Genomic DNA, 1,123,596 nt, shown 5'->3' with positions numbered 1-1,123,596 from the left:
GAGAAGGAAACAACACCATCTCTCTTGGCTCTACATCTACTTTTTTTTTTTTTAATTTTAGTTATTTATTTGACAGACAGAGATCACAAGTAGGCAGGGAGGCAGGCAGAGAGAGAGAAGGAAGCAGACTCCCCGCTGAGCAGAGAGCCCGATGTGGGACTCGATCCCAGGACCCTGAGATCATGACCTGAGCCGAAGGCAGAGGCTTAACTCGCTAAGCCACCCAGGCGCCCCTACATCTACTTTTGATGATACAACTGATAAAAGAGGTTGAGCACCTCCCCCCCCTTATCCCTCAGCCCAATCCATCTAGTGATCCCCCAATTGCCCAGAGGCTGCCGCCAAAAACGGACGTTTCTTTTGTCCGGGTTACTTCTGGCCTCCATGCTGCCCAGTCCAGTGGTCGCTCTTTCACTCTCATCCTTCTTGGCCTCTCCACAGCACTTGACCTAGAAGACCCTTCACCTCCTTAGCTTTAGGGATGCCGCATCCCTTCCTTGATGTTCAGTGTTCTCTGGCTGGTGGTTGGCTGCTAACCCTGTGGGGTGTGTTGGCTTCTCTTCTAGATCTTAAACACTTGGGTATTCTAAGGCTCAGCACCAGCCTTCTTCTCTGGATTTGGCTTCAGTGGTCCCCTGCAGGCCCATGGGTATGACCGTCATCCATATGCTTACGAATACCAAATCTGCAAACCCATTTCTTTACCCTTGCGCCTTCACTAAGCTTCAGACTGCCTCCCTGACCTCTGGATGTCTAATGCAGCACTGCCCAACTCCACATCACAGCACGCGTAGACGTGCACGTTCTGCCCCTGTGTCCCAGGCTTTCTCCCCACGTTTCAACAGCATTAATAGCAAGATAGCTGTTGGCCAGATGACAGTCATGATATACTTGTCATTCCCTTACATTCATTCACATCTAAACTCACAGACAGGTGTCAGCAGCTTAGAAGAAAATCTGAAATAAATAGCAGAGGACTCTTTAAGACCTGCTGCATCACTAACACGCTTAGTGGAACACAGTGAGAAAATCCACAGACGCTACTGATTTGGATTCTGAATGGAAAGGCCCTTTAAGGATACCTAACCAATTAATTGTGTGAATATTTTCTTTTTTATGTGTGTAATGAGTGCTGTATCATTTAAAACTCATGTTTTAATAAGTCTAAAAGAACCATTTCTTTTTTTTTTTTAAGATTTTATTTATTTATTTGAGAGAGAGAGCACAAGTAAATAGAGCGGCAGGCAGAGGGAGAGGGAGAAGCAGGCTCTTTGCCGAGCAGGGAGCCCAATATGGGACTCGATCCCAGAACCCCGGGATCATGACCCCAGCCAAAGGCAGCTGCCTAACCGACTGAGCCACCCAGGTGCCCTAAAAGAACCATTTCTAAGAAGTATACCATTTCTAGGTTCGAAACATTTTGTTACAGTTTAATTGGCAGCATTTTTCCCTTAGTGATATATAAAGTTGCATGTTGAGAGTGATGACATTTTCTCTCCTGTGACATGTGGCGTTCCTAGGGAATCCTTGGGTAAAAGAAGGAGCCTTCTGAGGAGGGAGTCAAGCTACCTGTGGGCCTTGCTGGCCCCACTGGGCTGCCCTGAGGCCTCAGAGGATCCATTTCTTAGCCTAAGGCCTGTTCTCGGTCTACACTGATTGGAACACTCTGGTATAATCATCAGGTCTAGTTTTACTTGTTCAAAGCAGAATTCCTGATTCACCCACCTACCGCACAATACTTTCCCACCTAGAATAGAATCCAAACTACAGTGTGAGGTAACTCCCTAATCAATAGCATTGCTATTGAAGAAGGTGTGATTGTGTAAGCATCTTGGCTTGGGAAAACCATCCGTGCTTCCCAGCCTCCCTTGCAGCCGGGGGTCAGGGGCAAATTCTACCACTGGAATGTAAGTGAGAGTTGGGACATTTCTGGCAAAATTTTGCATGCTTGAGGGGCACCTGAGTGGTTCAGTTGGTTGAGTGTCTAACTCTTGATTTCGGCTCAGGTCACAACCTCAGGGTCTTGGGATCGAGCCCTGGGTCGGACTATGCACTCAGCACAGAGTCTGCTTAAGATTCTCTCTCTCTCTGGCCCCCCCTTAAAACAAATAAAATCTTTAAAAAATGTTTTTTGTGTGCTTGATATGCAGACTACCCTTCCTCTCATTGACTTCACTGTTCATATTGCCTTGAATTCAGAGGGAACGTGGAAGGCAGAGGAATCATATGGCAAGCAGGAGGCAAGTAAAGCTCTACATGCCAAATGACGATCAGAGGCACGTGGCATGTGGGATGTGAGGTCCCATGGAGGCTCTGCAGAACAATGGACCCCACTTCTAGACTATTCTGTTGTATGGAAAACAAACCCCTATTAGATCAAGTCTCCTTGGTTGGTGTCTTCAGATGTAGCCAAATGCAGCCCCCAACACACATGGTCTCCCAGGCCCTGCTTGATGGGGGCCATGCCCACCTCTAGGAGCTCGTGTCTCTTGCCCCCTCTGGCCACCCTGGCCTTTCTGATACTCCTTTAGTGTGCCAAGCCAATACTTCCCTCTGGGGTCTTACCATTAGCTGTTCCCTCCACCAGGCACCACCTCTCCCAGATCCTTGCACAACTCCCTCCTTCTTATTTGGAGTCAGCTTTTCTGTAGGGCCTACCCTGCCCACCAGATCTGAAGAAGCCAGCCCAGGTAGTCGACTCTCAACCCTTGTGATCACAGCACTTTGTCCTCATCCAAAATTCCTCTTCCATCTTCTGGGCATTAGCTCTCTGTCTCTCCTGACTATAACACCGGTTGAGCATGAGCCCCACGAGGGGAGAGACCTTGTCCACTTTGCCCACTGCATGGGCAACATCCAAAACCAAAAAGCATTCAGTGTGTGTTCTCCCCCATAATTCCAGAGCCTGGGTATGTTTAATTTCTCACAGCTGTTAAGAAAACGAAGAGCAACAAATTAGGACTATGCAGAGAATGAAAATATATGTAGGGTACCATCAATACAGATGGCCACGTATGCTTTCTAGCATTTACTTCCACCGTGCACATGGTTGTGGATGCACGTGTGTATGTGCGTGCGTATGTGTGCGTGCAGGTGCGTCAAGCCTCACCAGTCCCAGATGCTGAGGAAAAGTGCCAGGTAACACCCATGGAAAGGTTCCCATGTCACCATGCACACCCAGGTATTATTAGAATTGCCAAGTGACTAATCTTATTTGAAGCTCACTGTAATTCTGAGAGCAAGGCAGTTTCACTTATTTTACCAAGAAAAAGAGAAGTAAACAAAAGGGAGAAGGAAGGATTGTTGGGTTGATATAGGACACAACACTTGAGTGTGTGCTAGGACCAGAAGCTGGCTTTTCAAAGCCCCAATCCCATTTTCTCCCACTGTTGGCTGCCTTCTAAACAGAATATTGAAGCTGTTTCCCCTTCTTTAAGTAGACTTGTTGGATCCCAGACGGTGCTGAAAAAAATGATACTGAATGTGAGATAGTTCTGAATGTGAATACTTAAGCACTGGGAAAAGTCTTCAAGGAAGGACCAGAAAGTGCACACCCTCTCCTCCATGTATGCATGTCGTGCTCTGGGCCGCAGCACTGAAGCTCTCTGAACCTGTCTCCTCGTCCGCAGGGTACATCAGAGATGGGAACTCTCACGTCCCCATTTCCCGATGTGAATTCAGGATTAAGTGCTGCCTACAAGCTGCGTCACCCTTCGTGGTCACGTTAAGTGCCCGCAAGATCCTGAGACCCAAGGGCTTCTCTGTCCTCACTGATGGAGAAACCCAGCCTGTGGAAGGCCAAGCACAGGGACCCATGGCGGGTGTGGGGAGACCTGAGGGGACCCTGTGCTTGTCGCTGTCACGTACTGCTGCATGTGGTGTTACTACTGCGAAGGAGTTTTCATCAGCACTCAGGGAATACATGAATTGTCCTGGGGAGTATCGAAAGAACCCCACCTATCGATCAGTTTGATGACTGTTCCCTCCTTATTCCAGACTGGCCCTTAAGTTCTGTCTTCTTGTGGTCTTGGTCTGACGGATGAGGATTTTTATGACTCACTACACAGAATTGCTCTTCCGTTGTTGATTTGGCTCAGGAAGGGAGGGCAGTCTTCTTGACTTTGTAACATCCAAGAGATTTCTTATTATATTATGGAGGTTTTTTTTAAAAAGATTTTATTTATTTATTTGACAGAGAGAGAGATCACAAGTAGGCAGAGAGGCAGGCAGAGAGAGGGGAGAAGCAGCCTCCCCGCTGAGCAGAGAGCCTGATGCGGGTCTTGATCCCAGGACCCTGAGATCATGACCTGAGCCAAAGGCAGAGGCTTAAATCCCTGAGCCACCCAGGTGCCCCTATTATGGAGTTTTTAAAGAATATTAGTTTAAAGATAATTTATGCGACACCCACCCATACATGTACAGTACTTGAGGAGAATATGCATATCCTAGAGAAAAATAATAGAATATCATGTGTGTCACACACACACACACACACACACACACACACACGGGAATCCTTTGGGATTTCATTGGGCTTTGACTTGACTGTCAGTCACAGGATAATCTAGAAGCACTTTGGGGCATTTTTCAAAAGTAATTCAATAGCCAATAAAGGACATGGAGGTCAATTTTGGTCACATGGGAGGTTACCCTTTCGCTAAGGATATTTGGAGGGAAAATAACCAGCCTGAATCTTGGCACATATTCTTCTTATCTGTATTTGGAAGTGAGAGATAGAAAAGGCAAAAAGATGAGACGGCTTCGGCCACGAGTGCTGATTTCCCATGGAACACAGATGCTGTAAGAGCTGTTTATGAGAAATGTGTTTTAGCGGAGAGACATGGGGCGGGGGCAGGGATAATTTCGTTTCTGGCTCTTTCATGGAGTCATGATTTGACCTTGTGCAAAGCTACTTCCACATTCTGGGATTATCGTTCCACAGTGGAGGCAATAATACGAATCTTATTCGTGGATTCAAATAGTTATTCAATATTAGTCTTAGCATTTATCACTTTATATAAAATTCTTACAAGGGTATATGAATTTCTCTACATATAAAAAATAAACACGACAAAGATCAAGAATGAAGAGGCTTTCAGCAAGATAAAATCATCTCAAGGGAGTCTGAAATTGAAGCAGGACATATATTGCTTAGTTTTCTTTCTTTCTTTCTTTTTCTTAATCTATCCAGAATTCAGTGGTACTAGGACATTATTTTACCCCTTCCCCATTAAAAAAATTCAGAAATTTATTCAAAGGTGAGTATGTCATTTGTAGAAAGCTAAAGTGAAGGACAAACAGGACTTTGAGGGCCTGCTTCTGCCTTTCAGCCATGAACCTCTGCTCAGACTTTTCATGTGGGATCAGCCTGGGAAGGGGAATCTGCGGGTGATGGAGGGCTGGACTCGGGCGACCAGACCAAGGTTTGAGACCCAGCCTGATCACACCAGTGTTGGACGCTGGGGAAATGCCATCCTCTCTGAGTCTTGATGCCTCCCTCCTCTTAAGAAATGGGAGTAATAATGCACCTTTCTAGAAGTTTTACAAGAAGTGTATATGACAGCATGCTGGAGTTGCTGGGTCAATTTTAAGGAACTAAATACAAGCTACCCAAAGCACCTACTTGTTAGAAATTTTGGAGAAATGGCAAAACACACATGACAGAACGTGATGAATATTCAAGGTAAACACGCACAAGACAGAACGTGATGGGAGAAATATTCTGGAACAATACAAGGTTCCCACTGGTTTGTGGATGGGTAGGAATGGTGGTAACGAACTGGTTTCAAGGGATATGGGACATGGGGTTGATCTTGGCAGGTCGAGCTGGGCAGGAGGCAGAAGGAGGTCATATCGTGTGGAGGAAGAAGCTTGGCAGTGGGAGACAGTGGTCCATGTGCCTAAATCAGTGATTCCCCCAGTCTGACTTGAGGGCGGGATGGGCATGGGAAGGTAATGGAAGACCGAGAGGTCCCGGATTAAGGTCTGGCTGAAGAGAAGACAGTGGAATTGTCATCTCTGTTTCTTGCATTCAGTCTCCTGCAGGATCACATCCTGTAGCCTCTGGAACGCTTCCTTGTACTTTTAAGAGGGAATGAAATTGCAAAGAAGCATAAAGCATTTCAGTATCATAAAAACAAAAAACAAAAAACAAAACAAAACAAAAAAACAGTTTTGACCTCACAGTTTCTCTAAACGGATATAGGGAGCCTCCAGAGGTCCCTGGTCCACATGTTGAAGTTTGCTGTTTGAAATCATTGTTTAGACACATATTGATTGAAGAGTAAGGATAAAAAAGCATTTGGGTTAAAAAGAAAAGCCAACTACCACTCTGTCGTTAGTGGGGACGTCAGCCCTACAATAGGCTTGGACTGCAATGCCATCTGGCATCCCCCAGGGGTGGTCCGGATCAGCAGGTGAACACTCAGGGGTTCCCTCTTCTGCGCTGATTCGCAGGTGCTGGGCTAGCCAGGTCAGATGGGAAGGTGGTGGGGATCGGCTTCCTGAATGACAGATGGAGCCCCCACTGTCTGGGCTTCCCTGCTTACCGCAGCTGTTTCCAGATCCACAAAGCCAGCCTGCTGTGCCGCTTGCCTTCAAAAAGGCAGTTTGAGCAATCTTAGAATGTTGATAGTCTTATAGACATGAGCTTTCAAAAAAGCTGTTTGCACCGGCTTTTCAAAAGACGGAGACAGATAACATTGTACCAGTATGATGTTGATTTGATACATTTATATATTCCAATATGATCACCATCTTAGCATTAGCTAACATCTCTATCAGGTCACATAATTACCCCTTTTTGTGTGCGGTGGGAACACTTAAGACCTAGTCTCTTAGCAACATGAGATTTACAATATAATATTATTGACTATAATTGCGGTGCTATGCATTAGCTCTCCAGAATGTATTTGTCTACCAGTTGCAAGTTTATACTCCTAAACATCTCCCCAATTCCTCCAACCCCCAGCTCCTAGTAACCACCAATCTACTCTCTGTTTCTATGATTCAGTTCTTTTAGGTCCCACATATAAGTGATATCACACAGTGTTTGTCTTTGGATGATTTATCTCCCATAGCATAATGCCCTCAAGAACCATCCCATTCACAATAACATCCAAAAAAATAGAAGACTCCGGAGCAAATCTAACTAAGGAAGTGAAAGTTCTGTACAATGAAAACTATAAGGCTTTGACAAGAGAAATTAAAGACACGGGGATGTCTGGGTGGCTCAGTTGGTTAAGCGTCTGCCTTCGGCTCAGGTTGTGATTCCAGGGTCCTGGGATTGAGCCCCCCCCATTGGGCTCCCTGCTTGGGCTCCGGCATTGGGCTCCCCGCTCGGTGGGAAGCCTGCTTCTCCCTCTCCCACCTGCGCCCCTCCCCCGTGAATGTTCCGTCTCTTGTTGTCTCTCTCTCTCTGTCAAATAAATAAATAAAATCTCTAAAATAAGTAAATAAATAAATAAAATTAATATACTTTAGAAAACCTAAATGACAGAGCAGTGTCCAAAGGAGAAAGCCTGTCACCACTTCTCAATAATCCTGTCAGCCTTTGAGCGTGCCACATCTGACACCTGGTTTCCAGAAAAAAATAAATCAGGATTCTTCTGAACTCCCTCATTAGGTACACTGTCCCTCAATTTATGTTTGTCTTATGCTTCCCTCGTTGTTAAATAGGGGTTATGGGTTTTTGGAAGGAACACCGTAGAAGTGAGGTGCCATTTTGTCACATAATTTCAAAGGCGCGTGTTATCAATATGACTCACCACAGCTGATGTTAAGCTGGATTACGTTGTGGATAGAAAGGGCTTTAGTATGGTTATTTTATGGTTTTAAGTTAATTTATTGGTGATTTCAGCTCTTAGGAATCAGCGTGAACAGGGGCTAAGTTTTTTGCATCGCGACCTTCAAGTGATGAGCCTGTATCAATAAACAAATGCATGTCTGTGATTCTGGAAGATACCTTTGGCCACTTCTCTCTCTCTCTCACTCGCTCACTAGTGAGAGGGAGTGAGTTTTATTCTCTCTCACTCTTCTGAAGTTAGAGATGGCAGATAATTTCCCTAACACTCTTAGAGCCTATTTCCCTGCTGAAATTACCTGGGTTTCTTTTTAAGCCATCTTTCTTCTCAGTGAAATGATTTAAGAAAATTGATCAATTCTTTCATTCAGGCTCAAGTGTCTGTGTGTGATTTCGCAGGCTGCCGCAGGCTGTAAATCCGGATTTCGGCGGGCGTCCTGCGTCTCCCCGTGTTTTCAGAAAAGCCAGTTCTGCTCTTGCTCGGTTTTTTGGAAAAGCTCCGAGCTTGGGAAATACAACTGCGATTAATCCAGATGAGAACGAATCTCAAGTCCATCCTTCTGACTTGGAGGGACCCTCTGGGGCACCATTCAGACCTTTTTACTGATGTAAATTAACAAACTGCCTTTGACCATGGAAAAGATAAAAGGAAATATACGAGTTTCAGTAGCTCGGTTAAGACTTACGGCATAACTACTCATCCTCTGAACAGAGCCACAGCGTGTTTGGGTACAGAAACGCTACCCTTGGGCTATTCCTTGAGGGTCCCTGGAAAAGGTGAAGCGAGATGTGACGTCACACCCACTAATAGCAGAGGGTAGCACGCCGGACTGGGCTCGGGTGCGTTTGGCTTATTTTTTGCTCCTCGTCAGCTGAGGATGTGATTCTCCCTTCCTCCCCTTGGCTCTCCCCTCCTCTCCTCAGGGGAATCTAGTCTGAATGGTTACTGGAACATTTGTGGGATATGGTGGAGCTCATGGGATTAAGGAGAGGGTGCCAGTGGCTTCGGGAAGGAGGCACAGCAGGGGAGCTCAGACCCACCGAGGGCTGACCTTCTCTTTGGCCTGCTGTGGGAGGACGACTCCGCGCGAGGGTGCATTTTGTGTGTTGACTTGGCGCTGCCGCCGCACCCAGGTATTTGGTCAAACGTGATTCTAGATGTTTCTGTGAAGGTGGTTTTTCATTTTATCTTTTTAAAAAGATGTTATTTATTTGAGAGAGAGATCACAGAGAGAGAGAGAGGGAGAGAGAGCGCACACGAGTGGAGGTGGGGAGACGGGCAAAGCTAGAGGGAGAAGCAGACTCCCCGCTGAGCAGGGAGGCCGACATGGGCTCGATCCCAGGACTCCAATATCATGACCTGAGCTGAAGGCAGACAGTTAACGAGCTGACTCACCCAGGATCCCCTGAAGGTGTTTTTTTAGGGGAGACTAACATTTAACTCAGTAAACTGTGAGTAAAGCAGATCACCCTCCATGGGTGAGTCTCATCCAACTAGTAGAAGCTTTAATAGAAAAAAGACTGACCTCTCAGGAGAATTTTGCCAACAGACCACCTTCCAACTCAAACTGCAACTCATCCCTGGATCTCTAGCCTGCTGGCCTATCCTGCAGACTTTGGACTTGCCAGCCGCCATGATTGCACGTGCCAGTTCCTTAAAATAAATCTCTGCCTCTCAGTCTTTCTGTTTCTCTCCGTCTCGATCTATCATCTATCTATCCATCTATCTATCCTCTATCTATGGAGAGACAGTGAGACCTCCTACTAGTTCTGTTTCTCTGGAGAACCTTGATCATATCCTGAGTTACAACTGTTTTACTTTCCATTTCCATTTGAGACCCGATTCAGAGAACAAGAAACATCCTTAGGTCTCAAGCTACTTTAATTCAGGTGCTATGTTTTCAAAGACCTTTCTTGGTATTGTTAAATAAGGTGAAGGGGATAGAGCATTTCCAACGCAGCAAGCTAAATGAAGAGCCCTGTTAACTGAATAACCAGGCTGCGAAGAACTTAAGTAGCATTAGGTTTGATTATGCCCTGCTACCTCTTGTAAAATGTTACTGATCCTCTCTGACAGGTTTTTCCTGGAATTTGATGTCAAGAGATAGGAGCACTCCTGTTCTCCATTGTTTATTCATTGTGACTGTAACCCTTTAGCCCCGTGCCTTCCGTAAGAGCAAGAATTGCATCAGGTTCTAAAGCTACCGCTTGCTGGGTATAGCATTATTAAGCCTACTGTTAGTGACTGAAGCTGCAGAATGACCTCACTGGCCTTGTATCAGTTTAACCAACCACCATAGAATATATGTATCTTACATAAAATCTCTTGCTTGTCAGAAGATTCTCAGACCCTGGGGTCTAGTGTTTCTTCCTTGCACACTTACGAATTGCACATAAATTCAAAGCTCTGCCTCTAATGGATTCTTTACACAACAGGAAGTCTCGCTCTCCACCCCTTTCTCCCTCCCCCGCTCCCCACCCTCGGCCCTTATTGTTACCTTGCTGTTTACCTCCGATACTAAAGTCTGTCCCATCTCATCAAACCTAACGTTCACTGCAGGCTCTATCCATCAACTTCCCTAGGCTCCCTGCTTTTATCTCCATCCCCCTGGGCTCCATTTCCAACTTCTCCAACTTTCACTGAGGTGGCCGGAGAACTGAGTGTTCCTTGAGACTCTAGGGAGCAAGCTGGGTCTGCTGAGGTAGCTGAGAGACAGAAAGGAGCCCTGTCCTTATCATCATATGTTGATCCTGGGAGACACATCCTTCCTAGGGTCCCTGTCCTGTTCCTACCATCCCAGGGGAAGCACGGTTGGCTACCAGGCTCTGAGGGTCAATCTACAAATCTCAAAACTAGGAAGTGATTTATTGCTTTTACAGACGTTATTTAACTCAACCACTATTTTTAAAAAAGATTTTATTTATTTATTTAACACAGAGAAAGAGATCACAAGTAGGCAGAGAGATAAGCAGAGAGAGAGAGAGAGAGAGGGAAGTAGGCTCCCCACTGAGCAGAGAGCCCAATGCGGGGCCGATCCCAGGACCCTGAGATCATGACTTGAGCCAGAGGCAGAGGCTTAACCCACTGAGCCACCCAGGCACCTCTCAACAACCATTTTTGAGGCCCTACCCGATACCAGGCACTTTTCTAGAAATTGGAGATAAGGTCTCCACTTTCTCAGAGCTTACACTGTAGTCTGTTAGAGGCTGAAATTGTGCATAGCGACAAGCAGCAGAGGTAGGCTTCCATGTTCTCCTCTAAAACAGGCTGAAATGCCGAACAACTCTCCAGTTTCTGAAGCTTTGCAATGTCCATATCCTGGGCTGTCTCTGAATAAATATTTCATAGAGGTCCTTGGGACACATTTTAAAAAGGCAAAATTCAGGTGCCATATCATTTCTGGTTCTCTGTTCCTCTGTGGGTAAGATCCTTCAGGAAGAAATGTCGGGTGGGAGAGATTGTCTTGGTACACCCCTTACCCCTTTCAGGCATTGTTTATGCCCTGGGATCTAGGGCTCCTCTGGTGATAGGAGTCCTTCATCTTCGGGAGCAGGGATGGGCCGGCTGTGGCCAACAGACCAGCACCGCCCACCAGCTGTTTCGTAAATAAAGTTTTACTGAAACAAAACCACCTGCATCCATCTGTGTACTGTCGACTGCCGCTTTCCTGCTACAGTGGCAAAATTCAGATACAGTCTGGCTTGCAAAGCCTCAATATTCATTATTTGGCTCTTTCAGAAGGTCTGCAGACTCCTTCTCTAGAGCAGTGGTTCCCCAAGTGTGGTCCCTGTTCCAGAGGCATCGGCATCACCCGAAGCCTTGTAAAGAAGTGCATGTTCGCACGCCCCGCCCCGCTGCAAAATGTACTCAGTCAAAGACTTGGCTGGGGCCCAGCAACCACTTTAGCAAGCCTCCCAGGGGATCCTGATTCGAGCTCAAGCTTGAGAATCACCCAACATACGATTTTCCCCTATGATTTTAAGGAGCCATACATAATCTACTGGGTAGTCAAAGTCCAGCAGCAGTTTCCACATTCCTGATCTCTCCCTGTTTTGTCATGGGATCGCTTAGGAAGGGAGTGTCGCACACTGAGATGCACTGGCCGAGGCATTTTAAGAGAAGCCATATCTAATGGCATTATGATTAAGAAGGGTGTTCACGGCACAAAGGAGCACAACTGAGTTTATAACACTTGGGGGGGAGCTGATATTTAGCTCATTGATTTACGAACATCACATCAATGTTCCTTTTAAAGTTAAATCTCTTTAAATTAATTTTTGATCGCTGTTGAGCAGAAGATGCTGACGGATTTTTGGTAGCAGCGCATGGTGATTATCGTCCCAGGGGGACCGACTGCTGTGCAAAGCCCTAGAAGGGCGTGCAGATGCAGCCCCTTCTTCCCTGGGGTACCAGTACCCGGTGGTGCTGCTGACTCTTGCCCACTCTCGCCCTCCTCTAAAGAGGGAAAAACCCTGAGCCAGGGGGCACACGGAGTTTAAATGTTTGGGATTTCTGAAATGCAGGGACAATGATGAAATAGAAGGTAAGAGTTGGGAGCCCTCAGGCCACTGTTTGGCATTTCTCTAGGAACATGAATCAATTACAGGCAGAAAAAATGTCATCCAACTCCCTTGAACTCGTGGCTGGTCTGGCTCTGGTTTCCAGATGCTCAGACTTGAAGAACTTGAGTTGAAGAGGAAGGCTCTTTCTCCATCTTTACTTCAGAGTCAGAAATTATGTTTATGAGCTTTTCCTTCTATTTAGATGATCTGTATCCGCCTAACAGATGGGGTGTTCATGGCCAGCCCCATGTTCTTTTGTTGTGTCATTAAACAAACGAAATGAATGGAAGTGCTGTTCCGGGTGATTAGGTCGAAGTTCATTAAGATGGTTAAGGAAACCTCCCATCTCACCCCCTTGACTCAAAAGCCGCACAACTACTAATATTCTAGATTACAAGAGTTTGCAGGTCATACGTTCTCTACCTGGATGGTGATTGCCTATATGGACTCAATATTATTTGCATGTGTTTATGATGAAGCGTTTCATACGTGTGTCACCTGAATGCCTTTGTCAGAAATAGTAACATGTTAGTTCTACTGCATTTTTGTTGCTAATTTCTGTTTTTTCTCAAATAGACCGCAGGCTATTTTCTACTGCACACTTGGCAAACTTCAACCTGTGAGTAAAATTTTGTCTGATGTCTGTTGTGTGAATAAAGTTTTATCAGAGCACAGCCTGGCCCGTTTGCTTACAAATTGCTTAATGCCACTTTTGTGCGATAATGGCACGGTTGAGTGGTTGTGACAGAGGTCATAGGGCCTTCTAAGCCAAAAAATATTTACTGTCTGATCCTTTGCAGTAAGTTTGCTGAACCTATAGAGCGCAGGAGGGAAAAAAAAAGTGGAAGCAAAGATATTTGCCACCCAGTAAATATTTGGATAATGGACTGCTTTAGGATTTTCCGTGATTTATTTTAAGCCTTTATTTCTTTTGTGTCTAGAAATACGACATAGATAGCTCCTTTGAGGGAGTGCCATCTTTCCTAGCATGACATGGTGATATGAGCGGTAGAGCAGAGTTTATGGTACAATGTAGGAAGACGCTGTCCCGGGGCCATGCTGACGCTCTTCTTTGGGTCAGAATATGGGAGGCAGCCTCCCAGATAACGCCCCTATCCCCTCCTCCTTGCGGTCATGGCCTTGTGTAAGCACGCTTCCCTTGACTGGGGGCTGGATCTGATGACTGGCTTCTAGGACAGAATGTGGCAGAAGGGAGGGGTGTTGTTTCTGAGATTAGCTCATGAAAAGACCGTGACTTCTGTTTCTCATTCTCTCTTGGTCCCCTGGTTTGCTTACCTCTGGGAGAGCCGGCCTGTGAAGCAGTCCCGTGAGGAGACCCGTGGGCAAGAGACTGGGCCCTGCCAACAACCACATGAGTGATCTGGAAGCTGAATCAGGGCCCCCACCCCAGCCGAGGGCCCAGCCCTGTCCCACAGTTTGCCTGGAGCCTCCTGAGAGACGCTGAGCGGCAGGAACCCAGCTACACCACCTTGGATCCCCACCCACAGAGACAGTGAGATAACAAATGTTTGTTGTTTGAAGCCACTAACATTTTGGGGGTAACTTGTGACGCAGCTATAGGTAACTATTACCGGGAAAGAAACACCAGAGCTGAATTAGGAAATGATACAACTTTGGGCAGATGTAACTTTTTCCGTCTGCTTTATTTAAGTTAAATGAAATTGGAAAACATTACACAGGTGTTCTGAAGACAAGATTCACGGCAGCCGTACTCTCAGTTTCGAAGAGGAGAACCACATTATTGATGTTATAAAAATCTCATGGAGACAGAAGAAAAGGGAAATCTGGCATCGACCCCTCCCCCCACTGGCCCCACCAGAGACAGCCGGCTAGAGTCTCGATTGAGAACCTGGTTGGAACATCTTCCCCGCAGGTGAGACTTCCAACTAACCATCTCCTGACCATCTCCGTGTGGGTCTTTTTTATAGTGCAGGTGACAGGGTCTGAAGTTAAACAATTGTGTGCTGACGTGCAGTTTGGAGCGAGCTTGCATTTCTATGTTACCACGCCTTGACATCTTCAAGGATGATGGGTTAGGTGTGTTTGCCTTTGCTCCCGGATTCCATTCCTCCAGGCTAGGCTGGAGCCAGCCGGATGGAGGGCGAGATTGACAGCTCTTGGCCTCCAGATCAGGAGGGCCATTCGTGACCCGGAGGCCAGCTAATGTCAACTAACCTGGCTCCCGAGGTCCCTCCTATAGCGCAAGTCTCACGGACAACATGCTTTAGCCCGCCCGCCTACGTGCAGGTCCGGTGGTCAGTGATGCAGGACACATCGCAGAAACTCCGACCCGTACGATACAGCAGGTAAATTAGTGCTCTTTCCAAGTGTACTGCTATTTTCCCTGAGTTCAGATGTCCCCATCTAGTAGCCTTCGTGTCCTGGTGCAGGTTAGCCTGCTGCTCTGGGGCCGGCCAGCACGTGGCAGGCGGGTCTCTGGGCGATCTTCACGCCCAGAGCTGATGCCATAGCTCCTGTGCGAAAATGGTCTCGATGCATCCGAACTGGCCAATATGTATCTAAACCAAGACGCCAGAAAAGTCTCAGTTTGTACTGAGCGGCTAGTTCCTTCTTTGAACATGAATCTATGGCATGTCACAAATACAATCTGGACTTGGTAAGAATCTGCACTTGGACCTGTAGGCATGCTGCGGGCCAGCCTGGGCGCAGGACCCGTCGCTGCTCCCAGGACCCGTTGTGGTCCCGCAGAGGAGGGGTGAGTGGCCGGCGCTGACCGCCTGTGGCTGCCCGGGCTCGTCCTGCTCGGGCTGGTCCTGCTCAGGCTGGTTCTGCTCCGCGGCTGCCCTGGGGCCCCACAGCTGCTCCGGGTCAGGTGGCCGCGGCGTCCGGGGATGCTGGGAGCCTGTCAGCGGGAACTGTCACCACGGCAGAGGCAGGACTGCTACTGTGGCTACTTGGGTCTGGATGGAAGCCAGTTTGGGCAAAGACAAATCCATTGGACTTGTATTCTTTACCTTTTCTCATTTACATTGGTGGACTCTGGAAATGAGGCTCCTTTCTGAATATGGACGTATGCTTAGGACACAGGCGTGGACACATGGACACACACACACCTGTGGGCACACACACCTTTCCTGGTCACGCTTTGCCTCTTGTGGATGGCAGACAGAGCTGAAGAGAACTTTGTGGCTTGTCCAGCCGGAGGCTCTAAACCAAACCTCTGCTTGCTGTACCTTGAGGCTATTTTCCAAAATGGAGATATGGGGTCCTGTCTGGATCTGATTGCATCAGAGTGTCTGATGGTGGGGCCCAGGAGTCTGTGTTTATAACACAATAGTGTTATATTGTTACACTGGTCACATCTCCTCCCCTGTTCGCTCCCCCCCACCTTTCTCCTGTTTGGTGAGTGGGGACCTGTTTCAATTTCCTAGCCCCTCAGTAACAAAGAACTGCAGACCAAGGGGCTTAAACCACAGACATTTATTGCCTCCCAGTTCCAGAGGCTGGAAGTCTGCGGCGGGAAGGGAGAACTCCAGGCTGCTCTCCATGGCCGGTCAAAGGCCGTCTTCTCCCTACGTCTCTGCAAGCCTATCTTTCATTTACGTGTATTTGTGTCCACATTTCTTTTTTGAGAAGGCACGGGTCATACTCGATTGGTCAGCCTCATGACCTTAGTTTAACTGGATTACTTCTGTAAAGACCCTGTCTCCAAATAAAGTCCTAGTCTGAAATACCGGCGGTTAGAGCTCCAACATATCCTTTCCCGGGAGACACAGTTCGACCCGTAACAGTACCCCTTCCCATAACAGATGACTATGTCGTGAGCGTCCCATGATACTAACATGATCAGACCTAATGTTTGGGGGTGCTTATGATCTATGCCAAGTGCTTTACATATACGATTTATTTATATAAATTCAATTAGCTAACATACTCATTAACCATTAGTTTCAGATGTAGGGTTCAATAATTTATCAGTTGTGTATAACACCCAGTATTTAATCTTAAGCTTCACGGCAAACTTTGAAGACGTTGTTATGTTTCCCAATTTGGAGACAATGAAACTGAGGCTTGTGGAAATTACAGAAACTAGCTAACTTGCCCACCAGTAGCAGAAGGCAGTGGAGGCATGACGGCCAACTCCATGCTTTTTCCTGCTGTATATTCGGTTGTCAGAGGTTCTGTAGCCCATGTCTCTTTGCTTTGAACCAGTATTTGCTCCCCTGTGCCCTTGGTCTCATTCCTTTTTCCTTTTCTGGGGGGCAGATTGACAGTATTCCTCTTCTTTGTCAGAAGCTTGTAGAGGGTTTCTAGGCCCTTCCCAGAGTTCACTATTGCAGGGTACACACCCTTGTTCTTTCCTGGGTGACACACCCCGAGTCCTCTGACCACGGTGGCTGCATCTCCTCGGACCTCTCCGGTTTGCTGATGCACCTTCAAGTATTGTCCGCAGTGTAGACTGGAACCGGGTTTGGACACAGTCCTACTCCAAATGTTGGTTCATGCTCATTGTGCACAAAAATCTCCCAGCTACATGGGTTTAGTGTCTTCTCAAGACAGATGACATGCTGTTTCTGTCCCTTCTGTGGAAGTGTATCAGAACAGAGGCGAAGCATGCATTGTAAGCCAGAACTCGATGCCCACTTCCTATCAGCTGAAAGAGTACGTTCCCACTCTCTAGACCAGGGCAAAGTTAGAAACCAAGGCATGTAAGCCCTTGTGCTCGGGACAGAGCAAAGGCCCTACTGTAAGGACCCTTCCCCACGTTTCCAACTCATGGGGCTGTGCCAACATCAAACTTTCCCCCCTTACATAGGCCTCTCATGGCGAGCAAGCCAGCAGTGAGACTTGGTCAACGGTGTGCTGGTTTTCTCCCTCCCCTCCATGACTGCAAGTCTCCTGTGTATCTGAAACCAGGAAGGACTTTCCTTTCCTCCATCTTACTGTCTTACTTTAGCTCATGTAGTTGCCCTTTAGATAACTTCAGAGTTTGAGAGATGGTCATTGTCCCAGACTCGTGGTATCCCATCCTGAACTACTGAAGATGAGGCGGATAGAGACTTGGCTCCAGCCCCCTTCCGTCCCTGCACCCCCCCTTTGCTCCTGCTAAGGCCAAGAAAAGACCAAATAGCCATCCCATTTTACTAAGATAAGATAACAAGTCATTGCTCCTGCTGAGACAGAAGAAAAAGACCAGATGCCTGTCCTGTTTGAATAAGAGAAGAAAAAGAAACCATCCCGAGGGTGATTTAACACTCTCCTGAGACAGCGCCGCAAACATTATACTGCCACGTGAAAGGGCCGTTTGGCCCTGAGAGACTGGTTAAGCATGAAAACACCCCGTTACCATCCCCCAATTCCTGTAACCATAAAAACTCACTCCTAACCTGGTCGGGTGCTCAGCCTTGGGGAAGGATCTCGCTGAGCCTGCTGGCGTTAATAAAGCCAAGTTTTCCCTGCTCTCCCGTGTGGCGCTTGAGTTTCCTCGGTCGCTTCAGATTTTCCGCAACAAAGAGGTTGACATCACCACGTTGATTGTGGCCATACAGTCTGGCTGGTCTCCGTGTTTATTATGGGACAGGTGCCTGACCGCTAAGCCCTCCCTTCCTCCCTCACCGACAGGGATGGTCTCTGGTTCCAGGCATTGTTCTAGATCCTGGGGATCCTGGGGTTGAACAAGACAGACAAGGTTCCTGCTCTCAGGGACGTTCTAATGGTGGGTCACCTGGTGACAAGCAAGAAAACCAATGAAGGATGTTCAGGTTGTGATAACAGCAGTGTTGAAAGTAGACAGGACAACAAGGTGTGTGCCTGTGTGTGTACACGAGTGTGTATCTGCGTGTGCATGTGCGTGCATGAGCCTCCTCCTCCCAGGCTCCTCCCACACGAATCTTTCCAGTTTCTGGCTTATGCTTCAGTAGCAGAGCTGCATTCTCTCGACACACCTTTATGCCAGCCCTGGGCCACTATGTCACCTGCCATCGTTTGCCAGGTAACGATCGTGCAAAGTAAATTTTGAATTTACCCCAATTGCGGAATTAGAAGTCATTAAATATGCACTCAGCCAACTGAAAATTAAGCGTGGTTCTTGCCAGTGTTCTTCTTGTTGAGTTGTGCATGAGTGTGGACACCGGGTGTGAAATGACCTGTTTGAAAACAGCTCTGTCGCGTGAGCATCAGTGGAAGCAACGTGGGGCCTGGAGAAGCTGGGGCGTTGAGCAACGGGTCCTCCTTCCTGTTTCTCTGCCTTTCATCTCCTCCGTGAGACCCATTTTCCCCTTCTAGCCCTCTTCATCCTTGGTCCCTCCCTCCCTTCCTTCCTTACCATCCTCCTTCCACATTTTAGGTAAACGATCTCATTTGTGAAGTGGAAGGCCCTGGCCTCTTTAAACAGGCATTAGCAGACGGAATGGCCTATCTCTTGAGCAGTGGGGCAAGGGTATGGGTGTTGCTCTGAGCACAGCCTCAGATCCCTCTGAAATCTTTCCCTGGGTTGGAGCAGTCCTCAAAGGAACCTCCCAGGCTGCTCCTGAGTGGCCCCTGGTTGGGGGTCAGGTTCACTTGTGAGCCATTGCTGCTGCCTCCAAGTTTCTGCACCCATGTCCCCAAGCATGGGTTGGGGGCAGCTAGGCTCCCTCTGCTGCAGCCCAGGACTGAAGCTACCATTTCCTTGGAGCTCTGCCCTGTGAGCTGGCCGCCTCCTTCCTGGCTTTCCGCCACTGGCCCCCTCCCTTTGTTGCCATCACAGAAGCTGGGGCTCCCCTTATTAACCTTCCTTTAGACCCTTTTCTTCCCTCCCCTGGGTAAAGAGTTCCAGCTCTGCAGAGCTCATTGCCTGAGAACCTTCTGGGCATCTTCTCTCTAGGCCTCTGCCTGGGTTTCCCACCTACTCTGAGGCAGAGGTGCCTGGAGTCCATCATTCCTGCTGCTTGGGATTTCTGCCCAAAACTAAAGCAGGAAGCAGGAAGTAGGAAATGGGAAGCAGGAAACCGGAAGTGGAAAGCAGGAAGCAGTTATTTGTGCTGCTCAAGTGTTCTTCCTCTGGGGTCCAAGAAACTTTAGCCTGCCCAGGGACAAGGAGATGAGTGATGCAGAGAATCCTGCCCTTGGGGCTAACCGGTAGAGAACATTCAGGAAAATTGTTGACCAGGATGCTGATTTCAGCTCCTAGAGAAACAACCGTGTGAAATAAGAAAAAAAAAATACTGAGAACTCTTGTAGAGATAATTCCACTAACTGTTCTTTGAATGAAATGCTTATCGCCCATGCCTGTTTGTCACGGGGCAGATAAACACTCGTGTACATTTTTAAAAAGTCTACTTAACTTGGAGGCAAGTTTTCTTCAATTGTAAATAGTCAAATCTCTCTCATACGTGTACCACCGTCCTGGTGTGTTTGGGTAACATGATCTAAAGAACCGCGTGAGAGACAATGACTCGAGAGAGTAAGGACTGTGGAGTAGGAACCCCGCTGTGGACATTTTTAGCAAACAGGCCACTTGTGTTTCTTCTTTTCCAGAGTTGATGCATCATGGAAAAATTGAGTGCAGATGAAAACTTCCCATCGCACAGGATTTCAAATGTCCTTTAAGAGCTGTCTCTAAAGCATGCATTCTCAATGGAGCAACATTGTATTCAAGAGAGCGTGAAAATCAGACTCCTTTATACAGGGTTTATGTAGCTTTTTATGTGTAAAGCATAGATGTACATTCAATACATGAATAAATATACAGTATGTCTTTAATATTAAAATTTCATTGGGAGAGGGATTTGGGCAAAAATGTCTTAAAACGTTTTAAAAGGCTCATTGTGGGGATATGGAAAAAAAGGTTGAGAAACACTGTCCCAATGGGTACTTTTTGTATTCTTCTACTTTATAGTATTACCTTCTAATTAGTTTTCAATAGAAAGGTGGATTTTCAGATCTTGAGCTTGCTTAAAGTCAGACAAATGTATTGAAAGTCTGTTACTGCTAGAAGGCAACATTCATCCATCTTATCCATTGTACAGCTGTCCCCAGGAGAGTCTTCTAGCTGGGAAATCTGCTGTGCTATTATAAAATAATAAGGCTGCTTATTGTCCACAGCTCGTGGAAGCAGTCTCATTATTATTTTATGGTCAAATCTCTGGCGATAATAGTATTGATAATTACAATGCCATATTTCATCAAAGCAATCCATTGATTGTAAGATGTGCCATTAAAATCTGACACAATCTGGGATGCTGTAGACTGTCAGATGCACTGAAGAAATGTTAAAATGGGGGAAAATGTGCATATTAGGATCAATGGAGAGCAGAAATGATACCTGACAATCTCTGAGTCTTTTGCACATGCCCGGTTTATCTCACTGAACACTCTCAATGGGGTGATGCCTGTTACATGCAATGATATTTCTTCTTATCCCCATTTTTAAGATGAGGACAACTGAGATTCAGAGAGGTTAAGTAACTTGCCCAGGGTTGCAGAGCTCCACAATGTTGGAAGAAAGATCAACTCCAGGGCTCTCAGGCCTGAGCCTTCTGGTGAACACTAGGCTGTGTCTTCCTCTCTTCTCTTCTACTCCCAGTCACCCCCAAAGCAGGTGCACCTCAGTTCACTTAGCACACAAGTTTCTAGAGAGGGCACAAAACGGGATGCTTGTAGTTTTCAAATTCGTAAGGGGAATTTTATGTCTTAAAGAGGGGCTATGGAAAGAACGCTTTGTTGTGTAGTCTCCCCATAGCTTCCTAATCTGGTAGAAGGAGAATTTATCCTGAAGCCAGAAGGACGAGGGTCTGGTCCTCCCTCCTGCACATACCTGCAGTGGTAACGTGGCTCCAAATTCACCTTTCTGGTGTCCTGGTGTGAGTCTTGAAGCATCACAGATCCAGGCTCTCGTAGTCACACAGATTCATTAATAAACTCCTGAGGATGAGATGTTAAACTCACACTTCTAATAGGTTTAGAGCTTTCTGCTTGGGGGTTGCTGTCACAGGGAGGTGTTCTATTTTTATCTCTCTTTTGCCTTTGTTCTGATTGCTATTCTGTAAAGGGTCCTGGCCATCCAGAGTGTATCTAGTTCATTCGGCTGGGACACTTCTTTAATGGTTTAGAGATAACCAATTGTACAGCTTATATTGGCATTGAGAATTTTGCCTCCCTCAAGAATATTATAACCTTAACTTATTGTTTGAGGCTCCATTGCTTTTGGATAAATACAAAAATGTGTTTTCTCTTTCTCTATTCCAGTGGGCAGTTTTTCAAATGGACTGTAACAGAAGCTTCTCTGTTTGCATTGGGAGTCATCTCAGGTTTATATTCAGAAAATGGAATAAAAATGTGGGCAGCAAACAACTGAGCCAAAGCAGAGGAATGAAAAGAAGTTGTTTGACGAGGGTTTGCAGAACAACAGCACGGAGCCATCCTTGCAGGAGGACTTGGAGGTTTCTTGGGAAGGTGGGCTTTTGTGTCTGCTTACCCCGGTCGTCATTCCCGAGGATTCTGAGAACCCTTCATCCCTCAAGAAAACTACACACATAGGGCGGAGGATCCTTCCCCACTGGCCTCACTTAGGTTGGGGTGCATTTCCAGTCAGTTCTTCTTTTCTGACTTTATGTGCTGTTTGAAGTTATTTAAGCCGTACCTAAACAGATCCAAAAAATTTCCATAAAAGTTATTGGCTGCTGGAGCTTACCCAGTTATATTTATTCTGCTAATCTCTGGACAGAAAAATGTCCTACATTTGTTAACTGTATGTTTTGCCAAACGTCGAAAGGAAGTTTTTATTTTTCCCCCTAATATTTCTCCATAGTATTTAGTTAGCTTGAGAAAGTATTGTCAAATGAACAAATAAAGTTTGGCCTGTAGTTGGAAAGGTGATCTGTTTCTGTTCCTTCTTAGAGTTTGGTGTTACGGTCTTTGGGAAGGTAAGTTGTTCCCGTGATTCATACCGCTGCTTCCCTAGCATCTGAGCGGCCGACGGGACTCGATGAGAGCCGATCATACTCCTACATCTCCCAACCTGGCTTTCAGCAATGTCATGTTGGTAGCTTGAAACCAGGCTCGAAGAAGTATTTACACCACAGAAATTGACAAATCCATAAACCAGGGCCTTCTCCCTGCCCCTTTCCCACCCTGAGATCCTATTCTTAAATATTTATGGTTCTCCAGTGCCTATGGCTGTTGAATCTTGGTGACAAACCCTAGAAGACACATTATAAATGTTGTCCAGGCCTACAAGAGACTCATTTTAGACCTAAAGACACCTGTAGATTGAAAGTGAGGTGATGGAGAACCACCTATTATGTTAATGGGTGTCAAAAGAAAACCAGAATAGCCATACTTACATCAGATGAACTAGATTTTAAACCAAAGATAGTAACAAGAGATGAAGAGGGCACTATATCATGATAAATAGGACTATTGAACAAGAAGCTCTAACAATTGCAAATATTTATGCCCCTAACTTGCGAGCTCCCAAATATATAAAACATTTAATACCAAAAATAAAGGCACTCATTGATAATAATAATAATACGATAATAGTAGGGGACTTTAATACCCCACTCACTGAAATGGACAGATCATCTAAGGAAATAATCAACCAGGAAACAATGGCTTTGAAGGACACACGGGACCAGATGGACTTAACAGATGTATTCAGAACATTTCATCCTAAGGGAGCAGAATACACATTCTTTTCAAGTGCACATGGGAAATTCTCCAGAATAGATCACGTACTGGGTCACAAATCAGGTCTCAATAAATGCAAAAACATTGAGGTCGTACTATGTGTATTTTCCAACCACAACTCTATGAAATGTGAAGTCAACCACAAGACAAAATTTGGAAAGACCACAAATACATGGAGGCTAAAGAATATTTTACCAAAGAATGAATGGGGCAGGGGAGGGGAGCTTGGGTGACTCCGTCAGGTGAGTGTCTGGCCTTGGCTCAGGTCATGATCTCAGGGTCCTGGGATGGAACCCCACATTGAGCTCCATGCTCAGTGGGCATCTGCTTCTCCCCCAGCCTCTCCCACTTGTGCTCTCTCTCTCTCTCCCTTTCTTAAATCAATAAATAAAATCTTAAAAAAACAGAATGGGTGGGGTAACTAGGAATTTAAAGAAGAAATTTTTTAAAAGTACCTGGAAACAATTAGGGTGAAAACCAAAATGGTCCAAAACCTTTGAGATGCAGCAAAAGTGGCCATAAGAGGGAATTACATAGCAATATGGGCTTACCTTAAGAAGCAAGAAAAATCTCAAATATACAATCTAAATTTACACCTAAAGGAGATAGAAAAGGAACAGCAAATGAAGCCTGAAGCCAGCAGAAGAAGGGAAATAATAAAGATCAGAGTAGAAATAAATGATGTAAAAACAAACAAAAACCCTCCAGTAGAATAGATCAATGAAACTAGGAGGTGGTTCTTTGAAAGAATTAATAAAACTGATAAATCCCTAGCCAGATTCATCAAAAAGAAAAGAGAAAGAACCTAGGTAAATAAAATTATAGATGAGAGAGGAGTGATCACAGTCAACACCACAGAAATACAAATAATTATAAGAGAATATTATGAAAAATTATATGCCAACAAATTGGGCAATCTGGAAGAGATGGATAAATTCCTAGAAACATGAACTACCAAAATTGAGACAGGAAGAAATAGAAAATTTGAGCAGACCCATAATCATCAAAGAAATTGAGTCAGTAATCAAAAATCTCCCAACAAGCAAAAGTCCAGGGCCAGATGGCTTCCCAGAGGAATTCTACCAAACATTTAAAGAAGAGTTAATATCTATTTTCAAGGCTATTCCAAAAGAACAGAAATGAAAGGAAAACTTCCAAACCCGTTCTATAAGGCCAACATTACCTTGATTCCAAAACCAGATAAAGACCCCACTAAAAAGAATTACAGGCCAATAACCTTGATGAACATGGATGCAAAAATTCTCAACAAAATACTAGCAAATCTAATCCAACAATACATGAAAAGAATCATTCATCACAATTGAGTGGAATTTATTCCTGGGCTGCAAGTGTAGTTTAAAATTTACAAATCAATCAGTGTGATAAACCACATTAGTAAAACAAAGGATAAGAGCCATATGATTCTCTCAAGAGATGCAGAAAAAGCATTTGGCAAAGTACAGCGTCATTTCTTGATAAAAACCCTCAACAAAGTAGGGATAGAGAAAACATCTCTCAAAAGCCATATATGAAAGACCCACAGCTAATATCTTCCTCAATGGGGAAAAACTGAGAGCTTTTTCTCTATGGTTAGGAACAAGACAGGAATGTCCACTCTCACCATTACTGTTTCATATTGTACAGGATATCCTAGCCTTAGCAATTGGACAACAAAAGAAATAAAGGCATCAACTTGGCAAGGAAAAGTCAGACTTTCAATATTCATAAATAATGTTGCTATAAACATAACAGTGCATGTACCCCTTCAAATCTGTCTTTTTGTATCCTTCAGATAAATACCTAGTAGCGCAATTATTGGGTGGTAGAGTAGCTCTATTTTTAACTTTTTAAGGAACCTCCATACTGTTCTCCAGAGTAGCTAGACCAGATTGCATTCCCACCAGCAGTATAAGAGGGTTCCCCTTTATGATTTAAAGGGGGCACATGCACCCTGGTGTTTATAGCAGCATTATCAACAATAGCCAAATTATGGAAAGAGCTCAAATGCCCATCAACTGAGGAATGGATGAAGAAGATGTGGTGTACATATACAAGGGACTATTAGTCAGTCATAAAAAAGAATGAAATCTTGCCATTTGCAATAACATGGACAGAATTAAAGAGTATAATGTTAAGTGAAATAAGTCAGTCAGAGAAAGACAAATACCATATGATTTCACTTATATGCGGAATTTAAGAAACAAAACCGATGAACAAAGGGAAGGAAAGGAAAAATAAAAGAAGATATAAACAGAAAGGGAAACAAACTGATGAAGTTCTAGAACCTAGGTGAGGTTCGGTGAGCTGAGGTCCGGAGCTGATGACCAAGAAAGAATTCTTGAGACATCTTTGGTGCAAAATGGTGGTTTATTAAAGCACGGGGACAAGACCCGTGGGCAGAAAGAGCTGCTGCCCCGGATTGTGAGGGATGGCAGGTTATGTACCCTGCAGTTGGGGGAAGGTGAGGGAAAGGGAGGTTTCAACGGAGTTTTCATATGCTAAAGAGGGCCTACAAGGTGCCGGGAGTATCCTGGAGGTCTTTAGGATACCCTGAGGTCTTCCCGACTGATCAATGTTGTCTTTTGGCAAGCCATTAACATCAAGATAGTTGGGAGATTCCTGGTGCGATGTCACAATCCTGCTATCAAACGTCTTTGTTAGTGAGACTTAGGTTCAGAAGAGATTTAACTTTATTTACATTTCCTTCTATCTCAGCCTCTTTCAGTTTTGTGTATGGGGGGAGGGCGACCTTAGGGCTTGAGGAACTGAGTTATTTGCCTCTGGAAATTATCAATAGCACAAGGTAACTTCTTTGTAGATCTCTAGGACATTTGTAAACCAAGGGGAACTATTTGTTTCTCGTTTATGGTGGTCAGGGGTGCCTGGGGAATGTTATACATATTACCGAGGGGGCGGGTGGAGAGGGGGTGCAAGTTGCTAGCTTTGGCTTTGTCCTCCGCCAGCCTCCTGCTCCCTCATCAAAACCATGAGATACTCCTAACATAGAGAACACACTGAGGGATGCTGGAAGGAGGTGGGTGGGGGGTGGGCTAGATGGGTGATGGGCGTTCAGGTGGGCACTTGTGATGAGCACTGGGTGTTGTGTGTAAGTGATGAATCACTGCCTTCTACTCCTGAAACTAACATTCTGCTATATGTTAACTATCTGGAATTTAAATAAAAAGTTGAAACAAAAAAATACAAAAAAAATTTTTTCATTGTTATTCAAATGAATATTACTTAAATTTAGTAACTCTAGGCTTAGACTGGAATATTTTGCTTCCTTCCGAGATATTTTTCTCACAATAATAATAATCATAAATGAGTAATATTAAAAAGAAAAGCAGGAAAGAAAGTCACTGTCGAAGAAACTGGTCTGGGCTTTATCCGCAGATGAGTAAGCTGGGCACTCCTACTGCCACTTCCTCCATCAGTCACCTGGAAGTTGCTGCTGTACCTGTGTGTGTGTGTGTGTGTGTGTGTGTGCGCGAACATGTGTGTGTCCCTGGGTGTGCATATGTGCACGTGTGTGCATTCATGCATGTGTGTTTGATTAACCCTGTGTGTACATGTGTGTGTATGCGTGTGTGTGTGTGTACTTGTGTCCTAAGGCTCCTGCCAGCAAGCTCACAAAGCAGCCCCCATTGAATGGGGCTGGGCATTCATTAGCGGAGGCAAACAGCTGCTCAGGGCAGTACATGGCTTTGTGGGAGTGAGGAATGGCTCTCTAGGAGAATCGGGGATGGGGGCAACTCGCATCCCATTCTTCCCCTTCTCTTGCCTATTGCTCTTTCCTGTCTGTTAAACTTAACATTCAGGAAATGGTGGCCAATGGGGAGCTCAGTGGGGTAGGAGAGGCAGAAACGCTAATGCTGCCTGTTTACTTGGCCAGAGGGGGAGTTTGCGGGCTGTCCACATGTCAGAGCCTTGGGGCTTGTCTAGAACCTTCCATCTGGGCTTCCTCTTCCTCCCCAGTGAAAACTAAGCTGGAACCCAGGGACCTGTGGCCTTGTGCAGTTCTTGGTTGTTTTCTGGCCATGGTAGTTACTGTTTAGCCTATTAGGCCTGAGTGACCACCCAGAGTTAGAGATGGGGGTAGGAGCTGGGGCTTCTTCTCCATGCCCTGAGGCTGCCTTCCTCCAGCCCCTCCATGTGCTTATGGTTTGCCTCTTTGCTCTACAGTCTTTACACAGGGACCCATTGGGGTAAGTCCCTCATATTCCCATTTCCCTGTTGGGCAGACTGAGGTCCCAAGACATGAAGTAACTTGCCCCAGATCTAACAGCCAGAAAGTAGCAGAAGCAGAGGTGAAAGCCAAAGTTCAAGTTGCATTTCTATTTTGTCTGGGGGCCAGAAGCAATTTTTTTTTTTTTTAGCTTATTTGCAGGTTTCTGTGATCTTAGACATGGTTCTCCCTTCAACCCATTTTGTACGTCAAGCCCAACCATCAGAATCCTTCCTTCCCAGGCCAACATGAGGGTCTTGGTGTGGAATCCGTTATGCAAGCGTCTGCTTCACTGTGCGGCCTCTGCCTCTAGCTCCACTCCATGCCCCAGCTTTGGTGGGAGACGGCCCCTTGTTGAGACTTGACAGGCAAAGCTGCAGGAGGGTGTCCATCCCTTCATCCAGGCCCTGTTCTACTGTGGGGGAAACTACAGCTGTGGGAGTGCAGAGATTTGCCCAAGGTAGAATGTGCTCCACCAGCTCAGCAAAGGCCCACCTTGAACCCTCCCCTCCACCTGAAAGTACACACCGGGCTCTGCTGGGGGTGGAGGGTGGGTGCACGGAACCCCTTGCAAGGTGACAGGAGATTATCGCTGCAGAAGAACCACAGGAATGCCTGAGAAGAGATGCAGAAATGGCCTGGTGCTTGATGGGGCTGCAGAAGCCACGTAAATGTGGGCATCGTTGATGTGACCCCAAAACCAGTGGCTGCTGGGGCACGAGCCTCTTGCCCTCCCCAGAGAGCCTAGACTTCACACAGCTATGGCAGGGGCCAGCAAGAGATTTTTACCTCTGAGGCCATGTTCTGCAGAAGGCAGATGCTCCGGACGTGTGGTGACAGATGACGAAGGCAAAGCAGGCACGAACAGCAACGTTCTTGACAGCTCATCGGTCGGCTGCCTTCACTGGCTTTTTTCCCCGGAAGCAGAGAATTACAGGCCAATATCCTTGATGCCGTTCTAATGACTCCGGCCCTAGCAAGGATCAGATAGGGCCTCTGGCTGCACTCCTTTTCTTACCTGGAATTTCCTGTTTGTTTGAGCACGGCTTCATCTCACTGCTTGCTGGTAAAAGGGAATATGCTAAAATTTTGTAAGTTTATGAATTTCATAAATTTTTGATTTTTAGCATTGAGAGATGTCCATTTTTGGCCCACTTGTTCACTGCTAATCGATGTCACATTGAATCTGATCTTTAGCCTTCCATGAAGATTTTGACTATCGGTATTTAGATAATTACAAAAATATATTCGGAATTCTAAGTTTCAGATATTATATTTTTCTAATGGTTGATTTTAGCTTTGAACAGAGGAATGTCAAGCCTTACAATATTCTATAGCTCTGAGGGGCTGGTTGGAGATAATGATGTTTTTTGTGGAACACAAAGTGTAGAAGAGAGCTTCCTTTTCTCTTTGCTCCAGTCAAAAAAGTTTTCTTGTGCAACACATCTCAGATGTGCCTGACATCCGCTCCCTCCATCAGAGTTCTCAAATGTATGCTGAGTAAAACTCAGTAAATCACAGGATAGTCCTTACTTTTAGATGGTGTGGGAATTACAAACAACAATGTGTGTAAAGCTGTCTTCAGATGGTGAGCACAGGCTACTGGATATGGTGAGTGTTCAAAACCTCCCAAATGGCATTGTCCCTGGCGGTGCTGATAGTCCTGACCTTGACCAAAGCCATTGATCTTGGTCTGCTCTTTAATTTCTAGGTGCATGGACTGCCTTCCTCTCTCATGTAAAAATATCCCCTCGACCTCGCAGTCACCAGCGATGTCTCAAATGATGCTTTTGTAGTGGTCCAGGTCATGGGACCAACCTCTAATTATTTTCCACATGGTAGAATTAAGACAAACTTGTAAATGGTTTTTATCTCAGCCCTCAAAATTCAATGCATGGAATGGGCCTCAATTTCTTCCCCCCCCCACTTTTTCCCAAGGCCTTTGTCAAGCAACTGCTTGTGACAGGTCTGACATCTGTTTCCCCACCTTGTGTGTGGGCTTCCTTGTGATGTGACTTGACCCAGAGACACAGTGGATGTGACAGGGTGACAGAGACATTGGGTCTTTCTGCTCCCTTTCATGCTACTCTGTTTTGCCATGAGGACATGCCAAGTCTAGCCTGTTGGAGGACCGACCCAGCCAAGCCATCCCAGAGCAGCCCGTCCCCAGCCACCCTGCCCGCTGATCACAGACTCACGAGCATGCCAGGCCAACAACAGCTCGCCCTAGATCCCTGGAACGACACAGCTAACTCAGAAATGATAAATGGTTGTAGTTTTAAGGCACTGGACTTTGGGGGCATTTTGTTACTCATCAATAACTTACTGATACACTTGGATCATAAGTGTTTGGTACATGTTGCTGATATTTTCAGTTCATATCAGCTCACCAAGGAAGTCCCAGGAGCTCCGAGTGAGCCCTCCTTCCTGTGTGGCTCTCCTCTGCGGTTGCCGTCTAACCCTGCTGTCTGGGCCAAGCACCAGCGTCATACACGATGACCATCCTCCACTTCCGGCCTCTCATTTCCCTGCGTAGTACCCAAGAAAAAACACACGAAGACCTTCCTCCTAGTAGAGGAAAGAGCAGCGTATATCAAAGTCCTGGGACCACATTACATTTATGTGACAAATACAAAGTGAAAGGGGACTCGTTTCTGAGCACTGGTGTTTGGCATCAGTTGAACCTCCTTCCCTGTCTTTTAAGTGGAGCATGAACATCTTCCTCATCCTCACGGCTGAGAGAAGACTGAGTAAATATCTGTGGAACAGAGTTGAGTTGGACGCAGAGATACTCAGTCTAGCTGGATTTGGAGCCTCCCTGTGCCAGCTAACTGTCAGTTCACCTTGGCCCAACGGGTTATCCTCTCTAAACGTGTTTCTCTTTCCATAAACTGGGAATAATTCTGTCTGTTCTCCTTATGTTGTCCTTCACTGCAAGGATTAAATTAGATGACACGTGTGGAAATGCTTTGTAAACTATTGAGAACTGTGTTGTGCGTTGTAAGGCACGGTTACAATGGTGACTATTTCAGGTCCAGCAGGGATCTTGGATTGGGGAAGCCTGGCAGAAAGCCCAGAGTGGCAGGGTGGAGAGGCTGAATTGTTTCTTTATTGGCAGATAAAGTAGGGAAAGCATTGTGACTTATATCAGAAAAGAAGCCTGGCAGACACTAAGAACATAGTCTGGAGAAAGATGATGAGCTCACAGTTGGAATTCTGCATTGGGGTTTAGAAACATGAGCATTAGGATGCTGAAATCTTTGGAAGGAGTCCAGGGAAAAGCAATGGGAGTCACTCCAGAACAGAAGGCCCAACTTGGGAGGAAGTCAGCATGAAATGTGTGACTTTGGCTACCAGGAATGTGCACTTGTTTCCCCAGGTTCTTCCAAGAGGAAACAGTTTCCGGGATAGGTAACTGCTGGTGTGTGGAGCCCGGCCCAGGGACCTCTAGACTCTGCTCCTAGTCTGGGTGAAGGAAACAGAGATGCGCCAGGTGAAGAGGAGCCAAACCCTTCCACATGGACCAAAGGGAGTTATATAGACTAGGGTACTAACAACAAAATCAATGGGGACTCAGTTCACCCCACCTGCTCTCCCTGCTATCCTTGGTGGGCTGGCTCGTCCTAGTAGGCTGGCTTCCCTCACAGTTCAAAGAAGGCTGCTGCAGTTCCAGCCATGCCACATGGATGGCAGCTGAGTCCTTTTTTATGAGAGTGAATAATTTCCCAGTAGATTCCCTCTCGCATGGCACTTGACCATGACTGCATCCCTCCCATACCTGAAGCAGTCCCCTACAAGGGGTATAAAATGGTAGTGACTGGCTTAGACCAATCAAGATTTATCGTGGGACTGGAGAGAGAGCCTGGTCCTCAGAAGCACAGGGCCTTCTAACTCCTCAACACAGCTGGGATTCTGATGTCCAGTAAGGAAGGGGGGAGGGCTGCTGGGGGCATCAGCCAGGGATAGCTGTACCCTTTTGGTCCATGGGACCCATGGACAAGGTTCCTCAAAGTGTGATCCATGATAGATAGGATGCCATCAGTGCCAAAGTGACCACTAACACGTGTCTGGGAGTTACTCTACACTGGGAGAGGGCTAACAACTGTAGGGGTGTCATGCCGTCTGCTCATCTTCACAGCCCAAAGCCCCCTTGTAATGAGTTTTTTTTGGGAGGGAGAGATGGAGGGACTTTTAGTAACTGAATCTCCTTGGGAGAGCTCAGGATTAACCTTCCTTATAGCAATTGCTCTGTCCCAATAAGTGTTTTGTTGTGGTTCTGGTCAGTTTCAACTTCTCCTTCTGGAAGCTGACCTTGCCTTTCAGCACTGTGATTTCTTCCCTGGGTTGTTTTCTGGGATGGCATCCTCAGCATACCTACATGCCTGGATGTCAGGGAGAGGGTCCAGTAATATGGAAAGCCAGCCAACAATGGGAAATCCTTTGAAGTTTCACAATTACTGATTTTTTAAAATTTTTGTTTTTGATTTTTTGGATTGGTACACATAATTTTTATAAAATCCAAGCAAAACGAAAGTATTGTTAAAAGTAAGTTTGCCTTCCACCCTAGTTTTTGCCCAAATCTTCTCTCTCACTATTCTATTCCCTTCCTTCCACCACCCTCCCTCCCTCTATCCTTTCCTCTTTCCCTCCCTCCTCCAACCTCCTTCCTCCACCTTCCTTCCTCCCTTCCTTCCATCCTTCCTCCCTTCCTTCCTACCCTCCTTCCCTCCTTCCTTCTTTTCTTCCTACTTACTGATGAGCTATTATATGCGAAGGTCCATGCCAGGTTCAGATCTACTCATAGTGATTCACGGGGTTATCTTTGGCTCCTTACCGCCCTCCCCAACAATTGATTTTCACAGAACTGCCCCAAGTCCTACCCCTTGGTCCACTCATTGTTTCTCACCGACACATTGTGCCAGCTCCCTGCAGCCTCCCGTGCTCCACCGCCTCCGTGCTCTGTTTTGTCTCCATCCTCTTTAAGGGAATTTCTTACATAGACTGTGTCACGGGCTGAATTGTGCCCCACCTCCATTCACATGCTGCAGCCCCAACCCCTAGTGTCCTTGGGATGTGACTGTGTTTGAAAACAAGGTCTTGAAAGAGGCGGTTAAGTTAAACTGAGGCTGTTGGGGTGATCTTAATCCGACAGATCTGGTGTCCTTATGAGAAGAGTAGAGTAGGACACAGAGAGGTACACGCAGGGAAGAACGTGTGAGGAGACACAGGGAGGAGAAGTCCATCTGTGGCTGGAGAAAGGCCAAGGAGGGAGACCTCAGGAGAAACCAACTCTGCCCACCGCTTAATCATCAGGTCTCCAGAATGTGAGAAAGTTTCTGTTATTTGAACCTACAGATGTCCTAGAAAAAGAGCACAGACTACATATAATCAAGTCCCTCACTTGTTCAAAAAGTTTTTTTAATGGTTTCTAGTTTCTTAACATTACAGTAAAATTATTCTCCCATGCCTTTAAGGGGTCCCATGACCCAGCGCTGACCTATTGTGGCTGTCTTCACTGCTATCTATCCATCCCCCATGCTTTGCTCATACTGGATTGGCTTCCAAGCAGTGGACATGGCCTGCGTCCCCCTACTCTATGGAAGTTGTCCCTCCATAGAAAATATGTTTGTATTTTCCAACCATGTCCCTCCCATTTCTAACTGTTGAAATCATGGCCATTCCTCAAGCCCAGCCTCAGCGTCCCCGTTGGTCTCTCTTATCCACCCCTACATCACTTTGCAAATGTGGGAGCAAATGTGGCATCGTATTCTGCCCCACATTCTACTGAGGTGGTTTTTGATTTACCTCCTATTTGACCATAAAATTGTTGGGTATAAGTTCTCTGTCTTGCTCATCTTCAGTCTCCAATCTAGGATGGTTAGACAAGTAGCATATTTTCACAAATATGAATGGAATTACAGTGACAGGCCAGATTTAAAATTGGATCAAAATTAGGGCACAAACATGAAAACCATGTATATAAAAAAAAATAAGAAATAAAAAAGACGGACTAAAACAGTGTCAATTTGGGGATGACCCAGGGGAAGAAGTGAAATCCTGGCACAGAGAAAGACTGAGTTCCTTCTCCTGATACGGCAGCTGAGTTTTAAAATAGAGACGACTTAAGATAGAACTATGGTGGAATATTCTGGAATGTTTTCTGAAAGGAAAACACTTGATCTCTGGAAACAACTCCCCAGTAGCTTTGCCTTGGAAAGCTGGCTGGACGGAGGAGCTTCTGGAGTCTTTGTACTCTGGAATTGACTTGCCTTTGAGATGTGTTGCTAAAACGTGCACAGTGGTATTCAGCGGGAAGCAGGCTTCCAAGAGAGAGCCTACGTCCTCACAACCATCCACTGCACAAACATGTGGAAACCATTTTTAAATTGTAAGTGTGGGTTTGCCTGGACCTGCTAAACCACGATCAAAGTGAAGTGATTTATATAATCTCTCCTTCCCACGTGCTATTAGGGCTGTACTGCAGTGAGGAACCCAATCAATGTTTAAAAAAAAAAAAGGAAACCAAAACACGGGAGTCCCACCTCTCCACCCCCAGACACTGGCAAAGTGAAAAAAAAATACCTTCTTCTCGTTGCAAGTGAAAACTGGGAGATGAAGCTGTTAGCCACGGGAAACCTAGTGGGAAAATGGGTGGATGTTTTCCCCTAATGAATCTTAAAGCAGTAAGACTTTTTTCCCCCTTCCTTTTCTTTTTTGCTTTCTTCCTTCATCCATCACATTAGTGAGGCTTGAAGACCAGGACTTGAACAGCTTCTGCCGTGATCCCCAGGCATCCTGGACACGGTGCACATTAAAGTGCACGCGGGAGCTGAGTGCACGGGGAAGGAGGATAGCAGCAGTGCGACAATTCAGTGGGGATCGTACGGGCCGGTGTCCCTGGCGCTCTGCTCTGCAGCTCAGTGGAATGGGGGGGGGGGGGCTTTGTGTCCCTGGAACATGCCCAGTGGTGCCGGATGTCTGGGGCGCACCGTGTCCCAACTGTCAGGGCCATGAGGTTTCTGGGAGGAAGGGAGTCAAGCTGGAGACAAGGAGATGGGGGTTGGGCGGTCGAGGTGGTGGAGTCCCACCTGCCTCTATGAGGTTGCGGTGGGGGCTAGAAAGATCTCCACCCATCCAGACACTCTAACTTCTTTGCTAAGTGTCTAAAGTCAGGCTCTCTCCTCCACTGGAAACCAGTTTCAATCCGATCCCACGGAAGGCTCTGGAGCCTGAGTCATGCCTCCCAGTTGGCTTTTTTTGAGGCAAGAAGGCCAGGCTCTCGTATTTCCATCTTTGGTCACTGATCACCAGTTTTGAGGGGCGCAGCGGTGGGGAACATCCGCTCGGACCGCAGGGATCCTCAGGAGAAGGGGCAGGAGCGAGTTGCTCTCTCTGTTTGTTTGCTCGCATTTTCCTCAAAGAGACCAGAGGGCTTCAACAATAGACATTTACTGTCTCCCGGTTCTGGAGGCCAGGAGTCCAAACCGAGGTATCTGCGGGGTTGGTCTCTTCTGAGGGCAGTGACGCAGGATCTGGATCTATTCCAGGCTTTTGTCCGTGGTTTGCCTGCCACTGTCTTCCCCTGCTTTTCCTCACCTCCTCTTCCCTCTCTGTGTGTCTGCATCCAGATCCCCCCTTTCTAGAGGACACCGGTCGTATGGGATTAGGGCTCACCCTAGCGACTTCATTTTAACTCGATTACCTCTGTAGGGACCCCATTTCCTATAAAGTCACAATATGAGCTCCTGGGATTAGGATTCAACATAGGACTATTTTTGCAGGAAAGGGAAAAACACAAAACGCTGGCCAGCATTTTTTGAGCAGCAGGGGGTGAGTGCATCACCTGCCAGTAAGTAGGATCTGGGCAGGGTCACCCAGCCCCTACCCCACATGAAGCCCGGAAAGCAAGCTCCAGAGTTCGGTCATTTCAGTTGTGCCCGCTGGTTCCCCCTGGCACCTGCTTTGCAAATGCAGCAGCCTCTGTGGGCGATTCTAAAAAAGTACTAACAGCTGTTAAACACACATAACTTAGCATGGGTTTGGTTTGGAAGAGCAGTTTTCTCTCCAAAGATACTGTGACTAAGAAGAAGTGTGGGACAGTGTGTGTGTGTCGGTGGGTAGGGGACAGCGGGAGACAAAGTGGGAGGACAGGACAAGGCTTTTCGTACTCCCCAGGGTGCCTCGGGCCAGCTGAGGGGCTCACGAAGCAGTCTGGTGTTCCTGCTCTGGTGGGAAGGGACAATGAAAATCTGGGTTTGGGGAGAAACAGTGTCATCGTGGAGAAAAAGGTGGAAAGTTGAGGATCAACGTTAGCAGTGGGATGGAGACAGCTGGCCTGAACCGGACTCTGAGTACCAAGGCACCCGATCTCTCCCTACATGGGTAGAGCTGCCCAGCTCCCCAGTCCCAACCGTGGCTTGTGCCCTGGCTCTCCCTCTGGCTTCTGTCTTTGCCAGATCCCAGGGCGGTAAGGAAGGAAGATGCTGGCAGCAGTCATGGGGGCCCCTGCTTAAAGCTTTCTTCTGGGCTTTGCTCAGGACCGAGTTCATAAGCATGGGACACCGGTAACCGCGGCCACCTCGGAGGGTCTGAGGGAAGTTCTCTGGCACAGTGGGCACAAGCAGATGCTCACCGGCTCCTTATTTGATGTTGATCAGGTAGAAACGGCTTTCCTCTTCTTTCAGGAGAAAAAGGAGCAGCATTTCTGATTGAGGACACTTAGTCTTGGGGGTCTGATTCTTGCAGAGAAAAGACTCTCTTTGAGGGGGCCTTTCTCGGTTCCTATTTGGTGAAAAGGAGCCCACAGTGGATGGAGCATGTGGGGGCAAGTGCGGGAAAGGCCAGCAGGGAACCAACGGAGACGGGTCGATGTGGTACAAAGGTGCTCACAGCTATAACAGAGCTGGCCTCCGAACGGCTTCAATTACGTGTTAGGTGTTTAAAATAGGTAAAGTATATAAGTGTGTATTGTACGTCATGTATCATCACCCCTGAACAAAAGTAACAGGAATGACTTTGTATCAGGAATGACTTAGGACCGTTACATTCCTGGGTTGTGCTCCTTGTCATTGCCCTGCCGGGTATGCATTACGGATGTGTGTTTCTTGTTCGTTTCAGTCAGGATGCTAACCAGGCACAGGGGCGATCTCTCTCCTATGTCGGTCTCAGTCCGCGGGGTTTCCCTGCAGTTCTTTGCCAGTGCCACCGAGGATTTATCCTGTAGGTTCTCCAGCAGTCTGGCGTTTGGGGACTCATCCTCCCTAGGACGTTGAACAGGTCCCTCTGTCTGCTGTCCTCCCTATGAAGTGGTAGGAGGGCGGAGGGCCAGATTCAGATTTGGTTTATTTGGCAAGTTTGCGCCTTGTGCTGGGTCTGTGAGCTCTTTTCCTCCGGAAGTTAAGCAAAAGTTTCCCAGCTCCTTCTGGTGCTGGACACCGGGGAGGAAGAGAGTCCTCGTGTTTTTTTCTTTGACAACAAGTGTAGCTGGAGGGCTGTGCGAAACAACCCTCAGTTGACGAAACCCATTACTTTATTAGAGCCTGCGAAAGGGTGAGGGTCTCACTCTTCACTCTTCATTTATTAGCTGGATTATTTCTATAAAGTAAATTTACCCCTTATCATGGATTTAATAACCCCAAGGGACTGTTCATTTAGGAAGGATAAATGCCTGATTTTTTTCCTCTTTACTTACTGATTTTAATAATAATGAGTTCCTAGACGTGTTTTCAAAGACAGTCAACACTTTTTAAGATATCTTTATGAACTAATGGGTTTAACCACATTTCACATGTTTTATTCCACTGTATTGATTGTCCTTATTGAAAATTGAATTTGGTTGTCTTTGACCAGGTTGGTCCCTGAATTTTTAAAATAGCTTTATTGAGATATATAATTCACAAGCTGTACAACTTATCCATTTAAAGGTTATAATTCAATGGTTTTTAGTATATTCAGAGTTGCACAGCCATGATTATAATCCAGTTTAGAACATTTTTGTCATCCCCAGAAGGAAGCCCTGTATCCATTGGCAATCACTCCCAATTTCCCTCCACCCGTGCCCTCCCCGCCTCACACCCCCAGATCTGGGCAACCACTGTTTGACTTGTTGTCTCTATGGATAAGCCTATTCTCGACAGTCCACATAAACAGAATGATACAATATGTGGTCTTTTGTGCCTGGATTCTTCTACTTGGCAAAATGTTTTCGAAGTTCATTCATGCTGTAACAGGTTTCTATACTTTGTTTCCTTTTATTGCTCAATAATATTTCATTCTCTGGATATACACATTTCATTTACCCATCCATCCCTTGATGGACATTTGGGTTGTTTCCACTTGGACCCAAAGTTATCTTTCCAGAACCCTAGCAGTCTCTAATAGCTTCCTTGCTTTCCTGGTATGATAAGATGTTCGGACTCATCTCATACAATTCTGCTCTGTCCCTATAAAAGCCCATTTTCCAAGGGGGCACTTATTCTCTTATGAAGGAAAATTGATGTCAAGACCAAAATCTGGGTGCTGGAGAGTCTTACTGCTGTTGGACAGGTCATTGATTCTGAGATTTGCAGTACACAGAGATAGGAAATATTTCTGTGTGCTTATTTGCTGTTTAAGATAAACTCTATCCAGAGTTCACGCTGAAACTTCCAATTCAAAGTTTAGGGCCATGATGTTTTTCATTAGCCTCATCAATCTTACATTCAGATCTATTTTTCGATACTAAAATTCAGGATCTCAGGGACACCAATGCAATTAGTCATTTGCATTATCCCGTAGCACACACATACACATTTCAAATCACAATATCAGCATTTGCAGGAGCAATTTATTTCCTGAAAACACTTTAAGATTTGTTTGGAGTTATTTTTGCCTTAGAGAGTTGTCACTGGATTGTACAGCTGGGAATATGTTTTAATAGCATATGGAATAGTTCCTTTATGTGGTTATACTAGCTACCCAGCGTCATTTAAGTTCATTTGGTTCACTTTATTTTTGATTTGATTCTTAGGAATTGTTAAGTTAATTTTATTTTGTAACTATGCTCTTAAGTCTAACAATAAGATTTAGTCAGAGAAGTCTAGCGTTAATCTCTGTCCTCTTCCTTCTACAGGCAACCATTTTTTTTTAAATTTTAAGCAAATTCCTATATTACCCTTTTTTCTTAGAGTGTCATATTTACTATTCTCCACCTTGTTTTTTCCATTTTACCGTACATCCTGGAGATCACTTCAGAATGGAAATCTTCCTCATTTAAAAAAAAATTTTTAATACTGCAGAGTATCCTAGAACTTTATAGATCTATCTGGTTAATTCACTTTGCATCTAACTGATGGACAACTGAGTTCCCCCAAGTTTTGTGCAATCTCACAAGTAGTGCTGAAATGAATTTTTGTCAGGGTATCATTGGGCTAGATCCTAGAAGTGGGATAGGTCGGGTAAAGGAGAAGCACAGATTGTCCAGTTTGGGAATTTTGCCAATACATTACGTCATTAGGGGTTGCAAAAGAGTGGTATTTCATTTCCATCATTCTTCATGTGTTAGCTGGGACAGTTCTGTAAAGAGAAAATTCCCTTTATCAGTTCTTTGATTATATTGAATGACAGTCCATTTAGGAAAGGCAGGATAAATGCCTGATTCTTCCTCTTCACTTGCGTATTTTCTCAGTAATGAATTGCTTCTCAGGCATCCTCTAGGGAGGAACAGGGAAGACTTTTTGCCCGTATGTGTTGTTATGAATATATAGATGTAACCATATCCGATGTGTTTCAATCCAATGATATTTCAGTATAATTTCAATTTGCATTTCCGTTATTATAAGCAAGATTGAACATACTTTTATCTGTCTAAGAGTCAGTCACATTTGTTTTTTCCACAAACTATCTCTTTATACACCTAGAATACTTTTAGGTAGAGTTGTTGGCCTCCCTCCTCTTATTTTTAGAACCTCTTTATGCATTAGACTTATTGACTCTCTAATGTATCTTTGTGTGTATCATTTGTCTTTCCACTTGGCTTATGCTTTTTTTTTTGGACATAAAAAGTTTTTCCTTTTATAATCAGATTAATCAGTCTGTTCACTTATTGCTTCTGGATTTTAAATCATCATTTAAAAAGTTTTATTCACTCTGAGGTTAAAAAGGAATTCACCCATCTTTTCTTCTAGAGTTCTTTTTAAAAATTTTTTTAACATTTAAATAAACACCATTTGCAATTTATCCTGGTGTACAGCGTAGTAGAGAATTTTTTTCCCCCATATGGCTGTGCAGTTATCCCAACACCATTTATGAAAAAGCCTATCTTTTTCCTACTGTCTTAAGATGTTGTCTTTATTGTATACTAAATTTTCATGTTCATGTGTGTCTGTTGCTGGATTTTCTATCCTGCACCATAATATTTATTCTAGCACCAATAGAAGGCCTTTATTATTTATTTATTTATTTAAAAGAGGGAGAGTGAGTGGAGGAGGAGCAGAGGGAGAAGGACAAGGAAACCCTGAGCTGAGCGCAGAGCCAGGCATAGGGCTCAATCCCAGGGTCCCAAGATCATGACCTGAGCCAAGATCAAGAGTTGGTCCCTCAGCCAACTGAGCCACCCCGGCGCCCCTAGAATGGCTGTTAAATCACAGAAGCTTCATAGTGTGTTTTAATGTTGGAAAGACCCACTCTCCCCTCCCCCATTCCTGTTCTTTTTCAGAGTGTTCTGCTTGCTTCTTCATTTTTCTAGAATCAACTTATCTCTCCAGAGGAAAAAAATCTGATAAGTTTTCATATTTCCACCACATTAAATTTATACATTAGTTGAATGACCACTGGTATCTTTTTGATGCCAAATCTTCTATCCAAGCCTGTAGAATGTCTTCCCACTTGTTCGGCACTATTTTTTGGTGTCTGTTAGGAGTGTTTTCTAGTTTCCTTCACATGGGTTTCAGACATTCTTTGGCTAGATTTACGCCTAAATATTTTCTTCTCTTTTTGCTATCGTGAATGGGGTCTTCTTTTATATCTTCGTACTCGTGTTTGTTTATCATAGGTAATGGGTATTTATTTTCCTCTGTTAATTAAACAAAACCACTACCTTACAAAATCTCTAATTGTCGTAGTAGCTTTTCCTTTGATTCTTTTCGGTTTTCCAGATATGTAATTATGAAGTGAACTTTTTTTTATATGAACCACTCTGAGGAAATATTTGAAATCCAAACCCCTGGGAGAGTACGCCTCTTACAAAGTATGTAAATGGAATTAAAATAATTCCATAACTTGTTGGCAACCAGGAAAAATCTGCAAAGAAAGAAAATATAGCTTTTTAAGTGTTCAAAACTGGCATCTTGACTTTATAAAGTTGGTTTGGGTATTGCAGAAATGTGGTCCCCCCCCCCACTTCCTTGATGGCTCTTCTCCAATGGCTCTTTCTTCTCTCTGTCCTTTACCCCGTTTTCTTACATAATAACATGCATCCAGAAATGCTTTTCCCACACAAACCCTTCCAGGTTTCTCTCGTAGCCCTTCTTCACTCTTCAGCCCGTGTCTCTGATTCCTTTTATTTTTCTCTCTCAATCTCCCTTTTGGTCTTATGCTTTCATTTCCCCCATTTTCTCCTTTATAATTCCATTGGCGAATACAGTGGAGTGTAATTAGGACTAAATAAAAAAATAAATTCCCATCCAGGAAATGAGGTCTTAAAAATATTATATGAAAACTTTTTACTGTACATGTTTAAGGCTTTGTTCCTAGAAAGGCTGCTTTTGGTGTGTAATGTAGAGCACACAGTACGTAACTTAGCTTATCCTGCAGATCCTTGATGGTAAGAATAATGGTGAAAAATCTCCATGCAGTAAGCAGCTCCCACGTGCCAGATATTGTGCTAGAAACTCATCCATTCATTTAACAAATATTTTTTGAGTTCCAGGAACCATTCAAACTGCTGTGGATAAAGTGTGAATTCTCAGTCCTCGCTGAGCTTACATTGTAGGAGGAAGACAGACAATAAATGGCATAAGTCAACAAAATACACAAGCTCCATCTTCGTTCTGCTCCTCCATGAAGGAAAGGTTGAGGCCAGGGTGGGGAGAATATTCTCATAGGGACATTGGCTTTTGCTTGGCATGAGATGGGAAGCCGTTGGAGGGTGGTCTTTGGGCAGAGGGGTGACATTAATCTGACTTAAGTTTTTCATGGGATTTTAACCTGCGTGCAAAGTCAGTGCTTCAGGCCCCAGAAATGTGCTAATTTCCCGATGGTCACACAGGGAGAAGGTGATGGAGCCAGGACTTGAAACCGGCTGCTCTCACTCAGAAGTCCTCGCTGTCTCTACCAGGGGAATTTCCTTCCAAATATTTTAGTTGCTGTGTTTTTATTCTACACGTCCCATTTATGCCTCCTTTCAGGACCTCCTATTTTTGCTTGATGGAGAGTGAAGTGGTGTTAAGTCTGGGTTCTTTCACTCCTTCCGAAAGTCTTTTTTCACTTCCTGCCCTGTGTACGGCACCATAAATTCTGCTCAGGGACATAAATGAGGCGGAAGATAGGTCTCTACTCACACGATGCTTAGAGAGAGCTATAAAGAGAAGACAGATTTGTATTTAAATTATTTAAATCCAATGATTTTTATTTGGGAGGAGGGTCTCACTTGTTTCATATAATCACTAAAAGAAAATGGCCTTTTTTTTTTTTTTTAAAGAAGAGTCTCATCTAAGAACTGGAAACAGACAAAATATAGGATTTCCTCTTCGATTTTATCGATTTTGACTTCCAGCTTGACTACTCAGTTAGTGCATGAAAAGATGACCCCCCACTTCCCAAGCCCAAGACTCCGCAAACCCAACTTGGACCCGAAAATTCAGCTGTGCACCTGCTATGTCTCGCCCCTTTGCCAGGAGTGAAGATTCAGCAACTCCTGCCCAACCGACAACGTTGCCAGTGACACCTGAGTCCAAGTAAAAACCAGCTGAGCAGTTCTGCAGCCACTCAGCTGCGGGGGCAGAGCACAAGTCAAAGCAAGAAGTTCCCTGGGCTGCCTTTACGTCCCATCACCTCCCTGGGGCTGGGGGGGAAGAGCTTCCATCACAGTGGGCAAAGATGTTCAGTATCAGAATCTGCCCTCTCGCTTTGATAAGAAGATGTGACAAGGCAAGTGTTGGATCAAATGACCGCTCTGTTTGCCTTCGGCCACTGTACCAGTGGTTTTCAGGACATAAATCTGTCAGCCCTTCCCCTGGCCTTCCTGCTGGAGACTCCAGAAAGCATTATGCTTTAGAGAACCGGCTCTGGGTATAGACTGAGCATGCAAGGGGTTGAGGTCTGCTGCCCCTGCAGTCTGCCTGGAAATTGTGTAATTTCCAAGAAATGATTCATAGAGTCATTCAGTTTTTTAAGGGAGTCATTCAATTTTTTAAGCAACCCACAGGAGCTCTATTTAGGTCTTGTGAAGTCCACAGTGGGACACCAACAGAGCTGTACCTGGGCTCTGTAGCTCATAAAATATTCCAATTTAAAAAGTCCATCTGGATTCTGGGGGAGTTTGCCTCCCTGTTCTGTGGAAACACCCACGATCTCTCTAGCTTTACAGATTAGAATACATCCGTGACCTCTACTGGAAATAAACAATAATCTCCATCTTATCTAACTTTTTCTCAGATAATGTGTCCTTTTAAGTGGATCTTCACACTGGTTTCTTATAGCTGTTATTTCATGTTCTATAGGCCTGGAGTCCTTTGCTTATCATAGCTGCTTCTTCCATGGTTATGCAAGTCATCCAGTCATCCGTATCTCTGTCTATTTGATGAATAAACATTTTTAAAATTTTTTTAAAAAGATTTTTATTTATTCATTTGACAGAGAGAGACACAGTGAGAGAGGGAACACAAGCATGGGGAGTGGGAGAGGGAGAAGCAGGCTTCCCATTGAGGAGGGAGCCCCACGTGGGGCTCGATCCCAGGACCCTGGAACCACAACCTGAGCCGAAGGCAGCCTCTTAACCAACTGAGCCACCCAGGTGCCCCTCAATGAATAAACATTTATTAAGAGCCTGTTACTTGCTAAGTGTTGTGAAATCTGGTATCCATCCCTTCCCTTTGGGAGGCGATGGTTCAAGGGATTCATACTTATACCATTTGCTTCCTTATTTGAGTGTCTTTGCTATGGTAAGTTTACCCAACAGGAAGTCTTCCTGTTTCTTTACTCATCAAGTTTCCATACCTTAGAAGTTCTCCAAGATTTGGCATTAGAAGTCATTACAATCAGGAAGTCTTGATTTATTTGTATGGAAATAGCTACTTAGTAATGGTGAATTTTCATTCCTCTTCCCCCAAACCAAAAAAGATAGAAATGATTTTTTACAATTACTTTTAAGTTTTTTTTAAAAAGATTTTTTATTTATTTCATTGATAGAAAGCGAGAGAGAGAGCAGGAGCAGGGGGAAGGGGTTGAGGGAGAGGGAGAGGGAGAAGCAGGTTCCCCACTGAGCAGGGAGACCAACCTGGGGCTCAATCCCTGAACCCTGGGATCATGACCTGAGCCAAAGGCAGACAGTTAACTGACTGAGCCACCCAGGCGTCCTTAAGTTTTTTTGTTTTTTTTTTTAAGTAAGTTGTTTGCACAAGTTCCTCTTGGCTCCAAAAATATAAGCAATATTGGCTTCACATTTTGAAATAAGTCTGAAGATATGAGTGTTATAATAACTAGTTGGAAATACACTTTAAGCATGCAGAATTGAGTTTGCCAAATAGTTTTGCATTGGTTATGAAAAAAATTACATTTTTTAATGTGTAGCAATTGAATTTAGATGTGGATCTACCAAAGAGTATACAAGCATAAGAATTTGTTTTTTTCCAATTCTCCTATCACTTCACTTTGTCATTAAAAATGTATTTTTACTGTCAATTCCCATTTAAATTAAACTGTGTGTGTGTACGCGCACACTGAGTATTTAAATGAAAGTGACATAATAAATTGTGGTACTAGAAGGATCGTGAGGCTTGGGATGAAGGGTTTAATGGGGTTCGCACTACATTACTACATTACATTACATTACATTACATTACATTACATTACATTACTACATTACTACATTACTACAGCCCCAGGGCTGCCCTGATCCAGCAAGCACTTTCAGATTTCCTATCCTGATCCTGTGTGTGTCAGTGGCAATGTAGGGACAGAAGACAGAGCAGAGGAGAAAGAAATGCAGAAAGAGTTGAAAATGCCGTCTCTGAAATGAGAACGTGTCTTACAATCAGTGTTTCTTAGATTTGTTGAAATTCGGTTATCAGTGGCTGGAATGCAGGAGTCTTTTTAAAAAACATTTATTTTTTTATTTCAGAAAGAAAGAGACTTGGAGGAGCAGGGGGAAAGGGAGAGAAAGATAAACAGACTCCCTGTTGAGTAGGGAACCTGATGTGGGATTTTGTCCCAGGACCCTGAGATCAGGATCTGAGCTGAAATTGAGTCAGAGGCTCAACCGACTGAGCCACCCAGGTGTCCCTTGAATACGGGAATCTTGATGCCGACCAGCTGATCAAATGCAGCGGTGTCTGTCTCAGCTTGGAATTCCCACTGTCCCGAGCACAGTGCCTTATGCACACACAGTAGGCTCTCAAGCATGCGTTATTGAAGGCCAAGATTGAAGAGCTACGGCTGAAGAATTCTAGATGACCGGTTACTCTAGAGATTGGTATTAGCTAATTTAATGCATTCAAATAGAGGTCCATTTCTAGAGGAGATTGATAGTCCCATTCAAGTACTTTTATCTGTAAGTGGTCCTTCATGGACTATCCACTTATGGACCACTTATGTACTCATGGACACGTTTCCACACTTCCCTAACTCTGAGTCTTCCTTCAAGTTTCCAGGGGATTCCCAGGTATGACGACTCCTGAGAAGCCAGTTGGTTTCTAGGACCACCAAGCAGGGAGAAAATACTTTGGAGTCTACTGGACCCAAGGATGGAGAGAGATGGCACCACGGGGTCATCAGGTCGCTTCCCCAAACAAGTATTTTTTGCGTGCCTCCCATGCACACTAGAGATACAGCAGTGAGCAAGACAGATGACGTCTCTACTGTGACGGAACTGAAGTTCTGGAAAGCACGTAAATGCTTCGTAATGCACATAAAGACCTTCGGGCACTACCCAGCACTGAGTAGGAGTGTTAGCTGCTTTTCTTTCCAGGTAGAGCTCCCAAGCTAGAAATGGCAGTGAGGCCCTCATCTCCCCCATTCACACTCTCACCTGGCTCTTCAACGTCCTGGCATTGTTTTCTCATAAAAAACGTCTGCCTTGGTGCACTGGAGAAACACACGTGGGTGCTGCTGATGGGAGCCTGTCTGGAAGCAGCTGTGGCAGACGTCCTTAGACACATTAGTCTAAGAAAGTGTTCCCAGTCCTTTAAGAAAACCATTACTTGGCTCACTGCAAGCTAATTGCATTTGTTCACTCATTGTGAAATGGATGCAGATGGGATGAGGAAGCTAAGAAATATCCTACTGTTAAATCAGAAATAAAGCCACTTGCTCAGGAGACACTATTGCCTGGGATGAGCTTTTCACCGAGAAGTGGGAAATTGCTCGGTAAATTTCTTTTTTCTGCTCAAGCAACTCTTTTAATTAATTTTTACTGACCTACTCCCCCTTTAACACAAAAAAAGTGTGAGCATATAAAGAATCGGGCTTGTCGACAGTGCCTTACAGGGTTAAAAGGTGAAGATAAGGGAGACAAATTTGTGCCTTTAAGTCTGGGACAAAGCTTTGCTGTGTTAGGCTCTGCAACTTTCATAATGAGCCACAATGGATACAGTGTTGTCTTATTATCTTATTATGGCTGTGATGGGTATGAAAAGATCTTACTTTTTAAGTAAATACCATTATGGGAGTAACAACCCAAACCTGAGAATCATGTATTAATGGGAAGAAGCACACAACATTTGGTAAAATACATGAGATCTCTTTATTTAAAGGAGACAGGTTAAATCTGTAGCATAGTGGGGCGCCTGGGTGGCTCAGTCAATTAAACATCTACCTTCAGCTCAGGTCATGATTCTGGAGGCCAGGGGATTGAGTCCTGCATCAGGCTCCCTGCTAAGCAGGGAGTCGGCTTCTCCCTCTGCCCTTCACCCAGCTCATGCTCTCTCTCTCTCTCTCTTTACCTCTCTCAAATAAATAAATAAAATCTTAAAAAGAAAACTGTAGCATAGTTTCTTCTATCCCATAAAGGCATCTTACCTATTAGTTTGATTAAATGATGCAGTATTGTTCTCTTTTCATGAGTTACTTAACATAAAGGTGTAGTCTCATTTAGTAACTTACTTCCCTGTGGTAGGAATTCTAAAAGGTTTCAGAGTTTGGGCAGAGAAGTTAATCCTATCAGTAAATGTTTTAGAAAACTGTTGTTCACTAACCTTATCATATCCCTAGACTGAAGAAAAATGTTCTATTGAAGCTCTAGATTATTGACTCATGTTGCCCGGTATCTGAGAAGCACAAGCTTATGAAGGTTATTAGAGAGGAGCAAGGTTAACAGCACGCAGCTGGGAGGGGATGATACAAAGACTTGGTCTGTTGGGAAAAAACCTATCAGTTGGCTGGTCAACCAGTTGGCTAGTCAACCGCATAGGTGAAGTTTTCAAGGTTTTTCCAGGTTAGGCAGCGCATCTGAGCAGCAGCAGGACAAGAACCTAGGTCTTCTGAACCAGTCAGGGCTGCCTTCACCTTTTAAAAAAATGTTACGGTCACACCTCTTAAATATCCTGCAGGGCCTGTGATGAAGGAACATTCTGAAGTCTTGTTAATTCCAAGTTCGTTTGTGGGACTGGTTTAGGGACTATGTATTCTGTCTTCAATGGTTTGGCTTCCAGCTCCAAATGGAAAGTAAGCAAAATTCTTATGTCAGGAACAGGGGATAAATGGGTTTGCATGGCTTCCTGAAGGGGCCAGAGACTTCTATCAAGAAAAAAGGCTCTATCGGGAACGACGGTGTGACGGACATGGAGGTGCAGACATCTCTTCGAGCTCTTGGCTTCACTTCCTTTGGGGTGTACCCGGACGTGGGATTGCTGGATCGTACGCTCATTCTATTCTTAATTTTTTGAGAGCAACATGGGTGGTCCTAGATGGCTTTATGCTAAGCAAAATGTCAGAAAAGATAATTACATATGGAATTTAAAAAAAAAAAGCCAAACTAATAGAAACAGGGAGTAGAAATGGTGGCTACCAGGGGTGGGGGAAATGGGGAGATGTTGGCCAAAAGTACAAACTTTCAGTTAGAAGATGCATAAATTCTGAAGATCGAATGCACAGCATTGTGATTATAGATGGGGATACTGTGTTTATATATTTGAAAGTTGCCAAGAGAGTATATCTTAGATGTTCTGACTGCATAAAAGAACTAGCAATTATGTGATAAGATAGAGGTGTTAGCTAAGCCTGCAGTGGTAATCACATTGCCATGCATAAATGTATCAAATCAATACTTACATCAATTGTATCTTGATAAACCTGGAAAAAGAAAAGGGAAAAAGACTCTACTACGACTTATCGCAGCATCTGGAAGGGTTGAGCCTAAAGCTCCTGCGACTAGGGTAACTATCCATCCTGGTTTGCCTAGCATTGAGAAGTTTTCCAGGAAACTGGAACTTCCCAGTGCTAAAACTGGGAAGGTTTTGTACATACTGGGTCTGGCAGCTCGCCCTGTCTGTGGCGGGAAGGAAATCTACATTTCGTACTGGGAATCCACACGCGCCCGCACACATGTAAGATTCGAGGGTCTAATCCTGGAATGTTAACCAGCTTGTTAGCATCCTAGATACTGGATCACAAAAAAAAAAAAAAAATAAATAAAAAAGATCCTAAAAATACTTTAGCCAAAATCCTGTTCAAAGTTTGCAAATACACAAATGTCTGTTCTCTGTATCATGATTTGAAAGTGATGAAGGTTTCCTAGGACTGGCCACATGAGACATAGAGCACCCAAGTTCCTGGAGCGCAATTTTATCATTCTTGAGGCTTCTCAGAGTTTTAACGATTCAGTAAAGGAGATGACAGACTCTCCAAATTGCGGCGTGGCTAAAAATTCTTCCTTCCAGGGTAGCAAAGCCCATCTGTTTTTAAACAGTGAGGGAGCTGCTGTCCCTTGACTAAGCTGTTGTTTTCCTTACACTGCAGTTATCTGAAGTGACCCTTCCCCTCCACTCCTGCTTTCCAGAGCGCAGTAACCATAACTACCTCTTATTTGGGGAATTGCATGTGCGCTGCTCCTCTCCTTGATTAATACACGGAGTCAATACTTTTTCTGCGTTTTATGGCGTCCCAGTGGGGGGCCAAGTGGCTTGAATATTTACGTTCTCCTCCTCTCTCTTTTCCTTCTCTCCTGCTGGAAAACAGGGGACCCTGGGACATTCTATTTCTAGTAGGAGGGAGAAACTGGTGTTCAGAGGAAGCCTTGGTTGTTGTTTATTGATAAGATTTCTGGGCATACAACATGCAGTGTCCATAGGCTCATTTATTACTGCAGTTCTCAAAATGAGGCAGAACAAGGGAGCCTATGCTCGGTTGCTTGATTCTTTTGTGAAAAACACCACCTCCTGAAATTTCAGTTTCCTTCTCTCTTTTTTTTTTTTTTCTTTTTTCTGACTTACTTGTTTTCCTGTAGATCAACCTTCCTTGATCTGGGCCCTGAACTTGTATGCCTTTTCTTTCCTCTCGTGCTCATGGACATTGGAAACATACCCAACGTGAGGGGCTTGAAATGTCATGGTGAGGTTGAACCACTGCTTCTAGAAGAGATTGCAGTTGGGGACACTGTTCACAGGAATCATCAGATGCTAGAGTTAGAGTCTCAGGTTCATGCTCTTGTTACACACGTGTTTCTGTTTTAGAGATTTCCTCCATTTACTTTCAACCACTGTATTCAGAAGAAAAGTGAGAGACGTAAAATAAACTGAGAAGTGGAGTGGCCTTGGAGAGATCAGAGAAAATGAGACCCCTGTGTCTCTGAATGTTTGGGGTCTTCCATTCTCTCTCTTGAGCTTCCTTGTTTCCTTCATCTTCATCTGGTAATCACAGCCTGCACTCGCTGCTGGTGGGGGAGCCTCCGGCTTAGGTGGTGATGAGGGACCCTCCAGGCAAGAGAATGGACAGGGAGGACGTGGAAGGAGTTCCGGAGATCCGGACAGGTGAAGGGTGGGACTTGCTGGGAGAACCTGGATCATCTCATGGAGCAGATTTCCAGAAGGGCATGCCTGCTCTACGGAGGTAAGTCCCCTGAGTGTGTTTGGGGGTGTGGGAGTACAGTAACTGGGGAGCCAGCAACGCAAGCCCCAGACTAACCAAAACTCATACAACTAAACTCGTGGAGTTCTTACTGTTTTTTCCTAGTTATCATGAAGCCCAAATATGGGTGTAGTGCATTAGATTTACCGTGCAGCAAATTCACTTGTCTGCAGGGGAACGTTCTACACTTGTCTAGCTCCTGCGTGTAAGGAAAAGCCCACAAGTCTCCCAGATGGGTGGACCCCAGGGATGGTGGACTTTGCAGGCTCAGGGTCCAACAAGATTCTTCACATGTTCAGAATTGCACCCACATGTCCTATCCTCCCAAGACTTTGGGTAGGAAGGGGGATTTAGAGAAAGGGAGGGCAGGGAGATAGGGAAAAAGGGCAATGTTCCACATTCTCTCTTTTGACCCAACCACACAGACTTTCTGAACTGACTAGCCAGGTTGTCCAAGGATGCAGCTTAACAAGCGTTGGAAGAATATTCTTGTTGCGCATCAAATCTCCACTCTTAGCTTCAGCTGAAACTCCATTTGTCTACTCCATTAGAGTAGACGCAAAGACTTGTTTCTGAAGCATAACGGGAGACCATGGGTTGGTATAAAATGTGTTACGCCAAGGTGCAAATGATATAATCAGATCCATCATTTGGGGGAAAATGAAGGCACTGCTTGGACAGAAAGGGGGAGAAGAGAAAAGGTAGAGATGGTAGGGATCTCAGTTAAACTTCAAGGATCCAGCTCTCTTCTCTTCACCCTGGCCTGCCTTATTGATGTTTAAGGCAAAAAGTGACCTTAAAGGCCAGCTGGTTCAACACAGTCATTTTACAAGCAAGGATCATGTGCCCCCAGAGGTCAATGCTTTGCCCAGTGTCATCAGGCCGGTCAATGGCAAAGTACATCAGAGAGCAACAACCTTGATTGGCAGTCCTGTGCCCTTTTCACTGCAATATGTCATTTCCAATGTCCATGAGGGCAAAGTGAACACCAGGGGCCACATTCCCTGGCAAAGCTTTGCACGGAGGGTGGGCCCCTTCGCAGGGGTGGAAGGGTGGTGGGTAATGAATTACCAGCTGTCCCTCAGCTACTTCTTCTTGAGAATCCTCCCCAGGACCCTGCACCATCTACAAGTCTGCTCGGGGCTTACTGTGGCCCTATTTGCAAACTTTCACGATGTCAGTGTTCTCATTCTGGCCTAGAGTTGATATTTGGGGGATATTCGTTGTAGCTAGAATTTTTTTTTTCTTTAATTCCGATTTGTCTGGACAGTTGTATTCTGCCTATCTTCTCCATCTTTTCTATCTTTCTTCTTTCTAAGGTGTTCTGTTAGGTCCCATTGTTCAAACACAGCTGGAATCCACCACTTCCCCCCAACCCAACCCTGTCTGTGTTGAGAAGCAGTCTTGAAATAGGGCATCGACTGGATGCAGACCTGGGCACCACGGAGCACACGGAGAAGACCCTTCTCGGGTCAACGTGCACTCTTTGTCAGGTGATGGATGCCTCTGTCCGGGTCCCGAGGTGGCTGTCCCCTTGGCACTGTTTTATCATGTGACCGGAGGCAGTGAGCATACACTCTCCAGGCCTCAGGCTCTTCACTGAAGAGTGATAACAGCTCAGATATCTCTGTTCAGCTCAGTGTTGGGAAGTTAAAATGTAGGAAACAAAACAGGGTCACCATTAAAAAGACCTGTGCAAATACTAAACACGGCAGAAAAGGGTCCTATGTGTTCCTGCTCTGAGAACCTCAAAGGTCTGTGGAAAAACACTTAAATTTAACACAGATTTTATTTTAGAAAACAAGCTATTTCTTTTCCTTCAAGAATTCATGTTGTTAAAAAAAAAGAGATAGCCCATCCTTTCGGGCAAAGGAGAAATGTTCTGTTTTGGAATTCTCTAGTTACCCTTTGCCTCCTCCGAGTATAATGGAGTGCTATAATACTGCTTATTGCTCTCCGTCCCTCTGGGTGTTGCAGTGTATTGAGTAAATTGACAGAGTGCTAGGGAGTAGCTGGCCCATTCACTGGGTTGCAAATGAGAGGATGAACAAGCTGCTTCACTGACCCTTTGTTCCAGGGGCTCCCATTACGGGGCCATTTTGACGAGTCCATCAAACCAGGGGCATGGTGGAGTAGGCAGCTGCAGTTCGTGCTTCAGAGACACACACCACTTCTGGATCTCCGCCCTCCGTGTTGTAAGAGCATCACATGATTTCCGAGTTGGTAGAATCATCAGATGATGTCATGATTTCAGAGTTGGTAGAATCATCAGGTGATGTCTGATCCACTTTCCTTTTAAAGCCTACAGGATGGAGGTGGAGAGAGAGAGCTCAGAGTCCCGTGGAGACCACAAAGCTGCAGTCCTCACCCCTGAGCCCATCTCCTGATGGCGCTTTCATGGATTCAAGGACAGAGCAGGAGCCTTTAGTTTGGGGATATAGGAAAATACTCCAGAGTGGTGGTTCTCCATCAAGGGGCTTTTATTTTGGTCCCCTCTACCTTCAGCAGATGATTGGCAATGTCTCAAGACATTTCTGCCATGATTGGGTAGCCCTGCATCCTTGGATGTGGGGGTCCAAGGACAGGAATGCTGTTTGATATCCCACGGTGCCCAGGGCAGCCCCTATAAGAAAGCAGGAACCAGCTCAAAATGCCAATGGTGCTGAGAATGAGACACGCTGGTCTCAATGATCTCTTCACTTTGGAACTGGAAAGACTTACATTCAAACCCCGGGTCCATATTCTCTGTCTTCCAAAGTAGGTTAACTAAGCGCTCTGTGACTCAGTTGCCTCATCTGTAAAATGAGCATCATAATAGTGCCTCTTGCACAGGATTGTCAGGAAGGCTAAATAAAATGCCGCACGTAAAACAGAGGAAGTGTCATGTGTTGGTGCTGAAGAACTGTTACTAGAACTGAACTAGGATAACTGGATGTCGGTCGATAAAATCAAGTCGCGCCGTGTCAACACCTAAAGGAACTCACAGCTTGGTAGGGCAGGCGGATCCTTAAATTCTGCTTCCAGAACCCCGAGGGAGGGGGCAGCCTAGTCAGCCTGGAAATGCTTGGAAGATGAGAATCATCTCTTTCCCCTCCCTGTCCTCAGGATCTAGTGCAGGATCTCACGAACTGGTGAGCGAGTGAGTGAGTGAATGGAGGAATTAGGGAAGCTTCTAGAAAATGTGCTCTTTGCTTGAATTGGGTAACAGTAACATTAAACAAATAATAAATGCTAACATAAACAATGAACCATGGGAATATTATCAACGTGTGAATTATCTGAGTGAGGGGAGATGGCCGTGTGGGTCAGGACACAGTGCTCACAGAGGTCTGGGCTTGACCTCCTCAGGGAGTCTCAGGTGCCCCAGGTGTGAGCTTTCCACTCTGAATTTTTATGGAGTGCACAAAGTTGAATCCAGAAAAATGCCTCTGCTCCTCTGGTCTTTAGCTGGTGACATGACAGCCATACGCTCGGGTCACCCAGCTCCTGGAGCCTGATGGATTTAGGAATACATGCTTTTTGGAACCTAACCTGCTTTCAAGGACATGGCCCTTGGCTGGGCAGTTCACTGAAGCTCCGTGTGGGAGTTTGAGGGGTTAGGACCGGAAGAGAGAGCAGATGGTGAAGGCTTAGGTGCCAGCCCAGGGAGATTAAACTGGACCAGGGGGCTGATGGTGTCCCCGTTGCTCTGTATGAATCAGTGATGACTCCATAGACTTACATTATGTCACGTAGCAATGGCTACCCTGTGACTAAGCACTTCCTAAGTATTTGCTCCTTTAACCCACACAAGGACTTCCCCAAGCAGGCACTATTTCTTCCCCTGGGTCACAGATGGGCCAACTGAGGCACAGGGGTTCAGTAGCAGCTGGTAAGAAGTGGATCCAGGATTCGAGCTCTCACATTCTATTCCGGAGTCCATGCTCTGAATCCCTATGCTGTCCATGAACTTGGGAATAGTGCTGAGTGCACATTAATGGGGCTCCTGGCAGCCGTGGGGAGAGGCAGGAGAAAGGCTTCTGGAGCCAGGGACAAGGGTGGGGGCCCTGGCATTGAGACAGGGGTGGTGGGGATGACGTGGGGAGGGAGCCCAGAGCAGTTATGGAACCACTGAGGCGGAGGGAGGGGTCAAGGGTACTCTACTGGCTTTCAGCAAAGAAGATCCTGGTTTGCTATTTTGATTGTATTTTTCTTAAGGCTGAGAAGTTTAACGGCCAGTGTGAAAATTCCTCGACATTTCAGTGGTGGAAGGATGGACTCATCCCCAAGGGAAGCTGGCTTGGCGTCATTACGGAAATCTCTCCTCTGGCCTCGCTCTCATGCGGCCCGTGCATCTACTTCAGCGACTGTGATGCTAAGGACACCCGGGCCAGGGGCAAATAGACCGAGGGAAGGACAGAAGTTGGCAGACGAGCCACTCCGCGGACATGCCCGTCACAGCAAGACGCCCACAGTCAGGTCTTTTCAACATAGAGCTAGGATGTATTTTGGTCCTTGGCTCCTACTTATTAAAAACCCGTTTATTGTTCATGTGTGAATTACATGATTGAGTTCTTGACATGCTGGGTTTACATTTTTATGACGTCAGATCTGTGGATCGTGTTGTTGAAGCTACTTCTATTGCTTTTTTGTTGATTAGAAAGTGATTCTTTGTGCAGACTCATTTTTTTCTCATACTTTCTTGAGTTTCATGTCTCTTGCATATGTAATTCTTGAGGACATCAGCAACCTTTTTAGTATGAAGATTTCTGTACCTGATTTTCTTCGAGTTCCATTTATTGAGAAATCGATAGCCCTTTGTCTATTTCCAGCATCTGTTTAAAGTCTACGTCTCCTCTTCCATTCATCTGTTTAATTCTTGCACCATACCTCACTTTTCAATGTTTATAGTTTAAAATATGTTTTAATATTTATTAATGAAAGCCCCTCTCCCTCGCCTTTAAAAAATTTAATTATTAATGCTAATTCTGTTGGGCTTTCATATTTTCTATTTTTAATATTTTTATTGGTGTTATATATTATTTGTAAGAGCTACAGGTAGGTAGATTGTAAGGATCTGATCCCATGACTTGGATATAGGTGGATGAAGGAGCAGTTTGGGGAACTCCCAGGTTCCTCACTTTGTCCCTAGGAAGAAAGCAGAACATTTCCTAACAGAGAAGAGAAAGGAGAGCAGTTTGGGGACTGGGTGGACCCAGAGGACTGGGGAGGAGGATGTGGGAACTTGGCCAGGGGACACAATGTAGTCAGTTTTAATACTTGCTAAAACATCCAAGAAGAAGGTTTTATTGGGGAGTCCTGGACAGACATCCAGGTTTGGGAGACCCCAGCATTCAGTGAAGCCCTGGGTTAGTATGGAATTCCTCCCCCGAGCACAGAGGGCTCCAGGGAAGGGCTCTGAGCAACGCCTTGAAGAAGCCAGGGAAAGGATCTAAGGAAGTAGACTGAATACAGCTACGGAGAAAAGCAGGGAGGGAGTGGAGGCTAAAGCTCCTGGAGGACAGAAGCTTAGGTTATCGCCTAACCTGCCCCCAGGAGCTACGAGACAAGGAAGGAAGAATGGCTGTTGTATTTAATAGCCCTGAGGCTTTGGTGGGGGACTTCCAGGGAGTGGTGCACTGCAGAAACAGGCATCAGTGTTGGGGACAGAGGGGAGAAGGAAGAGAGACCCAGCTGGGAGTGCGGGCAGACTAGTCAGCCAGCCAGGCAGCCACCTAGACACTGGCTGGATTATAAATGGAAGGCATTCCCATCTCCTGGGGCTCTTGGGTGATCGATGCCTTCCGGACAGAAGTCCACCTTAAGAAGGCTACTTTTCTGATATTATCATTGCTATGCCAACTTCCTTTTCCTTATTTTTAGCTTGGTGTGTCTTTTCCATCCCTTTCCTTTCAAACCATCTGTATATTACAGCATACGTTATATTACGTTAGCGTTTCTGCGTGTGCAGGCATCTGCCGGACAAGTTTAACAATCTAAATCTGGTAAACTGATGGTCTCAAGACTCCTCTTACTTGACCTTTCTGCAAATGTCAACAATATTATCCATAGTTACTCACTCCTTTATCATTGAAACACAGCCTGGGCGTCTGCGTGGGGGAATGGGGAAAAATTATAGGCCTTCTAAGAGAAAGTAAATCTTTTCCATAAAGTGGCCTGACTACAGCGTCCAAACACACACTCTTGATGTGGTTGAGAAATCCCAAGCTGAGAGATTAGTTTAAAACAGATGCCTGGGCAGCGAACTGTCAGGATGCTCAACAAAACAAAGGATAAGCCACTTGACAGGGACATTTCCACAACCCAGAGAAGGTGGGAGTCCCAGGGGAGATAAGCTCATGATTAAGTAAAATGCAGAACACCGGGAAAGCGATCTTTCACAAGGTGCGCTTGACTTTATCTTGCAGAGTCTTGGAGAGCTTTTTTTTAAAGATTCATCTATTCACCTGACAGAGAGAGATCACAAGTAGGCAGAGAGGCAGACAGAGAGAGAGAGAGACAGAGGGAAGCAGGCTCCCTGCCGAGCAGAGAGCCCGATGCGGGACTCGATCCCAGGACCCCGAGATCACGACCCGAGCCAAAGGCAGCGGCTCAACCCACTGAGCCACCCAGGCGCCCTTGGAGAGCTTTTTAAATCTGAACTGCTGAGTTCTTAGCCAGTATCTTTCAAAACGTTATATCTGCCCCATTTTCTCCATTTCTTCTTCTGAAACTATTTTCTAGACATGTTGGACTTTCTCATTTTGTTCTTCATGAATCCGAATGATGTGTGTATATACATGTGCACACACACATGTGCATATATATGTAGTTTAAAATTCATTTTTAAAAAATTCACTTTTGTTAAAGTAATATATGTATGCTATTTAAAGCCAAATGGTTCTCTAAGACTTGTGACAACAGAGGGAAAAGTCCCTGCCTTACAGTAGATTCCAGCTTCCAAATGCAAGCATTTCTAACTCTTTTATTTCTTTCTTCTGATATTTGCCTCTGTATTGCTATCATACAATATCTAAACTGGAGAGAATGAGCTCTTTTTTTAAAAAATTAATTTCTTTGATGCCTTTCTCTTCCTTCTCCTATCTTTCAAACTTGTCATGGAAGTTTTTCTTTCTACTGTCATATTTTCATTTTCCAAAAAATTATTTTTTTCCCTGGTGTTTCCTTTTTGATTGGGTTCTGTTCTTGTTTAATGTACGTGCTGTTTTCTCTTATAGCTCTGAGGATATTAGTTATAGTTGTGTTCTTTTGTCTTTGCTTCTTCTTTTTCTATTCTGCTTCTGCTCACTGTTTTCCTTTTCTCTTTCCTTCCTTAGCCTTCCCTACTCATCCCTTCCTTCCTCTGCTCTCCTCTCCTATCCTTCCCTTTTTTTTGACACACAGAGCTTCCAATTAACTTTGAAATTATCAGTCTTAAATATGAACCCAGCCCCAAATGACCAGATTATTGGAGGAAAGCATTTAAAAAAATATTTTACTTATTCATTTGACAGACAGAGATCAGAAGTAGGCAGAGAGGCAGGCAGAGAGAGAGAGAGAGAGAGAGAGAGAGAGAGGAGGAAGCAGGCTCCCCGCTGAGCAGAGAGCCCGATGTGGGGCTCCATCCCAGGACCCTGAGATCATGACCTGAGCCGAAGGGCAGAAGCTTTAACCCACTGAACCACCCAGGCACCCCTGGAGGAAAGTATTTATATAAAAAAAAGTAGTTGCTTTCTCTGAGGCTGCTCAGTTTCTCAAAGGGCACATCGTGCACTTTCCCTTCTGAGGGGCAGACCTTGGCTGCCAATGTTTTCAAACTCAAATGCAGGCAGGGGCTATCGGCCCATCTTGCAGTATGCAGAAATTTCACTTACTCCATTTATTAAGCATGGTCTTTGCCTGAGGTTGAGCTGGGTTTTGCTGAGTCCAGAGTCTGTCTGGTTCAGCTTTTCCAGAGAATTTTCTGCTAAGTAATGAGAGAGAACTGGGTCCCAACTTCTCTGATTCACTCTTCCTGCTGAGTTCTACACACACCCCTGCTCTCAGAGGTACCAGAGGCTTCACAGTGTGAACCAGCCTGCATTCAGGTTTTGCCACTGTTAGCTTAGATTTGCGCTTTCTCTGGGCTAAATGTTTATTACTCACATTTTAAAAAAAGTTTTTATTTAAAATTCTGGTTATACAGTGTAATATTACTTTCAGGTATACAACTTAGTGATTCAACATTACTCACATTTTATTACTGCATCTTCTCTCCCATTTCATTTGTCCTTTTGAGTTCCTGCTTTCTTTCACCACTATCACTTGAATGGAATTTTCAGGAAGCAGGGATGATAAATGTTTATGTTAAAGCTGCCATTTTTAGCTAGAGATCCACTCCCCCTCCATTTCTGGAAAAGACCTCTTTATCTCTCTTCTGCATTCTGGATAATTTGTCCAGATCTAGAGCTTTCAGTTGATAAATTCTTTTTTTTTTTAATTTATTTTTTTAAATTTCTTTTCCGTGTTCCAGAATTCATTGTTTATGCACCACACCCAGTGCTCCAAGCAATACATGCCCTCCATAATACCCACCACCAGGCTCACTCAACCTCCCACTCCCTGCCCCTTCAAAACCCTCAGATTGTTTCTCAGAGTCCACAGTCTCTTATGGTTCGTCTCCCCCTCTGATTTCCCCCAACTCACTTCTCCTCTCCATCTCCCCATGTCCTCCATGTTATTTCTTATGCTCCACAAATAAGCGAAACCATATGATAATTGACTCTCTCTGCTTGACTTATTTCACTCAGCATCATCTCTTCCAGTCCCATCCATGTTGATACAAAAGCTGGGTAGTCATCCTTTCTGATGGAGGCATAATACTCTATAGGATATATGGACCATATCTTCCTTATCCATTTGTCCATTGAAGGGCATCTTGGTTCTTTCCACAGTTTGGCAACCATGGCCATTGCTGCTATGAACATTGGGGTACAGATGGCCCTTCTTTTCACTACATCTATATCTTTGGAGTACTACATCTATATCTTTGTAGTGCAATTGCAGGGTCATAGGGAAGCTCTATTTTTAATTTATTAAGGAATCTCCACACTGTTTTCCAAAGTGGCTTCACCAACTTTCATTCCCACTAACAGTGTAAGAGGGTTCCCCTTTCTCCACCTCCTCTCCAAAACACGTTGTTTACTGTCTTGTTAATTTTGGCCATTCTACCTGGTGTAAGGTGATATCTCAATGTGGTTTTGATTTGAATCTCCTTGATGGCCAGTGATGATGAACATTTTTTCATGTGTCTGTTAGCCATTTGTATGTCTTCATTGGAGAAGTGTCTGTTCATGTTTTCTGCCCATTTTTTGACATGGTTATCTGTTTTGTGTGTTGAATTTGAGGAGTTCTTTATAGATCCTGGACATCAGCCCTTTGTCTGCATTGTCATTTGCAAATATCTTCTCCCATTCCGTGGGTTGCCTCTTTGTTTGGTTGACTGTTTCCTTTGCTGCGCAGAAGCTTTTGATCTTGAAGAAGTCCCACAAATTCATTTTTGCTTTTGTTTCCTTTGCCTTTGGAGACATATTGTTGCTGTGGCCAATGTCAAGGAGGTTACTGCCTATGTTCTCTTCGAGGATTCTGATGGATTCCTGCTTCATTTTGAGATATTTTATCCATTTCAAGTTTATCTTGGTGTATGGTGTAAGAGAATGGTCGAGTTTCATTCTTCTACACATAGCTGTCCAGTTTTCCCAGCACCATTTATTGAAGAGGCTATCTTTTTTCCACTGTATATTTCTTTCTGCTTTGTTGAAGATTATTTGACCATAGAGTTGAGGGTCCATATTTGGGCTCTCTACTTTGTTCCACTGGTCTCTGTGTTTGTTTTTATGCCAGTACCATGCTGTCTTGGTGATCACAGCTTTGTAATAAAGCTTGAAATATCTATGCGAAACCCACAATGAATATCATCCTCAATAGGAAAAAGCTGACAGCCTTCCCTTTGAGATCAGGAAAAGGACAAGGATGTCCACTCTCACTACTCTTGTTCAACATAGTATTAGAAGTCCTAGCAACAGCAATCGGACAACAAAGAGAAATAAAAGGTATTCAAATTAAGAGTGAAGAAGTCACACTCTCTCTCTTCACAGATGATGTGATACTTTATATGGAAAACTCAAAAGACTCCACCCCCAAACTACTAGAACTCATTCAGCAATTCAGTAATGTGGCAGGATACAAAATTGATGTACAGAAATCAGTTGCTTTCTTATACATTATCAATGAAAATACAGAAAGGGAAATTAGAGAATCGATTCCATTTACTATAGCACCAAGAACCATAAGATACCTGGGAATAAACCTAACCAAAGAGGTAAAGGATCTGTACTTGAGGAACTACAGAACACTCATGAAAGAAACTGAAGAAGACACAAAAAGACGGAAGACCATTCCATGCTCATGGATCAGGAGGATAAACATTGTTAAAATGTCTATACTGCCTAGAGAAATCTACACTTTCAAAGCCATTCTGATCAAAATTCCACTGGCATTTTTCAAAGAGCTGGAGCAAACAATCCTAAAATTTGTTTGGAATCAGAAGAGACCCTGAATTTCTAAGAAATATTGAAAAAGAAAAACAGAACTGGGGGCATCAGTTGGTAAATTCTATCTTGAGTTTTATCTCTGTAACCTGACCACTAACTTTTTAATTTTAATGGTCATGTTTTTTTTTTCCTTTTCACTTATTAGAAAATTCTACCTCTCTCCCCCCATGTTTTCTTGTGTTTTTCATTATGATTATTTTCTTTCATCTTTCATCTTTCATCTGTCTTCTCTTTTATCCTTTTAACAGATGTGCTTTATGATCTCTTTAAGAATTTTCTAATCTCTCAAGCTCTTGACTCTGCTACTTCCGATTTCTTTCTTTCTTTTCTTCTGCTTTCATGATTGCTGAATCACCATTATGGTGAACCAGGTCCTCCTCTGTTCTTTAATTTTTGACAGTGAGCTCATCTTTAGTGGAGATTTATTTCTTTCCATGGAAGGCCCAAGTGTTCTGAGTTATAGAAGAGCTCTTGCTGAGTGTGGTGAGTTTGTTCCTGTGGGTACATGGAGTTCACTTGTCTGAGATTTTTGTTATTTGTTGAGATTCCTGTATTATTCAAATGGTTACATTTAGACCCCACATCTATGCCATGTACAAAACTACCGTTTTGATTTTTCATTGGAAAATTTGATATTATTTTTCATTCAGGTCCCTAGGTAGAGATAAGCCTTGCCACTTTCTATTTTTTTATTTTTTTGTTTGTTTATTTGAGAGAGAGAGAGAGAGTGCTTGCATGCTGTTGGGGGATGGGCAAAGGGAGAGGAGAATCTCAAGCAGATTCATGCGGAGTGGGAGCCTATGCTTAGCCTGATGCAAGGCTTGGTCTCACAATCCTGAAATCATGACCTGAGCCAAAATCAAGAGTTGGACACTTAATTGATTGAGTCACCCTGGTGCCACAAGTCTTGCCACTTTCTTAGGCCAGGAGGAGAATATTCTTTATAGCCATTTGTGCTGGTTATTCAGGTACGGGCTTTTGGCTTTAACCTCCTGTTTCCATATTCTGTTTCTGATGCTGGCAATGGGTTTCTGCAAGCTGCAGTTCCCCTCCACCATCTGGCTATCTTTCAGCTTTTGTCAAAGGGGCCTCACAGTGAGAACAGAGGTCAGGAGGAGAGAGAAAATGCTTCCTGTTTGCTCGCTGTTCCTGAAGCATCATTTTGGCAATGGCTCATCATCCCAGTGATCCAATGCTTCTAGTTTCTTTTTCTACCACCGGTGTCAGAGTCACCCCAAGATACCAATGTCAGGTGGGTAGCACTTTTTCCTTCAACCTCTGGGTCTTTGGTCTGCAAGGACCCTCCTCCAAAATTCTAAGTTCTAATAACCCCACTTCTGGGCAAGAGCATATGGGTCCAGACCAATAACTATGTTAATTAAGCAGTTTCTAAGATGACCCCCAATCATCTCTGTCTTCTGGTATTCATGGCCTTGTGTAATTCCTACCCTTTGAACATGAGCTGGACCTAACAAACAAGCAGAATGCCACAAAAATGATGAGATGCCATATCTGAGATTGGTTATAGAAAGATTTTGGTTTCTATCTTGCTTCTCCTCTCTCACTCTCTTGCTTGCTTGCTCTGTTGGAAGTCGGCTGGCATGTTTCAAGCTGCCCTAAAGGGAGACCCAGGGATGAGGCCAATATCCAACAATAAACTGAGGTTCTCAAGCTAACAGTGTATGAGAAACTCAATCCTGCCAATAGCCGCAAGAGTGAGCTTGGAAGAAGATCTTCCCACCTGACACTTCAGTTGCAGCTTCGTGAGGGACCTTGAGTCAGAGGGCCCAAGGAAGCCACACCCAGATGCCCGACCTACAGAAACTGTGAGATAATAAATGTTTGTTGTTTTAAGCTTAGAGGTTTTGGGGAAATGTGTTAGACAGCCATATGTAACTAATTCTACCTCATTTCTTTCTTTCTTTCTTTTTTTAATGTTTTATCTATTTGACAGAGAAAGGCACAGTGAGAGAAGAAACACAAGCTGGGGGAGTGGGAGATGGAGAAGCAGGCTTCCAACCAAGCAGGAAGCCCAAAGCAGAGCTCATCCCAGGATCCCAGGACCACGCCCCAAGCCGAAGGCAGATGCCTAACGACTGAGCCACCCAGGTGACCCAATCTATTTCATTTCTGATAACAGAATAACTTTTTGAGGGAGCAGAAGAGCTGTAAAGGTGCTAGTGCTTCTGGAGAGGTCCCAAGGCCTCACTACCTCTCCCAATACAATCATCAGCACCCTGATCCTTAGGTGTTAAGGTCCATGTTTAAGGTCCACGTACACAGCATCATGTCTCTGCAAGCTCCCACTTAGTTTCTGACAGCCTGGGAACATTTCTCTTATGTTTGAACTTGACAACATACTTCAACATATTTGTAATAACTACCCAGGAGTTTCTCTGTGTTTGAGGGAGAAATGGACATGCTCCTCAGTCTAGTTCCCTTTGTTGCCTGAAGTCCAAGGTCAAGGAGAAGACTCTGGATTTTTACATATAAAATTGGGATGTCTTTGTATTTTAATTCTTAATATTTAAACAGACTGATCTTTACCAGTTGTTAAAATATAAACTCTAGTTCATAATATGAATGGCCTCCCAGGATGAGCGCCATTAGGGCAATCTGGTGGCTTAATTGCTTCCTCCCTGATGACTTATGACTTGGAACAACTACAAAAGTAGGGTATCCAAACAAATACTCGAAGGCCAAGGATAAAGAATGTTAATAATTAGTAACAGCTAGAAGCAAAGTTAATTCTCAGTGGGCCCATAATGCCAGCTATTTAATGTAAATTAACAAATGACATTTTAATGTAAAGGACTTGAAAGCTAATATTTTAATTTCCTATGTAAGATCAATAATTCAACAAACAATAATGTGTTAGAGGAAGGAATTTAAAACTAGAGTGATAACTTCATTTCAGAGATCAGTGAAATGCTATATGAAGTTTATATTTGTGGATCCAAAATTAGACCAAATTAAGCTTAGGTGCCACATGCATTGAAAAGAAATCCTCATAAAAATGAAATAGCTGATCACAAAGTGATAAAATTGGTCTTATAATGCTAGATAATGAGGCAATCTCATTAGTTTTTGAAAGATTATGAAGGATCATTCTGAATTAAAGTGGTGTTGTTTTGAATTCTTGGGTCTTGTGCTTTAGGTAAAAGTTTAATAAATGAATAATGGACCAGAGTTTGAGTTTTTGGCACCGGGCTGTGCTGGATGAATAATTGTGACTTGAAGTGCAAAGACACAACCCTGTATTCAGACTGTATCCTCCCTGTGGCCAAGAGTGGTGGTACTTTTGTGGCTGATTTGTACAGATGTTGAAAGAAACCACTCAAAGCTGATAACTTCCATTTGTGAAGGACCCTGGCAGTTGACAAACGTCTTCCCATATTTTCTCTCGTTTGATCTTCTTTTTATTTATTTTTTTTTTTTGAGAGAGAGAGAGGGAGCATGAGTGGGAGGGGCAGAGGGAGAGAGAATCTCAAACAGGCTCCATGCTCAGCGTGGGGCTCCATCCTACACTGCACTGCGCTTCCAGCCCCATGCTGGGCTTAATTCCACGACCCTGAGATCATGGCCTGAGCTGAAATCAAGAGTCAAAAACTCAACCAGCTGAGCCTCCCAGATGACGCTCACTGATCTTTAGAATAAGCCTGCATGGTTGGGTATTCTTAGCCTCATTTGATCAATGAAGGGCTTGATGAATTATGATTTGCCTGGGGTCATATAAGGTGCAAATGCAGAATTCCTCCCGGGACTTCAAGTGCATTACAATATTCTAAGTGGTTTTCAGGGCCCCTGGAATTATACTTGATTTTTTCAGGTCTGTCTGCATTTTGCTCTCTATAATGGCTAGCAAAGCCATGCAAGTGGTCTCTGTTATCATTCTTAAGTGTTTTGGAGTGTGTTCGTCCCCCAGCTATCCTAACATTTGTTTACTGTCTTTGATTTTGAATTGTTTTTTATCAGACAGAATTCTAAGCAACTTCAGAGACAGTAGACTGTGAACATCTTCTGTGGTGAGCTCCACCTTCCTCTTCTCTGGGTATTATTTTATCACTCTAGTTAAAGAAAGGGAAATTTTTTCTCAAAGTATATTCTGTATATAGAAAAATTTCACATGACAAACTATTAACAATGGGGCATGCCCCTGTATTTGGCGTTCTGAACAAGAAACAGGAAGTTTCTGGCATTTAAGAAACCCTCCTATGTTCTCCCTCAGAAACTCCTTCCTCCCAGGGCCTGAGTTCTATTGCACACATTAGCTTTACCTACTTTCATACTTCATGTAATGAAATCTCTCATCGCTGGCTTCGTTTGTTTTCTAGTATGTTTGAGAGGCTCATCCATGCTGTAGAACGTACTTGTAGATTTGTTTTCAATGCTGCATAATATTCCATGGTGTGGACTTTATCATTTTATTACAGTGTTATTATTATTCTATGTAAATAATATCTTATAGTGGAGTCCCAAATATTAGACTAGACAAATATTCTAGAATAGCTGTATTCATCCATTCCACTTGATGGGTTTCCTGTTTGTGCTATTATTAATAGTCCTCACCTGAACGTTCTAGAATGGGTTTAATGAAGAACACAGTACACAGATTTTTTTGATAAATATGACCAAGTTTTGGATCCCTGACATTCCTCTACTGGCTTAAATAAAAAGATATAAAGAGTAGACTTTTCCATTTATGCATTTTATGTTAATAATTTAAATCATAATTTCCAGAAAGTTCAGATCTCTGATGGCAAACATACTTCATTTATGTAGATTTGTTAGTTTAAAATTTATAATCATTCAGACTAGAACTCCACCCACATCTCTTTTATTGTGCAAACATTTTCTTCACAGGTAATGTCAATTAATATTTCAATATGACAAGTATATTTCAGACTCAAGATCTAGTCATCAGATATTCTAGGAACTGCATTTATTCTATTTTTTTTAAGATTTATTTATTTATTTATTTGACAGAGAGAGAGATCACAAGTAGGCAGAGAGGCAGGCAGAGAGAGAGGAGGAAGCAGGCTCCCCGCGGAGCAGAGAGCCCGATGCGGGGCTCGATCCCGGACCCTGAGATCATGACCTGAGCCGAAGGCAGAGGCTTAAACCACTGAGCCACCCAGGCGCCCCTATTCTATTTTTTTAATTAACATATAATATATTACTTGTTTCAGGGGTATAGGTCTCTGATTTGTCAGACTTAGACAATTCACAGTGCTTACCATAACGCTTACCCTCCCCAGTGTCCATCACCCAGCCATCCCATCCCTCCTACCCTCCTCCCCTCCAGCAACCCTCAATTAGTTTCCTGAGATTAACAGTCTCTTATGGTTTGTCTCCCTCTCTGGTTTCATCTTGTTTCATTTTCCCCTCTCTTCCCCTATGATCCTCTGTCTTGTTTCTCAAATTCCTCACATCAGTGAGATCATATGATAAGTGTCTTTCTCTGATTGACTTATTTCGCTCAGGATAATACCCTCTAGTTTCATCCATGTTATTGCAAATGGCAAGATTTCATTTTTTTGATGGCATAATATTCCATTGTATACATATACCACATCTTCTTTATCCATTCATTTGTTGATGAACATCTAGGTTCTTTCCATAGTTTGGCTATTGTGGACATTGCTGCTATAAATTTGGGTGAACGTGCTCCTTCAGATCACTACATTTGTATCTTTGGGGTAAATACTCAGTAGTGCAATTGCTGGGTCATGGCTCTATTTTCCTTTTCGAGGAATCTCCATACTGTTTTCCAGAGTGGCTGCCCCAGCTTGCATTCCCACCAACAGTATAGGAGGGTTCCCCTTTCTCTGCATCCTCACCAACACCTGTCATTTCCCGACTTGTTAATTTTAGCTATTCTGACTGGTGTGAGATGGTATCTCACTGTGGTTTTGATTTGTATTTCCCTGATGACAAGTGATGTGGAGCACTTTTTCATGTGTTTGTTGGCCATTTGGACGTCTTCTTTGCAGAATGTCTATTCATGTCTTCTGCCCATTACTTGACTGGATTATTTGTTCTTTGGGTGTTGAGTTTGAAAAGTTCTTTATAGATTTTGTATACTAGTTCTTTATCTGGTATGCCATTTGCAAGTATCTTCTCCCATTCTGTCAGTTGTCTTTTGGTTTTGTTGACCATTTCCTTTGCCATGCAAAAGTTTTTGATCTTGATGAAGTCTCCATAGTTCATTTTTGCCCTTGCTTCCCTTGTCTTTGGCTATGTTTCTAAGAAGAAGTTGCTGTGGCTGAGGTTGAAGATGTTGCCTGTGTTCTCCTCAAGGATTGTGATGGATTCCTGTCCCATATTGAGGTCTTTCATCCATTTTGAGTCTATTTTTGTGTGTAGTGTAAGGAAATGGTCTAGTTTCATTCTTCTGCGTGTGGCTGTCCAACTTTCCCAATACTATTTGTTAAAGAGACTGTCTTTTTTTCATTGGACATTCTTTCCTGCTTTGTTGAAGATTAATTGATCATAGAGTTGAGTGTCCATTTCTGGGCTCTCTATTCTGTTCCCTTGATCTATGTGTCTGTTTTTGTGACAGTACCATACTGTCTTGGTGATTACAGCTTTGTAATAGAACTTGAAGTCCAGAATTATGATGCCACCTGCTTTGCTTTGCCTTTTCAACATTCCTGGCTGTTCAGGGTCTTTTCTGGTTCCATACAAATTTTAGGATTATTTGCCCTATTTCTTTGAAAAAAAAGTTAATGGTATTTTGATAGGGATTGCATTAAACGTGTAGATTGCTCTAGGTAGCACAGACATTTTCACAATATTTGTTCTTCCAATCCATGAGCATGGAACATTTTTCCATTTCTTTGTATCTTCCTCAATTTCTTTCATGAGTATTCTATAGTTTTATGAGTACAGATTCTTTGCTTCTTTGGTTAGATTTATTCCTAGGTATTTTATGGTTTTGGGTATAATTGTAAATGGGATTGACTCCTTAATTTTTCTTTCTTCTGTCTTGTTGTTGGTGTATAGAAAAGCAACAGATTTCTCAGCATTGATTTTTATATACTGACACTTTACTGAATTCCTGTATGAGTTCTAGCAATTTGGGGGTGGAGTCTTCTTTCACTCTTTGAGAGATGATATGATACTTTATATGGAAAACCCAATAGAAACTACGTTTAAATACATAACTTATAGGGTAATTGCAAACAGGTCTTATCTAGAAATAAAAGCAAGGTATCTCAGGAAATGTCCTTTATAATAATAAACGTTGTTAGTGGGTCTGAGTTGGCAGTACTTTAATATAGTTGACAATTTCTAAGTAATCTTACATTCTGTCATTTCAAATTGTCTGATTTAGATGTGGCACTGTCCTAGAGTCATAAGCACAGCATATGTAAGTGAGCACAGCATACTTATCAGCATGGAGAACTTTCCCCCCAATTAATCAAGAAAGCATAGGTAATAGGGTACCCCTACAAGGCTGAAATAGTCATTGAGCAATTTGTGCCTGGAAAGCACTGTGTAAACTGTGAAGAGCTCTGTTTGGGATCATCATTAGTCATTATAAGATGTCTTCTTCTCTCCTGCCACCAGATTCTTTTCTAAATGCTTCCTCCACAGAGTGACAAACATAGATTTCAGCCATTTCCAACATTTTCTCACCAAATACCAACCACCCCCCTTCTGTTTTTTCACCCTTTGTTATTAACCCAGCCCCTTGGCTTAGCCGCGTTCTTTTTTTGACTAAGCCAGCCTCTCAATTCTTCTACCACCTCCTGAGAATAAAGCTTTCTCCATCTGCTACACAGTGAACTGGGAGAAGTGCTGATTCTGAAAAGCATCTGGTGCCCTGGGAGCACAGGGGAGAAGCATTAAAGTTGCTCCAGGAGGCAGGGGAGGGAGGTCATCCAGGAAGATATTTCCAGATAGAGTGATTTTTAGATCAAGAACCTAGAGTGGGGCGGAGGCCAGGGTGGCTCAGTCGATTAAGTGTCCAACTCTTGATCTCGGTTCAGGTCTTGATCTCAGGGTCAGGAGTTCGAGCCCCGTGTTAGGTGCCATGCTGGGCATGGAGCCTACTTAAAAAAGAAAAAAGGAAATAGAACCTGGAGAGTAGGTATGCATGCAGTGGTGGTGGGGTATGAATTAGCCAGAGTGCTTAGAGCAGAGAAGGCTGTGTTTTGGATACTCTAGATGAACCAGACAGGGATTCTCCTCTTTGGCAACATCCTTGGAATGCCCTGGTACAGCAGTTACCTCTTGCCACTGTAATGCTGTGTAACAAACAACCACACAATCACAGTGGTATCCAACAGTGAGAGTTTGCTGCCCACACATCTGAGGTGGTTGGAGAGGTAACTCTGTGAGGCGTGGACTTAGTAAAATTAATCATATTATTATAAATCTATGTTCATAACCTGGAAATGCAACCTTAAAGGAGGCACAGCAGGGGACTGGAATCCCAAACATTAAGCTCAAAGCCTGACTTTCTATCTCTGGGATGCATGGTTCTGGGCAAGGCATTTTTATACCTCTTTTTCCTCTTTGTTTGTAAAATGGGAATGATTGTAATACCCACCTCATAGAACTTTTCATGTTTTTTTAAAGATTTATTTTTGAGAGAGAGAGTGAGCAGGGGAAGGGGTAGAGGCAGAGAGGGAGACAGAATCTCAAGCAGACTTCCAGCCGAGCTCAGAGCTCGACTCGGGGCTTGATCTTGAGACCCCAAGATCGCGACCTGAATCGGAATCAAGAGTCTAAAGCTTAACTGATTGAGCCACCAGGTGCCCCCATACAACTCTCCTGAAGGGTAACTTGAGGTAAACCATGAAAAGGCTGGGCACAGCACCTAGTCTATTGTTAGCACTCGGCAAGTTGTAGCCTGTTTTATATGCTGAGTTGGAGAGTGAAATTCTTAATTGCTCGTTACTAAGTTTTGTTCTGTAAGTTCTTTCAAACTTGGTCATTTAGATTGGTCACTTAGAACAATACCAATAACATTCATATAGTGCATTAAAATTCATAAAGTGCTTTCATATACCTTCTTTGATCAACACAGTAATCTCGATGGTAAATAAGGATGAGAACACTGAGGTTCCGAAATGTTAGAAGTTTCACACAAGGTTATTTAGCTAATACAGCTCGCAGATGGAATCCATCTCCTGGCTGGATTATAATCATGCTCCAGATGTTCAAATTAGAAGTTTAGAGAACACACTGCCATTCCCTTAATTCCCTGCAGAAGGCAGGATCACGCAACCTGGGCTATACCCTGACTGTCCCGTGAGATGTTGGCAGCTCAAAGGAGATATTTGGAGAATCACTTTCTACATTGTACTGTACCATGCATATTAATTGGAACAATGTAGTCCTGTTTTGTTTAATAGAATGTTAACCTATTGATGTCATATGGCTCATATAGCAACTTTTAACTTCTTAAAGTTTTGCAAAGAAATTTTGAAGTTTTGCATGTAAAGAAAGGTAGATGTTAGTAGTGACTGAAGTTAACGAGCATTTGTAATGAGTAGTTCTTCTGGCTCGCAGTATCCTTGCTTAACCATGACAAATGTGATTTACCACAGCCATTTTAGGTTACAGTCAGGGTACGGCCAATTAAAGACTCACATTTTAATAGAAAATGTCCTTGTCTTGGGCACCTGGGTGGCTCAGCTAGTTAAGCATCTACCTTTGGCTTAGGTCATGATCCCAGGGTCCTGGGATCAAGCCCCAAATCAGACTCAGTGGGGAGTCTGCTTCTCCCTCCCCCATGCTTTTGCTCTCTCTGTCTCTCTAAAACAAATAAAATCTTAAAAAAAAAAGAAAATTTTATTGTCTTGTCTTGTCTTCTTTCTCCCCTTTCTTTCTTGAATTACTGATTATGTGCATGTGTGTATGTGCGCATGTGAACGTGTGCATCCTTTCCACATCTCTGAGTTCTAACCTCCCTGCATGTGCAAAGCCCAGTCCTGCCGGTGTTACCTCCCCTATCCTCCATAGCCAGTAGGGATCTTTTCTTCCTACTGATGCCTGTCATTTCTCACCAGAATGGCCCTCGTGGTGCTTTCCTGCCAGCACCAGGCAATCAGTAGGCACTGTATTTTTAGATAATAACCATCACAATAGCAAATTGTATTGAGCACTTAATTTGTGCCAGATATTATTCTAAGCACCTTACTTGAGAGAGTTCATTTAATCCTCAAAACACTCCATGAAGAAGACAATAATCTGCAAACGCAAATGTTTCCACTCTTCAACAGTATTTTATTTTGAACCATAACTATGTTCTTTTGGGGTGGTGAAGGGGGATCAGTGAGCTGAAGTGTGGATGTCGCAGGCACAGGATAAATGTTAAGTGATAAATTTAACAAATTTGACCAGAGGAAGAAAACTTTCCCCATCTTTGCCATCCCCTTTCCTTGGCAACATGTTATTAAAATTTTTTTCAAATATACAGAGAAGTGGGAAGAATAGTACAATAAGACATAAATTCTAAGTTTGGTAATTTGCTAATATTGTATACGTATATGTACAACTGCCATATAATCTGTGTGATTGTATGGCTTTGCTGAATCATTTGTAAGTGAGTTGTTAATATCCTGACATCCTATTCCTAAGCGCTGCAGCAAGCACCTTCTTAAAATAAGGGCAATATCTTATATAACCACAACACAGTCATCACACCTAAGAAAATCAACAATAAAATTGAATATGTCTTGTCTTTTTTCTCTATCCCTATTTGACTAATAAAAAGACCATAAAGAAAAACAATTATATATACATTTTTTTAAATTTAAATTTTACTTAGTTAACAGACTATGCAATATTGGTTTCCAAAGTAGAAGTCAATGATTCTTCACTTACATAAACACCCAGTGCTCATCATAAGGGCCCTCCTGAGTGCCCGGCAGGCATCTAGCCCATCCCCCACCCACTTCCCTTCAGCAACCCTCAGTCTGTTCTCTATAGTTAAGAGTCTCTTATGGTTAATTTCCTCCCCTCTCCTCTCCCTCCCCACTTCTCCTCCCTCCTTGTCCTCCTCCTCCTTCTTTGAGAAAAATACTTTGAGTTTGAATTCTAACAATCTAGCATTCTATATTTTTTTGGTGATGTATAAATACTGTAGTTAGCCTTTCTTTTTACTTGGAAAGCATTTGCTACTCTGATGGGAAGAGAGACTAGTTTTTTAATACTTTGAAAACTGGAACTCACTCTCTTACTAAGGTAAATCGGAACATGCCCACATATGACTGGGAAAATTAAAACGGAAAATTATAGTTTCAGCCTCTATGGATTAGAACTCTGGATTTTTTTCCCAAAAAGTCCAGCTTAATTTAGGGCTAATCAATAATTCACAGATGAAATCCCTCACCAAGAGATTTAACAGTTTAATAAAGAAGAAACTGTACACAGGTCCAAAATTTAACAGCTAATGGATGGGACTTCAACCTCCATTTTCAAGACTGTGCACCAGTAAAGATTCAATTATATCAGCGAGCTAGTGACAGATCATGGCTTTCTTTTCCCATTTATGAAAGAAATCTCTATTTTTGCTGACAACAGAAAAATGTAACTTTAAAAATCTTTAAAAGATAATGTTTATTTTTGCTTCTGTTTTATTTTGCTTTTTGTTATATTTTGCTTTAACTTTGCTTCATATTTATTTCCTCCAAGCCAATTAGTGCTTCAAAAAAACTATTTGTGTGGATAAAGTTTTCCAACATTCTAGATTTTCCTCCATGTATTTGATGATACTTGATTAAGTTGCCTGACAATATTGCTGTTAATGACAGGATTTTTAAAAAATTACTTTTTATAATAATGACTAATGTAAAGTTTCACAGGCGAGGTAAACACAACACCAGGCAAGGTGGGCGCACGGCAAGATTTATTAAAGGCACTCTCCGGTGAAGTTTCATGGTTCAGGAGAAGGGGAGCCAGGAAAGTCGCACAGGGAGGAGGTGGGCACCCTCGGGCGAGGTTCCTCCACTCCGGAAAGGGGAGTGGGGGAAGTCGCAGTCGGAGGGAGTCAGCTGGGGTCTTTTATGGGGCCAAGGTAGGGCTTGGGCTCACATCCATATTTGGTGATCGGAAGGTATGGGGTGAGGGCTCCTGATACTCCTGCTTCCAGCACAGGTATCAGGTTACCTATGGAGCCGTGACCTGAGCGTATGTATACCCTTTTGGCGGGAGAGTCTAGGGTTAAGGAAGGGGGTGGAGAGGGGACTGGAAGATGGCGGCCCCGGCGGTCATTTCTATTGTTCCTCCTGCATTCCCGGAACTGCAGACCCAACAACTAATACTCACTTGTCTCTGACAGAGGTAATGTTTACTCCTTTAGTTTGAGGTTTGCAACCCTGTTTGGTCATTTCCTCACTCTTGCGGAGAGAGGAAAATGTTAGGTAACATTTTATACAAGAATATCCAGATGACCAAGAAATAGTCAATAATCATATTATGGTAGCATTGGAAGATGCATTAGTTTTGCTTTCATGGAAAGGCTGAACCATAGAGATGAGGGAACAGAAGTCCAGCTGAGGACGAAGTAGAAGCTGACGCCCTACAGCTCCCCAGATGGGAAAAAGGTTACATTCTTCATACACTGCTGCTCTAAAGCTAAGGAAAGGGAAACAAATAGATTTGACCAGGGGAAGAAAACTTTCCCCAACAGTAACCTAGCTTCCAGAAGGAAATGTAGATACAATTAAATGTTCTTATAACCTGTAGCCCATTGAGTATAATGTTCCTCCAGGAAGCTCCCAACTGTCTTCATGTTAATGCCTTGCTAGAGGGAAAAACAACCTTGACAACAGTAAGGCCTCAGGTATCCCGGTGAGTCTTCTTTAACATATGAAAATCTTTTTAAAAACCTCCCTGTTCCTTATCTCTCCCAGCCTCCTAGTTTGTACTCGCCCAGCCCTCACAACCCTGGGGCAGCAGTTCTTTCTGCTCCCAGTGTTTTAATAAATCCCCACTTTGCATCAATGATATCTCTCTTCCTTGGTTGTTGGCTCCAGACCTCACCCCACCAAGCCTCCCCTACATTCCAAAACCCCATCAATAGCAGAAGTGTTCCAAAAGGGATTAATGACTTTTATGCTAAGATGCTACCATAAGACATGAATTTTAGGGAGTACAGACTGGATTTTAAGTGTTCTTAAAATAGAGGAATCAGGCTTCTGTGGGTTGAACTGAGGACCTTCAACATGATATATTGAAGTACTAAGCCCTAGTACCTCAGGATATGATCTTTTTTTAGAAAATGGGATTTTTCAGAGGTAATCAAGTGAAAATAAGGTCATCAGGGTGGACCCCAATGAAAATAAGAAAAAGGAAATTTGGATACAGAGATACACACAGGGTGAATGCCACGTGGAGATGAAGGCAGAGATCGGGGAGATGTGTCTACAAGCTAATGACCACAAAAGATGGCCAGCAAACCACCAGGGACTCAGAGAGGTACATGGAACAGATGCTCTCCCCCAGCCCTTGAGGAACCAGCCTTACCAACATCTTGATCTCAGACTTTGGCCCCCAGAACTGCAAGACAGTAAATGCCTATTGTTTAAGCTGCCCAGCTGTGGTACCCTGTTCCTAAAGTCCTGGGAAGCTGATACCCAGGCCAAGTCCTTGAGCTGAAATGCACGAGAGTACAGGGTATGATTTTTTTTCCCTCCATGACTAGGTTACTTCTAATGTAGTGTAAAATTTCCTTTAGAGAACTATAGTATTCCATCGGTTTACTTAAGGAGCCTTTCCCTTGAGTTCTTTTTGGAGTTAAATCGATTGGCTCTTTCATTTTAAAGCAAATCCTATAGATATCCACATGAAAATTTAATTAGAGAACACAAGTGATTAGCTATTGACCAGTGTAATATTAGCAATGATTACATCTTTCTGCTTTGGGATATTTTTGGCCTGCTCCACATCTCCTCACCTGGGAAGCATTCCTGAACCACAGGACAATCTCTGTTCTTTCCACATCACGTGAGTGAAGCTGTGAGCTCCGGCTAGGCCCACGGAGCTCCGATAAGAGCTCTTCATTTCTCTGGTCATGTGTTTAGTTCAGGGATGAGCCACGCTATATAACCCACGCTAGACTAATCTGAGTGTTCCTATGGAACTTGCCAGCATGATCAGGAAAAATACTCTTTTTATCAAGCACTGTAAGTCCTAATGTGAGTGCAGACGGGGATGGGATGTTTTAGGTTGGAAACCTCACTGAAAATTATGGAGCTAAGTGGGGACAGGAGATAGAGACTCAGTCAGAATTCTTATTCCCTGGATCAAACTATACTCAAAATCAGAAATATTCTTTTGATTTTCTATTTATATGAGCCTATAATGTCTCTTTTGTGTTTGAAGCCATTTTGGATTGGGTAGTTGACCCTCATAATAAAAAGTTTCTGGATGATTCTGCAAAGTATAATCTTTAGTTTTTGACCCCTCTGGAAGTTTTGGAGAGTTTCTGTGCTAGAATGTTCTGGAGCATGGTAAGCCCTCAGTAAGAGCTGATTCCATTTTTGATTCTACATTGTCAGAATAAAATTGATGTCTAAATTCATCAGAATGGCAGTGGGATGGTTTTCCTTACAATGTGGGATAATCCCAGTCACAATGTGCCAACGTCCTTGTGGTGGGCTGTGTTTTTCAACAGCCGTATGTATACATATATGTCACCCCACAGACTGGTATTACAGTGCAATTGTCTGTCTTCCCACTGAGGGGTGAGTCTGGGTGAAGCTTGTCCCAGAACTTCTCCAGCCAAGAGAGTATAGTAGAAGAGATGTTATAAGACCTTTGAGACTCAGTCATAAAAAGGTTACGGCTTTCACCTGGCGCTCTTTCCTATGTTTGCCCGTGGAAGCGAGTCACCATTCTGTGAGGAAGCCCAAACCAGGAGAAGAGAGGAGCTGGGCCCTCAGCCTCCCGCCAGCACCGTCCACCAGACATTTGAGTGAACAAGGCTCTGCACTGCTCCAGCCCCCAGCCTTTGACCCCAGACGTCGTGGAGCAGAGATGAGTCGTAGCCGCTGTGCCTCGTCAGAATTCCTGACCCACTGAAGACATAACAAATGGTGGTTTTACATGAGGAAGGTTTAGGGTCGTTTATTACGGAGACATGGCGAGTGAGATCATCTGTGATGTGTCAGAATTCCTTTCCCCATATGTTTCTGGTCAGGACGAGCCACCAGAGAGGTTCTCCTGGAAGATTTGGCAAGGACGTGCGAAGTGACAGCCACATGTAACTCACATGTGTCGTCACTGATGTGCTGGCTCATTGCTGGAAGGCTGACGTGGGGCTTGCATCTGCTCTTCTGGGCTAGTGGGTGTTTAGCTCCACGGCGATGGGCCAGACTTCTTCAGGACACCTGTATCATTAAGGTTAGAGGCAACGAAGCTGACACCCAATGGGATCCAGTCTGTGCTGTGGGTTTCCTTTTACACCCCCTCCATTTGTCCCTCACGTGTGCAGTCACTTGCCTCTGGTTATCACTCACAGCGGCCTGCACCTGTCCCCTGTTTATATTAGTCTTGCTGCAGTCCTCACTGATTTGAAAATCTGAATACATTCTGATGATGTAAACAAGCTTTGAGTACAAGCTGTGTCTGAGAAAACTTTCCCAAGTGTATATGAATAGATTTATATCCCCAGTGGACCTGGCAAATATTCATATTGAGGAAAATGCTCGCTTGTTTATCTTTATTTCTTGGAGGACTCTCTCCCAACTTTTTAGGCCAAGGTGTCTTAGTCTGCTCAGGCTACTACAACCAAGTACCACAGACTGGGGGCCTTAAACAATAGACGTTTATTTCTCACAGTTCTGGAGGCTCGGGGTCCAAGATCAGGCTGCCAGTATGGTTGGTTCCTGGTGCGAGCCTGCCTCCCGGCTTCTCCATGTGTCCTCACATGGCAGAGAGAAGACTCTGGTCTCTTCCTATTCTAATAAGGACTTCAATGTCATCATGGAGCCCCATCCTCACAACTTCATCTAAACCTAATTATCTTCTAAAGGCCCTGCCCTTTCCATTGGAGAGTTAGCCTTCACCATATGAATTTGGGGGTACACAAAAATTGTTAATAAGACAAGATAAAAAAAACAAATTCTATTAACCTATGAGGACTTCTCTTGCAGGATTTACATGTTTACTCATGGTTGAGTGTATTTGGAATTTGAAAATCAAAATATACTCTGCCTGCTATAAATGTACAGGGCAGGTCAGACTAGAGAATAATTGATTGTCTGTAGTTCCTTCACAGTTCCCGAGGCTGACCTAAGTTGCCTTTCCATCAGTAGTATTTAGTTGTACATAATGGGGATCCCATCACATGCTGCGAACTTCCTCCTGAAGAAAGACGCTAAGAAAGCCAAGAACACCAGTGGACACCATGCTGATGATTCAGAGTGAAACGTGGCCACCTTCCAAAGAAAAACAACCATATTCTCTGGTAGTGAAGGTGCCAAAGAGACATGTCTTTACACAACCCACTATAATATATATTATATTCTTAGTTCCAGATTAGCAGGCTCATTGACACACTAAGAACATAAACCAAGTAGAATTACTCTTTACTCCAGGAAAGGCCAGGGAAGGTGTCTAAGCACTGACACATTGGGATAAATTGCATATGGGCTATGTTCGCCTGGCTTCCATGGTGCCCCCTTCTGCTGGAACTGCTCATACCCATGATGGTATTACAAACCCTTCTGGCAACAAAGTTGGCTAGACCAGATTTAGAACCATGACCCATGATGAGCCAAGAAAATTATTTTTTTTCTTGGAGTTTAGATTTTCATTTTTACTGAGAGATACTCAATCTATGTGTATTACTAGAATGATGTTATGGGATGAATTATGTCCCCCCAAATTTGTATATTGAAGTCTTAACCGCCAGTGTGGCTATATTTGGAGATAGGGCCTTTATAGAGGTAACTGAAGTTAAACTAGGTCATGGGGGGGGGGAGTAATCTGATAAGACTGACATTCTTATAAGAAAAGGAAGAGATAGCAGAGATGTCTTTGTGCCTGTGGGCACAGAGAAAAGGCTACTGAGGACACAGTGGGCAGGTGCCCTGTGCAGTCTGAGGGCAGGGGGTGGCCTCACCAGAAACCATCCCATTGGCATCATGATCTCAGATGTCCAGTCTCCAGAATTGTGAGGAATATGTTTGTTGTTTATAATCCAGGTGGTCTATGGTATTTTGTTACAACAGCCCAAACGGACAGACAGACATTGGTTTGTAATACTTGTGACCACTGACATGGATCCCAAGAGCTCATCAAGCTCATACTCTGCGAGGACCCTTAACAAATGGAATGTTTCTCAGCCGCAGGACGGTCTGTCTGCATTGGCAGGAAAGGTGACCAAACTGTGTGCCATAATCTGAGACAGAATCCTGGACATGTGTTGGTTTGGCCCCCAGCATCCTCTCTTTGCCCTATGCAATCACTGCCTCACCATTTTCCAATGTTCTATTTTGGGTCAAGTTTCCATAATGACTCCACATGTAAGCTGATCGGCATCTTCCATCCTTGTGATCAGCTTCCTGATGGTCACAAGACACAAATCCTGCCCATCTCAGCTAAAGAGATTCCATTCCCAGCCTTTCATTGTCATCAGGGAAGCATACTTCCTTTTCTTGTTGGTGCACAGGTGACAAGCTGATGGCACTGGAAATGTGGCAGCTATCTTGTGAGTACACGAGTCCTGAGTGAGGACTCAGGAGAGCAGAGCTGAGAAATCCAGAGACAGAAGCTCCATCTCAGTGAAATCATTTGAACCTGGATCAAACCATACCTGAAGCAAGAGCTCCCTCTGGATTCTTCAGTTCTGTGAGCAAAAAAAATTCCTTTTCCTTTTCTTCAGCTGGTTTGAGTTAGGGTTTTCGTCACTTGCAGCAGAAAGTATCATAACTAATACAGTTATTCAAAGTTAGATTTCAGGTGTCAGGCAATGTCTAAACTAGGGGTGGGGTGCTGAGCTACAAACAGGTTCTAAAACTCTACTAGGCAAGCCTTTCCCTTCCTTTGAAATCATAAAACACTTTGCTTCTACAATCGATATGGCGAATATCACCTATTGCCTTGAATTCCAATTATAGTTCTTATATGGTGGGTACAAATTTCACAACCATAAAACTCCGGTGTGCAGAAATGTAACTTTCTCTATTGTTTTATAATTGAGCTTAATTTAGCTCACAAACCCTCATTTCTGCTAAAGACAGAGAACTTAATCTTTCTGATTCCAGGCAATTGTCAGTCCTTTTTGAAAACGTGCTATCTTTTGGAGGGAGTACCTAGTTAATTCAGGATTCCTAATCCCTTCACTCCTATCCTTTTTCCCTGGGGGTGGTCTGTATCCTAGCAAGCGTATTCAGGAGGCCAAGTATCTGGTCTGGGAGCGACCTCTGACCTGAGGCAGGCCTCTGTGATTGTCCCAGCTGGGCTGGGCAGCCACTGCTGCTGGCTATGTCCACACCCAGCTCTCAGCTCAGTTTCTAGAAACTTGGCCATGCCGTCCATCCGGTCCCCAGCTTAGGCCCACAGGTCCCTGGTCCCATAGCACAGTTGCCTCCCTGCATGCATGCCAGCTCTCAACTCAGCCGCTCACGACATCTCATTCCAACTCTGGAGGAACTTTGACTCTTCCACGTCCTGCAGGAGTGAGGGAGACCAGGGGATGGGGATATCTCAGCATCTCATGCTTTTAAGCCAGCTCTGCTCCCATTTCCAGGCTACAAGAACCACCCACGTGGTAACGAACATGTGGGGAGTAGCTTCCCCAATTCTCAGACGTGCCGGCTCTGTAGTCCAGCTGCAAACCCACCGTGGGACAGGGGTAGTTTGATCTCAGGAGCAGGTACAGAGCCTTACCCTGCCCTCCTTGGCTTGCTCTCCTCTCCATGAGCTCTGCACCCAGCTCCTAAAGGGCTCTTTTTTCCTCCCCTTGATCTGTGGGTCAAGGCGACACACCCTTGGACACCCCCCAGGGTGGCTCTTGAGTAACATGAATAATAATGAAAACCCTTTTCTCTCTTACCTGTCTGGCTCTCACAGCAGAAACCTATTGTTTCCAAGGCCAGCCTGCTCTTGATTTCCGGAAGTTCAGCTGAGAGCCCTCTGATGGAGAGACCTATGACTTGTTCTGGCTGCCTCCTTGGGACCAGCTCTTCGTAGCGCCTCGCAGCATGGTTCCAGTGGAGGAAGGGCTGCAGGGCAAAAAAAGAAAACCACAAAGCAGAGTTAACAGGAAGGAAAAGAACTCGGGGACTATTTCACAGCCCAATCTGGCTCAGTGAACACTGTGGCTGTTCTCCACCACGAAAGTATCCTGTCAGGCTCCCAGGGGACGTGGGACAATCATTGGCTGCCACTTTTGCTGGCACTTTGACACCTTGGCCAGGGCCAAGCCCCACCCAGTGTACTGAGAAGCACAAGCCGCAGAAGGAACTTACTGGGTTAGGCTAATTGGCCTCCAGGTCATCCCTGCTCTTTCAGCTTCTGGAAGGTGGCCTCCGTATTTTCCAGTAGCAGCTTCCTGCTCAAGGAATTGACACTGGGTTCCCTGCAGAGTTGGCTTGGGGAGTGGTGGCCTTGGGGGCACTCCAAGTCATCCTCAGCGGATTGTGGGTTGTGTCCCCCAGAAGCTATGTTCTGGTTCCTGGCACCTGTGAAGGTGGCCTTATTTGGAAATTGAGTCTTTGCAGGTGTACATGTTAATGATCGAGATGAGATGACGGCAGCTTAGAGTGGCCCCTAAATTCAATGACTGGTGTCCCTATAGGACAGGAAGAGACACTCAGAGACATGAGAGGCAGAAGGCCCTGCAGTGACCAAGGCAGAGACAGGAGTGGTTTGTCCACAAGCCCAGGAGTGCCAAGTGTTGCTGGCCGCCAGACAGTAGGAAGAAGCAAGCAGGACGCTCCTCTCGAGGCTTTGGAGGCAGCATGGTCCTGCCGACCTCTTCATTTCAGACTTCTGGTCTCTAGATGGTGGGAGAGTAAGTTTCTGTTGTTTAAACAGAAACAAGTTTGTGCTGCTTTGTTCCAGGAGCCCCAGGAGAAGAATACACTCAGGACGCTCCCTCCTGCCCCATTTCCCTCTCCTCACTCCCAGGGTCGGATATTCCGAAAGCTGTGACATTTCAGGGATCCAGAGGACGCTACATAGAGAATCAGGTCCCCAACCTGATCCCCTGTAGTGCGCTGGTTCCCCCAGCTGCTCTGGGTCCCGGCTGCTGAAGCCTCAGCCGTTCAGCTCTCTGAAACTTGTCCTCCACAGAGCAGAAGCTGTGGCTCTCACCCAGGGCACTCTGCACCACCCCTGGAGGGAGGGGCCGCTCACAACTGCGTGACCGGGGTGGGGAGCAATGCTGCACCCCCTTGCCTCCAGTGAGACTGGCTCTGTGGTGCTATTCCTGCACCGGAGATCTCACCCCAACCCGACTGCGTGGGGTCCGAGACCGCCTCCCTGTTTGTTTCTGTGGCCCGTCCTGCTGCCTCCTCCCTCGCCGTGCCATTCTGCGCGGGCCCCGTCGCAGGCGTGGCTTCCCGGGAAGGGGCCCAGACACCTGACCATGACTCCGTGAGGGCACAGGCTTTCTCCCCGTGGATCTATCCAGCACTGGGTAAGGCATGGCCCCGGGCAGTGATTCTCAGGCTGTGGCATCCTCAGCGGGTACCTGGAGAGTGGTTTAGGTTTCCCAGTTTAACCCCGGAGGTTCTGATTCAGAAAGTCCAGGGTGGAGCCCGGAATCGGCATTTCTGTGACGCTCCCAGGGGCCGCGCTGTTGCTGTGGCTGCTGCTGATCGGGGACCGCCCTCGGGGACTCAGTGACCCGGGCTGTGTGGGTGGGTGGGGAGAAGGCAAGGGTGCCAGGAGAGTTCGCAGACTTTAATTTGCAGGTAGGAGTTGGCACGCTGGGCAAAGGGCGGGAAGCATCTGCGTCACAGGGTGAGGGCTGGGGACGAGGTGAGGAAGCCTGTCTGGTGCGCTTTTGAAGGTTTGCGCCTCGGCCTGTGGCTCAGCCCGGAGGAGCGAACAGCTGCGGGCAGAAGCTGCGGGGCTCCGTGAGACCAGGGGGTCGCCCTAACAGCGCTATCGGGCAGGGCACACTAGTAGCTTAACGAAGAGGAGCTGGGCTTTCCCATGTGCGCCTGTGCCTCTGCGTGGGCGTGAGTGCGCATGTGCGCGCTCGCGCGCGTGTGTATGCGTGCGCATGCGTGCTCAGCCGCGTGTGCGTGCGCATGCGTATGTGCGTGAGCGCATGCACACATGCGGGCACAGGCTTGTGGAGTGCTCTGCTTCACTCGGCAGGACGTGGCAGCTCCCAGCGCGAAGGGGAAGAGAGCCCCACCCAAGACGCACACACCCACACCCCCTACACGCGCGCACACACACATACACGCACGCCAGTCCCTCCCGTTCGAACGCCTCCTTCCGTGCTGCAGCCCATTTTTGCACGAGGGCCTCACGTCTTCATTTGCGGCTCCTGGCAGTTTGGGGTTTGCTGTCCCGCCCGGCCAAGTCCAGGGTTTCATCTTGCTCTGCCTTTTCCCGTCGATGACACAGAGGGAAGTTTTGAATCTTCTCTGCGTTTGTTGTTCTGTTCGCCTCTCTGATCATTAGCTTCGCGGCTACAGATGTTCCACTGCACAGAGAGGGCATTTGAATGCCTCTGATTCTTTGTTCCCAAGCCGACCTGGACCCCCACCTCTCGGCGGCCCACACATTGTCTGCCTGCCGGCAGGTGGCACACCATCCATCCTTCTCGTTTCTGTAACAGGTTCTAAGGGGGTGCTTCAAGCGCCAGTCCGTCCCTGGGTGTGCCTTTTCTCTCTGACAAATCACACAGAAGGGGCTTTAGGTTCAGAGGTTCAGTTAATCACATTCCTATCTCAGGCATAGTCTCAGGGTCACTCTGAAAAGCTGCTCATTCTCCGTCAACCCCCTCGCCACCCCCCCCATAGGTCCCTATTCTAATGTATTCCTAAGTGTTTGTATCTGCAGTGGATGCTAATGGCACCCCACCTGCACCCCTTCCAGGTGGAGTACCTGACCCCTTCCCGGGTTGAGTGCTGGCTGCTGGCAGCTGAGGGCTCCAGCTGCCCCTCCTGAGTTCTGAGAGCTGCTCTCCGGGAACTTCCTGGCTGAGAGTTCCCACACCCCTGGGGTAGGGGGAGCCCCAGCCAATGCCTGACCGAAAAGGGGTACAGAAGGCCAGCCCCTTGCCTCAAGGGTGTGCCTGGTGCCGCAGACATCCCCATCAATCTTTCTAGACTTTCCCCAAGTCCATATCCTCACTGAGCTCCTTCCCCTGCTTGATTCTGCTTCCTTCCCTTCTCCCAAAAGTCTCCCTCAAAGCATCTGAATCCTCAGACTCTGCATCTAGGGACCCATATTAAGACAGTGTCCACACAGAATGTGGAGTGCTGTGTTTGTGTGTGTGTGTGTGTGTCACGTCCCTGTGGGATTTGTCCTCTGGCCACTGTAGGAGAATTCTGATCACCCTGGGTGGGGTGTGGTTGGTGAGGGGAGACCTTGGTATTGGGATGGCAGACCTTTCCTGTTGACTGTATGCTCCCGGGCATGTATGAGCCTCAGTTTCCTCATCTCTAAGATGGGGCAATAATACCTCCTCACCAGCATGTTGTGAGGATTAAATAGGATGAAGATAGGGGAAAAAAAGAGAAAGATGCTTCTTTTTGCCCTGTGCAGATTTCATCGTGTGTGCCCCCCACATTTTAGCTTCCCTAGGGAGAAACACTTTGATTGCCTCTTCTTGCGCATGACCATAGGTGTGACCTCAAAGGACATCCTTGTACATGGCCCCTGGGACTTGTGTGATGATTTCTCTGGATGGACGGTTGGGAGTGGATCCTGAGCCCTAGGCACCTGCATACTTATCTGTACAGAGACTTACACATTACTCCCTGGAGCTGCACTAGTCCCCCGAGAGCTTGGTGACACACGAATGGTCCTGTGTCCCCACATCTCTCCATCTCTCCAACGTCAAGGGTGGTCTTCCTTTCCTTTCCTTTTTTTTTTTTTTTTTTTTTTTTTTGCCATTTTATTGATGGTTTTCCATCATTGCTTTGGGACTTTAATGTCTTGGCATGTGCTTGTGGCTATTGGTGCTTCCCCTTTTGGGAACCACCCACGATCTTTTTTTTTTTTTTTTAAATTTAAAGAACTTTGTTTATTCTAGACATTAATCTCATATTGTTTTATACAATGAAAGTATCTTCTTTGAGTGGGCCATCTGTCTCTTTTCCTTGTTTATGGCATCCTTCATTGAGCAGAAATCCTTAAGAGATTCTGCACTATGCTTTCATTGTCATAAGGAGATTTTGACAAAATTGCTCACAAAATATTTCACCTGCCCTCTGTGGCAGCCCTCCAACCAGGACTTGGGCATGAATCCATAGGGACCCGTGTTAAAAAATGCTTGGAGTTACAGAGAACATTTTCACACAAAATCATGGATACTTTTTATATTGATTCATAAATCAGCCTTTGTGCCCTGGCCCTCTTCTCTATGAACCCGAGTTCTTTTTCTGGAGCTTTCTGGTCCCTCATGCATGGGGACCCCTGATGGGCCACCTCTCTGAACCCTAGAGGAACCTTGACTCACTTGAGCTGCACAGAAAACACATGTTAGCATGCTAAGCTGATCTCGGCACTACAACGTAAACAATACGAGTTTAATTCCTCGACAGACCCTCCTGAGAGGAACTTTTCATTTTTGTGCATCTCAGTAGGTCCCCAGTCACACACTGTTGTTCTTATAGTAAACAAACAATATTATAGCAAACACCCAGGTGGATATGCCATGCTGAACAGCATGAACTACATTCCAAGGGTTGAGAAGAAAGGTTTTTCTTATTTCTTATTTTGCTTTGGGGGCTCCTAGTAGCATTTCAACAGATGACTGGGTACACTGGTAGGTTGATGCTCCAAGGAAGGAGAATTGAGAGGATGACCATGGTTTCCTACGCAAATAATTACAAGACACCCACATACTAGGCTCTCAGGGTAGTGGGTACAGACACTGGTACCTCTTGCTTTGAGCAGGTAGTTTTTCCAAGGCTTAAGCCTGAGAAGATCCCCGACTCTTACTCCTGAGTTACCATTTGCAGGGAAAAGAATAAGTAGGGGTCGTGGAATCTGGGGTCCTGGAAGGACCTTGCAGTAGCTACTCTTGACCAAAATGGCCAAAGAATGTAATGGCTCCAGCCCGTTCACATAAGGCTTTCTTCTCCTCTTCCTTAGAACTTCTTTTTCACTTACGTTATCACCCATCCCACATTTCCGATCTCCAATGGACAACCGTCCCAGTACTCTCTTTCCCGGTGTGCTGCTGGGTACCTCACTGTGTACTGATTGTTGTGGCAAATCCATGTAAATGTCTGTTATCCATTTTTTATATTCAAGGCGTTTTTGTTTGAAGGCAGGGATTTGATTACCCATATCAGAATAAAGTTTGAGTGATACTTACTTAGGAAAGTCTTTACGTCCTGGGATGCCCTTTTGTGGCTCAGATTTATCAGAATGTTCACTGTCCTTCACTCAACATGGAAGAGTGATGCTTTTACACCAGCATGATGCTCTAAAAAGTTGGGTAGAACCTTTTAGCTGTCTGGGCATATTTCATGGGTTTCTTAATGAGACAGAGAATTTTTGCCCAACTAAACCATACACTAAGCTGATCTCAGGAATTTTACTTTTTATTTTATTTTTTATTTAAGTAGGCTCCACGTAGGCTCAGTGTGGGGCTTGAACTCATGATCCTGAGATCAAGACTCAGATGTTTAACCAACTGAGCCACCCAGGCATCCCTGATCACAGGAATTTTTAATCTACAATTACTTTAGATGATTACAATTAGTAAGGAATAAAGCCTGGCAGCACTCTCTTCTTCCAAAGCCACATTGATTTTTCCTCCACTTTTTAAAGTTGTTACAGACTAACTTGATAGTTATTCTCCTTTTAGGATCGTTCTTAAAAAGAAAGTAAATTTGGGGCGCCTGGGTGGCTCAGTGGGTTAAAGCCGCTGCCTTTGGCTCAGGTCATGATCCCAGGATCCTGGGATCGAGCCCCACATTGGGCTCTCTGCTCAGCAGGGAGCCTGCTTCCCCCTCTCTCTGTCTGCCTCTCTGCCTAGTTGTGATTTCTCTCTGTCAAATAAATAAAATAATAAAAAAAAAAGTAAATTTACACATGTGATGAAAAGCCAGGCTACTAGGTATGCCTTGTAGTAATGACCACGTGGGTAAAGGAAGATTACAGAGCTTTTTAAGGTGAGGTCCACTGCAAAACCCATGAGGCATGGCTAAAGTACAGACTCCTTGGTCCTGGGTCTCCTGAATTGGGGTGATGTGGAGGTCTGTATTTTAGCAAACATCTCAGGTATAATTTGAGCACAATTAGATTAAACTGTATTCATTATCTACTGTGTTCCAGGTGTGCTCATGCCTTTCTCATTTAATTCCATAACTACTTTGCATGGAAGGTATTTCTAACCTTATTTCACAGGTCTGGCAAGTAATCATGAGATTGGAGGAGGTGAAACAGGTTTTCAAATCTCTATTTATCCATCTACACAGTGCTGGGCTCTAAGAAGAAAATCTATAGGAGAGTTGGAAAGAAAAGAAGCAGTTGCTTTTTCAAGGCAAGAAGGAGTTTTAGGGCAGCGTTTCTCTCACCTGAAAAAGTGAGGATTCTCATAGTGAGAGCCTTGGTTTTAGTCTGTATCCGTTAGGAGAGCCTCAGTTAGCAGCTGTAACAAATACTTTTCAGAATCTTGAGATCACAAGTGTTTATTTCTCACTCATGCTACGAGTCTACTGTGTGTTTGTAGAGCATTCTGCTCAACATACTCATTCAGGGATCTGCTCAGTATAGTGTTGTGGTCTGGAACATTGTCAGTCGTGAGTGAGAAAAAAGAGCACATAGGAGGGTCTTGAACTGGCAATCACATGCTTCTGCCCAAAGCTGGCAATCACCACTTTGTTCAGACCCTATAGATCAGAACCTGTCACATGGTCTTACCCATGTCCACAAGGGAGCCAGGAACCACAATCCCACTGTGTTCCCAGAAGCACTAATAACCACTCACGATCACCACAGAGTACCTGTCAGGGTGGGGAGTGATGTGGCTGAGTTAAAATTTTAATATTTTATTCATCACAAATTCTTTTTAAATATTCATTCTTAAAAAGATTGCATTAAGACATTATTTGTCTTCATTACTGAGTTTTTTGGTACCCCTATCAATTTTGTATCTGAGTCCCCTTCTTGATATGCATTGAAGGAGGATTGAAAGTATCAGAGATTTGGGGCACCTGGGTGGCTCAGTGGGGTAAGCCACTGCCTTCAGCTCAGGTCATGATCTCAGGGTCCTGGGATCGAGTCCCGCATCGGGCTCTCTGCTTAGCGGGGAGCCTGCTTCCCTCTCTCTCTCTCTCTCTGCCTGCTTGTGATCTCTCTCTGTCAAATAAATAAATAAAATCTTAAGAAAAAAAAAAAAGAAAGTATCAGAGATTTAACCGAAATTTTGTTTTCATGTTAGAGGCCTAGAGAAAAGCAATATTTAATGAGAGTTACAGATACAGCTGACATCTACATAAACATCGGCAAAATAAAGAAGGAAAAAATAGGGAGACATACACTCTAACAGGAAAGAGAAGGCACAAAGGTCAGTTTGAGATTGAGATCCCTGAGGTTCATGCTGTCCAGATTCCTTATTTTGTCAGCATTGTGCAGGAAACCTTTTGTGTTTAATTTCCCCAGTGAATTTCCAAGTATATTAAGAAGACAATTAAAACCTGTATCCCAGAACCACAAAGTTTTCAGTGACTGGTCTAAGGTTAATCAGTGAGAATTGAATGAAGCAGCTTGTTCAAGTAAAATTGATTGAAATGTTGATGAGCAAAAATGGAAAATTTGGCTGCCAGTCTTTTCTCCCTTTTCCTAAGAACACTGTTATGTAAGATTTTTTTTTTTAAGATTTTTTATTTATTTATTTGACAGAGAGAGATCACAAGTAGGCAGAGAGGCAGGCAGAGAGAGTGAGAGGGAAGCAGGCTCCCTGCTGAGCAGAGAGCCCGACGCGGGACTTGATCCCAGGACCCTGAGATCATGACCTGAGCCGAAGGCAGTGGCTTAAACCACTGAGCCACCCAGGCGCCCCATGTAAGATTTTTTAAAGTACTACTAGAATCTTGTGGAAGCTTTTGTAAGATGTCTTAGAAATTGATTTGGGTAGAGACCTAGGATATTTACCATTTATGGAACTGTAAACATACAGCAATTTAACTTATTTTTATACTGGGTATGATTTTTCTTTTAACCAATGTCTTCCAAATTTTGTACTTATGTGGATTTCATGTGGGTGTGAATCTATAAAATTGGCCCAGATTCTCTCTCAGCAGTAGAATTGATCTTTTTTTTCCTACGTGCTTTGTAAAACATATCCATGAGCTTGCCTGATGAAATTGAGAAGAGAATTTCTTCAAAGACCTGAATTATTTGCTAAGTATATTTCTGCTTTGAGCATCAGTAGAATGTACATCTACCTATGGAGTCAAAGTGAGTGAATCTTTTTGACCATGACATTGCTTTGATCTTCGGTATTTTACATTCTCTAGAAAACCCCAATATCCCTAGAGTGTCCCATAACGGATGGGATCACTACATAATTACGTATGGAAATAAAATTCTCAAGTTTTTGAGAAACTCTCTCTATAACATTCTTGAAACACACTGTGTTAATCTCTGAAGAATGCTTTCGATATAAAGTTTTTTGTTTTTTTTTAAGGAACTTGTTTATATGGTTCCCTTCTATATCTTCAAAGAACGGCTTGGCAAACGAACTTACTATAGCTGGAGTCATTTAGCACTACATTAGTAAATCACAGCTAGCGGGCTAGCTTTTCCCCATTGCCTCCCTGGGGATAATTAGGGTCTTGGGGAGATGCATTAATATCTGCTCCCTGGGATCAGATTTACTAATAGGGATCCCTGTTGGCTCTCAGGGAAAGAGTCATTATATTGTAATGATAAGTACTACTCTAGGAGGATATTCCAGGTGATGCAGGAGCGTAAAAGAAAAGGTCCCCCACTTGGGTTACCAGTTATCAGAGAATGTATCACTAGCACCTGGACAGGATTTTAAAAACTGGGTAGGAGTTCTTCAGTAGGGAGCAGCCCTTTCCAGCAATACGAGCTTGATGTCGGCAACTTTGCTCTTCATAGCTGCTCATCTGAGACCTTCAGGAGATTACCCTCTGCCCCCTCCTCTGGGCACTTGTCCTCCCTTGTCCATAAACAAAGATGGAAACACCTGGATGTTTCAGCTGCGCCCTATCCCCTGTGCCTCAAGAGCCAGTATAAGAGCCAGTCTGCTTTGCTGAAAGGTGGGATAATTCCTGAGGCATTACGTGTACTTCAAAGACCCCCTTGGAACCAGGCTGAATTGGGGGCTTTAGCTGCAATTACATCTTGGCTTGGCTTGTCCTCCCTAGTGGGTTCCCCCTACCCCGTTATGAGTTTCTGTGACAGCTCCTCTCAATGAATCACTTGTGCCTGAATCTTTGGCTCAGGGTGTCCTAGCAGAACAGGAACTCTGGGGAGGGCTGCAGCAGTCGCATGTTCCAGAAATCATAAATACGACTTCAGATGAACTGATACTGCGTGCGAAAACACTTTGTAAACCAGAAAGTGTTTTACTATGTTAGCAATTATATTACGTTCTCCATTTCTCACTATCTTTCAAAACAGGCCTGGAGAACTTCCTCAGCCTCTCTTCCTCCTCCTCCTGCCCATCAGCACCTTGAGTAACATTCCGTGTGGCTTGAGTGAGCGGGGAAGTGGGCGGGGGCAAAGAGAAGGAGATGGCCGAAATCCACGTGACAAATCACTCCTTTACTCTCTCTGATTCATAGCTTTCACTTGGCCCGTTGGAGCTTTTCCGGGGCTCATATCTTAGTACTTTGCTTATTACTGCAGAGTGGTATGTTATAAACCCACCTCCTAAAGCCAATGAAAAGCAATTTCTTCAAGGTGTTTTTTTCCATTCTGTGAATATGAGGGTGGTGGGGGGGGGGGAGGCAGTAAATCAGGAACTTTTCGTCTTAGATAGCTATTTTATCTTTCGGCTCTGGCCTGTGGAGATCAGGGGCCAGACTCAGACAGTGCTCCTCTACTCATTCTGGAGTCTTCTGCAACTTAGGAGACATCCTGGCTGCCATCACACGTGGCTGGAGGCTGGCCTTGGCTGGATTTAATGCTCTCCTTGGCTGTGGTGCATTTGTCCTGGGCTCAATCCGCCTGACAAACGGATCCTGTGCCCATCTGATGGCCTCTGCTTCAGAGATGTGAAGGCAACGGGAAAACCTACATCAGGATGATTTTCCTTCTATTCTGTTCATTTGGAAGAATTATCATCAAATTAGTGATCTGTTATAAGGGAAGGTAGATAGACGTTCAGGCCATTGAGAGAATTTCCTTGGGTTTAAAATAAGAATTACTCAAAGTTTCTCTCCCTCCCTTCCTTCCTCCTTCCTCCTTTTCTCCTTTCCTCCCTCCATCCCCTCACTTGCCCCCTCCCTTCCTTCTTTCCTATTTTGCATTTCACTATAGCTTTATAATTTGTGTGAAGTTTCGTGTGAATTCAGAAGTGAATTTGTAAAAATTTAAAAAACCAGTTGGAACCCCAACTCTGCAAACCCTTGGATAAAAGTTCTGTGCCACCGTTTCTCAGCCAGAAGGCGAGAGTGTTAAAGGCTCTGATTTTCAGCAGGGAGCGAGTGCTGGCCCCTCACTTGTAATCTGACTTTGGGTAAACTGAAGCCTCAGAATCTCACTTTCTCAGATGCAGAGAGGAGATAATTATGCCTCCCGCAGTGGGCGGTGGAAAGGAAAGAGATCATGCTCTAGCATGGAAACGAGCGCGTACTAAGCTTAATAAATGATAGGCATTATTACTAGACAAACTTGCATAAACAAAGAAGTTTGGGCTGGAATGGAAAGGGGAAGGAAAGGAAGGGAAAGGAAAACTTTGGGGAAAAACGGAATTAAGATAATATAGTCTTGAAGAGGCACTGAAATGGCTTCTTGGAGTCTTTATGTGGATGGGGGTGCCTAGGAGGGGTGGGGTTGGCCTCCAAGATCCCGCTCAGTGGGTGGTGATTATTCTGCCAGCCTCTAGCATGAAAGTGTGGGGGGTCAACCGTTCGGGGGTGCTGGAGAAATCCCCTCAGTGGACATGGATTCCCTTTTGCAATGCCCAGCTGAATTGCACCCCAAGGAAGGAGTCAACATTAACAACTGTTTTCTTCTTAAACAGTCTTCTTCCAGTCCACTTCCTCCTCCCTTTTTGTATCAGCTTCTAGTTCAGGGAACTATTTTAAAAATAGTCCTCCATGTTGCAAATAGAGTCAGCAGGGGCCCCTTGGAGCCTGTGGCATCTGAAAATGCAGGTTATGTGCTGTGTCCCTGTGTGGGGATTTAAGGTGAGTCTTGATGTCTTGAGCTGGAGGCGAGAACAATAAGGACCCAAGACCCGGGAGGATGAAAGGATGTGGGAGAAGGAGCTTTGTTCCAAGTGCGGAAGGTGCACTGAAATTAAAACACTCGTGCAGACACCATTGACACGCGCATGTTCTGATCCTCAAGGTGAATGCCACCAGGGTATTATTGCTGGAGTGAATGTCTTGGCAAATGTCTCCTTCTTGAACCCCACTTTATACACACCTCCCTGTTACACTTTTATAAAAATCAGAGCCTTTCCAGAAGGGACTGCCTTGCCGACTCACATGTCCTTGTTCCTTAGGGAGAAATTTTCAAATGCTGAAATATGCATGAGAGAGAGAGAGGGTGGTGGGGCCAGAAGGGAGGACTGAAACATGAACCACGGAGAAAACAGTAAAAATTTACCACTGGGAAGTCTGGCTTTTTAAGCCTCTCCCTTTCCTAGATTCAACTTTTTAAAAGGAGAGGTTAGAAATGGTGAAAGGGAGAATCTACAAACTAAATCAGGAGGGAAACCCTAGAGCATGTATGTACATCCCCCCCCCCCCCCGCCCTTATTGTAGCTAAGCCAAAGTTTCGAGTGAGTGTGTGTGGGGATTGCATCTCGGGAGAGCCGCATGCAAGGGGATATGATCGATTACAGCTAGTGTCACAGCTGGACACTTCTTAGTACTCCTCACATTGATTTATTCTATCGAATTAAGAGTAGCTTGAGGAATGCACACGCCTTAATTCACGCCTATTTGAAAATTGCACCACTCATCTTTCATTAGCTTAGAGTGAAAAAGGTAACAAACCAAGGAGCTCTCTGAGAACAGAGGTGATTTTAGTGGATATTAAAAAATGGCCTCATTAAGACCCACGTGTATTAAGGATCTACAGATGTTGGCCCAAGTTTGATCTTGAGTCGTAGCGTTTACGTATTGATTTATGAACCTGTGTTGGATCTCTGTATTCAGAGGCAGAATTCAATCTTCGCATTTCAAAACTCGATCCAGAGTCCAGGAAATGTCAGTGGCGAAGGTAATGGGCCACACAGATAACGTCCCCGTCATGGAGAAGCAGGCGGCACGACCTCACGCTAGCCTGGCCTTGTGAGTTTTCCTTACATCGGATACTTGGAGTCTTCACACGGCAAGCCTTTGCCCGCATATTTTTATTTAGAAAGCAGGCTTCTTGGCATTTGAAAATTTTATCTTATGTATTTTTTTATTTACTGAAAAATTATTGAACGCAACACGGTTGAAGCTGTATAACATAGAGATTTGATATTTACATAGATATTTACAACGTTACAAAATGGTCACCACAGTAAGTTACCTTGTGTCACTCTACAAAGTTGTTACAATATTATTGACTGTATTCCCTGTGCTGTACATTACACCGCCATGTCTTATCTATTTTGTAACTGGAAGGTGGTACCCCTTAATCCCCTTCATGTAGTGTGTCTATCATCCCAGCCACCTGCTCTCGGGCCACCATCAGTTTATTCTCTGTTCTGTAAGTCTGTTTCTGTTTTGCTTTTTAGATTCCACGTAGAGGTGAATTTGTATCTTATTCGTCTTTCTTGGTCTGTTTCACTCAGCATAATGCTCTCTGGGTTCATCTATGTTGTCACAGATGGGAAGATTTTATTATTTATTTATTTGAGAGCGGGAGAAAGAGCAGCACAGTGTGGAGGGGCGGAGAGAAGAGAGAGAATCGTAAGCAGACTCCCTGCTGAGCCCGGAGCCCGATGCCCGCGCTTGATCCCAGGACCCTGAGATCACGACCTGAGCCAAAGTCAAGAGTCGGGTGCTTAACCAATTGCACCACCCAGGTGCCCATGATTTCATTTTTATGGCTGAGTCATAGATATAAATGCACTACATACCACATCTTCTTTATGCACGCACCTATCAACAGACCTTCATGCGGCCTCTGTATCCTGGCTATTGTAATTATGTGATGAATGTAAGGGTACATACTCTAATGTCTTCATTTTGGGAGATAAATACTGCTCGTAGACGTGGAATTGCTGGATCGCAGGGTAGTTCTTGTCTTAATTCCTTGAGGACGCCCGCACTGTTTTCCACAGTGGCTGGACCGTTGACATTCCTCCTCCCAGGGCACGAGGGTTCCCCTTTTCTCCACATCTTCCCCGTCCCCTATTCTTTCTTGTCATTTTGATGCTAGCCCTTCTAACTGGTGGACAGTCTTATGTTTTAATTTCCTGTGACTGTTGTGATAAATTACCATAAACTGGGTGGCTTCAAATGACACAGATTTATCCTCTCACAGTTTTAGAGGTCAGAAGTCTGCAGCGGTTTCAGCAGGCTGTAATCAAAGGGTTGGCAGGATCACACGCCCTCCGGGGGCTCTAGGGAAGAACCGGTTTCTTTGCCTTTTCCTGCTTCTAGTAGTCGCCTGCCTTCCATCTGCTTGCAACTCCTTCCTCCACTCAAAGGCAATGATCCAGTCCCTGCTCTGCCTTTAATTGCCTTGTCCTAGGGGACACTTCTTACGGAATACATGAGATTCACTTTAGAACCCATGCTGCTAACCAAGGTAATAACCTCCAGATCCTTAACTTAATCACATCTGCAAAGTCACTTTTCCATAGAAGGTAACATCTGTAGATTTAGGAGTTAGGATTGTATATCTTTGTCGGTCATTATTCACCTTACCCCATCTTGTAATGCAAATTATTAAACTTGACCAGGGTCACCACTGTGTCCTTTTTTAAAAAAGTAGTTACAGAGCATTTTGCATTTCATTTAATTAAATCCTGTAAACTAAGAAAATATCACGCTTATGATAAAAAAAAAAAATCCAAACTGGGGCACTCGGGTGGCTCTGTTGGTTGGTTGAGCATCTGACTCTTGATCTCAGATCAGGTCTTGATCTCAGGGTCGTGGGTTGGAGCCCCCCACTGGGCTCCATACTTGGCATGGAGCCTACTTAAAAATAATCCACGCAGGACAAAAGATGTGCAGTGAAAAGTGAGTGGGCCTTCTCTCCCGACTAAGTTGACCTCAGTGGCCAGTTCTTTACCCTATTCCAGCGCCAGCCCCTTCCCCAGAGCTAACTGTAGTTACCTATTTCTTCGGTGTCCTTCCAGAAATTTGCTACGTTATACAATGTATATTTTTAACACCAATGAAAAATGTAGTACATGTTGTTTCATACTTGAACTTTCCAGTTCCTTCATTTTGGCGCTCTTTCCGTATCAACCCATCCAGCTTTATAGCTTTACTTTTGACTCTTGAGAGGTATTGCATTGAATGGAGGTACCATAATTTGTTTAAATGTTCCCTCTTAAAAATATAAACATTTAGATTGTTTCCAGATTCTCTTAGCCATTACAATGTAATCTCCATCATCATGTGTTTATTTCTTTCCTTGTATACATCAGTAGTTTATTACTCAATAGCATTCCATCGTATTGATATACTATAATTTGCTCATTTTTCTCCTGTTGATAGACATTTGATTGTTTCCAGTTTTTAGCTATTAGGAATGAAGCTACTCCAAACAATGGGGTATACATTTCTGTGTGAACATATTTTCACTTCTTTGGGTCACTACTAGGAATGAAATTAGTGGGTCATGGGGTTTATGTGTGGTCAACTTTAGTAGATCCTGTCAAATTATTTTCCTAAGTGGCTTATAAATCTTCTTAAACAGCAGCACGGTGTGAGAATTCTAGTTGTTCCATGCTCTTGCCAACTCATGGCGTTGATACCTTTTCCATATTAGCCATGCTGGAGGACGTGCGAGAGGGTGTCACTGCACTTTCAGTGTGCGCTACCCTGAGCGTCAATGAGCTTAAGGGACTCTCCATATGCTTGTTGGCCATTTGGTTATCCTTTTCATGAACGAGTTGACTGTTCACATATTTTTCTTGTTGTTCTGTTGGTTTGCCTGTCCTGCTCTTATTTATTTGAAAGAGTATTTTACATATCCTGGAAACAACTTTATCAGATATATATATTGAAAATATTATTTTCCCTCTCTTTGGGCCTATATTCACTCTCTTAGTGGTGGTTTTTCATGAACAAAAAGTTCTCAATTTTAATCTATTCCAGTTTATCAAGTTTTTCCTGGATGGTCCGTGTGCTCTTGTGTAATTTTATCAAATCTTTGCCCATTTCAAATTCAGATGCACACTCTCTTATGTGATCATCTTCCAATATAATCACCTGGAATTGATGTTGTGTGTGATGTGAAGGGATAAGATCCATTTTTTGAAAATATGACTATTCCATGGACCCAGCACTATTTATGAAAAGGATCATCTTTTCCACATGACTCTGTAGCGCACGTCTGTCATAAATCAAGGGAATGCACATCGATGGGACTATTCTGTGCCCTCTACGCTGTCTCACTGTATGTAATTCGATTTAGGAAAAATAAAGAATTGCGACCTTTCTTGCATGTGAGATCTTTGGAGCAAATGTGTACCATTAGCATAACTCTGTTATGGGGCAGAACCTGCCTAAGGAGTATTTTGAGTACTTTCACTTATTCTCTTCAGTCAGATGTTTCAGTGAATGCTATGTAATTCCCTATCTTTTTCCTAGGTCTTTGGAAGGAATAAGCTAGTGACAGCTTTGGGGTTGAATGCCCTGTGAGAGGTTCTGCTGGGGAGAAATGAGGGGTGGGTCCCTTTCAACAAGGGGGTTCCCGCTGTTCCAGGCTGCTGGCCTGTTTCACAGCATTCCTCTTGCTGTTAAGCCCCTGCCTGTTCCACCCTGCCTCCACATAACCACGATCGATGTTTACCAAGCCGCCTTCAGAACCCAGAACCCAGTGATGAGAAGGTGCATGGTTGACAATCCCACTTAACATACCAGTGAATAGCCCTTAGGAGTAGCCAGACCCCAGTCTGAGCTTTGTAATTATGGATATTTTAGTAGCTCTGTTCTGGTTTGAGTCAATGAACCATGTACATAAAGAAAAAGTATCATTTGTGGGATTCTTCAGCTAGGGAGAACAGTAATTTTTGTGTGTTTGATAAGTAATAAAAAGTATTAGTTGTCGCTAGGATCGGGAAACTTAATAAATAAATGCCCACTATAGCTTTGGGGGAAGGGTCCCTGTTTTATGGAATGGGATAGCATTTAAGTTATATTTGTGGTCTTAAAATAGTAGAGTGCTACAGTTTTTTCTTTAATTAACCATTAATTATAAGAAATAAAATATAACGTGAGTAAAGTAAAAAAACAGACAAACAAAAAACCCCTGCACTGGGTCTCTACGAAGCTTATCCCCCAGTTCTGATACCTTCTAGAAAGCCTCCCTTAATCATACTGACCCTTACTGATCTTTCTGTCCTCTGAACTCTACAGCTGCTCTTATTTCCAAACCACTTGTTTTGGCCTTTGGTATCATTACAAAATATTTCAAACATGTTTGTCTTGTCTCACAAGCTGGAAGCCCAGTTCTGCAGGAGGTCAAAGCCCCTCTCTTACTCAAGGCATTTTTTGATAAATATTTCATCCTAGATGGAAGGGAGTGTGGGCACGGAGGCAGCCTAGTGGAGGGCAACTGGGAGCCACTTGGCTGGGTGCCAACAAGCAGAAGGGCACCTGCTTTCCGGGCCCATCCTCCCATGATGGATGCCTGGCCCTCCTAGGTTTCTCACTCTGATGTCGGCTGACTGAGAACTGCCCCAGACCCTCTCTTCCTGTTCCCAAATGCTTGAATCAGAAAGACACCAGCATTCACATGGACAAAATGGGGCGTGAACGAGGGTGAGAGGTGACTGTGTTCGGAGTCAGAACTCCTTTGATTGTTTTGGCAATGTTGTCTGACAGTCTCCTTCCATCTGGAAGGGGGTCGCTAAGCCTGCGACCAGGGAAGCCGTCAGCACACGGGGGCCGGGCCCACACCACCATCAAGCCGCCTGGTCTGCAGAGACAAACCGCACGTCTGCTGGCTCTGGCTCGGGGGCCGTTAAACAGGATCCCCGGGCCGTGCGTTCAATGTCATGTCATGATTAACTGTGTGGGCAGGCAAAGCTGGTGAGCGCAGGTAAAGTGAGAAAAATACGCGGAGGCATCCCAGTTGCCGGGGATTTGTGTCACTTGCTGCTGGCAGGTGTGTTTAGATTTTCATCCCTGGTTCTTGACCGTTGCTCTCCTCTTAACTTCCCCGAGGTTTCCGGCAGAACGGAAGGGGCGATCTACCCGCAGTCGAGGTTCCCTTTATAAAGACATTTTTAGAGACTTGTTTTTGAGAAAATAACTATTGCCACCCCTGTCTCTTCTTATTTGGCGATTTCTAGCAAGGGCACAGTGGAAAATAAAAGCCTTGGCCTGGTTTGGGGGAGCACCCGGGATCACACATAGTCCTCCGTGTGCCGATGGCTTCCCTTGCTTGCTCTTGGCTGCGGGGCCCTTCCAGGGAGTGCCCGTTCCCTCCTGGATCTCTCTGAAGTGGCAAACAGAGCCAATGGGAGTTGAGTTACATGGCACGGCACACCCTCAGGACTCAATAGTCTGAACACAAACTCCCCCAGTGTTCACTGAGGACAGGGGGATGCCAGGCTGTGCTGGCTTTCCCATCTGGCCAGATGGGGTATGTGCCCCAGGGGGCGGGTTCCCCTAGAGTGTGTGATCAGGAAAAATGGGCCCTCAGAGGCTGCCAGCCCCTAAAAGCCGGAAAAAGGGAGGTACTCTGACCCAAGCCTGAGGCTTTTCCTGGTTCTGGCTCAGAGCCCAAGTCCCAGGCCAGGTCACACATGCCACATGTCCCCCGTACGAACTCCCCCAGTATGCAGATGTGCTAAGAGAATGTGCTCGGGGTGATTTTGAGACAGATCTGGTTATTTAGGATCTTTGGTTATAAAGCAAACATGGGAGGCTCCCGATAACCACCCCCACTGAAAAGGGAAGGTCGGATGGTGGAAGGTTCCTCAGTAACTTCTCTTGGGGTGAAGAAGCCAGGTTGCTCTCAGCAGCCATCCCGCATGGGTGGAGGGCTCTGGCTCCCTGAACGCGGCACCGTTTTGGCGCAGTGATGAGACAGACCCCCATGTGTCATGCAGCCCTCCCATCTGCAGGGCCAGAGCTAGCTTGGGACAGGCGGAGGCCAAGGGCAGGGTATTTGTAAAGTGTTTACAGTTAGGTCAAGGCCGGTCTTCCAACGCCAGAAAGGGAGAAGCTGATTGGCAAAATTTGTGATAGCATCGTTCAGGCACTGCGAAACAGGAGTTTTGAACCAGGCTAAGAGAGTAAAAAGATGTTCGATAACCCTGAAAAGAGTGATCTGTTTTTCTTTACTTACTTTGTTTTTTTTAAAGACTTTATCTATATATTTTGGGAGAGTGAGTGCGAGCTCTAGCAGGAGGTGGAGAGAAGGAGGAGGGAGAGTTCAGCAGACTCTGTGCTGAGCATGGAGCCTGAATGGGGCTCAATCCCACCACCCTGAGATCGTGACCTGAGCTGAAATCAACGGTTGGATGCTTAACTGATTGAGCCACCCAGGTGCCCCAAGTGATCTGTTTTTCTGAGAGAAGGCTTTCTACCCTGATGAGGGCTGGCTGTATTCTATCGTTTGTGTATATAGGTTTTTAGGAAGTTCCTGAATCAAACAAGGAATTAACTTGTAAACTGGTGTCCTTGGGCAAGAATATCTTGGAAAATAAAGTCATAATGAGAGTGTGGAATGGTGAAATCATGTCAGTGTACGTGGGAAGATGTGGGCTACAGATGGTTCTGGTTCTCACAGTCTTTAGTTACAACTTTAGGATCCAGGCGGAGGGAAGAGCTATTCCTCTGGTTCTTAGCTACATAAGAAGTATGGAGAAAGGGAGGAAAGATATTTCTCAAATGGGATACAGTGAGGAAAATAGTGGCCCTGTGCTGACGAAAGCTATTGTTTCCCTCAGCGCGCCCGGGGGCTCAGTCAGGTAAGAGGCCAACTCTTGATTTCTGCCCAGGTCCTGATCTCAGAGTCGTGAGGTCGACCCCTGCACCAGGCTCTGTGCTTAGCAAGGAGTCTGCTTGAGAGTCTCCCTCTCCCCCTTCCCCCCCCCAGCCATGTGTGCACTCTCTTTCTAAAAACCAAATAAATAAATAAATATTAAAAAAAAAAACAACCCACCAAGCTAATGTTTCTTTCAAGGAGAGGTATGAGGAAGAAGGGCAAGAAAAGAATTTCTCTTGGATATCTGCCATGTGATAGGCACTCTGCCTCATACTTTGCAATTTTTTACCATTTTAATCTTTACAGTAATCTCTTAAAATAACTATTATTCCCTTTGATTGATTGGCAAAACTGTGACTCAAAGAAGGTAAGTAGCTTGCGCAGACCAGGAAGGATGATGCCAGGGCAGGAACCCAAGTCTGCAGACATCGGAGCCTGTGCTAGGCACCATGCTGCCACTAAGTGGCAGCAGAGAGCCTACTGTGGGCCATGCTCCTGCCCTGCGTCCCCAGCATGGTGGTCAGCCTCCTCTTGCACATTCCTGCGGCCCTTGAGCATTGGGCACGAATATGAGCCTCGCTCTCCGGGTCCGTTTGTCTGGTATTGCTTGTGCTGCTCTTGAGTTGGGGTTTGCTTTTGGAAGTTCAGTTGCAGTTCTCCACAAGTCACCCTGCCTCAAACCCCTTAGAAGCTCTTTATCGCTGGACAAAATCCAAGGTCCTTAGTACAACTTTGGATGGTAAAAGAGCCAGACAAGAGATATAGAAGTAAAGGGACCAAGTGGCATAAAGATCACTTTAAACTGAAAACATTTGGTTTATAGCAGATGCAGAAAGGAATCTTACCTGAACATCCCGTATCTGAGTAAATAAGGGCTTCTGGGGAATTCAACTGCTTTACCCCCTCCTCCTGCCTTCAAGGGAGTCTACAGACAGGGAGGCAACTGACCTTTAACACTGTAATATTTCCAGAACCTTGTGTAAAAGGGTCCAGGATCAGAACCTCCTGCACTTTCCCACTGAGGTGGTGAGTTCCGTTTCCCCACCCACACTGCTACGTGGACCTATAAACCCTTACCTCTGGCTGTTCATGGAGCCACTCCTTTCGAGCAACTTTTCTCCTCGTAGTCTTTCTGTTGTCAATTACTTCCCAGGATCCCAACTACTTGAACACAAGTTGATACTGGAAAAGTTTTCTTCCCAACAGAAGGAAATGCAAAAGCTAATGGGATATCATTACAATGACAATATGGTTGTGCTGAGTTATAAAAACCCACAGAACTCGTGCAAGTAGCGATGAAAGTAGCTGGCAAATCATCCTTTCCTGTACAAAACCTCATCTCTTGTTACTCGTACCCGGTACTACCCTGGACCACTCATCACGCTGACTGCAGCTTAAACTCTGCCTTTTCTTCTATTGATTCAAACCTTTTTTACTTCTAAGAGATTTCCTTCTGGAAACATTTAAAGGCTTTATCTTGAAGTCTTTTGCATCTGTGTTGCGTTCTGCCAGACTGAATTAAACCCTCTTGTCTCTGTTCCTGTAACTGTGTAACCATATAATTGCCCCATCTTTGTGTCTTTATCCATCATGACCCATCCAGTTAGCAACCTCTCCATTCCTTCATGTAGCCACGGGCCCATCCCTTTACTCTTCCCATTCACCCATGCATCTCTTCATCCACCTTCCATCATTCACCTTCCATCTGTACTTGGAAGAAATAATTTCTTTCAATAGCTATCTGTGTCTAACCTGGATTTGATTTTTATAGGGATCGGCTTGATTTCATTTGTGCCCAGGCCAAAGATTAGAGAGCCAACTCCAGAAAACACCCCAAAAGTATAGCTCTTGGTCCCACGTTGAATTTTATGTTGGATTGGTGGAACTCTCCTCAGTACCACCTCTGGTTACTTGCGCTTTTGACCAAGGGGGCACAAAGACGGAAATGTTCTGCTTGAATTTTGGGTAAAGAATCCAAGAATCCTGGGTCCTGCTTCTCCCGACCTAGAGGAAACCCAGAATATGTGTGCCGGAGCCCAGCACCGAGAGAACCAAGCCATCATTACATCCACGATTTTACCTTCAGGATGTTTGTAAATGTGGAGGAGTATGTATGTTTCACAGTCATGTGTGTTTCACCATGTATTCACCTTTTCTTGTAGTCTCAAGAGAAAATGGCCTCTGGTAAGATGGAATGAGAACAAAAACTTTAGAAAGTGACACCAAGCATCTTCTTTAGATGTGTTCCATTGCAGAGATAAAAAGAACATGACATAGTTTTTGACTCTGCTCTAAAATTTTCTTTCTGGGAAGGGGCTCCCACTCTTTCTCAAAAGGTGACACGTTAATGACCATGCTCCTCATAAAGCATTTGCCAGCTTCTGTTAACGCTTTTCAAACCAAAAAGATCTGGCCTCGGAATAGAACTAGAGTTTTGGCCCGCCCCTCCTCCACTGACCGCCATTTCCAAGCTCCCTGTGGGAATTGGATGTTGGTAGTTATTATGAATTAAAGGCCTCATTTTCATAGCAACAATTTCAGCTATATTAACAGATGTCAGTGTTTCACTAAAAAGCAGGTGTTGTTATTTGTTAAGGAATCGGAGTCTTCTCTGCCTGTGGCACCCATTACTTAGAGCCTGCGAGTGGAGTGATGTGCAGCTCATTCTCCCTCCTCAACTGAGGTTGGCCGTCTCACTATTTTGTTCATTACACGTGAAGTGGGAGAAATGCACACTTCATTTTCTTTGTGGCCACTACCTTATTTTCCCTCTTTGGGTCTGAAGAGAACCAATAAACCTTCTATCTTCAAATTTTCAGAGGAGTGCTTTCCATCTAGCTGATTCTCAAATGCTTTTAAATGGAAAAAAAGAACTGAAAACAGGCTGCTGTTTGGGTGATTTGCAAGCTCTCTAAAATTACTGTTTTTCTGCTTCACAGACTCAGTGATTGACAGTGCCTTTCCCCAGATAGACAACTAGTTGGCATTGGCTGGGATGGCATTGTTCAAAATTACTTGTCTTTTTTTTTTTTTTTTTTAATGCCAGTTACTACTGAAGGAAAACTAGAATTAATTTTTCATGGGCCAGTGGTCTTGCACAGTCTGCGTACTGTGTACTGTGTACCTGCTGAGTTTATGGACTTTGCAAATGACATTTTCTTTCTCTCTCTCTCTCTCTCTTTCTCACCATCCCTGGTTTCTCTGGAATTTGTTTTTCATGCTTTTAGCCCTTCCTCCTATCTGGCTTATTTTGATAAGAGCAGATCAACCAGCCAACCTGGACTATGATTTGCAGATGAGGTCCAGTGTTATAGTTAGCAACAGGTACATTGCACAGCAGCCCAAGTTTGCACAGAATCCCCTCTGCTCCCCGTGTCCAGGGTGAGAGGCCACTGGCCTAAGGCCACCACAGCCCATCATCCTTCCCTGCAGACCATGGTTTCTCAACCTCGCACTATTGACATTTGGCCTTGGATAATTCTTCATTGTCGGGAATGGGGCTGTCCTGTTCATTGTAGAGTGTTTAGCAGCATCACTGGCTTTTATTCACTGCTTCCTCAGCGGGTGAAAACCCAAAATGCCGCCATATATTGCCAGACGTTCCCTGAGTGGGGAGGGGATTATTTCCACTGAAAACCACAATTACAGATACTCTGTTCCTGTGATCCTTGAGTGGAGGGAAGTTCTCAGAAAGAGTTGGGATAAATATCAGGAAGAAAATCAGGAAGATGGGCTCTGGGGCACTACAGTTTCTGCTGAGAACCCAGATTAGTGACTTCACTGGTTGCCAGCCCTGGCTGCATGTTAAAATTCCCCAGAGAGCTTTACACAATATGCATCATCTGAGCCCAGCCCCGGGATGTTAAATTAATTCACTTGAGGATGTGCCCTGCATCGGGGTGTTTTTTCCTTAAGCTCCTTAGGTGACTAACATGCAGATGGTATTGAGAACCCAAGATGAGTACAGACAGAGGCCCACTGTGAAGGGGTGCTCAGCCCTACAGTCCCCTGTGTTGGCTTTACATTTTGCTGCACCTAAAACCTGGACTCTGTAGGGTGTGCTACGGAGGCGATCACTTCACCTTTCTTGATAAATAGGCCACTCCCATCAGAGGGAGAGACCAAGCCCCACACATGGCTCCCACACCTGCCCCCTTCCCTTCATTCCCAGGCATTCTGTTTGACAAATGTACACGCACTTACCTGCCTGCAAAGAAAGTGAAGGAGACCCTCTGAAGAATCCTCTCCCCACTCATTGTATTGGGGTCTGCTTTTCTCACTGGTTGATGCTTTTTTATGATTAATTGAAAGACATCCCTAAGGGGGAATAAAATTGGCAAAGCCCAGGGTCACAGCTTTGAGATCTAAAGGGTACTTGTTGAGAAAAATTCAAGGGAAAAAAGGAAGAAAGAAAGTCACAAGATGAAGAATGAACTAAATAGAAAAGGGATGGAGAGGAGGAGGATCTAATATGATGACCTGAAGGTATGTGATTCTGTGGGACATTTCAAGAAAACTTAGATTAGAAGAGAAGGCAGAGAGACACCAACCAGGGCTTCCAGGCAAATTGAAGCAGACACTTGGTTCCCATGAAGGAGAAAGACATGAAGCTGACCCAGTTTGAGCCAGAAGCCAAGTGAGGGTTACTGAGTTCAAAAGAGGGAAGGTCACCTCTTCCAAATGTCCCTAGGCAGGCAAAGGCAATCACTTCACTAGACCTAGAGGATGGACTAAAGTTGGCTAGTGAACAAAGACTTGAACCCATGAGGAAGGTTGTTACCATTAACGGGGGGTGGGGGGGTGGGGTGGGGTGGGGGAGACAACTAGAATCTCCTGGAAGGAAATTTTAGTGTCTTAAACTTGCTAAAGAAGAGGAACTGAGTGAAAGCATCCTCTGTTGTGATATCTGCATGGACACTAGCAGGTGTTTGATATTTCTCAGTCTGACAAGCTGAATATATGAGATGAATTGGATTACTAGGTCATATAAAGTGTAAATCCTCAAGCTCTGGGCATCTGATGTACTTTATGGCTAGAGCTAGAGAATTGTAAGAAGCAGGAAACCAGTGACAATGAGGGTGACAGGTAACCATCTATGATCATAAAAATACAGTGTTCTAATAAGTATTCAATTAATTCTAATAAAAATAAGAACAGAGAAACCAAAAACAGATGGAAAAAACACAAGGCAAATAGTAAAATGGTAGACCTGAATCTCACCATATAAAAAAGTACACTAAATATAAATGTACTAAGCATTCCAATTAAGAGGGATAGATTGGGGGCACCTGGGTGGCTCATTTTGTTGTGTCTGAGTCTTGATTCTGCCTCAGGTCGTGATCTTGGATTCCTGGGATTGAGCCCCGTGTCAGGCTCCATGCTCTGTAGTCTGCTTGAGGATTCTCTCCCCATCCCCTCTGCACTACCCCCCTGCCCTGGTCATGGACTCTAACTCTCTCTCTCAAATAAATACATAAATAAATAAATCTTTTTTAAAAATAGGGATAGGTTGTCAGAAGAGAGAGAAAAAATAAAAACTCCACTCCAAAGTGAAAAATGTGCTTTAAATGTAAACGCAGAGATAGACTGAAGTAATGGGTATTAAAAGATGCACCATGTAAACAGCATTAGAACACTATGCTATATTAATGTCAGATAATAGATATCACAACAAAAGATATTACCAAATTAAAGAGGGACATTTCATAATGACAAAAGGTCGATTAATCAGAAATGTGTATGTCTCCAAATAATCATAAATGTATATGTCCAAATGACAGATCTTCAAAATAAAAATACACATTACTAATTGAAAGTAAAAATTATATCATGGTATTGTGAGATTCATAATGTATATAAATGTAATACATTTTGATAACTTTAACATGCAGAGATTAATCTACCTGTAAGTTTGAAAGACTCTTTGTATTTTGTTTAAAGTGGTATGGCATTAACAATAAGTAAGCGCTGGGAAAAGATAAAGATTTATATTCTAATCCCTATAAAAACTATTTAAAATGCAATAGATTAAAATGGAATTCTAAAAAATATTTATTTTACACAGAAATACACACATACCCCCACTCTTCACTTACCTTTTGGTTTTGGAAGATGTGTCTACCAAACTGAAAGAGAGGCCATCTTTCATGAAGTAAGTGCTTTCTTAGTTTTTCTAATATAAAATATTTTCACAATTAGTTGTAATTTTGACCAATTATTACCTATCATAAATTGTTGTTCTAATACAAGTGTTCTCCTTTCTGTAGTTAGTTTAGAAAGTCTTCACAGTGTGGTTTGTTCTGGTTTGTGAGTTTTATGGATTTTTTTAAAATTCAAGTTAGTTAACATATAACATATAGTGTATTATTAGTTTCAAGGTAGAGTTTAGTGACTCAACCTTTGCATGTTTTGTGGATCTGGTGGTTCCCCCCCCCCCCCCCACACACACCCTCACCCTGAGAAGGGTCCAGCTTTCATAACCAGGCCTTAACAGAAAGTAACCCGGTCAAAGTCTCACTTTCCTGGAGATCCTCATTAAAGTTCTTAGAATTCTGAGATTTCCTAGATAAGTCCTACTGGAGAGAAATCTAAGCAACATTAATATTCTTAGTATTTGTAAGGAAAAAAAGGAGTCAGATTCACTGGGGAACAAATTCTCTCACACATACACAAATGATCTGATGCCATTTTGTAATCATGTCTTTGGATCTGGTGACCATTTCCATGAGCATTCCCCTAGGTGGTAATATTATAATTCAATACGGGATGTGCACACGGGAGTAAGAATTGGCATAAAAACAACTGTGACAGCTAAATATCAAATGAAAGGAACAACTAAGAGATGACTGGAGTAAAATGAATGAGGAAGCACAACAGACAGGGAGGAGTTGGTGAGGTGTCCCAAGAGTAGCTAGCTTGTGAAGACTGGACAGAATTTTAACAGAGGGAGATGGAGGAGGTGGAGAAAACAGTGTAATTGAAGATGTAGAAGGGTGAGCTCCAGTGATCCAGGCTCAGTAAATAATAGGGTAACTCACAGGAAAGTGATCCAGACTTAGTAAGAAATGGGGCTGGATGAGCACATGGTGATAACTTCGGAGATTTGTGGGAGGTAAGGCCAGAGGGATGGAGACCATGTTCTGCAGTGGAGGGTTCTGAATACGGAGTCTGAGGATTTTTTTCCCCCTTAACATAATTTGCTCCATTAGATAAGAAAATAGTATGTTTTTAGGCTGGACAGTGCCTTGTTTGGGGTCAGGCTTTAGGAAGATAAATGTGGCACCAGCTTATGTTGGAGGAAGTAAAGATGTGGGGGACTGAAAATGGAACTGAGGTTTTAATATCTGAGCTGGCTCCTCCTTTGTCCACACAGAAGTGTTTCCAAGGCAATCAGTCTTCTTCCTTGCCTGTTTTCTTGAGGAGAGGACTTCCATCTTGAACAATGGAAACAACTTGAAGATTCAGCCCACAGTGCATTGCGAGCTTAGGAAAGAGCCCAAACAGTCCGTTTTGGTGAAGGGATCCTTGAATTGTGGATTCCTAAAATCACACTTTACTTGTCTACTGCCAAACAGCAGTAGACTGGGACTCCCCAAGGCTTCTTTCTTTCTTCTTCCATTCACAAAGATTTATGGAAACTTTACACTGTATCAGGATTTGGGATATTCTATTTCATTTTTAAGCGTCCATTACCTCAGATGATGATTATTATATACCCTATACTATATTCTGTAAATTCATTATTATCACTTCACTTTATTTGTGAGAAAACGGAGGGTAGGGATGTTAAGTAACTTTCTCAGTGTCACATAGGCAAAACGAAGCTGAGATCTGGTGTCCAGTATCCTCTCTGGATAAATGAAATACTATACACAGCACAGCTAACTATCTTCCAATTATCAAGAAGTAGCGTGTCCCTGCACTTTAGATACACGCGTTATGTCTCACAACAGCCCCGTTATTGGGTATTATTGTCACACACTGAGGTGCCGAGAGATGCAGGTTTGCCTAACGTTTCTTAACAGGTCACTGGTGAGTTGGGTTGAGCTCTCAGGAAGTGGGAGAACAGGGTAGACTCTGGAATTTGGGTCTGTCTCGTCCCAAGCCCATGTGTGCAGTGTGTTTGTACCCCTTTTAAAGATCATCTTCTCCTCAGTCACTCATCTGAGGTCTCCGAGCGCCTACAGAGTGCTAGCCACCTTACGGGTTACGACCTTTAATCCCGAATCCTGTGAGGCAGGCTCTCTCCTTTCACGGAGTGAGAATCCAGGCCCCACAGCAGAGGTTACTCACCAGGATCACTGGCTAGGAAGTGACCAACGAGAAGATCAAAACCCAAGGGTGTCTGATGAGAAATACGGCTCCCTACAAAATTCTGCCTTTCACCGGGAAGATCCGTGCCTTCCCAGGGTCATCCTCAGTCCTCCATCTTGTTTCCCCGGCTGGACCAGGGGAGGAGGGGCTGCGAGCGGCAGACCCTCCCAGGGAGGCTTCCCGAGTAGCTCTGTCCCTCTCTCACTGAGGACGTTTAATGCCTCATGTGCCACGCTGTGCGCAAAAACATGAAACCATTCAGATTAAAATTACAGCAACTAACTTGTGGGAAAATACAACATAGTGTTCAGCAGGAAAAGTGGCCTGCCAGCAGGTCTGCCTAGAAATGGAAACACACATGCCCAGAACCTGGAGGGAAGTGCCCCCAAATGGAGAAGAGGTTGACACCCGGGAGATACGTTTTTGTGTTCCGTAAAAAGGTGCCACCAGAGACGTGTGGGAATGTTGTCTTTTCGTGGGCTGCACACTAGTTGATAAGGTGCTGTTATGAACTGAATCATGTCACCCTCAAAAGTCATACTATGGGGCGCCTGAGTGGCTCAGTGGGTTAAAGCCTCTGCCTTCAGCTCAGGTCATGATCTCAGGGTCCTGGGATCGAGCCCTGCATCGGGCTCTCTGCTCAGCGGGGAGCCTGCTTCCTCCTTTCTCCCTGCCTGCCTCTCTGTCTACTTGTGATCTCCCTCTCTGTCAAATAAATAAAAAAATAAAATCTTAAAAAAAAAAAAGTCATACTATGAAGCCCAGGGTCCCAACATGGCTGTATTCGGAATAGGGCTTTCCAGGAGGTAAGGAAGGCTAAATGAGGTCATAGGATGCGGCCCTACTCCTGTATGGCTGGGGGCCTTCTTTTTTTTTTTTTTTTTTTAACAGGGCTCCATGCCCATTGTGAGGCCTGAACTCACAACCCTGAGGCCAAGAGTCTCATGTTCCACCAACTGAGCCAGCCAGGTGCCCCTGGCTGGTGGCATTCTAAGAAGAGGAAGAGACACCAGGGTTGCTCACACAGCGACATGACCACATGAGGACACAGTGCTAAGATGTCCCATCTGCATGCCAAGGAGAGCGGCCGCACAAGAAACCAGACCTGTCTGTGCTCTGAGCTTGGACTTCCGGCCTCCAGAACTGTGAGAAATAAATTTCTGTTTTGGTAACCAGCCCATCTGTGCTGTTTGGTTGTGGCAGTCCGAGCTCACTAATACCGGGGCTCTGTGGGTTTTTGCTGCTATTTCTTTTCTTTTCTTTTTTTCCTTTTTTCTTTTCTTTTTATTTAATTTATTTTTTATTTGCTCCGATTTCTAAGAGAGCATGCTCTTTGGTCTTTGTCCCTTTGCTTTCACCAAGTGTAGATGATGAGTCCACTACAATGTGACTTAACACCTTTCACCCCGTTGTCTTCATATCCCACTTGTTCGGAAATATTTAAAACCAGGGTATGATTCTTGAAAGAGAAACTTCGTGATATCCCAATATATGGACCCACAGGAAGACACCTGCTTAGACCTGGAGTTTGGATAGAGGTGTGTTTTTGGTGTTGTTGTTGGTTTTTTTTTAAGAGTATGGGCTGAGCTTGGCATCCTTGCACAGGAAGGAAATGGTTATCTTTTTTTTTCTTTTTTTTTTAAAGATTTTATTTATTTATTTGACAGACAGAGATCACAAGTAGGCAGAGAGGCAGGCAGAGAGAGCGAAAGGGAGGGAAGCAGGCTCCCTGCCGAGCAGAGAGCCTGACATGGGACTCGATCCCAGGACCCTGAGGTCATGACCTGAGCTGAAGGCAGCGGCTTAACCCACTGAGCCACCCAGGTGCCCCTTTGGTGTTGTTTTTTTAATGGAATAATTGAGTCATTGATCTGGAGCAGAAAACCCAGTGATTTAGAGTTCCTTTTTTTAAATATTAAAATCATTTTTATAACCACAAGTGCACTCAAATCTCAGCTATTAAAAATTCCCTGGCTTCTTAGAATACTGGAACATCCAAAAGCCCACTTACTGGCTGTGTGACTGGGAGGAGGCACCCTGAATTTCTCTGAAACTGTTTTTCTGAGCTAGGAAACAAATGCGTATATTGCAAGATTGTGATCAAGATGAGTGATAATGTACGTGAAACGTTGGCCAGAGAGCTTGGCTCGTGAAGGATGTGGGGCAGATGCCTGCTGCTGTTGTCCTGAAAGAGCCAGAAATGGAGGGTTTTTCCAGGATGTAGGAACACATGGGAGCCATCCAGGCTGAAAAGTCGCGGGCCTGGGACGCCTTCCCTGAGGATTTTTTCATGGAGCCGGGAAAGCAGAAGTGAGTTTGGTTGAAGCTGCCTCTGGCGTCTCCGGACTCGTCTCACCAGAGTCACTGTGGTCAGGGCTGTTTCTCCTGTCATGATTTGGCTGGTCCGGGAACTGAGGCTAAGGGCTCAGCGGTTTGTACAACTACAACTGAACAGCAAGGTTGATCCAGTGGGAGGTTCTCCAACAGTCGTGCACTGAAGCAGCGCCGTGCGGAATCCAGTGAAGCAGCGCCGTGCGGAATCCAGTGTGTCGCTGAGGATGGATTTGGTTCTGCTCTGACTTTACCCACTCAGGAAAGGGAGGCAGAACAGTCGGGACAGGCCCTTTTCCATCCATTCCTACTGGTGACACGTTCTTTCATTGAACCCATCTGAGTGTGTTACTCCCTTAGCATACGGTTCCCCCTCTTGTCAGCGGTCCCCAATCTGGTAACACAAGGAGTCATCTGGAAAGCTCGCGTACACTGCCAACGACTGAGCCCCGCCCCAAGAGGACCTGCCTCCACGGGTCTGGGAGTCCGCAGCTGAACAAGCACGCTGGTCCTCCTGGTCCGTAGTCAGGCTGGGGAACCACAGCTCAGGCCGCCTGGAGAGATAATGAGCTCTCATTAGGTACACGGCTGGCAAAGAACGTATTGACTAACTCATCAGCAGCCTCCTTAGAAGACAGGGTCTTGGGCCAGTGAAAAGCTCTGAGGCCCTTCAGGAGTGGGCTAAGCTGGAGATCTCACTGGCTGTGCTCTGGGCAGTGCAGGAGGGACACACGGTGGACTGGAAGAGCTTTGCTTTCTCAAGCCGCGCCAGTTAAGAGGGTCATCTGTGGGATACGGGTGGTGAGGTCGTGAGGACGTCTGTGGTGACTTCTAGATGCAATTCTCTGTGTCCACCGCCGCCCCCTCCGCCCCCGCCCCCTGTGGCCAGGGCAGGAGGCAAGGGGAATTCTGGAAACGGTGCTCTCTGCATGAAGCGTTGGCACCATTCTGCCTCTATTTGTTTTGGATGGAAATGTGAGACAAGACAATTTCCTTTAAGAATCACTTAGGAAATTCTCATTCAAAGAACAGTAACAATAACAGGAATGGTAATAAACAACTCCGTGTTTTCTATCTCACTTTCTGTGCCGAGCTGCACAGCACAACCACGAGGCCATCAGGTGTGATTTCGTTGGTCCCGGCAGCCTGCCCGCCTGCCGATGGCTCTCCTTCCGGGCCCACACCAGGCCGGGAATGCTGCCACTAGATGTCCCAGGCTGCCAGCGACACTGTCCACTCGTTCACTTGCGCACTGGGTCCGAGTCAGGCAGCAGAACCCCTGCGCTGGGACCTCCCCTCGAGGCCTGACGCCCTACAGCCCACTTCCCGATCGCCACGAGCCACAGAAATATCCGGGGGTCCCAGCCTGGAGAATTCCCATCATCTCTCGGGCTGCTCCTGCTACCCTGCTACCCGCAAATTGCCCACAACCCTGCCTCTTGATTCTATTTTAGAAACCGTGATTACCCCAAATTACACAGAACAGAATCTGTATTTCTAGACTTCACCCCCTATCCCAAAACGAGTGGTTGAAAAGAAGTTTCTGAGGCGCTTGTCCCTCTGCTGGGCGGAGGGGGCGTCCACGTTCCACAGCAGCCTTGTTTGCTTGGCAAGGAGACCAGCATATTCTTATTCTATATAACATGCCTTACGCTCTCCCTCCCTTAACCGATTCTCCACACTTCCCACACACTGTCTTTTTATTTACTTTTTTAACCCAGAAGAATACTGTGTTCCCTGGTCTCCTCATATTCACGTTGGAGGAACAACAGCACGCTGTCGGACAGAGGTGGCTATTAATATATTCTGGATAACAAGCACACAGCTCAACCAAGGCTCCCTCAGGGAAATAGATGGCATGGAAGAAATAATGCCGTGCTGGGGAGGTTGGGGGAGGAACAGCTCAGCTAACCCATCACACAAACATTAAAAATAAAATTAGAATAGATAGCCTATGATTCCTCAGCTAGGCAGAAGCCAAAGAAATTGAAAATATTATTTCTAAGCGTTAATGGCTTGTCTCCAAAGAATGGCTTCTTTTCTCCCATCGGATGACAGTGTCCTTCCCAAAGGTCAGCCTCACGCTCGTCCAGAATCAAGATGTGCCGGGCCTCGGTTCTTCTCTGTCTGGCCAAGGTGGGCCGTTTCATCACCTTGGAGGTCAGAGGTGAATGATGAGGTCAGTTCCCAAGGCTTATCCGGGAAACTGGTGCTGGGGTGTTCTGGAACAGGTAGGATGGTTGAACTTAGACTCGGGGTACAGAGCAGCAGTTCGCGTTGAAGTTTCTATAATGTGGTGGGCAGAGCCCAGGCCAGGGAGGCAACCTGCCTCATTACGAAGTCCAGCCATACCTCTTACTAGCGCCTCTCAGGCGCATTACGTTTTGGTGCCTCAGTTTGCTCATCTGCAGGATGGGAGTAAGGTAGATGTTACTGTATAAATTTGTTGGGAGGCTTAGGGGAGTGGATGCATAGAAAGTCCCGAAAGAGCACGGAGCATAGAGGTGTTATGGCTGTTAGTTGTTATTACTATGTTTACCGCTTTAGAAACCCATTTTGCTGAGAAGGCACGTGGCTCGGTAGAAGGTGCTTTGGGGCAGCACACCAGGGACCTGCAGTGTCTGCTCTGCCGGCTGTTCTGTGTGTGTGGAGTGCTTCCTGACCTTCTGGATCCCACGTTGTCAATCTGTAAATGGGGAGCGCAGAGGCCTGGCTTATGCGTGGATTTCTCTGGATTGAGGTGAAGATAACATTAAATGCAAAATGCCCATGATCTAGGCGGACCTAACAAAGTATAATTTCTCTACTCCTGATGTCTGATGTATCTTCCTTTCCTTCCTGCAAAGTGGATCAAACCCAATTCAGGCATCAGACTGGATTGTAAACAGTCAGACACAGGGATGTTAACTCATTGGTGCGCACGACCGTCCAGCTCCCTGGACCCTGTATTCTCTGGATTATTAGCAATCTCATGAGTTTATCTGGAATCCTGTCTCAAATTTGTGTTGCTGTCTCTGATGCGACATGTATCCAGTATCCAAACTTCCCTGGTCACCATCAGACACCATGTATACACACGTGCAGGATACCTTCTCCTCCGTCTGGAACGGGAACAGCATTTATTTCAGGGATTTCTGGGGCAGGGTCTAGGAGAGAGTCCGGCTAGAGATGGGAACTGACCCTTCTCCAGAGACGGAGAGGGTAGCCTATTTACAGCAGGCCCGTTGGCTGAGCTGAGCCAAATGAAGAAAAAGGAAAGGGGGAAAAGCTACTCTCCCCTCCACTGACAGGACGCCTGCTCAGGGGAGGGGGCCAAGGAGAAGCGCGGAGTCAGCCCGAACAGAGCTGTGCGACCGTGGAGACTCGTTTTTATTTAGAAGCAGTTGGCTTGAGTTCATCTGGTGAGAATGACATCCTCCACTAGGGCCGGCGTTGTGACTTCTATCTCTCATTCATCAGCTAATTCCTACAAGTGCTGTATCCTGGGCTTGTTTTTTTTTCCAAATACATCTTTTCTCCCCCTCCGTGAAATGGAGCAGAGTTGACAAGAAGTTCTGATAATTACTCCCTGCTCAATAAATCACTGTGTTGCTGAACTGTGTTCACTCAGCGTGGGGCACGAATGTGTTTCAAGGGAACCCCTCTCAAGACAAATGGCACCAAGAGCTGTGGTTACAACTCAAACAGACGTGCCAACAGGGTTGTCTGGAGGCCGGAGCGGACGACCAGGCTGGCGGGAGCATTCCAGAACAGCCAGTGTGGCAGGACTGGACAGAGAGAGGGAGGGTCTCTTTGCTGCTTGTCCTTGAGAGAAGTGGAGGGATGGGCACAGAAAGGAGGGCCTTTGGTGTTTGCTCATCCATTCATTCCTTCTCTGGCTCATCAGATCCGCCGACATCCGGCCAGCGCATGGCGTTGTGGGTGACCCGTGTTTGTAGCCAGCGTCTCTCGGATGGGTCTGTCCTGACTGTTGCTGGCTTTGCTTTACCAGATGGTAATTATTGTGAGGATTGCCCCGTTAATAAAATCATGTTGAGCACCGCCTATTTTTTAAGGACGTTGGAAAGTACTGGAAGTACTTGTCCTCAAGAAATAGACAAACTGGGCGGGGTTGGGGGGAGGCACATAGCTGCTAAATTTTTTTCAGAAGCTTAGAATTGGTAGAAGTGGGAGTAGCGTCAAGCCCAGTGTTTGAAGAACCGAGGGAGGCTTTGAGACCAGGATGCAGAGAGTGGGACCATTGAAGAACTAAAAGGGGATGGAGAATCATACGAGTGTGGCCCACTTGGGAAACAGCAGGGGTGTAGAGTGGGTCAGTGTAGGGAACACCAGTGTGGCGTGAGCTGTGTCTGGGAAAATGACAGCGTAAAGGAGTTTGAATTGATTCTTGTAATTCCCTTGATAAAATTTTAAGCGGTAGATGATGAGGTGATATTTGCAACCTAGAAAGACTAGAATAGTCTTTGAGACTAGAATAGCAGAAGGACCAGAGAGGGAGACCGGTAATGGAACACTAGTCATTCATCCATTCAACAGACATTTTTTGGTTGCCTACCATGTACCAGGTGACAGCCTAGGTCCTGGGGATATAGTAGTGACCCAAACAGCTTACACCGAGAAAGTCCAGTTTACATAAATAGACACCAAAATAAATATATTTACAAATTGCAGTGAGTGCTTTGGGTAGAATTCCATGTCACAGTCAAATATGAAGGGAGAGGAGCTCCACCTCAAGGCTTCCTTAGGCAGTGGCATTTATTCGGGGACCAAAGGGTGAGCAGGAATTATCCTGGCTAGTCTGCAAAGCGCCTCTGGAAGCAGGGAAATCTGCTGGGAAGCTGGTTCAGTTGTCCCTGGCAAGGAAGAGGCGGTAGCATTGGAAATGTGGGCAAGACAGCTGATTCGATGTGTGCTTTGCAGATAAAGTTGGCAGAATCTTGGCAATCTGGGTGAGAAGAGATGAGGCTATGAATCAATTCAGTGGGAGGCAGCATGGATTTGAAAGAGGTTTAGAGAGGAAGATGCAAAGGGCTTGATCATGGGTGGGATGGGAGGTGGGTTGTGAAGGGCAAAGCCTAGGATGCTTTCTGGTTTTCTGGCTCTGTAACTTGGGTAGACAGAGGCACAGTGAACCAGAAAGAGGAGTGGGACACTATTGTGTCAGTCCCAAGACGTGTCTGAGAAGCCCATGGCTTCTCTGGAGAGGTATGTCTGTCTATCTGGTAGGCACACAAGACTTGGGCTGGGCATTGTAGCCTATAGGAACCAAAGTATGAGGGTAAATGAGTTCACCCAGAATGTGAATAAGATTTGGGTGACACCAGGTGTCTAGAATGTGAACCAGTTCCGCGGTGCTAAGTGCAACGCTTTCATTGAATGTGAAGGTGAAAACAAGACAAGAATGGTGGCAAATTAATAATTACATCTTGATATCTTTCTTTACTTTCCGAGCATGGGGGACAGGCTGAATTTGATGCAATTTCATCCTTTTCATTGAAAGACCATTACCTAATTAACAACACTTCTCTCTGGGGATTGAGGTTAGGAAGAGAGGGTTGAGGGGAAAAAGTTATTTCTAATGTTATAAAATTCTTTTTTTTCAATTTTGTGTTGCAGCAACCAAATTTACTTACTTCTTACATACGCAAAAGAACAGAGTTCTTTGAAATACTCAGTTACAATAGATTGCGCTTCCCCTTACATGGTAAAAAAAACGCACCTGCTGTAAAGACTGAAACATGTCCATCTTGCATAGACATTAATTCTTTTTATTTATTTTTTATTTTTTTATTTTTTATAAACATATAATGTATTTTTAGCCCCAGGGGTACAGGTCTGTGAATCGCCAGGTTTACACACTTCACAGCACTCACAATAGCACATACCCTCCCCAATGTCCGTAACTCCATCATCCTCTCCCAACCCCCCTCCCCCCTCAGTTTGTTTTGTGAGATTAAGAGAATAGACATTAATTCTTAAAGAAGAAAGGAAATGACTCCCCAACGGCATCATAGTTTTGGTTCCTGAACTGGCTGCTACAAATGAAATCCGGTGAATTGGAGATGACTGGAGAAGTAAGGCCAGGATACTCCAGAGTCCTTGCCCATAGCCTAGAGCTTGTTCAGGGGCATCTCCTCATTCCAGAAATGTACTGAAATGTGTTCCCAGCATGTGGAGGGCTTTCTCTGAGACCACAGATATAGAATTCTTTGGGTGACAGTGGCTTGTGTGGAAGTAGAGGGAGAAGTAGGAAGCCTTGAGGGGCTATCGACAAGACTCCACCTTATCCGGACCCAGGGAGATCTGCCGCTCATCGATGATACATTTCCCAGCTGTCTCTGTGCGTTTGAGTGGCTTGTTGAAAAACGAAAGAAGAGCGTATGCCCGTGTGTATAACGAATTCTTTCCTAATGGAATCTGGAGAACCCTCAGATCTTTCCTTCTTTAATGGAGGATCATTTGTTTATGACTCCGGGAAACTTCCCCACCAGACTCATTTCTCTTACTCTGCTCAGGTTGGTGGTTGTTTCCTTTTTTTTTGGGGGGGGGTGGAGGGGTAGGGGTCAAGGATTGTTTTGATGATCTCATTCCTTCTACAAACTGAGGGAGAATATTCAAAGATTGTGGCTGATTACAGAGTTCCTTTTGTTATGGTTAACACTCAGTAACATTCTTAAAGAAAGACAAAATGTGCTAATGAGATTCTTTTAAAAAGAAAGATGAAAGGAGTTTTTGCAGACAGAAACTTGAGAGTTGGGTTTACGGTTGAATAGAGGAGGTAAGAGCAGCAGGTGGCCATCAGGCCAGATTCAACTGGAGTCCACAGTTCTCCGATGTGACTTAGTGGTGCTCTGTATTAGTTCAATTGCACGTTTTATTCTTAAGCAAAGAAAACTGAAAGAAGCTCCTTTAAAAGAAGATCAGGGTAAGGAAAATGTGTTCTTTCCAATGAAAGCCATCTTTTCTCTTTGAGACCTCGGCTTGTCCTGTAACATCTTGCTGCACAGGCCATCCTGACTGGCCTTGTGGGTTAGCGGTGGGAGGAGCAACTGACAAGTTGAATGAGGCAAAAGAGAAACCAGACAATTGGGTAACTGGGTTTTTTGTTTTATTTTGTCATTGTGCCTTCGAATTTGTCATACCTCAGATGTACATTAATAGGTTGGCAGATCTCTACCATCTGTGTAATAGCGCAATGGAAAACTGGGGGAGAGAGGAAAAGTAAATCAAAGAAAATGTCCTTTCCTTCATCTTATAGAGAGATAATTTCATTCAAAATGACTTTTAGACATTTCTGAAACTATTTCAAATGAAGTCGGCTGCTAAGGAATGGCAGAAGTTGAATGTAGAAGACAAGGAAGGGAGGAAATTAGACGATCTTTTTTTTTTTTAAGATTTTATTTATTTATTTGACAGAGAGATCACAAGTAGGCAGAGAGGCAGGCAGAGAGATAGAGAGAGGAGGAAGCAGTCTCCCTGCCAAACAGAGAGCCCGATGTGGGACCCGATCCCAGGACAGTGAGATCATGACCTGAACAGAAGACAGAGGCTTAACCCACTGAGCCACCCAGGGGCCCAGAAGATCTTTATTTTATGATTCCAAACAGGGTCTGAGGACCACGCCCTCACTTCTAAAACATGGGCAGCTTGTGTTGAACAAGAGCAACCAAATGAATAAAGCGTTGATCCCCTCTTTTTGATGATCCTGAATGACTGCCACCTTGCATGAGCCAGAGTGACAAAAACTTGCTCAGTCACACAGCTGGTGCCGGACATCTCAAGGTCTCGGGCTGACGTAACGGCTAGTTCTAGGGTCACCAGCCTGGGAAGTGAGGTCCATTCAAGGATGCAAACTCTTCTTGGGTGTCTCCTCTCTAGCAAGCAGTCTGTTGGATGCTACAGATTCTGGTTTTCTTCCACATGTGGGTCTCTCCAGACCCCATGAATTTTCCAAGGTAGAATCACTTGAATTCCTATTCTGCTCAGTTACAGAAAAATCCATTCCTCTCCCCAAGAATATCTGAGAGGCTTTAGGAATGTCTTCGATGTTTCCCCATGTCTGGGGGTTGTCAGCTGTCACCCAGCTCAGGAGCATGGTGTGGTCTGCTGTGACCGCGATCTGCTCCAACCATGGTCTACACTGACTCTACTGCAGTTTGCCTCCTTCTGCACTGGCTACTGCTGCTTTCCCCATGTCTTCAAGCTCTCGTCCATTGTGACCTTTGGCCAGTTTTTCTTGAAGTTTCGGGTGCAGGCCACCACATACACATGCCCCAGTGACAGTGGGCAACTTCTGCTCCCTTCAAAGGAATTGCTGAAGCCCCAACTCCTCTTTGAGTGTTTTTATCTCATGTTTCCCCTAAAGAAATGTCAATTACACGATATAACCCATCATCGGTGTTTCCCCAAGTGTATGAATTAACCTAAAATGACCCCACGGGTAGGATCTCAGCCTGAATTATTCTCAACCAAGTCTATTTGTTTTCTTTCTGTTGACTCTCTTTCAGCTGTAGGTGAAACTTGGGCTGGTTCCTTCATTCCAGTGTCTCTGGGCTTGGAGTTCTCTCTCCCCAGGGGAGACTTCTTGAGCTGAAACACTGATGTACACCGCCCTGCAGGACCAGTGATGGGTATCTCAGAGAAGTCTTAATCCACACAGAGGAGCAGTAACATTTGCTGAGATTAAGTCCAACTAACATCACAAACATGTCCATACCCAAAAAGAGCACTTGGGCCTCTCCTGGTAAAGCGTCTGTTGTTGAGGACCTTGCGGTGATAAGGCGACAAGCTCTGTGTTTGCCTAGCCAAGAGATGTGTGGGGGTGGATACCTTGGAATGAAGGGCTGCCTACCTTCAAAAGTACATTCAAGTTGCATCCTTTCAGTCCTCTCATTTTAGTCTCAAGAGTTTCAACTATGACGACTTGTCAGTGTTTGCAAATGGCCAGCCCAGTCATGAAACCCAGTGGATTTATGAGCTTGACCACTCCCACCCCACATCACCTACCCATGCATCTGGTATGGAGCCTGATCTGCGTGACTAAGTCATAGGTGCTGCCCTCTGGTGGCTCATGGTCAAGGGGATAGGGGTTCACAGGGTCCACACAGTGTTGCCCGCTGAAGCATTAACTTCCAGCCCTCTGGCAGATATTGCCAAGTTCTCCTCGAGCCCCTTTCTGTTTTGCTTTGGGGATCTTCAAACTAACAGCCCTTGTGGTCATGACCAAGTCTTGGTTGCTTCTGCATTGCCATCAGCCATGGCCAAGTCCTGATCCTGCCTGGGCATGTGACCTTTGCTGCTGCAGGCACCCGCCCTGCTTTCAGTCTTGCCACTGTGCCATTGTGGCCACCTGTGCTGGACTGGACAGGACTGGTCCTTGCCCAGCTCAAGATGCCTCTACTTTTCTGGGCTTTCCTTTACCTCCAGCAGAATAGGTTACAAAATATCATTCTCCTCACTGTTTTACTGTTTGCCCACTTGACTTCTCAGAAACTTGGGCACCAGGGTGTTTGTGCCTGAGCCTGAGTAGGACAGATCTCACCCCGTCCTTTCAGAGCTCTTGCTGCATTTATTTAGAGAATTAGGAAGATTGCCAGCACAGAGCCAAGCAGTAGTTCAGGCTGTTCCCATATTGAATGCCTCATGAGCCAACATCTCAATTGCTGCCTCTTTCAAAGCATATTGTAGTCTTCTGTTTTTGGCAAGATTCTTGCCAGAGTTCTGTACCATCTCCACACAGCTTCATGAATCACCTTGTGGCATTGGTCCACAAAGCAACACATGCTAATTGCCGCATTCTGTGGTAACTGTGGGGAACCGTATCTGAAGTTTAGCTTGGATTTATGGTTCCAGAATAATTAATTTATGCAATCATTCACTCATTGAAGGAGCACTTACTATAAATCTACTATGGACTAGGCCAAGTGGTAGGAGGGCTGCAGATAGACCAGTTCACACTGAAATATGTGACACCCTCTCTGCTTCATCCTCACTAGCAGTGTGACCTCGGGAAGATCTTTTACAGCATCTGGGCCTCAGCTTCCTCCGCAAAATGGAGATTAAAAACACTTGCGACGGGGCGCCTTGTTGGCTCGGTGGGAGCAGCATGCAACTCTTCATCTTGGGGCTGTGAGTTCAAGTCCCATGTTGGGTGTAGAGATTAATGGGGAAAAAATTAAAAAACAAAAACAAAAACAACAACCCACCTGTGATGTGTGCTTCCCTGAATTACTGGGCAGAGCAGGTTTGAGTCAACACCAGAGAGCAAAACTGGGCTGAATGAGGCAAAATGGCAGATTCTCCAGGACAGTCTCAGGAGGGACTTCTTAACTACCCAGGGTGACTGCCAGAAGCATGCTGCTTCACCCTGCAGTGAGCTCTCATCCCAGCAGGCTCAAAGCAGCTGGGGCTTGGTGGGGATGCTGCAATGAGACTGCAGAACTTGCCCGCATCCCCCAGGAGGCTGTGAAAAACAACAGCTGAATTTGCAATGCACAGTGTTCTCAGTCTTCTCAGTCTTTGATTGGGTGTCCTTTTAACTGCAGACATTCCTTGGGTACCTGCTATTTCCCAAACCCCGTGTGGTCTTTCCAGAGGGACTGAACTGGCGAGGAGGGTGTTGTCATTGTGGTGAACACTCTGCTGAGGAGATAGACACATACACGGTGCGAGGGAGTGAAAAAAGGCAAAGAAAATTACTGGGAGATAGGGGACACCTGGAGTTCAAAGCTCTGGGCTTCCACTCTGGAACATGGCCAATATATTCTTCCACATTATTTTAGGGCCATGGTTTAGGGAAAGAAAGAGAATTTTACTAAGCCGAGGAGCAGGAAGAATATAAGTGCCTAAGCGAGTGAGCTAGACAGGAAATATTATAATGCCATGTACTCAAATTTGGGGTGGATGGTCCGTATAAAATATTTTGGCCCTCCAGGTTTGGCTTAAACTATTTTTTAAAAAAGATTTTATTTATTTATTTGACAGAGATCACAAATAGGCAGAGAGACAGGCAGGGAGAGAGAGGGGAAGCAGGCTCCCCACTGAGCAGAGAGCCTGATGTGGGGCTCGATCCCAGGACCCTGGGATGATGACCTGAACCGAAGGCAGAGGCTTTAACTCACTGAGCCACCCAGGTGCCCCTTAAACTATTTTTATTATAAAGCTACTTTAATATAAACATAAAACCAAGTATAATTTTTAAGGATTATAGAGTAGCACATTTATGAATTATATATATGAACTAAATTATGAAACCAATAATATTCACATCTAATTTAATTTTCTTTGATGGGCAATGTTTTCCTGAAACTAAATTGCTTACAGGGAACTTAAGAAAGCATTTATGATTCTTTCTTGTCAACTTGTCTGATGAATTTCCCCAAGACGGACCATCGGTTGAGTGACTGTCATTGTGGAAGGTCGGCTACATGGTGATTAAAATCATGGGTGTGAAAGCCTGAGGTTGCCACTCAGGACACAGGCAGCCTTGGACAAGTTGCTTAACTTCTCTGTTCCTTGCTGTCCTCAACTGCAAAATGATGGTGAAATAGTAAGTCTTACTTCTCATGGATTTAGTCAGAATTAAAGGGTGTGAAGTATGTATGTGAATAAATGATTATACAAAGCACATGGAAGGGTGTCTGGTACAGAGCATGAAGCAAGTGCACTATTAGTATCAATTATGATTGTTTAAATGTTCTTCTTAAATTATGATCTTATTTTACATCCACGATGCATTATTTCGGTGAGCCAATTAATGAAAAAGTATCCCCAAATATAATGATGAAAAGTAAAGATACTATGTAATGAAAAAAGTAATCATTGCATATTTGTCACTATGTCATTGCCAATGAATTGTCCCAAGAAGGTGAAGCTGATCCCGTTCTGTTCCCATGTTTCTCTATTCAAACTACTGTGAAATCTCCCTGTGGTCTTCTGCCCAGGGATTTGTTCTTCCCTTGGCACAGATACCAGCACAAGAACAGGTGCCCAGCCTCAGACCACGCAGTCCTACATCATCGACTTCTTCACATAATGATACTTTTTAAGAGATAATAAATATATCAAGAACATAAAATTCTTGTAGACTGTGGCCCTTGTTTGAAATACACTCTTCCTGGAATTCAGGCAAAGAGCAGAAAATGTTGTTTAGAGTTATTAGTCAAGGCTTTTGAAATATTGTCTAATTACCATTCAAAATGCTGAACACTATGCTAAGCCCTTTATAAATGGTATTTTTTTTTAATCCTCAGAACCATCCTATGGTGGGGACATCTTTATGATGGGCAAACTGAGTTTTAAAGATTAATCTGCCAAACGTCACTGAAGTACGTGGAAGAACCAAGAATCTTCAGGTTAGTGGCCTGTGAAGCCACAGCTATCACCCATCAGTCCAGTACCTCCCTTGGGAGGGACAGTGGGATGTTTCCCCTAGAGTGGGAACAGAGATCATTCTGGTTTTCAAGACTGCACTGAACCAGTTTTCTCTGTCATACTTGGCCTTTGCCTACTAGTCATTGTGTTACCCCACAGCACTGGGCCCAAGGAAGCTGACCTCCGAAATTTGAATTAAAACAAAGGGAGAAGGAGAAGCTGATTATCTTAATGCAATTCTGAGCACATCCAATATTCATTCAGGCTTAAAGAGGTCCACAGTCAGTATTCTAGAAATACATGTTGAAAAGTGATAATGAACCTCCAATTACATGAAGCTTGGGTCTTATTATCATTTCTTGGAATTACTAAACAACAAGATAAAGATTTTTAGTGAATATTAACTGGCAAATTTACAAAATAATAATAGCCTTCATAATTACTGTTAACAAAGACTGTGTTGTAAAACAATATGAGGCCGCTTTAAAAAGTTAAGAATTATTTACATCAATGTTTTTCTGCTACTGCACAGAAAGTCACTGTTCAGAATGTTCCACAGGTTAGCTTTGACCCTGTTGCTGTGGCTGAGATAATTGGATTTTTTTATGCCTCTGTCTGAAACTTTTCCAACCACTGGTTCCAGCTGACCTCTACTCTCTTCCTCATGGCAGGAACTTGTCAACAATAAGAAAGAAATATGACTGTGAACAAAGAAAGGAGATGTGTTATATTTATTAAATGGAATACTATTCAGGTATAAAAAAGAGTGAAATCTTGCCAATTGTGACAACATGGATGGACCCTGAGGGTATTATGCGAGGTGAAGTCAGCAGGTGCAGAAAGGTAAGTAGCAATGATTTCACTTTTATGTGGAATCAGGAAAAAAAAAAAAAAAAGGAAACAAAGAAACAAAATAAAACAAAAACAAACTCACAGATAAAGAGAACAGACTTATGGTTACCAGAGTGGAAAGGAGTTGCGAGGTGGATGAAGGGGGACAACTGTGTGGTGATGGATGGGAGCTAAGAGTGGTGATAACTTTGTAGTGCACACAGATGTTGAATTATAAAGATGCACACCTGAAACTAATTTTTTAAAAAAACTGTGAGGGTTATTACGTCACCTTTTAAAAATTCTGCTGTAAAGAAGACTATTTGCACTTTATACTATTTCCCCTGAAACCTCTTCATTAGTTTTCCTTTCTTAGCAAGAAAGTAGCTAGTCACTGTATGGTTCTGTGACCAGCTGAAAATATATTGTTAACCATACTGAGGTTGTCATAACTCGGATAACAGACCGGCAATTTCTCTCCACTCTGCTATCTTTAACTTGGGTAATCGTAACAGGAAGACCGAAGGAGGTGGTTTTATTTTATAAAAGGGAAGTCTGGAGAAGAAAAAACCCAGTTTCCACAAATAAGACACAAATCATAAGGTGGAGGTTGACTATGCCTTCAGTTATATAGGAATGATTTTCTCTGTAGCATTTTCTCTGTGCCCCACTCTGTGGGGTGTTTTAACTGCAGTTACACTGTAAGACAAGGTCACCTTTAGATGTCATTCCTAAGGATAAAAAGACTATCACAGAAAGGAGAAAATTAAGGAACTGTCAGAGAAGGACTCCCCCACCCCCCACTGCAGAATACATGCATTCCTAGGAGAGTTCTTTCATATTTCCAAGGAACTGACAATTCATAGGCTGTATAAATTGTTTTAGAAAAGAAAGAACAAAGCTTCTCTCTTCCTTCCTGGTGTCAGCTTGACCGAACACAGTGGACTTCCTCCGAAATGTAGAAGCAAACACCCTCACTATGATGTGGGCAGATAAAACACAGCAGCATAGGGGCGCCTGGGTGGCTCAGTGGGTTAAAGCCTCTGCCTTCAGCCCAGGTCATGGTCCCAGGGTCCTGGGATTGAGACTTGCATCTGGCTCTCTGCTCAGCAGGGAGCCTGCTTCCCCTCCTCTCTCTCTGGCTGCCTCTCTGCCTACCTGTGATCTCTGTCTGTCAACTAAATAAATAAAATCTTAAAACAAAAGACAAAACACAGCAGCATATTTAGAAAAAGAATGCCCAGAGATCAGGCTCCAGCAATATAAGTATGGTTTAATATAAGAAAATCTATTAACATAGTATACCCTTTTAGTAGCTTAATTTATATTATATGTGAAAAAAGGATGATAGTTAACATGTATACCGGTCCCAAATTCTCATTAAAATGGATGACAGGCTGCCTTTTTGTAAGATATGAGATATGAAACAATAAATGACACACACATGTTACACACACACCAACCACATGCATGCGTATAACATTTCAAATACATCAACCACCCTCATACACACAATGTATCATGCATGTGTGAACACCTTATACAACACATGTGACAAGCACATGTATGTTCACACCACATCACACATGTTGTAAAATGGTGTGTGGGCACACACCACAAAACATACATCAAACACACATATGTGCATACCACAAACATGCCAATCACATGCGCGAACACACCACATCACACACACCAGTGATGTGCATGTGATATTATACACATGGTAATCACAATACATCATCCTACAACACACCACCCACATGTGTGCTCATCATATTATACACACACATCAATCACGTGTGTATGCATCATACTTCAGATTTAAATCAGCATTCCATACCCGGGTAGGACAAAGGCAGTTAGTATTACCAGGTGATATGATCATCCACCTGGAAAATCCAACAAAATCTAGTGAAAAGCTCCTAGAAACAAGAGGAAACCCAAATAAACTTCCTGGTTACAAAATGAGGGTACAAAAGCAATGTATAAATTAATTGACTTATAAGTTAATATAATGTAGTTCAGACACACAGAACAGTATAAGAAAACTATATGAACATCTGTGTATCCACCGTCTGGCTTCAGAAACACAACCGTGCTGTTGCAGTTGAAGCCTGTGTCTTCCCCACCAGTCACATCCTTCCCTCAGAGGTAATCCTTATTACGAATTTGATGTGTATCACTTTTGTGTAGCTTTTAACACTTTTGTTAAATCTATCTGTATTTCTAAGTTCCTTACTGTTTGTATGATGCCTCCACAAGGTGGCATCTTACTGAAAGGGCTCTTTTTTGGTTTGCTTGTGAGGTTCACTTGAGTTGCTTCATAGGCTTCTAGTACATGCATTTCATTGCAATGTGTTATTCCAGTGCATGAATACAGCTCTACTTAGCCCATTATTTGCTGTCATAAACATTCATGTACATGTTCTCTTTTTACAAATGTGAATGCTCCTATAGACCCCAGTGATCTAGACTTTGCACCAAGAATTGGAGAGAAGTCCATGTCTTCACTTTTTCTATACAGAGGTCAATTGTGCTGAATTCGTGTTTGAATCACTGTATATACAAATACTCATTGTTTCACATCCTCACTCGATCCCTTGTTTTGATAACCATGTTTTTTACTCTATCAACAATAAATAAGTAGAAAATATAACAGCAATAAAAGGTCTCATTCACAATAGCAGTGATACAAGTCTTAGGAATAAAATCAACAAATCACACAGGATTTGTATGAAGAAAACTAAACCACTTTTTATTTTTATTTATTTATTTATTTCTAGAGAGACAGAGAGGGAAGGGGGGGAGGGAGAGAGAGGACCCCAAGCAGCCTCCACACCTAGTGTGGAGCCTGTAAGGGGACTGGATGTCACAACCCTGAGATCATGACCTGAGCTGGAACCAAGAGGCAGATGCTTAACTGACTGAGCCACCCTGATGCTCCCTAAAACAGTTCTTAAAAGACTGTAAGCCAAGATTTGAGTAAATAATGATAAATATATTTTCCTTTGCTGCAAAGATTGTAAATTAGAAAGATAACATTTTTATCTAAAATTTTCTATAAATTCAAATCTTAAAGTCATTTCCTCCTCAATTTTTTGAAAGAATGTACTACTGTGGAAAACAGTAAGGAGGTTCCTCAAAAAGTTAAAAATAGAATTACCCTATAATCCAGTAATCACACTACTGGTTATCTACCCCCAATTACAAAAACATTAATTCAAAGTGATATATGTAACCCTATACTTATATCAGCATTATTGACAATAGTCAAATTGTAGATAATTGGGAAAGAGCCCAAGTGTCCATCAAGAGATGAATGGATAAAGAAGATACGGTATATATACAAAATGGAATATTATTCAGCCATAAAGAATGAAATCTTGCCATTTGCAATAACATGGATGGAGCTAGAGAGCATAATTCTAAGTAAAATAAATAAATCAGAGAAAGACATGATTTCACTCATGTGGAATTTAAGAAACAAGATAAATGAACAAAGGAGAAATAAAAAAGAGAGAGAGACAAATCAAGAAATAAGTTTTTTTTTTTTTTTAAAGAAATAAATTCTTAACTACAAAGAATGAACTGATGGTTACCAGAGGGGAGTGGGTGGGCGGATGGGTGAAATAGGTGATGGGGATTAGGAGTACACTCATCATGATGAACACTGAGTAATGTATAGAATTTTTGAATCACTATATTGTACACCTGAAAGTAATACTGTATGTTAACCAAACTGGAATTAAAATAAAAAGTTAATAAAATAAAAAAAAGAATATACATGAGAAAATAGCCATGATTTTTTTAAAGGAAGGAAGTGTGAGAGGGAGTAAAACTACTCCTACCAGATTTTAAATTATTTTATTATGCATTTAAAAGAGTACATTGCTGATGCGAAAGGATTGATCAGTGAAATGACTCTAGAAAAAGACTCAAGTATACATGAAAAAAAATGGCATTTCAAATATACTTTATAAACATTGCTTGGGAATGTTGGCTAACAATTTAGAAATAAACAAATTTGGATCCTTACCTCACACATGCACAAATGCATAATTCAGAGAACTGAACATTTTAATGCAAAAAAAGAAAAAAGAATAAATGATAAAAAGAAAACCTTCAGGGGTTCAAAACTAGAGGTCAACAGGGAGAAGATTTGACTATATCAAAATGGAAATCTTTAGTTCAATGATAAAAACTATGCATATGAAGACAGACAAAGAAAAATATTAATAAAGGGTTAACAGTCCAAACAAAGAGTTTCTATGGATATAAGAAAATATATGCCTCAATAGAAAAACAATACCTCCACCCCCAAAGAAACCAAGTCAAGTTCACAATTTACAAAAGAATTATAAAAATTTCAGTTAAAAATATGTATTAAAACAATAATGAGATAACCAAAGATGGTTAAGTTATGGAAAATGAGCAATATAAACTCACAACACACTTTTTAAAGAAAGTTTATATATGCTTAAAAAGTGCAAATGTGTATAGCCTTTGACACAGAAATTCTATTTCTAGACATTCTTCACCAGAGCAACCAAAATGGGAGAAAATGTGTGGGCAGCAGAGTGAGGTATGTAAGTAAGAGTGGACACTGGGAGTCAACAGGCCTGGTTTGAATCCCAGCACATGACTTTCTAAGCCCTGGTCTCTTCGTGAGTACAACAGATATGATTAACCTCATCTTACAGTTGTGAGGATTAAATGAAGCAATGCACGTTGAATGCTTAACAAAATACCCGATGTATTATAAGTGCTCTATAAATTTTTGCTACTGTCATTGTCATTACTATTAAAGTCTATTCATATTGTACAGCCTTTCAGGCACTGAAATGATGATGCAAAATTGTGTTTATTGACACGGGAAGATGTCTAAGATACACTATTAGGTGAAAATGAAATTTATAAATAGCATTTGTAATAAGAATACATTTCTGAAATATATAAAGTCTTGTTACACCAGGATAAGGAATATTAGAGAGTAGACATTTGACATAAATACTAGAGAGTAGGCATTAAGAGTTGTAAGAAAAATTTGAAGTAAAAAAAGGAGAAATAATGAAAGGTATTTTATGACTTTATCTTAATGATAAGACCTAAAACTGTTGACAAATTTTATATTTTATTCTTTAAAAAGTTTAAAATAGAAGGGCAACTAAGCTGTAATTTTTAAAACAATGAGTACTAGGATATATTGGCATAACTTTCCCTACAAAGTGTGTATGGATAAAAACTATTAGCGGCTTATTATGTGCACTTTGTAAACACAGAGGATATAGCAAACAGCTAACCAAATAAAGGCTTACTTGGACCTCCTGTCTAGAGGGGATGACAGACAGGAGCAAATCACCCAACAAGCAGGTAAATGCTGGAAGGAGAATAGATCCAGGTGATGGTTATAGAAAATCCCTGGGAGTGGAAAGGGAAGGACTACCTGATAGGGGAAGTTGAGAGGAGGCCCACAGAAAGAGGGGGTTCTGGGCAGAGGGAAATGCTGGGGCAAAGACCAGGGGCCAGCGTTGATACTGACATGTCTCAGGAGCAACAATGGCATCCCACATGGCTGGACCAGTGCAGGGACACTTGGACGAAACATAATAAACTGAAAAGAAGGGATCTGTGAGGGAGGACAACAAAAAGAATGGTCACCTGGCCTCCAAGTGGAGGAGTATTTCAGGAGGGAGGGAGAGATAACTTTGTGCCAAGAGATCAAGTAAATGAAGGCCTGAGAAAGACCATTGGATTGGCAGCTTGGAAGTCACTGGATGAGGCCAGCTTCCCTGGAGAGGTGGTGAAGAAGACTTTATTGCAATGAGAGAGGAAGTGGAGGTAAGAGTAGACAATTCCTTTAATGTGTTTTCCTAAAAAGAGGAACAGAGAAACAGAATCTGGAGATAAGTGTGATAAGACCAGGAAAGCATGTTTCGGGGGAGAAGGGAGAAATAACACCATGTTTGAGTCATGCTGATGGGAATGATCCAATAGAAGGAAGAAAATTGCTGACCTTGGGGAAGAACACAGCTGGAGTCACATTGTAGAGCAGAAGGAAGGACTGGATCTAGGGCCCAGCATGGGCTAGCCTTAGCTGGGAGGATGGACAGTTCTCACGTCTGGCTGCACATTAGAATCACAAGGGGACTTTGAAAAACATCCACACTCAGACACAGTTCAGGTCATTTAAATCAGTGCACTGATGTAATAAAATTTGGCACTTGTTGCCATATTTCTAGTTCTAGTTTAGAATCAATTTGTGTTTTATTTGAATATCCCACAACCAGTGAGAGACTGTCCAACAAACATTCTCGGTTGACAGGTAGTGTTATGAGGGAGGGAATCTCAGTGAGGACCAGTTTCGTAAGTGGTCATTTCATGAGTTGGTTTTTGTGGTTATTGTTAGTTATGATATTTACTTTGTTTTTAAAGTATTTTGATTATGAGGAATAAGGTAGTAAACTAGGAAAAATGATAAAATCTGGAAGGCAATGTTCTATATTAACATTAGTTTTTTTTTTCTGGATAGTGGTATTATTGGTCATATTTACTTTCCACTTTTGCTAGTTTTTTCCATGAGCATATATAACTTTCATTGCCAGAATAAAACCCAAACAAATCTATTTTTATTAAAAAGAAAGAAGAAAGTATGGAAAACAGTGTGGTAGTTCCTCAAAAAATTAAAAATAGAATTACCATATGATTCAGCAATTCCACCTTTGGGTATATAGCCAAAAGATTGGGAAACAGGATCTCAAAGAGATATTTGTAAACCCATGTTCAGGGTAGCATTATTATTCACAATAGCCAAAAAGTGGAAGCAACCCAAGTGTCCAACAATGGATGAATGGATAGATAAAATATGGTCTTACACACAATGGAATATTATTCAGCCTTAAAAAAGAAGGAAATTCTGACTCATACTACAACGTGGATGAGCCTTGAGGACATTATGCTAAATGCAATCTTCCAGTCACAAAAGGACAAAGATTATATGATTCCACTCACAAGGTACCTACAGCAGCCAAACTCATAGAAACAAAGTAGAATGGTAGTTTCCACATTGAGATACCACCTTACACCAGTTAGAATGGCCAAAATTAACAAGACAGTAAATAGCATGGGTTGGAGAGGATGTGGAGAAAGGGGAACCCGCTTACACTGTTGGTGGAAATGCAAGTTGGTGCAGCCACTTTGGAAAACAGTGTGTACATTCCTTAAGAAATTAAAAATAGAGCTTCCCTACTTGCACTACTGGGTATTTACCCCAAAGATACAGAAGTAGTGAAAAGAAGGCCATCTGTAGCCCAATGTTCATAGCAGCAATAGCCATAGTTGCCAAACTGTGGAAAGAACCAAGATGCCCTTCAATGGACAAATGGGTAAGGAAGATGTGGTCCATATATACTATGGAGTATTATGCCTCCATCAGAAAGGATGAATACCCAACTTTTTTTTTTTTTTAATTTATTTATTTGACAGAGAGAAATCACAAGCAGGCAGAGAGGCAGGCAGAGAGAGAGGAGGAAGCAGGCTCCCCGCTGAGCAGAGAGCCCGATGCGGGGCTCGATCCCAGGACCCTGGGATCATGACCTGAGCCGAAGGCAGAGGCTTAACCCACCGAGCCACCCAGGCGCCCCGAATACCCAACTTTTGTAGCAACATGGATGGGACTGGAAGAGATTATGCTGAGTGAAATAAGTCAAGCAGAGAGAGTCAATTATCATATGGTTTCACTTATTTGTGGAACATAACAAATAACACGGAGGACATGGGGAGATGGAGAGGAGAAGGGAGTTGAGGGAAATTGGAGGGGGAGATGAACCATGAGAGACTATGGACTCTGAAAAACAACCTGAGGGTTTTGAAGAGGAGGGGGGTGGGAGGTTGGGGGAGCCTGGTGGTGGGTATTATGGAGGGCACGTATTGCATGGAGCACTGGTGTGGTGCATAAAAAATGAATTCTGGTACACTGAAAAGAAATTTAAAAAATAATAAATTAAAAAAAAGAATAGTGGTTTCCAGGGTAAATGGGAAACTATTGTTTCATAGGTATTAGCTCTCAGTTTACCAGGATGAAAAAGTTCTGGAGATTGCTTACACAACTATGCGAATATAATTAATACTACCAAATTGTTCACTTAAAAGTGGTTAAGACGGAGGGGCACTTGGGTGGCTCAGTCGGCTGAGCATCTGCATCTTGATTTTGGCTCAGGTCATGATCTCAGGGTCATGAGATTGAGCCCAGAGGGGGGCTCTGTGCTGAGTGTGTTTAAGGTTCTTTCTCTCTCTCTCTACCTCCCCACCCCTGCTCCCGTTCATGCACACTCTCTTTCTTTAAAAACCTGGTCAAGGTGGTAAATTTTATGTTTTGTGTATTCTGCCACAATTATACATCTAAAAAAAGAAGAAGAAAGAAGGAGAATATTAGCTAGCTGTGTTTCTGGGAAGAACTGGGAAGGTCAAGTTGTCACTGGGACAAGGGGATTCTAAAGACATCCTCTGAAGGTCTTTTCTAGTTTTGCCGATCTGTAAAATGTTAGAATACTTTTGTCATTCTTGAAAAAAATTCAATTAATGAAAGGGATTTTTTTCTAGCATGATTTGTAACCTATATTTTGAGTTTAGGCCAAGAGCACTTCAAAAGCCCTACATGGACGCAAGTTTTTAAAGGTTTGGCAAGTTCAGTCCGAAGAAAAAAAAATAGATTTTTTGGATTCATTTTCAATGTAATCTCTTTTTCCAGTCTCTAGTGTACAGTGTGATTCATTTCAAAGGGGCTCTATTTCAGGCATTGTGGCTTTAAGTAGGACTTACATAAAATGAAGCCACTGCATCTAATTAATCATTCAGGAACCCAAACTTTGTAATTATGTGGCCAACCATTTCCAATCATGAGTCAGTTGTGAATCTAAATAGAATGGTTCACCCACTGCAATTACCCAAGTTCCTCTTATTGGAAGGTTGTAATTACTTTGACAGTCCTCATCACTGGCTCTCTTTCAACTTGAGAGGATACTTCTCTTTGAGATGTGCAGCCTTACTTCCAGCCTCTGTGGTCTGCTTGCTAACTCCATCATGGGCAGGGTGTGTCACCTCAGGACAGGCATCATGATGGGCCTTCTGGTCAACCAGGAGTGTCAGCCTTCCCTGGCCCCCCATCATGGTACTTGGAGTATAGACATTATTCAGCCACTGCTCTTGGAGAAGTACATTCTTAAGGGGCCACATCGCCAATGTGGTATATATATAGGACTTGTATACTACTTGGACATGAACAGCACAGTTGTGAATTACAGGTTTATGCTTCTTTTTCTTAGTCAGTTATTGGAACTTCTAAAGTCATATAGATTCCTCATAAAAACTCCCAACACTGCAAAAGAGTCTAAAGTAAAGCTGAAAATGCCCCCAACTTTCCTTCTGGCCCTCCCCCTGATGTAATAATTAACAGTGAGATGCATTTTCTCCCATACTCTTTTCTTTGCTCATACAAACATATGTTTCCATATTCTTTTTATGTTTTATTGTACTACATATGGTATTCAGTAAGGCTGACACTCCTGGCTGACCAGAAGGCCCATCATGATTTTTGTCCTGAGGTGACGCACCCCGCCCATGATGGAGTTAGCAAGCAGATCGCAGAGGCTGGAAGTAAGGCTGCACATCTCAAAGAGAAGTATCCTCTAAAAGCTGAAAGAGAGCCAGTGATGAGGACTCTTTTGACTTGACCACATCATAAGGATCTCCTATGAGCTGGTGTGTCTCCCTAAAAATCATATGTTGAAACCCTAACCCCCAATGTGATGGTATTTGGAGATGATGCCTTTGGGAGGTAATCGGGTTTTGATGGCAGTTCTACCTTCATAATGGGATTAGTGCCCTTATAAGGAAATGAAGGAATCCTAGGTTTCTCTTTCCACTATGTGAGAAGGCAGCCATCTTTGAACCAGAAAGAGGATCTTCACTAAGAACCTGACCTTGATCTCAGACCCCACTTTGGCCTTAGACCTCCAGCCTCCAGAACGGTGAGAAATTAATGTTTGTTGCCTTAACCCATCCAGTCTGTGGTATTGTCTTACAGCAGCATGAGCAGACTGAGACAACATCCTTGAAAATAATGGATGTTGTCGACCTCATTCGTAGCAGTTGCATCATAGCCATGGGTGGAGACTCCACAGAGCACTCAGTCACCCAGGTTTGGAAGGATATGTTGTCATTTGCCATTTTGGACAAAGTTGTGACATCACCTCTTTGCCTACATTCCTGTACAGCGACTCTTTCATTTCTAATAGGTAATGTCCAGGAGTGGCAATGCTGGCTCAAAGATATGTGTGTTTTTGACTTAAGAAAAAACTTGTATGTTCATTTTTAATCTTTTTGTTTCTTTTTGACAAATACTGTGGATTGATGTGAGTAAATATAGACAAATTGAAGGCCTTCGTGGGAATAGAATCTCTCTTGGCTCGAGCTAATTGCCAAATATTTCCAAACATCGTTGTAAAATTTCAGAAAATACAAAGCTCTGTAAGACACGAGTACCCCTCACACACCTCAACATTTTTGCACCTAATGGTAATTTAACTGCTGGGCTACGAGAACTCTTATTGGGAGTTTGCAGACGTGGAGAAAAGTGATGGATTGGTATGTATGCATAATGTGAAGAAGGTAATGTTAATAACCTGGGCTGGCCTTCATCTGGGAGAAACTGCTACAGCAGTTGAGGTATTTAAGACTGGCGTTTAGTCTGATTAATTGGTGCTTCTGCTAATCTGCTTGTCAAATATTTTTAGTATCACTGCTGAAAAGAATACGTTTTATTTATTTTAATAGAGCACAACAATCTCATGTAAAACTCACACCTCAGATGGGAGGCACTGTTACATTTTACAGATGGGGACGTTGAGGCTCAGAGATTGTGCAAGTTGCCCGAGTAGATGAGGCTGGTTGAGCACATGATCCTGAATGTGCAGCGTGCATTGGAGCAGTTAACAGACTTCACAGACCAAAGTGACTTGGAAAGTTGTGTTTAGACTCTAATGATAAGCCAGGGAGAGAGAGAGAGAGGGTATCCCAGGCATGGTCTGGACAAAGCCTCCATGCTGGCAAGGAGGACATGCTATCTGGCTAGTCTCCTTCCATGAGAAGATGAAGGGGTCTTTAGGATTTGGCCCAAAGTTGCTTCTCTGAACTTGTTCCTCACCACCATGCTTCATGTTCTCTGGTCAGCCCAGCGGAGCTGTAGATTTCACTACTCTGCCTCTACGCTTTTTATACCCTGGTCCTCTTTCTAGATCTGCATCTGCCTGCATCTTAGTGACCCTTCAAAGCATATTCAAAATTCGATATTCCTTTCAGAGCTCACTACTGTCCTCACAGCCAGAAATAAGAGCTCCCTCTTGGTGCCCCTTTGGTCTGTTGTTTGTCCTTCCACTAAAGCACTGATAATATTCATCTTGAATTAGAGTGATCTGTGTGCATATTTCATGGCCCTTATTCTGTTATAAGGTCCATCTTGCTCTTTGTATCATGCATAGTGTTAGCCCCTCGCACACACTGTATTCGTAACAATGCCCAATCTGAATACTTCAGAGTAAAGACAAGCAAATTTTTAAAGGAAATCTTGGGCATGAAATGAAAGGGTCAGTCCAAAAATCTTTGGACTTATGCAATAGTTACTGGGAGTCACTGTTGATTTTGAACCAAAGTTAATAAATACTAGTGTTAGCATAATTATTTGGATAGTGGGATGAATCTAGAAACAAAATTTTCTCCCCTAGAAAGAGTAGAGTAACAGGACTTGAGGAGATTGTTGTATCAGAAAGTACTTAGAATACATACAGTTCAGAGAGAGTTATGAGGAGGATTGGGCAGACAGACAGCTCTCTAGGCATGAGACAGAGACTCTCAGAAGTGGGCTGGGGAGAAACCCTGGGGTGGCTCAGTTGGTTAAGCATCAAACTCTTGATCTCAGCTCAGGTCTCCATCTGAGGGTTGTAAGTTCAAACCCCCCATTGGGTTCCATGCTGGGTGTGGAGCCTACTTTAAAAAAAAAAAAAAGGAAAGAAAAGAAAAGAAAAAGAAGACGTGGGCTGGAAAGAGAAGAGACTGTGATGAGTTGAAGTCATGATATAGGAAACTGTCATGGAGAAATTGGAACTGGGGAACAAAAAGGGAGAGAGAGAAATGTATTTCCCAATTTCCATGCTTTTCAAACTATGGCCTCCAACCCTTAGCATTGTGTAGAGACATATGAAGTTACAGATAAATCTGACACATTTCTGGGGAGTTCATTTTGATCAAAGTTTGGGAAAAATACATTGTTATTCTATTACAGTCACAAATATCTTAGGAGCATGAAATGTTAACATAAAATACTAGACTACAAAAATTTTTATTTTAGGTTTGGGACTTTTTGTGCTCCAGACTCAGACTATCTGGGGTTATAAATTCAGTCTGCTGCTGTTATAAGGATTTAATGGGAGCAGCATTTGAGAAGTGCTGTTCTGACCTTGGAGACCTCCAGAAGGAGATATCTGCTACCCAGGGGAAAATTGGGGGGAAGGCAAAGACTGTAGAAGGATCTTTCCCCAAGGTGGGTGTAATATTGTGATTTATGAGAAATGTGTATTTGGTCAAGTCCCTTTCCTAACAAGAGTTCCTATAACCCTTGGAATTTCCTAAGTGATAATGGCAGTAAAGGTGTGTTTTGCTATGTTAATGAGGCGACTGGGGAAGCTTCTAGGTGACCTAACAATCTGGACTAGATTAGAGAGTTGGAAATTGCTCTCCCACCCTGGACCTCTTGAGAGGGAAGGGGGCTAGAGACTGAGTTCAGTCACATTGGCTTATGATTTAATCAGCTGTGTCTCTATAATGAAGCTTCCATAAAAACCCCAAAAGGATAGGGTCGGGGGACTTTCTGAGTTTGTGAACATGTGGAGATTCAGGGTGTGTGGTGTACCTGAAGAGGGCATGAAAGTTCCTTGTCCTTCCCCATACCTTGTGCTATGGATCTTTTCTACTTGGCTGTTCTTGAGTTATATCCTTTTATAACAAGCCAATAATCTAGTAAGCTGGTTTCCCGAGTTCTGTGAGCCACTCTAGCAAACTGCTTGAACCCAAGGACAGGTCATGGAAACCTCTAAACCATAGACAGATTTGTGTTGGGTCTCTGATGTAGGGGAGTGGGGCAGTCTCATAGATTGGAACCCTCAATCTTGAGATCTGATGCTATCTCCAGGTGGATAAGGTCAGAATTGGGTTAATTGTTTGGTGCTATTGGAAAAAACACACATCAAAGTGGGTCCAAACAAATCCTTGCCTGTTATACCTGTGTTTACATCAGCTTGTCAGAGGACCTAGAGCACTGTTCCTTTACTGAGCTTCCCCAAGTCTTATGTGAAGAATGAGCAGGCCCAATCCCTTCTACAATTCCTCATGTCTACTCCTCATACATCAGTCATTCAATGAATATTCATTTAATCTCCAACATGCCAGGCACAGCCTGATTGACCTCATCAGCTTGGTTCTTTCCCTGAATGCCTCCCTGTCTTGTCTATACTCCTCCTCAGAGGTGTATCTAAGAGTGAGCCCCGTCCTTAGGTATAGTTTGGACAATTCCTATTGGGAATGAACATTCGCCTTCCATGTTCAGGACATAGGACTTCCGTCTAGACAGGCTAATGTTGTGTTGACTTACAGGAGCCTGCCTCTTACTGTGATTTCACTGTTGATTTGAAAGTCTGGATTTTTTCCCCCATTTACTCCTGTGGATTTATGTCTTCTTCTCCTGAATTTGAGCAATTGCTCTTTCGCAGAGGTGAACTTATATTTATCTACATGAAAGCTCTTTCCGAGGCCCAGTCTGTGGTCTTAACCTGATGTGGTCCCTTTGGGTCCTGACTTGGATGTCAGTCTATTTGCTTACACCAATGGGCTGACGGACAGGTTTTGAGCTTCTGCCTCCCTGTGCAGGCCTAGTGAAAGGGAGCTGATGAGCTGTATAGGAAGCACACTAGAGTTAGAAACCTTGTTCTTTGGGGAACTTAGAGCACACTCAGTCCAAGCAGATTCTGTGCTTTCTCTCAGTGACAATGGGTATTGTTAGCCGTTTTGCTGGCAAAATATGTGGAGTGAACTCACTGTGAATTTTTGCGAGGATGATGACTTTTAGAAGGTTGTAGAAGAAACACTGATGAAATGTGTTATTTTACAGATGACTGACTCTAAACATGTTTGTGTGTTTTTTAAATTTAATACAGGTTTAAATTAATTCTTTATCTTCATTAAAAAATTTTGTTCATTACCAAGAAATGGAGTTCTCTTAGGTTCAGAGAAAGCAAAATAAAGATCTCTGATATAGTCATTTATAGGCCTACTTTGTCTCTATTTTGGGCCTTCAGCAGGATATTAATAAACAGCAGCTGACAAATATTCAGACAATTCTGCCTTATTATGTTGGGAGACTGGCACAATAGAAAGAGCACCAGGAACGGGTAATATCAGTCAGCCACGTGATCCTGGACAAAACTCCCTGAGCCTCAGTTTCTCTGGTGGTTTCGTTGTCTGTTTCATGGGGTTTTGGTGCAAATCAACATACTGGGTGTAAAAGTACTTAACAGACTGCAATTTGCTCTTTCAATGTCAAGGAATACCTACCTTATTCAGAGCCCCCACGGCTTCACATGTGATTGACTCACAAGCTTACGAAAGAGCGTTTTATTTTTTTATTTTGTTTTTAATTTTAATAGCTTCAACAACAATAGTTTTTTATTTAGTAGCTTTAACAATATTTTTCCTACTTTTTTTTTAAATAAACATATAATGTATTATTAACCCCAGGGATACAGGTCTGTGAATCGCCAGGTTTACACACTTCCCAGCACTCACCATAGCACATACCCTCCCCAATGTCCATAACCCCACCACCATCTCCCTACCCCCCTCCCCCCTGGACACCCCCAGTTTGTTTTGTGACATTAAGAGTCTCTTATGTTTTGTCTCCCTCCCGATCCCATCTAGTTTCATTTATTCTTTTTCTACCCCTCAAGCCCCCCACGTTGCATCTCCACTTCCTCGTATCAGAGAGATCATATGAGAGTTGTCTTTCTCTGATTAACTTATTTCGCTAAGCATGATACCCTCTAGTTCCATCCATGCGTCGCAAATGGCAAGATTTCATTTTCAAAAGAGCATTTTAAATGGATGACATATTCTACTCAGGTGACAGAAAAGAAGAAAATGCAAATTGAAGACAAAAAGGAGATTGGTAATTAGAAAGAAAATGTTAGAAGAATGAGCAATCAGAAGCTCTTGGATCAATCAGTTTATGGTGTCAGGAATCTGAAAGTTGGTATGTCTCTTTGATGATATTTCATTGAAAAAAAAGGAAGAGTATTGGTAGTCAGAATAATGGCCAAGCTTGGTGTTTCTCTTTTTAGTGTTCAAATAGATGCTGTTGTTTTCCCTTCCCTTTGAACTTGTTGGTTTATCTTCCCTACAGCTCATTAATTTAGCTTGCTTCTTCACTTCTCAATACTGAAACACCTATACAAACCTTTAACAACCCAAGTGCTTGCAAGGAAAAGGACCCGGATGAAAGGGGATGAGGCATAGGGTCAAGTAAACAAAGAACTAAAGCCAATACATAAAAATGATCAGAGCGATGCTAGTGGTTTGTCTGTAGGCCTTTGGCACCTGTTCTTCTGTTCAGAGTCTGTGTTTGTCCACATGCCATGAAGTGATTGAATATATGTCCCTATGCCTTATGCTTTTCAACTAGGGAGACCCTGAGAGTCCACGAGGACACAAAAGAAAAACATATATCTAACCCAAACTGTGAAAGGTATAATTTAAGTGTGTGTCTTCCCTTCCCTTAACTTCAGGGAAGATAGAAGAAAAGTGGGACAGATTGAACATAAATATACTCACAAAGCAAATGCCCATATCACAACACATATCATATTTTGACAAGTTTTGTAGGCCTTAAGCTATGAGATGTTTAAGGGTCTTGTTTTTCATTCTGTTGACTTTAATTAGGCCCACAAGTTGGACAATTTATTGCTATTATCACTATTATTTTTTAAAGCCAATATTCTTAACAGTTAAGTTTCCCCAAACTCACTCAGCTCAACTTCACAAAATTTAAGAGAAGATACAAACATATATTTTTGTGACAAGTCAACAGTATGGCCATAATGAGATATAGTAGAGCAATAACATATAAAAGGTCCTTTAGAAAATGGCTCTTTCAGAAATTCATAAAACATTTGAAAATGAGCCAAAAGGTTTCAGACTGTGGAGAGAGTGGAAGATTGCTCAAAAGGATGCATTTCAGCATATTTTGGTAGATTTAAATGAGGGGACCAGAAATTCCTGATCATCTGTCTTATTTGTCTGCTAGCTATTTTAATGAATGTTCTCAGCATTTATTTGGATTTCTGATTTCCTCGCCAATCTGCCTGTTAAAGATAATATTTTTAAAGCAAAAGTTCATGTACATAGGGTGCAGTGATCAAATGTGGGAATGAGTTACCTTGTCTTCACCCCCTCTCCTTTTCCCCCAAACTCTTAAGTCTTAGAGATGGTAAGTGCCTCTCCAGTGGGGCTCTAGAACACTACAGAATTTGTGGGGTATGTCTGAAGGGGCTCTTCTTGGACAAAGAGATTCCAGGTCTTATGAAACTATTTGGGGTTCCCAAAATACACATCCAGAGTCGGCATCAAAGAACATGACTGGGTCTGGGAAGACATCAGTAAGATGTTTGGAATACCCCTGCTAAATTGTATCACCCATCTGATTTGGCCCAAGGAATTTATAGTTTCAGAACTTTAGTTCCAACTCAGTACGTCACTGGCTTCTTGCTCAAGGAAAATGCTAGGGACCAGCAATCAGTCATTGGCTGGATTTTATTTCTTCTGTTTTTGAAATCATCTGGATTTTTTGTTTTCTTTGAAATTTCCTTTCTTGTGGTTTTGTTTTGTTTTCTGTGGGAGGTATTTCTGTTCTTAATATTTATAGACGAAGTCTTCTTGGATGCATGGACTTAATACATGATTACTTAACACCCCTCATGTTTTCCCAGTTAGAGCCACTGAGCAAGTTCTCCTGCCATGAAACATTTCAGGACTGTAATATGACTTGTAACTAATTGCCACCTCATGCTGATACAGGATGGTGTGTAATTTCAATTTAAAAGGACATCAATATGGAACATAAATAATATCATTAGGAGGGAAATCCAGAGCATAAAATTTCTTCAGAACATATGAAAAATAATTTAGCTTTACCACATTTTATATTCACATATTGTGATGGCAGGGCTGACATAGACATGGAGGAAGAAAATTTTGCAGGCATCTCCTAAACAAGAAAAAATCTAATTGATAGTAAAGATGACAGGTCCCTGAAAGTATAGAGTCTACTTACATGCGTCTGTAGATGCCTGCTGGAATCAGAGATGCAAGAAGTTTTAGCTTTCTTTTCCTCTACCACATTTCCCATCCCGTTGTTAATACACCTCTTTTTAGGGATACCAGTTGAGACCTACTGGTTTCTCTTGCCCTGAACAGGTGTTTGTCTTTATACCCACTTCTGGAAAGAGAGAGATAAACAAAAACATTTGTTTTTTTCAGACCTCAGAAGATAGAAAGGTCTGTGGTCCTCTGAGGATGACAGAAGGAATGGCTAGAGTCTCATGAGGAAAGAACTCTTAGGAGGTGCCATGTTCTGGGGTTGATCATATTTTGCCAGTTCAAAGATCTTGGTTGGGGCAGTTGGTCAGAAAAAGAGAATTTCTGCACAGCTTTTGATTTTCCCTCATTAGATGAGACATGTAGGTAATTAATTCTATCAATAAACAAGGATACAACTAGATTTTGACTGAAGTAGCCAGTTGTCAGCATGGTGAGCTCAAAGGCTTCCTTCTGATCCTGTCTCCTCTTGCCTACTCACCACAGGCACTTCAACTATTCCAGTTCTCCCCTTCTTGGGATAGGCAGTGATTTCCAACACACCAATTGACATCTGAGTCATGTGGAGAGGATTTTTAAAAATATACTGGCATCTGGGTTCCACCATGGAACTGTAAGTCAGAATATCTGTGAATGGGCATAGGCATTTGATAATTTTTGAAGTGCTTCCAAGGATTCTAATGGGCAGGGCTGAAAATTCAATCAATCTCTTCTTTTAAAAGGAAACATTTTCTGGCAGAGGAAATACATGATGTCACTGTAAGCCATCAGAATCATTGATGCCTTTGCTGGAAGCCTCTGGCAGGAGATGGGCCTAGAGCTCCTTAAGACAGGTGGTTGAGGTTGAGGAGAATTGAACAGGAAAGTGAGCAGAGAAAATGCCCACGATTCTGGGACATCCAGGGTCCTAAAAGACAAGTTGAAAGTCAGGGCAGACAAGAAGGAAGATTTGACAAGAGAGGGAGAAAAGGCCCATGGAAACACAATTTATTTATTTCACAATTTTGCCAGGGCAACTAATTACTGGAATAGGAAGGGGTGATACAGGGAAGGAGATTAATTTAGTACTTCCTTGGCTTGGAGGCCAGGTGATGTAATTCACTGTAGAGGCTGAAAAAGATATGGGCAAATAGTTATCTTCAAAATTTGTTTGGCTGCAGGCATACCACCCAGGGAAAACCACCCAGGATCCTTTTTATTTTCAAGGGAATGAACAGTCATCATTAGTGTACTATATAGGCCAATAGGAAAAAAGAAATTTCTTTCTTACCTAAAATATAGGCCTGATAAAATTCTCTTTTGGGATATGGTTCTCAATTTTACAGTTCTGAGTAGCTAAATCAACCATTCTCAGAGTAATTCAAGGCATATTGGCAATTTATTTCACAAAATATAACAGGGCTCCATTGTAACAGTAGGTTAAAATGAGGGGCTCTGTGGAACCTAGCTAGAAAAATCATGAAGAGCAATCAAAAGCAGCACTAAGCAAAAATCTAAAATCTGAAGAGTCCTGCTCTCCTGATGAGAGATTTTAGAAAATCAGGGATATTTCATTAATGTGGTTATTTGTAGATAATTTTTCTTTCCATTAATATGAACTCAATTAGTTCTTCATTTTATCCATTTATTTTCTCCAAAATATAGGCTAGGTCATTGAAAGTAGAATTTAAGGATGCCTGGCTTGTGTATTTATTTATTTTTTAAATTACCACCTCTGAAATTGGATGTGTCCTAAAATAAATAGGGCTCTTATTCAGAGAAGGAGGGTTGCTCTCCAGGCCTTACCAATCTTCTCTTTCCTCCATGTTCAAGATCCACTGTGTCCAAAAGCTTTGACATACTTTTCTAATCAACTCATCTCTGGTGGCAGCATTCCAGCATAAATGCTGAACTTAACTCCTCAGCTACTCTGGGGTCTTGCCCTTTGTGCTGATATACCTCCCATTAGCTGGTCTTCACACCAGGTGTCATTGTGGAGCAGTCCTGGACTGATGTCCCCAAGTTATGGGGGTGGAGAGAGCTAGATGACTGTCATAGAAGTTCTTGAGGCATGGAGTTGACCTCCTTTTTATATTTCAGAAATACTTTTCTATGCTGCAGTTTAAAAGCTTAGAATTCTATTAATGTTGAGCATATAGGATCTAGTAGGTTTCCTGGGAGACCTCTCCCTGTAGCCATCAGTTTCTGCTTGGACGCCATAAAAGGAACCTTTCTCTTGCTGAGGCAGTCTATCTATTATTTTATAGTTAGAAGGTTTTCCCTCCAAACACACACATGCTATTGAGCATAAGAGGGGCCCCAGGGGTGCCTGGGTGGCTCAGTCTGTTGGTTTCAACTCAAGTCATGATCTTGGGGTCCTGAGATTGAGCCCTGCATCATGCTCTGCACTAAGTGTGGGGTCTGCTTGAGATTCTCTCTCTCTCCCTCTCTCTCTGTCCCTGCCTTCTCTCTAAAATAAGTAAATAAATCTTAAAAAAAAAAAAGAGGGACCCCATTGTCCCAAGGCCTCTGAATTCCCAGGGAACCTCCCTCCTTGGAATCACCAAATACCCAGAATCTAGGACTTTATCCTGGCTGACAGCAGGAGTCCTGTCCCTTTCTCAAATACTTCTGAGGAACCCTGGGATTGTGCACATTCTTCTTGGTTCACTTCTCACTTCCTACTTCATTGGCCTGCTTCCAACCTCTTCTACCATTTTCCATGTACCGTCTTGGTGTTCCTGTCCATGCTTGCAGCTCTCTTGGATTCATTCCATGCCACATTTGGACACTGACCATTCCTCTATTCCCAAAACATGGTACCATCCAGACAGTTGTAAAACTTTACCAAGGATTTGAGAATGACATAAGGGAATTAGCATGCTGGAAGGACCACTTGCCATGGCTTAGTACTCCCAGTAGTTCCTCAGGCTCCTCCTGGCTGTGCTCTTCATCTCTCCCCATGTGCTGCCATTTTGCTGGGCCCAGCACTCCGGCTTAAATTTCACTTCATCATCTGCTCTCCCTGAGTTCCAGAGGCCACAGCTCCCACTCGCTGTCCCTCCCCCCACTTCCATTATAAGACTCTCTTAAAGATGTCTACAGTGAACGTAGCTTTTCACATTAATAAGCAGAAAAGTTAACATCTCTGTTTTGAAGCATTGCATTTGGAATACATCCCAAAGTTGAAGGCTAGCACAAGGATGACAAATGGGTACTTGCCTTAAAATTACTTACAGAAATTACACTGGGAGCTCTTCCTATGGATAAATTCTATCTTTACCTTTAGAAGTATAGGAAGTACATTGCTGGCATTTTATCCCAATTCAGGCTGTCAAAAGTTCAGAAACACTGGGGTCCGGTCATGGGCTTACCAATTGCAGGCTCTGTGTATTTTAATATTACGCTAATAATACTGATATTATATGTTAATATTAATCACTTATAATATAATTAGATATAATTATATTAATATGTTACTATATTATTAGATTAAATTAATGTCATTATATTTAATATTACATTAAAATTAAGGGAAACTGATTTTGACTTGAAATGCTCTTCCCATTATTTGCCACTTTTGCTGCTAGTTTTGCCCAGTGAAATTAAGATTAGATCAAGTCTAATCCCTTTTCTATGTTCAGATGTGAAGAATAAACTCTTGTCTCTCCAAGTCTGTTCTTGAAGAAATTTAACCTTGATGGGGGATGAAGGAGGGCACTTGTGATGAACATATGGTGATGATGTATGGAAGAGTTGAATCACTATACTGTACACCTGAAACTAATACTACATTGTATATTGACAGCTGGAATTTAAATAAAAACTTGAAAAAAAAAGAAACTTAACCTCATGTTGTCACCGTTTTAGCATGGGGGTTAGGGCTTTTTATACTGTGATCATTAATTTAAAAAATATAGAAATAGACCAAATTAGGATTTAGAAATAACCGGAATCTTACAGGTGAGGTCATCTATTCTAGTTGCCAGCTTATTGGTATTCAGGATGTCCTTGAAAAATGTAGAATTTTTTGTTTTGTTAAAAAAATTAAAGATCTATTTCCAGAAGAATCCCACTGCAATCCTGTAAAGGTTGTACTACAACCTTTATCTTTTAACTTTGCTAAAGGAAAAGAGAGATTTCCAAAGAATGGCTTAGTAAATGTTATCGCAGTGCTTCCACATGATTTTTAAATATTTGTTCTTGGTACAATGTGAATTAAAGACTTTATGATTTTTCTTAGCTTAGAAAAAGCATGTAGCTCCATAGCTTATGTGAACACACAATAAAGAGCATACACTATACAAAGTGATGACCATGGATTATTTGTACACGTTGCTTAATTTTTTTTTTCATGATGAATTATTTTTTATTTTTTTTAATAAACATATAATGTATTTTTATCCCCAGAGGTCTGTGAATCGCCAGGTTTACACACTTCACAGCACTCACCACAGCACATACCCTCCCCAATGTCCATAACAAAAACCCCCCTCCCTACCCCCCTACCCCCAGCAACCCTCAGTTTGTTTTGTGAGATTAAGAGTCTCTTATGGTTTGTCTCCCTCCCGATCCCATCTTGTTTCATTTATTCTTCCCCTATCCCCCTAACTCCCCATGTTGCATCTCCACTTCCTCATATCAGGGAGATCATATGATAGTTGTCTTTCTCCGATTGACTTATTTCACTCAGCATGATACCCTCTAGTTCCATCCACGTCGTCACAAATGGCAAGATTTCATTTCTTTTGATGGCTGCATAGTATTCCACTGTGTATATATACCACATCTTCTTTATCCATTCTTCTGTTGATGGACATATAGGTTCTTTCCATAGTTTGGCTATTGTAAACATTGCTGCTACAAACATTCAGGTGCACATACCCCTTTGGATCACTATGTTTGTATCTTTAGGGTAAATACCCAGTAGTGCAATTGCTGGGTCATAGGGTAGTTCTATTTTCAACATTTTGAGGAACCTCCATGCTGTTTTCCGGAGTGGTTGCAGCAGCTTGCATTCCCACCAACAGTGGAGGAGGGTTCCCCTTTCTCCGCATCCTCGCCAGCATCTGTCATTTCCTGACTTGTTAATTTTAGCCATTCTGACTGGTATGAGGTGATATCTCATTGTGGTTTTGATTTGTATTTCCCTGACGCCGAGTGATGTGGAGCACTTTTTCATGTGTCTGTTGGCCATCTGGATGTCTTCTTTGCAGAAATGTCTGTTCATGTCTTCTGCCCATTTCTTGATTGGATTATTTGTTCTTTGGGTGTTGTGTTTACTAAGTTCCTTATAGATTTTGGACACTAGCCCTTTATCTGATATGTCGTTTGCTAATATCTTCTCCCATTCTGTCAGTTGTCTTTTGGTTTTGTTAACTGTTTCCTTTGCTATGCACAAGCTTTTGATCTTGATGAAATCCCAATAGTTCATTTTTGCCCTTGCTTCCCTTGCCTTTGGCGATGTTCCTAGGAAGACGTTGCTGTGGCTGAGGTCGAAGAGGTTGCTGCCTGTGTTCTCCTCAAGGATTTTGATGGATTCCTTTCTCACGTTGAGGTCCTTCTTCCATTTTGAGTCTATTTTCGTGTGTGGTGTAAGGAAATGGTCCAATTTCATTTTTCTGCATGTGGCTGTCCAATTTTCCCAACACCATTTATTGAAGAGGCTGTCTTTTTTCCATTGGACATTCTTTCCTGCTTAGTCAACGATTAGCTGACCATAGAGTTGAGGGTCTATTTCTAGGCTCTCTATTTTGTTCCATTGATCTATGTGTCTGTTTTTGTGCCAGTACCATGCTGTCTTGATGATGACAGCTTTGTAATAGAGCTTGAAGTCCGGAATTGTGATGCCACCAACTTTTGCTTTCTTTTTCAATATTCCTTTGGCTATTTGAGGTCTTTTCTGGCTCCATATAAATTTTAGGATTATTTGTTACATTTCTTTGAAAAAAAAGGGGGGGGATTTTGATAGAGATTGCATTAAATGTGTAGATTGCTTTAGGTAGCATAGACATTTTCACAATGTTTGTTGTTCCAATCCAGGAGCATGGAACATTTTTCCATTTCTTTGTGTCTTCCTCAATTTCTTTCATGAGTACTTTATAGTTTTCTGCATATAGATTCTTAGTCTCTTTGTTTAGGTTTATTCCTAGGTATCTTATAGTTTTGGGTGCAATTGTAAATGGGATTGACTCCTTAATTTCTCTTTCTTCTGTCTTGTTGTTGGTGTAGAGAAATGCAACTGATTTCTGTGCATTGATTTTATATCCTGACACTTTACTGAATTCCTGTACAAGTTCTAGCAGTTTTGGAGTGGAGTCTTTTGGGTTTTCCACATATAGTATCATATCATCTGCAAAGAGTGAAAGTTAGACTTCTTCTTTGCTGATTTGGATGCCTTTAATTTCTTTTTGTTGTCTGATTGCTGAGGCTAGCACTTCTAGTACTATGTTGAATAGCAGTGGTGATAATGGACATCCCTGCTGTGTTCCTGAACTTAGCGAAAAAGCTTTCAGTTTTTCTCCATTGAGAATGATATTTGCGGTAGATTTTTCATAGATGGCTTTGATAATATTGAGGTATGTGCCCTCTATCCCTACACTTTGAAGAGTTTTGATCAGGAAGAGATGCTGTACTTTGTCAAATGTTTTTTCAGCATCTATTGAGAGTATCATATGGTTCTTGTTCTTTCTTTTATTAATGTGTTGTATCACATTGATTGATTTGTGGATGTTGAACCAACCTTGCAGCCCTGGAATAAATCCCACTTGGTCATGGTGAATAATCCTTTTAATGTACTGTTGAATCCTATTGGCTAGTATTTTGGTGAGAATTTTTGCATCTGTGTTCATCAAAGATATTGGTCTGTAGTTCTCTTTTTTGATGGGATCCTTGTCTGGTTTTGGGATCAAGGTGATGCTGGCCTCATAAAATAAGTTTGGAAGTTTTCCTTCCATTTCTATTTTTTGGAACAGTTTCAGGAGAATAGGAATTATTTCTTCTTTAAATGTTTGGTAGAATTCCCCTGGGAAGCCATCTGGCCCTGGGATTTTGTTTGTTTGGAGATTTTTGATGACTGTTTCAATCTCCTTACTGGTTATGGGTCTGTTCAGGTTTTCTATTTCTTCCTGGTTCAGTTGTGGTAGTTTGTATGTCTCTAGGAATGCATCCATTTCTTCCAGATTGTCAAATTTGTTCGTGTAGAGTTGCTCATTCTCCTTCTATTTGTATTTCTTTGGTGTTAGTTGTGATCTCTCCTCTTTCATTCATGATTTTATTTATTTGGGTCCTTTCTCTTTTCTTTTTGATAAGTCTGGCCAGGGGTTTATCAATCTTATTAATTCTTTCAAAGAACCAGTTCCTAGTTTCTTTGATTTGTTCTATTGTTTTTTTGGTTTCTATTTCATTGATTTCTGCTCTGATCTTTATTATTTCTCTTCTCCTGCTGGGGTTAGGCTTTCTTTCTTGTTCTTTCTCCAGCTCCTTTAGGTGTAGGGTTAGGTTGTGTACTTGAGACCTTTCTTGTTTCTTGAGAAAGGCTTGTACTGCTATATATTTTCCTCTCAGGACTGCCTTTGCTGTGTCCCACAGATTTTGAACCATTGTGTTTTCATTATCATTTGTTTCCATGAATTTTTTCAATTCTTCTTTAATTTCCTGGTTGACCCATTCATTCTTTAGAAGGATGCTGTTTAGTCTCCATGTATTTGGGTTCTTTCCAAATTTCCTCTTGTGATTGAGTTCTAGCTTCAGAGCATTGTGGTCTGAAAATATGCAGGGAAGGATCCCAATCTTTTGATACCGGTTGAGACCTGATTTATGACCCAGGATGTGATCTATTCTGGAGAATGTCCCATGTGCACTAGAGAAGAATGTGTATTCTGTTGCTTTGGGATGAAATGTTCTGAATAGATCTGTGATGTCCATCTGGTCCAGTGTGCCATTTAAGGCCTTTATTTCCTTGTTGATCTTTTGCTTGGATGATATGTCCATTTCAGTGAGGGGAGTGTTAAATTCCTCTACTATTATGTATTATTGTCGATGTGTTTCTTTGATTTTGTTATTAATTGGTTTATATAGTTGGCTGCTCCCATGTTAGGGGCATAGATATTTAAAATTGTTAGATCTTCTTGTCGGACAGACCCATTGAGTATGATATAGTGTCCTTCCTCATCTCCTATTATAGTCTTTGGCTTAAAATCTAATTGATCTGATATAAGGATTGCCACCCCAGCTTCCTTCTGATGTCCATTAGCATGGTACATTGTTTTCCACCCTCTCACTTTAAATCTGGAGGTGTCTTCGGGTCTAAAATGAGTTTCTTGTAGGCAACATATAGATGGGTTTTGTTTTTTTATCCATTCTGATACCCTGTGTCTTTTGATTGGGGCATTTAGCCCATTAACATTCAGGATAACTATTGAGAGATATGAATTTAGTGCCATTGTATTGCCTGTAAGGTGACTGTTACTGTATATTGTCTCTGTTCCTTTCTGATCTACTACTTTTAAGCTCTCTCTTTGCTTAGAGGACCCCTTTCAATATTTCCTGTAGAGCTGGTTTGGTGTTTGCAAATTCTTTCAGTTTTTGTTTGTCCTGGAAGTTTTTATCTCTTCTAATTTCAATGATAGCCTAGCTGGATATAGTATTCTTGGCTGCATGTTTTTCTCATTGAGTGCTCTGAATATATCATGCCAGTTCTTTCTGGCCTGCCAGGTGTCTGTGGATAAGTCTGCTGCCAATCTGATATTTTTACCATTGTATGTTACAGACTTCTTTTCCTGGGCTGCTTTCAGGATTTTCTCTTTGTCACTGAGACTTGTAAATTTTACTTTAGGTGATGGGGTGTGGACCTATTCTTGTTGATTTTGAGGGGGGTTCTCTGCACCTCCTGGATTTTGATGCTTGTTCCCTTTGCCATATTAGGGACATCCTCTCCAATAATCCTCTCCAATATACCTTCTGCTCCCCTCTCTCTTTCTTCTTCTTCTGGAATCCCAATTATTCGAATGTTGTTTCATCTTATGATGTCACTTGTCTCTCTAATTCTCCCCTTGTGGTCCAGTAGCTGTTTGTCCCTCTTTTCCTCAGCTTCTTTATTCTCTGTCATTTGGTCTTCTATTTCACTAATTCTTTCTTCTGCCTCATTTATCCTAGCAGTAAGAGCCTCCATTTTTTATTGCACCTCATTAATATCTTTTTTGCTTTCAGCTTGGTTAGATTTTAGTTCTTTTATTTCTCCAGAAAGGGCTTTTATCTCTCCAGAGAGGGTTTCTCTAATATCTTCCATGCCTTTTTCGAGCCCAGCTAGAACCTTGAGAATCGTCACTCTGAACTCTAGATCTGACATATTACCAATGTCTGTATTGATTAGGTCCCTACCTTTCGGTACTGCCTCTTGTTCTTTTTTTTGTGGTGTTTTTCTGCCTTGTCATTTTGTCCAAATAAGAGTATATGAAGGAGCAAATAAAATACTAAAAGGGTGGCAAAGACCCCAGGAAAATGCGCTTTAACCAAATCAGAAAAGACCCCAAATCGGGGGGGGGGGGGAGGGGGATTAAAAGAAGTTCAGAAAAGAAAAAAAAATTAAAAAAAGAAAACAAATAAATAAAAAATATAAAAAAGAGAAAAAAATATATATATATTAGATAAACTAGTTAAAAAAGAAAAGGGTAAAAGTTAAAAAAAACTTTGGCAGAAGAAAAAAAAGTAAAATAAAAAAAAATAAAATTAACAGCAAGACTAAAGAATCATGGGCGAAAGCCATGAGTTCTGTACTTTGCTTTCTCCTCCTCTGGAATTCTGCTTCTCTCCTTGATAGCTGAACTTGGTCTTGGCTGGATTTCTTGTGATCTTCTGGGGGAGGGGCCTGTTGTAGTGATTTTCAAGTGTCTTTGCCTGAGGCGGAATTGTACCGCCCTTACCAGGGGCCGGGCTAAGTAAACCACTGGGTTCGCTTTCAGGAGCTTTTGTTCCCTGAACACTTTCTGTAGAGCTCCGGAGGATGGGAATGAAAATGGCGGCCTCCCAGTCTCTGTCCCATAGGAGCTGAAAGCTCAGGGCCCCACTCCTCAGTGCATCCTCAGAGAAGAGAGCCCCATCACTCCCATCTCCCTGGCCTCTGGCCGCACTCTGCGCTCACCCAGCCTGCGCCCAGTTCAAGGTCACCCTGAGCTGAGAGCTTACTCCTTGGCTTTGTCTCTGTAGTGGCTTTTCTGGTCTAATACCTGTGAGCTCTGCGACACTCAGACACCCCTGATCCTTCTGTGACCCTGCAGGACCTGGGGCCACGCTGACCCCGCGTGAGCTTCACCCCGATTTAGCCTCTGGAGCGATGCCCCTCAGTGGAACAGACTTTTAAAAGTCCTGATTTTGTGCTCCATTGCTCCGTCGCTTGCCGGGAGCCGGCCCCTCCCCCCGCGGTCTATCTTCCTGTCACTTTGAATTCACTTTTCCGCCAGTCCTACCTTTCAGAAAGTGGTCGATTTTCTGTTTCTAGAATTGTTGCTCTTCTCTTTGATCTCCCATTGGATTTGTAGGTGTTTGCGATGGTTTGATAAGCTATCTTGCTGATCTCTTGCTACCTGATGTCGTCTCAACCTGCTACTTCTCCGCCATCTTGACTCCAATTCCTCTAAATTGCATTTTTAAATTGGAGAAGAATATCTCTTTATGGTTAAGTAATATTCCATTTTATGTATGTATATATATGGTATATTTTTGTGTATATTGTGTGTATATATGCCATTGTATATTATGTATATGCATCTTCTTTATTTCTTCATCTATAATAGACACTTGGGCTCCTTCCATAATTTCACTATTATAAATAATGCTGTAATAAACATAGTGGTGCTGGTACCCCTTTGAATTAGTGTTTGGTACTTTTTGGGTAACTACCCACTAGTGCCATCACTGGACTGTAGTGTAGTTTTATTTTTAACTGATAACATAGAGAATCGTTGAATCATTATATTGTATGCCCGAAACTAACATCACACTGCGTGTGAGCAGTGGAATTGAAATTGAAAAACAATAAATAAAAAATGAAGAGTATCTCATTGTGCAGATGAACCATCACATAACTGAGGGAACATCTTTGTGTTTTTCACCCAACCCAACCTGTCTTTCTTCCCAGGGTTGATGATGCTTCAGAGAACAACATCCCATGCATGTTCTGTTCTCCTGCAGAAACACGTTCTTGGATTGTCCTCTCTGCATGATGCAACAGGTGTGGGTGTTTCTGGTGCTCTTTCTGCGTGCTGCCTGTCATCCCTGGGTGACACTCTGGGCCCGTTAGTTATACTTTCATGGTGGCAAGGTTTACCATGTTGTTTGTTTTCTTTGCGATAGCTCTGTGTTGGAATTTTCCTTTCTGTTCCTGTTCTCTTATCATACCTCTTTTTCTCTATCCCCAGTTTGGAAAACCCCTGTTTGGTAAGTGTCTTGGTGTGACGGCCTTTTATCTCTCCAATGACAGTGTTGCATCAAGAGCAGGACGCCCGTGGGAACAGTGGTGGGGGGGGTAGGGTTGGGGAGTGGGAGAAGAGCATTCCTGGGAATGTGAGATGTGATTGACATCCTCAGACTCCCTATGGAATCTTCAGTAAAATCTCATTGCTCACTAACGTCTGGTGTGGTTAATTTTATTTTTGAGGAATGTGAGCACTGAATACCGCTTGAGTTCAGATGATTCGGAGCTGGACAACAGTCATATCTGTGTCTGTGGACACACCCTCAGCCTCAGGAGCCCCCCTCAGCCCACGACCAACACTCAGGGTCAGCAATGCTGGCGCTGTTGGAGATTCTGTATTTTGGATTTATCCTCATCCTCATGAAATGATTTCCTTTTGTTTGTTCCTCTTTGTCCACACTTAGGTTCATCCTGCAGACATTCTGTTGAATTCTTACTATGCGTTAAGTGCCAAAGGGATGATAAAGGGAGGTAATGCTTGTATTCTTCTTTAGAGCTTAAAGTGTCATCACGTGTATTAATCTCTTGGGTATGATATGAGCTCTGCTCAAAAGTAAATTAGGGTGACATTAGAAAAATGCCTCTCTGTAACTGAAGTCGGGAGCTTGTGCCAAATGAAACGGTATGCAGAGGGGCAGGTGTTAACCTTATCATGAGAGCAGAGTTTTAAATGAGCAGAAGACAGTTCTTCAAAAAGGAAAAATGGATTAGACTCAATGCTTTGTATGAATGAAGGGATTCCAAATGAGTGGTCATGTGTTTTTTAATAGACCAAGAAAAAGACGCTATTCAGAAAAATAAAGAATTAAAATGACGGACAGCTTTACTTGCCTATTTTTGTCCTTTCCTAAATGTACTTCTTTATGGAGAAAAGAGTGATAATGACAACCCATAGAAGTGACAGGCACTTGGGGTCAAGGGGTTGCTCTGGGGCTGCCAGGAAAGCTTTTGTTTACATTTGCTGCTCTGGCCTGCAGCTTAGCAAGTCTGTAATTTTAGCTCTTGAAATAGCATTTAGTTCAAGGTAAGTTACAAAAAAAAAGAGAGGAAGAGAGAAGCATCTGTCTCTTCTGAATACATTCTGGTTTTGACAAACTCTTCTTCTCTGATTTGTGGTTCATATGGGCTCAGGCTTGCATGGGAGCAAGATAAATGTCCTTAGATATTCACTCTGAAATTAAAGTTCTCAGGAAAAAATAATCCATGGGGAAACGAAGGCTATGGAATAAGATGTCTATTCGGTGGTCCCTAGGATTCAAAAAAATACTTTTGGCACTGCAGCTGAGACAGAACATGTCAGAACAATCTACCATGAGGCTATTTCTGTGTAGTTAGGAGGATGCTGTATTTCAGTTTGGAAATCCTCATGAGATGCTAGTGGCCAGCTTCCAGATAGAACCTGGCGGCTGCAGATGTTCCAAGGAGGGTTTAGAATTGCTTGGTGGCCTGGTAGTCCAAGAAAAATCATCAGAAGCAGCTCTGGCAATTTGTGGAAAACGCGTCAAATTCAGAGAAATTGAGTCTGTTGACTATAAAAAAGGAGGAACAAAATCAGCTCCTTTGTGGAGGGGAGAACTCTTCTGTTTACAACGTAAAGTGGATGGTCTGTGTGTCTTCTACAGAGACTGTTTGTCTTCCTGCTCCAGCTCACCAGCAGGCAGATAGTTGGTTTATAGCCAACCAGGAAAGCGAAGGCCACAAGGTTTGTTTTGCTAAGTTGTCCCACCTGTCACATATGCATGCGACTGCGTGACTGCAAAGCGAGGCTACCAGCTTCCTCCTTAGCATTCGTTCATGCTGGCAAAGCAGCCAACACACACTTACTGAGAGTCAGTGATGCACTAGACACCTTGCTAGGGTGACTGTGCTGCCCACAAAGGCCACAGCCCCCGTGTCCATGGAGGATACGGAGGGATCCACTTGTCTCGCCTATAATGGATGGTTCAACAGCTTCATTTTGTGCATTCATTTGAGGATGTAAAGGAGCAGACAAGAACACGAGGAGTGCCTAGTGGAGTGGGGGTTTCCCAGTGAGTGTGCCAATGCCAGCTGGCAGGCAGGGGCACTGAGACACTGCCCTCCTCCCCTTAGCAGCTGCTGGATGGGGCCCGGAGGGACCACAAGCAGGGTCTGGTCTCACCGGCCCCTCTTTCATCTCAATCCTCTCATGACGTGGCACCAGTCAAGTGTCATCTCTCTGTCCTTGCGTGAACGTTGGGAGGTACTGTGCAGAGGACCGATCCTGGGAGAAGATGATGACTAATCCAGGACTTCAGATTCAAGAAAGAAAATCTAGGCAGAGGCTAGAGCATAGGGAGGAAATCAGAGATGGGTCATATGTGATGTCTAGGCAGCAGTTAGACTTTGATCCAGATGGAAGGAAGGGGCAAGGCTAAGATGGGAGGGTGGGAGATGTGCTGACAATGGGATGAAGACCCTTGTGAGGTGCTTGGACTTCCTAGCCAAGTCTGAGTGGCGTCACTGAAGGATCGTAACCGCAGTGACCTCTCAGGCTGGACTGTTTCAGGGAGGAGAGGGAGGATAAGAACAGGCCAGCACGTGAGCTGAGTGAGCACAATGGAAGGTTTGAAAGGCTCCAGGGCAAATACGATAAAGGCCTCAATCAAGACAAAACAATTGTTAGTTAAAGCATCTTTTGCAAACTGCACAGTGAACCGTAAAATCTGACATTGAGATATGCCGGGGAAGAGCACCTGTATGAATTGTAGATAAGATCTATATCTACCAATTAGGGCAATTGAACGTGTTATTGATTCTTTAATTTCAGGCCATGAAGAAATCATGACATGAAGTTAGGAGATTCCAGGCTAAATTTTGAAAAATCCCCTTCTTCCCCTCCTCCTCCCCCTCCCCCTTCTTCTCCTTCTCCTCCTCCTCCTTCTTCTTCTTCTTCTTCATAAACAGTGGGTTTGGCTCAGCAGAGGAGAATGCTTCCCTAAAACCACACAGAAAGTGTCTGATGTAGACACATCAGGGGTAGGTCGGACAGTCAAACTAGAAGGAAAAAGGAGGGGGTGACCTCTGTGCTGCTTCTGTCCTTGGGAGCTTTATTCCTCAAATGTGATGGTTAATCCCATATCTGAGGATTTGTGCCCCCTTTCTCCTCACTCTCTGGTGTCATGGCCGACTGCATGTTCCACATCCTTGCTGAGACCCTGGACGCCACTGGCGTGCAGACCTGTGGAATGATGTTACATTAGGACTATTCTGGAACTTTTAGGCCAACCTAAGGCTTGGACAAAAGTGTATCTGCTTCTGAACCATACTGTAGTGGAATTTTATAGAGTCTTGGTGAGTGCCTCAAATATATTAGCATGAGGTTCCCTAGTTTGGTAGCATCTGGAGTTTTTGTGACCGATGAAAGTGCCCAAACCAAAGACGACAGCACAAGAAGAGATGATTTGGTTTTACTCTGATATGAAAAGCCCCTGTTCTCACTGAAATTGCTTAGAGCAAGTGCTGGCATGTTCCACTCGGAAGGTCTTTAAGAACCGCACGGAGACAGTTCCTGTGTGCACAGAGGCTAAAACAGGTCTCACCTAAAGAAAAGGAGTGGACCTCATGACCTTTAGCTATTTTTCATCCTAAAATTTCTAATTTTTTATGAACCTTTTATTCAGCCTAACATAGGATCCAACAGAATAAGGTTTTTGAGAATAAGCTTTTGAAATTAATATGTTGGGTTATTGCTGGAAGCTCTTTGAGTAATGAAATGTTTTCTTTCAGGAGCCGGGAGTGAAACACTCACCGAGACATTTCCTCCAGGCGAAGTCGCCACCTGTGACTATTGTTACTTACCGTCACTCGAAGGCTGTGGTAATTATTAACTAATTAGGAGGTGGAAAAGGAGACCTGTCATTTTCATTATTCTCCAGGCACATAGCCCTCCTCAGTTGTCGGCAGTTGGTGTACAGATACAGAAGACTTCTGTTGGGTCTAAAGTGGGGGCACATCTTGGAGGCAGATCAAGTGGAGGTTTAGTCTCTTTGCCTTGAGAGTGATATGCGTCATCTTTAAGCGAGCTTCGTGACCAGTGATGGGGTTTATAATCTCTCTGGAACAAGAGGTGAGTACTAACTAGGAGCAACTTTTGACATGAGCTTCACACAGTAGGGTGAGGGATGGGGTGGGAAGGGAAAAGATACATCATAGAGGGAACAAGCACATGGATGTGAGGCTGTTTGATATTTATTCCTTCAACAAATATTTATCATGGTCAACTAGATGCCCGATCTCATCCTAACCTCTGGACACAGCAGCAATTAGAGGAACAAGTTCATACCTTTCTGGAGCTTCTTTTCAAGCGACAGTGCTCCAAGAATTTTACTCAGTGTGAAGCATTTGGTACCAGACATGTGGGAGATACCTTGGGTCCAATGGTGAAGGGCCAATACAGGTTGGGTCAAGGAACTCAGGCTCCACTCAAGAAGCTCCCCTTCTAAATAGCTCCATGGGCCTGGCTTTGGTAGTCACCAAACCTCTAGTCGCTCCCTCCAAAAACACCCAGTTATTTCTGGGAGCAAATCCCTTGAAATGGCTCTTAGGTGTCTGCACAGGTTTTCAACAGCCATCCCCACACCAAATTTACTCAGTTCTTCCTTTCCTGTTATGGCTCAGGCTCACACTGCCCGTGGCAGAACCTGCTATGTTCCTATGGAAAATGTTGGCTCCACCATTCAGCCCTTGCCAAGATGGGGTAAGAGGGCTCCAATCACTCCTGAAGTTTTCACTCATCAGGACATGCCCATTGGGCTGGTTTCCCAAGAAAACTTCCAGCTTTCTGCCCATATGTATTCTACCCTTACCATTGCAGAACGTACCAGAGGGGCCTCAAGTGAGCATGTGTGTTTCAGCCTGAGGGCTTTCTTTTGGTTCCCCTGCACAGGTCAGAAATTCTGTGAATAGGGGATCAAGGGGCACCTCTCAGCTGATGATGGATGGGAGGTGAGGACAAATACCTCGACTTCATTTTGACTTAGATATTTTGCTCTGTAAATTCTAGCTGCACTGGCTTCCTGGTGTGGACCCCTGGTCTTGTCAACTCCTGAAGACTGCTGGTTTTATTTGGGTCCCCCTTCCTGCAGACTGGAAGCTTTCTAGGCAGTAAGCTGGTGCCATTGTAGGGTTCTTCTCCCATAGCCCTGATCCTGAACTGCCTGTTGTCTGTTCTTTCATTTAGGTTGTCCAGCTTTTCCGTTACTTAAGAGCAACTTCATTCCTTATTACTCCATCATGGTTAAAAGTGGAAATCTCTAATGTTCAGTGAAGCTGTTCAGTGAAGAAGCACAGTGTTTCTAACAAAGGTACTCTAATGACCGAATACCCGAGTGGGGCAAACTGAGCTTTAACCTTTAATCTTCATCTTAAATGGAAGGAAATGGAAATGTTCATCCCAAATGAACAAACAAACAAGGAAGCCTCCAAAACAAACAAACAGAAACAACTTGAAATGGATCAAAACCCTAAATGTAATAGCTAAAACCATAAAACCCTGAGAAGCAGCCCAAGAGAAAATCTGCACAGCCTCATGGTAAGCAAAGATTTCTTAGGACACAAAAAATGCTAATCACAAAATTAAAATACTGATCAATATCATTAAATTAAAAAATTTGCTCTTCAAAAGACACTATTAAACAATGAAAGGATGAGCTACAAAGTTGGTAAAAATATTTCTGTGTATATACATAGCAAAGGACTTGCATCCAGAATTTGTAAAGCACTCTTATGACTCACTAACAAAAGATAAACAATATCATTAGCAATAACATTAAGGTCAAATATCATGACTCTTATGACTCACTAACAAAAGATAAACAACCCAATAACATTAAGGTCAAATATTTCATTTGTCTCCTAAGAGGGGGAAAAATTTTAAGAGCCAGTAAAATCTGGCTGAAAAGTTCATGAAAAGCTGCTCGATACCATTATTCATCAGGGAAAAGCAAATTAAAACCACAGTGAGATACGACTGGTCCCCTACTAAAATGGCTAATATTTGAAACCGGACAATATCAACTGTTGGTGAGGATATGGGACAGTTGAGGCCCTGAGATATTTCCGGTGCGTGGGTACACCAGCAATCTCTGTAGAAAATAATTTGGCCATTTCTTATGAAGTTTCTCACGTACTTACAATAGAACCCTGAAATTCTATTCCGAAGCGTTAGCCCCAAAGAAAAGAAAATATGGTCACCACCCCCCACCCCTCCAAAAACCTCTAGTACACAATACTCATAAATGTTTAATTCGTAATGGTCCCAAACAGGAATCATGGCAAACGTCAACAGGTGCATGGGGGAAAAAACTGCAGTGTGCCCTACCAATGGAATGCTCCTCAGGGACAGCAAGAATGAAGTCTCCGGCAGGCGTTAGAGAAAAACCAATGTGGAGGCCACATCTTGAGCGCACCCCTAAGCCAGCCGCCCCTAGCCACATCACCAAAACTTAAACTACCTGATTTCCCCAAAGTACTGACCCATCTTCAACAAAACTTCGACTTTCTTCATGCCTGCATGACCTTGAAGCTTCTTCCCAGACAATTGGCTACAGGCACGGAGGTTTATGCCGTGTCACTGCCCCCGGAGGACTGTTAACTTCTGGTTGCCAGTCACAGTGGAAAGCTTATGTGCTTCTTCACTCAGGCTTTATAAACTGAGTAGGAACAGGGAAGAGACAGCTCTACTGGTCTCTGGAGGTCTCCCTATTCGCCAATCCTTGTTTCTTGAAGAAAATATTCTTATCAAATCAAGCTTTTTCTGACACATGCACCAGTGTGTGTCAGAGACAGTAGGCTGAGCAAAAGGCACAAGAGGACGTACTGTGCAATGTTATTTCTTGAAATTCTAGAACAGGCCAACTGATCTATCATGTCAGAAAGCAGATGGGTGGTTGCCTGGGGTTAAGGGTTAATGACAGATGGCTGGATTGCAAAAGAGCAAGATGGGTCCTTGGGGGGGGGGTGATACTTTATATTTTGATAGTAGTGGTAATTACATGAGTGAATATATTTGTTGAAAATACTCAACTGTACCCTTAGATGAGTACAAGTTTATTGTATATAAATTACACCTTAAAGTTAATGTAAAATTTTTGTAACCTCAAATATTTTTGTTTATTAAGAATAATTGTAATTTACATATTGTGTGTTTACTAACAGTTAGATGCTAGGTACTTTCCATTAATTTGTTCCATACTGCCTCTAAGCGGTAAAGACTATTATCATTCTCATTTTGTAGATGGAAAAACTGAGGTTTCAAGATAGAAAGTAATGCCGGAAAGGACCTGATATTACTGTAACATGGGTAGAAGGATATGAGCACATGTAACATGAGCACGGTAACAGGATATGAGCACATTCTTTCTGCCTCTAAAGTCCTTTGTTCTTTTTTTTTTTTTTTTTTTTAAAGCCAAATAATTTATTTTAGGGAATTCTGTTTTGCAAAAAAAAAAAAAAAAAAAAAAAGTGGTGTTGGCCTGTTTGGAAAGAGACTGTCTCCAGAAATTCTGAAGTGCTCACTCTTCGTAAATTACATTTTTTTTTCCATTTTATTTATTTTTTCAGCGTAACAGTATTCATTCCAACCGTTCTATGAAATAGCCTTTTTTGGGTCACAAAGTTGTAATATTGCTTCCTCAGTGAAATAAAAAAATAACTCACCTCTTCAGCTTCCATGCTCTGGGGTGCTGGTTGGAACACCCCAACCATGCTGGAGTTGGCCAGCCAGGCATGATGGACAAGTACCAGTTGGTGAATTCATCCTGATATGGATCTAGGGAGCTAGAGGAGCCACAATTCACGGCACCTGCAAGACCTATCAGACAGAGAGGCTCAGATTTCCTCTATACCTGAATTGCCACATTCCCCTTAGTGATATCCTTCTTCACCTGCGGCCAAAGCTGCCTAGGACTGTCCCTCAAAGTGGGGCCAGAACCAGAATCTGGTTCTGCTTGTAGGGACTGCAGTCTCTCTTTGCAGTCTCTGCTTCCTTCACTGAGCACCCTGTAAGGCATGAGCCTGCATGCAGTTCTCACCCTTGGGGAGACAGGACTAGATCTGGTAAACTCTTCTCCCCCACCCTGACGCCTGCTTCTGATTCCACTGTCCCCAAGATGGACCAGAGAGTAGTGATGTTCTGCAGCCTGAAGACTGAGGCTACCCCCACCACCATCTATGAGGAATTGAAGGGCACTTTGAATTGAAATCAGGTTGGATGCAGAAAAACTGTTACAGTTCTTGAACACCATCTCTATCTACTTAGTGGTCTGGTGTGCTGGCTTGGAGATTTTGGTAGACCATGAAGGGATGGTCCTCCTACAGTGTACCTTCTAGCTTCTAGAAGAGAAAATGCGATAGGAAGTATTGGACCCCTTGGGTGAGTTATAACAAGACTGTTTGCAATAGCCCTGAGCTCCATGGGGGGAGAGTGGGGAGGTCTCAAGAAGGCTCAGGGGCTAGAGAGGGAGATGGTCACAACTTCTTTAGCAATGGCTGGGTTGCACAGGAATTGTGTATTCTCCCAAACATATAAGTGCCCCCTAAACCTGACTAAGTGAGACACACAGAGGTATCTGGAATGGAGATCCAAGAAGATTTGACACACTAATCAAATGTCCTTTGAACTCTTTCTCTACATCTAATTTAATTCCAACTCAAAGCACAATGTACTTGAAATATACTAAGAGAGAATGGCTTGCATGAGAATGTTGACTCAAACTCTTCTATTCCTCTCAAGGCAACATTCCCATGGGAAGATCCACATTACTTACCTCTGCACTCCAGCTCGTAGCTTGTGACTCGCAGCACAAACAGTGATGGAAGAAGGATAGGAAATGAAGAAGGAATGAAGGAGTTGATAGGTACAAAAGCAAAGATCAAAAAGAGGAACAAAAGAAGCCAGGTCTATGTAGGACTGAGGGAGACTGAAGAAGGCTACGGGTGGGCGCCTGGGTGGCTCAGTGGTTTAAGCCTCTGCCTTCAGCTCAGGTCATGATCTCAGGGTCCTGGGTTCGAGTCCCGCATCGGGCTCTCTGCTCAGCGGGGAGCCTGCTTCCTCCTCTCTCTCTGCCTGCCTCTCTGCCTGCTTGTGATCTCTGTCTGTCAAATAAATAAATAAAGTCTTTAAAAAAAATTAAAAAAAAAAAAAGAAGGCTACGGGTTTAGGAAGAACTCAGCTGTGGTCTCTTCCAGTCTCTCTTCAAAGGGGTCACAGATTTTCCTCATAGGACCTTCTCCCAGCCACCCCTCCTATTCAAAACTTCTTTTCCTTGGATGATGTTCTTTTTTGGTTCCTCTTCTATGTGTTAAGTGAAGTGCGTCACTCTCCTGCAATGGTAGAGGAAGAAGACAGGATTGCTAAAGAGCCTTGATTCAGCCTAATTAACAGGCCACTTCCAGTCTGTGTCTTTGTGTCAGCAGTTCTGAGTGTAGGTTGCTTTTCTCACCAGGAGCTATTTTTTAATTAAGTTAAGATTGTCCACTGTCTCACTGTTGATTTTCATTTTTTTAATTGTGCCAGTCCTTCCTGTAAGCAACTTCAGAATATCCTCCTTTCACATTTAAGGTGGCAGTAATTAGGTCCAGATTTGCTGAGCCTGTGGGAATCTTCCAGCCAAAGTCATCTTAATGGTGTTTTAATGTCTGAACTCTTCTGTGCTGATGTGTGAGGTTACCAACTGTGTAAAAGAAATGGCTCGGACGTCCTGGTGGTTATGGGAGTTTGGAACCATGCCCCCAAAGCATGGAAGGTTTGCGAGTTTTTCTTACTGAGAAACAGTTAAACCACCAAACCTGTATCAGGATCCATAGTGCATTCAGGTTATTTTGGTCTCTTCATCCTTGTTGAGATATTCTGGTGTAAATGCTTATGTCAGGAAAAATAAAGATCTTATGGATGGCAATATCTTGCATATCAAACAATAAAAATGGAATTTTTCAATGGTTTTTAATAGGAGATTTGTTGTGTCTTCAAAGGAGAGGTTTGTGTCCTTCAAATAGAGACAGTAGTACTTGGGGCTTATTTGAGCATAAATAAGATTTATTTATTACTTTAGAAAGTCTCATAAAAGAATCTCATTCATAGGACGGAAGTTACCTCCACATGTGATGTCTGAGAGATGGTATGAGTAAAATGGAGAATAAGTAAAAAGAAAATAACTGAAGTATTCAATTATCTTTTTTTTTTTCCCAGACTGTTACCTCTCTTGAAATCTTTTCAATTTTAGAGAACCAAGAACTGCTACCTGGCCAATTTGTCTGTCAGAGGATGCTCCTGTTACCCAAATTTTAGACACTTCACTTCCAATTCAACAATACTAAAATCCTTTGCTGATTGTTTCCTTCGATAAGTCAAAGTTTTTCCCAAGTGTGAGAGTTCCTTCTTCTTTTTTTTTTTTTTTAAAGATTTTATGTATTTATTTGACAGAGATCACAAGTAGGCAGAGAGAGTGGGGGAAGCAGGCTCCCTGCTGAGCAGAGATTCCCGATGCGGGACTTGATCCCAGGACCCTGAGATCATGACCTGAGCTGAAGGCAGAGGCTTTAATGCCCTGAGCCACCCAGGCACCCCCAAGTGTGAGAGTTTCTGAGCAGAGACCCACCTCATTATTATTATTATTTTTTAATTTTTCATAAAGATATTATTTATTTATTTGACAGACAGAGATCACAAGTAGGCAGAGAGGCAGGCAGAGAGAGAGGAAGGGAAGCAGGCTCCCGCTGAGCAGAGAGCCCGATGCGGCACTCGATCCCAGGACTCTGGGATCATGACCTGAGCCGAAGGCAGAGGCTTTAACCCACTGAGCCAAGCAGGGGCCCCTATTTTTTTTTTTTTTTTGTAACCAGTCCCTTATCTCAGTAACTTCCCTGCCTGAGAATTACACTACACCTTTTTGTATCGCCACATGAATCGAGGACCCATTATGTACCAGGCATCATACCAAGAGCTCAAGACATCAGTATGCCCAGGTTGGAGCTCAAGTTGCCTTCTCTGTTGGAAACAGCAAAGCAAACTAATGATTACAATATAGAGTGGGGAGGACATACTAGAGACACATAGTAGGTGCAACAGGAGGTGAGGAGAGGGGTCCAAATCAGATCATAGCATCAGAGAATCACTGCTAAAGGTGATGATATTTAGTCTGAACCTGGAGGGATGCGTGGGCACTAAATGGCAATGTGCATTCCAGATGGAAAGGACAGCAGGTCACGAAGACTTTGTATAGTGGCCACTGATTGGGAAGGATGGAGGGACAGGAATGGTAGGAAGCTGCAAGAGCTGCTACAGAGGAAATTGCTGGTTGTGGAGGGTCTTGAAATTCAAGATTTATGTTGAAAATTCCCAGAAAGGAATTGAAGGAGGCAGCAATATGCATGGATTTATGTCACAGAAGGATAAATCTGGCCAAATTACAGGATACAGGTTGGGAAGGGGAACCATTTTAGAGAAAGGGAAGCCAATGAGGATGCTGTTTCAGAAATCCAAGGATGAATATGGGCTAGATAAAAGCAAAGACAGTGGAAGAACAAGAAAGTGTAGGACTGAGAAATATCAAGACAACTGAATAGGTAATTGAGGTGGGCAGGAGTGAAGAGAAAGGGTTTAGAATGACTCCCACTGCTGCCTGGGTGGTAGGACCATCCTCTGAGCTGGGGAATGTAGAGAAGGGGTGATTTACAGGGGATTAGAGGGATGCAAATGAACATGTATGTGCAAGAAATTCAGGGGAGAGGTTACGAAGGCAGACTTACATTTAAGTCTGGACCTTGGGGCATGGGTCATGACTGGAGATATGGAGATACAGGTACTCAGCACTTGCTGATGGTTGGAATTATTGATTCATATGAAGGGAGGGTGCAGACAAGAAAAGGAGAGTTTTGAGGATGAGCAATATTTAGGAAGCGAATGGAGGAAGAAGAATCCAAGGCAACACCAGGAAAGGAGTTGTTGGGGAGTTACAGGGAGGACCAGGATTTTTCCAGAACTTCTACTTCATATCCCAGATGAATCCCTGTGGAGCTGACGTGCTTCTCTTCACTGCTGACAGCTCTTTCTTCTCTTGTGAGTTCCTCAAGGACAATGGAAATATTTCCTTTTCACTGTATAAGTCCTCAAATTTTGTTAACATTCTCTGTCATAATAGGCCCTGTCTGTCAATGACCTGATGAGTATGTAGGTCTTCAATTCTATGCCTGAAGTCCACCTTCTTAGACTTGGGATATAATTAAAATTACCCTCTACAGTAACAAACTGGGTAGGCACATTTCTGATCATCAAAGAATATTTTTAAGGAATGGTGCACAGTTTAGGGAAACATTTTTTTAAAGATTTTATTTATTTATCTGGGAGAGAGAGATATATAAAAGACAGAACAAGCAGGGAGGAAAGGGAGAAGCAGGCTCCCTGCTGAGCAGGGACCCCCCCAACACAGGGCTCCATCCCAGGAAAGTGAGATCATGACCTGAGCAGAAGGCCAGACACTCAACTGACTGAGCTACCCAGGTGCCCCTAGGGAAAATTTAAACAAATAAAGACACTCAGGTACAATTTACCAGAATGTACCTTAATACATATCACTTTATTGTATAACTATTGTGAATCACAGTCTTATTTTGAAGATAGTTCTGTCCCTTTCAGAAAACTTACCCATTCCAATGTATTTAACCTGAACAGAGTGAGTTAAGTAAAATTCAAAATAGAGGTGGAAAAGTATTTCCCACTGTTACTCATTGTGCTTTAAGGTACTCTAGGTAAATTATTAGTTAAATAGACATGCACAAGGCGTGCCTGTGTGGTTCAGTTGATTAAGTGGCTAACTCTTGATTTTGGCTCAGGACATGATCTCCTGGTCCTGGGGAGGAGCCCTGCATAGTGTTCTGCGCTCATTTTGGGAGTCTGCTTATGGATTCTCTCTCTCCTCTCCCTCTGTTCCTCCTTTGCTTTCTCTCTGAATTCTCTCTCTCAAGGAAATAAATAAATCCTTAAAATAGGTACATACGAGAGGAAGTCTAGTGGGTCCAGGTAGGTTAAAGTCTGTATTAGTTTCCTACTGATGCTATAACAGATTACTACAAACCCAGTGGCTGAAAACATGTAAATTCCTGATCTAACAGTTCTGGAGATCAGAAGCACGTAGTGAGCCTTATAGGGGCCAAATGCATCAGTATGACTGCATTCTTTCTGGAGGCTTTAGGTAAGAGTCCATTTCCTTCCCTTTTCTAGCTTCTAGAGACCACCTATACTCTCCATCTCTCTCTGCTTCTGCCTTCCACTTCTGCTTGCATCTTCTGTTCTTATTCAGTCATGTTAAGAGGACCTAAGCAGGAGTAATGAGGATCTACCTTCAATATTTCAAGGGAATATACAGCCTGTACATGATAGCGTGAACTCTCAAATCGGGATGAGTAATGAGACAAGATAGGCGAGGATACGGGGATCATAGAGGCCTGATGAATACCCCATTGTGCACTTTGGCAGCCGGCATGACAAGTAGCACAATGCCACATCTCCACTGCAGTCCCAGAGCAAAGGCATTTATTGATTTTTATGTTTAAAAATCTCATCTGTTCAAGTAGCATATTTAATGTTACAAGTACAACTGAAGTAAGTTAAAACTCCAACACACGAAGCAAGTCCTAAAATATCTTGAAAAAGAAGTAGGAAGCTGTATCACTATTTGCAAGTTGACTTCTCAGCTATCTATCCTGTTTCTCTCATTTCTTAGTAAACAGCATAAAAGCTCTGGTTCAGTTTAAGAGCAATCGCTCTTAAAACCACACAAAATCTTGTTGCTGGAGAAATTTCTTCCTGTGCTGATGATTTGAGAGCACGAATTATTTATCAAAGTTTCTAGTGGGATGAGAAAGACCTTTGTTAATAAATATCTGTTTTTTTAAAGTCATTTAAGTCCAAGGACTTGGAATTAATGAGATTGAAGTCCAAAAAGAGAGTTGCTGGTCCTCTTACCAATAAATATTTCCAGAACAAGGAAATCTCCATTTGTCTGTTATTCCCACAGAACAACACAATGTGAAGTGTTTCCCTACCTTCCCTTTCCTGCTCCTTATTTAATTCCCACCCCCCGCAGATGTCCAGTGTTATTATGTAGAGCCTCCCCTGGGCTTTCCCTTCCCCTCAATTCTCCTCCAGCACCTTCCATGAAGCTTTGAAGATCTTTCCTGGAGAGCAAAGTTGTCACATTCTTTCCCATTATCACACGTTTTGTAACCCAGTTCTAGTCAGTGTATCTTATTCTGTTATTCTTCCTGGGATAACTGGAAATATAATATCTTAACTAGGATTCTTTTTTAAGAAGATTTTTGTATACTTATTTTGAGAGAGAGAGGGAGAGAGAGCAAGCATGAACAGAGGGAGGTGCAGAGGGAGAGAGAGAATTCCAAGCAGACTCCATGCTGAGCCTGGAGCCCAACATGAGGCTCCATCTCACAATGATGAGATCTTGCCCTGAGCCAAAATCAAGAGTCAGATGCTTAACTGCCTGAGCTACCCAGGGCATCCCTAACTAGGATTCTTTCGAATACAGTTTCCTAGCATGTGATAACTGTCATATAAAAGGTATGTTTAGTTGCCAAACAAACCTTGGAAATTCATGATGTACATTGGCACGTGTGAAAACAAAATATCCCAAATAACTTGTCTAATATTATTCGTTACCTTCCATCATATTGTTTAAAGAACCAGGGACACTCAGAGACCACACTTAAAAGAATAGATCTTTAAAAATGAACAGTCTTCAAATCAAAACCACAATAAGATACCACCTCACACCAGTCAGAATGGCTAAAATTAGCAAGTCAGGAAAGGACAGATGCTGGTGAAAATGCGGAGAAAGGGGAACCTTCCTACACTGTTGGTGGGAATGCAAGCTGGGAAGCCACTCTGGAAAACAGCATGGAGGTTCCTCAAAATGTTAAAAATAGAGCTACCCTATGACCCAGCAATCGCACTACTGGGTATTTACCCTAGAGATATAAATGTAGTGATCTGAAGGGGCACGTGCACCATAATATTTATGGCAGCAATGTCCACAACAGCCAAACAATGGAAAGAACCTAGATGTCCATCAACAGATGAATGGATAAAGAAGATGTGGTATATATATACAATGGAATATTATGCAGCCATCAAAAGAAATGAAATCTTGCCATTTGCAATGACATGGGTGGAACTAGAGGCTATTATGCTGAGCGAAGTAAGTCAATCAGAGAAAGACAATTATCATATGATCTCCCTGATATAAGGAAAAGAGAGACAATGTGGGGGATTTGAGGGGTAGGGAAGGAAAAAAATGAAACAAGATGGGATCAGGAGGGAGGCAAACCATGAGAGACTCTTAATCTCACAAAACAAACTGAGGGTTGCTGGGAGGAGTAGGGAGGGGTAGGGAGAGTGTGGTTGGGTTATGGACATTGGGGAGGGTATGTGTTAGGTGAGTGCTGTGAAGTGTGTAAACCTGGTGATTCACAAACCTGTACCCCTGGGACTAATAATACATTATATGTTAATAAAAAACTAGGAAAAATGAACTGTCTTCCTCAGTGATGAGCAGGCATTGAAGCATTTTGGGGAGAATCAGGACAAAATGAGGCAGAAAAGTTACTTGCTTGGTATGTCAGTTAGGAGGATTTTAATAGCACGTTTTGGAAAATACGACCCAAACTATATATTATACATTCATGTATTGAAAAACTTAAGAGTTAGACCCATTTCAGGTGGAACCTGGCTCTTTAATAACAAGTGATTTTAAAAAGTCAACTCAAAGTTAAGTCAGAAAAGGGGCAAAATTAGGTCATTTATTAAAAATCTCAAGGTGAGGCTTGGCCAAGGCATACTTCTTTTCTTTTCCTTCTTATTTTGGTAAGATTTTATTTATTTATTTATTTATTTATTTATTTGACAGAGAGAGAGAGCAAGAGCGAGAGAGAGAGAGTAAGAGAGTGTAAGAAGGGGAGCATCAGGCAGAGAGAGAAGCAGACTCTCCACTGAGCAGGGAGGCTGATGGAGGCGGGGGCTCTATTCCAGGAACCCAAGATCATGACCTGAGCTGAAGGTAGATGCTTAACCAACGAGCCACCCACGTGCCCCAGCCAAGCCATGCTAACATGGCCAGGAGAGTAAGGTTTTTCTTCATCTCTGGTTCTGACTTCTGGCCACTTTGGTTTCATCCTCAGGACTCTGTGTGGTGATCTATGCCAGCAACTGTCTTGAGTATCTTCCTTATTGCTAAAGAGCACTCAGGGAAAGTCTTCTTGCATTTCATTGGCTCTGATTAGATGATGTGATCATTTCTAAGCCAATCACAGTGACCAGGGAGATACCATACTCTAGTTGGTCAAATCAGTCCTGGCACCTGGGCCTGGGCCACCTGCACCAGTGCAAACCATCAGAGTGTGGGAGAGAAAGCAGTATTGCTGGAAGCAGAGTGAGTGGTTGCTTCGTGACTATAACCCGACAAGTATCTAATGCACCCGAAAGGAAAACATTAGCCAGCATGTGTGTTTGTATATATTTAAAGCAATTAAATTGTACAGATGAGTACAAAGGGAAAATTCCCAGAGTGAATTAGCAGGTGGGTGCTGCCTGCAGTTAACAGAAAATGCTAGAGAAAGAAGTTGTTCCTAGGATATGAAGCAAAGGTTACCCTCTGAAAATATGACCCCCCAAAACTTCCCTTATAGACTATGAGTCAGAGCTATGCTCCTTACTAGGCTTAAGGGTTAAGGATGTCATCTTACTTTCTCCACTTAACATAATGCTTGGCTCAGAAGGACTGATGAGAAGACCATTTTAGACTGAATTAAAGAACACTGAATTGAAGAACACTGAAGACTGAATTGAAGAAGTAGATTGAGGAGTGATCTTTCTTTAGAAGGAAACACCCATGTCCAGTCAAAAGGTGTATAGTTTTTGACTACACTGTGCTAATGGAGGGAATCTCTAGCTTAAAAGATGTTCCCTAACATGCCTGAAGACTGTGAAAATAAGGGGATTGGTCTAGGAGGAGTCTACGAAGGGAGAAAAAGGGCCAGAACTTTTCAGAATCAATGGGAGAAAGGCACTGTCCAACCTAACTCCATGCAACTGCCTTCTCTCCTGTATTTGTCCTACAAATTCAGGTCTAGACTTGGAGATTTCCTCTACTTATCCAGTTCCTGTTTCCTCTCTGTTCCCTGGCAGTGTGCTGATGTAATCACTGGGCTCACCTTGTTTCCTTCTTCTTGTGGACCACAATCCTGTGCAGACCTTTGTCCAAACTCTTTGCATATATTTGGTCCAGTCTTCTAGGTATTTAAGGTCAGGAGCAGGGGTGGTAATTCCAGCCACTGTTACTCCTTCTTGGTCCTGGATATTTACAGTGGACCCACTGCATCTGGCTGGGAAGGAGGTTGGGCTTTGGAGACACATGGAATAGGCAGAAGCAGCAGGGAGATCTGGTTGCCTATAGAATTCTGACCACTGGATGTCTTCCTCAGAGCTCTCCTGGTTCACTGATGAATGCCTGTGGGTAAATGCTGGCCTTTGTTATTTTTTCTGGATGAAAGCACTATTAAGAGAGATTTCCTTGGACCAAATCTGAGTCCAAGCCTTCTTAAGGCAGAAACCCAAACATTAGAACCCTGAGCAGGCTTCGAGGTAGCAGTGTAGACATGAGGCTTGAGTTCAACCCAACAGCCTCTGCCATGGGATGTTTCAGTTGGGAAGTGTGTAACCCAAGGAAGGAGGCTCTGGGCAGAATCCATCCTCCCAGACGACGGGGTTGCGCATCTGTCTAACAAGGTCCCTCCTTGGTGCATAAGTTGCATGGGTAGACTGTGCCATGATAGCCATGTCCTCTGTGCCCAGAGTGAGCAGCAGAAGCAGGGGTTCCTCACCAGGCAGCTCGGTGGGTGGGTTTTAAGCATTGCATACTGAGTCTTACCCATAATTCCGTTTCCCTAGTCCTCCCAACAGTCCTGCAAACACCTCCTATTTCTCCTCCAATGGTCAGAGTTGGCTACACTTATTTACAAACCTCATTGTCTTGATTGTATTATTATTTGACTGAGCAGTAGATTATTACCAAAGATGTACTCAAGAAAATTGGATGTTGCTTTATCCAACAAAGGAAGGTTAAGTTTAAATAGCTTCTTCCAAGTAGATTAGAGTCCTTACCTATATGTGTATGTCACGGACTAATGCTGAAGATCAGAAAAAAGAGAAGGCATTACTTATTCTGCATCTTATCTCATGCTCTTGTCAGCTGTACGAATTTTTCTATTTGAAATAAAACCTCTTGTTAGTCAGTGATTGTTATTGGATGTTTTAATGACTGTGTCAGCACTATACAAATCATATATTTTCTGAACAAGTTTCTAGGCTTCGTAAACACTTCCATAGATGGACATTTGTAATCAAGGTATGGGACTGCTTCAGTTGACAAATGGCTTTCTCTAATAGGAGATTTGAAACAGCATCTGGTTTCATTAATTTTATAACTTCTCATTCCTTGACATTCAGAACATGTGCCCACTGCACTTGTAATTCATTCTTTTGAAAGATGAGCGCACTTTCATGGTGCAGAAACGAGGGCCATTTTTATGGATAAAGGCTCATCCTTTGAAGGCAGCTTGGGTAGAGGTGGCTTATAATGGAAATCCTGACAGACTCTCAAGTGTGTCAACTCTGAGCCAGGATGCAAGTTGGGCAAGCAGCTCCCAGGAGTCAAGTAGACAAGATCTGGTCATTGAAGATAGGAAATGCTTTTTTAATAGAGTACCATTGACTTTTTCCTCTTTTTAACAGAAAATAGCCCATTTCTGGCCTGTAATCAAAAGCAAAACACTTGGAGTTTCTGGTGTGAAGTGCTCGGGGCAGAAGTATATATTCAAATATCTGAAAGGTACACTTCACTCATCCCCAGGAATTACTTGGTGAGATTTTTATGGACAGGTCAGAAGCTACGTTTGTTATGCAGAGCTTTGAAAGTGGGTGAGAGAGAATGAAAAAAAAAATCAACAAGCAAATAAATGGACGGGCTGTGAATGTGAGAGGTGAGATGCTGAACTAGTGGTTGTTTATGCTTGCAGGAAATTGATGGTATTTTCAAAATCATGTCTAAATTCAAAACCAAGGCATTGTAGCAAGAAGTGAACACATCATTGAGGTTTTGGTTATGTGAAAAGCAAAACTTAGGTATCAGAATAAATTCATGGGAAGGGACCTTAGATGTTTGTCTAGTACAGTAGTTTTATTTTGCCAGTGGGGGGAGGACATGATAATTTTCAAACAGTTTGTGTCTCCAGAACTTTCCATTCTTCCATGTAGAATAACTCATTCAGGAATGAGCATGTGACTCCATTACGACTATGGAGAGGCCCCAGGACTTTTGCCATGGCTTCTTAGAGTTATTCTTGCTTAATGGATTTAAAGCTGAGAATACAAACTTCCTAGAGTTTATTACATCTGAACCTGGCTGGACATGACAGCCAGGACAGGGGGAGACAGCGGAGAGATCCAGACAAACAGGCCCATGATAAATTTATCTGGTCCCTGAATCCACCCATGCCTGAGTCTGCTGACTTCTGGACCTATCATTTACATGAGTAAATTAATTCCGTTTTGCTTACTGAAGCCTGGGTCAAGTTTTCAGTCCTGTGGATGCCGTTCAGGAGAGGGACACTCTCCCATATTTGGAGATTTAATATTATTGCTTAATGTAAAGCCTCAACCTGGAAGCCACTCCTTTCTTCCATGCAAGGAGCTACGGAGTCACTGAGACCACCGCTTTCCTTAATCATCTGTGCTTAGAGCTCAGGACAGCCAACTTTGACATATCAAGGACCAAGGACGCATAGACCTGAAAAGTTTGCTTGTTATTTTTGGTGACTCTTAGCTTAGAGATGGTACCTTTGAAATCACAGCTGCTGCTTCTTTAGTTCCTCCTCCAGATGCCAAAAAGTAGGATCAATAATGAAGACCTGAAATGTCTTCAAACTTAATTTAGCATCTGGCCCGAAGAGGAGAATGCCAAGTCTGGGTCTTGTGGCAAGCCAAATTTGGAACAAAAACAGAAATGCTGAGATCTCCATCTCCTCCATCTCCATCTCCATCTCCATCATCTCCATCTCCATCATCATCTCCATCTCCTCCTCCTCCCCCTCCCCCTCCCCCTCCCCCTCCTCCTCCTCCTCCTCCTCCTCCGTTAGTTACATCCTAAAAGCCAGGCAGTTACAGAAAGGCAAACGAGCAGTTACATTGAATTCAACCCTGGGGGAAGCAGTTACATTGAATTCAACCCTGGGGGAAGGGTCTTTGCAGGCAGGGGTACTCTTCACATAACAAAGGAACTAATTAACTGCTCCTTTGCTATGCAAAGAGCACTCTTTCAAGACCAGGTCCTTGCCATCTTCTCTTGGAGAATCAGGCCTGAGGGATCCCCTGGGGACATGTATGTCTCGACTTCTGCCCATACTGGGAACTTTCATCCACCTCTGCGGTCAGCAGACCGGACTGCAAATAAGCCGATTTCATGGCCTGAGCCTTAAAAATGGAAGACTCCTCATTATAGTTATGATTCCAGTTCTGAGCAGAATTTAATGCAAGCTATGTTCATCAACCCTATGTGGAGGGGATCCTTTCACAGAAGATACATCATGACATTATACACTGAATATCTTAGAATTTTATCAATTACACCTCAGTAACACTGGAAAGAATTCAAATGCTACCTTTTGTACACTTATGTGAGGGCTTCCCTTTCCTTCTACCTCCTGCTCCTTTTGTGTTATTTGCTTTAATCTATCCTGCACCCCCACCTCAAGATGCATGAATATTAATTAACATAAATACATTTAGCAACAGAAGTCTTTCTTCTTTTTAAACAGAAATTTGTTTAAGAATTGCCACCTATTCAGGGAGTCTGGAAGTATAGCACTACAGGAAATAAATGAGTTTATCCCCCTCCCCAAGAATTTAATATAAACTAGATTATTTTAGGGCCTTATTCTAGAAATCTAGGTATCAATACAGCAAGAAGCTATTTTAAGACTGTTTTTACATGAACTTTATGATGATAATATAGCAAAAACTTAATGTGATGGACCAACTAAAAGACATCCCCCCTCACCCCCCCCCCCCCCCAAGAGATATCCAGGTGCTAATCTTCAGAACTGGTGAATATGACACCTTACATGGCAAAATGGACTTTGCAGATGTAAATTAAAGAGCTTGAGTCAGGAAGATTATCAGTGTCATCGAAAAGTTCCTTATAAGAGAAAAGAGGATGGTGAAAGACAGAGAGACAGAGAGACCCAGAGAGAGGAAAGATTTGATTGAAGATGCTACTTTGGGCTTTAGAGATGGTGCCATAGAATACAGGTGGCTTGTCGTCATTGGAAAGAGCAAGGAAATGGATTTCCAGTAACCACTGGTCCCTCCCATCCCCCAACACAAGAACACCACTCTGCCAACCCATCTTGGACTTCTCACTTCCGGACCTAATAAATACTTGTTGTTTTAAACCACTAAACGTGTGACAGTTTGTTACAGCAGCTGTAGAAAACAAATACACTTGGTTAATTTATTTACCCAAAGCAGCTGTAAGTAACTGCGTAACATCATTGCTGGTGACGCAAACAATGGCCACAACACCCTCACGGTTGTGAACCCTGTTCTATTTATTTTTCTAAAATAAGAAACGTGGCACGTCATTTTCGTGGTTGCTTTCTCTTCTGTGGGCTGTTCCAGAATCCAAGGCTTACAAGCCCTACAGGATGGGTGGACTACAGGCTGGGGACCTGTCCTTGTTCCACTGGCTGTAGGCCTGGAGTGGGAGGGTGGGGGGGCAGGGAGGCGTTCCCCGGGCAACACTTTGCCCTCTGCTCTGCCAGTCCCTCTGTAACACGGAGCCTTTCCTGAATTCCTCTTTCCCTCCTGCCACCTGAAGCCTTTCCCTTCCTCGGTCCCCCACAGATCCTGCAGCCAGGATGACTGCTATACCCCCACGCCAAGGTCTTCCAGCCATCACCCTCAGTTTGGCTTTCCCCTGCCAGGCAGGGCATCTGACTTCCGGGGCAGAGCGTCTGACTTCCGGGGCAGGGCATCTGACTTCCGGGCAGAGCGTTTGACTTCCGGGGCAGGGCATCTGACTTCCGGGGCAGGGCATCCGCTCCATCCCCGCGGCTCCCCACTAGCATGGGTCATGGTTGCACTGCTCTCTGCCCACCTAGTAGTGCTCTTCTCCTCCTCGTAGACCTGCCCCCTTAGAGAGCTTGTTGTGTGTGTGTGGGTGGTTATTCACATCACTGCTTTCCTGGTTCCATCCATCTCTCAAGGACTTTGGTATTGTGCCTCTCACGTGGCAGCTTCAGTAGAGGTGGGCTGAGTGAGTGAGTGTCAGCAACACACATTCGGGCTGCCCCTTTCTGGTATCATCGCAGGGCCGTGCAGGGGCTGCTGGCCTGTAACTCTCAGCTCGTAAGAGCAGATGGTAAAATTTTCAGGAATATGCAAGCCGGTTGTTAAATACAGCCATTATTAAGTTATCACATTACATAAACTTGGGGTTAAATGAATTATACTAAGAACACAGGTAATAAAAGTAAGAAATAAAGGCAATACTCAGTACCCTACACAGTATGATTATTTTTTACTACATTTTATTGCCTGTGCTCTTGGAAGTTTTCCTGCCACGGACGTCCATTTCATAACAGAGTTTACTGTACCCTGGAGACAATGTGTTACTCTGTTACTGAGTACCACTTCCCGTTTTGCGTCCAGCGGCAGCAAATCGGCAGTTCGAAATTGGTGGTGGTGTGTGCACTTATGGTATAGACACTGACAGGTGCTATAGATCAAGGAGGTCGGCTTCCTTCGCTCCCTCCCTCCCTCCTTCTTCCTTCCTTCCTCCATTCCTCCCTTCCTTCCTTCCTTTCTCTTTCCTTTACCTCTCCCTCCCCCCTCTCTCTTTCTTTCTTGACTCCATGTGTGTTTTTTTTTGTTTGTTTTTTTTGTTTTAGTTTATTTATTTTAGAGAGGGAGCTTGCACAAGCTGGGGGAAGGGCAGAGGGGAGAGAATCTCAAGCCAGTTCCACATGGGGCTCAATCTCACCACCTTGAGATAGGACCTGAACTGAAATCAAGAGTCAGTCGCTTAAACGATGGAGCACGCAGGCACCCTTGAGACTCCATTGTTAAACTTTTACCACCATTCCATTGGTCATTAGCCGGATGTGATCTTTGCAAAAACTGCAAAATGGAAGCAGAATAGGTATTATCATCCCCGACGTGCTACTAGGGAAATGATGACCCAGAAGTTAACAGTTTACACAAACAGGGCTTCTGAGTCTTATTCCCATTTATTCACCATTATATATGTATATTTCTGCCACATCTATGATGACTGAGATTAATCAAGTAGTTGATTCTTGAATTTATTTTTATTTTTATTTTTTTTTATTTTTTTTAAAGATTTATTTATTTGACAGAGAGAAATCGCAAGAGAGGCAGGCAGAGAGAGAGGAAGGGAAGCAGGCTCTCCGCTGAGCAGAGAGCCCAATGCGGGACTCGATCCCAGGACCCCGAGATCATGACCCGAGCTGAAGGCAGCGGCTTAACCCACTGAGCCACCCAGGCGCCCCTTGAATTTATTTTAAAAATTTTTTTATTTTTTATTAACATACAATGTATTATTTGTTTCAGGGATACAGGTCTGTGAGTCATCAGGCTTACATATTTTACAGCACTCACCATAGCACATACCCTCCCCAATGTCTATAACCCAGCCACCCTATCCCTCCCCCGACTCCCCAGCAGCCCTCAGTTTGTTTCCTGAGATTAAGAGTCTCTTATGGTTTATTTCCCTCCCCGGTCCCATTTTGTTTCATTTTTTCACTCCCTAAGCCCCACAACACTCTGCTCTGCCTCTCAAATTCCTCATATCTGAGAGATGATATGGTAATTGTTTTTCTCTGATTGACTTATTTTGCTTAGCATAATAATACCTTCTAGTTCCATCCATGTTGTTGCAAATGGCAAGATTTCAGGGTTGTTTTTTTTTTAAGATTTTATTTATTTGACAGATAGAGATCACAAGTAGGCAGAGAGGCAGGCAGAGAGAGAGAGGAGGAAGCAGACTCCCTGCTGAGCAGAGAGCCCGATGTGGGGCTTGATCCCAGGACCCTGAGATCATGACCTGAACTGAAGGCAGAGGCTTAACCCACTGAGCCACTCAGGCGCCCTTCAGCGTTTTTTTTTGATAGCTGCATAGTATTTTATTGTATCACATCTTCTTTATCCATTCATCTGTTGATGAACATCTAGGTTCTTTCCATAGTTTGTCTGTTGTGGACATTGCTGCTATAAATATTCAAGGGCATGTGCCCCTTTGGATCACTACATTTCTATCTTTGTGGTAAATACCCGGTAGTGTGATTGCTGGGTCATGACTCTATTTTCAACTTTTTAAGGAACCTCCATACTGTTTTCCAGAGTGGCTACTCCAGCTTCCATTTCCACCAACAGTGTAGGAGGGTTCCTTTTTCTCTGCATCCTCACCAACACCTGTCATTTCCCGACTTGTTAATTTTAACTATTCTGACTGGTGTGAGGTGGTATCTCATTGAAGTTTTGATTTGTATTCCCCTGATGCCAAGTGATGTGGAGCACTTTTTCATGTGTTTTTTGGCCATTTGGATGTCTTTTTTGCAGAATGTCTGTTCATGTCTTCTGCCCATTTCTTGATTGGATTATTGTTTTGGGGTGTTAAGTTTGAACAGTTCTTTATAGATTTTGGATACTAGTCCTTTATCTGGTATGTCATATGCAAATATCTTCTCCCATTCTGTCGGTTGTCTTTTGGTTTTGTTGACTGTTTCCTTTGACATGCAAAAGTTTTTGATCTTGATGAATTCCCCATAGTTCATTTTATCCCTTGCTTCCCTTGCTTTGGCAATGTTTCTAGGAAGAAGTTGCTGTGGCTGAGGTCGAAGAGGTTGCCTGTGTTCTCCTCAAGGATTTTGATGGATTCCTATCTCACATTGAGGTCTTTCAACCATTTTGAGTCTATTTTTGTGTGTGGTATAAGGAAATGGTCCAGTTTCATTATTCTGCATGTGGTTGTCCAACTTCCCAACACCATTTGTTGAAGAGACTGTCTCTTTTCCATTGGACATTCTTTCCTGCTTTGTTGAAGATTAGTTGACCATTGAGTTGAGTGTCCATTTCTGGGCTCTCCATTCTGTTCCTTTTGATCTATGTGTCTGTTTTTGTGCCCGTACCATATTGTCTTGATGATTACAGCCTTGTAATAGAGCTTGAAATCTGGAATTGTGATGCCAATGACTTTGATTTTCTTTTTCAACATTCCTATGGCTATTTGGGGTCTTTTATGATTCCGTATAAATTTTAGGATTCTTTGTTTCATTTCTTTGAAAAAAGATGATGGTATTTTGAGAGGGATTGCATTAAATGTGTAGATCACTCTAGGTAGCACGGACATTTCCACAATATTTGTTCTTCCAATCCATAAGCATGGAATTTTTTTTCCATTTCTTTGTATCTTCCTCAATTTCTTTCATGAGTATTCATTAGTTTTCTGAGTACAGATTCTTTGCTTCTTTGGTTAGATTTATTCCTAAGTATCTTATGGTTTTGGGTACAATTATAAATGGGATTGACTCCTTAATTTCTTTTTCTTCTGTCTTGTTGTTGGTGTATAGAAAAGCAACTGATTTCTGAGCATTGATTTTATACCCTGACACTTTCCTGAATTCCTGTACAAGTTCTAGCAGTTTTGAAGTGGAGTCTTTTGGGTTTTCCACATGAAGTATCATCTGTAAAGAGTGAGCATTTGACTTTTTCTTTGCTGATTCGGATGCCTTTAATTTCTTTTTGTTGTCTGACTGCTGAGGCTAGGATTTCTAGTACTATATTGAATAGCAGTGGTGATAGTGGAGAGCTCTGCCATATTCCTGACCTTAGGGGAAAAGCTCTCAGTTTTTCCCCATTGAGAATGATATTTGTTGTGGGTTCTTCATAGATGGCTTTGATGATATTGAGGCTTATACCCTCTATCCCTACACTGTGAAGAGTTTTGATCAAGAAAGAATGTTGTACTTTGTCAAATGCTTTTTCAACATCTATTGAGAATATTATATGGAGTTTTTTTATTCATATATTGTATCACATAGATTTGCAGATATTAAACTAATCTTGCAGCCTAGGAATAAATCCCACTTGGTGGTGGTGAATAATCCTTTTAATGTACTGTTGGATCCTATTGGCTAGTATTTCGGTGAGAATTTTTGCATCTGTGTTCATCAAGGATATTGGTCTACAATTCTCCTTTTTGATGTCTTTTTCTGGTTTGGGGATCAGGTAATCCTGGCCTCATAAAATGAGTTTGGAAGTTTTCCTTCCATTTCTACTTTTTGAAACAGTTTTGGGAGAATAGGTATTAATTCTTCTTTAAATGTTTGGTAGAATTCCCCTGGGAAGTCATCTAGCCCTGGGCTCTTGTTTGTTTGGAGATTTTTGATGACTGCTTCAATCTCCTTATGGTTATGGGTCTTTTCAACTTTTCTGTTTCTTCCTGGTTCAGTTTTGGTAGTTTATATGTCTCTAGGGATGCACTCATTTCTTCCAGATTGACAAATTTGCTGGTATATAGTTGCTCATAATATGTTCTTATAATTGTTTGTATTTCTTTGATGTTGGCTGTGATCTCTCCTCTTTCATTCATGATTTTATTAATTTGTATTCTTTCTCTTTTCTTTTTGATAAATCTGGCCAGGGGTTTATCAATCTTATTAATTCTTTCAAAGAACTAGCTCCTAGTTTCGTTGATTTGTTCTACTGTTCTTTTGGCTTCTATTTCATTGATTTCTGCTCTGATCTTTATTATTGCTCTTCTCCTGCTGGGGTTGGGCTTTCTTTGCTGTTCTTTCTCCAACTCCTTGAGGTGTAGGATTAGGTTGTGTACTTGAAACCTTTCTTGTTTCTTGAGAAAGTCTTGTATCACTATATGCTTTCCTCTCAGGACCGCCTTTGCTGTGTCCCAAAGATTTTGAACAGTTGTGTTTTCATTTTCATTTGCTTCCATGAATTAAAAAAAAAAATCCTTCTTTAATTTCCTGGTTGACCCACTCATTCTTTAGTATTATGCTCTTTAGCTGCCATGTATTTGAGTTCTTTCTAACTTTCCCCTTGTGATTGAGTTCTAGTTTCAATGCATTGTGGTCTGAAAATATGCAGGGAATGATCCCAACCACTTGGTATTGGTTGAGACCTGATTTATGACCCAGGATGTGATCTATTCTGGAGAATGTTCTATGTGCACTGGAGCAGAAGGTGTATTTTGTTGTTTTGGGATGGAATGTTCTGAATATATCTGTGATGTCCATCTGATCTGGTGTGTCATTTAAAGCCTTTATATCCTTGTTGATCTTTTGCTTAGATGATCTGTTCATTTCAGTGAGGGGGATGTTAAAGTCCCCTACTATTATTGTATTATTGTTGTTGTGTTTCTTTGATTTTGTTATTAATTGGTTTATATAATTGGCTGCTCCCATATTAGGGGCATATATATTTAAAATTGTTTGATTTTCTTTTTGGACAGATCCTTTAAGTATGATATAGTGTCCTTCCTCATCCTTATTATAGACTTTGGCTTAAAATCTAAGTTTTCTGATATAAGGATTGCTACCCCAGCTTTCTTTTAATGTCCATTAGCATTGTAAATTGTTTTCCACACCCTCACTTTAAACGTGGAGATGTCTTTGGATCTCAAATGAGATTCTCGCAGACAGCATATTAATGGGTCTTTTTTTTTTTTTTTTTTCATTCAGATACCCTGTGTCTTTTGATTGGGGCATTTAGCCCATTTACATTCAGGGTAACTATTGAAAGATATGAATTTAGTGCCATTGTATTGCCTGTAAGATAACTACTACTGTATATTGTCTCTGCTCCTTTCTGGTCTGTTACTTTTAGGCTCTCTCTTTGCTTAGAGGGCACCTTTCAGTATTTCCTGTAGGGCTGGTTTGGTGTTTGCAAATTCTTTTAATTTTTGTTTTTCCTGGAAGATTTTATCTCTCCTTCTATTTTTAATGACAACCTTGCTGGATATAGTATTCTTGGCTGAATATTTTTCTCATTTAGTGCTCTGAATATATCATGCCAGTCCTTTCTGGTCTGACAGAGCCCTGTGGATAGGTCTCCTCCCAATCTAATATTTCTACCATTATATGTTATAGACCTCTTGTCCTGAGCTGCTTTCAGGATTTTCTCTTTGCCACTGAGACTTGTAAGTTTTACTATTAGATGATGGGTGTTGACTTCTTTTTATTGATTTTGAGGGGGGTTCTCTGTGCCTCCTGGATTTTGATGCTTATTCCCTTCAACAAATTTGGGAAATTCTCTCCTATAATTTGCTCTAATATAAATTCTGCTCCCCTCTCTCTTCTTCTTCTGGGATCCCAATTATTCTAATATTGTTTTATCTGATGGTATCACTTATCTCTTGAATTCTCCCCTCGTGGTCCAGTAGTTGTTTATCTTTTTCTCACCTTCTTTATTCTCCATCCTTTGGTCTTCTGTATCACTAATTCTCTCTTCTGCCTCATTTATCCTAGCAGTAAGAGCCTCCATTTAAAAAAAATATTAATTTTTATTTATTTTTTAATGATTTTTTTTAAGTTTACTTAACACACACACAGAGAGATCATAAGCAGGCAGAGAGGCAGGCAGAGAAAGGGGGGGAAGCAGGTTCTCTGCAGAGCAGAGCCCAATGTGGGGCTTGATCCCAGGACCCTGAGATCATGACCTGAGCCGAAGGCAGAGGCTTAACCCACTGAGCCACCCAGGTGCCCTGAGTCTCCATTTTAGATTGCACCTCATTAATAGCTATCAATTTGGTTAGATTTTAGTTCTTTTATTTGTCCATAATGGAATTTTGTTTCTCCAGGAAAGGATTCTCTAGTATCTTCCATGCTTTTTTTTTTTTTTGAGCCCAGCTAGCACCTTGATAATCTTTATAATTGTCATTCTGAACTCTAGATCTGACATCTTACTAATGTCCATATTGATTAGGTCTCTAGCCATCATTATTGCCTCTTGTCCTTTTTTTTTTGAGGTGAGTTTTTCGACCTTGTCATTTTATACAGATAAGAATAGGTGAATGAGAAAACAGAATATTAAAAGGGTAGTAACAACCCCAGAAAAATATACGCTAAGCAAATCAGAAGAAACCCAAAAACTGAGGAAGGGGGAGAAGGGAAAAAATATATGTATATTTTAGGCTGGTAAATAAACAGAGCCACACACTTGATTTTGGGTGCATTTTGGTCTGTTAGAAGAAACTGTCTCCCAAAATTTTAAATAAAGAAAAATTTATACATATATATGTATATATATACACAAAAATAAGGGTAAACATGATGAAGAGATGGAATATGACTGTAAAGATGAAAATTTAAAAAGATTCTAAAAAAGGAATTGATAAGATAAGAAGTTGGTTGAAAAAAAGAAAAAAAGAAAAGGAAAGAATGTGATCAGGCTAGAGACTAGAACAAAACCATGCACTAGATTTAGGGTATATTTTGATCGGTTGGAAGAAACTGTATCCCAAAATTTTAAAGAAAGAAAACCTATGTGTATACAAAAAATAAGATTAAATATAATGAAAAGATAGAATATAATCGAAAATTTAAAAAGATTTTGTAAAAGGTATTGATAAGATAAAATAGTTAAAAAATGTTAAAATAGGAAAGAGGAAAATTTTTAAAAAATAGAATAAGAAAAAAATAAAATAAAATAAATTAACTTTGGAAGACTAAAGAATCATGGGGGAAAAGCCACGAATTCTATGTGTTGTATTCCCCTAGCTCTGGAGTTCCACTGTTCTCCTTAATAGTTGAACTTGGTCTTGACTGGATGTTCTTGCTGATCTTCTGGGGGAGGGGCTTATTGCAGTGATTCTGAAATGTCTTTGCCTGAGGTGAAACTGCACCTCCCTTGTCAGGGGCCAGGTTAAGTAATCTTTTTGGGTTTGCTATCAGAGCTTTTTTGTTCTCTGAACACTTTCCATAGAGCTTTGGAGGACAGGAATGAAGATGGTGGCCTCCCAATCTCTGGCCTGGAGAAGCTGAGAGTTCACGGTCCCACTCCTCAGTACGCCCTCAGTCCATCCCTCCCAGCTTCCTGGTCTCCGCCTGCACTCCATGCTCACCTGGCCTATGACTGAGCACTTCTATCTCTGGTGCACGGACCCGTTTGGAGTCGCCAAACCCAGTAGATTTCTATGGAGCATTCCTGTGCCTCTCCTTCCAGAGGAGGAAGGATGGATCTGCCACTTGTGGGGTCCCTTCTTGATGGGCAGTGTTCCAGCTGGGCCTCTGATCTCAGTGTAAGGTAACCCTGAGCTGAGAGCTCACTCCTCAGCTCCCTGTTCTGATTTCCCCGTTCAGATACCTGGCAGCTCTGCCACAATCAGACACCCCAAGCTTTTCTGTGTCCCCATGGGTCCTGAGACCACACTGTCCCTGTGAGGGCTCCACCCCTGCTTCGCCTCTGGAGTGACATCCCTCAGTGAAGCAGACTTCTAAAACTTCCGAATTTGTTCTCTACTGCTCCACTGCTTGTGGGGAGCCGGCCCCTCCCCCAGTGGACTCTCTTCCTGATTATCACCTCGGATTCACTTCTCCACTCATCCTACCTTCCAGAAAGTGATTGGTTTTCTGTTCCTAGAATTGTTACTCTTCTTCTCTTCAGTTGAGTTTGTAGGTGTTCAGAATGGTGTGATAACTATCTAGCTGAACTCCTGGGACCCAATGATATTTAGGTCTCCACTATCTTGCTCCTCCCCTTCTCTTGAATTTATTTTCACTTTCTCTATAAAGCATTATTCCCTAGAAAAATAATGGCTGAAATTAAATTTGCATTTCAGATAAAAATGAAAAAATTGTTTAGTGTAAGTAGTTCCAAATATTGTGTGGGACATACTAAAAAATCATTGACTGTTTTCTGGAAATTCAATTTTAACTGAATGTCCTGTATTTTTATTTGCTAAATCTGGGAACCCTAATTAAATACTACCTATGTATGCATATTAACAAGATGGTAAGATTTCTTGCTATAGTCCTATTCAGTTTACAAAATCTGATCTTCTCTCCTACTTACTCGGGTCAGCTCTATCTTTCCAACTTTGCTAGGGTCAACATTAACAGCATACATTTGCTCAGGTTACTTAGTAACTGGGTTAGTGACTTTGAACCCCCAGTGAAGTTCCACCTAAAAGGTACTGCCAATCTCATTTCTGACTTTTTTCAGCATCTGTGGAATGGTTTAAAACAAAATGGAGCCACTTAAAAACAGTTTCTCTTCCACTTATGTCCATTTCGTAAAAGTTTGCTGGCTCTTTCTCCTAGGTTCTGACAGCACCCTGTCAAGGCCATTTAGCACATGCTGGTGTAGGTCCTGTTATTGTCAGCTGTTGCTTTTTAAGTTTAAAAATTCTTGGGAATACAAGTAATGCTTCCCTTCAGAATCTTGGGTTTTGAGTGAATAGGAAATCTGTTTGGAAATCTTCTCTGAATGTATTAGGACCAGGGAAGTAGTTGTTTGGTAGACCCTGGGGAGCTCCTGTCCTTGGGCACCTGGCAACTAGAAGTTGAAGTCATTCATCTATATCAACGTTTCATTTGCTGCAAAGGTTCTGGATGCTCTTTATCTTCAGAGGGTCCCAAGGACCAGTGTTCCTGAGCTCATCTCAGAAGTTGTGGGGCGGGGAATTGGGAAAAGGAAGGTGGTAATTACACTGCATTGATAATGGAAGCAGTGTCTGCTAGCATAAGAAGAAGTGGTAAAGTGCCATGTAACTTGGAGACATTCTCATTCTCAAAACTGTGCATTTCCAAAGACAGCCCAACCCAGAGAAAAGCTGTGTCGCTGCTCAGTACACGGACCTGTGCTCCTCCTCACTCCTCCAAGCCTTTAATCATCCTCCATTTGCTCTCTTTGTTACAGATCATGAACATATGAAGAACATAATTACTTACAACCCCCAAGTCATCTGATATTGATAGTATACTGAAGCAACAACATAAATGTCAAACCGACTCAATTATGAATCTGTAGCCTATTTTACTAGGGTTAAAAAATAAGATCTATTAGGACAATGGCTAGAAAAATTGTCTGTGGAATGCCTTTATGCTTACCAAAATTGATGCTTCCTTTATTTAATTATTAACTCTATTTTACTAAATTTTAGGATATGTAAGCTTTTATTCTAAGGAAATGGTGATGGGAATATTTAATTCTTTATCATGAGATTGCTTTCATCAGGTCAGCCTTTGGTTACTTCCTATGTGAGGGCAGGAGAAGAATCTCTAGAATTTGGATATGAGTACTTAATGATTGCCTGTTGTGGAATATTCTGGGGAATTTGGTGGTTCTCATGTGCTCTGAGAAGAGAGCCAGGTTCTTTCTATATATCTACCCTGCCTTCCTCAGCTTTAACTTCAGCTTTTTCTGGGTCCCTCGTGGTCACAAGATGGCTGCCAGGAACAAGAGTCATCACATGCTTTCTTGCTCTTATTCAGCTGGAGGAAACACAAACCCAAGATCCAAATCCTTCCTTCTGCCAAAATTACATGACTGTTTTATCCCAATTTTGTGAGTTATAGTATTAATTTTTAACTTCTTATAGTAAAACTCATTGCTTTTGCCATTAAGAAATCCTGATCAAAGTTTGAAAGGTAAAGTGTTATCAGTTTTTTTTTTTAAGATTTTATTTATTTATTTGACAGAGAGAGAGATCACAAGTAGGCAGAGAGAGAGGAGGAAGCAGGCTCCCCGCGGAGCAGAGAGCCCGATGCAGGGCTCGATCCCAGGACCCTGAGATCATGACCTGAGCCGAAGACAGCGGCTTAATCCACTGAGCCACCCAGGCACCCCAAGTGTTATCAGTTTTGTAGAAGATTTTTTCAAAAAGCCAACAAGAGTGTTTCTAATCTTGCATGCTCTTTCAGAATCTTGCCTCCCTCCCATCTCAAGAGATAGAATCTATTTTCTGCCTCTTCCCTCGGAAACTTGGCAATATTTTGCTACTGCATTGACTAATAGAATGCATTTTGAATTTTGTGCTGGCTTCTTTCTCTTGGGACAGACTTTGGGCAACTTGAGACAATAGAGAAGTTTGACCCCATGAAGCATCTCTGCTGGACAGGCATGAGGAGATAGTTCACAGAAAGCCCAAGGGGCTGCAGCTCTTCCTGCCACCAGCTACTTGAGTTTTCCCAGCAGAAGTGCTAGATACTTAAGCGACTGAGCCTTTAAGTGGCTCCAAACCAGCCTTCCCACTTCTGTGGCTGATTCTGAGTGGAATGGAACTGAGCTGTCTTCATGGAGCCCAGTCCAGACTGCAAATTCTTGAACAAAATAAATCCTTCTCTCTCTCTCTCTTTTTAAAAAACCACTAACTTTTGGAGTGGTTTAGTTCAATCGTTCAATTGTTATGTGTGTGATTTGCAACTGTATCCTTCATAATTAAGAGTTAGTCATATATGTACACACAGTCAGTGGTATTGTGATAATTTTTCCATTCATGAAAAGTTGGTTCATGTAGTTCAAGTTCACTTTTCATATGGTCAGTGATTTGGGTTTAATTCCCATAAAGGCCAGTTCACATTCCTCTGCTCTGTGACTTAGCTCTGTGGTTATCTCATAGCTGTCTGCTCTTTGGTATGAGAGCATGAACACAGGCAGCCATTTGGAAATGGGCACCAGGTTTCTCTGCTGACCTGGTCACTAAGAGATGCTGTGGTCATGGAATGGACATGCTCTCAAACTAGAATTTCTGAAAAAGAGCATCTTGTTGGCTCCACGAAGTTCAGGCTTAGGCAGGTTGGAGCAGATGGAGGTGGGTGGGATATTAAGGACGAACATCTGGAAGTGAAATCGATGGCATCAATAACTGACATGGGAGGCACTGGTTGCATAGGATGTATGGTGAACAAACAGACTCTGGGATCAGCAGACAGACACCCTTCCTCTTGGACTTTGGCGTCCCACTGCCTGAGACATGGTGGGACTGGTGCTGGGTAAAGGGTGGATCCTGGGGAATCGGGCTTTCCTCTACCTGTGGCCCCTTTGCTTTATGAACTCCTGATCCTATCTGAAGTCACTGCTGGAAGGTCACCTTTCTTCAAAGAGGCATTCTGGTATTATGGCCTTTGGTTGAAAAACCTCCATTTTAGGTCTAGCAGCAAAATTTGCCAGCTACGTGACATCACTGCATCTTACTCCCCTCATCTCAAAAACAGGGCAGGTTGTAATAAGAACCTACTTAGTGGTAGTGAGTAGGACAAGCCAAATGACCATTAAAACACAGTGAAAGCAAGAAAATATTGCATGCAAGGACGGGTTTGTTTTTAAACCATTTGTCTGAGCATGGGCCCTTGCTTTACAAGTTTCCTGTGCTGTCCTGAGACAAGCCTTCATTCCATTTGTGACTGTCTCAGGCCAGAGTCTCATCACAATCAATAGCTCACTGCCAAGCTTCTCAGGCTTCTGCCCCCCTCCCCTGCTTTTCACCCTCCCTAACCTGCTATTGGAACGACAACTGCATGGTCTCCAAATTACCATAATCAATGGCTTCTTCTCAGTGGTCTTCCTCCTTGTGCTCTGTGCTCACCAGTGACACTTTCTACTCTCTTCTTACGACATTCTCTCTGATTTTTACAACAGTGCACTGGTTTTGTTCTCTCCAAACCCCACCTCCAATATGCTATTGTGTCCTTCTGCATCATGCTGGTTGCCCATGAACCTTCACCATCCCCAGCATGGTTGCTTCTCTACATCCCCCTCTCTATGGATGCTCTGTCCATGCCACTTTCCAACTCTCAACACTGAACTGATGATGCCTAATTCTGTGACTCTAGTTCAGAGTCCTGGCTGCATTTCCACTGTCTGCTGTGATATTCTCCCTGGATCTACCATCAACCTCTGTAACATGTCCAAAATGGAGTGGATTTTCCTTGCCAGGAAGATCTTTCTTCCTTTTTACCAGTTGGTCATCCATTGCTGGGCTTTTGATCACCCAAGCTCTAGTCTTAGAGGGATCATTGGGTTCCTCCATCACACCTCAAGTGGTGACCAAGTGCTGGGATTTTACATCTACAACATTTCATCTTAGTTTTATTCATTTTATCTGCTATTATCCTAGCTCAGATTATTACATTTTCTGCATCACTGTTCTCAAACATCAATGTTCTTAAGAATCACCCAGGGATTTTATGAAAATGCAGATTCTGATGCAGAAAGGATGGAGTGGGACATTTCTGCTATGCTTCTGGGTGGTGTTGATGCCAGTCTTGATTATACCTTGAGAATAAGTTTCTAGATTATTCTAATCATGCAGAAGTGATCTCTTTCTAGACTCAAAGTACAGTCTCCAGACAAGTAATATCAACATCAACTTGGGAACTTGTCAGAAATGTCCCAGCCCTATCCAATCATATACTGAATGTTTGAACACATTGTTCAGATGTACTTCAGGTGATTCTGATGCCTGGTATGAGGACCACTGATCTAGACTTTACCTTTACAACCACCATGCACTCCCAGAAAGTCTGCAAAGATGCTGTGAAAAATCTTCAGAGTTTCTGTAATATGGCTTTCAGGATCCTCAACTTTGTTTGCAGCCTGACCTCTCTCTCTCTCCAACTTCCCCCTCTTCCTCATTTTAAAATTAATTTTGTTGCACGTTGTGCCCTGTCCATTTCCCTATACTTCCCACATCTTTTTGGCTTATGTTCTTCCAGAAATGCTTCCATTATTGCTCATCAGAAGTCTATCCATTCTTTAAGTTCTAGCCAAACACTGTCTTCTTTTTGTGGTGTTCTCAGGTCACCCAGCTGGGAGTGCATCCTTGTGCTCAGTTGCAACAAGCATCTTGTGCATTGCACTAGAGCTGTGGTTCTAACTGGGGCTGATTGAGCCTCCCAGGGGACATCTGGTAGTATCTGGGGACAATTTTGATTGTCACAACTGCAAATGGTGATGTTATAGGCCTCTAGTGGGTCAAGGCCAGAGATGCTGATAAGTATATCCCACCCTCTCTCCCACCTTTCCCCCAAAGAATTATTCAACCCAAACCCCAAGAGTGCATTGGTGGGGAAATAGGTCTGGAGCACTATGTGTATCTTCTACCATCTCTCACGATGGCTTTCAGCACCACATGGGGTGACAGGTCTCTCTTATGTATGCATGTTCTATTAGAGTACCAGGCACGTCATCAAAGCATTTGTCTTCATTTCATTGAGGAACCAAGCAAGGACATACTATGAGAAAGTGTTCAATGTGTGATGCTAATGTAGCCATTGTTGGAGTTCACATCAAGAATTCCATTGTCTTAACAGTGGATTAAACTCTTAAGATCCCACTTTCACCATTTCCTAGTGTGCTTTGTTGGTTTGATTGTTTGTTTGTTTTTTAACTCCTTCTTCCTCTGCGGCCAATGAAACAGTAGGTGCAGCCTGGTGGCTTGTTGTGGAACTGATGGGAGACACTGAGGTCAAGTGTCTGCCTTGCCAGACCTGAACTGAGTGTTTGTATTAGTTCTCTGGTTTGGAGAAGAATGTGAGGTCATCACTTGGGAGTGCGGTCATTGTTGTTTGTAAGTAACTGGAGGTCTTGGTCTCTCAACTTCGTAAGGCCAAGGATTGTCACCACATCTCAGATCCTTCTTCCTGTTTAATTCTACATGTTACAAAACAGTATGTTGCCTTGAGAGGAGGTGATGTGCATAAGGTCTTCCAACGAGCGCTGTCCAAGGAATGGAGACCATCACATTTTAATGAAGATCCTGACCTGAGAGTTGCCACTTTCCCTTTGAAGGGACCGAATCATCAGTTGGAAGGAAATTGGTTTTCAAAGAGGAGCTGAAGTAAGTGGAAGAAACAAACCAAAGAAATTGAAATTCATTTTGCTATTGAATTTAACATTCCTTTTTTGGTAACAGCTGTTTTCTGTAATATATGAATCTTGCTAGTATGAAATGGGTCATCAGTGGTTAACCTTCACCTAGTTGGCACCAAGTGTGATGGGACAGTCTTTGTCACCCTATTTCTTATAAACCTGTTTGATATTTTATTGTCAAACTCCCAACTGATAATTTGGATTAAAGAATTAAAGTGTGGTATGAAACCTGAATCAATATTAAAAGAACTTATTTTTAAATATTAATATCATTCAAGGTGGTAATAGTTTACATATTCCTTTCATCAGTCCCTGGTGATCAAAACTCTCAAGTGAAAAAAAAATGGGTCTATTTTTCATCCATAATGTCAAAATTTTACAACCTATTAAATGCATTGGGTATATGTATATGGTCCACTACAGGGATTGAGAAGAAAAAAATTTCTAGTTCCTTTTCTTCCCCCATTTGCTCTGAAAAACACCATTCCCATCTCAGTAGAGAATTCAAGATCTGGAGGCTCTTGTAGACCCAAGAGGCAACTATTTGCAGGGGGCCAGGTGTGGGGTGGGGGGTGTCGGACCTGGTCACTTTAGTACCATGAAAACAAAAACAAAGGTTTCTTGCCACTGTAGGCTTTTATCCAATACAGCCCTTGTTAGGAAAAACAAATCACCAGCTGATCAACCTTTACTACCAAGGGAGCCTGTGGGGGCTTTAGGTCATTTCGCAGTTTATGTGACATCTCATCTATCCGTCTAGGATCTGTCTACCTACCTATCTCTCAGATATCTAGACTATCTATCACTTTCTATCTATCAGTCACTTCTCTCTCCTTATATATTTGTGTGTATGTATACGTGTGTGGATGAAAATAAGAGGATTGCTTTGAATAACAGCAAATAGTTTTCATTTTCTTCCTCCTACTTCTACCTCTGAAGCCAGAGGCTCCCAGCTGAATTGGTCATCCCGGCCCCACACAATGTGCCATTAGAAGAATCATGGGCCGCAGAGGCATCTTTGGTCTTCCCAGGTCACAAATGCAGGGAAGGCATGAACTCAAAAGCATCAAGGAAACATGAAATTCCTGCTAGAAGGACATTTTAGGACATGTAGTAATTCCCCTGTGCACAAGTCCAGCCAGGAAGGAGTCCCGCTGTTTTCTTTTGGACAAGTTCAACGAGGTTATGCATGAGTCCTATCTGCCTTGATGAACTTCACTAGTTCGTTCTGTGCCATGAATGAAGTGGACATGTCGTTCTCAGCGCGGTAGATTTCTCTCTCTCCATGGGGGCTGGAACATTCCTGTGAGGGCACCCACCAAAATGTGGAGTCCTGGGTAAATGGTGCAACAAGGTTCAGCTTGCTGGTAATTTGTAAGAAAATTAATATGTAAATTTCCGTCTCTTGCTCTATTCGGGGAAATTAGCTTTTTGTTTGCAAAAATACGGATGAGCAAAAAATCTTTTGATTGTTGTTAAATTTGGGGAAGGAATTGCTGATTTTGGACTTAGAGCTGAATTAAGCTGTGTAGCGTGAAGGGGAGCAAGTTTTAAAGGAAGATGGCAGCCAATTTCTTTTGTTATTTAATTTTTATTTTTTCCAAGAACAGTTAACATTTACTTAGGCACCTATTGGCCTCAGTCACTTGCATCTAGAGAGCAAAGCTAATTTACCCACAGCCCGTGTTCTTTTAAATGGTTAGCCTTATTTCTTAGCTCTGTTAACCACTAGTCTAACATTAGCTTCAAGTTCAATTTTAATAATCTAATCCATAATGGTCCACTGCTCCCTGCCACATGAACAAAAAGTTTGGGGGTAATAAGGCGAGCAGTTTACATTTTCTGTTGATACTTCAAGTAATTGGCCCCAAAGTGAAATTATTGAGTTGGCCATGGTTTATTGTGTTCTGAGGGCATAAAACGTGGAAGGAAATGGACCTGTAGAAAGAGGTGGTATCCAAGAGTGTGTGAATGTGTGAAAATCCTATAACTTCACTTCCACTGGCCTAATATCCTGAGTCACTAGATGGTCAGAAAGTAGATGCAGTACAAGAGGAACAAACCGATGTACATTTATACCAAAAACCAGAAACAAAGCTTGTACAAGATGAACAGCAGATGAAATAGCTTCTATCAAAATAAAATCTCACACAGGTCCTTTTTACACATACGAGGACATACACACACCCACACGCGCACAGACACACAAGCAAGAATGTGTATTTTGTAAGATAGGTCCTTGGAAATAGACATTCTTAGCAAATATGGATGACAGATCAATTGTAATTTATTTTCTTTTAACACTGTATCATCATAAAGAAAACTGGTATAAATGAAAAAATCTATTTCAAATATCTACATCTAAAATTTTAGGCAGTGAAAAAGCACTTTGTTGACAAGGAGTGTGGAATGATGGATGTTAATTGTCAGAAACTGCTGAATGCCTTGTTTAGTTGCCACAAACAAATTCACAGATCAGAACGAACAATACTGCTAAATATTCCTTTTTTCCCATTTTTTTTTTTTGTTAAAACATACTGGGAGAAAGAAAAGAGAAGAAAAACTGGAAATCCATACATCTTTCAAAAGTTTGAAATCGAAGCAATATTTAGAACCGTAGATGAGGAAACACTAGGCATGGTAGAATATACACGATGCGCTTTTCTCCTTTAATCTGTAATGTACATCAAATACTTTACAACAATGCATTAACAAAAGGCAAGAAACGTCTTGCTGTACAGAGGAACCCCAATGCAACTTGAAGCCTAGAATCACAACGGATGGAGAGAGAAAAGAAAGCGTGAGAAGCCGTCCCTCTAAAGAGTGTGAACTACGCCGTCCCCTTGTGCTTAACTGTAACCTTCACGCCCCACCACCCCGCCCGTCTCCTCTGCTGCTTTCCGCCACGTTCAAGGCAAAGCACTTTTTTTTTTTTTTTTTTTTACACCCTACAGCTCCAGCTAGAAAGGTGTTGTACAGTGTCCTGGTCAGGATCACTCCAGCTTCCTACCGACTTCCAAGCTAATGTTCGTTTCATTTAGCTTTCTAAAAGAGCTCGTAATAGGTCCTTACTGGTTATCACAGCCTTCCTACGGAACAGGCTTTAACAAACTAAATTTGCAGGGGGGAAAGAAAAGCAATGTCTTGTGGTATGCATGCACATGCATTGTTCCCGGAGAGCCTCGCGCCGCCCGCTCCTCACACCCAGGAGTCGGGGGAGGCGGGGTAGTGGCTCGTTTCATAGTTCAGTTCACTGTAGGGACGGGCAGCTGAGTAGAAGTCGACATAGTTGCCGGTGGACTTGAGTCCCAGGTGCATGGTGTACTCACTGGCGGGAGGGCGATGGTGGACCTGGTCCTCGAAGAAGGACTCGTCGTAGTTTCTCGTGGAATTCTGAAATGGCTGGTAGGTCTCGTAGTCTTTCCTGCTGGGCTCCTGTGGGACTGGCTGTGCTGGAACCTGCACAGAAGAGAAGATCCACCTGGGCTGGTTCGCTCTCCCCGCACGCAGCCTCCCCACGTCCGCGGCGGTCGAGCCTCCTAGGAAGGCTGGGCCTCCACCCGCCCGGCCGCCAGCACCGCGCGTCTGCAAACGCTGTGAGCTGCTGATTGCCCTTCCTTTCAGAAGTTGGTTCCTGGGTCCACACGCCAGCATTCTTGCATAATCTTTATTAAAAATTATGATTGGGGCGCCTGGGTGGCTCAGTGGGTTAAAGCTTCTGCCTTTGGCTCAGGTCGTGATCCCAGGGTTCTGGGATCGAGGCCCACATTGGGCTCTCTGCCTGGCGGGGAGCCTGCTTCCTCCTCTCTCTCTGCCTGCCTCTCTGCCTACTTGTGATCTCTGTCTGTCAAATAAATAAATAAATTCTTTAAAAAAAATTATGATTATGCTAAAACAGAACACAGAATTTGCCATTTCGACTGCTTCTTGTCCTTTCTTAAGGCTGAACAGTATTCCATTGTACCATTTCACTACATTTTGTTTATCGGTTCACCTGTTGATGGCCACTTGGGTTGTTTGCTCTCTTGGCTATTGTGAATAATGCTATAATGAATGTGGGTGCTCTGGTACCTGTTGGAGTCCCTGCTTTCAGTTTTGGGGGTACATACCTAAAAGTGGCATTGCTGGACCCCTTGTTTTTTATTATTAACATATAGTGTATTATTAGCCCCAGGGTACAGGTCTGTGAATCACCAGGGTTACACACTTCACAGCACTCACCATAGCACATACCCTTCCCAGTGTCCATCACCCAAACACCCTCTCCCTATCTCCCTCTCCCCCAGCAACCCTCAGTTTGTTTTGTGAGATTAGGAGTCTCTTTTGGTTTTGCTGGACCCTTTGTTAATTCAGTGTTTAACTCTTCAAGGAATTGTGGAACTGACCTAAATGCTAGACTTTTCGGCTACATAACCTGTTTTAAATGAAGAGGTACAGACTAGAAGCTGTAGAACATGAGTAGTTGATTTTCCTTTCCTGCATTTGCTCTCTTACACCTAGGTGCCGCAATCCCAGACAAAGAGACAATGAAGATGTACAAGGTCTAATGGTCGCTTGGGGATCTTCCTGCCAGCGCAGTGGGCTGTGATCAATACCTCTCTGGAGGACGGAGGTAGGGCCACTGGTAGGGCCATTCCATCACACCCACCTAAGTGATCAGGGACCGTGGCCTCAAAGGAATACGCAGAAAAGCATATGTTGAAAAGAGGGCATCCACTCCAAATATAGCATACTCCGAAGGACTGACATGTTTCCCAACTTGGTTTAATTAAGAGTTGATTGAATTTAAGAATATTGTGGGATTATGAAGCTCTTGGTTGGCAGAAAGGGGCCTTCAGGATTCTGCGGTGACCCTCAGCCCACCCCTGTACTCCTTGTTTGCACTCTTGTCCTTTGCACATGACTCTCTGATGTCAGGGGCCTTAAAAGGCTAAAGGGGTCAAAGGAGCCTCTGAGATATGTATGGTCAAGAATTAGTTCCCTCTGCTTGGTTTTAAGGACAGTAAGACCAAGAGTGTTCATGCCTGACAATTAGCACTTACGTGTGGGGGGTTCTGGATATCCTCTTTTGTTCTGACTGCCTCTGGGGTCCCTTTTTAAGCACCGTGCCTCTAACGTAAGCAGAACCCCCCCACAGCTAGATCATACAGTCATGCATGAAGCTCTGCTCGTGGCAATAATTGGGGAAGAGGTCTGGTGTGAATGATGGAATGCTCTTAACGAAACACGATTTGATCAGCTCCAAGCAGATGCAGTAATTCTCTATTAATTTAACTAAGGCTCAGCATGGAACTGTCCTATAGAAATTGGTCCTAGTTAATAGGTAATGATTTGTAATTAGCACGTTGCCTGTAAATGAATGCTTCTAATGACCCGCACATAATTCTTCTCTCAAGTAAGTGAAACTCCCTCTTTTACATGTAATTGATTTACACTAGTAATTGACCTATTTTTCAAAGAAGTGGCGAACTTCATGATAGCTGCCCTCCACTATGTCCCACACTTCCAGTTAGCGGAGGGTGATGAGTGAGGTGTCGGGCTACCTGAGAAACATGTTAGCCTAAGAGCCTGGCCATGAGAGGGACATTTGGAATTAATCTTCAGCATCTGTAATTAAATAAGACCGGGTATATGAAATTACTTGGCTAGACTGAGGTTCCCTGTGCTGTTCTTTGAAGAGCTGGGTGCTACACTGAACGGCACCCCACAACGTGTGCAACCAAAACACTGAGCATACAGAGGGTTGGAGCTGGGTGGTTTAGAAAAATCACACGGGAAGGAGCTAGTGTTTACTGTGTTTCTCTGTCAGTGGGCAGTATATCCAACATTTAACAGATTTCTCTTATGTTTCTCACTACTTAAAGGTTAAACAACACGTATGTACATATGTGTATATATGTATATTTATATGTTTGTATGTATGTATAAGTGTATCTATCATCTATATCTCCTTTCCTTCCTCCCTCTTTTCTCTATCTTCCTATCCAACCATCCGTCCATTCATCCATCCATCCATCCGTCTGCCCATCCATCCATCCAGTCCCCCCTCTGACACTGAAGCTCAGAAAGGTAAAGAAACTTGTCCAGGATGTCACGGCTAGTGGGGTTGTGAGACCGGGATTTGAACCCGTGTCCGGCTGACTCTGAAGTCCACATTCTCTCCACCACACGAACACAGTTTCAGTGGAGCCAAACTGGCCGATCCTCAGGGGGCCAGCCTCATTGGGTTGACTCCAGGCTCTATAATAAGAAGGGAGGCCAGTGGACAAGGGAACCCTAGGAGAGCTCTCACTTCTTTGTGTCGGTCTCAGTGGCTGGGGGTGGGCAGGTCTGCAGGGGAAATCACTCGCAGGCTCATGGCTCTCCCCCACAGTGGCTGCTTCTTTCAGGCTTTTGTATGACCTGTTTCAAATTTCTTAGTGTCACCATCTTCTCTCTGGTTGGGGGATGTCTTTAGGTTGGGCACACGTTTATTTTAATCTCTTACCTTGAGGAATTGCCTTTTCAGTTCACCTGTATTGGTTGTAAAGTCTCATGCCAACCCCCTCTGAGGTTTAGTCCTGCAGTTCTGAGAACGTATGTAAACGGACTCTCCAGGACGGGGTGACAGGTACCACCACTGTCTGGAGGGATTAAATTCGCTCATTGGCCTCCTGGTGTAGATGTTCACTGTGGATGTACATTTGCATTGTAGGAATGTTGGCTGTATTTTATAATTTAAGGGATTATCTGAAGGTATTCAAAATTAGATAAAATGCTCTCAAATATAAGCCCTCCTCATGGAGGAGCTAAAAATAAATGTGATTTTTATGTTCCACTGTTCGCATACAGCAGATTTCTATGAAGGAAGCAGAACAAGGTATAGCAGTGGTGTACTCCGAATTTGCGTGTCTGTTGTGGTTCAGAGAAGCCCTGACACACCCAAGGAGCCTGAGGCTATTGCCTGCTTTTGCCTTAAGGCAGAATCCTTTTTGCGGTCAGGGGGTGCAACCCGCCGGCTCACGTAGGGATACTGGCTGGGGTCCACCTTCTTGGCACTCTGTCCTATGACTCCTGCTCCCATAAAGTCATCGCTATTGAACTTTTTCCCCAAAAGGAGGATGTTTAGTTTAAATTAGGAAGGACCCTGCCTCTTCTCTATCCCGCACTACCCACACACAGAAAACTGTGTTTATTCCTCACTGGGTTTGCTTATAAACTGGACTGATCACTAGTGCAAGGAAAACAGGTGCCCATTACAGACCTTCAAACTTCACCATGGGGCGAAAGCTGAAGACTCAGGCTGTTAATAGACAATGAAAAAAGGTCACGAGGTAAGGATTCATGGTTCTCAGAGTTTAGTCCCGAGACCAGCAGCTCAACATCACCTGGAAGCTTGTTAGAGATACAAATTTCCTCATCTCTGGGGACAGCCTTACGTGCTCTGTCCACTTGGCAGTGAAACTGAGGACACCAACCAGGACCTTACGATGCTGTTTGATGTAATCATTTGTGTTGTCATCAAAACACCAAACCCCTTTATCTCTAGTTTATGAACACAAAATTCTGTTGCTAGATACGGTTATCTACATTATAATTAAGTTATAGATATAGTTGAATATGTTTTCTTTATAAGTAGGGGATAAACTAGTAGAAGGTCAGTAGGATTTTGGGGGAGCTGAGGTAGTTAACTCTTAAAATGACGCCTGCAACCAGCTGATTGGAGACCTACAAACTGAGGACCATGAACCTTACTTCACACTCATGGCTGTTTCCTCTAGGAGTGCCGAGGCTCAGAATTCAATGAAAATGAGAAGTCCCAGGTGGTGTCGTGGGCAGTGGTGCAGCTGAATAGCTGCCTGGCTCCCTTTCCACTGAGTCGTGGAAAGCCTGGCTCCCAGTAATTGCCCTGGACCCTCACTTGGCCATTGCATCCTGGGTTGGGGCCTCGTTCCCAGCTCTCACCGCCTTTGTCTCCTCTTGTAGGCCTACCTCAAGCCCGTTTCCCTCAGTGCAATGCTTCTTCTTGGAGATGAGTTGCTGTCAAGCCTCCTCTATGAAGCTGGTCAAGCCCAGCTAGGGACCAAGTCAGCCAGGAGACTGGAGCCCTCAGCAGAGGACAGGCATCCGCACTGAAATGGAATGGATCCTGGCACACCGCTCCTGGTTAGATTGTTCAGGCTGGTCTTTTACTAGCTTCAAGGTTGGGAGGTCACTTTTAACCTGGGAAAGTGCCAAAAACGAAAGCATTCCATCCATCTAAAGTGTTGGCCCTGTCCACATGGCCAGAAAATCTAAATCTTGAAGGCTGTGTACAAGGTTGTCTCTAGAACGGCCCAACTGGAAGAGAACCACATCTCCTCCTCTTCCGAAGGGTTAGGGTGGTCATGCCTTCCCGAGTTCCCAGCAAGGAGAGCTGAGAGGAGAGCCAAAGTTGATTCCAGTAACCAACCGACTTGCCTGCAGTGTCATAAGGATTTACTTGGAATTTTCTTAGGGAAAAAACAGATCTTTCTAACGGATTTTTTAAAATGTTGCTTGATATTAGAATGGGGTTAATAGTCCACTCATCTACGTCCCTCCGCGGGACTGCTCAGGGAATAATGATGGCCCTGAGCTATCGCCGTGGGGCTCAGCTCAACTGGTGGCCCGCCAGTAGCATCTCCCCTGTGTTGACAAGGGGCGCCGAGCTCGAACTCCATCCAGGCCGGGCTTCCCAGCATTTGCCTGGGGCACCGTGGCCTTGACAATTCCCACTGAGTCTGAGCACACTCTGGGGCACCCTGGGGAAAAGGCCGCACTAGGCTGTGCTTACTCTCCCCGCACGGATGCCATCTTAGCTCATTAATTTCAATTTGCTTAGTTATTCATCACAGGCTCAGGTAAAAAGAATGTACCCCTTAGAGCCACTGGGGGACGATCCTCTAAGTCTAGATTGCAAGCAATCTTAAGGGAACCAAAGCCATCCTGTAAGTTGCCAAGGACCTTTGGGCCACACCTGCGCATGTCTTCACTGCCAACGACAGTGGAATCCAGGGAGAGAAAGGCTGATACAGAATAAGCCAATTCTTGGGATGAGCTTCTTTCAACCTGCGGAGACTAAAGACTACGCCTACACTCGTGGATGCAAAGTCAGGGTCCGATCACATCCTGACCAATATCTTTAAGAGCTACAGATAATTCCCACTGTACCTGGTATTTACTAAAAGATAAAGGTTTTCTTAATTGAAATTGGCATTTCCCATACACTTTGTTTCCGTTTTCCTTTGTGTTTGGGCAGGCATGTTGATCTGCGGATCGCTGCTGGCCACCCCTGGTGAGCACCTGTCTAACGCTTGTTCACTTATTTATTTATTCACTGACCTCTTTGCTTTTAGCAAAGGCCAGAACTGAGGGAGGTGAAGTAGATGTTAGCAACGTGTCAGGCAGGCCACGAGGCCTGGGCTTTCACCAGGGGCTTGCAGACAACACCCGATGTCTTCCAGAGTGGCTGCCTATGGTCTGGAACATTCAGAGCAATGGCATCACCCCTCTACCTGCTACCATTTCTCCTGTTGATGAGTGATTAGAGAAAAAGGTAATTTAAGGTCGAGGAGATACTCTCCATGTCCTCCTCCTTCCTCTCTTGGAAACGGTCCTGCACAAGACACTCCATCTACTGGGAGCAGGTCCCTTTCCTTTACAAAGACGCTGCCTGGCCAAGTGTTGAGAAATGTTAAAAAACGGCACACTTTCCCCCATGTTTACTGGCCTCTGGTTATTGTGATCAAACAAACAGCTTTCAGATGTATCTTTCAGCCCAACTTTCCTGACTTAGGGCGGGAATCTAGAGCATCTACAGAAGCCAGCTCTGGCAATGGTTACTGGCAGCCGACAGTTACGAGGAATGCCCGTCTTCCTGCAGTGACCACGACAGGGGACAAACGAATGAAGTTATCAATCAGTGAGGCAGCCATGGCTGTGCCGCTTGCCTCTACAATTCCCACAAAACCACAGAGAGAGAGAGGGAAAAAAAGAGCCTCCAGCGAATGCTTGACAAAAAAGACAGACACACACACACGCTTAGCCCAGTTCTTGAAGGGGCTACTCTTAGCATTCCTCAAACTGGAACACATGCACGAATCACCTAAATGTCCTGATGAAAGGCAACTCTGATGCATTTGTTGCATCAGATGGATTAGGGGCAGGGGTCCGAGAAAAATCTCTTCCAACAAGCTCCTCTGGGGCGCTGATGCTGCCGGTCTCCCCAACTAGACTGAGCAACAAGGCACTCCTCAACGTGCCCATTTTGTTGTTCATTCCTGAACATGTCATCTCTATCTTATTGGTAACTATCACGTGGAATGAACGCTTTCCTCCAAACAAGAACTGTCTGGGTTATGGGAGCGCATGAATCCCTGTCTAGTAATCACACAATATCATCTAGAAACCAGACTCTTCTACTCATGTATTTGAGCTTTTTGTTTTGGATCATAGTACAACTTGCTTGCTACCACCAAGTGAAGCGAGTGGCTGTAGTGAAATCAAAGACTGTTTTCAAATTTGAGGCCATTCTAGTGGCTGCCGGGACCCCACGCACACATGCTGTGGCAAGCCTGAGTGGACAGCAGCAGGGAATGTTACTTTCTTTTTTCAGTCCTTTAAGTAGGCTATGTAGGAGCTAATTCATTTTTTTCCAATTCCAGGGTATTTCACACAAGTCAAAGGGGAAAATGGACACGAACGTGCCCGTCTCCTCTACCTGGTTATGTTTGATGTCTTCAGTGGGTGCACCATAGGAATTCCTGTACAAAGTTGAAATTCCAGTGTTTTGAGCTGAAAACAAGAGGGAAACAAAAAGTATTAGCAAAGAAGACAAGGTTTCAAGTGAGGAATAATGGTGATTGGGGCAAGTTCTTGCCCTAACAGAGCTTGGTTTCTTGGGGTGCATTCCAAGTGCCCTGGCACGTGGGAGAATCCTTTGGCTCTGGACACTTCATTTTATATGCAGATAAAAGAAAGAAGAACAGTTAGGGGTTCTATCAAATCCCCACAACCTGGGAGTCTCTTGCAGTCAGGTTCAGGCTGCAGACAGGGTTGGGGCAGGTCAGCAAACAGATGGGAAGCTTGCCAGGATTCTCGCCTCCTTCTCTGGTGAGAACCGGCGGCTAATAAAAGCTTGTCTCCTGCACTGAGGCACTCAGGCATCTTTATGAGCGGGTTAGAGTTGAGCTGGAGAACGACAAGAATGATATTTCTAATTTGGGCTCACAGAGTGCTTAACCATCACGCAGACATTTCATTTCTCAAAGTCCCAAAGGCTGGGCAGGAAGCACCATCGGCATCTGTCCGGCACATCTTGGGGGCTGCAGCTCTGGAACCCCGCCTGACACGGGGACAGGAGCTGCTCCCCCTCTCTTGAGACTGGCCTGTAGGCTAGCTGAAAGGAAGGAAGGTCTGCTCTGCTGGCCAGCAGCTTTCAAAGGCACAGGCAGGGTTTGCCCCCTTCCTCCCCTAGAATCTTCAGGGTCATGCCACAGGCCCAGAGGAAGGGCCCAGGGTGCCACTCCCCTCATAATCATGAAAACGTCATGATTTAAGAATGTTCTGGAAAGAACTGTCAAGTGTCAGTGGGAGTATAAAACACTTCAGAAACTAAGAAAGCTTATCTTTTGCTTCCAGTATCTATGGAATGGTAAACTAGGATGACACACCCTGGCTACTCTCTTACAGATACAGTTCCTGGAGACCCAAGGTCAGTAATATCGATCACTCCACCCATGACTATTAATTAAAGCACCTAACACCTGTGCAGGAAAAGTCCTCTTGGAAATCTGTGCTTACTTTCTCACTTTCTGTGAGAGCCAAGGGCCCATTCTGAATTTCAAAGGGCCCCCTGACATCTTCTCTGGTTGGGTGTGCGTACGTAGCTCCCGTCTGTATTTTTCCTGGATCCCTGCTGGCTACAGAATCTTCCCTGACAGCCCAGTGGCCACCCCGCTGGCCCTGCTCCTCCACCCTCGCCGTTCCCAGGAGCCAAGCCATCTTGCTGGACAGACGGGATTATGTCACTACAGTGTCCTGCCAAGGTACGAGGCGCGGGATCGGGCCCGGATTGATTTCCTGCAGTAGCTCCCTCCCTTCTCTCGGCCGGGGAGTCCTAGCCACACCGGCCTCTTTCCTTGCTGGACTCTGTCCGGCTGGACTTGCTTCTGGGATGTGGGTTTGCTGATCATTCTCCCTGGAACTCATTTGCCCCAGGTCCTGGATTGCCTCTCCCTGTTGGGGTTCAGTCTCTTGCTCAAGCTCCTGAGAGCAGCCCTGCCCACCCGGGACCCCGCGTCTTCTGAACCCGTTTATCTTCTCCATCATACACAACCCCACGTGGTACTACCTTGGTGGTGAGCCCGTATTATTGTCTACCTCGCGCGGCACCTCCCTTCACCTACGACAGCAGAAGCGCCGGGAAGTCAGAAAACGGTCTGTCCCCGCCACCTTCACCAGTACCTTGGTGTCTGGGACAGCTCCTGGCCTCAGCAGATGCTCACAGGGGCAGGGCTTTATTTGCTGAAGCAACGAGTGCAGCGTAACCCTGAGAATATATGTGCTCAGCACTGTAGTGTGCTGATGAAAAATGTCACTGTGGGGTGAAATTTTGTGGTTTTCTCTTTTCTTTTACTTGGAACAAAATTCATTTTTTTAAAAAAAAATTTTTGTTTATTTGACAGAGAGAGAGAGAGATCACAAGTAAGCAGAGAGGCATGCGGAGAGAGAGGCAGAAGCAGGCTCCCTGCCGAGCAGAGAGCCCAATGTGGGGCTCGATCCCAGGACCCTGAGATCATGACCTGGGCCAAAGGGAGAGGCTTAAGCCACTGAGCCACCCAGGAGCCCCAACAAAATTCATTTTTAAATTTGCTGGAACATGTACTGTTGAGCCTTGTGCCCCTCTCTCAGTCTCCTTAGAAGCTAAAGATGCTTCTCTTGGAAGTTCTTCTCTCCTGCCCTTTGGTCCACTTCACCTGTTTAAGAGAGGGTGTGTAGCCGAGATTGAACTTGGGGCTTTTGCAAACATATGAAGCAGGTGTCTTCGTGGACACTCTGCCCTTGTACGTCTGACCTAAGAGGACACACGTAAGGAAATGCCTTTCTTCTTTTGTATAAGCCCCGATCTCCAACTGAATCAACACACGGAAGATGAGAATGGCTTTAATAAGGCATAAGAGAGACTGACAGAAACGGGCTAGACCATTTGATGTAAAGGCATCTGGGAAGCTCAGATGGGAGGGCAAAATCCCCTGGGTGAATTTTAAAGTCAGGCCGTGGAGCCGCTGGGATCACACAGCCCTCCCCTGACGCATGCTTCCGAACGCGTAGTGTTCCCGGGGAATCATGACCGCGAGCGACAGCTCTCGCCGGCCTGCACGCCTGAATGCACAGCTGAGTCTGGCCTTCTGAGGGCTCCACGATGGCAAGAGAACACTGAGGAAGAAGACATTTTGAAAGATTCTGTCTCAGCTAGATACCGAATCCAGAGAAGGCGAGTGGGGGAGCCTGGCACAAAAACCCTAGCTGGATCTGCATTTCTAAGGGCTCAGTAGAGGAGAGTCAAACCCAGGCAAGAACCTGCTCTCCCTGTAAGTCGTCCCACGGGGCGTTTTGAGGGTGAAGCTTCCCACAGCTTTCCCAGAGCAGAGGGAGTGTTGTCTTTGGGGGAAATGGTGGGACGTCCTCCGATGTCTTAGAAGGAGGGAGACGCGGGTTTTCAGGTATTTTTCAATGTACTGCACGGTAAGCGTCCCCCGGATATTTGTGACATCTGTGAACGGGAACAAGTACTGCCCTTGATGTGGAGGACGCGGGAAATCTGACGTGCGGGTCAGCCTGCGAGGACGGGTGCGTGCAAGCGTGCCGTGGAGCCGGAGCTGGCCATTCGTCCTCGCCGGTCCCGCGCGAGACCGGGGCTTCCAGCCGGGTTAGCAGGCGCTCGCTCGTGCCTCCGGGGGAGGTAGTTGTAGACGCCGCCTCCCGCGCCGCCTCGGCCCCCACCGCCCCCACTTCCTCCCCCAGCGCCACTTCCACTCGCACCACCTCCGCCGTCACCTCCTCCACCAAGGCCGCCGCTAACTTCTCCACGAGCGCCTCCTCCCTCGCCGCGTCCCCCACCCCCTCTCCCGTCATCACGGCCTCTGCCGTCACCGTCGGCTCCTCCGCCACCGCCGGCTCGACTCCGCCGGCGCCACCGTCCCCGTCTCCTCCTGCACCCCCTCCTCTTCCCTCACCTCGTCCACCAGCACCTTCTTCATCTCCTCCGTCTCCTCCACCACCATCTTCCTCCATCACCTCATCCACCATCACCTCGTCCACCATCACCGCCTCTCCGTCCACGCCACCGCCTTCACCTCCTCCATCGCTTCCTCCGTCACGTCCCCTCCTCTTCCCTCACCTCCTCCACCAGCACCTTCTTCATCTCCTCCGTCGCCTCCTCCGCCACCGCCGGCTGCACCTCTTCCATCACCTCCTCCGTTCTCACCTTCTCCAACGCCTCCAGCACCTCCCCCGCCACCACCAACTCCCCCTCCACCGTCATTTCCTTCACCTCCTCCATCATCTCCTCCACCTCCAGCACCTCCTCCGCCACCACCAACTCTACGTCCACCGTCGCCACCTTCACCGTCTCCTCCGTCATCACCTCCATCTTCCTCCATCACCGCTTCTACGTCCATGTCGCCACCTTCACCGTCTCCTCCGTCATCACCTCCATCTTCCTCCATCACCGCTTCTACGTCCATGTCGCCACCTTCACCGTCTCCTCCGTCATCACCTCCATCTTCCTCCATCACTGCGTCTACGTCCATGTCGCCACCTTCACCGTCTCCTCCGTCATCACCTCCATCTTCCTCCATCACCGCGTCTACGTCCATGTCGCCACCTTCACCGTCTCCTCCGTCATCACCTCCATCTTCCTCCATCACCGCTTCTACGTCCACCGTCGCCACCTTCACCGTCTCCTCCGTCATCACCTCCATCTTCCTCCATCACCGCGTCTACGTCCATGTCGCCACCTTCACCGTCTCCTCCGTCATCACCTCCATCTTCCTCCATCACCGCGTCTACGTCCATGTCGCCACCTTCACCGTCTCCTCCGTCATCACCTCCATCTTCCTCCATCACCGCGTCTACGTCCATGTCGCCACCTTCACCGTCTCCTCCGTCACCTCCTCCGCCACCTCCGGCACTCTACCACCATGTCCACCACCGTCCCCAACTTCACCGCCTCCACCACCAGCATCTCCACTCTATCACTCCACCACCACCACGTCCACCAACACAGTAGATGACAACAACTGACTTTCCCACAGTACTCGTTGGCTTAAAGGGAACCTTCCTGTAGACACATATGCTCCACGTTTTTTCAGGCACGCTAGACGATCGGTAGTGTAGTTTTGAATTCCTTTTTTTTAAAAAAATTGCTTTTTAAAGTAAGTCAGAGCAAAGATGCTTAAGCCTCTTCAATAAGTGCACAAAGTAACATATATCTCAATACTGGAACTATCAAGATCCTGTCATTAAACATCTAGAGACAGGTTAGATTTTATTTTTCCGTTATTATGTGTGCCTGGCATGATTAGGTGCCATCGGAACTAGGCCAACAGAAACGCTCCCACATTCGAAAGCCTTCTGAGTGATTCTACTGGGCAAGAGAGAAAAGTTACATAACAATTCAGTCAACTTCAGAATTGTTTTTGTCAGTGAATCTCAGCTGGCTCTCCCAGAGTGCCAGAGATGTGGCTACCGAGGGCGATCATAATCGCAGAATGAATGAACCAGGGGAATTGGGTGTCACTGCTCCAGAGTAACCGGTACAAATTAGATTCTCTGCTGAACGCGTTGACTCTAGGGACTCGGCATTCGGATTCCCAGCTTCCTCTGTTCATGCTCGTCTACAACAGGGGCAACACTGAAGGCAGGAAAAGCAGTGAATAAGAATAATAAGGTATGTTCTGTGTAATGAGTGCAGGCGTGAGGCTGAGACATTCCCTGGGAGTGCATGCGTGGAGGGTGGAGGGCTGACCCCAGGGCTGTGCATCAGGAACGTCTTGTTTACTGTGCTTTTCTCTCTTGCAGTCATGCAGAGCTACTATGGAAAACACTGCCTTGGGGGTAAACGCATTTACCATTAGAAAAATGTATCTTAAATGGCCTGGGACTGGAAAACATCTTAATAAATCATCCGATTTTTTTTCTCTTCTGCTTCCCTGTAGGTCTACACCTAAATAATATATGAGAAACTCAAACTTTTAAGATCCTCTTGATGAGAAGGTTTCAGTGTCTGTTCAGGATTATGGCCTTCACACTTCCCAGTTTCACGCACAGCCTCATTGGGCTATGTTCTCTTAAAACCCTGTTCCTTGTGGCCTATTTTCATGAGGGACCCATCTGCACTTCCACGTGGCAGAGAAGGCAGTGGAATCCCTAGTAGAGAGCCTGTTGGCTCTGGCAGCTTGGCTTTCAAGGCATAACCCACTACACCAATACTCCGAAGTCCTGCTTCTTGGAGGAAGGGAGAAACTGGGGCGGAAGAAGGGTATGGAAAGCAAGGAAGGGATGATGAATGGGAACAAGGAGAGTTGTAGAGAACAGAAAGGAGTTAGGGGCAAGGCTGGTTATTAGAAAGGCTGGGCAACGCATGTTGGATGGGTGGCAATGGGTACCGATTTTGGCCTTGCTGGAGCCACAGTTGATGAGGAAGGAGAGACAAGGGGTATGGTTGGGGTAGTGAAGGATGGAGGGCATAAACCCTCAATGCATCCATACAGAAATTGTTATTATTGGTTCTCATGAATCTCTTTGGGAGTCTGTCATGATAAAAGATGGGTTTCATGTCAAGAAGAGAAAATGTCTCAGCAGGAGTTCTGTGGGCCCTGGAATTCTTTTTTTTTTTTTTTTTTTTTTTTGGTTCTTTCCCCCTTGCTTCCCCTTCTTTTCTCATCCACTTCCCCTTCCTTCTATGCATGATGGCCAAGCTTGGCTACAGCGCACCCACCATCTTGAATCCTCCCCACTCCAGATTATGGCAGTTAAGAAGAGCTCTAGCGTGATGCCTCTTTCTAATTTGAGGGAACATTACGAGCCGGGCAAGCAAGAAGCAAAGGGGGAGGTGAGAGGTGAAAGACAGAATAAAGTGTGCATAGAGAACATTTTCCCTTAGTTATTTTCATGTACGAGATACTCGCTTTTACTCCTCTGGCTTAATCTCCCCACCCCCAATTCCCGAGACTCCTTGCTGTCAAGTTCTCAAGTGAGCTGCAAGCTGCTCAGTCCCGCTGAGCTGCCGAGCATGGCTTGAAGTCTCAAGTCCCGGCCCTCGGCCCTGTCCCAGATCACGTCACCAGCTCTGAGGAGGAGAGGCACATCGCCGCACTCACCCGTCATGGTGTCTTTCCTGGAAGTGTGTTCTCCGGTGGCTCCGTGGTAAGCGGCATTGCTGCCGGTGGCTTCATAGTCTGTTTTCCTCTCCTTGAGGCTGATCACTTCCCGAGGTGAAGCTGGGGCACTTGCTACGTAAAGAAATCAAAAGGAAGACCTTCTGTGTCTCATTCCACAGCCCGGATAGCTAAGGTCACGAAGACACATGGCTCAACCCGTATCAGTGTGTATACACGGACCTGCTGATTCTTTGCTCTGTGGGCTCTCGTCTTTACCCCTTCCCGAACTCCTTGTCATCTGGTGCTTTGCAGTTAAGGGGTCACTCAGCTTGGGGGCTGGTAATTAAAGACTATCTCCTGGGGCCATCTTTCTCAGAAAGGTATCCTGATGGGGATATGACCCACCGAAGGTGTACGGGACAGTTTTAAGAATGAGATCAGACTTTTCTTCATTTCCCTTTCTTTTCTCTTCTCTTTCCCTTTCACTCTCCCCCCCTCTTCCTTCTTTTCTTCCTTTGTTCCTTTTTAAAAATCAGATGTGTTTCAGAGGAGCTGTTACTGATTTTAGAGAATCCCTGATTAAAATAAATGCAGCCTTGCTTGAATACTGAGTGACCCAGAAACTGTCCTAAAGGAAGCCAGATGAACACCTAGGATGTCTTGTGGGGCTGAAGTCACCAGCCTGCAAAGTCCAGCCATAGTGTGGGCTGGGCAGGGCATGCAAAGAGCTCGATCCCCAGTGAGCTGTCCCTGATGAATGTCACCATTAATCTCTCCCTGACACCTGGTGCCCTGGCCACTTGCTGCCTATTGGACCCAGGAAGGGAGCCCCATCTTCTCTTTCGGTCCCTGTCATTAAGTTTAGTATCTTCTATGAGCAAATCCCTACGCTAGACACTGGGGAACAGAATCATGAATCATATCACTTTCTGAAATTGTGGAGGACAGGAAATGGATACGCAAATAAACAGAATGGGGGCGGCGGACAGTACTACACATTGTAGCCATGTGCTGGCGAGAGGGAGCCTTTGCCCATCCTTTCCTGAGAGGCAGCCTGCCGACTTCTCACACCTACTCAAACAAAATCCAGGCTCGCCATTCAGCTATCAAAACCCCTAGAGGTTCCCAAACCTGGCTTCCAGCTACAATTAAATCCTTGGAATACTTTAAAAAATACTGATACTTGAGCCCCACCCAGAACCAGCTGGATCAGAAGCTCGGGCTATAAGTCTACTGGGAAGACAGAGAAGAAAAGGGCATTTGCTCCACATAACTGGACCGGACTGTGTGTCCAGTTCGTGCGTGTTCTCAGCACGTGGGCCGCTGGCTCTCGCTCACCGCGTCCACCCTCTACCACTCTCTCTCCTCTCTTCTGTTCTCTGTCACCCTCTCCTGGGAGAGTCCTTTCCCTGACCTTGCTCCTTTGCTTCTATGCCCTCTTGGGTAAAGCTTAGCCTTTTACAAGTTGCTGCCAGGCAACCACAAAGGGACAATATTTTGGAACCTCCTGACCAAAGCTTTCAAAATTAGCATCTAATAGTGTGCAGATGGTGGGGTTTATTAAAGTACGTCAAGTGTGTAATTATCTTTCAAGACCTCACACACAGTGGTCCGAATCCTGGTAAACTAAGATTACGCTCCTGGAAAAAAATCAAATCACGCAAACAAGTGTTCACTTGGTGTCTTCGATGAGCCTCAGGAGGAAGTAGCAAGCAGTGCCCTCGCGGAAAGGCTGGGGTAGCTCTTAGAACTCTGTCCCTTCTCCTTCCAGCACCTTCCGAACTACTGCGTCATTTCATCTAACACTGATGTGTCGTAATAATTAGGGCTTTTAAAAAGACACCATCTTTGTGCTTCCCACACTCACTATTTTTTATCTTTTTTAAAATTTTATTTTATTTGTTTATTTGACAGAGAGAGAGATCACAAGTAGGCAGAGAGGCAGGCAGAGAGAGAGGGAAGCAGGCTCCCCGCCGAGCAGAGAGCTCGATGCAGGACTCGATCCCAGGACCCTGAGATCATGACCCGAGGTGAAGGCAGAGGCTTAACCCACTAAGCCACCCAGGTGCCCTTATCTTTTTAAGATGTATGGGGGTAAGAAACATGAAAGGTCACCCCTGTGCTTCCAAAGGTGGAAATTTCTTCATCTCATGGTGATGTCCGGTTCTCATCTGGTGCAGAATGGAACGTTAGAAGCCGTTACACCACACTAGAAACACAAGCTTTCCTGGGGCTGGGAGAGAGTCATTTATTTCAGTCAAATGTTCCCCATTCACGTCTGGTTTTTGTCATCGTCCTGACGGTAACGTGTGGTGTAAAGTTCGATGACCAGTGATCTCAAGGGTGGATGGGCACTCTCCTGCCGTGCCCTCTGGGACCGGTTCCCCAGCAGACAGAGGGCAGCAAAGAGCCAGGAGAAGCTCTTCTTAAGTAAAAACCTAGATAGTGGTGTGTGCGCACACGTGTGGACTTGTGTGTGCGTACACATGCACGCACACCCATCTAGGTATTTACATACTGACTTATTCATCTTCCTCCTCACAACAAGACTCCAAGTGCAGAAATCAAAAGCTCGGTTTTTAGACTTACACTTGGAATGAAAAAAGTGGAGACTACCCCACTTGTATATTAAATGATGGGCTCCTACTTGGCCCTTAATTTTTTCCTTCATCTTAGGCATTATCCAATGTGACTGAAAAGGGTATAAAAATGAAGTATTTTTATAAGTAAATAAGAGCAGTTAGTTGAAAATTCAAGCAATAGAAACAGGACAAAATTAGAAAAATATTCAACTGAGTGACTTAATAGTTCCGGGTGGTTGTGATAAGACTTTATCAATGATTTATTGGCTGGTTTAAAGGTAATAATAGCAGGCTAATCAGGTTTGGAGTAGTAACGAAACCCTCAATGGGATATTTCAAATGTATGTCATTTTACAGCTAGAAAAGCATGCCCTTTCTCCCTCACTCTGTTATTCTAATTGCAATCAATACAATGCAACTCAAACTGTTTTAAGTTGGAAAGTGTGCACAGAAAACCCTGATTTGCAAACATCTAACAGCTATCTTTATTCTTGTTGTTTGATGAATGCAGGCCCATGACATACATTTCGTGTGTATAACACCTGCTAGAGATTTTTAGAAATCCTTAGACCTGTTCTGAGTCTGTGTGAACACGACACAAAGTTACCACTGCTAGGAAAGAAAAAAGGACTCATTTGGTGCTTCTAGCCAATGTCCAACTGGGACAGCTCTCCTTCTGTGGGGGTCAGCTAGGGCTGGAGGGAGGGCCCTGGCACCAGGGGAAATGAGGACTGGCTGACTCTGGGCGTCTCTTACCTGAGCGGTTGTTGGGAGACACTCGCACAGGGGAGATGGAGGGCGTGCGGGAGGAGGAGTAGGGCCTTTGCCGATCCCTCTCGATGGTCGACGATGAGGCTACGAAGTGATACTGTGACCATCCGTCCTGCAATAGACCGCATACGCCCATTACGGGGGGAAGGTAGAGTGATTCTTCATCCCCTGACGTTTCAAAGTTCCCAACATCCGATTTTGTAAAACATTTACACAGTCTATCAAAAGCGATCACGGAGCCTGAGATCGAGGAGTCCTGTTTGATCTTCAAGGTGAGTGGAGAGGAGGGGTGTGAACTGAGACCCACCTGGCTCCCTCTAGACAGTCTGCCACGAGGAAGCCTGCTTTTAAAGGGCTGGCTTTCCTTTCCAGATGCTGAATAAATGGTCTCTTTATTTACATGAAAATACGATGCTCAGAATGTGAGATGACCCTGAAACTGTCTATTCTTTACGGACCTGGTTCCAGCTCTGCCTGGCCCTCTTCTCAAGACCGTCACTGTGGACCCACACCCAGAGGGGTATGGTATGTTCTCTGGTTTAATCCAGGAACTGTATTTTTCACTTTAGAATCCATTCAAAATGTGTCTTACCAACTAATCCTCCATTAAGCCTTCTCTTTTATAAAGATTTTTAAAATTTATTCATTTGAGACAGAGCATGAGCGAGTGCATGAGCAGGAGGATGGGTCAGTGGGAGAGGGAGAAGCAGACTCCCCGGTGAGTGGGGAGCCTGATGTGGGACTTGATCCCAGGACCCTTGGATCATGACCTGAGCCGAAGGCAGATGTTTAACTGGCTGAGCCACCCAGGCGCCCCTCTATTAAGCCTTCTAATACCTAGTAAATAAGCAATAAGACACATGCACTGGTTTTCATTTTAAAAAGCAAAGACCTACATTGTGGATCATTTCATGAATTTAGAAAACCATAAAGAAGAAAAAAACTGTCAGTAGTTCCAACCTGCCCCAGAACTCCTGTGAACATGCCACAATAACTCCTTCCAGTGTTTTCTCCTTTTTAATGCAATTTGTATGTATCAAAGTCAGATGTCAGATGTCAGATACAAATTTGTATGTATCAAAGTCAGTGACACCACCCCAAGGAAGACCCGTGTGTCCCCTGACCTCCCCACTCCTGCGTCACAGAGGCAACCAGTAAAACTCTTCAGGCCTTTTTTTTTTTTTCCCCCTGGTTATATTTAGACTTTTAAGGGACTCAACATTCTATTAAAGAATCATCGCAGAAATAGATGGAAGTTAATGAAGAACAAAATTCATACTCATTTCAGTATTTGTGTCTTTGCTTCTCTAATTCTGATTCTTATTCTGTTTGGCTGGTAGGATAAAGCCAAGGTTAGACGTACACTATTTTAAAGCTATTACTTAACTCTTAATTGAGAATTTACTACAAGGCGATATTTTCTCAACCATCTCATGGGCTGGATGCTACAGCATCCCATTTTACTGAGGCTTAGACAGTTAATAGGCCACCTAAAGTCAAACACTAAGCAAGGAAAGAAATAGTGACACTGAAATGTGGCACACTTACAAGCACTTGAAGGTGAGCGGATCAAGGAATTCAGGTCAGAAAATACTAGTGTTTTTAGATCATGGGATGTGGCAATGGAATGTGTGTCACTCTGGGAACACTTAGCTTTTCAGCAGAGACCTGGAGGATGATAAGGATCCAGATACCCAAGCCAAGGGAAGAGAAGATGTGAAGGCAGGTGGACACGGGCTAGGCACAGAGGAGAGCCATCGGAAGTCTCCATGGCTGTGGAGTAATCAAGGGGCGCCAAGAAATCGAGAAGCCTTCTGAGTGTCTAGAAGAGTTTGTGGAGAGTAGAATAGAACCAGGGATACCAAGTAAGAAGCTATTCCACTGCAGGAGGGAGACACAATCCTGGCTCGGATGGGGACGATGATGAACTATGGGCAGATTTGGCATCTGTGTTGAAGGATTTGCTGATGACTTGACTATTGGGTGAAGGAGAGAGGAATCAAGCTTTACCCCAGGCTTCTGGTGTGAACCACAGGAGACTGGAGTTCCCATTTACTGAGATAAGGAATACTGGGAGAGAAATAGCTTTCAGTGGTGAAATCAATACTGCCATTTGGGACAAGCTGGGTAGAGATGTCTATTGGACATGAAAGAGAAGATACAGAATAAAGCAGAATCTGCAAATTGGGGTTTCAGGAGCAATGTCAGGGCTGGAGATAACATTTTGGAGTTTAGCATAGAGATGTTATTTAGAACAAGGGGAACGGAAAGAAACATGAATGAAAATAATGGCAAGCAGGAGACACCGGGCGAGCCCTGGGACACTCTAATATGTAAGGGGTGTGCAAAAGAAGATTCAGAGGAGCCTGAGAAGGGACAAAGAGAGCTGGAAGGAGGGCCAGGAGGGTGTGAGGTCAGGCAAGACAAGGAAAGCGGATGCATAAAGGAGAAGGAGACCAACTGAATGATAGGCAGGACCAGGAACTGACCACCAGCCTGGAGAACATGTAAGCCATCAAGACGGGATAAAAATACTTCTTTGGTCAGGTCGGCATATGTCTAACTCAGGTGGGCTCCAAAGATAATGAAAATTGATGAAAGGAAGAGTAAGATCCAGCCACTTTGACAGAGTTTTATTATTACAGAGAGTGGAGAAATGGGGCTTAGAGAGATTGAGTGACCAAGAGATGTCTTCAGAGATCAGCTGGGAGATAGAGCATTTCATTCGCCATTGGGAGTGACTCAACAGACAGGACCAAAGAGCTGGTGATGCCACAGAGGAAGCAAACAGTTGCAGGAGGGAATTTCAGGGAGGACTGCTTGGAAGATTAGGGAACAATGGGCTCATGGACCATGAGAAGACCACGTGGTCTGCTCGTGGACCAGAAGGAGGAGGACAGCTGGGCTGTGTGGCCATAGCCATAGGAAGAATGTGGGAGATTTGGTAGCAGGCAGATGAGGACATTCTCTTGTATTTTCTTGCATGTTCTCCAGGTGGGGTGAGAAGTGAGGTCATCTGCTGAGTGTGAGGAAGATTTGGAGCTTAGAGAATACGAGAGAGGAAGGAAAGGGAGGCAGGGGACAGAGAGAGGAAGAAGAAAAGGTATGAAATGGTTCTTGGGGGGGCAAGGTGACCACAGCCTGGGGTCTTACAAAAGCATGTGCAGGATAGGAACCATTTTAAAAGTGTATATAGGGGGTGCCTGAGTGGCTCAGATGGTTAAGTATCTGCTTTCGGCTTAGGTCATGATTCCCAGGTTCTGGGATCGAGCCCCATGTCTGGCTCCCAGCTTAGTGGGGAATCTGCTTCTCCCTCCTCTCCCTCTGCCTCTCCACCTGCTTATGCTCTCTGTATGTTTCTCAAATGAATAAAGTCTTAAAAAAAACAAAACCAAAACCAAAAATGTATATGCAGGGTGCCTGGGTGGCTCAGTCAGTTAAGCATGTGCCTTTGGCTCAGGTCATGATCCCAGGGTCCTGGGATTGAGCCCCGCATCAGGCTCCCAGCTCAGTGGGGAGTCTGCTTCTCCCTCTCCCTCTGCTGCTGCTCTCTCTTTCTCTGTCAAATAAATAAAATCTTTTTTTAGAACGTGTATGTGCATCCATTATTCATATCTGGGAACAATTTGAAAAATTATTTGAATAGGCGTTCCTTTCTTCTGAAGGTAATGCTTAGTTGACCACAAAAAGTCCTTAAATATGACCAACAGAAGTGGATCATGTTAGGTTTGTCTCACAGTTTAGAAGACATGCTCTGGGGTTCTAAGCAATGGCTCAGGGAACTGCTTTAATCAAAACCTTGGCTTCTTTAGTCATGAAATAAGTCATGACACCCCATATGTCATCAAGGGCAAACTATTTTCATGATAAGAACATCAGCTAACATTCCATATGTTCTAAGACCAAAGGAGACTCTAGACATCAATGTGGCATGACTCTAGGCTGGGTTTGGTTTTCCTTGGCGAGGGAGCAATGGATGAGTCATCATCTCTTACACAGATTATGGGAGATGTGTTTCGTTCAGTGGTTCGGATTCCATGATGCTTCGATTACACCAGGACCATGCAAGTACTTCCATCTCTGGAAATGTCAGGAAGGTGGGTATCACACTAAAACTGCTTACGAAGGAAGAAACCCTTATAAGATGCACCAGAAAAAAGCTCCTTCATAAGACCTTCATAAGAAATCCTTCATAAGACCCAATTCCTGGCATACAAAGGCATGGCGGAGGGCGACCTTGCAGATGACCTGTCTGTGAGGGATGGGATCAGCACATACTTGAGGATGATGTAGAGCATGTTTAGAGGCATCGAGAATGCCACCCCAGGCCTGACACCTCTGCACGTGGCCCTCGATTGTATGCATATGGGCACAGAGACTTTAATGGAGGTGCTAAGGGGGAGCTTAGGGAACAGGACCAAGTGGAAACCCAATGAAGGTTCTTGATGAGAGCAGTTTCAACCTGACTCCTGCTTATGGCCATCTTCCCTCTCATTTGCTGATGCAGAGCAGAGGCGCCATGATGGAGACATGGAACTCCCACATTGCTACTATGTTCAACAATGCCCAGGAGGGGCCCCGCACTTTTAATTCTGCACTCGGAATTCCCCAGTGTTATGGAAAGCAGTGTATCCGATGCTAGACAGGAAAGTGCAGATCAATCAATAAGTTACACTGAACAATTAGTTACCTCAAGGATAAGTCTCAGGACCCTCCACATCTTTTCCTGCGTGAATTTTCTTGGCATTCAACTGAAAAATCTGCTTTGCTTTCCAAAGAAGAAGGGATATGAAGATATATTTTCTTTGAGAAGTTATTGCTAAGCTAACATCCCTTTTTATCCAACTAGCCATGCACATACTCGTTAGCTAGCCGGCTTGCAATCAATGCATTATTCATTTATGTCCCAGTGTCACTCAGGAAGGCTTGAAAGTGGTTTCCATAAATAAAGACAACTTGGGCACACTTTTTTTTTTTTTTACATCATTTGCCTCTTTGATCCCTAGTTTTTCTTCTTAAAAGTTTAACTCACTGGGGGCGCCTGGGTGGCTCAGTGGGTTAAGCCACTGCCTTTGGCTCAGGTCATGATCTCAGGGTCCTAGGATCGAGTCCCGCATCGGGCTCTCTGCTCGGCAGGGAGCCTGCTTCCCCCTCTCTCTCTCTCTCTGCCTGCCTCTCTGCCTACTTGTGATCTCTCTCTCTCGCTGTCAAATAAATAAATAAAATCTTTAAAAAAAAAAAGTTTAACTCACTGTATACTAGAAGCATTTTCCTGAATTTTTTTCTATCAGCTGCTCAACCCACCACCCCTTCACTTCATCCCTTTGCCTTCTAGAGGTTCGATAAGAAACCTCCGGGAAGAAAAACAGAATGAAGACTAGTCACAGCACCTGGGAGAGGGCTGTTAATCCTTAATATGGACGATAAGGGACCCTTTTCATATCTATCTTTCACCTCCAGCAGAATGACCGAGACGTTGGTGCCCTTCAGCTTAAGATCCAGCCAAGCTGCCAAAAATGTGATATGATATCTGCACCTCAAATTGGTTTTTATTTTTAACACATTAAACTTAAAACTGGAGGTTGTTAAATTGTTCTGAGTAGATAGAGATAGAAATCCGAAAGAGAAGAGGAGTTCAAAGTCATTGAACTTTAAATTGCCACCCGGAATAATCTGATTTTCTTTATCGTCTCCTTTTAGTGTCCTTCCAGCCCATTTCAGCTTCTGTGTTAAAGTTCCCAGCCTGCTTCTTTGAAACTGTATTATTCCCCAAAGCTACGACCCTCCGCATCGGTATGCTCAATGGTCCAGGGGGCGTGAGAATCAAGGTAGTGGTGTTCTTCATGGGCTTGAAACGGCTTGGTCTTTACCGTATGTTCACCTGCTGGTCACTCTGTTCCATCCCTACACATCTTCCCCTTAAGTACTGGAAAGTCTCTGAATGTGCAGCAATCTGTAGTTTATGTTTTTTGCCCATCCTGGAAACATCTCCAACAAGACTGTGCTACAGGAAAGACTTTCATGGGAAGATTTCCGAGGAAGGGACAGAGCGGCTTCCACACTGGTCCACATGAGGTTAGCGTGACACACACTTGCCCCGTGGCTTCTGACTCTGGAAAGTGCCGAAGGCACTGGGCGTAGATCAGCAGGTGAATCTGTGAGGTCTGCGCACAGAGACACGCCAGAGCTGTGGGCCAAGGCTGAAAACGGCTTTGACCTTGGGTCTCCCTGTGGGCAGAGGGCTGAGATGAGAAGGCTGCCAGGAGAGTCAGCCCTTCTCCCCCGGTCAGTGTCAGTATCACAATTACTGGTGAGCTCTGCCTTGGTTTCTTTTTCACAAATCAATGGCAAAAATAATCAGCTTGGAGACTTTTAAAAACAGTAATTCCTGGGCCTCAGGCCCTGAGATCCTGTCTGGATTGTTCTGAGTTTCTGTTTTCAGAAGCCCCGGGGGTGAGGTGACTGAAGAGCAGGGTGGAGAACCCCCGGCTTGGGGTTTCCGTGCACAGGCCACCATGCCCAACGAGAGTGCGTTTCCAAGTGCTAAATCCTAGGAGGCCCTAAAGGCTCTGAGTCCACTGGGGAATGTCAGGTAAGGCGTTCTCAAGGCTGACTTCTGAGGAACAATAGCAGGTCCCAACCTCGAGCAGGGAGCTGCCACATACACACAGCCCTGAGCCCCAACCATACCTGATGACCCCACAACCACCGGCCACGTGATTCAACGTGACTCAACCTCACACATCCACACCTCTGATCAGGCAGCTCCGCCAGCCCGCACCGCCCCTTCCCTGCGGCCCCGGTTGACTCTCACTTATCCTGCCCACTTCCGTGCTGCGTAAACAGGAAGCAGGCAGTACATGCTCATTAAAGCACTACTGTTCGGGGAATCACGCCTGCGAGGTTCTGGGCAGCTTTGGCTGCATTTTTGTCCCGCCCACTGTGAACAAACCACGTGGAGACCACACTATAGACCACTGTAGTTGGCGAAGCAGTCTTGGGCTTTATTTATTTCTGAAGCCCTGGTCCCTGGCACAAAGCCTGCAACAGCGAGATGCTCAATAAATTCTTGTTGTATCCAGTGACTTAAAATGCCTACATTAATTACTGGAAAACACATGATAATGTCATTGGCTTTGCAGCTGGCCTCTATAGTTCCTCTCCTCTATTGTCCCGTAACAAACGAAGGTGATCAGAACTTTACGATTTTTTTTGTTTGTTTGTTTTAGCTTTGAGCGACCTTGCCAGTATCATCTTCTGCTGTGGGCATATCTGTCTTTTATGACATGCTCACCGCTGCACTGAAGGCTGGCTTAGTTTAGGTAAAATGGTCCTTTAAAAAAAAAAAGGGCCTCTGGCTTGCCCGCTCCATTCAACGCTAACATTTCCCTCAGCTGCTGCTGTCTCGGGGTGAGGTATTACGAAACTGCCTGCTCATTATGCAGTCTTGTAGATAATTTGAAACACAATCCTACCTGTCGCATCTGGACCCATCCGTGCATGGACTACTCCTCCCATGTCTCCCGCTGCCCGCATCCTGCTGCTCAGACAACACCAGCCCCTCTCCACAGCTCAGGCCTCGCCCCTGTCCCCCAAATGCGAATCCTTCCAAGAGCCAGGAAGAAAGGGGAGAAGGGGAGAGCGTCTCCTGTTCTCTGTTAGCTTTGCTCCGATGATTTCTTTTGAAGTTGGATGCCAAAGTCCACGCCTACTGCCAGAACGTGACTCCCCAGACTGAAGGGCTGGTATCTGAGTGGGTCACCTGTGGGGACATTCCTGGCCACGGAAGACGGGCACGCAGCCTCACTGCCCCGGAAGGAAAGCGGGATGCAGGGCGTGCCAACAGGGGCTGTGGGGTGTAGTCTGGTAAGATGGAGTGATGTGGAACCACGGGGAGTGTTCACAGATTTACTGCCCCCCCCAGCCCAGGTCCCCCAAACCCAAAATGCCAGGGAGCATCCTGTCACCCAGCTGAGCCGCCATGCCCTGGGACCCCGTGCTGAATCAGAGAAGTGAGGCACAGGACAGAAAGACACTGTCCTGAGGCAGAGGGAAGAGGAGGGAAAGGATGAGGGAGAGAGGCTGCCCTGTCTGTATACTTGGGCTTTCAGAGATGGGGGAGAGGCAGAGGAAACACCTCAGGGGCTGTCCAGAGGACTGGTGATTAGAGAGAGAGAAAGGGGTTAAATCCTCAGTCATGTGCTTTAGGAGATGTGATAGGAGGAAGCGGAGTTTCTCCTAAGTTCCCCTGTGGTCTCAGACCTCTGGAAGAGCGTGCTCTTTGGGGTGGAGGGTGCCAGGGTTCGTGAACGTCCATTTAATGATACGTTAAATGCGATGTTCCCATTTACAGGTCCCTTTCCAAAGGTTCTGGAGGTTTTATCTTCTAGGCTTAGGATTCAGAGTTAATGAATCTTTTCTAATGCTAAGTGGCATCTCTGACTTGGACAAAAGCTTCAATAAATAATTAACCTTGAAAATGGAAAAGAGCTGTGATTTGCCCTGAGACAAATCTCTGTTGGGACCAAAAATATATAATAGAGACACGGTGAGCCCCTCGGTATATGGTCATTGGCTTTTTTTCCTCCTTTTTGAAAACAGCTCCAGAACCTCCTTAATCTGGTGAGATTTCTCTGCCTCTAGACAAGGATTTCTCAGTGGGCACACAGAGCCTATTTGATTCTGGAGTAACAAATACAAGTTTTTGACATTAGCTGTCCTTGAAGGCTCTCAGTCCAGAAAGCCTGTCAATTCTAATTTGCTGTGAGTGACTTGAGATAGAAAGAAAGCGTGGTAGAAATCCTTCGGGCTTTCAGCAAGCCAAGCTCATCCACTCATTCAAACTCGAACCCTTAGAGCTTGTTACCCGCATTCAGTAACAGGACTTCTTCATCAGGAACCTATTTTTCAGATGAAAGTCAAAACAAGACGTATTGTCATCCTCTGAAAAAGGTAACCAGCTAAGATATTACGGCTCACTTATGAAAAACCCGATTGCTCACCATTTGTGCTGGTTTTCTAGTCATTTTTCAGTGGACGAAACCTATTAATGTCATCACGCATGAAGCAGAGAAAGAAGAGATTCCAAATTAGTGGTCCTTATGCAGACACACTTATTTCAGTAAAAGGTATTATGTAGAAAAAAAGCCGAAGTATCCACAGTCTGTGCAATTGAAACCGAAGCCGGATTTTTCCATGTCATTGAAACTTCAGCTTCCCTTTGCTGTAATAAAACAAGCTTCCACCTCTTTCTAAAGTGAAATGTTTGTTAAAGATTCATTAAAACGAATTCCTTCAACAATTCTACAGCAAAAGCTGGTAGAGTTAAATACTGAAGTGAAATCTTAAGGGCCAAGAGGGAGTATTTGCAGTTTAATACAGAAATAAATACCTCCTGGCGTACCAGTTGCTTTCATATTAGTTTTTTTCGGCTCTGGTGCTTCTAATGGAATTTAATTAAATTGATTCGGATGCTTAAAGGTACAGTAAATGTGGAAAGAGTCTTCCGTAGTACAGGTTCTCCCCACTATCCGAAAATTCGCTTTATGCCACTTTTCTCTTACAAAAGACCTACCTTAGTAACCTGTTTTCACTAACTGAAACAAATCTGATGAGGATTTTGGCTCTTATGAAATGATAATTGTTCCTTCGCTTTACACGGTTTCACTTAGAACGGTTTCGTAGGAGCACTCTACTTTCGGATCTGGGGGAAACTTGTACCATCTTTCAAAAAGCAAATACCACGTACGTGCATTTCAGGAATTTAATTTACTGCCATGGGCCTAATTCTAAAGAATCAGTATCACAGAGATTTGACAAGTTGGAAAGAAATGTATGTAATTTGGTCAAAGAAAGCATACCATTGTTAACTACCAGGAGTTAGCTGGTACCAATGGAATGTGGAAAAAACACACAGGAAATGGAATAAAGACCAGTTTGGTCTTTTGTTTCCTGGTGTCAATTCTGAGGCCTTAAAACAAAGGCCCGAGCTGGATGATCTTTAAGAATGAATGCCCTTTGTGTTCTAGTTGTTAGTGCTGCAGAGTTAAATTTGGGGTGAATAGAAGAAAGTCCAGTCCTTCGGTTCAATGAATCCAAACGGCTCACTTCTAGAATGCCCCACTCTGACATCTGAAAAGTCAAGTCTCTTATATCTGTCTCATCAGTGGTCAGTAAGTTCAAAGCTCACCCCAGGGCCTAACCTTGAGGTCTCCACATTCCACCTTACTTGAAAGCGCTGCAGACCACGGACAGGAGAGTCACTGTGTGTGTCTTCTGCTAAGCTTCAACTCGGGGGTAGTGGCCTTGTTGGAGTTATTTCAGAAATAGGAATAAGTACCTGGAACTGTGCTGGGAATGGGGCTAGAGCGGAGAGGGGTGGGAAGGACTCCTGAGAGGGAGATGGAGGGGAGAGGGACATTTAAAATGTGATCGCATCATGTTACATTTTCAGTAAGAGCCATGAAGAAAAAGTACACATTAAGGAAAGGGCTCTTTCCCAGCCTTAGAGGATTGGAGAGAGGGAGATTTCCTTGACCCAGTGACAGTTAAACTGAGATGGAAAAAGACAGGTTTGGTAGGAGAGGAGGGAAGGCATTTTCCTGTGCCCAGGCAGTGCAAAGGCCCTGAGGTTGGCACAGCCTTGTGTCTGCCAGGAAGAACAAGAGAGACAGTGTGGCTGAAAGAAAGCGACTGAGGGGAGGGTAGAGGGAGGTGAGCTTAGAGAGATGGGTAAGAGAGACACTGGAAGCTACTGAAGACTTTTAACCAGGACATGGACGAGGTTAGATTTGGATTTATCAAAGTGGATTTGGAATGCTTAATGGAAAAACAGATTGAAGATGGTAAAGTAGATTCCACAAAACCAATCAGGCAGCAATCGGACCAGCACTACTGACAGATGATGATGGAAATAAAGACAGGGGAGGTACATTCCACAGGTCTTGGTGCAAAATATGGTGGAGATAAGGGAGGAAGATATGCACTTAGATAACTCCTGGAAAAGAACAACCAGGCGGGCTAGGTGCTATTTGCTGAGATGGGCAATGAAGCGAGAAGGACGGATTCAGGGAAGGTCTGAAGAGCTGCTTGTCAGGTGTGTGCCCTGTCAGAACTTGTCATCCACTGAAGTGGAGACCGAAGTCACCATGTGACTGTAAATACAAGCTTTGAATTCAGGAGTGAAGACCATATAGAGAAATAGATGTGGACGCCATTTGCATTCAATTGTGTTCTAAGAGCATGGGAGCAGATGAGGTCATCTACAATAGAAGGTAGAGCGTGGAAAACAAAGAAGCCTCAGGGAAGATCAGGAGTCTGTAAAAAAAAAAAACAAAACCAAAAACCAAAAACCAAACAACAAAAACCTGAGGTGGAGGGTCTTGCAAGTTTGGAGAAAAACCAGGCTGGAAAGCATGGTGGCAGAAAGGCTGGTGGAGATCACGTAAGGGAGGAGGATGTGGCCAGGACTGCTCACTGCTCTTCCAAATCCATTTCCTTTTGTTTCCAGAAACACATCTAGGCCCCATGTTCTGGCTTTCCTTGCAGCTGCGGATGGCCACGTGATGGAGGTATCACCCATGGATCATGAGGGATGGGGAGGGGCCATCACCAGGTACGGTGGAGGACCTTACAGCAGGGGGTGGGGACTCTGGGCTCCTGAATGTGCAGAGAAGAGCTGAGCTGCCCGCATGGACACCTGTCCAGACGGTTGCATGAGCAGGAAAATAATCTTCTATCACGTGGCATCACTGCATGTTTAGGTCTGCTTGTTACAGCTGGAAGCCTTCCCTGATTAATATAGACAATGGAGCTAGTTGAACACCACAATTAGGAGCAATTTCAACAGAGGCGTGGGGACAGGCATCATCATGTCAGACTGCAGGGGTTGAAGCATAAAACGGAAAGTGAGAACTCCAGATTTTCCAGAAACGTGTCTGTGAAGCGCGGGGAATGTGAGGACAGGAAGTGGGAAGGCGGAAATGGAGGAGGATGGTCAGGAGAGGACATTTCTCGTTTTTAAGACAGAAGGACAAAGAGAATGTGTCCCCACAGAGCAGGAATGACCAGTGGGGGAGGCAGAAAAAATAAGAGGAAAATCAATACAGAAGGGTTCTCACTCAAAGAGGATAAGTCTTCAAAAAACCTGGATATTAAGTAAGAAAAAAATTTTTTTATATTTGAGAATAGAACCAGAGAAAGATAAGCATAAAATAAAACAACCAAGAAATAATGCATAAAAGTGCTAGTATGTATGTGGAAAGTTACTCCGATATGTAGATACTCACTTCTGTATTTCCAATACCTAAAGTGGAGCTTAGGGTAGAGGAGGTACTCAATAAACACGTGTTGAATGAATGAAGTAACTAGGAATGGTCATTAAGAAGATGGCTCCAGGGGCACCTGGGTGGCTCAGTGGGTTGGGCGACTGCCTTCGTCTCGGGTCATGATCTCAGGGTCCTGGGATCCAGCCCCACATCCGGCTCTCTGCTCGGTGGGAGCCTGCTTCCCCCCCCCCCCCTCTGCCTGCCTCTCTGCCTACTTGTGATCTCTCTCTCTCTCTGTGTCAAGTGAATAGATAAAATCTTAAAAAAAAAAAAAAAAAAAAAGAAGGTGGCTCCAGTTTGTTTCCTATAGTTAAGAGTCTCTTATGGTTTGTCTTCCTCTCTGATTTCATCCTATTTTATTTTTCCCTCTCTTCCCCTATGATCCTGTTTTATTTCTTAAATTCCACACATGAGTGAGATCCTATGATAATTGCCTTTCTTTAATTGCCTTATTTCACTTAGCATAATACCCTCTAGTTCTACCCACGTACATCATTGCGGGGGAAGGGGGTTACTGGGGGGAGATGGGTGGGGGGATGGGGTAACTGGGGGATGGGCATTCAGGAGGGCACATGATGTAATGAGCACTGGGTGTTCTTTGCAACTGATGAATCACTGAACTTTACCTCTGAAATGAATAATACACTATTTGTTAATTAAATGAATTTAAATAAAATACAATAAGTTAAAAAACAAAGAAGATGGCTCCAAGAGGAATCGCATGCTATTATACAAGGAGGGAGAGACAATTGGTATATGACAGTACAGATTAGCACAGAGGAAAAAACTATTGGTGTACATGTTATATTTCTGATGCTGTGGATTTCAGCCTCATCACAGGGGACTGTGGACAGCCCGTTAGGGGCTCTGTACCTACCGCAGGTCAAGGAACAACCACAGGACACATCTGAGGTGTATCCCCATCCTGTTTCCTCCTCACTTCTTCTCTGGGGCACCGCTCATGTACTTTCTACTGCTCAAGTGCAAAAAGAGTCTGAAAATCTACAGTTTGTCCTCACTCCCCCCACTGAACTGGTCTCTCTGCATGGACTAAGGACACGCATGGACTTGGGACAGTTTTCATAATTGAAACCAATTGGAGGTTATTGTAGGTGCATTTTCAATTAAATGAAAGCACGGGGGGATCTCTCAAGAATGTGGTTTTCATAAAAACTGATACCAAAAGGACCACTGGTGTTGGTGCCCACATCACGTGAATGTTGTAGGTGTAAGCATCTCAGGGGCCCTTTCTTTCATTTTCTTCCACTTTGCAATAAAAACTGTTTTTTCAGTCAGGGTCATTCCCAGCTCCCCCACAGGGAGATCTGGCCACGTGATGAAGACCGAGAGTATTCAAGCTCTGCCCTCCTCTGCTCTTTCCCTTTCCAGCTGCTTGGAGCATGGACAGAGTGCCGATCAATGCTGGAGAATGCACAGGATGGTGAGTACTGATAGAAGGAGCTAGAATCCCTGATCTGGGAGGTGTGACATCAGACCAGGACTGTTACACTCTTATGTGAGACAAGAGACAAAACAGAATCTGTGGGATTAGCACACATCTCATTTCTGGATTCTACAAAATTGGGCTGAGAAAGAGTGAAAGAACTTGCAAGTGGGGAGAGCTTCCTTGGAGGTGGTTAGCACACTGGGTATTCCTGATCTTCTCTCTCCTGAAGCATGGAGAGTGAACTACCTATTCATCGTGACCATGAACTCTCTGAAGGGTAGGGGTTGCAGGGCCATGAACTCTCTGGAGGGTAGGGGTTGCAGGGCCTGGTGTCTTCAGTGCCCCCTGGCAGGGGGACACACAGACTCTGTGGCAGGGGTGGACCGACCATGGAGCTCAAACACCTTCTGTTTCAGACCTATCCACTGCCTGGACCCTTTCCAAGGCCTGTGACGAACTGTGTATTCCCAAAGAGTACTCTTCCTCTTCCAAAACTACCTGTGTGACAGGGGCACAAAATCTGCATCCCCCTGGCTGAGGCTGATGGAGAAATCAGAGTGGTAGCTGGAGAAGACAGCTCCAGAACAGGGGTTCTCAGTTGGGAGGTGGTACTTCTGAGCAAACCATTCCACTGCTCCCATGAGAGAAGAACTAGAACATGAGCATCTCTTGAAAGCAGAGTGGACCACTGTCAGGCTACAAATGCACGGGGCAGGCTCAACTCTGCTCTCTTCTCTTCCTCCTTCCCTGACAGAGCCCGGTGGGTGGGTGACATCGGGACACAGTAAGAACAGCTTAGGTGAGGGTGGGGAGAGGGGAAGAAACCAAGCACACTCTTCCTGCTCAAGCAATGAGGGCTCACATAGACATAATGTTATCCCAACTACTGCCATCCACTGAGAAAGCGGGGGGGGGGGGGGTGGGGGGTAGCAGCATAGGTTGCAGTTAATTGCTTCAAGTTCAAAACAAGAATGCTTGTAGACTTACATTAAACTTTGAGTTTTCTAGCACCTGATTCAACCCTTTTGCCCTGCATTTTGTCTCTGGGGTATTTTCATAGGTTTTGGTATAAAATGTTATGGGTAAAGCCTTGTGGAAAAGTGGAGGCATGGAGGAAATGTTCAGTTTGGGCTCTGCTCTGCAGGATTGCCCAACGTGGAGATCCATCCCAGGAAGAGCTATAACTTAGTCACTTCTTGTTTAGCAACTGCCATGTGCATCGATTTCCACTTTTGCACAATTGATTTTTGCTTCTGTTCCCATTTGTGCCTTTGTTTTTGGACAGATATCATATGATGAGTGTCTGAGAAGTGTCTCAGAGAGGTCAGGGGACCTCATGAAGGAAGACCTATTTGTCGATACAAACGTCAACAAGCAAACACCCGGATTTATGGAGCAGACAGTACCAGGGCTGAGTTTAACCTCTGCCTTTTTGTTTTTTACCCCAACTTGACATCAAGTGATTTAGAACAGAAAGAACCCAAGGAGTTACTATGATAAGTCTTCAGGACACCGGACTTGGGTTGTTTTAAAATCTGGCCAAACGTCCTTACGTCCTTCCAGTCATCTCATGGTGAAGAATTTTCCGGCACAGCAGAAAGATTAATAAATTCCTGGCAAGCAATTTCCTTGGTCAAATGACATCTCTACATTCAGTGGTTTAATTTATGATCATAGAGGATTTATGGCTTCTCCAACACCATCTTAGATACTCGCAAAGTGAAAACCTATTAATTCTCAAAATGGCAACATGCGAAAAGTCCTCTTTACCACAAAGCTTAAAGGTCAACATTTTGAATTTTGACTATGTTGCGTTTTTTTCTTGACAATCTTCCAGAACATCTGTCCAGTCCTCAATGGGATCCAGTACTGATTTTCTGTGTTCAGAAGATGAGGGTGATGAAAAGACAAGCATGAGCCCATGGCTTCCGTCTGTGGGCATCAAGACTGCGTGCTCCTCTGGGTGTCATGGCCTCCAAAAGAAGGCTGTGTCCACTCTCTCTCATACTCTATGGTTTTGGACATTGGAGGAAATCCGCAGGCATCCCTCACCTATCCATAATTACTTACTGATTTCTTGTTTTGTGAGTGCGGTGGTGGCAAAAGCCAATGAAACTAATATAGCAGCAGTAAGAGAAGGGAGCCCCGTGTGAGACAGGCCGTGAAGGGCATGACTCCACTCCTACCCAAGCTCATTAGTCACCAGCTGAATGGCACGTGCAACCTGAGAATCTATCTTCCTGACAATAAAAGGAAGGAATTTAAAGATAGTTTTATGTTCTGCTTCTTTCATCCAAATGGCAAGAATGAATACAATATCTTTATCCAGAGAAACGTGACCTAACTCAGTCTCAAGCCCAAGCAGCCTGACGTTCTCTGAGACACAAGCTCACTGTGAACGCCGCTGATGTTCTGGGTGGGGGCCGCTGTAGGAGCACAGCTATAAAACACTGGGCAAGGAACACTAGTGGAGGAGACTTAGTTTGCTTTCTAGCCCAGATTATCAGCAGGAGTGTGATTTCGACGTTTAATCTGGCTTTGATTCGACTGGAAAAATTGTGACCTCCTACTTACCAATAGGGACGGCCCTATCCCTTTCCACAGTAACTTTGCAGGGTCTGTTTTAAGAGCCCAGCATGTTTTCTCAGCAGGAAATCCAGGCAGAAGCAAGAGGATGAAAGAGCAGAAAGTCCCCTCCTTCCTCTTCTTCTTTCAGTACCCAGTACTCAGAAGCATTTCTGCTGTGGTGCCCTGAACCTTCCTGCAACCTTCCCTTCATCTCAGGACATGTCTGTGTCTCAGAGGACAGAGCAGGTCCACTGTACCTGGAGATCCATGTCTCACTTAGTAATCAACCTGAGGAGGGTCCCCTGGCATCACACAGGATGGCCTGGGGTGACTCCAGGTTGCTACTGATGCTTTTCTCAGAACTCTCTGGGGTAGTCTTTATGGGGCCACCTATCCGGCTGAGACCGCCAAGACCCAGAGACCAGCACATGGGCCTGGAGGTGCAGGTAGACACTGGAGAATAACAAGAACCTGCTGTGCTGAGCTGGGGCTCTAGGAACGAGTCCCACACGAGACTGATGTCATGGCAGGTGGCAGGGAACCACCTGGCTGGCAACATGATCGAGGGACCAACCACAACCAAGGTGAGCATCGCCAGCCAGTGAAATGTCCAGGCTTGTTAGCTGGAATTCCTTATCAAGAGGTTATTTTGCCCCAATATATGTGCCAACATGAAGATCTCATTTGCTTTTTTAATGATTAAATATTAATGTAATACTATTTCACTATAATTATAGAAAGATCTGGATCCAAAGCCTAAAAACAGTGTGCTAAAACCCATTCAAATCTGAGTCCCAGTGGTAAACAAGCTAAGGTTTTAAGTGATGGCTAAGTAAATAACACTTGAAAGCAAAACAGGCCACATACATTTTAAAGCCAAATCCTGTTACTGAATTTTGTGTTCAGGAAGATCCCCCAAATTGGTCTTAGACCTAACGCCTCATAAAGACCAATAAAGCAATGATCTCTACTGGCTAGGAATGCAATAAATTCCAATTTTCCATGTCATTAAGCTGTGTGTTACATTCAAAACCTTCAGACACTGGCAGCCAAGAGGGGAATTAGAAGTTTGGAGAACAGAGTAATCAGAATAGTTCAAGTAAACTGAGAACTTCAATTTTTAAAAAAGTTAAGTCCTCTACTTTATTTTGGCCAGTGGGCCAGATATGATTTATTTCATTTTCTTTATTCCTATTTTCCAGCACATAGTAAAGCAGTCTCTTTCACGCAGTGTTTGCTCATTTTGCATGGAATTCAGAATTTTGCTCATTAGGAGTTGGTATTTTAATTGTACTAGAGTTGGAGGCAAATTTCATTGCAATTTCTCTTAAGAAATGACTTGTAATAGAAGTTCATAATTCAAATCCTCCCACGATTAACATCTGAACCAAGGAAGAAAATTGTTTTCTATAAAAGTACAAATAAATCCTACCTAGATATTAAATATTATAGCACCTTCTGTGGTGACATTTTTTGCTGTAAGCTCAAACTATTCATAATGCTTAAAAATCATTCTTTACAAGTTTGAATTAAAACTTTTTTATTCATTCAAATGAATATACCTTCCCATCATTTTAGAATACGAAGGAATGACCTTAATGCAGCCCTGGTGAAGAGGTCAGGGAGATGATGTCCAGGGGAAGTAATATAAAAATATAGGAAAAATGAAGAAGATGAGGTGGGCAAGTAGGGTGCTGACTGGAGTACTGGTGGGGCAGACCATGGAGGGTGGGGGCGAAGGGGGAGGGAAACTGAACAGGAGACACAGAGGTTCAGTACAGCTGGTGGTCAAATGTAGGTAGAAGGCCCGGGATAGGCTGGGGATGAGATGCTCTTGGAAGGTCTCATGGACTGTGTTGAGAGGTTTGGACTGTCCTAAGGCAAAGGGAGCTACAGGAAGGTATGGTCTCAAAGAGTCATTTAATCAAATTTTCTTTTTAAAAAGTTCCCCCTGAGACAAACTGTAAGTGACTCTTAATCTCACAAAACAAACTGGGGGTTGCTGGGGGGAGGTGGGGTTGGGAGAGGGGGAGGCGGGTTATGGACATTGGGGAAGGTATGTGCTATGGTGAGTGCTGTGAAGTCTGTAAACCTGGCAATTCACAGACCTGTACCCCTGGGGATAAAAATACATTATCTGTTTATTTAAAAATAAGAAATAAATAAAAAAATTAAAATTAAAAAAAAAATAAAAAGTTCCCCTGGCTGTCATTTGGAGACTGGCTAGGAGAGGAGGAAGCCCGAAGGTGGGGAGCCCACTTAGGGGTCTGTGGCAATGATCTGGAGGAAAAAAGCCCGCTTCCTGGCCATGACCATAGAGAAAAATGGATGGAGGCAGACCTGTGGGGCTTTCTGGGGAGCTGGATGCAGACTTGTGAGGGAGAGGTGAGAGCCAGTGATGGTTCCTGAGTATGGGTTTAGGTGAGAGAGGCTGCAAGAAGAGGACTGGAACCCAGAACAGTAGGCTGATTTGAGATCTGGCTTTGTTCAAGGTGCTCTGGGAATGTGAGTAAGTTATCTGACAGGTGGCCAGATATATAGAGAAACAGATTTGGGAGACTCGTAGACGTGGGTGGTAACTGAAGCCAGGGGAGGAGGTCGTGTGTGAGATAAGAAAGATCTAGATACAGAAGCCGGGGGGATGTCAACATTTGAGAATGAATGGGAAGATGAGTCCAAGAAGGATGGAGAAGCAGCCATCAGACAATTTGAGGTAACTCAGGGGACAGTGATGTCCTAGGAGTTGCCTGAAGGCTATTTCTGTGAGTGAGGCGATTTTACTACATGGTGTTCAGACTAGAAATGTACAGGATCACAGCAGGACCTCTTATCAGGGAAACATGGCATGCTCTTTACTAAGTCAGACTGCTTTTTGCAGTCCTAGATGTCTCTGGATCCTCCCTAACATTAGCCTTTGGCACAGCTGACCCACATACACACATTTCACTATATGAAATAATAGCATATAATTCTCTTCTAAAACCATGGCAACTAGCTAGCATTGTCATTACTGGCCTTCTTGTAAAAGCCTATGTAGTCTGATTTACATACACCCCTGGAGTGCATACCAGGCACTGGAGAGGCATCCAGGGGTGGGCAAGAGAGAGGGTGGAGAAACTAAGGGGGAGAGAGCTGTGAAAATGTGGACGTGAATAATGATGATTGTGATGACAACAACAAGATGAAACCCCTGCATCCAAATATCCAGCTCCCAGCGGACAGGATGGCAGAGAGCATTTGGCAGCCAAATGGCATGAACGGTTTTCAGAACTAAGAGCAAGCGCTCCCATTGGTATATGATTTTCCAGTTTACAAAGTTCTTTGATGATGACTGTCCCATAAGGCACAACCACCAATCCCACTGGGCCATGTGTCATGACATTTACTTCATTATTGAGAAAAGCAAGGGACAGGGATGGGACCAATGGGGAGATGCCCGCGTTGTCCATGGAAGGATGTGAAGGGTCTTTGAAACCCAGGCTGAAAGTTATAGACTGGTATGCAAAGCAGAATGCAGACATCAAGGAGGCCCCAGCCTCCCAAATCCATAGGGCTCTGAGGACATTTCAGATGTCCCAGCACATCTGTGAGCATTGACAGTGAGACCGGGTGAACCAAAAGTCTATGCACTATCCATCAGCAGGAAGGCGCCACAGGCTGGCCCAAAGTCAGTCCCTACCTGATAGGCAGGGAGCTTGCCTAGTTATGCTGCACCTTGTATCTCTGGCCATTGAGGCTAAGTCCTTTGCTTTTTGTACTTCACCGGATCCTTCCCGCACTGACTTGCTCTCAAGCCTCATTAGCAGGTGAGTGCCTCGCATCAGGGAAGCATAGTGTCCCTCTCTTTCTTCTGCTTGAACTAAACTTGGAGGAATATACTCATCCCGGGGTGTGACTTTTCAGAAAGGATCTGACAAACCCGCATGGGTGTAGCAAAACGTGAGTCTCTGGTGAAGGTTGTGGAAATGCTGATATATTAGAACTGAGCATGTCGGGCCTGAATAGGGATGACCTCTTGGAGACAGAATAGCTGCTTCAAATGCAGGAAGGCTATCACAGAGAAGAGAAATTAGACTTTTCAGAATGGCACTGGAGGGCGGAAGTGATAAAGAGATTTTTACTTAAATCAAGTAAGAAGTTCTGAATGAATCAAAGTCAATGTACAGAAATCAGTGGCTTTCTTAAACACTAACAATGAAAATACAGAAAGGGAAATTAGAGAACCAATTCCATTTACTATAGCACCAAGAGCCATAAGATACCTGGGAATAAACCTAACCAAAGAGGTAAAGGATCTGCACTTGAGGAACTACAGAACACTCATGAAAGAAATTGAAGAAGACACAAAAAGATGGAAGACCGTTCCATGCTCTTGGATCGGTAGAATAAACATTGTAAAATGTTTATACTGCCTAGAGCAATCTATACTTTTAATGCCATTCCAATCAAAATTCCACCGGTATTTTTCAAAGAGCTGGAGCAAATAATCCTAAAATTTGTATGGAATCAGAAGAGACCCTGAATTGCTAAGGAAATGTTGAAAAACAAAAATAAAACTGGGGGCATCATGTTACCTGATTTCAAGCTTTACTACAAATCTGTGATCACCAAGACAGCATGGTACTGGCATAAAAACAGACACATAGACCAGTGGAACAGAGTAGAGAGCCCAGATATGGACCCTCAACTCTATGGTCAAATAATCTTAGACAAAAGAGGAAAAAATATGCAGTGGAAAAAAAGACAGTCTCTTCAATAAATGGTGCAGGGAAAACTGGACAGCTATATGTAGAAGAATGAAACTCGACCATTCTCTTACACTGTACATGAAGATAAACTCGAAATGGATAAAAGACCTCAATGTGAGACAGGAATCCATCAGAATCCTAGAGGAGAACATAGGCAGTAACCTCTTCGATATCAGCCACAGCAACTTCTTTCAAGATATGTCTCCAAAGGCAAAGGAAACAAAAGCGAAAATGAACTTTTGGGACTTCATCAAGATCAAAAGCTTCTCCACAGCAAAGAAATAGTCAACAAAACAAAGAGGCAACCTACGGAATGGGAGAGAAGATATTTGTGAATGACAGTACAGACAAAAGGTTGATATCCAGGATCTATAAAGAACTTCTCAAACTCAACACACACAAAACAGATAATCATATCAAAAAATGGGCAGAAGATAATAACAGACACTTCTCCAATGAAGACATACAAATGGCTACCAGACACATGTTCATCATCACTAGCCATTAGGGAGATTCAAATTAAAACCACATTGAGATACCACCTTACATGGTAAGAATTGAGAAACTAAGAAACTTACAGCTAGAATGGCCAAAATTAGCAAGACAGGAAACAACATGTGTTGGAGAGGATGTGGAGAAAGGGGAACCCACTTACACTGTTGGTGGGAATGCAAGTTGGTACAGCCACTTTGGAGAACAGTGTGGAGATTTCTCAAGAAATTACAAATAGAGCTTCCCTTTGACCCTGCAATTGCACTACTGGGTATTTACCCCAAAGATACAGAGGTAGAGAAAAGAAGGGCCATCTGTACCCCAATGTTTATAGCAGCAATGGCCACGGTCGCTAAACTGTGGGAAGAACCAAGATGCCCTTCAACGGACGAATGGATAAGGAAGATGTGGTCCATATACACAATGGAGTATTATGCCTCCATCAGAAAGGATGAATACCCAACTTTTGTAGCAACATGGACGGGACTGGAAGAGATTATGCTGAGTGAAGTAAGTCAAGCAGAGAGAGTCAATTATCATATGGTTTCACTTATTTGTGGAGCATAACAAATAACATGGAGGACATGGGGAGATGGAGAGGAGAAGGTAGTTGAGGGAAATTGGAAGGGAAGATGAACCATGAGACTATGGACTCTGAAAAACAACCTGAGGGTTTTGAAGGGGCGGGGGTGGGAGGTTGGGGGAACCAAGTGGTGGGTAATAGGGAGGGCACGTATTGCATGGAGCACTGGGTGTGGTGCAAAAACAATGAATACTGTTACGCTGAAAAGAAAAAAAAGAAAGAAGTTCTGAATGACTACAGCCATCCTGAAATGGAATAATAGGCCTCATGAGATGGTGAATGCAATTGATATTAAATGTATTTGAACACAAGGAAATGGCTATAGGAGCTGATACTGCCTTTCTTCTTTCAGTAAAGGAACCACCTTCCTCTTGCCATAAAGTTCAGCAAGGATCCTGGCTGCCCACTTTTCCTGTCCTGCTTTGCAGCTGGGTGTGGTCATGTGACTGAGTTCTTGGTCTAGGGATGTGAACAGGAGCCCAGAAATTTTTTGTATCACTTGCTTACAAGGATATCGTTGGTCCTCACTTCCCCTCTCTCTCTCCTTGTGGGCTGGAATGAGAGATGAATGAGATAGGGAACTTTTCCTACAAAGGCAAGGAAAATAAGGCAAAGCAACAAGATGGCTCCCAGGATCCCCTGCTGGTCCTGGCCACCTGCCCAGCCAGGTATAATCCCACGAGGGGGAAGCAGATACCTGTTTCGTTTGAGCTTCTACATTTTTTAGTCTTTCTGTTAGAACAGCATAGTCTCTATCCTAACCAATGTAACTAGTTCTGGAAGATGCTGTACAGATTATTAAGATATTATATAAGGGTTTACAAACAATGATTTCTGTACTTAAAATTCTATGTCTCCTTCTCCTTGATTTTTGTCTCCTTTCTTCCAAAACCAGCTCTCCCAACAGTCCTCAGCCTAGTCAAACATAAGCACCCCATTATATCAGTGACCTCATTTTCTTAAAGTAGTTTCCCAAAAGTCAAGAGCTGATAACCTCCAGTTTCTCTTCCATCCCTATATCAAGTCTGCTCCTAAGGGTCATCTTATTTTTCTTTAGAAAACACTCTCTGGGTTGATGCAGCTGAAAAAAAAATTTTTTAAGGTTGTATTTGTGGTTATCCAAACTTAAGGACTTGTTAAAAAAAAAAACAACAAACAGGTGGTGTATGAAACATGTGATAACATTCTTCTGCAATTATATATTTTCCTTTAGGGGAGAAAAGTCAGAAGTCCAGGCCTCCCTGAAATTGGAGGTTCAGACAACACAAATATATTTTGCTCACCATGTCTCAGGAATCAAAGGTAATTTTGTATTGGTCAACACACCTGGTTGGAAGAATATTCTGATTTATTAAATGTATCTCTCAAAGTAAAATAAAGTCATTTAACTAATGAATTGAGATTCTGGCCACTGTGCCTGAGTCCTGGGAGGAAATTAGCCAGTGACAGATGGACCTTTAATTCTGTCCCATAGATATGCCGTTTTCATTTCAATTTCTCTCTCCCTACTCATGTTTTCCTCTTATGCATAATGCCCTTAAGCTTTACCTCCTAATTTATGCAACCTCCATGAATTCTTCGAGATTTTGCTCGATAATTTTCCTACCCCTGATTCACCCAGTAAGTCTACAGAACATATTTCTGAAACTAATGAAGTTACCAGTAAGTATTCCATACTTCATTTTCACCCACATTCGCTGCTTCACTTGTCTTAGGTTTTCCCTGAAACTATTCTTTCTTTAAGCCTATAATAGATGTTTAATAAAGAGATTTGAAGCATAGAGAATTAAAAGATATGGATCAGAAGTTTTTTCAATGATATGTAAATTGTCAAGGAAGAACAAAAAGGAAATCGATTTCCCCACTGATTAACAACAATTCATAAGGATGAATGAATTTGGTTTTCTTACCAAAGGATTTTTCAAAAAGAAAAGCTTTTGAGAATTTTGATCTTTGCTATTATGATATTGAGCATAAAGGTCCTCATTTCATTTCACAACTGCATAATTTGGAAATTATTAAGAACGGCTCTTTCTCCACCTTTTTAAATCAAGGGTCAACTAAAAACACCACCATGGGTCAATTGAAAACATCAGCATCAGTTTCTCCAGATCATCCTCCTTGAACGCCCTCACAGGAAACACATTTTAAACCATCTTTAGCTCTTGATTTTTAGCTCCATTAAATTCCTGTCAACACATTCTTTTTCTTCATGAAAACAAAAAGACAATTACACTTTTGAACTCTACTACCAACCTAGAAAAAAACTAAGATGGAAAACTCACACTACCATTCAACAAATAACTTGTGGAGTCTCTAAAAGCAGTTTCTCTTCAATGCACATAAGCAGGGTAAGGTGTATTTCAGCAAAGAACTGTTCAAAATCCAAGGGAAAGTGGAGCTTATTTGAGGCAGTAATATTTCTTCGAGCTTCTGGAGCCAGTGACTCAGAACAACCAGCTCCTGTCTAAAATATATCAAGTTCTTCTTGTCCAACTGCCTATTGAGCTGAAGGATCCTGCCCTGGGAGAGAATTCATTCGGCTCCTGGAGCAGTCCATGAAGGAACTAAGTAGGGACACTGGGATGTGAATTTCAAGCAAAACAAAATGTGACTCAAAACGTCTGAGAGAAGGGCTTATCCCAATGTGCAAAATATTTAGAAAAGAATATAATCTATCCACAACACTCCCCGAACACTATATTTTGCCATCTCTGTCTCAACATAAACATACTTGCTCTTAACAAATGGGAGAATTTTGAAAGAGAAATATAAAGGCTAAATTTGTTTTAAAAGAAGTGAAAAATAATGAGAGCATAAGGGAAATAGAAAGGCCTAGGGGAAAGTCTAGAAACAGACTCTAACTTAGTAGAACCCATTATTAAATATTTACTGTTTCCCACTGGCTTAGAGAAAGACAGATTTTCCCTCTGGCAAGATGGGTCTTACTCTCTGTGGTGTGAACCTCTTGCTGCATTTCCATATGCCCAACTCAAGACTCGTAGGCAGGGGATGAAAGAAGCAGTGACTTTGGCTCCCTCTTCTCCTCCATGGAGATGGCCAGGGGGCTGTAAGGAGATGCTCTGGGTGGTTGGTGAGGAAGCCCAGGCCCCCTTCCCAGACCTGCTTAGGTTTTCTACTCCCTATCAAGACCCAAGCCTACGGGGTGCTTCCTGTGCCTAGGGATGCTCTCTATGCCTATCTATGATCTCTAAGCCTCAAATCTATCATGTGATCATAAGTCATTTAAACTACCCACATTTGCCGATCTGATCACAATAAAAACAACTTCTGGATACACTGTTTAAAAAATTCTCCCCTTCTAACTGAAAAGGAAGAGTTAGTTACACACCCTTTATTTAGCATCCCTTGGAAATGAGGTATAGAATAAAAGTGTCTAGATGTGACATTCTTCCTTGATGATTTTATTTTTAAACCATTTTGGAGATGAACATCCCTGTGAAATGTGTAATATAAACTCCCTCCTGACTCCTGAGAGTGTGCTGGACAAATCCCCAGCTTCTTCCCCTAATATGCAGCCACCATCAGGAACATCAGCCCTCTCCCCATGGGTAGTGACTCAGTGAGGGTCAGGGCTAGGCATATAGGGCCAGCTATCAGGTCTTCTCCTCCTTGTTCTTGGGCTGTGATACTTCTCAGCTTCCTGAATTGCCATATATATACATATTTTTTCATCTTCTTTCCAACATTATTGCCAATGTCTATGCTTCTTCTTTTTTTTTTTTGCAAATTTACTCAGTTCATTAATTTTTGGTCTATTGTATAATATGGACACTGAAGTAAAGATTCTTATTTTCTTTCCCATAGGACAAGGTAAGACCCTGTGAGCATGGGTCTGTCCAATCCAGAAGATTCATGGATTTTAGTGTTTGTCTAGGGACACTTAGTGACCTTCACTTCTGCTTCTTCATTGATTGTCTTGCTTTAGTTGTGTTCCAGTTACTCAGACTGTTGGACAAGTCCTTTCCATATCTATGATGCACCTTGTTATGATCCAATACTGGGTCTGCGGTCTCAGGGCCTGTGTGAACCATGAAGCAAGAAGGTAAAGCAAACATTACCTTTTTGTAGAGACTCCTCAGATCTCGGTACTGCCACATGCTGTTTAGGACCTGAGATGCAGCCTTGACTACTTTTGGAGAGTGTCTGGAAAAGAAACAACAAGACATGTAAGGTGGTGAAGTGGGGCAGCTGGGCTTCAGACGGACGTTGACTCATCAGGAATTTACAGAATTTACAGGAATCATGTCCTGATGGCCTCTGGCTCTTTCCTTCTCAGTTGGGGGAGTGCAGGGGATGGTCTACTAGTCTGCACCCTTACTCTCCTCAACACACCCATGAGGGCAAGAGAGAAGAATGCATTCAATTTAGCAAAGGATTTTCAAAATGCAAAAGGAAGAGCAGAGCCTTGAGTCCAAATGCAGATGTAGTGGAACAGAAAGAAGAGAAAAATAGTGATCGGTAAGGGCCAGGGTGGGGTGTTTTAATGGCTATGTTGTGTAACATCTGTGTAGTAAGTAGAAAAAAAAATACTCATTTCCTCAACTGAAGCAGGAGGGCATATAGAGTGTTGGCTCTACATGCCTGCGAGGTGATGGGGAACTGCTCTCCATTTTCCTGAGGGATGGGCAGCAGAGAAAGAGGTGTGCCCATTCTCTCTTACACTTACACAGAGGAACACATCTATAGATAAAGGATAGATAAAGGAACATCTATAGATAAAGCCCTGTGTGCAAGTAAAGTTCCATCCCATGGATCATGGGGAGAAACTAAAATCACATAAACCTTTGGACTAGTGGTTCTTAGCATTTTCTCAAGTCATGGCTTTAAAATTGCTATGCAGTGCTAGCTCAGTATTTTGACTTTGGGGTCAGTGCCCATCTGTGTCTTAAAAAAGACATGAGGTCCTGGTGGTTGGGTTATGGACCCTGGGGAGGGTATGTGATATGGTGAGTGCCGTGAAGTGTGTAAGCCTGATGGTTCATAAACCTGTACCCCTGGGGCAAATAATACATTATACATTAATAAAAATAATAAAAAAAGACATGAGGTCCATAAAGTAATGTTGATTTCATTTGATCAGATCCTTGGAATTTGAACAGGGAAACTGTTAATTACCTGTAGATGCTCTATTCTAACAGCTCATTCCACAACCAGCTGCACAACTCTACTGGTTGCCAGTGACACCATGGTCTGTCTCAGGAGCTGGCATATTTTTTTCCTAAAGGGTCAGATAATAAATATTCTCCACTTTGGGGGGCCATATGGTCTTGATCGCAGCTACTCAGCTCTGCAACTGTAGCATGAAAGGCATCATAAATAATATATCAGTGAGTGGAGATGGCTGCATTCCCAGCAAATGTTATTTACATAGGTAGGAGGTGGGTAGGATTTGGCCCCTGGGCCATAGATTGCTGATCCCCGGTCTATGTGTATGGTAATGCCTAGAATCAGGCAGGGCATAACCATTTACAAGGACCCCAATGTAAAGTCCACCCCTGAAGCTGACCAGTGCTGTGGCTGCCCAAGGACTCCCAGAAGGGAAAATTTGAATGGAGACCAAAAATGCCTTTGAAATAAAATGGCTTTTGAAATAGAAAGTGAGCAGATGGTGAGATGGGATGAGGTTGAGGTTGGATTCGAGAGCCAGACTAAGTGGCTGTTGTGAGGCTATGCACGTTGGATTGGAATTATACAATGTTAATAAACGGTCCATGATGTGTGCCTACATTCCTGGATCTTCGAGCTTGCAATTTAGACCAAGTAAGCTTAAGGTTCCTTCCTCCATCTACTTACTGGTAACAGTAACAATCATTCTTCCTATTTTTATTGCTGAGATGGAATTCAACTTTGGCTGTGTTTGAAAATGCTAGTCATATCATGTATTTTTATTTATTTATTCATTCATTGATTACTTTTGGTTTTCTTTTTTTTTTAATTTAAATTCAATTAGCCAACATATAGTACATCACTACTTTCAGATGTAGTGTTCAATAAGTCATGCGTAGTTGCATATATCATGTACTTTTAAAGGAAAAAAGAAAGTAAATTCCAAACTTTTTTTCTCTCTATGAAAGATGAACTATATCTAAGTAACATACGTATTTTTCCTTTACTAAAACGGATGGCCACTCAGTAACTGTATAATTTATGCTAGTGTCATGCTCTAAATAGTATTAAATTCCTTTGATTTAAAGACAGACTTTTAGAGCTTTTCATGTTTGCAGCTGCAGGGACATGTTAATCTTATGTAATCGATGCTGAACAATGCTGTTATGTTTTGCTGTATTTTATCACTGTTAGCTAGTTATTTGTCCATAACAATAGTCAAGCAACTCTTGAGGAACATACATGAATATTCAGGTAGTGGTTAAGTAGTTGAGACATACTTAGTATCCAAAAATTCCTTGAAAACAGTAATTTTTTGCTTCTACTTCTTGCTTAGTTACAAAATAGAAAAAGACTATGAATGTGTAATGAATACTGGGTTTTAACCTCTCAATTAAAATGCCAGTATACTACAGTGTCATACAAACAAATATTGCTTTTTTTAGACTTTAAAAGTCCATCACTAGACTGGTACCATAGCAACTTCTGCTTGAACAGCTATAACTGTTGACTGAAGGACTTGAACAATTGAGAGTTTCTAATGTGACAAGTGACTATAGCCGAAGCCACAATACACAGTTCCTTACTGACAAGTAACAGTTGAGAATGTTAACAGCTTTTCTGTCTTATGACAAAATACAGTGACACATGCAACACACTATTTCCTATATAATTTTTAAAATTAGAAAAAACACAAATATACATTTGAAATAAATGGATGTGACAGAACGTCCATAACGTGTATTTAAAATGATATGAAAAGCACAGTTTAAGTTATCCAGACATGAAAATGGTAAGTATAAGACTCCTATAAGATCACAATATCCGATCTTCACTAAGTTGTGAAATAAGGGGTGACTGAGGATATCAGTTGTTGCAACTGGTAATGGGTATTCACCCATTCCTGGCGGCTGTATTAGCAAGCTGTAGTTCAAACAGACTGTGACTAGCATTTCACTAGTTTGACTCATTAATAGCATGGCATGTTTAAGTTGGCGTATATTTAGAAATGAAACACACAAATGCATTAAAAATGGAGAATCACAGATAGGCACATTTTTCCCTCTGTGTTTTATCCTGCTATCTGAAATTTAAAAATCAGGTTTGAGTTAAACTTACGTCTGATAATAATTCTTTAAGGGTATTTTAGGGAGCACATATTTGCAAGGATTTTGTAAATTAACTAGAGCAAACTGCTATCCCTCCCTTTTCTAGTTATTAACTAATCCCCAATTTCAAAAACTCTCTTTTCAAGAAAGAATTCCTATTTCATTGAAATGTGTCCAGAAGGATTTGGGAATCTCAGTGACTCGTGTCATAACAGAATTGAGTGAAGTGGTGAGTTTAGTGTTAAGATTCAGAATAATACTTCTGGATTCCTTTTAAGGCTGTTGAGAAGTAATAACAAATTGAAGTGTAGGTAGGAGATGAGACTACCTGCAGTTATAAAAACCTGTTTTTATAGGTCATTATATGTAATTAGTCATTATATGCAAAAGAGTTAAGGGGCGCCTGGGTGGGCCAGTTGGTTGAGCACCAACTCTGGATTTCAGCTCAGGTTGTGATTTCAGGGTCACGGGATCAAACCTTGTGTTGGGCTCTGCATGGAGCATGGAGTCTGCTTGGGATTCTCTTTCTCTCTCTCCTCTGCTCCTCCCCTTGTTTTCTCTCCCCATGCCCCTCTGAAATAATAAATAAATAAATCCTGGAAAAAGAGGTAAGCCACATCAAAGAATGGATGAGATAAGCAGGAAAACTGGGAAGATGCCTAACTCCACCCAATTCAACACTTCTCATTAAACTTGGTGTAAATCTTGACTATTAACATTGGAAAAAAAAGGTCAAGCAACAATGAGATGAAACATGTCACTATTCCTTAAAGAAACTTCCAGTCAAATCAGTGGACAGTTTTGAGATCATCCATTGTGAAAGAAACTTCCCGTTAACAATAATCAAGATTGGATAAAACCTAATAGGGCCATTTTGTGGATTGGCAACATGGATATACACTCTTTCAAGGACAGTTTCATCAAATGACTTTTAAATTAGTTTCACCAAGTAATTTTCTTTTACCACAGGACTGATAAAAGCCTCTCTTCTCTTTAAGGCCCACTGAAGGATGTTTACTGCAGTAGCGATGCCCAAACATGTGGAACAAATTAATATATGCCAGACCACCCCTCAAACTCTCTAGTCTTACAGTTCAGAGAAAACAATCTTTGAATATCTCACAAATATGCACAAATATGTCAGAGCATTTCTGTGGACAATGGTTTCATTGCCTGTGTGTGTTTGCTAACAAAAGCATTAACATTAATGCTCAAAACAGGGAAGCATTTCATTAGAGATTCCAAGGTTCTACTGAAGGTACGTGAAGAAGACAGCCATGTGGTCTGCTGTCTATGCAGAACAGCCATTTATCTGAAGTCCAACAGAACAACGTATAATTCAAACCAAACATCCATCTTGCACCATTATTACACGAGTCCAATGGGGCTCCACTATGTGATATCATAAGGTTTTTGAGTACTAATACTAAATTGCTGATTGAACTTAGGGGGAGGTATCAGGGTGCTTACATAGAAAGCTGAGACTCCTTTTCTAACACAATGGCAATATCTTGAATCAAATGAAATAATGTGAGAATTTCCAAAAAGTCTCAAAGCACCCCCTTCATAGCCATTAACAACAGAAGAAAAATTATTTGGCATTTAGATGTAAAGAAATGAGGGATGCAGGGAATGAAAAGTCAAGAAGTAGACCTCTGATAACAAAAGGCTGCCCTCTTAATCTCCTTGATTACATTGAGGGATTTCTAGGAGGCAACATTTAATTAAGGTTTGCGAATGTTTCTGTCACACTGATAGCTTGCTGATATAAAGACGCTCTGGCTGCTGTAGATATGTTTAGGTTGCATGTAGTAAGATACCATTGATTCTTAAATCAAACTGGGGACAATTCCATTCTTGGAGGTGCAGTTGCTTGGACACAGAGCCTTATCTCTCTTCATGCCACCTGCAAACAAGTCCTTCCTCACTACCAGCTGCTCTGCCTGGAAAACTTCTATTCATCCTTTAAGATTTGATTATCACTTCTTCTAGGATATTATGATGGCCTTTTCCTCAGTTTTAGACTGGAAAGTATAGGCATAGTGCCTCGTTCAATTAAACAATTTTGTCCCAAATGTACAGTTAACACAGGAGGATGGTGGGTCAGCACTGAGATCTCGCTGACTCCCCCTAACCATTTGCTCCCCTCACTCTCCCTGCATGACTTGCTATGCGCAGCTGAAGAAGCAAAGGGCAAAAGGATGTGGACCTGTCATCCATACTTGGACCTGCAGCCACAAAGGGACAGCAACCACAAAACACCTTCACATACTCAGGTTAAGCTGGTTGTCTAGTCTGTGTTGGAGGAACACGCTGTGTGCATGCTGGAATGTCAAGTCTCTCTTACCTTAGTAACACAGGAGTCCCCAAGTCATGAGTTATTCATCAAATTGAAATTATCAGGAAGATCAGCTTTCATCATGGGGCGGGAAGACTGGAAACCATATGCTATTTCCCTTCTCTTGATTATCAGAGACAAGTGTTTTCCAGGGACATTCAGTCGTGTTACCCACAACCAACTGGATGTTGAGCACACTTAGGACTAATTCTACCAATGCCAAATTCTACAGAGATACGAAGTCACTGTCCGACTTACTTATCTCCTTTGCTTTTGGAGATGCCAACCAACTTCTCAATGCCGCCAGCATCCCGTAAGGCCTTGGCATTCTCCATGTTCTTGGTGATCACTTCATGTAGGGTGCAGCAGACGGCTGTCACCGTGTCATCCGACATGGCCTTACTTGCCGCATTGTTGCTGTTGTTCCCACCTGGAAGCCTGTGGACGAGGTCTCGCATGGCATATTTGCCTTTGGAAAAAAAAAAAAAAAAAGTCAAGGGAAGAGTTGAAATGAGGCCAAAATGGAGGAAAAGGGCAGAGAGGAAGGTAGGGGTCTGGGAGAAAAAGAGGACACGGGAGGCCACACGAATGCAATATTGTCCATTTCCCATCACTGAATATTCTCTGTTGGGTCACTGTGAACACACACAGAGAACAGATACTCCTCACAGTGAATGTGTAGACTTTGGAGGCTAGAGGGATGTGGGATGGAATTTCTGGGCAAGCTACATCATGCCTGTAAGCCTCAGCTTTTTAAAACCTGTAAACCAAGAACAATAATGGTACTTATGTCACAAGGCTGTTCCAAAGATTAAATGAGTGAATGTGCGGACAGCATGTAACCCACGAGGATTACGGACATAACTTCAACAGTACCTCGATGGGAACTATGTTGGGAGGTGAACTATTTAACAAGTAAGAGTCAAACCACAAATATGTGTAGTTCATGATCATATACATAACTCCTGAGTTCTGGCCCCTATGAAACAAAGAGAAACATTTAAAGCAGGGGAGCGAGCTTTTACAAATAATGTATAGCTAGGTGTCCTTTGAACCAGGATAACCCAAAGAGCCGCCCGTCTCCTTGATGGGATTTATCGTACGACTTTACCATATAACATTTACTAATTTGACACATTCCCCTTTGCATGAAAAACAAAGAAAATAATATCCAACTTTGCTTCCTTGACTTGCTTCATCATTATTAATCTTGCTACTCCCAGTGATAAAGGTACTTAAAATGACATCTTTATGGAGTACTTTTCGTTTACAAAGCATTTTGGGCATTACCAATAACCCTGCAAGACATTAATTCACCCCACCTGCAGCTTCCAATTCTGTTCCACTAATTTACTTCTGAAACTAAGTAAATGAGTGCCTGTAGCAAAGTTGGCTGTGCTTAAATTTTTCAGATGGAACTGGCATGTGTCCAAAGCTAAAGTCCTTCCTTGTCTCCCATCCCCCAATCGGACATGTTTACTAGCTCCTGAAAGCCATCTGAAATGTTTTGCCTCCATACATGTCTCTGAAGGAGAGACTCATTGGCTGTCTAATCCTCTGGTGTGTGATGCCCGAGGAAACTCATAGGGGAAGGCAGAGGTATCTCCATTCCAGGCATTAATAAATAAAACAGACCCTTGTAATGTTGGTATCTGCTCTTACCCTATGGTTAGGTAGCTTATTTTAGCTTGGACAGAAAAAAATGCTGGTGTCTAAATTACTGAAATAGGAAAGTATCTTCACTCACTTGGTTTCTGACAAAAATGGTTTGCCTGAAAACTTCCAAATGTAGCCCATTTTTTTGCCTAAAGACAATACTTAAAATGGTTTGGAGACGATCCTTTGTGCCTGGGCAGTCCTCTGAACAACTTGCTGTATTTGTTTATCATGAAATCACACTCAGCTTTGGCTAAGAGTTTGCTTTTCCTGAGCTCAGCATGTTGGGACGTCATCAGTTCATTACCTGCACAGAATCTCTTGGGCAAACCTGAGTTCTATGGATGTGAGTAGATGGATGAATGGGGTCTTAAATTTTTTCTTCCTAAGGGAAGTGAGAGAGAAAGGAAACAGAAAACTGTTTCAATCACTATGCATCCGGGGGCATTCATGCTCCCAATCGAGTACAGAGAACTGGTTTGTGACCCTGGACATCACTGAGGCTGAAAGCAAAAACTTAAAGAGAAAGAAGATTCAGCTGTAGCCTTCTTCGTTTTTGCTGTTACTGCCATTTAAAAAATTATATCAGATAAATTTGAAGGTGTGGATTCATCCTGCATGTTTTCTGAATACATGAGTCGTGAATGAAATGTGAGGTGTCCCCATCGGGGGCACAGGCAGCTGCTTCCCCCTCCCCCAGAGTGGCCTCTCCGACTTGCCCCGGGGTGCTGTACTGGTATGGAAAATGAGAGGAGTCACTACTGTATATAACCGGTCATAACCTGTCAAGAAACCCTTTAGAATAATTTTATTTCTAATATTTCCAATAGAGTTCACTGACATTTTACCGGACAAGTGGAGATTTTTCATTTAGTCTTTTTATTAGCCTATTTGGAGGGATACACTTTAATTTATATTTTTGACTATCCAACTGGAGAAACAAATCAAGCAAAATTATTCCATAGAGAAGAAGAACTTTGGACAAATTTTATTCACTCTTTTAAGGACATACAATCGTTTTAGCCTTCAGTTCTGTTGCTGAGAAAAGCTGTCTTCTCATACTAGAAATGGAATCCTATCTTCATGTGAAATTTGGGTAGCAAGAATAGCTTTTTTTTTATTGTGTTCATAAACTTGGAGGCTAATTGGGTGGGAAAAAAAGAAAACAGGAACACAGAATAATTATAGCCACAAGCGACCTTCTGTGGCAGGATAATGACAGGAGTCCAGGGAAGGGAGCCATTAGGTTGGACTGGGCTTGCCACGGAAGGCTTGATATAGGAAGTGAACATTCCAGATTTGTTCCATAGGTCAGGGGAGTCCCAAGATCTACAAAGAAAATTCTGGTTCCTCAAGAAGGAGAAAGTTTCAGGGGTGCCTGGTGACTCCTGGTTTCAGTTCAGGTCATAATCTTAGGATCATGAGATCCATCTCCACATTGGGCTCCATGCTAGGCATGGATTCTGCTTAAGATTCTCTCTCTCCCTCTGCCCCTCCCCACTCATGTGCTCTCTCTCTCTCAGAAAAAAAAAAAAAAAAAAAAAAAAAAGAAAAAAGATAAAAGGAAGGAACGTTTCAGAATAGAAAGACTGAAGTTTGGAGAAACACGTGGTCTTTTTCTTTACAATAAAATCCTCTGTCTCTGAACTTCTACTGAAATTGTAAGCATTATAATTCAAGATAATTTGTGCCCATAATTGTTCTACATCACATACTTCCTTTGTTCCCTAAATTTCTAAACAATGGAAAGAGTGAAAAAGCCATTCTTGCTACTAACAAGAAGTATTTTGGCACCTGCCACCCCAGCTTTCAAGCTTTCGGTCTACAGTCTGAGAGTTCTTCAGAGGTAAAAGGAGTTCTTCCCCTTTGGGAACTAATTCCCTTTTTGTGCCACAGGGGTGATGAGGAAAAGTTCTGAGGTGGGTGAGTCCAACTGCAATTTTCACAGCCTAACACCGTGAAGGGGATCAAAAGGTTTTGGTTTGGTTTGGTTTGAGAGAGAAATGAATCAAAGTAATTTCTTCTTGGGCTAAGGAGGAGATGGATGCTAGATGGATGCCATCTCTTCAGGAACCAAGAGGAGGAATGTTGGAGGTTCTGCACAGGCCCTGGGGCATCAAGGGCGCCGGAGCCCAGCAGCACCCCTATGGTCCACTGGGATGCTGTGTGGATGCAAGGAGATCATAAGCAGACAGGCCTCCCCTTGAGACTGAGTCTGGCAGGAGGCAGAGAAACTTCCTGTCCCAGGATGAACTGCTGAGGCCCACAGAAAGGCCAGTGACGCCAGCACCCACTGCAGACTGAACCACTCCCCACTTTCTCTGGATTTAATTGGTTTAAAAATAAGTGAACAGTATGGCACAGACTGAAAATCATAGAATGACTCATGCCATTTAACAGGCAACTGTAATATATTGGGACAAATCAAGGACTTGTGACCACAGAGGGGGCCCAAGGTCAGGGACGGGATAGCAACCATGAAGGAGAATCGTAAGATGAAACTGACAAGTGAAATGCTGGGAGTGATGGAGGCCAGAGGATTTGGGAGTCTAGCTGGGACAATGAGGTGGGTAGTGAAAACCAAGTGCATTTTAGAATTTAATAATAATGGACAATTGGAGTTTCTATTGTAATTATTCACGCACAAGAAAACCATGCAAAGTGAGTTAACCTTGTATAAAAGAGTAGTGCAATGAATTTCAATTAAGGCAAGAAGCTGCTCATCAAAAGACACCTAGATTTGTACAAGCAGAGTGGCCACCTTGGCCTGCCTCCATTTGCAAGAAATATGCTCGCCATCATCCACTGTCAGAGAATAATATGTTAAAAAAAGAAAAGCATGATGCTCCCTCAGATTGAAACAACACAAAACAACTTCACCACCACCAGCACGACCACCAACCAACAGATCGCTCTTGTTTTGCTTAAGTTCCCAATAGAAACGAATATTTAGGTTCTTTCTTCTGAGTTACTTAGTCTCTGATGAAAATAACTTTACTTCTGATCTGCAATACTGGTATGAGAACACCAGTGGAGATCCTGTCACTGTGGTCATTGTGTGAACAATATATAGTATATCCATCAATGACAGACTAGCTGTAACCTTGTAACTCTGCTACCCTTGCCTCTGGGCATACGTGTGTGTGTATGTGTGTGTGTGTGTGTATCCTTTAAATACTTGTATGTAAGACTGGTTGAACCAGCTTTCTAAGTCCAGAACCTCTGGAAAATTGCAAATAACACTTATTTTCCCTTTATAATGCTTCTGTCTGGAGCATTCTGTTTAAAGAGGCCCATGCAGGTACAGATGGCCTCAGGAGATCTAACCAACTGTGCTCCCCTAGAAGGACATGCTTAGCAGAGCTCTCATGCAGACAAGGGCTGGTGGAAATTTCGGGATGGTACAACAGGGCTCTGCTTGCTGACTTCTTCAACATCTGGGTTTTTTGTTTGTTTATGACTCTGTCTCTATTTCTGGTAGCCTATTTCTGGTATTGATTTGTGGGCCACCACTTGGTTTCCACATTGGTGGCAGTGATATTGAGTAGTGGTTTGTGGTCTAACCACCTGAGCTCTGGAAGGTGGCAGACAACAGAGAAGTCACTCTTTATGATTTTTGACTACTCTAAGTCCCTCATATAAGTGGAATCATAAGGTACATATTTTTATGTGACTGATTTATTTCACTTAATAAAATGTCCTCAAGCTTCATCCACATTGTAGCATATATCAAAATTTCTTTTCTTTTTAAGGCAGAATACTACTCGATTTCGTGCATATAGCCCATTTTGCTTCTCCATTCATTTGCTGATGGACACTTGAGTTGCTCCCTCATTGTAACTATTGTGAATAATGCTGCTGTGAAAATGGGTGTATAACTATCCTTTCACTTTCCATCTGTTTATGTCTTTATGTTAAGTAGAAGCTAGACCGGAGTGGTGGAAGAAACACCCCAAGGCAGAGTCTCAAGTCTCTGCAAGGGAATGAAAAAGACACGAACTGGAGGCAAGGATGGTGACCCACTACACACTGGAAGCCTGGGGACACAATATCCTGATCGTATGGTGTCCAAGACCTAGAGCTGATGAACCAAAGAGCCACAGGTGTGGAGTATGCACTCTCCTCTTCCACCTCTACCCCATGGTAACCCCTAGACTCATTATAATACATTTGCATTGTGGGAACAGCCCCGGCAGTTGGAGAGAAGGAGGAAGGCAGCCATGACAGTTCCTGTACAAACCTTGTATGGTAACAAAACTCTCCCTTCCAACCTGTGGGAGAAGTTTCCCAAATGACTGGAAATAGCTTCCACTAGAGACCGCCCCACTGTTAAGTCACAGCTCCTGCCAGCCCAGAGAGATCCAAAAATATCTAATCCCAAAACAACCTAGGGGCCATTTCCACCTCATGGAACATGTCCAGCTCTCCTACTTTCACTTTAAAGTGTACTTTCACTTTAATAAACTGCTCTGTTCTTGCTACTTTCCTTCTAGCTATCTTTATTTTGAGCACCAACGCCCACAGAAATCTACTCCTGGGGACCTGAAAGATCAAGATCTCCAACCATATAACACAGATTCTCTCCCATAACATCTGGATCTAAAATGAGTCTCCTATAGACAGCATATAGTTGGATCATGTTTTTTAATCCATTCTGCCATTCTGTTTTTTGACTGGAGAGTTTAATCAATTTGTACTTAAAATAATTTCTGGGGTGCCTGGGTGGCTCATTGGTTGATCCATCTGACTCTCATTTTCAGCTCAGGGTTATGAGATCTAGACCCTCCGTGCAGAATCTGCTTAGAAGACTCCCTACCTCTTTCTATATCCTCTCCCCAGCTCTCTGTCTCTCAAATAAATAAATAAATCTTTAAAAATGGGGAATAATTACTGACAAGGAGGGGCTTACTTGTGTTAGTTTGGTATTTGTTTTGTATATACCTTGTAGCTGTTTTTGTCCCTCATTTCCTGCATTCCTGTGTCTTTTGTGTTTATATGATTTTTTTTTTTGGCAGTGAAATGTTTTAATTACCTTCTCATTTCCTTTCATATATATTCTATAACTATTTTCACTGTGGTTACCATGGGGATTACATTTAATATTCTAATGTTATAAAATTCTGATTTAAATTTATAGCCTCTTACTTCAATAGCATATAAAAACTCTGTTTATTTATAGCTTCATCCCCACCCTTTTCACTTCTGATGTCACAAAATTCCATCTTTGTAAATGTCACATGTCTAAACACAAAAAAATAATTGTTTTTTTAAAATGCATCTGTCTCTTCAATCACGTATAAAACATGGAAAATAAGAGTCACAAACTGTCATGACAATAGTATTTTTGTAATTATCCATGTATTTATCTTGACTGAGCGCTATATTTCTTCATATGGTTCTAGTTACTTTATTCCAAATTGCAGGATTACTTTTGTTTGCAAGGAGGTTCTAGTGACAAACTCCCTCAGCTTTTATTTACCTGGAATATCTTTCTTTTTTCTGCACTTTTGTAATAGAGGATTCTTGATTGGCAGGGTTTTTTTTTTTTTTCCTCTCAGCACTTTGAAAATACAGCCCATTGCCTTGTGACCTCCAAAGTATCTGATGAGAAATGTGCTTAGAATCTTATTGAGATCTTTTTTAATGTAATGAGTCATTTCTCTTTTATTCTTCTCAAGATTTTCTCTGTCCTTGTCTTTGGACATTTTGATTATGTGTCCCAGTGTGGGTCCCTTTGGTTTATCCTACTCAGAACTGGTTGATCTTCTTAGATGTTTATATTCACATCTTTCATCAAATTTGGGAAATATTCAGGCATTATTTTGTCAAATAATCTCTCTGACCCTTTCTCTTTCTCTCCTCCTTCTGGGACTGCCACAGTGTATATGTTGATCAGCCTGATGGTGACTCACAGAGCCCTCAGACTCTGTTCACTTTTATGTTTTTTTCCTTCCTGAATATCCTGTCCTGTCCTCCTGGTTTTTTTTTTCCTCCCTGTCCCTAAGACTTGATGATTTCAGCTGTCTTGTCTTCAAGTTAATGGATTCTTCTGCCCACTCAAATCTGCCTTAGAATCCCTCCAGTGAATTTTTCATTTCAGTGACTCTCATTTTCTGCTCTCGAATTTCTTTTTTTAGCTTCCTTCAGGTTTTCCATCTCTTTAACGACATTTCCATTTTACTCAGACATCATTAGCTTGACTTTCTCTACCTCCCTTTTAGTTCTTTGAGCATCTTTAAGATAGTTGTTTTAAAGTCTTTATCTAGTAGGTCTGCCATCTGGTCTTTCTCAGGGACAGTTATGTTGGTTTATTTTTTTTTCCTTTGAATGAGCCATACTTCCATTTCCTTGTATGCCTTATGATTGTGTGTGTGTGTGTGTGTGTGTGTGTGTGTGTAATAGTAGACAGTGGAATCTAATAATGTAATTCTGTAAATCAGATTTATCCCCTTCCCCAAGTTTGTTGTTGTTTTTTGTTTTTGTTTTGTTTCGATTGTTTTGATTGTTTTTGATCCTCTGGGCAGAGGATCAGCCTAAGGTATAAACTTAAGGTCCTCTCAGGTCTTTCCTGAACTTGTGCCTTTCTCTGGGCACATGCAGGGCTGTTATTCTCCTTTGCCTATCCATTTGCTTTAGAATGTCCTAGTCTTTAAAGTCTGGTTCCCGAAAGGGGAGAAAAAGAAATCAAAGGGGAAGGGAGGGTGCCAACCCTTTAATTTCCCTAGAAGTCACCTCAGCCAGAGGGGAAGGGGCTTGCAACCATGAGAGGTGTGCAAAAATGGCTCTCTTCCTCTTGTCTGCACTTTCATGATCAAAGCAGCAGTGATCAAAATGCAGATCCATGATATTTGGAGGACAGGGCTAATGCTTCCCACCCTGGTTCCCATCAGCTGCATGCAAACTGCTTAGGAACACACACACAGCTGCCAGTCAAGTTGATCCAGGTGAGGGCTGCTAGCTGACACTATGTTAAGAACTGAAATGGACCAAAATTAATCATCATTTACCCTCCAATCTTTCCCTTGAAAGTTGCAAGCCTTCCTTAGACTCCAGAGTTCCAAAATACATCAGACACATTCTGCCAATCTGGGGAACCAGATACCTGTGCTTCTTGCTCTGCCATTTCACCAGAATCCTCTCCCCAGTCTGAAGTTACTTTTGATCAGTGGTTGAAGATATGAAAGTGAGGTGCTGATCTCCAGGTGATTATATGTCTGTAGGTAAATGTGAAAAGAGCCTTTGCCCCCTTGCCAAAGGGAGGTTATTAGTCTTTTTACAATGCTCTGTCAATAGCCATAGCTCCTTCTGTGATGTGCCCGCACCTTTTCTTCCTTTTTGGAACTTCTGGAGCTGATGTGTCATAAGAATGTCATTGTGTACCTATAAGGGTATTTAATATAAACACTTTATTATAAAAGAGGAGAAAACATACAAAAAACCCCCTGTATTTTAAAACTGATTTATGTGGCTTACAGACCAAGAGGTGAAACATTCAGGAGTATTGCTTGGCTACTGAAAAAGTTTGAATAATTGCTCACATGGGAAAGTTCTGAACCAAGCTGAAGTTTCTTCTTGTTTTTACACACTAAGGACTTGTGTTCATATCTTGTGTCCCCTGAGAACTCTTTCTTGAAACTGCCTTCCCCAAATCTTCACCCCACAGTCAAACTAATAAATCTTAAAAAAACAAAAAAACAAACAAAAAAACCCCCATCTTTTACATTTAAAACTATCTTAGGGCTTTCCTGGACTGTTGTTGGGTAGTATCAAAGAGTTTTCTTCTTCACTTTATAAAGCAAAGGTGCTAGAAATGCCATTCTTCCGGTTTTTATTTTATTTAATACTAGTGTGAAAGATGGCCTATTTACCAAGCTTCCAATACAAAAAGACCTGGCAACTGAAAACAAGAGAAACTCCACCTCCACTAAATCATGGTAAGTAATATGATTGTGCCTCAGCCCTTATGAACCTTCCACTTTGGTTAAAAGCATGCTAATGATTGGGGTGCCTGGGTGGCTCAGTGGGTTAAGCCTCTGCCTTCGGCTCAGGTCATGATCCCAGAGTCCTGGGATCGAGCCCCGCATCGGGCTCTCTGCTTGGCAGGGAGCCTGCTTCCTCCCTTCTCTCTCTCTGCCTGCCTCTCTGCCTACTTGTGATCTCTGTCTGTCAAATAAATAAATAAATAAAATGTTTAAAAAAAGCATGCTAATGGTCAACAAGTTTTTGAAAAAAAGATTCCATTTCTAGGTTTAAAAGAGACTTTTCAGTTGGTGGTAATCCTAACATAATCTCTACAGAATAGATCACGAAAGCTCAGAGATTTTCAGTGCCTCATTGTTCATAATGTGTACTTAGGTTCATGCTAGTCACCAACCCCGTATAAAACTAAACTTGTCTCGGTTTTGTTATTACTGGTTGTGATGAGTAATCAGAGCCATTCAGCCTTATCATCAACAGGTGGGTTCTGATTTTCCCTCATGCCTGCCTGGAGACCCCTGCCAGAGCCATAGATCTATAATTGGGTCAGTTGGAAGAAACATCAAAATAGCCTGATTAAAGAACTCCAACAGGTACTCTCAACACTTGAGGCAATAAATAAATAGGCTCTTGCCTACAGGTGCCCCTGTAAAGGCGGTATCATTATCACAGTTGAACAACTCTCAGACTGTTAGAAGAGTCAGTCAGGATTTCCAGAACTCATTCACTTTGAAAGGCTGCTAACTGGGGCACCCAGGTGGCTCAGTGGGTTAGGCCTCTGCCTTCAGCTCGGGTCATGATCTTCGGGTTCTGGGATTTAGCCCCACATTAGACTCTCTTCTCAGCGGGGAGCCTGTTTCCTCCTTTCTCTGCCTACCTATGATCTCTCTCTGTGTCAAAAAAAAAAAAAAAAAAAGAAAAGAAAAGAAAAGAAAAAAAGAGAAAAGCTGCTAATGAAGCCACAATCAAGAGAACAAGGATTAATTACTCAGGCTAACTGAAACAAATTTAATTGTGGCTGATGTTCTGTTTTGAATTGGGCATGTTACAAAAGCTTCCTTTTTTCTATTTCCTCCGCCTTTAATGCTTACTTTAATAGGTTATGTGTATAAAAACTAGATAGAACATTCTTTAAATGGAATCTTGTTTTAATTAATCCTTCCAAATTCAGAAAAACCTACATTAAGAATTCTGAAAATAGATAAGATAATAAATTATCAGGAAAAGTTAAGGATAATCCTGTAAATACAACAACACATGTTGACTGATCTTGTCAATGCAGCTTACAATGGTACTTAAATAATATAAAAAATGCCTTGACTAATTGATTTACTTTCTCTGACCCTAGGTTTTCATGGATTGAACTAGAATCTATCCTCCTTTCTAGCAGAACATAATTGAAAAAAATCAAATCTGTATCCCTAACCATGCCATAGATGTCAGATTTAAAGGCAAATATAATTTAATTAGGCATGACAAGCCTATTAAAAAAACAAGTGCATTTCGTAGGTGGCATTAATGTCCACAACAACCTCCCAGGCTTGGCTTGTGCTGTATGACTTAAGGAACCCTGTTCTCAGCTAGCATGACCACAGCACTGAAAAGTTACAGCTCAGAGAGATGGAATAATCCGGGTTCTAGGTACTGGGGGTGAAGACTTGCAGAATGGACTCCGACGGTCCTGGGTTACTGATCCCAGTAGTTGAGCTGAAAGGGAATAAAATATTTCTGCAACTTAAAGCGACCAAACTTACAAACCCAGGAGCTCTACAAACAACACAAATATGAACTCTCAAGATTTATTATCATAGAGGTCTAGTTTTGATAACGGCGCAAAGAGGTCTTCGTGAATGAATTCACACTTCTTGCTACACTTAGGTTTGTACGAACGGTCAAATAAAGTAAACCATCGAACTGATGGTCAGAAATATGAAATGAGCTAAGTAAACATCTGCCTCTTCGAAGTAGAGTGTCTGCGTCAGAAGGCACTGCGAAGGCTCACCAGTGCCTCGTTCCACCCGCATCGTGACCATACGCTCACCGTGAGCCCGTCACAGCGGAGAATTGGGAGAACAGAACAAAACCAAAAACATCCACCCAGGGAAACAAGTCAAAAAAAAAAAAAAAAAAAAAAAGAAATACAGGATGACCCTTCTAACCATAGTGCCAAATAATGAATCTGAGTCATTTGTTAGCAGCTGCTTGCTTCCTGAATCAATCTTATCTCTGAGATGTGCAATACCAATATGTGACAGATGATATGATTATCTTGGGAGAACCCCACTGTTTGTCCAGCACTAAATGACCAGCTGTAGCTTTATAAACCGTGGTGAAACTGTGCTTTTTTATTTTAAATGGGGAAGGCTGCTTCTTATTATGTCTGGATGCCTTGCAACATTTTGTAAGTAAAAAATTCCTTTCACTTCATCCTTCTGCCTCTGCCTTTTCCTTGCACAGAATGGAAAGTAGTTGTGGCAACACCAGCCCTCTGGTCTAATCATGTCAGTCCCTTTTTCCCAGAATGGGACCTGTTCATTTCCACCTCTGTCCCTTTGCTCCTGCTGGGTTAGAATAAATCTTTAATGAGATGCATTGATTTTCTAAAAAATGAACCGTAATGAACCTTCTTTTATGGATCTGCCAGTTGCTTTAATCGATTAAAGATTTATCCAAATAGAGAGAGAGACGGTATAGTACAACGGGATCAGCTGGAGCCACGGAATGAGTAGTTGCTGTGAACAGAGGTTGAGACAAATTCTGGAAGGAACACAAAATGCCTTTTTTCTAATAACTATGATTTAAAAAAAATACAGACTTACAACACATATAAGGACCAATTTCACATGCCAGGATTGGTAAGGAGTTGGTCTGAGAAAATGATTCAAATGATAATTCAACTCTCCGAATGGAAATAAAAAAGCAGAATTTTATACGTTTATAGTGTATGGCATGTAGTTCTCTCAAGAGTTATTACCTCCAAATAAATAACCTATTCCATCTGTTTGAAAGACAAAAAGAAGAATTGTACTTTTTAGCACCTTGAGATCTTATACAGAGGATTTCACTGAATGAGATTCTGAGAAATTCTTATACTTGTTGAGAAGTTAATGAGTAGAAATATGGACAAGGAGGTGGCTAAGATAAGCGTATTTAATTTGTGTAAGAATTGCTCTAAAAATAAAAATGACAGTTAATTAAAAGAAAGTTTGCTGAAATACCTTTTGAAGTAGAAATAAACTGATTTTTGAGAAATATTGAAAATGAGTCAAGTAACTGATAAGACACGTTATAACAGGATTTAAGTAATTTGATTAAATACTAAGCATGATAGCCAAAAAAATTTTTATCTCAATTCATTGTCTAATTTTAGCAGTAAGGAGGTAAAGGTGAAAACTTAAACTCACTGATTCTAGCCTCAGGGAAGAAACCTTGGAGGACGTTTTATTTTTAGGTCAAGATTGTCATCAACGAAGACCCAAGAACTCTCCCAGGATGAAAATTTCAGAAGACAATAACATGAGACAAGATGAGTTCGGCATTTTCATAAGCAAAGTTTGTTTTCAGGAACAGGAGCTGAAGGTAGTCCTCCTACCTGACATTAGCACATCGCAATCACAGTAATACATTGATTAATGCAGATAATGATGGATTACAACACTCCCTTCCCTTGGTGTTGCCTTCTCAATTCATTGACCCCCTCCAGCAAAATAAATTTGTTTCAGTAAAGGTCACAAGGAGAGGAAGTCAGCTACAGGTTTTCTTTCTTTTTAAAATTACCTCTTTGTGTTTATTGCAGTCTCTTTTTGATATACATTGAAATCTAACCCTTTTTTTCATTTTATTTTTTTTCAGGTTTTCTTCACATGCTACTGCTTATAGATTATATTCTAGAGTAGCTTATGTTTTTCAAGAAAAGTCTCACCTATTGTTTCCATTTCTGCCATGCATCTCCCTAGGGGTATAACAAAGGCAGGTGCATTTCTCATTTATATAGAAGACAAAGGCAGTCCAAAGAGATTAGACAATGTGGGTAAGGTTACAGAGCTGTCTTCTGGGGTTGGTACCTCTCTGTGGTTAGAAATACTTGGCTAGAAGCTCCTTGCTCAGACCGGCCCTCCGCCCTCCTGCCTCTGAACCGTTTCCATAGCTATAATCTTCCTTCTTTAAAAAAAAAGGTTTTAAAGTTGACACACATTACATGGCTTTCAGGTGTGCAATTTAGGGATTCACAATGTATGTTATGCTGTGCCCATCATACATGTATAGAGAAGTCTAATCATGTCAGAGGTAAAATCTTCACCCCCCGTATAACACCTGCCCTGAAACTCATGTACTCCGTCATTCCACACACTCACTGGAGTTGTGTCTAGTTAATTAGCCCACGTACCCGATCTTTCCAGCGAAACATAAACCGAGGACAGTGATCTGTAATAAAACGTTAACTGATGCATCAACGAATGATTTACATTTGCCTCTACAATGTAAGAAGATGCACTAATCGTGCTCAGATGGAGGAGAAACGGCTTCACACCCATCCTGCTTCTATTACCTCCTCTATGAGAGACCCCAGGAATCCTCGTGCTCCAGGGACACTGTGCTGTAGAAAGGATTTCTCTGTAGGGTTGCATGGGAAATGCGGTGCTTGACACTCAACTCAGCGGTTTACGATCTACATTAACAAAGTAAAGGCTCTGTGGTCCTGCCTTTAGAAAACTGAAGCCACTCGGTGGACTTAATTTAACAGAGAGTTTCCCCCAATGTATCTGGAGAAGGAAATCTTTTTGCGCCCGCCACCCATCCCCTTCCCAGAGAACTGGGGTGCTGGGGGTTCACCTGGGGCGGGCCTGCCGAACAGAGGCAGTGACGTTACTTTCAGAAACGTTTCAGACGTTACTAAGTCAGTCCATCCCTCTAACACACATCATGGGCTCTAAATTATATGCCCAGGCCTGAACATGGTCAAGATCTTATAAAAGCCCTGTCCCCCTTATATTTAGGAGACAATGTCCTTCATTACACACATGAGGATTCAGAGCAGTCCTTACTAATGAAAGTAAGAATACTTCTGCTTTAAACAAGCTTCTCATCATTTGTCCTCACCTTGAGGTTGGTTCTTATAGTATTAGTTTACAAAAGCTCTGGGCCAGGGCTTATTTTCTAGTTTCTGTCTGTGGATTTTTTTTTTTCAGAGTAAAGAAATGTGGCATGTTTTGAATTTTTATTGTGCACAGAATTCCAATTTCAAAAAGAACATCAGAACCTAAAGATATTGACAAATTATTTTAATAAAAATTTGTTTGTGTTTTAGTTATTTCTCTAAATTCCCTGGGTAGGGAAAACATTTCTCTGATGAATTGTAAAGATATCTTGGGCTATATAATATTGCCCGTTTTCCTTTATTAACTAACCATGGCAAACATTTCATATGGATTTCTGGCATCTCTAATGTACTCAGAATGCCAGTGTTCATATTGGAGGCTTATGTTTTGTGTATAAAACTAAAACTTAAAGTACTTATATTTTGATGAGTTTAAAAACTTTGGGAGTGTGTCTGTCTTATACTGAAGCAACAGTAACTATGATATGGATGATTCACAAGGCAATAAATAGAAATGAGACATGAGCATAAAGAATTTTAGAAAGTCAAAGATTTAAAGACAAAAACAAAAAATGAGCCTAGAAAACTGAAAGTGGACCAGATTTTGTTTCCGTGAATCTCAATCAAAATAACTCAATATTAGGGGCGCCCAGGTGGCTCAGTGGGTTAAAGCCTCTGCCTTTGGCTCAGGTCATGGTCTCGGGGTCCTGGGATCGAGCCCCACATCGGGCTCTCTGGTTGGCAGGAAGCCTGCTTCCTCCTCTCTCTCTGACTGCCTCTCTGCCTACTTGTGATCTCTGTCTGTCAAATAAATACATAAAATCTTTAAAAAAATAATGTTTTTTAAAAAAACCTCAATATTAGATCTGAACCCAGCTGCTGACATATTTATAGCAAGCAGCATTTAATACTATAAAATTCTAGGAAAGGGGGGGAAAGCTGGATAGTCCTTTGGCAATTTCTTTACTGTCATGGGGTTTCATTTGCAGCAAAGGAGAAAGATGTGACAAACAGAAGCAATTGCACAAAGGTTTTTAAAAAGCAAGAAACGATTACACCGAGGGCTGCACCAGGTTGCTCTAAAGCCCAGCAAAGTGGCTGGTGTTCGAGTTTTTTTGTCTAAACTGTCACAGGTTTTGGAAACTCTAATGCCTATTCGTCTCACACACTATGGTGCGGTGCCCCGGCAGGGGAGAAAGGCTGTCCTGTTCCTTTGAGAGGGACAGGCTCGCAGGCTGTACCATGGACAGCACCTCCGCCTGGCAGGAATGTGATTTTCCTGGCTGGCGCCGCTCTCACTGCAGTGAGGTTTGGTGCCGTGGGTCCATTCGCTTGGTAGGGATGACTTCTTGGCAGTGTCACTTCTAAAACAAAGACGTGAAGCATGCTCTGGAGACTCTGCCCAGGCACCCCGTTGAGCCTAATTCAGCCTAATCCAAAAGGACTACCCAGGAGCCTACCACTGGTCTACAAATAGTTTAATTATTGTAATTAAGGATCATCACCAAATCAAACCAAAACAATCCAAACCGTGCAAATCTAAACCAAGCATCAAACAAAAAAAATGAGGAGTCTTCCCATTATAAAAATGCTTTCTATGCACATTTCGTCATCTGCGATGACCAGTCTCTGATCCCTTCTCTCCCAGTCCGCAGAAACTTCGAGTACACTTCTAAGCATGTGTGGGCTGTTAGCTTGTCTGGAAGCATGAAGATTAGAGGTGTTTGTCTGGCCTCACATAAATTCCACGAAGCTACAGAGAGTTCTTCACAGCAACTACTTTCCTTCCGGAGAGAGACCGGAAAGGTCAAGACAGAGTGGAGGGATGGGCGGGGCTGGAATAAATAGTGATATTCAAGGAAGGCACCCGGATTCCTCTGGTGGATCTGCTCTTCCTCAAGAAAGTCAGGCTAGAGCACAACCTCAGAGGATTTGGGGACTTCAGGACAATGCCCACCTCGGCCACTGTCGGTGATACCTGGGCTCCCTGCGGCTTTTTTCTTTCCTTTTCTGTTAGTTTCGGTGATTGCCTTAACAAATCATTACAAATGCGGTGATTTTAAAAATAAGAAATTAGGGACACCTGGGTGGCTCAGTTGGTTAAGCACCTGCCTTTGGCTCAGGTCATGATCCTGGAGTCCCAGGATCGAGTCCTGCATTGGCTCCCTGCTCGGCAGGGAGTCTGCTTCTCCCTCTGACCCTCCCACTTCTCATGCTCTCTCTCTTTCTCTCATTCTCTCTCTCTCAAATAAATAAATAAAATCTTAAAAAAAAATAAAAATAAGAAATTAATTTTCCCACAGTTCTTGAGGACAGAAGTCTGAAATCAGGGTGTCAGCAGGGCCACACTCCTTCTGAGAGCTCTTGGAGAGACTCCTTCCTGCTTCAAGTTCCTGGTGGCTTCTGGCATTTCCTGACTTGGGGCAGCACAACTCCAGTCTCTGCCTCCATCTTCTCTGTGCATCTCTGCCAGCTCCAGTCTGCCTCTTAAAAGGATGCTTATTCTTGGATTTAGGGCCCAGCTGGGGAATCCAGGAGGAGCTTATCTCAAAATCCTTAACTTAATGATATCTACAAAGACCTTTTTTCCAAATAAGGTCCCATTCACACGCTCCAGGTATTTGAATGCAGGCATCTGTTTTGGGGGCCACCATTCACCTCACTTTACATTCCTTTCCTTCCCCAACCCTCCGTTTTTCCTAAGAAGTGTTCTTTCCCCTTTTCTGTGTTCTCTCCTTTCATTCTTCTCTTGAGTCAAAGACTCGGGCCTGTCATCCTTGCTGGTTTTAACCAGAGAAATTCAGTGGCTCACCCGGCCCTGGGGTGAAGAGTAGCAGATGGTTTACGTGGTGTGGAATGGGGGTGAATTCAAGGTGGCATTTTGCTCCCATTCATATGTTGAAGTCCTGGGCCCCACTGTCTCAGCACTTGGCCTTGTTTTGAAATGGGGTCTTTGCAGATGTTATTAAGGGAGGTCATACTGACGCAGGGTAGGTCACTAATCCAATATAACTGGTGTCCTTATACAAAGGAGAAATGGGAGACACACACACACACACACACACACACACACACACACACACGGAGATTCCCATGTGAAGATGAAGGCAGAGAAGAGGGGATGCTTCTACAAGCCAAGGAATGTCCCAGATTGCCGGCAGACCACCAGAAGCTGGGGGAGACAAGGAACAGATTCTCCTGCAGAGACTCAGAAGAAACCTGCCCAAATCGTCTAGCCTCCAGAACCATGAGACAAGAAATACATGTTGTTTAATCCACCAAGTTAGGGGGGATTTGTTACGGCAGCCCTCGTGAACTGATACGCTGTTCAACAACTTGGTTTGGTCCAAGTTTAGAACAGCAACTTTGAAGAGACCACAAGTAACAGTTAACTGGCTTTTGTCTTCTTTGACAAATATTCACGCATCATCAGTCATAGGCAGTCCCATGTAATTTGTCATTGCACATCGAGAACATCTGGGCATCTCCTTGAGTGGCATCCCCACCTCCTGGGTCTCTAAGATTAGTGTGTAAGACAAAATAACAAAAGTAAATAAACACTAGTTAAATAAAAATGATGATGGATCAGCCCACACCATTGGCTGCAAACACTGCTGTCCTACGACTGGATTCTGCTTCATCCTAACATGCTAAAAAGACAACTGGCTTTGCATTCCCCAGTGTCAATGACACACAGACCCAGCACTGATGTGCTGGCAAGTTCAAGACGGATTTCTCTAGAAAGTCTTGAACAGCAACATAGAGTCCAGGAGTCTTCATAGGGATCATCTCCAACGTTATTGGGAACAGAAAATAAAGTTTCAAATTCTGTCAAAATCAGTTACTCCTTTCAACAGTCTCTTCATGAATTCTTGGAGGGCTAACTAGGCAGGTGTGATCACTGCTAACACCTCTGCAGAGACGGCGCGATTCTCTCAGGGAAGTGAGTGGTTGCATAGGATCTCCGTCTTGGAAATCAAAGACCACCAGCACGCAGAGCTCTGCATGCTTCAGAGAAACCAGGACGCACCTCTACCTGTCCAGGAAGGTGACGTCACAGGAAGGGGGCTGGGACATCGGTTCTGAAGGAACACAGGGAATAAGTCACATAACACACAGTCTCTGCCACCAACAGCAACGGCAGTAAAATGCTTTTGGGTTTTTCCATGTTTTTCTCCATTGTGCTGGGCTATGGGTTTGTAACAAGGCAAGCAATTATCCACCAATGTAGTTTCTTGTCTACCTCAGTGAGGGACAGAATAGATACAGATTTAGGGGTGTGGAGACACTGGATAAATACTATGACTTTGTTCCCTGGGAGGTCAATAAAAACAGAAAGATCCATCGATGTCATTGTGTGATACGGTGGTATGGGTCTGAATGTGCCCTAACAGATGCAAATAAACTATGTCTTTGTCCTAGCTGAAGCAAACTGGGAGCATGGGGCCGGGCGTGCCACTCCTGCTGACCCTCTGCTCGCTTACAAAACACACGTTCTCTGGGGCCTCTGCAGGTCACGGGTGCCTGTCCCCTCCCACCAGGAGGCCCGGCTTATAATTTTGTGAATATCATACAGGAGTTCAGTGCTCAGGTTTAACTCCCTTTGTTCTTGTTTCCTGCACGGTTTGTCCCGTTGTCTGGCGAACTCCCAACTTTTCCAGGCTCAGCTCAGGGGTCATGTCATTTAAGCAAATATTCCAATTTCCCCATCTCCTGAAGCTGCTTTAGCTGCCCCCTACACCTCCAGCGCAGGCCTATCTCTAGCAGAATGTGAGGGTCTGTTCACCTCAGGCACCTCCTGGAGGCGAGGGATAGAGGTGCGTACCTCCCGAGCTCCTAGCGCCTGGGACCGGCCTGGACCAAGGTAGGCATTCATTCCACAAACACTGCACTAAGGGATGCATAATCCAATTTCTGCATCTGGAAAGTAGCCATGAACAAACCCACCAGAGCCTCACACAGCCCCACCCAACCCCAACCACCACAAACACCAGCCAGGCCTCCTAAGACAGTATTTAAAACCGAAGCCTAAGCTATTCCCCAAGCGAAAGTAGCTGCTTGTTTTATTTTCACCATAAAAATCTTGCATGCATGTGTTTTTCAGTAACACATTTCGTTGCCTGGGAAACCAAAAGATTCTATGCAGAGTGAGAGAACCAGTTTGGAGAGAATTGGCCACACAGTGTTTCTGAACCATTCTCTCACAGTGCAAGCACGGGCCCTAGGAGGAACATCTTACTTTCGTGAGCTGCGGGGACTCCCCCACCCTACACGATTTCTGTGGTGAACTGGCAGGAACAGGGAGGCGTGGGGTCTTGTGTGTGTGTGGAAGAGGACACAGCACCATCATTTAGAGGGACCCACCTGTGCTTTTTCCAGATGAAGTCATCTGGCCTGCCAAGAGTCATGCTTTCATGGGTTTCCTGGTGGGGGTGCTTTTCTGAATCATCAGAGGAAGTTAGGAAGTAATTTGCTATTGGGAAGAGATGGGAATATTCGGGTTTCCAAGGCTTCTAGGCAGACGGTAGGATCTGGAATGGGCTTCCTATACTTTGGCAACATTGATATTCTGCCTGTATCCTGCTTGTTAAGGGGCTGTCGGGCCATCCCATGCCCTGTGGGATGGTTAGCATCATCTCTGGCCTTTACTCACTAGATGCCAACTAGCGAACCCACTATACCAAGAACTTTATCCAGATGTTGCTGAACATCCCCCTGGGGTGGGGGTGGAGGGCAAAACCATCCCTCATTGAGAGCTGTGGCTCTAGAGATTCACAGCAGGGTGCCACAACAATGTCCCACAGACTGGGTGGCTCAGACAATAGACAATAGACATTTGTTCCTTGAAGACCAGACAATGGAACGTTCAAGATCAAGATACAGCAGATTAAGTTCCTGGTGTTCCAGGCTTATAGACAGCATTTTTCTCTGGTTGTGCTCATTTAGCGGTTTCTCAGTGCCTATGGGTCCTCTTACAAAAGGGCACTAGTCCCATTATAATGGTCTCAACCTCATGATCTTCTCTAAACTTGATCACCTCCCAAAGGCTCCACCTCCAAATACTATCACACTGGCGTTTAGAACTTCACCATATGAATTTTTTTTTGGGGGGGGGGGACACAAACATTTACACCAGGTAACGGCTAGAGATAGGTGGAGGGTAAGTCACTTTCTGAAAGTCACGGGACAGTTGTCGTCAGCAGCTGAAAGGAGGACTCTTCCTGCTGAAGTCTCCTCATGTCTATTCTCTATTTCTCACTTTGCCTCAATAACCTTCTAAGTCCCTGGAACTTCACGGCTTGTGGGCTTTGGGAGGCTTCTGTGCGATTAGAGGGGCAGACGAGGGATGTGATTTGGTGTAACTGACATAACACAAATTGCTTGTCAAATTTCCTCTCTCACTTGTCTGCAGAGTGCAGTGGTGGGGACAGGCACGCGGGGAAAATAAAAAAAGTCTACACACGCATTGGCATGGGTGGCGTACTGACTTTCAACCTGACAAACGAGAATGGAAGAGTTGTCAGAGGTGTTATGACGACTCCCTAGCTCACCAGTGGCAAGCAAACAGCCCCCTTCCCAGGGAGAGCCTGGGAGCACCTGAGCTTACATCACTCACGAGCCATATTTGCCATCTAGCAATGCATGGCAGATGTGTGTCTATTCCTTATCTACGAGGTTCTCCATATTCTTCCAAGTCCGGAAATATGTGCCATCCTCCAAACACCCAATCCAGTCCCTTGTGTCTCGTACAGATTCCATAAATCACTGGTTTCATTATTATCTGTGCGAAAAAGTAACATAAAGAGTGTTTATCCTTGAGGAGGAAATCGCTCGCCATTCGGTATCTTCTAGGAGTCAGTCATTCCGATTAAATACCAGTTTGTAAGGCCTGAGCAATGTATTGTCTCAGGGAAGCTACACTCTGTTTTTCTTGTGTGGTTACAAACAGCTGTTCACAGATGATAACAGAGATATTTCTAAGGCCAGACTCATTGTAGGGCCCAGAAAGTGCTCAATGAAAGAGTCTATCAGGTTGGTTAAAGTGGCATTTGAATGATCTCTTCTTAGCAATTTGCTATTTAAATGGTTCACCCTGTAGAATTCTGTGTATGTTTTTTAGTCTAAGAAATTTTAACTCAGTGCTCTTTCCTCTTCCTTCCTTCCCTATCAATTTCTGATATATTTCCTTTTTCTCTAAAGCCAGGTTCTTTCTCCACTCAGGTCTGCTGGTTCCTAGACCTTTTGACCACAAGCTCACAAACACTTCCAAAAAGGAAACACAGGTCGAGGCGTCCATCAGCTCAGGCCCCAACGGAAAACAGATCCAAGAAGACATGGAGTTACGTCAGTCTTTCCCACTGGCCAACCCCTAGTTCTTACACTTCCAGTGCTTTCCTTTACACTTCGTGCCCACTGTACAGACTGGCTTAGATACTTAATATCAGAGAGAGAAAAACCTAGAGTAGAGAACTGATTCCAAATAACCTGGCTATGTTTAATTTTATTACAACTCTAATGAAAGACTAATTTACAGTAAAGTATAATTTAGAATCAGAGCTCTGTTATAACTTCCCCACAGATCACCATGGAGAGACTGAATTTATGAACTGACAACAGCCAGACCATGTAAAAAACAGAACTTGGGGAGTGCCTGCGTGGCTCAGTGGGTTAAAGCCTCTGCCTTTGGCTCAGCTCATAATCCCAGGGTCCTGGGATGGAGCCCCACATCGGGCTCTCTGCTCAGCGGGGAGCCTGCTTCCCCCTCCCTCTCTCTGCCTGCCTCTCTGACTGCTTGTGATCTCTGTCTGTCAAATAAATAAATAAAATCTTAAAAAAAACACAAAACAAAACAAAACAAAACAAAAAATAGAACTTGGTCCACAGCCTGCAGCAGCCTGCCCAGGAAACCAGCCCCTAATCCTCAGTAAACACAGAAAACCAGCCTGCTACAAGTCAGACTTTCAAGGAGCTATCTCCAGTGACAATCTAGGGAGCTGAACAGGAAATTTATAATAATTGGCCCCAGATGGCCAGTACTCGATTAATAACTCTCAGGTTCCTTAATTTAGCGATCAGTTTTGGACCAAGTAGAGGAAGCCAAATATGTGCTCCTAACTAAGGTCTTCTTGCTCGTCCTCCCACTCCTCTGCCAATAAGCAGTCAGGACACATTTGATCCTTCCCTTTTCTCGACTATGAACCTTTCCATTCTGCTGCCTGCTTTGACTCTCTGCCGAATACAAGTAGGTCGTGTGGCTGACTCCCTTGCTAGAGGGAGCTCAGAACAGATAGGCTTTGCTTTTTCCCATTTGCTTGATCTTTGTCTATTTCCACATCTCGCTCTCCCCCTGCCACCACCAGCAAGAGAATGTGTGCATTTGTCTAGATTGGCTGGTGGCTTTCCTTCTCGTGGGTCTCAAGGACGCTCTTTACTGAGAGTTGATGCCATGTCTCAGATGTGGCATGACATCTACCCATTGGTTAAGAGCACCGGTGGGCACCCACGAGGAGTAGGACCTGCAGGGAGATACCGAAGCTCACTGACATTTAAGAGAATTCTGGATGGGGTACGAGCAATCAGCCATATGGCAGTTTGGCCGGGGCAACAAGCATGTAAAACATGGAGATGTGACTCCCTAGTCAATCCCACTAGTTAATTTGTGTTGGTAGCCAGTTAAGATGGATTGACAACAACTCTAACTGGGAGGAGCTTTACTCACATTGTGAGCCACTGATTCAGTCTGTGCATTTGGACCTTCTTTTGGCCTAATTCCAGGAGAAAACAAGTGATAGAAAAATGTAGACATTTGACACTAATAAATAAGCTTGTAGGATATATGAAAATGTTCTCATAGCTGGGAAGTTAGAATTGCTAGAGATTTTCCCCCCTGCTTTTTAAAGAAATAGATCTTTTAAAGCTATAGGTCCTCTAATGTCTAGTCTCTATGACTTTGAAGCACGGATACCAACTGTGTGTTCATTTGGCAGGTATTGATTGATAATCTGAGATTTTGTTGCTCTCGGACTTATTCAACAGGCAAATAGGAACGACGTGTTGAGACCTATGGTCCCCCCAAAAGTGCGAATAAACTTCAAAATAAATTTTACTTAAAAATACTCAATTTCAGGGGCGCCTGGGTGGCTCAGTCATTAAGCGTCTGCCTTCGGCTCGGGGCATGATCCCAGGGATCTGCTCGGCAGGAAGCCTGCTTCTCCCTCTCTCACTCCCCCTGCTTGTGTTCCCTCTCTCGCTGTGTCTCTTTCTGTCAAATAAATAAATAAAAACCTTTTTAAAAAAATACTCAATTTCAACTTAAAGCTGTGAGTTTAGTAAGCAATGCCATCCCATATTGTTTCCTTTCTGTGAACTCCAACAACATGTGAAGTGTGTGCCCTTATTCTGTGACTATATCGGTGTGGTCTGAAATGGGCTGGTGCTGGGTCCCCAGCTGAGTGACCCACTCCCTGAGAGCAGATATCCCCGGTCACACTTCGCACACCAATCTGGGAGGGAGTGATTGCGTGCGGGTAGAGAGCTGGGGACCTTGGAGCCCAAATCCTGTTACAGTTGAATGCAAATGAATTTGGATCATCATAACTTTGCATCCTCTGTGCCTCTGTGAGTCGTCCATGCCACCTGGCTATCTGTCCATAATGAAACAGAGCAATTCTCAAGACGCATGTCTCCTTTTAGGCCATGGAGAACCAAAGCCCCCTCCCCTAACTACTTCCCCATCCCCTACCTACATACAGCTTGGACAAGGAGGAGACACGCACAGACTCCTGTCTTCATTGACAGCACCTTACTGTCTCACTGTCCTAATGAACAGCACTATCCAAGAGAATCTTGTCTAGACAGGTAACTTGACTGCTCAATATGGAAACTTGTGGAAAGACCTATCGAGTCTTCAACTGAAAGCATCAACAGAGGCCTTGTACTCTGTCACTCTTCAAATTCCTCTTTCTATCACTCAGAAAGTCTTGGCATTGGAAGCGCCATCTTACATCCAACTTCAGACTCCCTGGAAACTCTGGTGGCCCCTCACCCCTCTCAGACATCGGCAAAGCTCCCTGAGTGATGTCTCCCCTCACCGTGGTGTGCAGTAAACTCAGCTTCATTTTAGCAAAGCCTATGCCAATGATGCCTGGGGAGCCAGCATGACATGCCATTGATGACCACTTTTTTTTCTCTCTAGAAATACAAGTTGGTAAGAGCATTTGAGGCAACAAGCCTTTTATGCTTGCCCTTCATTAGATATGCCATAAAAATTATTGTATAACACTTAAGGTTGTTATATTTTAATTAAGGAGGCATTATTTTTGGTCTGTGCCTATGGCATCTTTTCTCTGTTGATCTTCATGTTCTTAAATAAACAAGACTCAAATAGGGCAACAGCTAGTTTAGGTTCAGACTTAAACAGCCTCTCTTAGAAAGATGACTGTGTGTAGGCAGTTTACTCACAGTTTCAAAGAGAAATTAGAATAAGAAGAGGGTGAGAGACAGGAGCCGCTGTAAGCTTACCTCTGGGCCATCTGATCTCAGGCAACTACTCAGCTGGGTCTCATTGGAAGCTTAAACTAACGGTGCTTTCTTTTCGTCTTTTCTAATAATTTCTTTCTAGGCTTTGATGTTTTTATAAGTGAAGGCAAGCTTATCAGAGAAGTTCCAGAGGTGGTGGGGGGGGGGGGGTACTTAAAAACGATGCCATGAGAAAAACAGGAATTGCGACATCTATAGGAAGAGTCTGAACTCTCTGGTATAAAGCAAAACGTATTTAATACCGAAGAAGGAATTCAACCACACCGGATCATGCACTCAAATCCTTCCTCAGGATCCTTGTCTCAAAGGATTTGCCTAAAAAATATACTTTTTACCTAAGGTGTTTCATCGTTCCCGCAGACACCATGAGATGGCTATTTTTTTGGCACGCCATTTAGACAGTGCAGCCTTTGTGGAGTATTAAAGACAGACACAGTTACCTGGAAGGAGGGAACCCCTTGACAAGGGTCCATGTATGAGGTCACAAAATATATTTGATCTTCTGGTTTGTGTTCATGCGTCTGGATGTGTTTCAAGCGAGCTTGTTTTGGTAATTAACGCCTGGAGTTCTTGGCAGTTTCTTCAGCTTAAAATTAAGGAATAACAGAATGGGCTCCCTCTATTTATCAAAGTCTGCACACGTGTAGGAGAATACAATTATAGGTATTTGGGATTCCAGCTCCTGTCTCATTTGCAGAAAGCTCATTATTGTCAATACTTCCTCTCACTGTTCCGTTATTTACAAGAGGGCTGCTTGGAAGAATAGAGAGATGATGCCCAGCTTTAAAATTTTGGTGAAAAAAAGGAGTACATTTCTTATTGGGAAAAATGAAGCATCTGCATAAACAAAGATTTGTGCTGCACTAAAACGAAAACTGTGCTATGGGAGAGAGTCCTCATCCTAACAGGCATGCAAAAGCCTCACACGGCAAGTTCTTCACCTCCTTCTCAAGGAACAGGGGCTCCGAACATTGTGGGAGCCTGCACGGAACCACGAGAAATCTAGGAAGGAGCCAAAGCAAGTAGGAAAGTGCTGCTAGAACTAGAACGAGTTCGTCCCGAGGCAGAGGAGGAACTGCAAACGGTGAGGGCCGCCATGTTCCTGGTGTTGTTCTAAGCACTCCATGTGTCTTCACTTAACTTCACTTAGCTCTCTGGGGCCAACACAGTCCTCAGCTGCATGAGGAAACCAAGGCAGAGGTACATAACCTGCCCAAGGGACTCAAGCTAGAAAATGTACACCACCACCTGTCCCTGAGCCGGAAATAAAAGATAAGCCAAGGATAAAGATACCAAAAGAAATATCAGTAGGGCTCCTGGGTGGTTGAGTGTCCGACTCTTGATATCAACACATGTCATGACCTCAGGGTTGTGAGATCAAGCCCTGTAATAGGCTGCTTGCTGAGAGATGAGCCTGCTTGAGATTCTCTCTCTTTCCCTCCCCCTGCTCACGCTTCCTCTGTCTCTCACTAAAAAAGTATTTTATATATATATATGTATATATATATTGAAAGATTTTATTTATTTATTTGACAGAGATCACTTCCTCTTGCCTTCCTTGATTCCTTGCAAACCTTGCCAACATCACGTCCAGCTTGTTCTCAAAAACACCACTTGCCTATTATCAGCGCTGCTGTACGTGAAGTTTTAGAGCCTTTCCTGTGTTCAAGCTGAGGCTTGCTAGATGGGATAGTCAACGTAACCCAACTCCTTCTAGAGGACTCAAGGTTTCTGCTCGGGGCATCATTTGTTTTTCTGTTTCATAATCCTGTTCTTATGAAGAGCTGTGCATGCCTTCCACGAAGTGGTCCCAGGCAGCCCTATGTTGATATGTATAGGAAGAGTAGTCACATTTTCATCCTCTAACTTTGCCCATTTATTTCTGGCTTCTTACTTCTGGTATCCTTTCCAGTGTTTAATGGCAGACTGAGAGCCTCGACGTGCTTCCTCAGAACAATGTATAGGCTTCATGGCTGCTCAGTGCTCAGCTGAAACTCAGCAGTGTGAATGGGCCTATTTTCTACCTGCCACGTGAATGCTTGCTTGGGGTCTGGTAGGACCTCACTCCTTTCTTTTACACCACAGGCTTGATAGAGGCATGGAAAGGGTAAAAGGGTCTGAGAAAAGGACAAAGTTAAGGACATTGGAACTGCAGCCATAGGAAGGCTGAATGAGAACTCCAGAAGTCTCGAAGGGACCCAATGGAATGATATAAAGATTACTCTAAACTGGAGACAGCCGAAACACAGCAGATGTAGAAAGAAGCCTTCTCTGAACTCCCCTTATCTGAAGAAAGGCAGAGGTTTCTGAGAAGGAAGATGTCATAAATCTCTTTCTGGGAAGCTCCGCCCCCTGCCCCCGCCCAAGAAGAAGTCTGGTTATTAGCACTGGGATAAGAAGTTGCATAAATAAACTTTATGGAAGTACCCTCCATCTGTGTCCCCTAGAAGTCCTATCGTCCCCCAATCTCCTTACTGAGCTGGTACATAAACAGTTCCTCCGAGTTTTTCAGTGACATACTCAGATTACTGAATAGCCCACTTGCACATGAATGAACTTTGATCTTTTTTCCTGTTAACTTGTCTACTGTCTGTAAACTCACCATTTTCCCTGTTCCCCCATCACTACATCATTGGGACCCAAGTGGGCAGACAAAAGTTTTCCCCTCCACCACCAGAAGCCAGGAGCTGGGCATGCACGGCTCCAAGTAGCTGGCCCTGGGTTGTGTTCGAGGTAAGTTGTGCCTCGTGTGAGATGGTTGTGGCTAGAGAGGTGTGACGGGAACCCCAGTGGGCAGTGCCACGAGCCATGTGACCAGATGGGGAGGTCAACCTGCAATACTGTTGGGTTTGAGCAGGTTTGCTGGCCGCAGATAGAAGCGGGCTCTGTGGTCGCAGTCCACGTGCTGGTGTGGGATCTGAGATGCACTGGCTCAGTGCAACTGAGTTTCATGCTGGGACTCTGGACCATGGAGGAGAGAGACATGGGTGTCTCCCACTACTGGGCCTTTGCTAGGTATGTATTTGAAGTGAAATTTGATGTGTGAACAGTGGCGTTCATTTCTGAGAACAAGTCCTTCACATCTCAGGACTATCCGTGAATCTCTTTCCAGGAACCTTAATAAACACCTGTCCCTGAATCACAGCCCCCCGCACGATGCCTTGAATGCATTCTTCACTCAGTTTGTGTTCACTGAGTCAATGGACTTAGACTCTTCCTAGAGAAATACTGACAAAGGAGATAGAAAATAAATGAGTTTAAATAAATCCAGGAAAAAGCTGTAGCTGTAGTCCTCTGTTTAGTGTACAATGCAACCCGGGGTGGTTCTCAAAACTTATTTCAGAATGACATCATCTCTCCTCCAAACTGCTTGTGTAATTTAAATTCATGGCTTCATTGCACAATCTTCATGGCACTTGATTTGAGTCTGTTGAAGGTGTTAATACTCTCTGTAAACAGTAATCCAGAGCTCAGTAAGAAGTGGCCCAGGAAAGGGCCGTCTGTGTTCATAAGCAGAAATGGCTGGCCTAGTGAGAATTAGCACAATACAACAGATATGATGCCCAGCCTTGACTGTGCAACAGAACTGCCTGCAGAGCTCTGAAAACAGAGTAAAGCTTGCTCAGGCTCCATGCCAGAGACACAGACTCTGGCTTCGGGGGCAGGTCAGGACGTGGATCATTCTGAAGATTTCTGAAGGTAATTTCCTGCTGAGCATTTTTCACTTTGTCTCTATGTGTGGAATCCCTGCCTTGTGTTCTATTGCTGTGACATATGCCTATTTATATAATTACGCGTGTCCTTTAGTCTGCATTCTAGAAAACTGCATGCCTTCGCCAACATCCCTCTTCTGGCTCATGCCTCTAAGTGTAGGACAGCTCTCCCAAGGCTGGCCTGCTGGGTTATGAGAACCAGAAAGACTCTTCAGTCCTAAAGCAGCCAGGAAATGAGAGGAAGCGGGAAGATGGAGTGGGGGATGGTGGTTGCTTACCAGGGTGGGTTTTATGGACCATCCCAGAGCTGGGGCTCGGTCGTGAGTGAAAAGACATGAACAGTCTTTGTTGGGACTATGAAGGCACAACCAACATGATTTTCCAAGGCACACAAGTCACCCACATCTCTAAAAATGTCCTGGGACCAAAAAAAAAATCACTTTGCTTATAAAAGTTCAGGTGGCAATCAAAGACCCAGGGATACACAAGGTTCGGAAAACCGCTCACCCACAGCCAACCAAAATTCCAACGAATGGAACAAAGTATTCAGGTCACAGGAAAAATATCCCCCAAATTCTCTGCATCCAATTTCCGTATCTACACCTATGTCTGTATCTATATGCACATCAAGCCATAGAAGTGAGATTGCAATTTTGTGGAGCCATCCCTAAACCTGAAAAAGAAGAAGGAAGGAAAATATTTCTTCCCGCCAAACAAGGCGAGTTGGTCTACCAGGTGTCTCGAACTGTCCTCTATCAATGAGATCTCCAGCTCCTGCAAGCGTCCGCCTTGCTGCAGCCTACTGCCATCTCTAAATGTTTGACGAAGTTTCCTGCCAGGACCTGTGCACAGCTGAAAAATGGAAGACAAGTTGACGACCCCAGCGTTTGCACGCATCGTGTCGAGGGGAGGGAGCCACCCCTGTCGCATTTATAAACATACTAGCGGCATTTGCCACAGAATATATTCCTGGGCTCAGTAACATGTAGAGCCCCGGAAACCATTCCTGCCACGTGGGGAACAGAAGGAGACAGGATGACTTGGTATGCGGTTCTGTTCACAGGGATCCGTCAATTACCAGAAGCCGCATAATAGGGTATGACTCCACACGCACACATGACTTGAAAGATGAAGATTTCAGTTGTAAAATATGACCGTGCAGAGTAATGAGCCTCAGGAAAGAAAAGTAAAACAAATACCCGAGAAGAGAGTCTAGACCAGCGGATGGAAACCCAAGGTGCTCATCAGTCTGAACGGGCTGACCCTCGTCCCAACCCTCCTCCCCAGACGTCTTATTTTTCCCCTGGGGGAGACGAACAGGCACCGTCGCCTCTCCTGGAGTGTAGGGACGAGTGATTTACTCTCCTTCAACAAGGAAGACAAACGTAAGACTGCTTCACGATATGACCTGCAGATAATGCTAAAATTATTTGAACGTATGTGGGTTTATATTTTTCAATCGCACTCATGCAAAGAAAGAACATTATCTCTTGTCTGCTCTATTCAAAGGGGGAGAAAAAAAAGAAGAATGAAATTATGTAAGAAACCTATCTTTGGTTAATGAGCCAAGAAATGCTTGTCTACCTGTGGCTAGGCATTTTATTTTCAGATGAGGCTTCCCGGAGCTGTTCCTGTATTTAGAGAATTGAAATAATTGGACTGTGACTTTAAATATCTTTTTTTTTTATCACTGATGATGAATCAATTAATGTATCAGTCCTGAGCTTCAAACGTATATTTCCAACTCCGTATGAAGCATCTTCCCTTTCATGTCCAACAGACATTTCAGACTTGCAGTCCAAAACCAAACTGGATTCTTCCAGCCAATCTCCTCTGTCCTTTTGCTGTTTACTATTATTATTCCTAGTTTGTAACCCATCCATCAAAAAATCCTATTGCTTCCACTTTAGAAATGCTTTCCACAGCCCTCTGCTACAGCTCTGGTGCAGGACAGCACAATCTCCTTCCCAGACTATGGAAATCAAGTCCCCACTGGCCTTCCCAAGATTACAGTCTCCAACCAGCAGCCAGATAGGACTCTAAGTCTTGTAAGTCCCGCCACACTCTTCCCCTTGCCACAACCTTCCGCTTCTTTATCCAGGCTTAAAGGGATTTCTCCCTCACCACCATCCTCTCCAACCTTTCCTGTCTCATTTGCTGATTGCAATAACGTTGACCTTACCATTGTTTCTGCTGCAGGTCAAGCTCCCTCCTGCAGCACGCTTTTTGCTGTGGCTGTTCCCTTTCTCCAGGAAGCTCTTTTTCCAGATGGCTTAATGTCGGGCTTTAGTCCATCACTCAGGAGTTGTTTGGATGTGACCTTGTAGAGGCATTCCTGACCACCTTCCGTCCTCACACTACAATCCCTTAGACTCATTTGTTCAAGTCCAGAGCACTTAAGAAATACCGTTAGCTTCTTTTTGAAGCTGTTTTCACCCCTAGAACCACAAGCATAGCACATAGCAGATACTCGGATGGTCTGTTGAGATCAGCACATAGGAGACATTCAACAACGATTGGTCAAATGAACGAATAAGGAGATAAATTAGTTCTGCATGTGGAAGGCACTACACAAGGAGCAAATTTTGCTAGCCTCTTGAAATATCCAGCTAGTTCTTATTTCGATATCTTGGAGACTAATTAAACACCACATTAGAGGGGCGCCTGGGTGGCTCAGCTGGTTAAAGTCTCTGCCTTCAGCTCAGGTCATGATCCCAGGGTCCTGGGATCAAGCCCCATATTGGGCTCTCTGCTCAGCAGGGAGCCTGCTTCCCCCCACTCTCTCTACCTGCCTCCCTGCCTACTTGTGATCTCTGTCTGTCAAATAAATAAATAAAATCTTAAGAAAAAAACAACAAAAAAACCACCACATTAGATTTTTATGGTATGAGAACTGAATCGGAAGCTTCTAGTCGAGAACTGGACTTCATAATAATTAGTCCCCAGGAAGTTTTTTTTTTTTTTAAAGATTTTATTTATTTATTTGATAAAGAGAGATCACAAGTAGATAGAGAGGCAGGCAGAGAGAGAGAGAGGGAAGCAGGCTCTCTGCGAGCAGAGAGCCCGATGTGGGACTCGATCCCAGGACCCTGAGATCATGACCTGAGCCGAAGGCAGCGGCTTAACCCACTGAGCCACCCAGGCGCCCAGTCCCCAGGAAGTTTTGAACATGCTACTCATTGTCCCAATAATGATACTTTTATATGTAGATAAGAAATTACGGTCTAGCGTAAAATTCATACTGTAGCCTTAATTAGCTCCAAATGTAATCCTTAAATTTTGCCTGGTGTTTCTTACCATGCAGTTGGCTGCTTTGCTCAAGGCGGTAAACTCCCTCTGGGGACCTGTGGCCCAAAACTGGTTCATGTAGAAATGGCTTGTGGAAATGCAGCTAACTCATCAAGAAGCACATCTTTCTACCACTGACCCCCAGTCACGTGGGAACGATGCAGAGCTAGAGCTTCATCAGGTCAGGCTACCTTGGGGCAGTCGCTCCAAACTGGGTCCTGTGCACCCCATCATTTCATGAAGGCTTCCCAAGGGGATGCAAGATTTGGAATTTTCAGGGAACCCATTCACAGTCCCTCGGCTTCCCTATGCACGGTTACGGCAAGACCGATCTGCTTGAAGGCATGCCTACGTGCACATTTACAGCCTCTCTCTCTCTCCACGAGCAAAACCAAGTCAAATCTCTCTAGAGTGGCCAACATTTGCAGAGTCCAGATCAAGGCTGCTTGCAGAGTGGGAGCGTCTGTGTTGAGAAGGAAGCAGCTCTCATTGTGGGCAGTTCATCTTTTTTCCCAACAAGGCAGTTCCCAACTCTTTACCCCCTTCAACACTGAAGGAGAACCTAATCAAGTTGTCATTTGAGAGGTGATAAAAGGTAACTTCTGATGATCAATCCCAATGAAATTTTTGAAATTAAAATGTGTAAGAAGGTCAAAGAATCGAGTGATATTGCTACAAGGAAAGATCTTCTATTCCCTCCACCGTGTATATGTGAGTGATGTTTCTCAGTATTTAAATCTATTTAAAAAATTGAGAAATGATTGATACTGAATCTTGTTCATTCATGCAATAAGTAATCTTCATTTCTGACTCTGTGAATTGATTGGGATAAGGGGGTTCATCCATCTAGGGAATAAATTTCCAATATGATTTTACTTTTTATATTAGAAATTTTAACCAAGATTTATTATACATGTTATTTTGATCAATTATATCCTGCTAATAACTATAGTAACAACTTAATCCATAAGACAATTTTAACTTAAAACCTAATACTATAAAGACTTTTTTAAAAATACATTTTAATTTATATATATATCTTATTTGCAGAAAGAATGATCAATGAGAGACTTTTAAGCATAAAATACATCAATCAATGTAAAATTCTCGAGGAAATGTGGAGTGGTCACGTGTTTAAAGAGCAAAGGAATGATGTACAGTTTCTAACATTAATGAAGAACCTGTTCATACATTATTAAAAGGGTTAATGGTGGATATTAAACCACTATGGTATTCAGATTTCTTAGCTAGATTTAAAAGAAGGATGTGTCAATTTTATTTTTAAAATGTCACACAGAAAACTACATCCTTGACAACAATTTAAATTTAAAAGTGTGAGGGAGGTAAATAGTCATTCCAAAGCCTTTTTAGAAAGTTCACAAGCAAAAAATAAATAACAGACCCCTGACTCTCAATAATTCTAGTAATGTTTCTAACTCCTTGATTCTATCAATAAAATGTCTCCTCCAGGCCCTGGTGATCAAACCCCCCGTCAGGCAGGGAGTCTACCATCCTGAGTGCGGAGAGTGGAAAGACCAGACCCTGGAAATGCCAGTGGCATTAGGAAACAGAATAAAATGACTTTAGAACTCCAGGGAACTGCAACTAAGAAATATAATCTTTTATATTTCAAGAAAGGTAAATAAATAAATGAATACCGGTGGATGGCCTTTGTAAAAAAAAATCTTAAATTTTCCTTAAGCAATACAACAACAAAATAAACATCCTTTCCTAACTTAATGGAATCAGGGACTGTCAGGCTGTCCCCAAGAGGCTCGTAACAGTTTCTTTGGGGCTATGACAGTCATACTTGAGAGAATGAAGACGAATTGTTGATTTTTATAATTTGTTAAATTTCCGAATTTAAGAATTAAATAAAATCTCATATACTTCTTGCGAAAAAAAGAAAGAGAGAGAGAGAGAGAGAACTTCAGGGAACATCAGAGAAAAAGAGGAATGTAGTCCTTCCCCAGGCTTCTAAAGGAAGCCTAAGAGGAAGGCAGGGCCCATTTCATTCCCCTTCCGACCTTCAAGTAAATGTACCAGCTTGCTTCGGCCCAGTTATAGAGCTAATCTTATGCACAGATTTGAACTCTCTCTTTTCTGTGTTTCAAATAAAGAATCTCACAGGTCTCTGAATTTATTTATTTATTTACTTATTTATTTATTTTTTAAGATTTTATTTATTTACTTGGCAGACAGAGATCACAAGTAGGCAGAGAGGCAGGCAGAGAGAGGAGGAAGTAGGCTCCTGGCTGAGCAGAAAGCCCGATGCGGGGCTCGATCCCAGGACCCTGGGATCATGACCTGAGCCGAAGGCAGAGGTTTTAACACACTGAGCCACACAGGTGCCCCAGGTTTCTGAATTTAAAAAGAAAAAAAAAAGTAAAAGACGGAGCAAAGACTAGATAACAAGTATAATCTGTGAAAGGCCCCGAGCCTGGAGATTTCCAAACAATATGAAGGCTGGCTCCCACCATTCATGGGCAGAGAACCGGTTAAGATGAGAAGACACAGCCATGAAAGGAAGCATGGCAGGTCACAGAAGATGTGTCTCCATGATGGGCGCGTCCATTCCACACACCTTTCCCTCCTTTCCCACTTCCTCCGCTCCCCTCACATTAAGTAGGAGATTCCTGGAACATTAGTCCACTCTCCCAGAGGATAGCACTGCAGCCGGCCTGTAGCTGACCGAATTCCTACCCCAGGCCTGGGTCCACCTGACTTTGTCCGTCCCACGAGTTAAAAATCTCTCACCAAAGCAACACAGAAATGCAATATTTGTTTCAAAAATTTAGCAGAGTATTGAGAGAAAAATAATGAGTTCATCACATTTTAGCGAAGTCCAGCTACATTTCAATGCCCTTGTTCCTTGTGAGACCAACCAACTGATTTGTTAATCCAGCTAGCCTGGGGTTCTGTCTGTGTATGTCACGTCCGGTTTGTTCCGGACTCCAGGGAGCAAGCGGGCACAGGTTGACCGGTGGAGTACCGGTTCTACTTACTCCTGTCATTAATATTGTCTCTTGTCTGTGGTTTCCTCTTTTCCCCAGCACTGCTCTCCAGATACGGTTCCTATTCCAACACCCGCCAAAACCTTCCCTCTGTCTCTGCCTTGAGCCCGGCAGGCTCAGCTCAGTTGGAAGCCGTGGGAAACTGGAAAGCAGTGTTGTTGGCATGCCACCCGAAGCCAAGGTGGGAAAATGTCAAAGCACGACTCAGTCGGTCTGTCCCTTCCCATGTGCGCCCAATGACTGTGGATGCAATGACGTTTACAATGTGAGCTCACTCACCCGTTTAAGGTGCCCTTTGTTGCACGTTACGCTTAATTACTGGGTGCTTAGTATTCGTTGTTTGTTGCTCATAGATCCTTACTGTCCAATTGGGTAGCATGGTCACATGCGTACCATCTAGAACAATAGACCCAGGGGAAGCCATCTGCTTTGCAGTTCAAATGCTTTTGGCTAGCTCTTGCCCTCTGTCTCAAGGAAGAAGGTACATTTTCCCCTATGGTGATGCTTTAGAAACAACACCATTTTCCCTCATCAACAACTGTCCTTGCCAATAGTCTTTCCCTACCCGACCTATTTTTATCCATTGACCTCTTTTTTAAAAATTTTATTTGTTAATTTGACAGGGAGAGATCACAAGTGGGCAGAGAGGCAGGCAGAGAGAGAGGAGGAAGCAGGCCCCCTGCTGAGCAGAGAGCCCAATGTGGGACTCGATCCCAGGACCCTGAGACCATGACCCGAGCCGAAGGCAGAGGCTTAACGCGCTGAGCCACTCAGACATCCCCCTCCGACCTCTTTTTATCCCCCAGCCTGGACCAACAGTGAGCGCTGAACACAATCCAGTGGCGCTCTCCTGTACGCAAGTGAGGTGTCACAGAGGAAGGTGACACCCACACTGGATGCTGAGTATCAGGTCAACGGAGGAAGGCTCAGCGTGGCCAATGGAATTACTCCTTGGGTCTCCCCACTGCCTGCCACTCCTCCGGATTGCAGGATTAGCGTCCTGCCCAAAGAGCAAAGGTCAAATTTTGGTCCTCGAGGGAACCCATGCTTGTCCCCGTACCTGATGCAGCCTCCGCACCAAACCGCAGAGAACCCTGTACCAACACACACTGCTAGCCGGGATGGCGAAGGGGACCAGATGGAGAGGCATCTGAGGAATCCTGTCACAACAGACTCAAAAGCAACTGAAAACACACACTGCCTAGCATCCCTTCTGCGTGTCACAGAGAACGCGTTTTTTAAAAATCCTTCAGGCATAAGGTATAAGGTAGCAGCCAAGAACGGTATATTTGGAAAGAGACAAGTAGCTTTAGTTCAAGAAAAACCGCTCTCAAAAAGGTAATCCCAATACCCTAGTGTTTTTGAAGGATGGTTGTGAGGCTGGATTACATCTCAAAATACGAATTTGTGTATTTCCTGTTTATTTTTCTTCTCCTTTGCTTTGCTTGCTAACATCTTTTCTTCTTTCTCAACCTGCACACCGAGGCAGACACAATCTCAGAGGCCACAGACCTAAGTAGGACAGGGAACATCCGGATGCTGCTTCCAGGATCCGGGGTTTCAGGTTCCAAAAATTAGCCAAGACTGGAGCTGAGGGCAGGGGGTACTAGAGAGCAGCTCAGCGTGTCAGTCCTCTCAGCTAACCATGCCCCAGGCATGCAGCGGCCTGGAGGGCAGGGAGCTCGGATGCTCTGAGTGAGTGAGGGTGACATCAAGAGAAAACCCTTCCCCCTGTCACAATTAAAAAAAAATTTTTTTTTAAAGAGAGAATGCATGCATTGTGGGGGAATGGGCAGAGGGGGAGGGAGAGAAAGAATCTCAAGCAGCCTCCACACCCAGCACAGAGCCCGATATGGGGCTCGATTTCACACCCTGAGATCATGACCTGAGCCGAAGCCAAGAGTGGGAGGTTTAGTCCACTGGGCCATCCAGGCAGCCCCCCCCCATGAGAAAATTTGAGACCCTCCCTGTGGTCCTCTAAGTACTGACCTCTGTAGTCAGTGCTACCCTTTCATTCTACACTCATCCTCTTGATTACATCCGGCTTTAAGCATAAGCTTTATTAGGCGAAAAGGTAAGGTTAGAGCACTTTGCCAAGCCAGAGAAGTTCATGATCCATCACCTAAGTATGGTATGAAAAATTACACTAAAACAAGGGAGTCCTAATGCCCACTGGACATTCCTGTGCTTTGTCTGACTCTAGATATCAATGCCATTAGTGGCACTGTTCCCTGAAATTGGCTGTTTCAAAGCCATTATTCATGACATAAAGTACTGTAAGGGAAAGTTTGGAACAGAATAATTTCTGGAGAACAATTCCACATTCCAATCAAAGAAATGGAATGTCTTGGAGAAAGATCCTTAGGGTTAGGCTCGCCATTACAAAATACTTCAAAATTGAAGCTTGGCAGGAGGCCAGCAGGCTGCCTGATTTACAACGGGTCTTACTAGACTCTAGAGGAGTGGTTCTCAACCGTGACTACCTATGACAGTCCCCCAGGAAGCCGCACAATAAATGATAGTACCTGGGCCTCTCTGGGGTTCGGTTCGGGTGACTCCAAAGTTCAACCGAGATTAAGAACCACAATCTCACGAAGCGCTTCTCATATGCTTTGTTTTGCCCAATAAAAGTAAGGAATGTAGCTCTAATTTTAGGGGTGTAGTGGTTGGTGGTGGTATGTTCAAGGTGAGGAAGAAGGATGAGGGCAGGCAGGTCTCAATTGCCAGAGATGCTGTGGTATAGGTTAAAACTACAAACCAATTTTGAATAATTAGGAAAGTCTACACATGACCACGGGAACTTGGTTTTTGAAACCACAATATACAACTTCAACCTATTATTCGTTCAAATAAAAGTTAGTATCTATCAGATGTCAAAATAATCCTGTTCTGCAGGTGCTTACCGCAAACGAGGATGATACTGTCCACATTCCCCTAGAGCTCCTGTTGTCAAAGAACGGTAACAACATAACACCTACTTGTGACTGCTGCCCCATTAACACAACTCTAGGCATTGTCTGGGCTTTCTAAAGAAGCAGAAAAGGAGAAAACAGAGCAAGATGTTCTTGTTTCTAAAAAGCTATCAGCTTGGCCAAGGAGATAAGCCAACTTAACTGGATGCATTATGCGTTACTACAGATCTTGGACACGGACTCCTTATGTGCTAAATTCGGGGGGGTGTGCACAGATAACCACAAAAGAGTTCAAATGGGGCAAAAAAATTTAACAGAGTTCTGGGAGAAGTTTTGCAAAGGATGGCAGGGAAGCTGAACTTGTCTTGGAAGACGGGTAAGGAGTGGAGGAAGTGAAAGGGGGGGGGCGGGGACTGAGAAGAGCTGAAGGGATGGAGACGGAGAGAGAAAAGTAACAGCGGGAGCCACTGGGAGTGTGCCCGACTGGAAGGAAAGCTGCGAACTTGGGAACAGCAAGTACGGGGATAAAGAGAGAAAGTGAGAGTAAAATGATCTGAAAAATGTAGGTAATGCAATGATTCAAGCAGCTGGCAGCTGAGCTTTATAGCAGAAACGGGTGGGAAGGGAGAATGAGGGATGGGAGGGGTAGAGAGAGGGATGCTTTTAGAAAACTGATGTCAGGGTCTTAACGCTAGAGAGAACCCTCTGGGATCTGCAGGTGCTCAGCTTCTCGGCCCAACTACAGGTGAAATCCTGATCACATCTTGAAACACTTGGACTCAGTGGTGAAAACTGAATTTAACTAAAAGATGCAACTAAGCTGAATTTGAAGTCCAGATATCGCTAAAATATATATTGGATTACCTCAGCTCTCCACCTTAGCAACCTGATAAAAGAAATGGGGTGTTCTTTTTTTGGAGACGTGTACTATCTACCTTAGTTGATTCTAATTCTTTAACACACAATGTCTGGCTTATATTAAGTAACAGATCACTGATGTGCAAAGAAGCAAGGAAATGTGACTCACAATTAAGAGAAAAGATAGCCAGTATAGACAAATCTACAAATAACCCAGAGAGCAGAATAAGCAGACAAGGACTTTATCGGTGCTATATATGCTATCTAGGGGAACATGGACAACGTACATGAAAAAAATGGATACATTCTGCAGAGAAATGGAAACTATAACAAAGAGCTAAATGGAAATTCTAGAATTGGAAAACACAGTATCAGAAATAAAGAACTTCTATGATGGGCTTTATAGAAGATTGACCCAAGACAGTCTAGAGACAGAGTGGAGGAGAGAGAGTCAAAGGTAAAGGAGAAGAAGGAAGAAAACCAGGAAAGTTTTGTCGCAGAAACCATGACATACAAATACATCAAATGCTCCTGGAAAGGTTGAGCAAGATCCAAAGAAAGACACGCCCACACGAGAATGAATGGAGCCTCCTGGGGGGGCCTAATAAAAATGGTTTATTGAAAAAAAAATCAGGTAGCCGAGTTCATTTTGTATCATTCACATCACAGAAACAGTGAATAGTCCTTAGTTGGAGTGCTTGTCCAGAGCTCGAGGTGAACAGGGATGTGGGGTTGGGAGCCCAGGAAGGCTGGAGGGGGCAAAGTGCTCCAGGTGGGAAGCCACAGTGTACACTGGACCTGCCCTGCTATGGGTGAAACTCAAAGGTGAGATGCACAGGAATCACACAGAGAATTCAAGAAATTCCCTGAAGAAGTACAAAGAAGGCATCATGATGCATTTAGAGGGCTAAAGAAAAAGAAGGAAACAATTCCCCAAAGTTTCTGTCCATTTCTATCACTGAAACAGGAAGGCAGGTAAAAGACTAGGATTTGGGTTGATGATGACCCGAAAGCCCAAACTTTTGAGTCACAAAGAGAGCAACACGGTGAGGCAGAATCGTGCTGGGGTGTGATGGTAGGAGTCCTGTCTTGGGCAGAACTTCCCGATCGTGTCCTTGGCCTGGTGGATAGAGGACAGAAGCCCTGCTATGTGCTGGGGGTAAAAGCTCTGTTGGACAAGAGCTATGCCCCATTGGAGGCCACAGATCAGGAGGATGGGGAGACTCAGGTGCCCCCCAGACTTGCCTGGGGGTGGAGGGCATCACAGTTTCAGCACACTTGTCACCCATTCCTGGTGCACATGGGAACTCTGGTCCAAAGGGGCAAGGAGAAGCCTTGCTCACCACAGTATTCCAGTGGTCGCAGTACCCAGTGGCCCTCTGTAACCATCTGCTGGCAAGAGAAGCCTGTGGGTCATCTCTCACACCCACACTGCGTTCTAACATTTTAGGAATAACAAGTTCATTCCTGAAACAGACCCGACACTCACACAGACACTAGGTGGCATCGGTCTGTGGAGTTCACTAACCGTCAGTTGAAAAGTTGAACCCCATCACTCTCCATTTCATGGCTACAACTTTCCCTTCTGACAAGCAAATTAAGCTGGTCAAGTCTCCAGGTGAGGACCAGGGGGACTTTTTGTCATTTGATCTCTCTTATACATCAAATACCCTCTTGTGTTGATGTTTGAGTGTAAGTGACTCCTAAGTAAAAGCAGCACATTGCACATTGCCATATGCCTGAGCCATCCTGGCTGGCGATGTGTCAAGGTCAGTTGCTCGTATTCAAGAATAAGGAAGATAAAATTTGATGCTCAGGGGATAGGATGTACTTTGGGAGGCAAGCCACTTGTCCTTTAGGATTCTTCTCCAAAGCCTTTTATTTTATGTGACATTGTTCAAAGACACTAGAATGGACAAAACTGAATAAGGAAATGTCATTGTAAATTTGGGAAAAAAACCAACAACCAGTCTTTTCTGATAGACAATAAATGAACTTTCATGAACTTTCTTGGTTGTAAGAGAAGAAATCTCTGAATTTCAACCAAGGTTCTTGAAATCAGGATATTTTGGCGAGGAGCCATTGGAATGATTCTCTGCTTTCCCTCGCCTCTTACCAAGCATCCCTTTGATTTTAGTCTGACGGGATGAACAGATAAGCTTTTTCTTCCCAAGCTTGCTTCCTCTCAAGGAGCAAACTCTGCTCCATCAGCTTATGCCCCTTCACAGACTGCCCAGATGCTAGGGCGCTGAACCTCCATCCTCCATCTGCCTCTTGGGTTCCCAGTCTCTTGCCGGGAGCTTGCTGTGTTCTCCTTCCCAGAGATGGCCGGTCCACTCTTACAGTTTCTGTCTTCTTTTATTGCCTTAGATGCCCTCAAGGGCAGAACCACTGGCGTATTCAATCTACGGCGCCTTTTCTTTAGCAGAACCCCGTTATGGCTGTCCTTGCCTGCTCTGTAATTCTTCAACAGCCAGCGCAACAAACACAACAAGACATTTAAGCCCAAGTGGCTCAAAGAGTGTTCATCTTTAAGCTCTTAAACTACTTCCTAATCTGCCATTTTTAGTATTAGATAGTAAAAATAATTTCTTTTCACACGATTAAAACTTTTTTTTTTTTTTTTGGAGGGGGTAAGGGGGAGGAGATGGTAGTTTACATATAGAAGAAATACAATTTAAAAACTTATCCTGCCAAAATCTCCTTTCCTTCTTTTAGATTCTCAAGATCTGGGGTATTTGAGGAGATCCATTTCATTTCTCATGCATCCTCTTCTTGAAAGCGTTCTCTTCTGAAACTGTTTGGCTAGGCATAAAATGAATACCTAACCCGTCAGAGTAAAGTTAGGTGGATTTTATTACCCCTTTTCTTTGAGGTCCTGAAATTTGGATCAACTGGAAATTTCAGTCAATTTTGCCTTTTCCCCACATGGAGTAGTTCTAAGGGGGGAATCATTAAGTCTCGTTTAATAACATAATTATCAGCTCTTCAATTTATTTACAACTCCCCTTCCAAGCAATTCTTATCTGCCAGGCCCAGCCACCAAAATTCCCCAATAGGTGCCCAAAGTTAATTAACGAAGAACCCATGGCTCAGCTGGAAAGCAAGGCCGCATTCACAAGATTAGGTTCTTGGGTTTGGGGGCTCGAACATGAACCTAATCTGAAGATACCAAGGCTTGGCCAAAGCACACATCTTTCCTGCTGCCTAGATTTTGGCTTGTGAAATCAAGTTATTAAAGAGAGCCAGCAAAGAGTGCTCTGAAAATCACCTCGTCGGGGAAACTGGGATTCTTTTTAAAATACTAATTGAAATTGCATGTGTTTTAATTAAAACAACATCTGCCAGGGTCTGAAGAAACACATTTTGAAAAGTAGAGAAGGTATGTCTCTAAAATGTCCTAGAAACTACTTAATAAAGTGAGCCTTACACATGCCCAGGAATGAAAATATTGCAAGTCCTCCCAGTTGCATTGAGATCTCCAGTGCTTCTGGCCTTTCCCTGGGCAAAGGTGGGATTCCCCAGGTTCAAGAACATGGGTAAAGAAGATGTCCTCAGCACTGTGTGATGACTGACCTGTGAGAGGCCTGTCCTCCAGAATGGGAGGCCCATATCCCAGAATGTTCTGCCATATGCAAATTCTCTACATGAGATGAGAAACTGAAACACACACATACACTCAAATTTCTTTTCTTTTTTTTTTTGAGATGGAGAAGGGAGGGGAGGGGCAGAGGGAAAGGGAGAAAGAAAATCTTAAACAGGCTCCAGGCTCAGCGCAGAGCCCAACTTGGAGCTCGATCCAGCGATCATGACCCGTGCCGAAATCAAGAGTTGGATGCTTAACCCAGGCGCTCCCTGCAACTTTAGCTGATGGGTGGGCCATACAGTTTTAGAGCCCACTGTTCTCCAGTTTTGCTAGGAGACACTTTGCTAGGAGGTGCAAAGTGGTATTTTCAGCACACAGGGGATGATGACCAAGATGTCTTTCAATCCTGGGCCAAAGAATTCAGACAAACTTTGAGGAACAACTTCCTGAGTAATGTCTGAAATGCCTCTTCTTGGAGATGGAGACCCTGCTTTAGGTATCTCCTTACTTCCCTGAGAACCTGCTCTCATGATTAGAGAACTGAGTAAAATTGTATCCCAAAGTTTGGATGAAGATTAGTACTGGCAGGTTGACAATTCCATGGATAGACATCTCAGGAAATTCAGCTGAGATCACTAAATAAAAGAAAATGTTTACAAAGCTATGCAACATTCAGGACAGTCTAGACAAAATGAAGATATTCCCCCTTTTCTTTTGAGTTCTCCAAAAGAGAATACACTGCTTCCTAGGTAACAATCTGGCATGGAGAAGGTCATTCTATTGACAGAATTGACTATGCTTTTCTTTATTGAGGTGTTACTTTCACTTAAAAGGAAGTTTTTATGTTGTCCTTTAAATATAACCAGCAACAACTGTCTATAAAAGTCTTTACAGTAGTCGGATAAAATCTTTGACCTAAATATTTAAAACATTGTGGCAAGAAAAAAAAAAAAGCTAGGAAGGGAATTCCTCCAGTCCCTTGGCTCCTACTTTCCCAAATGAATGAAAAGGATAATCCGAAAACCCCAAAAGAGGAGTGAAAGAGCCAGGCGTTTACTGCTTAAATAACAATTAACTCCCAGGCAAGAAACTACCCTTATTCTGTTCATGATTTCATTAGTGTGGGAAAGTACCCGCAGATATATCCAGAAATTTAGGGTTCCTTTCATCTCCATCTCTCCTGGTGGTTACCTGTATTTGGAGCCAGCAGACTCCTTTAAAGAGATGGTTCCCTCCCAACCCTGGAGAGTCAAATTTTGTCTGGTGCGCCCTCAGAACTTGGAACCGATGGACAGCATGTTGCTTAGACAGAAGCTCAGCTAGGAGATGGGGGGAGTAGAAGTTTAGCTGAATGAGAAGGATGGATCTTGTAATATGACAGTGTGGGGCCATGAGTCAAAGAAACATTCTTGTAGATTATTCCAGATGTGGTGACCCAACCATCCAAGGGATAATCAAGGGAAAGAGTCATGCAAAGCAGAGAGGGTGAGGTAAACCAGCAAAAGGCCAGGTTCATGAGGCAGTGGAAGGTCCTTCTCCTCAGTCCAAGGAGGGATGCGGGAGAGCAGGGAGGATGCTTCCAGATCGCCTGCCGGAAAGTGTGGCAAGAGACCACAGCCCGGGAAGAGAAGGGAGGGTGTTCCATTAGCTCGCTAGTGTGACCCGAATGTGGCCATTCTGCCAACACGAGCTTCTGCCGTTGATGAGGGCACACACAGAAAACGTTCCTGTTTCCTGCCCAATCTTCCCAGAAGGCAGCAGCATGACTTTGAGCTTGACAAGAGTCCTGGATTTCAGGGAGCATCTTAAGCTGTCTCTCTTTCTATTCCCTGGAAGCCATGAAAAGAAGCTGAAACAGACATTTCCCCTACCCCTTCCTCTCTCTATCTAGGAATCCCCAAACCTCCTCCAGATCATTCTTTAGAATAAACACCAGTGTTTTTTCACCCACTAGGGAATTAGTTCAGCAAATAGGTGCCAAGTCCCTGCTATAGGCACAGGAAAGTGTTAGCAAAGGCTGTGGAGGGCATAAAAATAAATATGGTACCTGACCCCTGTCTCTTATCTCATTAAAGATGCCGCGCATAGACATGAAAACCTAAAAGACACAGCAAACGTGAAATTACATGATAGAAATCGAAGATAAATTAAAAGGTTTCTAATCAGGTAGGTGCGACCCACTTCTGCTCTGAGTTCCAGGAGTAGCCTATATTGGGAAGGCCATTCCGAGCTGAGCTTTGAATGGCAGGTGGGAGGTTCATAAGAGCCAAAGTGGGAATGATGGTACACTGGCATGGTTGAAGAATTTATGCAAAAGCCGTGAGAAATAAGAGGCAGTATGGGGTGGCATGGGCAGGGCCTCAACTGGGCACAGAAGCATTTACAGACTCGATGATTCTGCCTGTTGGGAAGCCTGGCAGGGCCCATGCTATCTGCAGCAATGGTTCTGACGTAGTCTGGACTTTCTGGGCTGTCGAAAAACACAGCAAAACAAAACTGCGCATTTGATGAAATTACTCTCTTGAGGATTATTTTCCTTGGACAAATAGCAATGGGAAAATGACCGATGCTTGCCAGGCAATGGCTCTCTCTCTCCTCTGGTGTTTATATACACTTGCAATTTTTCATTGTTTGGAGTTTCATTTGTTTGTTAGCAGAGAAGGTGGAGATTTGGCTCAAATAAGTATCCGCCATCTTTATCAGGCTGGCAATGTGCTGAAACGGATGGCATTTTATTGTACTTGTTAAAGGGATATAATATTGTTTGCTCTTTTCACTGAAGCTAATTATTACCAGTCTTTATAAAAACCTCTCTGAGTGATGAAATAACCCTTCACTCAGAAGGATAATTAACATTTTTGGAAGGCGGCAAAGAAATGCATGCATGTGCCCTAATTTGGACGGTCGAACCACATCATTGAGAAGATCAAGAAGGTCTATCTGTTTAGACAGAAAGAAGTAGATGATACTTACTGCCCAATGGCAGAGACAGACACAGAGCCATGGAAACCTATATGAGAAGAGGACATTCTTTTTAGATGATCCTCATTAGAGCTGAGCGGGTAAGAAGATGGTTGGTCAACAGTTTATTGGGAGTCTTACCAATAACGGAATCCCGGAAGATGAACCACACCTTCACCGAAATGTGGCAGCAGCTTCTCCCCCACCTTAACTAAAAGAACCATCTCCAAAGAGTTGCACTTCCAATGAAAACCCTAAACCAGTGATGGGGAAAATGCAGTTTCTTCCAAAACTGTGAGTGTCTGGGTACATCTAACAAATTTTAGGAGGAAGATGAACTAGTTTTTTTCACGATTTTCTTTATTAATATAAAATGCTTTTCTTTAATGTTTAATTGAATTTGCTTACTTAATGTTTTGCTGATTGCAGTTCACTTTATAACGGTGGCCAGATAGGAAAAAATTTACTTTTGCCATTTATTCAGCGAAAATTTATGAAGTCATTACTATTGATCCAGGCACCCTTCTAAGTACATGAGTTACCCCAGTGAACCAACAAGCCTGAACTCCTGCCCTTGGTGGGCATACTTTCCAGTGGCAGGGAGATGGACAAAAAACAAGATAAAGAAGTGCTGTGCTATATATTAGGAGGTGATTGGTGCTGTGGAGAGAAGCAAAATGAAGGGTGGCCAGAAACTGGAACATAAAGGCTGAGTGGGATGAGAACAGAGGCTCACAGACACTTGGAGAAAGAGGACTGCAGGCAGAGGCGTGGCCAGTTCAAAGGCCCTGATGCAGATTATGGCTCATGTGATAAAGGAACCTCAGTGAACCAGTGACCGGAGCACATTAGTGACAGCAAGAGGGGAGATGGCGAGTGTGGAGGGGAACTGGAGAGCTGGGTCAAGTAGAGACTTATCTGCCTGGCAAAAGATTTCACTTAACCTGGGATGGACAGAAGTCTTGTTTTGTGTTGAGAGTGGACAGTAGGGGGTGATGGCAGGGGCAGGGAGACTGGGCAGGTGCCAAGTTAATAACTAGATAGGTGAGCGATGATGGGAGTTTGGGGGAAAAGTAATGAAGATGAGAAGTGGCAGGTTCAGGGACAATGCAGAAGACTGATCTGCTAACAGACTGGATATGGGGACTGAAGAGTCAAAGAGCTCTGCAAGGTGCCTAGCCTGGCCCAAGCAACGAGAAACTCCTGTTTGCTGTTGGGGGAAGACTGTGGAGGGAATGGGGTGGGAGGGGAAGTCAAGGAACTCAAGTCTGGAAATGTACGTGGGATGCCTCATGGACACCCAGTGGAGATGCTGGACAGACAACTGGGCCCAGAGGTGTAGGATTCGCGCTACAGACATCCATCTGAGAGTCCTCAGAATGTAGACGATCCTTAACACCCTGAAACCATAGGAGGTCATCAAAGCTTTGGCGGAGAAGAGATAGAAAAGAGAAGTCCAAGTTCAACTCTTTGTCATTGTTGCTGTTCTTTGTTCAAAGACACTGTAGCTTCCTTTTCAATATACAAAGTTCTGTGTGGCATTTCCTAAAAAAATCACTATGTCGAGACAGCATGTCAAGTAAAAGGCTGGCAGAGGTCACGTTTCCTTTCTCCGAGGTAGAATAGAAAGGTGTGTTGTTGTTTTGTTTTGTGAAATTCTGCTTTTCTCATTCAAGAAAAAAGTTACTGATTCCACAAAGTCGGTGACTTGGATATTTTCACTTCTATTTTTAAACGGCTGGCTCCCTTTCCTGTCTGGTGACATTTGATAGTAAAGGCTTAATTTAACAAGGGCAATATGGAGCTCCAAATGTTCCTGCCTCAGAGAGAGTACTAGATAACTGGTTTCTGAGAAAGAGATGCCTGCAAGCTAGAAAAGCAATCAATAGTTCCCTATTTTGTTATATTTTAATCCACCAAAAGAAATAAAACACGCAAACGCACAATACCTAGTGGTTAGTATCTGGGCAGTAGACTGATTAGCTATTGATTTTTCCCCCCCTCTATTTTATACAGGAGCACCAGGATTTTATTGGAAGCCCCAGTTCTGTCCCATCTGAAGCAACTATGTAAGGAAAGGAAAAGCAGATATGGAGAAGGTAGCCTTCTGAGTTAATGGCCTGGTTTAAACATATTCAAACTAAGTATAAATATCAAATTGTGAGTTTGATTTTCAGGCCTTATCATATGCCACGAACTTAACAAATCACTGCATTTATTGGACACCGATTGGAAGTCTGGTCTCTCTGTAAATAAATAAATGGATGAAGGTCTGCAAATACTTTTGTTTTTCCTGGAGGATATGATGGGTATCATGAAACGGCAGGAAAAAGGGAGCTGGTTTCCAGATCCCAGAGGGCTTAGAATGCCACGCTCAGGAACAAGAACAGCAGAACCAGACCCACATATTTATGTGAAACCTGTGTATGAAGTTAGGACCATGCTTGGTGCTCCAACTGTCCCCGGAGCGGAATCTTGCCCCTTTGCCCATCCTTGCCTGCTTCCCCCCTTTCCCCCAAACCAGAGGCTGCATAATGTGAATCTTTGGCATGGGGGGTGGTCCAGCTCCCTGCGGCTGGAACTCGAATGACACCTGTTACCTGCAAGCAGGTTTGCCAGGCTTCATGCTGCACTGACCACAGACCCTACTGGAATCATCTCTTTCATCCCAGATGCCCCATGTCCGTGAGAAGGCTTGTGCCTCTCCCTGGGCAGGCTCCCTGGGCAGGCCCCTCTGTTGACCACTTCTCCAAGCATCCATTGGCCTTGGCCTGGGATCTTCTCACCTGCAGAGGGAGGAGCCAGGAAGCCTCTCTGATTGGGCTCCTCTCACTCACATGAGACCCCTTGAAGTCCTTGAACCCACTGCACGGCTCCCAGATCCCCCACCAGGTGCTCCCTGCAGAAGCTGCTAGTAGCTGTTTGTTTGCTACTACCCCCCCACCCCCCCTGCCAAATATCCACATGACCCACTCTCGCCTCCTTCAGGTCTTCGCTCAAATGTCACCTTTCCACAACTCCTATCTTGACCTTGACCTCCCACTTAAAATCACAGGCCCTAGGCTCAGTGAATGAAGCCAGACTCGAAAGCTCACATATTATGTGATTCTGTTTACATGAAAGACCCAGCACTGGGATGTGTGGAGAGACAGAAAGCGGACTGTGGCTTCCAGGGACTCGCAGGAGGGAAAATGCAGTGCCTCCTTAAGGGCTATAGGGTTTTCCTTAGGGTGAGGAAAATGTGTTAGAACTTGACCGATATGGCGGTTGTAGGACATCGTGCAAATGCTAAATACCATCAAGATGGCACACTCCAAAATGGTGAACGCAACGGGTTGATTTCATCTCAATGAGAAACACTTGCCGCCTCACGACTATGGTTTCCTTTACCCTGTGGGAGGTTCCTAACTCTCATGGGGTTCATGTGTATGTTTTGTTTGTTGTGCCTACCCCCTCTCCTGAATGTGAACCCCACAAGGGCAAGGCTTCTGTCTGGCTCACTGATATACTCTCTGGGCCCAGAACAGGCCTGGACCAAAGTAGGTCATGGATAAATCTGTGTTGAATAAGTAGATGAATCTATGATCTCCTGAATGCTTCATTAGTAAAAGATTCTTCTTATTTCTTGAATACCAAATCAGAGGAGTTAAGTCTTTTAAAATAGGTTTAGAGAGCCTGTATGGTCTCTAAATCCATACTGAATCTTAAAACAGCGGTGGCGGGGGCGGGGGGGTGGGAGGGAGGTATGGCCTGCATTCATTAGAATTCCAGTCCACCACATGGAAAGCAAACAACCCGACAGATGTTTAGAGGCTCAGGATGGTGGTAGCCAGTGCTGAGGATCGTGGTCCCTTTCAGTTTGCAAGGACTAGGAATGTCAACAAACATCACATTTCCCTCTAAATTCTAAGGGATAAAACAGTGCATTGGATTTAAAGCAGAAGGGACAGCTGGGAAAGCGTGGCCTCTGATAAACGCACCATTTCTGCACATGCAGGTGTCCTGCCCATGGATTTGACCACATAGGCCCACCAGGAAATACTTTCTACTTAAGAATCTGAGATGCTGTGAATGTGGCGAGAACGTACCGATGAGCTCCTTGTTTCTGACGTCCAAGGCCATGTTCCGGAGGGCCGTGGCCACCGCGCACACCACCCGGTCGTTATCTATTCGAAGCAGCTCCACGAGGATGGGCAGGCCTTTCTCTTTTCGCACAGCAGCCCGGATGTATACTGACCACTGCAACAAGATGGAAGGGAAAGACCTTAGAAGCTGAGGGGGAGAGAACCGATCAGCAAAAGCACGTGTGGGTTTTCAGACTGCTGTTTACAGGAGCCCAGAAGGTTGAATTTCAAAGACCTTGTGGTGGGATGGGTTCAATGTGGTAGGCACGTACTGAGATGTCTTAACTTTACTTTCTGCCTTCCATATATGATAGAGATTTCTGGGTTAATCAGTTAACCGCACATCATCTCTCTGCTGCCGGCGTCCACTGTCCTTGACTTGGAAAACCTTTGCATGATGTGTGCACTTGACCCTTTCGGATTTGGAGGTGGAAGACAGGAAGGGCTGGGTTTTGGTGGGAAGAGGAATTAAAAACAAACCCCAGCATGGAGCACTGGGTGTGATGCCAAAACAATGAACACTGTTATGCTGTAAATAAACAAATAAACGAATAAAAAAAAAACACCCCAGAAATGGTAGGGAGTGATAAAAATTTGAGAGTAGATAACTTTTTTTCTTAAGGGACTTGTGTCTGGAGGTGGGGCACGGAGGTGAGTGGGCAACCATACTGCCAATACGTTGTTGGCTAAGTAATACGAAGGACAGGAGTCAGAAAAGGGTAGGGGTGACGAGAAGTAAATATGACATTTAAAATTTTAAAGCCAAGAGGAAAAATGGTAAGAGATTTTGAAGAAAACATTTAGATCAAAATGCATTATGTCTCGGGCCATCATTCAGCGTCCAATTTATAAGGTAAGACAATTTGTTTACAGTTAGATAATTTGTTTTGGACTGGGGGTGGTTGGCTTTAATGGAACACACCTCCTCTTACTACGGAAGTATACCTGCACCAGCAGGATGATAAAGCATTCAGATCCGTTTAACGGAAGGCAGGCAGGCCCAGACTTCCTGGACATTTATATATATACTTTATACTATCGTCTGGTGTTCCAGAGAAGAGTGTGCACTATAGAAATCGAGCAGTAGAAGGGTTTCAGCCTGTTGCAGTTTCATTTACAATCTAAGAAAATGACATTCACTACATGAAGTTCTGGAATCTTCTGTGGCAGAGTCCTCCAGAGGACCACGGAAGGCGGAGGCAAGTCCCCACCCCTCCCCCACCAGACCCCTCCATCCCCCTTCCCCCTTGGGGCAGGCACCCCAGAGCTGGCTCTCACCTGTGGCAGGCAGGGAGCCCCCTCTGGCAGTGAACGTAGGGCATACGCCATGCCTGCCACATCCTCAGCCCAGCCCTGCATGAAATATGAGATTAAAAAAACACACAACTTCATCCTGTCCTACGTCAGAAGTCACATTCACATAGTTTCTTATCACCATCCACTCATGCTGTCTGTTTTTCTCCTGCCACCACTCTGTGCCTCAAGCTCTAGGAAATCTGAGGGGGTGGGGAAGCAGAGAGAATTCACTAAAGCAAGTCTTGCTTGCCAGGAACCATTTCCCAGCCCCTGTCTCAGGGAGCAAAGAAATCCATAGTCAGAAAGTTCTAGACATGGAAACTTCGAGGTTTGGAACCTGCTTATTGGAATGTGGGTGTCTGAATGAGATACCCACTCTGAGCGAAGAAGAACCTTCATGAAAATGGTACAAAACCTCGTTTAGTGTCTTGGAAATTTCACTTGCAATTCGACATGCTGAGATAGGATTTTCATCCACTTCCTCCACTAACTGTGAACCTTCTTGTCTCCAGTGCATGGAAAAGACTAGAATCCTGAGCTTGTGCAGCCCACTCATGGTTGGTTCTCTTCCCTAAAACTAAGAAGGGAAGCGAATGGAAATCAGATGTAGGGTCAGTGTCCACCAATTGTAAGATGAACGCCAAACATAAACTTTAATGCTGCGGAGATAGGACCTTTTAAGAGACCACAGGGAACATTCTTGGTAACTTGAGCAGGCTGAATCATAAGCCCTAAGGGACCTCTTTTGTAGTAGCACCCTGCTCTAGGCCAGGGATGTTGGCGTATACATCAGGGATGTCATCGAGTCCCACAAGGCCTGGGGAGGTTGGCCTTAGTAGTCTTATTTTACAGATAAGGAAATCCATACACAAACAGGTTAATAATCTGCCCACAGGGTAGATAGATTCTGGGCTTGTTACTCCACACCTGCTTCTCTTTATGATGGTAAGGATACTCCCTCCTTTGCTGTCACCTCTCTCTCATCTCAACCTCTGTGCTCAGTCTCCCAGACGTTGCCTTGTCCTCCCCACCATTCTTCCAAATGTAGACAGAGGGGAACCTGGCCATATTTGAATGAGCCAAGAAAGGGAGGCTCTGAATTTATCTTCTTAGAAGTTTGGCTATTATATCCCTCCCAAGTTGGGTGGAAAGATGACTTGGTGTTTGGAAAATAGTGACAATCCTTTAGCTTTCTGGGAAGTGATTTTAGGATAACAAAGAGTGTCTGTGTATGGTTGAAAATGTGTATGAAGTATGGATATGACTTTTTGGAATGCAGAAATGGTCATGTTCTCCCTAAGGTATGTTAGGTTGTATGTTCTCCCTAAGGGGAAAGAGATAATCAGATAATGGATGTGATCTTACTTTACATTAGTGATACACAGACAGTAACTCTTGTTTTGAAATGGTGAGTTCTTTGGGTTTGCAGGTAGCACTGATTCTTGAGCAACACATGAACTGGGGACACTGGCCCCCTGTGTGGTCAAAAAATTTGCGTAAAACTTTTGGCTCCCCCCACATTTCACAACTATTGCCTGCTGTTGACCTGCAACCTTACCAATAATGTAAACAATAGATTAAAACATATCTTGTATGTCCTATGTATTTATACTCTATTTTTATTATAAAGTAAGCTAAAGAAAAGAAAATGTTATTTAGGAAACCATAAGGAAGAGAAAACACATTTAGAGTACTGCTGTATTTGTTGAAAAAAAATTTATGACTAAGTGAGCCTGCACAGTTCAAATTCATATTGTTCAAGACTCAACCGTATACGGAAAATTCCCAATATTGGCTCAATTTGAGACAACTCAGAATAAATTATTTACATTTCACACAAAACATGTTGCAAGTTTCCACAAGTTTTCTTGACATGCAAATCTGTGTAACAGTGATGGTTTCTGAGTAGTCTTGGAGTAGATCATGTGTAACCCATGCATGTAACTTACATGAAATCTAGCAAGAAGGAGTAAAAGCCTACAGGGGCTGAGAGAGAGAAAGGTATTCAGGAAATGGGGGCTGTTTCATAGATGCACCGAATACAGAAACACAAAGCTCATATTACAGGTTTTCCAGAAGGGTAGTGATTTGCCTTGGAAAGCCTGGCAGTCTTGGTGGTGGTAGAGAGGTATATGGGTTGCCCAGAGTTTTGCAATAGAAATGAAAGTAGGAGTATCACTGGCATAAAAATAGCTGAACAAGAGAGAAAAATGTATCATAACTCATTGTGGTTAAGGTGGAAATCTCTGGATGGAACCTTCACTTCCTGTAAGTGGGATGAGAACATTATGCACTGAGCACACCGCTCTAGAAGGAAGGGTGTGGACCAGGATGATTCTAAGAAAAATGGTACATGAGCTGAAGAGAGGATGTTTTTTGATTCAGAAAGAGAAGAAGGAAGAGGGGAAGGAAGAAAAGGAGGCGGGGAGGAGAAGAAGGACAAAGGAAAGATAGAGGAAGAGGAAGAAGAAAAGGAAGAGGATCTGGTCCAGGAAAAAAGAGCACAGACATGTTTCAAATTGTTTGCAGTGACATGTTTTCCTAATGATGATCTCAGGAGAATTTTGAGCCCTCAGAATATTTAAGCAAAAACAAATGTGACATTTTAAGCAATTGTCAGGTATTGCTCTAATGATTCTGTATGATTTAACTCACTTACTTCCCAAATCAATACTCTGTGGTAGGCACTCCCGTTCCTTCTATCCATTACAGTTGAGGAAAGGGAGCCACAGTGAGACTTCACAGCCTGTAGATGCTCAGTGAAGTCTGGAACCTAGAGGGCACTGTCCCAGACTTGGTGTGCTTGACCATCATTCGCATCTGCCTCTCAGAAAGGCAAGTAAGTTATATACATCTGCACTCATAGTTGATATAATCCTTACAAATGTACCCATTAATTTTGGCTTAATAATTGATGTTATTACTTTGGACTTGCAATAACTGATTGGCCACACCTCGAAAGTCCTAGGTTAAAGAGCTTTCAAGTGCTGTCAGTGGAGCTCCTGGACATTTCAACCTAGCCTTGAGAAACAGCTTGTCCCAATTTAGCAGACCAAATACAAGAAGTTGTCTATAACTGGAATTACAAAGAGAAAGGCCTTGTTTGTGTCAGGAAAGGATCGCTTCTACACATGTAATGGGACAGCAACTCAAGCCACTAAAAGCTGTTCTTCCTCCTCCTTGCTCATAGCTCTTCCTGGAGAAAGGCTCCACCACTGTTTGGTCCAAAGACAACTGCTGTTGTCAGGATGGGACAGAGCACAAAACAGTGAATGCTGAGTTTTTGTGTTTTTGTATTTTTTTTTTTTTACAATTTGATTGATTGATTTAGAGAGTGTGGGCAGAGGGAAGGGCAGAGGGAAAGTGAGAGAGACAGTCTTAAGAAGACTCCATGCTGCACACAGAGCCTGACAGAGCGCTTGATCTCACCACCTTGAGATCATCATGTGAGCAGACATCAAGAGATGGATGCTCAACCAACTGAACCACCCAGGTACTCCATTGTGAAAGGTGTGGACAGTGCCTGCCAGGGTTAAGGAGTGGATGTGGCTGCATCTCAGGGAAGCTTAATAGCTGGAGGGGCAAGTGTGGGCCAGGAGAGCACATTGGACCAGAGACAGCCCAATCACCTGTCATTATATCCCATCTGAGACCCCAACAGGACAAGGAAGTTTGTCCTGGGTGAGAGGTGGCTTAGGACAAGAGATAACTCTGCACTGAGAAATGGACACCCAGTCCCTGTCCCTGAAGGAATATGCCTGCAAGACATGCCCCCACTCCAAGTTTAGCATCAACTACAGGGGACAGGAGTGGATGAAGCCTGATAAACATCAATACAGCCCAGTGTAAGCCTGAAGAGACTGAGAAACAGCTTCATACTATTCAGTTTACCTAGCAATGTCTAGAGTTTGTTTTCTTCTTTTCCCTTTTTGCATTGGACAAAATGAGAGCTCAGAAATTAACCCAGATTGAATTACACAAAATAAAGTTACATGAATTTTTATATAATAATGTTCCTTGTTGTCCATACAGAGAGTTTGGTAATAAAGTGAAGTCAACACTTTCTAACCCTTTCAGACTCCATCAATCCAATGTAGATTCTCAGGAGCTTCATTTCTAAAGATTTTGTTCATTTATTTATTTACTTGTTTATTTATTTGATTTATTTGAGAGAGAGAGAGAGCACATGCATGTTGGAGGAAGGGACAGAGGGGGAAGGAGAGAGAATTTCAAACAGACTCCCTGCTGAGCACAGAGCCCAACATGGGACTCAGTCTCATGACCCTGAGACCATGACCTGAGCTGAAACCACAAGTCAGACTCTTAATTGAATGAGCCGCACAGGTACCCCTGGAACTTCACTTTTTAAATTCCCAGCCCATCCATAAACAGGAAAAAAATTTCTGCCTTGCTTAAGCTGACTTGATTAAGGCTGATTTATGTTCCTAAAACACTATAATGTAACAAGCTTCTCCCTCTTAAAATCCCAATAATTTGCTAAATGAATAGGGATAGTGTTCTCTTTTCAGTACTAAATATTATATTTAGTGGCTGAACTCATGATAGTGCTAAACTTCTGAATTTGTTGATTAACACCTCTATTCATGTTAAATATTAATACTTTTGATTAATATCTTACAAGGTCTCCTGCTTTAGAAGGATAGTCTGAGATTAAGTGGTTCTCTGTTGCTTGACTGTTGTCCCATTGAATTCCCCACTTTTTCTTTTGATTGGTTAAAAAGCCTTATATTTTCAAACTAAACTCTTCCAAACATAATTTTACCTTTCAGAAGCATTTTAGCATTCTGTAGTGTCACAGGACCACAATGTGCTAAAATCCTACAGCTATAAAATGAGGAACACATTGCAATGAGTTTCACACAGATTACACAGGATTTTTGAAATTTGTTTCTGAACTCGTTTATGATACCATGTTATTTATCATGGCGTATCATTCTCATGGTAAGAGGGCAGAAAGTACCAAAAAAGTTTTACTTATTCAATCTCATTTTAACTGTCAGTTTACTATAATAAGAATGTTCGAGATATTCAGAAATGGTGTGGCTTTTGCTGCACGCTTCACATTATTCTCTCTAGCGTGGATCTTTATCTGAACTACTATGTTCATCTCGGGCTGTGGTTGGATTTATGAAGCAACTGGGCAACTTTACCACAAGGCCCTTCACATGCTCGGTTCTGTAGTGGTGACATAGGACTTAGGTGTCTGCTGTTTATGTATTTTATCTGTTACAGGATTACATGTTTTTGTTTTCAAAATCCCTTTTAAAAAGTTACATCTGTAGTGAGGAGGACTAGAGAAGAACTCCCTTGTGTCGTTGCACCAAGTAAATCATTTTAGTAAGTAAAATTTTTAGTGACAGTAATGGCAGCTATTTTGTGTTTTGTTTGTTTGTGTTTTATTTTTTGTTTGTGTTTGAGTTTTGAAAATGTAAGTCATATTAGTGCAAAAACTGAATTTTATTGCAAGTGTTTATGCAATGCTGAAAATATTAATGGCCAGGCAAGAGAACTTCCTGGGGGGAAAAGCATTTAGATATACTTTTATTGTAGGAATAAGTAAAGAAGGTCAAGCTCACGTAAAAGTGATGTGGGAGAAGCATTCATTCAATGAACCACAACATGAACACTAACTCTCAAATCCTAATTCTCAAACTATCTCAAGGATCAGTAATTCTCAATGAAAAAATGGACTTTTAAGAATGAACTTTTCTGAAAACAGAAAGGTGGGTTTTTTTTGTTTTGTTTTGTTTTATGGTAAATGTTATCAAATATGTCTTCACTGTGTGCAAATGGCATTTAGAAATGCCTTCTGGAATCGATTCTCTAATTTCCCTTTCTGTATTTTCATTGTTAGAAGATATGAATAGATACTTCTCCAACGAAGACATACAAATGGCTATCAGACACATGAAAAAATGTTCATCATCACTAGCCATCAGGGAGATTCAAATTAAAACAACATTGAGATACCACCTAACACCAGTTAGAATGGCCAAAATTAGCAAGACAGGAAACAAATGGAGAGGATGTGGAGAAAGGGGAACCCTCTTACACTGTTGGTGGGAATGCAAGTTAGTGCAGCCACTTTGGAGAACAGTGTGGAGATTCCTGAAGAAATTAAAAATAGAGCTTCCCTATGACCCTGCAATTGCACTGCTGGGTATTTACCCCAAAGATACAGATGTAGTAAAAAGAAGGGCCATTTGTACCCCAATGTTTATTGCAGCAATGGCTACGGTCGCCAAACTGTGGAAAGAACCAAGACGCCCTTCAACGGATGAATGGATAAGGAAGATGTGGTCCATATACACAATGGAGTATTATGCCTCCATCAGAAAGGACGAATACCCAACTTTTTAGCAACATGGACAGGACTGGAAGAAATTATGCTGAGCGAAATAAGTCAAGCAGAGAGAGTCAAGTATCATATGGTCTCACTTATTTGTGGAGCATAACAAATAACATGGAGGACATGGGGAGATGGAGAGGAGAGGGAGTTGAGGGAAACTGGAAGGGGAGATGAACCATGAGAGACTATGGACTCTGAAAAACAACCAGAGGGTTATGAAGGGGCGGCGGGAGGGGGTGGGGTGGGGTGGGAGGTTGAGGAACTAGGTGGTGGGTAATAGGGAGGGCACGTACTGCATGGAGCACTGGGTGTGATGCCAAAACAATGAACACTGTTATGCTGTAAATAAGCAAATAAAAATAAATAAATTAATTTTAAAAAAAAGAAAAAAAAAAAAAGAAATGCCTTCTGGGCAACAGAATGGCATTCTGAGAGAAAGGATGCCACGATGCCTGTTCTTTAGTGACAGGGCTATGTAAACATCCCATGGATGAGGGGAGATAAAGAAGAATGGGGGTTCAAATGAAACTGTCTACACCCCTGCTTTTTCAATAATGAGGAGGATTGACTGAGAAATGCAGGCAGGGTGGACTTTTTTATTCAATGTCAGAAAATAAAAGTAATTTAATTGTTTTTCATCCTCACTTATTAGACCTCAACTCAGAAAGTCTTTCCTTTAATATATCCCTCCCTTTTTTCTTTTTAATTATGGTACCTCATGGGGAGAGGGAGTTAACACTCATATTTTTCCTTTGGAGCCAAAAAACATGTCATTCTGGGTATGTTATGCATAACCTGGGGGGACCATGCTGATATAAACACTTTTGCAAATACAGGCATAGATTTTGTTGAAGCAATGGGTAGTAAGGTATTGGGAGTGCCATTGGTTTTTACTAGGATATTAAGTGTTTTATTTTGTAACATAATTTTAATACATTAGCAAATCTCTGTCTCTTGACAATGGAGAATTTTGCTTTTCTTGAATTTGGATTCAGACTACCTAACGCCTGAGAATTGTTGTTCATCGTCAGTGGTGTATGAGTGTATGGAAATAATCTGTCTGCTGGAGGCTAGGAGCTAAGCCCAGATAATGAAAGAGGTGTGACCTTGACTCTCATAAGAGAATATTTCTGGTTGTGAATTTGTGTTCTTTTTCTGTTTCCTGCTGGTAGATGATGACCACAAGTGTAGTCTTGGAAGTCAATGTTAAAGATGGTAGAACAGCCGTGAACGTAGGTGATTTAATTCATGGAGGGGAGCTTCCCTCCTCACACACCTGCCCTCACCCGTTACATTAGAGAAAATAACTTCTGTCTTCTATTTTGTTTTAGTCCTTACATATTTAGGGTCTCTGCTATAGCCATTAGCATTATACATACACCCTTGTGTATATATTCTTATCATAGCATCGATAACAGTTTTTGAACCTTTTGCTTTCATGTTTTTGTACTGGAAGGTATCAGGGGTAAGGTACCAAGTCAAACTCAGCTTCTTATGGCAATTGTCTTCCACCTAACAGCTCATAGTTGGAGATGAAAGCATGTTTAAGTGATATCAGGTTAATTTCTGGAATCCATGCTTATTATTTAAGAACAACATTCTCCACTGAACTGAACTATATAAAAAGGATCAAAGCCACTGAGATTTTTCATAGGGCCACAAGTTCTAACCACGTCTACAAAAATGCTTTTAGGGCTTGGAGTGATCACATGCTCCTTAACTAGTCTCTTCTAAAGCCAAACGAATCCTTGAATCTTGTGGTCCCTGTCTGTGGAGTTATAACCTGATGCAGAGACTACGAACACTAGCTTGTCCTCAGGACTGGAAGAAGAGAATACTGAGTGGCATATCCTGAGCCCCATACTTCTGATCATGCTGGGAGCGTTAATCTGAAGTTTTTATGTTCAAATCCCATCTGCCCCACTGCTCAGGTAATTAATAATGCCAGTTCCCAGATTAGCCCATGTCTTAACCTGAGCTCAAATGGGGATTGTTTTTACTGATCATTTTACAACTGTTGTAGGTCTAATATGTGCCCCAGGGGTTCTTTTAAGAACAGGCTGCACCTTCTAAACACCAACCCAGAATCAACTTTATATGTAATGGGGCCCAGCAGATTCCATGTTGCCTCCCTGTCTTCTCACTGGCATAGGTGATTATAAGAAATCAGCTGTCACTCTTCTTTTTATTTGTACAAGTCTTTTCCTCTCCAGCTCCTTTTATACATATGTGTATACATATATATACACACACACACAAACACAATGTTTCTTAGTACACTTGACATACAATGTTATTCTCTGGCTGATTTTAGGATGCTCCCTTTATTACTCATTTTGAGCACTTTGACTAAGATGTACGAAGCTTCTTCATGCTTCTTCCACTTGGGTTTCCTTGAGCTCCCTGCTTAGATCTGTGAGTTTAAGGTTTTCATTACATTTGGGAATTTTTTGACTATTAAGACTCCAAATATTTTTTTCTGTTCTCCTTCTCCTTTCTCTCTCTTTTCTTTTGGGGATTTCAATTACACATATATCAGGCCACCTGACGTGGTCACTTGAGGTCACTGATGATTTGAGGTTTCTTCTTTTTTCTCTGTGTTTTGTTTTGGGTAGTTTCTATTGAGTTCATTAATCTTTTCTTCTGCAATGTCTAACCTGCCACTAATCTTATCCCATGTGTTTTTCATTTCAGACATTGTATTTATAACTCTAGAAGTTTTATTTGATTCTTACTTATTTTCCATGTTCTAATTAACTTTTTGAGCATAAGAAATACAGTTACAGCAACTGCTTCTCTGCTAATGTTAATATCTGTGTCAGTTCTGAGTTGATTCTGAAATGATTAATTTTTCTCCTCATTATGAATTACATTTTCTTCTCTATTGGCTTTTGAAGTTATTTTCAAGTAGATGCCAGACATTCTTAATTTTCATCTGTTGGGTGCTGCATATTTTTTTGTATTCCTTTAGACGTTTTTAAGTTTTGGTTAATTTACTTGGAAACGGTTGCTATTTTTGGATCCTACTTCTAAGATTTGATAGAAAAGACTGGATCATATTTAGTCCAAGGCTAATTATATGCTCAGTACTGGGAGGCAAGACCCTCCTGAGCACTCTACCCAGGGGCCCATGAATTATGAGGATTCCCTCTCTGGTTCTCAGGAAAGCACACTATACCCATCCCTACATGAATGCCAAGTTTCATTCTCTCTAACTGCAGGAGGCTCTTTCTTTAGGCGTGGGCATTTCCCTCACATGCATGCATCCAAGAGTTGGCATTTCCCTCACATTCATGCATCCAAGAGTTGGCATTTCCCTCACATGCATGCATCCAAGAGTTCCCTGCAGAATATTTGAGGGGATACTCTGCAGATTTCTAGGCTTCTCTCTGTGTGTGGTTTTCTCCTCTCTGGTATTCTGTCATATGAACTCCAGTCACCTTCATCTCCCCAGCTTCCCAGCCCCATCTCCTTAGCTCAGAGTCTGCTGAACTCCTCTGGGGTTTCCAGTCCTGGTGCCATGGTGAGCAAACTGGCTCGAGGCAGTGAGCTGGGGCAATCAGAGGGCTCATCCTTGCTTGTTTTCTGATAATTGTTTCCAATGATCAGAGATAACTGTCCTTTACTGACTCATGCTTGGTGTCTTAAAAACCATGGTTATATTTCCCTAGGTTATTTTATTGCTATTATTCTGCCATAAAGGGAGGAAAATCTGGACCTTGTTCCTCCATCTTGGCATCTTGCTGGACGTAGAAGTCCCTCAGGTGTAGCTGTTTCTACAGCTTCAGAATGGAGTTCTAGAACTCACGGCTTTGGAAATCAGATTATTCGATGACAATGATGAAAGTAATGCCAAACTACCACAAACTGGGTTTATTCTGTAGTCAGTTTGGACACGTATGGCATTTATAGTAAAAGTGCAGTCCTCGCTATCAGGACTACTTACTGGGGTCTTGTGGGGAAGACAGCACTAAGTCATGTGTGATTAGGGTCAATGACTTGGTTATCACCTGGATTCTCTCCATTTCTTCTTTCTTAGGTTGGGCCCATCCGTGTCCTGCTTCAGGTTGGTCATCACGTCCAACTTGGTGTGTTGTCTCTAGGGGCCTGCTGATTGGGCGGGGTCCTCAGATAACCTCTGTGTTTATTCTGACTCAATTCCTAACCCATTAGGGATCATGCTTCGGGGCTCGTTTTCACCATACTCTTTCAAAACTTTGTTCCTTTTTATTTAAACCTTATGTTTCACATCATACCATTAGCTAGAACAAAGACAACTGTCGAACCATGATTTCTACTTTTATTTGTTGCATTCCACTGATACCCTGTGGTTCACATCTATGTGATACTCCAACTGCTAAGTTATACTAGATTCATTGTCCTTCTCAAGGCTGTTGCCCTGACTCCAGTCTCAAATTTCCCAGTTCTCTTATTTTTTATTCATATTGGCCACATGGCCAGAGATTCTGTTTCCTTCTACACTACATCTATGTTGCTATCATGTTACCTCATTAAATAGTAACAGCTTAATATCCAAATGTCCCTTCATTCTATCTTATTTTAAAAGTAAATGGGCACAAGAATACGTCTTTGAAACTGGTCACATTTTAGCAGAAATTGAACTGTACAAAGATACCTAATATATCTGACTTAATAATAAATACAGATATATTTCTATAGTTCAAACCCTAAGTTTTCACTAAGTTGAATTACAACAGAAATAACCCATAAGTTATTTCTTTTGAAAGAGCATTGACTCACATTTTGGAAATCTTTAAACTACTATATCCAATCATTTTAAGATTCTGTGACAAACAAAGTAATTGTACTGTACATGGGGAAAAAAGTAACTGAAGGCCACGTTGGCCATGAAAAAAACACATTACTTTGCTTCTGCCATAATACCATTATATTTTTCTGATGCTCATAAACCAAGTAATGAGTCTCTTAAAGTTTAAAAACTATTTAAGACCATTATGAAGATCTAGTTTACTAGTCAATTTGTTACAAGAAGAGTTTGCATGACCTTCCTATAAAGAAAAGTTATTATTTCAGATGATGAGGTCTATAAAAAGCTGCTTCCATTGAAAATTATGGTCTTTTACCTTCTCACATGTGTGCTTTTGTTTGGGTCATAAAAAGTTAAGGACACCAAAAAAAAAAAATGCCACTAAATTTCAGCAGTCACTATAAAAATTCATTCTTCATTCTTAGTACTCTAGATTTCAAATGATAGCACTGTCCACATGAAACTTGGTGCTGTTTTATGTCCTAAATCCATGTTTTAATCATTCAAGATCTTTTCTTAAATAAAATATTTTTTTAAAAGGAAGGATTTCTCTGTTTGTTTTTTGTACAAGTTATTTTCAGTCTTTAAAAAATTATAACAATTTATCAATTTATAAACAATTTTTTAAAAAAATTATAACAATTTGGCTTAATGATAACCTTCTTAAATCATCCCTATGAATTATCTATCTTCCCTTTTCATATATTTCCTTACCATTTAACATGGCATGTTAATAATGTATACAATAAATGACAATAATGTGATTGACTATTACTCATGCTTGTGTATTGTGTTTTGATAAGAAAACTCTTATGTAAATAAAAAATGTATATATAACTTATGTGTGTGTGTGTGTATACATATATATAAACACATATATGTAACTATACACAAATATTCTTTAACAACCCGTTGCCCTGCCTGAGGACTACCTCACTTTTCTAGGGTTATTAGGATGGTGAATGCTTCTTATAAAGTAAGGTTGACAAAACTCTTGGCCCAACGTAATGACAATCCAATGGCCTATGGCGTCCTGCTTCCATCTTTGCATCTAGTGCCATGATTGATCTGCAAGCTGTGACATGAAGCGACCACAGTCTTTTCTGTCTAAAGAGGACCCATCTGAGACAATGAAGTGCTATAATTTGCTCAGGGTCACAGAGATCGGAAAAGGCAAAGACTAGGTTTGAATTGTGATTTGAATCAAAGCCTCTTAAATTCAGAGGGAGAGAAGATCTAAGGGTTAGTTCAAGGAAGTGATTTCCATTATTATCTTTCTCCTTGTCTTGCAAGGCCCTATTCTGGAATTCTGCCTGATGTGATTCTTCTTTTGAAGCTTTTCTCCAATTGAAAGCAAGAGATACCTTCCCTTCAAGGCTAACCCAACCTGAATTCTTTTAGGACAACATCAGGGACACCTATGGGCAGACAGGAAAGGGACGATGATGTTCATTCCTAAGACTCTCAAAAGAAGGAATGGGCCCACACATACATCAGCAGCCAGCTCATGGGAAGGGCTGTTAAGGGCTGGCCAAGAGCTGTGATGTCCCAGGTGAGAAAGAAGGCAGTTCTGTAGCTGAGACCATAGCAGTGGAAACAGAATGATAAGTGAGAGGCTACATGAAGGCAGATGTTGGAAGCTCTAACAAGAAGGGAGAATACAATTGCATGACAGTGCTGAGGGGGGCAGTATGTGTTGTGCCTATGGTCCTAGGCTGAGAATTCTCTGCAGCCATGTGTCTTGTTAACATTGTTTTGAAGAAAGTGAACTCTAGATAGTGATTTATGTATATCTTAAACCCCAGGCTTTGAATTAAATGAGTGAAAATGGATGGCAGGGGCCCTTTGATAATATTTGATATTTTCCTCATATGCCCTCATTCTAGATGGTTACACATTTTTATGTGGTAAAACAAGTTAGCTCATGTAATGGCGAGTGACCAAACTCAAGAATTCTTTGCTAGGGTGAATCCTTTTCTACCCAAAATGAGGGTCATGGAAATTTTCTGTTAAAACCAATCAGGGATAGCCTGTGTTTATAAGAATTCAGAGAAAAAGGCCCTCCTAATCTCCTTCCTCATTGTACATTTGCTTTAACATTCTGGCCAAAGAGACCTAGGACTATTATTCTTCTCTGTAAGCCCATGGGTTAAAAATGAAAGAGGTTCTTTTCCTTTGAGGACAGGACCAACTACAACATTATAGGGATTCACATGGGTTTTGATACAAAATGCTTGGGTATTAGCTCCCCTAACAGTCAACAATAGAGCTTTGAAAAGCATCAACATGTCACAATCTCCCCTGAAAACAAAATAGCTCAGCTACATACCTAGATTGGGAAGCATATCACAGCATTTTCAATGACTATACTTACTTACATCTATCCATCTATATTTTGTAGTGATTTTCAAGGACCCCTGAGCCCTTGAGAATTTTTAAAAGGGATACCTTTCTATGTCCAAGAGTCCAACGTAACTGGTCTTTCCCTAACATTCTCAAAGCCTGTATTGGAATTGCACATCTCAAAATTGGACGCCTAAGCCTTTCTAAGGACGTGCTCATAATTCCAGATCTCTTCTTTATGGTAATGAACTAGTCATACCTTCCAGCTCCCTGCAGCCAAGTTCTGCAGGGCGCCTGCTGCCCCTTCCAGCGTGTCTGCGTTTGAGCACTCAGAGAGCAGTGTGAGGTAGGGTTTGACTATTGATGGGTGCCACAGCATCTGGATCCCTTTTGGTGGTTCTGCACAGTCTGGAAGAGGTCCTACTCCATCCCACTGGTGGAAGAAAAATAAGAGAGTAAACACCTTTAACATCGTTACACTTCCCAAATTTGTCTTCTAAAATGTAGACAAAACAAAAGCAGGGTGTCATAACATTTGGTGAACATCTATGGCAGATAGGTTAAAGCCTTACTAGACCAAAAATGGGACATCCACTCCTGCCCACCCAGAGCCTATGATGGAAAGTGGAATGTGGTAGAGCATGTACATAAGTAACTGCAATTGACAGTAGAATAAATGCATAAGTTCTCTAAGAATGATGCCAGCACATTTCTATAAAAGGAAGAAGTTATGTTAATTTAATAATATGTTAATTTTGGTGGGCAGAATGGAGAGCGTTAAAGAACAAGGCAACATATTTTACAGTTAGCATACTACTAGCTTAATACGGTACACATAAATAATCAAACACCCTCACTTCTTAAGCCTAAATGCCAACTGATAAATTCTTATATAGCTTATAAAATACATATCTGTTTGCTTTTGAATTCTATCATTGCATTACAGGCATCAAACAGCTGTCAGAATGGACACAGAAGAGAAAATTGCTGTGGTTTATTAGATGCATTGACATAGCTAAATACAAATTAGATCTTACAGCAATTCTAATAGTTCGGTTTGCTCTGCATTGGATCTAATGAATAATAGGAGAACACGTAATTAAAAATTAATGCCAATAATTTAAAAACTATCGCTTATTGAGCAAGGGAGTATCAGTAGACCATTAAAAATGGTAGCTATGAAGACCATGCTGTAGCAACATGGACAAATAATTATGATAAAAAGTGAAATGAATAAAGCAGGATGCAGAGTAGTGAGGGTGTGGGCTTTATACCATGCAAAATGCACCAGGGAAACATGTATGACCATAAAATCTTCTTAACAAAAACAAAATCTTCTTTAACAAAAAAAATCTGGTTATGTTTTTCTACATTTCATTTCTTCTACATTTCAAATTTTGTTACACTTTTATTTTTTAAAATGTTGTGATTCTGGGGGTGCCTGGGTGGCTCAGTAGGTTAAGCCTCTGCCTTCAGCTAGGGTCATGATCTCAGGGTCCTGGGATCAAGCCCTGCATCAGGCTCTCGGCTCAGCAGGGAGCCTGCTTCCCCTCCTCTCTCTGACTAGCTCTCTGCCTACTTGTGATCTCTCTCTCTATACCAAATAAATAAATAAAATCTTTAAAAAAATAAAATAAAATGTTGTGATTCTGATCTATTTAAAAATAGTGATTCTTGGGGCACCTGGGTGGCTCAGTTGTTCAGCATCTGCCTTCGGCTCAGGTCGTGATCCCTGGGTCCCAGATGGAGTTCCGCAAGGGGCTCCCTGCCTGGCGGAAAGCCTGCTTCTCCCTCTCCCACTTCCCTGCTTGTGTTTCCTCTCTCACTGTGTCTCTCTCTGTCAAATAAATTAATAAAATCTTAAAAAAATAGTGAGTCTGATCTTTGATCACACATAGTCTTTGTCTTTTGGGAAAAATGGAGCCAACAAATATAATGAGGGTAGAAATGAAGCAGACTATATGTTCAGAAAAAATACTCCAACATTCACTGCTGAGAAAAATCATAGTAACACAAAATAATCCTTATAATTTCAGGATGAGCGCATCAAGTTATTTACCTGCTTATTTGTGTTTATTAATGGTTACTTAAGATATCATCTAAATGACATATACTAAACTTTCCTGCCGATAGTCCTGTAGGTACATTCACATGCATGAGTGTGTTTGTGTATAAATACAAAAATCACAGCTATATTTCAAAATCTGTGTTTCTTGGTTCTGAAAATTTTACTATAGGCTTATTTCATATCTTTGTAACGTAAAAATGGAAGAGTTGATGATGAAAATGTAAAGTTACTTAGCTATCACAAGTCATTTCCAGAATTTCATTATTTGCCATGAGAAAAATTAAAAACTCACGTCTTCTTTTTCTCATTTATGATACAACTAAAGGCCAAAGCTCAGAGATGAATATCCCATGGACGGAGGTCGGACATCCCACGAAAGGTCATATTCTATGAGAGGGTCCCTCAATTTTAACTCCATAACAAGGACACTCAAGGTGGAGGAATCTGCTTGTTCTGTGAACCCAAGCCACTTCTAAACCATTCTGAAATGCCTTTGCACCTGCGCAAGCGTGAAACCAGCCCGTCTCTTTTACATACAGAAAATAACAGTATGGGATGTGAACGGTCTTGTCACGTGGCTCCCTGCTCATGCGTGGAGCTGGGCTCGCTACCCTGGATAAAGCAGGGCTAATGCTGGCTTGGCCAGGGAAACCAGCTTGGGTGTTGAATCTTTCTGCTGGCACACCAGGAAATGGTAAATTCTTTCTTTCTTTTCCTTTTTTTTTAAGATTTTACACTTATTTATTTATTTGAGAGATAGAGAGAGAGTGTGCTCGCACACATGCGCATGAGCCTGGGGAGAGGCGGAGGGAGAAGCAGACTCCCCGCTGAGCTGGGGGCCCGATGCGGGACTCCATCCCACGACCTTGAGATCACGACCTGAGCTGAAGGCGGATGCATAACCAAGCCAGCCACCCAGGCGCCCTGGAAATGGGAAATTATTTCATGTGGGTTTTTTCCCCATTGTTTATATTATCATCTCCTTAAGACTTTAAAGCTATGTCTTTCATATAAAGATGTGATAATATTCAGAATAATCAGACTATGCACTTAGAACTCAACAGGGATGACATTTCCGTCTCCTGCAGGGTGAGATCCCTCAACAGCGGGAGTCGGGCAGACGCGGTATTGGCACGCTCATCACAGAACGTGAGGGCCGACTGGAAGAGCGGCAAGAAGCGGCTGTGTGTCACTTGCTGGGTTTCATCTTATTCTCCTTTCCTAACTTCTGCCCAATAAAATAGGATAATTGGTTGAATCAGTAGACAATTTTCTTCGGCTCTGATATGTGGTCTATGTAGCTCTTAAATTACCTTTCACTATGGTCCTTTCTTTTTCTTTCTTTCTTTTTTTTTTTTTTTTTTTTTTTTACAGTTTACTCTTTTTTTTTTCCAGTTAAAGTTTTTTTTTTTTCTTTGTTTATTTTCAGCATAACAGTGTTCATTGTACTATGGTCCTTTCTTAATGGCTACAGAGAGAACCTGAAGGAAATAAAAGGAAAACTGATGTGAATACGGGTAATCTTTGATGGCACCTAGAAATGGAGTTCAAAGGGGGAGTCTCTGTTATTTCAGAACATTGATGGTACCCTGGTATGTCAACACTGGAGACGAAGAGTTATTTCAAAGCCAGTCAATGTATCTGGCCTTTATCTGGGTACATTATTTCCAACTTTTGCTGAGTTAATAGGGAAAGAATTATCAACTGTCCATGAAAAATAGATTTTCACCACCTATAAAAAGACCAGAAGTCTTCTCGAAGAGAGTGTTAGCATGCCCAACACTACATTGCCTGGAAAATCAACATCAATGGGACCACAGAGTGCAGGTGACATCAGGATCTGATTTAGCTGGTAAAAATTCCACACATGCAAATTTCTAGTGCTAGGCTTCTTCTAGAGTGAGGATCCATGAGAAATCATGGGATATGCAACTTTTTCAGCAAAGTAGACATACACCATTTATAAATGTAAATACAAGATGCGTGTATCCTAAAATTTGAAGTGAAGGGACCAGAGCTTTCTCAATTTCCATCTTGTAAGGGCACAGCAAGACAAGGTCATCTGTGAAACAGGAAGACAGCTTTCAACAGACACCAAATCTGTGAGCACCTTCATCTTGGCCTTCCAGCCTCCAGAACTGGGAGAAATAAATGTCTGTTGTTTAAACCTCCCAGTCTGTGCTGCTTTGTTATGGCACCCTGAGCAGATGAAGGAGTAATCACGGTAAGCACTAAGTGAATTCGGTGTCGTAGGGTCCTTGAGCACCTCCACTCACAGTCCTCTAGAATTCTCTCTGTTCCTAACTTCTCATCCAGATCTCAGGAAGCTTGGTTTAGGAATCTCCCCATTACCTACCTTTCACTTATTTTTTCCATTACCTACATTTTAAAGGAACTCTGCCCTTGACATGCCAATGCCCCCCTCAGGTAATCCCGTAGTCTTATTTTGTTTATATCTTTGGTGATACATCCCTAAAAGCCAGTCTAATACAGTGATTCTCCATGAAAGGATTTTATCATCCAAGGGGACAACTGACAATGTTGAGACATTGTGGATTGTCACAGCTGAGGGAAGGGGTACTCCTGGCATCTACTGGGTAGAGGAATGCTGATAAAACCCTACAATGCACAGGACTGCCCCCACAACTGAGACTTATTCAGTTCAAAATGTCAAGAGTGACAAGGTTGAGAAATCCTGATCTAGTAGTATAAAACACAGAGTATTTTTTTTAATATTTATTTATTCTAGAAAGAGAGAGAGGAGGAGGTGGGGCAGAGGGAGAGAGAGAATCCCAAGGAAACTCCCCACTGAATGCAAAGCTCCACACGGGGCTTGATTCCATGACCCTGAGACCATGACCAGCGTCCCAATCAAGAGTCGAATGGCAAACCGTCACAGCCAGGCAGGCACAAAGTATTTATTAATGGCACGAAGCACTGAATGGTAAAATGTCAATAAGGAAAGTAAATGGGAAGCCTACATCGGAGTTTTAAGTCTGCAAAGTCACTCAAAGTAGAACAGCATTTTTAGGTGACAGGATGTATTTCAGAGGAGACGTGCAGCCGCAGGAGGAGAATCTCATTCATCCATGGACAGTGACCAAGGAGAGTCGCTGCATAAACATGGACGGCTGTGGCCTTGCGGGCTCGTGTGACGTGCTGCTTGGAGGACATGAAATCTCATGTCTTGAGTCACCAAGCTCCTGGCATATGGTGACGTGAAGGCACAGTGAGGTCAGCCGTGAGGAATGAGCAGCAGCTCCAATAAGCAGATGGTTGGTGAAGAAATGGTAAGCAGTGAAGGAAAAAGCACGTTTACTAATAAAATGGCAACTGGAAGAAAGTCAACCCATGATATTAAGAAATGAGAACTTAGAAAGCACCAAGAATGCCACGAAGAGCAGATCCATCCATTACGGTAAATTGCATCAGCTATCACCGCCACCCGGCGTGATTCAGACACAGTTTGGCTTACGTCCCCAGATTCATTTGGTCTCGAGAGTTCACTTTTAAGAATTTATCTTGGAAGAGCGATTAAGGGTGTGCGCGAGATTTAGCTACGCAAGTTTATTACAGTTTACGTTAGTTAAAACTGGGAAGCAACCGCATTTTCTGATCATCAGGGAGTGGTTCACACATCACCGTACACCCCCACAATGCGATTCCTGGCAGCCCTCTCTCCATTCTGCCGGCGACAATTTGCTGGCAAGGAGAAAGGTCATGCTGAGTCACGGGGTAAACTCTTGTATGACAATACGCAGAGTGAGACGAGTGGGTGTCACGCCCACACCTGTTCTCCCCATTCGTGCTGTGCCAAGGTGGGCGGCTGGGGCGGTCACTGAGGGCAAGTAATGAGGGGCTGCGCTGTTGGCAGAGAATTTGCCAACAGTGAAATAACTAAAAGCCAACTTTCCATTACCGTGCGCAGACGACTTTCAATAAATTCTGTAATAAAGGACTCCCCCTCCCAGGGACAGGGAGCTTTTGTAGCACCCCGAGGCATGCCACTGCATCCCCTTTCCCTTGGTTAAGAGAACTCCCTGGGGTCATGGTGGGGCAACAAATATGCTACACTTCCTGCCCGTTTGCACTTTAGGTTTTAACGTGACCCCATACAGACCAGGGCGGGAAGGGGAAAGGTGCGGAGAAGGACACGTCCCCCTGCCCTGTCTTCTTTATGCCTTTCCTGTTCCTGGTTGATGGACGTGAAAAACCATCGTGGACCATCAGAAGGAGGAATTATCCCAAAGAGGAGAATACGATAGACCGTCGAGCCACTGAAGACCACAGATCAGGGCTGCCGGCAGCATCGACCTTCGCATTAGCAGGAAGGACACTTATCGACTCTCAGGACACTTAGGAACTCTAAGAATTTGGCAGTCTGACATGCGCCCTAATTCATACTCAGATCAATGTAGTCAACCTGTACTTTGAAGGGTTAAGCAAAGCTGTGCATAGATATGGAGAGACAACGTGGGGAAGGATATCTGCCTGGTACAAATCGCAGTTGTGGCTCTGTCTAGGAGCGGGTGGTAGAGGTTTGCGTATTCCTTTCCTCTTATAGCTTATTGCTATTTTACTCATATATAATTTACATGTTATATATTTGTGCATTTACAAATTGTGCTTATAATTAACATCCATTTTGTCCAAAATAAGGAGAAACTTCTTTAAAATTCTAATCTCCAGTGTGATTCAAACCAGCAAGAAAATTCACATGTGTGTCTTGGGATACTGATCACTGTTGAGTGTCAGGGTCTGGTTTCTGGGCCAACAGCATCCATATGATGCTCACGCAGAAGTGATACCAGATACAAAGTTCTGGGAGTCCCAGGAAACCTTTCGGGCAATGGGATTTCATGGCATCTAATACGATTTAGGTGTCGTGTGCTAACACCTTCAGAAAAAGGCACAATCGAAAGTATTACTTCTCCAGGAGAACCTTGAGACACGCCTGGACGCACATGAATCCCAAGTCCTCAGATGGCTGTCATGATAGGGAATGCTTGTTAGGTGTGGTGGTCCTCATAGAGGCAGAAAGTTGACTAACATAATAAGATGCGGCACTGTCATGAGAACCTGGGTGACAGTTTGAACCACAAATGGAAAAGAGAAGGTCTACAGAATATTCTGGGCCCCCAGTGGCTCCCGGAGGTAAAGTGTCATCAAGAAAGAAACGGACGAGGCTGGGACAAGTACAGCTATGGACATCTACTCGAAACATCTCCCCAGCAAGGGGTAGAGGGTGCCGTGAACCCCCAAACTGAGTATCACTCAGCATAGCTCATTCTGGGTGTTGGGCTAGAGGTCAATGACAGAAAGGAGGCTCACCTAGTCCCTCCCCTCAGCAGATCCCTTCTCCGTGGGAGTCAGCTATAGAGCAGACCAGTACTAAAGGGGAAGTTCAATAAAACCAGGTGAACGATTGGAGGATGAGTAACTCTTTCCTTGGAAGAAGTCTTGAAGGGATGGAGGTGATGTTTTATTGGTCTTAGAGGATTATCTTCCCAGTAGTAGAAGAAGGGAGTAGAAGGCCAGAAAGAGGAAGAGCATGAACAAAAGCTCAGAGGCTGGTCTGTGGGACAAAGGACAGGCCAGGAAAGCATGCAGGTGGGCAGCCCTGGAGGTTCTGCCAAGACATGTCCATTATCATGGAAAAAATAAGAGGGCATTAAAGGTGTTATGCAGAATCCCATTACTATGCTTTTGCGTCTAAAATATCATGGTGATATGATAAATGGAACTTCCTGCTGTTCCGTGCGTTTGGCATCCACAATGTAAGCAAGAGGTGGGAACAGCAATAACACTTACTCTTAAATTGAGCACAACTCACTAAACTCTGAAACAAAGATTATCAGAAGAGCCAAAGTCAACCACACAAAAATACCAGATCAGAGTCATCTTCGAATTCTGACAGGTTTATGTCCTCACTCACGTGGATACTCATAATCCACACGAATAAAACATTCAGAAGCGATGCTCAAGCAGAAAAGAAAAGTTCTCGGTTCGAGGACATCTTACTTGTCTTGCTTTGTTTTTTTCTTTTTTCTCAGCAGTTCCTCTGCACTGTCAAGTTCACACTGAGTGGGTCTTGAAGGCTCGGGTCTGCTCTGGCCAGCAGCCAGCAGTATTCTCCACCCTGAATCCACTTTGAGTACCACCAATCCCAGGATATCATCCCAGGAATCGTGGCCATATGCCAAATTGAGAAACAAAAGATACTTATTTCTACAAAAGGTGGAAAAGTAAATATAGCAATTTTGTCTACTTGCATTTCCCTGGACCCCAATCTTCGTAATGCTGCCTCTGTCCCTGCTGTGCCCAGTGCCTGGCACAGAGCCCTGCTAGAAGGTGGTGGAGACCCTGACAGGTGAGATGTGCCTCTTGGCATGTGACGTGTAGATGGTTTGGTGGGGTGGGGGTGCGGTCAGCCTGAAAAGGGCTAGAGAGACCAGCAATTTCCTATAATTTGGCAACAGGCACTGAGCACAGGGTCAGAAATTAATATTTTGTAAAGCCATTTTGGATCAAAATATGATGCCCAGAAATGTTAAATACTTCTACACTTGGGGGCTCGTAGTCAGATGGTTCCAGTATGATTGAATAGCAACCATTTCTTTCTTTTAAAAAAATATTTTATATATTTATTTGAGAGAGAGAGAGAGAGAGCCCACACGTGGAGGGAGGAGAGGGAGAGGGACAAGCAGACTCCTCACTGAGCATAGAACCCCATGCTGGGCTTGATCTCACGACCCTGAGATCATGACCTGAGCTGAAATCAGGAGTTGGATGCTTAACTGACTGAGCCACCCAGATGCCCTAATAGTGACCATTTCTTAAATTAAGAGCATAAAGGAAGCCTATCTTTATATCATGTATTTTCTTGAATTATTCTAATTAAGAATCTAAAGGATAAAGTCTCTGAGATTTTTTATTGTAACTAAATCTGACCTTTATAGTCTCACAGCATTTTCCTCAGGTATAGAATTAACAATGCCAAAGGTAAGAATCAACATAAATTTCTGGGATACTGCAAGCTCCAGAGGCAATCATTAAACTAATTATGCTTTTTATCACTTTGACTTCCTGGTAAAACCTCTGGTTCCTCTGTCCTAGGAAGCATGTGTTGTGGATTTGACAACCTCTCATCTTACAGAGCTCCATTCTTGGATACTTTTCTCTGGGCATCTTAAATTTAAGAGAAGAGAACAAATAAGCAAACATTGACTTAATCAGATTCTGTTTTCTAAAATATTATTTTCTAAATGGTATTTAAAAAGATTACAAATGTAATGCCTATTAGTAAATTCGTAAATACCCAAGTACAAAGAGAATCACTATCCTCTCTTTGATGTTACTGTGCTTTCTCTAGAAACACATACATATATACAGATACAAATATATAAAAATATACATATTTCATATTTGCCTATGACACACATTTGGCGAAATCGGCCAGGTTTTACCAACTTCCTATCTATCGCTCTTTATATACACTCTTGTTTTTCTGTTATTTTTCTTTATTTCACTTTGTAATATATAATTCTCTCCAATCGTTATATATTCTTTGAAAACCTGACTTTATGAGCAACAGAGATTCCAGAGAATGGATCTCTGACCATCTTGAAAGCTGTAAACCTAGAACTTTCTGGAAGCTTCTAGGTGAGTTACATCAGTCTGCAAGCTCTGAAGGCAAAGATGGGAATGCTTTGCCCTAGACAGGCCTGGGGACATTTCCATTTCTCACCTTGCTGCAACCTGTTCACAGTGATGAATTAGGGCCTTGGTTCCTCCTTTCACTTGAGAGAGCTGGGCTTTAATTCCTTTAAACTGTTCGGAATGGCCACCTGCGTTCCAGAAGTGCAAAGCACATTCTCCTTGCTGAGACCCCAGGCTGGATCAAGTGCCCATCCCTCCCAGCAGGTGGCGCCATCTAGATTCCGTTCTCTCCAGGGGACCAGAGATGGGGGAGGGGGGAGGCCAAGCCTTGGGCCCGTGTCACCCTATCTCACTCCTGCATGTCCGATGTTCTCCTCCCCTCCTCCAGACCAGTCAGTGCTGCCTCCCTTCCATCGGTTTTAAATGCAAGATGCTTTTTACTCTCGACTTTTTTTAAACATACTGAACTTGACAGACACACGAAATGACTTGCAAACAGACATAGCTCCTATCTGTTTACATTAAAATTTTTCAGAAAGATATGCTTGTATTCTATTAGAGCACAGTTTAGTCTTTTACAAAACTATCACTTGACTGAAACCATAACTTTGAAGTTTCTTTACGAACAACAATGTTCTACTGTATTTTAATGTGGTGGTTTTGGCAAAACTTTCTAAGAAGTCCTTTTTGTTTCCTTAAAAGAATATCGTGAGAAAAAGATGGAATAAATGACCCTGATCAATCTTCACTTAGACTTTTGGCAAAAATAGTAAAACTGCATTAATCTCTTCATCCTCCTCAACTTAGAATAGTAGCTCATCGATGTCATAAAATATGGTTCAAATACAACATTCTGGGGTGGGAAGTTGTTCATTGTAAGATTCTATGGAAGCAGCTAGGCAGCTTGGAAGGAGGGCTGTCCTTTGGGCAGATGTCGGTGAATATTCTCTTCTGACTCCTGACTTCTCTGGACCCAATCGATACCTAATCCCGCCTGTCACTTGAACGGCTTCAGGCGGTGTGAGCACACCTGGCCAGGGCTGGAGAAAGGGTTGGGTGTTTGGGGCCGACTTTTACTGATATGACACCAGTGACTGGTGTGGGGGTCCTCGGAAGGACGGTCCTCAGAGTTCAAACAATAACTGGAGGGAAAACCTTGAAATCAGAGTGAAATCAAGCTCACTTTAAAGTTCTGCTTTTGTTTTTTTTAAACCAAGGCTAACATCTTAATACATTTTCCCAAATCTGCCTTCCAAAGTTACCTGGGCCCATCCCAGAGATTCTGAGTCTGTAGGAGGTGGGTGAGACCCTGGGGGCTTATGATCACCGGACAGATGGACAAGAACCACATCCCTGCCCATATGCTATTTTCAGTGTTAATTCTGCTCATTCATTTTCTGGGATGAAGCAGTGAAGGGTCAGAGCCCAGTGGGATACAGTAGTATAGCAGGAAACTGTGAGAAGGACCCATTATACCTCTGTTAGGTCATGTATTGCTTACTTGATATTGAAAAAGTTCAGAAGCCATCACGGTCTGGGTAGTGCTGGGAAGGAAGGCTGAGGTATCTGACGTTATTTGGTACAATGCCTGGCACAGAGTAGACGTTCAATAAATACCTGCTCCTTAACCATTGCATTCACCTGATGGGAAGTTTTAAAGTGGCTGAATTAAGAACTATGGCTCAATCCTTTCAGAATTCTCGGGGAGACAGTGGACACACAGCACTGATCCATGATGGGAGAGAAAGCAGGGTTGGGAGCTGCTCAGACTGGATGGTTACTATCAGAAAGGCAAACGGCATGTGTGTTTTAAATTATAGGTGTGTTTATGTTGGAACATACAGATCTAAAAGTTGTAGATGTTCCTGGAGAAGCCCTCAGGGGCCACAAACAGCAAGAGGACTAGAGCCTGAAAAATGCAAACACGGATGCATTCAAGTTATATTTAAGAATGGATTCCCATGAATCCTTACTCCAAACAACATAGCTTCTCTAATCCTTCCTCAAAGCAAAATGATTTTGAACATACTTTGAAAAATTATGTGCTGTGATCTGAACAGATACTTCTGCATATTTATGTTGAATTAAAACCTGCCAGGAGAGAGTGTTGTGAGTTCCGTCCTGCTTTCTTATTTCTCGATTCTTGAGGACAGTCATATCTTGGGTCGATAGGACCCTTTGTGGCTGGGATAGGAACACGGTGTCCAGCGGAAGGATGGACGCCTGGTCATACTTTCCAGGGAGGTTGGATCGGTGACCACACTGTCCAGGCCACAGTTAAGACGGGACAGCCTCCGTAGCTGGAGTTCCGGGCCGGCAGCGACTACTCACACTGCTCCGTTACCTGGAGGCCCACTGGGGGAAAGCTTCTGCCTTCCAGAGGCTCCTGGGGAAAGGGCTAGAGGCTGTCATGATTCTACTAAGGCTAAGAGTGGCTGCCTACCGGCCTTTACTTCACTGCAGGCAGCCTATTTACGGCGGCTCGAGGTGAAGTCCATCCGTTTTGAAGAGGTCTCTCCAGCTGGACAGCTTTGTGAATTTATCAGAATTGCACTCCAAGGTCTAGCTCCTAATGTCATTCTGTTGGAGAATTGTGATTCTGAGCTCCCCCACTTGTAACAATAAGTGCAAGTTTACATACCGAATTGGTTCTAAACATGCAGTGAACGATGTGTTGGGTTTTTGTGTATTTCTGCTCAGCTTTCCTTCCGACGCCACACCGATTGTGTGCACCTGTACCACCTGACGGGCACCCCACCTGTCCCTGGCAAGGGTCTCCATCAATGTGTGGACCAACACCCAGAGGAACCCTGCCCAGGGTGGACGCTACAAGCTGGGACCTTAGAGCCTGCCTGGGACTCGTGAGACTCTCTTTATCAAAGTTCCTATCTGGGCTGGTCTGCGGGACAGGGGGAAGGTGCATGATGCTCCCCCATCTGAACGGTGAGAGCCCCACGGGAAGACTGTGCAGATGCGCCTGTGATTTTACCTCGTGTGGGAAGTACAGAGCCCTGCACCTGTCCATGTGGAAGAAACAGTAACGCTGTCATTAGAGAAGGGATCACTGCGCGCCGCGGCGAGCCGCCGGCATTACCTGATCTTGGGATTTCTTTTTCTTCTTCTTCTTGCCCCAGCACCCAGAACTCTCCGTGTCTTTGCCATTGGCCTCCCCACAGAGCAGTCCGTCGAGCTCATCCGTGCCCATGTGCTGTCCCTGAGACGTTTCTGCTGCCAGCCGGTACGACAGGTTCCTTAAAATGCACACACAGTTTTCAACGGTCTGGAGAACCCAAAAAAAAAAAAAAAGAAAAAGAAAAAGAAAAAAAAAGAGGAAAAGAAACAAAGGAGGAATGAATAAAAACTAACCAGCACTCCTCTACCCAGGAAAGCAGTCATTTCCACATCCCTGATTCTTTCTGGAGACATTAAGCTCCTGACTCCTGCAGGCTCCCTTGATAGCGACAGTGGAAAGAATTGAGAGAAGCCTGAGAAGGTCCTGAAAAGCTTTTCTTATCCATGCTAGTTACTTTTATAAACAGCTGTCGTTGCTGACTGAAGTTCACCGGTGAGCGGTTAAGGATCCACAACATGGGAGAGGCCCCAGATATGGCTCCCCCCTGGGGACCGGGGTTCAGAGTCATCCAGAGCGGGCATACTCACATGCCCATCAGCTCGGGGAGGGAGACCCTAGTATTTCCCACCCACTAGGGTGCTTTCCGGGAGTAAAAGGAGGTATGGATATAAAGCTGGGGGGTCCCAGGCAAACCGAGTGCCGGGATCTCTGGGGGCATGAACGTTTCCATGCTCCTGGTTTGTTGGGAGATGGCTGGTGCTCCTGTTTTCTTAGTATGGGGCTTAACCGGTGCTTGAGGACACAAAGTGTGCGGCTGGACAACTGTAAGGCCCTTGATCCGTGTCTGTTGGCTGTGTGACTTGGACCAGACACCCATCATCGGACTCAGTAACTTCCTCTGCAAGGTGCCCATGAGAGCAGCCATGTCTTGGCTTGCTGTGTGCATCGGGGAGCTGAGTATGACTGGGCAGTGCCCCCTGCCCCCAGGATCCACATCCATGTCTATGAGCCGTGAAAAGGCTGGGTTGTGTGGCCAGGAGGCATGGCGGCTGCAGACAGAATGGTGTCTGTTCATCCGGGGACCTCCAGTTGGGGAGGCTGTCCTGGATTACCCCGGTGGACCCCTGAGGGTCCTATACGTGAGAGAGGGCGGCCGGGGAAGTGAAGTGAAGTGGTCGGACAAGGTGTGACCTCCCACTGCTGGATGTGAAGATGGCGGAAGGGGCCACAGCCACAGCCAAGGAATGGTGGGCGCCTCCAGAAGCTGGAGAAGACGAGAAAACTGATTCTCCCACGAGCTTCCAGAAGGAATGCAGCCCTGGCGACATATTGGTTTTAGCCCAGCAAGACCCACTGGGGACTCCTGAGCCATAAAACAGTAAGATAATCAATTTGGGTTGTTTTAAGCCACCATGTTTGTGGCAACTTGCGAGAGCAGCAACGGGAAACCAGCCCAGTGTGTGCGTACTGAGAAGTGCTCCTGGCCACAGTAAACACCATACGAGCGCTCAGACCACAACAATGGTCCAGACGGCACCGCTGGCGAGTCTAGACCGTGGGACCAGGGCCCACGAGTCTAGGTTGGAGGCCTGGCTCTGCCAGTTCAGGAGCTGTGTGACCTTGGGGCCAAGTGCTTAATCTCTCTGTGGCTCCAGTTCCTCCGAAGGACCCTTCCTCGGAAATACCATCACATGGGAGGTGAGGCTTCACACATGAACTTCGAATCAACCTTTTGACCTTTGTCCTGCATTTGATGAATGGTGGGGAGAGTAAAAATACACCCAACTTAAAACAAAACAAAACAAAACAAAACTCCGATGGGGAAAAAAATTGAACGGAGCTACGTTTTATTTTTAAAAGCTTGACCGTTTGGTTATGGCTTCTCAGGCTTCTGCTGTGTGCACCAGCAAGTGAGACAGAGATCATGGTTCTGTTTCACAGGTCAAGGGGATGAGACCCCTGGCACATAGGACCACCTCTCTCTGGTCCTGGGTCCAGCCTGGGAAGGACAGAGGCCGCATTGCTCTCCTCCCAGGACTGGAATCTGGGCAAAGGTTGAGCCTGTGTGTTTGACTTGGCTGCTGGGGGCATGACAGTCAACCAGGAAAACCGGTTTCTAGGATCTGTCTCTGGAGCCTTTGCCATTCCAGATCTGTCTTGTCAGCTTTTCAAGGTTTCAAGGCTGCTAATCCCACAGGCTTTGAGTCAACTTGATTTTCTATTTCAAGCATCCTCTCAGCATCAAAAAGGAACCGGCATGAAAGCAGGTAAACACAGGACGATGCATGAAAGAGAGAAAAGTCTCTCCCTGAAAGGAGAATGTTATGGCATAAGTCAGAACGATTTTTATATCAGCTCAAACTGATTTTTCTTACATCAAAGACTTGGGAGAATCAACTTCTTTCTCGTCCTGCTGTTCGTCTTCCCCGGGGGCATCTCCGTGCCTCTGTTTAACAAATGACTACTGGGGAACACATCCACAGCCATTTCCAGAAATGTTTTATCATCTACCTGTGGCTAGGGGATGACCGGGAGAAGCTGGAGGGGGAGAGGAAGCGGGGTTGGCGGAGGGAGGGGGTGCAGAGGAGAGGACGGGACAGGGCAAGGCAGTCACCGGGCCTGACCTGGTCTCTCCAGCCGGGCTTGCTGTGGAAGGGTCCCCCACTCAAGCTCTTCTCTCTACGGGAGTGGGGAAGAGCACTGAAGAGCAAGGTGGCTACCGCCCTTCTCTGGGACGCCAGTAGAAGGCACACGGCCCCTGGTGGCTCTGCTTTTGACACCCATTGCTGTCACCAGTGCTTTTAGCCGCTCCTCTGGTCCACAAGCATCATTTTGACTCCCTATTTTCTATCACAAAGGGCTAATTTGGAAGTTGTCTGTGGATTGCGCTACCGTAGGCTAACCCATTCCAAATGGTCCCAATTACAGGCGCTGAGCTGAGTTTGCACGGATTCCAGGCCCTTTAACGCTGGCCTTTAAGAGAATGTGTGCTCCTTCCTCCTCTACCTTGTCCTCGTAAAAGCTCAGACGGGACCAGGCAGAGGGTCAGGTGGGACACCAGGGGACCACAATACTTAGAACTTCATGGAACGTTCTGGCCGGACAGTGACTGCTAAGTCACTTGTGACTTCTGATCCATTCAGAAGCTGTGACGATCCTCCTCACCCTGAAGTCGGGGGTACCTGGGGACAGTCCCCAGTGAGCGGGAGCAGGTTCAGGTGGAACCTGAACACAAACCTGGGTCTCTTGCAGCTTCTTCAGAAATCCCCATGTCTTCTCCCTGCCGCCCTCAACACTCCAAGCGATTCCAGGTTCCTCCTTTGAATACAATGTGGACATTAAACGAGGGGATCTCCCAGGGGCTCCAGGGATCGAGCCATCTGCCACATCAGAAAAGAGGCATGGGGGCTCACAGCACTTTGTTTTGGGACCATGCTTCTGAAGGCGACCTTCCCACCAGTGTTGGCTTGGGCATGTGGCCAAGGCAAGAGGCTGTGGAGTCTGATTTTATTTTCAACTCCAAGGTCCAGTCTTAAAGCTCTCTTTGTATCCATCCCAGTAGGAGACTTCGGGTCCTGATGCTGTAGTCTTTACTGCTCTGAATGTGGAGATCCTGGGCACGGCAGCCTTCCTGAGTTACCTCCCGCAGCTGGTTTAAAGATCTTTGGTCTAGTACGTTAACAAGCATCTGTAAATACTCACATCTTGACTGGTCATTTTTTTTAGGGACTTAATTTTCTTATCAATGATATAAAAGTTCTAAAATGGCTATAAAGGGTGTTTACAAGAGGGGTTGATTAAATTTTAGCGCTTCATATTCCGTCTTCGAAATTGGTAACACTTGCAGAGTAAGTTCACGAATGCCCGTGTAACTCGACGGGGGTGACCGGATGACAAGCCGCGTTCATAACTGCAGCAGACTAGTACTCAGAGGGCTGGAGTTCCAGAAGGTGTGTGCACCCACGATTATAGGGAGGAGGGCTCGGCGATCAGCACTCTCTCAATTTCTCAGCCATTCCACCGTGCAGGCAAGGTGGAGAACTGGGAAGTCTTTCCCCATGCCCGCTGGTAACTTATGGGATAAAACCACTCTTACCTGTTCTTTACCTGACTTTATAACTTAATTACGTTTCATCGTCTTCCTGATCAGAGTCCATTTCAAAGCTGTAGCTAATCTACTGAAGTGGGCTCTCAGTGGAAGACACAGGACAAATCACCTGATGAACTTTTAAAGGAACACGAATCTGAGAGCAGAGGTGGACCCTCCAAGTCAGAGGGCTGTGATGGGGTCTAGGCACATGGCTGGGGGTTTATACCAGGATGAGTTCTGTTCCCCTGGGGGACACTGGGCAATGGTTGGAAACATTTTCGTTTGACATTGCCGGGAAGGGAGATGCGGTTGCCATCCAGTGGGGAGAACCAAGGTTGTTGCTCAACTTCTTACATGGCACAGGACAGCCCCACAACATGGAATAACTTGGCCCCAAAAACCAAAATGTGGCTCTGGAGAAATTCTCATTAAGGTTTCGCATGTATCACATGGGTCACTTAAAAAGCATCAGTAAAGTCTGTGTTTATATTGGAATGTTATTCCTGACAATTTTAGATCGAATCAAAACCAAATAAAAGGCAAATGAAGGCAAAACAAAATACCTCCTACAGTGGAAAAGCCCACCCAATTCTATTCTGGTTTCTGACCTGAAACACTGACTAGATTCTGAGTGAACGTGTGGACATTCCCATTCACTTAGATTTTGACCAACGTTCTTCAGTTAAGGCATTTTTAAAATGGCGTTCGATACAATTAACATTTGTACAAAGCTAACGTGTAAGAATACAGAATTATTCAAAGCTCAGGTAGTTTTAATATTCCTCTGTCTTTTGAAAGCAGACTTTATAAACTAAAACTGGAAGCTTTTACACAGTGGGTCATGTGGTGTGCAAATGTTTGCACACTCATCTGGTTGGAGGAACTCAGAACAATCCGTGTTTCTATTCATTATTAATTGAGATGTAGGTGTCTAGTTCTAGGCTAGGATTAGAAGCCATGTAGAAAACGCTGGATTCCTATGGGGAGACCAAGACAGATCCCAGAGCGAAGGCATTAAGCACAGCATTAGCTCTCCGCTGCTGTTAGCCATTGCTTAGTCCCTTGGGCATCTTTAGTGTCTAAGATGTTCAATCTACGCAAACACAACAAACCTTGCTGTCGATCTCACTGCTCCCCAGAGCGGACTGGATCACGTAGAGCAGCGCATCTGTGAGCCCGTCACATTCCCGCATCCTCCTGCGGGCCTCCTCTCCGGCTGAGCTAACATTCCTGCAAAGCAAAAAGCGGCATCAGAGACTTCGGCGGGGATCCCCCAGAGAACCTTCTTCCACTCCCGCCTCCAGAATGTTTAACCAAGAGCACAGTGTGAACGAGGAAGGCGGCTGGCACCAGTGCACCCCGGAGCCGGCGGAATCCCAGGCATCTGCGGTACAGCTAGTGACATGGGGAGACAGACTTCGGAACATGTGATCTAGGACCGTCCCGTGACTGTGGAGGACGGACACTCTTGGAAAGTCTTCGAGGTTTACTCCACTGACAGTGAACAGGGAAACCAGAAACTCTTTGAATCAAAGCCTTCTTCGTTGGGAAATGTGAAAGAATGTTTTTCAGAGATAGCGTTCCCAACTTACTAGAATATTTTAGCGATCTGATTTCACCTGCCTCGATACACCTACTTCGGTCCCGCCACCAGTAAACTTCTAGAATTTTATTCTAAGAACATAGGGAAGGGTTTCTGTGAAAATTGAAACATTGGGATGCCCATGGCGCCTTTGATGGGCGGGAGTGGCCTGCGATCCTTCCCATCCCAGTGGACGTTGAGCTTAAGCCAACAGAAAGGGGGGATGGTCAGGGGAGATGCAGCGGGGAAGCAGAGAGATCTCCCACCCCTACAAAAGACATGAGACAAGCCTCATCAAGGGTCGGGGTGCTTTTAGTGACCCCGCCAGCTGAGGGCACGTTTTCCCTCTCCTACCCAGGGTTAGGATTTGGTCCAGGTAGAGAACTTCTGCAGTCACTCACAGAAAACACAGCCTATTGGAGGGATGCTGGAGGTGAGTTAAAAGAAGGTACAAAGGGGTTGAAGGAATTTCGAGACCACGGGGAAGCGCGATCTCTCAAGAACGACCCAGCAGGCAATGGCTCTCCAGCCTGGCTGGTAGCGGGATCACCTGGAAGAGACTGCCAAGCCCCACTTTGGGCTCTTGGGCGGAGCTGGATAGCTTCCTGTTTGGTGATGCTGAGGTTGAGAACTATGGCATGGACCCCGGCTCTAGGGAGAGGGTTTGGTTGGGGAGGGCGGCGCTCTTTGCTGATGCTGGGTGCTGCCATGTGGCTGGACTCAAGAATCAGGCCCTGGGCAGAGCCTGCAGGAGACACTGACCAGCATGAGTCTCACACTCATGCTGTAATTGACACAAGTCTTCCCATCTCGACCTCAAAATGTCCTTCAAAGTTACATTTCATTCTGTTTTACGGATGAGAACACTGAGGCGCTGAGGACCCGGAGGCAGTAAGCGGAGCGGCTGGACCAGAACCCGGTCTCTGGAAGAGAGGAAGGCGAGGCCTTCAGGCTTGACGCCCAACATGGACACACCAATTTTTTTAAGGAATTAAAGTAAAATAGGCCTAAGGCTAAAATGCTAAATGCTAAAGTGCTACTGAACATAAATGTTCTCTTCGATTATCTAGAAGGTTCTGCAGGATGTGTTTAAACAGGATCTCTCTGCATTTGAATGTAAGACTGGGAAAGGTTATTCAATTCAAATTAGTATTTTTGGCATTTGCTGATCTTAAAATATAAACAAAATTTCTCAGTTCCTTAGATAATATAACTGGGCAAACATTGATGGTATTTTTATGTAAAGTGTTATGACTCCCCCTCGGTGGGGGGGGGCACCCTCATTTCCGACAGGACGGGGAGGGAGGAAGAACTTTCCGCTGGAAGAAGCTGTGAGATGTTGTTCTACGCTGGAAGGATGGCCTTTGTGAGAGAGCGCTTTTAGACCATTCCTCCTTGAAACGATTTTCGCCAGATCGAGCATTGAGGCTGTTAGAGTAATAGGTTTGTCAGAAATTCAGACCTCTTTGGGCAGAAGAATGCTGATGGCCACATGCACCTGTGTGTTTAAATCTTGCCTCCGTACGTTGAGGGGGTCGTGTTTCCAAAGAGAGATTGATGGCTTTCAGTCTTGAAAGTGCCTTAGGGGTAGCTCTGGACACCCCAGTCTAAAATCCCTCCTCCCTGGCTGATGAACGCTCAGTCTTTCTCCTGAGTAGCCTGGCGATCAGGACCGACTGCAGCCTGGTTCACAAACACACTTGGAAGTGATCGGCCTGTGTTCACTGGTAATCAGTGAATAGGAGGGCAACCGAGAGAAAAATCAGGAACTCACAACTTTGCCAACATTACGAGCTGTGAATGTTAATCTGAGCAGTCTTCTTTATTCTGTTTGATTCTAGTCTAGTCACCTCCAGACTTAAAAAGTTATGACCCATCTGCTATATTAAAATGTGCAGGATGTTGAGGGCACCCGACTGGCCCAGTCACTGGAGCGGGCGACTCAGTCTTGGTGCTGTGAGTTCGTTTGAGCCCCATGGTGGGTGTCCAGGTTACTTAACAATAACATCTTTAAAAAATGTGTAAGACATTGAGAAATGAGGAAGACTGGTAAGTTAGGGCCCTCGTAGAGAAGGATAAACGAGGGACACACACACATATACACACAAACATACATGTGTAAACACACAACACACACAAGTAAACACACACATACACACACCCTTATGATACAGAGAGAAGGAGGGAGTTAACACAGTGTCTGCAGGTATGAAGATGCTCAATACATATTTTTAAACAGAATGAGGTCCACACGTGTCTTTTAATCAATGATGTCCCAGGAACCTTTGGGGTTGGGTTCACTTTTAAACCACTATTCCTGAATGAGGAAACATATCAGAAGGGTACCCCTGGCTTTATACTCTGGAGGGGAGGAGAGTTTCCTCTTTCTCCTTTTCCTCCACAAAACAGATCTACTATATTATACTTGCTCCACTGGTTAAAAATAAAAAAAAAACAACCTAAACTTTGTGTGTTGGTCACTATAACAATTCATTGTAATTATGGTCCTAAGTAAGTGACAATGAGCCAGTGTTCAACCTACAAAGTTCCTCCCTCCTGCCGCACTTAAAACCATCTTCTGCCTTTCTTGACGTCTGATGAGAAACCGGTACAGCAAAATTCCACACGTCAACATACCATTAAAACAAATACTTAACAGATTATTTATAAAAAAGCACAAAGATGGTACGATCACTTTTCCTTAGAAATAATCTTCATAATCTTGATTGAATTGTCAGTTTACATGTTATTTGGAAATTTCTGCCAAGAGTAGTTTCTATCATCTTTTTATCTAATTGATAAAAAAAAGAAACAATTTATTTTTACTTCTTACAATTAAAAGATATAAAATCTCTTATGATCTCCTCTGTTCCAGTGTAACTTGTTAAACTGCTTTCTTTTCCCTATCTTCGGTGCTGTTTGACATCTCGTTTCTCAGCTTCCATCACTCACTGAGCTTATTAAGAACAAATTCAATATACGCAGCTCTCATAGTATCCCAAGTGGCCCTTGTTCCCTAAGTTCATTTTTTTTTTAAAGATTTTATTTGTTTATTTGACAGAGAGAGAGATCACAAGTAGGCAGAGAGGCAGGCAGAGAGAGAGGAGGAAGCAGGCTCCCCGTGGAGCAGAGAGCCTGATGCGGGGCTCGATCCCAGGACCCTGAGATCATGACCCGAGCCGAAGGCAGCGGCCCAATCCACCGAGCCACGCAGGCGCCCCTGTTCCCTGAGTTCAAAGGAATGAATGCTGCCTGGCACAGGGAAGACCTCATCTTATGTGTCTCCACTCCTGAGGCCAGGGTATGGACAGTCAAGCTGCCGAGAAAACCCACGGATGAGGATTTTAGCAACAACTCAACTTGAAATCAGCCTCTCTTCTCACGCTGCCCTTGTTCCGTGAATCTTATTGGTCGCCACTGACTTTGGATTAGAATTATTTCAGCTGTGACCTCCTAGCTGCATGGGAACCTCTGGAGGGCAGAGGGCACGTCACTGTTGTCTGCATTCCCAGGAGGCAGCTGAGTGCCCCACCCCAGCTGGTGCTGGAGGCAAGATGGTTCTAACATGTGCTTCAGCTCTTCCATTGGGCTGGAATTCGTGTGATGGATTTCCCTCTGCCCTCCGTACTCTTCGGAGGATGTCAGGTGTCGGTTACATCAAGAATGCGGGCTTCTTATGCTGTGGCTGTACTCTGCCATTCCAGTCCCCCTCCTGGATTACTCAGCTCAGCCTCAATTTGGGAAGAAAGAAAAAAAAAAGACAACTGAAAATGGCGTGTGGTCTCTCAAGCCAGTATCATATCTCAAACTAAACCAGTCTGAGTTACAAGCTTTCTTAGGACCATGGATGATATCAATCGTGCACATTGGAGAGAGCTGCACAGTGTTGCCCCCTAGAATCAATCGGGTATTCCTGATTCACAGCTGTCTTCACCCCAGGCTTGCCGGAAGAGGTTTCTGGCTCAGTTTCTCTTCCTGTGCTCTCTGCTACCTCCTTGCCTCCCCCTGCTCCTTGGCCTTTATGATCTGCCTCCACCTTCGGTCATCTCATACCAGGTCCATCCCCATCACCTAGAGGCCTAGGACCTTCTGGCCCATCTCTGGGCTTGGGTTCCCTGGGCTACTTAGTCTCATCTCACCAGCACAGCCCAGATGTTGGGTCTCTGGGGCCCTGGGCTGAGCTTCTGAGACCACACACCAGTGTGAGGAGTGGAGTGGAGTTACCAGGATTTTCCGAGAGCAGAGCTCAGACTCTTTCAAGAAATATGGGTGGTCCCAAGCCAAAGCTGAAATACAAAGCCACACACTCAAGCAGGCCTTGATGCCAACAGAGCAGGGCAGGCAGGGGGAGAGGCAGAATCCATCATGGATGACGGCACAGAGTAGACCAGGAGTACCAGACCTGGGTCTGGGGATATGAGGGACTCCCAGGGGCTTGAGCCTCTGTACGCTCAACCACAGATAAGGAGAGTCTGTCTGGGGATCAGAGGCTGTGCCCACACCCACTCGCCACTCCCACCAGCAATGCATTCCTTTCTGCATCTAGGCCCACTGCCTTTGAGCAGTCACCCTCGAAGGTCTACACTTGGTCCGACCTCTGCCTCGGTCCCTTCACCCCCTCTTTGTTGCTGCAGGCACAAGCTTTTAGGACTCCTGTAACACCTGATGTTTGAGATTGGTCCCTCAGTGATGCAGGCAGCATCATCTTCTTTCGCTGGCTGCCCCTCGCTTCCTGGTGTACAGCACTTAGTAGAAACCAAGTGGATAATCAGGAAGTGCAACAGTGCATAGCTGTTCGCAGGCCTGCCTGCCTCCTTCTAGACCAGTGGCTATTTCCTGAAACCATGTGGCTACCTGGGAACATAGGCCAATGTCTGTGTGTCCAGGACCGCGGTGGTTCTCACAAACAGGCCTCCCCAACGGACGATGTCCTGTGTGGAGGCTGAGAAACCTGCTCAAGTTAGTTGGGCTCCTTGAGGGCCTAGTTTTTGGTATATTCCCTAACACCAGACCTGTGCCTAGCCCAGAGGTTCTCAAATCTCCACGGCACCCAAATCATCTCTGCAACTGGATTAAAATGGAGAAGCCCAGGTCCTTACCCAACCCAGCATGCTCTCTTAGCTCTCTGGGTGATGCCTGGCACGCCGGAGCATGAGAGCCACTCTCTTAGTAGGAAATCCAACAGCAGGAAATTGAAATATTTGTTAAATGACCATGTAACTGTCCACTGTGTGCTACATGATTCATAAACTCTTAAAGATACTCCTAAAGGTTTCCTCTTCCTAACGGGGTCGGGGGTGGGTGGTGGGGGTGGGCACATGTCCCACAATGACGTATACATTTATTTTAATTTAAAACCAATTAATTAACATAGAGTGCATTATTACTTTCAGTGGTAGAGTTTAGTGATTCATCAGTGGCATCCAACACCCAGGACCCATTACAGCACGTCCCCCCTTAACGCCCATCTCCCAGTTACCCCATCCCTGCACCTACGTCCCCTCCAGCAGCGATGCATTCAGACCAACTGCCATAGGGTCCCAACAGGCAGACTGTGAAAATCTTGGAACTAACACTAAATGTGTGAGGGGAAATCTAAGCAAAGCACAAATGTGCATCATCTCAACTTCCTGACCATGTGATGACCAAGGAACTCTGTAGCTTCTCATAAATGACCTGGTCTGAGTTAAGCATGAGAATGGGAAATGGTAGCAATCATACTCAAGCCATGCTCCCATGAAGTAGGCTTGCTTTTGCTTTAGCTAAAAACATCTCATTTTAAAGAGATCCTTCCATCCACACATCTAAATCATGAGTTGAGAAAGTTTTCTGTAAGAAGCTGGAGAGTGAATATTTCAGGTTTGGGAACCCTATAGGTCTCTGTAACTTCTATTCCTCCTCCTTCTTTTAAGAACCTTTTAAAAATTTAAGACCCACTCTTATCTACAGCCATACAAAATCAGATCATGGGTGGGATTTGGCTCATGGGCCCTAGTTTGCCAACCCCAGACCTAGATTCTCATCGGAAGCCCCATTATAGGATTCAGGAGGAGTCTCTGAAGCCGATATTTTCCTCAAAATTTCATATAGTTTTATACAAATGCTATGTGCATGGTTTTTTTCCTGTGATAAAGGAATAGGACTTTCATTGTACTCTGAGGCTGGGACCCCAAAATTCCAAGAACCTCCAGTCAAAATCAGCAGCGCCCTTGGTCTGAGTAGAACATTGCTCTCCTAAATATAGAACTCGGGCTTCAAGATTCAGACACATTTGTCTCCATGGGTAAATAGTAACTATGCCTTCTTCTGTCCTTCAAAAATCCCTGGGAGAGCTTGTGGGCAGGTTCCAAAATCACTGACAGAGAAACCCCAGATCTCTTCTTCCATGTGGGAAAGGTGAGCATGCAGGGTTGGGGAGGAAAGGGTCTTCTGTCCAGTCAGCTGGGTCAACACAGCGACCCACGTCCAGCCCAACCACTCACTCCAGGTCAGCGGTTACAGAGTCCACGGGGACAGTGTGAGCCCCGCCAAGTCTCAGAGCAGCCACCACAGTGAAGGGGTGACCACCACAGGAAACACTAGCGTTCATCCTCTTCATCTGTAGCTTCTCTGCAGAACGAGAGAGCTTGTTTCCTTGTTATTCAATAACTTCATCAAAGATGGATTCTCTTGTGCACCTGCCATGGTCTTGTAGCTGGGGCTCCTAGGTGTGAAGGCACATGTAGACCCTTGTGCCCTTGAAGGCTCAAGTAGACCCTTGCCTGGGTCTACTCATCTGTAATGTGCGGATGGGGATGTCTGAGTCCCTAGCTCGTGCGGTGACACAGCCCAGCGCTCTGGACCTGGCACAGACTCTTCGCAGTATATGTCAACTGCTCCAGGTGCTTCTCACCCAGAGACTCCCACACAAGAGCGAGAGAGACCCCCTACCTGGAACATGGACAGCAGGCACATGGAGAGGATAAGGGGTGAGCACAGAAGAAACTGGAGACAGTGAAAACCTCATTGTTTACATGCTCATCACTAATTTTTTTTTTTAAAGATTTTATTTATTTATTTGACAGAGAGAAATCACAAGAGAGGCAGGCAGAGAGAGAGGAAGGGAAGCAGGCTCTCCGTAGAGCAGAGATCCCAATGTGGGACTCGATCCCAGGACCCTGAGATCATGACCTGAGCCGAAGGCAGCGGCTTAACCCACTGAGCCACCCAGGCGCCCCGCTCATCACTAATTATTAAAAAAAATCTGAAGCTATTGGAAAAGTATTCAAACAATGAGGAAAATAAATGAATAAAAGTGAACATCCTCATTCTTTTCTTCCACTCTGTCCAAGGGAATCACAGGGACTCTGTGATGTTTAACATTCAAGATTATTTTCTACTCCTGCAAATGAACTGCGTAGGTATGTTTTTGCTTTTCACCATAGTGACTCATCAGACACCTTGCTTGATTTTACCACATATTTTCTTTTAAAGAGAGAGAGAGAGAAGCAGGTGTATGGCAGGGAGAGAGGGAGAAACTCAAGCAGACTTCATGCTCAGTGTGGAGGCTGATGTGGAGCTTAGTCTCATGATCTTGAGGTAATGATCTGAGCCAAAACCAAGAGCTGGATGCTTCACTGACTGAGCCATCCAGGCACCCCTTCTTTTATCCTTTAAAAGCCTATCTCTGCCTCTTTTCTACCTATTTACCCTATTCAATGAATGACTTTGGATATTGCATGTATAAGTATTTCATGACTTATAAGTTAAGAAATGATTACCCTATTAAAAGACATCCAAATCATTTTTAATTTTTGGCTATAATAAGTAACATTGAACAGAGATTTGGAGGAGTTATGGGTTTTGTGAGATGGACCCTGTGGAACCAGAAGAAAGGACAACAGATCAATCAGTTCAAAGCAACAAACCAATCCACTTGGACCAGATCCTGACACTGCTCTACACTCAAGGCCAAGTCTTGGGATAGAAAGAAAAGAACGCCTGGCCCTTGCCCTTCAGAGCTCCCAGTCTGGCAGGGAAGCAGACACATCTCTGGTGTGCCAGGATCTGATCTCATCCACGTGAAACCAGCGGTATGAAGAACATGGGAACCAATCTCCCTTGGAAACGATGCCTGGGTGTGCCTAGAAAATAAACCTTGGCTGAGACGGATGGAAGTCTTACGACTCACCTTTAATTGTAATTAAAATCTTTGCTGAGGTTGTACTTCTGTAAATTTGGATATCAACTGTTTTCCTTAACATCTGTAGAAGGCATGCCATGGGTTGGATTTAAGAACAGACAGTACAGGGGCACCTGGGTGGCTCAGTGGGTTAAGCCTCTGCCTTCAGCTCGGGTCATGATCTCAGGGTCCTGGGATCAAGCCCCACATCAGGCTCTCTGCTCAGCGGGGAGCCTGTTTCCTCCTCTCTCTCTGCTTACTCGTGATCTCATGATCTCTCTCTGTCAAATAAATAAATAAATAAATCTTAAAAAAAAAAGAACACACAGTACAGTAAATGAGTTCTTAGCAAGAAAGCATTTTATGCATACTTAGTGGAATGGACCTTGAATTTGAAGGGCAAGATGTAAATGACACATACAGGCTCAGGGGCGGTTTCCAGTGAACAGCCTGTGTCAATACCAACCAAGTACATCCATGACATGTGGGGGCTCCAGGCCACTCTTGGCATGAGCAGAGGTAGGACGTGTCGGGAGAGGTGGCGGTCTGTGCAACTGCCCATTCCAGCATGTGCATCGCCATCTTTACTAAGCCTGGCGTGGTAAGCCAGGCCTTGCGCTTGGCAAAACCACAGACCCTGCTTCACCAGGGTAAATCTTCCTGGTGTGCTTTGCCTCAACCACATGACCGGTGCTAAGTCCTTTTTGACCTCTAGCTACCAAGAGGGAACCAAAGCAAGGTTCCCCACACCTGCCTGATGAATCCAAGTCATTCACGAGGCTCTTCCAATGTTGCCATTTTCTGATGTGGTACCCTGAGTGCGGAGCCATGGATGCCGGAAGAGATACCCCTGGCCTTGAAAGCTCATGGGGGTGTGCTGGGCTGGATTTCCAAGCTTGGAACCAGTTCTCTATTTTATTTTCCATTTCTCCCCTTCTGGAACTGGCATGTCTCTAATTATCATCCTATGCCTGTCCCACCAGCGCTTGTCGGGAGCAGCTAAGCTGTTCTTTTGGTATTAATGGCCCCCCGAAGATATTTATGTCCTAATGCCTGGAGCCCATGAATAGGTTACTGTAAATGGAAGAAGGAGCTCTGCGGAGGGCATGAAGGTTATGGACTTTACAATAGGGAGATTCCCCCTGGATGATCCCTGTGGACCCAAGGAGCATTAAGAGCAGGGTGCATTCTCTGGGTGGAGCCAGTGAGATGCAGTAGAAGGGAAAGTCAGAGAGAGCTCAGGCATGAAGGATTCAACTCCCCATGGCTGGCTGTGACCCGGAGGGGGCCGTGTGCAAGGCTGAGAGAGAGGCTGCGAGCTCTCAGCTGACAGCCTGCAAGGAAACAGGGACTGTGATCCCACAGCCAGAAGGAATTTGGTTCTGGCCACAACCTGAAGAAGCTTGGACAAATCTCCCAAGAGCCATTATTGAGGAACACAACCCTGCTGACCCCTTGATCTTAAATTGGTGAGAATGGTGTCGGACTTCTGACTCACAGGAACCATAGTGTATTGAGTCTGTGTCGTCCTAAGTCACCAAGTTTGTGGTCATTTGTTACAGCAGCAGCTGGAAACTAGTACAGTACCTTTTGCTTGTTTTACTCAAGAGTAAATGAAAATCTTCTTGACACATGCGTATGCATTTCACAGCCCAGCCTTTCCCTGGAGAACGGCTTATCTGTCGTAGACTCATACAAGTTTCCAGAACGTATTTTCAGATGACCCAAAAACATTGTATTGTTTTGATCAAGACCAAAATGCCACCTATATGAGGTTCAAAATTCTTCCTCAGGGCATGTGTGTAGGAGACACGGTGATCTGCACATGCAGCATCTGTCCTCAACGATGCCGGGCCAGGCGATGCTCTAGCTACCTCCGAACGCTCTGCATCAGAAACACGGGTGTCATGATGCATGTTTTGAGACACAAGTACATTGCTTTCAGGGCGCCTGAGTGGCTCAGTGGGTTAAGCCTCTGCCTTCGGCTCAGGTCATGATCTCTGGGTCCTGGGCTCGAGCCCTGCATCGGGTTCTCTGCTCAGCAGGGAGCCTGCTTCCCCTTCTCTCTCTGCCTGCCTCTCTGCCTATTTGTGATCTTGCTCTCTGCCAAATAAATAAATAAAATCTTTTTTTAAAAAAGTACATTGCTTTCATTGGTTTTGCCCTCTCCCTGATCTGATCAGCCATGAGAGAGCTATCAGATATGCAGGCATCAACTGGGATCAGACTACTTTCCTGCTTGGTCGCTACCTTCCACTCCTGCCAGCCCTTTTCCTGTGGAAGGGGCTCCCGAAAACCTCAGACTTCACAGCTTCCGGTGAACAGAGCGGGCAGCGGGTGGTAGTCTATTCTGGGGGGATAATGAGCACGCTGGATTATAAGGGAGAGAACAGGCAATGTCGTAGCTCTGCTAGAGTGAAGTCTCTTGCGGGTACTCATTATTTGAGTGAATTCCTGGAGCATTATCGGAAATGCCGACCCTAAGTACCAAGTGGTATGAGTAGTCCGGGTTTCCTCTGCTATGCAAAAATAGAGAGCTCCTACGAAACCTCCCACAAGTGGATGTGTAAAGCAAAGAAGCAATTACCATTAATTTATATGGAGACTATTTTGGGGCCATCCCAGACCCCCAAATCTCCTCTCTTAGGCTCTCCTGATGCCTGAGGGCACACGGCTAACAGATGCACAAAGTACTTGGACATAAAGCCCAGATGCTCACATGCTCACAGACATCATTCAAAGCTCTGGGGACTGGATGCCAAGATGCTGGGCATGGTGCAGGGAAAGAGCTAGGCGGGACCCTTCTCGCTCCTCTGGGTGTCCTGCCTCTACCCCAGGTCTCTGCAAAAGTAACACACAACGCTCTTTTTGCTTTTCACGTTTTTTCTGTAAAAGCAAAAATCCTCTTTGGAATTCTTTTTGTTTGTGAAACCAGCCCCTCAAGCAGGTTTGTTTGTTTTGTTTTGTTTTGTCATTGGTAAAGGCAAAGTGGCCTAAGGCAAACTTTCGAAAACTGAGGGACCCCGTTTTAGGATGAGCCTCACCTCTGAACATTTTGATTGGGTACAAATAACAAAGTTGAATTTACTTGAAAAGCTCTTGAGTTCTCTTTACACATATGGGTTTCCTTAGCTGGCACTTTATTACAGCCAAGTCTGAACAATTTCCAGAGAAATAAATCCTCCCCCCCCCACTTTTTTTAAAGATTAGCACAATCTTGCTTTCGGATTCCTGCTATGCACCTTCTTGTCTTCTCTCAAGGAAGGCAATTTCTTTATAAATCCGGACAGTGATGGCTTGGTAATTGCTTTGTTGAGCTGCAGGGACAGAATGCTTCAGTGGCCTCAAGACCAACTACCTACCAGGCTGGCCGTGAACTCGGCTCCCGAGGGGCCCTCAGAGCAGTGGTCCCTACACGCACACAACCCACCCACCCTCGTAAATGGAAATCAGCAGAGAGAGATGGATGAACTCCTCTTTCGTTGGCTATTCAACACTGCCCCCTTTTTAAGAATGCCTAGATCCGTACCTTCTGGAGCTAGCCATGCATCGGGCACATTGCTCCAAAGCAGCCCAGAGTGAAACCCAAAATACCCAAGTTAAAAGATGCCTTGTGTCTGGCAAGTACTACCTAGGGTTTTAGCTTCATGATTCCAATTAAAATTGATGGACGCCACAGAGTTAACTGCTCTACGAAATGTCTGCTGCGAGTTTCCCATCGGGCTAAATTACAAGGAAATCACAGGGAAAAAGAAGTGAGTGTTGCGTGGCTAAGGCCGTTAACTGTAAACCTAATTGTGCCTGCGGTCCTCTGTGCTCAGTGAACATCCACTGTTGTTTCCTAACTTGTGGGACTCGTGCGCGAGCTGGGCGCAAGCTGTGTGCACCGTGCCTTGAATCTGGAGTTACCTAGACCACGCAGCTAGTCTGGAGCCCTGCCATGTGCCCAAGCTTCTGAGCCCATGTCCAGCTGCCCCACATTCCACTCGTGCCCCAGATAGTTCCCTATGGCACGTCTGTGGCAGGCCCTTTGTGCTGACTCGGAACCAGGGAGCATCTCTGCTCCCTTCTGTGAGCCCCGCATCCAACTTCAGTCCTGGTACCTCTGTCTGCCATCGAGGGGGCTTTCAGTCAGGGGTAGGTACCACCCCTGCGGCAGGCATTCCTCCTAGAACAAAACCGTGGGCCAGCCATGGCCCGATTACAGATGCAACAAAAAGAGAAAATATCGTGGTCAAATGCAAATGAAGTTAAAAAATGAATAGTAACACAGTGTTGTGTTCCCTTTTCTGCTAGGCTGAATTATTCCTTATCAACCCAGACACAAATGAAAATAAGTCACAAAACCTGAGCTTTAAAAATGTATGCAATAAGGACACCTGGGTGGCTCAGTCAGTTAACAGTCTGCCTTTGGCTCAGGTCATGGTCCCAGGGTTCTGGAATCGAGTCCCGCATCGGGCTCCTCACTCAGCAGGGAGCCTGCTTTCCCCTATGCCTTCTGCTCCCCCTGCTTGTGCTCTTTTTCTCTCTGGCAAATAAATAAAATCTTAAAAACATAAAATAAAAATACATGTGATAAAATATGCTAGGGAATGCTGCAAACTGGAAAGGTAACATTCAATTCACCAATGGACGGTTTCCAGGAAAATGAGCATTGTAGCTACAAAAATAATGAGCCATCCTGAGGCCATCCATGTCCTGGTATTTTCAGACCTCTGTCTTCTAAGAAGTAGGAGAACAAACCTGACTAATAAGGGATTACAGGTAATTGGCTACTTGCCTTTTAAATGTCAGATTGTGGGTTTGAAGACTTTCAAGATTTGGCCTTAGGTTCTGGATTATTAATAGCTATTATTAGAGTAACCCTTCAAACCTCATTTCAATTCATCACCTAATTCCCTATATGCACTCATGTAATCTTTCAATTTATTTACTTGCAGGAAATTTTAACAAATCATACTTCAAAGGCTTATTAAAGCTGGGAATGAATGTGATTTCTGAAAGTTCACTTATCTAGATGACGAGTTGTCCTCAAGGTGTATTTCTCATGTTTGTGATCACTTTGATCACTCACTGATACCTTGTTGGGCACCAATAATCACAACCCCCGATCTGAAAGTATCTTCAGAGGAAAGAAATGCATTCACTCTTGCATCTCATCCCCTCCCCCTGCTTCTCCCTCAGTCTTGCTCCCTGCAATTCCCCAGCCCCTCCCTCGAAGCCTTTTATTCCGGGTGTTTACTGTTGGGCTGATCCAGCAGCATTTCTCCCAGCTGTCTGCTCAAGGTCCTTGCCCAGCAGAGTAGGATGAGTGATCAGAACAGGCAGCCACAGGATAAGAAAGGGAGAAGAGGAAATTCCTATCATTCTCTTGCTCCAAGCTGCCCCCTCCATCCCTCTCTGCATCTTTTTTTTTGGGGGGGGGGGAGGGGCTTCTTAAATTTCTTCTTTGGAAAAAGCCCCCTGAAATTTGTGATCACAATGCTAATAAATATAGTCCCTGGGTCAAAATAGCAGAAAGCTTGTGAGCAAAGGGGAAGGAAGGGATTAAAAATAAAACCACCTTTCTTTGAATCTCTTAGAAATGCTCCCATCTTTCCTAACTGCAGTCCTGGAAACTTAGAATTTTTGACGGCTCACTTAGTAGTTTTTTACTTGGACCAAAGAACAGGTTAAAAAAAAATATCCAGACTCCAATTACTTGGGCCAGAGATTACTGTGTAGTTCGAGACAGATGAAACAAACAAAGCCAACCTTTGGCCAAAGATGAATTACAGCTACAGAGGGTATCTGTGGACAGCTCCGTTCTCTCCTTGTTTTGAAAAGAAAATATCTAGTGTGGGGCTGACTACAAGAGACTATAAGAATCCCTATCAAGTTCTATAAGAAAAAAAATATACAGAAAACTCCATAAAACTAAGATCACTCGGGCTCTTTATTTTCTGAAAGGGGGAAGAGTATACATTCATTCCTAATTATTGAAATATATTTTTACATTCTGATGGAAAGTTCCGGAAGACTTACGGAAAGAAAGTGGGGACCAGTTTCTGCAAGAAGCAGGAGCGTGGGCACTGGTCTGAACTGCAATTTAGGAACAAGTGGAAAAGTCACAGCTGTCCGAAGAGTCTCCGCATTTAAAACCAGGGCTGCTTGGCACCTAGGAATCTATCAGTTACTCGTCGGCCTCCATTGTTGCCGTGACTGGACTTTTTCTTCCTTGTGGTGGAAGGGAGAATTTGAAAAATGTGCCTTCAAGATTCCTGCTCTGGGGCTATTCAGCCGAGCAGTCATGTCGACACTGCTGTGAAGGGGCTTTGAGGACGGCATTAGGTCCTCATCACTGAACGTAAGGATAGGGAAACGATCCTGCAATACCCGGGGTCCCTGTGTCATCGCATGAGTCCTTAAAAGCAGAAGAGTCGGTCCAAGACATGTGGCTGAAGGGGGAGCAGAGCGATGAGGGAAGGTGAGGCGAGAGGGCTGAAACCCCGACATGGCTGGCTCTGTAGGATGCTGGAAGGAACCACAGGGAAGGAGGAGGCTACCAGAGGCTGAGAGCAGCCAACCAGGAAATGCGGTCCTTGGTCTACAGCCGCAAGAAACTCAATTTGGCCAACCTTCCTGAAGAAGCCAGCAAGCAGATTCTTCCCAGAGCTTCCTGCTGGCGAAGACCCTGATTCTGAACTTGAGAGACCAGCGACGCCCCCCGCATTTCCGGTGCACACCACTGTGAGACGTGAGCTGTTCCAGCCCATCGAGTGTGGGGCACGCCATGCGCACATGCCCAGAAGACCAGAAAGTCTCCCTGTAAAACTTGCCACCAAAGCTTGTTTTTCATATTTCTGCTAAAGTATTTCCAAACCTTCAGATACACTTTCTGTACCTTCAAATGAAGGCGTTTTCAGATGCTTTGAGAAACAAGGGAAAATGTGGACTTTGGCTGCCTCTTGTTGCCGGCATGTTGACTGCCATGGACTTCTCCCGACTCCGGGTAACCTACGAATGACTGTTCTTGGTTTACTACAACCAGATGGCTGGCGCTTAACACAAGTGTGGGCTAACGGCACCACCGGGTGCACGATTTCCTTTTATTGCTTTAGCTGTGGAGGGAGTAAGGTTTCAAATGTATAAGAATGGTAATACTGCACAGGGAGGTCACCTAACAAGGACGTTTCGAGGAGCCTCACGGCATCATTAAAACCAGGTCACAAGTTGGTCATGAAGAGTTTAGCTTCCTTGTTTATCCTCGTCACACTAAGTAAGTGCCGGGATAAAAGCTTTCTTGCCTGCTGTGGGACTGGGGTTACTCTCTTTGATGTTGAGCAAGTGTTAAAGATTGCGTTGAAAAACTGTGCACTTATCCCACTCAGTGGACACACTGAGACTACGCAGAAGCCAAAGGGAAGCTTGTGTCTCCACCATTGCCCCAGGGTGCGCGGGTCCTGCTGGCTTCTCAGCTCTTTGTGAGTGATAACAGTTTCTGAAGCTCTGGAATGGACCACAGAAAGTGAGTTCCTGCGGGAAGTGTCGAGGCACCAAGCACCATGAAAATTATCTGGAAGATACAGTCTGGAAACGCCGGGTTTTTCCTGAAGCTCATCTTAATACAATTACTCTTATTACCTGTCCTTTTATGCATGCTGATATGGAAAGGTTGGGAGGTCTGTTCATCAGTAAAGAAAACGTAGTTCTGGAAAAGATGGAGTAGAACGATTCAATTTTTGTACAAAATAGAAGCAGAAAGAGGATCCTTATCGAGTATGCAAACTGCTATCAGGCCAGTGGGTCCACTGATCAAATCCATTGTTTCCAATAATCCACTGTTTCCCAAAAATTCCCCCCAGGGATACAATGCACTATTTTAGTTTTAATCACAAATACTCACCATAGAGTGTTTGTGACAGAATGTGCTAAAAATCAAACATGCAGTGTTAGTTGACCGAAATGCCAACAAAACTGAACTGCTGTGGTCTTAGGACATGATGCCCACATGTGCCACGTGGTCACACGGGGGGATACGGGCCGGTGCCTGACGCTCTCCCAGCAGCGCTGGCCACTCACTGTGTGGTGAGACGCCGTGGGCTGCAGGTCAAGCAGTCACAGCCAGCCAGTCTCTAAATAAGTGCTGGTTAGCTTTTTTGGTTTGGTTTCAATGCTGAATTTCTCTCCCCGTGGAGTCCCTGAATTCTCCTGGGGATGACCAGAATGGGAGTGACAGTGAGGGGGACAAAGGATCTTCACGAAGCATAGCTGTGGTCATAGGGATCTAGAGAAGTGAAAAAGAAGATAATTAAAAGGCAAAAAGAGATGAGAGTGAAATGGAGGAAAAGAAAAACAGTGCTAACTGAAACCGCTTTGGGAGTTTCCTTTAAAGGCTATTTTGCTCTGCCTCCAGACACTTTGGTTGACTTGCTGGACAAATACTCCGTCTTTCTCGCACCCCTGCATCCACTCAGCTGGCACACCCAGGCAGCTCCCACCACAAAGCAACTCCAGAATCATCCCATGGCTACCGACAGGTCCATACCACCACGTCCTGTCTCTTCCTTGGATCCCTGTGCTTCTGTCCTCATCCCCAATCCCCCTAAGAAAGCTCCTGTGATTCTTCTAAAACATGCATCATAGCACCAGTCCTCAACCCCAAGACTTTCCATCTCAATCAAACTCCATGTCCTGAGCACAGCACATGCCCAGAACATGCTTCCTCTTGTTCACTTGGCCGTCTACTCATCCTTCCATGTCTTTTTCAGAGGAAGCCTTTCCCTGCCCCCCTGAGCAGGTTACCATGTCCTGTGCTCAGTAAAGGTCCACGGGCATATCTCACACCCCCGTATCTCTTGCTCACTGCCCACCAGCATTCTGCGCTCAGATCACAGGGCGTCATGCTGCTTGGGGGAGGAGTGAGAGAACTGGCAAGAAGGCAAGCCAAGGGGTGAATGGGCAGCCAAGCAAATGGGCAAAGTGAGGGCAAACTCAAATCAGGGGAAGGTGGAATCAGACAGACGGGACCGAGGCCAGCAGTCTGCACTGGGGAGCCCAGGCTGGCAGGAGGCAGCCCTCGATGGTCCCACATTTTCATCCAGGGCCCATCTTGGTCTCTGACCAAATCAACATGCACGGTTACCTGTGATTGATTTATTTGCTTGTCAGAGAGATGAAAACTTGCTAGAATGCAAGGAGACAGAAGGACTAAGGGACACGAACAGACTCTTGCCACAGAAGGAAATATAGGGTGCCTGGGTGGCTCAGGGGGTTAAGCTTCTGCCTTCGGCTCAGGTCATGATCCCAGGGTCCTGGGATCGAGTCCCGCATCAGGCTCTCTGCTTGGCAGGGAGCCTGCTTCCTCCTCCTTTTTCTCTCTGCCTGCCTCTCTGCCTACTTGTGATCTCTGTCAAATAAATAATAAAAATCTAAAAATAAATAAATAAAAATAAAAAAAGAAGGAAATATAATTCAAAGCCAGCAACAGAACAGCCTCCTACTTCCTGCTCCTTCTTCAGCCCCCTACTCCACAAGAGTTTGCAGACAGAACAGATGCCATTCTCATCTCAAGCATGTCCAAGGAATTTCAAACAAGAGACTCTGCGTGGGGAGAAGGACAGAACAGTGGGAAGAACATACCAGAGATACGGCCACACCCTACCTTAGCGGGTCCTGATTTGCGTAATATAGTGTTTATGAATACTGGCATTCGCTTGTAAAGAATGGAAGTATCTTATACTCCAAAAGATCGTCTAGGGGAGTAGAAAAGCTTTTTGGCGTTTGATTTCAACTCGATTACTATCAGCCTGGCCTGGGGAAGCATATGAGTGTTTCTGACCCTCAGTTTCTCAGTTTCTCCATCTGTAAAGTGGGCTAATGATGAGGCCAAGTCTGTGCAGTACGTAGGAGCCAGACATACGGCCATCCACCACCTTTTCCCCCAGACATCTGCTCACTGATACCTGAGCAAAGGACAGAGAGACCTATTTTAACAAAGAGAAAATAAGATCCAAGCACAAGAAGATTCTAGTGTAGTGCACAGGAGGACATTATATTACTTTTTGGAAGAGGGGAGCCTTTTTCCTGGCTTCGTTTCTCTATGACTCTCTCCAGCATTTCTACTCTGCTTTCCACATGCTTTCTCCCCCGTAAGAGTCTGCTCAGGCAGCTTTGGTAACAAGGTAGCACAAACTGAGTGGCCTGAGCAACAGAAATTATTCTCTCCTGGTTCTGGAGAAGCAAAAGTCCAAGGTCAAGGTATCAGCAGGACTGGTTTCTTCTGAGGTCGTGAGAACCTACCTGTTCCCTGCTTCCTTGGTGAAGATTAGCACAGGACAGTTACGAGGCTCGCTGGAAGGACAGCCAGGGAAGGGCTGCTCACTGGTTCTCATTTACTCCTTCATTCAAGACCTAGTTCTCGGGGCGGGCACCAGGTATCCACTGTTGTTTAGGGCTCAGTAAGCCAGGCTGATAAAGAGCTAATCTCATGAGAATGTAGCTCTCTGGCCTTAAACACACAAGCACATAGGCAAGGACGTCACTCCAGATCATCAGAAGGTCATGTGAAAAGCTCAGAATGCTTTGTAAAGGCGTTGGGAAAGGACTAATTTGTATGGTAGGAGAGGGTGTTGTGGAAAGTCTGTCTGGATAGGACATTTTTAAGTTGAGATCTAAAGGTAAAGGGGAGAGGAGAGAGCCCTCGAGGTGTCAGAAAGCACATGGGAAGGTCCTGAGGTAGCGAAGATCCTAGTGGATAGAGCAATGGAAAGAAGGCCAGTATTGCAAATACAAGAGCAGAGGGGCTCAGCACAGGTCTGGAGACTCAGAGGATCTGGCCCGGTTTGACCACAAGCTGCAATGAGTAGACATCAGTCCTTAGAATTTCAAAGCAAACCCACAACGTTCATATAGTACCTTTCTTCCAAGCACTCATGCAGAGTGATATAAAGACAAATGGCCTTAATAATCTAACAGTTAGAGAGAAAACTTGCCTGAAATAAAAAGACAAAGAAAAGGCAAATAATTTGAGACAAAGAAAATAATCTAGGCTGCAAGGGAAACAAAAGCAAAAATAAACTATTGGGACCTCATCAAGATAAAAAGCTTCTGCACACGAAAGAAAACAGTCTACAAAACTAAAAGGCAGCCTACAGAATGGGAGGAGATATTTGCAAATGACATATTTGATAAAGGGTTATATCCAAAATCTATAAAGAACTTATCTAACTCAACACCCAAAAAACAAATTATCCAGTTAAGAAATGGGCAGAAGATATGAACATTTTCCAAAGAAGACCTCCAGCTGGCCAAGAGACACATGAAAAGATGCTCAACATCACACATCATCAGGGAAATGCAAATCAAAACCACAATGAGGTATCACCTTACACCAGTCAGAATGGCTCAAATTAATAAGACAGAGAACAACAGATGTTGGTGAGGATGTGGAGAAAGGGGAACCCTCCTACACTGTTGGTGGGCATGCAAACTGGAACAGACACTCTGGAAAACAGCATGGAGTTTCCTCAAGGAGTTAAAAATAGATCTACCCTACAACCCAGCAACTGCACAAGTAGGTATTTACTCAAAGGATTCTAAAATACTGATTCGAAGGGTCACTTGCACCCTGATGTACATGGCAGAATAATCTATAACAGCCAAATTATGGAAAGAGCCCAAATGTCCATTGGCTGACGAATGGATAAAGAAGATGTGGTATATATTTACACAATGGAATATTAGTCATAAAAGAGAATGAAATCTTACCATTTGTAATGACAGGGAGGGATCTAGGGAGTAGTATGCTAAGCAAAATAAGTTAGTCAGACAAAGAAAAATATTGCATGATTTCACTCCTATGTGGAATATTTTTTACGACTATGTTTTGAAGATTTTATTTATTTGAGAGAGAGAGAGAAAGAGAATGAGTAGGAGAAGGGGCAGAGGCAAGGGAAGAGGCAGAGAATCTCAAGCAGATTCCACGCTGAACATGGAGCCTGACATGGGGTTTGATCTCATGACTCTGAGATCATGACCTGAGCCGAAACCAAGAGTTGGACACATTTAAAAAATTATTTAATTTAATTTATTTATTTGGGAGAGTGAGCATGTAAGAGTGGGTTAGCATAAGAATAGCCATCTTGAAGGCCGGGAAGCCATTTTACTGAGCATCCCTAACAGGCCATACTGTGTACGTGACTTGCGATAAGAGGAACTAGTTAAAACCTGAAAAAGCAACTTAATCATATTCCACCAGGGCACTTAGGTGGTGGCGTCACCGGGACCAGGTGTTAATAAAAACAAATAGTTAACTTGCAGAGATCACAAACCTGCAAGACAGGAGGCTCCCTCGGTTTACACATGTCCTAGTGATTTACAACAAAGAAGCCATCTTCTCCATAGCCCAATTTCCAGAGACAAATAGCTCAGTTCCTTGAGGCCTAAGGTCGCCCTCCCCACCATAAAATTGAAGGAGACTGAGGCGGAGGGAAATGTAAATGAAGTTAAATTTCTTCTAAACCTAAATCTCACTTAACCGCCAGGGTGATGCCGGGGTGGCAAGAAGTTAAACAAAGTTAAACTGTCAAAGTGGGCGCAAGATACGTATGTAGCTATGAAAAAGTGCCTTGAAAATGCTATATAAACCCTTGGCTTTGAGAGCTCGGGGTCCTTGTTGAAACCCGCTGCGCCGGGCAGATAGCTGGAAATGAACCTCGCTGTGTGACTTGCATTATCGAGAGTGTTCTCTGTCTGATGGAGGGGTGGTCGACTCCGTACCCTAACAAGCACAAGTGGGGGAGGGGCGGAGGGAGAGGGAGAAGCAGACTTTCTGCTGAGCAGGGAGCCCACCTGGGGCTGAATCCCAGGACCCTGGGATCATGACCTGAGCTGAAGGCATAGGCTTAGCTGACTGAGCCACCCAAGTGCCCCACTCCTATGTGGAATTTAAGAAACAAAACAGAAGAACGTAGGGGAAGGGAAGGAAAAATAAAATAAGATAAAAACAGAGAATGAGACAAACCATGGAGACTCTTAACTACAGACAGCACACTGAGGTTGATGGAGGGAGGTGGGCGGGGGATGGGCTAGATGGGGGATGGGCATTCAGGAGGGCAGTCGGTGTGACGAGCACCGAGTATTGTATGCGGGTGAGGAATCACTGGCTTCTGCTTCTGAAACCAGGGCCGTGCTGGATGTTAACTACGTGGAATTGAAATTGAAAGAAAGAAAGAAAGGAAGGAAGGGGTGGGGAAGGGAGGGAGAAAATACTTGAGGCCAGAAAACATAACAGAGGGAGTTGCACAAAATTGAGCAGGGCTATGAAAAATAGTCTGTTCCCGAAAAGTCCTGGATTGAGGAGCCATATGGCTCGGCAGCGCTGTTCCTAAGGGTATCCTCTCACCCCAGAGAACTGAAGACAGGGACCCAGACCCCTATATGTACATACGTGCCAACGGCAGCCCTAGTCACGACAGACGGGGGGGGGGGGGGGACACAGACCAAATGTCCACCGGCACGTGAACGCATAAATAAAATGTAGTCCATCCATACAATGGCATATTATTCTGCTCTAAAAAGGAATCCCCATCACAGGTGAAACTTGAAGGTGTTATGCTAAGTGGAAGAAGCCAGTCACCAACGGCCCTATAGCCCATGATTCCATTTTAGTGTAATATGCAGAATGACGTCATTTCAGAACGTAGGCTGGTGGCTGTCCGGGCCCGAAGGAGGGCACCTGGGGAAGGACTGCTTGATACATGCAGAATTTCCTTTTGGGGAGATGAAAAAATTCTGGAACTAGAGAGAAGGGGCAGCCCTACGTCATGAATGTACTAAACGCCTCCGAACTGTTCACTTTTAAATGGTGGATTTTATGTTACGTGTTACGTGCATTGTGTCTGAAATTTTTTTAAATGAAAGGAAAAAAAAAAAAGAATAGGGGGGAAATGCCAGGGAGCTGGGGGCTCCCATGAGCGTCAGACCGAAGGGGCCCCTGGGGTAGAAGGACACATTTTTGCTGCCAGACAGACTGACCCGTGGGTCAGGTTAATTTGATATTTGTGGTTCGTTGTGTGTCTTGGCATTCGGCTTCACTTGAATTAAAGCCTTCAGAGCGTCAAAAGTTTCTAAAGGAGGAAGCTTCTAGGCCCTGGGAGGTGAGAGGTAAGGGATTCCCTTTCTCCAACAGGGTTCTTGTCCTTACCTGACACCCACAGCTTTGTCTTTCTGAGCTACAGTGTCCTCCCTCCCCCACCTCTTCTGAAGGTGTCCCTCTAAGCCTGCAGGGGATCCTGGCTGGGTGCTTGAAAGGAAACAATAGGACAATCTGTTTCAGTGATCTCTCCTCAAATAGGAATGAGCCCTGAAAAATGGTAATAAACCCCAGCACCAGCTCCTTTATGAGCTCTTACTGCGGCTCTGGGCTGAGGACTCTCAGCCTCTTAATCCATTTCCGCTGCTTCGGAGTGACAGGGGTCAAATAACATTTAATCACGTTTGCTAGCCAGGAAGACAGCGCTGCCTGCAGAGGAGAGAGTAAGGTTCCTTTCTGCTCTAGGAAGAGACTTCTCGGTGCTGCTCTCTTAGATGCTAAGGAGAAGGACCCTTCAGGTCCTGTCAAAATTCAAAGCAAAGGACAAAACCAGTTTTCTCCAAAACATATGAGCACTCATTCCATGAAAGAGACCATCAACCACGCTTCCTGGCAGGCCTTAAAAGGACATGATGATTTTTTTTTTTTTTGTACCTGAAATAATCATTTTTTTTTTCCTGGCTCTGACCACTTGACCCAAACTTGTACCAAACAGAGCTCTTGGAACAGTGGGTACCAATCACAGCGATGATGCTTTCACTTGCAGAAGCCTTGTCTGTTTATATAAATTAACCTGTAATGACCAATTATATTGTTGGTCCAAAGTCAGGTCAGCCAGCGTAACCCTGGGAAGAACAGTGGTCTGGACACAAAAGTCCAAGACAGGACTATGTTGGAGAATGACGGGGGATGATGATTCAGCTGGCCTCTTCCTGAGGACTGCCATTCTCACGTCAAATCTCGGTGTTAATGCAGCTACTTTCTGGTAATCAGTTACCTTAAGAGAAATGCAATTCGTTGTTGGGATTCATTAGCTCCAGTCAGTGCTCTTGGCTCGGGATCTTCCTTGCTGGTTGAGAGCATGTTGATGGGGGAATAATGATGTATCTGTACCTTCACGGGACAACAGTGAAGGGCAGAGGGTTAATCTGAAATCTTGACATGTCTGTCCTTTTATTTAAGCAGACGGAAAAACTGAAAAAAGAATTTATGATGTGGACAGAAAACCACCATAACCTAAAAATCGAGCGTTGAAGGCCATCGATCCATTAGCACGTAGAGGTGTTTACTACTGTCTGCTTCTCTTGCTTCAGTCTTGCGGAGGCAAGGAAATGTAGACCAAGCATGAAATCTAGGTAGGGCTACCTTCCCTTTGGCTCTTCTCTGCCTTAGGAAAACACGTGAGTTTGTACTTCCAGAATCTTCTCCCAGCTCAGAATAAGGATAAGAATGAAGAAATGATGATTTTTACATTTTGTAGCTTCCCCAATTTCTCAGTTTCTAGAACCAGCAACTTGCCAGGAGGTGGTAAAGATCCTGCCACAGACGGGTGACCAGGAGTTCCACGATTTCATGCAGGGGACCATGGGGTGCTTCTATTCACCCCACCTGAACCTCTGCTTCCTGTGATCCCCCCACCCTGCCATAGCTCTCTGAGTCAGAGACCCCACTTGTCACCTCCCACTGTCACAGCTCTGAAGGGAAGGGCGATGGGGAGGAACTCAGGGAATGGGCCACCCTGCTCAGCCTCGACCCACAGCTGCCCATCAAATGCTCTGAAGCAAACAGTCATGGACGGGCTCCAAATGCTGGCTTGGTGACAGGAGGAAGCCATTACCCCAGGGAAATGGTGCCAGGGAGAAGAGCATGGCGATTCAAGCCTACTCTTGGAAGAGAAGGAAGAGAAGAAGAAGAAGAAGGAAGAGAAGAAGAGAAGGAAGAGAAGGAAGAGTAGAAAGTGTCTGACCAAAGAGTCCCTTGGTCAACTAAGAGACAAGGGAAACTTACTCCAGATATTCCTGGTCAACAAAGGACCACCGAGACTCAAGAAAAAGAGTTGAGAATTTGGCTGTGAGGCGCAGAGCTGTGCACCTGGAATTCCCAGGATGAGGGGTGGGAGGCATGATCTCCGCACCAGTTCTTTGGAGAACGCGATGCATGGCTCTCACCGGTTATGTTTCCCTTTCCTCCAAGAGGAATCATAACTGCAAGCTGAGATCTTTGTTACTGCCGCCTGGTGTGGGCTGGCTTCTATGCATGTTCTGCTGCTTCTCCTGTGAGTTGTCCTCATCTCTTTGGTGGTGGTGTCACAACTCTGGCAAACACTGGCTTTATTTATTTTAAAATAAGTGCCACTTTGAAAAGGGAAAGGAGAAATGGTGTGAAAATAGATGTGTTAAAATACTGGAGAGGAGTAGCCTGTAAGTGAAACTGTTTGGTGAGCTCTTTCTTCTTCAATTTATGGATAATAGACTTGTTTCTTTGCTTCTTCTCCAGGGAAGCTACTTCTGATGCAATGTAATATCATTTGGGAGGGCAGCAGGAGGAAAATTTGTATTTTTAATATCAGGAAGTTATGAAGGATCTGAAGAATGATCCAACTCCTGCAATTTGCTTTTTATTTATCAGGGAGTTAACACCCTACAACCCCATGTTTTATAGGGATAAATATTAAACACCATTGTCTACTGATTGGGGATTAACTAAGCTTTTTTATTTAATCTTTTTCTAAAGGAAGTAATTTGTTCATACTAATGGAAAGATTTGAATATTCATATTCTAATAGGAAGAATGACTACTCATACTGAAGAGATAAACTTTAACATTTGCTTGTCCTTTTAAAAGGAGCCCATATTTGCAATCAAATTATAGAATAAATAATTCAAAACAAGTTTTAGTTAGATCATGTGAATTTTCATAATGAAGTAGATCAAATTTTGCAGAAATATGTTGTGGAAACTTTAAGAAGGAATAACCTGATAGGGTATCTTACATTAAAAAAGAATATTTAAGGTGAAATCATTATAGTCTCACTTCTTCTAGTTTAGGGAAGCAAAACAATGTTTGGGGAGAAATGATCCCTATTACTATCTCATGGAACATAAGATATGAGAATGCAAAATCCTGAAGAGAGGGAAAGCTTTAAGACTACAAGATGTAGCAGCAAATCAATTAACAGTAAACAGCTTTGTATATATAATGAAAGACTCTATTAGTAAGAGAGAGGTAGGTTAGCCATACAAATACTGAAAAAAAAATAAAGTAAAATAAAAAAAGAAGATGGCCTTCTGAGGCATTATTTAAGAGACCCACTCTACTCTTTCCAGTTCTGGGGCAGCCTAATGGGACTTATATGCAGTCAGGTTGTCTCAATGACATTATGCATTGCTTTCAGCAGCAAACTCCACAGACTGTGTCTATCTATTCTTCATCGCAGCCCCCAGGCCTACCACAGGGCCAAGCACATGCTGAGGACTCAAAGGAATAGACGCTGAGAGTGAGACTTCCGGTCAACGTAACTAACTCCTCTGGTTTGGATTCTATATCACCAAGCAACTTTCTGATTGTACAGTGACTTCTTTGTGGCTCGCCTCTAGAGAACGAAAGCACTGGGAAGGGAGTAGGCTTATGTAACGTCCATAAAAACACACCCACTCAAATCTCTCACTGCAGGAGCATCACTGACTGATGGTCCAGCTTCCATGCCTTGCGATTCGATACTGTGTTTGCCTTCATGTTCCAGCTTCACTCCCCATGGTGCTCCCAGCCAGTGGCCCAGCTCAGCAGCACTGCAGGGTAAACCTGGTTCTGGGAGATGCAGGACTCCTTAGAAGATACCTGGGCGCAAGACCCCTCCAGTGGTCTTGTTGGGCTCCCTGAGGGCCAAAGAGAGTTTCACCCAACCAACCAACATTCCTTGCTTCTTCTCTGCTCCTCTGCACTTGGGGGCAGACCTGCTGCATCATGGCTGAAGGCTCTTCCAGGCCCTCTGGTTGCCTCCCATTTTCCTCTTCAGTGTTGCCCTTAATTAAATACCTTGCATGGACTCGTAATTCTGTCTTGGTGTCTTCTTCTCTTAGGATCTGCTCCCATCTCAGTGTAAAGAAGCGCAGCTGTTCTTGGGCTGCTCCTGGTCTCTGCTTAATGGAACGGGACGCAGTGAGAAGCATGCAGCTGAGGCATCATACAAGCCAGGATTTCTATCACCTTTCCTTTGCTACCTGGCTGTATGACTTGGGTCAAGCTACTCTTCTCTTTCTAAGCATCAGCTTCTTGATCTATAAAATGGGATAGAGAATCCTACCTCACTAGATTACAGGGACAACTGTATCAAACAGCATTCTAATGGGCTTTTCATAGATGCTAAACCAAAGCTACTTTCCTCCTGATGCTATTGCAGCTTTAAGGTCCAGTTTCTGACCAGGCAAGGCCAAAGGCCAGGCCTTAAAGCCTATGGTATTCAAGGGTAGTGTCCCACTTGGGGACGCGTCATTCAGAGATCCCAACTTGGAGACTTGTAAGAAGAGATCAGGGCACAGGGGCACATAGGGAAGACCATGTGAGGTCATGGTGAGATGATGGCCTTCTGCAAACCAAGGAGAGAGGCCTCTGAGAACCAGCTCCGCTGACATCTTGATCTTAGACTTCTAATTTCCAGAATTGTGAGAAAATACATTTCTGCAGTTTCAGCCACCCAGTCTGTGGTATTTTATTAATTACAGCCCTAGGAAACTAATAAAGAATTAACCTCTTAAAACCTATTAATAGAATACAGACCTAGTATAATAAACTACTAGAGTATAAACTGTTCCTGACTGGGTGGCATGGAGTGAGCTAGAAGCTTGGGGTGCTCCCTGGGAGACCAAAGCCCTTGTTACCAAGGGAGCTGCTGAGATGGACAGCCCAACTATCCTCTCTCTCTCTCTTTTTTTTTAAAGATTTTATTTCTTTGTTTGACAGACAGAGATCACAAGTAGGCAGAGAGGCAGGCAGTGTAAGAGGGGGGAAGCAGGCTTGCCGCCAAGCAGAGAGCCTGATGTGGGGCTTGACCCCAGGACCCCAGGATCATGACCTGAGCCAAAGGCAGAGGCTTTAACCCACTGAGCCACCCAGGCACCCCCAACTGTCCTCCCTAATGGGACCCTAAGACCACCTACTCCTTCTGCCACTCCCCAATCCCCAACTCTGTTCCCTTCCTCCAAAGAGGACCTTCAATGCTGAGTCATGCCTCAAGAAAACTATTCACTCAGCATCCATAACCAGCACAGTGATCAAAAGTAGAGAGCTGCACAGGTGAGGAATATTATCTGCTTTAGGGCCAGGTGTGGGGAAACCAAGTGTGAGTGAGTGAGTGGTTCTCCTCTGTTTACAGCATCCACACAGACTAGGTCATTCCCATTTTAAGTGTCTGGATAAAGAGTGCTCAGTTCAGCAGCAACACAAGACTGGGATAAATCCAGAATTCATTATATGAGACTTAAAAAAAAACTTTTTTAGGGGCGCCTGGGTGGCTCAGTGGGTTAAAACCTCTGCCTTCGGCTCAGGTCATGATCCTGGGGTTCCGGGATCGAGCCCCACATCGGGCTCTCTGCTCGGCAGCAAGCCTGCTTCACCCCTCACTCTGCCTGCCTCTCTGCCTACTTGTCATCTCTCTGTCAAATAAATAAATAAAATCTTTAAAAAAAAAAACCTTTTTAAAACATGCTTTTTCTTTCTTTTTTTGTTTTTTTTTACTATATGCCCTATAATGAAGTAGTTCAGAAAGTGAAAGACAGATACCATATGAGTGTGCACTTACAAGTAGAATCTAAACAAACAAGCAAACAAAAAGAGCAGAAACCGGGGCGCCTGGGTGGCTCAGCGGGTTAAAGCCTCTGCCTTCAGCTCAGGTCATGATCCCAGGGTCCTGGATCGAGCCCCGCATCGGGCTCTCCGCTTGGCTGGGAGCCTGCTTCCTCCTCTCTCTCTCTCTGCCTGCCTCTCTGCCTACTTGTAATCTCTATCTGTCAAATAAATAAATCTTAAAAAAAAAAAAAAAAAAAGAGCAGAAACCACCAGCCCATACATACAGAGAACAAAGGGATGGTTGCTAGAGGGCAGAGTGTGGGGGATGGGCAGACCAGCTGAAGAAGAGTGGGAGAGGCTTTCAGTTATGGCATGAATGAGTCACGGTGCCAAAACAGGTTATTTTAATGGTTGAATAATACCAGCAACCAACTGAGCTTAACATACAAGTGATAATAATTCCTCCTCTTACCTCTGGCTAATGCGGGTGGTAAACCAGATAAAATAAACGTCCCTGGAGCTTTCCAGCTGGAGTGTGATCATTGCTGATATTACTTTGTGAACGGGTTTTCTCAAGGTCACTGCAGAATTAGTGGCTCCGTGGGACCAAGTGCTCATCCATTATATGGGTTAAAATGACTAATTGAGGGTTTGAGTTTAATTATACTCATAAGCAAAGGCACAGTGCAGCTCCTTTGATGGGCTTAATAACATTCTCGTGCACGCAAGATAGATGGAAAAATTAGGGTTGTATATTGTTGTCCTTCACGACAAGATGCTGAAGTGGGAATAGAATAATAAAAATAAATAAATGAGTCAGCAGCTCTAGGAAATGAGCTGTGGAAGTTAGCAAAGCCAGCTTTTTGCAAATACTTTGGCTGGAGAGAGAGTCCTAAGCAGCATGACTCAACGGGACACGGCCATACAGTAACAGATTGGAGTTGTCTGACTGAGCTGGCAGATGAAATGGTAAAAAGGGATACTCAGCAAGGCTTCACCTATAGTTCACTCTGAAGTTAGGATAATGGCAACGACAGGGATCTTTAAGATATTGATTTGTGTTATTTTAAATGGGAAACACAGTCATGTTTCATGCAAAATCTAGAAAGCGCTCATTCTGCACTCAGCTCCAGGAGCCAGCTTCCTTAGGTGATCCTTCCATCGTGTCATGAGTCCTGCTCAAGAGCCCAGAATGACTTCTGGCTGTCTAGAGCATGACATAGAGCTGTGAAACTTTCAGAAGGTAGTTTAAAGACTGGAGGAAATAGGATGTGGGTTCATAAATGGAAGTAGAAAACTCAGAAACCAGGTCCACATGTGGGGAGATCCTTATTCAACTGCTACTCAGTCGAGAGGCTTCAGGTGAATCTCCTTGGGCTGAGGCAGCCACACCTGGGCTCCCAGAACCCAATCCCGTGCAAGGGAGGTTTGACCTTGCACCCGAGCTATGGAGGACGATGGCCTAGAGAAGAAAAACAACACTGCCTATCTGGGTGGTTTGTTCCTGGGATGAACACGGTTTTGGGAGGGGCAGCTTCTCTGAGTTATTGGCAGTTTTTTCCCCTCCTCCTGCTGTGTTTTCTGGTGGCTCGCTGGCTTTGGAGGCCCCCCTCTGCACTACTTCCTAGGGTGACTGTAGGAGCTTCCTAGGGCTGCTGGAATAACGTACCACAAATGGGGTGGGGGAGGGCTCAAGCAACAGAAACTTACTCTGAGTGTTTGAGAGATTAGAAGTCCAAAATCAAGGTGTCAGCAGGGTCAGGCCTCCACTGAGGCCTCCGGAGAAGGCTCCTTCTCTGCATTTTCCTAGCTTCTAGCGGCTTTCCGCAATGCCCGCACATTCCTAGGCTTATCCCTGCCTCACTCCAATCTCTGCCTCTGACTTCACGTGGCCTTCTCCTGAGTGGGTATGTTGTCTTCTTCTAAGGACACCATCCACTAGATCTGGGCCCACCATAAGTCATCTTAATTAATTAAGATGTCATCTTAATTTAAATAATTTGATCTGTGAAGACCCTATTTTTTAAAAAATTTTATTTATTTGAGAGAAAGAGACAGAGACAGAGATAGCGAGAGAGAGCATAAGCGGGGAGGAGAGGGAAAAGCAGTCTCCCCACTGAGCAGAGAGCCTGATGTGGAAACTTGATCTCAGGGCCCTCAGATCATGACCTGAGCCGAAGGCAGATACTTAACCACCTGCACCACCCAGGCATCCCAGACCCTATTTCTAAATAGGGTCACCAGTCTTTCCTGGTGGAGATAAATTGGGGGGGGGCACTTAATTAACCCATTACAATGATCTCAGCCTAAAGAGCTTGTCCACAGGCTGAGCCAGGCTGACCTTCACTGTTCAGCAATCAGGCTGTGGTTGCTCAATCTGTATTTCGGTTGAGGGTGATTACTTTGGACAAAAGTTAGGAAAAGTATTTGATTATACGTTGTGAATCGTGAATACAGAACTGAATTTCCTTCAAGGTCTGACTTGCCTGATTGAGGCCAAAGGACAGTAGTTTCTTGGAGGACTCTAATCATAGGGTTAAGGAAAAAGAACTAACCCAGTAACTTCATGCATACTTTTGGCCTAAGCCTGATCTAACATTTTATCACATTCATTGTAGGCCATATTTTAAAACGGCTTTTATTAAAAAATTAAAGCTTAAATTGAACAGCAGTGGAGGAAAAGACAAACACTGGAAAAGAGGAAGGGATGAGGAAGAAGGGGAGTGTAGGTGTGCATCGGGGGTGGACACTGGAAGAAGGAAGCTTGCAGAGAGGAAGCCTACCGTGCACTAATCGCCATCAGCTGTATTTTCTGCTGGTCCCACCTGTCACTGCCACCCGGAACCCCACCATCCAGCCACCATCATTCTTATCAACTTACTCTGCCAACAAAATGTAAGAGTTTTTTTTTTTTTTTCTTTTCATTTCTATCCTTTCCTCAGTGACAGATAGATACTTCAGGAACAAATAGAGATTCGCTTTTGAAAAATTCCATTTCCTACCCCAAAATGAATTTTAAATGGAAAAGGACGAAGGGCATTAACTTTTCATTTTCTATTCCGTATGTGCTTAAATTTTTGCTATGTCAACATGATATGACATCTTTCCATGGAGATTTACCAGGCTTTTTTAGAGAAGGCAAAGGCAAGAGTCTCTTCTCTTTGGAACACTCCTCGTGAGTGTGCCCCGTGATGGAGGCTGGCGGGGGGGGGGGGGGGGTCGGTACCACCATCGGTTTTGGTACAACATCATTGCCAAAGAGTAGGTTTGAGAAACTGGACAGAGTTTAGTAAGACTGTATGGAATAATCCAAAGGTTGGACAGCGTTAGCGTTCCAGATTTTAGCTTAGGAAGGCTTAGGCTTTTTATCTAACTTAAATTTCCCTCTGATAAGCTTTTGAACATTTATGAGTGGTACAATTTGCATTTATAATATTTTTTTTCTTTCTGAAAGATGAAAAGGTGATCTCTTTTAAAATAGTAATTGCTGAAATTCTTAACCTTGGCTTCCCACCCTGAAACGACACAAATAAGTTTGAATCCTGCTAGAAACAAAAATTTAGAATAATGCTCTCCATTAGTGAGAAGCTATCAGAAGTTCTTACTGGAGCTGAAAGCCACCTGGGGTAGGAAATACTACCCCGGGAAAAGAGTGGAGACATCAGTGAGAGAGAATTAAGAATTAAGTGATCAGTAAGAGAATAGAAGAGTCTGAGTACTGGAAAAATAACATCAACTTTATTATCCAGGGTATGTTAAAATATAGCCTTATCTTTAAAAAAAAAAAAAAAAAGCATCCATTGCTCTGACTAATTGTCTAAATTAAGATTTAAGGTGGAGGTGGAGAGAAGGGACTGACGTGGGGCTCCTGACTAACTCTCCAGGGTGCCTCCCACTCCAGACGTGAGCCCTTCGGAGAGAAGCCTGGGGAGGAAGAAAGAAGGAGGGGGGGAGCAGTTGGCACCTTATGCCAAATCGGATGGATGCCAGCTGAGCGGATGCTACTTAGGAGCTGTTGAGAAGCAAAGTAAAGGAGCTAACACGACGGGGAGTGGGTCCATCCACCAGTTGGGTGGTTGGTTGAGTTGCTCCAAGAACAGATTGGTTCCTGTCCCCTCATGGGGCACTGTATTTCCTCTCCATGTGGAAACGGGGGGAATGGTCAAGTACTGGAGTACTAAGACGGGCAAGTTCAAGTACTGGCTTCCCAACCGACTAACCATGAGCTACTGAACATAAAATAAATACAAGAATAAGCAATGTATTTGAAGCAGAAATTTCTGGTCCTTGGAAGAGAGGGATTTTAGGAATCAAAATATTTGTTTAATTTTATTTGAAAATCTTGTCTCAATTGACAGTGCATAAAAGGCGTTAATAAACATCTTGTTGCCTGGTCAAACCTTGGAATGAATGAACACACACACACACACACACACACACAGATAGACACACACAACAGCTCCATTCTCTGATTTCTCTAGAATTCATGAGAAAGGAGAGTTTCCATTCCAACTCAATATTAGTGAAAATATCATCCGAGGACAGCTAACGGAATTAAATTTAACTGATATCTCACATATCAAAAATATTTAAATAGTGACTCATGTACATTGCTACTTGTAATTTTTAAAATTCCAAGTGTTATTTGATAATGAATGGTAATGAGAAAATCAGAGTCTCAAAATAAATTTATAAAATGTATAATTATGATAAGGATTCAATTATATGTAACTCCTGATTCTTAAAGGCTGTGGAGGATTTCTAGAAGTTGAAATACATACAAGTAAATACTTGAAAAGAATTTTAATACAACCAGATATCCTCAACAATAACACCTTGGCTTTTAAAAATGGTTCCCTAATAAGGAATAAGATCTAACAAAGAAAGAGAATAAGAAATACTGTGTGCATATTTTATATTATTTTTTTGAAGAGTACTCATTTTCTTTGCCTTCACAGTGAAATACCCAGAAACCACATGAAAGGAACTGACTCGTTTGCCCGTTGTGACACTTAACGTGGTGTGTACCAACTTAGTCACCAATCTTTTCAGAGTCATCTGTTGAATTCCTTACACGACCAGGAGCAGGCAGATACGTTTTGTAGACCAAAAGCAGCTGCTTGTCAGTTACCAGCTAAACAAGTTTCTGAATCATATACTTAATGCTCTAGCCAGAGTTCATGGGATATGATGGAGGTGGTCATGACGCATTCAAAAAGAATGATAACATGCAAATGCGGCATTTTATACAATTTAGGCAACTTGCAAAATCAAAGCTATAAATTAATAAGCTGGATCAAAGTATGCAAAGGTTATACGAACTTGCTATATCCTTTGTATACAATAAACATTTAGTAAATGAAAAAGGACAATTGCTGTGATATTTTTTTCTTTAAGAAGCATGAAAGCACCAAATTCTTTCTAAATATTTTGATAGAAGAAAATGTTCCTTGCAAGGTACAAGCCCAGATCCAGTTTATAAATTCAGACAATCTGGTGGTTAATTTACATTTTAAGGAGTGTATTCAAATAATTTCTGCAGTTCCGGGAGGACTTTTGCTGGGACTTGTTTTTTTCTGCCTCCTGGGTCCCTCCCGGGCACATAACAGACTCTTAGCAAATGCTCGTGGATAACACTGTTCCAAGGCAGGAACAGCGCAAGAAGTAATATCTTTAACGTAAATAAAATGCTAAGCCTTCTTGGAAAAATCAAGAATGTATATAACCTCAAAACTTACAGTCTAGAAACTTCCATCATGATAAAAAACATTTGTGACTGTTCCGGTGTGTTGCCAACACCAAGTATTAGTAGAAATTTCTGGAAACTTCGTATCCACTAAGTATATGGCAAATGCCATTTAGCCCTTTCCCAAGGCTGTTTTCTTCCTCTCTTAGTTCAACCTGCTTATCACTGTGGAATGATTTGCAAACACATTCAAACAAGAGGAGAAATTATTCTTTCCTTCCGTAGAAGGACTGAAGGTCAGAGGATTAAGGCGGAAGTTAAGTATTCACCATATACTGATGGATTTTGTTTTGCCAATCACAAGGCAACTCAGAACTAAGAGATAAACCCCTAAACGTGGTTGCACCTTGACTAAGGAAAACCAACTTGGCTACGTGAAACTCTTTCTAAATGAGATGTCTCCCTTTTTTGCTTTCTATGTTGTGGTTGCTGCTGGCCACATTCAACAGCTGAAGCCAAGCATCTGTGTGTGTGAACAGAGAGGGACAGAGACTCAGCCTGATCTGACCTACCTTCGCTCTAGGTCACAGTCCAGATGCTAAACTCAGCCAGACGACCTGCTAGGCGGACTCATGAACCTCCTCGGTCTAACTTCTTCATCTGACTTTTCATCAAATTGTGCTGAATGTACACTCTTAATGGCAGTGGCCTACCTCCATTAGGCAAACATCTTGAATGTGTAATTATGTATCATTGCATAATGTAATGACATTACATAATGATAATTACTGTATCATTCAGAGAGGATTTTAACTGACAGAGTTAACCAGGTCTTTACTGACCATACTTCTACAATTGATTCTGAGGCACTCTTCCCATGATTAGGAACGATCGACCATTTTCTTTTGCTTCCCCCTCCCTCCCTCCCTTCCTGACTATAACTCAAAGATGCTCAGAAGGGGGAAAAAAGAAACCCTACTATAATAATTACAAATAACTGAACTAGAAAAATAAGGTATAAAAAGCGGAAGTGCCTACAGTTTTAGCTTTGGAAGGAGTTATAATTTTTCTGGTGGGGCAGGAGATTTCTGAAGGATAACAGAATGTAAGAGGTTATAAAATAAATGTCTCAACAGGGAGTTTTGGAGAACTGTAAATTTGGCTTATGGTAAAGCTTTGCCATAGAAATCATGTCCAGAGATCATTATTTCATGACCTTGAGGAAAAGCAAAACCGTTAGAGGATTTCCTATTCCTGTCTGTGAATGCATGTCGATATTTAGGAAGGCAGACTCACTTTATCTCCCTCTATGTACGCACATTTACACAAACACACCACTCCTCTCAAGACCGGAGGTTGGGAGCATTGTTATAAATATTCATGAGATAATTATTATTAATGTCACCAAGGTGATTTTGTTCCTCCTCAGGAGAGACTGGTTTTTGCACCTAGAAACCAATCAACTGTAGGAGAAATGACAGCTTTGAGGCAGCCCAGCTAAAACATTCCTGTCCATTTTATGTTTGAAATATAGATTATCTGACTGGGCGTTCTTCAGAGTCACCCTTTTGCCCTCAACTCATCATTAAGTTTATCCAGCAGAGATTTCCAACTTTGGCACAAAATACAGCATCCTTGGGAGCACCATTTCCAGAGATGGGAAAAACTGTACCTTGATGATTACATTCTTTTCTAAGAGCAAAAATTAAACAGAAGTAAAGATGATTCTAAGACATCTCCAGAGATTTCTGGGGGATGATTTTTGTAAAAACACATTGAGAGAGAATGAGAACATATTTGCTACTCTTATTATTTAAAGAAAACATTTCATACAATAGGCTTTATTAAAAAGTCATCTCTAAGCAATTATACGTTCTGGCAGTCACACAGAAAATTTTTTAAAAATAAAAAACAAAACTAACAAAGATCGTTAACTAGATCCCCATGTGTATACATAGACCCTCCCCCAACCAGTTGGCCTGCCTGGATATTCTATATGCATAATATAATACAACATGAGAAATTACTGCAAACTATTGTCTTTAAAAAAACTATTTTTGGTGGGAATGAAATGTTGATTTTTTGCCACAAACCCAAGAAAACATGTTAAGTAAGTAAAAAAAATTATAGTGGAAGATGCCTACCCTCCTTCGTACCTCCTTAGAAATGGTTTTTGCTAACTTCTTATCCTCCATTACCAAATCAACGCTCATCCTTCTGGGACCGTCTGATCCTCAGTGAAACGGCGATTGAAGTTATAGAAACAGAAAGCGTATGACAGTGGGAGGATGCCGCCAGGATGGGACTCACCTTAGGCATCCAGTGGCATTTCGCAGCACCTGTGAGGAATGCAGCTGTATCTTTCGATCATCCTGAAGAGGTGAATTTTCCCAGCCAGAATGGGGGATAATCACGGCGTTGGTCAACACCGCCAGAGTGTCCTGGATGATTGGCATTTTGAGTGCGTCGCAAGATGAGAGGTTCCAAAGGACTCCTGCAAGACACACAGACACAGAGTTTTGGGATGGCCATTCTTCTCCTTTCCAAAGGGTTTTCCCTCATCTAGTTAACAGCATGGGCAGGCTGGACAAAGAGAGTGAGAGTACATGCCCCAGAGCATACCCTTAATTTTAGGACACCTGTGAGAACCCACTGAAGGGCGCCGTGAAAATCTGACAAGTGGGCAGAGGACTTGTGTTATGATTGTCTTGGTGCCATCCTGATGAGTAACAAGGTTGAACTCTGATCTGAATGGACCAACCAGACTTCTGTTTACTATTAATACAATGGGACCAAGTATCCAAAATCTAACCAAGTTGATTAGAGCTGCAAAAGTTCTCTAAGCTACGAACCAGTAGGACATCTTAGTTTTATCGTAGACTTCAGTATGCACATACGGACATTCTGATGGATTTGGCTTCCATTCAGAACCAGCCACCATGATGTGGGACCGTAGGAACACCCAGAACCAGGTCTGATGACAAAGGGATCAACAAGCAATTTAAAATTACTGTCGCTTGTGACAGCTTTGTCAGTTTTCCTCAAATAGCAATGCTCATGGAAGACCCAGAGATTGGTCTTACTGACGTAACTTGAGGACAGAGAGCAGGAGAAAGTGGAGGGCATGTCTGCAGTGGACACACTATAGCAGACATTAATGTAGGCAGAGTAAAAGCAAAAGTCTTAGGTCCGGTGGAATTTTTTAGGCTTTTATATATATTTAAACAAAACCTTAAAATGGGATTAAGTTTAGAAAAGGTCATCGGGACGCCTGGGTGGCTCAGTTGGTTAAGCGGCTGCCTTCGGCTCAGGTCATGATCCTAGCATCCTGGGATCGAGTCCCATATTGGGCTCCTTGCTCGGCAGGGAGCCTGCTTCTCCCTCTGCCTCTGCCTACCTCTCTGTCTACTTGTGATCTTTCTCTCTCTGTCTCTTTCTCTCTGACAAATAAATAAAATCTTTAAAAAAAAAAAAAGAAAAGGTCATCAATATTGCATAGAAGTTATAATATTTGAAAACACTTTTAAAGTATTTATTGTTATTGTTCAAAACAGAACACATAAAGGTAAAAGAAACAGAATCATATTCTACTTTTTTATGCAAGAAAGACTGTATTGTCTCTCAAGATTAATCTAAATAGACATCGTCACTGCAGATACTGAGAACAAACTATCACGGTTGTCTTTAGAAACACAACATCCATGTTACTTGTTTATTAATAAGCTTTCAATAAATTTTAAGACAAGATTGTGTTTCATCTACTGTGTTATGAATAGAACAAAAAGAACACAGGTATTTCTGAAATTTATTAGTATTTTTCATGGCATATATTGAACTTATCAAGGGCATTAATCATATTAATCTGAAAGCTGATAATGTTGGACTGTTAATCACTGAAGAGAGTTTTAAATCAGTTCTATAAAAATGTGACTGTAAAGACAAAACCTTTTTTTTTAAAGAATTTATTTATTTATTTATTTGTTAGAGAGAGAGAGTACAACCAGGGGGAACGGCAGGCAGAGAGAAAGAGAAGCAGCCTGTCCACTGAACAAGGAGCCTGATCCCAGAGTCTTGGGATCATGACCTGAGCCAAAGGCAGATGCTTAACCAACTGAGCCACTCAGCCATCCTGAGACAAACTATTTTCAACTTTCTTTCAAAATAACATTTGCTAGGAATTTTGTTGAGGTAAATGCAAGGGAAATAAAATGTTTTTGGTGCCCAGTATGTATAAATCAGTCCTTTTCTATAGGGGGTTGGCTTAAGGGCAAATGCTCCCTGCTTGTTTTTGTAAAGAAAGATTTATTGGAACAAACTCTCCCTATTTATTTACATACTGTCTTTGGCTTATAAGGGAAGAATCGAATATTTGTGACTGGAACTGTATGACCCACGAAGCCTAAACAATTTATCATCTGGCCCTTTACAGAAAGGATTTTTCCCACCTTGCTTTAGCATATAGACCATTTTCTAGAAACTTCTGTGTGCAGGTTTGCATTGCCATTAGTATTGTAAATTGGGCACACAAAAAATGCTCTGTTGTACACAGAAAGAACCCCCAAATATATCCTGATTCAGATGGTTTTGAAATGCTAGCGATATTATCATGTACATTTATCCTATTTTAAATGATATGTAGAGCTGTGTATTCATTCTATTAAGAAATATTTTATTAATTTTAGATAATCAAAATATATTGATTTGTAATCTTTCAAAAATTTTTTTCTAATAAAATAGATTTGCAAACTAAAAAAAGCATATTACAATGAAATTAATATATACCCCAGATTTGAGGATCATTTTTCAAAGTATCACATTCAAGAGTTTATGTCTATTCTTCTAAGTATACAATGCATGCATACACACAGAATATTAAAATTTCTTCATTCTGAAATCCTGACTTGAAAATTCCAACCCATGAAAACTGAGGCATGTGCACCTGGGGTTTTCAGACGGTTAAGAGTCTGCCTTCAGCTCAGATCATGATCCCAGGGTCCTGGGATTGAGTCCCGTGTTAGGCTCCCTGCTCAGTGGGGAGTTTGCTTATCCCTCAGCTCATGATCTCTCTCTCTCTCTCAAATAAATAAATAACATCTTAAAAAAAGAAAATTGGGGCATGCAAATGTTCTAAAATATGGGTGATATATTTTGCTGTAAAATACAATTCCTCAAAAAACTAAATAGTAAAGGAGAGATTTTTGCATTTTTACATGCAATGATTTTAAAAGAATCTAAAGGCATTCTGTGATAATAAAACAATTTTTTCTGTCTTATTTTTTTTAATTAGAGAGAGAGTGAATGAGGGAGTGTGGCAGTGGGGAGTGAGGGCAGAGGGAGAGAGAGAATCTTCAGCTGAATTCCCACTGAGCATAGAGCCCAATGCGGGGCTTGATCTCAGCACCCTGAGCCGAAATCCAGAGTCAGACCCTTAACTGACTGGATGTTCCTACTAGTTTCTAAAAATCAGAAAAAAAGATCAGGAGAGGGGAAAATCAAAGGAAATGGAATGGCCTAATCTAATACCTGATAAGAAGTGAACAGATGGAAAGGAGACGGTCCAAGATAGCCTTTACTGGGCTCTTCTCTCCATTACTTTCCTCATTATTCATTAATTAGTATAACCTCATTCAGAACGGAGCATGGTAAGAAGTCTCCAACTCCCCGTTCATTGTGCCTTTCCAGGCTGACTTCCTCTGTGTTTCATGTGCCAGAGAGCTTATCACAGTGCTTGACCCTGTGTTGGAACTTTCTAGAGTAATTCACTTCTGCAGCCCCAAAGTGCTTTCTGACTCAGGAGAGCTGCAGTGGACCTGTGGCCAGAGGCAGATTTTATCACCTCTGCTTGGGTGACAACTTGGTCAAGTGGAGGTCATGTGGCGGAATTTCTTCCGGGGGGAATTCAATCAACCACTTGCAGGGAGCCCTCAAACCTTGGGGTTTTGTTTAGATTATCTGGACACAGAGATAAGCTTTCGTGTAGAAGCACAAGTCTCTGGAGCCATTGGAGATAGAGGCTGACACGCCTGCAGAGGTCAAAAGTAGGTAACAGCCAGGAACTCTGTAGACAGCTACAGACAGACACACCCTCACACACCCTCACATACAGATATGCTCACACACACACACACACACACACACACACACACACACACACACGCACCCATTAGTCCTGGCAGACGGGACAGAGATTAGTGAGAAAAATGGCCCTATCTGGGCATTCTCTATAAAGAAATGAGAAATGATCTGTTCACATTTCTTTATTCCTTCCTCTTTCTCCTGTGCTGGTTCAACATTTTTGCTATTCTCCCTTTTGACATCCCCTGCTCCTGGTGGAGCTCAGTCCTTCTCCCTGTGACTGAGCACTGGACGGAGAGACTTGCTCTGATCAATAGAATATGGTGGACGTGCCGGTGGGTGGCTGCTTCTTCTTTCTTTCTTTCTTTCTTTTTTTTTTTTTTTAAAGATTTTATTTATTTATTTGAGAGAGAGAGAAAAAGCCCTAGAAGGGGGAAGGTCAGAGGGAGAAGCAGACTCCCCCTTGAGCTGGGAGGCTGACTCGGCTGGAGCCCCCGGGGCCCCAGGGATCGTGACCCAAGCCGAAGGCAGTCGCCCAACTAACTGAGCCACCCAGGTGTCCCGGGGGGTGACTTCTGAGACCGGGTCACAGAAAAGGTGCTGTGGCTTCCTCCAAGCCCTGTCTCGGATTGCTTGTTGAGGGGGAATCTGCTGTCATGCCGGGGGGCTTCAAGTGCTAGCATGAAGAGGCCGCCCATGTGGTAAAGAAACGGACCTCCAGCCAACAGCCAAGGGAAGCCCTCCTTGACTGTGGAAACACCAGCCCCAGCTAAGCCTTAAGACGCTGCAGCCCCCTGAGAGACGCCGAGCCAGAACCACCCAGATTTATCCCTCCTGGACTCCTGACACTCAGACACTGGATGGGATCCCTTCTCCTCCCTCTCCTTTCTCTTTGTCTCTAGACTCATTTTTTTTCCCCTCCACAACCATTTTTTCCTCGTTACCCCTGTCATTAGAACTTAGATCCTCTTGCCCTCTCCTCTTCATAAAAGTGTATGTGAGAGAACAGAAGATCTGGGAAGGAGGATCCGGCTAAACACCGCAACTAAATAAAAAATGCATTTTAATTTAGATTATGAGGGATGAATTATTTTTACTGCCCGTGCCGCTGCAGGGAGAACGCTGAGTGATTAACTTTTAAAAATGTATCCATCTTCGTGTTTGCAATTTATTAAATGGCCACTTTCTGGAATGTGGAAGAATCGTGTTTTATTTTACCACAGACTTAGTGCTTCAAACAACACGTATTTATTATCTTACAATTCTGCCAGCCTGAAGTCTCAAATAGATCAGCAGGGTGGTGCTCCTGGAGGCTCTGAGAGAACTTCCTTGTCTTTTTTAACTCCTTCTTTTTTTAAGATTTTATTTATTGATTTGAGAGAGACAGTACGAGCAGGAGTGGGGGGAAGGGGCAGAGGAAGAGTGGGGGGAGGGGCAGAGGGAGAGTAGGGAAGAGGGGAGGGGGCAGAGGGAGAGTGGAGGGGTGGGGCAGAGGGAGAGGGAGAGGCAGATTCCCTACTGAGCAGGAAGCCCAGACAGGGGGCTTGATCCCAGAACCTTTAGATCATGACCTAAACTGAAGGCAGACCTCTGTCTTTTTTACTTCCTTTAAAAAAAAAAAAAAAAAAAATTATTTATTTATTTATTTGACACAGAGAGAGAGAGAGAGAGATCATAAGCAGGCAGAGAGAGAGAGGGGGAAGCAGGCTCTCTGCTGAGCAGAGAGCCCGATGTGGGGCTTGATCCCAGGAGCCTGCGATTGTGACCCAAGCTGAAGGCAGAGGCTTAACCCACTGAGCCACCCAGGTGCCCCCTTTTTGACTTCTAAAGGCTTGTCCATGCTCCTTGTCTTGAGGACCATCTCACCCTGACCTCAGCATCCATCATCATTATTCCCTTCCTCGACTCTGATGCCCCTGCCTTCCTGCTATAAGGATACTTGTGATCTCACTGAGCCCACCTGGGTAATCTGGGATAATCTCTCCATCTCAAGATCCTTAACTTAATCCCATCTACAGAGCCCCTTTTACTATCTAAGATAGCATTCACAGACTCTGAGAATTAAGACACAGACATCTTTAAGGAGCCAATATTCAATACCACACAACCTGTTAAAAATACTGCTATGCTTCAAATAGAATTAAACCTCTTATTATAGCTTCATGGTCAGGCATTCCCCTACGTCTCCAGATTCATCTTGAATCACTCATTCATTTTTTCACTCCAAGCATAGGAAGGACCTAGGTCCCAGGCTCTGTTTGATGCTGTGGTTACGTTACTGAATAAAACAAAAAGTTCCTACCCTCAGAGTCCTTCCATTGTTGTAGTAGTCCTTCTACTGCAGCCAACATGGCCATATTTCTTCTCCTTGAACTTACAAGCTCTTCTGTAGTTCAGATCTCTTAGACTTAGTGCCCTCTTAGCCCGGAACATTCTTCTCCAGACCTTTCCAAGGCTGATCATTATTTCTGCTCACATGTACCTTATATATGCAAAACTCAGAGAAGTTTTCTGGATCATTCTGAACTACTTCCCTAGACACTTGCTACCAGCTCTCCTATTTTAATTGTCCTATTGCCCATGATTTTTTATTATTTGATCTTCTGCCCTTTGCTCACTGTTCTTCCCCACAAAAAGGTCCCAGCCAAGACACAAAAGCAAGGCATCTGAGTGTTCATAACATATAGAGCACATATAGCACATAGAATATGGTCTAACACATAGCAGGTGCTCACCAAACAGGTGCTAAATAAATACAAGACTCAATAACTAGACGATCGACCCTTAAAAGATAACACGTGCTCCAAGCCTTGTACACTCCTTAAGTACTACAGTGCGGCAAAATGAAGTCATGAGTTAAAGAAATAAAGTAGCAGACGTTACAAGTAATAAATCCAAATGAGAATACGAAATGTTACTTCAATGAGATTATAACCCTTGACTCTACGGAAATTCTACTTTTAGCTAGTAGAGAAAAATTTATATCACTAGATAACATTAGTCAATTTAGCATTAGAAGGCTTATCTCGAATGCTTCATCTGGGCAATTATCTTCTATGAACTCTCTGATAATTCTAAATGAGCCAAGGTAGTACTAAAATTCTAATTTGTGAAAAAATGGAAGAAACTCAGTTGACAGTGGTATTTATTATCCATGACAACTGCTTCATTTATTCTTATCTGAAAGTAACATAAAGAAGGTTTAGTATTTTGGTTGATGGTCACTAGCAAATTTCAATTTACCCCATGAAAATATGCTAATTTCTTTGAGATTAAAATCTCCAATAAAATTGTTTTATAGCCTCTTTCCTTTAATTATATGTATTCAATAGCTTTCCCTTACAGTATAAAATTATTACTGCTCCAAATATAATTTTGACAGTAGGTTCAGTTGAGAAGACATTTAAATAACTAATTATGTATACTAAATATATTTAAAATACAGTTTATTTTTATTTCAGGCACAGGGTGGCTCTTTTCCTTGAAGTTATCCATATTCATGAGCAGTAATTGGTTTATTAAAATTTCTTTAATAAAATCTTAATTACTCCCATTGGATCCCTTACTTTATTTTAATCGAGGGTAATTGTGGGGTTTTTTTCCTTCCTAAAAGAGGTGCAGGATATCCTTAAAAAAACTCAGTTTGACAAAAAATGTATTTTAATAATCTTAAGTCTTAAATCATGACAAAAGCAAACATTGCCTGTGGCTATGCAAGTCTTTCCTGTGACCCCCTCATTTGCTTTTAATTTTTAGACCTAAAACATAATCCCGGAACATGGGTAAGGCTCGCACCAAAGACAAGTTGCACTGAATTCTTTTTAAATAAATGCTTTAAACATTTTTAATTCATCAGCTAATTAAAAATGAACTTCATGTATTTACGAATATTTATTTTCAAATGAATCTGTCATTCATCTTATTCTGAGAGTGAAAATTTATGTACCTGGAGAAGGGAGAGAAGACGGAAGAATGGGAGTTCTGTACTTCCTCTGTCGCCACCTGTTCACACTAGGAATTCCTGGGTGTGTGGAGGGTGGTGATGGAAATCTGGAGGCCCATGACACCGTGTCTACACTGGTTCTTTGCTGTGTGCATGAGTGTGCGCATGTGTGCGTGCAGGTACCTATGTGTGTGCAGCTGAGTCTTTGGGGGCATCTTAGAAACACTTACGAAGATCCCTGTCTTGACCTTCAAGGTGTGGTTCTGAATTAGGACTGTCTTGAAAGTCCTCCCAGGTGGAATATGGGGTAGCCTCAACAAGATTTGCATACCACCCTCATTTAATACTTTTAAAAATGAAACCACTGACCTTAAGTCAATGATAAACTTTACCAAAATGCTGCTATAACAACAGGTAGCTCAAAGTTAAAAAAAGCAACTAATGGGAAGACATCACACTAAAAAGCTTCTGCACAGCAAAAAAAGAAAAGAAAAAAAAAATAAAGGCCACTAAGGAATGGGTGAAAATATTTGCAAACCATGTATCGAGCCAGGGGTATAGCCAAAGTATGTAAGGAACCCCTACAACTCAGTAACAAAAAATAATTTGACTAAATATGGGCAGAGGAACAAAATAGATATTTTTCTAAAGAAGATATCCAAATGGCCAACAGGTACACGAAAAGATACTTGACATTGCTCTTCAAATCAAAATCACAGTGTGATCTCACCTCAAACCTGTTAGAATGGCTAGTAGCAAAAAGACAAGCGGTAAGGGTTGGTGAAAATGTGGAGAAGAGGGAACCCTTATTCACGGCTGGGGGAAATGTAAATTGATGGGGTCATTATGGAAGACAGTATGGAGGGTCCTCAAAAAGTTAAAAATAGAAATACCATAGTATCCAGCAATCCCATTTCTGGGTACATATCCAAAAGAAATGAAAACAGGATATAGAAAAGATATCTACACTTCTCTCTCTTTTTTTTTTTATTTTTTAAAAGATTTTACTTATTTATTTGACAGACAGGGAGAGAGATTACAAGTAGGCAGAGAAGCAGGCAGAGAGAGAGGAGGGGAAGCAGGCTCTCTGCTGAGCAGAGATCCCAATGCGGGGCTCGATCCCAGGACCCTGAGACCATGACCTGAGCCGAAGGCAGAGGCTTAACTCACTGAGCCACTCAGGCATCCCAACATTTCTCTCTTTATTGCAGCATTGCTCACAATAGCCGTGAGATAAAAACAACCCTAGCCTCTGTCAGTGGATGAATGGATAAAGAAGATGGGGCATATATATATGGAATATTACATGGCCACAGGAAAGAAGGCAATCCTGCCATTTGCGACAACATGGATGGACTTTGAGAACATTATGTGAAATGAAATAAGCCAGAGAAAGACAAATATACCATGATATCACATGTAGAATCTAAAAAGCCACACTTACAAAAACAGAGTAGAATGGTAATCATCAGGAGTGGGAGAATGAAGATATTGTTTAAGGGTATAAAAAGGCAACAAGCAAATAAATAAGTTCTGGGGATCGGATACACAGCTTCGTGATCATACACAACAATACTGTATTATAAACTTTAAAGCTGCTAAGAGATTAGCTCTCTCTCTCTCTTTTTTTTTTTTTTTGAAGATTTTATTTACTTATTTGACAGACAGAGAGAGCACAAGCAGGGGGAGCAGCAGCACAGGGAGAGAGAGAAGCAGACTTCCTGCAGAGCAGGGAGCCCCATGTGGAGCTTGATCACAGGACCCTGGGATCATGATCTGAGCCCAAGGCAGACACCCAATCAACTGAGTCCATCTAAGGGACTAGATCTTAACTGTTCCCACCACAAAAGAGAAATGCTAATTATGTCTCATGGCAGGTGCGTTAGCTAACGCTAAGGTAGTAATCCTGCTATAATATACAAATGTATCAAATCAACACCTTATGCACTTTAAACTTACACAATACATTATGCCAACTATATCTCAAAAACAATCAAAATTATTTTTTTAAAAATGTGCTCTGTGAATGCTACCTTGAGAAGAGTAATTTGAGGAAGTGGATGTGACCGTCATTCTGTTATGCGTGTGGAAAGGTGTTTTAAAACACACGTAATAAAGGTGGTTGTCACAGTACCATAGAGAAGAATTTAAACAGTGTAACACATCACAGGAAGTCTCCTAAGTACTTGTATATATTACTGTCTCAGGAAGTTAGGATTGGATGCTGGATAGTGTGACAGAGCCTTTGTGGATTTTATCAATGGAATTTCAGTATTTCTGGGATTAACATGGGCAAAAAAAAATTCTTTGTTAAGATTGGAAGCTTTGTCTTACTTTTTTTTTTTAAGATTTTGTTTATTTATCTGACAGACAGAGACCACAAGTAGGTAGAGAGGCAGGCAGAGAAAGAGATTGGAGGAAGCAGGTGCCCCACTAAGCAGAGAGCCCCATGCGGGGCTCAATCCCAGGACCCTGGGACCATGACCAGGGACCATGCCTTCACTGAGCTGAAGGCAGAGGCTTTAACCCACTGAGCCACCCTGGCGCCTCGGAAGCTTTGTTTTACTTTTGCACACCTTCCCCCAAGCGCAATCCATTCTGTGATGCTAACTGATTCCTACCACCTAATTGATAAAGAACTTAAATTTAGACCATGAAAAATGATTTTAAAAATTAAAAGAAAATGGGTAATTCCTTTAGGCCAAAACTCCTTAGGTTTTCTTTCCGGAGTTCCAGGAGTTGGCTGGCCAGAACGAAGGACCTCTGAGTTCTCCTCTTTAATATTCCAGGAGAAGAAACTGCAGAGACCACGGGGCTTAGGTGAAGGTTAATCCTTTTAGAATTCAACTCACCCAGTCTTTCTGAGTTGAGAGTCTCACAGAGATGGTGCGGAGATGGGAGAGTGCCGCAGCGGCTCAGAAATGTGTGGGGGGAGTAGGGAGAAGAACTGGATTGTCAGACTCAATACCATAAACTGTCACCCTACGATTGCCACTGACAGCGTCTAGCTCCAGTACAGAATTCTTTTGAAAAGCATCACACACGTGTTAAATGCTGAGAATCAAGCAGAATTATCCTTGCTTATTTTCACAATAGGAACAGCATTTGGTTAACTTCAGAATGGATGGAGAGTGAGCTGGTCCTCACATTAGCAAGTAAATCAGATCTGCTTTTACAAAGGAGGCAAATTCTGGTTTGAGCGGATTAACCTCTGCCTGGGCCCTGCTGAGAGGTTCTAATTCCTGAAGTTCTAAAACAAGCTGGTTATTGACAAAGCCATGGATGATGAGATGCTGTCTTGTTCCAACACTAAAATGATCCCAGCAGCGCTCCACTGTTCAAATTTGAGCCCCAGCGGTGCACACTTATTCCAGTATAGATGAGTACAGGCAAGAGGCCCAAATTCATTTAAATGTTTTATTAATAATTTAAGAAATGATCCTCACTGGTTTCAGAGCAACTAATTTTCATGAAAACAAGGTAGTTTTATAGTCAAAAGATGGTGACTGTTTTTGAAGAAAGAATCAAAATTTAGGTGTGTCTGTGAATCTCTTTCCCTTTCAACTTGGATTCTGTAGATCTAAGTTTTTGGAATTACAGTAAATGTTTACAATAAAGGGATAACAAGCCAGATTTGAGTCATCAGAAATGAGGCTTATCTTCAGCTGGGACAAGGCAGTGCAACTCCTATCTAAGAAGGAAGAAGCTCTTCCCACGGTATTTTATTTTTAAGTAAATTTCAGTTGAAAATAATTTGGAGGTGAAGAGTACCAAAATATTCCACCCCCAAATACAGTTCCTTGGTATATGGATAATTTTGAGCCAAAGACCATTGAGCACCAACCACCAGCTAGAAAAAATTCTCCAGTCCGCACAACTTGTCCTTTTGTAAAGGAAATTTACATTTATAAAGGAAATTTCCATTTGTAAAGATATCTCCCTCTTTCGTACCAGGAAGAGGAGGACTCTTAAGGACTCTTCCCCATGAAGAAAGCACCAACATAATTAGTAAACAAAGATAAGCATGCAACCTTGTTTGACCGTACTTTTCTTAATCACTTTTCCATACCTTCTCTCCCTCTCCCTGAAGCCCCAAGCCCTTTTCCCTTTGTTTAGCGGGTGCTCTATAAGCATAAGCTCTAACCACCTCTTTGAGCTATTGGGTGCTCCCACATGTTTGTGACATATGCGTGTTAACAGACTTCTGTTTTTCTCTTGCCAATCTGTCTTCTGCCTGTATAAATGACAGGACCCCTGCTTGAGAACCTAGGAGGGTTAGAGGGAAAAAAGATAGATTTTCCTCCCCTCCAGGATGTCAACGTCTGTTAGTTACAACCTGTGAAAGTCATGGGTTCATGCTAGAACACAGCATTCTGTAAATGAACCACAGAATTCTTTATTTTTCAATTCCCAAGAGATGACGAGTTAGGAATATAAAATTGGGCTTGCTTGAAACTAGAGCCTTCCTCAATGACCTTGGGTAAGCCAGACCTTGAAAACAATGTCACCAAAGTAGCCACGCTGAGTTTTATAATCTCTGGAACCTGGCCCTGGGCCTCTTTTTCTAAAAGTGACTGCAGTTAAAGAATATGTCCTTTTATCTGACAACTGTCATATTCTTCTGTGTAGTAATAAAGATGATTTCTTATACTTTGGTTGTGTAGCTTTGTATAGTCCAAATCACACGTATTAAAGTAACTTAAGTTTGCCTTTCCCTCTTTCAAAAATGATTGAGGAAGGGAGGGAGGAAGGAAGTGAGAAAAAGAGGGGGATCGGAGACGGAGAGGAAGAGAAAAATTCAGAGACAATCAGCTCCATGATATAATGATTTTTTTAAAACATTTTTTATTTTTTATTTATTTGACAGACAGAGATCACAGGTAGGCAGAGAGGCAGCCAGAGAGAGAGGAAGGGAAGCAGGCTCCCTGCTGAGCAGAGAGCCAGATGCGGGGCTCGATCCCAGGACCCTGGGATCATGACCTGAGCTGAAGACAGAAGCTTTAACCCACTGATCCACCCAGGCGCTCCTGATATAATGGTTTTTAAGAATGTGGGAGGTGAAAGCATCCCAATTTTGGGCCCTGGGTTCAATGATATAGAGACTGACTAATCCAACTGCTTGCTCCAGAAAACATCTGCCTCTGGAATTCAGACTGTGAACTCATCAGCTTGCTTATCAAAAATAATAGTTTGCTTATCAAAACTCATTTCATGATCCCTGTCTCCGCATGCCACCAGTCCAGAGCCATTATTTATAAACTCTGCCCAATCCCAGTTGTTTCCCACCTTGGACTACCCAGCTTAAAAACACCCAGCCAAGGACTACGGCCTTATAAATACACTACCTAATTTTCCTTTTGACTCCCACAAGATAGTATTCTCCAGTACTATAGTAAATCCAATAAACTTAGCTTTGCTTGATCTATAGGATTTTCTGCTGCTCTTTGGAGGAGATGACAGTTGGCAAACCACGTATATTACTCAAAACGAGTAGTTAAGCTAATTTCACCTTTAGTAAACACAGAGCCTGGCAAATTCCTGAACCTGCAGGGTATCCACTGACCATAAAGCCATGACTTTATCTGTGTGGATGACCATGGGTATTTTCCTGTTTTCACCTGCATTAAGTACCATAACCTAGAAGTTACAAAGCCCTGCATGTTTCTTGCTAAGTCCCCAGGCTGCCATTCCAAACTCTCTGGGCTTAGAGTGAGTAGGCAAATATGAGATTGTAGAACCTTGCACAAAGATAAGGATGGCTATCTCCTTGAGGTTTTCATTATTACGCTACAGGTAGCAAGCATGTCCTCCCAACTCCTCCTGCCAGGAGTCAGCAAAAAGACTCAAACTGAATTGTGGGAGCATCCTTAGCTAAGAATCCCTGCAAAGAAGATAGCGGGGGGCACTCTTCTATATCAGGGCCATTTTAAAGTGCAGCCTTGGTTCCTATGGTTCTCACCAAGAAGCTGCCTTGATGAAAACTGGTGACAGAGTGAGAAGAACAGGAGTTGGGAATCATACTGGAAGTTTAATTCAGCTTTCACATCATCGGGATTAAAGAGAGCTCAGTTCCCAGTGGGCTCCTGAATGAAAGAATATGGAGTGAATGACATTATCAAGTCATGATGATGTTCACGTACAGGGATCTCAGATTTTCAGAGTGTGACTGAACCGGCATCCAAAATAAGAGCACAATGAAAAAAAAAAAAAAAACAAGAAAAATAGTCAAATACACGTAACAGTTTTGAGTGCTTGTTATACACCAGAATTTTTGCTATCATCTTGCATGTGTTAATTCATGTAAACCTTCGACACTTTCCATTTTATAGATGAAGAAACTGAGACACAGAGCGGTGAATCGCTCATCTACCGACATTGCACATGGAGGTGAAAGTGAAGGTCAGCAGTCTGGCCATGATGCATAGGAACAGTCAGACAGATGTCAGGCACGTAAATCTGCTACTTAAAATTGGAGAGAGGAGATGTGGTTTGCAGTCCTTTGAAGCACAACACTCATGAACACAAGAGAATGTTCTGCTTTTCATCTTTCACCAGTTTCTTTTTAGCCTCGGGTCATGTAGCTTGAGAAATTTTAGGAAGTCATTTGGGTTCATAGAATGAAGAACATTCCACTTTGAAACAACTTTTGCAAATGATTTTTCTAGCAAACCTTAGTTCTGTTGACCTCTACTAAAAATTTGCAGCTATAATCGTTCATGGAGAAAATACTGAACAAAACCCAGACGGAGATGAAGGGCAATTTTAAAACAAATCCTTTCTGTATCTACCATACTAATTTTAAAACAAGGTCTTATTTTCCATTAAATCAAAACTGTTTCATACTGCTGCCCCATCATAACAATACCAATGGTAATCACAAGTCCTCATTTACTGAACCATCACCATGTCACAAGCATTGTTTTATTAATTCCTTACCCCAACCCTGGGAGAGAGGTATTGCTATTGATTTCATTTTACAGGTTCGTAACTCAAGATTTAAGAGGTTACAAAACTCTCCCAAGGACAGGTAACACACAAGAGAGAAAGAGCTGGGATATAAATATAGGCTCTCATAGTCCAAATTATCTTGCCTTTTAGAGACACTCTATTCCGAGGTTATTTTTCATGGAAAATATGATGACAGAGGAGAAGAACATTAAGACTCAACTATTATCTCTGCTGACCATTCTCAGATTTGTATTTCTGAGTTGCATTTCTAGAACTCCATATATATATATATACACACACACACACACACACACATATACCATCTGTAATTTGTTACTACATATTTTCCTCCAAACATATTTCCTTCCCCCTCATAGTCCCCATGCTAATCTTCTACCCAAATTAGAGATTTGGGGAAACTTCCATTTCCTTATGCCATTTCTATGGCTTTAATTTTTCAGCAGATATTTTGTGAATGCTTATGAAAACAAAAGACTGCGATGCATGCTGGGTAATATACTGTGAATAAAGCAGAGTCTACCTGGGGAGAGAGGAGAGAGAAAGTATGCCCTTGTCCAGTGAAAAGTGAAACTCCCATCACTGGGTTGTGTGTGATTAAATCCACCAACAGTCAGAGAAGATGTACCATGAGAATTCACGTAACAAGAGATCCCCAAGGGAAGGCATCACAGAAGTCTACCTGAAAGAGGGGAGGTCTTTGGTTGGCCCTTGAACGATGAGAATAATTAGACATGGAAAGGGGTGAGGCATCCAGGGATCCAGAAAGAGAGAGAGAGCACTAAGACTTATAGGTATGAAGATAGTCTTAATGTCCACAGGATCAGCTGGATAGTAGATGCCCACTAGTAAGTTAACGGAGTTAAAAAAAATGCATTTCTCAACAGTCAGAAGGAAATATCATTTGGGCAATCATAGTCTTACACCAGAATGGTAGTTTTCCTATCCACCATGGAAAAATTAAGAAAAATACATATGTGTAGGCGCCATCTCTGGGGATTCTGCTATAAGTGGTCTAAGTGGGCCCTGCCACTAGCATTTTTAATTTAATTTTTTTTTAAAAGATTTTATTTATTTATTTGTCAGAGAGAGAGACAGAGAGAGAAAGATCACAAGTAGGCAGAGAGGTAGGCAGAGGCAGAGGGAGAAGCAGGCTCCCTGCCGAGCAAGGAGCCCTATATGGGACTCGATCCCAGGACGCTAGGATCATGACCTGAGCCGAAGGCAGCTGCTTAACCAACTGAGCCACCCAGGCATCCCTAATTTAATTTAATTTTTTTTGGTAAGACCAGCAAGGTGAAGAACCAGTGGAAGTTATCACATCTCAGCTATGGAGAACTTGACTGAGTTCATTAATATCACCTTCTTGCACTGTGACTTCTTTGTGAAGAACCCAGAAAAACTACCTGTTTTGACAGAAGGGAGTGATTAGTGAGCTCCTGACCTGAGATCTTGTGCTCTGATGTCATCATGACCCAACTACTTCACTCAGTCCTTTAGCTGTTCATTGATTTGATCATTCATCCGCTCAGTAAACAGAATATTCTTTGTCTAGCAGAACACTTTCAAGCCTTAGAGAGAGTAAGCCAGCCCGGAATTCAATTCCACAAATACTTGGCGATTTTGATAAAACTCCTCTGCACAGCTGGGGAGATAGTAGGCAAAGGGGCAGGGGTCTCAGGTCTCGAAGGAACTTTCATGGGACGGCTGAGATCAGGACAGCAAATCTCTCATAAAAGTTAAATCAGGCAGACAGAACAGCCTAATTAGGAAGTACAAGAAAGGTCTGCATGGCCAGATAGGGTGAGAGGTGGTGGAATGGACACTCCACTTGTTCCCTCTGTGCTTAGCTGGATTTTCAGTAAGGCTTCAAGAGTGGGTCGTAGACACTATGCTTTAGCCTCAAGGGAACCCCTTGTGCTTTTGTTTCTAGGTGTCCTAAGAAAACTGATGTTCAATTATGAATTCAAGACATTTGATTTTTCCAGTTCCCTACCAACTCCCATTGCTTTTTTTTTTTTTTTTAGATTTTATTTATCAATTTGATATATAGAGAATGACAGCAGGAGCACAAGCAGGGGGAGTGGCAGAGGGAGAGAGGGAAGCAGGCTCCCCAATGAGCAGGGAGCCCGACCCAGGGATCAATCCCAGGGCATTGAGATCGTGACTTGAGCCGAAGGCAGACGCTTAAGCGATTGAGTTCCTCAGGCACCCCTATCATTGCTCTTAAAAAACAAAACAAAACCCCCCAAGACCCAACTGTGCCCCTGGGCTAAGTGTCCCAGGCACCCAAGCCCTCTGGCTTGCAGCTGGGTTCAGCCAAAGGCAGAATTGGTGGTAGAGCGAGAGGAGAGAGTGATGGGATGTGTCTGCTCCCCATGCTCCTTGTCCTCACTTATGCCCATAGGGCTGAGACCCTTTGTGGGTACCGCACCCCATCTTCATGGCTCCTGACTTCTGGAAATACTGCTTCCTCCCACTGCATCCACTGGTGATCGTCACTAGCTGCCTGACCACCCACGACTCTGTCCCTTTACTCTGTCCACACCTTGGAAAAAAGGACGTTCATTAAATTCTCGCCAGAATCCTAGCTGAGTGTGCCTTACATGTCCTGCTGGAACCCTGACTAAAGTGGGTGAGCAGCGGACACATCCTAAGGAGGGCCTCAGATGCCTTGGCCAGAAATTTCTGTTTTTATCCGTAAGTGCAGTTGGGTAACCATCAAAACGTATTTTATTATGTTTCACTCCTTCCTGGTGCATCCACAGCACTAAAAAACAAAGTATAGGACACATTTCCAACTAGTCACCAGTTACAAGCAGAGCTTTAAAAGAAAAACAAAAAACACACACAACAAAACTTTTCCTAAATTAAGAGGATATTTACATAACCTACAATAAACCATTTTAAAGCGCACCAATCCACGACCATTGTACATTTACTAGAATGTGCAACCATCTCCTCTCCTCTAGTTCCAAAATATTTCCATCACCCCAAAAAGGGTGATTGGTTTTTAAAGATACCATTCTGGTGCAATGAGGGAAGAAGAGAGCTGACTGGGGAGAAGACCATCCGGTCTGCAGAAAGTGAAGTGAACATGCGTGACACAGAGCGTTTGGCGAGGCTAGATGGACTGGACCGGCTGGTTGGAGGGGTGGGGCAGAAACCGGGGATTGCACTTTGGGATGTGCTGACTTTGAGATGCCAGTTAGCCAGTGGCAATGTCAAGAGGCAGCTGGATGCTTGAGTCTGGGCACAGCAGAGAGAGAAAGACAGAGAAAGCGAGAGCGAGCGAGAGAGTGAGAGAGAGAGAGAGAGAAATTTCGAGCCCTCTGCATTTAGATGGTCTTCAGAGCTGCAGGATGGGATGAAGTCACAGAAACAGAATTCCAATAAAGACCCAAAAGCCCAGGGCTGGACCTTCAAGAGTCTGATGTTGAAGGCGGGTTGGCATAAAGAAGAAAAGCGCTATAAAAATTTTAGCCGCACAAACTGTTAACCTTGAAAGAAAGGGCTCCTCTTCAGTCTGGGCTGACACCTTCCTGTTAGTCGCTGAAGTTTGTTTTTGTTTATATCACGGGTAATCAGGAAGGTTAAGTTCTCCTTTTCTTATGCACATTCATGAAATGCCTCCCTGCAGTTCTCATTTAAAAGCATCTGTTTTAGGCCCATCAATGGGTTGATTGAGGACAAAGGAACAGGAGTTATGGCTGATCATTACCGGCTATATTCAGGGACTATAAGCAGAATGAACAAAAGGAGGGGATAAAAATCACTTATTTTAGGTATTTCTGGAATCAAAGCAGCAGCAACAGAACCATAGTGTGGCAAAGCATGCATGATGGCGAAGCCTCTATTATGACTGCAATGTAAAGTGTAATAGGATTTCAGAAAACAATTTAGGAAAAGTGACAATCTTGCTTATTTAAATGCTAGATGACATTTGGCATTGCTCCTTCAGGTAAAATTACAAAATTGATAAAATGACTTCTACAGAGATTATTGAATATGCGGAACACATGTAATGCATTTATCTGCTGACTAACCCTCAGGTTAGTATAAAAACTACATTGTTTCCCGAGAATTGAAGGCGACTTTTACTTAGTCATTATGCCAAAAGTGTGGAATTTCTAGGTTTGACTTCAAACCACATTTTACAATGCATCTGTTTTAGGTTTATTTTTGACATTAACAATTTCTCTGTGTGGATACAGAGTTTAAGAAAAACTCTCTTTTACATTATATAGTTAATTTTTATCAAATTTTAAATTTCCCCAACGTGCCTATTCTGGTGTATATTTGAAAATTCTCTGAGATGCTAATAGTATTATTTTTTTCTGATTATAAAATTAACACATGATAATCTTAAAATCTCCAGTGTATTTAAAAGGGACAAAAAAGTTAAAAAAAAAAAAAGGAAAAATAAATCCACCCAAAGAACACGTTTTTGTACATCTCTCTAGGCTTATCATACACTGATGTGTGTCATTTTATAGAAACAGACCCACAGCACACTTGTTTAATTTGCTTTCGGCATTCAGCAGATGCTAAGGATATTTTTTGATATCAACAAATATCTAGCCACATCTTAATTTTTAATGTATGGTCATGTTCTGTTTGATGAACTATTTTATCCAGTCTTGGACTGATATATATTTAGGTTGTATCTAATTTGTTTTGCCAACATCAGTTCTTACTGGGTGCCAGAGATGTTTTAAATGCTTTCCATTAATTCATTTGCTCTGGAGGTCTTTGGTATAAATTCCTAAAACTTGAATTGCTGGGTAAGGAGTTTGTATATTTTAATATTGAGGCACATTGCCAAAATGTTCTCCAAGAAGAACTCATGACTTTCACCAACAAGACGGTTCTGTGGTCCCCAGCCAAGGCCTCATGCCATCTTTGGAGACTGAATGCCAAACATGGTGCCTCCTTCCCACTGGCATTCCTTTTAATTAAACTTCTTTTTATGAGCATATTAGCTACTTGCCTATTGTTTTCTGAAATGCCAGTTCATATTTTTTTTGTTGTTATTTTATTCCCCAGTTGGGTCATGCATGGGAATAAACACATAATAAAGCTACTGAAAGTTGCCAAGTTAGGAAGACCCTGGAGAATTCAGAAGTTATCTGAACCAGTACTGATGCCTACAAGCATTACTTCTTTTTCTTATTTCTAATTTACGCTTTTTGTGACTCTTTGTCTGCTGACACCTACATTCCACTTTTAATGACGTCGTCTAATTAATTTGTTTCCTAGGACTAATCTTGCCTTTTAAAATCCAGGTGACAGTTGTCTTTACTATTTCTCACGTTTATCATTTCTCTTGGTAGGAACAAACTTAAACAATTATAAACAGATTGTATGTAAAGGTTTTGGAAACCTGTAGCTGACAGACATATACATTGTTGACAATGGATACTAACATTTACACAGTTTCAAAGGCAAACTCTGTTCCCTGTTGCCAGAGTCCGAGAGCATAAAGTTTTATCCATCCACTTCAGTAAGTATATACATCCCATTGTGTTTGTTGATTGAGGGCAATAACACGGATAGGGTTGAAGAGTAGGATAAACTCACTCAAGGCATGAGCTCCTACTTATCTATCTAGTAATTTTTACCCCTCTCTCCAACCACACTACTGCAAAAGGCTAGTTTCCTTAGCTTGCAATAATGGGAACTCATCTGAACTGGATTCTGTTGTCATGATTCTGAAGCATTATTTCCAGCCTGAAACACCACAATACCCTAACTGTTCTCACCACTTTTGTTTATCCCAAACCAGGCTATTTATTCCAATCCATCATGTCATTGCTGTCAGAATAATGTTCTCACCCCACAGTAGGGATTCATGTCCTACTCAACCACCATCTGTTTCTCCCCATAACCAACAGATATAAGAACAAATGACACCATTGAGAGCAAATGACATAATCAAAGACTAAGGTGGTCGAATCTGCAGATAACGTTTTCAAATAAGTTTGTTATAGAACTCTGACTAAGAAAAAGGATAATAACATTAAAGTATAACTTCTCTTCTGGGTCTGAGCTAATGAGGTCTGGGCACCCATTCCTGTGGCTGAATGTTATAAATTAATGGACTTTGTAACACCTGTAAAAATGGATCTATATTATATCCCTTAGTTAACCTCAACAAATCCCCAAACACTTCAATTTTCAGTGGGGACTGTATAAGTTGAAGTTAGGGTTCTAGGCAGACAGTGGGTTGTAGATATTCTGTGCCTTACACTCAAGGGAAATCCTTGTGCTTTTGTTACTAAGTGTCTAGATAGGAAAACTGATATTCAATTAAAAAATTTAAGGTATTCGATCTTTAGGTTCTTACCAATTCTCTATCTACAACATCATGATACCCAACAAGCTATCTATAGTCAGGACTCACACTGTTATTTTAAAAAAAATAGCAAAAAAATTCTTGGTTTACTCAAGAATCTAAGGCACTATTTATTTGAGACTGTAGAGTTTCTCAATAGAAAAATTAAATCAAAACATATCTACCCATGTAGGAAATAAATGTACTACAAGTGATTATGACAGCTTTTACCTATCAAGACATAGAGAGTATAAAAAAATATTTAGGGGAAGTAAGAGTTTGAGGAACATCATTTCTTTTGGTCGTCTTTGGAGCTATTAGATCTATAATATGCCTTCATTAAGTGACATACAATTAATTATTAGGTGGAAATGCTTATATCTTCCATTAAAATTCTGAAAAATAGCTTGCAAAAACAATCTGTGATTTTTGATATTGAGTTGTTCTTTAAGGCAATAATTAACACTGTCAATGATTCCTTCAGTTGAGTTATCATTTGTGATGAGAGCATACATTAGTTGAAAAGTATCCTCGACGCTAGTATAGGAAAACATGTATCAATTAATTTAAAGACTCTGTTGTTTGTATCAGATAAATGCAGATAAGGTAACATCAATTCCTGGTAGCTACTGGTATGATGGTAGGGAAGGTGTCGGTGGTGGTGGTGGTGATGGTGGTGATGATGTTGGTAATGACGGTGGTGGTAGAAATGGTGGAGTGTTTGCAGAGGTGAAGGTAATAAAGTAGAAAAGGAAGAGCTGAAAAAGACAAAAAAAAATTGGCCTTGAATTCAAGATAGGTTCCTACTGTTTGCGAAGGAAAAGCGATCCTTCTCTGCCCATTCTGAGCCTCGCAATCATGTTCTGGCATTCTCCACAGCCATGTTAACATCTGCCCCCCAGGACAACTCGCATAAGCTCTCATTATGAAATCGGAGATGGATGCGCAGTCAGTGAACAGGCACGTCAGTCGCTGTTGTCATCCTCTCTCTCAGGAAGCAGAAAGGGAACAGGACAATGGTCGCTAGCTGCCTATCTGAGGAGGTGTGAGGTCTGGATATCAGATAGGCAGCTCAATAAATAAGAGGGAAGCTGGAACAGAGTTTCCAACAACTTAACCCAGGAGAAATTTACCGACTTCGTCTATGTACTGGGTTGAGCATCACCGAGACAAAGATAACTATGACACTGTCCCTGTCCTTGATGAGCTTATGGGTGAATATTCGCGATAGAGGGAGTTGATATCCAATCTCTGTTTATAACAGAATGGAAAATTCACGTTTATAACGTGAATGGAAAATCTGCGGTATCGATACTGGAGGGGGGAGTATGACTGATATGCCTCCTCGTGAAAGATGTACCGACAAAATGAAGGGGAGAGCAAATGAAGAAGCCTAAAGTATTTGAAATGAGAGAAGTCAGTAGAGCCTAGAATTTTACTATTTTTAAAAGTGTCTGTAAAATTAGAAATTTATAGTATATAACATTTGATCACTAAAATTAATTAGACCCAGAGGAATCATACTTAATCATTTCAACCTGGAGTTTACCAATTTCGGGTACAACAAAGATAAATACACTGTAGATCTTATATTTAAATTTATCTGCTAGAAAGATCTCTTAAAAAAAGAAAGACCTATGTCTTACTTATCCTCTAAAATGCCAAAGCTACAATAGTGCATAGCTCAAAAATTCTTATTTAAAACTTCTTTTCAGATAACATTTTATATTTATTTATTAATTATGGAGTTGGTATATTTGGTAATAAGCCATTTTTTATGGCTTGATTAAATTTTCTCATTCAGATGGCCACATTTCCCTGCACACTTAAACATTTTAAGATAAATCACATAAATATTTCTTTTTAGAGATAAAAGCAGAGCAGTACATTATATTACCTAAGATAAGACTATCACTTAAAATATGGGTTATGCCTTTAAATATATGTATTTCCATATAGAACACTGACAATCTATTATACCTCCAATTACTTTCACAAAGGGATTTTTTATCATAAGAGATGTAGTGTTTAAAAATCACACACCTTTAAATTTGAGGTATGGGGATCTTCACCTAGTTCACATCCTTTCATTAAAAATTTAAAGTATTCCTCGAATAAGTAAGCTTGGATGACCTCTAACTTTATACACACACACGCACACACACACACACACAGCTGGAGAAAGCACATATCTGTATTCTAAATGGATTCTGTTTAAACCAGGAACAAGGAAAAACTTTTGGCTTGGGACAGGTGATGTTAGTCCTTGGATGCTTCCCCCTCATCCCCACGTGGGGCCATGATGTCCTTTTCACTTGCTGGGAATAATGAACTCAGTAAGGGCTCTGTTCTTAGAGGAAAAAATTCAGAACACTGACCTCGTGGGAAGGAGGGCTAAGCCTAAGGCACTGATTTTGTTACCAGCAACGGAAGTAGGAAAATGTGGGCTGAACGTGTTACTTTGCAGATAGAATTATAGGCTGATTGTTAAAGTGTTAAAAGAAAAAAGATAATGGCTGAGATCTCACTTATAAACTTTACATCTTGAAGAATAAATGATGCTCATGCATCTGTTGTATTGTAGTGTCTGCATCACGGTGCCCACAAGTAGGTGGGCTGATTCCCGAGCCTCTAGTCCCTTCTCCGTCTTTACCTGAGAGCTCAGCTTGGGCAGCACCGCTGGCTGGAATCTGAGCTGATCCCTGCTTCCACGGCTGAGTTCAGACAGGACTGAGGACTCCCTGCAGCCCGGAGGTCTGGGGCTGGCAGAGTCTGGCAGGATGCCGGCCCGGGGTCCTGGGGAAGGGCTCGAGCCCTGTGCACTGTGGGGATCTGGACGTATCTGGGCAAGTCGGGAGAGCTAGGCAGTGACTGACAGGTGGGGTGGTGAAACCCTCAAGGAGAGAGCAGGTTTGAGTGAAAACCAGGTCCCGTGAGCACAGCGCAGTGATGGGAAAATGTGGACTCGGGACCTGGATGGGAGCTGTTACTTGATTCTGTCTCCAGCCCAGTGACATAGAAAGGCACAGAGGTAAAGAGAAAAAGGCTATTTTTGTAATGCCTGGGGTATAAAAAGCGCTGTTGAGGGATTCCAGAACAACCCATAATGCAAAGGGCAGCGGGCCATGCTTCTTGTCTGGGTCACACACCACCTCCTAGCTCTAGCCTCCCGGGGGCTCAAGGCAGACACTTGTGGAGAAACTCTGCCCAGGGAGCAGCAGGTGACACCATGACAACCAGCAGAGCAGGACAGGCCAGGCTCAGGGGAGCAGCGCTGGGTGACCAGCAGGGAAATCTGCAAAACCCAGCTGGAGCACAGTGCAGCTTCCTGCCAAGTCAGTGTATCAAGCAGATACACCAAGGAAGCTGGGGACAGCACTCCTTCTAACTCACAACTGTGCCCGGGAGGGCGGCAGACGAGACTGTGTGGGGAACGAATGTGTGCGCCAAACCCAGGGGCTACGTGCCTGTTGTGCGTGTGTAAGCCCACGGGTGTGCCAGTGAATGTTGGGCACACGTGCGTTCCACGGGAGTGCCTGCATTTGTACGCCGCTCTCTTTTATTTACTGGAGGAGGAAGCTGGTTGGGAGACAGCTGGCATTTAAATAGATTTACCTGCAGTCTCTTTATTTCCCCATTTATGCCCAGGAAATTTGATTCCTCCACAACCCACAACCCTCAAAACCGTGACGGGAAGGGAAAGCCCTCCACTTACCACCCCTCAGCTCTTACTGCTGCTGATCTCTCGCAAGGATTCAGTGGTATTTGTAGAAAACAAGCAATGGCCAAAGAAGCTGGGGAGAGTTGGAGAGGAGAGACAATGCCCAGGGGTAGCGGTGGGCTGGAGTCCTTGCAAATTTCATGCGTCAGGCAGACTTTGGGTGGCCTAATGATTTTTTAAAAAGTAATTTGCATAGATATAGCTGTTTCCATAGCAACTCAGAGAGTGTTACATTTAGCAGAGCTACCTAGAGATGCTGAGAGGACTCCCTGGAGGTTAAGGGACTTTTAATAAGACCCTGGTGGAGGTTCATCAGCAAACTGTAGAGAGCAATTCCTTTCCTTTTACTGACAGTGTGGCTTTGTTAATCAGACTTGCTTGCTTGTGGGAGAGTTCCCGTCCTGGGGTCACGTGATCATTTCTTCCTTTGCAATCCCATTTTCACTGGGTTCAAGTTATAAATACTTAGTTGGGCTCAATGTGAAGTTTATACATGACAATAAAATTTCACATCTGTGTTTGCACACTCCAATAGCTAAGTTAATAGCCAGCGCAGTTTTGCAGAAAATTATTAAATTGATAAACTGCTTGAAAATCCTAAATGATCCATGTTCGTCTCATAACCACAACTGTGTGTTAAATACAAATTTCTACTTCCTGTTAATTTAGCAAAACATTAGGAAGTCTACTGAAAATGTCATGGAAGGTAAAGCAAATTAACACTGTCCTGCCTATGAATGTTCTTTTTTTTTTTTAAGATTTTATTTATTTATTTGACAGAGAGAGATCGCAAGTAGGCAGAGAGAGAGAGAGAGAGAGAGAGAGGAGGAGGAAGCAGGCTCCCTGCCGAGCAGAGAGCCCGATGCGGGGCTCGATCCCAGGACCTGGGATCATGACCTGGGCCGAAGGCAGAGGCTTTAACCCACTGAGCTACCCAGGCGCCCCCTGCCTATGAATGTTCTTAATGACAGTTACATGTGATGGGTGTTAAATGTGGTTACATGTATCCGAAAACGCCTCCAGGGTCACAAGCAAAGAGAAAAGCTTCTATACACCCTGTCCGAGAAAGATACTCCCAAGTTGAGACTCCACTGCCAAAGAAAAGCAAATGTATTTTGTTTTCTTTTCTCCTTTTTAAGTCTCTTTCCTTTCATTATTGTGAGCAAGCTTGGAACTCACATAAAATTAAACATCCGCTCCATCCAGACTATAAAATCATTAAAAAGATGCCAAAATCCTCCACCAAATATTAGCAAACTGAATCCAACAATACATTAAAAGAAATTATTCATCATGATCCAGCGGGATTTATTCCAGGGATGCAAGTGTAGTTCAGTAACCACAAATCAATCAATGTGATACAGCACGTCAAAGGAGAAAGGACAAAAACTGTATCATCTCAATAGATGCAGAAAAAGCATCTGTCAGAGTACAACACCCATTCATGATAAAAACTCTCAGTAAAGGAAGTTGACAGAAAGCATACTCAACATAGTGAAGGCCATCTATGAAAACCCCACAGCTAACATCATACTCAATGGTGAAAAACTAAGAGCTTTTCCTCTAAGATCAGGAAAAGACAAGGATGTCCACTCTCACCACTTTTATTTAATGTAGTACTGGAAGTCCTAGCTGTAGCAATCAAATTAGAAAAAGAGGAAAAATGTACCTGGATTGGTAAAGAAGAAGTAAAACTTTCACTATTTGTAGATGACATAATACCATACATACATAGAAAACCCTGAAGACTCCATCAAAAAACTACTAGAACTGATAAATGAATTTGGTCAAGTCACAGAATACAAAACTAATATATAGAAATCTGTTTCATTTTTATACACTAATAATGAAGTAATAGAAAGAGAAATTAAGAAAACAATTCCATGTACCATTGCACCAAAAAGAATAAAATACCTAGGAATAAACTTAACCAAAGAGGTCAAAGACCAGTACTCCAAAAGCTATAAAACACTGATGAAAGAAATTGAAGATGACACAAACAAGTGGAAAGATATTTCATGCTCATAGGTTGGAAGAATCAATATTGTTAAAATGTCTATATATCCCAAGCAATCTACAGATTTAATGCAATCCCTGTGAAAGGAACAACCGCATTTTTCACAGAACTAGAACCAATGATCCTAAAATGTGTATGAAACCACAAAAGATCCTGAAAAATCAAGGCAGTCTTGAGAAAGAACAACAAAACTGAAGGTATTTCAATAGTAGGTTTCAGGATACACTGCATACAAAGCTAAGGTAATCAAAACAGAATGATGCTGGAACAAAAACAGACCCGGATCAATGGGACAGAATAGAGAGAAATAAAGCCAAGCTTATATAGTCAACTAATCTATGAAAAAGGAGGCAAGAATATATAGTGGGGAAAAGACAGACTCTTCAACAGATGCAAAAGAATGAAATAGGACCACTTTCTTAAACCATACAAGAAATAAAATCAGAGTGGATTAGAAACCTAAAACCATAAAACACCTAGAAGAAAACATAGGCAATAATTTTCTCTGACTTTGGCCATAAGAATGTTTTTCTAGATAGGAGTCTCCTCAGGCATGGGAAACAAAAGCACAAAAAAACAAAACAAAACAAAACAAACACTAAATAAAAAGCCTTTGCCCAGCAGAGGAAGCATCAACAAAACAACAAGGAAACCTGCTGAATGGGAGAAAGTATTTGCAGATGATATATATGATGAGGGGTTAATATCCAAAACATATAAAAAGCTTATACAACTCAAGACCCTCCAAAATAAATAATCTGATTTAAAAATGGGCCAAGGTGGGGCGCCTGGGTGGCTCAGTGGGTTAAAGCCTCTGCCTTCAGCTCAGGTCATGATCCCAGAGTCCTGGGATCGAGCCCCATGTCCGGCTCTCTGCTCAGCAGGGAGCTTGCCTCCTCCTCTCTCTCTGCCTGCCTTTCTGCCTAGTTGTGATTTCTCTCTGTCAAATAAATAAAATATTAAAAAAAAAAATGGGCCAAGGTCCTGAATGAATATTTTTCCCAAGAAGACATGCAGATGGTCAACAGACAAATAAAAAGATGTTCAACATCGTTAATCCTTAGGGAAATGCAAATCAAAACCATAATGAAATATTACCTCACACATGTCAGGATGGATAGGATCAAAAAGACAAGAAACAAAAACAAAAGCAAATGTTGGCAAGGATGCAGAGAAAGGGGGACACTCTTGCACTGTTGGTGCGAATGCAAGCTGGTACAGCCACCATGGAAAACTGTGGGGGTTCCTTTAAAAATTAAAAATAGAATTACCATACTCTCCAGTAATTCCACTACTAGCTGTTTCCCCAATGAATATGAAAACCCTAATTCAAAAAGATAATATGCACCCCTATGTTTACTGCATCATTATTCACAATAACCACGATAGGGAAGCAACCCAAGTGTCCATCCATGTGATACACACACACACACACACACACACACACACACACACTGGAATATTACTCAGCCATAAAAAGAAAGAACTCTTGCATTTGCAGCAACAGGGATGGACGTAGAGGGTATAACACTAAGTGAAACAGGCCAGATAAAGCCAAATACAATATGATTTCACTCATATGTGCAACTTAACAAACGACACAAAGAAAAAAAGACACAAAATACAGACTCTTAAATACAGAGAACAAATGGGTGGTTGCCAGAGGGGAGGTGGGTGGGGGATGGGTGAAACAGGTGATGGGGATCAGAGAACACTTATTCTGATGAGACCGAGTAAAGCATAGAAATGGGGAGTCACGTATTACACACTTGAATCTAATATAACACTGTACGTTAATTGGTACTTCAATTAAAAAAATAACAAAACTGACAAAAATAAACATTTGCTCCACCCAGCCTATAAAATCACTTAAAAAACAAACTAAAAACAAAAGCCCCTACAGTTAATACTGAAGACTTCTTTTTAATACTAAAAGTGATTTCTGACTGCTTTGTACTCACAATTTCCCAGCCTTAGATTTCTGAGCATTTAACTGTCTCTTATTAACTTTTGAGAGAGCAAATTTTGAGGGAAGAATAAAATATGGAAGACAATGACTTTTAATCTAAAAAAGAAAAATCTCAACATAAGATGTGAGGAACGGAAGTAGACTCTTTGTGCTGACACTAAATGAATGTCAAGTATGGTTAAGTATTAAATAGATCTGGAATCCTAATTGGAGTCCATGGCTGTTTTTTAATTAAATAACTGCAAAGATAGGCTTCAGCGGGTATATTTGTGAACAGAACAGGTATGCCATTTGAAAATGGAGTTGAGTTTATGAATTAAAATCCATTTTCTCACACACACACACAAGATCCAACAGGCATGAAAGCCAAATGGAGTGTCCGGCGAGTGGCACTTAGAGACGACGTGTATGATTCTTTTAAGTACTAAATGTGTTTGTTAAGGAACTGCTGTAGGTCGAGTGCTGAATACCGTTTGCTTAAGTTTCTACGTTTTTAAAATTAGTTGAAATAACTCCCAAACTTTGAAGTCGGACAACTGTCATTTGTACAGTAAGTTCATTCTGGCTCACTATGGTGAATTAATGCGTGTGACCCTGGGACTATCTCTCGTAGTAGTTGTGTGAAGCAAACCAAGTTGTGCAGATAATTATAAAGCACCGTCCCCATGACTGCTTTCCCCAAAAAGGCACTTGGCTTCCTCAAGAGTATCAGATTAAAAGGCAAATAAGGATGGAGAGAGAAGACCAGAACTGTCTGAAGCCGGCAGCGTTCAAGGAAGGTCAGCAACAGCAGATATGCAGAAGGCGCCTACTTTGTGCGGGAGCATGTGGGCAAGACTGCACAGGCTTCCCCACACATGCACAGGAGTGACACAATTGAACGCATTCTTACAAAACGTGGAGAGATTCTCTAATACATTTTATTTCCCCGCTATCATTATCTGAAAGCCAAAGTCAACGTCCAACTTTAAAACCCACCACAAATATTAATTTCTTCATTAAGCCTTTCTTCCTTTCTTGATCTCCTTGATTGAGAGTTCTCTTTCCTCCTTTGAGCTCTCCCGGCCCTTTCTCAGGGCTGACTTTGTAGGATAGCTATCCATGTGTAGCGTGTCTCATACTTGACTGACAACTCCTTGGGGAAGGAGCTTATGGAGACATCATTTCTCTGTTTTATTACCTCCCCTCTACCCTCCAGTATATGTTGCTTGGACATATACTGGGGAACACAGCAAAGAACGGAGATGGACAGGGAGGCCGGCTCCTCAGGACAACTTCCTTCTTTCTCTGGTGTTGGTTTCTATGGTGCAGGTCCCTGAGCTCGGAAATCATTTCATAGAGATTCTTCTTCTGAGCCCTCCCTTGGGAGGGTACCACCAGGATGGTGCCCAGCTTTCTAGGAAGGCAAAAATGCCGTGGGTCACGATGGGCAGCCCACTGGGAGACGCAGTCCCTAAGGGAACACAGGTTAGCACACTCAGAGCAAGACTGTGCCTTCTTCCCCAGCAGGCTGAGTTTCATCCACTAAGGGACAACCAGGAAGGAAGTTTATGTTGAACACTTCACTGGGAACCACAAACAAAAACATCTGTTGAAAAGGCAGCCAGGTGTTGGGCAGGGGATGCATGCATTCTTTAATTCTCCCCTTTCCTCCAGGATCCAGTGGGGATTTCCATGTTGTGTTCATTAACACTAGTTAATGTAATTTTTGTGATAATTGTAGAGCAAATAGAGCAAACTCTCAAATATAATTAGGGAAAATTGTTTCTAATTAACTTGTAACTCGTGAGTCGCAAAGTAGAGCCACAAATCAGTTCTGCATTGTCAGACCTAACAAGTCAAATGCGCTGTACATTTCCATCCGGGCAAATAAACAGAACAAAACAAAACGCCCCTGGCAATACTTGCCTGTGAACCTCTACAACGTTTGGGCAGGCTCTGAAACTTAATTGTAGGGAAGCCCAGGTATGTTTCACACCATTCGGCACCCCTGATAGCAGAGGTGAGCAATGAAGACAGACTCAGGGGGTCCGGGAACATCCAGCATTTACCTGGGCAGCGTGCCAGACAGCATGCAGCGATGAGTTGTGCGGAGGTTCTAGTGAAACCCCAGTGACTTTTGCAGGGAAGGAGAGAGGAGAGTTGCAAGCCCCGCCCCAGTCCACAGCATCATCAGTAACTGCTGCTTAGTGGGTGGCAAGGCAGGGGACTGTCACAGGCCACTGTTGCTATTTTGTTAGAAGTCGCTTCTTTCTCTCCCGTGAGCAAGCAAGCACATGGAAATAAGCGGTAACCTCGAATTCATTCTACTCTGCAGAAGTGACACACGAGCCAGATGTTTTCTTTGGGTAATCTGGCCACCGTCAGCAACAAGTGAGGGTGACCTCTCTCTAAACATATCTGCGCTTCCCCACCCCCCGCCACTCTGCTGCCCGCGGGGGTTCATTGTTGGCTTGGAGAGAGCAGAAAGCGATGTTCCTCCAACAGGCATGATCATGACAACTGCCAGAGGGGCTTGTTAAATATATGGATTCCCAGGCTATTATCTTAGAGATTTGGGGTCCAGAAATCTTAATTTGATTGGGGGAGTAGGGAAATCATTGGTATAAAGCGAACGGGTTTTGGGAACAGAGGACTAGGGAAGGTACTGTAATTCAGCTGTGACACGGAGAGCAAGAGCAAGTTAAATCCCACCTCAGGGTTGCCTGGGTGGATGGATCCGGGGCACCTAGCACAGTGACTGCTAACTGGTGGGTATTCAGGGTTATTTGCTTATCCCTTCTTGAAATATAGGAATGCAGAGAATATCTTGATTTCAGATTAGGCACCCTGGGCAGCAATGAGAACATAAAAAGAGGAAATAATGTAACACACCAGCTCTGTAAACATTTGCTGGTATCCTACACTGGGCTGAGCACAGAGCCCCACGCAGGGCTCGATCCCACAGCTCTGAGACCCTGACCCAAGCTGAAATCAAGAGTCAGACACTCAACTGACTGAGCCACCCAGGTGCCCCTGAGATTCATTCTAAGTCACTTTCTCATCCCCAAAACCTGCTCCATTTTTCATCCTAGTACTTGCCACTCCCTGAAATTATAGGTTTATTGTCTGTGTTGTCCATCCTAACATAAGCCCTACCATTCCACAAGGGTTCTGTTAACAGATATTAAAGTTACACTCAAAGTTTTGATACAGTCCACCTCTTTCTATGTAGATGAACTGAAATGCAGGACCCTCCCAAACATGCCCTTTCTTTCTCTGTTCCTCCACCTGGCTCCCTGGAACACAGGCACCAGCATCCTGGCCATTAAGAAGAGTGCCATACCCTATGGTAAGGCCATAGTCTATGGCTAGAGATTACCTGGGTATTCACCAATCACCTGAAGCCCAAGCATCTAAGCTCACTGCCACACAGTAGATGCTCAACAAATATTTGTTTGATGAATGAATGAATTAGACTTACAGCCTACAGAGTGGTTTTAAACTCTGGAATTAAGAATGGCATGAGTGGGAAGTCAATGGTGTGAATTTTCTAATTTGATTAGACTTGGCCTGTCTGAGGAGGAAATGAGCAATAGAAGTACTCTGTGTAGGGTTTTAAGTCTTGCCATTTGCTTTTGGATATAACTGGGCTACCCGCTATAGAGAGAAAACCTTATAATGGTTAAAACGACCATTTAGAGGAGACAAGAGCAGACATCTCTGCAAAGAATGTGTGATAGGGAGCTGGTTAGGAAATGAGTTGGGGTCAAGAGGCAGACCAACTGCAGACACCTGTCTCTTCTTCCCTTCAGTGGGGCGCTGCTGAATGATTCTTCCCCAGGCCTGCTGTTTCCATACTGTGGGTGGAGCACTATTCATGGAGCACAGGGCCTCACTCATTCTTCCCCTGCAAGGAGGAGGGACTTGCAGAGCATGGCTTTGGCTCAGTTCTATCTGTCCTTCCTCCTCTTGGGAATGAGTGGCCAGAGGAAACTCTTGTTCCTATGGTCTCCATGGGAATGTGTCCTGCAGGAATGGTAGAGGAAGAGGAAGCCTTCCTTGACCCAGCTGCTGCTGCGGACTGGTGGACACCTCTACCTAATCCTGGGCTTCAGTATTAGCCAACCCACTTGGCCAACAGGTCTAGAGCCTGGCCTCCAACCTGACTTCCAAGAGTAATGAGTTGATAATGTGGCTTCCCTCTTCATTTTTGTTCAGAACTTGGTGTGGAAGAGGGCACAGGAGAGGGTTCTATAAACTATGGCCTGAGAGCTAGACATTTGCTTTCATACAGAGTTTTATTGAGACCTAGCTATGACCAATTTTGTATGTATGGTCTACAGCTGTTTTCACCCAATACAGGTAGAATCAAGTAGTTGTAGCAGAGACCCTATGGCTTGCAAGCTAAAATAGTTATCATCTGGCCTTTCACAAGAAAAGTTTGCCAACTGCTACTCTGGAATCTAGAGGAAAGTTGGAAAGGCGTGTTGCCGCCAGAGCAACGCTTTCCGGTTGGGCGCCTGGGTGGCTCAGTGGGTTAAGCCGCTGCCTTCGGCTCAGGTCATGATCTCGGGGTCCTGGGATCGAGTCCCACATCGGGCTCTCTGCTCAGCAGGGAGCCTGCTTCCCTCTCTCTCTCTGCCTGCCTCTCTGCCTACTTGTGATCTCTCTCTGTCAAATAAATAAATAAAATCTTTAAAAAAAAAAAAAAAGCAAAGGAAAAGTAAAGGAAGGCAGGACTCAGTGCCATCAAACACAGCTCTCCTGAAGACAAAAAACAAAAATAAAAAGACAAAACAACAGAGTCCAAATGCAGAAGCAGGGCCAGCAGGCAGAAGCTCAACTGAGCTTACCCAAAACTTGTAGCAGAGCAACAGAGGGAAATTGAGCACAGAAGCACCTCCAGTGGGAGCGGCAGAAAGGGCTGACGGATCTGATCCTGGGGCCTGGAACGTGGACAAGCAGGGAGACTGGAGTGGCACAGAGCAGATGTGCTCCTAGATGCCCCAGCTGCTGTTGAGGGCGACTCTGCGGGTTTGTGGAGGGAAAGAAGTCACCTCCATAAGAGTCAGTGTGGGGGTCTGTAGTGTCCACCCTACCTTCCTGAACGCTCTTCCCTCCTGGTTTCTAGGGTAAGGAGGTTCACAGGAGAAATCTGCAGGCCATGTGGCAAGTGCTAGGGAAGCAGCAGGCGCTGGAGTCTAACAGCTGTAGGTCTGTTAGCTGTAGGTCCTACCACAGCCTAGGGAACTGTCATGGGTCGGTCAGCTACCTCACCTTCTCCGGGTGGGACGACGGCAGCCATAGAGCGGTCAGCTCCCCCCACTTCTTAAACAGCTTCCCCCACGTCCTGGGCCAAGAGCATGTAGAACTCTGCGGCCAAGGGAGCCAGCTTTTGTGTTTCTCTCATGTGGCCAATATGCAGCCAATGAGAGGCAGAAGAGAGTACCTGTCTATCCTCACGGGTGCCTGCTGGTCCTTGCTCTCCCGTGCTTCCTATCCAGCTTGTCTTCCTGATCTCTGCCTCCTGGCCTTGTCAACTTCCTTCTCAGCACCAGACATAGGTGAAGGCTTCCTCGGACTACTTTATCAGCTCCTACCATGGTACTAGGTCTCAGCTTGATAATAAGTCCCCTTTACCCAACCACGTATACCGCTCATGCTTTTCTAGTCAAAGCCCCGCTGAGATGCCTAGTCATGGGATTGCTTCCACTGCCAGGAACTAAATGTTGCAAGATGGCAGCAATGTTTCCAATTCCATGGGTGGATTCATCTTCCCTTCAACTGGTAAATACATAGTAACAAAATTAACCTTTTGCTGGGATTGTGTCTCCTCATTCATTCTAAGTTCACCAATGGTGGATTCTGGAAGCCAGGCACCACCTGACTGGCCTCTCCTAACTAATTAAATCCAAAAACACCTCTAATTACTCATCTTCCCTCAAATACAGTGGTTGGCAGAATAACGGTCCTCTAAAAATGTCCATGTCTTAATCTCCAGAACCTGTGAATATGTGACATTTTACTGAAGACATGATTAATTTAAGATGGGTGGATTATCATAAAGATTCTCCTGGATTATCTAGATGGGCCCACCTAATCACAGAGGTCCTTAAGAGCAGAGAACGCTCCTGGTGTTAGTCAGAGGGAAATGTACCTACGGAAATAGAGATGTAATGCCACCACCTTTGAAGACAGTGGAAGTGGGCCTCCAGTCAAGGAATGTGGGCAGCTCTATTACCTGGAAAAGGCAAGGACCATACCCTACAGTCTCCAGAAGGAAAACAGCTGTATTGACATCCTGATTTTAGCTCAGTGAGACTTATGTTGGACTTCTAACCTCCAGAACTGGAAGGTAATAAACTTGCACTGTTTTACGTGGCTAGATTTTTTGAAATATTTTGTAGCAGAAATACATGACCACAGCAGACTTTAGTGAGTGGCTGCCACGGCCTGGGGGTACACATCTGTGTCTGGGATAATTGCTCTTAGGGCTTAAAACGGCTTCTTTGCTACAGTGATGGGCATGGACCAGGGTTCACACCCCTGGACAGTTAGATGGGCAGCAGTTGACACTGAAACAATGTTTCTGTTGAGGCCCTGAAAGTACCTCAACAATCCCAGCATGAGGTATTCCTAGGCTACCTAAAGAGGGAAGAAGGGCAGAGAACCTTCTAGTGGAGGCTGTGCAGAAGAGAAAAGCTGGGGAGGATGATTTTCATACTTGAGTTAACTTAAGAATTATGGACTTTGAACTTTAACACACACGGGCAAGACATATTGATTTGTAGGCTTTAATTCCTTTGAAGTTTTTGGACTTCAATATAAAGTGGGTTGAAACTTCGATTTTTAATTTCTCTTTTGGAATTCAATATTTGGTGGGGTTTATATGAACATTTGAGGCATCTCTACATTGTTGACGTTTCATTATTGAAATGTCTCTATTCAGTTTTATCTCCGTGATGCTGTTTAATCTTACGGCAGAACCTCTGATATGCTACATTGGTCAACATGGCCGGACATTATTTGGGATATAAAATAAATTTGAGATTTAATTTTACATTTTGGGAACACAGTGGCCCTGAACTTGATTTAAATGGTGTGCTATCCTGATCCATTTCAGCACCTCTTAATATAATATATGAAACACACACCAGGAGTCCCAGGTGATCTCCAAAAAGCTCAGGAAGGTAGAGGAGATGCTCTCTTGACAAAATGCTTACCTCCTGCTTTGGAGAGATGGTCCACGCTTGTAGGTGATCACAGCAAAAGGGATAATGGAAAACAGACTGAAAGATGTCAGTAGGGAAAATGCTTCCCCACTCTTCTGGGGTCTTTTTCCATGAAGGGTGTTTAGTTAACGTTACACCCTAGACTTCTGTTGAAACAGTGAACTCACTTGGCTAACAGACCTAAAGGAATGCCTCCAACTTGGCTTCTAGTCAGTAATAGAGGCCATATTTAATAATATTTACACTTTGTGGTATCTGCGAAACTGTTCAGAATTCATGCAGGGAAGAGATTATTAATAGGAACATTATGGAACAAAGAAGGGAATGGAAGGAGCAATCAGCATATGAGATATTTTATTTCTGTAATATGTAAAACAGATGGAGGTGAGCTGGCTGGTGAAGTGGTAGTGGAAGCTGGCACAGCCCAGGATAAACACAGAGGGAACTCCATCCCAGTGATCCAAGGAGGTGACTGACTGTCTTAATAGAACCTAAAGGAGATTCTTCCCCAGAGAAGACAGGCATAGGGGTTGTAGAAATGAGAAGGGGGACTACCAAAGGGTGATTGATTGAAAGGAAGCAGTTGCCCACCCTCTCATTCTCCACTCCTGCCTGTGCATGGAGAATGCCCTGCCCTCTCACTATCCACTCCTACCCAGGTCGAAAGAACACCTGGCAGCCAGAAAATGACTGGCCCCTCCCTATAGGCCAGACATATAAACAACCCAAAAGACTATTCTCCAAAGAGTCTGCACTAGGGAGAACAGAAATGATATTGTGGATATCTGAGCCTTAGAGAAAAGTCCTCCTCCTCCTCAAGATAACTTGAAGGGCTCCCCATTACAATAGCTCATACCTACCTGCTCACCTGAAGCCAAGCTCACAGTTAATAAATTTCATTGATGTGCACAGAGCTCAAACTCTCTACTCTTTCTGTCTTAAAAATAAGCAGAGATTTCATCCTTTTTTATCACTGATATTCCATTGTATGTGTGTGTGTGTGTATGTGTGTGTATACACTCCATTGTGTGTGTATACATATTATGTGTGTGTGTGTGTGTGTGTGTGTATATATATATATATATATATATATATATCACATCTTCTTTCTCCATTCATCAGTTGGTGGGCACTTGGGCTGTTTCTATAATTTGAAAGTTCACTGAGTATATACCATCATTCAAGTAGTATTGTTCCTTAAAATATTTGGTTTTGTAAACTTATATGTAGAAGCATGTGGGAATAGCAATGTGTTCAACTGCTTGAAACTACACTGTGTATAAACCTTCACTGAAGTAAAAACTTCTTTCATAAAAGAAAAGAACAGAACTGAGGGTCTCTCCACATTTGAAGCATGCAAAATTAATGAGAAAGACTCCTGTAAAAACAAACAGAAAGAAATGACACCTGAGAAAGGTGAGATAATTTATGATAAACGGAAAACAAACCTTGGTTCTAAATAATATCCTTAGAGAAATGCAAGAATAGTTTACATTCATAAAATAATAGAGGTTATAAAAAATAACACAAAATAGAGTTCTTAGAGTTAAAATAATGATCTATTAATATTAATAATAGTAATATCTCCCTAGATTCCTGCCAAAAAAAAAAAAAAAACCCTCATTGATAGGTTGAGAGAAATTTTGGATGCTGGAGAAATCTCTCATGATAAAAAGACAAAGGGCTCCAAATCATATATGAGGATATGAGAGTTGAAGTCCAAGAGGTTCAAAATCTGCCTATCAACAATTCTAAAAAGAGAGGATAGAGAAAATGAATCAATTAAAAAAAATGATAGTTTTCTGGCAGTGAAGGTTATGACTCTTTAAAATGGAAATATCCAATTCCAGGAAATTTTTAAAAAGCACAAACCTAGATATCTCATCATAGACTTTTATATATCGGGATAAAATTAAGTTATAGAAAATATTCCTCAGAAAAATAATTTCTATCCAGTCATATCTAATTAATATCAATCATGTATGAGGATTTAATACTGGCGTACTCAGAATTTCATCTCCTAAGCACTTTAGTCAATTACTTAGTATTTGAAACTTACAGGAGAATAAACCAAGAGAGAGGAGGGCCTGGAATCTAGGAGACAGATGTCTCAACTCTGGAAAGCAATGCAGTAGTTGCAATCATCATTCTACCCCCCAAATAGAGGATTCTGCTCCTGAGATTTTTGGAAAACCAGGGAACTGATGACCAAAATCACAGATAAAGTTGAGTTGGTGGGCATTGTAGATGATGAAGGATCCGTAAGATAGGATCCTAGAAATGACTCCTTTGACAAGAATCATCACTTTGGACCCACTGGGAAAGAAATGTGATGGCTGGATCCCACATGGGTCTGTTCTTCCATGATAAAGTAAAAGCTACTCTCTGGCTTTCAACTTTTGAATCGAGCTATAGAAAACCTCAGAAGATCGACTATGGTTGTAGAATAGATTGCAAATATATTCAAACTTGACAATGTAAAAGTCAAGTATGTTGACAGAGGTTGTGAAGAAGGGTGAAGACGTAGAACACTAATATTCTTATCTTATAAAATGGGTGATGAGATAATGTCTTTATTAGATGCAAAGGACAGAAGCTTAACTTTGATGTACTGACGCATTAGCAGAGGAGCTATAGATAACGATCCCACCATTTTGGAAAGGAGAAGGCACGAGTGGCGAATATGTGAAAAATCCTTCTCCATCACAGTGGAAAGTCAGTAAGAAAAGCCTATGATAATTGATTTACATAGAGTGAAATAAGCATAGTATTTAAAGAGATAGAGTAACTATGAGAAAACTAAAAAACAAAGCAAAAACTGAGGCTGAAAGCTTCTGAGGGACTGGGAGTGTCTAATACTAGAGGACAGATGAAGCAGGGGACTGTCTTCTTACAAACATCTTTATACAATTTCATCTTTTTTAAAAAAGATTTTATCTATTTATTTGACAGGGAGAGAGAGAGAGCATAGGCAGGGGGAGGAGCAGAGGGAGAGGGAGAACAGGGTCCCTGCTGAGCAGACAGCCTGATGCAGGGCTCGATCTGAGGACCCCGGGGGTCATGACCTGAGTTGAAGGCAGGCCCTTAACCAACTGAGCCACCCAGGGGCCCCCAATTTCACCTTTTGACCATATATAGCCATTACCTTGATTGAAAATATGAAAATGCATTTAATTATCATCTTTTCCACTTCCAATCCTTCACAAGTAAATACTTTTAAAAAGATGCATTAAGAAATCAGGCCAACTGATCTCTAGGCCAACGATTAAGCCCTCATGTTTCTACACTTATCTGCACTGCTTTATTTCCTTGACCAACAAATGTGTCTGCACACAACTGGAAAAAGATGAAGGACCTTTGGATCTGGGTATATATTAGTTTCCTAGGGTTGCCATAACAAAGAACCATCAATTGAGTGTCCAAAACAATAGAAACTTACTATCACAGTTCTGGACACTAGAAGTCAAAGATCAAGATGACACCAGGATTGGTTCCTTCCAAGACTGTGAGAAGAATTTGCTCCCAGCCTCTTTCCTGGCTTCTGGTGTTTTCAGGCAAGCTGTGGCCTTCTTTGCCTCAGGGAAACATTACCCCATCTCTGCCTTCATTTTCACATGTCTTTCTCCCTGTGTGTAGCTGTGTCTAAAATTTCTTCTTTTTGTAAGGACACCAGCTATATCAGATTAAGACCCCACCTTACTCTAGGACCCTAACTTCACTTATTACATCTGAGTCACATTTTGAGGGGCTATGGATTAGGGCTTCAATATATGAATTTGGGGGGCATGTAATTCAACTTAGATGGGAAATTAAATCAACTGACCTAATGCTAGTAAGTAAATTAGTTAAACTGAGGCCTATCTCTTTAATTAAAAGGACAGTTGTACAAAATGCAAGAATATACTCTGCTCTTGGAGAATCCGAACTCTTAAGGACGCTTGCTTTCAACAGAAATAAAAGTTATTTATTAGGGGCGCCTGGGTGGCTCAGTGGGTTAAGCCGCTGCCTTCGTCTCAGGTCATGATCTCAGGGTCCTGGGATCGAGTCCCACATCGAGCTCTCTGCTCAGCAGCGAGCCTGCTTCCCTCTCTCTCTCTCTGCCTGCCTCTCTGTCTACTTGTGATCTCTCTCTGTCAAATGAATAAATAAAATCTTAAAAAAAAAAAAGCAGAAGTCTGTTCTGCAATTATAAAAAAAAGTTATTTATTAAGTTTTATGGTTTAATAAAAAGTGGTTTATTATGATTTGTAAAGCATTCTGAAATCTTTAGTTGGGCATTTCAAAATTTAGGTTGATTATTTCCATATTTAGAGAGAGAAAAATTATATTAGTCAAGCCCAAAAGACACGCAGCATTTGTAACCAAAGTTTATTTGCTTAGGATGTTTCGAGTAATGGCTAGCATATAGTTTAACTGGATTTAAATAAAATTCTGATCATCATGTCATAGTAATTATTGCACAGGAAGAAAATTATTTATTGCAAGGCCTGCCAGGCAGAAGCAAAATACATTCTGCTGTGAATAGATACTGCGTGCAAACAGGCAGATTTTTTTTAAGTGTGTGTGCTTATGTGTTGAATGTAAATGCATGTAAAGAGCTCAATTTCTACATTTTATTATAGTTCAAACAGTTTGCCAAGGCATACTCAGTAAATAATTTAAAGCTCTGCAGGAACATTTCTTTCTTTTAGTCTTTTATTGTTTATAATTTGGTTCTACATCCTTCTGGTTATAGAGCCTAGGTCTAATCTAAAATCTCATTTAGAAACATGCTTTATTATTTTTTAAAAATCACTAACATTGTTCTTTTCGATATCTGTTTATAAGACATCGTAGTTTGTAAATATCTAAAAGAGGATATCAAAGGCTACTTCACCCTCCCTTCCCCTATACATATAGATTTTTAACACACGTTGAATTTCATGCATTTGCTGGTATTCAGGGTGGAGAAGGTAGGAGTGTAAGCTCCCTTGTACTGAGGGGTTCTGTCACGTACTGAGTCCTTAGTCGCTGCTGGACTCTCTATTAAGTCTGCTGCAGAATTACAATGGAAGTAAAGGGGATAGTTGTTTCACTTAAATCACTGCTTTATTAATTCATGCATGCATATCTAACCTAATTCCGAAAAGGCTTTGAGAAGTGTCCCTGTGACAAAGTGACAACAGCAGTGAAGAGAGGCTTTTTACTCTTACGGCTCCATCCTCCAGAGCCATCATGAGCCTCGGTGCTCATCTAATTAAGTTTCTAAAATGTAGACATGTGTGTCAGCAACAGCCCTTCCACATTTAGCCACCAGCAAGGCATGGGTGGGGCAATTCCAAACAGCGCCACCGAGCTTCCCACTGGGCTCTGGTGGAAGCATCGTGTGGGTCTGCTGGGCGTCAGCGCTGCCCGTGCAGATGTCCAAGGATGAGCACACACCAGACACCCACAGAAAGTCCAAAGCACATGAAAAATGAAGGATGAATGGACAGTGTGAGCTTAGCGTAGCAAAGCATTTACCAGACTTGGGGGGAGATGAGAGTCTCAGAGGAGGAGTGGAAAGAGAATGACAGATAAGACAAATGGGGGATTTGATGTCCTCGAGGTTAAATCAGTTAGCTGTACTAAAATGCTGGATTCCCAGAGCTCCCCCGGCGCCAACAGAATCCAGGCTTTCATAGCTCGCTCGGGCAGAGGAGGGCTGGGCTGGTGCTGAAGGTGAACATGACCCTCTAAGGCTCTTTGAGGTGAATTCATTTGCCTCATTTTACTTTTGCTCAGGCAGCGTGCAGTCAGCGTTGGCTCGATCTGCATCATTCATGCCACGTCTACACAGAAGTTAGCAGAACCGGTTTCCAGGCACCCTCAGATTTCTGCCAGCATGGGAGTTAGGAAGGCTTTATTGCTACGGACTAGCATGTGGTGGGTTCTGATTTCCTTTTCTAGAGCGGTAGCTCGGCCAAGGTGCTTACCGTGTTTCAATAGTACCCACCACGGCAACTCCAGAAACCCTGAGTTTCAACCCACTGAAATGTTTTAACAACTTGTGTCTTTGAAAAACTTAAACTTCATGCCTGGAGAGCAACTGCACACAATAAGACCGTGCCTCTGGAATGGCATAAAACATCCACTGAAGTAGCAGGGACAGCCACCCTGGAACCAGTCAGCCCCAGTGGCTTGGATGGAGTCATGACAGAAGTCAGGAGGGGACGTGGAATGAGTCTTGGCCACTGGCACATGCTGACGCAAAAGCACTGGGTCATCGTGTGACAATGGGTAGGAAACTTCATTCTTCCCCCAAGGAGCAGGAGAAAGGGCACGTGTACTTTGTCTGTATGTCAAGTACTCCCTCTTCTGCATAGTCAAATGTGCTTGGGAGACGGTGTACCTCTAGTTCTGTGGGCCTCAGGCACGCACTGACAAGGCCTTCATGCAGAGAAACACAGTGTATGTTTTCCATCACACACATGGAGGCCTTTCTCTCAATCTGAAAGTCAGGACAGGGTCTCCTAACCCTAATGGTAGCGTTTACTTTCAATTATTTATCTCACCCCCCAAACTATCCTATACATCATAATATGTGCATAACAATAGTTTTACGTTAACAGATCCATATTAGTTTGGTCTGAAACATCACTTTATTAACACTGTAACCTTAACAGCTAAATTTTTTTTTCTACAAAGACAATTCTCCACTTAGAGAAACGCAAAAAAGAAAGCAAAAGGAAAGTAATTGGGGTCTAGTTCTAATTTAGCTAAGAGTGGGAAAGAGATGTGACAATAATCTTAAAGGGTGTAAATTTAAGAAAACAGACTGCACCTGGGAGAGTTTGTCTCAGCCTGAACAAATATTTATGACTCTCAGCTTGAGTAATGTGTTTTCTTAAAAAATAACAAGATCCCGTGTATCTCACAAGCGTAGCTTCAAGGAAGTTATGGAATCAAGACAGAAGACCAGTGGCATCATGGGAAATTCAGAGATCCTTTTTTGAGAATCAACCTTAAAATCCATTTGCCAAACACTTAAAGGGGAACATTGATGAATGGAAAACCAAATGTCACCTAAAACGACAATGCGGATAATCCAGAAGAGTACTCTGAAAGCCCTTACTGAGGCCACTTACGTTGCTAGCACTCCAGCAAGTAAAACTGCACATTTAGAAGGTGAGGGACAAGAGGGAAAGCTAATGTTTACACGTTATTCCAATGCTCATACATATGCCAGGAAAGGTATTGCTGAATGCTTAACTGTTCTCCGTCAGCCAATCCTCATGGCGTCCTGAGGTGCTAGTGAGCTCTATTGTACAACACTCAAGAGTTCTGTGTTCAGGGCGCCTGGGTGGCTCAGTGGGTTAAGCCGCTGCCTTCAGCTCAGGTCATGATCTCAGGATCCTGGGATCGAGTCCCACATCGGGCTCTCTGCTCAGCGGAGAGCCTGCTTCCCTTCCTCTCTCTCTGCCTGCCTCTCTTGTGATTTCTCTCTGTCAAATAAATAAATAAAATCTTTCAAAAAAAAAAAGAGCTCTGTGTTCATAGAAAGGCTTGCTGTCATGTTCACGTTGGAAAAATTCCCTCTATGTAAATGTATAAATATAGACTGTAAACATAGATGCAAAATAGTATATGAACATAATATGTATGCACATATATAATATATAAATACATACATGTATGTGAGAAAAAGTCCATAGTAATGTGTATGTACCATGTAATATGTATGTGATGTGTAATCCTATAACCTAGGGACTTCTAGTAGGCATAAATATGTTTTTCAAGAAATCAGCTGTTAAGTATGATGAGATCTCATTCTTAATCACATTATAAACCAGAACATACACCTTGCTAATAACAACTCACATATCTTATCCTTTTATCAATTCTTATGTAATGCCATTTCTATGATCACCTGTGGGTGTTGTACGGCGCTGGGCTACTTCTAAATCAAGTGACAAAACTGAAACCAGGTCATAGAATTTTAGAAGGGTTATGTTGGCGGCATTCTAATGATCTCACTTGGTCAACCCACAGGCGTTAAATCAGATATCCTTTTAAGTCTCTCGTTCAGCTCATGCGTATCATGCGTATTAGGCCTGCCCATGATATCAGCCACCCCCACCCCCACCCCTGCCCCGGGAAGCGCTGCACCCACCATCCTTGGTCAGCATGTTTGTTACCATGTTGGATCATGGAGACTTTATCTTGGGAGGCAGGTGTGCTGTTAATAAGGACTCTAACCTGTGACCAGCTCCCGGATCTCCAAGTCGGTGGTCTTGCGGAGTAACCTCACCAGCGCTGGGATGCCACCGCAGTTTTTGAGGGCAATTTTGTTATCATCGTTGGCCTTCCCATACACCAAGTTTCTCAAGGCTCCGCAGGCACTACGGTGGACTTCTGTCATCCGATGGTCCAGCAGGTCCACCAGGAGCTGGATGCCTCCTTGTCTCCTTATCTGCAAGAGCACAGGAAACAACTTTGGCCTTAGAGAGGAAGCTTGCACCATTTAGACCCAACAGGTTTTTTTTACGGAGCTGTGGCTACAATTAATGTCACTGAACTGACTTAAAGCATACAAAGGAAAAAAGAAAACCAACCAGTGTTCTTAGATTTGACGGCCTTCACATGCTTTCACAGTCTACTGATAACATTTCAAACATACCTCCTTTTAAGTCACAGATTTTGAAAAGGTGATTTTTCATTCAAAAGGGAGGTCTTGGGCATTTTTCTCTATTAAATATGGCCCATATTCATGGCATGGACAGACGGAGGAGTAAGAGATGCTTCTTGCTCCTGAGACTTATTAAATTTAACCACTGTCTTAAAGGGCTGTGGGACTGAAGTACAGCATGTTAAAATTATGCTTAATCAGGATATTCTCCCAACATTTTAAAGAAACCAGAACTGATGAGAAACTAGAAGAACCAACAAAAGGCTTTTCATCTAAGAAGCCCAGGAAGGAAAGACAGTCGCAATGACAGACAGACTACTAAGACCAACGCATGTTATGCTTAACTCAAGTATCTGCTTAATACCAAAAAATCACATTAAATTTTGATGTTCCTTTTACCCAAAATGGTTTTGATTTTTCAAAATAAGCAAAGGAAAAAAAAACCCACCTTGCAATATGTCTCTAGATAGGTCTTCTCTTTGCTGTCCTTTAATGTTTAGACTAATTTTTAAATTAAATTGGAAAAACAATGGGCTAGTTACCATTTTGACCATTTCATGGAGCTTTCATTAGCAAAGCTGTATTTGAACATTTCTCATTTATATGGAAAAAAATAACATGATTCATTCAGTAATAGTGTCTTCATTTTTTTAACTTCCATGTCCCTCAGGGATTGAAATATTATGGTTTGTAAAAAAAAAAAAATTACGGTTTGTTGCAAATGGTTATAATTCGGCACTTTCCCTACTTAGTTTTCTTATCACAGAAAACTCATTCATCCCACAGATGTGCTGGACACATGGCTACATCCCACCCTTTCAAAGGTGCGAAAATGTGACTTTCTCTGTGAAGTTACTCCAACCACACTATTTGAAACTGAATCCTGAGCCAGACCCTCATCCCAGGCCAGCCTTCTTGTTTTACCTTAATCTGTTAGAGAATTCATCATATCCCATATCCATCATGTCATCATGTCCCTGCCCTAACTTCTTCATTATGCTCATTGTCATTGACTGTTGGCTAGAACGTATGTTCTTGGAGGGCAAGTCTGTTTTTGCTCACACCCAGGTCTCTATCCCGATCCGAAGAGCAGTGCCAATCCCATAGCAGATGTTGAACAAAAATTTGTTGAGTGAATGGGGAGGGAGACTCTTACCAGTGACGGTCATGTTTCTAAGATTCATGAAAACCTGGCTTTTCAAAACCAGGTGATCTCTCTCTCTTCAGGAGCACCACCCCCTTCTGCAAACGGCTAGGACTGTCTCCAGGCGGCTACCGCGGCACTTCCCACGCCAGCCTCCAGATAGAACGGGGGCCTGCATCATCCCCAGGATGTGGGCCGTCTGAGAATTCAGAATCTGCTTGTGGGACTGACTTTCATCCACCCACAAAATGAAACAGAGAAAGCTGAAGCTCTCACAGAACTCCGGGGCTGAGTCCCTGAGTTGGAGAACATGAATATGGCGTTTCATGTATCTCAGGTCCCGTGGGAAGGACTAGGGATGGAGGAGGGAAGGACAGACACCAGGATAGGAGGACAGGGCTGTGGAGGAGGGCGTTAGTTTGTGAGGTGTCTGCGCAGCCTGTGGTGGTGAGTGCATGCAGGGAAAGTGGCTACGGGTGTTACTGGGTCCATTTAAAAAAAAGTGAGAAAGCAGCAGAAAACAACTTTTCCCCAATGTAGAGTTTCACCAGTGTTTGCTTGGCACCCACTCAAGAGGGATGCAGTCTGTAGTCCTTATACTCATGTCCCACACATGCATCTGGGTTGTAGCCACGCCCACACTAGGGTGATACTTCAGAAAGGATGTTCCACTTGTACAGAAGTTTAGACGTGAGTGTTGTTTTCTCTCTGCGCGTGTGTTTGCATGTGTACGCTCTACTTAAAAATATTTGGGTTTAATGATCTCCATAATAATGAAACCATTGAAAAAGAGGCAAAGAAGCCATTTTTCAGTTCACTGATTGGTTATCTATTAAAAGCAGATGGTGTAGTAAGTCAATCAATCTATCTTATCTGTATCTACATATTTAGCTATATTGTATACTACAATTAGTATCCCCTGTTTATAACTTATTTTCCCATTCATACATGACTTAATGCATTAAGCTACTAAAATATTATTTCAATGCATTAAAAGAAAAATGAATTCAAAACAAATGCAGTATCAGTTCTTAATGGTACAATGTGAACACAGTGTTTGCTGTGTGACCCTAGTTAATGTCAAACATCTAAAATTACAATGAAATCTTGAGTTTTATTTTAATCTATTTAGAGAAACACAACTAAGATGATAAGCTTATTTTGGGGGCTATCACTGGACCACATATATATATTTTCATATATATCTAACTATAGTTTTCTTGGGTTGAATTTTTAAAGTCTTATAGTAAACTACAATTTACAGCTTTGTAGCTTGACTACATTCACTCTTTTTTTTTAAGATTTTATTTATTTATTTGACAGAGAGAGAGATCACAAGTAGGCAGAGAGGCAGGCAGAGAGAGAAAGGGAGAAGCAGGCTTCCCGCTGAGCAGAGAGCCCGATGTGGGGCTTGGTCCCAGGACCTTGAGATCATGACCTGAGCCGAAGGCAGAGGCTTAACCCACTGAGCCACCCAGGTGTCCCTCTTGGGTTGAATTTTATCTAAGAGTTTAGGAAACCTAAAGCCAAATTGGAGTGAGAACTGAGTTCACAGACATGAAATGTGATGGTCAGGCCGTTGGCCCTGCCACCTCCTGCTGCCCCCGCCATCCTAAAAGGATCAGAGAGGAAGGCAACAGGGGGACTCTCAGATCCCTTGCAGGGTCTCTATCCATGGCAGGACTTCCAGGCGCTGTGGGTTGCTGTGGGTGGGTCCGGACGCTGTCCTCTATGCCTCCCCACTGCTTTGATTTTCTCCTGGACTCTGCCTCCCATTAACTTCTCCCTGCACCCAGTTCTTCTTGTTTCTTCTTATAACTAACCCTAAACTCTAAAAACACTCCAAAGAAACCTGTGTTAAACATTAATGAGGTACAACTTCTCTTTGAAAAATGATCAGGGGAAACTCTTTTCTTTGAAATGACACCTTTACTCCCACTAACTGGCCAGCGATCTCTTTTCCATTTATGCTCCCATTGGGCACTCCACACCCAGCTGGTAGGGCCTGTGGTCTAGCCCCCACGCTATCATTCCAGGCCAGTCCCCCCTTTCTCTCTTCATCATCTTCATGCAGAGTGCTTCAAAAGTGGACGTTTCACATTAAAACAGTGCTAATCCAATGTCATATAATATCAGATCTCATACGTGTAAAATCAAATAAAATGCACGCATGAGAAGAACATCTGTGTATGGTAGTAAGTTAGTAAATATTTATCAGACGAATGGAAGAATAGTGTGGTTGGTTGTCATGTTAGTTTCCTTCTCCCTGTTATTTTTACTACTTTAAAATAGACCTTATTTTTAGAGCAGTTTTACATTCACAGCAAAACTGTGCAAAAAGTAGAGAGTTCCCATATTCCACTTGTCCCCTCCCATACACAGCCTCCCCCATTATCACATGTACTGAGTGGTACATTGGTTACAGATGATGACACGTCATAATCATCCCAAGTCCACGGTCTCCAGTGGACTTCACTCTCCATGTTGTGCATTCTCTGGGTCTTGAAAAAACATGCAATGGTACATACCCAGCATTCTAGTATCATATAGAATAATTCCGCTGCCCTAAAATGCTCTGTGCCCTCCTAGTCATCCCTTCCTTCCCCTAACCCCTGGAAACCACTGATGATGTTTTTCCCCCATGGTTTGCCGTTTCCAGAATCTCACAGAGTAGGAATCACATAGTATCTATCCTTTACAGATTGGCTCCTTTCACCGCATACTATGCATTTAAGATTTCCTCATGTCTTTTCATGGCCCGATAGCTCATTTCTTTTTAGCACTGAATGACTTTCCTTGGTGTGGATGTAGTGCACTTTATAGACCCATTAATCCACTAAAGGACAGCACGGTTGCTTTCCAAGTTTTGGCAATCATGAATAAAGCTGCTATACATAACCATTTGCATGTTTTTGTATAGACCTAAGTTTTCAAATCCTTTTTGTCAATATCAAGGAGCACAGTTGCTGAACTGTATAGTTAGAGTATGTTGAGTTTTGTAAAAAAAACTGCCAGTCTTCCACTGTAGTTGTACCATTTTGCATTCCTACCAGAAATTAATGAACGTTCTTGTTGCTTTACATCTTTGTCAGCATTTAGGTTTGCTAGGTTTTTTGTTTTGTTTTGTTTTTGTTTTGTTTTTGGCCATTCTAATAGTTCATAGTGGTATTTCATTATGTGGCCTTCTCTTTTATAAAACTGACTTGTGTGGGTGCCTGGGTGGCTCAGTCACTAGGCGTCTGCCTTCGGCTCAGGTCACGATCCCAGGGTCCTGGGATCGAGCCCCACATTGGGCTCCCTGCTCAGTGGGAAGGCTGCTTCTCCCTTTCCCATTCCCCCTGCTTGTGTTCTCTCTTTCACTATGTCTTTATCAAATGAATAAATAAAATCTTTTTTTAAAAAACTGACTTGCAATTCAGATTGACTTACATTAATACCAATGACTGAATAAAAACCAGCAATGTTGAAAGATACATAGGGAAAGCAATGGCTTGAATTAGATCTGGAATGAACAAATTTCCTATCTGCTACTTTTCTGAACCGGATAGACTCGAGGAATGACCGGAGAGGCCTTTTCATACATGACTGGAGTAGACAACCATAAATCCGTTAACTGAATGATCCTCGATCGATGGTCCACTTCAGTCCGCTGTTCCTAAGCGAGCAGCTCACACTTATTTGTATGCCTGTGAACTTCAGGTACCTAGATTGAGAGCGTGGCCTCCTAGAAGTGAGGAAGATGGAAGCTGATGAACCCCACAGCAGGCAAAATAAAAAGATCAACCAATCAAAGCAAAAACGATGCCCTTCTGCCTGTCCTTTCAGGTCATTTAGAGACAGAGCATTCTTCAACTTGACACAGACAGTCTCTTGGGGATGAAGGCTGGGATGCGTAGGCTCGGCGCATCAGTGACGCTCACACAGTCTGGATCGGGGGAGAAAGAACGGGGCCTCCGCACCCTTGCTACACAGTAACCCACTGTTTTCACAACTTAAACTCTGGAACGAAAAGTATCTAAAAATCATTCAAGAGTAAGATGCAGGGGTTTTCTTCTTTATCTTTTCATGATGAGGCAAGATATATATAAGACTTAAATCAGGAAACAAATGGATGGGCGGTTAAATACAGGAAAAATTCAGGTAATGCAATATCACCTGTTGCACAAAAAATGGGCTCTTGCCACTTAGTGAAATTGTTACTCTTACCATTACCTGCATTTATTTAGAATAAAATGTATTTACCAATGAATTAGCTATTATCATTAAATTGATATCAACATCAATAAATAATCTAGGACATATCCAATCACAGCAGTGTTTGTGAGCTCATGGCAGTCTTCATAAAATGATGATGATGATGATGATGATGATGATGGATACTGGGTAACAGAGTACTTTACCAGGGAATAGAATTCCTCTTGGGGGGTACCTATTTTCATTGAGAGAAATGCTAGGAAGAGTTGCTTTGAGGATAGTGAGATGCAGAGGGCATGGGTTACAGGCGTTCTTGACAAGAAGGGATTCCTCGCTTACTCTGCATCTGAAATGAGTAGGAATTTGGACCTAGGGGGGAGAAGAAGGAAGAGGCTAGAGTAGTCTATTTTTTTAACCTACCGTTATGAAATAAGATCCTTAAATAGCTAAGGACATGGGTAAATATTTCCGTACCTCTCAGGGATCCTACTTGGTGTTAAAGTGGATATGTCTTTGGGTTTCTGGTTTAGTGTTAAGAGAAACTAAGTTGGATCTGTAAATTTTAATACTGGACTGCGGGATTAATAATGTACAGCACCTCCTCTCACATTACTAATTAGTAAGCAATCAATTCACAACGTTTGCAAGAGGGTTCATGGAAAGCTGACTGAAAACAGGTACTTTGGACCCAGTGATTTTAGTCAATTCTTAAGTAACTGTTATTTTTCAGTGGTGTTGGTTGAAACAATAAAAAATAGATATAGTTGTTTTCTATTCCCTATTGGTGTCTAAAAATTAAAAATTTTCTCTGCTTAAGAAGCTACTGGAAGTTGGTGGATGTGAAGCCAGAGGCTGAACCAGAGGTAACTGAAACTCACTTTTCCATTTTAATGTAGAAACTGCAAAGTTATCAGCTTGTAAAATACACATTTTACCTCAGTGAATTCCACCCCTTGCCTTTGGAGTAAAGCCAGTTAACAGGTCAGTGTTTCCACAGTCTGAACTGATGTGTGTACCTGTAGCTTCCACCGAGCAACCCAGAAGGACAACTGACAAAGGCCAAAGTCTTTTTTAGGTTTTTTTTTGTTTGTTTTTGGGTGTTTTTTTTTTTTTAGATTTTATTCATTTATTTGACAGACAGAGATCACAAGTAGGCAGAGAGGCTGGCAGAGAGAGAGGGGGGAAGCAGGCTTCCCATTGAGCAGAGAGCCTAACATGGGGCCCGATCCCAGGACACTGGGATCATGACCTGAGCTGAAGGCAGAGGCTTTAACCCACTGAGCCACCCAGATACCCTCTTTTTTAGTTTTAAGGTAGAAATTATTTTGGGGAATTCTGAGAGAAAATATATCTCTCTACTTGTGAAAAAATGATCTGCTTTCTCCATTCCATAGGTGAACCAAGATGGATGATGTTTCTTTTAAATTACGCATTAGAGAGCATGTGTACTGCAGTGTTTGGAGGGGGAGGCTGGCTTTGAGGCGAGATCAACAAGGTCACATCATTCTCTCTCTCTTCAGCCGGTGCCCCCTGAGGCATGTTACTTAAATGTCTATAAAACATGAGGAAAATGTGAACCTTGTCTCATGGGTTGTTTTCAGGAGTCAATGAAACTTCAAATGTGAATTATTTAACAAAGAGCTCAACAAATATCATCTGTCAAGGAACTACCCACCGTATTAACTCGTTAATGGATATTCCTAATTGACTTATTGCCTGGTCAATATATGAATTAACTTAGTCATATAATGATATATAATGTATGATAGAGTCAGTTCCGAGTTATAGCTTTATAAATTTTATTTAGTGTGTAGACTGTTTATTATCTGATAGATCATTAATCTCATCTTGTGTATAACTAATGAGATTAAATAAGGAATATATTTATTCTAGAATGAACTGTAGTGATTCTATTGTCATTTAAAAAATATCAAAATGTACTCCATTAATATTGTACCCATGACATATTTTGCTAGGTTTATTTCCAAGGAAGTACAGGAATGAATTAATCTCTATCTTCAAAAAGAACAGAAATGCAGTGGTTTTTCTTGCTATGGTAAATTTATTGATTAAAAAAAGGCATTGATAGTTGTCTTTCTCCAATTGACTTATTTCACTAAGCATGATAGCCTCTAGTTCCATCCACGTTGTCACAAATGGCAAGATTTCATTTCTTTGGATGACAACTATCATATGATCTCCCTGATATGAGGACATGGAGATGCAACATGGGGGGTTAGGGGGATAGGAGAAGAATAAATGAAACAAGATGGGATTGGGAGGGAGACAAACCATAAATGACTCTTAATCTCACAAAACAAACTGGGGGTTGCTGGGGGGAGGTGGGGTCGGGAGAGGGGGAGGGGGTTATGGACATTGGGGAGGGTATGTGCTATCGTGAGTGCTGTGAAGTGTGTAAACCTGGCGATTCACAGACCTGTACCCCTGGGGATAAAAATACATTATATGTTTATTAAAAAAAAAAAAAAAAAGAAAGGATGAATACCCAACTTTTGTAGCAACATGGACGGGACTGGAAGTGATTATGCTGAGTGAAGTAAGTCGAGCAGAGAGAGTCAAGTATCATAGGGTTTCACTTATTTGTGGAGCATAACAAATAACATGGAGGACATGGGGAGATGGAGAGGAGAAGGAAGTTGAGGGAAACTGGAAGGGGAGGCGAACCATAAGAGACTATGGATTCTGAAAGACAACCTGAGGGTTTTGAAGGGGCGGGGGTGGGAGGTTGGGGGAACCAGGTGGTGGGTAATAGGGAGGGCACGTATTGCATGGAGCACTGGGTGTGGTGCAAAAACAATGAATACTGTTACGCTGAAAAAAATAGATAAACAAATTTTTTAAAAAGGCATTGAAAAATAATTCTGAGGTGATACTAATTAGAAAAAAAAATTCTTTTTCTTTAGTACAGAGAGAATTATTAAGCAAAAAGAGAGAAAGACCATGTTTTGATTTAACAAGTTAGTTGCCAATGAACAAACTAAAAAATCCAACTTGTAGCAAATGATGCAACTGGTAACAAAAGATCTAGATGGTAACAAATTAAATGGCTGGGAAGGTTCTGGTCTCACGTAGATTTCCCAGATGCTACTCATGTGTCCTGATGTAGGGTGTGGTGGGGTTTGGGCTTCATCTCCTCCTATGTCTAGCAGAAAGCTATTTGGGTTTTGAACATATGGAAAAGATGAAGAAGTCTGTGAATACATTGTTACTGTTGTTTCATGTTCCCTTATTCTTTCCAGTGCAAGACCCCCACGTTTGAGAATCTTTGTCACCCTATACAGATTTCCAAACCCAGCTCCCACCCCATTCAACACGTCCTCAGATGGCACTGAGGACCATCACCAAGGCAACTGCCTACACCTCTAACAACAGGAACATCTTGAAGGGCGATTCTGGACATTTTTCCTTTTTTACTATCCCCAATTTTAGAGAAGTAGCTGATATTGTATTTGGTTATGAATTTGGCAACAGGTTCCTGGTTAAAGAAAACCATTTCTCATGAAAATCTCTGAAATGACCTATTTTATAGCAATTCAACACTTCTACTTCTTATCACCCTCATGATCTCATTCTTTAAAGACATAAAGGAAAGAGAAGAAAGACCTTTATTTTGGTCTCAATTTGAATCATGATTCCACACAGTGATGTATTTTACAGGATACCAAAAAATAAAACAAAAACAAAAAACAAAAAAACTACCAAATTTCCTGAAATACCACAAACATTATTTTCCCCACAGTCCTTGGCCCTATCCATCCTCCTTTTTGCTAACTGATCACAGTGAAGTTTTCTAGACATCTCCCTGTCTGAGAATGAAATACAGTTTGTATACACAGATGAACACTGAAAATCTTGCTGCCCACCAAAGAGGCCAGCATGGAGGCCAAAGAGCCTCAGAACCTTCCATCCAGAGGCCAAGCTGACATGCTGCATCCCAACTAGATTCTCAGAACAGCTGTGTGCCAAAGGCCAGCTTCTACACTCCTTTTCAAGAGCACCCAGGAAAGGCCCCCACTTTTCTTTTCTACTTCTTCTTTTTAACAAAAAGAATTTCAAGTAATGCCATGCATTCCTTTTATGAAGACCCTACTCACACACATTCATCATGTTCCAAAGAAGTCTAATGGTTTCTGTTATCTGGTGTAATGTTTGTGCTGTCCTTGAAGATATGGAATGCAACATCACAAAGCAGTGACAGTCACAGAGAATGCCTGCCGTAAGAGTCTTCCTTACTACGGTCCGGATTGAACTCATCAATCTATTTGCGAATGACAAAATTAAACTCATATATTGTTCCACATCTCAAAGAGAATTTTAGATGAACACATCAATTCTGAAAATGCAAACCCTGTAAGGCAATTATTTGGAAATTAATATCTTAGAATGTGCACATCAGAAGCCCACATACATCACCCCCAAAACTTCACTGTTGTAGTGATGAGATAGTCCCTCATTGGATAACGTTTACGGAGTGCTTAGTCTGTTGGGAGGCGGATGAGATGAACGAAACCCCTCCCTCAAAGGAGCCCACATACCTGGAGAGGAATCAGAAGTAAAGGAACCAACCAATGGGACCATGTCAGTAGTGCAGAGCAGAGGTAGCTTTATCTGGAAAAGGACCTAGCAATTTTCTTGTTATAATGTGGATCCTTAAAGATGATCCACCACAGTGCACAAGGTTTAAGCTCCTCAAAGACTGGGATCCTCTCCAGCAATTAGAACAATAAAGAAGAGAGAGCAGGAGAAAAGGGTGCAGTGTGCGGGATGGTGTGAAGGTGGTAGGTCAGGGTACCATGGTCAGGGGACATTCAGACACAGACCAAAGGCCACGAGGGAGTGACAGCAAGTCCTGAGAAAGTGTAAGGATAACAAGGTGGCTAGAGTGCGGTGAAGGAGAGAGGAGGGGAGAGGGATTGCCAGGCAGAGCAGCGCTGGGTCTGGCAGGGGCTTTTAGCTGCTGTAAGGGCATTGGGTTGACCCTGAGGAAGATGAGACCTAGAGGGGTGACCAAACACACTTGTTTTTTTTTTTTTAATATTTTATTTATTTGACAGAGAGAAATCACAACTAGGCAGAGAGGCAGGCAGAGAGAGAGGAGGAAGCAGGCTCCCTGCGGAGTGCGGGGCTCGATCCCAGGACCCTGGGATCATGACCTGAGCCGAAGGCAGAGGCTTTAACCCACTGAGCCACCCAGGCGCCCCCAAACACACTTGTTTAAAGACACCTCTTTGTGCCATGTGGAAGGTCAGGATCCAAAGGCAGAAGCAGGGACACCAGGTAGAGGCCTGAGATGGTCCAGGGGCAAGAAACATGGTAGCTTTGGATGGAACTGATGGGAGTCTAAGTGCTAAGAAATGGTCAAATTCTAGCTCTGTTTTGCAGGTAGGGAAGAATATGTAGCTGGAAGCATCAGGATTTACTAAGACTGTTGGCCTTTAATTTTAATAAACAAGTGTGTTGATAATCATCACGTAGTAGTTTTTATCTGACTGACAGATGGCAAAGCATTTATGAAAGACACAGCCTCTCATTTAAATTTCCATTTCATTGGCAATATAAAGGGACACATTTAAAACATTCCTATTCTTTTGTTACTTTTTTTTGTTTTTGTTTTTTGTTTTGTTTTTGTTACTGCAAAATGAAAAATAACACCTTTCTAAAATATAAAATTATGCTAAAGATAGACATAGAAAAAATAGAAAAATTATTTGTATCTTAGATAGCTTATGGTTATAACAAATAATAAGTATTAAAGTAAATGTAATACATTTCTCCAAAAGGAGTTATAATAGATAAGTAGAGAAACCTTTCCTATGCATTTATTTCAAAGTTAAATACCTACATTTTAAAGCCTTTAAACTGTACCAAGTAAGACCTTCATTGTACCTCTAAAATTGTATGGAATATAATATTTGCTTAAGTGTTTTGCCACGCCAATGTGTTTTTTATTTTAGGTTATGAAGTCACCTGTATGTTCTGAAGTTGTATCTGTTCATACACTCTTCTGTGGTAGTAATAGCCAATATTTACTGGAGTAAACGCTGACAGAGGAAAGAGTTTCAATCTAGTTCAGCTCAACTGATACTTAGTAATAAGCATTGTTCTGTGTTCCTTGAGGGTCTCATGGACTAACGAGTGAGAAACTCACAGGAACAAATAAGATGAAGTATAACAAATAAGGTTTCTTACAGAGCCCACAGGAAGGGCATGGAACCAGCCTCCTTGGGAAGTGAGAGTGGGCTAAATAATTAGTTCGGAAGAGATAACAGTTGAACTGATTTTAAGAAGTTTGAAAACTGGTGGACCACACAGTTAGAGCATGATTAAACTCTAAAATGTTTGAGATGCAATGGGTCCATGCTTCTTATGGTGGGGTATGTGTACTTACGGTGGGGTATGTGTATGGTATGGCTGGGGGAAAAGAACAAGCCTCAGTACATTGGATGGTGGGACAACTTCTTTGTCCCTAAGTTTACCCAAAGACTAGGGGTATGTGGGTAGAAGCATTATTATTCTTTTTATAATTGGACTTAGATACTTTATGGAATAGAATATAAGATATATGGGATTTTATTTATTTATTCATTCATTTATTCGTTCAAAGATCTTATTTACTTAGAGAGAGTGTATATGTGTGTGTGAGCAGGGGGAGGGGCAGAGGAAGAAGGAGAGAGAGAAACTCAAGCAGACTCCCCACTGAGCACACAGTCCCACGCAGGGCTTGATCTCAGGAACTTGAGATCATGACCAGAGCAGAAATCATGAGTCAGAAGTTTGGCCCACTGAGCCACCCAGGCACCTCAAGATTTATGGCATTTTAAAGAAAAAAGCACAGAATTGAAGTGAATGTTTGCAGAAAGCTTCTTTGGCCAATAGCCCAGAATTCCTGCAGCCCACATGGATGAGGGCTCAGAAGATGGGCTGTCACAAGAGGCTGGAGAAGACAAGAGGCAGAGAATGGAGTCTCCCTGCAGAGAGCATCTCCTAGAGGCAGGAGGGATGTGGGATGCCAGGAAGAGGCCAGACTGAGGCTGGCACTGAGCACCAGGTAACAAGAAATATTTGAGGTGACAGGACGCGAGGATCCACTCATGGTTTCTGAGCAGAAGAATGAGACGGGAAGTTGTGGCAATGAGGCAAGAGAATTAATTTGAGAGACAGTTAAAAGGAAGTCATTTGGGTAGTAGAGAAGTGTATCCTATATAGGAAATATTCTCGACCATTTTCCCGGCATTGGGGAATTCATAAATAGTTTGACATGCCGATGCGGTTTTCCACAACTCTCAGTCATTTTTTTAAATTTACTTTGCTTTTCCTATTCCCAAAAGCTCTGTGCCCTGAGCCCCAGCGGGGTGACTGGAGAAGTCCATCTTGTGATTCTCCAGTTAGCTTTCCCCACGGAACCAGTGGGTGGGGTTTGTAGGGGATCCTAGAAGCTGAGTAGAAGGGAAACCCGTAGGTACCCCCACTCAGAGCTCCCTGGAGCTCCCCCCAGTCATCCGTCAGATGCAACCATTGTGACAAGCTCTTTTGAGCATCCACAAACTAGAACATGCCAACCTTATTTTCTCACGTTTCTACGGAACACAAAGAAAGCTGTTACCAGGGAAATCTGTCTGCAACACGGCATCTTGAAATCCGAGTTATTGGGTGATACTTTTCAGCTGGTTAAATGTTATTCACTCTTCATTTTGTCCATCAGCCCAAGCAGAACATTTCTATGACACTTGGATCTTGGCATAGTAAGAAAATACACTTGTTTTTGGTGCATCTGCGACCTTTGAATTTAGAAAAATTATGTTCTAAGAAATCCCATCAAGGGCAGTGCAATGTATCCTGAACCTCTGTGTCATCCTTGATGGAGGAGGAGAATTGGATAGTCTAGGTATCACATTGGTGCTTATCTCAGAAATTCTCTCCTGATGATTTTAGTGAGTAGTACTAAATCACATATGTCTCTACATTTACATACACATATATTATAATGAGACACATATGTAACAATAAATAGTGTATGCATAATATACATATGATAAAATAATAAGTGTGTATAAATAAACAAGTGTACTGCACATATCTATATTCAAGAGAGAAAGTAGTTCAGAAAGTCTCCTCTTCCTTCTCCCATAAAAATGTGATTCATTCATTTCTTTCAATAATTTTGTTCCAATTTACATTGTGTAGTAATGATAATTTTCTTTTTCTTACAACTCCTGGAGACTTGTGGGTTCGGAGGACCTACCCTGTTGATATTCTACCTTCCAATAAATAGCCACGGAGATTGAAGGAGATTGTTCTTTCTTTTTTTTTTTTTTAAGATTTTATTTATTTATTTGACAGACAGAGATCACAAGCAGGCAGAGAGGGAACAGAGAGCGAGGGGGAAGCAGGCTCCCTGCTGAATAGAGAGCCTGAGGCGGGGCTTGATCCCAGGACCCTGAGATCATGACCCAAAATGAAGGCAGAGGCTCAACCCACTGAGCCACCTAGGCACCCCAGGAGACTGTTACTTCTTTACATAAATAATTTCAGTTCAAATATCTGCAGTCCTGGCATATACCAGATAAGAAGGCTGGCATCCCAATTACAAATGATAAAATACTCTGATTTTACTTTATTTTCAGATGTTAGCTCTCAGCAGAGTTTCTCACTTAGATTCTTTCAAAGAAATCTCTAACAGGGAATGCCTGGGTGGCATAGCCAGTTAAGCATCTGCCTCTTGGTTTTGGCTCAGGTCATGATTGCAGGATCCTGTGATCCAGCCCTGCATCAGGGTCTCTGCTCAGCATGGGGTCTGCTTGAGGCCTTCTTTCCCTCTCACTCGGCCCCTCCCCACCCTCTCTAAGTTAAATAAACCTTAAAAAAAAATCTCCTAATGATCCCATCAGATTGAGAAGATCATTAACCTTGGCCTTTGGTCCTATGTGACCAGTCCCTGTCCTCTTTCTGCTTCCACTGCTCATCAGTCTTTCTTATCCACTTTCAGTTTCTGTTCCTCTGTGCTTCTGGAATTTCCTTAGTGGCCAGATGTGTTCTGCCAGACTCCACAGAATGGCTTCCTTTCTATCACTCCAGTGTCCTCTCAACCTGATTAACCATCAAAAGTAGCCCAAATCAGTTGCTTTCTTATATACTAAAAATGAAAATACAGAAAGGGAAATTAGAGAATTGATTCCATTTACTACAGCACCAAGAACCATAAGATACCTGGGAATAAACCTAACCAAAGAGGTAAAGGATCTGTACTTGAAGAACTACGGAACACTCATGAATGAAACTGAAGAAGACACAAAAAGATGGGAAGACCATTCCATGCTCTTGGATCGGAAGAATAAACATTGTTAAAATGTCTATACTGCCTAGAGAAATCTATACTTTTCATGACTTTCTGATCAAATTCCACCGGTATTTTTCAAAGAGCTGGAGCAAATAATCCTAAAATTTGTATGGAATCAGAAGAGACCCTGAATTGCTAAGGAAATGTTGAAAAAGAAAAACAAAACTCGGGGCATCACGTTACCTGATTTCAAGCTTTACTACAAAGCTGTGATCACCAAAACAGCATGGTACTGGCATAAAAACAGACACATAGACCAGTGGAACAGAGTAGAGAGCCCAGATATGGACCTTCAACTCTATGGTCAAATAATCTTCGACAAAACAGGAAAAAAAATACCATGGAAAAAAGACAGTCTCTTCAATAAATGGTGCTGGGAAAACTGGACAGCTATATGTAGAAGAATGAAACTCGACCATTCTCTTACACCATACACAAAGATAAACTCGAAATGGATTAAAGACCTCAATATGAGACAGGAATCCATCAGAATCCTAGAGGAGAACATAGGTAGTAACCTTTTCGATATCAGTCACAGCAACTTCTTTCAAGATATGTCTCCAAAGGCAAAGGAAACAAAAAGCAAAAATGAACTTTTAGGACTTCATCAAGATCAAAAGCTTCTGCACAGCAAAGGAAACAGTCGACAAAACAAAGAGGCAACCCACGGAATGGGAGAAGATATTTGCAAATGACAGTACAGACAGAAGATTGATATCCAGGATCTATAAAGAACTCCTCAAACTCAACACACACAAAACAGATAATCATGTCAAAAAATGGGCAAAAGACATGAACAGACACTTCTCCAAAGAAGGCATACAAATGGCTAACGGACACATGAAAAAATGTTCATCATCACTAGCCATCAGGGAGATTCAAATTAAAACCACATTGAGATACCACCTGACACCAGTTAGAATGGCCAAAATTAACAAGACAGGAAACAACGTGTTTTGGAGAGGATGTGGAGAAAGGGGAACCCTCTTACACTGTTGGTGGGAATGCAAGTTGGTGCAGCCACTTTGGAGAACAGTGTGGAGATTCCTCAAGAAATTAAAAATAGAGCTTCCCTATGACCCTGCAATTGCACTACTGGGTATTTACCCCAAAGATACAGAGGTAGTGAAGAGAAGGGCCATCTGTACCCCAATGTTTATAGCAGCAATGGCCATGGTCGCCAAACTGTGGAAAGAACCAAGATGCCCTTCAATGGACGAATGGATAAGGAAGATATGGTCCATATACACTATGGAGTATTAGGCCTCCATCAGAAAGGATAAATACCCAACTTTTGTAGCAACATGGACGGGACTGGAAGAGATGATGCTGAGTGAAAGAAGTCAAGCAGAGAGAGCCAATTATCATATGGTCTCACTTATTTGTGGAGCATAACAAATAACATGGAGGACATGGGGAGATGGAGAGGAGAAGATAGTTGAGGGAAATTGGAAGGGGAGATGAACCATGAGAGACTATGGACTCTGAAAAACAATCTGAGGGTTTTGAAGCGGCGAGGAGTGGGAGGTTGGGGGAGCCAGGTGATGGGTATTATGGACGGCACATATGGCATGGAGCACTGGGTGTGGCGTATAAACAATGAATTCTGTTATGCTGAAAAGAAATTAATTAAAAATAAAAAGTAGCCCATCCACCCCACAGTTCATTTCATCTGCTGCTGGTCTACCTCCCCTTCTCAGTATTCCTCCTTCGCTCCCATCTACCCCCTGATATATTTCACACACCTGTCTGTTGATTTCTGCCCCGTTCCCACCTAGAGAGATATATGCATGGTGAGAGCAGAGATTTTGTCTAATTTGCTCTCGGCTGAATGTCCAGGGTCAAGAGGAGTACATGGCACGCAGCAGGCGTGTCATATTATTGTTTGACAGAAAGCAGTTTTGACCATAAACATCAAAATTTGCCCTTCGACAGACGAATGGATAAAGATGTGGTTCATATATACAATGGAGTATTATGCTTCCATCAGAAAGGATAAATATCCAACTTTTGTAACAACATGGACGGGAATAGAGGAGATTATGCTGAGTGAAATAAGTTAAGCAGAGAGGGTCAATTATATGGTTTTGCTTATTTGTGGAGCATAAGGAATACCACAGAGGACACTGGGAGAAGGAAAGGAGAAGTGAATTGGGGGAAATTGGAGGGGGAGATGAACCATGAGAGACTGTGGACTCTGAGAAACAAATTGAGGGTTTTGGAGGGGTGAAGGGTGGGGGGATGGGTGAGCAGGGTGGTAGGTATTAAGGAGGGCACAGATTTCATGGAGCACTGGGTGTGGTGCATAAATAATGAACCTTGGAACACTGAAAAAAATAAAATAAAAAATAAAATAAAATTTTGAAATAAAGCCGATTTTCACAGTCTACCCTTTAGGACAAATGTCATATGCCAAGCAAATTAGTACTTCAGAACAAAGATTTCTGGTGCCAAAAAAGAGATCTGACAGCCTTAGAATATTATATGGCTATAAATAGGACACTAGTCCAGCAAACATTATACACATTTTAAAATGTTTTTCTTATAACTTTATCTTTTTATTTCATGAAGTGAGAGCAATTTTTCCCACAAGTGAAAGCCAACACTACGAACAAAATGCTTCAGCATTCCTTACACCTGCATCTTGTTTACAGGGGCCAATGCTGAATATATTAGCTAATTATAGATATGCAGATGGCTTGTTTTCCTTAATGCAAAAAAGATATAAAATCATGAGAAATAGTGTGGCACTCAGGCCCACGGTTGAATATCCAATTTCCATCAGGTGAACTTGGGCTCGGTGGTAGAGAAACAGATAAAAGTCAGAACAATGAAGAATATTATTCATAATTCAAAATCTTCACATTCTGCTGTCACTCTTCAGGGTTTAGGGCACCAAAATGAAAAAAAATCTAAATTGCAAAACAAATTATCATCTATAGATTCATTTCTTATTGCAGAAAAATAAAATCTAGATCCTGGAGACTAGCAAAAAGGGGGGGAAACATTAGCTTGGAAAACTCTTAAAGATAATATAGAAAAACAGTGTGGTATTTATTAATATGGATATCCATGCTTGCAGGGGTGGGGAAATGGCAAATTTGAATGAGGAAATTATGATTTACTTTGAAAATTTTGAAAGGAGATTTTCATGAGAGTTGGCGCTCTCCCAACATATGATCAGCACACTTGCTTTTGAGGCCAGCTGGGCATCAGGATGAAATGGACCCGTGCGACAAAGCCAACCAACTAGTCAACAGAAAAAGTCCTAATGTGGCAGGTTGCACACTGGATGGTTGACCCTGTCTGTATGAGTCATGAATGACTCACTTTCACCAGCCCCTTTTCAAGAGATCATCTGAGAAAATACAACCTGGTCAACTAGGAAGACATGCTCTGGTGTTGTGGTTCTGATTTCTGTTCTCTTCTATAAACAAGGTTGGAAGGAAGCAGCCTTCCAAAGGTGTTCCTTTCATTGTTTCTTGCTCTTTTCTGCTAGTCTTATTACTGCTGGACTTGCTCTGATAAAGACTCCTAGACTGAGATTTCTTCCATAGAGAATGAAGCCCCACAAGAGATAAAGCAGGAGAATCTCAGGTCTGAGGGATCTTCTTCATGCATCTGGTGGACATCTCTGGGATAACCAAGCTTGAGAGTGCTCCTAAGCAAATCCCTGACCCAGGCTCTCTTATGTCCATGTTTTCTGATATCCTCCAAAGTCTAACAGGGATATTGGGCTTCAAATATCTCTCAGAGATGCAAGGAATCTCTGTTAGCAAACCACTGGTTGCCTTTCTAAAAGTAAATACCTGATGGTGAAAACTCAGTTGATATGTTCACTCTTAAGACTGTTTTCTGTTGCCGCTTCTGTCTTTTGCCATGAATTCGAACCTCTTTGAGCATCTGTCAGTGTTTGGGTAAAGCAGCTTGTGGGTCTTAGGCATTCAGGGTTATACTCAACTCTCTTATCAAATGAAGATCTAAAGAAGTCTTTGCTCTTTGGGATCATCTTCAAAAGTGACTTTCATTATTTTTCTTTTTTTCCTTTCTTTTCAATTCCTTTCTTCTTTTTTTTTTTTCCTAAGTGGGACTTAATAATATCCCAGATATAAGCTATGACTTCTCCAGGACCCAAGGAGATCTACCAAATATTATATTTCTTATTCATTTCAGGGGGGCATGTGGAGGAATATTTTTCATCATTTAGGAAAGATCCCTGATTCTTGAAATTTTCCTTGTTGGGTTATCCCTTATAATTCTGCAGAATTTATAAGCCAGTCTCATTTTGTCATGAGTCCACGCCAGCTGCAATCTTGTCAGCCCATTCTTTTAAAAGCCCAGTAATCACTAATAATCAAAGCTGTAGATTAGAGTATCTTTTATATTGGTACGTTGAGTCCCTTTATATGAGTTCTGATCACAGGTAAGGGCAGTAGCATATCCTTGTCTGAGAACTGTTCAAATAGATTACATGGTCTTTCGGGGAAAGGCAAATCAAAATTGGCTTCCTCTGAGAAACTGGGATTGGAAAAAATTCTAATTTTCTGATTCCGTATCAATGGATTCCAGATCAATGACAGCACTGAAATCTCTAGTGCCTATCGAGCTTCCTCATTAGCCTGAACTATACTGGATACTGTCAACGCCAGTGGGAGAGCCATTCTGTTTAGACCCTGAAAATCTATAAAGCCAACCTAGAAAAGCTGACTGCTTTGGTCAAATAAGTCTTTCATATAAGGAGGTGGTGTAAGCCAGGGTACCCATCTCTACCGCCCCCATTGTTAATGCAGAAATTGCCAGAACCTCTCCAAGAAATCTTCCTTGGTTTAGTTTTGAGATGTTGGCTCTTGGCTGGCGGAGGGGCGCTCATTACCTTACACAATCCCAACTGGCTTAATGGCACATTTTTACCACAGCTATTCCCCTCCTGTGTTATGGGAGCATAAAGTCGCTGTGTCTGTTCATGTGCTCTATCTGAGCCAGTGGTATGTTTTTAAAACAGCTACCTTCCCATTCTCTCTTCAAACAACCTCCAATTCTTTAGTTCAATGGCCAGGTAAGATTGTACTGACAAAGCTCACAAACTATGGTTTCCCAGCCTCTTGCCAATTGAATGAGGCTCAACCTATGGCCTCAACTCTTCTGCTGGGAATGTGACAAGAATAACCTCCCCTCTCTGCAGTGGGGTCACCTGGTCACTAGGTCCTCCTCACTCCTCCTTACACTGATTCCTTCCATGCACATCAGCCCTTTCTGCTACTGCAAGAGTTGAATCCAAGTCTTTTTCCAAGATTACTGTGTCTCATCTCTCTCTTAGCCTCCATCAGGATCTTTTCCAGATCAATGAAGTTAAGCATAAACATGTGATATTTTCTAGATGTTGTAAGAGAGGGAAGAACACCTATTCTGATTTTTTTTTCTTCCAAGACATTTAAGTTTATCTTATCAGCGGACAAGGACTTATGTGATAGCCTAAATAATTTCCCTCAGGCAAAGATGTGAAAATCCCCGAAACCTGTGAATATATTACATATAAAGCCCCCACAGAGCAGAAGAGCCTTAGCCGCTGCAATTAAATTAAGGAATTGGAGATGCAAGATTATTCTGGATTATCTGTGTGGGCCAATGTAATCCCAACAGTCCTTATAGGAGGGAGGCAGAGGGTCAGGGTCAGAGAAAGGACGTGTGATGATGGAAGCAGAAGTTGGAATGACATTAAAAAGGTGGAGGAAGGAGCACAGAGCCAAGGAGTATGGGCAGCCTCTAGAAGCTGAAGAGGAAGGAAACCGGTTCTTCATACAGGGCTCCATAGCACAGCCCCTGTAGGGCTCTACAGCACAGCCCCGCTCCCACCTTGACTCCAGCCCAGGGAGACGGATTTCAGATTTCTGATCTCTGAAGTGTAAGATCATAATGTTCTGTTGTCGTAAGCCACCAAGTCTGTAGTAATGAGTTACAGGGGCCAGAGGAAGCTAATATAACTCATATATCCTATATTCAACGGTTTTGCCATTTCTTTCTTTAATGACGGTACAAACAGCTCCCAAATCCAACTTATTCTAGGCTGCCTTGCCTCATATCTGCCCATCTTTTCCACAGCTATGATTCCTTGTTTTCTCATGGCTGCTTAGGCCAGTTTAATCCACACGCCCCCTCCTTATAGTTAAGTCTGGCTAGAGGGCCTTCCCTTTCTCTAGAACATCTTCAACTAGTTATGAAATTAAGAAATATGCGGGTTTGCTCAGAGAGGTCTCCCTAAACCACCCTACGATCCACTGCCTGAGTCAAAAAGATATTCACTCCCATTTGATTTGGGGCATGGTCACAGATTGATCAAGTTGGCTTCCGTTCTCAATATGGCCACTCTTTAGGGGCAATGATGGGGATGGAGATAATACAGATGATTCTACCTGTTGGGGAAAGTTGTACATACCAAGTTTTTACCCAGCCCACAGGGACAGGGCCTTGGATTAGATGCAAAGGCAAACAGCTGCATAGCTGCCTCCTGTGACTTCTTCTTCCATCAAACTCTGATATCGCCACTACTCGCTGGACACTAGTCTTTGATTCACTGTCTCAAAATCCCTGGCAATTTAACTGAATCTTTGACTATATTCATTGGAAAAACTGCCCAGTTCTTTTGCCTTCAAACCTCTAGAGTCCCACATCCATGGCCCACTGGTCATGCCTAATAATGACAGGTGAGAGTAAAGGAAGGCAGATTACTGTTTAAAGAGAACATTCTACCCGGAGGCAAGCTCACCCATCACATCTCTGACTCACCTGTCTGCAATGTAGATATTGACATGCCACGTTGAGTTTTCATATTTTTTATATGTCAGATTTTATTTCCTTGTTAAATAAACATCAGCTATCCCTGCTTGCCTGGTAAGAGTTAATAGAAGCAACCCTTTTCCCCTGGATTATTACTTCTATACAATATAACGTTGCAAACCACTCACAATCAGGGGATAAAGGACATATTCCCCTGAAAGTTCTTTTCCTTTATAGATACAAGGCTGTATGGTCTCACACGAAGAAGATGACATTACAGAATCCTCTCCTTTCCTTCCAGTTTCCATGTTTGCCCAAAAAAACCTTAACAGAGTCTGGAGTCTGTGTGTCAATCCCACTCAACACTTATCTGCATGGTTGATATGAATAGTGGTGTGAACACTTATCTGCATGGTTGATATGAATAGTGGTGTGAACACTTATCTGCATGGTTGATATGAATAGTGGTGTGAACACTTATCTGCATGGTTGATATGAATAGTGGTGTGTGTTCCCCCATAGAAACTGGGAGGCTGGGGAGCTTAGCAAAAGTCACTACCTTCTAGAGATGAGACAAGTTCTTCTGCTTTGGATAGTTAAGTTTCTCTGTAAATCACAGTACATGGCAAGGGATTTGAGCCTAAATGATATAAGTGCTGTTCCCAAGACCTTTTTGGGGATGCCAAACAAGCTTCGGGGCCTAGATTCCAGAAATGTGTTTGTAAGAGGAACTCAGAGATGGGAGAGCCAGGCAGCCGGATCCAGTAGCAAAGTCTTACTGGTTAGGAAGAGGGATCATTCTAGACAGAACATGGTTTTTAACTCTTGGATCTGTCTCCCTTGGAGTCTTACCTGCACCATATGTGGAGGTTATAAGTAAAATAAATGGTCTCTGCTTTATTTGTGTGTGTGTGTGTGTGTGTGTGTGTGTGTTTTCGTCCATATGAAAAAAAAAGCAACACAAACATTAAATCAGGATGGTACAGAGATGTTCTCACCATTTTGGATATTCTTAGGCTCTAAGGATCACATGTGCCATATGAGTGATGGTTGATGCAAGGGGATAATGGTACCCATTAGAAAGGGCAACGTGCCTGGGATGGGTGATAGGGTTTGGTGAAATCCTGTGATAGAGTGTCAGGTGTGCTTGGCAGGCTGAGCCAGGAGGTAGCAATTGGAAAACTTGTGGCTCGCTTGTGGGCACCATCATTGCCTCCATGGGTATGAGGTCCCTTCACTATGCAGCACTCATAGGCAGCAAGAGAGGAAAGGAATATTATTGCCTCGCATCCCAGAGCTGATAGGTGTGTTTCTGAACAGAAGTGCCTTCTAGGGGACCACCGGAAAGATCTAGTTGTATATGCGGTGGGGCCAGGGGTGATTCTGGAATATCTTTATCGGCAGAAGGAAGAAATAGCCAGTGAACAGGAATTCGGATTCACCCTTTACTAAAAGAACGCTGATCGAAGTTTAGAGTCTTTGCTGACAGAGTTCTTTCTCTTGTGATCTGATTTCAGTATCTCCTTAGAATAGGGTGGGGGTTATCCCAGCCTGGGAACAGGGGACCCAGTTCTCAACCCTCCTCCCTGGCTCCATCTTGCTTCTCCCCAGGAGTCCCTGGACAGCTCCACCTTGAAGGGAGAACTCGACCAGACAATCCGAGGGAAGCTCTCTGCTCAAATGTACAGGCCACTATTTTACCATTTGCCAATGGGACATTATTTGTGTCTTCAAGATGGAAATGAAAAATAGAAGGGTGACATTTATGAGGGAAACATTTTATTCCCAGTATGACTAATATCACCTGTGAAAGCAGTAAAAAAATCTCTATGAAACATCAAGATCGGGTGTGTTTGCATTATAAATAAAACAATAGAAGGACAGCTGGGAATATAAGTCTCTTCTTCCCTAGTGGACCAGAAAAGAGAGAAACTGGATCAAAAGCTGTAAGTGGTAGAACCTAAAAGGACAGTGGGGAAAGTGGAATTAAATGAGGGGAGTGGCAGGGCATCCATGAGGTCTGGGGAGGGTCAGCGAGGTTTGTGGGTGATGCATTTAGGTGCTTCCACACCTCACGTGGTTGATTTTCTAGTCTCCAGTTTCTGGCCTTCATCCCCAGTCCCTCTTCATTCAGTCCACACAATGGAGTCTCTCAAACCTTACCTACGCTTTCCAAAAATGGCGCTGTCATGGTCTCCCTGCTCTCTCTTGTCTGCTTCTGTCCTCCTCAGGCCCCTGCCCCGGATGGCAGATTGCATCACCTGTGGTTTACAGCAAGGACAGTCTCCATTCTAATCCCAGAACCCACTGGGACTGTGTGGGGATCACTGGCTTCTAAGCAGTAAAGCACTAGGGATGAGTTCCTAACATTCCGCCTGGAACACTTTTTGCTTCGGCCCATGAATACAAAGAGACTGGGTATTACGGTGTTATTCACCCACTGCTATAGTCCAAGGATGCTTTGGGTTAATGAGGCTTTTGTGAGCTGTCCCGGGGAGCCTGGTCTTCTTATATACCACTGTTTCTAAGGATAATACATTGTCAATTGTAGGACTGTTTCTTTCAAGCAGTCTTTGGAAACTGAAGACAGCCTGTATAGGTACAAAAGAAATGCAGAAATCTTTCCATACATAAAATTAAATATGAATAACAAAAGACTTAATGCCTACTCAGTATTTCACTTTTTATTCAAGAGGCAAATTAATTAAAAAGGACTGTAAATACAGGAGAGCAATCTGAATTTTGAAGGGCTCTTAACAAAATAAATGTTGTTTTTTTTTTTTCCTTTGACTTATATTAGAGGTTTGGTTAAAAAGTGCCCTGGAGTTACCAAAGGGAACAATCATCATATAATGATCACTTACTGCTTTTCTTGAAACATTTGTAATAATGAAGTGTCCCTAATAGGGAAGAGATCTGGCAAAACACCTATGGGATAGATTGGGTGTAAAGACACATTCCTTCCAGTAAGAATGTGATTTTGAGTGACTGAAATGGGGGTCATTAGAAATTTGCCTACACTTAAGTCAACTGAGGCTCTAACTCAAGTCGGGGTTTCTTGCCCTGCACGGTATCGGGCTCCAGTGGCGTTAAACACTTCCAAGATGGCACATGCAAGCACAAAGGGAGCGTGTCACTAACACACTTGTAAATGCCACCGCTGTGGGGAGATCCGAAGCTTTGGATTTAGAAACAAATGGAAAAATAGCCTTGGTGAGTTGAAAGAGTGGCCAGAGGCTCTCAGAGGGCAGGTACAAGGTCATTTACTCAGACTGCATCAATGCCCCAGACGTTGTGAACATACAGGAAAGCCCAGAGCTGCCATGGAACGTGGAGAGGGAGAAGTGTGTGCATTATAATCCATGCCCACACAGACATGATGTGCAGGGTTGTTCTTGTGTTGTTCCTATCAGTGTTCTTACAAAATATCTCTCTAGTCTGTGTGCCAGGAAAAGCTGGAGACTGGAAGGGAAAAATCAAAAAAGGACTATGGATCAACAAGACCCCTCCTCCTTGGTTCAACAGTTGAGAGATTTCTCACTCAGAAGGCTAATTGGCAAATCACCAGCTCTGAGAAGCCAAGAGTCAGCAGGAGGACAGAGGACTGAGACCTCTCCTAGGAGTGAAAGAAAGGAAGCTACCGTAAAGGTGAAGGTAAGCTGAGGTTGAGGTCATCCTGGACTACGCCCCTGAAGGAAGGATTGGCTTTAGCTATAGATCTTCTCTAAATCACGACACAGGAGGTCCCATTCAGAAATGTGCCAAGAAAAAAAGGCATGGCGATCAGCCCTAGGTTAGACCCTGGTCCCCTACCTGTGATCCATACAGGAACGGACTGGCATTTAGATGGGTTATTTGTTTCCTTAGTTAATTACTGGAAAGAATATGAACCATTTTGGTGGGGGGGGGGGGGGTTGATGAGAAGATAAGCTGCTAAAATAGCAGGAGAGCATGATCCAAAGATCAAATAAAGTGAAAACAACCCAACGTGAATTTTAGGAAACTTCAGAGATTAGAAAAAACACCTGCTACATCACTGCTCCCAAGTCATGACCCACTTTCGGAGCCTGCTCTCTGACTCCTCACTGTCTTGCAAAGACAACCTTCTGTACCTGGTGGTTTTAATCAGGACTCTCGCTGTAGGCTGGTTACACTTCAACACATCGGTCTGATTTCTCAATTTTCATTCACTTTTGTTTATGAAAATTGTCTCATTCCGGTTATAAAGAATGAAGCCCGTCCATCTTCACAACCTCCATCTTTGCCCCTCCCCCCTCCCCCACATCCCACTCTCCCTAAGGGCTGGACCCGGTTCCAGCTTCCTGGCTCACTTCCCACCTTCCTCCTTCCTCCTTGTTCTTTCTTTTCTGATGTCAGAGGGTGGGGAGGAGGGAGAAAAGAGGTTTCTTCATACGAAATCGGGCTCCCGGACTGTCGTGCCTGTGTGACTCACACTTACAGAATTGGGGCAGCAAGTGCTTCTTGCTCCCTTGCACCTTCTGATGCTGCCTCTTCTCTCCTGTCACAGTTGGTCTTCCTCGAAGGGACCTTGAACTTGAGGAAATGGGGTCCTTGCTCATTAGATATGACGAACCTCTGTGCTCTCTCTCTCCTGTGCTCTGGTGTCACTGGGTCGTTCACCAGCGCTGAAGCTGAGCAGGTAGACAGGCTGGGAATGAGAGGTGGGTCTTCTTTTTGCTGCCACCTACAAACTTTGGGCTGTTCCTGTCCTGTGTCCAGTCTTTTCCCAACATGCTTTCCTTCTGAGTCCCAGGTCTCTTGTGAAACTTCTCAATGGAAGTGGCCATTAAACCAGCGAGGTCCCTATGGCTGGCGTCTCCTGTCAAGGATTGGGCTCTCTTTCAACTGGATTCTGGTAATGATCAACTTATTTCCCTGCAGGGAGCTATACCTACTGAGGTATCTACTGAGTGACCTCTGGGGCCAGGAGAAGCCACTTATCTCGTGTGTCACCCAGAGCTTTCATGCTGATGTCTGATGGCCCTGACAATCAGGAGGAGAGACCTTTATCAGAGAAGCCCTCAGTCTCCTCAACACTTGGAGAAAGTCACCAAGGTCAGGACAAACTTGTGGACAGTTGACAGATGCCACGACAGGCACAGGTTTAGGAGGAGGGTAAAAAGGTAAAAGGGGCAAGAGATGGAGCTGGCAGGGCAGAGAGAGAGAAGCATGAAATGTGGAAGAAAGAAAGGTACATGGCAGGGGGTGACAGAGGGCCACCAAGCTCCAGACATCTTTGCCGTGTCATCAAGTCCCATTTTCCTTGAAATAAAGAAGGCCACTGCTTTCCCACCATTTGATGTCTCTGGATGCCTTCCTCTCTGCTTCTCCCCACAAATTGCAAAAACACTGTGCTTCTGACTTGGCTCCCACAGCCTGGGGACCGAGGCACCTGGTTGATGAATACCTCTGCAGGATCCTGTCTGCCCTCCTTGGCTGTAAGTCTGTCTGGGCCCATTAGCACTACTGCTCACTTATGGTCCTCCACTGAGGTTGACTCATGGCCATTTCCACCAGAAGCACTGGCTCAATAACTCATGATTCTACCTCTTCTTTCACTTTTCATGTGGGAAAACCCAAACCTACGTGAAAATGAAAAACATATATATTGGGTTGTCTTCATTCCTTCAGGCATGGATCATATACCACCTCTCCTGTGTTCATAAGAGCTGAAATCCCTGAAAAACTTGAACATCCCTATGGCCACCTGCTCCCTGGGATCCAGAGCCAATCTTCCCCCTCCCACAAGAATGCACAGCTGGTACCAGTCCGCATTCTTCCTCCTTTTGCGATGATGATAATGAAACATAACAAGATCCCAAAGCACTTTGGAGACGGGTCTTAGAGCCACCGTCTCCTTCCTTCTCTTTATGCAAGCCTATCACCTGTCACCCAGAAGTTTCCAGCTGGTTGTGGGGACAGGACACTACTGCTTTCCCAGTCTTTCTTCTTTATACCACTGTCATTCCAAACGCTTCCATGTCCTCTCAGAAACTACCCAGATTTCCTTCAGACCTATTAAGCCACTTGGTTTTTATCACAATTTCTTAATCACTTCAAGATCACTACAAGAGGCTACCTGAGGTCCACCTTCCTCCTTTTCTGACAGCTCCTTCGAAGCACCCGGGCAGTCCTACCGACCTCATTGATCCACTCACTTTCTCCTGATCGTTCATACCACCAGCTACCATCTTCGAAGACCACTTAATGCATTCTTTCTTGAAACATGCTACTTTCTCAACCACTTGGCCAAAAAACAGGTCCAGACTTCTCCTTGTTGGTGAAAAGGTCTTTGGCTTGCAAGGTTTCCATGATCCAACTCTGGACGCTGACTTCTCTGATCTTATCTTCTACCCCTCTTTCTAGGTTCCATCCACATTCCTGGTTACTCTTTATTATGGGTTGGATTACACCGCCTAAATGAGAGGTTAATCCTAACTCCCCATACCTGTGAATGGGACTTATCTGGAGATAGAGACACAGACAGATTTGTATGCAGAGAAGATCCTGTCATGTCAGAGGCAGAGCCTGGAGGGATGCAGCTAGAAGTCAAGGAACACCAAGGACTGAGGGTCTTCACCAGAAGCTGGATGAGACAAGGGAGTATTCATTCCACCCAGATCTCAGAGGGAGCCTGGCCCTGGCCATACCTTGATCTTTGGCTTCTGGCCTCCAGAATTACGGGAGAATAAATCTGTGTTGTTTGAAGTTACCCTGTTGGTGGTTCTTTGTTACAGCAGCCACAAGAACCAATGCACTCTTCCTGCACAAGCAAGCACACTCCTGCCTTGGGCGTGTCTGCTTTGTGCACAGTCACCCGTGCTCGGAGAACTAAGTCCATGGTTGTTCCTCCCATTTCTCTCTCTCAGTCTTCGGGAACCGCTCCGACCCTGTTTCCCGAAGATGACCTTCCCAACCACCTCGTGGAAGACAGCAGTGGTCGCTACCTCCCCATCTCCAACCCCCTCTGTCCTCATCCGTGTGCTGCACTTTCTCCATGACGTCCTCTGACACAGCACGGGTTTCTGTCTCTGTGTGCTCGTCTCCCCGCTGCTCACCTAAGTCTAGCACATTCACTGCTATAAGGTCAGGAAGAGAGCCTGGAATGGGACAGCTGATTTGTGAATATCTGTCCAATGCACGTACTCCTACATTCCACCTTCATCGGATAGCAGCGTATTAAGCATTTGGACCTGTTTCTGTGTTCTGCTCTGTTGGCATACAAAAACACTTTTTGGATTCTCATTTCCTAAAGGCCTGTGGTCGAGTCTGCTTGTTTAAAGAGCGGCTCGGCGGAGGCCCACACACAGCATGCTTCCAGTGTCTTTAGCTGACAACAGCAGATTTCAAACCGTGAATGATAAAAATACACGTAAAGCAGCATACGCAAACCGTTCTGTCCCTAACACTAGGAGACCGGTTTTACACTTACCGGTTCGGAAGAGATTGCCTTAACTTATATTTTCAACTTAGACTAACAACAACCCGCCTTCCTTAAGCACTTACTCTGCTTGGCAGCCTGTGTGCTTTTTTCCTGGAGTCTTGTGGGTTCTCCATGTCATTTGATGGTGTGGGAGTCTGAGGCTCAGACGGGTAAAGAAACTTGCCCAGATCCCAGAGCTACGGAGCAGAAGAGCCGGGTTCAAGGGCAGGCAGCCTGGCCCCAGAGATCATGCCGTATACTCAGCGGTTTACTGTCTACTCACATCTAGCAACTAATAGAGGCTCTGTCTTCAACAATGCAGAACAATTTATGATGAAGAAAAGAGAAGAAATGGCTCAAAGGTAACCAGCTGAAAAGATGGATAGCACCTTGTCTCCAACTATATGAGGTAGAAAGAACCAAGATAAAATAGAAATTATGAAGCTCTTTAAGTGTAGTAGACAGGAACAAGTCAAATTTTTCTTAACATATGGAATGTTCTAAATCACTCTGAATCAAATAAAAATTATGGGGAAGGGAGATCATACGCATATACACAGAAACAAATTCTGGGGTACGTCGGGGACGCAGTCAGTTGAGTGTCTGACTCTTGGTTTTGGTTTAGGTTGTGACCTCTGGTCCTCGGATTGAGCACTGTGCTCAGCGTGGAGTCTGCTTGGAACTCTCTCTCCCCCCTTTGCTCCTACCCCCATCCCTCACTCTGTCTCTAGGAGAAGGAGAAGGAGGGAAGAGAAGAGGAGAGGAAAGGAGAGGAGAGGAGAGGAAAGGAGAGGAGAGGAGAGGAGAGGAGAGGAGAAGAGAAGAGAAGAGAAGAGAAAGGAAAAGGAAAACTAATCTCTGTTATCACTCAAGAAAGATAGTGCTAATTTGGAAAAACAGATTAATGCAAATGGTATAAAGATGTTGCAACTACATGGACATGTGCACAAACACACACACACACACACACACACGCACGCGCACACACACACACACACACACACACTCCCAAGGACTGATATTCTTAAATCCAAGACCCCTTCTGTTAATTCTAAGTGGATATGGCTTAGGCTACATTTTTCTGGGATCTTCTAATTTAAAATTCAGTGCAATCACTGTAGGAAGCAGGGAGCTTTCTCTGACTCCACAGGCTTGGTTTTGAGCCTTTTGTTAACATGCTGGGGTGGGAGGGTGTTCTGTTGTGCTTAACACAGGGTGTCATATTACCTGGTTTATACGGTCTGTCCCATAGGTTTTAGATTCCTTAAAAATAGGATCTGGGTGTGCCTGAGTGGCTCAGGTGGGGTTAAGCTTCTGACTTCAGTTCAGGTCATGATCTTGGGGTCCTGGGAGCCAGGTTGGCATCTGGGAGCAGGGAGCAGGGAGCCTGCTTCTCCTTCTCCCTCTGCACCATTCCCCACATGCTCTCTAATAAATAAATAAGATCTTTTAAAAATAGGATCTATATATTATTAGTATTTGGTTTCCCTACTAACTCAAAACAGGATTTGGTAAACTCCTTTATTTCCCCACTGGAAACGAACACGCCTCTTCTTTAAAAACAACAAATTAAAAAAGTCAGGATGCTAAGGAGACTCCCCAGAGTTAAGCCCGGAGTTAGGAGAGTGAAATCAGTAGCGGTTTCCTCGAGCAATCGTGCAGATCACCGCAATGCGAAAGTTTACTGCGTGAGATTTTCGAACACTTTGGCTGCAACTTTGGTAGTCAAAGCTAATTTAATAAACTTCTCCTATAAGAAGAGGTGATCTGGTCAAAACCCTAAAAATCTTCATCAGCAGGGGTCAGTGGTCCCCTCCATCACAGACAAGTGGACAGAGTCAGTTAATAACAAAGTCCTATAATACAGTTCCAGCTCTCTTGAACAGGCATGTTGTTTAAAGGAATGGTCCTCTGCTTGAAAGAAAATACACTTAAAATTGTTTGAAATTTTAAATTTTTATCAAATTAATTTTAAACTTCTGTTAAATGTCACGTCTTAGTTTATTTTTTAATTTTTAAAATACATTTTACTTATTTATTTGAGAGAGAGAGAGAGTGTGTGCAATAGACAGCCCAAGCAGGAGGAGGGGCAGAGGGAGAGGGAGAAGCAGGCTCCCTGCTGAGTTCTATCCCAGGATGCTGAGATCAGGACCTGACCCAAAGGCAGATGCTTCACTGACGGAACTATCCAGGCACCCCTGTTAGTTTATTATAGAGTAAATTAAAATAGCTAAGATTTTGAATTTTAAGAGGAATCTTCTTCTCACTTGAAACTGTAAAAATACTTTTCAAAAAAGATTTCTAGGAGAAGAACTTGAATGCTGCCATGCAGCGTGTGTCTCGTGATCTTCTTCTGTGTGTGACTGTTCATGTGTGAGGATGGGGTGCCCACCTGTGCGCCATCCTAACTCGCACACGGGCAGAACAAACAAACTCAAAGCATTACAACTCATGAGAGGCACCTGGGATTACCCCCAAATCAATGGATATTCTTAATATTCCTAGCTGAGAAATTCCCAGAAAGAATGAAGAAAGGATTTCTGAAAAAATGCTAAGAGATTATCATCATGTAGGCACTTCCTAAATGATGCTGGTGGGACATACATGTGAGCAAGTTTTGTTCTGTTTTGTTTTGTTTTTGGGGGGTTTGTTTGTTTTTCTCCAATTTTTTTGTGTCTCACAAGTCTGTAGGTGATGTAAAGCTCAACGGATTGTGACGTTCCCAGCAATGTAAGAGACAGTGTAGTAGCAGACATAGTTCAAATAGTACCGACACCCATCAAGGTCACTGAGGTCTCTGCCCCGAAGCCGGAGGACACCCAAGTATCAGATGCTCATGGGGTCCGTAATAACGAGTGGTACAAACTCATCGTGTTTGCGGGAACAGCCCAGACCCTAATCTTACCCCTTCTTCTTCGCCAGGCCTCGTTAGTGGTTCCTCAGCTCCTTTTGCTCTGATCTCATCTCAGTCTGGCTCGGAGCTCTTTGAGGAATATCTGCTTGTCTCATTTGTAACTGAATGTTCCGGCCTGGGTCCGTGCACCCCGTGTGCGCAGACCCCCCAGTCACTGGTCGTTGCCAACTGGCCCAACCCAGATCTCTCGCCTTGACTCCACCTGCTCCTGGGGGGCTGTGGCCAATCCGTGTTCACCAGACCAGGGGGAAACGTTAGGGACGGGGCTTTCACCTGCTGATTTACGGAAGTGAATTCTCCACTCTGTACCTATGAGATCAGGCATCACTTGGAGCAGAACTGAATTTCTTAGCTTCATTACATGAAAACCGTACAAAGCCCTGTAATGAGGAATGTAGAAAGGCATGATTTATGACCCTCCACATAGAGGAGATTTAATTCTGCCTTTTGTCCAATGGTCTATCCATTGTGTGAGCAAAGTCAATACCAATAATGAAATGTAGGCTGAAGAGCTAAATCAATTCAATAAAATGCGACTGGAAGGCTAGGAGCCGGAGTACACTGGCAAGGCGAGTGCCGCAGGATTAGTATCGGAACAACAGGTAATTACAAAAATCAATACCTGTGTATGAAAACACGACAGGCAGCCATCCTTCACGAAGGGAGAACCATCACGAATGGTTTGGGGCCCGAATTGGGATGAGATCTCAAGACACAACTGTGCCAAGTCCCCATCAGGGGTTACGTGTGTGTAAGTGTGTGTAAATGTGCTTTTGTGAGTGTGTGTGTGTGTACGCACCTGAGTTCCCCATGTGACTGAAGGAGCGAGAAAGGGAATCTCGAGATGGCTCATTTGGTGTTTTATTTAGCTGTGTGCTGGATGCCGGGGGAGCTCACTGGGTGAAGCGTCTGCCTTTGGCTCAGGTCATGATCCTGGGGTGCTGGGATCGAGCCCCAGGTTGGGCTCCCTGCTCAGCGGGGATCTCCTTCTCACTCTTCCCCTGCCCCCCACCCCACTCTGATTTCTCTCTCTCCCAGATGAATAAATAAATAATCTTTACTTAGGCGTGTGCACCGTCCCTGTCCCTTAGGCTTATCTTTGCCAACCTCAGTCTCATTTTACCCATGTGGTCTCAGGTGATCTCAGTCCCACACCATTCTTCCCGTCTTTCTCATCCTAGCCTCCCAGGGGCCAGGACAAGATTACCAGGAAGCCCTGGCTGTGTCTGGAGCCCTCGGCGGGGCGGGCTGGTGCAGTGAGGGGCTGACCTCCTCGAGATGAGTCACTGCTGTAACGCGCTGCTGCAGGACCCTCCAGGCAGCCTCGGGGACTCCCACAGCGAAGGAGATCAGAAAAATAAACACTGTTCCAGTGGGGATAGACATACAATACAGTAACTGGTATTTTAAATAAAGCGAAAGAAAGGACCTTAAGATGAACATAAAAAAAGATACAAAGTCACTGGAATGTTCTGTGTTCCTGGCCAAAAAAGAACACGAATAGGGGAATGAACATGCGAGCACTAAGTGGTCTGCAGACATTAGGTTGTGTAGTCCTCACGAAGACTTCGCAACAGAGGTTTCAGTCTCTCTGTTTTGAGCCTTGTTCCAGGAGGCACAGCTGGTGGGCGGGGAAGCAGGTCTGCGAGACGTGTCCGTGTGACGGGGACTCCGTGCCACTCACTCCCCCACCCCTCCCCTGCACCTTGTCTTGTCGGCCCCAGGGACCGACGTCCAAGTCTGGAGTCGGCTACTGGGTGTCCCTCCTAATGAGAGGCTTCAAGGCCAGTCCAAGGATCATGGAGACAGAGCCAGTGGGACCAGTGACTTCACAACGTCCGTACTGTCTAACCCACTACATGACTCTCGGTAATAAAGATTCAGACTCTGTGTTGAGATGTTTGGCTTCTGACAACTTTCAAGCCTCCCACTTTCCCTCTGCCCACATCTGAGCGAGGTGATAAGAAGGCTTGAGTCTTCCTTTGGCCTCAGTAGGAAGTTCAAACCACACCAGTCCCGAGCCACATGGGAGAACCCTCACCCTGCCGCTACCCCCTAATCACCATAAAAACCCAAGCCAACTTCCTTTCTGGCTCTCAAGTCACTCCAACAAGCCTCATTATGTGAGCAATCCATACTCACATACTCAGTCCTTTTCATACTTTCTGGGTGGACGCACGGTGGCCACAGCCTTGACTTCAGAACCACGTTCCCACTTTGGTGGAGGTCTCACAATACTCCTGGATCCAACCTGATGCTAACCATGGAATCAAACGCTTCCTTGGCCTTTCAAGAAGCCCTTGAGGTTGTGACCTTGCAAAAATGACGGTATGTCATCCCCTAATCAGAAATCTGTCTGGCACTTTGAGTGGCTATTCTGTTTTCTATTAAAGGCACGGAAGGACTGGAAAAAATTCCATCTGGGACAGAAGCAATGTAACCTTAATTTATTTTTAGATCATTTTATATAATTGTGATAGCAGTTTCTGACCTTTTAAATGCATCTAAGATAAATAATATTTTTCTTTATCTTCACGTTGCCACCATTGACCTTTGGGACTGGAGGATTCTTTGTCATGGGTGCTGCCCTGTACATGTGAACTTTAGGGTGTTCCAGCAGCCCTAACCCGGCCCACTGCAGCCCTCTCCAATCGTGACAACCACCAATGTTTCCAGATGTTGTCAGCTGGGCAAAAATCACACCTGAATGAGAACTACTGCCCTATATTCAATCCACAAAGACAGGCGACTTTTCTGGTAAGTCCTTTGAGTCCCAGTGGAAGACAGAAAGAAACGATGAAAATCTGTTAGGCTATTTCTATCCCAGTGCAAGCAAGCAACATCTATAATAAATTGCAATTTTATCTCCAAAGTTCTTCTTTCCACTCTTAAACTAATTTCAACTCATCCTCAAAATTGCTTCCATGCTATGGAGATGACTCTTTATAGCTTAGCAAATCTTTTTAAAAAACTGATTATTCAGCAGCTTATACGCAAACACTTGTCCCTTGTCTAAAAAAATCAGAGTTAGCTATGCTGACCACTTTGCTTTTCCAGAAGCATCATGCGGCAAAATTATACAAAATATTCCAAGTACCAAAGCACGTGAACAATGGTTTACATAATGGACACAGACAATATGCTCGTTCATGGACCACATATATCCATATTACACTCACTAGTACTTTTTGTAAATGGAGGTTGGGGCAACCTGAGGGTTTTGAAGGGTCAGGGGTGGGAGGTTGGGGGAACAGGTGGTGGGTAATGGGGAGGGCACGTTTTGCATGGAGCACTGGGTGTTGTGCAAAAAGAATGAATACTGTTACACTGAAAAAATAAATAAAATGAGAAAAAAAAAATTCTTGATTATAGCACAAAGCTTGTTTATTGCCTAAAGTTCTCCTCCCCTAAGTGCGTTTTCCAGGAAGGACAGATGATACCATGGGTTGATTGTAGTAATCTTGTAAAATAAGATTGCTTTGTATTTCTTGAAGATTTCAAGGCAGAGATAACTCCAGAGATGGAATCGGGAGGAGGGAGGCAAATCCCACAGAAAGTCTAGTGTTAATGCTCACAGGGACCTTGGGTCACCTACTCCTCAGTATTCAAATATTAAAAAAGAACACTGCATGGATACACATGCCAATTAATTAGAGAGAAATTGCCGTTTCAGTTTTAAATATGGATCTAAACTTTGGAAACAGAGCTCGAGTTTTCCTTCTTCTTTCCCCTTTGAACACTACTCTGTAAGACCTCAGGGATGATGAGTCTCCCACCAGGCATTTCTGAATCCAATGAGTGCTTACCTCAGCTTTAATTTTATTGTCTCCAAAGCAGAGGTGTTGTAAGTAGGCTGCAGCGTTAGACTGGACCGAAGGAAACTGGTGTTGGAGCATCTGAATCACTTCCGGCAGTTCCGGGTCTCTCCATCCAAATTCTCTGAACAAGAGGAAGGCAGGAGAACATGAGAGAGGAATCTTCCCACGGTGTTAACACACCATGAACCCATTTATGAAATGCACTTAGGAGTTCATGAGAAACTATTTCACAAATGGTGGTTCTGGTCTTCTTACACACATATCCACTGAAAGCATTGGAAATGACTTCTGTAAGTAGATGGCTTGGAAGCATATGTATGTATACACATATGTATCATATGTAGAATATATATACATATATATATATGAACTCTTAAATGTATCAAGTAAAGTTACATGTTTACAAAGATTACCAAAAAATGACTAAAAGTGTCACATGATTTTATTAATATATACATTTTTTATTGGGGCCTAAATGGAGAATTTATTTACAAGGTCACGTTAATTTCCTCATATATGATTTCAATGGTCTGATTCAGGTGCAGCATTTAGCTAAATTACCAGACCAGAGAATATATAACTGGATGGGTCCAATCCAAAATGTTGTGATAGCATTTGACACCATCTTTATTATTTTTATGATGAGTATTGTGGCTACGGTTTTCATAATCTCTTCTAGAAAAATAAACAGATTCCATAATCAATTCTCCCAGGATAAAAGGAGAGCAACAGGAAGATGTCATAAAAGGAAATTCAAGAGTTAGGTCTATCCATACAACGTTAATCATCAGTTTTTTGCATTACACAGTCTTCTCCCGTATTCCCCTTCTCACATCTGAGCTACTCCAAGAAGCTGGTTGTTTATTTAATGTGACAAATACACTCTGAGTCATTTAAGTCCATCCTAAAACACAAGATTGATGGTACCATTATGCAAAGGAATATTGTTTTATGAAATCAATCAGCTCAGCCCTCTAGAACACGGAGGTAACCAGGCCAACTGTAGGGATTCCATTCCTGCAGCAAGGAACCAATTTTTAACAGAGAAATAAAAAAGCAACCTCTGAGACCACAGATAAAAACTTGACCCACATGCCACAGAAGGGTACTATTTATCCAACGGAGAGGGCGGGAGAGAAATGAGATGGCTTTACAATAACCACTCTACTCCTGGAAAAACAACTCAAAAGCGTACATCCTGTTGATGCCAGGTCAGTGCTGTCATCTGAGAAGAGAAGTCATGAAAAATGGGGCAGAGAAGGAACAGACAAAGGCTAAAAGTGTCCTCGTAGATTCTAACCTGTTCTCTTTATCTTCCCTTTATCACAACTAGCAGAGGTTGTCAAGCAAACCTTGAATCGTGTTAGCACTGCCTTTACGGGCTCTGAAGACAATAGGCAATCGGACTCCTTTGGATTTGGCTCAGTTTTTATTGGAAAAAAAACAGCATTCAGTTGAATGTGCACTAAGTATTTAATAAATTCACATAACATTTTAGACAGCCACACATATTCTCCAAAAGGACATAAAGTACAGTAGTATCTCCGCTACAAAATATCCATAAGTGATTGCTGATAGTCGTAAGCAAACTACTGAAACTTTTTAGCTATGTGATCAAAGGAAAAAAAACAATTATGGATTGAAACACAGGAAGCCTCTTCTTCTTTTTAATTTAATTTCTTTCTCTTGTATGATCTAAACCACTTCGGCAACATCAAGATAGCACAGTCCTTCTGCTTAGAAGAGCAGCCAACTGAAATTCTATTCTTTGTTCCAATAAAATAGAAGTCTACAGAATACCTACAAGTTCAGATTAGCAGTGTCATAGAGACCCTTGATGGCTAAGATGAATTCAGGTGAGCCTGTGCTATCGGAAAGTGATTAGCAAAGAATTCATTTCAGCCTGTTTTATTAACCAGATAAAAGGTTTATTTTTAAAAAGATTTTATTTATTTATTTGAGACAGAGGAGAGAGAGAGTGAGAGAGCGCATGAGAGGAGAGAGGGTCAGAGGGAGAAGAAGACCCTCCCCCCCCCCCCCCGCCCCTGCTGCCACGGAGCCGGGATCCCCATGCAGGACTCAATCCTGGGATACCGGGACCTTGACCTGAGCTGAAAGCAGTCGCTTAACCAACTGAGTCACGCAGGTGCCCTGCTCTATTGGGCTTATATGGCACATATCAATAGCGTCTTTCGAACAAGAGCTCTAGTCTTCGGGACAGCACGGACGCACACACATGGGTTCATCTGTGTAAAGGCATGAATATACACGTGTACACATATACACACACACAGCCCAAGCTCATAACAGATGAACTTTCCAAAGAATCATGTGTCCAGGAAGGGTCTAAGCTCTTCACTCTTGGTCAAAAGCAAGGCTGTTGTCAGCCTCCACTTGGAACATCCGGAATCCCAGACATCCCCTCTACCCCACCACTCTCTCCCCAAACCTATTCCTCACCTTCCACCGCGCTGACCAAGCCAGTCACCTCCCACCCACCCTTCTTCCTCTCTAAGGCATCTAAATAGGCCCAAACACAAACCTCACTGGGCCACTTCCTGCTTGAAACCCTTCACTGGTTCTTAGTGTCCTTGGCATAAAGACCAGGCTCTTCCCGTGGCTCGCCGGGCATTGCTGGATCTGCCATCTCCCACCTCGCCAGCCTTGCGTTGCATGCCCTCCCCGGGCTCCCTGCCCAGGCCACACTGGCTGGCAGCTGGCTGGTGCTCTCTCCCACCTCTGCTCCTGCCACCTGGAATGGTCTTGGCCCCGGGGGCCTTTCACTCAAATGCAGAGCCTTGGCTTCTTTGTGATTTCCTCAGCAAAGCCCTCTGTGAGTCCCTTCCACACGGTCCTGGTGGGAGTGCCTTGGCTGTGTTGTGGACTGTGACCAAGCACTACGCCCTCTCCACCCTGTGGTAAGTTCCAGGAGGCCAGGGCCACAACCTTCTGGTCATGTTTGTTAACTAGCACGTAAGGCAGCCCTGGAACAAAACGAAGATGACATAAATGGGCTCTGCAGGAATGAAGGCATGACGGAATGAGTGAAGAAAGCGTCTTGGCAGGGAGAGTGTTATCTCTGTTCTACTGAGGTCATTTCCCTGGCCAGCTGGTCATTCTGAAATGTTTTCCCTTCCTCTGATACGCCACACACACACACACACACACACACACACACACACACACACACACCATCATTCTCCATGTTGCCCCTCTGAACAATCTTTTCTATGCATCAGTCTCATATCTCTGTGTCTTAAACCCTCCATAAGCTGCCCATTACCCCTAGGAAAACATCTGACTCCTCCATGGGGCTTAGGAGGCCCACACAGAGGACTCTTCCCTCTTCTGAGTTGCCGGCCCAACCTCCCCAAACAGTTTCCTTCTTATTGAGAATGGTACTCCCGTCCCCCTCTCAAGATCCTGGTTCTCCGGGGAGGCTTCCCCCTTGGGTCTTTGCCTGGTGTTCTCTTGGCTCTATTAACTCTTAGGTCATATGTCTTGGAGGGCAACTCCTGGAAACTTCCAGCCAAACAAGCCTGACCCCAGGAGCCCTCTTACCTACTGCCCTGTTTTGTCCACAATACTCAGGACTGTGAAATTCTCTTCCATTACTTTTGTGACTATTTCCCACCCCCATACTCTCTCTGTTGTAAGCTCCACGGGGAAAATGACTTTTTCCCACAGTGTGAAGGAATTCCTGGAGCCACCATGTCCTGATCATGTGAAAGTGGGGTACCAGGGGGGTACTCTGGGACCAAGTGAAGGGGGCAAGAGAGGTCAGAAAGGCAGGTAAAGACTGAAGACAACGGTAAGTTAGTGTTTAAAATGACTTGATGTCTCCCAGCCTAAACCAGCTTTCCAGGAATTGGGCTGGCGTGGGTGGTACGTCCAGGACATTTGCTTCTGGTTTCTTCTAACTGGCATTCCCCAGTCTCAGTCATGGAAGTGGGTACGGTCGAAGAGGACACTAATTTTTCAAATGTTCTCTTCAGTTTCACAAGGGAGATGCTAAAGGATCACCCCTCCCCCCAAAGTCTGGGGAATGATCCATATTGAAGTCTCTTTTTCTGGAATGGTTTTGTTTCACTTCGATGAGATTATTGGGATTTTTTGTTGCCCATGGAGAGAGACTCCGGAGAAAGAACTAGAGGCCCAGAGGAAATCAAACATTCATCTGATTTGGGCCAGAGTTTGGTATATGATATGATTTCTTCACATAAGGTCTTAATCCTCAAGGATTCATAAGACAAGCCCTGGAAAAGACAAATACCAATGAAGGAGCAGTACGGGTGGACACATGGGGTCGTGGAGGGGGTGACGGATTTGGGAAAGGTGTGTGCTCAGCCTGGCCGGGGCATGGCTAAGAACAAGTGTGGGGAGGAGGGCTGACTGGAAGAGGGGACGGTGGACAAAGAAGAAAACAAGTCCGGGATGAGATCATAAAGGGCCTTTCATTCAAATATAAACATTCCGATTCTGGTCTGTCGTCAGGATTATGAAGAAGAAAGCTAAGAAATACTAGGTTTGGGGCGCCTGGGTGGCTCAGTGGATTAAGCCGCTGCCTTCGGCTCAGGTCATGATCTCAGGGTCCTGGGATCGAGCCCCGCATCGGGCTCTCTGCTCCGCGAGGAGCCTGCTTCCTCCTCTCTCTCTGCCTGCCTCTCTGCCTACTTGTGACCTCTCTCTCTGTCAAATAAATAAATAAAATCTTAAAAAAAAAATACTAGGTTTTTTTTGGCTTATGGAAAAGCCAGAAAAATCACCTTAAGTAACAATGTGAGCACACTAAACATCAGTTGCCATGGTTCCCTGTTCGCACACTTTAACTCTTTCATCCTTAAGTAGTCTTATGTGGTTTATTTTCATTTTACAGAGGACGAAATTTGACTCACAGATGGTACAAACTTAAGTGGTGGAGACGAAATAACACGAGCGGTCTACTTTCAAATAGATAAATTTAACCCCACAACTATGTTGCCTGCTGGGATCACTACCGTGAAATAATGTCTAACCAGGGGATTTTTTAAAAAGACAATGTCTTAAAAAGAAATATCTTTAAAAAAGTGTCCACAGGAGCATTTGGCAATGCTTGGTGACAATTTCGGTTGTCACAACTGAACTGCAAGATACTCTTGGCATCCAGAGGGGAGAAGCCAGGAATCCTGTTCAACAGCCCACCATGGACAGGATGGCCCTCCCCAACAAAGACTTATCTGTCCCCAAACTGTCATGAGATCCAGGTTTGAGAAAATCTGGTCTACACACGGACTGGATCTGACCCCTTGTGCTGAGTAAGCATGTTGTAAGTCTTTCATTCCTTGATTATTTTAGTAGAATGAACCCAGGATTTGTGTCAAAATTAACTGAGAAAGCGTTTAGAACTTGAACATCTGACTTCCTCCCTTCTAGCCCATGAATGCAGGAGAGCCCCCCAGTGTTTGCTGGTCTTGGTTTCCATGGATTGAACACAGCAAATAACACCATCTCTTTCACGGGATACGGTCTTCAATGACACATGAAGTAATAAATGTGAAAGTGGTTGGTAAGGTGCTGAGAGCTGGATATATACGAGAGATGGTGACTCTAAGACTGCTCTAAAGGAAATACGTCTGCATTTTGGAAATTTATACAATACCATTTAATTTTTAAAAAATAACCATTTACTGATGTGTTTATTGATACTTACTTGAAGGAACATAAGGATAAAGACAGACACTACTTTAGGTTGTTGTAAAAATTGTCAATGCAGAGGTGCCATTTTGAAATGTTTTTTGTTTTGTTTTGTTTTGTTTTTTTTGCCCCTGATCGCCCTCCAGCAGCAGAGTACCCTGGTGGGCAAAAGTTCTTTAGATGCAGTCAGGATTGGTTCCAATCCTGCTCTACCATGAACTCTCTCCGTAGCCCTGGGCCCCTCCCCTCTGTGTCTGATTTGCTGCTGAATCTCTACTGGCTGGCACGTTCTTTGTTTGGAGTAAATGTTCACTGGGTCCATCTCTCATGATGATGTAATAATTCCAACCTCAGAGGATTGGTAGGATGATCAGAAATATTATATATGAACCCCTTAGAGCAATGTCGGGCATGCAGTGTGGACCCTTGAGAAAAGTCCAGTATTACAGACAACTAGAGGAAGGAGAGAAGAACAAGAAATAAGAACCATCTACCATTTTCTACCGGAGCAAACGCATAACTCTCTCGTTTGTGACTGGGCTTCACTTTCAAAATGTTAATGGAACTGGAGAATATGCAAATGTAACCTTTTCTCCATTAAAACTTGTCACATAGACCAACAATATTGTGACAAAATCCTCACTCTTATATGGACTATCTGAGTTGTTAAAATTACAAGCACTCAGCTCCCAGCTAAATAGCAAACAGTTTGAGATCCGTTACTACGTTACTATGATGGGCTGGCAGAGAAACTGAAAAGTTGATACACTGTCACAACATTTTAGCAAGTTTACTTCCACACTGAAAAGAGTCCCCGGACAACCAGAGTCTTTGGGAGTTCAAGATTTGATTTTCTAGCAAAAATCAGAGGAACATGCCTCCACTTGGTTCTTAGTGTTGGAGGGTCATGACTCACATTCACTGTAGATTCAATAATTTTCACTGGGGCGCAGCTGTCGGGACATTGCTTAAAGATAGGAAAATCCCTGCCATGTATAAACTTTGGAACTCTAACCAAAAGTTTTAAAGACCCTATTGGCTTGATCTTTTGCATCCAGAGTCATGAGACCAGCTGTTTTGTTTTCGATTTAGGTCTTGATGATAAGGTTGGGGGAGCGGAACTGGTGGTCTGAAGAAAGTCAGATAGGTGGAAATTTTTACAGCAAAATGGGGATATTTTAACCGTTGTTGACAAAGGAGATCTTATGCAGCGAGAAACACATGGAAGCATCAGTCTTGGATATTTGATATCCTCGCTTCTGGATATTTGACAGCACACACCAAAAGCTGCCCTCTGTGGTTTATCACATTTAAACACCACATCTTAGCTTTTAAATAAACAGCAGCCTTGGAATTAGGACTACCTAGAAAACAAGCTCAATTGCTTTAGTTTTTAGGAAAAAATGGCTCTTTCCAAGCTTTACATTTGGGGAACGTGTAATTCCCCAAACGGCATCATAAGAATTGATTCACTCAACCATGATTTGTCGACTTTTCTCCGCATGGAGTGGCCACAATACAGCTTGTAGACATGTTCGGCTCCCAGGGACTGGATACTCTCGGGGACCACCCAGCTAGCTCTTCCCTCCCTGGGGACAATCCTCTTTTATCTAAGATCTGCATGACTAATTATACCTTTTCTTTTCACGAACTGTTGAGGCAACTCACACAAATCATCTATGATGATATCATAAAACATATGAAAAATCAAGTACATAAAGAGGGAGAAATCAAATATTGGGAGCACAAGGTCAGCATACCTGCTTATTTCAAATTTGACTCTTTCCTTACAAGTAGGCCTGCCATCAGCAGGGAAGTTCATAGGGGAGAGAAGGGCCATTCCTGTAGTGAAGTGGAACCCCAGGATCCCACCGCTTCCTGCACTGGGAGATCAGGAAGGAAGACTCAGGGACTCCTTATACTTATCCCCATATCTGTGGCTGGTCTCTGGTTAGGATACTGTGGTGGGCTGATTAAGGGCCACCAAGGGACCCAGGTTCTCATGCCTGCAACCCGTGAAATGTTACCTTATTTGGCAACATGGACTTTGCATAGACTAAGAAGGCAACATACCACTGAAATAAACTATGTTGCTATCTGGGAGGACATTGGCAGGGCCCACCAGCCATGAAAGGTAAGCAGCACAGTTCCAGGAAGAAAAGGCAAGGACAAGGAATTTCCCCTAGAACCTCGGGACACAGCATGGCCCTACTGACCGGCTGATGATGGCCCAGGGAACCTGATTTCAGACTTCTGGTCTGAATCATTAACTTTCTGTTAGTGTGTTAGAGCCCCAGGAAACCAGACGCAGATGTGGCCTTTCTAAGCTGACAAGAGACCACTCCACTGGCAAGACTCCAGGAAGGCTGAGGGAGCTGCCTGGGTTATCCCAAGAGGCACCACCTCCAACTCCTGCCTTTGGGAGTCTTCCCTGTGATCGCGGGTGGTCCGCGATGTGCTCTGACTTACCAGCCACCATCTCGGTTGTATGTTTGAATCTGCCACCTCTCTGACCTGCGGCTTATTTCTGGAAGCCTGAGCAGGCTTCACATCCCACCATATTCCTGCAGGCTGCCTGGCTTCCGGCTCTGTCCAAGGATTCGGCTCTAAACCACTCACTCCTCCAGCCAATATTCGCTGAGTGGCCACCGTGTGCCTAGCTTTTGCACATTCAGTTCTGAACATGGTGAAAGTTCTAGTCCTTGGGAACGAATTTCTTATGGCAAATGGCAATTTACTAAATGCAAAATATATTATTTGTCAAATAGCATTAAGCATGTGTTGGGTTGAATATTGTCCCCTCAACAATTCGTGTCCACATGGGACTTTGGAAAAGAACCTTATTTGAAATACGGTCTTTCCAGATATAATTACGTATCACGAGGAGATCTTACTGGATGAGGACAGATCCTCAATCCAATGACAGTGTCCCTACACGACACCTAAGAGGACACGGAGAGACACAGGGAGGAGAAAGCAATGTCCAGACAGAGGCAGGAACTGCAGTGAAGTGGCTACAAGCCAGCAGGTACCAAGGGCTGCCCAGTGCCACGGAAAGCAAGGAGGCATGAACATCCTCTCCTTCAGAGCCTCTGGAAGGAGCCAACTCTCCTGACACCTTGACTTGACTTCTGATCTCAACTGTTAGAGAATCAATTCCTGTTGTTCTGAATCACTTTGTTTGTTGTATTTTGTCACAGCAGCCACAGGACACTAATACAAGCGCAACGGGAAAAATAAAGCAGACAGAGGCAGTACCGATATACGCGCCCTCGTGCCCCAAGCTACGACCCATGGGCTAGGTGGGGGGTTGTCACTGTGAAGAATGTGGCTATGGATCGGCTCCTTGAGAAGCTGACCCTGGAGGTGGTGCTGGGTGGAAAGGATGTTCCAGAATGGGAAACAGTGACAAGACCCTCAGGCAGGAATGTGTGAGGCACGTCAGACAGGAGGTGAGAAGGTCTTAAATAAATCTTAGCCGAGCAATGGGCTTTTTCTCAGTGTTCAGTTGATTAGGACCAAGGGGGAGAAACAATGAAAAATGATTAGCAAAAATTTATGCTATTATTTATCATTTTAAATCTCATGTATTTTAAGTATCAGGGAATTTCTGCTTCTATTAAGGGCCTCAATATTCTAAAAGTCCATTAGATTGCAAAGAATATTATCAATTACATTGCAATACCTAATCAGTATCAATAAAATTCAAAACACTATTTTTTATCTGTGAACACAACTAGACGTTTTCAATAAAATATGTTCCACAACGAAAAATCAACTTCCTACATATAGCATTTAGTTGCTCTGGAAATTCTAACAGGCTGTGTACGGTGGTAAAAGCCCAAGGGAACAAAGGACAAATTAGTACCATAAACTTTTCCTTGTAAGCCATAATGACCTTACGGAAAATGTTTATATTCATGCCTATGTACCCATTTTGAAATTAATAGTCTGTAATATTTCCTAGAAAAATCACCTGGACCTGTGAACCTCCAGTGGGACACAGGGAGGGATCTGACGCTCACGGTCCAGGTGAGGAGTGCGTGAGTCTAGTGAGTCTAGGTTTCTAGAGCAACGGTGTTTACTTTGTCAATACCGGCAACGATCAGGATTTTGCTCCACCATTAGACTAGGAATTTGAGAGAAAGCCAGAAAGGCCTTGATCACCCTCAAAAAGTTTTATTATATGTATCAAAGGAAACAATATTAAATAAAATTAAAAATGACCTAAAAATATACTGTGCATAAATCATAGAACATAGCATGCTTTCTTATAAATTAGGTAATGATATCATCTGACAGTTCTTTGTGAAAAAAGATCTTTAAAAAAGAGCTTTTAATGATTCTTATGAAAACTTCCAAACTTCTGATAAAAGCCATAATTATACCGGTAAACACATTCCGTAAGCAAGAACACCATCTGCTAAGACCGCACGCTAGGCTCCATGATTCTGGAAGTGAGAAACAGTCTCATGGCACCTATCTCGGAGTCTTGAGAAAGGAAGCTGTGAGTATATATTTGAGGGGTGATGGCTAAGCGCAGTCCAGCGGTGGTATCTAGTGATACTCGTTGTTGGTTTCGGTCCTGCAAATGTCGGTAGCATGTTTCACACGTACAATTTCATCTTTGTCACCTTATTTTAGTCCTCCAAAGAATGACAACTCAATTTATTGGAGATAACACTGAACAGAGGTACTTCCTTTAAAGAAAAACTCAAAAGAATCTAACAAAATTTGGTCCAGAAGAGGTACCAAGTGAGAAAGATGTTTGAAGATATTCTTTAAAATGAAGTAACAAATCATCTGAAAATATCACCCATGTATTGTCTCCTTCCATGAGTATTTAAGAAGGCTTTTTATGAATCGGGAAAAGCTTTAGGTCCTGGGGATAGGAATATTGACTCCTGACCTCAAATTGTTTATAATCTAGCAGAGAAGACAGATTCTAAGTAAGCAATAACCATACATCAAATAAAAGATGTTATTCAAAAAATACCAGAACTGGGGTGGCTCAGTCAGTAAAGCATCTAATTCTTGATTTTGGCTCAAGTCACAATCTCACGGTCGTGAGATTGAACCCCGCACTGGGCTGGGTGTGGAGCCTGCTTGGGATTCTCCCTATCCATCCCTCCTGACTCTCCCTCTCCCTCTCTCTAGGGGAAGGAGGGGAAAGGCCACAGCTGCATTTAAAGCCCTTCTGATTGTCTTCTTTCCTTATGCATTTTTATTTGCTTTTTTTCACACTTTAGAACTGTAAGGGACTTTAGCTAGCATCTCCCATGCTTATTGCGTAGGCTGAGAAACTCAAGTCAGACTATTTGGTGACTTGACCAAGGTCACAAGCCAATGAGTGCATGGAACCTTGTAGTCAATTATCAAGGTTCAAAGCTTATTCACAGTTACATTTGGCCAAGAGACCGCCTCCATCAGTCTACTCTGCAATGCATACAGACTCTAGTTCCAAATCTTGATTTTTGCCTCTGGATTGTGGTGGGCAATAACGTGGGAGCAGACTTATCTAACAGAGAAAGCATGTTATTTAAGAAGGAAGAAGACCCTTATTCTAATGGCCTAATGGATTAATTTCCTGATAAGCACAGAGTCATGTGGTAAAAGGGAATGGTATGCGAGAAGGGCAAGCTATTTAAAAAATTTTAAAATTAATTAATTGATTGATTGATTCAATTAATTAATTTTAAAATTTTTTAAATAGCTTGCCCTTTAAGCAATCTCTATACCCAATGTGGGGCTCAAACTCTCCTTCCCAGGATCAAGAGTCACACGCTCTAAGGACTGAGGTGCCCCAGGAAGGGTAAACTTTAAAATCACGTCATTAGCCATGTCAACGAGATCCAACCAAGACCATCAGGATCACACCTGGGGTTGAACAACATTGGCCTTATTGTTCTTAACAACAAGAAAGAACACTCCCCCCCACCCCCGCCCCCAAACGGAACTGCAGGGTATTTCCATAAGATGGTGTTAGAGTAGACTTAGGGAATCTGGGCTTGCACTAGCCACTTCGGGGCAGGGGCTGGTTCTGGACTGGCTGCTGCTGGATGTGACCCGGTATCTTCAAGGTTCTTAAAGATCTAGGAGGGAAGACTGAAGCAAGGCTCAAACTGTGATTGGTGAAGAAATAGCCGTCATCCCAGTCACACATCCCAGTCAGCCTGGATGTGGTGTGGACAACATTCATGTTTGGTCCATGTTCAAACCTGACTAAGGAGGGGACTTGATTTTGCCTTGACCCATCATCGTCAGTGTGGCCTTGTGTGATGCTGGTGTTCTGTGAAATTGTTTCCGCTTAAAAGAACACTCGGGCCAACTGTGGGTGCTCGGCCAGCTCCTGGCTCCCAGGGGCTGCCCAGTCAGCAGACCCAGGAGGTCTCAGAAAAGGAAGCGAAGGTGCCAGAGCTCAATCTTCCTTTCTGCCTCCGGAGAAGTGGCATTCTGGGGGGTCAGAGCAGCGTTGTTGAACCCTGTCAACGTGATGCCAGAACCGCAAGTGATAAGGGAAGAGAAGAGAAGGAGCCAGTTGCTTTGTTCCCATGAAGCCACACTCTGGCTACCTTTTTTTTTCTTTTTTGTATACTTGGCTGGTTCTTTTAAAATTTCAGAGACTGCGCATCTGACACTCGTGTGTAAGTACTGATAAGTGACTCTGTGGGTTGCCTCTCTGCATTTTTCTGTTGTTGCTGCTGCTGAAATGCATCAGGAATGGGAGGGAAGCTTTTGGGCATAGTCGCTGTTTAGCTGCCAGAGAAGGAAAAGGCAAAGCAGACAACTCCAAACAGTTAGTCACCAGCGTCCGTGTCAAAGCACGACCCAAACACACCCAGGCAGGTTTGCCCTTAGAGGAAGCATAGAGAAGCTATGAATAAACTTGGGCGTAGTCTTCGTACTAGAAAAAGAGAAGTGCGTTGTCCGGTGACCATTCACACGTATTTCTCGTGTCTAGACATTAAATCCAAAGGCATCCCACATGCAGGCATTTTCTTCTGCCATATTTCACTTTACTTTTGTGTCTGGATTTTTCTAAATATAAAATGTGGAGGGGACACATACATATTTACCCTTCACTGTGATTAAGATGACCCACGAAGGATATTTATTGGTGGTCCCTGCAGGTCATGGGTAAAAGAATACGGACAGAGCAGCTGTATATCATCACCCTGGAAGATTCCGTATCTGTGCAACTGAATGCATTAGCAAGCTTCTTTTTAAAGTGCCATCATTTAAAAAAAAAAAAAAAGAGAGAGAGAGAGAGATGGTATTCATTTCCAGATAATAGTATCCTGTTACCTTTAACTTCTATCCATCGATAAAGTCTTAGACTTGGCTTTTAATACCTCTGTGTCTGCCTACCTCTCAGCAGAATGGCTGTGATTAATTTGAAAATTAATTGAAAAGTTTGCAGTGAGGTTAAAGATATTTTCTGTTATGGCTGCCATAGACATTTATAATTTAAAACGGGCAGGATGGCCGACAAGGCTGATGGAAGACGTCTGATTACTAGAAAAAAGAGCAAGGGGCAGATACGTTTAGTCTTATTTACGCACATAATAAAAGCGCCACAACATTTCATCTTTTTCACTAATGAAAGAATTAGGAGGTCTTCATTAAGCATTGCTTTATTCCCTAGCAGAACGTTTTACGTTCCTTCGACAGCTGTGAACTGAAGCCACAAGGAGACAAATCACTTGGTTCTTGAAGAATGCTCGTTTAATATCTCATTGTTGAGCACATTTATGTTTTCATCGTGGGAAGGGACGGAAGACAGAAACTGGGCAGACACTGACTTGGTGTAACTGGAAAGGCTTCCAAACCTGCCTGGCTCGTGGGGTCCTCTGCAAGTCGTCTGTGGTGCTCTGGACGGAAGGGTCTGCACGGTTATGACGTCATCAAAAGGAACAGTGGCAGAACAGAATTTTGAAACTGTCACTAACTCGAGCTCATGTTTCTCTTGGTGCCTGGCAGAGAGCTTCTTTCTCTTGAAAACGGAGACTTTCTGGAGGAGCCCCTCTGAGTTTGCCTGGTTGTCCTGGGCCACCTTGGAATGTGATTTGGGAACAGTGGCAAATGAACGGTCCTTCCCAATGCTAACAGCGGGAAGTTGTATCTTGTAAGATTTAAATTCAGGATTTCAATGAAGCGAAAGTTAGGTTCAGTGAACATCAACTCTTGTCATTTGGGAAAAGGTTCTTCTTCCTTTGTAAGTGTTTGGAAAGGTAGTGTTTTAGGACGTTTAAGGACCTAAATCACAGCATTCCTTAATGGTTCCTTACCTAGTTAACAAATACTTACAATGGAATTCGGGGAGGACACCAACATGTAGCTTGCCTTCTCTCTCTCTCTCTCTCTCTTTTTACCTTAGCAAGAGTACAGTAGGATGGGATGTGACGTTCACCACAAAAGTACCCCGTTTTGGTGGCAAGCACCATTACTGAAAACTGTCAGGTCTTACTTCTTGAACTTAATTTTAAGGGACCCCTCTCATACCCACTTCCAGCCTTTTCTTCCGGGTTTGTGGGGCTCTATGGCCTTAGATCACAGAGAAAGAGGTCGCATGAGAAACACGAGGGCCACAGAAAGCAAACAAGTTCAGTGACATGAAGACCATTCTCAGGTGAACGTAATAGGCGCTCTAGATTTACATGCGCTGGAATTAAAGATGTAACAACAGAACTTTACGGTAAGCACTGACCTGACTTTAGTTAGTACGAGAAGTCAACATGGTGGGACCTCCCATTCATCAAGCAAGTCCTCTGTGCCCCCCATGGCCCTGGGGGCCTCGCCTGCTTCATACCTACCACATTCTGCCCAAGGGTGGTCCTATCAGATCCCATCAGATCCCCTATTGTGTGGCACAGAAGCCTTAGCAACTTGCCTGAGATCGCAGAGACAATCAAGGGATGGAGACAGAACTAAAATTCGGGCAGCCCCACTTTGAAACCCACCTTCCCCACCAAGAGGAGGCACTGTTTTCATTATCATTTTTCATTATCATTTTTACAAATAACTAGAAATTAGAATGCACGTCTATCCCTCAGAATTTCATCAGAAGAAGGTAAAATTCACTTAATTTAGCACCAACCCCACATCGATTATCTATGTCTCAAGAGCAATGGCTTTCTGTCTTTAAATCAGAGCTCATATCTTCTGAAAATTCTTGGTAAGACACAGAAACATTTCATGCCACTGACTTTGGTAAAGCAATGGCATTATGTTTAAGCAAACATCTCTCTTATGTTTTGTCCATTTACAGCTTCATGCAACCTCATTCCAAGGATTCCAGGACCCAGAGTCAGGTGGTGAAAGAGAAGGAATGGGTCTTACCTGGAGAAAGATCAACGTTCTCCATCGGCTCTTAAACACGATCTTTCTCCTTTCTTTCCTGACCTGCTCTCTGAATTTTACTTGGTCCCACATGCGGCGCATTCCTCCTAATTCCTTCCAAACTTGTTAGGTTCTGCATTTCTCTGGCTTTTGCAAGTCACGTGGGATTCATTCAATTAATGACTATGATGTCAAATACAATCGGCTGTCTGGAGGTTTATGTCTGTAAAGATTTATTCTGCTTGAAGTGCAATAAATAACACCGTCCAGATAGAAAACATTTTCCTAATTTGTGTTATTCTACTAACCTTAGTGTTTTCCTCTTTACAGTTTTCCATAGGGATTTGCTATGCCAATCAAAATCTGCTGGTTGGAATTAAAAACAGATGTTTTCTTTAAACAAGGTCTGATAAAAAACACTTATCTTTCCATATCATCAGTGTGTTCACATTATATTCATTTGTATTTATTGGTGTCATATATTACCTCGTCCCAAAACTATTTAGTATTTTCTATCAAGATCCCCCCGATGGCCAGCAAATGCCTTCCATTGAATGGATCTGGGAAACAATGCCTGTATAAATCAAATAAGCTAGAACCTTGACTGGATTTATAAAATTTACATACATTAACCAACTTTAATATACAGAATAATAGGGACACCTGGGTGGCTCAGTGGGTTAAAGCCTCTGCCTTCGGCTCAGGTCATGATCCCAGGGTCCTGGGATCGAGCCCCACATCGGGCTCTCTGCTCAGCAGGGAGCCTGCTTCCTCCCCCCCCCACCCACCCCCCCGGCCCACTCTCTCTGCCTGCCTCTCTGCCTACTTGTGATCTCTGTCAGTCAAATAAATAAATAAAATCTTTTAAAAATATACAGAGTAATAAGACTTTGTCATCGTTCTATAAACACTGGTGGGCAATTAAGTTTTCTTCCCCATGACACTGTGAGGCAGGGCCCGTGATTATCTCTACTTCATAGGTGAGGAGATTTTGGTTCAGAGAGCTTGAGAGTCCTGCCCAGTTTGTTGGAAGGAAGACTGAAGGTCACCTTGGGTTTCAGGGAGGCCATAGGGAGTCCTGCGCTGGCTGCAGGAAGCAGAGCCCCTCCCCTCCATGGCTGTGGTTCTAAGGGATGGTTAAGGAAGGCAGAATCTGCGTGCGTTCAAGGGAGGAATTTAACCATACAGAGTGCACAGAATGCTGTCCTCTTTGCCGTAACAGAATTGAGCACACTTGAACTTCCTGGTGCTCTTCAGAGAGAATCTGACTTTGAGTAAGCATCAGAGGTGTAGACGACACTCAGAGGCAAGGTCTCCAGGAAGGTTCTCTTGCACTAAGGTCATGGAAAGCGTGTATTTCCTTAAGCTGCGAAATCATTTAGCTTCATTCTATGCAGGTGGTTACAAAAATAAGCAAGCAGAGATTTGGTCTAGTTTTCGTTTTTTTTTTTTTTTTTTTAATCTTCAAGTAGAAGTGTGTAAGATCTAAAAATATTTCCTGAGTTAGGAAAAGCAGGTATCATCCTCCTCTGCAGGTTTGACTACAATTGGCTAAAATATTGGTTAAAATACAATGCACATTCTGGTAGTCCAGACAGAAACTGCAGAAGGCACCATCTTAGGTGAGAAACACGCCAACCCGGCCGAGCATCTCCATTCAGAGTTGTGGCAGGTGGCTTGGGCTGCTGTTATCCTTCAAAATTGGTATTCTGCTCATTTCTTGACTGGTTTTTTGGTTGGTTTGGTTGGTTGGTTGCTGAGCTTGAGAAGTTCTTTATTCTGGATGATACCAGAGCTAGAGGTTTAAGGACACGTTTTAAACACCGGCCCTTCCTCCCCTCTCACGTATGCCATCTCTGAGTTCTCCTACATATGCCTTGACCTATTTCTGTTCTGAGTCTTTGCAGCATCTGAGACTTTGCTTACTGCCTATTGTGTGATTCAGTACTTCCTTGATCATTAAATAGAAGACGGGAAAGAGTCCTGAATGAACAATGGGGGAGGGGATGCAATGCAACCTTACTTTCTGGGGAATGTGCTATCCTCCCAACGGCAGTGAGGACTCCCAGGCTCCTTTCTGTTACTGGTGGTCCTCTTGCTACTGCTGGACATCGTTCCCCGAAAGAAAATGTGTATTTGCTGGTTTCACACACAACCCCTCCAGAGCTTTCGGCAGGCAAGTGCGAGACAAAGCAGCATCTTTGGATCCTGGCCTTTTTTAGTGTTTGTTGTGCAGCTAGGGCGGAATCATATATTTTTGGGAAAAGACCCTTGGAAGGAAAATCACCATATTATATAACCTAAAGAAAAATTCAACCTTGTCTCATTTTTCTGAAATGCAAAATCCATAAAGTTGTCGTGAACATAAAAGTGACCCAGTCTGGGAGGACGGGGACAGAAGGAAGACACTGTCATCTCGGGAGACCACAAATATTTGTAAGGGGCCTGTTCTCCAGTAGGTGTTGGGAAAATGACACTGCAAATAAAAGAGTAATATTCTAGTTCTTCCCTCTCGCTGGCCATGCTGCACATAATCAGACACGGGAACTGTGAACTCAATTTCCAAGGCAGTCCTGTCGCCGGAGCCACACCCCACAGACTCATTACCTCTTGCTTTGAAAACTGTGATATTTCCTAATGGGCTCTCTCTCTCTCCAGGCTGGAGAAAACACCGGCCCCCAGTTTATCCCGCATACCACCACTGCTGCGATGCTTCTAAAGCAAACTAGACCATCCTACGACCTTCTAGAAACTCTACATTGTACTCGGTGCCTCACAGAAAACTGTGCTCCAGGACAGCCCCGAATGCTGCCCCCTCCTTCCTCCCTCTTCCTTCCACACTCGTGTAGGTCCCTACACACGTCCGTCACTTCCTCCACTGCTCATGTGGGCCATTTCCCATCTGCTGAAATGCTCTCCTGCTTGAGAATTGGGACCTTAAAAGCTCTTCCCCAGTGACAAAGCAGTTGATAACATCTATACGTGATATTGGAATGGGAACACAGATACTGATGATATCATCCGTGGGGCATAGCGTTCTGGAGAAAACACTGTCTAATTCTTGGCACTATGGAAATTTCCCAGGCTTCTTCTGTGGCGAGCCAGCAGAACGTGTAGCACGGCTCCCGCTGAAATTTCACATGAATCTGTTTAATTGGTTGATGATGGCTTTCTCTACTAGGGAAGTGGACTCTGCGGGCAGGAGTCATGCCATGCTTGACTCATTTTAATGTGCCTGGTGGCTTGCATACTGGCTTATTTTACTGTCAGGTGCTCAGTGAACAGATGAAACGATTCCAGGATAAAATCATTTGAAATATAAAAGCAATAACAAGGATAGAAAGCACAGATTGTTTATGCAAATATCATTTAAGGGCTAACTTGATAGTTATTTGCTCCCTTGTCTACCGTCCCTCCCTGACTCCACTCATTCACTCATTTGCTCCCTTAGTATTTAGTGAGTGTCAATGAAACATTATTTGCTATGGTGAGGAACGGCCCTAGAAGTTTCCATCTGCGAAGTTGAGGGTGGAATTAAGAGGGAAAAGACACACAAGTAAGACAGGGTGTCTCATCCTTGGGACTAGTGACATTTTGGATAATCTCTCTAACAGACACCAATAGCATCCTCCTTCCAGTTTTGACAACCAAAAAATGTCTCCAGATATGGCTCCATATCCCCAGCGGGTAGGAGCCCAAATCACCCTCCTGTCAAGAACCACCAGTGGAGGGACTATTTCTGATGGTACCACAGAAAGCTCACAGGCAGACCAATCTTTTTGGCCCCATTAATGGGTCTCTGCTGACTTCTTTTCTGCTGATAATGTTGCCAAAAGGCAGAGTAGGTTTCCTGAAAGGATTCCAGTGAGTTCCTGGTCTAGAATTGTGAACATGAAAGAAAGACAGGCGAGGGTGTAGAGCGGTTCCCTCTTGCTACCCGTGTGCCGGGTACAAAATGACTGAGAGGTGTCAGCCTGGCATGAGGTTTGGAGGACTCCAGGCCACCCAGTGGTGGGTGGAGTGCATTACTCCAGAAGGTCATTAGGCACCCTAGTGCAGCCTGCTGGCTGACAAGCCTTTCAGGGCACGTCACGCCTTCTTCCTGCTGATAAAACCGTTGGAGAACAGATGACTATTTTATGCCGGTTCCTCACACGTCGCTCTGCAGTCAGCACACATATTTGCAAGAAGCAGTGTCTGGGAATCCCTGTAGTAAATGACTCTTCTCATGTATTTTAACGTCTTTGTCATTCTCCTATTACCCCACCACATGCTTTTCGATCACAGAGTAGAGCTGCGGAGCATTTTCAGTCCTTACATTCCTGGGGAGAGTAATGCTCTTCCACTGATCTGGCATCTCAATCAAACTTAGATTTCACTGGAAGTCAGATCCTTTCAGAGCTGCTTCCACGAGCACCATGACGGCAGGAAGCCAGCCTCATACCTCAGGCTTAATAGATTTTTCTCTAATAAACCCCAGACATCAGAGCAGCGCAAAACCCTTCCCATCAGGGAACCCGGCATATGTTGCATTGTAACAAGGTCCACCAGCTAGGCAGGCGACAGACATGCAGGGCCGCGGGGCTGGAGAGCCGGCAGAGTTAGAACATTTGGAGGGGCTGGCTTGGACCCTGCTCGCCTCTCCTTTTTCCCCAGAAACACAGTGGATTCCATCTGGTCACCCCAACCCCTCTAAAACATTGACTTGTCAACACTGCATGATGAGCGTAAGCTCAGACACCAGGTGGGGAAACAAATTATTCAAGGTCACACAGGAAAACCTTAAAGAAGCTCAGAAGAGGCTTGCGTGTTGCAATTTCTCCTCCAAGGCAAGAGAATCTGGTAATCACTAATTCCTTAGGGAAATAAAATGAGCCAATCACGGTAAGTATCACTTTGCCTGCTCTTTTCACTTTCATGTGTGTGTGCACACCCATGCGCCCACACATGCACACACACACACACACACACACCTTTTTTTTTTTTCATTGAACAATTTACAAGAAGCATTAAGTTTTTTCAGCTTTGGAGGAAATCACTGCATCTGAGATACCCAGAAGGTAGAAAGAAGGAAGGTCATCTTCACCATGACCAGGAGAAAGGGCTATCATGCTTCTAAAGTTCAGGAAATTAAAAACACACTACAACCACCCCAAGAATTTTAGATCATATTTTAAAACATTCCTATTTTGATATTTTGTAAACTTTTGACTGAGGTGTATTTAAACAGAAACGTTCTGTACATTCTCTATAATCTTTTCATTTATTCTATTTCTCCTTCTGATCTTTCCCAGAAAGATCATACAGAAGATCGGCCAGTGAGAAGATTCTTAGGTCTCTGTCCCGTTCTTCATGTATCGCACTATATGAACTAGGGTGTCTTTTTTATAGACGTTGTGATGGTTAGTTTCAGATGTCAGCTTGATGAGGTAACACTACCCAATTATTGAATCAAACACTAGTCTAGGTGTTCCCTTGAAGGTACTGTGTAGATGTGGTTAACACTGACAGTCCAGTTGACTTAAAGGGAAGGAGATTATCTTCCAAATGTAAATGGGCTTTCTCCAAGCAGTTGAAGGTTCATAAGAGTAAATGTGAGCTTTCCCGAGGAAATTCTGCAGCATGAACTCCTGCCTATGATTCCAGCCCACTAGCCTGTCCTACAGATTGAAGACTTGCTAACCCCCATGATCGCATGAGACAATTCCTGAAAATCGCTCCATGTGTGTACATACATGTATATATACATACACATATATACCCATTTGCACACCTATACACAAACATACACACACACATACTTGTATACAGATGTATAATATAGAAGAAAGAACGAAGAGAAACTGAGAGCACTCTATTGAAGCTCTTGAATGGTGGCTCTGTCCGGTAGAACAGGAAGTCGAAGAAGCCTCCATCCAGCTCCTTCTCTGCACAGTCCTCACACCTCTTCCTCACGTCAAGAGCTGGAGTCCATTCCCATGAATGCAGCTGGGCTAAGGGATTTGCCTGAACTAACAGAGGCCTCGCGGCTTCTACCTCAGTCTCACGGGACGTTCACTCTGCAATTGCCCCCTTGGGCCTCAGCCACATGGAGTAGGCGTTCCTGTCAGGTGTCCCAGCTACCAGCTGGCCACCATTGCCAATGGCCTGCGTGACAGTGCACCATCAGAGGCCTGGGCGCCGCCGAATGGGCCACCCCAGAACAGGCTGCCTTGACCTAGGATTATTTGAGCTGATTGTTTCTGAGAAACGGCAGATGCAGGAGAAGCTCTGAAAACCGAGTAGATGTTATCCTTTGGTGAAGGAAATTTACATTTAGAAGGGAAGTTTCTCTTTATAAGTTCCCCTCTCTGTACCAGGAAGAGAAGATGATTGTAAGTTACAAGACATTTGCCAACAGAGGAGACGGGGGCTTAAATCCACATCATAAACCTTCCCCTTGCTTACCGTGCTTTTCCTGGTATCCTCCCACAGCTTCCCGAGCTCTTCTCCCCACACCCCTCCTCTGTCCTTATCCTCAGCCGGAGATGGTAGGTGACGCTGGGCCTTGGGCCATCTTGGGGAGTTAGTATTCCTGGGTTTCTCCCATGAGTATACATGTTAATAAACATATTTTTTTTTCTCTTGTTCATTTATCTTTTATTATGGGGTGGGAGGCGTGTGTCAGCCAAAAACTCAGAAGGGTAACGGGAACATTACCGTTTCTTGCCTCCCATGTCCCGTCCCATAAGGCCCTTACAGGACTGCAGTCCTGCCAGCTTCCCACACATCCTGTGAGGACACCAAAGTGAAGATGACCCAGCCAAGCCCCAAGGACCCAGAGAATGGAGACGTTATGATACCTTGTCGTGGGAAGTCAGCAGATTTTGAGGTGATGGTTTTGTGGGAATAAATCACTACAGCCTGTAGGAATAGCTTTTCTTACATTGTTCTTAAGGTCTCTGCAGGTGTTTCAGCCAAGGACACTCTTCACACTAACTAATGAAAACACCCACACGACAAGAATTTTGAAACTACCCAGTATGCAATGTGTCCAAATGACGTAGTGACTTGGTCAATTTCTTTCCCACCAGACAGGAGTGAAAGGTCTCCAAAGAAGCATGTGAGACACTGTTGTTAGGAACACCCAGGCCGGTGTTGAATGGTTCTCGCTCATCTGCATTAAGATTGTGGCTGAGTAGGGAGCTCATCCCTGATGCTTTTTCACTAATATTTTAAAAGGGGTAAACACATTGCACTGCATATTTTAACATTTTTCTGTATATTATGATGCTCTGATGTCTCAAACACCTTTCTAGTTGGGGAGAGACTGCTCCTTCTTGGGAGGGCTGGCTCCTTCTTAGAGAAAGGAAATGGCGGAGACTGGAGCATGGCTTTGATATGCAAACCAACCAATCCAAGGCCATACATCCTCTGTCTGGGTTGTCTACCCCAGGATGTTAATTTTAAGGCAGTATTCCCCTACCTCATTGTCCCAGGGCCAGGTATCAGGAAGCTAGAGACTCAGAACCCATTGGAATTGCTCAAACTAGCCAATCCTATAACCTGTTCACCCTGCCCTGCTTAACTTTCCCACAGGAACCTCAGTAAAGGTGTTACAAAACCCCCCACAGCTCCAAAATGGAATCACCAACCTGGGGCTTAGAATCTAACCAAACTGTAGTTTTGATTTCTCCCAGAAATGCAGTCTTAACAGGTGAGAGGAATTTCTGGTCAGCATCAATGAGGTAATCTGTCACATTAGGCCCCCTCTATCCTCCAAGGGATGACGACAAGGCAATCCACCCAAGGAGACCCCCAAACTTCCCCACAGGGAAGCTGACCTCACCTCACACAATCCTTTCTTTTCTTTTGCTAACTGTCGCACCCTGTTTCTGTCTATACGATCCTCCCATTTCTTCTATTTCCGGAGAGCTCCTTTCTGCTTGCTAGGGGTGATGCCGCCCAATGTATGAATTGTTTAATAAACCCAATTTAATCTTTGAATTTAGTTGGTTGAATTTCGTTTTCTAACACAGGCCATGGCCCAAGTGCTATGCTCCCCTTCCCATCTTTTGCTTCCTGACCACTCTGGTTTCTCCCACATGGACCCCACATGGTATGCTGGGCCTCCCGCCCCCAGGACCTGGGAGTATAATAAACTTTGTTTTCCTGAGCCTCTCCTCTGTGTCCTCTTGTGGCCACGTCTGACTAAATATCTCATAAAAGAATACAAAACACTCTTTTAAGCCACTTGGAAATTGCCCTAAAATAGAGATACTGCAAATACCACTTCCCTCAGCTCTGCCGCTCTCTGGCCCTTGGCTACACTGGGCTGTTTCACTGCAAAATGAGATGGCTCTTCCTTGGGAGATGTGTTCGTGTCTAATATTTACTGTTCAAAGTGCCGTAGTTAGGAGCAAAGAGTAGAAAACAAAGATCAGAATGAGAAGAAAACAGAGCAAGAATACAAATGTGTTTTAAACCGACTCATTCAGACGGAGGTTAAAAGTTACACAGTGATACTTCCTGGTAGTGAGACTCTGTGGAAGTTCTGGTCCATAAGACGCTATTAAATAACATGTTCCCTACATAATGTATAAAATAATTATACATTATAATGTATAATGTTAAAGAACACAAGATCTCAAGTGAAAACCCTATGCAAATCGATATAATTTTTCTGAAATATAAAAATATTTTTAAACGCCACATAATTTAGATTTTTATATAAAAAGAGGGTAGTCAAAAATATGAAAAAAAGGAAAGGTGACAAATAAAGATTTTGACGTTACTGGTGACCATTAAGGAAGTAACATTAAATTCGGCATTAGCAAGACGTGTAGTGGATGAGTTAGTAGGCAAAGAATTAATCTGTGCAAAGGTTATTAAATCATTCTGATATTTCTCTAATAACAACCAGCCCAAGACTAGGGCTCTGGATATTTTAACTGTCACTGGTTCCCACGTCTTGGAGAGAAGGGTCTTGCTCTGTATGTGAGTTGCTGCAGAGCGGGGGACATTTCCTTGGGACACTCGGCCACAGTCACGCATTGCCTGTGTGTACTGATACTTCACCTTGGCCCAGAAGGGATTCAAGGTGGTTTCCTTCCCTCTGACAAAAAGTTTAAAAATTACTAAAATGAAGACTCTAAATATAGAGAAAAACAGGGTAATGGAGGAGTGCTTGGGTGGCTTAGTTGGCTAAGGTCGTGACCTTGGGATCCTGGGATCCAGCCCTCCCCGCAAGTCCCCTGCTCAGCAGGGCATCATCTCCCTCTGCCCCTCCCCCCATTCCAATCTTGTGTGCGCTGGCGTGTGCACACACACACACACTCTCTCTCTCTCTCTCAAGTAAATTTTTAATAAAATAAGAAAGAAATAGGGCCATGGGTGTGCATTCTCTCCTGGCCTTTTGTGTATCCAGGCCAGGTCTCTTGGTTTTGCCCCAAAGTGGGAGAAGAGGGCGGGCGTGAGCTTCTTTATATTCTGGGAGTTCCCTCCACCAAACCTGCTGGAATAATTCGTTATTTGTAGCATGCTGACAAGGAGCTGAGGCCCTGGCAAGCTACCCGGTGTCCTCCCGGGTGGTGTGCGATGGAGACTGACAAATACCTAGTTATAAAATCCACCGCTGAAAAGGCAGTGAACTCTCCCAAGGACAGAATCACTTAGCGTTTTTATTTGGCTTCCATCTCAGATATTAAGGCAGCCTCTCAGGATCCCGCTGAACAAACCAAAGGACATTTGTTTCCCTCTCTCTGGACAGCAGGATGCCCTAAGGGCGAATCCTCTGGGCTCCTGAGGTTGATGTAGAAAGCTGGGAATGGGGGCACCTGGGTGGCTCAGTGAGTTAAAGCCTCTGCCTTCGGCTCAGGTCATGATCCCAGGGTCCTGGGATCGAGCCCCACATAGGACTCTCTGCTCTGCAGGGAACCTGCTTCCTCCCTTCTCTCTGCCTGCCTCTCTGCTTAGTTGTGATCTCTATCAAATAAGTAAATAAAATCTTAAAAAAAAAAGAAAGAAAGAGAAAGCTGAGAGCCCTCAGCAGGCTTTGGTCTTTCCAGCCCACAACTAGTAATTGGTAAATGGGAAAGAAAGGGAAGGCAGTGGGGCGCCTGGGTGGCTCAGTGGTTTAAGCCGCTGCCTTCGGCTCAGGTCATGATCTCAGGGTCCTGGGATCGAGTCCCGCATCGGGCTCTCTGCTCGGCAGGGAGCCTGCTTCCCTCTCACTCTCTCTGCCTGCCTCTCTGCCTACTTGTGATCTCTCTCTGTCAAATAAATAAATAAAATCTTTAAAAAAAAAAAAAAAAAAAGAAAGGGAAGGCAGTGTGGAATCCACTGGATTTTGTAGCTCCATCAGCAAGTTAATGGACTCACAATTTCCCCTCCTGAAAGTCAACTTGAAGTTGAAATACTAGGATGGCAGGCCTTAAAACAACTTAGTGACTCCCCAGACCAGCAACAGTAGACAAGTATTTAACATAAAAGGCTTACATCAAAGGCCCAAGTGAACCAAATTTTCTGAAATTCATTGAAAAATCACTCTGCGTCACTGTACGGATTCTCGGTGTTGATAAAAGTTACCTCTCGTTTCGCTGGCAGAGGTGGCACTGAGGAAACCCGCCTCATTGCCAGACTTCCGAAATTTTAGCTGCGAGGATCAAATGACCCACTTTGTCCTCATGTGACCCCAGCATCATGACCATCTGTCTCCAACTGCTGGAGCCAATCGCTTTGGAACAAAAGACACAGGACTACCACTTGAACTCACTTGATTCTAAGTAAAAAAGAACTTATTTCCCAGAATGCAGCTTTAGTTGAGCACGGCAAATCACATCAGGATGACAGATCCCTGTCTCGTTTTCATAATTATCATAAACGTACACAAAAGCGCAAATAAAGAATAAGGAATTAACTTCACAAATGCGCTTGGAAGAGGACATAAAGGTGCAGAGTGTCACTGCATTTAACTCTCTGCTGTAATAAATGCCACAGACAAACAGAGTTAAATGGGTTAATTAGTCGCCGGTGGCTGTTTTAATTGTAGTATTGAAAATCCGCGATAAACGGTAGGAGAATTCTCCTTGGCGGGATACCTGCGCTTTAATGGGAGAGTTCGCCTGGGACAACAGCATCTCTAAATCATCGCATAACTGATCACCTCTCTTCCTCTCCTTTACTTTTCATAATTAGCTGCATGCTATTAAGTTAATGCACATTTATCTACAACAATTCACTTCAGCCTGCAAAGAATCTTTCTAGTCTATAATTACACTCTAGCTTAATGAGCATAATTTCCACTGCACATATTTTAATAAAGAAGTTGCCATTACGGGTTGGCTTCCCATGTCGAAACTCTTCCAGGAAACACCACAAGGAGAGACAAATGCTGCTTCCTACTCGTGAATTGCCACAAATGTATGGAGATGATCTGAAGTCTACTTCCGATGAATGAGAATGTTGGAAAGGGCATGTCTCCTGGGGAAAGGATGTGATGGATGCTCCCACACTCCCACTGTCCAGAGGGCATGAACAGCAGGGGGCTCGCCCTCCATCATTACCCAGGGCCGGGTGAGGGGTCAGTTGTGCCATGTGGTACCGGGGGGTTGACCTCATTAGTCTTTAAGTGTCTAGCCCGAGGTACGAAAACATCTCTACAATTTATCTGGGATCTGTACCCCTAGGGAATGGCCTTTTGAGTGCCTCAAATCCTGCCACCAGTAGATGTCATTAGTTATTATTATTATTTTTTTTATTTATTTGACAGAGAGAGAGATCACAAGTAGGCAGAGAGGCAGACAGAGAGAGAGGAGGAAGCAGGCTCCCTGCAGAGCAGAGAGCCCGATGCGGGGCTCGATCCCAGGACCCTGAGATCATGACCCGAGCCGAAGGCAGCGGCTTAATCCACTGAGCCACCCAGGCGCCCCGATGTCATTAGTTATTAACTGGGACATTGATACATGATACCTTTTAGAGATTTTTATTAACTTGAAAGATCTTCAGCAACTACGACCTTTCTCCAAAGCTCCCTTGTGGGAGACCAACTGACAGTAAGAGAGAGCCTTCCTACTGGTTTGGCATCGAAATGGCGAACACTTAACAGTGTGACTTAATGGGACTAAACACATTTTGCAAGTATTGTAAATCTGTCCTAAGAATAACAAAAATCATCTGATTTAAAGGAAAATCTACAGTTCTAGTAGGTCATTATATTTTGCATAAACTTTAACGATTACAATGATTTCACAAAAAAGTCTGCCCATATTTTTGGTTTAACATTTTAACCAACCAAGCCCTTCATTGGTTCTGTTTGTTATTCGGAGCAAAGAACAAGGCATTTCCTTGCTCTGAGTTTGCAACTTGGAAAGGGAAGAAACAGCATCATAACAATAGTTAAGAAAATGAGCCCTGTGGGGAGTGAGAAATGGCTCCTGTTGGGCAGAAAAATGTAAAATAAGAGAACAACAAAGGAAGCAGATTATCAAGCCAATGGCAGCGAAACCGAGGAAGCACTGCTTGTGATGTGCTCCCAGTAACGGCAGGAGGTGGGATTCAGAGACGCTGCGTGAAATGGGGCTTTTAGACAGTGTTCTTCTGGAAAGTTTAGGTATTCCATGAGACACAGGACATGTGTCTCCTATCTCAAGTGTTTCTGTATTTCCTTTTCTAGATGTATATCCAAAACTTAAAGCCCCAAAAATTCTGAGAAAACTTAGAGTCATTTCAGTAAAGTCCCTAATCAATTCTCTCCATCACCAAAGGTACAATTTGAAATAAACAATAAAGGCATGTAAAGCTTTATCACACTATTTACACTAAATGGAATAAAAATTATATAATGAAGGTTCATTTATATGGCCACAGTATGCATTTTTCCATAGTGTCAGTTTTCAAACATTTAGAACTTATGTGTCTTGTGTGAAGAGTTACTTAGATTTGTACTTATTTCTTTAAAATGAAGGGGTAGTTTCTTTTTTGGAAACAGGACTTCTGTGACAGTGAGTAAGGTGCCTGTTGACCTTTTCCACCTTCATACTGTTTCAAAGCTTTTCCAGTAGTGTTCTTATAGGTGTCTGAAGACGTATGGGATGTTAGATAACAGAACTGACCTGAATTCATTTTGATCATGGCATTAATGCTCACTCTGTGTCTTTTCTTTTATCAAACCGTTTCATTAAAAAAATACAACATAGCTAAGAGTGTGGCATCTGAAGGCAACCTGTCTTGGGTTGAGCTCAGGTCCTCCACTTAATGGCTGTGAGACCATGAGCAAGGTACAGGGACTTAATTTGCTCACCTGCAAAGTGGGGATATGCCAGCATCTAACCTACAGGCATGCAGAGGAGTGAAGGAAGTATGGCAGGGAAAGGCCTTAGAACGATTCCCACCCCAGCAAGCGATGCTGATTCACTCACATTTCCTTGTTCCCAAGCTTGACAGATAAAAGAAAAGGACTTTATAATACTTTGGGGTCCTTAAATCAGAAAAATTTGAAATCCATTCTGTGCTATAAGGGGAATGTTGGGAAAGTGTTTTCTCCAATTTACTGATCTTAATCAAAATAGATAGTCTTCCATTTGGAAAGGGCACACTGTTTCTTCACTTAAGAATTTCAACCTAAATATACATTGTCTCCATACCTCATATATAACTGAGCCACAGCACATATTTAGCTTATAGTATTGTAAGAGGATCAGAGGATCAGGCATGGATTTGTGTGTTTCATACAAAGGAACCAGTGTTCTGATCTCAATAATGACTATACTCATACGAAGTTCACAATATACGTTTGCCATTAATGTAAATACTTTAAAAAAAAGGTGCCTCTTTTTGAAATTGCTGCCAGAGTTCCTCTCTAGACTTGCACTTTGGAAGCCTGCAGAATGATTTTTACATGAGTAAGCCCTCCCCCTCAGATTATGCAGGACATCATCAATATTTACATTCACAGAACAGAAACCAAAAGGCAGAAACCTTCAAAAACTACAGAATACAAAAATTATACTAGTGATTGTAAATTATAGACCACGGAGCCTTGAACTTCAAGATTATGTTAATATTGGGAATGTTAATCTCATAACAATTATTTTTCAAAAGGTGCCATGTTTGGAAAACAAGGACATTCACAAACATTTTATTTCTCCCCTCCTGAATTCTATGTCACAAATTCTTCACAATGAACTTGAATAAAATTTGTATCTAAACCCTCAACTTTGAGTTTACCTTCCATGAATGCTGGAATGTACTGGAATTTGTTCCCATTAGAATGTACTAGAATTTGTTCCCTAATATGGGGCTCTTTTTAATTTCACTTACAAACAAAAAAAAGTGCAAGTATGGTAGGATTTTTGCCACTATGTTACTTCTAGGTTACTTCTAAAGTTCTAGCAAGCAACTACTAATTTATATACCCAGAGACCCACACGATAAGTAATGCATTTACATGTAGTTAATATACATTAGCTAAAAATGAATGGTGAAATATCATGCATAATAGTTTTGCAACTTGTCAGGTATATTACTGTATTTTTATAAGCCCTCTTTTTGTATACATTAAAAGGAAAACAATATGGTAATAAAATAAATCCAGCCATTGTGACATTTAAACTGTGAGAATTCTCATGTTTGTGCAGTGTCAGATTTCTGGCTGGCTGGATTTTTATTCAACAGGGAGACAAGAGATTGTGGAATGTTCATAAAAAATACAAGATCCCTGCTTTAACACATGGTAACTTTGAAAGCCATATCAGGAAGGGATCAAGTTCTTTTCTCTCTAAATCAGTGTCTTATATTCTACTTCTAGACTTCCTTTGGTTGGCATTATTGGATGATGGCAATCCAATTCTCAGCCTTGTTACTGCAAGAAAGCTTAAAATAGCAGATGAGAAACCTACAATAACCAGCAGATAGAAAGAGCTAACCAAGTAATAGTTTGTATGAATGCCATGTGGAACCAAACATAGAAATATTTATCTCAATTAAATTATATGATACATTTCCAGGAAGCAATCTACTAATTATAATGCTCTAGCACTTGGCAATAAAATATAAAATATCTACAGGAATAAAAGGAACATGAGAATCATTGTCATCCCTATGACGCTAGCACCACTTTTCAAAAGTCATGAGCTACCATATGAGATATTTCTACTGTAATTCAGTCCTCACAGACTCAAGCACATGCACAAATATATGTATAGTTAAGAGGGAAAGAAAGATGTCCTTACTAAGGCTGATGTCTTTTGAAAGATGTCCTTTTCTGATGTTCAATTCTACTCTGTTCTTTTCCATTAAATTCTTTTCCAAACACACAAAAGCATTTTACTATCCACTGATGTGTCACAATCTGCAGTTTAAAAAATTGTGTATGTAACAAATTTACTTATTTTTACACATATGTACACACAATCATGTGTATGTATACACTGATCTACACACATATGTACATGCGAGTGTATGTGTATATCAATGCATATATATTAATGTAAGAGAGCTAGATAATCATGCATACTTACTTATCACCTATAAAATTTTGCATATCAAATATAAACTGTTTGACAATTTGCATAAAATTACCTTTAAAGGCTAAAATTAGGCTGGGGGAAAAAGCTTTTATTTTTTAAATTGTTTCATTTAAACTCTTGCTTCACTCAACCTTTCCCCCTTTCCTGTTCTCCGTACACATGATCTACTTTTCAGAGACACGTGAAGATGATGAGGGTAACAGTGTATTGGTAAAACTGCCCACTTTTATCTGGACACTCATCTTGGTTCTCAGGTGGGCCCACTGCCCTTCTGAAATATTTTATATTCAAATAAAGAGGGAAAGGTTGCCTTAGATTATCCCTGGGGAAAGATCATGTTGTCCCTTTGGGCATCTGCAACTTTGGGTCCAATTACCAGGTGTGTCCTTACCAAGGACTGGCTCAATGTGAAATGAATGAGAGGCTGAAATACAGAGACAGAGAAAAAAGACTTCATTCTGAGATATGGACCATGCCACTCAACATAAGAAGAAAACAACTTTTACTTAAGGGAAAGGGATAAATTATGTAATACAACCAATGCCTAAGTTGTTTTCAGAATGCAAGCTAAAATATTACAAAACTAATTTTCTTCGCAGCTATGATTTCCATTTACTAATAAGATAAGTGGTTATCATTTCTAAAATATCAATTCCTGACAAATATACAGAGGAAGAGTTTAGATTATTTTTGTGCTAAAATTTATGCTTTAAATCAGAAAATACAGCAATGTGAGATTACTGTCCTGACAGAAATATGTTATTTCTTCATCTGATCATTCACCATCTACAGTGGAAAACACTCCACAAACACTCAAAATATTTTATACCCATCAATTATGATGTAATTTATTAGCATCCACTAGCTGGAGGTGTTTGATAATGTTCCTCTGTCAGCATCCAGATTTTATTTTGTTTTTTTTTAATATGTTATTTTGGAAAAGGTAAATACTTGTCAGTGTTTTGCACATATTTAAAATATATTATGAAAATGTACCTTAGGTGCACACGCACTCACACAAACCTAGCACTCCTTTTCCAAAACAGCAAACCAAACTTACTTACTATTGGAATTGTAATTATTCTATTCTATTTTGTTTTATCCATCATTCCTTTACATGCTGGTCAATATCCTCTCAATTGATTTTACTACTCATTCATGGGTGGTCCCCAGCTGGAAAACAGAATTGTGCTAATTTGGTCAGGCCACAGACTCCTGAATTCTATCTATGAGACAAAACACATCTCATAAAAATATTGTAGAAATTCATTTTAATCACTGACTCAAAGGGCTACCTTACTAAAACATAGTCAGGCAAAGAATCTATCTTTGTACCTCAGGGAAGAATACTAGAATTATACATGTGAGCACATAAAATCAGTAATATATTGGAGCAGGGTCAGCTCCTAGGCCAAATCTCGGCCACCTTCTGCTTTTGTGTGGCTTATAAGGTAAAAAATGATTTTTCACAAATGAACATTTAGAGTAGATTTGATGACAGGGAACACTACTTTTGAACCCAGACTAGACAAAATGTTGTCTCTCCTAAATAACCCCATTCTTTCTGAAAAGCCCATATTATAAACAATATTAATGATTGATTATTGTATTTTAGAATTCATTAATAATAATTTTGTAGTAGCTACCTATTATTCACTAACTGCCTTTTGCCCATAAAGCCTAAAACATTGACCATATAACCCTTAACAGAAGGTTTGCCAACCCATGCATTCATTAAAGCATCATTTAAAACTTGCTATAATTACGAATAAAGACACCTGTCAGCTCAGGTAGCGATCTGGTTGCAAACCTAACTACACTCCAGTGACCAGCTGAGCACGCAGGAGATAAACAGTGGGTGTGTGATTGACAGTTACCTACAGGAGCCTCCCTCCTTGCTCCAGATGCAAAACTGTCCCCTTGATTCCTGGGAGAGGTGTTCCTCTAAAGATGAGTCCTTCTCTTTCACCAAGGAAGCCAAATGCCTTTGTTAAAAATAACTCTGCTTTTTATTTTATTAAGAGCCATAAGCTCAGTGGAAAATTGGGCTTTTCATTCAATGAAATTGCTTTTCACCTAATTCCCACAGTGTGATGGGAAGGTGTGCCAAACTGTAGTGGGAGACATTCAACTTAATAAGCATCTCTCAGGAAAATGAGTAGCTCCTGTCTTCCTTGCAACGGCTATGGCGTTCTGAGTAACTGCCACTTTTGGGCACAGATAAACGGTATTATTGCACAACCTTGAATCTATTATGTTTAAGAAGTCCTCCTTGTTTTTAGGCTGACACAACACAGCATGGTTTAGCTCTCTGTGTATATTTTCCACTAGAAAAATAAGTTTTACCCCACTCTGATACACAGTGAGTTTATCTAAAAAAGTGGTTTTGCCTGTTTGGAAGTTGAGACTTTCGAATTTAACATGAGAAACACATAATTTGAATGAATACATAGATATTCCGGGGAATTGTTTTCTGCTTTCAATTTTTACCAGTTTTATCGCCCTCTTTGACTACCCCTGCTTCTTCTCTCTCCTTTCCCACTTCTCTCTAGAACATGCTTAGCAAACAATAATCCCCACCAGTGTTCATCACTAGTTCTCTTGTTAACTAGGAGATGAGCCAATATTACCTTTCTGGTATAATCATGATGGCTTTACTTATCCGGTAGACAATATTTTACACATTTTTGGAAACCTTAATTTTCACAGGACATATAGTAATCAAAGTCTTGTTTTTAAAGCTTTTGGGTTAATGTGGGGCAATGTGTGTGACTGCTTTGGCCCCTTTTAAAACTTTTGTTGGGGCGCTGGGGTGGCTCAGTCGGTTAAGCGTCTGGCTCTTGATTTCAGGTCAGGTCGTGACCTCAGGGTTGTCCGCACTGGGTGTGGAACCTACTTAAAAAATATATACATAAAGTTTTTGTGGACTGTGTGTCTGCTCTAGCTATAAATAATAAGTTTTTCTTGTGAAACTACCAGCTTATTAAATCCCCATTTTAGGTGAACACGCAGGAAAATAAATAGCATTCATCAGTAAAAATGTTAGACAAGCCCAAGGTAGAAAAAAAATGTTCAGTATCAAATTGCAAACAGATTTTGGAGAGTAATTAGAAAACAAATACGCAGAAAGATATAAAACAATTTCCACAAAAAGCTGGCAGATTAAAAAAAAAGACAGTAATAAAGCATGTTAAGAATTTCCCTGAAACAAGGTTTATTTAATACCCTCTTGCCGCATAGATTAAATAATATATGAACTATCTGGAAGTAGATTATAAATTCAAACAATCAAGTCTAATAATGATTATTTTCCCCTTGAATACATGTTATAGCTCATTGTTGTTCTTAAGCCTCTGATGAAAATAATGTTGTTGGTTTTTTCTCCAAGCAAAGATTATTTCTGTTTACCAAAGAGTTTCATTTCAAGGACAAAGCATGAGGCAAAGCTAGAGCCGCAGATGTACAAGACAATCTAAAAAAACGAAACAAAACAAAACAATAAAATTTCTTTGCCTATACAGCTAAAGCACACTTCAAAAATCTTTCTTTTGGAAAAAAAAAAGTACGTTTTGGGCTTAAGTGACATTGGCCCTCTCAGGGCATTTCAGCACCAGGAGCGATCTCATTACTGGGGTTGAGGGAGGGATGGGGGTGAGAGAAGTCCAGCTACATAAATAAATGTCGCACGCAGGGTGAGAAGAGGGGAGGAACAGATCTCCACTGGGCTTCGTAAGCACCATTGCAAGTGCTTTAGCTATAAATCCCTCCCTGTAATCCTCCCACAAGACTATGAGACAGAGGCTAATATTAACCCCACTTTACAGATGGAGAAACTGAGGCACAAAGGCACAAGTAAGGGACCCCGGGTCATGCAGCTAGTAAATAGCAAAGGGAAGATTCAAAGCCTGGCTCTTATTTTTGTTTTTAAGTCATCTCTATGCCTGATATGGGGCTCAAACTCATGACCCTGAGATCAAGGGGCTCATGCCCCACTAATTGAGTCAGGTGTCCCGAAACCCTGCCTCTTGACGGAGCACCATATCTTTTTTTTTTTTTTAACTGAAAGGTACCTCTATAATTAGCCAGTCTAAATCCCCCCCCTTTTTTAAAGATTTTATTTATTTATTTGACAGACAGAGACCACAAGTATGCAGAGAGGCAGACAGAGAGGCAGGCAGAGAGAGAGAAGGAGAAGCAGTCTCCCCGTGGAGCAGAGAGCCTGATGCAGGGCTCGATCCTAGGACCCTGAGATCATGACCTGAGCCAAAGGCAGAGGCTTAACCCACTGAGCCACCCAGGTGCCCCAACGGAGCACCATATCTTGACCGGTGCCCCGGATCAATAAGAGCTTTAGTGGTGAAGCCAGCACAGGGCCAGGCTCCTGACTCTTGCTCTATTTTCATGTTGCAAGTCCGTGAGAACGTACTGAGACAGGAATGGGACAAAGGTACCGGGTTCAAATCCTGCCTCCATTTATTCTTTGCTGTGTGCTGGGCTTTTTTATGCACATGTCCTTCTTCTCAGTGCCTCTGACTATAAGACAGGTAATATGTAATCCATCTGTCTGGGTTGCCCTAATAATGAATGGTTCCCCTTGATTCCAGTGAGATTTCAGGGTTTTAATCAAGTTAGATAGTTAACAAACATCATTTCCCGCCTTACATCCCATATCTTAAACTCTCCTCTGTTCCCTGCTTGTTTATAAACTCCTAAAGCGCTATATTCAAGGGAAACAATCATTCGAAACAACCAGAATTAAAGTTTGACATGACTTCAAATTAATCAGGATTCTATTTTGTGCCGATCCATGAGGGAATGCACTGAACGAAATGTATTTCTTCAAAAGACATTTTACTAATTGTGTTTTCTAGTTGATTTAATGTCAGCAAGAGAAACATACAATTTGTAGATTGCCGAATATCTGCTTTTCATTCCCAAGTCATCCATTACTGGTGCACGATCTAAAAAAGACAACTGAAGAATGGTCTCCATTGTTTCTTTGAAACTGAAACAACTTTAGTTATCTATATTATTATTTTAACTGAAGTGACTTTCCAGAACAAAAAATGATAGACCCCCAAAATAAATCCCATCCCAAATTACAAAATTACATGTAGTGGGTTGCAAAGTGCCCCCCCTCCAACATATATTTCCAAGTCCTAACGTCCAGTACCTGTGAATGTGACGTTACTTGAAATTGGGTCTTTGCAGAGGTAATTAAACTCAGGGTCTCAAGATGAAATCATCTTGGATAATCTTGGGCCCTCAAGCCAAGGACTGGTGTCCTTGTAAGAGGAAGGAAGGGGAATCTGGACAGAAAGATACACAGAGGAGGAGGCACATGAAGATGGGTGAAGCTAGGAGTGAGGCAGCCACAAGCTAAGCAACACCTGAGACCACAGGGACCTGGAAGAGGAAGAATCCTTCCCTAGAGCCCTCAGAGGGAGGGAGGCCCCTCTGACACCTTGGTTTCAGATCTCTGGCCTCCACGATGTGAGAAAAAAAATGTGTTACTTTAAGCAACAGAGGGCAATCTGTTACAGCAGCCCTAGGATGTTAATGTACTATGTTTTTGAAGAGGAAGAGAAAAGCAGTGCTGAAAATCCTCTTTAATGTAAGAACAACTTGAAAGTGCCCCCCTGCCTTTTGTTTTCCTTTCTAGACCAATGAGAACAAAGATTTAAAAAAATAATGCTGAAAGCACAATCTAAGCACAGCTCAAAAGAAATTCTAATTCTCTAGCATTATTCAAGAAAATGGAAGCCTTTAAAACTATCAATTTTATTAAGAACAGAAATAACTGTTTTGGTTTGGGTTTTTTTTTTTTTTAATTTTATAATGTCCTTCTTTAAAGAAGAGTAAGTAACTGACTTGGAAGAGAAAACATTCTCTTCTCACTTGTTAATTAGAAAAAAACAAAAGAACTGCAGGATACCTTTGGTCCAAGAAACTACATGGGGCAGCTTTCAGATGCTGCTTTAGGCGCCAGGAAGCTGTCCTGGTCCCCTCTGCTTCGTTGCCTCTGACTCAGGGGACAGTGGCTCCCAGGCACACCCTCTTTATGAGACTCCCTATGCCACCAATACTCTTCTCCCTCTCAGCAAACTCTCACATCCTCCTTTGTGCTGCAGTCACTGTCCTCCCTTCTCTGTCTCTTTTCTTATTAACTTCACCTCCACACCAATGTCTCTGTTCTGCATCAGCATCTTCTCATGAAGGCCCCACATCCCACACCAAGCTTCCTGTGAGCTCAGGTGTCTCTGTGCCACTTCCGGACACATTCACTGGTGGTCATGGGTGACATACGAAGCCAGAGCTGCTTCTCAGTCTAATCAACCTCTTGGCAACACTAAGGAGTGTCCCCTCTCAAGTGTCTGTCTCCAGACAATCTTCAGCTCCCTCCTGCCTCTGAGTGCTCACACAGCCTATTCCCTTTTCTGTCATCCATCCATTCAACAAACAGTCATGCAGCACCTAGATGTGCCAGGCACGGGACAAAGAAAAGAAGTCCTTTCACCACGGAACTCTCATTCTGTGATGGACCAAGCAACAGGAAGGATAAAAATATGTTTGGTTGTCCTAAGTGCTCAAGGGAAAGAGCAGGGAGAGATGGGAAAAGGCGTTCTAGTATCCAGAGGGACTTTGATGAGGAGGGGACATAGGAGAAAGGTTATGGCTGTGTCATGAGAGGGGACAGGAGCCCGGCCGAAGTAGGGATAAATACATGCCAATCACTATAACGCAGATGGTGATTAAAGCCTTCAGTCCATGTGAGAGCACCAGGGAAACAAGTGAAGATAGACAGAGAAGAGGCCAAGTGCTCTTCCGGGGCTTCCCTTCACCGAGCGACCTTCTCCAGAGGTCTCTCTATGCAACTTCTGGGGGCCCACCCTTTGCTGCTGTCCTGCTCATGGGCCCCTGCTGTTTCCTGGGCTGGTTCTCTCTCATTGCTCATCTTCTAAATGACAGCAGCCCCAAACTCATCCTGGTCTCTCTCTTCCTCACCTTCATCTGCTCCCATGGGCTCCTATCCTGTCCCATGACTTCAGCCACACTAGGGTGCAGACAAGGTGACAATATAATTTGGGGTCAAAACTGGGGAAAGACAGACATCTGATGGCCTTGGGCATATGCGAACGTACGTTTGCTTGATTCTATGTGCCATCTTCCTGAATTAGCTACCACGGCTTAGATGTCTATGATGTTGCAAACTTAACATGAGCAAACTACGGCAGTGACATCACCTCCAGAACTACTCCTCTTACCATCTTCGGTATCTCAGTTAAGGACTACTCCATCATGTGGAACCGTGGGCTGAGAGCCTACATGGACCTGTCCATGAAGTCTGCCTCCACCTGCAAAATATATCTATAGTCTGACCTCTCATTACTTCTACCCTATACCACACTGGCCTAAGCCACCATCCTCTCTGTCCCAGATTATGGCAACAGCCCTTCTGCTCGTCTCCCTGCTTTGAATCTTGCTCCTGAGTCCACCTTCCAGAAAGCAGCCAGAGTGATCTGTCTCAGAGCTAAGTAAGATCCTGCCACTCCCATGCTCAATCCCTCTGATGCTTTCCCATCTCTCTTGGAGGAAGAGTCGAGGTCCACACCTCAACCACACTCAATGTAAAGTCTGATGCCCTCAATGATAATAATTTCTGCTTTTTTCTTTCTCATCCATACAAGCAGCATTCATTGTGAATTTCAGAGTACTTACAATCCAGCCATCTCTTATGGCAAATAAAAAGGAATATTGGCCAGGAGGGATTAGCACTGATTTACCCAAAGCAGGCCAGATATCAATTACTGCACTCCAGCTGCCATAACAAAGTACCTCGGACTCAGGTACTTAAATAACAGACATAATCTGTCACAGTTCTGGAGGCTACAAGTCCAAGATCAGGCACCAGGAAGATTGGGTTTTGGGGAGAGCTCTTTTCCTGACTTGCAGACAGTTGCCTTCTTGCTGTGACCTCACATTGCAGGGAGGGAGGGAGGGAGGGAGAGAGAGAGCGAGCGAGCTATGACATCTCTTCCTCTTTTAAGTGTTTGGTTTTTTTTTTTTTTTTTAGTTTATTTGACAGAGATCACAAGTAGGCAGAGAGGCAGGCAGAGAGAGAGGAGGAAGCAGGCTCCCTGCTGAGCAGAGATCCCCATGCAGGGCTTGATCCCAGGACCCCAGAATCATGACCTGAGCTGAAGGCAGAGGCTTTAACCCACTGAGCCACCCAGGTGCCTCTCTCTTCCTCTTTTAAAGAATACCTGGTCTATCAGAGAAGGACTTCGCCCTAATGACCTCACTTAACCTAATCACCTGTTTAAAGGCTTGGTCTCCAAATACAGTCACTTGAAGGAGGTTAGGGCTCCAACACATGAATTTTGAGGAGGCACAATTCAGACCATAGCAAGAAATTGTCTACTTGCCCATATCTCTTCCACAGTCCATTGCAATCCCTAGATGTCTTCCAGTTGTGGTCCTTGGGCTTCTTCTTCCCCCAGTTTTTCCCCGAAAATTTCTGTCTTTGAAATTAACCAGCTCAGTCTCTTCCTCCCACCCCTTGACCCCTTCAATAGTGCATCTTCAGCTCCCTGGGTACAACAATGAGCAAACAGGGAAGGATGTGGATAGCAGTGGCTGGAGAAAGGCTCACTCCTGACCCAGGTGGGAGCACATGCAACAGCTTGCATTGTCCAAAAAGTGATAGCAAAAGAAGAAAAAAAAAACCCAAAACAAAAAAAAAGAGGATTTATCTTCTTTGAAATAGTAGGTAACATGTTCACCACACACAAAATTATCAAGGTAAATCAGAATTAGTGGGCTTGTAGCTAGTCAACTGCCACTACCCACCCCAAACCCCAACTATATCAAACATTGTATCTTTTTGGCCTTATAATAGCGGCTCTTTGCTCCTTGGGGGAAATGTTTTCTTCACCTTTCAGAAATAATTACACAAGCCCAGTAAATTCCAGAGAAGATAAGCTAGAGAGTAAAAGGAAAGGTCATGTATGTTTACACTGCAGACTGAAAGAGGCTTGGGTAAGCCATGTATTAGGAGAAGTTCATGACACCCATCAGCTTTTATAAAATGTTCTTTTAACTGACTGACACTGTTATCCCCACGAAAGATGTGAGTGATACTGAAACCAGATGATCCTAGGACGAAGCGTTCTATGAAGCAATAGGAAATGAATGGCCAATAGCGAAAACTTGAAGGACTCCAAGAATAAAGTCAATGTTTGGAGACTGGATCTGTTTTCCAGTCATGTGTATTGGTTTGTAAGGGCTGCCATAACAAAATCCTACAAACTGGATGGCTTACACAAAAGTTTTCTCATGGTTCTGGAGGCTGAAAGCCAAGACCAAGGTGTCAGCAAGACTGGTTTCTTCTGAGCCTCTCCTTGGCTTACAGATGGTTGACCTCTTTTTGTGTCCTCACATGGTCATTCTTCTGGGCATGCCCATCCCTGGTGCCTCTCTTCTGTTCAAATATCCTCTGATAAGGACCAACAGCCATATTGGATTAGGACCACTAATGACCTCATTTAAACTTAATCACCCTTTTAAAGACCATGTCCAAATGCAGTCACATTCTGAGGGACCGGGTGTTAAGGCTTCCAAGCATGAACTTTGTGGGTATACATTCAGTCCAAAAAACTGCTCCAAAACTTAGTAGCTTAAAACAACAATCATTTATTTTACGTAAAAGTCCTAAATGGGCAGGGTTCAGAAGGGACAGCTCCCCTCTGTTCCAGGCTGTGTAACATGGGGCCACTTAGCTGGGTTGGAGAATCCTCTCTCAAAATCATGGTCAAGCCTGGTAAGTTGGTGTGGCTGGTTGTCAGCTGGGCACTAGATGTGTGTGGGAGGGCTGTGGGCTAGGGATCTTAGTGCCTAACGGCATCATCAGCCCACATCTTGTGAGCACAAAAGGAGGCAATTCAAGCCTCTTGCCTGATGATTCTAACCTTTCTACCCCAGCACCCAGAGGACAGACTGGCATGAAGGAGATGCTAAGAAAATATTGATTTTTTAAAGAGACTTAATTTTTTAGATCAGTTTTAGCTTTATAGAAAAATTGAGTAGAAGGTACAGAAATTCCCTACATACTCCCTGCCCCCACACATGCATAGCCATTATGAACACCCTCATTAGAGTGGCACACTTGTTACAAATGATAAACCTACACTGGGACACCATGATCACCTGAAGTCCACGGTTTACATTAGGGTTCACTCTTGGTTGGGGCGCCTGGGTGGCTCAGGTGGTTAGGCACCTGACTTTGGCTCGGGTTGTGGTCCTGGGCTCCCTGCTCGGTGAGGAGTCTGCTTTTCCTTCTCCCCCTCCTCCTTCTTCTGTTCTCTTTCTCTCTCTCAAATAACTAGAATCTTCAAAAAAAGGATTCATTCTTGGTTATGTACAGTCTGTGAGTTTGCACATATGTAGAATGACAGGTATCCACCATTACAGTATTTTATAAGTAATTTCACTTCCCTAAATACACTGGTTTTTAAAGCACCAAAGAAGAGGTACTTAACCGGGAGACTCAAAGGGTTGAGCACTGATACCTTCTCCCACTGGAAAGAAATATCTGCTCTTAGGGCTGGTCTGGTCTAGAAAGTCACATGTCCCTTCACAAAGCACCCTTTTTGGAAAGCATTTATAAAAAGTGGTTCTGAGGGGCGCCTGGGTGGCTCAGTGGGTTAAGCCTCTGCCTTTCGCTCAGGTCATGATCCCAGTGTCCTGGGATCGAGCTCCGCATCGGGCTCTCTGCTTGGCGGGGAGCCTGCTTCCTCCTCTCTCTCTCTCTCTGCCTGCCTCTCTCCCTACTTGTGATCTCTATCTGTCAAATAAATAAGTAAAATCTTTAAAAAAAAAAAAAGTGGTTCTGATAGGCTCCAAGCCCCGGATGATTTCTGTGGCCTCTGTTTACAGAGGAACAACACAGCCACTGCTGGTGAGCGCCCAGACACATGCACTGTTAAGATGTAACTGTTGTGCATTTCCTAAGCCCTGGGAATTAACATTTACTTAGGTCACCCAGGTGGGTATGATTTCCACATCTTTTTCCAGTCAATTAATGAGGATAAAAACTAGGCTTTCATAAGTAAACTCAAGTCCTGCACTTAGTATTTACACAACAATGAACCATGAGTAAATGTAATACTTACAGATTATTACTGTTTCATCTTTGTTACACGGGTTTACCCACAACCTTAACCAACAACAATTCATGTCTCTCCTCCTGTGCCATCCACATACCATACAATTTGGCAGGAACGGTTACTCATAACTCAGAGAACCATGTTAAATATTGCCCCCATCGAGCGTTCCCTTTTCCTCAGATCTTTTCAAGATCCAAGAGTGATCACTGAAGGCCCTAGAGGCACCCCAGCAAGCTCACCTAATTGAGTCCTCAGAAGCTGGCCCTAAAATCTTCCCCAAACGCTGCTACCTTTACAACCATTATTTGCTATTCCAGCAGCCCTTTTCTTAGCCAGGTTCACTGGAGAGATTCTGAGCGATTTTTTTAAACAGACTGCTTAATCCATTAGTTAACTTTTAGAAAAATCCTGTGTTTTTAGTAAAGATACGGTATGGATTTTGTTCACGTCTTGCACTGGAACTGTAATAACGTGTCCGTGCCTAGTGTACAGATAAACTCTCGGTATTGCCTTCTGTGTAAAGAGAGTTAGCAGACCAAAGAGGAGTACCTGCTTCCTGCCACTGTGAACATGGGAGGAAAAAGGGAGAGGGGTAGCAATACATTTGGAACTCAAAGAGGCCAATTTAAAGAAATATATTTAAGGTTACTTATTAATTTCGAGGAGGAGGAGGAGGAGGAGAATTAAATCGCATATAAAAAAATTCAGTACTGAATTGATTTCTACCAAACTAAGGAAAATGAATGCCTCAGACGAACCTGGCAGTTAGATAATACCGGCCTCATGCACCTGTTCTCTTCCTCCGGTTAGTACAGGACTGTGTTCCTTGTTCTGCAGGTTTCCAATCAAGTTTTGGGAATACAGACTATTAGGACACTTTACCATAAAACTCTTGCTCTAACATGGAGGTGGTCAGTCTGCCCAGAAAACCCCACAGGCTCCCACTGCAGAGCACAGCACAAAAGCCAGGCCTGGGCCCCCTTCCTCCACCACTGTGGGTAATGCCAGTGGGATGGTGTCCAACAGGTGGTGTGGGAGTTGTTCAGCCTCATGGAGAGCACATGGTACATGGTTTGCCCTTTGTAGTGTTTGACGGTAGGAACTCTGTAGTGTTTGACGGTAGGAACTCTGTAGTGCTTGACGGTAGGAACTCTGTAGTGCTTGACGGTAGGAACTCTGTTTAGGGTAGGGGTGAGGGTGATGTGGGCTGAGAGGGGGTGTAAGCTGTGCAGCTGGGGGTCACAAGGTAGGGGATGGGGCAGGTTGGGGGTCAGGGGGCTCAAAGGGGCTGGTACGGGCCACGGGGGTGTGGGCAAAGGCAGGGAGCAGGCCAGGTGTAGGCATGCCAGCCTCTGTGAGGTTGCACAGGAAGGCCTCCTCTCAGGCTCCAGCAGACAGGCACACATGTGCCCTTGGTGGGAACGCTGCCTCTCTCACTGGCTGGCTGAGGTGGGGTGACAGCAGAAACTAGGACTGGGCTGCCTTTGTGTCACAAGCATCTATAGTCTGTCAGAGACTCTCCTTGATGGAGCTCAAGTTCATCTTCTCTGAGTCCTTTCTCAGGCCTTGACCTTGGCCCTTACTGTGGCCGAGTCGGTTTTGGCAAGAAGCCTGTCCTCAGCTTGGAGAGAATACCTCACCCTTGATATCTGATCAAATTCCTTCTCTCCACACCCTACCAGGTGAGATTTGAGCACCCTGGTTGCCCTCTGCAAGGATCCCGCCATGTCAGTTTGGCAGGAAGCCCTCTACCCTAGGTTCCTGCTCTTAGGGAACTTCTGTCCCCTGACCCCAGGCCCACTCCTTGGCCATAATCCCCACTCACTCGTGTGTACTTAGAATAGAGCTGGGTTCTACACTTGGGCCTCTCTTCCCCTACTGCAATCTTTTCTGGATATTTGCTGCTTTAACTACAGTCCAGAGTTGGTTCTCTCTGAGAGACCCCAGTCTAAAAGCCTTTTTGAACAAGAGCACAGAAAGGCCAAAGCTCACGGGCACTATATACTTATTAAACATCCACACACGTACAACCTCCTGAGTCCCCCTGCCCAATCAGGGAGGAATGCCTTCTATCTGCTGAGTGGTTTTCCCATTCCGGACTTCACCCGTCTCTCTCCTCTGAACTTCAAAACATGACTTCGAAAAAGGAATTACTATTCACACTAGTGTTTCCCTTTATTGTTAGAGCATGTGACTGGAAGGAGAAATTAAATTGGGCCTAAACACCCTACTGATGTGTAAAGAAGCTGCTGGTATGTGTGGATTAAATCAGAAGATGCCATCTGAGAATCAGCTTCTAAGAATTAGAATTGGAAGGCCACAAAATGTGTGATAATATTTTTGGTCTGATTCCTTTATTAAATGAAATCTGTATTGTTTCTAATACTCCTCTAGGATGCCTTTCACCTCCTCCCCTTGCAATGTATTCTTATGAATGTTATTATTATTTAATTTTAGGGTAATTTGCATTGGCCATCCCTGACTTTTAGGAAATACTCGAAGGTAGGTACTTAGAGTATTAAGGAAAGGAGCACACGTCACATCCATTGTACAATGTATGCTCCAACCTGTTTTGGGTTTCAAAGAAGATTTTTGAAGTGAAGATATTAGTCTGACAGCCAAAGCATAGTGTATTTGTTAGAAGAGCTCTGGCAGGGAGAGAAAAAAAAAAAAAAAAGGCCCAACTCTTGAATTTGGAATTTTAAAGAAAAACTTGGTTTTGTAAATCAAACACAAGCCTGGTTTAGAGAAGTTACCAAGAGCCACAGGAGTGCTCAGAAGGGAGTGCACAGGAGGGAGGAATGCAGGTTGCCTTCAAGGTGGGAGGGAGGAGACCAGAACTCCCTCTGGATCAGGGAGAAGAGTTCTGGAAAAGGCCGGAGGAGAAGAGCAAGAGTACGTGGATGCTAGTGTGCGGTGCTAGTCTGCATCTTCTGCCCTCTTTAAGTTTAGGGACCCAAACGGCAGGGGGTTTTCTCTCCTCCCTTCAGAGAGCAAGCAGGTGGTCACTCTGCAACAATGGGCATGTCAGTAGGAGAACTAAATAAAAGAGAACCCCTTGCTCCAGCTCCCTCCTCTCCTTCCAACCTGAGTCCTCCTCAGGTTCTATGAGCCCTGGGGTTTTCCCGCTCCTCACAGGAATGAAGAAGGAGTTGAAGATTGGAAGCAGGCAGGGGTGTATTTCTGGGAATGGGATGGCTGGACCTGTACATCTGTATTAAACCCAGGGTCATTTTTAAAATGATCAAGGATGGGGCGCCTGAGTGGCTGAGTGGGTTAAAGCCTTTGCCTTCGGCCCAGGTCATGATCTCAGGGTCCTGGGATTGAGCCCAGCATCGGGCTCTCACTCAGTGGGAAGCCTGCTTCCTCTTCTCTCTGCCTGCCTCTCTGCCTACTTGTGATCTCTGTCAAATAAAAAAAAAATCTTAAAATGATCAAGGATGCACACCTTAATGTAAGTGTGTATAAGATAGCATAGTTGGATATAGATAAATAATGATGGTGCAGTATAAAGGCAAAGTAATATTACAAATTAAAGAAGTAAAGGCACAGAAAAAATGTTTTTCTAGGAAGTGATATTGATATGAAAGAAGAAAAGTTAGGTCCCTACCTCACACCATACCCAACCAGAAGTTCGAGATACATTAGAGAACAAATCTGAAGGATTAAATCTTAAATATTCTGATAAAAAAATAAAGGAGGATGATACGATGAATTTAGCAAAGGGTGTGATTTCTTAAAAACAATATAGAAAGAACAAAATCTGAATATATTAAAATTTAAAAGTATAAAAAACGATAAAAAGACATGTTACAAATTGAGAGACTATGTTAGAATCTAGACAATATCAAGAATATATAAATACCTCCTCTATATATTAATAATGACTTTCATTTATTGAACTAACCTCACTTAAGTACCTTATCTATATTGATTGATTAAGAATTTACAACAATTCTGACAATGGTATTAGTCTTATTTTGAAGATTCAGTGAAACTACAGATAATAAAGATTAGATTTGAACAGTTTCACACAACTAGTAGATTTGGGATCCTCATCGAGGGGCCTGATTCCAGTACCTTCACAGGCAATCCAATAGCAAAATTGGAAAGGGTATAAAACAGGCATTTCACAGACAATGGGCAATTCTGAACACATGCTAGACTTTGGGGATAACGGGGGAAATGAAAACTGAAACACAGAACTGAAACATTGAGGCGCAAAGATTTAAAAGGCTGACAAGAGCAAGTGTTGGCACATATGGAATGAAAAAGAACTGTTGTAAACTGATAGCAGGGTGAAAATTGCCACAACCATTTCGATAACAACAAAACCTCCTAAATTTGAAGATGCACATCCCTATGGCCCAGGGATTTTGATGCCCCACATTTATTCAAGGACACACATGCAAGGACAGTCATTATTTGCTAAATATCCACCAAGAAGAGCATGGAAACCATCTAAACATCTATCAAGGAACCGATAAAAGCACTGTGGTCTGTGCATGCAGTGGAATACTATACAGCAGAGAAAATGCATGAAATCTGCATACACACACATCCACGGGGATATTCAATTGAAAAAGGAAGTTTCATGTGGATCTGTGTCTCCAGCTATTCCCACACTGATGTAATATGATGCTGTATGGTTAATTTATGTGTCAACTTGGCTAAGCCATGATACTCAAATATCTGGTTGAACATTATTCTAGATGTTTCTGCGAATGTATTATTATTATTTTTTTTAGGTGAGATTAATATTCAAGCCAGGAGACACTGAGTAAAGCAGACTGTTCTTCAGAATGTGGCTGGGGCTCATCGAATCAGATGAAGGCATGATTAAAAAGGCTGACATTTTGGGAAGAAGAGGGACTTTTGCCAGCAGACTGCCCCTGGCTTCAAACTGTAACTCTTTCCTGGGTCTACAACCTACATAATTTCTAGGCTGACCCTGCTGATTTGGGTCTTGCCAACACTTCACAAATGCGTGAACCAGTTCCTAAAATAAAGAGTCCTTCTCTCTTTCGCCAGATACCCTGTTGGTTCTGTTTCTTGGAAGAAGCCTGACATAGAGAGATGTTGAAGATGTAAATGTTTGAAATGCACAAAGCAGTAAATGGGCACATGCAGGTGTGAAGGACATATTCAGATCTGTGGAAGATGATTTCCTGCTTAACTGACAGTGTGCATAAAGACAGCGCTGTCAGGCAGGGCTTAAAAAGTCATATTAACATGAAAAAAGTGCTGGGGGAGACAAAGACAATTCTGAGAGTTACATCTAAAGTGAGCTTCATTTTTTTAAAGAAAGTGAGTATGCTTCACTTTCTAGTATAAGAAGCTGAGTCGATTTTCCTCAATTAGAATTTGAATCACTGGACCAGTTCCGAAGACTATACCAAAGTGTTATATCAGAATAAAAACTCCGTATCAGTCAGCTGTACAATAAATGCAAATGACCCATTTTCCTCAGGCTGTCGTATTTTATTTTTATTGTGCAACAGAAAATAATTTATATTCTGATGTGTATTAAAATGTACAATGTGTTTTTTCATTATGAATTAAAGAAAAGTATGCTGTACTGATTTTTGGACCATGTCAGACATCACTCAGGTATGACCAATAATTCAGTGCATTCTAAGTTATTAGGCTACTGTCAGCAGAGACATGGCTGCAAGTTGTTTTTTCTTTTTGCATAAAATATTATGCCAGTAATTTCAGGGGATGTGGCATGGAGACCACCTGCTCTGTATTTAAGGTCCTATGAGATCAGGATTCCAAAAGCGACACCAAGACTAAATGACGTGGCCATATTGAAAATCATCTATGTTTGTGTTCTTCTTTTTGTACAGAAACAGCTCATGAAATATTTTCTAGTGTGCCTTCAAGTAATTTCCTTAAAGAGGACTGGGGAGAAACAACGGCTAATTAATTTTACCACCACGTGGGTTATGTTACTAAAATTCTAATTAAAATCCTTGTGATGTAAATCAGTCTTTTTTTGTGTGTTGTGTGAGCATACGTGTGTTAACTATTATATAGGCTGGCAGCCATCAGATACTTATTAACTTTATCATGAAATCTGTGCAGTGGACTTGGTGGTGTACGGATCTTCTGACCTATGTAGTTCTGCAGGCCACAAGCACTAGACGGATTCATGAAGGTTGCCCAGCATTTAAGGTACCATAGACATAAGCTAATTGATGTTCATTATGGAAATGAAACAGCCCGGAAGGCCGAAAGGGACTGAGGGTTAAGAACTAGCTTTTTAAAGGGACTATGAAACGGTGGCTAGGGCAATTTTGATGCTATCATATTTCAGGTTGATGACATGCGATCACACAAAGAACACAGATGTAAAACTACAGCAGGGTCTGTGCTGTAAGGTAGAAAGGCTACTTGGGAATGTCAAGGGTGCCATGACTTCACCTGCTGCTAAAAATGGAAACATCCCTGTCACTTCCCTGGCCCTGTGCTAGGTTCTGGGGACACCACTAAATAAGACACAGACCCTGCCTTCCAGCACAATGCTGCCTGGAAGGGACAGAAAGGCAGGGACGGCCCCTGGATCTAGAGAAGTAGTGGGCTCCTAAACCGTCACCTTCATGGTGGGGGAAGAAAAGGGAATGAACAGATCAGCTATCTCTTCCAAAACAGAACCCTTATTTTGACGATCAGGGATCCAAGCGGATGGCCAAATGCTTATTTTTACATCCATGATAGACATCAGTATAAGATGTCAGCTTGAGTCCCAGGAAACATGAAGGTAAATGGGGGAACCAAACTCCCCTGTTTCTCCATTATCTGTCTAAAAAAGTGAGCTCTGGACAACTCTGCATGACACGTATTTGTTTATAAATCTGAAAAGTCTGTCATTAGGATTTTGCACTTCTAAATTCCTCCCAGGTCAGAAGGAAACGTTAAAGCCTAAGCAGGAGCAGAGTCAGGTTCTAAGGCACTAAATCTTCCTACATTTATGAAAACACTTTTGTCTGAGTCCTCATTTCAGGAGACAAGCATGATAGATGAGTGTTCTGGGAAAGCCCATCTGAACACGGCCTCTGCCACAGGAGGGACGTGGGCTCCCGGTGCTTTATCCTGCCTGTCGGCAGCTCACAGAATTTCCAGGCTGCCTTTACTACTGGATTCCTGACGTGATCAGTTATGAGAAGCTGGGGATGTAAATGAACCTTTATGTTGAGCATTCTTCAAAGAAAAATAAATAATTCAAATGAGATAGAAAAAAATTGCTTTTCTGGGTAGAAAACAAATAATTTCCACTTGTAAATACAGTTTTCAACACCACGAAACAAGGGCACTCAAGGGAAGAGCAGATAAATTAGTCTCACGAAAGAAGAATATGCCAAAAAATTCGTACACTGCTTTTTGCTGTGGTGGCAGGAGAAGGGGGCAGTGGAAGGAACAGGCTGTGTTAGGACTCAGGGTCCTGACTGCCCTCTGGCCATTCTTATTTTACTAGGTCAATAGCGCCCAAGCCCCTACTGTGGGACAGATGCTCTGGGTGCCATAGGGGGGGAATAAAAGAAGATTTTGGTGCCTCTTGGCCTCCTCTGATTTCAGCTTCTACTGCAGGGGACACTTCACTGGGAGCTCAGAGGAACACGTGGGCAGCTGCCGTGATCTTGGAGCTTTGTGCTGAGGGCCTTCAGCAAAACCACGCCAGCCCCCTTGCTACGAGCATGCACAGTCCGGAAGTGCAGGAAGTTAACGCTTCCAGGAAACCTGCAGCCTCTGGAAGCTGGTGGTAAACAGACCAAGGACCTCGCCCCCACCCCTGAGTCACCACTACTCACAGCACTGCTCACGCTGCTGAGAACGACTAGCAGATCGGGCCCTCATTCCACGCCTTTGGCAGTGACCTTGATGGTGGACCCTTAGGCTAGCCTTCCCTCCTTCCTTGTCCCATTCACCCCTACTTTCTGGGATCACCTCCTAAAGACAGGACCTGCACCCAAATTGGTCCAGACTTAGGACAGAGTTACGAGGAGAGACTGTCCAAGAACCCATGAGGTTGCACGGAGAAAGGAGGGTGGTCACAAAGGAGAAGAGAGGACGGGCCCCACCAAGGAAGCAGGGGGAATCACAGCCTGAGAGGTGAGGAGATGCCAGCCTGAAGGGGGTGAGGGATCACCGTGGGTAGACCATCAGCCCTGACTCCCCAGAGTCCTGATGTCTGCCAAGCAGCTGACTGGTCAGCTGACCACAGTTCTGCTGGGGCTCTGGCCACAGAACCTAGCCGCCATTTTTCCCCCATGACTTTTTTCTTGCAACCTATGGTTAAAAAGTACATTTTACTTGGCAACCAGAGGCACACGCACGCGCATTCATGTACATATGTTTATCTGTATTTATTAGATAGTTATTGGATATCTAAACAAACAAAAGGGTCACAAAACTTTACTCCTCCTACATGAGATAAAATCTGGCATTCCCATTCTGCCATAATCTGTCTCTCTCTCTCTCAGCACTCACTGTGTTTCACAAAACTGATTTCCGACCGTAACTTAATAGGTTGAAATCTGCAGTTTAAAAATCAGTAGACTAGCCGTTGTGGGAACTTGAAGAACCCATACTTCCTCTCTGTGTCTCCCTATCATCCATGGTAAATAACGAAATGGACACGAATGATGGTGGGAGTTCTCCCTGCCTCTCAGACACTTCTGTGATTCTATGTCAAGTTCACGATAAAATATCAAATCCTGCATTCCATATTCCCTTACTGCTAGTAGTTAACAGAAGACAATGTAAGTAAAAGACTGTGTGTCCTATTATTTTTTTCATAAAATGTTTACTAAGACAGTGTTTGTCCTCTCAGTCATTTCATAGTTTCATATTCAGAGTCAGACTATGCATTAAAAGTCAAAGAGTTGCAGAACTACAGCTTTAATTCGATTTCTTTATCCCTTATAGACTTGAGTCTTTTTTTTCCCCTTCCAATGGTCAGCTCTGCTCCTTATACCACAATTTTCTTGTTCTGTGGCCCAATGAGTAACCACAAGCCTTTACACGCAATGGACCCCTTATGCAGCTGGCGCCAATCCACCCATCTCGGCTCCAGTCTACTCCGCCCATCCCCGGCCGCCATTTGTTCCCACAGCTTGGGTGGGGGGGACTCAAGATGGAACCTGTTTCATTCTTCTCAGTAAGCAGAGCACCGAACACAGCACCTGACCCCATCCTGCAAGGGATCAGCAAATGTCCACAACAGGTACAAAATACATTCTCCCTCTTGTATTTTCCGTCAGATGGTCATCGACGCCCATACCCTGACCTCGGGTTCTGATGCTGTTTCTCCACAACAGAGCAACGGTTTATTAGCCCAGATGAAAACATTCTGCATTTTGTAATTAGACGGCCGATTGTCAACTGAAGTTTGGCTAAAAGAGTAACAGTGGAGAACTGGGGGAAGTAATGCACAGTCTATGGACAACAGAGCTGCTCTTCACCATCGAGGCCATGCTCTGCTCACGGGCACAGATGCATTCTCCCACAGCTCCAGTTCCGGAGGCCTTGTTTGGATCAGTCAAGATCCTAAAGAGACGGGTGGTGATAACATGTGAAGAAAAAGCAGCAAGCAACAACAGCAGCACCTCCACTGGAACCCATGCGCGTCCGTAACCTACAAAGAGCAGGCTCGGAAGAAGCCTTTCCTGCTCCAGTCTCTGCTTGTCCCATCTCTGCCAAGGCCACTCTAGGCTCCGGCTCCCCACACCTCACCACCAGAGATAAATGCAGACCGTCTTCTTTGGTTCCAAGCCCGAAAAGGCCAGGGAAGGACTCTGGGGAACTCTGCCTGGGTGAGGTGTTGAATCCTGGTGGGGTCATGACCTGGACTGACCCACCCCAGAGCATGGGATACAACCATGGGTCACCTCTGGAAAATGACCATGGCCATATGGCCTCTAAAAATGGCCACAGCCCAGGATACAAAGTCAATGTACAGAAATCAGTGGCTTTCTTATACACTAACAATGAAAATACAGAAAGGGAAATTAGAGAATCGATTCCATTTACTATAGCACCAAGAACCATAAGATACCTGGGAATAAACCTAACCAAAGAGGTAAAGGACCTGTACTCGAGGAACTACAGAACACTCATGAAAGAAATTGAAGAAGACACAAAAAGATGGAAGACTGTTCCATGCTCTTGGATTGGAAGAATAAACATTGTTAAAATGTCTATACTGCCTAGAGCAATCTATACTTTTAATGCCATTCCGATCAAAATTCCACCAGTATTTTTCAAAGAGCTGGAGCAAATAATCCTAAAATTTGTATGGAATCAGAAGAGACCTCGAATTGCTAAGGAAATGTTGAAAAACAAAAACAAAACTGGCGGCATCACGTTACCCCGATTTCAAGCTTTACTACAAAGCTGTGATCACCAAAACAGCATGGTACTGGCATAAAAACAGACACATAGACCAGTGGAACAGAGTAGAGAGCCCAGATATGGACCCTCAACACTATGGTCAAATAATCTTTGACAAAACAGGAAAAAATATACAGTGGAAAAAAGACAGTCTCTTCAATAAATGGTGCTGGTAAAACTGGACAGTTATATGTAGAAGAATGAAACTCAACCATTCTTTTACACCGTACACAAAGATAAACTCAAAATGGATAAAAGACCTCAACGTGAGACAGGAATCCATCAGAATCCTAGAGGAGAACATAAGCAGTAACCTCTTCGATATCAGCCACAGCGACTTCTTTCAAGATATGTCTCCAAAGGCAAAGGAAACAAAAGCGAAAATGAACTTTTGGGACTTCATCAAGATCAAAAGCTTCTGCACAGCAAAGGAAATAGTCAACAAAACAAAGAGGCAACCCACAGAATGGGGGAAGGTATTTGCGAATGACAGTACAGACAAAAGATTGATATCCAGGATCTATAAAGAACTCCTCAAACTCAACACACACAAAATAGAATATCATATCAAAAAATGGGCAGAAGATATGAACAGACACTTCTCCAATGAAGACATACAAATGGCTATCAGACACATTGATAAAATGTTCATCATCACTAGCCATCAGGGAGATTCAAATTAAAACCACATTGAGATACCACCTGACACCAGTCAGAATGGCCAAAATTAACAAGACAGGAAACAACGTGTGTTTTGGAGAGGATGTGGAGAAAGGGGAACCCTCTTACACTGTTGGTGGGAATGCAAGTTGGTGCAGCCACTTTGGAGAACAGTGTGGAGATTCCTCAAGAAATTAAAAATAGAGCTTCCCTATGACCCTGCAATTGCACTACTGGGTATTTACCCCAAAGATACAGATGTAGTGAAAAGAAGGGCCGTCTGTACCCCCATGTTAATAGCAGCAATGGCCACGGTCGCCAAACTGTGGGAAGAACCAAGATGCCCTTCAACGGACGAATGGATAAGGAAGATGTGGTCCATATACACGATGGAGTATTATGCCTCCCTCAGAAAGGATGAATACCCAACTTTTGTAGCAACATGGACAGGACTGGAAGAGATGATGCTGAGTGAAAGAAGTCAAGCAGAGAGAGTCAAGTATCATAGGGTTTCACTTATTTGTGGAGCATAACAAAAAACATGGAGGACATGGGGAAATGGAGAGGAGAAGGTAGCTGAGGGAAACTGGAAGGGGAGATGAACCATGAGAGACTATGGACTCTGAAAAACAACCAGAGGGTTTTGAAGGGGCGGGGGGGTTGGGAGGTTGGGGGAACCAGGTGGTGGGCATTAAGGAGAGCACCTATTGCATGGAGCACTGGGTGTTGTGCAAAAACAATGAATACTGTTACACTGGAAAGAAATTAAAAAAAAAAGGGGGGGTGGGGAATGGCCACAGCCATTAAAACCACATGGAGGGAGTATGGAGAAACATGAATTTTCAGAAGGAAGAGAGCTGCTACTTTGGACACACAAACCCAAGGAGGTCTACTGCACGCTCCTAGAGGGTATCTTTACTTTTACATTCATAATATTAATTTGTAGCAATTTTCCCCCACTGAGGGCAATGATTCACTGTTGCAAAATAAGTCTCTTTAAGTAACTTAAATGTGCATCGGGACTCTTAAATTGTGTGCGTGTGTGCTTTGAGTAAGTTCTATACCCACCGTGGCGCTTGACCTCACAACCCTGTGATCAAGAGTTGCGTGCCTCACCCCCTGGGCTGACTGGGCACCCCCTGCACCTTAAGCTGCATTTTAAGCTATAGGAGAACCAAGTAGGTTTTTAATCTTGTTGAGAACTATATGTGAGCTGTGCAGCTGGGAGCTCATCCCGCAAGAGGAGCTGCGTGGAACACACACGTGGGGGTGTCTTCCCAGCACCTGAGATCTGTTCACAGTCACAGGCAATGCTTTTTGCACTCACCTTCCAGCTCAACAAGAAAAATCACGGCTTGCCTTTCACCATTTCTACTTCCACCATGTTTTATTCCTTTCAATAACTGTCACTTTCACGCCGAGAATGTTTGATCCATAAACGAATGACCTCCTCTGAGTAAATACCTCTAATTTCACCATGTCAGATGAATAAATAATCCCAAATGCAACTATCATTAACTTCAGAGAGGACCTTTAAAAAACTATAAAAGGATTCTATAAAAGGATATCTTGCACTGAAAACATCTGTTTTCCCCATTATCAGTCCTTTTGCATGATCTCTGAAGTGGACCTGGTGCTTTGGTCTGAGTCTCATGCTCAGATCCCTCTTTTACTTTAAGAGATGAATCAGCATCTGGGTGTTTTTAAAAAATATCCTTATGGTTTTTACAGAAAGCAACCTTAGTTTTTTCTTTCACTTCATAGAGCAAAGCGGGATACGCGGGGCCCCGAACGAGGGACATGGGATGGCAGTTGGTTTTGTGAAGTTTAATTGAACTGTTGATTTTAGCAGAGTCCTCGAGAATTAACATTTCACCTGCATGAGAGTCTTGACAGATTAAGTTACTGGGAAGAGAGAAGCAGGATACCTGCAGAGCGGCTCAGAGAGAGTTAAGCGGAGATTAACCATCCGCAGGGAATGGTGATGTTTCCTGGCTGGGGTCACCGTGTTCTCCTGACACTCTGTGACTGCTCCTGACCCGGGTTCCCCACAGTTTCGAGATTATTCCCCCGGCACCTGCTGTCAGCTGAGACAAGCCGTCTAACCCTGGGAGCCATTTCTTCCCACAAATCCTTTCCCCTCCCAATCCCCCCCCCCCCTTTTTTTCATTCCAGCCATACCACACTTTCCCCTTGTCTTAGGCTACAAATCTTGAAGTAGACGGTGACTGTCCTCTCCATGTTATGTTGTCCCCACACAGCGTCATGATTTCCCTCCACGGATTTTCTCCTAACCACTGCCCCAAGGGGTATCCTTCTTGAGGGTGAAGCTCATCACCTTCTGAGCTCCCCGTTCCAGTGCTCACCGCTTCCGGTCCCTGACACGGTTCTCTCCGGATGGCTCTGCCACAAACCATGCCTAGCACAGGCCGGTTTTCTGCTCAAAGCCCTCAACAGTTTCCCCCCGCCTTTAGGAAAAAGACAAATTTTTTTTTCTTAAAGATTTTATTTATTTATTTGACAGAGATCACAAGTAGGCAGAGAGGCAGGCAGAGAGAGAGGAGGAAGCAGGCTCCCCGCTGAGCAGAGAGCCCGATGCGGGGCTCGATCCCAGGACCCTGGGACCAAGACCTGAGCAGAAGGCAGAGGCTTTAACCCACTGAGCCACCCAGGTGGAAAAAGACAAATATTAAACTTAAAAAACCCTGGTCCTCCTCTACCTGCTCCAACCTGTCTCTCTAGATGAATCTCTTGAATTCCCTGGTGGCTACTGTCAGGTGACTCTGTTCATTTTTTTCCCCCGCAAAACATCTCTAGTTTTATGAATTGTCAGCTTCCCAAACCTCCTCAATACCGGATAACTCGGGACAAAATTACCTGAACACCTGGTACAAAAGAGGCAGTCGATCAACATCTGTGGGATGAGTGAAAACATGTGTATGTAATATACAGGAAAAGCATTTGCTTTCTGACGACTGGCAAAACCGTATCTTAATCCCATGTTTCTCCCCCGGTTTGGAGTTACAATTTTTACTTGATATACCAACCAGATACACAAACTTTCCCTAAATTAAAAAAAAAAAAATGCAGGGGCACCTGGGTGGCTCAGTCATAAAGTGTCTGCCTTTGGCTCAGGTCATGATCCCAGGGTCCTGGGATCGAGCCCCGCATTGGGCTCCCTGCTCAGCGGGAGGCCTGCTTCTCCCTCTGCCTGCTGCTCCCCCTACTTGTGTGTGTGCGCTCTCTATCAAACAAATAAATAAAATCTTAAAAAAAAAAAAAAAGGCACACCCTGACTCCTGTTCCCTGCACCCACCACAGATCCTGCTCTCCCCTTTTCAAGTCCTCTCTTGGTTCCTGGCCGCATGACCTATCTTTCCAGCTGTCCAAGCCAGAAACCTCAGAATTAGTTCCAACTTCTCCTACTCTCCATTTAGAGTTGTCTGCATTGTAACAGAACAACAAAACAACAGGAAAAAAAAAAAATCTTACGATTACTGAGGGTTTGCTAAAGGTTATGGGTTGCATTGTACCCCTCCAAAATGCAGATGTTGAAGTCCCGACGCCCAGTCCTTCAGAAGGTGCCCTTATGGGAAACAGAGGCATCGCAAGAATAATTAGTTAAGACGAGGAGTCATCCTGGAGCAGGGCGGGCCCCTCACCCAATATGCCTGGGGTCCTTCTAATAATGGGGCAGTTCAGGAGGAGAATGTCACGTACAATTTGGGGTTTGTTGTCACAAGCCAAGGAACTACCAGAACTCCTTGAGACACCTGCAGCCGATCCTCGCTGAGCACCTTCAGGAGGAGCGCGACCTTGTCATCACCTTGACTGCAGACTTCCAGCTTCCAGAACTGTGAGTCAGTCAGTGTATTTCCATCGGACAAGCCACTCAGTTTGTGGTCCTTAGCTTTGGCAGCCCGAGCAAACTCATAAGCTAAGTGTAGGCTAAGGGGCCAACAGTCTTATTAGCCCTATAGTCACTGAATGCTCAGAGTAGCATGGAGTCATCTAGAGTTGGGGGTTCGTACAGGTATTAGCCCATGCTGACGCTGTGAAAACGAGCCTTAAAAAAACGGAGTACTGAGTCCAATATCACCCAGATAATAAACGGCAGCACAAACCAAAATGTCTGGGATCCTAAAACCCAAGTTCATAAACACTCCAGTCATTTCCTCTGAAGGACCTGTCCTCACACCTTTCCAGACTGGGACAAGGTCACACAGTTGGCTCTCGCCCCATTCCTGTGGGCTCCTCTGCAGAGTTCAAGATATCACTAAGGCACACTCTATGGAAAGAGAAACTTGCATAAAATAATTCATTTTCTTTTAGACAAGACCATGTTTACAAAACGTACCAAAGGACCTTATTTTTATCTAATTTAGCCAATGTGTTATTTAAAATAAAATGACTCATAAACAAATCTAACATGCTTGGCTGAACATTTAGAACTATTTATTTTATAATGCAAGCAAAGTATTACCATCGCTCGAAGAAATTAAAATTGTAGATCACGCTGTGTGCAAATAAAAATTAAATTCTGAAAACATTTCAAAGTTTGTATTTATTCTTAATACGTAGCATACAGCTGAGTGGAAAAACAGCCAATGGTTCAAACACCTCCTTGCTATTCGTAGGAAGTCGGTAAACCGCACGCAGAATCTAACTGCCATTTTCTTTAAGCATTAAGCAAAGTAAACACCACAACCCAAGAAATGGGTGGTGTTTGTAAAAAAAAAAAAAATATATATATATATATATATATTTCTTTGGGCAGTGTTGTGAATTGTTTTATAAAATTCTCCTTGTACCCAAAGCAGTCACGGAATGGCACAGACCGGGGGTAACCTAGAGCACAAGTTCTTAAAGTTTGGTCCAGGAACCCCCAGACTCCTTCCGGACATCTGCATGGCTAAGATGCTTTTTATAACGATACTAAGATGTTATTTGCGCTTTCAATTTTGTTGACATGGGCACTGAAGCCGTGGCTGGAACTGCTGGCATCTTAGAAGGAAGCGAGACAGTGAGATCAAATTGCTCTCCGGCCAGTATACACTTCCCTGTCACACACTCACCCTTAAAAAAAAAAAAAAAAAAAAAAGGCCAGTTCCAATTAAGAATGTCCTTGACACAGCAGTAAAAATTATTAATTTTATTAAAGCTTGGCCCTTGATTGCACATCTTTTTAATATTCTGGGTGATAAAATGCAAACACACATAAAGCACTTCTGTCTTCCCAGCTTCTCCCAGAAGAGGGAAGAGTACTCACGTGCTTGTTGAGTTGTGAAATGAACTACCTGCCTTTTCAGGCGGCACTAATTTTACTTGAGAGACTCACAGAGAGGGGCGCCTGGGCAGCTCCGTCGGTTTAGCGTCTGCCTTCAGCTCAGGTCGTGATCCCAGGGTCCTGGGATCAAGTTCTGCATCGGGCTTCTTGCTGAACAGGGAGTCTGCTCCTCCCTCTGCCTCTGCCTCTCTCCCCCCAAACTCCCCCCAGCCCGGCTTGTGCTTTCCTTCTCCCTCTGTCTCTCTCTCTCTTCCCCTCTCTCAAATGAATAAATAAAATCTTAGGGAAAAAAAAAGACTGACAAACTGGTCATTTAGGCTTGGGGATTTGCAGACATTTTCTTAAGGACAATGGTGGGCAACGTGAGCTTCTCACTTTCAGGAACATGATGACAAAATGCGCTGCCAGGGCTAGTTTCAACTTTTGTGAAAATCATGAGAAGGTGGGAAAGCCTGCATTTAAAAATCTCCCGGTACTTGAAGACTTTCTGATGAGCTTGTTGGTAACAATGAAAATCTGACTTTATAGAGGGAATATAAAGATATAACATATAATGAAATATATCCACATGTAGAAAATCTGCGAAACTCAGCACAGTGTTTGCTGATATCACACAAGGGTAAGAGATCTCTTCAAAGCATTCAAAATCTATTCAAGACCGAGTGACGGACTTTAAGCCACAAACCTCAGAAAGTTCGCTCCTATGTTTTTAAGTTGTTTATTTCAATGAAGCTTTACGAATCTACAGCTTAGAGTTTTGTGTCATATAAAAAAAAGATCCACAATTACCCCAAAAGCTATGAAAATACTCCTCCTTTCTTGTCCAAGAACATATGTGCCTAAGGCCAGATTTTCTTCATAGACTGCAAACAAAATATTTTACAACAGGCTAAACAAAGAAGCAGATAGGAGAACGCAGTTGTCCTCCATTAAGCTAGACAGGAGAGATCTGCAGAGTTATAAAAGAATGCTGTATTTGGAAAGACAGTTATTTTTATTAATTTTAATTGAAGTCCATTTGACACACAGTTTTGTTAGTTTCAGGTTTACAACAGAGTGATTGGATACGTTGATATTTTTGCTAAGCTCACGACTGTAGCTACCATCAAAATCATTATCTTAAATGAAATATTTGTATCAATAGGTAATGGGTTTGTTATTATGACTCTAAAAGTAATTCTTCATGAATATATTAAATTAAACAGTTAAGCTCTTTTCAATTGTGCGGTAATACAGACAGGTGTGACTCATCTAGACAGAAGACCTGCGATCTCCCGTCACTGCTGAGCAGGTAAGGGGAGGGAGGGTGGGAGACCAAGGAGTTTGAGGAGCTCTGTCCCAGGGGATGCGAGTGGGAGGGGCGGGGACAAGGAAATGATAGGCCCAAGTAGGCATGAGCCTGGATTTCATCCCCAGATGCGGAAATTGATTCCACCTGCCGTCATCTAAAAATGTCCCAAGGATCACATTTTTAGTTATTCTTACCTCAAAATTCACAGTGATAATTGCGAGTAAATGAAAACTCCACCATCCTCATGTTAACAATACCAATTAGCGCCTTACCCACTGGACAAGTTAGCTAATAAAGTGCCTCAGCGGTGGGCACAGGCCTATAGTGTTCCCTCTCCTCACTTTCTCCAAGTGACACTGCATTTCTTTCTTTCTTTTTTTTTTTTAAAGATTTTTATTTATTCATTTGGCAGACAGATCACAAGCAGGCAGAGAGGCAGGCAGGGAGAGAATAGGAAGCAGACTCCCCGCCGAGCAGAGAGCCCGATGCGGGGCTAGATCCCAGGACCCTGAGATCATGACCCGAGTCAAAGGCAGAGATTTAACCCACTGAGCCACCCAGGCGCCCCATGACACGGCATTTCAAAGCCCACAAATTTTACGTAAGGATCTAGGCCACTGTTACCGTACCCAGTCATCAAGATGTCATGCCTTGCTACACGTATGACAATTTTTACATTATAATGAAATCCTCGGGTAATGCATAGCTGTCTTTTGTTTCACAATTAGATGCTATAGCTTAGAAATTAATGTGTACGTCTGGAAAGCAAAATTCCTTTTCTCCTAAACACTTCATGCTTCGCTTTAAAAAAAAAACAACAAAACAGTCTAAATAATTGGATTATCACTCATTGAGTTTTGTCTCTCATTGAGCTAGTCCTATTAATTCTGTGATCCTGGTTTCTGGCAGTTGTATCTACAAACATGTTCCTTCAAAGGAACTTCTCCCTTGCTTAGGCGCCACGGGGACAGTTAGCACTGAAGATGTGTTTCATGGCATGGACTATTACCTTGAACCCAAGCTTCATCCCGTGGTCTAGATGATGCTCAGTGGGTTAAACATGCATCTGGGTCTCAGTTTTCTTAGCTGCAAAATACTCTTTTAAGTCTCTTTCTACTTGTCTCTTTTCTGAAATGATTACCTAGAGTTGAACCTTGAACAATGTTGGGGCTGGGGTGCCAACCTCCACCGTTGGAAACTAAGCCTAAGTTCTGACTTCACCAGAAACTTAACTACTACTAGCCTACTGTTGACTAGAAGCCTTACCCACTATATAAACAATCAATGAACACATATTTTATATAGTGTCATATACTGTAATCTCACAATAAAGGAAACCAGAAAAAATGTTATTGAGAAAATCACAAGGAAAAGACACCTACAGTCCTGTACTGTGTTTATCAAAAAAAAAAAAAACCAACAAACTGCCTTGAAGTGGACGTGCCCAGCTCAAATCCACGTTGTCTAAGAGCCAACTGCATTGTATTTACCCACCGGTTCCCAGAGTTTGGACTTTTCTGCACTGACTTGTCTTCATTATTCAACTTAGGAAAACCTCGCTACTGTTTGTGTATTTAGCATTTGCAAGCATATTCCGAGCTCTTCTAACGTATTTGGTCTCAACAGGCTAAGACCTTGATACCTTCACTCCCATTCTGCAGTGGGAGAAAATGAGGCCAAGCTTCAAGTAGCAGAATGGAGACAGAAAATGAGTTTTTGTTTTTGTTTTTTTACTCCCAATTCCACATAAACCAAGGAAGCATGGTGTGTCCATTGTTTACCTGAAATTCAAATGTGACTGGACGTCCAGAATTTTATCTGGCTTTCTTTGCCCTGCCCCACTTTCTGCTGGGCAGCCCCTCTTCTGAGATGCCCAACTCCTGTCCCGGCCTCACAAGGGGCAGGTCTGGAGATGGAGAGCAGGAAGGGACGCTATCCTCAGACAGGAGGGTCAGCAGCAAAGTGTCGCCATGAGGTCAGAGAGAGAAAAAGATGCTTGTGGGCCAGGAGAAGAAGACAACTCAACAGGAGCTCACATCTTAGTACACGAATCTCCCATACCTGCTCCTTTACTGAGGGTCCAGCAAACAGAAACCGCTTTGGTCCTCTCAACCGGAGTGGCCGAAGAAAACACAACAGATTCCTAAGCGTGTGGTTCCAAGGTTATGTGGGGACTGTGGACCACAGAGGGTTTGTATCATTTAAAAAATTTAACATGAAATGCCACAAGCAGCCTATTTTTAAAGGAACCCCTCAAATTTATGATCTTCCCCTCTTTTTGCTCTTCTTTAACACCTTAAAAAATATAAAGCCCTTCTTTTCCCTTAAGAGTCGTTGAGACAGAAGAAATGATACTTCTGAACCCTTACTCTTTGTTCAGCACTATAATAAAGGACAGTTTGCAGAAGAACAGGGAGTGAGAGAAAACACTTTTAATCCTAAAGTGTACATTTTAATATTAAAATTGCATCCATGTCCATTGGAAGCCTTACCCTTTTCTGCCCCCCTTGTACCCTAGGGAAAAAGCAAGGATTCTTTTCTAGAAACTCAACTGTCCTAGATTTTTCTACCATCTCTCTATGGAAATGACACTTCTCCTGGAACACACTGACCGTTTACTGACCTGTTATGTTCTATTCTGTCTTGGCTTCAACTTGAATGACAGAATGTGTCCCCAGGCAAACTGGTCAAATCAGAGGAGGGCAGGGAATATTCTAAGTAGGAATGTGGGAGCTGGATCCTTAGAGAATTTGTAGCTGGGACTTGTATGGCAAATCTGATCATTGTTGAAACAGAAATCTACACGAAATTGACTTTCCTTGGCTTGCATGACTGGCTTTGGCTTTGTAATTAATTGGTATCTGTTCTCCGTCCTTTTGGGAAAATATCTTTCCCAAAGACTGGCTCGTCTCCTCTACCCTGAGAGGGTGAAGGGACAGGGTTGTATTTCTCAGAGTAAGTGGTGGATCCTAGCAGCTGGGTATGACTGTCAGCCCTAATCAGAGGGAAAACCACTCCCTGGAGATGGCTGTTCTCCCCCTGGAGAGAGCCCCCCTGGACTTCCCTTGGTTGAAATCTTGGAGGTATGTTTGCTTGTTTCAACAGAAGCTTGTTTCATATATCCCAAAGCCCCTGCTTGTGCTACGTATCTATAAGGGGCCATGGGAGAGAAAGGGATGGTGCACAGACTTCTGGGGGCAATGCGAGAGGCACGGGATATATCCTATAAACACTGAATGTGGGCACAAGAAGCTCACGGCTTCAGGATACCCAGAGAAAGGCTGCCGAGGAAAGCAAAGGTTCCCCAGGTGCTCAGTGATTTTTCCACCTGCTCCCTATGGACAGTGGAGAAGACACCATGCTACAGAGTCACCAGGCCAGCACGAATGTGGTCTCTGCATCCCAGCTCTGCGGAGCTGCTTCGAACTATTGATAGCAGCAGGTGGAAAATCTGGGCAAATGAAGGAGGTAAACTCGTCCAGCATGTGCTACCTGTTCCAGGAAGCCTCAGCTGACGACGATGTAGAAAGGAGTCAGGAAGACTGTTCTAGATGCAAACCCCTACCCCACCCCCCACTCTCTGCCCCAAGGAGTCATCTTTGAGTGATGATGAAGTAGCCGATGGATGGCTACTTTGAGCCCTGGATGAATGAGCTGTCTTCATCACTCCACCTTCAGTGGGTGGTGCAGATTACTGTTTCCTTCGTGTCTTTTCTCTTTAAGACGGTGAACATCTTGAAGCCATTGGAATGTTCCAGAAACTTCCTTTCTTTTCCATGCAATGCTTAGTATAGTGTCTGGTATTCAGCAGGTTTTCAAAAATACAGCTGACCTGAACTTTAGTCTGGTATTAGGGATATAAATTGGGACTGGTGTGGGTAAAGAGACTATAGCTCTCCTCATGGTGGGGTTACGTCGTGATAAACCTCCCGTAAACTGAAAGCCCTGTAAACTGAAAATACGTTTAATACACCTCACCTACTACACTACTGTAGCTTAGCCCAGCCTACCTTAAATGTTCTCAGAATATGTCTGTCAGCCTGACATTCTTTGGGCAAGATCCTCTAACAGAAAGCTTATTTTAAATTTTTTTTTTAATTTTTAAATTCTTTATTTTTTAATTAACATATGATATATGATTTGTTTCAAGGGTACAGCTCTGTGGATCATCAATCTTACACAATTCAGAGCACTCATCCCTCCCCCACCCCTCCCCTCCAACAACCCTCAGTTTGTTTCCTGAGATTAAGAGTCGCTTATGGTGTGTCTCCCTCTCTGGTTTCATCTTGTTTCATTTTTCCCTCTCTTCCCCTCTGATCCTCTGTCTTGTTTCTCAAGTTCCCACTTCTCAGTGAGATCATATGATAATCGTCTTTCTCTCACTGACTTACTTCGCTTAGTGTAATACCACACGAAAAAGTCTTCAACATCCCTCGGCATCAGGGAAACACAAATCAAAACCACAGTGAGATACCACCTCACACCGGTCAGAACGGCTAAAATTAACCAGTCAGGAAAAGACAGATGTGGATGAGGATGCGGAGAAAGGGGAACCCTCCTACACTGTTGGTGGGAATGCAAGCTGGTGCAGCCACTCTGGGAAACAGTGGGGCTTCCTCAAAAAGGTGAAAATGAGGATAAAATGACCCTTTTTGATGGACTGTTGGCAGGACTGAAGGAGATAACAGAGAAAATGGTACCTGATCTACTGGTCATCGAGGATTAATACTTTAAGATACTTTGTGAAATGTTGAATGGGCAATTTTGGATTTTTTTTTTTTTTTTGAATTGGCCTTTCTCCCACAGGCATGTGCACACACAGACACGGTCAGCTGCCCCACGCACACCCCACTCCTTGCCACACAGGTTTGTCTTCCCTCTCTAGTCCCTCAAGGATGCTCAGCACTGCTTTCCCATCCCCAGATAAATCTAGGATTTTGTGGATCTAAACCTATATAATAATTTTGGGTCCCTCTATAAAAAATACGAAACTGCAAATCAGGACTAGACTTCTGGAAGGGATATTTACTTACAATGAGAACAGTGACAAGAAGTAGCGATGGGAGGGAGGGTTCCTTGCAAGGGAGGGGCAGGGGTCTCAGCTCTAACACTACACCTCACTCCCCCTTTCTTCCAACCCTGCCTTCTCCCCTCTTCCCCCGCCCCTGCCCTTCCTCCATTAGGATCTTGGCCGGTGCACTTGTTGCCTCCGGTCCACTGAAGTCAGAAATCAGATCCTCTTTTTCAACACACTTCATGCACTCAGTCAATCTCTCCGTCTGGACGGAGATGCTGGACGTCCCCATGCATTTCCCACCAGCCCAAGTGGTGAGGATTAGAACTGAGCTGGAGTTGGGGACCCCCTGTTTCCCCAGTTCCTTGCAGTATGCGGGGACTATGTGTTTGTCAAGCGAATGAATGAATGAATGAATGAGTCTCAGCATTCTGTGCACTGGGCTACAGTCGGCAGTCCCACAAGCATCTCCCATCCCTGGGTTTTCCTGCCCTGGCCGCCTCCTTCCCTCACATCTTTGCTCCCTCTCAGACCTGATTTAACACACGACGCAGCTCTTACCACCAACGAGGCATTGTCCTGAGCCCGTTTCGAACACTACTTCCTTTCACCTTCATGACGGCTGTATGGGGCGGGTGCCACCTGGATGGGGCGGGTGCCACCATTATCGTCTCAACCTGACAGAGGCGGCGCCCGGAACACACGGCATTTGCGTAGATGCGCCAGGATCACGCCGCAAGGGAGGAGCAGAGCCAGGAGTACGATCAGGGAATCTAGTTTCTGACACCTGTGCGGGGCCCCCTTCTCCTCCTGTGCTCCCTCTTCCTTCTGGAGTAGCGGGTTGGGGCTCCAGCTCTCAGGTTAACCCTGTGTTAGCTTCTTACGTGTGTCCCCAGGCCACCTACTGCACACGTGGGGAGGCCGTTACTGGACACCTGCTGGCCTGGTCAGGGCACTGAGAAAAGGCTCCCGGGGCTGCCCCACAATGCACAGGAGGCAGGAGTACATGACACCGGGACGAGAGGAGAGCCAGGCAGGCGAACAAACGCGCAGTCCCACGGGGCATTTTGGGGACGACGTCAGGCCTGATCTTAAAGGGAAAGGGAAGACTATGATGGTTTGCATGGGGGAGGGGCGTGCTGACCTCCATAACACAGAAAGGAACATCCCATCTGCTGGGAGAAGAACGGGGAGAAAGGACTGAGCCTGGAAGTGCGGCTTGGAGGCTGTCACAGGGGTCCAGGCGGGGGAGGGGGGCGTGAGCTGACATGGAGGATGGGCTGGCCGTGGATGAGTGGATGCAGGCGACAGCTGGTGGGGAGCGCTGGACAAATGACTGTTCTCCATCGACAGGTGCATGTGGCCTGAAGAGTGGGCTCTCCTCCTTTCAACCTCCTCCTTTCAACCACGCTGCTGGATTTCTACTTCTACAACGTGACTGAGATCACCCTGCCTGCAGGTAACGCCCACAGTTCCCAGAATGAGGATCTCCCAGATCTCGGCACAGTCCTCCAGCTTCCCGGTCCTTCCGGGTCCTTCCGGGTCCTGTGTCGTGGCTACACCATGTGCAGCCCTCCTCGAAGCAGCCCTTGGCCGCCACCAACTATCTCCCTCGCTCCGGGTCTGCGGGGACTGCTGTCCCGCCTCTTTCCCGTCCCAGTCTACTCACCCTTCAAGGCTGGTTGGAAATGTCTGATCTGGAGCCGCTCTGATCCCCCGGTCTCCTCTTGCCTCCAGCAGCATATTTTCTCAAGAGCATAAAAACTGATGAGGAAAGGCACTGGGACATTGGCTACCAGTCTCATAAAATGAGTGTGAGAATGCGACACGTACAGTTTTCATATTCTCTATTTTTTCTGCCCTCATTTTCTGCAACAGATCAGAGGCTGAGTCAATGTTCCATCAATGATGTTAGGGCACCTTTTCGGAAGGCTATTAGGAAAATAGGCTCCTTGAGCCAGCATGGGGCGGATTCAGGAATGTCTGTTTTCCCAGCGTCATTTTCTAATTGAAAATGTACCGGAATCATCATCTCATCTATTGGATTAAGACTCAAGCTATTTGTCATTCAGTTGCCTTGGAAACAGAAGGAATTTAGCTTTCTTGATCTGCTATCTTTTTGGAATGTACAGTTCACCTTGGGCCCTGGAAGACAAGAACCGGCTCCCTCTAAAACGGGTGGGTGTGTTTTCTATCCACCGCATACACAGGGCTGCGGGATGCCTTGAACGTTTACCATGTTGCTGAGTCAAAACGCCAAAATACCTCAAAGGTTTTGGCTTGCGCTGTGGCAAAAGAAAGGCACGGAGAACCAAGTCTGATCTTCAATTCATACTGTCCGGTCTTCCGTCCTTAGTGACAACTCCCGCATTCAGCCTTGAAATCGAAGACTGCCACCTTCCGTGGGGATGCCTTTCCCTTTCGAGTGCCACTCCAGGAGAGGGCGCGTGGTCTGAGTGTGGGCTCACCTCTGAAGCCTTGAAGCAGAGCTTTGACCAGTGACTGCGACACGTGCACGGACGCCACCGCGGTCCCCTTGAGAGGCCGCATGGTAGTTAAATGAGGCTACTTTGCTCAAAGTGGGATCTCGAAGCCCCTTTTCTGAACTGCCTTCCGGAGTCCTCTTTCAGGGCCTGGATCAAATGAGTCTTCTCGGCTAGAGGAATTTCCTGAACATCCTACACTCAGTGTTTTCATGCCCTTTTCTCCCTGCTTTCGCATCAGTAATGAAGTGAGAGATCAGAGGCCTAGGCCCCCGATCACACCCAAACCACAAAGGGCCGTGTCTCTGTGTGCCTGTGTGTGCACGTGTGTATTCACGGGCACGGAACACAGAGGAAAGGGGCAAACTGGTGGGGGCCACCTGCACCTGCTGGAGGGGGGAGCCCTCTTATTCCCAGCATGAGACAGACCACATGAAGCCCACTTTTGGAACAGATGTATTGCCAAAAATAAATAAATAAATAAATAAATAAATAAATAAATAGATAGATAAAAAAAAGGGGGCCAAGGGGCTGAGGGAAGCTCAACCAGTTGCACACTGTCTGTATTTTTAGGTTTGTTCTTACCGACAACAATTTGTATTATATTAATTCATTATTTAAGAGGATTGTTTTATGCTCATTTTAAACTACTGCTCGCTCACGAAACAATTTTCTAGGGGGAAAAAAACCCAAAAAACCAATGTGATTCCATAGAAGACATGAGTAGTTTGATTTGCTTATATATAAAAAAATGTGAATTATAAAAGACTTCAGAATAAAGAAGATGTATTCCTCTTAAGTACATTCATTACACTGGATCCAGAGTGCTGCCTATTAAAACCCTTGTTTTAATTACTGTACAGATGTGTAATTAGCGTTTTAAATTGCATGTCTAAGCAACATTACCCTCTGCTTAGATTACAATCACATTTCCTTTTTTTTTTTTTTAAAGAAAGCTGTCAATCTACTGAGTGTACAAACCTACTGCTAACTTACCACGTACTGGTTTAGAAGCAGGGGTCAGCCAACTTTCTTTAGAGTGCCGGACCGTAAGCATCTTAGGCGTTGCAAGACAGTCTCTCACAATTACTCCTTCCTCTGGGGTATAAGAGTAGCCGACGGCAATACATGCACGAATGAGTGTGGCTGTGTTACAATAAAACTTTATTTAAACCTTATTTAAAAAACAGGTTGTGGGCTGGACCCGACCTGTGGTTTGCAGTTTGCTAATCCTGATTTATGGGATGCAGGCTCTCTTGTCCCCAGGATCCTTTAACCACATTAAAATCAGTGGTGACGTGCAATATTAAGTCTGTTTCTTTTATAAAAATAGGTGTTGGTTTCACTCTTATTTTGAAAAATAAATATAGCTTCATTCAAGATAGAAGGAATCAGAAGGAATAATATTGATGCCGATCCCAGCATCAATAATTGCTTAGACCTTTCCATTTGGATGTATAAGTGTGTTCGTAACGCTCTTTATTAACACATATTCAAACCCTTCCAATGGGCTAGGACCTGTGCTGGGGAGAGGCTGGACCAAACTCAATCAAACTAAGTCCTACTGGGGCTCCTGCTCCGGCAGAGTCCGAATGCTTTCATTGCCTTGTTCACTGTAACCTGGGCACTGAGCCAGGCCCGGGGCCTAGTAGGTGTTCGAAACATCTTTGTTGATTGACTGAATCGCTACCTCATATTTGACACCTCTAAAGTGAATCCTTATCTTCCCCTCAAACTTAATTTCTCCTTCTGCCTTCATTGCTTCTATTTATAACATTGTTTTCTCAGGTTTAAAACCCTGAAGTCATCTTTTGTGACAGCTCATGGATCCATCCCTTCACTCCGTCCTACACGTTCTAATCACTGGATCTTCTGACAACTCGGTTCTGATTGTCAGTCCTCGCTCATAACGCCTGCCGAGTCAGCCTGTACTTTCACACACAAAGCCCACTGTTCTTCCACGTGGAAAGCATCCACAGGGCCCAGACTTTCCTGTCCTCTCTCTCTCTTTCTGGCTTTCCCCTGTTGGTCCCAGCCAGGTCCTCTCATGCCTCTCCTACCCTGGGACACACACACACACTCAAATCCTCCCACACTACCCTGGACGACCTGCCTTTTTCACAGACTTGGAGGATCTGGTAAGTGAATTTCATCTCCATTTCAAAACACCAGTAGGACCAAGTTCGCCCCCAAGTCCTCCATGGAGAGTGACCACGTCCTGTTAGCACCTGGGATTTACAGCTCCTTTGTCCTTGTCACTTGCCACTGCAGCAGGCTGAAATCTACATACTGTTGATCCTTGGTGCAGAAACGTGACTCCCTTTTCCCTCTGAACAAGCTCCCATTTGTCCCAGAGCTTCTGTTTGCTGGGCCTGTTCCCATCTTGTTCAGAGTCTCGTGTTTTTCCTGTTAGCGTCAACTCTGTCCCCAGGAGGAAAACGCTCTGTTGTTGAGAGCATCTTCTCCCCAAGCAGAACCGGGGTCATCGGCAAGCCTCCAGAGGGCCATAGTGCTCAGGTCAAGGGCAGTCCAAGGCCTGAGTAATAAGTTTCACACCCCTCTCAGCCTTTCTGGTCCTGAGACCTTCCTATAAGCCTCTGACCCTCTGGGCCCTTCTGCAGGAATGCTATGGAAACATCTGGAAGTCCCAAAGGCTGAGGGGAAGTGGAAGTCTCCTGCTGCCATGCTGCTTTCCTACACCGCGGCTTGGGCCCCCCCCCCAGAATTCCATATGGGAGCAGTCACCAACCCCCTTCCTGGGGTTTTCATGTCTCAACTCCTACCGCCCTGGCCAAAGCTCAGGAGGGTCACAGGGGGAGCAAACAGCAAGCAAACCCCAGACTCATCCTGTCTGAATCTCTCAACTTTCTGATTCCTGCTCCACCTTTACATTTATTTTGAAAATTCATGAAATCTGCTCCTGGGTTCTCTCTGGATTCCTGCCTGCTCTCTGGTCCGTCTCCAAGCTGTGGTGTGGGGACGCCATGAGTCTTTGCCCACCTGCATCACAGCCTGGCTTTTCAAAAGCCAGGAATCTTGCTGGCATACCCAAACCCACCAACTATTTTTAAATGTCGGTTTGACACTTAAAGCTAAGCAATGATCTCTTCGTTCTGCCCCCTCCCCCCTTAAGAAACAAATATCGTGGCCATCCTGGGGGAGGAGGCTACCAGTGTGTGCCTTGCAAGGCTGCCAGATAAATGCAGGACAGGACACCCAGTTAAATGTGAATTTCAGATAAACAACGGATCGATTTCTAGTGTAAGTATGTCCAAAGTATTGCACGGATCACGGCTTATCTGAAATTTGGATTTAACTAGAGAGTACATATTTTAAAGGATTAACACAAATAACTATTACTTCGAATTTCCCAGTTTCTCAGTTGTGGTCACACTGAGAACCCTGAGCAAAAACGGGCTTCTCCAGTAGCTCATGCTCACCGGGAATGAGAGACATCGGTTTCATGTTTTCAAAATCATGGTCCTCTTTATACCACATTGGACTATTAAAAAGTAGAGTAGATAAAGGGATGAGCCCATATGGCAATCTCTTTAATGGAGGAGTATAGTTTTCTGCTATCATTTTACTAATTTAAGGATGATACAATTTAGAGGTTAGTGGAGACCTTAAATTATTTTATACTCCATGATTCTAAAATATTAATTTATGAATAATTATATACTGTTGAATTTGTTTTGCATTTCGCTCTCATCACAAAAATGGATATCAAGACAGTTTTTATTCTAGAATTTTCATTGTTAGCACAACCTCGAAGAGTGAGAAATTAGAATTGATCTATTTTCATTTAAAAGTATTTTTAATATGCAAATACATGAAAAAATATATTTATAGCAAACACAGGAAATTCAGGGAGTAATAGGTTTTTGTAGCTGAGCAATGAAAATACACAGCTTTTGAACTTTTCCTCTTTTCCCCCATCTGTTCTCCAGTCCATGCACCTGCCTTGCTCTTTGATCACCCAGCTTCCTGGTTTTTTTTTCTCAGTGAGAGAAAAAAGAGAGTCTCCCTCTCTTCAACAGATTTTCCAACCCTACTATGTCTGCACTCATCTGCTCAGTCATTTCTTCCATTAAAATGGATAAAGTGCCCCCGTTTCCTTTGATTCCACTAAACCCACTCCTTCTCCCTGATGCAAGGACCATACCTTTTAATCCTTCTTCTGGGGGCATTCTCACCAACATTAAAACATGCTGTAAGGGGCACCTGGGGGGCGCTCAGTGGGTTAAGCCTCTGCCTTTGGCTCAGGTCATGATCCCAGGGTCCTGAGATCGAGCCCCGCATCGGACTCTCTGCTCAGCAGGAAGCTTGCTTCCCCCTCTCTCTGCCTGCCTCTCTGCCTACTTGTGACCTCTCTCTCTGTCAAATAAATATATAAAATCTTTTTTAAAAAGTGCTATAAAATATCTTCCTTGAAATAAAACACAGCAAGAAAATACATACACACAGACATACAAACCCTCTTGCCCTCATGCCTCCCTGTAGATATTGTCCCATTTTTCTTTTCTTTGCCCTCCTTTAGAGCAGAATTCCTAGAAATGCCCATGAGGATAACAGTATCAATCATGACAGTGAATGCCTATATAATGCTAGGCACTGTTTTAAGTGTCTTGCATATATTAACTTAACTATTCCACGTGGAAATCCTGTAAGTGATCATAATGAAGGGCTGTTATTGTCCTCATTTTATATCTGACCAAACTGAATCACAAAGAGATGAAGTGACTTGTCCAAGGTCACGCCAGCCAGAACCCAGATGAGCTGAGGGCAGCACTAAGGCAGCTCACATGCGCTCAACAGCACACTCTACTGTCTCTCCGAATTTTATCTTCCCTTGATGTCTGTGCTGCTCATCTGTATTTTGGTGAATCCAAGAAATGAGAGTTTTAGCACCTCATGCTCTCTCCCCTCCATAACCTATGCTGCAAAATCAAATGGTTGGTTTTTTATAATTAAAAAAAAAGAAAACAAACAAACAACAACAACAACAACAAAAATCAAAAGGTCGATCCTTGATCCTCATCATACTGGTCTTGCCAGCATGTGGCACTTAGGATTACTTCCTCCTCCCTTAGTTCCTTTTTTCTCTTGCCTTCCAGAACACAGCACTCTCCTAGGTCTCCTCCTTCACTCTGGACACCTCCTCCGGGTTTTCTTGGTTGGATTCTCTTCTCCTCAAAACTTCTACAAGCTGAGAACTGATTCTGGCACATCTTCTCTTGCTTGTCAGGAGAGTCTCGCGTCTCTTGGGACTGACATACTGATGACTCACCCCGTTCTTTCTCCCCAGCCAACCTATCCCCCGAGCTCCAATTTCACACCTCCACTTAGATACAAAGTAGCATCTCAAAATGGACGAGCCCTAAACTGCTTGCACATGTCTGCTGTCCCTGCCTTCCAGCTTACAGATCTCCTGGAATTTCCCATCTCAGCAGGCAGAACTTGTGTTCTTCTCAGCCACTTGGGACAAAAACCACCCCAGTTGTCCTTGCCTTCTCCCTTTTTTCTAAAACCCCAAATTCATTTCATCTCCAAATCCTATGGGTTCCACCTTCAATAAACTAGTTCACATCTACCAGCCAGGTTTGTGCCTCAGGACTCTCGCACTCCCTCTCCCTCCAGCTCTAAGACTCGTCCCCAGATACCTGTTGGATGACACCACCTCTTATTTGGGTCTCTATTCAAATGTCACTTCCACAGAAAGGCTTTCCCCCACACACCCCGTGTGAAGTAGCAAACCTCTCCGTTCTCAATCTCCTGATCCCAGTTTACTTCCTTCAGAACATTCTCTCTACCTGTATTTCTTTGTTTAATGTCGCTTTCCCCAGACTATTATGTGAGCTCCAGCAGAATAGAAACTGTGTCTATTTCCTAATACCTGGAACAAAGCCAGGTCCATGGTTGATGCCTGATAAGCATCTGTCAAATACAGTTAAATACTTACACCGTGATTCTGTGTGATAAACCATATGTTTAAGAGTATGCAAAATAGGGGCACCTGGGTGGCTCAGTGGGTTTAGGCCTCTGCCTTCGGCTCAGGTCATGATCTCGGTGTTCTGGGATCGAGTCCCACATCAGGCTCTCTGCCTGGCGGGGAGCCTGCTTCCTCCTCCTCTCTCTCTCTGCCTGCCTCTCCGCCTACTTGTGATCGCTCTCTGTCAAATAAATAAAATCTTAAAAAAAAAAAGAGTATGCAAAATAAATCCTGAGAAATTAAAACATATTTTCAATAGACATGCCATTTAAAAGTGATCCTGCCAAGCCATTTGCAAATTATTTTTGTGTGACAAATCACAGATTAAGTCCACTGCTATATTTAATTTCTCATTATTTTGATTTTCTTCAATTGATCAGAATATTTTGGTGTATCATATTTTACTCAACATGGGTAGTGTGTGTCCTATTTCCATAAAGCTGTCAAGTCTGCAGCCCCACAAACAGAAGTCACACGTGTGCGCGCACACACACGCACACACACACACACACACACACACACTCGCACTGACCTGATCCTTCAGGGCACTAATTGCCTTTGAAATGGCCTGCACTGTTCTGCCTGGAGTTGATATTCAAGCCCCATAGTCACAGGCATCGCTAAATCACCTTCAACTGGCATGGTCGGTCCACTTACAAGAGAAGCAAATCTCAAAAGGAAGCTACATTCAAGGTCAAATACAACATTTTATGTGACTCTTTTTTCTTTGGTTTTATAAATTCAGTTGACAGGTTTGGGCAGGATAAGAGTTTTTTGGGGGGATATTAATATATTTCACTTCTGCTCCCATAAGAAAAGTCGCTTCATTTTTTGTTTGTTTGTATTTTTGCCGGGTTTTTTGTTTATCTAAATATTGTTGCCCTCACATAAACTAGTGACTGAGTTAAGACTTTAAAAAACCTCCGTGGGTGGAAAAAACAGTACACAACACTGAACACTTAATCAGCCCAAGAAATGAAACGGAAAATTATCTCGAGGTGAAACTAAAAGAAGGCACTCTTTGATCACCTGAGATTCTGAAAAGTGGCCTCAGTTCTGAAGATGAAAGAAACAGAACTTAACACAGCTTCGTGCAGTCTATCTTTTAGCTTGATGAAATGAAGATGCCGCCTAAGTCTCCTGCAGTAAATGTCATCTGCCGTGTGAACAGTCGCATCTAATATCCTCTTTTTCCCTCAGATAAATGCAGGGATCAACAATGCATCCTAAAAATCAGTTTTGTTATTTTCCTAACACATGTAACATAAAACTAAAATGGGAATGTGTCCACCATGAAGCCAAAGAGAATTAAAACACTTTGAACTATCCAAAAAATTGACATAAAAATGGGCCATATTTTTAAAATTGGGATTTTCTACAATGTCTGCTGCCACATTAAAAAGGTATTTACGCTTCCATTTTTGTCACTTGTACATGTATATGATAATAGACTGTTACGTCAAATCAGCATTGCACTTTACAGAAGGCCTACTGTGCTCCCCACGGTGGAGGCCGGCCCAGCCGTCATCTGGTTTACCATCCTGCTTTGCCCAGGGGACAGGGACTTCTGGAGACATCTTTAAAGGCTTAAGCAACAGTTGTCAAGCCAGAGACAACAGCTGGGATTTACTGCTCATAGTACAATCTTTCCCATCATGCCTGCACACACTGCCACTTAAGAAAGTCCTGGGATCCCTGCAAAAGATATCCAGAATGATGGCCTTATTGCCACAACATATTTTGATAATGATGTAATAAAAATAGGAGGTTGGCATTATGAGAAGTTCGTAAAACCTGGAAAGGAATACAGCTGAAAGAGAAATGATGGGAAGCATGAGGTCACAGACTGTCTTGCTTCAAAGACGGTAGAAAAATACCAACTCCCGCCCCTCCTGATACACAAACAGTGGGTTAGGACGTGGTCATTGGTCAAGAGATTCTAAACAGGAAGGTTGGCTCATGGCACTGTCCTCCCATGTCTGATGCGAAAGCAGAGGCCAGCTTCCAGATTCCAACCCCATTTCCCCACTCCAGTGGTTTTGATTGGAGACACAAGAAATCTAACCTTGCCTCCCCCAGTTCCAAACCCTTCTGAGCCTCTCACAGTCTTTCTTTCTCTCTCTCTTTCTCTTACACACACACACACACACACACACACACACACACACACTCTGCGCCCCCTGGTGGCACCCTGTCCTGACCTCCCCCACCCCATCTGCATCTCCCACACCAGATAACTTCTGTTTCCTCCGTGCATCACACTTTTTGAGGGAAACTCATTGTGAGCCTGACTTAGGAATCATCCTTCCTCATGCTCCAGAATGTTTCCCCCACCTCCCAAGCTCATTAACGCTCCTGCCCAAACTCCCAGAGCAGCCGTGCTTAGCATTTTCACAGCGTGTATTACAGGACCGAAACTGGAGATCTGTCATTTCCCACAGACATCCCGAAGTTTCTTGAAGATGTGGATACATCTTACTCATCTCTGTAATTTTAATGTTACCACAGTATTTGCTGCAGAGAATCTCTTGACATAATGAAGGCGTAGTTGCATAATAATATTATATAATAAGCACTTGTGAATTGCTTCCAAAAAGATTGGCAACAGACATAAATACATTATCCCACATGAGAGTTTCATTGAAGTGTCATTTGTGTATATATAAAAGCGGCAGAGTTACACTGGGGTGATTAATGTTTTCAATATTTTACCGAATCACTCAATGATACATATTTTGAGTGGCCTCTCGAATGCATTTACTACGTAAGCTCTTTTCATTTTGACAGCTATAGGATAAAAAGGTATTTTACGATAAGCAAGAGACTTAAAAATGTGCACGGTAGAAGACAAAATTTATATCCAAAGTCCAAATAAGTTTCTATCAAAGTACGAGTGTTCTCCTTCGGCTGGAGACAAAACACATGTGCTTTTTTTTTTTTTTTTTTTTTTGAGTGAATTAAATACTTTAAAAATCTCCTCTGTGAACCCACTCTCTGTATGTGCCTACTCTTCTGCCCCAAGAGAAGGCTACAGAGAATTCTGTTAAAAGGGTTACTTGTACAGTTACAAATTAGAGGACACAAAGTAACACAGTCTTCAGTTTTGTGGGCAGGAGTCGACAATTTGTGTCCCTGGTATAGTTTATTTCACGGATATGCGAGGCACCCTCTTAGCACAGGCGATTTATTTCTGATTTCTTTTTCACACACGGACCCTTACATTCAAATCTTCTCCAACACATTACCCACGAAGGCAAACTAATAGCCAGGAAAGAATCACTCTGCCACGGGCAAGAAGCCGGAAGCAGGTAACTGACTACGCTATCCTCCCCTCCACCCGGCCGCAGTCGGGGGGTTCAGAATGGATCCGTCCTCCTCATTTCCGAACTCGCCCTCCAGGAAGCAAACATCCCATCCTGGCAACTCACCGAGAGCCTCGAATAAGGCTCCTGGTTGATACTTTCACATCATGTGATTCATCCAAATACTTCATGCTTTGTGTTTGCGTTGTCCTTACCTTTAAGAGAGTTTTAGAGGATGTGAGACAATAAAGAAAGTTCTCTTTCAGATTCAAATATTTTAAGACAGCCACTCGGTTTCTCTTCTGTAGGAGAAGGAACAGTTTCACGAAGGTCTGTCTTGCTGACTTGGACTTTGAGGGAGGTCCTCTCACACACCATGGTGAATTTAGAGAAGAGAATCACGAGTTCTCCATACTGCTCTATTGTTAGAAAGTATGAAGGTTGTCAAATGAAAGACTGAGGAAGGTGATGGGCCAAAGAACCTATAAAGTTGCCTGTACCATTGGTAAATGGATCCAGACAGGGGCAAGAAAGACATTCTTAGGGAAGACTGTGGTAGTTTAAAGAATATAATGTTGATTCTTGGATGGTCACACTCGATGACCACTAGTTGATGCCTCCTCCACACTTTTCCTTACACATAAGAAACTTTTTCAAGAGCTTTTTTGAAATAAACATATGACATACCTATGAACATCTCCTAATGTTTGAATCGAATTACTTCATTAAAAACCTAAGTTATATTAGCTTGTCATCATGCAATCTCAGTAAAAATATGATGGTTGTTAATGGTCCGTCTTTTCAATGTGCTGACCAGCATTCCTTTTTTTTTTTTTTAAAGCGAGAGTGCAAGCGCATGAGCGGGGGAGGAGCAGAGGAGGAAGCAGGCTCCCCGCTGAGCAGGGAGCCCGATGGGGGACTCGATCCCAGGACCCTGAGATCATGACCTGAGCCGAAGGCAGATGCCAAACTGACTGAGTCACCCTGGCGCCCCTTCTGACCAACGCTCTTAGTATTCTCCTGAATTTTTTTCCCTAAAAGAGAAATCTCATCCATACTGGTATCTTGTCTCCAGAATCAATCTTTGTAAAAACTGTTTGTGCAAAAACTGGGCATTTGCCGAGTCTGTGTGTGTGCTTCAAGTTTGTGCTTCAAGATTTCTCAAATCCTGTAAGGCTCTGGGTTTTTCTCTTTCCCCTTCCATTCTCCCTTCCCTCAGACACATCTGCAGATTTCGGCAGACCCTCCAGGGGGAGCACAGAGAGAGGCAAAAGAGATTATACTTGAAATTGGAAGGCTGATTTGCATCTTCCAGAAGGGAACGAAGGGGTGGGCACTATGGAGAGGTGAGCTTGGGAAAAAGTCATGCTGTAAGGACACGTCACCTCACGTAATGGCAGTATGCTGGACCATGTGGCAGACAGGTTGGGGAGCCGGGTGGGGGACAGGGTTTGACGCTTGGATGGGACATAGTTTTATTTCAGAGTGCGGATTAACTCTGTGCGTGACAAAGCATGAGTGGAAGCTCCCTAGAAGGGGAACGGCACAATCAAGTTAGTTTTGAAGACGGTGTTTCTGGTGTGGGGAGAGATGCCTCAAACTGAGTGAGATGGGGCTTGTGGGACCAGGTGAGAGGCTTCGCATCTTTCTGGGTAAGTGACGACAAGGGTCTGCATTAAGGGGAAGGCAGTGGGGGTGGACCAGGACGTCTAGAGATATTGCAGAGATAAAGTCCACGGCCAGCGTTGTCGTCTGTGAGGAGGAGGGGAAGGAGGAGGAGGAGGATTGGACGACCACGCTGAGGTTTTTAGCTTAGGAAGTGGAAGGCTACATAGGGTGCAGACACAAGGAATCAGAACAGATTTGGGGTCTTTACAGATGAAATACGATGCTTTCTAGGTGCCTGGAACAATTATCCAGTAAGCACAAATACAGCACTCAGGAGAGGGGCTGGCATTGGGGACAGAACTTGGCAGGTGGGCCTTGGCAGCAGAGATAAGCACGGGGCAGCACAGAATCCTGACGAGCAAGGATCAAGGTCCAAGAACAGGATTCCAGCCCCCAGGACGGAATGACACCTGAGATGCTGCGTAAGCACCTTGCCTTAGGGGTGCTGAGATGTGGTGCTGTGTTTTCAAGGTGCGGCTCAGGCCCAGGAAAGCATGCCGTCACCTGGTTATTGGAAGTAAGGGATAAAATGGAAACTGACAATGCAGAAAAGGCCAGGTCCTAGGCGACAGGTGGACCCACGTGATGCTGGGTTCTTGCAATACAAGGACGAGGGTCTTAGATATTTTCTGACTCTGGACTAGACAGACACAGGGTCTGCAGGAGGCTAAACCTCCCAGTAGGAGGCAGGAGGGACTGGGTGAGTCCAGGGGACCCTTTTCTTACGCTGATATTTATGTGAGATGAAAACGATGGAGAAGAATCCTCAGACTAATGCTGGAAGCATTTTACAGGTAATCTTCCCCCATCAGGTCGAAATCCTACAGGGTAATACCAACATGCAACGCTCACTCCCTGCACAGGGTCGAATCTTTTCTAAGTGACAGCCTGCCTGTCGCTCTCTGCCACTTGAAACAGTATAGAAACTGTATAGAGCATATATTAAAAAGCAATCGCATGCCCTTTTCTGTTCTTACAACTTACTGAAGAGACTTTTCCCATCAACTGCAATGATCACAGAAAGAAAGCGTTTTCCCATCAACTGCAATGATCACAGAAAGAAAGCGTTCTCCATGGGCATTAACAGTCTAGGAAGGATTTGGGACTGTTTCCCTATGCTTCTCTTTTTTCTCACAACGATGAGAAAACTCAAATGGTGGCTCTCCTAACAGGGCTGGGGGCACATCAGGTTACTGGCAGGGGAGAATTCTGGCTTTCTTGAAAAGATGCAATGCCCCACACTTCTCGGCCCAAGGGCAGCCTGCCACTGCTGTGCCTGTGGAGAGGGTAACAGGATGGGGGGACCATAGTTGGCCCATTGTTTAAAAAGAACTCCAGACACCCTCATTTGCTGTGTATTAATTGAAAGAAACCATTTGTTTTGCGGCTAAAACAGTTTGCTTCTGAAATTTGCTACGAAATGGGTGCTGATTTCTCAGAACACTCGGGGCCAAGTTTAATTTTTCCAGCTTTCAAACTAACACATGATCCTTTTTTTCTAAAGAGTGAAAGCCTTAAATGGAAATCAAAGTCTGAAGCCCAAGAACTCACCCTCTTTGCCTGAACTAGTGTTTCACAAGAGCCGACACTGGGCATTTCCTTTCTTCTGAGAAACTGGTTCAGGGGTCGAGCCTAATGGAAGTCTTCAGAAGTTTTATTCTCCTTTGCAGGCTTAATGAAAGGCTCTGAGCTTGAGCCAGTAAAATTTAGATTACGAAGCACTCTCTGTTGTTGAAGAAACCTCCATGGTCTTCCTCTTTAAAATAACCATCTATTGGAGATTAAAAGACAGCACCTTGATATTTCACTGAAACAACACACAAGGGAGCCTGGGTGGCTCAGTCATTAAACATCTGATCATGCTCAGGTCATGATCCTGGGGTCTTGGGATCAAGGCCCGTAGTCGGGCTCCCTGCTCGGCGGGAAGCCTGCTTCTCCCTCTCCCAATCCCCCCCTGCTTGTGTCCCATCTCTCGCTGTGTCTCTCTCTGTGTCAAATAAATAGATAAAATCTTAAAAAACAAACAAAAAACAACACATAAACACATCCACCCTGCCCAGACGGCCTCTATCCTTTATTTCCTATGCCCATGAACATCTAACTATGAATTTCTTCTTTGGCTTTGAGTCATCATGGCTGTTGTCAGGACACAACTGATCAAAACAGAGGGTTATTAATGCCTACAAAATCTGATAGGTTGCTATTAAACATGAAACACAATTTTTTGGAAATGCATCCCTTAATGAGATGGATGTGGGGTTTTAAAAATTAGTTTATGAACCCACAAGTGATTATTTTTTTGCTAGAATGAGATGGGTCAGTACTAATCTTTCTATTGCTGGCTTTTATAGATGCAAGGATGGAGAAACTTGGTTCATAGAAATGAGCCATGAGGCTCCGAATGAGGAGAAGGTTGGCCTTTATTTGTAAAGAAGGTGATGAGAAGTCGTGAGAGCTGAGGGTACGAGGCAGAATGGGTAAAGAGCTGATAGATGTTGGCGAAAAGTGAGTGTCTTGAAATTGGTTGCCTTGGAATGTTCAGTGAACTCACCACAGGGACACACCATCTCGGCCTGAAAGCCAACGGCCTAGAATTGGGGGATAGGACCGCAATTCCAAAGCCCAGAAAGCATCATGATTAGAGAGAAGAAACTACCGCCTCCTTCCAGGTGAGTCTTCCTTTCTCTCTCTTCTCTCCCAAGGGCTCTGATTAGCTGTGTGCCCCCACCCTCCAGAGCCCCACGCTCCCTGACAGCTAAACCCCAGATTCTTCATTGGGGGATGCAACCTCTGCAACCACATGCGAGAAATATTAAGGCGCTTTCTTAATGAGGCAGAAAGAAAGTGGTTGGACGACACCAACCTTCTGATCGGGGCTCCTGAAACTTCAACGTGACATGCATCACTGAGGTAGCTTATTAAAGTGAAGATTCTGGGCAGTAGGTCCTGGATTCTACACTTTTTTTTTTTAAGATTTTATTTATTTATTTGACAAAGATCACAAGTAGGCAGAGAGGCAGGCAGAGAGAGAGAGAGAGAGGGGGAAGCAGGCTCCCTGCTGGGCAGAGAGCCTGATGCAGGGCTTGATCCCAGGACCCTGGGATCATGACCTGAGCCGAAGGCAGAGGCTTTAACCCACTAAGCCACCCAGGCGCCCCAGATTCTACATTTTTAAGAGTTCCACACTGCACTGTGAGGCTGGGGCGTCCTCTGGGATTTTCTTCATTCATAGAGAAGGATCTTGAATCAGTTCCCATGCCGGAGAGGTATGCAAGGCTGAGTGTGCCTGGGTGTGCCCACCTGGTTTGTATGGAGCACGCACAGAGACACAATCAAAGCTCTTCCTGTGTTGAGGGATCACAGGCTGGAAGGAGACGCATCGACTGAAGTGAGTCAGGGACCCGATGTGGCTGAACATTGCATTAGATCTGACGGAGGTCAAGGGCAAAGAGAGGGGAAAGATCAAGGCTCTGAGCAAGTCTGAGCAACGGTGGCAGGATCTGTTCCGAGGATCTCGGCTCGCTGAAACAGGTTCGGCAGGAGAAAAAAGGAGACGACATGGGGATCTGGCTGTGGTTGGGGGAGGGGCAGAAATGCTGATTATCTTTGAAAGACAAACTGAAAATTTTGACGTTTTAAACGGGGAAGCAGCCTCTCATAAATTCCAATACTCAGATAATAAATGACCCAAAGAAAATGCTCCCCGAAAAGAGTCTGTGAAAACAATCCATGAGACAGTGATGACTTAAGTCGTGTTACATCTCACCCTTTAGACGCAGTGGTTGCATGAACAAAGTCAGTCTATATGTTCTGACAGAACGGACCACCAAGACAAATTATGTGAATAAAAGAAAGTTGTAGAATGATAAAGATGTAATACAATTATTGTAAAAATAAAAAATAAGGGGAATTGATCCTGGTGGGGAACTTTAAGAAAAAGTAGGAGATATTTTCATAAATCTATACTGTGGCATTGTGAAGAGTGAGTTTATATTTTGCTGATCACATTATCAACTGTATTGGACACCTGCGTTCCTAAATTCAGACTTTTGAGCAAATATGAGAAAACTCTAAGTCTGCAAAGGTCAAATGATCCTATCATGGCACCAATTTTACCATATAATAAAAAGCCCATTCGTAAGGTCAGATATGATTAGCACCTTAATGGCAAGGCTCGATTTCTAACTTCTGTAATAACCCAGATGTGGTATTTGCGAGAAGTTTCTCACTACAGATTAGTGATGCAGATCTTAATGTGCACAGAAACCATCTGGTGCCTTATTAAAATACAGATCCCCTGTGGTATGTACACTTCTAACCAGCACCAAGGTCCTGGACCACACTTTAGATGACAAAGCTCTACAGAGGGTGCTAGAAAGTTTTACCACTGCCTGAACATTTCTTTTCTCCCAGTTCTGGAAACTAGGAACCCAAGGTCGAGGTGTCGGTGGGTTTGGTTTCTCCCAAGGCTTCTCTTTCCTCGCTTTCAGATGGCTACCTCCTCACTCTGTCCTCACGTGGTCCTTTCTCTTGGAAAGACAGCAGTCAGTCATACTAGAGTAGGACTCCATCCCGATGGCCTCCTTTAAATGTAATCATCTCTTCAGTGAACTCCTCTCTCCAATATGGTTATATTCTGAGGTCCTGGGGTTGGACCTCAGAATGGGACATTTGCATGGGGTTGGGGGGATACCCACTTTGTTCTAGAACAACCATCCTGAGCAAGTTTGATTTCAAGGTACTGCAGGGTGACCCACAATTGGAGAGAGATGCAGAGAGAAGACGGGTAAAGGCAGAAGCTGGGGCATGAGCATCCCTGGCAGTGAGTGCTGAGAGACACGGAGAGGAGAAAAGAGGTCGGAGAAAACAGAGACGGGGAAGAAAGATCGCACACCGCAAAGCTCTGTGCGAGAGCCCAGCGAGCACGTCTCGCTGCCCTGCTCAGAGTTCCTGCTGTGGCCCCAAAGCAGCTTTTGTATTCGTCTCCGTGATGTGTTTTTCAATGAGACCTGCTGGCTGAGGCTGCGGAGGCAGCTTCCTGTCTCTTCCACAGCCCTCTGGAAACTTACAAGCTCCTACTGACTGCGATCACCAGCGCAGTTTTATTTGTAGCAGTTTCTAAGTTCTCACTGCGGGGAATGAGCGCATGTTGCATGTACATACGAGCACGTCAGTCGGCTTGAACGATCTGCACATTCCATGCCGAGGTACAGGACGATCTGCACATTCCATGCCGAGGTACAGGAGCGTCCTGTTACATGTTGCAAGCTTTGCCTTCATTTTTTTTTTAAAAGATTTAATTTATCTATTTGACAGAGATCACAAGTAGGCAGAAAGGCAGGCAGAGAGAGAGAGAGAGAGAGAGAAGCAGGCTCCCCGCCGAGCAGAGAGCCCGATGTGGGGCTCGATCCAAGGACCCTGGGATCATGACCTGAGCCGAAGGCAGAGGCTTTAACCCACTGAGCCACCCAGGCGCCCCTGCCTTCATTTTTATTAAAGCAACAGGAACTCCTCTCCTCTCTAATGGGTGAGAGTGGAAATACATAGTCATCAAGGGTTGGCAGTTACTTAAACAGAGCAGGTCCAACGTGTGCGTGTGTGCACACGCGCGTGCATGTTCGTGCTCTGTGCACTGCTAAGTAGACACACCCAGCATCTGCACGTTCCTCCTGATGGCCACTTCTACAATATCACCAACATTGCCTGGTACTTTGAAGCTGATTTACAGCAAATTTAAATGTTAATGTTCTAGTAATCTTCAAAACAAAGCACAGCAAATACATTGCGAGGCCCCCCCACAGAAACATTTTGGTTTATCTACAAGAGCCCATGTTTTATATTTTCTTCTTTAATGTCAGAAGCCCTTTTATTGCAGTGTAGATGTTAATTGCCACTTAGCTTAATGAGTTCTTTTCTAATATAAAATGGCCAGGCTTGAAATATAGCAGACTTCTTTGTCAAAGAGAGATAGGGACAGGAATACTATTGGTTCTTGGGAGAAACAGGATGTTTTTTCCATGTCTGCTTTCTTTACGTTGGTTGAAGGCTTCCTGATTTAGGGCCACTGAGGTGTGAGTTACTGCCTTCATTTTCAGTGCGAGGGGAAATTAACCCCAGTAAAAGTCATGAAATAGAAGTTGGGCTCTGAAAGCAAAAAACACAGTAGGAGAGCCTGAGGTTATTACAATAGAATTATGTGGGAGCTCGTAGAATGAGTTACTAAGGGCAATTTTTAATAAAACGTAGCAGATAGTTTTCATTTAAATTTGATTTAGTTTTAAGTTTATATGATTTTAAATGACATGATCTCCTACTTCTTTCCTAGTTAATATTGCCAGCTCATCTCCTATCTGAAAGTTTCTAGCATCTGGAATGCAGCCGCCTGGCTGGCTGTTGGTACTCAATAGATACTTGTTGAACGGAAGAATAAATGAATGAAAATACTTAAAACTGATCACCACGAGGCACTAGTTCTCAATAATATTAACAATTATTTTTATTCTATGGAATAATATTGTGTCAGCTCATTAAAAAGGTACTTCACGTCCATTATTTTAATGAAGTCTTATAGCTAATATATTAGGTAATGTTAATGTTATTTAATCATAAGAAAATGTGGACAAGAGATTAAATAAAATGTAGGTGACATATTTGGCAAATAATAAATAGGGTAGGATGCAGTGTATGTTCCACTTAAAAATGGGCTTGAGAGAACAGATAAAGAAGATGTGGTACACACACACACACACACACGCACACACGCACGCACGATGGAATATTATTCAGCCATCAGAAAGGACGTGGATGGAACAGGAGGGTGTTATGCTGAGTGAAGTAAGTCAACCAGAGAAAGACAATCATCCTACGGTTTCACTCACATGTGGAACATAAGAAACAGCACAGAGGACCATAAGGGAAGAGAGGGAAAATGGAACAGGAAGAAGTCAGAGAGTGAGACAAACCATGAGAGACTCTTAACTCTAGGAAAGAAACTGAGGGTGTGGGGATGGGCATTAAGGAGGCCACATGATGGGATGAGCACTGGGTGTTACAGGCAACTGACGAATTGTGGAACACTGCATCTGAAACTAATTGATGTACTCTGCATTGGTGAATTTAACTTAAAGTAAAAAAATGAAAAAATAAATGTTAAAAATGGGCTTGAGAGCCTGTAAAGTAGTGGAGGGCACGAGGGATGTTTTGTTTTTTATCTTAAAGGTTATTTATTTATTTATTTCAGAGAGAGAAAGGGAGGGTGCATGTGAGCAGGAGGAGGGACAGGGGGAGAGAGAATCTCAAGCAGACTCCCTGCTGAGTGCGGAGTCTGGTCACGGGGCTTGATGGATCCCAGGACCCTGAGCTCATGACGTGAGCCGAAATCGAGACTTGGATGCCTCAATGACTGGGCCGCCCAGGACGCGTGGAAGGTGCTGTTTTGAAAACAGTCATGTTCAAGGTCCCCGGGGCCACTCCTGCTCGGTCTTCCTCCCTGTGGCCCCCACCTGCTGTCAGTCCGAACGGCCTCAGTTTCCGGATATCAGGAGTGCTACCTGCACAGACTTTAGCTGGCTCTTTCCTTTCTTCATTTCCTTTTGGCTCTTTTTGTTGTGGTGAGGTGTACATATAAGTCACCATTTCGACCATTGTAAGCATAGAGTTCAGTGGCATTAAGGACCTTCCCATTTCTGTGCAGCCATCACCACCGTCTACCTCCAGAACATTTGGCATCATTCCAAACCAAAACCCTGTACTCATTAAACATGAACTCCCCATTTCCCCTTCCCCCCCCAGGCCCTGGTAGCCATGATTCTAATTTCTGTCTCAGTTATTTTGAGGACTCTGAGTACCTCCTATAAGTGAAATTACACAGCATCTGTCCATTTGTGACTGCCTTCCTAGCATGAAGTCTTCAGGTTTCATCGGCGCTGGAGAGTGGAGCAGAATTTCTCTTTCTTGAGGCTGAATGATACCATGCTGCATGTGTACGTATCCACTCATATGGATGGAGGCGTAGGATGTTTCCGCTTTCTGGCTCCTTTCTTTTTCTTTTAATAATTTTATTTACTTGAGAGAGAGCAAGAGACAGTGAGAGGACTAGCGGGGGGAGGGGCAGAGGGCAAAGCAGGCTCCCCGAGGAGCAGAGAGCCCGACTCGGGGCTCGATCCCAAGATTCTGGGATCATGACCTGAGCCGAAGGCAGACGCTTAACTGACTGTGCCACCCGGCGCCCCTGGCTTGTTTCTCTTACACCAGAAAGGGGAAATAGAGTTTCACACGAGATACTGAGAGGAAAGCTGACTTTGGTGAGATGACCAGTCCATTAGGCATAACGTATCATCCCACAATTCAGTAGCTGAAAATGAGAATAATTTATTATCTCACAGTTTCTTTGTCAGGAGTTCTAGACAAGGAACAGTGCGGGGGATGGGTCCTTGCCCCGCGATGTCTGGGATCGAAGCTGGAAGCCCAAAGGCATGACGGGCACGGGCAGTGATGTGCTTGGAAGGTAACTCATGCACATGGCGGGCAGCTTGGTTCCCCTCCACAGGGGCCTCTCTGCAGGGCTGCTTAAATGCCTCAGGACATTGAACTGGCTTCCCTACCCACAGAAGTCACACACCATCACTCCTGCGGGATGCTGCTGGCTTGGATTCAGTGCAGGAGGGGACCACACAAAGGCGTGAACAACCAGGAGATGGGGGTCACTGGGCGCTGGTTACCACAAACCATATATCTGTTCATTCCAGAGAGGGTGCTAGTTACCTGGAGATTTTTCAGAAATGATGATTCTAGCATACTATTGCAGCTTTGAAATATTTGAAAATATTCAAAAGAAATACCTTCATTCTAGTCATTCATTTGTGCAGCAAATATACTCAGAGTAGTACCTGCAGGAAAAGTAAGGCAAAGAGCCAGGATCCCTGTCCTACCTTCACTGGGAGGTACGTGAGTATCTTGAGCTAATTTTATACTGCTCGCGTGTTCAGAGAAGTGATTTCTTTCTCACTGTGGCTTCTAAGCCACTGATTGTCAAACATCTATTTACAAACCACTTTGGTTTTTTAATAAGGCCGGTTTTATTTGATTGAGAACACCGTCCTATATTCTAAGGTTATTCTGTGTTGGCTATTCCTACGTATTAAGCAGTGATTGGAGGAGACCATTCACAAAGTAGGAGTCTGGCCACCCTACGGTGGTACCCCACAGCTCTTTTGAAATGGAACTAGCGTACAAATTCCAAAAATGCTGGGGATCACTATGCCAGGCTTCAAAGTCAACAGGAAACATCCTGGGGTCTCATCGTGACATCCTTCAGGAGAGAGCAGCTGAGGGGAGAATGAGGCCCTTGTTTGAGGGGTTGGCCTGCAAATATTTGGCCCAGCTATCAAACACAGAGTTTTCTTGGTACAGTAGGGTCCTCTCTCAAGAGGATCCCAAAACAGGTGGCCCAGAGGCCATGTTTTAGGATGAAATTTTAAGTGAGGACACACGTTCCATCTCATTCAATGAGATGCACTTTAGTATGTATTGTGTATTGCAAGAGCATTTCCTCCTGAATTTCCCACTCAGTTTCTTTCTTATCCTCCTTCTCTTCCTGGCCTTCCTCCTCTTTGTCCTCCTACTCTTCCAAATAGAATTACTCGGCTCTAGAACATACTGGTTCAGCAATCAGCTCAGACAGTGGAACATGATCACCAGCCCATGAAAGAATTTAGGTTACTAGATTTGTCAAGCTGGAATGTATCACGAGCAGCAGACATTTCAGCTTAAAATGTATCTTTCTTACTACAAAATGCTAATTTTATCTCTATCGATGTCAGTACCCTCAAATTAATGAGCGCCATTAGCTGCAAAATATCTCAAGAAGCAACGAAAATTAATTCCCATTAGTTACAAACTGACAGACAACTACCACCTGCTTTGTAAGACAATAAAAGTTCTGGATGCTCCCTTTTTGTCCTCAATGAAATGTTTCAAGTCAGATGGTGAAGAAAGGTAACTTAAAACATCAAGAAAGATATTAAAACTGGTTTGTGCATGAAATGACCAAAGGAGATTTCAGATTTTGCGTGCAGTGGAGTCAAAAAGGAAGGCTTTGAGGATTGATTAATTGAGATATGCTAAAAGTGAAATAGGCTTTGCATAGTTATAGCAGGATAAGTCAGAGATTTAAAAAAAGGGGGGGAGGGGGATTCTTTGAATTAAGAACAAGTCGAATTCTCCGAGAAGTATAGAGCACTTTAAACGGTGCGTAATTCGAAAAGGTTGAGCTTAGCCTCGTACATGCCTATTAAATACATACACAAACAACCAGAATGTGTTTTTTAAGGTCCTCATAACTACTGTGATGGATCCATATTTCAGCAAAAGAAACAAATCTTGAGTTTCTCTGCTTCTGTGAATTTATATTTTCCATTTTTAACACTCTATCAACATTGATATCAACAATGGAATATCAATGGAATATTCCATTCCATTGGTTCCAAATTCCATTTCATTGATTCCAGAGAATGGAATATTCCAAAGAACGGAATATTTTTAGAATGACTTAAAAAAAAAGTGGTAAAACAAAATAAAAGCAAAGCACGGGGCCGAGAGAGCAGATCCATGGATGGATAAGAAGGAAAATCAGTACCTTGTTACTGTGCGTTCCTGTCACAGCAATAACGGTGTATGCTTATGGAAATTCTGTAGGTCTTATCTCTGGATAAATGTGCGCAGAGCGTAGACATATAATTTCTACATATACACATGTACTCTGTGTGTGTGTGTGTGTGTGTGTATACACACATAAACTTTATCTACCTGTATCTATAGACATACACAGAATCTATGTGTACCCAGACCCATAATCTATACAGCATAACTGGGCGTATCTATAACCCCCCCAGAGGCTGACAGTCCTAGAGAAATGACTGACTAATTGGACGAACTCCATCACTCTGATCTCTTGGTTTCTCTTTCCGGGCCGGAATTCTTCCCATCAGAGCCAGCTCCAGAGAGACTAGCCAGGGGGCGGGTCCGGGGGGAGCGGCAGCAGAAAACTTCACAGAGAAGAAGAACGTATATAATAGTTTTTGCTCCCATTTGCTGGCTCTAGCTAGCTTGGGTTTGGCTTTTTGACACAAACAAGGTAGGGAAATCCAGAATGCATGTGGGCTGCTTTAGAGAGATGGGTTCTCCAGACTCTCATACACCCAGAGGCCTGGCTACTGGGTGGGGCCCTACAGGTGGTGAGCTCTCACGGCTGCGTGTCGGCTGCCTGCTGATCCTTGAACCTGGGGCAGTCTGTTTCACCAAAAACACGTGGACAGAGGGGAAAGAAGAGGTTCGGTCTCAAGAGCCAAGCCTGTACACCTGAAAAGCACGAAACAGACTTCCACCACCACAACTGATGCGCTCTCCGATAATGATGAACTCGTTAGTACTCTGGGTTCAGCTGCTCGTCGGTCACGACTGACGGTGTTTCATCCCTTTGTACCGCGCAGTGTCACGGAGGGCCCTGGCTGCAAGGTGCTTCGGTGTAAACGAGGTAGGGGTGCGGTACTAGAAATGAGCTGCTACTGTACAAAGGCAGCGGTTAACTTCTACACGTGGTTTTTAAGACAGGAGGCAGAATAAGTATTCTGGATGGTGGGAAAATCAATACTGCACACGCGAGTGCTGGGTGAGAACATCGCTTTCCTTTAAACTGATAAAAGGGATCCCGAAAAGGAGTCTTTTGTAAAATAAGCAAACAAAAAAAAATCTTTTTGCAGTGAAATCTCCCCTTCCATCTTCCAATTCTGTTTCCTGCTACGAGGGCCGGGCTCTCGATTACTCCTAGCCTCCTAGCTCCGGGCTCACCAGACCCCCTCCCAGCCTGGCCTCCCCGATCCTTCCAACCAGACAACGCCAGTCTCTCTGCCCTCCCCCATGTTTCCATCTTCGGGTGTCCTGATGACGGGGGTGGGGGGGAGAAGGCCAGGGGGTGCGCGGGGGCTGAGGCAGGAAGTCTGCCTCACTGAGGCGGCTGACCATGGGCCCCTCCCCACACGAGGAACGATTCCAAACGGGGGAGAGTCAACACATCTCACCTCACAGCTTTATGAGGAAGGCATTTTTGCTATTTCAGGATGCTAAGGGCAGAACCCATGAGCGTCGCTCCCAGAATGGCAACTTGCTGCAAATCCCTTTCCCTGTTGTGGGCTGTGCTTTACCCAGGAGGAGAGTGGGTGGGTTCCTTCTAAAATGGAGCCCCACACCCAGGGCCCCTCTGCAGCTGTTGGGGTGTGTTGACCGAGTGAAGTTTCGGATGATATGATCTGGCTTGGAAACGACTCTCCCAACATGGCACTCAAGCATGCGTCAAAGCCGAGGAAATAGCTCGGCTCGCCCAGCCCATGTCGATACCCGTTGAACACCCGCCATCTGAGCCGCAACAGCAGAGCGACACGCTCACACCTTCTACATCCGGCCGTACTGCTCTTTCTGAAGAAAATGTCTTTGTGATGAAGACCACGAGCCAACCTAAAACCTTCTGTTTTGCCCTGAGCATAGCCTGTCCTAAGTTCAATCCTTAGGGTACAACTATTGTAGAGGGTAAAGAGTGTGAGTGTGCACGAAAGCACGTGTCGTTGGTTGAAGAAGGTCCCTCCCCGGGCCCCCTGAATCCATGCCTAAGTGGAAGCTCAGAAGGTGAGTTTCTCTGAGAACGGGGTTTTGGTGGATATAATGAAGATGAGGCCACGCTGCATTGTTGTGGACCCTAATCCCAATGACTGGTGTCATCACAGGACATGGAGAGGAGGCTGGGAGAGAGAGAGAAGACCATGTGTGAGGACTGGGACAGAGACTGGAGGGATGCGGCCCCAGTGCATGGGACAGCCAGGTCTGCAAGTTGCTAGACTGTCCCCTGGGGCCTGGAGGCCCATGCCAACACCTTGGTTTTGGACTTTTGGCTTCGAGAACCACGAAAGAATGAATTCTTTGTTGGTGCGAGTCACTTAGTTTGTGATAAATTTGTGAAGGCAGCCACAGGAAATTCATACACGATATTTATAGTTTCTAAGGAACAAATCCACATTTGGGATGCAAGCAAATTTTCCATTCTGATTGTGTGGGTGGATGGGAAAACTCAGAGATAGCTTCTCACTGGAGCCTCCATACCCCCAACCCACCCAGGCCTGAGAGCTTCAAATGGGCCCTGCCCCTCCATCATCAGACCCCCTTTCCATTCCAACTCTCCTCTCTGTCTCAAAACTTCCTACCAAATTTATGTAAACATCACCTTTTGCTCAAGGTTTGTGCCAAACACTCAGTTTCTCCAACAGGTTTCTCTAACTGTGTCTGTCTTACTTACCCAGGGCATTGCAGTCATTTCTAGATATGCCTTTCTCTCTCATGCAACTTTGAAAGCTCCTTAAAAAATGAAGCTGTTTTCATGCTGTCCCTATACCTACAGAGCTCATCCTAGAATGGATGGGTGACTATGGAATGGATCTTAGAATGGATCACTGGAAAGTCACCTAGAGCACAGGTGCCTTCAGATGGACACGGAGAGAGAAGTCCAAGGAACGAGAGCTACAAGGTTCTCCTCTTGGGCCAGCTCCAGCCATGTCTTGATAAAACTTTGCTGAAGACATACATGTGTGTTTTCCTTACTTCCAAGGGACATGGAGCAGTGCGTTATAGTAGTTATACTAGGTAACAAAATTGGACCCAGAGATTTCTGTAGTATCGAATAATGGAACCACCCAACAAGAACTAAAAGTAAAGCCCCTCACTTAAGTTACAAAGAAAATTAAAAATTCAAGGTAAGGATCATTAATTCATAGCTTTGCAGAATTCACATGTGAAAAGACTGCATTTTATTTCACTGTAAAGTTAATACTGGTATCAATATTCATGGAAGTTATAAACATAGGGTTTGAATTCGGACAGGCTTGGATTCAATTTCCAGCTCTCTGAGCCTTAGTTTCCTCATGTGTAAAATGGGCACTATAAAGATTCGTGTCATAGGGATTTAGGGATAATTAAATTAAATTATTAGTGTTTTAAAAGTTTAATGCTGTTTTACGGTCAATTAATCTTCAGTAAAGCAGGAAAGAATACGCAATGGGAAAAAGACAGTCTCTTCAACAAATGGTGTTGGGAAAACCAGACAGCAACATGCAAAGGAATGAAACTGGACCACTCTTACACCATACATAAAAATAAATTCAAAATGGATTAAAGACCTAAATGTGAGGCCTAAAATCATAAAAATCCTAGAAGAGAACACAGGCAGCAACTTCTCTGACATTGGCCGTGGCAACTTCTTTCTAGCTATGTCTCCTGATATAAGAGAAACAAAACCAAAAGTAAACTATCGGGACTTCATCAAAATAGAAAGCTTTAGCCCAGTGAAGGAAATGATCGACAAAACCCAAAGGCAACCTGAAAAACCGGAGAAGATATCTGCAAGTGACAGATCTGATAAAGGAACTTACAAAACTCAAAATACATAAGGAACTTACAAAACTCAACACCCAAAAAACGAATAATCCAATCAAGAAATGGGCAGAAGACACGAACAGACATTTCCTCAAAGAAGACGTCCCTGTGGCCAACAGACACATGGAAACATGCTAAACAGCACTGAGCATCAGGAAAATGCAAATCAAACATGCAATGAGCTGTCACCTCCCACCGATCCGAAAGGCTAAAATCAGCAACACAAGAAACGACAGATGCTGGCGAGGATGTGGAGAGAGGGGAACCCTCTTACACTGTTGGTGGGAATGGAAGCTGGTGCAACCACTCTGGAAAACAGTATGGAGGTTTCTCAAAAAGTTAAAAATTGAGGGGCGCCTGGGTGGCTCAGTGGATTAAGCCGCTGCCTTCGGCTCAGGTCGTGATCTCAGGGTCCTGGGATCGAGTCCCACATCGGGCTCCCTGCTCAGCAGAGAGCCTGCTTCCCTTCCTCTCTCTCTGCCTGCCTCTCTTGTGATTTCTCTCTGTCAAATAAATAAATAAAATCTTTAAAAAAAAAAAAGTTAAAAATTGAGCTATCCCATGATCCGACAATTGCACTGCTGGGTATTTATCCAAAGGATACAAAAATACAAATTCAAAGGGATGCATGCACCCTGATGTTTAGAGTAGCGTTATCTCCAACAGCCGAATTATGGAAACAGCCCAAGTGTCCATCAATTGATGACCGTTCATCAAAAAGATGTAGTGTATGTATATACAATGGAATATTACTCAGCCATAAAAAGGGAAACCTTCCCATTTGCAAGGACATGGATACAGCTAGAGAGTATACTACACAGCAAAATAAGTGAGTTAGAGAAAGAAAAATACCACATTTCAGTCATATGTGGAACTCAAGAAACAAAAGAAATGAGCAAAAGAGATAGAGAGAGGCAAACCAAGAAACTGATTCTAACTATACAGAACAAACAGATGGTTACCAAAAGGGAGGCGGATGGGGGGATACGGGAAATAGGTGATGGGGACAAAGGAGGGAGCGTGTGATGAGCACCGGGTGACGTCTGGAAGTGCTGAATCGCTATACTGCACACCGGAAGCTAATAGTGCACTGTATGTTAACTAACTGGAATTTGAACAAAAACTTAAATAAAATAAAAAAATATTCAAAAAATCTTTAATGTTGTGTATAAAACGTATTACTTATTTTTAAAATCATGGTTATCACCGTCACTGTCACCGACATCATTCTCATCTCACTCCCAAGCAAACGTACTAGGAGCCTAGGTTGCCCCAAGGGAACACTCGCTCCCTTCCTGCACTTCTGCGGATGCAGGAGCCGACTAGCAAGGCCATTGCATGACTCCCAGACGAGGGTCCCAGAAACGACTGCTCAGGGAGGGGACGCAGTGAGCACAGGGACAGCAGACCTGGGTCTTGCAGAGGAGCTGGAACTGGCCTCGAGGGGTGTCCTGGAGAAACGGGGTAGGCGTATTCTCACGTGATTTCAAGGTCAGAAAGAAGATCAGGGTGTGAGCTTAGAAGAGGTGCCGATTTTATATCAATATAAATTAATTTACAAGGCTCGAGTTACTCAAAGAATTAATAAGATGCTTTCAAGACATGGTGAGTGGCCTGTGGCGAGAGGCATTCAGGCCAACTGTTAAGCTTGCTTTTAGTCTCACTGAGCAAATGGCTTCCAAGTGCTCTTTCCCCTCTGATGGTCTTTAAATTGTGAATGTTGCATTTCCCCCCAGTTAGATGAATGATTACAGAGCAGTCGAAGTGAAAACCGAGCTCCGCAGAGATCTCACCATTCAGGAGAACTAGACAATGAAAAAACCACGTAACTGCATCCCTATAAACACTTCAGCCATGTTGCTTCAGTTACATAATAATGCTTTAAACTTTAAGAAAGTTTTAAAAAATATTTCTCAAACCTTCACCTTTTATAAAACATTGTTATGGTATATTTTGTTTCCCGATGTATGCTGTATGTCTGGTTTCATAGTGGGCAATGGAGAGATGGTATTTGGAAAACATTCTTAATCTAGGCTTACCCACTGATGAGATATTTATAAGCAGACTTACGTAATCACATTTACTAATACAACACCCAATAGTAAAATAACTTCAGTAATATCTTAAAATAACCGATAAAATATAGTCAAAATGCAATTAGGCAATTCCTTAGAAAATGCATATTTTTATATCATTGTCCAAATATTGTGACTTGAAACAAAACAGTTCTATGGACTACAAATCTGACGGCATCAACGGAAAGGCGGTTACAAATCCGGGCCCCAGTTTGGCACTGATGATGTGTATTTCTGCTATGCTGAATAACGGAGAGAAGATGGAATTTGACTTTTAACCATGTGTATAATAAGTTGGATCCGTTCAGCATGTTTGCAGAATTGCTGGGGACGGTGTACATCAGGAACTATAGTTATCTTGGAGCGATGAATCGAACAGGATTAAGAGAGGCTATTCCTGTTACAATCCACAACCTACGTCAAGTTCTGTCAGTAAATGTCTAAGCCCTAACTTTCCTTTCATAGACAAGAACATTTATAGTACTGTCATTTTTTTTAAAGATTTTATTTATTTACTTACTTATGTAGAGAGAACGTGTGTGCCAGGATGAGGAGGGGCAGAGGGAGAAGTGGAGAGAGAGAGAATTCCAAATAGATTCTGTGCTGAGCATAGAACCTGGCGCAGGGCTCGATCCCAGGACCCTGAGATCATGACCTCAGCCGAAATCGATGTTAAGATTTATGTGTGACCTAGATGTCTAAAAACAATAGCTTAGAAAATTCAGCATTTGGTATAGCATTGAAACATATTAGCTGTGTCAACAATGCTTAAGAAATTCACATTTCATGGAAAATAACATGCAATTAAAAAATAAAAACTTCTTGGGGCACCTGGGTGGCTCAGTGGGTTAAACCTCTGCCTTCGGCTCAAATCATGATCTCAAGGTCCTGGGATTGAGCCCCACTTCGGGCTCTCTGCTTGGCAGGGGGCCTGCTTCCCTTCCTCTTTCTCTGCCTGCCTCTCTACTCTCTACTTGTGATCTCTGTCAAATAAATAAATAAATAAAATCTTTTAAAAAAATAAAATAAAAACTTCTTGGCAAATGTGCAAAGTTTATATATATATGTATACATATGGAAATTTCCTCAGTGGTTGCTGACTTTAAAAAGGAAATTAGATTTTATCTTCTCTGCATAAAAAGGTATCTGTGCATTCTTTCTTAGAGCACACCATGGGGGCAGCCTAAAAGCAAAAAGATCGAAGTTTTGCCACTGTATATGACTGAGCCAAGCAAGCCAGAAAAATCCAAGCCTTTGCAACCAATTTTTTTGCATTTTGTGACCTAAATGAATTAAGAGCTAATGAAGTCTCTGGTTTCAAGTCTAATGACTGAAACGGGGTTATCGTTCTTTAATTTAATTTTATTTATTTGACAGAGAGATACACAGTGAGAGAGGGAACACAAGCCGGGGCGGGGGGGGGGGGGGTGAAGAGTGGGAGAGGGAGAAGCAGGCCTTCCACCGAGCAGGGAACCCAATGTGGAGCTGGAGCCCAATGTGGGGCTCGATCCCAGGACCCTGGGATCATGACCCAAGCCGAAGGCAAATGCTTAACGACTGAGCCACCCAGCCTCCCCCGAAATGGGGTTATCTTGATCTCAAAATCTTATGTTAAAAGACACTACTTTCTAGAAAACTTCTCATCGAGTAATACGAGAATTCTTCTATAGAGAAAACACATGGGTCTGCAGTAAGATGCGTAAGGCGGGAATTAGCACAGAAAGTCAAAGAAATAAAAAATAAGACAAAGACCCCAGACCCAGTAAGCTATTAGCAGAGCAAGGAGACCGATTGAGGCAATTTGTATCATTTCCTTTATCATTCCAAACTCCTACACACGCCCATACTATCATTCGCTCACCTTCTGAAAAAAAAATAATAAAAAAAGATGGGAGTCTATTCCTTCATTTTCCTTTTTGTTTTTTATAAAAGAAACATAAAAATGTTCATGCCAATGCATGCTGCTGTGCCCTAAGAGTGTGGGTTCTAGCCCACGTACCCCCCTGCCAGCAACGTGATCTCCAATGTCATTTACTACTAGGATTCTCCATTTATTTAAAGCACTAAATCTATCAGTTTACTTCCTCAAAGAAGAATTATATCAAAGATATAAGTAAAGGTACTTTGAGAATTATGATGTGCTACGTACATACATTGGGAACAGTAGAGGCTTAGATGGTCTGGTATTTAATGATAAATAAAACAACAAATTCTCTTTAAAATCTGAAGCTTGAAAGAAGTGTAAAGACCACAAAAGTGTAAATCATAAGTCATAATGCCAAAATAAACAATTTTGAACCCCAGAGATTAAACCTATTCGTTCTGGTAATGGTCACCTGATAACAATCAAAATTCATTATCCAAAGGAAGACACAAAAATCTTGTCATAAAAGAAGCATTTGATTTTGGACTTGAATTTTAGATTTGAAATGTCTGTCAATTGAACAGGTTGGCATATCCCTTTAAGACAACTCTTAGGGTATTACTGTATTTTAAACCCCATCCATTTTGCGTGATGCTGGATGATTAGTTCCTTTTGTATTAATTAAGTCACAACAATACAATTCTGGTTCTACAGATATGGTTCTCTTTTGTTGGTATTTCTGGGCTTAGGATGGTGGTATGATTTTTTTTTTCCAGATTTAACACACATTTAAGGCTAATGACTAGCATTCCTGAAAACAAGAGTGAATTTATAATTCATATAGTGCAAGGACTTGCATATACATTTTACACATACAAAGAATTAGTAGCCAATATTCTCTTATTTTGGTAACATTTTTTACTGGTTATCCTGTTTTGTTTGATAGTAGGCACGCAGTAAATATAAGTGATGTAATCCATAACTTAAAAAGGGAAGAGAGCTATGACAATTCACTAAAAGAAGAAAAAAGGTTATAAAAATGATAGTAATATGAAATGGGAGGATACACCATTTAATAAAATAAAATGCATTTAATATACAGTACAAAATAAAGAGGCTGAGCTGTGGCTTGAGAAACAAATAAATTCGGCCTCTTATTAAGCCAAATTCCCCTAATAGGAAAATGTAAAACCTTTCCATCGGAGATAAAACGTTTATCCTCATGTAAACAGACAATGTTAAATACAATAATGCAATTTCATTAAGTATTTTTCTATTTAGCGATTCCTGTGCTTACTATTCCTTTATTTCTATAGGCTTCCAGGAGCGTGTCAAGAAAAATTACCTAAAAATAGAGAGTGCTGAGGTGTTATCTAAAGAAGGTTCTATCCACACGAGCCGAAAGTCCTTCAGGATTTGGGGTAGACTTCAGGACCTTTGAAACTGAAACACCTGGATAAGCAGATACTACACAATGCAAATGCCGCTTTCCTTCTTATTTTCAGGAGTTAAGAGTGAGTATTTGTTACCACTTATTTTTATAATAATGGAGGTTTCACCAAATACAGTATGTAACACGGACCCTCCAAGCCAGTTTGAATAATGCTGAAGTAGCTATCTCAAAAAAAAAAAAAAAAAATGCCATGAAACGGTCCGATTCGGCCTTTTATGTTTGTAGGAGGGATTTCTTTTCACAAAATAATCTATGAAACCCAATACAATATACATGCACTCGTGTGCTCTATCAGAGAAAACTCCTTGAGACGAATTTTAAGTCTCCTACCAGAGCCAAGTGACATGCCGGGCTATAAAGAAATACCAAAAATCTGACATATCTATACTATTCACAGATGCAGATATATATTTATGGGACTCTATCAGCATAAATCAAACGGCTATGAATAAAACATCATTTAACCAATTCCAACTTCACAAGAAGAGCGCCGTTAAATTTCTCACCCCTGCGGGAGAAAAGAAAGCCAAGAGAAACACAGCTCGGTGAGAAGAATTTCTTTGACACATTAGGCCCAAGTTTTTATCAACACCCAAATTCCTTCAACATCACGTTTACTTTCAGACAGAGAAAAATAAAGGTAATCAGATTTTCTAAGTTTTCCATTTTCGGTATAACCTGGAAGATGGACCACTCGACACTCTGATACTGGGAAACACGCAATGCATGGGGACAAAGCATGGTCCCGCTGAGACAAGCAAGCACCCCGACCGTGCCATCTGAAGTCAAGTGACGTAACCCCCGGATCCTCGATTTCCACTCTACACAAGAGCACCGCACCCGATCTTCTCAAAGAGCTCCTATCTCCGGCACCTGCTGATGCTCCGATCAAAGGGCCACGGAAGATACTAGAGGTCCACGATCCATGCCCCTACTCCAGACCAAACCAAAGATTATAGAACCCAACGTGGAGTCAACTCTTTAACGCTCAGCCAGGGACACGAAGGCCACCATGGGCCGTCAATGAAATAACGCCGGAACAGTACCAGGCTGGACAAGCGCTTTAGGCATCAAGGTGGGGAAGAGAAAAGGTTTGGTACCCACCTGGGATCTTTCTGAATGCTATCGATGGACGGGGATCTGGCCAAGGTGCCTTCGGGCGGGAGGGCAGGGCCGGATTTGCTGTACGGAGACTCGACGGAGGGACAATACTGCAGCTGTCGGTAGGGGTCGGCGTAATTGGAGGCTGGGCCGGCGGCGTAGCTGGCCCTCTGGAAGGCGGCGGCGGTGGCGGCGTTCTGGGGACCATGCTGGCTGCCTGTGCGCTGCAAGGGGATGGAGTCGACACCGGGGGAAGATGGGGCTACGACAGGAAAGTGGGGACAAAGTAAAAAATTGAGGACCTGCTCCCAGAAATGGTTAACCAGGTCTAGGCAGGGGGAAAATTACACACATCAGATAAAAAAGGGGGGGAGGAGGGATTTGGAAGAATAAAAAAAATAATCTGTCATATTTGAACCAACACATTCAGCGTGACCCAGTACCACGATCGCCAGCACACTGTCTCAGAAAGAAGCCTCTCGGCGACCGGGAAAATGCCTCCCTGTGTGTTCACTGTGGACCAACACCCCAGAGAAGCTTTGTTCATCTCACTCGTAAGCTCCACGGAAGATGCAAACCCAGAGGATCCCTGGGGAATCTTTCACGAGGGGTCACGGAGAGATGGTTCTTTGTTGTGCAAGTGGAGAAAAGGCAGGAAGTGTGATTGTTCAGGGGATGTTACATTCATTTTATTAAGAGTGTAAAACAAACTCAGTAATGTGGTCAATTTTCCCGAATTAAAGGGGAAAAAACACACACACACACATGCATGGGGGTGGAGGGAGAGAGAGAGAGAGGCGAGTCTCCCATTTCCACAATTAGTCCCGGGGCATTAAGCACGGGGCTGTTCTCCCTCCTGGAAAGCAGCTCCCCCGGGATGTTCACAGCCCTCTCCTTCGACTAAAGCCGTCAGGGTAACAAATTCCGTGAAGGGCCAGCATGTGGGAGAAGGCAAAGACCCGCCCAACAGCAATGCAGACAAACGAAGGAGCCGGCGTGACTTTTCTAGTAGTATCTGCATCTTTTCAAAACGTCTGCATCGTTTTGAGAAGATTTTGTGCATCAGTTGCTAAAGTCAGTTTGACCAGTTTCCAAACCGCGCTTCATTTCTGTTTGCTGCGTGGATTCTTTCCAGTTCGTTTCACGGCATTCTTTGTATCTGATTCTCAAAAATATCTGACATCCAGGTGTAATGAACATATACAAGGGAAAGAGTGTTTTTCTTGTTAACGGCATGTGACCAGTTTCGGATTGTTGCAATAACGGTGAGCCAGGCCCAATCCTAGACAGCACGATGGCTTCCTGGCACCGCAGACCAGAAGACAGCCAAAAGGCAGCCAGTGTTTGCGTGCAGCTGTTTACACCACGGGGGCTCTGTTATGGAAGAAGGTTTCAATTATGAGTCAGACCCCTCAACTCTGACTTCCTGAATGCTTAGGATGTCAGTAAAGCTTATTTTGTCCTCTCTGTCACTTTAGGGGATGTATGCCAAATCAAACACATCCAGAACTATGTCACACTGAGCAAACAATTTTTTAAAAGAAATTAAGGGAACTGTGTCAAATGACAAAAGGTTGTGAGGTGAACTGGAGGAAAACATTCTTAGGCTGAGAACTGAGTTTTAATGAAGAGGTCAAGGCTTTTCATTTCCAACAAACAGAAATACGCAACCTTACAATAACCCAGACTAGGAGACGGACCACTGTCACAAGGTGAAGTGCAGAAGGGTACTCAGGAAAAACTTTCTAAACAAAAAAATGTACATATATTCCAATTCGAAATGACGATGACTGTCCTGATGGTTTCTGTTTCAAAATGATCAGACGAGACTATGAACATTAAGTTTGGAAAGAGAAAATGTGTCTTACTTCATTTGCAATTTCTGGAAGAGTTATATTTTCTCCAAAATAGTACAAAGATGTGTAATTAAAATTCATGTCTTAAAAATTTATGAACAACGTACTTTATATTACGGTGACAGGGGCTGAGAATTTAGGCCAGGCATAACCTTGCTTTTGGAAGAACAAATGCACAGAGGCAAATAAAATTTCATTTTCTAGAAGAGTTGTGACAAGCTAGGCAGCAAATTCAGGGCAAAAGGGAGAAAACTAGATACACCTGATATTTTCCAGATAAATGCATTTTTTTTTTCTTTCCGGAAAGTAATACCTACATTTAAGCTTGCCAAAAATGGTTCCTAATATCAGAAAAGAAACCCTTTTCCATGTGAAAGTGTTGATCATCAATTCAGTAAGTACGATTAACAGGAAAAGAGGACAACATAGCAGAGATCAGGAAATAATATTGAAACCTTAGGGGAAAAAAATACTTGTCAAAAAAATAGTATAGATAAGGCAAACCAATTGACTAGCCATGCCCCAAAACTCTCAAAGGAACTTAAACCGAAAGAGAATATTATGAGAGTTGTAAAAAAGACAATCCCAGCAGCAAAGGCTCTAAGAACACTGGATTCAAATGGGAAAGCAGGCTGTGAGATGCAGTTTATCAAGCAAAACCAGGAAGGCAACACCCCAGTAGAGGAGGAGAAACACAAGGTGGAGGCGAGTTTCTGAGAAGTGGTAGGCTCATCTGTGTGCAGTGATGGGCTCGTCTGTGTGCTTCCCTTTGGCCCGTGTGGGGTCAGGTCACGGAATGCACTCAGAGCTTGTCTTCTGTAGATAGCATATTGGGTTCCCATCCAGGCCTTCTGGGCAATTCTTGGGATCGGATGAGTGAGTTACTGAGTTTTGTAAGCTCCAGCTTCCTGACTGCAGCACGAAGAGAACAAAATGGCCTCATGGGACCATTATTTGCTTTAAAGACACATGAGAGGCATTAAGCATCTCATATGCAGAAAGTGTTGAACAAAGGAGCTCTGGATGTTTTTACTATCAACAATGTTGAAATCAGCTAACATTAGAAAAAGAGATTGTCCACACTGTATTGGGGTGAAGACCCTTGCCACTGGGTATCAGAGTACAGAGCTCCTGCTAGGGCTTTTTTCCCTCCAACGACCCTATATGAGAGTGAACGTGTCATTCACACTTCACAGATGGGAAACTGAGGCATGGAAAGATTACGTAACTTGCCTGAGTTTGCCTGGTATATAATTAGAGAAGGGATTCAAGCCCTCGTACCTTGCTTCCAGAGTTTATACTTTTAACCACCACTGTAAACTGGACCGAGGCTCAAAACTTTCAAACAGCATGTTCATGAACTATTTATGCTATGAGAAGATGTATAAGAGGCTTAAAATTAAGGGAAGTGTCTGCTAAAGGCACAGAGGAGAGGTGGGTTTGTAACAGGAATTAACATGAATATCATATTGAAGAATTGTTAAAAATGAGTGTTAATTTTCACCATTTCTTCCTTAAGTTGAATTTACTGGGATAGGCAGAAAAATACTGAGAAAAATTCTTTACACCGAAAAAATCTAACGTTGTTCATTTCTAGAAAAATCGAAGAATAGGGATACCTATTGTTATTCTAATTTTAAAGCGGTTTGAATCTTAGTTTCACCGCTGGTATCACTCTATTAACAAAAAAGAGGGTGGGCTATGAAATCTAAGGCGGGTGAACAAGTTCCAAAAAGATCTTATTAGAAAATCACAATCGCATTCATGGGTCCTTGATAAATGGCCCTTCCAAAGGATCATTCCTGAATCCACAGGTTAAACTTTTAAGTCACTCTAAGCAGGATACCTGATGAGAATTTAAAAACATAAAATTAGAATTCAAATTGGTCCTGCCGAATTAAAGAAAAAAGGGGGGAGGAACGAGACTGATCAGTGCAACGAAAATAACGTCAAACAGCAGTACAAATGGGGAGAAAACCACCCCCTATTCAAGTGCAGGTCATGGGACCATGTGGAAAATGTGTGAGAATCTAAGGGATCTCAGACCAGCCATGTGTCATGTAACAAGACAATGCCTTATATTTTTTTAAGGGTGACACAGGAAAATGACTTAACATTATAAAGTAAATTCTCCCTTTGTGCCCTGAGTGTGGCTCAGCAAACCACAGCTGTCCACTGGTGTGGCTAAGCAGATACTGGCCACATTATTAAAGACTTCTCTGGATACGACATTTCCTGGATTTCTGTCTGGTTACACATTTACTCTTATTTGAGCTTCACAGCTCAGCTGACCAGCTCAACCGTGTTACAGGACAGCTCAATTCCGCGGAATCTTCCACTGGGGTGGAAGGAGTTTCGTCAGCTCTTTAAATATCCCCCACCTGCTCCGCAAACAGCCCCTTCTCTGCTCCAGAAGCTCTTAGCGCTCGCCGAACCGTGCTGCTGGTCTCTTTGGGGAGATTTTAAAAGCAGCCTCTTCAGCAGCTGACTTGATACTTCACCTGACATCTGCGGTTCATGAAATTACCTGTTTTCCTTAGAGCTACACAAATAAAGGTCTACTGTACAAGGGGGGGGGGATGTTTTATTTGTTATATTCGCTTGGAAGGGGAAGAGGATCCTTTTTAATACATCAGGCTTTCTATTTTGATGATGATGGGTGGTTACATCCATTCTTCACTGACGATCAAAAAAAGGAGAACAGAATAAAATATAAGAATCGGGCACATGAACAACCTTGGGGGGGGATAAGGTAGGGTTCAACCAAAAAGAAAAAAAAAACACTAATTTTTGTTTTTGTCTTACTTATCTTTGCTTTTCTGTATATTTGCATATATGGAGATAGGTAAACCGAAATTACATTTCTACCCCTTATATAAATAGAAAATGAGCACACAATAGGCCAATTAAACAGTATTTCCTCAGCAAGCTCAGAAAGTAAGGATGGCTTAGGTGACAACAGGTCCAAGAACTTGGCCATGAACACTCGTAAGGAGAGTTCAAGTCTGTTACTTTAGGACTCAGGGGCCCCTGGCACTCAACTCACTCTCCCCCCAGCAGTATTATTATCTAGAACTGATTGTGAACATCTTCCAATTTTCTGCTCTCTGCACAAGCTGATCCATGTTAAACTCAGAGGGAAAATATCCCAGGATAAAATTAACGGAATCTTTTTATCTTCATTTTAATTCCAGTATAGGTCACATACGATGTTAGATGAGCCAGGTGTACGATACAATGATCAACACTTCTGGACATGACTCAGATCTCAGTATTAACACCATCGTTTAACTTCATCAATGGCCACCTTTGTGAGACGAGGCGTTGCAGGATTTTTGGTAGTAACAGAACCATTATCATTGGTGTGGATGTGGATGTTTCCGGATTTTGCCAATGAACAGTTTCTATGGGCAAACACGCTGCCTTCCTTTGGCTGAGCTCAATTACACTTTTTATTTACAACACTTTAGATGGCTTGATACAGGGAAGCCTCTGTACTTGAAGCTTCTTTTCCTGGTTTTAAGATGATATTTATCACTGGGTTCATTAAAAATTTCCAATTGGGTAATAATGTGCCCCTTTCTAGACTTAAAAAAAAAGTCAAAACAAAACAAAACAAAAACAAGAGGTTTTGGAGGATCTAACTTGACTTGCTTTAAGGGGAAGCAATCATTTTTACAGTTTGAAGTAAAAGCATTTAAGAAGTAATAAATGCTAATATTCCACGTTTTTGTGGACTCTAATGACGATTTTAATGGAAAATGTTGTTTATATGTTACTGAACAGTAGTAGTAAAATTTTATGACTAAGAAGAGTCTATGAAATGCCTCTGTAACTTTATGAAGCACTGGCTGCTGTTGCAGAAAATTCAGTTTTTTAAAAATATTTTCTCCATATGTGCAAATTTTTCATCACATTCTTTTTTTCTTTTTCTGTTGTACTATTTGTCAGCCTCAAAGATATTTAGATTTTCTCCATGCAATATACCTTTGATCGTTCATTCTTTCTTAAAAACAAACTGACATGTTCATTGCAGAAAGCTTGTTTTCTCCACTCACTTAGAAACCCATTTATCCCAAAGTGAATTCTTGTGACTATCAGCCCAGCAAACACTGGCCATTTTCATTAGGTTAGAAAGATGGTTTTTGGGGGGAGGAAGGGAGTGTCAGAGTCAAGCATCTGTATTAATCACATGACTCCTAAGTTGACAGTTATTGGTATGTTCGAGTTTGAAACAAAAATTCATGTTAGTTTCTGCTTAATAGACTTTATCATCGGCAAGCCCAAGAAGATCCCATATTCCTTGTCTGGCTGTGCCTATTATATAAACTCCAGTTTTAACAAGCTTTATCCCAGATGAAAGGTATGTTTTATTTAAACAGACATCTAAGTTAAAAGTGTGCCTCTTTAAATTTTCATCATGCCAGAAAGTAAAGCGTCAGATGCTGGGTAGAGATCCCGTAAGAGCAAGTGGGCATATTCTTGCCACCATCGGGCTCATGGCCTGCTTTTTCTGCTGTGGCTCACACAATTCCGCCTCCCTGCACATGGAGGGGATGTTGATGGTGGCCTCCCCTCCTTCATTTCCTGGCTCCACAAGAAATGAGTGACTGTCATGTCTGGCGAGGGGATGCTTTCTGGGGAGCCCCACTGAGCGGACAACACTGTCCGCTTTACCTTCTCGGAGGCTGCCGGATCTCCGGGGCCACGGTGCTGGTTTCTCTCTCAATCCTGTCCTCGGGCATGCGGGCAGCTGCTCTACGTGCCCTCTGCCTTCCTACTAGAGCAAGTCTGGGCCCCGGAAGGCCAGTAGACTACCCTCAGAGCCTGCTCCCTTCTGCTGGAGGTAGGTGGAGGGAAAGGTCTGCGGTTCTCATCTCATAAAGGCTGGGGTGCAGAAGCTTGAAATGTCGGTGTCAGGAGCAGAAGACCCTCTTCAGACCATGATCGCTGGCCCAGCCCTGCCCGTTCTGCAGAATGAAGTATACAGATTTCCAGTTGAGTACTGGACCGAGTTTGTATGTTTCACCTCCCAAAGGCTGGAGCAGAAGAGAGGCCAGAAGCAGGATTGTAGCACCCGATTCCCTAACATGCACATAAGCACACGTGTGTAAGACCTCTCGCCGTGTGGTTAGGTAGCTTTTTGGTTTGAGAAAGCCCAGAAGACCTTTCGGCACACCCAAAGGTGGATCGTGGTCTTCGTCTGAGTTGGTGTCTGAGATTTAAACCGGTCTTTTGGTAAGTAACAGGGATGAGTGACTGCTCTGGTGGCCAAGGAGACGTGGAGGAGGCAGGCAGAGAGGAGGATGGATGAGGATGGTGGCAGGCTGAGTCTGAGGGGGAAAGCTAACGAAGGCATCTTCCTCTCCCAGTGGACCCCCTTTGGCGGGGAAGATTAGGAAACTTTATCATGGCTCAGTTTCAATGCCTGCAGCTGTGTCCTGAGCATCTCCATGTAACCATCTCCCTGTGTCTCTCAGCTCTAGAACAGTCTATTACTGAGGACAGCCTTCATGGTGTTTGGGGTAAGGGAGACGCAGGGATGGGGTCAACACAAGGCCAGGCGGGGCAGGGAGAGGAGAGAGGCCACAGAGCCGAGAACAGCGCCGGGAACCAGAGCCAGCAGGGAGCACAGCTGCAGCGCCGAATGACCAGAGGCGGATGCGGACGAAGAACATGCACCTGCCAAGCCTCTACTTGCTGCCGGATAACAGTGGAGCGTGGCCTTGGGCCGGGAGGGGGGGGGGGCGGTGAGGGTGGGGAGGTTACCTAAGGCACCATCAGGAGTTATGGGTTATCTGGGAATTAAAAGATACTTTGTATTGTTTAGTGTTTTTATTCATACTTTGTCTTCAGCTTTATCTGGAATGTTCTAACCCTTAAGATATTACCTTCCATGGCCAGTTAATTTTCCGTATGTTCATGTCCTATTAAGGAACAAGACTGAACGGGCTTGAGGACCAGGAGTAGATAGAAGCTTCTTGGGATCTGCTGGTGTATCTGGCACATGGTGAGTCTTCAACAGATACTATTTGGTTGACAGGATACAAAAACCACGGTGAACATGGATGGGTGTTTCTTTTCTTTTTAAATGATGACTTTAACACACGCAGTTCCAACCAAGACGGCTGTTAAGAGCTCAGGACCCAGGGCAGGACTGCCTGCAGGTGACGGTTTGAAGACGGGCTCCACATAACCTGTGTGGCCTTGAGAAGAGGACTCAGTATCGCTGTGCCTCCGTGTTCTGTAAGGTGAGCGTCCTATCAGTACCTCCTTTAAGGGGTGGTTCTGAGGATTTGCAAATACATTTGAAGAATGTGGAACAATCCCCGGAAGCAGCGCCATGCTACGTGCTCTCGTCTTCCTGTCTCACCCGCTCCACACTTTGGCGCCATCTTGTAATTTCCTAATTTTTTTATGCAAGTCCATTTGTCTTCCTCCCTGAGTCTTGAACAAGACTTGAACAAGAGCAAGCAACCTTCAGCCCCTTAGCTTACTCTCCTTGAGGTATCATCTGGAAGTGCTTGAGGGGTCAAGCTGAAGGGACTCCAGTCAGTGTCCTGCTACCCAAGGGCTGAGACAAGAGATGGATGGTTCGAGCCACCTCAGCCACGGATGTGAGCCAGAAGTCAGTGGCCCTTAATACTTCAAGTCTAAGAGGTCTGGAAGAACCTGTCCTCTCCTCCCAAAAAACTGGGGTATCGGCTCTGGCTCCGGAAGCCTCTTAAAGTTCTGCATCAGAGGTCTCGATTATGCGGTGTGTACAATACCAGATGTGGAAAACGACCTCCTGAATATGGGAACAATCTTAGAATGTTCCTTGATATTAACTGTTAATTCTGACTTTTACTAAATATAATTTGATAATATTGTCTAAGACCTATGTAATTTACAAGGAAAGGGTATACACCCACGTTAATGGCATATTCTCGAACATGTGGGTTCTGATAGAGACAGTTTCTGGGGTTGCAGGGTTAGCTAAGAAAGTGTAAGGATGTGAAATAAAATACATTAAGTGTAGAAACAGGGAGTAACCTGAGCTGGTGAAGACAGAACTTGTGGCTTTATACTTGGGAGCAGGAGAGAGGCGGTTTCCCCCCACTGTCATCCCATCCATCCATGCACTTCTGGAAATTTCCATATTATTGCATAAATCAGCAGATGTCCTCAAAAATGCCTCAAGTTCAAAAGGGCAGGCTGGGGTGGGGTCTTCAATATCCGGATGTCATAACCTCAGCAGCTCTCTGCTGGGGCAGAGATTACTGTTACTGAGAAAACTCAGGCAAACAAATCTTCTTCTCTGATATGCTTAGAGGACCTGCTGCCTTCCCTCATAGGAAGGATGAAGCTCTTGTTCTTTCATTCAGCACCATGCTCCACTGATGGCTTAGAGCACAGGTCAGTGAACTTTTCCAGAAAGTAAACATTCTCAGCTTTACCAACAATATGGTCTCTGTCACAACTACACCTCAGTTGTGATGGCCTGGAAGCAGCTAGAAACGATACGGGCACAAATGGGAGTGGCTGTGTTCCAGGAACTTTATTTATGGACACCACAATTTGCATTTCCTATAACTTCTCCATATCAGAAGGTATTACTCGTCTTTCATCTGTAAATTGTTTAACAAGGTAGTAATCATCTTTAGCTCATGAGCAGGATTCAGACAGGTGGTTCAGCCGGGTTTGGCTCAGAGCTGGAGTTTGCAGACCCCGGGCTCAGAGAAAACACCAGTTCTGTTTTGTTTTAATTGTTTTTAAAGTTTGAACATCTCCTGTCATTAATGGGACATAGAAGAATGAAGTATTTTTTTCTTAGTGTAGATAAATTTTTGCAAAACCCCCAAGTTTATTAAGAAAAGAATTCGAAGGGTCTATGAATACAGGAGCGAGAAATGAACATAATCCCTTCTATGGTCAGTGTCTTCGCAAATTACATGCTGAGCATCACTGAGGTTACCTCTGTCTCTTGTAAGGGGTGCGTGGACATAAAACCACCTTTGTTACTAATATGTGGCCAGCTCAACATTAAAATAGCCAACCTCAGACAGGAATGGTTCTAGCAGGCCAAAAGATGAGAGAATTCTGACAGAAGAAAAAATGGGTATTCTTTTGCATCTGAACCAAGATACGTATTATTAACATTGGATGGCATTTATGATGTCAAAAACGAAAGCAAGCATTTTGTGCCTTTCTTCTTATGATGCAGTAAAATACTGAAATGTACATATCAATAATCAACCATAAGAGCAACTTCGCTGGCCTGAATTTCAAAACATGTAATTTAGTATCATAATGCAGTTAACAAAATTGCTATGCTCTGCTTTGTGGTTACTGGAAGTTGCCATGGTCTGAAGATGCAGGGAGGTGTGTGCCAAGTGTGTGCCAAAGCTTCAGTTTTCCCATGCCCGAGGCCCTGTTCCAGGGTGACACGGGTCATTTGAAGTGAGGGACAGAGCTCTGCTGTGTGCAAACCGGCAGCATCATATTTTCTAAGTTTACTTAGCCACGGGAGGCTTTGTAATAAGTGTAGTTCTCAACATCTTAATTATATCAATTTTGTAGTTAGATGAAGGCTCTCTAGCACATTTAATCATGACATTTGACCGGTTATTTTGGAAACGGCTACATATTCTGGAAAACACTTGCCTTTCTTCGTGCAGCCTGTGGCTGTGTTCAATTCAAAATATGTATTTAACCCAGGAGAGCCCTGTGGTTGATTGAATCGTAGGCAACGTTCGATATTCGACGTTTAAATAATAATTCCATCTGATTCCACCTGATAGCGTCTATGAAGTAAATTCTCAGTTGGCCTTACAAGACATGCTTCATTTTTAGTAAATACGGTTTCCCCAAGCTTGCCAACTAGGTAGGCTATTGTTAAAGAACACTTAGACGCCTTAGGCACATGCCTTTTATATCCTGTGTAATGATGAGGTTTTGTTGCAGTACTTAAATTCATTAAATATGTGGATGATGACATACCAAAAAATCAGCACTCTTTCTTTCAGTGTGCCTGTTCGACAACAGAAGCATACAACCCTCATTAAACTTCTTCCATTTAAAATATCTTCAGGTAGGTAAACGGGTCGTACTTGGTTTCTCTCATCATCATCCCAGACGGTAATGATAGAAGCAGACCATATGCTTGTGAGCGGAGAGGGCACGGATGCGGACGGACACACACACACACACACAGCCCTTTCATGGGGTCCCGAGCAGCCCCCCATGCCCCCGCCCCTATGGACAGGTCACCCATGGGTGTCTTGAAATACACACCTGTGCTCGTGCGGTAAGTGCCCGTGTGTGCTGGCGGCAGAGGGTCCCCCTGACTCTGGCTGAGACTCCTCATAGGGGGCTTCTGGTAGACGCGGTCCTCATAGATGGGGTCTATGTGGTGCTCCGGGGACTGCAGAGCCCGCAGCTCCGGGCCCAGGTGGCCGTGCTGGCTGCTGTATGAGGCCCGCGACCCAGCTGAAAGAAATTAACAGGCGACATTGAGCCCCGACCGACATCCAAACAGAACTCGCTTTAGCAAAGCCATATTTGAATGTTTTTTTTTGCACAGAAATGTTGAAATCTGCAGAAAATCAAATGAATAACATGAAATGGCAGCAATATGTTGAGCTAATCGGCTTATCGGCATCACCCAGCTGCCTTGCTCGGCTCCCTAACCTGATCTCCCTATAAGGATGATAATGATTCGGAGATAAAACCACCTTGCACAGGGCCAGGGAAACATCGCTTGTCTCGGCCTATCGAACGTGGCTGGCTTCCTCGCTAAAGGAACTGGGCGGACCGGTCAGACCTAAAACCCTCTTATTATCCCAGAGCCCTTGCACCTTCAAGTTTGCAACAGAAATGATAATTTGAAAGGATGACCCAATGAATAAGCTATGACGGCAAGCCATCCTGACGGTGTTCCTGAAAAGTGAAGCAGAATTCTTCTCGTCAGCAGTTTCTTCCTGGAGAATGAATGGACGGAAATATCCTGACCTACAATGGCCTAATTCCCTGCGAGAAGCAGAGTTTAAAGGGACAGACGCGTAAGTCACACTTTTCCTCCTTCCCGCCCAAACCGAAGCGCCTGCATGTAGTTTTCCCTCCTCTGAGAAAGGCACAAAGGGCCGTCCCTAAGCGGTTTAATTCGTAAGTTGAGGCTACGCACCCCTGGCCCCGTAGTCTTTGTAAATCGTTATCTGTGTCACGTCGTTGCCTTGTTCGGGGAGAGGTGTCACTTCGAAGCGACGCTATGGGCCAGGGAGCTTCTGCAGACACGAGCAAAGAGCATTCCGTGAGGGCTAAGAGGCTGACCTGATACCCAGACAGGAAGACGTTGATGGAGAGCCACTATTTCCCCCTAGGCACAGTCACAATCAGAGAAGCCGAAGTGCCTGGAGAATGTTCTCCACCGGGCCAGCTGGGCTGGAGGACACCGCGGGACCAGGAAGGATGTGGGGCAGCAAGGAGAGATGGTTATCGAATGATGGTGAGCAGAGAGCACACGCAAGAACCCAGTGCGGCTAACAGCTGGTGCTAGGAAAGACCCTTCAGCTAAGTCTTCAAAGCTGAGAGCCAGAAGGCATGCTGGGATTTAACTGCCAGCTGCCTCTGAACAGCCCGAATTCGGAGCTCTCCCTTCCAGTCTGAGGCTGGTGTCCTTGATGTCACTGGTGTCTGCGGGCAGCTCTATCTCTGTGAGCTGGACCAACGCTTTCCCTAGTGACCACATGAGCATCAAATTCTTCAATGCTCAGCGACTGCCCTGCTTCCTCGGGATCATGTGACCTCAAGGATGTTAATACTCTCACCGAGAATCTCTGAGGAAAAACCCATTTGAGAGTTCTGAAGTTGCTGGCAGAGAAATCCACTTTAACCGTAGATTTTACACAGGTTGTTTAAATAAACAAAATAGAGCACGTCTGAATGACTGAGATAGTGCTGGGAATTCTACGAATTCAGTGTTAATAAAAATTACTGAATGTTTTGAGGAAAGGGAAGGAATAGAGCTAGCAAGTTCCTTACCTTTCCGTTTCCTAGTAATTAAATAAGTTCTGATTTAGACAGCGTTCAGATGAATGATAGATTCAAAATAACTGTTTTGCATAATTAGGTTCATTGCATCTGATTTATCAAATGCCAACATCACACTGAATATTATCTCATGTTCATAGTTTCCAGGAATATATTTAAGGATGGGATGCCTTGAGTTCCTGCTGTCAATTCTTCCTTCTTCTGGAGGGTTTGATAATATTGCCAAAGACTTAACGAGTGTAAAAGCAAGGAAACAGTCATTATATCCAAATGTCGTAGAGTTAAATGAAAGTTATCCATCACTGGTAGATTCAGAGTTGTAACTCTATCACCATTCCTTGACTCTACGTCTCTAAAAACACCCAAAACAAGCAACCAGAGGATCGGATGATCTTCTGAAGGGTGGCGTGATCTGAGGGCCATGTGAAAATCTTCTATTACAAGCATTCACTGCACTAGAGGAAACCTACATTAGAACCATGAATCAGACATTAATGAGTAAGGGTCCCAGGCAAGGAGCAAGAATCCTAAAGTTTACCTTAGCGTTGCTTTTTAATGGATGATTGCAAAAATCTCAGGAATGAAGTCCAAAAGGCAAAGAAAGATTGAAATGTCCAAGAAGAGGTGTGATCCTTTTTAGAAAGCATAAATTAAATCTGCAAATTAAAGCTTGCAAACATTTGCTGATCCAGGAGGAAGCCTCTGTAGGGAGTCCTTGACACAGGAGATGATCATGGAGCCGGAAGGGCTTGTCTCATCTCTCCACACCACACCTTCCTTGGGTCAGAATCTGGCAGGCACTGTTTTCATCTGACCAGGAATATGAAACCTTTATCACTTCCAGACTGATGTGCAAACAAATTTCTACATGCTGAATTTTATTATGTGTTGTGTCTATGCACCGGTTAATCCTTACTAATCAATAGATTCATTCACTCAATACATATTGGCCAGGTATCTGGGGAACCTCAAGAAGTTGAAGATGCCAGGATGCTTAAGTCAAACAAGGTCCCTGACCTTGAAAACAAGTCAACCCACTCAATGAGGTGCAGAGATAAAGGTACAGAAAATAAGTAGGGTAAGGGGAGAACAGACAAGGTGTTGGTGGGGGACTAGTGTTTTGATAAGGTGGCCGAAAAAGTTCTTTTTCTTATCTGGCATTTCAGCAGAAAACTTCACCACGCCAGAGAAAGAGCCATAGTGGAGGAAGACCCACGTGTTTCTCAGAGAGAACCAGCAGCACGAGCAAAGGCCCTCTGTAGGAGATTCATTTCATGGTATTTATAGAAGTGATCTTATTAGCACCGACTTAATCCATATTGTCTTTAAAAAGAAACACAGTGTATGGACACTTCATGAGTTCGGAAAACAACCGGTTGTATGAACCAAAAAGATTTTCTTTTTAACTCAATTTCACAATCCCAGCAACCACATTAGCAAGGGGAGTCGGAATATTCGATGGAAGATCACACATGGGAAGCTCGTGAGAACTGCACAACTCAGAATTCAGCCCAAATTTTACATACAGACACACACACACACACACACACACACACACACACATAGTCTTTGAATTTTCATTTCTTAGAACATGATTAATTCTCAAATCTTCATTTGTTTTCCCAAGAATCATCTGGGGAAAACTCTTTGAAAGACTGATTCCTGGACCCAACCCCATAAGATTCAGCCTTGGTCCATGTGAGAAGGTAGAGGCAATGTGTGTTTAATGGGCAATACCTCACTTCATGATTCTGAGAGACACCTGTTCTACATAAACTAGGGAGAGAGGAGATAGGCATATTTAAAAGAGAGAGAGAAATAGCTAATATGTTGCAACATTCAATTGATCATCTCTTGCTTTTTCCAAATAATATAATTTACTACTACATTATACCAATTCCTTTACTGGACAGAATGGAAGAAGTGCATTCTGGTTTCCATTGGGATCCATTTGCATTCTTCTATCTCCGTACTATCTAATTTATTCCCCTTTCATGTGAATTCACTTGCTCTTGCAAAGAAAAAAGCATCTGCATGTTTTCATTTGGATCTATTAATACTAGGTTCTTAAGGACATACTGCCATAGGTCTCTTCTCTTCCAATCCGGGAGCCAGCTGCAGGGGCTCACTGGCAAAGACATGGAAGGAGAAAATGAAGACCTAAATGACACAAAGTTCGGCTGGCCAGAGCAAGCTGACCCAACATGAGTGTGAACTGGAGGCGAGATGAGGGTTTTCATTTCTGAGATAGAGAACTATGTCCAGAAAACGAGCTATGAACTTCCCGGGCTATGCAGCAAAGTCCAAAGTAAAATCTCGGCATTCAGTTTTCTTAAAAATTGTGAATCTAGTTCATACACTGATGTTTATTAGTGAAACTGCATCTTGGAAGGGCAGAATAGAAATTCCAAAGAGAGCTGTGGTTTCTGGAATGGGAAGAGAGTTTCCCCTCGCAGATTGCCACTGCATCTCTTCCTTAGCCAAATACCGATCTCAGGGATATGATCCCTGATGATACATTGACATCCCTGAGTGACGAGGCCAGGCAGCTCGGCCCATGCAGGCAGAAGGCCTGTGCTCTTCGGTAGTTTGTGGCCCTGGAAGAGTTATTCTGTGGATTCTGAAACTCTTAAATATTCTGGCTTGGTGTTTTGTCATGATGAAACTCAAGAGGGAAAAATGATACCAAGAAATGAGCACTTTTAGAAATAAAAAGCAATTTTGGTTAACAATACGGTATTATTAATGTGTGCTAAGTAAATTGCTGAAAGATACAAATATTACATCCTAGATCTGAGGGATACCTTGCCATAATAAAGACTTAGCTTGCTTAATTCTTGGTTTTTGCTTTTGATGCAAATCAAAATTCCAAAACCTACTCCCTACGTCAATGCTAATTCACAAGTTAATATCAGTATTTAAAGGACCCCCAAAGGATTTCCTATGTACCTCAAGTTACATCCATGTGCTAAATTTCATTTGCAAATGATCATTAATTCAGTGAATTAGTTTGACATCTTAAGTTGTTGCAAATGTTAAAATATATGAACACATTTCCTATACAGGCTATGAGCCATACTTCAGACAGACGTCTGGAAGGGAGACTATTAATTCATATAAACTGAATGATAAAATCTGCATTGGAACCTAATAATTTCAACGTAAGAGGCCATCTGATGATATAAATTGATTCAGTGGAAAGTCTGTTTTGGAAAGCTTTGGAAGATGCCCTCCTGTTTTATCGACTTCATAAATCCTAGATTTTCGTACGTTATGGAAACTTTGCTGCTATCACAAATGACTTAAATGTTCATGCGGTCTCTGACAAGGTATAAAACACAGGATTTGTTCCAGTCACTTTATGATGGGCTTTCCAACTTAATGTAATTATGAAACCTCCCCACACCTCTTACCAAATACAGTAATCTATTCGGACCCCAGTACTTTCCAGGGAGAATAACTTGAAAGTTATTCCTTGGCTTCCTTGACCAGGAAGCAGCAATACACATGCCCATGGGAGTTGGTCCCCTATAATAGCAGGTGTCCCTCATTCTTGGATTTTCTCTCCAACCACGAGCATTTCTTCCCAAGCTGTGAGAAAAACAGGCTTCTTTTGTCCAATTCCTTTTGTGACAGGCTGGTGTGTGGAAAGTAGCAAGGTAGTGGTCACGGGGTATAATGAGTGATGTCTGATATCTTTGCATTCTCAGGGTGGCCCGTTTCTCTGTTTATTTGCAGTCGTGGCTTCTGTGTCAGCCATGGAGAGGATGGAGTACTATGGCAAAACCCACACCCAGCTCCGAGTTAAAGAAGAGCCTGCAGAAACACAGTTGTCTAAGGTGGGGACCAGTACCAGTGACGCACAGCAGCTAAATACGGTGGATTGGCACCTGTCCTCGTTTCCAGCTTTTGTTTTATTTCAGGGTAAAGAGTAGCTCCAAATGAACTAGCCATGTATTTCAGGGCTTCTCTGAACGCCATCATCATGGGTCTCCTGATTACAATTTTGGTTCTGACTCAGTGGGGGTTGGGGAGGGCCTGAGGTTCTGCATTTCCAGCAAGTTCTCCGGCAGTGGTGGAGCTAGTCTGCAGACCATCCTTTGAGAAGCCAGGGCGTCCTGGTTTAGCTGCGGACACATTATCTTGATGGCTAGAGGAATTCAACTTTGGCATCCTTCTGCAGCCATATGGCTTCCTGATTTTTCCCTGCCTTAGGAAGCAAGCATGAGTGTCTCAACAATGGTGCAGGTGCAAGGTGTAGCCAGATGACGGACCCTGGAACCTGGCGGCAGCGTGTGGCTGTGCTGGCTGCCACATGTGGGCGTCGTACTGGCTGCCTTGGTTTGCCTTGGCTGGGGACAGGCTTCCCCACGTGGGATGCTGCAAAGTGACTGATCTTAGCTCTAGGTGCCCAAGGCCCAGACGCTAAGGGACATGTAAAAGTCTTTGTGAGAAGGCTAGCTTCTAGGGAAAAAAAAACAAAAAACAAAAAACAAACAAGCAAACAAAGTCTTTCCTGTAGAGGGCAGACTTTTTGGATCTGGGTGGACTGGAGTGTGTTTGCTGCTTTGCTATGCTTCCTGGTGGGTTCTGGGGAAGCAGGTGTCTAGGTTCCCTGCCTGCCCCAGTGCATGCCTATGTATGCGTTCGGCTCGGTGCTTCTCAAACCTGGGAGGACATACATGGCGTTCACCTGGAAGGCTTTTTAACAGTATTGCTGCTGGGGATCCATGCCAGACTACTGAAGTAGGACCTGAGGGGATAAGCCCAGGGACTGGAAGGGCTCAAACCCTTCCTAGGTGTCTCTAGGAAGGGCTCTAGCTCTGGATGGTTAGGGTCAGAGCTGGTAGATTTGGGGCCAGATTTGGGGTCTTGAAAAATGCATGTCAAGGTTTGGTCTTCAGCAGGGTCTCTAAGGCTGGAGATTTAAAACATTCATAGAAGTATCCATTCTTGAATGTGGGGGGAGGGAGTAACCCCTCTTGGAGGAAGGTGGAGTTTCTGAACTTTTGTAGGAAGGCCACCCCCCTGCCAAGTTCATAGACTACAGACATGTACACACTGCAGGGCACTTCCTGCCTCTCCCATTCCTCTCGCTTCTGTGGGTCCTCAGAAAATGTCTTTGGGTTGAACGCCATGTGATGTCTGGGCAGGGACACTGGGGCTGGGGGTTGCCGGATTTCCTACCTCCGGTGAGGTTGGGGCCCTTGCAGTGACAATCACAAATCCTGTGAACACTGAGAAATCTGACAGTAACTGCACTGCAACCACAACGATCCCAGTAAGAGACGTTCCCGAAGAAGTTGATAGAATGACATCCAGAGACACTCCACCTGGACACCTCAAGTCCTCAGCAGACACATAGCAGGTAAGAAATTAGCAGGGGTGAACTGTGAATTGTAACACCTTTGTATAGAAGGGCAATGGTAATTTGCCTTCAGACTTGTAATTAAAGTCTTCTGACATTAACTTGTAAACAAGTTTAATCTGTGAATGCTAATTTTACCCCGGAGGGGGTCTCCTGTTTAAAATCTGCATCTAACTCCATCTCCACCCTGAGAGCGAAAGCGCTGTTCTGGGGGACTGACAGCAGCCAGGCGCACCGCTACCTATTGTCCTAATTAACTGGTGATGCGGAGCAGTCTATGATTTGGTGCTTTATTAATTAGTCACTTGCCAGAGGTTTTAATGGCCAGTCTCATACTCACATGGATGCTCTTCTCTATCAACAAGGCAGATAAAATTCAATGAGTGTCATTTTATTTCTCGACACCTGCTTCTCAATACCCCATCAGTGCAATACACGAACAGTACATCTGTGGTCTGGCTTCAGGACCTAATTACTATGGGTAACGATGGATATTTCCATGGAAAGGAGCCAAAACAAGGTGCTCCTGACCCATCCTTTTTTTGTTGAGATGCAAAGCAGGACAGACAGACTTACTTTGGCTTCTAAAGACCACAAGTCTTCAGAACTAAAGCAGAGTTTTCATTGTTTGTTGTATGTGCCCATCGAAGGGCACAGGAGGAACTCTCAAGGCATAGACAAGGAGAAAGACTTTATCAGACAAAAGTGGGCTTAAGTAGTTGTCTTCATTAAGTGGTTAAATATTTTGTAATGTACGTGAGCTAAGGTGTTTAGCATCTCAGCATCTCAAACTCAGGTCTTTTTTTTTTTATTAAATAATCAGATTGAATTAACTATACTGCAGAGAGGCTGTACAAATTCCTTTCCAGAGATTAGCTTTTATAATGCAGAGTAAAAATGTATTCTCCCTGTATCATTCTCCTACTCCTTTATGTATCTGACTAACACCCACAAACAGGCTCTGCTGATGATTCCAGGAGATACCATTGACTTTCAACATAATTTATGGGGGGGGGGAGGGATGCAACTAGACACAGATTATTTATGCTCTATATTTACATTTTTTAAGTCCCTTGAATCAACACTTTATTTAATTTTCATCATTTTACTTGACATAATATTTGGCATGTAAGAAGAGAGTCTGAGAAGAGACGTTCTGTTGTGTAATAAACAGTTTTAGGAGGATTAAAATTTTTCCTTGAATCTTTTCTGGTTAAAGGCTTTAATAGTTGTGATTTTTAGAATCTAATCAGTAACTACATTCTATATGCATAATTATCACTGGAATACCGTTCCATTTATTAAAAAATTAATTCCCTCATACAAGGCAACTCTGATGAGACCTCTGTGTAGTTATAATTCTCCCACCCTATTTCTTGCCCATTCTCTTTATCCAAAGAAGTTACGACTGCACCACCAATTCATACGGCTCGGTAGTGATGTACGTAATGTTTTCCCAGCAAAGAAATCGATCTGTGTTGACTCATGCAGTGCAAAACAAATACTACGTATTTGCTAGAAGGCTGTCAAGGTGACGGGGGCTGTTTGTGGTCATGTCAACAATGACCAACTAATTGGCTCAGTCATGGAGGGACCGTAGTATGATATGCTTCTAACCAGCTGAGCGTATGAGCGTAAGACCTGAGTACCTGTGTGTGTGTGTGTGTGTGTGTGCACGCATGTGTGTGTGTGCATTTTCTTCATTCTAAAGAGAAATGTATACAGACTTCCCTTTTCTGCATCAGTTATTAAAGGGAAGCTTATCTTGTAAAGGAGGTTTTGACTTTATCACGTTGTCAGTCCATTCTAGGGGAGCTCAAAGGCTGAAGTCAGAAACACGAGGAAATGCAGACAACATCTGAGATTCACTGTGGGCAAGGGACCTCTGTAACGGCATAGCACCTGTGTGCCCAGACACCATCTAGGAAGCCCAACAGGACAAAAATCAAGGCCATCAGATCTATTGGAAGATACTTACAGAGCAAGCAGAAATTTGAGGGACCACTAAAGTCCACTCAACCAAAATAATTAGTAGTTTTCTTTGGGTTCCCTTTGCTGCCAAGTTTCTCTAAATGCAGGATCCTGGCCAGGTCCTCAGCATACAGACCCCAGAGAATAGGCACAATCTGTTTTTTTTTTTTTTTTTTTTTTAAGGATTTTATTTATTTATTTGACAGAGAGAGAGATCACAAGTAGACAGAGAAGCAGGCAGAGAGGGAGGGGGAAGCAGGCTGCCCACTGAGCAGAGAGCCCGATGCGGGGCTCGATCCCAGAACCCCGAGATCATGACCTGAGCCGAAGGCAGTGGCAACCACCCAGGCGCCCCATAGGCACAATCTGTTTTTTACGATCTCTTCTCGTGAGCTATGTACAGAGCTGTTTGCTCTATAGGTTGGCCTGTGACATTCCAAGGACTGCTGTCCTTGCCTCTGTGAATGCAGCAACCACAGCCTAAAGATCCAGGAAGCTACTTTCTAAAGAGTTGGGAAACTCAGAGATGAGGAAACAGACATTTTATCTTAAAGATGTTTGACAGGCATTGAACCGAGTCTCTCTGGCAGCTGTTGGTGCGTTTTTAATGGCTCACTCATTCTGAGAACTTGGAATCGCTGTGCTCCTCTCTCTTAAGGACGACTTCCGGTTATCAGGAGGATTAACACTTGCACCGGACAGTGGTCAGTCAAAAATATCTGTGGAAGGGTTCCTGGGGGCGCTCAGTAAGTAGAGCACATGATCCTTGATCTTGGGGTTGTAAGTTCGAGCCCCACGTTGGGTGGAGAGGTCACTTAAAACTAAAATCTTGAAAAATGTATTTGTTGAATACCTACTAGAAGAGGCTTACTGAGGAATTCTGAAATATGCAGGTCTCAGTAGCTTCCCTTGGGGAGCCCATATGCCCACTCTTCAAATGCTCTGTCTGGACTGCAAGATAATTCAGGGTATTTTCTGCTTCGTATCAGAATCAGTTCTTCGGCAATACACAGCACCACAATACATACATACAGACCCATTTGGGATCAGGCTTTAGAGATTCCAGATATTTCTTGTGAGTTATTCCACAAGAAATGCAAAATTTTATATGTATCTATAAATACATACACGTGTAAATGTATGGATAGTAATTTTCGTCCTATTATTAATATGCAAAATATGATTAGCAAAAATGGTAGGTATTGGAACATATATACATGAAGCAAATACAGGGAAAATTCTTAACTGCAAAATGCACCTTAGTTAAAACAGTGGCAGGAGGAATTTTGATGTAGCCTTGGCCGCAAGCTGACTGCGTTTTGAGAGATGTTTAAGTTATTAATTATTTAGGGCTATTTGTACATCTACTAAAATAGCTGGTCTCCACATAATCCCGGTTGCTTAGATTAAAAAGAAAATAAATATTGAAAAGCATCGTGTTTATTAAGGTAGACCTCTCCGTTAACATGCACCATCCAACTGGCGCTCCCATGTGAAGTGAGTGGCGAGCACGGATGCCCATTTGCTCAAATTAACCAACACCTGGGACCTAAAAGGAGTAATCAATGAAAACTGACCCAGGAATATTTTACCTCCAACGTCCTGCTGAATTGAAGTTCAGCAGCACCGAGCCGGGAGAGCAGGAGAAACCCCCCACCCCGTGTGGGACATCCGCCAGACTCTCCCCATTGCTGAGTCCTGGGGACCCCGCCAGGAAAGCACGGCCGGCGTGGCCGAGAGCGAACGGTACACCCGTGCTCTGGCTTCCAGACCGATTTACTCTGTGTGCATCTCCACACCTAGTCTCCTCGCATTCTGTTGTTCCCCTCCCTGATGGCACAGTATATCTCAAAGCAGTTGCCCGGTAGACACCTGTTTCTGCTTGCCACCTCTCTGATCTACAGCGTTGAGGAAACGAGATGGATTCTCAGGGTTCAGGACCAGCAAAGCTTCTGGTGGCACATGGCCTGGCCTGGTTCTCAAAGAGGGAGAAGGGAATTGCCCGTGAGTTGGTCCATTTCAGGGGCGGGGGGAGCAGAACTGGTCCCATTTTAATCCGCTTCTCTTCAAACTTCCCCACATGCTCACCCTGCCTCCAATCAGTGTCTCAAATATCCACGTGCCAGCTTCTGGGATCCCCGGCCCCAAGTGAAAAGACGCTTACAGGGCCTTCCAGAGAATTTATGCTTTCAAAAAATGTTTCATGACCCTTATTTAAAAAAAAAAAAAAAAAGTGAGGGCACCTGGGAGGCTCAGTCAGTTAAGCAGCCACCTTTGGCTCAGGTCATGATCTCAGGGTCCTGGGGTCAAGTCCAGCATTACATTCCCTGCTCAGTGGAGAGTCTGCTCCTCCCTCTGCCCTTCCTCCTGCTCATGCTTTTTCTCTCTCAAATAGATAGATAGATAGATAGATAGATAGATAGATAGATAGATGATACCTAGACAGTGTGCGGCCAGCATGCCGTCAGTGCCCAAGCCTGACCTTAAAGCCACCAGGACTCATGCACCACTGGACGGCTCAATCATAACTGAGACCCGACCCTCCCAAGCTATAGGTCTCTCCTGTTTGCATCTGTCACGGTGGTGTTTGGTTAAACCTAACCTCAGATGCTGCCTCCACCAAGAATTGTTTCCTGATCTCCCCATCAGGATGTGCCTTTCGGGATGCTCCAGCCGTTGGGCCTCTCCCCTAGCTCGTATCACAACGACAAAGCATTATAAGCTACTTTGGAACTAACGGGACTCCCACCCTCCTTCCAGTCCCAAAAGACCCCTGAAATGATCACTTCCATCTTATTTATATCTGACATTCCAGGAGAGCTTGGCTGGTGCCATGGTTCTCCACAGTAACAATAGCTAAAATTCACTGAATCCTGTAATGCGGGCACGTTAATGAACAACTGGTAGGAAGCGCTCCATCCTACACGATCCTTGTAATGTCTCGTGTAATTGTCACGTACTGTTATCCCCACTGAAGGACACACAATCTCAGAGAAGGCCCATTTTGTTCCCCAAACACGCCAGGCATGATTTCATCTCAGGACCTTTGCACTAGCTGTTCCCTCTGCCTGGGCCATTCCTCCCCAGATACCCATATATCTTTATCTTCCTATCTCATTGCTTCAAGGGTTTGCTCAATAGACGCCCTATCACGGGGAGCTTCCCACCTGCCCTACCCTCCGACATCCCTACTCCTTTTCCCCATGACTCTTCATACTATAGGATATCTGATCCACAGTAGAACACACCTCCAAGAGGACAGGGCCTTTGGCCTCTGTTGTTTACAGACGTGTGTCCACCACCTAGAACACTCAGCACAAAACAGGCACTCGGGAAAGACTTGTTGAATGGAACTCAACCATCTAAGGTAACTGATGGAACCAACTTGTAATGGACACACCCATGTCCTCCTGGCCTCAACCATGCTCCTAACCATTGCCTCTTGGATTTGTAGAACCCAAAGCAACGCAAGAACAACTCTTCTTTCTTCATCTGCAATTATACTCATTGTTCTTCCTCATTCTTTTACTCGTTCAGCCCCCAGATACTAAAATTACCCAGACTCTTTGGGACTTAGGCCAACATTCACAAGTGTCAACATGTACGTGGCGGGTCCCACCTTTCCTTGTTTGCTAGCTTACTGCCCGGCTATGTGTCCCCCCCGCACCCCCCACCGAGACTTCTCTGCACCATCCTGCTGGTCCTCATGCACCGTTTCCTGGGTACCTTGTTCTCCTCCTGTTTTATGCCCTCATTCACCTGGGACACATCCACTGAATGCTGCAACTTTCTAGGAAGGGGGCATAGGAAATCCATTTTATCGGTACTAGCAAGACTGAAAATATTTGATTCTGCCTTTAGATGGATAATTTAGGTGGGTCAATCTAGGTATAGATTTCAGGTTAAAAATAACTTTCTCCCAGAACTTTGAGGGCATCACCTGGTTGTTCTTTATCCCTCCCCCTCCACCACTGTTGCTACTGCAAATCGGGAGGCATCTGTTTTATTTACCTCCAGTGGCCTTCGGGTGTTTATGCTGGGGCTTTGAAATTTCATGGCGCAGAATGGCGAAATGTCCTATTCTGAGCACGGGAGCATTTCCTATGAAGGTACAGGTCCCTCAGCCCTGAGGAACGGTGGCCATGTTTACTTCTTGGGTAGCTTGCTTCTCTCCATTCTCTTTCTGGGGCTCCAGTAACGTGTTAGATTTCTTGGCTGTATCCTGTGTGCATTATCATTGCACTACTCTCAGAGCTTCTGTCTCCTTCCCTATATGCCTACCTTCTGAGGTCTCGATTTCCTTGACGATTTCCCACTCGTTCTATCAAATGTTTTATTTGGGAAGCGAAGTTTTTACAGCCTATAAAGATTTTCTTTTTCTTTGATCCTCTCATGTATCAGCCAGTTCTTATTTAACAAACACAAAATCTTCTTAAATCCTTCTCGGTACCGATTCTCAAGTTTTTCCTTGTTTCCTTTAATCTCTTTTATTCTGTAAATTATGTGTTTCTTCTGAGAGATGGTTCATTTTCCTATTTTTTTTCCATGTCACTAATTCTCCCCAACTCCTCAGTAATCCCTACTCATTTATCATATTTGAGAAAGGAAAAACCAGCCGTTGTTTCTCCTACTACAACATAAAGGGAAGTATTCCCCACCAAATAACCCTGAGTTAGAATTTACGAAGGGGAGGGTGGGGCATATGGGCTGGTATTCTTCCTTGAGGATGAGAGGGTGAAGGGCAGCCCAGGCTTGTTCCAGCTCACCGCCCGCGGGCCTGTGTAATACAAACTTCGCCTAGGCCTCCCGCAGCCAAGCCAGAGTCTAACTTTCTCAGTTTGTCCAGTTTCTTCAGGAGACCACGCCTGCACTTCCCCGTGGAGTAAGCACTGGCCGCAGGGTCGCCATCTTGGTAGCAAAGAGGGTGTGTGAGCGGAAGGAAGAAGCGGACTTCAAGTTGGGTCGTGCACTGACTTCCAGTGAATCCCTCCATCTGTAGCCCCTTGGCTCTCCCCAGACCCCTGCTCAACTCTGACTGAGCCTGTCGAAGAACTCACTGATGACCGCCATGATGACGGAGCTGACTCTTGGGAGGAAATTCTGTTTTAATTGCTCATCACTCCTATTTCGCTTTCTAGAAAATTTATGGCCTGCTGGCCTCTGTGTTTTTGTCTCTCTTAGGGCTTACCCGTTGTAATTTTGTACTTTTTTTTTTTTCTGAGTGTCTGGACAGAGGGGAGCCCAATGCACGGACAGAGGGTACCATCTGGAACCACTGTCGAAGACTCAGTCTCATTTTTTAAATTTATATTTTCCTAGTTAAATTAAAGCATGATCAAAGGCATATAAGTGTCAGTGATACTGGGAAGGCTTTGGTAGAATTCTAATAAGATTGTCACTTTCCTACAAAGGTACAGAAAGACCTGTTTGCCCCACTTTAACTAGCAAGGCTGCCAAGGGAAGGGAAGGGAAGGTATTAGTTTCTGTGGATCAAAAGAAAAGACATCAAGTAGGCCTTTTGGGCCACCTAGCATCCCAAACACTTAGTTCCAGGTCCACCCACTAACTTATTATAATGGGATGCTAAAATGACAGTCTCCCTTGCTGCCAGTTTGGCGTGGACGTAGAGAGGACGGAAATCAGAAGCCAAAACGAGAGTGACTTTATGAAGAATGTCTGATCACCATTTCTGTCCATCCTGGGCTCTAGGAAGATGGAGGCAGGGGTCCGCAAGTATAGAGGACATTTGCTGAAGACATTTTCGTCTCCGTGCTCTCAGAGGGAAAGCATGGAGACAGTGGGCGTCCACGAGACCACTGGGGTGTGAGTTCCCTGCTTGTAAAAACAGGTTCCAGAGCTCTAAAGGCCAAACAGCTGAGGAAACAATCATTTTGTTGGCGGAGGCAGGGGAGGATCATTGGGGGGCAGGAGAGAGACTGTATTTTGTGCCCGTCTAGAACACAGCCCGGACTGGGACTGAGCTTGGAGAGCCAGAACTTCTGAGGCATGGCCAGCAGGGAATGCCCCGGAACTTCTGAGGCTGGGAGGAGACCGCAGGGAGGTCTAGTTCCAACCCGCCCTGTCCCCCCCCCGCCAGAAATGCGGGTTGAAAATTAGCCTTTGCCACCCTTGAAAGAAGATTAAAGTGTTGACTTATATCACAGGCTGATCACATTCAAATTAGTAAATCTAAACTAGAAAGTTTTGTTTTACTTGAAGGTGAGCAGAAAGTTCGTGAAAACTGATGGAGTGTTTGTCTGCTGGCAGGGAAAGGTCACCTCCGGGAAACGCGACAGAAAGGAGCAGTGGCAGCCAGAGACTGCGCTGCACTCGGCCCCCGCCCCCAGGGTTGTGTGGTAAACAAACTTGCTCATTATTTGGGTAGAATTCCAGTTTCCTCTGAAGCCCAACAGCGAAGCCTGCAAAGCTTTTATATGGAATTGGGTGGGGCTTCTCCCTTTCTTACAACAGGTGCACCGGGCATCATTAACAAGCCAAAGAATGGAGTGGAAATCACCAAATACGTGGCATTTGGGACCTCTAGTATGTGATACTCTAAATACTCAGTTTAAGACCACTTGGCAGAGGTCAGAGATGGACATGCCTTGACCAAACTCTTGTCCCTATGAAGCCAATTTTGACTGTAATCATTGGTTAAGAATTTGCCTTTAATTAATTTCATTTTTTGCCTGAAAATAAGCGTCTGAGGTTTGACTTAACTTTAATATGTATTTACAACTCAGAGTTCTCCTTCTAATAGGATTAATTTTACTCTAAAGCAGAAAATGAAAGGTTCATGCTGTTTCCTTTACAAAAGAGAACCAAAAAAACAGGTACTTGTAAAGTCATATTGAACAGGATATTGACACATCGTTGAGATATTTTTTGCTTTCTTCAAAATCGCTAGTTACTTAAATAAGTTAAAAGCTGGCACTGTATTTCAATATTCTTGGTGTTTCTCTTTGATAACAAAAAATATACTGCTTCTACCCCTGTATCATGCACATTTAAGAGTTTAAAGAAGCTGGACTCAAAGTGATCCAGGTTCAAATCACATCCCCCTCACCTCGAAGCCAAGTAACTCCAGGAAGGAATTTCTCATGGAAAAGCCTCAGTTTCCGAATCTTTAGGATGTGGCAAAAATCACACCTTCCTCCTTCAGTTGTTGGGAACCACAGGAGATACAGTTTGCAAAGTGTCCGACACAATGCCTGTGTGTAGCAAAGGCCTCATACGGCAGTATGGGGCTTTTAAAAACACTTTTAATCACCATGCACAAAGGGAATAAATTTAACTCTTAAACTCTCAAAAAGAAAAAAAAAATTAAGCGACCTATCTGTCAAGAGAGAAATGTAAGAACGAGTTATGCCGTTTATTTAGCTTGCTGCCTCCACCAGTTATAAGTCATGATTGTTGAACAGCCACACTGCAAAACAGGTGTGCGGAGGGGGTGGGAAGTTTCTACAGGAGGAGTTTCTACAACTAGCCCCAGGAGCAGGGACGGGCTACTCCAATGCCGTCCCAAGTGTTTCCCTGCCCGCTTCTTGTAAATCTACCCTCCACTCAGTCCCCGGAATGGAATTTTTTTGTTTTTTTAAAGATTTTATTTACTTATTTGACAGACAGAGGTCAAAAGTAGGCAGAGAGGCAGGAAGGAGAGAGAGGAGGAAGCAGTCTCCCTGCTGAGCAGAGAGCCCGATGTGTCTTGATCCCAGGACCCTGGGATCATGATCTGAGCCTAAGGCAGAGGCTTTAACCCACTGAGCCACGCAGGCGCCCCCCGGAATGGAATTTTTAACATGCAAACAGGATCATGTCAGCTGTCTGAGGGAGGGACCAAATTACATGCCTTTTACTATTCTACTCATCTCCTCTACTCTCTACTCTTTCCCCCTCCCCCGCACCCTTTCCCCCATGACCTCTATCATCCATTTCTGGCGCAGGAAACCCTCATCTGCTGGCACTGTCTACCCATCTCCCTCCCCACCCAGCCCTCCCCACCTTCTCTACTCTTAGACTTGGCTGCAGCTACCATTCCCCACTCACTCCATCTATACCACTCAGCTCTGGAGCTACCACGTCCAGGAGGCATCCACAGCCCGCGTCTGACAGCACTGTAAGACGTCCCTGCAGGAGGTTCCCCCAGAGCCCACACCTACCGGATCCCAGCACGGGGGGGTAAGATTGTCCATCCATGTATCTGTTCTGAAACCAGGTCTCTTGAGGGCAAAGATGATCTCTCACCCATCTCTGTCTGTCCAACACAGACATGGATACGTCTTCAGACTCAAAAGATCTTTGTGTCTGAAGCAAAAATGAATGACTTCCGTACACATCCAAATGAGTATGGCGGTTTTATCAAATGAAACGAATTGACTTTTACCTCAGCCGGTAACGTGCCGGTACCTTCTACGTGTTACCTTATTTATATCTAAATTAGACAAACAGACACTACTGTGATCCCCCAGATGGGAGAACAACTTCAAGAAGGTGTGTTATGCACACCCTGGACAAGGCAGAGCGGGGTTTCCACTCAGGCACCATTGTATGATGGAAAGACCTACCAAAGAGGAAGAGGAGGAGGTAGAAAGAAAACATTTTAAGACGTCTTCACATCCTGATGGCCTAACAGCCAAGAAATCACACTTTTCTAGGATTAATCTGAGTTTGGTGTTTTCCAAGAGCTGGAACTACCAGATTTCTGCCGCACCTAATTTTGGCCACTGGGAAGATCTAGTGGAAAATGGTGGGGAATGTTCTCCACAAAGTGCCTCTACGGCTGATGGTTTGAAATCCTCAGATAGAACCTTGAATCTCGGTAGAGGATTGTAGCTAAGCAATAAAAACTGCTTGGAAAGAATATGCACATTTTTTTAGTCTCCAGTTTTCCTCTTCCCGCTGTTTTGTGGACCAGCCCCCGCCCCATCCCCCATCCCCACCCCCATGGCCCCAGCCGGGAGGACCCCCCCGCCATGTGTCACTGAAACTCTTCCACAAAGTCACCCAACAGTCTTCCTTTGCCTTGACTTCTTCTTTTTTTTTTTTTTTAAGATTTTATTTACTTATTTGACAGACAGAGGTCAAAAGTAGGCAGAGAGGCAGGAAGGAGAGAGAGGAGGAAGCAGGCTCCCTGCTGAGCAGAGAGCCCGATGCGGGGCTCCATACCAAGACCCTGGGATCATGACCTGAGCGGAAGGCAGAGGCTTTACCCCACTGAGCCACCCAGGCGCCCCATTGCCTTGGCTTCTTAATCGCATTCGACATAGTATTTTGATCTTCTGCCCTGAGACACTCTTCTCTTGGCTTCTCGGAAATGACACTGACCTACACTCAGCTTATCTCTTACTTTTGCTGCCTCCTTCTCAACTCCCAGACCTTTGCATCTGTGGGACCAATCAGTTCGGTCCATGGACCTCTTCTCTCTACACTTTCTCCCGAGGTGATCTCCCGTAGCTTCATGGTCTTCAATACCATCTACCTGCTTATGGCTCCCTCGTTTCAGTCTCTAGCCTGGGCTTCTCCCCTGAACTCTGACCTATGAATCCAATTGTCTAAGTTCATGTGTATTTTCAGTCTGTTGGACAGACAGCCCATGTTCAAAACCAAGGTCTTCACACTTACTAGCACTGCCTCTAATCCAACTAGATCCTCTGTAGCGGGCGCCACCTCAGCCCACAGGGACTCTGTTCTTCTGGGTGTTGGGTCTGTGCGACAGTCTACCCTGTGAGACAATCCGGTCAGCTCTACCGTATATATGCAGCCCGAATACTACTTTTTATAACCTCCCTTGGTACCATCCTGACCCAAGTCATAATCCTCTCCTGGTTACATTTACTGCCATAACCCCCTACTGGCAATCTGGCTTCTGCTCTCGATCCCTTACAATGGATTCTCCACACAGCAGCCTGAGAGACGCTGTTAGAAATGAAGTCAGCTTGTGTCACTCCGCTGCTCAGGTCCCCAACGGCTCCTACGGATTCGGCACAGCCGGCCACCTCAAGTCCTCAATAAGACTTCCGAGGCTCTCCCTCTCACTCCCACCCGGCTTCTGCTCGGTTGGTGGACCTCATGTCACTTCTTTGCCCTCCTTCTCTCTGATCCTTCCCCACCGGACTCTTTGCTGTTCTGCAAACATATCACACATTATCCACCTTTACCAGCCTTCGAACTTGCTAGTCCTTCTGTTCAGCATGCGGTTCCCCAGATATGATATGGTCAACTCCCTCACTTTCTTCATGACGGACTCTAAAGTCACCTAATTAGAGCATTCCCTGGCCGCTCTAACAGAACTACTTATCTTGCTGATTTTCTGTCTTCTCCATTTCAAATGAGGCCGAGGAGTTGGGTTGGTATTGGTCACTGCGGTATCCCCAGGGTCTACATCAGTGCCGGAACGCAAGAGGTGCTGGATTGTTATTAAATGAACAAACTCATTCAATAGCAAAAGTCACTTTCTAGCCCATATTTGTTCTTCGTCGTTATCAGTGACCAATCTCCAAAATCACAACCCCGAATACCCAAAAGCTATTTTTCAGCCTTGACTTCAATTGTGCTTTCAATTAGCAAACCAGGCGGCCCCAACCTTTCCGATGTGTGGAATGGTATCAGGCACGCAGATGAGAGGTGGTGTCCCCAAGCTCCACTATTCCCGATTTCTTGCAAATGTTGTTAGAGTCTGTCCCCATACCTTTCCTGGGCCATCATTTTCTAATTTCTAAAGGGGCAATAGGATCTTCTGTCACTCAAGAATTTATGCGGAGTTCCTGAGTAATTTTAAACTCAAAACCATCAGCCGCAATTTGCATGAGAAAAACCTTTAAATGCATATTTAAAAGCATGCATTTGGAACAAATAACTCAAACATTAAAGCATTCATTGTAGCTCTAAAATTAAGAATCCTCCATGGCACATTGATTTTTTTTTCCCTACCAGGTAGCATGATGAAATATGGTCAGAAAATCTGAGGAACACCTGAAAGTGCAGAGACAAAAGAAGGCACAAGGAATTGTGGGGAGCTCGGGGAAGTGGTCCTCTCTCTGGCCAGCACCTCCCTATCCCCAAACACATACATCCCGACATCAAACTCTCAAACATTCATTCAAGATTTTACAGAGGATAAGCGATTTTCACCACATATTTACTTTTAAAAACTCTTCCTAAATTCAGTGATGTGAAGAGCAGCGAGGCTTTCCTTCAGCCCCATTCACACTCGCCAAACTCTCCAACAGACCCATACTCCGTATTTCCATAAGGACAATTGAGTGGAGCAAGCACATGGTTAGGACATATAATCAGCAGGAGAAAGAGCTGGAAGCTAAACTCTTGGTTTCTTTCCCCAGGTTTGCACAGGAAATGAAATGGCTGTTAGCAAGCCACAGGGCCACCTGGGACTCAGGATCTGCCCCCATGTGGCCACTGAGAAGGGCAAGGAGGGCGGTTTCAGTCCCCAACAAACTCTGCGGTTGGCTCCCCACTCCTTGCCTGATCTAGTAACTTATTTTACAAGTGTATAAAACAGTGCTTCCAAACTTACATACACAAAGTTTCCCTGCTGGTCTCCTAGCCACCTCTGCCATCCAGACTGCTAATCCCCAGTCCTTAACTTTGGTACAGCCGCTGGGTTGGCATTAATGATCAGCTACCTCCAAAACTCTCTTAAAGAGTCTGAGAGAGAATATTTCCATTTCAGTAAAACACAGCGAGCTTAATTTGGCAGCAGTGGAATTCCAGCCTGCATCCTGTTACAACAGGCCGGTCCACACTGGCAATTACTGTGCTGAATTACAGCAGCCTTTGGACACCTGCCTCTTGTATGCAACAAGTTCCTTTTTTTCTTTTTTAAATCCTGTTCATCTTCAGTCATCTATTTATGTCAAGAAAGGAAACATATGAGCACAGCATCTGTTACTAGAGTGACACAATTACCAAATACTTTCATAAGAGGGAAAAAAAATCAACAATAAATCTGGGTTCCTTGTCAGGTGCTTTAGGAGACAAAACATTAGTCTTTCAATCATAGTGACTTGCTTGAGCCGAGCAGATGGTGATACCAGCAGAGAATCCCCAGCTCAGCCCAGTGTTTGATGGGCATAAGGACCACAGAAATGTCACCTCTTCCCAACTGGCAGAGAAAAGCAGGTTTCTTATCACAAACGCAGTCCAGCCCAAACCCTTCGTCCCTATAGCAAGCAGGTAACAAGTTCAAGGACTTCCTTATGGTTACCTTCCTCCCTTGTTGGAAACTATGTAAATGCAACGGGTATGGGGGAGTCCTTTACTTCTCCCAGTAACTAAATTTAGACGAAACTGAATGGCTGCTTTGGGAAAACTCTCCCATTTTTTCTACAATGGCATGTGGGTAACTACTGGTGATCACACAGATTCTGCAATTTTTATTTGCTTTGCTCTTCTTCTGGATATCATCAACAGGTCTGCGTGGGTCTTTGTTAAACTTGACTTAATTTTATGGATGTTTTAGACTTCGGATTGGGGCCCCGAGAGAGAGAGACTGAGAGGTGGAGAGACGTTAGTTTGAGAGTGCATTACTTCCCGAAGAAGTAAGGGGCATAATTTAGTCTAGACACTAACGTAGCCTAGGGACGCCCTGCGGATGCGGCACCCCGGCCCGCAGACACGCCCAGCTCCAGCGCGGCTCAAGGCCCGCGGTCCGCTCCGTCCCGCACGCTCCCCTAATGGAGCGCCCGGGGCGCGTCCCCTCCCGCCTCCTCCCCCCGCCCCCGCGGGCGAAGCCGCGGAAAGTGCCCGGCGAGCCGGTTACCTGCCAGGCTGCCCGGCCTCTGGAGGGTGGCCGTGGCATACAGCTCCTGCGAGTGCTTGCTGTACTGCTCGGACGCGTGGACCAGGCGCTTGGTGGGCGACAGGGTGGCGTACGTGCCGATGGTGGAGCTCAGCTGGTGGATGGGCGAGGAGGAGATGGTGGACTGCACGGTGGGGGGCGAGGTCACGCGGATCGGGGACAGGCCGGCCGAGGACACGACGATGTTGATGGGCGAGCTGGTGCTGTAGGACTTGGCCAGGCGGCTGGGCGACTGCTTGGGCGAGGAGCCGCGCGGCGCGGCGTAGGCGGCGCCCTCGGGGGCCGAGCCGCCGCGCTGCAGCTTGGTGGGCGAGCCGCCCTGCGGCGCGGCCAGCGGGGAGCCCCCGCGCGGCGGCGCGGGCAGCGTGGAGCTGGAGTAGTAGAGCGCGGCGGCGGCGGCGGCGGGCGGCGCGTCGGGCAGGTGGAAGGCGCTGCCCAGGCTGGGCGCGAACGGCTCCCGCGGCGGCGGCGGCGGCGGCGCGGGCTCGGGCCCCGCCAGGTGCGCCGCGCGGCTCGTCGTGCCCTGTGCGCGGGAGAGGAGAGGACACGCGCGCTCAGCCAGCGGGAAGCAAAGCCCCCCGCCTCCTCCCCCCCCGCCCCCCGCAACCTTTCCCCGCGCGGCCCGCCTCCCCCCCCCCCCCCGCCCCGGCCAAGGAGCGGGGCACCTCGGGCGCTCGGCGGCACCGCGCGCGGGACCGGGGACGCAGGCGGCCCCGCGACCTTCTCGCCTCCGGTCTCTTCCGCCAGGAGGGACCCGTGGCCGGCCCGGGCCGGCCGACAGCGGGGCGGGAATCACGTCTGGGAGCGGGACAGTGTTCTGCTTGCATAGCTAAGGCGTTTCTGGAATAGCAGAGGCATCGCTTAGGCACCTCAAGGTTTTAAAAGGCCACCCCTAGGGCCGTGGGGGTCTGCTTGAAAGCAATCAGGATCCGTTCGTTCTGATGAGACTTCGAGGCACTAAATCCCCCCCCCCCACCCCCACGGTCATGTCACTGGACACAGTGTCTACCTCCAAAACGGGCTAAGTTGCATACTTATCTGGAGAACATCAAGAATCACCTACTTCTCAGAGTTTATTCTGTTGCTATTATCGTGGTGATTCTTCTTTTTGGACCAGAAAGGTTGAAGGAGGGAAAAATACCAAGTCAAAATAAATACCCTTGGTTTTAAATTATTAAAAAAAAAATAAAGCATTTCTAGAGGAATCAGAGCAATTGCAAGTGAAAGACCAAAAAAAGACTCCCTTTTCTAGATTTTAACGGTGGGCAACACATCTTTGGGCATCTCTCTCTCTCTAGCTGGCTTCTAAGAGCCCCCTGCAGCTGTGTCTTCAAACTGAAAGCCAGTTGCCTCTCATTTATTTACAAGAACACAAAAGACAAGAAGGGCTGGGGTGGACTGGAATGAGGGCTGGAGGGGAAAGCACTTTCCTTGAATCTTGTCCAGAGACAAATTTGCATCCCAATGAAAACAGGGCATTGTCAGCCACTCCTGGGCAGGAGGTCAGGAGGTCTGGGGTCTTCCAGGCTTTCCCAGAGGAGCAGAAAGGTTTTTGAGAGCAGGCTGGTGTGAAAAGCGGTAGGACTGGGCGTGGAGAGAGAGAAACTGGGAAGGAAGGTCTCGAAATTAGGGGTGGGAACGGAGTGGGAAGGAGGCCCTGGGTAAGGTGGCGGGAAGGGGAGAGAGAGACTCAACAGATGCCGTCCATTAAAAGTTTCAGTGCTGCCTCTCCACTGGAATGGCCATTGGCAAATGAACAGCCTGGGCACCGCCACCAGCACACACAGCGCACTCCAAATGTTATCTGGACGTCTGGTTCATGGGAAGACCCAAGGGAGTTAGTTGAGTAAAATAAGTCCTTTAATAAGGGCAGTGGGATAAGAGGAGATAGAGTGTTTGTCGAAAGACAGTGTGTGTGTGTGTGTGTGCGTGTGTGTGTGCATTATATGCGACATGTGTATTCTACCTATTTGTGTATATTTTATATAAGTGCACTGACAAAGATTTTCTCTAGTCATGCTCCTTTGAACTCTCTACTCCATTAGCCCCTAGTTTGGGGAGTTTCTGTGCTCATCTCTGAGTTATCTGGTTTTAGCAAGAATCCTGCTGAGTCAGTTTACCCAGAGGGCCCCGTGCTCTGCTGGGGGATCACCCTGCAGGTCCCACCTGGTTCCTCCTGCTGCCTCCACCAGCCCCAACCATCAGGGGCCTTCTCAGCAAGAATCCTGTGACACAGATTTAATCAGAGCCCCCTGCCCAGATGTTTCCTCTTAGCAATTTTCTCCCTGTTGACTCCACCCTGCCCCTTGGCCGCAAATCCCACTTTCCCTTGTTGAAGTAAGGATAGAGCCTAGTTCACTACCGAGGTCTCCTTCTACTAGGGAATTTGTTTTTTCCCTGAAAAAAATCTGTGTTCACCACTTTACTGTCCAGCTCTAGTTTCCCTTTAACACCACTGAAGCAATTAGTTTGAATTTAACATTAGGAGTGAAAGTAAAATGGGAACGCCAAAGCTTTGTTCACTAAGGTGTCTCCAGACATTACAGTAAGGCGTGATTCATGGTAGCGGCACCACGGATATTTGCAGAATCAAGGAATAGTTAGTAAGGCCAGTCCCAAGTCTTTGACAACGGGGCTGGGTTTATGTGAGGATAATATGGGTGCAGAAGCTTGATAGAACCTGTGAGCTCCTCCTGAACCCTGAGATATCTTCCGGCGTCTGCCAGAGTCAGAAGGGAGCTGCTTACTTCCAATGTTGCTTCCATCCCAGTAGAAGTTCTGAGCATGAAATGCACAGGCTGGGCTTCTCGAACCTGACCGTGTATTATCATCAGTGGGGAGCTTTTTAAAAAAGTCTCAGCATCCAGGCTATACCCTTAGTCGTTCACACAGTCTCTGGAGGTGGGACTCAGCAGCAGGCTTTTTAGGAAGCTCTCCAGGTGACTGCCATGTGCAACCACACAGGCGAACAAGTTCTCCCCAGAGCACTGCTTTCCTGAGTGTGGTCCCTGTCCGCAGGCAGCACCAGCTCACCCTAACTGAATGGGAGGTTCTGGGACAGGGGCCCAGGGGCTGTTTTAACAATTCTGAAGGTGATTGCTAGTTTAAAACCCCCGGTCTAGAAGATCTAGGTCTGATGCAGGGGTCTGGAGCGAGCCCGAGGGCCCGAGTTTCTAACAACCTCCCCAGGGAGGCGGATGTAGGTGACAGAGAACCACCACTATAGCAGCAGACAGGGACCTTCTTCCTTCACTTTTTTTCTGAAGCTCTCCTGGGGCCTGAGCTACATTCCGCGGTGCAAAACCCAGCTGACAAGTAGCAGAAAAGCCTACGATAGGAAGTTTCTCTAAACCTTTCCCACAGGAGCAGGAGGAGAGAGAACCCCAGAGGCTCTAAGGAGAGTCCCCTGCTTATAACGGGACAAATACTTTGTGTTATGTCTTGGAGATGATAACCCTATGTGACATTAATGATGCCATTACCATGCTGCGTGATTTCTAATAAAACAAATACTAAAGGATACTTATTAGTATGTGTATTAGTATACAAATACTAAACTATACTAAAGTGTATATAATATAAATTAAAGCAATGCTATGTAGAACGCTAGGATTTAAACATTAGAATGATGCGGGTCCTAGGAAAACGCTGAACACCCCTGGCACACATTTAATTTCCCTTTCAGCCTGTTGGAACACCTAGTCTCAGGAGCGCTAAATGCTAAATATTATTGTCTCCAAAGAGTCCTTAATAGTCCCCAACGCTGTGGAAGTTTTGAGAACTGCCAAATCAGCTCCCGGTATTTTGACAGGCTCTAGCAGCCAGTTCAGAAATCTTTTAAATATTGTAGGATCTTGGTGACATTTTGCCATTTTTTACATGAAAAAAATTAAAACATAAGAAATAAAATTTTTTACAAGCTCTTTAAGATTGGTATTGTTCCTGTTAGAAGTGTTTGTATCTGCACTGCCCAGTATGGTAGCCAGTAGACACAGGACCCTATTGGGTACTTAAAAATGGCATTGGATTTTAACACATATTTTAATTAATTTGAACTTCAATAGGCAAATGTAGCTGCTGGGCCACCTTACTGGACTATGATATAAGCTCTTTTGCTGTTTATAATAAATAACACAGGGGTGTTAGGCTCCCTTCGGATGGAGTCATAAAGGCCCAGGAACTATTCTTTGGTTACAAAGAGAATTCTGTTTTTACCGCATCAGTTGGACAAAAGCGGTAGTCTTTTAGGAGCTGGTTTCCACTCTTGTGGTTATGTTTTGTTCCATTATGCAGTTTTATTTAGCAACTCTTAGCTAGTTATGGATACAAAATCTGTGCCTCAGTCCTAGGTTTTTGACTACCTAGGTCATTGGGTTAAAAATAACATAAAATGATTTTAAGATGCATAAAATGTCACCCACTTTATTGTCATAGAAGTTCGAGTCTACCTTAAAAGTACGTTAACACTGTAAAGCTGTAAATCTAATTTTAAAGGTAGAGTTCCAAAACTTACCTTTAAAAAAAAAAAAAAACCAAAACAACAGCATCAACAAAAAACTAATTCCTATTATACCTTCTTCCCTAAGGATATCTGGAAATGCAATAAGAACTGAGATAATCTTTTTATGATGGGGCCCTTAAAATAATATAAAAATTCCTATATACTTGGAGCAGATTGCTCTCTAATACTCTTGTGTCCTTTGAGAAGGACAATTTTTCTGTTGATGTCTTCATTCTCAGCTCTTTGGAACAGACAACACAAAGGGCTACTTTGTTTTTCCTAACCCCTCCAAAATGGGACACTCACCTATGTGAAATTAACAAGGAAGTAGAACATTGTCAAGTAAACACTTTGATTAAATAGTTTCCAATAGGCTGACTTTGGTGTGCACTAAATGTCTTTCCTTCCTTACTTCTCATTGTGGAAATTCATAAGAGAAAAAAGAAACATTCCAGTTCCAATGGATACTTTATGTATTATATCTCAAGTAAAAAAAAAAAAAAAAGTAGGGATTTAAAGAAAATGAGACATGAATGGAGCACCTGGGTGGCTCAGTCTTTAAGTGCCTGCCTTCTGCTCAGGTTACAATTCCAGGGTCCTGGGATCCAGCCCCACATTGGGCTCCCTGCTCAGCGGGAAGCCTGTTTTTCCCTCTCCCATTTCCCCTGCTTGTGCTCCCCCTCACTGTCTGTCTCTGTCAAATAAAAATCTTTTTTTAAAAAGGAGACATGAACAATACATATAACTTAGCAACGCTCTTATAAATTAGATATTTCATTTGCCTAAGATTTTACATATAAGTTTCAGTTGGGGCAGATCTAGAACATACGACTGTTGTGATTTGTCATAATTTGTGCAGAATAATTCCAGGCCTACAATTATGACATTGTTCTTTTCTGGACGTCTGAGCCCCTGAAAATATGGCGGTCTTGGACCAGAACATGGCATTGGCTTCAACACCGAGCACAGTTGCTTCCTCACCCCTTCACATTTTATCTTCTGTCCAGGGATGGGCACGGAGTGACATGGGGAGAAAAATTCCCCAAACTCAGAAACTTAATGTTCGTTCTTTGGAGACCTGTCAGTGACAAAAACAGACAAACACAAAAACCACAAAAAACAAACAAACCACCAAAACCCACACAGACCAAACAAACAAACGAAAACACAACCCAACAAAGGCCTGCTGTGCTGCAGCCAGTTAACAGAAGACTTGACAGCTCAGGCGTCTGGGGAACCTTGCCTTCGGATCATGAGGAAGCCGTGTCACCGTGGTAAGCACCACATTTCATAAAGCAGGTCCCTGATTTATGGGCAGCCCTCGTGAAGATGCATTTAGACCTGCCAAGTTTCCCGGAATTGTCAGCGAGGCCCCTAACTCTGGGTCAGGAGGAATATTTGCCCAGAATGCCCGGCAGCCAGGCCCACGCTGTCAGGAATGGGCAACGGGACACCCTGTTCCATGGCTTCCCCGAGGGAGCCTGATGGCGTGGGGTCAGCTGTGTGTTCCCCACCAGCTGTCTCATCGTTTTCATTTTCCTAGGATTACCATGGGACTGGTGAGCCTAGGAATTCCTGGCACAGAGATTCCTGGTTGTGGAGGCTAAGGCGGTCCTGGGCAAAAACAATGCCACGAGAGGCAAAGCCGGAAAGCGCATTTCCAAGGAAGGCAGAGGCGACAGGGCGAGTCCGGCCAGGCGTGGAAGAGCAGCAGCGACGTGGGGAGATGACATTGACTGAGGGAGCAAGGGGCTGGGCAGCTGTGAAGGGAATGCAACTAAGAAAACAAAGCGATGACTGGAGAATATTTGTTGGATGAGTTAAGAAGCCTGGATAGTTCTTAACTACTGAAAAACCGGACATGGTTTTAAGATGACATCTTTGAAGAAATACATTTCTAAACCAGGACAAACTGGTAACATGATTTAGAAATACTGGCTACATGCCGCAGTTGGTTAAAACATCTGAGAGCATGTAGAACTTTCCCAGAGTGAGTCTGCACACTCACGGGGACAGAGCCCTTTACTCTGACAACTTGGAAATGAAAAATCACGCCTCCAAATGCCAAACAGTCTCATTTAGGTATTGTCTGAAATGCTCCTATAACACAACACAATTAAAATGGATCTACATTCCCAGGTAAGTTTTGTGCCCTTGAACTTACCCTCTGGGATGAAATGTACTTGCTTGAACACTACAATCGTTGCCTCCCCCCACCCCACCAGTTTTGGTATCTTCTCTTTTGAAATTAACTTTAAAAGGAATGTCACTCTTTAAAATAAGTCCCAAGGTAGAAAATCCTCACGCCGTGAGAAAGGTTTGATTTTGGGAATAGCCAAATAAAATCAAGAGCCTTGTCCAGCAATTTCCCTGAGGAGCACTGATTTGGGAAAAACTAACATGAAACACAAAGAGACAGCTTCCGTTCACAGTTCAGGCTATCCCCGGAGTCATCAGTGCTGGATGAAGACAGAAGGGCAGGGTTTTCCTGGCAGTGACCTTGTACTAACACTGAAAGGTAGTGCCCAGAGCAAAGTAAACTTAATTGAAAAACCAAGGAGTCTGGAAGGAATTCCTTCCCCAGAAGAGAACAACTCAATTAGAAGGGCTGTAAGAGCTATAATCTTTGAGATAAAAATGGAGACCACGTTCACTGCTTTCTTTTCCGACGGGGGTCCCACAATTAGAGAGGCAGTGGGAGGGAGCAGAGGCACTTGCAAACCTATGGGCCCTTCGCTGCAGTGAGAAGGAGGTAACAGTGCATCCATTTTCTCAGGGTTTCCCCGTCACTAGTACAAACCGGGTGGTTCGGATTTTTACATCCTGGGGCATGGTTTTTCCTACCCTCTGCCCTCCCTTTAATAAAGGTATGATTAGGGTCGTCATCAATAAATATTCAGAAGACGATGTCATATAGCCATTAAAAGGCTCTACCAATGGAGGGGCGCCTGGGTGGCTTGGTCAGTTAAGTGTCTGACTCTTGATTTCGGCTCAGGTCATGATCTCAGGGTCCTGGGATTGAGCCCTGTGGTGGGGTGGGGGTCCTCCCTGCTCAGTGGGGAGTTTCCTTAAGATTCTCTCTCTTCCTTTTCCCCTGCTACTCCTGCCCCCTCCTCACAAGCTCCCCCTGCAAATAAATAAATCCTTCTAAAAAAGCCTCTATCAATGGAAAAAACCAACAGACAAAAACAGGGACATGTCTTATATAAATTTATCTTAAAGAATATCTAAGGAGCGATTTCTAGGTGGCAACTTTTTCTAAAAAAACAAATAAGCCTTGGCAAAAATATACTACAAAAAATTTTTATTTTAGCAAGAAGTTCATTCAGTATTTGCTTTAAGACGCCAAATATTTGCTTAGAGGAGGAACTGCTCTAGTACAACAAACACATACCCTCCCTGCCATGAGAGATGTTTCAATTACTGAAGCCAGATAATAGATATTTATACTGAAAGCAGAAAATGGAGGGGGAAGATTTTAAAGCAGAGTAATGAGAAAGGATTTCTTTTCTTTTCTTTTCTTTTTTAAAGATTATTTATTTATTTATTTGACAGAGATCACAAGTAGGCAGAGGCAGGCAGAGAGAGAGGAAAGGAAGCAGGCTCCCCGCTGAGCAGAGAGCCCGATGCGAGACTTGATCCCAGGACCCTGAGATCATGATGGTGCCCCAGAAAGGATTTCTAATAGTGGTCATCTGAAAACTATCTTAAAAACAAAGGAACCGCCCATTTCCCACAAACATGCGAAGAAAACTTTACAAAATGGCATGATTTCTCCTCTGAATGCTTCGTACAGTATCTATTCTATACTAAATGCATTCCTGTGATTTTGTGTTTTCCAAGTTCACTGGTGACTTCACTCCTCCTAAATATTACCGAACAACAACTTCGCTCATAATTAAGCAAACCAGAGGGCTGTCACCCCACATGTCTGTATGACCCTTTCCACTCAATGGCCAATACATCGGTGTTGACTGGGGATTTGTTCCTCCTTTGCACCATGTGGATCTCTGTCCACCAAGCCCCCATCCACAGAACTCTCCATCCCCTTGACCTTCACAATGACCTGACACGACACTGCACCACTTCAGTGATGATCCGAATTCAACGAACGCCCCGCCATGAGCACCAGTGAGCAGATGATATATTTATAATGATGATATAGCCGAAATGAGCACTTTTAAGACATAAAAGTCAATGCCACATTCAAAAAGTAGGCCAGATCAAAAAGAAATGGCAAAGTTCCTTCTGAAAAAGTTTACCGCTTTTCTAGGCTCTCCGCTTGTTGTCCAGTTTTATTTTGCAAAACTTCTTCATTTTCCGGTAAAAGCAGGCATTTTTCTAGGATTACAAATGTGTACACACTTACTTCCATTCTGCTGAAGGACCTGAGCGTGGTTTTAAAATCTGTAGGCTCCTGCCAGCGCCTTGTATACAGGCGCACCCTTTCGTATCTCTCGCATATTTTATTTCTTTGCGGGAAGAAGTGCCTGGTGAGACTACCGTATGTGTACACGGGGGGGAGAGACCAGCGTTTCTTGAGGGACTCCTCTATGCCTAAAGTCTTGTATTCAGCATTTCATACAACCCGTAGGAAATGGTATGTGAGCAGAAGCAGTCAGGGCCTGGGGCGGGGGGGGGGGGAGGAGCCTGAGGAGCACTTGGGGAACCCCGGGCCAGTTATTTGCCACGCGGAGATCAGCTGGGTCTGGCTTCTGCTCCTGCAGCGAGGCTGTGTGAGGGGAAGAAACCCCAATGCAACTAAGTTTAGGATGTCAGCTCTGCTAGAACAGAATGATGCTTTCAACCCACAAGTCAGGCCATGCTGTGCCTCTTCCAGGAAAAGACAAGACTCTCACAATAACCCAAGGGGTGTCCCATCCCTTCGAAAGCTCCTGCACCCAACTTTAGCCACCTTGGCCTCCTTGCAAAATGTTCTGTCAGAGGCGCCTGGGTGACTCAGTGGGGTAAAGCCTCTGCCTTCAGCAGGTCATGATCTCAGGGTCCTGGGATCGAGCCCCACATCCGGCTCTCTGCTCAGCGGCGAGCCTGCTTCCCTCTCTCTCTCTCTGCCTGCCTCTCTGCCAACTTGTGATCTCTGTCTGTCAAGTAAATAAATAAAATCTTAAAAAAAAAATGTTCTGTCAATATGCCGGGCCACCTCATCCGGGAGGCGCTGCATTCACTGTCCCCAGGACAGCCACACACCCGGCCAGTTCCCTCTCTGCCTTCAGGTCTTTCCCAGCTGTTACCTTCCGGACAAGGCCCCCAGGCCACACCCCGTCCCTCACTTTGGATCCTCCTTACCCTGTTCTGCCTCATCTCCTCAAAGACATCATCGCTTTCTGACAAGCTATGTAATTTACTTATTCCTGGGGTCGATTAGGGCTCCTCGAGGGTGGGGACTGCGTCCCTTTTCTTGACGTCTTCATCCTGAACCCACGCAGCTCACGGCGCGCAACAAGCACACGGAGCATCTTGGATACATTAAAGAATAACCCACAGATGCACAGAAGTACCTGGAAAAGCAGCGGGACTTTAACTGTGGGACCTCGCAAGAGTCACACAAAGGCCAAGGTTAACTTGGAGGGAGAAGGGGGAAAGGACGGAGAGAAGGAGGGGTGCTCGGCACAGCCTGTTTGAGGCTGGAGCACGGAGCTTGCAGGGTGGGGGAGTGAATAACCATAAATCGTCTCATGTTACTTCCCCAAAAGGCTTTGGGGTCTGATGGGAAGAGTCTTACCTTCTGTGTCTTCCGGCCCCATGTACTCAACGTAGAGTCTGAGGAGAAGGACTTTCAAGGATTTTAGTTTGGGTTACAGCAAAGAATTCGTATTTTATTGCACCTTCTATGCCTCATAGTTTTACCTGCGGACTGATATGATAGGGCAATTGGCCTCCTGTAGACCCTGGTGATAATTATTCCACAAATATTTATTATGTTGAATAAACTAGAGTATTTTTTAATTGAAATTAGAATCTTTCAACATGCGTGATACTCCTTTGAAATTGCATTCTGACATGATTTATGAGCCAGACAGAAAACCATTTGCTTTACTTTAGAATTACACATATTTTTTAGACTAAAAAAAAAAAAAGAAATATTTTTGTGTTGATTGATTATTGACCTTATTAACTTGGTCTGGCATCGGTTGGCAATAATTTGAACTTCCCTAGCCCTTTTGGAGCTTTCTAACTATAAGATATTCTAAAAATTAATCCAGCCTTGAAGAAATGACCTTTCACACCACTCCAGATATTGAAAAGAACGTGTCACAGGGCTCAGCAAAACCACTGGAATAGAGGGGTTCCCTAGATGACCTGAACAAAGGAGGTGTTACCAGGATGGGAAGTGGCCTCCCTACTTTCAAGGTACAATGGTAGATGCAGAAGAAACACACTGGTTTAGTTGCTCAGCCCTTCTCTGACATTATTGGGAAGTCACAGTGCCTATGGGGTATTCAATAAAACATGCCTTTCATCCAGCAGCACTGAAAGCTAACGGTAAATCATGGTACCAACATCTACCACTTCGTAAAATAAATAGTATTTAGATATTCGCCAACAGCCTCAATCCTGTTCATCGAGTGGATTGGAACAACCCCCTGCTTTAAAGGTTCAGACTTCTCCATCCCGTCACCTGCCACGGTAAACGAGCACGCCAGTCACTTTCGCCTCAAACTTATGTTATCACCTTGAACGCGAACATTTATAGATGTCTCCAAACTATTAACTCTGATGACTTCGAATACAGAGCTTTGATATCTTTACAACTTTGTTATACTTTCTGATTAAACTTTAAAACAGACTTTTAATGAGAGGCCCCATCCTGTCATTCTGAGCCTCTACTGTTTTACTCCCGTGTTCATTAGAGGATGACAGAATTAGCTCCAAGAAGAGCTCCTACCGCACGGAAGGAGATAAACCACCATATTGCTTGTCCACATTTATGGACCTGTTAATAGGTTTGAGCCGCTGACGAATTCAATTAAAATGGTCAGTAGTAAAAGGAAACCTATGAAACACGGCCAGAATCACTAGACTTCAACTCAGTCAAGATTTCGTGCCCATTTTCACTACTGCTGCCGTAAAATGGCACGTGACAACGTCTCTACATGTGAGGAGCCTGAGTCCCCCCATCTTTAAGGTGTAGAAGCTAACACAGCCCTGTTGTGGAGAATAAGAGGACACATGTAAGACAGATTACGTCTTCATGCTCAATAAATGGTAGCTATTCATTGTGTAAGAAAGCTTTGATTTAACAGTCAGCCATACAGAGCTATGTATGACCTGAGCTTACAAGATGCTCACAGAGGAGTTGGTAAGTTCACTGATTTTTCATTTTATATTGACATTTCTATTTTCCATACTGCTCAGCTATGGGAATACAGATTTTTAAAATACTTGATTCAATGTTTTCCACTCAAATTACCGGAGTCTTAGATATTTATGGGGGGGAAAAAAAGCCAAACATGAGTAATAAGTGAGTTCAAGATTTAAAAAACAAACTAGAACTTTATTGTTTTACTACGTATATGTCTTAGAAGTTCTAGAACACTGGTGAAAGCCCAAATCATAGCTTTCAGAGGTTAATTTGAATATAAAATATTTATTTCTGAGTGTGGTCTGTTGGACCTAGAAGTTAGCCCGATATAAGGAGAAACGAAGGGCTATGACCCACTTGTGTGCTTCCGAAGAATTCAAAATCAAGTATGTTCTACCACAGCCACGGCATCATGGGCAAGGAGTCCATACAGATGGGAAGAAAAATATTTCCTTTCAAGAATGGAAGCTCTTGAGAAAAAAAGAGTATAAACCTACAGAATGGAATCATACATCCTCCATTTCATCTTTTAATAAAATAAAATCAGATTGAAAAAATTCTAATGGTATTTGCTATGCTAATAATACCCAATATTTCAAACATATAGTGTTCTGTCATGAAGCAATAAAGACTATTTTGTGTTGATGATAAATGCATGTATATTTATACATAACAATTTTTTTCTAATAAATTAAAAACCAGTTTTGGGTATTCCCTCACATATCCTTTCACATTTCTTTCAGGGAGGTAGAACGGTCCAGTGCTTTTAAAGAACAGTGATCCTGGATCTGGGAAACAGTAGAGATCCAGGGGTCGCCTCTGTGTATGTGACCTGCCCTCAGTGACTTTAGGGACCATCGCTCTCCAGCCCCACACACCTCCCTTCTCCATCCAAACAGATGCATTGTCTGAACCAGGGTCCACACTGGACCACAACAAGGGATCAGGCCATTCTGCTCCGTGAAATGTATTATTTACCACTCCCTTTAAGTCACATACCCTATAGTTTGGCACCACAAGAAGGTAAAAGTTAGAACGCCATGGATGGACAAGAGTGTTGCTTGAAGAAGGTGCTCAGGTTTTTAGTCCCTTGCTGAGGCAATCATTTAATAACTGAAATGCACTGAGACCTTCCAGTTTGTGCTTCACTTGTGTCCACGTCACCTAAACTAAGCATCTCTCAGTGACTGAGTGAGCTATTCCATTCCTAGCGCATCGCGCCGCCTAACTGTCCGCAGACATTTCTTGGGGGCCGTGGAGAGGGCCAGGGGCTGCTGATAAAAGAACAAAACAGCCCTGCCCTCAAGTAGCTTTTATTTTATTGGAAAGATTCTTGGATGCGTTAGTCACAATAAACTGGTCTGGTTATTCTAGCAGCCCAGGACAGGGAGAGAGGCTGGGGAAGGGTTCCTGGGAGAGGGATTAAGCATTAATGCAGAAAGTTTGAAATGCAGCTCATTAGCTGGAAGGGATACTTTCAGGGTTGTGGGTTCTTCATCTCAGGAGCAAAAATGCAGAGATTAAAGTGAGTTTAAAATAGCTGAAAAAACAACATAGCCCTCTGATCAATATATTAATTCTGGTGGGTCGATCCAATACAGCCTGCATGCCCAAATTAGCATGCAAACAACATTTACATCTTTCTTGAAAAAAAAAAAAAAATTCGGGTCCGTAGCTACTTCTTTTCACCAAGATCTGATCTCAACGGCACCTGATAAATCTGTGTTCTGAAACCACAAGAGTAAGGGCACAATGCCAGACACATCTCAAAATCCCACTCGGCAAAGGGTAACGACTTCTAAACCCCTATCAGTTATCTTCAGAAGAGTTCTGCATACTTGATTCGCCATTAATACCACGGTCCTTGATGCGATGAGGCCCCCCCAAATTATGTCATGCTTTTTATTTTATTTTTCCAGGAGAAAAAACTTTGTTCCCGGGCGAACTCCTCACGAACTCCGAATGCCTGTTGTAGTTATGCCACACAGAGACACAGAAATAGTAACCAGACACACATTCACGGAGATCGGTAGGTACAAGGTGGTACAGCGCGAGCGATTCACAGAAACTCCTCGAGAAAAGATCTACAATTCAGTGTTACTAGATCAGCTTATTTTATTATTCATTTCCTTCACTCACAGCCCCGAAGGCATCTCTCCTAAGTTCCAAGTTCCAGGGCATGCCCAAGAGAGGGAGGAGGGAACCACGGCCCCTGCTTCCCCACCGGCTCCCTAGGAGCCCACGGACACCCCCATCCCCACACGTACCTGGCTGAAGGTCTGGCCCGCACCTCGGGCTTGCGTGCTGCGGGCGGGGAGCTGCGAAGGGGCTGTCTCACTCAGGGCCAGGGTCTGGTTGCTATGGTAGCTGGCCGGATACTGGAAGGACCCTTCAGGTTTGGAATTGAGCTGAAGTGCACTCTGGGAGAGCAGGCTGGGCCCTGCATTGAAAGTCATTTAGAGCAGTAAGTGACAGCCTCAGTGAAGCAGAAATGACATGTATTATTTATTGAGAGGAGCCTAGAATTATCACACGCACACGATTCCAGCCATCTATGCTTTGAATTCTGAGAACTAAAATGACCATATAATTTGACTCCGGCTCTTAAATGAGATTTTTTTTTTTTTTTGGCGGTTTAAAAGTTCTCAAAAAGAGTAGATTTTTTTTTTCAAATGATCTCATCCTGACCTACATAGAGACATTTCTTTTGAGACAAATTGGTAAATCCCAGTAGTTATTTCTGGATTACACAATATCAGAAACATTTGAAATAATTCCAAAGTCTATCTTTTGGTTCACGTTAATTGCGTTAATATAATTATATCTCCCACTTAATTATCAGGATGCTAAAACACTCGAAACCTTCCCACCGGTGGCAGATTGTATTGTATAGTGATGTAATGCCTCAGTGCCTGAAGGGTAGACAGTGTTTAAAATATTAATAGGTCTTCAAACAATGGAGAATTCACCCTGATTTCACATGATATCTGGCGGCTGGTTATCTTTGCCATCACAGCAGTGCACAGTAGGAGAACAATGCGAAGATACAGTGTTAAAGCCGGTGCTGTTAATGTGAGTGATATTCCGAGCATTGGAGAAATGAGACCCAGGGCCTGGCCGGACGATTTAACTCTATTTTGTGTAAGAGGATGTGCTGTATCTTCTTCCATTCTGTTTAGATGGGCTCCTCACAAAAGTCTGCCCACTGTCTTTTTAAGCAAATTTCTTTAATCTCATTTCCTACTCACTATGGGAGTTCAGAGAAGCAGGAAGTAGGAAGGGTGCTGTGTCACACTGTGTGGCTGGAGAGGGGTCTGGGGCGAGTAGAGGGGGCTGGGCGGGAAGGACTTGGCAACCCGAGCTTTCTCATGCTCTCTTAACCAAAGTGAGGCTGTTTCTTTTTTGAACGAGCATAATTATATACACATAGACTATTGTATAATCATTAACCCATCCTTAATCTCCCTCGTTGGCTGTTTTAGACCATAGTATCATTTCTAATCTATGTGGGCAAGTTTCAAGTTCCTTACTTCTTTCTTCTCAAGACTATAACGAGCCTTTCTTTCCAATGAGACCACAGACTCTACACGCAATAGCCCTTTTCTTTTTTGTATTAAAATAAGGCGTCTTCCTTAAAAAGCATCAGTTCCTGTAGCGATGGCCGTTTAAGAACTTCCCCACCTTCCCTCTAATTCCCCAGTGAGGCTTCTGAACAATGCAAACATACATTCTCACCATTAGATACTGAATAATAAGCCAATTAACCAATACAGGTAAGACTGGGTGTTTTGAAATCTGGAAAAAAGTCAAGCAAGGATAGAAAAATGTTCCCATCCAGTCCCACTTTCATCATGAAGGGCATAACAAAAGTACAATTGCAATCCTTTTTCTTGTAATTTAGAAACTAGAGTCCCAAGCAAACATATACCAGATGGTGAAGTTTGCAATAGCCTGCAAAAAATCGTTGAATCCATACTGATAGTATTATAGGCCTAATCACCAGAAATACGATGTCTTTATGGGGAGTGCAGTCAAAGTTCCATTGTGGTTGCCAGGAACATATTGTCCCCACTGCTGCTGGGGAAACTTCGGTGCAGAGACAGAGTCAAGAGACCCAGGGAAGGGCCAGGTTGAGAGAGAGGAGAGCCTGCGGGAGGAAGAGGAGCTGGGGTGATGTGGGCAGGGCCAGAGGGCACCGCTGCAAGGAGGACGAAGAAGGAGGAGGAGGTACTGGGGAACCAGTAGCAAATGGTGGCGGAGGACCTTCCCCTTGGTCGCTACCCTCCTGAAGATCACAGCTCCGTGGAGGAGAGTGAGCTCTCCTGAAAGAGCAAAGGTCCTTTAAAGTCCCTGGTCAGCACTCCACCTGACAATGGGCAGCTTCCCACTGAGACTTCCTTTGGTTGCTTCTTTCTCCTCCGAGGTAATGGCTTTCCCTGGCCATGTCCCCTCCCCTGTGATAGCACATCTCCAGGGCGGTGAAAGTTCAAACAGATACAACAGTGCGCAGACCTTTGGAAATGCCAGTAAAATGAAATCAAATAAAGCAAAATCTTTAGCTTCTTCTAAATAGTTGGACATAATATTTTCAAAAATATGTTTATTTTTGATAAATAAATAAATATTAATAATTCATAATTGACACATTATATACTGTCAATTCATATTTGACAATATACTGTCAGTTCATAATTGACATATTATATATGTATATAATTACATATTATGGATTATGAATTATATAATTAATACAAATATTAATAATAAATATTTATTAATAAATATTTATTTATCTGAGAGAGAGCAAAAGAAAGAGCGAGAGCATGCACACGCAGAAGCAGTGAGGAGGGGCAGAGAGGGAGAAGCAGGCTCCCCGATGACCAGGTAGCCTGGCGTAGGACTCCATCCCAGGGCCCCAGGATCACGACCTGAGCTAAAGGCAGATGCTTAACCGACTGAGCCATCCAGGCGCCCCAGTAGTGGGACATAATCTATAAAGCAAGAGAACCGTGGGTCCTGGTTATTGGTCTTTTAAGAAGACTCTATGTCTTTGCTCTGGTGAACTTTCTAGCCTCTGTAGTTAGCAAGTCCAACAATTTTGTAAATTCCAAATAGATTCATACAATTATCACCAGAAACTGCAAATGCTTTCCATGCAGGATATTAAGGTGGCAATTTAAAGTCCCTTTGCAAGGGCATTTCAATTAAAAAGGTGATTTATGTGCTCCTGAAACATACACCATGAAATAATCAGGTCGGCTCATCTTTTACAGACTCAGTCGTGTCTTTGATCCATACTCAACGAAAACAAACCGAGATTCTCTATCTCATTACTTCGTTCACACATCTCAAGCATGAGACCTAGATGCAGTCTGACACAGGTAATTGCAACAATGAGCAATGTATCATTATATTATAGCACTGACGTGTCACCTGGCAAGGGCGAAACTGTCAGGACAACAGCCGAAACACCGTGTGCCTTTTTGAATGATTTCCGTTGCTCACCAAGTTTCAGATGAATAGGATTTATTCATTCCAATTTTAGAGAGCAAAGCTATGTGAGAATATGAAAAAGGTTAAAATTATAGGATAATCCTTAATTACTTTATAATGGAAGTCGAATTTACATGTAACTAACTCTTGATGACCTTTATTAACATTACTGTGCATTGAGGTAGAAAATGCAAATTTTCCAGAGGTTTCGAAAGCCCTTACAGTCTTGGGCTTTAAATTATGGTTTCCCCCCCCCTCTGGAACTTTTGACTTTCCATCAAGTCTTGGCTAGAGGCTTGGGCCAGAGGTAAGGTGAGACCACAGTCGTGAGGAAACAAAGCGTATCTCCTGGGGGAGGAGGATGGTGGAAAAGTTGTGGAGAGAAGAGCCTGGGCTTTCAAATTCCACGCAGGGAAACTGAATGTTGTCTTTCATGTAATTAATTGTTCCAGAAGAAACCTGAACTATGAGCGACAGTGAATCACCATGTTCTACCAGGTCACCGAAAGCAGGTTACCCTCTGTACGCCTCCAGGGCGCTCACCATGATCTCTTTGCTCATTCTGGCCCCTCCCCATCATGGGACAGTCCTCAAAGCTGAGCCCAGGAGTCTGCTCCATAGGACTCAGTCCCAGGGCACCAGGAAGAAGAGACGAAACAAATGTCTGATAAACAGATAAAATTCAAGACAGTATGCGTCCTTGATCTGATCAAGACACAATAGTTCCAGCTGGACAGAGGGGAGAACGTCTAAGGGAACAACAGAGTTGAGGGGCATAAAACAAGCCAGGGACCCTAGAAAGATACCTGCAGCCATGTCTTTTTTGTGTAATGTCAGTATCTCAATAATATCTCAGTGTCTCCAGCGTCATCAACTGACTAGAAACCACAGAGCGACTTGTAAAAAAAAATTCTCCTTGAGTCATTTTCATGATTTCTCAGAAATCCAAAGAGAAGTGTGGAGCGGCTGAGTGGTCGGTCAACCAGTGTCAAACGCTTGGAAAAAATGAAAATGAGGCTCGAATCCTCATCTTTTATCCCCAAGTCCAGGAGTCGCTGCTGTTTGCCATCCAAACAGCATTAAGTCCTAGACACAGACCGATATTTTAAGGTTGAAAAATTCTCCCCTAAAGAGAAGCGAATTTGTTTGCAGGAGAAATCTTCATGCCCCAGGCTGGGGTACTTCTCCAATGAACCTCTCCTTAGAGACTCTGGTTGTTGGCTGGGGAAGCTTGCTGTCCACCATCAGTGGGACAGAGGTCCGCCTCAACACGTAGAAAGTTTGAAAGGCTGATTTTCTACATAAAAATTCAGACTCATTTATAGATCGTATTAGCGTGTATCTACGCAGTAATATATTGTTTCTTCTTAACTGAGCTAGAAATTTGAGAGTATTCATGATGATACACTCTTACTCTGTTTGCACAGGTTTAAAAAGACTACTTCTGGAATTGCTAATCTATGCCTGCTTTAACTAAATATCGGTCCCAGAAAACAGTGAACCTTCATTCAACTATGAATGAAGTTTTGCAATAACGTTTTGCGTCTTGCAATAACGTGGAAAAGGCTAGAAGCCTACAGTGTGGCATTGCTAAGTCATTCTGTAGGCCACAAAATCCAGGACTAGGACTCAGTAGACCTCCGTGTTTATGAAAGGGACATGATGAGTACGGAGAAGGGCCCATGATACTAGCTGAACTTCACTGAGTGCTTGCTAAGTTCTAGGGCCTGTCCAGAGCAGCTGATATCTGTTAGCTCACCACATCTTCACAAAGGCCCAGGGAAGAAGGTGCCACCGTCAACGGGACTGAGGGTCACACCAACTGAGACCACACAGTGGGCTGAGAGCAAGCCAGGTGTCTGGCTTCAGAGTATGTGCTCTTAACCACACTCCGTCATTCCGCCTCCGCAAATTTTAATCTTGGCCAATTTGAGCACCTAATGAGACAAAGGATGTGAAAGCTCTTGGAAAACTATAAACTGCTTTACAAATGTCAGTTTTTAGTATTAGTATCTAATTATCTAATTACATAGCCACATGGTCTGATCATAATAAAACCTTGATTGGGATTTGTTTGTCCTGAAAACCTTATTACACTACGGTCCCATATATCACTTAGCATTCTCCTTCAATACCTCATGAGCTTTCATTTTATAAATGAGACATTCAAGGCATAGATCATTAAAATGGTCTGCCTAAAATTAAAAACAAATTTTAATTTGTTTTGCCGAACAAAACCCGGTTGTCTGAGCCAAGAGACAAGAAAGCAAATGTTCTTTCTGTCTCCTCAGCCCGAGATCCCTTTCTCTGTCAACCTCAAAGCTCATCCTTAAAGAACCATTTAAAAGCCACCTCCTCCATACAGCCTGCCCTGATGCCTGAGAGCGCCAAGAAAATCCACCTTACCCCCGCCATGCTGCTATAACCCTCTGAACAGACCAGACTCGGAGGAACCTGAGTGACTTAACAGAGATTTGTACGGTCTGACACAGCAAGAGCTTCTCCAGATAGAGGGTAATAGGAAGGAAGCAGAATTCTGAACATTTGCAATGAAGGCAGCAGGGCTCTATGCAGATAAGGGAGAGACTAGGACCAGGGATTTCCTGCAGCACAAGAAGAAAGGAAACTCTTGGTAACTGAGAAAATCTTAACAGGGGGTTCTTTAGGAAGGGGAGAGAGGCGCACAGTTAAGAGACATCTTAAAAGAAAAGCTCCAGGGGACTTGGTGACTAAGTGGGCAGGAGTGAAGGAGAGCCCAGGTGACGCCACTGTTCGGCTAATGGCGAGCACTGCCATGGGAGCTTGGGAGGCTCCTCAGAAAACCCCACAGCCAGGACCCCCTTGTCATCATCAGGCACATGCCTTCTCTTTCTACAAGTTAACATTAAGATGATTTACTGGGACTTGCTACTTCTGGTCCACTTTAGTTGAGCACCTGTCCCAGAACCCAGCAAATAGTCACAAATGAGAGTGGGAAAGCAGAAACGCCCAACCATGCGACATTCCCAGAAGGAAAATTGGTGTGGGTTGTGGCCTTGTTGTTTTGGAGCAAGATGGGCTTACTTTTTACATTACAGAATTGGAGGAGAAGGTGGGGATTTACGTAGTTAGAAAGGGCTTGATTTCAATCCTGGCTCAAACATCACCCCACAAACTGAATCTCCCTAGGTCTTATGTAATTTCCAAGATCCAAGTTTGATTTTGTGAAAGTGACGATTTAGGACAGAGCTGTAGCTACCAAAATCACCAACAGTGGGCGCTGAAGCCGCAAGAATCAGACCAGGAGTCCAAGGGGTGGTTAAGTTACCGATTTAATTGATTTAATTCCAAAGGATCATTTTTACCATGAAAGAGAAAAGTGCTACTAAGAGGAATGCGCTAAGATAAACTATGAGAATCAGGCAATGCCTCAAACAGGGACTCCTTGAACGTTTTGTTGAGGCTGTTAGTTCAGGATTATTAAAAGAATAATAAACACGCAAATGGGGGACACTTCCAGGACCGGACCCCTGGCTGGCAGCTTTGTTTAGATGTGCATTTGGCAGGAAATTTAGAAACATTTACTCTTAGGTTAAATCGATTCTGTCAAAATGATACAGAAACTTATCTTTATGTAGACTGTGAGAAAGACTGCCAGCGAGATTCACATTCATCTATAACTGACAGAGTCTGCGTTCATTTCCATGCTCTTGCTAACCAGTCTCTGTGGAAGGTTAAGAATGATTTGAAGGTTGGGATGCCTGTCTGTTGAGTGGCTGCCTTTGGCTCAGGTCATGATCCCAGGGTTCTGGGAAGGAGTCCCCCAGTTAGGGTCCTGGCTCAGCAGGGAGTCTGCCTCGCCCTCTCCCTCTGCCTGCTGCTTCCCGTTCTAGTGCTCTCTCTCATTTTTCACTCTGAACAAATAAATAAATAAAATCTTTTTTTTTTTTAATTTAAATAATGATTTGAAGGTTGGGGTGCCTGGGTGGCTCAGTCGGTTAAGCATCTGACTCTTGATTTTGGCTCAGGTCATGATCTCATGGTCTTAAGATACAGTATTGTGCTGGGCTCCACACTGGGCATGAAGCCCACTTGGGATTCTCTCCCTCCCCTTCTGCCCCACCCACCACTGTGCACACACTCTATCTCTGGAAAAAAAAAAAAAAAGATTTGAAGGTTAAGTATTATTGTGCTTTAAATGAGAGTAAATTTTTATGGGGCACCTGGGTGGCTCAGTGGGTTAGAGCCTCTGCCTTCAGGTCAGGTCATGATCTTGGGTCCTGGGATCGAAACCCACATCGGGCTCTCTGCTCAATGGGGAGCCTGCTTCCCCTGCCCTACCCCCCCTCCCCGCCCCCTGCCTGCCTCTCTGCCTACTTGTGATCTCTCTGTCAAATAAATAAATAAAATCCTTTAAAAAAATAAGAGTAAATTTTTAGAGCAACATCAAAAAAACAGAAAAAGAAAATCTTTTTTCTAATAGAAAATATTGCATTAGAATAAAGGAAGTAGTTGGTGGAAATTATATATACATACACAAATGGGCTTTAGAGCACAAAACCAGTAAGAAAAGTTGTCAATGAGAAATGTTGTCAGATTACCAAATTGATTTTAATAAGCTCAAAGCACTTTAGTTATATCTAACTGCACAAGTAAAAATACTTTTTGTTTATTTTTAAAAAATATTAATTTATTTATTTATTTATTTGAGACACAGTGAGTGAGCAAGTGGGGGGATGGGCAGAGGGCGAGAATCTTTAAGCAGACTCCCCACTGAGCAGGAAGCCCAATACGGGGCTTGATCTCACAAGCCAGGAGATCAGGACCTGAGTCAAAACGAAGGGTCGGTTGTGTAAATGAATGAGCCACCCAGGCTCCCCTTGACCTTTGTTTAAATGGAACTACTAATCACTTCCATTTATAGGGGCCATTTCTTCCTTATGGCTTCCGGATAGATTTGTCAGCTTAAACATACTTGGAATAAGAGGTGCTTGGTGGTGTTAAACTGGTTATTTTCTTCTAATCTTCATTAGTAACTTTAACAGCTCCTAAGTAGGAGTTTCAACGAAGAATTTCACTGAAAATAGTGGTTAGGTCCATCCACCATTCCTAAAATTAACTGAGGGGAAAAGCTCGAGAGGGTTGTTATGCAAGGCAGCTCTGAGTGACGTGCCTGTTCCCTGGGCATGTGTGTTTCTAGCCTTCATTTCTAAGTCTGTCTGCAGAATATCAATTTTGTCTGGTCACCTCCTTTCCATGTGTAATGCTTTATGTGAAAATTAAAACTCTAGTGGTCCCAGGATTAGAGAAGTACTCATTTAGTTTTTAAGCTGATTTAGATTCAGTCAAGGCTATTGGCTTAATTAGTAGGCTTTTTCAAGTTTGACTATTGTATATGGATAAATAGAAGGTCGTTACTGCATTCACACTATGCAATAACTTTACAGCTGTATATAATAGAGGGAAATGAACAAAATGACATTTATCACAAAATGAACTTCAAGTGTATAACTTTAGTTTAAAATGTATAGCTCAAAAATTTTATTATGCATGGGATTTTTTACATGATGTTATAATCACAGAAGAGCATTTTTTATAGCTCATTACAATTTCCAACTATTTCCTTGTAAAGTTTTATCTTCAGAGTATTTACCATTTAAAAAATTAATGTAGCACAGAGAGGAAGATCATCATTCATATTTCTTCATAAATTAATTGTCCAAAGATAATAGATTCATATTTCTTGTTATCAATAATTTTGAAAAGAAATAGAAAAATCAGTTCAGAAGAAAATAGAATTTTCTATTTTCCTGAATCCTAAATCCTGAAAACACTGTAATTTGTGGAATGCACTGACTGAAAGGACCAGTATTTTATTGGCCACAAATCACAGACTTTTCCTTAGAAATCTGCATGGCTTGCCTGTGCATTTTTCCAGGTCCCTGTTCCTGACGTCCATTCACTGGACATCTTCCTGGCCCCTTTGATTATTTTCTCAAAACTGGAGCTTGCATAGCACTTCCACGCTCTTACAAATCCCTGAGGACCACAAAGAGCTTTTCTTTATATGGGTGGGATAGAACGCTATTTACTGCTTTAACAATGAAAAATGTTGAAAAAACAGATGGCAATGATGCCATCACCAAAATGGAGATTCTGGAAAGCTCCACGAACTCTGCTCTTGTGGGACTTTCTTATCCACAGGTATGATAATCACCATGGAAAGGCAAGTAACGGTCGTAGGATTATTGTGGAAATGTATGCCTTTGCAGGTCCTCCAAAAGGGTCTCCAGACGCCCCAGGATTCCCAAGTACACGCTGAGAACCCTATTCTACGCCGCCTCTTACTGATGTTGTCATCGCTCATAGCAATTGTTTACTTGGCCATACAGTCTTCACGTTGCTTGATTTCAGCCTTCTCTGCCTAGCATGCAAATGCCACCAGGGCAGAGACTCTTTGTGGTGCTTTCAATAAGTATTTAACACCTACATTTAAAAATGACTGTAACGCCCACCTGTGCTTGCAGTGATACAATAAAACCCCAGCATGTTAAGAGCTGATTACATCAGTTGCTGTTGAAGTGACTTGTTTGATCATGGCCAGTGTTCGTGCTGGAACTTCTGTGGGAATCCCACAAGACGTCTCCGCTAGGTATTCCCAGGATACCCCTTCTTCCACTGTCCCCTGAGAAAAAGAGTGCCGGCTCTGCCGTACTCATGGGAGCTTTCAGCCTCTCTGCCTTTTCTTGACTTTTTGACTTTTGTTTAAATGGAACTACAAATCACTTCCATTTATAGGGGCCATTTCTTGCTTATGGCTTCCAGATAAATTTGTCAGCTTAAACTTACTTGGAATAAGAGGTACGCATGCGAATTTTCTCATACGTACGTGAGTTCTGATACTTCCCTCACTTTCACCGGCTTTTGTTTGATCCTCATATTTGTGTTCTGGGGACCTGATGTGCCTTGACAATTTCAAAACCCATTTTTTTTAAATTAAAAATTTCCAACAGGCTTTGAACTTTGTGCTTGATTCCAGGATACCCTAAGAACACAGGTAGAAATGATGGGGTTTTTGTTTTGTTGTTTTGTTTTATTTAAGTAGGCTCCACGCATAGCACAGAGCCCAACTCAGAGCTTGAACTCAACCCTGAGATCAAGACCCGAGTTGAAATCAAGAGTTGGATGCTTAACTGACTGAGCCACCCAGGCACCCAGAGAATGATGTTTTTAATGAGAAATTCACTTCATGTTCTCCCTTGCTTCAGGGATGGAGAAGGAACACTTGGTACTTTATGCCTTTGTCTATCCCTTCATTTCCCACATTTGCTTCTCTGGAAAAAATATAACCTGCCTTTCTTTACTTATTTATTTAGTTAGTTATGGTCTTGCATTCACCTATATTCTTTTTAAGATACAGGCAATTAAAAGTTTTAGAACTTTACATATGCTGTATAAAATTTTAAATCCCCTCCTTCCACAGGAGAACACTGGACGAGTCCAAAGATGTTTCACACATCTCTGTGATAGAAGGAAATCAGAGAAAAAGAAATTGAACGTTAGTTGAAAACCAGGTAGAGGTAGTATCTGGAAGGGAAATTACTTATGGCTTCTAGGAGGGTATTCCTATGTCCTGTGTGTCACCTGGGTGTTTTCCCTTGACTTTTGCTCGTATCTTCCATTTCTGCTACTGTTAACTCCCTACTGGCCCTACAAAACCAAAGGTAGTAGGGAAAGTTAGCGTGAGTGAATTCTGAGAGGAAACAATTGGATGCACATAGTATCTAAGGACAATTTCAGACTTGGAACCATGACAAACTTCTGGAAAGGAGATTGTCTCATTTGCATTTCAAAATCCAAAATGATTTCACAGGAAATGAGCAATCCAAGGATGAACCCAACTAACTTGAATAAATGCATTTCCAGGAAAAGACTTGGGGTCTCCAGAGTCCAGATGAAAGTCTTCAACCACAGGTAGAATGGTGGGGGGGAGCGTCAGGACTTAAACCCAGGGCTTCTGACTCCAAGGTGGGATGGGCAACTTTGTATCCATCCCCAGAAGCTCTAAGTTGGGTTTAACTAAGGATTAGTTTCACCACAACAGGAAAGAAAAGAAACCAGTTCTCTTCCCTGAGCATATCAATATTGCAAGCTACAAGCTCAATATATTTATCTTGATTATTTTAATTATTATAAAAACCGCACACTTTTAAACCACTTTGGCTTACTAGGAATTATGAAAATATTCACTTCATAAGGATGGCTCTTACCTTTACTATTACTACTGAGTAAGAATATATGGAGTCATATTTTCAGCATCATAGTAACTTGATCCCTCAACAATTTTCTCATGACATAACAATTAAGTATAATCACAGCAATTAAATAAAAATGACAGATTGTAAATCAAAAGTAAATAATATATTCACCTCTGTCCAACTACGTATGATTATTCTATTTGTATTCTATCTGCTCAGAATAATAACCTACAAGACTGATTCTTGATTTTTTTTGAATACATTCTGATTTGAAACCTCAGAACAACATTCCTTTTTTTTTTTTAAACCATAACATTCAGAATATATTAAGTTCCTAAGTTTTTCTTTTTTCTTTTTCCTCCTGAATGCTGGGATTTTCAAGAACATGGTGAAATTTTAATTTGTCAATATGCTACAGATAGAAATAATTACTATTTCAAAATACAATATTTAAGCAAATTAACATTGTCTACAAACATGTAAGTCATTTTCTCCCAAGTTGTTCATTCTATTTTTGATTTTGGTTGGCAAATATTTTTGCTAATTTTTGGGCAAAATATATCACCCTTATCTCTGAAGTTCTATCTCCCAAGATGCATGGATTAAAAAAGGTGCTTAGTCCATGGCAGTTCTGGTCAAGCTGTATATTATGTGAGGACCTAATGGCTCTGAGCTTCTATCAGAAATCCCCCCCAAAGCAATAAAAATTCTCCCAGTGACTCTGTGACACGCATTTGTTAGAACTGAAATTACACATCCGGCAGCCACGAAGTACTGGCAGGGTGGCGAAGGTTGTACACATGATTTACATACTGTTTAGGATAGCACTTTTGAAAAAATGCAAAGTGTTAGAAAACACGGGTAAGTACATGAACTATAGTCAATATAGGAGAGCAGTTACGGCTTGCCTTAGGGTCAAGAGGATGGATTTACGAAGCTTCAAATTTATTTTAATCAGACCTTGGAATGAAAAATAACAAAAGCCTTCAAACATGGCAAATTCAACACTGCGGGCTTGGGGGTTGAGACTGGTCACCCAGTCCCTTTCAAGCTGGTTTTAGACTGTTGTTTAGTGCTGTTCTGAGAGAGGGCTAAGAGACTGGCTCTCAAGGGCCATGTGGCAGGTACAGTTCAACATGACCCATCTCATGTCATTTCCAGGAAGGAACCCATCGAGTAGTCACCGTAACGGGGGGGACTCAGAATCTGATGGGCTCGCACTCATTATATGAATGTGTCAGAAAGTCACTACCTATGTGTTCAGTTGATACAACAAGAGCGTTGCTGTTACAACAGCAACTGTTGCTGATACAACAACAGCGGTCTGCTGTTCCGCTCCTTAATGGGAGGCTATGCTGATTATTCGCTTTGCTCCCCACAGTCTTCTCTGGCCTTGTCTCCACATACACTGTCTCACAGGGTCCCCTGTTCTTTGGCTTAGGATTGGATTTGGCCAAGAAGGAGCAGGAGGACATCAGAAGGTGGGAGGAGAAGGTTAGGACACTTACTCTTCAGCTCCTGCCTTGCCTCTTCACTCTGCCTGGACTACTTCCTGGACTTTTTCTTCAGGACCAACAGTGGTTAGAGCTTCACTCTGTGGCTGTGACTCGAGGACCTCCCCAGACATCGTCTCTTCCCTTAATCTTGCCCACCCCTTTGTCAATAGTCCCGGAATTAATGTCTCTTTGGTGTAACTCTTTTGAGTAGACCCTATTTCCAGGCTGGGTGCAAATACAAAAGCAATTGAGACTTTCATTTTAGGACCATCTAAACAATTAAAATTAGTCATCATTGATCCCTGAAATGATAGTTCCCCACTCAGTATTTTTAAATGAACCTCCTAAATTTTAAAGTGACCCTGGAAATGTTAAGAACAAAGGTATCGTAAGAATAACAATATTCCGCATCTCACTGTGGTTTAGATCCTTTGGCATAAAATTTGTGGGTGCTGATTTTATCACCTGTTTTTTGTTTTGTTTGCTTTGTTACTTTTATCTCAAACGAGGAGGCGGGGGCATGTAAGAAAAACAATCAGCTAAAATCCTAGGAGTCTTCAAAAAGATAATCCAGTACATAATACAACGAAGTAACTAATCTTTCTGAAAGACAAAAATTCAGCAGTTGCCAAATACATTCCCCCCCAAAACAAACAAACCCCCAAACAAACAAACAAACAAAAAAACACAACCCTACTGGAGTCTTTAATTTCCTGTAACAAAGGTATGTCTTTTGTAAATAATTTTTGAACATGTATTATAGGAAAACAAAAGTGAACACTAAAAATTCATTCCATGTCTCTTATGCATAGCACAGTGTCTCAATTAGGAAAGCTGTGGTTAAGCCTCTGCCTTCGGCTCAGGTCATGATCTCAGGGTCCTGGGATCAAGCCCCACATCTGGCTCTCTGCTCAGCAGGGAGCTTGCTTCCTCCTCTCCTCTGCCTGCCTCTCTGCCCACTTGTGATCCCTGTCTATCAAATAAATAAATAAAGTCTTTAAAAAAAAAAATAATGTCTTAAAAAAAAAGTCCATAGATTTATTCCTTTTCTCCTTATATTTATCTCTTCTACTCTTTGACTTTATATTACTTTATCTCCACATTACTCTTATTTTTAAAAATTTTTCTTTTATTTGTCTTTTTAAAGATTTTATTTATTTATTTAACAAAGAGAGAGATCACAAGTAGGCAGAGAGGCCGGCAGAGGCAGGGGGTGGGAGCAGGCTCCCCGCTGAGCAGAGAGCCTGATGCGGGGCTTGATCCCAGGACCCTGATCCCAGGACCCTGAGATCATGACCTGAGTCGAAGGCAGAGGCTTAAGCACTGAGCCACCAAGGCACCCCTTTATTATTCCCATCTTCCTAGCTTCTTTTGGCTTATTTAGCTGTTTTTAAGGTTTCCTCCCAACGAGTACATCATTCCTTTACCTTATCTTTATTTTTAACAATAAAGTTAATATTTATTCTGAGTGCAGTTTTTCCCCCATACCCTTATGTTTTCATTATAAAATATTGCTACTTAATTTGCTTTTTAAATAGCATGTAATTTTCTGTTTTATTGCTATTTTGATTCAGTAGATCCAAAATTGTGTTTCTTAATTTCAATGTGAATATATTTTACCATTTTATTTACCTTTCTTTTTACTGGACTATTATTACAGAATGTGGCCTCTCTACAATTTTCAATTTTTAGGATTCTCTTTGCTGCCCCATAGCTGATCAGGTTTTATAGACATCCCCTGGGGCACGCCTGGGTGGCTCAGTCCTTAAGTATCTGCCTTTGACTCAAGTCATGATCCCAGGGTCCTGGGATTGAGCCCCACAACAGGCTCTCTGCTTGGCAGGAAGCCTTCTTCTCCCTCTCCCACTCCCCCGCCTATGTTCCCCCTCTTGCTGTGTCTCTATCAAATAAATAAATAAAATCTTTAAAAAAATAAATAAGTATCTCCTGTGTAACATGTATAACAAATATATATTCTCATTCAGTGGATTTAACTTATTTTTTTTTTAAAGATTTTATTTATTTATTTGACAGACAGAGATCACAAGTAGGCAGAGAGGCAGGCAGAAGGGAGGGGGAAGCAGGCTCCCTGCTGACCAGAGAGCCTGATGCGGGACTTGATCCCAGGACCCTGAGATTGAGACCTGAGCTGAAGGTAGACGCTTAACCCACTGACCCACTCAGGCACTAACATTTTAAATATATTTGTTACATCAGTTTGTTAATTATTTATTTCAATTTTATGCATCTTTTACTTCTAGTATTCTACCTGATTCTGAGACATGTGCGCTGACATGTTCACAATAGAATTTTTTTTTTTACCGATTTCTCCTTTCATTCTCAATAATTTTTTTTAAATATCCAGACACTATATTGTTTGCCACATCATGTTCACTTTTTAGTGTGTCTTTAAAAGTCAAGACATTTTCACTTAAACAATTCTTCTTGGACCCTGCTTAGGGCTTCTGCATTAAATTCCACTTCATCTCACAAATTCTTCCCAGTCCCAGTTCGTGTTTGTGGTATTTGCTGTTGCCACTTTGCTCTTGTAACTTCAACTTTTATCCCATTAATACGAGCATGTCCCTTATAAACATAATTATTTTCTCTTTGTTCATTACAAACTTGCATTTTTATCCTTTTCAAAGAATGGAGCACGCTCACCCATTCATCCCTTCCATAATAACTGGTTTGTCTCTTATTTTACTTTTTCCTTCTTTTCTCTGCACCTTCTGGGTATTGAAGGTTATCCCCTCTCCTAAAATCACAATAGAATATGCTTCTCTATTATTACAGGAAAAATGTAATATCTAATATCGCCCCTGCTCCCAAGGCACATTTTATTTTACCTTTGCTTTTTTTACGTGAATAAAGTGAGTACACGAGTCTCAAATATTAATTAAGTGTAACTCTAACTGCAACTACCCCTAAAGGGAGATATATTTATTGACTCTGAAAGAGAAATAGTAATTCTACATTTTTAAATATAAAATGCAGAGGACAAGGATACTACAAATCATGCATCTTATTTTAGGAGTTTTATTGAGGGAACACCTATGGGTTTAAATACATTTAGATACTCAAAATGATGTTATCCTAAGAGTAGTGGTATTATAAAAATCATAGAGAAAGTGAACTAATGTGTTAATTTAATGGTTTCAAGATCAGAATGCTATCTTATTCTTACATCTTCCTTTTAAATAACAAACCTTGGTGGGTATTCAAGGAAATTTTATTTTTTTTAATGAAGAAATAAAATGTTCCAATGAGTTCTGGTGTAGAAAATGGTCAGGGTAATATATGTTTTAATGATTTAAATTTTGGCTTTTTGTGGGATTTTATTAAACTAAGTCAAGAGAATTTTACGATTTATTAAAGTGAGGCTCGTTTCAATTCATAGCACTTTTATTCCTAAGCCTCAACCACTATGGTAGGAGGAGATGAATAAATTTTAAAATATTCTGTTGAGGTTAATATGCAATGCAAGATGGCCACATGTAGAAATATAAGGGGTTATCGTACAGTACTATAGCATAATACTAAGTATTTAGTACTGCATATATTATATTGAGTTTTTCTATTTTGTTATATAATTGTCATACTGTTAAGATCTTTACCAAAAATGATCTGTGTAAGTAATGCATTCATGGTTAATTTTAAAGCAGACACTGTATTGATTAAACAAATACATGGTGATAGTCTCCATACATGCCAAAAAGGAGACCAGAGTATTGGTGAGAATCACCACTGTGTCAGTAATTGGTGAGTGATCTAGGAGCCAATTACTGATTTAAGAGAGCCTGTAATTAATGTGAATTGGGGTGGGCTAATGAGGGGAGGAATTAGGGGAGAGTGGAGTGAAATGAATAAAACAAGTATAAACACAGGCTGAGGTCCTATTAGCTATGACTCATCGTGTCAATTATATGAGCATAAAGAACACTCTTATATTTTAATTGTCTTCAAGCATAATTATCTCTTGACTTACTTTCACCTGTTGAATAATCCTGTGGGTCAAGTATTCCTGATTCCTGCAGTGATCGGATACAGGAGTCCACCAGCTCAAGACCTGTTGTAAGCTCGTCTTCGATGTCTTTTTGACCATCTGAAATACAATATTTTCAAGTGATGAATGAACACACGATATTGTTATTAGTAAAGCTTAGGCTACTCTTTAATAATGAAAAGTATCCTAACCAAAAACATTGCCTCCATGAAGTTCTCATTAGATTTCACACTGTAATTCTTGGTCGACCAGTAGCAAAAGCCAAGGCCAGCCAATTCCATGGATCCAGGAAAAACGTAACAGTTTCCAGGGAATTTAGAAAACTTAACTCTTGGAAATCATGAGCGATCACAACATCATTTAATTTTAGTGTTGTGGGGTTATCGTGTCCATTTTTATCAGTCTTTCTCTAAAGTTCACAAAGAAATTAATCAATAAAGACACAATGTAGAAATAAGTGTTAAGTTTCATCAAGAAACCGTGCCTTACCTTGTGACTGCCAGTGAAACTGCTCCTCTGCTGAACTGTAAAAGAGAACACACAGGCATGATGTACTGGTTAGAAACCCAGGACTGTAAGACACAGAAGTGCATTAGAGTAGTAATACACTACTGGTTCCAAGGCGTGACTCTTGTTAATTACTTAATTATTAATTATTATTTATTATCATTATATTATATTATATATTATTATTATTATTTTTTACTGAGAAAAGAGATTCTGTTCTGATGCAATCTTAACTTTCATCCATTTGATATATATCTCTTTTAACACGGATACTAGCATGTTATAAACGGACACCGTTCGGTAATTTTCAGAGAGTAGCTAGCCCCCCCCACCCTTTCTTTTTTCACAAAGCCCAACCTATTTTACTCATCCCTTACAATAGCTTCTACACAGATGCCGTTCTACCCAATTTTAGTTACTTTAAAATATGAGGCTGACTAGTTTCATGGAGACATTGTCAGGTAGTCTGGGAATGATACAGCCTCCTTGTTCATTACAAAGGAGATATGATAAATGTATACCTTCTTTCAGACATGTCACACGAGCAGTTCCTTTCAGCTGATTATTAGTTTAAATGAAGTAATTTAAAAAATTTAAAACTTTACCACCCAGTGAATATACAGTTCCCAAATTCTCACTTTACAAATATATCTGATACGATGACCCAGGTAGAAAGGGTGGTTCATATACATGATACGCCAAAGACACTACCCAGGGTTCATCTATGGAGGCAATGTAGGTAACTTTTGAATGACTTGTTAAATAAATAAGTAAATTTAAAATTTCTAAACATGCATGACTCTTTTTTTATATATACAAATACTTTCCACATGCCCCCTTTTCATATGTCAATAATTGGTAAGAAATCCAGACACCAATTACTGACAGGTATCATTTCAAGAATGATTTTCTACACTCATTTCACTGAAACCTTTACTCTGATCAAGAGCTTCTGTGAATAGCTCATCAGTTCCACAACAGCAAGTGGATTTGAGACCTTTAATCTGTACCTCAGAGACGGCTTCTGAGTAGATTAACAGAGGGACAAGGAAAAGGGAATTCTGGAATAAATCAGTGTTTGAAAAAGTTATGACTGATATACCTGAACACAAGGATTGTCCTTTAAGGGACAAGTGACTTTTACAGGGTATCTTGCTCCTCAAACCATCTATTTTAGCAAACTGGGAAATGGTTTCACCATGGTGAAAACTATAGACAGGACTGATACATGAAATGATAACTTTACAAATTCAATCCAATGCAACTTCTTCTTGTATCAAAAAGGTATGAACTATATAGTGATAATATAGAACTCCAAAGTTTCACACTTAAAACAGAAATGTAATCCTAAAGTCAGTATTTTAAGAATTGCATGCATGGTCAGTTAGTAAGAGGCATTTTAAATAGGAACAGAAAATGCTTTTGTATTTGTAGTAAGCTAAATGGTGCCCCTCACCCCCAAAAGATAGGATCACATTAAATCTCTGGAAACTGTGTGTGGTTACTTATTGGAAAAAACATATTTACTGGTGTAATTAAGTTAAAGGTCTTCAGATGAGATCATCCTAGATCCCACGATAACTGTCCTTCTAAGAGACAGAAATGGAGAAAGACACAGAAGAGAAGGTTATAGGAAAGTGGAAACAGGGATTGGAGTTCTGTGTCTATCAGCCAAGACATGGCTGGAACCATCAAAGAATTTCTAGAGCCAGCAGAACTTGGGAAAAATAAGGAATGATCCCCCCCTCCCCCCCAAACCTTCATAGGGAACACAGCCCTGCTGACACCTTGATTTTGAACTTCCAGCCTCCAACATTGGGAGACTACATTTTCGTTGTTGCTGTCGTTGTTTTAAGCCACTCAGCTGTGGTAATTTGTTATGGCAGCCCCAGGAAACTGATACAATAGTTTTCTGGTACGATACAAATGGTCTCTCCTTGCACTCTCCAGCATTTACTACTGTCTCTAAGCCGCTACACTCATTTGGCCAGTACAACCCTTCACGGAGGATGGACTGTATACCTTGGCTCCAATAATTCCTGTCGGCCACAATGCTCTTCTGACAGATGGCAGATAAAGGGTTATTGGTGTTAAATAATTTGACCACATGGATCCCAAGGGGCTCAACAGCGACTTAAACGAACCTGTCCCACTGCAAAGCTCATGTTCCTCGCTCACGAAGAAAAGTCATGGAGGGAGACACACTCAAGTGACTTCCCACCTCAAGCTGTAAGAGGAAGTCAATGGAAGATGCTGCACTCGCCACTCCTCTCCTCGCAGGCACACAGAAGAGCACACTTCACGCCCGGTGCGTGCAGAGGAGGCCATGTTAAGGCCTGTGAGAGGAAGTGACAAGTGCCACTTCCTGCCCCAAGCCCAGAAGGGCAGGCCTGAGAGCCTCCTGCTCGCTTTCTCTCCCGATCCCCGCTGAGATGGGTCCCTGAGTAGGAGGAAGGAAGATGCCTGCCAGCCCTGGGAAGACGCAGCATGAGTGAGAAATAAAGCACTGTTGTGTGAAAACTCTTGCGCCGGAGGGGAGTTTGTTTCTGTAGACTAAATGTCACACTGAGTAATACAGAACTGCGGCAGTATTTGAAGCTGTAAGGTGTTTCTTGCTTCTCTGCCTTCCATTTCCACAGTGTTGCGTAGGGAGAGAACGTCTGGGGTCACTCTCACACAAGTAAGGTGGTGTGACAGCTTTTAGTCATCCTGTGGGATATATCTGCTCGTCTACAATAAAGGGTGATTTTATGTGTAAGACGACACATCCCAGTTTTATATAATATTTACTTTTTTGCTCATCTCTTTCAAAAGTGTTTCAATTTTATGATGCAACAGAAACAAGAAGAGATATTTTGTATCACGACTGAAAGAATGCCATTCCCAGTGACTATGAAACTAGCCTCTCAAAGCACAGGAACCTTCCTTTTGGCCACATAAAGAGCATTAATCATTTAAAAGGTTTCCTGATTCCTTTAGCACAGTTAAAATGCATTAAAAGTATGACTGATCAGAGAAAATAGAAGTCCCAAGAGAAACCTGGTTTGGATTTTATTTCCATTAAGTGCACGCTTTATTCACTCCGTTAGGGGAATCTATGCAATTGTATATCTTATAAACTTGATTCCTTCTGTTAAAAACTGCGTTTGGATGGATGATTTTTAAAAAAGCAAACAAACTATCTACTCATCCGATAAACACAGACTATGCCTGTATCCCCACACATTCTTATTTCAGCTGTTTAGGAATTACTCATGGTGAACTTTCTCCCAATTGTATTGTTCAATTTAGTATAATGTAAAAGTTATTTTTGAAGCAGTTGTAACTTCTATGCATGTTAAATTTTAGAAAATAAAATTTGCTTTGCTATCAGAATGCTGTTTCTTGAAATAGAAGTAATCTGTAAAGAATTAAATTTAATAAAGTAGAGACATAATTTAGAGTAGTCGGTATGGGTTTAAACATAACTATGTACAATTTCCAGAACCCAATTATTATGAGCAAAATGCATATTTATAACAAAGACTGCCTAACTTTTAACTTTTAAACATATACATATATAGGTGCATTAATCAGTAGTGTTAGGGAAGAGTTTTTAAAACAGTATATTAAAAGCACAAATCCTGGGGCACCTTGGTGGCTCAGTTGGTTAAGTGTCTGCCTTCAGCTCAGGTCATGATCTCGAGGTCCTGAGATGGAGGCCCCCATCAGGCTCCCTGCTCAGTGGTAAGCCTGCTTCTCCCTCTCCCTCTGCCTCTCCCCCCTCCTCGTTCATGCTTTCTCTCTCTCACTTGCTCTCTCTCTAAGTAAATAAATTAAATCTTTTTTTTAAAGTGCAAATCCCAATAGCTAACACTTAGTTTGTTCTCAGTTTAAACCATGCAATATTCTGATTTATAGCCAAAGCTTTGAGACAGATATACTGCTTTCCCATTTTACAGTTAATGAAACTGAGATAAAAAGATGTTCAAGAACTTGCTGGGGGGTTCCACCTGCAGGAAGCAGGGGACAGGGGATTATGACCCTGGATGTCCTGTTCTAGAGGCTGCTTTCAAAACTACCATTCTATTCATACTTCTGGTGACATCAAAATTAAACTCTTATGTGACGAAAACAAGAAAACGTAAACCACAAACCAAGTTGAAAAACTTGCCATGTCCCGGGAGAAGACATTTGCAATGCATGTAACTTACAAAGGGTTAGCTTCTGGAACATTAAAGTAACTGCTACAGATCATTTTAAGATAAAGATTAAAGGTCAAATAGAAGAGAGATGCATAAATTCACATATAGCTGATGCATGGAAGAAAAAATTCAACAAGCAATGGTCACTGAACACAAATAAAGATACTCAAACCTATTACCCATCGAAAGAATATAAACTAAACAGCAATTCTTTATTTTCCACAGGCTTCAAACAGAAAGTCTGACAGTATTCTGTGTTGGAGAGGATGTGGGGAAATAAGAAATTCTCACACATTGCACGTGAAAGAGTAAATCAGTCACTTGGGTGGCCAATGAGTCAATAGTTGGTAATGATTTACATGCAGATGCCCGGTCACTCGGTAATTCTGCTTGTTGGCAGAGTTTCCATGGAAACGCATACCCCTATGCCCGGGACACCTGGACAAGTCAGTGCATGCCCACGTGTTGGCAGTAGCAAAACCATGGCAACAACCTAAGATATCAGTAATAGGGGATGGACAAATGTAATAATATGATTGCGTGCATATAGGACATATATATGGGATCAACACCATTCAAGCAGTTAAATTAGCCAAAGCCATAATGTATCAATATAGGTAGTTCTCAAAAGCAAAATATAGAGTGGAAAATGCAAATTTCACACATGTGTTGCCTGATCTCAATCATGTGAATTTTAAAAACACTGACTAAGCAATATTGTATATATATATATATATACATATGTATACACACACACATATATATATATACACAAAGGTTTTTTTTTTAAGTTTAAACTAGTTTTTCAGCCATCTATCTATCATCAAGGGAAATCATATAAATACAGATTAAACCGACACACCAGGGGCGCCTGGGTGGCTCAGTGGGTTAAAGCCTCTGCCTTCGGCTCGGGTCATGATTCCAGGGTTCTGGGATCGAGCCCCACGTCCGGCTCTCTGCTCCGCAGGGAGCCTGCTTCCTCCTCTCTCTCTGCCTGCCTCTTCTGCCTAGTTGTGATTTCTCTCTGTCAAATAAATAAAATATTTAAAAAAAAACAAACAAACAAACAAAAAAAAAAAACGACACACCAAAATTCATGATGGTGGTACCTCTGAGGAAGAAAGAGAGATTTTCTTCTAAAGGGAATTTCTCTTTTATTCTTCATGTTTTGCCTCATGAAAAATGAGGGAAAACGTTAACATTAATTTAGGAATGCCTTAGGTCCTTGGAATAGGAAACCATCATGATTCTTACTTTTAGAATTATGTTTAGTTAAATGCTTAGGTAACTCCTTGTAACTCAGTTCTACACAATATCCCCATCACTGTTAGAATCACTCACAGCTGCAATTCAAATAATGCCCTCCCCCAAAAAATCTGAAAGAGGTAAGTCCAAATAATAGAGGGAAAGAAAGGATTTAGAGCTCCAATTATTTTTGTCTCCATTTTTCAGGTGATAAAAGTGACAGGATCACCTTTGCTATTTTGATATGAGCTTAAACATTTCAAGCAAGCAACCAATAACTTCTGCAGGTATGATGTTGGGGAAAAACTAGTTTAAATCAAAGCATAAACTCTGAGATCCTCGAGAAGCGATTTTCACCCTCATCATCTCCAGCAGGACAGTCTCCATATCCACCTCCAGGCTACATCTACTAAATAAATAAATAAACAGATGATCTTTCAGAGAGTTTGCTTAATGTCCAGAAAAGACACGAAGCCAAGCAGTCCCAGAGCTCGACTGTCTGACATGAACCGGCGCAAATATCTTTCCCGATTTCCTTTTTCAGCTTTCCGACGCCCAGAGCATCAGTCCCTACACTGTGTCACGTGGCCTATCATTGCTCACAATTTGATTCAAAATGACATAAAGGCAAGGAACTAGGAGGGTCTTGTTGGCTTGCTTTTAAGTTAAGCAATGTACCTAACACAGAAGCCAGAGAAACTAGCGTGAAGGGAATGGTTTCAGAACTAATATTTAGCCTGCGGGAACCCAGGCCTTACGTTTATGTCTGAGTGACCTAAAATTAAACTCTACCGCAAAACACTTCCTCGTATACAGTTTTGCATGCAGACACATCACAAGAAAGGCACTGGTTTGCAAGACAGAATAACCTTGGTCCAAATTCCCCATTACTGTGGAACTGTCACGTGTTCCGTAAGAATGTTGAGATGGGGTAGCCCGAGGACCTGGGTGGTTGGCAGCTGCTGCCTTTTTAGCTCCGTGCACTGTACCCAGACCATATTTGTCAGGCTTGGTGAGTAACTCTGCTTCCTCCAGAATTTCCCGAGTGACTGATTTCTCTTCAGTCTACTGCCTCATGGTCGCTATCTGTATCGTGGTATATTCCCAAATGAATGTCCTAATCTCTCCGCCATGCAACTGGCATGTTGATTTCTTTCTTAGATCCTACAACCTCTTTCTGCTTTACCTACTCTCATTAGAAATATATTTTACAGCTATTATAAAAATGGTTATAGGGCCACAACAGATAGCCAGAGGGCCACAGAGCTCCCAAACCAGGAGAGTTCAATACATTAGTTTGTATCAAGTGATGTATTTATCAGGTGATCAGGGTCTGGCAGGTCTTGAGCAAATATGGAATTTTACATATTATTAGAATGGTGTTTATGGCTTGTAGGTTATGGCTTGTAAGTAATGACTTACTTGTAGGTTATTTAATCTACATTAAATATAAACTAAAAAAATTTTATTATATTAAAATAACTTGTACATTGTTTTATCCTTTGGAGCCACTGCAGCCGGTGGTGGGCAGGTTGGAATGGCGGACAGACATGGGGAAAAGGGAACAGTGGGCATTAAGAAGATACCCAGGCATGGTGGCATCTATGCCCAGGCTGTCGGTCACAGCCAGTCCCGGAGAAAAGGGAAACAAAGTCATCACACATTCTTGGTGAGTGCCGAGGTGGCTTTGGGTGTGCAGAACAGGGAACGCAGTGCCAGCTCCTGGGGACTCTAGTCCGATGGGGGTGTGGGGGACCAGCACTCAAAGTTGGGAGAACCATCGCATGAAAAAATGTGTTCGAGGCATTTCTGTGCACAGGTGCGTAGGACCTGGAGCATGGCACTCAATCTCTTTAAGCCTGCGTTTTCCCATTTATAAAATGGAGATTTACTAGACTTTCCCACAGGAAGCTTACGAACACTCACGTACGTAAAACCCACAGAACAGTGCGGGAGCGCAGGAGGCATTCATATAAACAAAAAGGAAGCTGCCAGTATCACAGGCAGAGGAGAAGGCTGAGAGCACAGTGACTCGGAATGGAAAGTTCGATGGGTCCATCACATGAAATTCAACTTGTCCAGGCTGAGGACCAATAAATACCATCACACCAGTGTGCGATACGCTTTGCACGATTTAAATTGTCCACCTTTTCTTTTTTTTCTACACTAACACTATAAAGAAAAAGAGGCAGTCTCTGCTTTCCAGGGAAAGATGATTCACTTTGAAATCATAATTTGGCCCATCACCCTGTACTGAATTTCTCTGTGGGCACCGGCTCCTGTATTTGCCATAGTTCAAAACAAAACAAAACAAAAAACCACAAAAAACCCTGAAAGTCCATTTGTTATTTTCAAAAACTTGAAAGAAAATAAATCAGACCCAAGTGGTTATTATTAATTTCTTCTTAGTTTGAGGCAGGGAAATTCACATACCTAAGTTAATTTTGCTGGAGTTGGGGACTGACAAATGATGGAAACAACCCGGAGAGGCTCCCACACCGTAGCCAGGACCCACGCAGGTCTCAACGTTTATCACAGAGTCCCGCGACAATGTCAGGCTTGTGCGCTGGCCAGCCAGAGCCACACAACAGGGAACGACCGTGAATTGTTTTGTTTTAATTCCTTCAAAAATACGCACTCCAGCTTCTGGCAACCGCAAAGAATCAGCCCTCGGCTCAACACCCTAAATGCACTATCTACACAAAGTCAAGCTTTCGCCATGGGAAGGACGTACTTTCAAGTTTCTTTTCTTCGCATGCTTTTCTAGTTTTGGAGTAAATTGTAGTTATACCACAAGAGACTGATTGTGTATGAAATTCTATCTCAGAAGAAGGAACAATTGGTAAATTATAAACTAGAAAATTCTCACGTTATATGCTTCCCCTCTGGTTTTTCTGGGAGATTTCTCATGCCTGAGTTAGATAGTTTTTTAAATGCTTATACTAGCACATCAGAATTTTGTAGGAGTTGAAGCAAAGTTTCTGAACGCCAGCCATGTTAGACAATAAAGTTATCGGAATATTTTTGTCTGTGAGCATTCCATAAACCGGGAGATAGTAAATGTCCCTGTAGATGACCAGGGACACTGTTAATTAAATAACTCTGAGACCTTGTAATATTTGGAAATGTCTTCCAAACTACCAGAAACTGAATCGTTTATGCAGTTTATGTGCTAAGTGTATACCTCTACTGAATTAAACGTTGCCACAGCCCACAGCTCGATCTTTGGTGAATCTCAGGGCTTCACTCACGAGCTTGAGAAGGAACAGACAGCTCAATTGCATTTTGCACTTTGATCATTAATAACTGATTTTGTAGGCAGGAGAAGAAGGGAAGAGTAGTGGATTTATTTGCTGAGAGGTGGTCATATAGGAAAGTTCTCAGATGTTCCAAAATTCAGTCTTTGCATTCAATCTTCCAAAATTATCTCTGCTGTTAGGGTCCGATCCGTGAAGGGAGCTTCTTAGCACTGGGGACGTCTCTGGACAAAAGGAGGGGTCAAGTTTATGTTTTCTCAGCTTCTTGGGGGTCCTGTGTGAGATTGTGTGGGGGAGGAATGTCCCTCACTCCTCTATTCCTCTAAAATGCACTGATTTGGGGTGCCTGGGTGGCTCAGTCGGTTAAGCATCTGCCTTTGACTCAGGTCATAATCCCAGGATCCTGGGATTGAGCCCCACATCTGGCTCCCTGCTCATCGAGGGGTCTGCTTCTCCCTCTTCTGCCTGCCATTCCCCCTGCTTGTACTTTCTTTCTGTCAAATAAAGAAATAAGATCTTTAAGAAATAATCAATAAAATGCCCCGATTTTCTTCAGCCTGCCTTTCACCCGTTCTTGCTTCATAAGTGTGTTGTCTATTACAGCTAGAGCTTGGGTATGAATTTGACTGAAAGTGATACGGTTTTATTAATATAAGTGAAGCTAACACCTCTTATGCATTTAATGGAAATTTATGCAAATAACCATTGCCTCTTTCACAGAAAAGAGGAGTCTGAATCTTTTGTTTTCTGTCTTCGAGTAACAACAGATGATTTGTAAAAATAAGTTTCAATTTCAGTGTCCTTATGGAGCAGAAATCATGTAATGTTCATGAACAACTCTCATGGCATTCTAGAGCTTTCACTTCCTATGAGCAGCAGTGGTTTTTGAAGCCATGTGAAGTTCAGTTCAAACGCGTAATGGGTACACAAATGTTGATAGCTTATTCATAAATTCCCCAAACTAGAAACAACCAAGTGTTCTGCAACAGGTGAATGGCTGAACAAGCTAATACATCCATACCAAGGAGAAGAGGGTAGTGATAAAAAGAAATGGATTATTGATAGATGTATCAACGGCAGTTTGGAGGGATATGAAGGGAATTGTGCTGAGTGAAAAAGAGAAATAACATTCTTGAAAAAACAAAATTATAGAACTAAAGACTAGATCAGTGGTTGCCAGGGCTCTGGGCTGGAGGGTGAGTGTGGGTGTGACTACAAAGGGTAAGAGAAAGATTATGGTGCTGGAATCATCCTCCGTTTCGTGGTGGTGCTTACACAAAGCTTCGATGGGATAAGACTGCATTGAACTACACACACACACACACACACACACACACACACACACACACACACGGGAATGCTGGTAATTAAAATGGAGGAAATACAGGATTGTACCAATGTCAGTTTCCTGGTGGTGATATTGTACTCCACAGTCATACCACGGATGCTGCCGTTGATGGGAACTGGGAGAAGTTACAGGATGTGTCCCTGTGTATTTCATTTTGTGATTACCCATGACTCTATAATCCTTTCAAAATATAAAGGTTAAAAAAAAAATAGTGGGGGAGGGTTCGGAATACTTTCTTTTCTCTTCCCTGAACTGTCTTCTCTGCATGCAATATGCCATTCCTTTATTCCCATGAATAAATAAACTAGAATTCAAAGAACATTCGGAAGACTGGAGTAAAGGGAATGGAAAGAAGGAACAAAGACAGAAGGAAGAAATAAAAAAAAAAAAAAAGAAAGAAAAGAAACCACTGTGAACTTCTGATTATCCTTTTTGTTCTTCGTTCTGGGTAGGCAGAACTCAAGTGACTCTGCCCTGGGCTCTTTTCTGCTTTGTTCTGTGAATGAAGGCATTATCCCTGGAGCAGAATATACCAATCATACTGCCCACTGCCAATCAGAGGCAAGGGTTCGTGCTGCTTCTGAATGAAAATTCATCCATTGTATCCAAGCTCCCTGCTCATCAGGACCCTGTGTTCGCTTCCACTGCTATATGTTTTGGGGGAAAATTAAAAGTAGTATTTTGGCGTACAATACTAGAGCAAAACACAAGTCTGAGTGCATTCTATGTGAGGCCAAGAGACGTCGCGTGATACAATTCATTGGCTCTCTGCAAGCGTATTCATTAAAGTTAGGCTTGCACCTGGCAGACACGTTCCCGCTCCTCCTGCTAATTCACAGGGGAGCGGCCCCAGCGCCAGTCTGCTTCCGCAACCCCCTACCCGCTATCCCGACTCCTGAAAATTGGTTTCCTTGGTTACCTCTGTGTGCTGCTCTCCATATTTATGGTAGTGGGGGGGGGGGTCATACATTAAGAGTTGCCTTCTTTCCAGCACTTACTATCTGATACTTGAAACTGAAATGCTGGATTCAGCCTCCCTATCTTCGCCCCATCTTCCAGTCACAGGGCGCCTTTCTTTGTCCTGAGTCTTCTTTTTAAGAAAGAATGAGCATTTCCATGTGAAAGCTCATGAAACAATTGTACTGCCTGCCAAACGTATAAAACTGGTTTAAAATCCATGAATTGGAATATCTATTAATGTTCTTAAGACATTTAAATCGTTCTCTTCCCCCAAATCGTTTTTGAGGTCCTTAGCATCTGTCTATCCTGTAAAGGTGCCTTGAAACCCACTCCCTTTACCGATGCTGTAGTTGGAGCTTTTGTGTTCTCTTTCCTGGGGCCAGGAAGAGCTCTGTGTCTGAAGGTCGGTGTAGCTTCCCATCGACAACCATTCTCTCCTTGACCAGACTTCGGTCAGGCTCCTGTGAGCTCTTTTGGACTAGGTCCCGTCATGGGTTCTCACGTCCTTCCTTGCAGAGCCTAGTTCTAGCAAGAATCTTGCTGAGTCACAATAACCAGAATCCCCCATGCTTGATGTCTGATGACCCTCCATCCAGCCTCTACCGTTCCCCAGGTGGTGTCTGCTCACCTAGCTTGCCTTCCGCATGAATCTTGTTAAGTCAGGCAGGCAGAATCCCCTGCCCCCGCTTGCTCCTGATGGTTCCTCTGAGCAACTTTCCATCCACTGACCCCCGCCCTGCTCCTTGGCTTTAAATTTCCATTTTTCCTTCTAGTATTCGGAGTTGGGTGCCCTCTCTCCCCGCTACTGCAAGCCCCACGGTAGCAGCCCCCCACCTCGAACAAAGTCTGCCATACTGTTCTTTCACAAGTATCACTGAGTAACCTTTTCATTACCACCAGAGACTCCCCACAGCCCTCGGGGAACATGCAAAGTCACATCCCTCTTAACCTCAGTCTCCTCCTCCATTCTGAGCTAACATTACCAGGGTGGGCTTCATGGGCAGAAGACCTTGCGGTGGCCCCAGATTACAGCCATCCCACGCTCAGAGGGCCCCCGTGTTCTGCCAGTGGAACACCGGAACATGTGCATGAGTGGAGTGGACATGCACAATGTGTGTGTCATTCTGTCCTGGGCTGTCTCGTTCACAGACTGCTTGTAATGTCTTATCGGACCCGTGACGTGTTGTGGGAGCTACGTAAGACCCAAGGTGAGTCCCAGGTAAGCATGTTATGGTTAGGCCTGAGTAAGCAGGTGAGCTGACTGCCCCAAAAGGCCATGCTCACCCTTCCAACCAGAACTTGCTTTGAAAGAAGAAGGTAATGATGTTCTAAGAACCACGTAGAATCACGGAACCCTATCACATCCTTTCTTACTCACCTTACTCTCCTATGTCTGCCAATTATTTATGCTGAAAAGGATGACCTGGAAGGAACGGAAAAGATAGGGCAACCAGAGTTCTATTTCCTTTCAGTCCTTCCTTACTGTTCAGTAAGACGATGTTGGTAGAATGTGTGAAAAGTGGAAAAAAAAAACCAAAAACACCAGGTAAATTTGTGTGGTGTTTCCACTGATCTGCTAAGAACGAAGTACGTATGCATCTATGGGCTATGAAATCAGAATTGTATCATTTCAGTGATTCTGCATACAAATCCAGCGCTCCCATCTTTGCATTTAAATCTGGCACTGCTCTATATTGAGATAAGCGGTTAAATCTGTGCCAATAGTTTAAATTTTTAATTTTTCTTTACTTAGAATGACATTACATAGTAAATTAAACACATCACAACACGGGGTGGGGAGAGAGAGAGAGAATGCATGAAAGAAAGGAAAAAGCTTTTGTATCTTTTTAGTACCTTTAATGGCGGCCCACCCCCTGATTTTTAAACAATAAACTCTGTGTTTTCATTCTGACTGATTGTTGCAGATTATATAACCGGCTTTAAACATGAGCTACCGCAGACTGCTATTGTGGGGATTAAATGAAAACACACGTGAAAGTCCTAGGCACAAAGAGAGTATCAACGGGTTCTTTGCTATCTCTCCCCCAATTCACTCCACCCAACTGCTTCTTTCCCATTCTACGCCTGCAGTCTTCTCTTGATCCCGTCAGTGATCCGCATGTCACTGAAATCAACATCCTTAAGCAGAAAGCCGGTCGTGGAAATCCCTGGTTCAAAAGCCTTCAGGGTTTCCCGTTGCTGAAACTCAGGCTTCTCTGCAGAAACTGCGTGGTCTGTGAGGACTCCCCTGACCCACTCTGAGGACCCATCCTCAGCCACCTGCTTTAGATGTCCAGGCTGACTGAGGCTCTACATCATCTCAGATCCCAGAGCAGCCTTATCCCTCGTCAAAACGCACTAAAATGACTATTTATTTATTTGAGAGAGAGAGAGAGAGAGCACAAGGGGGGAGGAGTATAGGGAGAAGCAGACTCCTCGCTGAGCAGAGAGCCTGACATGGGGCTCGATCCCAGGACCCCAGGATCATGACCTGTGCTGGAGGCAGACACTTAACTGACTGAGCCACCCAGGCGCCCCCAATGACTTGTTTTTAATATTTCGCTAGACTGCAAGCTCCCTGAGGACAAGAAACCAAACAGTACTCATCTCTGTATTCCACAGCAGAAAGCTCCTAGCATTCATCAAACATTTGTTTGTGAATGAAGATCAACACAGTTAGTACAAGTCAAGACTTCCACTTCAGAGTCTGAGTGTCCTTTTATTTGTTTCACTGAATTTTCTCTTCTTTAGAAAGGCATAGTGACGAAAAGGGACTAAAACACTTTTATTATACTTCTAACATAAAACATCAGAGGAATAAAGTAATGTCCCGAGTGAGTGTTTCGATTTGTATGACCAGACTGGAATAAACACAAGCACTAATCAGCTGCTGTCAGTTACCCTGTGTATGAAATTGTCAAAGCATGTCTTTCTGTAAAAGGAAGCTTTAATTATATTTGTATATACCTAAATTTACCTACCATTTTTTTTTCTTAAGTTCTGTATATATCTGGATTCAAGAGAAGGCCACGATGGGCAAAATTATTCCACTGGAGGGGTAGGAAAAATCTATATTTTCAAGTAGCACTACATCTTACACCACTATATAATAATCCTTTTCTTAATGGTTAAATTCTGTTCGTCCTATGGACTTGAGCAAACTAATTTTCCTCTTCTTAATTAAGCCTATGATCATATTTCATTCACTCAAGCTTCCTGCTAAATGAAACACTGTTTTCACTTACAAATGTTCTACGATGTGTTCCTAGTGGGTTCTAATTGGGGACAATTATACACAGATAAATCAGAACTCATCAGGGGCAGTTGTCATGAGCATGTCTCTGTTCTGCTTTGGAGGCCTACATGTTGGTTTAAGGCAACAGGGCAGATCAGGACTCCAGAGGGAGCCTTGATGGAGAAGCTCAGGAAATTCACAGGCGGCGAGGACATCCTTCATTTCTAATTTGTTGGTTTAATCCGGCTAGAGAAGAACTGACAAAATCTTCATCACCTAATGTGCTTAATGTGCTTAATGATCTAAATGAAATGAGTTGGTGGTGTTGGTTTAGCCTCTATGGGACCCATTTCTAAGTCATAGGAGCCCCAGATAAATTACTCTAATGAGCCCCTCTTGCAGAAAATGCAACACAGAAACTAGACATTGGCATTTTGGTATAGATTTTTCCAAAAGCCTTAAAAAGGTGAAATGATGCAGGGCATCTGGTGGCTTAGTTGGTTAAATGTCTGTCTCTTGGTTTCCACTCAGGTAATGATCTCAGGATTGTGAGACCGTGCCCACTGCTCACCGTGGAGTCTGCTTGGGATTCTTGCCCTTTTCTCCCTCCTTCTGTGCTCCCTCTGTGCATTCTCTCTCTTCGGTTTCTCTCTCTCAAATGAATGATTGAATGAATACATGAATAAGTAGATAAATAAAATCTTTAAAAAAAAAAAAGTGAAATGATGAGAGTCCAGAAAAATGGGTTATCACCCCCTTACAGGTCATTATCAATGCAGAGGAAAATTACACTCCAATCAGAGTAGAGATTTTCTTCATTTTCTTTTCCTATTCAAAAAGAAAGAACTACAAAAACAAATGTAATTTTTTTGTATTTGTAATTTGTGGTGTTTATCTGCATATTCACTACTGAAAAGTAAAGTGACTTTTTTTTTTAACTATTATGAGTTAATATAAAAAACACAAAAAGAAGTAAAATGTTGGGATGGAAGATAAAATACAATAAACTCATTCCTCCAGAGTCAGGGAAGACATACTTCTCTTGCTTTAATTTTTTTTTTTTTTTTCTTTTTGAGAGAGGAGAGCATGTGTACTCAGAACATGAGGGGGAGGGCAGGACAGAGGGATAGAGACAATCTTTTTTTTTTTTTTTAATTTTTTAATTAACATATAATGTATTATTAGCCCCAGGGTACAGGTTTGTGAATCACCAGGTTTACACACTTCACAGCACTCACCATAGCACATACCCTCCCCAATGTCCATAACCCCACCACCCTCTCCCTACCCCCCCCCCCCCCCCCCCCCGCACCGCAACCCTCGGTTTGTTTTGTGAGATTAAGAGTCTCTTTTGGTTTGTCTCCCTCCCGATCCCATCTTGTTTCATTTATTCTTTTACTAACCCTCAAACCCTCCACTTTGCCTCTCAACTTCCTCATGTCAGGGAGATCATATGATAATTGTCTTTCCGATAGAGAGAATCTTAAGCAGTCTCCATGCCCAGTGTGGAGTTAGACAGCGGTGGCGGGGGCTCAATCTCACAACCCTGAGATCTTAACCTGAGCAGAAATCAGGAGTTGGATGCTTAACCGACTGAGCCACTCAGGCACCATTTTCTCTTGCTTTATTGTTTAAGTAGTTAAAAACAGTTTAAGTAAGGGCAGTGTGATTTTTTTTCATACAGGCTGAAAGTCAAAACAAGAAAAAAAAATCATATTCCTTTTCTTTTTTTGATATTCAACATTTAAGAAAATACCCAAATCAAATTCTCCCAAACTTAGAATTTTATTTAATTAATGCACTATCCTGGGAAGTGACTTGCTCTTCCCCAAAGTGACTGGACAAGCCAGATTCAGAACATCAATTTAGAAAACGGACAAAAACATTTTTCTTTATTTCTCCATCATCGACGTAGACCTCCTTTCCCATTAACATAAGTACACACGCACACCCATATACACACGCATTCACAGACACGCCCCACCCCACCATGACCACCGACAGCAAACAACTTTCTTTCTGTCCGAATTTGGAAGTTAAGAGAGTATTCCGTGTCAGAGAACAGAGAACAGAAATGCCCGTATTTTACCTTAGGCATAAGATAGGAAAATGGAAATTCTAGAATGACATCTCGCCATTTCTAACAGCATGGAAAGAGCTAGAGAGTAGCATGCTTGAGAAAGACAAATATCATATGATTTCACTAATATATGGGATTTGAAAAAAACAAAACAAGCAAAGGGGGGAAAAAAACCAGAAAGAAACAAATCAAGAAATGGACCCTGAACTCTAGAGAACAAACAGATGGCCACCAGAGAGGAGGTGGGTGGGGGTTACGGGGGACAAAGGTGGTGGGGAAGAAGGAGGGCACTTGGGATGGGCACCGGATGACATGGAAGTGTTGAATCACTACAGTGTACACCTGAAACGAATAGAGCACGGTATGTTAATTAACTGGAATTTAAGTAAAAACTTTTAAAAATTAGAAAAATAAAATTCTTCTTCTTTCCAGAGAACCACTCAAGAACTGCACCCTGTCATGTCCTAAATTCAGGCTGTGTATTTCACTGGAATGGAGCTGTTTAACAGGCCTGGGTCCTTGAAAGAGAGCCTCATTATTTGAAAAAACAGTAGTAATATACACTTCCTTTGGAGAATTGGTCAGTAGAAGCAGCTTTATATAACATAAAATAGTATTAGGCAGCTCTTCTTTCCTGACGTTGCGTCATTTTGGAGAGGATTTTTGCAGAATTTCTTCTCTTCCTGAGCCCTCTTTTGGTGGCAAGTGTTACATTGCTGCTCACCTCCCCCAAGCTTGCGCTTTGCAGGCTGAGGTAAAATGACAAAGAGCTCTCGGAGGAAATTCAACTTAAAAAGCACTGTTAAGTCCATAGACAGGGCAAGCCCTTAGCTCTTGGACTGATACCCAGCAGCACCCGTGTTAACAGCTAATCCTCGTTAAATAAGTCCAGCAAGTTAAACTAGCAAGTTAACTAACAAGTTAAAGTTTAACTAGCAAGTTAAACTAAACTATGTCAGGAATGCATGTGAGGAGCACAGTTACCCCAAATTCTGCCACTTCATTCACTGAGAAGGGGGGTTGCTTTCTACCCTTTTCCTTGATTCTGGACAGACCATGACCTGCTTAGATCATGAAAATGCAGCAGAATCATTAAAATCATGCCTTGTAACTTTCAGCTCAGGTCATGCTCTCAGGGGGCCTGGGATTGAGCCTGCGTCAGGCTCTGTGCTCAACGGGAAGTCTACTTCAGGATTCTCTCTCTCCTCCTCTGCCCTCCCTCCCAGCTCACCTGTGCTCTCTCCCTCTCTCTCTCTCTAAGATAAATAAATATTGAAAAAAGAAACACAGGGTGAAACCTTTAACTACTCCCTCGGTTATATCCTGAGTAAATTAATCTTCTATTTTATTTCATTCTTCAGTGAATTAAAGTGAATACACAAACCCTGAGTTTCTGGAATTGAGATTGAAAAAGAAGTGAAATGTTTAGGGCCTGTGACCTTGAGAAAAAATAGTTTGCCATGGAAATGATGTATAAAACTATAAATTAATAGTAGGTAACACAGAGTGTTACAAGCTAAGATAAACTGGGCATCTGATGGCAAAGACTTTGTTAAAAAATGAAATGAATTTCACCAAGAAAGATATCTGGGTAGAAATGTGATTTGAGCCTGATCTTGCAGGAAATGATGGGAGAGAACTGACTAGGAGAATAGAGGGGAAGCCCATGGGAATATTGACATGACAGATTTCTAACAGGAGTTAAAGATGAAAGAAAAATAAAAATCAATAACTTATTTAAGTCAGTTAAACATTTCTAGAAAACACTATAGCTAAGCTCTGCAGAATGTAATTTGGCCGGAGAAATGCTTCTTCCCTTGCAGGGGTGGTGGTGAAGGCTGGGATGGGGGTGGGGAGCATAATTTAGACTAAATGGTGATATTTGGGGGCGCCTGGCTGGCTCAGCTGGGTGAGCGTGTGACTCCTGCAACTCAAGCAGCTTCTTATAAAACCAAACAAACACCTACTCAATGATCCAGTGATATCAATCCTGGATATCTTCCCCAGAAATACAAAACATAAATATACAAAAAGACTTGTACGAGAATGTTCTTGTCAGCTTTTTTATAACAGCCCCAAACTGAAAGAACCCAAATGCTCACCAAGAGGAGAATGGAGAAGTAATCTGTGTCATATTTATACAAGAAATGCTGCTAAATGGTGAACAAAAACACTATTCATATATTCAAAAGTATGATGAATCTGAAAGCTTCATGTTAAAAAAAAAAAGGAAGACAGCAAATGACACATACCTTTGGTTCCATTTAATACTGAATTCTCAAGTAGGCAAAACTAGCGTATGGTAGAAAAAACCCCAAACAACAGTAGCTGCCTGTGAGAGTGTAGGGGTGAGGTTTGCAGGGAAGGGGCACGGATCAGTTTCCTGGGTGACGGGTAATGTCTTTATCTTGTTGGAGGTCTGGGTTACCCATTTTTTTCCTTTATAAAATCTTGTTGAATGGTGCATTTGAGATTTGTGCATTTCCTCGTATGAAAGTTGTACTTCAAAGGGGAAAAATAGGAACTGGGAAAAAATATCAAACTCTAGTTATTGATACGCATGTTGAAGTTTATGGGAGGGCCATGTATTGAGTCTGTGACTTGTTTTTGAAATGCATCAACAAATAACATTTGTTACATAACAAACAGTATTTGTTATATAACAAATAGCATACCCTAGAGTGGCCCATAGATGAATTCATATGTGATTAATCAAGTGTATCAAACCATTGGTTGGAGGTAGGTGGTAGGTATATGGACATTCACTGTAAAATTCTTCCAACTTCTCTGTTTAACTTTTTCTTTTCCTTCCTTCTCTCTCTCTCTCTTCTGTTCTTTCTTCCATCCTTCCTTTCCCCCGTCACTCCTTTTCCTCCCTCCCTTCCTTTCTCTCTTTCTTTCTTCCTGTCTTGCTTTCTCTCTTTCTCTCTTCCTCTCTTTCTAATATCTCAAGCAGGTTCCCCAACATGGGACTCGATCTCATGACCCTGAGCTCATGGCCTGAGCAGATACCAAGAATCAGACACTTAACCGACTGAGCCACCCAGGTGCCCTGTGTGTTTAGTTTGTCCCCCGCCCCACTCATAATGAATTACTGGAAAACAATTACCGAGAGCAGTAGCAATCGGGAAAGAAATGCATTCCATATTCCTGGCTCAAAAATGTTGTCCGCACACGTGACTGGAAAAAGCAAATTCCCCAAGTAAGGAGCGTGTGTAACCTGTTCTAACGGGGTAACTGTAGAGAACTGACACACGGACACAGTCGATAACCGACAACGTGCATGAGACTGCCTTTCTCCAATACTCTACTAAATGAAATGCTTATTTTACTACAGAAATACCTGAGTTACTCAGTGTCGTGAGAATGTCTGTATGGGTTGATCTTCCAGTTAGGGCTGGCAAACGTCTTTTGTAAAAGGCAGCTGTGTCGGGCTTTGTGGGCAGTAAGGTCTCTGTCGCAGTTACTCACCCAGGGCACACAGGTGCAGGAGCTGCTAAAGACAACATCCGAACCAACAGGCCCGAGTTTCCATAAAACTTTATTTATAAAATCAGGCAGCAAGCCATATTTGGCCTGATGTTTTATTGGTTCGGCCTGCTCTATTGGAGGAATATTCACTGAATTGCTGTGTGACCCCCACATCACAGATTTCGCAGTATTTATAGGGTGAATATTGGTTTCAGATCATACATTCAGCTAGTAGGTCAATCGACCTTATATTTTTCAAGTCTTGTAATTCAAATAACTTTAAGAATGGAAGAATTTCTTTTTTTTTTTTAAGAGTTTATTTATTTGACAGAGAGAGATCACAAGTAGGCAGAGAGGCAGGCAGAGAGAGGGAGGAGGAAGCAGGCTCCCCACTGAGCAGAGAGCCCGATGTGGGGCTCATTCCCAGGACCCTGGGATCATGACCTGAGCCAAAAGCAGAGGCTTAACCCACTGAGCCATCCAGGTGCCCAAGGATGGAAGAATTTCTTACAGGACTTTTTTTCTGGCCCAGGTTTGCTTTGGAGAGCAGGTCTTGCTTTCCAATTCAGATGGGGTGAAATGTTCCCATTTCCTAGCTCCCGAGTGAAGCCAAACACTTCCAAGACACAGTTCCTTCCTTACACTGCAGGTGACTTATAGGTACAGGACAAATAGACAACAGGTGAATGGGAGGAAAATTCACTTGTTATAAAGACCTTTCTGTATAGAGCTATCTGAGTTGAATTTTATTCTAGAGAGTGAGGAAGCTCACCCTCCCTGGAAGTAATCAAGGAAAAGAAAATAATCTGCAGTCAGGCATGTTTATCAGAGCAATGCCTCAGTGAGAAAGACTAAACCCAGAATCTGATGTCTAATGTCAAAAGCGACAAATGCAATTTTTATTGGAGGAGAGAAAATCAGATTGTACAGAACATACTTACTAACAGGGCCTTGTGACTCACTGTGAACACTATTTTAAAAATATTTTTTTACCAATACCTACTTTTTCTTTATCTAGAATTCAGCAGATTGCAATGGTCAGTTCTTCTCCAAAAGTGTTCATTAAATTTTCCTTAGGTTTGATGAGTTCATAGAAAAGAATGAAACATTTGTACACCATCTGTCCCTTTATCTCAGATCAAAGATCACAATAGAAGCTATTTTATTTAGAAAATGGAATTTGACAAAATCTCTTGTGTTTTTTGTAGATAATTCCAAAATGACACAGACTGCTTTTAAACTCTTTTAGTTTCCTGGTATTTACTCCCTTATAAATTGAAAGATAACAGTAATAGAAATTAAATACCTACAACACCTCAATTAATTGACACTGTATTTTACTTTAGCTTATTACTCATGACTTCAAATGTTAAATTACAATCAGAAATGATGGATATCTAGAAATACAGGTTAGCCTACCACACTAAACCTATGCACATTTGAAGCCATATATTTTCTTAATAGTTTAAACTTTTAAACTTAAAAAGTGGTAAAAACCACCACTTTTTAAGAAATGTTCTGGAGTGCCTACTGGAAATACTGAAGCACCCTAAAAATCCAACAGTGTACTTATCATCGTATGCAAGAGCAAAAGTGGCTGAATTATTAGGTATTTTAGCCCTTCAAAGACTGAGCCATAAGCTGTTTATGTTTGTTTTATTGAACTCTGGGTTTGGGGAGCCCTGTGTGTTCACGACAGCAACTCTCCACTTTTTGCATAAGAAATCAAACGGACTCAAGAGATTCATGATCATGCGGCCCAATCTCCATGTGCCTCATCTGGGTATCCCCTGTGCCAGGCACCGGAGAGAGGAGAGGACAATCAGCAGTCCCGTCCTCGAGGTGCACTGGATTCAGTGGTGAAGACAGGCTGCGATAGGCGCCAAGTCTAAGACCCTGGGCATCAGAAGCTCAGTGTTGGGAAGGATTGTGTGTGAAGGAGGAGACCGCGGAATACCCAAAGGAGAGATGGCGTGGGAGTCAGACAGCACAGGCTGAGGAGGATTCTGAGAAACAAATAGTAGAAGTGGGATTTGATGGTAGATGGGTTGGAGAGATGGGAAAGAGAGTTTGAGGATGACTAAGGACATGAGTGTGAACCCAAGGGTAGCAAAGACCCTATCTTGGTAGCCTGGAGCAAAGGAGGGTACCTTCCAGAAGGGAAAGAAGGGATATAATAAGAGATGGCCCCAGAGGACAAGCTGGAGCCCATTTGTGAGTGATCCCAACTGCCAGTATTTGGCATTTATTCTGGAAGAATTTGGGCGCCCTTGAAAGTTTCTGAGTAATGGAATGGCCCGATTAAAGAAGATGGTGGGAAGAATGTCCCACAAGCATCTTCACACAATTATCTCAAGTGTAGCTTTGTCGGAGGTAGTGGGTCTCAAACATAGCACCTGGGTGGCACCCTGTAGTTTCAGTACAGGCTGTGGGGCAGGGTCTCAGCTCCACAATCTCAGGGTGTGTGTGCAGTCGTGACAACACAGCCCAGCTATACCTGATGCTAATGAGTTGTGGCTGGGGAGGAACACTGAGAGGATCTCAAAGGTACCCCCAAAATAGCCAGCTTCCTATGGTTGTACTAGTTGTGCAAAACTGGGAGAATGGAGTTCGCATCCTCAAAGGGCTCCTGGTATGGTAAAGGCAATCTCATCAAGCATATACAACTACGAATATATTTTCAATGATTTTTTTTCCATTTCATTCGCTCATTCATTCAATCAACAGATATGTATCAGTGTCCACAATGTACCAGGTACTACTTTGGAGACTGGGGATTCAGGGGGCGAACGTACAAGGAGTCGCCATTGTGAGTATAGAATTGACCTGGGGGATAGATAGGGTGTGCTGTCTGGGAGAGGTTCCAGGAGGAGTTAGGGAGTTTCCAAGTTCTCATATATGAACTACACGTGGTGTTGAGAAAAACGTATGATCCTATGTTAAAAATGTGTGCGTAATATCATAAACACCCTGGACAAAAGACTCTGAGTTATATGGTTTAAAGAATGTAAGAAGCAAACTACCAAGAACTGAACTGAGTTAGTCTCAGTGATCTATAGTCTATAGTCTATAGTCTAGAGTTAGTCTCAGTGATCTATAGTCTAGGGTTAGTCTTAGTGATCTATAGTCTAGGCAGGGAGAAGGTTTGGATAGTCTCATACAAGATGAACGATTTCTTGGCATTATCACCGACGTCCCTACTCGATATCCCAGTTGAGATCAGATGATTTAATCAATGTCTAGGAAAACATGATTTAGTTCTTTCCAAAAGACATGCTTCAATTTTAACGTCATAAGAAATACAGCACATAGTCCTGCTTAAGGGATATGCCTCTTTTATGAAAGTCTAATCTACAAGTAATTCTTCTTTTTAGTGTTGATTCCTTTCCCCAGAGAAAATGAACATAGCTGCTAAAAAGTGATTGCACCTTAAAGTTACACATGTTCGAGGACTTAAAATAGTTTCAAATGAAATATCCAGGGTTGACTTTGAGATGTAAATCACACCACCGTGAGTGGTGTGTATCTACAACTAGCAGCAGACAGGCCTTTTCCAAGTATGGACTTGACCTGGTAGAAAAAGCAACCAGCCCCATATGAGGTCTCAATTCCTATGCTAGCCAAGCCTTAGTGGCAAAACACAGGTTTCTTGGGTCTCTGTGACCAGCCCCACATTTTCATACTGTTGAACTTCAAAGTGAGGTCATATGATGTTTTTTCCAGTTAAGTATACTTAAATTGGCATCAAATCATTTCTTGGGGACTATCGCAGTCAGCGTGGAGGACTCCTTGGGGATGGCGGGGACAGAGAATCCCATAGACTATACCAGTTGCAGAGAGGGGCCATGAGTTCTGTCTACGAATTAGCTAGAAGCTCTGTGGCACCCTCATTAGCTGAAAAGAAGAAGTCAAACACTCTTTCCCTTTTATTTCTTTAAGATTTTGTTCATGGGCTCCATGGAAGAAGATGGGATAAATGAAGAGTGAATAATTTCCCATGAATAGTTTATGGTATGGCCCAAACTGGGACATCTTTTGGGAAAGAAAGATTGGGGGGCGGGGTGTCTATCAACTGTTATACCAGGACAACTTCCATAAACCATACAGTTCTCAGCAAACCGGTATTTCAAAGATTCCATTGTTAATATTGAAGTAAAAATAGTATTTGGAGGATTATTTGCTCAATGTAACATTTCCCCCTTCATTTCTACATATCCTCTCATTAATTTTTAATGCATCCTAAATAGCGATTTGGCAAGGATTCTAGTAGATGGAGAAGTGCTGTTCACTGCATCAAAATTCTCAGCAATCTATGTTGCATCTCATCTCAAACTTAAAAATAAATTGGGTAGATTCTTATTCTCCTCAAGCTCAATTTCTACTTTCTTAGTCACCTAGCAGCTTTAACTGTGATATGTTATGATCCTAGGTTTTAAAAACTATTTAATAAGATGGGCAATTTACCTTGGGAATATTGGAACTCTTTTGAAAAGCTCTGAGCAAATAAGATGTTTTTCCAAATTCTTATGTACTATTATTGGATGAGAACATGTTGACTGTTGGAAATCTCCAAATGACAACTACTGAGAAATAACCTAGCCTTGTGATCAGAAAGTGAGAACACTAACGTGTATTTTGATTTGCAACTAGTATTTGGAAACACTCACAATACCAACTTTATAAAATATAGGTCCTATATTCAATGTGAGAACAATGTTAGAGGGCCAATATGTATATCTTTACATATTTATGATAAAGTACACCTTAGGAAAATATACACAGATGTATTCCCTCCAAAAATTAAAATTTAACTTCCAGATAGCATGGGTAAAGTTATTCCTGAAGCTGTATAATCTACAAACTTGTCAATATATACTTTGTAACTAAGTATACTGTAGATTTCACATGCTGAACACATTCATATACAAATACAATGTGGATAGAATCATGTAAAGGGAGGGGTGCCTGGGTGGCTCAGTGGGTTAAAGCCTCTGCCTTCAGCTCCGGTCATGACCAGGGTCCTGGGATCGAGCCCCATGTCAGGCCCTCTGCTCAACGGGGAGCCTGCTTCCCCCCCCTCTCTGTCTGCCTCTCTGCCTACTTGTGATCTCTGTATGTCAAATAAATAAATAAAAATCTTTTTTAAAAAAAGAATCATGTAAAGGGAGAGTATAAATTAGTCCATGATTGTTTTTCAAGAAAAGATAAACTTTATAGAAAATATCCACAGTTGTTAGAAACACAGAATTTTGGAATCAGAAGACTGTTTTCGTTCATCCCAAGAGCTGAAAACACAATGTATTATAATTACATAGACTTTTTTTTTAAGGGTGGTACTTTTTAAAAAATTTTTAATTTTATTTATTTATTTGACAGAGAGAGACAGTGAGAGAGGGAACACAAGCAGGGGGAGTGGGAGAGGGAGAAGCAGGCTTCCCACTGAGCAGGGAGCACGATGAGGGTCTCGATCCCAGGACCCCAGGATCATGACCTGAAGACACTTAAGGACTGAGTCACCCAGGCACCCCAAGGGTGGTACTTTTGCTCTGAGGCAAAGTTTAAAAAATACTACACTAGGATCATGTCTCATAATCACTTTTGTTACTGTAATCTGTCATAACATTAATAATGAATAAACTAGGGACATTTTATAATTTTTCTTTCAACCACGTATAACCTTGCAACATATAATTTCAGTTGCATACAACAGAGTTGATCCAAATGGAAAAACTACTTAGCAAGCCATTTTATTATTGAGCTCATTATATTTACAATTAAAACAAGGAAAATTGTTCAAATCTCCAATGAGGGATGGGTGTCATCTCAAACTGAACTCAGGGATGGTGCTGGGCAAAAGCTCATCTCCATTATCATGTCTGGAGGAGAGTCTATCAGTCAAACTGTCTTCTCCCTTAATCATCGGTTAATGTGACTATTAACAAGATATTTTCTCCAATATGTGCTTCCATTAGCGTAATTCTGGGCCCTAATTACCTTATGCTTTTTTTCCTCTTTAAATATCTGACACAAAAATTGCAGTAGCAAATAGGCCCATGCGGTTTTCTAATCTAGTTTTATCCCAAACTTGTCAGGGATGACATTCTTTTATGTACCTTCAAATCCAGGTTCTTTTGATTATTTCTTAAAGATTTTTTTAAAAGAAATAAAAGTATTACATATGTACGGTAAAAATTTAGAAGTTCCATAAAGGTTAAAAAAAATCACTCTTAGTCCTATAAGTCAGGGACAATCATTAGGAATGTGTCATTGCATATATTTATTTTTTTATTTTGTACTTTATATAATTTATTTTTATTGATTTATATTTATATATATTTATTTATTTTTAAGATTATTTATTTATTTGACGAGAGTACAAGCAGAGGGGAGTGGCAGGAAAAGGGAGAGGGAGAAGTAGACTCCCTGTGGAGCAGGGAGCCCGATGGCAGGGCTGAATCCCAGGACCCCGGGATCAATACCAGAGCCAAAGGCAGAAGCTTATTCAACTGAGCCAGCCAGGTGCCTCTATATATTTATTTTAATTTTTTATTTTATATTTTCTGTAGATATTTATTTTTTATTTTTCAAAATTAAAATCATACTACTGTTTTGTTTTGTTTTTTTTACTTGCCACCTTTGGCAGCATTTCTCCCTGTCTTTATTCCCTGAAGAAATAATTTATAATGGCTACATATCAAGCCATATGGATATACTGTAACATTTAAAATTTAGCTCACTTTTGATCATTTAGTTTATTCGCAATTTACTTTGGTTACATGTTTATTTTAATAAATGTTGTAGCTATATCATTATGTATATATGAATGCATATATATTGCTGTGATAAATATCTTTATAACATTTTGATTATTGTCTTTGAGTAGATTTCTAGAAGTGGCATTGTAGGGACAAACAATAAAACTGTTTTAGTATTCTTAATTTTATAAATTCCTTTCAAAAACAGTTTATAACTAGTTTGGTAAAGTTCAAGTATTAATCATACAGAGCTTTTTAAACAAATCTGAATTGAATATTAAGATTTAATTATATGGTCAAATACAAACTGGAAATTTTCAATAAATCAACTTCCTAATTTCATAAATATATGAATATATGAGAATAATAAATTATATATAGACTAAGTTCAAGCATATTGGAATGTTGAAAAACTACTCTGCCCTTTATAAACCACAAATAAATAAACTTTTTGTTACCCCTATTTTCCTCAGGAGAATTATAAAAGCAATTCTCCCAAATATTAAAACTCTTCATGTTTATATATAATTGGTTTATTTTGTTTTGTTCTGATCAAATTCAGCTGAATTTACCAAGAGAATAACTAGATTTTTTTCAGTGACTTATTGTTCCCTTCTTATAATAATGCTTTCATGTACACATTCGGCATTGAACCATTAAGTGTTCAATCTTTTCTGGTTTTACAATTGTATATAAGCATCTCAAATTTGAATCTAGATTTTATGGGAATGTAAAAACTCCATCAAGTTCATCTTTTCTTTAACAATAGCTTAATTTTTTTTCTTTTCTTTTCATTTATTTATTTTTTTAAGATTTTTTACTTATTCATTTGAGACAGTGCGAGCACGAGTGGGAGGGGCAGAGGGAGAGGGAGAAGCAGGGTCTCCTCTGTGCAGGGAGCCCAACACGGGGCTCGATCCAAGGACCTTGAGATCATGACCTGGCCAAAGGCAGAGGCTTAACCCACTGAGCCACCCAGGTGCCCCAATTTTTCTTTATTTTAATGAAAAGATATCCATGTAATATTCTACTATATCTTCTAAGGAAAAAAAACATGAAAAACGTATTACTTATCTACCAAACAGATACATTTTATACATGTACCAGTATTTCCATTACTTACAATGGAGAAACAGAACATGGGTATGTTATTAAAAAGTTGGGCACTGGTATTTTTTCTCTAATTCATATTTTTGTAAAAAAAAGTATATAGATACAGATACAGGTATATATCAGACTGACAAGTTAGTATTCCTTGTGCATACACAAAAGCATTATCTAATTAGTTTGCTGGAGATTTGGCTTTAGTGGCTCAATATTATGAAAACACAATCAACATTAACACTGAAAAAGCACAGAAAATCAACTGTGTCAATACTGATTGGAAACATATGACATGATGGTTAAAAATTACTCATTTACTCTCTGTAGAAGAAGGAAGAGTGCGTTTGAAGAAACTCAAAGATTTCCTTATGGGGAGTACCCCAAGCAGTTTTGGGAAATATGTTTTTCTTTGCAAAAGACTTTCTTGGTGACCAAGAGGCAAATAGAGGGTAAATTCAGATGTGCTGTCTTTTGGCTTTGAACTTATATCATTCATGAAGTTTAAGAGAAGAACCGGCATGACAGTCGAAGGGCCATACATTCCATCTCATGGGACTGTGATCACAATACACACCTGAAATATTTATCCAGAGAGCAAATTGGCTTATAGCCACATTCTACCTCAAATACAACTGAGGAAAAGCCATAGACATGACCCAAGGAAAATGCACTGGTATGACGGCATTGTGTACAATGAAGGCCACTTATGTTTTAGAAAACAAGTCCAGACTTGGACTTCAGTCTCCAAATATATGTATATGCGTCTTTTTTTTTTTTTTTTAAAGATTTTTATTTATTTATTTGACAGAGAGATCACAAGTAGGCAGAGGGGCAGGCAGAGAGAGAGGGGGAAGCAGGCTCCCTGCTGAGCAGAGAGCCCGATGCGGGGCTCGATCCCAGGACCCTGAGATCATGACCTGAGCCGAAGGCAGAGGCTTAACCCACTGAGCCACCCAGGCGCCCTGTATATGCGTCTTTATACAAGCATGTGTAGGGAGATACTGTTAATTAAGATTTTCTAGTTAGAAATTCTCTTCCAAACTTCCATCTTTGTTTTCCTCTCTATTTTGATTTGTAGTTTGTTACTTGCCTTTACATTCTCTCAAGTTATACACTGTTAACTCTAAGACAGACTAAACCAAACGTGACATTTACCAACACTCCAAGCAATGAGAACACCTTACTCCAGAAGAAGCATTTTTCATTTGAAACCACATACAATCAGGCTCAAATTCAATCTGTTCTTTCTCAACAGTGCTAAGAAATAACTTGAGTAAGATTTTTAAACACAGTGTGAGTTTCAGATATCTTTTCCGAGACAGAATTATGAGTATCAACCTTATTAGGTGGGCATAATAAAAAGTATGCATTGTATAAACATTTGTTTCCTTCTACTTAATTCATTTATTCCACACTGACACCAACTGTTTATTGGCTGCTTAACAATGGCATGACTTCATTTACACATACGGATAAATATAGTGATTAATTACTTTCCATCACTGCTGTGCAGAATATTGGCTTTGTTTAACTCAGCTCGTAAACAGTAACTAGAAAAAGCTAACTGGTCCACCCTGACATTGACTTAATGCCAGATTTCAGGAGGATTAAGACACTTCCAAGCAGATAACAGACAACTCAAAAACTGGTCTAACGCACTGTGGAAGTGATACGGGTCCTACGTAAATCACTGGGCTATAGGAAACCTAGTATCGCCTGATAACTTTTGGGACTGATGTGGCCAATACACAAAGCATTTTCTCTCCTTCAGAACTATATACACAAAAAAATGTTCATAAGAAACATGATTTTTCCCACAATTGCCTTAAATGACTAAGGCAAAAAAACAGGAGAGAATTGTGGGTCCTCATATAGACAAAGCGATTCTCTAAATCACTGCTCAATGAAATGTCCAGCGCATCCCAAATTCAGCTGCACCGAGGCACCAAGGTCTATGCCGAAAGCAATGAGGAAATAAGGAAGTGTGAGATCTGTGCATCTGGAACAGTAGTTACAAGTAATTGACCAGCTCTGGGAACGTGATCGCTTGTAGGGCCCTTGCTCTTATCCTCTGGGGCTTGGGGAGATCAAAGCATGGGCAAAGCCTTGATCTGCCTTGAAGTCCTGTGGACAGTGATGGTACTCAGGGGCAAGGATCGGGTGGTGGGGGGGCTGTGTGTGTGTGTGAACAATGTGAAGAATTGTCCAGCAGGGATGTGCTCATGGTCAAGAACCACCTTCAATTCTGAGTGAGTACGAGGGTCTGTCTGTCCCATAAAGCTAAGAGGGAACGGTTTCTTCGGGCTGATATAACAAAGTATCACAAACTGGGTGTCTGGTAACAATAGAAATGTATTTTCTCAGAGTTCTGGAGGCTAGAAATCTTAAGTCAAGTTATCAGAAGCACAGCTTCTCTCTGAAGACTCTAGAGGGGGACCCTATCTTTTTTTTCTCTAGTTTCTGGTGGTTGCTGGCGATCCTTGGCATTCTTTGGCTTAGTGAGGTATTACTCCAATCTCTGCCTCTCGTCACCACACAGTATTTTCTTCTTCATGTGTGTGTGTGTGTCCAAATGTGCCTCTTCTCATAAACACGTCAGGCATGTTGGGTGATGGCCTGCCCTATTGGAGTATGACCTCATCCTAACTTGACTACATCTGCAAGGATCCTATTTCCAAACGAGGCAACACACAGTTTCTGGGGTTTATGACTTCAACAGGAGGACATGCCCGAACCCATAACAGAAACTAAATGGCAGGCTGACTTTCCTTCCATCTGTGAGAGTCCTAGGGTCCCAGAGAGGCTTCCTCTAGGTGCCTTAGTAGGGTCAGACAACCTGGCTTTGACACACAGGCTCTGTTTGCTTTTCTTCACCCATCCCTAAGATTCCTATCCTGATGATAACCAAATAATAGGACTGAACTCCAGTGAATGAAAAGAAAAAAAAACAAAAAACCCACAGTATTAATAAAGGCCCACTTAAGGGGCCCTTGAGGTTATAGGGGGAGAATTTTGTCCCAAGTAATTAAACAGGGTTGGTAAGGTAGAGGTGTTGGAAAACAGAATTTAAAACAAGAAAGTGAGCATTCTACAATACACATAGGCTATTTGCTAGGCAGTAAATTCTATAAATCAAAACAAAAAAAAAACAGTTTTCTGAAATAAAATGTCAGTTTGAAATGCAGTCTTCAACAATTAAATGTAAATGTAACAGTATTTAAATGGACATTCGGGCACAGGTATAAAATGGCAGGGATCACATACCAAAGTGAGATACACACACGAAAACAAAAACAAAAACAAAACCACAAATCGAGATACAAACTCAGATGCCAATTTTGAGTGGACCCAATTCTGTGACTTGTAATCTTTACGATGCCTACAAGTATCCCAGTCCTTCTCTCAGGTGTAGGGGAGGATTGAGATTTCGTGCCCAGCAGGGTTAAGATCAGTCATGCAGCATCGTTTGGCCAATGGCATGGGGTGGGGGTGTTGTCTGCTACAAGAAGAAGCTTTACAAGCCGGTATAGGACTTGTCATGCTCAGAGTCCTTCTGGAAGATTCTGTGCATGCCTCAAGCATGCAGAGACTGTTTGAGGGTAAACAAGGGACTCATAATCTAACTCTGAACTGGAAAAGTTAAAAAAGGCAAGAAGTAGGTTGCTTGTCTGCTGACGGGTGGTCTGAAGGCGAGGTGACTGCAGAGAAGTTGAGCTGTACTTTGCAGGGCTGGTTGGGAAAGAGATGTGGAATCCTCGAGCCTGATGTGGGTTATAAAAGTGAGTCAGGGATGAGAGGCATCTTGAGAGGCTGACCTCCACAGAGAGAGGCATAAGGTTGCAGGAGAGCTCCTTGGTGTCCCTTCCTCCCTGTTCCCCACCTAGCCACATGCCCTCCCTCCACCTCTGTGGGGCTCCATAACTCCTCTCCCAGATAGCCAGCAGAAAACCCTTCCTACAGGACAACTTGTCTAGAAGGACAGCAAATAGCTATGTTTGTGAATGAAGTTTTGATTATGAGAGTTGGTATTCTAAGTATCAAATGAGACTAGGTTTTAAAAATTAAAGTAACTTTTAAAAACACTTATTAACCAAATAGTCAAAAAAAGTTAACCATCAGTATGGCTTGGGCACTAATCACTGAGAGCAACCACTGTCAAGGTCAGAGCAGAGCCCTTGGGTTCTGGGTTGTGCCTTCTCGCTGCTGCACTGGAAAGAAGGGCGGGTTACAGGGGAGGTGTGGGGTGGCCTGTCACTGGCTGGTGACTGGGTGAGGTGTACTCAGGGCAGGCAGCTGCTATCAACCCAAACAGAAGTACACATATATTTCACCAGCCACTTGGCTGACAAGGGCTGTGTTAAAAATAGGCACCAAAGAAAGAGTTCTCCCACTGAATACATTTTAAAGGGATAGTGAGGACAAAATAAAATTGCTTGTGACTGCATTCCAGGAATCCTGACTCTCTGGTTATTTATGTGAACTAAGTAAGCCACTTAGAGAGCATTCAATACACACAATTGTATCATATTCAATTTTCCTGATGACAAAGTCAGGAAGGAAGGAGGCAGAATCTTCTTAATGGTGGGATACAAGGTGACGGAGGGACACCTGGATGGTTGAGTTGGTTAAGCTTCCAACTCTTGATTTCAGTTCACATCATGATCCCAGGACCATGAGATCCAGCCCCACTTTGGGTTCTGCGCTCAGCAGGGAGCCTGCTTGAGATTCTCTCTCCCTCTTTCGTTGCCCCCCACCACTGCGTGTGTTTGCATACTCTCTCTCTCTTTAAAATAAATCTTAAAAAAATAAAAAAAGGTGGTGGATTAGTCCCTGTGTGGAATCATAAAATAATAAAATTATATCCTAACTGTGCACATTTGGAGATTAGCCATGCTGCTCAACTGTTATTGCTGATAAACGTGTTTATACCAAATGATTTATAATAGCTAACAATAATGTAGAATGCCAATAATGATTGATATGGGATCTAGAATACCATCAGTTTGAACACTCAATTTATGGATTTATGTGTGAAGTTTATTAAATGATTAGTTGGAATTATTTTAAAATTTAGTTTTTTACAAAATCAGTGGGCAACAGACGGGCCACATCCATCCTTAAACAAGAACCAAGAAAAAAAAATAAGACCATATTATAATATTTCAAACACTTCAGAGAGGTTAGGTTTGACTGCTTTGTTAGCATTTTATTAGTGTGTTTAATTTTGCTTTGTTTTGTTTTTCTTAAATAAAAAAGAATTAGGTAGTGATGCAAGTAAAAGAATCTAATTTAAAATTAGATATATAAATGCAAGTAAAGGAATCTAATTTAATTTTAAGTTCTTACTTCCCTATACTAACACATCATTGAAAGGTAGAAAATACCCTTATCTTGCCTAACACATAATTTTTAATCCTAGGGACTTGGGTTCTGATGCTAATAAATCCCAAAAAATGAAAAAGAAAAACACAATTGTCTAGTATCTAAACTTTTCATTGAGAGTTAATTTTAATCAAAACACAAAGGATTCATTGTTACTGCTTAGGGTGAAGCCAAATAAATGTTTTGGATGCTGTTATAAAAATGCATTTGTTTATTTTAAAGTTACTTACAGATATAATACAATTACGAAAGAAACCTAAGCTTTTGTCTCATGAGCATTTCATTGTCCTTGTACTTGAAAGCAAATTAATTGATCAACTGTTTCAAATGAATAGTGAATTCGCAGAAGAATTCAGCATCTTTAGGCTTTGTCAATGAGCTCATGTGGCTGTAGCTAGCATTCTAGCCAAAAACCACATTGTTATTGGCCTTTGTGATGCCAATAAGGTTTGGATCAGCCCTCATCAGGAAGCTCTTTCTAGCTCTCATCAAATGTGGGTAAACTGCAGGCGGCCTTATAGAAGCCAGAAGTGATCCGAGTGTCAGGGTGGAAAAGGGGGTAGTGTATTGAGAGGATAAAGACAGCAGGGAACACAAAAGCAGACTCTGAGATCACCTGGTCCCTAATGTAATGACTTCACTGAGTCACAATCAGCTCTGATGGTCACTTCAAGAAAGTGAGATATTAATTTGTTGTGTTGGTTTCCCTGTTCCTTGCAGCTGAAACCATCCTAACTGATGAGCTATTGTTATTATTCTTTTTTCAGATGTTCCGTTGTTCTTTAGGAAATTGTATTGTTTCATTAATAACATTATATTTAATAAATTATTTATTGCCGGGATACCTATTAACTGTAACTCTTACTAGAATACACTTTCCTCAAGAGTAAAGATAGTTTCTTATTTGTTTAAGTTTTTATTTAAATTCCAGTTAGTTAAGATACAGTGTAATGCTAGTTTCAGATGTATAATAGAGTGATTCAACACTTCCCTACGACACCCAGGGCTCATCACCACACATGCCCTCCTTCATTCCCATTGCTTATTTCACCCACCTCCCACCCACCTCCCCCTGGTAACCATCAGTTTGTTCTCTGGAGTTAAGGATCTCTTTCTTGGTTTGCCTCTCTCTCTCTCTTTTTTCCCTTTGCTGTTTGTTTTGTTCTCAAATTCTATATAAGCATGCAATCAGACCTTATTTGTCTTTCTCTGGCTGACTTATTTCACTTAGCATAAAACTCTGTAGCTCTATCCATGTTGTTGCAAATGGCAAGATTCCATTTTTATGGCTGAGTAATATTCCATTGAATTTACATACCACTTCTCCTATACCCATTCATCAGCTGATGTACACGTGGGCTGCTTCCATACTTTGGCTATTACAGATAATGTTGCTATTCACATTGGGGTGCATGTATCTCATTGCATTAGCATTTTTGTATTGGGGGGGTGAATAACTAGTAGTGCAATTGCTGGACTGTAGGATGGTTTTATTTTTAACTCTCTGAGGAAATTCTGCACTGTTTTCCAGTGTGGCTGCACCAGTTTGCATTCCCACCAATAATGCAAGAGGGTTCTTCTTCTCCACATCCTCACCAACACCTGTTGTTTGGTGTGTTGTTGATTTTAGTTGTAGATTCTGACAGGTGTGAGGTGATATCTCCTTGTAGTTCTGATTTGTATTTCCCTGATGATCAGTGATATTGAGCATCTTTTCATGTGTCTGTTGGCATCTTCTTTGGAAAAATGTACAAGTTTCCTGCCCCCTTTTTAATCGGATTGTTCATTTTTTGGGTATTGAGTTCCATATGTTCTTTACATATTTTGGATACTATCCCCTCATCAGATATGTCATTTGCAAATATCTTCTTCCACTCCATAGGTCACCTTTTAGTTGTGTCGATTGTTTCCTTCGCTGTATAGAAGCTTTTTGTTTCGATGAAGAGAGTAAAGATTGTTTCTCTGTTGTTCACTGCTCTATTCCCAATATCTACCACGCCCTCTGGCCAACTGACACTCAGTAAATATTGACTGAACATAACACAGCTTCTGTTGGATCCACTGAATTTAACGTCATTCCAAGGAACTCATTGTCTTTACAGTTGCTAGATAGTATGACATAAGGTCTTACTCCAAGAGATCTGGAAAGAGCCCTTCCTTTCTTGGAAGTAGCACAAACTGAGTGGTAGAAAATCCCTTCTCGGAATTAATAAGGGGCCGGTGAGTCTACACTGGACTGTGCATCTCACCATATTCACATTCCTTGCCTTCTGCAGCTCTTGGCTTCAACACCTCTCTCAACCTACCTGCCATTTTTATAAAATGAGTCACTTCTTACATTTCTGTGACATGTATTATAAATGTCACCAGCAAGATTCTTTCCTTGGGCCAGTCACTATACATGTCATCTGGACCAGTCAAAAGTGCCGCTGGCAAGTCTTGTAACAAAACGTACAGAAGATGTTGTTCTGCTTATTACCCTACAATATTCTCGGACTAAAGGCTGCACTGTCAGGACCTGCAATGGAACAGTCATGCTTCCCGTGATGGTGTCGCTGGGCGAAATTTAGAGCTCTTCAAAGCAGCTGACACTGCCGGGGAGAGGCGTACGTCGATCGTCGCATCCATCCACCCACCCACCCAGTATGTTAGTACAGGGAAGGGAAGCCAGTGGGCCCTCCCATCCGCTCCACGAACACCCAGTGCACGGAGGCCTTCTTCATGGGATCTTTTATTATCAAATCTTCAAGGCAAAACATGTCTTTCTTTCTGGAAAGAGACTGATTCAAATTTTAAAATATGTTCCAAAGCAGCAATTTTATGAACAAGTTCCTTCATATTTGGGGGGCAAAAAAGTGTCTTTATTTATCGATATTAGGGAGAGAATTCTGTTCAGGCTTTGCCCTTTCTTCAGATTATCAAATCAATCCATGCTATTGTTGAAGTTTTAGGAATAATAAGTTTATAGATAAGATTAAAAATTAACTATATTTCAGAGATAAAGATATAAATATACAATTATACTAATATACAACCTAAGTAGAGAGATCCTGTTCGTCAAGAGTGTATTATAATTGGCCTATGTGGTATTGTTTCTTAACATTATTGTCAACATTTTTTCTGATATCATCACATTGAACATTAACGGTTGCATAATGAATGCTGTAATCAAGGACGCATTGTAATTTTTTAACTACTCACCTCTTGTTGGAGGGATGGTTTTATATATTTTTAAAATATGAATCAATTTCGAATTGACGTCTGCAAACTGAATTAAATGACACTGTGGTTGTAATCATTTTTAAGGGTGTTGTACATATTGCCACTTTTTTAGAAGAAAAATTGAGACAATTTTCTCTCCTTGCTTGTAGTTTATGAATGTTATGGGGGTCACTGCACCCAAGCTAGCACTGAGTATGTCAATGTATGTATTTCTCAATTTTGTAGGTAAGGTTGGGTATCTTCTTGTCTCCATCTGGACTGCAAGGCAGAATATAAGGGCTGGATGGTGGATGGACAATAGAAATTTATTTTTCATAGTTCTGGAGGCTGGAAATAAAAAATTGGGGTGCCAGCACGATCTGGTTCTGGTTGCACAGGGACCTCTTACAGCCTTAGTTGGTAGAGAGAAAGCAAGAGCTCTAAGGTCCTTTTTTAAGGGCCCTGATCCTATCCATGCAGGCTCCCTTTCATGACCTAATCACCTCCCAGAGGCTCTACCTCCCAGTCCCACCCCACTAGAGTCAGGATTTCAATCTGTAAGCTTTGAGGGACCCACACGTTCAGTTGGTAAACACTTCTTTTAATTTCAGTTTCTTTGATTTATAAGAAATTGGCCCCATTTTTATTTCTCTTGTAAATATTTACTCTTTTCATGGTGATTACATGTTCATGTCCTTTGCATACATTTCCATTAGGATTTTTGTATTTTTCTGCAATTATTCATAAGTACTCTTCCTTTATTAAATATACTAATAATCCATTATTCTTTTTTCAAATGCCTAACATCTTTTTTTTAATAAATGATTTTTTTTAAAGGTTTTATTTATTTGACAGACAGAGATCACAAGTAGGCAGAGAGGCAGGCAGAGAGAGAGGGGGAAGCAGGCTCCCTGCTGAGCAGAGAGCCTGATGCGGGGCTGGATCCCAGAACTCTGAGATCATGACCTGAGCCCAAGGCAGAGGGGCGCCCCCTAACATCAGTCTTAATAGACTAGTTTCCTCGCTACAAGTTGTCATACAGGGTAGACATACGAAGAGTGGTCTTTAATACAAAGAATACTTTGTTGTTGCAAAAATTCTGGGGTTTAAAGAAGCTTAAAAAAAACCCAAAACTTTAGGACCAGAGTCTCTCATGGCGGAGCGAGGTTTGTGCATAGGACACCGATGCATTTCCGGATTAGGAATCTACGGTGAGTGTAACACTCATAGCTTTAATGTATGTAAGACTTTAAAAATAAAAATAAAAGTAAAAGGGCATTGTTGCTCATCTAATACAAAAGTCACATTTAATGTCAGAGTTGAAGGCTAGAGACGTTGTATCTTCCCAACATCATCCTCTTGTGGTAGAGCTACAGCAAGAATCCAGGGCTTTAGAAACACCCCAGAACAGTGGGATTCTTCTCCCCCAGTTGTGTATGCTAGAGCCACGGACAGGCCTTGTATTCTGTGAAAACTTTCCATCACAATTGTCTTAGGGTTAGAAGTACTACAAGAGCATCAGACTAAGACTCTAAATTCTAATGACGTATTATTTCTCGTGAAAGACATTTTCAACTCACTTTTCTATAGTGCTTCCATTAATGATCTAATATGTTTGCCTAAATCCCGTAATGCGTCTATTTTAAATTTGAAACAGAAAATTGATTAAGACTTATTCAGATTAAACAGCACATGTGAATAACACATTCTTTCATTAAAAAAATAAGTCTAATGCCATATCCTTCCACTTAGGATTATCCTTTAGTTATTTATGTGCAAATAAATACAACTGGCAACCACAGTATTCCAAAGATTGCTTTTGTCTGTTGTTTGTCCCAATAGTGATACTGTCCATGGTAATTACAAGGATAATTTCAGGCATATTCTGTAAATTCTAAAGCTAAGGGTGCTTCGGGAAGAAACTTTAATGGATTAGCTTATTTTAGTGATGTTACATGTTTGCATGGGTAGGAGCTATTGCGTGCCCCTGGGCTAAACTCCCAATGCTGGCATAGATGGGATGAAAGGCCACGCTATAGAACATCAATAAAAAGAGCAAATGGAATTCAATATTTGCTTTTTTTTTTTTTAGCTTAGTCTTTCAACTATTATGGTTGATACGGTTTTATTGCAAGTCTCTGAATTAATGAAGAGAACATACTGGTAAACAGAAATGCATTTCATGCTCTACAAAGGGAAATTGAGTTGCTTTATAACCCCAAATTTTAAAAAAAAAGTTATGATTTTTCTTTTTCTTTTAAGTTCTAATTTTTCTTAAAAAAAATCCCCTAAACAAAAAAATGAATGAGATTTAACCTTTTAAAAATGCCAAGGAGGGGCGCTTGGGTGCCTCAGTGGGTTAAGACTCTGACTTCAGCTCAGGTCATGATCCCAGGGTCCTGGGATTGAGGCCCGAATCAGGCTGTCTGCTCAGCAGGGAGCCTGCCTCCCCCTCTCTCTCTGCCTGCCTCTCTGCCTACTTGTGATCTCTATCTGATAAATAAATAAAATCTTTAAAAAAATTTAAAAAAATGCCAAGGAATCTCAAGTTTTTCAGAAGTGCGATTATATTAGGTCATATAATTTTAATAACTTTACATACATACATATATACATATATACATATATATATGAGATTGTAAACACTGATAATTAGGGAGGAGCTGGAAAATTACTATAAAGTTGCTCCTTTCCCCAAGAAATTCACTTTCTACAACTCAACTCTTAAGGAAACTTCAAGGCTTTGTTTTGGGTTCCAGTAACAAATACCATGATTTAACAATATCTGTTTTTTTAAAGCAACATATATCTAGATGTTCATGTTGATATGAGATTACTCAAAGACCTATTTGTTCTCTTTTCATTCTCTGTAGCCTGTTACGCCAACAAGCATGTTGACCTGTATCCAGACAATGTATATAATATCAGTTGGTTTCAGGAAGAAAAAAAAAGAAAGAAAGCTCAAAGGAGAAATCTAACTTTGTTCTGAAATAGCTCATTTAACTGAAAATCTAAGAATTTTGTGGCTTAAAACACACAAGCTATGGGCATATACTTGTTTGAGCTGCGCATGTTTGAACTCCATCATAATACATGTATATTACATGGATCAACTCTGGGTTGAAGAAAGAAACTCCCGGAGAAGAAATTCGCATGAGAGGCTCCTACTCGTCAACAGCCAGCCGTGATGAGTCCCTCCTGTTTCAGGTGCTCCCACATAAGCAACTGGAATTCCTTCAACTACCCTGAAAAGCACGTGACCTCATTTTCACTTTACAGGCTAGGGAACCAAAGGGATTTGCCAAAGGCTATGGAGCTAGAAAGTGACAAAAGGAAGCTGGAGTTTAAAACAAGATGCCGAGGACGTCGGAACTTGTGCCCCCCCACCCCGCCTGCCATGTCTCTCTCCTCAAAAAGGCACTTCTTACAAGAGACATAACCGCTCAACTAATAAGCCTTCAACCTCGTCATGAGGTAATGCACCGCGTCTGGGATCCCTAATATCAAAGGCTGATTCCCGCCACTAAAGACCGTCTTCCAAAAACCGTCATCAGTATTCGCAGAGCTATAAGCTGCCCCAATTATTCTGCAAAGCATTTGAGCCCTTTGGAGAAAGGACACTGGAGGAAGGTGAAACTGTCATTTCTGGGTTTACTGAGGACCTAACAGCAGTTTCTTTCTCTTTGCCCTGCAGAACTTCCATGACTGGCTAATTCGTCACTGCTTATTGTAAATTATGTGGAGTTTGAACGAAAAAGATAAGATTCGGAATATCAGGGAGCACAAGACTGATCGATGACCAACAGGAGAGTCTTCCATCCAGGCAAGGCTCTATTCTGGTTCTAGGACAGCAGTGAAAGAATATACACCCCAATATTTCCAGCCACGGTGTACTTACTCCTTCCCTCGAAAAGGAACACCTCTTTAAAAACAAATCCAAGGGGCGCCTCGGTGGCTCTGTTGGTTAAGCGTCTGACTTTGGCTCAAGTCATGATCTAGGGTTCCATGGATCAAGGTGGGCGTATGGATGCCCACTCAGCAGGGAGTCTGCTTGTCCTTCCCCTTCTGCCCCTCCCCCAACCCCTGCTCAGTCTCTCAGCCCCTCTCACACTTTCTCTCTCCCTCTCTCAAATAAATAAAATCATGAAATATTTCAAAATTACATTTGTGTAATTAAAGCATTTTGTTGGGGGTGCCTGGGTGGCTCAGTGGGTTAAAGCCTCTGCGGTCGGCTCAGGTCATGATCCCAGGGTCCTAGGATGGAGCCCTTCAGCGGCTCTCTGCTCAGCAGGGAGCCTGCTTCCCCCTCTCTCTCTGTCTGCCTCTCTGCCTACTTGTGATCTCTCTCTGTCCAAAATAAATAAATAAATGAATAAATAAAGCATTTTGTTTTTCATTAGATAAAGTTATAACACAATTCCCCCCTTTTTATCCCTCCCCTCAGGCTTGTACTCTTCCTTATGAAGACCACTGTATTGGTTTCTGCTATATTTATATTACTCTGCTTGAAAGTCATTTTCTATAGGATGATACCTAATTTTCTTTAATAAATGGAAATACGATCGTTTCATGGTTTCTGGAGCACTGTTCTAAATAGAAATTTCCCTAATCAGCGTTAACACTTCATAGAGTAACACATTGAAAAGGAGCCGGAGGCCAAATTAACTGTTTATCCGTTTATTTATTTTTTAATTAATTAACTAATTACTTATTTTTAGAGAGAGAGAGCATGCACAAGTGGGGTGGGGAGGAAAGGCAAGAGGGAGAGGGAGAGAGAGAGAATCTAAGTACAATCCATGCCCCGTGTAGATCCCAACACTGACTGGGACTTGATCTCATGACCCTGAGATCATGACCTGAGTTGAAATCAAGAGTTAGATACTTAACTGACTGAGCCACCCAGGTAACCCCCAATTAACTGTTTAGTAGCAAATTATTTCCTTTATTCTTCTCCACATAGATTAACCCATATTCTCTGTAACAAGTCTTAGATGACATCAGGATTCTACTTACAAAATCCTAATAAAATATGATTAGCATAATATTTGTTTTGTTTTTACACATTCTAAATCAATTTTGTGTGCAAATCAGATGTAATCTTGGTTTACAAAAATCTTCTGATGTCTCCGTATGTACTCTTAAGATACAATGTAGGAGAAAATCTAGAACTGAAAGTTTTGTGGGTTTCTGTGTGTCTTGATTTTTTTCTTTTTTTTGAGGAGTCTTTCAGATTCTTTCTTACAAATGGAAAACTTCTGAGTATGCATCTTTTTTTTTAAGATTTTATTTATTTATTTGACAGACAGAGATCACAAGTAGGCAGAGAGGCAGGCAGACAGAGAGAAAGGGGAAGCAGGCTCCCTGCTGGGCAGAGAGCCCGATGTGGGGCTCGATCCCAGGACCCTGAGACCATGACCTGAGCTGAAGGCGAGGCTTAACCCACTGAGCCACCCAGGCGCCCCTGAGTACGCGTCTTGTTCAGTTTGCAATGAGGTTACATCCTGAGAAACCCATCATAAGTTGAAAGTAAAGAGGAAAATGCATTTTAATACACTACTGAATGCCATAGCTTAGCCTATCCTACCTTAAATGTGCTCAGAACACTCACATTAGTCTACCATTGGGCAAAATCATCGAACAGGAAGCCTATTTTATAACAAAGTATTGACTATTTCATGTAGTTTGTTGAAAGTGAATAAAAGAACGGTTGTGTGGGGACAGATGAGTGTCGGCGTATAGATTGTTGATCTCTATGACTGCATGGCTGACAGGGGTTGCATCACAAGAGAGGATCAGACACCACACCGTGCGCCTGAGAAAAGCTCCAAACTATGGTAAGAAGAAGTATGGTTTCTACTGAATGTGTACTGCGTTCACACCATCAGAAAATCATAAATTGAACCATCGTAACTTGGGGACTGTCTGTATTAGAAAACTGAACGTTGGCAGATAAACTCCCATTTTTTGCATCCTGACATTGAAGTTGGAAGTGCTGAACTCATTCTCGGTCTAGGCTGAACAGGGTAGACAGGAACCATTCAAACGTGGGTAGTAAAAAGGGCCCAGTGCAAGACTAAAGTATGGAATTGAAGTGAATCGTAAAAGCTGCCTTACTAAGAGGAAGAAGGGAAGGGAGATTAAATTGGTATTATTTTCTGTTTGCTTCCAAGGTAAAAGATCATGCAAATAACCTCATTTGTTTTGCCAGCTAGAGTGATAAAAACAGTTTTCTGCACCCCCTTCTAATTTTTTTCTAGTTCGCCTTATCGCGGGACACACGCCTTATCGCGGGACATGGTTAGAACCATGGTCCTCCCGTTTAGTGAAAACCAAACCCCGTATATTTGTGTGAAGCACAATGCCTCACACAGACCCAGCACACCCCTACCCTCTCGCGATGAGCTTGATCTTGATTTAGATTTCCAAGCATCCACGGGGAATTTCAAATTAAATGGCAGGAGGTGACCTTTAAAGTCTCTTTTCTGAGACAGCTTAGAAAGTTCTGTGGGACTCATTCCCTCCCCCTTCCTCCTTTTTGCCTTTCAGTTTTTGATGTGTTGGTTTAAAAATCCATCATTTTGTCATTCAAGAAGTGATCATACATTCCTAACAGGAGAGAAAGGAAGGGCATGGGAAAGAATGACTTTTTACTTTAAGTGATGGTAACGAATCCTTATCAAGGAAGGTTTGTTCTGCTGAGAATTGAAGTGATCACAGGTAAGAGGGATTTAACATTTTCCTTTCCATCAAAACCAAGACTGCTTGTTGAGGCACCTCTGAGACACAACACAAGATTACTTAGGCTCTTACCTTCTGTTGGCATAAATCTTCCCCATTGGCAATGAGAAGTTTGTTTCTTTCTTTATTGTGTATCTATGTATCTATCTATTCATTTTAAGTGGAATCTTTTACATTGCAAGAGAACGAATACCACTAAATTAATACAACTAAAACCAATGGACCTTTTATATATTCTTACGAGTGAGTCTTTGTCCAGCGTCGCATCTAGGAGCCTGAATATCACGTGTCAGTCTTTACCCGCTTGGGTACATGCACACTGATTGCCATCACTCATCTAGGGTCTAATTCAATCATCTGGGTAATAGATTTTAATGGGTTCTACAACTTCTTGATGTGCCCCAAGGGAGGGATTGTGTTTGGTTTTCCTCCCGGAATCAAGGAGACAAGTGTTGATTTAACCCATATGTAAAAGCTTGCTCTGTAAGACGGTGTGGTGGCTATTTAGTAGAGATCCGTTTTAGCGAAACCCTCAAGTTTTTATGAGTATTCTATTCATAGCAACAGGAAGTTCTGCACAGATTATAATCTTACATCAGTGGCTAGACACAGGTGTTGTGACCCAGCAGAGAGCTAGACCCCCAGAAAATGCTTCTGATGCACTTAGTTGCACACTTGTACGTTTGACCCCAGTACTTGGGAAGGCAGCTTTAAATACGTTGTTATTTAAAAATGTTACAGCAATTCGTCTTTTCCAAAAATATCCAGAGTTAGAGGTCTAGGAACAATTTTGTACAGATGATCTCGAGGCACAGTTTTCTAGAAGAAGAACTGCTATATATATCAGCTGCACAATGGGGAAACAATATTAATTCACCACGTGATATTTGCATGACAATTAACATGTCATCACATTAAGTCGTGACACCTTCTGTAGGCTCATCCGCATTTTTAAGAGCAGAAGAAGTGGCAACATTTTGTTCAAGGTCACAGAAAGAGTGCTGGTGCCAGGACTCTTGACTCCAGAGTTGGCATTCTTTCCAAACGGTCTTCTGGGGAAATGGGATGCCCACTGATTCCTACTGGTAAAGGACAGGTAATGTATCTATACCTCCTAAGGGGGGGTGCTTGACTGTCCCTAGATGCAAGCATGTTTGGCTGCCTTTCTATTCATGCACAGGTTGTGGTTTCATAGAATCCATACCAGATTCTTGTCATCATTCTGGGGGACTCCAAGACCCAAGAACATGGCTCCTTGTCTGTCTCCAGTGCTGGGACGCATGCTTCCACTCCACTTCAGCCACTTACTGGAGTCAACTGTTATCTCTCTATGACGCTTTATGTTCCCAGCTCCCTTAGAAACTCAACAATCATACGAACTGATGAGAGACAAAATAGCATGGTGTTACTCACATGCGCTCTAGAATCTGGCCCCTGGGCTTCAGACCAGTTCCAGTTTTGTAAGTTTCCACGTCATGGGAAGAAAATGGTCCCCAAAGACCTGTTCCGATTAAATGAGTTAATATGTGTAAAAAGCCAAAGAGTCTGACATTCATTTGGGCTTAATAAATAGCATCTTATTACGTCCTTCAACTTTTGACCTTCATTCTATTCTCTCCAGTCTTCATTAATATGTTTAACTCAAAAAAAAAAAAAAATCCCTGAGAATTTGCTTACTTCAAAGCTCAAAAGTGTGACTATGGATTTTGAGAGAATGGCAGAGCATCTCTGTGGAAATCTTTTGGGTCACTTCTGTAAGAGTTGTTCCATACCCCAACATTGATGCCCAGAGGGAGGCAGAGATGGAGTTTATATGTACAGCATTGGAAGCAAAGTCCTAAATAGCTGTTGGACTCTGATAGAAGAAAACTGGGGACACCGTAACCTCTGAAAATATAAGCACGAGTGAGTTGTCCTAACATCTCCACACAAGCATCTTGATGTGGGATTTCCAGGCAGATCTGCGAATGTGAATCCCTTTCGTGGAAACTTCCAGTCTCTGAGCAGAAACAGATGAACAGACTGGGAAGGAACCAGAGAAAGAGAGCACAGCCTGCCTCTCTAGTTCATTATTTCTTGACTGGGACCGGGGGGGAAACAGCGCACCGCAGGACCTTAATAGGCGCTCCTTGAGGTGGCCACGTGTACGTGGAAAATACCAGAGGTTCTGCTTTCCTCTTGGCCATTCTGAAAGCTCATTAACATATTGAATGTTATAAGTCCTGCCACAAAACAGTGGGTTTAACTGTTTAAGGCCGATCCTCCTATTCCCAACTTTTATTTGTCTTATTTTTGTCTTACCTCCCCTCAATTCCTGAGATCAGACCTGAGATTGTCACTGCGGAGAAGATAAGTAAAACGATGGGATAGAAGACCATGTTAAGGCATTTACCAGAGTGTGCGATTCTAGAAACTTCAGCTTTGCAGAAAGATCATTTGGAATGAGGGAGCCATTTGTGTAATGCAAGAACTCTGGGATCCTCGATTCCTAAAACCAGCTCTTCACCCGGATGAGCAGCAGGTGAAACCCCTTAACTGCTCCGTCTCACTTCATTCGTCAGAAAAGCAGAAACGATAGCGTTAGTCTCACTCACAGATTTGTTATGAGGAAGAGATAATAAGGGGGAATGAAATGAAGCTACACGGACCCTGCTTGGCAGAGGGCTTGACATGGATCACCGGCTGTTCCTCATCTGTTCCATTACTCCATTCCCGTGGTTTCACTCCACAGGTTACACAGTTACAAAGTTTAAACTCTTGAGTGAAAAATGCTGGAGGGGTGAAGAGGACTCTGTCTTCAAAACAGGACAAGCAGTCCTGGACTGTCACTGAAATCTCATCTCCCTAAACCGTGTCAGTCTCAAGTTTTCCACTTCCTGTGGTAAGAAGGAGTCCCTTCAGTACTAACACCCCAGCATGGGAAGTTCGCCTTGGTGGCCGTCGACGGAAAGGTGCTGCTTCATCTCTCCAGCTACAAGATACTAAAGATAAAGATATTCATCCTATTTGCCCTTCCTAAAAGCCAAGAAGGGCAAAACAAATAAGGCGATAGACTTAACACTGTCCAACTTCCACGTGTTCAGTCAGTATTTGCCACAAACTACCTCAGCCCTCAGAAAGGAAAGCGTTTCCAGAAAAATCTTTCATTTCTCTAACAGACAGGAGAAGCGACTCTTCTCCACAAATCGCGAATTCCCAAACTTGCAGGAAGATATTGCGAGATAGCTCATTGAAAACTTCAGAACAAATGACAATAAAAGCTTTGGAATGTTATTTCTAGCCTACCTAGAAGACATGCTTTCCTCGCCTGACGCAGACCCCACAGTCTGTGTACCAAGAAGAGGTCTAATGGTCAACACCTCCAGCAATTTGATAAAGTGACTCTTCTTTGATTGCAAAATTCATGCTTAGAATTTTGATGGGGCTGAGCTGTTCTCAAACAATGTTTACCCATAGTTTTCATCGTTTTGACAAGATCACCCAACTGGAATGGACAGAGCTCTTGGGCCCCTTTGACAACAGATTTAATGGTCTTGCTTCTGGGCCATTCTGCTGCCGACAGTCCTTCATTTGTAAATGCTCAGAGGAGGCCTCTTACATAGGTGAGACCCTGGCATTCCTCACTCAGTGTGCTAAGGGTCTCCCACCTTGCTGAGAGCACAGGGCTAGCCCAGGAAACAATAACTCCAGGAAATAATACCTCAGGAAGGAACAGAATAGAGACGACCTAATGAAGAAATTCAGTGGAAAATATGCAAAGAACAAAGCTCTGAGTTTATGTCTAATATTTGTTATCTGTTTCCTTAATTGCCCAATCAATTTCTGAATTTGATTTACATTAGAATAACCTGAGTGTTGACATATGAGATTTCACTCATATGTTAATATTGAGATATTTGTTTGTTATAAGGACCCCAAATCTTCACCTTCTGTCGTTTTCCACTATGCTGTTCCCATTAATTGATTACCACTCTACCCCCAAAGGTGGCTCTTCTGCATTTTTCTACCTATTCCTGGATCTGTCCCCTCCTTCAGGCCATTCCTGCAGGCTGCCCTCCTTCAAGTGCCTCAGGGCCTTTGCACTTCCTACCCTCAATACTTTGTCCTCAGACACAGCTCATTCCTTCTTCTTCCTAATGGCTCTGTAAACTATAATTTTACCTCAGCTATTTTATATATAAAATGGCACCCATCACTTCACTCTTTCCTCCCTTGTTCTGTTTTACTGTTTTGTTTTTTTTTAATGGTTCCCCATTTTCTTTCTCCCCTCACTATGTGTAAATTTCATCGAGGTGAAGACTTTGCTTGTTTTTGTTTACTGCTAAATCTCATGCCCCTGGAAGTGTGTGGAACAAAAGCGTCACTAAATAAATACATGTTGAGTGGGTCAACATAGATAAATAAGTGAAACATTTTCAGATCTCATCTGCACATGCAAGATGCACAGAGAATGCACAGGTACAACAGTTCCAACCTCAGCCCCAACCCAGCCATTCTACAGGAAATGGAGACTAAACCTAAAAATAGACTCAAGGAATGAGAAACAGGTTGGGTGGGCAGGAGGTCCAATAAAAGCCAGAGTGAGAGATTTCTCATCAACCTCCCAGCTACTAGAACGAGGTGTATCTCCAGCTGGTCTAGCTTCAAGAACTCTCTGACTGACTTTTCCTTGGTGTGAACTAAGCCCAGAGACAACAGGTCAAGGTCACTGGGGAATCAGTTACTCCTGTCCCTTCGATAAGACTGACTTAACTTGGGGCGCCTGGGTGGCTCAGTGGGTTAAAGCCTCTGCCTACTTGTGATCTCTGTCAAATAAATAAAATCTTTAAAAAAAAAAAAAAAGACTGACTTAACTCATCTTGATCATGTTCTCGCTCTAATGAGCAAGCATTATACAATCACTGAATTTCAAAGCTGGAATGGATCACTGAGCCAACGCTCCTCATAAACAAAGAAACAATAGAGTGGCATTTAAAAAAAAATTCAAACGTTTGCAGTCAAGGTTTGGGAAAACTATTTTTCAAGAAATAATTTTCCAAGAAATAGTTTTAGATCCAAAAGAGACAAGAACCAATACACTGGTTCTAAGAGATACTCTGTAGCACCCATGTACATTCTGGGAAAGCTTAAAAATTTAACAATACAATTTTTATCATTAAAAAGCAGTATTAGTAACACCTTTCACTGTTATTTGATACCAGCTTATATGGAGCCCTGTGGTCTGAACTGAACAAAAAGTGACAGAGGAAAATAAGGTTAGAGGGGACAGACACCTCAGGGTGTGACCTGTCCCTGGGCGTGTCTTATGCCCATTTGGGCTGCTGTACCAAACACCACAGACTAGATGGCTTATAAATAATGTTGAGGGGCGCCTGGGTGGCTCAGTGGATTAAAGCCTCTGCCTGCGGCTCAGGTCATGATCCCAGGGTCCTGGGATCGAGCCCCGCATCCGGCTTTCTGCTCCTCGGAGAGCCTGCTTCCTCCTCTCTCTCTGCCTGCCTCTCTGCCTACTTGTGATCTCTGCCTGTCAAATAAACAATCAAATCTTTAAAAACAACAACAACAACAACAAAACATTGATTTCTTCTCGTTCTGGAGGCTGGAAGTTTTCAATCACGGTGCCGGCCCAGTTGGGTGAGGAACCTCTTCCAGGTTCTAGATGTCTCACTGTTCTTACAAGAGCACTAATCCCATCTTGATGGCTCTACCTTTGTGAACTCATCCCCTTCCAAAGGCCTTACCTCCTCAAACCACAACATTGGGAGTTAAAATCTCAACACAAGAATTTGGGGGACAAGGGCAAAACACTCAGATCATAGCAGGGGGTTTTGAGATCTCCACGGAAGATCCCTGGGATTTGGCCTTGCTGATGAACAAAGGTCCGTCTTTTTCATTATAACCCAGAGACCTATCTAAGCTCACTTCTGCGAGTTGCATGTGCCCACACACACTCAAGAGCGTGATTCCTGGCCCAGAGTAAAGAGCTGAGGATTCGAGAGACTGCAGTTTTAAAAGTCAAGGTTATTTATACCTCACTTCCAGTGACCTCACAGGCAGAGGACTTGGGTGATCTTTCAGGCATGGCCTGACTTCTTGGCATCGACGTTGGATTTGATCTACTGAAGAGCACTCATACCTGCCAGACATTTCTTCTCAACTTGAGTCCTGACCTTGGTCTCTCCCAGTGGCCCTGCTCTTCAGTGAGCATCTCCTACTGTGGCTTGGACACTTGTTCACCATTTGTGATGCTGGACTTCAGGTTTAGGGTACTATAGACTCACTTATGGAAGAAATATTCTACTGACTTTTTTTCCTTCAGAATAATAAACTGGATTGAAATGGGCTATAATGAGGAAAAAATACCAACACAAGAACTAAACCCCAAAAATTGAGAAATAGGGGTGCCTGGGTAGCTCAGTCGATTAAGCATCTGCCTTCACCTCAGGCCATGATCCCAGGGTCCTGGGATTGAGCCCTCCATGGGGCTTCCTGTTCAGCAGGAAGCTTGCTTTCCCCTCTCCTTCTGCTTCTCCCACTGCGTGCTCACTCTCTCTCTCAAATAAATACAATGTTTAAAAAAATGAAGAAGTAAAGTTACAAACATAAGTGGGAAATAAACTCCATTTTGGGGGTCTTGGAAAGTAACTCTTACATTGCATGGTGTTTTGTTTGAATAATTAAAGATGTCCATAAAGGTACGAGCTGCCGCAATTCCAAACTATACGTTTCTTTACTTTACTCTACAGCAAATAAACGGTCATAGCATAAAGAGACAGGCAAGAGGACAACACAGCTAAGCGCCCGAAACTGCCTCTGTCCCATTTGGAGCTCGCAGGGATGTTCTCCTTCCCTGCATTTGCATATTCCTCAGCCTTGATACCAAGTGTGGACTATCCATCAATCTTAGTCCTGCATTTAAAACTCATTAAAAATCTGTTTGCCATTCCTCTCAGAGATTAATCGCACAAGTCCAACATAATAGCTTTGCCAATTTAAGTGCTCCCGCTTCAACATTGCATTTCAAGTGTACTGTAATTATATTGTATTGCTTCTGGCCAAGTTAGAAGATGTATTCAAATAATAATCTTATTTTGGGTATAGGGTACACTGTTAGGACTATTTCTCATGTTAATTATGCACGAAACTTGAAAATGTACTTATAAGTGTGTACTGAGGTAAGACAATCTGTCTGTCTATCTACCTATCCATCCATCTGTCCATTCATCCATCCATCCAGCTCTTAAATTGTGCAGTAAATACCTATAAATCCATAAGGAGGGCTAATTATTTATTCTTTGGGTGTTTTGGCTTTTTGTACAACCATTTTTGTATCTTCACTTGTGTTTTTAATAAAAAATTTACACCAGAGGCTTCAGGCTTATGAACATGTGTGTCGTGGGAACTTGGGTCCCAGTTATGTGTTTTGAGGAATCACTTGTGGTGACTCAGTCCTAGCAGGGAGAAGAAAGCACTTCCTGGCATCATTTTCCACTTTCTCAACTTTTGACTGACTCTTTGCCAGGATTCAGTGAGAGCGCAAACCCCCTGCCACAGTTGTACCAGATACCCAAAAAGGCACAAATGCATGTGTTTTCAATATAAAATAAGTATTTTAAGGGCCCTTTTTTTTGTCATGCAAAAACCAAACACTGACTCAATTTCTATTATTATTATTATTATCAGAAAGCAGGGGAGGCAAGTGTTTATGAACTACAGGTCCAGCTAAACTTTGGCAGCTGGGAAAGTGAATCTGTAAACGAGAGAGACAGATTTCTTTCTTTTCCATTCTCAACTGATCCATGAGACAGGCTCTATAAAGACTGGCAAAAATGTTCATTTAGAAGCAATTTTAGTTATGTTGATTTAACTTTTGCTAACTAGTAGTGACTGAGAACTAAAATTCACTTTTTGGAGGTGAGAAAGAGGAAGTGGGGATACGTAGGGCAACAGTTCAGATCTGAATAAAGTATTGGGAGGGCTTCACCAAGCAGGTGCTAAGAGGGAGCAGGTGATGAGGTATGGAAAGAGAGGCCGAGATAGAGGAAAGAGCATCTTCAATGTCCCCCAGGGGAGACAGCACCCCAAGGGCTGTGTGCCACCCATCCAGGGAATGGCTGACATCGAAGGTAAGCTCAGTCCTAACTGGGACTTTGACATTTAATCTGAGTATCCCGAGGGGCAAGAAGTACTTGACCGAAGGAGTCAGACAAGCTGACGTGAGCTCTGAAGGATCACACCGACTCTCGTGTTCAGAATGGACCGTTGAGTTGCTGAAGCTGGGAGGCCAGTCATGGCCCAAAGGCAACTATTCAGGTGTGACAAGGCGGTGGGCCAGTTGGGTAAGGATGTGATGAGAAGTGGATGATCCGCTAGATGATGAAGGTAAGGGGACAGGACAGGCTGCCGGGTAGAATATGGGGTTTAAGAGACAAAGGGAGCTGAGACTGACTCACATACTTTATGAACAAAAATGCTACAAATATTCAATCACGGTTTTGATACAGGCTTTCAGGCATGGTGGCTATCTTTACTACAAATACCGAACGTGGAGGAGGAAATGCCTTCTCTAGTTACCTTGAGTACAGGGAGAGATCCCCAAATGATTTCTCCTCATGTGCCTCGTTTTTCCAAATTAGAAGGATATTTCTCTCTTCTTCCTCTCCGCCATTTTTTTCTTCAGACTTCGTGATCACCATAACCGTTTTTTGTCATTTGGAAGACACATTTTTCTTAAATAATGACATTAAAAGGGACTGAAAACATTTTTATATTCTCACAAAATCACTGTTCACATTGTTATTAATATGCCTAAACTTTTCCCATTAAGTGTATTACATTATATTCCCAAAACTCGCACACTTTCACGACGTATACTCCTTCAGAGTTTTTCTAGAAATAATACAAAATACCCAGAACTAGATTTTTTTTTTTTTTTTTGGCGTTCTCTTCCTGTCCACGTTGTTACTTTCACAGTTAAGAGGTCACTCTCAATGACTGCGAATGAAGATGCGTGTTCTAGCAAATGGGAAAAACCAGAAACATGATAAATGCAGCAACTGTACACCTCGGCATCCTCATACTCCGTGTCCCAATTTTGAAACCAAAGCACTGAGCGGACAAAAGTGAGACAGCTTTCCTGTCAGCTTTACTTTTGCCAAACTGACTTGAAGGAAGATCACGTTTGACTGTGTGGTTTCTGATGCATAATTATTTCTGCCGCAAGCTCCTGAAAACCTCACAGCCATCAGGCAACATCTGTTTCCCCTTCCAAATGGTTTGGGCCCTAAAAATATGAAAACCAATTAAGGTGGCTAAATAAATTTAGCAGGCTGGTCTGGTTTAGCCTCTCCAAAAATACTGGCGAGAAGATGACCAAATCCATCTGGAGTTGTTTTTTTATTACTCCTTGGGAATTTCATTATAAAAATGTGGGTGCTGCCACAGCCCGGGCTGGCTTCCTCACGCAGAAAGTAGTCAGAGACAGGAGGCAGCGCCAGTCCGCAGGTGCAGATGGTCATTTTTGGAAAAGCTTCCTGAATGGCCGACTTCATGGAATCAGATGAGGAGTACTAAAACGGAGTTTATGGGACTTTTGTTTTCTAATTTATAAAGATAAAACAGTGCTTAAAAACCAACTGCTCTCTCCTGCAGCCATTCATCTGGAAGGTACTCATTCAGAAGAGTTACGTTGAGTTCCAGACCTTCTATCAGTATCTGAAACTCATCTTTCGGTTTATTGAGTTCCTTTGGATCTCCTGCCTTTGGAAAAAAGATGGAAGAAAATATGGCAAAACATGCTAGCTAGTGTCTTCCAAAGTCTATAATCAAATCAACACTAGATTATGACACATTTCATTTTGAGGAAAATCTATGGACTCCAGTGTAAAAAAAATATTAAGAATAATACATAATTTAATCTTCTCTCTTCTCTTTTTCTGAAGATTCAAGTATTATCAGCTACCCCCTCCCATCCTAATGACGTACTTAAAAAAAAAAAAAAAGCCTCTAAAAATGACAGTAAAGAATCACTTGCTGAAGAGAGTACCTATCCCCAGACTCCTGAGATGCTGGGGAGATGACACCAACGTCCAAGGCCCCTGCTTGCGGTGGTTCTGTGAGGCCATCGGTATGAAAGTTACTGGTGCCTTCTCATCTACTTGCCCTCCCCCCTCCCTCACCCAATTGCTTCTTTGTGACAAGCCCATTTTGGGGGGAAATGATGTTCTATGTGGTCAGGTTTCTGCTCTTGCATGTACAGGAGCAGGGATGTTCCGCAGGTGGAATTAACAATGAAAGAGAACTGTGTCATGCCGATCTTTTCAGGGTACCAGGTATCCCGAGTGTGGTCCAGAAGCAGACTCTGGACACAGCAGGGGTACAGAACCTGGAAGAGGGTCCTGCTGCCCAGGACCAGAATTTCCTTGCTTACAAGGAGATTCACGGATGCCATGCAAAGAGTGTGGAAGCTGATCCAGAAGGCTGGTGCCCACACTGCTGCCCAAATGTGCAGCAAGGGTCCATGGAGCCAGCACAGGCTGCCGACTCCGTAAAGAGAGCAAGGACAGCTAGACCCTCCCAGGCTTGCCTGTCCCTTCTCTGGACACGAGAGGCCAGACCTACCCTGTGACCACTTCATCCCCCACCTTCCTCTTTCGGGGTGGTTTCTGCTTGGCTTGGCTTGATTTGGAAAGAACTGGCCCTGAGATGCCCCCCCTCCTTCTTCCATGTTGGCGTTAGTCTCGGTACATGTCCAAGGTCCTGACATTTGTGAGGTGTCCGGAGTGAGGGGCTGTTGGCTTCAGGCCTGCCCCTGCCCCGAACAGTCATGAGCATAAAACATTTTTTTAACATGTTCTGGGTTTTGAAATATAATTTTGTTTGTTTTCTCTATGTTATGTATGTATAAAACTAAATGAACGAGTACTTTTTACTAAATTTTTTGTAAAATGGTGTTTGAGTTCCTGGTAATATCTTTTTACGTAAAGAAAGTTTAATGTTATTTAGCGGTGATTATTGGAGATTTAATCTTAGTATTAAGAGGAGAAACTCTTAAAACAGATTGTGACCAATTAGCTATATTGTGCAACTAACATTCTATTTTTTTTTTTTTAGATATGCAGAAGCATTTCAAACCTTTAATAAGTGTCTTTAAACATCTACCATATGCATAGTACTTTTATGGGGCATAAACATGAGTAAGTACACCTGTTTTTATATTTAGTTTATAAAAAGAATAGGATAAAAAGTGCATCTCAGGGATGCCCATGTGGCTCAGTCGGTTAAGCATCTGCCCTTGCTCACATCATGATCTCAGTGTCCTGGGATCAAGTCCCGCATGGGCTCCCTGCTCAGTGGGGAGTCTGCTTCTCCCTCTCCCTCTGCCCCTGCTCATGTGTTCTCTCTCAGAAATAAGTAAATCAAATCTTAAAAAAAAAAGTGTGTGTTAGCTTTTAGTGAGGCTATGTTATTCTTCCTCTTTTATTCAAATTAGAGAGTTGAAACTGTTTCAGTGTAAAATGCCAACCTGGGACCATTATTCTAACTGACACCGAGAAATGGCAAAAGCAGTGGAGAACAAGACTTGTGGCTCAAGTAATGATAAAAGAAAACTGGTCCTGTGATCAGGGTGTCAGGTATCCTGGCAGCAAGGTGGTCCCCAGTGCACAAAAAAGGGAATTATGGAAATGTGACAGGTTATGGGATCCTTCAGAATCAGAGTTCCTAAATATCAGTCAGGTCTTTCAGCCGATGGAGAAAAAAGGTGAGAGGAGAAAAGTGATTTTTTGTGTGTAAGCATAAAATGGAAATTCATTAAGTTGAACAAGTCCATTGATGACACTTTGGATTTAAAAAGAGGCATTAATTTGCGACGACGTGGATGGAACTAGAGGGTATCATGCTTAGTGAAATAAGTCAATCGGAGAAAGACAACTATCATATGATCTCCCTGATATGAGGACGTGGAGAAGCAACATGGGGGGTTAGGGGGATAGGAGAAGAATAAATGAAACAAGATGGGATTGGGAGGGAGACAAACCATAAATGACTCTTAATCTCACAAAACAAACTGGGGGTTGCTGGGGGGAGGTGGGGTTGGGAGAGGGGGAGGGGGCTATGGACATTGGGGAGGGTATGTGCTATCGTGAGTGCTGTGAAGTGTGTAAACCTGGCGATTCACAGACCTGTACCCCTGGGGATAAAAATACATTATATGTTTATTAAAAAAAAAATTTGGAAGGGGAGGCGAACCATAAGAGACTATGAACTCTGGAAAACAACCTGAGGGTTTTGAAGGGTCAGGGGTGGGAGGTTGGGGGAACAGGTGGTGGGTAATGGGGAGGGCACGTTTTGCATGGAGCACTGGGTGTTGTGCAAAAACAATGAATACTGTTACACTGAAAAAATAAATAAAATGGGGAAAAAAAAATAAAAAGAGGCATTATACAGGGCCCAGCAAGCACGTGGTGAAAAGAGAACCCTTATCTATTGTTTGCGGGAATGTAAGTCAGTCCAGCCAACTATGGAAAACAGTATGGAGGTTTCTTGCAACATTAAAAATAGACCTACGTACGATCCAGCATCCCTACTCCTGGGTATGTTTCCAGAGGAGAAGAAAACAGGATTCCAAAGAGGTATCTGATGTTTATCATGTTATTTCACATCAGCCAAGATATGGAAATGACCCAAATGCCCATCAGTGGATGAATGGATAAAAAAGATGGGTAAATACACAGTGCAGAATATTAGTTGGGTTTGGGAAAGGAGGCTGTCCTTTCATTTGTGACAACAAGGATGACCTTGAGCACATTATGCTAAGCAAGAAAGGGAAGACAGAGAAAGGCAGTACTCTATGATCTCATTTGCACATGGACTCTATTGAAGGCAAAGCTGTAAAAAACAGAGAGTAAAATGGTGATTTTACCAGGGAATAGGGTGTCGGGGTAAGAGTATGGTATTTAAGGTACAAACTTGTAAGAAGTAGCAGGTAAGCTATGGAGATCTAATGCACAATGTAATGAATATACCCAATAATTCTGTAATGTGAGAAATACCCCTACACGGGCAGTCATGTTACAACAGATTCATCTACCAAAGTTACACCTGGTACACTTTCAACTTATACAATGTTATACATCAAATTTATTCAATAAAAATAAATAAATGAATGAGGAGATTATGAGACACTTTTCAATCAACAAAAACTCGGGATAAAAATCTGGGGAAAGAACGAAACCATCTCAACGCCTCCACGGATGCGTAAACCACAGAAAGCAGGAACCCGTCAAAAACCAGCAAATTTTCAAGTCAGTGTCTAGACGCAGTTTCCAAGGTGTCTGTCACACCCTTGACCCTTATTCTGAAATGCCCAATGGGTGTGTTGACAACACTGGGGTTACTCACACATTCCCATGAGGCTTAATTTTAGTGACTATATACTTCCTCATTTCTAGACATTCTATGTGGTCCTTTTTCAATTTTTATACTTTCTTATTTTATTGTTGCTTTAAGTTTGCTCTAGTAACTTAGATTCCTGGCTTGCTAATCATTCTGTTTGTTGAAATCCCTGACTCCTTCACGGTGACTCCCACGTCTCGTCACTTGACATTTTTAACTCTGAGCTCATGTGCAACAGTGCTTTCTCTTTCTTTCCCGTGAGAGTCTTTCATGATCTGCTTTGTGGAAGGGGCTTCCAGAGGAGTGCTACACCACCTACGCCGGGACCTAAGGGCTCTGGACAAGCTCTAATCTTTTCAGCTTGGGCTTCTGCACGACACACAGGATGTAAATTCAGATGCTACCCTCCAACCATGCTAGAGTTTGAGTCTCTCAGGGGATAGTGTTTTCCCCACCAAAGTGCCTTGGGTGGGCAGGCCACCCTGTTGGTTCCAAACCAGTGGCCAGAGAGCTTCTAGCTCCTTCCAGAGATGGGGCTGGACTTTGAGTCTTGGGCATTGTGTTGAGATGTTCCAGCTCCGTCCTCATTCAGGCTAAAAAGGCATCCTTCTCTCTGGGTGGGCATCTTAGTCTGTTTGGGCTTCTCCCACAAAGCATTATAGACCAGCGGGCTTACAAACCATAGAAAATTAGTTCTCACAGTTCTGAAGGCTGAAGGTCTGAGACCAGGGTGCCAGCATGGCTGGATTCTGGTGAGAACCCTCTTCCTGGCTTGCAAGACTGCCCCCTCCGCATTGTAGCCTCACCTGGCAGAAGGAGTGAAGGAGCTTCTGGGATCTCTTTTATAAGGGCATTATGCCATTCATAAGGTTCCACACTTTGATCTAATCACCTCCCAAAGACCCTTCCTCGAAGTACGGTCACACTGGGGACTAAGTTCTAACATATGACTTTGGAGCGGGAGACACAGACATTCAGCCGATAGCTATGGGGGTAGAGCACCTGGTCCTTTTCCCTCTTGGTTTATACCTGGATCTTAAACTCAGAGCCTTGATTTGAAGTTCCACTGGCTCTGATTTCTCCATTTCTGGGGCCTGGAGATATCCCTTTCTTTCCTTGGAGATAATCTATGTATTAATTTTTGGGTCATATTTTATTGTTGACTTCTAAGCATTTCTAGTATGCAGAAAGAAGGCCAGTCGACATGGGCACAGCCAGCCATGTTGCCGGAAGTTGGATGACTCACTATTGAAGCAAGCTCACTAAACCTGGATCCTCTTAATCTACTTTCGGCCCAGAAAGGTGTGAAGTTGCTGCATTTATGGGAGCACCAGGGGACAGAAACCGGGATGCCTTTTCGGAGACGTCAGTCAAGCAGCTGAGAGCCCGTCACAAACAGATGATCAAGTCACTGTAGCTGACAAAAGGCAGCTTCCAAGTCCTGTGTGGTTCAGACCAGAAAACCCACAGTCCAGTTCCACGAGATGGTCTCCACCTTTGCAGAGTTCAAGCCTGCCTTCCCCACTGGATGGTTTTTGTTCATGTTGGAAATACAATCTTAGACCATTTTCTTTTCTTTTGTAAACATTTCCCAACGTTCCGTTTTCAACTTGAAAACCATCAGGGTAGACCTTTTCCTCCTTTCACCAACCCACTCCATTTCATCAGGGATTAAGTGCTATTAATTCCAATGCTTTACTGTCTTGCCTCATGCCTCTTACTCATTCTCGCTTCTGCTGCCTTGGTCCAGGTATTCAGCATTATCTCGCCCAGCTTTCCAAAGTCTCCTGCTTGATCTACTGCTCCTTCTGCACACGAGCCTTCGGAGGGCTTCTAGAATTCATATTTTATGACTCAGCCCTTCTGAGGCTCCCAAAGACAATCAAAATATATTCCAACTTGCTTAGTACAGAGTAAAATAATTGTTATCCTACTCCAATCTCGTCCCCACTAAATTACTAGACTATGTATTTTAGAATAATCTTAGCTTTACAGAAAAACTAGGAAAATAGTATAGAGTTCCCATATACCCCACATGCAGTTTTTCCCCTTTTATAAATATTTTATATAGTATGGCATATTTAGCACAATTATTAAACCATTATTGGTATACTATCACTAACTAAAGGCCATAATTTATCAAATTTCCTTATTTTTATCTAATATCCTTTTTCTGTCCCAGGAACCTATCCACCAGGACTCCACAGTTAGTTGTCCTGTCTCCTTAAGCTCCTCTTGGATAGTTTCACAGACTTTTCCTTTTTCTTTTTTGGTCTTTGATGACCCTTGACAGTTTTCTTGAGTGGTAGTAAGACATTTTATAGAATATCCCATTATTAGGATTTGACTTACTTTTCTCATGATAAGACTGGGATTATGGGTTCAGGGAGGAAGACCACAGAGGTACAGTGGTAAGTTCATCACATCATAACAAGGGTATGTGCATGACTGAGCACTATGGACGTTGACCTTGACCACCCGGCCGAGGCAATGTTTATTTGTTTTTTTTCCCCTTTCAGGACTCTGGGTACACTGACCTGTACAGCTCACATGCTGGTTCATGGCATTCACTTAAGAAGGCTTTTAACAAGGTCGCTCTTCTGTTGCATTTTATTTTATTACTTTTTTCCGTGCTCCTCTATCCCCACACACGCTAATGTATTAAACAGATAACCATCTTATTCATCTCTCCACTTATTAGAGAAAAGGTAGTATTTTTGCACATACAATTTAAAAACACATGTATGCTATAATATACTTAAAAAACTTAAAACAAACAAAAAAATACCTTAAAACAACATTATGTTTTGAGAACATTATTTCTGGTCACTGCTTAACAGTGATGAGCCTTTGGGCTCATCAACTATATTTTCTTTCATCCATGATTCAAATAATGGAACCTAGAACGCTTCTAGCCTCAGAGTCCACACCCAACACTGCAGTTAATGCCAGGCTTGAGTCTCTTTATGGTTCCATGGGGGAATTTCTCCCTTGTATATACCCTCAGCTGGATATGCTCGGTGCTGGGGCTACCTGTCGTCTGGCTCCAGAGGGGCCACACCTGTTTCCATGAGCTGTTAGCCCATCTCCTGGCCAGGATTTCATATGATTTGACTTTTGAACCTTCCCCATGTTGATAGTTATAAAGTGGACCATCCTTCTTGTTTTAATTTGTATTTCCGATTCTTGCTGTATCAGGGTTCCGGTATCCCATGGCCAGTCAAGCTGACACATGAAATCAACCACTTCAATTAGTAGGACCTAACTTATTTTACAGGTCTTGGCATATGTTTTCCTCCTCCTGTGAACAGTCTCACCATAGCCTTTGTCCCTTTTCAGTGTGTGTGTGTGTGTGTGTGTGTGTGTGTGTATTTTTGTCCTTCCAGTGGCTGAATGAAACTTCTTGGTGCACTCTGGGTGTGACTCTTTCCATCAGTTTTACATGTTGCCATCTACCTTGTCCCAGCTGTCACCTTTGTTTACGATGTTCTTACCGAAACCAGGAATCTTTTATTTTGATGTCGTCCAGTTCATCAAATTCTCTACTCAGGTTTTGGCCTTTGGGTATCTTGTTTGAGAAAAACTTATCTTCCTCATGCTCACCAATATACTTTCCAGATTATGAAATTATAGGATTTGATATTGAGATGAAATGAATTCTTCCCCATGTAGCGAGCCGATTTCCAACATCATGAAAATACTCGATTTCCGAGCCTGTGATTCATGATGCTAAGATCACCAAATGCATGGTTTCCTTAAGAACCCAGGTCTGATACTGAATTCTAATTTGTTTGCTGAGTTATATGCCTCATCACTCATGAATATTCATCACAGTCAATGCAGGCCCTAATAAAAACATACATACATAAGTTACAGTTAAATGGGCTTTGGTTTTCCTCTTCTCCTTATATCCATACTTTACTTGCCTTTTAAGATCCAATCTCTGTGTGAGTCCTCCCCAATTATGCCTTTTAATTTAATTGTTTAACTCACTGCAAGTTCAAGGACCCTGACCCCTCTTTAACACTGAACCTAGGAAAGTTTGAGAAGCAGAGAGGAAAGGGCAAGGATTCTGACCTCAGACATCTGGGTTAAATCTTTACTACTGACGAGCTCCATGCCACAGGCAGATAACCTCGTGCATCAAGCTATGTCTCCTTATCATATGGGGCACAATAAAACAAGAGAATTATCTAGCATTTATTGCACACCTTCCCTGTAGCATTGGGAAGTAGCCAAGATAACCTTCATTTTATAGATAAGAATTGGAAGCTTGTCCAAATGTGCACAGCTAATAAGAAAGGGGGAAGGTAAGGCCTTGATCCAAGGATATCTAAATAGATGAAGCCTGTGCTTCTACTATTATCCTGTAGTCCCTTGTCTGGACTGGGGGGAGAGGCCAGATACGCCTATGAGGTGTGGACTTTAATGATCGGGAATTATTATTTGCCCAACTCCTGAACTATGGACTAGAGACAAAGTATCTCATAGCCTCTGCTGGTCCTGGTGGCTTTGTGACAGCCAGCATCGATGGAACATTCTCCATGGGGGGAATAAGAAATTCACTGTCTTTATCTGAAAAAAGCATGAAAAAAAATAACAGCCCTCTGGGAGTGAGTGCTGAAAGTTTTTGCAAAGCCCTGTCCTAAGCATTCAGATGCTTTTCTTCACTTATGCCTCATATCATTCGGATGTGGCAGATACTGACTTCCCCGAAAACTGAGATTGGGCTTGGTCAAAAGAATCCTCCCAATTACATGACCAGGGGGGCAGAACCAAGCTTTGGCCCAGATTTCTCAGTCTCCCAATCCTTCTTTCTAATTTAACTACTACTGGGTTCAAAATCGATAATCTGAATACATTTTCTAATTTATAATCTAGTGTTTTATTTTCTATTTTCTTTTTTTTTCTTATTTTCTATTTTCTTTTCACCTTATTACACATTTTTCTAGTCTAAGAGATGAAATTAAACACAGGTTTAATTTCACATTAAACACGTTTCCCTACTGCATTAAAAAGTTTCTTCCATTTTTTTTTTTCTTTAGGAAGAAACGGATTATACTCAGAATGCTGTTCCTTCCTACTGTCTTTAAAACAGTGATGCTATCAACGTCTGTAAATAACACATTCCAGGAAGAGAATATTGCTTTTGATAAAGGTATTTACCGACAATAAATACTCAACAAATGGAGAGCACATGCTACTAATTAGCGTGCCCCTCTCTATCTGACAGACACATATTGACTGTGACTTTTAAAGGCTCAGACAGTTCATTCTATAAAGGCCAAAAACTGGTCCATTAAATATCGTGCCAAAATCATTCTGAGAAAAATTGATATGGGAACTTCCTGTCATTGTAAAGACTTAATTTCCAAGTAGGAGTTACCAGTGCCAAAAATAATAAATATCACTGTCAAGAAGAAAAGGAATTAGGTCGAATATAGAATTAGTTCCAAAGTCAAGCTACAAGAGCCTGGAATGTGGTTCTATTTAACTATCAAAATTGTGGAAGTGCATAGTCTCTATGTCTGGTTCCATTTTGTCCATAATAGGGGCTGGTAAAATCACGTGTCTTCCTGTTACCATATGTAAAACAATTCAGCTTTTAATTTATTTTCAGAGGCAAACACTATAATATTTAAAGAGATCCCTAAAACCTATTTAATTTCTTCTTTAAAAGTTAAGTGCGGGGCACCTGGGTGGCTCAGTGGTTTAGGCCACTGCCTTCGGCTCAGGTCATGATCTCAGGGTCCTGGGATCGAGTCCCGCATCGGGCTCTCTGCTCGGCAGGGAGCCTGCTTCCCTCTCACTCTCTCTGCTTGCCTTTCTGCCTACTTGTGATCTCTCTCTGTCAAATAAATAAATAAAATCTTTAAAAAAAAAAAAAGTTAAGTGCAGACAAAACAAAGTGTCACAGTGTGAGGTTCTCTTTTTACATAAGGACTTACCCTCAGGTTTGTTTTGCTTGTTTGTTCGTTTGTTTTTAGGGTGGATTTTCTTTTCATTCTTATGCTTGTTGGAAAACACTGAACTAACATGCTAATTCTTACTTCCCAATAGACGGGATAACCAGTAGTATATTTCCATGGAATTATCTCATGCTTTGCCACTGCTTTGTATAATGTTCTTGGCACCAGTACACAGTCCTAATTATTCTAGCTTTTTGCTATTACAGTGAAGGGAAATTTTACCTCTCATTACACTTTTCCTAAATTTTTTCAGCTTCACCCATTCATTTTCCCAGATATACCTTAGATTCATGTTTCTTTCCTATATTCTTGACTCATCCCTAATGAATTGTTTCTTTCACTGGAATTGTATTAATCCGTAAGTGTACTTTGGGAGAACTTACATCTTTTCAGTGCTCATGTGTATTGATTTTGTACATTTCTGGATTGAGATTCCAAACATTTTCAGTTAAAAATAACTTCCAAGAATGTTACAGTTTCGTTGCTTCTAAATGTGAGATCTTATACTATTAAATTTTCCTAACAGGTTCTTATACATAGTTATGGCTACTATTGATTTTTATATTATAGTCTATTTTCTACTTTGGAAACATGTACACTGTGAAAGTGTTAGACTGACCAGCAATTATGTGACATCAAGTTCAGTACAGAGGGTGAAATGGATAAAACCAAAATGTTTCTCGGTCTCGATGAAGACAAGAGACCTTTAGTGCTTAAGTTTTAGTACTGTTGCCTGTACTCAAAATTTAGTGGCAAGTCAAAATCTTCAGCAGAAAATACAAAACAGATTGCCAGAATTCAAGAAATAAAGTAATGGGATTCCTATTATAGCCGGATTTTTTGAATAAAGGACTTGAGAAGAAGGGACGACAATTACATTCTCAAAGATTTTATGGCATCCAGCAGAAGCCAGCCAGTGGCAGGGAAGGGGAGAAGAGAGCAAACGCAAAATCAATAAGAAGCAAATGTGACTTGTAGCATCTTCTAGCTCACTGTGGTATTGAACGTCCACATGGTTTATTGTAAGTAATAAGCTTCCTCTAGACCAAGTAATAACGATATGAGCAACACCTGGCATCCCAAGGGCATCCTATCATTTGAGAAGGGGATGCTGAGTTTTGAATGGAGTGGCATTGTTGGTGGCCTCCTTCCAAAGGAGGGAGCCCACGCAAGTTTGCTCTTACTGCCCTGAGAAGAATTCACTGGTACACTCAACGGCAGGGGGTGGGGGCCGGTGCGGGGTGTGGGGGTGAGGGCTGCGGATGGCTTCATCAGCACTGCAGGGAAGACATTCATATCAGGGGACAGTTAAAAACCTGTCCTGGAGCAGAATGGAGAGGACACAGTGTATTGACTGTGCAGATAAGGTATCTTATCTTATAAGACATCTGATAAGATACCTTATAAGATACCTTATCTGCACAGTCAATACACTGTGAGGAGACCCAGGACTGAATCAAGAAGTGAAGAGGAAGTTAGCAAGGACAACTGTGGATAAGAGGACAAGGTGTGCGGCTGCTCGGCTGCTCGGGTGGGCATGCTGGTGCAAGGCATTGTGCTGGTCCTAGTGCAGGGACAGGGTGGGACAGAGCCCTGTTTCCTCATAGATTTTAAGCTCCTGCACACACACGTGACCAAATCTGACTGCAATTGAAGAGCGCTTCCTTCCTTGGTAAGTTACGAATGAGCATTAAGAAAACCATCCATGCTGCCTGGAGGACAGGGAAGACAAACAACATATGCAAAAATGATTATTTGGTTTACACTGACATTGGCCTATAGAAAAACTCTGAACTTTTGCACCTGTAGGTTTTTACATTCTGTGAAATTAGAAAAACAAGAACAATAATCCAGCATGGCTTGTACGGGTAAGACTTCAATCAGTTATTTAGATAATTATCATTTATTTATTCAACGATTCAAGTAATTCCTAGGTCCTATACCACGCACTGTGCAAGGTACTGTGTCTTCCTCTCCCGTCTTCCCCAAATGAGCAAGATTTACCAAGGATGTTCCAATGTATTAGGAGGAACATAAAAGCACTTAAATATTGTCACTCAAAAAATATTTTTATCACTCTAAGAATCAAGTTTCAAAAATGATCCTGGGCGAAGCCAGAAGGAAGAGAAGGTACGAGTTGCTTGGATGTTACGGACTGAAATGCTTGTGTCCATCCCCACATTCACATATCGAACCCCCTCCCTGCAACCTCAAAGACAACTGTCACCAGAGTCAGACTATCCCCACACCCTGACTCAAACTCAGAGCCTTCAGAACCGTGAGAAATAAACGTCTCTTATTTGTAAGTCACCCACTCTAAGGTGCTTTGTTGTAGCAGCCCAAACAGAGGAAGACAGAAATTGATGAAGAGATGAGAATCGAAAACGCACCTTAGTGGAGGTAGGACTCGACCTTGGCCTTGGAACCTGGACGGCTTTCAAAAGCAAGGTGGGGACTAGAGGTTTTCCTAGAGAGCAAATCAGAGAGAGGGCAGCAACAGAGAAGGCACCTGGCATACGTCTGCTAAAAAAATCATGGGCTGGTTTGAAGTAGCACCGTGAATCCTGGATGGAAAAATAGCTTTCTCTTATGACGTATCTTTGAAGACCATGATAATGGCAATTTCTTGGTTTGGAAGTCATTATATGAGTTCCAACTGAGACCCTGAGATTAAGTCCCGCTAGTTCAACAAGATGCCTATGGCTGTGTCCCAGGTCTTGTCCGCATTATTACAAATTACCTTCCAGAGTGCCCTTGAAGTGTCCTCTCACCAGCTCTGTACGCTAGAGCCATGCTTCTGTGCCAACTTGTTACCACCCATTTTTGCATTTGCCTAGCAAAGCTGAGGTGTGATCAACAAAGCTATGCTGCCTCCACAAAGAGAATTTTTGGATCCATCACTCAGACGTCTATGGAAAGTCTTTAAGGTACAGGTTATAGATTCTGCCGTGTTTCAGGTATTAGCACCATCCTCCCTCCACACTGCAAAGAAGCCGATTTACCTTCTGAGCTTTGTCTCGCATAGGTAGCCTGGAAACTGGCAGAAAGTGAGAGCTAAGAATTGACAAGAGTTGTTTTTTGTCTTTCGTTTTTGTTTTTTGGTCCCATAAGACCAAGGGGCTAAATGATTTGTCAAAGCTTGCTTGAGGAACCATATTGCCAGAAATGAAATTCCAGCCACTCAAGGAGTTGCATGCCTAATTCTTACTGTCTTCTATCCCAGAGCCTAGAAGTGAACAACCAAGGGCATAAAAATGTCCCATTAGGGTTCCAGGGTATTTTCGACATGCCTCATTTGGATGTGCAGAATGCTTGGTTAGACTCTCGCTTCCAGGAGTTTAGGGGAAGCACTCTATAAAGAGTGAACGCAGATCAAGACAGAAGGAACAGCCAGACTTCGGTGCGTTAAGATTTCCCAAAGCCAGCGAGGCAAACTGAGAACCCGAGACACAGAAACCTGAGCAGTGGAATTTGTAATATGGTGCAGAGGGTCAACAGACACACGGAAGCAGACACTGGCACAGTGAAGCCTTTCCAGTCTCCCACTTTCTATATTTAAACGCAGAATGGCTTTGGGCATCTTATGTCCTATATTCACATAAAGGAAAGAAATAGATGACTTTATGTGGCTCCACCCGGATGGACTCAAACCAGATGATTCAGGAAACTAATTAACTTGTAAAATCCACTTAAGGACTTGTAACTCTATCAATAGTCTTACATTATTAATGACTTTCCAGAGTTTCAGGATCTCTTTCAATTCCCGCTTGACCATTCTATGCTCAGCTATAGTTACCAATAAGAGTTACTGCTTGGACCATTTACTGGGTGCCAAGCGACATGATGTGTAAGTTCCATGCACAATTGCACTCAAACTTTTCAGTAGTAACGCAAGGCAGGTATCATTACCCATGTTTCTCAGGCGAGCCAGGGGAGGGTTCAGATGGGTAAGGAAAGTCTCCAGCGATCCCACGGCCAGATGGAGGAAAAAGCAAACACGATCCCGGCTGATTCCATACCATTTTCACACATTCAAAACCGCACACTTCCACATGGCCAATGAGCTTTCTAGTCACAGCTTTTCCCACATTGCTTTCTCTGTAAATAATAACATCCCCGTCCTGTCCAGTACAGGGATATGGCCAGAGGATGTTGTCTCTGGGTAGAGCAAGAGATAGATACTAAACTCACATGGTCATTGTTGGAATTAAAGGAATGCGTAGCCCAGTTTACTTCAGAAACGTGAAGTGCTATTATAAATGTAAGGTTTTAACAGTACAGGAAAAAAAAAAAAACAATAGAGAGTTGTGTACTGTTGAAGTAATAGTTTTATTGTTAGAGTTTATTTCTATGCTTGCCTTGTCCTGCCAGCTAAATCATAACATTGTACAGGAACGGAAGGGGTCTTAGTTAATTCTGAATGGCCTGAAATGAAACTTGCCTCTTTTCGTGTAAGGGTATCTTAACAAAGAACATTGGGAGAGTCACACTGAAGAATGGTTGACTAGGAAAATAATTGGCCTTCAGTGATATTTGTCCCTGACTTCTTGAATGTCAAGAAGAATGAGACTGCGTTGAATGAGTTTTGTGTGGACTCGGTCTCATGGCTTTACAAGCAGATCTTTGATATCTCATTGCTTTATTAGCAGGTCATGATTTATACCACAATTATGACGATAATTAAATCCTGGGAACCATTTTCCACTCTCAGCTCTGCAGGACCTGTTCTTTAAAAGGCAAGTGGTGTTGTCGCTGTTAGTGTAACAATTTGACAAGTCTGAGAGGGTAATCTGAGACGGAGCAGATAGACACCTATTCCGAAGGCAGACTCAACCCAAGGGAAAATGTTGATGGTTTGAATCCACATTACCTATCTTGACAATACCGAGTTTACTTTTCCACTAAGGTTATAATGGTCTGTGAGGAATTTCCTCTCATTAGGCTATGCCTCTCACTTTTTCTTTAGACTATCTGGGTGGGAACGAAAATGAAAACATTGGTAAAATATAGGACCACGGGCAATTGGCACCTGTACTCTTGTGCTGTGTGTCTGATTTCGGGGGATTTGAATCAAGCAAATAAATATGATTCCTGGGGCACCTGGGTGGCTCAGTGGATTAAGCCACTGCCTTCGGCTCAGGTCATGATCTCAGGGTCCTGGGATCGAGCCCCGCATCGGGCTCTCTGCTCCACAGGGAGCCTGCTTCCTCCTCTCTCTCTGCCTGCCTCTCTGCCTACTTGTGATCTCTCTCTCTCTCTCTCTGTCAAATAATAATAAAAAAAAATAAAAAAATATATGATTCCTGTCAAACAGTGAGATATTATATTTTAAATCATCCAGTTTGAGGTACTAGAATTAACTTAGATTAACTCAGTTAGCAAAAAAAAAAAAAATGAGATATATATAGATATATATATCTATATATATATATAATACTGTTGTTTGTCCTATCTCTCTGGCAGTTTCTCAGTCTGGGGTTTCTACCCCCAATACATCATATATATATATATGAACACACACATGAATATATGAATATATATATCTTCAGTAAAAATTAATGTGTTTGTTCTTAATAAGTCTACTAGAATAATTTTCCATCTCCTGCCTATCTGAGACACTCACAGTAGGGATGCATGAATGTGGGTGTGCATATTCTGTTTTCTTCTACTTCGGAGAAGACTGTGGTTTCTGCTCATTTTCTCCCAGCTGATTTTATCCATCTGTATCCATTTTATCACAAGCCCACTGTCCTTGCTGTGCGTGGAGACCTCTGAATTCGATCTCTAGTTTACCAAAGCAGTTATCAGGACACAGCTGATTGAACATGAGATCCTGCATTGTACCCACGGCTTTGGATGTGTCCACGTGCCCTGCACTTTCGTGGACGGCTGTCCTTCCCCGAGTGACAGCTGTGAAAAATCTGGCGGCGTGGCACTGGGAAGATGGAAATTGCTGGAGCGATGGCTCTTTAGCCTTTTAAGCACTGTGTCTTTGGAGCACTTTGTCAAAACAGATCATACCAGACACATCTGTTCATTTATTTGAAACAGAGAAAACAGACTTTCTTTTAAGATCTTCTTAAGTCAGGCACATTGCTGCTGCCTGATTACTTCCCAGAGGTCCACACCAGTGTTCCCCCTTGACAGGCTGAACTCCCCCTTGGCCTGTGATAATTCTACATTTTCCCTCCCGGTCCCGTGAAGTTTGCACTGGTCTTTGAGTACTCAGCTCCCTGCAAGCAACGGCAGTCACCACTGCGGCATTTCACTGTGAACTTGGAAGTGCTTCACACTTGGATCTGCTCAGCCGAAATCTGGACATCCAGAAAGGCACAAGTGGTTAGGCCCACAGCTCAGAGATGGTGAGTGGAAGAAACTCTATGCTCTATGTGTATCTCACTTTGAATCTTGCTGCTGTCCTCACAAGCTTAACAGGGACAGCATTTTAAAAAACACTGGAGGATATTCTATTACACTAAATACCAGGGCAGGAAACAAACGCGGAATTTTAATTCACCACTGCGGCTCTGAACTACTTTGGGTAGGGCAGTCATCTCTTCATGGTTTAAGATTTCCACCCGCAAAGTAAGACCATCTTAAGCTTTGTATCTCCTGGGCTGTCATTCCAAGGAGCAGATTATCCAGCTTTCTTCTCCCACATGCTACTCCCCTGACGTAGGTTAGGCGCTCGGACAACTCCCTTCAGACTCCCAGTGTGTCGGGTCTAACGCTGACTCAGTAATAGCTCTTCATTCTGAAGAAACTACGTAGATACGGTTCTGTTAACTAAACTTAAAATAAAATATGTCTTTTCTATGATTCAGAAGTATCTGTCTGTGTTTGTACGTATGCAGAGTTAGACAGATTAATCATATAAAAGACAACTTGGAAGAGAAGGGGTTATGCAGAGTCCCACGCACGTGTTTGGGGTAGGCTGTCTAAGACGACTGGTGGGAGGGCAGGCTGTGGATGTCAGGGAAACCCTCCACACTGGCAGAAGCCACACACCTGAGGAAGGCAGGCGACGGACTAGGGCTGTTTTTTCTTTTCCAACTAATAAAGGGAGATCAAGGGAAAGAGCAGACAACCAGCACCGTTTTGCTGAGTCATGTTGTCTGAAGCGAAAGGAGAAATGAGCCCTTGGACCCATTCATCAAGATACACTCTCATATTTTGAAGCAAACAGTAAAAGTTAATAAAAGTTCTACAGTGGGGGCATCTGGGTGGCTCAGTAAGTTGAGCGTCTGCCTTAGGTGCAGGTCATGAGCTCAGGGCCCTGGGATCAAGGCCCATCTGGGGCTCCCTGTTCTGTGGGAAGTCTGCTTCTCCTTCTCCCTCTGCCCCTCACCCTGCTTGTGCTCCGTCGCGCACTCTCTCTCTCTCTCAAATAAATAAATAAAATCTTTCAAAAAAAAATTCTACAGGAAAAAAGCATGACTATAAAGCCCCATGCTTCCTAATTTGCATGCCTTTGTCAACCCTCATAAACCTACCAGCTGACTGTCGTGGGCACGGTCACAGAGAGGTGCACTCTAACGCAGGGTTGTCCAACATGTGAATGCCTGTTTTTACTTAAAAATCTCTTTATGTTATTGATTATGGCTTGCTTGCCTTAATTTGAATTTTTTTGTTTGTTTGTTTTAAAGTAGACTCCACGCCCAGCATGGAGCCCAATTCGGGGCTTGAACTTAGGACCCTGAGATCAAGACCTGAGCTGAAATAAAGAGTCAAATGCTTCCCCAACTGAGCCACCCAGCCCCCCATCCCCGAATTGGATTTTTATAAATATTGCCTTAAAATAGTATTTATCTTGATTAACTGTGATTTGCGACCCCTACCCCCTATGTTGCATGCCTTTGGGTAGTTTCTCATGTGTCTTACCCTAATCCTGGTTGTCAGCCAGAACTAAGAAAACAGTAGTAATAAAATAAAAAGAGCAAAATAGGAATTATCTCAGTGCTTCAAAGATAGGAAGCCTAAAAAACAGGAATTATCCGGGTGGCTTCAAACATAGGAAGCCTGACTCCTCTGCATTTTAACAGCCACATTTGTGTGGACAGGGTTGGTTATAAACTGTATGACTTTCTGTGGTCATAGACAGACAAGTTGTGAAGTCACAGGCCAAAGGAGACCAGAATCAGACACTGGAATCATGGACATAAAGCAGCCTCTGTAAGTCGCAGGATGCCCTGTCTGGAAAGATTTTAATTATGGCATTTCTTTGTGAATTCCTTTGCACAGTCTTTTGACTATAAGTGGTGAAGCCTAGTACACAGCTTCAAGGGCTGGGGGAAGTGCCTGACCCCCCCCCCCCCCCCGCCCCGGGTCTGAGGAACATCTCTTTGTACCAGTTCAAAAGGTATTAGGAAGTCAAACTCGCTCCCATCTCTTAAGTCTAGACTCATTCATGAAATTGGTTCTGCTCTGACCTCTACGGCACTGTCCTCAAGACATTAGGAGTCACCATTGTGTGGTTTCCCAGGGTCCATCCTCTGCATACTGTTGTCCGTCCCATCTCTCTGGCAGCTTCTCAGTATGGGGTTTCTACCTCCAATATATTATGTCTCTGTGGATAGGAGTATAGGGAACAAGAAGGCCCCTTTGTGAAATGCACCCACCTACACACAACATTGGGATGATAAGGTATTTTGAACACCTACCCCAAGAATACTTAAGATTCAATGAAGACAAAGTTTCCCATATGTGTTCATTTACTCATTCATTAAACATAGAATAACTGGGTGCCTTTTACGTGTCAGACACTAATCTAGGTACTGTGAACTAAGCAATGAATCAAAGGACCAAAATCCCTGTCCTCAAGGTGCTAACACTGTAGTGAGAAAAGACTGTCAATAAAGAGATCTAGAGCAGATAGTGAATCAGGCCGAGAAGGACTAGAGGGGAAAATGAAACAGGACTTCGGGAGAAGGTGGAGTTGGCCTTAGGTTGGTAGGTTACCAAAAAAAGTCTCACTGAGAAAGTGATATTTGAAGAAGGACTTGAAAAAGATGAGAGAGTGAGTATAAAAGTAGGGGGCTGGAGAGAAAGTTCTAGCAAATGCAAGGTCCTGATGCTGGAGCCTGGCTGGAAAATGGATTATCTGCAGAAGACACAGGTGCTGAATCAAAGGAAGGTGGGGCGGATGGTGGGGGGCGGGGTGGGGGGGGCGGGGAAGGATGGGGGCAGGGCCAGGGAGGAGAGATGGAGAAGGTCAGATGGTAACGGGCAGAGGGAGAAAGCAGAATTGTGTATGAGGATCTTTTACGGCATTGTAAGGCCATGGACTTTTCCCTGAGATGAGAAACCATAGAGAGATGTTGGTCAGAGGAGCGAAATAGATGGACATGTTTCAGGCTCCTGTGGCTGTTAGTGTGTAATGCCTTTGCTCAGGGACAAAGGTGGAAACAGATGGAGGAGAGTGGCGCCCGGCACTAAGATGGCAGCAGATAAGCAGAAAGAATGATCTGAATTCTGGATAATTTTTGAGGTTAGAGCCAATGGGTTTAATAAATTAAACACTCGATGTGATAAAAAGCAAGAATCGAGGATAACACCTGAGTTTTCATCTCCGAGCAGCTGCAAGTACAGAACTGTTATTTTCTAGCTGGGAGAAGATGGTGCGGAAAGAATAGGTTTGCCATGGGTGAGATGGAAAGTTCACTTTTGGGAATGGTGAGAGGCCTAAGAGACATCCAAGCAGCCAGGAGAGTTCACAGCTTGGAGTTCAGGGAATGCGGAGTTCAAAAGAAAACTCTGGGCTAGTTGGAGTTCAAGGGAGAATCTGAGCTGGAGATAGATATTTGGCAGTTGGCAGAGAGCAGATGGCATTTAAAGTTGGAGGGGACCCAACTGGAAGACATGGTCCATTGTGCTGCTTGGTGTTTTAAAAAGAGAATCTGTGTGCTGTTAGATGGAGCATGTAACCCCTGATTTTCCATGCTTGACATCACTCTCTTTTGCTTTCTACCTTTTCTACTTCACTCAGGCATGATGCTGGGGGTTCCCCCTAAGCTCCTCAAGATGGTCTTGCTCTTACGGTTCAGTAATGCATGTTCTTGGCATGGAGTTAATTCTCAGTAAACGTCTGGCAAATGAATGGTTTCTCATGCAGAAAATTGAAAGTACCCGACAGAGATGAAAAGAAAGTCAACTCCTAGGAGTGCACAGGAAGACCAGAAAGAGAGGCAGGAAAGAGTTCAGGAGAAAGAAATGTACCAGAATGGACCTCTCACTCGCAGGCTGACCCAGAGAAAGGTAGACTGGATTGTTAATATGAGTAACTCACAGGAATTGAGAATGGTAGTTAACACATGGGCACAGAACGAGAGACTGGAATCAGTCTGGGTCAGTGGTGGCATTCCCCACTGGCTCTCTCCAGAAAGATTTCCGGTTGCATCTCAACCACACTCTCCATCGTCTAGCAGCCAAAGCGCGGGCCACTCCCTGTCCCATAGACACACTGAGATCTTGCACATCTCCTCGGCTTTCACTCTTCTCTTCTTCATTCATTTTCTCTATTGTTCAACCTGTGGACTCTCACTCAGTATTCGAAGTCCCCCCCAGGAGTTGTGTCTTGGTGGCAACATGCACCATCAGCACACCTGACAAACTTCAGAACCTGTCCAATGGTGTTGTGCAGAGGTGACACCCGGTCTAGCTTGGTTGTTTGGCTCATATAGACCTGAAGCAGGAGTACAAAGCCTCTGTAGGAGCTCGTAAATGTGTGTTGCATTTAATGTAAGACAGAATCTGGAAGCAGAGAGCTGAGAAATAAAGGTCAGACTTTCATGGGAACGCGCTCTATCCAAAGGGAACCAAGAGTTACTCATTGTGGAAGCCAGACTCTACACCCTGGAGAGCACAGTCCATGGACCTCTACCGTGCCAATATGATGTCACCTAAGACCAACTATGTCCCGTCCCCATGTTTGACTGGTCTTTGTTTTTGAACTTCATCCTCACAAAGCAATTTTTTATTATTAATTTAACTTTTCTTACATGAAACAAAATGATCACCTTTGATGGAGGATAAATAATTTGGTGACAAATATATTCTCCATTTCTAGAAGGCAACATTGAAGGCATTTGAGCTAGGGTTTAAAAATTAGCTTCCTGACTTTGGTTAGTATAGTAGAGTTCCCCAGAGTTGACAGATGTTTGGCAAATGGATAAAATGTACTATGCCAGGGGCGCCTGGGTGGCTCAGTGGATTAAGCCGCTGCCTTCGGCTCAGGTCATGATCTCGGGATCCTGGGATCGAGGCCCGCATCGGGCTCTCTCGGGATCCTGGGATCGAGGCCCGCATCGGGCTCTCTGCTCCGTAGGGAGCCTGCTTCCTCCTCTCTCTCTGCCTGCCTCTCTGCCTACTTGTGATCTTCTCTCTCTGTCAAATAAATAAATAAAATCTTAAAAAAAAATGTACTATGCCAGCAAAATTAAGAATCATAACCTGAGAAATAAGTGAGGGGGAAAAAAAAAGAGTAAGACAGTTCTGGAATTCAATTAATCAGACAGTGTACGGCCTGCCTCCTCTGTAGGTTACAAGTTTCAGGGGATTCAAAATAAATATAAAATGCTCAAGATTCTTATAATCTAATTCGGAACATTAAAATTGATGGATGTGGATTAGCAGGTCAGCCTGTTCACGTGTTAGGGGATATGCTACCAAAGAGATACAGAGAGCAGTTCAAGAAACTGTATCTTATTGTGACCTGTACTTTAGAGACCTCCACTTAGAGAGGAAGTAGGTAAGCTGTAAAGGTCAAATTGGAGTCAATGACAGACCTGAAATTTAAACCCTGATTTGCCTCCAGGCGATAGGCTTGCTCCTCACTGTGACCTTCCAGTTTACTGAACTTCCAGTTTACTGAGAAATTTCCTCTCTCAGATACTTTTTTACGCATCGTAATTCTACATATTCTGTCCTGTTGTTTTAACTATTCCAGAGCATAGAGAATGACAGAGAGTATCGATAGGTATTATATGGAGCAATCAAGAACGCGTAGAAACCAGACAAATAAAAATTATCTGTGAAGAACAAAGATTCTAGTTCAAATAGCAGCAAACCAAATAGAGCAGTTTATAACATGAAAAGCACAACGCAAACTGGAAGTATCCACACAGAGTCAGTAAGCTTGACCTACACCAGGGTGCATCTAACCCTCTCTTAGAGGGTCTACCAAGACTTTCTAAACAAGGTGTGATATGAAGAATACAAAGATAACACTGTATGGCAACTCTATTGGAATTAGGACTTTAAAAAAGAAAAAAAACACAAAACTCTCACTATTTACGCTTGAGTTTACTATATACCTAGGAGAATTTAAAGTATTAACTGAAAAAACTTTAATAACTACCTCTCCAAAAAGAAAAAAGAAAGTCAGCTTAATGGTAGGTTATGACATATACACCAAATCAGTAGGTTTTCTGTATGTTGGCGAAAACACAACTTAATGCACATTACTGGGTGTGGGGGATGGGTTTACCGTAGTATCAAATTACAAAATGTCTATAAATAGATGTAAGACAAAGATATAAGTAAGAAATATATAGTTAAACTCTAAAATTCCAATGAAGAAGAAGAAGAAAAAAGGAACGATTTAATACAACTAAAAAACAAGTTACATTCCTAAAAAGAGATAATATTTTTTTTTAATGTTACTTCTTACTAGAATATGTATATTCAATGCAATCCCCTGTAACTCTACTTGGGCCCTTTCTTTACTTGAAAGTCAAGTCTAAATTCATCCGAAAGAATGCCTGCAAACCTCAGCAAACTAGTCATTTGGAGAAAAAGTAAAAGCCCTATCACAGTTACCAAAATATACTCCCAAATGACGATAAGTCAAGTAGCTTGTTACAAGTTCAGATGTAGACACACATATTAATAGGGAAACAACCATGTAAACAAAGAACCCATAGCATGTAAGCATTTAGTAAATGATATTATTTAGTAAATAAAATTTTAGGAATATTATATGCTCATTTTGGGAAAACAAAACAAAATGAAACATGGATCTCTGTCTCATATGATATTAAAAATAACCCCAGATAAGAAAATAAATAACTATGAAAGCAACTGAAGAAATATTGCCCATTATTTTTATTTTATAAGGTCTTCCTAAGCAAGATGCAATAGGCAGAAGTTATAAAGCAGACTAAATTAAATTAAGATTTCACTAAGTCCAAGGATACCACAAACAATTCAAAATATGAAAGACTAAAATTTTTTTGCAAGGTATATAATTGATAGTTAATAAAAATAGTGCAGAAAGAAGCCCAGTCAATCAAGAAGCAAAAGACATATGCCAGGGTACCTGCCTCTGCTCAGGTCATGATCTCAGGGTCGATCCCCCAAGTCCAAGAGGCTTAACCCACTGCACGACCCAGTTACCCTGAAACTACCTTTTTATCATCTCTAATTTAAGAAAATTTTACCAAAGCTATATACCAAATAATTTAAAATTAAATATAAATAACCAACTATTTGTTAGTTAATTTTTCCTACTTGTTGCTTATTAGAAATTTTAAATAGGGTTTATAATGCTCATAGTTTATTTGGAAGCAACTGAAACACATAGTAATAACCTGAAGCTTTGGATAACATGTAAAATTGCTCAATTATTTTAATGTCTATACTTATGTTTCCATAAAAGTAACTCTTTACTTGGTTCAGTGAAAATATGAAACCAGTTAAACATTTTTATTCACTTGTATGTTAATAAGAGTTTTTTTTTTCTTTATTGAAATATCCAGGGCACCTGGGTGGCTCAGTGGGTTAAGCCTCTGCCTTCAGCTCAGGTCATGATCCCAGGGTCCTGGGATGGAGCCCTGCATCAGGCTCTCTGCTCAGCAGGGAGCCTGCTTCCCCCATCTCTCTGCCTGCCTCTCTGCCTACTTGTGATCGCTCACTTTCTGTCAAATAAATAAATAAAATCTTAAAAAAAAAAGTAATATCCATGACTGAACATGGGATAGAGGATATAAATAGTCATGTCAGAAATAATTTAAGATAGATAAAACCAAGGTAAAACATTTATTTGAATTCCTTCTTATCTATATATGTAGTTTTTATTTTGTAAAATGTGAAAGTAGGTTTCTCTTGCCCATTTTGCACTTTAGAGTTTGCCTTTATAACACACACTGACAAAGGTACAATTAATTTTAAACAGAATAACATTTTCTTTTTTTTTTTTTCAGAAACAAAGTACTATTTTACTGTACACTTTAAAATCTGACTATATGGTCTCTTCCTTTTAATCTTTTCTTTTCTACTGCATATGATCTAAAAAGCTATTTACCAAAAAATAATGACCTGCTCAGTATCTCTTATATTTCAGTCAATTTTCTTGGCTGTCTTTGAATGCACACACACACACACACACACACACACACACACGCATGCACGCATAGACACAATGGATTTAAATTATTCTGTTTTTACATTTAATGGCTCTTAAGCCACACTATCCATGAAATTATGGATCTGACATGTTGGTTACGTCTTTACCTACAGAAATAAATATATAACTGTTCAAATAAAAATGCTCATCCATGAACCACCTGCAACCATCCCAGATGGCACCGCCCCACCCCTGCCACTCAGAAAGCCCTGCCTGAGATGCAGTTCCTTCTCTTTTACAAAGATGATAAAGAACATGTTAACCAAAAATATAATTTCATTACGTATTTTTTAAGTTCCTGAAATTGCACTTGATTTGACCTTTTCCATATGTGACTTTAGCTTTTAAGCAGCTTAGATAGAAATATGCTAACCATGATTCTAAAAATATTTTTAAAGGGGTGCCTGGCTGCTTCACTCAGTAGAACATGTGACTCTTGATCTCAAGGTCATGAGTTTGAGCCTTCCATCAGGGGGTAGAGTTTTCTTAAAAAGTTTTTTTTTTTTATTACCATATAATAAAAACAGGATTTTTTTTTCTTGTGGTGTATAGTTTTGTGAATTTGAGCAGATCTATAGATTCATGTCATCTGGATATAGAACAGCTTCATCATCCTAAAAACCTTCCTCATGAAATCTCTTTGCACACTCCTTCCCCCTACCCACAACACCTGGTCATCACTGATCTGTTTTCCACCTTCAGGACATTGTCTTTGGAGAATGTTATGCAAATAGTTATACACTTGTAATCTTTTCTGACTCGCTTTTTCTCACTTGGCCATGTCTTTGGATTCACTGAAGTTGTTACATGCATCAGTGGTTGTTTTTTACTGCTGGGGAGTACTTCCTTGTGTGGACAATCAAAAGTTGAAGTGTTTGCCCACTTAAAGGCATTTGGGTTGTTTCCATCTTTCGACTATCACAAATCAAGTGGGAAAGAACACTCATATACTGTCTTGGTATAAACATACATTTTCAATTCTCTAGGGTAAATGCCCAGAAATTTGATCATGGATCTTATGGAATATGTGTTTACCCTTTATAAGAAACTGACAAATGGTTTTCCAGAGTCTGTAGCATTTTGTATTCCTTTCTGTAGAGTTTAAGAGATCTGGGTCCTCTGCGTTCTCAGCAGAACCTAGTACTGCCAGGGTTTAAAAAAATATATATTAAATTTTAGCCGTTCTGGTAAGCGTGCAGGGCTATCTCATTACAGCTTTCAATGGTATCCCCCCCAGTGGTTAATGATTTTGGATGTTCCCCCTGGGCTTACTTGCCATCCTTCTGTCCTCCTGGGTGAGGTGTCCACTCAATGCCTCCCTGTACCTTTTTACGTTACGCTCTAGAGATACTTTTTCTGTCATTTCTCTAGATAAAATGTATAGGCTATAAAAATATGGCCGGATTGGGTAATGCATTTGAATTTCTTATGTTGTCAACTCATCTTCCTTTTATAAATTCAATACATCATTGAATAGGGATAAATATGTGAATAGTGGAGCCTTGCAACATGCAGTTTAACTTCCTTTGAGTGGAATGGAAAGCGAACTGGTTGGGAGGTGCGTTCCAGATAATGTAACCAAATACGCAGGGAAGAACAAAGTTAATGAGCAACAAGGAAGTGACTGGCACACAGCGGCCTGCACAACTTTTACATTCACATAAATTTATTCTCTGTGCTTGCTCGCTGAGGTGTCCGAACACACTTTCCATTGTTATTCGTTTTATTTATAGTTTTTTATACTAGATTTGTTGTTAGGAAAGCGTTTTTATCATCTGCAGGCCCAGCTGTGTATGAAATGACAAAGCAGTGAACGCACGGAAGGCAGTCTCCGCGAATCCCGCTCTGGGTTTATTGTGTGGCTGCCAACGCCTTCTGGCTCCACCTGCTCTAGTAATGGCTCAGATTCAGTTTCTAGAAAGTGCTCCCCGGCCAGCCCAGTATCAACCCCAGGCCACACTGAAGGTGTGTAAAGTCCCGGATGTGCATTCACGCTAGGGGTGGTTGAGGGAATCTCAAAATGTAAAGCAAAACCTATAATTCTGGTTAGGGTCTCCCTTCCTGTCTTTATCGTGTTAATACTTGACTTTTTGCTACACAGAGCTGTGGCAGCATTTTTAAAACCTCTAGTCTCCCAGGGTTTCAAAATTCCCATATGAAAAACATAATGATGCACCTGTATTTTTGAGACAAGATATTCACAAAAAATGGGACAACCATGCCCAATTGTGCTTCACCTATTAAAAATGATAATACATTTTGAGAAATATGTTGAGTTTTATCCTTTATGTGCTCTTTATAAACCATAAACATTAAAACAAAATACAAATTTAGCTTCCATCACTTTCATTTCTTTCCTAGCTTTTGAAATTAAATGCACATTTATCACACATTTACTCTTGGGCAAGTATGGACTAGGTACTAACCAAAAGATCTAAGAGATCCATGAAATGCCAGACAATTTTAACAAAGAATACATATCTTAAGTCTTTTCATTTTGAATTTTCTATTCCAATTCTTGTGCCTGACAACAAATGGTGGCTGTAAAATTAAAAAAAAAAAAATAGAACATATACATGTATGGATACACACACACACAGAGTTAAAAAAAAATTCTTTTCATTGCTTAGATAATTTGCAACCTCACATTCTCAAATGTTAATAAACATACCAGGAGACATGACCACGGTTAACCACAAGTCTTGAATAATTTTTAGAAAATTCCCTCCTTGAAATAAAATATGAAAAAGAACACATAAAAAAGAGATACTGTTTATGATAGAAACTGTAACCATTAAGAAATCAAAGAGTAAGACAAATGTGACTATTAATTACTTGATTTTGAAAAAGTAGAAAAGGTGAATTTTTTTAAAAGCCTGAAGCTTTTTAAATTCCACAGAACTACACAATCATGACAATAATTTCTATCTAGGACCCACCTGCTCTGATCCCACGAGGACTCCATTTTCACGTAAATGGCAGGATTTGGAATGTGCAGTGGAAAGGACCATTTATTATAAGAAGGGCAAGTGGTTCAATAGCACAGTGTGTGAATCAGGCACTGTTCCAAGTGCTTTCCCTATCCTGTGCTATCCAACCTTCTCCAAAACACTAGGAGGTAGGCACCATTATTAAGACCAGCCTCAATGTATGGATAGGCAAGCTTGAGGCATAGAGAGGTCCAAGAGCTTATCTGGGTTCACAGAATCAGGAGGGAGCAGAGAGCTGGCATTCCCACCCACGCAGCATGGCTGCAGAATCCACACTCTTCACCCTTCCCCACAGAAATGCAGAACATGCTCCTAGAGAGAACAGATGTTGCTCCTACAGTGGCTGTTCTAGAAAGACGGAAGGCTCTCTTGAAACGTCATCACAACACCCTCCTCTTTGCAAGCACTCTGGTTCGCTGACAAAGTGGGAGAGACCCTTAAAGCCGTTGCTGATGTCCAAATGGAGAGATGCTAAAGTGACAAGTCGGATTTCCGAGCAGCTACCCAGTCGGTGTTTTAAATAACATATTTGAGACAGAATCGAGGAGCTCAGCAACTACTTGTGATGCACTTTCTAATTATCATTGAACATTTGGTTCTCTCTAGACACTCTGCTGTCACCAAAACACTGCTATTTCATGCATGAGAACTTGCTTAGCAAAAATATTTTCCAAAAGAACAAGGACAGCTGTCAAAAATGATCATAACCTTTGCAATGTGAGGAATCATGAAATCATGAGTACTTTTATGTGTGAAATGGAAACTGGGTATACCAGTTGGCTATTTACCTCCAGCTAGCTTCTAGACTAGTATTCTTTCCATCAGAGAATGCTATCCATTCTTCGTTTCTTATTGGCTCACTGCTAGGAAAGTTTCATCTAACAGTGGAGGTGTGCTTTACACATATTTGTAAGTCTGTGTAAATACCAGAAAATATATATACCCATATATAGATATGCTTATATATATGCCCTCTGTGGACTGATTCTCAGGTATCTATATCTAGATTTTCTCTTATCTGCCCCCCCCTTTTTGTTGTCCTTAAAAAATGTAACGGATTAACATACAATATAATACAATGACATGAAAGATATGCTTTCATTCACACAATTACTCATACAATTACTGGGTTTTAATGAATGACACCTATGGCTTTGAACCATTTGCATCCTGATGTGCCATTTGGAAAACAAAAGGGATGGAAGAAGTCAGTGCCTTTGAGCCTGAGGTCAGCAGAGCCCCTGGTTCCTGTCTCAGGGTGAGCTGGCTGCAGAGGGAGGGGCTGAGACCATAGGTTCCCCACCCAGCAAGCAACTAGAACTTCATCTCTCTGGGCTAAGTTTTCGAGTGGACTACTGAAGAAGGTCTCATGAAAAATTTCAGATGGAAACATATGTGAAAATCTCCAATCGTTAAACAGAAGCGAAAGCCTGATCTTCAAATCCTCTTGGAGCTATACATTTTTGTCATTTAATTCCTTAAAGCAACAAACTGATGTTAGAATTTATTGTGATCGTATACAGAATGTCATCGTGACTCTCTACACATTCGTGCAAAACACAGAAAAGTATAGTATTGTTGCTTTAATGGCACTGACAATCGAATTGTCTACAAGTCATGTATTTTTATCTATCACTTATATATCAAAGCAAGACTTTGACGGGGGCTGTTGCCTTGCTTATCTTAATTTATGTTAACTAAAGGCACTCAAGAGTAATGAAATTCCATTAAACAGAATGCTAATCCTCAGAATTTATTTTATGGGAATCAATGAGGTTTTACATAATGTCATACTATAGAGAAGAAAACTATTGTTTTAAGAAAAATTCTGGATTTGGCTTTGCTAATTTTCTCTGTAAATTCTCAGTATATGTGAAAGGCTAAGGGTCTGAAAAAGGTTAATCTAGGGTAAACACAGAATTGTAGCTGGGCTAACTTAGAATCTGAATGTCTGAATTATTTTGAAAAACTAACTTAAGCTTGACTTTGAGTGGGTGTCAATATCACAGTGATTAAAATCTTTTATGAAAAAGTCTGGTAGAATTTGTGCTTAAAGAAAAATATTTAAAGAACTGTTAATTCAGTATCCCTCCCTCGGGAATAATAGACCTATTTGTCATTCTTTTTTTTTAAAGAGTTTATTTCTTTATTTGAGAGATCCAGAGAGCAAAAGCTGTATGTAGGGAGGTGGAGCGGAAGTGGGGGAAAGGGAGAAGCCAGATTCCATGCTGAGCAGGCAGCCCTATCCAGGGCTCAATCTGATCCCAGGACCTTAGACCCTGGAAGCTGAAGGCAAACACTTAAGGGAATGAGCCACCCAGGTGCCCCGTGTTTGTGATTCTTACGAATATATTACGTTTCATCATATCCTGGTAAGAAAGATTCTAAACCTTCCATTACTAACGATTAGGTCACCCCAAGAAGATTTTCTGACTCTGAAGAAGGAATAGGTGTGTTGCTACATAATTCACAAACAATGGACCATTTGGCTAAAGAGAAGGACCAGTCTTCACTGGAAACAAACATTTTTTGAAGCTCCATTTTTATCAATAGCTATTACTGCATTTATCTTTTTTTTTTTCAAAGGAGGGGGGCTTTCTGATCTATAAATGCCTATTACAACTCGGCTCAAATCTGTATGAGTGGTATTTGAAAAAAAATGTTGATATGAAATAAAAATATCAATAGTTTTCAAAGAGGTGCTGCCACCTTTTGGTTGCTCTTCCGAGAAGCACACTCTCATTCCCGAAAGCTCGAAGGCATGAGAAACGCTTAGTGAGAGACTGGAACACACGAGCATCAGAAGCATCTCCGTTATGCCAGGACTTCTTATTGGGACGACCCCCGCGATCTTTGGTAGGTTTCAGGAAGATTCACGGATATGAAATAATTTTTCCAAACATTAACAGGGAGGTTAGAAAAGATCCATTTCAGAAGGGGAGAAATGTCATGTATTTTATTGAGGTTCAGACAAATTAATACTATGCCTATGATTGCGATCGAGGCAATAAAAAGTAATTTTTATCATCTAGAGCAAAAAAGATGTCTTCTTATCATTTCTGTTCTCAACACTCTGTTTAGACTTCTGTCCCATCCCGTCATCCATTATTCATATTTGTGAGTATTTATTACTATAACTATTTGCATAACATCCTCCAAAGACAATGTCCTGAAGATGGAAAACAGATCAGTGATGACCAGGTATCTATTACTAATTTCACTCTCTAAATACAGTAGGGGCCAAGTCTCTCTTCTCTGCTTTTCTTATAAGCTCTTTAAAATCTCTTTTATTCTCCCAAAATTAATTTGCCTTTGGGCTGAAGGAACAGACATGCTTAAGAAAATAAGTTACCCACTTATAACTTATTATAACTTATAACTTATTAACTGTAGTAACTACAGTTGTAATCTGATCAATAATTATATTAAGAGCAGGCCCCATGCTTTTATAACAACTTCACTTAACTGACTCTGTCTTGAAATTGAAAACCCTTTTTCAGTCAAATGATTATCTTTTATTCATCAAAATATTTTAACAAGTTGAAATATTATTTGTGGTACACTAAATGTCAATTATTCCACTTTAAAAACCGGGCAGTTGTCTTAAAAGATAGTCAGTAGCGTCACTGATATTCACAGGATTTCTTGCATCCCTTAAACTAATTATTTATTCAAGTCAAACACATCACATGCCAGAGATTTAAATTAGAGAGTTGCCAAAATGCACCTGCCGTTTAAAGGAAGTGGGTCCAGGTTGTAAGCAACAGACTGTTTCCAAAGGACTCCAGGAAACGGAGATTTAAGTGAGTTTTCCAACAGGAACTCACCCAAGTTCTACCTCTGCTCTCCCTTCCAGGTGACTGAGGGGACACACAGTGCCCGTTCCCCAGCTCCTTCTTTGCCCTGACTCCCCACACCTACTCCATGGCTCCCATAGCCCAGGGGTTCCAAAGATCCTTTCTCCCAAGGAGCACCGCAAGGCCAGTAGCGTCTTGAGCCATTTCCTATGATGCTATCACAACTCCTCTCCTCGCCCATATCCTTCCTCCCAGGCTCTTCCACAGTAATTTACGTTCCCAGGATGCTGCATCATGATTATTCTGCACTGAGAGAGGAACATGAAACAATTCCCAGAATGCCTCCGCACTGATACCTCCTTCCCCGGATAGAGAAATAGCCAAGACTATTTTTAAAATTTATGTATCTATTGTTGCTGTAAGGAAGGAAAAAACAATGGGGACCATGAAGTTCATGTGTTAAACTCAGGACTATGGGGAATAAATAGACTGCAGGACAAGCAGGCCAGATCCAGCAGTCTTCTATGTCAGATACATACTGTGCACCCCCCAAACCCAACCCCAACCGCAACCACCCCCCATCATCAAACCATTCATGGTAAGAAATGTCACACTGAGAACATATCGATTTTTATCCTAGGACTGACTCAGGTCCACGTTTTATTGTAAGATTTCTTCCCGGGGCTGGGAAAATTAGAGCTGTGCTTCGGTCTCCTGGAGCAGAGAACAGGGCTGTCCCCTGGCAAGCAGCTGCTTGTTCTGCAGTACTCCTCAAGAAAATGCAGTCAGGGTTTTCAGAGGTTCCCCCCATCTTGGTCCCCAAGTCGGGAACTTGGTTGGAATGCTGCATACCTAACTGTTGAACTTGGGAGAGGACTATGTCCCTGGGGAGGACAGAGAATTCCCTTCGTACTATCAATCAAGGGAGCGCACCACGAATAGAAGCCCCTTGTTTAGGCTCTACGTTCCAGGCATCCTTTATTCAGCCAGTGGTTTTGAATCCCAAATTTGTTTTCCCATAGAAATGGTAGGATACACGACCCCTAGTTCCACACTCCACTCATAATATTGCTTTCCTCTGGAACCTCCGTGCCCTCACTGTTTGATCACACAATGCAGGAGGTGTGACAGCCTTTCTACAATGCTGGTAACAGGGAATGAGCGAGGTCCTAACTTCACACCCTGGGTAAGAGAAAGACCGCGCTCCCTCCTGGACTCGCAGACTTGACCGCGTCTCCCATTGGGCAAGGAGCTTTGCATGCACCATTCCGCCACTCCTCAGACCCAAGGTCAGAACGTTATGTTGTGCTCACAGGCACAAAGAACTCAGGTCGTGTGAGACGGACAGAGGTCTAGGTACAACTACAGCTGGGGTTCCCACTCATGTTGGTTTGTCTGCGTGTCTCCAAATATATAAACTCAGTACATTTGAAAAGAGGAATCCCCCACTCCAGAATTCTGTTCTCAATCATTCATTTGACAGCTCTCTTTCTGAATTCCAGGCTGGGTTCTTCAGACACAATGGGAAACAAAGATGTCACTTCTGCAACAATGACACTTTGTTGGGAATTGTTGGGAAAGGTGGGTGTGATCACAAAAGAGCTATGTGAAATAATTAGGGGCTTCAAAGGAAGGGGCCCAGTATTCTGAGCATCATGGAGGCATATTAGATTGGGTAGTGGGTGAAGACCCCTTCAGGAGTAATACTTAAGCTGCGATAAGAAAGATAAGTAGACTTCTCTGTGGCAAAGAATCATGGGTAAAGTGGTGGAGACAGTATGAGCAAAGGCCCTGAGGCACCAAAGAACTTGGTGCATTTTGGAGAGCTGCAAGACCCACTGGGAGGTGGAGAATGAAGGAAGAGTAACCGGGGAAGAGTTTGCAAAAAGAGGCAGGGCCTAGGGGCACCTGGATGGCACAGGTGGTTAAGATGTCCTACTCTTGATTTCAGTTCAAGTCATGACCTCAGCGCCATGAGACTGAGCCCTGTGCTGGTCTGCACTGGGCGTGGAATGTGCTTAATATTCTCTCTTTCCCTCTGCCCCCCAAATGCCTTTCCCTACCCCCACCCCCAACCCTGTTCTCTCTCTCCCTTAAAAAAAAAAAAAAAAAAAAAAAAAAAAAAAAAAGGCAGGGCTGAGAAAAGGAGTATTATAAAATGGAAGAAGAATTTTATATTAGGAAATAAAAGATAGGTGACCCACACTGGATCCAGGGGCTTTATTCATTGGACACTGATTTGTATGCATGACTCACCCATAAATCTAGCGTTTCTAAGTCAGAAATAACCCATAAATTGAGCAAGAAAATTAACAACCCACTTGCATAATATTGTAAGGAAATGGTTTTGTGATACATTGGATTAACTCTCAGCTAATCTGTACTCTGCCCCTCCCCGCTGTGCTGGAACAGGCTTCTGTGCCCCGCAAACCTGGGGCCTGGCCAAGCAACCTGATGCAGCCAGGAGGAAGGGAGTGTAAGTGACGTGGGCTACAGAGGTTCTGGCTGTCCACGGGAGAGGTCCATGCCCCTTCCTCCTCTGCCCACAATGGCAGCACAGCGAACTGATCTGAGCCCTGCCTGCAGCCTGGAGAGAAGCCCAGCCGGTAACCCTCGTTCATGAGTGACGTGCACAACTCTGAGTGTGAAAACAAACGCTTGGAGTGATAAGCCACTGATTTGGAGGATGGTTTATTATGCAATTTTGTTGCAGCACCAGCTAATGCAAAGTTTTAACACTAAAAATTGCTCTCTTTACTGCCCTCGCCCCCCCAAAACATGTACTTACGCACTTGCAAACACATAGGCACACACGTGCACACGCATCCAGACACGCTCAGGTTTGATCCTCCTCCGGTACATCACCAGGCTTGACAACAGCAAGAAGAAAGAGGCAAATAATGTAATGGCTAGGAGCCGACACAGCCCGTGAACCACAGTGTTAATGCTAACGACACTGAGTGAAGGCAGGTTGGGCCATGACTTTGTAACTGATTTGAGCCAGGCCGATGCCACGGACTGCACTGCCCTAGGCTTCATGATAAACCCATTATATTACTGCAAAATTATTTTTTTAAAGAAAGGTAAAACACCAATAACCAGCAACGGCATAAAAGAAATGCACTGAGGAGTTAGCACATGCATGATCTAAGTTCCCAGCTTAAGGAAATCTCAGACTTTACCTAGCATGTTTCCTTCTTTACAGCCAGTAAGATCGCTCTCTCATGTCTAGGTGGGGTTTTTTTGTTATGGGGGATTTTAACATATAATGTTTCCCACTTCTTAAGGATTTTCTTTAAGCAGATCTTTTAACAGTGAAGTTTGGCTACAAAGACTCCAGGATGACACTGAAAGGTATCTAAAAGGGAGAAAATTGCATTGATAGATGTGGCCATTGTGTTAATGGTTCAACCAGCATAAGACCTCAACACGATTTTTTTCTTTAATACATCTAATGGCTCTTAAGCATTCTCATAGCCTAAAAATTTAAATACATTAAAATGCAGCAGACTTCATGAAATCTCGAGTCCTTTCCACTGTGCAGGAAGCTTTTTTTTTTTTTTTTTTAAGATTTCATTTATTCACCTGATAGACAGAGATCACAAGTAGGCAGAGAAGCAGGCAGAGAGAGAGGAAGGGAAGCAGGCTCCCCGCTGAGCAGAGAACCCGATGCAGGGCTCGATCCCAGGACCCTGGGACCATGACCTGAGCTGAAGGCAGAGGCTTTAATCCACTGAGCCACCCAGGCGCCCCACAGGAAGCTCTTAAAATAGCACCATTAAATATCTTTTTCTTAGATAGACAGGTTGATAGATTTAGAACTGACGCCGGCTTTAGAACTCCTGTAATCTAGTGTATCTCAGATTTTGTGGGTCACGAATACCTTTGAGGAGCTAGTGAAATTTATGAACTATCTTGCCAGAAAACAATTTTCAAATCAAAATCTGGTATAGCCATGCAGGGAGTGCAGATCATTCGGAAACCCATCTGTTACCTCGGAACAACAGTTCTGGTCTTGCCTTCATTCCGGATGAGAAGCCTCACCCCTGTCATATGCATTTGACTGCTCACTTCCCTGCAGGTTCCGTGGTGGGCCGAAAGCAAAGTGAGAGGTTGGGCTATTGCAGGACTGACTACTGTGTATCCGTTGGCGTCTGGTTTATTTCAAACTTTCAAACTCATTTAAAGAGAAGTTTCCTGGGCTTCATTATATCCATCGTGCCGTTCGTAATCATTGTCAACATTTTGGCCCCCCTGTTGCATCTATACCCACTCCCTCACTTTTTTGGCTAAAGTATTTTAAAATAAATTCCCAGGTGCCCTACTATTTCATCCATGAAAACTGCAATGCACATTCCTACATGATAAGGATATGCCATCATTTTAATTAGCAGATATTCCCAGGTCAATTAGTAAAAATCCTCCATTTCATCTACTAAATTTATATTAAAACTTCCCTTACCTTGAAGAGTTTTTTTACAGCTGGTTTGTTCAAATTGGGATACAAAAAGTGTGCATATTTAATTTGCTTTTTATATCTTGAAAGTCTGTTCTATTTAATAGTTCCTTACTTATACTTTTATTGATTTGTTTCTAAAAGGAGTTAAAAAAATTTTTTTAAGATTTTTTTATTTGTTTATTTGACAGAGATCACAAGTAGGCAGAGAGGCAGGCAGAGATAGAGGGGGAAGCAGGCTCCCTGCTGAGCAGAGAGCCCAATGCTGGGGGGCTCAATCCCAGGACCCTGAGATCATGACCTGAGCTGATGGCAGAGGCTTAACCCACTGAGCCACCCAGGTGCCCCCAATTTTTTTTTTTCTTAAAGAAAAAACATCTTCCACATTCTGGGTCTGAACAATAATTCCCCTATACTATCAGTGAATTTGTTCGTCCATCTTATGCAGCCTTAAAATTGGAGAATTCGAGAAAGCTGATCTTTCTTTTTTGTTCTATTACATTTAATGTAAAAAGAGTGCAGAGTCTGTGAGAATTTCCTCATTCCGTGGAGAGCAGGATCAATGGAAGACATATTTTTATCTTTCAATCTGACCTTCCCTCATCTGTTCTATAATGTGAGCTGTTTCATTATTTCACTGATTTATTTCTCTTCTAAGGAACAAGCCTGTTTTGATAAAGAGACTCTCCTTCTCCATCATTTGTTCCTTTTCTAAATAGCAGGTAGGCTATAATAAAGCATATCCTAAATCCTCCACCTAGACGACATGCATGGAACCATCTAGCACAAACCCTAACGAATGGCAAGGCCCCAAATATCGGTTGAAGCTGATCAGAAATAAATTTCATTTATCATTCAAAATAACAGTACATCAGTCATTATAATATATAATCAATTCCTGGATTAAGGTAAACCAAACCTCCACAACCCATCACAACATAAACCAAAATATTCTCTGTATTGGCAAAGGAATAAGAATTCTCTTTCCCATTCATTATCGCAGTCAATTTCAGCTTCTAGAGAATTTTGTTCTTATCGGGTACTCTAAAACTGGTAATCCAAAACAAACGAACAACCATAACAAAAATAACCAGTCAAAAAGCTGACGACTCAAAATATAACAGCTTATCAAGAGGAAATAAGCATCTCAGTCAATTTCACATCTCGTGGTTGCAGGGAAGGTGACTGTTCCGTGGAATTATCCCCCCTCGGTCACTGCACACACTGACTGGAGCTTACTATCCCAGTAGTTACATATTCTAAAATATGTATTGAACACCGGACTGTGAAATATGCAGTGTCATGTATCTTGGAGTAGATGATGATTTTATCTGAAGATCATAAATAGAATTCATTTTTGGTACCCTTTCAGGCAGAGTCAAAATTTGCTAGTGGCAGAAAACTAAAGATGATGATGATGATGATGATGATGATGATGATGATGATGATTTATATAGACAAACCCTAATGAACCCGGATGTGAAAGTTGCATTAGGCAGAACATAGGCATGTCAGCAGTCAATGCCTTTCAATTTGCAATTAATCAACAACTGCCTGGTAACATCTGTTCTACTGAATTTTCTTTCTTTTTTCTTCTTTTTTTTTTTTATTTAACTTTTTGTGCCTCTCAAGCATATTCTGATACTCCTAGAAAGGAGGGACTTCTCTAGTAGTCACTTAAGAGTTATCTTCCAGTAAACAACTTGTGAAATCTCTTTGGTTACAAGCTCAGCTAACACTAGAGAAAAGCAAGAAAAGGCATAGCTCTTGTCCCCAACACACTTGCTTCTCTGCATCCTTCTTTAACTCATTCCTGAGAGATGAGGGGAAGCCCCAGAGCTTCATGTGCTCCAAGGACAAGGTGGGAGCTTCCAAGATTGTTTCTCTCCAGGTAGAACCTGTACTGGCCCAGAAGAGAAGGATACCTCATTGTGCTCCTGGCAAGAGCTCCCACTCCTGGTCAATGGAGAGTGACAACCAAGTCTCTTACCTGACCAAGGACCACCCAAGCTTGCCCAAAGTGGAAGTTACTAAAGCTCTGGCTCTGAATACTGAGAGGGCCTTATAGCATAATTTGAAAACCACTTTTACACTCATAGGTTCAATATAATTTAACAATTATTAAGCAGCTACTATGTGCCAGGCATCTTTTTTTTTTTTTTTTTTAGGTGCTTGCCATCGTTGAATGTGTGTGCTAAACCAACTGATAAGTTTCTTCAAAGAAATGAAACTCAGTCTAGAGGGGGGAATGGAATCCTAGAAAACCCACCATACACGTTTAGCTCTAGCTGATGGTTGCTTTGATTTGGGAGCTAGAAGACAGGGATTTAATATCAGTTGTGCTGGTTGTGGAACAGAAGCAATGGCTAGGCTAGTTACTTAGCTACCACAGTGAGTGTGGAAGACCATTCATGTCTGTGGATTACTTCTAAATAAGAAATAGATGATAAATAAATAAATAATGTGTGTCTACAATAAGACACACACACATAACTTCCATCCTTGCTTTCCATACCCACCACAAGAGCACTGCCTGCCTCACTACCACCATCCATTTTGAAAAAGCCCCAGGGATAACCTCTGTTTGCTTCTACTTCTGCTCACATCAGTCAGCACAAAAAGCCCAGAAACTCTGAGTCCACCACCAGCAAATAGGACACCATCCTCACGGGCCTTTGCAGAGCCTTGACTAAATCCATTTTCCACCCTTGCCAACACCTGAAACCCTTCCACTGTGTTCTCCTCCACTATATATTCATGGAAAGATGAAGAAGGAAGCTCCCCATCCCCAAAAAGGTGTGATAGAGAAAACATCATCAAAGAGAGAAACTTGAAATATGGGTAGAAATTTTACAGTCAGAAATGGACACCAAGAGTATTTCACACCACAGAAATAAGATGAATGGAGTACTGGAGAGGCAAAAGCTGATGCTGGTGTACAATTTGGACTTCAAAATCAAATCTGAGCTCTAACGAAAGTTTCATGATGTCCTTTGTCAGTGTATGAAAATGTCATTGTCATCCAAATTATTACATTCACATTAGAAACAGTATCAATGAAAGAAACTGTACAAGGCAGTAGAAACAAGGCTAAAAATTGCAGCCAGGGCATACTGATGGCTCCATAGGGGTCAGACTACATCTCCCCTTAGTATCTTTGGATTGCCATCTGTCCCTCCAGCAATCACAGATAGCTTGTAAATATATACGCCATGCAGACAGCTTATTATACCTCCTGTACTATTAAGTGTCTGAACAAGGTAAGAAATATTTTCACGCTTAATAAGACTTGCAAGTTTTAGTTCCTTGGTATATACTACTGCAATAAAAACTAGGACTGTAAGCTCTTTATTCTTTTGGGCTATCACCCTTAGTTTGGGAATACCGCCTTATTTGAAAGATCAGCTGCCTACGTGGCCCCAGATGTCACAGGTAACTTCTTTGAGGTTTACGTATAATTACTTTAAACTTTTGCTTTTTTATTTTGGATGAACTTCTTAAGCTGTCAATCATGTGTTAATGTGTTTTCAAAAACAAGCCAATAAAAATGCATAATAATAAAAAAACTAAAAAATGCATCTTTATTAGGGATTAAAATGGCATAAGGAGACACCTGCAACTTATGATATTGTTTGTATTCAAAAGCAACAGATCTGTGCAGGTATATTGAACTCACACAAAGACAGCTTTAGTTATGAAGGTGAAAACACAAAAAGCATTCACCCAAACTCCAGGCAAGCCAGAGAGAGCTGACCATCTCAACATATTTTTGCAGTTAGATAGGGCACTATTTTTCTTTCTGCAAACTGGCTTATCCATACTTACACCCTCCACAATGTCTTGTTCTTGCCTTTTGATGATGATTTTTGGAGCAAATAAGGGTGTTATAAATAAACAGGAGGTAGGGAAAAAAAATCTAAACCTAAGTATTTTCTCCTTCAGCTCCTTTTCCAGTGTCTGATCTTGGGAGTGGTTATCATTCAGAGAGGAGAGCAACATGGAAATCACTCACAGAGAAAAGATTCTGCCTGAATTAAATCAGTATTTCCATTTAAATGACTTTGCTATTACCTCATCCTAAAAGATAATTGTCAAAGCATAAAAGATATGAATGAGAATGAAAGGAGAAACACTGTATTTATAATGGCCATTCTCTAGAAGCTGAACCAAAATTTTTGATACTGTTTGTAACTTGTACATGTGAATCAGAGAACTACAAAAAATGAAAATGGAGCATTTGACTCTTTCATCGAGCACCCCCCCACCCTTTATTTCTTGGATGAAATCATTGGCAGGTGGTCTCTTCCCTCCTCCTCTTCTCCTCTGTCTTCTTCCTCTTCCTAGTCTTGGTCTTTTCACTATGTTAATTACTCAGATCATAATTTTAGAGGTCCTTTGGTCACTATTATCATAAAAGAAGATAATTTCACCAATTAAAATGTCCAGTCTCTTTAAAGAGTCTAAATTCTTAAATATAGAAAACATTTCATCAAGTCTCTTCCCAAGTGAGGACCTTGCCTCAGTTGGGGAGGCTGCTGTAGTAAAGTGAGGTGTGTTTGACACCTCTTTGATCTCCTTGCCTTGCATCTCTTTCCCTTTATACCCCAAACTTACAGGCTGGGGCTTCCCACCCCGTCAGGGTCTATGTGGGTGGGAAGGGGTTGAACACTGCAGTGGGGAGAGTGTGACTTGAGGAGCAATGTGGGGGCCCTGCCTTGATGCTCTCCCATGGGGATGGCTCTCGGTCCCTGATTTCTTCCCCTGTGGGAGAGATGTTCTGCAGAGAACATCAGATGGTCGCTGTCTGGATGTGGGGCCTGGGCAACATCTCCCTGCTATTCCCCGACTAAAATCCACCCCCCAAACCCAGCCTTAACATATGACAGTGTCCCTGCAGACTTCTTGGCTGAGGTGTGCTGCTCCTGGCAAATGTCTTGAGTAGGATTCCTTTCAAAATAGATCCAGTTCTCACCCTCAGGAGCCACACATGGCCTTCTTCTCAAGCTGTAGTCTGTAGTCTGAAGAGCTCATGCTCTCCCATATCCCTCTGCTCTGCTCTCATGAGCCACACAGTCTGTTTCCTGCCTGGTGGCTGCATCCTATTTGAGTCAGCCTATAATTGGTGAAATATTTCTTTGGAAAGATTCTTCTGTTTTTTTGTTTGTTTTCTTCAGTGTTCTTCTCTTATATTAACTGAGATGGTTTAATAACAAAGCCAATAAAAATGATTCCTATTATTAAAACATTGCGGGGGAGGAGTCAAGATGGCGGAGGAGTCAAGATGGCGGAGAAGTAGCAGGCTGAGACTACATCAGGTAGCAGGAGATCAGCTCGATAGCTTATCTAAACATTGCAAACACCTACAAATCCAATGGGAGATCGGAGAGAAGAAGAACAGCAATTCTAGAAACAGAAAATCAACCACTTTCTGAAAGGTAGGACTGGCGGAGAAGTGAATCTAAAATGACGGGAAGATAGACCACGGGGGAGGGGCCGGCTCCTGGCAAGCAGCGGAGCAACGGAGCACAAAATCAGGACTTTTAAAAGTCTGTTCCACTGAGGGACATTGCTCCAGAGGCTAAACCAGGGTGAAGCCCACGTGGGGTCAGCGTGGCCCCAGGTCCCGCAGGGTCACAGAAGGATCGGGGGTGTTGGAGTGTTGCAGAGCTCGCAGGTGTTAGAATGGAGAAGCCGGCTACAGAGACAGAGCCGAGAACTGAACTCTCAGCTCGGGGTTACCTTGAACTGGTCGCGGGCTGGGTGAGCTCAGAGTGCGGCTAGAGGCTGGGGATATGGGAGTGATTGGGCGCTGTCCTCTGGGGGCGCACTGAGGAGTGGGGCCCCGAGCTCTCAGCTCCTCCGGGCCAGAGACGGGGAGGCCGCCATTTTCATTCCCGTCCTCCAGAACTCTACGGAAAGCGTTCAGGGAACAGAAGCTCCCAAAAGCGAACCCGAGCCGATTACTTAGTCCGGCCCCCGGTAAGGGCAATGCAATCTCGCCTCGGGCAAAGACACTTGAGAGTCACTACAACAGGACCCTCCCCCAGAAGATCAACAAAATATCCAGCCAGGACGGAGTTCATCTATCAAGGAAAGCAGGTTCAATTCCCAAGAGAGCAGCGGAATTCCAGAGGAGGAGAAAGCAAAGCATGGAACTCATGGCTTTCTCCCCATGATTCTTTAGTCTTGTGGTTAATTCAATTTTTTTTTCAATTTTTTTTTCTTTCTTTTTTCTTCTTCTGCTAAATTTTTTAAAATTTTTACCCTTTTCTTTTTAAACGTTTTTTGATTAGTTTATCTAAATATATATATTTTTTCTTTATTTGTTTTATTTTTTAAATTTTTTTCTTTTTTTTTTCTGAACCTCTTTTTATCCGCTTTATCCCCCCATACAATTTGGGGTCTCTTTTGATTTGGTTACAGAGCATATTTCTGGGGTCTTTGCCACCCTTTTAGTATTTTATTTGATCCTTTATATCCTCTTATCTGGAAAAAATGACAAGGCGGAAAAAATCACCACAAACAAAAGAACAAGAGGCAGTACCGAAGGCTAGGGACCTAATCAACACAGACATTGGTAATATGTCAGATCAAGAGTTCAGAATGAAGATTCTGAACGTTCTAGCCGGGCTCGAAAAAGGTATGGAAGATATTAGAGAAACCCTCTCTGGAGAGATAAAAGCCCTTTCTGGAGAAATAAAAGAACGAAAATCTAACCAAGTTGAAATCAAAAAAGCTATTAATGAGGTGCAATCAAAAATGGAGGCTCTCACTGCTAGGATAAATGAGGCAAAAGAAAGAATTAGTGATATAGAAGACCAAATGACAGAGAATAAAGAAGCCAAACAAAAGAGGGACAAACAGCTACTGGACCACGAGGGGAGAATTCGAGAGATAAGTGACACCATAAGACGCAACAACATTAGAATAATTGGGATTCCAGAAGAAGAAGAAACAGAGAGGGGAGCAGAAGGTCTATTGGAGAGGATTATTGGAGAGAATTTCCCTAATATGGCAAAGGGAACAAGCATCAAAATCCAGGAGGTGCAGAGAACCCCCCTCAAAGTCAACAAGAATAGGTCCACACCCCATCACCTAATAGTAAAATTTACAAGTCTTAGTGACAAAGAGAAAATCCTGAAAGCAGCCCAGGAAAAGAAGTCTGTAACATACAATGGTAAAAATATTAGATTGGCAGCAGACTTATCCACAGAGACCTGGCAGGCCAGAAAGAGCTGGCATGATATATTCAGAGCATTAAACGAGAAAAACATGCAGCCAAGAATACTCTATCCAGCTAGGCTATCATTGAAAATAGAAGGAGAGATAAAAAGCTTCCAGGACAAACAAAAACTGAAAGAATTTGCAAACACCAAACCAGCTCTACACGAAATATTGAAAGGGGTCCTCTAAGCAAAGAGAGAGCCTAAAAGTAGTAGATCAGAAAGGTACAGAGACAACATACAGTAACAGTCACCTTACAGGCTAATAATGGCACTAAATTCATATCTCTCAATAGTTACCCTGAATGTTAATGGGCTAAATGCCTTAATCAAAAGACACAGGGTATCAGAATGGATAAAAAAACAAAACCCATCAATATGTTGCCTACAAGAAACTCATTTTAGACGCAAAAACACCTCCAGATTTAAAGTGACGGGGTGGAAAACAATATACCATGCTAATGGGCATCAGAAGAAAGCTGGGGTGACAATCCTTATATCAGATCAATTAGATGTTAAGCCAAAGACTATAATAAGAGATGAGGAAGGACACTATATCATACTCAAAGGGTCTGTCCAACAAGAAGATCTAACAATTTTAAATATCTATGCCCCTAACGTGGGAGCAGCCAATTATATAAACTAATCAAAGAAACACATCAATAATAATACAATAAAAGTAGGGGACGTTAACACGCCCCTCACTGAAATGGACAGATCATCCAAGCAAAAGATCAACAAGGAAATAAAGGCCTTAAATGACACATTGGACCAGATGGATATCACAGATCTATTCAGAACATTTCATCCCAAAGCAACAGAATACACATTCTTTTCTAGTGCACATGGAACATTCTCTAAAATAGATCACATCCTGGGTCACAAATCAGGTCTCAACCGGTATCAAAAGATTAGGATTATTCCCTGCATATTTTCAGACCACAATGCTCTGAAGCTAGAACTCAATCACAAGAGGAAAGCTGGAAAGAACCCAAATACATGGAGACTAAACAGCATCCTTCTAAAGAATGAATGGGTCAACCAGAAAATTAAAGAAGAGTTGAAAAAATTCATGGAAACAAATGATAATGAAAACAAAACGTTCAAAATCTGTGGGACACAGCAAAGGCAGTCCTGAGAGGAAAATATAGAGCGGTACAAGCCGTATTCAAGAAACAAAAAAGGTCTGAAGTACACAACCTAACCCTACACCTAAAGGAGCTGGAGAAAGAACTAGAAAGAAACCCTAAACCCAGCAGGAGAAGAGAAATCTTAAAGATCAGAGCAGAAATCAATGAAATAGAAACCAAAAAAAACAATAGAAAAAATCAATGAAACTAGGAGCTGGTTCTTTGAAAGGATCAATAAGATTGATAAACCCCTGGCCAGACTCATCAAAAAAAAAAAAAAAAGAGAAAGGACTCAAATAAATAAAATCATGAATGAAAGAGGAGAGATCACAACTAACACCAAAGAAATACAGACAATTATAAGAACATACTATGAGCAACTCTATGCCAACAAATTGGACAATCTGGAAGAAATGGATGCATTCCTAGAGACATATAAACCACCACAACTGAACCAGGAAGAAATAGAAAACCTGAACAGGCCCATAACCAGTAAGGAGATTGAAACAGTCATCAAAAATCTCCAAACAAACAAAAGCCCAGGGCCAGACGGCTTCCCAGGGGAATTCTACCAAACATTTAAAGAAGAACTAATTCCTATTCTCCTGAAACTGTTCCAAAAAAGAGAAATGGAAGGAAAACTTCCAAACTCATTTTATGAGGCCAGCATCACCTTGATCCCAAAACCAGACAAGGATCCCACCAAAAAAGAGAACTACAGACCAATATCCTTGATGAACACAGATGCAAAAATTCTCACCAAAATACTAGCCAATAGGATTCAACAGTACATTAAAAGGATTATTCACCACGACCAAGTGGGATTTATTCCAGGGCTGCAGGGTTGGTTCAACATCCGCAAATCAATCAATGTGATAGAACACATTAATAAAAGAAAGAACAAGAACCATATGATACTCTCAATAGATGCTGAAAAAGCATTTGACAAAGTACAGCATCTCTTCCTGATCAAAACTCTTCAAAGTGTAGGGATAGAGGGGACATACCTCAATGTCTATGAAAAACCCACCGGAAATATCATTCTCAATTGAGAAAAACTGAAAGCTTTTCCGCTAAGGTCAGGAACACGGCAGGGATGTCCATTATCACCACTGCTATTCAACATAGTACTAGAAGTGCTAGCCTCAGCAATCAGACAACAAAAAGAAATTAAAGGCATCCAAATCGGCAAAGAAGAAGTCAAACTATCACTCTTCACAGATGATATAATACTATATGTGGAAAACCCAAAAGACTCCACTACAAAACTGCTAGAAATTGTACAGGAATTCAGTAAAGTGTCAGGATATAAAATCAATGCACAGAAATCAGTTGCATTTCTCTACACCAACAACAAGACAGAAGAAAGAGAAATTAAGGAGTCATTCCCATTTACAATTGCACCCAGAACTATAAGATACATAGGAATAAACCTAACCAAAGAGGCTAAGAATCTATATGCAGAAAACTATAAAGTATTCATGAAAGAAATTGAGGAAGACACAAAGAAATGGAAAAATGTTCCATGCTCCTGGATTGGAAGAATAAATATTGTGAAAATGTCTATGCTACCGAAAGCAATCTACACATTTAATGCAATCCCTATCAAAATACCATCCATTTTTTTCAAAGAAATGGAACAAATAATCCTAAAATTTATATGGAACCAGAAAAGACCTCGAATAGCCAAAGGAATATTGAAAAAGAAAGCCAAAGTGGGTGGCATCACAATTCCGGACTTCAAGCTCTATTACAAAGCTGTCATCATCAAGACAGCCTGGTAATGGCACCAAAACAGACACATAGATCAATGGAACAGAATAGAGAGCCCAGAAATCGACCCTCAACTCTATTGTCAACTAATCTTTGACAAAGCAGGAAAGAATGTCCAATGGAAAAAAGACAGCCTCTTCAATAAATGGTGCTGTGAAAATTGGACAGCCACATGCAGAAAAATGAAATTGGACCACTTCCTTACACCACACACGAAAATAGACTCAAAATGGATGAAGGGCCTCAACGTGAGAAAGGAATCCATCAAAATCCTTGAGGAGAACGCAGGCAGCAACCTCTTCGACGTCAGCTGCAGCAACATCTTCCTAGGAACAACGGCAAAGGCAAGGGAAGCAAGGGCAAAAATGAACTATTGGGATTTCATCAAGATCAAAAGCTTTTGCACAGCAAAGCAAACAGTTAACAAAACCAAAAGACAACTGACAGAATGGGAGAAGATATTTGCAAACGACATATCAGATAAAGGGCTAGTATCCAAAATCTATAAGGAACTTAGCAAACTCAACACCCAAAGAACAAATAATCCAATCAAGAAATGGCCAGAGGACATGAACAGACATTTCTGCAAAGAAGACATCCAGATGGCCAACAGACACATGAAAAAGTGCTCCACATCACTCGGCGTCAGGGAAATACAAATCAAAACCCCAATGAGATATCACCTCACACCAGTCAGAATGGCTAAAATTAACAAGTTGGGAAATGACAGATGCTGGTGAGGGTGCGGAGAAAGGGGAACCCTCCTACATTGTTGGTGGGAATGCAAGCTGGTGCAGCCACTCTGGAAAACAGCATGGAGGTTCCTCAAAATGTTGAAAATAGAACTACCCTATGACCCAGCAATTGCACTACTGGGTATTTCCCCTAAAGATACAAACGTAGTGATCCGAAGGGGCACGTGTACCCGAATGTTTATAGCAGCAATGTCTACAATAGCCAAACTATGGAAAGAACCTAGATGTCCATCAACAGATGAATGGATAAAGAAGATGTGGTATATATACACAATGGAATACTATGCAGCCATCAAAAGAAATGAAATCTTGCCATTTTTGACAACGTGGATGGAACTAGAGGGTATCATGCTTAGTGAAATAAGTCAATCAGAGAAAGACAACTATCATATGCTTTCCCTGATATGAGGACATGGAGATGCAACATGGGGGGTTAGGGGTATAGGAAAAGAATAAATGAAACAAGATGGGATTGGGAGGGAGACAAACCACAAATGACTCTTAATCTCACAAAACAAACTGGGGGTTGCTGGGGGGAGGTGGGGTTGGGAGAGGGGGAGAGGGTTATGGACATTGGGGAGGGTATGTGCTATCATGAGTGCTGTGAAGTGTGTAAACCTGGTGATTCACAAACCTGTACCCCTGAGGATAAAAATTCATTATATGTTTATTAAAAAAAAAAAATTGGAAGGGGAGGTGAACCATAATAGACTATGGACTGTGAAAAACAACCCAAGGGTTTTGAAGGGGCAGGGGTGGGAGGTTGGGGGAACAGGTGGTGGGTAATAGGGAGGGCACGTATTGCATGGAGCACTGGGTGTTGTGCAAAAACAATGAATACTGTTACGCTGAAAAAAATAAATAAATTAAAAAAAAAACATTGCATGGAGCACTGGGTGTTATACATAAATAATGAATCTTGGAACACTACATCAAATACTAATGATGTGTTGTGTGGTGACTAACATAACACAATAAAAAAAAATAAAATAAAACAGCAACAGTTCCAGAATGATTCTTAATCTCACAAAAATCATTCAAGATCCAGGCTTGAAAAGGTGGAAACTTTGCATGTTATGTTAAGCGTATTAACTTGGTTTTTAGGCCTCTATTCTCTTGTTTACTGGATGGCTGCCTCAGTTCCAGCCATCTCATGTAGATACAGAATGTCTGGACGATGAAGAGACTGTCCTCTAGTAATCTTCTTTGTATTAGCAAGGAAAACTCTTTCTGAAACTCCTTCCCAAGATTTGGTCACATGTTGAGGAGGTACAGAGTTTCCATAATTGTACTAAACCCATAAACCCACAGTGGTTTATTCCTGTCCATGAGCACATGATTTACTCTTGTCCACGAGCACATGGAAGGGTAAATATTTGAAGAAAATCTGAATTTATCAATGAGGAAGAAGGGAGGCAACTACCAGTGTCCTCTGGGATTGATCAGATTAGCCTGAATTATTACTATATATACTCTGAATTATATCTGAATTATTCAGATAACTTAAGAAAAAAAAAAAAACCTTTAAATTCCCTACCCCAACCTCAATCTTTGTTCATGTTAAACTGTTTTTGACAGAAAAGGGGACTTCATGCAATGATGCTATTCTAAGCATCTTCATCACAGTGTGGGCCAAACTCTGAAAATCACTAGGAACTATAATTCGTATTAGATTTTCCTGATTTTGTCATTTATCAACTGTTTCTGACTAATGAGCTCTCTTTTAGTATTGCTGGGTCTAATGGAGCCAAAGATGGTGACTGGAATGTCCGGGCAACTTTGTTGCTATTTGTGGGTTTGTCCTTCTGAGATTCCTAGGACGTCAGCTCAAATCATCACCCTCCAGGCCCATTTCCCCATCCTCTCTGTTATTTCCATCTTGCCCATCAACCTGCCCATCTTCGTTTTTATGTACTGGTAACCTAATAGTTCCTCTTCTGCTGAAATCAGCTGGTGTTAATTTTCTTCTAATTGTCCTTGCTCTGGTCAAGGTTCTGGCCCTGCAACTTCATTGTGAAGCGTGGGGCTTCCTCTATTGTCTTCATTGCTGCTGCAGACCCTCTCTGCTACACTGTGCCTCTTCCATTTACCTGCAAGAGGGTAATTTCTCAGAAGGTTCCAGACAGCAGCTCTGGATTCCTTTCCAATGCCAGATTGCCATTTCAATCCTGTGGGCTATCTCATTGTCCAAATAACAGAGCTAATATAGTTATTTCCTTTTTTTTCTTTACATTTTATTTTTTAATTATTTTTTATTAATTTTTAAATTTTAATTCCAGTATAGTTAACATGCAGTGTTCTATTAATTTATGTGTATAATACAGTAATTCAACAATTCTATCCATTAGTCAGTACTCATCATGATAACTATACCTTTAATGCCCTTCACCTATTTTACCCGTCACCACCCTCCTCCCCTCTGGTAACCATCAGTTTGTTCTCTTTTTTAAGAATGTTTCTTGGTTTGTTTTCCTGTTTTTTGTTTTTTTTCCTTGGCTTATTTGTTTTGTTCTTAAATTCCACATGAGTAAAATCATGGTATTTGTCTTTCTCCGACTTATTTTGCTTAGCATTATGCTCTCTAGCTCCAATCCAATTTGTTGCATGTAGCAAGATTTCGTTCTTTTTATGGCTGAGTAATATTCCACTGCACATACATCACACCTTCTTTATCCATTCATCTATTGATGGATATTTTGGTTGCCCTCATAATTTGGTTATTGTAAATAATTCTGCAATAAAAATAGGAGTGCATTTATTCCTTTGAATTAGTGTTTGTTTTTTCTTTCTTTCTTTTCTTTTTCTTTTCCTTTTTTGGTAAATACCTAGTAATGCAATTACTGGATCATAGGGTATTTCCTTTTGTAACTTTTTGAGGAATCATCATATCATTTTTCATAGTGGCTGCACTAGTTTGCCTTCCTGACAACAGTGTGTAAGGATCCCTATTGCTCTAGAATTTCCCTAACACTTGTTGTTTCTTGTGTATTTTATTTTAGCCATTCTTAACAGTGTGAGGTGAGAGCTCATTGTAGTTTTTATTTGCACATCCCTGATGATGAGTGATGTTGGACATCTTTTGATGCGTCTGTTGGTCATCTGGAGGTCTTCTTTGGAAAAATGTCTGTTAAAGTCTTATGTCTTTTTAAAATTTGGATTATGTGTTTTTCAAGTGTTGAGTTGTAACAGTTCTTTAAATGTACTGGATACTAACCCTTTATCCGATATGTCATTTGCAAATATCTCCTCCCATTTCATTCCTCCCTTTTACTTCTGTTGATTGTTTCCTTTGCTTTGGAGAAGCTTTTCATTTTGATGTAGTCCCAATAGATTATTTTTGCTTTTGTTTCCCTTGACTCATGTTTTTGCATCCCATGTAAAAGACATCACTTCTTTGTTCTCTGCTAGGATTTTTATTGTTGTAGGCCTCACAGGTAAGTCTTTAATTCATTTTCAATTTATATTTGTGCATGTCATAAGACAGTGGTCTTGTTTCATTCTTTTGCATTGCTGTCCAGTTTTTCCCATACCATTTGTTGAAGAGACTATCTTTTCCCCATTGGATATTCTTGTCATCTTTGTCAAAGATTAATTGACCATACAATTATGGGTTTACTTCTAGGTTTACTGTTCTGTTCTATTGATCTGGGTATCTATTTTTGTGCTAGTATTTTGTGCTAGTATCATTGTGTTTTGACTATTACAACTTTGTAACATAACTTGAAGGCTGGAATGGTGATGCCTCCAGGTGTGTGCATGTATGTGTGTGTGTTTTCAAGACTGCTTTGTCTATTCAGGGTCTTTTGTGAATCCACACAAATTCTAGGCTTGTTGTCCCAGTTCTGTGAAAATGTTGTTGGTATTTTGGTAGAGGTTATATTAAATGTGTAGATTGCTTTGGATAGTATAGACATTTTAATAATACTGGTTCTTCTAAACCATGAATGTAGAACATGCTTCCATTTCTTTGTGTCATCTTCAATTTCTTCCATCAATGTTTTATAGATTTCAGAGTATAGGTCTTCCACCACTTTGGTTAAGTTTATTCCTAGGTACTCTATTATCTTTCATGCAATCACAAATGGGGTTTTTTCCTTAATTTCTCTTTCTTCTGCCTCATAATTATTGTATAGAAATGCAACAGATTTCTGTACATTAATTTTGTATCCTGCAACTTTACTGAATTCATTTATCTGCTCTATTAGGTTTTTGGTGAAGTATGTCAGGTTTTCCATATATATTATCATATCATCTGCAAATAATAACACTTTTACTTCTTCTTTACCAGTTTGGATGTCTTTTCTTTCTTTCTTCTGGTCTGATTGCTGTGGTTAGGACTTCTAGTACTATTTTGAAATGGAAGTGGTAAGAGTGGACATCCTTGTCTCGTTCCTGACCTTAGGAGAAAAGCTCTTAGTTTTTTTTATCATTGAGTATGATGTACCTTGTGGGTTTTTCATAGATGGCCTTTATTATGTTGAGGTATGTTCCCTCTAAACCTACTTTGTTGACATTTTTTATCATAAATTGATGTTGTACTTGGTCAAATGTTTTTTTCTGCTTCTATTGAAATGACCGTATGGTTTTTATCCTTTCTCTTAGTGATGTAATGCATCACACTGACTGATTTGGGAATACTGAACCATGCTTGCATCCCAGGAATAAATTCCAGTTGACTGGTGAATAATTTTTGTAATTTATTATTGGATTATTGGATTCACTTTGCTAGTATTTTGTTGAGGATTTTTGCATTGTTGTTTACCAGATGTAATGGCTTATAGTTCTCTTTTTTGTGTGGTGTTTTTATCTGGCTTTGGTATCAGGGTAATGCTGGCCTCATAGAATGAGTTTGGAAGTTTTTCTGTCTTTTATTTTTTGGAATAGCTTGAAAGAACACTCTAGGGGAATTGGTGTTTTAATGAAAACTAGGTCTAATGCTCTGGAAGAGCAGTATTAAAAATTGTTGAATTATATGTGAGAAAGAAAATGGCAGAAGATGGAAAGAATTAAAAAAAAATACAGTCAAGAAAGTCTCCATATTCTGGTAACTTTAAGGCCCCTTCTCTCTAAAGAAAGCAGAACTGGAGGGGCACCTGGGTGACTCAGTTGGCTAAGCAACTGCCTTCAGCTCAGGTCATGATCCCAAGTCCCGGGATCAAGTCCCGCATCAGGGCCCCAGCTCCATGGGGAGTCTGCTTCTCTTGACTTTCTACCCTCTCCTGTTCTCTCTCTCAAATAAATAAAATCTTAAAAAAAAAGAAAAGAAAAAAAGAAAGCAGAACTTGGCAGCAGATGCTGTATTAGGGGATGCAATTTCTAAGGCTGTGTGGTGAGGAAATGCAAAAAGCAGGCCCACATGTGAAGGGAAGGTCTGGCTTCTCAACAAAACGTTAGCAATGAAATCAACATTTACACAGTTCATGTTAACAGGTCTAATGTTCGCATGTGTCCTATTTATGATTTTCTGTTTGAACCAGCTTTGGCAGTTGCCTGACCATCTACCCCCCATTGTTGACTTTGTAACAAGAGCGCGTGTCCATTTCCATACTGTCCCCTTACCTCAACCTGTAGAGTCAGAAAACAAAAGGAAAACAAAAGCGAATCGAAATAAAACAAAAATCTGAAGCAGAAAACAAAACAAAATCCTCTTCTCAATTTGACTTCTCCCTTAAGCCGTCCTCCTATATCTGCTTTTTGTTGGTCATGCTTGGAATTCTTAACATGTCTCCTCGAACGTCACTGTGGGCTGGGGTCCACAGAGGTAAACACCATCAGATTAAAACTCAACAGCTTCTCACAATCTTCTCTCATCATGTTATTTTCTGGAGTACTGACAGATGCCCACCTTTTTCCCTATTTGTTTTCCCTCTTCTTTAGTGATGCCTTTATTGACCCAACTTGCCAACATACTTTGCTTTATCCTCTTCTTTTCCTTCTGCTCTCAAGTCTTTGATTCATGCGTCTTACTTCAGCTAATACTTTTAGGGTGGTGCCAGTGGTGTCTGGGTGTCCCCAGCTCAGAGCAGCACACATGGCCACGGGCAGGGGACCAAAAAAGGCTATGAATAAATGGCTAACTTTCAAGTCTATAGTGTTAGTCTTGACATTTTTCCAGGCTCCAAATGTACATTCTGTGGGTTAGCATAGCGCAGTGGCCAGTGGGGTGGGCCACAAGTTCAGACTTTGGCTCCAACGCTAGCAAGTTGTGTGGCTCTGAGAAAGTTACTCAACTAAGACTCTCTTCCATTATCTAGGACCCATTAGTGAATAATAAAATATCAGAGATCATTAAAAATGATAAACATTATGCTATAAAAAAGACGATGAACGTCAAGTACTCAGCTCCAAGAAAACCCTCCATAAATGGTAACTTGTGTAACTGCTGATCAGAGACCACCTCACTGATGTCACCTTTAATTTGGGCAAAACGTAATCCATTACCTTAAATTCAAAAAGGGTTTCTCCTCCCCTGTGCCCTACTTCAGTAACAAAATGACCACAGCTTTAGTTACTGAGGCCAGCAATCAATTTCTGAGTCCTTTTCTACTTCCTAAACAATTCTCATATCCAATCAGTTGCCAAATCCTTCCCACCCTCCCCCGCAATACCTAAAAATTAAATCCTAAAGCTAAGCTGTGTTCCTTATTTTCACATAGTCACCGACCTACTTTGGCCTCTCATCATCTTTCATCTGTACCCCTGCAGTGGGCTCCTCACTGAGATATTGTACATGGACTGCCTTGCAGAGTACTGGCCCATCATAGTTCCCCTTTATTTCTAAAATACCCTTATAGGGTTGCCAATTATGTTCCTACACAATAACATCTTTAAATGGCTCAGAAACTTTCAGTGGCTCTTTACTCACTGAGGAACCAAATCCAGGCTTCTAAGCACCAAATGATCTGATCTCACCCCATTGCAGGCAGGCACCTGTGGGACCCTGCATGTGGCTCCTTCCCACGTCTCCAGGATTCGAGTCACTGGGTTCCCTTGGCATAAATAGTCTTTGCTTCCATTTCTGACCATGAAAGTCCTAACTATATTTCAAGATGTGTCACTTTCCTGATGTTCTCCCTAATAAGTTTTTTTGGAATTGAGAGTTTCGTTCTCCATTCCATAATCTTTCCTCATAATTATCATAATAGATGTATTTTCCACATTTAATAATTATTGTATTTTTATTCATATATAAAAATATCTATACAAGTTAATACCAAACTGAATGATAGGCACCACAGAAATTTTTCGGAAGTAGTTTTACACGTAGAAATTTGAGGAGGGGTGACTGGGTGGTTCAGTTGGTTAAACATCCGACTGGTGATATCGGTGCAGCTTATGACCCCGGGCGGTAGGATGGAGTCCTGTGGAGTCAGGCTGCCATGCTCAGTGCAGCACATTCTCATTACAGATTTTATTTATCTTGATTTTACTCAATACAGTGGTGGATGGGTTAAAAAAATAAATGAATAAATGGATGAAAGTATTCCACTATGTATAAATGTAATCGTAAGTAATGGTATTTTGAAATGTGTTGTAAAATGTGTGGCAGGAAACACCCAAAAAAGGTGTGAGCCAACACTGGCTCATTTATTATGTCTTCTTATAATTTAAACCTTTTGTTGAAAAGTCAAGATCAGACTTCCACTGAGTCTGACTTAGGCTCACTTTGTACTAGATTACGCACATATTCCTGCTACAGGCAAAAGTCATGAGGCAATGCCTACTAGAGAATTATCCCATGTCCTTCCATCTCTCCACTTGGGACATCCACTGTCTTACGACTTTCAGTCCTGCTGGGTTTGTGATGGTTTCGATCGCTCTGTATAAGCCCTTCAGGTACTTAGTCTAGAGATGGTCCACATGGCAATTTTATTTGACTTTTCCTTTAGGTGTAGCCCTTTGCCTCTCCATGCTGCATTTGTAGGACAAGCAAACTGTGTCAACCCAAATTTCCAGAGACCAAATTCTCTCCCAGAACCTGACATTTTTTCCTTAGCAGATACGTGGAATCTGTTGACATGATCTAAGTGTCTGGTGAGAATATCAACAGCCTGTCTCTCTATCATATACAACATAGGACAAGTAGATTAGAAACCACTCTGAGGGGGCACCTGGGTGGCTCAGTGAGTTAAGCTTCTGCCTTGGGCTCAGGTCATGATCTCAGGGTCCTGGGATTGAGCCCCGCATCAGGCTCTCTGCTCAGCGGGGAGCCTGCTTCCCCACCTCTCTCTCTGTCTGCCTCTCTGCCTACTTGTGATCTCTGTCAAATAAATAAATAAAATCTTAAAAAAAATTAAAAATAAAAATAAAAATAAAGAAACCACTCTGAGAAGAGAAAAGTAAGCAATGCTTCGATTATTTGCTTACCAAAAGCCATGTAGACAAGAAGTGTCAAAATTCTCATTTTGATCCCTGCAGAAGAATGGTCTAACTTTCATTTGTGTCCATGGTTCAGAAAATATTCAATACATGATTACAGTATATGGATACAGATATGTGTATATGGGTAGATTTTCTATTTCTAACCATTCTCTTTATGGATACCAACATACGATGAGGTCTGCAAGGTGCTGCCAGAGAACTGTGACCTTTCAACACCCATTTCACACAAGAGTCTTTTAAAGCCATCTCCAGCCTACTCTCAGGCTCCTCTAACCATGCTTCATTGCACCTTTATTTTAGTATTCACCACCTCATTATGCATTAATCATCTGACTCTCCACTCCCAGAACACTTGAGTGTGCACAGGATGAAAACAGCTTATATTTTACCTAAGTCTATCTTCTGCTGTTATTAAAATCCCCACCACAGACTCATCCGTACTGAAATGTCTGTGGAATGACCACCTAAAAAAGGAAGGGCTTGATTCCATTTAAATGACTGCACCCCAAGTCGGAAAATAACTGCTTATTCTGTATCCTGACAATTGTTCCAGAACCCTCAAATGGCTGATTCATATTCGTGGCACATGCTAGATACCTGTGGAAGATGCAGTCCTTTTCCTGCTGTGACTGACTAACGTCCTGAGCTAATCATGATGGGAGTTCTGTTGGGGAAAGGGTCTCAAAATATTCCAACCTGGAACTGTACTGTTTTAAGCATGGCAGGTCGAACATTTTATACTGACTGACAAATGAAATCTGACTTTGCACTGAGATTCTATCTTTGAGGAGGACATCGCTTTGGGGAACTCTTTTGGTCATGCAGATGGACGGTAGGCAGATAAGAACCTTGCAGGTACTTCAGTTGAGGACTTTAAGTATTGTTTGGTAATATGGACTGGGTATATTTTTAGGATGATACCTATGCAGAGGATGAAAGTGCCCAATGCCTGCGATAGATGTCCATAATTGGTGCAAAGTGTTCTAAAAAAATCTCGGTTGAAGATATAGAGTGAGTTGGGTAATGGGGGTGGCCTGATCCTTTCCTGAACTCTTCTTAAACAAAAACCTATGACCAGAAATCAGACCGAGTTTGGTCCACACAACCTGTATTGATAGTTGGAGACCCAGGAGGTTAAGACAATCATAAGCCAAATGGAAAATCTCTTTGTATATTGTGATGGTCTTTTCAATGAACTGAATGCTTATGTCTCTCCCAGACTCATATATTGAAATCTTAACCCCCAATGTGATGGTATTTGAGGGGGGCCTCTGAGAGGTGAATTAGACCGTGAGGGTGGAACCCTCCTGAATGGGATTAGTGCCCTTATCAGGAGACCAAAGGATGCTCACTAACCCCCTCTCTGCCATGAGAATAAAACAAGAAGTTGGCCATCTATGAACCAGAAAGAGGCGTCTCACCAGAAACCAACCATGATGGCTCTCTTTAATCTTGGGCTTTGAGTCTTTAAAACTGTGAGAAATGAATTTCTGTTTTTTCATAAGTCACATGGTCTCTGGTGCTTTGTTCCAGAGGCCCAAAGGGATTGAGAATACTACAGCGTCTAGGCTACAGTGTCTAGAATGTACCTTGTGGGGTGGGGTGGGGAGGGGATTCCCTCAGAGAAGTGAACGTCCTACCTCCATCCACGAGAGGCAGAAAGGAACTGAGTTTTTACGTGGGGAAGGGATTTCTTCTTCCTCTTTGGCACAGGGGCAGTGCCACACAGGTTCAGGGGAGTGGCAAAGAGGCGCATGGCGCATTCCCCCTCCCCCACCCTGTGAGGCTGCTAAGACTGCAAAGGCTCCTAGCCAGCCAGAAGACTGCTCTGAGAGCGGGTATATGCCCTTCCTCATGGGATTTCCCAGCACTTTATAACAATCTGTGCTCTGGGAACTTGAAAGCGGGGGTTCTGATTGTAACCTGGAGTTGCCCAGATGACACATTTCTGGGCATTATCAGCAGCAACAGAGGCCTGGAGACAAGAGGAGTCCAAGGGCTAGCCCCGGAGGACACAATCCACAGCCCAGGCAGGGAGGTCCCAGGTACAATGCTCAGGAGGACTTAGGGTCCCTGAGCGGGCTGATCTTCAGCAGGTAAGGATATGGAAATTCTTAAATGGCAGGATGCTTTGGACATATAACAGAGTGGAATTCTATTTTGTCATCATTAGCTATGGAGGAAGGTGACATTATTTACTGTTTCTCTTTGTCTTGAGGTCCTCAATTTTATATCATGGCTGTTAGGACTTAGAATTATCTTAAGTATGTGCAATAATATTTACTGTCTCTGAAGAGTTATTCTAGGGAAATAATTCAGCTACTAGAAATGGCTGGTTTCTTTGGCCAGAAAAACTATGCTTTTAAAGATTTCTTTTTTTCTAAGGGATAACCTACAGGTCTATTTTGTAGCTAAGGGTCTCTCTTCTATATATACATTTAAATATAAAGCTTTAGGCTGATGTGGGACCTGACTTTTCTCTTTGCACTTATGTTGATGGTCTGGTAAACAATCACCAGGGTCCTGGGACTTCCGATTGAAACAACAGATGGAGAGCTGGAGAGGAAACCGTTTCCCTCCTGCTTCCACTATGATAATGCAAAGGAGAAAATTGGTTTTCTTTAACGTGGTCCCAAACACCATATATCAACACATTATCAAGTGAAAAAAATCTCTTTTATGTTGCACTCTGAAAAAGTTTTAATATTCATACATAAATGAAAAAAAAACACTTTGAGTTACAAAAGAAAAACAAACGTACATAAAAAATTTCTCCAGTTTCTTGAGAAAGGCTTAACAAGTCAGGAAATGACAGATGCTGGCGAGGATGCGGAGAAAGGGGAACCCTCCTACACTGTTGGTGGGAATGCAAGCTGGTGCAACCACTCTGGAAAACAGCATGGAGGTTCCTCAAAATGTTGAAAATAGAACTACCCTATGACCCAGCAATTGCACTACTGGGTATTTCCCCTAAAGATACAAACATAGTGATCCGAAGGGGCACATGTACCCGAATGTTTATAGCAGCAATGTCTACAATAGCCAAGCTATGGAAAGAACCTAGATGTCCATCAACAGATGAATGGATAAAGAAGATGTGGTATATATACACAATGGAATACTATGCAGCCATCAAAAGAAATGAAATCTTGCCATTTGCGACGACGTGGATGGAACTGGAGCGTATCATGCTTAGTGAAATAAGTCAATCGGAGAAAGAAAACTATCATATGATCTCCCTGATATGAGGACTTGGAGAAGCAACATGGGGGGTTAGGGGGATAGAAGAAGAATAAATGAAACAAGATGGGATTGGGAGGGAGACAAACCATAAATGACTCTTAATCTCACAAAACAAACTGGGGGTTGCTGGGGGGAGGTGGGATTGGGAGAGGGGGAGGGGGCTATGGACATTGGGGAGGGTATGTGCTATGGTGAGTGCTGTGAAGTGTGTAAACCTGGCGATTCACAGACCTGTACCCCTGGAGATAAAAATACATTATATGTTTATTAAAAAAAAAAAATTTGGAAGGGGAGGTGAACCATAAGAGACTATGGACTCTGAAAAACAACCTGAGGGTTTTGAAGGGTCAGGGGTGGGAGGTTGGGGGAACAGGTGGTGGGTAATAGGGAGGGCACGTTTTGCATGGAGCACTGGGTGTTGTGCAAAAACAATGAATACTGTTACGCTGAAAAAAATAAATAAAATGGAAAAAAAATTTCTCCAGGATGCAGCACAGTGTCCAAGTTGTCTTTAAAACTACACAACAGGTAATATTCTTAGAATTGAAGAGAATCACTAGAAATATCATTTTTGGGGATGACTTTAATGTGGTATTAACAAGTTTGGCTTTTGACAAAGGTAATATTTTTATGGCTTTGACTTTCTTTAAGGACAAAAATCAACCAGCTGCTTTAAGATACAAAAGGACACTATGAAGATCAAGTAACTAAGTGTTAATAAGAAAGACCACATTTCCAGTAGGTCGGTATTCCAAAGGCTGGTATTCTCTTGGTTTCCCTAAAGCATCCCATCAGGGAACAGATTTGAGTTTTATTGGCTAAAGAAAACAATTCTCTGTAAATACAAGCATTTAGACTTGTAAAAGGTGCTTATAAAACAGACGGAGGATGCCAGAAATTACACACATTCTGGAACTATAAACACACACACACACACACACACACACACACACACACACACACACACAACTATTTAAAAAGCCATCCCATAGGATATTTTATAACATTTATCTAGCTCAAAACAGCTTTATTTTCATCCTATTCCTCCTATCTAAGGGTAGACTTTGGGGAAAAGAAAGAAAAGAAAGTAAATAATGGAAAAAAGTAATGAAAGTTTGAGGCTTAAAGACTAGACTCTGTTAGAGCAGCTCAGAAGCAGAAGAATATTTATAAATTACAGGGTAGAGAATATTTATAATTACAGGGTGGAGAATCTGAGCAATTGGGGAAGGGGGTAACAAAGATGTCCACGTAAAATATGAGGTAAATTAATAGGTGTTAAATTAATTAAACAAGGAGGCTATTACACTGAGGTGCCATTTGACTAATCTTGAATACCATGGTGGCTTACATAAGCCAACCAACACCTAAGCCCAAAAATGCCTCAAGATTTTCAAATCAAAATGCTAAGGACAACCAATCACAGACAGCCAACAAAGCTTTATGGTATAGCCAAGTGATAATTTTCTTCCGTTTTTCCTTCCCAGTGATTGAAGAGTAGAGTGTTACTAACCACTTCCGATATGGCGCTGCCCTAATGGAATGGATTTTCACTCAAACTTTTAAATTTCTTAATATGCCTTGGTTTATCCTTTAACATTAGAAATTAGTGTTCCATTTTCTTATGTACAACACATATAGAATCTCTGAAGTAGGAAAAAATCATCAAAGTAGATCTAATAATCCCTTTACACTTATTTAAGCAAAAACATTTAAATTTTAGCACAGATACAGCTATCATCCCAAACAGGCATTACTGGGGAGTATGTTTAAAATTTTCACCTTCTCGGGGCACCTGGGTGGCTCAGTGGATTAAAGCCTCTAACTTCAGCTCAGGTCATGGTCCCAGAGTCCAGGGATCGAGCCCCGAATCAGGCTTTCTTGCTCGGTGGGGAGCCTGCTTCCTCCTCTCTCTCTGCCTGCCTCTCTGCCTACTTGTGATCTCTGTCTATCAAATAAATAAATAAATAAAATATTAAACAAAATTTTTTTCACCTTCTCTAGAGGGGTTCCCCTTCCTACCAGACCAAAAATGCTTACTGTAATTTTTAGGAACAGAATCAAAGCTTCACAAGTTACAAAAAAGGGAATTAAAAAAACCAAAAACAAAAACGCATTTTGCCTGAAGACTGTAGCTGGGTTATGGACATTGGGGAGGTATATGCTATGCGAGTGCTGTGAAATGTGGAAGCCCGATGATTCACAGATCTGTACCCCTGAAGCAAATAATACATCATATGTTAATTTAATTAATTAATTAGTTAAGAAGACTGTAATCTTTGCTACTTTAGTGCAGTCTTTGATAAGAACATAGAACTCTTAAAAATGCTGTGTCTCAGGTTCCGTCCCCAAACCAGTCACACAAAATCTGCGTCTAGCAAGATCCTTGGTTCCCATGATCCTGAGTTTACGAAGCACTCATGTAAACAACTGTTCTGAGAGAAGCACTGTGTTTGTTTAGGTGTTGGTTATGACAACTTGCCTCGTGGTTATGCTTATGTAACTGGATAACCTTCGTTTGTACTTTTCTTTCATTAATTATTACTAGGACTCTCACTATTGTACATAGTATTTGTGATGGGCATTAAAAACTATATAAGAAACAGAACTCAAAGGAAGGAAAAAGTAAATAGCCTCACATTAAAATGCATTTGACTAGAAATTCTGTCTCCAGCTTTCATCATCTTATGAAAGAGGAACACATAACCGAGTCTCTACACGACAACACAGGAAACTTTGATAATGTGGTGCTCTGTCCAAGAATCTGAACTTTATGATAATAAGGCCTTACTCAGTGAAAGCCCTGTGGCATTTCACGTTGTCTTGCTGAGAGGTGATTGGAGTTATTCTTTAAAGGAGTCATTACTTGCAGCCCTTCTGTCATGTTTTCTCAGAAAATGTTAAAGGTCATTTCACTTTCTTAAGAGAAAATATCTAACATTTAATGAGTCACAGACATATCATTCTATTTGGTTTCTATTTGTAGTAGCCAAAGATCAAAACCAAAGTTTTAACCCAGGATGTGTCAGGAAATTAGAATAATTGAGCCAGAGCCATGTCTGGCAAGAAGATTCAAGATGGCAGGAATCCCGCACCTCCGCCAAAACTGTCTTAAGGAGGAATTGTAGGCTAGCAAAGGTGAGCGATGGATCCAAGGATGGATGGGAATGGAGAGGCAAGATAAAATCCCCGGCTTCAAGGATTTCCCATTTAATTAAATTTCCTCCAAATTCAGGGGTTGATGAACAAGCCCATTTGTGGACAGTTAATGGATGGATCATCTAATTTCTAGAAATGCAGTGGACACCTGAATCTTGTGCCAAATAATCATTTCATCTTCCATTTTTCTCCTGTCCATTAATTTCCCCTTTACATACTAAGAAGTGAGCTTGAGGCTGGAATACTGAAAAATTAAAAAAAAAAAAAAGAAAAAGAAAAAGACATCTCAAGAAATCCTCCCCCATTTAGAACTCCGGTGTCCCATGAGCTTCTGCCCTTGGTCACATTTATTCTCATTCCACATGATTTTCTCGTGGGCATTATATATCACCTCTGTATTGCTAATACTCAGCTCCTTATTTTAAAATTTCACCTCACTTCTGAGCTCCAGATTCATACCTCTGAATGCCCGTGGACATTACCAAGGAATAGTTTTTGATGTCAGCTCAAAATCATCAAGGCAAATATATTTGACATCCTCACGAAGCAGATTTTCTTCCTGAAATTCAATTCTCTTTTAATGGGATGATGATGCCTTACATTCAAACATAAGCACAGAAGTATTCTGGATTTACTCATCTCTCACTTATTCCCCAACCAAGATTGGCTTCAAGAACACATGACCCCATGCAGGTGCACAGAATCCTATGCTTGGTTTAATCTCCAATCTTATGCTTGGTTGTCACCTTAAAAGTCCTCATAATTTTCTAACCACACACACCACATATTCATTTTGAATTGGGCCCTGTGAGTTATATGGCAATCTATCTCCCAATCCTATAGATTAGTCCTGCTTCCCTATAATCTGCCTCTATACGTTTTAGTTAGAATTACTGCCCTAAATCAAATTTAGGCAGTTAGTATCTCCATTATTATACTTTCTAAAGGCTAAAATTCTGCTATCAATTTTCCTAAAGAGTAAAGGTAAAATAAGTGTCTTTGGACCTTGACTGCCATGAGTTCGCCGGCATAAATCTCGGTGCTTCTCCACCTCCGCCCATGTTAGCTTTCATGAGTTTGTGCCAGCATCACAAGGACCTGAATTCACTTCCTCCATTCTGTATCTGACAAACTTTACTCATCCTTCACGATTCAATTTTACTGACATGGTGCATGGCTTTCCTTTGCCTTTCATCGCCTCTCCAGATGGTCCCACACCCTGTATCCCGGTCAAGGTATTGACATGGGAAGTGATTACCGACTGATTTACAGAGGGCCCCAGGGGGATGGAGTATAGCTCTCCCCCAGTCCTTGGTTTCTCCTGGCACCGTGATGATGAGAACGTGTCAGACAACACGAGCGTTCAGTTCGTTAGCGACATCGTTGGCTTTCACCCAAGGCAGTGGGAGAAAAAAAACAAACCGCATGTTCCCTCAAGTGCAGAAAGCTAGTCTTTTCATTTAAATCCCCAGTCCTTCCTTTCTTCACTTCATTCTTCTTTGCATCACAGAACTCATGTGTCCTCCTTTCCAGAACACCCTGATGGCTGCGCTAACTCGTCCACTTCTGATCATGGTCTACTTCATTTTCATGGCTGCTTTTCTTCACCAAGCTGCTGGTCTGCACAGGAAGTCGGATTGCCAGGCATTCAGGAGGGGCACATGGGACACGTGCACACCTGTGTCAGGAGGATCTAGCCCACTAGGTTACACTCCAGCTGTGCGCATGCCTTAGTTTACCTCTTTGTGGCTACAAGTCTGAACAGTCCTCAAAAATGTTCTCTCCTTTTCCCTTTCTCTCTGTGAGGATCCAGGGGCTGAACACGTGCACCTGAATTCATGACGTGACGCAATGCTTGTTCTACAAACTGGTCCCGAACTAAAAACAAACGGTGAAATCCTTGACAACATGGGCTATTTCAACATGTCTGCTATTTCTGAATCTTTTCACATCTATTTCAGAAAATAGGCTGCAAAATGTTTGGTCAGTGTGATGCAGAAAGGATTAGCATTTACCTACATTCTTGGGTCTCTATCTTAGATACTTAACTGCACTCCGTTTTTCGGCATCTCACCATTTCACTTAAAAGTTATGATTTTCACAATGAAATTAGAAACCATCCCTATTAGAGAAAAGACTGAAGATGAGTAAAAATATATAATTGAACATCACCAAACAGGTATCAATGATTGAAACATCTTTTTGGACTTGATTTTCTAACAATTTAGTTCTAGAAGTTTCTTTTTCTTAAAGATTTATTTACTTGTGAGAGAGAAAGTGAGAGAGCGTGTGCACTCATGGGTGGGGGAGGGGCGGAGGGAGAGAGAGAATCCACAAGCAGGTTCCCTTCTGAGCGCAGAGACAGACGTGGGGCTGGAGCCCATAGTGGGGGTTGATCCCATGACCCTGAGCTCACCACCTGAGCTGAAACCAAGAATCAGCGGCTTAACCATCTGAGCTATTCAGGTGCCCCAGTTCTATAGGTTTTTAAACTGCATCGGTTATATCCTAATTTCCAAATGTGTCTAACTATAAGTGGAACCATTCACTGAACATTTATTAAGTCCACACCAACTGTTTTGCTTGGTCCAGAGATACATGACTCAGTAATCTGAAAAAGGGAGAGATATATTAACAAATAAATTGTACGACAATAGAAAGTGTGTATAGGTATCAAACACGCTAAAGACAAACATGCCGCTGACCCAGCAATTCCACTTGCAGGCACTGATAATAAAGAAGTAACTTAAGAAATGAACCAGTACTTGGCTGTAATAGTTTTGATAGATTTGATAGATTCTATTAGATAGAAATAGATTTGATTTGATTTGAAAAGATTTGGGATAAAACCTACTACATGGCTATCCAAGCACGATAATTCAGCCTCTAAAAATGATGTTGTATCCATACGTCTTGTTCAGGGAAGAAGTTAGTTGTGTTCTTTCCCTGATGGCTGGCTGTATTCCCATGGTGGATTTTGAGTTACTAACATGTTTAAGAGTTTGAACACAATACAAATATTTAAAAATCGTTTTCTCTCTATATAATTGCATAACACATTTCAAGCATGATCAGCTGTCAAGCTTATTGTACTGTGTCCCTTCAACTGTCTACAATATAAAAATTTCCTCATCTTTAAATGTCACAGCGTGACCTCAAAAAGCAATGCTGCATGAATGTACAGTGACAGTTCCGCATGGAAGTTGGCATTTTAGGCGTATGCACAGGAAATATTAAAACAAACGTCTAAAGCACCCGTTGGCTTAGACGCTGACCTCCCTTCTGCATGAGTTGCAAAAGCACACACGCGCTCCTCAAAAAGTCAAAGGCAATGATATTTCTACGGGATTCAAATACTTTTTGCATTGCAGCAATGAAAAGAATGTGTTCTAATGGTTGTGTCACATAATGTGAACAGAAATCAATCAAATTTCCCCTAAAAGCACGGCAAACAAACAAACAAACAAAACCGTGCATCTCATTAATTCCCACTAATAAAACCATTCCCTCATGAAAGGGGGCTGTTTCCCTGTACAGAAGCATCACGGTCATCACACCCTGGAAGTGTGTCTTCTCAGCATGGGGAACACTGCAGTGCTTTGCCTCAAATATTAGTCCATTTATTCTCCTTGTATAATAAGAGTGACACTGGCGGGGTAATGATGTGAAACCCGGCAGACGGAGTGAAGCTACTATCCTCCTCCTGCTGACAAGACCACAGTAATGCAGTGTGAAAAATGAGGAAAGAGAGGACTGGAGTCTCGGATGGAGATTCAGCGTACGATGCATCTTAACCAGCAAGGGCTCAAACCACTACGTAGTACACAGAAGTGTTTGCAGTCATTTAGTTGATGGGTTAAGAAGTTTCAAGATGTTTATTATCAAGGGACAAACTGGGTTGAGTTATACTATTTTTCTATGCCATAACATACCTTGGATTTGCTTTCATCTCATAATCCTGGATGTAAAAGCAAAACAAAAATATGCAATTGCGTAATTTTTATAGCACTACCGAACATGTCTTCTTTTGAACATGGCACCACACTGGGTTTTAAAATAACATGCTTGTGAATTTCAGCAGAAGTGCATGTGTTAATTACATGGGAAAACTAAATATTCAAAGGTAAAAATTTTTTTGTTAGAAGGCTGTAAAATACTTATAAAATCTATAATGAAATCTTTTAGTACAGTTTATCGAAAACTTTACTAGTTTGACTCAACTCAAAAATATTTACTTATGAAGTACAATAATTTCATTATTATTAAATAAAGTTAGCAAGAGTAACTGTATTTTCAGAGTCTTCACCAATATATATCTATATAAATAATCACCTCTTAAATCATCCCTAAAATCAAGAACAACACAAGGATGTCCACTGTTACTGCTTCTACTCAACATGGATGAAGGACATGCCCTGGGAAATTAGGCAAGAGAAAGAAACAAAAGGCATCTAGATGAGAAAGGAAGAAATAAGACTGTTGCTGTTCATAGATAATATGATCTTGCATAAAGAAAATCCTAGAAATCTACAAAACAACATCTAGAACTGATAAGCCCAGCAAGGTTGTAGAACACACGATCAATGTACAAAAATCATTTGCATTTCTAAACAATAGCAATGAATGATTTCAAAATGAAGTTAAGAACAAAATCCCCCTTATGACAGCATCAAAAAATAGGAATAAATATAACAAAAGAAAGGCAAAACTGAAAAGGAAAAAAATTGCTGAAGGAAATCAAAGAAGATAAAAATAAATGCAAAGATACTCCATGTTTACAGAATGGAAATTTTAATATTGTTAAGATGGCAATACTCCCAAAATTAATCAGTAATTACAACACAATCTCAGCTCTTTTTTTCCCACAAGCTGATCTTAATATTCACATGAAAAGAACAGGACAAGGAATAGTCAAACAGTCAAAAAAGAAGAAATGTGGAGAATTTATGCTTCCCAACTTCTGAATTTCTATAAGGCTGCAGTATTCATAATAATGACATACTGACATAAGGGTAGATGTGTAAATAAATAGAAAAATAGATCTCTGGACGAACAGATAGCCACACTGAAAAGAATAAAGTTGGACTTCCTCCTTCACACTGAGTAAAAATTAACACACAATAGATCATAGACCTACGTGTAACAGCTAAAACTATGTAACTTTTAGAAGAAAATGCAGGAGTATATCTTCATGACTTTGTGTTAGGAAATGGTTTCTTAGATATTACATCCAACATATGAGCAACAAAAGTTAAGCTAGATAACTGGACCTTACCAAAATTAAAAATATTTGTGCCTCAAAGAACTCCAGTAAGAATGTAAAATAACAAACCATAAAGTGGGAGGAAATGTGTGAAAATCAACAGTATAAAGACCACCCAATTGAAAAATGTATATAAGTGGCACCTGGGTGGCTCAGTGGGTTAAGCCTCTGCCTTCGGCTTGGGTCATGATCACAAGAGTCCTGGGATCGAGCCCCACATCAGGCTCTGCTCAGCAAGGAGCCTGGTTCCCTCTCTCTCTCTCTCCCTGTCTCTCTGCCTACATGTGCTCTCTCTCTCTCTCTGTCATATAAATAAATAAAATCTTCAAAAAATTTTTTAAAGAAAATGGACATAAAATCTAGGAAGACATTTCTACAGAAAAGATATACAAATGGCCAATAAGCCCATGAAGAGTGTCTCAACACTATTAGTTATTTAGGAAACTCAAGTCAAAACCACCATGAGATACTTCTTCATATCTATTAAAATGGCTGAAATAAAATCAAAAGATACTAACAAGTGTTGGCAAGAATGTTGAGACATCTGAACCCTTCTTTGTTGCTTCTTGGAATGTAAAATGGTACTTTCACTTTGGAAAACTGTCTGACAGGTCCTCAAATTATTCAATATAAAGTGAGCATATGATCCAACGATTCCAGTCCTCAGGCTCTCCCATGATAAAGGAAAGCACAGCCCCACATAAAACTTGGAGGAATGTTCCTGTAGCAATACTCAGAAGAGCTGAAGGTCGGAAACCAACCAAATGTCCATCACCTGATGAATGGCCAACAACAAGGTGTGGTCTAGCCACCTGATGGAGTCTTATTCAGCCATAAACAGGAACGAGGTACCCATATGTGTACAAAATAGATGAACTTTGAAAACATTATGCTAAGTTAAAGAAGTTGGTTCTAAAAGATCACACATTGTATAATTCCGTTGATATGAAAGGTTTGGAAGAGGCAAATACAGAGACCCAAAGCAGCTCTGGGTGCTGGGGGGCAGGGGCGAAAAGAGAAGGAGGCGTGATAGGTAACAGGTCCAACATTTCCTTGGGGGTTATTGAAGGTGTTCTAATATTCGTGATGGTAATTACACAACTGTGGGTATATACTAAAACTCACTGAAACGTCCATTTTTAAGCACAGATTTTATGGCACGTGAACTTAATCTCCACAAAGCTCTTATTTAAAAAATCATCTTCACAGCCATAGAACCACTTCCTCTTTGGCATGGAGGAATGGCTGGAGCTGAAATTCTCATTTTCTGCTCATTGAAAAACGGTGTAAATTGAGCCAGCGATGTTTTGGCTGCCATTAGGAAGCATTTAGAATGAAGACTAACTACTTGCACAATGTTGTGAGCTGTGTTTGACATTTTCCTGCTTGCACAGAATCAATCTAATTATGCAGATGCCTCACGAGAGACGGAAGTACCACGCTGATCGTCAGAGGGCCTTGCTTTTAATCATTTGTCCTACTACCCAACGATCACGCCAAGGAACTTAACCTGGCCGTGGGAAAGGGGCGGATTTTTTTTTCCCCATTCCTACCTCGAAAAGGTGTTATGAATTTAAAATGTGATCGACTTAGTGGCATGGCCCTCTTTCATAAACACAGGAGCTGCTGTTGTTAATGGGAAGAGCTATCTCAGTGGGCCCCGTGCACATCGTCACTACCACCTAAAGTGAAACTTTCATATGAAATATACATTTCTTGGGCAAGTATATTACCATAATTACTTTGGAATATCAAAAGGAATGACAACATTCCAAATACCAAGAAGTTCGCGTTTCTGAATACGCAGCACACACACCGTCCATAAGTGCCATAGGAGACGTGGCAAGGGCACACGGCCGAATTCCCAGCACAAACTGTGCTCAAACCATGCGATTATTCTGCTAGCGCATCTACGTTAACTACTCTAAGGTATATACTTCTCGAATAAATCTAAGGAGAAATATAAGTAAGTCAAGCCTTGACATCATCCTTACGGAGGGACATTTCTTGCATATAAAATCAAGTTAAGGCAATTCTCAGTATGGCTAAAAAGTCTTCTCTCCAAGATAATGATACTTCCGTGTTACTTAAGTTAACTTTAAGATAATATAATGTCACTCCTAAACGTCTACTGGTTTTTCTTCAAGCTTTTTCTTTTTTTCTGTGCCCCTTTCCTCTACCTCCAAACACACATGCAAATATAATTAAAAGAAAAAAAGAGGGGCGCCTGGGTGGCTCAGTGAGTTAAAGCCTCTGCCTTCGGCACAGGTCATGATCTCAGGGTCCTGGGATCGAGCCCCACATCGGGCTCTCTGCTTCGTGGGGAGCCTGCTTTCTCCTCTCTCTCTCTGCCTGCCTCTCTGCCTACTTGTGATCTCTGTCAAATAAATAAATAAAATCTTTAAAAAAAAAGAAAAAAGAAAGGGGCATCTGGGTGGCTCACTCGTTAAGCATCTGACTTTGGCTCAGGTCATGATCCCTGGGTCCTGGAATCAAGCCCCGCAGCCCTGCCTGGGGCTCCCTGTTCCATGAGGAGCCTGCTTCTCCCTCTCCCACTCTCCCTGCTTGTGTTCTCTCTCTCACTGTATCTCTCTCTGTCAACTAAAGAAAATCTTTTTAAAAAATCTTAAAAAAAAAAAAAAAGAAAAAGGAAGTATTTAGTTCCCTGCATCCTTCCTTAATAGGGCTTATTAAAATCATCGTGTGGATGAAGTCATTGAAGGTGGGTCAGGCTAGGCAATCAGGCCATTGCACCAAGGTTCGTAAACAGTGGAGACAGAATTCAGCTCAGCCTAATTTGATAGACCACATGTTTGATTTGTCCATTCATTTTTTTTTAAGATTTTTTATTTTAAGATTTTATTCATTTATTTGACAGACAGAGATCACAAGTAGGCAGAGAGGCAGACAGAGAGAGAGGAAGGGAAGGAGGCTCCCCACTGAGCAGAGAGTCCGATGCAGGGCTCGATCCCAGGACCCCGGAATCACGACCTGAGCCAAAGTCAGAGGCTTTAACCCACTGAGCCACCCAGGTGCCCCATGATTTGTCCATTCTTAATGGCAACCATTTCCTGCTTCTTCTTACAGCAAAACTTTTCAAAAAGGTGCTACTGCTTTAGGTGTTCCATTCTTGGGCTCTCTCATGCTCCCCGTCTCACTGAAATTGATCTTGACCAGATCCTAATGACTTCCATGTTAGCATATCCAACAGTTAGCAGTTCTGATCTATCGTAATGTCTTTAAAGCAGTATTGAACATGCCTGACAGATCCGTCCTTGAATCCTCTCTTCTTGGCAGTTGTGACTTAAAGGCGCTAATGGTTTACTTTTCATTCCCTTTTGTGGGCTCCTTTCTTTGGCTTCACTGTTAAATATTAGATTGCTACAGTCCTAAACCACTGGCACCTTGACTTCTGCATCTGTCCTTTCAGAGGTAGACACAAGACAGTGTTTGAAATTATCTGGATTTTATTTCCTTGCTTACTGGTTTATTGTCTCCCCATGCCAGTACATAAGCACCGTGAGTCACAAGGGAAGGATGTAGTAGGTGTTTTCCGGATGGAAGGGTGGGTGGATGAGTGGATGCATGGAAGGCAGGAAGGAAGAAAGGAAGGAAGGGAGTGTGAGACAGACATAAGCTTTAATCCCCTCTTCCTGGGAAAACTGTGACCTGACAGGTAAGGAAGGGCCGTGCACTGAGGACCTTTTCTGAGAAAGCTTACGGGGCTGTCCTCACTTTGCCTCCCACTGCATTCCATTTTGCAGGCCAGTCTACATCAGAATTGTTGACTCCAAGTATTATCATGGCCTTGACCCTACTGAATCCTAGGATCAACTAAATTAAAGAGAAGGGCCAGGTGATGCTTGCTATGAGTATAAATCCTGCACAGGACAACTAAATCACACTGGATTTCACCACCGTCTCATCGAGCAGGGATCCCAAAATTCACAGAGGCAGAGTGAGATGAAAGTGATCAAGCTCATGGTAGCAGGATCCTTTAACAGGTGTTTCTGAGAAACCTACAGTTCAGCGTTGGGACTTGATTTCAGTCACAGCAGCTTGTCACGCAGAGGACTCTCCGAGGCCTTATTTAGTTTCCTTTGAGTCCTGGCTGATGCCGGGTAGACTGACCTAAAATTGTGGCCCTTCTAGTTTTGACTGGCTTCATCCAGGGCCAGCTCATCAGCCACTGCGCCTCCCGCTTTCCCTAGTCATACGGGCAGCCCTGATCTCCAGCTGAGCCTCAGCGCTCTGGTGGGGAAGCTCTGCTATTTCATCTGCCCTATGCCGGAGCTCAGCACCTAGCAGTCTGCGATAAACAGACTTAATGTATTCAGGATTTCTGTCTAGGAGAAATGCTAACGATGGTAACGATGTGCATTTCACCATGGAACGGTGTGATTATATCAACCCAAAGAAATAAAGGAAAAGGAATTATAATGTTGTACGATTTGGTTTATAGTTTACTTAATGTAATTTTCATTGTTTTCCTATTTTCTGTATTTTCTATTTCAATTCATGGAGAAGGAGATGTATGCTACTTTGAAGGCTCAAGCAGTTGATGTACTTACTGCCACTTTGAAATACAATAAATATTTATATCAAAGGAAAATGGGGCATTCCAGAAAAATGAGACAAAGGCTTTTATTTCAAAATTAAAATGGCCATACATTTTTAAAGTGTTATTTACTTTCCCACAGTATTTTTAATTTTGTCCTGCATACTCCCCAGGAATCTCAGTGCCAAATAAATCCTATCTTAACATCACGTTGCCTACCAGAAGACTCTTCTTTCTAACTGAGCCTTCTGTGATTATGCCTGAGCAATTTATTTAATCTACCTAAGCCTCTGTTTCTTCCCTATCATTCGTATGATGGAATAAGGGTTTTTCTGAAGATGAATGAAAGAATCCAGGTCAGGCACTCAGCACTGTGCTTAACTCATAGTAAATGCTCAATCTGTGGCCATCAGCATCCTCGCTGCCATCACCACTCGACACATATCTTCTTTTTCTTCTTCTTCTTTTTAAAGATTTATTTATTTATTTTAGAGAGCATGAGAGGGACAGAGCACGAACAGGAGGGGCAGAGGGAGAGAGAATCTCAAGCAGACTCCCAACCGAGCGTGGAGCTAGATGCGGGGCTCAACCTCATGACCCTGAGATCACGATCTGAGCTGAAACCAAGAATCAGATGCTTAACTGACTGCACCACCTAGGCGTCTCCCCATTCAGCACATACTTAATCAACACTTACTATGAACTTCCTTAGCATTCTTCAAAAGAGCCGGTCACATATTATCAGTAATCTGGTTGTGACAGTATATGGAAGAAATTAGGTATACAGTAAATGTACTTTGTACACGGGTGTTGGTCATGATTCATCCCCTTTGTAGTTCCACTGAGGCAAAGATCATGTTGCATCCCTTCTGAGGCAGGGCATAGTGTTGGGGACAGAAAATACAATGGATCTCACTGAATGAATGGTGCATAGCCAATGTGAAACATCCATTAGAGAATGGTAAAGGAAGCTACCTATTCCATTACAGTGACAAGTGACATTGAATCCACTCCCAACAAGAATAACTTATAAAGTCTCCTTTTTTGCCCTTTACTGATAACGATTACATGTATAAAGGATGCTGCTATAACCTGTAGTCTTTCAATTGTATGAGATGACTTTACATGGCAATGTTAAAGTGTGTGTACTGCTTGCTCATAATACTGGCATCAAGACTGTGAAAATTTAAAAAAAAATTAAATATTAAATGGATAGGTAAATGTTAAAGAAAGTCGTCTCTTTATCATTGTCATTCAAACAGAGTTTTGATTCTGTGCGTATTGGAATAAAGATTATACAATTTGCATGACAGAGGGAAGTATAATTTATTACTCGATTTCCAAACCATGCATTTGGAGAGAAAGAGCTCTGGGTAGGAAGTTCTAGGAATTCATCTGTAGAGTCTTGACTTCATAATTTTGGATAAGTCACCTCATATCCAGGAATCCGTTTTCTTCTGAAACCTGTCAGTGACTTCCAATTATAAAACTCCCAGTCTCCGATAATAACCATCATTACGATCTGGTGTTTTGCTAGCATCACCCTCCGGAAGCACTTGCCACAGACTACAATCAACTCTCGTCTCCATCTTAGAATTCAACATTCTATCCAGGCTCTGTCTGCAGGGAGACAATATCAAATCAGCACTCACAACGAGGATTCCCCGCAGCCGGCCAAGTCCTTCTCCGTGTGAATGCGATTCTCATGCAGTCTAAAGATACCATTAACCAGTACTTCCCGATCATTCCCGTCACCAACTACTCGTGACAAGATGGCCGACAGAGTCAGAGCAGATATCAGATGGCATTATCCAGGACTAATTAAATCCTGTTTCTCCACAGACACAGGCACAGGCACCACTCTTGGATGATAAAGGTACAGGAAGAAATTTCTCAGCATAAGAATGCAATATGGTAAATACTATCTCTGTAAACTACTTAAACACATATATTTTTGTAGAGAAATGCACATACATTTTAATTACTTTTAAAAGCAAGTTTCCGTGGGAAAGCTAGGGCATTTTCAAGGTACATGGTCCAACCTTTCTGATATGAGGAAGTTACGGCAGAGCTATCCGGCTTGATGATACGCAGTGACCTGCATGTCACTTGCTATGAACGTGTAGCTTCAAAAAACTCCACAACTGGTACTAATTTCACACTTAATCCACAAATGCTGGTTCTGGTCAAAAGTAAACAGACAACACAATTATGAAGGATGACACACATTTTCCCCCAAATTTGGTCTAGCTCTAAAGCAAATCATTCTACAATATCTGAATGGTGTTAATTTCAAATCACGTAAGATTGTTTTTTAAGGGGCTTATTTATGGTTTCTATTTGGAGTTGTTTCTATGCCTTTGAAAAATAATTTCCCAGTAGACATAAATGTATAGAGCATATCTTAGAGATATAATTACATAACCATCAATCCCTCAACAATTAATGATCCTAAACCTTAGTACCCAACACAGGAAACTTCAATCCTCTATTTCTATTTTAACACTCTATTTCAAGGTAATTCCAAACCAACAAAAGGGTATTTTTCAGCTATTCACAGATTTTGTGGTTCGGGCGCCGAGAACCACAGACTACAAGTCCACATATCTTCAGAGAGGAACCAGTGACGATCCCAGGCCATCTACCAAGTGGCTGTAATGAGAAGAATGGACTGGCCCATTCTCTGGTGTCTGAAAAGATCCAGTGTGTAGAAGGCTTCCTGCATCGGTGTGCTACGCACTCTCTCCACCTCCATGGCCAACCCCCACTTGCCCTCTGTCTCTCCATCTGCCTCTTTCTCTCCTCTCTCCCTCTCTTTCTCTTTCTGTCTGTCTGTCAGTCTCCTTCCTCCTCCACCTCCCCCTTTCTCTCCACTATCCGGCTGGAATGTTTCCTCTTCACATATTCGAATCCTGCCCACCTTCCCATGGCTGGGTCCACTGACTCAGCTCTAGATCGGCTGTCCTTGGACAAGGTCGGCACACGCTGCCTCCCCTTGTTGTGAATGGAGGGTACAGATTGCCTGTGCTGAGCATTTCTCTTTTCACCAGGCTCACCGGCTAAGCACAGGCCAGGCCTACACCCATGCCCCGGAGTCTGGGGGCTTTCATCTATGTTATTGTCACAGTGATTCTCCAGCAAATTAATGCCCTGGTTATACAAGGTCAGCCATGTTTAAAAAGTGATCCTCATCAATCACGACGGGCAGAGACTTTAAATCGTTGGAGGGCCAGCTCCTTTGGTTACTGTCTCAGATAAAGCAAAGATGACAGACAGGAGAAGCTGAAAAGTCCCTTTAGAGATTCCGAACTCTAACCCCTTTCCCTGCCCTGGCATCCCACCCTGCACGAACCCCGGTCAGGGTCCTCACCTTCCCACACTCCCTCTGCCTGACCCGTTACTAGTTCAGGAACTCAGTCACAACGCCTGCCCTTTTACCTTCTAACAAAACCAAGTCATTTTAATGCTTTTTTTTTTTTTTACTTATTCCACCCAGATTTCCACCCAAACACACTATGGCATTAAACCAAAAGTATTCTTGCTGTGAGTTGCGGAATGCAAAGCTTTTGTTCTCTGGCTCACAGAATTTCAAGCCTCAGCAAACAGGGTTTTTATTGTTGTTCTGGGTCTAGAAGGACCAGCGAAATGACCCTCCAGTCCTTGAGGCTTTAGTAGGGGAGGGGAGGGAGCAAACAGTGCTGTGGCAGGTGTGGAGAACCCGGGGCACAAGTGTCTTTCTTCTACAGAGCCCTCTCCAGAGGATTTTAGGCAATTTTAGGCAGACTGGTGCTAGAGGTGAATTGGGGGTAGGTTGTAGGGTGGGGGGCGGGTATAGCTTCTGTCTGTTTTCTTAAGTTTCTCTCCCCGGGGAGGGGGGAGACTTTTTTTTTCTTTTCTCAACAAAGCAGCTACACACTCGAGCAAAATTATTGCCCATAACATAATAAACATAGCACAGACATGCTCTGATGGCAAGACAAACTAGAACTTGTACCGTACGTCAAATTACGTGTGCAGAATCCATTCATTTTGCAAACCTATCTCTGTTTCCCGTCCTGAGAAGGGAGCAAAGGAACAAACAAGCAAGACAGATATGGTGTCTTTTTACCCACATCCTTTCTAGGCTGTGTTCCATGATCCGTGGCTGACAATGCCCAGGATTCTCTGAATGATATTATTTGACACAGGGGTTTAAACAGGATCTGTAACTGATTGTAATCTAGAAAAAAGCAGGATGTCTAACAAAGCTAAAAGTGGTTTCTGTGCTTATCATAAGATGACCTTTGCCTAGGGAGACTGAGGAACTCATTGATGGTCCCAACTTCCTCGTGAGAGATACATTAGTGACAGTGACGGCCTTCGTGCTTTTTAGTTACAGTCAAACATCTACAACGATAGAATTTTGTATCAAAGGAGATTTTTCAAACTCAGCCCAAGTTGCAGCACTTAGAGCACAATTACCAATATGAGTTGGTTACTGGATGATCAATTCTCAGTAACTGCTGAATTACCAACAGGAAACTGCCTCTCCAGATCTCCCCCTTCACGAGGCGGCTCCTGCCAAACACGTGTGATATTTTGGAGTGAAATCGACTGACAGCACAAATGGATACACTGTCTTTTTGAACTGGGGAGAACATTTTCAAATTAAAAACCTAGCATCGTATTTGATTTTGCCCAAGAACTTAGGAAGAGGTTCAATTTTAAAATTTTGATTTAAGATCCCTGGCTTTGTAGAAAAGGTCATCCCAAATTCTGTCACCTCGCTATGAGGGACCAGAAAGACCAAAAGCTGGAGGGAGAGCAGTACGGTCACGAGCTGCGTGTGTCTCCAAAGACTTGTCCAGAGCAACCAGCAGCTGCCTGCTGCTTGTGTAGGAAAAGGCCTTGATGGTCAGACGCCGCTCCAGGTGATCAGCACGCAGGCTGAACGAGGTTGTGCCTTCAGGTGAAACCAACCGACCATACTTCCCTCTAGCTTGCCATATTCCATACTCTCCGAACAGAGCTCCCCCTTCCTATACGTTAGCACTAAATCCTCAAAAACAGCCCTGCTCATCAGGAACTATGGTCATCCCTGTTTCATCTGTAAGAAAACTAAGGTACAAAGGTAAACACAGAAATACCACTTGAGAAGCACTTGGGTGGCATGGCTGGTGGGGCGACTGGCTCTTGGTTTTGGCTCAGGTTGTGATCTCCAGGTCGTGAGATCGTCCCTCTCCCTCTCCCCATGCTCACTCTCTGTCTCTCTCAAAAAATGAAGCTTGTTAGAAAAAGAAATACCATTTGAACTAGCGATTTCCGCTTCTAGGTATACTAAAATAAAAAGAACAACAAAACAAAAGGAGTGCAGAGACTCAAACCGATACTTGTACACCTATGTTCACGGAGACATTATTCACAGTAGCCAATAGGTGGAAACAATGCAAACATTCATCAACAGGTGGCCAGATAAACAAAATGGGGTCTTTTCAGGGAATGGAATATTATACAGCCTGGAAAAGGAATGCTATTCTGATATATGCTACAACCATGGGCGAACCTTGAAGATACCATGCTAAGTGAAATAAGTCAGTCACAGAAAGACAGATATATAATTCCATTTACATGAGGTACCTAGAAGAGTCAAATTCATAGAGACTGAAGGTAGAATAGAGATTACTAAGGCTAGGGGAGAGCGGAATGGGGAAATGTTATGTAATGGGCCCAGAGCTTCAGTTTTATGAGAATGTTCTAGAAATGCACGAGGGTGACGGCTGCACAACACCATGAGTGTACTTAATGACAGTGGATTGTACTCTCCAACATGTTTGCGTGGCAAGTTGTAGTCCTGTCTATCTTCCCACGATAGAATAAAAGAAAGAAGACAACTAGTGCACCCAGAGGTAGAACGCTATGCTCCCATCGTTGGGTCTGTAGAGGGCAGAGCTTGGGCTGGAGCTCAGGCAGGCTGGTGCCAGAGGCCATGTCCTTAGACATGAACCTACAGGACTCCCCCAGCTGCCCCAGGTCTGTCCTCAGTGCTGGCTATGGGATGGACCGAGAGACACACACAAGGCACAGGCAGCCGGCTACCACTCACAATAGTACCCCCGCCTAGCCTCGACTAAAATTTGAAAAGAACGTCTGTAAGTATGCCCTTGGTTCCTGTCCTTGGCTCTCGTCCTCCTTCCCACCCACCTCTAAGGTCTCTCTGAACTTGTCTTACTTCAGCTAATTCCCTACATCTCCAGGTGCTGAAGACGACCTTTCTTATTTATTGCATGTTTCACTTAAGATCAGTAGGAGCTCTGATGGAGTCAGTGGCCATCCACCAACACCTCCTTCTACGACATTCCACTATGAATCTGTGGGACATTCTAATGTGTTCCATTAGTTATAGTTTCTCATCAAGAACTGTCACTGGATGACACTCTTCTAAGCCACCACGTCCCCATAGTTAACATTTCATGTAAACTTTGTCTTCTAAATTTCACTGTATTCTCTTAAAGAACAGAGGATGACCTTATGCTTTGTGTTTCCCGAGGCAGTTAGGGGAACAGTGGACACAGAAACACACAGTCAACATTTGCATTAGGAATGTCTTCCTAACAGGTGCCCTAGGGTGTCGTGTAGATAGCCAGCACAGTTTTGACGTGGTTACCAACAGATTTCTCTAAAAAGTAAACAAACTAGGATAATGTCATAACGTAGTAATATTAACAGATTTGGTTAAAAAAAAAAACAACACTCAGAGATGCCTGGGTGGCTCAGTCAGCTAAGCATCTGCCTTCAGCTCAGGTCATGATCCCAGGATCCTGGGATCGAGTCCCACGTTGGGCTCCCCGCTCAGCAGGAAGCCAGCTTCTCTCTCTCTCTGCCTCTGCCTGCCACTCTACCTGCTTGTGCGCTCTCTCTCTCTGACAAATAAATAAAATCTTAAAAACAAAAAAAGAGTAAAAAAAACCACGAAACAACCCACTCACTGGGGTATACATACCAAGAAAGGCACATGTAATAGCTCCCAGGGGATTTATCAATCACTATCATTTTCACAATTGGTCCCTAAACCCAGGCATCTCATCCACGGCTCAGGAAGAATGGATGTATTGTTACTCCTGCAATTGTACTCGGTGTCAAATGACAACATCATCCATTAAGGAGGCATCCCTGATAAATTCAAGCCAAGCCTGCCTTGGGCTGTATGCACAAAGGCTTTCTGGAACACACAGATTACTCTCCTCATCTCAAAGCTGTGCTCTTACAGAGTGATTCGCCAACTTTCGATCTGTAAACTTACTTTGGGTTCATCAGGGGAAACAGAGCAACCCACGAAATGCAGAGTTGTTATTCCCAATAGTTCATTTGAAAAATGAAATTTCTGATTCAGTACATTCAGGAGTTAGTCCTCCACATTTGGAGATTTTAGAAAGTCAAAGTCATTGACTCTGCGGACACTAGCAGCCACCCGAGGCCATCTCCCTGCTGATGATAAGGGTCCTCATGTCCCCACCAGTCTCAGAGCAGATGAGGACTGACACAAAGCAATGCCTGCCACATCTGAGTGTCATCTCCTATCCGGCAGGAGCGTCCATGCTCACTTCCTGCGTGGTCCTGGTGGAGACGGTGCCCTAGATTCCAGGTGGAAGTGGCCATCTTACCCGACGCAGGCTCAGGAGGAGTGGGCAGGGTTTGGCACCTCACCAACCTTCTGCTAGCTGGATGGAGCTAGCAGAAGCCTAGCTGAGGGCAAAGTATAAGCAGACTCCCTGCGACCTCCCATCCCCCCAGCTTCTGCGTGGGATGTGTGTGACGTTCTTCCAGGGAACTTTCTTCACGTTAGTGCTTTGCTAGAGGGAAAAACAACCCTAGCTTGATAATGGCAAGGCCTCCAGCATCCCGGGGGTCTTCCTTATGGAAGTCCTCTTGGACACCCCCCTTTGTCCTTAACCTCCCCCACCCCCATAGTATATACTCCATTGCTCGTCACAACCCCTTTGTAGCTCTTTCTGCCCATAGGTCCTGCCCCTGTGCTTTAATAAAACCACTGTTTAGCACCAAAGATGCTTCAAGAATCTGTTCTTGGCCGTTGGCTCTGGGCCTCTGGACCTCACCCACCAAACTTCACCTACATTCCAAAACTAGAGCAAAACTACATCAAAACTGTATCACTAAGTAGTGTATGCCTTTGGCTTCTGGAGACACAACTGGGTTTCTGACATCAACATCAGAGAAGTGATGAAACCATTTGAGAAGAGAAACCCCGGGCTCGCCCTGTGCTAATCTGGGCAGAGAGGTGCTTGCAGTAAATGGTGATGCAGAAAAGAAGGAAGTATGCCTGGCCATATCTGCAGTCACTGGCTGAGAGATCTGGAGAAGGAAGGGTTGCCTAGCCCTGTCCCAAAGCAGATGGAAATCAAGGCTTGACTTGTTTCCATTCATTTCCATTCTAGGGTCTTTCGAAGTGAAAGTGGGAATGTTAATTATGGACACACCATCAAAGGAGGGAATGATGCTTAGCCTGAATATTCTATCAGGTGTGTAAAAACAGATTTTTTTTTTTTTAAGGAGATATCGTTACGTTTGAGAACGCTAGCAAACTATCTTATTTCTGTTAAAAAAATCAAATGCTCTGTAAAGGCCAAAGCCTTCTTTCAATGAAATGCATTTCATTTGTAGATATTAAAAAAAAAAAAGGAGACAAAAAAGAAGGGAAATTCTTCTATAGTTCATAAATAAAAAATATACACTATGGTTCTACATAATTCCAGCCAACTCTGATCTATTTTTAACTCTGCCTTGGTGCTCAAGAGAAACTTACAGAGAAAAAATGCTTCAATAAAAAGCAATATCCTCACGGGAGCATAATCAAATAAAGCTTAGTTTGGAAGCCGGTTTTGTAGTCTTCTAAATACTAAGCGTGCAATGGATTTACTAGATCTTTAGCAAAACCATGAATATGAATGGGGACTTCTGAGTTCACCCAAGATTATGCAGATAGCTCCAGCTTTATTCAGAGCAAAATTTCAAATAGATTTAGAAATATTTTCATAAAAAAGGGTGGTAAAGAGATTAATGGTATTTTCAAACAATATAAAATTGGCAGATTTGAAAGATCTTGCTTTGGTTTATTGTCTTTAAAATTGCCCAGAACAATATGCACTTAGGTATCTAGAACATAATTATCAAAATCCTTTTGTTCTGATAACTCCATCATTCCTATATTACTGAAAAATAGTAACTTATCTTGAAAATTACACACTATCTGCTATAATTCTCCTTTGTAAAGTTATACTCTAAGCTACACTGCACCTCGGGGTCTGCTCAGTTTTAGATACCAAAATGTTTCTACTAAATGGGCATCCTCCATTCTCCTAGACGACAATAGGTCTTTCAGTTTTAACTTCCTGAGTGCCCACCACAAAGTTTTCTTTATCAAAGCAGTGGGCACGATTCCAGCTTGGAAGGAAACGTGAGATGGGAATTCCAGAATGGCTCGTAATATCTAAAGACATGCTGAACATACCAGTTGAAAGACTGAAAGATTCTTTTGATCAATATCCAAATAAAAGATACTCATCTTTTGATCAGTATCAGGTGTTTAGAAATGGGTGCGAGATAAATAATCCTGTTGCCACACATATCACATGGTTTAAGGTAATCCAGTTTTAGATCCAATTTGGCCTCCTATTCAAGCATCAGTTGCCCAGGAGACACAGAAGTCACAGAGCCTGTGTCTGTGGCTTGGGGGAGTATCTCCTTCTTTGCTTTCAGGCCCTAGGGGTCACCACTTCCCAGGAAAGAGACATTCCCTGCAAGACAGACACAGCAGCATTCCCATGGCAGAGATGGCCATTGTCCAAATGAGCCCAAGAGACTGAATCCTCAGGAGCTGTGGAGGTGTGGGACCCACAGAGCTTCAGACCTCAAGCCCTGAGCCCTGAGCCCTGCATTCCAAGGTCTACACTGAACAGTTTTCCAGCATCTCACACCCCCCGGCACAAAGGGGTAGCATGTGTATTTTGACCTTGCTCATCTCATTCATGACTACCTGTCTCCAGCACTCCGTTTCTATCAGCAAAATCCATTAGTATGGTATTTGGAGGGCCCGGTGAACATTCCTAGATTAGACACTCCTGATTGGGGTTCTTAACTGCTAATTACCCAAACCTAGGGTGAAAAATTAAGTTAACTTGCAAACACACACAATCAGCACCCTGCTTACACTGAAGTAACTTTAAGATAAATTAGTCTATAGGCATGGCTTTCTCTCCTGCAGACATAACCATCATTACTGGCTTACTCCAGCCGGAGGAGGAGAATGGATGGAAAACACTGGTACCTCGTTGGAAAGGTATGTTCTACTTTTACAAAAAGGGACCAATCGAGGGGAGCTCAGGCTACAGTGGATGACAGAATTGTCTCCAAAAGAGCAAGGCTGGCCACGGAAGATGGGAGCAGGGCCCTGGCAGCAGGTAGGAACAAAGGCAACAAGAGTGGGACTAAATAAACTCATCAGATCTAGGTAGGCAGGGATGAGGAAGTGGGGGCAACAGGGTGAACAGTCAGGGTGAGCCATGGTTATGGTGGATTCTTTTTAACCATCAAGTAGTAAATATTAATTATTAAACTGGGATAATTCAGAAAAAAATAAAGAATAAAAGAAAAACCAAACCAAGACAACACTCATCAGTTTAGCCATTTTTTAAAAGTAATTTCTACATCCAACATGGAGCTCGAACGTGACCTCGAGACCAAGAGTTGCATGCCTTCCTAACTGGGCTGGCCAGGTGCCCGACATTTATCATTTTGAGATGTGCTTTTCTAGTCTTTTTTTCCTACGAATATTTTACACAGTTGACTTATTGCGCATAGAAATCTATATTCTGCTGTTTTCACCAAAGATTATAATCAATATCATTTAATGGTGATTTTGGTCACTGATTTGGCTTGTCTACTAAAGAAACCAGTGACATTACTGTAAAACAGAACCAACTGTAGTAGGTTCCCCAATGCTCTGCCCAGATGCCCTTCAGGAAGGACCTGTTCCATTCTCCCAACTGCTGGGCAGGTAGCTGCCAGATCGCTCCCCATTGCTGGCTCCCCCAGTGGGAGTTCAGTTGCAGTCCAGCTCCCTTCCTGGAGCATTCTGCATCCCCTGGATGGTTGACCATGGGGATCTACGGTTCAGCCCTCTGGCCCCAAGTAAGCCCTACAGCTCCCCGCCTGCCCAGGCTGATTGGGGCCTTTGATGTGGCTGCACCACAGCCAACTTCTCCCTCTGCCGAGTTCTTTTTCCTTCTCTTCCCCACCTTCCCCTTCCCTCCTGCAGCGCTGACAAGAGCACCCCCAGCATGCCTCTTGTGTGTCACCCTTCATACTGGAGTCAGCCTCCCAGGGAACCCAACCCGAAAGATATGCATTTATTAGAGAAACAAGATTTTTAATCTCCAACTGTTTTGGGGATAGCATTCAACAAGACAATTCCAATTTTTAGATTTCAAAAGACTCTTTTAATCAAAAGGATTTAAAGACCTTTGATCTATACACCAAACTTTTATTAAGTTACTCTGCATCTACTGTAGAGAATCCACCTTCCGAGGTACTGAAAATTCATGAATATAATAGGCATAGTCCTCGCCCTGTAGAGTCTACAGAGATTACTGGTGTGTGTGTGTGTGTGTGTGTGTGTGTGTGTGTGGTGTGGCACATCATGTGTGTTCTACGCGTATATGTGAGTTGAGGTGAGTAGTCTATAGAGGACAGAACAATTTAAAAAATGGGATGAAACTGGTGAAATGAACAGGAAGAAAAGTAGTGTATAAAAATATTTCATTCTATCATTCCAAATAATTTCTAGAGTCTCACAATAACAAAAGAAAATCAAGAAGGGGCTTGAGGAAAATGAATATCTAACTCAAGAAATAAAACTTCAAGTAATATTTCACAAAATAAATTTTCAGTTTATTAAGAAAGAGTCTGAGGCTGAAGCTAAAGATATCCTCCAGCCCCTCAAGGTTTGCTTTTTTCTCCAGTGATGGGGGGGGGGGGGGGAGAAGGGGGGATGGAAAAGCATTTGAAGTAGTCATTTTGCATAAAAGGAGTATGCAATTCAGAGGAAAAGAGGAAATTATGTTAGCAATTAATGCCTCTTTATGAAATGATAAGGCAATTAGTAGAAACTTTAACACCAGCCACTAGTGTTTCCAAGAAGTGGCACCCCGGGGGGGCTGAGACAAGGAAAGGCGGAAATCCAAGTTCACAAAGACACTTGAAGCTAAGAGGAGTCAAAAAGAGCTCACATTCACATGCATAATAGGTCACCTATCTTTTCTAAAATATTGAATTACGTTAATTCTTGCACCAAATGTAAGACATTTAATACCTATATAGACAAGCATCTTTAATAGGAAACACATGAGAGTGTGTGCTCATATTTCTGAGTCATCAGTTCATGGCCTTATAAGATAAAGCATGCTCAGGGTCGGTCCTAGTGGGACTTGGGTTCAGTGATTCCTTCCACCTGGGGTAGGACTCGGTGGCCCATAGCTTCCCCAGGGAAAGCATGTTTTCCCAGCAGATCCATCAGGAATCATGGGCAAAAGCCAGCGGCTGCTAAGGCGGTGAGCACTCTTTGGCCTTGACCGCATCTCAGAGGTCCAGCTGGAGCCTGGAGGCCCAGAAGCACATTTGCAGTTAAGCCTTGACACCCAGCACAACTCCCCTCTCCTTGGTGGCCTTCAACGTCCTCTACTGAGCAAAGACCTCCCCTTCCAACCTCCACACCCTCTCCTAAGGCAGTTCTGCTACTTTGGCTTTAGGGAGACATTAGTGTTACCAATGGCGACTTCTCTCAAACTTGGCTGTGTGTTCACTTTACCCCAGATTTGACACTCTCTGGGTCTAACAAGCTCCCGGGGGATGATATTCCTGGGCCTGGCACCTCCATTTGAGAAGCAAGGGTTTAGCAGTCTGGACTGTAGGGAGAGGAGGTTTGCACATCATTACAGAGAAGTCCAGGAATTCATACTGGTACCAAGAACAAACGCATTCACAACATGCTGGCCTCTGCACAATAGTGAATTTTACGGGATCATTTTTACCCAAACAGTCCTCTCCCTTACCCCGTGCTCCAAATCAATGCTACCCTTTTTTCGCAAATGCAGCACTGCAAAAACAGCCTTTGCCTCCACTTTCCCATTGTTTCCAGTCTGCAAACCAGTTCATTTTCCTTAATTAATTCGATGAGTACTGATCATCTTTGGAAAAAGTTGAAAATCCCAAGGTTTTTGCATATAATCGTGGACATCCACAGTTTCCCTGTTTTTGGTAGGGGAACAGTGTATCTCATAGGAGGCAGAGATCCTCACGGGTTCTAATAACATCCAGTTAAAATATGAGTCTCAGGCTCCTTGTGCAAAAATGGAAGTGATACCTCCCTCTTTAGAAGGTCATTATCAGAATAAAATGAGTTGAAGTACGGGAACCTGTTCGTGAACTAAAGTTTCTAAGAAACTCATAAGCTGGCCTTTCCTCGAAGACTTCTGTGACAACTGACTCTCTCTGTTCTTTTGTTACTGAAGCTAATAATAGTAATAATAATAATAGTAAAACTACATGTACTTCTAATGGAACACTAGTTAATTTATACTGATTTAAGATGCAAAAGGAATTTTAATAAAATGATTCGCTAAACTATACTACCTTGTCTAAGAACCGGCCTACGATATGGTATAAAATGTTTTTCGTAGTACCCCAAATACCCCACGTTCCAGTGTGCATGTTAGCACTGTGGTATGTTTTCTTCTCAAATTTGTTTGTTTCCTATACATATTTATCCCTATAGGTAGCATCATGCTGAGTGTGAAATTTCTTGCCCTCCCTTCTTTACTCTCCATGATAACATGAGCATTTTTACATGTGTAATCTTGGGAGAAGCAGCTTTTCTCCTTGTTTATTCCTTGAATATTTATAGATGTTTATAGATTGAAAGAAAACAAAAAGCATTACTGTATCTGTAATCTCACAGAATATTATAAAATTGTATTTCCATGCTTGACCCATCTCAGAAAAACGCAATTGGTGACATACGAAAAATGTGGAGTGGGAAAATTACACAATTAGGAAAATATATAGAAGGGTTGAATTACAAAGACATTTTTCTCCAGGTATTACAAGCATGAGCTCTGGACCTCTATTCCTGGGTTCAAATGCTAGGTCTGCTACTTACTGGTTGGGGGACTTAGAAAAGCATCCTGCACTCTATGACCTTCCATTATTATATAAAATGGGGCAAATCCAGAACCTTCCGGGTGATCTTGCTTTAAGAATGAAATGCAATTCTATATGTAAAATGCTTCAAGAGCCCTTGATCCGTAGTAAGTATTCTTATAATAAATATCAGCCCTTATTATTTCAAAACACATTTAATAGTTTAAAGGATTGGTTCTCAAACCGTGTCTCCCAGACCCACAGTACTGGCGTCAGCTGGGAACTTAGAAATACGAATTCTTGGACCTGATCTGAGATCTAATGAATCAGAAATTGAAGGGTGGGCAGAGCAATCAGTCTTTAATCAGCTCTCCAGGTCATTCGGATACAGTCTCAAGATTGTAAACTACTGGGATAAAGGCAGACGAGAGCATTGGCCCTTTTAATTGATACAAATTTCCAATGGTTTTCTGGCTTTGTATTAGGCATTAATTAATTTGAGATGGTGAGGGAAAGGCTGGTTAACAGCTACAAAGCACTACTTTGGGATGACCCAATTATCTTTAATGTTAGTTCATGATCTTTATGATACCTAGGCATGGTAAAACAAAATCTGTCCCTAGATTAAGTATTATAAAAATAATGCTGAAGTAATCCTTTTTGGTGTAACTCTATACAAAATTAAGAGCAAATATTGGAACTAAAATTTTTATTTTAATCAAAAAACATGGGGTTGAATAGAACTTACATACATTGTACAACTCGGAGTGTTGAAAATCTATTCATTCTCCGACATTATAAGATTCTTTTGAGTTGGGCATTAACATCCTACAGAGTAGTTACCCTAAAAATGTTATTTCCCTTTTATCCTGTTTTGACATAGAAAAGGAAAGTAATAACCAATATGTACATTTAGGCTGGGGGAATGGACACGCCCTTACAGGGTGAGATTCAGAAGGAGGTACTCCCAAGAGCAAGAACAACTATGAGAATATATTTATTTAAGGCATGGTATTAGCTTTAGTAAACAGGATTATGGAAAGCGTATCTTAACATCCTACATAAAAATAAAGAAAAAGCAAACTATAAAATACATACTCATAAGCTTTTAAAAACATTTCTTCATTACATTCTCCTGGAAAATAATATTATATAGAGTGTGGGATCAGAAGTTCTACCATTGAGCTCATTAATCGCCAACTTAAGATTCTCTAAATTCATCCACAACGTTCCTAAGACATTCTAAAGCAACTCAAGAACCCATCTACCATTTGGACTAAATCCAAAGAAACTCTACCTGCATGAGAACCATTTTGGAACAGATTATCCCTTCCTGTTCCGGTTTATTCCAAGTAGCAACGTGGCAGCGGGTCGAGACACTCATGCCTTCCCTGGGATGAGCCGACTGACCATAGCCTTGATTTCAACAAGCAGTAGAATTAGTCTCCAATTATATTAGAATCCTTTAGAAGTCAGGATTTTAATCTAACAGGCAAAGGAATAAAAATGCACTGGGTTTCTGCAGGGCACTTGGCAAAGCATACAAATTATGCCTATTGTGTAATAATTTGCCATCGACAAGCAAGGCTCATCCAACTTAAACTCCTTCCAACACTTTCATCAGCCTAATAGTTTGCTCATTTAACCAAAGGCCACTAGCCTTATTAGTATTCTTAGCATATCAAAGAAAGGAAGGCTGTATAAACAGGGCAAAGAGATTTATTATAATAATTTTTTTCCTTGATCTTAATTTCCAAGATTAATCGCTGCCATTAATGGTGCTGCTTCTGCTACTTTCCTCACACGTTCTGGATGCGAAGAAAACCAGTCACGTGGCAGCTGAGCAACATTATTCTATATATTCTATCTTTACTCCGCGACATTCTACTTGAGATATAGATGCTTAATGAAGAGAAATGCAAGTAATCTATTTCCTGTGTCTTGTTAGTTACTTTTTGGTGAAAAGTCTTTCCTAATCAGACTGGCTGGGAACACTTAGGCCTGTGCGTTCTGTTTTGTAGAGCTCTCCAAAAATTCACAGGATGTTCTCTTTAATGAGAAAGCTCTCAGAACAATCGTCAATAGTTTTCCAGGAGGCTAATCGGGTTTTCACCTGGCTGCCTATAATGTCAGCTAAATGGAATCCAAAAGTCACAGATAATTCTTATGGAAATGACGTGTAGCATGTACCCTCCGTTTTTTTAAGCCCTGAAGTTATTATTAAGATGGATGAAAATTACTGTCCTTGACATTAATCGTTGCTTCCTAAGTGCGTTCTTCAGTGCAGATGCATACTTCAGGTCAAGTCAACTCGTAAGAGTCCAGCGCCTCTTGGGGTCCTCTGCTCAGGGCATTCGAAGATGGAAATGTTGGGGTCCCGGCTCTGCAGGTGCACACCAGCGCAGAAATGAGATGCGAGCTTCATCAAACACTGTGGATCTGGAAAGACTGTTCTTTGACTTGGATGCTACTCCAGGTTGGAGGTTACAACAGTCACCTGTTGAGTGTCCCTAAGCTTGAGTCCTTACCCCTTCCTGGGGACCGCTGCCTCGGGAAAGAGGGCCCAGCCCGCATTTTGCCTTACTGGTTCGGTTCCCTGAGTCCTTCCCACACTCCCGGAAGCGGCAGATACTCAGCCCCAAGGAATCACTGTCTCCATTCTCTTCTGGCCACCTATTTTAACTTGCCCTTGACAAGTGGCTTAGAGATTTCTGAGTCCCTCTGTGCTGTTGCTGTTTCGGGGACCGTCAGTATAGCTTCCCAGTCTAGACATGCGTGCCATAGGTGATGCCAGTGGCTGGTAGAATTCCCAGCCCTTCTCCAGCCAATCCTATCACAGCAATATCTGCCGGGACATTCCAGCACGGGGACGTGCTAGTCTCTCAACCGAGATCGTTCTCACATAGACCGAACTGCGGGAAATTGTTATGGTTATAGGTCAAGAGACTGGTTAATAGCAATTTCATATGTTCGACCTAATACTGCTCCAAATCTCCTCCCTACATAACGTGGCTCCAGTTTCCAACGAACTGCTTTCCAGTCTGCGGTGCCGCTGCTCACTTCAGCTACTGGAAATCTCTCCCTCAGCCAAAGTCCCTCTTCAAAGCACTTTCAGGTCGCCAGCACAGCTCCTTGGGACCCGTACCTGTCACTAGGCTGTGGAGTGTAGGTCCTCCTTAGGGCTGCACCCCTTCCGCTTCAGCTTTCTACCTTACAGACCCCCTTGCTCCTTGTAAGTAAGTGCTTTGTAATTATTTGCCAGAGTCACGGAGAACCTAAATTATGATCCAACTTGCGGTCATAATGCTCATGTTCAAATCCCCAAAGTAATTCTCTCCTACTGGTTTACCCTTACCTGCAAATGGAGATAATAATACTTTATCCTTGCCTCATAGTTTGATGTGAGAATGAAATAAGTTAACAGTAGGTGCTCAGAACAGGCAAGGGTTGAATGGATATCAGTTGCTATCATTATTATTATTATTATTACGGCTCTTATTTCAAAATGACCAATGCTGCAAAGGGTCTCTTGCAGACTCGGGGTCTAGCCCTTTCATGGGGATACTGAGAGCTCAATCACAAAACAGGAAGTTGCTGGTCTGATCCAAAGCACAATGTGCCCAGCAGGGACGTTTTTAGCGAAGGGTCAAGGCTGCTTTAGATCAGGAGCAGGAACCCATGTCGCTGGCTGCACATGGATTCCGCTGGGGCAACCCCAAAGCTGTGGGTCCTGAGGCTCCTTCCCAGACCAATGAAATCAGACTCCCTGAGGTTGGGGTCCTGGAATCAGGGTTTTTAAAAGCTTCCCCGGTGGTCCTAATAGCACAGCCAGGACCGAGAACCGTTGACATGAAGCACTCCTGGGGCCACACTTGTGTTATTTGCAGTCGTCTGGGATAACGGTAAATAACCGTAAAGAAAAGTTATTCAATTAGAAGTTCTTTCTCAAGGTTGATGCCCCATCAGGAAAGTATCACCTTTCCTGTTTCTTTTATTTCCTCAAACCTCAGCCACCACCATGAAAGGACATCAAGGAAGAGGACACATTTGCTAAATTAAACCCAGTGACTGAAACTTCGTGACGAGGTTTGAGAGGTCAGGGAAAAAGTGTAACTAAGCTTCGAGTTTTACAGAATTATAAACGTGTTAACGCTTTTCTAGAAAGAGCTAGAAATAAAGGGCAGGAAATTGTTCTCCCACGTTGGACGAGGGAGCATTTGGATATGCTGCCTACACCCAACCGATTCTATTATTTGACTACAGCGAACATTTCTCAGGGTACTGGAACCCAAATGCGTATCAGGCCCCAGCAGCTGAGTTTCATTTGAGACAAATTTCCAGATCCTCATGAACCATATCTGACCATTTTTGTCATTTATCAATACCCTTAGAAGTCGTCTTAGACCTTTCCACCAGCCACCCCTCCAACCCACCCACTGCAATTTTAAGACGTAAGAGATACTGTATAACTGGTTTTGTTTTTTTGGTCTTTGGAGGACAATAAGGCCTATTATATCTACCCTTTTCTGGCCCTCCGCAACAGAAAATCCTTTTTGCCCCTCTGTTAAAGGCCGCGTGCTGTAGTTTCAACAGCTCCATCAGCCGAGAGCATGAGTTGTCAGAGGCTGCTTCAGAGGAAAGCCGAGAGGACGCTCTCCTGTCTCAGAATCAGTAAATCCGACCAATAATGAACTGTGTCAGATTCTAAGTCCTCACCCCGTGTCATGCTGCAGGGACCCACTGTCTGGGGAAAGCCACCTCTGACTGAGGGGCAGGGACATAGATGGGAAATTGAGTCTATGTATCCATTGTTTCAAACGTCCTTTTAACTAACATTCCAGATTTTCTGCTTCTTTTCTGAGTAAACGCTCAGAAGGAGGATTTTGAACATGAATTTGGTTCACTTTAAAGGTAAATGACTTGACTCTTACAGCTGCCAACCTAAGTTGGCGATATAGTCACTAAAAAGGCAAAATGCTTTATTGCTCTCCCTAACAACTTTCGTTTACGTTGTGCTTCACTATTTAAAAAAATGCTTTTGTGTGTATTAACTTCTTTAAATAATGGGAAGGTAGTGAAATGGTTAGGTATTTAATAATAAACTTAAGAAGGCATATAATCCAGTCAAGTTTTTATAATTATACTTGCAAAAGAAATGAAAAAGTCGCTGTACAACTCTTAACTCGGGCAATTTATCAATAAACTTAAAAAAGACAAGCCTTCCATTTTTACTCTTTAAATCTGTGAATCAAAACCCCACGCCTCTTCCAGAATATCATAAAGCCTTATCTATAGGAATATAAGAAAACATCATCCTCCCTCCAACTTATGCAGGTCCTGCAAAACCCGATGTAATGAAGAGCGGCAAAACATTTGGGGTGGGGCAGGTAACGTCCCTCTGCTTCTTTTCTGATTTCCTGCACTCATTTGTGAACATTGGATTTTCACATCAAAATTCGGGGGAAGCAAGATACGTGATCATCTGGCACCTGCAGAAGTCAGTAGGAACATATACAACTCCTCTGGGCTCTGGGGCTACAAGCAGGTATGGCGAGTAAGTGGAATCAACATTTGCAGAGGAGACCGTACCGTCAACTTCTGTCGGAATCGCTGAGTTCTCTTCAGGTCTGACTTTGAAAACTATGCAGGACAGTCCGTAAATGGGCAGGGTCCTCTGTTCATTCTCTACGTTGATTAAGTCTGTATGCATTCCAGCCTTGTAAAAATGCTTCTTTATGTTGAAATAGAAAGGAGTTGACGAGAAAGGTGATGAGATGTGCTTTTCCCCCAAGGTCAGTGTTCTCCACATACACAAGCATCCCCGATGTAAGGAAGACAAGGCAGTCCAGTGGGGTTTAGGGCAGAGGTTCTTCTTTTAACTGAATCCTTACAACTAAAGTCTAGCTCCCTGTTACTTAGACAACTCGTGTTTGTAATCACTAAATAGTTTGAGGATCTGTTTTCGTCCCATTTTGCTTTGCTTTATTTTGTTGGGTTTTACTCGTTCACTGATAAAATGATGGAAGATGTCAACCGCTGCTGTTTAAAGCCACAGATGGGAATGAAGGCATCAAAATAAGTATGGCGTGCGTGCTTGATCAGCTCATCCTCAGCACAACGGAGAACCGTGAGCATTGCAAACCAGAAGCATTCTGTGCCTCGGTGTTTGATGCCATTTTTACCATGCGTGATGCTTTCTCCACACTCGGGCGATCATTTGGTTTGAGGTGGTCTTCGGGCAATAGGGCTCCCACATTCGGCTGAAGAAATGACACGCCTTCCTCGGAAGACCACACTTCAGCCTCAGACTTTAAATAATTCCCACACAGGGGCTGCCAGAAACACAAATCCACAATCAGAAAGTCTCAGACACAAGAGAAAATAAGTCCCTGGGAGCCGGATTCATTGGAAACACTAAGCAGAATACAATTCAGGAAGAATGAAGATAATGGAATTGTCAGAATCAGAATATAAAAACAAGCATGTTTAATATATTTAGAGATATAAAGGGGACTTTGAAATGAATGGTTAGAAAAGTTCATCCGATATTCCAAGACAAATTTGAGTAAGGACAAACTGAACTAGTAGAAGTGATAATATAGCTTCAAGAAGCATTTTAGACAGAGACTAATAGGACGCTCATAATATTGCTGATAGGATCAGAAATGGTACAACTACTTTGGAAATAGTTTGGCATTCTCTTGAATAGTAAAATGTACACCTGCTACATGACCCAGCCATTCCTCATGTATTTACCCAAATGAAGAGGAAGTATATGTCAAACAAAGCCTCGTACATCAGAATTGTTTATAGCAGCTTCATTTGTAGATGGCAAAACTGCAAACAATCCAAGCGTCCAGCAAGACGCGAATGAAAACACAAACGGCGACCTATTCAGACAAAGGGATAGTACTCAGCAACGAAAAGGAATGCAGTATTGGTAACCCCAACAGTTAAAATTTTGTAGTTCTTTACAATGAAATACTTAGCAAATTAAGAATTAATAGGAATGAATTTAGATAAAATGAGTCTATTAAGAAAAACTACATTAGACACAGAAGAACACAGCAACTTCATTCATAGCAATATACACCAGAGAGATTAAAAAAAAATGTATGCATAAAACTTTTTTTAAAAAAGATTTTGTTTATTTATTTGACAGACAGAGATCACAAGTAGGCAGAGAGGCAGGCAGAGAGAGAGAGAAGGAAGCAGGCTCATTGCTCAGTAGGGAGCCCGATGTCGGGCTCGATCCCAGGACCCTGAGATCATGACCTGAGCCGAAGGCAGAGGCTTTAACCCACTGAGCCACCCAGGTGCCCCTGCATGAAAACTTTTATATGAATGTTCATAATGTCCCCAAATAGGAAGAATCTGAATGTTCAACTACTGATTAATGAATAAATAAGGCATGCTACAGCCATACAATGGACTCTTCTTGGGCGATAAAAAAATGAAGGACTGATACAGGGAACAGATGGGTGAACTGTGACAGTATTATGCTAACTCAAAGCGCCCATCATAAAAGATTTCATATTACATGACTCCATTTATAGAGCATGTTCAGAAAAGGTAAATATTAAAGCTGGGGAACTTTTGGGGGGTGATGACAACATTCAAAATTGATGTGGTGATGGGTGCTAGACTATAAATATTCGAAAGCCATGAAATCTTACACTTCAAAGGAATGACTTGAATGGTATGTGGATTACATATCAATAAAGTTGTTGTTTTAAAAAACCTTGCTGCAGTTCTTACTGTGAGAGAGATGAAAGGAATCCCATTAAATGAAAAAGCTTGCCTACTCTCCCCCACTTCTCACCGGTACAAAAAGAAAATAAAACAAAGTGAAAGTTAAAAGATTTTAAAAGGAGAGAACACAGTATTCTTCAAAGATTACTCATAAAAACCCTCAAGAAATCTACAAATTACAGAAGTAGTTAAAAGACTTTATCGAGTTTTCTTAGTTTTTAATCAGTATATAAAAATCAATTGCACTTCCATATAAAAAAGAAACTTTTAGAAGATGCACCCTGTTACAAAAAATAATGTTTCTACGAGCGACAAAAACTCTAAAGGAGCTAAGAATAAATGAAACAAAGGACAGTGCGAGGACTTTAAGACACGTGCATAAACGTCATTGAAAGATGATGAATAAAATGGACTGATGTCAAGTTCACAGACAGGAAGCTTCAAAATAATCAAGCTGTAATTCTCCCCCCTTCTTCCCCGAAGCAGACCATACGTATGTGCAGATTTGACACATGATAGAGATGACCAGTAAGTTATGCGACAAAGGACGTTCTACTCAATATAGCTACTGAGACAGTCATTTACATGGAAGAAAAGAAAATCAAATTTCTACCTTCTGTCATGTCAAAAGAAAATCAGCTACAAATGAATTAAAGGCTTTAATGTGAAATGATGAAACTTTATAATTATTAAATTAAATCACAGGAAATTACCTTGATGCTGTCTTAGGAGGTAAGATTCCTCAAACAAGATTCCAAAAAGCAGGAATCCTAAAACACAGTGATCAACCCTAACAACACCAAGGAAGCCCTTCTGTGCACCTGAGGACACAAGAAGGAGTGAAGAAACACAATCCTGGAGAACTTGGTTGTAGCGCATTCAACTAAAAAGGATTAATTTCTGAATATACTGAGAATTAAAGGAACTAAGAAAAAAGGAAAAACACCGTCAGAATAATATGCAAAAGACACGGATATACGTTTAACAGAAGAATAAACATGAATAGCTAATAAAGGTGTAAAAAGCTCTATCAGTGTGGAAGTCAGGAAGATGCCAACTTCAAACCCACCCCATCTGCGACAACAGGACAAAGGAAAACTTGGGAAATAGCAAGTTTTGCTGTGTAAACGGAGAGCTGGACCATTCGTTGCTGATGGGAATGTACACTGGCACAGCCACTTCTCAAAGCTCTTTGGCATTACGGAGGAATTTAAAGATGTGCAAATCGTACAAGTTGCCCACACTCTTTCTGTGCACGTCCAGGAGAAACACTTGCATCCCTACACTAGGAGTCCATATAATATGTCCCATAGTATTCCATTGTGTGTATATATATATATACCACATCTTCTTGATTCATTCATCTGTGATGAACATACTATGCAGCCATCAAAAAAAAAAAAAAATGGAACTAGAGGGTATTATGCTAAGTGAAATAAGTCAATCAGAGAAAGACAATTATCATGATATGAGGAATTTGAGAAACAAGAGAGAGGATCATAGGGGAAGGGAGGGAAAAATGAAACAAGATGAAGCCAGAGAGGGAGACAAACCATAAGAGACTCTTAATCTCAGGGAACAAACTGAGGATTGTTGGGGGTTGGGGGGAAGGATAGGGTTGCTGGGTGATGGACATTGGGGGGAGGGTATGTGCTATGGTGAGCACCGTGAATTGTGTAAGACTGATGAATCACAGACTTGTACCCTTGAAACAAATAATACGTTGTATGTTAATGCAAAATGCATAGTTAAATTAAAAAAAATAATAATTATGTTCCAAGCCATGTTTCTGAAAGCAAAGCTTGCAAAGTGTGCAAATGTTTTGCTCAAGACCAAGGAGAGATGAGTTACAGCACAGCCACGGGGTGAACTAGGAGGCCTCAGTGAAAACACTGTATAAGTCCCAAGCGCCCATATCAACATGGATAAATCTGAACAAAAGTTAAAAAAAGCAAAGTTAAGTAAAAAAAGGCAAGTTGCAAAAAATATGTAATTCACTTATGCAAGAATCAAAAACAAGCAGGCCAAATAATATTTTGCAGATTTGCATGCAGACACATGGGGAAATACAAAGAAATCCAAGGGAATGAATAGACACAAAATGCAGGCCAGTGTTCCTGTCTGAGACAGCGCAAGAGGCAGTGAGAGAAAGGCAGGTAGAGTCTCCATCAACTATCAGTCAATTTCTACTTCCAGCGTAGAGAGTGTGGCATTCTTTAAATCATGCACCTTTGATTCTTTAAATCAAATGATTCTTTAAATCATCAAATACCCTAGATTCTCAAATTGTATATGTCATATATTTCATTATATCTTATATTTCTTATATTTCTTATAATTTCTTATAATTATAATTTCTTATATAATTATATATATTTATAATATATAATTATTATATAATATATATATTATATAATATATATAATATATATATAAATATATATAAATATAATATATAAGAAATTATATAATTTCTTATATAATTATAATTTCTTATAATTCTTATATTTCTTAAAATATAAGATTTGTTTCTGAAAATTTTATCTGTATAACAATCTTAAAATACTTCTCTTCATTTCATAACTAAAGTTCTATTAATAGACTGGTAACTTTAGGGGCCCCGGGTGGCTCCGTCAGTTAAGCGGCTGACTCTTGATTTCAGCTCAGGTCATGATCTCAGGGTCCTGGGATCGAGCCCCATGTTGGGCTCCCCACTCAATGGGGAGTCTGCTCTGGAACTCTCCCTCTTCCCCCTGCCTCTCCCTCCACTCGCACAGGCACACACACTCTCTCTCAGATAAAAAAAATCTTTTAAAAAAATGATAACTTAAAAAAAATAGGCCATCAATCCATTTTAACAGAGTACTTTCATTTGGAAGTATCTTATCATTGTGCTCAATTAGCATCTCAGAGTTTTATTTATTTATTTTTTTTAACTTTTCTCACTGAAAATGAAAGAATTCTCCCTGGGAATAATAACGCAAGTTAAATCTTCTGTGAAAAATGGCGAATCAAATCCCTTGACAGAAACACTACCAGCTCCTTTATATCTTATTTCTTAAAATTCCCTTTTTTGAAGTTTTTAATATTTATTTAAAAACTTTCAAATATTCTACGGAGCATTACTTCTTCATTAGTTTATTATTCCTTTGTTCTGACTCCATGAGTTGCACACGAAACTAAGTTCTGATTAATTTTCTCCCGCTGGAATGCTAGTTCATTATCCAAATATAATAAGTATTTTAAATGGTCAGGTTTAAGCCTAAAATACACCTCTTGTATCCTCACCCCAATGAGCAACTTAAATAGAATCGGGCAAATTTAATTCTCTCTCTTGAATTTGGGTCTTGCATTTGCTGTGTTATCTTAGTACTAAACGGTTGATCATGTACATAAAGGTGAGTTTGATCCACATTTTGTTTTGGACACTAAAGAGAGCAACAATGTTAACCAGGGAAAGATCTGGTTATCATCCCTACTACATAAAGTTCCATCCTTCAGGTAGCATGAAGATTGGAAGCTATCTGACAAAAGGCAACTTGCTTTCCTCATCCCGAGCTATACTCTCAGTGTCAATTACAATATATTACGTGTATTAAGTCCACGATTTATACGTAATGAATGGAAGGATGGAAGGATAGATGGAATGAGATCGTGAGCTCCATCCTGTAATAAAAGACAACTTCACAAATTCGTGTCCCTATATGGTTGTCCTTACTTTGTTGACTCTGACCACCTACCCACATGGCCATGGGCAATTCATCTCTGAAACAGCAACCAGACGCACAGACATTGGAACACCATTAGTTTCCACAATCCCTTAAAGACCCTCGATGTTTTAATAGAAATGCTAACAATTCCTGTGTTCAGGTAACATCGAGGATTTTTTTCTATTCTCACCTTCGTCTCATTTTGTACCAGGCTGCAAAGGCAGTAAGCAAAGTTCATTAATAGTAGAACGTGGGTGCTCAGAATTATAGTGACCTTGAGCAACTATCCACCTGAGGGTCAATACAGTTTCCAGTGGTGATTAGACTGTGTCCTGAACACCGATATTTCAGTGCGTTATGCTCATTATCACATACATATCCCTCCCACGTTAATTTAAGAACATCATTTTACTGTGGTGTTCTCGGGCACAGACCGACAATAGTTAGAATATTGTTTTCAGTTAATTTGATACCATCATAATCGCCCCCTAAACAAGCAAAAAAGAAGAGAAAGTATAAATAACATTTCTCTGTGAAAATGAGGATATTTCCTATTTGTGTGTATGACAAGTGAGTCATAACTGCAGTGCTTACATAAAGTAATAAATTAATAGGAAGAGAACGAGCTCTCACATACTGAATGCCTGGCTCAGTGGCAAACACCACACTAACTGCTTTAAACCTATTTTCATCTTTAATCTTCACCACGAACCTCTCCCCAATTTACATTAGATAAATGGCGCCATCTCCCAATGTCACACGGGTCACAATAGGCAGAGCTGAGATCCAGATCCAAAACCTACTGGTTCCACACTCCACCATGTGAACCACCGCCCTATACCACCTGCTTCAACTGAAGCTTCGATGTCTGTGGGGCACTTGTGATGTGACGGGAACACATGAGTTTCAAAAGACAGAATGAGACCCTTTACCTTAAATGAAGAGTGTCAAAATGGCAGAGTCCCAACAGGTGGATCCCGTCACTCACACATTAGAAAGAAAAGGTTAATTGCTAAATTTCGGCGTCGAGATGGCAGTCCATTCCTTAGATCTTTTCCATAAAATCTTGCTGAGAGTTACATTTGCAAATGCGTGCGGAAGACTAAGCAACAATGTATGACAATTTTTAAACTTCCTCCGCTCTTGAGGTACTAAGAACACAGATGTTTGCGAAGACTGGGGCTTATGAATACAGCTTTACTGTCAACAAATAGGCAACATCTTTGCTGCCTGCTGCTAACACAGCAATCTCTTAAATTTAAAATTCTATGATACTTTCTCCTGGATAAAGGGGAATTAGAATATATTCACATTCCATGAAGTAAAAAAAAAAATCAAAGATTGCTTCTTGCAAATGGGCACTGCTTGCCACAGAAGTGAAGCCCAGTGTTGGTTTAGCCTTCCAAATGTTTACATTAAAAAAAAGTAATAATTTCACTATTCGATTCTGCCTCCTCTGGAACAAGTCCTACACTATGAAACTACCCCCAGGGCCACCTCCCGTTCTCTTCACGCATCAACATATCTTATCATGTTTCACCTGCTTAAACGTCGCTCTTTGTGTTTGAGAGTAAGCCCCTGGAGGCCAGGAGCCTTGCTTGTCATACTCGCATTTGAAGCATAAAGAGGGCTTACTAACCTGTTAGGTCTTTAGAATTACCCTATAAGCACTTTTTCCCATGGGACCAATGATGATGGCTTAAAAGGACCACTCCCCATGACCTCTCAGTGTGGGACCCTCTGTTCTGGTTTCATAGCTTCACCGTAGTTTTTAGCCAAACTAGAAAACACCGAAAGCATCTGAGGCAGTTTATACATTATATACGGACAGATTTCTTTTAGACTGTGCTTTCCCAAATGTACAATCCATGCCTTAGCCTAAGTGGAGAAATACTTCCACGGATACACAGACATCTGTCTGCCTTCTTCTGAAGGACCAGGTCTATCTGGTAACATCTTGCTATCCTCATTCCTTAATTAGATCTGTTATTCAAGTTCACATAATGTCACCATCTTAAAATAGTGCGATGTGACTCACTGCCCACAGTGGAAGGTGCCAATGGGACGAAGAGCAGAAAAGTGGAGAGGAGGAACGACTCAATGCTTCTGCTTCACAGGGGAGGAAACAGAGGCCCAGAAAACCCACATGACCTTCGTGAGGCAACTCTTGAATGTGGTGGTGCCAGGACCACGGATATCCTCAAATACACACCACAATGCTTTTCCTGCGCTCTCTCCACTGCCTTTCCATCCTAATAATTGGAACATACAATGTTCATGGTGGGCAGCGAGCTGCTGCCATCCCAGTGATGACCATGGAACGTCTTTCTTCTTAAGTGAATCGAATGCTCATTGTTATTTTGTCCCCTGAAATACCACTGGTTGCCAATCCCCTGACAAGAGCATGAACAATTTATAAACAGAAAAAAGTGGGTAAAGGCTCTTGAACACTCAGCATTTGAACAAAGGCAGAAGCTCATGTCAATGCCTCGTCAATGGGCACTTGTACCTCTCATCGTATTTAACAGCCAGAGAAAGTAATGAGCGAGCATGTTCTGGTCAATGCCTTCATCTCTTGCTGCTCCTGGTCCGAAAAAATATCCATTCAAAGAGTCACTGGCTTCCAGATCGTAATTGATTGAGCACTTCCTGTCACCGGTGTTGTTAGTGCATTACTGCTCTTCACTTTCCAACCACACCATAGCCCCAGTCTCAGCTCCAGCAGGAGGCCCAGCGACCCGGTAAGTTGTGCTGTGAGAAAGGTGTCTTCCACTCTGACATGTCAGTCTCTGTGACCCTGTCTAGTCTATACAATGCAGGGGGCCAATGCGGTGCTACCTTGACATGTCATTGTAGCCCATCGTGAGCGGAACCATTCTTTAGCTCATTGTGAGAGGAACCATCCTATTAGCTTTGGTAGAAAAATTAAGAAAGAGACTCAACAAAAAGATTATCTGTTTATTCTTCAAGAAGGAAAAATATATAGGATTCACTAGTAACAAGGTGCGAGGTGATGTGTACTTCACTTACATTTCTCATTTAACCTTTGCAAAATTACGGAAAAGCGTTAGCTCCACTATTGTAGACTTTTTAAAAAGTGAAATTTGGGCAATTAGCAAACCCAGGCAATATCTAAAAACACAGTGATGGGATACAGCTCTAAACTATGAAAATGCCATTTCATCTTTCAGATTCATGGGTTAAAGAAAACGATAAGGATGACAGAAAATACAAAGGATATTCTATACTGAATTTATAAAGATTTTCAGTTCTATACCAATCAGAATTTTAAATTGTGAAATTAGTTTTCCCAAAATATCCTTTACAATACAAAACCTCTAAATAAAATTTAGTATATTGTTTTTGTTTTTTAAGATTTTTATTTATTTGAGAGACAGAGAGAAAATGAGCAGGGGGAAGGGCAGAGGGAGAGGCAGAAGCTGAGTCCCCAATGAGCAGGGAATGTAATCACAGGACCCCAGGACCCTGGGATCATGATCTAATCCAAAGCCAGACACTTAACCAACTGAGTCACCCAGGCACTCTCGGTATATTGTTTTTAGGTGTAAAGTTAACATTAGTTTTTCAATATGTCATTTTGGAAAGAAGTCAGTCTTCAAAATTGATTCACAAGTGTTAAATACGGTATTTGCTGTAAGAAGTACAGTAAATAAGGGGCACCGGGGTGGCTCAGTGGGTTAAAGCCTCTGCCTTCAGCTCATATCATGATCCCAGAGACCTGGGATCAAGCCCCGCATCGGGCTCTGCTCGGCAGAGAGCCTGCTTTCCTCCTCTCTCTCTGCCTGCCTCTCTGCCTACTTGTAATCTCTGTCTGTTAAATAAATAAATAAAATCTTAAAAAAAAAAGAAATACAGTAAATAATTATAAATATTAGGTACTGACCCATTTTTAGGACCACATCAAATCCTCAGGATGGCTGAAGATCTGTTATCCTACAGAAATCTAGCAAACCCTGTTTAATATGTACTGTAGCCTGAATGTTTGTCTCTCCCAGTCTTGTATTCGATGTGGAAATCTAATCCTCTCTGTGACGGTATTTGGAGGTGGGGCCTCTGGGACGTGATTAGGTTATGGGGTGGAGTTTTCATTAATGGAATTCCTGCCTTCATGAAGGAGGCCTCTGAGAGCTCCCCCACCCCTTGTGCCAGGTGAGGACACGGCACAGAGAAAGCTGTCTGTGAACCCAGAACCAGGTCCTCATCAGATACCAAATTTGCTGTGCCCTTGACCTTGGATTTCCCAGCTCCAGAAGCACGAGATATAAATGCATGTTGTTTATAAGCTACTCAGTCTATGGTACTCTGCTAGAGCAGCCTGAAAGACTAAGACAATACAACTAGCATTTTATAAACATAAATATTAGTATAATTTGTCCATTGGCAATTTGCAAGAGAATGCTGAACAGTCCAGATATAATTAAAAGCAATAATAACATATGCGATTAACACTCTTTACCTCATTTGTGTAAGAATGAATCTCAGAAATATATTCGGATGAAGGAATTCAAAATAGCTGTAATCGCTGGGGTCGGGGTGGGGGGTAGAGAAAAAATAAGCACAAAATCAGTCCAAAATGTTTGTATCTCCAGGAGGAGAATGGACTGGAGACATTTAGATAGTTATGTAGAACATACATAATTTACAAGGTAATTTAAGACTGAATAACAGCATAATTTACAACATAATTTAAGACTGAGTAGCAGTAAGGTGTATTAACGGGTACTTGGGGAGTAAAGACACCTGGGTTCAAAACTCAGCGCCTGGTCCTAGCTGTTGGCTGATGGGAGAGTGAATTTCCCTCTCTGAATCTCAGTGTTGTTATCTACAGCTCGAAGTAAATTGCATGATCTATGTAAATCATTTCCACACCTGGTCTATAAAAATTGCTCAAAAATACTACCATTATTGTTATTAAAGTTAGGGCACCTGGGTGGCTCAGTCGGTTAAGTGGCTGCCTTCAGCTCAGGTCATGATCCCAGAATCCTGGGATCGAGTCCCGCATCCGGCTCCCAGCTCAGCAGAGAGCCTGCTTCTCCCTCTCCTGCCTGCTCCTGCTCTCTCTGGCTGTCTCTGTCTCTCTCAGCTAAATAAATGAGATCTTTTAAAAAAATTATTATTAAAGTTATTGCTGTTACTATCATCTTCCTGAGATGAGAGTAAAAAGACAAGACTAAGTCAACACCATGCATAGACTACATCAAACCAACGGGACTGGAATACAGAGCACTATTCTCATGTGAGAACCAACTAGAATGAATACTGAAATGTGATATTCTGTGATATTCTGATCTGGTGAGGTCAGGATAATATAAACCATTCGATACATGAGATACATATTATACATATCTGGAATACATAGAGATAGAAATCCTTATAGCTTAATAAGACTGTTGCTTTTTCCAAAGCAAGAGCAATGAAAATAACAACTGTAAGAGAATTGCTACATATCCACTCTTTATTTCTACATTCCTCGAGTGACCAGTTAGCACAAGCTGGCCAAGACTTCGGTATATCCTCCTAGTCCTTGCCCTCCAGGAATTACTGAGAGGCTAGGACAGCATCTGCTTCTACTTCTAGTGGCTGAGAAAGCTCAGGAAATTCTCAGTACAGGTGAGCAGAAGGTAGCGGCTTTAAGCCACGTTGTACATTGTCTTCCTGCATCAGGAATTCACAGGACACTACGGTGCCATCTAGAAGTGGCTCAGCACAGTGGACTTGGACTCTAGGCAAGACGGGAAAGGCTGGTTCCCTTTTAAAGGAGCAACGACTGTAAGTGTCCCCACTCTTTCTGGAGTAGAGACCTGAGCAGAAGTGGGAGGGTACTGCGTGGTGATGATTCCGGAGGGCCCGGAAAGTGATCTAGAATATTCTTCTTAATTTACATAGGAAAAAAAGAGACTATAATAGGAAATCCTAAAGGAATCATGTTAGCATTAAAAGGAAAGGCTTGGAAAATGGGGAAAAAATTGGTCCAGGGGAAAGATTAACAGGGATTAAGAAAAGAACAAGCATTCACAAAGGGACCTGAGAAAATTGGAAGCGTTTTCGAGGTAGATTTCTGCTCTGGAATTTAGTTTGGAAGGAAACAGAGAAACACTTTTTTTTTTTTTTTTTAAAGAAATTAGCAATAGAAAGAAAACCTCGAAAATATGTCTATAGTCCCTGTATTTTTTTCTGTTTTTATATGAAAAGGACATTCTAAAAAAATTAGAAAATACCACTGCAATGTTAATTTAAATTATCAACTTAATAAATTAAATGTCCTGTTCAAATAAATCGCTAGGCTTTATTTACTACTGGAGTAGTACTTCAGCTGTGTGAGAAATGCTTATTTCCTAGTATGGAAACTAATAAAAATGATATTTAATGAAAAAATAAAATTCTTAAAAAGCAATTAAAGCTGATTCAATGTTATTATTTTTCCTCCTTCTAGCAAACATGTATTCACCAGCATAAATATCTAGAATCCTGTGGCTTTGAGTGACTGTTACCTTGGGCTAAATGACTTCGTCTGGGAATGTGTGTATGTGTAGAAATATCTACATAATAAAAAAATTCATTTGAAAAACATTTTAAAGTAATTACTTAATTATTTAAGCTATGTGATTTCCAAAATGAAATACTTTGGCAAATTTATTCCTTCTTTATCTTAAAACAGTAAATGTTAGTACTTGTTTAAATATCATATCATGCAGGATAATGAAAAAATGCACATGTTTTACTTATAATTATATTCACATATGATTTAATTCCTTAAGAAAGTTCAGTGATCATGCTTTTAAATAAATAACTTTCATTCTGACAAAAAGTATGTGATTACTTGACTAATGTTTCTTCACGTCTCACTAATTTAACCAGAAATCAACATTTTCTCTGAAATAAGCCTTAATTCTTTGTAAGTGTGGACAAGATTTTTAGACTCCATTTATAGAATTGCTGGTACTTTAGCTCATAGAAGTTAATTAATAAAGAGAATGACCTTTGGTAACATGTACAACATTAATTCCTTCTGCATCTACTCTCCCCAAAATGGCAGGCTTTTGTGAAAACTTGTTTGCAAGAAATTCAAAAGTTCATCTGTGGGGAAGAAAGAGCATCATCTTACATAGAGCAAGCAGTTTATATTACATATTATGTTTTATCTTTTTAAGTATATTCAACTCCAATCAGAGTCTTGGGTATCTATATTATAAAAATGGTGAGGCTAAAGACGATTGCTTTATTTGGTAGTCCTATCCCACAGTAAATAACGACTCCACTCCACAGTCAAACACCTCTATTTCATAGAATCAAAGCCACAGATGATTTTGACACGTCAACCCAAATACATACATACATGCATAAAAAAACTAAAAAGGGCCATACATATTAAACTTTTGAATGAAATATTGATGGCCATAGAATAAGGTTTATTTTTCTGAAAACATTTGTAATTCAGCTTATTGTAGTATATATCTAGCACAGCCAGTTGAAAAGCATCGTACACATTTTTCTATTGTCGTATCACTCATTATCCCCAACTGAGCAGCTTAAAGCAATGTCTATTTTTTTTTTTTTTTAACTAATGGTTTTGTAAGTTTTGTAAAATTCAGGTTTGTAGCATGGGTGGGTTCTCTGTTACCATCCGAGTTTCTGCTGGGCTACTTTTCTTTTATGAGGTTCAAGGGAATAATCATTCAGGCTGTGAGATGAATTCAGTTCCTTTTGGTTATAGCATCAAGTTCCTCCTCTTCTTGCTGGCTGTCAGTCAGGACATTCTTAGAAGCCACAGGAATTGCCAATCACATAGCTCCTCCATCGTTAAAGCTGGTAATGGAGAATTTCTTACATGGCAAATCTCTCTAGCTTTGGATTTTTGACTTCCTTTGTTTCTGAGCTTGAGACCATTGTTATAAAACACCATCATCATCATCATCAGGGTTTCTGAGAGTCAGGCTTTTCTTTTTTTTTTTTTTTTTTAAGATTTTATTAATTTATTTGACAGAGAGAGATCACAAGTAGATGGAGAGGCAGAGAAAGAGAGAGAGAGAAAGGGAAGCAGGCTCCCTGCTGAGAGCCCTATGCGGGACTCGATCCCAGGACCCTGAGATCATGACCCGAGCCGAAGGCAGCGGCTCAACCCACTGAGCCACCCAGGCGCCTCTCTCTTTTTTTTTTTTTTTTTAAGAAGAGTCCGTAAGATAGGTCTAATTTTGATTTGAGCTCAAGATCTCTGCCATTGTGTTCTTGCTGCCTGTCGGAATCAGGAATATGATGGGTCATCTACTTTGATGTTCTTAAATTCTCAGTAGCACTCCAGAAAATCCCCTTACATTCTTTGAGTAGAGGTTAAACATTCTGTGGCAGGGAACTCCTAGAAGGGTCAATACAGCCTCATCCCCAATGCTCTGATAAGTTCTAATGACCCCCAGGCAGGGGACACCTGGTCCAATTTGGATGGATCAAGAAGACATTCACGAAGATGTGAGCCCTCGCTGGGTAACTGGATCCACAGGAGGCAGTGACCAAGTGAAAGAAGGAAGACATTCTAGACAGACGGGATCACATGGTTAGCGCCCTGAGACGGGAAAGGGCGGTGTGGCTACGGAAGTGGGAAAGAGTCCTTCGAGGACATGGTTTTGCTCTATGTAGTATGCAGCTCAATCACACCCCACACGGGGGACAGATATGGGTAGATTGCAGGCAGAAGGATGAGCTAGAATGTTACTAGAGTCTGCGGAGAATATGGCCAAGGCATAGGCATATGCAAGTCCTCGGACCATGGGACAGAGAAGAGCAGCGCATGGCCCCCAGCCTTACGGGGACAGGATGGCTCATAGCGCTGCCAGACCAAGAGCGTGCACAGGCCGAGACCTGAGGGATGGGCATGAGCCACGTAATCCCAGCTGGCCAGGGGGTGAGAGCGAGCTACGAGCAAGGGGATCTGATCGTGACCGTAAATAAAGGGCATCACCTGGATGAGTAATGTCCCTGACTCAGGTCTGGCTGGTTCTGAGGAATCTGGGAGAAAGGATGGAACCAAATTTTCTCGTGGGAAGAGAGCAGGTTCCAACAGCATGGAAAGGACTGGGCTGGAAACAGTGAGGAAAGCCGAGACAGGAAGGATATAAGGCCCATGGTAGGTCTGCAGGTGCAGGACGAAGCACCAGGAATTCCTCTGTCGAAGAACAGTAACACTTAACCCGCTCATTGATCTGAATTCTGGAAGCCTCAGTACCCACGTGGATGTTTAGCAAAGTCTGTGAAGAGTCAGAGAGGTCACCATGTTCCTATTTGTGCGACATGTGCCTGGCTGCCTGGATGCAGGAGCTGACGAGCTGTGACGCGGGTAGCTCCCGCCTCCCCTTCTCCAACCTCTCCGTGTTCTCACGTGTCCACTCGTGGACTATGACACTGTAGATTACTACAAATCATAACACTCATAAAAGTTGTTCAAAGAGTTTCAAAGGTCAATATGACGGCCAGGAAGAAGGTCTTAGGAATCAGATAGAGAATTTCCTATCATCAGTAAAAGGCAGGCAAACACTAAACTCTATTTACTAGTCATTTTTACCAGTTACATTAAAAAGTCTGAAAGACACTTGATTTTCTTTCATTTCTTCTAAGAAGCTCTCTTTTCCCCTCCCTAGTATCCCTAAGAATTAGGAAACAAGATCTAAAGTATCAAAGGCGTCTTTACCTGTTCTCCTTTTTCAAAAAATTGCTTATATTCTATTTTTAAAATTTTAAAAAATATTCCTTTTGATGTGCTAACTAGGTTAGTCTATTGTGCTTAATAAAGACTGGAATTTCCAAAGGAGCATTTCTGAAGCCAAGCAAACAACTCGGTTATGATAAATAAAGGGACAGTGGAAGCTATGTATTAGACTTTCCTCCAGTGAATTGTCAGCAAATTGCTTGTATTATTCAAGTGCAGATTCATACCTTAGAGATTTCCAATATACAAAATAATCAGGCTTAATGGAAACTGACATCATATAGCTATCAGGCAAGGAGAAATAATTAGGTAGTGTCATTTGCACTTAACACTATCATTTAATACACTTTTTTTTAAAAACCCAGGATTATTGTGTATCATGGGCTGAGAGCCAGGGGTACAGGATATAGAATAAAGAATCAAAGTTGTCAGGGCTAATTTTTCTGTCTACTTCTGTAGCTCAACATGGGTTCCATTCAAGATACCTTGGATAGAAAGAAGATACCTAAGGAAAGAAATCAATTCAGTCAAATCAAATGAGGGAGGAGGAAAGTTCGTAAGAATTAAAAAGGTAGTCTCATGGAGGCAACCTCTGAGATGCAGCCAGGTCGAATAGTAAGTGAGCTGACGTGTTTATCTTTCAAGAACTACATGGCCTCTCTGTTGGGCTACTATCTGTCACCACAGTCCCCTCCCTCCACTGACTCACAACCCACACAGCCACCATTTCCTACCGCCTGCCATCAGAGGTCACCCATTTTAGGACACTTATTTCACCTTTTTAAGAGGAAGACCAATTTCTTACAAGTCCGTCACTAGATGAATCAGATTATTTGTTTCTGACCCAATTAGAAGTTGGAAATTGAAGCACAGGATGTAACATGGTCCCCCAGACCTGCACCGAGCTGGGGCTGCGGAGGGGAGGGGATGAAATGAAATAAAAGATGTACAGTGTGCAAAAATATCACACAGAAAGGTAGAAATAAGAATGGAAAATGGAATCTGACCAATAGAGAAACAGTGGGTTTCAAAGCAAAACAGATGTCAATTCAGTGGTGTGTGTGGACCTAGGAACCTGATAGTCTTAGCTTCTCAGGAAGTAGAAAAAAAACCCCACCTTTAACCAAAAGCTCTTAAAATTAAAAAAAAAAAAAAAAAAAGAAAGAATTAGATGGGGGTGGGGGGGAAGGTGTATAATCTGAGCTTTGGATTACAGAAGAATTCAAGACCCAATTTGCACACTGGTTTTATTCCAAAATGTGGTTACAATTTGGCTATTACAAATTCTTAATACTTTTTTTTCCAAAAAAATGATGTTTAGTTAGCCAACGTATAGTAAGGAAGGGCAGTTATGATCAGCACTGGGCATTATATGTATGTGACGAATCACTAAATTCTACTCTTGAAACGAGTATTCCACTATATGCTAACTAGAATTTAAATAAAAATTTGAAGAAGGAAAAAAAAAAGTTCTTCAGATATGTCCAACCATATGGAATGAATCAAATACACATTTATAAACATTATTTTTCTCCTTGCCTCAGTCATACCATCTTCAACCAGTCAACCTTCTGAATACCATTTCGAGTAAACACAATGCACTTTTTTGTTTTGGTTTGGTTTTTTTTTTTTTGGTCCATTCTCCTTTGGTTAATTTGGGTGTTTGGCCAGTCTGTTTGAGGAATCACAGCTACTTATAACCTAGGTACTTGGATGCAGAGGTAGATATGCTCCCACGGTCCAAAATAATGTTTTGCACTAGAAAATGATATTCTGTCCAAGCAGGCTAGTCTAACAAGGGTACAATGATAGCCATGTGGATTCACCATTGTTAAAGAAAAAAAAAGAACAATGTTTAAAACACTGATGGCAAGTGACTCGAATAGGAAACATTCTGACTACAATTGCACTCTCACAATGATAAAATATGTTAGAGCAAAAGATACAAGGACATTTTAATTCTTTTGTCACAGCAGGTGGCTAAGAGATCACCAGACTCACGCTCCTCTCTGAACACACTGGTCATGGCCCAACCTCCATCTATGAGAGGCCACGTGACTGGTTTGCACCAATGGATTGCATGTGCAGTGATGCAATGGGCAAAACAGTTGACAGAGAGGTCACAGGGGATGGCAGAGCCCTCAAGAGAGAAGCTGGTCCTTAATAACTGTGGGAAGGAAAGCAGAGAAGCAGCCCTCTGACTACCATCCACTATCTCTACCTGTTGCATGAATGAGACACAGCTATTAAGTCACTAGAACGTTGGAGTTGACCCGCCACAGCAAGTTTCCTTCATGAAGACACCCCCCCTTAAAATGTGAACCTCAAAAACACGACATAGAACAAGATAACAGGAAAGTGTACAATGCATGACTGAGAAATGACAGTTGTGTAACTTTGTTTCTTTCACACACACACACACACGCGTGCACACGCACATGCACACACACCCACACACACATTTTTAACATGAAAACATGGTCCTAGAGTCGATAATCTACTTTGTGGTCCAGTGACTGTGTTTTGTTTTTAAACATTTTCAGACCTCAAACCAACCCCTTACTGAATAATTATTCTGTCTCTGAATTCAAAATATTTTTATCCAGGAGAATTGCATGCGTGGCTGATATCTGAGGTACAATTTTGCAACTTAGTATTACACAGTGGCAAACGAGACAGGTGACATCAAAATGTTCTCTTTCATTTCAGGAACCTGCACCTCTGTCTCCTTTAGGAAAAAAAAGAACTGAACGGAGAGACTGCGATATTGCATCTCCTGATTTTCCAGAGTTGACTCAATGCAAAGCCTTCCTTTGTGCAAAATTACATGTAGTTTGCATTCAGGGCAGGTGTTAGTTTTGTTAAAAAGAGTTTCAAGTACGAATCGGGCCATTTCGGACACCTTTTGAACATCTTAAATCAGATTGGTTATAATTCCCTTCCAACGTCTCACTGAATGTTCCAGATCCACTGCCAGGATTGTAAGGAGAAGATACACACCACAATTTCCTTTCCCTGGCAGCTCCCAGCCCAGAAGCGTAAGGAGGCAGGGTGCCCAGTACCTGATGCTGCTCATGCTGCCCGTCTCTGATCCAAGCTTGCATCGCTCCAGTTGGCTGGCGACGATCTGGCGTTCTGCCTCCAGCTCTCGGGTCAGTCTCTCAAACTGTAATTCCTGAAATAAAGCCACCAAAAAGATTAATTCTATCATCCACTTGCAAAGTGGAATTCACATCAAAATGACGTGGTGGTTCAAGGGGAAAAATGACATTTGCCGAGATGTTGAATTTGAGAAGCCGGGGATGTCACTGTGAAATCCAAGAGGGATTTGCACTTCAGATGGATCTGAGTATGTATCAGAGTCCTGGGGTCTGCTGGCTGCAGGGCCTGTGGTAAGTGATTTCATCTTTGTAAGTATCAACTTCATCATCTGTAAAATGGGTTGACAATACTTATTTCCTAACGTTGGGGTAAGGATCTAATGAGGCACTGGCCTTGAAAAATCAGCCTGGGCTATTTGGCGGATGGCCAGCACCTGACAGATATTAATTCTCCTCCACTAAAATTGTAACATTCAGTAAAATGTTAAAAGAAACAGCTTTTCTATCATTTGGAATACTGTGTTTATTCCCCATCGACCTCTCTCTACGAATTGAACCCTAACATTACTTATTACATATTGTAGACTGAAGAGAGATCACGCTTAAACTTCTGCTCTGTAGGCTTTCAATTTCAGCAGAATGGGAATGATACTGATCCTTGATAGCCCAATTACTAAGTGAATATCCTTTGAGATATTTGCTGTATCACCTTAAAACAACCCAATTAAACCAATGAAGAATGCGTCTACAAATCTGCCTGAAATCCACTGTTGAAGGATCAACGTTAATGAAGAATAATTCAATCAGTATGTCAAGTATCTTAGCCGTTCCAATTATACGACCTTTGTACCACATTTTAATCTTTGTCTTTTTTCCCCATGCACTTAAGTTTTTTAATAAACATAATTATAGCAAAGCAAGTATTTTTAAAAAAAAATATTTTTTTTTAAAAAAAAATATTTTTTTAAAATATTTTATTAATTTATTTGAGAGAGAGAGAGAATGAGAGAGAGAGGGAGCATGAAAGGAGAGAGGCCAGAGGGAGAAGCAGCGAACCTGATGTGGGACTCAATCCCGGGACTGACCTAGGCTGAAGGCAGTTGCTTAACCAACTGAGCAACCCACGCACCCCCAAAGCATGTATTTTAACTAAAAAAATTCCGAAGGAATTTTTACAACATAATCAGATTACATTTGACTTCTATAAAAAACAAATTACTGGGGCGCCTGGGTAGCTCAGTGGGTTGAGACTCTGCCTTTGGCTCAGGTCATGATCTCAGGGTCCTGGGATTGAGCCCCGCCTTGGGCTCTCTGCTCAGCGGGGAGCCTGCTTCCTCCTCTCTCTCTCTCTCTCTGCCTGCCTCTCTGCCTACTTGTGATCTCTGTCTGTCAAATAAATAAATAAAATCTAAAAAAAAAAAATTAAAAACAAAACAAAACAAATTACCTGCAGAGTTTTGTTTGGGGCATGGGAAAATAAAAATGCTGGAAAATATTGACAATACAGGTCAGTGTGGGAGAATGAAAACTCCTAACATTGCAAAGATGTGTCTTCCCGGGAAAGAGGACTTTATTGTTTTTGCTATCCTGAGACATCTTGGGTGATAACCTTTAAAAAGTAGGATATGGTGTGTCCTCCACATATATTAAAAATTCCCTTGTTCTTTTCCACAAGAGCAGATTTCTTTTCTGTTAATGTTATTTTGGGGAACTAAGTAAGAAACACTTTAAAAGGGGACCCAGGATGGCTCAGTCAGTTACGCATCTGCCTTCAGCTCAGGTCACGATCCTGAAGTTCCAGGATGGAGCCCCACGTCAGGCTTCCTGCTGGAGTGGGGGGGGGGGGGTCTGGTTCTCCCTCTCCCTCTGCTTCTCCCCCTACTCATGCACTCTCTCTCGTTCACGCACTCTCTCTTTCAAATAAAATATTAAAAAAAGAAACATGTTACCCATGAGAGCTCAACTTTTCCCTTTCAAGATCTAAAACTAAGGAAGCACATTGTTGTGGGAGCTCACATCTTTATCCTTACATACTCTGAAGGACAGCAAAGATTATTTTAAGGAAGAAATACCAATACCTCTGTCAGAATGCATGTTGTGCCCCTAATCTCTGCTTCTTCTCCCAGCAAGTTCTACAGCTTTTTTTTTTTTTTTTTTTTTGGCAGTTCCTTTCCACAAAAATATGCAGGTTCTAAAAGACTTTCATTTCCAAGCTTTATAATATATTTTATCTAGAATCTGTCCTAACAGAAAACCAAGCTATCCCTTTAGAATGATATCACCTTAAAAATATATTTAAAGATCATATAGAAGTCCTCAGAGGTAGATGGAAAGTCATTATACGTGTGGGTGTGGTCTCACTGCAAGTTTCCTCCACATCAGGGTTATGGAGGGAGGTGACGAGACACCCTCACGCAACTGCCTTCCAAACACCGAGTCACAATTTTCAGCGCGCCTTATCACTTTGTGTAGATCCGCATTTCCATCTGGCATCATGCCTCTGTCTGAGAGACTTCCTTTCATGTTTCCTGGAATGTGGCTCTTTCGGCAATGAATTCTCTCAGCTTTACGTGCCTAACAACACTATTTTGCCCTCATTTTTGAAAGATGTTTTGTCTTCTTGTTTATTGTTTCCGACCAAAAACAAAACAAAACAAAACAAAACAAAACAAACCACTATGGTATTCATGTATTAGTTTCTTTGTCTATACGGTGTCCTTTTTCTCTGCCTCCATTTAAGATTTTCTCTTTATCCCTGGTGAACAACCTGTGGACAACGTTCCCTCCTCTAGTTTTCCACATGTTTCTTGTGCTTGGGGTTCACTGGATTTCCTGGATCTGTGGATTTTGTTTCCATTAGATCTGGAAAGCGTTTAGTCATTGATTCCTCAAACTGTTTCCCCTTTCCCTACTAACACTCCTCTTTCAGTGACTACAATTACATACATATTAGGTCACTTGGAATAGCCCCACAGCGCGGGGATTCTCTGCCCATTTTTAAGATCCTTTTCTTCCCCCATTCTGTGTTTCATTTTGGATAGCAGCGTCCATTGGCGTCGAGTTAATCACTCTTCCCCTCTGCAGTATCTGACCCACGATTAATCTTGTCGAGTAAATTTTTATCTCAGACATTGATCAATCAAACACCTCTAGAAGTTTCACCTGGGTGTCTTTTCTATCTTCCATATCCCCAAGTTTATGAACACAGGGAACATACACACAAAAACTATTATAATGTCCCGAATAGCTAATGTTAGCCTCTGGGTCAGTTTCAGCAGACTGATTTTCCCCTCAGGACGGGTCCTGTTTCTGCTCCTCCTCACGTGTGGTGATGCTTGGTTGAACCTAAAACATTTTGAATTTTACCTTACTGTGCTCTGGGTATCTCATCTTCCTACAGCTATTTTAAGTTCTGTTCTGGGGCACAGATTTTTAATGCAATTTGGTACACTTGGGTATTCAGTGTATTTCAGATTTGCATTTCAGATTTGTTTTGGGGAGAGAGAGCAGCATTTTTCCAGGGCTAATTCCTCTACTTTACCTACAGACATCCTTCTAAGTACTCAGTGTCCAACGGATTATGGGTTTTCCAGCTAGGCTGGTAGGTGAGGGCACGTATTTCTGGCTCCTGGTTGGTAGTGTTTCCTCCCATCCTTTCAAATGGTTCTTTCCCTGCCCCCGGCGGCCTCCTTGCAGACTCAGAAAGCTCAGGTCTCAGATGAAAGTAGAAGTGGATCCTCTGTAGATTTCAAGGGTTCTCCTTCTGAGCAGCGACCACCCTTCTTGTATTTTACCCCAAACATTCTAGTCCCTTTTCCACCCTGGCTGTCAGGGCTGTCTCCCCAGTGCAGGGAGCCCCTGGGACTCTGCGGGTCTGCTTTTCTACCTTGTTGTAGCTGGGGAAATTGTAGGCTCACCTTATTTGCTTTGTGTCTCTTAGAAACCACCTTCTTCCCTCCTTAAAGCTCAGAGTCCTGAAAGCTGTGTTGCATATTGTCTGTATGTGGTGTTGTTTCAGATGGGAAGGGACCGGCAGGCTCCTGTTATTCTACCTGAGCTGAAAGCTGGAAGGTTTATAGGAATTCACAATTTTCCTTCCTGTTTGATGTATAAAAGGATATTTTCTGCCATATTTAAAAAGTCATATTAAATGAACTACTAACCAGGCAAATACTTAAGCTTTTACATGTTCTCGTCAATGTTATTCACTAGTATAGGATGAAAAACAAACAGCTACTTTTGGGTGACTGGTTTGTTTTATTTATTATGATGACTTTTTAACTGAACTGACATTTTCTTTATTAAGGAAATGGGTATCAGTATGTTGCCTTTTTAAAATAGCCACTCAATAAATGTTTACTTTGTCATCCTGTATATGAACCAAGAAAGTAATTAAGTGAATTTTCCCCTATGCTTCACTAAGGAATACATAGTAAATGTCAAGGTCCTTAAGGAGAAAGTAAGTTTCTCTTCTTCATCTAAAATCTTGTATTTTATTCATGTAACACAAAACATAAAAATAAAATGGGAAATAATTTTTTATTGAGTACTCACTATTGAGTGCCTAATTTCTAGGACCATATATAAGGCAGAAATTTTTCCTGCTGTCTTTCCACTGTATCTAGTGTCTAGAGCAGACCTGGCACATAGTAGCTGCTCAATCAATACCTGTTAACTATATACGTCTTCATGGACCCAAGTGCTCTACATGTATTACCTTGTGTATTCATTATAACACTGCTATTTCCTAGATTTTTTTTTTCTTACTTTACAAAAATGTTAAGGTGAAAGGCTTAGCCTTGGCCAAGAAAGAAATTCTTCCTTCAAAATAGCAAAGAGAATGAGATAAAGGATGCTGTTTAGGAGGTCTGGACATACAGAAGAGGTAACATTAAAGAAGTTAATGAATATTGGTTGGACTAAATCTTCCCTGTATTTTCAATTCTTTTGTTTTAGAGGCCAAAGCAGTCCATTAACATAGAGGGCATGTGATGCCAATATAAACTATCAATTTCATTCATACTCAGATTAAGACCTGTTATTTAAAGAAACGTTATTTCTTCAAACTCTAGAGACCAGGATCTGAAATGCCTTCTGCTTTTTGCTCACATTACAGTCACTTCCTACTTTACCCAACTGAAGATGCTAAAAGCTCATGGGGAGGACTGTTCTCACCATAATATATCACAGGTTGGGAACTCTCAGGATGTATTATGCTTGGAATCAGAAACTGGCCTTAGAATTGGTAGCTAGAAGAGCTGCAACTGTTCTCAAACTCAGAGATGTGTGTACCCTAACAGCACCCACAAAATCACCTAGGGCATCATCACAAGAATGAACGAGCTTCTGCTCTGCTGTGGCTACATAAGCTGTGGTGTAGGCGGAAAGACGACATTCTCCAGTTCTGACTCAGTTTGACATCTGGAGGGATGACCGACCTCTCAGAATTGAATAATTCCCTGGGTTTCTTAGAGACTTTGAGGCAGAACACTCATAAGGCAAATGTTGCTAATAAGGCCAAGTGGGTACCCAAGAAATCAACTGGAAAAATAAAAGTATGTGGATAAATTTCGTGAAATTTGTAATACCAGTTACAGTGAATATGTGTTACTAAATTAAGTCAGTGAAGGGGAGACCCTAAGGAAAGATAAGAAGAGTGAAGAAAGGGGCACCTGGGCGGCAATAGTTGGTTGGGTGTCCAGCGTGGTTTTAGCTCAGGTCGTGATCTGGGGTTGCGAGATCAAGCCCACCTCAACGCACGTTCAGTGTGGAGTTTGCTTGAGATGTCCTCTCCCTCTCCAGCGGCCCCTCCCCCAGTTCCTGTGTGTTGTCTTTCTCTCAAATAAATAAATAAATCTTAGAAAAAAAAAAAAAGAAGAGCAAAGAAATGTCCTTGGAGATTTTGGATATGGAGTGTAGAAGCATAAATAAATAAATAGGAGAATCATGGCAGGGCAATGACCACTAGCACGGTCTTCTCCTGGGAAGTTTCAGCACAGAAGTGGTGGTGTACTTAGGGCTCTAAAAAGTGAAGACACCAAAACCACAGGAAACAAAAGCAAAAGTAGATAAGGAGGACTACCTGAAACTGAAAATCTTCCTTTCCTTCTAGCAGAGGAAACAGTCAACAGAGTGGAAAGGCAACCTACAGAATACAAAAGGAGCTCATACAACTCAGTACAATAAATAAATAAATAAATAAAAATGGACAAAGTACTTGAATTGACATTTTTCCTAACAAGACATACAAGTGGCCAACACGTATATAAAAAGATGCTCAATATCACTAATCAAGGAAATTCAAAGCAAAACCATAATGAGAGATCCCCTCACACCTGTTAGAGTGGCTGTTCTCAAAGAAAACAAAAGATACCAAGTACTGGCAAGGATGTAGAGAAATCAAATGCCTACATGCTGTTGGTATGAATGTAAACTGGTGTGGTCACTATGTAAAACAGTGAGGAGGCTCCTTAAAATATTAACAACAGAATTACCGTATGATCCAGGAATCCCACTCCTGGGTATATACCAGCAAGAACTAAAACCGGGATCTAGAAGAGATATCTGCACTGTGTTCACTGCAGCACTAGTTTCGTTTTGTTTTAAAGAGGAAGAGGGAGGGGAGGGTGAGGCAGAGGGAGAGGAGGGAGAGGGAGAGAGAACCCCAAGCAGGTGCCACACCCAGTGCAGAGCCCAACATGGGACTCGATCTCAGAACCCTGAGATTATGACCTGAACTGAAATGAAGAGTCAGACACTTACCCGACTGAGCCACCCAGGCGCCCCTTCGGCAGCAGTATTCGCAAATAGCCAACACATGCTGCTGCTCAAATGTACAACAGACAGCTGCATAATGAAAACATGGTAGATCCTTACAGTGGAGTATTATTTACCCTCAGAAAAGAAGGAATTTGCACCATCCACTTCAACATGGATAGACCTGGAAAAACATTTTACTAACTCAAAGATGTCAGGTGCAGAGAAAAAGCACAAGACTCCATTTATATGAAGTGTGTGAAAGAGTCAAGCAGAAAACAGAACGGTGGTTGCCAGGGGCTTGGGAGGGGGGAAATAGGGAGTTGTTCAACGGGTATAAAGTTTCAGTTACACAAGACAAACAAGTTCTAGCGATCGGCCAGGCAACATGGTGCCTACAATTAACAATAGAGTGTTGTGCGCTTAAAAATTTGTTAAGATGGTATATCTCACATTAAATGTTCTTATCACCAAAGAATGAATAAATAAATAAAAGGATCCTAAACTTTTGGAGGGGGTGGATATGTTTATTACCGTCATTGTGGTGATGATATCATGGGTGTATACATATGTTCAAACTCAACAAATTGTGTCTATTAAAAATAGGCAGTTTATTTTATATCACTTATGTATAAATAAAATTGTGCCCAAAAAATGTGATGCAGAAACTGTTCAGAGAAATTGGGACTTCATGGGAATTAACAATAGGGTGTGGATTAAGAAGACATCCTTTGGTAAGGGAAGTTGGCAGAAAAAGCAAAGTAGTGATAGAGAAAATAAATCTTCCCACTATGTGGAAATTATCTTTTAGAGAAAAAGTTTTATAAAAGTAACGGACATATGATACTAAAGTTCATTAAAATTTAGTAAGAGCCAAATCTAAAGGATATTCACTCCTAGAATTGCACATCATTGAGTCACATAACACACAAGGATTATAAGAAAAAGTATCATATAGTTTCATAACTTTTTCCTAAAGAGCCTAAATTAACAATTAATAATTAATTCAGCTTAATTAAATGTAGTTTATTAAATGTTTTTAAAAGGATAAAGGCATATAAAGACTCTTGAGGGGGCTTAGCTAACTCAGTGTGAAAACTGGTATCAGAAAACATACAGTTTTATTAATTCCATCAATAAATAATTTACTTAACATTGTGAAATTGCATCAGTGGGGACTATACAAGCTGGACTTGAGGAAGTGGAGAAGTTTAGACTGAATAATGAATTCAGTAAGTGTGGATTTGCCACAATTTTACTAATACGAGAAGATGGAAAAGAGAGTGCACAGATGTGGAGAATGGAGAAGATGGATGAGCTTCTAGGCAGCGGAAGAGATCTTCTACAGAGTAGATCTGACGGCTAGAATCCAGTGACTTGATTCAAACTGACTATACCAACCCCATGTAATGGGAACGTTGACTCAGAACATGTCCTGAGACAGGTCTCGGGCATCAAGACTTCTTTGTCAACCTCATCTTCTGTAGAGGTAAAAACTAGGGACCAGCACCTACTCAGACACAAAAAGGCGGTCCTGTGCAGACTCGTGCGTGCAACAGAATGGTGGCAGGCAAGGAGAAGAAATGTGATGGCATTTGAAAGGTTTGGACATGTTAGTGAAGGCCCCAGGGTTCTCTCTCTTTCTCTCTCTTTTTTTAATACTTTATTTATTTATTTGACAGAGAGAGGGAGGTCACAAGTAGGCAGCGAGGCCAGCAGAAAGAGAGGGGGAAGCAGGCCCTGCACTGAGCAGAGAGCCTTATGGCGGGCTCGATCCCAGGACCCTGAGATCATGCCTTGAGCCAAAGGCAGAGGTTTAACCAGTGAGCCACCCAGGTGCCCCTCCGGGGTTCTCTTAAATGAGGTCTCAAAGAAGGCCTGTTAGGTTAACCTAGATGAGAATAGAAAACCTATAAATGAGCAACAGGTCTACCTTCCTTTAATGGCCAGCTGCTGTCATCTCTTCTGCTCAAGAGTGTCTAATGCTGTTGCCTGTGATCCAATGATAATCAGTTTATATTTCTGTTCTTGTACTTTTTGTATTCCATTACAATGTTCTCTTCAAGGGTCTGTGTCCTTCCTAGACTGTGAATTTCTTAAGCAAGAGACTAGGTCTGATGTCATCATTTTATCTGTGAGCAAAATGCCTGATATACGGTTGGAGCTAGGTAAATGATGAATAAATGACCCAAGATCCTGGTATCAAGCTTCCTGGAATTAAATAGACAAACTGCTTGTCACAAAATAATTTTTCTCAAAGTAGGTATTTCATGATCACAAATGAATCTGAGAAAACTTCCATAGGACTTCAAAATAATCAGCAGTTCTATAAAATGTCTCCATCATATGTTATTCTTAGAATTCAGTAGGCTCATTAATTGTAATAAAAAAATGCAATCCTTACTTGAAAGAGCTGTTAAAGGTTTAACTAGGTGATGTTTCTTTTGTTTAAACTTTGTTTTGCTTTTTTTTCTTTCCAATCAGTGCCTCTCTGATTTTATACATATGTAAAATATATAATTTATATGTTATATATAATTATACATGTCTTATTCATAATTATATATAATTACACACATAATACATAGTATATAATACACAAATTAATATATATATAAAAGATATAAAAATATAAAAATTATATACAGGAGGAGGATCTAATGGCCACTATATTTCTATCTGTATAAGGAAAATAATTGTCATTGCTGTTTTCAAATCAATCTATACATATACAAATTGAAATGGATAAAATATTTGTCAAGTTTCTTCTTCAGAGGCAAGCACTTTTAACTTTTTCTGATTTGTATCTCTATATCTCCATTAACTTTCCAATATTATTATTTCTTAAGCTTTCAGTTATAGGCATCATCAATTAATTTCCCCTAGTGGATGATGAGGATTTCACTTCATTTCCCCATCCGTCATCATGCGCAAACACTTCTCTCATCTTCCCCTGCGTTCCCCATCCAACTAAACTTCGACGTTTGGTAGAACAATATCACAATGTGCATGGCTTGTACTACGATTTTTTTAACATAAATATACATTTTGTTTTCTCTAAATGAGTGCCTTGTCTTTTTTGTTACTGTTGTTTGTTCTGCTGCCTATGTCCTTATCATGAATCTAACCCAAAACTTCCCTTGATGGATATAAACTTCTCTCAATAAATCAAACACAGGAAATAATGTATCAATTCCATCCATTGAAGAAATCTCTTCTGGTGTCTTCCAATCTGCTCTAGTCTGGCCTCTTTACCCAGCTGTCGTCATAGTCCCTCCCTTCATCTCCATGCTGGGGATTTCCTTCGTTCATTTCTTACGTGGGTTTCCTCTTTCTAGACCTGCTGCTTTCTTCATTTTCCTACTTTATTTCCTTTTTTTGGTAGAAAATGCCTTTCTAGAGAGAAAGAGAGTGGGAGGCTGTTTTTTGAGACCTTGCATATCTGTTAAGTTTTTATTCTACTCTCAAACTTGGTTCTAAGGCTGGTTACAGAAGAGGAGAATTCTAGGTTGGAAATAATTTTCTGTTAGAGTTTTGAGCTAGTTCTTCATTATCTCCTGCCTTCCAGGTGTTGCTGTTGAAAAGTGTGAAACATTCTGAATTTTTATTATCTTTTTGTGTGAAATCTGCTTTCACTTCTCCCCAGAAAAGTGAATCTTTTCTTAGTCCCTAGTGTTCTAAAATTTTATTGTGATATGTCTCGATATAAATCTATTTTTAGACATTTTCAGAACCGTTAGTGGGAACTTTCAATCCAGAAACTTACATTATTCAGTTCTAGGCTATTCTATAATACTGAAAACTTTTTCATGCTTTTATCCCTTCTTAAAAAATTTTCTTTTTTTTTTTTTTTAAACTCTTCCAACGTAAGATCTGTATCAGTCGCCTAAGGCTTCTTATTTAAAACTATTTCTCTTCTAGCTGCCCATTTCTTTTATGTTTTGCTTTTACTTTCTGAAAATGTTCCTCAATTTAATCATATAAGTCTCTAACAAGTGGTTGGTTCGTTCATGTTATTATACTTTAAATTCAATTATTATCCAGTATTTATTTTATGTGAAATCAACTTTTTTTTCTCTCTCTGTAATGTTAACGTTATGTTTTCTTCTCTTTGCATAGTTCCTGTTTTATGAGGATTTTCAGTTTATTTTAGACTCTGTCTTTCATGTTATAGGCTTTCGAACATATCAAGGTTTCCAGCAGGCTGCTTCTATTTGAGTGGGAATTCAGAGAGCTGATCAGACTCTTGGTGAGTAGAGCTGGTAAGCTGTGCTCTTCTTGGAGAATCGCTGCATGATTCTTCCATGCAGAACTCCCAAAGGAGGCTCTCTCAAGTTCCAGCTTTGAGTTTGAACATGTGTTTGTCCCTGTTCTGAAAACCGTGTAGGGGTAGAGGTTGGGGGCAGGGTGAAAGGGAGAGGCTCAAAATTTAGTAAGTAAAATTCCACTTACTCCCCCTACCAACTTCTAATACCCATTTTAACGCTCTTCTTTGTACCCCTGAGTTAAGAGACTCTAATTTTTTCATCTTCAGATAATTCATCTCTAGTCTTTGCCAGTGTTGGGGGGAGCAGTCTGTCTAGCTGTGTATGGGAGGGTCAGGAATTTGGGGGTTGACTGATATTTAAACAGATTTGCAAACAATCTCCTGTTTGTAAGCTAGACTTCATGCCCCAAATCCCCACTCCCACAAACATCTGCAAGACTTTCCTTATAAATTGGCCTATGCTTTTTTCTTCTCTACTGCTTAGGACTTATTTTCTTAGATATAAGTTATTTACCACCTTGTCTATGTACCCTATTTTAGCAGTTCTAAGACTGCTCAGTTCCAAGATTTTTCACGCTTTAATACCTCTGGGTTTAATCTCTCTTAAATTGATATGACTTACATTGGATATTATGTTGTAGTTTAATTAGAAGTACTTGTTGCTTTCTCCAATGGTACATGAAGTAATTCTGAGTTGATGGCCATGCAAACATGGTGACATACCGTTCTTTATTTACCGTTCTCTAAGTTGGTGGTGTTATCCCTTTTAAAAATTCTCATTGTCATTTTGGTGAGGGAGCAGATATTAAGCAAGAGTTCAATTTACCTTCTTTCCCTGGAGGTCAGTTCATTTTTCTAAAAGAAATCAGAAACCTCAGAGCAAAGGAGTAAGAGTGAACCTAAAATGCCCTTGGCCTTTGTGCCTAACCATTTGCTGAAAGCCCTGAGCAAAAGTGTTTTACGTTGTACCAGTTGGTCTTCCCACATTCCCCAAGCATGACCATGTCCCAAACCAGCTGCTAATATCTGGTTCTCAGAAGCACCAATGCGAACACAATCATTCTAGCTCTCTACAAAATGAGAGAAGGGAAAATCACCACTATCTCTCTCCGGGCTCTAGGATGCAATAATTTCCAGGACTGTATTTCTCTGTCTTCTGGCTGGAGTCCTTTTTCAAAAAGGATGAAAGACCAGTTTTCCACTGTGGAGATGACTTTTTGCTTCCTAGTACCCCACATCTCTGCATCCATCAAGAATGTGAGCCATCAGATAATCCTAGGTGACCTTTTATCCCACACCATTTTTAAATCGCATTTCACATGAGTGAGTTGACTTCATAGCCACACACTCCTGGCAATGTTAATTTCATCCCCTTGAGACATGTTCTGAAGCCAAATCGAAGGGGAGGTGGCACAAATGACAGGGTAATGATAGGAAGCTTACAGCAAAGTATCCAACAAATCTGGAAAGAACAAAGCCATGATGTCAGGATGGAATGGAACAAATCAATGTCAACTGTAAGGCTGTGTCAACCTCACTGATGAGTCAAAAACTATGGCAAAGAGCTGTCTGCGAAAGTTTACAGAACTGACAGATTAATGTTTTAAACAACCACAGTGTCATTCTGGGTCATCTAGCAAGACAGCAGATGACAGGAATCAGCACCCTGAAGCAGAATCATAGGCACCTTTCCAGAATGGTTTCAATAAAATAAAAATATAAAGAAACACCTCTTTCTGACCAACTCCTTCAGTCTGCAGGATTCTATTGGTTTTGTTCTAACATGTTACTTTACCAAATGCTTTGTTATCCAAATAAAGAATGTTTATCACAGTTTACTTAATTCATCTACATGACAGGGACTCCATGAAATAAAGAAGGCCATAGTTCTTGGTAGTTTAAAATGATGTAAGAATTCACTGGGCTTCATAAAAATATTAGTGATACTATTATAATGGTGACTCTTAACTATATCCTGATAATCTTTAGGTTTTTTTTTTTTTTTTTTTTTTTTTTTTTTTTTTTTAAGAGAGAGAGAGCATGCACCTATGAGCAGGGGTAGGGGAAGGCAGAGAGAGAGGGAGAGAGAGAATCTTAAGTAGGCTCCACGCTCAGCATGGAGCCCAACGTGGGGCTCCATCTCATGACCCTGAGATCATGATCTGAACCAAAATTAAGAGTCGGAAACTCAACCGACCAAGTGAGCCACCCAGGCACCTTTAGCACTTTTTAAATGCCCAGTAAGAACCCAGAGCTACAGAATAAAAATTTATAGGTAATGAGGTCCTGACCCATACGTCTTAAAACGTTTCTACTAGTGATTGTAATGCCCATATCTGCTTGGGAATGACCATTCTATTTATGATAGTAGCACATATAAACAACAACCAATATTTTAAGTATTTACTTACCATGTATCATATTCTCTTAAGGGCTTTACATGCATTAAATTTTCATTTCTTACACTGATCCAATAAAGTACTTCATTGTCTGAGACATCTCAACCTTAAAGATATTAAGTAGCTTCCCCAAAGATTAGATGGGAGTAGAACTCAAAGGCTAGCTCTCACTGTTCAGAACTCCATTGCCTCAAAAATCTAGCATTATTCAGCCTCACTGCTTTATTGGAGGCTATAGAATAAGGAACAACAGAAACTTCTTTAATGAGGAATCACTGTAGCTTACTATTTTATGCTCTCTCTTTTTAGTTTTCCTGCCTTTGTAGAAATAAAATATTGGAATTATTATGTCCAACCACTGGAAGAATTATACTCATTGTACTGTTCACGTTCACACTACAACTGAAATATTTCCTTCTAATAATGATCCTTAACTTTAAGAGAGCCACTGTGAAACTCAGATATACCCAGTGAGGGCAATGAGGATGGTGAAAAGTTATGCTCTGTCCTTGCCTAAGTTTACAACACAGTGACAAAACCAGCCTTCCAGTATTTAAAGGGTAAAAGAGAAGTACCAAAACTCTAGGCTCTGCCAAGATCAATGACGTGCATTTCCTCCAATAGATTTTTGCATGTGCTCGCTCTGGGCCCACTGCTCCAAATATCCATTTCCTCCTCCCCATTCTTCCCCTGTTCTTAAGTTTAGGAAAAATGCTTTTGCCTATCAGTTTTATGGTGTTGAATCTCAACGTTTATTTAATTACCATCTGTTCTGTATGAGTACATTCCTGGCCTCAAGCTCACTCCTGACACACAACAAGAAACGACCACCACTCTCATAGCACAACAATGCTCTATTGAATTCGCTTAATTACCTGCCTGAGTTCTCTCTTGGAACATAAATGTCTTGGTGGCAGGGGTCATGCTTTTATATGATCACCCTCCTCTCACCTAATATATAGTATGCTCAATAAATGATGAATGGATTGATGGATGGATGATATAATGTATGACCTCAAAAAATACAGTTTGGGTCAATATGAGAAAGTATAAAGACATAGAGCCAAGTCACTCAGGTGTCTGACAAAATGTAAAAGATGAGTTTAGGTGATTTTGTGGTACTTCCAAAGCTAAATTTCTATATTTTTCCATGAGTTGTGCATGTAGGTTCGCCCTCTCTCTCTCTCTCTCATATTATATGTCTTTTGTATAACTAACTTGGATTACAGAATAAGATTTATTGCAATAATTCTAATTAGGGCAGAAATGTTTGATTGACAAAGGGCCAGTATCTATCCTTTCTCAATCAATGCTTTTGTGGAAATTTAAATAGCTAGACGTTCATTCTAGTGGAATAATTCTTTATGAGCTCATTACCATGCACCAACAGTATTTTAACTGACCAACTGTTAGTATTTTACTTTGTGGCTTCTCCTTTCTTCCCGAAACAAATTCTTCTTATGGTTTTCAATATACACTCTTCTCCTGCCTTCCTCCCCACCTCTCTGGCTGCCCTTACTCAATATGGATGTCTCCTATTCTCTTAAGCTACTCTTCTCATTGGGATTTTTTAAAGATTTCTACTCTCTTAGACTTTTTCTAAATAATCTCATCAATCCCCACAGCTTCAATAACCAATAACCAATAATGGTGTACATACACTCTGGAAAACCCAGAGGTTCATGTCCTAAACCGACATCACAGACAATCTGCAAATCTGTTCTCACCCTGTTGTTTTCCTATCTCAGTTAACAGTACTTTCATTTACCCAAGTTACCTAATCCCCAAATGTGTTTATGATTCTGCACTTTGTCCTCTCCAGCCATACACAATAAATCATTAAATAACACTGTGATACTATAATTTATAATAAGAAATATATATATTTGTTTTTCAACCCCATTTCTGTGAAAGTGAAAACCCACTTTCACAGAGTTCCTAAAACTCTTGCCATGTCCTAAGTGGTAAGAATGACATGGTGTCTTTTTTTATGTTAATGAAATTTCAACTTTTGAACCACACCAGAAGATGGGAATTGGTTGCTAGGAGAACCAACAATGTAACTGGAGGGTAGGAACTTTCAGCCCCAAACTCTGGGGCCTCTAGAAAGGGAAGAGGGGCTGGTGATTGTGTTTAATCATCAATGGTCAATGAGCTGATCAATTGTGCCTAGGTAATGAAGTCTCCATAAAAACCCAAATGATGGGGTTCAAAGAGCTTCCAGGTTGGTGAACATGTGGAAATTTCGGGAGAGTGATGCACTCAAAGAGAACACGAAGCTCTGACCCCCTTTCCCCACACTTTGCCCTGCGCTGTTCGCTAGCCATGTCCTTTTAATAATCAAGCAGTAATACAGTAAGTAAAATGCTTCTCTGAGTTCTGTAAGCATCTCTAGGAAAATAACTGAACCCAATCTATAGTTGGTCAATTCGTTAGAAGCGCAGTTGACAACCGGGACTTGCCCCTGGCATTGAAATGGGTGAGGCAGGGGGAGGGGCAATATTGGAGGACTGAGTAGTTAACCTGAGGGATATGCTGCTCTCTCTGGGTAGAAAGTGTCAGAATTTAAAGACAATCGGTGATGTTAGATGATTGCTTAGTGTGGGAGGAAAACCCATCCTGGAATTGAGAGTGGAGTTGTAACCACCAATTCTATTCTCCAATCTGTCCATTACCTCTACGGTTACCACTCCGATTCTAATGACCAGTATCTCTTGCCTGGAGACTTGAACACATTTTCCTAATTAGAGTGTCTGCCTCAGTCTGTTCTCCATAATGCAGCCAAAAGTCATCCTTTTGGATGTGATTCACATGTGATCCCTTTATTAATGTACTTAGAAACTTTCAGTGACTCTTTATTTCCTACGAATAAAAATTAATAGTTATTAACATTTAACCCTTCAATGGCTCAACAGTCTATAATACTAAAGGAAATATTTATTGCTACAAGCACCATGATATCTATATTAAGCCTTGATATTGAATTGAATGTGTTGAAATAATCCAATTGGTGGTCATATTTTTTTGGTTTATAGAGATAGAGGCTTTTGCAAGTTAATACACGACCTAAAATAATTAACAAAATTATAGACATGACCTAAAATAATTAACAAAAACTTAATCCTCTCCCCACATTTTCTTCCAAACTTTACTAGTGTTCAGTTACAATTAAACAACATGTTACTTCCATGTTCAAAGATATTACTACTTTTGCTTGGCCACCAAGAAAAGAATGCAGCACTTTTCAGAGCAAGAAAGAACACTCTCTGATTTTAGGAAATGCTTCAGTAAATACTTGCTTTCTATTGGCTTACCCCCAAAAGTTCTCTTGCCAAACTAAAAAAATTTACATTAAAAAACTCTCCATTATAAAACTGCCATTTTCATACATTGTTATGCCACAACATTTCCATGGTAGAATAATAAGTTTTCCCAGGATTTACCATCTTCCTAACGTAAGATTCTCTAAAGAATTTTACTGGTAGCTCTTTGAGTTGAGTGTCTATTAGCATTTCAGGACCAGGAGATGTCTTAAGTCTCTTCAGTGGCACCAATGTTCCAGCAAGTTCTCTCATTAGATCCCGAGAAATACAAGTTGGTCCCAAATAGTATGGTGCCAGTGCTGCTTACGATCTCTTCAGTACCACAATACCAGATTCCTATGGTACGTAAATGAAATGCAAAAGGAACACCGCCTTCTCACTAACACCAACCATAGATGGGGACGGAGCCATCAGTACTTGCTTGCCTGCCAGCAAACCACAAGTCTCAATTATTTTGGAGTTACTATTTTTCTGATGTTAAATTCCAAGGCAAACACAGTGCTATCATTTTTCAACCAGATTTCTAATACCACCTGCAGAGTGGGTGCCAAATAAATATTTACGGAATGAATTAATAAATAACAGTAGGGCAGCTGATATTAATGGGCGAAGTGTTCTGCAAGGTGCTGGATGACAAAGAGAGGAAAAGACATGGGTACAAAAGTGGTTCAGGTATGGATCCTGTGACAGTTAACTTTATATGCCAACCAGACTGGGCTAAGGGATGCCCAGGTCCCTGGTAAACATCATTTCTTGGGATGTCTGTAAAAGTATTTCTGGAGGACTTTGGCATTTTAATGTTAGTAGATTAAGAGGATCACTCTTATCAATGCTGTGGGCATCATCCAATCAATTGAGAGCTTGAATAGAACAAAAGGTGGAGGAAGGGCAAATTTTTTTCTCTCTGTGGGAGCTGGGACATCCATCTTCTCTTGCCCTCAGTCACTGGCACTCTTGATTGTCTAGACCTTTGGACTTGGACTGGAGCTTACCCCAAGGACTCCCCTCATTCTCAGGTATTTGAGTTTGGACTGCAATTACACCATCAGCTTTCGTGGAGCACGAAACTTGTAGGTTGTAGGACTTCCGAGATCCATATTCTGACCCCATAATCAATCTCTTTCTAAATAGCTTTATAAACCCTATTGCTTTTGTCACTCTGGAGACCCTAATAGAGATCTTGCTGATAGATTTAAGTCGAGTAAAGGAGTTCACATCCATGCAGCACGCACTAGAATACAAAGTAAAATGCTAAATTGTGATGAGATGGATATGAACGAATTTCAAGGGCAACATCCAATTAGGGAAGATGGGAGAGAGTGGGGAGAAGGAATTCGAGGATAATGATCCATGCAGAAGGTGGCACCTGGGGTGGGAAATGAGAGGTTACTATTTGACAATGTGAAAAGGTAGAGGAAAAGCATTACAAATGGAAGAAACAGCATGATTTAAAGCACAGAATTAGACAAATATTGACTGTGTGTGTAAGTGCTTCAGGGAGTAATTAGAGTACAGTTTGATTGGAATGTAGGACCAGATAGAATACTAAGCAAATTACACTGGAAGTTTTGACTTCAGTAACAGGCTGATACTCAACAATGATCCTGATTTTCCTCATTCATTAAATGTGATGCACCACTTCATCTCTTTCCATACTGCAGCTGAGAAACCCTTTGAAATGTTACTGAATTCGTTTGATAAGAAAATAATTAATACCTTCTAACTGGGTGTTTTTTGTTTTGTTTTGTTTTTTAACATCTGAAGGTCTTTAGTTAACATGGATCCTATGCGACATCACAAGGACATTGCCCTACTAGTATGATAGTTTGCCTGTCCCTAAATTCCCCTGTCCACTGCAGAGCTTCTTTGTAATCAGGTGGACACAGGAAAGTCCTCTGGCACTGTGGACACACACAGCTATTGGCTCCTGCAACCAAAGAAACAGTCTCATTTCTCTTCTGCTTCATTTAGACTGTTGACATCTCTTTCCGGTGATTGTGTGTGTGTGTGTGTGTGTGTGTGTGTGTGTGTGTGTGCACCTTTCAGAGCTCCTGTTCCTCATTGCCTCCAGAGTGGTTTTTAATTGCTAATGCCACATCTACCGCTGATTGAGGGGCCTGAGGTTACCAGAGGGCTGGTATCAGGTAAGAGGGAGTTATTATTACAATTGCACTCTAATAGTGTAACAATTTCACTCTTTGTTGTATAATAACAGCTGTATTGTTACTGTAATTATTTTATCTTCAAATGGCCCAGGGAAGAAGATAGGATATGAAATATAATCCTTTTGTGCAAAGAAGAGGGAACTAGCAATCAGAGAGTTTAAGTGACTAATTCAAGACTACTCAGGTAGTGCCAAAGCAGAGATAATAACAACAGTGACAACTAGCCCAGGGGTCTGCCCTGTTCTTGGTAAGTCACATAATACGCATCTGTAGGTCAACTCTTGTTTTACATTTCTTCACTGCAAAGGTAGTGACATATTCAAAACATTCTTATATTAACTTCTTGAAATCCAAATGGCACACAACAGGATCTGAATGTACGTCTCATTTCTTACAATACCCATGCCTTCAATTAGAAAATACCCTCTTGACTAAAGTAGCTTCATGTCCTGAACACTTCAGTGTGGTCCATTTCCAGATCAACTTCAAAAGACTGAATTCAGACCTATCTTCAAGCTGTGGAAATTTAGTTTCTTTTCCTTTTATTTCTTTGTTGAAATTCCTCTGCTGGGAATAAATTAATTTCAGTCTAACCAGGAATATATCCATATTTGCATCCTGAAAATAAAGCAAGAACTTGTAGGAACATAGCATTGATGAATGTACCACTGTTGAGATAGTTCTTATACAATGAAGCAAAATGAACTGTCGCCAATAAATCCTTTCCATGGTCATCACCCTTCCATATCTCCCCAATATGGGGAAGTGTCTTAATGGATGTGCATGATCAAGTTTGCAGGCCTATTTTCAGTCGTAAAGAATAGTGTACCAGATGCTCCTGGTATACTGAATTTGTCACACTGTAGACAAGCTAATATCATTATGTGAGACCACAAGGGAAAAAATAAAAGATTCACATTTAATCCATATCAACTACCAGGAGACCCATCAAGGCAGTTGGGCTAGCTCATGATACAGCAGCTTCTAGCAAATTAGCAGCCCATAACATCTTAGTTATAATGAGCTGCAAGATCTTACACCATAAGCTCAACTCCATTAAAGTGAATTCAAGTACATGAATTCATGTACAGAGTATAACCTTAACATCTGTCTGTGCTTAGCCAATATTTTGTTTATGCCTTTTTAGGAACAGCCAAATTATCTTTGTGTCCCCTGAAACTGGGGACTGTAATTTCCATCAGGTGCAGTTTTTACCTGATGGAGAGGGCAGAACTAATGAATACCAGCGTCCCTGGCTGCTGAACCAGGCGGCAAGCCGCTAGGATTCCGGCAGCTGTTGGGCATGTATTAGGTCCATTTTCTCCCAAACACTTTTCCTTGTCTATTCAAGTGGGAAAAGCAGTAATCCAGACAGAAATCAAATAGTCCACAAGACATACATATTTAATAAATACTGTAGAACTTGAATTTAGTTAAGAAAAATGAATTATATCCTACTAAAGGCAGCATGGAGAACGTTCCCGTTATGATAAACTTAGGCCATTATTTTCCTTGAAAAGAAAGCAATGTTCTCCTTCTCTTCTCACAGTAGAATGAATACCCTTTAGGGATCTAGGAACTACTACTCTTAATAATACTAATAATATCACTATTATAAGGACTATTATCTCTGTTCAACAGATGAGGAAAGAGAAGAATAGATTGCCCATAGTGGCTAAGTTAAGGGAACAGACATTCAAAGTATACTTAGGTTATGTCCATTGAGTTTATGACAGGATGAATACATACTTAAGGAAAGAATCTAACGTCCCTACTCCCATTCTGTCTTATGTGTTTATTTACAAATTACAGTGACTGTCCATTAATATAACCTAAGATTACCTTAGCTTTCATAACTTTGCCAAATAGTTTCCTTATTTGAAATTTGAATTCAACTAAACTTTTACTGCTTTTGTTCTAAACTGCTACAAAACCAGACTTCCATACACGTTAAATCTCTGCATTTGATACCTTTGAGCCCACTGACAAGGGTAGACATGTCTTCAAATTTTCAACTTTTTGTTTTATCTCATATTTTTTCAGGATTTTAGACTTTTCTTGAAATCTAATTCTGTACAAAGTGTATGCAATATTTTATTAGCCTTGAAAACCTGCAAATTCTATAAGCTTGCTCTGAAGACATCAGCCCAGCCCAGTTCTTTGATTATAGCTTTGGAAAGAAAGTACATAGCTCAGTGCTTTTCCACCAGTCTCCCGTCCTGTTGATAATTATCGACTAAACAGTGAATCCAAAGGGATATGTAAGCACACACCTGGTACAAGTTGCTGGCATACAAGGATCAACATAAGCCTTGGATTGTCTTCTAGTACCTAGATGCAACGCACTGTGATCTCGACATTGTTTCATTGGCCCCCTAGGTGCAGAATGCCTGGAGGTAATTATGTGCTCATTTACAAATTAGGAACAATCTTTCATGACTGCATGATCCTCTTTATCAACGATCTCAAATCTGGTTATAATCAAGACAGGAGGGTCCTACAAGGACAGATGGCTGAGCTGGAACAAACATTCCTATCTCTCATATCTCAGCTTCTGAAACTGAATGACTGTTAACTTCCTGACACTGTTGAGCTGTGCGGCTCAGCCACAGCAACACTGCTCTGAAGCGGGGTGCACAAGGCAATTCCCTGGGGTAGGAGAAGTACTGGTGTGAACTTTTATTTTAAAAATTCTTGTTCTCACCTCTCTCATCTTTATGAGAGTTTTACTATATTTTCTAACATACGAATTTTTGTACAGTTTACATTCACATCATGTACAAATAAATGGACATACAATGGATGTTCTTGCTCAAAAGTCTAACCGATTAGAGGAGTGAAATTAGCAAAGGCTGGAGGTCCCTGGGTGAGAGACACACACAGGCTCGTCCAGAGACCCAGATGAGAGCCCACCTTAGCTAATCTCTGCTCCCCAGCTAAAAGTTGTATCCCTACCTCGGCACCAGGAAGCCCCTACAGGAGAGATAATAAAATCCTATTCATTTGGAAGGGATCACAGAGCTGAAGACTTTAATTTTGCAGGTAAGGAAACTCAGGTGCAGAGGGATTAAGTAAGTAGAGATAGCAGCTTCACAGCCCTTCCAGGACACACCAGGGAAAGGAAAGAAAATGAAATAAAATTAATACCAGAGATGGAGCTGATTCCCCTCATTTCTCTTTCTCAAAATATATCCCAATAAAGAAGTAAACACACAAACAAACCAAAAATCAAAAGCAACAACAGAAAAATGAAAGAAAAAGAAGAGTTGGGAGGTGGCCTCACCTACCACCATCTTTGGCAGCGCACTCAGGCTGACCGACTATCCGTGATCCCACCATGCACAGCGCAGCAGCACCAGACCTGGACTTTCTGACCATCACCTGCACGGCTTAGGGTGACAGCGACACCTCCTCACTTGAAACCCCTTTAGAATTCTGCCTTCAAAAGCCGGGAACATCCACATTGTTCTAAGATGAATAACGCATTACCAAAAATAACTAAACGCTTACAGCCCAGGAGTAGCCACTGATCATCCTGAGTCGGTGCAACGGTGTTCCATGGATGGAGGAGGAAGTTACCATATGAAGTTCATGAATGGCATCCCAGTGCACCTGTGCCAAGGTGATGAAGATCACTCTTCTGAGGGAAAGTTATTCACCAAGTATGCCCACATTTTTTTAGAGTCTTACGATTGGAGCACACTAGGGCCGGCATATAAATCTCAGCCTCTGGCCCCCAGGCCCATATTTTTTCCTGCTACCCCATAGCTAGATACGCTATGAATTCTGTCTCCACTGAAAGCACATATTCTCCAAGCCACCCCAAGGCATCAACATCCCCTATAGACAAGGATGGTAATAAAGTTGTTGACCTGGCTTCCCTTTAAGAATGAGAGTAAAGAGAAAGTTCTCACAGAGCACTGCCCAGGACAAACTTGTCAGGTCTCATTGGGTTGGGCAGAGCCTCTAGGTCACCATAAGGAACTCTACTCCCTCCCTGTAGTTCTTTTGAAGGGAGGGGGAGTGAGAGTAACAGCAATCAGTCATTTGTCCTCTGGCCCCAACCAGAAGGGCAGCTCCAGAGAGGCAGTGGTCTTGTGGTTCCTCATTCCTAGACTTGAGGACAGGGACTGGTGAGCAGGAGAGGCTCAGTCAATAGCGCTATATAATAACTATGTTATGCCATTTAATTTAAAACAGCCTTAGGTGATGCTCTAGACATATCAGCATCCGCGGACTTATCGCATGGGGTCACAAGGCTGCACAATCAACCACGCCACACAATGGTTGAAAATGAGAGCAGTGAGGGGAGAAGGAAACTGAGGAAAAGGAGAGGACATCACCAGATCAGGCTAAGAGTCCTTTCCCCTCCGTCTGCTTTCCTCTCTCTGTCTCAGTCTCTCTCTCTCCTGCGCATGAACAAATACAGCATGGCAGAGAGTAGGACTGGAAAAATATGAGATTGAGATCAACCAGATACCACTGACCCCTTCAATCTCTTACCACTTGGAACCCACGAGTTTCCACTGTGGCAGCTGGGACTCCCCCAATTTCTATCCTGCCCCCCAGTTCTGGGCGGGGAACACTCAGCTCCACCTCGAACTTGTCTTCCCACCCTCCTCACTCACAGCCAGTTATTGCATCTGTAAGATCAGACAGGGGGGTTCTCAAATGCCCCTGAGTCCAGCAGTCTTCTAGGGGCCCTCTCAGAATTGCAGATGTGCAGCCCAGCCTCTGAGACTCTGAGCCAGGAAGCTGCCTTTACAACCCGTGCTTGAGCTGATTCTGAGAGAGGGACTCCTAGCACACCCTTCTCAATCCCTGAGCTCCGGGTCCTGCAGGATTCTGAATAAGCGCGCTGATGAGCAGGTCCATCTGTTTACAGTAATAGGGAGAACAGCCTGGAGCCCCTGGCGAGAGGTGAACAGTAAAGAAACACAAGGAGAGAGATGTAATGCAGGGACGGGGTCTCTACAAAAAGGCAAAAATCAACACAGAATCTAAGTGAGATGTTTAAACTGAACAATGCCATTGGATGAAGGCTGAAGGGGAAGGAGCTACAGAGCTAAGCAGATATGGATTCAAAGTCTTGCATAGTTTTCTTCTGTGATCTCAGATACACCACATAATGAAATAATTACTCCTCTTAATGTTTCTCATCTATAGTCCAGGGACAATATCTACCACATAGGGGCTTTGTAAGGATTGAATGAGATGTTATAAGCAGATACCAGCTGCATTCAGTAAGTCTTTCAGTGATTACTTCAGAGCAATAACAAAGAAAAGGCCCAGGTGTAAAATTTTTATTTTTTATTTTTCAAGATTTATTTATTTATTTGAGAGAGAGAGAGAGAGAGAAAGTGAGCATGAGTTAGGGGAGGGGCAGAGGAAAAGGGAGAGAATCCTCAAGCAGACTTCCCACCGAGTGTGGAGCCCGACGTGGCCTTGATCTTAGGACCCTGAGAGCATGATCTGAACCGAAACGAAGAGTCAGACGCTCAACCACCTGAGCCACCCAGTGTCCTAGTTTTATACATCTTAATTTTCATTTTTAAAAATATTTATTTATTTGAGAGAGAGACCTCGTGAGCAGGGGGAGGGGAAGAGAGACAAAGAGACGGAATCTCAAGCCGACTCCCTAGTGAGCGTGAAGTCCTATGTAGGGCTAGATCCCCCGACCCTGAGATTATGACCTAAGCTGAAATCAAGAGTCGGATGTTTAATTGACTGAGCTTCCCAGGTGCCCCAGGTTTACACATTTTTAAGGAAAAGAATTCAAAGTTCTTATTTAATGTCATATGCCTAGAGATTAGGTAAGTCCCTACAAGGGAAATGTACGACATTTGGCAGTATTTGTGCACTACATTTGCCAAGTAGAAGCCAGAATGTGCCAGTCCACAAACTAATGTCCAGTCCACAGCAGCATGAGGGCCAACAACCAAACGGCCCAACAACCCCTGGGCCTATGTATGTAGTCACAGCCCTACAGCTCACTCAAAGTGTCCCTCTATAAACCTTTGTCATCTTCCCCTCCACATTTACAGTTTCTGTTTTCTGGCGGAAGTGCTGTGTGATCATGCGGGTGCAGCTGGGCCCCAACCTTAACACCCACATTTAACTGCTCTTCCGTTTCAACACTGAATATAGTCTCTCTCACAGAAACTCTATTTAAACGTTGGCGGAAATTTCCAGAAGCTGGTTCAGAAGAGCACACGGGCATGAAATGAGCTGAAGCTGAAATGCACAAAGAAGGAATGTGTGAATGATGTGAAAGCCATGCAACAAAAAATCCTATTTGGAATTACCCTCACGGGAGGCCCAGGGAGCCAAATATTACCCTTACATGCTACCAGCAGCTGAGACCTAAGGAAACACAAAGGAAACACAACCATCTCTTTGCTTCATGCAGAAATAAGGAGACAACTGACCAATGCTTATGATTAGTTTTTCATCTTTAAAAATGAGCCAGTAGTATTGGAAGCCACAGAGGAACTCAACACGTTCATTCCTTGAGGAAGTCACTCTCACATTTAAAAAAATATATATATTTGCACGCTGGAGAAGGTTACTGTGTAATTAGCCGCACTGTAGTGTTTATTAAATTCTTAGAGCTTGCGAAGTTTATTTTTAAAACTATAAGTGCTAAGTTTAATTAAACTTGTCAAAGGTAAGAACAACTTGACGGGATAGAGGCGGGTGACTAGCGGCACCACAGGCAAACCTGTACTCACCGTTGAGATGCTCTCCAGGTGAGCCAACGTCACATATGGCCACAGAATGAGACACCGCCACGGACGTAATTTATATGGATTGGTAATTCTCAGGATCCTCAAAATGCATTCTGACTTTTGAGGAGACCTTTATTTAACAGAACTGCTGACTGAATATGGCCACATAAATAATCCAGGTCACAGCATCTCTTTTCTCATCTTGATGAACATTATGAGCACAAAGAAACAGACGATACCGTATTTTAGAGATTGTGTATAATTCTTTGCATGTTCCTTACAAAATGCTTTGGGGAATATGCGGATAAATCACAGAACCTCAGTGGAGCACTACAGCAGAAGCCACACAGTTTATAGTGGAAGCAACACATGGCTACTGAAGCGAAGGTTCCAGTCAAGTTTCCACAGCTGGGGCGGGGGGGAGCTAGGAGAACACCCCGGGCTTTCTCACTAAGAATCCATCCGATGCCACTGACCATGGATCAGAAGGGAAGTTCTCAACCCTCTTCTGTGATACTTGGCTGAGTGTTGGTACACAATCAATTATGAGCACAACTGTTGTATTTGACCACTTTCTCTCACACTTGTGTTAGAATATTGGCTTGCCAGTGACAAATTCGAGTATTTTCTACTTTGTCTTTACAATCTGCAAAACAACAACGTAGTAGAACACTGTCTGTTTGGCGCTGGAAATCTATACTCAGTTCTTCATTTCTCCCTTCCATAAATGAGGCAAGCATGGGTGTAGGGGCTGGGAATCCATCAGTAAAAAATAAAACAGACAAAAATCCCTGCCCTCATAGAGTTTACATTCTGGCAGAGAAAACGGAGGTTGAATGAGATGGACCAGTTTATTACTTAGAGCACTGCCTGTGGTAAAGGTGGTGGAGAAAAACAATGCGGCCGGGGGCGCCTGGGTGGCTCAGTGGGTTAAAGCTGCTGCCTTCGGCTCAGGTCATGATCCCAGGGTCCTGGGATCGAGCCCCGCATCAGGCTCTCTGCTCGGCAGGGAGCCTGCTTCCTCCTCTCTCTCTGCCTGCCTCTCTGCCTACTTGTAATCTGTCTGTCGAATAGATAAATAAAATTTAATAAACAACAAGAACAACAAAAAACAATGCGGGAAAAGAATATGGGGAGGTCATTTCAATACAGTGATCAAGACTGGACTGCACAAGGGGACCTCTGCGGGAGGGACACGGTGGGGAGGGGGCGCGTGTATATCTAGGCTGGATGCGGGCTGGGGGGCTGCTGCACTGTTTTCAGCAGAGAAAAATGCCAAATGAAAGGCCACACGCCGGGAGCATGTTCTACAAAAAGCCAAGTGTCTGCTATGCTGAGCAAAGGGCACAGGAGGGAAGACTGAGGAAATGTGGGGGAGACGGGGTAGTGGGGGCACTTCATTGGGGGCTTCAGAGACTGCGTGGCTTTGACTTGGACTCTATATGACGGCATTTATGTTTTCAAAGACATCCTCTGGCTACTGTTTAGAAATTATCCTTGCAGTCACTGTTTAGCAGTTACATTGTGCACGTCCCTTAACCTTTCTGCATCTCAGGCTGGCAGGATGAACGACCGTATTTGAAGGCCCCGTATAGCGCACAGCTCTGCGGCACGCTCTCCTTGGCCACGGCTCCATTAAAACAGGTGTTTCACTGCATCATAGTGAGGAGTTCTCACATCTGTATCCAGACCAGACTTCCCAGTTCATGGACTCCAGGGAATACCTCTTTCTTTTTTTTTTTTTTTTGATTTTTTTTTTATTCGTTTATTTGTTTATTTACAGCATAACAGTGTTCATTGTTTTGGCATCACACCCAGTGCTCCATGCAGTACGTGCCCTCCCTATTACCCACCACCTGGTTCCTCAACCTCCCACCCCCCCACCCCCCCGCCGCCCCTTCATAACCCTCTGGTTGTTTTTCAGAGTCCATAGTCTCTCATGGTTCATCTCCCCTTCCAGTTTCCCTCAACTCCCTCTCCTCTCCATCTCCCCACGTCCTCCATGTTATTTGTTATGCTCCACAAATAAGTGAGACCATATGATACTTGACTCTCTCTGCTTGACTTATTTCGCTCAGCATAATTTCTTCCAATCCCGTCCGTGTTGGAATACCTCTTTCCATTCTGGTGTGTGGCCTACAGTATTTAGTACGTGGCAGGACCTCAACTAGCATTCGCTGAAGGTATGGTAAGGCAAGACAGAAGAATTACAAAAGAGCTCTAACTCAGAATTCACATGTTAACAAGCTTCTTGTAGAAACACAAACACAAAGCCTTGTTCCTAAACCAAGAACTGAAACTTTTGGTCAAACGTATTAGCTGTAACCTAATGTTACCTTATCAATGTAATCCTGAGTTGGGCCAATCCTGGACTTGTCTGGGAATGTGTACATATATGTATATATATTTTTCACAATTAAAACTATTCTTCTTAATTGTGTGCATAAAAACTTATGAGTAAATAGTCCAGGAGAGATTTTGCAATTTGGCCTTTGAATAGCCTCAAAATGCATATTTCTTCGAAATCACATTTTGTTTGATCTCTGCTTCCGGTTTAGGATAGCTGCGGACGGATCTGATTTCCGAAGTTGTCAGATGCATTCGCATCCTATAAATACCAGGATTAAAAAAGAATTTAAAAATAGTTTAAATTTTCTTCCCATATAAAATATTTCTATTTAACCAATGTGAAGAAATGGCAATCACACCATGGAGTTAGGTAACTTGTTATTTGTGTAAAAACTATTTGGGTCACATGCATATACTGTGTCCTCTAGTTTGACGACTCACTGTCTCCTGAATCCATGACATCAGTGTTCCACAAAGTGAGTGCCTAGACACTGTATTCTCTAAGTGAAGCTTTGTGGCCATTTACCTTTACATGGAGGCAGCGTTATTAAATAATGATCAAGGCATGGGAAACACTTTCAAAGGTCAAAGTTTTCTTTAGTATCTCTTTTCAGTGGATCCCTTGAGGTTTGCCTCCATCACTAGAAATGAAAAGATTTCTGGGGCGCCTGGTGGCTCAGTGGGTTAAGCCTCTGCCTTCAGCTCAGGTCATGATCTTAGGGTCCTGGGATCGAGTCCCGCATCGAGCTCTCTGCTCGGCAGGGAGCCTGCTTCCTCCTCTCTCTCTCTGCCTGCCTCTCTGCCTACTTGTGATCTCTCTCTGTCAAATAAATAAAAAAATCTTTAAAAAAAAAAATGAAAAGATTTCTTAGCTCTAATAAGATCAAAATAAAATTTTAACTTTAATTGAAATGAAATAATTGCTAAGAGGTGCTCCCAGAGTATTTTCAAGTCTTCAAGTCTTTGCCGGGCTCTCTAAAATAAATCATACCTATGCAAGTCAATTAAAATATTAAAACACATGCCAGAACATGCACCTGATAAAAATAAATTTCTTCATGTCATCTTAGTCATTATTTGCCCTTAGCATCTGAGCTACACATTCATTCAAATTTCAAATAACATTAATCAAATAGAAATTCTATGTTGTGATTGTCACAGTTAAGTTGGAAATCATTCTGTCACTCTTACCATCCATTTGAAAACACTAGAAATAAAAACCTAAAGATTTCGAGTCCTCATTTCATTTTACTTACAATGCTAGAGTATGCCCATCTCACAAATATATAGCAATCTAACAGACAATTCCCAGAGACTGCCACCTGTTAAATCCCCCCCAGCTTTCTGAAATCAATTTGTTTTTTCAACCTGTTGAGTACACAAATATTTTCCAAACTCGAGTGGCGAAAGAGGTGAAATCTATGAAGTCATTGTAAATTTGGGTCAATGATTCTCTCAATGAGTTATGTGAATAAAAGCAATCTGGAAACGCTTGTATGGTAAAGGTTTTCTGTAATTACGGGATTTGTGCATCTCATTTACACCATTTAGAATGATCAAAACATGCAATTATTGCATTCCAATTCTAATACAACGCTCATCACTGAGAACCAAATACTCTGTTAAGACAGGAAATGCAATGCAACAAGTTAAACTGTCCAATACACTGAATTTTTAGTTACTTTACAGAGTAACACTGGCTGGATGATGTTTATGCCTTTACTACTCTCAACAACTAATTTCTTCCTGAGGGAGGTTCTCCATTTAATTGTGTGCGTGGGGGGGTGGGTGGGTGGGAAGCAGCCCACAATTTCCAAGTCAACTTTTAATTACTTAATTCTCAATTACAAATGGGTATTGACATGGCTAACTGTAACTTTCATGAAATCTGAAGGATGTATCCACGACACACCAAGTTTTACTACAGAGAATCATCAAGCAGTTATAATGCTTTGCTAAGAGAGAAACGGCACATGGATCCTTACCACGGCGTCCTGTTGAATTCGGTCATTTGGCTTTTACGATTTCAACATTAATACACGGAATAAACCGACTGGCAACCGTGAGACGGGAAACAAAGTCCCCCCGGGGTTTTCCACCCATAACTCCCAACCTACCGCTTTAAAACTTTAGCTACAAATCATCACACAAACAACATCAAGATTGAAAGCATCGAAAAGACAAATGCGTCCCGTTTTCACTTTGTTTCTCTTTTACCTGGGGCGACCGGTGGTCCTTAAATACTGGAGACTGCGGTCCAGGCCAACAAGTGGACTAGTCACCAAGATGAAGGGTGACTTTTCCCTCCTTCCCGGCAGCGGTTCCAGACGCTCCCCCACCTGCTCCTCTCTCCCCGAACCAGGGCTGAAAGGAACCCCAGAGAAGCTCAAAAATCACGAAGGGAGTGGAAGACCGGTCTCGAAAAAGTCAGGATGCCGAATTATCATAGTTTAATTTCTTCTTTCACTCGCCAAACAGTTGCAGAGAAAGCAAAGCAAGACGCATCAGAGACACCACAAGCCTAGTGGTAGCGGTCTTAGAAGAGAAAAGAATTGAGTTCAGCCAGGCACAAAGGTCTCCATGGCAACGGTGAATTTAGACCCCCATCGGCATTATTTATGCAACATTTCATCACAAAAGGACCCTCCCACTAGCCTGCTTAGCAAATTCTAGTTTTCTGATTTTCCATTCCTTTGCCCTAAATCTGTGTCTGGATCCTTAGCTATCCATACCACAACGTTAAAGAAAAAAAAAGGAAAAGAGAAAAGAAAAAAACCACACAGAATCATAAAATTAGTCTCAGACTGAAACTAGACTTTGTTTCCTTGGTGAATTCAAAGGCAAAGAGATAGATTCGAGATTGCTTAGAGTTCATACTCAAAGCTGGTCTAGTTTTTATTTCAAAAGGGACAGTTGGAAAATGTAATTTTATTCAAATTCTTTTATTTTTGAAAGGAGGTTGCAACTCGAAAGAAGTAAAAAATATGGCAAACTCTAGCATACCTGAAGGCTTACAGGAAAGAGAACTTGTCCAGATGCTGACTTTAAAGCTAAATTTTATATGGTAATATCCACCCTTACCCACTCCCAGCCATTGCACTGCCTCAAAAAACTCCTTTGAGCCTTTCACTTGATTCTACTCTAGCCATGATTTCTATGTATTTTAAAGACATTTTTATCAGCTGTGTGTCCAATGGACAATAGGTCCACATTTTATAATTAAATGATCTAGGGTAACTTATTTAAAACAGACCTAGCACCCCAATGTAATGACGTACTATATTAACAAGACATTATCCACTGAAGAAGTACTTCCTTCAATTCTAAAACAATATACAAATATAATTGTTAGGATAATACTTGATGATGTTGAAAGGAAATGCTGGGAGTCCTTGTTTGAAAAGAATTATCTTTGGTGTTAGCTCAAATAAGAGCTAAAGAAGGTGACTTTTAAAAACTCGGTTTTGATTATTTTTAAAACAGCATAAGCTTATTAAAAATTCAGACTTCCTACTTTCATAAAGGGCAGCTCTGATCCCACACCCTCCCCACACCAATCTCTTTTAATATAGTTGTATGTCTAGACCTAAATCATGCACCTTGATCTAAGTCTTGACCGACTCAATGTTGTCTTTAACACAGTTTACAAGGATGGCTCATGGATGCCGGTATTTTCTGTCAGTACATATTTGATAAGATTTTCTGTTGGGCGCAACATAGGCAAATATCCATACCTCCTGGGGGCATTGTTCTCCCAAAACTGGGTGTTCCTGGTGTCTCTGGCAACCATTGACCTTCACACTGTGTGTGAAGTCAGTGTGCACACTGACTTGCACAATGCATGGCCTTATGTAGATGGTTATACAATTTTTGTGAATATATCATTCAGATACCTTCTGACACTGAAACTGAAGAAGAGAATTAAAAAGCAGGCTAACATGACTCTCTTTTAAGAAAAGAGTTCTCCAGGGGGCGCCTGGGTGGCTCAGTGGGTTAAGCCGCTGCCTTCGGCTCAGGTCATGATCTCGGGGTCCTGGGATCGAGTCCCACATTGGGCTCTCTGCTCAGCAGGGAGCCTGCTTCCCTCTCTCTCTCTGCCTGCCTCTCTGCCTACTTGTGATCTGTGTCTGTCAAATAAATAAATAAAATCTTTAAAAAAAAAAAAAAAAGAAAAGAGTTCTCCAGGCAAGAACAACAACCACCCACACATTGGTTCCCAGTTTTCTCTCTTCCACATCTATCATCTTTTTTGTTGCTTTTGTTGTCTTTTTATCCCTCTCTTCTGTTCTATCTCCTCATGCCAGTCCTCTTTATTTCTGCAATATTGATGCTTCTCCGTGACTCGGATGTGGTTTCATTGAAGCGGTGGCTTTAATTTTTCTTATTTTCCCATCACTGTTGCCTACTCTTATTATTTCTTTCCCGAAGTCTTTGTCTTATCATTTCTTTGATTTCATTTTTTTCCATGATTCTAACTTTCTTCAGGCTATAAAAACATTACAGCTGATGTTCTCTTATATTACTTGGGGGGGTAATATAATTTTCCTGGAGTTACACTTTCTCTGCATTTTGTATATGACTGGTGTGTTACTTTCTCCTCTTTCTGATTTCTTTGTTTCCTACTTTTTTGTGATGGTGCCAATCTACTGTCTTATATTTAAACTCTTCAGTTTATTACTTCCTTGGGAATTATGACAATGCACCTTGGCTTGGCTTTTGCTTAATCGCAGATTGAGGAGAAGAGGGGTGTGGAGTGTGAGTGAAGTGAAGGTTAAAGATGTCATGCTTGTAACATCTCCCATTTCAACATGATTCTTTCTTCTTGGAGCTTGTGCTCCACAGGACTTCCTGTCTCTCTGTGTCCCCTCATGTCTTCAGAGCTCAGTGTTTCAGGAAGGTCTCTGAGTCATGGCCATTGCTTCTTCCCTCCTTCTCTTCTTCCCTCCCACCCTTCCATATTTCCCTCCTTCCTTCATCTTTTTTAAAAATTAAATTTGTACAATATATGATATCTGAAAAGTGATAGCTACATTCTGTGTTCCTTCTTTATGTGAATTTGTGACCAGTTCTTTTCCTACTGTAATTGTAAATGGAACTATATTACTAATGTATTGCATTTTTGTTGATTTTGCTTTTTCCAGAAAAGAAATAGAATAAACTAAATGTTGTGGAATAGCCATAATTAATAGTTTGAAGTAAATTCTAAAAAGGACTAAATATATGTCCTTCACAAAATTCAACAGTATTCATAATTGAAAAAACCATCGTTGCAAACTAGGCATAGATAGGAATCCCTTCAATTTAATAATGAAAAAAAACCTTCCTAAAAATTAGAGTCAGAGTTAAATATTGAAAACTTTTTTTAGAGATGTTGTCCACTGCTATCATCACTGCTATCAATGTTAAATTCTATTTAACACTGCACTGGAGGTATTCAGCAATAAAGTCAAAACAAAAAGCCAATGTAGATGGACATCAATTCTCTTTCTGGTATCAGCAATAAAGACATTCAACAACAATAACATTTACAAATAACAGAGAAAAATATCCAATATCTAGGAATAAATCCACGTGAAAGTAATATAAGACCTCCTGTCTAAACACTACACAACACTATTGAAATTAAAGCAGACCCAAATGATAGTATTGCAGAAATATACCATGCTGTGGTTGGCAGATTAAATACTGTAATGATTTCAACTTCCTTGGGTTAACTGAAAGGTTTAATAATACTCTAATCCAAACCTGGGCATGCTGCCTTTTTCTGGGCTGGGAGGGACTGAGATAGTAGATAGTGGATTCCAAAATTTACATGAGGGCTTCTGGGGGACAGTTAGTTAAGAGACTAGCTCAGGTCATGATCCTGGAGTCCCATGATCGAGTCCCATATTGGGCTCTCTGCTCGGCAGGGAGTCTAGGAGTCTGCTTCTCCCTCTGACCTTCTCCTCTCTCATGCTCTCTCTCTCTGACATAAATAAAACCTTAAAAAATAAATAAAATAAAATTTACATGAAAATGCAAAGGGCCAAGAAGAGAAAGTGGTCTTGAAGGAAATAAAGAAATCTAGAGACTGACTGAACCTGTGAGATAAGAGGGCACGTTACAAAGCAGTAGTAGTTAAGACCACAGGACATCCATATAAGAAGAATCCAACAGAACTTAGATCAGGAGAGATTATGACACCAAATCACACTTTTATCTAATTTATAAGAACCACAGAAGTTCCAAACAGTGGGAAGATGGTGCTTTCACCTGGGTGTCTATCTGGTGAAAAATGCACCTTGACTCCATCTCAAAAAATATACAAAAATCAATGCCATTTGGAGCATCAGTCTAGAGGTGAAAGAATAAACAGTAAAGTTTTGAGAGTAAAACAGGGACCACATGAATGGCCTTAAAGAAACCAAGGGTTCCTTACGCAGGCTGCAAAAGTGCTAGCCATAAGAGGAATTAAAAAGGCATAAATTGGGCTATAGTGAAATCGGAAAATGCTGCTTATCGAGATGCCTTCGAGAAAGGGAAGGGGCACTAGTGGGAAAAAATATTCTCATTCTTTATGTGTATCTGTGTATTTATCTATATCTCTATACCAACATCAAAAGTCCAAAATGCAGTATATGATAGGCAACCTAATATTAAGAAGCTCAAAATACGTCAGCAAGCACTTCACAGGAGAGGCTATCCACACAGGCAATAAACAAATGGAAACACGATCAACTTGATTATCATAAGGGATATGAAATTTAAGGTGTCCAAGGAATGCCATTAAAATGGCATGGAACACACATTAGAATGGATAAAGCAAAAAAGAGAAGAGACAAAGTACCAAAACCTGACAAATATCAGGCGTTATCAGAACTTTCACAGACTATGAGTGGAACTGTAAGATGGCAAAATGAATTTGACGGTTTTCAATCTCTTCTACAGCTCTTCACGTGCATTCTCTGTGTCTCAGAAATTCTATTTCTAAATAGAGCTACCCTATGACCCAGCAATTGCACTACTGGGTATTTACCCTAAAAGATACAAACGCAGTGATCCGAAGGGGCACGTGCACCCGAATGTTTATAGCAGCAATGTCCACAATAGCCAAACTATGGAAAGAACCTAGATGTCCATCAACAGATGAATGGATAAAGAAGACGTGGTGTATATACACAATGGAATACTATGCAGCCATCAAAAGAAATGAAATCTTGCCATTTGCGACGACGTGGATGGAACTAGAGGGTATCATGCTTAGTGAAATAAGTCAATCAGAGAAAGACAACTATCATATGATCTCCCTGATATGAGGAGAAGTGGAGATGCAACATGGGGGGTTAGGGGGATAGGAGAAGAATAAATGAAACAAGATGGGATTCGGAGGGAGACAAACCACGAGAGACTCTTAATCTCACAAAACAAACTGAGGGTTGCCGGGGGGAGGGGGGTCGGGAGAGGGTGGTGGGGTTACAGACATTGGGGATGGTATGTGCTATGGTGATTGCTGTGAAGTGTGTAAACCTGGCGATTCACACACCTGCACCCCTGGGGCTAATAATACATTATATGTTAATTAAAAAAATAAAAAAGAAAGAAATTCTATTTCTAGGTATACACTCAACCAAAAGGTGCCCATAAGCACACCAGAGACATCTGCTCTGATGCTCATACCAACAATATTCAAATCAGCCCCAAATGGACACTACTAACACACCCCGGAACAAGAATAAATGTGGTATGGCCTCTGTGCACAATGAGATACTAATCAGCAAAAAAAATGAACCAATGACCAAACACAGTGCACAGCTGCGTCTTCCACACTTGAGCTTGAGCAAGCTGTACGTCATGACGCATGCACTTTTCTGAATGCATATTATTCTTAAGAAACAAAGTCCTAAATTATTTTCAATCCTAGCTATCAGACATGAATGGAAACAGGGACATTATTTACCTATTAACGTTCTTGAGTCTAAAAAAAAAATACCATTTCAAACTCAGAGGTTTCCAGCAATATTCTTACCAATTTATTTTAAAATGAAAATACAAGCTTTGTAAGTCTTACGAAATAAAAGTAGAACTAAAGAATGAAGAAGGAATCACTATTTGTTGCAACCTCATCAGTTTTAAAATAATTTACTATGTTGTGCCCTTCTAACCAAATGATCTAATTTCTTGGGCCAAAAAGAAAGAAACCGCATTATAATACTCCAAGAATTTTGATGTTCTGGCCACTTTTGTTTACTAATACTGACAGCAAAATAAAAGAATAAGTAGCACTAATTAATATAGGAAGACTTTAGCATTATAAACAGTGACAGATTTTGTAGTGATTTCCAAGTAAGTATAATACAAATAGTTTTATGCTTTCCATAAAACTATCTTTAGAAGAGATTTTTTTTTTTTTAAGACTTGACTCTTTCCTGAAATTCTGGCTTTTTATTTTCTCAGAATCAGCATTCCAGTATAAAACTCTATAATTCTATTTATTATCCCTCCGGACTCTAAGGTTTAAAATTACAAATGATTGACGGCCAAATTACCAAGTCTGCCTTTCAAGGGTCATGGTGAGGCTTTAGCACAAAGATCCTTCTGCAATTAAATAGTTGCCAGGAGTAATATTTCTAGGGCCAGCTCAGCTTTTTTTCATTTGTAGTCTGCAGTTATCTCGGCTGCCCATGGCCAGAATGGATGGCAGGACGTATTAGGGGAAAGAGGAGAAAAGAAAGAGGAAGCAACTCAAACAAACAATGCTGGCCTTTTGCCTAGGGCCCTGGTAGTGACAGCTACTTGGATAAACTTGAAACTCCGGGCTTCCTGCTGTTTCTCAACCATCGCTACCTGGTGTCACACACACTCATAAGTAGGACACTGGGGACTGGAGGCTGGAACCGCATGACATCATACACAAGCTCATGATGGCCAATCAGTGTAAATTTGACCTCTGTCACTAGGAATGTAGGCTATATATACTAAATCCCCTAATAAAATATATCGTGTTCATTATTTGTTCTACTGGGATATAACCCTTGAGTTACTTGGGACCTTTCACACTGGGCAAATCACATGCCTTCCTTCACTCTGTGCCTTAAGTTAGAGCTCATGCAATGAGGGATTAAGAAGACCAGAGGATTTTCAGGGGCAGTGCTCTATCCTGGCATGAAATTAATTCCACTATATTCAAAACACTCCTGGTTTCTCAAATAGGACGCACAGCTGACCATCCGGGAAAGGTTCAGCAAGCCCCTTGGCATTCCTAATGTTGTCCAACTATCAATCCATGAAATCCGTCTGAATTTATATTTTTGCTTAAACAAAGCTTGGAGACAGGAACCCCCAGCTACTGAATGCACAACTGCAAAGACTCCAAAAGAATGAATTTAGACCACAATTTTTAATGCATTAATTAATTAGAGGCAGAAACACATCTGTTCTATAGAACAGTCCTCAAATGCCACAATGTGCCGGTTTTACTATGAATATATGCACTTTCCAAGTAATATTAATAATAACAAACCCAGAACTCTCATTTTTAAATGCCAAGTTCCCATTTCTAAAGTGGTCTCTCTCTGTCTCTCTTGCACACACACACATACACACACACCCCTTGGAAGAATGCAACATTTCAAATTACAAAGAAGACTCTTTTTATGGCAGAATGGACGTCTATCACGTTTTACCCTTTACCATATCTCAAGCGCATATTTAAGACGCTCTCTTCTAAGAAATAACTCAATTTATCTGACTACTGAGACCACTGTATCTTAACCTCCCAGTATTAAGAGTAGCATTTGTTGAGATTTTTTTGCATAATTAGCTTCCGTCTTTAGTCGATATTCTCCAACATTTATGTAAAGTGGTGATCATGAATAATACTGTGTCAAAACAGAGTGGGCCCTGTTTCTTGGGCGGACTTGGGTATTACATCATTGCTCTAGGCTGAGGTGCCCAAGGAATACCAACAAGAAAACGCGCATGACTAAGCATTTTAAGTTCTTCCCACAATGTGTTTGGCTAAGACGCTACCCAAAGAGAATACTTTAGAAGTATTTCTTTGCAATAAATAAATAAATAATAAATAAATAAAATAAGGTTCAAAGAAATTGGAGGGGTACCTTTAAAACAAAGGAATAAATTCTTGCAATTATGCATTTCAATATATCAAGTCAGAATTCTATAGACATTTTGGTGAAATGTTTCCCTGTAGGACACATTCTCTCTGGGTATTAGCACACGTTCTTACGTTTAGCCTGGAACATTCTGGGTCCTCTAACTTAAGATTTAAGTTGTATCTTGGAAAGTGAAGATACAAAGGCCAACGGCTCTGTCACGAGGCTGGGGATTACACACAGGAGAACTGGCTCAATATTCTCAGTATTTCCATAATTCCAGGAGGCCAGTGTCCTCTAGGCTCTTTGTTTGCTTGTCAGCGTTTGTTGTTGTTGTATTATTTTGTTTTATTTTATTTTAACTGAAACATTTAAAGTTTGGTCAGCAATCTTTCATGAGTTGTAGTATATTTTATGTTCCATTTCTTCATTACTACCAAAGAACAACCTCTAAAGTCATTGTTTGTCCTATGGTGGGGTTGGATGCGTGTGGAGCAGGGGAGGAAGCTGGCTTAAACGAGTCCAGGCTGACCTTTGCCAAAAGGACCTTGCTTGTGGAGATTATAACATTTCATATTAAACTGATGAGAATCACAATAGAATCAGTGCCTTGTCATTTGCTGAAATAATACACTGCCTTTTGAGAATTCTGAAGACTCTTCTACAAGATGTTTTGAATACGTCGCTATTTCTGAGTGTTGCCTCAATACTAGGATCAAAAAATGGAGGCCTTGACTGTATTCTACAATTTCAGCTGGTTCTAGAATGGATATGGTGTTTTTTGAAGTAAGTGTTTGTCAGGATGCCTATAAGCTATGCTTATACTTCTTCAAATTTCCTAAATTCCAAGGTTTCGCTCTTCATAACAGCAAAGAATCTGGCATGAAATGGTTGCCTGACACTGAAAAACTGAGGCTCACCTCGCTCTGTCGATAAATGTTATGTTCTCTCATTCTTGCTTGAAGTTCAAAATTTGGCCTCCAAAAATATGTTTCCCTCAATCCACAACTGGACTGTGGAATATTAAAAAATAATAATGCGGGAGAGACGAGCTGGCATTTTATTGGGTAGGTAACTCAGCACTGAATAACAAGAACTCATTTTCAACACCCGTGAACCTGCCTCTGTCCACATACTCATGTGAGGAAGCTAGCTGGCTTTTTTGCTATATCAAAATGGCAGCTTAAGCATGGAGTGGAATCTTGCAATTGCTTCTGCACACAGTCAAATGGAGCGAGTTGCTATCTCATTTTATTTTATTTTATTTTTTAAAGATTTTATTTATTTATTTGACAGAGACAGATCACAAGTAGATAGAGAGGCAGGCAGAGAGAGAGAGGGAAACAGGTTCCCTGCTGAGCAGAGAGCCCTATGCGGGACTCGATCCCAGGACCCCGAGATCATGGCCTGAGCCGAAGGCAGCGGCTTAACCCACTGAGCCACCCAGGTGCCTGCTATCTCATTTTAAAGACGAGAAGAGATATTTGCAATCAAGTAATTCCATTAAGATTAAGTAATGTGCCCCAAATCACACAGATTTTAAGTATTAGAACCTGCATTTAAATGTAAGCAGTTTAACTTCATAACTTGTGTTCTTGGGGCACCTGGGTGGTTCAGTTGGTTAAGGGTCCAACTCTTGATTTCAGATCAGGTCATGATCTCAGGGTCCTGGGATCCAGCCCTGCACTGGGCTCCATGCTCAGGGGGAGTCTGCTTCTTGCTCTCTCTCTCCCTCTGCGTCTCTTCCTGCTCACACACTCTCTCTCCTTCTCTCTCAAATGAATAAATAAACCTTAAAAAAAAAAGAACTTGTGTTCTTAATCTCTTATAGAGATCCCTATAATTCTTTACAAGATTTAGGTTTGTCTTCTGGAGTCACGTGGAAAAGCCATAGCACCATCATGTTCTGATGGGGTTTGCATAGCTCTGAAGAATCAGATCATCAGCCAGCATCCCGGGGCTGCCCCCAGTCTACTTGACCTACTAAGTAATCCCTTACCAACTATGGTTGTGCCTATCCTTTGAAAGATCATTAAGGCTGATATTGTATATAGACATTTAAACATTCTTTTACCTGCGTGGGGAGCCCGTGTGGCTCAGTCAGCTAAGCATCTTACTCTTGATTTCAGCACAGGTGATGATCTCAGAGTTGTGAGATCAAGCCCCGCATTGGGCTCTGCACTCACCATAGGGTCTGCCTGGGATTCTCTCTCTCCCTCTGCCCCTCCTCCAAGGTTTCTCTCTAACAATAAATAAATAAATATTTCAAAAAATTCTTTATCTGCTTACATTTGAATGAATTAGTTGTGCTTCCTTAAATAAAAGGAGACAGATATCACTTCCCCCTTTACTAAGACTCCTATATGAAGGTTTACAAGTCCATGGGAGAGAGGAATCTTCTATTACTTAGACTTTTAACATAAGAATTGAAGACCAAGAGCTGAAGAAATAGATCTTTTGTCACTATGACATTGTACAGGACTTACTCAAAACATTTTACCAATGCCAGTTAATACTCATTAAGGACTGGCTTATAAACATCAAAAATAAGTACAGTGCTTACAACAGCAACAAAAATGTATGGAACAATGTGCTTTAGTAGATCATGAGGACACAGTGATATTTACTAGAAAATGGATAGAAACAAAGGTTAAAAAAGAGAGGTTAACTTTCATAGCAAGTTCTTCCTCAAGCAGTCATTTTATTTCTAGTAGATCTTGGGGGGAGTTTGTGTCTTCTAGAACTTTTTTTTAGGTGGCAACATATTTACATATACTAATTTAATGACAATTTTTATTTTTCATTATCCCTGATAAATGAAATCGTGAACTTGTTAACAGTACTTATTACCAAATACACCTTTCCCCCCACAAGGTGATATGGATGACTGGCAAAGGATTTTTTTTTTTTTTTGCCTTTTTTGTTTGTTTGTTTTATTTCCACTAGTTCCTAAAATCCAAAATGGTTAGAAATTCTACTTATCTATGAGGACAATGTGTACCAAAGTTGAGATACATGTCTGGGAGTGCAATTCAGTGATGAATCTGGGCAATGGAAAAGGGATTAGTGATATATAATTGAGGGGGACCTGGGTGGCTCAGGTCATGATCTCAGGGTCCTGGGATTGAGTCTTGCTTCAGGCTCCCCGCTCAGTGGGGAGCCTATTTCTCCCTCTCCCTTTGCCCTTCTCCCCAGTTGTGCTCTCTCTCCTCTCTCTCTCTAAAATAGATAAATAAAATCTTTTTTTTTTAAGAACTATAATTTAGACTTTCCACGAGGGTTCATAGGGCACAGGGTTTATTATTTTCATGATGAGAAATGACACTTGGATATGGCTATCCAATTTATTAAAGTTACTGTATAGCAGCGGACTTGATAGGTACCAATTTCTTCTGATATTCTGATGACATTCTATTACCATTAAATTGATACTTTAAGTACATGCTACCAAATTCCAAAGTTAAGAGGTAGCTCAAAAATGCATCATTGTACCTACTTTCAGGAAATCTCAAATACCGGGACCATAAATGTTTGCTATCCAATTCTGAAGCACAGATGTAAATATGAATCTGAAGGGGGAAAAAAAAGATTTGTGACTGAAATATGTGACTCAAACTTCCGGTTTTCTATCTCCCACCTCTATTTTCCTCACTGGCATTGCTGGATGCCCAAGACAATCACTGCAGTATTTATCGACTTAGAGGATTACTATTACATTAGAATATCAGTATATGGGCACAGTATTGGGGTGTGTGTTGTGTGTGTGATTTAAATCAGCATGTGAAAAGCATTTGTTGCCACCTAAATTTTAAGCAACTATAAAAAAAATCCATGTATAAAAGTACTGAATATTTTCTACAGTTATATTAAGTACACTGTACATTTTATTTTTCTAACTTGAGAAAATATGTTGACAATTGACCCAATACGTGTGCATATCTTTTAAAAGGAAGATGAGCACAGCAAATTGTATTTCAAAATTACTGGGCAGAACATTTCCAGACAATGTTGTTGGTAATGAAAGGTTTGATCTGGAAGGAAATGTCAGCAATTAATTCAGCGGTAATAGCAGAGATGTGGAAGGTAATGGGAGTATTGGTGGTAAGAATGCACTAAGGAACAAGGCTGTGAAGGCATCCATGAACTCCTGTCCCCTCAGGAGACTGAGCCCTGGCAGACAAACAGCGAAGTAAATGGAAAGAATGTAAAGAATTCCAAATCCAACAAATACTACAAATCAGCTTGTGTAAAGAAGCAAGGACATTTCTCCAGGGTCATACAGTATGTAGAAATAGCGTTGATTATTTCATCTCTAACATGAAAGAATGACTGAGGATCACGGAACTTTGTATCTAAATGGATGGACAGGGGGACAAGAACATGCATACATACATTTCACATGCATGTAGTGTTGAGCAGCACACGACTTGAGACAATAGGAAAACCCTAGTTTTAAACATATTTTGCTTTTTAGGGCACCTGGGTGGCTCAGTGGGTTAAGCCTTTGCCTTCGGCTCAGGTCATGGTCTCAGGGTCCTGGGATCGAGCCCCACACTGGGCTCTCTGTTCAGCAGGAAGCCTGCTCCCCACCAGCCTGCCTCTCGGCCTGCTTGTGATCCCTTTCTCAAATAAGTAAAATCTTAAAAAAAAAAAATTATTATAGCAGTAATTTTCTTTTCTTTTTTCCGGTTTTGACCTACTTGGCATTATCAGATTCCACTCCTCAACTTTTTGCACAGAATCTTTCTTACAATACTATGGAGAATGGTATATTCCTAGAGATTAATTTTATTTTCTTCTGCAGAAAATGTCTCTGAAAGGAAGAGCCATCATAATAAGCCATAAATAATTGGAACAGATTTAATTCAGCTCATTAAAAAATAAAATGTAGATCTCCAAATTCTAATTTGATCTGTTTGAAAACCCTTAGTCATTGTAAGGCTATTGAAATTATTTTATTAGATTTAATTGTTAATATTTGTTTGTTCACTTCTCACAACTCATTAAGATTTTAATAACTCATACTTCCTAAATGAGAAAATATATCATAATGATAACCACATAAACATCTATTGCCTTATATTCTACAAAATGGTTTTACATAAATTATCACTTTTGATCTTAATAATCTTTCAACCAGATATTAATATCTAAAACCAGAAAGATATTGTGAATTTAATAACAGAAAGCTAATTTATATCAAAGTTCTTATGTGGGAAGTTAACTTAGCAAACTAATTATAAAAAAGTGCTCAGGCACATATTAAAATATACTTAGGTAAAGAAAGCACTTAGTGCTATGTTTCAAAACAATCACATGAACCCCTTCACCTCCCTTCTCCCCTACTCCCCAATTCTCTAGATGGTTTTTCCAATGGCAAACAGTGACCTACCCCTGCCAAGCTACCCTCTGTTCCCAAGGCTTAAGCAGGCAGGAACTTTCCTGACAGGGTGTAATCAAAGCACTGTGAGATTCCATTTCTCTCCCTCTGGAAATGAATGATAGAATTCCTTTTTTGATTTAGTTTATTATTATAAAATATGCCATCATAATTTAATTTTAACAATGAAAATGGCTCATCACAATACCTTATATCACCACTTCGATATTAATATTGTCATAATTAGGAAAGTATGGGTAGTGATACATTAGACATTTTTCTTGTCACTTTTGGCTCCACGAATATCTCCACGATTTCTGTCATCTGGGAAGATGTGAGAATCCGAAGCAACACGAATGAGGATTTCTTTTCTGGCAAGTTCCCCATGGACGTGGGTCAGTATGCATAATAAACACAATAACATTAGATAGCATGATTCAAACACCTCCTTGGCAGTCACAGCAAGAAACAAGGGCACTGCCCTCTGGCCATGGAGACCAGAGCATCTCATCCAGCGTCTGTCCAGATGGACATGCTGAGCCAGTGGGAGCACTAACGAAGTCACCTTACAACATTCGGGTTTGAAAAAGACAGAAACCAAGAGACAGCTTCTCTTTAAATACTAACAACACCAAAATCAACAATCTAGCATACTGCTTTTCATTTTTCAAGCTAATAATATTAATGTGTAGTGGTAGATTGAAGCCATCCTTCTAGAATTCTCCTGTGCTGGTGGCAGCCTAAAATCAATGAGGGGATAAATTCAGTTCACTACAATACAGTGAGATGACTTATTAAACTATTTTGATAAATACAATATAAATTACTCATTTGTTAATTTAAAAGTAAAGATGCTTCTTGGGTCATTCTCTACTATATTTCAGAGTCAAGAAGAATTTCAAAGAGGGTCTTTCACAATGGGCATCTTAATAACTCTCCAACAAACTGTTGACCCTATATGTCTTTACTCCCAAAACCTAACACGAACTTACCATCAGCATATAAGCCTAAATGTCATAGTTTCATAAACCTACTGAACACGCTGTCACCCGCATTTAACATGTTAATAAAGTGGCTGCCTACTTTTGCAAAACGAAAGTTGTCAATTCTGGTTTCCAAAACAGAGTCTAAGTATATACATTTACCAAGAACATACCGTGAAACAAACAAACACTTTGAAATAGTACGGTGACAGTAGCTGGTAGGTTTCAGTTGTACTATCCCTTCTTGATGTTACTGTTAGGACTTCATGTGCAGCACTAGAACTCCTGAGACACCCGGAGTGGTCTTAAGTAACCAAGATTATTCTGCCACACACTGTTGGGAAGGACTGGAGGCCCCAGAGGAGTCCAGAGTAAATGGCTAATTACAGAGGTACTGCATTTGTCTTGATTATCATGCTCCTGCAACATAAAATGTAAAACTCAGGAAGATGATTTTCCCTAAAAACAAAAGGCTATGTAGATGGACAGAGGTTGAATATTGCAGCGAAGTCTACTCCATTCATGTCAATGCAAATGGTGGGTATTTATCCTTTCTGATGGCTGAGTAAGGCTTACTCCCCTCTTCCGCAAACAGTATTTATTCTCCTGCCCCTTGCTCTGACATTCTCTAGATTTCCAAATCTTAGTTCCTCCTTTCTGTCCTAAAAAACCTGGGACCAACCTTCTCTAGACGGGTACAATGCTCTAATGTTACCTGGACCCCAATTAAACATTCATTTCCCAAATCCGAGAAAGTACCTGATTAAAATAGTCACTTAGTATTATCACATCAAGCAGGAAATGAAGTGAGGCATTTATAACCCTATGTACACCAGTGGAGGGATGACAGGGAGATTTTCATGAGCATTTTTGGTCAGCTTTTTAGCTTGGAGTCCTACATTCATTCCTCCAAAGATTAGGAAATGTATAATGGCAAGTATAGAAGAAGCCACAGTCGGGTTTGGGTCCCAAGAAGAAAGAATTGAATCCCTGCCTCCTCTTAGGATCCTGGTGAAGTAGAGAAAGAAACAAGGAGCTTTAGATGCTGACCCCAAACCCTTCAGCACATCATCTTCTCTTTCCAACCTCCCTTCCTTATTGCCCTTGGGAAAGTTTTCTGTCACATGGCCTCACATTATCAGCTGTATAATTTAATGTCTGTTCGTGATAAAAGTGGCAAAGAGAAACATTAAACCAGAACACGGAAAGGATGTATACTCACTTTTGGAAAAAAATGGTTGAATAATTAATTTATTTACCTGTGCTTCAAGGAAGTTGGGATAAATCCCAATGCTGGTATGATTTAGAAAGGAATTTGGGTCAATGGCTCAGAGTTCTAGTTAAGCACCAGGTTTCCTTGGGTTACTCAATTTGTCTTAAATGACATTCCTTTATTTATAAAATTAGAATAAGATTTGTTCACCATAGTTCAATGAAAGGTTATAGAAATACAATGAAACTAACGCTACAAGTTTTGGGGGGTTGCAGCCTTGTCTAATATATTCCTCATGGTGTCTAGAGGAAGATCTCATCAGGGGGAGTTCTTTTCACAGTTCAGAGGAGAGGGTACCGAGCAGAGTGACACCCTCAAAACAGACAGGAATGTGCAATAAAATAAATGTACACATAAGAAAGTAATTTAAATTGTACAGGGACAGAAACATTTAGAATGATCACAATGTCAATGTATTGTAGGAGCTGAAGATTCAATGCTGAAGAAAACAGACTGGATATTGCAAGAGTCACAGACTATTAACATCCATAATAAATGAAAAAGATGGCTTCTCACGGTGATAAGTGATATGAAGAAAATAAAATTGTCCGATGAAGTGATCAGGCCTTCATGGGCATAAACAGAGACTTGTAAGACCATTTTAAGGTTTTCACTTGATTCTGAAGAAAGCCATTGGAGGGATGTAAGTGACCTTATCTGACAGGTATTCCTTCAAAAGGATTTAATACAATATGCTCAAAAGATTTATCATATTATGCTAATATGTATGTTAAATTTAAGGTGAGACTACCTTGAAAAACACAAGCTATAAAGAAATAATCCTGCTTGGATCTGGTAAAACTTACAAATCATGTGGCGTACCGAGTGAGGACAATATGGTAACAATCCCGGAACAGTAATGGTGGCTGGGAATATGGTGACAGTAGTGGAGGAAGAAAAGCAAAAAAAATGTCCTGAGTGGAGCTAAAAGGACATGTGGCAGTAACAGGTAGGGACATGGTAGTGCAAGGGATTAGATGCCCCTCCCCCTGCCTCCAGTTCCTGTCCCCTGATTATTCAATCAAACCTTCAACCAAGTTCTATTTTGGAGAAACTTTGAGGAAGAATTAAGGTTATATAGGAGTTGACCTAAAAATACACAGACTATTCTGGATTATCCAGGTTGGCTCAACTTAATCACATGAGCCCTTAAAAGCCCAGAATTTTCTCTGGATTGAGTCTGAGAGATAAGGCAGAAGAGGCAAGAGATGAGGCAGAAAAGGAGGTCAGGGAGTTTCAAAGGCACCATTGCTGGCTTTGAGGATGGAAGAAGAGCGCCTGAGCCAAGGAATACTCGTGGACAGACCCTGGACGCTAGAACGACGGGTGACCACCAGCCAGCAAAGAAATGGAAACCTCAACCCTACAAACCATGCAGAACTGAATTTATCCAACAACCACAAATAAACTGGGAAGCAGATTCTCCCCCAGGACCTCCAGGAAGGAATGCAACCCTGCTGACACACTGATTTTAGCCCAGTGAAATCTACGTCAGACTTCTGAGACAGTGACATAAATAAATTGCATCATTTTAAGCTATTCAGTTGTGATAATTTGTTACAGCAGCAATATGAATTGAACATAGTAATGGAACAGATATTGGATGGGAAGAAAGAAAAGGGACATGTGAGGGTGACTCGGCTCTTTGGACAGAGAAGGGGGGTGGAGGGATCATTTACCGAGTTGGAGAAGAATGATGTAAGAGCATTCGAGGAAGGGGATAGAAAACAAAAATTTTGTTTTGAACATCTTAAGTTTGAGGTAGTTACCATTCATCCAGTTGGAGGTGACAAGATGGCAGGCAGAAATACAAATTTGGAGCTCAGAGAAGTGGTCAGGGCCAGAGATGTAAACTGACTTCATAAATGTGTCATAAAACTATAAATGGGGCTACATATGTGCCCTAGGGATATACATAGATAGAGACAGAATATCTTCAGAATTGGTTCATTAACAATGTCTAAGCAAAAACAGGAATGTTACAAAGGAAAGAAGGTTACATACTTTTGTGGGTTGAATTATATCCCACTCCCCCCCGCCCCCCCAAAAAAAGACACACTGGCATCCTAATCCCCAGAACATGTGAATGTGACCATAATTGGAGATGGGATCTTCAGAGATAGAAACAAGTTAAAATGAAGCCAGAATGGTGGTTGGTACCTAATCCAAAATGACTGCGGTCATTATAAAAAGGGAAATTTGGACAGAGACATGCAGCGCAGGGGAACATCACTAACCACCAAAGGCAGAGATCAGGATGATGCTTGCACAAGCCAGGGAACACCAAAGATTTCTGGCAGAGCACCAGGAGCCAGGGGAGAGCACAGAACAGGTCCACTCTCACAGCCTCGGAAAGAAACAATACCTTGATTGTCAAATTTAGCCTCCAGAAGAGAGAGACAATAAATTTCTGTTGTGTAAGCCACTGGTTTATGGTCCTTTGTTAAAGCAGCCCTAATGAAGTCACATACATAATATTGCGAAGTTGACCCCAGGCAACTGTACAGATATATTTTGAGGACTATGGTTTCCATATTTGGCACATGTAATATTACCACTCCTTTTAAAATAAAAGATGAAAATATATCAAGGAAAAATGGTCTATTATAATAACAGCAACAGCAATCACACAATTTTAATTATTCAATTTTTTAAAAACCAACAAACACATATAAATTCACTTAGAAGCTTAAATTTCTTTTATTAGATATTAAAATTGATTGCAATTCAATTGCCACAACTTATGAGCATTTGAATATTAATCCACCGTGAAAAATTATGGAAAGAAAAGTGCTCAAAAGTCTTAGTTATGAACCCACTTCTCCATGATTTTTTTGTATTTATTCAAATACAGTTTTATTTAACTTAGACCTGTTAAAAATGTCAAACTGTCAACATCCCAAGTGGAAGAAACTGAAAACTTGGGCTGAATGTCTATGAACACAGCAGGTATCAAACCCCCTCCAACTTTACAAGAAGCATGCCTTCTGTTATAAGCAGAAATTTATACATAATGAGGTCCCATGCAAGGAATATGCTTAAAGTTGACACTATGCATTATGAGAAATTCTCAAGCTCATTAACAACCATAAAAAAAGAACCAGGGAAAACTACTCATAAAATATAGCACTTGTGAATTTTATCAACAATTTGCGACAGACCTAGAAATAGAAGCTGCCAGTTTAATGTATTATGCTAAATAAAATGTGAACCTATCCAGAGAAATGGAAGCTATGAAGAGTCCCGGGTAAATTCTGAAAAACTATGATTCATAAAAACCCAGAAAACAACATGACTGGAAAGAGCAAATTAATACAGTGTTATCGCACCCAGGCCCAAGGCATTAAACATCATCTATATGCTGATGATTTCCAAAGCTTTCATCTCCAGCTCTGCCCTCCCCACTGAGCTCTAGACAGACCTAGTCAACCGCCTACTTTCCATTTCCACTGGGTATTCATTCACCAGATTTCTCTAAGTTCACACGACCAGAAGAGAACTTTTTCAATTTCTCCTATTATCCCATCCCATCACACTCCCAAACTTTCCTTATCTCTGTAAATGGGACTGTCATCAATCCAGTCCCTGGGGAGAAAAACATAGAAGAGATTCTGGGCCAGTCTCTTTACCCTATACCCCATGAAATACTCTGGTGAGTTTCTGTGGGTTGTTTTCTCCCGTAATCGACATCTTGAACTCCTCCGCCTCACATCACCCCTACTGATGCCACCCAGTCCATCATCCCTAGTGTGCATTTTTGCAATAGTAACTCTCTCGTTTTTCCTCCTTCTCTTCTTGCCCCATCCCCCTCTGCCTTCAGAATCTTATTTTCCAGAGCATCCAGGGTTTTTCCAATTTTTAATCACATTTCTTTCTTTTGCTTAAAATTTTCAAATGGTCTTCCCATGAAATCATCATCATCATCACAACCACCACCATCATCATCATCATCATCATCATCACCATCACCGTCATCATCATCACCATCATCACCGTCACCATCACCGTCACCACCATCACCATCTCATTCATAGAGAACCTGGATTTGATCTCTGTCTACTTTCCTGACTTATCTGCTTCTACTATTTCCCCTTTTGACTAAGCTCCAAACATGTGGCATTGGTCTTCCTCAGACCCCTGAAGCTGGTCCATTAGTCTGGACCATTCCTTCCCCAGGCCCTCACCTGTCTACTTCCTGCTCTTCTCCAAGCAACACAGACATTGCTTATCCAGAGAAGGCTCTCCTCAGCTAATCTTGACTAGCTCTTCCCTGCTCACTCTTCATTTCATTGCCCCATGTGCTTGATTTTCTTCATACCATGGACCATGACCTGAAATCATATATATTACTTTATTTTTTATCTTTGGTGGTTGTTTTTTGCCTTCAAGTTTATTGTCTGTTTCCCCCGGTAAGTCACTATAGTTTAGTTTCTGTTTACTTTCCACAAAATATGAAGGGGTTTTCCTTTTTGATGAATATTCTGAGAACTTTGAACAGGTGACCTAAGCTTATAGCTATTTTTGTTTTCTAGTCTGTGCTCTTTAAGAGATTAATTTCTTTCCAAATCAGTGGATCTCAGTTGACCCTCTGTCACTATGACAGTCTTAACCTGAGTGAGAATTATTACTCCGTCAGTGACATCCTAATGGGAGAACGACCTCTCTCGAACTTCTGGGAGAATGACAGTCTATTTTACAATACCAATAATTTCAAAACTTATTTTTTGACCCAGTAGAGATAGACAATGCCTCATACTGACCAATGAAATGAGAGGAAGGAATGCCCTGTCTATGGGTCTGACTGTGTTTGAGTCCTGGGAAGATGTGTCTAGACAAAACCTGGCCCAAGTGTCCTTAAGTTTGAAGCCAGATTCCAAGGGGAGGCTTGAGCAGAGAGACCCCCACCCTCACTCCCAGGGCTAGGATCTTGACCTCATAACCTAGTCAGAATAAACTTCCTACATCTGGCCAGATTCTTACTAACCTCTTATCATTACAATTCCTTCCTAACAAAATCACTTTGAGAATCTTGTAACCTACAAAATGACCTCCTTTAAACATGAGGAGAAATTTAGAAGTGATTTATTTGACAGCGATTTGGTTTTAGTCCTAGTATTTGTTATGTTGATTTATGATAACAATAGAAGCACTGATGGCAAAGAGTTTTATGGCTAGTTCTGGACACAAAGTCCTCCGTTAGCCGGCCATACACCGAGCTCCCTCTAAATGCACACACTAAGTTGGCAGGCCTTTCCACTGGAGGGCAGGTGAGTAATGCCAGCCAGCCCAAGGAAAGTAATGGCCTTCAGAGGTGGGTCCTAAGTAAAAACCCAATGCCTTGTTTAGGTTGGGAAGAACAAACATTTTAAGGAAATGACATTCAAAATCTTCATCTTGTTTTCTGTAGTATATGTTAAAATACTAAGGATTTCAAACTGTTTAGTTGAAAAGATGAGCTGAACATTTTTATTTATAAAAATGGCTGAACATTCCAAAATACTTTAAAAGATAAGCTGGGCATCATCAGATGTGATATTCACCACAACCCCATGAAGTGCCTGGGATCTCAACAGTGTTTCCATTTCAGAGAAGAGAACACACCTAAAGAAATTGAGTCTCCTGGGTTTATAAACCACAACATCTTAATGCCAGGGGGCTATGTTGATTTTTACTTGAAAGTAAAAATCAAGGGCACCCATCCCCCACTAAGACACTTTCCTTCCTCTGCATATTAAAGCAAACCCTTTGGGTTCTAGCTAATGATCCCTAACTTTTGAGCAATAGAACATTACTATCATAAATGCTGCCTGAACCAATCAGAGCAAAAATAGGTTGATCACCAGAGTTCCATATATCTGAGAATATGATAAATTCATATTTTTAGTATGAATGACACAGTACAGATTCGGCTATACTGTTGGCTGGTTGAGCTTTAGCTGCACATAATGTTTAGGGAAAACTCTACTGCAAGCTATCAAAGGAAGTTCCAGTCTGCTGAAATAAGAGATTAAAGCAAATAAACTAGAGGTAGACTAGAATTTGAACCTGAAAGTTAGGATATAAATCTAGGGTCTAAACTGGTAGAAAAATCCTCTCTAACAACCAAATGGGTCTACCCATTTCTACCTTCAAATTTTCATATTAAGCAAGAGTTAGGACTAATATTGTTAGCCGGCACTTAATCATGGGTCTATGTATTTCTGATGAGGGACAGAAGCAGAAAAATGTTCACCTTTAACCCAGAAGGCTGACCTATATCCTGAATGATTTCGATAAGGATCAAATATGTGTTGGTGGCTACATTCTTCAAGGGCGCGTACGTGTCATCCATTGTGAGGATCAAGCTGAATGATAAGCACCAGAGAAATCTTGAGAGTAGTTTAGCGAGTAGAAATTTGAAGAAAACATTTATGATGTAATACTCCCCGCACATCCCCTCCTGGTTGAGCTGTGAGCATAGAACCACCAGCTTCGTCTAGCAAAAGTGCAGCTCTTTCTGCCCAGGGGTCCTGTCCTTGTGCTACTTAAAATTAACTAAGTTGCACTTAAAACATCTCAAGAGTTCTTTCTTGACTGTCACATTCAATGATCCCACAGCACCTCCATTTTATACAATGTGTATGAGGATACAATGATAAAAGTGTTCTCGAACCCAGAACAGAGGAGGTGGACACCTTGACCAGCTCTTCTCTTCCTGGTCCCTCTCTAGCACTCAGATCCTGAGCACCTCACGTGTCTCCATGACGACGAGAACTCACAAGAACACCTAGTCCTGCTTTGCAGGCCTTGCAGGGTCAGTTTCTTCAACTGGAATCCCTTGACAAGCCGCTCCCCTTGCCAGTTTGGCAAACATTATTTCTTGTCTAGTTCAAGGGCTAGCAGCCATAAGGAGACTGCCTTGGTTCTCCCAAGGAAAAGGATTGCCCCATGCTCACATGACAGATGTCCCATTGTGACTCTCACTCCATTGTATGATAAACATTGGTCTCTAACCACCAGTCCCCTCCAAACTCAATGTTCTTTGAGGGCAAGAATTGTATCTTATTCTTTATTGTGTTCTTAATACAAATAGGTGATCAAGGAATATCTGACATTAAAGGAAAAACACATCCTTTTTATTTCTATTGACATAGGTCCCGATACTAGGCATTCTCCTAGACTAGACTATAAAGGAAAGTCACAAAATGTAGAGATACAGAGCTTTCTATCTAACAGTGTGTACATAAGAACACTCATGGTAGGAAATCCTAAATTCCAGAGACGGCACTCTGTTCTATCACTTGAATTGTGTTGACCTTGGGCATGAAAAGATGTGATTTTATAAAATGGACACTTGAAAGTAAAACTTTCGGGGCGCCTGGGTGGCTCAGTGGATTAAGCCACTGCCTTCGGCTCAGGTCATGATCTCAGAGTCCTGGGATCAAGCCCCACATCCAGCTCTCTGCTCAGCAGGGAACCTGCTTCCTCCTCTCTCTCTGCCTGCCTCTCTGCCTACTTGTGATCTCTCTCTCTAATAAATGAATAAAATCTTTAAAAAAAAAAAAGAAGAAAGTAAAACTTTCTGTTTGAATACAAATCTTATCTTTCAGTATATTATTACTCAATCCTTCTCAATTAGAAATTTTGTCTTTATAGAAACCAAAAATTTCTGGAAGGAATAGTTAATCATCTTTAAAAAGTTTAGTAAACAATTCAGTATCTTTGAAATATAGTTAAATTACTAATGACCTAAGCAAGCAGATTTATGCCAAGATATGCTGAATCTTAGCTACACACGTTTCTATTTCTTCAAGGTACATGTCATATAGTAAATCTGCAATTCAATTGTTCTTAGCAAGCACGGCTTTAAAGAGGTTATAATGCTTAATAATCTTCTATTTCTAAAACAAAACCAAATATAACAAAACTTCTAGCATTCTCTAAGGGTCAACTAAAAAAACTTACATGAAGTTCCGTATTTAACAGAGTCACAGAATTTCCACCCTGGGTTTGGCATCCGTTTCCTGAACACAACTTTTCCCCTCTGAACTCAATGAAGCTGTCAATGAGCTACACGTGGAAGGTGGTACCAACCTGCTTCTCTGTGACATTTTCTAATAAATTTTTGCCAATGTCAAGTTTTCTTAATCAAAATCCATTTTGCTTTGGAGTTGTTTTTATTTAAATGTCAACATGGCATTCACATAGCAATTATCCTGTTAACAGTAGCTCACATAAGGGATGAAATTATGGATCGACTTGCCTCTTTCCCACAGTTGTGTAGACGTTCCCGTATGTGTGTTTATGTCTATGTCATTTTTTGAAGCTTAAATTAAAATGATCTCTTTAAAGTCTTTCTTATTAAAATTTCTTAATGACATTTATAAAAATGTAAGTAAACCCTGATGCTTCCTTCAGAATGATAAGAAAATATCATGAAGACCACCATGCTATACAGAATCCAGGAGAGAAAAGTACTGCTAGGAGCTAAGTAGCTAGATGAACCTGAGTTCCAATCTGAGCACTCAAAAATACCATAACTGACATGTTCTGAACTTAATTTTTATGTATTAATTCAATCTTTCTGCTTCGGGAAATTAATTGCTCCCAAACTGAATTCGATACGAGTAGACACACATTTCCCAGCGATAACCATATGTGCATAGCCCAAAGAACAAAGCCCTGAAGTCTTAATTCACGTCACCCCTTTCCCACCAGCATTCCTATCCTCCCTAGCCTGGGGACGGTGAGGAGATTAGGATAGACCTGAATCTGTGTTTCCACAACCTTCAGTGCCATCTGTCTTCGTACCAACTACCCGGGGTAGCAATACCGCTGCTGGCCCATCTCTGACTCACCAACAGGATCCCCATTTCCACTTTATTAGATTTATCAGTTCCTTCAAGTCTTGTTCATCTCTGCACCTACAGCAGCTCACCGGACCGTCCTTGAAATACACATGAATTAATGGAGACAAAAACAAAATGCGTGCCAGTCGGAAAAGTTTGACTACGTCGATAAAAAGTTTAGAACATTTCTTGCTTGATGATGTACCTTTTCCCCCCATATGTTTGTTGTAGAGGAAAGAGTAATTACATTGAAGGTAAATTCCTTCATACTGTGTGTACAATTATCCTTCTGATTATTTGCATGCCACTCACATTTTTAGTGAATTTATACTGATTGCCTATTATGCAGTGACTATGTTTAACAGATTAAATAAAATATCCTTAATTTACAAAAGTACATAATGACGTTTGGAAAGGTTAAAAATTGTGCGTGAGCTATGGCTTCTGGTGAGTCTGAAGGACTGAGATTCCAAACAGAAAATTCTGTTGATGCTAAAGCTCTATTTTTTCCTCTGTACCAAATACCGCTTCCCTTTTTCCCCAACAAATGAATGATTTCCACTTCAGTCTATCAAGATTAAGAAACCCAAGTGATGCAGAACACATGAATCAACAGAAGCTCTTCTGTTGCTGAGAGGAACACGATTCATAGAGCCACTCTGGCAAACAATTCGGCATTAACTTCTTGAGACAAACTCTGACTCCTGCACATATAATGAAGAAAAACTCTTGGAAAAATGTAAAGCCAAGGACATATACAAGACTCTTCTTGGTAGTACTGTTCATAAGAGCAAAAACTCAGAAACAACCCCAATGCTCATCAGGAGAAACCGGAGGGAATTGTGGTCCTGTTACATCACGGAATATTCTAAGGGAAGTGAATGCAATGAGGTACAGTGGGACACAGCACATAGATACCTAAATCTGTGTTTCATCATTTTGTGGAGTGTCGGTAACATAGGGTTACGTAGGGTTGAAAGCTCAGATGAGGGAGGCAGAAGAGGTCTGGCACTGATAACCAGTGTGACCTTGGAAAATTCTGTAACCTCTTTGTCTTCAATTTCCTCCTCTATAGAGGGACCATAGTGATACCTGGCTCAGAGGGTTATTGTGAGAACGTTAAGAGTATAACTGTACAGAGCAATGGGAAATAGTGAGTGTAAATGTGTAAATGGGAAATAGTGAGTGTAAATGGTGTAAATAGTGAGAGAAGCACATACCCAATGACATTGGGTATGTGCTTCTCTCACTATTTACACCATTTACTAGGATACAGTAGGATCTGAACAAGAATTCAAATAGTTGTTCGGGTTCATTAAACACACGTAGAAGAGATCAGATCTATTTCTTACAGCATTAACCAGAATTTGTTATATTTAACATACTAAATAGTTTGGATATATGCTTATTTAACCAGAACAAGAGCAGCAACAATTAAACATTGAAGGACAATATTTACTATTATGTGTCCTAAGTCACTTAAAAAAAAAAAATAGGCACTCAACAGAAAGCATTTTCTCGTCCTAATTGGATTAATATTTAAAAATACTCTCTATTCTTAACAATAATGTAAGGTCACTCATCGAAAAAGCAATTTAGCATGACTATAATTTTTTTTTTAATTTTGTTTATTTAATTAAGAGAGAGAAAAAGCACATGCAGGGGGAGAGGCAGAGGGAGAAGCAGACTGTCTGCTGAGCAGGGAGCCCAACACAGGGTTGGATCGCAGGACCCTGAGATCATGACCTGAGCTAAAGGCAGACACTTAACCGACTGAGACACCAAGATGCCCCATGACCGTAAATTTTTAAATACTGAAATTAGAAATGACAAAGATATTTCTCAGAAATATATTTTAAAAATTTCAAACTGGAGTAAGTGAAAACCGAGCCCCAGAGAAATTAACAAATAATAGAAAAATTTACACGAGTTGCAGATAGGGCAGTAACTGGAAAATGTATGTTCTGACTGCTAGTTGGTTTTCTTTATCGTAGGTCATATAAACTGATTTTAAACAAATATATATGTCTGGGAATACAATAGCTGTGCAAGCTAGTCATGAGACCACTGACCTTGTGCCCTATGATGGAGAGCCTTGAGGTTAATGGGCAGAGGAAACAACGTCTTGGAGGAGAGAGACAACCTTGCAGGTATCTCCGGGAGGAGCTTCTTAGGTGTCTAGTGCAGCCTACCAAAGACCCCGAGGTGGGCCTCTTTCCAAAGGGTTTGAGGAGCACCCCATTCACTTGGAGATCTAACGGCCTCCCCTACCCCTACCCTCTCCAAACTCATCTCTACTATCAAAAGATGATTAACTCAGCAACAATCTCTTACTTCTCCAGACTTCAAAATTTACCTGGGTCTTTAGACAGCCTCCCTCCTTTCCTCCTACAGCCAAGACTTGTTCCTCCCTCTCTCTGGATTGTGCTCTTGTTTCTGCTGACCATCTCTAGGGCCTGGCTTACTGAATTAACCCTATCTTTTCTTTCATGTCTAATTGCATTCTCGCCATTGGACCCTTCTTTCCCTACTAAAATGCTCACTTTTTATAATTATCTTTAACCTTCTTCTTCTTCTTCTTCTTTTTTTTTTTTTTTTTTTGTTGCTGTTAAAACACACTTTGCATTACAGGGGCACCTGGGTAGTTCAGTGGGTTAACCCTCTGCCTTCAGCTCAGGTCATGATCTCAGGTATTGGGATCGAGCCCTGCATTGGGCTCTCTGCTCAGCGGAGAGCCTGCTTCTCCCTCTTTCTCTGCTTGCCTCTCTGCCTACTTGTCATCTCTGTCTGTCAAATAAATAAATAAAATCTTAAAAAAAAAAAACAAACCACAAAGCAAAACACTTTCCACTACAACTTTTGTCAAGCAACAAGAAATATTTCCTTCTATTCCTCTCATCCATCCCTATCTTAGTCCACTGCAAAAATTATCCACCACTGCTACTCCACAGAAACCCTTTGTTGACCATGACCAATGGTTTCCTAATTCCCAAGTGTGGCTGTCTTCTTAGACACTTAAATACACGTCTGCTGTACCTGACTGTTGATGACTCATCTTTCTAGACACAGTTCACACACCTTGGCCTTGATGTTAATACTATCCTAATTTCTATCCCTATATTCTTCATTTTTGCCAATTCTCATCCCTTCCTGTTTTCCTTTAAACACAGGCATTCTTCTCGGTGCTGCCTAGAAGAACCAATTCTTCTTCATATATTTTTTCCCCATTATTTCATCTGTTCCCTAAACATCATCAGTTGTATCTATGTGTACCAGCCTTCTGATCATTCCTTGTCCTCAATATTCTGTAAAATCCCAGGAATATATTTCCAATCATCTACTACCCCCATGGATATCCAAGGGGTTACTGAAAATCATGTTCTTAACAATGTGTTTCTTCCTTACACAAATGCTCCTATTTCTAGCTTCCCTATCCTGGTTCATAACATTACATTCTTCTTGTCACCCAGGCTAAAAACTGTGATGTTAGCTTTGACTCTTCTCGATCATTTGCCTCCTACATTTATTTCCAAGTTCAAGAGGGTCTGTCAAATATGACCCTTCATTGACCTCTAGTGACACTGTCTTCATTATTTCTCACCCCTGCCGAGATCTTCCCGGGCATTCCTCACTCGCTGGATTCACTCTCATCTCATCTAACACCTACAAGGTGCTTTATATCCCAGGCCCTAAAGTTGATTCATCTTTGCCGTCTAGGCTGCCATGTCTTAGCTTATCCATCACTCATCCATCATTTATGGAGTATGTAGAAGAATATTTTGATAAGACTACTTTGATAAGAAAATTTTTCATGTGATCACTCAACAGACGTTTCCAGGGCAGCTGCTATGCTAGGTTGTTTTTTCAGACCAGGAGCACATTCCTATATGTATATGAATAAAATAGGACTCTTGACCTTAGTTCTTCTGTGTGCCGCCAGCAGAATGTGAGCCATTTCCCAAACTGTCGGCTAGGAAGCAGCATTTCCACAAGTGGTATGGGGAAATAATTCTGGCACATATTGGGCCAAAGTTAAACAAAGGTCTTCATTATACGATTCTCAGAACCATGAATATGCTGATGGACACTGTAAATTTCCTAGAAAGGATTTTGAGGTATAGAACCACTGATTTATTATCCCAGACAAACGCTTCCATCCCTTGGCACCTAGGAAAAACTCAGACTTGTAGAGTAGTTATGACTGTCCCCACTTTATGGACAGGAAAACTAAAGTTAGCACAACTTTTGTAACAGTAATATTCTGTAAAACGACGGCTAATGTATCTGCCTAAAGTTTTTTCTCCTTTTTTTTTGCACATATTTAGGACTTTTACAACTTACTCTATATCTCTGTCTTCTTTTCTGCCCCTCTCTAATTAAGCCTATCAGGTTTTCTTTGTCCCAGTCATATATGATCACACCAGGTACTTAAGTACTTTTGCTTTAAAGATTTTATTTATTTATTTGACATAGGGAGACAGCGAGAGAGGGAACATAAGCAGGGGAGTGGGAGAAGGAGAAGGAGGTTCCCCACTAAGCAGGGAGCCCAATGCAGGGCTCGATCCAGGGACCCTGGGATCATGACCTGAGCCGAAGGCAGACACTTAACCGAATGAGCCACCTGGGCACACCCCCAGGTACTTAAGTTTTGATGTTCATTTCATATCATTTGAAAAATGATAAAGCATGTTCTCTACCAATTACAGCTCAACAATCCCTTATACAATACCCTGGGACCTAGATGTATTTCTGAATTAAGAATTGTTCAATATAAATACACACACACACACACACACACACACACACACACACACACATACATAATGGGGTCAAGGAGAAGACCTCAGAATCAACACATTGAAGTTTCCACAAAGATATGCACAACCCCTCACATTTACCATTATTAATAACATGATGCGTGGTCTCATGTTAGTTTATGTCATGTTTGGATTCAAATAGTTAGAAGCACTTCTTTCCCCAATGCCTTGTTAACAGTATACTGCTAATTGTTTCAGGAAAATATATTCATAAAACAGCATTCACCATATATCTACATCCACACACACCCCTTATAGGTTTTGGACTTAAGTGATAATACATGTAATTTGGTAGAAATATTACTTAAACCTCTCAGTTTTTCCATATTCTGACCATCTGAGATGTTAACAAGAAAAAAAAAATCTTGATCAGTGGCACAATTTACAAAAGGTAGTTTTCTTAATAATCAAATCATTCTAGCCAGTTCTAGTTAAAAGGAGCATTACAATCATCACCCAAAGTTCCTCTTAGGAATTCAATGAACCTCCATTCAAATATATTTGCTATCATTTGCACCCTCGTTTTTTTTCAGCACGTTATTTTACCAATCAAATGTTATTTTTTTCATGAAAAACAGAATCAGTTCTAGGAAACCTATTATTGATAAACTGGAAACTATTTTTATGCTTCCCTCCAACTTCTTCATAAATTATGTAACTTCAGGAGATGTTTAAATCCACGTAAGAATTTGGCAAAATTAATAAGACACGCATTTTTATTTTTATTATTTTTTAAGATTTTATTTATTTATTTGACAGAGAGAGATCACAATTAGGCAGAAAGGCAGGCAGAGAGAGAGAGGGGGAAGCAGGCTCCCCGCTGAGCAGAAAGCCTGGTGCAGGGCTAGATCCCAGGACCCTGAGATCAGGGCCCAAGCCGAAGGCAGAGACTTAACCCATTGAGCCACCCAGGCACCCCATAGACAAGCATTTTTTAAAAGCCAATATTTTCTTTCTGGGGTTTTCTGGGGTATGGCTTGTTTGATAAGCACTACAATCTTATGTGAAAAATGAAAACAATTCAAAATAGACTCTCAGTGTATTTTCTTCCCTTTGCCTTGCCCTGTGTGTAGTCCAAAACTATAGCTGATTTGTGGTCCTGGTGGGTTTTTCATTATTTAGCCTTTTTTAATCTCATGCACAAGAGTCCTCCTGATCAGAACCTGTCTGCTCTCTCAGTGTGGTTCCTAATTACTATATTTTAAATTTATGAACTTGTTTCGGTGACGGCAGAGAAGTTTAGGGAAACATTCCAAACAGAGGGTGTAAGCATTTTGGCTTAAGCAGGTATATAAAAAGGACACCGTTCAGAATATCCGCATTTGTTAACCCTGTACAGGTAGCTGGGAACTTCTAATTCTTTCCCTTAGCGAGAATCAGAATCCTTCTCCATTAACAACTGGTGCCATCTGTTGGTGCTCAAGGAATGGGCATCTGAATCCATGGTGATTTGGGTATTTCACAGAAGAGAAATCACATGACCCAATTTATATATGAATTTTGAAGTTATCATCGTACTACCCTTCCCAGCGTCTTACATTTTTTTTTTTTAAAGATTTTATTTATTTATTTGACAGAGAGAGAGATCACAAGTATGCAGAGAGGCAGGCAGAGAGAGAGGAGGAAGCAGGCTCCCTGCGGAGCAGAGAGCCCGATGCGGGGCTCGATCCCAGGACCCTGAGATCATGACCCGAGCCGAAGGCAGCGGCTTAATCCACTGAGCCACCCAGGCGCCCCGCGTCTTACATTTCTATACTGTCTTACACGGCGTGACTCATTTCCTGCTGCTGCATTGTATTTGGTGGCATAACTCATTTCTGGTTTATAGTAATTTGAATTTGAGGCCAAACATGGAGCTTTTTCTTTGTTTCTAAATACGTTTTCAAGAATTGTCTAAAATAACGTATCAAACACATATGGATATCAACAACAACAAAAAGTTTAATCAATGGTGTTTGGCATTTCTAAAAGATTTTTTTAAATCTCATAAATCGCAAATAAAATCTCTGAAAATGGTAGCGTCTGTGTTATTGTCATTCTTCCCGAGAGTATTATGTATCACAGGGGGATTAATCAGGTCTTTTTATTTTCTGTATTTCTGACACTTGGACATCTTGGCGCCTTTCAGACCTTGGAAAGACTGCCTCTCCCAGGGCTAGCCAATTCCTAGAGACAGTAAATGACTCTCCCTGGAAGGTGTCTTTCATATGAAAATGAACGGTCCTGGGTCCACACCCCTAAGGTCTCCTCCATCAGGCTCTCTTGAACAGGTCTGAAATTCTTTTGCCTTAATGACCGGGCAGCAGCAAACCAGACAATTTGGGACAGACCCTGTCCCCAGAAGCCCACGGACATTATTCAAGAAGCTAGCCAATCCTAAACCTGCATACCCTGACTCCTGGGCTCCTCACCACCGAAACCACAACAAAGGCTCTTGCCCACATTTGCCTGGCCGCTCTGTCCGCATCCTGACAGATCCTGGCCCTCCCCTGCAGGGCAATTCACGGTGTGGAACAGGACCTCCTCCGCAGAACTATCTGAAGTGTGCGTTGCTATCTCTTCAATGGCAGGCAACTCCTCATCTGTTAAACTCATCAGACCTGAATAATAATAAAACCTACACTTTTAAACAACAGGTCACTGGGGCCATGTCTTAGTATCTGTTGCTAAGTCCCATGCTTGTAACCCGCAACATCCTACATCCTCTGGATCTGGATCCCAAAGTTGCTTTTCCTAACAGCAGATGACGCGGAGCCTGGTGGCTCTGATACCCCCCTGCTCGCATTTGCTGATGCCAAAAGCCTGCATTTGGGGCTCTGGCATATGAACCCCAATATGGCCCTCATGTAGCTGTTTATGGCTATCAAAAACATGACTGTCATGCAGTATTTGGACCACTTGAAACGGCCACATGCCAGGGGTGAAGGCCAGCTGTAGGTCCCGGTTCACTGTCATTTATTCAAGTCCGCATGGATGTGTGTCTGCGTGCGTGCATACACACACACGATCACATGTGTGCACAGTCACGTTTCTTTCTAAGCTAATTCTACTATATGCAAACACGTAAAATCGATATTAAGTAAATTATATAAAATAAATTATCAGATTTCTGACTACCATATTTGCATTTCTTAGAAAATAACTTTTTTTTTTTTTAAAGATTTTGTTTATTTGACAGAGAGATTGAGGTTGAGTAGGCAGAGAGGCAGGCAGAGAAAGAGGGGGAAGCAGGCTCCCCGCTGAGCAAAGCCTGATGCGGGGCTCGATCCCAGGACCCCGAAATCACGACCTGAGCTGAAGGCAGAGGCTTAACCCACTGAGCCGCCAAGCACCCCAAAAATAACTTTGATATATATACATACACACACACACACATACACAAATAGAGATACATACACACACATTAGTGGATAGTTACAGGTAATAATATTTTGGCAGTGGAAAAAAATCTGTTCCGCAAAAATTTCAAGTTGGTTATATTTACATGAAGTTCTGCCTGCCATCACTGGCTTGTTCCATGACCACCCTGAAGCACCTTCCCATCCCTTATCCCACAGCCTTTGTGGCTTGCACATATAATCTACAAACAAAATATACTCCTTTTAAACGAAATGTTCATCATTTTAAGATAAAACTAAATTCAGACTTTTCAAAGGGATACCTTAAAATCCAACAGTCTTTAAATAGGAGAAATGTGGCCTCAAATCCTGGGTTTAAATTATCATGCTCACTTAGTGAAAAGAGAAAAGAACACCTGTGTCTTCTTACAGATTTACCAATTACAACCCCAAATCCTGGCAAGGAATAACATAACCTGTTCCTCAAGCTCTAAATATCCTTTAAAATTATGGGTTTTTTTTTTAAATATAGGAATTTACATTGACTAGATTGTTTCCCACTCAAAGATTTACCTTAAATGAAGACCAGAAATTAAATGAACTTGTTTTCTTACCAACATAAAACATGATGACTGTATCATTGATGCAGGATCAAAGACTAGCCAGCTTCATGTAAAACATTAACAGAAAGCAAATACAGCTAAGAAATTCTGTAGTTAACATAAGAATGAGATAATGTTGACTATTTTCTTGAAAAGAGTCCTTGTCTAAAATAGACAAGTCAATTGTATTCATGACTGCTCACAAACTGAACAGTTTCTGTTGATACGGTTTTATTCCAATCATCCTAAATGGCCCAATTGATTGAACTGACCCTGCAGCTACAATGGCTAAGATGAGAATACTGCCTATGGCTCTGCCTAGTGCTTTCTAGAAAAACATGGCCTTGACAGAGGCAACGTGGATCTGAAAGCTTTCCCACCTTCATACAACAGTATCTTCTTAAGCATCTATATATACTCGATCCTTCAAAATGGAGTTGAGACAGTTATGTCAGGGCAGGAAAAAAAAAAACTCTAAAGGGATAAAAGCAAACTAGTAAATAACACTGATACCTTTCACATTAGTTTCAACATGATTAAAACGGGCACCTACTCCAAAGCATGTAAGATTTCCACTTCTTAAAAACCTTTTTTTTTTCTCATTGTTGATATTTTTAGTCTACTGTAATTATGTCCTTCAAAGTAACATTAACAAAATGACAGGTTTATTTTTGGCTTCATAAGGATAATATTTACTGGCAAGTTGCTCCAACTGAATGAGAGTAAGAAAATTTAAATCACCCTGTTGGTCTCTGAAAACTTTCCAGTGGAAATATTCCTTGTTCCATACAGTGAATGAAGCTTTTGACCTCTGGGCAGACTGCTCTTTATTTTATAGAGGAAAATATCAAATTAGGGGAAGCATACAATCATGAATTTGCACTGGATTATTTTTATTTAATTGTAGAAGTAAAGAAGTGAAAAGGGTATGTGATCTTACAGCACAAAGTATTCGATATGTGCTGGGTACTGAGGGTTTGTAGGTAAGATCCCCTTGGATCTTCAGAATGGCTCTATCATTCTTTCCTTTTTGCAGACAAAGATGGTAACATTCAGAAAGTTTACATGTCTTTGTTTTTAATTTCATTAATTAATGCTTATGAAGCCTCTAAATGTGTTTGGCACAATTCTGTATCATGGGGATAACAAAGCAAGAAAGGCAAATGGTTCCTACCTTCAGGAAACTTATATTTTTTGGAAGGCATGGATTCACAGTTAAATACAGTTTTTAAATTACACATTAGTCAATAACTTTAGGGAGAAAGTCATTAAGTCACTCTGATCCAGACTAAGAAGAGAATTTATTCTAGAAAGTTTTTTTGAGGAGTTAGCATTTAAACTGAGTTTTAAAAGATGAGAAGGGGTGAATATAATGCCTATTTCCACCAGTCTAAAATCATGTATACTTGTGTGTGTGCACGTGTGTGTACGTGCACCTGTGTGTGCCCATGTGCACAGGGATAATATGGATGAGATTTATAATAAGAATTGAAATTAAAGATGAATTTTAAAAAATCCCTAGAGCTCAGGAGCCTCAAAGAAAATATAATAAGGAATAACACAAAGCATATACACTTGGAATATACTGTGATCAGTTAGGTAGGAATGGTATGGAAGAATACACTGCTAACAATTTTTAAGAGAAAAGATTATGTCTTTACCAAGACTGAACAATCGGCAATATGGGAGCTCCCAGTTATTTACTTATTGTAAAGAAAGAGCTCACATCAAATGGCTTATTGAGAAGGAAAAGGCACAAATATAAAATGTCTCTCTAGGGAAAAGTAAAAATATTGACTAATCCTGCTGTTTGCATTCCCATAAGACAACATGGAATTCCTTTCACTAGCTGGTGACAATAGTGTTATTTTATTCATTGACAGTAATTAATCAAAATATACTGTGTAGGTTGTCTTTTGTTAGAGATTTAATTTCAGATATGATTTTCTTAAACAGATTTAATTTCAAATATAAAACTAAAAGGAGGCTTGAATGGGGAAGCAATATTTAGAAAATATTATTAAGAATTTTTTTAAAGGGTTTTTGTGTGTGTGTGTGTGTGTGTGTGTGATCTTGGTTTATAAGATATTAGAAAAATAAAATAAAGCATAATGATTCTTCTCCAGCTCAGGAAAATTAATGATAAGAATTCCATGACAGCTTGTTTGCTTCCTCCCAAGTGTTCCAATTTTTTACCCAAAAAGTTCCAAAGTGAAATTTGATGATGTAACTAAAATTTTATCTATCAATTGTGCGCTCAGTCAACAGATATTTATCTACAGTCTACTTTATGCCAGATGCTATACTTGAACATGCATGAAATACTACAACTTACGGTTTATAATTTAGAAGCATCCAACTTTGAAACAAAACCAAAAAATTCCAGCAACAACAAAAAACCAAAATTACAATAAACTTCCGCAAAAATAGATTGTATGTGGCTTCCAGGGAAATGGCCACATGGCTGAACTTGTTAGAACATAAAAGGAGATAAAATTATTTAACCAGTGACATTTTACAAAACAGCTATGAATCTAAGTTTTAGTCTTCATGGGGAAGGGCCTCTGACCTCAAAAATTCACTCTAACAGCTTTCTTAATAGAATGAGTACAGAAAGCATGTTAGTGTAAAACTCAGAGAAGACCCCATCACATGGTCAACTGATTCCAAACAAAGGGCTTAGCCTCATTCAGTGGGGAAAGGACACCATTTCTAATAAGTGGTGCTAGAACAACTAAATAACCATATTCAAAGATAAAAAAAAGGGAAATAAATCTCTACCTTATTTCACACCATTTAAAAAACTTAATTTGATATGAATCATAGAGTCAACATAAAACCAAAAAGTATAAGGCATCTACCAGAAAATATGAGAAAATTTTTGTGACCGTGGATCATACAAACATTTCTTTAAAATGACATCTACCAGGGCGCTGGGGTGGCTCCGTCGCACTCTTAGTTTCGGCTCAGGTCATGATCTCAGGGCCATGAGATCAAGCCCCACATCAGGTTCCATGCTCAATGTGGAGTCTGCTTGTCCCTTTCCCTCCTCTTCTCTGCTCTCTCTTTCTTTCATAAATAAATAAAAATCTCAAGAAAATATAATGACATATACAAATGAAATATACAATAAAAGTAAGCATATATTGAAATTCATCAAAATTACAAATTTTGCTCTTCAAAAAAACACTTAAAAAGCTGAAAAGGGGAGCTGCAGACTGGAACATACATCTAATATAAAATTTGTTTCCAAAATATATAAAGAACTCTTAAGAGTCAATAATAATATTAAAACAACTCGATTAAAGAGATGGGCAAATGATTTGAATGAGCGCTTTAAAAGATAAAATATATGGACGATAAATATGCATATTAAAAGATTCACAGCATATGTAGTCCCTAAACAAATGCAAATTAAAGCCTCAGTGAGGTACCCTAACATATCTCTAGAATTGCTAAAAATGGAAAAGTCTGATAAGACCAAGTGTTGGCGAGGACTTGGAGCAACTGAAGCTCTCAGACTTCCAGTGGGAAAGCAAGAAGGGAGAGTCACTTCAGAAGTCATAAAATAAAATAAAATAAATAAAAATACACATAGCATATAGCATAGCCACTCTACCTTTGGTTGTCTACCCCAGGGAATGAAAACTTGTATCTAAGTGTTCATAACAGCTCCATTATTCGTAATTCACAAAAAATGGACATACCTGGTGACTGGATAAACAAATACAATAAAATACTACCCAAAGAAAAGAAAAAGGATACAAACACTGATACCCTCAGGAACATAGATGTATTAGGCTAACTAAAAGAAATCAGACACAAAGACCAAATACTCTCTGAGTCCATGTATACAAAATTTCAGGAAAGGCACAAGTAGAGTGACAGAAAATAGATCAATGGTTTTCAGGGGTGAGAGGCTGAAGGCGGAGGGGACTGATCACCAAGGGTCACGAAGAAACTTTCCAGAGCGGTGGCAAGGTTTCCCAGGCAGCTTGGGCTGGCCATTACAGGACTGAACACATGAGTTAAAAACTCACGGAATTACACTCTTAAAATTGGGTAGTTTTAGATTGTGTAAATTATACCTCCATAATCCAACAAAGAATTCCAATCGTGTGTTTGCTAACAGTTTAGATACAGACTATAAATTCATTTTTAAACCTTAACTAAAATTACTAACATATTCCTTCACTCCAAATACATGTTCCAGAGGAGTCCAAGGAAGGCAGCTGCACACATTCGGAGTAAAACACTGTCATTTGTGTGAACACTGTCAGGATCATTGAAATTCTGCTACTGCTGAAGAAAGGAGGGCAGTATGAAAGTCAACGCAGCTTTCTTCGGCAACAGAGAATATGAGGGAAAGATAAAAGTACTAGGAGATGAGGAACCAGTCTCCTTGAAGTAATTGCCCCAGATTTATAGTCCAGGTACAGCATGGAAAGAGATGAATGCGATCTATGCTGACCACCTCAGAATCGGCTAGACTCACCTCGATGCAAAGTCACAGGTGTCAGAAGTCAGAAAAGAAAATACAGAGCAATGTGAAGTCAAAGGATCTAATCCTTTTTTTAATATTCTGCTAACTAGTATAGAATGACATTACCAGTCTCTTTAAGACTGAGTGCAAAGTCCTAGTATATCAGATACCTAATATGAAATAAACCTAATGTGAATAAACCATTTCCATAATGGAAACGCAATGCAGCTAGAATCCAAGAATGGTTATGGAGCTTCCCATTGCAAACACAGCAAAGGGACATTCCCTCCACCCACATCTTGCCTTCTGTGGCAAAACCAACCTGTCTACCTTCCCCCAAACACTCAGGAGTGTTTACATCTCACTCCACTTGATTGCATATTTCAGGCTGATTGCTTGCTGTGGCCTCCTGATCACCTCATTTAAAGTTTTTAATTGCATTGTCTTAAAAGTGAACACTATAGCATGTGTGATATTTAGTAATGAGGTAAGAACTAAAATGTGAGCTTACAGGTAAGTCATTTGCATAATTCATTGAGATGATATAAAACACCATCATATTGGGAATGTACACATTGCTAATTACAAAATTATATTCCATCAACCAACACAAATTGAAGAGTCAGGGTGTTTAAGTCACTTAACAAGTTGTTAAGTGGCTGGTTCTTGGAATGTGTTTTCAGTTTTGCTAGACTCTCCGACTTTGTCTCTGGCGGCTGCCACTGTGTAATTAATGCTCTCTCTTTAGAGGAGCAAAGGCAGGAAGATGAACACTACCTCAGACACAAAAGGCTATGATGTCATGTATTCCACCCACAAAAACACACTGGTGCATGCTTTTCATTTGCTCCAGACTTTGCATTAAGCTTTTCAAGCAAATAGGAAAGTCGAAGTATGAACACTCACACCACTGCTTTAATCTATGTGCTTTAATCTGAGTTAAAAAACAAAACAAAACTGTGTCCAATCGTTCTTTCTCCTTATTTGGTGTGTTGCAGGCTCTTTCACTATTTCTGCTAAGCTAGGAACCTGCTTCATCTATTTTTAGCTGCCAGGTAGAGGAGAGACAGTGAATAAAATTTGGGTTAATTTGCAGAGGTGTTTGGAAAGCGTTTGAAAAATTACTGGTGATCGCTAGGCTCCAAAACTGGGTCACGAAGAGCAAGTCCCATAAGGCAGATCTTCTGTCTTTCTGATAGATTTGTGAGCTCTGGAAGGGCTAGAGAACTGTGTGAAAACAATGCTTCTGGACATTAGTCGAGCATCTGTGAAGACTATTTGTAGTATCCTGCAATGCCTTTCTAACTCTCGTCATTTCTAACCATTCTTCAAGATGCATCCAGATGTTGCCGACACTGCAAAGCAGACCCAAGTTAATCCAACTAGAGCCACCAGCGGCTGCTCTGCGGTCCCATGGCACAGATGTTTTCTACTGTGTCCTTTTGTTACGTGCGAATCACAGGCTTTTAACAATTTGTCGGAGCACTAGCCTCCTCTACTAGAACATGATTCAGAAGATGACATAGGTTTGGCTTGCGTTAAAGTATCAATAAATACTTGAGGAGGGCTGTAGATGAAGTCCTGCAGACCAAACAAAGAAAGTTTACTACGGGTAACAGTAGATATGGGTAGATACTTAACGAGAACATGGAAAGAGTATTTACGACTTCAAATGACAGGGAGTTAGCTAACAGCGTCCAACTAATTTCCTTATTTAATTCCTGATTTCGATAGGGGTGGGCGTTACTTGGATGACAGAAGAAATCAATGAGTTTTCACCAGGCTGCAACAAAAGAGTTAAATCCTAGAAGGTGAAATTTACTCAGGATAAGTAAAAATGCATAATTTCAGACAGATATTTTATAGTCCAGGATCAAGACACTGAAGCTTAATATCATAACACAAAGACCACAATTAATGGGAAATATTCATTGAGCTGTTGCTCTGCATCGGCTGAAGGACTAAGCACTTTAAGAGTTTCACTTAGCTCAGTCCACATCGCAGAGCAAAACACAGCAGTAGCAAAACCTGCAGTGAAAAGATGTGTCACTTGGAACTGGAGGGCTTAAGTCATCTGCCCAACGTAACCCAAGTAACATGCAAAATGACATCCTGCAACATCTTTGGTTCTCTGCCCTTCAAGCCCATTCTCTTGACCAACATGCTGTATTGGTTCTCAAGGAGGTCTAGGTGTGGCTAGGTCCCTCAAAATATTAATAAGACTTGATGTTGCCTTAATAGATGTGTTATATCCAGGTTACGGAGGCTGGTTATTCTTCATCACTTTTTATACTTTAGAGAGGGGAGGGGGGCAGAGGGAGAGGGAGAAAAAGAATCTCAGGCAGACTCCCTGCTAGGCTCGATGTTCCAATGTGGGCTCGATCTCACAACTCTGAGATCATGACCGAAGCCTCAATCAAGAGTCAGATGCTTAACCAACTGAGCCAACCAGGCGCCCCACATTTCCTACTTCTTATAAAATTATGGTTGTTCAGATTACATCTCCAGGGTGGTAAAGGGCCCGATGGTTACAACGTTCAAGAAGTCTTAAGGGGACATGACCGCCATCTTGAAATGTCCAGAGACCTGTCATTTGCAAATTGGACTTTTACTTTTTTGCATGTCTCCAGAAGATGAAACAAAAGCTGATGGGAAAAACCATTTACCAATTGCAAGTATCCAGAAACAGACAGGGAATTCCTCTACACAGGAGAATGTTCATTTGAAGGGTGGATGATGCCAGTTCAGGGAGCTGGAGCAGACCAGCAATTTGACCAGGTGACCCCAAAGTTCCTTTCCCACTCTAAGTATCTACAATTCTACAGCCACCAATCACCTAGTAAGCAGAATAAATGAAAATGCTAAAACTATGATTTGAAAATGTAATGTCAATATTTTTGAAAAAATGCAGATCAAGCATTTGTTTGAATTGCTGCACATTATACATACACTGCCTAACCTGGAAAAGTGAAAAATTCATATGAGAGTCAATAAGCCTGAAGTCAGTAAAGACACAGTAGGAGATGGGACAGATCTGTTGGGCGCACAATCTAACAGCTGTTCTCCACAGGTGGTTCAGAAACCTCCCACAGCTGTTCGAGTTCTCCAGGGTGCTCACATCACTAAAAGTGATCATGGGATTTGTTTAGAAATTATATGAGCATTTCCACCTCTAAAACAGAACAGTTTGAACTTAGAAAGTAAAAACCAGCAGCACTTAGGAGATATCCTAACATAGTAACCAAGCACCAAGGAATTAGTGGCTGTTTTGCTCATTTACAGCATTACCCATTTTATGGTGTGTTTGTAGGCATACATTGTTTATATCTGAACACTCACTTCAACTCTTAATATATACCTTATAATATATGGTTTACTATATGGTTGGTCCCCAAATCAAACAGGCTATGAGACGCAATGCCTTAATTTAACTGTTGAGAAAATTAATTAATTAATTAAAATTAATTGACAGTTAACCTCACTTTTTTATAGAAGAAAAAATGGAAATGCAACTGTGTGATTCCCCTCCAGTTAAACTTTTCCTGTTGGTCCATGAAAGGTGGTTCTTTTTTGCATGGTTGCCTTTGTTTGTGTGTGTGTGCATGTGTGTGTGTGTGTGTGTGTGTGTATGTGTGTGCGTGTGTGTGTGTGTAAGTGTGTGTGTTCGCTCTGGTCATCCTCCCCTTCAGCTCAGTTCAATCCTTGTTCACTCACAGTAACTCACCGAAGGATATTTGATATAGTCCTTCTAATCCATTCTCTATGTGGCTGTCTCCTGATATGTGTATCTTTAAAAAAGATACGTTGTGTCTTTTAATTCTAATGGTTTCCCTTTTGTCACCCAACACTATGCTTCTGAGTATCTGTGCTTGTACAGAGATTTAATTCATTACTCTGGGTTCAGGGCTCTCCATGAATCACGCTTGGCTAATCTGTTGCCTGGATCTCTCCAAACCCTCCTATGATCGGTGCCTGTTGCATGTCTCCTTGTGAGCCACGAGAATGTCTCTGGTAATGTCCTGGAGGGTGCAGTGTAGGACACTGGTGACATGCAGACCCCATGGCATTTAGCTCAGACTTCTGGCTTCTGAGGGGGCTGACCAGCACACGCACTGGCCAGGACTACAGGTGGGATTCTGTTTCCCAAACTTCTGATGGCACTTGGTAGCATCTGACTTTTGCAAAACTGACTGGCAATCTTTTTCTTTAATTATGTGCACAAATTACTAACAAGGATTTCCAGTTTCGACTTCTGCAACTTGTCTGTTGACTCGCTTTGTCCATTTTTCTACTAGAATAAACTCTTCCAACTAAAATTTTATTCAGGGGCATCTGGATGGTTCAGTTGGTTATGCACCTGCCTTCAGCTCAGGTCATGATCCCAGGGTCCTGGGATGGAGCCCCATATCAGGCTCCTTGCTCAGCAGGGAGTCTGCTTCTCTCTCTCCCTCTGCCCCCTCCACCCTCTCCTTGCTTGTGCTCTCTGCTCTCTCTCCTGATCTCTCTCAAATAAATAAACAAAATCTTTGAAAATAAATAAAATATAATTTTATTTATATCATTTCCTCATATATTCTAAATATTATTTCTCTTCTGGTAAATAATCATGTGTTCTTTCAGTCGCCTATCTCATATACCCTTTAACCTTCTGACATTGTCTGTCACTTAACAGAAATATTAATTCTGGGGTGGGGGAGTCTGTAGCTCAGCTGGTTAAGCATCTGACTCGTGGGTTTGGCTCAGGTCATGTTCTCATGGGTTGTGGGATTGTGCCCCACACTGGGCTCCACATTGGGCTCTTAATTCAGTGGGCAATCTCCTTGATAGATTCTCTCCCTAAAAAGGAAATATTAGTTCTGATGCAGCCTTATCTCTCCCTAATAAGGAAATACTAATTATTTATTATATATTTTATTATATAATTTAACTTAATTATATATCTAATATATATTACTTAATACATAATATATTATTTGATATATATATATATATATTATTCTCCCCCTAATAAGGAAATATTAGTTCTGATGCAGTCTTATCATGTCAACCGGTTCTCTGGTGATTTTTTTTTTTTTTAAAGTCTGTTCAAGAAAGCATTTTCTATCCTGACATCATTAGGAGACTCACCGGCATTTTATTCCATAATTTTATAGGATTTTCTCTTACAGTTTATGTTTCAGACATCAGAAGTTTTGTATGTTCTGCTCATAGTAAGCCAAGTCTCCTTGCAAGTTACACTACTTTGATCACATAACAAAGGCACATATATTCATGGAGATCTTTCTGGAATCCTCTGCAGTGGTGAGCTTTCTGTATTTTCCTGAACAAGTATACATGGATTTATTACTATGAAATTTATCTTATTATATGGTAAAGGGAGACCTTACTATTTTAATTATGTATTGAAAATAAGATACTTAATTTTAAAATATTCCAGTCTATATTTCACGACATCAAATGGAAGCATTAATTTCTTGACAATATTCTAGCTAGATGAAGGAATGCATTATTAGGTTACCACAAAGACATCCACATATTACCATGGATAAAGATGTTGTTCACCATGTTTACACTGAAGCATAAACATTTATTTTTAATATAAGAGGAAGTTTTATAAGGTTCAAAGTTCCATACAACTAAAATCTGGTGCCGAGTCACAGTTTTCTCATTTCTAAAATAAAGGAATGGACAAGATGATGTTGAAGGTCTGTTTAATCTCTAAAATTTTTATGAGCCTATAAAAGTCACCCAAATAGAAATTTTACTGAAAAAAAAAAGGTAATTTCCCTCTCTATTTCTAGACAAATTTCCTAGAAGGTAAAATTTCTTCATGCATTCACCTTCATGCCTGTCTCAAACGTAAGATCGTATGCAGCCCATCTGAAGATACAGAAGAATATCCTTCATTCCCAAATATGTTACTTAAAAATTAAAAGAAAAAACCAATACAGGACATGAAATTTTAAGTTAAATTAATACCTACTAATATAACATGCTTTAAGACGGAAGATGAGCAATTTAATAAAATACGAGCTAAAAGGATTAGACATGCTTCATCAAACAAAAATGGCATTTGTAAAATGGCATTGCCCAAATATGTCCTTAAGAATCAATTTTATGGGGGCACTTGGGTGGCTCAGTTGGTTAAGCATCTGCCTTCAGCTCAGGTCATTATCCAAGGGTCCCGGAATCGAGCCTCACATCGAGCTCCCTGCTCAGCAGGGAGTCGTCTTCTCCTTCTCCCTCTGCTTGCTCTGCCTACTTGTGTTCTTTCTCTCTATCTCTCTCTGTCAAATAAATAAATAAAATCTTAAAATAAAAAGAATCGATTTTATGTAAGGGTAAAAAGATATCTCCTATATCTAAACATTATAGAACATTAAATTGAAATATTTCTTTGTGTGATCTTGAAGAGAATGGTACATATTTAGTACCCATTGTTATTTAAATAATATTATATGTAATATCACTTAAGATCATACTGGTAACTTAGAATTATGCCAATTTCCCATTAGACCAAATTTAGTTTCTTCATATACTTTAGATGATATCTATTGTAGTTTACAAAAATGTAAAAGATGTTACTTCGGGGCATTAAAGTAACCATTTCATTATCACAGTGTTAAAAGGAGGCAACATTACACACGCCCCAGAACGGCTGCAATAAAGACACGTAATAACAAATGTTCTCTGAGACGTGGAAAAACTGTAACACTCAGACTTTGCTCGTGGGTAAATGAAGAATGACACAGTCATTTTGGAAAACAGTTTGACCATTTCTTGAAAATTAAACATAAACTCACCATACCCAGAAATTATATTTCTATGAACTTAGCCATAAAAAATGAAAATTTATGTCTACACAAAGATGTGCATGCAAATGTTCACAGAAGCATTATTCATAATAAACCAAAACTAGAAATAATATAAATGTTCCTTAACTGGCAAATGGGTAAAAAAAATGTGGAATACCTATACAATGGAATATTAGTCAGCAATTTAAAGGCGTGAACTACTGATACATGCTAAAACTTGGCCGACTCTCAAAAGTATTATGACAAATGGTAGAGGCCAGAGGCAAAAGATTACATATGGTACAATGCCATTTTTATGAACTGTTTAGGAAAGGCCTTGAAGTTATAGAGTCAGAAAGCAGAGTAGTGATTCCCTAAAACTGAGGCTGGGAACAGGAATTAACTTGAAAAGGGCATGAAGGAACTTTTTAGGGCACTGGAGAGTCTAAAACTGGATGGTGGTAGAGAAGCACTTCCAAGAATGGAGGAAAGAATTCCAGGAGCCCCTTCCCCAGTGAAACAAACAACTGGTGACAGTGATTTTTAAAAATCAACAACCATTTAATATAAAGTCTCTGGAAACAGTCTTAGAGGCATATGACAGGGAGCATGGGTGGCTCCGTTGGTTAAGCAACTGCCTTCGGCTCAGGTCATGATCCCGGAGTCCCAGGATCAAGTCCTGCATTGGGCTCCCAGCTCCATGGGGAGTCTGCTTCTCCCTCTGACCTTTCCCCCTCTCATGCTTGCTCTTTCTCTCTCTCTCTCTCTCTCATAAATAAAAAAATAAATAAATACCTTTTTTAAAAAAGGCATTTCACAAATGGAGAAACATTTACTTTACTTAAGATCAATGACTAAATCTTGGGGAAAAGAGGATCTGCAGCATCTGAACCATAGCACACTCCCCATCCCTCCAGATAAGTCTGACGGAAACTCTACTCTGAATGCCTGGGGCAAAAACCACAGTCCTCCCTCTCTCATCACCTCCACATCCAAGGCCATGTTTTCTTTCTGGGAAGAGTGAAATGCCAGCGTGATTTATCCCCACACCTGATTCCTGCAGAAGCTCTATCTCAGGCAAACGTGACCAGGGTGCCTGTAGCAGTCTTCCTTTACCTAGTTCAGTTTGGGTGGTGGAAGCTCTATTCCACAGGGAACGAGCTGCCAATGTTTGGTTCTGACTGGTCTTGTCCCAGCTCGCTTGTAAGGAGGAGGTTCCTTACTGGGAGAGGCAGGCTGAGAAGACCAAGAATTTCCATCCCAGTGTAGCACCCCTCTCACAGAGTAGCAGTATCACTCCAGAAGTGTTCCACTCTCCTGGCCCCCACTTCCAGAGCTTTGGTGCAGATGTTCTGCACAATGGGAGACACAGGTATAAGAACAAGAGAGCTCCCGTGTTCCCCCTAAAGGGATGACTATATTTGAAACAGAGCATGGAGAAGTTTAAGCCTAAGGGCTTACTGAAAACAATGAAGATCTTGGTGGTGAGTAATTAAGAGAAGGCTGGCAGTTCCATGACAGCAATAAATAATGTGGTAGACTACCTTGAAGTTTGCCAGAGAGAATCTAGGAAAGAGAGAGCTAGGAAGACACTTTCTGGGGTTGGAGCAAATCTCAGAGTCTAGGGAAATCAGAGAAAGTCAACCACAATGTGAGGGTGAAATGTGCACAAGAAACGGGAGGCCGTTTCTTGGAAATAATAGCAGATGCTAAATAGGGGAAGCAGACATCACCGAAATAGTCCAACCAAGTTTCTAAAGAAATAAACAAGCAAACAAAAGAAACAACAAATCTAGGTGTGTGTGGGGTGGGAGCAGTATCCAGAATGACTGAACTATATTACTTAAAATGCCAACAGAAAAGCTATGAGACATACAAAGAAACAGGGAACCATACAAAGGAGGAAGAAAGCAAACACTGGAAAACTGCAGCTGAAGGAGTCCAGATGGTAGATTTTGCAGACAAAGATTTCACAGCAGCTGGTACAAACATGTTCAAAGAACTAAAGGAAACCATGCTTAAAGGATAAAAGGAATGTATGGCTAATGACTAATCAAACACAGAATACCAATACATATGAATTATCAAAGATGACCAAATGTAAATTCTTGAATTGAAAAGTACAGTCAGTGAAATCAAAGATTCACTAGAAGGGATTCATGCTAGATCGGGGCTGGCAGAAGCAAGATGCAATAAACTTGAAGACAGATCAATAAAAATGACACAACCCAAGATTCGGGAGAAGAAGGAATGGAGAAACATGAACAGAGCCTCAGAGAATTGGGGAACACCATTACGCATTCTACCCTACATGTAAAGGGAGTACCAGAAGGACAGGAGAGATAAAATGAAATAGAAACAAACAAACCAACAAATAATTATTTTGAACATTTTCAGAGTCAATGGAAAACATTAATCTACAAATCCAAGCAGCTCAATAAACAAGTAGGGTAAACTCAAAGAGATTCATACCCAGAAACATCATAATTGTAATATTTAAAGAGAAAGACAGTAAGAAGTCTTGAAAACAGCAAGAGAAACTATGAGTCCCTATTTATAAGGAAGATTAACCAATAAAATTAACAGCTGACTTCTCACCTGAAACAATGGAGGCCAGAAAGGAGTGACATGAAATATTCCAAGTATGGGAAGGAAAAAACCAAAACAAAACAAAACAACTCACAACCAAGTATCTTATATCCAACAAAACCATCTTTCAAAGTTGCAAGTCAAATAAAGACATTCTTAGATAAATAAACTGAGAGACTTGTTGCCAGCACACCCACTCGCAAGAAATACCAGGGAAAATTCTTCAGGATAAAAGCAGATGGCATTGGATATTAATGTGAATCAAAATAAAAAAAGAAATCAAAGAACTTCCATTCGAGGAGTTATGTACTTGTAAAAGTGTAATGCTTATTTCTTCCTTGTTCTTCTTTTAATTGACTTTAAAAGCAACTGCATAAAACAATATGTATATCTTTGCGATATTGCTAATACAGCATACATAAATATAGTCTACTTGACAAAAACAGCACAATGGACGAAGACAGAGGAATGCATTATTAGAGTAACAAATGACACTCGAGGGGTACCTGGGTGTCTCAGTTGTTAAGTGTCTACCTTGGGCTTGGGTCATGGTCCCACGGTCCTGGGATTGAGCCCCGCATGAGACTCCTTGCCTGTTAGGATGCCTGCTTCTCCCTCTCCCACTCCCCTGCTTATGTTCCTGCTCTCACTGTTTTTCTCTCTCTCTGTCAAATAAATAAATAAAATCTTAAAAAAGAAAGAAGGAAAGAAAGAAAAGAAATGACACTAGATGGTATACTGAATACTCAGAAATGAATAATGAGAACCAGAAATTGTTTTAAAAAAAGATTAATATGACAAGTTCTTTAAGCATATTCATGTTTTCTTTCCTTCTAAAGACATAAATTGTATAAAGTGTGTTTATAACAACACATTGTTGGTTTGGTGGTGGAATGTAGAACAATATCAGCACAAAAAATGGGAAAAGAGAAATGAGCTGTATAAGAATAACTTTTCTACAATTTACTATAAGTCAGTATAAATCTCATAAGTTAATCCTATATTTCCTTTTAAAATAATTCATTTATTTATTTGCCACGGAGAGAGAGAGAGCATAAGCAGGGGGATGGGCAGAGGCAGAGGGAGAAGCAGAAAGCCTGATGTGGGGCTTGATCCCAGCACCCCGGAATCATGACTTGAGTCTAAGGCAGATGCTTAACCAACTGAGTCACCCAGGCGTCCCTAATTGCATATTTCAGCTGTACAGCAACCACTAAGAAAATATTTTTTTCAAAAGTGGTAAGGGCACACCTGGGTGGCTCAGTTGGGTTAAGTGTCTTCCTTCAGCTCAGAACATGGTCCCAGGGTCCGGGGATGGAGCTCCATGTTGGGCTCCCCGCACAGTGGGGAGTCTGCTTCTCTCTCTTCCCCACTGGTGTGCTATCTTGTTCTCCCTTTGTCAAATAAGTAAATAAAATCTTTAAAAATAAATACATGAATAAGTAGTAAGAAAATCATTACAGAAATTAAAATGTTACACATGCCTTACCTTAAGGCATGAGGAAGTGGGGAAGATTAATAGGAGAATGAAAAAACACATAAGACACACAGAAAACAAACCAAAACAAAAAACACAGCAGATATCAACACAACTACAACAAATTGAACAGATATGAAGTACAATCCAATCAAAAGACAAAGATGATCATACTGGAGAAAACAAAAACAAGATCCAACTATATGCTGTCCAGCGGGACACCCTTTTAACTGAAAGATACAAAGAGATTGAAAGCAAGTGGATGGGAAAAAGGTCTACTGTACAAACAGGGGAAAAAGAGAGGCGATTCTAATATCAGACAAAATAGGCTTTCAACAATAAAGGTTACTAGAGGTAAAACGGGGCATTTTTCATGAGAAAGGGTCAATTCATCTGGAAGATATAAAATTTCCAAAAATACAGGTAGCTAACAACAGAGCCCCCAAAAGACATAAAGGAAAAACACAGAACTGAAGACAGACAGAAAAGTCAGCAATACTGGTTGAAGGCATCGATATCCCACCTACGGTAGTGGATAGACTAACTTGATAGAAATATAGAGCAGAACAGAACTGTGAGTCCAAAAACAAACCTGTACGTTTATGGTTAGCACTGGAATTCCTTATAAGACACTCTCCTGTTAGCTACAGACTTTCTTCAAGAATTTTAGTCTGATTACATAACTGTGTAGTTATGTTAGCTTATTAAAAAACAGTGTCTTTCAGCTAAAGTTCTGTCCATTTTTAAAAACTCTTCATTGGGAATCAAATAATTTCCTTCCTTTAATGAGGGCTGGATCTGAGGCTCTGTAACTTTCAGTAGATACGGCTGTAGTCCATCTTTTTTTTTTTTTAGATTTATTTATTTATTTATTTGAGAGAGTGCATGTGCACAAGTGTGGGGAGGTGGGCAGAGGGAGAGGAAGAGAAAGAATCTTAAGTGAGGAGCCAGATGCGGGGCTCCATCTCAGGACCCTGAGATCATGACCTGAGCCAAAATCATGATGTTGGACACCTAGCTGACTGAGCCACCCAGGCACCCCTGTAGTCCATCTTATTATACCTGATCTTTCTCCTTGAGCAGCCCTATGGGAAGAGAAAGATGTTTCTTTATGAGGCTCTCATTGAGAATGGGTAATTATTTGTAAAGCACATGAATAATTTCACCATGATAGTGGAAAGATGGCTATCCCCTCTGTGCTGGTGTTCATGGCACATCCAGCAACCTGAGAAATGTCTTCGTGTAAGCTGGCGGATGCTGAGAGCTCATAGGGGACACGGTGCCAGGCCCTGGGAATGCCTTGTGACATTGGCTATGTTCTTAGTTCAATATCCAGCTGATAGAATCGGGCTTGTGCTTCTGTCCCACACAGCTTCCATGCTTCCTTTCCTAACTCCTGGGATCAAAAGGATCCATCTCCTCTACCTTAAAGAAACCATACACTCATGAGAAGGAGGTAATATTACCTTTTAAAAAAAAAAAATCTGGGTGCATGTTTTTCCAATGCATTCTCTTAGCCTCAGTGGAACTAGGGCTCATACACACAACCACAGAGCGGGTGGGCTGCCTCCCCTTCTTGAAAATGCAAAAATTTAACAGTTGATTCTCTTGTGAATTCACATTTCAGGACACTGGGGAGCAGAAACCAGAGAAGCATCTTTGCCTTTGGTTCCATAGAGATGTGAAGGGTGTGCGCGAGCTCCTGTGTTGCTTCCAGTCCTAGGCACTGTCTGTGCACTTCTAACTCTTTCTCTGGAGGGAGGAGAGATGACCAACCAGGGATCCTTCAAAAGAGAATCTGAGTTCTCAACACACAGGTTGCTGTTTCCATGCAATCCTACACTGAATTATGAAAGATAAGGAAAGTTGAATGTTTTACTGTTTTCTGTAGGTGGTAGTTGAACACAGGATACAATGAAATGGCCCTGAAAGTATGTGACAAGTGACAAGAAGGTTCAGGGTGGAATTACAGGGCATTTAATATTTAAGGGAAAACTGGAAGAAAACAGGCCAGTGATGGAAATGAGAGGAATCTTGGGAAAGGAAGGATAAGAGCCATGATGCTAGAAAAGCCGGGGTGAAAAGCAGTTTCCTAAGTGTGTGGCCCACAGTATCAGATGCTTTCAATAGGTCAATAGTCAAGAAACTAAAAGAGGCTATTATTTTGGTAGCCTGGAGATCAGGAACCTTTTGAGCAATTTTAATGTCATACTGTGGGCAGAAGACAAAGCCAACAGGTTAAGAGATCAATAGGAAATAAGGAATTAGAGGCAAAGAGTTCAAGCCATGTTGTGGTGATTGCAAGGAAGGGACAGTTTGAAAAGGGAAAAAAAAATAAGCAAAGCCTTTTCTCCCTTGTAAATTTAAAATGGACGGAATGTTGGGCATGTTTTTAGGCAAAAAATACAGAAGGGGGTAGGCAATTATTAAAGCTTTGAGAAGAAAAAATAGGTTATGAAACAAGATTCACAAGAAAATGGAACAAAAAGGAGTGTGGGGGGTAGTGTGCTTCAATGTTATCTTTAGAGAGAAGAAAGCACCGTCACTGAGAGGGTGACAACTGGACCGAAAAGTGAGAAGCTGGAGTCGTAGGTTCATCTCCTCACCCTGAGAGGAGCTGGGGGGCTAGGAAGCTTGTGGGAGACAGAATATGGAGGAGAGAAGTAAGGCTCACGAGGAACTGTGTTTATTATTTCCTGAAATCATTTCACGGGAGCTTTTGGAGATCAGTTGTGATTGGAAAAGAGAGAAATCCATAATTTCTGAGGGCTTGTTGGGGACAAGACATTTCTATTATTAACTTCCATGGCTTTCCAAATTGCTCTGGATGTCTTTTCAGAATCACCACAACTTCCCAGCCACAGTTCGACACTCGATACGCGCGTTACTTCTACTGTTCACGGTTTTGTTTTTATGATTGTACTACAGGAAATTGGTCCCTTGAATCCCTCACAGGAAAGAGGATACTTTTTCTCTCATAATGTAGATTGGCTATTTTTTTTTTTTTAAACTGCATGATTTCAGTCCTCCTGTCGGTCTGGCTTTGCAGACACACTGCCTGGGACTGAAGCCTGCCTAGGTCCTTCCAAGGGATCAGCCCTCACCCCATGATGCCCCTCCATGCCAGCTCTGTTTGGCAAGGGATATGACTGTCTCCTCTCCCTACGTCACGTCATAAATCACAGCTCTCCCGTTAATCTGAAGTCTTCTAGGAATGGGTTCAACTCCTCCTGTTCTGAAGCCCTTCCAGTATTAGGAGCTGAACCCCCACTCATTCATGACGCAGCTGTCACTTTAGGGGAGTTTTCGAGGGGATGAAAAAAGAATGAGAAAAATCTGCCTCTTAAATGAACACTACAGATGATCCTTTGAAAATAACCTACTTAGCATGTATATTATACTTCCAATAGAAATTAAACACCGCATACACACACAGAGAAACACAGACACACACCAGATCAACCTGTGTAGGAGCTAGCTACAGGATATTTTATAGCTGTGACACCTGGGTGACTCTGTCGGTAGAGCACATGACTCACCATCTCAAGGTCATGAGGTCAAGCCCCACAATGGTTGTGGGGACTACTTTAAAAAAAAAAAAAGAATATTTTATAGCTGTAAATACCGCCAACCTCAAACCTATTCTTGACCCAGGATACTTCTACAGAAAATACCAGCTTTGTCTTCCCCTTCGTCCTATTCTGGGATAAATTTTGTGAAGGAGGACAGTGCTTTGCTATATCCATCTAGCTCCTGGTTATAGCAAAGACTCAAAGTCCTCGGTAATTATAGAAATAAGCCTTTTACTAAAAAAAGAATATAGACTTGTGGTGGGAGAAGTTGTACAAATGACAACTATGCACCAATAAGAGGGCTTTAAGATCATGCGGGCGACTTTCAGTTGAGTATTTCTAGTCCCTGTTGATTATTTCCCATCTTCGAGTACAACTTGGCAAGCTACCTCTACTGCCTGGAATAGTGGAACACTGTTAATCAAAGAAAATCAGGTCCAATGTTCAAGTCTGGAAGACACTTCTGAAACATTATAAAGTGTGTCATCTTGGGAACCAGCTGGAGTGCAACCATTTGGAGCAGATCTATTCCTCAATATGCGCAGAGTAAGCCTAAGACGTGCGTGCTGGTGTTGAGTGGAGCATGAAGAGCGAGCACCGGAGACCACATAAATATCAAGCAATGACCTTCCGTTGGGGAGTTGGAGGCAATTCTTCACGTGGGCTTCTCTGCTTTTAGAATTTATTTCTCTGAGTTCCAAGGTACAGGTGGGTTGTCATAAGAATAAATAATATCATGATCCGGAAAACCAGGGGGGAAAGAGGGTGACCAGCACAAAAAAAGGAGTTATTACCTCAAATAAGTAGCAAATTCTGAAGAGTAAGAAAGTCACTTCATTTAGTGGCTGCAAAGGTTTTACAAGAGAAAAAACACCTTTGAAATGCAATCATGACCTTGGAAAATATTTAGTTAATTTGGTCTATTTCTTTTTTCTTTTTTTTAAGATTTTATTTATTTATTTGTCAGGCAGAGAGAGAGAGTGTGAGTGAGCGTATAAGCAGGGAGAGGGAGGAGCAGACTCCCCACTGAGAAAGGAGGCTGATGTGGGACTCAACCCCAGACCCTGGGATCACAACCTGAGCTGAAGGCAGGCACTTAATGAACTGAGTCACCCAGGTGTTCCTTCTTCTCCTCCTTCTCTTTCTTCTCCTTCTCCTCCTCCGTCTTCTTCTTCTTCTACTTCTTTTTTTTTTCTTTAAATCAAAGATTTATTTACTTGAGAGAGGGAAAAGCAGACACCCTACTGAGCACAGAGCCCAAGGGCAGGGCTCCATCCCACAACCCTGAGATCATGACCTGAGCTGAAATCAAGAGTTGAACACTCAACGGACTAAGCCACCCAGGCACACATAATTCTATTTCTAAATGCCCGCTGAGTTTTATTTAAATAACTAATATAAAGTGTATTAAACAGAGTTCTTGTCAATGAACCATTTTAATAGAACATATAACTCATGAGTAAAGAGCTATACTAAAAACCCATGTTGGTAATAGCCTTTCTGAAAAAAAAAAAAAAAAAAATGACTACAAATGCCCCATAGTAGTAGAAAGGCTGGCTTTTGCTCAAACTCCAGAAACACTTTCATCTTGAGAATATGTAAATCAATACCTCACACATAATTTTCTCCCAATGATTTTTCCTGCAAAATGTTTTATGACAAGTTGTTCCTTTTTGAATTGCTTATTTGTTTATCAAAATATCTTAGTATACAATCCCACCTCCTTGGCCTCAGAACCATGTTACTGAGAAGGACACTGGCATACACAAAGTATTTGGCAGTATCAATTTTTAACTCACTAAGTCTCAGTATTTTGGAAATTATCATGACTCATATTTTAACAACATAAAAAAAGATATACCTTAAAAACCAGTCAATCAATCTAGTCACCAAATAATAACTGCTTACAATGTACACATTTATGTTTTTAAAAATTACTATTTATGGGGCGCCTGGGTGGTTCAGAGGGTTAAAGCCTCTGCCTTCAGCTCAGGTCATGATCTCAGGGTCCTGGAATCAAGGCCCGCATCAGGCTCTCGGCTCAGCAGGGAGCCTGCCTCCCCTCTCTCTCTTCCTGCTTCTCTGCCTACTTGTGATCTCTGTTTGTCAGATAAATAAATAAACTCTTTAAAAAATTATTTATGATTTAGTTTTCACACGTCCTTTGGTTTCTCCTTCCTCCATTCAAAACCTATTACGGAATTACTGAAACGTGTTATCTTTAAACCGAGGGAGACCCACAGATCATCTCCTCTACATATAGCCTCACTTTATAAGAAAGACCATTGGGGCTCAGAAAAGTAACGTAACTTGGATACAGGTTTACTCTGCTCAAGAAAAGTAATACCTTATAACAAGTCAAATATAAAATCTAATGCAAAGAACTGGTCTCCAAAGTCTTTGAATTTAATGACAAAAGATAATGGCCTCTTCCCCCCAGCCCAAATGAAATAGTTTTTTATTTAAGTTTTGTTAAAACATTCTTAGAGCTTTAAATGAGTTGAGCCAGATGAAGGGGTACAGGTTTCCTGTTACTAGCTGCCCCTCCGGGAGTTACTAGCTTGTGCCCTTGCCTGGGTACAGCAGCTTCTTCTCCCGGAGCTATAATGTATATGCCCCCAGACAATGATCGGTCCCCAAACATTCTGCCCAGGGCTCTTGCACTAGAAAACTCAGCTCCTCAGAAAGCTAGCAACACTAACTTGAGGTATTTCCTTTTATGTTTGCTCATCTTTGTTTACGCCTTAGTTTGACTTTCACTTAAAAAAAAAGTTAGTCAGAAGCACTAAGCATTAGTCTAAGAAATCACGCTACTCCAGTGATAGACTGGGTGTCTCGGTTCTCCTCCTGAGCTCTACACAAGCCCTTAAAGTATCCGGTGTTCATTTTGTTCTCTGGTTCTTGAAAGTCCCTTTGGATCTTAAATATGCTCCTTGGAAAAGTTAACAAGTACACACCAACTATCCCTGTAGCTGAATAGAAGCATGGGCTCCCACTGGCTCCAACTATGGAAGAAAGCTAGTTTCCCCTTGCTTTATAAGAAAAAGGAGAAATTTCCCTGACCTACAACAATTTAAATAGGCTTCTGGTCTTGGCCACAAGTGAGTGTGGATACTTGCAAAACCAGAGACAGAACGTCTCAATATAAACCATTTTAATCACTGGTTTTCAAGAAAGGCAATTCTGTCTCTAAGCGACATTTACAACATCTAGATACATTTCTGGTTGCCAAGACTGGAGTGAGGAGGGGCTACCTAGCCATTCCGTCATCAAAGGGTCAGAAGCCAATGACGCAGAAGACACCAAGCTCAACAAAGAATTATCCTGTCGAAAACATCAATAGTGCTAAGGGCTAGAACCTTGACCTAAATTCTTGCTATCCAGACTGTTGTCCTCTGGCAGCTTTGGCCTCCTCCAGGAGCTTACTGGAAACCTGAGCCCCATCGATCTACACGAAAATGGCCAGGTGATTCAGGTAGACCGTCAAATGTAAAAAGCACAGATTACACCACACTTAGACAATCCTCGAGTGTTCTAAAATATCATCTGCCCAAAAGAAAACCCTTAACTTAATAACAGTCTCACTGTTCCAGCATCCTGTCTCTACTTCAACAGTACAGTTATTACCAGTAATTCCACTGGATATTACATTGTTACATCCAAAGGAAAAAAAAAAAAAAAAAACCATTGCTCAATAATATGGGAAACTATATAAGGAGGACTTAAGTGCACTGGAACATCTAATAGGATAATGCACCTTAAGAATCTGTCAGAAAAGGCTATCATATGTACCATTTCTCCAAATAATTTAACTATGGGATCTATTTTTCCTCAGAGCCTTTAATAAGTCTAAGTTATCACAGAAGACAATTTCCTTCTCTCAGCATAGGAACTAGGGGGTAAATTTTTAAAGTTTAGACCTCTCTCAACAGAGTCTTGAAGTAGTTATTACCTGAAACACAGGTGGCTTCAACAAAAGGCAAAGCCCACAGCCTGCTTTGACAATGAGTCTGACTGGAATCCCGTAGAACCTCAGCAAGAGAAAAATGTTGCCAAGTCTGTGCCCGAGTAGAATCACACGAAGTAATTTCTTACATCCCAAAATCTTAAAAGATCCAGAAAAATCTCTTGGGCACTGTTGTATGTTGAAAGGACAAAGTTCAAGCCTAAAGATGAATTCTCTTCATTTGGAAATCTCATTAAAAAAATTACATGCTTGGGCGCCTGTCAGTGGGTTAAGCCGCTGCCTTCAGCTCAGGTCATGATCTCAGGGTCCTGGGATCGAGTCCCACATTGGGCTCTCTGCTCGGCAGGGAGCCTGCTTCCCTCTCTCTCTCTCTGCCTGCCTCTCTGCCTACTTGTGATCTCTCTTGCTGTCAAATAAATAAATAAATAAAATCTTTAAAAAAAAATACATGCTTCCCTCACATTATCTGACTGCTTTAGTGATGGTACCCTTCCTGTAATATGCAATAAGAAAAAAAAATCTTGAACAAGCACTCTTTGGGAACAAACAAATCATCAAACAGAGGGAAAAAAACATAACCTAAGTAATTCAGTGTCACTGGTGACTTTATTGTAAACATAAATTATATGCAGTCATAGACCATCTCTTTTCCATACTCATTATATTAAATTATTTCAGATTCACTTAATGAAAAAAATGTCATACTGTGGATAGCTTTGGACAACCGCAAACAACCGCAACCTTAGCAATTAACAACCCTTGGGGTTCCAACAAACTGAGTTCCAATCCCTGACATTTAACATAGATATCTAGAACCCAACACAGTGTTACATTATCAAGGGAAGAGATGTAGCTTTCTAACTGCGATTAACAGTGAAGAGACAGGATTTGGAGTCATGCATATGTGGGTTCAGTCCTGCTTCTCCAGAAGGCCTGCAAATTCCCCAGGCCTCCCATCCCCATGACCGTGCTTGGAAGGGCTGTGCCTTCCTCGTCACACCCTTGTGAGCACTGTGACACCAGGCATGTGACACATGGAAAGCAGAGCACAGGGGTTTGTTTATAATATGGCACCATTCTGCCAGCAGTTACTACTGTTTCATTTAATATTTCCATTTTTAAAAAAGATTTTATTAATTTATTTGAGAGAGAGTAGCGTGAATGAGATGGGAGGAGAAGGGCAGAGGGAGAAGCAGACTCCCCACTTAGCCAAGAGCCCAGTGCGGGGCTCGATCCCAGAGTCCAGAGGATCATGATCTGAGCCAAAGGCAGGCGCTCAACCGACTGAGCCACCCAGTGTCCCAATATTTCCACCTTTAAGGCTGTCTAGCTACTCAGACATCATTGGGTAAAGACCAGCCTTTTCAGTTTATCAAAGTCATTCTCTCGCACAGAGCTCCTGAAGGAGAAGTGAGCCCGATCACCTGTCAATCGATGGTGTGATTAAGGAATAACGGGGCCAATCAATTCTGCTGATTAGTGTGGGGATAAACGCCAGAGCCACACTTCACTGAGAGGAGCGTTCCTTCAAGAACAATGCCAACAACAAAAAACAAAAACAAAAATTAAAAAAAGAAATTCAAGGGTTTACCATGAACTCACAATGGTGAGTTCAAGGTGTTGGGGAGAGGCTTTCTGAAAGGTCACCATGCAGGTCCTCAAGGCTACCCCGAGTACAGAATTTTGGCAAAGGTGATCACCTGTCATGATCGCCTGTGAAATTACAGGACGGCTTTGTTTCCCCGACACCACAAAATCGTCAGATAGGTGCATTTTAGTTCTCTCCTACATTTTGCTCTCGTGTTTGTAACGCAAGAGTTAAATGCACACACAGGAAGCTTCACTGACCCAGGAACAAGGAAAACAACACTCCATGGTCGGTTCTTCTGCCAGAGCCCAGGTCCCTCCCATCAGAAAGGCACTTAATCTCTCTCAGCATCTGTCTCCTCGTCAGAACAAGAGCAAAAGGAAATCTTCACTTTTGCCTTGCTCACAAGGTGGTCAAAAGAATTCATTTAGGGTTTACGAAACAATTTACGTGTTTAAAAATGATAATGCTGCTCAATGAGTCTATCACATTCCCCAAAGCCTCTTCTTGATGCTGCATGACAGGATCACATCTTTCTCCCAGAAAGCTTCAGGTGATACCTTGCTTGCTGTTCTCGGTGAATATTAAATTGTACCTGTCGGGCCTGACTTGTAAAACCAGGGAAATGGTTTCTTATAACAGTGAAAAAAAAGGCACAAAGTGGTGGAAGCAACACTGTTCCCCAGTGCCGCAGAGTAAAACATTGAGGGGAAGACGTTCAACAAATACTGATTGAGGGGCGCCTGCGTGGCTCAGGCAGTGAAGCGTCTGCCTTCAGCTCAGGCCATGATCTCCAGGTCCTGGGACTGAACCCCGCATCGGACTCCCAGCTCAGCGGGGAGTCTGCCTCACTTCCTCCCTCTGCCCTTCCCTCTGCCTGTGCACTCTCTGTCTCTCAATCTGTCCAATAAATAAATAAATAAAATCTTTAAAAAAAGACTGATTGAGCACTTACTATATGCCGATCCTGCCCAGAAGTTTGGACTACATCAGTGAGGGAAACATACAAACCCCCCTGCCCTTATGGAACTTAGATTCTAGTAGCAGGAGATAGAAAATAAATAAAATAAATCAGCAAATTATATATATATTTTTGGAAGCTGCCAATCGTGTATTTTAAACAAGAATAGCAGAGTGTGAGAGACAGGGAGGTTGCACATGCAAGCGGGCTGGTCAAGGGGACGTGGAACAAGGAGTAGGAAGAGAGAGGGAGCCGGCTATCTGGGCTTCTGAGGGATGTGCATTCTGGGAAGAGCAAGAAGCCGTGCAAAGGCCCTGAGGTAGAACAAAACTGGTCTGCACTTGTGTGTACAGGACAGGTGCTGGAATTAGGTATAGGGAGCGAGGATGAGGGGCTGGGAGATGAAGGCCAAGCAATGACAGGAGGCCAGCTGCCCTTGCCAGGACTAAAAGGAGACAGGAGGCAGGGTGCCCGGGCAGAGCACTAGGGCACCGGCAATAAGGGTGTGTGGACTCAGTACATGCTTTTGTTTCTAGAGGAATTTTGTAAGGATCCAGATGGTCTGAACTTGCGTTGGTGAACGCTAGGTCTCCAGTGCCTCATGGAACTATAGATTCCTGCATTTGATTAAGTCAGAATGATACAGTTACCATCATGGCAAAGAAACCAATCTTGAGTTACATTCAGAAGCACTTTGCATTTTATTTGTAATTCAAATTTAAAAGAGCAAAGCAGATTGCAAACCACGAGGCGTTATGTTTTGTGTATGTGTGAAAATTTTAGGTCATACATGGAACATTTTACTTGTGTTTCAATAACCACTTTATAATAGAAAATGTTTCAATTGTTACTTCTTTTAGATTTATTTACTTGAGCGGGGAGGGAGAAAGAGACAGGGAGCATAAGCAGGAGGGACACACAAGCAGAGGGAGAGGGAGTCTCAGGCAGACTCTGCCCTGAGCTCAGTCTCATGAACCTGAGATCACGACCTGGGCCGAAGCCACAATCAGCCACTCAGCCAGCTGTGCCACCGCGGTGTCCCTTCCATTGTTATTCTTAGAGAACCGCAACTTCTCACTAAACGGTAATGTTGCTCGTTACTCTGACATGCCAAAAAACTGTTTTTGCTTTTTTTTTATGGTGCACCTTTTTATTTTTTTATTATTATTTTAAAGTAGGCTCCACACACAGTGTGGAGTTCAACTCGGGGCTTGAACTCACGACCTTCAGATTAAGACCCGAGCTTAGATCAAGAGTTGGATGCTTAGGCGAGGGAGCCACTGAGGTGTCTCTCCAATTTTTTCCAAAAATTGTTCTAATGTACTAAGAAATATTGAGCTCTTGCTTATTTCCTTTTTCCACTGTAATATTTGCTTTTATCAGCTTGAACATGCATACAAAATACAATGGAATTTCATTTTCATCTCTTCTTCTTCAGGTCATTATATCCATTTGATTTCATACTTATTATTGAAGATAAATTTTTGCATAGAGAAGGGAATGTTAAAAAATGACCCATTCCAGTTGTCAAATCCACCAGGCAGGCTAATGACTGGAAGCAGGCCCTTGATTTCCTTTCCCAAATATTCAGCACACGAAGTACAATAAAATCACTTAGTCTGGAGGCCGACTTCATTACTTTTGGCCACAGTGGGAAAGTTTCATTAATAGCCGAATCAATAAATAGGTCAATAAGAAAAAGTGAAAACAGCATAGATAACAGACAGTGGGAGCCTGATAGGAGCCTTCATGCCAGACGCAGGACACAGGACACAGGAACAGCACTGTCACCTGATCTGTATTTATGGCAATAAACTGATCTGTTTACTTGTTTTCGGTAGCTAGAACAGTTTTAGGCAAACAATTGTAATTGTTATTTCTAACTACAGTAATAATTAAATCGTGTGAATGATACCCAGCAATGTATTTTTTTTTTAAATTCTGGTTTTACAAAAGCATAATGACAGAGAAAATCAATCATGATCGTCCATCACACGATCGATGACTTTGCCCTTTCATGTATACAATTAACAACTGATGCTCATCGAATGTGAGTCAAACTGAGAGTAAGTATTAAACACATTTGAATGAATACTTTTTTGAATACACACCTGAGAGAAGTAATTTTGTTTGATGGCCAACTGAGTAGACGTGTTTTTGAACCACCACGTAGCAAACTATTTATGTTTCCTGATATAAAAACTTTAAGTCATAACGATTCCTTCCACATATGTATTATATGACCCAACAGAATACAAAACAGGCTATATAACACAAAACTGTTATACCAGAAATTTTGTTCATTGTCAAAGCACTTTTTAAAAGAAGAGACAGTAACATCATTTTCTGTAGTTATTTATGATAAATTGATCCATACATAGACCATTATTTACTTGGGTATTTGAATATGCCTATAATCACCATAGCCTACATGCAAAATGGGACTCTTTTTTGGTGCAAGAATTAAGAGTTAATAACACTTTCAGACACATTTCCTGTATTATTTGTGCACTTTTGGGTGTTTCCTTTAAAAAAAGGAAAATAAAAATTTGAGCTTATTGATCATCTAAGTATTAACTTCTTACTGCAAAATATTCAGAAAAATAAACACTATTAAAAGGAAAATAACCATTATATCATCTGAAAAAGCACAGTGGACAGCGGACTCGTGGGCAAGTTCATTTGTGTTTGTATTTACTACCTCTTAAAAACTAATAATTTTCAAATTAAAAAATGGTATGCAGTCAGAAAAAGAAATACCATATGATTTCACTCAGATGTGGAATTTAAGAAACGAAACAAAAAAAGCAAAGGGTAAAAAATAAGAGAAAGAGAGAGACAATGCAAGAAACAGACTCTTAACTACAGAAAACAAACTGATGGTGACTGGGGGAGGTGGGCAGGGAGATGGGGAATAGGTGATGGGGATGAGGGAGGGCACGTGTGATGAGCACCAGGTGTTGTATGACGTGTTGAATCACCATCTTGTACAGCTGAAACTAATATGACACTGCATGTTAACTAACTAGAATTTAAAATAAATTAAAACATGGTATCATACTATTTATTTAGTTGATGATTCACGGGGGGGGTACACGAAAAGCAAAGGTAACAGAAGCAAAAACAAATGAGTGGGACTACATCAACCTAAGAAGTTTCTGCACAGCAAAAGGAGCCACCAACAAACTGAAAAACACCCTCTTGAATGAGAGAAAATATTCACAAATTCTATGTCTAACAAGAGATTAATATCTAAAATATATAAGGAATTCATACAAGAGTAAAAAACAACCAATCTGATCTGAAAATGGGCAGAATCTCTGAACAGACATTTCCAAAGAACATATATTCAAAGAACAGGCACATGAAAACATGTTCAACGAATGAAAAAAGATGTTCATTGATCATTAGGGCAATCTGAGTCAAAACCACAATGAGCTGTATCACCTCATACCTGCTCGAATGGCTAGAATCAAAGTAAGAGATAAGTATTGGCAAGGTGCAGAGAAAAGGGAACCCTTCTACACTATTGGTCGGAATATAAATTGGTGCAACTATGATAGAAAACAGTATGGACACTGCACAAAAATTTGAAAGTAGAATTATCATATAATCCAGCAAACCTACTTCTAGATAGTTATCCAAAGAAAATGAAAATATTAAGTAGAAAAGATAAAGGACCCCCCACACTTTCACTGCAGTATTATTTACAACAGCTAAGACATGGAAACAACTTAAATGTCCACGGGTGGACAAATGGATAAAGAAAAAGTGATGTGTGTGTGTATGTGTGTGAATGTGTATATATATACATTTAACGTCATATATGTGTCATACCATCTATATCACGTGTCATACACTTATGCATATATAATATGAATATATACATACTGGAATATGTAAATGATATTCCATATGTAACATTGGAATATATATTCTAATACACACACATATGCAAAATGAAATATAATTCAACTACAAAAAAGAATGAAAATCTTGCCACTTGCCAACAACATGGGTGGAACTTGAGGGCATTATGCAAAGTAAAATATGTTACAGAAAGACAATAATAGTATGATCTCACTTACACATGGTATCTAAAAAAACAAGCTCACAGATATAGAGGACAGACTGATTCTTGTCAGAGGTAGGGGTTGGGGGGCGATGGGCAAAATGGAAGTCAAAAGTTACAAATTTCCAGGGGCGTCTGGGTGGCTCAGTTGGCTAAGCATCTGCCTTTAGCTTAGGTCATGATCTCAGGGTCCTGGGATGGAGCACTGAGTCTGAGGCCCTGCTCAGCTGGGAGTCTGCTTCTCCCTCTCCCTCTGTCCCTACCCGCCCCTGCCCTACTCATGTGCACACACTCTCTCTCAAATAAATTAAATCTTTTTTTTTAAAAGGTACAAATTTCCAGTTATAAAATAAATAATTCATGAGGAAGTAATGTAGAGCATGGTGACTATAGTTTATAAAACTGTATTGCGTATTTGAAAGTTGCTAAAAAAGTAGATCTTAAAAGTTCTCATTCATAAGAAAAAAACTGTCAACTATGTGTGGTGATGGATGTTAACTAGGCTTATTGTGGTGATCATTTTGCAATATATACAAACATCAAATCATTACACTGCACACCTGAAACTAACATAATGCTATATGTCAATTATAACTCAATTAAAAAAAATAAATAACAGAAAAAGATGTCATTTACTGTGTGTAAACTCTAATCAGTAAATTGATTTAAAAAGATAAAAAACAAATACAAAGAGAAAAATTCCTACTGTTGGACTGCAATTTCAAAATAAAAGCAGTGTTTGTATGATAAACTGTGGAGAGTTCTTGTCCATATGCATACATATAGAACACAACTCTTACGGCTGCACTGTATTCCATCGTAGCGATACACTCTATTTTACTTCACCATTTGGCTGTGATTAATCGGACTCTCCTCCCGTCCTTGTCCTCATGTCTCTTTTTCTCACTTCCTATCCTCTCCCTCTTACCTTTTTAGCATGATGAAAGTGGACTGGGCACTTACCACGTTGTATCCAGCTTCTGCGCTCAGCTTTGCCTGTATCATCACAGCCCCCCTCAGAACTCTCTGAGCGATCGTTATCAGTCCACCCATTTTACAGATCATTGAAATGAGATACAAAGAAATTGCCCAATGTCATCAAGAACAATAGCAAAGCTGAGATCCACATTCAGAAGGCTCAGTTTCTAGAGCTCGTCTTTTACCACGTCCCCGTGATAGATTCTGAAACACACCTTTTTCAGTATGTGGCATTATGCTTTTGCCTGAACATTTCCTTAGAAAAAGTTCCCATCACTGGCTCTCCTCATAACGTTCATTTAAAAATTCTGGTTCACAGTTTCAAATTCTCTTCAATTAACCTTTTTACCAAAAACGCATGGAAATGCCTAGTTTTCCACTTCTTAGGACCCAATATTGCGTATTCAATATTTTACAGTATTTTTGCTTAATTCGTCTTTTTGTTCCACTTCTGCTAAGGAAGAATCCTCTTCCCTATTTCCTGCTTCCTGGGCATGAGAGAGGATGGCGCCTTCTGACGCAGCCATCTTGACGACATCTGAGGACAGTGAGTCTCCCAAAGCTGCCAGGCCTGCTGCTGCAGTCACAACACCCAACTGCAAAGGTACAAGCTGCACCAGCAGGCTGGTCCTCCGTGCTCAGGAAGCTGTTGACACTTGGGGACTCTTCAGTCCTCAAGTACCTGAGGCACTCTCCTCCTTTTCTCTCCCAATACGCCTCAAAGTATTTCCAGGACAATGAAGCAGCCACGTGTGCGCTGGGCACCAAGTCTCTAGAGGATCCTCACAGAAAGACTTCCCCTCTCCTGTATCCTGTTCCCTTCCAGCTTCCTATTCATCTGGGATCGCCAGTGCATTCTAATAAAACTGTTCTTGTACTTATGTGGCATTTGACCCATGACTGCGGTCCCTGTCCCATTGCCCTTTCTGCTCATCCAGCAAACTCTAGTGCTATTCACACCTGTCCTTCCTTAGCTGGACCCCAGGCTGCATTAAAAACAAACAAACAAACAAAAAAACCAAAAAGCCTCAGCTGGCTTTTCTCAGGTACCTCCAACCTCCCAGCCTCTTTGTCAATTTTCCTTTCATTACCAGCCCAGCGAAATATCCCATCAGGCTATCTGCCTACTTCATGTATGAGTTCTGCCAACAAGATTTCTGCTGGAAAAATAGCCTATGCAGCATGGAGTCCAGCTCCAACTCCACCGACCGTCCTTCTATGCCCCTCGTCCCCCAGCCCCCCAACTGCTCCGGCCTCTCGAGTCTGGCACCCTTGTAAACCACTCTGCTGACGGAGCCTTCACACCAGCCACCTGTTTGTCACCTGCCCTATACAAGTGAGATCCTCTGCCACTGCTGCCCATGACATCCACTCTCCCAGCGTTCTCCTCATATGGTTTTCCCCTTTTCTCCCATCACTGTCTGGGTTTCTCTGTCCCGTACTAAAGAAGAAACCGCAGACCCAAAATGGAGTCACTTGTGCTAAGCCCACCTCACCAAGACTTAACACCGAACTTAACTGAAGTTTCAGTCTGTCCCAGAATGTAAGCTTTGTCAGTCAGTCTGGAATGCTCTGGTTAGCACCAGGAAGGTAATCCACTGGACAGATCCCTGTGTTTGCCCAAAGCAAGGTGACTTTGCCTGAAACAATCCATTCCGTGCTAGTAACTTCTTTGTCCCCCTTCCTATTGCCTATGAAAGCCTTCCATTTTGTACAGCTCATCAGAGCTCCTTCCTCTCTTTTAGGTAGGATGCTGCCCAATTCAAGAGTTGTTGAATAAAGACAATAAGATCTTCAAAATTTTCTCAGTTGAATTTTATGTTTTAACACCCATAACTATTGGTAATTCCCCACGGTGTTGCAATAGGACCTGTGCTAACGCTACACTCTGTCCCTTGACAATCTTTTTCATGTCTTCCATCACTGTTTGCTTACTTGATGATACCACAGTTCCACACATCCAGCAAGATCCCGCTCCTGATTCTCAGCCCATATATCTAATTGTTTATTTTCCTATTTCCTTAGAAATCCAGGTCTCTATCTTCAACACTTGGATAAAATAGATTCCTGTTCACAAACAGACATAGCTCTTGGCTATTTCTTAACTTAAAACAAAAACAAAAAAGATTTATTTTAGAGAAAGAGAGCATGCCGAAGCAGAAGGAACAGAGAGAGTGGGAGAGAGAATCTCAAGCAGACTCCATGCTGAGTGCACAGACTGATGTGGGGATCGATTTCAGGACCCTGAGATCGGGACCTGATCTGAAACCACGAGTCAGATGGTTAACCAACTGAGCCACCCAGACATCCCTCTTACTTAACTTTAGATCTTATCCAAGATACTGTTTTCTATGGAAGCCTTCTACAAGTGTAAATCTAGATTAAGTGCCTTCTTATCCGAGAGCACCCTGGACTTCTCTTATACCACTTAGCACACTGTATTATGCTTTCTATACAATTTTCAGTCTCTTCAGTCGACTGTAAACTGGCCTCACGAGGACAGAGAAAACACGAATTTTTTCCACTACTGTATTTACAGCACTGCACAGTGCACACAGCAGTGTTCACATCACTGAGATGAACTGAACAGAATGGAATTAAATTCTGCTTGGGTTCTCTGTCTAAATATAGGCCACCAAAGCTGGGTTGTTTTGACCTGCCCTGTTAATCTCTATGTCTCAGTTGTCACTTTTTAGGGACGTTTGCTCAAATATCTTCCTCAAAAGCCACTTTCTCCAATGTTATCAGCTCTTGCTAATTGATCCCAATGAAGCCACTGACCCATCCATTTTTCAGGGAGGAATCTTCAGATCCATCTGGGCACCGTTTAACACTTTGCCACAATTTGAAGTCTTTCCCATGATTATAAACCCCCCCCCCCGCCAAGTTTATTTAGATGTATTTAAGCATTTTGAAATCAGCTATTGATTTAGAATTTGTGTTCCTAGAATCTAACTATATATATAAAACTATATATAGAACTATATATAGCTATAGACTACATGTAGCTACATTCTATGTACAGTCACATTGTACCCGTATAGTTACATTCTCTCTCTCTATAGCTATATTTTATATATAATTATATTTTACACATAGTCACATGATATATACATGTGACATATGTCTCTCTGTGTGTGTGCCTATCTCCCAATTGGTTAGTTATTCTGGCACTAATCGTCGAGCCCTTCATAAATTCTCCAACAACTGAAAATTTCAACTCAACTAAATAGTAAAATCTCCTAGTGCCTTGGAGGGGAATGTGGATGCCAGAAGCAGATCCCCAGGTCTAATCCCACTCTGACACTCAATACAGCTGGGGCAGGTCACTTAACCCCCTGTGCCTCTATAACTCAGGGGGAACAATACTCACTACTTTCAGGGTTAATTTACATGTAAAATGCTTAAAGCAGTACTGACATAAAGCAATATTCTGTGTATTAATCACTGTCTTCTGTTTATATCTTCAGCCCCATTCAGCTTTTCATTATGTAACCTGTGCCACACAGTTCTAACTGCTATGGAAGGGTAACACATTTTCATGTCCAGGAGAATAATCTCCCCTCTCACCCTACTTCCTCTTATTAAAAAACAAACAAACAAACAAACAAACAAACACTTTGCAACGTTTGTGCAACATTTTTTTTTTGTAAAATTTATTTCCCAAACATACTGGTAACAACAGTTCCCTATTACTTATGATTTGCTGTTTATGAGTCAGGCACTGTATAAAGGTTTTATTGACAAAAAGATAATAAAATTTAATCATATGAGGTATCATGATTAAATTTGTTTTTTACTTAGAAGAATAAAAATTGGAACCATTAAGTAAGGAACCCAGGACACCTGATTCTAAAATACGTACCCTGTGTGACTACAGTGCATAGCTTCTTTCATATAAACTCTTGTAGAAATTGGGCTTAGATTTAGATTAAATTAACGTATTTATTTGGGGAGAACTGACTGTTGAATACTAAGACTTTCTATTCAATATTATGATTATTCTTTATCCAATTATTTATGTTCTTCCTTTAAGTCTTATACTATTAATATAACCAATAATTACAGAGACCATATGGCATTAACTTTATTGTTATCATTTTCATTTCACAGAAAGGCACAGCGATGTCTTCTTAAATTAAGTGACTTCATATCATATAGTTGTTGAGTGGCAAAGCTGACATTTTTACTATACTTAGTTGGCTCCAGAACCCATGACTTTTGATCACTAACCTCTCAGGTATTGTTCAGATCACAGATAAAGTATATTTTACCTCTTCATATACCATTGATATTAGTGACTGGGAACTTTCCTCCTCCATTTGTGTTTTGTTATTGCTAGTGTACAGGAAAGCATTCATTGGTTTTTGTATATTATTCTGCCATCCTGTTGAAAAGTGATAAATCAGTTAATTATCCTAGGTTATTTAGAAAGCTTATCAAAATAAATTTAGATTTTGTTTCTCAATAAAGAAACCTTACCATTTTTATGTTAAAAAAAAAAAAAAGTTTTGGTTGGTACTTCCCGAACAATTTTTTTTGTTCCTGAACGATTTTAACTAGATTCTATATTAGACACACCTATACCTGACTTATATTCCACTTCACTTGGGATGCCTCTAGTAAGAGAGGTTCTGAATTTTTTTTTCTCCCCATGTGGGTCTGTCTAACCTGTTAAGGACACACTGAGCACTGAGAGTCTTACATTCAGTCACTGATTATCATTAGCTAGACCTTTTATTATGGAAGAGTACAACAGCACCCCCCCCACACACATCCTGCAAAATAGGGCTCTAACCCATTCAATTGAGAAGAGAGCTATATATTACCGAGTAGGGCTCTGTTTGTCACACTATGGATGCACAATTTGTATTTGTAAATAAAAGGAGAAGTGTGAGGGAGGGTTTATTCATCTTATGTCTGTCATGATTAATCCTTCCAAGTTCACTTAAAAGCATTCCATAATAAATTATACTAATCGGTACTTTAATGAAAGACATGCACTGTTCAGGTCAAGTTCATGTATTTTTATTGAAATAAATCACAATTCATATGGCAGAAAGCTTTGCTATATCCATTGATTATTTTCATCAGGGCTTAGGAATCAAATGAGATCAATCCAAACGCATTAGAAGCAACCCTAAGTAGCTTTTGTACATTTCATATATGGTTACCCAGGAAGTAAACATGACACACACTTGTGGTTTCAGTAATTGAAATGGCCGCTAATGTGGCTCCAAGGCTTCTCAGTTTCTGGGGTTTTGTCTTTTTTTTCCCCCCTTTCAGTGATGACACACACTCACTGGTTTTTAACATGGGAGGTACTGGGTCAATGATCTTTGACTTATTTTTGTCACAGCACTGTAAAGGTTGTTCCTGTTGCAGGTTCCTCTTTGATTTAGTTCTTAAAAAATCACTTTAGCTTTTTAAAGTAGCTCTGAGTCATTCCCTTCCAAATCTTCAGGACTGTAGAACTTAGGTAGAACTACAGAAAAGACAAACGCCTATAAATTGGCACGAGGGTATTGTGGTCAAAGAAGACCTACACCTCAAGCAAGATGAATCCAGATGTTTTTAATCCACATTTACGTATCCCTGTTCAGCTTTAATCCATACACATTACACAGCAACATAACCCATAAGTAGTTTTAGGTCTCTGCTCTTTCCAGAATTCTGTTCGCGGTATTACCCTTTGCAATAACATTATAAAACATCCAAGAAATAAGAAGAGTGTGGGACTTCCGACTTTCCTTCTACACTTGCTGGTGAAAACCTCCACCTTTGATTAGCCAACCCGACACTGTCTCTGCCTCTTCACTCTCTGCTGAGCACTAATGTGGATGAGGGCTACTACACAACCCCAATTTTGGTCTTTAGAATATTTGCTAAAGGTATTTTGTTTCCCAGATTCCCCATCTCGGTCATCACAGAGATTTTTCCAAGCCTACGTCATGCTGTCCTGGCCCACAAAGCCACCAGCCCCCCGTTGCAAAGGATGATTTTTACTCCTACTGACCCATGAACTGTGGAAACCTAGGAAAAGCCTTCCATCTCCCTCCAGTCCAGATGAACTTGAAAGCAGAGCTTCCAAAGATACACTACACAACATTACACTAAATTCATCACCGAATTTAAATATGTGATCATAGTGACAAAAGTAAGAATGAGAACGTAGTTCATGCCAATGATTCTGAGATGCGTACTTTGCCATATTCTAACATCTCTGAAACCAGAATGCCTCTTAGAGCCAGCAGCTTCTTACAGTCCCTTTTGGGCAGATAGATGGTGGTCATGGTGCTATCCTCAAGCCCAGCACATATGGGAAAGGGGCCCCTCTGTTTCACTCAAAGCACTCTTGAAGGACTTTGAGGAAGGAATAGCAGTTCTGGCTGTTGTCTGAAAACCTTCCAGTGACATATTCTGGTGAGATCAAGAAAACAAAACTTGCAGAATGTGTCACAACAGCTCAAAAGACAATCACAGAAGCAACTGGGAAACACTTCTTAAAAAGATTCTGAGTCCTCACCACTTCTGTGTCCTTGAGGATGGTAGTGTGCGGAAAACAGATGCTGACGACACACCATCGAAAGTGAGTCAGAAGAGAAAGACTGTGGGAAAGTTTTAGGAAGTACTTAACCAACTTATTGAACGTGGACTTTCATTTTTTAGGAATGTGCAGTAATACCTTGATTCTTTAAGAATGCACAACATGAAAATGAAGAACGTATGTCGAGATGAGTCTAAAAGACCTTTTCCAATAGATATAAAATGAAAAAAAAATCTAAAAAATTAAATACCTTAAAAATTAAAAAAAAAACAACTTTGTGTCCTAGTCTTCCTTCCTTCTTCCCTCCTTCTTTTTTCTTCCTTCCTTCCTTCCTTCTCTCCCTCCCTTTGTCTCTTTCCTTTTTTCTTTCTCTTTCTTTCTTTCTCTCTTCTTTCTCTCCCTCTTCTCTTTCTCTCTACTTTCCTCCCTCTCCACCTCCCTTCCTTTTCTTCTTTCTTCCTTCTTTCTTCCTTTCATCCTGTCTCTCTTAGTGGTACAGAAAATAATGGTGTGTCTTAATTTTAAAGTGTCTCAGATTTTGGCAAGAGTTTAAATGGTATTTGTGATTCTGACATTTAGTCACACGCAGTGATAATTAGTCTAAAGACTGACAATACAAAAAGCCATTTTTCAGATTACTATATTTTTTTTTCCATTTTATTTATTTTTTCAGCGTAACAGTATTCATTCTTTTTGCACAACACCCAGTGCTCCATGCAAAACGTGCCCTCCCCATTACCCACCACCTGTTCCCCCAACCTCCCACCCCTGACCCTTCAAAACCCTCAGGTTGTTTTTCAGAGTCCATAGTCTCTTATGGTTCGCCTCCCCTCCCCAATGTCCATAGCCCGCTCCCCCTCTCCCAATCCCACCTCCCCCCAGCAACCCCCAGTTTGTTTTGTGAGATTAAGAGTCATTTATGGTTTGTCTCCCTCCCAATCCCATCTTGTTTCATTGATTCTTCTCCTATCCCCCTACCCCCCATGTTGCTTCTCCATGTCCTCATATCAGGGAGATCATATGATAGTTGTCTTTCTCCGATTGACTCATTTCACTAAGCATGATACGCTCTAGTTCCATCCACGTCGTCGCAAATGGCAAGATTTCATTTCTTTTGATGGCTGCATAGTATTCCATTGTGTATATATACCACATCTTCTTTATCCATTCATCTGTTGATGGACATCTAGGTTCTTTCCACAGTCTGGCTATTGTAGACATTGCTGCTATAAACATTCGGGTACACGTGCCCCTTCGGATCACTATGTTTGTATCTTTAGGGTAAATACCCAGTAGTGCAATTGCTGGGTCATAGGGTAGTTCTATTTTCAACATTTTGAGGAACCTCCATGCTGTTTTCCAGAGTGGTTGCACCAGCTTGCATTCCCACCAACAGTGGAGGAGGGTTCCCCTTTCTCCACATCCTCGCCAGCATCTCTCATTTCCTGACTTGTTCATTTTAGCCATTCTGACTGGTGTGAGGTGATATCTCATTGTGGTTTTGATTTGTATTTCCCTGATGCCGAGTGACGTGGAGCACTTTTTCATGTGTCTGTTGGCCATCTGGATGTCTTCTTTGCAGAAATGTCTGTTCATGTCCTCTGCCCATTTCTTGATTGGATTGTTTGTTCTTTGGGTGTTGAGTTTGCTAAGTTCCTTATAGATTTTGGATACTAGCCCTTTATCTGATGTGTCGTTTGCAAATATCTTCTCCCATTCTGTCAGTTGTCTTTTGGTTTTGTTAACTGTTTCCTTTGCTGTGCAAAAGCTTTTGATCTTGATGAAATCCCAATAGATCATTTTTGCCCTTGCTGCCCTTGCCTTTGCCGTTGTTCCTAGGAAGATGTTGCTACGGCTGAGGTCGAAGAGGTTGCTGCCTGCATTCTCCTCAAGGATTTTGATGGATTCCTTTCTCACATTGAGGTCCTTCATCCATTTGGAGTCTATTTTCGTGTGTGGTGTAAGGAAGTGGTCCAATTTCATTTTTCTGCATGTGGCTGTCCAATTTTCCCAGCACCATTTATTGAAGAGGCTGTCTTTTTTCCATTGGACATTCTTTCCTGCTTTGTCGAAGATTAGTTGACCATAGAGTTGAGGGTCGATTTCTGGGCTCTCTATTCTGTTCCACTGATCTATGTGTCTGTTTTTGTGCCAGTACCATGCTGTCTTGATGATGACGGCTTTGTAATAGAGCTTGAAGTCCGGAGTTGTGATGCCACCTACTTTGGCTTTGTTCTTCAATATTCCTTTGGCTATTCGAGGTCTTTTCTGGTTCCATATAAATTTTAGGATTATTTGTTCCATTTCTTTGAAAAAAATGGATGGTATTTTGATAGGGATTGCATTAAATGTGTAGATTGCTTTAGGTAGCATAGACATTTTCACAATATTTATTCTTCGAATCCAGGAGCATGGAACATTTTTCCATTTTTTTGTGTCTTCCTCAATTTCTTTCATGAGTACTTTATAATTTTCTGTGTATAGATTCTTAGTCTCTTTGGTTAGGTTTATTCCTAGGTATCTTATAGTTTTGGGTACAATTGTAAAAGGGATTGACTCCTTAATTTCTCTTTCTTCAGTCTTGTTGTTGGTGTACAGAAATGCAACTGATTTCTGTGCATTGATTTTATATCCTGACACTTTACTGAATTCCTGTACAAGTTCTAGCAGTTTTGGAGTGGAGTCTTTTGGGTTTTCCACATATAGTATCATATCATCTGCGAAGAGTGATAGTTTGACTTCTTCTTTGCCAATTTGGATGCCTTTAATTTCTTTTTGTTGTCTGATTGCTGAGGCTAGGACTTCTAGTACTATGTTGAATAGGAGTGGTGATAATGGACATCCCTGCCGTGTTCCTGACCTTAATGGAAAAGCTTTCAGTTTTTCTCCATTGAGAATGATATTTGCGGTGGGTTTTTCATAGATGGCTTTGATAATATTGAGGTATGTGCCCTCTATCCCCACCCTTTGAAGAGTTTTGATCAGGAAGGGATGCTGTACTTTGTCAAATGCTTTTTCAGCATCTATTGAGAGTATCATATGGTTCTTGTTCTTTCTTTTATTAATGTGTTCTATCACATTGATTGATTTGCGGATGTTGAACCAACCCTGCAGCCCTGGAATAAATCCCACTTGATCATGGTGAATAATCCTTTTAATGTACTGTTGAATCCTATTGGCTAGTATTTTGGTGAGAATTTTTGCGTCTGTGTTCATCAAGGATATTGGTCTGTAGTTCTCTTTTTTGGTGGGATCCTTGTCTGGTTTTGGGATCAAGGTGATGCTGGCCTCATAAAATGAGTTTGGAAGTTTTCCTTCCATTTCTATTTTTTGGAACAGTTTCAGGAGAATAGGAATTAGTTCTTCTTTAAATGTTTGGTAGAATTCCCCTGGGAAGCTGTCTGGCCCTGGGCTTTTGTTTGTTTGGAGATTTTTGATGACTGTTTCAATCTCCTTACTGGTTATGGGCCTGTTCAGGTTTTCTATTTCTTCCTGGTTCAGTTGTGGTAGTTTATATGTCTCTAGGAATGCATCCATTTCTTCCAGATTGTCCAATTTGTTGGCGTAGAGTTGCTCATAGTATGTTCTTATAATTCTCTGTATTTCTTTGGTGTTAGTTGTGATCTCTCCTCTTTCATTCATGATTTTATTTATTTGGGTCCTTTCTCTTTTCTTTTTGATGAGTCTGGCCAGGGGTTTATCAATCTTATTGATTCGTTCAAAGAACCAGCTCCTAGTTTCATTGATTTTTTCTATTGTTTTTTTGGTTTCTATTTTGTTGATTTCTGCTCTGATCTTTATGATTTCTCTTCTCCTGCTGGGTTTAGGGTTTCTTTCTTGTTCTTTCTCCAGCTCCTTTACGTGTAGGGTTAGGTTGTGTACTTGAGACCTTTCTTGTTTCTTGAGAAAGGCTTGTACCGCTATATATTTTCCTCTCAGGACTGCCTTTGCTGTGTCCCACAGATTTTGAACTGTTGTGTTTTCATTATCATTTGTTTCTATGAATTTTTTCAATTCTTCTTTAATTTCCTGGTTAACCCATTCATTCTTTAGAAGGATGCTGTTTAGTCTCCATGTATTTGGGTTCTTTCCAGCTTTCCTCTTGTGATTGAGTTCTAGCTTCAGAGCATTGTGGTCTGAAAATATGCAGGGAATAATCCTAATCTTTTGATACCGGTTGAGACCTGATTTGTGACCCAGGATGTGATGTATTCTGGAGAAGGTTCCATGTGCACTAGAGAAGAATGTGTATTCTGTTGCTTTGGGATGAAATGTTCTGAATAGATCTGTGATGTCCATCTGGTCCAGTGTGTCATTTAAGGCCTTTATTTCCTTGTTGATCTTTTGCTTGGATGATCTGTCCATTTCAGTGAGGGGAGTGTTCAAGTCCCCTACTATTATTGTATTATTATTGATGTGTTTCTTTGATTTTGTTATTAATTGGTTAATATAGTTGGCTGCTCCCACGTTAGGGGCATAGATATTTAAAATTGTTAGATCTTCTTGTTGGACAGACCCTTTGAGTAGGATATAGTGTCCTTCCTCATCTCTTAGTATAGTCTTTGGCTTAAAATCTAATTGATCTGATATAAGGATTGCCACCCCAGCTTTCTTCTGATGCCCATTAGCATGGTAAATTGTTTTCCACCCCCTCACTTTAAATCTGGAGGTGTCTTCGCGTCTAAAATGAGTTTCTTGTAGGCAACATACTGATGGGTTTTGTTTTTTTATCCATTCTGATACCCTATGTCTTTTGATTGGGGCATTTAGCCCATTAACATTCAGGGTAACTATTGAGAGATATGAATTTAGTGCCATTATTAGCCTGTAAGGTGACTGTTACTGTATATTGTCTCTGTACCTTTCTGATCTATTACTTTTAGGCTCTCTCTTTGCTTAGAGGACCCCTTTCAATATTTCCTGTAGAGCTGGTTTGGTGTTTGCAAATTCTTTCAGTTTTTGTTTGTCCTGGAAGCTTTTGATCTCTCCTTCTATTTTCAATGATAGCCTAGCTGGATAGAGTATTCTTGGCTGCATGTTTTTCTCGTTGAGTGCTCTGAATATATCATGCCAGCTCTTTCTGGCCTGCCAGGTCTCTGTGGATAAGTCTGCCGCCAATCTAATATTTTTACCATTGTATGTTACAGACTTCTTTTCTCGGGCTGTTTTCAGGATTTTCTCTTTGTCACTCAGACTTGTAAATTTTACTATTAGGTGACGGGGTGTGGACCTATTCTTGTTGACTTTGAGGGGGGTTCTCTGCATCTCCTGGATTTTGATGCTTGTTCCCTTTGCCATATTAGGGAAATTCTCTCCAATGATTCTCTCCAATAGACCTTCTGCTCCCCTCTCTGTTTCTTCTTCTTCTGGAATCCCAATTATTCTAATGTTGTTTCGTCTTATGGTGTCACTTATCTCTCGAATTCTCCCCTCATGGTCCAGTAGCTGTTTGTCCCTCTTTTGCTCGGCTTCCTTATTCTCTGTCATTTGGTCTTCTATATCACTAATTCTTTCTTCTGCCTCATTTATCCTAGCAGTGAGAGCCTCCATTTTTGATTGCACCTCATTAATAGCTTTTTTGATTTCAACTTGGTTAGATTTTAGTTCTTTAATTTCTCCAGAAAGGGCTTTAATATCTCCAGAGAGGGTTTCTCTAATATCTTCCATGCCTTTTTCGAGCCCGGCTAGAATGTTCAGAATCGTCATTCTGAACTCTTGATCTGACATATTACCCATGTCTGTGTTGATTAGGTCCCTAGCCTTCAGTACTGGCTCTTGTTCTTTTGTTTGTGGTGATTTTTTTCGCCTTGTCATTTTGTCCAGATAAGAGGATATGAAGGAGCAAATAAACTACTAAAAGGGTGGCAAAGACCCCGGAAAAATGTGCTGTAACCAAATCAGAAGAGACCCCAAATTGTGCGAGGGAGAAAGGGGATAAAAACAGGTTCTGAAAAAGAAAAGAAAAAAAAAAAAAGAAAAAAGAAAAAAATTTTAAAAATAAAACAAATACAAAAATATAAAAAAGAAAGAAAAAATATATATATTTAGATGAACTGGTCAAAAATGTTAAAAAAGAAAAGGGTAAAAGTTTTAAAAAATTTAGCAGAAGAAGAAAAAAGAAAAAAGAAAAAAAATTGAAAAAAGAAAAAAAATTGAAAAAAGAAAAAAAAATTGAAGTAGCCGCAAGACTAAAGAATCATGGGGAGAAAGCCATGAGTTCCGTGCTTTGCTCTCCTCCTCTGGAATTGCTCTGCTGTCTTAGGAATTGAATCTGCTTTCTCCTTGATAGATGAACTTCGTCCTGGCTGGATATTTTGTTGATCTTCTGGGGGAGGGGCCTGTTGTAGTGACTCTCAAGTGTCTTTGCCCGAGGCGGGATTGCACAGCCCTTACCGGCGGCCGGACTAAGTAATCGGCTCGGGTTCGCTTTTGGGAGCTTCTGTTCCCTGAACGCTTTCCGTAGAGTTCCGGAGGACGGGAATGAAAATGGCGGCCTCCCAGTCTCCGGCCCGGAGGAGCCGAGAGCCTGGGGCCCCACTCCTCAGTGCGCCCCCAGAGGACAGCACCCAATCACTCCCGTATCCCCAGCCTCTAGCTGCGCTCCAAGCTCACCCAGCCCACGACCAGTTCAAGGTAACCCCGAGCTGAGAGTTCAGTCCTCGGCTCTGTCTCTGCAGCTGGCTTCTCCGTTCTAATACCTGCGAGCTCTCCGACACTCTGACACCCCCGATCCTTCTGTGACCCTGCGGGGCCTGGGGCCACGCTGGCCCCACGTGGGCTTCACCCTGGTTTAGCCTCTGGAGCAATGTCCCTCAGTGGAACAGACTTTTAAAAGTCCTGATTTTGTGCTCCGTTCCTCCGCCGCTTGCCGGGAGCCGGCCCCTCCCCCCGCTGTCTATCTTCCTGTCGTTTTAGATTCACTTCTCCGCCAGTCCCACCTTTCAGAAAGTGGTTGATTTTCTGTTTCTAGAGTTGCTGTTCTTCTTCTCTTCACTCTCCCGTTGGATTTGTAGGTGTTTGCAATGTTTAGATAAGCTATCGAGCTGATCTCCTGCTACCTGATGTAGTCTCAGGCTGCTACTTCTCCGCCATCTTGACTCCTCCCCCTGAGCCCTGAGTCAGATTACTATATTTTTTACAAGTACATTTTAAATGTCTTTTTTTTTCACTGCCATACAAATCAAAATATTTTAGAAGTCCTTTTGACAAGGCTCTTGCTCTTAAATTCAAATACTCATAAATTTAACATTTTATATTTTAAGTGACATAAAAATCTGCATTGTTTCTGATTAACTCTATGACTTTTGTCATATAGATGCTTATAATTATCTTTAAAGTAGGTGAAAATCATCTTCTCAGAATCACCACCCAGGAGAATGTTGCTGATTTTTATTACTAAGGAAAAATTTTTATTTCTTCAAAATATCATTATCCATCTTTCCTCTAGTCATTATACAGCACTTATTTTCTGGTCTATAACCACAAATTATAGTAAACTTCCTCTTCAAGTTTTATAAAGATTGTGAAACTTAGTATATCTTTTCCTCAAGTGAAAATAACACATATTTACTAAAAATATCTTGTATGTATAGGCATGGGTGTTCACATGGACCCGTCTTCACTATGTGAAATTGGTCTAACTACTTCCACGGATGACAAAGAATATAATGACTCGAAGTGAAGGTCAAGACAAAGAGCAAAAAGAAGAAACAAATAAATATGCATTAAGAAAAGCTTGTCCCAACATCATGGATATTATGGTAGCTTGATGGGGATGGTGCATTCTGAGTTCATCTGCCATTCTAGGCTGGATCAGAAGGAGTCAAATCAACTTACTGAAAACCAACAAGAAACCAGAATCCATTATGGGAGAGCCCTTATTGCCTGTTTCCCTATTCTCTCCTGTATTGCTGTATTCAGTGAGAAACTGACTAAAGTGAAAAACCCTGACATCCTTCATCTTTGTCAAGGTCCTAAAAACATTATTGTCAATGTCGTAAAGTCACTTAAGCCCTCTGGCTCTGTGCACTTAGCTTGTAAACTCTCCATAAATGACTGCTGATTTGCTGAGTGACAAATTAGTGAATTAAAAATTTACACCGCTCTCTATGAACACATTTCCTGACATTTGGCATTATTGGATGCTAAGTGTTTCAAAAACAAGTATAGAGAAATTGAAATTTTATAAACTGGGGTTTTGTGTGATAAAAACAAGTCACATTTTTAGTTAGTTTATAAAGGATAACCAAAAAGAACTTAGAGATCTGTAATAAATTAGATATTATAAAATGAGCATTTAGGAATCATTTAACATTTCAATAAAAAGTTTTAAAAATTCACTTCAGTAGATAGTACACAAATGGTAGGGCTTTTTTTTTCTTCAAATTTTCTTAATATAGTATATGCTATTAGAATGGATCCTTTATTCCTGTAGAAGTTTAGGTGTGGACTATACATATCTAGGCACAATTCTCATCTTTGCTAGTGCATTGTAGCTTTCGGGGTTAGTGTGTATATTACCACAAGAGCACCAGCCAACAAATCTCCAGAATTGGAACAAGAACTAGAGTAGGGAACATGGGAGCAAGGACTTGTGGCGCCTGTTCAGGGGATTCTCCCTAAATGGGTGTAGTGGTGCCTCCAAAATATCAATCTTTTTTTTTTTTAATATTTTTATTTACTTATTTGACACGTAGAGAGAGAGAGATCACAAGTAGAGCAGCAGGCAGAGAGAAAGGGGGAAGCAGGCTCCCTGCGGAGCAGAGAGCCCGATGTGGGGCTCGATCCCAGGACCCTGAGATCATGACCTGAGCCGAAAGCAGCGGCTTAACCCACTGAGCCACCCAGGCGCCCCCAAAATATCAATCTTAAGACATGAAAAGACTAAATGCAGCTTGGGTTATGGCCATCATATTATGTTGAGGCTTGGTTTCAGGGCTTTCCTTTCTTTCTCTTTCTCTAATGTTTGTTTCTTCTCCTTGATTTTGACTCTGTACTTTGTTCCAGTTTCTCTTCTCACCCCATGGTTTCGCCTTACTGGAACTGAACTAAATTTTCCATTCCTTGAATGCATCACTCTTTGTTTTCCTTGGGGTCTTTCCATCTATCCTCTTGCCAGAAACACTTTTCTCACAGATATTACCTTGAACCATATGCAAATGTCATTTCTACATGTCAAAAACGACAGAATCTCAACAATACTGTAAAGCCCTTAAGGTTATAAGGTCTCAGCTTAGAGCCCCTCCACCCATCCACCCCAACCAGAACATTCTCCCATGCTGCTTCTTTCAAACGTATGTAGTATTTGATACTTGCCTGGATTTTTCTAAGTTATTTATTCCGTTGTCTGACTTGAACATTAATTGTGAGTGCCTTAAAGTCATGAGCCATATTTTATTAGACATCGTTATTCTTTCCTTTGAAACTTTGTATTTGAGTACAGTGGACACAGCAGGTTACACTAGTTTCAGGAGGACAGTCTCTTTCAGGGGTACAGCATGGTGTTCTGGCATCTCCCTGCCATGCTCACCACAAGCGTAGCTGCTGTCACCAACCAAGCACCATGGCAGTACACTGACTGCACTCTCTATAATCGCCCTCTGTAACTGGAAGTCTGTATTTCTATCACCCATTTTACCCATGTCCAACCTCCTTCCCCTCTAGCAACCATCAATTAATTATCTGTATTTATAGTCTGATTCTGTTTTTTGTTTCCTTATTCACTCGCTTTGTTTTTTAGATTCCACATACAAGTGAAATCATGTGGTATTTGTCTTTCGTTGTCTGACTTATTTCACTTAGCATATTACCCTCCATGTTATCACAAATGACAAGATTTCACCTGTTTTTTGGCTGCATAATCCTCCATTTTAATTCCATTATAACTCATCAATAGATGAATGGATAAGGATGTGGTATATATTTATCTATTGATGGACACTTGGGTGGCTTCCATATGATAGCTCTTGTAAATAATACTGCAATAAACACAGAGGTGCATATATCTTTTAGAATTAATGTTTTCCTTTTCTTTTGATAATTACCCAGTAGTGGAATTATTTGATCACATGATATTTCTATTTTTAATTCTTTAAGGAACTTCATATCATTTTTCACAGTAGCTGCACCAGTCTACATTTTCGCAAACAGTGCACGAGCACTCCTTCTTCTCCACATCTTTGCCAACACTTGTTGTTTCTTGTCTTTTGATTTTAGCCATTATGACAGGTGTAAGGTGCTAACTCATTGTGGTTTTTAATCTGCATTTCCCCAATGATTAGTGATGTTGAGCATCTTTTCATGTGTATGTTGGCCATCTGTACATCTTCTTTGGTAAAATATCTATTCGGGTCTTCTGTCCACTTTTTAATCAAATTGTTTGGGTTTTTTTGGTGTTGAGTTGCGTAAGTTCTTTGTTATTCTTAATGCCTAGGAACATTTTATTGAGTATAGAAGGTAATATTTCCATATTTGTCAAATTAATGTTGATGACTAAATTCTAATAATAGATTGACTCACTGAACAGAATCATTCAAAATGAAAACAGCCTTAAACACAAAGATAATATTTTTTTTTCTTAAATTCTACAACTCTGAGCACAATGCCTGGTTTAATTATTTTCTCTTGAATGAACAGGTTTATCATGGGCCTTAAGTAGTATACATTTATATCTGCAAATATATCACTTACACAAATAGTTGTAAGGCACCATAATTTCTGATAGTTATATGAATGCACACATCTGATCTAGGGTAATTCCCGGAGAGGCCATCTGAAGTGGGCTTGGAAGACTGGTAAAATTTAAATGGGAGGGAAAAAAATTAAAAAGAACAGGACAAAAATGCAGAGAAGGGGAGTTCAAGGGTATTTTTTCTCATTTCTTTTTTATCCCCCCCCCAGGTCAAATAGAATTTATTGAGTATATTCTTTTTTTTCTAAAAAATCAGAGATGAAATTTCCCTAAAGTGAAATGCACGTATCTTAAGTATACAATTTGATCAGTTCTTAAATACATACAACTATGTAATTCACACTTGAATCAAAATGGAGAACATTTCTATCACCTCTAGAAGTATCCTCATGCCACTTTGCATACAGCCCTCAACCACTATCTAATTTCATGCAGCATAATATAGTTGTGCTTGCTTTCAAACTTTATACAATGGAATTATAAATAAATTGTGTCCAGGATTTTTTGCTCAGCAAAATGATTTTTTGAGATTCATTTATGTTGTCATATGTTTCAGAAGTCTACATTTTTAATTGATGGGCAATACTCCATTCTATGACTCTACCACAATGTGCTTATCTATCACAGGTATTTTTGTTATTTTTTCAGCCCAGGACTATTATTATAAAGTTACTACAACATCCTAGTGCCACTATCTCTTTAGTCCCATGTTTCCATTTCTTTGGGTAAATATCTAGGAGTAGAATCGCTGGGCCATATGGTAACTGTATGGTTAAGTTTATTACAAACTATCAAAAATTTCTTCAAAATGATTATACTCCAACTTCTAATGTATGAAAAGTCTAGTTGCTGTATTATCCTTATCATAAGAGAATAATCTTACCATAGGAAAGGATTTCTTACAAAGAACAGAAGATCTCTAAGATATAAATTCTTTTTTTTATAAATTTATTTATTTTTTTTCAGCGTAACAGTATTCATTGTTTTTGCACCACACCCAGTGCTCCATGCAATATGTGCCCTCCCTATTACCCACCACCTGGTTCCCCCAACCTCCCACCCCCACCCCTTCAAAGCCCTCAGGTTGTTTTTCAGAGTCCATAGTCTCTTATGGTTCGCCTCCCCTTCCAGTTTTTTTTTTTTTTTTTTATAAACATATAATGTATTTTTATCCCCAGGGGTACAGGTCTGTGAATTGCCAGGTTTACATACTTCACAGCACTCACGATAGCAAATACCCTCCCCAATGTCCATAACCCCCTCCCCCTCTCCCAACCCCACTTCCCCCCAGCAACCCCCAGTTTGTTTTGTGAGATTAAGAGTCATTTATGGTTTGTCTCCCTCCCAATCCCATCTTGTTTCATTTATTCTTCTCCTATCTCCCTACCCCCCCATGTTGCATCTCCATGTCCTCATATCAGGGAGATCATATGATAGTTGTCTTTCTCCGATTGACTTATTTCACTAAGCATGATACCCTCTAGTTCCATCCACGTCGTCCATTAAAAAGCTAACTTAGATTTTGTTTTTGAGAAAGAAAGAGAGGGAGTGCAAGAGAGCGTGAGTTGGAGGAAGCAGCAGAGGTAGAGGGGGAGAGAGAATCTTAACCATGCTCCAAGCCCATGGTCCATGCTCAGCACAGAGCCCTATGCAAGGCTAATTTCATGAGCCTGAGATCATGACCTGACCCCAAATCACCAGCCAGACACTTAACTGACTGAGCCACCCAGACATCCCTAGATTTTATTAATGTTTTAAAATATGCATATTAAAAGACACTATCGGGAAAATCATAGAAAAGCACAGAAACCTTATACTATTAGCTTTTCCTTTTCAATCTATTATTCATCTTGAGCTTATGTTTGTGTGTTGTGTGAGGTATGGTCAAGTCAATTTTTTTCCTATATAAATATCTGATTTTTCCTTCTCCATCTGTCACAGATTTTCCGGTCACCATCAAAATACCTTGGTGTCTTTTTTGAAAACCAATTGATGATGAAGGTAAAGTGGATTTCTCAACTTCCTTGTGTTCCACTGATACATTACCTTTCCAACAAAACCACATGTGTTGTTCAAACCTTCAGGATGAATACTAAGTTTTCATTTACTTGTATTAGTTACTGAGAAAGGGATTTTGAAATCTGCAACTATATTTTCTATTTCTCCTTTTAGTTCTGTCAGGTTTTGTTTCATGTATTTTGAAGTTCTGCTATTGTGGGTATACACATTAAGACTGTTAAATCTTTTTGTATCTATGTAAAGATATCTTTTATCTCTATTAATTCTTATTTCTTCAAAACCTACTTTGTCAATTATTAACCAATTATTTAAATTAGTGATCTGTCACCAGCTTTTTTATGCTTACTGTTTGCATTATATAAGTTTTTCAGTTTTATTTTAAATATCTCTGGCATTATAGTGTAGGAACAGCTCTTGTAGACAGCATGCTGTTTCTTATTTTTACCCAATATGACAGTTTCTATCCTTAAAATGGAATGTTTAGTCCATTTATACTTAATATAACTCTTAATAACGTTGGATTTAATCTTCCATATTTCTTTATATTTCACTTTTTTTAAAAAAAGATTTTATTTACTTGACAGACGGAGATCACAGAAAAGCAGGCAGAGAGAGAGGAGGAAGCAGTCTCCCTGCTGAGGAGAGAGCCCAATGTGGGGCTCAATCCCAAGACCCTGGGATCATGACTTGAGCTGAAGGCAGAGGCTTTAACCCACTGAGCCACCCACCCAGGCGCCCGGATATTTTTCTCTTTTTTGATGATTCATGGTAGTAAGTGTGAGTTGTGCCGTGTCCCAATAAATATGGTGTGTCCTCCAACAGACAGCTGAATTACAATCAGAATGTCTTAATTTTCTCCATGTGGTTCCTGGTACAGAGCTCCTAAAACCCTTAGAACTACTTTAGTGGTAAGGGTGATAGAAGTGTCTACTGTTCTAAGGAAGCAACCCATGCTCCTAAGGACCTTCAGGAGGTTGTCTGTTATCAGAAAGACTAAGCCTTGATTAGGAGCTTGGAATTTTATCCCTAGTCCCCTATGTGGGAATGAGGGAAATGGAGCAGGGGAGAGGTGCCAAAGATTGAGTTAATCAACAGTAGCCAAAGATTTAGTCAATGATGCCTATGTAATGAAACCTCAACAAAATTCTCTTAAGCCCTAAATGATGGGGTTCAGAAAGCTTCTGGGGTGCCGAACACAGTGAGGTGCTGGGAAGGTGATGCAGGCCAAGAGGGCATGAACGCCCTTCACACCTCCCTTCATACCTTGCCCTACACATCTCTTCCATTTTGCTGTTCCTGAGTTGCATTCTTTATATTAAACCAGTAAGAGTAAACAAAACATTTTCCTGACTTTTGTGAATCATTTGAACAAATTATGAGATCTGAGAAGGGGGTTATGGGAACCAAAAAATTTATAGTTAGCTGGCGATGAGTACAGGTGGCTCCTGGGGCTTGTGAATGGCATCTGAAGTAAAGAGCAGACTTGTTGGACTGAGTCTTTAATTTGTAAGGTCTATGTCAACTCTGGGTTATTAGTGTCAGAAGTGAATTATTGAACACCCACTTGGTATCCAGAGAATCAGAGAATTGGTAGTTGGGGTTGGAAAACACTGCAGAGTCAGGCCTGATTTTATGATTTGATAGCATCAACACACTGTTTTTCTCCTTAAGACTGGATTATCAGATTGACTCTCGGCTGTGATTCTTACTTCCAAATGTGGCTTTTGTGTGGTCTGGAAGGAATGTTCCAGGTGCTCAGCATGGCTGTTTTCTTCTGGATGGACCAGGACTCCAGCATCACTCAGTACCACATGACCTCAGATATTTCGTTTCAGCTCTGAGTTTCACAGCAGCTGTTCTATTTAGAGCCTTTTGGAGTCTCACCTTCTGCATGAGGGTCCAGCACATGCAAATTTTACATTTTCCTCCTCTCCTATTACCTGGCTATCCAAATTCCAGCAGCACCAAACTCCGACGTCTGCTTCTTAACTCACAGAGATGGTCACATTCTCTCCTTGTGGCAGCGCTGGAAAAACCACTCCTAGGCAGAAAGCTGGGACAAACAGGAATCTCACCTCATACTCAAGAATAAAGTCATTTTTTCTGTTCTGTGAGAAATGCCACTGGAATTTTGATAGGGATACTTCTGTATTTGGAGACTGCCCTGAGAAATACAGACATCTTAATAATATTAATTCAGTCTATGAGCATAAAATACATTTTCATTTATTTGGGTCTCTTCAATTTCTTGCATGAATGTCTTATAGTTTTCAATGTACAGGTCTTTCACCTTTTTTTCTTTCACATATTTTATTCTTTTTGATGGAATTGTAAATGGGCTTGTTTTCTTAATTTCTCTTTCTGAGAGTTCATTATTAATACATAGAAATGCAACAGATTTCTGTATATTGATTTTGTATCCTGAAAAATTACTCGATTCATTTATTAGTTCTCACAGTTTTTTTAGGGGCGCCTTTAATGTTTTCTATATACAGTATCATGCCATCTGCAGATGGTGTAAGTTTTAACACTTCTTTTCCAAGTCGAATGACTTTTATTTCTTTTTCTTGCCTAATTGCCACGGCTAGGACTGTGTCCACCCAAGGATGCAAGAGTGGCATCCTTGTCTTGTTCCTGGTTTTAGTTGATTATGTTCCTGATCACCAGGGACTATGACGTTCACTGTCAGTTTCTCATTTATGCCCTTTATTGTGCTGAGATCCCTCAATATTCACTTTGGTGAATATTTTTATCATATGTGGATGTTAAGTTTCTAGGCGATAAACTCCTTTCGATTTTGCTTGTATGGAAACTTTTTTTTTTTAATTTAAATTCAATTATCCAACTGATAGTACGTCATTACTTTCAGGTGTAGTGCTCAATAAATTATCAATTATGTATAAAACCCCGTGCTCATCACATCACATGCCATTCTTGATGCCCATCACCCAATTACTCCATCCCCCTACCCACCTCCTCTCCAGCAACACTCAGTGTGCTTCCTATAATTAAAAGTCTCTCGGGGCGCCTGGGTGGCTCAGTGGGTTAAAGCCTCTGCCTTCAGCTCAGGTCATGATCCCAGGGTGCTGGGATCGAGTCCCGCATCCGGCTCTCTGCTCAGCAGGAAGCCTGCTTCCTCCTCTCTCTCTGCCTGCCTCTCTGCCTACTTGAGATCTCTCTCTGTCAAATAAATAAAATCTTAAAAAAAAAAAAAAGTTTCTCGTGGTTTTTCTCCCTCTTGGGATAAAATCCCGTTTGTTTTCCCTCCCTTCCCCTATGGTCTTCTGCCCTGTTTTATATTCCATATACAATGAAACCATCTGATAATTGTCTTTAACTCTCTTCCAATTCTGAATAACAGCTTTGCAAGGCCAAGTATTCTAGTTTGGAAGTTTTCTGTTTGTTTGTTTGTTTCCATTTTTTCCTTTCAGAACTTTGACTATATCATGCTACTCTTTTTTGGCCTACAAAGTTTCAGCTGAAAAAATCAGCTAATAGTCTTGGGGGATTCCCTTTATACATAAAAGGTTGTTTTTCTCTTCCTGCTTTTTTCAAGATTCTATCTTCATATTTAAAATTTGACATTTTAATTATAATGTATCTAGGTATGGATCTCATTGGGTTCATTTTATTTAGAATTCTCTTGTGCTTTGTGGACCTAGATGTTTGTTTCCTTCCCCAGGTTTAGAACATTATCAACCATTATTTCATTAGATAAGTTGCCAGTCCCCTTTTCTTTCTCTTCTCCCTCTGGGACCCCTCTAATGAGAATGTTATGTGCCGGTCTGTTCTCCTAGGTATTTTAAGATATCTTCACTTTTTATTTTTTATTTTATTTAAAGAATTTATTTATTTCCTTGACTGAAAGATAGATCCTAAGCAGGCAGAGAGGCAGGCAGAAAGAGAAGTGGAAGCAGGGTCCCCACTGAGAAGAAAGCCCAATAAAGGGCTTGATCCCAGGACCCTGAGATCATGACCTGAGCTGAAGGCAAGGGCTTAACACTGGGCCACCCAGGCGCCCCAAGATATCTTCACTTTTTACAATTACTTTTTTCTTCTTGCTCTTCTGTTTGAGTGAGTTCCATTGCCTTGTCTTCCAGGTCACTGATCTGTTCTGCTTTATCAAGTCTACTGTTAAACCTCTCTAGTGTATTTTTCAGTGTAGCTATTGTACTCCTCACCTCTGTGACTTCTGTTTGGTACTTCTTTACAGTTTTATCTTTTTGCTGAAGTTATCCCTATTTTCACCCATTCTTCTCTTGAATTCACTGGGTACATTTTGTCTTTGAACTCTTTGTCAGGTAAATTACTTATCTCTGTTTCATTAAGGTCTTTTTATGAGGCTTTGTCTTACTCTTTCATTTGGAACATATTCCTTTGCTTCTTCATTTTGCCTGACTCTCTGTGTTTGCTTCTACGTATTAGGTGAAACAGCTACCTTTCCCAGTCATGAAGAAATGGCCTTGTGTAGGAGATGAACCTTGTTCAACCTTGCTCTCTCAAACCTTTGGGATTCTCTGAGTAGTCTGACTCATGCTTGAGAGGCCCCAGTTGTTGAACGTGTGCTGGGACCTGTCAATGTTCCAAAGGATTAACCTCAGTCAGCGCCCAGTTTCAGGCTTGTTTGGAAGCAAGATCCTCAGGTGGCAGCTTTTAACATATGTAAATATACAACTGTAGACCCTCTAGACCTCCAAACCAGATCTGGATTTGTTGTCTGGGAAAGCAGCAAGAATTAGGGCTTTGGACAAGTGTATAAACTTCTTTCTAGGAATTACCAGTGAGCTGTAGTGAGGCCAAGGTAGAGCACAAGATGGCACTTCCCTTCCTACGGCTCCTTAGATTGCCTCTGTAGCATCTGTTTGTGCGTTAAACCTGAATCCTGTCCTAGCAAGGCTTGTGATGCACATTAGAGGTGGGGTACTCCCTCAGCTTTGGTCACGTAAAAGAGTGTTGGGGGAGGGGCATACCCATTGCTTTAGCAAGTCTCTGTCTATGCTCATCCACCTGTGCTAGAAAGGTAAAGGGAGAGAGCAAAACTGGCACTCACCAGAAGCTCTGTCTCCGAAGAAAGTCCCAGCTGTTCCCTGCCCCTTTTATACATATTTTCAGATTAGCAAATAAATCTCCTTCACATATAATCCAGTCACCTCTCAAACTGCTGCCTTTGTGCTGGGTCCTGCTGAGATATATGAGTCTATATGAATGCCCCTAGGTAAAATATTTCAGATCTCCACAGCCCCTGAGAACTCTTGGTATGAACCCCATTGGTTTCCAAAGCCATATGTTTGGGGGGTTTCATCTCTCCCATGCAGATCTCAAGAGCTGGGGTGCCTGGTATGGGGCATGAACACCTCACTCCTTAAGGAGAAGTTCAGAATTCATGACATCCCTCCCTATTGTGTGTCACTGCATGAGGGTGAGCTTTTTTGCAAGTCCATTTCCTTATCTCTCCTACCTGTCTCCATGTGGGCTTTTTTATCCCTTGTTGTGGAAGCTGTTCAGCTAGTTTTAAGTTATTTTTCAGTGGGAACTGTTCCATATGTAGCTGTAAATCTGCTGTGCCCATGAGTAGGGGGTAGTTCAGGATCTTCCTGTGTGGCCATCTTGGACCACTTCCCATTTCAAAATTATTTTTATGAGTTGTGAAAAATATGCAAACAGGAGAGTTTTATAAGAGCACACATCTAAATTTGCCAGCAAAGTTTTCTTTGCCAGGCTATTAAGAAAGTCAGTCATTATGGATACTAAAAATGGAAAGAGAGCTGTTTCCCCTCACTTTAGAAAGCAATTACTTCCTTCTGATTAGAAAGACCAAATAAGAAAGAATTTTAGATTTTTAGTTCAGAGATGCAAAAAACATTCTTGTTCTTTTCTTATTACCTTCTGAAGACAGAAATAAGTTCAGAGTGAAAGGTAAGTTCTTCTAACTGATGTAGATAATAAGAAAAGCAAATTAAGGCTTTTATTTTAATTCATCCTACAGGCTAAACATGATTACTGACAATTGCTTAGATAAAACCATCACCAAACAAATAAATTAGCCAAAATATTTCCAGTCTAGATCCACTTCAGAAGGAAAACAATGGAACATTATGTCAAGATTTTATTAAGGCAGGAGTTAAAGGGAGTTATAGGAGTGACGAAAGCACTAAATGGTACTTAGCTATTTTTAAGATTTTCATTTTAAAGTAATGTCTCCAATTTTGTTCTTAATTAAGGCAAGACTCAAACACAGCACCCCTCAAGTCACTGCAGATGGCCTTTCATGCATTTGGACTTTCTGGAAATAGAACGATCATGACATTATAGAAAATGTGTCTAGATAATTATTTGAAATAAAAACTTAAAAAAATTAGATTATCCTAATGTTCACCACTACCCTAATGTTCTCTGTCTGTAAATTAATCTATAATGAAAAGAGAATCCCATTTTCCCAATAAAGAGAAAATATTAAACTTGAAATTGTGTTTCCATTCCCATTTGCAACTGATATTTTAATATATACAACTTGTCAATGTATGCAATGGAAAATAGAGTCAAATTAACAAGTGAGTTGCTTAACAGGTAGGGTGAATATATTACTGGAAGAAAAGATATCTATTCCTAGAAAATAAAATGATCTTTTTCTTTATTATGACAATCAGAGAAACTATTGAAATAAGATATTCTCCTAATTCTATGAATAAATATTACCTGTGCATATGTATAAATGTATTTTCAATTAACACAGGATAAAAATTCTTCTTAATTAATTACTATCCTAAAATATTATATTCTAGTGTTATATTTATAAATGGGAGGGTAATAAAGCTGAGTTTTATACTTGTACACCTTAAAACATGCATATTCAATCCAAGGACTCTGTATAAATCAAAGTTTATTTCTAATAAAATAATCCAGAAAAGGAGTCAGAATTTGACCAAGAAAGAATAACAAAATAATTATAAGATACTAGATATATAGAATAATAATATTTTAAAATACTCTATTTTACCAGTACATTCATTTCTAATATGATTAAATAACTTAAGTTATTATGTCCTTGAATTAAATTAGTTTTTGGAATTAATTTTAATGATGGTAGAAAGGATTTGATTGGCCTCATTCCAAAGAAGCATTTCTTAGTGAGCCAAGACGGTAGAAACCATCTCAAGACCAGATGCCATTCCTTCTTCAGATTCCATTTGCTGCCAACATATCTCAAAGCAATAGAGTAGTTAATTAAAAAGATTTAGTCTTGAAATTCATTGAGATCTGGCCTCAGTTGAAGTTGCTAATGAAAATGTTCTTCCTTAATAATAGAAATTGGTTGCTAAGTTAATATCTTTATTCAAAATGTCATATGTCTATCAAATACTCAAGTATGTATCATTATCAAAACAGCGTTTGAAGAAAAGATCACTTCTTTTTCATACTTTGAGAAAAACTGAAAAAGAACTCTCATGACCAACTGTGTTAAGGAAATATTTAAAAATAAAAACAGATACCTTCCCTTAAATTTCATAACATAAACTCATGAATGAATTAACAAAAATTATCACTGAAAAACATTTGCTCATTTCCTGGGTCTCAGATGGCTGAGATCATTTTCAACCAAATAATCAGCTCTAATTCATTTGACTTGCTATTTCCCCCCATGGATACTTATCGGGCAAAACTGGAATTGACAACATAGTTTCCCATTCTCCACAGAATGAACTGTTCCAAAAGATCTTGTTTGGGGAGTAAATTATGAAGTCTCCCTTCATTGTAGGATTAATTCGTAAGTGTGGACTGAAAGCAAATGAATTGCATTGTGAACTCCCTGCTTTAAAGGAGGAACCCCAGGTAAAGGAACAGGTCCTGTGGTTGAGGAATCACTGAGATGTTTATATTTGATGTCACTTAGTTTTCTGACATGCAAGGTGCTGGCCCTCTTTAGACAATGAGGGGGAGGGTGAACTGTAAATTAACAGCCCCAACCAGAGTTCCTCTGAATAACTAATGTCTTCATTGAGTTTGTATTTCTGACTGTGCATCTGTATGTTAGTCTAGGGTTCAGTAGTGAGATTACATAGCTCACAGAGATGATAATGAGTAATGAGAAATGGATGGGACATTAGCCTGTGAATCTCAGCTTCACCCCTTAGCTGGTATGAGATGGTGAGCAAGCCACTCCCAGCGGCTTCCTTGCTAGAATTGGGCTTACTGATAGCTCCATTAAAGCACTATTGTACAGGCTGATATGGATGGTTCTGCATAGCACACAACCAGTCACTTAATAAACACAGCACTCCTGAGACCTGTGTGTTGATTCTTATTACACTTCCACAAATACCATTTGGCTGAATTTAGGTATTTTGTTGGAGGGGAAAGTAGACTACATGATTTAAGAGCTTTCTCTCTTTTCACTAAGTGATTTAAGGGCTTTCTTTCTTTTCTGGAGTTGCAATTTGGTTTTATATTTTAATGCTATATGTGTTATTACATGGTTATTACCTGGATACTTTTAACATTCCGTAATGAAAGATTTACATAACTGCACATACGTTAAATAAAAAGTATTAACTTCTTCTTTTCTCTAGCTTCATATGGATGCAAAATTGAGAACTGAGAAAAAGTGTACTCGGGAACCAGCTACATGGCAAGAGGACTCTTGGCAAGTCAGTCCCCTCAACCTCACTGCCTAACCTTGGCTGAGTCAGTTTGTTTTGTCCTTCCAAACAGACCAGTTACCCTCCCTTCACAAATACAAGGTCATGCTGAAGATTTAACAACTTAATTACATCAGAAGAAAATAAAATGCAGCATATTTTCTTAACCACCACTTAGAAAACACACGTATTATCAGCAAAGAAATATAAACAATTTCCAAAGATCTGAGCTCTTCACCAAGTGTGTACGCAGTGACCATATGATGATTAAATTTACTTCAAACACTGAATTTGTACTAGAGAAGGATGGAGATGAAAGATGACAGGTAAGTCTCAAACCTAAGGTTTAGGAAGATAAAGGCATGTATACAAATTGCAACCTGAGATAAAACTATAGCCTCCAGGTCCAGCTGCACAGTTTGTGCACTGCCAAAAAAGCAAATGGAAGAAGAGGTAATGAGAGACTGAAATCTGACCCTCACTACATTGGCTGAACTATGCACCCTAGTCTACAGCTATGTCTTTCTAGAAGGAACATCCGGAATCAGTGGGCTTTTATCAGCCCAGAGGGGAGGACAAACCTTACGAGGTCCAGAATGGAATAAGGACTTTAAGAAAAAGATAAAGACTAAGAACTGCTTTTGCCTGGAAAGATCACCATACCCTTCTACCCTTTGGAGAGGAAGTTTTATAAGGAATTCATAAGTGAAATTATTTCAATAGTCAGAGATTACAAAGTAAACAGAGTTTTTCCCAGATTAAGTTGGAGGAGTATGTTTGGGTAAAAATAAAAGTGCACTGTAACACAATCATAAAACGGAGCTAAGTGTGCCTCATTATTGAAATTGTTCTCTTTTGCATCTGAGCAGCAGAGACAGAGACTCTGGCAAGGCCTGCTCCTGTCTTAACAAAAGAAGGAAAGCAATGAGGAGTCTTATACTCTTGTGATGTAAACGTGACTGAATTCTTCTTCCCTTCCCACTGAAGAGAGAATCGGATTTCTATGAAACTGATAGGAAGTCCACAAATCTGGGATGAAGAGAAAGCTGCATCTCCTCTCACATTTTAGTTGATTATATCACAGGTTATACAATCAGGAACCCACGACTTGTGTGCTGAGAACACATCACTCCTTCCAGATTTTCCAGAAAAATCTGGAACTTATGCAGTCCGTAGGTAGGATCAGTCTGATTTTCCCGCTGTAAGTAGGAAGCCGCTGGAGAGCAGAACCGACTTGCTGCTGGTCTTTACTGCCTGTAGTTGTCTCTCGAAATCTATATTTATCTGTTTATAGATATAGTTCTACTATATAGAGAGATACAGATATAAATGCCACTCTATCACAAATGCATGTCTGTGGCTTTGCCGTCTTGTTGTTGTTTTTAAGCTGCTTCAAACATTGAGCAAAGACTTACTTCAAATGACAGTAAATAATTATGCAGATGCTTTCATTTTTATGAGTTAAAATTAACTTGGGGATGCTGTTGCTTTACACTTGGGAATTGAGTCTAGTCTTCATTTTCTCATATTTTAAAATCTTCTTCTGAAGGCTGTGTTTTATTGTTCTGGAAGTTTCGTAATAGCCTCAGCCAGAAGCATCAAGAATTCGAGTTGATATCAGCATGCTGATTTACTTATTCAATATTAGGAATTTAGCTGATCTTTACATTAAAAGTGAAGTGATACTTTAAGCAGGACATTGTTTATAACTTCAGTTAGAGAGAGAATGGGATACAAAATGATATATGTATATTTAATTTTGATGTTAGTTGGAGGCTCTTTCAATTGATCAACACAAATCCTAAATCAGAACCACAGAAAGGGAAAGTGAAGTGTCCTGAGCCTTGCAAAAACCTCAGGAGTGAGGTTTTTGATTCCTGTTTCTGCCCCAGACCGTAATTATGATGGAATAAGTTCAAGATCTGGGGAAGAACAATTCAATTTAAGTCACATTGACCAGATCTGAGCATTTTCATTCCCATTAAAAAAAAAAAAAATGAATCCATATTTATTTCAGAGGTTTGGGAAACAGATAGGAACATCCAATTACCAGAACAAGTCATCTGTACATTCAAATGAGTAAATGACTCCTTAAGTCCCAAACAACCATACAGTTTGGTTAAGTCTAGGTGTTGACTCTTTTTGGGTCTCTTGAATACCAAATATAAGGTACACCAGTAGATTTTAAAGCGGAATAATATCTACAGCTTGTTTTTCTTAATGAAATCCATTAGCTTCTTCCAAAATTAAAGTGGGTTTTTAAGAGGGGTCTGTTTGACACAACACGGGTCAGGTTTCATTAAGTTCTTTATAAGGAAAGCAGAATTTCTGAGTTGATTCACATATTCAAAGGAAGACTGCAGATGGAACTCATCTGTACAACAGCAAACTGAAGGAAATATAGCATTTACTAAAAAAAGAAGGAAGAGGAGGAGGAGGGGGAGGAGCCCTTGATCTTCCACACTCCTACTTGAAATGGGAAATAAACCAATCAGGTAACATGAAGTGTAGCAGGAGAGAAACTTTCCACAGTACCCGCCCCGGCCCGTGTTTTAATTTTGTTATCCCATTTTGGAAGCATCCACTGGCATGGCCAAGAGACACTTATCTAAATAAAGCCTGCGCTCCCCAGGCAAGTACAGACATTTTGGATCCAAGCGAGTGGGACGGACAGGAGGGAGGGAAACCAGCAGTCAGAGGGTCAGAGCACAAGGGGAGATACCATTCCTCGGTCCTCCGGAGCCCCGACTTTCTCTCCCCACCTCCAGTTTGTATCTCTCTGCATTTTTTTCCTTCCTTCCTCCCTTGCATTTCACATGTTGGTCCAAATCATAGGTGACCCTGAAGAGATTTCTAACGAGATGGATTTTTAAGAGATTGTTGAAGTAGTAATAACCAAAACTTCTCCTTGTGAATGAAATATTCGTAAACCCACTAAATATGAATTTAAAAAAAAAAAAGAATGGAAGTCCTACGTACACGTAACATTTTTCAAGTGCTTCCATACAATTCCCCCTTTTTTCCCTGTCACCTTTCTGGTATAAAGACAGCTTTATACAGCAGCTTGCTTTCTAAAGAGACAGGCTTTGTTAGATGTGACTAGGAAGTGTACATCATGGCTTAATATTGTCACTGTTGCTGTGTTCCTCTCAAGTGGGTCACAGTTACTGAGGAGAGAGGTGGGGAATTCTTAGAGAGTTGTAAAATGTGACGGTGAAATCAATGTTCTGCACGCCCTCAGCAACATCAGTCCTGAGGGTTTAGAGCCCAACTGAGGGGGGACAGGAGTTGAGGAGGAGAGTGGGAAGAAATGCTGTGCTTAGATCATCAATGGAGAGCCAGACACCGCAGATGGATGAGTGTTTATGGATGATGTAAATCTCCGAAGTTTTAGGACAGCAATTAGAGTACTACACTGTCCACATAGTCCTGGGATGCTCACCAAAGGGAAAGAAAACAAGATCTACATCTCTCAAGTCTCTCTGAGCTAGCGGAGGCTTTTTGTACCTGAAAAAACATTCAGTCCCAAATGAATCTGTGCCCTGTTTTATCTTTCTGTCATAGAACTTTTATCCTAGCATTAGAAGGCTCCCGAGCCAGTCTTCTGTGGAATAGATAGATTGTATTTAATGTTCTCAAGTTCTTCTATTAATAGTTTTCTACTGATTTTCTACTATTCTGTTTTTCTTGACTTCTGATCCTTAATCCCAAACCTTTCTTAGGAAATGTACTACTCTGATTAATACTGAATCTGGTTCCCTTTCGTGTAAATTAATATAAAACCAGTAAATGATATTAAGTTTACCAGACATTTCACTTTCTCCAAATTACCTCTTTCTCTCTAAAAAATCATTCGAAACTGGGTGCTCAATTACTTGCTTCCACTGTAAACCGGTCTTCATTTCTCTACCAGCTTGGCTAGCTGATGCCGGCCTTTTGGATTTGCAGTGATTTTCCAGTAGAGCGACATCCCACAGACTATACAGCGATTGCATTCCCTAGAAGCACAGGCTAATATGAAGACACATCAAGAGGCAGAAAAGGAAATGGATTTGAGTAGAAATACTTAGAACTCTGGTGTACAATAATGTATTTAAGAAATGTGGGCAGTTAAAAATGTACATGCGGTCTTATGCAAATCCATGTATTCAAGTTTGGTTTTGTTTTGTTTTTTCCTTCTGTTGCTGCTGTTCACAAATGTGAAAGAGAACATTCCACTTGGATCAAGGTAGTTTCCTCACAAAACATGTACGTTTCACAGGTGCTTATCTGATGACATTATCGACCTTTCTCAATAATTTTTTTTAAGATTTTATTTATTTGTTTGAGAGAGAGAGAGAGAGACAGTGAGAGGCATGAAAGGGCAGATCAGAGGGAGAAGCAGACGCCCTGTGAGCTGGGAGCCTAATGTGGGACTTGATCGCAGGACCCGGGATCATGACTTGAGCCGAAGGCAGTTGCTTAACCAACTGAGCCACCCAGGCGCCCCATTATTGACCTTTCTAACACAAAATCCAGATCTGGGGCAAAGGTCAAATTAATCTGAACCAGGAAGCTTTGAGCAGGACACTGCAGGGGCCTTACTGGCTTTCAAAATGGATTTATGTCCTTTTCTACCCTTTCAAAATATTACTCTAGCCCAACATCCCAGAAATAAGTAATAAACTAAAAAGAGGGGAAAGATTTCTTCATCAGAGCAGGAAAAACATCCACTGTACCCCAGACCCTTGGAGAATAACAAGTATCACATCAGCAGTTTGACGGTAAGCGCTCTTGAGCAAATCAGGAATGTCAGAATTCCCTTAACCATCAGGAAAATAATCAGGATAGATATTTCAGAAAATGAATGTATCAGATCAATCCTCCTTAGGCCCTCCTGGCATTCCCTCCTACTCTGGCTGGAACATGCATTCACTTGCTAATCAAATAGCTGCCTCTTAACAAATCCATTCTCTATCAAGAGGAGACTGGGTTTTCTGAGTGGTGACTTCAGAACCTCACAACTGTATTTTACAATAATAGAATTGGCAAGAGCTTATGGAACTCTGCTGAGCTGCGTTAAAATAAAACTCCCCAACCAGCAATCCTTCATCTGGACAGCTCAGAAGGCCACAATGCACACGGTGGAGGCTTTGAAAGGTTTCAAATGAAATAAGGACGATTTGTTAATGCTGTGATAATCATCAGCCTAGGTTAGGAAATTAAATATTATTAAGGCAGAGTCCTCTAGCGCTACTGACCACGGATATGAGCAAGTGGATTATGTTTAACATGAGCTTTCGTGTCCTTAGCAACTGCCCCGCACATTAATCTGGCTAAAACAATGCAAACCTTGCAGATTATGGGAAGAGGGAAGGCTCTTCTTCCTTTGGTAAAAGGTAGCGCTATTTTAAAGACTGTGGCAAGTTACAGCTTAATTAAAGAAGAAACTAAAAATTTCTTTTTTAAGATTTTATGTATTTAGTTGCCAGAGAGAAAGAGAGAGAGAGACAGAGCACAGGCAGGGAGAGTGGCAGGCAGAGGGAGAAGCAGGCTCCCCGATGATCAGGGAGCCTGATGCGGGACTGGATCCCAGCACTCTGGGATCAGGACCTGAGCTGAAGGCAGATGCTTAAGAGGGGCCACCCCAGCGTCCCAAGAAGAAAGTAAAATGTACTGGCTTGCGGAAACTGGAGGTGCAGAGTCCATGTGTTACTGGCACGGCTGGCTTCAGGAGAGACATGCGGGTGTGACCCTCCTCCTTGCCCACAATCCCTGCTGACCATTTCCTCCCTTGAGCGGCCTGTGCTCGGTCACACCGACAGATACCTCTACTCTACATACACTCCACACGGTGGCAAGACGTTCACCAATGCTCCCGGGACTACATCATTCTAAAAGTTTGGGATCCCAGAGGAAGACACTGGGTGGTTAACAAAAAACACAAATTCATTTCTCACAGTTCTGGAGTCCGGGATGACCGAAGATCAAGGTGGCAGCATGGTCAGGCTCTGGTGAGAGCCCTCCTCCTGTTCCGAGGCTGCCGCCTTCCCGATGGGTCTTCACATGACGGAGGGGACGAGGGATCCCTGTGGAGACTCTTCTAGGGGCGCTAATCCCATTCACAGGGACTCCATCTCATGGCCCACTCACCTTCCCAAAGGCTCCCCCTCCAAACGCTATCACACTGAGGATTAGGTCTCCACATACGAATTTTGCACGGCCTACAAACATCTCGTCTGTGGCAGAGGGACTCCGCTTCTTCCGCATCCCTATGTCACACTCCATGGAGGGCTCTGACTGGCCTTTCCCGGAACGATGCCCATCCAGGAACCAAGCAAACCCTTCGGTCAGGGAGATGAGGTCCTGGACTGCTGACCCATGAGTCACCTCCACACCCTTGAAGGCTGGAGTCACCTATCCCGACAGACCCCCACAAAGAGGCTGCACAATCTATTTCTCCTACAGACAAATTATGTTTTCAGCCAATTTAGATAGTATTTTTTTCAGGACCTAACATGGGCCAGGCCTCGTGCTCAGCCCTACGAAGCCGGAAACACGGGAATGAAAAGTGAGTCCACTTCCCGTTCTTGTCACAAGGAAAGACCTGTAATGGATTACGGTCTCATTTCCATACCATCTTTAGGTCCATTATGCTGGATTATATTATTAGCAGGTTTCTCTGTAAAAACTCTGAAGTCAGGGGCTTCTTATCCAGGTGGAATCTCTCTCTCTCGGGAGCTAAAAACTTGAACGACAACCCAAAGCTTTAGGTCTAGAGTCTAAAATACGTGTGTTACTGACTGCAATCCAAGGGGCTAATGTGACGATCCCCTTCCTTCCCCATCCTTCTTAGCCTCTCTACTTTTTGCACCCAGATCTGTTCAAGAACCTCACATACTGTATCTCCTTGAGCTCCTAACCGTCCATGACACCACCGTGGCTCCTACTTCTGGCGTTTCTCTAAGATGCTTTCTTCGTTTCTATTCTCTCTGCTACTCCCCTTCTTCTTCGTCTAGTTATCTCTAACCTAGAGACTGATCTGACACCGCACTGTTTTCCTACCTCCAACCTCTCTCTAAAACAAGTGCACGCTATACAATGCATCAAGGTTCGCTTTCAAGGCAGAACTCCATCGTTTCATTCCCTGGTCAAAAACTTGGGTGATTTTTCAAGGGCTACTGAACCACTTGAAAACAGGACTGACATCCTGTCATCTGGCCCAGCCCATCTTACCAAACTCAGATCCCTGGCTTAATTTCAATTAATTCCAGCGCATTCAACACACAGGGTAAAGTAGGCCTTTTCCCAAATGCACTTCACACTTTCCGCCATCCTTCCCTCAGGAGAGGTCCTTCTAGTGCCTGAATTTCCCTCAAATATCTCTGTGCATCCAAACACCATGTGTCCTTCTATGCCCCCTTTAAATGGCAGACTTTCTAATAAGCCTTTTCTGATTGAACAGGATATCGCTCTTCCTTCCCTTGCACAAGAACAGCACATTCTTTGTACCTCAATTATGACCCATTTAGCTTGTCTATAATTATGCATATTTTTTACTTTGAGATTATGAGGTCTTTGATGCCAAAAACTGTCTTCTCTCTATAGATTGCATCACGGCTAGAAATTTTGCTTGATGCCTTATCTGCTGTTGCTGCTGTCGTAAGCTAGCACATAAACTAGCACAGGGGCTTAACACACTCCAAGTGCCAGAGGTTGTTCACTCAAAAGCAGTTGAAGTGACCTAATGTCAAAGTACCAGCAGGGCTGGCTTGTGTAGTCCAGTCTCTAGATGAAGCTCTAGCTCTCTGGCTTGCTTGTGTCTATAGGTCGCCTGCATTCCTTGGCTCACGGCCCTTCCTCTCTGTCTCTGGCAGCCATGTCGTGTGTTCCCTCTGTGAGCAGATCTCCCCGGCCTCCCCCTCACAAACACATTCTGTGATAATCCAGATAATCTAGGATAATCTCCTATCTCAAGACCTTTAATCACATCCGTAAAGGTTCTTTGGCCATATAAACCAATATTCGTGGTCCAGAGGGTGAGGATGTGGATATCTTGGGGGGGGGGGGGTACACAGGGGAACGGGGGGGGGGGGATATTCAGTCTATCGCACTCTGTAATGATTTTTTTAATTCGACCTCATAATATTTCTGACACACAGTATTCTGGGCACTGGTGAAACAGGAAAGTCCAGGTCCTGCCCTCATAGCATCCCAGTGAGGGAGGGAGAAATTCAACAGCTCTATATTAACAATTTAATTACATCGTGATGAGTGTTCTTAAGTACAATTACTTAAGGGTTCCGAAAAGAGCAGAATCCAAGTCCAGGCATACCTTGGAGATTCCGTGGGTTAAGTTCCAGACCCCCACAATAGAGCAAATTTTGCAATAAAGCGAGACAAATGAATTTTTTGGTTTCCCTTAAAACTTATGTTTATACTATAGTCTATTAACTGTGTAATACCATTATGTCTTTTAAAAATGTACCTTTAAAAAAAACTATGAAAAGTTACAAATTTCACTAATACACTTTTGAAAAATTTGAGAAATTAAAAAAAATGTACCTTTTTTTAACAAAATCTTGTTTATTTATTTGTCAGAGAGAGAATGTACAAGCAGGGGGAGAGACAGGCAGAGGAAGAAAAAGGCTCCCCCCTGAGCAAAGAGCCCGATGCGGGGCTCAATGCCAGGACCCCAGGATCATGACCTGAGTTGAAGGCAGATGCTTCACCAACTGAGCCACCCAGGTATCCCTAAAAAGTGGAACTTAAATAAAAAATACTTTATTGCTAAAAAGTGCTATATGTCAGCTGAGCTTCCAGTGCATTCTAACTGCTGATCACCACGACCCATATGATAATAACGAAAAGATGTGGAACATCACAGGGACGACCAAAGGTGGCACAGAGACACGAAGTGAACAAATGTTGTTGGAAAAATGGCATCAACAGACTCGCTAGACACAGCACTGCCACAAAAATTGCCACAAACTTGTAGAAAACACAATTGCCTGTGAAGCGCAATGAGGGGTACAGGACTTAGTCTGGAGGTCAGAGAAACTTCCTTTTGGAGGGGAGAGCAGGGTTTGAAGTGTGATAGAAAGGAAACATGGGATTGCTAGGGCAAAGAGAATGGGGGGTGGGAGAGTGAGGGAGAAGGGTCCAGACAAAGGAAACAGGGAAACATCCTGAGACATAAAGACCAGGTGTGCCATGCAACAACGGTGAGGGGGTCAGAGCGGGGAAAGTTGAGGGGGTGGTAGGAAACAAGTCTGAGGTTCCAAAGCAGGGATTACATAATGCAAGAACCTAGGGTTGACTCCCTCCGTTTAAGTTTTTGAAACTGGGGAGGTACAGATACCGTTCACTAGCGAGGGCAATGCTCAAGGAGGGACAGGTTTTGGAGAGGAAACCACAGTTTCAGTTTTAGACATGTTGAGTTTGAGGGGCCTGTGAAACAATAAAGATTTGAAGGAAGTAGGAAAGGCCCTGCTGTTGATGCAATTGAGATGTTGATGAAGGACATGAAAGGGCTCATCTCAGAAGGGCAGGGTCAGGGGCAAACAAAGTTTCCAACCAAGCCTTGTGCAAATCATTCCACATTTAAAGGTTAGGTAGGGAAGACTAAGCCAACCAAGGAAACAGAGAGAAGAGCCAGAGGGGTTAAGAGGAAACTCAGAGAAGAATTACTTGTACTCAACGAGGAAACGTACTTCAAGAAGGATGGAGTGTTCAATAGCATAGAAGAGAGTCTGCAGATGAAGTTGCATGGTTGACGCTTAAAAAATATTCAGATGAATGAATCTACACCGTTGCAGATTTCAGACCTTAACAAAAACTTGGCTTTTTTATTTTTTTTTAATCAAAAGCTTGTATCAAAAGCACTGACTTGGAAGTCCTGCTTTTTTGGTGACCTATTTCTTTCTTGGCTTTCCTTCATTCCCTCTTCCCCCTAACTTTACTGAGATATAATTGACTTATGATGTGGTGTAAGTTTCAAGTGTAGCCTGTGTTGACTGGATACACTAATACTAATACTAATACTAATGTATTGCAAAATGATTACCTTCATAGCTTTAGCTCACATCTGCCTCCCATCACATAATTACCATTTCTTTTTTGTGATGAGAACATTTAAGATCTACTCTCTTAGCACCTTTCAAATATACGGGTACAGTATTATTAACTGTAATTACTATGCTATACAATAGATCCCCAGAACTCATTCATCTTAGAGTTGGATGTTTGTGCCTTTGGACCAACATCTCCCCTTTCCCCCCATCCCACAGCACCTGGCAACCACCACCGTGGCCTCTATTTCTGTGCTTTTGGCTTCCTAAGATTCCACATGGAGGTCAGATCACACAGTACCACTTTGGTTTCTCAAACAAACTTGATCTTGCTACCTTTTCCACGGTGCTTCTACCCTGCACCTGATAAAGGACTCCCTAAGCCATCCTGGCTCTTCAGGAAACAAAACATGCTCGTTCCGTTTCCAACAGGGGAAGTTAATGAAGGAAGAATAAATGCAACAGAAAGCATAAGACTAATTTATTTGCACAAGCCAACAATTTTCCATTACTACACAGTAATCATAATTATAGAGTCATTTATCACAAGGTAATTACCATTGACCATTCCACGTAGATACATGTGATAATTTGATACATAATTCCTTAAAACGAGTCTGCTTATGCTTGTCGGAAAGGCCGATCTTGCCAGCTACCTGCAAGGGTACTAATTACCTGTTGTGAAAATCTACTGACCTATCAGGAAGGGGTTAATTTTTCTCAGCAGCATTCCTATGGCCACCGTGTGAAGTCATTATCACAATTAAGTAGGAAACAGACAAGCTGTCTACATCTGAAGTGACTGAAACAGCTTGCTGCCCTTCTGTGCAGGTAAGTACTCTATCTGTTCTCCCCCAGGTCCCTGGGAACAGCACACGGGCCTAGCTCTGACTTCCTGCCACTGAGTCACAGCACAAAGTCGTGTCACATCTGAATGCTCTCCGGTTTTGGCGGAGAAGACCCACAGAGGCCCCACTCTGGCTTAGCGTGTGGCGGCTGTTTATTCTCTTCCTAGACAGTCAGATCTTCACATGAGTTATCCTCTACACCCGAAGCTCTGCGCTCTTCTGCTCGGCTGGGGACAATATCTATTAGAACCAAGAGACGGGGAAAAGATGACAGAGACAGGCCCAGATGTTAAGGCTGCCCTTGCCCCCTCGCCCCCTGGCATGTGATATTCCTTGGATGAGCCAAACACAACGGGCCCAGAACCATTAGCATATTGGAGCAGTGACCTCTGGATATGCCTGTAAGAGTGTGAGGATGTCAACTCTGGAGGGTGAACACGTTCAAAATAAAAAGATCCCACGGGATGTATACTGGAGGGATTTTTGTGTGTGTGTAAGAGTCACAGAAAAAAACGAGGGTTCTCCTTTTACTTCCTTCTCAAGAATCCTTTTGCTATATTTACTAAGGTCAGCAATTTGGGTGTCATGTAAGTCCTAACACCTTTCACAAGAAACGGAAGGTGAACAGTACAAGGAGATGGTTCTTGGACCCAGGGGCACCCCTGAAATTCCTAAACAGCTAAAATGCACCAGAACTGCGTCATGTGCAGGAAATACAAAGGGTTCTTGTTCTTGGATAGAAATGCAACAAAGTCTTTAAAAAAAGAAAAAGGGGCCCCTGGGTGGCTCAGTTGGTTAAGAAATGCAACGAAGAACCAGATTCTGAAGCTCAGTATGTTGGCAGGTAGTCTGAGGTCAGAATGGGATTTATTTATTTATTTATTTATTTATTTTAAAGATTTTATTTATTCATTTGACAAAGCTCACAAGCAGGCAGAGAGGCAGGCAGGGAGAGAGAGGAGGAAGCAGGCTCTCTGTGGAGCAGAGAGCCCGATGCGGGGCTTAACCTGAGGCTTAACCCCCTGAGCCACAAAGGCGCCTCCCGAATGGGATTTAAAAATAACCCCCAACACAACCCCGCCAACTTGAAATAGCACTGTAATGAACACCTCTCAATGAGAAAGAAAAGGAAGGGAGGGGGAATTAAAATTTACAGAGAAAATGCGTAGAAAATGTAATGATTGAATAAGGAGTGCTAGTAAATTTCTCAAACCAGAATACACAGCCCCACAACACAATTTAAAACACATTCCCACATTATTTATCTGCCAGTCAGTCATGCTATGATTTATAATGTCACCCCACAGTGTCTTATGGATTAGTTTGCAATGCTCAGCGGTCATGTGTTTATGACTCACCCAATTCGTTTTTGACATACCTTACTTGACCTTCGCTGTGTTTCACTTAGGAATCCACAGACACATAATGAAGATTCAAGACCCTTAAAAATTCTTTTAAATGCAATGTATTAAACAGAATATCAAGTTTTCATATCAAAATGTGAACTCTAGGGCGCCTGGATGGCTGTCAGTGAAGCATCTAGCTTCGGCTCAGGTCCTGATCTCAGTGTCCTGGGATCGAGCCCCACGTGGGGTTCCCTGCTCAGGGGGAAACTGCTTCTCCCTCACCTCTGCCCCTCCCCCTGCTCTTTCTTTCAGTGTCTCAAATAAATCAATAAATCAAATCTTTAAAAAAGAACATGAACTCTAAAGAGAGGGTAAGAAATTCATGGAGGACAATTTTAAATATTACGAGCACTGCACAAACTACTCATCAAACAGCAGAGCAGGAACAGGCTTCACATACTCCTGAGATTTACTTTCTCCTTGGTCACCAATTTCAACCTTGATTTATGACCCATCATAAAGCCATCAATAGAATATTTAAAATCCAGTATAAAGACAATGGTATTTTTTTCCCCAAAACCCATATCTATCCTTTTAGTGGTTCCTGGGACAACCGAAGTTAGCAGTCCTCAAATTATTGAAGACCGCTTTGCATTTGCACAATACTTTGCCAATCATGAGTGTTCTTCGTCTCTTTTCTACAAGGCTGTTCTCTATAGAGTGCTCAAAGGGAGAACGAGCATGTATCTTAAATTTTTCATTGAGGGCAAATATGTGCCAGGAAGTGGAAGTGTGCAGAAGACAGATCAGCTTAACGAGCTGCAGTGACTTTCCCATCTCTCTCCTTCAAAAAGCTTGAAATCACTGAGGGTAAACTAGAACTCTCTGTTGAGACCCCACAGAGAAACAACACACAGAGCTCCCGGCGGCATGACAGCGTATTTCCATGACGATGACTGAGTGACAGACTCGGAGTGACTCGAGGTCAAAGCCCCAATCGCTACTTCCCGCGTCTGCCTCCGTTTCCTCAAGTGTAGCATGAAGGGTTTGGGGGAAATATACTCTGTGCTCTCAGGGGGTCTCACATGTTATGACTGTCCAAGTGTTAGGGCTGCATGATGTCAGAGAAAGACAGGTCTAGGGAGAGAAGGGCTTTTCACAGCAATCCCACTTTCAGAGATAAGTTGCTATCTTAGAGTCTGTGCCTGATGTCAATAGAACTGGAATGCTTAGACAGGGAGAAAGATCTCCCCGCCCCCAGGAAGGTCGAGATGGCTTTCGAAAGGACAGTTAATGATCACTGTAGTGACCAACACACCAGGAGGAGTGCCTAACAACTTCTTTATACATTCACAGTTTTAATTTTGCTAAGTGAGACACCAGAACCAAAGGAAAGAATGAAGAATGGAGAAGAACCACCAGGAAGCAACCTAACAAACTACATAAAGAAAAAAAAGGAGGAACGATGTGTTAGGTTTATCATACATGTCCAGATAAAATACAATCAAGGTATGCTATTAGAAGGCCTGATGCTGCAGCGTCTGGCAATACCACAGTACTTTTTTACTGTAGTACTCTTACCACGGTCCATTGGTTGCTCCTCTCATTACTGTAGCTAGGAACATCACTCTGGTAAGGCACCTTACCTGTGCTTTTCAAGATTTTTATGTGAATTATCTCCTTATTGAACTGCCTTACAGATAGGAAGATGGCCTATATTTCTGAACCCCCTTGAACTTCCTTTCTTAAAATACTTGCTACTCTCTAGAGTTCAACAAGAAGGAACAGAAAATGATCCACCCCTCCCCCCTCCTCCCTATTAACTGATGACCGACTGATCACTCTCATGAAACCATCATTAGACCATGGTGTGTGACTTACTGCTGTCATCTTATCAGTGATGGAACCTAATAAGAGTGCCATTCTGTGGGTCTAAAACAATCTAGTTCAGTAATTCCATATGGTTTAACATAAGTGCATTATTATTTTTAAAAAAGCAGATTGTGGGGCACCTGGGTGGCTCAGGGAGTTAAAGCCTCTGCCTCCGGCTCAGGTCATGATCCCAGGGTCCTGGGATCGAGCCCCATATCAGGCTCTCTGCTCAGTGGGGAGCAAACTTCCCCTCCCCCCCCCCGCCTGCTTGTGATCTCTGTCAAGTAAATAAAATCTTAAAAAAAAAAAAAAAAACCTTAAAAAAAAGAACAAGAAAAGCAGAGTGTTACAAAAACCAGAAGGTAGTATACAGGAATATCCATCCCACACTGACCCCTCAGACATGTTTCTTCACTGAACTTGGAGTCACTTATTCAAACATGGGAGCAATGAAATATATATGCAAAGTGGTGAGCGTGGGGACCAGAGTGACTGGAGGAACACATGGGCAGCCCAAACTGGTTCAGTTTCATTAAAAATGAAATAAAAATGGCAGCTGTCATAACAAACACATGGACAGCTCACAATCTCACCCCTCATAGCTTTCTTACAATAGATTGATAATAACTTGGATTTATAATAACTTGAGTCGGTAACCAGAAGGTTACTCCAGTACCAGGTCATATTTGAATGCATGTAAACTATCAGACAAGGAGCATAATGGCCTCCTAGTTGGTACAATAGAGATGCTGGGTTTTCGATTATTCAAATAAATTCTCACTATGTCTTAATTGACTAAAGATCATATTCTTAAATTCAACATTTACTTCCTAATACAGAGACTTTAAAGACAGCAAGCTTTGCATGTAGACCCTGAAAGGTTTTTGTAGGTTAAATTACATCAATAAATAATACAATAATCACTTTAATGATGATACCAATCCTATTACTAAAGGCTATTTGAAGAACACTTGCAATATTATTGATCTGTTCCCAGAAACTCTATAAACATAATCTCATGTAATTCCCACACATCAAACCTTCACCAGCGTTATTTTCCCTAGTTTGAAGACGAAATCAGGCACTGAAAGTATTTATCATTCAATTGCCATCCTCCCTAAAAAGAAGTCCCCTTAACATTTACATCCATTAGGTAAATTAGCTTAAAAGTTTTTTTTTTTTTTTAATTACATGAAGCCCTGCATTTTGGAAAATTCTGTGAAATATAATAAAGTATGTAATAAGAGACCATCTTGCCAGGCAAGACAAAAGAACCCACCAACAGCAGGCCACTGCATTGGTTGTTGTCAACAGTGTGCCCTTACATTTAGAGATCTTTCTTTTCCAGGCAGAATTAGGAAAAGAAACTTTGGGAGGGGTGAGCTGTTCACAGGTGGCAGAAAAGGAGGGTGTGCTGTTAAATTATCATAACAATGATGATCCTATCATCACTGAGGAATAAACTATATTTATTTCTATGCGTGCCACATTCAGAGGGCTCTCCTAGGAGCAATTGTGAACTCCAGACAGGATTCGCAGAGCTCGTATCTCTGGCTCCTCCTCAAGGGGCAGCTGTAGCTAGTGAATTGTGTGAAAGTGATACATTCCAAAATGTTAGCACTCTCGCAGATTTCACAACACGGTTTATTATTGGAAGTAAGGTATATATACTATTTAATATTATGTAATAACATTATATATAATAACTATATATAATCTAGTAATATGCATTTTTATTTTTGTAGTATAAAGAAAGCAGAAGACTTAGTCCAGAAGGTAAGAAAGCAGCACCTCTCATCTTCCATCCATCCTAGAAATGTGTCATCTGACTCTCTCCCACCTGCCCTCCATACTTACACCACACACTGCAGTCCATTTTGCCTTCCAACCTCTCACTCCATTTCCACTGCCATTCACCTACTTAAGTTTTTGGTTACTTTTTTTTTGCCTACATTGCCCTGATAAGCTCCCAGCTGGCTTCCCAAAGGCAACACTGATTTGTTCTTCACCCTGTTGCCAGCCGGCATCATCTTCCTAAAACTCAAGTCTGATCACATCACCCCCAGCTCAGCATCCTTCAATAACTATCACGTATAAAAGCCAGACTGTGTCACGAAGCCAACAAAGGGCCTCCTGCTGCTTTACCAGTCTCAATTCCTGGCACCACCTACCCACTCACCACCCCGATCACAGTGAGCTGCAGGAGCGCCCCAAATATGCCATATTTTCTCTCCTTTCTAGATTTAAGGGTAAAGATTCAGCATACTGGCTTAGCAGCAGTCTACTAAGCTTCAAAACCTACTTCTACCACTCACCAGCTGAGGCGTGGGCAAGCTACTGTGCCTCGGAGAGCCATGGTTTCTGCTGCAACATGAAGGAGGTGATTAGACCTAGCTCACAGCTCAGCTCTAAGGATCAAGTGAGAGAATGCACATAAAGCTTTCCACACGGTGCTTGGCTCATGCGTTGGTAATACTGCAGGTCCCTATTCTGAAGAGCTAAGAATGCATTTTACTTCATGCTGTGAACTCTGTTAACAGGTTTCAGGGGGCACCCACAAAGCACACATTCCAGTAAAGATGGATATTTTACTTCCAGATAGTCTGGAAATAAAAACTACCATGAAGAAAAATAAAGTAGGGCTAGCCAGGAGTTTTATTTTACGCAGAGTAGGCAGGGAGGACTTTATGGAAAAAGTGGCCTTTGATCAGCGACATGAAGGAGACAAGAAGGTGAATTACAGGGACGTCTGGGGAAGAGAACTGAGGCAGAAAAGAGAGTAAAGCAAAGACCACGAGATGGAACGTGGCTGGCAAGTCTGGGGCACAGCAGGCACATCAGCGAGGCGGAAGCCCTGCATGCCTGGGTGAGTGTCAGAATGAAATCAGAGAAAGGCTGTGGTCAGGCGGGGCATGCTGTGGTTTGAGGGCCAGGTTATGGATGCCATTTTTGTTCTACTGCTAGATCACTTAACCATTCTGGGAAACTTCAGCTCAATCTTCTAGGCTGGGAGGGAAGCCCACTGTCTCTGCTCTCAGGGGGCACCCGGTACCTCCACCTGGGCAGGTACTATGGCAGCCCCTGTAGCTCCGCAGCCGCACAAGGCCTAGTTATTCATCTCAGTATCCCCAGTGATTTGTGGGGGGCACACAAGCATGCACGTACAGGTCAACAAAGAATGAATCAACTTTCAAGAAAGAAATGAATCAGAGGACCCATGAAAGAGTGGATGCCATAGTGAGATGGTTATACCATAGTAGATTCCGAAGACAGAGATGGACCAGAAGCACATGTTTCCTGCCATCATCAGGTTCAGATTTTCAGCTCGATCAGCACTGGGGTTCAGAGACACTAGATGACTTTGCTAAAATTATTTTGTTTTATAATTCTCAAAATTCTTGCATGTATTATTTAAATCTGCCTCAAAAATAACCCTGTGTTTTCTCATTTAAGTATCTCCATTTTCCAAATAAGAAAATTGAGCTCCCCTCCTCCCCCCACCAAAACAAGCAGCTAATGGCAGGCTCAGTCCTGTAACTAGAAAGCCACGACCTGTGAGGGGGGCCCTGCTGCTCCTATGGAACAGCACATCTTCTTAAGACCAGAGAATGTGGCAGAGGGTCAGAGCAGAAGTAAGCTGAGGTGAGGCACAAACACCCCTGACAACAGACTGAGAAGACAATCAAGACTTGTGCTGGGGTGGGTGGTGGCGGCAGGGAGGAGGGATGAAGAGGGAGATCATCACCAGGAAGTAAGTCCATCCTGCACTCACTAATCAAACACAGAGGCACTCTTTCGATGACGGAGTCCAGGAGGACCACAAAACAAGCAGTGCCGCCAGGAGCTGCCAGGATGACTCTAAAGAACCATATTGAAACCAGAGTTACTACCGGGAGTATATAGTCTCCAAATACCATTTTATTGTATTGTACTTTCATCAACTTGCGATGCGTACGTAGCAGGACCATCTGTAGTATATAATGCCGATCAGCCATTGCACCCGTCCAATGTTAATGAACATTGTGCTCGGATCTGGGAGAGACTCTGTATCTACTACCTATGAGATTCTGGAACATGAAAGTAGGGACTACTCTAAAGGTCTGTTACAGGATGAACTATATGGTAGAACATTGAAAACAATGAAGTGTTCTATGAAGGTAAGAGTTAGTAAAAAATCTCTTCTCTGTATATCTGTGGATGGTGTTGTATTAACATTGTGTGATATTTTGGAGTGGCTGGGTGGCTCAGTCAGTTAAACATCTGACCCTTCATTTTCAACTCAGGTCGTGATCTCAGGGTCCTGAGATCAGAGCCCCTAGTGGGCTCCATGCTGAGCACAGAGTCTGCTTGTCCTTCTCCCTCCCTCTCTGCCCCTCCCCCCTTAAATAAATAAATAAAATATTTTTTTAAAATTATGTGGTATTTTACTAAGTTTTTTATTTATTGTAAAATGTTTATTAAAGATCTTTTTCTACCATCTAAACAACTATCAACACTTAAAACCAGAAATATACTCCACTCTACATTCATATCTTAATGTTGCCTTTGAGTAAATACATCAGTTTGTGAATGTCAATGTAGAGAACAGTGAGACTTACTTTTTTCCCCTGCCTGTAATGTGCCACAATTGCATGTGGCTAATCATCACTGTATTACCAACAGTCTAACAAGGATGTTACCCAGCAATAAACCATGTCTACATTTTTATTATGGTGATATCATAACAGTTGACAAGGAGAAGTTATAAGAGTTTGTGATCATAAAGAAATAAGGGAACAGTTACATCAAATTATCTGGAAAGCTATAGGAAAGAAATTTATTTCCTCCCACTTGCTATGAGGAGGACTGAGCCTACCATCTCTGTTCAACAGTATATACTGTAAGATAGCGAAGTTCCCTTGTCACAGTAGCCTTATGATCCCTGGCTTGAGTCTAGGATAACAAATGAACGATGTGAACGAATCGCCATTTTTCTTCTTTCCCACACAAAATCATGAAAATATTTAGCACCACTCGCACCTCAGGGGGGGAAACTTATAACCTGAGTGTAAGTTTTAAAAGATTATCATTCTTAGCTGAGCAATTTTCAAATTGCCGCCATTGTAGGATGGCTTAAATGAAAATGACAAAGTCAAAGGAAATTGCACCTTGATGGGGAAGTAAAAGCCATGCCAGGAGTGAGCTGGAGGGGAATGGAATCGACGTGTCAGCTCCAAATCGTGTGACTGTTGACAAATATTTTCGCAGCAACACCGCAAGCCTAAAAGTACAACTGAACGTTCAGAAAATCTGTCAGACAAGGTTACAAATGAATAAGGAAGCACATTTATGGAAAATTTCATGGCCCTCCTGTGCTGTTTCATCTTTAGAGGAACACAGAGCAGTGAAACCAAGTACAAAAGCACACATTACTCACTCTCTCCAGCAAAAGGGGCTCTGCCCTAAGACACCTACGTCCTCAACCCTGTACTGCCTTTCTTTCCAAAACACTACCCGTGATCATTGACAATGCTCTAGGCACTATGGGTTAACACGAAATTAATAACTCCACATAGAACAATCACAGCCTACTCACCTGAAAACACGATGGAAAGAAAATGTGCCCTTTAGTTAACAAGATGTAAGGATTCTGACCATGACAACAGCTGCACTATTTGGATATTTATATATTTTTAAAAATTCATGGGACAGGGGATCGCCACAAGATTAGGACAAAGGAATGTGCATCAAGTAAATATCAGGAAAGAAATGGTATGTCTATCTAACACATCAGGGAATGTGGTCTTTAGTGTGAGTTTTGAAAGGTATAGTTTGCCCAAACACACGAACCCTGGACAGAAGCATCAATGTTTTGAAAAGTGGCTTTCATCCTCAAGAGACAGAGTTCAGATATAAATTTTATTGTTTTTGAAGGAAACTTTAAGCACATAATGAAAAATGTGAGAAATATTTTGGTTTCCAATCATGCAACTGTATTTTTCTATAAATGTTCTTAGCTCCCTCTTCCACATTTTGTGTTAACATTTACTTCAAAGTGGTTCTCCACAAGCTAAAGCTTACATAGCTAATAACAATTTTATATATGGTGAAACTTCAACTAAAAAAAAAATGTTCACTTTGCCTAATATCTCAAAGGTAGTGCAGTTGCCTTGCTTGACCTCAGCTGGGAATGCACATGTGCATTCTAAAATGATTTAAGATGATTCTAAAATCATCTGTCCCTCTGCAGCAAGTCCCATCAGTGGCTGCGAAGGACAGGTGAATATGCACTTGGGAGTTGCAAATAAACTTTAGTATGTAGACAAATTCACAAATACAGAATCTGCAAGTAACGAGGGCTGACTATGTATCTAAAAGGAAATACAAGATACTCCTATAGGGATTACATTTTCTAATTTTGTTTCTCTTCCCCTCTTCCCCCCCCCTTCCTTTGTTCAACAGTATCCTGAATACTGTTTTTCCCAATCACTGTTTGCCACCTTTTCTTACCATCTTAAACATATTTGGTGGAGCAACCATCCAAAAGATACTGTATACAGCACGTCACTTTGAAAGATCTTACCTACAAAGGCCTGGCCTTAAATGGATGTTACTGGGTTGCGTAACAGTTAGAAGAGCCTGAAATATGTTAGATGAGGTTGAGTAAATAGAAAGTTGATAGAAAATCACTAGCTTCAATCCGGGATATAGGAGGTTATAATCATAAAATGGTCAGATCAGGAAGAGGCAGCCCAGAAGAAGAGATCGCACACAGTTGGCTTAAGTAGTATGTTATTAAAAATGTCAATTCTGTCAAATCCTGTCACATTGCTTATTGTTCAAGACAAACGTCTAGCAACTGGCCTTATTGTTCGAGACAAATGTCTAGCAACTGGCCTTAAAGGAAATTAATCCCCTATCATAATCTACCCAAGCTATTGTTCAGCGGCAAGCGACGAGGGGACAAGATTTTGTTGTCTTGATAGCACTGTGTCCTGTGTGTTAGTTTAGGACTTTTCTCTTTTTTTTTTCCCTTCTTTTTCTTTTCTTCTTTTATAATGGAAGGGATAAGTAACAAGCAATTAAGAGACAGTCCTATTTAAATATTATAACAACGCTTTCCCATCTCTTGAGAAAAACTGGAATATTTTCGTTCCCTAACTATGGCACATTCATGTTTACTTCACTAATGAAGAAGACTATGCAAACTTCCTTTTAGTTAGCTTTGGCATCAGTCTAATGTCCTATAGCATTACGCAGTCTTGTTATTTTAAAACCAATGCAAGCTTATTTAGAATAAGTATAGGTTTATTTAGGCAACAAATACAGAGAAATAAAATACTGTTTTCCATAAGCCCTTAATCTGCTCCATTTCTTTCTCATAATAAACCTAAGTAATACTATATACACATGTATCAAATATTAAAGCTGATCACATTATATAGTTTTGCATTGCTTCTTAACATGTAATAATACATGAATGTTGTTCATTGTCACTAAACAGTCTTCCACAATGGTTCATATTTCTTATAATGGCTGAATCATTTAAGCTTTTGTGACATTTATTACAAGTATTTTTATACTTGTTTTTAGATTTATTTTATTTGATAGAGAGAGAGCCTCTTGAGCAGGGGGAGGGGCAGAAGGAGAGGGAGACAAGCAGACTCTCCACTGAGCTGAGCCAGAGGTGGGGGCTGGGGAGGGAGGCTTGATCCCAGGACCCTGAGATCATGACCTGAGCCAAAATCAGGAGTCAGACACTAACCTACTGAGCTACATAGATGCCCCTATTATTTTTACATTTTTTATAGATATCTATAATTTATGCTAAATATTGGGCACGGATAGCCCATTGTTAGGGTAAGCCAGGATCAACAAACTCTGTAAAGGGATAACAGTAAGTAATTTTGGATTCCTGGGTCACCATGTTTCCATCCCAACGACTCACCTCCACCATGGCAAAGCCAAAGTTGAGATACACCGTGCACAAATGTGAACATTCTGTGTTCCAACAAGACTTTGCTGGTAGATGCTAAAACTTGAATTTTATAAAATGTTCATGTCACAGTATATTGGTTCCCCCACCCCACCGCCACTTGAAAATGTGAAAAATCATTCTCCACCCACAGACTATAAGAAAACAGGCAGTAGCTAGGTCTGGCCCACGGGCTACAGTTTGTAGATTCCTAGTGTAAGCCACAGTGCCAAGTGAGTCAAATGCCCTAATCAGGATCTCAACTTCCAGCAACTGGTCACCTCCCTTTCCAAGGAGAAGCCTCTCCTTCCAGAGGAAGACTACTGTCAGGATTTGAGCTCTCCTTACATCTGATTAACAGGAGCTATTTTCAATCATTTGAACTGGAATGAGTTTTCATGGGTAAAATTAGTGGTATTCAGAGCCAGCTTTTAGCCTTTCGGGGTGCATCCAGTGTGAGCTCTGGCAGTTCCTAAGGAAGGAACTACACACCAAGCAGCAGGAAGGGCTGGTATGTAGCTACTCGTATGGTTGTATCCGTGCATTTTAGCTAAAGATCAACCCTGCCTGATAGGATTCTATCTGATCTCATATTTGGATACTCTTTTGTACCTGCTTGAGGATCAATATTTGCTTTATGAACGTCAGCAGGCACGGCAGACTTTGTTCTGAGAACCGCTTTCACTTCAGGCTGTTATATTGATGTTGTCAGGAAGGGGCTAGGTCTCTCCCAGTTCTAACCATTAGTGGCTGCCGTTCCACCACTTATCATTACCAAAAAAAAAAAAAAAAAAAAAAAAAGTTGAGCCTCAGCAACATGGTTTAATTTAATTTTCAAATGTCTGATCCCAGTTCACAGTTCTTCAAAAGTACTTGCTGATGTTCTCCTATGTGGCACGAATAGCTAGGAGTGTAGTAGTGGGAAAAAGGCAGATATGGTCCCTGCCTTGTTAGTACAGAAGAGGGAATAAAAAAATCAGCAATTAAAATGCACCGAGAATGCTTTTCTATTTTGTAAGACAGTAACGACGTACTGTGATAATCACTAACATAAGGATTTCTATGTACCAGGCACTGTCCTCAGTGCATGACGCATCTCAACCCATTCAAAACCTCAACTTTATCAGATAAGTTATCTCTGATATGATCCCTCCTTTTAAGTGAGGAAACTGAAGGACAGAGGGATTACAGAATCTCTTGATGTACTATAACCTTAAAGTGGTAGATTGCGGTTTTACTGCATAATTTGAAGCCAGAGTTTGTGCTCTTAATCTCTGTACTTTTCAAGTGTGGTGGAGTAGTTTTGGAGTGGGGAGAGGGGGTGACTTGCTGGGCTTCCAGGGAAGGCCTTTCCCAGTAGGGGTGATTTAAACTGAAGCCTGGGGAGGCAATCACCCATGACAAAAAGGCAAGCAGTCTAAACAGAACTCTTTTGAAAGCCTGAGTCTGGAAGGCCACTTCTCTTTTCCTGGAACAGAAGGGAAGCTGACATGACTATGACATGGAAAGCCATGGTTAGGAACTCGCCTTTTATTCTAAGACAATGGAAAGTCATGGCAAGGTTGAAAGCAGGAGACATACAGGTCAGATTTTATTTTTAAATGCCTCTTGGTTGCTACATAGAAATTGATCATAAGGGGTGCCTGGGTGGCTCAGTTGGTTAAGCCTCTGCCTTCAGCTCAGGTCATGATCTCAGGGTCCTAGGATGGAGCCCCGCATCAGGCTCTCTGCTCAGCAGGGAGCCTGCTTTCCCTTCTCTCTCTGCCTGCCTCTCTGCCTACTTGTGATCTCTCTCTCTGTCAAATAAATAAAATAAAATCTTTAAAAAGAAAAAAAAGAAATTGATCATGAGGCTTGGGGAGGAGAGTGTAAAAAGTGAGGTGAGCCAGGGGTTACTGAAGATCAGAAACAAGAGTTTAAACCAGGGTAAATGCTGAGGTAAGAAAGAAAGAAACCACCACAGTGTATTTAAGAAACAGTTTAAAACCTCCCAAGCAATGCTCCTCAACCGAACCCTCCATGAAATCTACTTGATGCTGAGGATAAATAATTGTATTTCTCATATTAAAGTAATGCATTATTCTAAACTAAATTACACACTCGCTTTTTGTCTTGAGGTTACACCTCTCTCTCCACAGAGCACTGGATATGAATAAGGGACCGGATTTTAATATGAACAAATTCCTCTTTCTTATCCTACTGAGCCAGACATAAATTCATTTAAAACATCACAAAAACAATGGAACTAGTATCACAATAAAGCTTAAAATAAGAACTGTCAGATATAATCTATTATGCAGATTATTTATTTTTGGAAAACTGAAGCTTTAGAGAATTTATAAATATATTCTATCATTTATTCTAAACTCTAAATGTTATAATTATTCAAGCATAATTTGTATCAATAGATATATTTCCCATCTTTTATCTTTTGCCACAGTATTATTCTGTGCTATTATAAAATGCAATTAAAACATATTACAATTTATGGTTTAGTTAACTACATATATATGTCTGTGTGTTTATATATATAATATGCATGCACATAATTATAACTTGCTAGCTAGCTAATTATTCTTTTACTTTTTATTTTTTAAGACCTAATTTTTTTGGAAGTGGTTTCAGACTTACGACAAAATAGGGGCCCCAGATGTACCAGGACCCCACTGCCTCCATACATGTATAGCTTCCCTCATTGTCAACATCACTCACCAAGAGGGAACATTTTTCTTCTGCCAAATATGGACCTACACTGACACGTCATAATCACCCAAACTCCATAGTTTGCACTATATAGTTCACCCTTGAGTTTTTATTCATTATAATATTATCATACACAGTATTTTTCACTACCCTAAACAGCCTCTGTGCTCTGACTAGTTAACTCTCCCTGACCTCTGGCCCAGACAACCACTGAACTTTTTACTGTCCACACAGTTTCACTTTTTCCAGAACGTTATGTAGTTAAATCAGACATAAGTAGCCTTTCAGACTGGCTTCTTTCACTTAGGAATATTAAATTTCCTCCATCTCTTTTTAAGGCTTGATAACTCAGTTCTTTTTTTTGGTGCTGAATGAGATTCCATTGTCTGGATGAATCACCGTCCATTTGTCCATTCACCTACTGAAGGACAGCTTGGTTGCTTCCAAGTGTTGGCCAATTATGACTAAAGCTGCTATAAACATCCATGTGCAGTTTTCTGTCAGGACTTAAGTTTTCAGCTCTTTTGGAGAAATACCAGAGAGTGTGATTGCTGGATTCTATGGTAAGAGTATCTTTAGTTTAGTAAATAAACACCAAAATGTATTCCAAAGTGGCAGCACCATTTTGGATTCCCACCAACAATGTCTGAGGACTCCTCAGACACTGACATCCTTGTAAGCTTTGTCAGAGTTCCAGAACCAGGACATTCCAATGGGGCGTTAGTGGCATCTGAGCTTCCCTGATGACATAAAAAGTGTTGCGTCTTCTCATATGCTTATATTCCATGTACATATATTCTTTGTATGAGAAACGGCTGTCAGTTAAGGTCTTTGGTGCATTTTTTAATGGATTGTTTGTTCTCTTATTGTTGAGTTTTAAGAGTTCTTTATGTATTTTGGATAACAGTCCTTTATCATATGTGCTTTTTCACAAATATTTTCTCCCAGTCTATGGCTTGTCTTCAAATTCTTTTGATATTGTCCTTTGCAGAGCGGAAGTTTTAAGTTTTAATGAAGTCTACCTGATCGATGATTTCTTTCATGGATCGCATCTTTGGTTTTGTATCTAAAAAGGCATTGTATACCCAAGGTCATATAGGCTTTCTTCTACATTATCTTCTAGGAGTTTTACAGTTTTGCATTTTATATGTAGGTCTATAACCCATTTTAAGTTGCTTTTTGCAAAGGGTGTAAGGCTGGTATCTAGATTTACCTTTTTGCACACCCAATTGTTACAGTGCCATTTGTTGAAGAGACAGTCTTTGTGATCCCTTTACTCCTTTGTCAAAGATCAATTGACTGCATTTATGAGGATGTATTTCTGGACTCTCTATCCTGTTCCATTGATTTACTTGTCTATTTTTTCACCAAAACCACACCACCTTGATTACTGCAGTCTTATAGTAAGTCTTGAAGTCTAAGTTTGTCCCTTATTGTGTTGGCTATTCTTTTTTTTTTTTTTTCAGCGTAACAGTATTCATTGTTTTTGCACAACACCCAGTGCTCCATGCAATACGTGCCCTCCCTATTACCCACCACCTGGTTCCCCCAACATCCCACCCCTGCCCCTTCAAAACCCTCGGGTTGTTTTTCAGAGTCCATAGTCTCTTATGGTTCACCTCCCCTTCCAATTTTTTTTTTTTTAAACAAACATATACTGTATTTTTATCCTCAGGGGTACAGGTCTATGAATCACCAGGTTTACACACTTCACAGCACTCACAATTGTCTATTCTTATCTTCTGCCTCTCCAAACAAACTTTAGAATCAGCTCGTTGGTATCCACAAAATGACCTGTTGGGATTTCGATGGAGATTGCGTTGAATCTACACATCAATTTGGGAAAAACTGACATCTTAATGATACTGAGTTTTCCTATCCATAAACTTGTAATATCTCTCCATTTATTTAGTTCTTCTCTGATTTTGTTCATCAGTTTGTAGTTTTCCTCATAGAGATCCTGTACCTATTTTCTTAGATTTATACCTAAGCATTTTGTTTTCCCCAGATGCTAATGTACATGGTATTGTGTTTTCGATATCAAAGTCCACATGTTTATTGTTAGTGTATAGGAAAGCAATGGATGTTTCTATATTAATTTTTGTATGCTGCAACCCTGCTATAATCACTTATTAGTTTCAGAACATTTCTGTAAACTCATTTAGATTTTTTATATAGATGACCATCATGTCATCCCTGAATAAAGACAGCTCTGTCTTTTCCTTCCCAATCTGTAATCCTCATATTTTCTTTTCTTGACTTATTGCATTAGCAAGAAATTCCAACATGATATTGAAACTGTGTGAGGACCAGGTATCCCTTCCACGAGGAACAAGGAAGTTTCAAGTTATACTAGGGAAGCTTTAGGTTTCTCACCATTAAGTATAATGTGAGCTGTAGATTTTTTTTTTATAGATACTCTTTATCAATTTGAGGAAGTTCTCTTCAATTCCTAATTTACTGATAGGTCTTACCGTTGATGGATTCTGGAATTTGTCAAACACTTTTCTGCCTATATTGATATTACCATTCAACTTTTCTTTTTTAGCCTGTTGACATGACAAATTACATTAATTCATTTTTAAATATTGATTGAAACAGCTTTGTGTACTTAGTCATGGTCTGTAATTCTTATATACATTTTGGGATGCAATTTGCTAATATTTTGTTGAGAATTTTTGCATCTATGCTCATGAGAGATACTGGTCTGTAGTTTTCTTGGAAGGTCTTTTTCTGGTTATGACATCTGTGTAATGCTGGCCTAATAGAATGATTTAGAAAGCATTCCATCTGCTTCTATCCTCTGGAAGAGATTGTACAGAATTACTATAAATTTTTCCTTAAGAGTTTGGTGGAATTCACCAATGAGCTCTTACAGGCTCGGGACTTTCTGTTTTGGAATGCTCTTATTTATTGATTGACTTCTTTAATAGACATATGCCTATTCAGATCACCTTTCTCTTCTGTGCGAGTTTTAGCAGACTGTGTGTCACTTCAACCGAGTTATCAAATTTGTCGGCATCAAGTTGTTCATAGTATTCCTTTATAATCCTTTCAATTTCCATGGGCTCTATAGTGATATCCCTTCTTTCATTTTTGTTATTAGTCATTCATGTCTTCTCTCTTTTTATCTTAGCCTGACTAGAGGCTTATCCATTTTATTGGTCTTTCAAAGAACTAGTTTTTGGTTCACTAATTTTCTCTATTCATTTCCCGTTTTTAATTTCATTGATTACTGTTCTAATTCTTATTATTCTTTTACTTCTGCTTACTTTTGATTGATTTTGATCTTCTTACTTTAGAAACTTAATTGATTTTAGATCCTTATATGCATAATATACATACATGCGTAGTAGATGCATACAATACTATAAACTTCCCTCTAAGCACTGCTTTCATGGCGTCCCATAAAGTACAGCACATTGTCTTCATTTTCATTTAGTTAAAAATATTTTAAAATTTTTCTTGAGATTTCTTTTTGACCCACTCACGATTTAGAAGTATATAATTATTCTTTTAAATAGAGAGCAACCTTTTTAAGGTTGGCACTAATTGATGTCAATATTAGTTAAATGAGTGAGTATCTGTGGAACGGTTTCTTCCATTCAATCATAATATTAAGCACTGAGACAACAGGGTCAGGTTTATAGTTCAGAAACATCACTGCCATTTTGTGGATACTTTGGAACAAATCAAAGTAGAGAATAAGAGCCCACTTAAAAACAATGTGGAGAATGAGTCACAGAAGCATGAACTAAGTGGAGGTAGCGATGGAGGAGGGCAGATGCTAAAGACATAAGAAGGACGATTCAGTAACATACCACTGTGCGAAATGAAGGAACAAGTGTGGCATGGCCCTGGGTCTTCTGCTTGAGAATCAGGAGGATGTCTGAGTCATCTAAGGACTTAAAGTGAGGACAAGAGGAGGTTGGGGGCAAGGGAGAAATGAGATTAGTTACAGGTATGCTAAGTTTGAGATATTCTTAGAGCATGAGCAGTTGAGTGAAAAAGTCTAAATCACTGAAGCGAGTATTGGGTCAAACTTTTGCAAATTTACAGCAATGTAAGTGAAAACAAGAAGAAAGGTAACATTCTTCAAAGATACAATGAGAGGGATAAAAAAGGGCCAAGATGAAAGAACAAAATGAGAAAGAGGAGTCTCCAAGAAATACTTTGGACCACTTCCTCTTCCTCTTATTGCTAACTCTTGAAATTCTTGCCACGTGGACATATGAATAGTCCATGAGCTTCTTCCCAAAAACGAAAATATTTGCTTAAGGAAAATTTAAATTAGTTTTTTGCAAAGTTACAAATTATAATGGTGAGCATGAAGTGAGAACAACACACAAGACTGTAAATTTAATCACATTCTTAGAGTGGTTTCCAATTGTGGTACAACCTCGTTCTTTTACAGCAGAGGCAGTTGAGTGCTTTGTAGAAGGTCCATTTTTACTGGTCCTGGAGACTTTGTCCAAATCCAAATCACTTAGATGTTGGGTTTTAAAATGTGTGTGTGTGTGTGTGTGTGTGTGTGTGTGTCTGTGTGTGTGTTTAACATCATACCAATATCTACTGAAAGTTAAGTTCTGATTCAAAGATTTAGTTATTAAAAGGATGTCCCCCTGACCTTAAGGAGATTACTGCTATGGGATGAATGACATAAAAAGCCAAAACTCTGGTTTAGTAAGTGTAACTGGAAGACCACCCATGGTGAAAATCCACCACGCAGTGAACACTCATTTGTGAGCTTTCGGTATGCACGCTACAGCTGCGTTCTGTTGCATCCTCTTGGACTGGCATTCTTTTTTCTGTCACCTATCCACTCACTGGGGCCAAAGGTCAACAGAGGTACTGGTTGAGTTGAAGATTATTCTCAGATCTCAGGAATTTCTAAAAAATGCAACAGTGCCAGAAAGATGAAGAAAAGAAGATCCCAAAATAGAGTCCAGTTGAACAACTGAGCTAAAGAGAGAGAAATGTCTTTTTAAAACAAGTGATCTATTTGAAATGAGAGGATCAGGGTGGTGTTGTAAAATTATTCTGCTTAGACAATACTTAAGAAGTTGGTGAAAACAGAATCTGCAAATTCAGCATTACTCTAAAAGATCTTTGTTTCACAGATGTCATACATTACCAAATGGCAGTTGTTTTTATTAAACAAATGTTCATTTTGGTTAAATATTCCGTGATGACTGAGACCATTCTGCATTGGATAATCTTCTGTGGTGTCTAATTGAATTGTCCAAAGTCTGAAAGGAGGTTTTTAAAAAAATCAGGGGGCCACAGGTAAAGATTTCTCCTCTTTGTGTGAAGGTAAAGCAGACTTTCTGAGTTTCCATTTCTTTAAGAGGAACTAAGATCTCATGAGGAAATCTCCTCAGAGGAGTCCCCAGGACACCAACGTCTAGGAAACTTCCAAGTAAAGAATTCCATCATCACTGGATATCAGAGACAATGGCTACATTTTAGTCAGTCTGCTGGATAGATACAGGGAATTGATAGCCGACTGTGCAAATTTGTGAAGTATAGATAAATCCAAACTGAACTGTATAGACAGCCCAATGATAATATCAAAATCAGTCAACAGACTCTTACACAAAGTGATTATACAAACATCTCAATGAATTTTTATGTATTGGATATTTATGTTTATTTAACTTTGAGCTCAACTGTTGAAACTATGCTAGGAAATAAAGAATTATTATTGATAAGTTTTATACATGATTGTATATAAATCCTTAAGAAATATATGACCATAAGTATTTATTATCTGTATAATTTTTCATCTGAGATGTAAAAATAACGATGAGAAAATATGTAATGGTTTTATCATTAAAGGGTTATGCTGGCTTATGCTGCAGTCAAAATACCCTAAAAATTTTAATGGCTTAACTCCACAAGAGTTTAATGAGAATTAATTTTGCAGCGCCCTCCCTCTGGGTCTCTAGTAACGGCAACATGATACAAGCAAATCTCTTTCGCTGTTGGTTTTGTCCCCTCTTGAGCCTCAACATTGCTATGAGTATAAGCAAGGACAAGGCTACAGAATAATAAAACACAGTGAGTGGAACCTGGGTGCCCAGTTGCCCGGGGTGACATCGAGGTGCACCCAGACATGTGACTGCATATAATACCAATCGGCAGACCTGAGCTAACCACCACAGTGCTGTAGATAATAAATGCTTCTTGTTGTCTATCACTGAGATTTTGTGGTGGTTGTTACACAGGGTTACTGCAGTAATGGATAATTAATACAGTTACCAATCCCCTGATATCTGACTGTAGTTCCTAGTTGATTTCCCTGTTTTGAAGGGCACTATTTAAAATCACTATCAAGGCTACACATAGTTGCCAGCTCCCCCAATCCACAGCCCAAGAGTTACACAGAACACATAATGGAAGTGTTCAGAGAGTGCATGTTTCATTGTGTTTCCTGCCAACAAAATGCCACATGTTAAGACCAGTCATTCTTCTTGACCCACTTCTGTTCTTTTCCCATATCATTTAGTGCTACTGACCACCCACAGAAGAAGTGCCCTTCTTCTCTTCCTCCTTCCACACACGATTGCAAAGGCAACAGCAGGATGTCACCATCCCTCAACCAGTTTCCAAAGCTCAGAGACTGCTTCATTGTGTCCTGGGGGTAGAAATCTCAGGGGAAGGCCGTGTCTGGCTTTTTTGCCTAGATGTGAATGCAATCCCCTTATATGGGGGGACTTCCGTTCTGTACTCTTCCAGAAAAATGAGGTTGTTAACTCAGTTTCTTTCTCTCTACTCAGAGGTACTGAGTCCCCCTTTTCATGGGATGTTTCCTCCATTGCTCCTCGCTCTCATCTCTGCAGATACAAACCAGTCCTGACTTCAGGACCCCACACTGGACACTACTTAACGTGGAGAAGAGCCTCGGTACCTGATCATGTTGACTTTGGTAACCAGCTTCCCTGACACACAGATGCTTCAATGTTAGCCCCCCGAAACATGGCAATAGGAGAAACCTGCACAGGGAAATTCTAGGATAAAGCATTCAGGAACCACAAGAGCAAATTCCTACAGGTTCAGGTAGGTAAAGCACACTGGCGCAGTGGGCTGGTTGGAACTGGAATGACGTAAAATCCACAAGCTCCATTCAAAGTGGTAAGAGCTAAAAAGCTCTAGTCGATCCTTCCCAAGAAAAACGTGGTTTGACACTTACAAATATTCCAAAGAAACAAAAAATATGTAATTGGTAACCATTTTTTGTTTTGTTTTGTTTTGTTTTTTAATATATAATTATTTTTTTTATTTTTTTTTAATTAATTAATTTATTTTTATTTGCTTATTTACAGCATAACAGTGTTCATTGTTTTGGCATCACACCCAGTGCTCCAGGCTACAGTTTTGGTAACTTTGAATCTGGAGACGGCAACCATTGAGGTCTGATTTACTTGGTGTATTTTTTCACCAGGAAAACAGTGTCTTTACAATCAGGAAATCTATGAGGTACCTGAACCACGCTATTTACTGAGAGCAACATATTCCCATCTTGCCCTTAAATGGGTTTTGTAGAGTAAGAGTGCAACCCAGAGGCACTCACAGGCTATACAGGCCAGTCTGCGTTGTCACTGTAGATTGACATCTCCTTCCAACATCAAGTGTATCCTGAAATAATATATTAACTTTCATTCCAATGTTTATTGAGCAAATGTTATACTCGAGGTATTCCTCTACTTGTCTCAAGGATTTAGAGTGAAAGAAAACATCATCTTTACCCTCAAGGAGCAGACAGATAATTTCATAGGCATACTGAATGAACGAATTAATTAATTAATATGACATTCAGTCTTTCAGGTCTAATACAGGCAATTTTTTAAAAGACTGGATTCAATTACTTATCTGGGTATCTAGTGTTTTTGCCAAAGAATCAAAATTTGGAATAAATATGCAAAATACACGTTGATCATCAGAACGAAGTGTCTGTTCAGAACCAATGAGTAACCGAGATACTTAAGAAGCAGCAAAGGGCTATTATTCTCAAGGGAGAAAATTAAAAGAATCATAACTTGTCTGAGGGATTGTCATGGAATCTTAAAAGACAATATAGCGTCTTAGTACATGTACTGGACTCTTCATCTCAAGGCATCCCTAGGCCACAGTCCCCTAATTTTTGCATCTTTCATGAGGGAGATATAAAAGGAGAAAGGAAATGACTTTTGAATCAGAAATTTGAACATGCTGTTTTAATAGCGAAGACTAGGAGACTGGATGTAGTCAAACTCCTTTGAAATTAATTATCTAAGAAGCCTCAATAGCACTTCTCCTATCAATCTTGTTCGGGCTTGACCTCAAAAGACCACCTACAAAGGTGTGAAGACAGTTCACACTTCAGAACAATTCCATACATGGCCTTGGCTGACATTCACTTCATGAAGATTAATTAAGAAGTCTTCTCAACAGTACAGATGCCTACCTAATGAGAACGAAAGTGACACATACCATTTTTCACTCAGGTCAAGAGACAGTCGACAGAGAATAGCAGATGGTTAACTTTAACATGGACCTGAGGAAAATATGAATGAGTGCCTCTGCGGCCTCCCATGGTAGGGAGTTGGCGACACTTCAGTCACACAGAGGGATTCAGGACCCAGGCGGTGACCATCAGGACACAGCTCAAATTCTGGTTCCCAGACGACAGCAAACATTAGTGGGGGTCATTTACGTTTAGAACTGAATGTGTTGCTCCTAGATGAGTCCATTTACATCAGCTCTAATGGATGTAACCTTTAACCCAAATGCACTTGAGCTCACATTGAAACGAATATATATTCAGCTTGTTCCTTTGGCGACCTTCTATCCTGCTTGACTATGATATGGATCTTGGTGGTTTAAGTTGAGGCTCAGAGTTAGGAAAAGGAGGAAAGCTGTCTAATAAAATTATATTTATTTACTTGGCTCCTTTTCTGTGAAAACTGCTGAAAATGAAAGGAAACAATTAATATAACCGCATGTAACAAAAAGGAAAAATTTCATAAAAATGCAAACCTAATGAAACTCAACATAGGATACCCAAAGCCAACGTGTTTCTCTCCAGAGCTAGCTCAGCAAAAGGCAGCTTTCTCTGGAATTAAGTGAGAGAATCTTCAGTGTATCACTGAATGGTCCATTTTCTACAATTAAACTAGAGAAATTGTCTGGAGATGAAGCTAGACGGGAGAAGAGAGAAAGTAGCTGTGAGAATGTGAAAAGCTGAAATGTGTCATGGGTACAGGAATAAATTGTCCCCAGATAGCCAATCGGTGCCTACGAGAAGCAAATACCACACTGCCCCTCTGCCAGGATGCTGGGCTCCTTAGCCTCCCATCCAAGGATGATACCGATTGTGTATGGAGAATGTATCTGAGTGGTATTCTGGCCAACACTCCTTCCATCACCCAGTGCCATTCTTGAGCTAAACATGGGCCAGACTCTATCCAAAGAAAATAATTATTAGACAAAGAAAAGATGAAGCAATATAAAATGAAAAAGCAAAAGGCAGAGGAGAGAAACAATTCAGTAAGCTGCAAAACCACATGTAGCCAGATCCCATTTGTGTAAGAATATATGCATATGTAGGCATATAAAAATAGTAATATTTGGGATGAGACATCTGAAAATCTAACCAGAACATATCTGAGCTGCGAGATAGAAAAAGAACTGTGAAGCTTCTACTCTTTACTTTTTAATTGATCTAGGTACATTCTGATTCTCTTGAAATACCGTTTTTTTTTTTTAAAAAAAAAGTCTGAGTTGAGGTTGTCTCCAGAGAGAGTAGACATCTCCCCAGACAAACAGTGAAATGTGGTGTCAAACTTGAAAGTTGACCTTGTTCATCCCCTGCTAAACCCTCATCCTCTGTGCTCAGCACTTCCCTCCTCCTGACACAGTTCCCGGTCCCACCTTCCCCCATTTCCCAACCACTTCCACCATGCCCAGTGAACCCCTCACTCTTCTCCCTGTGACTGTAATCAACAGACTTTAGGGTGCTGACAAAGATGTCTGTCCCCCGGCTTCCACACTTTTATGTAATCCTCCCCTGTTGAGCATGGGCAGAACCTGTGACTTATTTCTAACCAACAGTATATGGCAAAGTAAAGGCATGTCCCACCACATTATTTAAGAGTCTATCTTGCTAACAGTTTCACTTGAGAGACCGCTGGCTGGCTTGATGAGATAAGCAGCTGAAATGGGACAGCCCACAGGGCTGGAGACTGTGAAATTTCAAGAAACCATGGGTACACTCTAATTGCTGAGAGCAGCCTCGAGCCTCGAACCAGTAAGTAGCCTGGGCCCTCAGACTCACAAGTGCAAGGAAATGAATTCTCCTAATAACCTGACTGAACATAAAAGCGGGTTCTTCCTCAGTTGAGCCTTCAGATGAGAGCCCAAATCAGCCCCCACTCTGATTGCAGCCACGTAGAATCCTGAGCAGAGGACCCCACTAACCTACATCCGGACTTGTGGCACACAGAAACGGTGAGATCATGTGTGTGTTCAAAAACAAAATAAAAAAGAAACCCTAAAACCATGTCCATTAGTGTGACTTGCTTCTTGGTGATAAAACATAGGCAGGTGAGGGAATGGGGATGAGAAGGATTTCCCAAGACCTGTGTTCTCCAAACATGTTTTAAAAGTTATGTTAACTGAGGTAAAATTTACATTCAGTTAAATTCACCCTTCTTAGTATAAAATTTAAGAATTTTTGACAAAATTCACCTTTCTTAGGTGTAAGATTTTAAAATTTTCGACAAACGTACAGAGTTGTAGAAGTACCACCACAATCAAGATAGAGAATACTTTTATTCCTCCAAAGAGCATCTTCCTGCCCATTTGTCAGATCCCTTCCTGACTCCCAGATATCCACAAATATGATTTTTGTTCATAGTTTTGTCTTTTTGTGAATGCTTTATAAGTGGAATCCTATACTATGTAGCTTTGCAAGTGTGTCTTCTTTCAGGCACTATAATGCTTTTGAGGTTCATCCACTTATTGCATGGATGAATGACTAGTTCCTTTTCATTTCTGAACTTGCTCACCAGGGATGCCACTAGAATAAGAAGGTAAAAAGTAGGCATCCCATCACGGTCACTTGTGACAACTCGTGACTCCAGAAACAGATCAGGCCTGCTAGACTTTTCCTCCTCTTGATGTACATACACCCAATGAAGTCAAGCAGAAAATCTCCCCGTGCCCACACAGAGGTGGGAGGATGCCCCCCCCTCTCATTTCTGCCTTCTTAATCTCAAGAAAGCGATCCAGCTGGCAAAAACCTCCAACAAATTCAAAGTATAAATGAAAAGGAATCTAGAAAATGTATTTTTAAGTTTCCAGTCTCTGTAGTCCAGCAGGATATCCCTTTCTCTTTTCTTTACGTCCACCTCAAATGTGGGCCACTGCCCCAAACCGGGAACAAAGGACAGGTGACTGCCACTGTATCTACTAAATGGTAGAAGTTCAATTACTTTTAATCCACGGGATCCGAACCCTGGGACCTTGTTGGAGGGCAAAAGTTGCACTCTTGCTGGCACTGAAGGTCCCCACCCTGTGAGCTGGCTGGAGTGTCAAAGTCCTGGGTCTGTCCAGGGATTAAGAAACGAAAATACCACCAGCCTCCAGCCAAACAGGTGAGGCCTGATTGCAGGGCACCCTGGTGCTCCAGAGGTTGCACCAGAGGCTCTGCAGGTGCGAGCAGGTGCCAGTGGACCCACATCACAGGCTGCAGCAGAGGCTCTCAACATTCCTCCGTCCATCTGCAGGAGCCCCAGAGCCTCGGCCCTGCAGTAGCCACCGAGCTCTGATACAAGCTGTTGTTACCAGGGAGCTCTGGCAAGAGAACTGGTCAGATCAGCAAGTTCATCTCCACGGTGGAAAAACAACTTGAAGCTCATCTCTGTTGAAGGCATACGCTAAAGGTGGAACTACGGGGTTGACAACGTCCATCAATGGACATGCGCACAATGGCATGTTATTCAATAACGAGAAGGAAGGAAATCCTGCCATTTGCAAAACATGGACTTTCAGGACATGATGCTACAGGAAATAAGCCAAAGAAAGACAAATACTTCATGGTATTACTTATACATGGAATTAAATATAAACAAATAAATAAATACTTCTAACTCATAGAAACAAGAGAGTGGAAAAGTTACCAGAGACTTGGAGGTGGGGGAAAAAGAGGTTGGTAAAAGAACATAAATTTTCCGATAAAAGATACATAATGCCTAAGATCTAGTATAAAACCCAGTGAGCATAGTCAGTCACGCTGCTTAACAAAGGTACAAATACTGGAATCTGAATTTCAGTCTGTCAGTTAGGAGTTCTGTGATTTGTTTTTGGGCAAATCATTTAACATGTCTGAGTCACAGTTTTTATTTTATTTTATTTTACATATTTTATTCATTTATTTGAGAGAAAAAGAGAGAGAGTGAGCAAGTGCATGAGAGAGAGCATGAGCAAGGGAAGGGGAGACGGAGAGGGAGAAGCAGACTCCCTGCTGAGCAGAGAGCCTGATGGGGGCTCCATCCCTGGACCTCATGACCTGAGCAAAAGGCAAACATGAACCGACTGAGCCACCCAGCCACCTCTGAGTCAGTTTTTCATTTGGAAAATGGATATAAGGCTAACGTGAGGACATAAGGACCTCTGAATTTGTGGGAAATAACTTCATAAACTTCAAAGCTCATTACAAAACTTACCAACTATTTTGCTAAGCGTGGAAGTTATAAATGTTGGTACAAAATAATTAAAGAAAATAATTTTTCCGCCTTTATACAACATCACAATTTATTGTTTATATTTTATATTAACAGATCTATATGAATAAATGTGAGTTAGAGTTTTAATATAATATTTCTAAATTCAGAGCCAGAACTCCTGGATCTTCATCATCTGCATAATATGAATTAATTTCTTATTGAAAATGAGTCATCATGTGATTAAATGATTCAGCTACGATCACTTTGGCCTTGACTCACCAAGAAAAGAGAAGTAGACAATCGTAGGCACTTTGAAATAAATAAACTATTAAGGAGGAGGGGAAAGTAAAAAGACAGAAATAAATATTTCTAAGAACTTTCTAACTCTAAACTTCTGTATTTTGCTAGAAGGACACTAATTATGACACTAAATAATAACTCATATATATCCAGAGGAAATATATTAACAATTAAAAATATGTTTTAAACGGTGATTTTTTTTTTTTTAATTTAACCTAAGGAATAGCTGTGTAGATTCATCAGCGGAAAAATGTGAAAACAGCAAGTGGAACATAATAGGTTGTATTTCATTTTTAGAATAATATAAAATGTGCCTCCGCTTATTAAGGAAAGAAAGCCATTAAACATTACCAAAGGAGGCGGAAAAGTCTCCCACAGTGAGAGGCTTTAAGAAAAGATTACATCCTGCTGCAAGGGTTTAATTGTGGCTCTCCCCAGACATTACAGAGATTTGAGTATTTCTAGTAATTACAACACTCACATGACTCTTATTCACTTACTGTTGTATTTGCTAGGATGTGTCCATCCATACAATCTGAGTAACAGTGTCTAAAAGCTAGAGGCTTATTTTTCTTGCCTGAAGAGTCTGGAGGAGGTTGGTCCAGGTGTGGGTATGGTGTGGCTCAAGGATGCTCAAGACCCAGGCTCCACCTTTCTGGATGCTTCCCCACCCTGTCCTGGCCAGCTAAGGACCATGAGCAGCTAGTGTAGTTCAAGGCACTGGTCCACATTTGAGGTGGGGATGATGGGGAAGGGCAGGGCATTCACCATTTTCAGGAAAGCAAGAAGGGTCTCAAAAAACCTGGGAGGTTTCTGCTCTTCTCTGTCAAATCTGTGCCTCAGTGCACGCCTGCCCACAGAAGAGGCTGGAAGGTAAAATTTAGCTTTCCTGTTGTTATAGCACAAGTGGGGAAGGGAGAAGGGGGTTGGACTTGGCCAGTCTGCAGTGTCTGGCAGAGACTTTACAAGTTCAAAGTGCTTTTAGAGTCATTACTCTTTAAGGACATTAGCAGCTGGAGATAACTCCCAGGCCCAGTTGTACAGAGATGTGAATTACCTCTTACTCAACGATTACTGATTCTGGGAAAATTCTCAACTACACTGTGACATATTGTGTGTGTTTCTTAGTACAATTTAATCATGTAAAAGCCTCTCTTCTCTCTGATCTGCTAAGACGCTTGTCAAAACGTCAGATAAAATAGGATGATGAACTAATACTGTCGTCTAAAATTGTACACAATAATGCCAAGCACTTTCTGAGTGATTTTAATTTATTTTTTTCCTGCTTACTAAGAACATACGGTGAACTGCAGAAATGAGTACAAAGTTAAAAGTTATGCAGAAAGCAAATATCACAGCACAAGGAGAGTTGCTCCCATCATGTTTGAAACGGTCGACAAAGTATTCAGGTCATGTAAAAAGAATGCAAATAATGCTGTAAGAATAAGATGGACTATTTTTAATGCAGAAACTTTTGTAAAGAATTAATATTTTAATATTTAAGCTCATATTTTGTTAGTTAAAGCATCCTATAATGAAACTGTCATCTAAGTGTATTTTAAAAATAATAAATATGCTCGTTTCAATAAAATTAAGTGGAGATACAAAAAAAATCATATTGATAGATTATTACCAAGAGGTTATTTATGAAAATGCCTGTAGTGTTTCACTCAATATCCATGAGGGCTACGTATTCTGTGACATACGGAATATAAAAACATTTTCGTTTTAGGGATTAAGCTAAACCCATAGGGATCTTGCACCTTAGTTAAGAGGAAGAGATACACAGATAATTCTGACACCAGGCAGAAAGTGCTAAGGGTCCCAAGAGAGGTGTAGGCAAACGAGAGATGATTATTCCTTGGGGAGACTTTACAGATCCAGGAATAATTAATTTGGATCTTGAACTGTTTTGCTTTGTCTCCGTTTCCTAAATCACATGAAGATTTAACCCAGAAGGATGCCCTAGCTCCTGCCTGTGACTGTCCACATCCAACCAGTGAGCAAATCCCGATGCCTTCAGCTCTCCCATATCCCTCTCCATTCCCCGGGCTACTTTCTTGGGTTAGGCTCTCATTTTCTCTCTCTTGGAGCTTTGTGAAAGCTCTTAACTTCTTGATATGATTCTCACCAAAGCTGCTTGGGCCATTGTTTTCCTAAAGGATAATCGATTATAGAATCTCCCTGCTTTAAAACCAATGACCACCACCATCACCGCCATCACCACTTCTAAACGTGATTTTTCACTGCAAAACAGAATCAAAACTCCTGTTTGAACTCACTTTCTTTCTCTGTTACTAGGGAAGTGGTCCAGTTTTCAAGTTGGAGTGATCAAGAGGATGGCCCAGAAGACTAAGACACAAAAAGGGATGAGTGGAGATCCCAAGCCCTCCATCCCTGGCTAAGTATATCTTCCAGGTCCTCATGCAGTTCCACGGCAGCATTGCCTGTCCCAGAATTTCCCTGAGGCCAAGAGCAAACTCCCCACAATTACTGCTGGCAACTTCAAAGAGACTGCTTGCTCTCCAGGGGCTGCAAGTTTTATCCTTAGACTGCCAGTCTGTGAGTTCGCTTCACTGCCTCTATTCTGGGGACCAGACACTGCAACTTTAATGACTAGACAATGACAAGAAGAGAGGGTTTGGGGGGAAACTTTCATAGTCGACCGATTTTACTTCAAGGGAATGTTACCCATCAGGGACACATACGGCTTTATTGTTTCTAACAGGTTCACTTACAGGTAAAAGTAATAACCCTTCTCTCAAATACTATCATTAGGATTATTTCTTTGATTTTACCACAGCCATACGAAAGAAACCCCCAATCTTTATGATCTGGAGGTGACTAGAGAGGACACAATTTAGGGAGTATGTAGGCTGCTTTTTTTTCTCATCTACATTTACTTTTTGTTTCTACTGTATCTTCAAGACCCAGATTCCATGATGGCACTCTCCCTTCTCCACCCACCCAGGCTACGTCTCACTATCCCCTTTCCGTGCTATCATATAACCCATTTCTCAGAGTTTTTCATTTCATGGTGTTATTAGTCATTACATTCTTTATTGCTCTAATATTTACACTTCTTGAAAGAGGCACAAATTTTCATTCATCTTTCCAGTTCTGCCATATAACGGCTGGATACGTGTTTGTTGACTGGGTGCAACTATATGTGATTGAATGAAAAAAATAGATAAATTTTCTCAAGACCCTACTGGAGTGGTAACTCGTTATCCTTTTTCCTACATGATATAAATGATCTCATTTATCACGTTTCTTACAAAGCTCCTCATCCGATGTTCTCAAAATCCTATCCCAATAAATCTGCAGAGCTTAGAAGGGGTAAGTCTAATATTCACTGGGTAGTGTCTTCCACCATTCTAAAGAATTTATGCTCCAGCTTTGAGATATGAATCCAGGACTATGTCTACAGGAAAAGCTAAATACTTCTTGGAGGTTACTTTAAAAATGGAGTTGATGGTTAAATAGTTGTTAAAGAGCCTAGACCAGTTTTCCTGTGATCTCACACACAGCAAAATAAAATAAAATAAAATAACCCAACATGAAAAGTGTCTACACTTTCTCCTTCATTGACTTACAAAGAGAATTCCTCAAAGGTAAATCTGGGAAAGAAAAACTGACGAAGATCAATCATAAACTGTAACTCCATGCATCTAAGATGTCTTAGCCTGCTCCCTCCTTTGGCCTTAGCCTGCTCCCTGGTTCAGCAAGCAGCACGGAACCATCACAGTACCCACATGAGTGGATAGAGGATTAGGGTTGAGCTAAGTATTAGCATTAAAGTTGCGCTAACTTACTCTTACTCTTTGTCATGGAAAAACAAAACACAGTGCAATCCGATTCCTTGTCTCTTAACTTCAAAGAAACATATGAAGGAAAATGAGCTCTAATCACCATTTATTCCACATTATCTGCACAAGTAGTACTCTTTGTCTTCCAACGTCTTTCTCACTGACTTAATTCTTAAAGAGGTATCACTGAGATTTACATTCTTCTTACCAATGACTAGGCCTATTTTGATGACAAGGGCTTTTGTTTCATTGGCAAAGTCCTAATTTTAACTCGTAGGATACTTTTATTACATGTAACTTACACATGCAAATGTATCTGCCAGTTTCATTTGGTTTAATACCAGGTAATACTGCATATATGTTCAGGCTTCACTACTGCCTTTTAAATTAAAAAAAATAAGCAGATATTCTTGGGCTAATATCACATACAAATAATAATAGCTAGTATCGGAACTCTAGGTGGCTCAGTTGGTGAAGTGTCTGCCTTTGGCTCAAGTCATGATCTCAGGGTCCTGGAATCAAGCCCCACCTCTGGCTCCGTACTCAGTGGGGTGCCTGCTTCTCCCTCTCCCTCTGCCTTTCCCCTCCCCTCATGCTTTCTCGTTCTCTCAAATAAATAAATAAAATCCCTAAAAAAAAAAAAGCAAATATTTATTTTGTGTTTACTGTATATCATGCACAGTTTTAAGCTCTTTTCATATATTAACTTCAAAATTCTCACAACGCTAAGGTGTGGGCAGTAGTATTAACTCTAACAGATAAGGAAACAGAAGCATAGAGAAGTTAAATAATGTAATAAAACATACTTCACAACAGTTTCAGTTATAGAGAACTTTACATCTTAAGCACTCATGCTTCACCACATACCAGTCACATGGCATTAGACCAGTTAACTTACCTCGTTAGACTTCAGTTCGTTCCTGGGTCAGACGGGCGTCATGACTGGAGATGCTTCCTTGTGGACGGGACTAAGATAATGTGTGTGGCAGAGGTACCTGGCTCAGGGTAAGCCCTCCACGACTTTTAGTGAATATTATTATTATTATTTTAAAAAACATTTTATTTATTTAATGAGAGAGAGCATGAACGAGGAGAAGGTCAGAGGGAGAAGCAGACTCCCCGTGGAGCTGGAAGCCCAACATGGGACTTGATCCTGGGACTCCAGGATCACGACCTGAGCTGAAGACAGTCGCTTAACCAACTGAGCCACCCAGGCACCCTAGTGAATATTATTACTACCAGGAATTCAAACACTGACTTTTCATCTTGGATCTAGAGCTTCTGTTGCCTGCATTGTTAGAGAAGACGCTTAAACCCTGTGCTTCCCCAGTTTCTTCACCTGGAGAGTGGGATGGGCTAATGTCCCCTGCCAACCATTTCATGTAGGGCAAGATCAAATCCATGTTTGCCAAAGTTGTCAGTAAACTATAAATTACACTCACACGAGCTATCATTTTTATTAAATCACCTGGGGAGAAATAGCTTTGACCTTTTATTCGGCAATTACCAGTTCAGAAAGTTTCAGGGACCTGGAGCTCACATCGCTAAATGTTTTCACCATATATATAATTTGAGATATTTGAGATATAGATATCTATATATCAAATGGTAGATAATTTTTTTTTAAAGTATCGAGGAATTTTTCAACAAAGCAACTCTCAGAGATTTTTTCTGAGATACAGGCCCATCTCTCCAAAGTTTCATAGCCCTGTTTCTAAAATTACGGATCAAACTCAATAAATTTAGCGCTTAGTAACAAGACCAAGACATCAAGAAAACATTGAAATGTTTTTTGTGTTTGTTCTTAATTTGCTACAGGACAGAGCAATATTTAGATAAAAATAACTTTACAAGGGCGCTTGGGTGGCTCAGTCAAAGCATCGTGACTCTTGATTTCAGGTCAGGTCATGATCTGAGGGTCATGAGATCAAGCCCCACACTGGGGTCCATACTGAGCATGGAGCCCACTTGCGATTCTCTCTCCCTTCTCCCTCTGCCCCTCCCACCCCTATCTTAAAAACAAAACAAAACAAAACTTTATAAAGATAATTTAAATAAAAATACTACAGTATGAGTAAAGGTTAAATTCTAAATAAATATATTCTCTTATTTATTTGAAACTCATTTTCCAATGATGCTGAGTAAATGGATATAATTTAAATAATACTTTTATAAATTTGGGATATAAGGATTGCTTTTGCATACAGCAAACAGAATAAAATAACACTAAACAGTCATTTATTCTAGAAATTGGAATTTAGGAACATTCCACAATTATCTCACTTGGTGGCTTAAAATGGGCTAAAAAAAAAACAAAAATACTAGTTTGGGAAGGAAAGTTTGTATAAGATCAATTTTTTTTTAATTAATTATATGGGAAAACTGGGGAAATGGTAGTAAATAGCAGTGTATGAAAGTAGGGTTATTTCTGGATAGTAAATTCTTCTATATGAGCCTAGGAATCATATTGAAGCTAAAGTGATTATTTCATTTGTTACAAAAATGGTGTGTGCATCGTGTTGCTAATCGGAAAGAAGAGACAAATGAGAACTTCAGATATTTATATTTATGAAAAATAATATTGGATATGACCAGAGAGAAAAAGTAAACAGTATTTCATTTTCTTATGTTAGGATGAGAGAAATGAACTAGAATGAGCAATTTCACCAACATCATTTGTTGTTGTTATTATTATTACTACTGTTTACTAGAAAAGTTGGCTTTCAAACTATTTATTCTTTGGGGAGACATTTTGCCTCTGATGCATAAAATATGCAAATATGCGCATACATGAAGCAGTTCATCTCTTATCACTTCCACTAGGAAGATGAGACCTCTAGACCAACAACCTAAGGATCACTGGAGTATTTAAAAATCAGCTCCATTTCCAAGGGGAAAAAATACAACTTAACATAGAGGTACGATTCTTCATCTTTCTTAGGGTACAAATCATAAGAAAATTTGGATGGATTTTATGGCTGAAATAAGTGGTTTACTGAACTCAATCATTGACACTGAACTTTGCCATCTCCTAAAGGTAGGGGCAGGGGAGACCCGGTGGCACCGTGGGAATTCTGAGTTACACCCACTCAAATTCGTCAGTCTGAAACAAGGCTGTAGCTCTGACACCAAGTGAAATATTAGCTTAATTGTAAATTACCCTCTATATTTAATTTCCTTGTGTGGGGAGGTCATGCTTGTTGGGAGTGATGGCTTAATTTATTTTTAAGGAGAAACTGGAAGATTTTTCTTGTGACTGTATCCGAAAACAAAGTGAATAATTTTGACTGGAGGAGTGTTCTTTGTGGAGGTAAAATTGATAGAATAGGAGAAAGGGAAACCCCAGCAAAAATTGACTGGAATCAGTCTTCCAGACAAAGAAACAAATGCGTGAATAAGTCTTTACACGTTTTTTATCTTCCTAGGAAAAATGACATTTTTAACAAAAACCTCTGAATTTTTCTAAAGATCCTAGCCTGAATTTCACTCTCTCAGATTCTCTAATACTTTACTCAGGCAAGTGACAAAGCATAACATTGGATGCCTTGATTGCCCACTTCATTTATGCACATTTGTAGGGCAGTATGCAAATGAACCTGCTTCAAGGGCGAGGCAATGAAGTTTGAATCCCTCTCTGAAATGTAATAGACCCTGAGCGAGTTACAAAATCACTCATGGTCTCATCTTCCTCTTAACACGTGGATACTATAATCTTCCTCACATGTAAATTGTAAAGACTCCAGAAGATAAAGAATAAAATCTCACTAGTTTTAATCATGGAATGTAAGTCTTAGCTATTACTATTATAATTATCATGATTAAGAGCAACAATAGTAGCTATGTAAAATATCTTGGGTTTTTGGGAGACAGAATTTCTGTCTTAGATCGAATTTACCTCCACTGTTGTAAGTCTAGGAGGACTGATTTTTTTTTTTTTTCCTTAAGACAAAGAAATTGCCCAGTTGAATATACAATACTCTCTGGGTAACAGTTTACCGCTTGCACAGACTCCTCCTTTCCTCATTTTACAGGAGAATATCACAAGAGACTGCCAAAGGCTTTATTGACATCATAAAGCAATACATCTCCAGAATGTCACTGTTCCTCTCTGTATCCCAATCTACTTCTTCAAAAAAAAAAAAAAGAAAGAAAAGAAAAATTAAACAAACAAACAAAGACTCATGCTGTAACGGTTTCCTGTGAGTAAACCCTGACCAGCTCCTGGTGATGACTTTTTTCTTTTTTTTTTAAGATTTTATTTGTTTATTTGACAGACAGAGATCACGAGAGGCAGGCAGAGAGACAGCAGGGGAAGCCGGCTTCCTGCTGAGCAGAGAACCTGATGTGAGGCTCCATCCCAGGACCCAAGGTTCATGACCTGAGCCCAAGGTAAAGGCTTTAACCCACTGAGCCACCCAGGCGCCCTGATGATGACTATTTTACAAGTATTGACAAGTAGCTGACTTAAACAGATAACTGGAGACCACTCCTGTTGGTGGATCGTGTCTCTTCACCCAAGGAAAAGGTCCTATAACCAACTACGGGGGGCTGTCCGCATCAGCGATGCACGTGGACAGCACATTTCTCCATTCTGCTCTTTACCAGGAATTCAGTTCTTAGAGGTCTTGCCAGAAGTCAACATTGTGGAATGTTTCAACTCATAAACAGTCTTTTAAAACCACGTTATATATGGTATGATAGAGAGAAAAAAACAAAAAACAAACCCATAAGCCTGCCTTTAAAAAGTTTACCCATCCATTCCCAAGCACATGATTTAGCCAGGATTCATTTGGTTGTAAATGACAGAAGCTCAAGTTGAACGAGTTGAAGCAAAAAACAATGAGCCCTCCCCCGAAAAGTGATTTATAGAATGATCCTGAAATATCTCACTGAATTTTTCAAGAAATTGAACCAAGCATCTGTCTTTCTTCACAGGTCAGAAAAGGCTTCCAATTATCCAAATTTCCTTTGTTAGGGGGTATAGCTCAGGGGTAGAGCATTTGACTGCAAATTTCCTTTGTTAGACCAGTAGACACTACTCGCTATGTGTTGTTGGGACAAAGAGACCCAGAGGAAAGGGCTGATGTGTCCACTTCTGTTCAGGTCACTTACTCTAAGGCCATCAAACCTCCATGGACAGCAGAAACACTGGGTATCTGGGACTGTACACAGAGTAGGGGTTTAGGGTGAGCCTGCCAGGACCCTCAAGGTATCTCCTATCCTGCAGTATACTTCTAGATTCCTTTATACCAGGCCTGAAGTGACACCGCATCATTATAAAGTCATAATGCTTAAAACAAATGTAAATCCTAAGCAAAAAAAGAATAGCAATTTAGTCATGCACAAAGCTAATTAGTTCAAATAATGAAACCATAAATGAGGGAAGTTAACAAGGTGAAAATACAATTTCTCACTCATTCTTTTATGTGCACAGTAGAAAAAGGTAAAATTCAAGCAAATACCCAGACATATCACATTAGTATGAATAAAGAAGATAATTTACTCAAGTTAAAGTATTTATAATTAAATGTGAGGGATTATTGCTACTGAAATATTTACATTGTGAGCTTCCAATTTTTGACTCTATCTAAATATGTTAAATTTCATCTTTCTATTTTCTCTTTATAAACAATTCTAAACCATTGCTATCCATTCATTCATTCATTGATTCAATCTAAAGTTAAATCACCACCAGTTATGAAATTGGAAAGTACTGGAGTCTTGACAGTAGGAATTCTGTTATCAAACAGAGATATTTGGAAAAGGCAAGTAAGTTCCATTAAACTATTAAACTTTTTTAAATATTCCAAAAACCTGAATAAAACGGGTGGGTTCATTTCACTTACATAAAATAATCTAATAGCAAAGAACTCCTGGAATGGATTTTATACAATCCATTGGTGGTTAAGAATCAAATTTATTACTATTGTTAGTCATTTCATTAATTGACAAAATAATTTCATTTTTTAAATTATAACCACTGCACAAAAAGTAGTTTCCATATTCCAGGCATTATGGAAGGCCCTTCCTATGGTATACAAAAGGAGCATACATCAAAGGGACACAGAAGTACTTTCCATACAATAATTCAAAGGGTAACTAATGTCCTTGAATTTTAATGAGGACTACCTGGAGTATCCTATTTCATTTTGTGAGAATCCCAAGTGGCCCAAGATTTATGCAAACCCTGAGGCCTAATGTTCTTCTAGTCATCTTTGGCTTTAAGTTCCAACATCTTTTTTTTTTTTTTTAAGATTTTTTTTTTTTAAGATTTTATTTATTTGTCAGAGAGAGAGCAAGAGCGAAAGAGTAAGTGAGCACAAGCAGGGGAAGAAGAAGGCATAGGGAGAAACAGGGAGCCTGATGAGGGATCGATCCCAGGACCTTGGGATCATGACCTGAGCCAAAGGCAGATGTTTAACCGACTGAGCCTCCCAGGTGTCCAGCTCCTACGCTTCTAAAGGAAAGACCTCTCTTTTCTCTCAGTTACAACAATTGACCCAAGAGCAGACCAAGATGAGAATACACCACTTGGTTTCTTTGATTTCACCCAGACTCCTTGATATCATTGACCTGCACTGGGGTGTGCCTGCATGCCAGCGATTTCAGAAGATTTTAAAACACAGCAATACAAATGACATGATTATCAAGGGTTCTAGACCCATTTGTTTTTTATTGCTTTATAAGGGGTTTAATTATAAGTAAAGTGACAGAGAAAAATGATCTATATATTCTCCTAAAAGTTGAAATTTAATATAATTAAGTGTAATTAGGAGCTTCAAAACACCTCTCGCACTCTCCTCAGCATTGCATTTACATAACATCACGGGTAATAATCTGACAGTAAGTAAAACTCTAAAGGTTTATTTGTTATTGTTTACCCTTATCCAAGTATCTTCTTCTCTGACAAGTTTATAATTAACCATAGAAAACCCCAGATTTACCTTTGGGTTTCATGAATTCATCCAAAGTTTGAGATTGCATACATGTTTAATTGCCAAACAAAGACAGGTGAAGAACAGTTCATCAGCTGATAAAAACTAATTAAGGAGCACAGATTTCCATGGAATAACAGAGGTATTAACTAACATATTTGTATTATAATTCTCATACATTCCATTGTAACTTTGAGATATAACTATCTTCATTTTAGTAGATAATAAAACTTAGTTGTGGGGAGACATTATATACCTTAACCAAGGATATTCAATAAGAAATTGCTGGAGGAATTTGAATCAAATCTACTGATGCCAAACATATCACTTTTCCCATCATACCAAATATTGGCCCAAATCGCATATCCATTTATGAATAAATCCTTAAAATAAGATGTCACACTTTACCTTCAGGAGCACTACCAGTTTACCCTGCACCATGGCAGAAGCTCTGAAAATTTAACTTGTCCCTGAAACTGGAAGAAATATTTTCTGTCTAGTAATGCCTACTGCCTTTTCCCCAAATTATCAAGGGTTCACCAAATATCTTAGCTCAAGTCATTAACTGGACTCATTATGAAGGCAATAATTTCTAATACTACATAATAACAGTATGTTGAAAGACACTAAATAATTAGAAACTATTAACATCTCAGACAATTGAGAAAGGACACTTAGCAGGTATTAAAAATCTGCATATGTTTAAAGTATACCAATATTTTACAAATAATTTGTAATATTTATCTTTAGTAATTGAATATTAAAAATAGATTTTATTTACTAACAAGTTGAATGCCAAACTTCAAAGATATTTAACATTTGGAGGAGACTTGAGTCCATTTAGTTAAACTTTTTAATCCAGTGTGAGTCCCTGACAGATAGTCATTCAGATTATCCTTAATTCTAATGACTAAAGATTCACTATTTCTTTCTTTGAATTTTTAGGCTGCTCTGACTTTTATTTGTTTTTATTGTTGTTAGGTAATGTTAACAGTACATAGCCTTTCCAACTTTTCATATCCTAGTATTGCAGGATTGCCATATCTTAGTTTCATATCCTAGTCAGAAAAAGAATAATATATCCAGGGCATCCTGTGGAAAGGCAATGAATGAAGCTGGCAGTAAAAGGCCCCCCAGTCCCATCCAAGGCTGCCGGCATTAGATACCAGTCCATTTACGGGCAGCCATGTATATTTCTGGGCTGCCACACCCTGGTCAAAAGATCTGCCACTGAACATTGTCACTGAATTTCCTGAAGAGACAGAAAGAAGTAATTAGTTGTGCTTTTGGGTACTTTCTAAAATTTGTCATTTGCCAGCATCACTGAGAACATTTCTTCCATGTTTGCAAATGTCTACCTTTTGAACTCATCCCCAGGGTAGACTTACAACAAAACTAGTCATTAGTCTTAGCAATATGAACCCCAAGCCTGATGCTTTGGACCTTCCAAATATTTCAAGAGTTACTTAAGTCATTGAGTTATTCCTTTACAGCTTAAAGTTGCCCAAGTTTGCAACTAAGATTCATTTCTGACACAAAACTGAAACCTGCCACCCCCAAATTTTGGTCCTTTATCCTATTCTCTTCTCAGTTGAGTAGTACCTATCTGATAGAAATTTTCTCCTGCATAATATTTCTTTTTTTTTTTTTTTTTTTTTTTAAAGATTTTATTTATTTATTTGACACAGAGAGAGATCACAAGGAGACAGACAGGCAGGCAGAGAGAGAGGAGGAAGCAGGCTCCCTGCGGAGCAGAGAGCCCGATGTGGGGCTCGATCCCAGGACCCTGAGATCATGACCTGAGCCGAAGGCAGCGGCTTAATCCACTGAGCCACCCAGGCGCCCCTCCTGCATAATATTTCAAGGCAACTCTTTCCATCCTCCTTCCCAGCCTACCCTATATCGTTACAGTCCGCATACCAAATATCAATGACTCTTCTACCTGACACACACACAGCTTGGCTTTTAGACTCCTCACAGGCCTTGGTAGGCTGCCCCGGGAATGCTGGGCCTTACAACAACTCGTGTTTAGGAGCTTACTTTTCTATTGCATAAACACACTGCTAAATATTTTTAAATATAACATTTAAATATTTTATTTGTTGAGCCTAGAGTCATCATATGACCTAGCATTTCCATTCCTAGGTATTTACCCAAAGAAAAAAAATGCAAAAATGGATACAACTATTCATAGCAACTTTATTCCCAAGAACCAAGAAGGCAGAAACAACCTCAAAGGCCACCAACATATGAACGGTTAAATGAAATGAGATACAGCCATACAATGGGATCTCATTTGGAAATAAAAAGGAATGACATAATGATGTATAATGCAACACGGATGAACCCTGAAACATGAGAAGTGAAAGAAGTCATTCACAAAAGACTATACATTTACGATTTTGTTTCTATGAAGTGGCCAGAATAGAAAAATCTATAGAGACAGAAAGTAGATTAGTTGTCTCCCAGGGCTGTGAGGTTTGAGGCGAATGGGGAATGACTATTAAGGGTGCAGGATTTATTTCCGAGGGGACAAAAGTGTATCAAAATTAGGCTGTGGACTTGGTTGCGGAACTCTGGATATACTGAAAACCTCCGAAATGGGTGAAGTGTACGGCACATGAATTTATTTCAGTAAGCGTATTTTTTAAGAGTAACTTCAGGATGTATAGAATCACAACACTTAGAAGCAGATTAAGGTACAGGAGTGGTCGAAGACAACTGAGTTTTTATGAGCATGAGTCAGTTATCTGCTGCAGTGCAGCAAACCGCCTGGAAACTTACCGGCTTAAAACCACAACAGTCACTTATCTTGGTCATCAGTCTCCAAACGTCAGTGAGAACCAACTGTCTTTGCCCCATATGGCATCCACTGGAAACTTTTGACTGGGGACTGTCAATGGCTCAACTGGCACATTGAATCTGGTGTCAGCTGGGAGCTCAGATGGTGCCGTGTGCCCACGCACTGAATTTCTCTCCATGTAACCACACTTACTTCATGTGGCTGGTTTCTAAGAATGCGTGTGGCAGGAGAATCAGATAGAAGATAAACTGTGTGTTGTGCCTAAGTCTCAAAAGTCCCACAGTACTGCTTCTGCCACAGGCGCAAGCCCACCTAACGTGAGGGAGAGGGAATTAGAGAACCCGCCTACTAACAGGGAAGTGCCACACTCACATCAGAACAAAGAAGGTCAGGAGATGGGAAATAACACTGTAGCCACTTTTCAACAAAGCAATCTGCCCTGGGGGTGCCGACTGGCTCAGTCAGATAAGCTTCTGACTCTTGATTTAGGCTCAGGTCACAGTCTCAGGGTTCTGGGATCGAGCCCCATGTCTGGCTACATACTCAGCACAGAGTCTGCTTGAGGATTCTCTCCCTCTCCCTCTGCCCTTCTGCCCCATTCTCTTTCTCTATCTCAAATAAATAAATAAATAAATCTTTTAAAAAAGTTTTTATTTATTTGACACACACAGAGAGAAAGAGAGAGAGAGAGAGAGATCACAACTTGGCAGAGAGGCAGGCAAAGAGAGAGAGGAGGAAGCAGGCTCCCTGCTGAGCAAAGCACCTGATACAGGGCTCGATCCCAGGACCCTGAGATCATGACCTGAGCCAAAGGCATAGGCTTAACCCACTGAGCCACCCAGATGCCCCAATAAATAAATTTTTTAAAAATAACAACGAACGAACAACCTGCCACAGTGAATATTTGGGTAAATATATTGCCAAAATCACCTGTTTCAATCCACCATGCAGCAATGTTTATGTCGGATCTATATTTCTAACAAAAATAACATGTTCGGGGTGTCTGGGTGGCTCAGTCAGTTGAGTGATGGATGCTTCATTTCAGCTCAGGTCTGGATCTTGGTGTCCTGGGATCAAGCCCAGCGTGGGGCTCTGCGCTCAGCGCAGAATCTGCTTGCGATTCCTCCCTCCTCTCTCCCTCTGCTGCTCCCCCCACTCACACGCACCCTCTCTCTAAAATAAATGGATAAATAAAATTGTTTACAAAATCATTAAAAACAACCTGTTCACTTCCTGTGTTGACATGTAAGTGTACTTAAATCTTATGTTTTAGCACAATAGCTTTCATTAACTGGTTGTTTTAAGACACCATCTTCACCTTGTAGAGCTTTCTCCTAAGAAAATGTTGCTAAATAAACCCTCCAATGAGCTGAAGACATAATACAAGATTTGTTACAATAGCACTTATAATTATTCAACAGAAATCCTTATAACATTTTTATTTATTTATTTATCTATTTATTTATTTTTAAAAGATTTTATTTGACAGAGAGAAATCACAAGAGAGGCAGGCAGAGAGAGAGGAAGGGAAGCAGGCTCCCCGCTGAGCAGAGAGCCCGATGCGGGACTCGATCCCAGGATCCCGAGATCATGACCTGAGCCGAAGGCAGCGGCATAACCCACTGAGCCATCCAGGCGCCCCCTTATAACATTTTTATATGAAGACTCTGTTTCCTGTAACCTGGAGATAAGGCTGGCATTATCCTTCATACAGTATGGAGAAGTAAGCTCCCTCTGTGTCCGGAAACTTTCACATAAATATGCTCAAAATATATCTTATGCTACTATGTTGAAAAAAAAAAAGTAACAACAGCAAACACAACTCCACAAATACAAAACACATATGGCATAGCGACAACAGCAACTACCAAAAAACTTCAAAACCCACAATAATTCAGTTTTTAATATTACAATGTTAAAAGATTCACCCAGTGCAAATATGTGAAAAATTTCCCAAACACAAAGGAAAACAAGATAAGCAAATAATAATAAGCGCACATTGAACTGTTCTAAACTCTGGGGGGAAGTATGTTTTCAGAGAACACTGAAAAATCATTGAAAGAAAAAGGAAAAAAATCATTGGAAGAAATATCTTTTTAAAAATGATAAATCTGGGGTAGCTGCATATAAACAAAAGGAAGTGGATATTTATGTGTTTTTTATATGTGAAGTTGCCGATTTATGCACTAATAGGGAGTGTTTTGTTTTGGACTAAAATAAGACACACAGTCTAGTTCAAGATAAAAAGACATCTGGTTATCTATTTTATTAATGAAGGATATGTTTAAGTTAATATCCCTCATCTTAAATTGAATATATGACATTCCACTTGATTAAATGAGTTTCAATTTGGGTTGTTTATAGAAGAAATTGCAATTTGGGAACCTGGGATTCATCAAAGTAAATAGCTAATTCTGAAATGAGATGCAGGAAGCTCAAAGGGGAAGACACAAATCCAACATGACCATGAAAATAAAGGTAAAAGGATATGATCAATGCAACAATAGAGATAAGACTTTGTACCACACAACTAAAGCTTTTTATGACAATTAAGCAGAACATTCGCTTTTCAGCTGAAATGAAACAGAAGAACACAGTAAGTTCCTTAGTGAACTCATACCCTCAACACAAATACTCTGGACTCATCTTCTATGTCTGACACCATTCTGGGGGTCCAGTGATACAACAGAAGGAAGGGAGACCCAGCCACAGACCTACTCCTTAAGTTAATTAGTTAGGTGCTTTTCAGAAAAAGAATTATAATTTTTAGTAATTATCACTGTTATTGTTATCATCACTATTATTATAGTAGGAGTATTTGTGTGATTCTAAAATATTTCATTTCCATTAAGTCAAGTGGCAACAGTGTGAGAAGGGTTTCCAGTATCAGGTTTCACACAATCCAGAAAAGCTCCCAGGACGGTGATCTCTTATCTTGGGTCTCCATAAAGACAGAGTCATCATACTGCTGCAGTGTTATTAAAGCCAAATGTTTTTGGAAGGCATTCCCACGGAGGGCTGAGATGCTGTTCCTGTTACGGGCAGAGTTCCCAAAATAGAAAGAATTTATAATCTAGATTATTAATTTTAAGAATAAATTGCCTGTGGCTTTTGACAGGAGGTCTGCAGCAGGTAATTGCAGGCTTCTGACAAGTATTTAGAGTATGTGGTATCATTTATTAAAAGTGTCTCTATTAGCTAATGAGTGGGCTCAGTACGAAGCTGATTTTTTGTCTGCATAGAGGTGAGGGGTGCGAGTGCTGACCTACAGGGTTCCAAGTGTACTCTAAGAACTTGGAATCAACTCAGAGAGTTAAACACCCCTGTTTGACACCTCAGAGTTCTACTTCCCAAAACAGAACAGACTTGCCTGCAATTATGAAAGAATCTTGGATTGAATTTTGCAGAACTTTAAGTTTCCGTTTTGAACATAAAACTCCTTCATGGAGCAGACCTTCCAGGATGTGCAAGCTGCAAAACTCACCCCCAGGTAACTAAATTTACTGAAGGGCTGAATGTAGCTACTTAGTATTGGCTACGAAAGGCTGAGGATGACCTATCCAAAGGGATTTCTGTTCGTTTGTTTTCATATTTTAATATTGAGTCCTTCCCTCTCCTAGTAATTAGGCAAGAGGCCAGCTACTTCCGGAGATCAGAAGCAGAATGGAAAGTCAGAACTTGACATCAAAGAGAAAGATGCTGATGTTTCCTTTTTTTTTTGTTTTTTTTTTTGTTTTTTTTTTTTTTAAACGGCAGCAGGCCATAGAGCCAGCTCATTTAGAGGCTGGGACATGAACTTGCGCATTCCTTTAATGACCACGGTGAGTGACGGCTGCTTGAACATGATTGATGCACTGCCGCAGGCGTGTTTATCTGCGTCGCGGAAGCATGCTGGAGAGAACGTCCCACCACGCCACCGACTCTCGGAAACAGAACATCCAATGAGAACAATGCTCTGGCAGTCAGCTCACGGTACCCCTTTCCCACCGCACTTCCTCTACAGACATGAACTAACAATGAGGTGTGTAAGTTCCTAGAATTCTTTTTGTTTAGAGTCTCATGAATGATTCCTTCAGATGCCAAAATTAAATTGGAGATCAAATTGATAGGAACTTATCTGCCTCTCTTTTCTTAGTTAAATAGGAGCTTACCCAGACAAGGACGTCAATGAACTTGACCTCAGCAAGCCTTGTTCATAAAGAAATGTTTCTCTTGTGAAAAATATTAGACAATATATTGAAGCCTATTATTATACTTAAATTAGGGGAGAGTGTAGTTTAGTGAAAAGAGCACTGGATTCAGAATAAAATAAGCTAATTTTCTCATTTAACTTCCATGGTAATTTCTTATATGACTTTAGGTAAATAAACTAATTTTTTTTTTTAATTTGAGTTTCTTTGGTCATAAACAGAAGATACTGAATAAAAGTCATTATTTAAATATATTTCTGATGAAATAAGTTTTACTTAGTTTACAGAAATAGGTCATTATATTTTATAAGAATAGTTACATTCTAAAGAAATTTAATATCTAACCTTTTTAAAACCATTTTTGTTATTTTGAGATACTATTTAATAATGTTTCCTCTGTCCTATCATATTTCGTATGTTTGTCTTCACTATCTCTACCATATTTGGTACAGTTGTTTTGAATACTAAACATGTTTTCCCTATTTATTCCCTCTGGTACATTCTACTTGTCAATTTCCGACTCTGTGCAAACCCTGTGCATGGGCACTGACGATTATCCCCCTGGGGCTCCTGCTTCGTATGTCCTGCCCATGGCTCTTATCAGTAACTAATTATGACATATTTTCCCAGTGAGTTTGTAAGGGTCTTTAAACTCTTTCTCAAAACTTCGCTCCAGGCAACTTCTGTCAAAGCAGACCCAATGATTTATGTGCAAGGAAGTACGACATGTCATTTTTGTTTCATTCTGAGAAAACTGAATCAACCTAACAGATCAATAAGGACAGAAAAGTTCAATAAAATTATGAGGCTAAACAACTCAGTGTATCTACATATGTAGCCATTAAAAAAGGTTTTAATATAATAGTGATATGAAAAAATACTCTTGATATAATATTAAGTGCACAAAGAAGTATAAAATATTTCTAAAGGAAAATAAAGATTTTGTACAAATAATTACATATTCATATAAAAACCTTAGAAGGAACTCTTCCCAAATATTTGCCACAACCACTAGTTGCCATGTTACTTTCAAAAAAAATTTTATCTTCATTACTTACTGAGTTCTTAGACTTTTTCACAATGCGCATAAAATTACTTTATAATGCAGAAATTTGTAGAAATTTTAAAGTACATTTAAAAGAATATTTTAATAACATATTTAATATTATGTGTAATATTTAATATAATATATTTAATATCATTTAAAAGAAATATGATTTCATATATGACATTTTTTTTTAGGATTCTGTTTATTTATTTGACAGAGAGAGAGACTTTGAGAGAGGGAACACAAGCAGGAGGAGTGGGAGAGGGAGAAGCAGGCTTCCTGCTAAGTAGGAAGCCCAATGCAGGGCTGGATCCCAGGACCCTGGGATCATAAGCTGAGCAGAAGGCAGACACTTACTGACTAAGCCACCCAGGCATCCCCATATAAGAATATTTAGCAATGAACTCTAATGCTAAATATAAAAGAGGCACTAGAAATGCACTCTAAGGTCATGTCACAAAACCCCACATATGAAAAGCTTATCTTCTAATTTGGCATATAAAGGCTAAGGCCATTTTTATTTTTCCCATCACAGTCTCCAGTCCCTAGAAAACCCAACTCCTGATAGCTTCAAAGATAAGACAGTAGATAGCATCCAAGTGAACTAATTCTTGGAATAGAATTTGGGGCAATTAAAAAGGTGAATACGTATACATGTGTCTTGAGAAGACTTACAAAGTCAAATTTTAAGAAAAAATTAAGTTTCAGGAAAAAATTCAAAAAACTTACAGGCAAGAACAGAATACACATAAAAAGCATGGCAGGTGAGGGGAGGAAGGGAGGGAGACGATCCATCCACAATTAGAGAATTCTTCACTCATCACTAGAACTCCTGGCACTAATTCCAAGACCTTCCACAAGCGGCTTAGGATCCTTCTTGTTCCTTTATCTGTAGTTTCCAAGCATCACCTCTGTGGTGCAAAAGATCCGGAAGCCACAAAGAAACAGAGGAGCTTCAATCAAACCCACCAGATTCAATCAGTCTGCTGCCTCCTGATCACTCCCTTTCCTTCCTACTTAGAGCTCCTCGGTTTTACACACACCACTTGGTTTCTTTCTTTGTTTTGCTGTAAGTCTAAAGACCCAGTTTGGTCAGTCATCTGCACCCTGTCTGTGTATGGGATCTCTACAAGGCTTTCTGATCCTTATTGACTCTGAGATCTGCCCTCCTTTGTTCCAAACCACACCTTCTACCAACACCCAGTTCTGCAGACTCCTAGCTTACACCTTCCTATCTCAGTCCACCTCTTGAAAAAGGTCACCACAGTTCCCACCATACTTCATGTTCTAACAATGAAAAGAAGGGAAAAACTACATGCTTTTCTTTCATGAAAAATAAGAAAGATATTCAAGGACTTATTTCAAGAAATCAATTAAAAAATCAACAATCAAGCAGTTCTTATTTCAATTTTAATATATAGAAAGATTTCAACTTGTGGTACGACGATAAACATAATTCTTTTTTCTCTGACTAAATGAATATAAAGTTCACTAGTCTTTGCAGATAATCCCTTCATATCTTCTTGACCTTTCCTAAAGGTGTTTTCATTTCCTCTTTTTCATGGCTGATAATTTTGTCATTACTTTCATGAAATGCTTTTCCAAGACATAGGTTGGGAACTGATTAATAGTTATAGGTCATTTTCCACATGGCATTATCAGAAACTACTGTTGCACATTACAGTGACAATAATAATGCTGACAGACGTGGCGATGACATGTGACACAGGAAGAAGACTAATTAAAGGAGCATTTTATAATATGCTCCTTCCCAATCCAATTCTTTCTCTACAGAACTAAGGAAACGTAAACATTATAAATTTGGAAGCTACATAAAAATAAAGGTATGCTATCTTCACCTTAAGCTGATAAAAATTATCAAGATTTCTTTAGATTTTATATAAGATGGATTTTTGAAAATGCTTTCTTAATGCTGTCACATGATATAACATATGGTAAGTACTCTGTGCAGTAGTTTTGCGGATAGTGGGAGCTCAGAAATGCCTTCACTCCTATTTTCCTTTATAAAGTATAATAAGAGAAGTGATTAAAAGCAAGAAAATTTCTATTTTATTACCTAGAAGTCATTGATAGTTTAAAAAATGGTACCCCAAAATTTCTCTAAAATCAAGAACTTGACTGCAATCCTCATGGAATGTAGGGAACAAGAGAAGTTACTGTAGCAATAGAGCATCGAGAGTTATAAATACTATCAACTTAAGGAATGTTTTTATCAATATATATAGCACCTGGAGTTTTTAAGTAAATGGACTAGAGAATTTTCTTAAAATTTCATCTATGATTTTTAAAAATATTTTATATATAAATGTGACAATTTTTTTAAAGATTTTATTTATTTATTTGACGGAGAGAGAGCACAAGTAGACAGAGAGGCAGGCAGAGAGAGAGAGGAAAGCAGGCTCGCCGCCGAGCAGAGAGCCCGATGCGGAACTCGATCCCAGGACCCTGAGATCATGACCTGAGCCGAAGGCAGCGGCTTAACCCACTGAGCCACCCAGGGCCCAAATGTGACATATTTTTAACTTCATTGCTAAATAGTTGAAGGCAAACTTCAAATCTGTGCATTTATCACCCAGGGAAACATAGTCCTATGCACATAGTTGACATCTGATAACACTACCAAACAAATACAATGAAATGATATATTTGCATACAGTGCTATATACCTAGAAATTTCTGTTCAATGTATTCACTAATAAATGTACTTTGTGGACCCAAATTAATAAAATCATGAATGAAAGAGAAGAGATCACGACCAACACCAAGGAAATACAAACAATTTTAAGAACATATTTTGAGCAATTATATGTCAAAAAATTAGGCAATCTGGAAGAAATGGATGCATTCCTAGAAATTTATAAACTACCAAAACTGAAAGAGGAAGAAATAGAAAAGGTGAACAGACCCATAACACGCAAGGAAATTAAAACAATAATCAAAAATCCTGCAACAAACAAGAGTCCAGGGCTGAATGTCTTCCCAGGGGAACTTTACCATTAAAGAAGAACTAATACCTAATCTTTGGAAGCTGTTCCAAAAAACAGAAATGGAAAGAAAATTTCCCTACTCATTCTATGAGGCCAGCATTACTTTGATCCCAAAACCAGACAAAGACATCACTAAAAAGGAGAATTATAGACCAATATTCCTGATGAACATGGATGCAAAAATTCTTACCAAGATATTAGCCAATAGGATCCAACAGTACTTTAAAAAGGATTAGTCACCAGAGCTGTAATCATCAAGACAGTATAGTACTGGCACAAAAACAGACACAGAGATCAATGGAAGAGAATAGAGAACCCAGAATTGACCCTCAACTCTCTGGTCAACTAATTTTCAACAAAGCAGGAAAGGACATCCAATGGAAAAGGGACAGCCTCTTCAACAAGTGGAGCTGGGAAAATTAGACAGCCATGTACAGAAGAATGAAAGTGGAACATTTCCTTAAATCATACACAAAAATAAACTCAAAATTGGTGAAAGACCTAAATGTGAGACACGAATCCATCAAAATCCTAGAGGAGAACACAGGCAGTAACTTCTTTGACCTTGGCCATAGCAACTTCTTTCTAGACACATCTCCAAAGGCAAGGGAAACAAAAGCAAAAGTGAACGATCGGGACTTCATCAGATAAAAAGCTTCTACACAGCAAAGGAAGCAGCCAACAAAACTAAAGGCAACTTATTTACCCCCAAAATACAGAAGTAGTGAAAAGAAGGAACATGTGTACCCCAATGTTCATAGCAGCAATGGCCACAGTCACCAAACTCTGGAAAAAGCCAAGATGCCCTTCAAATGGATAAAGAAGATATGGTCCATATACACAATGGAGTATGAAGCCTTCCTCAGAAAGGATGAATACCCAACTTTTGAATCAACATGGATGGGACTGGAGGAGATTATGCTGAGTGAAATAAGTCAAGCAGAGAAAGTCAATTATCATATGGTTTCACTTACTTGTGAAGCATAAGGAATAACATGGAGGACATGGGGAGATGGAGAGAAGGGAGTTGGGGGGAATCAGAGAGGGAGACAAACCATGAGAGACTGTGGACTCTGAGAAACAAACTGAAGGTTTTGGAGGGGAGAGGAATGAGGGTTGGGAGAGCCTGGGGGATATTAAAGAGGACATGTATTGCAGGGAGCATGGGGTGTGGTGCATAAATGATGAATCTTGGAACACTGAAAAAATAAAATTAAAGCAAAAATAAATAAATAGGGGCGCCTGGGTGGCTCAGTGGGTTAAGCCTCTGCCTTCAGCTCAGGTCATGATCTCAGGGTCCTGGGATCGAGCCCTGCATCAGGCTCTCTGTTCAGCAGGGAGCCTGCTTCCTCCTCTCTCTCTGCCTGCCTCTCTGCCTACTTGAGATCTCTCTCTGTCAAATAAATAAATAAAATCTTTAAATAAATAAATAAATGAAAGGCAACCTATGGAATGGGAGAAGATATTTGCAAATGACATTCATATAAAGGACTAATATCCAAGATCTATAAAGAACTTAAGAGACACTTCTCCAACAAAGACATACAAATGGCTATCAGACACATGAAAAAATGTTCATCATCACTAGCCATCAGGGAGATTCAAATTAAAACAACATTGAGATACCACCTGACACCAGTTAGAATGGCCAAAATCAGCAAGACAGGAAACAACGTGTGTTGGAGAGGATGTGGAGAAAGGGGAACCTTCTTACACTGTTGGTGGGAATGCAAGTTAGTGCAGCCACTTTGGAGAACAGTGTGGAGATTCCTGAAGAAATTAAGAATAGAGCTTCCCTATGACCCTGCAATTGCACTGCTGGGTATTTACCCCAAAGATACAGATGTAGTGAAAAGAAGGGCCATCTGTACCCCAATGTTTATTGCAGCAATGGCTACGGTCGCCAAACTGTGGAAAGAACCAAGATGCCCTTCAATGGATGAATGGATAAGGAAGATGTGGTCCATATACACAATGGAGTATTATGCCTCCATCAGAAAGGATGAATACCCAACTTTTGTAGCAACATGGACGGGACTGGAAGAGATTATGCTGAGCGAAATAAGTCAAGCAGAGAGAGTCAAGTATCATATGGTCTCACTTATTTGTGGAACATAACAAATAACACGGAGGACATGGGGAGATGGAGAGGAGAAGGGAGTTGAGGGAAACTGGAAGGGGAGATGAACCATGAGAGACTATGGACTCTGAAAAACAACCAGAGGGTTTTGAAGGGGCGGGGGGGTTGGGAGGTTGAGAAACCAGGTGGTGGGTAATAGGGAGGGCAAGTACTGCATGGAGCACTGGGTGTGATGCCAAAACAATGAACACTGTTATGCTGTAAATAAACAAAAAAAAAAAAAAAAAAAAAAAGAAAGAAACTCAACACCCAAAAACAAATAATCCAGTCAAAAAATAGGCAGACGACATGAACAGATATTTCTCCAAAGAAGACATACAAATGGCCAACTGACACTAAAATAAATGCTCAAAATCACATGGCATCAGGGGAATACAAATCAAAACCACGATAAGATACCACGTCACATCAGTCTGAATGGCTAAAATTAACAAGTTAGGAAACAGTAAAAGTTGGTGAGGATGAGAAGAAAGGGAAACCCTCCTACACTGTTGGTGGGAATGCAAGCTGGTGCAGCCACTCTGGCAAACAGTATGGAGATTCCTCAAAAAGTTGAAAATAGAGCTACCCTACAACTCAGCAATTGCACTACTAGGTATTTATCCCAAAGATACAAATGTCATGATCTGATGGGACACGGGCACCCCAATGTTTGTAACAGCAATGTCCACAATAGACAAACTATGGAAAGAGCCATGCTGACCACAGACAGATGAGTAGATAAAGAAGATGTGGTATGGATACACACCATGGAATAGTATTCAGCCATCAGAAAGGATGAATACTTACCATTTACATCGACCTGGATGGAACTGAGTGAAATAAGTCAATCAGAGAAAGACAAACATCATATGGTTTCACTCATATGTGGAATATAAGAAACGGTGCAAAGGACCATAGACAAAAGGAGGGAAAACTGAATGGGAAGTAATCAGAGAGGGAGATAAACCGTGAGAGACTCTTAACTATAGGAAACAAACTGAGGTTTGCTACAGCAGAGGTGGGTGGGGGGATGGGATAATTGGGTGATGGGCTGTAGGACGCCATGTGATATGATGAGGATTGGGTGGTTGTATGCAACTGATGAATTATTGACTTGTACATCTGAAACTAATGATGTCTTATACATTAGCTAATTGAATTTAAATAAAAATAAATAAATAAATAAATAAATAAATAAAGGAATACTGCTGGTAGAATCATTACCAAAAAAAATGTATTTATCTGGGCCACAATAATTTATAAATGGCACTAAACCATATGAGCTCTAAAGTTTTCTTAAAATGCCCCATAATTTGTCTAGCTTATATAAGAAGATTGCTTAGATGCCAACTTTGGAAATATGGGATGATCAAACCAAACTATGGTCAACTGAAGGGGAAGAAATGTTATTATGAAATAAATATTTTTTAGGAAAGTCACGGTTTTCTTAAGAGCAAAAGAGCACCATGTTGATTTAAGACAAAAATACAAAGACAAAGGGTACATAATGTGAGAGAATGTAAATTCCTGTCTCAAAGTATAGACCAACATTGTAACAGTTAAAAACAATGAAAACACACAGGTGAAGATCAGGATGACCACTCCCATACCACCCACAAGCCAACATGAGTGTGCTTCTCACAGGCATGTGGCAACATCAGGGTCCCCTCCCCACCGAGGGCAAGTGGAGGGCTTCACTGCTCATCACTACTATTCTGACATCATCATCACTCACCTACTCCTTTCACAAAGTCAACAAGGTTTCTCTCTCCTTCCTCATCTTGATCTCATCTTCTGGAGTCATAACCTAGGTCTCAACATTAACAATAATTACTTTTAAATTCTGGATTTTAAGCACAAATCTCCCAAGCTATCACTATTGATACACACTCACTGCGAATGCGCTGTCCCTACCAATTTTTCTTTCACCTACTTCCATGCCCTTTCGATTCCAAGATCCATCATTATAAACACTGTCTTGCATCCCTCACCGTCAATCTCTCCCCCTCCACCTCTGCTCAGCCCAGATCACCTCAGACTCCCAATAGGTCCAACTCAAACAAACTGACTGTGCCCATCTGGTGAGAGGGGTAGAGTTTCCAACACCAAGCCATCAGTGGACCTAAGACCATATACTTTTTTGCCTCTCTCCCATTCTCCTGGATGAAGTGTTCCAAAAGCCACTCTCTCCACTGATACACTGGGTCCCATTTGCTCTCAACTACGTGGTGACTTTTCCCCCTGAAATTATTCCTCCTTTCTAGAACATCATTAATTTCTCTTTCTATGGGTCACTGTCATCATCATAGGGATATCTCCCATCCTTAAAATAGAATCCCTTCACCATTTTTACCCCTTTAAGCCACCCCATCTTATGGGCTGCTGTTTGTAATGAATAGTTATCAATCACCCCTCTTAGTTATTTTATCCAAATCATGTGACCCGAGTCATCAAATGCCTGACCTCCATCCTCTTCTCCTCTGCTAGTGAAGGACACTCACAGGAGAGGAAAATGGAATTAGGATCTTCTCTCTCAATGGTAACTTGGAAGTGAGACAGATATGTCTGAAATACAGAAAATTACCTGAAGAATATAACACAAATCATGGTTCTATTTCTGTTGATATAAAAGTGTAAAATTCACCAGTTAAAAAGCAATCAAGATGGGAAATTAGAACAAAGAAAAAAAATCAACAAACACCTTTTCATTGAGCAAGTCATGGTTGCTGGTTTCAAGGACTTTCGGACTTAGTTTACAAATATCTCAGTCACACCATACATGTCATGCTGATACGTTTCATGACTTAGGGCTTGTCATAAATTAAGTTCATTCTGTGGTTATAAACCAGAATTTATTTCTATGCGATGTTAACTGCCTGCCTAAAAACTTATGTTCTTAGTCATAACAATTTATTTCAATAAACTGTCAAGCTGAGTTTTCTTTATACATGTACTTCCTTTATTACCCTCTATTGTACTTTGCATATATAAAGTGCTCAATACATTTAATGCATGAGTAAATAAATTATCCAACCTATTACTTTGCAGTTAGCTCAGAATATATGCCTTTTCTGATAGAAAATGACTTCTCTCCCACAGAGCTGGTACCCAAGAAGACAGGACCAGGGTAGGACATAAGAGTGATGACTTAAAATTTCTTCCTTGAACTCCTCTAACTTAATAAATAGAATTTTTAGTCAAAAAAAGCTACTTCTCATTAGCACCTAAAAAGGACCAGGCAAGCAATATTCAGATGAGATTTATAAATATATTATGTATATAATCATTAAAAATCATAAAAGATATTAACTTTTAAAGTTGCTTTTCTTTCATCTCAGCTATTTTTTTTTCAAATATATTTAACTTAGCTTTAGTTCCACAGATAATAGTCTAGACCTCAGGAAAAGAGATGATGGAAACCTTAAGAATAGTTTTGGACAAAAATCTCTGGGGAAGGAAAATATTGCTTGTCTGCAGTAGGCTACTCCATTGAAGCCCAGGAACATACCTGCTCGTTGATTTTGCCTTCACCTGGGCAGTTGCTGCCCACAAAACCTGATTCCTGGGCCTCTAATGCAGGTGCCTCAAGCTGCTCTACTCAGTTTCCAGAACAGGCTTTCATGCCTGCTCATGTTAGTTACCGGCCATAAGGAATCTCACCTTTGCCAACAAAAATGGACAATGGACCTATTCTGATTACAAGAAAAAACTCTTCACAGTAAGTTTTTATTCAATTCTCATCAAGGATTTGGGGAGGCCATTTTATTCACAGTAATGTATTTTTGCTGTAAGCAGCTCATCCACTCTTTCAACTACAGATAAAGCTATCTCAGCTCCCGTGGTATTTCCTATTATCCAAATCCAACTGGTAGGTATTCCAGTCTCCTAGTTCTTTCTCCCATTTTGGATTGTCTTCCCTGTCCTCTATACCCTCTGCCCATTCCTACTTTCATCTAATTCTATGCATGTACAGTAATCAATGTTAACAGTTTGATTTATTTTCTCCTACACTTGTCTAGATGTTTATAAGCATGGTAAACAACACAAAATATTTATTACTGTCTCTTAAAAACAGGATAATATAAATTTTCCAAGGTGTAATATATAGCTCTAACTCATTTTTATTAATAACTACATAAGGAGGATATAGCTTTATGTGAAAGATATATTTTTTCAATTCTTCATCAATCAATATTGTTCTCTTTTTTTTAATCCAAGATAATTTTGAAGTAAACATCCATATACATAAAATCTTATGGTCTAAATAACCCATTTCTATACTACATATGTCTAAGCATGACTAATCAGTTACTGAACACTGTAAGTGCCAGTTCATAGCAACATACCATTTTGAACAAAGATAAGAGCATTGCGCATTCTCATATGGAGTGACAAAGAATGCGCATTTCCTCAAACTTTAACCTTAGTTAGATTATAATATATACTATTTTTAAATGTTTGTCTATTTGGTAGAACAAAGAAAATAATATCTTCATCTTGAATTTGTATCCTGATTAGTAGAGTGGAAAACATTTCCATATGGTCATTGGTTTTTTGCATTTTTCTTCAGCAAACTACTGTTCACATTTTTCGCCTAGTTTTCTATTCTGTTATTTCTTTTTTTTCTTTTTTTCCCATAAACATTAGGAAGCACTAATATATTAATTATATCAACACTTTGTCATATTTTGGCACATATTTTCTCTTGGCCTCTTTTTCCTACTATTTTATGTTGAATGTGTCCGTGTGATTCTGAACCCTCAGTTATGTCCTACAGAGAGAGCATTCTTTCCACTTTGGGCCAACTGGACACTACAGTGTTGAGAATGGTAAGATAAAATCTCTCTATTAAAATTTCCTTGTAACTCTCATAGATTAATGCTCCCCCACGATCTTTAAAATAGTTCGATCCCGTTTGCCAAGAAACAATCAGCCACAAGATCTTATTACAACAGCCTAAAGTTTTCATCTAAATTTGGGAGAGTAAATATTATTATGATAACCATGTTCTTCTACACAGGATCATAGTACGCTTTGTCATTGATTCTTAATTACTTTATGTCTTTTGAAAAAATGTTACAGTTGTCCTCAGATAGATCTTGTCATTTTCTTCTTAAATTTATTCCTCCTGTCTTACATTTTGTCCATACTCTAAAGTTAGTGGCCCGGCAAGACTTCTAGATATATGAGAAAGAAATCATCACATAAGCCAACTTTAACAGAGGAGTATCTTGAGTTTGGGAACTGGCACATATCTTTGCTCCTTTCCTCTCTTTCCCCTCAAACATAATCAGCAAACACGCATGAGTGGGTTTCTGGACCCAAACTAATCCAGCAATACAGCCTGTTCCCTACTTACTGACAGTTTTCACAAACCAGATTATCCAATTAATCTATTCAACTTTCCTTTGTGTCCCTACTTAGCAGCACACTTCCTTCCCTGGTGACGAACATGTGACTGACAGCATCACTGATCCCTTTGTCTGCGGATCCTCCTTCAGCTTCTCTGTTGATAGCCTGACCAGTGCTCTTGCTTATTCACACCCTCGAGTCATATAACCCCCCACACAGGATGATTTCTTCATTATTTTTAAATTATGATTTATATTCTGGCACATGCTAAAAGAAGTGAAAAAAAAAATCTTGATTTTCCAGCTTTGATTATTTACCATAACCTTTTATTTACAAGAAACATGACTTTGAAGAAAATTGTTTTTTAAATCCAAGACTTCAGATTTTACTTACTTAGCCATTTATAAGGCCAAAGTAATGTTGGAGGAAGAACTACTCAGATTGCAATTCATTTCATAGGGAAAATTCTAAAATGCATTCTTCCAGAACCATCTCAGAAACACTAGAAAGACCAATTTCCCTTGACCCAACATAGTATTCATCTGCTGTCACCATACTAATTTTTCATACTTCTGGATTTATTTTGGTTGTTGATTAGACTTTCTTTTTTCTTTCTGGTTTTTTTTTTTTTAGACTTTATATTTCCTAAAGACGAATTATTTGACCTTATCCCTGTAACTGTACTAAATGTCAGGTCCATCACCAAATCTACCAAAACTTCACCAGTAGGGATTTCTGTCTATAAAGTGTTCTTTCTCCAGTATGGAATATTTTTCAAGGAAAACTGCCTAAATCATGAATACAAACATAGTCAAGAGCAATTATAGTCCCATTTTAGTATTTTTATAAGAAATACCAACATTCTGCCAGAAAATAATAATTTCCTTTCATCATCACTGAGTCATCCTTGTTCATCTGAAAGAGCAACTCCTCGTACATTCCCATAAGTAGGTCACAAAAGTGGAATGTGTCTACCTGTTCTTTGACCGAGGCGAGGATGGCAGAGGTGGTTTCCGTTTCGGAGCCATCCCCATTGGAGGTGGTCAGGCCAGGGCTCAGGGAGCTGGTCTTCTCTGAGGTTGACGAAGGCTGGTCTGGGACAGGCATAGCTCCTGCAATGCAAAAGGACATGCTTAATGCAATCGGATGTGGCCACTGCACCCAGACATAACTATCAGGCAACTTTCAGCAGTACTCTTTAGAAAAAATGAAAATCATGAACTACATAGAATGCAAGTGACATTATAGAACAGGAAACAATACAAGTAAACAGAATGGCTTCTCTCCTCTATCAACTCAAACAAATCGCAGGATCTAAGCACAACTCTCTGTTTTATATTTGAGATAAGTGGAAGAAGAGATAATAAGAAGTAAAAGGCATGTAAGATAATAAGAAAGAGTAAAGAAATGAAGAAGTACTGAGTCTAAGAAAAAAAAAACAGGCCAGTTGAACTACCATTTTACTTCAGCCCAATTCATAAATGGACAGACAGGTACAGTGTAAAAACAGAATCCCGAAAGTTATTTTTTTCCTATTATCTTTCTCAAACAAGTAAGACCAGTAAGACCAAAGTACTTGATACAAATATTACCTAGTGATGCTTATCAGCAGAGGAAATAATAATTAACGGAGGACAATTTTTACCAGGGCTCTACAAAATCACTCTTCAAATAAAAGTCTGGGAGAAAAAAAAAGTTGTTTTCTTGCCTAAAGCTATCATATTACATGTCCCTCCAGGAACCAGACCGATGTGAATGTTAAAAACTATTTCCTATTATACTGTAATTGGGCAGTCTGGGTTTTACAGTAGCAACATAATTTCCATAGGAACCCCAGTGCTGTGATACATTTGTTAATAGGTAATAATTTAGGGCGATGCTAACTGAAAAGGGTTCTTTTCTAGAACTGTCCTTAAAGTATATGAAAAGACTGGTCATCTAATTTTCTCATTGGACATTACAACTTAGTCTTGATTTGTTTTTTGTCTTTTAAATAGTTGTTTTAATAATATTACCAATGATGATTGGAATAGCATTGGAAAGAGAAATCTGTCACAATCAGAATTTATAGGAGGGTTGGGGAAAATAGTAAGCAGGATGTGAGCAAAAAGTAAAGATCAAATTAAACATAGTATAGCAAAATGCAACCTTGGCTAAAAAACAGAAGGTATTTTAGGGTATGGATACCAACAGGATGAAAGAAAGTGATTTAAATAATTATGGTGGGGGGTGCCTGGGTGGCTCAGTGGGTTGAGCCTCTGCCTTCGGCTCGGGTCGTGGTCTCGGGGTCCTGGGATCGATCCCCACATCCGGCTCTCTGCTCAGCAGGGATCCTGCTTCCTCCTCCCTCTCCGCCTCTCTGCCTACTTGTGATCTCTGTCTGTAGGGTAAATAAATAAAATCTTTAAAAAAAAAAATTAATTATGGTGGTGGGGTTGGGAAGACAAGAAGAAAGCACAGTTTCCTATTTAACTTCCTTTCATATGCAGTATTTGATCAGCTTCGTAATGACAAGGATTTAGATAAACAGATTAACAAATGGTGTGCCCAGGTAACACCGCCTGAAAGCCACGCCCTTCTAATCAGGAAAGGTTTGAGAGATGGGGGGAAGGAGGACAAGGGCAGAAAGCAAGAAGAAAGGAAAGGCAGTCTTGGGTGCAGAGCCACCCCCCTTCCCAACCCTGCGTCTCCACTTGTATCTATGTCAATGGCTTCCAAAGGAGACTCTCTCTGCACAAGGACAGCCTGAAGCCATGAAAGGAGTCTTGCCGGTTTTCAGTCATTACTTTCACTTTCATGTTTCTAAATTTTATTGGGCTCATGTGAATCCAAATTCTGGACAAGTATTCTGGACAACCTGTTTTTTGACAAAGAAACTATCTACAGTCCCAAAGTTATTTATATAATTGGGCCTAGAACTCAGGTTTTCTCCCTTTTTCTTTCTATTTTAGAGTCCCTTGATGTGTCGGCCTATTTCCCATAATCTGGGCTGCTGCCTCATAAATGCTTAGGCTATACACCAATTTTTATAAAATGTTATTTTTAAAAGAATGAGCATACCCTGTCATAATAAAATACGGGATTTAATACGCAATGAATCAAGGCCTATCCTTGGGCGCTGGACAACTCTGACCTACACATTCTAAGAAATGAGAAAGTCTGTTTATCTACCCCCGTTTCTCCTTCTGCAGTAACAGAACAAAAGTGAACTCTTCAGGGCTTAGCCCACCATACGGAGCTACGACTACCACCCAAGGCAACCTCTGTGAGTGAACGGAATTGACTTGGAATAATTCCCATGCCTTGTAATTTTTCACAGCCAGACTTAACTCAACCATTGGCCATCCCTGTGTATGAAAGGGTCAGATGGCCCCACTTCCACTGCCCTTGTCTGAGCTCACAGCACAAGGAGAGAAGGAGAACCACGTGAAGGCCACCAGAAGCAAGCCGTGGGCTGCCCAATGGTAAGTGTGAAAAGCTGTAAGCCTTCTGACTTTGTAAGAAATGGCAAAGTACTTTAGTTTTCCTTAGAACGAATCCACTAAGATTTGTAGTTAATCTGTGTTAAATCCAGGAAATCTGAAAAATGTAGGGAGACAAAAGAAAAGGAAAAAAAAAGAAGAAGAGCAATCTTCAGTAATTCTGGCATTCTGGCATCCCAGATTTTTACTTGGGTATTTGGTATAGGTTTCTCAGATGGGATTTCCTTTTTTTTTTTTTTTTTTTCTGATTTAACTCATTCTGTATAATAAGATTTACATGATGGAGTACTAATGAGGTAGCACTTTTTTTTAAATTTTTGTTCAGCAACATATCATGAACTATTTTTTTTTTAATTTATTTGAGAGAGAAAGAGTGTGTGCATAAGAGCAGAGGGAGGGGCAGAGAAAGAGAGATGCAGACTCCCCGCTGAGCAGGGAGCCCACCAACCAACAGGGGCTTGATCCCAGGACCCCAGGATCGTGACCTGAGCTGAAGGCAGACGCTTCACTGATGCCACATCAGGCGCCCGGCATGAATTACTCCTTATGTCAACAAAAATTATTCCATAGTTTAAAACCATAACAAAGTGCTCACTTGGGCAGCACATATACTAAAAGGTGTAATGAATACACTGTGATACGTATTCACAATGCGTCATAATTTACATTATCTTTTGTCATTTTTATCCCATTTTTATGGGGACATTTTCAATAAATTCCTAGATGTGGTGTTGGTGGAATGAGGAGGTCGTGCGTGTTCAGACTTTGAGAGCCCAGAGAAATCTTCCTGCCGCCAGGCTGGTTCACCACACCCGCCCATCAGCACTGCCCTGAGAAGTTTCCCTCCCGACCCTGTTAACAACACCACACCAGCCCTCAGGATCCTCTCCACCCCGGATCCCGCCCCCGCCCCAAATCCATACGTGGAAACCCAACTCTCCATGTCACTGCATTTGGACATGGGGCCTTTAGGGAGGTAATAAAGGTTAAATGCCCGTATCAGGGTGGGGTTTATAAGGCTGTTATCCTTACAAAAAAGAGGAAAAGACTCTTTCTCTCTCTCCTGCGAGGACCCAGAGAGAAGCTGGCCCCCACAAAGAGTGTTCCCAGCAAAAGCATACCAACCCATCACTTTGATCTTGGACTTCGGGGCCTCCAGAACTGTAAGAAAAGACATTTCTAATGTTTAAGCCCCTCTGGGTGTGGCATCCTACTATGGCAGCCTGGGAAGTCTACTATAAGCAGGGCTGGTCTGGTCTCAGCTTCCCCGGGAAGCAAGTACAGGGGGGCCCTGGGAACCAACGGTAGCAAGACGCAGCAAGGGGGGGACCGGGGTTCCGTCCCGTCCAGCGCTCTGCTGACTCCTGCATCCGAGATGAAACACAGCTTCGGAGAAAGGCATGAGTTGCTGCAAGTCAGCAACCAGGAAAAATGAAAGCGTAGGCGCCAGCTGTGCCCCGCCAATGTGAAGTAAGCCTGGAGGACAAATGCTCTCTCAAGAACCTCCCCTAGTGCTTTCACAGACGATGCGGTAAGACATTAGAAAAGCTGGCCGGGATGACGCTAATAGCAAAGGCAGGTAGCCCCCCAAATGCAGAGTGTCCTTCTCAATTTGAACTCTTACGTCTGTATATGATAAGATTTCATGAGGTCCAAATAAATATTCTAAACCTTTATGTCCCAAACCTGAGTCCCTGTAAACTTACATTAGACTTGGTAACATGTTAAAATCTTATATGCACTTTAAAAGGCCAAACTCTCTTTCTTGCTCTCAATTCAAGGACTGCATTCAATGCTATATTTTATGAACTTCCATCACACAAAAAAGAAAGTGCAATTCTTATTTTATATTTTATAATTCAAATCTGTTCCTTCTTTGGCCACTTCTGCCCAGTGAGGAATGGCTTTGCCGGAGATCATCAAGAACACATGACAATCAGTTAACCCCAGAGCTGGACCCGGGCCACTGGAGGCTCCCTACTCCCCACTCTGTCCTTGGGATGTGTGTGGGCTTGCCTTCCCCACTTTCAGAAGCTGCTCTAAGAATATAGCCTTGAGGTTGAAACGTGGTGTTGAGGTTATCCACACTGGGTATACGACCGAAACCGGTTAAGGCCCGTATAAACTTTTAAGATTCCAGCCAGTGGCTGTGGAAATCTACTTGTCCTGTAACCACCCAAGCTGAACCTTGTAAATAAGTTCACTTACTTATTCAACCTGCAGCATACCAATCTAGGTGGTCTGCTTCTTTCTTCGGTCTCTCCCTGCCCTCTGAGTGTGGAGGCCAGCTTGCAAACCAACAGACTTTGATATCGGATGGCCAAAGTAAATTAACTGACGGACTCTGGGGTCACACAATCATCCAATTCAATGCGCGACCTAGCATTTTCCTGTCACCAGTGCTTTGATTTCCTCCTCCTCTCTAATTCAGTGATAAGCTCCTCTGGCCCTGAGGAGGTCTTTCCCCCTCCTGAAGTCTTTCCTCCTCCCAATCCATAACCGTAACCTCTTATCCTTTCGACCGTCTTCTCATTCTGTGATGCCCAGACCCTCATGTTCTAGTGTCACAGAGACCTGCTTCTTTCTTCTCCCAGGTTAGCAGGTTCCACCTACTTCAGAGTCCAGGATCTCCAAATCCGTTGCATACTATGGAACTCAATAAATATTTGATTAGCTAGACTTGCCTTGTCGAATATGGCAGCCTCTAGCAACACATGGCTATTTACATCTCAATAACATTAAAAAGCCAGTTTATTAGTTGCACTATTCACATTTCAAGTGCTCAATGGCCACATGTGGCCAGGGGCTACTGTACTGGATAATTACAAATGTAGAAATGTACAATTTGTACACTGTATTTCTACATGTATTAATACATGTATTTCTACATACAATGTAGAAATGTACAAAGGTACAAGTGTAGAAAATTTTCATCACTGCAGAAAGTTCTATCCATCTATACCCAATAGTCTATTCCCTGATGTAATCTTTCATCTGCAGCTTTACTCCTTGGCAGTAGGTCATGAGATGGTCAGATCAGAAATGTATTTTGAAGGACGAACTATCAAGATTACGATAGGTATGCATGTGGCAGTAGGCAAAGAGAGAAGAGTCCAGATGATTTCAGGGTTCAGTCTAAGTGACTGGCCATTAGCCAAAATGTTGACACTGAGTAAAACCTATTTCGGGTGATGGAAGATGACCTGACCTGACATGCAAACTTACAACCCAAAACTCATCTATCTGTGACTCTTCTTTGCCGTTAAATTCTCGGCAGCTGAGACCAGCTCAAGTCAGAAGTTACACTCTGATATGAATTAGACAATGGAAAGACTGATGACTTCTAAACACTGTGTATCACATCTTTTCCCCCCTTTTCCTTTTCTTTAGCCAGGTCCATTTTTATCTTTTTCTTTAGAGTTGCTAGAAACTCCTAGGACTCTTTTCATCTTCCTTCAGCTTTTTAGCCAATGGCTTCCTCCCAGACTCTCAGACATTAACTTCCTTGACTCTCACACACCAAACTAACAAACCCCACATGTGTGTGGCCACATCTAGAGTTATTTCCTTCCCTCATGTATCAGCCCTCTTCAAGACAGCGCCCCTCCCTGTTCTTGAGCCCATGTTCTAAAACACAAACATATTAGTGCAAGAGACTGGCTTTACCTCATCATTAGGCATCACTTTCATCATTTTCATAATTTTCCATCATGGTTGTACACAAGTGAGTAAAGAAACTGGCCATTAGAATACTCCACGGGTGCCTGGGTGGCTCAGTGGGTTAAAGCCTCTGCCTTCGGCTCCGGTCATGATCCCAGGGTCCTGGGATCGAGCCCCACATCAGCCCCACATCGAGCCTCAGCATCTCTGCTGAGCAGAGAGCCTGCTTCCTCCTCTCTCTCTCTCTCTGCCTGCCTCTCTGCCTACTTGTGATCTCTACCTGTCAAATAAATAAACAAAATCTTCAAAAAAAAAAAGAATACCCCAGACATTACTGCCATATATACGCATACATATATGTATATACCCATACACGTATGTCTATGCAGACATATATAACACACACACATACATTTGTATCCAATTTAATGTTTTAACATTGAATATAATTGAACGTATGGAATTTTTATAACCTTCCACTCACTCTACAGGTGGTATGAGTAAGATTATGCTCTTGTGAAACTGTAAAAGCAACATAAGCTTATTATTAATAGTAGGTTGCAGGGAAGGGGCAGGTTCATATAAATTAGTGACGTGAAAAACAACAGCGAACACCTCATTGGTGCCATCACTCTGGTCTCCACAACTGCCTTCTGTGTGGGCAGCTACGATGTCGTGAATATCACAACCCAACAACAGGCAGAGAAACAGACACAGCGTTGTTGTCTCCCAGAGGCTCTCTTCACACATCGAAGTATATCCATCTTTATTTCTTCCTTTTACAGAGAAATTTAAAATTACAGCTTGTCCTAATGATATGCAGACTATAATAATTAATAGCTGTCAAAATTCAGTATAATTAGAGCCAAAGCTCAGTCTGTCCTGGTCTGTGTTCGATGCCCCACATCTAGCTCAGTCTCTACTATACAGCAGCCGTTAATAAATATTTGTTGAGGTAATAAATGAACTATTAGTGTAAAATCAATAATGGTCGCTTAGCAGAGCATGTAACATTAAGCAGAATGGACTTGGCATTAGGAGCATTTCTCTGGATGGTATTTGTTATGACACCTTTTAATTTCAACTCAGGAAAGCCGCTTTTTTGAAACCTAATGGGGACAACTGTATGGCTTGGCCTCAGCCGAATGCCCAAGAAGGTATATAGCCTTGGGTTGCTCGCTCCTTGCATCGGGACATCAATCAGACAGGATCTAAGGTTTCTGGGACTCGATGCTGGCAACTCACAACTTACAATCAGATTCTGGCAATATTTATGGAAAGTACCATGCAAGGAAGCTTTGAGTCATATTTAGAATATGCAACTACAAGGCAAAGCCAGGAGGCAGACGCGTGCCCAATCCTATCTGACAGTTCGGCGGTGAGGGATGAGATGTTACTCACAGAGTCAGAGACACGAGGTCACTTGTGGCTGTGGAGGAAGATATGATGATCGGGAGGAGAGACGTGGGATCTGAGAGTCAGAGTCTCACGTCGAACACAAGGGGATGATTTTTCTACCTGTGTCCTCAGAGAAGTGAGAACAGCAGAAAGTTCAACATAACCAGCGAGTCAGGAAATCCACTTGGTGCTGTTGTGTGAGCTGTCAATCATTGGGGAGGATGGGACCAACCCAAACATCACCACAGACTTAAGGCCCACCTGAATGTTATTCTTAGTGACATAAATTATGTCTGGACATGAAGAGGAAGGCTCTGTAGAGACGGCAGAGCAAGAAGGAAGAGGAGAGCTCATGCTTGGCGCAGACGCATCAACAGCCGAGTTCTAACAAAATGAGGTCAGTGAGGAGAAGAGATTCTTCTGGTGTCTCACGGTCCTGTCCCCTAAAGCGTGATCTCAGGCATTTTCATCGACGCCATTACGACATTATATATGACATTAAGTCAACAACTCACCGATCTCAGGATGTATGAAAAGCTGGGCTTTTGGAAAAGGAGCCAGCAGGGGATGGTGAGTAGCTGCCCCTCCTGCCCCGGCCAAGCTTAGAACCTGAAGGTGGAACCGGGGTGTGTACTGTGCCCCCCCTCGAGCTGAGGTCAGATCCCAAGTAAGATACTAATAGTGGGATCTCACCTGACAGCGAGCAGGGTGCCCAAACCCGAGTGACGGGAATAGCTGAGACAAGACAGTGGCTCGACTGGTCGACTTTGGAAAGGCAGAGGATTACAGGCAGAGAAAAGAATCAGAATTAATCTATAAAGTGAGGTGAGAAGGGCAGGGAAGGCAGCACTGGGGCTGGTGTTCAGGGAAGATCAGGGACGAGCCTGGAAACACTGGGAGGGAGGGCGCTTGGGTGGCTGCTCTCCTGTTGGGACTTCCTAATGCTTTCGTTTGCAAGTGACAGAAAATCCATCCCAAATGGCTTAAAGGGAAAGGGGAGCAACAGTCACATTAAGAAGCCTCCCAATTTCAAAAACATTAAAAGATTTTTAAGATCCCGGAAGACGTAGGATCATTACAGTTCATCATGATAAAGGCACAGCCTGAGGAAGGTTCACGTTACGAAGGTAACAGGGAGGAGGAAGGGTTTGATGTTGTTCAATTGCTTAAAAAGCCTGCAGAGAAGAAGAAATGCAGGTGTGGGATGATGAGAATAGAAATATTCAAATTAATGCCTGTGGGTAACATATAATGTTAAAGGAGGAATATATCTGGGTGAAATTAACGATGATGACAAAAACAACATAAAGTTTGGGGGTTCGTTATCACTGAGAATCAGGGACCCACTTCCGAAATCAGTGACCATCCTAGCTCCTCAGACACAACAAGGCTGTTTTCACCAGCCAATTCCAAGGGTTTGCTAAGCTGGAGGGACATTTCTCCTTATGCCAGAGAAGGGAAGTCCGAGATTCTGCAATTACAGATCCATCACAGTGACAGTAAGCTGAAGGGAAACGGAAGCGGGCACAATACCTCAAATGTTGGCTCCCCCTGAATTAGAGGAAAAGTTCTAAAACATTCAATAATAAAGAGGCTCAGCGGTCGACTGAGTATTGTTCTGGCTGAAACTTCAAAGAAGCGTGCTTAGCACGGCTCCCGGGACAGTGCTGGTCACACACAGTGACTGCCCAGAACACACTGTCACTGCCAAATGCCCCAGCATTGGAGTCCCCCCACCAACTCCCACAGCTTTGGAAGCCTCGCCACCATCTCCAACCCTGTGTCTTCGCAAGATGCTCAACGACAGTGTCTAAGCCTGCAGGTGAGAAAGTGCGCCCCTCAGACATTCTCCCTAACAGACAATACTGGAAACAAATATGCAGGTTTCCGTTTCATTTTCTACTACTTAATCACAGCGACGTGACAAAAACCTGGCACCCAAAAAAAATCATGCTCAAAAGCCGGTCCACAACGATTTTACTATCATGAACGACCAACGCTGATTGTCACAATCTATGAAACAGGAGGTCCCCAAATGCTGGCCCCACGCTGGCGTCTAACATGGTCTCACTTCCTCGTACTTGGACGTGTCCATTCAAATTACGGCAATTTGCCCTACATGTTGATTCCAGATATATATCTGCCACTTGACAACTTCTCAAGATGCCAGACCTCAACCACACGTTGTTCTGTTTTGCTTTTCCCAGAAGTACTATCAGTGGGCAGTCAGGGACAAAATCTTGCACTCCTCAGAAAACGTGTTTAATCCGACGGAGCAGGGAAAGTGCCCATCAGCGTTTTAAATTTAATTCTAGAGCAGAGCTTCAACTACTCCTACGCAACTTCAGCTGCTGTCACAGACTTAGAAATCTTCTAAATAAATGTCTCTAGTAGCCTTATAGGAAAAAAAAAATACAGAAAACAAAAACTGAATAAAGTCATAATAATTTTTGATAGTTACCAGGATATGTTGACATTTTTATGCACACATAAGAAATTTTGAAGTTTTAAGTGGTGTAGTTAGCTTACTACAACCTACACTTCAAGAAAAAGGTAAAGCTTTGATTAGAGAGCAAATCTAAATCGTGTGTGAAAAGACGTTTCATCGCGCCGGTGAAGGTTACATAGCAAAGAACCTCTCCTATATTTCGGAATATATATTTATTAAATACACCTTGGAAACTCAAATATGTTAGTATGTGATCGATAAATAATTTTAAATAGATGAATGACTGGATATTATGAAAAAGTGACTATCAATCCCTCGCTCTGTTTTTTTTTTGGCCAATTTGTTTCCTGTCTCACTAGTTTCTGTGAGTAAAGCATTTTTGATGCCACATATAGGTGGTAGCGTATCATATCTGTCTTTCTCTATATGATCTATTTCACTACAATAATGTCTTTAAGCTTTATTCCTGTTGTCAGAAATGACAGGATTCCCTTCTATCTCATGGCTGAATGTATTTTACACACACATGCGCGCGCGCGCGCGCACACACACACACACACACACACACACACACCATGTTTTCTCCATCCACTCATCCAAGTGTCCACTGATGGACACTGAAGTTGTCTGCATATCTTGGCTCCCGGAAGTTATGCTGCAGTGAATGTGGGAGTGATCTCTCCTCAAGATTCTACTTTCGTTTTCTTTCAAAATATACTCATAAGTGAAACTGCTGGGTCATATGGTAGTTCTACTTTTAATCTTTGGAAAAACTTCCATAATGTTTTCCATAGTGGCTGCACGAATTTACATTCCCAGCAACAGCACATAAAGGTTCCCTTTTCTCCACATCTTTGCCAACACTTCTTATCTTTTACCTTGTCAACAATGGTCCTTCTTTTTTTTTTTTTTTTTTGCTTTTAGTTCAGAAATGTGAAGTACGTTTAGTATTTTATTTTTTTTTAATTTATTTTTTCAACGTAACAGTATTCATTGTTTTTGCACAACACCCAGCGTTCCTTGCAAAACGTGCCCTCCCTATTACCCACTACCTGTTCCCCCAACCTCCCACCCCTGACCCTTCAAAACCCTCAGGTTGTTTTTCAGAGTCCATAGTCTCTTATGGTTCACCTCCCCTTCCAATTTTTTTTTTATAAACATATAATGTAATTTTATCCCCAGGGATACAGGTCTGTGAATCGCCAGGTTTACACACTTCACAGCATTTCTGTACACCAAAAACAAGACAGAAGAAAGAGAAATTAAGGAGTCAATCCCATTTACAATTGCACCCAAAACTATAAGATACCTAGGAATAAACCTAACCAAAGAGGCTAAGAATCTATACACAGAAAACTATAAAGTACTATGGAAGAAATTGAGGAAGACACAAAGAAATGGAAAATTGTTCCATGCTCCTGGATTGGAAGAATAAATATTGTGAAAATGTCTATGCTACCTAAAGCAATCTACACATTTAATGCAATCCCTATCAAAATACCATCCATTTTTTTCAAAGAAATGGAACAAATAATCCTCAAATTTATATGGAACCAGAAAAGACCTCGAATAGCCAAAGGAATATTGAAAAAGAAAGCCAAAGTTGGTGGCATCACAATTCCGGACTTCAAGCTCTATTACAAAGCTGTCATCATCAAGACAGTATGGTACGGGCACAAAAACAGATACATAGATCAATGGAACAGAATAGAGAGCCCCAAAATGGACCCTCAACTCTATGGTCAACTAATCTTCGACAAAGCAGGAAAGAATGTCCAATGGAGAAAAGACAGCCTCTTCAATAAATGGTGCTGGGAAAATTGGACAGCCACATGCAGAACAATGGTCCTTCTAACAACGTGAGGGTTTGGTTTGCATTTCTCTGATGACTAATGATGCTGGCACCTTTTCGTGTACCTGTTGGCCATTTGTAGGTCTTCTTTGGAAAAATGTGTATTTAGTTCTTCCGTCCTCAAATGACATTTTAAACTACAGAATTCATCAGACAAGGAGCATCTCTGTGGCTCAGTTGGTTATGTCTGCCTTCAGCTCAGGTCATGGTCCCAGAGTCCTGGGACTGAGCCCCACATCTGGTTTTCTGCTCAGTGGGGAGCCTGCTTCTCCCTCTCCCTTTGCCTCTCCCCTGTGCTCATGGTGTTTCTTGCTTGCTCTCTATCTCAAATAAATAAATAAAATCTTAAGAAAAAAAAAACAAACCACAAGAATCCATCAGACAAGAAGCTGATTCCAATCGCAGAGAAACACGAGTCATCTTTTACTCTATGACTTGCCAAGTGAGTGTTATGCTTCCCTTATAGCACTTCATTCATTTTACTGCAATTGTAAATAAAAATCTTCCGGTCCATCAAAAAGAAAAAGGAATTACCACTAACTTCATTTTACAAGTGGACAACAATGATTCTTGGAAAAAATAAAAATAGCAAATCCAGTTTCTGAAGACAGAAGTCAACAGTGGTCAAGGATTTCCACCTGAATGTCTGACATTTTGTCATGTATTATTGTTTTTTTATTAACATATAATTATTATTTGTTTCGGGGTACAGGTCATATATTATTTTGATTAAACCTCGGGATTCTCAGTGTTTGAATGTAACAGTTCTTTTACATTGCAAATCTGATTATAAAACAATACTCATGAGTTTCAGGAAAGGTTTTTTTGGGTAATTTGGCTGTGTCACTAAGATACTAATGACTTTTGAGATCTTAAAAAGAGGGAGCCTTGTTTCTAGGGCATTCTGATGCCAACATCTTTTTTCTGTCTTGTGAAGTCCATCATCCCTTAGATCAAGCTTATTCTGATCTCTGAAGGCAATTTTCAACAAAGCTGTCTGAAAAGAAACTTCTCTATGTTTCCACTTATTCTATATAATCATATCATATTTTTTTAAAGATTTTATTTATTTATTTGACAGACAGAGATCACAGGTAGGCAGAGAGGCAGGCAGAGAGAGAGAGGAAGGGAAGCAGGCTCCCCGCTGAGCAGAGAGCCAGATGCGGGGCTCGATCCCAGGACCCTGGGATCATGACCCGAGCCGAAAGCAGAGGCTTTAACCCACTGAGCCACCCAGGTGCCCCAATCATATCATATTTTAAATCTCAGATATGAGTAAATAGGTCTGTTTGTAATGATATCATATTCTCAATCTAAAAACAGTAATATTTATCATTTTCAAGTCCATGTGTATCATATTTCTACTTTATTTTTTAAAATTATTCCTTTCACAATTTAATTATTATCCTAACTTTGAGAAAAAGCCTCTTTCCAGCACTGGGCTTCCCACCTCCCACTTTCTTCTTTCTCCTTTTTCTACATATTCACAACATCTCCCACAAGCAGCAGGCACCACTCTTTCATACACAAGTCGTTCCTTAATGAGAAGTCGAATATTTTAATATTTAGTTATAAAATTAGTCAATTATAAGAATTCTGATATATAAATCAACTCAAAGAAAATAAGCATAACTCTTATATAAAGAAAATGAGGCTTTGTGTCCAGACAGAAAAATAGAATTTCTGCCAATTAGGTAGGAAGCTCCTACTTTTTAATGTGTCAGTGTTTTGGTGTTGGTATTGATCTTTCTGGATGGAGAGGTCCCAAAGTAAGCTGGATTATAATCTATTTTCTCATGTGTCTATTTTGTTGATGAACTTTCATGATCTCTAAAAGATGAAATATCAATTAATTAAGGATATTATTATTTTAAAAGGAGAAAAAAGTTTTAAAGATCTAATATAAAAACCTTAGTGGGGTGCCTGGGTGGCTCACTCAGTTAAGCCACCAGCTCAGCTCAGGTCATGATCTTAGGGTTGGGCTCCAGGCTCAGTAGAGTCTCCTTGAGATTCTGCCCATCTCTCTCCCTCTGCCCCCATCCCTGCTCATTCCATAAATAAATAAATAAATAAATAGAATCTTTTTAAAAAGATGAAACAAAAACAAAACAAAACAAAACAAAACAAAAAAAACCCCTTAGCAACCTGCAGGGATTATTAAAAGCACAATAAAAAGCACTTGAGATTGAGTTTTTTTTTTAATACAAAATTTCAAGGGTCTTAAGAAAATAATACTCAAAGATATATCAACACGATATTTGATAAAAATCTCAACTATCTGCACTGTTTAAGCATATAAAATTTGGTTAGAAAAACCCTATATTTACCTTTCTTACAATCAAGTATCTCTTAGGTGAAAAACAATAAAAAATGAACTGTGTCACACCAGTCTTCACAGGTGTACCAAAGAATAGTATCAATGAATATACGGTTGTAACAAATCAGGTATCAGCTATGGCAGCATATTTAAAACTTTAAGTCACAACTGAACAAATATTTTTTACAAGACAATATAACAATATTGTGTACTTCCTATGTGATCTTCTAGGCTCTTAAGCATCACTAGCACAAGTAATACAACTTTGTGCTGCACTTCTATTATTATCCCCATTTTGCAGATAATGAAACAGGTCCAGAGAGGTGAACTTCCCCTAAGTAACAGGGGAAGAACTACTGTTTAAAGCCACACAGTCTGTGGTTCTCAATCACCATGGGCTGCTCATCTGTAGAACATCTTTTAATACCAATACCATTTCAGAAAATAATTCATTAATTTTAAAAATATTTCACTGACCAAAATGTGGGCCAGGCTCAGTACTAGGCATTGAGTTTTGGATGCAAATGATAAATAGGAAGACGAAGAGGAGTCTTGAGGAAAATAATGAATTTCTATATAAAAGATGGATCTAAAATGTCCCTCTTTATGTGGCAAATATATACAATGGAATATTACTCAGCCATAAAGAAGAGTGAGCTCTTGCAATTTGCAACAGTGTGGATGGACCTGGAGGGTCTAATGCTAAGTGAAATAAGTCAGAGAAACATAAATGTCATAGGATTTCACTCACATGTCAAATTTAAGAAACAAAACAAATGAACAAGGAAAAAGAGACCAAAATACCCAGACTCTGAAATACAGAGAACAGACTGGTGGTTGCCAGAGGGTAGTGGGTGGAGGGATGGGTGAGACAGATAAAGGGGATTAACAGGTACAAACTTCAATATATAAATAAGTTACAACATAAATAAGTCACGGAGATGAAAGGTACAGAATAGACAATACGGATGAAGATTGTAACAACCTTGTTCGGTAACAAATATGACTATTCTTATGGGGGTAAGCGCGGAGCAATGGATAGAAGGTCCGAGCCATTACGTTGTATACCTAAAACGAATGTAACACTGCATGTTAATTATACCTCAATAAAACACACACACACACACACACACACACACACACACAAATAAAAATGTGGATTTGTTGTAAAAAGGGAAGTCTGTGAGTCAGGATGCCTTCAGAAGGCTTATTTTGGTGTCCAGTGCCGATGACAATGACCAGCATGCATTCAGAAGCTATTTTAAGCGGCTCCCACTGCACCTGTGGTCACCTGTCCACTCCACAAGGCCCTCCTTGTAACTGGGGCCCTCCTGCCCTCACCAGAAACTAGCTATGTTGTCTCCAAATCCATTCATTCGAGTTTAACATGTGATTATATTATTTAATTAAACATACGTAAACCAAGAAGATATAAATTGCATCAAGAATAATTTTTTCTAACACTTTGTGAAACTCCTTTACAGTAACCCATTTTTTAAAAGATTTTATTTATTTATTAGAAAGAGAGAGAGAAAGAGTGAGCAGGGAGGAGGGGCAGAGGGAAAAAGACAAGCAGACTCCCTTCTGAGCGGGAAGCTTGATGTGGGACTCAATTCTAGGACCAAAGGATCATGACCTGAGCCAAAGGCAGACACTTAACCTTAGCCTGAGCCACCCAGGTGCCCCCCAGTAACCCCTTTTTAAAAAGCTATGGAATTAATTGTAGATGAGATGATTACAAAGGGCTAGGGAAACAATTATAAACACATAGAAGATTTCTTTCTTCAAAATGCTTCGCAGATATCTTAGAGATTCCTTCCTTACTTTAAAGAAATGGAAAGGGGAAATCCTGGAGGATGCAAGGAGGACAGACTAGGGTAGGGAAGGAGACTATAAGAATGTTTTCTTATCGCTCTGACGCGCAGACCCATATTTAAATCAATGATCCAGGTTCTATAAGGTTAGTGAACACTGGTATGATTAAATTGAAATCAAACGGATACAGCTTTAAATAGTGTTTTAAAAAATGATTCCTTGTTTTAAATGCTTTCTCTTTACTGACTGTTCTCTATCTGTTGATTAAAAGAGTTTTACCAACCATTGTCTCATACTTATTTGTTGAATGAGTGAATGAATGAATGAGTGAATAGTAAGTACATTGACCATTCTTAACCCATCCTCTCTGTTACGTGATTATTTAGTTGGTCTCTACATTGTATGAGCATTTGCTTTGCCTGGAATCATTTACTTACTGGATCAATTAGTCATTTATTAACTTAATTAAGAAACAAGAGGCTACTGAGACTTGTTGATGTCAGGAATTCCACCAAAGAAAACGATGCCGGATTTTGAAAGAACCTTTTGTTTTGCATGGGTTCCGCCTCTGGTCCCGCGTGACTTTATGTCCGCTCATGGCATTGCATGAGGCAATGCAGACTGATAGCCTGCTTTGATGAAACAGTAAGCACCCTAAGCACGATGCTACATTTAAATTATACAAGTGCCTGAATTTCAACTTAGAATAACAAGTCTACACATCATCTTATTGGAAAATCATTATCTAATTTCTGGGTACCACACATATAATTTGCACAATTGAGAAAAAAAAGTCTCTCAATTAACTGTTAAAAAAAAAAAACAACAACAACAAACCCTCTCTGAACTTTGAACACAGGATTAAAGTCCCATTGATATGCTGAATGAATTCAACAAAACAGGGTGAAGATCATTAATCAAAAATTAATGTATAGGGATGCCTAGGCAGCTCAGTCAGGGAAGTGTCTGCCTTTGGCTCAGATGATGATCCCAAGGTCCTGGGATCAAGCCCCATGTTGGACTCTCTACTCAGGGGGGAGACTGCTTCTCCCTCTGCTTGCTGCTCCCCATGTTTGGGCTCATTCTGTCTTTCTGACAAATAAATAAATAAAATCTTTAAAAAGAGTCATTGTAGATTTTATTTTTAAGAGTATACAATACTGAGTCATGATTTAATCACTGGATAGGTAACTAGAGAAAACTGAAAATAAAGTATGGAATCTCAACCTTATATATTTAAATTTGTATTATACTGCATGGATACATAAAGTCAAGTTGTTAGAGTCATGACATAATGACTTAGGAACAACCAACCTCGGATGGTGAGCTTTGTCTGAATACAAGAAACTGCTTTTTACCTCACCAAGCTGCCTTTTCAACATGTACAGGGTCTAAAATCCAGGTCTCCAACAGACAGTTTTATACCCCGCCCCCCCCAAAAAATTGTAGCTGATACTGGCCACCAAGAAATCCTCTAATTTAAAATTTAAATTGAACACATGACTTGACATCATGGGCAAATTCAGAAAACTGGACTCTCTCAAGATTAGAAAAATGTGGGAACTAAGACATTGAGGGACGGACTCACAAAGGGAGTTAAGTGGTCCTGGTCAACTCAATAACAGGAAAAATGCTGTTATCCGCACCATATGTGACTTCTTCCCCCCCCCCCCCCCCCCGGTGGTGAAAAAAAATATATTTAAAGTTAGCCACCTGGACTCAGTTTAGATGATCCCAATTTTGTTGGGGACATCCAAAACATCATAGTCAGGGGCCAGTCGAACGTTTGCCTTCTTCTCTCCATCAGGCCTGATCAAGGTGTTGACCTTGGCCACATCAATATCCTAGAGCTTCTTCACAGCCTGTCTGATCTGGTGCTTGTTGGCCTTGACATCCACAATAAATACAATGTGCTGTTGTCTTCTGTTTTCTTCATGGCTGACTCAGTAGTTGGGGGAATTTGACAATGGCTAGTGATCAAGCTTGTTTCTCCTGGGGGTGATCTTTCGAGGCTATTTGGGTGCCTTCGGAGATGCAGAGTCTTGGGTTGTCGGAACACAGGTGCCCTGCAGATCTTCTCTTTCTTGTGACTGTGGACGCCTTTCAGCACCGCTTTCTTGGCCTTCAAAGCCTTTGCATTGGTTTCGGCTTTGGGAGGGCCAGGGGCCTCCCTCTTAGCTTTCAGTGCCATCTTCATAAAAGGGATCGCATATGTGACTTCTAATATGTTTAATGCCTTTTTGTTATGTGGAAGATAAAATGCACCTTTAAAAATGAAAACAGGGGGGCGCCTGGGTGGCTCAGTGGGTTATAGCCTCTGCCTTTGGCTCAGGTCATGGTCACAGGGTCCTGGGATTGAGCCCCACATCAGGCTGTCTGCTCCGCGGGGAGCCTGCTTCCTCCTCTCTCTCTGCCTGCCTCTCCGCCTACTTGTGATCTCTGTCTGTCAAATAAATAAATTAAAAATTTTTTAAAAAATGAAAACAGGTGTACATGTCTTTGTTGGGATAGCTTGGTGAAATCTCAATTTCATGTCCCCAATTCTGGAGCCCCCTGGAATGAGGACATCCATTCTACACATTCTTCTTGGCATGTGGCAAAAAAGTACAGAGGCATAGGAGCAGCCCTTGAGGAAGCAGCCCAAGGGAGAGTCAGGACTCTTGGCAGATAAATTTTATAAATGGGAGAGTAATGAGGCATATAGGAATTAAGTAACATTTTCAAGGTCAGACCCTGAGACTTTAATAGAGCAGAGAATGAAACCATAAGTTTTGGCTATTAGATACATACTGTAATGTCCAGAGCAAGCTCCCAGTCTTCCACTCTTGCACAATGAACCAAAAGGCAGTATCCGACAAGATACAACCCTCGTAAGTGTAATATGAAACACCTGCTTATCCAAGACATGAAATGATCCAAAAAAGAATTATTTCAAGAAGTAAATGGAAGACGAAATAAAGGTGCATTACTATTTCCAAATGACAGCTTGCTTTAAGATAAATGACAGTGTTCAAATGTGTTTCTCCTTTGCTTGCTTTTATTCCTGTACTTTGCAATGACCTTGTGAGTTTAATGTAGGGTATCAGGAATTACGAGTCCAGCGGTCCTGGAATGACCAGGAGCAAGTCCACAGAGGAAGTAGTCAACTCCAGACACTGCCCTGCGTCACATTCTCTCCTGCTTATCTGTGAATCTGAAATTACACATTTGGATTTGCGAAAGGAAGGGAATTCATCAACTGAACCATGTCTGGACAATTGTTCTTAACCTAGGGTACAGAAGCTCTTTTACTGGCTGTTAGTAAAAGCTCATAAAAGGCAACAGAAATGAGAGAAATGCACTTCCTAGAGCTATTATGCTCTGCCCCATTGCCCAAGCCAAAGCAATCCTATGCAAACAAGTAAACTGATTAAAAATCCTTTAGGCCATTTCATTGCTGGAGGGTAGCTGTTCTGTACAAGTTATTTGGCTTATTAACGTCCCAACGATCTATGGGTCAAAGGACTTCTGTGTAGAAGAAACAGAAGGAATGCTGACTTAGCTTTAATTGTCTGCCCAACTTGGCCAATTGCCGTTACAAAAGCTTCCAAAGTGAGAAATAAAGTAGAAGGCAATGACTTACTTGAGTGCTATTTGAAACATTTCATAATGGCAAATTTACTCACCTAACTTCAGGCATCCCCACTGCAAGAATAAACATATTAAGAATGTACTTTTGGTGCTAAAAATACACAAACACAATGATCTGCAACATGTGTACTGAAAATCTACTGTCTTTGTCTCTTTAGCCCTTCTCTCTGCTTTTGTTAACTGAACTTTGATTTTCCTGGAGGGAATTGTCCATCTGAGGTTGTGTGAAATTCCCTGGGTTCACAATCAAGGGTTCCCACCGATGGTAAGTGAAATAATGGCTCCCAAAATGGTCCACGTTCCAATTCCCCTGAACTTGTGGTATGTTACATTACACGGCAAAGGGGTCCATGAAGATGGATGTCAGGCTGCCCTTCGTTGGTCAGATTATCCTGCGTCACCTTGGTGAACCCAGTATAATCACAAGGATCCTTATTAATGGAAGAGGGAGGTATGAAAGTAAGAGTCGAAAAAGAGATAGAACAATAGAAAAAGATGAAATGAAGTGACTTCTGGCTTTGAGGATGTGAGCAGGGCCACAAGGCATGGGATATGGGTAGCTTCTAGAAGTAGAAAAGGTCAGGAAATGGATTCTCTTCTAGGAGCCTCCAGAGCCAATGGAGCTCTATCAAACCTCCATTTTAGAATCCTGACTTCCAGAATTACAGAATATTCAATTTGTGTTGGTTTCAGCCACGGAATTTGTGGTAATTTGTTACAGCAGCCGTAAGAAACCAACATACCACATGCTTTTCTGGCCCATTGTGGGAATGTCTCTAATCTAATGGGCTCCTCTTGGGGTAGAAGCAAGGATAGAAAACAGTTGAATTTTATGCTGTCACTGGGGTCACTCTAAAGTCACTGTGGACCAGTCCCTGGTGCTTATTATATTCCTGGAGTTCTCCTCGATCCTGACCTTCTTAAACCCTGGCTTTTGGATGTTTCCTTTTCTTTTAGGGCATCTCATATAGTTCCAACAAATGCTTCCTTTCTTAAAATAAACCAGTGGTTCTTTGACTTGCAATCAATGATTCTGACACCTTTCATTCAGTTGTAGCAATACCACTGGTTGATGGTGCAATGGCAAATGTATCTTCCAAGGGCCAGACACTGTGCTAGGCACTGAGGCTCAAGAAGTCAACAAGAAAAGCAGTTTGTACACAAAGTGCTTACCATCTAGTAGCCAGCACGGCAGATGCAATTCATATAAATAAAAGTCATTTTCATACTAAGGAAAAACATGTCCTGATAAAAATCAAGGAATATCATCTAACTGGGAGAAACCAAGACCGTAAATTTCTCAAGATTCTTTCGGTTACTGTGACTATTTTAAGATCCATCCTCAAGAAGTGAGTCACTAAATCTCTCTTCAGGTAGGACCTGTCCTTCCTCCATCCCTTCCTTCTTACCTCCCTTCCTACTTTCCTTCCTTCCTTCTTTCCTTTCTCCAATTTCCTCATGCAGCCAGTGTTCATGGAGCCCCTATTTTATGCATGGAGCACAGGGACTGGTAGGCAGAGAAGCAAAGTCAAAAGATCTTGGGAGTTGGCAAGGTCAGCTCATCTGAAGAGAGATGGCAAGGTCAAGAGCCTGCCTGGGGAACAGGACACTGAGTCCTGCAGGCCAGGCAGAAGTCAGGCTGAGGGAGGGTAGAGAGGAGGGAGCTCCATTCGTGGGGACCATGTAGGCTGGCGTGGGACAGTCATACATACAGCAAGTTTCTAAGCTACCAAAGCAGTCAGAAGAGTAGAGTGAAGGCCCAAAGAAAGGAATCTTAGGAGATATGACTGGAAAGAAAGGACGGTCCAGGCCACAGAGGGTCTTGCATCCACAATTTTGAGCTTGCACTCTATAGATATCTTAAAGAAACTGGCGATGAATTAGAGGATCTTACACATGGGGTAATGACCGTCGAGGTCAGATTCTAATATTCTGAAAACCGTATGCTAAAGACAGCCTAAAGATTACATTGACAAAAGGCACAGGATTGTGGGACAGCTCAGTTATAAGACTACCGCAGTCACCTGTGTATACGAAGGGTTTGAATGAGATAGAAAGAAGGCGAAAGATATGGGAGATTGCAGGAATCCACACCAAGAAACCCATTTTCTTTTTAAAGATTTATTTATTTATTTATTTATTTGACAGAGAGAGATCACAAATAGGCAGAGAGGTAGGCAGAAAGAGAGGGAAGCAGGCTCCCTGCCGAGCAGAGAGCCCAATGTGGGACTCGATCCCAGGACCCCGAGATCATGACCTGAGCCAAAAGCAGCGGCTTAACCCACTGAGCCACCCAGGCGCCCCAAGAAACCCATTTTGATGAACACGGGTTTTCTCCAAAATGAGTCAAAACTACTTAGTGATTTAAATAATTAACAATCAGTTATTAAAATATTTCAATGAAAAACAATTACTCAAATAGTAAAGCATTATCTATTCACTATATTAGAATAGCTTCATTATACGTGGTGGCTTTTACACAATTTCTTAATAACTAGAGGCGCGATAGAAGACAGAAACGAAAGCCTGAATTTTCCAAAAGACGCACCATGAAGCCAGAAGTGGAAGATTCGATTTTGGGAAATCCCACAGCGCATACACCAGGCATTTTAACGATTTCCCTCCTATCACGAGAACTCAACTTATACATGATTTTTATTTTTCTATTACACTGACTTAGAATAACTAATAAATATTTACAGGTACTTCTGTATTCAATATGTCACAGGCTGGCTAAGGAATGCACATCCCATAGGGAGAAAGACTGGAAAGCATTACATAGGGATAATTATGCAAGTTAAAGGATAATAGTAGTAGTGGCCCAGAGCTCCTTGATGTTGAATGGGAAGCCTGGGGATGATTTAATTGACCCTCAGTTCAGACCAGGATGCTGCTGGGAGCCCCCTACAAGTCATGGCGGAAAGCTGTTTAGTGCTGTCACCCATGGACGGATATGCTATAAATTCTACTTCTCCTCTCCTCGCTTTGTCAAGTACGGTAACATAAAATCAAAACCTAGCCTGCATTTTGGGGCAACATCTGTTAGTCAGCTAGTGGCATGCACCAATGGTGAGAAGACCAAGAAACTGACCAGCCTCTAGCATGCAGTTGTGGCCAGGAGTGTGGTGTCTCCCTGTAAGCCTAGCTCAGCCCTAGGGCTGCCCTGCCATTCAACTCTGGAGGTTATCACCCACATTGTTATCTGGGTGCTCACTACTCATGTAGTCTATACTCCTGCAGCACTGGTTATCACATGAAGCCAAATGAAATCAGCATTGTAACAAGACTATATAAGCGCATCTGAGAAGCACAGATGTAGATGACTAGCATCCCCTAAAGTTGTACAGTGTACATCCTGTGCAGCTGTAAATGGCAGCCCCAATATAACCACTATTTCAAAACTACTTTAATGGCAGGAAAACCATTGGCTACACAATGTCTGCTAATTCCCTTAAGACTGCAGGTGTGAGAGTGTGTGTGTGCTGCGTCCGTGCCTTTGTCTGTTCATATACACCCAACGAATTTCTCCAACTCTGCTTCCAACAACGCAGAGATTGTGCCCGAGCACCTCTGCCTCTAAGACAAAAGACTACCGAGTATATGCTACACTCAAGAGATGATTTAGAAGTAAGCCACAAATAAGAATTATATCCCCACTGCAGAGTGAGTCAGATGAATGCCCGTTTTTATCTTACTGTCTTTTGGTAAACCTCCAAGCTGTTTTTAGCCTCTCTTTATGTAATCCTGAAAATGGATTCCTAGAGGATGCAAATCAAGGCAGCCTGCCATAAAGTACAATTCTCCCTGAGTCTGCACTAGTTTCCCAGTGCCCAGGCACCGACCATCACTTTGGTAGGCGTCCTGAAGGCACAGTGAAAGCAAGCTTACTTGGCAGACATCTGATAAACCACACTGTGCGTTCTGTTGACACAGTCTTTGTTGTGTACCCCCCCTACGTCATTGTACATTCTTTGGATAATATTTGTCTAATTAAGAAAAGAGAAAAACACATAACAGATACAGATACTACACATAATAACCCACAGTTTTATCGGTCAATGAGAAGAACATTCCAATAATGTTTCGCTAAATTCTTAACTAAAATACAAAAATTCTAGACTGAAATGACAGATTCCTTTGCTTCTATTAATTACCCAAAATGGAAGTGGACATGACTTGTCATACCAATTTTTTTTCTAATTACAGTACGAAGCATGAAAACCTCTTGCACGAAGCCCCACAAAACAACGAACTAGGTTTTCTACGGCTTCTTAGTCTATTGCCTTTCTAACAGCAACTGTACCCTATTATGCAAGTACTATACTAAATCACGGGCAGCGAGCGCCATCCAGAACCCCCCTTCTCAACCAGAATGTTAGTAAAGAGCCAGGAATCTGGGGTCCTAAGAATTTCCAAAGTTCACAGAACCAATGCGTGACTAAGCTACAGCCAGATCCTGGCTGCTTGACTGGGCAACCAGGGTTCTCAGCAGCACACACCACCCTGCATTTGCAAACACACACCGTCTCCAGCTGATGGACGGAAACTACCTGCAATCATTTCTGAGGACAAACCAGCACCAGAGATGAATCACTGAGATGCTCCCAAGAGGAACAGACGATTGCTAAAGGTCCTGATTCCCTCATCTTTGGGATCCTGCCTGGGTGCTTTCTCTGTCTTTCCAACATTCAGAGAATTCAGTGATAGGAGGCTGCAGGGAGTTATTCTGCCCAGATTTATGTTTCTGCAGGAAAAGGCTCACTCAGCTACCATAATACAGTCAATTTCTCTTAAAGGGGAAGAAAGAACATTTTCTGTGCTTTCACTTTCACACATTACATAATGGATGCATTTCCCCTCTGAATCAAGTCAGTGGGTCTCAAACATCCATATGCAGCAGAGTCACAGGGGACCTTGGTAAAAATGTAGAATTCCAGGCAGCACACCAGAAAATCAGATTTATAAATTCTGGAGTTCCTTCAGGGATCCAGGCCTGGGTCACCAAGGAACCACTCGTCCTGTACCTCACTTCGAAAACCCAGGCAGAAACTGCAGTGAGGCTGTCTCCACGGCGACTTTGTGGGGGCCAGTGGTGGTGCCCACAGAGTATCTTTCTGAAGGCTGACGTCACCGATCCCAATAGCATGAAAAGTAAACGACATGGGTAACACGCTTATATTTATAATGAACTACAATAACAGCATATCAAGAGAAGACCGCCCTGTCATATTTATGACTGCAAAGCTAAATCCTTAAAGGATCTCACTTTAATAGGGTCTCTGAACAATCACACAATGTACTTCAAGTATACGTTACACAGAAATATTAAAATACCATGAAGCATAGCATTCTTTTAAAACTTAAAGTGAAAATTTATTTTACTAATCATTTCACAAAGTATCTATCTGCCATAGCACTGAAATAGATATGTAATTCCCTAGAATCTGAAATCTATTAATAAAAATTTAAAAATTAAATGAGATAGTACCTAGAGATACAGCACACGAACAGCATCTATGTGTCAATTCACACACAAGTAAAATACATGCCCCAGCATAAGGCATTCAGTTGAAATCACTACCTCATAAATGACTGATAATTATATTTTCAAATTCCAGTAATAAGATGATTTGGCCATTCATAAATATGTATAATTTCTCTGTACCAACACTGTCGACACGTAATCTGTTTTCCAACCCCACTGATTTTCTCCAGGCAGATGTATCATTTCCCAATTATGAAATTAAACATTCGATTTGAAAATACATTGGCAGTCTAATTCCAGGTTTAATAACTTTCTGTGTATTTTTAGGACTCTATTCTGCAAGAACTCAGGGGAAAACGATGAAATTCTAAGTAGCTAAAAACTTGAAAGAACGTAATCGGCCTGCAGGAACTGTTCAAGCAAACTACCACCACAGGTTAAATTGTTCGGAACACGGTGCCCTTTCAGAGATGACAAAGTCTTTGGAGAGGAGAAGCCACAGTGCCAAGTTAGGCAGGAAGAAACTGGGCCTGCTCGGTGTTACAGAGCTCTTCCCAGCGGCATCCACACCTAGGGAGGCAGAGATGCACTGAATCCGTATCTCCATATTCTTCAAAGCAGAGAACTAGTATTTGTGGAATGTGAGTGCAATCTATTATTCTGATCTTAGTGCGAATGCTTGGTAATGAACTAATACTACACAAAATAAAACATAAGTGGAATATACGAGGATCTTGAAATCCCAGGGAAGACTCAGATTTAGTGGGCCAGATGTTTTGCAAATAAATAAATAAATAACAAAAAGACTGCTCGATATGGTAGATGCACATTTTTAATTTGGTTGAATATTTCCCAATAATCAAGGAACTCCTCGTGTGTGCGCTGTGATCCACAGGGAGTGGGAAGAAAGTGACATGTTCTTCTTGGACCATGCTGCATCCCTTCCCCAAAGCCAACTGGCAGGCCATGGGCACCTGCCACAGACACAGCCTGACCCAGGATTATGCATCTGGGGTTACCCAGATCTTTCTCCAATGGCCGCAGCTCTAAGACTGCAGAGCCTGAGAGGAATGATTGCTTGAATCTCCCGTCATGTAGACCAGATAGGCAGAGAGATGGAAGGAAAGAGGAGGGGAGACAGAGAGAGAGAAAGAATAAGAAAGAGACAGAGAGAGAGAACACGGCAAGTGCCCAAAAAAGAGCAGAGAGGTGACTAGTTTCATTTGTTTCCTGACAAAGTCACATTCCTCTTCTTGGATAAGGAGAGACCCAGGTGTCTCCTCACAAAACAAAACAAGAACCTGTTCTTTTCTTAAACATATATGAGCTGGATTCTAATCAAATATCCCTACTAATATACTCAAAATTATGATTATAAAATCACTATGATATATGTATATATTAAAATCACATGTATATGTAATGAAAAGCCTTGCAATATAAAAAGAAAAGGGAGCCTCAACTTCTTTTCATCTTGGAAGTGACTCCATTTTTCATACATCCATGTCTTTAGCATTATTTTTTAGAATTCACATAAACTTTAAAAACAATCTCATTAGCAAAGGACAACAGAAAACAGAAAACACAAATCAGCGATGCAATTTAAAAAAGAGTAGAATTAAAATACTTAAAACAACACCATTTAAAGAAAGCCAGTATTAATATGTAGATATATAGATAGATAGATAGATCTGAAAATGTTTATAACTACACACAAACTTCTATAGCTACTTTGTAACATACAATCTTCAATTAGTATCTTTTCCTGACCCCTTCTATATTAGTAATCACCTGAAGCGGAGTCACTGCAATGACTCAACCACATCTAATTGGCTGACGTATTTTAATTACCTATTCCATCTGCTTTACTGAATATTTAAATTGTCTCCAATTTTCTACTATTAAAAGAGGGTGCTACAGAAACCTTTGTTGTCTTATCCACTTTCTTAAATAAATTCTTTGAGATGGGATTACTGCCTCAAGCCATGTACCATTTTGGCGCTTTTGAGACATACTGAAAAATTTCACTTTAGGCAGGCTGTTGGATTTACGGGCTCAAGAGGCCTATCAGAATGCCAGGTTGGGTCCCAGGGCTTTTTGGTCAAGTCTGCTGATCTGGAGAACAAACTATTACATTACACTTTAATTACGAGGGCAAATGAACATTTTCTTGAGCATATTTATGTCTTATTTTATAATTTGCTCATTCACGGTCCTTCCCCATTTTTCTACCATCATGACAGTCGTTTTCTTATAGATTGTTCCCTATACTGGAGAAAGACGAACCTTCTAACTATCATGTAGTTATGTATCAAGTTATTTTTGTTTCTATCTGTCACAGTGTACTTCACAATGATTTTGCTATTTAGAAATTAGAAGTTGTTTGATTGGTTGTTTGTTTGTTTGTTTTTCTTTTGGTGGGCAGCAAAGCAAGGTTTATTGAGTGATAGCAAAGTGTTAGTACAAAACTCTGGACAAGGAAGGGACCTGAGAGGGTTGCCCTAGAAATCTGAAATAAGATAAATTTAAAATAAAATAATTTTTTTTATTTTTTAATCTTTATTCAAACTTTGACTTTTTTTGTGATTTCTGCATTTCATTTTCCAATATTCTCTTAACTATTTCTAAAGTACTATTTTTTTTACTTAAAATTGTATCTCTACTGAATTCATTTTGATAAAGAATCTAAAGTCAAGTGGTAGGACTTTTGTCTCAGCTTTCTGGTAGTAGAATTAATAATAGTAATGATAATAAAATAATAATAACATAAAATTTAGATAAGAGTTCTTGACTTGGGGTTCAAGGGCTTACAGTAAACTCTGAATATTTTAAATTACCTCTGAAAAGTTGTATACCTATGCATTTGTAAATTTTACTAAGAAGTCTCAAACTTACATAAAATTCTCAAAGAGGTATATAAACTACATTGTAAAGAAATTTGCCTGAAAGAGTAAAATATAGATTAAACACACAGTGGTTCTTTTCTATTAAAAGGTGGTAAATTCCTTTTAATTTCCGAAGAACAGATACAGTCGTCTGATCTTTGGCCACTGAATCCTTTGGTTAAATGAAATGTTACACAAAGCTCAACAGATAACAGCAAAGGTCTGTAAGACCAGGAATCGGAGCGCCTAGAAATCTGCAGCAGAATTTTAAAATATTTTATTCGGAATATGGTTCTAGGGGGTAAAACAGGTATCATGAATTCATCTTCTACCTCTTTCAATAGACGTTCTCAGAATGACTGATCATAACTCAAGTTCACCACGGCCTCAGAATCTGAAATAAATTAGGTAGTGGGCCAGCTGAGGAAGACGCACCCTTGCCTCAATGAGCTGACAATGAGATGACCCCAGTCCTCATCCTCTATCAGACTCTGGCGTGAATGCCATGTTCGATTGAGAGGATCACAGAGGGAGCTTCTGAGAACCTTGACTGACCACCATGAAATCGACCTCGAAGAGCAGCATCAGCCACCTAGCAGCACTTTCTCTCGAAAGTCGGCTAGAGTTCACGCCCCCACTTTAGAATGTCACAGGAAAAACAATGCATCCCCATGTACATTTGAATACGTCCGCAAGCCCACACAAATACAGTGATTTCTTTCAAGCAGTAAAATTCCGTTCTTTGTAGGGTTCGTATTTTGTGCACTACTAATATTACTCAAAACAGTTTTTTTCTAAGGAACAGCATAGCCATGTGACCTAGAAACTCTTGCAATGCAGAATTACTTACACGGAGCGCAGCCTTGGCCCAGGTGCTATTTAAGGACCGAGCTCTGACAATTTTGTTTAGCTTTATGGCTAGTTTTCACATATGAGGACCTAAATAAAGGACCAGAGGAAAAACATGCAAATTCGTACCCATCAATTTTAAAAGGAAATCATTATGGAGAAGCCATTAAATTCTTTTTTTTTTTTTTAACACCACGAGAACAAACAATAGGGTTGATCTGTACACATTATCTTTTCAGTTTTGCATTTGCAGTTCCAAACAATTTGTTAGTGGAGATAAAATACCGAATATGTTGTCAAGCAAGAAGAGATAGTACATTAATCTACAGGATTGGAACTGGTTATCAAAACTATTGAGCAGAAGGGGGGCACCTGGGTGGCTCAGTGGTTTAAGCTGCTGCCTTCGGCTCAGGTCATGATCTCAGGGTCCTGGGATTGAGTCCCGCATTGGGCTCTCTGCTCAGCAGGGAGCCTGCTTCCCTCTCACTCTCTCTGTCTGCCTCTCTGCCTACTTATGATCTCTCTCTGTCAAACAAATAAATAAAATCTAAAAAAAAAACAAAACCAACTATTGAGCAGAAGGAAATTTAAGTATTTGTTAAAAAAAAAAAAAACTGAATAAACCGTAATGATACTGTGTCATTTACTATTCAATAAAGACACAGAACAGTTTATTGGAATATATTTCAAGTCTAAATCAATTTGCTCCTTTGTAGACAGAGAACAAAACAACACTGGCTTTTGCCTGAATCACTGGTTTATATGTTGGCCATATCGATGAGTAATCATTTATATTGTCACTTGCCAAATGGAAATAATATATAACTAGTCTTGACTGAAGGAATGTATTCACTCTTTCAGCTGTAGAATACTGATCCATTTTACTTACACTCTTTCCCTGAATACAGAAAAGACAGTCCCTAACAATGACTTCAAATGCTGGCACTTCTCTGACTACAGCATTGTTTCGCTGGAAACGCAGTCACCAGCACCTCACTTCTTTTTTGTTAAACTTTTTTTTTAAAGATTTTATTTATTTATTTGAGAGAGTGAGTGAGAGAGAAAGCGCACAAGCAGGGGGAGTGGCAGAAGGAGAAGGAGAAGCAGGGTCCCCGCTGAGCAGGGAGCCTGCTGTGGGGCTCGATCCCAGGAGCCCGGACCATGACTTGAGCGAAGCAGACACTTAACTGACTTAGCCACACAGGTGCCCCTACCAGTACGTCCCTTCTTACACCCAAATCCATTCCAGCTCGTCCTCTGTCCTTTAAAATGCACATCTTGTCTGACTATTAGGTAGTAGTCAGAAAGGGCTTATAGCAAAGACAGCGAAAGGAAGAGGACGGTGAGGACACGTGTGAGTACCAAACGCCACTGTAAAGGGTGGAGAAAAATGTCATTTTCACCACACTGTCTTTTCAGAAATTATTCCACCATTTTTACTTCACATAAGAAAAGAGAACAGAAATTCGGTGGGCAATTAGAAGAGGAAAAAAGAACTGTATTCCAAATCTTTAGCAAACAGGAAGGAACTTGGACACATGCATTGGAGAAAATGGAACACAAAATTCTCCTGTGCCATGTCTTAGCTGTTGGACCTTGGAGAAGTCATGTAACTTAAACATCCATTTCCTGATCTGTAAAACTGAGAGGACACGAAGTACTCTCCTGAGATGAGATGAGATGAGATGAGATGAGATGAGATGAGATAAACCACATGGAGGGTTTAGATCATCATACGGGTGAGCTCTTGATAGCCATTTTGAGGGTCCCTCCATTGCATTTTCCCCAGCTCGCTTCCTGTCTGGTATCACTCTCTCATGGAAAATATGGCCCCATGGAAGATTTATAGCTTGTGATATTTTACCTAATGAGTTGCTATGGATAATACCACAAGCAGAGCTTGGCCTTTTCCATTCCTACAGAATGCCACGAGGGCTCTATGTTGTTCTCCTGTCAGAAGCCCTGGTTTCCAGAACGGACTAGGGATAGAGCGTGTGTCTGAAGCCTTCATGTCTTGAGTAGTACACCCCAAAAGTTATATCAACCTGGAACATCTATAGATAGGGGCTTTGCATATATTCTTTTAAAGATCCATTTATTTATTTTGAGAGACAGAGTGCGCGTGCAGGGGGAGGGGCAGAAAGAGAGGGAGAGAGAATCGCAAGCCGACTCCTCACTGAGCATGGACCCCTATGTCATGACCCTGAGATCGTGATCTGATCCAAAATCAAGAGTTAGACACTGAACCGACTGGGCCATCCAGGTGCCCCAGGTCGTTGCGTATATAATCAAGTCAGACGAAGTCATACTGGATTGGGGTGTGAGCGAATCCAATGACCGGTGTCCTTCATTACAGGAAAATCTAGATACAGACACAGAGAGAAAAGAAAGCCATGTGATGATGGCAAGATGCTGCCAGAAGCAAGGGAACGCCGAGGATTACCCACAACCAGCTGAAGCAGGAAAGGTCAAGGAAGGGGTCTTCCGCAGAGCCTTGGGAGGGAGAATGTCTGGCCCTTCTGACACGTTCTTTGAGGACCTGTAGCCTACAAAACTGAGAGAGATTCCAGTTCTATTGCTTTAAGCAGCTCCATTTGCGGGGACTTGTTACAGACACCTTAGGAAGCAAAGACACCGGGGCAGTGGGAAAGGCCCCCAAATCTTGCTCTTGCTGGGGTCCTAAGGATGCAAGGCAGAGCACAGAGGGAAAAACATCCCCCTCCACAGCCAGCTAGCAAGAGAAAGGCGGTTGAAAACACTAGGACTCAAAATCGTCACCTTCCGTTCTCCTGACAATGTATTCTAGAGAATATTTTCTGCTCATTTAATTCCTAACCCTAAGCCTCTGCTGAGCATGCAAATGCTCTGCAGAAACAGAGTTGGGGAGAAGTAACAGATGCGGTCTGGGAGACCCTAAAATGGCTAGCATAATTTGAACACATACTATGTGAGAGGCTTGTTCGTGTTTTACTTTTATCCACAGAATCAGAAATGTAATATCCAAAATCCCCATCCTTTCCTAGACGGGAAAACTGTGACTTAGAAAGAGGAGTTAACATACTCAACTTCACTAACAGCTGAGGAGTGACTGAACCGGGACTGCCCACAAAATATACCTGATTGTGGCTATGACGTGACACTTTATCCCACGGAGATGGTCCCAAGGTAATAGTATAGGGACAAAAAAAATTCATGTGCCTTTAAAAGGTCGGGGTGGGGAGGCATAATCTTGAATACCAGAAGACAGAAATTTTTTATTTTTAAACATTTTGTAGTTTTAAGTCCTTAATGATAATGGTCACGATAATTGAATAATTAAGAACTAGAAGGCATTCCATAATAAAAAATTAGATAGGTGATATTACTAGCCATTAGTGCTCCCAATAAAAACAGTATATAAAATCTACATTGTCAAAAAGGATAACCCAGGGATGATTACTGGCTAAAGAGCATTCCTCTTCATTAAGTAAATCTCAAGAAATACGTAACACTCACGACATATATAGGTGTGCTATAATTTTGTTTCAAACACTTAATCGTGTAAGCGCATCTTTACTTTCAATTACTCTGCTTTAATATACTCAACGAATTGTTTAAATAAATTACCATAATTGACCTTCACATGAGCGAAGAGTCAAGAAGCATCTCGTGGCATGTGAATTTGCCTCTCAGCTACACATGAATCACCACTCTTTGCAGTAATAGGGCTTTTGTACACAATTATTTGAACAATAGCCATCTATCATTAATCCAAGGATGGCATTTTGCCCATAACTAGATAATCAGTTCATTGACTATTGATTACAAAACACTTCTTGAGGCAAGTTTACCTTGGCATTTCATACCTCAATGTTGAAAACACTGAACTGGTGAGATGCGCTGTTTATATTCCTAGTTCCCATTCATTTGATTCTCTTCCGTTAATGAGATTAACTTGGTTCCGTGCTTCCAGCCCTGGATCAAGTTCTGAGACAAGGAAAATGGAGCTGGTTCCCTGGCCAGGGCTGGGTCAAAGCTTCACTGCTGAATCTGAGACAGGAATCGCTACAAAAACTGAGGAAGGACAGGCTTCTCTCATACGTCTTGGGGACTCTGCATGAAATACAGAATTCCATGCTTGGTAAGAAGAAACAACAGACGTCCTCTACAGCAAAAGGATCCTGCATCCAATATTTTCATTCCAGTTCTCAAACGTCACTTGTGTCAGAATTCACCTTAAAACCTTGGTGAAAAAACAGACCTGGCTTTCTCAATGACCTCAGGCTCTCGTGTACTCTCTATTAGTTCTCCCAGAGGATTCTGATTCTGATGTACCTAAGGATTTGAGAACTACTGGTCCACACCATAAATGTAACTTTCAGCACCTAATATTTGGTTTTAAGGAGGTCCTAAAATAAAAGAATTTCAGAGTTCAAAGATCTTAATGGTGGTTACTTGCACTATTTTAACCAACCATCAATCAAATGTAGCTTTTAACTTTGGAATCAAACTCTCCAGGCCCAGGGGTGGCTCAATCAGTTAAGCATCTGACTCTTGGTTTCAGCTCAGGTCATGATCTCAGGGTTGTGGGACCGAGCCCCACATTGGGCTCTGCACTCAGTGGGGAGTTGGCTTGAGGTTTCTCTCTCCTTCTGCCCCTGCACTCCTGGGACCTCTCTATCTCTCAAATAAGCAAATCTTAAAAACAAACAAACAAACAAACAAACAAACAAAAACTCCAGACCCAAGAATGTGAATGGTCAGTGAATCCTGCAGAGTGATTCTGAGCAGCAACCTCAGCCCCAAGGGATCAAAGTCAACATCAACAGAGTAAGTCAGGTTGACAGGAAGTAACCTTAATGCGAATGGCACTCCATCTGTGGTCTTCCTTCCAAACCCCATAACCTCAGTTGAATCATGATAAAAACTTCAGAAAAACCCCAGTGGAGGGATATTCTAAAAAATACCTGGCCAGCACTCCTTAAAACTGTCACGGTCATCAATGGTCATCAAAAATAAGGAAAGTCAGAGAAACCGCACTACCAAGAGGAGACTGAGAGACAGAAATACTATATGTAATATGATATCCTGGATGGGACCCCAGAACATAAACACAACATTGGGAAAATACTGAAGAAAACTGAATAAACAATGGACTTTAGTTAGTAATAATGTACCGATATTGGTTCATTGACTGTGACAAATGAAATATAAGAATGTAAGATGTTAATAACAGGGAAAATTGAGTGCAAAACACATGGAAACTCTCTGTACTGTTTTCTCGCAGTTCTGTAAATCTAGAAGTGTTCTAAAATAAGACAGTTTCCTTAAAAAAAGGCTAAAAAATAAAAAATCAGTCAAAGCAAAAAATTTGACTTTTTTGGATACATCCTTTAATCTCTTTTTTAAGCTTACAATATGATATACACTGAATCTCCCATCTTTTCATGGAAAGAAAGGCCCTTTTGAAGTCTGGACCTCAGATCAGATGGCAACATCATTGGGGTGTCTGGGTGGGTCAGTCAGTTAAGCATCTGACTCTTGACTTTGGCTCAGGTCATGATCTCAGGGTTGAAGATGGAGCACTGCATCAGGCTCCACGCTCAGTGGGGGCACCTGCTGGAGGTTCTCTCCCTTCCCCGCCCTCTGCCCCTCCCCCACCTCCAAAATAAAAAAAAAAATAAATCTTAAAAAAAAAAGGCAACATCATCTTCATGCATGGTCCATGTTGTAAGGTACATCTTCTGTGAGCTCACATTTTAGTTAATTGTAAGAGGTATGGGAAATTAAACATCAAAACTGTGAAACAGATTGACTGCAGACCAATTCTGGACTTCTATGATTTTTTTTTTTTTTTAACCATACTTTTTATTGCCTTACACCCTAATCCAACAGCTATCTTTGTATTCTCACCTTCCAGCATTTACGGTAGCTCTCCCAAAAACAATGGCTTTCACTTTGCCTTCCTGTTCCATTGGTTTATACGCTGCTTAGCTAAATTACCTACTCATGGTAGGCAGCTTCCATGAGACCCAGCACCCTGGAAGCTGCTGACATTAGTCCATATATAACATGGGTTATAACTTCAGTTATGAGTTGGTAAGACCCGACGAGTCACATAGATGAAGGTCAGCTATTATCACAGCTTCTCCTGGACTTAAAATATCTTCTTTGATTATATGAGGAATCAAGACTTACTGATGTTTCAATATCAAATGGTTTTATTTTTTCAGTAACATCTACCTGCTGTGATTTGTCAATCTTCCCATTCCTGCTGGGTAGCAGATTTCCTTAAAAATAGCTTAAGTTTATTCAACTTTTAGTGACTTTTGGTTAATAAAACACTCTAATTTCACTTAATAGGACTTAATACTTGTCAATTTTAAGGCTCCAACATCATTCTCAAGTTAATCTCCCTCTCTCTAGTATATGAAGGGTAGAAGCTATGCCCCATAACCTATCTCGTCTCTCTTTTCCTCCTCAAGGATTTGGGAAAGGATAAAGAAAAAGAAGGAGTCTTCATGTGACTTTCCCCATTAAGAAGGATGTCTCCTTCCTGGAAAGGGCCCCCATTCATTAAGCTCGGGCAAAGATAAAGCTCTCCTATACCATGTGAGAGAGAGGTACTCAAACCAGAGCATCTGCTTCGGCATCAGTAGACCCTTGGAATCAGGGCCGGCTCCTCTAGATGACACCCTCTAGACCTTCAAGTCACATGTGTGGGAACACAATACCACAGGGTTCACTGGGGACCTAAGAGCTCCCACCTAATCGGCCACCTGCAGCACCATTTGGAGCCCCGAGGCACAGGCTGGACCTAGCTTTCACACCCCTCAAAAACCAGAAACTCAATGCAATGCCAGTCATTCACGACCCTTCTTCCCCACAGTCAACTTCAGCAAAAGCCTGGGGAAGGAGATGTGGCCCTCCTCTGTATGCTAGCATTCCCCTGCTCTGCCAGTGACTGTCATGACCTCAGGAAGAGAACACCCTCCAGCCTTCCCAAAGGCTGCCTTCTGCCTAGAGAAGACAGGAGGATTGCCTCAGCTCACACTGCTCTGCCCCCCAAAGCCACTAGGCATCCTCCCTTTGCCCTGGAGGAGTGCCAAGGCTATGGTGGCCATTCTGTAAAACAGCACCTCTCATCGCCCCTAAGTGAGAGCCCACAACTAGCAAACCTGTAAAGGCAGAATGTGAGTGAATCCATGGGCCCCCATCCCCAAGTCCAGAGAAAACCCCACCAAGCACACCTACCCCAACTTATACACACAAGCTGTCAAGGTATCCTGCAAGGGGAGGCATGAGGAGGTTGGGAGAGGCTGACATGGGCTTTTCCATGGAACAACAAAGGTGGCACAAAAAGCTGAAACCAGAGACGTTTGAAGCAGGTGGTGCCTCCCCTCCCTGCGACTTCACCAAGGCCAGCACCGCGACAGGCCAGGCCAGTGGTGTCACCAGCGACTCAAGGAGCCCACCCCACCTGGCCAGTCATTTCCAAGTGGGTGGGGAACAAGGACGGTGAGGGACCTGGGCCATGGATTTCTACGAGAATTTCTTTAATCAGTAGAGGGCTCACCATTTCCTTCAAATTCAAAGGTTATAACCTCCTTAATCTTGTTGCAAGCCAACTAGTTTACTTGTTTTGTTTTGTTTTTCCAACGAAATACACTGATAATAACTGTTTTCCACACAGGTGTGGAAGAGAAGAAGTACATCAATTGCAGTCACGAGGTGTTGTAGGAATATTATCTCAACGTTCCCAGCAAACAGGTAAGACATGCTTCTCATTTACAGGGGTGGGAACCTCACAGAACCACTGTTGAACTGCAGCCCATTGAATTTTAAAAAGTCCGTCGCCTTTCCACTTTCAGGCTGCCCTTTTCCACCACGTCATTCTAATGTACCAATTGCCTACGTGATCACTTCCTAAGTACTGACAGTTTAACCAGAGCCACAACCAAGGACTGAGGATCCCCAGCAAGGCCAGGAAAGCTGAGAAATGAAGGACACCCAGCCCTGCCCTCAGGCAGCTTATAATCCCCTGCTGACAATCCCTCTTCCCCAAGGTTTTGCTTTTGCTTTTTATTGCACTTCCTCTTCTTGCAGTGAATTTTACAGCTTGAGGAGTATTTGATCAAACCGCAGGGTGCCTTCTGAACATAATCTATGTTAAGACGGGTTCTGAAATGAAGAGAGGCATCTAAGAGCAAACATCTGCTTTTCTCTAAAATCTATTTAACAGATAATTTACACAATAGATAACTTTCACAGGTTTACAACTGATTTCTCTTCTGTGCTTAAAAAAAGACAAAATTTATTTGCAATTTTTTTCCCTTTGAATTTCTCCCTACTGAATCTCACTTACAGTGCATCTGATCATACAGACAGAATTGGTACACGCATCTCCCTCGACTTTCTAAATGCTCGTTGTTCAACAGAACGTGCTACAAGAGTCCCCCCTTATCCGTGGGGGATACATTCTAAGACCCCCAGTGGATGCCTAAAACCATGGCAGTATCAAACCCTATATATATATATTATGGTTTTCTTCCTACACATACATCCCTACTGAGGTCATGGTGAACATTCTGGATAGCATCTCTCATCACCCCTAAGTGAGAGCCCACACCTAGCAAACCTGTGAAGGTAGAATGTGAGTGAACCCATGGAGGTACAGTAAGGAATTAACAACACGAACTAATACAGTGGAGTAATTACAACAATATGCTGTAATAGAAGCTCTGTGACTGTGGTCTCTCTATCTCTCAAGGTACCCTACTGTACTGCACTCACAGGTCTTCTTGTGATCCCAAGGGATCAGAAAATGCCTACATGATGAGATGAAGCGAGGAGAGGGACGCAGGCTTTACAATTGCAGGGTGAAGCTACCAGTGATTATGAAAAAAAAAAAAAAGTTGTGAACTTGCTATATTTAGAATTTCCTTTTCAGGAAATGACATTGAAGACTAAACCTAAACCAGGCACTCATGAGTTCAATAAAATGACTACAGCAGAGTCCCCTAAACTCCCCATCCAGTACACCGTACGTCCACGTGGAGACATGAAATCAAGTGTGCATATAGGTGTTTTTCATATACATGTTCATGCTTTATCACCTCCTGCCGGACTATTTTAAAATGATTACATACCACCAGAGACATTTCAATAAGAATCATTTGCTTGGTCCTAATTTAACCTTTTTTTCATTTTTGGGCTCTCCAGGGTCACCATGAAAAGCTCGATATCTTCACATATTTTGTTATCATAGTCCATTATATTAAGAATTTATTTCTCTCCTATGTGCTGATCTTTCTTCTGATTACACCCAATTCCCCAACACCTATGATGTTAACATTTTAGGGGGCTGAGAAAATCATGCTTCTGTTTAATGCCTAACTTTAGAACCAAGGAAGAGACTGATGCAACATTCTGGAAAATGGACATGATAAAATTCAGTTAGTGCTAGTCTAGTGGACTTTGGAGAACGTGGCCTACAGCTGGGGGCCAAAAGGAATGCTAATACTGAATAATGCTAATAACACACACAGCCAGACCAAGTGAGGCTGTCTGGGGCCAACTTAGGGAATTATGAAACAGAGCAATGGTGAGGTAGAGCCCAAAGAGGAGACAGATGTGGGATCACACATGTTCAGTGCCTTCTCCCATCCCAGTCACCCAAGGGAGGATTAGAGAAGTAGTTGAGAGAAGTCAGGGAGATTTCTCTAGTTGGGGTGCCTTCCTGTGGCAAAAGGAAGCCAAGCAGAAAGTTTCTCCTCCACTGCATACACATATCAAGTATACTGAACACCAGGTCATGGTCTTGATCTCCAGTAATAATGGCCAAAGGCACTACTATTTCACCTTGGCAGCTCTTCCCATTTGCCACCTGCAATTACGTCTGTCTTCTGCTCTATTTCTAAAAAATCCATTATCCTGCCTGCTGCTCAGGAAATTCCTAGTTTCCTTCCCAGGGCCACCAAGGGGGAGTGAAGATGCTGAGGACCAGGGCCATAGTCCCAGTCCCAGGACTTCCTGGGTGATGGCTCTCCATGGCATGCCGGGGGAGAGAACACTTCTGCAGAGAAGCTAGAAAAGCAAAGGAAGAGTTTTGGAAAACCCCTTAGACAGTAGGGCATTACAGCTGTGTTCAGTAGAAGAAATACCTATCACATCCACAGAGCTACGGTTGTGAAGAACAACAGCTTACAGGAATCACTGGGGAAAATGTAGACTTTCTTTGGGGATCAGTGGACAAATATGGAGCTGATACTGTAACATTTATTGTTGCCTTGTTGAAAAAGACATAACCTAGGGCAAAATGATGACAAGAGTTGACAATGGGCAGAAGACATGAACAGACATTTCTCCTAAGAAGATTCAGATGGCCAATAGACATGTGAAAAGATGTTCAACATCACTGACCATCAGGGAAATACAACTCCAAACTACAATGACGTATCACCTCACACCTGTCAGAATCGCTAAAGTCAGTAACACAAGAAACAACAGGTGTTGGTGAGGATGTGGAGAAAGAGAAACCCTCTTTCACTCTTAGTGGGAATGCAAACTGGTACAGCCACTCTGGAAAACAGTGTGGAAGTTTCTCCGAAAGTTAAAAATAGAGCTACTCTATGACCCAGCAAGTACACTACTAGGTATTTACCCAAAGGATACAAAAATACTAGTTCAACGGATGCATGCATCCTGATGTACATAGCTAGATTATCTACAGTAGCCAAATTATGGAAATAGCCCAAGTGCCCATCAACTGATGAATGGATAAGGAAGATGCTGTGTATATATACACAATGGAATATTGCTCAGCCATAAAAAATGAAATCTTGCCATTTGCAATGATATGGATGGAGCTAGAGAGCATAATACTAAGCAAAACAAGTCAGTCAGAGAAAGACAAACACCCTATGATTTCACTCCAATGTGGAATTTAAGAAATAAAGGTATAAAAGAACAGAGTGGAGGCAAACCAAGGAATAGACTCTTAACTCTAGAGAACAAACTAATGGTTACCAGAGGCAAGGTGGGTGGGGGTATGGGGGAAATGGGTGACTGGGATTAAGGAGTGTGCTTGTCATAATGAACACCAGGCAATGCATGGAAGTGTTGAATCACTATATCATACCCTGAAACTAATATAACACTGTATGTTAACCAACTGAAAATAAAAGAAACACTTAAAAAACAAAAAAAGAATTGACACACTCAGAAATGTACAGGACATCAAACAAATGTTCGTGGAAGTCAGAGGCTATTTAGCCACCAGAGCCACACTAAGAAATAGGTTCCATAGTTATGACATTTCTCATCTCATCTGTAATTGATCTAACTATGCAAAACAGTTGTGAAGTTTACTTTTTCTTCTTAGTAGGCTGGATTGGGAGCATTTTAACATTTTTAATTAACAGAAAGGATTACTGGAACTCCATTTAAAAATTTTGACTGTTTATATCAGAAATCATTGGATTTAGTACAAATTCCCATCACTTAATAAAGGGCTCTCGGTGTGTGTGTGGCAGGGGGGTGGGGAGTGCAACCATGTGTATGCATGCCTGAACAACAGGGATTCTAGTTTGAAGATGAGTTAGGAAAGATTATTTCAAGGAAGATTGTTTTTTGCAGTGATCTTTTATGTTTCAGTAAAGAAGAGTGAAAGCACATCCTAAAATGCAGTTGTATTTTGCTCTGGGAATATTTCCACTTCCCATTCCTACTGAGAATGTGTTCAATCTAATGTACTTTTACATTGAACTATAAAGAATTAATATTTATTGACAGGGCTCTGATTAATGACTAATTTCTCAAGGAATACACAGTAGATGCTCATGTGTACAACTTCAAGTTCACTGCTTTTGAAGAAGATATGTTGGAAATGCAGTGGTATTTCTCTTGTTCAAACCATATTTTAAAATATTTTCCAAAATACTTCAAAGTTGAAGTCATTATCTGATGATCACATCTAATTTTTTAATGGAAGTATAGTTGATATACAATAGTTCCAGGTGTACATCATTGTGATTTGACCTTTGTATACATTGTGAAATGATCATCTCAGTAAGTCTAGTTACCATCTGTCACCACATCAAGTTAATACAATATTATTGATTATATTTCCCATGCTATACATTACATGCCCTTGGCTTATTTATTTTATAACTGGAAATTTGTACTTCTTTCTGTACCCATCCCCCCACTTCCCTCTTCACCTCTACTCTGGCTATCAATTAATCTGCTCTCTTTATCTCTCTGAGTTTGGGTTTGCTTGGTTTTGTTCTTTAGATTCCAAATACAAGTGAAATCAGGTGGTATTTGTCTTTCCTGGACTTATTTTACTTGGCATGATACCCTCTAGATCCAACCATGTTACTGCAAGATTTCGTTCTTTTTGATGGCTGAGTAATATTCCATTGTATGTATACACCACCTCTTCTTTATCCATTCATCCATCCATGAACACTTACATTGTTTCCATATCTTAGCCAACATAAATAATACTTCAGTGGCCATAGGGCTGCATAAGTCTTTTTGAATTACCATTTTCATTTTTCTTAATAGATACCCAGGAATGGAATTACTGGATCATACAACAGTTCTATTTTTAGGTGTGATTTTTATTTTTCATTTTTCTTTAAATTCTAGTTAGTTAACATACAGTGTAACTTACTGGTGTAAAATTAAGTCATTGAGGAGCCTCCATACTGTTCTCCATAGTGCCACAGCAACTGATATTCTTACCAATGTACACAAGGACTCTCTTTCCTCCACATCCTCACCAACACTTGTTATAGCTTATCATTTTCATAACAGCCTCTCTGACAACTATAAGGTGACTCCTTTTTGGTTTTGATTTACATTTCCCTGATGATTAGGGATGTTGAGTACCTTTTCATGTGTCTACTCGCAATCTATAAAATGTCTATTCGGATCCTCCACTCACTGTTAAGTCAACTTGTTTTTTTCTTGAGTTTTAAGTATTCCTTATATAGTTTGAATATTAGCCCCCTATTGATACCTAAAACTAACTTCTACCATTCAGTTAGTTGCCTTTTTTAAAATTTTTATTTAAATTGAAGTTACTTAACATACCATGTAATATCAGTTTCAGGTGTACAATATAGTGACTCAACACTTCTGTACAACACCTGGGGCTTATCACAGCAAATGCAATTCTTAATCACTTATTTTATCCATCCCCTATCCACCTCCCCTTTGGTAACCATCAGATTATTCTCTACAGTTAAGAGTTCATTTGTCTCCACTCTGTTCTTTTATACCTTTGTTTGTTTTGTTTCTTAAATTCCACATGAGTGAAATCATACGGTGTTCATCTTTCTCTGACTGGCTTATTTTGCTTAGCATTACACTTTCTAGCTCCATCTGTCTCATTGCAAATGGCAAGATTTCATTCTTTTTATGGCTGAGAAATAATACTCCATTGTGTACATATACATAGCATCTTCCTTATCCATTTGTAAGTTGATGGGCACTTGGGCTATTTCCATAATTTGGCTATTGTAGAAATGTGATTATCTATATCAGGGTGTATGCTTCCCTTGAACTCGTTTTTTTTTTTTGGTTTGGTTTGGTTTAAGATTTATTTATTTATTTGACAGGGTATATGCATCCCCTGAACTAGTATTTTTGTATCCTTTGGGTAAATACATAGTAGTGCAATTGCTGGGTCAAAACGTAGCTCTGTTTTTAACTTTTTGAGAAACCTCCATACTGCTTTTCCAAGTGGCGGCCCCAGTTTGCATTCCCACTAAGAATGAAAGAGGGTTTCTCTTTCTCCACATCCTCATCGACACCTGTTGTTTCTTGTGTCATTGACTTTAGCCATTCTGACAGGTGTGAGGTGGTATCTCACTATAGTTTTGAGTTGTATGTCCCTGATGATAAGTAATGTTGGATATCTTTTCACAGGTCTGATGGTCATCTGGATGTCTTCTTTGGAGAAATGTCTGTTCATGACTTCTGCCCATTTTTAACTGGATTATTCATTTTTTGAGTTTTGAGTTTTTTAAGTTCTTTATATATTTTGGACACTAACCCTTTATCACATATGTCATTTGCAAATATCTTCTCCCATTTCCTAGGTTGCCTTTTAGTTTTGTTGATTGCTTTCTTTGCTGTGTAGAAGTTTTTATTTTGATGAAGTCCCAATAGTTTGTTTTTGCTATTGTTTCCTTTGCCTCAGGAGACCTATCTAGAAAGAAATTGCTACAGAGATATCAAAGAGGCTACTATTCTGCCTGTGTTCTCCTCTATGATTTTTATGATTTCAAGGCTCACATTTAGGTCTTCAATTCATTTCATTTTTTTTTTTTTTTGGTTGAGATAGGAACATGGTCCAGTTTCATTCTTTTCCATGTTGCTGTCCAGTTTTCCCAACATGATTTGTTGAAGAGACTGTCTTTATCCCATTGGATATTCTTTCCTGCTTTGTTGAAGATGAATTGACTATAAAATTCTGATGAAAGGGGTGCCTGGGTGGCTCAGTGGGTTAAGCCTCTGCCTTCGGCTCAGGTCATGATCCCAGGGTCCTGGGATCGAGCCCTGAATCGAGCCTGCTTCCCCCTCTCTCCCTGCCTGCCTCTCTGCCTACTTGTGATCTCTCTCTCTGTCAAATAAATAAAATCTTAAAAAAAAAAATTCTGATGAAAAAAATTGAAGATAATACAAAGAAACAGGAAAACATTCCATGCTCATGGATTGGAAGAACAAATACTTTCAAAATGGTTTACTACCCAAAGCAATCCATAGATATAATGCCATCCCTATCAAGATATCAAGAACACTTTTCAGCTAGAGCTAGATCAAACAATCCTAAAACTTTACAGTACCACTAAAGAATAGCCAAAGGAACTTTGAAAAAGAAAAGCAAACTAGAAGCATCACCATTCTGGACTTCAAGTTTTATTATGAAGCTCTAATGATCAGAATAGTACAGTAATGGTACAAAAATAGACACACAGATCAATAGAACAGAACAGAAAACCCAGAAAGGAGCCCAAAACTGTAACTTGCCTTTTCATTTTGTTGATTTCCTTCACTATGAGAAGCTTTTAGTTCCATGTACTTCATTTTTGCTTTTGTTGCCCTTGCCGTTGCAGTCAGATAGAAAACAAAAGAAAACATCACTAAGATGGAGAAGTTTACAGCCTAAGTTTTCTTATAGTATGCCAATACCATACTGTTTTGATTACTACAGTTTTGTAGCATAGTTGAAATCTGAGACCATGGTTCCTCTTTGTTCTTCTTTCTCAAGATTGCTTTGTCTATTTGGGATCTTCATGGTTTCAAGCAAATTTTAGATACATTTGTTCTATTCTATGAAAAATGCCTTTGGAAGTTTGATAGGGATTCCTCTGAATCTGTAGATTGCTTTGTGTAGTATAGACATCTTAACAGTATTAATTTTCCAATTCATGAGCAAGGAATATCTTTCCATTTATTTGTGTCTTCTTGTAGTTACTTTCACCAATGTCTCAAAGTTTTCAGTGTACAAGACTTTCACCTTCTTGGTTAAATTTATCCTAGATATTTTATTCTTTTTGATGCAACTGAATACAGTATTGTTTCCTTGATTTCTCTAAATATTTTGTTATTAGTGTATAGGAACACAACAGACTTTTGTATATTAATTTTGTATCCTGCAACTGTACTGAATTCATTTATTAGTTCTAACGGTTTTTTTGGTGGTCTTCAGGTTTTTCCATAGATAGTAACATGTCATCTATAAATAGTGACAGTTTTATGTCTTTCTTTCCAATGTGAATGAAAGTCTTTTATTTCTTTTTCTTGCCTACTTGCTGTACCTAGGACTTCCAACAGAAAAAAGGTGAAGAGAGTGGGCATGCTTGTCATATTACTGATTTTAGAGGAAAAGCTTTTAGCCTTTCACACTTGAGTATGATATTAGCTGTTGGTTTGTCATACGTGGTTTTTATTATGTTGAAGATAACTTCCCTCTATACCTATTTTGTTGAGAGGTTTTATCATAAATAGATTCAAATTTTGTCAAATGTTTTTTTCTGCATATATTGAGATGATCATACGATTTTTATCCTTCATTTTGTTAATGTGGTATATTACTTTGATTGATTTGCAAAAATAAACCATCCTTTCCTCCCTGATATAAATCCCACTTGATTGTGGTATATACAATCCTTTTAATACATTGTTGAATTCAGTTTGCTAACATTTGGTTGAGGATTTTTACTTCTATGCAAATCAAGGATATTGGCCTACAATTTTCTTTCTTTTTGTGTAGTGTTTTTGTCTAGTTTTGGCATAAGTGTTAAAATTGGATTCATAAAATGAGTTAGAAGCATTCCCTCCTCTTCTGGGCATCTGGGTGGCTCAGATGATTAGGTGACTGCCTTCTGCTGGAGTCATGACACCGGGGTCCTGAGATTGAGTCCCACATCAGGCTCCCTGCTCGTTGGGGAGCCTGCTTCTCCTTCTGCCTCTGCCTCTCTCCCTCTCTCTCTGTCTCTCATGAGTAAATAAATAGAATCTTAAAAAGAAGAAGAAGAAGAAGAAGCTTTCCCTCCTTTTAATTTTTTGGAATAGTTTGAGTACAGGTGTTAAATCCTTGAATGTTTGGTGGAATTCACCAATGAACCCATCTGGTCCTGGACTTTTGTTTTTTGGGAGGTTTTTGATTGCTGACTCAATCTCTTTCATAGTAATCAGTCTATTCAGACTTTCTATTTCTTCATGATTCAGTCTTGTACAGATTGTACATCTTTAGAATTTACCATTTCTTCTAGATTGTCCAATTGTTGGCATACAATTGTTCACATTAGTCTTTTTAAATCCTTTGTATATCTGTGTTATCACTTGTAACTTCTCTTTCTTTTCTGATTTTATTTACTTGAAACTTCTTTCTTTGGTGAATCTAGCCAGAAGTTTGTCAATTTTTTACCTTTTCAAAAAAACCAGCTCTTAATCTTGCTGATCTTTTCTATTGTCTTTTTAGTCTTGATTTCATTTATTTCCACTCTGATCTTTATTATTTCCTTCCTTCTTGTAACTTTAAGCTTCATTTTTTTTCTTCTTTTTTTAGTGCCTTTAAGTGTAAAGTTAGAGTTTTTGAGATATTTTCTTAATTCTGGAGGTAGGCCTGTATAGCTAAGAATATCCTTCTTAGAACAACTTCTGCTGCATTCCAGATTCCATTAAATTGCATTTCTGTTTTCACTTCTCTCTGGGTTTGTTTTTTTTTTAAATTTCTTCAATAACCCAGTTGTTTTGAATTTGAGACTTGTTTTCTGACCTACCATGTGATCTATCATGGAGAATGTTCCATGAGCCACATCTAATTTTTAAATACTAACTGTAGTTAGTTTTGCTCAAAGATCATCTACTTTTTAACCAATTTAAATTTTAAATAATTTAACAAGGTATTCAGAATTTCCACAATCTGGTTATCAATGTAATTCCTCTACATTAAATTAACCTTATGTTTTTTGTTCAAGACAATGCTAAGAACCCTTAGTACTTTATTCAAATCTACAAGAGCACTGCCTCCGGTATAGCAGACATCTATTGAAATAGATAAAATCACTGTAGGAAGGTCTTGCAACATCAAAAGAATATTAAACAAAGACACCTTATACACAGATATTTCAGCCCCTCAAAATTAACTGATCTTGTTATAAAAAAAAAAAAAAATCTAGTGCCTGAGCTCTAACCGAAAGTACTGATTCAGTAGTCTTGGACTTGGGCCCCAGACAATTCTGACACATAGCCAGGGCTGGGAACCATAAATTTGTAAATTTAGTAATAAAAAATTTCCTAAAACCAAGAGGATTCCTCAGCCGCTGACAGGCTTTCTACCATAGCAAAGTAAACTGTAGTAATTTTCCCTCAAAACTGTACTGTTTCGTGTTTTCCTGCTTTTGCTTATTCCTAGAATGTCCCCTGTTTCCTCCTGGCCAATATTACTTCTGCGGAAAATGTTCCTTAATTGCTTCCTCCTCCTGGCTAGTCACATAAGCCATATGGCCTCAGGCTCTCCCCATCACTTGTTTACTGTTTTGTATTAACTTGTTTTCTCCCTAGTTCACCAGTTCTTTGAGGGAATTACATTTTGTTCATCTGAGGTATTTGTGTTTGCTGAAAGTGTGAATGAAATAAGCTTTGTGTTAAATATTATTGCATCCTATAGCAAATGCACAGGAAACAAGATGTTCTGTAAGTCTTAAGAGGTGACTCTGGTTGTTGTGAGTCAGCTCCTTGAACTAGACTTACGACAGAACAGTGATGCCCTTTCTACAACTTCCATTTAGTAATCCAAAATGATAGATGCATGAGTAGGATTAGGCAAGGAGAATAAAAGGCAGCTTTGGGGAGACTAAATACAGAATTATAGGGCTTAGCTTCAAAGAGGGCAGCAGACAGGAGATGAAAAGCAAAAGAGGAAACTGCAGCAGTCAGAGACGGGGTGCTCCTTTTTGCACATGCTTGATAATTTATATTTTTAATTGACCAATGTCAATTATTATTAAGGAATATTTTGCAGGACTTGAGGTAGTAATTATTTCCACTCCTGTCATTCAGTAGTCCAGTTGTTTCATGTTATTATTTTCAAGCAAATGGGTCCAAATTCCAATAAAATTGTGTGAGTAATCAAAAATGCTCAGAACGTTCATTTTTCAGGATTTGTTAGGTAAGCAAATAAGCAAAAAAAATACAAAGGCTTACATGATTTTAGCAACAAAATCACGTAATGATTAATCACACATTCCAAGCTCTTTCAAACATTCAAAATGCTCTTTCTAGAGCATAATTCATTTATAAAAGCAGTTAACTTGCTCTTTACTTTTAAAGGCAAACTTTATCCACTTTTTAAAATGGGTTTTCTTTCCAAATGTTTTCAAAAATGCAGCATACTGTGGAGAGCCACCTGTCATCACAGGAAAACTGAGGAAAATTTGAAAGCTTTTTATTCCATAAATTTGAAGTTTACAACCTTTTCCACTAGTGATAGTTTAACCTATTCACATTTATCTGAAATAATCTTTTTAACCTTAGTAGCTATTACGAATTATCATCGAGTTTCAATAATATTAAAAGAACGTGTTCTATGACAGCATTTAAACTGAATACATTGAAGGAAATGTACAACCCCTGAGGCACATTACTCCATTATAGAATTCCAACTCCTTCGGTTTATGTGTGCACTACCGATTTCATAGGCCGTTGGATGTACAGAACAAGCAAAGGTCCTTGCATCAATCCATACTTAAAACTAACAAAGTTTTATTTTTTCTTGTTTCAGGGTGTCAAAACTATACATTTAAGCAATATAACTAATATATTCTCCACAAGCCCAACATGTACTTTACGGCATGGGCATAGCCCAATTTGGAAATCATGCCAGACATGGCCCACTTGGCGATGATGGTTCTATTTGGTTTACACTGTCTAGTCATTCCTAGGAAGGCTTTTTGTAGTTGTTCATTTTAATGCTCATATGTCATATGGAATACTTTTTCTTTTGTAACAAATGGAATCATTTGAGATAAAACTGAAGTCTTATCTGAACCACTTACATAAATGGCTGGCTTCCATGTCCTGCTCTGTAGCTTGCTGTGTTGACAACAATATATCTTGGGTGTGGCAAGGCATATAGATCTATCCCACATTTTCTTAATTGTAGAGTAGTATACCAACAGCACAACCAAGAGTTCTTGTCCAATTTTGACATTTGGATCACCAGGAACACCTGCTAAAGGCCAGAAACGTCGCATTTCTAACATAGTCACAGATGATAATGATGCCACTAGAGTGGAGATACACTTTCTTAAGCATTGATCTAGAAAGCTGCTGGAGAACGAGGAATGTGAATGTCAAATTTATTTTTTTAAAGATTCAATTATTAATTTTAGGAAGAAAGAGAGAGAGTGGGGGGTGGAGGGGAAGAAGGAGGGGGAGAGAGAGTGCCAAGCAGACTCCATGCTGAGTGCAAAGCCCAATGCAGGGCTGGATCTCATGACCCTGAGATCACCCTGAGCTGAAACCAAGAGTCCAACGTACAACCAATGGCACCACCCAGGCACTCCCGCAAATGTCAAATTTAAAATAATATTGCCAAAGTGCCCTCCCAAATGGCTATTCTATACTTTGAGTCCCAGAGTTCCCACACTTACAGCTAATCTTTATATCATCCAACATTAATGAATGCCAACTTGATGCTTGGAAAACTCTCTATCCTTCTAATTTGTACTTTATGAATGTAAGCAAGGTTGAACATGTCTTCTTGTGTATACTGCCCATTTGTGTTTTTTCCATTCCTCTTCACATTTTATGATGTTTTATTAGTATATGTGTCTTCTGAATATTCACTCATGGGAGTTCTTAAAATATTCATGGTATTTATTCTTTGCTTTTATAAGTATGTCCCTCCATTAGCTTTTTTTTTAATCAAAAATTTATTTTCTGGGGCACCTGGGTGGCTCAGTGGGTTAAAGCCTCTGCCTTAGGCTCAGGTCATGATCCCAGGTCCTGGGATCAAGCCCCGCATCAGGCTCTCTGCTCCGCGTGGAGCCTGCTTCCTCCTCTCTCTCTGCCTGCCTCTTTGCCTAGTTGTGATTTCTCTCTGTCAAATAAATAAAATATTTAAAAAAAAATTATTTTCTGAGAGCAGTTTTAGGTTCCCAGTAAAAGTGAGAGAAAAGTATAGAGAGCTCCCATATACTCCCTGCTCTATAACAGGCATACCCCCATTATCAAGATCCCCCACCAAAGTAGTACATTTGTTACAATGGCTGAATCTATACTGACACATCATTATCACCCAAAGTCCATAGCTGACCTTATAGTTCACTCTTGGTGCTATAAATTCACCGGGTTCTGACCAATATGTAATTATACATACCTGTTATTATGATATCATACAGAGCGTTTTCACTGCCCTCTGAGTCCTCAACGTTCCACTTATTCATTCCTCCCCCCTCATTGTCTCCCTGGCAATCACTGATCATTTTACTGTCCCCATAGTTTGCCTCTCCCATAACATCAGAGAGATGGAATTATACAGTATGTTGGCTTTTCAGATTAGCTTCTTTCACTTAACAATATACATTCATGCTTACTCCATGTCTTTTTATGGCTCAATAGCTCATTTCTTTCTTTTTTTTTTTTTGCATTTTAATTTTTTTTTATTTTTATTTTTTTCCATTTTATTTATTTTTTCAGCGTATAGCTCATTTCTTTTTAATGTTGAATAATGTTCATTGACTGGATAGACACAGCTTACCTATTCATCTACTGAGGGACGTCTTGGTTGCTTCCAAGTTTTGTCAATTATGAATGAAACTGCTTCGAACAACTGTGTACAGGTTTTTTGTGTGGACATAAATTTTCACCTCCTTTGTGTAAACACCAAGGAGCACCGTTGTTGGATCCTACGGTAAGAGGGTATTGAGTTCGGTAAGAAACCACCAAACTGTCTTCGAAAGTGGCTGTACCATTTCTGCATTCCCAACAGCAATAACATAGAGTTCTGTTTCTACATCTTCATCAAAATTTAGGGTTACAATATTTTTGATTTTGGCCATTCTAGTAGATGTGTAATGGTATCTCATTGTTGCTTTAATTTGCATATTCTTTGACTTTTTAAAAAAGACTTATTTTAGAGAGAGAAAGAAAGAGAGAGAGAACACAAGTGCACACAATCAAGGAGAGGGGCAGAAGGAGAGAAAGAGAATCTCTAACAGACTCTCTCCTTGAGCATGAGGTGGAACTTGATCCCAGAACCCTGAGATCATGACTCAAGCCAAAATCAAGAGTCAGATGCTTAATCAACTGAGCCATCCACATGCCCCATCCCTTGATTTTTAACCTTAACTATGAAGACTTTTCTTCTCCAGAAGTTTCAAGGATTAATATGGTCAAATTTCTCAAACTTTATTTTGTTGTCCATAATGACATTAAACATGCAAAGTTAATAAAAATTTCCATTACCTTACCTAATTTTTAAAGACTTTTTTTTAATTTATTCATTTGACAGAGATCACAAGTAGGCAGAGAGGCAGGCAGAGAGAGAGAGAGGAGGAAGCAGGCTCTCTGGTGAGCAGAGAGCATGACGCGGGGCTCGATCCCAGGACCCTGAGATCATGACCTGAGCCCAAGGCAGAAGCTTTAACCCACTGAGCCACCCAGGCACCCCTACCTTACCTAATTTTTAGGCTCTTAAAAGACCTAGACCTTTACTCAACTCAGAATTTGTTTATGGTGTGCAGACAGAAATTTAATTTTACTTTTTTTCATATAGACAGCCGATGATATAACATTCACACGATAGCACTAACTGAAAAGTCTCTTCTGTCTATCCCTCGCGAATATGAAATTCTCATACATGTAGGAGTCTATTTCTACTCCTGATATTATTGTTTTAAGAATTTAAGGTAATTCATGTCAAAAAAAAACAAAAAACAAAAAACAAGGAGGCGCCTGTATGGCTCAGTGGGTTAAAGCCTCTGCCTTCGGCTCAGGTCTTGATCCCAGGGTCCTGGGATCGAGCCCCACATTGGGCTCTCTGCTCAGCAGGGAGACTGCTTCCTCCCCTCTCTCTCTCTGCCTGCCTCTCTGCCTACTTGAGATCTCTCTCTGTCAAATAAATAAATAAAATCTTTAAAAATAAATAAATAAAAATAAAAAATAAATTAAAAAAAACAGCATAAGGCTTGTGCATGCTGTCTTATCATTACTATAATGATCGTGGTAATCGTCTGCATTGTTTTGCTTATTTACTTTCACATGTGATTTTTCTGAATCAATATTTTGCCACTACTGAAAAATCTTACTGTAGCTTTTGAAATAAAGAGCATTAAATGTATATATTGGGAGGCATTCCTTCCTTCATATGCAAGGCTTCAATGGAGAGCCTTCTCATTCATGAGCTCAATGTATGTCTCTTTCCTCTGGTCATTTTGGCTTGTATAAAATTTAGTATTTTTCTCCCAAGATATTTTGCATACTTTTGTTAGAATGGTACTCTATGTATCTATCACTTTATTGCTTTTATAGATGGGATTGCATGTCTTTTCATATTTTCTGGTCATTTATGGCTGATATACAGGAAAGCTTTTTGTTTTGAGATTGGATCTGGATATCTTAATGGATGCAGTCTATGAGTTATAAGAGCTTGTCAGTTATTCCCTTGTGTATTTTGGGTGTATAATTGTGAAATCTACAAGTAATTGCGTCTCTTGTTTTTCTCCCTCTTTTATTCCCTATGTTTAGGATTACTTAATATCTCAAGTATAATTTTGAATATTACAAGTAAAATAAGGCATGAAATTGGAAGTGCTTTTAATATTACACTCGTAAATATGATACTTCTTATTGGAAACTCCTTGAGAAATTAAAGAATATCTGTTCCTACTATGTTTTGCTAAGAGATTATTTTTAGGAATTTGTATTTATTTTTTTCCCATTTTATTTTATTTTATTTCTTTTCAGTGTTCCAGCATTCATTGTTTATGTACCACAACCCAGTGCTCCATGCAATACGTGCTCTCCTTAATACCCACCACCAGGCTCACCCAACCGCACACTCCCCTCCCCTCCAAAAACCTCAGTTTCTTTCTCAGAGTCCACAGTCTCCCATGGCTTATATTTATTTTTAATTTTTTTTTTTTATTTAAGCCTAGGTGACGCACAAAGTTATGCTGGTTTCAGGTGTACATCATAGTGATTCAACATCTCTATATGGTATGCTAAACCCACTCCAACTGTAGCTACCATCTGTCATCACACAATACTTGTACTGTATCATTGACTATATTCGCTATGTTCTAACTTTTATTCCTATAATTTATTTATTCCATACTGAAAACTGTAAGAGAATTCTCCTTTAATTATGATTGGGTAATTTTAGTATATTTGGGCATCTGTGGAGATGGTCACAGGCTTTTCTTATGATTAGTATTAATATACTAGGTTTCATTAATTTTTGATGTTAAGCCATCCTTGCATATCTGAAATAAAACTCACTTTTGTATGATTATTTTATATTTATATGATTAAATTTTATTTAGGGTTTTTGCTCCAATGCTTACAAATGAAGCTGAACTATAATTTTATTTACTGTTTTTCATTTCTGGTATAGGTATTGGGGTCCCATATTGCTTATATAAAATTAATTTTTTTAAAAAGTAATCTATCTTTGGTTGACCAACTCAAGTTACATTGTAACTGGCTTGTCGGCCTTCCCATCCCCCCCCCAGACTGTGTTTCACCCACTTAGTGACCACCATATGCTTATCACTGCCTGTTCAAAGAACATTTTAATATGCAGCCCAGAAGCCCTCTGGTTTGAATGGCAATGTCACACAGTTACAGATCTGATGTGGTCTATTACTACGTGGACTGAGATCCACATTCTCCTCTGTAAAGTGGATGGATATACCTATTTGGGATGCTGCTATAAGGACTGAGTAGTTAACGCTCAGAGTGTCTGATATATATACAAGGTTTTCTACAAATAATGGCGATCTTGTTTTTTTGATGAATGTAGACATAGACATTTTTCTTTGAATATGACAGTCTTGATCTTTGCATGTTGAGTGAGGCATACGGTTCGCACAGGAAATGCACAAATATCACTCATAAAAAAAAGCTTCCTGGTAGTCTTATGAAAATACACTGGTGCCAGAAAACAGATTCAGATCCTAGCGCAGTGGAGGGAATGAAAATCATGTGGTAGGGCCAAAAGCCCAAGTAGGCAATTGTTCTGGGTTGAATTGTGCACCCCACAAAGTATATGCTGGGAACTTATCCCTTCCAGTACTTGTGAATGTGGCCTTATTTAGAAATAGGATACTGGCAGGTGTAATTAGCTAAAATGAGGACTGGAGTAAGGGAGGCTCTTAACCCCATATGATGGTGTCCTTATAAAAAGAGGAAAGGCGATGTAAACACTGCGGCACACAGAACACCAAGAGATGACAGAGGCAGAGACCAGAGTGATGGGTCTAGAGCCAAGGAACACATGGGGCTACCAGAAGCTAAAGAGACAAGAAAGGATCCTTCTCTAGAACTTCCGAGGCAGCCTGTACCCAAACCTGTTTACAGACTTCAGGCTGCAGAACTCTAATAAACTTCTGTTGTTTTGAGTCACATAGCTGCAGTTACTTTTAATGGTACCCCAGGGGTGTCTTGTGGATCAGAATCAGGGAATAACTTGGAGATCCAGGTTGTCAGTGGAAGAAACCAAGAGGAAGAAGGCACAACACCAGCAACAAAAAATTCTGATTCTCAGTCAAATGTGATCTGAGCAAGATAAAAATAGGAATATGATCCGACTGGAGCATCGAGCAGAACAAAAGGGGAATGGCTAGAGGGGGAGAGACAATACAACCATTTGTGCCATAATGGCGAAATGTAGTCAAGAGTAACTAAAATTGTATCAGATGCTCATTAGTTCACTTGGTAACTGGTATAATTTTAATGGCTAGAATATATTTGATAATGTGTTTAACAAACATTGCCGAAGAAACACAACTTCTTAGGGCACAGTGACCTTAAACAGGTCATAATCTCCAATCTAACTCTGCCACAAACATGGTACATGGAAAAGCATCTCAGGCACTGAGACTCTCTTGCCTTGTAACTCCCCTGTGTCCCATCAATTCATTATTGCCAAACTTTCCGATCTGCAATTTCTTGGGTAGTGTCAATCTCAACCTCCAGAATTTCATCCTTCTTATCACTCCCTATTTTATAACTGATGATGAAAGCTAAATTGATCATTAGTATATCTGATGAGACACTCCAGAGAAGCCAAATGCAGTCATGCCGGTTTCACTCTGGTCAAGCGAGATCAAAGATGTGCACTGCATGCCAAGAAAGTGGGTGACTGCATTTAATGTTCTACAAATAGAATTAATTGACTTGCTCTCCAAGTCATATGATGGAGCAATTCTAAATCTGGGAATGAAACCAGAATTTCTCACCATCAGTTTTCTCTGGACCATGTGGTCTCAAAGTTTTTATTCTCCAGTGATAATCAATTTAAATGAGAGAAGTCCTGCCAAACTCAGTGCTCTAATTGCATAGTTAGGAAGAACTGATAATAATTATTGCACTGTTCTACCCTCAAAAATCGTAGGACAATGCCAATCGATTCAAATACCAAGATTCAATTTTCTTGAAAACATACATGCATATCTTTTCTAATTGTCTAAATGTATAGGTATTGAAAATCCATTATTAATGATTATTAGCACAAAACTGGTATCATCAAATTAGTTCTGACGTGTATTTTGCTTTCCATTTTCAAATGATTCAAAAATTTCAGTTAACTCAATGAAAACACAAATATTTTAGTATTTCATGGTATGCAACTCTAAGAGAGAGAAAGTCCTGAGACACTTCTTCTCTGTATATTTCTGTACAAGCATGAAAGCTTTCAGAAATTTAAATATAATTACAGCAGGGGTCTAAGAGGAAGCATATCAAAGCCAATGAATTGAGTATTGAAGATATTATTCATGCTTGACATGGCTTTTTATAAAATTCTCACTTCTTGTCGCCTGGAATTTTGCTTATTCTTTCTTTTAATTATCAAATTCCATGGTTACTTCCACCAATAAAACAGCAATGTCCTCTTAAAAGAAGAATATTCTAACAGCGCACAATGCTTCTTTTGTGCTTCCATTTCCTCATTCCCTAAGGAAAGCTTCCTGGCCAGATCCATTCACAGCCAATAAACTCTTGCCAACCAAGACCTGAAATGATAAACTAACTCAGGGATAAAATGCACAAGCTACATTTATTTAGCGGGGGGAAGAAGGCCACATTTGCAGAACTCTTTAATACATATCATGATTAACCCATGATGCACTTTAAGTGCATTATAAATGCTCTGGGTAGTTAAAAATTATTTTATGCAATCAATATATTATTTTCCCACACAGTCAGTTACTGATACAAATTTCCAGAGACAGAGAATTAGACAACAATTTTGTGACTTCTTGTTTCATTGGGGTAGGGGACCCTTGGTCCTCACTCTAAACACGCCCTTCACCAGGACTCATGGAAAGCTGTCTTTATGGGCCCGACATCTGAATGTGCCTGTCCACTTGCTTCTCTCAGTCTCTCCTTTCCTGTCAATGGCAAATTCCATTTTTCTGGGTGCCCAGTCCGAAAAACCCGGACTCACTCTTGACTCTTATTTCACACACAGTATTGGCTATGGGTTACATCGTATCCCTCTCCAAAACTCAGATGTTGAGTTCCTCACGGCCAATCCCTCAGAATGTGGCCTTATCTGGAAATAAGGTCACGTGCAGATGTAATTAGTTCGGACGAGGTCATACTAGAGTAGCGTGAGTCTCCACTCCAATGTGACTGGGGTCCTTACAGAAAGGGGAAAGTGGACGAAGACACACACACTCACACAGGGACAATGCCAAGTGAACACTGGAATAATTCTGCCACCAGCCAAGGAACTCCCAGAAGCTGGGAGAGAAGCCTGGAGCAGATCCTTCCTGATAACTTCAGAGGGAGCAGAGCTCTGGTGACAACTTGATTTCAGACTTCTAACTTCCAGAAAATAAATGTCTGTTGTTTGAAGTCACCTAGTATGTGGTACTTCGCTCCAGGGGCCCAGCAAACCAAGAGTATTCCATCCATCAGCCAATCCTACTGGCTCCACTTTCTCGGAAAATTACTTGCAAATCTGTTTCTTCAAACCCTACGGTTATTCCTAGATGTTACTTCCATTGAGGGATCTTCACTGAAATAGTATCAGTTTCACTTTGACTCCAGTATTTTTTCTAAATTGGCAGATCAGAAATATGACAAAAGGTGGGAAGCTTATTGTCTTATAGCCTCCGCCCTCACTGGCGGACCACCGGGAAGCCTGTCCTCCCACGGCAGGTCAGCACCCCAGGCGATCCCACCTTTGGAGACTGCTTTCATGAGCTCACCCAGGACCCTACTCAACTTGATTTACAGCCACGTTTTCAATATTAATTGTTTCCCAAAAAGTTTTCCTTCTCAAACAGGAATGAGCAAACAAGCCAAATAAAGTCATCAAAGATATTAAGCACTGTTACTTCTCGCTTTAATACAGCCATTGGATATATGCATGTGTATATATATATATACATATATATATATTTTTTTTTTTTTTAAATCAGTCTGTTGAGATTTTAGTAACTGAGCTAAACAGAAAAAAACAGTTTGTGAACCGGAAAAACAACAGCTATGGACACAAGGCACGGAGTAATTAGGTGCTAAATTGTGCACACAGATGTTATGTGCTAACACAGATCAGAGAAGCCTGGATCAATGAGAGTACGCCAGAGGCCTCGAGTCTTGCTGTGTGAGGATGTATTTCTCTCTTTGGTTTGCTTTGTCATCTGTAGACTCATCCCTGTTCAGAATATCTTAAAAGTATTTAGAATTAATTACAATATGGAAGCAAGTATTTAAACATCTTTGTCCACAAGGGATGCTGATTTTTCAACAGGATGGGAAGATGATAAATGGTACACCAGTGGGGAGAGCAAGAATTATAAACACCAGTCATTTACAAAATTAGATTTTATCCCATTTTCTCCAATGTATGCATGATTGACAGGAAAGGAAAAAAATTTGGGAGCCAAGCAGGTGGGTTTTCCCTCTCTGTGTGGCCCCCAAGTCATTCTGGGTAAAGAATATCTACTTGGGGGCACCTGGGTGGCTCAGTGGGCTAAGCCTCTGCCTTCGGCTCAGGTCATGATCCCAGAGTCCTGAGATCGAGCCCCACATTGGGCTCTCTGCTCAGCAGGGAGCCTGCTTTCCCCCCTCCCTCTGCCTGCTTCTCTGCCTACTTGTGATCTCGCTCTGTCAAATAAATAAATAAAATCTTTAAAAAGAAAAAAAAAGAATATCTACATGGGTGTCCTTTTGCATGTGTAATGGCTTAAAAGTCTGTATTCATTATAATAGGCTCAATGCAGGAAAATTCACGTCTTTAGCCCCAGAGAAAACAAATTCACTATTATTCTCTTTCCAAACATGGTATTTCATATATTTCAGCAGTCTCATATTTGCTCACATATTTTTTTTTTAAGATTTTATTTATACATTTGACAGACAGAGATCACAAGTAGGCAGAGAGGCAGGCAGAGAGAGAGAGAGGAGGAAGCAGGCTCCCTGCCAAGCAGAGAGCCCGATGCGGGGCTCGATCCCAGGACCCTGGGATCATGACCTGAGCGAAAGGCAGAGGCTTTAACCCACTGAGTCACCCAGACGCCCCTGTTATTTTTGACTTCTCTCTTTTGACAAACTCATTCAACTGGGTGAAAAAAAAAAAAATAGTCTTCAAGGAAAATAAATATTCACTTATTCTTTCATTAAGTCATTCAATTTGGAAGCAAAAACAGAGTGCTTCTACTGTGCTTGACAACGCCCTATGGGCTGTGATCCAAGGGTGCTCACATATACCTAATGCCCACCACTCTGGGAAATTTGACAGAGATAACGAATGTGAGGTCGTCTTTATTTAGAGAGTCAAAGAAGATCTCTGGAGGAAGTGACATTTAAGCTGAACACTGAAGAGAACAATAGAGTCACCGAACTAACAGGTGAGGACACAAACCAAAGGGAAGGAATGAAAGTCCGGAAGCAAGGTTTTCCATGTTTGAAGTGGATGGGATTGTATCCAAGAACAATGAGAAGCCACTGAAAATGGGGGCAGCATCTAGGATCTGGAAAAGACAGGGAACTACATTCCCCACTAGAGCTTCCAGAAAATAATGCAGACATGAACGTACTTCTTTAAATATTTCAAATGCTTATTTTCTTTTATATTAGAATCCTTCTGTTTCTGTGAAAACCACTAGTCTCTCTGTGTGTGTGTGTGTGTGTGTGTGTGTAAACTCACACCACCTCTTTTAATTACATTTTCTACAAATACAGAGGATTTATATGGTTGCAAACATCTTTCTGCATTAAGTATTCAGCAGAAAAGTTTTGCTTTAAAAGGTTTTGCATTAAAACATACTGAATACATTCAATGCAGCATATAAAATACAGTATAAATCACAGAATATATTCATACCTCTGACAGTATAAATAATTGCTATTTTAATCTGCAGAATTTAAAGGAGGTAACAGGCAATTTCAGTCAGAGATAAGAATGCTGTCTCAAAAATCAGAAATACCTGAGGTTAATTCTTGCTTTTCCAATATTTTTTTCCTTACTGAGTGTTGAGTAAGTTAACCTCTATAAACCTCAATTTACTCATTTGCAAATCTTCAATGGATTACCGTTTATTTGTAAATCTGAATAATAATATAAAACTATTACAAGGGAGCATTTCTAGGTAATATAAATTATAAAATATATTATCCTAAATATTAAATTAAATAGGAAGTTATGCTTATGATTCAATATTTTCATGAAAAAATTCCTCTTAAATATGTGCACTCATTAGAATATCACTGACAAGTATGGGCAACAGAAATTTGTATGGAGATTAAAATAGCATACGAACAGGCAAGCATATAAATTACATCTGCAGAGGATTGTGGATAAGCTATTTATTTTAAAGTTTTTTACAGAATGTAAAGATTTTAGAAAATTTTAGATTTTAGAGAAAAGCTCAGAGGAAGAGAACAAATGAAAAACAGGTATGACATTTCATGCTCATGTGTTGGAAGAACAAATACTGTGAAAATGTCTCTACTATCCAAAGCCACCTGCAGATTTAATGCAATCCCCATCAAAATCTAAGTAGAATAGAAGTTTTCACAGAACTAGAACAAACTCAAAAATTTGTACGGAACCACAAAAGACCCTGCCTGAGTAGACAAAGCAACCGAAAAAGAAGAGCAAAGCTGGTGGTTTTGGTGGGTGGGTGTTAGGAGGGCACGTATTACATGGAGCACTGTGTGCCTAAACAATGAATTCTGGAACACTGAAAAGAAATAAAATAAAATAAAATAAAATAAGAAAAGAAAAGCAGGAGGCATCACAATTTCAGATTTCAAGTTATATTACAAAACTGTAGTCATCAATGGGGCACCTGGGTGGCTCAGTGGTTAAGCCGCTGCCTTCGGCTCAGGTCATGATCTCAGGGTCCTGGGATCAAGCCCCGCATCGGGCTCTCTGCTCGGCAGGGAGCCTGCTTCCCCCTCTCTCTCTGTCTGCCTCTCTGCCTCTCTGCCTACTTGTGATCTTTCTCCCTCTGTCAAATAAATAAATAAAAAATGCTTAAAAAAAAAAAACTGTAGTCATCAAAACAGAATAGTACTGACACATAAACAGACTCATAGATCAATGGAACAGAGTGAAATGGCCAGAAATAAACTCACGGTTATATGGTCAATTAATCTTCGACAAAGGAAGCAAGAATGTGCCATGGGAAAAACTTTCTTCAACAAATGGTATTGGGAAAACAGAACAGCTACATGCAAAAGAATGAAACTGGACTACATTCTTATACCATATGCAAAAATAAACTCAAAATGGATTAAAGTCCTAAAGATGAAATCTAAAATCATAAAAATCCTAGAAGAAAAAAACAGGCAGTCATTTCTCTGACACTGGCAGTAGCGACATCTTTCTAGATATGATTCCTGAGGCAAGAGAAGCAAAAGTAAAAATAAACTATTGGGTGGGCTGCCTGGGTGGCTCGTCTGATCCTTAGTTTCAGCTCAGGTCCGAATCTCAGGGTCAGGAGATCTAGTCCCGTATCAGGCTCTGGGCTCAGTGTGGAACTGACTTGGGATTCTCTCTCCCTTCCCCTCTGCCTCTCTCCCCACTCTCTTTCAAATAAATAAATAAATAAATAAATAAATAAATAAAGCCTTTTAAAAAAATAAAATAAACTCTTGGGACTCCACCAAAATAAATACCTTCTACACAGCAAAGGAAACAACCTACCAAATGGGAGAAGATATTTACAAATGACATATCCTGTAAGGGGCTGGCGCAGCCACTGTGGACGACAATATGGAGGTTCCTCAAAAAAATTAAAAATAGAACTTTCGTTCTATTTTTAGAATGATGGAAGCAGCGCCAAGTGCCCACGGACAGATGAATGGATAACGAAGATGTGGGGTGTATATATATATATTTTTTTCTTTTTTAATGGAACATTATTCAGCCATACAAAAGAATGAAACTTGCTGTTTCCAACAACATGGACGGATCTAGAGAGGATAATGCTAAGTGAAATAAGCCAGTCAGAGAACAACAAATACCATTTGATCTTACTCATATGTGTAATTTAAGAAACAAAGCAAACAAAAGAAAAAAGAGAGAGATGAATCAAAAAAAAAAAAGTTCTCTTAACTATAGAGAATAATCACATGGTTACCAGAAGGGATGTAGGCAGGGGGATGGGTGAAATGGGCAAAGGGAATTAAGAGTACACTGATCACAGGGCACTGGGTGGCACAGGCAGTTAAGCGTCTGACTGTTGGTTTCAGTTCAGGTCATAATCTCAGAGTGCTGGGACTGATCACCCCCCATCAGGCTCCGAGATCACTGAAGAGTCTGCTTCAGGAATCTCTCTCTCCCTCTACCCCTTCTTTTCACGCTCTCTCTCTAAAATAATAAGGAAATCTTTAAAAAAAAATCTTTTAGAAAGAAAATATATAGAAACATAATTTTCTTAAATAAAATTCAATACAAGTAGGCTTCAGCTTATGGTAGATAGTTCCGAAAAGCTGGACAACATATTTTCAAACTTGTTCATATTTTAGAAATGCATTGCCACAGAAAAAAGAGCTTATCTTCCAAAAAGTTTTTTAAAACTGATATGCTATTAAACTACTAAAAGCAAACTTTCTCCTAAAATAGAAATAATAGCATTCAGACCTGAGTTTGTTAGCGTCCCCTCACGCATCTTACTTTTATCAATGTTCCCTAAGAAACTGAGCACTATACACACTGAAACTGTTATCGCATATTTCAAGGTGATTACATTCATAGTAAAGATGCAATTCTTCCCTAAAAAGCAAGCCTGGGTTTCAACGTAATTCATGTTTTAAGGTTTCAGTGTGTGAGGTCTCCATTATGTTTCACTTTCCTAAACAGAGGTACTTATAATTTTATCATTATTATTAGGAGGATACTTTAATAGCAACTACAATAACTAGTTCTTGGATTAGCTAAACGTGTGCTACAGGTAAATGTGTCCCAAGGAGTTCAGAGATGAATGAACTCATGTCGTTTGGAACAGAAATGTGATGCACAGAAGAAACGGGTCCTTCTTCTGAGCCTTCATTCATGCAGTCAAGAAATATTTCCTGAGCACATACAGCTTTTCTCCAAGGCACATAATCAGAGAACAGTAAACCTGCGTACAAGTACAAATAATAAGATCACCAGAAAAAACAAACAAAAGAGCACACATATTTTCAAATAAAATCTCTTCAATGTCCACTGGATGAAAGTTTATTACCGATCACTGCATATTTTAGTCACTGTGAATGAGCTGTCTTCCCTTCCTCCACAGACGAAGTCACCACATGACTCCATGGTGGATCATGCAGAAGAAGTTGAGCGCTTGTTTTACGCCACTATCAGTCCCTCCTAGTGACTGTCTGAGTCCGTTCCGGCTGCTGTAACGAAATACCACAGACAAAGTGGCTTAAACAAACACTGACGTCTCACAGTTCTGGAGGCTCCAAGTCCCAGACCCAGTGGCAGCAGACCCGGCGTCTGGAGAAAGCCTGCTTCCTGGTTTGGATGTTCTGCTGTTTCCCACACAGTGGAGAGCAAGGAGCAGTTAAGATCTCTCTTACAAAGGCACCAATCCCTCTCACAAGGGCTCTGTCCCAGGTCTCCGTCTAATCCCAACCACCGCCTAAAGGCCCCACCTGCACAAACCACCACCCTGGGGAAATAGGGTTCCAAGGCAGGCATTTGGGGGGGGAGAGGGATGTAAACATTCAGTCTATAAGGGAAGCATATTGAATGTTCACCTTTTTCTTTTCCTTATGAGCATTAATGTTGGCATTAACGTTTAAGATACGGCTAAATTATGGTTTGGTTTGTTAAGTATTTCACCTGCTGCCGCAGATGCTCATATAATAAATGGTGGCTTCATAAAAGCAGCCCAGATCACCGACTGTCATCATTCCTACATTTCCACAGCCTTCCACTCAAGAATAAAAGTGATCCTGGGGCGCCTGGGTGGCTCAGTGGGTTAAAGCCTCTGCCTTCCGCTCAGGTCATGATCTCAGGGTCCTGGGATCGGGCCCTGCATCGGGCTCTCAGCTCAGCGGGGAGCCTGCTTCCCTTCCTCTCTCTTTCTGCCTGCCCCTCTGCCTACTTGTGATCTCTATCAAATAAATAAAACCTTAAAAAAAAAAAAAAGAATAAAAGTGGTCCTGAATCTGTGGAGAAACATTTAGGTAAATTTTTCATTTTTATAATATTAGTAAAATAACTGGAATATATATAAATGTAAATACGCATGGCTGTATACATTCTTACACCATATACTAATGTTCTAATGTTTGTAAATTGTATGAAAAATTCTCTTTGTCCTGGTTTGTTTTTATTTTTTTTCTTAGGACTCTATAACGTCTCTCCAATTGAAACCCCCAAATCCTCTTTTCACCTTGGAAATACTCAGCAATTAGTCTGTGACATATGTTCTATCACTCTGGAAACCAGTATAACCAGTTTCGACTTCTGGGCTTTTTCCTTTGGGTCCTACATCATCTGTCACGTACTTGCTCTCTTTAATGTCTCCCCCATATTTCCCAGGTGTATCGTGATTTTATCTTCTACCTCCTTGATTTAGCTTCCCATTCTAGGTTTCTATCTTTAATTTCTTTTTTTTTAAGATTTTATTTATTTCTTGGACAGACAGAGAAAGAGAGGGCATGAATGAGCACGAGTAGTGGGAGCAGCAGAGGGAGAGGGAGAAGCAGGCTCCGCAGTGAGCAGCGAGCTCCATGCAGGGCTCAGTCCGCGGACCCCAGGATCATGTTGTTTACGTTTACGCCATGACCATAAACAACACTGATGCTGCCGTTTATGTGCTACTGATATTTATCATGAAGCCACGTCCTAACAGTGTAGCGAGTAATGGATGCTACTTACGTGGCACTTAAATTGTGCCAGTCAAGGTATGGTTTGCAGAGGAACAAAATGAGGCTGAGAGAGTTTACATAATTTACTCAAAGTCATAGAACGAACAGCAAAGCAGGGATTCAGCCTCATATCAAAACACTGCATACATTTTTTTACCACCGCAAACTCGTTCGTAAATTATTTCCAAGAGGGAGAGACCAGGGTGGTAAGACTTTGATATTAAAGAATGTTGGACCGGGGCGCCTGGGTGGCTCAGTGGGTTGAGCCACTGCCTTCGGCACAGGTCATGATCTCAGGGCCCTAGGATCGAGTCCCGCATCGGGCTCTTTGCTCAGCAGGGAGCCCGCTTCCCTCTCTCTCTGCCTGCCTCTCTGTCTACTTGTGATCTCTCTCTGTCAAATAAATAAATAAAAAATCTTTAAAAAAAAAAAAGAATGTTGGACCGGCCACACACTCAGCACTTAGTAAGACAACTGAATTCACTTTTCTTATCCTCAGTAACATGTTCCCCACAATTTGAGTAATAATATCAACTTCATGGACTATTGAGATGACTTAATGATATAAAGTATATGAGAAAAGCCTGAAACATGTTAGATGCTGAGTAAATGTTGAATGGAATTTAAATCTTCAAATAATGACTCACGTTACAGAGTGTCAGTGTGGGCTCTCTCTCTGCGGCCACCTATTAACAAATACGGAATTCCTGAGCAGAGCTGAAGGCAAAGACGACTGGATGTGGTAGGACATGAAAGTATCTGGGCTTCTAATGATATTGGATACTATCTGTGACGTGAAAATCTTAATGACATAAAACACCTGGAGACACGCACTTCAAAATTCAGTCTAGCTAGGACACAGTAAGTACTGGAATCATAGAATCACATGATATTAAGGACATTAAGATGTTAGTGAGCCTGATGATCTAATTAACAGAACTAATAAGAAAAAAACTGACCAGTGTGATTTCCTCAGTGTATCCATTCACACATCAGATACTTTCTACAGCCCTAATGCGTCCCAGACACTCTGCTGTGTATCCGGGTTACAGTGGAGAAAATGACATATCCTTCGGTCACCTAAAGAAGCTTTTATGACTATATCTTCACTTGATTCTCCTTCGATATATGAAATGATTGATAAAAATGGAATAAACTGAGATAATCAGGCAGAAACGGCAGAATAGCACTGTCATAATACCTTCGGCTAATAGGAAGCCGGATGGGTCTTATTTAAAATTGAGTATTATATTTATAGCTCAAAGATAAAGGAGTATCTACTTTATGGCATTTATAAATCATAAGACACATTTTGGAATTCCCTTCTCGTACTTTCCTGACTCTCAGAAAATACAGTCATCGGCGAGTAGTAACACGCTAATTACCTAACGAGGAAGGCCTGTGTTTTGTGACTGTTTCTCATGAGGGTGTTCTTTGTATCCACCAGTGCTAAAAAGAAAGAAGGTATTTAAGAACCTAATTTCCTACAGGAATAATGTATGGTTTAGGCACTTTCAAGGGTGTTCTTCCGTAATTATCTTTTACTATTTTATCTTCCAGAATGAACACATTCTTTCATTGTTGTTATTCTCCGCATTAAACCGCACACTGGCAAAATGTCTTGGTCGCTGATAGGTACCAGTTAAGCCTGGAGCTTCTGTACAAGTTTGCACAGTGGTTTTATTTTCTGAGCCAATACAGAACAAATGTAATAATGAGCAAACTCTTGCTCACCTAGGGTGAGGAACAGCGATAACTGCGTTTACTAAGAACAAAGCATTGAATCGATGATACAGTTGCTTTTGGATCTCTTTTAAATCTCACATCTGTTTTTTGCTCTGTGTTTAATAACAAAGGCCAGGCTTTCGCTCAGTTGTGAACAACCTAATTCGAGCAGGGACAGAGATGTCTAAGCTCAGTGCTAGCCCTACCTATGATAATTCAGCAATTATAGTTTCCATTTTTACAGAGCTTCTGGGGGGACATTGTATCTAAAAGCATTTAAAATGAGAATGGCTGGCACATTCCAGGTACATAATTGGGTTCTCTCCATAGGCAGCAATTATTTTTTGGCTTTTTTGGTTTTCACATCTGCTTATATACCCTTCACTGTATTGTATACTTAGAAGTGAAACTTTTACTCTAAACTAGCACTTCCCTATTGTCAAAACTAAAAGCAGTCCTACAACATCAAGTCACTAAACAATAATCAGTTATTTGGGGCTGAACATAGTGTTCTAAATAATGAAAATATATTTTGTAACAATTTTAGAAAAAAATGAGCAATTCCATGAGTGATTATAGAATATTTGGAATTTACAGAAAAAGCACCAAAGGGAAAATAATCCTGACCCTCAGGAGATGTGGATGTGTTGCTGTTTTAATACTTTTTTCCAAACCCATCTCTACACGCATATGTGTCTGCTATCGGAATACCATATAAATAGTTCTATTTACCGTTTCTTAAAGTGCGTATACTTTACCAGGTTGGATACAACCCAAATGTGATTTTAATAGTGCATAGTAGTCCACTATACGGCTCTATCCTAACTTATTTAACAACATCTTATGGTTAGTTATTTGGATAATTTTACTTTTTATTGTTAATTGTATTGTGACGAATATCACTTTATCAAATATGCATTCATTTACCTCACAACCTTTGAGTCCTTGGTATACGTAATTTCATAATAAATACGATCTCTGCTCTCAAAAACTTACAGTGCAGTGGCTTTGATTTGCCCTGAAGCAGTCAATATGAGGGACCTTGACACATTTCAAGATACTCAGAACCTGTACAGGAGGAAGATGGAATTCTAATATACAGAAGGTTTACAGAGAAGGCTATGGGTTCACACAAGGCGTTTAGTCAAATTAAAACATCCCAACATTCACAGAATGAAGAGCCATTGAGCAAATTAATTTTGTGTTTCTGAAAGAGTATTTTGGTTCCAATAGGGAAAAGGACCTAAAAAGTACAAGACTGAGTAAACAGGCTGTTGCCATCATCCAATTACCGACTGGGGGCTGAGTGACATTTCAGAGGTGGCCTCAGCAGGACTTCTCGGTGACTCAGTGGTTAGGGGTGAGAGCAAGAGCCACCCCCCTGAAAGCTAGTGAAACATGATGGAAATAAGCCCTTTCTGTTGCATGTGCCTCCCGCAGCTCATTTTTCAGGGTGTCGCTGGCTATCCTTGTCCGGTGTCCTTCTGGTATGAGGTGAGCTCATTTCCCATTCCACAACCTGTTTCTGTTGCAGAGATCTCAGGGCTCATACAATTTTACACCAGTCCTCCCAGAATTCTACGTTTTATGGCCAGTGTCCACCCTTCCCCATACCCGGTCCTGCTCTATTTTTCTTACACTTTTTTTTTTCTGCTCCAACCTAATCCATTTAAAAAATCTTACCAAATTTTAATTGCTTATTTTTACACTGAAGAGTCTAGTGACTTCTCCACTTTTTCAAAGTCTTCCTACTTTCTGGGGCAAGGCTGACCAAGACTCTGATTCAGGGACCTCTAGACAGATGCTATTTCAAGTAAAAGCCATAGCTCCTTTTAAAAAAGACATTACAAATTAGAGCAAAAATGACATGTGACTGCACTTCTATTAGAATGGCTTAAAAATTAATAAATAACAAATTCTTTTAGAGATACAGAACACGCAAACTCTCGTTCATTGCTGATGGGAATGTAAAATAGTCCAGCCACTTTGGAAGACAATTTGGCAACTACATACAGTCTTCCTACACTAACCAGCAATTACATTCCTAGTTACCTCCACTAAGGATTTGAAAACATGCCCAACCATCACATTGTATACATTAAATTTATACGGTGTTACATGTCAACTCTATCTCAGCAGAGCTGGGGGGAAGCCTGCATGGGAATGTTTAAAACCTGTCCAATCATCCCACTGAATACATTAAATTTATAAGAGGTTATATATGTCAGCTGTATCTCAGTAAGGCTGTAATGAACAGCCTCATTCATTGTTACCCAAGCTGGAAACAACCAAAGTTTCCTTCAGTAGGTGAATGAATAAACAAACTGGGGTATCCACAGAATGAAACATTATTCATCAATAAAAAGAAAATGAGCTACAATGCCATGAAAAGAGATGGATGAATGCTTATTGTTACAGGAAAGAAAGCCAGTCTGGAAAGGCTACATATTTTGACTCTAAATACTGACAGTCCCAACTTACAATGGTTTGACTTACAATTTTTACACTTTACAATGGTACAAAAGCAATATGGATTCAGGAGAAATCATACTTTGATTAAGGAATTTTGACCGTTTCCCACGCTATCATGATGCTGGACAGAGGCAGCGAGCCAGCCGCATGATCACGAGGTTCAACAACGGATACACTGACAGTCATCTGTGCCCAACCAAACATTCTCCTTTTCACTTTCAGTAGAGCATTCAGTAAATTACACGCGACAGCCCAAACTGCGCTACCAATAGGCTTTGCGTTGCATGGTCTTGCCCCACTGTAGGGTAATGGAAGTATTCTGAGCACGGTTAAGGTAGCACGGGCTAAGCTTGATCAGGAGACCAAGTGAATTAAAATGCATTTTCAACTGAGGATATTTTAAACTTACGATGGGTTTATTGGGATGGGACCCCGTCATAAGTTGAGGAAGACCTATATGTGATATTTGTTAAAGCAAATGTATAGGGATGTTAAAGAAATCAGTGGTTGCCAAGGGTTCTGAGGAAGGGAAACAGGGCTCAACAGCACAATTAAAGGGATATTTTAAAGCACTTTCTCTATGAAACTGTGATGGTGGAGACGTGATAATACTGCAGAGATAAAACTTTACAGCACAAGAGGGATGCCTAGTGTGTGCAAGGTTTAAAACTCATTGAGGAGATCAGGGAATCTACGAGCGGAATGCAGAATGTGACGAAGCAATCTACCGGTGTTACGGATGTCGGGTAACCTCATTGAAGGCAGCAGGGTAAAGACATGTGACGTCAGTAACTTTGGAAGTGAGTGAAGACTGCAGGACTAGAGAGAAAATCTTTTGTCCAGAAGCACTGTAATCTGGCTGTTGTTTTCCATAGGGTTACGGGCTAACAATTCTGCTCCTGCTGGAAATGTAAACTGTAATTGAACAATTAAGTAAATGGATGGCAGGTGGTTTGGAGGATTTCTCATATTTGGAGTGGGAAGTTACACATAAGCAAGGGGAGGAAGTAGAAGGATCCGAGCGTGGTAATTAAAGAAGGGTTGTAGACACAAAGGGAGTTAATGTGTAGTTTCGTATTGATACAGACTGTTACGTAAGGAAACAGTTACAGACAAGTTCACATACTCCACATACACACATAGACTTTCTGGCCCAGTCAGCAGAAAGGGCTGAAACTAGGCTACCCCGGGAGCACTGAGCACACACCATTCTCCAGCAAAAGGAATGGGGTTTCTCTGGAGATACGACTGATACTGAAGACTGCAGCAGGGACGGGGGAAGATGAGCCTGGAGCATCTTGTAGCCCCGGAAAATAAGGAAGCGCTCAGAAAACACTGACGGCCACCAAAGTTGCCCAGCATTGCTTCCACAAACATGGTACTAAGGTTACCAAATCTAGAGGAATGGGACTATACAACCCGCAGTTCAGAGTTGTGGTCTACATGGAGAATGGACTGGAAACCCAGGAAAGCGCAGGCTTCCTCTCTAATACAACGTTAGAATTGTCAGCCTCGTGATCACTGTAGATTTGCATGTGCAAAGCCAAGTATAAAGCATTTCGTGTTTTCCCTCGGGACTCAGTCTGCAGCTGGCATGCGCCAAGACCCGGGGAGCAAAGGCATACCAGTACTGTCTGCATATTCCCATGGACTTACTTAACCAAAAGGAAATGCATGCCCTGTTTTTCCTATCAAATATAGATTAAGACGGCCATTATTATTAGAACTGTGAAGCCTATAAATTGCCTTGTATTATTCATGGTTGTGTCTGAGTAGGTTATATGCTGCTTTCTATAGTGGTTCTCACCCTCATGTTTCACTTTGGTACAAAAGAAAAATAGGAATCACAGCAGAAATTCACATCAGATGTGGGGTACCGTGCTATATAAGAATTTAGATGGGAAGGCAGAAGCACTGCGGTCTGAAAATAAATCCCACTTCTCTGTCCAAAGAGATTCTAGAAACACGTGGCCACTTTCTTCCCTTTCCCTACGCTACTGCACCACATTAAACATCATAGATTTAAAATATAATGTGCAGACTTGCAATTACTGGAGCATAACTTAACATACTTCATTCACTTATTTCTAAGCATTTCCTGAACACCCACCACCTGGCAGGCCATGTGCCAGGAGCTGAGAACCCCTCCCTCCAGAGATGGGAACAGCTATGCTCAGAGTTTACGGTCTAGCGGGGCACAGAGATACAAACAGGCAAGAACAGCACAGAGCACTAAGTCCTAAGATCAGTCACTGCTTAAACTAGCCCTAACCCTCACTGGGAATTCCTCAGTTTAGAACCGGATCCCCTCAGGACTTCTCTGCAGCTCTGGGCCTTCGAACAATTTCAAGCCAATTGCTATGTGGCGCTTTTCAGAGCTACCAGAAGTGGAGTTCTGTTACAATTAGGCACGTTCTTAATATTTTCCCCTCCTCGCCGGTCTGCCCACCCCCGCGAATCACCTGCACTGGTTTCTTTCATCTATTACAGGCACTAATGCTAAGGAAAATCTCAGTCACAGCTGTTTCCAGCAGAGTTAGCAACAGGGACCAATATCTCCGCATTTCCCTAACCAGAGTGACATTTCCTACACCTGATCATGACCCCACCACTTTCTTGGGTGGACCCGTTATTAACCTGGGTCTTTTACAGGCTCCCTCCTTTATCTGTATCTTTGGAATTGGGTGTGTTACCATATTCATTTGCTTTTGGCTTTAGAAACAAGGATCTATCATTTTTATCTACCACTCCCAGCAAGGTCTGGACCTGTTCGTATTTCTGAGCTAAAACGTTGAGTATTCACATTAAGTGGGATAAACAATGGTTGTATAACTGTGCATCAGTCCACATGAGATGTTGTCCCTAATGAGTTTTCCATGAGCACACGAAAGAACTTGTAGTTTTCAGAGCCTTGTGCGTCTCCAAACTGCAGCGAAGGCCCTAAGAACTTGGACCTGTCACACCAGTTGGCCCTTAAACGATCACCTACACATGCCAAATCTGATAGTGAGATTTCTTAACATGATTTCTCTCTTCTTTAGTTATTTATTCCAACCCTTCAGAACGTTCCACTGGACCACAGTTTACAAACATTTCAGCAGAACTGATTCGTACTGAAATATAAAGCATATTTTCGTCACAACCTTCACATGGCCAGAAGCTCGGTGGTTACAAATCGCATTATATGTATTATTACAAAAGACACTGAAAGCGGGAAGGAGAGTATTGATGACTACCAATAAAACATCCGAAAAGATTCAAAGGGAATTAACTTGAGCCACTAATGGCCCAAGTCCAATAAGAAGGGAAAGCTGTCAGAATTATCACCACTGAGACTGCTTGGGAACACTTCAATCTGTGGTTTTCATGGAAGGAGGATTCCCAGAATTTAATTTCCTGGGAATGATGCAGGTTGAGGACTGAGCTGATTTCTAAATGTTGACGCAAACTGTGAAAGCACAAACTTTTGGTGATCACATGGGAAATCTGGATGCTTCCATGATCAGGTTTTTAACGATGGCAACCTTATTTTAAGCCTCTTACCACAACTGAGTTCTAAATGGGTTATCCACTTATTCTAGCATTCCATGGAATCATATCACTTTCAAAGTGATGGAAAGCCATACATAACACAATCAAACATAAAAGATGAATTTTCGGGACAGTCTAAATTTTAAAAATATATGTGTGTCACACAATAAACTGGCAGGATTCAAACTTAGTCATCTTTTCTTAGACTCTGTACTGAGAAGGTTATTTCAAAAATCAAGGAGCATGCTCCTCATTTCATTACCTAACTGTGAACTGACTCAACTCTTCCCATGAAAGCACGAATCTAAGAAATGACGAAGAGCGAGCCAAGACAGAAATGCATATGCTATGCCGGGGAAAGGAGGCACACGGAACTGAGGCAGGGTAGACTCAGGTCTCCAACTTCAAGTGACATTTTGTCATCATCACCAAATATTGACTTTTCCCCAGGGGTACACAAGGATAAAGTAGACTCTGCTCTACACCAACATACAAGAACGGGTCATAGCTCATTGAAGGCTCACAGTTCAGTTGGGAAGAACCAAAACCAACTGTAAACAATTAACGGCATCTTTCATCAAATGCACAGTGCGATCAATATTGGTTGAAGAGTGCAGGCTTTGAGGGAAGTCACTGTCTTCGAGGGCGGGGAGGAACTTGCACTAGTTCTCGAGGGAACGGCAGAACTTAAGAAACAACATCAGCTATAAACACCGGCATTAACGATGCAGTAAATCAATCAAAGAAAGTATCAGTCTCTGAAGAAAAAGCACGGAATCTGACAGTACCCTGCTTAAGTACTGAGAATATCATGCGCCCAGAGAAACTTGGCATCCTAAATTCAAGAACCGAATAAAACACCATATGCACCCAAGTGGAACTTCAGATTCTTTACTCTATGAAATATTTGCATATAATATACTATGCTTTATACAGAAAATCGTATCTAGTATCCAGCACACTAGTGTTCAATGGTATTATGTACATTTCCCGAGCATTTGCTAAAGCTGCCGACTGAGCGATCACGTTAATTTGAGTTAAATTGCTAAGATTATGACATAAGCTTAAAAAGCAATTAAGAATAAGTATGACATGATGATGAAAAAGAAGAAAGGCCCTCATTAAGGATGGTTGTGGATTCTGGGATGATATTCATAATTTTTTCAGGGATTTACTATAGTAAATTTATTTTTAGCTTAATTTTGAAAAGCAATCTGATAAATTATAAGAAATGCCAAGCCACTGCCTGAAGCAATGTTTTGAAAATTAAATGTGCATTGCATTAAATTTTTAAATGTGGATTGCTACTTTTAACAAATGTTAATTTCTAAATTAAAAATGAGCATTTTTTTCATTTACTATAAAATCTAATTTGCAATTACATCAATTGTGTTGTGTCAGAAAAATCATTAACGTGAAAAACAACTTGGTTTCTAATGCTTATTACAAGGCATGATTGTAATTTGGAGAGCAACCAAATTACTGGTGTGTTTATGTGGGTGTATGTGTGTATACAGGTAGGCTATTGATTAAAATGAAAAGCAATGAACCTCTTAAATCAGCTAATTAAGTACTGTCATACCACTTTAAATGTGAGCCTAAAATCCTAGGGTAAATGAGCCAGCACCTGGAGTCGGTTCTCCAGGACCTATTTTTAAAGAAAGACATACTTTGTGACATGCGGTGGTAAAAATGGCTCTTAGATCTGTATCCACAGCGTGCTATTTTGTGTGGATCATCTGGACTTTACCATAGTGTCTGTTGAGTTAGATGTACTCATTATACATTAAAAGCCACAAGAAATCGTCTTAAAAATGAAAAGTCTGCATTTAAAAGACATTACTAGGAACATATGAGGATTTTACATTCAGCCAACAAATATTTGCTGGATTTCCTAGGAACTGGGCACCCTAGGGGTCTGAAACATGGAGGAAACTGAACCCCAAGTACAAACTTCCTCACACAGTGGACAGCTGAACTCAAATCTGACCTTGGTCTTCTGACTGCATCTGCCATGTTCTCTCACCGCACAACAAGGCTGCTTAACTGGCAACCGAGTAGACAGCATTGACTACAGAGAAGGTAGTTAGAGACTGCTTGGGGAACTTACAGCACCATCGCCAATGCTAGGTTTAGGGGGTCGGTATGATTGCTGGTAGGATTTGGCCATTTTATCGTCATCCTGATTGCACATACATAGCACAAATGATTGATCCTGGACTAGATTTTTTTTTTTTAAAGACCATCATGAAATAAGATGATGTATTAACACAAATAAATGAAATAGGCTATCAGAAGTTCTCTTCGCCTAAGTCGCGACATCAGGTGGCGAATGCTTCCATTTTGTGCTTTTAAAAACTAGATCCACCCAATTTCAATGTGCATTAGACAGGGACCAATCGACTCCTAGTTTTATATTAGGCATTGCTTCAGAGCTGAAAGGTCAATTAAGTTTCTGATCTATTTTCATTTTGGCATTTAAAGACAAAGGGGAATAAGTATTCATGAATTCTCCCATCTGAATAATGAGAGAGTTAGATTAGTAAAATCACATATAACTTAAGGCTTGATGGCCCAGTTTCTTTCTAGACGCTGGATCTATAGGTTAGCTGTCTGAAATGGGCTGTTTGTTCCTCCCAAATCTCCATCTTGAATTTATATGTTGATCCCTAACCCATGGTGGCTGTATTCAGAGGAAGGCAAAAGGTAAGTAAGGTTAAATGAGGTCCTAAGAATGGGACCTGACCCGACAGGATCAGCGTCCTTAACAGAACAACAGATACCAGACAGCCGGCTCACATGTGCTCACTCACTCTCATGCTCTCTCTTTCTCTCTGTGCTCTCATGCGCTCAGGAAAGACTATGTGAGGACATGGCAAGAAGATGGCCATCTACAAGTCCAGAAGAGAGTCCCCACCAGGAACTGAGTTGACCAGAACCTTGATCTTGGACGTCCACCCTCCAGAACCTGGACAAAAGAAATTTCTCTTGGGTAAGCCCCCCAGTCTGTGGTATTCTGTTATAGCAGCCAGAGTCAACTAACATACTGTGTCCTTGGAGGAACAGAAGAAGATGAGGAACAGCATGAGATGGGGCATCCTCAGAAAGATACGTGGGTGCTTTCCTATTCTATTGTCTTCTTTAAAAATCTTTAGTAAAATGGCCATCTTCATAAACTTGAAGGGCTACTGCAACATAATAAAAGGCTATGTGGTAATGTATCTATACTCGATATATTTACTAGACACCTACGAAATGGAAGCACTATTACAATCAAATGTTCAGAACAATCCAATATCCCTACCCTCTGTGGAGTGTATCTTCTACAGGAGAGAAGTGAACAGTAAACACTGAAATAAACCAGTACATTAGAGATGTCCAGCTGTGTAGGAGAAACCAAGCAGGGAAAGAGAATTGGAATTGCTGGGTGGGATGTTGCTCTCTTAAATGGAGTGGAGCAAGATGTCCTCCCTGATGAGATCACTAGCATCTGAATAAAGATGAGAAGGCACCTGAGGGGCAGGAATCAAATTAATTACATTAACTAGAACTGCATGTCATTATCATTACTGTGTATTTGCAATCCTTGCAATTCCAGCCCCATTTCTATTCTTAGGTTCTATTAGTACATTTCTTAATTCTGTGAAAAACATATTCTTTAGTTTGGAGGTCAGTCTGGAAAGAGACCAAATTCCCTCTGTCCTTCCATAACTGCAAGCCTAGAACCTATCCTGAGGCTGACATGGCCCGTATTTATTTTTCCAGTTTCCTATTTCACATTCTCCCCATGAGTAGACACTGTAGCGTTCTCTCCGGCATTTATCCCTTTCCTAGTTCATTTATCAGAGGCCATGGCTTTTGTGTTGAATTGACTTCATCGCCACACTGTGAAAAAACTGAAGTAGTAACTGGTCAGTAACCCAGGTCTAAGCTGATCCAAGCAGGTCATTTCACTGACGTCAGTGACCAACTCACATGGGGGAAAACCTAAGATAGAAAAATAAAAGCAAAGCTGAGTACTTTTGTTTGGTGATCAAGAAAAAGGAGGTTCCTTTCTGCAGTAGATATATTTAGAAATGTGACATTCAGAACTGTTGTAGCCTTTGTTTTATGATAATGGAAGATGCCTGGAATCAACCTTCCTCTTAGAAGAGGAAAAGGGAAGGCAATCACATAGACATGTTATGGAGCCCTGATCAAACCATGCTTGAAACCCACAATACCAGTAGAATTTTAAGATATGTCAAACAATTAATTCCCAGAGTACTTAATTCTCTATGGAGTTTTTCCTGCTTTATGGGGCCAAAGCAACCTGAAACTGCCATCTCCCCACTCCAAATAAATAAATAAATAAATTTTTAAAAGTTACACACACACTCAGATATACATCTTAATAAAAGCCTTACAACTGAAATTATAGAATTTCATTTGTACTACATTCTTCTAGAATAAAATGAAATGGCATAGCTCTGCCTTAGCCACGCAAGTCCTAGAATGTCTTCATAAATTTTATTTATCATTTTCACTGCTTGAATAACTCTCATACCCCACCACTTGTTACAGAAGTATATTCAACTAGTTCTGCTCTTAATTGGGTCTTGTATGAAACTGACATGCTTATTCAAATACTTCCCTAGCAACTGATATTTTTGGTGATACATATACCTCATTTTATGTCAGCATCCACTTTCTAGAATAGTCCACATCTGTTTTAGAACAAACATTTAAATAAGTATTTTAATCAAAATGTTAACAAGGCTTAAAATGAAGCTATAATTTGCATGCTTTACCACAAGTCACTGATGGGCACACTTATTCACTGCTCTCTAGGTAAATCCTATAATAATTTGAATAATAATCTGAGAAGTATAATCTATTACATCTACCAAAAAAAATTGCTAATAGAATTAAGCTATTGTCCAATTTTTGGATTTTTAAATTCATGCTTGCTATGTACCTGAATTTTTTTCATCATCTATATATTTTATTTATTTTGTATATCTATGATTCCAGCCTATGTCATTTTAACACTAATGAAATGCAACTATCTCAAAGTTCAGTTAGGCGCTACCTAGAACACTTAAAATCATGCCAATGCAAATTTTAAAATGTGTGTAAAATGTGTCTAGAGTTTGAAACAGAATGCATTATTGTGCACCTACAGAGAGCAACCAGAAATCTCATATGTAAGAGTGAAGACATCTTGACGGCCCAGTGGACACACATTTAATTAAAAGACATGGTCGACGATAGTAGTTCAAGTCCACGTGGGTGGGCTATCACTGATGGGTATATTAACACTATAAGGGGTGGCTAATTTAAACAGTTCTGTAACAGTAAGGCAGATCTGTCTAAAATTTATCTTAAAGTTTGCAAGCAATAGTGACTGCACTGTGGGTTCCTGGGATGGAGAAAGGCATAGTACACGTGGAAAAGCAAAGTAAATGGCACTCGGCCAGGTGAAAAGAGGAAGTTAAACAGCAAATGATGAGCTACTGCCAGTCGAGGCTAAGCTACTTTGAATCATATCCAAGCTGTAGTTTTAATGGGCAAATGTCAAGGATCTTGCTAGAAGTCCCCAGGTCTCATTCTAAAAAGGACTCTGCAATGCAGCCCAAATACAGAGTGTTCTCCACTTGATCGAAATAAAGTAAAATATCAAATGAAAGTACAGCAGCAATACAGAGATTACAATGTAGGTTTATATTCAAGATTTCTAAACCAGGTAAGTGAGCGGGTGTTTCCACTATTACGATCAGCGGCAGCGAAGCCATAATTGACTGGGGTGGACTTAATAGCAGATTTATATTATAAAAAGTAAACATGATTGGAGAACTTAGTTTTGAGCTCCTCTTTCATTTTACAGGATTGTCATTAATGAGAACTGGGTGGATGCCAGGATCCTACTTGCTAAAGGAATTATGCCTGTGAGTTATATATAAAAACCCAAATCCCTACAAAATGAACCTTCATTAAGAGAGGACAGATATCACCAAGGAGTGATATACAGCCAGATGCAGAAATGACATGAACTTTGCCATGAATGAAATGAAAATGAAGCTTAAATTAATTCAAAATCATAGAAAAACGTGAAGTTTCTGTACCAATGAATTAAAATTAACATTAAATGTTAATTAAAACCAAATCAAGTATGCCATTCAAGTAAAGGGCTCGTGCCAGCAATTTGTTAATACACAGGACAAAGAATGAAACTCTTTATGGTCCCTGGGCATTTCGGGAAAAGCCCAGAGCAGGTCTTCTAGGGAGAGCAGCTGAAAAGAGTAGCTATCCGCCTCCTCCAAGACTAGCTAAGGGATGGGGTGTGCTAACTTTGGGAGAGCAGAGAGGAAGTCTCCCCTCCTATACCTACCATGAATGGGGTCTTTAAGATAGCCACTGAGATATGAGGGAGTATCTGAAAGGAGAGCCAGCTTCTCACTGTCCCCTGCAGGCCAGCTGACCTGCTGGGGCCTTGGAGCAACACCCTGGTACTTGCGTGCAAAGGGCTCTAAGGGCCTGGCAGGTGTCCCTGGGCCTGGGGCCACTCATGCACCTGGGGGCTGGTGCATGCCTCACGTCTGGAGAAATCTGCAAACATACACAGCGTGGAGCAGCCATCGTGGCCAGGGTGAGGAGAGAGAGCAAGACCAGATTAAGTCTGTCCATCCTTCTTTGATGAGAAAAGTAAGTGTGAAGTTCCCATCAGCTTGCTGAAGGAAACCAAAGTTATCGAGCCTGTGCCTGTCGGAGGCCTCTTGCCCCACAGGCTGAGCACTGAGGCTGGGAGACGACAGAAATAAGATGTGCCCAGGGGTCTTCCGTGCACAGGAGGAGCTTAGAGAGAGCAGAGACCCCCGGGAATTCATGAGTGTGTCACCATGAGAACTCCAGGGATCAGGGGCTCAGGCACAGCTAGCGTTGGGGACGCTGGCCAGACCAAAGGCCCGCAGCTGGCCGCCACCTGGACAGCTGCTGCACCACTCAGGCCTTCCCCCGAGGCCCAGCGCTGCAGAGGCCAAGAGCACAGAGAGTGAGAAGGAGAGCAGAGAGCCGGCTGACCTGGTGATACACCGACTCCAGCCCACTGGTCAGGGGAGGGGGGGGAGAGATTTGACCTGCAGCTATGATGGAAATTCAGAATCAAGCCAGACTTAAAACATGAAAATTGTGTGCCATGATTAAAATCGGCTTCCGGGCACCTGGATGGCTCAGTTAATTAAGCACCTACTTTAGGCTGAGGTCATGATATCAGGGTCCTGGGATCGAGCCCCACAGCAGGCTCCCTGCTCAGTGCGGAGCCTGCTTCTCCCTCTCCTCTGCCACTCCCCCTGCTTGTGCTCTCCTGTTCTATCAAAGAAATAAATAAAATCTTTTTTAAAAAGTTTAAATAAAAAAATAGAATAAAATCAGACAGCTTCTCTACCTGAAAAGAACCAGAAGTCTCCACGCTATGTCTCCACAGAGAGGTTATGCAGCTTCTGCATTCTTAACCTCAAAGTCCTGTCTAGTTGAAATGGCAAGAAAGTACTGGAATAAGCAAGTGTAACAAAGTAAGAGTGGACCCCAGAATGTGTGTGAGTGGGTGATGCACATCAGAAAGGGAAAGCTCGTATGCAGCTAAGAGTGAGCCTTAACTGTGAGTACGCACACGGTCCTCTCACAAATGAAGATGCCAGGGATCTGGTACAGAGGGGCTTCTCTCCTCCGCGGGTAACTGTAGACGAGGAGGTGAAGAGCAGAGGGAAAGAGATACAATTCGTTTCCAAGAGCTGTTTTTCTTTTTTAGAACCCATGCAGAGGCTTAGGAAGGAGCTTAAGTATTTCCTCTCCTCGCGGACGGCTGGTTGCTCCTGGGCAAGGGCTCTGTGTCACTCGGACACCCTACTTCAGACAACGTCCATAGAGCAGGTGTTCCATATTTAACTAATAGTGGTAAACCGGGCTTTGTGAATATGAGAGGGAGGGGGGAAAAGGAATATAGAACTTTAAAGAAACCAAAATCTATCTTTATTTTAATGGAAGAAAAAGAAATGCAATACCTCAAGTAATTTTCTTTCCCAATACTTTTGGGGAATGATCTGATTTCTAGGGGGTCCAGGAGCGTTCAGGATTCTGTAGCAATAAGGCAGCAACTAACAACTTTTTACTACTTTCTTCTACATTAGAGTCTTCCTTAAGACAAACTGAGGAGTGGGGAGAGGTGAAGCAAAGAATTCGAGAGAAGGGACACCTGGGTGTCTCAGCCGGTTAGGCGCTCAGCTCAGGTCATGATCTCAGGATCCAGAGATCAAGTCCTGATCTGGGCTCCGCGCTCAGCGAGGAGTCTGCTTCTTTCTCTCTCTCTCTCTCCCCCCTCTCTCCCTCCCCTTCTTGTGCTCTCTCTCTCTCTAAAATAAATAAATAAATCCTTTAAAAATAAAACAATTCAGAAGGATTTCCCTTGTTTCCTATAAACTTGGGGGCATATCCATGTAACCCACTGGCTACAGTTTTTAACACATTACAATAAATATACTTTAAATAATTTAATTACAGAAAGGACAAAGAAAATTACTGGAGTGATGTATTCACACCTGGCAGCCTAAAAATATGTATATCTCTTATTTCTCCATAACTATTTTTATTTTCCTGAGCTGAAGCCATCAGTTGGTAGAAAATTAAATTTTACTATAATGAGGTGACTACAGCCAGATTAAATAATTTAAATAGTCGAATGCAGCCTTCACCTGTATGTCTATAATCAATACTCAGTGTTACAGGGTCTGGCTTTTCCCTGTTCCTTTCCAAGATGGTGCCAGGTTGGTATGTGACTTGGGTTCAAGGACAGAGACATGGACGCTCTGAACGCTCTGACTCTCTGCTCCAGGCTGTTCATCAGCTGGAGAGCTGAAGGTTGCTGGTGCTCTCCCTTGGCCTTCTGTCGGGTTTTACTACAGAAACTGGACACTGGGGAAACTTTATAGTCTCTTCTCAGTCTCCCGAGAGGAGGGGTTAATTCATCTTCCCTACAGACTCAGGTAAATCAACAGGTGCTCTCAGTCCTCTCGAGGTTTGGAGGAAGCCAGACCCAAGCAATCTTTGCTGCCTTCCCGACTCCCTGGCCCCTTTGCCTGGCCTTGGCAACAACTCTGGCAAACTGTCTAGGAAGAGTCTCAGCAGACCTGTCGTGGCAGCTTCTGACTGGCGCCCTGCGGTGGGGACCTCACGGCAGCACAGGAGAGCTGTAAACAAGCCTGCACTCAGAAGAGAGCCTCACGATGTGCTTTCATGAGACTGTTCTTATAGGCAGCATGCAAAGCCAGTGCCTTTCTTTTTTTTTTTTTTTTAAGATTTTATTTATTTATTTGACAGACAGAGATCACAAGTAGGCGGAGAGGCAGGCAGAGAGAGAGGAGGAAGCAGGCTCCCCGCTGAGCAGAGAGCCCGATGCGGGGCTCGATCCCAGGACCCTGAGATCATGACCTGAGCCAAAGGCAGAGGTTTAAACTACTGAACCACCCAGGCGCCCCACCATTGCTTTTCTTATTGCTAAAGAAAGAGCCCACAATAGGCCTCAGCCTTTGGCTCTCTCGGGCATTTATCTGATATGCCTCCTTCCTTCAGGAATTCTGGTTGGAAGAGGGGACACAGGACCACATGTGGCTGCCTGCTCCCTCGATTTTTGCCTCGCCTCTTTCCTACCTACAAGGCAGAAAATGTGAGCTCCCACCTTCTCATGTGATCCAGACTCAGACATGACTCTCCACAGTCTAACCTGTGCATTCTGGTTATTGATATGTCACAGGGGATTAAACACATGGGAAATCCTTTTATGTCTTTGCATCCCATAGCATTCGTGACTCTGTCAGGATAAAAGGTCAAGAAAGTCAACTTGAAAGCCAAAATGGACTCTCCATGCTAGGTAATATCGGATATCTCCTTCCCTAAAACTATAAATCTTCATGTCCAAACGGAAGAATGGTGGAATGGAACAAGTCTGCAGGTAGAAATTAAAATGCATTGGGAGCCTGGGTGGCTCAGTTAAGCGTTTGACTTTTGATTTCATCTCAGGTTGTGATCTCATGGGTTGCGGGACTGAACCCTGGATGCTTAAGGTTTTCTCTCCCCCCCTCTGCCCTTTCCCCTAATAAAAACAAACCTAAAGAAATTAAAATGCATTACTTTTATATTTGTAAACTATTATCCATATGACATCCATTCTGTCCCAAAATTAATAATAGCACAGCCTGTATTTACAAAATGCCACAGTACATTAGTTTAAGGACAACAGTCCCAACTAAGATGTGCTCACAAAGGACTTCAGATATTCAAATGAAATTCTCTTGGCCATCTCCTTTCCTACACACAAGATTTAGTTTCTCAATTTACAGAATTGCTCCCGTTTGGATTTTTTCTAAATCAATGTGCTTTGATACAAAGCCTTCTGGGAATGGGGCATTCACGAAGATAGTTGCTATATTTCTATTAAACAAATTGAGGAAATTACTCAAAACTTCAGACACCGGATGAGGTGGGTTTTAAAGGATGCTCGCTCTCTGAACTCGCACTAAATGCCAGGTTGAGTTCATTTGTGAGCTATTTGGCAACAGTCTGACAGCCCCAGGATCACCACAGTAACAGAAATTATCCTCCATGGTAAATTAAGCTTTCAGAGGGATATACAACTCACAAATAAACCCTTTACTGGGCAAAATACTAATGTCTGTGATATTCTCTAACGATGTTTTCCATGTATTATAAAAACAAAATCTCCATTTATACACCTTAAAGTCATATGAGATTTTTTTGTGGATAATATAATTTTGGCCAGTTGTCAAAATACTGTTCTCTATTATTTTCATATTGATTTTTAAAAAAACATATGTAACATATAAACTAAAGGCCGAGAATTCATTTGTTGGAACTTATTGAATTGGGGGCACCCGGCTGGCTCAATCAGCAGAGCATGCAAGACTCTTATCTTGGAGTTGCGTGTTCGAGCCCCATATTGGATGTAGAGATTACTCAAAAATCTTAAAAAGAGAGAGAGAGATACAGAATACTTAACTTATTGAATGGGACACTGAAGTTCATTCATGCAGTTTTACATAACTTTTACCTCAAAAAGAACCATAAGGAAATACTAAGTTCTACTTGCTAGTATGCAACTAACATTAAACACTAGTTGACAAATATTAAAATATATAGTGAATATAGTATACTTAAATCCACAATTTTTCCTTATTGTAAGTTACTTTATTATTTCACTTTGTCTCCATTAACCATAACAAGTTTTAGAAAAGATTATGTCTGAATTAAATTGCCTCTTTTCCTATACATGCCTCTTTTTGTGTATATGGTGAAAATATATAAGATCTACTTGGAAATTTCAAATATATATGTTTATTAACTATAGTCCCCATACTATATATACACATCTCGGGCACTTACTCGTCTTGTAACTGAATGTTGGTAGCCTCTGACCTGCCTCTCTCCCTCCTGCCAGCCAGCCTCTGGTGACCATGGTTCTATTCTCACTTTCTTTGAGTTCAGCTTCTTTAGATTCCACATATAAGTGAGATCATACAGTATTTGACTTTCTGTGCCTGGATTCTTTCCCTTAGTATAATGTCCTCTAGGTTCATCCATATTGCTACAAATGCCAAGGCTTCCCTGTTTTTTAAGACTTAATATTTAACTATTGTGTATATACATTTTTTTCACATTTTCTTTACTCATCTGTTGATGGACACTTGCTGTTTCCATATCTTAGTTACTGTGAACAATGTTGCAATGAATATGAGAATGTATCTCTTAAAGGTACTGATTTCATTTCCTTTGCCTATAAAACCAGAAGTGGAACAGCTAGATCATATGGTAGTTTTATTTTTAGTTTTTGGAGAACCCCTCATGCTGCTTCCCGTAGGGGCTGTGCCAAAGTACATTCCCAGCAACTGTGAACAGAGGTTCCCCTTCTCCGCATCCTCACCAACACCTGTTTCCTTTTGAATTTTTGATATAACAGGTGTAATCGCAACAGATGGTAGGTTATATCACATGGTGGTTTTGATTTACATTCCCCTGATAATTAGTGATTTCAAGTATCTTTTCATGTACCTGTGGCAAAAATGTATATTCAGATGCATAACCATTTTCTAATCAGATCTGCTTTTTTGTGGTTTTTTTTGTTTGTTTGTTCATTTATTTTGCTATTGAGTTGATAAGCTTCTTATATATTTTGGCTATTAGCCCCCTATTAGATATATGGTTGTACTTTCATTTTCTTAATGGTTTCCTTTGCTAGACAAAATTTTTTAGAGTGATATAGTCCCACTTGTTTATTTTTGCTTGTGTGGTATGTGTTTTTGTGTCACATACAAAAAGTCATTGTCAACTCAATGTCAATTAGCAGTTTAATGGTTTCAGGTCTTAAACTCAAGTCTTTAATCCATTTGAGTTGATCTTTGCATAGGGTGTAAGATGAGGTCCAATTCATTCATTTCCATTCATATATCCAGCTTTCCCATCACCTTTTATTGAAGAGACTATCCTTTCCACATTGTGTTTTCTTGACACTTCTGTCAAAGATTAGTTAACTTTTTAAGTGTGAGTTTATTTCTGGGCTATTTTATTCCATTGGTCTACTCATCTGTTTCTATGCCAGTACCATACTGTTTTGATTACTACAGGCTTTGTTTTGTTTTGATTTGATTATCATATAATGTATTATTTGTTTCAGTGGTACAGGTCTATGAATCACCAGTCTTATACAATTCACAGCACTCACCATAGGATATACCCCCCACAATGTACATAACCCAGCCACCCTATCCCTAAACCCCCACAACCCAGCAGTCCTCAGTTTGTTTCCTGAGATTAAGAGTCTCTACGGTTTGTCTCCTTCCCAATCCCATCTTGTTTCATTTTTTTCCCTCCCTACCTCCATGACCCCTTGCCCTGCCTCTCAAATTCCTCATATCAGAGAGATCATACAATAATTGTCTTTCTCTGATTGACTTATTTCACTCAGCATAATATGCTCTAGTTCCATCCACGTCCTTGCAAATGGCAAGGTTTCGTTTTTATGGCTGCATAGTATTCACTATATATATGTACCACATCTTCTTTATCCATTTATCTGTGGATGGACATCTAGATTCTTTCAATGGTTTGGCTATTGTGGACATTGCTGCTATAAACACTCGGGTGCACGTGCCCCTTCGGATCACTACATTTGTATCTTTAGGGTAAATATCCAGTAGTAGCCATTGCTGAGTTATAGGATAGCTCTATTTTGAGGAATCTACATACTGTTTTCCAGAATGGCTGCACCAGCTTGCATTCCCACCAACAGTGTGTGAGGGTTTCCCTTTCTCTGCATCCTTGCCTACGTCTATTGTTTCCTGACTTGTTAATTTTAGGCATTCTGACTGGTGTGAGGTGGAATCTCACTATAGTTTTGATTTGTATTTCCCTGATACCGAGTGATGTTGAGCACTTTTTCATGTGTCTGTTGGCCACTTGGATGTCTTCTCTGCAGAAATGTCTGTTCATGTTTTCTGCCCATTTCTTGATTGGATTATTTGTTCTTTGGGTACTGAGACTGATATATTTTTTTGTAGATTTTGGATACTAGCCTTTTATCTGATATGTCATTTATAAATATCTTCTCCCATTCTGTCAGTTGTCTTTTGCTTTTGTTGACTGATTTCTTTGCTATGCGAAAACTTTGATCTTGATGAAGTCCCAATAGTTCATTTTTGCCCTGGCTTCCCTTGCCTTTGGTGAAGTTGTTGCAGCTGAAGTCGAAGAGGTTGCTACCTGTGTTCTCCTCAAGGATTTTGATGGATTTCTTTCTCACATTGTGGTCTTTCATCTATTTGGAGTTTATTTTTGGGTGTAGTGTAAGGAAATGATCCCATTTCATTCTTCTGCATGTGGCTGTCCAATTTTCCCAATACCATTTGTTGAAGAGACTCTTATCCATTGGACATTCTTTCCTGCTTTGTCAAAGATTAGTTGGCCACAGAGTTCAGGGTCCATTTTGGGGCGCTCTATTCTGTTCCATTGATCTATGTGTCTGTTTTTGTGCCAGTACCATACTGTCTTGATGATTACGGGTTTGTAATAGAGCTTGAAGTCTGGAATTGCGATACCATTAACTTTGGTTTTCTTTTCCAACATTCCTCTAGCTATTGGGGGTCTTTTCTGATTCCATATAAATTTTAGGATTATTTGTTCCATTTCTTTGAAAAAAATTGATGGTATTTTGATAGATATTGCATTAAATGTGTAGATTGCTTTAGGTAGTGTAAACATTTTCACAATATTTGTTCTTCCAATCCATAAGCATGGAATAGTTTGAAATCAGATAATGTGATGCCTCCCTCTTTGTCTTTCTTCTCAAGATTCCTTTGGCTATTTACAGTCTTTCGTGGTCCCACTCAAATTTCAGGATGTTTTTCTATGTTTGCAAAAAATGCAACTGAGATTCTTATAGGGATTACACTGAAACTATATATCACTTTGGATAGTAAGGACATCTTTATAATATTAAAGCTGAATATATGACCACAGTTATGGATTTATGGAAGCTTCTCCAAAAACAGGACTCCTTTGTAGACCACAATTCAGTAGCTAATAGTCATTTAAATTCTGTTTTCACTTAAATACAACTTTAAATAAACCAAGTGTCCCAAAATAAGAAAACAACAAATTGAGTTTACTAAGGGTGAGCTAATAGTTTTTCCTCAATAGGAAGGATTCTTCATTCTTTAAGTAATGATATACATATTACTGATAAACTCATTCACGTAGCACCTAATGTATACCAGTACTACATTAAGTGCTTTATACTTATTATTTTATGTAAACTTTAAAAACTAGCAAATAGGATGCTACCAAGTTTTTAAAGTTTACATAAAATAATAAGAAAGAGAAGAAATGAGTCTCAGAGATGTGTAGTAACTGGCAGAAAGAGAACTGGACTAAAATCATACCTTGCCCTCTACGTTATACCTCTTCCATTAAGTTCCTAATAATAACTGTCTAGATCTAAATCTCAAACACCATGTTTTGGAAGGATGTCATAAATTATGGTACAATTTGAATTGAGAAGAAATTTGGCTGAGAACAAATTCTGGTGACATGATAAAAAAATGATGAACAATGTTTGACTGTCAAATTCTTCAAAGCAACTTAGTTCCAGGATAAAGAATTAGAGTCTAACAAAAGACTCAAACAATACCTGGTTTGTGTAAAAAATGATTAATTTCAGTATAGCAGATGGCCTCTATGATAGGCCCCACACCCTAGTATTCATGGCCTTGTGTAAATCCTGCCCCATGAATAACTTTCCTCTAACCAACAACATGCAACATGGATAGGCTGTCATTTCCAGGAGTAGGCTAAAGACTGTGAATCTGTATTGCTACTTGACTTTGCTTGCACACAGTGATGAAGGAAGTTGCCATACTGGGGAGGCCAACATGCCAAGGAACTGAGAGAATTCTCAGTCCAAAAACCAATGAGGATCTGAAGACCGCAATCTGACACTTGCAAGAAATTCAATTCTACGAAGAACTAATGATTGAGAATGGATGTGCATCCTTCCCCCGTCAACCCTTTAGACGAAACTGCAGGTCATGATCCAGGTCTTGTGAAAGACTATGAAACAGAACACACAGCTAAGCCATGCCCAATTCCTTACCCACGGAAAGCATAAGATGATGAATATATAGTGCTGGAAGCTGCTAAGTTTGCACTTTTTGTTATAAAACAATAGATAATGATACATGCGATATTGCTGTGAAAATTCAATTATTTTAACTACTGATAATTATTTTTAATTCTCACCATGAATCCATATCATAAGCATAATTTTAATATTTGTCTCACAATTCAAATATATATCAAACTAAATGAATGGGGGTTATGTTCAGAAGTAAAACATTGATTAATATGGGAAGGATTAAAGTGCTACACATGGTGAGATGTCAAACTTTGATGCTTAGTGCCCTCCAAAAGGAAGAAGAAAAGATCAAATTGAGGAAAACCACTAATGAAGCATACAATTTTCCCCAATTACTGTGTTTTTGAGTTTGGGCTGAGTTACATTAGGAGGATTATTACAGTCAGTCGGGAATTTTATTGACTCAATTTTGTTCTCAAATATTTTCAAAGAAAAATACCTCATTATTTACTTTTTAGCTTATTTCTAAAGCATTTCAGGCATGGTTACTACAACACACTAGCAGCCTGCTCAAATTATAAATCACTGAGGATATTTTCATATCTGAAGAGAATAAAAATCAAAGTATAAGAACCAGTCATTGTAAAACCACTGCATTTTTTTAGTTATTACGTGGCTTATTTTCATTAAACAAATTAAAGTTATATATTCACATGATAAAAATTTCATAAGGTAGAATAATATTCCCATACCAGTGATAAATTTAGATGAAGGCATAACTTATAATAAAACATAAAACGTTTCTAGGCTACTTGGTACTACTTTAGTGCTGTATTATATGATGGTACTTTAAGTTAAATATTTGGTAGAAATTATGAATGACATCCAGGGAAATGGTTCCATGAAAAGTGTAATACACCATGTGAGGCACTTCCAAATGCTAAATTCCAAAGATTACATGGTGATGTTGTCACCAGCATCCTCATCACAGATTACTATGGACACACACATGAGCATAACGTTAAAGTGGAATAAAGACAGTTTTGCACTCTTAAGCACTTTTCCCAATAGCATCAATAGCAAAAATAATAAAAACAGTACTGGCAATTTTTTAAAAAATTTTGCTATCACCAAAAAGAAAATTACTTAGCCATCAAGCATTCCTCTTCCTACCTGAACGCCCTGCAGAACAAGCTAAATGTGGAGTTTCTCTGCTTGACACATTGACAGGAAGGCATTGGCAAGTTTTGCGTTTGTATTACTTGACTATCTGTCTGTTTTAGATAGTTAATTGGTGAGTTATAATTATTATCTCTAAGTATGGCAAATAGGACAAAATGGTTTAAATAATGCTTAAAATGATAAATTTTTAAAACACTGATTTTGTTGGTAGAGAAGTATACATCAAAGGTGTTTAAAGCTGCTGCATCAGAGAAATTTAAAATATGCCAGGTTGTTCAGAACAGATTAAGGTAGGGAAAGAAGGTATGTAACTTCAAGGAAGAAATTACACTGCCCTTAAACACAGGGGGGAAAGGCATGTTTGGGTGATAAATACATTTCATTGTAAGTTTCAGCAGCCTTATAAAATATGTATATAATGTCACCATTATATATAGACAGAGAATTTCAGAAAACATATACATTTGGAATTTCAGAAAACATATTCATAAATATTGATAAAAATTTTTAAATTAAAAAATATTATTAGACAGATGCTCTTGTCACCAGGATCCATCCAGACTTGAACGGAAATGAGTGATACATAAGTATGGTTTCTGCCAATAGGAAGCCACTCCGTAAACATCCTTAGTACCAGTTAGAAATTCAGTCGACAGCACAGAACACAGCCCTCATCCCCAGACTCGTTTCACGCAGTACGCAAAAACCCTGCAGAAGATCAGCAGGTGCTTTCACTCCGGGCTGGATGGAAGGGTGGTGGGTGGCAGCAGCAGAAACAGAAAGTGCCTCTTTGAGGAGGAAGAGAAGACGTAACTCTCTATCCTAACTTCTGCAGGAAGCAGATGATGAAAGAGCACCTGACCGAATTCAGCATCATAATGAAAACTTTCTGCAGACTTAGAGGGGAACAATCTCAATCTGACAAAGATCTAGAAAAAAGCCTAGAGCTAAAATCACCGTGAATAATTAAAGACTTGATGATTTCCCGTAAGAGTGAATGCACAGTAAGAATGTACACTCTCTGGAGTGCCTAGGTGGCTCAGTAGGTTAAGCATCTGCCTTCAGCTCAGGTCATGATCTCAGGGTCCTGGGATCGAGCCCTACATCCGGCTCTCTGCTCAGCAGGGAGTCTGCTTGTCTGCTTCTCCCTCTCCCTTTCTCCTGCCCCCCCCCCAACTCATACTCTCTCTCACATACTATCCCAAATAAATAAATAAAATCTTTTAAAAAAAATGTACACTCTTACCACTTTTACTTAACTTTGCCCTGGAGAGTCAAGCAAGTAAATACAGAAGAAAAATAAATAAGAGATACATTGTTTCAAAAGACAGAAATGACACAGTAGTTACTCAAAGACAACATAATTGGTTATGCACCAATTCCCAAAGAAATTACATAAGGCTTATTAGAATTAGTAAATTGCTTAACAAAAGAGCAGAACTCCACTTAATATAGAAATATATATAATATATATATATTGCAATGAACAATTGGAAATTGAAATTTAAAATTCCATTTATAATATCAAAGAATATGAAATATATAGGGATAAACATTATAAAATAATTTCAAGATTTATGTAGTGAAAATTATAAAGCAATGATGTGGGAAATTTTTTATCTTTTTTCAAGATTTTATTTATTTGAGAAGGAGAGAGTGCACAGAGAGAGAGTGAGAGGGAGAGCAGGGAGCAGGGAGCGCAATGCAGAGCTTGATCCCAGGACTCTGAGATCATGTCCTGAGCTGAAGGTAGACACTTAAACTTCTGAGCTACCCAGGTGCCCCCTGAGAGAAATTTTTTAAAAGGTATATATTTTTTTAAGGATTGGAAAACACAGTATTATATGTCTCTAAATTAATCTGTAAATCCAATGCAATCGTAATCAAAATTTCAGCAGTCATGCCTATAGAAATTGACAGGTTGACACAAAATTTTGCATGGTAAAGGGAAGGATCAAGATAAATAAAAAAAATTTTTTTGAAAAAGAAGAGTAACGTTGGAGGACTTACACTACCCCATTTAAGACCCGAGGTGAAGCTAGAATAATTAGGGCCATGTCTTTTTGACATAAGAACAGAAACACAGAATGAGTGACTAGAAGAGAATTTAGATACATGCCCACTCATATATGTGGGTCAATTGCTTTTTGACAAATATGCTGACATAATTCACTGGAGATCGGGAAGTCTTCTCAACAACTGGTGCTGAAACCAGACATACTGTTAAATATAAGCATAAAAAGAATTTCACACCATATATACAAAACATCAATTTAAAAGGATCACAAGCCTACTGTAAAATTTAATGTGTAAAAAAATCCTAGAAGAAAATATAAGAGAAAATCTTTATAGCCTGAGTTAGACAAAGATTTCAAACAAATGACATGAAAGGTAAGAGAAAAATTAAAAAACAGAACTTCATTAAAATATATATGTTGCATTCTGAGAAATACTGTCAAGAATATGAAGAACAAGAAGGTATCTCCAAAATACATAACTGATAAAAGACCTGCATCCAGGAGATAGAAGCTCTTACTGCTGGAAAGCAAAACAATAGAACAAATAAACCGGCAAAAGATTTGAACCGACATTTGACTGAAGAAGCAATCAGTGCCGAGGGCAACATCAGTAGCTATTGAGGGAAATACAAAGTAAACCCACAGTGAAATCCCACTACCTACTTACTAAAATGGATAAAACAGAAATAAACTGAAACTACAGAGTGCTAACGAGGATGTGAAGAAATGGAAATCTTCATACACTGCTGGTGGGAATGGAAAAGTGCACAGCAATTTTGGAAGAGTTTGTTATTTTGTTTGTTTGTTTTTTAATTAAAGCACACTTAAGCATGTGAACCAAAAATCCCACTCCTTGGCATCTACCTACTCAAGAAAGGAAAACATGTGTCTGGTATCTGTATGCAAAAGTTTAGAGCGAATGTATCCATAATAGTTAAGAACCAGAAACAAGGTATAAGTCCATGAACTAGTGCGCCAGTAGACAAACTGTGACTACATCCATCAGAATACTTGGCAGCAATTTTGTGTTACACTCTTGGTACAAGATACAACACGGGAGAACTCAAACACATTATGCTGAGTGAAAGAAGGCGGACATGAAAGGTTATATGTACACAGCATGAATCTCTTCCAGGACACTTTGAAAAGGGCAAAATTACAGGAAAAGAAATCAGATGAGGTCGCCAGGGGTTAGAGATCGGGGGAAGGGGGTGACTCCAATGGGGCAAGACAGAGTTTTGTGGAATGATAACCAGTTCATATCTGACTTTCGGTCGAGGCTCTAAGACCATACACATTTGTCAAAACTCACTAGATGTAAACCTAAAAATATGAGGCTTATGGTATGTATATCATACACCACATCCTTAATGTATCGTGAAACAAACTTTTTTAAAAATATTAATCACATGACAGATCAAAAGGACGATATCAGCACCAACTGAACATCTGTGGGAGAGACAGAGAAGCCTGGAGGAAAGAAGGGGAGAGAGTTCACTCTCCAAGCGGCCAGGGAGTAGCCTGAGGTAAAATCTAAGCAAAAAAGGAATAAAATAAGGGAATGAGGATGTGAAGAAATGGAAATCTGGGGACTAACATAAGGGAAATAAAATAAGGCACAGTGACCAAAAAACTAACAATTTTAATATGTGCATCACCAAAATGCTTGCAAAAATACTGAGACAGTCCCCTTAGTAAAGCTATGCATTTGAAAACAAATGATTTACAAAGTAACACCATGATTTCTCCCTCTGCTTCTCTCTCGTCCAGGTCACCCAGGCTTACTCTTACGACAACACCTGTGAGTCCCAGTATCTACTGAGTTCTCTCGTGCTTTCTCACTTTTCTTCCCTGAGTAACATGAGAAGCCAAAACAAGTAACTGTCCAGGGCTGATTTCTGAATATGAAGACAACCAGTGACCGGGAAGGCCTCAGTTAAACTGGAAAACACGGACCCTTGTATCTTACGGGGCCTTGGGTTGGATACCATTGCGAGTGACCTCTCATCACACCACGCAGAGAGAAATTCTGACTCTCACACTGGAAACCAGAACCACAAATACAGGGGGCAAAAACCCCCAGATCTCCTCATTTCACAGGTCTTTCAACTTACCCCCTTTTCACGTGAGCTCCCATGTAGGAAACAGAACTAAAGGGCATTTTAGGATAGAAGGATGAGGAGCGGAGGAAGAACAAGAATGTACTGAGTGCCTGCTCTGGGCTGGGCTCTGGACTGATCCTGCCCAAGGCACAGTGTCCCCCTTGACCGTCAACCTTCACGTCCCCAAGGCCGAACCTCCTCGCCCTCCATCGAGACTGTCCCACTCACAGGATCGCTCAGTACAGCGGGCACGCTACACATAACAAACGCCAGTCTACTATCAGTAATTGGGAAGAATGAAAAGACACCACCACCACTGGAAGATAAATTAATTTACCTGTTTAAAATAATTCATTTCCAGCCAACTGCTCTGACAGAATAGCTAACAGGGGCTCATTTAAATTAAAGTCAGTTAATCTAATATTTAAGACAGAAACCAGAGAAGAACAGCTTACGGACTTACGTAGAAGTAAAACCCAAACCAGTTGCTAGAAAGTCTGCAGCACTTACTCCTTGCATTGTCCCTCGTAATTAGTGGAGAAGTTTCCTGAGATTATTTATCATGGATCCAGAGCATCTCACGCCACAGGCTCATTCTCAGGAAACAGCGTATGAACTATGTCTGTTCGTGGAGCAGGGGATCTCGTCAGGAGTGATACAAGATGTTTCTTTAGATGATACTGACTGTATGATTTTCACTTTCACAAGTCACGTACCGTTGTTATCAACTGTAATTCAACTATACATACACTACACATATGTGTATATACGTACGTTCATATTACATACGTAAATATTCTACACACACACACACACACACAATACCCTGTTTCTGTAATTTCAGCAAAGTTCGGAAATTCACAGCTGTGGGTTTCGCCCGAGGAATCCTTATCTCCTCTGCAGAGTAAGTTGTTGTTGTTTTTTTTTTAAATATTTTATTTTTATTTACTTGACAGAGAGAAATCACAACTAGGCAGAGAGGCAGGCAGAGAGAGAGGAGGAAGCAGGCTCCCCGCAGAGCAGAGAGCCCGATGTGGGGCTCGATCCCAGGACCCCAAGATCATGCCTGAGCGGAAGGCAGAGGCTTTAACCCACTGAGCCACCCAGGCGCCCCCAGAGTAAGTTTTTGTATAACTTCTGCCATTAGTCCACATTCTCCTTTTTATATATCACATTTTTTTTAAATTAACAGTCAGTAAAAATTAACTTTTTATGTACAGTTCCAGCAATTCTAACACACGTGTAAGTTTGCGTGGCCGCCACCACCCACAATAAAGACAAAGAGCATATCGACCACCCAATAAATGTCCTCGTCCCTTTGTCGAGCCCCCTTCTCTCTCACCCTTACCCACCGGCACCCACTGACCTGTTCTCCGTCACGGTTTTTTGTTTTTTTTTTTAAAGATTTTATTTATTTATTTGACAGACACAGATCACAAGTAGGCAGAGAGGCAGGCAGAGAGAGAGAGGGAAGCAGGCTCCCTGCTGAGCAGAGAGCCCGATGCGGGACTCAATCCCAGGACCCCGAGATCATGACCTGAGCCGAAGGCAGCGGCTTAACCCACTGAGCCACCCAGGCGCCCCCTCCGTCACGGTTTTATCCTCTCATAAATTCCACAGAAATGGAGCTTGACAACGGGTAACCTTTGAAGACTGGCTTCTTTCTCAAAGGCTTTTTAAATTGTAAATATGCAGTAGGGACATTTTTTTCCCACTGATCCAATATTTGCGGAACAAAACTGATAACACCTCATAACCTTTGCGCTTTTATGGAATTGTGAGCAAATCAGGTTTTTCATGTTTTGCTTTAACCAGCAGAGGAGCAAGGAGGGAAGGCTGGTCACTAGAAGAGGAGGCAATCCGGACTCTCAACGCAGAGCCAAACGGTTAGACCACCGACCTCCCTGCTGGGTTTTACGAAACTGGAACTGCCCATGTTTCCTCAGTTTTGCTTTGTTTTTTGTTTTTTGGGTTTTTGTTTTTGTTTTTGTTTTTAGTACAGGGATCTTTGGGGACCAATCAGATCCTATAGACAAGAAGTAGGAAGTTTTTGTTTCCGCTTTTCTCAAAGAATTTTTCATCATTCCTTGAATCTGTTTTTCAGCTCAAAGACTCAAGAACAGGTTCTAGCAGGAGAAAATAACGTACACAAATTCTGGTCATGAACATCCTGAGTCCAGTTGGCTACTGGCATTTCGAGTTATATTTTGAGAAGAAATCCATTCTGAAAACAGTCAAATGTATATACGTTTGCTCTTGGTCATAATTCCAGGCCCTCTACTCGTGGGCATTGCAATGGGCACTGTCTAACCAGCTGTCCCCACCCTCAGCCCCCGGGACACAACCAGGCACTTCTGCTCTTCCTGACCCCGGTCCCTCACCGAGTAGGGGACAGTTTCACACGCAGCTTCTGTCCTCAAAACACCACTCGTGTTCCTGGTGCTTCCTCTCCCTTGAATCCTCCCGTCCCCTTCTCAGAGAACTGCACTCCCCGCCGCCCCAGATGGAGCCTCATGTCTCCTACTCCCTCCTCTCCCCACAGAGGGGCCTCTCGGGATTCTCTGCAACTCAGGCCTTTGCTTCCACCAACATCATTAATTCCTGGGATTCACTCATGCCTCTTGGGATTCCTTTTCTGCCAGCTCCACATTTTCAGATTCCCCTGGCTGCCCTTGCGGGATTTTGAAGACAGCAGGCACATTTATTTTGCATTTTCTCTGCCAGGTATGGGGGGAAAACCTGTCCCAGAGTAATGGGTCTCAGACCGGCGTGTATCAGAGTCGGCAGGGGATCTGGTAAAAATGCAGAGACCCAGGCCCTCTCCACGAACATCTGCCTTTTTTTGCGATTTATCAGCTCTTGCAGCAAAGATTCTGATACGTGGGGACGTGAAGGATCCTCCGATGGATCTGGGCTTCTATGATTAAGCTGCCTCAGAAAGTTTAGAGTAAATGACGACTGAAGTCCTATGTTGTAGAGTAAAAATCAGGCCCTAGAACAGACGGACCCAACTCGAGCCCCACTTCCTGAGCCTTCTTGAAATGTTGCTTATTTTTAATGTCCTTTGCTGGAATGAGAGTACCAATATTAAACATTATATTGCATCCATGTAGGAGATATACCCTTCACCCTTTCATGTCTTTGGTTTGGGGATTATGTCTTAAAACCTGCATCTTAAAAATGTTCGTCAGCATGCTTTCTGCCACGATAGCACCAAACAGTGCATCTTAAAAGTAAACATTTGGGGCGCCTGGGTGGCTCAGTGGGTTAAAGCCTCTGCCTTCAGCTCAGGTCATGATCCCAGGGTCCTGGGATCGAGCCCCACATCGGGCTCTCTGCTCCGCAAGGAGCCTGCTTCCTCCTCTCTCTCTCTCTCTGCCTGCCTCTCTGCCTAGTTGTGATTTCTCTCTGTCAAATAAATAAAATATTTAAAAAAAAAAAAAAAAAAGTAAACATTTAAAAATAAGAAAATCCTACTCCAACCCAAGGCTGAAAGCCACAAGCCAATTAATATTATAGAAATAAGGTAGCAGAATGATACCATATTAAAAGATCTGATTTAATTCAGTCCAGAATATTCAGCTATGAAAGTATAAGAGAAGAAGCGATACCATGGTGGGTTAGTCTCTATTCCCCTGGGGAGGTGAAGTCTTTCCTTCCCAGGGTCAATGTGGTCTGTTAGGAGCCTGGAAGGGCGGGGCATGGACCACATTCCAGTTTTGAATTTCTTGACTTATGGCCACCAAGCTCGGGTTCCTCATGAGAACCTTTCAGGAAACGGTGTTCCAGAGTGGTATGCTTGTGTCACAGACTACTCTAGATTAGGTGGTCTTCATCAACGATGATTTTTTAAAATTATTACTCTCTATCATGGCTCCAAGGGTTGCTTGGGCTCAACGAGGGGGCTCATGAACACAGGTTCTTGGAGGCGACTGCAGTCAGATCTTGAGTGATGGCGTCTAGAAGCCTCTCACAGATCTGACGCCCAGGGTGGGAAGACAGACAGCCGGGAGGTGCAGCGTTTGGACTCCCGGGGCACCTCTCTCAATCTATGCGGCCTGTTCATGAGGTGTCTCCCAGAAGCTGTCCTCAGGCTGTCACATGTCTAACATGTAGGCTCAGGGCTCCAAAGGGGGGTGTCTCCAGGGAAAGGAAGAGAAAGAGAGAGAGACAAAGAAGCACAGAGAGCCTCTGGAAAGCTCTCTGTGATCTAGCCTAGATAGTGATGATTCTGCTGCAGTGTATTGGTTAGAACTGAGTCACTAAAGCCGGTCTCTAGTCAAGAGAAAAACAACTAAATTTGTGGTTAGGTTTTAAAACTGCCACAAAGAGAGGATTTTACTTATTAATGTTCGTTTATTTCAGGTTTTTACTTAAATTCGGGTGAGGTAACATACAGTGTAATATTGGTTTGAGGAGCAGAATTTAGTGACTTATCACTTATATACAACACCCAGGGCTCATCACAAGCCCCCACCCTCCTTAACGTCCATCACCCATCTCAGCCCAGCCCCCACCCACCTCCCCTCCAGCAACCCTCAGTGTGCTCTCTATGGATAAGAGTCCCTTATGGTTTGCCTTCCACTCTTAATCTTCCCCTTCCCCTATGTCCATCTGTTCATTTGTTTCTTAAATTCCACATATAAGTGAAATCATATGGTATTTGTCTTTCTCTGACTGTTCCGCTTAGGATAATATAGTCTAGCTCCGTTCACATTGCAAATGGCAAGATTTCATTCTTTTTTGATGGCTGAGTAATAGTCCACAGTGTGTATATGCCACATCTTCACCCATTCCTCAGTCAATGGACATTTGGGAAAGAGGAATTTTAAATATAAGTTATTATTCTCTGAATACTAAGGTCAAGTCTTCCACTTTAAATAATCTTTACTGGGAAAATGAACCACTAAAAAATCTGGTAACTTTATTCTTAAGAAAGTTATAAAACTTACTGCAATTTTTTTCTTTTTCTTTTTTTAAATTAACATATAATATATTGTTTGTTTCAGGGATACAGGTCTGTGATTACTGCAATATTTTTGATTAGTAGGAAAAAGAACTACATGTAAGTGTTCTGCTGAGACAAACAGAACTCTAAATAACCCAAAACAAAACAAAAAAAAAACAAAAACCCAAAACTCACAGATACACAATGCATGTCTTTCCTAAACACCAACTTGGTCAACACAAAAACCTCTCAATAATATTGTTTAAAAATCGTAAATGTTTATGAAATATTCATTGTTTACTACCATGTGTAGAAGACCATTATGTAAGATTGTATAATATTGTGTAAGGTCATTATGATTGTATGTGATCATTATGAAAGGATAGGTGTGTCTCGAAATTAATTATCTCAGCTTGGTGGATGGTTTTATTTCTTATCTATGTACAGCATCCTGAGAAGTGTGAGGCCTACTGACTTGAATGGTCACAATAATAAATATGCTCTATGTGCTTGATATTTTTCAATGAAGCAAACATTACGTGAGCAGGTCATTCATTCAAAACTGATTCAGACTCGGTTTTAAAGACCTGAAGATATGGATTCAAAAGCTGCAAACTGGACCCATCAAAATAATTCTGTTGTCACTCCATTTTATTTAAGAATCATGGGTGTCTGTGCATAGGAAGCCAGACTGTTATGGGTAAAGAGTCTTCAGAGGTGGTATTCTGAGGTTAATATTCAGTAGGAAATGGGCAAAAGGGGAAATGACAGGTTTAATAGGCATTAATGTCAATAAAAAAAATATATTCAACTTTAAGACAAGAACCAGCCAAAATCTGTTCGTCCATGTGCTATGGATATAAATGATTTAGAAACTTTGCTTTTTAAATGTACATACCTGGGGCCCCTCGGTGGCTCAGTCGGTTAAGCCTCTGCCTTTGGCTCAAGTCATGATCTCAGGGTCCTGGGATCGAGCCCCGCATTGGGCTCCCTGCTCAGCAGAGAGCCTGCTTCTCCCACTCCCTCTCCCTGCTGCTCTGCCTACTTGCGCTCTCTATCTCCCTGTCAAATAAATAAATTAAATTTTAAATAAATAAATAAATGTACATACTATCCCAATAGGTAGCCACTGACAAGCTTTAAGAATTTTTTCATTATCCTAGAGAAATATTTAAGATATTTTCATGTTAATAGTATTAATATAACAAACCTTATTTTAAGCACCATCCTGAGTACCTGAAATACATGATTTTATTCAATTCTCACTACAAACCTGTAAGGCCAATGGCACCCTCTCAATTTTAGATCTGAGAAACCTACTCCAGAAATCACCCAGTTTTCTATGAACGCTCACAGAATCATTTCAGCTCCTCACAACAAACAACAATGAAAGAAAAGGCAAAATAACCTTGCAACACGTGACCTTCACCCTCTCATTTCTTGCTAGTTCATTTCAGAAACCCCTTTCTTCTCACGCCAGTTCCTTACCAAATTTCAACGTGACTGTCAGCCTTATGGGACATCTGACTCCCAGATTAGCATTAATTCATTGCAGACCAAATAACAACAAGAAAATAATGAGACCATGCATACCCCCACCCACCAGCCCCAGAAGCTACTGCAGTGAAAGGATGAATTAAACCTGGAATGTGGCTCACTGAATTTAGGCCTTGACTTGATTAAGTCAGTAAAAATATTTTCAGACCACACTGCATGGTAGGCTCCAGGACAAAGGAAATAAAATAATCAATGCCTGTCCTCTCGGAGCTTCCATGCTAGAGGCCGAGGCGGACAGAACAAATAGCAAAGACAAGTCACAGTGGTGAACAAGGAAATGAAGGAGAGCAAGCTGGGTAGACCCTGGCAGGAGAGGCCTCATGGGGGGAGAGGGTGGTGACATTTCAGCCGAGATGACATTACTTATTATGGCTGACTTGAAACTGGCCTGCTTCCCTGGACAAATCACATACCTTCTTTATGTCCAAGGTTCCTGATCTGTAAAATTAGGGACTGGCCAAGAATGGCATTTAATGGACCTTCGAGCACTGAAGTTCTGTGATTGAGAGACATTTTATTCAGAAGTAAGCCTTACAGTGAAGTGTTGATGCCACTGGCTAATCCAAAGACCCTCTCATTCCAGTGGAACCAAGATATCAGTCTATCACCGTGATATACTCCCTTGTGAATCTTTCCCCTCTAAAAGCAAGGTCTCCCCCTTTTTAATCTAAGAAGGTATTCAAATAGTAAATACCCTTATTCAATAAACACAGTAGTTCTTCTTGTCGTTCTTCACATCTCATGACCTAGAAGCTTATACCTTTTGGCCCCCTTCACTCATTTTACCCACCTCCGGTCCCCCACTTCTTGCAACCATTAACTTGTTCTCCGTATCTATAAGCTTGGTTTGGGGGGATGGTTTTTCTTTTCCAGATCTCACATATAAGTGAGATCACACGGTCTTTTTCTCTGACTTATTTCACTTAACATAATGTCCTGAAGGCCCTACCCATACTATCATAACCACCAAATTTTCAATTCTTATGGTTCAATATTCCATTGTACGTAGAGAGCACTTCTTTATCCATTCATCCATTAGTAGACACTTAGGTTGCTTCCATCCTTGTTATTGTAAATAATTCTGCAATAAGCATAGGGGTATATACATCTTTTCAAATCAGTGTTTTCATTTTCCTTGGATAAATACCCAGTAGTAGAATTATTAGATCATATGGTAGTTCTATTTTTAATTTTTTAAAAAAAAACTTCCATAATGTTTTCCATAGTGGCTGCACCAATTTAAATTCCCACCGATAGTGTGCAGGGTTCCCTTTTCTCCATATCATCACCAACACTTGTTATTTCTTGTCTTTTGGATAATAGCCAATCTAATATGTGTGAGGTAACATCTCACTGTAGTTTTAATTTGCATTTCCTGGATGATTAGTGATGTTGAGCATCTTTTCATATACCTGCTGGCCATTTGTATTCTTCTTTGGAAAAACATCTCACCAGATCTTCTGCCCATTGTTGAATTGTGCTGTTTGGTTTTTTGTTTTGTTTTGTTTTGTTTTGTTTTTGCTGTTGATTTGTAGGAGTTCTTTATATATCTGATATTAACTTATCAGATAGGCAATTTGCAAATTTTTTTCCCATTCAGTAGATTGCCTTTTCATTTTGTTCACCAAATCCTTTGCTGTGCAGAAGCTTTTTAGTTTGACATAGTCCAATTTGTTTTTGTTGCCTTTGCTTTTGGAATCCAATTCAAAAAATCATTGCTATGACTGATATCAGCGAGCTTACCACCTGTGTTTTCTTCTAAGCGGCTTATAGTTTCCAGCCTTACATTCAAGTCTTCAATTCATTTTGAGTTAATTTTTGTGTATGGTGTAAGACGGGGGTCCAGTTTCATTCTTTTGCATGTGACTATCCAATCTTCCCAGCACCATTTACTGAAGAAACACTATAGATACAATATTTCTGAACACTACGCAGGAATTTCAGGATTCCACATTGGCTTGTTAACGAGACAGAAATATGGGTAAACTATTTACTCTCCAAATTCTTATAACCTGAAAAATACTAATGAAATCAATTTCAATGAATCAATGAAGTCATGAAATCAATTTCAATGCAGCCCCTGACTTTTTTTTTTTTTTTTTTTAATGACATGAAGGATGATACTGAGCAAATGGTATCAGGAGCAGGGATTGTATAAAAGGAGGAGGTTATTCCGAATTCATCAATCAAGGAACTAGGATACATAGTGACCTCGTAAGCCCAGGTTGATGGGCTGAATCTAGTAAAATATACCAACGAGTACAAATGCAAAAATTCTATACAAAGGAATACCAAACCAAGTAAACAACAATGGCCAAAAGAAGCTTGGTAGAACAAGCTACCACAAAGAAAATTTCTTTATACACACAAAGAAAATTTCTTTATAAATTTTAGCAGTAGTAAGTGTAAGTTGGAATAACCAATAATAACAGGTTCCCCCAGTCACCCAAGGCTTTTGCTACTTAAAGTGTGGTCCCTGGGCCAGCTATGTATCAGTATCTCTTGGCAGCCGGTTTGAAATGCAGACTCTTGGAATCCATTCCGACGCTCACAATCAGACTCCGGAGATTAAAAAGATTCCCAGGTGATTCTGCATGCACCACCCCAGGCTCTTAACCAGGTCAGACCAAGTGAGTCTCTAGCCTAGAGAGACCACACCTGCATTGTAAGAATACCATCAGTTCAATATAGATCAGTTAGATCATGACAGGAGACAAGCAAACACCTCTAAAAATATCAAGACTATTCAAAGGCACTTCCCAGTGTTTGGTTCAGAAAGTGCTATTCATTACATGGCAGCCACTAGCCAGCATCATGGCTTTAGCACGGAAAACGAAGCTAGTCTGAATTAATATGTTCTGTAAGTGTAAAACACATCCCTGAGTGCAAAAACTTAGTCAAAAAAAGATCGTGAAGTATCTCTTTAATAGTTGTTTATATTTAATATGTTGAAATAGTACATTGGATGTGTTGGTTTAATTCAAATCCAAAATTAATTTCACCTGTTTCTATTTGCATTTTTTTTAACGTGGCTACTGGAAAAACTGTAAATTGCCTGTATGGTTCCCATTTTATTTCTACTGAACAGTACTTCTTTGGAGACAACCCCAGGAGGCAGGTAGTTCTTTTCAGAATGTGGAGCACCACTGTATGGGAGAAATACTAATTTGGCTCAGTCTGAAACCAAGGATTACAACCAGGCCTTAACATTGTTACATGATCAAGGGCAAACAAAGGATCTTCTCTTTTTCCAAAATGCCCAGTAGAGAATGTCATCACTCCCACAGATTCATCACTGAATCGAAGAGTCATGAAAAGGCTGCATTTCTTGTCTTACAGAAGGATCTGAAAACACGGCAATGAAAAAGAAACAAGAAAACCTAACTACCTATCAAAAAATATTATCTCGTGAGCAGTTCCCAATATACTCTTCTTCTCCAGAGAAAAATTACAGCAGTTCATTTTATTTTCTCTTTAGAGAATGATCGGTGGGGTGGAAGTCCAGGCGATAACATGAGCAGAAGAAATGGCATCGCTGATTGCAGATGAACACTTTCCTGAAGATGCCACTTACCCTTGCTAAATGTCCTCATGGACAAATTACACAGCATCTATTAGAACAAAGATCCCTATTTTGAGACTGTCAAAGTGTCCAGCCAGCCTGCTTCAGTATTGCAGAAGGAAAAAATAAATAAGTAAATCTTCTCTGAGTCCACAGTACTGATCCCAACAACATATAATCAAGACTGACAAGAAGGTTTAGCCAAAAAAAAAAAAAAAAAAAAACTATCTCACCGTTATGCTATTGCAGAAAATATCTGATACTGACTCCAATGTAAAGAGACAAAATTGGGGTTCGCATTTCACTAGTCCTAAGTAATTCATCTTCTGGATGCCCATTAAAAATGCTGAAAGAAGGGCACCTGCGTGGCTCAATCGTTAAGCGTCTGCCTTTGGCTCAGGTCATGATCCCAGGATGCCAGGATCAAGCCCCACATCAGGCTCTCTGCTCTTCGGGAGACCTGCTTCTCCCTCTCCCACTCCCCCTCTTGCTGTGTTCCCTCTCTTGCTGTGTCTTACTCTGTCAAATAAATAAATAAAATCTTTTTAAAAATTGCTGAATGATGATTTGTGGTCCTAAGAGATGGACTCTGACCCTATGTGGATCAATGAAATCTCAAAAAGTAAATTTTTTCCAGGGTCGTTTGGTTAGTTTTAAGGGAACCAGTTTTTGAAGGCAAAATAAAAGAATATATTATTTGATCTGACACAGAGAATCTGAAGAGTAGTTTGATCTATCTTCAAATTATGAAACATCTCTAACCCAAAGTGGTTCATACACTGCTGTCTCATTTACATTTAGAATCTAGAGAACTCCATTTGAGTCCTAGCTCTCATCATAGTCAAATTACTGAACTTTTCATCTGCTCAGAGCTTAATGAGGGCACTGATGTTGTATTGACGTTCTCCCCTTGGCTCTAACTTTACCTATTTCTACGTAAATGGAGAGGGGGAAAAAAACAAGACTTCTTATTTAACCAGAGAAAACCCACATTTATCTAAATAAAACCTAGGTGATATTTAAGAACATCCTTATAGAAATATTTTTAATACATATTTCTAAGAAGGATGTGTAACGGTTCCCCAAAGACTTTTTAAAATTTATAAAGCCATCTATCTTGAATGCATTATGAATCCTCCTAAGGAGTAGATAGCCTGAAATACAGGCACGCATGCACGCACGCACACACGCACAACATTCCGTGCCAGATTTTAAAGTCTAATAACGCAACTCCTGAAGCAAATTAGGATTTGCATTTGCAGATTCCCATTAAAATGAAAGCAATCTCCTAGCTATAATTATTTCACTCATTCTGAAAATTGGGAAATCTGTTTTAGCATAAAGTAGCATAACCCAAAATGTCTATATCACTTTGTTTTTAATTGTAGGCATGATGGATTCATGGAGCACCTGTTGTTTACTTTAATCTCAGCTATTTTAGACATCCCATGTTTATCCTGTTGCCAGCTTTCTGATGCATTGATGGTTCTTTAAAAAAAAAAAATCCCAAAAGCTAAGCCATTTTTCTTATTAATCATTTTATTCACCTAAGAAACTACCTTCCCCCCAGTAAACCTCATGTATGGTTAAGTCTTACTAGTGCCTCACTCAAGCTGCATGCTGTGTTTGAGTCAAATTTGCGTGTCACGAGGCTGACTGTAAGTAAGAGCAGGCAGGTGAGATGAGATGAGGGAGCTATTCTATATCTGAGTGCCCAGGGAGCTACTGCCTTGGCAAACCAGAGCTGGAATGTGCCCAGAACTGGGTCATCTAATGGGGCACGGCAAAGACCTGACTCTCCAATGGTATGATGGGAAAGGATGTGCCAAGGAGTCACTGTTGTGTTAGGAAAGCTGTGCCAAGACGGAAACCAGCTTTCTGTCCCAACGTTTAGTACATGAAATAACCAGGGGAGTCAACCCTGGTCTTACTCCCCCTCTAATTATGACCTGCCAGTCAACCTTAAAAATCAGGGCCTTAACATGTCTTTGAAAAACGTAACTGCTGCCTTGCTCATCTGTAGCACAATGCTACAATTTAGGAAGTACATAATATTTGTCCAATGAATGAAAACAACAGTCACCATCCACTCCATGGGACGCTTACGGACTAAACTGCATCTCCCCACAAATTCCTACATTGCTATCCTAACCTTCAGTACCTCAGAATGAGACCTGATATGGAAAGAGGGTCACTGCAGATATAAATAGTTTAGACGAGGTCATTATGGAGTAGGGTGAGCCTTTAATGCAATGTGCCTGGGGTCCTCCAAAAAGGAAAGCCATCAGAAAAGGCACGCATACACAGAGAACGTCACGTGACAGTGAAGGCAGGTATGGCGATGAGGTAGCAGAAGCAAAGGAAGCCAAAGATTGCCAGCAACCACAGAAGTTAGAAGAGGTGTGGAATAGATTCTCCCTCACAATGCTCAGAAGGACACCTGGATCTCGGACCTCTAGCCTCCAGAATTGTGAGATAATAAATTTGTTATTTAAGCCACCCAGTCTGTATAATTGTTACAGCAGCCCTATGATACTAATACAAACTAACACAGTAACCAATACAACCTGGGACTTGACACTTATAAATATGGAAAATTTAAATATGAATAAATTCAGTAGAATATGAAAGCAAGAAGAAATTTAAGGGGTGTTTATCTCTATATTTAATATTTAGATGCCTAAAAATTGCTTTGAGTCTATATTTAGATAAACATAAACAGATGATCAACTAAATTAAATGAGAACATCTAGAACATGAAGCCTTCTGAAAAAAGAAACTTCATTTTGTACATTTACACATTCCCCAGTACCTAAAATACAGCCTACCAACATTATGGCCATAAACAATAATGAGTTATTTGATGAATGAATGAATGGCTAATACAGAGAAGTATAATTCAAAATACAGGGGCAGATAGGGGAACATGCTTAATAAAATGCTAAGAACCAAACTAGAAATAGGTTTATATAAAAAGCAACTTTTCTTTTACCATTCCTCCTTGAAGAATTTTGTGATTTTTTTAAAAAATCAAGTATGTCAGTCACTAAAAAAGAAATCCTAGTAGAAAAATTAGAAATACACCATATGTTGTTAGCTTGAGAAAAAATACAAGTACAATGACCAAAAAAATGCTTAACATTTCAAAGAACGGTTTATCAAATATTTGCCTCATGATGTGCAGAAGGCAAAGTTGCTGTGTCTTTAAGGGAGACTTAGAAATAAACAATGTGGAAATAGTTACTGAAGATTTTAAATGAAAAGCATAGCTATGCCAACGTATCTATAGGTACCTTCCTCAATGAATTACTTGTGCATTACAAGTGATATATTAAAAAGCAACTTTCAATAACAATATTAATTATATTAAAAGTGAGTTGTTGTGAAGAATTCTGTTATTTAATGCTTATCTTTAATATATTTTAAGATACCAAAGAGAATTTAAGATTCTTCTAGTGATAAGAACTTTTCTATACTTTTAAACATAATTTTTACAGATTTCATCCTGTACAAGGCAAAATTTTGCCTTCTGTCCTTTCTACCTTTAATTTCTTTTGGCAAAGATGAATGGTAAAATTATCCACCAAATTGTTCCCTTGTGTTCAAACTCTGTCAGGTTCAATGAGAGGAAAAACCATGACATAGTCTAAAATGTCATGTCTTAAATTAAAAAAAAAGAGGACCTCTAATTTTAAATACAGGTATTGTAAACTCCACTAAACACAGACAATATACAACTAGTTTAACTGTTCTTAAATTTGTAGCAATTACAGATATAAATTTTAAAATTATAAAACAAAACACAATAACTATAAAAAAAACTATAATTTAAATTCATAGCATCAGCGCAGTGTGTTTGGTGATGCTGTTTAGGAAAATAAATTACCGCCCACATTATCACACTATGTGGATATTTGACCGCAAGGGGGCCGGTGTCCCTAACCCCCATGTTGTTCAAGGGTCAATTCTGTGTGTGTGTGTGTGTGTGTGTGTGTGTGTGTGTGTGTGTGTGTGTTTTGGGTTTTGTTTCTCAGGAGAACCCTAATGCACTTACCAATGACAATGTACACCTTTAAGGATAAAATACAACAGTGGGATACATGGTTATCATGGAGCAGATTTATTATATGTAAATGCCATCAAAAAGATCTTGGCTCAAACACTACCTTTCAGGAAAAGGTAGTCTTTACATGATTGAAAGAAATGATGCTCTATTTCCTCAGCTCTAGTTATTTCTTAAAGGAATTTCCTAACTGTACTCTGGGGCCTGACCGTAATTGGTTTCATCCATCCACAGTCAACAGGACCAGTTGGCGCTCTGCTGCCTTGTTAATCAACACAGAGCCCGAGTGGTGATCCCACTTTTAAAGTCATTCAACAGAGTCTACCCAGGACCTTCTCACAGAAGTGGTGTGTTCTGCTTGTAGTACTGAATCAACCAGCAATAGTGTTTGTGTTTCCGGGAATTTGCTTGGCCTACATGTTGCTGCCAAGTCTTCGTTTTGGCAGTGGACAACACCATTTGTGATTTTGGTAAACACAGTATGTTTCATAGGGTGCTGATCATAAAAGTAATCTCAAAAATCTAAGTCTTCATACACAAAAGCCTAACGAGAACAAGCTATTTATAGTTTAATCAGTGGTACATAATTGGTTAGGCCAGAGGGCAGCTGAATGCATTCCATGATTTCCAGAAAGGACAACGAATGTTTTCAGTATGACTTTTAGTCAGGCAGTCATAGCATGTCTTCTCCCACCTCAAGTCAGCCAAAGTCCTTCTTTCCCTCCCCCTCTCTGTCTGTTCTCCCTCTCCACATTAAGAATTAGCTTGCATACCTTGACCTTGCTCCCTCCTTAACTGTATTATTCCTTGTTTGTTCCCCCTTTCCTTTACCTCTTTGATTCATTAGCATTCAGTCATTAACTACATATTTTGCAGTGCCCACCAAGAGCAACGGCCCCAGGCTCAGCCCAAGAATGTCACCCAGCAACTAACCTCAATATGCTCCCTGTAAAACCATTCATTATAATCAAAGGTGGTTATGATTATAAAAGTCCAAAAGGCATTAAAAAGAAAAGTGCATTCTTCAAGTTAGGAAAAAAAAAAATAATGGAATACTTGTTGAACAGTAATAGACAACACTTGATCCTTACAATTCGGAACCATTATTTTCCTCCCTTGACACTAAGTGATGGTCTAATGGCAATAAAGAATGATAACAAGAATCAATAGAGAACTGAGAAGCCTGCGTGAGAAACTTCTTTGAGTAAACGTAGGGCATTTCCAGGTATACCAGCAACAAGCAGTGAAAAGGGATGAGAGCTCATTGCCCTAAAGGGGCCTGCAACAGTATCTCAGCTCAGAGAAGCTACAGGAGAAGGTCTACATACCCTGGGGTTGTACAACATAATTGAGCTCAAAAATGTACACTTAGTGAAAAGATACTGTGCATTTAAATTTTAAAACCTTCAACACTGTTGCTTAAATGGAGTTTGAAAACTGTATTTCTTAGATCTTGGAATTGCACCGACCCTCTCTGGAAACAGCTCATGGGATACCTCTGAAACACGGGCAGATAAGGAATGTAATGGAGGGCTACAGAAGATGTATTGTGATTACTTGTTCACAAAAGACTCAGTTAATTACTCATCAGAAAGAAAAGAGGCAGCTTGAAATGAACAGGAAACTGACTGGATCATATGTCTGCCCTTTCATGCACTTCCATGGGTGAAGGTCCCTATGATCTTTCTGAGAGTCCCTGCCATGTGTCTCCTTCCTTTTCCCTCTTTGTCTCATCTGTTTTTCTATATCTTTCTTGCAACATCTTTTTTTTTCTTTTTGAAACTTTTCCTTTTTAAACTTATTCTTCTAAGAATTGAACATCATCAAATCACTTTTCAACCTAGGAAACCTAATAAAAGCATCTCAGAATTGAGAACTGAGTCAACTTCTTGAAGGATCCACTTGTTCCCCAACCTCTCCCAGAGTTTCCCATTTTGCAGGAGAGACCGCACACAGTTTGCGCTCCCCTCGCTCCACTAAAACTGCTTTGGTAGGGTTCCCAGTGCCCACCCTTTTGCTAAACTCACGGCAATTCTCAGCACTGCCTTCTTTAGAGCGTTTTCAGGTCTCTTTACCATCAAAGTCTTGACTAATCTTATCTGGCTTCATGGACATCATACTCCACTGATTTTCCTCCTGCTTCATTGGCATTCATTACCTCCTCTCCCTGACCCCCTCACAACACCTGTCTCAGGACTCATGCATCCTACATCCTCTTCTCTGTTACACTCAACTCCTTGAGGATCTCATCCTGAGGGCATTAAATATCAACAGATGCTGAAGAATCTCAGGTCACCATATCCAGCCAGGACCCCATGCCCACTCCCCACCCCCATCTTCGCAACACTGACATTCAGATGCCAAGAGGCATCCAAAGGGAACTCAAGGCTGATCTCTTAAGCTTATCTACCTCTCAAACCTGTTCCACCCACATTCTTCTCTTTTTCATTCTGTGCCAACTCCATCCTTCACAACTGTGCAGGTCAAAGTCTTGGGAATCACTCTTGACTCAGCTTTTTCTCTCTCACCTGACACCCAATCCGTCAGGTAATTCACGTGCCTCAACCTCCCAGATCTATCTAGCTGGTCCCCTCTCACAACTCTACTGTTCTCTGTCCTTTGTCTGAGTGCCCACCATCGTTCCCTTGGCTTGGTTCAGTCTCCACGGTAGATCCCTACAGTCTATTTTTAATAGAGTACCAGACTAGGTCTATGTCATATCATGCCAATCCTTATTTCAACACCGTCAATAGCATATGGGGCCCCAGAAAATCTGCGTGAGCATATTTCCCCTGGTGTTCTCCTCACGGCCATATCATCCTGCCATTCCTAAAACGCACTTCCATATGTGGCCCTTTGTCCTGCCATGGCTGTCTGCACCTGGACCAGTCTTCTCCCAACCAGCTCCATGGGTAAGCCCCTCACCAACTCGACTTCTTGCTTAACTCCCCCTCTACTTAACTACCCAATGACATCCGCTTCCACCTTTCTTCCCTGCATTGCTTTACTTTTATTTTCTGCAACACTTGTCAGCTTCTAACATATAATAAATTTACTCATTTATGTTCACTGCTTATTACTGTCTCCCACCAGCGGTATAAACACCACAGTAACAGCTGTCTTTGTGTTTTGTTTGCTAATATATTCTATGCACCTAGTAGAATGCCTAGCTCAAACAAGAGGCTCAATAAACACTTGTTGGATAGGCGAATACTCAAAAATCTAACCTAAATATTACACTCAATACTTACAAAACCTCACCTAAAATTTGCAAAATTCAATGTAAATTCCATTTAATACAAGTTCTTAATATGTAGTGAAATTAATACCGAACTGAGAATTAAAATCCCAGAGCCGAAGCTGTGTCCCATTCTTGCGACTTGGTGTTGAAGAACTTCTTCAAACTCCCTGAGACTCAGTTCCTTTTCTGTAAAACCAGGGTAATGTCTCACGGCTTCTTGTTGTTGCTTTTATGCTTACGACCAAATATGATGATGCATGTAAAACTATAAAATCAAAAGTGCAAGATCATATGATACGAGGACCCACTATTCCTTTCTGAACAGGGCCATGTGCTGTGTGCTGTCATTTTTTATAAAGCAAGTGATAAAAATATACCGTAATTGTAGTGTACGGCTACACTCACAGACCAAAATAAATCTGATTAAGACACAGGTCCTTAAACAGGGATGGTTAATAAGGTTTTCCCATCAAGCGTAAAAATCCTGATGCCCAGTGGCAATCTTAAACCAGGGGCTGACTGGAGATGCCGAAAGGATTGGTGGAGAAGGCATCAAGCCCCATGCTGAAACCAGGACAAGAGCAGTTTTTTGTTTTGTTTTGTTTTTGTTTTTGTTTTATCTAGAGAGAGACCAGAGGACAGTGGTGAAGGGCCCAGACCCTGGAGCCAGACTTCCTGGGTTCAACTCCTGGTTCGCCCAACTTCGCCATGTATATGGCCTCACACCAACCACCTCACGGCCCCACTTCGGAAAAATGAAGCATATTTACTAGGTTTATTTACTGGGTTTATTTATTATTATTTATTAGACATTTATTATTTATTAGACATATTTACTATGTTTACTATGAGAATTACGTGAACCACTCTCTGTGGGACACTTAAACAGCCTGTTCTCACCAGAACTTCTGGGCAACCAAGCAGAGGCGAACCAACAAAACACCGTTCAGTACAGGCATCCAGCAGATTAAAGAATTGAAGTGAAGGCCAGCGGCGAGGCGGTGGGGAAGTCCCTTCTCCCCTGAGGTGGAAAGTCAAAACCTAACGGCAAAGGGGTCTATGAAACACACACAACTCAATGCCAAGGTTTCACTCGAACGTTGAGGTTTTCCACGGAGCGAGCATCGTCTGGCTCAGCAGCTTCAGCACGGAGGTACCCACATCCGCTAACGCGTCAGACACACATTCTTGACCCTCGGCCCCCAACCAACCGAATCAGAAACGGTGGGTCTGGGCCCCAGCAGTCCGAATTATAAGAAGCCCCCAGATCCCGGGGACGTGAGCCAAAGCTGGAGAACCACTGCCCTCAGCCATCAACTCCCAAGGGAGAAAAGAGACTGACGGAGGATCGAACTTGACTCTTCAGTGCTTTAGCAAAGGGATGAGTTGAGAGTGTTTGATTGCAAGACAGGATCTTTAGAAAACACTGAGGGGATACATGGTTCGCTGAGAAATAGTATTTGGTTGGTAGCACACAAGACCTTCAGCTCACAAGGATCCACCCAGCGGTAACTACGGAAGCCACCGCGCTAAAGGAGGAGAGACAGAAAGGACAGCACACAGACCTCGACCCCCGGCGTCTGCAATATGATGAGGTTTTCAGACCCAGGAAGACTAAGAAAAAAATACAAAGACGAACACAGCTCCTGCTGTGACAAGGAAAACAGTGAGCCCCGTTCTGGAAGAGAAGCACACAAGGAATGGTAACGGCGGCGGCTGGTCAGGCGTGGCAGCAGGAAAGGGGTCACACGGGATGCCGCTGGGGAGGAGGCTGGACACGGAACTGGGACTTGAGAGTCACCCCAAGGAACTGGTCTCCATGACCTTCTCTGGACAGTTACTTACATTTTGAAAAAGGCTGTGTTTCCCGACATCCACCAAACTTGGCTCGGGATGAGAGTCAGCGCGATTTAAGTCCCAGAGAGGAAAGAGGCCAAAGAGAGACCAGAAGAGCGGGCAACCCGTCCTGGGAAGAGAGGGGTGGAGCACGGAACAGGAGTAAAAACTGCAAAGCACAGTAAGGATAGAGCATAAAAGAACAGCAGTGACTGGATCTGCAGAATGAATCACCAGGGGAGTCGAATCCAGCCCCGGGTTGAAAGAAGTATACCCCAAGACATGTCTCCCTTCAACTTGTACGTGGCATGGGATATGATGCCCTTACTGAGAACGTGGCTGAAGTTGAGCTCGTGTAACATATTCAGAAGGTATGTCTGGATGGTGGTACATTCGAGCTTTAGAAGAGAAGTGACCAGCAACGAGGAACAAGACCCAAATCACAGCACGTTAGGGAGGCAAACCAAATGCAAACGTGATGATGGAAATCCCTTTCATGTTACATGAGACTATTTATTCCCAAATCGATCAAGTTCCCACACAATCTGCTTACAGAGTGACGATCACTCAGTGAGTAAAGATACATTGATGTCCAATTTATTGATATGAGAATGCACATTTTTAAAATTTCACACCCTTCATTTGAGAGTTGTACTTTAAAAAACATTCCCATACTATGGACATCAGGGCTGAATTCCTAAATACTAAAATTCATTCTAAATGTTAAAAGCACCAGTTTTCATGTCAGTGTTATCTACTCTTGTGTGACAAAATCTTGTACAAGAAAACAGATACAGAAATGAGCCTTCCAACGGCGTGGAGCCCAGGATGATAAGGATGGGCCAGCCATATCCAGCTCTACGACTGTGAAAAAGCTGTTTGTGGGGAACGTGCGGCACATTCAAAGGCACTGAGGCACACCCAGTCTGTGTGAGAAACAAGGAAATGCTGAGTGTGGCGGGGACCCAGCTGCCAAAGGGGCCGTGTCCTTGTCAACCAGGGTGAAGATGCTCTTCATGGCACACAGAATTGCCAAGGAGAGTGATATGATCTGACCACCTTCTGCCAATGAGTTTTATACTTGTGTTCTGATGAATAATGCAAATCTTGTCATCTGGACCCAGAATAATATAAAAAGCTCTTGACTTGTAAGGGTGTCTTTGATCTCAGGGGTCAATGAGCAGAAGAGCTAATATACATTAAGTATGGGTTAACCCACTTAGTGTCATATTCAATAAATTTGAGCTAAGCTACATATGTGCCTGTTTCATCACTACCTGGGCTATTAATGGAAAAACATCATCTCCATACAAGAGAAATTATGCCTGTCTGCCCTCTTACCTGTTTTGAGATAATACATGAACATGGAGGGAAAGGAAGGACACAAAATATAACTTGTTACAATTTCAACACAAACCTTCCAACCGGGATCCACAAAAGGCTGACAAGGCCGGCTGTTGAGAGCGCAGGGCTGAAAGGGAGACAGAGACATTCCTGCTGGAAATCTGCACAGTTGGTTCTGTGGGAACACCTGTTTTAGGGGCCCACAGCAAGTCTGGGACTCCTTATAGCGTGTACTTGGTGGCTGGGCTGATTCCCTCCAAACGACTATGATGGAACGAAATCACATTGTGGCTCAAACCCAGCTTTATACTAGGTTTACTCGTGCTTGTTTCTCACGCTTGTCTCCGTGTTTAATGTGACCTTAGTTACAGACGCATCCCTCAAAGTTCTTCTTAGACATTTACGAGAACAACTCTCAACTCTAATAACATAAAAACAGGTGGCATGGCTGGTTCAAGTGAATACCTCCTTCTAGGGATGTCATTAAAGATACAAAGAAACTCAGATCCACAGTTTTAGAGACAGTTAAATGCCCAGTTGATAGGAGCGGGATAAGGGGGCAGATGGTGGGGTGACCTTGAGAACACGAAGTGTTTGTTGGGTGAATAAACCCAGAACTGCTGTTTGCAAGTGTAAGGTTATGACAGAAGGCATAAAATATCAATATTTGTCCTATTTTTCTGATCTTACCTACTCACATCTCTAATCTTATCTACTCTACATGAATCGTGAATCCCACTTACTGATCATTTTTCATGGATGTATATCCTTAGCCCCAAGGCATTAATTATTCTGTGCCTGTCCACCCTTCTTGTTACCAACTTAATCAAATAGTAAAAGTAGTAGGAGCAACATGGAGAGCTAATAATTTCAATAACCTTAGGTACGTCACCCCAGGGTTAAGTGCTTTACATGTATTATCTCATTTATTAGAAAACCCTAACGAAGCGGGCTCTGTGATGTTCCAGAGTGAAGGGCGTCTCCAAGGTGGCAAAGCTAACAGCCTGGGAATCCAACCTGACCCTAGACTCAGACTCACACCCACTCCAATAGCATCCGTCTCCTTCAGGACTCTCTGCTAAGACCCGGCCGGAGCTCCTTCCCTGTAGGGAATCTTCCCTTTTCTTTAACCACTGACTTCTCTTTCCATCCATGAGCGACGCAGCTCACTTCTGAGTCACAGCGGTCACGCTGAACACATCACGCCCGGTCCTGCAACTCACACCAACTCCATGTCGGCTAAGATCCACATGGAGACCTCCAGACAGCAAGAGGTCTGGAACAACAGAACACAACCAGATGTACTAAACAGCCACAATGCCCGTAGTAATTAAGACGTGCTTGCTTCCATCACCAGACCCAGCGACCATGACGATAATGCAGGAAGAGTGGATTCCCAGGTCTTGGGAGGAAACACGGAATGGCACGACCTGGCCCTCCTGAATCCCTACGGGCCCTGGAGGGCTGTGTTGGTCACCTTCCTGCATCTCACTGGCCTTCTGGCAATTTAGAGGAGGGTCCAAGTTTTCTCTTAGAGTCCTCGCATACACTCTCTCCAGAACTCTCCACCTCTTGACAGTTATGTTCCTCGTGCTTCTTTCCTGCCTCAACCTTTTTCTCATCAACACACCTGCCTCCGCCTACCAAGTATCACGCGGGCAGGTGGCGTATGTATTTTGTATTAAGCACCCTGTCCTCAACACCGACTCTTACCACAGTATAAGCACAGGGTAGAGACCATCAGAAATAGGCAAATGGATTTTCCCCAAGTCCTTCCTTCCTTTATCTGCCATATATACAAGGGAACTACCACATAAGAAAGGAAACACACACACACACACACACACACACACACAATCTAGTTTGAATTGTTGCTCTATGTTTACACAAATGTCAACCATACATTGGTTCATCATATAAATCAACATCAAACAGGTTAAGTCTCTAAAAATACCCATGGCTCGATCAGATCATGCTACAATAAAAGATGTAAAAACTCAACAATTTTACTGGCCAGTAAATTTGAAGTTCCAAGCCTGGACTCTGCTTTGTGTGTCCTGGGTTTCTAATCTGCCAGGAAAAGCCAGAGCAACAGTGATTCCATCAGTATCTCAGCATTTCCACTTCAATTTCCCATGAAAACAGAAATTGCAGAAGTACTGAGAATGAAAAAATTGCTACTTCTTGCAACCAATTCTGGCTCTAAAGCTGATTTTTTTTTTTTTTAAAGCAGTTCTCTTACCCTATTATACTTGCTCACTCACGGTGGAATTAACTGGCAAGTGATTTCATTAAGTATTCTAGAGCACGGTGATGCTTTTGAATCCTTAGTGAACATGAATGTATAGATGGTGTATTTGAAATAAAATACAAAGATTTAAAAAAAAAAAAAACGAATGGATTGTAACCAAGACTTACTGGCTATACTATTTTAATCTCATGTTCAATTCTTCTGCTAAGTGTTACATATTCTAAGCAAAACAGCACTCGCACTTGCTGCTGTGAAACTCCTTTTACAGATATACTAATATTTTCACCGCTAGTCAATTCTGTAATCACATTTGTTGGGTAACTCCCTTTTTAGTACATTTTAGAGCTCAATTGTGAATGCTACGGTTTTAATATCATACTTGGTAACATTTCAAAAGATACATGATCAGAAATGTTTAACACAGAGGTTTATAACTAATTCCCTATTAGAGCTAAGTACTTTTAAGCTCATCTGTAAATTTTACTGTTCTAGAATTTTAATTGGATTTCTGGTAATTACATCCAAAATTCCATAATGCACATAAGATGTGTTCCAGTTACAAAATAGGAAAAAGCAAGAAACATACACAGAACTTCACTGCTTGTAACAATTACATCCTAAGGAAATCAGAGGTTGCTTTGTTATTTATTTTTGTAACAAGTGCTATAATTTATTTTTTAACACATTTATAAAGAGGCTAAATCAAGTAATTTGGAAACCAATTAGAACTTTTAATTTATTTTATTTTAGTTCAAGCAGTGACCTCAGCTACTGTGATGTGGCATTTAAATGCATGGGTCTTGAAGATTGGCAGGCAAATCCCCACTAATCCAAGATCTCACGTAAAACATGACATCATCTTATAAGTTTTTAAGTACAGAGCATAGCAATGAGTCTGCCTAAATTGTCATTTATATTTTACTACCACAGTAGAATTTTTCTCTCCAAAAAACTGACGTTTCTTTTTGTGGCTAAAGAATAAAGATTCTTCAGAAACCTCTCTATTGCAAAACACAATCTAACTAGCATTGTTTAAGAACAGTATTCTAAAAGGTACTGGAACTTTCTTACTATTACCGCCCTCTTAGCTATAAACCCATAGAAAGCTACTTGAATGGAAACCGCACTCACAAATACACATACATTTTCAACACATATGCCATCCACTTCCATATCGACAAAATATGATGACCACATAGATGTTCTCGGGCTTCATTTTAGGTTCCCCTGAGACCTCCATGCTCCACTCAGACTTCTGTAACCTACTCGCTCCTGGACATCTCCACCTCGATGTCTGATACATCGCTGTCACATAACATGTCATAACACAACATAATAACGTAACGAAAGGAATCTACCGCCAATTTCACTCTCCCCCCCTCACTGGATGGCAACCACGTCGATCCTTCCAGTCGCTGCGTCATCTTTGACCCCTCTGTTTCTTACACCCTTGTCCAACTGGCCAGCAAGTCCTCTGACCTTCAGAACGTATCCCAAATGTGATCCCTTCTCTCCCCGACCATGCACCATTGTCCAAACCAGCATCTCTCATCTGGATCCCACAAGACCCTCCCTACTGAGCTCCCTGCTTCCACCCTGGCCCCCATACGATTTTGCAGGGCAATCAGAGAATTCTTTCAAAATGTGAATTGAAGCACGTCACTTCTCTACTCCAAACTCAGCAGAGTGGAAGCCCAAAGTGCACTCGTGGTGGTCTACAGAACTGCTGGATTGGTCCTCCCATTGCCAGTCTGACGTCATGACTACACGTCCTCATTTTACCCTTCTTGTCTGCAGCCACAATTGGCCTCCTTGGTATTCCTTGAGTACATTCGGCATTCTGGCACCTAGGGACCTCATCAGCTGTCTCCTTGATTTTCGTTCACCCTGATATCCATAAGGCCAATCTCTCCACCTTCCTAAAACTTCAGGTCAAATGATACCTTCTCATTGCAGCCTACCCTGACAACCCTATTTAGAATTTCAGATACTGCACCTTCTCTTTTAATACCCAAAGCCTTTGACCTTGTTCTATGTTTTCTCATAGCATTTATCACTTTCTATAATTAAGTGAAATGGGATTAAACAGAAATAAAAATTAAGATTTCATCCAACTGCTGATATAATCAAATATCCACATTTATATCACAAAACTATGGACTGACTGTAAAAACTTTTCTCAGAGACTCCTCTATTTTAGCTAAGATAAACTAGTAACTATGAAGGTATTTCATATTTGCTAAGGTAATTCATATTTGCTATGGTATTTTAAGGACCGTTGGTTACATTTTGAAGAGGTCTCCTTTCGAATAATGGAATCTGTCCAAGTAATCACTAACGTGACCTTTTCCTACTTTGAAGGCTTTATGGTTCTGAAATAAACTTATATTCCATCTCTTCAAAGACCTCACCCTAAAAGCACATTGGTAAAGTGGGGCATTAGGAAATTGAAGAAATTTCTTAACATTAGTACAAAAGAGGGCTGCCTGGGTGGCTCACTCGGTTAAGCATCTGACTCAGGTCACGATCTCGGGGTCCTGAGATGGGCCCCATTGGCCTCCCTTCCTCAGTGGGGAGTCTGCTGGACTCTTTCCCCCGCTCCTCTCCCCACCTGTGTACTCTCTGCCTGTCTCCTTCTCTCTCTTTCTCAAATAAATAAATCTTTTTAAAAATCAGTACAAAATAGAAGTTTTAGCATGCTGCCTTAAAATCCTAATTAGCTGACATTTTTGAAGAGTCACCAAAAAATAATCATTTTACTGCCACTTCCTCTTCTTTCTAACCCCCCACTCTTCCCTCAAAAAGGAGTTTTCATTTTATCATGATCATTAGAACACTGTACCTTGTTTATACTTCAATCTATTTCTTTTGACACATAACCAGCTCTTCCATTTTTTGCTTCCTGATGATTTTCAAACTCCCCTCTATTTATTGTTAATTCATTTTTGAATAAATATAAGGTACACAAGCAAGGGCAGTATTGTATGTCAAAATGAAATACGAATGACACAGAGTGAGTATGTGTAAGATAAAAACAACAAGTTTTCGGTATCCATTTGATAGAAAGTTTAGGGCTAAAATAAAGTATAAAGGTTAGTGAGACTGTGAGACTCCGTGGGACAGATCAGATGTGACTAGGAGACTCCACCGTGTCCCACACTCCCCATTTCAGCCGTGTGACCTGATCACATCTATTTTCTCATATTTCATTTAATCCCTGAACTTATATGAAAATGTTCACGTTTGAATCATATCTTCCTAATAGAGTTGAAAGCTTTCTCTTAAAGAGAACAAATGTTATATTGATATTCACACACATTCTCTAAAGTACCCTGCACATTGTGATGCAAAGGGATAGTCAATAAAACTCTTGATTGCCAAACAATTGCTGTTTCCTAGCATAAATGATATATCTTGAAAAATATTCTCTTTCACAACTAGAGGGTTATAGATCTCAAAGGATTTTCCTCAATGGACATAAATCAAATTATAGGGCCAGATACATCACAATAGGATCCCACACAATATAGCTTCCCTAGCCTCCAAACCAATTATTTTTGATTGGTAAGAACATGACATGGACGAATGCTACTAGGACAATGAAATTATTAATAACTTCCAGCAGTAAATTCAATTATTAGGACAACAGGTGCTGGTGTATGTGTTAAATGGTCAAAGCAGGAGGGGAGAGAGGCTTTCATTTCAGTGCTGATTTTTATGAAAATAATAAGATCTGAGCACTGGAAGCTCAACCCAACAACTGCTCAGTAAATACTAACGTGCTGTAAGTACATAATCAGCATAAAATTGTCATCTCCGGCCACACTTTGCTGCTTCTATCAAAACACCACTTCTGTCCAAACTGAATATGAGAATATCACAATCACATTTTTAAAGGCAGTATATTATGTAAAAGAAAATACACAATGAAAGATAATCAGAGTTATGCTTGTCTGAGACAAAGGGATGGATTTCCAGACTTCCCTTCAACATTCTCTTCGAAATAGGTATGAAAGGTATCTGAGATCAGCAGAAGTGTACCTAAAGCCAACATCCACTTACCTAAGGTTTACTTTCTGGTCCACTTAAAACATATTTCAGTTCTTTCCTTGTTTGGGGCCTTCTCTCTAGGTTCATTATAAATGGATTGTGAATACTGGCTGCTTTTTATGGCATTGCTCAGGTCAGCATCTCCACTTCCTAATTATGCCTTGACATCATTTGTCTTCATCATTCAGAGAAAGACACTCCTCCCACATGAGAGATATGGTTTCAAGAGCAGACCTGGGGCCACCCCCAGCGAGGGCCTTCACTGACCTCTAATTCAAGGAAAGAAGGTTTAATTCAGAGAAACAAATAGTCATTTAACTTTAAAGGCAGACAAATGATGCTGCTCTTCTAAGAAACGTCTATTGCAGCAATTTCATAGAAATCATCATCATGCTACCAAGAAATCTGGAAGCCTCACCAAACAGGCAATTCTGTTTATTCTGGCATTCTGGGTATTTCCAAATCCCTGAACATGATTCACTTCAAACAGATACAATAATCTTGTAACTAAGAAGAATCAGAAGCTTCTACAAAGTGTCTTCTCTGGAGCCATAGCTGTCTGGCAGGGTTGGGACTGGCACTCAGGAGGCCTTCCCAGACCCCCTGTGTAGCCATAACAGCCTCCAGGAGAATTCTTCAACCACAGGGCCGCTAACAGTATAGATCAGATAACTCTTTGTTGTAGCAGCTCTCCTGTGAGTAGAAGGATCAAGTAGCGTTCCCAGGCCCTACAAACCAGATGCCAGGAACACCACCAACCCAACCCCCAGCTGTGACAAGCAAAATGTCTCCAGTCAGTACTTACCAACCCCTGGGGGCAAAATGATCCCCAGATCAGAACCAACGGTCTACAGTGCACTGCTAATCTGTCCAGTCCCAATTACTGGTATTAATCCAAAAAATGGAGAATAGGAGATGGCAAAAAGCATATGCAAATGTTTCTGTCAAGACAGATTCTCTATTGTTCTGAATTTCCTCTATTTTTATTTTATTTTGTTTTGTTTTGTAGCTCATCTGCTACTAGGCTAAAGAGATTTCCAGGAGCTGAGAAGAGAAGAACGATCTGCTTTGAAAAAGGAGGGTAATTTTTCAATAAAACTCGAAAGGGAAAAGAGAGAAAGAGGAAGAGAGGGGGTATGATCATCATCTTCTTTAACCTCCAACAAACTAAATAAACTCCTGATATAATTAAGATAAACAGTTTATTAATAGAGGCCAGCAAAGGACTTAGATGTTCACTTCCAGGTTAAATCTCTGTGGGAGACAGAACAAGAATCCTCAGAAATGTCTACTTCCTAATCCTTGGAACCTGCAAATATTTAATGTCCATGCAAAAAAAAAAAAAAAAAAGAGTTAAAGTTGAAGACAGAATTGAAGTTGCTAATCAGCTGACTTGGAAATAGGGAAATTATCCTGAATCATCTCAAAGTGATCACCAGGGTCCTGAAAAAGGAACAAGGAAGCAGGAAAGGAAGTTGAAGGTGAGTGACATGAGGACTCAGCCTGCTGTCGCTGGCTCTGAAGCCGGAGCAAGGAGCCCCAAGCCAAGGAATGTGGGCGGCCTCAAAAAGCCAGAAGAAGCAAGACACAGATTCTCCCCTAGAGCCTCCAAAAAGAAACAAGGCCCTGCAGACACCTTCATTTTAGCCCAGGGAGACCCACGTTGGACTTCTCACTTCTGGAACGCTAAGAGAATGATATGTGTTGCTTTAAGCCACACAAGTTAATGGTAATTTGTTACAAAAGCAACAGAAAACAAACACAGTCAGCTGTAACTGATACGGCATGCAAGGACACGGGCCTTGGCTCACAGCAAAGCCTGAACTGGTGGCCTCTCCGGCATTTACAGAAACTGTACAGTGGAAGATGCCCGTATTTGACAGCCATCTAAATGGGGATATGGGTCAAAGTCAACCATACTCAAAAATCAGGAGGCCCTAGCATAACTCTACGACACAGGAAATTAAAAAGCAAAAGCATCTCGGAGACACACTGGGAGAATTTAAGGATATTTTATATGGAAGTGTCCACCGCAGTGCTTGGCACATCCTAAGTGCTAAATACATGTTTATCGCGGACATTCTACTGCATTTTCCCTGTGGACAAATAGAAAAGCTCTTGCCACAATGGAATAATATTTCCTGTCTTGGCCTAATAGCGAGTTATACTACCACTCATGAAAAATGCACAGGGAGAGGGAGAAATCACGTGCCGTTAGGTCTCTCTTAGAATCTTTAGAATGATCAATAACGGCGTGCTATTCTGTGTGGTCCCGATCAATACATGATTCCAGTCATCATGAACTCACTCCCAGTCTCTGCCTCCCTGACACCTTATCAGGAGCAGTAGATAAGCTGTAACAATTTTTCTGGATATCTGCAAGCGCATCTATCATTGTGACAAATGGATGACATGGCATTATATTTTCTCTACCCGGCCTCATTTTAATATCACAAGTCTGTATGTAATACCACATGACGCTGATCCCAGCTCTCTTTTCAATGCCTTCTGGACTGCCAAGGCATGATGACCTTGCCGAGAATATCCAGCTGGTCAGCTCATGCAAGATATCTGGTGGAGCCAGGGATCATTTCAACAAGTTGAGTTATTCCGGAGAAGAATGAACTTGCTGGAGACTGTAGTGCTAATTTTATATCATGTTGATTCTAGCCAGGAAAATTGCCCTTTGCTCAGACTTTTCAGGAAAAAGTCCAATAATTATTTGAGGCAAGAAATAATTGCTGTTTTTGTTTTTATTTGGGGAAAGAAAATACAGAATCACAGAAAACATTACAGATGAAGAAGAACATCTCAGATTATTATAATCAGCCAATCAGAACTTTAATGAGTTGTTTAAGATTTTCTCTCTCTCAGGGGCGCCTGGGTGACTCAGTCAGTTAAGTGTCCGAATCTCTTTTTTTTTTAAGATTTTATTTATTTGACAGAGAGACAGAGATCACAAGTAGGCAGAGAGAGAGAGGAGGAAGCAGGCTTCCTGCTGAGCAGAGTCCAATGCGTGGCTCGATCCCAGGACCCTGAGATCATGACCTGAGCTGAAAGCAGAGGCTCAACCCACCGAGCCACCCAGGCGTCCCAAGTGTCCGAATCTTGATTTGGGCTCAGATCATGATCTCAGGGTCGTGAGATCAAGTCCTGTGTCAATGAGCTCCACACTCAGCGGGGAGTCTGCCTGAGATTCTTGCTCTCTCTCTCTGCCCCTCCCCCTGCTCCTGTTGGCTCTCTCTTAAATAAATAAATCTTAAAAAAAAAAAAAAGACTTTTTTCTTTCTCCTCCAAGGAGATGCCAGTTCTGTTCCATTAATAGGATGCTCTGTCACCCTGGCAGAAACATGAAGGCTACTCTCTAGATGAACAATCATCACCTTTGGAATTACTTTGAATTACAGCTTAGAGTAACATGGAAACCCAGTCACTTTTGCCCTTAGTGACAGACAGAAAGACTCCTCATGGACTCATTCAGTCAACAGTAGTACCTGAGCAGGTCTCAAAGAGTCTGATGCGGACCCCCCACATCACCCAGAAAATCAGGAGCAGAGCTGTGATCTTAAGACGCAAACTTTCACAGATCAATCAATACACCTATTACAATTCCAACTTACATTGCAGTGACAGAAGATACTCTACACTTTATAAATTCTAAGAATATATTAAAAATAGTGGTTGAATCTACACAGCAATGGACATCTAAAATGTCTTCTTTCGCGATCTACCCCAATCGTTCCCCCAACCGTCATGGGATGGGCACCATATGAAGGGCCTTGGTGCCATCTTTAATCAACCCAGGAAAACCAGCTGTTCCAGAGGAGCAGTGGCACAGACACGGTCCTGAGGTGGGGACCGGCGCTGACACTCACAATCACATGAGAGCTCTCGTGAGTCACTTCGCCATCATTATTCTTCTCTTCTTGTCGATACTGTAAGGGTTGCCTCCACTCGCACAGGATTTCCAGCGCCATCTGAAAACCTGCCACCCTCACATTTATGAGACGTGCTTAGGACGAGCCCTATTTTAGCTCAGTTTTCACCATGAAATGGAAAGTATGACTCATGTCAAGGCTTACCGTGCTGTTGTGTACACCACCACAGACAAGTGGGTGCAGGGGAAGTGGGAAGCGGGTACAAGCCCTCCAGTCTGAACGAGGACTGATGCCCACGGCACGCACGGCCACAGTAAGAAGTCAAGTCTGAGCAGCAGGTGTCACGGGCCTGCAGCCACACTTCCTGGGATGTGGTTTGATGATCACGTTGACCACCACTAAGATCTGAAGCTAGACTGCTCGTCAGGCCCACGCGTGCCCCACTGTGATCGGTGTTGGCGGGAATTCCCACCTCAGAGCACTCTCAGGTGGGAAACACTCATGATGGGACAGAGCTGCTATGACACCTCCTAATAGTAGATGAAATCCAGATCAACTAAATGAAGCAAACAACGGCCTCTAAAGTTAGATGATTCAGAATCAAGACCAAGGAATTTATCTGTTCTTCAGAAGTATCCAATCTATTAATAATGACAACAAAATTCAAAAATGGGAAAAGGGGGGTGCCTGGGTGGCTCAGTGGGTTAAAGTCTCTGCCTTTGGCTCAGGTCATGGTCTCAGGGTCCTGGGATCAAGCCCCGCACCAGGCTCTCTGCTCGGCGGGGAGCCTGCTTCCCCCTCTCTCTGCCTGCCTCTCTGCCTACTTGTGATCTCTGTCAAATAAATAAAGAAAAATTTTTTTTTAAAAATGGGAAAAGACCTGAATAAACATTTCTGTAAAAGAAGCTATACAGATGGCCAAAAAGCACAAGAAAACATGGCCAATGTCATTAGTGATTAGGGAGATGCAAATCAAAACCACAATATCCATCAGGATGGCTATAATTTTTAAAAATGGGCAGTAAGTGTTGGTGAGGATTCTAACTCATATACAATGCCTATGGGACTGTAAAATGGTACAGCTACCATGTTAAACAGTACACCATTTCCTCAAGAAGTTAAAATTGCTCTATGACCCAGCAATTCCACTCCTGGCATACACCCAAAATAAGTGAAAGCCAGGACTCAAGAAGATACACCCATGTTCACAGTGGCACTATTCCCAACAGCCAAAAAGTGCAAAGAACCCAAGTGTCCATCAGTAGATGGATGTATAAACAAAAGATGGTCTATATATGCAACAGAATATTATTCACCTACAAAAAGGGATGGGTTTCTGGGGCATGCCCCAGCACAGATGAACCCAGAAAGCATCATGTGAAAGGAAATAAGTCAGACACGAAGCACAAACACGGTAAGATTCAACTTATAGGAGGCATCCACAATAGGCAAATTCATAGAGACTGAAAGTTGAATGAATGATTGCCCCCGGTTGGCAGGAAGAGACAGGGAGGGGGAGGGCAGAAGGAGTTATTGTTTTATGGGTCCATAACTTCTACTTGCAAGAAAGAAAAGTTCTGGAAACGGACAGTTATGATAGTTCCACAACATTGTGAATATACATGACGTCACTTAACTATATATTTAAAAATACTTTAAACAGTAGATTTTATATTCTATATATTTTGCCACAATAGAAAAGTATTTTTAAAAAGCATCTTGCCCAAGAGGCGCACCTGAAAGTGAAGAGACAAAGCAACTGGGCCGAACACAAGCATATTCTCTCTTCTAGCACCTGAAGGGGGCCCTGAGGTATGAAGAACAAAAATGAGGAAAAAAAATAATAAGAAGGAAGCAGGAAATTGAGTTTAATTCCCTGGCAGAGCAGCTAATCCTTTGGGGGATGAAAACCTCAAGATGTCTGCCCTGTGAGAACATTGGGGAGACCGTGATGGGCCACAATAACCACCGGGCAAACACACGCAGGGTGACTGCCACAGGAAAAGCGGCCATGTTGGAACCTGCTGCATCCCCCGGAACAGCCTCATGGGGAGGGCCAGCAGGGGAGCGTGGGGCTACTAAGGGGCAGGAGGAGGGGGTCCACCGGAAGCCCCACTAATCTACATCTTGGTTCTCATCCATGGGTGGTGTCTCCACCCAGGAGACACGTAGCAAGCTCTAGAGACACGACTGTTGGGCACAAGGGCAGGGTGGGGGACTAGTGGCATCTAGTGGGTAGAAGCCAGCGCTGCCGCCCAGCCTCCCACAGGGCCCAGGACAGCCTGAACCGTGAGGAGTTTCCGGGCTCACAGGAACATCAGCGCTGAGATGGGGACACCCTGCTCCATGTGAAAGGGGACCCTTGTCGGTGCTCCTTCCTCTCAGTGAGGACGGAAAGATGGCGGTTCTCATGACCTCTCCACAGGCAGAGTCGCCGACCGGGCATATGCTTCTGCAAAGGTCCCTGACTTAAACACTAGCTTGACGACAAACAGAAAGTTCCCGAAGCTCAATGCCCTGTAAAAAGGAAGTGCTAAAAACGCATGAAGGGTGCTAAGCTTACTTTTTCAAGGCAGAGCAAGAAAAATCGGTCACCTCCACATCTCTGGGAGGAGCAGAGGATGTTTCTCCCTGCCTGTTGCTCCCTCCCCTGTGCTGACTGAATCCAGTCAGGCAGAGCCGGCCCCAGGACATGCTGGTGCAAGAGCTGGCAGGACGTGAAAGCTGGTACCAGAGGGAAAGCCACACACTCCAGGTCAGGTACAGAGGCAGAATCTACGACTGACTGATCCAGACCGAACTCCCTAACAGCAATGAGTGGGAAATGAACCCTCCCTGGAGACCCAACAAGGAGGTTTCCATCTAAGTCACCCACCATGTGCTTAAAGTTTGCATCCACCCCCGACAAAATGCATCTGTTGAAATCCCAGCCCTCAATGTGCTGGTATTTGGAGATGGGACCTCTGGGCGGTGATCAGGCCATGAAAGTGGAAGCCTCACAGAGGGGACTTATGAAGAAACCCCAGAGAACTCCCTCACCCCTTCTGCTACATGAGGACACAGCAAGAAGACCACCGTCTAGGAACGGGGAAACCGGCTCTCACCCTGCACTGGATCTATGGGCATCTTGATCTGAAACTTCCCAACCTCCGGGACTGTGAGAGATAAATGTCTGCGGCTTGAGCCCTGTGCCCTGTGGTCTTTCGTCACAGCAGCCGAAAACACCACCTCCCGTGTTTCCACGGCTTGTGCCCCAGGTTCTTCATCTGTACGACGGACAAAAATGGTGCCTACCTCACAGGTCGCTGGGGGAGTTCAAGGAGCTAATGATGTAAATGACTACAAATGATGCCTGGCACATCAAAAGGCCTCCATTTACAATAAAGACTGTAAATACCACTTAATGCTAGAGGCAGCCGACTGCACCGTTTTAGAGACAAGGAATGTGAGACCCCGAAAAGCTGAATGCGATGTCCAAGGTCCCACAGATTATCTGCAGCTGATATCAACATGAAAATGCTGGGTAGCCGGAAACCGAACAGTCCACACCACACTCAAAGTACTCTTGCCAAGAAGGAAAAGAATATTTGAAAACTTGGGGGAAAGAAATATTTTAACCTGAAAAATGTTCTTCACTTTGCATCAAAAATATTAATATTGCATGAAATAGACAAGCAGAGTTACGTCCACAGTAATTTGAAACAATAAACTCCTCAATGTCAAACCGATATCTCTAGTTTTATGGCCAAATAATAGCCTTTATTGTCAAACGTCGGAGTGAAGCGGTTGTGACACTAGAAAGTGATCGGACTAGACCAAGTTAGTCATTTGATTGTAGTGTTGGTTTCATGACTGTGACATTTACATTCGAAACCTCCAAACAGCTCATTCCCTTTATCACTTTGAAGCAAACCTACACAAAATGAATTCAATATGGTCTCATTTCATGGATTCCCTCCTTCTGTTTACTGTTTCATTTTTTTTCAAGACCATCAGATTTACAACCAACTTTTTCTTTACAGAAAAGAAAAAGATGGAGAAATCTTTAGAAACTTAACTGACAGTTTATCTTATCAACTGTACCAAAGACAGACTTTCTGGCACCCTCTAGAGGCTTTACTTGTGTGTCTCCATGATCTCCACAGACTGTGTGGTCCCTCCTTGCGATGTTAATATCTTCGTAATTTAAAACGAAGCAACTCTTCACAATGCACTTTGAGCACCAAGATGAGTTAAAATAAGAGACATTTACGCTAAGAGTTTTCACTTGAAAATTCCTACTCCATTATTGGTAAGGAGAAATGATTAAACATTTTGCGGAAGTGTGGGTAAAGAGGCTTCCTCTCATAACCCCTATAAATTTATCTTTAAAGGCGAATTGAGTCACCGGAGATTTTATGGACTAGATATGAATTTACCGCTTTATCACAAAGTTAAAATCCATATGAACATGTTGCATGTAGGTCACCTTCCCATTCTCAGCCAATTAAGAGAGACCAGATAGAATGGAAAAATACAGCCCCTGCCTTATTGCTGCTAGAGCCCACAGTCAGCCTGGACGGGAAGCCACAGCCAGGCCCACCACAACTTCCAGCAACTGGCCAAGGATCAGAAAAGAGGCTACCCCTGTGACACCCACTCGAGAAGAAGGTGAGGAGAAGGAGAACATGAGCAGTTTGGCAGCCGCCTTGTGTACTTACTTCAACAAATCTCGGTCCACCCCTAGAAGGACCAGCAGGTGAGACGCCCCCACTGCTGGCAAGGGAGAAATGCAGGCAATAGAATGAACACAGGAGAACATCTTCTATTACCTCCTCCAGGGGAGCACAGGTGATGGGAAAACCAACATGGACTTAAGATAGTCTTCCTTTTTTGAGCTGGAATAAACAAGCCTAAAATTTGTATGGAACCAGAAGAGACCCCGGATTGCTAAGGAAATGTTCAAAAAGAAAAACAAAACTGGGGGCATTATGTTGCCTGACTTCAAGCTTTACTACAACACTGTGATCACCAAGTCAACATGGTACTGGCACAAAATCAGACACATAGACCAGTGGAAAAGAGTAGAGAACCCAGATATGGACCCGCAACTTTATGGTCAAATAACCTTCGACAAAGCAGGGGAAATATCCAGTGGAAAAAAGACAGCCTCTTCAATAAATGGTGCTGGGAAAATTGGACAGCTATATGTAGAAGAATGAAACTTGACCATTCTCTTATATTTGTGCCATACACAAAGATAAACTCAAAATGGATAAAAGACCTCAACATGAGGCAGGAATCTATTAAAATCCTAGAGGAGAACATAGGCAGTAACCTCTTCGACATCAGCCACAGCAACTTCTTTCAAGATAAGTCTCCAAACGCAAAGAAAGCAAAAGCAAAAATGAACTTTTGGGACTTCATCAAGATCAAAGGCTTCTGCACAGCAAAGGAAACAGTCAACAAAACAAAGAGGCAACCCACGGAATGGGAGAAGGTATTTGCAAATGACAGTACAGACAAAGGGCTGATATCTAAGATCTATAAAGAACTCCTCAAACTCAACACACACAAAACAGATAATCACATCAAAAAATGGGCAGAAGACATGAACAGACACTTCCCCAAAGAAGGCATACAAATGGCTAACGGGCACATGAAAAAATGTTCATCATCAGTAGCCATCAGTGAGATTCAAATCAAAACCATGTTGAGGGGCACCTGGGTGGCTCAGTGGGTTAAAGCCTCTGCCTTCGGCTCAGGTCATGATCCCAGGGTCCTGGGATCGAGCCCCGCATCGGGCTCTCTGCTCAGCAGGGAGCCTGCTTCCCTTCCCCTCTCTCTCTGCCTGCCTCTCTGCCTACTTGTGATCTGTCTGTCAAATAAATAAATAAAATCTTTAAAAAAAAAAAAAAAAAAAACATGTTGAGATACCACCTTACACCAGTAAGAATGGCCAAAATCAACAAGACGGTAAACAACATGTGTTGGAGAGGATGTGGAGAAAAGGAGAACTCTCTTACACTGTTGGTGGGAATGAAAGTTGGTGCAGCCACTTTGGAAAACAGTGTGGAGATTCCTTAAAAAATTAAAAATAGAGCTCCCTCTGACCCTGCAATTGCACGACTGGGTATTTACCCCAAAGACACTAATGTAGTGAAAAGAAGGGGCCTCTGTACTCCAGTGTTCATAGCAGCAATGGCCACAGTCGCCAAACTCTGGAAAGTGCCAAGATGCCCTTCAACGGACAAAGGGATACAGAAGATATGGTCCATATATACTATGAAGTATTATGCCTCCATCAGAAAGGATGAATACCCAGCTTTTGTATCAACATGGATTGGACTGGAGGAGATTATGTTGAGTGAAATAAGTCAAGCAGACAGAGTCAATTATCATATGTTCTCACTTACTTGTGGAGCGTAAGGAATAACACGGAAGACATGAGCAGATGGGACAGGAGAAGTGAGTTGGGGGAAATCAGAGGGGGAGACAAACCATGGGAGACTGTGGACTCTGAGAAAAAAACTGAGGGTTTTGGAGGGGAGGGGGATGGAAGGTTGGGTGAGTCTGGTGGTGGGTATTCAGGAGGGCACGTATTGCATGGAGCACTGGGTGTGTTGCATAAACAATGAATCTTGGAACACTGAAAAAAATAAAATGAAATAAAAGATATTCTTCCTTTTTTAAAGCTACTTATTTGCAGATTTCTAGAGAAATACTTAACTAATTTATATGGAAGAATATGAAGATGTTTTATTATTTTTAAGAGTATATATGTTATTTGTGGAGGAAAACCTATGGTAACAGTAACTATTCTTAAATTTGATATTCAGGTTAAATTTAATATTCAGGTAATAGTAACTAGTCTTACATTTGATAGTCCTAAATTTGATAACTACTCTTAAATTTGTCCTTCAGATTAAATTCTTAAACAAGAATTTAATGCGATAATTGTTTTAAATTATGATATATAAGAAAATTATTTTCTTTTCTATATCTCATGTGCTTTTTTTAACAAGATATTAGCTTCATGTTTGCTAACATTCAAGGTGCTTACTGTTAATCCGTGTTGGTTATCATACATCCTACCTTCCCCCCTGCACCCTCCAGCATTTTGTGATGACACAAAACTCTTCTCTTTGCAGGGAAACTCTTCCGTGGTTGAAGTATGAGACCTACATAAAAGATACCACATTTCTCATTTCATTTGACAGTGCTATTTTCTTCTAAATTGTAAAACTCAGACTTCTTGCATTTCCATTTTTGATAACGTTATCTGGGTCCCAAAGAGAACAACTTTGGTATTTTCTCCTTAGTTGTGGGAAAATATATAAATTTTCCGTTCTCGTGACCGTCATATCATGACTGACATAGATTTTCAAGATGTGCTAGGCAGCAGGGAATGCAATGTTGAGCACTTTTATGGACTTGCTTTAAGAGGAAAGAGGGGGCGGGGAAAGCAAACTTTGGAATTCATTACCCATACACTAAACCCCTATGCTATTTCAAAGTTACAATAGCAACTTTTAATGATAAAATTCTCTCCTTCTTATGACCTCTTTGTGAGAAACTTATCATAACCCCTACAACACACAAAAACATCGTATTAATATCAAATGTCATTGAGCCAAAGACATGTAATAACTATAATCATTTTAGGAAATTAGTACCACAATCCCTTACCCAGATAACCTGTACTAAATCAAGATAAATCAAGTCACCCATTTTCAAAGGGAAGTATAACCCAGACACCTTTTAAATTAGTTATGAAAAAATACGTATGTTCTGGTGATTAAGCAGATACTTTCAAACAAGTCTGAAAAAATTAACAAATCCCAAAGAGGTTTGCACGAGTGGAAAACAAAATATTTTTAACCTCTTACACGATTCTCGGCTTTCTCTTTCATTTCGGTAATTTGGAAATAATTTTCCTATAGAACTGCTAAGTCTTTACCCATTTAGGAACAAAGGTTTCCATATCGTGAAATCATTCTGACAGAAACCTATGTTCTACTAAGTTTCCAACACTCAAAAGACACTAGCTATTAGTCTTTTGTTGTATCGAGTTTTCCAGCTTCACAAATACATCCCTTACCCTGAACCCTCAAATGTCACTTCCTAAGCCCCTAAATTCACCATTGAACTTGTCCAAGGGCACTGCTTCTTGTGGCTGTTGCTCTAAGAACACACAACTCTATCAAAAATCCTGAGAGCTTCACAGAGAAAAAAAATAAAAATAAAAATAAAAAAATAAAAAAACCCCAAAACACCTCAGCATTGGGATTAGTGAATCGAACAGACCTGGGTTTTACTAGAATCACTAGCACATTGAGTTTCCAATCCATGAACATTATCAAAAGAAAGCAATCGAGATCATCAAAGCAAAATGCTGGCTCTCCGTCAGGTATGTTTCTGCTTCCACAATGGTCTTAAGGGAGCATACTTGATAAAAAATTCAACAGACCAAATCTTAAGGTATATGAATTCTCCATTTTTATAACAGCCATATCATGAATAGCATTGTATAAAATATTTAACTCGGTGCTATTCCTACAAAGAAGTAGGAGACAAGATAGGCAAGAGTTTGCTATTTCTATTCCCCTGAAAGAACAGAAAGACTATGTCACGTGCATAATTATATATTTATAAATATATAGATTTGTGAATTTATTGATTGCATACATAATCTTTCAACAAGGTAACTTAGATTACAAATGCGTTTCATAGGAAGAATCCATTTAAAAGTCTAAAAGGTTAACACTTAATCACAGAGCTGAAATCAATAGAATCATATTCCTTCAACAAACTCTGTGTGCATGTGGGTGTGTAAATACAAACACACACACGTTAAAATGCACATAAAGATTTAGGGGCGCCTGGGTGGCTCAGTGGGTTAAAGCCTCTGCCTTTGGCTCAGGTCATGATCCCAGGGTCCTGGGATCGAGCCCCGCATTGGGCTCTCTGCTCAGCGGGAAGCCTGCTTCCCTTCCTCTCTCTCTGCCTGCCTCTCTGCCTACTTGTGATCTCTATCTGTCAAATAAATAAATAAAATCTTTTTTGAAAAATGCACATAAAGATTTAAACAAAACAGAAAGATAACATTGTATGGAAAGTAAAGCTGAGAGAAACAGTCCAAAAGACCGATTTGGAGAAAAGGTGCTCTGAAAAACATACCGTGCGTTCATGAGCATTTACTAATGCTGTGGACTGAACAAGCGTTCAAAGCCAGCACTGCTTTACTTCACACTTTTTCCGTCTTAACTGGCTTTGAGTTACAAACATTTTCTCAAATTTCTTATGGTGTCTCAAAGTTAACTGAATTATCATGATCAATCAAGCATGAAAGAAATAAGCCATACTTAACATGCTGATATTTTACCCAGAAAACTTGTTGAAATAGCTTCATAGTTTTGATAGTTAATCCTTAGTTAATGTAAACATCTATATTCTCTGCAAATAACTTGTAAATGTTTCCTCTTCTTTTCTAATCTGTTGCTTCTTTTGTCTTTTCTTGTCTTATTGTGATACCTGTGGTCTAAGAAGTGGTGAGAGCAAATATACTTTTGTTTTTGTGATTAAAATGATACTATGAACCTAGGATTTCAGTATTACTTAAGTGAAGAATATACTTGAAGTCTTAAGTTTACCATAGATTGTTAATTACAACCAAGTTTTGGAAGCGTGCTATTTTTTAAACACTGATTGAAAGGATCACTGGTCCCTCCTCCATCTGGTAATACTGGGAATTACAGGAATTGCTGGCTGGCGCCTCCCCTGTGCCCTCAGAATCACCCTTGCACCTTCCTGACTCTGTCCAGCATCCCGGCTTGCCCCGCCGGCAGTGTTCGGAGCATCTGTAAGCGCAGGCTTCCAGCTAAGTTCAGCCACTGGGAGGCCCTGCCAAGAGGCTGGCTGGAAGGAAGGAGGGAAGAGACGGAATATCATTCTTCCTTCCTCTCGCCTCCAGCAGCCTCTCTGACAGCGGCTGCATCCCCTCCTGTGGCTTGATGTCTGGCTGGATGGTCCTCTCCCTCTGGGAATTCCAGGCCTTGGATCCTGGTGGCACTGCCTTCTCCCATCTCTCAAGGCCACTGCCTCTCAGTCTCGGAATTACTGACCTTTCGGGGCCAGGTGGTTCTTCGTTACGTGGGCTGTCCTGCGCGTCAAGAAATGTTCAGCAGCATCCCTGGCCCCTTATCTCCTAGATGCACTAGCTCCTCCCACCCAGCCATGACAATTGAAATGTCTCCGAAGATTGCTAAGCGTCTCCCGGTGGGGGAGAGGGATGGCAGAGTCCCTGGTTGAGCACCACAGACCCAGGCTAATGGGAGTCATGCTCCTTGAGGCTAAGTCTTTGGGTTACTTCCCTGCCTCCTTGTTTGACTTCTCGGCTTTTCTCTCAGCTATGGACCCATTCTCCTATATCAAATCTCCTCCATTGTAAATACGAAAGTGGTGTGTGACTGATAAAACAAATTCCTAGCACGAAAGCATACTGAGGAATGACTATAGTATGCACTTTTATAACAGCTGGCTTGTATGTTTTCTTTCATTTTGCTCGTTGCCTCTTTTCCCCTAATTTCTTAAGATAAACCCTCGCTCATTACTTATCAATTAATTAATTCTAATATATATGCATTCTTCTTTTCTAACATATGCATTAAATGCACATACTGCACTAGCTACACTCTCTGAATTTGCTATTTGCTGTTTTAATTGGCATTTGGTTATATTTTCCAAAATGTATTATGATGTCTCAAAGTCAACGTTTGAAAATAATTTTGAATTATCATTATAAATCAAGCATATAAGAAATAAACCATATTTAATTTGTAAAAGAAGCAGATATCAAAAGATACAATAATAGTTTTTCAACTGTATCACCAATATTCGAATACGTTTGTAGATCATCTCCAATGTTTAAAGTATCTATTATTAAAAAACTTTTGTTTCATATTGCTGCCCAATCCGCAGCTCGAAGATAAAAGGTCTGGGAAGAAAAATTCTCACTTTCAATAATAAAATGATGATCTTCTTCATCATTATTATCATCATATTCTCTTGAGAGTATCACTGATCTTTAAGACAAAGACATCAGACAATCAAATGAGAAGGACTAATGCCTTTTTGCATTTGGGAAAAGGTGCTATAGGAAAAGGCAAGAAAAATACAATTTCAAATTACAAACATCAAATTAGAATAAAATGACATATAAATCCACTTAATAACTAAAAATATGTAAGCGCCAAAGAGCAGCATGTAAACTTCTGCGTCTTTACGTGTGGTGGAATCACATAAATGAATCTTGTGTATAAGAAAAGAAATACTGGGGATGCCTGGGTGGATCAGTCAGTTAGGCGACTGCCTTCCACTGGGGTCGTGATCCCAGGGTCCTGAGATCCAGTCCCACCTCAGAATCCTTGCTCAGAGGGGAACCAGCTTCTCCCTCTGCCTACTGCTCTCTCTCTCTGACAAATAAATAAATAAAATCTTAAGAAAGAAAGAATGAAAAACAAAAGAAAGAAAGAAGGAAAGGAATACTGAAGAAAATCATCTTCTGGGGCACCTGGGTGGCTCAGTGGGTTAAAGCTTCTGCCTTCGGCTCAGGTCATGATCCCAGGTTCCTGGGATCGAGCCCCGCAGCATTGGGCTCTCTGCTCGGCAGGGAGCCTGCTTCCCCTTCTCTCTCTCTGCCTGCCTCTCTGCCTACTTGGGATCAAATAAATAAATAAAATATTTAAAAAAAATTATCTTCTAGCCAAGCTTTCTTCTTTTAAAAGTGCCTTATAGACCAGCTTAACATGTTACTTTACACACACAGAGACACACACAAAAGATGGAAATTTTGGAACAAGAGACACTCAAAAATGCAATTACATTTTTTCTGAATTGTTTTTCATTTTATACTTGAAAAACTACATCAATGTGTATTAATTAACATAGTATAAGTTATAAAAACTATTATAAATATTATCTATTTTCCTCAGTTCTCTTCCCTAAAGGATTTCTTCTCTGCCTTCTGTGTTCTCTCTCCACACCACTATGTGTATTTCTTGTAAAAAGGCTGCTCGTTTGTCCCGGGATGAGCTCCCCGGAGAAAAGGTCGGGTCCAAGTAGGGCAGGATTCATTGCACCCCGAGAAACAGAAGGAATTTGTACTTCTGCTCACCTCCCGTCGCCAGGGTAGAGAGATGCTTCCAGAAGACAGAAGAAGCAAATGTTTGGCAGTGTTCCACCACCCAGATCTCAAATAGTACAATTCCACCAGAACCCTCCTCCTACGCTTGTAAACCTGCAAAAGTGGCGAGAACTTATTTGCAGAACCCGGAGCTGAAGTCTGCAGCCTGAAAAACCACTGACCGGGACAGCCGGTGTCTACATCTTTCGCAAATTATTATTTCATTAGAGCCTGGCAGTCTGCTCCAGGGGAGCCGCTGCCCAGCCCTGGGCCTCCCTCCGTCCTCCTCAAATGTCCTCGGACCCCAACAGAGAGCACCAGCCCGCGGGAGCCGGGAGCCAGGGCGTGCAGCGCGCCCTTCTGCAAGGCGTGAGCAGAGACGGGGCCCCCTGGGAGTTTCGCCGCGAGCCTGGAGGTCTCAAATTAATAACGTTTCTCGGTCTTGTCTCCGCAATTACACGGGAAGCTTCCTCCCGGGCTCTTCAAGGCCTCCTCCCTCTTTGATGGCCTCGGCCAGCTCCAGCCCCCGGCACCGCTCCGCGCAGCCGCCAGCCCAGCAGCCCGCGGTTTCCATGGAGACGGTGCCGCACGGAGGGGCGCGCCAGACGGAAGCCAAGGGGAGGGGTAGACCCTGACCGCCCCGCCGCCGGCTCCTGGGGTCCTCCGGACAGACAGACGCGCCGGCAAGGACAGGAGGGCCCGGGAAATGACAGGGCGGCAGTACACAACAGAAAACGAACGGAGATGAGAGAAGAGAGACATTGAAAACCCGCTGTTCCCACCAAAATGAAATGTAAAAATCAGGTCTGCAAGTTTATTTTTAAAAAAACTATATATACATACATTTGCATATACATATATATGTGCGTGTGCATATGTATGTATATATAGGAAGAGTTTGATCTGCCTTCTCTTAACATGTGGGAATAGCATTTCCAGAAACGTTCATTTTCATGGAAATATTGAAAAAACAGCAAGGCCACTTTGGACTATGCTACGATTTCATCTAAGCATATTATCATAATATTTATCCCCAATCATGACTCATGCCCTATTCTGGGCCATTAATGAGACTTTGACATTTATTATTTTTTTCTTTCTTTTATACAAATTCTTCGGTTTTTATTTTATGTACAGAATTCCGAAGCAAAATTTGTTTTCCCAATAAAACCTGTAGGCTCATGCATAACTCCTAAAATTAAAGTATTTCTAAGCTGTCCAACTCTCCTCCAAAGACCCCACCAGTATTTTTTTTCTGTGCTGTATGGAGGGCTGCTCACCAGTATCCCAGTTCTCCCCGTCCTCGAGCATATGGTAGGATGAGCTTCCCTCAGCGGTGAAACTTGAGCATGGCCACACAACTCCCTCTGGCTGATAATACAGGGCTGAGTGATAAGTGACTCAATTTTCCACTCCCCTCTCCCTACCTCTGTGATCACGGAAGAATTCACTAAGATAATGATCCACTGGCCTGGATCCCAGAGTGCCTAGGATTATCCAAGCCTCCACGCTCACCTTTCACCGACCCATGCTGAAGATGTACCAACTTTTATTCTTTTTAAGCTGCTGAAATTTGGCTGCTGTCTGTTAAAGCAGCATAACTGAGTTTATCCTAATGAATACACAATCTCCTTACTCAATCATAAAATTTTTAATGCATTATGCTCATTTGTATGATGTGCCCAGAGGATTATGACAGATTCTCTCTTCAAGGTCAATGTCCGACAAGTTAACAGATGATTACTATAAAAGACAAATTATGAAACAGTCCGTTGTGAATGAAAAAGAAAAGTTCTAAAGAGTTCACTTCGGGTTAAGGTTAAGACTAAATGGCTTAGCACAAGAAAATGGATTTCAGACGGCGACGCTGAGGGGTGCCTGATGGCTCAGTCAGTGAAGTGTCCAACTCTTGATTTCTGCTCCGGTCATGATCTCAGGGTCGTGAGATCCAGCCCCATGTCAGGCTCTGCACGGAGCATGGATCCTACTTGGGATTCTTTTTCTCCCTCTCTCTCTGCCCCTCCCCCCAACTCCTGCATGCACTCTCTCTTGCTTGCTCTCTCTTTAAAAAAAAAAATGATGTTGAAGAATTAGTAAACCCAAAAGAAGGTCTTCGATCACAAGAAAAGTGTTGGGAGTCCAAAACATATATTAAAAGCTCAAGAACGATGATAATTATTATTTTTAATATTATTAAAGCAAGAGAACTGCAGGTCTTATCATGCCCACCAGATCGCACACAGGTAGGTCCAGCTGAATCTGAATTGCAGGAAAACAACAAGTGTTTTTTTTAGTATAAGTGTGTCCCATGCAATATCTAAGACACACTTATCCTGAAAACAAAGCAAAACTGTGGATTACCTGCAATTCGTATTTTACTAGGCATCCTGTATTTTCACTTGGTAAATCAGGCAACTCTAACGCTAGGTACAAAGGTACATCCTGACAATTGTGTAGGTGTAAGAGGACCAGGGACAAGGCCTTAAAGTTTTCAGTAAGACAATTCATAGAATGGGGGAGGCTGGGTGGCTCAGTGGTTTAAGCCTCTGCCTTCGGCTCAGGTCATGATCTCAGGGTCCTCGGATCGAGCCCCGCATCAGGCTCTCTGCTCAGTGGGGAGCCTGTTTCTCCCTCTCTCTCTCTGCCTGCCTCTCTGCCTACTTGTGACCTCTCTCTCTCTGTCAAATAAATAAATAAAATATTTTTAAAAAAAGACAATTCATAGAATGAATATTAGTTACCTTTGTTTCTGGTTTTGTAAATGGAAGGAAGCAAAGATTCCCTGTTAAAATATTTTCATTTGTTAAAATATTTTCAAAACAATAAGACAATAAGACAATGCTCTTAGCTCCTATAAAAGCCATAAACTAAACAAAATACATTAAGGAAGAAATTTTGCAAATTTTGCATTACCTGTATCTTATAACTGTAAGCCATCATTGAATAAAAGGTTTTTAATTTTTTTTTCAGTAATTTTGAGACATTCCCTCCCTTCCCTCACTTTAACCATAAATCCACAACATAGATGATAAAAAATATTTTGTGATTTGCTATTTAGTAGTTAATAAATCAATTTGAATAACAATTTCAAGATATGAGAATGTCATCCAAGCCTATTAAAATAAAAGAGATCATCCTTTCCTTTACTGAAATCTTTGAGCAGGCATTTAAAAAATTTTCAGTGTTAAAAATCAGATTTGAAAAACAACCATTATGTTTTAGGATCATTTTAGGTTTACAGAAAATTGCAAAAATGGTAGGGAGAATTCCAGACCCTATTTCCCCTATTATGAACATCTTACATTAGCATATTTGTTACAACTAATGAGCCAGTATTGATACATTATTATTAACTAAAGCCCATACTTTATTCAGATTTACTTAATTTTTCCTTAATGCCCTTTCACTATTCCAGGATCCCATCCAGGACACCATACCAAATTTAGTCTTAATGTCTCCTTGGGTTTCTCTTGGCTCTGACCAGGTCTCAGATTTTCCCCGTTTTTAATGACCTTGAAAGTTCTAAGGAATACTGAGCTACATATTTTGTACAACATCCCTCATTTGGGATTTGCCTGATATTTTTCACATGATTAGACTGGAACTATAAGTTTTGGGGAAGAAGTCACAAAAGACAAAGGCCATTTTCAAACCATCACATCACGGGTATCGGATGGATTTTTTTAATTGACAATTTTTATAAACTGCTTATAGTCTTAGAAACTAAATTGTATTTTAATGCCCTCAATTCAGTATTACCAGCATATCCAGTTTGAAGAAAACATTTGGACAAGACTCAGGAGCTTCAATTACATAAATCAATGACATTTTTATATGAATTCTAACATAATTTAGAATGATCATGTCACATTTTAAAGTTCAAGAACCAAATAATCATTGAAACTTAGAAAAGAGTCTCATGAAAATATTAGAACATTCATTTTTGTTTTCCTTTAAATCAATCAATCCTATATAGCTTTTAAAAAACCAGAATTACAAGCTTAAAGCTAAGCTAAACAAAACAAGAACAACAAAAAACCCAGAGGAGATCGAATCAATGATGAAGATAACAGTAACTGCCTATGGCAGAAAGTGACAGACTGCATCCCACTCCCTAGGGCCAAACACACCAGCTGACAGTTCTGTAAGTTTCTCGGGGATTTAAGTTAATTCTTTCTAGCCCTGCCAACTTTAATCCAATCAGCGGTTTCCCCATGACCCAAGAGTTGGCACATTTCCCTGAGTACTTGAAAACACAAGAGAATTTGAATCTCTTATTTGTTATTAACCTACTAAATGGCGAATGGCAGAGGGGAAAAGTAGACATGTAACTTTGCAATTATTAATTAGCACCTTGATTAATGAGATTAATGATTGAGTTTCAACTGCCATTTTTGTAGGTCAACGGAAGTTGCATGTCCACAATTTCACATGGTTCTTCCTAATACTCTCAAGGATACAGCCATGTAGGCCTGGATTTCCCAGAATGACTCATAAACGAAAACCTTCTCGAGGCGTGTACTGCCCTTGGGACACAAGCAGGTGAAGGTACCACTTCTCTCCTCGAATAAGACTCAAAACCAAGAGCTGAAATTATGAGCGCACTGAATGTCAACAGCCAAACATGTGAGAAGGAGACGGAATGCCCCTTCCACTGAGCTCCTGAGGAGACCAGCATCTGGACATGTCCAGATGTAACATGTAACAAAGATTACATGTCCAGATGTCACCTTTTTGGTTACAAACCCCCAAATTTCTCCCCAAGACTAAATTGTGTCAATTACTTTCAGATGATTTATGGACCGATTCAAAAGCAAAAGGAGCAGACAGATGCAGCCAATACAGTAAGAAATAATTTAATCCTTATTCTTGCTTAAATGAGTAACAACAATATAAAATAAAACAAAAACCTTAAAATAGTCATGTTAGTTAAGAGAAATCTCCTCAATCTAATGATACTAGTTTAATAACTTTAAGTTAATTTTCTATGTGGAGGCTTTATATTTTTCAAAGACATAATTTGACTAAAGACATAGCTAATTTAAATTAAAAGAGGATTTCATGATAGCAGAGTCCAAATGTGAGATATGAAAGTTTAGAAAAGCAAAAACTTATTTTCCTGTTAATGTTAACTCTAAGTTACAGGCATTTCCAGTATGAGATGAAATAAAAGTAAGCATGCAATCATGAAAAAAATCACTCTTGAGGTCACATAAATTGGCTTCTGACATTTTAATATGTTCATGACACATTAACATATATTCTTTATTAAGTTACAGAATTTCTAACATATATCATTCAAGGGCTTATGCTAAGAGTACCATTTAGATAATGTTGTCATAATTTTAAATTATTTAAATTAATAATATACTTTTCTTTCAGTTGACAATATTCCAAATCATAGAATGTATCTTCAATTTCAATATAACAGGGAATGTAATATAAATTCACCTTGAGAAAATAAATCTGCTTCCGATAATCCTATATGATCATTTTTCCCATTTTTGCCTCCGTTCATCAATACTTTCTCTTAAGATAATGTCTTAACAAACGAGTATCCTAAAAGTTCTCCTCTAAATCCAACATTTCCCTGTGTTTCCTATTCTCTGCTTTCTCTAAGATGAATAATATTGTTAATGAAAACATAAACTTTGTACACGACTATTCTTTTGTTCTAGAAGTTTAATGTCCTCGTGTGACAAAATTCCTGGCATATTTATATTCTATTTACTAGGAGATAATCTGCCTTTGAGAAACAGCCTGCTATGCTTGAGAATGTCAGGAAATCACATGCCAGCTGACCTGGTAGGTGAAAGCATTATATGAGACCCACACATGGAAATGCATCAGCTCTTCCTAACTAGTCATCACTTTGGCCTCTGACATTCGTTCAGTGATAGATGATCTATCTTCTATCTTGTCTTCCTGTTTCAAAATATATCTGTGATATGATTCAATGATGACTGCATATTAAAAATTTATCCTATGTAAAAGATCTATTTGAAGCCAGGTAGGCATTAATCCTGGTCAGTTCCTACTTCCAGTATAAGATGAATGTCAAAGTCTTTCTAAGGACCAACCTTCAAAGAGGTTGCATTCTAATGGGGGAAGACAGGAAAATAAACGTGCAAACTGATAATTAAATGAGAAAGTTTCCAATTCTCTTACACGTTGGGAAGAAAATAAAACAGGGTATGTCTCAGGTGAGAAACCTGAGGGAGGATGAGCTTTAGCAAGATGTGCAGGAGAGAGAGAGATAGCCAACGTGGCTGCCACGGAACAAACCAATGGGAGAGGAAGTAGGTGAGGTGAGACAGGAAGGAGTTGACCTTTTTTCTGTGTGTGTCATTGCCAGGGTTCTAAGCAAAGGCAACATTCGAGCAGACACAGACGGAACTCTCCAGCTGTTGTGGAGATGAACTTCATTTATTTTTCTAAAAGATTTTATTTATTTATTTGAGAGAGTGAGATGGCGAGAGAGAGCACAAGACGGGTTGGGGAAAGGGAGAAGCAGGCTCCCTGCTCAGCAGGGAGCCTGACACAGGGCTCTATCACAGGACCCGGGGACCACGACCTGAGCTGAAGGCAGACACCCAACCGAATGAGCCACCCAGGCGCCCGTGGTGATGAACCTCAAAGAAGCACAGGAAAGGCAGGGTGGCTGTCCAGGAGTCTGCTACAGAAATCTTGGTGAGGGGGTGAGGGCTGGAATCAGCATTTTTAAGAGTGAAGGTGATAAGAAGTGAAAGGTTCAACAAAGGTGAAGAACATCCATGTAATTTTTCAAAAACATTATTTAAAAAAGACTTTTGGAATAATGTATGTTAATCAATATGGAAATTTGTACCCAGGTATTCTGTCTAGCGTACTGTTCCGTGTGTCACATTCTATAATTTATAAATCAAAGAAAAACACTTGAAGTGAACTTAAAAAATCATTTAAATTGCCTTAAATAATGACTCAGATCATCTGTCGGTGATTCCCATTCCCTCAGGGACTCCTGCAATATCCAACACCTCAAACCTGCCACCTCGAATCTGGGCCTTCCTGGGCATTGGGACCTTGCTGGTTTTACCCTGTGGTCGCCAGTATAGGTGGAAAGTGCGTCCCCACAAAATGCCTATGTTGAAGCCCTACTCTTTTAATGTGATGATATTTGGAGCTGGGGATTTGGAGGTAATTAGGGTTAGATTAGGTCATGAGATGAGGTCCTCCTGAAGGGATTAGAGATCTTAAGAGAAGAGGAAGAGAGAACGATACCCGCACAAACAAATGCCATGTGAGGGTACAGAAAGACAGTGGTCATCTACAAGCCAGGAAGAGAGCTCTCCCAGGACCCCGTTCAGTGCGCATCTTGATCTCAGACTTCGAGCCTCCAGAAGTGTGAGAATTAATGTCTGTTGTTTGAGGCCCCCCAGCTCATGATATCTTGCTGTGGCAGCCTGAGCGAACAAGACTGGCCCCTTTAGGGTTTTCATGTAGCCACGTCCTTCCACCATCACAGCAGATAAGCCACTGGACGTTTTCCCTAACTGCTGTGACCGAGGGGAACACGGCACCTTCTTACATTTGGATTTAAGTAACATTTATGGCCACTGCGCATGGCACCGTGTCCTCTACTCAGGGCTACGGAGCAGCCTAGAGACCCACTGCCCAAATGTCCTCCCATCTTCTCTTGGGGCGGCACAAGCAGCTTCACAAATTCTGACATCACGATATGCTAATTCCGTGCACGTCCGCGCTTCGCAACACCCAAAATCTCACACTGCATCTGATTTTATAGCTTGACATGTGCGTGCAGCTCAGCGTCTTAACATGACGGTGGCCAAGTTTCCCCACGTGCCACCAGTATCAACGCCAAGTGCTGGGCGCCCCCTGCGTGCACCAGGATGACCCACCGGATCGCACTGTCCCGCCTCCTAATGGAGGTCCAAGCAGTCCAACCTCTTCCCAATCACCGAATGACCCCCAACTTCAGAGACACGTGAGCGGTAAACGCAGGGGTAACCCTGCTCTGCCGACAGGAAAACCAGGAAGCAGAAACTCTGAAATGACTCCTACAGTATACAGGCAGCTCTTGACCGTCAACCGTGGGCACACATATTGAAAACTAATCAGGTACGCCCAAGAGGAAAGAGAACGATCCCTCATCGTCCACCAAGCGCTTTGCTCTAAAAAGTAAGAGGAAGAGAAAGCAAGAGCATCAAACAGTCAGAGAAACTGAAAATACCTCTGTGGTCAAAAGCATCTTCTTCGGGTCAGAGCTAAGTAAAATAAATAAATAAATAAAATTTAAAAAGAAAAACAAGAAAACCCTCTAGCCACCAAATCCTGAATCCTGCCACATCTCAACCAGCTCCCATGACGAGTAACGGGCAAGGAACAGCATGTATATTTCAACTCAGATGACTATCACCTAAGGAGCCTCTGAGAACAAGCAAAAATGACACAACCTACTACTGGTTCTAAAATCTGTTCCATTGTTTTCAAAATTCTCCGCCACACTTTCAAAAGATAAAACGTGGGGAAGCACTTATAATGACTAACATGCTATGAAGCTCAAAGGACCAGCTTTGCTTATATTTCCTCCCACACCCTGTTCAGCTCAAGACAGCACCTCGGGTCAGGCTGTCACCCTGCTCTCCCCCCGCACCCCCCGCCACTCTCTCACCTGCCATTCTGGAGGTCGAACCACTGGGAGAAAACGCATATTCTGCGGAGTCACCAGGAAGCCACATAAACACGTAGTATTGCACCGTGAAAATGTAAAGTCTTTATGTGCAGTACTGAAAGCTCTTGAGTCTTAGTTGCAATTACAGAATACATTCTAACACGGTTGGCACACACGTGGGGGAAGGATTTCGGAGAAATGAGAGGAAATAAGGGGTCGTGGCAACCTGAGCTTGAAACCGGGGTGAGAGCAAGACGGAGGTAGCTCCTCTTCAACTGCAGAAAATGGCTCGACCACCCAGAGCGGGGCGGATCATCTGGCCCTGGAGTAGCCTGCCATTGGCTACTCTTTAAAACATATTTGCTTCTTCAGAATTCATACTCAGCCCAGTCTGTCCAAAGAATGGATTCCTCCCTGCCCGGCTGGCCGGCCCACCCAAAACTCTGGTGGCCAAAACTAGTTTAAGCTTCCTGCTCCCTCTCACTGCTTAAAATTTCCACACTTCTTGTCAGGGCTTACTAACCGCTTACCCCGCTATCAGAAGTTACCAGAACACAGTCTTCCGTCTCCACCATCCGTATTTGTGGATGAAGGAGGGATGTCACCTAAGACCAAGCTTCCCCAGGGGTCAGTTTCCTCTTCCCCCAAATCCTCTGACACTCTGTTTCGTTCAGGGGTTCACGTGTACAAGCTGCGAGCACCCCGGGAACTTCCAACTGCTACCCCAGGAAACAGAAAATCACTACAATTCATCACACAATCTGCATGATTAAAATAATTTTAATAATTAAAATAATTTAAAAACTAAATTAAAAGAGAGAGAGAGAGAGATCTGTGTCTGAAGTTACTATAAGCACAAGCAAAACCATCATTAGCCTGTCGACCTGAGTCCCTAAAACCTTACTCCTCCCTGAGCAACACACTGGCTGAGGGGTTACCAAGTTCCCTCCGGCACTTCCTTCAAAAGTTTGGAGAACGGGGAACAAATTAAGGCTTTTTTCATAACTTTACACACGATTTCTTCCTATTGGCAGCCTATAGTTAGAGTGATAAGAATTCTCTGAAATTTTGTTCAAAGTATTTAAGGAAATATGCTCAAAAAATGGAAGCCAGCTATAGTTCACACTTCTAAAACTGTTCTGATAAAGCCTTCCAGGCGCCAGACTCGGCAGCCCACCAGGAGAAAAAATAATATTCTGGGGACATTTCTACAGACTTCAATCTCTGAGGAACAATAGGGCTTCATTTTTACTACTCTTTTAAGCAGCACATATCTGTGCAAAGAAGAAAAAAAAAATAGAACTTTTTTGGAGCCAATTTGGTACGACACAATTTTTGAAGTGGTATAAGGCAATAGCAGGAATTACTTCCAGGGATGGATAAAAGAGAAATTCTCCTCTAAGGGATACCCAATGGCATGGAATGTAGCCGTATCTTCACAACCATTAAGGGACTGAGCATTTCATAACCGCATTAATAATAGAGGTCAGAGATTTAGTTTTATAGACAAGAAAATCTTTTGACTCCAGCCTATCAAAAATAAATAAATAAATAAATACCCTGATTTTGAGACACAACACAAATTTCAGGAAATCTATTTCATACGTAAATGCTTGTTATGATAATGCTTCCCAAAGCCTTTCTGCATTTGAGATTATCATATCACATCCACAAAAATACTGTAAGTGTTGGCTGACCCTAAGGAGCAAATGACAAAATAGGTCCAGGTACAAGGTCACAAGAGAAAGCAACTGATTCCATAATCTGGATCCCAGAATTCAGAATCCTAAGTCAGCATTCCCTCCAGAATGCCACAGTGGCCCAGTACCCAAAATGCACCAAAAGCAACTAAACAAACCCTTCTTTATGAACCAGTTTTGACAATGAAAACAAGATTGGAGGGGCACCTGGGTGGCTCAGTGGGTTAAGCCTCTGCCTTTGGCTCAGGCCATGATCTCAGGGTCCTGGGATCAAGTCCAGCATCAGGCTCTCTGCTCAGCAGGGAGCCTGCTTCCCTCTCTTTCTCTGCCAGGCTCCCTGCCTACTTGTGATCTTTCTCTGTCAAATAAATAAAATCTTAAAAAACAAAAAAACAAGACTGGATGTATGGCCCATCATGATTCACGGAGTAATTACTATGCACCAATTTATGTCCTAGGATTTGAGGATCAATGATAAAAAGACAGGTGACCAGTCTGGAGTGGAGTGAAGAGACGCATGGTCCTATATGACCAGAGAGAAAGGAACATGATGTACCTGGGGGAACGCATAGGATATGATATAGAAATATACGTATGGGGACGCCTGTGTGGCCCTTCCAGTTAAACATCTGCCTCCTGATTTCAGCTCAGGCCATGATCTCAGTGTCCTGGGATCAAAGCCCCACATGGAGCTCTGTGCTCAGCGGGGAGTCTGCTTCAGAACTCTCTCTTCTCCCACTGCCCCTGCTCGCTCTCTCCTCTCCTTCTCTAAAATAAATACTCTTCTTAAGAAATGTGTGTGTGTGTGTGTGTGTGTGTCTGTCTGTCTGTCTGTCTGTCTATGGGATCTGTGAAATAGAAAATCACATATTTGCCTAAGAAGGGCATCCTAACTTACTCTTCCCAAAAAGGCTGAAACACCCTTGGGCGCGGCCACCTGGAGGACGGTTATAGCACACACAGCTTCCACCCAGGAGCCCCAAGGTGGGGCAAACAGGGGGCCTGTCACGTTTAGGTCCCTGAGCCCATACAGGTGTGTAATTATGCTTCATGTGGAGGAAGCAAAGGCCAGAATTAGAGAAAAAGATATGTCATCTTTATTGTTTAACAGCAGAAATAATAAGGTGTTTGCGACTCACAAATATACTAAGTTCTTTGCTGTGTAGGTGAGGTCCACAGTCTCTTTTTTTTTTTTTTTTTTTATTTTTTTTTTTTTTTAAATATATGGTACTTCTTTTTTTTTTTTTTGTCAGAGAGAGAGAGAGAGAGAGCGAGCAAGCGAGCACAGGCAGACAGACTGACAGGCAGAGGCAGAGGGAGAAGCAGGCTCCCCGCCAAGCAAGGAGCCCGATGTGGGACTCGATCCCAGGACGCCAGGATCATGACCTGAGCCGAAGGCAGCTACTTAACCAACTGAGCCACCCAGGTGTCCCCACAGTCTCTTTTTTTAATAAGATTTTTTCTTACTTATTTTAGAGAGAAAGAGCATGTGTGTGTGCAGTGGGGCAGGGGAAGAGGTAGAAGGAGAGGCAGAGACTCTCAAGACTCCATGCTAAGCACGGAACCTGACATGGAGCTCGATCTCGCAACCTTGAGATCATGACCTGGGTTGAAACCAAGAGTCAGACGCATAACTGACTGAGCCCCCCAGGCGCCCCGAGATCCACAATGTCTTAACCTGCCTTCAGCACAACCTGAAAACACAGGAATTATCTCCCCATTACCAATACTGACACTCAATAGTAACTTATCCACTTGCTTAAAAAAAAAAAAAATAGACAAGATACGGACTCAATCAAGTCAGGATACAGCTATGAAATACTCCCTCCACCATTTGCTCCATTCCCATATTCACTACTGATACACACAAAGTCAGGGAGCAAGCAAATGTTCCCTTAAAGAGGACCCCCCCCCCCCGGAAAAAGGAACACATTTAACTATAAGCGTCAGAATTATGTTTTTAAAATAAGAATAAAATGAGGAATAAACTGATAAAACAGGGCAAAGGGTAATACAACTACCTTAGACAAATAATATAAATCAGTAAGAAATGAGGCAAAAATGAGTTGAGAAATATGCAGAAGATACAAAAAGACAATTTACAAAGAATTACGAGAGTATCATAAACTTATGTAAGATTTAACCTCAGACATATTCATAGAGAAGAAAATTAAATCACAGGAAAACAAAATTTTCCCCCTAACTGGAATGTGTTGCCTGGGTTTTGTCTTTTTTTTAATTATAATACCCAGTTGTTGAAATCACGGGGAAACGGGCACACTCCTCTCTCGCTGAAGGAAATGTAAATTATATAACCTTTCTGCAGGACAAATTGACAACATATATCAACAGCCTTGAAAACATCCATTTCTATGAAGTAACCTACCGAATATAGCCTGATAAAAACTATTTAGCTTTAATCACAGCATCATATATCCCACCAAAAAATGAAAATGCCACCAATCTCCCAAAATAGGAAGTTATTTAAGTAAATGATGTTATGTAAAGGTATGGAAAACAGACACTAAAAATGAATGCAAATTATATGAAAAAAGCCACTTTACATGTTAAACAGTAACAAAACAGAATATGAGGAACCTTCTGAATTTAAAAATGTATATGGATTAGCATTTCTGCTAAAAATAGAGTCATTTCTGTGACTTGAGATCATGCATGACTTTAGCTTCCTTTCATCATTCCTGTATTTTCAAATTTCTAATGATCGTGCATTACTTTTGAAAATAAAAAAAAGACTAAAACATTATTCAAAAAAGAGAAAACATTTCACTAATACACTGCACAATTCTCAGGAAGACACCAACTTGCTAAACCAAGTCAATACATCTCTTAATTTAAAAACAGAGAAAATCTAGTTGTAGCACTGAACAGGATGTATGTAATATACACTCAAAGGATGTATGTTGTTAGTTTCAGTCAGGCATTCAGCTAATTAATGAAATTTTTCCCAAAGCAGAAATGTAATATTCTTTCCAAAATTTAAAGGCACGCTTGTGTGTGTGTGTGTGTGTGTGTGTGTGTAATAGTGTAACGCATAACAAACAACTGTGTTTTTGATGGACAGATAATAAACAAAGAGCAAAACACTTGAAACTTTGTCTTTAAGGCTATGTTATTGTGTTTGTATGGGTGTGTCTATGGGTATATGTGCTGGGTATCATATTCAGTACAGTTTTCTGCTTAACCTTCTTCACCTCCAGTATCATGAACACTTCCCAGTTTCTTGGAAGCGATAACCCCTAACTGTGTAATGTCCCTTTGGATAGAGGTGTCTTACTCTATTTATGCACCTATGGTGCACTGAATATTATTATTCTTTTGCAACCCAACTCAAACCGAAGAGTTTGATCCACACACTACAAGCCTCAAGCTCCCTGCACCACCTTTCTCAACCTGGGTAAACATGACATGATTTCTACTGTCTCTGAGACTTTTCAGATGATGCCCATTTCACCGCTCTGCTTTTCTGGAGCTCTGCTCCACCTCCTTATCCAGCGACTCAAAACAAACAAACAAACAAACCCAAAAAATTAAAAAACCATAACAGAGTCAGCACCAGTGAGGACTGTGCTAGAAACAAGAGACCAGATTTTGGTTTTCTTAGATTTGGGAGACTTGGTTTGCTGCCAAAGAAGTTGCTCCTCCTGGAAATTAAATTATTGCATTTCTGAAGGTAAAGACTGCTAGGTTACTCTAATGTTTGAGAGTCCAAACAAAATATTTGAGAGAGAAGAATAAAATTTATTTTAAGAAGTGAGCTTTTTTAAGGTTGAGTAGTCATGCTCAGTGTCAAATAAAACACCACGTTTACTCAAAAATTCACTTTTTTCTTCTTTCCTGATGGTGTCCATTTTTGCTACTATTAAAAGTTTAAACATTGGGCGCCTGGGTGGCTGAGTGGGTTAAGCCTCTGCCTTCGGCTCAGGTCATGATCGCAGAGTACTGGGATTGAGTCCCACATCAGGCTCTCTGCTCGGCAGGGAGCCTGCTTCCTCCTCTCTCTCTGCCTGCCTCTCTGCCTACTTGTGATCTCTCTCTGTCAAATAAATAAATAAAATCTTTAAAAAAAATTTTTTTTTAATTTTAAAAAAAGTTTAAACATTAAATACCAACCAAACTCTACTGATCTACACTGGGGTAGAAAGTGCTGTAGACAACAGCTCGCATGAATCGTTATTTATGTATAGTTTGGGAAGTCAGATTATGGCGCTGTCCCTTTTATGCCCAATTCTCACCACTTACAAGGCCATCCAATTACTGGCAGTCAAAGTCTAATGTGGAGAGTAGGGAGAGAACACGGAGAATGGGTTATTTTAAAGTTGGCAATACATAAATCAGCTGAATTTCATGGACCATACTCTCTATAAATCAGCCAGGACATTAGACACTCTCCTGATAATTCCTGATAGAGTGTCAAAATACCATAAAATATTTAAGGAGTTCAACTTCTAAGCAAAATACTGTGGAAGTTTTATATCCAGAAGTCTACAACCAGAATTCTTTATAAACCATGTCAATGAGGAACACTTCTTGCCTACTTCTGATATTTTTCCAGGTAAAGGGAACTTAATTCATGTGACACTCTGGCCTCTCTCCAACCCTTCACTTTCTCTGTTTCTGAAAAATAAAGGAAGCATCTTGGCTAGTTCCTTCCTTCCTCCCTCTAGAGATCTTCCTGCCTGCAGAGAGGCAAGGCTAGACTCTAGGGCTCAGAGACAGCTCTGTCCCTGTGGAGAGAGAGGATGGGAGAAGGGAAGGTCCTGGGTTGTCATTTGGCCTCACACCCAGCTACATCTAATCAAAACTGATCATTTCACCCATAGAGGCTACTCCTTTACTTCTTTTTCTTTCAAAATACCCACTTTTTTCAGAAACTGTAAGGGTTCTGGGATGCTACTTACTGGGTTTCCTAAGGACACTCCAAATCCACGTTTTGGCACGTTTTATAATTTAACATAAATGTATGCCTTTTTGGCGATTTATGTTGTTGCACATTTAAAAGAAAAAAGATTACAATAAGCATTGTAAGATTACTTGAAACCTCCAAACCAAAAAAGAATAAGCTATATAAAACATGTATACAAAATGCATTTTCTTAATCTATACCTACTGTATCAACTTTTGAAAGACAGTTATGATAATCACATCTACTAAGCAAAAAAAAAAAAAAGTTACTAATGAGAAAACTCTAGCCCTTACCTATGCAGGATAAATGTATCAGCTAATTTCAATGATAGAATTAAGTTCTACCTATTCTTCATCATCTAATGCTACAAATTAAGCATCCCACTTAGTAATACATTATCATGTGAAATATGTAGAAATTTTGACACTTATATTTATTTAACCAAACATAATTGGCTCACCACTTACTTTGAGCCAAAAAACAGAAAGGTCTTTTATTATAACGCGCATTTTACTCTGGTAACTTATAATTGGCACTTCCCACAACAACACATAAATTTGAATATAAATAACCGTATTTATTGTCAAAATGTTTTTCTGACTTAAGATAAATTAGTCTCTTGTTACACAGGTCACATTTTGTAACAAATTCTAAGATACATCCAAACATTATTTTTGTAAAAATTATGTTGCTAAAGATCATGCTTCTCCTTTGTAGAAGCTGGGCATGTTCAAACCCAGAGGAGCTGGCATTTTACTGAACATACTCAGAGGGAGGTAACAAGTGAAAATTACCATGTGTTGTCCAAAAGGTACCAGTGCACACACTTTTATTTCAAAAAGTTGATTTTAATAGGGGGAATGGGTCTTCTCTTTAAGGTTTCTTTCTTTTTTGTTACAATGATATTATGATGGGATTTGTTCCTATGGTTCCCAACAGAGCACATGTTTAAAATGTGACCTCACAGAAAGGGAGGTCATGTTTCTTCAACCCTCTATAATATTGTTTGTACGAATCTTGTAGAAAATTTTCTATTAACCGGGTGAATGATATAACACTAACAGAGAACATCAAAGTTTTATAATTTCTGACTCTTTGATTAGAATCTTTTTCTATTTTTTTAAAGATTTTATTTATTTATTTGAGAAAGACAGTAGCAAGAGAGAGAGAGAGCACAAGCTGGGGGAGGGAGAAGCAGACTCCCCAATGAGTAGGGAGCCCAAAGCAGAGCTCCATCCCAGGAACCTGGGATTACGACCTGAGCCAAAGGCAGGCGCTTAACCGACTGAGCCACCCAGGTGCCCCTATAATCTTTTTTTAAAAATAATGGTGGTGGGAGATATAATTGACTTTTAGCTTAACTAATATTTATTTTAAAATGTAAAGGACTGGTATGCTGTAGACAAGAAAACTCAATATACTTTATGCAAACCTACATAATAAAATAATATTACAATAGGAATAGGGAAAGAATATATTCATTTAATAGCTTTTGTTAGAAAGGGTGGAGGCCTATACAACATTTAGTAATACACAAATGAAGTATAAGTATCTTTCTTAATAAACAGATATATATCTCCTGTGTTTGCGTAAATGTTTATAATTTACAAGCCACTTATGCTTTTATTCACTCTACCTTGAAATCAATCTCTTCAGATATTCTGTCCTTTCCTCTTGTACCCATTTTACAGCTGAAAAAAAAAAATAAACTGAGCTTAAGTCTAAGTATCACATAAATGGTCAAGGACACAGCCAAAAAGAGACACAGTTGGGATCCACCCAAGGCCAGAGCTCGCTCACATCTCTGTCTGCACCTACACAAAGCAGAATCCCAAATAGCATTGCACTATAATATAAACATGTTTCATTATTTTAGATATGTATTTTATATATAATATAGAGGTTATACATTATACAAACACACACACACACACATAAATAATCTTTGTAGGTCGAAGCCCAACTTCTTCCTCTAGAAACATATTTCTGACATGAAATGACAATTAATGGAATAATAAGTTCCAATAGATGTAATTCATCTTGCAAATAACTTCTCAGGAACCTCACCAAGGGATACACATGAACATGTGTCCAAGATGAAATGCGTCTAGGAAGTACTGTTTGCAATTTGTCCAAAACTCATTGATATAGAGGATAACTTCAGTATCCCACTATGGCTAAGACATTTCCTACAAATCAATTAACTGTGATATGGAGCTTGAGATCATACTTCACAGCCATATACGATCGAAAGAGAAACAATTCCAAGTGTCATCAGCCCACATTTTTGCTATGAGTCTTTAACGTACAATAAAATATTGCAGTGAGTTTCCTGTGTCAGAGGCACTGTTTGCGAACATAATTAGATTCATGAAACCCAACCAGGCAATGTATTAATCACTGGGTTAGACTGGCAGACAATGTGATAGAAGCTATTTATCTATGACACATTTAATATTTTACATTAATACAAAAAGCTGTGGCTTTGGCATATAATCAGATAAACCTGAAGCCAGCAACAAGTATCGTGAACTGTTCCCACTCAAATTAACTTTTCACCCACATCCACATAACACTTATCACAAAGCCATCGAAGTCCTGAGAACACCTTTGGAATATGGATGATGAAAACCATCATGGAAGCCAACGAAGAATCTGGCTTGAAAATGAATTTCTAACCTGTGAATCAGCCATTAAAGACCCCTTGTACCACAACTTCTAGACAACACTGGATTTAAGAATATCTGCCTGAGATCTCTTGGTATTCACGCTCTGAATGGTCATTCAGAAGGAACTCATTCTCTGAATCCGTGGTCCAACTGAAATACTCCCAACTATGTGGCATCTTCTAAAGATAAAAATCTTTATTAAAAAAAAAAAAAAAAACTTTCAGGAAGAGCATCACTAATTCCCCACCACTGAAGTAAAAATGTTTCCACAGAGAAACAATCATAAATGACTGTCCAAACCTTCTGTGGATAGTCATGAGAAAAAGAAAAAGGAAAAAAAAAAAAAAAATGGGGCAGTTTGCAATGCAACAGTTTCCACTTTAGTCCAACGGGCTTGTTAAAACCAGATACACTGGTCCACAGAAAGTATAGCTGACTTCACGGACAAATTACAAAAATGATTTTAAATGTAGCTTTACTGTTTTCATACATAAGGAAAACCTGATCAAATTACAGAACTCACCAACAATCCCACCTAAATGCATACCATATCAAAGGGAACTTTGATAAAGCACCACGGGAAGTAACGAGTGCGATAATATTTTCAGGAGAGCCCTGCATATTCAATTGTATGTCAAAACTAATGTTATATTTGAGAATACAATTAACTTCATTTTTAAGTTTAAAGGTCATTATGAAAGTGACATTATCCTTAGAAATTTTTTAACAAAACTATAAATTGCCTTTCCAACTAATTGCATTGGAATATCATTTTCTCCCCGATGAACCATTTCTCTGGGAGAAAGTCTTGGCTTGCATTCTACTGCGGAAGATGTGGAGTTGATGGAAATATTGTAATTTGACAGTGCATGACTTTTATTACAAACAATGAAAACATTAGTGACATCTATAATGATTAGGTTGTACAACTACACAAACATTCACCAAATTAAATAACTCCTTTCCGCAAGACTATGACAATTTTATTAGAGCAACAACCTCATGTGCTTACTACAATTGCCATTCAATCAGGTAGTATCACTTTCAATCCACAATATAACATAAAACTCACATATACAACACATGTAGTTTTGTTCATGCTCTTCGGCGGCTCTCTGCACACAAACCTAAGCACAGAACAACATCTACTAGTCCTTTAAGAGTCGTGTTTAAAACTGAACAGCAGACTGAAAAAGGAAAAAAAAGAAAAGAAAAGAAAAGGAACGTCTCCCTCACTTTGTGCTTCTTTTTGAAAGAAATTTTATATTAAAACAAAGCAGCAAGCACAACAATGTGTTCGAAGCGCTCTTGGGGAGTTTTCTAGATGTGAATGAGGTGGAACTAGAACAGCAGAACACACAGAGCTAACCACACCGTTCAGCTGGCTCCAGCCCGATCAATGCAGCTTGCCAGTCCTTCCTGCAACGCTGAGACTTGCTAGTTGTATAATTACAGGCCTTCCCAATTTCACCATCTAACTCAGAATGCAAGAGTCTTCATTCAAGTCCTGAGATCCTGTGACCCACAGAGCAGTACGGATGCCACTTAACATTTTCCCCTGAAACATTAAAAATGGATTCTGCGTGTAGCAAAGAATTTAAGGCAGTTTAAAGCATCCAGTCCCTATTTGAGGATGCCTGCTCACTCTCCCAGGATGAGCCCCCCGAATCACGCATAGGTTCATCCCTGTAATTCCACATGAGTCATATCAAACACTTCTCCCTGGGATTTTAGAAGTGGTGCAGCTTGAAAGCCTTTGAAGCCGGTAGGTGAATTACTAACTGCAAGGAGACGGACTGGGCTACACTGGACTCTGAGCTAGAGCGAAAGATGCACAATGAGAGAACTCTTCCTAGTTGGACCACCTCCCTATTTTCATGGAAGTCGGTGCAGAAAATCGCAAGCATCTTAAATATTCGTCACATAGTTTCGAAAAGTGAAAATCTAGGCACGTCAGGCCCGACAGCAGGCTTGTAACATATCCCTTTTCTACACCAACGTATTTGCTTGATAACATTAGGCATGCATGTTAACAACACCTTTCAGGGCCAAAACAAATCAGATCAGTTCAACCAAAGCACACAAGGGGAACAAAACGTCTTGGATCCACAACCTGCCCCTCTTTCTCTGTACATACACACCCTTCACTTCCCTTCCATTTACATCTCAACACAACTTTGGGCATTTTGGAAGTAGATGTTCTTTGTTGGAAACACACACACACACACACACACATAAATACACCCCCAAAATCCCTAAGACTGTTTTCCTACCACAGGACCAAGGAGGCTGCACCACCTCTCCAGTGACTTAATTCTGAACGTAGTGGCTCGAACCAGCTGAGCAGCAATCGATGAAAACACATTACACACCAGAATAAGAGGAAGGTCGGCGAAAAAGAAAAGCAGCTTTGCTTTCAGCCATTAATTACCGATCACCCAAATATCGCATCGCAATCTCCCACACACATGCACAAGCGTTCCAAACCTGGGTTTCAGGCGGCGCTTTCCAGAGCCTCGCTATCTATTGTCAGGACGCAGAAGCCCCCGAAACCTGTGAATCGAGCTGAAAAGGCTTCCTCTGAAACCGCTAAATATAGACCAAAGGGGCTCTGGGTCTGGCAAGCAGCGGGAGACCGAAGAAACGGCCATGGACGCATATGACTAAGTATTTCCATTTTGTTCTAGCCAAACATCGTAATGACATTGAACATAAGGGCAAAAGACTAGAGGGAAGTCCTCCCCACCCCCACCCCGTCTTCTCCGTGTATTAGGGACGTCATGAAGGCAACGGGTATGTTCTTGAAGGTGGCGGGGAGCAGTATTGTTGGTGTTGCCCTATATACGCCTCCGCCGGGGGAGAGGGGTGGCAGGGAGGGGGAGCACGCAAGAAGCCACTTGCTAACCGCTCCGAGAAAGGCACTAACCCCGGTCCCCATTCCAAGCAGAGCTGTCTTCCGAGAGGGGACAGGGCGCGATCGCAGTCCTCCCCCGGCTGGCAGGAGCGCGCGGCGGCCGCCAGCCGGCCGGGAGCAGAGGACCAACCCCCACCGGCGGCGGCGAGGAGGAGGAGGGCGCCGAGGAGGAGGATGCGCCTGGCCCCGGCAGCCGAGCGAAAGCAACTCACCCAACGGCGCGGCGCCCGACTGCTTCCTGGAGAACATGCACCCGCCACCGGCGACAGCTCCTCAGTCCGGGAAAAGGCGTGCGCGCCGCCGCCCGGCTTCAGGGCAAGGTCCTGACCTTGCCCAACTGCAGCATCTTCCGCTTTTGTTGTCTCAGCGCGGCCGCGGGACGGGCGATACTGGCGGGGAGCAGGGGCGAGCGCCGCGGGGGAGAGGCGGCTCCCGACGCGAGTGCGCGGCGCCCGGCCCGGCGGCCCCTCCGAGCGCGGCGAGCGCAGCGCCCCCTGCCCGGCTCCGCGGACTCCGCGGACTCCGCGGACTCCGCGGGCTCCACGGGCTCCGGGCTCCGGGCTCCTCCAGGCTCCTCGAGACTCCGGGCGCCGCCGCCGCCGCCGCCCCCCGCGCCCGCCGCTCCGCTCGGCCGGCTGCCGCCGCGGGCGCGAGCCTGGGGCCGCCGCGGCGCCCGGCGCCGAGCGCTCCCGTGCTGCGCCCCGCGCGTGGCCCGCGCCACCTGTGCCGCCGCCGCCGCCGCCGCCGCCGCCGAGGGCGAGGCTCCTCCCGCGGCGCGCGGCAGCCTCAGCCTCCACCTATGCCTCGGCGGCCGGCTCGGGCGCCCGGCTAGTGAGGAAGCGTCCGCCCCGCCGCCCAAACCTGCCCTGGGTGCCGAGCATGCCCAGTGCCGCCGCGACCGCGCGGCGCTTCGCCGTGCGCATTCCACTTCTCCTGGTTTTCGCGGCAGCAGCAGCAGCAGCAGCAGCAGCAGGGGAGAGGGGAGGAGGCCGCGGGTTGGGAGAGGGCCGAGCATCCTCGCGAACGCACTGCCTGGCCTCGAGACGGGTGGATGCTCGTCACCAGGAGAAAGCTGGAAGGGACCCGGGGAAGGCCTGGAACCCCGGACGGGGAGGGGGCCGGTTCCTTCGTTCACGTGCAAGAAGCTGACCGTTTACTGTCGTGGGGCAGATGTCAGCCTGCAAACAAAGGGGCAGGGGTGGTGGGGGTTCTAGAACAGCCTGGGGGTGCGTTGGGGGAAGTAGGGGGCAGGCCGAGCGTGCATGCCACTGGGTGGAGGTGAACGTTCTGAAATCCTGCAGTTCTAGAGCAGGGAGGGCAGGACACCCGTCTGCGCGCTTCCCCACCTGCGCTGGCCCAGTTTTGGTCCCCTCCAGCACTTAGATGAGACATATTTTCGCAGATGGACAGACTTTCTTCTTAAACAAAGTCCCTCTGGTTTTGAATCTGGAATGTGCGTAAACTTACTGCGGGAAGGACCTTTGTCCGCTCTGGCACTAGAGTAGATGGCCACGACAAGTTCAACTCCTCTCGCGCCCATCTGGTGTCTTCCTACTTCTGCACCTCCTCTTCCTCCTCGTCCCCCTTTCCCAGGCTAAAATGGAAACCTCTACCTGTTCCTTCTGCACAGTTTTCCTGTAGATCCTGCCTTACTCTCTCCACTTTCAGACTGGTTTTCTGTATCTACGCACGGTTTGGCAGCTCATTGACCATTGAGACTTCTCTTTGCCTCTCTTGCTGTGAAATAAAGCAAGCAGAATCACCGTGGTGAACGGTGAAAGAATTGCTAGAAAACAAGACCCATGTCATGTGCCAAGGAAGTCCTCTGGGCCTTCACCCGTGACCCTCTGTTTCAGAAATCACGACGGGGCTCTCCCCTACTGCCTTCCAAAGACTTGGGCGGGGGGGGGGGGGGGGGGGGGGGACAAGGGGCAAAAGCTCTTCCTACTATTATTAAGCCCCAGCTCACTACCCCTGACCCTGTAGATCCCAGCAGGTCTGACATTGTGATCTCCATTCCAGCCGGGGAGGCACAGATAAGCATGAAAGAATACAGGAAATTGTAATCAGAGGGATTCGGGGACTTCTTATTCTCCCTAACAAAGTGCTTCTCTTTTGTGTCAGAAGAGATTACCCAAGAAAGTTAAATGACTTGAATATTTATCTGGGGTTATTCTCTGTTAAACTCTGATTTGAAGTAAAAGCAAAGGAAAAAAGTTTAAGGCAGGTTAAATACATAGAAATAAATGCAAGGAGCAGCGTATTAAGACAAGGACTTTTGACGACAGTGCAAATGTTCCTTTTTAATCTCCGAACCCCAGGACAGGGGGGCGTATATACAGGCTCCGTGTCACCTCTAGAGGTAGTGCTCCGGCCTGGCTCCATATTAAAGACTCCTGAACCCAGTGAGAGAAGACACTGCTGGGTCGTTTTCCAGCAGGTGTTAAACTATATTTTTTATTTCAGTTCTCAGAAAGGCAGTTCAATTACTGTGGAGTACTTGGTACAAGACAAATTAGCAGCCCTGTATCCATTAGGCCGCATTATATTTTAAAGGATGTTCTGGGCTCACCTTACCCTAGGTCAGATTTTTTTCGGGGGCCAGGGGTTGGAATTGGTTTTTTACCTGTCCTCTTCCTCTTCACATCTTTTAATTCAAGAAGTCGTGGTGTGGGGAGGTGTTAAGGGGAGGTTAGTCATACTTTGGATTGAAGTACGTGCATTGTTACCATCCATGGGAAATATATGTGTCTCTTATGCCTATATAGATCTAAGAAAACAATTTTCTTAAGTTTCTTAGAGTTATTTCTTGAAATGAGGAATGGTGAATCCTTTCCACTAGCCGTAGTCCTTGGAAACAACCCACAGGCAATCCCAATACACTTCCTTAGAGCGGGGGTGAGGGGGTATTTAAGAAGGGTGGTGGTGCCCTGAACTACTTTGATTTGCTCTGTGCCCAATTTCATTAGAACATTTATGATTTCTATTCATCTAAAATCATCTGTAACTTAAGATATTATTAAATGCACAATTAGATAATACTGATATATAAAGTAAAATTATTACGTGTAGTGTGAGGTCTTGGAACGACTCACTGCTGCCATCTTTTGCCTCCTGCTTCTGAAAGTTCGCATAAAAGGAACATTCTGAATTCCCTAATTCACCTGGAGACCAGAAAATTATTCGCTTATTATATTCAAATTAGAGCACTCAGCACTAAATGAGAAATCTTTATTGTGTTTTTTCTGTTTATGTATCAAAAGAGTTATAGGATATAAAAGTCATATCTAAATTGTAAGTACCATATCTCTTGATTTTTCAAATCACTTATCAAAATTTGGTACAAATAGGGTTTTATATGGAACTTTGATTTAATTTTGAAGCATGAAACCCCACAATTCAAAATATTTTTATAAATGCACATATTCTATTTTATAGTTCAAAATATGCCAATTTTAGGAGAGTGAAATGTTTGATTCAAAACAATTTAAATATAGGACTGTAGTTTGTTCTTGAGGTTCAAATAAAAAGATAATTTCCTGTCTTTTTAAAGGGAAGTACGCATTGGTAAACAAATGGAAATTTCTTAAGTTGGGAAATTAACTATGTGAGTGATTGCTGTTGCTGTCCAGCATTTAAATAGGGAACGTAATTACATGCTTTCAAAACTGACAAGTTTGAATTTTAAATCAAATTCATAAGAATTTCTTCAGAAGTAATGTCATTGTGGGACACCTGGGTGGCTCACTTGGTTGAGTGTCCGCCTTAGGCTCAGGTCATGATTTTAGGGTCCTGGGATGGAGTCCCTCGTCGGGCTCCCTGCTCAGTGGGGAGCCTGCTTCTCTGTCTGCTGCTCCCCCTGCTCCTGCTATCTCTCTCTCTGACAAATAAAATAAAATCTTTAAAAATAAAAAAAAATTAAAAAGAAGTAATGTCATTGTATACATTATATGTACATATTTGGGGGCTAGTAAACACTATTGCTGATCATGAAAGATTGTTACTGGACAATGGTACTCTGGTTTTAAAGGCTTTCAAAGTAGTTAACTGATTTGATTTAACTATTTTAGTTATGATCAATGTGTGGGTCATTTCACAACTTGATTGGCAACTTCCCACTTTCACATGAACTCCTTTTTACTACTGCTGCCCCTCAGGATAATATTGCTCTAACTCATTTATTCATTCATTTATCAGCAGATGTGTGGAATGCCTACTGTGGTTCAGAAACCGGGCAAAATGTGGAGACTCAATAGTAAACAATAGACAGAATGACAGATCCCTGTCCTTGGGGAATTTATAATTTGGGGTCATGGGATAAGAGAAGAGGAAGCACACTGAGGAGGTAACCACACCCAAATGTTATTTCTTTCTGATTGTCTCTTTGCTTGCGGGCATTGGTGATTCTTCTGTTCAATTCCTTTTCCTCAATATTGTCTCATTGTTTTTTGTCTCTTCAAGGGATTTTGTTTTTCATGCCAGGACAGAGGTAGCCTGGTGAGGGGATAAGCCCTCAAGGCAGAAGCTGAGCAAGGAGATGGGCAGAGAGGGTGTGTTTGGTGAGAGCTGGAGTCCTTGCAGATAAAATGGAAGCAAGAGTCAGACGGAAAGGAGGCGGGCACCAGTGAGGTGTCCAGTGGAGGCCTCTGCTTGTTTCAAAAATCATAAGCTGGTACCAAAACATCTAAATTCAATGTAGACTGGTCAGGCATAGTGAAGGTCAAGCATTATTGATCAAAACTGGACAGTGGGTCAGAAGTCTAAGTCGACAGGCATTGACAAATGGCACATACAGAAAGAAGACATGAAACGATGGATCTGGGCACAGAATCTTGCTAACAAATGTTAGTATCAAGGAGAAGGAAACTTTATGCTATGATTTAACGTGCCAGCAATGTTTATAGACTTAATGAGCTTCTTCCAGTGAATGAAGAAACTGACTCCCCAGATTGACTGGCTTGAGGCCTATGAACAGGAATAGGAAGAAGAAATGGCATAAAATGAGATCCAAAGCATCGAACAGGGGAGTTCTTATCAAATGCATCCATTCTTTCTAGATCCATTCTAAGGCAGAGCTGATTTAGTATTAAATTCATCAACAAAATTTCTATTTTTACACCAAACATCTAGGTTAATGATTCTTAATGGAATCATTACTGCCTCCTTAGGAAGTATTTTAGAAAAGTGTGAAAGGGTATTTTTTTAATCGTCACTAACATTTAATGCCCACAAGCCATGCCTTGTAAACATTCTGCAATATGGGACAATCCTCCAGGAGGAATTGCTCGTATCCTTCCTGACTTTCAAAGGTAACACAGTCATCCACTGGTGTTAAGAACCTATTCAGAAGTACATAAGCCTGCAACGTTACTCCATTTTACATGTTTACAAGAGGTATTTTTAGATGGAAATGCCATGAAGATATAAATTATGGAAAGATTTAACATGGTTTTGATCAGAAATTGACCAAGGCTTGTTCGTAAAATTCAGAGCAACATCTCACCCAAAGAACCCTCCCCTATTAGTCTGCTGTTATAGCCGTTACCGTCACAATGATGCTACACACAGGGGCAAGGATAGCTTTTCTTTTTTTCTTTTTTTAAAGATTTTATTTGTTTATTTGACAGACAGAGATCACAGGTAGGCAGAGAGGCAGGCAGAGAGAGAGGAGGAAGCCGACTCCCTGCTGAGCAGAGAGCCCAATGCGGCTCAATCCCAGGACCCCAGGATCATGACCTGAGCTGAAGGCAGAGGCTTAACCCACAGGGCCACCCAAGCCCTCCAAGGTTAGCTTTTCTAGTCTAGTTCTGGCCAAGAAGAAAAACATAATCTTTTATTTTAAATACATTTCCTTTATTCTTTTATTTCTTTTTCATTTTTTTTTTTCATTTCTTCCTTATATTTAGGTTGGGTACAATATAGTTCTTTAAAAACCAGTTAAACATCTTCTCAGGATGGCAAAGTGGGCAGTATACGACGTCTGTTATTAAAGTGGGGCACTGTGTTTCAGTAGGTTTAAGAATGAAGCCCCTAAATGATTCACTTAAGAAGATCGGTAGCATATATTATGCTCACTTATACTGTAGCTCCAAGAAGAAAAACTGGTTTTATTAAGAAAAGTTTGGATCCCATCACCGAGTCTTTAGAATAAGGTAGACTGTAAAAAATAATAATTAATCATGTATACAAGTCTCAAAATCTGTCTGCACACATAGGATGAATCTACAAATTAATGCTGATTTTTTCTGTCAGTCTTACAAACTCAGATTGAGCTTCTTCCCTTAATTCTAAATATTTGTCCACATCACCAGCTTATTGTGTTGTTTTGCTTTAGAACTTTGATTTGGCTTTTCAGATTCATTTATCCACTACTTTCTCAATTCATTCTTCTGATTAAGCTGAAATGTTTTTGATTAAAGCCCAAATCACTGCTGATTGCCATTCCAATGTCTATCCTCCATATCTTCCTTTTGTACAAGACCCAAATTTTGTCCCAAGCTGCACGTGAGCAGCTATGAAACACTTCCTTCCCAGTCTCTCTTGCTGCTCTGTGTAATCTGTCGCACAAACGTGAAGGTCTGAGGAAGGCTTCAGAGAACCATTTGCTTTTGTGAAAGGGATGCTCCCCACTCCTGCTTGCTCCTTCCTTCTTCCTATATTCTGAAATGCACATTGTAGGCTGGACTTGAACTTGCCGCATTGCAAATAGGAACTGTCCATAGGAGTAAGAGCCAAAGGGGCGCCTGGGTGGCTCAGTCGTTAAGCGTCTACCTTCAGCTCAGGTCATGATCCTGGGGTCCTGGGATCAGGTCCCACATCAGCCTCCCTACTCAGTGGGGAGCCTGCTTTTCATTCTCCCCCTCTCTCTGCCCACTCGTGCTGTCTTTCTCTCTCACTCTCTCTCTCCCCCAAATAAACAAAATATTTAAAACTAATTAAATAAATAAAATTCTTAAATGTCCCGTTTTCTTACCTATAAGGTAAGCAAAATCCTTCCTCTCAGAGGAATCAATCTAGGGTTAAAAAAAAAAATGACACCATGCCTGGCACACAATGAGCAATTCACAACTTCTGGTTACTATTAGGAATGACATTAAAACGCCCTCTTACTTCTGTTTTCCCTTTCCTGCTATACCAAAGCACTCACATTATCTGATTACACATTTCTTATTCCGTCATCAAGACTCAGTGGCAATACCACACTGCCTACGAATACTTTTCATATTCATTTTTTCCTAACAAGCATCAACAAATTACTTTCACATGCAAATAATTATATCTTACAGACTAATGACGAGAGTTGACACCGATCTTCATTTTGTACACTGGTTGTGATTATTGTTCTGAGTTTTCGGGAATTCACAGACACATAGTATCCACACCAAGTCAAGTGGCTTTCCTAGCTGTCCTACCTCCTGATGGTATATTTCTTTACATGCTTTGTAAAGCATACTGTTTCCTAAGTCGGCTGTTTACCTTGTATGGCTGCTCTGCACAATTTATCCGTTTCATTTATCTGTTGATAATAATGTTACCAAATAACTCCTATATCCTCTGGCTTTTTCGGTGTACATGGAATATGTACGTGACCAGATATATTTTGTGTTTCTTGCAATCACATTCTTTTTATTTTCATCTTTTCAGTAGTGTCAGTGTAGGAGGACTTCTTAAGGAATCTTCCAAATAATTGAATATTATGTCTGTGTACGTATTTGGACGATCATTTAGCTTTGCTTATTGTAAAAGTAACAAATTCTCAATCAGAAATAAATTAGAAAATGCAGAAAATAATGAAAAAAATATGATCTCATCATCCAGAACCAAAACAGTTTGGTTTAATTATAATCCACAAATGCACATCCTCTTTTCAGTTAAAATTATATGTCTGTGATTTTCCCATTCCATTTTTCATGACTCCACTTCCTTTTCTAAGGTTAGATCATTCTTTATATAGCCAGTTTTCCATTTTATACACTTTGGCTCATATTACATAATTTCTCCCATGATAAATAAAGGCTTAATGAAGTTTGTTTTCTCAAATTATTTGACATTATATACATCTCAATTGAAAAATAGACCAGATTCCTACTTCTGGGTAGAATGGAATAGCTTGTGGCAGCCCAATGCTTCTGCTAAAAACAATTGGGATTCTTGAACAAAAAAACAAAAATATTTCTCTAAAGTGTCAGAAACGTACTGAAGCAGAAAGGATATCTCCTCTTTCCCTGGGAACCTTTGCCAACTTGGGAAGCAGTGAAAGAGGCTGAGTTTTGACTCTTTTCCTGGGCAGAGGGCCACTGTTTGAGACACAGATGCCAGTGGAGGTCTTGTTGGTCTCATAGGGCTTCAAATTGAAGCTTGAGCAAGATCCCCGTGAGAAGGGAGGAGCAGAGAACTGAACCTGATCCGTGGCTGGTTTTCCTTTCGACATTTTGCTAATTTCTGAAGCTGCACAAGGCTAAAAAGCTGAGCAAAAGAGTCTCTGAAAATCAGAATACAATTTTAACAGTCTTGCTGTACGGAGAAGAAAAAAATTTGCATTCAGGACCTTCATGAGTAGTGGCCTTGGGAAACCCAACAGGTTTTCAGTTAAAATCCCTAGAAGTTTGTCCCCTAAGAGCTGGGAAAAGCAAAGGTGGGTGGACATTTGTCAGTTACTATGGACTCAGCTCCATTCAGCTCAGTCCTTGATTGGATTAGAGATAACCAGGTCATCATGTACCTAACAGGAAAAATGAACCCTTTCAGGCAAACTTCCATAATTTTTTACTGTGCAGGGTCCAACATAAAATTTGTTATGCAGGGACAGGAACAAATGACCAATAGCTAACCAAAAATATATATAATAGAAACAGACCCACAGGTCTATTGGAATTAGCATATATTTAACATATGGAAAACAGTAAAAATAGGACCAAGAGAGTATAAGAATGTAGGAAGAGAGAGGAGAAAAGAAAGATTGGAGAAATTCACCTGAAAACTGGAAATAATAATCCACTGGAAATTACAGAATTTAAAAATATAACTGAAGTTAATTTTAGTAATAAGTTTCATTTAGCCCATTATACACAAAGTATTGAGTGCACAGGTAACATTTTACAAAGCCAGCCATATGCTGGATTATAAAGCAAGCCATAGCAAGTTTGAAATGATTGGAGTCATTCAGAGTAAATTCTCAGGCAACAGTGGAATTAAATCGGAATTGAAAAACTACAGGTGCCTGGGGGCTCAGTTGGGGAAGCATCTGACTCTTGGTTTCTGCTCCGGTCATGATCTCAGGGTTGTGGAACTGAGCCTTGTGGTGGACTCCACACTGGGTATGGAGCCTCTTAAGATTCTCTTTCTCCCTCTGCCCCTCCCCCCTTCTCTCTCTCTCTCTTCCTCCATCTCTAAAAAATAGTAATAATAATAAATAACAAAAAGAAATAGAAAATAGAAACTTCATCTTGCTAGGAACTTAATCTATGCTATTTCAAAATAAATCGACTTAAAAAAGTTGAATTATTTTCACATAAATGATAAACAACATATATATATATATAAACCTATGATATACAATCCAAACAGTTTTTAAAGTAACTATAAAATCTATTATGCCATGTACAAAATATGGGAAAAACCAGTCGCAGCCATTGAACAACATCCAGTGTAAGGGTACTATCCTTGAGAGAGAGGAGGCACGCAAAGGATTTTATGTAGACTTTCTCCCTGGGAACATTTTTTGGGATACGGTGCACTTATATAGAATGCAAGAAAGAACAGTAGTTTTGCTCGACAAAGAAGGAAGAAATTAGAGTTTGGAGTTATGAAAGTGACTGGGACTTAGGAGACAAGGTACTGGAGAAGAAGCCATGGAGAGAGAAATCCAGAAGTTTACATAGAGATCTCCTTTGGGTCTCCACCATGACGCCATAAGAAACGAGGCAGAAAATAGCTACCGGGAGGCAGGTTGCTGAGCAATTCTGGAATGTCCTCAGTATTATGGAGAGTTTGGTGGTCAGGTCCAGCCAGGTGGAGAATCTTTATGAACAAGTCAAAGGTTGAGTTGAGATCTCAGAAAGGCCATCTGGCAAGATTGTATAGACTGAATTGTGTTCCATCAAAATTCATATGTTGAAATTCTAACCCTCAGTGTGATTGTATTTAAAGATAGAGCCTTGAAAGAAATCATTAAGGTTAAATGAGGTCATAAGAATGGGGCCCTAATCCAGTAGGACTGGTGTCCTTATTGGAAGAAAAAGAGTCACCAGGCGTGTGTACACAGAGAAAAGGCCATGTGAGACAATGGCTATCTGTGAACCAAGGAGAGAGAGCTCAGAGAAACCTACCCTTCCGACACGTTGACCTTGGACTTCCAGCTTCCAGAATTATAAGGAAAAAAATTTTCTGTTGTTTAAGCTGCCCAGTCTGTGGGATTTTGTGTGGCAACCCTAGCAAACTAATACAAAAAGCTAGCCACACTTTCGGGTTGATGGCTACAACCTAGAAATACAGTGAAAACAAAACAAAACTGTAATAGCTTTCTTTAAAGAAAGCCTAAAACAAGGCCTAACAGATCAATGTATTCCTTTGGTACTTTACTGTCTGCCAACATAAAATTCAATTCTTTTTGAGGAAAAATAATGTAACTCAATGTCTTCTTAAAATACTATCTAAAATTTTCAGAATACAATAAAAAATGCATTAGGTATTTAGCCTACTGGAGGCTAAAAACAAAGACACAACTATACCAAAATTAAAGGATGGAAAGAAATCTATCATGCCAAAGGTAAGCAAAAGAATGCTGGAAGGTCTATCTTAGTATCAGATTCTAAAAAAAAAACTTTAAAAGAAAAAGAATCTGCTGAGATAAAGGGGGACATTTCATGATGATAAAAAGAATTGGAAAAAGTGATATGCCTTTTGTTGTAAGGTTGGTGAAAGGGGAAATTTGGAAAGGGCATAGAGAAGGAAAATCTCTCCTTATATCACTGTCATGTTAGAGCGGATATAAATTCTAGGGGGGGAAAGCATATATGGAAATTGATTATAGAGAAAGTGACATCCTTAAACTTAATGGTACCCTGGGTAAGTCAGTGTGTATCACCAACAATAAGAGGATCCCAGGTAGGGCTTTACTGGTTTAGCCAGGGAGTTCCCCTAGTCTTTTCTAAGGTCATACTTCTTAAGCTGGTTGGTGGGTAGATGCATGTTTATTATTTTATTCTTCTTAATTTATGAATAAGCTACATATTGATTTAATCTTAAAATCACTGATTATGTGTGTGGTTATAGTATTTTTATAATACCTATATATAAATGTGTAAAATACATAAAATATGAAAAACTTCATATTCATCATAAAGAATTTTATACTGAGATACAAAACAATTAAAACAGCTTTGCAAGGCCAATATTCCCCCATCAAATTTGCTGAGCCTTCTTCCCTTACTATTCGGGATAGGTTAGGATGGAGAAATGCATATGAACTGCATATTATAACATTTTTAGTGACTAGTTTGGAATATATGTCAAGATTTGGAAAAACTTTCCGAACTTCATCTATGTTATGCAAAGTCTGTGAAAGCCCTCCTTTCCTTTTCTTCCACAGGGCATGGGAAACACAGTTCAGCCTTTCTTTGAGAACTCAGAGTGATAATATATGTTAATGCGTTAGGATGCTATGATGGTCTCAGGTATCTCAGGAGGTCCTGTACTAAATGACATTGACCTCTGGCCTTTTAGCTATGTCCAAGCAAGATCTTATCCCTATCATACTACATGCCTGTGTGTGCGCACACACACACGAACAAGGCAAAATCATGATCCCTATCTCCTTTTGTAACAAAATCCCTGCACTAGTAGAGATCAGGAAGCTTCCTTAGGACTTTCCTGCCTTTCTTTTTACAGGACACAGAATAAAATGTTTTGCAAACCACCTCCACACAAAAAAAGTATGAAAGATACCGAGCAGTTTGACTTTGCTGTGAAATGGATTTGTAGGGTTGTTTCGTGCATAGACATCAACCTGAAAAGAGGCCTCCTAGTGATTTGTAAGTGGCCTTGCCTTGTTTGATGCTTGAAGCTGATAAATTTAAACGAAGGCATAGAAACCATAATATCAGGTTGGCCGCACGAGGAAAGAAAGTCAAAGAACTGGAAGGTAGAGCAGGGACTCTCAAAACCTATTTCAGATCATGAACACAGTGTTCCAAAATTAACAAACTGAAATTCAGTGAAGAGAAACGCGAAATCCTTTCCTTAGGTTAAAACAATAGCATGAACAAGTTCTTGCTCCGAAGGCAGATCCTATACC

General features: G+C 42.0%; 1 protein-coding gene across 5 annotated transcripts; it reads right to left on the bottom strand.

Annotated features, from left to right (window-relative positions):
• Window positions 1-190,522: 190,522 nt before the first annotated feature.
• Window positions 190,523-1,111,795, bottom strand: CTNND2 (catenin delta 2). Of its 5 annotated transcripts, none has more exons than XM_046000689.1 (23): window positions 1,111,514-1,111,795; window positions 954,929-955,065; window positions 765,197-765,309; window positions 603,293-603,327; window positions 602,786-602,902; window positions 585,839-586,011; window positions 571,708-572,269; window positions 549,836-550,030; window positions 538,707-538,965; window positions 439,952-440,084; window positions 403,888-404,101; window positions 359,742-359,925; window positions 323,257-323,374; window positions 318,076-318,261; window positions 305,514-305,687; window positions 291,735-291,809; window positions 290,421-290,571; window positions 240,989-241,199; window positions 235,237-235,321; window positions 208,976-209,102; window positions 205,638-205,769; window positions 198,974-199,047; window positions 190,523-191,712 (listed from the first exon to the last, which is right to left on the bottom strand). In XM_046000689.1, the coding sequence occupies exons 1-23, from the start codon at window positions 1,111,548-1,111,550 to the stop codon at window positions 191,452-191,454; spliced, it is 3,753 nt and encodes a 1,250-aa protein (XP_045856645.1). In that variant the 5' UTR covers window positions 1,111,551-1,111,795; the 3' UTR covers window positions 190,523-191,451. The 5 variants fall into 5 exon arrangements, with proteins under 5 accessions (XP_045856645.1, XP_045856647.1, XP_045856646.1 ...); XM_046000691.1 differs by lacking the exon at window positions 1,111,514-1,111,795 and adding an exon at window positions 1,110,875-1,110,975; XM_046000690.1 differs by lacking the exon at window positions 1,111,514-1,111,795 and adding an exon at window positions 979,107-979,135.
• Window positions 1,111,796-1,123,596: the final 11,801 nt, after the last annotated feature.

Source organism: Meles meles, chromosome 3, assembly GCF_922984935.1.
Source record: "Meles meles chromosome 3, mMelMel3.1 paternal haplotype, whole genome shotgun sequence".
Lineage (NCBI taxonomy): Eukaryota > Metazoa > Chordata > Mammalia > Carnivora > Mustelidae > Meles > Meles meles.
Note: the sequence above shows the minus strand (reverse complement) of the source record. Positions and strands in the feature narration are given on the sequence as shown.

What these genes read in the sequence shown, in the direction of transcription:
- CTNND2 (XM_046000689.1), bottom strand. Translation starts at nt 1,111,550, where the DNA reads ATGTTCTCCAGGAAGCAGTCGGGCGCCGCGCCGTTGG. An exon ending in GAGGCCGGGCAGCCTGGCAG is followed by an intron (nt 550,031 to 571,707) that starts GTAACCGGCTCG and finishes AATTTCTTTCAG; the next exon opens with CTGGGTCGCGGGCCTCATAC. An exon ending in TGAGGAGTCTCTACAAAAAG is followed by an intron (nt 209,103 to 235,236) that starts GTAATGTTTGCT and finishes GGTCTATTGCAG; the next exon opens with GACGGATGGTCACAGTATCA.